The following is a 952,337-nucleotide window of genomic DNA, read 5'->3' as shown; positions in this document are numbered from 1 at the left end:
CTCGCGTACGCGCGGCCTTTTTTTTAGTGTCGGGCCCGTGCACCCGCGCGCCCGCGCACGTACCTTAAGGAAAAGCGGGGCGGGCGCCGAAAAGCGGGGCGGGCGCCGAAGGCGCCCGTTATACAAGGTTAGCTCGAGTATTTAATACTTAAATTCTTTTACTCGCTATTAGTAAGTAAAAGGTTAGCTCGAGTATTTAATACTTAAATTCTTTTACTCGCTATTAGCGAGTGAAAGGTTGGCTCGAGCATTTAACACTTAAATTCTTTTACTCGCTATTAGCGAGTAAAAGGTTAGCTCGAGTATTTAATATTCAAATTCTTTTACTCGCTATTAGCAAGTGAAAGGTTAGCTCGAGTATTTAATACTTAAATTTTTTTACTTGCTATTAGCGAGTAAAAGGTTAGCTCGAGTATTTAACACTTAAATTTTTTTACTCGCTATTAGCGAGTAAAAAGTTGGCTCGAGTATTTAATACTTAAATTCTTTTACTCGCTATTAGCGAGTAAAAGGTTAGCTCGAGCATTTAATACTTAAATTCTTTTACTTGCTATTAGCGAGTAAAAGGTTAGCTCGAGCATTTGACACTCAAATTCTTTTACTCGCTATTAGCGAGTAAAAGGTTAGCTCGAGTATTTAATACTTAAATTCTTTCACTCGCTATTAGCGAGTAAAAGGTTAGCTCGAGCATTTGATACTTAAATTCTTTCACTCGCTATTAGCGAGTAAAAGGTTAGTAGAGGTAGTAGTTATTTGGGGTTTATAAATCTCAAATTGTTCTTTAACTCGCTAATAGTGAGTAAAAAGCTGGCTGAGGCAGTAGGCATTTAAGATTTATAAATTCTAAAATTTCCTTTTAAGCCTAACCCTTCGGTACTTAATTGATATTAGCGAACTTTTTTTTTATTAGATATTTAGAGAAACTTTTAAAGATTATTTATATTACTTATTAGCTAAGTACGAAGTAGTCTCCTCTTTAATAAGTAACGTAGTCCTAAAAGTTAAAGGACTTACGAATATACTTATTAAATTAGAGTACTTAAAATTAGCTTTTTTAGTTAAGTAATAGGGGAGTATTATAAATATATTTACTAAGATAAAAATAGCTTCTATATAAATCCGGATATATATATAATAATATAAACTTTTAAAAGTTATAGGTCGATTTAAAAGATTTTTATTTATAGGGCGGGCCCGAGGTACTATAATTATAAAGCTTTTTATAAAAAAATAGTTTTATAACTAGCTAGGGAAAGGGTATTAATAGCTACTTAGCGAGCTATTTTATAAAAAAGCTAGGTTTAAAAAAGGAGTAAGGATTTTTAAATACGATTTATTAATTTATTACGCTAGGGATTTTAATAAATATACTAAGATTAAGCGTTTTAATATTTCTATTAAAGAATATTAACTCGTAATATAAGTAGCTAAAAGTTAAAAAAGAACGGGGAGGTCTCGGTTTACTAAAAAAAAAAAAGATAGAGTTAGTTTATAGTTTATTAATAAAGAGGGTACCGTTTATATAGGACCTATATAATATAGTAAAAGCGAGTATAATAAATAAGATTTTAATAAAAAAAAATCCTAAGCTAATAAAGGCTTTATAATAGATTTAAAAAAGAAAGTCAAAACGGAAAGTAATAGATTTACTATTATTTTTATTTATTAAGGGGATTAAAATAGGAAATATAATTAAAGTTAACTAAGTATTTAATACTTAAATTCTTTTACTCGCTATTAGTAAGTAAAAAGCTAGCTTAAGTATTTAATATTTAAATTCTTTTACTCGCTATTAGTAAGTAAAAGGCTAGCTCGAGTATTTAATATTTAAATTCTTTTACTTACTATTAGTAAGTAAAAAGCTAGCTTAAGTATTTAATACTTAAATTTTTTTACTTGCTATTAATAAGTAAAAGGCTAGCTCGAGTATTTAATATTTAAATTCTTTTACTTACTATTAGTAAGTAAAAGGCTAGCTTAAGTATTTAATACTTAAATTCTTTTACTCGCTATTAGTAAGTAAAAGGCTAGCTCGAGTATTTAATACTTAAATTCTTTTACTCGCTATTAGTAAGTAAAAGGCTAGCTTAAGCATTTAATACTTAAATTCTTTTACTTATTATTAGTAAGTAAAAGGCTAGCTCGAGTATTTAATACTTAAATTCTTTTACTCGCTATTAGCGAGTAAAAGGTTAGTAGAGGTAGTAGTTATTTGGGGTTTATAAATTTTATATTATTCTTTGACTCGCTAATAGTAAGTAAAAAGCTAGCTGAGGTAGTAGGTATTTAAGATTTATAAATTCTAAAATTTCTTTTTAAGCCTAACCCTTCGGTACTTAATTAATACTTATTAATAAGTTTACCCCTCTCGGGCTAGGCGCCCTCTTTAGCTAGCTTAATACTATAGCTATTATAACTAACGTAAATATACCTAAGGATTAGTAAAGTACTTTTTAATAGTGCGGAATCTAGCTAAGTAATAATACGAACGCTATAAATAGTTAGGCTAATATAAATATTAAAATCTAATATATTAATACTAGCTTAGAAATTATATTTTATAAAGTTAGAAATCCCTTTAATACGGGCTATATTATAAATATAAGAGAATATATAAAGGGCCCCTTAACCCTTAATAAAAAGGAGTATATAATATAGGATCTAGCTACTTATATAGGCTAGTACTAAGAGGTTTTATATACGTTAGAGTAGGTATAGCTCGCCCTCTAAATAGTTAGAACTTAGAGGACTATAGGGGAAGGTTAGGAGTTTTAATTTATAATTAAATATAAAGCGTAATATACTTAGTTTTCCTTAATACGTAATATATAGTACGGTCCCGGCAGATTACTTCGTTAGGGGGTTTAATTAAAATATAAAATTAGTTTATAAAAAAAATAATATTATTTAATAAGAGATTATTTTTAAACCCCCTCGGATTTTATAATTTAAATTATACTATTTTAATTAAACTAAATATTTTATATTATTATAAAATTTATTTTAAAATATTAAATTTAATTACTTTTAATAAGTAAAAAGTATACCCTTAGTAATATTTTAAAAAACGTCTTTTTTAGATTTATATTACTAAATCTATAGTAAGAGTATTTACTAATATTATGTATTAATACTATATAACCTATATCGAGAATCGCCCAAGTAGCTAGCAAAGGTAGAAATAAAAAATAATATTACTAAATCCTTAATTTTAAAATTATTATATCTCTTCGTAATAAGTTAAAAAATATAATATAGTTTATTTTATTATAACTAGCCTTATATAAAAAAGGCTAGTTAGTTAGTTAAGCCCGTACTATTTATAATAATTAAAGCGCTAAATAATAAAAAGCGAGATTATTTATTTAATAATAAAAACAAGTTAATACTAACTAGATTTATAAAAAAAATAAGTTAGCTAAGTTAAAGCTAAATATTAAGCTTATTTTAATAATAAATAAAAAGCTAGTTTAGCGTTTTTAATAAAAAGAAAATAGGAAAGAATTATATAAATAAAACATTAATATAACTTAATATTTAAAGAAAATAGAGCTAATAAAAAATAGTTTATAATAATAATACATTATTATAATTATATTAAAAAAGGTAGTTAAATAGATATTATTATAATTTATTATTTATTTATTTTAAATATATAATAGAAAAAAGCCTTATTTGTTTGAAATTTATATAAACTTAGAGTATTAATTCATTTAAAATTTATAAATTTTAAATAAATAATATAATAATTCTAAATAAGTATATAACTTATAATAATATTTTTATTTTTAAAAATCTTAAACTAGAGCTTAAGTTAAAAAATATAATAAGAATAGTTATATTAATATAATTACTTTTATTATTTCTATATAGTAGTTTTCTTTCCGGCTTTATAAATATAAAAGATCGACCTTAACGGGATTACGTTTTTAAAGTAAATTATATAATATAATACACTTTTTAACTATATAATACGCGTAATATATCCTAAATACGCACTTAACGTAATATAATAATTTTAATACGAAAACCGCTATTTAATTTAGAATAAGTAAGCTACCCTCTTTATTACGTAGTAGCACTAGCTAGAAAAGTTAATAATAGAAGTCGGCCATAATAATTAGCTATAATAGTTAGCTATAATAATTAGCTATAATAGTTAGCTATAATAATTAGCTATAATAGTTAGCTATAATAATTAGCTATAATAGTTAGAAGCGGCCTTCCTTAACTATAAAGGTTTTAAACTTTAATAGTAATATAAAGGTTTTTAGAAAAAAGGCTAAATAGGCTAATATTTATTACTCGTATTAGAGCTTATAAAAATTCTTTTTATCCTTATTATTTCTAATATCGCCCAAAGCTACTCTCTATTTAAACTAAATAAATTTACTAAATAAATCTACTAAATAAATCCACTAAATAAACTTATTAATATATAAACTACTACCTAGATAACTAGTTAAATAGCTAGTTAAGAGGTTAACTAGTTAAAATATTATAACGAGAACCTCTTAGTATATAGTTAGTAATTAGTAGGCTAAAGATGCCTATCGATAAGTCTACCCCTCTCGGGCTAGGCGCCCTCGGCTAGCTCGACGCTATAGTTATTATAACTACTATAAATATGCCTAAAAAGTAGTAAAGTACTTTCTAATAATATAGAATTTAGCTAAGTAATATTATAAGCGCTATAAATAACCGGGCTAATATAAATACTAAAATTTAATATATTAATACTAGCCTAGTTATAATAGTTATAATAAACGGGTTAAAAATATATAAAATTAGGGTAATAAGCTAGTACTTTAAATAGCTCTTATAGGACCCCCTAGGTAATAATAATACTTATATAAAAAAATAGATTATACTAGACCTAGCTATTTACGTAAGCTAGTACTAGGAGGTCTTATATATATTAAAATAAGTAAAGCTCGCCCTATAAGCGGCTAGAACTTAAGAAAACTTTATATAATAAAAGGTTAGGAGTTATTAATAAAAAGGAGATAATAATCGAGTTAGTTAACTATTATTTTAGTTAGTAATTAGGTATAGAGCGTATTATACTTAGTTTTCTTTAATACGTAATATACGGTACGGCCCTAGCGAATTACTCCGTCGGGGGGTTTATTATTTTTATAAAGAGGTACTATTTTTTTAAACTAATTAAAAAATAAATTAATAACGCTTATATAAAAGTAACGCCCGTATATTAGTTTATAAGGCCCATATATTAATTATTTAAAAATATATTAAGTTAAAATAATAGATTAATATTTTAAATAGCTCTTATAATACCCCTTAGGTAATAATAATACTTATATAAAAAAAAAGATTATATTAAACCTAACTACTTACGTAGGCTAGTACTAAGAGGTTTTATATATATTAAAATAAATAAAGCTTACCCTATAAATAATTAGAACTTAAGAGGACTATAATAAAAGGTTAAGAGTTATTAATAAAAGGGAGATAATAGTTAAGTTAGTTAATTACTATTTTAGTTAGTAGTTAAGTATAGAGCGCATTATACTTAGTTTTTTTTTTTTTATATAATATATAATACGGCCCTAGTAAATTACTCCGTTAGAGGGATTACGTTTAGTATATACTTAAGATATATTACGCGTATTATATAATTAAAAAGTATGTTATATTATATAATTTTTTTTAAAAGTATAATCTCGTTAACATCGAATTTATATACTTATAAAGCTAAAAAAAAACTATTATATAAAATTATATACTCTAATACTTATAAGATCCTTTTTAATAATACCCTTAGCTTAGACTTTTTAAATACTAAATAACTTAATAAAAGTATTATTATAGTTATAACTTATTAAAAATTAGATTCCTCGTTATTAAAATTGCTCTTTAACTTTAATTATTGAAACTATTAAATATTTATTAAAAGGGGTATAAAGATTTATATACTAAGTTATTATATTAAAATTAAAAACCTAGACTTTTTAAAAAGAGAATAACTTAAATTAGAAAAGGAATATGCTAAAATTATAATTAATAACTAAGGACTAAAATAGGTTAATAATAATATAGCGTCTATAGAAATACGAGTTATAATATATAAATATATTAAATTACTAAAAAGATATTTAAAAAAGAGAATACTAAATAGTTTAAATTAATATAAAACTATTGGCGGGGCTTTTTAATTATATTTATATTATAGTTACGATTTCGTATTTTACTTACTTATTTATTTTACTCGCTTATTCTATACGTTAACTAATATTTACTAATTATCTTTTAAACTCTTAAAATACATACTAATAGTCGTATATAATATACTAAAGCTATTATTAAGCTTTATTTTTAGGCTTTATATTTATTATTTAGTATAAGTAACTATTAATATTCTTTATTAAACACTTATATTAATATTTTAAAAACGATATGTACTTTTTTAAAGCTATTAAAATATATTTTAATTATATAAAAAACCTTAAAGCGTATGCTAAAGTATCTATATTATAAGTCTATTTTATTAACTAAGATAATAATAGCATATTACCTTTAGTTTTCTTTAATAATAGAATTCTTTAGTTAAGTATATTAGCCGGAATTAAAATAGATCTCATATAAGTAATTATAGAATAATACGTAATTTATTATTTCTTTATTTAAAACGTACGTATTTATATACTAACGTTATCTTATAATCAATAGAATAGGCGTCTTTTACTATATTAACTTTTAAAATATTAATATTTATATATTATTATATCTTAAGTCTCCCTAAGCCTCCTTACTCTTAGTATTTTTAGACCGTATATTATTTTTCTTTTTATAATAGTCTTTTTTATTAAGATACACTGATCGTATTACTACTCTACTTTATTATTAAAAAAAAAGAAATTAGTATTAGTATATAATAAGAATAACTCGTTACTATAGTTATAGTAGCTATATTATCTTATTATACTACTCTTGTAACTAACCCCTGTTCTATATATTCTATACATTTAGGTTTACACCTATAAGCCGGAGCTGAGTCTACTACACTCTTCGAAATAATTTTAAAAAACTTCTCGCCTTTCCAGAACCCAACGAACGTAAGCTAGATATTAATTAGCTTTATAGCTTAGATATAGATCAAGAACAGGAGCATACTCATAGCAGCTCTATAAGACTTCCTTGCTACGTTCTTTTTACCCGTCTCGACAACTAAATGCTCGGGATTAATACATCCAGTTTGGCCGCAGAGGTGGCTTACTTCGCAACCCTCAGCTAGTTTAAGTACATCTTTTGGACGAAATGCCTTAATAGCTAGTCTATGAGCATATTGCGTACGTAGTCTTCTATTTGAAGTCTTTAATACCATTGGCTCAATACTAACATACCCGCTCTAGGTTTAAGTATCAGTATATAGAGTTAAGAGTTAAGAAATAATAAAAGAGACAGACTTTTGTGGCAGGCCTTTTCTGAGTAATCAGGCATCCATTTGGCTTTTTGATTGCTGGTCCGTAGGAAATCCCACTATTAGAGGAAGATCCCTCAACTAATCGTTTCTGCCACGTCCTGAAGGCCTCTTCGGGAGACATCGACAAAAGGTCAGACAAAGTAGAGCTCAATGGTGGGTCTTCAGGAGGCGTGTCTCGGGAAGACGTGTCTCGGGGAGGCGTGTCTCGGGGAGGTGTATCTTGAGGGGGTGGAACCGGGATGGGCGGAGGCGGGATGTATGTCTCGCTCCTTGGTAGAAGTTGAAGTCGTTGGTCTGAGACGGCCGTTTTGGTCTGCAGTGATGGACGACGTGTCGGGATGTTGGGAGGCGGGATGTAAGTCTCGCTCCTTTGCACGAATTGTCGGTCTGATACGGCCGTCCCAGTCCGCTGTAGGACATATCGAGACGGGATATGAGGAGGCGGGACGTGCGTCTCGGTACTTAGTGGTGTACGACTCGTCGGGATGGGCGGAAGTGGGATATGTGTCTCACTCCTTTGTAGATGTTGACGGTCTAAGACGGCCGTCCCGGTCCGCTGTAGGCTATATCGAGACGGGATATGAGGAGGCGGAACGTGCGGCCCGGTACTCTCTGCATGAGACATCTCGGGAAAAACGAGGGAGAATGGGGTGGGATCGGGGTTTCGAGGAGGCGACTGGCGGACGGGACGGCGCGTGTTATCTTCGGGCGGGTCTGGCTGCTTCTTAAGGCAGACAGGAACGTGCAAGTGAAAACGTTATCCTAGAGAGTATATCCTTTAAGCAGTTTGTCCGTCTTCTTAGCTGTCTCGCCGTGGCTATATACGGAGGCTTACTCTTATGTTTTTGATAATAAGTAGATATGTCGAAGTAAGGTATGTAAGAAATGAGTGCATGATAGTTACGAGATAAAAGAGGTGCGGGTTTGGATACGAAAAAATTTTATAGTGGGGTCATAGAAACCTTAACACACGTATAGTAAGGACCCATTAGTATCTATATAGCGCACAGGATCCCGCAAAATTAATAATTCTAATACTAAAAATAAGTATTAAGTATAATAATAAATAAAAATGAAAACGTAATATAATATATTAAGTATTAATTTATTATTTTAAAAAGTTCTATTAAGTTTAATTTTAAATAAGCTATATTATTGAATCTTTTTTAAGATATAATAAGATAAATTTTATTTATAATAAATTATAGGGCGTTAAAAGTGCGAATAATACTATATTTATACTATATTTATTAGTACGTTTTCAAAAAGTTTGGGTATTAGTTTTTTAATTACTTATATTAGTATAATAAAGTTGGTAGGTTTATACTAATATACTAAGTAGGTATATAAAATAATAAGTAATCACTATATTTTTATTCAACTACTTATAGGTTTAGGATATAACTTTTAATAAAAACAAAGTATATAATTAATACTCTCTAATTAATTAGTTTATTAAGGCCTTTATTTATTTTATTATTCTATCTTTACTAGCTACTTAGGCAATTCTTAGTATAACTATATAGTATTAGTAAATACTCCTATTATTTTAATAGACTATTAAAGCTTTTATATATATTATATATTAAAATAAAACAATATAAATTACGCTCTTTATCTAATTACTAATTAGGATAGTTATTTATCTTTATTATGTAGCTTAATTTTATTAATAGTTCTATTTTTATATATTTTTATATAATTAAAATATATAATATAGTGGTTTTTTTCTAGCTTTATAAGTATAAAAGATCGACCTTAACGAGATTACGCTTTTAAAAAAAATTATATAATACGGTATACTTTTTAACTATATAATACGCGTAATATACCCTAAGTACGTGCTTAACGTAATATAGTAATTTTAATATAAAAACTACTATATAATTTAGGATAGGTAAGCTACCCTTTACGTAGCGGCGCTAGTTAGAAAGGTTAATAATAGAAGTCGGTCGTAATAGTTAGCTATAATAATTAGCCATAATAATTAGAAGTAGCCCTTAACTATAGAAGTTCTAAACTTTAATAGTAACGTAGAGGTTTTTAAAAAAAGGGCTAAATAGGCTAATATTTACTACTCTTTTACCGTACTAGAGCTCGTAAAGATTCTTTTTATCCTTATTACTTCTAATATTACCTAAAGCTATTTTCTATTTAAACTAAATAAATCTACTAAATAAATTTACTAAATAAATCTACTAAATAAACCTATTAATATATAAACTACTACTTAGATAGTTAGTTAGATAACTAGTTAAGAGGTTAGCTAGTTAAAATACTATTTTAACGAGAACTTATTTTAAAAATACCCGTTAATAAGTTTACCCCTCTCGGGCTAGGCGCCCTTAGCTAGCTCAATACTATAGCTATTATAGTTAACGTAAGTATGCCTAAGGATTAGTAAAGTATTTTTTAGTAATACGGAATTTAGCTAAGTAATAATACGAACGCTATAAATAGCTAGGCTAATACGGACGTTAAGATCTAATATATTAATACTAATTTAAAAATTATACTTTATAAAATTAGAAATCCCTCTAATACGGGCTATATTATAAATATAAGGGAATATATAAAGGGCCCCTTAACTCTTAATAAGAAGGAGTATATAATACGGGATCTAGTTACTTACGCGGGCTAGTATTAAGAGGTCTTATATATATTAGAGTAAGTATAGCTCGCTCTCTAAACGGGTAGAGGAAGGTCGGGAGTTAATAAAAGGAAAATAACGGTCGAGTCGGTTAACTACTATTTTAATTAGTAATTAAGTATAGAGCGTAATATACTTAGTTTTCTTTAATACGTAATATATAGTACGGCCCCGGCGGATTGCTCTGTTAGGGGGTTAAAATATATAATATAAAGAGGTATTTAATAAGCTTATAATTTATTTAAAATAATTATATTTATTAAAATAATATAATATAATATTAAATTATAACAAAACTGTACTTATTCTTTAAAATATTTAGTAGTTAAGAGTTATAATAAACCAAATAAATAACTTAATATATAAAGAGTAGTAGTATTATTTCTTCATAATATTATTTATATTTATAAAGTAATAAGTTTTATATTATTATAATATAAAAAGAATATTGATTTCTATATATAATTTTATATATTATTGAAAATATTTTACTTAATCTAGGCCTTTTTTATACTTATTCGTCTTTAAGTATTATAATAACTTAATTGTATAATAAACTAAATTTTATATATTAAATAAAGAGGTGATATTTGATTATTATAATAATATATAAAAAAACATTATAGTTTAAAAAACTAATAACTTAAATAATTTTAAAGAATTTTTAATTACTAATTTATATTATTTTTATATATAGTAGTTTTTTCTAGCTTTATAAATATAAAAGATCGACCTTAACGAGATTATACTTTTAAAAACATTATATAATATAATATACTTTTTAATTATATAATATACGTAACATATCTTAAGTACGTACTTAATATAATATAATATTTCTAATATAAAAACCGCTATTTAATTTAGAATAGATAAGCTATTTTTTACGTAACGGCGCTAGTTAAAAAGGTTAATAATAAAGATTAATTATAATAATTAGCTATAATAATTAGGCGTAATAATTAGAACTAGCCTTTTTAAATTATAAAAGTTCTAAACTTTAATAACGACGTAAAGGTTTTTGAAAAAGGGCTAAATAGGGTAATATTTATTATTTAAAGCTCGTAAAAATTCTTTTTATCCTTATTATTTTTAATATTACTTAAACCTACTCTCTATTGAAATTAAATAAATTTGCTATATAAACTTATTAATATATAAATTATTAATTTAATAAAAACTTATTCTAAATATACTTTTTAAGAAGTCTATTTTTCTTAACCTAGGCGCCCTTTTTAGCTAAGTCGACGCTATAATTATTATAACTAATATAAATATACTTAAAAAATAGTAAAGTACTTTTTAATAATATAAAATTTAGCTAAGTAGTATTATAAATATTATAAATAATTAAGTTAATACGGATATAAAGATTTAATATATTAATATTAGCTTAGTTATAATAATTATAATAAGCGAGCTAGAGGTATATAAAGTTAAAATAATAAATTAATACTTTAAATAGCTCTTATAAAACCCCTTAAGTAATAATAATACTTATATAAAAAAAAGATTATATTAAACCTAGCTATTTATATAAGCTAGTATTAAAAAGTCTTATATATATTAAAATAAGTAAAACTTACTTTATAAATAACTAGAACTTAAGAAGACTTTATATAGTAAAAGGTTAAAAGTTATTAATAAAAAGAAGATAATAATTAAGTTAGTTAATTACTATTTTAATTAATAATTAGATATAGAGCGTAATATACTTAGTTTTCTTTAATACGTAATATATAATACGGCCCCGGCGGATTACTTTATTAGGGGGATATTATTTTTATATTTAAACGCTTTTTTTATATTTATAATAATTATATTAAATATAACTTAATTTATTATAAAATAGATTTTACCTAAGTTATATATATTAGACTTTATAACATTATATTTTACAACTATATTTATTATAAAATAAATTATATAATAATTATATTTAAATCTTTATGTTAAGCTTTTTAATAATAATATTTATAAAATAAACGCGTTTAAAGCTATAATTAGTACTAAATAAAATAAAAACCTTTGAATCTTTTAATAATAAGTATAATATAATTAATAAGTAATTTATTAATTAATTATGTTCTTTATATTATTCATATAAAGAAAGTATACTTAGAATTTCAAATTAAAAATATACTTAACTAATTTCTATTCCTTTGTTTAATAATATTAAATTCTATAAATTAAGGATAGTATTATATTATAATGATTATCTTTTTATTTATATATAAGTATAATATAATTAATTAAATAGATTTTTATTATAGTCTAAACGCTTAGTCAAAAGGCTTTTTTAAATAGCTGAAAAAGTAAGTTAAATTTAAAACTCTTTATTTAAGTATATTATAATATATTAAAAGAAAAAAGTGCTTAATCGTATTAAAGTATTATAATTATAACTTTTTATTCTAAATACTTATTTATTTTACTTATTTATTATATACGTTATACGTTTCTCTTATTATATAATATTTTATTAAATTTTAATCTAATTAAGTTTGATATTTTATATTTGTAAAGCCCTAAAAAACCACTATATAATTAATAAATAAACTACTCCCTCTTTAGTACTTAATTAAATAAGAAGCGTTCTTATTAAGTAGCTCTTTTTTAGCGTAGACGTCCAGAACGGTCTCTAGAAACAGAGGTCCGGGCTCTAAGGCGATAGGAAGCCGATCGTATATAGATATCTAACTAAGCTAAGGACAGCCGGTCTGGCTGGGTCTGGCCAAATTGCCGCAACTGATTGCCGGTTCGGCCCCGCCAATTCGAGCACGTCCTTATAGTATCCATCGGCAACGGCGGCCAAGTCGGCTCCGACTCTTTGGTTCCGCCACTAATTCCGAACAAATCGAACGTGAGTCGGGTAAAGTGGGGGTTAACCCAAGCTGTCTCTAAAGTGCTGAGAGAGATCTAATCAGATTTGCAATTACAAATCGGTGTGGCAGCCATCGCCGGTAGGGCGACTGCGACACACTGTCAACTCGCACTTGACCCACAGTGCAAGTCTCGTAATACGAGCCAGGCTCCGATTTCTTAGTGAAATACAATCTGTTAAAGCCGAAGTGTCCTGCAACCGAAGCTTCCACACTCAATTGTTCCAGCTGCCAAGATTCACATTTCTACCCCACGTCTTCGGATATCTCAAATACTGCCCGACTAATCAAGATGCTGCAACCATTGAAGAACGTTGTCGTCCTCGGAGGATCGTATGTCGGTCTTGTAAGTGTCTCTTTGTACTTAGGCTGTTGCCTATAGAATAAGTGCTAACAGCTCGCCGTGAGTCAGGCCGCTGTGAGCGAGCTTGCCGCTGCTCTGCCAGCATCCCACCGCGTGAGTGAACTTCCAAAAAAACAACTTTGAAACGAGTGACGACTGACTCGTAGCGAGCAGATTTTGCTTGTTGAACCGCACAGCCACTTTCATCATCTTTTCGCATTTGTGAGTTGCCAGTGTAGTCACTGCGTCGTTGCGATTTATTACTAAACCGTGATTCAGCCTCGCTTCGCAGTCCTCCCAGACCATGAGCACAAAGCCTTCATTCCATACACAGCAGCTTTCTCAAAGTCATCCGACCCATCGCGGCACCAGGTGATTCAAGCCCGTGCCAAATCTCTCCGCCCCAACTCCGTCATTCTGGATAGAGGATGGCATGGTTCAGGAGAGATTCCATTCGATTATTTGGTTGTCACAACAGGCACCAGATTGCCCAGCCCAGGAACTATGCCCGGTGATGATAAGCTATCGTCGGTCGACACCTTGAGAGCGCATCAGCAGGCGGTTCAGAAGGCATCTTCTGTCATTCTCATCGGAGGCGGCGCGGTGGGCGTTCAGATGGCTACGGATCTTAAGGAAATTTACCCTGAGAAGGAGGTCACTCTTGTGCATTCACGAGAGCACCTCATGCCTCTTTACCACACCAAGTTGGATGAGATTATCAAGGCTCGATTCGATGAGTTAGGAATCAAGTATGCTCATCAGCGTGACATCCTTGTCTCAACAGTTATTGACATATTACTTTAGGTTGATCACCGGCTCCCGTGCTGTGATTCCTCCTGGCGGTCTTGCCTCCCAGACTTCAGTCAAGCTGCAAGATGGTCGTGGACTCTCAGCGGATCTGATCATCCCCGCAACGGGGCAAATACCTAACAACCAGTTCCTTCAGGATCTCAAGCAGACTGGCGACACCCCTCTTGTAAACCCGGCGAACGGCTTCATCAAAGTGCGACCGACACTGCAATTTGAAGACCCAGCATACCCGCACATGTTTGCTGCTGGTGATATTGCCGACTCTGGTGCGCACAAGGCTGCTCGGCCTGGCGCCGGACAAGCGAAGGTAGTCGCTCAGAACATTCTGGCTATGATCAATGGCCAAGAGCCGACAGAGCACATTGTAGTTACTCCACCGGCAATTCATCTATCATTGGGACTGGTAAGGCCACACCCACGGATAACTGTTGAGAGGAAGTCGCGCTGACCGAGATCTCCTCTTCCCCCCGACGTAGAAAAAGAACTTTGTGTTCAGAAACCCCGATGTTGCAGCAGGACAGACTGAACCAGCAGTCGTGCCGCGAGAAGAGTAAGTTACTGCCGCTTCATGGCCAACCGTTATTGTGTACTGACTTTTATTCAGGGGAACAGCGGACATGAACATTGAGGGCGTGTGGGAGCGAAGAGGTATTCGTGTCACCGACCCTAGAGAGTACCACCTGTAATAACAGAAAGAGTGGAGGCCAATCACTGTTGTGAGAACCTGCAGAGAAAGATGGCGAAATATTCCGATGCACAACACAACGGTCCATAGATAGGCTTAGAGGCCGATCAAACAGTTGTCGCTAACCAGTAGTATATGTCGACCAAAGAGGAAAGGTCAATCAAATAAAAGAGAAATCGTCTTCCAGATCTGTTTTCAAGCGGAGCCGGTAACAAAGACAGGGGGGTTGTTCAACAGATTCACTGTTCCGGGAACGGTTCCGACAAGTGTCGGAATAACGCCCCAAGCTCAAACCTGGTCGATGTCCAGGCTAAGACTGCTAGTCAGCATCGTAAATACTCTCAAAATACCTGACTCTCCTATGTATCGCTAGAAATCTGATAAGTGTCAAATCGAACGAATTTGGGGTGACAAAGCCTGTTGTGTATACGAATCCTGCTTTATTAAATCGTTACTACGCATAGCCCCCCGCTAAATGTCTTCTCTTACTTCCCATCGCCGTCCTCATTTGTAAGATAAGGGTCTAGGCTGTTCATAACTTCTTCATGTCCGAAGCATTCTACCAAGTCCCAGGCTATTTGGTAAGCACCTTATCCCTCTAGGGCGCCATCTTCCAACAACAGCTCGACTATTCCACCATGACCACTTTCAGCAGCTAGCATCAAAGCGCTAAACATATGGCTTTGCCTGTTCTCATATGCCTGAGTCTCGTGTTGTAGAAAGATTTGTACCATATTGTACCTCCCAAGCTCGGCAGCCCATGCGAGAGGTCCGTCATTGGAGCAATATCCCCAGAGATCCGCACCATGAGCGAGCAACAGCTTTACCATTGCCTCGCTTTGACTCTCAAACGCAAGCATCAAGGGCTTAAGGTGTTCCCGAGTCCTAACCAGTAAGTCACCCAGACATACACATTCGCCTACAAATATACGCGAATTCCTCACAGGATTTGATCAAACATCTACACAAGTCTAGTAAGGCTTTGACTTTGTTGACGAAGTACTGTGCCAATAACGAATTCTATCACCTGTTCGCCGTATTCTAGCATCGTGACATTCGCAATTCTCGCTTGACATAATGGCCTCAACTTGAAGTCACATTTATACCGCCGAGAATGGACTTTCATTCTTCCATCCTCAAGTACAATAGAGGTCAGCAAATCCAGCAAGTAAATCTACCATTATAACGCCTCATCTTACTTATTCATGGCATAAGATTATCCAGACATCATTTTTAGTAAGTTAAAATGCAAAATAACTGCACAAATGAGCATATTGCCAATACGGCCGGTTACGATCTATAAACTCTACGCCGAATCCGCTCGAAACTGCGCACTTGAGGACTCTAGAAACTCCGACCATTACTCCAGGCCACCCCAAGTCGATCGCGCGTAGAATGCTAAGCCCGCTGCCTGACAACAGTAGGATAATAATGAAGAGGCAAGGATGCAATTTCGGTGTGGCTAAAAGTAGGTGGTTTGGCTTTTGGTAGATCGGCTTATCAACTCAACACTGAGTGATGCTAATGAAGTTTTGCTTTGCATTACCCAGAGAGGGTGTCTCTTTCCGTGCATTCGGTGTAAATTTCCCCAATGAAGTTAAAGAACATTAGAGTTCGCCACGTCTCCACAAGAAAACCTATCCTGGACGTGGTCGTCAAGCTGCCTGCCCCTTCAGGTTACTGTCGTGGTAAAACTACCCCGTACTGAACAGGCGCTAGCATTCTATTCGGACTTATAAACTCTCGCTTTGCAGGTACGGAAACGACCTAATCACTACCTTACTTGGCACGTCTACAGTGAGTAAGGCTGTTTGAAAAAACGTGGGGTATTAGGAAGTTGAGCTACCTAGTCACTTAGAGGTTTTGTGTCATTACGTATCGGCTTTTAGGCTAAATAGATTGATCTGCGTGAATACGAGGTACTCCCGCAACTTTTACATCTATGTATTGTCGTGCGGGAGGACTGAGATGCATTTTACATGTAGGCTATCCTAAAATTCACGGAGATCTCCCTTTTACCCGCTTTAGTGTGAACCATTGCCGTCGTTTGGTTGAAGTTAAAACACAATTCTATTATCCTTGGTCATGTTGCTCACGCGCGCCAATACTATCATTCTCTGCTACTTTAAGTTGAATGACTGAACCGCACGAATGATGTTCCTAAAGTCATGCTTCATTTGAAAAAGTGCATATAGAGTGATCCTGATATTTATATTTCGCCGTCCACTTCTGTGGGAAACGAATCCCATTAAGTAACCAACGCGACTAGATCTAGAATCTTCATGATTAAGTACAAACATCGACACGTCCAGCATGATGTATTCTTCTAAGTACTGGGTCAATCTTTCTTTTTTACTGGCTCTAAGTCTCTCTCCTTTTGGCTCAGGAATCGTCAGAGCAGACAATCCGATCATCCAGACCGATTTCACAGCAGATCCGGCGCCGGTTGTCTACAATGACCGCGTCTACCTCTTTACCAGCCATGATCAGGATTCCGCAACCACTTGGTACAACATGAAAGATTGGCTGCTATTCTCGTCAGCAGATATGGTCAATTGGCAACATCATGGCTCACCAATGAGCCTTGAAACCTTCTCCTGGGCTACCGTAGACGCGTGGGCAGGGCAGGTAGTTGAACGCAACGGCAAATTCTACTACTACGTCCCCATCAACCGCGGCCCTACCTGGGCGACCTTCGCCATCGGAGTGGGTGTCAGCGACAAGATCGAAGGGCCGTATGAAGACGCTATCGGCGGTCCGCTTCTCGCTAATGGCCAATTCGACCCTACTGTCTACATCGACGATGATGGCCAGGCGTATCTTTATTGGGGCAATCCAGACTTATACTACGTCAAACTGAATGAGGACATGATTTCCTACAGCGGTGACATCGTCAAGGTACCCCTTACAACAGATGGCTTCGGCGATCGCGGTAACGGACAAACTATGTACCAGGAGGGGCCTTGGTTCTACAAGCAAAATGGCCTCTATTACATGGTCTACGCAGCCAAATGTTGCCCTGAGAACATCCAGTACTCGACTAGTCCAAGCCCGACTGGACCTTGGACCTACGGCGGTATTGCTATGGCTACTGGAGGAACGAGCGACACTAATCACGTGGGAATTGTAGAATTCAAGGGCAAGCAGTACTTTTTCTACCACAACGACGCCCTTCCCGGTGGTCAATCCTACAAGCGATCTGTCTGCGTCGAGAGTTTTAGTTATGGAGCGAATGGAACCATTCCGCAAATTCCGATGACATCCGAAGGTGCAGCACAGATTGGCTCCTTGGACCCTTTTGTCCGCCAGGAAGCCGAGACGATCGCCTTTTCGGAAGGCGTTGAGGCTCAAATCACTGCCTCTGGTGGCATTGCCGTTGCATTCATCAACAGTGGTGATTATATCAAGGTCAAGGGTGTTAACTTTGGCACTAGGGGCGCGAGCCAATTTCGTGCCGCTGTCTCATCTGCAACCAATGGCGGCCGCATTGAGTTGCGTCTTGACAGTCGCAGCGGACAATTGATTGGGACGTGTACCATTGGGAATACTGGGGGTTGGCAGACATGGTCAACTATCACATGCCCTGTGAGAAATGCGATTGGCAAACATGATCTTTTCTTCGATTACATTGGTAACGGCACTGAGTATCTGTTCAACGTCGATTGGTGGCAATTTTCGTAGTGCTTGAGTCGTCAAGACTCCTATTTAAGTAGGTAGCTATGTATTATGGGAGCTTGAAGCCCGATCCCGTCAAGGTCGATCTTTTGCGCCTATGAAGCCAGCCAAAATCCATTACATAGGAGATGCCAGTCCGCATTATATCTTCTTCAAACCTACCCTTGTGTCTTCAATAACGCCAACATCATTTACAACTCAGTCGATGACACACGCCAGTCTATTCATGTATCATATTGGGGCTACCTCTGTTAGACAATCGCGACAACCTCTCTGTCCAGCGATTGAGCCAAGACCATCTCATAGTACATTCCCCGCCTCTGGAAAAGTTCCTCATGAGTGCCGTTCTCAGCGACTTGGCCTCTGTGCAGCACAAAAATTCGGTCGCAGCGCTGTATAGTCGACAGGCGATGAGCCACAGCAATAGTGGTCCGGCCAGGCTTCTCTCGCGCGACCGCCTCGATGGCAGCTTGTACCAGCACCTCGTTGGCGGTGTCTAGGGCGCTAGTGGCTTCATCAAAGAGTAACACCTCCGGCTCGCGGATTAGCGCTCGAGCGATTGCGAGACGTTGGCGCTGACCCCCGGAGAGAGCGACACCGCGGTTTCCGACGTCGGTCGCGTATCCGTCGGGCAAGCTGCTAATAAAATCATGCATGTTGGCCGAGCGGCACGCGCGCTCCACGCGATCATCTGCGTCGGGCGCCGCCGCCTCATCGTCTGGAAGACCAAGGAGAATGTTATCCCGGATGCTGCCCTGGAAGAGCGCGGTATCCTGCGATACAAGGCCGATGCGGGAGCGGTGAAATTGTACGTCCAAATCTCGGATAGTTGTGCCCTCAACGAGGAGCTGTCCAGAGTTGATGTCGTAAAATCGCTCTAGAAGGGCAACAATGGTACTTTTACCGCAGCCCGAGGCGCCTACGATGCCAACGGACTGGCCCCTTAGGATCTTGAGATTGAGACCGTGTAGTACACAGCGATTTGGCCGGCTGGGGTATGCAAAGGTCACGTCGCGGAATTCGATGGCTACCCGGTTGTTCTCGCTCTCCGGCAATTCCTTGACGCCGGAGGAGGTATTGATGGGAGGCTGCGATATGCGCAAGTCAATGATGTGATTTGCCGCCGAATGTGCTCTCGAAACGTCTGTTACAAAGGTACCCGTTAGTATTCTAGTCTTTCACTGCCTGAAGAATCCGACTTGGGATGTGTGGCTTGATGAAGCAACTTACTCGACGAAAAGCCGAACAGAACGCCGCCCGATTGCGACCCCATAAGCACCGCCATGAAGACAATGAAGAATGTTCGCATATCGTAATGACCCTCAGACAACAGCTTTCCGCCATACCAGAAGGCCAGGCCCGTCACGGCCATGTTGATACTTTCAGCGAATGCGTGAACAACCATCGTAATCATCTTGCTACGTAGTTCCCGACTGGCACACTCATCAAGACGAGACTTGAAGCCGTTCAGAACCTTGTCTTCCAATGTCAAGCTAGAGATGGTACGAATGGCGCCGACAGCCTCGGATGCAAAACGAGCGCTTTCCAGGTACGTCTGGGTCAGGCGGTCCTCGTTGGCCATTTCGAGTCGCAGGCGGAAGGAACCGGCACCGAAAAGTGTCGGCATGCCGCCCGCAATGACGACCAGACCCAGACGCCATCCCATGGCGACTGCCAGAACAAAACACGAGACTATGTCAACAAATATGACGATAATAAGAGCGAGGTTGGTGGACAGCAAGTTTTGAAGCCGCTGAGGATGCAGGGAGAGTCGGCTAGTCATCTCGGACGCACCGTGGCCCGCGGTGTCAAAGAAAGAAACATCCTGCCGCAACATTGCGTCGAAATATCCCCGGCGGTAGAAGCGCGTGGTGTGGAACGATGCTATAGTCCAGAAGAACCCGACGCCAAGGTAGCACACAAAGACACCTAGGCTGAAAACGAAGTACATCAATGCCCAAAAGTTACCGCGCTCTACCAAGTAGTTGCCGGGAAGAAGCTGCAAAGTCGGGAGACTGGATCCGAAAAGGACTGCCTGCGCGGGGAATAGGCCACCACCAGCTGCCGAGGATAGGATGCCAAAGAGCCAGACTGGCCAGATGTGCCAGTGCTCCTTCCAGATGATAATTTTGAGGCACTCCGCGATGGAAAGCTTGCGAGAAACATCTGCGTCTTCGTCCTTGGTTTCGTGTTCAATCTCGACTGGTTCTGCGGCAGAATAAGATTGCCTGCTTGCAGACTTCGACAAGACCACCGGTTTGTCATCTGCACTGTCGACTGAGCTATCGTCCCGGTATGGAACTTCCGAGGGCTCGTATATCTCTATACCCGCTTGTGCAGCTGCCGCCTCGCCTGTATGGAGTGTCTGAGCATTGACAAGCTCGTGGTACGCCCCCCTTAGATCAAGTAGCTGCTGATGGGTACCCTGCTCAACAACCTCGCCCCGACTCAGTACAACGATCTTTTCGGCCTTCTGGACCGTTGAAAGTTTGTGCGCAATCATGATTGTAGTCCGCTGCTTAGAGACATTGTCAAGAGAAGCTTGTACTTTTCTCTCTGCCGTAGGATCCAGGGCTGATGTAGCTTCGTCGAGCAGGAGGATCTGCGGGTTGGAGATGACACTCCGGGCAATGGCAATACGCTGCTTTTGCCCTCCACTCAACAAAGCGCCGCGTTCTCCAACCTTGGTGTCATACTTTTGCGGCAGCTCCTGGATAAACTCGTCCGCAAACGCCTGGATGCACGCTTGTCGGACAAGTTCTCTCTTCTCGGGCTCGGGGAGATCGTTCTTGGGAGTTCCGTATAGTCCATGGACTACATTGTTGTAGATCGTGTCGCTGAAAAGGACTGGTTCTTGCTGAACAAGGCCGATCCTCCCACGCAACCATCGAAGGTCAAGGTCAGCAATGTCATGGCCGTCCAAGTGGATAGATCCGCTAGTTGGGTTGAACCATCGTTCGACCAGTGCAACAATCGTACTCTTTCCAGAACCAGACGCACCCACCAATGCCGTGACCTTTCCAGCCTCAAAGATTAGGCTGGCGTCACGCAAGACTTGAACAGAGGGCCTTGACGGATAGGCAAAGCTGATGTTGCGTAGCTCGACCAGGCCTTCACACTTGTCAGGCCGCTCACCGGTGTCGGCCAAGGGATCGATCTCGGACTTGCGATCAACCACCTCAAACATGCCCTGAGCGGCAGCTGAAGCCTTGGCAAAGTCACCGAACCCTGGGGCCACGTTGGAGGCAGCGTTTGTACCCAAAAGGACCGCGAGCAGCACTGAGATGATTTGCCCACCGCCCCCGATCTCGCCGCTGTTGAGCAGCTTTACACCATAGAACCAGGCAAGGGAGTACGCACAGTAGATCGTGAAGAACTCCACACTCCACTGGACGCCGATGACGGGACCCTTGCGGAAGCCAAGCTTCTGCGCCCCTGCCAGGTAGTCGTCGTACTTGCGGCTCAGCTTCGCACTGGCATTGTAAGCCGTCACGATGCGGGTTGAACCCAGAGCCTCCTCAACCAGGCCACCGGCGCGGTTATATATCTCTAGGATCTTTGCCTCAATCTTGGCGTCTGATGGTGAATTCTGATTAGCGCTGAGCAATCAATGCAGGAGGACAGCATATTTACCGAGGCCAAAAGTGATTTTGAACCCGATGAAGAGAATGGGCAGCGAAGTAGCCGTGACAAGGGTAAGCTTCCACTGCCGCGTGAAGGCTACTACAAAAGCGGCAACGAACATGGACATGTTCTGGATTAGGCTGCCGACCTTCTCGGTGCTGCCGTTTTCCACCATGTCAGCGCTGTTTGAGATGGTGGACGCGACGGTGCCAGGCGCACAGGAGTCGATGAAGGAAACATCCTGTCGGATCATCGACCGGATGAAGTCGACGCGAAACGCTCTAGTCACACGAATGCCCACAAGACCGAAGCACGTGGAGTGCACGTAGACGAGAAAGAAGCGGCCGATGAAGAGATAGAGCAGCCAAAGGGCGTTCTTGGACATGTTGCGGTAGAGGTCCTGTCCCGAAATACTGCCATTTTCATAATCATTGAACTGATTCACAGAGGATCCAAACACCACTGTCATCAGTGGAGGTAGGATACCGGAGGCGATAGCAGCAATTAGGCCGATGAGCCGGAGGGCGTGATCCAGCGATGTAGAGTAAGACCAGTGCACGCGGAAGAAGAAGTGGAGCGACCCGGGCTTCTTCCCTTTACTGTCTTTTGCTTTGCCATCGTGAATTTGGTCCTTGTCGCTTATCCCGTTGTCGACTTGGCCTAGTTCGCTGTTTCTGGAGTTGACGGCGGTGTCTGTCTTGGCGAGCGTGGCAGGGGGGGCCGACTTGTCTCCGAGGTCTGCCATCTAGGACGTTGACGTTCGCGCAAGTGCTTGCGACCGTTCTCGCCAAAATTTCCTGTGAACAAAATAGAGGACTTTTGCCGAATAAGGTTGGTCGGTAGAAGCCCAGTTGTTAGAAAAGAAATCCAACCACGGCCGTAGAGAAAACAGGTGGGAAAGGGAGTTGCGTGACGCCTATCGGAAAAGGGTTTTGTGGACAACTGAAAGGCGCCCAGACAGCCTAGATAAGAAGAGTTGGACGAAATGCATCACTGTAGCATGTGTAACGGCACAGTATCTTCGCTTACGATACATAAAGATGATTCATGTTCATACAGGAGACGACATCGCGAATGCGGAAGGTCATTTCGTATCCAGATGATGCAAACTTGTGGGTCTTTTGCAGCATGTAGGGGTCCTGGAGTCTAGATCAAGTCCAATCTTTGAGCATCACGTTTTATTAGCTCGGTAAAGGCTTGATCTACGGTTGGTGCTTATCTTGTTGGTTGTGTACTTGGCCCGTTGTCCGCACTGTGTTCGCCATAAACGGTGGTTCACTGTAACAGACACTCCGGGGTTGGAATATAATATGTGTATGGGAGCTGACTTGGGACATGTGTACTCCGTATTCGTAGTCTAGACTCTAGAGTCTAGAACGCCGGGGGGTTGTCCATTGCGGGTCGTCCCGTACGTATCGTCTGCCAGGACAGGGGAAGGGCAGCAAGGGGGAGAGGTGCCGCGGTGCCGCGGTGAGAATTACATGTAGACACACCCTCACATACTATACCAGTTAGGACCGTATTGTTAGCCTATACAGGGCTAGCGACAGCTCAAAGATGCACATGTACGGCGGGCCTAGATTCGATTGCTCGGTTTACAAGATGTGTGTGAAACCCTACAGGCTTACAATATGAGGGGGCGTACAGCTATCTGTCCCTCGACAGGCGACATCGCAGTGTTCCAGCCATCGGTAAGGTATGTCGGTGTTGTGACCGCGGTTACAATGCATGAAGGAACCTTTGTATGCAGGGACCGTTATTTCCACGCGGGAGGGGGTGAATCCTCTTAGCCGCGACATGGTATGCAGGGACTTCCGACACGGGCAGGCATCTCACTTTCCGAGTATCTACATCAGCCATGCCTGATTCTGCTTCAACAAGTATCACTACCGGACAGATACTTCAGATGTAGGCAAGCAAGAAAGCCTATCTTCAGGCCCAGATCCCGTTCGCTTCATTGATATGCTTCGGAAATAGCCTGGACCTAAAGACAGATGGAGATACAGCGGCTAAAGCCTCGCGATGCAAGGATGAGGACGCATGCTCTTCTACACGTGTACATGTGCGGAAAGTTGTATGCAGGGTCTACGGTTTCGGCCCAAAAGCTCACTTCCCCGGCTTACACGCATCGAGAAGGATGGTGGGCAAGATATCATAGGCGCAAGGCATCTGGAAGCGCGGCCTCTAAGCCATCCTGTTGCAAACGAGGAAGCGGGCATTGTGAGATGGCGGACGGAATCGGGTTTTCACGGATCTTGTAACGTAAATGGTTGTTCCTCCAATCATTTCCTCTCCTGTCTGGCAAGCTTTCGGGAAAACGGCCTTTCGCGTGAATGCCTTCAGACCCATTATCGCAGGCAGACAAAAATAATGGTAACGCCATGCTTAGTTATCCAATGAGAAGAACAGGATACGTGGAGAAGGATGAAGCCAAGCTTCACCCCGGAACATGATTTAACAGATGGAAGAGAGGGGTAAGCCTCGGTATTGCAGTATGCTCGGAAACGAAGTCCTACGCTAGATGAGGGTGACTGGGTGCCGAACAACAGGTGTACTGGGGGATCGTGTGATGGGAAACAGCAAGCCGGGAATGACAACGAACACTGTGAAGCGTGGTCATTCGAACTTGATTGGCGAGCATAGTGGTAGGTTTACGGGTTTTACCTCGACGCCGAGATTTGGCTCATATGTAGCTAAGTGCCTAGCAATAAAACCAGTCGTTGGCCCTGAAGAATTGGTTTCTTTCATGAATTCTTTCTTTCTTATGTTCATACAGAAATTTCTTTTGACCCACTGCCTTCCTCGAAATGTCCAACATAGAGGTTTTGATCAACACTCTGGCCACTGATGCTGCTGTCATCGAGGAGCCTAACGGCACAATTTCCTCGGTGGCAGGCATCTTCCCAAAGGCAGATTTTCTTTGGTCATTGATCAATTTAGGCGAGACTAATTGTGGCGACTTGGCTCGTCGCCTGTTTTTTATTTGGACAGGCTACGTTGTTGTACGATGTATTTACAACCTCTACTTCCATCCTCTTTCTAAGATCCCCGGTCCATGGCTAGCTGCTATGACGCCGCTCTGCGACTTTTGGTACGATGCCGTAAAGAACGGCAACTACCTTTGGGAGATCCAGAAGATGCATGAGAAATACGGTAAGACCGATCCATTTCACTACTCTTACCAGCAGACGTCATCGGGCGGTCTCTTGCACAGATTGCTGATTGTTATTGATATAGGCCCAATTGTTCGCATCAACCCCAACGAAGTTCACATTGATGACCCAGAATACTATCAAAACGTTTATGTCGGCGGCACTCATCGCATCAACAAGGACTCGTCTACCGTAGCCGGTTTTGGTGTCCCTGCATCCGTAGCAGCCACCGTGAACCACGCCCAGCACCGTTCACGCCGCGGCTATATGAACCCCTACTTCGCAAAGCGGTCCATCGTTTCCATGGAGCCCCAGATTCATGAACGTATCACGGCCATGCTCAACCGCCTCGATGGTGCTCGCAAGGACGGCACCAAAATCTCGCTGGACCTCGCGTTTTCCGCCATGACGGCAGACATTATCACCCAACGCTTCTTTGGCTACCACTACGACTACCTCAGCATCCCCAGCCTGGTTTCGCCCATTCGTGAGGCCTTCAAGGGTGTTTCGGAAATCTTTCACTGGACTCGCTTCGTGCCGTGGGCCATTAGATACCTCAAGAAGCTGCCCATCCCAGTTATCCTTCTCATTCTACCACCCGTCGCGGAACTCCTGGTTCTACAAGAAGACATTAAAATCAACATCAAGAACAAGCTCGCTAGCGAGAACAATAGTCCTCAGTCCAAGTCAATCATAATTGAGGCCCTCGGCGACTCGCACGTCCCTGCACAGGAACGCACCATGGAGCGTCTTGTAGATGAAGGGCAGGTCATTATATTCGCTGGAACAGAGACATCATCAAGATCGCTTGCTGTTGGCATGTTTTACCTGCTCGCCAACAAATCTCTTGTCAACAGAGCCCTCGCTGAGCTCTCCAGAGTGGACCACATTCCCGACGAAGAGCTCACAATGAAGGATCTCGAGACACTGCCCTTCATGGTACATTTACTTCCCTGTTCACTGATGGCGCACGCAGCCGAAGAATTTCCGTCAACTAACCGAAGTCTTAGACTGGCATTGTGAAAGAAGCTATCCGCCTCTCTTACGGACCCATCACCCGTCTTCCAAGGGTCTTCACCCACGAGACGCTACAGTACAAGGACCATGCCATTCCTCCTGGTGTAAGTGCTTATATTACCTTTCTGGGCTTGCGAGCACATTTTCTAAGATGAATTACAGACGCCTGTAAGTCAGTCGACGTATTTTGTGCACACGAATCCCAAGTGCTTCGTGGACCCCTTCACCTTCAACCCAGACCGCTGGGTAGAGGCAGCCAAGGCAGGGTTTCCTCTGGAGAGGTACCTCACGAGTTTCACCAAGGGGTCCCGTCAGTGCCTCGGCATCGGGTTAGTAAAAGCATCCATTAATCCTGTCTTCCGTCGCATAATTCTAATGACCACCGATATCCAGCTTAGCTCACGCCGAGCTATATCTGACATTTACCCGCGTTCTTCGTAACTTCGATATGGATTTGGTGAACACTTCGATTGCAGACGTTCAGGTCCATAACGTCTTGATCATTGGGCAACCCAAGCTCGAGAAGGATAAGGGCGAAGGACAGGGTGAAGTCGAGGTGATGGTTACACGCAAGCTAAGGCCCTAAGATAATGTTGGTTCCGCGGAGGTGTGGATGTCTGATCTTTCCAAACGATGTTTGGGACACTCCCTGAGGACCAGGAAAACTGGCAGAAGCTCTGATATGACAACGCAGAAACTGTACAGCGTTTTTGATTTTTTAGATTGCTGTCTCAATTTAGTTGTCCCGGTCGCTTTCTTTCGTCGATATTGTTTCCTCGTGCTCCTAGGCTTGCAAAGTAGGTTCGAGGTGGATTGAACTTCCAATAAGTTGTAATTTGATGATGTATTGCTAAACATGACTCCCCGTCAGAGTATTTGACCGAATAAATAATAGTAAATTGAGCTTAAACTGCAATAAAGAGGGAAAACCAAACTTGTGGTGATACTCCAAGCATAGAGTCCCCAAAAGCCGTACGCGAGTAGCTTGAACTTGCACAAGACCACCAAGGGAATTTTCAGGGTCAACCTCTGTGAGAAAACAATACCATATATGTGACAGCTAATGAGACCCAAGTACATTCGCTCGGAATTTTGTCGCGAAACGGAAGTATGTTAATACGAAAGTTCAATTATCAAGACTCCGCCTATCCTAAATACAAAAATTTATAACGCCCCAGATCAGGTAACCATGATCCCCATGGGAATGACTAGATATACTCCTGCGGCCAAAACTTCTTTGCCCACTTTGATACAGCACCCACAGTGTTGCTGGCATTGATAGACGTCTTCGGAACTAGTGGTGTCGCGACTTGGACTACCTCCTCAACGCTATGATCCTCAACAAGGTCAGCAACAGGAGGGTAAGCCCACTCCTTGGGGTCAACAGCCCCAACGAGGTCACCGGCAGCCTGGTACCGACGGAACTCCTTCGCCGTGGCAGTATCACCGCCAGCAGCGCTAGTGACGAGTTCACGGAGACGGTAGCGAGGATCGCTCAGGTGCCAGGTGACATAGCCCTGGCAGAAAGTCTGGAGGGTGTCAGCGATGCTTGGATCCTTGTCGGCAAAGACCTCGACGATCTGCTCCGAGCAGCGGATTGTGTCGCGCGTGAGCTTGTTCAGCGCCTCGGCCAGCGTGATGCGGTCACACTTGGCGTAGTTGTTGACGAGTGACGTCTGGTCACGCGGCTCATCGAATTCTAGAGGGTTACAACTCATTTAGCGAGTGATCTTGGCAAACCGCTTGTGCCTTGGCGAGCACGCAGGCAACGAATCGGATCGCACGGGGAAGAAACAAGCTTATAGTTTAAGCTTCACGCTTCTACCCCGCCGACGATAATCGGCTCTGCATCAATGCCAAGCTTGCACTGGAGATGAGATAAGGTAATGAGCGTACCTTTGTAGAATGATAGTAGGTCGTTCACAAACACCATCCAGTTCTCCATTTGAGAGATGACAGACGTAATCTCAGTAAAGAGCACCTTTTCGTCAAACTGGGCTTTGGGAAAGATGGATGCCCCGACGCAGTGGCCGAGGCCGTTCATGCGACGCAGAAAGCCGGGGAAGTCGTATGAGCCCGGAAAGCCCTGGAAGTTATGTTGCTCAATCCAGCAACCCTGGAAAACTGTGGACCGTTTAGCTTCCTGCGCAGGAACATGAGAATTGTGGGCATTCCAAGGCTCCTTACAGTCGGTCGTGCTCCGGACCAGGTTTAAACCACAGTATGGACCGTAATGGCTAAGCACAGTTGGGAACTGCGCGTTCACCATCTGCCACCAAGGGTGCCGTTGAGGCTTCCCGGCAAGGAGATCCTGGTAGAATGACTGCATAGTTGCGTCGGGGTCATCTTGGCTGTCATCAAGCACTAGCATATAAGTGTAGTGGATGCTCAAATCTGCCATAACCTCGGGATCGACGCGCACCCAGGCATAGACTACCATAGCCACAATTGTCTGAAGAGATGCCTGGAGACGTCTTGGGCTGGCTTTGATTAGACGCTGCTGCGTCGGCTGGGCAAAGTGCTTCGCCGCCTTAGCGTAAGCATAGTGTAGGTTACGGACCCTCTCCTGGTGTGTGTAATTGGTGTCGTTATAGTTGATAATGCTCAGAAAGCTCACGACAGCATCAAGATAACAGTCTGTGGGAAAGCTTGCGGTGTCCATGATGTTTGCTGCTGCCTCCGTTTTGTGACAAAATGGGAAATGACTCAATGAGGGGGAATGGATGAAGAGAGACTAAAGCTTCAAGACAACTTGGAACATGAGGAAATGAGAAGACTTAAAGGGCAAATATGGCATCGAGAAATTGCCTATTTGGCTTGCAGTCAGATGAGATGCTACTGTTACTCTTCACAATCTCGCACGTCTGGTATTGCCTGGCCCCGTGAAGAAAATGCCCAACACGTATCATGCAGCGCCAATATCTTTCTTACACCTGCATAACAACGTTTTCCTTCGCATAAAGCTGAAGTACGCAAACAGGAAAGGTCCATAAGGATTTCGCCGTGTTGAAGCTGATTGTTCTTGCCCCTCACGGGTTCTAGGCCGTGTCTTTAGCGCAAGGGAGTCAGACTTTGTCGTATTTGGTCAAGTTTGACATCTGTACGTCTTAGATGGATGGCTAGACGACAACATCATCAGCTGGATTTGGAGGACATTGCGAGCGCGCGTGAAGAAAATACCCCGGTCAAATCACAAAAGGGCCCGACGAGATGGAGCGATACGTTGATGTATGTACAGATACATCAAGTTACAACTGCGCGAAGAGGAGGGCAAATCCTGCTAATTCTGCAAGGGTTTCGGATCTCATACACATGGCTACGTCTATTTCGGCCTAAAGGTCACTTCGTAAGCCTGCAAGCCCCTCAATCACCGCTGTTGCGGTCTGTTTGCGGCACAAAACATGAGATACGATATGGGCTTGAGAAGCAAGACCTAGGCCAAGAGGCCGGGGGCGAGACTCGTAAACTGCATCATGCTATCCATGTTTGCACTCGGGCTCATACTACGTGTCTAGTCAACGGGAAATCTGGGCCTACTTTCTCTTTCATTTGCCGCATATGAACATGCAGGAAACCACTTGGTGTTGTGGCCTCCCCCATACTAGGACACCGGAGAGTTACGCTGCATACAGGGGACTTATGTTGTAGACTCCTCGTGGACTTCTGCACCAGCTCCTTCAAGTCATCCTGCTGATTCAATGCAACTTTATCAGTACACACCGTAATCAAAGCGAAGAACACTTACAGGTGGACTCGCAGCCGGCGGAAGTCCACCGCATCAGCCGCAGAGATCCTCTAACGATCTAGCCGAGGCGGCAACTAGTATAGGCGCCGTGAGTTTCCGAACCCGCTGCTAGTGCATAACATTGAATTAGTAGGCGCAAGGCACTGTTTTCCGTGTGTGCAACATATCGGTGTCTAATACCGAGGAGTCTAGGTGAAATGGATACTCATGCAACGTAGCCCAGGAATCTGCCAATAAAATTGCCACAAAGCCGCTTCTGACCCAGCCGAATCTGATTGCACTGTATTGCGCCATGTAATCGCTGGGAATAGTACGGCTTGGTTTACAGCCTTTGCGCTGACATCTTACAAGGGGATAATATGACAACAGGGGCGGTAGGGCTTTCTATTAAGGGCAACTCGTTGGTCAAGCTTTTGTGATCCGTTTTTTGCATATGCAACACATAAGTACCTACTCCGCACGGATTGTGTGCCGGGTGGGTGTGCGCATATGTGTGATTACCCCCTGCTACTGATTATGGATACTACGTGAGGTGGATCTTCAGGGACATTCCAAAACGGCAGGCCGTTTACGGGCGTCATTCTCTGTTGCCTTACTTGTCAGTGTGTTACTGAGTAGTGATAAGTAGGGGCGTGGACCGTACGTTTCCGCCCATGTATCTCGGAGGCTCCGTTCGCAGATGGGGCTGGACCCTGATGCTCAGGGTCCTTTCCGTATGGGCCCGATAAGAGTCTGGGGTTGAAGACACTCAAGAAATAAGTGCGAAGCTTCAGGGTCCGTCCCACAACCAAAGTACTTTGAGGGCAATGGGAACAGAGACCCGGACCGGAAAAAAGGATTCTAGACCTTGGGAGACCTAATCTGGGAGACCGAGTTGGAACGGAGTATGGGGCTTATTGCCATTCCCACAACACTGATTGGCCGTATCAGTGCGACCACCATGATGCGTATTGTTTTAGCCGACGGAATGCAACAGTGCTTGCCAAAAGTACTATAAGCGCAGGCCGTTTGTGAGCAATCCCGGCCAATGTTAACGGCTGTGCCACAACACAGCATCTCGTATCGTACTGAATTGTCGCGATTTCTTTGATTTTCCCCGTCGAACGTCCAGTAAACCATCGTCTGAATGTGCGAATGCCTTGCTTCTAACGCGTTATCCGATGGATTGAAAGGCTTAGTCAGAGATTCTCACAAACATTCGCGATTGAAACGTAAAATGGTACCCTTAGACATCGTAGCTCGTTCTCTACATATCAAAATGAAGAATACTCGTAGAAATGAAAGACAACACCAATAAATCCAGCGAATTTGGACATAGACATAGAGTAACGAACTGTGAAGATTTTGTGAAAGCTGATCGCTGTCCTCAAGTTCATCTTCTACAAATGCGATGAAGTAGCGTACAACATTGGGTCAAAGTGTGCATGATTGTTCTTAACAACATGGATTCATTCTGAATTTCTGAGGTCATCCTATTATCCTGTCTAGTAAGGCTATTATTTGGCGCGAATCACCACCCGACTCACAGCTCATTTGCTTGAACCTGTTACATCATGACTACAATATGGTGGGATGTGAACTACATGCAAACGTAGAGCCTGTCGCACCGAGTGCAGCATGCAAATCATCTACAGCTCAATCTCCTCCTTGCGGCGGCGAATCACAATTCGTGCATTGTCGTTAGCCGACCAGTACAAAGCCTGGAACGTAGGATCCGTGGGAGCGCCCGGAGCCAGCTTGAAGTCGTACTTCAGAAGGATGTGGCTGAGGGCGATCTTGAGCTCGTTGGCGGCGAAGAAACGGCCCGGGCACGCATGCTTGCCCATGCCGAAGCCCAGGGCATCGGGTGTCGTCGACACGAATTGTGCCGTCTCGAGCCCTTGCTCCTCACGCATGCGCAGGAAGCGGTAGCCGTCAAACTTCTCTGGGTTGGGGTACTTGTCTGAATCCCAAGACTTCGAGGTGGATACCATGAGCTTAGTGCCTTTGGGGATCTTGGTACCGTCATGTAACTTTGTGTCCTTTAGCGCGATACGACGCATGACAGCTGTGGGGGACTATGTTAGTGGCTCAATTTTTGAAATTGGAGAAATGCCCATAGATATGTTCTCTTACCAATGGCTGCGGGCTTCATGCGCTGACTCTCTTTAAGCACACTGTCCATAAGACGCAGCTTGTAAAGGGTAGACTTGCTCCACTTGTTCTCGGACAAGACGGTAATGACCTCCTTGCGCATGTCCTCGACCAGCTGGGGGTCCTGGCAGAGATAAATCATGAGCGTGCTCAACGAGTCTGACCCCGAAAAGTTGGCGGCGATGGCCATCATAGTCTGGGCAACGGTGGCGTCATAGGGACGGCCGTTGGCCGCGTCCTCCATCCACTGCATCGCATCGAGGTGGCGAACGGGTTCGAGACCCTTTTTCACCCGCTTCTCTTTCTCGCGGCGGCGATTTTGGAGGACCGGATCGACAATGTTGAAAGACGTCTGTAGCTCTTGTCTGATGGCTCGGCACCGGGGCAGATACCAGTAGGCAAGCGGACGCAGGAACTTGGGCCATAAGCGTAGGTCTTGCGCGGCCTGCATTGAGTCCCTGGTGTAGTCGACCGTGACCTGAAGCCAGTCAGCATTGCGACAGAGCTCTTCGCCGAGGAAGACTCGGGAAGACAGTTGGGAGACGATCTTGAAAGCGAGAATCTTGAGCGGGATCTCGTGCCATTCTGTCGTTGAACATCAGCATTTTCTCATCCTGATTGCATCACACATCAAGTCGACTAACCTGCTTTATTCGTAAAGTGCTTTTGCAGCGCATGGCTTGCCTCCTCGGAGAGGGGAGTATTGAGTCTGGCAATATCCTGGATGAGGTTGATCTTGACAGCATCATGAAAGATTCTGTCACGGGTTTGTCCTTGGCGAAAAGGAGCAAAACCATCCAGACTGGTGTGCATGTCCTACATCAAAATAAGCTTTTTGTCGCAGCATCAGTCTTGGCCACAGTTGCTCACCTCCTCCACGTGCTTGCCAAAGTCAAGCGCCTCGTCGTCCTTCATTCCACTGGCATAGTCGGCAGAGAGGAGAAGCTCAACGCCATTCTCAGTTTGCACACGGAACTTGTCGCCAACCTAGCAAAATCTGTAAGTTATACTGTGCGACCCTAGTTTTTCGTTAGTGGGGATTGATAGCTTACATTGAGAAGGGCATGATCAAGAATCTCCTTGGCATGGTTGCAGAACGTTTTTCGCTGCTCCTTGGCCGTCAACTGCCACCATTTCTTGCCGTTGACAAGAGGGAGACTGGATATGTCATTCTCGTCCTTGCGTGCGAAAATAGTGAGTCTTCCAAGGATTGCACTCAAGGCCAGTGCAATTACAACACCAAGACCCTCGGGCGAGAAAAACTGCTGCAGAGCAGCAAGGAGCGCTTCTTCTATCATGATGCTTCTTTGACTTCAAACGTGTAAAAAGATTATCTACAGAGACGGAGATCTCATAGAGGGCAAAGGTGGTTGGGAGATTGAAGTAAGGAAATGATTATGTTCTACTTCGGGACCGAGTCACCTTGCGGTGAGCTTGCCATCCAGATTGATGAGTGAAATTACACGAGTGATCTTGCTATGCAATCGCGGTTTGCCAATCAAAGGCATTGACAAACGAGCTCACTATCATCGCCACTTCACATATCACGAACCTGAAGCTCTGTAGCCTGAATGCACTTGATGCACGGAGGAACTTTTGCCTCGAGGTCCCGGCCAGAGCTGCGCAATCTCACGACAGAATCTTACACCCCATGTGAGACGTGTTCCAGGCCACATCTCAAGTTCGCCCGAAATGGCTGCTTGCTTCAGATGTCGTGATAACACAAGATATCAGTCACTTTGGAGCCTCAGCAAACCCATGCTTTCCTGATCTTGCGGTTCAATTGTCGCGGCGGGACAAGAAATTCGTCCGATTTTCACGCCCGTATGGCGAAGGAATCAGGGATCAGGGTCAGGGGTTCAGGGCTGTAGGACCCTGCATGCCTAGTTGCATCCCAGTGGGTGTGTGATCGTAAGCTGCATGAAACCCCTGCCTTCGGAGATCTAGAACCTCATATTGACAGGTCTATTATCTATTCTATGGAACCGAATCTCTGTTGCAGGTGGCAAGGTTAGAGATTCTAGACTGATTGTGCAATCCAGCGTCAGCTTCCTTCAGACCGGCATCTTTTTCCCCGAATGTATACAGTGCGGGTGCTCGAACCACGCCAGCCGTGAGTCTTGCGAGAACTGTCACCCCCCGTGTTGATCATGTTTCTGTAGCCGGATCTGTCTCGACATCTAGGCAAACCTCGGAAGCTCGATGCCCTGGAGAGATGTCGCTTCGCCAGGCGAATATTGAGATGATGCTGACATGCGGGAGGGGTCAATCAAGCTGCATGATAGACATTGAGTTGCGATGGGCAGTGTTGAAGGAATCCTGGCCCCCAGATACGGTGCTCCCCAGCACGACGACGACGACGACGACGACGACGACGACGGGAAACTTTGGATACATAGTAGACACAGACTGCCATCAAGAAAAGACTTGGCTTCATCACAAACTATCTTCTCTTCTCAGCAACGTGCACCATCAACTGGATCTGTCCTTTAGCCTCCAACTCCTTCATTCGCTCTTTGCTACCAATACTTCGCAGTTCAGCTGCTATCAACCATCATCATGGGCGTAGAAACGGAACCTGTCTTGACACGCCCTTGGGCGTTGTCGCATAGCCAAGAACTTCAAGACACGCCAAGTTTATCCACGAAAGCCATCGAGATGACAGCGAATGCGGCATGTAGCGTTGAGGATTTCGACACAATCCTTGCATGGAATGGCGCAGAGCACTCTTCTCATGACGAGTGCCTCCATTGGCATTTCGAGAAGCAAGCTACCTCACAACCCAACACCCCAGCCATCCTAAGTACTCATCAGGCTTACACCTATGGGGAGTTGGAGGTTACGACTGCGCGCCTCGCCAAGCACCTCTCTCAAGAGTGTGGCGTAGGGCCAGAAGTCATTGTGCCAGTTTGCTTTCCCAAGTCGGCCTTCGCCATCGTTGCCATGCTCTCAATTCTTCGAGCCGGAGGTGCTTACACTGCACTCGACCCGGAATATCCTGATACCAGGATCCAGGAGATTGTGCAACAGACCCAAGCAACATTCGCTGTGGTATCTCCTGATTTGGTTGACCGTTTCAAGGGATTGGTGCAAAACGTGGTGCCCATCTCGCAGGACCACCTCCTCGCATTGCCCAAAGACACAGATTACCACTTGCTTCCTTCTTTTGATATCAAGAAAGCCAGCCCGAGAAATGCTTGCATCGTCGTCTTTACTTCGGGTAGCACAGGTACCCCTAAAGGCATCGTTTTAGAGCATAGGCACATGTGTGCCACCGCCCATCAGCACGGCCGGGCCTTTAAGATTCGGCGTGGTCTTCGCGTGCTGCAATTTGCTGCCTACACGTTTGACATGGCCAACTCGGACATCTTCTGCACCCTGTTCCACGGCGGCACCATCTGCGTCCCTTCAGAGGACGAGCGGATGAACGACCTTGCAGGCTTCGTGGCGCGGTTCCAAGTCGAGTCGGCCAAGATCACCCCGTCCCTAGCCAGTCTGCTCACCCCGACCGACATGCCTAGCCTCGAGACCATTATACTAGGTGGTGAGGTTGCCTCCAAGGACCTTTTGACCCGCTGGGCGAATCATGCTGAGACAATCATCAGTTATGGTCCTGCGGAGTGCGCCGTGACCTCGGCAAGTCATGTTTACGTGAAGGGGACCGATGCTGGTGTCATCGGCAGAGGATTCGGCACACGATTGTGGATCGTGGACCCCAATAGCCGCCACGTCATTTTGCCTATTGGCTCCGTGGGTGAACTCCTGATCGAAGGTCCGAATGTTGGCCGGGGATATCTGGCCAAGCCTGAGATGACGGAGCAGTTCTTTGTCGGTGCCCCCGACTGGTGCAGCGACAAGAACAATAGCCAGGGCGAGCCTCGGCGATTTTACAAGACTGGTGACTTGGTTCAGTATGATTCCGACGGCGTGGTGCGCTTCGTCGGCCGCAAGGACTCGCAGATCAAGTTGCGCGGCCAACGTCTCGAACTCAGCGAGGTGCAGCACCATCTCAAGGAGGCTTTCCCCAAGGCCTCAACAGTCCTCCCGGTTGTTATCGCACCCCATGTTCTGGGCGCTACCAAGAGTCTGGCAGCATTCGTGCAATTACGAGACGGTGCCGGCCTTGTTCAGACCCAGGAAGACAACATTGTCGCATTGGACCTCTTGGGAACGGATGAATGGCAAGCCAGCGTCAAGGCTGCACATAAACTACTGTCGAAGGCTCTCCCCTCTTACATGGTCCCGACGCAGTTCGTCCCGGTGTCGCAAATGCCAAGAAACGCATCTTGGAAGACTGACATACGGCGCCTGCAAGAGTTGGCCGCAGACCTCCCTCTGGGCGTGTTGACTCTTCTGGGCCCTTCCCCTTCACTTCCGTCTACCGGCCAAGAACCCCTGACGGAGATGGAACTCAAACTACAAGAGCTTTGGGCCATCCTCCTGGACCGTAAGCCTGGCCAACTAGGTCTCGACGACAGTTTCTTCTACATTGGCGGCAGTTCACTTGAAGCCATTCGCCTCGTCAGCCTCGCCCGCACTCGAGGTCTTGATTTGACGGCTCAGCAGATTTTTCAAAGTCCCAAATTGAGAGATCAAGCTCGTTCGCTAAAGCCTCGTTTGGAGATTGCGCCAGAAGGCGATACCATCCCTCCACTGTCGCTGCTTAAGCCAGAGACGGATCGCCGTACAGCGCTAGAGTATGCTGCAAAGCTTGCTGAGGTCGAGCCGAGCCAGATCGAAGATATCTTCCCGTGTACACCTCTGCAAGAGGGCCTGCTAGCCATGACTGCTCAGCGTGAGGGAGATTACGTTGCACGCAGCGTGTACCGCCTTCCCGCTTCGACTGATCTAGCTCGCTTCAAGAGAGCGTGCGAAGAAGTAGTAGCCAAGACACCGACGTTGCGCACCCGAGTGGTGAGTCTCCCCGACGATGGGCTGGTTCAGGTTGTTGTCAACGAATGCTTCCAATGGGGTCCCGATCTGGAAATGGATTCTATCTCTTCTCTTGAGAGCCACAAACCCAGCCAGGCTCTCGGGTCAGGGCTGTCCTTCTTTGCTCTGGGTGAAAGCGCTCGTCAGGGAGCGACATACTTCGTGTGGACAATCCATCACGCGCTCTATGACGGTTGGTCTGCGCCACTCATCTTGGACGCGATCGAACAGGTGTACAACGACGGCCAGTCACCAGTCTTTGCCCCCTTCCAGAGTTTCGTCAAACACGTACTCCAGCAGGACAATACAACCGCAGAGAATTTCTGGCAAGCCCAATTCGATGGCGGCGACGGCGCGGTTTCCTTCCCCGCGCTACCCGACCCCTCGAAGGTGCCCCTTGCCGATACCGTCGTGGACCGTCTCGTGAGCCTCGCCTGGCTTCGCAGCAGCACCACACCCGCAACGGCTGTTCGCACCGCCTGGGCGATTCTGCAATCTCAGATCTCCGGATCCAAGGACATCGTCTTTGGTGCGACCTTGACGGGCCGGCAGGCCGATGTCGCTGGCGTAGAGCGCATGACGGCGCCTACCATCGCCCCGGTCCCCGTACGAGTGATGCTACACAATGATGAGAATGTTGAGGATATGCTGCACGCGATACAGAAGCAGATGGTGGACATGCTTCCGTTTGAGCAGTTCGGTATTCAGAACATCAAACGAGTTTCCGGCGCTGCTCGGGATGCTTGCCAAGCACAGACGCTCCTCTTGATCCAACCTCTTGGCCAAAATCTGTCGCTGAGGCAGAACCGGCTCATGTCTCACGTCTCTGGCTTTGTACACGAGACCAAGTCGTATGCCCTCACGCTGTACTGCTACCTCGAGGTCGATGGCGTGCATATCTATGCCGTCTTCGACTCGTCTGTGATCAAGGAAGAGCGGGTCTCCAGGATTCTGGGACAGTTTGAGCACATCTTGAAGCAGTTGAGCGACGCAAAGAATCTTGCCCTGAAAGTTTCTGATCTTGAGGTAGCTTCTCCTCAAGATATGAAAGACATGTGGCGCTGGAACGCTCAAGTCCCCCCAACCATGGACCGCTGTGTGCACGACATGATAATCGACCGCGTCCATCAACAGCCCGAGGCAGAAGCTATCCATGCTTGGGACGGCGACCTTACATACGCACAATTAGACGCCCTATCATCAACGTTAGCTCGCCGTCTTATCAAACTCGGAGTCGGCCCAAACATGATTGTGCCCCTCTGCTTCGAGAAGTCCATGTGGACTCCCGTGGCTGTCATGGGCGTCATGAAGGCCGGAGGATGTTCTGTCCTGCTGGACGGGGGACAACCAGAGCAGCGGTTGAAGACAATTGTGCAGCAGGTCGTACCTAGCGTCATGATTGCCTCGGCTCTGCGCAGGGACGAGCCATCGAGGCTCTGCACGTCCAACGGACTGAAGGTGATAGTCTTGGATCGACAGGCTCTGGACGAGCTCGAGTCTACTGACGTTGAAGTGCCTCTTCCCGTAGTGCCAACTTCTAGCTTGCTGTACCTCGTCTTTACTTCCGGCAGCACTGGACTGCCCAAGGGGGCCCAAGTTACTCACTCCAACTACGCGAGTGCGCTGCACTATCAGTGCGGATTCTTCGGCTACCAGACCACCTCTCGCGTGTACGACTTTGCGTCCTACTCTTTCGATGGCGCTTGGTTCAACATGCTTCATACACTCGAAGCCGGTGGGTGCGTCTGCATTCCTCTGGACGAGGATCGACGGAACGATCTGTCTGCCTCGATCAACCACATGGGAGCCAACATGCTCAACCTGAACGCCACGACCCACCGTCTCCTGAACCCGGCGTCACTTCCGGCCGTCAACAACCTCATTTCCTTGGGCGAGCCGATCCGCAAGGAAGATGTCGAGATCTGGACACCTGGGGTCATCAAGCAAGCTTATGGCCCCGCCGAGTGCACCCCCATCTCGACGGCTCTGCGAGGGGAGACCGGTGACCAACCAAATGTCGGCATAGGCAGCGGACTGGGCTCCCTCACCTGGGTTGTAGACCCGGACACCGGCCGATTGATGCCACCAGGAATCACGGGAGAGCTCTGGCTTGAGGGCCCCATCGTCGGCGCCGGGTACCTGAATGAAAAGGAAAAGACGGCAGCTGCTTTCGTCCATGACCCATCGTGGCTTGTAAGGGGAGGGGGCGGTGTTCCGGGCCGTCAGGGACGTCTTTACAGAACTGGCGATCTTGTGCGACAACTCGATGACGGACCTCTAGTATTTGTCGGGCGCAAAGACACACAGGTCAAGATCCGTGGCCAGAGAGTCGAGCTGGAAGACATTGAGCACCACCTCCACCGCGTCATGGCCAGCCGGTACGAAACCGTCACCTTGGTTGCCGAGGTCATCAAGCCGGAAGGCCAGGAGCCCATCCTCGTGGCCTACGTTGCCCTCTCATCCCCCGGCGAGGCGTCCTTGGATGATGTCCTCGCCTCCCTGGTGGTTGGGGAGCCTAGCAAGGAGCTGGCCAGCGCGCTTCCCGCACACCTCGTGCCTACGGCTTACATTCCACTCAAGCAAATGCCGCTCACCATGACAGGCAAGACAGATCGCAAGCGCCTGCGCGAGATGGGAGCCGCGATGACGCGGGATCAGCTGGTCGCTCTACACGAGACTCACTCGGGCATCACCTCGAGGGAACCGTCCACTCCGGAGGAGATGCAACTCAGGGAACTCTGGGTGCGGGTGCTTAACCAGACTGAGATATCAAAGATCAGCGCGGAGAGCAACTTCTTTGTCATCGGCGGCGACTCTATCCAGGCCATGCGCATAGTAGCCCTAGCCCACGAGCACGACATGCGCCTGACTGTGGCTGACATCTTCCAGAGTCCGCGTCTCAGCGACATGGCGAAGCGGGTCAAGATGGTGCAGAAGAAACAATCGGCGTACTCGGAGCCACGGCCGTTCACCCTGCTCTCTGATGATGACCTGGCAGGGCAAGAACTCGGTGCTTTCATTAGAGAGACGATTGCGCCGGCCGTCGAATTCCCGCTCGAAGATATCCAGGATGTCATGCCAACGACGGCCACCCAGGCCATGTGCGCCGACGCGGCCATGTACAATCCGGCACAGGGGTGCTTCATGGTCCACGTAGACGTACCCGAGCGCGTCTCTCTCGACACGATAGAGGAGTGTTGCCAAAAGGTTTGGGACCACCTCAGCATCCTAGCCGCCGTGTTCGTGACGCCTGGCGAGAGGATGTTACAGGTGATCCCACGAAATTCGGCGGCGCCGGTGGAACGACACCAGATTGGTGACCACCAAGACATGAATGGCTTCGCCACGGAAGTCTTCCACGCCGCCCTCCAGCCTGCCATGGTTCCGGGATCTCTTTACACGCGGTTCTACGTTCTTCACGGTGTGGGTCAGTCCACGCGCTGGGGCCTCCGGCTTTCCCATGCCCATTTCGACCGCACCAGCTTGACACCAATCCTCGACTGCTTCGCGGCCAGCCTCCAGGGCAAGGCTCTGGCACCCATGGCGCGCTTCTCGGGCTTCATTGACTGCGTGCGCGAGGCGGAAAATATGATGCTAGCTCACTGGCGCGAGGTGCTTTGTGGTTCGAAGCCTCTCGCGCTGACCCCTACGGGGCAGCCCGCTGAGATTGTGTCTATCAAGCGCGCCATCCAGGCGCCGCCCGCATTCGATGGTTTCACAGCGGCGAATCTTTACGTCGCGGCGTGTGTGCAGACGCTCGCTCAGCTGCGCGATACTGATGACGTGGTGACGACCATGACAGTGTCGGGTCGTTCCACACTTCCGCCCGCGCTAGCCAACGTCGTCGGCCCAACTGTTAACATGGTGCCTCTGCGCGTGCGACTCGATGCTCAAAAGACATTTGAAGGCACGCTCCAGGCAACGCGGCAGGCGCAGCTCGATGTGCTCGGTTTCGAGACGAGCACTGTCGCGCCGCTGTTCGAGGCCTGCACACCCGCAGCGTCGTGGCAGCCCGATGAACGTCGGTCAACGTACATCCTACAATTTCAGAACCCGGAGCCGTTCACGGTGGATCTTATGGGCGATGGCGAGTGCTGTCAGGAGCTCGGCTGGTTCGGACCGGACAAGGTGTGGGATCACTCGGAGGAGGTGTGGCTCATCGCAAGGCCGGACCCAGAGACCGAGACATGGAACCTATGGTACAGCGCCAACACGGTCAACTTTAGCCTAGAAAGGCTGGAGGAACTTGTCCGGGAGCTGGAGGTGGTCGTTCAAAGGGTAATAAAAGACGCGGCGAAATGAGGAGATGGTCCGGAGAGGTGACAAGTTTTGGTTGTTTTCATAAAAAGTGTGGATAATATTTTTCGTCAGCAGTTTGGGCATTCATGAGTCTTTCGGGGAATTTTGTGCTAGGACTGGATGTTAATTGTCGTGTTATATTGACTGATTCGTAGCCTTGAATGCAACGAACTGGATTTTTTTTACTTATTTCTTTAATCAAAGAAGAAGATTGAAAAGAACAACAACAGAAGATAATCTGCGAACTTGGATCCATGATTCACTCTGAAATTATGCACGTTTCTTGAGAAGCCGATGATATTATGCTACCCTCTCAAGCTAGCTTGAAAGATGTATCCTGCCAACTTTCTGACTGACGTTCTTCAATTTGCTTAGGGATGGGCCCTGCAATCTAGAGATTACATTTCCATGGACAAATCTAAGTAAACCAAGCTTGTATGCTTATTTTATGCTCGTGTGTATTCTACATGTCTAGGACGATAGTGTCCAGCATCTCACACCGGCCAGCGCCATCACCTTCTTTCGACAACGTTTCATGTAAGATAAGCTCCAATTACTGCTCCGCGAACTTCAGCATGAACTCTGCAATGTAGCCAAGAAATTGATCTGCAAGCGTCGCGTTCAAGCGGCCGTCATTGAAGCAAATGGACAGCCCCGTGGCGCCCTTCCAGCTGTCCATCCTGACGAGCCTATGCAAGGTGTAGTGGTTAGCATGTTGCCGGCAACAGGTGCAAGCCAAATCATTGGGGCTTTCAAAGACTATGAGGAACACATGTACTCACACGTCGGAGAGATAAGTATCCAGGTGAAACAAGCAGCTTTCCACAACGAGGAGCTTCTCTTCGCCCGCGCCGAATACCTCTCTAGGGATGTACTTGTCCACGATGCCGTCGCTGGCAAAGACCTGCAAGAGAAGCGTAATGTCAGAATACAAAGATCCGTCATTTTGAGGAGAATGGTCTGGAGTACAAGACACGGACCGGAAAGCTAGTAGGCGGGAACGATGGCGGTGCACTAATCAGTTACACGCCGTGTCAGCCGGTGCACCCAGTGATCAAACATTGACATAAGAAAATACGTACGACCCGAGCACGCTTGCGAGAAAATTGCCCTTGGCCTGGTCGACGGCGAGCTGAGACTCATTTCGTAGCCAATACTCATAGCCGTCCTTGACGTGCGTTGCCAGCGCCCCCAGCGTAGTCCGCACGGCATCGGCATTGCTCTCATCTACGGTCCACTCGCGCAACGGTGCGAACTCAACTGAGGCGCCGGCCTGGCACGAGCCATAGCGCTGCGCCGCGTCGCCGCGAAGGTAACGTCTGCCGTTCACGGGCAGCGGCGAGGCAAGGACGACCGTATCCGAGACGTCGGCGGGGAGAGGCCGGGCCCGGAGCAGGGCAAGGACCATGGCGGCGTGGCCGAGGTGAGTGACGGTGTAATTTGGACCAAGCTGCGTCTTGATGGCGGCCTTGATAGCAGCACTCTGCTCGACGGTGAATGTGCGCCATATCGTGCGAGGTGCGCCGGTATCAGCAGCAACAGGTAAGCCCCAGCTAGACTATGAGGCATTAGCTGTGGTAATGCAGCGGAGAGAGATGGATGATGTTTTGGAAGAAAGGCGTTTGAAGGAAGAAACTCACTCCGCTTTTGAGGAGGGCGGCGATGAACTCATCCCGCGTCTTTTTGTAGTCCTCGCCTAAAGCGCCGACATCAACCTTGCACGCATCGAGTACGGGCACGTTCAGGTTCGCGATCTCGCTACTCCACGCGTACTGCGACGACGCCGTCTCTGCCTTACTGGCACATAGCTGCTCTCCAAGGCGGCGCAGCAGGTCCCCCACGAAAACACGCGCGCTGATGCTATCCCAGTGGATGTGATTGAAGACGCCGAGAACGTCCACGCGTGCACCGGCTGCCAGCAACGCCTCCTCGTTCTGCACGTCAGCCACGACGACGAGCGTCACGGGCGGGAGGGACTTGGCGGGGTCGATCTGGCGCTGCTTGCCGATCTGGGCCGCAACCTGCAGCCCGGTCTGGGACGTGGATCTTACGGCAACGGCGGCCCGCGCCCATTGCAGGACTTCGGCCTCGCACGTCGGAGGGGTGTAGATGATGTGCGGGGGTCCGTACTCGGAGGCCCAGGCGGTGGTGCAAGCGACCTCGGGGTGGTAAAACCGGAGATGAACCAGCGCATCCGCGAGATGCCGCGCAAGGCCAGCCAAGGAAAGGCCGGCAGCTTCGATACGGAGGGTAGTATTGAGGTAGTTATCATATTGCCCGCGAGAGTTGGGGCCGCGCAGGCCGACCCAAGCTTCGGTGCCGAGCCCAAGGCGCCGTACGGCTCGGGGGTCATCAGGCGACGGGTGCCAGCGAAAGGTAGCAGGATCAAGCTGAGGAATAGGGGGAAGGGACATTGTTGAGAGTAATGAGTAAAGTCTTGGGAGAAAGTGTGTTAGATAGAAAGAAGAAAGAAAGTCACTTGGCTCGAAAGGAAGATGGCCAATCTTGATGATGTTCAGTGAGGTAAGGTAAGGTAAATGGAATGAATGAATGAGTCAACTTGCCTAAGTATCTAACTGCCGTCTGCCAATATCTATACTTGAAGTCGTTGCTGACCTATGGCTATGGCTTACTGCTGATGTACTCTCATCAACTTCACAGAAACCCAAATTGTGAGTGCTTTCAATTGCATCCACGTCAACATGCCGGGGTCAAGTCTGGTGGCCCAACACAACTCACACCCCCTCCCCGTCCTCTTTCCTAAGTTGGAATGTCCACTTTGCCTCCACCGCACTACGGTAGGTCAGACCAGGGTAGACTGCATGACTGCATCAAAACGGGGTCCTGAAAGTACACGGTGCCGTTCACTGTGGGAACATTCATGGGAATACGCCCCAAGAGGGGTATTCCCAGACAGATCTTTGGACTGCAGAGAGCCCTTGCTGCTATCCATCTCGGATGAGCGAGATGGATTGGCCACCCCTGTCACTCGCCGCTTGCATATACTTGCCTAAGGTAGGTACATAGATCGATCTCGACCACTGTCACCATCACCGGCAACTCCAAGTCGCCTGTTGTGAAGGATTCGCAAAGACAGTATCTGTTACGAAAGCCGCCAAGATACAGACGAGGCTTGGTCGTCAAGCGTGGAGGAACATTCTCGTTATTTACCTTGATCACTGCGGCTCCAAGCTCCTCACTTAAATTGTCCCGCTGTCTCTCCTCTCTTATGGACCAATCTATAAGGTACGCATACTCGCGGCTCACTTACACACTCCCTCTTCATCCTATCTCATCCCTCTCCCATCCATTAAATACACATTATCATGCGGCTCCCCCGACCCCCTTTTGACTCGGAGCTCGCGCCCATCCAAGCTGCCTTTGAGCCGTTCGGCCCCATTACCCCAGAGTTCGTCATCAATCACCACGCCCGCACCGACCGTGCCTTAGAAGCCCCGCACATCGCCGCCGCAGAAGCTATAGGCGACCGGCCCCTCACGTACGCCGAGCACACGGCCCCCGGCCTTGGCCTGAATGACCCTCCCATTGCGCTCTCCATCTTCACGCCCAATTCAGCCCCAGTCAGTGGTGAGAAGCGGTGGCCCTGCATCTTATACGCGCACGGCGGTGGCCTGGTTTTCCTCCACCGCCTCGTCGGACTCTCGCAGCCGCTGGACTGGGCTGTGGCCGCAGGCGCCGTGCTCATAAGCGTCGAGTACCGCCGCGCGCCGGAGCACCCGCAGCCAGCGGCATCGGATGACTGCTTCGCGGCACTGAAATGGGTGCAGGCGTCAGCAGGCGTGCTAGGCATTAATGCCGCGCGCATCCTGGTGGCCGGACAGTCGGCAGGCAGTGGGCTGGCGGCCGGGGTGACGCTGCGTGCGCGCGACGCGGGACTCAATCCTCCGGTGCACGCGCAGATGCTGCCTTGCCCAATGCTCGACGACCGCTGCAAGTCCATCAGCTGCGCGCAGTTCGATGACGGCGTAGAGCCGTGGGACCGGACTAAGAACGCGGCGGCGTGGGCCATCGCGCTGGGCGAGCGCGGCGGGGCCCGGGCCCGGGCTGGCGACTTTGTGAGCTCATACTGGGCGCCTGCGCGGGCCGAGACACTGGCGGGGTTACCACCCGCGTACATTGAGGCGGGCTCCGCCGAGTTCTGCCGTGATGAGGCAGTGGAGTACGCGTCGCGGCTTTGGCCGGCCGGGGTCTCGGCAGAGCTGCACGTGTGGGCGGGCGGCTTCCACGGGTTTGACGAGATGGCACCAGATTCGTGGTTGGGACGCCGGGCTATCGTGGCCAAGCTGGAGTGGGTGCGACGGGTGTTGACGGAGTGATGTTGTTGAGCGGTTGCGTAGATACGATATAGCTGTTTTACGTCGATAGGCGCATGATCCGGTGAGCAGCCACACCCGTGGCCAGGTTGAGAGAACACTTCGTCATGTGCGGTTTCAAGAGGGCATAGAAGAGGTGTAGGACTCGAGGCAGAAGTCGTTTGTTATAGCAGAGATAAGAAGGGGCCTTTACACATTCTTGACACATGTCAAACCAATCTCTCTAACACGATACATCGAGATCGGGCTTAGAGTTCGAAGTCCTCCTCATTGAGAAATTTCTGGAAGTTTAAGGGGGTAGAGATATTTATTGTCTACGTTTGACTTGTGCTTTGCCCGCGAAAAGATAGATTCGTTCACATAAGTCCACCGATTAGACATGCACAAGTAGTTGACCAGAGATTATACCAAGAGAGAATCTTTTCGGCGGGCAGTGAGCGCGGATACTCGCTTAAGCAGGCTATCTTCAATGTATGATTGAGCTCAATGAATCTATCGAGCTTCAGAAACAATCACTTTGACGAATCAATGTTTCAAACAAGCGATGGGTCACAATTTTATAATGCTGAGCCTGCAACGCATTCCTCCCGGTTCAAAGTTGTTTATTGATATATGATGAGTGCTAGTTCAAAGTCCGATGGACGTAGTATAAGCTGTGGTTCTTGCATTACAGGCAGCTGATAACGGGCTTTGTCGGTAACACTAATCGCAACTGATCTGTGCGAAGCTGGAGACATGAAATGACTCAGAACATGCATTTCCTTCCCTCTTCCATTCTTATGAAGAGAGATATTTTCGTATTCGTGTGCCAGATGCTTGGTGATCCTCGTAGAAAGATCACCAACGGCAAGTAGCCCAGATCTGTTTCCAGATTTGACGTGACGACCAATTAACATTGGTTACGGAATGACCAGATGTGATCATTAAGGAAGCCTGGAACAGTGGGTGCAGAACCGCGCTGCTGCCAGCTGGATCCCCTGCAGTCACGCTCTCTGATGTTATGTCAACAGGTAAGCTATGTAAGTACCTTAGAGAGACGAAGAGGTTTCTCACCGGAAGAAGGTAGTACATCCTCCATCACCTCCGACGGAGCTTGCTCGATCGCCTTTACCGTTGAGATTCCCTATATTGTTCTTGAGCATGGAGTTTACCGATCTGATAGTTGACACCACTTACAGCAGGCGCCGTCGGTATTGCGTATCTCCCTGTGAGAAGCGCCATTGTAGTTGGCATCATCAAACAAAACGAATTCTCTGGCGGATGCCAGCGAAGCAAGAAGAGTGACAGCGAATAGAGTGATCTTCATTGTGGGTAAAGAAGTAGAATTCTTGTGAAAGTGGCAAAGTCGTTGTTCTGGGGTAAGAGACTTATGAAGAGGGATGAGATGGAGTTGTTAGGAGTTATAAACAGTGATCAGAATAGTCTTTATATAAAGTACTCTCAGACTTGTATTATCATGAACTTTCTGAAGTTTCTCCGTGTCCTACGGAAAAGGTTGAGTAACATCCTACGGAGAGGTTCCTTCACGCCAAGCTTTAGTTTCTTTTCAAAGCTTGGTTCAATGGTAGTACGTGTAAGCGCTAGATGTAAGCAAGCCAGCAGGCCGCAAGCTGCGCCTCTGCTAGTAAGCGAGCGGGACCCTATTAAACTGAATAAGCGCTGAATAGAATAAAGTATCAGTTCTATGGTTATAACTCACACAATAGAGACCAAAGATAGAGACGAAGGCGTGGTTGTTTTATCGTCATTTAGCACCCGATGAACACCACAGGGAAATATTGTGGTAGACTACAATCAATGCCCAGAACACTAGGGTTGTTGAAGAAGGCTTTATAATTAAGCTCAGAGAAAGAAGGTACAGGCAGAATATGCCAAACAAAACTGGACCTTGATACCCAATGCTACTTGGATCCGTAAATAAGAACGACTTGTTTGGGAATGGTTGGACTGAGAGCTTCCTAGGCTTCCCGACGGGGTTTGGGACGCACCGCTTAAGCAGGGATCTTGATGTGTTTAGTTTCTTGAAGCATGTACTGGAGTCTTTCTAGCGAAGTACTCAGCATTGGTCTTGGGAAACTTCCGACCTCCGAGTCCGTAGGCCGTACGTGGATGCTTTTCACCTCCGTTGGGCACGGTCGCTCGTAACACACGTGTGAGTTCAGTCTTACATGTTTGCCTTCGGGAAGCAAAGCGTGTGGGACCTCTACTCTGAGGCCGTGTCTAACTGATTTTATCATCGATCCTTTGTCGTGATTGGTATGCTCGGTTGTACCCTTGCATGTCCCACCCGCCAAGCTTGATCTTCTTCAGGACTAAGCCGGTCGGAACAACAGTAAGAGAGACGTGGACAAGTCAACGTAGCAATCCGCTGTGAAGATTCTTTTCGGGCGTAATAACCTATATTCGTCTACCTACGTTGCACGCCCCCAAGCACGAAACAATGCTTCACAGGGACGCAGCAACCCGCAGGTATCATGTGAGATTCAACGGCCAACGCGAATACGTCACCTGTTGGCTCCATAGTGTCTACGCCACTCTGAGACGTTCGTCCGCAGTTTGGTAGAAATTGGTGTCCAGCGGAACGGCTGCTCCTTTTCCAGATGACCGTCTTTCTCCCGGATACGAGCACGCATCTCGAAGCGTCTGCATGTAGGCTTGCCGGATGAGTTCTCTCTTCCCAGGCTCGGGGAGGTTGTTCATAGGAGTTCCGTATAGCCCATGGACTACGTTGTCATTGAACTGAAAAGCACTGGCAGTTATTCCTGAACGAGACCATTTCTCCCACGCAACCACCGGAAAGCTAGTTTAGCAATACTGTAACCGTTCAAGTATATGGATCCGCTAGGTAGGTTGCATCAACCTTGAAGCAGGCCATCACACTTGTCAGACCGCTCGCCCATGTCAGCCATGGATCTCAAACTCACGGCCAGACATCTCGAACATGCCCTTAGCGGCAGCTGAAGCCTTAGCAAGTCACCAAATTCCGGAAGGACGCTAGAAGCAGCGTTCATACCCTAAAGACCGCAAGCAGTAACGAGATAAGTTAGACGAATCCCGGGAATACAGAGGTCCTTTGCGATTTTCAGCTTAGACAAGCGCAGTAGATAGACGGCCCATATCACTCGTCAATTTTATAGAACCTACCTACATATGCAGGCCTCAACCACTACCATCATCAATCATCGTGCAAATCGCGAAGATAAGGAAAGGGAACACCTGTCCCGAACACTGCCAAGATACATGCGATGCCTCGTTATCGTGGACTCAGGGACCTCTAACTTTCCTAGCCTCTCACTTAAGGCAAACCGTCTTCTCGTCTCTTCTCTCCCAGAAACTAATCTACACTTATACATAGTCCGAGCCCGCCTAGTAAAAGTAAGCTTGGTAAATCTAAGTAGCCACCTTCAGAAAAAGCACTTTTGCCAATCAACGTTTCCAGTCCCCAAAGAGTCACCGTGTGCCCCAGATATCTTAGCTTCATCAATAACCGCAGAGATCGAAGCGGCGACTATCCTGAACATGGCTTACATATGACTTGACCACACTGGTGTAGGATTATATTTCAGCCTTGTGTTCAGGAGCCCCATTTGACGGCGTAAGATTATTGCTCGGATAGGGGCGGCTGATCTCAGAAGTACGTGTTTTCTTTTCTACTTTTTTCTTCTTTTGTTCCTTTGACGGACTTAGATTTATTCATCAACATCACTCATATTCACCGAAGCTTGAAATCTGGCAGCTACACATCTTTCCATCAAGCTACACAGTATATCCATGCAAAGCGGAAAGGAATCGACAATGGCAGGAGCACTTTGCTGAAATCAAGTCTTGTTACTATTTACTTTTATATACAAATGGCAAGTTTCCACACTTGGAAGTATACACATAAAAGAGCATATCCACATATTTAGAAGCTGTGGTGAGCGCGACGGAAACGCTGAAGGCGTTCGAGGCGCTTGACAGAACGCTTGCAACCAGTCGAGCCAGAGCCAGAGCCAGAGCCGGAGCCGGAGCCGGAGCTAGACTCAGAGCCAGAGTTGGTAGCGCTTCCAGCTCCTCCAAGGATCTGGGCAGCAGCGTGCTCGGCAGCAACCATGACAATAGCCTGGGTGTTACCGGTGGGCAAGTCAGGGTGAATGGAAGCATCGACGACATAGAGGTTGTCAGTGCCCCAGACCTTGGTCTTGGTATCAACAACGCTGTTTCCGTCGTTGGTGGAGCCCATGACAGCGCTGCCGACAAAGTGGCTGCCGGTGGTGTGCTCGGAAATGAGGCTCTCGGCGGTGACGTTGCCGGACAGAGTCAGGGTGCTGTTGGACTTGGAGGCGTACTGGATAAGCTGGTTCATGAAGCTGGTGATAGCCTCCTTATCCTCAGTAGTGGTGAGGTAGGGTTCGGTGGTGAGCTTGGTGGAGCCGTCGGCAGAAATGCCGAGAGCGCCGACAGAGGTGAGACCGTGGGTGAGGTAGACCTTGACGCGGATAGTGTCGTTGGCAGGAGAGTTGACAGTGCCCTGGACGTATCTCTTGCCACCATCAGAGCCCTCGACACTGGTCCAAAAGTTCAGGCGCTGTCCAGCCTGGCTCAGAAGTCCGGATCCCTGGGCGAACTGGTCGACGTCGGTCTGGCTAGGGGCGGTGAATGCAGTGCTGGCCAAAGAGTTAAGGGTGGACTTGGTCTTGAAGTTGACGGTGAAGATGGGGTGGTCCTTGAGGTTCTGGCCGACGGGGAGGTCGATCCATTGGGCCTCAGCGGGGAGGGTAACCTGAGCGGTTCCGTTCTGAACAGTCTGGATCTGCTCCTTGGGGCCGATACCGCTGTTGAACAGGATACGAGGGGAAGAGAGAGCACCAGCTGCCAGGATGGCGGCGCCGCCGGACTTCAGATTGATGATCTGGCGAACGTTGGTAGCAGTCTCAATCTCGACACCAGAGATGGTGGTGCCGTTGCGGATGGCACGGATGACCTTGGCGTCAAGCTGCAGCTTGAAGTTGGGCAAAGCCTGGGCAAGAGGCAGGTAGTCACGGACGGGACCGCCGCGCATACCGTTCTCGATCAACCAAGGAGGGTGGGTGAAGACTGCCTCCTTCTTATCGGGCTCGGCAAGAGCGTCGACCTCGCTGAAGCCGTTGCCGGCCAGCCACTGGGACATGACATCGTAGGCGCCCTGGTCGTAACGCTTTCCGTCCTTGCTGGCGAGGATGGTTCCCGGGGTTCGCTCGTAGAGCTTGTTGGCAGACTCCTCAACGCTGCTCCACTTCCAGCCCGCGGGCCACTTGTCGTCGAAGTCGTGCGCGGGAGGCTTAACCCACATCATGGCATTGACCATGGTAGAGCCACCGAGAATGCAGCCAGCCTGGGAAGCGGTGTCCGTGCAGTACTCGCTGGTCTCCTTGGCGGTCGAGAGGTAGTAGCCCATGGCAGGGACGTCGTACTGGGTGACGGTGCTGTTCCAGTCGACGGTAGCCTTGCCACCGCTGGACGCCAAAGAAGGTCCTCCACGCTCAAGGAGAAGGACGCTCTTTCCGGACTCGGCCAGACGCTCGGCAACAATAAGACCAGCGGCACCGCCACCGGCGACGATGTAATCGTAGGTAGTGTTGGAAATCGTGGTGGTGATGTTAGCAGGGACGGACGGGGAAGTTCCGTTGCCAGTGCCGGGAGTGGAGACGGCATCGGAGGCCTTCGCGGCCCAAGTCGCGTAATCGGCGGACTTGGCAGAGGCGAGGTTTGCACCGAAAAGACCAAATCCAGCACCGTGGTAGTTGAGAGCGACAGAAGCGCTCGTGGTGTCGGACAGGGCAGTTGTCGAGTAAGCCCAGCCAAAGGTGGTGGTATCAGAAGTGCCAGTGAAGGTGGTTGTGTCACCGGTAATGCATCCCTCGCACACAAAGGTGTAAGTGAAGGCAGTGGCGTTGACGGAGGTGCCAGACTCAATAGGCTTGAGAGTGATGCCGGAGTCGGTCACGACGTCGGGGTTCGAGTATCCTGACGCCTTTCGGATGGAAGTCTGGATAGAGTCTCCGTTGGGCCACGCAACAACAAGGAGCTTGTTGGTCATGGGACCGCCCAGAGAGACGGAGGCCCATCCCGCGGTGATGGGAGCAGAGATCTGGCCGATAAAGTCCTTGCCAACAGTTGAAGGCAGGGCAACACCAAACGAGAATCCAGAGGTTTCGGTGTATCTCTGGAAGGTGATGCCAGTTGCGGAGTCGACATATGAGGTTGTCTGCTGGGCTACGGCAGCCGCAGCCAAGAGCCCCGTGGTAAGAAGGGACTTGAACATGGTGAATGATTGTGAGGTTTGATGACCTAGAAGTGAATGTGTGAAAATGTCGTCGGGATGCGGAAAATGCGTCTGGTGGGAAATGAATGGAACACGAGAGTGTCAAAGAGAGTGTACACCCGTCGCAGATGGGCAAAAGAAAGTGGAAGAGCAACCAGCGCAAATGGGAACAGAAATGAAGTTGTTGGAGAGAAGGGCCAAAAAGAGATAGACATCGTGGGAGGAGGTGTGCCAACCATTATATGTCTTGCCTTCAGCAACAACCCATGACTATGCAAGACCCAAATCGGGACGGACGGCTTCCAGGTGCCATGGCTACCCCCAGTTTCCAGCCCCATTTGGAGGGGGTCAGTAAAATGTATCTGATGTTGTACGGAGTAGATCCGCACTGCTCCGGCCAAGATTGTGGGAATTGTCGGGACCCGGCAGCGTGGGTATAGTGATGTAGGTTGTTATCATCGCCTGACGATGGAAAGATGAGCCACTGCCATTGACGCTCTTGAGCGAATAGGGGAATGTTCAATAGTAAAACGAGTCATTCGGATAGAAGAGCGAGGCCCGTCGGGTGACGTCCGCTCGGAGGGCCATCCCGGAGCACGATCCAGACCCGGCCGAGCTAGGCAAGCAGTGCCGGTGCTACGGCCCGGGATTAAGTGCCTTCTACGACATGACAGGCTGGGCGATGCGCTTGCAACACATGGCCCCCTGGGATGAACATGGGTCTGCGAGGCTGACCCTCAGCCAGCTAGGGGCGTCTAGACTTTTTCCAGTCTAATTTTTTTCTCGTCCTCTTCCATCTGCAAGGTCTTTGATGGTCCACGCGCTTGAGTGGATAGCGCGGTTGGTTGCTGTACCCCAGATATATTAAAACGGCAGGGTTGTTTGGCTATGCGAAACAGAAAAAACGCGAACGCCGTCCGAAGTTAATAAACGCAACCAAACATCACTGGCCAACATCAGGGCCGCAAGTGGGGGTTCCATCGTCCGAGGTCCAAGAATGATCCAAAAGCAGTCCTCGACTCCTCTTATCCAATTGGACTGCGGTTGTTACAAAGAGATGATAGCAGAAAGGGGGATATGGGGGGAAAACACTTACCCACCTCCGGCATCCCACTGCCCAAATCAGGGATTCTCTCGCAGTCTCACTTTTGCTCTTTTGGTCTTGATTCTTCCTCACCGAAAGGCACCCACGCATTCCAAGGGAGAGGCCAGGAAAGTGGTTGGAAATAGACGTGTGTTCGTGGGAGTGGGTGCCATGGGCCGCGCGCATCATTTGGTCAGCTCAGCCCAACAGCACGGGCTGCTCATTCACAAAGCCGCCGGCTGTCAAGTTGTTCCTACATTGTTAAAACTGTCAACCGCCAGGCACGCTGGGGCCACCGCCTTTGTGTCTCCTTAATTTCCGATGCTACGTGCTGCGTGCGTCGGCCCCTCACTGCTGACCCCTCCAGGCGGATATGCTGGGTGCCACGAACGGATATATCCAGAAACTGGGATTTCCAGCTACCTGGCCCAATGATCCAATCCGGTCCCAGCAGATCTGAAGTCTTAGCTTACAGGCAAAGTCTTGAAGTTCGTAAGCGCACGAACAACGAAAGAGGAACACGTGCATTTCAATAGAACTGCACCTCCTCACCAGGCATAGCAAGAACACCACCAATATCACTGACAGGTTCAGTACCAGGTTAGAAGTCAGAATATTCTGAAGCCTAGATCAAAGATCCACGACTAGTTCAAAGCCGCGCGGCAGTTGTCTCCGCGCTGGGCATCCGCTCTCCTCCCTCAGTATCGCATGCGAAGGGATACTTGTTAAGGGATGAGACAACGACACTCTCTGCTATCTAAGATATGCCTAATTCCAACGATGGCCCTGATAGACTTGCCCAAATTTGTGTCTTACCGCCTGCCCACCGCGGCTGTACTGTCAAGGGATGATGTGCTCACTGGCGATTCCATACTATTCTTGCGTGCTGGCGAAACAGAGAATGCCACTAATAACTGGCCTTCGCCAATCCCCCTTCAATTCCCAGGGCGATGCAGGGGTGCCAGGTGGAGGTGCCGATACTTGTGACGCTGGTCCACGGATACTTTCCGAGAAGGGTCGGCCTCAGCTGAAGCAGCCCGATTTTTCACAGCAGCGGGAAGTTCATTCCATTCACCCAAAAGTCAATGTTGCTGACTGATTCAGGTAAAAAGAAACCTGATTGGAAAATTCGATTCCATTCTCCACGGTCGGCAAGCTATCCGTCGCCGAGTCATATCATGGAACACAGATCTATAGTATCGGTAGAGTATCCGTAGACGACGCAATTCATTCATCGTCCCACATCACCTTCATGGTGACTGGGAATGGCCAAATCTGGCCCCAATCCTCCTTCAAGTACACAAAGAAACCGCCAGGCCTAGGCACCTTCTTTAAGAGCCCCTGGGGCCCCGGCACTCGCCTGACATTCGTCTTGCGGAAGAGCGCTCTGAACATCTCTGTGAGAGCAACCTGGCTTACATCGCGCCCCAGGCAAGAGTGAGGGCCAAGGCCGTAATGGATGTATGAATCAATCGGCCTCCGCGGGTTGACCTCCTCTGGGTGAGGGAAGTGGTTCGCATCCTTGGCGGCGGACACCTGCAAGTCATGTCAATCAGAGGGGAAGTCACAGGTCGCGGTCGGCGGTACGAATACTCACAAAACTAACAAAGATCTTGTCTCCCCTTCTCACAGGCACTTCTCGACCATCATCCTCCACGATGACATCGTCTTGGGCCGCCTCACGGTAAGAACCGAACGTGCCAGCAAGTCGAATGCCCTCCATGGCGTAGCCAAGCAACACAGCATCAGACTCCTTGGTAGAGGGTGCCTTGGCAACGGCATGAATTTGATCTAGGTGTTTCGACCCTGGAGACGAAAGATAGTAATCAACCGCTTGAGCGAACTGGGCATGGATTAGCACAGTAGCATGAAGAGTTCACCAATGGGCCACTTACGACTTGAGCTTGATTCGGCACCATCGCTCCCGATGTAGGCAGAATCTGGCTCCAAGCGATATCGTAGGTGCTCAGACCGGCCTTATCGAGACCCTTGATCATATTGGTTCCGTACAATGCGAGAGGGTCTTGCTTGTCTGCTGAGCCAGTAAAGAGCCCACGAAGCCCTGTCTTCGTAGTGATCTTGACATTCGTCTCAATAAGCTTGCCCAGCGACTGCGCTGCCTCCTTCGCGGCTTGGCGAAGGGGAAAAGACTTGGCTGGGTCGATGTCGAAGAAGATGCAGACAAAGATTACCGCCAAGATCTGATACATCTCCTGTTCAGTGAAGACGCCTTTGGGATTCTTGTGTGTCTTCAGAGGGAGATTGAACACTCTGGCGGCGAAATGAACGTGAGCGATGTTGCCTACGTCCCGAATGATGTCAACGTGTGTTTGACCGGCAAGCTTGTATGACTTCTCGCGAAGTAGCTGTTCCGTAATATCGGCATAGAATTTCTTAACATGAGAATTCCAGTCGTCTTGGTAGAGTTGAGCACTCATGCACTTCTTCTGGCCCGTGTGAAAGTCAGTGTCTCCGGAAAGCATGAAGCGGCTTCCACCCTTGCCCATCAAGAAGGACAATCCCTCGTCCCACGTCACCTTGAACCGACTTTGGCTGTCCAAGACGTACTTGGCACCGCCAAAAGACGTGATGTTAGTCCTTGTTGGAATGGGGTTGGGGCGTTCAAAATCAAACTGATCGACTCTTCCCAGGTCCGTGAGAATCTGTTGGTTTTCCGGTGGGATTACCATGGGATAATGGGCGTAAACAGAATTGCCCTTGAAGTGGTTGGGGAAAGCTCTGAGGAACAGCTTATAGAAAACACAACCATGATTGATGTTCAAGTCATAGTCAACCTCCTTGTAGCCCCATTGAGTTAGGTGTCTGGGGTTGTAGTCCGTCGTGTAATATCTGTCGCCGCGAACCAGACAGACAGCGTCCGAGAGAACGACACGAGAGATGGTGTATGTGGGGGCAATGCCAACACCAGGTGTCAGGGGAGTCTTTGCCTCCTCAGCGACGAGGCCAGGGTATAGTTCAACGTAGTCTGGGTGTTGGTAGAGGTTTCTTAGTTGATCCGCGACAGCGGGGTCTGAGTTGATTTCTTCGAAACTTTCATGGGGTTTGAGGCCAAAGTGCTTTCGGAACTCGTTCAAACCAGCGACATTCCACTTGCGTCCTTGCAAGATGCCCATAATCTCAACAGGTCGCATAACCTGAGGGACGTTTCGAGCTCCAAACGCTCCAGCACAGTCTTCAATCGCAGAGCTGATGCAATCCACAAGGTCGTCATCGTCGAACTTTCCGTCCTCGCCCCTTTCGTACTCTGCAAAAGTACGCATGCCAGGGTCGTCTGGGATAGACTTCTCGAATTGCCCGAAAACGCAAGCCATTTCCTGGGGGGACATCTGGCCCTTGTTACCTAGGAGCTTGCCGTAGAACTTCTGGATCCACTTGTCGTCCTTGTCTGAGATACACGAATGCCATCGGTAACAAAGGTTGAACTCAGCAGAGTTGACGTTCCCAGTGCCTGCCTCCGCTCCATCCGGTGTACCGGCATCGATACCAGCCTCCTGTCGGGGGTCGAGTGTCCAAGTCGTGTTGGTGCGGTTCAGATTGACGATGTTTCGTACGTAATCGACCAATGTGATGTTGATGTAGAGGCCAGATGTCACAAGTCTCGCAGTTTGGAACAAGTCTTCGTCGTACTTCTTCAGAGCCGCAGCTGTCTTCTCCTCGTTGAGATCTTTGCTTGGCGGTGTGAATCTCTCTCCCTCGTTGATAGCAGCCAAATTCTCCGCCACATGGTTATGGAATCGGTTGAACATGATCAAGAGGACACAGACTCCGGGTGGCATTCCGATCAGACGCTTGTCAGCGAAACTATCGGCTTTGAGCTTGCCATCCTTAAATGTTCTGATTGAATTTTGCATCTCCTGATTGCTTCCATACAATGGCGAGAGATCAAGATACGCGGACGTTTTGGACTTCGTCACGTCTTTGAAGTCCGTCCAGAAGAGGTCTACCATTCGTCAGAACACTTACGTCCTCAGAGTCCCCACGGGGAAAGTCTACTAACCATGAATAATAATGGTTGCCCAATACCAAAGAATACTCGAAACGTTGTTAGGGTGTTTCTTGTAGCTCGTGCGCCCCATCACGGCATCGAAGATCAAGCCAGGATCCGGCATGGCGCCGAGGGTGACAATACGAGGCTTGACAGATCTGGCATATGGTCCTCCGGCAGCTCCTAGCCTTGGAAGCATTGGATTCTGTGAATTTTCTCGTTAGAATGTGTACATAAGTTTTAGTGCCAGTTGACTAACATTGTAAGATCCATCGGCCTGACGGTATTTGTATTCATCGCCCATGTAAAGCATCGGAGGATGGTCGAGTGACCCCCAGAGCTCCTCAATGAAAGTATTTGTCAGTTGCTCTCGTAGGCGAGAGTTGTGTGGGAGCTTGGCAACAATCTGAATTGTCCGTTCCATGATCATGGTTTTGTCATCTTGGATCTTCTCCCCCTTGATCTTGGATTTGATGATCTGAACGAGTGTCTTGAGATCTTCTCTCGCCGTCAGTATCTGCTCAAATTCTTCGTCTATGGCAAAGCTTTCACACACCTGCGGCCTGTAGAGCCTTCAGATTCTGAACCATGGTAGGCCGAGTAAGTTCTGAGGGGTAGGTTCCGTCGCCATTTTGCGTGGGCAATGGTCGCTTAGACGCCTGGCGCACATCCGAGAACCCTTTTTTCTTGACATCATGGGAACCATACCGTGGGTCTGCTCGACTTGGGCCAGATTTAGGATTCTTCATGCTGGTACCAGTAGTGGTAGGCTTGTATGTATCGCCGCCAGCACTTGAATTGCTTCCGTTCCTGGAGGTCTTCATCATGAGGTAGGCAACTAAGGGCAATAGTTGGGAAAGGATAATCACAATCGGGAAAACTTTCCGTAAGAAAACCAAGGAAACCACACCCAATTATTATACCTTGCGCTTCTACCATACAGAGTGCGACTGCCCACACTGACATCTCACATCCATTGCTCGAGCCAATGGGCATTGTTACTTTCTCAGCACCGTCTTGGTGGAGAGTGAATAATGAGCACAAATACCAGGTGTGATAGATACCCTGGGATTGTCTCGAACAGTCTCAGATAATGTCTAAGACCATGTTCCACTTGAACGGCCCCGGGCTGGTAGCGTTACACCTACGGTAGATCAGTGAAATAAGCAGCTGCAACCGTCCGCCAAAGCTCCGTTCGTGAGACTTTCATAGGTACTAGAATGCTAAGTAGGGTATAGTCAGCGTTAGAAAAAGCGATCGACCTGGCTGCCGCCCATTCCCTTACGGCATTTTCCAATGCGCTAGTTTAGTATTGTGAGACGTGCATTTGGGAACCGGTGTGCTGCTACGTGGGTAATCCTTCAACGAAAGCGGGGCGGAGAAACGACCGGGTATGATGTACTACAACGTCCACGATAATCCGCGTCCGACCTCTCTTTCTCATTTGAGAAAGCTACTGGTGTTTGGATGCTTTGTGGTAGCTGCCTGGGCAACTGCAACTCGCACATCACCTGAGAACGTTTCACGTGTGCTCAACCAGACATGAATGGTGTTCGTGTATGCTGTGCGACAGGCATTGTGACTTCGAACTTTGCTGGTATGCAAGCAGTTGCAAGTAGTCGCTCGTTCGAGGGAGCATCGTTGGACGGATTGGCATGTGAGTGGCGTGCTGCCTATCTAGATATGTAAACTTGAGTTCCTTGGCGCAAAATGATGGTGGGAAAGTGAACTTTAAAAGAGATTTACGAACGATCGGCTGTGTCTCAGTAATGATTTACTTGCGGATCAGGCAATACCTAGTTGTTATGCGTCATCAATATCGAGTCGATCCTATCCTTAGGTGCTTTAGCTACTTACATGGACTGTCTTGACTGTCTTGCACGGGATTTCAGAACAGTTTGTGAGACTTGGCGCACTCATGTCTCGCGCCTTATCGCATACCCACATGTTTCCCCAGGGATTCGGCAACACGTAGGCATATGCAGTTGGGCAATGGGGCGTCTAAGCAGGTCTCGGAACAACCGCGTCCGAAACAAGGGCGTAATTCGTGATTTCACTTTCCGCTTCTGGTGTCATATCTCGAGGACTGCCAAGGTCGAAACATATCTCCCTTTCTATCCAGATATGGAAATCGGCTATGTCTCACTCTACTCCAGGAACTCCCCCTTGGCAAGCCTCAAGTATTTGTCCGAGCTTGCCGTATTTCATTATTGTCTTTTCTCTTTTGAGCACGAGTGTTAGACCTGTCTCAAGCTGATCTCATGAGGCAGAAGCTGGGTGACCCTTAGAGACTGCAGCCGATGCCGGACCTGCTCTGCTGAATTTTCTTGCTGATTCGCCGACTTGCGAGGTTGAGAAATTTTGACCAAAGTAGGGCATATGAATTGCCATACCAATCTACTAATTCGGCATGTTGTCTAGCCGCGTGAGTGAAACAGAGTTCCAAGTTCGGCTTGGTTACGCAGATCAGGTCCGAATCATCCGCTTGCACCTTACGCTGGTCCTTAGTCAGAAACAGACAGATTTCCTGGGTAAACATTGTCATTCAGTCCATACGTAACGGGCTACAAGATGTCTCAATCTTAGTCATCGTGCCAAGGTTTCTGGGGCATAGATGATTGTATATGACATTTGATATTCGCCAACACTAAGGACAACCTTGATCCAACACCTACCAGGAGCATTAGACTCTCGTTACGTTTCGGACAAAGTCTTCCTTCATCTTGCGTTTTTTTCTCCCTATCTAACAATGCAGGCTTACTTGCGCGATCCCTCAAGGAACAGTCGACATCAACCAGATATAAGTGGCCAATGTGCCAACGGAACTTGTAGGGGAGGCTCGCACGGTGGTGGCCGTAGAAAGTTGATCCTATGCTTCGACGGTACCGGTAATAAGTTTCGTGGAGATGACAGCGACAGCAATATTCTCAAAATTTTCCGCATGCTCGACAGCAACGCAAATGATCAATGTGAGATTTGAACATCATTCATTTAATCGTCTTCGGAATGGCGAGGCTGACAGAGGTTATAGACCACTACTATCAACGTGAGTGCTGCCACCTTTGCATTTACACTTCATGTCACTAAGGATACGTATTCCTACAGCCGGCATAGGGACATATGTTGTCTCAGAAAATTTAACGCATAATGGTTTCAGAGCCAAATGCAAGTCCTGGTACCAGATGGCCAAGGACTCTGCAGTCGGCTCGTCATTTGACCAGCACGTTGTGGGCGGCTACAGATTCTTGATGAGGTACTACTCGCCAGGAGACGACATTTACATGTTTGGCTTCTCTCGAGGTGCCTATGTTGCTAGGTTCCTGGCTGAGATGTTGGACTTTGTCGGTCTACTTGCCCATGGCAACGAGGAAATGGTCGCTTTCGCGTGGAACTCATTCTCACAATGGCAATGCAGAAGAACGAACTCAACACCGGAGGGCAAAGAAGACAGAGAGAAGATGTATCAGTTTCTCAAAGGCTTCAGAGAAACATTCTCGCGACCGATAAGACGAATCCGCTTTTTGGGATTGTTCGACACCGTGAATAGCGTGCCGCGCTTCGAAACGGCGTGGATGCAGCGGAGCAAGTTCCCGTACACTGCGCGAAGCTCTGCGAAAGTCATCAGGCATGCTGTCAGTATTGATGAACGACGCGCCAAATTTCGCCAAGATCTCATTTATCAAGAGCCCAAGAAGTCTCGGAGGAGAACTGCAGCCAAGCGCTTGATGGAGCACCATCACCCTTTGAACGAAAAAGTGCAGGAGTTCCAAGAAAAGTATCGTCCAGGTCGGCGATCAACACTTGCACCTGACGACGCTGTGGCGAAAGAAGACCGTGGTAGGCGCCGAGTGCATTCACAAGAGGAAGACGCAGACCATCCGGCTCCTTTCCGTAGTCGCTCCAGGTCCAGATCCAGGGCAACCGAACGAACAGGCAACGCGTATACGGATCACGATGCCTCGTCTATCAACTCCAAGCCACCCATGGAAGATCTCACCTACGACTCGGATGACGACGAAGCTGACCAGGATGTTGATGAGGTATGGTTCTCCGGAGGGCATGGCGATATAGGCGGAGGATGGGACGCCGTTCCTGGCCAAAAGAATGCCAGTCACATACCCCTCGTGTGGATGGTGAGAGAAGCCATGCGAGCAGGGTTGACATTTGATCTCGACCAGCTCGAGTACCTCGGCTGCGTTGAATCAGTAGCCGGAGAAGACACGCGAACTACAAGACAGTCGACGGCTACTATGCCGAACGGAGCCATCGCAGTCCCGGAAATTCACATCGATGCGCCTTCCCCTACTATCGACTTCCAGCCCTCATCACCCACCGCTTCCGCGACAGAAAACGCGGCAAACTCGGGCACATCAACGCACACCTGCACGGCCTTGTCATTCAACGTGATGATGCAGACAGCCCACGAAGCCAAGATACACGACTCGCTTGACTTCAAATGTGGCATGCATCGTGCCAGTGTCTTCATGTGGCGGGTGATGGAGTATCTCCCCTTTAGAAGACTCGACCTAAGGCCAGATGGCAGTTGGAAACCAATCAGATGGCCACTGCCAAGGGGAGAAGTCCGGGACGTTCCGGACAAAGTCAGAATTCATGGAAGCGTGATACGACGGATGGAGCGCGACGAAAAGTATAGACCTGGAAACTTGATTGTGGGTGGAGGTGGGAGAGGTTGCCGTGTGGCACCGAAAGAGTACGGAATGGGGCATTGGAAGTGTGTCAAAGGCAGCGGTGATATTATTGACGAAATATGGGAACGGGAGTGGGACACTGAGCAAAAACATCTTTAAAAGTTAGAGCTATATGCAGATTGAAGTTGGAATTTGCCGACAAGAAGTAAAAAGGAAAAGAAATACACGCTGGATCAACGCTTGTGGCGCCCAGGACTCCTGCTCGAAACGCATTTGGGGCGACCTGTTTGACAGTCACGCCAGACATTTGGAAAAGTTATTCGGCCCAAGAGCGGCCTTGTTGCAATGTGATCCACTGCCTGACCTCAGGCTGAGTAGCACGTCTATGAAGTGCCTCAAGCCCGGGCGAGAAGGACAAAGTAAGGAGTGGCAGAGAGACAATGAAGTGAAGTCAACGACTGGTTCTTTTCTTTGCAAAACCCGTCGTTGTGTTTCGCCGGGATTGCAGAGAAAACACAACACACCTTTTGGTTTGTGTTCCTGGCTTCGTTTGGGCCGGGCCGGGCCGGACTTGGCGGGGTAGAGTTAGCCCGCTTGGAATGCTTGCGTAAGGCCTTTTCGAAACTGATTAGCAAGCAAGGCAATTCGACTCGGTCGAGTTCGAAGATATGTTCAGCGTTATTCTGCTCAGCGGCCGGTAGTCTTCACTACTGAATCTGGATCTGACTGCTGGTCTAGCGTAAGAGTGTCATGGTTCTGCCGGGAATAGGCTACCTTTAGAGTTCCCGCCTGGTTGATCCACACAGACACACTCACATACACACGCGCATGGTTTTATGATGGCTTTACAAGATTTGAGTGCTTCTCTTTGATAAGCACGCCATAGCATAGCTTTATGACGAATGTCGAACCCATCTCTTCATTTGCAGAGTGCGAGGTGTCTTCGTCCATTTAAGCTTCTGGGGCCGCTGTCTACATCCAAGTCCCGATTGGTTCTTGTCTTATTTTATATCAGATCTGCCATCTGAGGCTCGTGAAGTAATTGTATGTCCCATATCTTGAAGTGTATCTCTACATCGGTCTTTTCATTCCTTTACTGAACATATCTAGTCGACTGGAATCCTTTCACCTTGATGGATACTGTCCTACCAGGCTGCGACCGTTTGGATTTCTAAGCATCGACTCTCAGTGCCACTAGAACCAAGGATCTGCAACAGCTCGGATGCAACTAGCCCCGAAGCACATGCACAAGGACGGGAATGCCAGTGGCTCTCCCACTCGGCCCCCGCAGCCCGCTGCCGCGACTCGGGCTTCGTACTGCGGAGGATGGGTGAGGGAAGCCTGACAAAGTGAGACGAGGAAGAGGCATTTGTCAGCGGGCGCTCCGTTTCTGGGCCCCGCCGCCCTTTCTGCGCTGTTCGCTATGGCGCTTCTCTGACCCGAGTTCCGAAGCAAGGTAGCACCCCTCGGCCTGGGTATCCGTATACTGTGGTAAAGACCGGCCTTGTAAGTCGTTCACCACTCACGATGGGGGGCAGGTCATCAGCTAACTTTGCCTATCAGGTGGAAGACTGAGAAACAAGCCCCGGCATGGGCCGCGCGAGTGCCCACGCGCAAACGCAAGGGGCCGCAGATGGGCCAGAGTTTCAATAGCATTATACGAGGGCTGCAGAGTGAGATTGGTATGTGAGCATGACGGTTGCTGTGTTGAGTTCCCCGGTACTACAACACTCCAACCCGCACCGACGCATTAGTCAAGCAGACCCGCCCGTCGAACTGGACAGAAACGCCCGATCACCAGCTACCTGCACCAGGTCAGGGGCTTTGGATCAGCTCCAAACGCTTCATGCTTCCACCGCTCTTTCGTGGGACTGTCTTCAGCTGTCAAGTGGATGGCTTGCTGAGGACATATAAAGCTTCTGGCCCCTCACAGATCTATTGACATTCTTGCAAGTCTTGAAGCACCATAAACACAGCCCTTTACCAATCGTCAACATTACCATTCATCCACCAACAACCGCAAACATGGCCTACACTCTATACGACGCCTCCGTCCCCCTCCTCCTTGCGGGTCTCAACTCGCTCCTTAACATCATCACCAAGGCCGAGGAGTACGCCAAGGAAAAGTCCATTGACGCCAAGGAGATTCTCGACTGGAAGCTGGCGGATGACATGCTGCCCTTCAGCTTCCAGTTCTTCGTCGCGGCCGACTGCGCCATCAAGATCGTCGCCCGCGTTCAGGGCACCGAGCCCGAGGCCCTGGGCAGGGAGTTTGCCAGCCTCGACGACCTGCGCCAGCGCGTCGAGCACACCATTACCATCGTCAAGGCCGCCGACCCCAAGACATTCGAGGCTCGAACCGATGCCCTCGTGCCCCTTGGACTCGGCTTCGGCAAGGGCGAGGTGCAGATCAAGGCCCGCGACTACCTCGTCGCCTACGGAATGCCCAACTTCTTCTTCCACATTTCCACGGCCTACGGCATCCTTCGCGCCAAGGGCGTTCAGATCGGCAAGGGCGACTACCTCACTCCCTTTTCGGCTCCTATCACGCAGCAACAGTAAGGCGCAATGGTGTCCCACTCGATGAGTTCGGAGGGCTGGATGTAGAAGAATCCGGCAATGATGAGGTGAGGGAAACATGATTGAATTGCCACAAGATGGTGTTCAAGGTACTCTGGAATCGGACTGGAAATGGGCATGTCTTGGGTAAACAAAAAAAGTTGATGAATTGAACGAGCTTTATGAGCATTTATTTCACTTTAACTCGTCACATGTGCAATCATTATTTGATGAAATTGATGAGCTTGAGCTTCACAACTTTGGTTTGTTTCTTGAGTCGAGTGAACCCCTCATTTCCATTTCCATGGCGAAGGACATGTGTGCTGATTAGCTAAGGTGGCCGTTCACCAATGAGAATCCTCAATTCGAGCTTGCCAGTGCCCCGCCCCCACCATCGCTCATCTCGTCGCGGGGCCGCAATCTTTTTCGGCCCCTCCACGACGCGACCAGCTCTCATCTTCTCGCTCACTCGTCTGGTGTCTTGTTTCATCTCACCCAGGCCTCACTTACACCACCAGTCGCTCTTACTTTCATTGACACCCTTACTATCTTGCATACGCATACCGTAGAAACTCACGCCGTTCAAACTTGCGCTAGCCCGTGCTCCCGTTGTCTTACTCACCTTCTGGCCAATACGTGCCTCTATTTAGAATTAAGATCTGAAAATGTGGCGGAGATTAGTGAGTTTTTGTACTGAGAGAGGCTTAACGTGTCAAGTGCACGGGCTAGCGCAAGTTTGAACGGCGGTTTTTACGGTACACCTGCCATCTCATCTCGTTCCGACACCTTGTATATGTCTCCTTCACCGCCGTCAACTCACATCACCGATTACTGTGATACAATCTTATCATCTTCCGGATTTCCGTAACATCTGGCACCGTAGGTATGGCAGAACTAAGCGAGGCTGAGGCTCTGGCCACCCCCGAGTTTTGGAATCAGCGTTATACCAAGTCGGATGGCTCGCATCCGACCCACGAATGGTTCCGCACATTCGAAGCCCTCGAGCCGTTCTTTGAGAAGCATCTCTTTTCCCAACGTCGCCCTGACACCTCCCCGCGTATTATGCACCTCGGATCTGGGGATAGTGTATGTATCTTGTGCCCCTCGCCACCAAAGTCACTTTGCTTTCTCGCCCTGTTTAACACTTCCTCACGTTTCACCCTGGCTGCCACCTTTACTTCTTCTTCACTCAACACTCACACGTTTGACCTCTGGCCCAGATCCACCACTCACCATTTCCACCATAGACCATCCCCGCCGACCTTTCGGCACGCGGTTACAAGAACCAGCTCTGCCTAGACTTTTCCACCGTCGTCGTCGACCTCATGAGACAACGACACGCTGACTTGGCCGGCATCGAGTGGAAATGGGCCGACATCCGCGACATGCCCGATGCCGCGCCGACTGCGTCTGTCGACATCGCTTTTGATAAGAGCACCCTCGACGCCATGATCCATGGGAGTCCGTGGTCGCCTCCAGTCGACGTTCGTGAGAACACGGCCAAGTACCTCGGCGAGGTCCACCGCGCCCTCAAGGACGACGGGGTGTTTCTGTACATCACTTACAGACAGCCTCACTTCATGCGGCCGCTGTTAAATGCCGATAATCTTTGGGACATGGACATGGATGTCCTCTCTGGCGGGGAGAGTGCGTTTGATTACTATGGCTTCATACTGAGGAGGAAAAAGAAGAAAAACGACATATAGGTAGGTCTAGGGAAAAGATAGGAAAGGAAGCATCATCTTCGTGTGCGGCGGCTCAAGTGATAGGTCAAACATATATGCTCACTTCTTCCCATTAGCTTGATACTTGAGCCAAGACCTCTACCAAATCAGATACCCCTTTTCTTTTGGTTTTCAAACCCCCAGGACTTTGTTCGCCCTCTGAATTAAATCCCTCTCTCCATGCCCATCTCCAGCGCCGACCAATTTTTCCAATCCCATCGCCCGCCTCGCCTCCAGCCCCTCGATGGCATCCTCTCCAGACCTCCCCACGTGTTCGCTCTCCCCCTTTCCGCCGGGGAAATCCGGCCCTGGCAGCCCTTCAAGAAACGCCTCCCTCTGCCTCGCCAAGTACCCGACATTCAAATCCGTCGCCGGACACACAGGGATGTACATGACACTCGAGTCTCCCTGTCCCTGGTGAACCTTATCGACGGCGTGGATCTGGTCCGCGTGCCAAACGACAAAGTCCCCAGGCTTGATGCGCGGGATATGAACCATTGTCCCATCAAGTTGCAGATGCGGATGCAGCGCCTCACTGAGCTCCTGTCCGTGTCCCGGTGTTGCCCCTTGTAGCTCGCTACTCATCGCCTCGCCGCCCGTAAACGCCCAGTTTTCCTCTCGCAAGAACTCCTCGCCTTCTCCCGCGACGACCCCGCTGCCACTCGCAAATAATTCCCTACGCGGCTGGAAGAACGGCCGGAGGAGAAAGTAGGCGGTCGAGAGCTGCACCAACGGGTTCACCAACAAGGTCCCCTCCCTCGGTCCACAGTTGCTCAGGCTCAGCCAGCCCTGGAACATGCGGAACATGCTGCATGCGCCGGCACCATTGTACAAGTCTTGCACAGCTTCGACGCGGGCGCTGACGTCCCACGGGTCGTACTTCTCCCATTCGCCTCGGAAGACGGCATCGTAGGTCCCGGCCTTGCCGTACCCTTCGCGTTCCCATCTCTCCACAGACCCGCCGTCAATGTGTGGGCCGAGGGCGAACGTTGCGTCGCCGGGCTGACGGATGCGAAGGCGGTCGGCGTAGGTCAGGGGTTGCAGAGAGATGGCGGCCGAGGGGGACTTGTTCCAGAGGGAGCTCATGAGGGTCGACTGGACTTTGAGCATATTAGGATGCGAGCGGGCTTTGATTTGCGGGTGAGACCAGTAGAGCTCGTAGACTTGAGGGTTGTCTGCAGGGAAAGCTTTTTTTATGAGGAGTTGGTCAGTGATGAAATCATTTGCAGGGAAAATAGACATAGCCGTGGATAGCCTACCTTTTGTGGATGGGTTCTTCCTGACATATTCCTCAACCTCCTCTTTGTATCCTCTAGCCTCCTTCTCATCAACGACACCACGAACGACAGCGGCGCCACGCTTGCGAATATCACCCTTTAGCCTCTCAATATCGCCCTCCAAGTCTTTGAATTCAACGCTCGGGATGATGGCGGGTCCCTTTTCCCGGATAACTTGATTCTCCTCCCGCAAAGCACGCAGGAGCCGGTTCCAGGACGCAGCGACGGCATCCTCGTGACCCGCGATGAGGTCCTCTTTAAGCACACGGAAGCGGTCCGGGAGCGGTTCACGGGCGGCACCCGAAAGAGAGACGAAGACGGAAGAGATATCGCCTTCCTTTTTTGGCGCTGCGGCGCCCATCATGACTGTTCGGTATTGTGATGATGGAAGGCGGAGAGGGGTGCGTGTCCGACCCCGGGCCAGGTTGTGGAGACGGAACATCTTGGTGGTCTGTTGATGATGTAGACGTAGTGGCTTCTTCCGGACGAGTCTCGAATTGGGATCTTTATGAGTTTGCAAGAACCAAGGTAGCGAATCTCATATGGTGAAGTTGCCCAGTTTGAGAGATAATGTAAGTATAGAAAACTAGAAGTGCTCTCACTTAAAACTTGGGTCAATATGTTGTTCGTCAAACATTAATCCCGTCAACCTCGCCGATGATGATGCCTTCGAGAATCATCAGCAAAAGCAGGTCCGATTGGCCTCTTATACCAGATGAGAAGGCCCAATGCCATCACTCATGTTGTGGCATCGACCTCGACGTGGTCGGCATTCTCAACTTGGCAACGCCGCAAGACCAAGTTAAGAAATCGAGAGAAAGACCGTGTAATTAGCTTGCATTCCCATCCGTCGACCACACCCCGGATCCCCCGCGTTCGAGGCGGACATCCATAACGAGCAAGATCAATGCGGAGCCCCGCTCTGCCCCGCTCTAGTCGGTCTTGGAGGTGCAGAATGACATGCATCGTCCCGTTGTGCTCTCTGCGCGTGACCAACGGGAGTTCGAAATCGCATCCAGTAAGCTAAGGTGGGTGGCTAGACTTGCAAGTGAAGGCGGAGGGAACCCCGCAAACAGTGCGGGACTGGGGCGGAGAGTCGGAGGAGCCCCACGCTACATGGCGAGTCCGAAGCCGCAGCCCCGACACACACGAGAAGCCAAACATTGGCCTCTGTTGACCTTTATCTTTTTGCAGTTTGTTAATCAAACCGTCAGCCACACAACACCTTACAACTAGGCGCGATGTAATATGGATGACATAAGGGTGTTCTGTAAGGCAAGGCTGACAAACAACGCCAGACAGAGAGGCTTTGGTATTAGACTGTTGTACCCAAAAGGCGGCCTGTCCGCAAAACTCCTCCAGGTCCCTAGCAAAGGCCGTTCGTCGCTGAAATTACAAATGCTGAGAAGAATGGAAAAACAAAAACAAAAGAGACATTGAGCCACACATTCCGGCTCTGCTATTGGTACAAGGGGTTGAGCGAATACAAATGAAACCTCCGCAACGCAATCCCAGCCAGCTCTACTTTTTCAGCTGTCCCCCAACTGTCCGTTGGCCCTGCGTATGCGGTTCACCTCCGTCCTTAAATCACGGTTTTCTGTTTCGAGTCCGCCCAGCCGCTGTCTTGCCGCATTACGGTCCTGCGAGCGGCCTTCGCGCTCAGCCTTGAGCTTGTTCTCGAGGTCGCGGAGCTTGAAAATCCACCGGTTGTCTGCTGGGTCCCTCTCCGCCAACGTGGCTTCAAAAGGGTTGTGATTGGTTGACCCAGGCGTCGTCACCGTATGACTGGAAACGCTCCGTGTCATCGTCGACGTTCTCTCGCCCTTGCGAGGCTTCCTCTCTCGCTCTCTCGGTCCTGTGGGAATGGACGGCGACGGGCTTCCACTGCCGGGCTCAGTGATAACCGCGCTGGGGTCGTTGGTTGCTGAATAGGCAGCCCGACTCCTGACGTCCTGAGCGGTTCGTAGTGTTGCGTTCTCAACCTTGAGTTGACGGTAGGCGTCCTCGAGGCGCTCCATTCTAGCCTGCTCATAGGACCCGAGGGATCCCGATGCTATGCTGTTGCGTACAATCGTCTCCAGCCGCTCCAGCTTCTTAGTCCGGATCTCGAGGTTGTTCTCGAGGCTCTGATACTCACGCCATAAGTCCCGTTCCACGCCCTTGACGCGAGACGAGAACCCACCAACCATGGTTTCGATCATCTTGATAGCGCCCAGCAAGTTTTTGCTGAAGCCGGGCAGCATAGTAGCCACAGCCTCCAGAGAAGGCAGCGCGCGCCCATTGATGAGACTATTGTCGTGCGCCCAGTCAGTGCCACAAAGGGCCGAAAGTCGGGTCCACAGTACAAGCAGCAAGTTGTTGCGCTCAGTGAGCTGGTCTCGGAACGTCGCCTCGAGATGCGAAATCTTCTTCTTGTCCTGGGTCCGCGAAGATTCGAGCTCCGAGATGCGTAGGTCCTGTGTGCTAACAGTTCTCGACACATGCAAGTGTGTCTTCTGAAATGTCTCGAACTGGTTCTTCGTCGTCCGGTGCGCCTGTCTCTCCTTTTCGAGCTCTCCCCCAAGTTTGCGAGACTCCAGGCCGTGTGACTCAAGCAAAGCGTCGCGCTGCTTGATGATACGATCCTTCTCGACGAGCGATGCCTTGGTGGTGTCCAGCTCGCGAACGGTGTTCTCCAACTCGCGCTGAAGTTTTGCAATCGACTATGTCTGTTAGTGCCTGTGTCTCTTATGGGGCTTGTTGCCTAGCCTACCTTGAGAAGGCTGGATCGTGTCCCGTTAAGATCGCCCAGTGCCTCTCTAAGATTGTTCTCCAACTCCATGAGCCGCTCCTTCCATTCGGTCGCCTCAACTTCGCGAGAGGTGAGACTCTTACGCAACCTCCGGGCTTCGTCTTTGGCCGCCGACATCTCGCGGTTAAGCTCGTTGACGAACTGCGTCACCTCTTCCTTCTCCTGATTGGAAACCATCTCGTGTTGGCGACGCTCAGTAACAAGACGCTGCTCTAGCTCCTTGATCCTGTCGCGTTCGTCGCGCAAGCTCTGCTCGGTATTAGCGAGAGCCGCCTCGAGATCGCCGATGCGGATCTTGTCGCCTTCCTGCTCCTCACGCAAGAAAGCAATTTCACCCTGGCTGGATTCTTGTTGTACGCTGAGCCGCTGAGCCTTGTCGTTGGACTCGAGCAGCTTGGATTCGAGCTCCTCTGACTCCTTGTTGGCTTCTGCGAGTTCTTGCTCTAGTTGCTTGATCCTGCCAATCTTGGCTGCTGTCTCGTCCTCCAATCCCAGTAGCGCTTCGCTCATCTTGCGCATTTCCTCCTGCAGGGCATCGAAGTTTTCTGTGCGGTCATTGAGCTCAAACTGCAGCCTTTGTATCTCGTCGTTTCGTTGGTCGGCCTCGCCCTCCAAAGCGTCGATTTCTTCCTGGGCTTCTTTCCGCAACGATTCGAATTCCGTCTCCATATCCGCCTGCTCCCTGAGTGCTTCGTCCCTCTCGGCCTGCAAAGCCACGAGGTCGTTCATAGCATTGTCGAGATCTTCCTGGAGTGTGGCAGCGATTTCCTCAGCTTGGCTCTTACCTTCGACTGCTGTCTCAAAGTCTGCCATGCATCCCTCGAGCTCTCGTTGAAGCTCTTGGTTCTGTAATTTGATCTCGCTAATCTTGTCGCGCGTTTCGGCGAGTTTGTTCTCCAACTCTTCGCGCTCCAGCTCATCGATCTCTGTCATTTGCGTCCTACTGGCGCTGACTCTTGACATCGACCGGTGGTGGGCGCCGGCGCGAGATGCCGAACGCTCAAGCAGGGAGTCCACCGTGGATGGTGCCGGTCCTCCTCGCCGCTGCGCCATCTTCAGATCCTCAATCTCCTGATATAATCGCTCCTTTTCACGGTTCCTCGACGTGAGCATGGATGTCTGCGCTCCTACCTCGCGCCTCAGCTCGGCGTTTTCGTGTCGTAGTTGCTCACTTTCTCTCCTGAGTTCATCCACCAACGTACTTGCCGCACTAAAGCCACCATTCGTTTCAAGATCACCGGATAGACCAGACACGGGGCGACTTGGAGAGACTTGTCTGTGCTTCTTGGTGATGTTGTAAATGTTGGTGGTGTGGTGCATGCCACCGTGGCCGCCACTGGCTTCCTGTTTCATGCGGAAGATCTCGTCACGCAGCTTACGGTTGTCCTCGTCGGACTGCTCGCGTCGAGCCGTCTCCTGCTCGAGAAGGTCCTTCCATACGTCGGCCTCTTCCTGACTGCCAAGATTGCCGCTGGTTCTCTCGCCTAGCGACCTGACCACCTCACTGAGCTTACGCTTTTCTGCCTCCTTTGACATGTTATCGTTCCGAAGCCTCTCAATCTCAGTGATGTATTCTTCGACGCGCTCGCGCAGGTATGTCAACTCCTCCTCACGTTCCTGAGCATCCAGGTTAGAGGAGGTGTCATTAGACGATCCACCACTCTTTGCTGTTCCGGGGCGGTCCTGGTCGTCTTTCAACTGCTTCTCCAACTCCTTGACCCGCCTTCGCAAGGCCTTGTTATCACGCTGGATGACGGCGAGGCTCGTCTTGAGTTCCACGTTTTCCGAGATCATCTCCTTAACACCCTCTTCGGATAGCTTGTCAAGGCGATCGCTGAGGAACATGACCTTCAGCTTGAGGTCAAAGTTCTCTTTGGACAGACGCTCAATGGTGCTGCTCTGCTCCTTGAGTGTCAGGTTCTTACCCGACCTCGTGGAGGCGCCAAGCGGCATGTCTGAGGGCTTGCGGGGCGTCACAAAGCCACTCTTAGTCCTGTACTCCATGGCCAACGACTCAGGGACCTGCACATTTCTAACATGCCGGGCGATGACAGTATCGGTGGGCGCAGTTAGATTCTCCTTGGAGGGTTTCGGGGTAGCCAGGAGATCTTCGTTTCGGGCTGATCGGCGCGGCGAGAACCGGTTGTCGTCCTCTTCAAGTGTCTCGAGTTGACTAGGTAGCGATTCGGGCTCGTCCAAACCCGAGGCCATGCTGCCGATGCTCACGGAGCGCGACAGGATGCTGCTGAGACTGCGGGGTAAGCTCAGCGTGCCAGCTGCACCTCCAGATTGCAGGGCGAAATCGGCGCCAAGATTCGCAGTGCCCTCGCTCTCAAGTTCATCGTGGGTATCGGGGTTGGTGATGAAAGAGGAAACGGAGGATCGCTGGCTGGCGCCCCGGCTACGCAGATACTTTGGCCGCGTGCCGTAGCGGAGAGAATGACCAGGTGTACTGCCGGCATCCACAGAGCCCCCTTGAAGGCTGCCGTCGGAGCGCTTGCTTCGGAGAGTCGTTGACACAGATTCGGCAGCAGATTCCGCACGAGATAGAGATTGTTCATCCTCGGTGTCGTCAGCCGGAGCGGGTTCCCCCGATTGCTTGTCGGTCCGATTGCTGGCGCTGGAAAGGGCCCTGGAAATTGTTCGCGCCGCGGCGGCGGCGGCGGGCGAGGAGGACATAGTTTCCAGGGCAGAAGTTGTATTGGAGACGTCGGCAGAGGCCGAGTCTTGCGGTCGCAGTTCGGGAAGGTTGTGGATGGCCGAGTCTTCCTCAGGGGTCGCATCGAATCTCGGCCTTGGACTGGGGCTGGGACTCGCAGGGGGTTGTCTGGCTGGGGCAGGGGATCTCGAAGAAGCGGCCGCGCCATCGAAGAGGTAAGTGTCGTCGGTGCCCTCGTGGGTTATTGTGGGGATCGGGGATACACGAGAGACGAAGCTTGATTCAACGTCCTGGAGATGTGCGCGAACAGCAGATTCAGCCAAAGAATCGCCATGGTAGGAGTCGTCAAAGGTAGGGCCCTCGACAAAGCTGGTGTCCGGTACGGCGGAGGTCTGGGGTCGCGGTGGAGGGAGCATAGATTCGTTTTGATGTTCGATATTGGTACGGGAGCTGGACGGGGTACGGCGACCTAGTTCGTTGTTGTGAGGTTGTTCGTCAGGAGGGGGTTTGGTCGGCGTGTTTTGCGACTCGTCAACAGTAGCGCTTCCTGAATGATTGAGCCGCGATGTGTCATCATCACCGTCGTCGTCAACCCGACGGGCAGTAGTAGGACGGGAGTCGTCGTGATGGGTCTCATCACGTTCCATGGTGGGAATTGGCTAGGCGATTGGGGGGATGCATTCGGCTGGCTGGGGACGTGGATTTTTCTTTGTCTCGCCCGTCGTTGGTCCTCGAGGGAATGATTGGCGGTTTCGGGAGGGGGGCTCGAGCCGGGGAATGGTGGGCGCTGAAAGGGCGTTTCGAAGGAGAAGATGCGCTGGTGATGAATGATCGGTGAGGGATGAGAAAAGCAACTAGGTACCTGGAGGTAACATAAACCGATTGAGCTAAGAAGTGTCAGAGTTTCTCCCTCCTTGTCAGTCGCGAGTCTGTGGTGGCATCGGGATGGAGCGATAGCAACAATGGCGAAGTCAACGTGTCGCACAAAACATGTGCGTTGGCAGGAGATGAGCGTCGAGGATTGGATGCTGGCGCGCACGCGCATGCAGGACGCCGATGTACCTTACCTTATCATGAAGGAAAGCACGTACCTAGGTATTTGGTGGTGTTCCTTCCACCCTTTTTCCCAAGGTACCGCAACCACCAACAAGGAATGGAAGCACCAGTAAAAATTTCTACCCTACGTGCTTCCTCGTAAGCACGAAGTTTTGCAGTGATGAACGTGTTGGCTGATGCTGCAAGACGTGATGGGCTGTACCTAGATGCACGCCGGGATGATACAAAATCCTAGAGTTGCTTCTCAATCGAAGCTAGATATGCACCTCTAAAGGGGATGCTAAGAAACGTGTGAAGAACGGACTGTTGATCCGCGAAAATGAATACAAACAAAAACATAGGCGGACTGGTTGGTAGGCACGTACCTTACCTTACCTTAGGTGCTTAGAGAGACCTTATCAGCAGGGCACCCACCAACAGATTAGGTACATCCTGGTCCACCTCACATGGGGGGCGGGTGCCTCCAATGCTCCCGTCTGGACCCCCTACCTTAGGTACCTACCTTACGGCGTACCTATGGTCTTCACATCCCACCATACCTGCCCCGCTGGCAACCTCACGTAAGGCAGCTAGGTAGCGAGTGCTTACCTAAGGTGACGAGAAGGTCCAGACCATCTCCAAAGCTTCAAACGTCAACAATAGCTGTTTCCAGGCACGGCATGATTCTCATTTGGTCAGGTCGCTGCTGTGATCGCTCCCCTGCACCAAGATCAAACTATATTTGGGCGGTTTCATGGGATTCAGGTAGCTATTGTGACATTGAAATTGGTCTCCATCAGAATTGATGTCCTACGTTGGTTTCAATGTACCGGCATAGCTAATAGCTATAGCCATTTATCATCCTGTCCGCTGCTTCCACTGCAGTTGGGCTGTTACAGTGAGGGTAGCAAACACTATGTCCATGCAATGAATGCAAATAGTACGTATACTAGTGGGGGTACGTTTGCGGATTCATGAAATTTGCGGCTATGGTGCGTTCCATCAGCTCGCATAATAGAGCAAAGGCATAATGGTAATGTAGTTCATTAAAAGCTATATGGGAGGCATGATATCATAGCCGCAATCGTCCCATTGTCGTGAAAGAGTCGTGACCAAAACATATGTTGTACATTTAGTTGGAAATCTTAGGGTTGACCTTCTTCCCGGTCACCTTCTCGTAGATTCCACGACCAGCATCGGTAATCTTCTCGTCCGTGCTGGGAGAGAAGTCGTGTCCAGCCTTCTTGGAGCCAGCGTCGAAGACTATAAGTATGTCAGAGGAATTCGAACCATTGTGGGAGTGGCGAGTGTCTAAACTTACTCTTATCGACAGGATCCTGCTTCTGCTGGCCTGGGGCAGCGGCAGTGTTGCCGGAGCTTCCGGAGGCGAGGTTCTTGAGCTTGTCCATGTTGATAGTTGTGGTTTGTAGCTTATGTGGTGGTGGAAAGTGGTTGAATAGTGGTACTTGTTGGAGAGCGGTTTTGTATGAGTAACTTGTGGGTGTATGTAAAAGTGAATCAAAATGAGAAGGAGTGAGAGGAATGCTTGGGCACTTTATACATCCAGTCTCCTTCCATCAGCCCAGCCAACGGAACCTACCTTTCCCATCCTGTTCTTCACCTTCGAGCTTGGGAGGCAACCAGAGCGGCATGAGGTAGGGACTTGGTAGAGGAAGGACCCCTCCCCCGCTTTCCCCCATTAGCGTCAGACATTTCCAGTTCTCACCCGCGTCCCCGTGGGTCCAATGACCTAATCCATGCCCTCGCCCCCAAGTTGGCAGCCACACAGCGCAGATTCCCAGTTCCAACTCCCATTTCTGACCTATCTGAGCAAAGTCAGATAGCTAACTGCCTGCCTACGTCATTCGCCGGCAGTTCCAAAGGTAAGACTGTAAGGTACCGCGACCTTATGCACTCTCGACCCGTCGTTCAAGAGAAACCGGATGTTGAGAGTCTGCTCATCTAGGCACCTTATCACAATCTGTAGTTGTCTTTCCCCCGTCATGTCAACCCAGTCAGAATGCCAAGCAGGTTCAGGGTCCTCACCCGTTGGCTGTTCCTGCCATCATGGCTTGTTTCCTCCCGAGAGAATGCTAGTCCAAGATGCTTGGCAGGCTGAAAATCGAGTCTATCTCTCGAGCTAAGGTACCCTTGTCTGTCTGACATTTCCAAGGTGCCTGCCCGGCTGAACGGCAAACCAACGCACGCACTTGCTCGGGGCACTCGAGATGAATGCGCGTGAAAGGTCTCGAAATTCAATCCGAACCTCTGTAGTGTACCAGTATCCCCGCCGGCTGGCTACGTCATGTCAGATCAACATGGGGGCCTAGGCCTCGATTCGCCAACAAGAGCCGCTCCCGTCAAAGCTACGCGTGTACCTATGCGAACCCTCTACTGTGGGAGGTAGGTACCTCCCCACGTTCACTCGCAACAGATTCATCATGTGACGACGATCTCAGTGACGAAATGCAGTTGATCTTAAACAAAGCTGGTCTCGGACTACGGGGACCGGACTAGGTACATGCAAGCAAGTATGTACCTGAATACTTGGCTTCCGTTGACGAATGCAGACGGGAAGCATGTACTCCATACAAGATCGCTCCATGGGTGAACTGAGTCGAATCCAGTCTAAGAGCACACAACGACTTGAATGCATGCATAGTCCGGTTACAACGCAATGCAGAATATACTGTTGTCATTCCATCCAACCTTGCCTTGCTGTGCTTGCTTGCGCTACCTCATTTGACCATCCATAACTGCCAATTCGTCATTTCTGGACAGCATTCGTTTCACTCATCTTCGTGCGCCTTTGCTACGCAATCATGCAGTCCAGTCACAAAATAATAGCTCGTACGAAACCTCCGTCCATAATCACCAGACGCCTATATGTGCAATTGCCCGAAACCAAGGAAGAGAACGACAACCTTCCTCCGACGGCGACTCTAACCATTAAATCCATCAGATCATACTCGTAAATTCGTCTCTTGTAGCAAAACTGGCGGTATGTACATGCCGGCCGATAAGACTGTCGAAGCTGGATACCGTTTATGTTTCCGTATATGTGTCGAGCTGTGTCGGACTATGCCGAAAAGATTATACCAGAAAATGGTTGAGTATGTCGGATATTCCTCATGCAATGGTATACAGTCAAAATATAAACGTTGCGGCCTAGGCGCAACCCGAGGCTTCATCGTCGACACTACGCAGCCACACGTCCAAACGAGAATGATAATTCCCGGGACAGTCGTGTCTCAGCCCATATTCATCACGAGCTGGCAAACACTTGGTAGGCCATGACCATGATCCAAAGCAGGAAGATGGCACCAACCAGCGCAAATGAAAACACCGCCTGCCACGCTTGGCCTACATCACGGTCCCGAATATTAGCATTCCTCCCGTTCACAAAGTCTCTTCTCGAAATCTACGAAGAAACAAATAGGCATCACACCAAGAAAAGAGCGAGTAGGGGAAAGGAGAGAACGCACATATACTCCTCTGTTCCAGCCAAGCGAGGGTGTCTAGACTCTGCCCCGTCGGGCTCCGGTTAAACACGGCGAGGTTACACGTGCTAGAGACGGACCCGTCGGGTCCCCAGAGCTGAATGCTCACGACAACAAGACCGACGAACCATAGTATGAAGAGGATGAAGGCGCCGATCATAACAATGGCTGGGAGGAGACGACGCTGGAAGACTAGCCAGAGGAGGAGGCCGATGAAGAGGATTACGAGGCATGCGACGGTGATGTAGTAGGGAAAGTACCTGTCGCAGAAGGAAGATGGTTCATCATGTTAGCATTGGCATCGTCTCGCGGAGTTCATCTCTTGGCCGGGAACCCTCGTCTTTCCGCGTAGTCGTTGAAGCGTGGCATGCCATTTGGCCAGGCGCATATGGCAACATGACGGAATGCGAGGGCGAGGCAGAGATAGCAGTGTGAATCACGCACCAGGGTATGGGCAGAAGCAGTTGCTGCTGCGTCTCGATGAAGGACGCAAAAACGCCGATGATGAGGCAGGCGGCTACAAGCATGACGAGGATCCAGAGGTTGAGCTGAATGCCGGGCCATTGGTAGCGGTGGACGCGCTCGACAACGCGCCTCTCGTAGAGGGAGCTGCCCGTCAGTGTTGACGCCACCATTGTGCCTATATTTGCTATTTACAGCTCGGTTCGTTGACGATGAGTTGGTATTGGTCAAGTGGGATCGCGTCGCCTAGGTATTCCGACTGTCGCTGAGACTCGGAACGGGGCACGGAGAGGTTGTCTCTAATATAGGTATTTGATCGATCGTGCTCGATGCTCTCGGTCTTCCGATGGATTTGGGGTTTCGCTGGGATGAGGGGCGGGGGCGGGTAGCGCAATGGGCAACGTTGGGTACCGAATTTACGGGTTCTGTTCGTTCGGCGAGGCTGGGTAGGATGCTATCGCCAATGCGCGTGCGGCAATCGCGTCGATTAGGTATCCTGCGTCGAGCGGAAAGGTGGGCTCGGTTCGTCTCGTCGGGTGCGAAAGAGTTCGTCTTATTAGAAGGGGCAGGGTTGGTAGCAGGAACGGTTTTCGAGGGCCTCGCAATCAGGTAGAAGTCGGCCTGACTCCTGCACAGTACCCAAGGCAAGGTAAGGTAGGCGTACGGATCGAATGGATGGTGTGGGTTGCCCTGGTGTTGGCGCGGCGGCTGTTTTGGAGGGTGCCACGTCAAACCAAAGTATGTCGTATTTACGCCGTAGTTACCTTATGGTTAGACGGGGAAGATTATGTACTGCGATTCGAGAAATCGTCTATGAAATGTATGTATGTTGTAGATTTCAAAATTGTGACTGGGGGCGAGCCAGCTTCCTTCTCTCATCTACGAATAGGGAATAGGTACCTTGCCTTAGTCAAGGTACACCGTACATTAATTGATCTCTCCTTCCCTTTGGAAATGGCGATGGCTGGTCGAATGGAAGGCATCCCGACTCCGTCCCTTCCTTTGCCTTAGGTAAGCACGTAAGGTACTCCGTACCGACACATCTCATCGGTGAGCAAGCAGGAAAGTGGGGTCCTCTGAGGCCGCGTTGGACCTACTGTCCCTGCCAGCCACTCACGCCCCCGGTTTCCGAGGCTCAAAGACTCCAATATGCACCCGAACCGCCTCACGACTTCAGCCTTCCATTTCACATGTCTTTATGCCCAATCGAACATGTTGTCGTAGAGACCTTGGAATTGAGCCACGTGAGTGCGCTGCAAAGTTCGGATACGTTTGAATAATCGCTGGTTTACTGAGTAACCAAAGGGGCCTTATACCAAGGTACCTTACCTAGCATCAATCATGACAACAAGGTCGGCTCATAAATCTATTCGTTGGTATATATCTACCTCAACCCCGTGTCTGACTCCGTCCAAGTTTCCCTGGCCACCTCACTTGTTCTGTCTTCTATTGCGCTATACGCCAAATTCACTTTGCCTCCGTGTACCGTTTAATCTTCCCTGTGTTCCCACAACCATAGATAGGCAGCCCTCGCCGTTCTCCGTCAGCGGCCAAGATTCTGCCAGAAGTCGAGAATCCCTTGTGACCGCATCTTTCCCCTTCTGTCCCACGCACGCTCAAGCTACCAACTTAGAGCAATGACTCTCCCAGAGCGCAACGCACCAGCGAGCAGCCAGCTCTTACCGTCTCGGACGCCGCGCCCTCCTGCTCAGCCGCGAGTGACGGGTTCACCTCGACCAGGTCCAGCGCGACAAGACTGCCAGTCTCGTGCACACACTCGCAAATGTAGTCACCTTCTCTCAAAGTAAGACCGCCACGGACAGGGGTGCCCGTTGACGGCGCCCACATGGGGTCCAGAGCGTCAACGTCAAATGACAAGTGAATGGGGGTATCGTTGCCAATGTGCGCCAGCGCCATCTCCATGACGCGTCCGATGCCATATCTAGAAAGAAAACGATGTTAGTCATAACGGTCAGAAGTCTATCATGGCCATGCCATGCGGAAAGAAAGAGAAGAGGAGAGACCTACCTGTCAATGTCAAACATGCTGAACGCCTTGATGCCGTTCTCGCGCAGAATCCTCTTCTCGCCTGCATCCACGTCGCGCAGACCAATATACACCAGCTTCTTGATGCTTAGCATGTGCTCATCCTTGAGCCAGCCAAAGTACTCGGGTCTTGACTCCTTGGCCAAGCCCGTAACGAAAGCCACGGGCATGCCGTGGACGTTGCCGCTGTCGCTCGTCTCGGGGGTGTTGATGTCGGCGTGCGCATCGGCCCAGATGACGGCAATCTCGCGGCCGAGTCTCTCGCGGGTGGCCTTCGCAGAGCCGGCAATGGTGCCAATGGCAATGCTGTGGTCACCGCCGAGGGTCAGGGTCAGGCGACCAAGGCGCGACTGCTGGTACACCTGGTCGGCGATGCGCTCGGTGACGGAGGACACGGCCTTGGGGTTCTTCATGTTGCGGAAGGGAGGGTCGTCTGCGGGTACGAGGTCGGTGTAGAGGTGCACCTCATCGTCGCCGTGGAGCTTGTAGCCCAGCTCGTCGCGGAGCTGGGTGAGCAGGCCGGACTCGATGAGGGCCTTAGGGGCGGCGTCGACGCCTTTCTTGCACTGCAGGCGGGCGAGGGTCAGATTTCTACGTTGCCTTGGGAGGGTAGGCTATTGGCGATGCTTACCTGTCCGCCAGAGAAGCCAACGGCAACGACGCCGAGGTCCTCGGGGTTGCTCAGGAATTTGGAGGTGACCATTGATGTGTTCTGGACCATGGTTGCGATGCGCCGAGGGTGCGAACTTTGTGATTGCGGGTGGTGGAGGAGGAGGGGAATGTGGTGGTAGGTGAGAGTTGACGATGGTGGCGCTGACCTTGGTTCAGTGACAAGATATGTGCGGGTAATCGAGGTAAGAGATTGAAGTGAAGAAGAAGAAGACGAGGAAGAGAAGAAGGAGAGGTCAAGAGGAGGGTAGAAGCTGGGGAGTATTATATGTAGAGAGTCTTGAATCAGCAGAAGACGGGCGATCAAGGTATGTTTAAAGCCTTTCCGTCACCGGCGACACCAAGGGCTCCGGGCCACGAAGTACCTGGCTCCGTACAGCCATCATCCATGACCATGGCCGCCTCAGTCATGGGGATGGCTAGCGCGCCTAGGGCTGATGGGAAAGGAAGCATTCGCGCGCATTCCTGGCCAAGGGGGGAACAAGGACGAGGACGGGGTGGATTGTGGAAAAGACGGAAGATTTCGACTGCGTAGGTAGCTGTGTAGAAGGTGGGACAGACGGGTGGTGTCGAAGCAAGTGACGCTACCGGACACAATGGAAAGGTGAGGAATGTAAGACACCTCGCACCTTGGGTACTGAAGAGTGAAGACCCGGCGACGGCGACGGCGACGGCGACAGGACGGCAATGACACCAGCGTGTTCCAGGCTGCGGACCCCTGAACCTCCCCTTGGGCCCCTCCACGAAGGTCGACGGTCCACCCCCGAACATCCCCACCACGGGTAGACCTGCACTTAGGGGAACATCAGTGGAGCCCCGGACAGTTATGGGGCCCACGGTCGGCGGGCGTAGCGCCGCAAGAGAAGGGAGCCAGAGGGCCGCAAGGGGCAGACCCCCGCCGCACATCGCTGGGGCCCGCTGGACCACCGCTGGAGCACCTGCACTTAGGGGTCTGGCGCGCCCGGAGGTGTGCCACTTAACGGCAGGTGACCCGGCGGAAAAACGCGCGAGGCATTATTTAAAGAGGCCCGTCGCCCACGTCCGCTGTCCACTTCACCAATATCACCGCCTCCGGGACTTGGTGATGTTCCCTAATGGCAGGGCGACGCGAAGGCGCATGACAATCTCACACCCGACACTCACACAACCAAGAAAACCACGGACGGAAGCTCGGCCTTTTCGGAATACGGGAGAGAGAAGAGAAGAAAGAGTTTTTTTTCTCATTTCTTCTCTGCTCTTTTTTTGTTGAGAAAGAGGGGGTGATGCGGACCACCACCACCACCACCACCACCCGTTCCAAGGCATAGGAATCGAAGGTATCCGGACTGCAATCATTTTCCCTCCATTATGTTCTCTTTTCTCCTACCTGACTTTACCTGCCTTACCTCCCTTACAAAGGTGTAGTGAGGTAAGGTACCTTATCTTCAGTACAACCAAAAGAGAGCCAGGTGTCGATTTTCCGAGGTTCGCAACTTTCTTGCCTTATCGATTGGTCTTGTCTCTTATCAGACGTTCCTCTTATCTGGCCGTGAAGTGTCCTCCCGAGTCTGATACACCCAGAAGACATTCAATTACGTACAAATGTGTGCTAGGCCCGAGGTCACAGTTGTGCTACTGCGGTTTGAGGCCCTCCCCTCCTCCCACGAGTCACCCATCAGGGCAGCAGGGCCCTGCCCATCACGGACCCGCACCGCTGCTGCAGCATCTCGATTCTCATCTCACACTGAAAGCCTCAGCGACTCGTGCCTAGGCCGGCATCCCTCGACTCCCATCTTCTCACCTCAGATTCTCGACGCCCATTTGACTACCTTGTCTTTTTCACATTTCTTGTTATCAATCAGTTCCAGGGGTGGCCGCATGACGTCCTTCCCATCTTCCATTATCCGGGGCCTAGCCCGCCCGCCTGCCTGCCTGTTCAACCTACCCCGTCCACGATTCCCAGATATAGCTACATCCTTCGGAAGACTGAAAATGGGTTCAACTCTCTACGCAAGCACGCTGTCACTGTCACCCGCTAGCTCCCGCGCTTGAGTAGGTAGCACAAGAACTCTCTCGTCCGCTTGCTTCCATTGTCTCTCCCGATTATACCCCTCACCTGCCCAAGGCCCTCGAAGCAAGGACGCTCCCTGGCTTTACGTAAAAGAGGCGCATTCTCTCGTCTCGAAATTGCCTTATCATCGCGTAATCGTCTGCACCCTAAACGAATACATTGGCGGGTTGGACTTGATTATGACTCGTAGCCGCGTCTCCAATCCTCCCGCCATGTGTCTCGTGAAAGTGATCAAATGACTTTATTCTGCTGTACACTGACCAGTTGGTTGGGTTGTCGACGGCTGAAGGATAAGATTCAAGATATCATTACTCCATAACTCCTTGTGCAGCTCGCCTACGAACGGTAACAGGCGGCAGACGTCGTCTCCGGTCTACGGGATTACCTTCCGAAGACCGAGCCATTCCTTTTCCACGTCATGTAGAACTTAGATCCGGAACCGACGTCCGACACTTTCACAACATGCAATACCACCCTCACATTCACATGCACATGGCACTTTGATGCGCCGCTAAACCTGGCAGTGGTATGTACTAGTTGCCATGCAGCATACATGACCTATGTTATATATCAATACCTAGAATGATGCCGATTTCATGCTTTCTCATTCTCCCGTTCGAGGGAGTCGGTTCTGGTAGGATCCGTAGACAAAAGTCTCAAAACACCCATAAAAAGGCTGACAAGTAGGGGCCCTTGCGAGTTACACCAAAAACTCCCCAAAGAGACGGACCAGAACACTATAATAGAGATAAAATAACGCCATGCCCTTTTTGATTTCCCGTATTCCGCGGTGTGGTATCCATGCGACGAAACAACAATCCTTTCTGCCTCCTCGCGCTCTCTCAACTGGATGTCTGCTCCGCCAGCAAGTCATGCACCCAGCCCATCCTCTCTCTTCTCTCGTCCGTAACGCGCGCGTACTCGAGAAGCAACCGCAGAGTGTAAATCTGCATGTCTTCCTTACGCAGCGCCTTCTCGGCCCACGCCTTGCCCGCCATGGCAATCTTCTCCGCTTCGGCGTCATGGCCTGGCCTCTCGTCACCATATCCCAAAAAGTATTCCATGATGCCGTAATATTCATTATACCGCGTGTCCATCGGCACAAAGTGTTTCCATGCAACGAGACGGCTGTCGTGCCATTCCCGCCAAAGCGTCGACTTGATGGGGAGACTCGTGCTGCCCAGGAACGCGAGGTACCGGCCTGAAAAGCTGTTGCCGTCAACGTCGGGGAGGTACTTGTTGTCGTACATCTCGGAGAGCATAACCCCCTCGGTGATGTTGAAATAGGGGCTCGTGTAGTTGCACGTTCCGGCCTTGCCCTCGGGCTCGCACATGAGATCCGTAAACCCAACATTGGCCCACGACTTGATCCAGTCGCCCAGCCCGCCCACCGCCTGCGCTGCAATGTTGTACATCTTGTCGGGCAGGGAAAAGTTGATCGGGTCCATCGTGCCGTCTTCGGCGCCCGTGACCTTGGTCGCGTTGTTCATGGCCACGAACCGGTGGCGCTGGAACCCTTGCCAGTTATCCACGCGGTTGCGCCCACCCGTTGCGACGCCGCGCCAGAGCACCGCGTCCTTCTTCTTGTTCCAGCGGCCCCCATGGTACCCGCCGCCACTGAACCGTTCTTCCTCCGTCCAGTACATGGCTGCAGGAAGCAGGATCTCATTGTTGACGGCCAGCTTGGAACCGCCAAACATTGGAAACAGCACAGGCGTGGCAGCTGTGCTTAGGGGCTCAATGAAGATGCCATTGAGGCCTTGCAGGTCGGGTTGGTGACAGATATGGGTCGAGAGAGTGTAGTTGGAAACAAAACCGTCGCGCATATGCGGCTTGGCATACTTTGTCGAAACGGCGGGGGCATGGTTAAAGGTCCTTTGCGTCTTTGCCAGTCGAGCAGGACTGTCGGGAGGGCACCCACGGCGGGCAATGAGCCAGTACTGTTCTGCAGACGGATGTTAGTATTCGGGTGTTGTTCGTCCCATGAAAAGGAGTATGTAGGTGGGTGGGGTATAAGAAAAGGTGGTAGGGCACATACTCGTGACTTTATCCCAGTGCTTGCTCTTGACCTTGACGTTGCGGTCGAGCTCCTTTTTGCTACTAGGCAGGGCCTGGAATGTGTTCATAACCTTTTTCGGTTCGGGCATCCCTTCCGTCAGGGCAGCGTCCCTCAAATGCTGCTCCATATCCTCAAACGGCACCACCATGCGCGGCTCGTCCATCGGATTCAGGGCGATGTCCATGTCGGGTAGCAGGTGTTCAATGGTCTTGAGCATGTTTGTCCAGTGGATGGTCCAGAACCAGTCGCTGATACGGGTGGCTCGTCCCTTGCGCACCTTGATCACCATCTCCCATTCAGCCGCCTCTTTTCGGATGCGTGATGGTTCGAGGCCCCAGAACGGTTTTAGGTCGTGGTAGATCTGGTCAAAAAAGTCCTCCACAATGACAGCCTTGCGGTCCTGGGCGAATTGAAACCATGCGTCAAAGCCCGGGGGAGGGTGGCGACCACGTCGCTCGCGGTAGGCCTTGGCCGCGGCGGGCAGCGTCTTGGTCTCCTTCTCCAACAACTTATCAAACGTTTCGTCGGCCTCTTTGATCAAGGCATCTATGGGATGTCCTTTTGACGGATCGACACCGCCTTCAACCTTGGTATTGCCCGCTGAGGGGGGTTTAGCTCCCGACGATGCTTGATCGGCTTTCGGAGGTATCGGTGTCGTCTCGGCCTGAGCCGTCGGCTTTGTGACATCCTCGAACTGTGCCGGAGCCACCGGGTCTGGTGTTTGCGGGGGTTGCTTCGGCTTCTCTGGTTGAAGCTGTGTCAGAGGTTCTCTTGGGTATCGCGGGTCGAAGTAGTAGAAGAGAGCCACGAAAAAGATGACAGCGGCGGCGTAGCGGAGGAAGCTCGAAGGCCGCCGGGGCGGAAACGATGGTGGAATGAGCTTCACCATGGTGTAGAGTGGTCGCGGGGTCGTGGGACGGAGTAGTGAGGTAGGGTATCGTCGCAAGTCGGTCCCGGGGGGGACGGACGATGGACTCGAGTGGAAGGGTAGTTCGGATATCGGATGAAGGAGGCCTGGCGGCCGGCTCAGCCAGGCCTGTTCAACAGGCGAGCGGCAGCGCAAGACCGCGATCGAGAAGAGGGTAAAGGGGTGCTCGAGGCGCGGAGAGCAGGAGCTTGGTTGTTGGTCGGTCGGGTGCTGCAGTTGAAAATCGCGAGACACGATTCGAGGTGGTTGTCGGGGATTCGAAGGGCCCAACGGTGCGAAGCTCTATGGACAGTTGGAACACGAGAGATTACAAGGAAGAAGAAAGCCGACCGAGTGAAACGGAATGAATTGGAGGAAGAAGAAAGGTAAGGAATGACGGAAGAAGAAGTAAAAGAAGAAGTGCTCAAGAAGGAAGACGGGCGGCTGGTTAGAACAGTGCCATTGAAGGGGGATTGAAGGACGAGGAGGTCGAGATTGGACGTCGAAACAGGGAAGAGGCGGCTTCGTGCACAGAACTGGTTCGTGGGGGCCTCAGTGCCAACAGAGGAAGACTGGAAGTTGGTGCTGTAGGTATTGGAAGGCAAACTGGACCAAAGTGACGGGGACAGCGGGTGTTTGTTCGGATAGGAAGGCGGGAGTGCGCGGTACGCAGAGTACGGCAGATGGGAAGGCGCAGTGACAGCAAAGTGAGATGGGCGACAACGTGGAGATGCCGATCTGAGGTAGGTATGGGGCAAGGTAGCAGCTACCTATGATGTCTGAGGCAGGTGGATGGATGGATGGATGGGCGGTGTTACGGAGTATCCGTTCTGCGCATGTGGATTGTGGACTGCGCAATTGGAGGTGTGGATATCCGTGAAGTTGGATGGGACGGGATGGGATGGGATGAGACGGTCGGGATATGGGAGGACGGGAAAGATGAGAGATCCAGGTCAATCGGAGGAAGCTGGAGAAGTTGATGGTTGTTGGGAGAAGACTGGAAGATTCCGATGGGGGCGTTAGACATGTGCTTGAACGGGGGCTGCAGAGGCTTGATGCAGGTCCGAATGTAGATGCTGATGCTGATGCTGATGCTGATGATGAACCTGGAATATTGTGGTGATGATGTACAGGTACTGTGTCTTGCGTAGATGCTGCCGAGCGCTTGGGCTGCGGGACTGTGGACCGTGGGCTGTGCGGGTGGGGGAACTTGGAAGAAGGTGACGCCCAGACAAGTTTCAAGTAAGCATGGGAGATCCCAAGGTTTGGACAGATGGTAGGTACTCTGGAGTCTGGAGTCTGGAGTCTGGACGGAGTGAAGGCAGGTAATGTACTCAGTATGCGTGGTTTGGTTCGACGGAGTATTATCTTTTCATTTCTTTTTCTTGAATGGGCTTGCTTTCACTAGGTACTGTGTCTCGCTGAAGTCCAGACTCCAGAGTCGTGGTCTTTGGTACTTACCTCTAGACTATAGTACCTCATGAGAATGGTGGCAGGCAGCGGATTGAGCCACTTTAGTCTTTCGGTTCTCCGGCAGTTGACGTGGGTTTCTTTGCTTTCCCCTACTATGTAGTAGACAGTTTCAGAGGTTAAATAACACTCGGTTCGTACGAATAGCAGAAGTTCTGACTTCCCTTTGGTAAGTACCTAGTTGTCGCAACGACGAGTATCGGTACTACTATCACGACCTGACTAAATTGACGGGCTCAGGTACCGTACCTTAGCCTTGGCCTTAGTGGAAGTGAAAACGTCGAAAAGGGGGCGCCATCCAGGAACCGTTCTGAGTGTCACGACAACATCATTGGCGAAAAATAAATAGGGGTCTAGGCATTTCACCCTCATGAATAGCTACATGTTCGAGTTCACCTTGGTGTACGGATATGACTAACTACCTCAAGTATGCAATACTTTCACTTGCTGACCACGAGTACCTTACTAAATGCGTACCTATCGCAATCACCTTCAAATTCTCTACCACCATGCATCAGTATCCGTACTCTACACGAGGACTATGTCGGGCGCACGTCACTTGAAGAAGCACAGAAAAAACCGTTGCTGTGCATTCCAGAGAAAACATGAAACAATTGGACAAAGAGCCATCACTCTGTCGCCAGGGTCCAGGGGTAAGGGGTTGCGGGAAGGACATTCGCGCTATTTGTACTACTTTACTTTACTACTGTACTGTGCAGTAGAGAGAAAGAAGTACTTTGGCTTCCTCGCCATCCACGCCAAGTCAAAGCTACAGCGTGTCTCATCTCAATCGAGAACAAAGGCGCCTGTATCTGAAGCCACGAGACCTCTCCCAGCTTCGGCGCCCGCGCCAACCTCTGCTAGCCCAAGGGGCAACGTGCTGCCCGGCGCTCGGTATTGGTGCTAAGCTCCTGAGCTAGCGATTCTTCTAGCGCTTAGACTGACAGGCAGGGGGGGGCCGACGATCCAGCATTTACGCAGCATGCACTCCTGCTGTGCGACTCAACCCCTGAGCACATCGGCCCTCACATACACGCAGTACAGTGAGTGGTACGGATATATGTCTTTTCTCCAATACATTGTCCTAACGAATCTGTCTTCATTGCGGATACCTTTGAGTCTGAACACTGCACAGATGCTGAGGACACGTATCGGTACGGAGTAGTCTATGTACTCATATATCTGAGTCTTCATCCACGATTGTAAATCATCACACGTCCACCATCTCGCGTCATCTTACGGACGGGTCTTTGATTGTGGCTGTCGCTATTGACAACCGTAACCCTGGGAGAGGGCGCCGTTGGATCATGATCATGATGGGCGGATGGCAATGAAAGATGAGATGAGAAACGGGAAATGGGGAACGGGCATCTAGTCCCACTGCCACCCCGATTGAGGTGTGACAAAGAGCCGGAACTCCACCTTTCATCCCCAGTCCTGACTCTTGATTGATTAGTTCATCATCAGAAATTCTGAATATTCGTCAGTGAAGTGTCTTTGTCATCTCACAGTTATGTGTATAACGTATGAGATGACGAGAAACCGAGTGCGGGTCTTCCCCATCCCCTCGAAACCCCACGTGGGATCAGTTTGCAACGTTTAGAAGACACGCGTGTCAGTCTGTTTGTGCTATAGTGCTACCAGTGACCACATTCATCCCACTGTTTAACTCTATCGTTTTGCATTACTAGAGGATTATTATAGTATATATAGACGCTACCCTGCCCTCGAATTCCGTACTATTTAACCTTAACCCTTTTTATAAGTTACTTATCCTTTCCTCTATTCTACCCTCTCCCTTGTTAAAGGATCGTTAGAATTATAGTTCTAATAGCTTATTAATAAGTTAGTATTATTATTTAAAAATAAGTAATTTACTTTTATATATAGGCACTAGAAGTCTTATTATTATAAAAATAGTAATAAATATACTAGAGTATTTAAAAAAGCTTTTTAATAAATTTTTAATATTATTTAAAGTAATTATCCTCGAGTTATAAAAAGAAACCGAGGCGCTATATTAATATAGCCCTATCCGTTTTATTAGTATTAATAATACCTTTTTTAATATAAAATATATTAATAATACTTTATAGCTATATTATTATATTTTATAAATCGTACTTAACGTTAGCGAGGCTTCTAACGTTATTTACTAAGTTTTTTATTAAAGTTGTTATTATAAAGTTAGTTTAGTTATTAGTATTTTAATAAGTATTTTAACTTAACTTAGAGGCTCTTATAGCTCTTAATAAGAGGCTTTTAAGGGATTTATAATTAAACTTTTCGTTTATTATAAATAAAACTATTATAATTAAAGTTATAGTATTACTTATAGACCTCGATAATAAGTAGTTAGTAATATAATTATCTTTTTTTTATAATAAGTTTAAAAAAGTATCTTAATTTAAGTACTAGGTAAGTACTATACTATTTTATTAAAACTATATTCTTATATTTATAACTTAGAAAGAATTAACTTTCTTTAATAATAAGGTACTTAGACTATATTCATCCTATGTTACTCATCTGTCTATCCGCGAATCACGAATCAAAAGCAAACCAACATGTAATTAAATGCACGGCGAACGCATATACTCATAATAAGACATACCCATGAAGTCGTGAGCATAGCCTCTCGCAATTTTTGAAGAACCTGCTCAGTCCACGTTGCAATCACACTCTGGCAGACGGGCACACGATTTCCCATATATTTGCGCAAGCCTTCATCAAACCGTCTGCTCATCATTCCCGATCCCAGACATCGCTCTCAGAAGACCCAGAGCCGTGCTTTCACTCTCCAAAGCTTGAACAAGCTCATCCCCGTCCAGTGCTGTCCAGTGTCGTCATGGTCCATCTATCTGGCCCTTAACCTCTATTCACCCGCGACGCAGCTTACGCAGCCCCCGCACTCCCTCATCGCGGCTCATCATGCATCCCTTGCGCTTCTTCCCGAAAGCTGTTCTGGGTGTTTCCCGACCCTTGACCCCTGACATTGACTAGCATTGTTGATTTTGAATGCTTCGGCCGTTTCTACTGCAGTAGATGCACCAAGGCAGGTGTACAATGCGCTTCGCATATACTGTTCCCAAGTGATCACTACGGACGAATCTTGTCTTCACCTTGGTCATGCCACAGAACGAATGCGGCCCTAGGCCAACTACGAGTCTTGGACTACACAAACACATTCATGGGTCAGGGGCTAAGCGTTGACGAAAGGCTCTCCGAAATTTGACAATTCTCTCCATCTACCGTCAATGTATGATCGGGAAACAACCTACCAGGTTACTCCGCATCACCTCCATGTTTCTTTCTTGTGAACTTATACTACATACGTTATGATAGTACATTGATATACCAGATGGATGTAGCCTACGATATACATGATACTAGACACAGAGGGATTTAGTACATAATTATACAGGTTTAGTGAATCATGAGTGCTGCCCGCGGCCCCCGCAGGACCCCGGAGGCCATTGCAACACGAGATGCCTGCTTTCTCTAATGGAGCCTCTTACGCCAATGCCGCATCCGTCGACATGCTGCTGCCGCCAGCGTTGTGATCATCGTCGGAGGGCTCAACGTCGTCCGCCAATCGCCCAATCATCTCCTCGTACGTTGGGTGGAATGGCCATGCCATGAAGGCCTCCATCAGCTCCATCCACTGCTTCTCGCTCAGGACTCGAGAACAGAGCTCCGCGTGCCCCGTTCCAGTCAGTCCGCCCTGGTCTGGGTCCCGCAGGCTGGGGCAGTGCGGCAAGATGCCCTCCGCCGCCCCGGGCCAGATGCGCTCCAAAGACTTGCTGACGGGCTCCAGGCCCTGTGCCAGCATAGAACTCCGGAACAGCTCAAACATGTCGCCCGCTCGCGAGGTGCCCGGCCCGGACTGCCGGAGGAGCGGATACATCGCTTTGGGCTGGATATCTAATAGACAACACTCGACGTTGGGGAAGAATTCGTTGGGGCTGACGGCGAGCGGCTCGTAGGGTCGCCTGTCCCAAAGCATCACCGGCGGGTCTTGCCGAAAGATGTGCAAGTTGTCCCGGATGACGCGGAAGTCGATGAGGAAGTTCTTCCCCATTGACGAGACCTTGGCCTCCCACGCCTGTTCGCGCTCTCTCAGCTCCGCGTCCGGGATGGCTTTGGTCGCACGCAGTCGGCTGAGCTCGTACATCTCCGCTAATAGAGCCGTATTGCTCTCGGCGTCTTCCTCTTGTGTTTTTAGTGTGTGCCGCAGGAATTTCAGGCGCTTGAAAGACTTTGATGTATTCGACGTGTCCATGGTGCCGGCCGCCAACTCGTCTTCGAGTTCCTTCAGCTCCGTCACGTAGGGCCGGCTGAGATGCGGCGTTTGCACGCCTGCGTGGCGCCCAGGGCCGATAGCTCCTCGTTCGGCCTGCGTTGTAGACTCCAACTTCCGTCCCTCTGGCATCTCCAGCCCATTCTTTTTCATCCTTTCCAGTGCGTCCCTTGTGCTGTCGATATCAATCCATCGATCGCGAACGTGCCAGACGTCTCTCTTAGAGTCCGAATTCGAATGCGCCTCCGTGCCGGCCACTACGCCGAGCCACTCGCACGCGAACTCGGCCTCAATCGCCGACTTGCGCCGCCCTTGAATGTTCCTTGCCAGGAACGAGCGCTGATCGTCGTTGTTGGCCCACACCAGCATGCGCACGAGGCCATATTTTTGGAAAAGCGTGCCGGTGCGGATGCTGCTGATGAGCTGAAAGAGCACCATCGCGGCGACGCTATCAAAGTTGCGATACCGTTTCTTGGGGAAGAAGGAGAGGTTCGCCGTCACGAGGAGGGTGTCGTTGCGCGTAGGCTCGATGCCAGGGCCCCTTGGCTTAGGGACCTGGTTCTGAATATGGCCGAGCACCTCGTTCAGCTCGTTCCAGAGGATTCCGGACTGAGGTATCAGTTGTGTATTTGGGTTTTCGAGTAGCGGCTCAAGGAAGGGTCGATAAACATCCTCGTCGGGTTCCATGAGGATGTGGGTGCGCGGCTGGAGGACCTCTGAGAGCTTGCGACTCCAGACGCCGGCGCCCGGGTTGATGTCGACCAAGTCGCAGCCAACATGTCTTTCGAGTGTAGGACCTATGTATTTGAGGATATCATCTGGTGGCGATCCCAATTAGCATCTTGGTCGGTAATGCGACTGAGTACGGGCATTACAGACGCACCGCATAGCTTCTCGTCCACGATATTGACACGCGACTTGTCGCCCTTTGCCTTTTTCTTCGGCTTGGCTTTCTTTGCATCAGTACTGCCCTTTCCCGCCTTCTTGGAACGTGATGGCATCGACCAAAGTCCCGTTTCAGCCAGCCTTGACGCTGTCGGGGTTGTCTCCTTCAGAACGGTCTGGGCGATCGTGGCTTTCGTTGCGGCAGCACGTCTACCGGGTGTCTGCGCTAGGCATTGTAAGGGAGGACGCCGCGCCCACGTGCGACGCAAGCAAAGCAGCATTTGGGTATGATAACGGAAATCCGTGGTGCGAGACGTGCATTTGGGGGCTTCAAGAGAAACCCGAGTGTCGCAATTCAGACAGCAAATATTCTGCCGACGATTACCGCCAGCTTCGGGTCCGCCGAGCTTATCGATAAGCACTCCACTCGGTCCCGTAGTGGGGCCGAGAATTCAATGGAAGTTTTTCGGCTCCGCACCTTCGGATGAAAGACCTGAGCATATGGAATGGCCTTTCTTGAAGAAGCTGTGTGTGATCTAGAAACGCCAGACTTCAAGGCTAGCTTTCATGCATTTCTGCGTGATCTTTCGTAGCACTATGCAAGGAAGTCACGCTACTCCAAGAAAACCCGGTCAACCTCGCTTGCCACTCAGTTTAACCGGAGAGCATAGTGTTTGAGGAAGCCTCTGAAGAGAAACTTGCTACTGGCATAAGGACAATTGGCACGTTATTAATCATTCACATCCATTCAATGACAATTCGTGCGCATCCTATCACGTGGGAAAGTTTGCTATGACGGAGAGAGAACATTGTGATAATTGACGAGCAACTGAGCAAATTGGTCATCAACGTTTCTCTAGTGTACTTTTGACGGCCCAACGTGCGTGGTGTGTCTAACTTCAGCCGCCACTTGCAAGGGTCACTGAGTAGAGTGGTTGGTCAATTCTCGAGAAGTTCCTTTTTCGAGTCCTGCAAAAACTTCCAGAAAAGCCAGCGAATAGCCTGTCAAAAGCTGAAGGGCCAGAAAAGACTAGCTTGAGACTAGCAATGCACCTAGCATGATGCAAGGCATCAGCGGAGAGAGAGATTTTAGACCAACCTGCCGGGACGGAGCATCCGGGGACCATTTGATGAGATGCGACGGGAGTCTAAGATCTTACCTAGCATAGACGTACGGAAGCTGATTATCCCAATGATTCGTGAACCATAGGGGCGATCTTGCATCGCCTCAGTGCATTGCCAAAGATGCTTAAGGATTCAATGGTGCGACATGCAACCCTCCAAAAGACGTCTTCATCACGCTAATTAGTGCAAGGCAACAACGACAGATGATCTTACGGGATCTCTACGAAATCGTGGTCTCGCCGAGAATCTCATCACCAATCAACGATCTGACACATCAGGAATCAATGACAGCCTCCAGGCTGAACTGCGTGGTGAAAACCTTGTCAGCTCAGTCAAAAATCTGCCCAAGCGTATTATGATTTATGATTAGCGTGCCCAGCGTGTCAGCAAAGTCTGTCTTTCATGGAATTGCTGTCATTTTCTTCTAGTTTTCTCGAGACCTTGTTTCACTCCGAAGTCCGAGACGAGATGGCATCAAACACTCGATGTCAAGCTTGTGATGCACGCAGCTTCCCTAGTATCGACTAGTCCCCGTCGGGAGGCTTGGTCACTCAAATAATTGTGGTGGCCAATGATTACTCACATCGTGCGGGGCGACCGAGGATTACTATCCCAGATTTTGGGAGGGTATTTCTTTTTTTGATGTGAATGGCATCCTTGCATTGATTCACCGAGGCCTGGCCCCCTACGCGAACATGATCCAAGAGTTCGCTCGGTTGCCTCAGAACATGTTGCCGGATGGCGTCTTCTGTATTCTTTATGTTTGAGCTTCGACCCTGACGTGTGATGGGGTAGTGGAAGCGAATATGTTTCTTTTTCCCAAAAAGACTTGACATCTTCATCGGAAGCGGAAAATCTGCCTTTTTAATCTAAGATGTGCCCCAACAGTGAAAATCACTGGCGTGAAAAGTTTCCGGTCTGCCATTTTTGTTTTCTCCAGCGTCCTCACGTATCTCCGCACAATGAGCTCGAAGAGTCTAGCAGGCCTTTCCGGGCGAAATGCCTCTTCTACGGCGCCATTCGTGATTGACGTTTCAAAAGACCCGGCGCCTAGGGTCGTCGCTTCGATATGGGCTATGATTTCGGTATCGACAGTCTTTCTGTTCTGTCGTGTTTACTGCAAAAAGATCAGATCCCGTGGCTTATGGACAGATGACTATCTCTTGGTGGCGTCTTGGGTAAGAGACTTGTTGGGCCGTTGGAGGAGCTTTCATTGCTGACGATCCATCTCTGGAGATATTCCTGCTAGTCTCGACGTCTCTCACCACAGAGCTTATGAGACTCGGGTTTGGAAAGTCCCTAGATTTCTCAGCCCATATTTTCACTCTGTCGTCTGTCAACGTCGTCATGAATAAGGTCGCCTTGGCCCTCAGCAAAACGTCCTTTGCAGTCACAATGTTGCGCATTGCGTCTGGAAAACTGAAGGTTTTCATTTGGTTTCTGATCATATCCATGAACGCAGTCTTGGCAACCAGCGCTGTTGTCGCTTGGAAGGCGGCCTGCGACAGGCCGTCAGATTCTTATGAAGCTGTCCTACCCGGATCCTGTTGGCGAGTGGAGGATTCGGTCATTATGCACATGGTGTCGAATGGTGAGTAACAGATGAAATGAGCTGAATATTTGCAAATAGCAAGTTGACATATGATTTCAGCATACTCGGCACTGGTTGACTTCATCTTGTCGCTGCTTCCATGGCCAATGATATGGAGACTAGGCTTGAAGCGCCATGAAAAGATTGGCGTTGCTGTAGCTATGAGCCTCGGTGTCATTGCAGGGTTAGTCGGGGTGATCAAGGTCATCAAAATCGTGACTATTGCCGAGGGCGCAGATATACCATGTGAGCATCGGAATGGTTTCCCGGTACCCACGTGGATCTATCTAATCATTTTACAGATCGTCTATCTCTGCTCTTTATATGGGGACAAGCCGAGATCAACGTCACAATCGTTGCGTCATCTATCCCCGTTCTGCGAGTCCTTTTTACGGAGATGTACGCAACGTCGAGATCGGACGAGAGAAATGGATACTTGAAGTCGGATGGACAGAGTGCCTTTCCAACAGAAATTGGCATGAATACTCTAGAGGAGGGAAGGAAGATAGAAGAAGAGACGAACCGGAATGTTCTGCTCGCCATGGGTCCATCGACGGCCACCAACTCCGCCATGAGAGCTCATGAGACTGAGATTGGATACAATGCAATGGACGAGATTACGCAGGGAACACATAAGCACACGTTGAGGAACTCTGAAAGCTACGAGGGAATTGAGTTAGCGAGAGCCCTGAGGTGACAGGGAAAAGCTTGTTGATCGAGATATGCAATAGCCATTGAGCAATAGACTCGGATAGCACATGCAGTTGTATTCATTTCGCCTTCTTTTGTCGACATTTAGCCTACTAAGTATCTATGACCCAGGGTCGATGTCTAAGCGCAAAAATCCTGAATCACGGTCTCCATCACCGATGCCACTTCCCGGATGCTCTCCACGCTCACCCATTCCTCCTTGCCATGGATCCCAAAGCTTTTGGGACCATAGACAACCGATGAGATACCGACCTCGTTCAACAATGCAGCGTCGCACCAAAAAGAACATGCAACAGGCTCTTGCGCCTCACCTAGACACTTCGAGGTAGCAGAGACGAAGGTCTTGATGAACTCTTCGTCAGGGCTCTGCCCAAGGGGAGGCCGCGAGAAGGTCTTTCGAGGAGCAGCATATTTGAAATCCGGATTGGACTTGGCGATACTGCTCAAGATGCTCTCAATGTCTTCAAGGATCCTCTCTGTAGTCTGTGCCGGAATGGTTCGAAACTCAACGGTCAGAGTGCAGCGTTCCGGGTAGCTGGAAGGCTCTTCGCCACCCTGAATGAGGCCGGCATGCAAAGATGCCTTCCCCAGTCGAGAATCGGAGGGAAGTGACTTTGAGTACTCAAGGAGTGCCGTCTGCACGGCGCCTGCGAGCAAGATGGCATCTACACCATCCTCGGGCCTAGATCCATGAGCCGCAACGCCGAGGATGTCGATTTCAACCCAAATGAATCCCTTATGAGCGATCGCCATCTCCTGGTTGGTAGGTTCCGGTATGATGGCAGCATCGGCCCTCCATCCAGCCCTGATGACCTCTTCCGTGCCTATGGAGAAGTTCTCCTCGTCCGCGACTGCGGCGAGAATGACATCGCCCCGTAGAGGAGAGTGTGATGTAGAGCTGCATCGAGCCATTGACGCCATGGCAGCTGCTAAGCCAGCTTTCATGTCCGCGCTTCCACGACCATAGATTCGTCCTCCGTCCTCCTCCTTCAGTTCTCCACTTAGAGGATCCAGGTCTGGCGAGTAACTCGAAAGACTGACGGTGTCAACATGCCCGTTGAGCATGATGGACTTTCCTCCTCCTGTTCCGCGGAGTACACCGACCACGGAAGGTCGGCCTTGTCTCTCTTCCAGCCAGTGCGCTTCAAAGTTGCGATGTTGCAACCACGCGGAAATGTAGTGCGCAATCTCGCCTTCGCCGGCACCTGAAGCCTTGGATAAGTCTGGGTTGGAAGAGTCGATTGACGTGAGGATCTGCGTCAACGTGACCGGATCATCCGTGGACACGTCCAATGGGATCTTGTAGTTCCGTGGACCCTCTGTATTGAGTAATACCACGACAGCGTCTTTGGAAAGACAGGTTGGGCGTGGGCTTACTCCGGCAAGCCGCCGGAGCGCTGCGACAGTGGCACCTCCACACGGCCCGCTGTCCACCCCCTTCGTCTGGAGATACTTCACGGCCTCATGGGCTTCGAAGTCCGAGACTGTAGCACTGGCATCAATGCCTGCACGAAGATCATCGAACGCCGTCAGAGAGACAGTGCCGCAGTTGAGCCCTTCCATGATGGTTCTCGAGGTATGAACCGTCACTGGTTTACCGGCCGTCAGGCTCGTCCATAGACACGGAGCGGTATCGGGTTCGACGGATAGGACTGCGCAATCTCGTCCATCAGACTTGCAGTGAGAAACGACGGCATGCGCCAGAGATCCAACGCCGACTGGAGTCACCATCAAAGTCGGCTTCAGCCCGTGGTCGGCCACCTGCTGTTCGGCCTCGCGAACGAGGGTGGAGTAGCCCTCGACAATCCAAGCAGGAATCTGCTCGTACCCCACGAAAGCATTGTCTTGAATTAAGAGACCGCCCTTGGCTGACTTTGATGCTTGCCAGGCCTCCAAGACAGCGTCGTCATAGTGGGAGTTGCTCACGATGACTTTGGCGCCCTCAGAGGCGATGTTGGTGACCGCCTCACCGGCAACACTGCTGGGAACGAAGATGTGCGCAGGAATGCCTAGAATCTTGGCCATGGCCGCAACGGCTCTACCGTGATTTCCCTCCGTAGCTGCGTAGAGGGAAAGATTGTTCGTTTGTGCGGCCTTTGCGACGTCGGTGAGGGGCGTGTCAATGGACAAGTGTAGATGAGTCGTGATGGCGCGGTATGTTCCCCATGATGCGCCCAGAATCTTGAAGGATGGGAGTCCTAGCCTATTGCTCTCATCTTTTAGGTAGACTGCTTTCACGCCTAGTTCCTGGGCGATATCCTCGAGAGAAACGAGAGGGGTTCTGGCGAAGGCGGGCAGCTGCTGATGGAATGCCTGTGCGAGAGATGCATCGGATACAGGCTTTATCGGCCCCGTGCTGTCATTGATGTACACGTTTCTGCGTGTGGTCGTCATGGTTGAGTACTATGATCCTGTCTTGATGCTACAATTTAACTTGAATTGACGCGGAGAATGGCGAGAATGATGGAGGGAACTTGTCGTTCCTTATGCGACATTTTGTATATGAGGGCTTGTTAGATGTATGTGGTACCAACGCAGACTGATCACCATTATTAGATAGCCATACTCGAACTTGAGGAGGTGTTAGGAGCATTGTTGAAGCGCGAATGTGGACTCCGTGAATCGTCAAGATGAGGGGCCGGGGAGTGGGGACGTCTGTCGGGGAAGGGCGCAAAAGGCGCGGGCTACGCCGAATAAGTGTTTACCGATCGATTCGCAATTGCTGCTTAATAAACAGTTCCGTCTCGACCAGGTGTTAGAACCAGCAAGTGACTCATATATCGCTCACCAGCTTCACTATTTAGACAGCCCGTATGAACGTGGGCCCGTTCTATCTGTCATTCAAGCCCTGTTGGCATACTTCATTTGCGTCTACCGTCTTAGCGATCCGCCCTTGAACGACACATCGATGGAGCTCCCTTACACCACGGTCGACGTCTTCACGGACAAGCCCTTTGAGGGCAACCCTTTAGCCATTGTCACGATCCCGGCCTCGACATCCCTGACGCAGGAGCAGAAACAAACCATTGCCAGAGAGTTCAACTACTCGGAGACAACCTTTGTGCACGAAGTCGACGACCCCGCATCCACGGAGCGCCGCTTCGATATCTTTACGCCGACCGCGGAACTTCCCTTTGCGGGCCACCCCACCGTCGGCACAGCCATCTTTCTCAAGTCCCGCGGCGTCAAGAAGCTGATTGCAAAGGCCGGACCCATTGAGATCGAAGAGACGGGGTCCGAGTCCGTACGGGCCGCTATCCCGCACAACACCCATCTTCACCAGAAGCGGCTGAGGGACCTTGGGCCCGGACCCTACAGCAATGCGACGGCAGAACTCGCCAACGCAGAGGTCGAAGCGCCCGTCTTTAGCATCGTGAACGGCATGACATTTGCTCTTGTTGAATTGCCCTCGTTGGCATCGTTGGCGTCGGCAAAGATTGGGCCCATGGAGTTTCGGCAGCAGGAGCTTCTGGACGAAGGGTGGCGCAAGACGTTCATTTCGCGATACTACTTTGTGCGCCTTGGGGCCGAGACAATCGATGGACGTGTTGTGCACAAGATCAGAACCCGTTTGATCGAGCCCGATCTGGAGGATCCTGCCACTGGTAGCGCAGCCTGCGCTCTCTCGAGCTACCTGAGTTTGCACGAGTTGTCTGAAGATTCCCTCAGCTTTGAGATCACTCAGGGAGTCGAGATGGGTCGTAGAAGCGACATTTACGTTGACGCAAAGCTTGGACGGGGCACGGATGGTACACGAAAGCTGGAGACGCTGCATCTTGGAGGAACGGCCACAAAGGTGATGAGCGGCACCATCTTCTTGAAGTCATGAACAGTTTAAATAACATATACAAGACGGCCATCGGCGTTTATGAACAATGTAGATGAATTTGTACATGAAGTGAAGCCGGTAGTTGTCTCACGCAGATAACCTGACTACGTTTCCTTTACCTCAAAGGTTGATGTTCAAGCCAAGAGTGTTGTTGAACGTGACGGTACCCCAGTACGGCTCCTGACCAGCATTTCCGACATTGACGTAGGTGCTCTCGGAGAAGACGCCTTGCTTGGAGAGCGCGAGGAGCCAGTCCTTGATGTCTCCCTCGAAGGAGCCCTTCTCCAGGTCGCCATACTGGGTGGGAGCAAGCAGCGAAGACACGGTGATGCCGGTATCGGTGTTCTTGCCCTGGTACAGCTTCCACCCGTCCTTGCCAAAGAGCCCGTCGATCGTGGCCGTCGGGCCCTCGGCCCAGCCAATGGGCACCTGTCCGCCTTCCCAGCGGAGCCAGAGCATGAGCTCCTGGGCGTTGCTGGACGTGCTGTCGCCTTTGGTGTCGGAGGTCATGAAGTCGTAGACGACGTTGCCTTTGTTGGTTGGGTTAGTACAGGCGAGTACCGCTAGGTTGAACGTGATGCAAAGTAGAAGCCCTACTTACCCTTGTAGGCCGAAGAGTTGGAGACAGTCCAGCTGTAGGTGCTGGGGATGCTCTGAATGTCACTGAGCTTGGTCTCGAGGTTCTGGGTCAGGCCGATGAAGGAGTATCCCTTGACGACGTCCTTTTGGTACGTGGGATCAATGTCCCAGATGCTGCTCCATTGGATTCGTTGCGCGTCGCCGGACCCGGACGTGCCGTAGTAGCCGGTGCAAGCCGATCCCTTGATGGCCTGGTAGGCGTAGTTCATCGAGTAGACGATCCACGGAGTGCCCATGAGGACCTCATAGTCGTTGGGGGCACCGCAGAAGGTCTTTTCGGCGACCGCGGCGGACGCAAAGACGGCCGGGGCCAGGTAGCGAGTGAAATGCATCGTTGCTAGTTGGATTTGCTGGGAATTGAGACGCTGTAAAGACCGTGTAAAGCAACCCGCCAGTGGTGCGAAAAAGAATGACAGTAGGAGTTGGAATGAATGTTGGAATAGGATTACATTTGGGCCGCACGGAGTATATCTTGCTATTATCTATCAAGTACATACATACTTCATTCTGAATGGCGAAACGGAGTCTTGCCTCCTCCCCCTTGCCGAGAAGTTTTGATGAGATTTCGTGGAGAACGCAGGGGCATCTAATTAAGCAGAGAAAGCAGACCATAAAGCGGTTGTAAATACTGGACCATATTGCACTTGGTCAATCTGAAACCGCCCGTCGATTGCAACACCCCGGCCCGGACGGGAAATAATTACACGAACTGGGCCCCCATCGAAAGGCGGAACAGCAGTTTACATCGCCTGGTTAACTAACTAGAGTGGACGCAGCTTCATGTTGAGAGCAATCCCCGCATCTGTACACTTTGATGTGACCCCCGTCCAGCTACTTAACAATCTCGCCATCTGGAGCAGTCTCAAGTCCAGCCCGCGAACCCAAAGACGTCGGATTGTGCCACGGTGGGCCTTGGAGAGGTTCATTAGTTGTCAGCTTGATTGTGGAGCCGCGTCAGCTGCGGGTTCTAGACTTTTTGCATGGGAATAACGCCGGGAAACAAATCTATTCATCGGATTCCTTGGGTGGGGGAGACGAGTGTCGCTGGAAGGACCGTGGTTGTGCTCATTTCGATGATGTTGACCGACCGCCTCGAGTGAGCAAGTAGGTTTCCTCGCATTCGACCCGCCATAGTGTGTTGGAGCACCTAGGAGATGCACTCATGTACGGCATGGTTCAGCTCGATAGCAACTGGGCAGAATCCGGCTAAGGCGGACATTTGCGAGGGGCGAAGCTTAGGGCGGTGGAGGCGGCCAAAATCCATGCATCGTGTCAATATGCATCCTAACAACGCCTGTCGGAGGATCAAAAGGAGGGGTGTTTTGTTAGGTCTAAACGGTGTCTGACAAGCATGACTAGTGAGAAAAGTGAAGCTATTCGCAAGTTGTTTGTGCACTCACCGAACCTGCTGTCTCGTTCCTCACCGTCTCGTTACTGCTTACTCTCCCCTCACTGTTCCACTTTGTTGGTGACAACCTCATGAGTTATCATCGAATTAGTAAGCTAAAAGAAACAAAATCTTCTGGAGAATGGCTACAAGTGGGCACAGACCCAGCCAAGCCCAGGTGTTGAGAGCTGCGGGCTTCTAAATCAGTGGACGCGGGAAAAACAGCACAACGCCGTCCAACGCATCCATGGTCCGATCGTTGAGTTCTCATGACACCCTGAATGCCACTTTGGTGGGTTGGCCATCGGGGGACAGATCAAATGGCCGCCGTATGCCACTGCCAACTGGTCAAGTTGCACCCGGGATACTGGCTTGCATCTGGCAATTGGCGTGGATGCCGAGCGGCTCCGGGGCAAAAAGCGGAATAGCGGCGGAAAGTCAATGGACACGGGCAGGGGGTTTCATAGCTCCAAGCTGGGGTGTCTACGGTTCAAGACATTCGAGTCAGTGGAATCGAGTGCAAAAGAAGGTCGCATTGCCGGACCCAATATGACGGTATAAGTGGACATTGCGTCATGTCGACGCTCTTCGAAGCTTCGGAGCTTCGAAAACCCCACGATTGCTTTGAAATCTTTTTCTGGGGAGTTCGATACATAAAGGCCAGGTTTGCGAAGCAAGATCCTACATGGTTCTGCTGAAGAATCTCAAAGGTTAATCGGACGATAACTGATCATCACACATACACAAATACTCATCATGGCACCAACATCAACCAACGCCTGGTCCATCACCGGCATCGGCAAGGACAGCAGCAACTGGGATACCCTCGAGCTCAAGAAGGATGTGCCTCTGCCACAGCTGGGCGACTACGACGTCCTCGTGCAGATCGAGGCCGTCTCCCTAAACTTCCGCGATCTGGCTATCCCAAAGGTAAGTTCGCTTGTAACCCTTGTGCCCGGTGCCCGAATTATCTCCGCCACTCCCGCTAACGCCGCTCCTTTGCACCTAGGGCCTCTACCCATTCCCCGTCAGCTTCCCCCGCGTCCCGGCCTCTGACGGCGCCGGCCGCGTCGTCTCCGTTGGCCCCAAGGTCACGCAGGTCAAGGAGGGCGACAACATTGCGACCCTCTTCAACCAGCACCACCAATCCAACCCCATCACCCCTCTCGCCGTCAAGTCCGGCCTCGGCGGTGCCCTCGACGGCACGCTCCGCCAATACGCCGTGTTCCCTGAGCACGGCGTCGTGAAGTCCCCCAAGACGCTCTCGTCCGTCGAGGCCGCCACGCTCCCGTGCGCGCCGCTGACGGCGTGGAACGCGTTGTACGGTCTGCAGTCCAAGGCCCTTAAGCCGGGCGACTACGTGCTGACGCAGGGCACCGGCGGCGTGAGCCTTTCGGCGATCCAGTTCGCCGTCGCAGCGGGTGCGACGGTCATCGCGACGACGTCGTCGGCGGCCAAGGGCGAGCAGCTCAAGAAGTTGGGAGCGCACCATGTCATCAATTACAAGGAGACGCCCAACTGGGGCGAGGTGGCCAAGTCGCTGACGCCGGAGAGCGTGGGCGTCGACCACATTATCGAGGTCGGCGGTCCTGGTACGGTTGCGCAGTCGCTCAAGGCGGTCAAGCTGGAGGGCGTGATTTCCATTATTGGGTTCTTGTCGCACGGGGACAAGCCCGAGGGGGAGCAGCCGACGCTGCTGGACGCGCTGGCCAACATTTGCACGATCCGCGGGTTGTTTGTGGGCTCGAAGCAGCAGTTTGAGGAGATGAACCAGGCGATTGACGCCAACAAGATCAAGCCTGTTGTCGATCAGAAGATTTTCGGCTTCGAGGAGGTCAAGGAGGCGTACCAGTACCAGTGGGACCAGAAGCACTTTGGCAAGGTTGTCATCAAGATTTGAGGTTGCCGCGCAGTAAAATGCGCGAGAGAGCGTAGTGTAATGCAGTTATGACCGTCACGTATATTTGATGCTTGTGAAATCAAATGGTGAAAACTCCCTGTCGTTGCTATGTAGTACGACGGTTAACCAAAGTGGTTGACGATTTTTCAGACAACATGTTACACCTGCCATCACGAGACCAAGTGCATCTGTAGGACACTTCTTCATAAAAGATTTGAAAAATGATCGCTCATTGACTGATAACCTCCCAAAACAAACCCCAAAACTCCATGCCCATTATATTGATGATCCCATTCCGGAGCCCGCACCCTCATTCCCGCTCAGAAACGTCCTCGATGCGACGATCAATCTTTTCCGTCCCATCGCTCTTGACAGCGCGTCCCTCTGGTAGAGCGCGTCCCGCGGAATCGTACTCGCGGCGCTCGAGGTAGACGGGCTCGCCTGTCTTGTAGGAAGCTGTCCGGACGGTGGTGCCCGAGGGACTCCGCTCCGTCTTGCGGGCCCAGCGCCTCTCCTCCGTCTTGCCGTTGTGGCTGATTGAGGAGGAGAAGGAAATGGAGGATGTGAAAGAGAAGGGCATCTTTGCTCGTCTTTGGTTTTTGATACTCGGTTTCTGGAACTCGATTCGGTTCGAGTACTGGGTGTCTGGCTGTGATTTTCTTTCTTCTTTTCAGAACTGACTTGTGGTGGATGGGGATGAAAGGACGTTCCGGGTATCCAGGTTCGAGAGGAGGCGGTTATGTAAGTACTGTGTACATGGCCTTACCAGCAGGTGCACCTTCCTGACACCAAAATCTGAAAACAAGTTCAAACGTCAAAGTGCCTGCCGTGAGTGTGTGGTGAGTGGCCTGATGTCGACCACATTGCACAGGGCCTCCTTCCTTCTTCGGTCCTCCTTCCACCTCACTGGGCACTTACATCATGGCTCCGCACAAACCACACCGACGTCATCGCAATGCATCCCATCGTGCTTAGTCAGTGCGTTTTATGCATAATGCACAATTCAACTAACGAATTAATCCAACGTGCCTTACTTAAGCATTGCATATCTCGATATCACAGCAAACTCTCCATTGATTGACGAAGGAGCGAGTGCACAGAGTCTATAGCAATTGTTGGGCCATTTCTATCTGTACGCACCTATGATGTTTCACAGGCCACAGGATGTTGTTTTTATCAACAGTAGTAGAGGGCACATCGCGATCTGAGGAGAAGACGGGGCTCTAAGCAGATGACCAAGACTTTGACACGAAGGCCAACAGACTGCCACAGATTTCATCATTTGCCTTACAGTATATACATCATGTCCACTCACGCAGACTTGACCTCTAGAGATAGTAATCAATACGACGCATTTTCATAGATGCAACTAACTCTTCATCTTAAACCTCGTCACAACAGCAGCATGATCCGAAGTCCACTCATTCCCCCCGTGCCCCGGCTCCGGCGCCGGCTCCCCCACCACAACCTCCTCCGACCCGAGAACCTCCAACTTCCCGCCCCGGAAATACACAAAATCAATCCTATCCATCGGCTCCGGCCTTCCCTCATTCTCCAAGAAGATAGGCGACCACGTAACCCCCGGCCTGGCCCCGGGGTCTGGCCACACAACCCGATAGGAATCAACCAACCCGGCCTCTGTCGGCGCAACCGACGTAGGCCACGGCATGACCCCTTGTCCGCAGTGCATCCCGCTCGTGGCATCAATCCAATCCAGATGCGAAGGCGCGTTGAAATCACCCACCAACATCACAGGCACCGCCTCCGCCTCCGCTAGCTGCCCCGCCATGGCCCGGACGACAGACTCGATCTGCGGCGTCCTCTTGGACTCCGTCTCCCGCGCCAGCACCTCCTCCACCGTCATGTTGTCGAAGCAGAAGTCGTAAGGTCCGTATGGGTCATACCCCAGGTGCACATTCCACAACACAACCTCCTCCCCTTCACCATCGAGCACAACCCTTACGGACGCAGCATACGTCCCGCCCTCGTGCGCAGCGGCGTCCTTGAGCGGATACTTGCTCACAAACCCAACGTCGCCGCCCTGCCACGAATACCACCCCAACGCATCCCCCAGCCGCGTAGCATGGCCTCCCGTGCTCTCCTGTACGCCGACGACATCTACGCCACTCGAGGCCAGGAACCGCACTTGTTTGGCGTGGTAATCGGATACCTGCGTTCCGCCGTGCCACAAATTGAAAGACATGACGGATACCTCGTCCACGAGCGGTGCGCCGATGGGGCGGACGGGGATGGTGACGTCCAACCGCGCAGACGATCCATCCGCTGCTGCCGCCGCTGCTGCTGCGACGGCTACCTCGATCGTGATGTGAGAGGGCCTCGCGACGTCAGGCGTGCCAGATACGACGCCCGCCTCCGAGACCTTGACCCATTCGCTCCCCTCGACTTTACGAAAGCTCACGGACGCACTCCCGCCACCGCTCCTCAACCCATCAACCCGCGCCTCGTACCCGTCTCCGACACGCGCGTTCCTCAGCGTAACTTCGTCAACGAGGAACTGAACCGGCCCGGGAGCATACGGCACCCTCACGTCCACCGGCGGCGCAAGCCACGCATACCCGTCTTTGGCGAGGAAGTAGGCACGGTACTCGCCAGGAACCAACCCCCCATTGTCAATCTTGAGCGTCCCATTTGACTGGGGCGCATACCCCCAGACCAGCGACGGTTCCACGAATGTCTGGTTCTCGGGTCCGCCGCCGGAGGCGCGGTAGATGCCGATCCAGTTCTTTGCGTCGGCGTTTGGCGTGGAATAGGAAAATGCGAAGAGAGAGTTGTCGGGTAGGAAGGCTAGGCTTCCGGATTGGCGGGTTGTCGGGATGGCGAGAGCTGGTGTTGGGGTTTGCACTACGAGGAGCGCGGAGAGGATATGTGAGACCAGTGCCGTGAAACGCATCTTGGCAGATTTCTAGATGGATGGTCCGAAAACAATTTCATTGTTGTATGTCAACGTGGGAATCCAGGGGAATTCATCACTTCTATACAGTAATGTCTTAACAATACCTCAAAGTCAATCCTTCAAGCCAATGATGCAAAAGTTGTCAGCTTCGGCGGGGCGACCAATCCTTTGGTGGCACTGCACCACGAGAAGTAGCTACTTCGTTGTGTTCGTTTGCACACTGAAGGATCTCAACCCTCGTAAGTCCAGTATCCTTGGCATGGTACTGTGGTCACATACAGGGCTGATCTGCGTAAGGAATGGGCATAGTCTCGCCCGGGTAGGCTCGCGTTTGGTAATGGTAACAGGGGCTTAAATGGGTGCCTGGTGACTTGCAGCAGCAGACTGAGACACACTTCCGAGATGGACTCGGCGACCTTTTTGTAAATAATTTTGATTCGTTACTATCATAGATGTCCATAGCATCATCATCTACAGCATGCGCACTAGTCTCGCTCCCCCGTTCCAAAGCACGCACTCACTTCTCTCCATAAGCTAACAATCTGGTAATTATGTCTCGCTTACTTCTTCTCCAAGGCCGCCCTCTCCTTCTCCAGGTCAATGTCATCGTCGCCAATTTCGGTGTGGTGATCATCATCGCTGGAGCCGAGGTACTCCCCGAATACTCTCTGTTCAATGTCCATGTCTTTCCACGCGACGCCAAGCTCCTTGCTGTTGCGGATCCTGAAGAAGACGCGTTTGCCCCATTTCCAGGATTCGACACCAGCGAAGAAAAGTCCTGCAGCAATGAACACAATGCCCCATTCCCAGGAGATGCCCTTGTGCTTGAACACAACAGTATTGATGACGGGGATATACAGCAGGGGAAACAGGGTAACGAAGCCGATAATGATGGCCCAGAAGAGGAACCTGTTTCGCCAAACGTCAATCATCCACTGAGTGAAATATTTCTTGGATCCTGGTTGCATGCGGAAGAATGACCGACGCATATCAACCATCTCCCAGGCCAAGAACAAGGCAAACCATGTGAGGCAGGCAAAAGTTGTAGCACGGGCGCGGAAGACTGTGTCGCAAGAGTCATTGTATCTTTCGTTGCAACTCTCTCCAAGATCACCAGCCCCGAAACCGTAGACAACCAGCGAGAAGCTTGAAAGGCAGAGAGCGGTGATCCAGAGGCCGTAGAAGACCATGTCGACGAGGAATTCCATGGTGAAAATGCCCGTCTTGAGAGACCGAGGTGGGCGACGCATGATGTCTGGGACAGCACGCTCAAAGCCAAGTCCCATGTCGGGCATACCAGATGTGGCCATGATAATCCAGACAATTTCAACAGGAGCAAGCGGGAAGACCGACAGCCCGCGTGCGTCCTTGAAAGTGAGACCGACCAGCAATGTTCCAGCTTGGGCAATGTTTTCAGCAAGGACGTGCAACACGAACTTTTGAATATTGTCAAAGATACGACGACCCTCTTCGATAGCGGCAACAATGGAGGCAAAGTTGTCGTCAGTCAGGACGATATCTGATGCATCCTTGGCCACGTCTGAACCTGACTGACCCATAGCAATGCCAACATCGGCACGGCGGAGGGAAGGGGAGTCGTTGACGCCGTCACCGGTCTATCCAAATTAGAAGACCATTACACAAATGGGGCGAAGCAATATCCACTTACCATGGCACAGAACTTCTTGCGGCGGTGAAGAGCCTCAATCATTCGGACTTTGGTGCTTGGGGCGCATCTCGCAATGACGAGCGGCAGGACAGGAAGCTTGTCAACCTCGTCGTCACTCAATGCATCGAACGACGAAGCCGTCATGACCATGGCATCTGAAACGTTCCTTGCGACGCGCTCCATGCGAGTGGGCAAGATGCCAACCTCAATGGCAATGGCCTTTGCGGTCTCAGGGTGGTCACCGGTGAGCATGTGGACCGAAATGCCGGCCTCGTGGCACTGTCGAACAGCAGGGGCGGATTCGGGACGCGGGGGATCATATAGTCCCACGAGACCGCGGAACACGAGGTCACATTCGACCGAAGCACGCTCAGCCTCATCGCCCTTGCTGGGTGTGCCCTCATAAGGCTTGCTCGCAAGTGCGAGAACGCGCAACCCGAGTCCCGCCAAAGCCTCCATGTTGCGAAGGATCTCCTCACGGAACTCAGGCGTGATGTCTATCAGTACGCCATCATCTCTGGGAGCGTACTTTGTGCAGATCTGAATCACTCTCTCAACAGCACCCTTGGTGTAGGCGAAATACTCGCTCGTGGCGTTGTTCTTCATGATGACGGACATGCGCTTGACATCCGAATCGAATGGAAGCTCGGCAATCTCGCTCCACTCGGGGCTGTCACTGCCACTGACAAACTTGAGGCGATTCATGTCGAACCGGGAAGCAAAGACCTGGATGGCGATTTCAGTGGGATCGCCGCGGGCAAGCCATTGATCATCTTTCTTGTTGATGGTGGCGAGATTGGCCAGGGACGCCACGTAGAGGAACGCGGATAGGGCCGACTTGCTGTTTTGCAACAACTGGTCGGTCTTCATGATGGTGCCACAAGCGTCACCTCCCTTTTTAAAGTTGAGGTGTCTAGGAGACCGCTCGTCGTAGCGAACATCACCAGTGGTGGGGTCCATTGGTGACGATGTGTTTTCAACGGTGAACGTTCCCATAGCAGGCAACCAAGCACCACGGGCAAGCATTTTGCCCTGCGTCAGAGTGCCGGTCTTGTCGGAGCAAATATCCGTAACTGCACCAAGAGCCTCGAGCGACTTGAGATTGCGCACAATAACATTGCGCTTCACCATGCGCTTGGTTCCGGCCGCCATAGTGATGGTGAGTACGACCACGAGACTTGCCGGGATCATGGACAGACCGGTCGCAACTGCGTAGATGATAACTTCCTGACTGGCCTCGAACTTGTTGGCGCCAAGCACAATAACGGCACAGACGATGGCGATGCCGAACAAGAGCATGGCGAGCTTGGAGAGTTTCTGTTGCAAAGGGGTGCCAACGTTGACACCAAGAAAACGTCCAATGGCATCGGTCAAAGTCAAGGTATAAGCCTCGAGGTACCGATGAGGCTTTGCCTTGCCATTGGGCTTGCGTTTGACCTCGCGGACCTTGGAATCCTTCTTGCGAAGGGCAGACGCAATAGCTCCAATCTCGGTGTAAACGCCTGTTGCGAAGACAATGCCCTTGGCGCGACCCTTGGTGACATTGGACGAACTGTATGCGACGTTGAGACGGTCTCCGGGGCCGGTGTTATCGGGGAAAGTTGCGTCTTCGTTCTTTCGCACGGGGAGGGATTCGCCGGTCAACAGAGCCTCGTCGGTCTCGAAATTGACCGCCTCGATCAGCCTGTAGCATCATCAGTTGCTCTGCTTGGTCTTGACGTTGCTGTTGATGGCATAGGATACCTGACATCTGCGGGGATCGTGTCACCCGTCTTGACCTCAACGAGGTCACCAGGGACGATTTCGCCGGAGGGCACAACCATGGATTCACCGTCACGAACGATGTTGGCGGTGGGGGAGCTGAGGGAACGGAGGGAATCCATTGTCTTCTCAGCGGAGTACTCCTGGAAGAAACCAACGATGACGTTGAGCAAGATGACAAAAGTAATGACACCGCCCTCGATGTATGAGCCAATGCCGAAACTAACGGCCATGGCAAGAATCAGGACCTAGGCACGGGTTAGCAAAGGGCGAATCTGGAGTAAAGGTGGGAAAGCAACTCACCATGGTCATGGCATTGGCAATCTGGGCGATGATGATCTTGATGGGCTGAACGCCCTCGGCTTCGCCAAGGTCATTATGGCCGAACTCTTCGAGACGGGAATTTGCGTCTTGAGAAGAGAGACCATTGAGGGCGTTGGCGCGGAGCTCCTCAGCCAGCTGTTGGTATGACAAGGCATGGGCTGGGTGAGAGAGCGGTTTGTTGGATTGGCCCGAGACGTGATTCTCAGCGGGCTTTGCGGCCTTTTGGTTCCCCATGCCAGGCAAAGGGGAACAGAGTGTGAGAGCTCAAAATAGGTGACGTGGGTGGGGGGTTAGAGTTGATGCCAGAGAGAGTTGAACTCTTGGAAATGATAGCGACAGAAAGACGAGGAGGTTAATGAAGATTCCTGAAACGGGTTGAGTTGGACAAAATGAGCGAACTCAGCAAGGACTGGTCAAGGTGGCAACACAGAGGCAGGTTGTCAATTGAGGTGTCATTGGACGGCTTGCAACGTTTGTGGATAGTGGGAAAGAGACATCAAGAGGGAGAGGCGAGAAGGTGCGACATCAGTCTGTCTTTTGAGGGCCAGGAGGGAAGGCGAAAGGCAGCTCCGCCAAGAACAATTGGAATCCATGGAGTGCGGCAACGGCAAGAACGGTACCGGTATCGTGGCAGTTGAGGAACAACAAGGAAAGACTGCCCTGGAGGGGGGCACAGTACCTAAGGTACGCGGACAGAACATGGATGTAAGGCAAGTACCTCATACTGGAAGGTACAGATGGTGACGGTGACAGGAATTGTCTCTGCGAAGATTTTCTTACTGGTGCAGAAGTCGGCGAGTGTATCCATCCATCAAGCATTAGATCACGCTTGGCCATCTTGGCTGACCTTGGCGGAGGCGGGCCCTCGTGCTGTGTGCAGCATTATCTGGGGATATACCGGATATTCGTGTTAAGTGATTTTTTTTCCTCCTGGTAGGGAAAGTCGCACGCATTCAGACATGGGAAAGTGCACGATGGAACGATTACGTCAGATGCCAAGTCCGCTGGAATTTGTATGGAAAGCACGGCGGAAACTTGAAGCATTGAACATGTGCGGGGTACCAAATGGGCAGAAGCTGGTGACGGTGCAAAGGCAAGAAGGTTGACATATATGCCGGGAAAGAGCGGAGGCGGGCGGGCGTGGGGAAGGGCATTTGCGACCCGGGGGAAGGCACGGAAAGCAACGACTGCGGGGTCCTTTCCCTACTTTCCCCCGTCATGGTTGAGGACCAGTCGGCGATGACGCCGATGGCGCCGGTGGCGCATCTTGGGAAACCCTCCCACGGGCCTGGGCAGCATCGGTCTATTAGTAGAGTACGGATCTCAGACTACTAGGTTCGGATACTCACGGTTCTGGAAGCCTTCCATTCCAAGTAAGTGGTTCGCTTTGGAATCACAACTCAAAACGCCTTCTCCCCGGTGTACCACCGAGGTCATGTCCGCGGCGGACATCTCACAAGGGCACTCGCTATCAACGTTCAACAGCATACCCAGAATTCCTCCACAATTCCACAGTCTAGGGCTCTTGGAAGCCTTGGCTACTGAACATGTGCGCCAGCCACCCATTCTAAGTGGACGTTGCCGCCAGCCAAGTTCACTTTGTCAGTGCTCCCAGCCATCTTCTTCCCCGTCGCACGCCTTTGACAGGTACCTTACCTGCCTTACCTGCCTTAGGTACAGTATCAGGTACTGCGTACAGGCAATTTAAAAACCAACATTACGGCACACCCGAGACAATACCAAATGGCCCTTATCGTAACGTCGGAGACGGCCAAGATTACTTCAAGCCAACCCCAAAAGTTTCACAGACAGATCGCCTCGGGTATCCTCCATCAGCAGATGAGTCCGAGTCATTCCGACTTGGCGACCCAAACAATACTCTCTCCATCCGACCTTGCTTGGATTTTGGAGACCTGCTGCACTATGACCTTCACAGCCTCAGTATGCATGACATAAGACTACCATTTCGTTCAGCTTCCCAACTAGGTATGAAGCTCGCGTGATCAACTTCTACGTCCAGTGATGCCCGACTGAGGGCCCGGCCATCCGGCGATGTGGGTCTGTCTGCCAGAATCATTGGCACGGCCCTCCGGTGCCCGGCTCCGGAGATATCGTTGTAACCGATCTGCGTACCGTTAGACATGTCAATGGGTCTCTCAACTGATCAAACTTCAAAGTGCTAAATCTCCTCGAACCCGATGAATTCTCACAATATTGCTAGGCGACGGCTTCCAAATGGCGAGCCAAAAGCAACCACAAGGCAAGAGAGGTTCTGCCTGAGTAACAAGTCTCAAATTTTCGATCGTCAGCATCGGGAGGACATATCATGCGAAATCTCCCTTCTTGCGCTTTCTGTTGTAAAAACTCTTTTTTGGAACCATGTTCGATGGAGACTTTGGATAAAGTGTTACCGGCAATAGTGCTGCCCTTATCGGCGTCGATGAGTAAATGCACCAAGATCCGTGGAAGACGACAGAGAAGTTTAGAGGTTGCGCCCATCGGCTAGATCGTACGAGTCATCTTGCAAGTCACAAGACTGCTTGAGTTGAATAACGTTTACTTTTTCAAGAAATGAATAAGTATATATAATGCGCATTAAGACACTTAGCTTCTATCTTCGACAACTATGTTGACGCGGGAGTGCGCATCACATTTCAAGGGCCAGTAGAAGTCATCGCTGCCCCACTCCCTTCATTTCTATGTTTCGAGATTCGAATACTTAGAAAGATGATCGAGTTGGCAATGACAGAGACAGTATCGTGACATCGTCACCAAACATGATCTTCTTAAGATGACCAGGGTACGTGTCAGTTAGAGCTAGAGCCTTTGGCAGGAATTTATGGACGCCATGCAGGTTCTTGAACAATCCGGGAACCGTTGAAGTTTGAACAGAAGGGAAGTGCGTGAAAACTGAAAACAGGTGTTGTTACACTGCTACGGCTTCTATGTGAAGCGATGCTGTGAAGTGATGCGGACATGAATTCAATAGTGTTGTCATGGGGTGATTCGATCATTCGTGATCCTGCGTCAAATGGCGATGAACTTACCCTCCGTGCTGCTATTACGCAGATGGCTACATTAAGGTTTTGATCACGCTTCTGAATAGTTGAAGCAATGATATGTGCGTCTGAAATGAGGGAAACCTTTGATCAATTGTGGTAACGTGACAGCGTCGTCATATTGAGAATGTTCATGTCTGAGATAATTACGCTCCATCCTTCCGAACTGTGGTGATCAATCTCAAGATGCGTGCCTGTCATGATGTTGTTCGTTGTTCATCGTGACACCATTTTCTCTGTGTGACTCAACCATGCATTGCTTGCACCCCTGCTTCTTGCTGATTCGCATGGCACCTCCATTCCGACTTATACGGCATGGATCAAAATGCTTGATTACATGAGTTCGATTCAGAATTTGGACATATTCGCGACTAGGTGAGGGAGATGCTTGCTGCGGAAAGGGCATGGTTTAGTTCCGGATTGTTCTCGCCGCTATTGGTCAATAGCTGGTGCTTTGAAAAGACCAGACATGTTTTTTGAGCCATCAACTTGCTCAAGGCTATGTTATTCGAGCGTGTGTTGTCTTTCTCAATTGCATGCAAGAGCAGCGAGCATTGCTGTGATACCAGCACATCCTCCTGCACGATACCGTGATATCTTCGACTCCCTTTGCACGCGAACAGATCTGGCCTTCTCAGATATGAGCTGCAATATACAGACCTGCATCAGGCCTTCAAATGACAAGTTATGCAGGGAGGGTTTCGAGTATACAAGCGCGTAGGAGCGGCAGACAATTGTAATTACATCACGTCTTTTCACGAACATTTGTGTCATTAATACTGTTTGTTTAGTACATCAGCCACCGCCCCACGCGTTGGTTTTCTTCTTCTTGGGGTAAGACCCCTAAATACACCAAGAACAATCACGGGACCAAACTCTCCGCGGGGGTTGGAGATTAATCCGTGGTGCGCTTGGAGTCCAAAGGATGGGGCTCCTTGGCAACGTGAGAACACACGGAAAATAAGAAGTTGACTAAATCCACGTATCTGACCAACTACCGGCAGACACCCATGCTCGAGTCTATAACAGGACCAATGGGAAATTTTCCAAGTAGTTTGCACCTATCAAAACTCCGTCTGCCGGACCCGGGATTCGATGTAACATGCCTAGGTAGGGCGGAGAGACAGCCCAGGTAGCCAAGATGACCTCGTTCGCGCTCTTCGAATTGAAGAATAAATAGGGCGCAGCTGCGACTGTCACTCGTCTCTGTTGAGATTGTCAACCTGCGGCGTCGGCGTCTATTACCTTTGAGATTTGCCTTGGCAACCGGTGTTCCACCTCTCAAACAACTTGTACCAGCCGAGAGACTTGACAAGAGCTTTACAATTCACAATGGCGCCAACATGGAAGGGTCTTCTCGGTGGCCTGCTCACTGTCCTATCAGCCGTTCCGAGCGTCTCCGCAGCGTACCCGAATCCAGGTCCCGTCTCCGGCAGCATCAATGTCCACGACCCGTCCGTCCTTAAGACGTCAAGTGGCACATACCTCATGGCCCACACGGGAACTAACATCGCTCTCAAGACGTCCACCGACCGCACCGTATGGCGTGATGCCGGCGCTGCCTTCCCCAACGGAGCCTCATGGACAACCGCTTACACGGGCGGAGACACCAACCTCTGGGCCCCAGACATCTCCTACCGCAACGGGCAGTACTACATGTACTACTCGGCGTCCACTTTCGGCTCCCAAAAGTCCGCCATCTTCCTCGCCACGAGCTCCACCGGCGCCTCCGGCTCGTGGACGAACCAGGGTCTCGTCATTGAATCTTCAAGCTCCGTCGACTACAACGCCATCGACCCCAACCTCATCGTCGACGCCAGCGGCAACTGGTGGCTATCGTTTGGCTCCTTCTGGACGGGCATCAAGATGATCTCCATCAACCCCAGCACCGGCAAGCGCTCCGGTACCAACCTCGTCTCTCTTGCCCGCCGCACCGTCAACGACGGCGCCATCGAGGCGCCCTTTATCACGCGCCGCGGGAGTTACTACTATCTGTGGGTGTCGTTCGACTTCTGCTGCAAGGGCGCCTCGAGCACCTACCGCACCATGGTCGGCCGGTCTACCAGCGTGACGGGCCCATTTACCGATCGTAACGGAGTGAGCATGTTGAATGGCGGCGGTACTGAGGTGATGGCTACTCACGGCTCCATCTATGGGCCTGGTCACCCATCTGTGTTTACGGACGCGGACGCTGATGTGTTTGTGTACCATTACTACAACAGCGCCAATGCTGCACTGTTGGGTATTAACCTTATTCGGTGGGAGTCGGACTGGCCAGTTATCTACTGATTGAGACTATTTTTCGGCAGTGTAGGCTCCTCTCAGTGAGGATCTCCTTTTTGTCAGATCAGTACACTTATCATCTCATGTGCCCACTGGCGTCTCTGTGTTTTCTCGGAGTGATGCTTGAATGACTGAGCCTCTGAATGATGTTGTGACTTGTAGACAACCCAGTAGTATACGCGAGCTCAATAAAGGTGTCGAAAAGCAACACTCAACACGAATAATAACAGTGGTGGCAAACCACATGCCAATGATATCAGTTTGGTGATAGATCCGACTAATCTAGATCAGTGGACGTGTTGGCCATATGCAGATATTTGACACAGTTGCCTGATCTTCTCAATGATAATGCACGTACTTCATCATTGATAGCTGAGAAGGAAAGCCCGCCTCCTAGGAGACGAAGGACCACGAGTGATAAACCCAATTATACACCTCTAGTACCTCTACATTGATTCACCAGCCTCCTGAAATATCCCACTGACATACTCTAAGAATTTAGTTTGAGCGGATACTGATGTCCAAAGTTTCATCTCATCTTTTAACGTCCAGCAATAAACTCTGGTCATCGGATATAGGTGGAAAGTTGCGTCTTTTACAACACCACAGCGTCGAACTCATAGACACCCATGAGCAAACAATGTATATTGCCTCACAAATCACAAACTACCCTACGGCATCGTTGTCAAGAAACCTGGCGAGCTACGCAGTAAGGTTCGGGAACCAATCGGGACTGTGATTTGCCGCTTTTAAGGCTGACGAGCATGTGCCATCGTGGCCCCCCAAGGTCACCGCTATGATGACCCCCATGTCCCCGAATTGACACTTTACCTACTTACTTCGAGATGAGAATCCGAGTTCACAAGAGCGATTCCTCGTTGACATCCAATGATACAACCCCACAATTGTCATTGCTAGTGCAATTTTCGCACTTCATTGGAGTTGATGTCGCTCGAGCAGGCCACTTGCGATGCCGGTTGAGTTATCTGGATGCAGGGCGTAAGCATCAACAACAGGGGTTGGTATTATGTGAGATTAAGAGCTGAGAAGTGAAGAGGCACAGAGGGCCTGCTACGACTCTACGAGGTGATGCGTACCGGTATTGGCACCATCCGTGCGGATACTCTTACTCGCCTCGCCCATCATCCATGCTAGCGCCATTGCTTTCCGCTTCCACCATCAAATGTCGCTAAACGCTCAAGTACGAATGCTACTGACCAATAACCGAATCTTTTGCTCCAGCTCAACAGGTCCTGTTGCTCGTTCCTGCGCCCACTTGGCGCATCCAGGCGATTGGCAAGTCAATACGAAGCACTTGTAACAAGTTGCTTGAAAGCCTGGCAATCACCAATATCGCATACCAGCAAGCATTGACATACGGGGCGTTCAGAGCCAGAACCGACCTCGTTGAATGCGACGACCTCAAGTTACTCTACCCAGTCAAGGATGTACGTACCCTTCGCATCACAGCCTCCAGACTTATCACGCTAATTCTTCACAAACAACTTTCAAATCTTCCAAGCCTTCAAAGAATCAGCACGAAATCAGGCGAGAACAGATATTTGCTTGAGTATTCGTACAGAAAGTTTTTGTACACAATTGTCAGTCTGACCCCTCGGGGACAGGTGGGGGAGGGAAATGTGGGAGGGTTGTGGGGGATGTTTAGTGAAAACGTGCAGCTGCAGTAACACACATCCTGGGCTCGCTTGCGTGAGTATCCGCCCTCGCTTCGCCGGCCAAGGTCGCTTAGCCAGAATGTCAAAGAGAGAACGCTTAAGCTACGCTACGAAGGGTGGGCATGGACATGGCCGCGTGGGTGTTGTCCTGCACGCGCGATCCTTGGACCCCTCGGCTTGAGGTTGCATGCCACTCATGCGGATGCATGCACTTGACCCAACGTCCACCGAACCGCTCGTCTAAGAAAAAGTCCATGTCATCCTCTCTATCCCCTTCGTGGCGTCTGTCATCTTCACCCATCCGATGGCGTTTCTTCTTCGTTTGGCTTTTGTCTTGTTCAACTTCCCGCCCGAGACCGTTTCTCTCTACTCCGTTCGCCTCACGGCTTGATATCTAGATCCCGCTGGTCAATCTAGTCCCTCTAATATCCACCCCCTCGATCTTTGGAGGAGAATACGTTGGAGCGTCTCTGTACGGCTCACCGCTGTCAACTTGGTTGCATCTTCAAGAGAGAGACTCTAGCACGGCCCAAGAGATCTATCATCGACTTGTCGCAGTGAAACAAATCTGATCAGAAGCGGTCGTCCGCTTTCGCAGCCAGTGCCAACCGGCATGCGCTCGGAGTGGCCGTATTTTTCTCATCATTTGTCTCGCCGCGGTTGGATCGCCCACAACCATGTCTTCGACATCAAATCCGACATCCAACGACGACGGAGCAATCGTGGTCGAGATGGACAAGTTCGACCGCCAAAGCTCCATCGAGAAATCGGCTCCTCCACATGTCCCAGAGCAACCTGACGCGGCGCGCTTCTCGCTCTCTGGCGCCGGTCACATCTCCCTCGACGACGTCGAAGCAGTTGATGTACAGATACGCGATTTGGCTGTCACCGTCGACACCTCACCTTCGTGGTGGGACCCTGCAACCTACCCCGAGCTGGCAAAGTCAAAATTCAACCCTGAACCAAGCTCCAAAAATCTGATTTACCACGTTAATGCTTCCCTGCAACCGGGCACACTGACAGCCATCATTGGCGGTAGCGGTTCCGGTAAGACAACGCTGCTAAATACGCTATCGGAGCGCATGATCAGTGCGCGACTCGCCCAAAGTGGCCATATCACCTTCAACGGCAATGAGGGCATTCACAACGCGCGGCACGCCTATGTCATGCAGCAGGATATTCTCCTGCCCTCGCTGACTGTGCGCGAGACGCTGCAGTACTCCGCCGACCTGAGGTTGCCGCCTCCGACAACTGCTGAAGAGCGCGCTCGCATCGTGGAGGAGGTCATTCTGGAACTCGGTCTCAAGGAATGTTCCAATACAAGGATAGGAGATAGACAGCACCGGGGATGCTCTGGAGGCGAGAAGCGGAGAGTCAGCATTGGAGTTCAATTGCTGGCCAACCCGTCGGTTCTCTTTCTCGATGAACCGACAACTGGCTTAGATGCGACGAGTGCCTTTCAATTGATGCGCACGCTGAAGAAGCTGGCCACCAAGGGGCGAACCATAATCACCACCATCCACCAACCTCGGTCGGAAATATGGGATCTCTTCGACAACCTCATCATTCTCACCAAGGGAAGTCCGGTTTTCTCAGGCCCTGCAAAGAACTGCGTGCCATTCTTCGAGGGTCTGGGTTTCAAGCTGCCACCTTTTGTGAACCCTGCGGAATTCGTCATCGACATCGCTGCCATAGACAATCGCACGCCCGAACTAGAGCAGGAGACAACGGAACGGGTCAATCAGCTGAAGCAAGCATGGATTCACGAAAGCAAAGCGATTTTTGCGCCAACAGACAAGGCGATTGAAAGCACATCCACTGGGAAAAGCCCGACCTCCAAGACCAACAAACACGCATCGTACATCCGACAACTACGAGTCCTGACCAACAGAACATTCAAAGTCACATACCGTGACCCGATGGGCATGCTGGCATCAACAACGGAAGCGATTCTCATGGCACTCGTAACGGGTTACATCTTCTACAACCTACCCAGAGATCTCTCGGGTATCCGCTCCCGCCAAGGCGCGCTCTACACTGCGGCAGGCCTGCAGGGATACCTGACTCTGATGTTCGAGGTCTACCGACTTACGGTCGACATCCCAACCTACGATCGCGAGCACAGCGAATCATGCGTCGATGCCATCCCGTTCCTTTTCTCTCGCCGCTTGGCGCGGCTGTTCACTGAAGATCTGCCCGTCCCGTTCCTGTTCTCCATTATCTTCTACTTCATGGGCGGCTTTGAACGAGATGCCAGCCAGTTCTTTATCTTCTTCGCCATCACGGTGCTGAATCACTATATTGCCGTGACGTGCGCAATTACATGTGTCACGGCGTCAAGAAACTTTCCTGGTGCGAGTCTGATTGCCAACATGGTATTTACCCTGCAGAGCATGGCTTGCGGCATGTTCATTCAAGCGAACTCGATTCCAGTGTATGTGCGCTGGCTCAAATGGATCACATACTCGGTAGGTCCAAACGACAGAGCTTCCGACATGGCCTTGCTAACGTTGTCCAGTTCTACACTTTTGGCGCCTATTGTGGTAACGAGTTTGAGGGTTCGTTCTACAACTGCCCGGTTGATGGCGGGGCCTCGAACCCAGCATGCGTGCAGTACACTGGCCGATTCATTATGGAGTCCCTCGGGTTTCCGCAGAATTGGATATGGAGGCCCATTGTCGTGCTTGTTGCGTTTATCGTCTTCTTCTGCATCTTATCCGCCATCGGACTCCAGTACATTAAGCAAGAGATGACTATTGCTCGTGCTAGAGTCTCAGACACTGATTTATCAGCCGGCAAGGAGAAGATGAAGACGCATTCCATCTCCGAGATTCGCACTATCGACGTAGGGCTGGATGACTTTGCTCTAGCCTTGGACAAGAGGGCAGCTTCGGGCAAGACGCTACCAACCAAGACGATCCTTAATCCAGTGAGTACAACGTTCGAGGCAGGAAAACTCAACGTCATCATGGGTCCCTCGGGAAGTGGCAAGACGTCCCTTCTCAATGCCATGTCTTTGCGACTTCCCAGCAGCCTCAGCACGCGTTATAGGCTGTCGGGAAAGCTCACCTTCAACGACGCACAACCGTCCAACTCGGTCATTCGCTCGGTGTGTTCGTATGTCTGCCAGGATGACGACGCTCTCCTGCCGTCCCTCACGGTACGAGAGACGCTCCGGTTCTCTGCGGGGCTACGTCTTCCAGCCCACATGAGCAGCGACGAGAAATCCAAGCGTGCAGAGGAAGTCTTGCTGAAGATGGGTCTCAAGGACTGCGCGGACAACCTCGTGGGCAACGAGCTCGTCAAGGGCATCTCGGGGGGCGAAAGACGACGAGTCACCATTGCCGTACAGCTACTCAGCGACCCGCTCGTGCTACTACTGGATGAGCCGACGAGCGGGCTGGACGCCTTCACGGCTAGTTCCATCATGGAGGTCCTGCAGGGTCTCGCCAATGAAGGCCGGACGCTGATCCTGACGATTCATCAGGCGCGATCTGATTTGTTCAAGCACTTTGGAAACGTCTTGCTGCTTGCCCGTGGAGGATCGCCCGCGTATGCCGGATCGGCGACGGAGATGCTGCCCTACTTTGAGCGCCAGGGATTCACCTGTCCTGCTCACACTAACCCGGCCGACTTTGCGCTTGATCTCGTCACGATCAATCTGCAACAGGAAACAAGAGAGGCCGAGAGCAGGGAAAAGGTCGAGGCTCTGATCGGCGCATGGCAGAGACATGCAAAGATGCCTGCAGTCAAGACGACGGGAGAGCTGCCCAGCATCAACGAGAGCCAGGAGCATGAAGCAATCACTCGCTCATCAACTGCGCCGGCCAACGTTGGACACCCTCGAAAAGCCTTGGCTTTCAACAAGGCAAACCTCGCGACCCCAGCCGAGCTAGGCGCTCTCGTCCGCAAACGCGCCTCTTTCTTCGTCGCCTTCCCCCTCCTCGTCCACCGCGGCCTCATCAACTTCCGCCGCCAACCGCCGCTCCTCCTCGCACGCATCATGCAGGTCGTGGGCCTAGGCATCGTCCTCGCCCTCTTTTTCGCGCCGCTCAAGAACGACTACTACTCTGTGCAGAACCGCATGGGCTTCGTGCAGGAGATTGGCGCCTTTTACTTTGTGGGCATGCTGCAAAACGTCGCCGTCTACCCCGCCGAGCGCGACGTGTTCTACCGTGAGGACGACGACGGGGTGTACAGCGTTGAGGCGTTCCTGGCGGCGTACTCTGTGCTCGAGTTCCCCTTTGAGATTATCAGCTGCCTCATATTTGGCGTGCTCGCGGATTTGGCGGTGGGGTTCCCGCGGACGGTGACAATGTATTTCGTCTGCGTGTTTTCGTGCTTTGGCATCGTTTCGTGCGGTGAGTCGGTGGGCATCATGTTCAACACGCTCTTCAACCACACGGGGTTCGCCGTGAACCTCACGTCGGTGATATTATCTGTTGCCAACACGATGGCGGGTGTTCTCTCCATCGATATGCCGGAGCTGTTCAAGATCTTCAACTACCTCTCGCCCATCAGGTACGGGACGCGGGCTCTGGCGCCATACAGCCTAAGGTCGGTCACGTTCACGTGCGAGGACGGGCAGAGGCTGCCGGATGGACGTTGTCCGGTGGAGACGGGGGAGGACGTGCTGGAATTGTACAAGTTCAACGTGGATCCGAACGTCAACATTGCGGCATTGGCTGGGTGTGTGATTGTGTACCGGCTGGTTGCGTGGGCTCTATTGAGAGCTGCGCGGACGCGAATGGAGGGGCTGAAGAACAGCAAATGAGCGGATTGCATAGATACCACCAGTCTTTACGTCCATCATGATGATTTGCTGAAGAATGTTACCTTCGGCTTGGTGATGCCGTCGCTGTATCCTTACCCGTGATGCCGTACAATTTGGTGAGGTTTAACTCAACGCTCGAGTCCCACATAACATCCCAATTCGAATGATAAAGCTCCGATACAGGGGGCCGCAACGAATGGAAGCTATCCTGGATTCAGCCAAAGAGCCGAGCAGAGCTCAAACTTCAGCTTTATCGAATAGCCGAGGAGAAGCTGCAAGGAAGGCGATCCCACTGCCCGGTCAGCAACATCCCGGCCGGGTGGTAATTATGTGAAGCCAGCCGATTGAAGCCGACGAGGTCCCAATCCGGAAGCTGCACAACGCCTTTGAGCCCCGCATGAGGAGTTGAAGATTCGATGACTTGGAGATGAGTGGGCAGAAATCCCGATATCGTTATCAACCTGAGGTGAGGTATCCGCACCGTCATGCCGTCCATCGCCAGTTGCGATAGCGGCGCCGAAGGATCGGAGCTTTCGAGGTGCTTTTGAGTGCCATTTCGGATGAAACGGCGGGGAAATCGGGGGGAGACCATTGATTGACACGCCGTGCACTTATTCGTCCCATTTGTCATACTCATGGGGTAGCACACCACCGATGGACCCCGTCGCGTCTTCCTCCATGACTTCACCTCTTCATTCTCAAACTCACTCTCATCTTCACTCTCAACTCTCACTCACTCACATCAACTCCTCCCACCCCGCGCCCCCAAAGTTCTGCACACAAGTGAGCGGCAAACAGTATTGGCACATCACACAGCGTCGTTTCAATTGAGTGCTCACACTGCCGTTGATAGTCGCCATGTCGGAGAAGCTCCCCCTCGCGCACCCGGCGCCCGAGCTCACACCTCCGGAACCACGCCGCCGCCGGACCGCGTGGTGGTCCCTCATCCCCGCCGCCCTCCTTCTCGCCTACCTTCACAAGCCGTCTGCCTCGGCCATCCCGTTCCTCGGCCACGGCCATCACCGCGGCGCTTCTTCCGCCGCTAATGCCTGCCGCCAGGTCGACCCTCTCTTCCCGACCCAGAACTCGTCTGGCCTCACCCAGCTGGATTCATACCTCGACAGCCCCAAGTTCCGCAACGAGACCGTCGCCCGCCTCTCGGGTGCCGTCCAGATCCCCACAGAGTCCTTTGACAACTACGGCCCCGTCGGCGCCGACGACCGCTGGGACAAGCTTCTCCCCTTCTCCGCCTACCTCGCAAAGACCTTCCCCAAGGTCCACGACACCCTACGCCTCGAGCGCGTAAACACCCACGGCCTGCTCTACACATGGAAGGGTTCCGATGAGAGTCTCAAGCCCACCGTCCTCATGGCCCACCAGGACACCGTCCCCGTGGCGCCCACCACCATCGACAGCTGGACGCACCCGCCCTGGAGCGGTGCCTACGACGGAACCTACGTCTGGGGCCGCGGCGCCATGGACTGCAAGAACTCCCTCATCGGCATCCTCGAGTCTGTCGAGCTGCTGATCGACGCCGGCTTCTCCCCCAAGCGCACCGTAGTCTTGTCCTTTGGCTTCGACGAGGAGGTCTCCGGCGAGCGCGGCGCGGGACATCTCGCACCCTTCCTGCTAGAGCGCTACGGCAAGGATGGCGCCGCCATCATCGTCGACGAAGGATCCGGTTTCGACTCTCAGTGGGGCCAGACCTTTGCCATTCCCGGCACGGCCGAGAAGGGCTACATCGACGTCGAGGTCATCGTCCGCACTCCCGGCGGCCACAGCTCCATCCCGCCCGAGCACACCGGCATCGGCATCCTCTCCGAGCTCATCACGCACATCGAGGCGAACCTCTACGCTCCCGAGCTCATCTCCGGAAACCCGTACCTCGAGAAGCTCCAGTGTGGCGCCTCGTACGCGCCAGAGTTCCCTGACAACCTGCGCCGACTTCTCCCCGCCGACACCAGCAAGCAGATGTGCAAGAAGAAGACGGACCGCCTAGCAAAGGAGGCCGCCAAGGCCGGCCCGCAGGTCAAGTACCTATTCACCACCTCCGTGGCGACTGACATCATCGAGGGCGGCGTCAAGATCAACGCCCTTCCGGAGCGTGTCCGCGCCGTCGTCAACCACCGCGTCAACGTCGGCGACAAGACGTCCAGCGTGCAGGAGAAGCTCGCGGCCATTATGCGCCCCGTCGCAGAGAAGTACAATCTCACACTCCACGCCTTCGACGACGAGGCCGAGACGCCGTCGAGCATCACGCTCAAGGGCAATGATAAAGTTCTCGAGCCCGCGCCCGTGACACCGACGTCGGTGGAGGGCGTTACGCCGTATGGAATCCTGTCGGGCACCACGCGCGCCCTTTACGGCGAGGAGATTGTTGTTTCGCCGGGTATCATGACGGGTAACACGGACACCCGGTACTACTGGGACCTGACGCAGCACATTTTCCGCTTCCTTCCTGGATATGATCCTGAGAGCGACGAGTGGGCTGGTGTTCATACCGTTGATGAGAAGACTAGCGTCAAGGGCCACGTTAACCTCGTCAAGTGGTACACCATCTTTTTGAGAAACATTGATGAGGCCGAGTTTGCTTAAACTTTGTTGTACGGATGGGAGGAGTGACAAAGGTGAATCTGGCAGGTGATCCGTAGCCGATAGGCATAAGAATTGTAGGTGTTGAAAGATGTATAAAGAATTTGAAACTGTCAATAACATCACAGTATGCCTCGCATGCTGAACCAATAGCATTTTCTTCTCCGTGACGGAATGAATCACCGAGTATGAATAGATGACCATAGGCCCGTTGCGTATTTGAGAGCAGGTGCGATCGATAGGGCGGTGGGAAGCCCCTATACGGACCAGGAGTGCAATTATCCCTCCAAGGAAGCATCGCCCGTTGTAGACGACGGTCGAAAGGTATGATTTTGCCTCTAAAATTCTATCCTTAGAGTGCCTAGATGGGCAGCCTTGGGTGGCGAGCAGTCCTCAAAGTGACGCCATAGCGGGCAGCTTCCCTTTTTGAATATTTGTCTACTAGTAATTTTTGGTGATGGTATCATGCAACTCTCAGGATCCATCATCCTCATGACACTCCCTAGGTCCCAACTGCTACTATCTACTATCTCACCAATCTGAGTCTTGAGATCGAGAAGTCGCGAGTTCGAGCCGACCCTCGTATCAGATGTTTCCCCCTCGATCTCTCTCTTCTCTCCAGTATATCTACTCCAGGTAGTCGAAGTGAGTATGAGCTTGGGACAGACACTCTTGACATGCGTTCGCTTGATAGCGTTTTTTGGTAGATCTCTCTGACTCCCAGATCCTTTCATCTCCCTTCGTATTTTGGCATTATTGGCGACAGAACCTTGCTACCAAAGAAGGTTCCTGGAATACTTGTAAGAAAGCATGATCCATGGATTGCCTACTTTATATCATTGCGATCAGGCTATCTCTCCTCTCACAATGGGACTGTCAGATGTCCAATCTATCATCAACACGCATATTTCACTTCGGCTTGGACAAATCCTAGATACCTTAAGAGTTCTATCATCCGGACCGCCTGTCATAACTCCAGTCCCCACCAAACTGCATCATGGGTGCTAAAAAGTAGGAATGCCACAGCAATTACCATGTTTATTCAATCTGCAAAGTACGCACTTCTACTCGAGGCAGCTGGGTGTAAGGACGCTATTTCTGACGATTGGCCATCGTTTTCCGTTCCTCAGTCGGAAGACTACCCCTTTCTCTGTGTGCGGAAACGCACTTTCAACTGTCTGACCTACACTTTATATCGCTTCGCTCTTCCGGGACTCTGTAGCATTAGACACGACATAAATGGCCCACACGCTCGCTGCACATTCAGCCTGCACCCTGGAAGGCACATCTTTGCAAAAGTACTCCCGAGCTCTCTACAAGTTGAACTAATAGTTGTTGTTTACATACGCCTCTGGGACCTCGAAGTCTAGCTCGCAAATTCTCGTGTGTCTTGCTCCTTTGGTTCGTTAGGGAATGAGTTGCAGCTTTTCATACGGCAGACTAACGGGTTCCACAAGATATTAACAGGCTCATGGCTGACTACAGGTTAGCAAAGTATTTCCAAAGAGATCTCCAAAAGGAGGTCTTGTCAATTTCGTGTTCATTGCACGCATTGGGGCGCGTAATGTCACAATCGACAAAATGTCCAAGACGGAGTTCAAATGCATTAAGGGAAACAAGATGCGACTCAAACATCCGGCAAGACTTAGAAATCAAGGACCAGTCTATTGGCCATCCATTGGAGTGTCTTCTGTATGTAGTGGTGCGATAGGGGGTGAGTTCTCGGTGGCTGCAATCCACTTTATACAAACTCAGATTCACATTGCCCAGGATGTTGGCATCTATAACGAACAGAAAGATATAACAGACCTCTATCAAACTAGCAGATTTGCAGTCCAAGACAGAATGCTCCGGGAAGACTTTGCAGGTTTTCGAGCGTTTTGATTTGCCCTTTTGAGAACAACAACCGCTAGTACAATAGAACTCAATCCCAGCATTCAAGCCTTTGACAATGCCGATGACAGCAGCGCAGATCGATAATCATGAGAAGAGGATGCTGCAGTACTACGCGAGTACTCTCGGGCCGTTGATTTCGCATCATGCAGTGAAAGCAACATATCAATCACATGCCCCTTGGCTCCTTTGACACATTCTCTCTCCCTCCCTACCTCGGGCTAACAAAGAACGGCAAGTGGTATGATATTCGAAGAAAAAAAAGCTTCACGCCTTCGTCAAATGAACCGCAGCCAGAGTCTGGGCCTAGCCGCATAGCTTGAGAAAGGGAATTTGTTGAGGCGTTGTCTCGAAACACCATACATTCAAAAAGTCAAGACAATAATGCACCACACAATCTTTTGCTCGAAAAGCAAATTACACGCCGAGCCCGCACTCTGGACACTTTTGTCTGTGCATTCAAAACCCACACTTGGCAAGATCCAAGCAGAAATAACCTTCTACATTACTGTCTCGAGTTCTGTTGGCTTTTGCAACAAGGCGTGCCCGGGAACAAAAGTAACGTTACGGGTCTTACACGAGAACGAGGAATCATGGATGCATACTTGAGATATCAAATCACTATAATTCGCCTCTCCCAAAGAGGAAACAATATTTTGAGAGCTCGTCGAGTCATCCGAACTGCGTATCAGGCGCCAAAGAAATGAACTGCTTCAGCTCGAACCATTGAACTCTGATAAACCTTGTGTCTCAAAGCACTCGAAAAGACGCCGGTACTGCACCGCCCCCTGATTTACTCTGTAAAGCAAGCGACGCCTACAGAGTACATCTTTGAGCAAGCACACCTCTATGTTTAGGCAAAGATAAGCAAGATATCCCATACACTGTTCTGGACAGATAAACCCCAGTGATCACCAGTCTTTGGGTCTCACATGTCGAACCTCGGACTAGCTGGCAGCCTGTAAAACCGGGAACCTGAAGGGGGAGGGAACGCTTGATCATGGGCTGGCATCTGCTTGGTCGTGTGGTTGTCTAGCAAAGCCAATGGGTTGTGTCTCTTGCTCGCCGTCGCTGATTGATCGTCTGTGATCCGTTAATTAGTTTCGTCCCGCTAATGGGAGAGACATTGCTAGTGGAGAGTGACATGGTGAATGGAACGCCTGGAATGGCGCGCTGAAGAACTGGTTCGTCTGCAGGGGTGGCACTGGGCGGTTCCATTCAATACATTGGTATCAGGCATCGTTCATCGTCCTGTGAGGTCAGTCTACCAAAGATTTGAGAAGCGAGAAGCTGGTGGATACCGAGATGTCGGTCATGCCGATTAGATCCTGTAGACTGCGGGAGATCTCCGTACGCTGCGAGATTCAGACGGGGGGAGGTGAGATATCTGGGCAGAAATCCACTTCGGAAACGAGGACTTGCAGCCACTCCTCTCCAAGAATGTTTCTGCATGTCACTAAAGACAAATAGACTGGTAATGATGACGGGCAGCGATGCGGTGAGGCCAGGTTCCGAACCAGATTTAGGCACCTGGGAACTTGCGGATGACTAGTTTGCGTAGACACCACCCTCGTGAACGAGCTAGATCTGACCTAGACAAGGTTAGTGGCGAAGAGGCGTGCTCGGGCTTGCCTGTCTCTGCCCAAAGGTGGAACTCTGGAGAAACAAATATGAGGCCCTCACCGCACTTCTCTGAACGTTTCAATGGCAAAATAATGGCCGAAAGCCGTGTTGCGGCCCAGAGTACAGTGGTTCGGAGCGTAGTCGGACGTTCATGTCGTGACAGTTGGTGAGCTTTGGCGGGGTAAACGTAGTCGAGGCGATGTCAAATGCAAGGAACTCCCCTCCCCCGAAGACCTGGAATCGGCATGTTCCCTACAATGCGTCGACGTGTTTGGGTTTCCGGGTCTAGGCTGCTTGGACGTTGGACACCGCCTTTTCCCGCTGGGTCAGTCCTGTGAAAGATGTCGGCCGTCAGAAACACCTTTCAGATCTAGACAAACAAGGAGCCCTGCGTTGTTTCTTTATGTCCGAGGAAAGGGCACTAATTGTCGATCTAACAAGGCTGTGCGATGTAGGTCGAACACTGGAATGCGAGCAGTCAAGCGTTGATGGAGGTGGTTGGCCAGCAGGCAATCGATTGCATTCTGTGGGGGGCCAGCTGACTTCAAAGCTATCCCTGTCGTCTTGCGCCTTGCGACTGTGAGTCGCCTCTGACGCGGTCTGGATGCTGGCTGAGTGGGAAGTAGGAAGAAACAAGGTTCATTGTCTAGGGATGGCTGTATACTCGGCAATGATCATGCAAGAGCTGGAGCACTTGTCTAGACGGTCGGGATGCGAATCTGCAGTTTTTGCTGCCTGTAGGATGTCATTCAGCGGCAGCTGGAGAAGAAGGCTGGTTCGCGCCAAACAGAAGTTTGCTACTCTGTGTGTTTGGGCCTGGCTCGAGGTTGGTTTCAATCTCGGTGTTAACGGCAGCTCGCGAGCCCTAACAAGATAGATCGGACGGTCTTGCCGCTAGATTGGCATCTGTCGCCCCGACGGAACGCTTGCCCAGGAACGTGGTGCGCGCGATCTGGCGGTGTGATGTCGCATCCGAACTTTGAGGCACTGGCCGTCTTGAGATCCCTTTCGCTCCCGCAAGCGCATTGCCCCAGTTGTATGGGTAAAATGGACCACTGCTCGAGCACGCAAGCCATCTGTATCCGTTGGAGGTATCCGTACGGGCACTGGATGCGTGGGAGAGGGTTGATGACGAGCAGCAGAACATCATAGCTGACGCGGTGCATGAGAGGCCCGGAGACATGGACATGCTGGCACGCAGGCATCTAGCTTGTTGGCTGCAAAACGCTTCGAGCGTGGGGCTGTGGTCAATCTCCCGCAACTTATTGACTTGATCCTGTCACTGCTGCCAGCATCAGCCTGCATTGCAGCGTATTCAGTTGATATTCAGAGGTGACGCGCCTTGATCAATGATCTAGCAATCGCTTCAGGCTTGAGTCGCAGCAAGCATGAGCTCGACGGGAGCAAGTGAGGCAATCGTCAAGAGGACTTTCTGTCTCTGATGAATCATCCACTTGTTGGGCCCCCTTGGGAAAATCCCCGAGTCTGCAGCGGACATCTCTCTGCAGCGGCATGGATGGTCTCAGGTTGCTCTCCAACAAGGACCCCTTTCGGTTGAGGATGGAGACGCACGAAGGGCCAGCGGACGAACCAGAGCAAGATGCCTGCCGGGCATCGAGGACACAGAAGCAACAAGCCCCCCCACAGCCTTAGTGCCAAAACCACAGCCGCCAAGGGCAAGGAAGGTGAATCGCAAAACGAGTCGAATGCGCACCAATGAGTGGAGGGTTGCGGCTGTCTCTCGGAGGGTGTGGTGGAAAGTACTGTCATGTATCTTTTTCGCTTTCCCTTTTCCCCCGCTACTGACAATTTTAGCTAGATCGACTTCCTCTCCCCTCCATTTCGACAGGCATGGACAAGGAATGGTGCTGTTGGCCATGGATCTAGGGTCGACGTGAGTTAAAGTAGTGCCCCGTCGGAGACAGAGTACTGTGTATGAGAAGTCGAGAAGTGAGTTCTTCGGCTGAGCCTGGTCATGGGAGGAATGCAAGCCGATTATTAGAGAGCAGTCCTTGAGTTATGTGCAGCCATTTGCTCAGCGTGTACGTGTACGTAGGCCGAAGGGCTTTGTGTAAGTGAAAAAGACACCGGTCATGGAGCATGGGAACGCAGATGACAAGCAGGTAGGTAACTATGTGGGTGGATTAGCTGCAAAATAAATAGCCCCTCGCCGAGTCGCCGCATCATCTGCGCCCACATAGGCCCTGCAGGAAGGCCTTGAATTATCCGTACCGTTGCTCAGGTACCACCGGAGAGGGGGCAGATCACAGTATCGAGATTCCTTGAGCAACCAGTAATCATGATCCATAGTCCATACATACCCAGCGTACGGATACATGTGTCCATCCACACTGACACGGTAGGTAAGGTGGTGACTCGAGGCCCCGAAGGTGGTGGTGGTGGACAAGCGGGTAGAGAAGGTCGATTGGCATCGATTGCGCACTGATGATGATCCAATGTTGGTGGAGACCAGCCGTCGACGGCACGCACCGTCTCGAAAGTCAAAAGGCGACGGGAGGTAGCCAGATCCGACAACGGGCCAAGCCTTGCGCTCGGGCGGCACCCTTCTCCGCCTTTGTCGTCGTCACTTTATTTGCTCCTCTATTGTCGTCTCAAGTTAAACGGGGTCGGTTGTCGCAGAGTCTCACAACGTTCAAGTGATGAAAGAAACTCGGCGATGCTCGGATAGTGATCGGCTGCCCGCTGCCATTGCCCAGGAGCAGCGCTGTTAATGCTGTTAGGCTGACTTGGTCTCGTCCGCACGGCACGGAGGTTGTCGTACTCACATGTATGTGATATGTGACGATAAGCTGGGGTTGGTTAAGCAGCAGAGGGTCGAAGCGTAACTAGGCGCAGTATCATTGAGAGCATCCTATGAAAGCCTTGCTCGGAAAGGACATGGGCCGCGCCAGTGGCGAGACAATAGACTGTTGACTGGGTTGGCCTGGAGGTCGTCTGGGTCAGCCTCGGCCAACCAGGGATCCCATGGCTCTGGAGTACCGAATTAGGCAATCCGAGACATGCCTCTATCAGATTACCCAGTATGACCGGCCGGGAGAAAGTCCAAGTTGACCTCCATGAGCGAGTTTAGCCGGAGCTAAGACCGTGTGTAAGTGCATACTGTATTCGTACGCATGTCTTAGCCACTCGTCCTGTCCGCGATGGCAGAACTACTGGATTCGTCTGGTTGCTTGGAGTAGTGTCGCGACTTGATACGCGTGCGAAAACGAAAGAAAAAAGTTGGAGTCTTGACCACAGCGGCGACGACAGGAGGGGGTGGTTTGTCCAGTCCGCTCTTCCAAAGGTAATGGGAGCACAGGTGATGCTGATTCTGTTGAGCCGTGTGGCCCTCTCAATGGCCAATAACCATGGCATCGCAAAGCGGCCAACTTTGTTAGAGATTTTTCCGACGCAAGCCCCGAGGAATAGAGCGAAGGGACGCATTGCGATGAGATGCAACCACAATGCCTGAGTCGTCAAACAGGGTATGTGGGGAGGATTGAGATGCACCAATGGCTCCGAACCTTCTGCTGCCTTACCCTGGCACGGATATTTAGTTGATCGATAGCGGATGCGAGACAGCCAGGGCATGAGCATCATCGCTTAGGAATGTCACGGCCCTCCTGAAGCTAGTCGTTGAAGTAATCCAGTGGTTGTTTACGGGCTCTTGTACTCTGCCGCTAGGGATATGATGGATTCTAGAGCAGCATACGGATGTTGAGGTGTAGAACACGAGGGAGGCAGAGGTTGTGGACTCGGATGGCTCGCTTTGCAGTGTCTAGGCAGGCAGGTGAACCACGTTCCTAGCTAGAGCGGACGACAGAGCAGAGCCGAATCTAGTTCGAATATCTGTGCTTTGGTGCGAAGTATAGATCATCGGTCCAGACTCTATGTAGAGTACTGTAGTCGTATGGGATTCCGACTTGTCCGATCATGGCCAATACGAAAGACAAAGGTTCGAGGGGCCCCAAGTCCCCTGTCCCATGTGCCGGGCGTGGGGGCAGGCTCGCGTTGCACCGGCAGATGGTCGCTAACACTCCATCAGCATCAGGGCCGTGACGGACGGGACACGAGAGAAGGTCAAACCTTGGAGAAGCGATACCCATGTGGTCGCTCTGTTTGAGTTTGGAATTAGTATCTCATTCTCGCATTTGACGTTGATGGCAGTGGATACCGTGTGGGGAGTTTGACGAAAGTGAGAGTTTAGGTCGTGCCGTGACCTCCATTGTCAACGTGTGCAGGCTCAGGTCAACAAAGGCACCAGGTCCTCTGTACGGATAGGTGTTCATTCTGCGCATGCGTATCCGTAGACCGTTGCACCAATGGAAGGGGTCTCGGTCAACCGCCGATGGATGGGGCTGGGCAACAGGACCGTAATGTCGTCTTCTTGCCCGGTCATGAGAGCTCGGGAGTGTCCGGCACAAAATGCGGAGTTTTCTCCGGCGAGGCAGATCCACCTAAGATACCGACAGTGTACCTACCTACCTTAAGGTCAAGAGCACAGGATCACGAGGATGGATAAAGCTGTCTTACGCGACGCCCCTTGGCAAGCAGGCACAGATCTCTCTGCTTTCCATTCCGTAAGTGCTTGGCCTGCCTTGGAACCCGGGAGAGAGCCCTTTCCTCGAACTATGAAGAAAGGCATGGACCTTCCATTCGTAGGAAGACAGGATGGTGCGTGCAGGTTGAGCTTGGAGGAAGGAGGGATCCTGGCTGAGGTCCAGTGGGAGCACGGGAAGGCACAGCCATGTCTGCTTCGTGAACCGCCCACCTTGGTGCACAGACGACCGGGAAACGACTACGAATAGAGGGGCCCGGTGACCAGTGGTGGCAGGATGGCAGATGGGAAGAGGAAGGGACGCACGGAATACCAGGGACCTCTTACCTTTCTTACTTTAACCTCAACGGATGTAGTGGAAGGCACCTCGCAAAAGTAAGGTACGGGTGTGCCTACAATAATACCTTGGGTACTCATTTTAGTAAGTGCACCAGATATCGTCCCTTCCTGCCTTTGCCCCATACCTTCCATGCATGCATTGTGTTCCTTACCTAAGGTACCTACATAGTATACCACAAGGTACGGAGTACTAAGGCAAGTGGTGGAGGAGGTACTTTGGGGCCTGGGAAAGTCCGGGTCGACCTCTCACCTCACCTCATGCAGAGAACACAGGCAAACCTCAGGCTCACTCTTACTTGTCTGAGCAATTGCCCGAGGAATTGCAGTTTGACCTCGGTGGTGCCACAGACTTTACCTTAACTTCCATTGACTCTCTTTTCAATCCGAAGCACTTACAGGCTACAGCATCGACACCAAACTATGCTGCAATTCCCCCACGGGCACTTACACCATCTTTAGACGAGAGGGTTTCTGAGAGACGCATGGATTGGTCCCAGGGACCCCCCATCAACTGTCAGGGTCGTGCCCACTACGTGCTGGGCCCTGCAAGATTGGACTCTGAGGTTTGAACACACCGGGGGAGCCACTAACAGTGAATGCAACAGGCTAACATCGCCCTAGATCATCGCCCTAATTGAACATGGAGTCTACGGATACTTCCACTTTCCCGATATGTCGACATCTTCCCTATGTTTCGTTATCCAGGCTCTCATCACTCTACGCATATTTCGTACGGATAGACTCCAGCCTCCGTGCGGCCTGCCCCCGTGCTCCAGCGCCCCCATACCTCCGAACCCTGGCGGCCCGCAGTCATTCGATGAGGTGCCGACCTTCTAAGTTCTCGATTCGTTTCCGCCGGCAATAGACCACCAACTAGGCGAGACGCCGGCCAAGACTGCTCGCCAATACCATGTCTCTGTCACCACTCGATCCTCACGAATATACCCAAGACAATACGCAGCAAATCCTCCCTGGCAAGCCCTCCCACAAGGTACCCATATCCCGAACCTGAACTTGCACCCTAGTCTCGATGCCGACGAACAGCCACATTCAAGACGACGACGACGGCCACGACGACCACGAACGCACAGTACTCGGAAAAAGAAACAAGACGACGAACAACATCAGAACAGCACCAACCTGATCATGTTGAAGCCCCGGCCACTAAGCCAGAGCCAGCCTCCCACGCAGCCCGGCCCAGCGCGCCGCATCTGCATTGCAGCTTGCTTGCAGTGACAGGGCGCCATGGCACCAACCAGAACAACGCAACAAGACTTCTGCCGCTCCCGACAAGTTTCAATCTGAGGCGAACCCTCTTCCCCCCCCGGCTCCTACATCTCAGCCAGCCATACCTGCATACATTGGTATACTCTTCTCCTTCACATTGCCAAACTGACACATCGCCATGCATCGTAAGCTTCCATGGCTCATTACTGGTTTTCCAAACTGCTGCGAACCCCGCGGCGCCCCTAGTCCTGACACTCGTTCTCTTTGGGCGGCGACTTGTCTCTGCCTAAAGGTTTCCCCTACCAGAGCTGACCTGCAAAGCTGAGGCGCTTTCGACGCCCTGTCTGGGCTACATTATCTCTTAGACCTTGCCGTGGTTGGCTCACGACCACGCGATGGATCGAGGTACATGCCATGGCAGTCGAGATGGCGCTGTGTTCCCCCGGCTCTTTGCGGCTCGCCTTGCCTTCCTTCACGGCGCGCCATCTCGGCCGACAGGACCACAGACTCTTCGTGTCTGTGACCCTGACTGGATCTCCAGACTCCATGCCATCCATCATGATCCTCACAGACTCCGACACACCATGCCATGGATGCCACTCACCCACGGTTCCACGGTCGTCCCACCCCCACCCACGAATGGCTCCGCGCACAGCACCGGCCAGTCACGCCGCACATCGCTCACCAGCTCTTTGCTGATTCGCCAACCGACGATAGACTACTCCGCCCCGTCTCTTCACCTTGACAGTTGACTCTGACCAGAGCCCGTCGTCTTTCCAAATCCAGCCGCCTGCATATGCAGTGACAGGCCTCAGAAGCATGACCTTGGGTCTCACAGTCCACCATGATATCATGGTACAGAGACTTCTCCTACGCTTCGCTGCCCCAACGCCCATGGACAAGTACCGACCAACGCTGGCTCAATTCGCTTTGTGCCCGAAATGGAGCAAACCACCGTGATCCCATCTCTGCCCTGGACTCTCGTCTCGCTGGGTCCTGACTCCTGCACGACTAATACATACGGCTTACCATAGGACAAGGTTGAAGGTGCCCTTATTACTCTTAGCCTCTCGCACAGTACCTAATAGTCTGGACTCTTGAGTCCTTCACTGTTGGAGCCCCCCCTCCCCCGATGTCCATCTCCGAGTTTCTCTCCATCTCCCCACTCTTCTTGACACAACGCGACGCGATCCCAAGCAATGATGCACCCTCCTTGTCAGGTTTGTCTCGCATCGTCCCGGTCAATTTTCTTCACCTTCATGGCGGCTGTCGGCCGATTGCCATGTCTTCGTTCCGCCAACGGAACCAGTCCAAGGCGCAGGAGCAATACGGATAGATCCATTGCGATTTCAAAAAACCGGCCACTTAGCTGGCCTGAACTTGTCGACTCATGAGTCGTGCGAATTGACGATCGACTGTCGGTCGCCGGTCCCCTCTTGGTCTCGTCATGGTCAATACTGACCAGCCTGCAGAAAAGACAAACGGGCTGTCGTCTCTCACTTTTCACTCTTGTTAGTGTAGGAAAGAATGGTTTTCTTGCTCACTTCGTCTCAAGCAGTCGAGGTGGAGTCTCCGCGATACAACATGGCCGCGCATGACTTGAGCCCAAGGACTCAAGGAGTCGACGCACAGTCCAGCTTTCTGGCCAAGCCAGCTTCTGGTCAAAGCCAAAAGAAAATCTACGACGGCGAATCACAGCTCTTGACACCATCGTGGGGTGGTGTCGTGCGGGTAGCGACTTGCAGTACTTGAGGGTACCTTGCTGTCACTGGCAAGGGTTGTCGGCCATATTGCGCTAGCAACGACCGGGGCTGATGGAGGAGTCAGGAGGGGCCCGGCGAGATGTGGGAGCGGCGGACAGGACGTTGGCGAGAGAGAGAAAGAGAGAGAGACTGAGAAAGGCACCCATTTTCTCACTCTTTCTTTCTCTCCTCGTCTCTCTGTCTTACGTCGCCTGTTCACGCCTACTTACTCTCCTCTCTGCTTCTCGACGACGGTGAGCACCAGTCCTTGTAATTAGTACGCCGTACGGAGTACTGCACAAATGTACCTATCGCAGATAGAGGAGAGAGATGCTGTCAAGGATGCCCCGAAATCCACTTGTCATCCACCGTCGACAAGAGCCAAGCTGACAGCGATTCGGTTCGTGTCTTTTCTACGATTATCCGTACATACAGTAGAACTCCATACGGAGTACCCTCGTCGTTATACGGTGACCACTGGGCTCTTTAATTAGCATGGCCTTCCTTACGGCACTGACGGCACAGATAGGGACTGCCCTGGGGGCGGAGGAGCAAGGAAGCTGGCAGCAGAGAGCATCAAAACCCCGGCTGTCGTCTTGGCACAAGTCGGTGCGACGTGAGACCTCACCACCACTTCGCTGCTCACCTCACATCCCACACCGTCCTTATCCGCCCGTGTTCACCCATGTTCGCCCATCCATCGTGTGGGTACTATGTATTCGTACGGAGGCTACTGGCAGGCAGACAGTCTTGTTTCCCATGCTCCGTATGAAGTATCCGTACCCCCATCCCATGGGCCATTCATTCTCGCACCTTGCTTGAGGGGAGCTACCCAATGTGCTAGGGGGCCTTAGTGCGTATGGGAGAAACATCGATTCTCTGCATGTCTTCCCTCATTCACCTCGAGACCCTGTCGCCGTCCCGACTTCCCACCCACTAGGAGCGCAGCTATCTGCAGATATGTATATGCATATCCCGCCCCTCGAAGCGGCTGGCCCCATATCCTGTCGTCCAACGACCCTCTTTCTTTTCCCACTTCGTCTCGACGACAAGCTGGTTCCCAAATAAGACCCAGCGATCATCTCTCCACCCCATCTCAGCCCCTCCATTCCACGTCGGCTTTCCCAGTGATCAGCCTTTCCCTTCTTCTTGAGCGGACCGCAACGGTCTTGATCTTCAGAAGACTCCTCGCCCGCTTCCCTGTCTCATGTATCTCGACATTGGTCACTTGTCCTCGAGAGAGATATCATTTGACTGCCGTCCTTTCTTTTCCTCCCTGCTCGACCTCACACACCATTCGACATCCCGTAGCTCTCACCAGACTCAACGATTGATCGACAACTCAGGCCGTCCAGATTCTATCCTGTCGCCACCGCACCAGCATTCCACCTTCGACGCATCGCTTTAACAACTGGCCACCAGAATCTCACCGGTTTTGAATATTTCGTGTTGGCATGGTCTCGCTAGTGACGAGCCATGGATTCTACCTCTCTCTCAATGGTTTCGGACGACGGGGATCTCTCATGGTCGGACCACCACAGTAACTCTTCAGACGACAACATGCAAGACGACATGCTGCTTCCACACCAACCAACCTCCCAAACGGCAGCGGCCTGGATGGCCTCGACCAGCATTCCTCACTCTCTCTCCGGGCAGCTGTCTCCCGTCAGCGCCGCCGTAGATATTCCCCATTTAGAGCCGTCCGGCGACCCGACAATCGTACACTCCGCATCCTCGTCCTGCACCGATTCCTGGAGCACTGGCCACGCCGATACGTGCGATGGAGACGATGCTGACAACGACATTGTATGGGAACAGGAGTCGGACGACACCTTTGCCATCATACCTAAAATAGAACCCACGGACGACGACGATCTAAAGCTGGGCGATGTTAAGGAGGCCCCATTAGCGCAAACTGGAACTACCTTGGTCTCGGCCACAAACTCACTGAAGCAGAAGCGACCCCGAGGAAGACCACGCAAACATCCTGTAGCATCCATCATCAACCAGAGTAAGGTGACCAAGGGTCGATCCAAGACGGGCTGCATTACCTGTCGGAGACGGAAGAAGAAGTGTGACGAGGCGAAGCCGAGATGTAAGTGTCGCTGCCGTATCACTCACTGCTTGGGACTTTTTTCCCTGACATGTAAGCAGGTATGAATTGCGAGAAGAATGCTGTTGTCTGCGAGGGCTATCATGAGAAGAAGCTATGGAGAAGCGGCAAAGAAAAGGCAACAATTGGTAAGTGCTCGCTTATGAATCCAGCAAATATGTTGATGGTCTAACTCGGAAGAAGATCACGTTGGGGATGAGGAGTCGCTCGTTTTCACCATGCAACCTCTTTTCAACGGCGTCGACACGATCGAGGACAAGATATTCTGGAGACACTACGGCGTCCACCTCAGCAACGTCCTGACTGTTGAGGGAGAAGCCAAGAATGCCTTCAAGGACATTATTCTTCCTTTGGCAAACCTTCACCAGGGCGTGATGCACTCGATCCTGGCCATGAGTAGCAAACACATCGACTTTGATACACCGTACGGCGCCAAGTTACTCGAGAGAAATCCGACAACCACCCTAGAAGCGCTACAGGCCCGGTCAGCATATCACGAGGAACAAGCGATGAAGACTCTGTACGCCGACATGAACCGTTCGGCGGAGGAGGACATTGATGATCGCGAAACAATCTTGTCGGCTCGCTACGCCCAAATCCTTTGCCTCCTGGTCACCACGCTGATTGAAGGTGAATCTCATGGAGCGCATCGTGTTCACCTGAGCGGATACAAGCAATTGATCCAAGAGAGCCCTCCAGAGGATCCTGTTTTCCTGGCCTTCATCAGCGAATTCTTCCAGTACCACATTTACGCGGACGAACTCCTCTGGCATCCCGCGCCCAACCGTCCACGCTTGGCTTCCGAAGACTGGAGCCCCCTGGTTCCGTTGGACTCGCCTCGTCTTCTGGGTGTTGCTGATGGCCTGTTCCAACATCTCTGCCAAATCACCACAATCCGAAACGTCATCCGGGATAACATTTACAGACGCGCCGAGACTGTCGTGACGTATCACGTTCTGTACCGAGCGCAGGAGATTCAAGAGGCTATTGAGCAATGGATGCCTCTTTGGCCACCAGGTGATAGCCGTCACAGAGTTGGGCTGGTTTACAAACACATGATGTTCCTGCATCTCTTCCGCACAATCTACCCTCCTACCTCTCCAGAGAGACGGCCCTCCGTCTACTCTATAGCTACATCTGTCGCCACCTCAACCTCGTCGTCTTCCTCCCGCCGGCATTCGCAAATTTCTAGGCCGTCTACGGCCACGAGCTGCGCCTCGTCTCCCGGCCTGAGGCCCAGCATGGGTTCTGGGTTCCCCTCTTCGATGCAGCTCAAACGGGAGCCAAACTCTCGAGGACCGTCCAGGACGAGCTCGATGCATGAGTCCGATGCCGGGTCCTCTAGCTGCGCTGTGATTGATGAACAACGCCCAGCCTCTCCACCGCCGGTTCGCCGCCCGCAGCAGCATGACAATCGCATCACTGCTGCGGTGGACGAGTCTCTATCGATCATGGAAGGATTCAAGCCATCGGACCCAGCTCTTACCCTTTTGCTGATGCCGAGTCTGGTCATTGGTACTACATGCTTCGACCCCACACAGCAAGAACGACTTCGAGGCATCATCCGGTCGGTCCGGGGCTACACTGGTCTTCGCAACTGCGATAGAGTCCTCGAGGTCCTGGAAGAAGTCTGGCACCTCATGGAGTGTGGCGAGTGGATTGCTGTCTGGGACTGGCAGAGCGTTGCCAGACGCCTCGGACTTGATTTCTTGTGCACCTGAACTACATTAGCCAGTTCACGGCGGATGGCGGCTATCCATCCGCGCTGTTCTTGTACTCGCCAGATGCTCTTCTCACTATCTTCTTTATTGCCTTCATCCCGGTATACCCGCGCGTTGTATTCTTTCTTCCCTCGTCCTTTCTCTCTCTCACTCACACTCTTCTCTTTTCCTCCTCGGGTCGGCACTACTGTGGTCGGAGTTACTGGGTGAAGCATGTCATGGGGGGGCGACATCATGTACAGGGGCCACTTGCATTCCGGCTTCGCACGACGCCATGGGATTGGGATGGGCAACGGGAGGGCGGAGCGATTGATGAACCTTGGCATCCTAGACAACAAGACGGGATGGCAGTCGGGAAATTGCTAGCTTGTCATCGCGTTGATCCTTTTTTTTCTTTCTCCCTACTCTCCGCACGGCGGCGTTTCCCTTTCTTGTATTTTTGAGGGTCGGCTGCCAGTCTTTTTTTTTCCCCTTATATTTTCTTCTTCTCTCTTGTGGTTTCGTATTGGCTTTTTGGGTTAATGGGACAGACAAGGAAACTGTCTGGATCTGGGCGGCTCGGACTCTGTTCCGATTTGAAATTTATCGCAACAACTGTTATGCTCGTTTGAACGGCTTCCCCCGGAATTTGGCTCCAGGGAAAGTCGGTGGCGATGCATGCAAGTACTATATGAGCCAGTATTATCATGGCACTGGAGGAGTATGGTCGCAACACAATACAATCTGCGCTGGTTGCGCCTCTCCTCACTCTTTTACAATTGCCTCTCGCCTCGCATTGTGTGTCCCATGCCTGTTGACAGCCTTACAGTACAGAGGTATGGTATTTCGTTGATTAGACGCATAAGATGGAGCAGCGGCGTCATCCACTGCCGCCCCCCCCCCCCTCCCTTGGACGACTTTGAATGATCCGACATTCGCATCCGAAGCGTGGCCTTGGGTGCATGTTCGGACAAAAACGATGGGTTGTGCAGTGAAGATCCCTATTTGCCGACACGGCCGTGAGAGCCGAATTATCCCACCCACTCACTCTGGGGCCCATCCCTTTGCTCTGCAGCTAGGTTCATGTACTCTCTACTTTTCATTGTACCTTGAATGATAACTAGAAGTAAGAGGGAGTTCAGATACAACGGACGCTGATCATCGCATCTGGAACCACTTCGGCCACTGCCTGGCCCGTCTCTCGAGTCTCGACTTTCTCTCTCCAGCGGTTCTGAAGGCGGACATTGTTCTCCCGTTGGATGGGCGCCGCCGGTCGATGTGGATGGATCATGGACGAGAGGGACCGGGGTGTCGGGGTCAGGTTCAGGGTCAGGGTCGAGGTGTGTAGTGGGGGCGCCGGGGGGGGGGGTGGCGTACGCGACTACTGTACGTCTGGATACGGGATAGTTGGAGACTTTGACTTGGAGTTGCTTTGAGATGCTGCAGGGAAATGGAGCTGCTGCTGCACAGCTGAGGACCAAGAAAAGTTTCAATCTTTGCCTTCAGTCTTAGTCGGCAGTCTCACACTGGTCGAGAGGATACGCAGTACGGAGGAGGGTGAGGAGCTAACCTCGCCGCAGCTTGCAGAGACCCCTCTTCCTCCAGGCAGGCCTCCAAGCTCTCTTCCTCAACTAGGTATTCTTCCTCCCCCCTGTTGATAGCCATCACTGGGGCACTGGCACGGTGCAGTTGGAGCTACGAGCGAGCCGTCCAGGGGACGCGATGGCGCGCAATCTACGGGACCAGGCCAGGGGAGCTTGGAGAGCCTAGAGGAGCGTTGTCACGTTGGAGAGATTTGGGGGCCCTTTCACTAATTCCCGTTTGTTCTTGGCCCAGGGTATTTATCTGTACGTCTGAGGCATGGACGGGGGGTTTTTTTGGTACTATGTGAGATAGCATTGATTGTTTTTTTCGTTTTGGTATAATTCCTCCGGAGTAGATTGATCTCGGCCGTTGATTCCTTTGGTTGACCTACCTTACCCACTGCTACAGTACTATCCAGGCAGCCCGGTAACTGGTATGCTCCGAGGGGGCAAAGTGCTCGCGGAGGACACCCATTTCGTAGACGTCGGATACTTCGGGCGGGAAAGGCTGCCCTGGTGCGTTGCTTGTCCCAGTTCATCCTCACCTTCCGCTGCAGCGTGTATCCAGTCGGATATCGGATGATTTGTGGTATTACTGGTGGCGGTGGTGGTGGTCCGCTGGAGACAGCGAAAGAAGGTGGTGCGACCGTTGGGAAAGCGGAGAGGCTCTCCGCAGTTCATTTTGCTCCCCTCCAGGGCCCCCCAGGAAGTCCCCGAGGAAGAGAAGGAGGATGGATCTGGTGGGAGCATTAAAAGGGAAAGGGAGTGAGAGCAAACGCCGCTACACACTACGTAGAAAAGGCCGGGTATGTCGCTGTCAACGTTGGACCAATCTACCGTGCCACCGTCCACGTCGCACAGAACCGTCGGCCGGTGTTTGAAGGGTATCCCCCGGGACGGCGCTTCGGGAAGGTCGGCGGCGCGCTGCGGGAGAGAAATGGCGCGGGGGGGGGGCGATGGTGGTGGTGGATGGTGGTTGGTGGTTGGTTGGTAAATTGGTACGTGCTTTTCATCTTCAAGGATTTGCTTTTTTTTTTTTGCTTTTTTCCATTTTCTTTCCTCCGCATCCGCCTCATCTACCTTAACCCAGTCTCCTTTCTTTTTTCCTTACACCTGCAGAGTCTGAGGGTACAATCCCAACGTCTCGAATCCGAGACATGCAGAAAGAATTTGGACCAACGAGATACGGTAGGCAGTAGGTAGGTATTCGCGCCCAGTGACATCGCCTGGCGAGGTGGTGTCTTGAGATTCGACAAGGGACAGGCCTGGTCGAACCATCAAAAGTCGTGATGTCGTCGAACATGGGGAGGGGGGATGTCTCCACTCCAAGCGGCGTTATCTGATGGGCTGTTCATTGCTACATAAAGTACATTGTCGCGAGATTGAGCTGGAGCAGCGGTGCATACTACACCGTACAGGGCCCCGAGGTGCCGAGCCACGATGGTAACGAACGAACGATTGGTATCCACGGAATAGCAGAGTTTGGGCGTGCATTACAGCAAGGGCAGGTTTACATTGATGGCTACAAAAGTCATGGGATACAAAAGAAATCTTTCGAGCGGCTGCAATCTATAGTGCAATCGGCAATCGTACAGGGGGACAGGTGCAACTTGTCGCAATGTCCCTCTCCTCTCCCCGAGCCAAAGAGCCCAGGATCTAATCGCAAACGTGCTCTATCTTACAGGTTGGGGTCGTCGCATTCCCAGCCACGCATTATTGTGCCTGCGAACGCGCATGTCGCAATCTGGATGGGCCACACATCCAACTCTCAGCTACTCCATTCGATGGACGACACGTAGCTGGCAAGCCGGTGTCATCCTGTTCGTCTCTTCAGGCTTCATCCCATATCGGCCGAGTCCATCGACCCAGTCGCATAATCGATCAGCGCCAGATCTTTGTCCGATCTAAGGGTCGCCCTCGAAGTTGATAGGTCATGGTGGGCCATAGGATCGGACAATCAGATCTGAGCTCGCGTCACACTGTCCCATCACAGTCACTCGGTTTCGTCTCGTAAGGTAGCTCGGCTCTTGAATGTGGCAGCCTCGATGGTGGACTCCGCATCGCCATCGGGCTATTGACGACCTGGCCATACCAGACTCAGGCTCAGACGTACATGCCTCAATCTTCACCCTCAATAAGCTTGACGGTAACACCGTTCTTGCCGTCACGAGCAATCTGGTACTTGCCACCGAGGACAAGGTCCTTGGCGACAAGCTCGCGCGTGCGGCCAAGGGACTCAATGTCACCGATACGCTGGATCGTAGCCTCCAGATGATCCCGGAAGCCCTTCTCGGCGCAGATCTCTTGGAACGCGCGGTGCATCGGTACAGATGAGGCGCGGACATCAGCATTGGCGGCGATACTAAACAGGTTGAGCCGGTCCATGTCACGTATGAAGTCGGCACGCGTCATGATTTGCTGCGCCTTGTGCATCGGGAACCTGGGCAGTACGTGACCCTTTTCGTCGTCGTACAGCTCCATGTCTTCTTCCTCATCTACGAGGGCTTGAGCGAGAACCATAGCGCCGGCCTATCATTTGTTGTCAGTTCAGATCGTCCACTAGCGTTCCCATGCCAGCTTGAGACGATGCGGAAAGGGGGGTCGTTACGTACAGCCCACTTCTGCTGGTCCATCACATCGTCGTCCATCTCGGCGCCGAGAATCCAGCACTGGTTGAGGAACCATGTTTTCTCGACCTCACAGATGGATTTGCACGTAGCAATCATATCTCTGCTTTTGGCAACGCGGTTCAAGAACGAGAGTCGGCCGCCCACGAGGTCATATACCTCCTCAAGTCTCGTTGGGCTCAACTTCTCGTTGAAGTATTTCATGCGGTACTTTGCGAGGGCTGCGATAGCTTGGCGTTTGGGCAGGTCGCGCACCGACATGATCTCCATACGCGTAGCCAGTTGCTTGAATCGCTCGTATACCCAGTAGTCATCCGTGTTGAAGACCATTGTCACGAGGTTGGACGCCGCCCACTGTTCGGCACGTTGCTGAAGAAGTTCGATCAAGTCCTTGCCATCGTCATCGTCGCGGATCAGGTGCATCTGGTTGATGATGACAACCAGGGGCTTCTTTCGCGTTTCACGGTTGACCAGAGCAACTTTTTCAAGCTTGTTGAGGGCACGTTCGATATCCAACAGAGCCGTCGTGTCGCGAGGACCGCGTTCGCTGAAGTAACCGCCAATGTAATCCTCATGGAACTCAAAGTCGAGGGCCTTGCCGAGGCGTATGCGCACAATTTCCAAGTCTGCGTGGGCCTCAAACATGGCCACGCCTTCGCCGTCGATTTTACGCATGGCCTCGATCAGCATGCTGCTCTTGCCGGTCCCCTTCTCGCCCATGAGCAAAAAGTAGTGCCCAGCCTCTGACCCGTCGATAATTCTATCGACGCGTGCCTGCTCTGGCCGCTGCACCCACCGATCATCGGCCTCGGCGGAGGTTTGCGGCACTTCCTTCCCAATAGCGGCCAGCTCAAGAACGGGGTCACCAGGCGTGAAGGCGCGGGTCATCTTCTTCAGGACAATGCGCTTGTACGTCTTGTGGTAAGCATAGCCTGCCACTGCGAAGCCGACAGCAAGGACGAGAATGGAGGCGAACGACGTCGCGGCGGACTCGAGCATCTTCTTGGGAAGACTATCGCCGCCATCTTGGGCTCTAGGAGTGGTAGGTTCTGACTTTGAGCTTGATTGTGGTTGATCTAGGTTGAAGGTCAGCTCTTGTTGCAACGACAGGAGGATCTTTCACTGGAGTTTCCTCTTCATTGGCCCAAAAGGCAAAGTCCGCTCTACTAGACAGTGCATTGGTGATGTACATTACAAGCAAGATGTGACAGCAACCGGTTCGCAGCCTGATTCGCTGTGGGAACCAGTCGAGATCTGATTTGCAGCATCTTGGCTTGCAGGATCGGGTCCTCGGCTACACAGAGATGTAGCATCCCTGCCCAAAACATTCAGAGGAAGCGGATATCTGGCGCCCAGCCTCGCGCAGCCGTGCCCCATTGGGCTTCTTGCAGGTGCCGCATCACATCCATCCCGCCAACATTGCATGGAGGAAGAAGATGAAGCTGCCACGCAGAGAGTGGAACCGCGCAGCGACGACAAGAAAGGATGGGGAACTTGGAGAGGTACACACGAAGAAATGAGAACGTACGCGCACCAACTCACCGGATCTTGCTGGCGGGTGTGTGGAGAAGCAGGCGGCGGCTGTCTTGATGTTGACGGCCGATGAAGGTGGTGGTGCCAATGCCGGTGCCGTCCTTGCCGGTGCTGACAGCGGCCCCCAAGAACTGCGGCCGAGGCGGCAGCCACGCGTTCCAACCCACCGGGTCGGAGAGGGGCGCAAGTGCGACAGCATACGCTGCCCACCCTTGCTCGCCAAAGTCATTGCTATATTATGTGATGAGCATCTGCAGGGCCTGCTGCGGCTCGATTCCGATGGCGACGGGTCGCTGAGAAGTCCTCGCCGAGTGAGAGAGAGCGTCTCGGAGCGGAGGGGGGGAAAGGCCGGCCGGCAGGTTCTAGCGGGCAGTAAATGTGGTGTAGAGAATTAAGCAAGGCACAGCGGAGAGTGCGAGATTTTGTGTTTATGGAACAGACAACAGGGAAATTAAAGAGAGAAAGAAGAGAACAGGACAAAGAGTCAGTGTCGGTCAAGCCACAGGGGAAAAAACAGGAAACACAACACGTCGGTGCTACGAAAGGAGAGGACTCCGAGAGCTCCTGCTACATCTTTGGCCTTTCTTGGCATGGTTCTTGACCTTCTTTCCTTGGCAGTGGCCCCTGCCCAGCTGAGACGAACCCAACTGTGGCGCCCCCATTACATCACGTGATGGTACCACTCCCGAATGTGGCTGGTGCTGTCTTCACCTCACCTTAGGTAAGCAAATCAAGTTCCGGGTAGGAAGTTCAGGTAGCTGTGAAGCCAACCATCACAACGACAGACCGTTGGCGAAGCTTCATCAAACCATTGTCTGCTGGAGCAAGACATCAGCAAATTATTCCACAAAGCCGAGCCTTACCTTTAGATTCTATCATATTTCTCATCAGTTTTCTCATGAATTCAAGATGTTAATCATGCCTTTCTCTTCATCCTATGGTCTATTGACTTACCTCATCTCGCTCGACTGATTGATGTACGGATAAATACTTACTCACATATCAGCAGTGTCGTAATATACTTCATCCACGAGACACACGAAGAATGGTGCTAGTTTTACATAACTCGAATGAACTAAGGGTATTACTGCGATCTGCATGTCCTCCTCATCTAGGTTCAATCGTTACTTATTGTCTGATCAATTTCTTCACTAAAAGTTTGTTTGGAGTCTCCTTCCTTCTTTGCAACATGATAATTCCTGGTATTCAGTGATTAGGCTTAAAAGTGTAGACGGAGTAGTACTATTTCTAGTCATGATAAATATCATGTCACACTCAAGACAAATATACGCTTCGAGAGCTCAAAGCGTACATGTTGCATTGTACTACGTGGTCAGTCAAGCAGGCTTGTTTTTATACAGACCAAACCACCTCAGCTTTCACGTTGCCAATGTCCACAGACCGAATTTTCTCATCGATCATCTGCAATTCCTGAGGCAGGCCTGTGCGTTGAGTTCACCATCGTCCCTTCCCTCTCAGTTCCCCTCTGCCCGACGCGCCTGCCCATCACGCGCTTCACTGTTTATTTTCCCTCCCACAGAATTATTTCCATTCTGGCTTCTCCAACTACCGCAAACACCACGCTTCTCACTTCCCCCCATTCATCCTCTCATACACTAACAACCTCATCTCTTGGTCCTCCGCCCTTCGCATTAGATATTGTCCTTCTACGAGCTTCAGCACTACTCCGCGATTGGCCATATTGGAAGGCTTTGGGTAGCCGCCTTTCTTTTGTTGTTGAGACCGAGAGAGTATGTCACCAATGTTCCTTCTTTTACCATATTCTCGAACACTGACTGATCTTGGCGCAGATTCTCCCTGCTCGACCAAAGTTTTGGGGCTTGAACAACGAGAATCCTGCTTGGATCACACTATCCCCTATCGGCTTCATTGTACCAGCTTTCCGACTTGCTTCGATGCTTCTGTCCAATCCATCGATTATCTTACACAAAGCTCCTCCATTTGCCAGCTGTGCTCCAGCCTCCAGCGCAACAATGACTCCAAAACCAAAGAAAAGCAAGAGCTCGCAGCTTTCACGCTATCGATCAGATTCCGCTCACTCACTTGCACACACTGCGAACACTACTCTCCAGACTCCTCCTTCTACTCAGTCACAGCCCCGTCCATCGACTCCAGGAATCAATGAAGTTGATCGATCCACTCCGCTCTCGAGGCTCTTTCGACGTAACCGAACCAACACTTCCCTCAACACCGCTCACCAGCTCGCCATGGAAGCCCCCCCTTCCAAAATCGAGGGCAGCTCACCAGGACCAACTCCGGCCCCAGCTCCACCTCCGCCTCTTCCCACTCCCCTTCTGGCGGGATGCCCAGGCCGCGAGATTACGGGCGCAAAGACCAATGGCCGCGAATGGGCCTGCGACTTGGATGAGCCTCCTGTCTTGGGCTACTCTGAAGAACTGTCCAAGACTGATTTTGAAGAACACCCACTGGCCCATTATATCAAGCTGGAAGAGGGATGGGAGAAACACCAGCTTGCCATGTACGGCCTCATTCTGCCAGCCAAGGTCCAGAACGGCACTCCTATCTATACTTGGGAAAGCGACTCTGAAGACGGAGAGGATATGGACAAGGCATTGGTGCTTTCGAAGGAGAAAGGACAACCCTTTAAGCCTTCCGCCCAGGTGGAACGACCAAGAACGCCCTCGAACATCCTTCACAAAGTCAAGTCTTTTGCAAACTTCATTGCTACATCTGATGCAGAGAGGGATGTCCCCGAGCTCCCAACGCTCAAAGAACTACTCGACCAGTTCGGCCTCCCCCCTGGAACCCCAACCGACACGGCGCCTCGGAGCTTTCTTCGTACGACCCGGTCCAGCAGCTCTCTGCGCCCAAAGACTCCCACTAGAGCTGTCCCTAGTGCTACCAAGCTACGCAACAAGCGAAGCGCAGGAATCGAAAGATCCCAGATCTCCAACCCCATTGCTCCCGAGGAAATGAGACGCGTTGGATCTGATTTCAGCCAGGCGGTGGCTCGACGCGGCAGGAATATTTCCGGAGGCGAGCGAGATTCGCTCTACGCATCATCTTTGCGAAGCCCATCAAACTTGATATCCCCGTCCCTTTCGACGAGTGTCCCTCTCTATCTACTTCAGCCTCAACACCCTACCGTCTACTTTGGGCAGAACGAGGCCCCTCCCGAGTTTCGACATGCTCCGCCTCGTCTAGCTCCCATGGAATACACTCGTCAATATTACATTGCCAAAGCCAAGGCAGAGAGGGAAGGAGTCGACTGCACAATTCGCAAGCCTGCTGTGGTCTGGGCTTGGACAGAAGACTTCAAGGAGTTCCTTTTGCTCCCGCAACTACCCGCAGGCCTTCAGAGAAACTTCTTGCCGGACGATGGCAAAGACTGCAAGTTTTCCAAGATGGGTCGGTCATCAAAGAACAAAGATGTTGGCAAAAGAATGTCCTTCGTTCCTCTTCCTTTGGACCTTGGCCCTTCTACTCCACTCATGCCTGCTCACTTCCACAGCAACTCATACTCTTTCATCGGCTCTGACCACAATTATCGTTCATCTAGTGATGGATTCTTACTTGATGGTCCCGCAGCGGCCAAATATGAGAGTCTCGTGCAGTCAACAAGGTTGCTGCTCGATGACCCTTCCACCCCCCAGGCTGAAGAAGAGAAAGATTGCTTTGTTGGTGTTTGCCTTGATACCACCAGTGAGGCGAAGCCCTTATCTCGCCCCGGAATGATTCAGGCATCTCCTATGGACAGAGCTTCTATCACTCCACTGCCCCTGCGCTTTGCTTCCCACCGAGCTTCCAGTGAAGCTCAGCCGACAGATGCGCTCACGGCTACCCTTCCTCACCCTCGCAATGCCGAACAGCTGCCCGCTGAAAGTCATCGTCGGGTCAGCGATTTCACGCAGGCTGCATCGAATGAAGTGGCTTCGCCCGATGCTTCTTTTCGAAGAACCACTGCACCTATGTCATTATCCACAACTAGTGTTGAAGGAAGCTTACCTGCACGTCGTGCACAAAGTAGAATGACAGAAGCGTCTCCGCTTTGCTATGGCTCTGCAACTTCTTATGAAAGATATCGCCAGCAGTTTACATTGACAGCCACGGGTTACAGAGACGAAAACAATGTATCGCCTCTCAGTTTTGAGCATTTACATGAAATACCTTTTACTGGAAACGTGTCCCCTTTGAGCAACTCTCCGGCATCTGCACAGACTGAGGTCTTTGCGCCAATGGTCACGCGGAGACAGGAGACTCAACAGACTTTGGACGACGCTCTGACACCAGTGGTTGAAGATGAGACATTTCACCAAAGCATCTCAGATGATGCAGCTGATATTGCAGACACTTCTTCCATTTACTCACAGGATAGTGCTGTCACTGCAGTTCACCATCCTTTGACTGGATGTCGCCCTTCTTCTACGGACTTGATGTTGCTGGCGCCTACGACCAGTGAGCTTGAGAATGGAGAGGGTTTGACCCCGCGCCAACCAGAGAACCTTCCTTCCCATGTCGCTCACTCTCAGGAAAGAGCTTCACGTCGCTCACCTGGCCTCGAAGCTACCTCATGCGTTCCAAGCTCAGAGACTACCCAGTCTCATCTCGTTCACGAGGAAACTGATGATACTGCTGATCACAGATACTCCGAAGCTCCATCCAGTTCAATCAGCAACTTCTCATCGCAAGCGACTGGATCTGCCGTGGACCGCCACGATCGCTACTCGACTGCATCTCATGTGAGTACAGCCACATCTGTGTCGACAGCCGCCTCTTTCCGACTTCCCATTCAAGGTACTCCTGCAAGCCTGGAAAGCGACTATGCCAAGGTCAGCAGCAAGTATGCACGCCATGTGGCTACCGAGATCTCGGCTCCGGAAGCTTCTTCAAGAATCTCCAGCATGCGGGCCCAAGATCCTCTCCCGCCCTCCCGAAGCTCTGTCACCAGGAACCTATCGTCTTCCCCTCACATTCCTTCCTCAGTAACCTCAGCCGACACTGCCGCATACTACCGCCAGAAGCGCCTCCCCAAACGACCAGAGCCGGCTCAAAAAGACCCTGTTACCGAGGCCATTGAGTCCTCTCGCAACTCGGAGCTTCCATCTCTCCACGTCAGAAGACGCAGGGCTGTCCCGAGCCTCCCTCAAATTTCGGCATCCCAGGCATACCCGAAGCCGCTGAGGCTCAGCACGATGAAGAGCCCCAGTCCAGCTCCTACGGCGTCAAGCGCCGACCGCGCAGCATCCGCTGCCAGCACTGGAACCGTCGCTCGTTCAACTTCGAGACTCATCACGGATATCGGAAACGAGTTGAACCGCGAGATGGAAGAGGTCTTGTCGCCTCGCTCCGCTGCCATGGCTCACCGCCCGCTGACGCCGAAGAAGGAAGTCGATGTCGATACGCCTACTCGTCGCCCTCGCCAAGTTCAATCAATGAAGGCGATTCCTTTCAACGCGCCTCCTCTTCCAGCGCCTAACAAGCCGCTTCCTTCGATCCCGAAGCCCAAGACGCCGAAGCCCCAGCCGAAGAGTGAGGCTCCTGACTCTGCCTTCATCGACGTGGACTTTGGTCCTGGTCCTGCCAAGTCTTACGTTCCCGCTCGACCGCCGCCGCCCATCCCTGTCTTGAAGCCGATTGACACCACTTCGCCGTCTGCTTTTGACACGACTTTCGACCCTTACGTCACTCGAGCCGACTTCTCTATTAAAAGAGACCGCACAGTTCGTCCCGCAGCGTCCATGGCGGCGATGTCTCCTCGTCCCAGTAAGTTTATCCACTGCCTCAACGTCGAACTGAACACTGACAGGAAGTCGCAGCACCTTTGGTCGATCAGCGCCAGCAGCGTGTCAATCAGCCGACAACCTCTGCTTATGCTCCAAGATCAGCCAACGCCCCTTCCCGATTCTTGGGTAAGATGGCGTCGATGGCTGAGCTCAAGAATGGTAGAAGAGACACGATCTCGAGTCGTTCGACGGACAGCGACGACGCCGTGGGAATGAGAACTTTCCTTAGCGAGGATAGTGCTGCTTCTTCCGCGTCCTCGTCGACCAGAGACAAGGCCACGTCGGGCTCGAAGCGGAAGTTCTTGAGTAACTTGTTCAAAAGAAATCGCAAGGATGGCGAGAACTAAGTATTTGGGATGGGACGAGTGTGAGGATCAGGGGAGAACAAGGTCTGGAAAGGGATGTTCACAGACGAAGCTGTGTGATACATATCTGTACAATTATGACGAGAAATGATGGCCTGGGGATTGGGGATTATGTATAATGGTATGGCTCGCGCAGTTCTCACTAGGAGAAGTGCGACTTGACGCAGGGCAGAAATCATCAATGTGTTACTCGGTGTCCTAGTTTTTCCTCTACTGTGGTCCATTTCTCAAGCAGACAAGTGCAGGACGATAGAGTCTCGTGCGATACCGCCAGTAAAAGAATGAAGGATATAGAAGAGCGACGTGTTTTAGAATGTGATACGAGGGTTTGCGTAACAGGATACGCTGTACGGGTAGTGAGCCGACATCATTATTCTTGATGTTCAGGGTAAGGCAAGCCATGCCGGATCGGCTCTTTGAGTGGTACACTGGTCTCGGGTGGGAATTATGTCATCCGGGCCCGGCGTCCAGGTCATGGGGATGGATCCTTCCGATCGCTCTGTCCGGGCCGGTAGGTGGAGACGAGAATCCCCTGACCGGGGTCCTTGGTTGCTCTAAGTTGCAACGCCTTAGGGCGAGTGCGGATATCAAGGTTCAGACTTCACATTGCACTGTCGAACTATTTCAGAGTTGTCTCTCATGTCGCCAACGTCTTATCGTCGCTAACGGCGAAAACGAAAAGAAAGAGGTGATGAGTTGACCACCCCACGTGGCCGCGACGCAGCCCAACGTCTTCTCACAAGCCACCACCGACGTTGCGTGGACTGACGACGTGGCGGACCACGCAAAATCGACGCGGCTGGAACACTTTTGCTGCGCAGCTAGAGTATATATAGCCCAGTCCCCGAGATTGTTGCATTCCACCCATTCGCATTGTTTTCGTTTTTTTGTTGATGCATCCTGTGGCACCAAACAAGCGGGCAAAGAGGCTGATGGAATGTTGCTTGCGGGTATTGTGCAGACCCGGGTCGCCGGAACGGGAACGGAGCCATCACTAATTCCTTTTTCAGTCTCCTGTGCTGTGCTAAATCTGAACCCAGCACGCAGTCTCCGTGAAAATGCTACCTACTATATGGCCATTTCGCTGTTATCCAGCCGGTGGGAGGATTTGGAGAAACCGAAAGAGAGAAAACAGAGGCAGGGAAGCTCCCTGTGGCTAGTATGATTGGACGACCCGAAAGAACTGGGGATCTGCCATTGCAATTAAAGGCTATTTTCAACACGGCAAAGGCTATTATAGTAAAACCACTTAATCGTCGACACCAGGCACAGGAGGGTCTTCGTGGGGGGTTTTTGCAGCATCGCGCCTCTTTTTTCTTTGGAATGCGCGCGCAACCCAAGACAATCGAGTGGCGGCTCAAATTACGCAGCACGCAGGACCCAGACAGACATGTTTGTTTTCTCTGCACCGGAGCTTACGTTGAACCTCCGACGGCAGGTTTCCCTCCTTTGCTGACCTGACTTGCGGGCGAACGCGACCCCCCAAATTGAAGAGAGAAAAAAGTCTCCAAAAAACAAACTTCTTTGATGCGAAATTTCCCACCACCGCACGGGCGATTGGAGATGCGCCAATGTTTGCCAAGGGGGGAGAGCGAGAAACGGGAGGCCCGGACTGCAAGCCTCCGTGCCGGACGGAAACTGAATAAGTTGGGCAGATGTCCCCCATGGCGGAGCTTGTCACACACAGTTAGGCGCCTTGCTTGAATGCTTTTCTCTCTCAAAGTGTTTGCTTCTTCTCATTCATTCAGTCATTCATTCCTTTCGCCAGACGCTCATTCTAGATCATAACTACTCAACCCATAGACACTCATTGTAAAAAATACACACAATCCGCGCCAGTTTGGACAAGGCAACAATAACCAAAAACGAACAAGACACAATGAAGTTCTCTCTCCCCCTCCTCCTAGCCCCCCTCGCCGTCCTCGGCCTCCCCACTGCCGACGACACCGCGGCCTCTCACTCTCACTCTCACGCCGCCCGAGGCCACCACGCCGCCGCCCACCTCCTCACCCGCCAATCCCCCACCAGCATCGACAAGCTCTTCAAGGCAAAGGGCAAGCTCTACATTGGCGTCTCGGGCGACAATGGCATCATGCAGCAGGGCAAGACCGCCGCCGTCATCCAGCAGAATTTCGGCCAGGTGACGCCCGAGTACTCGATGAAGTGGGACGCCACCGAGCCGACGCGGGGCAACTTTGATTTCACAAACTCGGACTTCCTCGTCAACTTTGCGCAACAGAATGGGAAGAGCATTAGGGGCCATACGTTGCTCTGGCATCAGGCTTTGCCGGCGTGGGTGTCTGCTATCAAGGACAAGGCGACCATGACCAAGGTGATTGAGACGCACGTCAAGACGATTGTGGGCAAGTACAAGGGCAAGATCAGGTCATGGGTATGTTTTTTGACTTGCTTGAAATGGTTCCTCTCCGTTTTCACACATCTGGTATGAGTATGAGTTCACCGTAAGCTGACAATGCACAGGACGTCGTAAACGAAGCCTTCAACGACAACGGCACGATCCGCAGCACGGCCTTCTCCAACGTCCTGGGCGAAGCGTACATCGGCGTCGCCTTCCGCGCCGCGCGCCTCGCGGATCCCGCGGCGAAGCTGTACATTAACGACTACAACCTCGACAACGCCGGCTGGGGCAAGGTCACGGCCATGGTGAACAAGGTGAACCAGTGGATTGGGCAGGGCATCCCCATTGACGGTATTGGTGAGTTTACCTCTAGTTACCTCCACCCCCTCAGCCCCATGGAGAAGTACTCCGTAGATGAAGATGCTCAAAGACGGAGAGTCATTCATGAGAGACGGGGGTCAAACAACCAAGACAGAACCAAGGCACGACTAACACCACACAGGCTCCCAAGCCCACCTGGCAGCAAACATGTCCGGCAACATCCAAGCCGCCCTCGAAGCCCTCGCCCGCTCCCGCGCCTCCGAGATCGCCATCACCGAGCTCGACATCCCCGGCGCGCCCCCCAACGACTACGCCACCGTCGTCGGCGCCTGCCTCAACGTGCCCAAGTGCAAGGGCGTCACCGTCTGGGGCGTCAGCGACAAGCAGTCGTGGATGGCCACCGCCAAGCCCCTGCTCTTTGACGAGAACTGGAACCCCAAGCCTGCGTACAACGCCATCGTTGCCAAGTTGCGCAAGTGAGGTAACTGAGATGGAGAAGATGAAGGGATGGGGATTGAGTTCAACTGTGTGACTTTGGCATCGCATACAATGACCCCTTTTTGAACCTGATACATAAGGCGAGATCTGGCTTGTCAGATACTTGCTAGGCGTCGCGGAGCTGCGCTCCGTTGCGCTCAGCCTTACTCACAATTGTTGAACCAACGTGGCCTAGTTTCAATGGTATCATATCATCTGGTAATCGTTGGTGGGCGCCGGTAACACGGAAAGGAGGCAGACATACATCGGCTCCCAGCCCTCGTCCTTTAGACTTAGAAGAGGGCAAGCCACAGAGACATAACTCCAATACATAAACAACTTCTTGACATTGTCTAATGAGCTTGAAAAGGACAAGTGAAGTACATCTCTATAATATCTAAGCCTTCTTATGACCATTCAACCCAGTAAGCGAATCAATCCTCTTGCGTCGGATCCGTAATATAGACATGTATCACTTGTATGCATCAAAGTCTTTCGAATGTTGATCAATTAAATAATTCTCATTCCTCATGAACGAATTCTCTTAAGAATACAAGATGCCACCCAACGCCGTCGCAATGAAGTTTGTATGATACAGGTCTTTTCTCTCTGGCCTAGAAAGCTAGAGGGGAACAGAATGCAATATGTGTATGTTTGCGGTGTTTCCAATGCACAAGACATTTCAAACGCCAAAGAAATGCGCTTAGGCAGTGGCATTGACCTTCTCCTCCTCACTGGCGGACTCGTGGTGGTGCTTGTGCACCTCGCCGCGCCACTTCGCAGAGGTGATGGGGTTGACGTGCTGGACGTACATGGTGTCAATCTCCTCGAGGGTGCGGTCCTTGGACTCGATGACGAAGAGGAAGACAATGACAGCCAGGGCAGCACAGCAGCCAGCGAAGACGAGACCGTAGAGGTAGTCAATGGCATCGGTGATGTATCGGGTGAAGAAGGACATGAGGCTGATAAGGAGTTAGTTGAATAGTTTTTGCAGTTGAAAGTCAGGGGTACATACAAGTTCCAGAGCCAGTTTGAGGCAGTGGCAAGGGCCATGGCGGGAGCACGGTAGCGAGCAGGGTACAGCTCAGCGACGACAGCCCAGACGAGAGGACCCCAGGTCGTGGCGAAACCGGCGATGAACAGGCAAGAGAAGGCAACGAGAACGGCGCCGGCCTGGGGGGTGTTGGAGGGGGTGACGGTGTCAAGAGCGAAGTGACCGACAAAGGCGTAGACGAAGAAGCACATCATCATCCACAGAGCACCGACGATGAGAGCAATACGGCGGCCAGACTTCTTGACAACAACCAGACCGCCAAAGGTGCAAGCGACGTTGACGGATCCAAGAATGAGCTGAGTGACGTAGCTGTCGCTGAGACCGGTAGCGGAGAAGACGGTGGTTCCGAAGTAGAAGAAGAAGTTGGCGCCAGTGAGCTGCTGACCGGCCTGAAGCACAATTCCGAGAATGGTACGGTACAACATGCGGGGGCCGGTGAAGATCTCCCAGATGCTGGTGTCGGCGCCAGCAGACTCCTCGGCGACCTTGGCGCGGATCTCATCGATCTGGAGGTTGACAGAGGCGGCATTGGGCTCGACTCCGGCAAGCTTGGCAATGTTGCGGCGAGCCTCGTCCTCACGACCTTGGCGGAAGGCGTAACGGGGGGACTCGGGAAGGAGGAGGATACCGGCACCGAGAATGAGGGCCCAGGCGAAGCCGAGACCGTTGGGGATGCGCCAGGAGGCAGAGCCGGCCTTGTTGTGGGTCGCGAAGTTGACAATTTCGGCGAGCCAGATGCCGAGCGTGATGAAGAGCTGGTAGGTGGAGACAATGACACCGCGGATAATGGCGGGGCAAGACTCGGACTGGTACATGGGAACGACGACGGAGAGGGCACCGATGCCGACGCCGTTGACGAGGCGGCCAATGGCGAACTGGTACCACTTGGTGGTGGAGGAGATCTCGATGACGATACCAATGCAGGAGAAGAAGGCAAAGAGCGAGATGGTCATGCGACGGCCGAGAGTGTCGGCGAGCTTGCCGGCAGTAAGAGCACCAACGAGACAGCCGATACACAAGAGACCGACGATGGTACCCTGGCGAGCGGCGCTGAAGACGTAGGTGCCATTCTGGGGCTCACCGAAGCGCTGCATGAAGTCTTCCATCAGGAAGAAACCGGAAATCTGACCACTGTGAGGAACAAAGGGTCAGCAAACGGAACGGCCGGCGAGACATGTAGGTCTCAGATGGAGGAGGGCGGGGCGGAGAGGTGCCCCCCCCCCCCCGTTTCTCCGGGGAAGTAAGACATACCTGACATAACCGAACATGAAACCACCGATACTGGCAACGAGGCCGAGGAAAGCGGCGGCGAAGGTAATCTTCTGCTCAGCCGTGATGTCGGAGCTGGAATCCGAGGTGGGAGCGTCGGCTTCCGTCCGGTCCTTATGCTCTACGCCCTTGCCACCGAGCTTGGGGAACTGCATGATGGGCGATGCTGACGATGTGCGTCGATATGGGGATGGATGATGTGGGGGTGGGTTTGGTGTTCTCGATCCAGGGGAGGATGTAGAGGCGGGAGAGATAAGTCTGTTGGTTCCGAGGGTGATGATGTCTCTGGGTGAGAACGAGGTTCTTGTTGGTGTTGAGGTTGTTGGGTGTCTGCTTCAAGAAGAAGGAAGAGAGGGAGGAAGGAAGGTATTATACCTGCCTTGAGCTGTTGAGGTGTGGAGAGGGACAAGGTAGTTGAGATAAAACTCTGATTAGTCTGGAGAAGTGTGGGATGGGAAGGAGGAAAGGGGGCCAAGAGTAAACGATGGGGGAAGGAATGGATTCTTTTTGTATTAGAGGAAAGAGGTCAGGAGACGAGCAGGTCCTTCCCACAGTTCCATAGGTAAGGTACGGAGTAGTCTGGGTTGACTGGGAAGGTACGGCGTGACTGGGGAGTGCCCGGGGACTGGGTCTCGCGACCACGGCTCCGGGTTGGGACGTACCTACTTTCCGGTTCGTACCTTCCTCACTTTGCTTCCTACCTTACCCAAGTTACTTACTTTACCTAGTACTTACTAAGGTAAGGGATGTACCATACCTAAGGTAGGTGCTCACCTTATTTCGGTACTTGGCCAAGGTATGGAAGGGAGCACGGAAGGAGAGGTACCTTACCTTGCACGACATGGCATGGCACGGCGGAAAGCACAACGGAAGGCGCGAAGAAGGGAAGGAAGCAAGCAAGGAAGGAATGAGCAGATGCTCACCCCGTTCTCACCCATTGGGAACCCATTTCACTCCCCGTATATCCCCGTATGCCTCCGCATGCGTTTCCACACTTTGACTGATGGAAAGGTGCTTTTCATGCCTCATGATCACGTCTCTGACCAAGCAGGGCAGCCGGGGTGGGCATGGACATCTTGGTTTGCTTGCTAAACAACGAAAAAAAAAAAAAAACGAAAGGAAAGGAAGAAAACGATACCCACATTGCTGGTACTGGCTAACCCACACTCCCACACACTCCCACAGTCCACAACAACATGCATCAAACGGACAAGTCGGGGGCCCGTGGGCGAACCAAGAAAAGTGCGGGCAGCAACGTACGTGTGTGGGCTGGACTGTGGGATAATGGCGGGTGAAGACCGGGTGAAGAACGACGTGGTGGTAGTGGTGGTTCTGGCCCAGTCGTCTCGCGGGCGGAGAGTCGCGAGAGAGAATACCGTGACCGTGGTGACATGTCGGACCAGGGTGACTTTGGAAATTGACGGTTGTGGTTGTAGCGAGAGGGCCTACCTAGGTACCTTGGGAGGAACCTCTGGAACCTCTTGGGACGGTGGGACCGCCGCCGATGGGCCGGATGGCCATAGCTCTCGCCGTGTCGCGAGCCTCACGAGTGACGTTGGTGGTACATTGCGCCGAGTACCTCCGGCCGACGCAGCTGAGCTTCAAGCAACCACCGTGGCACCGTCCAGCACCCGACACCGTCAAGGCACTGGATCTGGTGTGCACGGTGTACTGGGGGGTACGGTAGGCAAGGGAAGGGGTGTGCCCCGTGAGCTGATGATTGACGTCGAGTCTCATTGCAATTATTCGGTCCAATGCTCGGCCACTAAGAGGAGTCGGTCTAAACATGAGGCTCCCCGGTGTGAGCGAGCAGTGAGCACTACAGAGAGTGGTGGTGGTTCAAGCAAAAGGCAAGGTGACAGGGACCGCAGACCAGACTTTCGAAAAGAGGCCGAGACGACGGCGTATGCGGCAGGGTCACCACAATTATTCGCGGTGATAGCTGGAACTCGCCGAATGAATCTGGCTTCCCTGTCCAGGATCTGTGTTCGTGGTTGCAGGCAGAGGCAGGGCGACAAATCCAGAAAGCAGTCAAGGCCCAGATTGGACGGGCCACAATTACACTAATCGGACCCTTTATCCTTGGCGTGCTGCTGGAATCTGTCTAGTGAGGAATAGCACGAGATGATCCGCCTGCTGTCCAGGACTTCATTCGTAGTTGGTGGAGATCCCGAAGCCTCCGATTGACGTCAGGGTCAGGATGCACCGATGCAGGTCCCGTCGCGTATGCTGCCACCATACCACCGTGCCACCGCACCACGGAATTGTGAAGAGGCACGTAACCTTGATCATCTTGGTACGCGCCATGCCATGGAGGGACGGGAGTTTGATTGATTGAGTGACAGTGACGACGGCTTGGCGGCTGGCCTTGCTTGGCCTGCGCTCTACCTAGGTACACAGTAGCATTGCTAGCATCGCGAACAGGATATGCTGCACGGCTGACTGATGGACTGACAAACTCAAAGCTTAACGTGCAGGTCTGTCATACACAAGTACGGGAGAGAGAGTCAGGTTCCCTGCCCTTCGATTGAACCATTCCGTTTCTTCCAGAAAAGATCGCTGGAGCCCTGGAACCACATTCGCTCACGTCATAACATCAGACGATGCACTTGTTCGTCCACGTATGCTTAGATGCGGAAAGAAACCGACGTGGTAACCAGGGACATGCAAAGTAATGAAGAGGAAGAAAAACAGCAGAGAACCACTTGAAAAAATAAAATAAGAGGGCATCCACATTTTGGGCCCAAGTACCGTGCCGTCGCCGCATCTTCCTTCCCGGGTACGTACTTTACGGTAAGGTAGATCTCCACCGCACGGGCGGCATCTGCCATCTGGCATGCCATGGCCTGTCACTGGGATTCTGGGAATATCATGGATTTTGTGGTTTTTTGAATAGTTGCACCGCACATACTCCGAATAGGTATCAACACATCGCAGACCCGGGTTTACCACGACATGCACACTTTGACCATACCATCGTATCATAAAAAAAAAAAAATACCCCGAGCGACGCATCACATCGTCCGGTCAAGGCCTCATTCCCCGGACCGACATATGCACCACGGTCATGTCGGATCACGAGAATAACAACCTTCACCACAAAGGGCTGCAAAGGCTGCAATGACTGCGAAAGAAAACCACAAGTCCACAACGCAGCCGCATGGCATCGCATGGCAGCTTGGCCCACGCAAGGTCCGATTAGACGCTGACCCCTGCACCCCTGCCCCATCCACCTTGCCCTTTCTCTTCACAGTTCACACTCTTCTTCTTGTTTTCCATCTGGCGTTTACTGCTTGACTGTAAAGAAAAAAAAATGTTATCTCCTTCCCTGTCCGCTGACGGGACCCCCACCCCCTGAACCCTGTTGGTCCTCTTCGGCCCGGCAAGCAGATGCCGCCGCGACACGCCCCTACTAGGCTGCCTTAGCTCGCAGATACGCCTGGACACCTTGCATCCGTATCTGTCCCTCGCTCTGTGGCTTGCTCCCGTTGCTTCTAGCGCGCCTGGTTCCTGATAACCGCCGACCGTCTACTAGGTATGCATACCGTTGGCGCTACTGTTGGCCAACGTTCAACGGGAGGCAGAGTCTCGGAGAGTGAGAGGGGAGGGTTGTAGCGAGAGATACTCGTGACTCGTCGAATGAAAGACCAGAGAAACATGAGAGCTATAGGAGCTATTGAGGGCTATGGATGCGGCTCACGGCTCGACGAGTCTCGTCCCTTGAGCCAGATCATTACACAACCCACTTCACCGGCCGGCATCCCCTTGGTCTGGTCCACGATGTGGAGTCGTGGAGTCTACCTTCTAACGAGAGACATGAGAGAACCAGAAAAGCACCGAGACTCGGCCACGACTCCACGATTACCGCGAGAGCACGCCGAGTATTGAGCCCCATCCTACGCCAGCTACGAGCAACGAAGCTATGCGAAACAGCGACGAAATGTGCTGCCGGCCAAATGGCAACCGCTACCTACTGCGTACACGGCCTGGTCATTCACGATATGTGGAAACTCCCAGTCCCAGAGGCCCAGAGTGAGGGAAAAGGGGGAGTATGATGGAGTATTGTGGTAAGAGTCTTCTCGTCTCTTTTGCACGCGAGAGGAAAAGGGCCGACAAGTGAGGAACTCGTAACGACACGAGACCATGAAAATTTGCTTCACGGTTGAATGAGAAGTGGGCATGAGGAGGTACGGAGTGGTGGAAGGGGGGATTGCACAGAAATTTGAGCGAGAGGTGGTCAATATCAAGACAGCAAATGACTTACCACTGGTGGTGAAGCTCACGATGGACGAATCTATCGTGAAACATCTCGAGCCTCAAGCTACCGTGATAAGGTCAAGCCACCTCACTTGAGAAGCTGTGGCTCACACAACTGTCTCTAGGCTCAAACTTCACCACACTGCCACGTAGGTGATAAACAGTCCATGAAAGACTGTGGCTCAAATTGGATCTCAAGGCACTAACTCGGATCTTTTCTGAAAAAAAGGTGGCCCATTGCGCGCGCAAATTCTCGCCTCACCTCGGCCGTACGCCTTGAATGCGGATCCGCCCAGGGGGGGGGGGGGGAGAGGGGTGTACCGTGTGAGACTGTGAGTGTCTTTCATCGCGGCGGGCCCCTCCGCCCCATCAACTATCCGTAAAACCACCATAAGGGCCCGAAGTGCGGCCACGCCGCTGCGGTCGGTCCCTGAGGGCCCCGCTTTTCATCCGGTGGTCTGATCGGATGTTTTCCGTGAGCTCGACGTTCAACTTTTCAGGTTCTTACACGGTGAGGTTGCTGGAGGCTGAGGCTCGTCTTTTCCCTTTTTGTGCTTTCCGCTCTCAGCCTCGAAAGTACTTCGTACCCTCCACTCACTCTAGATTCCCGTCTGTTGCGAATGAGACTGTCCGTCGCGCGCATTTCCACGGATTTGAATGGTCGGTGACAATCGCGATGCTTGATGCTGCTATCGCCGACGCCGATACTAATACCAGTGCCTCCCCATCAGCAATTGCCAATGCTACCCGTAACAACTGCAGCTTCCCTACTTCTGCCTCTCCGAAACGCCCGGGATGATCGCCTCCAGATGTTTCTCCGGTCTCTCGGCGTTTGCTGATCTACCTACTTCCAGTGTCAAGGTGCTCAGGTCGTCCTGACTCGGGCCAAAATTCGATACCGATCCCGACAAGGACCGTTTGCAGACACCCCGCGTCGCGCCGACTCCCTCCGCGACGGAACAATGACGCCACAACTGTTGATTCTACAGAGAAAATTCCGCACGCGCGCGTCGCGCGGAACTTGCTCCGGGGTACTGTCTACGTGAAGCCATCGTGACAATGACATCCGACAACGCGCGATGGAGAAGAAGGAAGACCCCGCACGGAATGGCCGTGGTACAGAAACGCATGCAGTGCTGTCTCCGGGAACCCCCCCGTTATTCTTTCCCCAGATGTCGGAAGATTCACGCATGTTGAATCATTCTAGAAATTCTACACATCACCTCCCCCGGATGACGTCGCGTCTTGGGCTCGGAGTGCGTGGCCGTCACACTCTTTTTTTGCGTGTCACCCCTTCTCCCACTGCCCTGGGACTCGCCATTTGGGTAAGTACACGACTTTGTCATCACAGCTTTATCGGGTTCTCCAGTACACGTGTACAGCGCTGCAAAAGCACGCATCAGTCAACCCCCAGTTGACACGCATGTACCGTACATGGGGAACAAGTTCCTTTCCCATTCCGCTGGGTTCCCCCGTTCTCGGGCGAGAGCCGATTATCCATCCCACCACTTCATCCCGCGGGTTTACCTTATCGACTGTGCTTCCCAACCTGGGAGAGAGCCTGACGTTGTCAAGGTAACAATGTAGATATCATACACACACACATCGTCTCTCGCCACGGAACGTCACAGCCCTACGATGGCGGCGACGGCGGCACGGATGTCAAAAAGTGGGCAGATGGATCCGTGGCGGTCGGAGATGAAGCTGGATTACTGCTGATGGCCGCTTATCGACTAGGCGCGAGACAGATTCTCAGTTGCGAGATAGCTGCGGTAGCTGATTCATGAGTAAGTGGTCGTCCTATGACGACATTCCACTAGGCTTAGGAAAAATCGCTGAGTGAAAAAATTCAAACCTCGTTATCGTTCGGGTGGTTCGACTGGCCACCGACGAGTCATGACCAATGACGTAAATTCCTCACGACAAACAACTCAACTGACGATTCCACAAAGTACAATGGAACGTGGGAATTTGACATCTGAGAAAGAGCTTCAATACAACTTGTTTTGAACCATTCGATAATGATGGGGTTCGCAGCTACTAAGCTATGTACAATTCCCATCCTTGAACAATCGATATCCACTCCGAAAAACAACCCTCATAACAAATGCTGTGTGACGTGCCTGAACCTGCTTTGCCCATGCTGTGGCCTGCCATTGCTTTTGGCCCAGAACGTTGACCGCTCTGATAGTATTCTCTGCGGCACCCTGGCCACTAAACCTTATCCATCAATAACGACTCTCGAGTCAACATCGTACCTCAGCCTCGCGGGGTATCATCATGTACACTGCCACACTACTCGAGTGACTTGAGAAGATGTGAAACTTGTACAACAATCTAGTTGCACATCCATCGCAGCGTTAAATCCCAACCCAAGCTGTCCACTAGCTGGTTTAGTCCCTGAGTCTGTTTGCTCTTTTCCGACCCTTAGACCCTGAAGGAGCAGTCGAGGGCGGGGCGGGAGCCGGCGACATGTCTTCATCGTTTTCGTCACTGACTGGTGCCGGCAGGCCTGGCGGCTCGGGGCCTCCAGTCTTTCTGGCCCAGTCGCCCACCCGCCTGTCCGCTTTTCTGCTCTTGACAGATGCGGGTGCTGTGGAAGGTGGGACGCGAATCGGTGGCATGTCTTCGTCAACATCGCTGTTCTGCACCGACTCCGGTTGCAGTGATGCCGCTGTTCGAAGTCTGATCCCGGAAGAGATACGCCTCTTGGCCTTTTCTCTCTTCTCTTTGAGGCGGTCGGGAATCTTCTCGGCCGCATACTGTGAGGCGACTGGCTCTGGTGAACTGCCATCATTCTCCATAGACCGTTGTCTGGATGAAGTTCCTCCAGAAAGCCTGACACGTTTCTTAGCAGGGCTGGGCCTAGCGTCTTCCGCTTCGACGGGGAGAAGTCTGGAAATGCCAGCAGGTTGGAGAGATGGAGACGCAGAGAGAGCATTCGATATAGAATCAGTCAGGAGTCGATTCGATTGGGCTGATGACTGCCGTGTAGACGGAGAATCACCTTCTGTCAGCCTGGTCTCATCTTCCTCATCGGCTTCAGAGACGTTGTCGTCATCGTCTTTGTTGTTGTTCTCGTCGTCGGAAGCGTCGTCGCTGTCAACCACAAGTTCAGCACTGCGTGGCTCATTTTTCAGGCTCTTTCGACGGCTGGTTTTCTTGGGAGGATCAACAACAGCCATCTCGGTCTCGGTATCATAGTTGGTATCCCCTCCGCCGAGTATTTTGGCACCTCGGGGGCCACTCGCCTTGGCATCCTCCAGCAACCAACGGGCACAGTCCCTAACTGACTTTTCCTTTTGATCGGGGACACGCTGCCTTAGACGATACCATAGCAAATGGAGAGTCTTCTTAGGCCACTTCCTGCGGAACTCCAAGTCGGCGAGCTTCGTCCATTGAATCAATCGGTCGCGACCGGCGCCTCCTGCCAGGATAGCCCGGACCATTTTGTGTTTATCTTCGGGCGGCATTTCTTGGATCTGCTTGCGGGCCTTCTCCAAAGTCCAGGTGACCTTTGACGCGGGGCGCGAAGACCTCAGAACTTCGCTGGGGGTAAGTTCCACGTTGAGAGTCTTGAACTTTCTCATGCACTGCAGACGAGTGCGCTTGCGGCCCATCAGCTCACTGACCGTCTGCCAGTTGATCATGGGTTCGTAAGGCTGTTGAATCTTCGAAGGTGACCGGTCCGTCCGTCTGAGCAAGGTGATGACATGCTGAACCAATTCCTTTTCTTCCTCCTCAGTCCAATAATTGCGGCCTTCCGTGCGGCCACAAATGACATAGTTCCTGTAGCGGTCGCGAACATCCTTCTCGTGGCGACCCAGCTCTTCTGCAATTTTGATCCAGCAATTACCATGTTTGGCGTACAGCATCGCTAGCTTAACATCTTCTTTGGCAGTCCATCCTCCTCCGCGAGCCTTAAAGTTGTGGAAATTCTGGCGAGCAACATCGATAGTTTTCTGGCGGCGCCGGTCAGGAAGAGCGGCACAAATGTAATTCCACAGGTGGAGGAATTTCTCGCTGTCATATGGGATAGCCGTCTTAGACACTTTTGTGCGCTGCTTCATCTGGATAAGATTGTTCATCTCCTCTTGTGACAGGTCGTTCTCTTCTCGATACTTCTCGACAACTTCTCTGAGCTTGCGCATCTCTTCATGGGAGAATTGGCCGGTGATATATTCAGGTGGTCCCTGAGGCGCTCCCTTGGGCTGGGGAGCCTTCTTTGGCGTTTTCGCCTTTACGGGCTTCGGTGTGGCGGTTGCGGGTGTGCGAGAGGCGACTGTCTGTTTGGGTTTCTTGAGCTTCATCTGAGGCTTTGCGGTCTTGGTCGATGCTGGCTTCTTGACTGGGGCCTCTTCAGTTCCGGGCTCCTGATCCTCGCCGTCCTCTTGGATCTCACGAGCCGCACTCCCTGCCACCTCGAGATTCTCTGGTGTCTCTTGGACTGATGTTGACTTTTCGAAGAAGTCCGGTTTAGAGCGCTGCTTCTTGGATGCCGTGGAGCGGGTAGACTTCTGAGCCGAACTAGGCAAGTTGCCAACATCAAAGGGCTGTTCTTCGTCTGGCTGGGCATTGCGACGTCGAGTAGCTCGCGGCGTCGTGGCCGGCCTCTCAACAGCTGCATCCTTCTTGGAATAAGTAGTGAGCTTTTTGGCTGAACCTCGGAGTGCATCGCGGAAAGTTTTGATTGGCAGCTGAGGGGTTGGGACGACCTCCTCCTCTTCCTCCATGTCTTCGCTGCGTGTACTTGACGGGCTTTCTCTCGGGGCTTGTGATGACGGGGGAAGGCCATCGGCCAAGGACCCCTGACTAGACTGTGCGTCCTCGTCATCCTCGACGAGAGGTCCAGGCGAAGAGGGCTGGTTCGCAGTTACGTCCATATCCACGTCTTGGTCACTACCAACACTGTCCCGATCGAATGTATCATCTTCAGGTGGTTCGACGATTGGCGAGGTTCGTTGAGCGGCCTCCGCCGAATCCTCCTCCTCTGAGGCGGTTGCCACATCCTCCTCCATTGCGTCGTCCGTAGACTCCACGGCTTTTGCCGTATCGTGCGGTTGAGTTGCGGCCTCTTTGGCAAGGCTCTGTCTTAGGAGGGAGATCTGAGATCCCCGTGACATGCTCCTGCGCCTCTGCGCTGCAACACTGGGTGAAGACGCCGGTCCGTTCTGGCCATCATCGGACTCGTTGTCATCTGGACTTGGCAACACAGGTGTGCCGGAAGGTTGAGTAAAGAATGGCCTGGGGACACCGAGAAGTTGCGACTGCTGTGACTCGTATTTGATCTCGAGGGGATCGGCCTCGGAGGCGGGGCTGTAAACGATAGGTTGGGCGATGCTGGTGTCCTCGGGCGACTCAGGCACAACATCCTCGGGCTCGGCATCCTCCATGTCGACATCTTCGAGAGAACGACGCGTCTTCTTCTTCTTCTTCCTCCTTTTTTTCCGATCCGACGAGTGCGACGCGCCCAGCGCACTGGGATCATCCGATTCACGCTTGCGCTTTTTTTTCAGTTGAGGCGAAGAAGTGATATCGTCATCGGCCACAATGGCGTCACTGGAAGGTCCAATTTGGCCACTGAAGATGGAAGATGAGGGGCCTGCATCCGAGTGTTCTGGGTCTGTCGCCTTGCTCTTGCCCTTCTTGCTGCGATCCTTCTTGTCCTTCTTGGACTTTTTGGACTTTCGTTTCTTCACGCTATGGTCCTCGTCGGAAGGATACGCGGCATCCGCAGCACCTCCTCCATCGTTCGCTTGGGTCGAGAAAGGGACCATGGAAGAAAACGGGTCGACGTAGTCGTTAAATGTGTCGAGACCGGTCTCGTCCTCGTCCGCCATTCTGCCCAACAGTCTGTCGTCAATTCCGTCGGGGTACTCGGCCGGCGCAGTTGAAGGGAATATCCGATCTTCGCTTTCGTCGCGGGTTGGTCTAGTAGGTCCAGGCGAAGAGTTCTTGGTGGGCGTGTATCGGTTGAAGATTCTCGAGATGGAGTTGAACATGGTGAAATTTCCACCAGGGCGACCGGCGGCGCAGGGACGCAGAACAATTGGGAAGGGACGACTGGCAGGAGGGGCCGAGAAGGGTCGTCGCAAGGAAAGTACGCTGGGAAGCTTCCCTCTATGAGAAGGTGCTTGCTCCTTCCAGGTTGGTGCCTTCCACGGCCAAGATAACGTCGCGTACGAGGTGCCGTTAATGAAGTAAAAAAAAACGCGAGTGGAAGGTGGGACCCACAATTGCGTTAGGATGGCGATGAGGGAAGGAACACGGTCCACTGACCAGGAGCTTGGGCCGCCCCGTCTCTCCCGCCTTTGGTACCCCTCGTACCTTCAGGGCCGGCACAGGTAGGGACCTCAGTACTTACCTTAGTTAGGTACTTAAGTTACATCATCACCAGTCAAAGGCATGGCGCATTAGAGGAGCATCAACCCCGCGGCTCTCACTCAACTTCCATTCCATTGTCTTCGATAACAAAGACTGGACTGTAACACAGCATGCAAACTGAAGTGGCATGGCGATGTACACATGGCATTTCTTCATTCGCAAGCTACCTTATATCTACCTTGTGCAGCGAAGTTACTTCTAGAAGTTGCCCATTCTTATCATTCAAGTCGCTACTGCTCAATGTTATCAGACCTGCCCAATCACCAACTGGGGTTGGGATCATGTCTCACTACACGCACATGACATTCATCCCAGCCCTCGCAGTTGAGATCCAGTTCAATATTTCATATTTCATCCCTTTCCACATCACGATTAGTGATGATAAGTTGACGTTCATGAAGTGGTTTTGTTTTACATTATCAATTTGTCCTAATCCAGACCTCATTAAATCATCACCCGGCTAATGCTCTCGTCACGATCTATCTTTCTCTCTTTTACTTTCTCATCCAACTCTTCATATGAATCCTCTCATCCAGCGCCCAGCTCGACTACGCCGTGCGCTTCTCCGTAATAGCCTCACCAACCGGGCTCTCACCAACAAATCCAAGATTCTTTCCTCCAAACTCAAACACCTTGCGGCCTCTAACCCACGTCTCCTTTACCCGACCAGCAAACTCATGACCCTCCCACGGCGAGCAGCGGTTCTTCCACCGCATATCCCCAGACCTGAGTGTCCACGCGTCCGCGTCGTCAAACACGCAGATATCAGCATCCATACCAACCTTGAGCGCGCCCTTGCGGTGCGCAAGACCGACCTGCTTAGCCGTCGACTGACTGCACAACCGCACAATATCAACAATCGACGGCGCCGCACTCTCACCCTCAGCAGCGATGCGCGCCACCGCCTCGGAGTAGACGATAGGTAGACCCAGACCCACGGATGAAATACCGCCCCACGCGGCGAAGAAGTCGCCCCGCGAGCTCGCGTCCGCCACGGCCACCGCCGCGTCCTCTAGCGTCTTCTCCGCGAGGATCTTGTCCATGCTCTCGCCGGGGATCGTCATATCAATACCGGAATCCGAGTGGTGCATGTTGGGGGAGTGGCTTTCGGGCGGGGTGCGGGTCTCGAGGTGGCTCGGGAGGAGCTTCAGCTGCGGCGTACACGGCGAGTGGTCCGAGACGATGGTCTTGATGCACGAGTCCTTTGCCACGAGTTCCTCCCAGAGCCCGTCGCGGTTGGATCGCTCACGGATAGGAGGGCAGCACTTGTGGCGGGTGTCGCCGTCGGCAATGTCTTCCGATGCGAAGCCGAGATAGTGGAAGCACGTCTCGGCCGTGATGTTGATGCCTTTGGCTCTGGCATCCTTGAGCAGGGGGATGGCCTGTGTGGCTGAGAGATGGACAATGTGGAGGTGGAGGTCCGGCGCGAGGTGGGCCAGGGACAGGATCTCCTCGACAGCGTACGTCTCGAACGAAGGCGGGCGGGACTCGAGGAAGGTCTTGTATGAGTTGAGCTCGCCAGTGGGAGCCAGCGGCGGCTCGGACTGTTGGACCGCGTCGCCTACCGAGTCGGAGATGGGAGGGATCATCTCGGCGTGGAACATGAGCGTCGTGGGTGTGCCGTTGAGCTTCTTCATGGCGAGGGCCACGTCTTGCGATGAGACTGCTGGGAATTCATCAACCTGGTTGGGAACGCATTGTCAGCTTACAGTCTCTCAAAGGGTGAATCCGCCGGCGCAGTTACGGTGCAGGATACTACTCACTCCAGACTCGATCAAGAACCCTTTGAAGCCTCTGACACCGGCCTCGACAAGGGGCAGCAGATCATCAGCGTTTCCGGGAATCACACCGCCATAGAAACCAACGTCAACCCAGCACTGTCCTTTACTCGCAGCAAGCTTCTCCTTGAAGCCAGCCACCGTCGTGGTGGGTGGAATAGCGTTGAGAGGCATGTCGACGACGGTCGTCACACCGCCAGAGGCAGCGGCCCGCGTACCCGTCCAAAAACCCTCCCATTCCGTGCGGCCGGGTTCGTTGAGGTGGACATGAGCATCTACGAGACCAGGCAACAGGAGCTTTGAGCCGTAGTTGATGTACTCAGTGGAGGCCGGGAAGGAGGTCTTTGGCAGGACTGCCGGGACGATGTTGACGATCTTTCCGGTGGCGGGCGAGACTGTTATCGTTGCGGGTGTGAGAACGAGGTTGTCTTGTTCAAAGGTGAGGACTGCCCGCGTCGAGACAAGGACCACGAGGGGTGTGGTGGTATCTTGAGAGGCCGTCATGATGAAGAGTGATGGAGGGGTTGCTTATGATAAGCTTATCTTGGAAGCTTGGGGAGGTCCGATAAGGGAAATACCGCGGTATCTGAAGAGCTCTCCCCGCGGTGGACGTTCTTGGATAGCTTGCAGTTGCGTCTGGAGAAGAGCGAAGCTTATCTTGATCGCGGGGTGGCGGGGTGATGAGAGAGATAAGATATGGCCGGTGTGGCTTTCAAGGGTTTGAAGGTGTGTAAGATGTTTGGGTGGTCTTAGTGAGGACTACCTAGATAAACACTCAAGCAAAAAGTGAATGGTCTCGTGTAGTGGTTTTGAATTACTATGAGTCCCAAGAAAGGCAATGTGGTGATAATTCAAGGAGAAGTTGACTCGAGAAAAGAAGAGAGAAAAGAAGAAGGGGAGAAAGGAGAAGAACAGCTCCCCCCGTCCGAATCTCACTCAGAAGAAAGCCGTTCGTGGCTCGGTCCACGGCCCACCCCGAGAGTCCAGACGTGATTAGGACGGGTCCCCTTCCATTCGTTCTTCTGGGCTTCCATTTCCAGTTCTTCTCTCCGATAAGATAACGTTCTCTGAGGTGACAGGAAGAATATGTGACAAAGGGGGAACACGGGAGTTCAAGGGACCAGCCACTGAGCCAATCCCAACGAGGAAAAGACCCTCCTCAAGCAGTCTTCAGAGTAAGGTACATAGTAAGGTAAGGTAGCTTAGCCCTCTCCCACCGCCATCTCCTTCTCCTTCGGGCCCCGGTGCCGGGGGGGGGGGGTCTTCTACCCCGTCATCGACCTTCTTCAAGTCGACTCAAAGCCCGCTCACCTCAAGGCTCAACCTGCGCTCCAATAGTGACCATTGAACCCCGTGCCGCCGGCCTCTGCTTTCTGCAACTGGGGTTCGTGTCCGTCGTGTGGGGGGCGTTATCGAAACCCTTCTCCCACTGGGCTACGTAGTACTTTGCTTAAGGGACCCTACCTATCGAACAATCTCGACGCGACCCCGGGGAACCCTGAAAGAAGTCCAAAGTCTTCCCTTGTCGTTATCAGCCGCAGCTGATTGGCTGGATGTGTCGTCGGACACAGCCGTTTCCCGATCTAGACCGCCTTAGTCATCACAGGTTCAGCGAATGAGGAAAAGCATGTGCTGCTCTAAATGCCTCTGCTCTGTACCTTGAGTCTTTGACACTGACAATCCACCACAAATGTACAAACAAAGCCCATCACCGTTCTTGACTCTTCATCGGCCATTTTCGGGAACATCGAAGGCTTAATTTTCTCGGTTTCCATATGGCTCTGGTTTGCCCTTCTGACAGGTCCAGAGCCTTGACTCCCCCTGCCTTGGTCCTGCGTCGGTGTGCTTATTACTTCGGGCTCCACTGCCGCTGCTGCACCCGAGGCGTCGTCTAAGCTTCACTTGGGAGTTTCGATCGAGTAATGATCGAGTAAAACACCGCTCATTTGGGGCATCTGGCCCGCCAATGTTATGCGCCTCGCGAGTCCCGGGAACTCTAGTTTCTTGATTTTTTTTTCTCTTTCGTCAAGACATTTTCCGGCCATGGCGCGTATTACTACCAATTTGAATTTGGTGACAACCCATCTTCTCCATCTGCCATTGGCCAGCAGTTTGGTATTACTCGATGACATCGCGATAAAGGCAGTAGAAAAAGTCCGCTTTCCATTGTGTCCCAATCTTGGCTACCGATACTGGACAACGAATGAAAGATGAGAGAAAAAAGATCCACACACCCGGCGCCGCCGTGACACAGCCGCCGCCCCCCGTGGAGTTCCTAGAAGACCGAGTCATCTCCAACCGAGGAATGTCTCATTTGTTGGGATGAGCGATCCCGGCCCCGACAGCCGGCTCCCTTTCTTCCGATCACACCATTCATCCGTTTACCAACCTCCGGGAAACCATCCCTATAGCCATACTTCGTTTCCGGAACGTCCAGCGGCTATTGCAGCCACGCATGGTTTGTTTGAACCGTGCTTTGACGTGTTTGCGATTATGAAATCTTGTTTTCCGGATGGAAGTCTAGACGAATTGCTAGGTTGCCGCCTTTCTCAGAACAAGCAGGCTGCGCCAGAGTTCAGCGAGCATCGGATCGGGCCTTGACTATTATCGTATAAGCTTTGCAGGTCCCTGTCCGACCCATGCATGCATCTCATCACAGTGCCGTCTTCTACCACGCTGCGTCTAGAAGGGAGCATCTAGAAGCGATCCAGCAACGTAATGGAAACCGCTTCTCCACGGAGCTCGCCGGTTTCTCTCTTCTGGACCCTGCCGTCACGACTGCCGTCTAGACCTCACCGAATTCTGATCGAGTAAGAGTTTCCCATCTTCCCCAATCAGGTGAAGGTCGTTGGCGTTCCATTCAGCAGGCTGTCCTGCACAGGATCATCATCTTTCCCTTCAGCAAATCATCCCTTGCGCACGTATGCCGAACCCCGTTTGCGTAATCGAAAAAAAGGGAAGTTGTCTGTGGTATTGCACTCAAGTCCTGTGCCATCTCTAACCCGATGATATTCCCCCCTTGGCCTCACGCCGCGCCGTCTAGATGTATAATATCGTTACATGTACTCTGTCAAGAGCCCCAAAGGTCTGTTGTACAGTGGTGTTGAGCGCACATTACCACAATGCGTGCACTCCGGATTTTTGGTTTTTTTTGTACAGGTTTCTGATCGGCCAGCGCGTCAGTCGCTTATTTTGTCCTCTTCAATGCCTTCATGGCCATTTCGATGAGACCATCCTTGGCCTCACTCTCGGGGAATTCGCTGATGGCTGCAATGGCCCGCTCGGAATAATCCTGGGCCAGTGCCCTCGTCTGCTCAATACCGTCGCTCTTGAGGACCAACTCGCGTGCCTGAAACCGTGTTAGTCAGATCGTTCCCCAAATCCAAAAGTCTTTTGCTGCGTGCGCGCATCCTTACCCTGGCGACGTCACCCTCCTGCTCGAACTTCCTGCCTACCAAAGCACCCAATTCCGGATTCGTCTTCCACGCAAATAGTAGAGGGGCCGTCGCGAGACCAAGCTCAAGGTCGGCGCCGGCCGGCTTACCCAGTTCCTTCTCGCTACGTGTATAGTCGAGCATGTCGTCGACCAGCTGGAATGCGAGGCCTAGGTTTTTACCATAGGCGTATGCTGCCTCGACTGAAGCAGCGTCTGACCCGCCGAGAATTGCCGAGGCACGGCATGACTTTGAGATCAAGCTAGCCGTCTTCAAGTAGGTCTTTTGCAAGTAGTAGGTGAGCGCCTCCTCCGACCATACTGGCTTACGCTCATCCCGCTCAGTGTTCTTGAGCTGCATGAACTCGCCCTCGACAAGGTTGGCAATGACCGTGGCGAGAAGCTCAACGACCTCGGCGTTCCTCAGACGGGCCAGAGCGACAGATGCGCGGCCTAGCAGGAAGTCGCCGGCCAAGACAGCCATTTTGTTGCCGAACTCGAGGTTCGCCGAAGGGGATCCGCGTCGCGCGACGGAGTGATCGATGACATCGTCGTGGAGCAGGGATGCCGTGTGGATCAGCTCGGTGATCTCGGCCAGACGGCGTTGGGACGGGAGGATGTCAGATTCGGTCTCGACAGGCTCGGGGGCGGCGCTTGTCAAGGGCGAGCTCGGGTTGACGTCGACGAGGATGTTCGGGGGAGATATCGCCGTATCAACGCTACCAATGGCTTGACCAGATTGGAGCCGGGGACCCTTGGGACATAAGGCGGTGGCTCTCGACATGAGCAGAACGATGAGAGGACGCATGTGCTTGCCCTCTGCCTGTGTGTAGTACTTGGCGGCGCGATCCAGAGACGGGTGACCAGAACCAAGAAGCTTCCGGATGTTGCCCGTCAAGAACTTCATCTCCTTGGCCACTGTCCGCAGAGGGTCGATGTGCATGTCACCCTTGGGGATCACGCGGTTGACGGCATTCGCAGCCATGTTGGACGCAACAGACACAGCGGCGCCCCATGCTGAAGACCGTCTCGAGGATGAGTGGTAGAGGGCAGTGGTATGAGGTATCCGGGCATCGAGGGGAGTAATGCGTCGGCATTGCGAACATCGGGAGGAAGAGGAGGAGAGGATAGATCGTGACGTTATCGAAGTGCTGCGCAGCACCGCTGCTCCCGTACGGAGCTGCATGGCTCCTATAGTGATCTGGAGGGAATCAAAAGAGTGTCAAAAGAATCGCGAAAGAGTCCGACAGCATCTGGATTAAGTAGATCGTGCTCAAGATTCGTGGTTGAGGCAATTGGCAGCCAAAGGCGGGTAGATGGTACAAGGCGATGACTTTTTTTTTCCTGTCCTTCCCTCCCGCGGCGAGAAATTCAAGCCACAGCAGCTGCGCAGCAGATCCGGTCTTTCCCTTTGGTGGTACGGAGTACGGATACTCCTGTGCTCCCCTTACCTAAGGCAGGGGGAAAAGCGGACCCAGGCGATACGTATCTTTGGAGAAGAATGGTGGGGCCCTGGTCTTTTGATTGGTTCAATGGCCCATAACTTGAGCTTCCATTGGAGCAGGAGCTATCATACGCAGTAAGCTGCTGTGGCTGCCTCGGTCGTCGTCGTTGCATCGAGTGTGGCAGGCACGACCCGACGCCCGCATTATTACCCCGATTTGACCGCGTCTGACCAAATTAGTTGTTGGCACTGCATGTCTTGAAGTATCACCAAGTTACGAGCACATCGCTTCGAGATGACCTCGTAGAGGCGACACAATCACATCAGCAGCCATGGTACGATTGACGATAACACCCGCCTTAGCCGAAGGTCAACAGAAGCTGGCTGAGGTCAGATTCGGACGGCGAATCGCGGCGACACCAGAGGACACAGAGCAGGAAACCACAGCAGGTACTGTCAGCAAGACTGCGGCGACAGCCAAAGCCGAAGAGCCGACTCTTGGCGATTATGTGATCGGAGACCCCATCACGCACAACCAGATATTAGATTTGTGGAAAAGTCTGAAGACGGAAGGCATCGAGGGATTCGGTTTGGAGGGACTGTTGCGAGGCGCCAGGGTCTACACACCCCCGCCACCTCCGAAGCCTGAACCAGTACGTCAAGACGGCCAACTCTAAGTCTGCTCCGAGTCGCTGACCATACCTTCACAGTCCGCCGAGTACAAAGCCCTGATGGCCCGCCTGCGACGCGAGGAAGAAGAACGAACATACCAGCGAATGATGAAGCAACCGTCCCGAATGGAGGCCTTTTCCCAGCAGTTTCCCAGCGCCGCTGCCCGAGCACACGCCTTTGCCGAAGTAAACCGCCCTATGAACGAAGCAGACAATGGCGATGACGAAGTGACGCTCGGGGACGTGCAGAAGCAGATGATGGTCATTCTCAACTTTCTTATAAGCATCATTGGTGTCGCGGCCACCATCTGGATAGCAGCTCGATGGTGGAATGTCACTGCTCGAATATTCTTGACGCTTGGAGGCGCCATTCTAGTCTTAATAGCAGAGGTCGCCGTGTACTCGGGCTATGTTTGGAGGATAGGGGAGGCCAAGTCCAAGACGAAAGAACCGGAAGAAATCAGAGAGGTGATGCAGTCATGGGTGCTTGGTAAGGAGAGCAAGGGCGGGCCAGCCGGAGAATCGACTATCCTTCTTGATACGAAATCGCAAGATACAGACGAAGGCATACGGCGAAGACTAAAGGGGCTCTCGTAGGTCTCGTAGGAAGTAGAATTTACGAAATGAAAAGATATTGGCAGCATCATTTGCAACGTTAAGAGGTGCCGACAAACCGCTGCAAGGCGTGCTGTTGCGACATCCCCATGTAAGGCCAGAGAATGTCCTAAAACGGCCTTTGTAGGTTATTACCAATTGCCCAGGATTCTAGAACCATGTTTGTCAAAATTGGGTAGTACTCTGTCGAGAAGCTCCGTCATAGGTAAGAAAGCAATCTAATACACGTGACGGCGTGGGGAGAGTTTTGGTGTGCGCGACTGGACGCGTTGCCGCACGTCAATCAGCGCGACGCGCTCCGGGTGGGGCCTGGATGTTCCCCCCGGTCTGGGCCCGATCACTGCCTCTGCATCTCTCTTCAGCCTCGGCCTTGTTGACCTGTCTTTCGGATGCTGTAATTTTTAATCGTTTCCTAGTCCTTTGGTCCGTCTCCGCTATCTCTCTCACTTCGTTTCGACTGTAATCAGCTTCTCTTATCACGCCGAATTCTCTCCCGCGCGAAGCACTGAGCGCGCGCGTCGCGTATCACCACACCCATCTACATGCGCCTGACATTCGGCACATCTCTCTGTCCAACAAGTACTTTCACTGCCTTGGCTGAAGGCATGGATCAAATCGCAGACACCAGGTTCGCGTTTCCATGGACATTGTATCTCCATTAATGTCGCTAATCACCAAGCAACACAGCCAGCGGTCTGGACCCGATTCTACAAGAACAACAGCCAACAAGAGGTATGAGACCTGCTGCGAGTGTCGATATCAACCCAAACTGACGTCTTGCAGACGAACCCTCAAAACTTACAGCAAACGCACGCGCGCCGCTGATGAAGAAGTCGGCTCTCTCCTGTTCAAGAAGCGCAAACCCGAGATCGAACCAGCAACGCGGACGCCAGACCTCCCACGGCTTCCTCCCGCTCAATCTGCACCGCCACCAAGCAGTATACCCAAGAGTTCGATCCTAAGCTACTTCAAACCCTGCCGATCAAGCTCGGCCACTGAAGCCTCCGACCCCTTGTCCGACTCGGAAAAGCTGGTCAACACCCCGCCTTCATCACCTCCCGTTTTCAGAAAGATCAAGGAACCCCGTCGTCTGAGGCTACGACACAGCACGCCACTGTCACATTCGTCGGACCCTTTGGAGGGTGAGAAGGACGAGATTGAAGAAAGTTGTATTGTTGTCGGACGGAAACCACGCCACGCTCGCAGGACGAGGGCACGAGGCGCCCCAGAGCTGCAAGATGCCGACGAAAACAAACTGAACGAGCTTCCCGACCTCGGAAAGATCGAAAACCAGGCTAGGCCGAAGAAACCTCCCTCCCGATCAAAGCCTGTTCCGACTGTTCAGACGACCATCAATCTCTCGTCGAAACCTACTTTTATGGAGTGTAAGACATGCCGGATCGTGTACAACCCGCTGCACCCGGCAGACGTAAAATACCACGCTCAACGGCATGCAGCCTTCCTTCGGGGCAGGTCGAAGAAAGCATGAAACTTGGCGCAACGTCTCTGGCATAGCATCTGTTTTAACATAATGACTCAGTGATACCCATTTAGCAACAATAAGAATATCCTTTGCATTTCGTCCATCGTCAGGGTGTTCATGAAGCATGAGATAGCTAAACTAAGTGAGTGGCAAGAAAGATAATAGGAACAAAATGAGCGACAACAAATGAGTGAGTATCATGCTCCAGCAATCCAACCCGAGCCTTCCATATTCCACTCTGCTGCCCAGTTTCAGATTCCGACTCCAGCAAGCGAGTCCCGTCCTTCACAGAAATCGATGCGCCAACATTCTCTCTTCACAATCCTTCTCGACCAAAGCCAACTGCATCCGAATCACGGTCGATCCGGAACTAATTGCGTTCTCGAGCTCCTTAACCGATGCGACCAGCCAAGAAGATAGGGGCGGCAACAGCCGCGTCAGTCTGGTAGAGGAAGTGCGCGGGCAGGATGAAGAGCGTGCCTGGACGTGTTAGTGGCTTCTCTGACGTCTTTGAGGATGGGAAGCAGGCTTGCTTACCGTAGCAGACGGCATCCGCGACATCGCAGTAGACGGACAGCTTGGACGAGGGGAAGTTGGGGATGCGGCCGAGGTTCTGGAGGTTCTTGGTGTAGCCGAACAAGACGACGCCCTTGATCTGGTTTTGGATCGTCGAGCTCAGAGCTGAGATGGACGAGGCCATGACGGCGGTTCCCTGGCTGTTCATCGAGCCACATTAGCAGAGGACAAAGGGGAAAGGGGAAGCCGTCTGTAAGATCTGACTAACCTGTATCCGCCGGCTACAACGGCGGAGTTGGGGCACTTGGTGTTGGCCAAAGTGAAGAGCCTCTTGGCCTCATTAATGGCGACGGTGCTGGTTCCCTCGGGGAGGAAGTTGGAAGCCAGGTCGGCGCTGTACGGTCCGCCGACGCCCTGAACCCAGACTTGGCTCGATCCGTAGCGGCTCTTGAGGGCATCGCCGACAATGGGGCCAGCGCTGATTCCCTGTTTATGGATCGAGGTTAGGTTTTGGGAAAGGCCTTTTTCACTAGCTCACGTGAAAGAAGTTTGGTCGGCTTACCATGTTGCCGGGCTCGGTGGAGGCGCGGGCAAAGATGAAGATAACCTTGGGGCAGGCGGAGCTGCTGCCGGACTCGAGCTCGTTGCTGGTTGCTCCCGTCTGGCGGACCTGGAGGTCAGCGACGCCGGTGTCGACGACTTCGACTGGTGCCGCGGCGGCGAGGGTGACGGCGAGGGAGAGGATGCTGAAGAACTTCATTTTGGATGTTGTTTTGAGTCCGGAAATTGGGAACGGTCTTCAAGTGAGAGCGGGCTGGCTACTAGGCTTTGAGCGAAGGAGAGGAGGATTCAGGTTCTGAGCGAGAGCTTGAGTCTGATGAAACGAAGATATCAAGAGTCTACCGGTGGGATCTTGCTCGACTATTTATCTTGTTTTCGAAGTTGGTGTTCCCTGATGGATCATCTACAGCTTGAACATCCTCAATGCTAAGAGAATGTGCCCAATCCATGTCTCACAACTCACACGCCTGGCCGGTCTTGTTCGTGAAGCACATCCAGAAGTCGGCGCTACCTTTCCCCCAACCGGGCTCGATGAATGATCACATCGTGGAGACGGTGACGGTCGTTGGATTCATCCGCCAGTCGCATCTTGAATCTCAAAGCCATTTTCCCCACGTCGGAGAAGTTCAGGACATGGAGTCGGCGAAGCTAGATGCGTTCAAGAATTCCAAGGAACAGCGATGCCACGTGAGAGCTGGCTGAGCTGCCATTTCGCGACAGGACATCGAATTGGGAATGGCTCGGAGGAACCTCCGCGAGTCTGTTTGGTTGCAGCAGAGTGCGAGAAACCTCGGGACAAGACTTGGATGACTTGTAGAGAGGCCATAGAGGTGATGTTGGAATGAGGGGAGGGGGGGATATGCCCGCTTACGATGCCCCTCGAATTAGCCCCCATCGTCCTATGGTCCTAGGGATGTGTCTGTTGGTGAGCACAACTCGACTATGTGTCTCGTCCAACAAGAAACGGCCATGTCCCCCTTTACCAAAAGTTTCCGCGCTTGGTATAGTTCGAGAGCCTTATTGGAGACTCAATGGATAGGAGGTTACCACTTTACCAATCTGTCGCAGAATCTACTCCACTCTCTCCAAAAGGGTTCTCTTGGTTATGCACGATCCAAGCTCTGGAGTAACAAGACACACTGACCCAAGCCGGTAGAGAGCTGCAATCTCGAAGTGCCCCCCGCAGCACCCCGCAACGCCTCACTTGGTGACAACGTTGGATGCCTCGGCTCTGAGAGGCCGGACTAGGTCGCTTCGGGCGACGCATACATGGGGAGTCAGATTGAGTGCAGCATAGTCAGAGTTGCAAAGCCGACGACTCAGGTCAATGGTAGGTTCTTATTGGTTTGCCCATCGAGGGCCAAGAGAAACAGCCAAGCTGAGCGACCGTTGGAGTCGTGCAGCCTGCATGCGCAAACCGGCCGGTACTTGGGGGGGTATGTAAGCACAACAGGTGGGTTGTCTGGGGGTGGAGGAGGGGAGGCGCACGCCAGGTTTCTGCAATGCAAGTCGAGTGGGTAGACATGGATGACCAGATGAACTGGAGCTATCCCCTATTGTGTAAACTTTGCGAAATCTGTCTCAACTTTTTTTTTCTGTCTTGCGACTCATCGGGCAAAAAACGTGATGCCAAGGGTTCTGGCTTGACAGCGGAGCTAGCCGATCTGAAGTTTGTCCATCACTTGTCAGACTGTCTGATGTGTCAATCGATGAGTTCAGAGATAGCCGCGCCGGGCGATCCGTACGCAGGCCGAGTTGGCGCATCAACGGGATTTGTGGTATTTTCTAATAGTCTTACCATGATCTGAAACTTTAGTATCCGCCCTGATGGGAAATTGGGAGGCTAGACTATTGCCGTTGTTCGCACTGGAATGGTCTGGACAACGGTCCTGTGTCTGACCGAGGTCCAACAGAGGGGGCTTTATGCGAGGTGGATCGGTCTCCCCCCTTCAATCTGTTGTAATAGAAGTCCGCCTTTACTCGTTCATTCCTCTCTGGAATAATGGGTAAGAATGATTCGTATTCTTGAGAGAGTTCGGTGCTTCCAGTTTCAGGTGTTATCTTGACTCCACCAGACAAATGATGTATTAATCGAGTGTTACAAAGACAGGCGCTTTTGTTTCTTTCGACAGCTTGTTCGAGAGAACTTCAAGACTTCTCAAAAGCAGGATTACTATTCAGCTATGATTTCGACTAAATCCACTGCGTGACAAGTCTTTGAATTGCATGACTACCACATCGGACTTAAGACGAAGTTCAGCAGCGAACGTCAAGTACAGCACTGTGAAATGGGATTGGCAATCCCTGATTACCTATCTGTCAAGGTACAGTTCCTAGCAAGATGCTTTGCCCCTTCCTGCAACATACATCATCGAAAGGCCAGATTTCCAGCCGTATCACAAGCCAATAATCTGTTTTCTGGCGTGAAGCGTTGACGAATCTCAGTCCATGTTGACGAGAAGCCAGAAAATCCTCCGCTGATAACTTTGTGAAGCGCGTCCAAGAGACCTCGGATTTCACATGCTCCGATGATAAGAGAGTCTTTTGGCCAGGTTGATGCTTCTTCAGATCTACGGAAAAAAGAGCTACGCGGATGTCCTTGTTCGCCAAGAACGCACATGTTCAGATGAAGGCATTGAGGCGTCCATGAACTTAAATATAACTGTGACTCCAAAGTTCTATTCTCCTGTGGTATGATTGCGCATTGTATTATGCAGAAAGTTCAGAATTCATTAAAAAAAAGCATAAGTCTTATTCAGAGATCGAGCCGAAGAGAAGGCCTATTGAGAAATCCAACAGCACAATGCTTAGCATACCCAACCGCCATCAACATTGTATACAGCTCCTGTGACAAAAGAAGCCTCATCGCTAAGAAGAAACGCGATAACGCGTGCAATCTCGATGGGCTCTGCTCTTCTCTTCTGTGCGGTTACCTGTAAACCACGCTTCACATCTTCTGGATTTTCTCCACGAGACAGTGGCGTGTTGACAGAGCCTGTAGAACATCATTAGCTTGGTTCTGTACTGTCGCCAGTTTGCGACTTTTTTGAAGCAGATGATTTCGTAGAGGGGGGGGGGGGGGAGCAGCAGGGAAGGAGCGACTTACCAGGTGATACGCAATTCACGCGAATGTTTTGATTTTCCTTGGCTGCTGTTCTTGACAACCCAATTACGGCTGCCTTGCTGGCGCAGTATGCGGCGTTGCCAGGAGCTCCGAATTGACCAAACACACTCGCTGCAGATACCTGCGATGGAAAAGCATCATATCAGCTTCTGAAATACTTGTAGCCAAAGGATGTAGCTCGAACGGCCTGACAGCCGGTCTAGAAGTCGAATAGAGAGAAGAGACTTACGATGCTGCCTCCGTCAGACATCGCTCCTAGTTGTGACCTCAGGCAGTTGAAGACGCCTTTGGCATTGACTTCAAAGACAAAATCCCAGTCCTTGTCTGTAAGCTCTGCAACAGGTGTGGCATGGGTAATTACACCAGCCATGTTGACAGCACCGTCTAGCTTGCCAAACTTTTTCACCGTATTTTGAATCCAGGTGTTAACGACATCACCTTTCCTTACATCGACTACTTCGTACATGTGGCTTGCACTATCTTCGAGAGACGAGATTGCCTCCTTGAGAGAGTCCTCGTTGATGTCCGCCAATGAAACCTTAGCGCCGCGGGAGGCTAGGAGCTGGGCCGTTGACAGGCCCATGCCGGAGCCGGCGCCGGTGATAGCGATCTACGCGAGGGTTACATGAGCATGATATCCAAGAAAGTGGGTAGTTTGCCCGACTTACAACTTTGCCTTGGAATGAAGACATGGTGTGGTCGGACTTAGTGTTTGCGTGAAGTAAACTTGTGCCAGGGTACGATGATGAGAAGCTGGTTTCTATGAACAAGTATGCTTGACGCCTCCCTTTGTGCCTCTAATTAAGTAGAGGTACCGGTCCGCGGCATAGGTAGTGACAGTCAAACTCATAGGCAAGTAACCGAGCGGAAATCGTTTCTGTTGAAGAAGCGCGGGGTATCTTGGGGAGAACTTACACGGAATATGTTGGCCCAGAATAGGAAAGTTATCCCCTTGCAGGAGTGGCAAAGACCCCACCAAAAGGGGTAAGTCGAATATCATCTGCTCGACAGCACATCCAGCCACATACCCTCCATCATCTGCAAGACTGCAACCTACTTACACACAATATCACTCTAGATTTGAAAACGGAAGATGTAGGACAGCCAGTCATATGCATTTTACGATATCAAAATGGCCTCGGTGGCGCCGCCGCTATCTACACATTCCTTCTCGGCCCACCGTCTCTCGACATCCGCGAGAGAATCGCTGAAGATACGAAGACCGCTCCGACGCGCCCAGTCCCTGAAAAACTGTGCAAACGATTCCCGCACCTCTGGGTCATCTGCCTCGCTCGCCGCAATCACTGCAGGCCACACCAGCCTGGCTGACCCGTACCCCATCTCAGACTCGGTTGCCTCGAACCGCAGCAAACAATCCCGAACACCGACAACCTTATCCTGTAACATGTCCGCCTCCACGTCGTACACCCTCCGATAGAAGAATATGGTCAAGGCAAGCAGCATGGCCTGGGAGAGATTATCTAGAAATTGCTGGCAGTGCTGCATCTCCGGGTCCGAGGTGGGCAAGTCTGCTATCACGTATCCGGGCTGCCGTCTGAGTTGGTGGATACGTCTCTCGACTGCCTTGGCGCGGAACATGAACTCCTTCAGACCTGCGGGACTCGAGTACTCTGGATCTTCTTTTGACCGAGCCAGCCGGATAACGAGCGAAAGGAGAAATATGTAGATCTCTGGGATACCAAAGATTTCGGGATACAGTGTTGCGAGCCAGACACCCGGGATCTGGAGATGGAGATCGTTCTCCCCTTCTTCCCGCCCCTTGACCTTGAGCATTTCTTGGTCGAGGTTGCTCCAGCTCGCCAGCTGAAATGACAGGCTGTCTATGCTATAGGCACTCGCATTGCTGGTCTCAATTACCTTGCGCACATGGAGACGGTGAGGAGACTGCGTGCTCCCCGGGAACGTGGTCTCGTGCAAGACCCGCTCGAACGCGTAGCAGTGATGCAGTAATCGGACCTTGCGCGACTTTTTCCTGTTGAGCCCCTTGACGCGTATGAACTTTTCCGCCTCTAGAAGATAGCACTCCACTTGGTCACGGCTGCCGGAGACGCTCGAGATTTGCACCATTGTCAGAAAAGCAATCAGTATCGACTTGTACTTTGCCTTTTTGGGTACATCGTAGGCTGTCTGTAGCATGAGCCGGACGTGATGGCGAGCGCGCTGCTTGTAGTTGTTTGCCTGTTCGGACCACTTGCGCGAGTTAGAGATGCCACCAAGGCTGGAGGCGCTGATGGCGAGCGTGCCGTAGAATGCCGTTAGGCTAGCGTGGTCCATGTCGTCTCCGAGTGTCAGTGCTGCTAGACAACTTTTGACGTATGGTATGAATAGGATATGCCATGGCGTTTTGCTGTGGCGGAAGGGCGTGAAGCCTCGGAGGACTGTTGTAGAGTAGTGTCTCAGAAGGAAGACCGCATCGTGAGGAACGGCGTAGTCGATTGCGGGGGCAATAGAGCAGTTTTCTGGCGTTGAAAGCTGCTGAGACTGAGTGTCTGCAAACATGCTCGGTATGCATACTTGAACATCCTGAGAGGCGACATGGATTGGTACCCTCGGATATTGTTCCATGCCGGAGAAAGAGACATTATCGGATATATCGCGTACGCGATCTAGTTCCACAGGCGTGTCCCACCAATTGCTCGCGTCTGGGAGATCACCCATATTCCACCATTCGTTCGTGTTCCACCACTCAGTAAGAGGGCTCAATGGACGATGGTCCAAGCAGGCAAGAGCAGGCCCAAGTAACGGCGTCGTTTCTTGAGCCGGAGAACCGTCTGGTGGATTCATGAGCTCTTCGTCTGCCTCCTCAGGACTGTCCTCCCCGATCTCTTTCGCAGCCTTTGGAGGGCTGCCGACTGTGGGATTATTTGACTCTGGACTCGATTCGGGCGCAGCCTTTGAAGATTCCATTGACAGTCGATGTACTCTAAAGGCCCCGAAGGGACCTCGACTGATTTGAACGCTTTGGGATAGCGGTGCCCTCTCGCATTCGTCCTCAATTTGGGCAATATGCCAAAGAGTCAACGCCGGAGGAATGCTGGAGACGAGTTCGTCACTCATTGACTCGCGTTCGGATTCCGTCAACAAGGGTCTCCGAAAGCGCGCCATTCCGACGCTCGGAATCTCCTCAAAGTCGAAAAAGATATTCTTCTCATAGCCGCTGCATGTGAGGTTGGAGGCCCTACACATGGAGCATGTCGGCCGACCCTCGTCACACTTCATCCGGCGGTTTCGACACTGAAGCAAGTCAGCGCCTTGATTCCAGTCTACAGTCTATCCAGACTTCACAGGTTCACCAGCGTGATGGGTGGGATGACGTACAGTTCCACATCCGCCAAAGGACCGACTGCGCCGGGCGTCCGCATCCTTGGGCAAAGACAGCCGGGGTTTGTTGGCATCGGCCATTCCGGGTGAGCCAGAGTTGGCTCGGGATTCCACTTCCTGTTTGGTTTATGGGAGGACGTCAGGAGGGTTTGGCGCACGTTGAACGTTTGCGATATCAACTGCTGATACTCTGGACTCCGCAAATGGATATGGAAAGTTATATCAAGGGGCTGAGGGCAACATATTTAGCCAAGGGTTGTACCAACACGACGGGATTGATGTCCGCGGAGAGATACGAATAGTGCGCAACAGAATGCATAACGCGGCTTTAGCGCATCCGTTGGAGCGGGGGCCTTTGATAAGAGCGGGGGGAATAGCGAACGACCCGGTGACCCCATAGTAAACCTGGGGTACATGTTTTGGCGTCTGATAGCTGGGAAAGCTTTCCTATCTGACTGGAGACCACTACACTTGGTATCTTCGCCAAGTCGCCTAATGCCCCGGATGGGTTAGGAACAGGGACGGCTGGAACTTATCTCCATCCATGCTTTTCCAAGACTTGCAATGTCTTCCGTCCAGAGTACAACGAGCTGAGTCGGCACTAAGTAGTATCGGTGCCGGTCTCCCTTGTCAGCCCAGACAAGGTTCACCTTAAGGGCCCCGGAACAGGATTCGGTGTACGTGGTCGTAATGTGTAGTTTAAAAGACAAGAGAATGCCCTCATTCAATGCAAGAGTCAACTTAGGTTGAAAGAAACTCTGTACTCAACTACCTTACCTACACTGGTTTCACAACCAAACAACTCCTTCAGTTGCCTCGAATGCATAATTGAATTAACCTTACCGAATCCCTATCGTCGACCCAGTCTACAATGGCTCTAGACAACGACACGGCAACCCCCTTTTCGAAGGAGGGCATTTACGCGGACACTGCCAACGATGGCAAAACGCACGACTCAGACCTCGGCCGACTCGAAAGCAATACCTACGGCGAGACTCATCTCGTCGCCCAGGGTGGCACGAAGCGAAATGTCAAGTCGCGACACGCCCAGATGATTGCCATTGGTGGCAGCATTGGAACTGGTCTCTTCGTAGGATCCGGCCAGGTCCTGGCTGCTGGCGGACCGGCGTTTCTCTTCCTAGCCTATGCCCTCACTTCTCTCCTCGTCTACGGCATAGTCACGGCTGTGATGGAAGTAGGCACATTCCTCCCCATCTCGGGTAGTTCCATGTCGTACTACTGCAACCGCTACACTTCTCGATCCCTTGGATTCGCTCTTGGTTGGCTCTATGTGTATTCTTTTGGCATCATTCTCGCCTACGAAATCACAGTTGGTTCAGTCATCATCAACTACTGGCCAAACAACGTCCACAATGCTGTCTGGCTGACGATCCTCCTTGTTGTCGTCGTCGGACTCAACCTATCACCAGTTGCTGTTTACGCAGAGACCGAATTCTGGTTTGCAAGTCTGAAGATCATTCTCTTCATCGGTCTTCTGCTTCTCTCAGTGGTTCTGATCCTTGGTGGAGGGCCGAGCGGAGAACGGCTGGGTTTCTACTACTGGGTTGACCCAGGTGCGACCAAGGAGTACATCATCACAGGCTCTGGTGGTCGCTTTACTGCCTTCCTTTATGGTTGGGTGTTTTCCGGCTTCTCGTTCTACTTCAGCCCAGAGCTTATCATCGTCATGGGCGGCGAGATGCGAAACCCGCGCAAGAACCTGCCCATTGCCAGCCGACGGTTCTTCTACAGACTCATCATTTTCTACCTCCTCGGCTCGTTGGCGATTGGAGCCATCTGCAACTCCAACTCCGAGGGCCTTGTGTCCGGTGCTGGTAATGCTAATGCGTCACCTTGGGTTATTGCAATCCGCAACGCCGGGATCAATGGTTTACCCACAGTCGTCAACGCCGGTATTCTCACGAGCGCCTGGAGTGCTGGAAACTCATACCTTTACATGGCCAGTAGATCCCTGTACTCTCTTGCAGTTGCCGGCAACGCACCCAAAATCTTTACACGCTGCAACAGCTACGGTCTTCCCATTTACGCCGTCCTTGCATCGAGTTGCTTCACTCTTCTCGCGTATCTGAGCGTCTCCTCAGATGCTGGCGTGGTCTTCAACTGGTTCGTTAGTCTGACAAACACCGCTGGATACACCTCTTGGGTGCTGTGCGCATTCATTTTCCTTCGTTTCCGCAAGGCCTGCCAAGCGCAGGGCGTCAAGGTCCCTTACCAGTCCTGGTGTCAGCCCTACGGAGCGTGGATCTCCATGATTGCATTCGGCTTCCTCCTCTTCGCCAATGGATTCACGGTGTTCTACCCCGGAAGATTCTCTGCATCTAGCTTCTTGACTGCGTATATTGGCATTCCGCTTTTCCTGGTTACATACTTTGGACACAAGCTCACGGTTGGAAGAAAGGATCCCTGGCTGTATGCTCCTGAAGATGTTGACTTGTCTACCAATTTGCGGGAGGTAGAAGCAGAGGCGGAAATGTGGACGGCCATGGATGAGGCTGAGAAGGAGAAGCAAGGCAATTCAAACGCGTGGTGGCGCAAGATTTCTCTGATTTGGCAATGATTGTCAATTGCAGGTGTTGATATACATATAGTATAGCTTAGGCACAGTATGGAATACATCAATTCGAATTGAAGCACTATTGTGGTTAGAAACGCAATGAATGGGCTCTAATGATGGACTCCGTGCTTGCTCGAAGTTGCGTCCATATGAATTGACTGGACTATGTGCCTCCCGGAACCTTTTGCAGTCTTGGTATGGGATGCCAATTTACATCGTATTCTTGATGTTCATACGATATCATGAACCCCAATCTCAGCTGCGACTCCATAGTGTTGAAGTGTGACAAATTGATTGCTCAGTACCGCACTCACACGCCCTATCGGCGGCAGCTCGGAAAGCGCTCAGCTGCATCATATGACCTTTAGATAGACGGACAGCTTGACATCTCGATGATTCGACGCTCTTGGGTGCTTGAGAATGCTGTATAGTTTGACTAGGGTTCCTTTAGGGAAGGGTTCCCCTTGGAGCTAGCCTATGACTTGGCCGATGCGGGGGAGGGGCCCGATAAGCGAACTTTGGTCAACACCACACAAATCCAGAGTTGGCAAGTCATCCCCGATTTGGGGCCGCCACCTCAGATAAGCCCCACATGGGATCGGCTGATGTTTGACGTGAACAAGTTGGGCGGATAATGCTGTGATAGATGGGACGGGAAAGTTGTGCAGATACTTTCTCAGCGGAATTCTATTTGCTAAGGGAAATGCCTTGTGTCAAGGGCGAGTCGTTGGCTATTTAGACATCTCACAGACTTCGAAGAATAAGATCTTAATGTGGCACAAGAAGCATTTCATCAAGCATTCCTATCAAGACTTGAATAGTACAGACAAATCTCAAAATCAAACTTGATTCTTTTCAGTCTGTTTCTTGAAACCACCCCGAAAATCATGGGCTCTATTCCGACCCCTGTGAAAGAGACGTATGATGTCCTCATCATTGGCTCAGGCCTATCCGGCCTTGCTAGTCTGCACCACATTCGGGAGCAAATGCCCGATTGCAGGGTAAAGGTCCTCGACAACGGTGCAGACGTCGGTGGAACGTGGTTCTGGAATCGCTACCCCGGATGCCGGTTCGACTGCGAGTCTGTGTCCTATAGCTACTCCTTTGACAAGGGTCTCTTGGAGGAATGGCACTGGAAGGAGGCCTTCTCCCCTCAGCCCGAGACACACAAGTATATCAAGCGCTTCGCAGAGAGGAACGACCTCTACAAACATATTCAGTTCAACACCACGGTCAAATCAGCTCGCTGGGACGACAATGCCCATAACTGGACATTTGTCGACCAGGACGGCAACCAATACATCACCACTTTCTTCCTCAGCTGTATCGGCTTCCTTTCGACACCATCACTACCAGCTATCCCCGGCATTGAGAATTTCAAGGGCACGTCTTTCCACACATCGCGGTGGCCGACAGACTTGAACCTTGCCCGCGATTTTGCTGGCAAGCGTATCGGCGTTGTCGGGACCGGTGCCACCGGCATCCAGACTATCACCGCACTGTCAAAAGAGCCAAGCATCAAGTCCATCAGCGTATTCCAAAGAACGGCAACATGGACCGTCCCCTTGCGCAACTACGAGATTTCGCCAGAGAAAATGGAAGAGCTCAAGAAAGACTATGATAACATTTTCGGCATCTGCCGCTCTACACCCTCAGGTTTCATGCACATGGCGGACCCACGCAAGTCCATGGAGGTTACGGCAGAAGAGCGCCTGGCCCTTTGGGAGAAACTATACAACGAGCCGGGCTTCGGCAAGTGGCAGGGTCTCTTTAGCGACACATATACGGATCGCCAAGCCAATGAGCTGTATTCCAACTTCATCGCAGACAAGATTAGGGGAAGAGTACACGACCCGGAGGTGGCCGAGTCTCTGATCCCTAAGACGCACGGTTTTGGTACCCGTCGTGTGCCGTTGGAGAGCGGCTACTTCGAGGCCTTCAACCAAGACAACGTGCACCTCGTTGACCTCAAGAAGGCCCCGGTCTCTGAGGTGAAATCTGACCGCATAATCACATCCGACGGCAAGGAGCACGAGCTCGACATCCTGATCTACGCCACTGGTTTCGATGCCATTACAGGCTCCTTCAGCGCAATCGAGTGGCAAGGCAAAGATGGACGGCCACTGATTGCACCGAGTGGAACACCCAAAGGCGAGCGAGCCGTTTGGGTCGATAACAGACCCTACACGTTCCTCGGCATGACGGTACCCTCTATGCCCAACATGTTTATGGTTCTCGGCCCGCATCAGCCGTTTGGCAACGCGACCAGAAACATTGAGCACGCCGTACAGGTTGTTGTGGATTTGTTGAAGTTTTGCCGTGATAGGGGATACACGTATGCGGAGGCAACACAGGAGGCCGCGGACGGCTGGACAGAGCATGTGTTCGAGTGCAGCAAGGGATCACTTGTTAACGAGGTTGACAGTTGGATGACGGGTGTCAACACGAACATTAAGGGCAAGCAGGTTAGAAGCGTTGTCAGATATGGTGGATCTGCGCAGGAGTTCCAGAGACGGTGCAGGGAGGTTAAAGAGTCTGGTTACCAGGGGCTTACGTTTGCCAGGCAGGCTAAGGGTGTCAAGTTGTAGATTTTAGATTATCCATGTCAATTACAAAATTTGGTTCGCATTAACTTTACCAAAATCCTCTAGTGCAAGTAATGCGTCGCCCAAGTTACAAGTCTCAAGTTTATCTTTTGTATCTCACTCTCGTGTGGATTCTATTGTTTTGGAGAAGTCTCGATTAAGCTTGCATGCTAGTCTGAAAACGATGCAATATGCTCGTTAATTGAGCCGAGGTTAAGCATAGCACAGCTCAGTCGTTCTTAGAAGGACCTGACCAAGACGGAACACCAAGAAACATATGGTCTAGACATAGATTCCTAATCGAAATAGAATGATTGCTACAATATGTCACAGTTGGATGCCAAAACCTTTGGTCATCTGCAAACAAGGAGAAGCCTATCATCACAACGCGGTGCCGCTAGGACGAAGGCTATGACCTCACCCACGTTGTATCAACTACCTTATCAAACGTACTTAGCAAACATTAGCCATAGAGGCAGCATGACTTTGATTAATCGAAATATTAGATGTGAGCATTCATTGACTAACATCGGCGCGGAACACGATATGCGTGATGTCCGACATCGGGTCCCTACACTAACACCAAGGACCTGTTGATAGGGCGCATGCGGCCAAAAGCTGATGTGACTATCGCCGCGGGGTAAAACACGTCTCTATCTCTCTTCAACCCCGCCAGCAGCCAAAGGCTTGGCCCATAAAGAAGTATCACATTTAGTCTTTTGATAAGAGCAGCTGACGCACAAGATGATCGGCCAGCGCGGCTTCTCGGGATGACCCCTCAGACGCCGCGCACCGGGTGGGGGAGTTAGTCGCTGTAGGTGGAGTCAAGACACCCGAATCAAATGGGGAAAGTCATACCTGAGCGTCAATGGAAAGCCACGCCTGATACCTAAGAACACCGAATGCGCAACATCGCGATGATGGACTACTTATTGAGGATGCCATCAACGAACTGTGAGCACATCATCATAGACAATTTGCATGACATTAATCACCTTGAGCTTTCTCAACTACAATTACTAAACTTTTGATCAATTACTTCCTCCTCCAAACCTCTTTAATCACATAACATGGACGTCCCCGGCTTTGCTCTAGTTACAGGTGCAGCCTCTGGCATTGGTAGAGCATGTGCTCGCGGTTTCGCCCAAGAAGGCTCCGCGGGTATCGCATTACTAGATCTTAACGCAGACGCGCTCAAGACAGTCAAAGAGGAAATCGAAGCCGAGTTCGGAAAAGACCGCAAGATTGAGTTGCTCACCTACCCCATCAACATCGCCAACGAGGAGGAAGTCATCAAGGTCGTCAATGAAGCAGCAGCCAAGTTTGGCAGGCTGGACTATGTTGTCAACGCCGCCGGCATCGCCATCAAGCACAAGGGCGGCGCCGCGTTCGCCAAGACGGAAGACTGGCAGCGGGTTCTCGACGTGAACATCAACGGAACGTTTTACGTGCTGAGGGCGGCAGCGCAGATCATGCTGAAGCAAGAGCCGATTTTGTCAACAATTGACGGCAGACCTTTGCAAAAGGGGTCCATTGTCAACTTTGGCTCTATCCAGGGTGTTGTGGGCATCACACTCTCTACGGCATACACGACGACGAAGCACGCCGTCATCGGGTTGACGCGCACTGCATCCGAGGATTATGCCAACCAGGGCTTGCGCATCAATGCCATCTGCCCTGGGTACACAGAGACACCAATGACGACCAAGAACCCCGAGGTGTTGAAGGCGATGGAGGAGAGAGTCTCGACCGCGGTGCCGATGCAACGGATGGGAAGTCCAAAGGAGATTGCCGATGGTGTTTTGTACTTGGCTGGCGGCAGGAGTTCGTTTGTGACTGGGTCTGCGTTGATGGTTGATGGAGGTTATACTTCGAGATAGTCTGCTCCCATCGGCTTTGAAATGAAACTCCAACGTTTGGGATGAAGCTGAAAGTGGATTCAACAAACTGACTGAACTTTGCTGAATGTGACCTGAGCATAGGTAATGTACACGTAAACATACTTACTTACCCTAGGTATGGGACTTCTCAGCAAGGTGGGCATGGTTTCTAGACGCGAAGTTGCAATTTCAAAAAAGTAAGTGTCGCATGCACTAGAAAATCAAAGAATATCCAATGCCTAGGGAATGCAATCTTTGAAATTTGAAAGTAATGACATCCTTGCCTAGCGTTGACTCACTACTGCACCTCGTGGGAGCCTTCTGGCGTTAGGATATCCTAAACCCGCCCCGACTCCGAATAACAGCCCCGTGAGTTATGCAGACACGTCGGAGGCAGGCCGTTCCGGAAAAGCGGGTCTAATTCACATCTATGAATCTGCTGGTCCATGACTCGTTGAGTCGCACCGGTCAGTCTGGCCTTATTCATGCATCAAAACAGCCTACCTGCTGTAATCACTTTAGGATGAGCGCCATCTCGACAGCACATTCCAAAGTTCTCTCTTCCACGAGATCACTCCGATGCGATGCGGACCGGAGAAGTAAACAATAAGATATAGACGCAAGAAAAAAAAGGATTGCGACAGCCGAATGCATACACAGACGGTGTTCATGTTCAATGTTCCAGAACTATGGTAACCGGGCTGTCCCCGCAAACCGCAGCGGGTTTGGCATACGTAGCATCCGCGGGGAAAACTCTAAAAAGAAATGTCCATCAATTTCAATGACAAGTCTGACAGAGTGAATTACTCAGATGAACTTCCTCCCATCAACACCAGACTGTCACATCATTATAATTTCATGTTGTGCTTTGGTGGTCTGTGGTGTTAGAGTTAAGAACAATAGACGACACTTGGATGAAGATTACCAACGCCAAGCTACCTTGCCACCTGGATGCATGTAACCGTGTATCTCTCGTAAATCTCAAGGTCCCAATCTGATCTATTTCAGGGTCCTTCCGAAACACGAAGGAGGCAATAAAACATCAGGCTCCCATCACCACCTCAACGGAATGAGTATGAGAAGTTCAGGGGTGGTTACATGTTTTTACGAGGGAGATTGACAACCTGAAGAGTCTTTCGGGGGCCGAATTTGCATAACTTTATGAACACACGGCGGGAAGCTATGCTGCCGGACCACACCTCTACACGCTAGAGGACGGAGTTAAGCCTAGTCGGAGCCGGGCTGTCCCACCAGCACCGGCAAAGACTCAAAGAAGGGCGCACCAACACAGCATCTCTGTCGTCACCACGATTTCAAAGCACCTTACCTACAGTGCCACGCACATACCGTGGTTTTATTCACTGATCCAGTGCACTGGGCTGGAGCTATCCAGAGTAGAAACATGGCGACCCGGGTGTTCGTCTCGGCTACTACGGGATCGTGAGCACTAGATCTAGAAGATGTGCACCGTGTATGCGTATGCAATGCAGACAAAAGATCGATCCGACAGGCGAAGCCACCCGGAGCGGCGCGTGTAGTGGGCATGGTAAAACGGGATTCAGCACCATTCGGTCCCCATTCCCGCCCGTAAGCCGTTTTATTTCGGACCCTGTGATCCTGTATATTTCGTCATTCCCGCTGCTGTTGGATGTGTGTGTTTTTCTTCCTCCCCGGTCACTCTACAAATACAATTCGTTCCCGGCTTATTTCCCCCCTTGTCCCCCTCGCCGTTTGCTCTTGGCACCTGTTCCATTGGCATATCCGTCCTCCGCTCTCACTTGGCTCACCTTCCCTTGCTCCTCTTCTCTCGACTCTTCCTTCTGGCGTGTACCCACAAGTTTCTTGGACGCGTCTATCACCATTTCGACCTCGCGATGGCGCAAGAAAAGGCAGCCAACGATATTGGCGAGCCTCCCGTCCACACGAAAATACCATACTGGCGCATAGTCACCGATCAAGCAGGGATAACACAGGAAGTAGCCGACTATCGATATCCTGGGTCCGGCACAGAAGCAGATCCGTTCTTAGTGCAATGGATTCCCAACGATCCCAGGAACCCAATGCTCTTCAGCAAAGCGACAAAATGGTTCATCACATTCATGGTGTCGTTGACCACATTAGCAGTAGCGCTGCTCTCATCAGCCTACACGGGCGGCATACGCCAAATCATCATTGAGTTCGGCATCTCCCAAGAAGTCGCAACTTTGGGCGTCTCCCTATTCGTGCTTGGATTCGCTATTGGACCGTTACTCTGGGCACCCCTCAGTGAACTCTTTGGACGTCAGTCGCTCTTCTTCGGCACCTATGCCATCCTCACGGCATTCAACGCCGGTTGCGCCGGCGCCAACTCGGCCACGACCCTCATCGTCCTCCGCTTCTTCGCCGGTGCCTTTGGCTCATCTCCACTCGCCAACTCGGGCGGTGTCATCGCCGACATGTTCCCGGCCGCCGACAGAGGCTTGGCGATGGCGTTGTTTGCTGCCGCGCCGTTCCTCGGACCTGTTTTGGGACCTATCATCGGTGGATTCCTCGGTGCCGCGGCGGGCTGGCGATGGGTCATGGGTTTCTTGGCTGCGTTTTCTGGGACCCTTTGGCTTCTGGGTGCGGCCCTCGTCCCCGAGACCTATGCGCCGTATCTCCTTCGTCAGCGAGCTGCGAAGCTTTCCAAAATGACTGGCAAGGTTTACGTCAGCAAGATTGAACACGAGCAGGGCAAGATCAGCCTGGCAGAGTCGTTCAAGACGGCCCTATCGAGGCCCTGGATTCTGCTGTTCCGTGAGCCCATTGTGTTGCTCCTGTCGCTTTACATGGCCATCATTTACGGAACTCTCTACATGCTGTTTGCGGCCTTCCCTATTGTCTATCAGCAAGAACGAGGATGGTCACAGGGAATTGGAGGACTTGCCTTCCTTGGCATCATGGTCGGCATGGTTTTCGCCATCATTTACACACTACCCGAGAACGGTCGGTACAAGCGAGTACAAGAGAGAAATGGCGGATTTGCTCCTCCGGAAACCCGTCTCCCATCAGCCATGGTCGGAGGTGTGGCGATTCCCATCGGTCTATTTTGGTTTGCTTGGACCAACAATGCCGACATCCACTGGATGGTCAGCATCGCCGCCGGTGTACCGTTCGGATTCGGAATGGTTTTGCTGTTCTTGAGCGTCATGAACTACCTCATCGACGCTTACACCATCTTCGCGGCGAGTGTACTCGCCGCCAACTCCGTTATCCGCAGTTGCTTCGGCGCTGCGTTCCCTCTGTTCACGACCTATATGTATAAAGATCTTGGCACGAACTGGGCGTCTTCGATTCCCGCGTTCCTAGCTCTCGCTTGCGTTCCGTTCCCGTTCTTGTTCTACAAGTATGGTCCCGCAATCCGAGCACGCTGCAAGTTTGCCGCACAATCAGAGGCTTTCATGGCGCGGTTGCGGGAAGAGGATACGTCGTCTTCAGACAAGGAGCCGGAAGTTAGCGGTGGACAAGAAACTGTGGCGAGCGATACTGTCGACTCGGATGCGTCATCTTCTGACGATCGCTCATCCATGCGCCGCCAGAGCACGCATCACACCCGACGGACGATGAGCCTGGCCTCGACACGCCGGAAGTCCTACGATGGAAACCCTTACGATATTGACAGAGTCAACACGAGAGAGTCTTTTGCTACGAAGCACAAGTAATGGAGCGGCCTGGTGTGTGTCTGAGCTATGGATCAGTTGTCGAAGAACTGTTAAGGAATGATACCCGTTGAAGTATGAAGAGGCGATTCTGCCTCCTGTACTATGTATGCATACAGCTATTGTCGTCGATTACTCCAGCTCAAGAGCTAGGTGGAAGTTGGGACATCGATCTCCAGCCATATTAGAGTTTGCACTTGTTGCTCCCCCGAATAGCCTAATAACCATTTTAAAACTATCTTCAACCTTGAGTCCGTGGGTGCGGATCCTTCGCAGCATCAAAGACCCCAGACGTGACCCCCAACTTCCCCTCAATCCGGCAGATGCGGGGCATCCCGATGGCCGCAGTGGACATGGCGGCTTTCACGGCATCCGAGTGGTCAATTGGAGGCGTGGCATGTCATCTGCCTTTTGTCGTGGCACCGTTTCGACCTGCGCTTTTCATCCATCGTCTCATGGCAACAGGAGCAACTCCGCAGCCGGAGATCATCTTTTGCTGGGTCATGAGTAGTTCTGCTCTGCACGCTACATGTACAAGAAGAAGCTGCATCCGATGAATGGAAAGCTACCCCTCACCATCCTGTCTCTGTACTTGTACACCACGGCACTGCTCAAGATTTTTTAAACACCCCGATCACCATATTATTGTCCTGTAAGCCGTGACTTGTTTGCAAGAATAAGAGCATCATGGGCCTCAAAGAGCAGGATGGGAAGCTTGTCTACACCTACGACGCGGAGAAAGTCTGGGTCGAGCCATGGGGGCTAGATTCCTTTCGAGTGCGGGCTACCAAGGCTCGTGAGATGCCTACCGAAGACTGGGCGTTGCTCAAGCCCGAGAAAGCAAATGCCAAAATCATCATTGACGACAAGGCCGGAACAATCACCAATGGCAAGATCAAGGCTTCCATAACCAGTGGCGGTAAGCTCATGATGTGGAACTCAAAGGGCGAGCTGCTGCTCGAGGAATACTCGCGCCACCGACGGGATGTCCTGGACCCCAAGTGCAGCGCCCTCGACGTCGAGGCACGCGAGTTCCTGGCCATCGTCAACAGCAATGACTACCATCTCACTGCGAGATTCGAAAGTGTTGACGCAGAGGAAAAGATCTACGGCATGGGACAGTACCAACAACCATTCCTGGATCTCAAGGGCCACGATCTCGAGCTCGCGCACAGGAACTCCCAGGCCAGCGTCCCGTTCGCGGTATCCTCGCTGGGTTACGGCCTTTTGTGGAATAACCCGTCAGTCGGAAGAGCGATTCTGGGCCGTAACATCATGAGCTTCGAGGCCAAGTCAACCCGGGCCCTCGACTACTGGATCGTCGCCGGCGATTCCCCGGCCGAAATCGTCGAAGCTTACGCTGATGCCACGGGCAAGGTTCCGATGATGCCAGAGTACGGTCTTGGGTTTTGGCAATGTAAGCTGCGATACCAGACGCAGGAAGAACTCTTGGAAGTTGCACGCGAGTACAGGAAACGCGAGTTGCCCATTGACCTCATTGTCATTGACTTTTTCCACTGGCCGCTGCAGGGAGAGTGGAAATTCGACCCTACGTACTGGCCCGACCCGGATGCTATGATCAAAGAGTTGCAAGAGCTCAAGATCGAATTGATGGTTTCCATCTGGCCCACTGTTGACCACAAGTCTGAGAATTGGGATGAGATGGTCGAGAAGGGGTACCTCATTCAGTCTGATAGAGGCATCCGGATTGCCATGAACTTCCAGGGCGATACGACGCATTTTGACGCCACCAATCCCGGAGCAAGAGACTACGTATGGAAGAAGGCCAAGAAAAACTACTATGACAAGGGCATCCGTGTCTTCTGGCTGGATGAGGCCGAACCCGAATACACGGTGTACGATTTCGACACGTACCGGTACCACCTGGGATCCAACGTCTCGATCGGCAACATTTACCCCGTCGAGTACGCAAAGGCCTTCTACGAGGGAATGGAGGCCGAGGGGCAAAAGAACATTGTGAACCTCATCCGATGTGCATGGGCTGGAAGTCAGAAGTATGGTGCTTTAGTGTGGAGTGGTGACATTGCCTCATCCTGGGGAAGCCTGCGCAACCAGGTCGCAGCTGGCTTACACATGGGCCTATCCGGTCTTCCATGGTGGACGACTGATATTGGTGGCTTCCACGGCGGAGACCCGCGGGACGAAAAATTCCGCGAGCTGTTCGTCCGATGGTTCCAATGGGGTGCTTTCTGTCCGGTTTTCCGCCTCCATGGATGCCGAGAGCCTGAGCAGCCCCAGCATGGCACGACGGGGGGCGCTGAATGCCATAGCGGCGCGCCAAATGAAGTTTGGTCTTATGGACCTGAGGTCTATGAGATTTGCAAGAAGTACATGTTCCTCCGAGAGGAGTTGCGTGATTACACCCGTTCTCTGATGAAGGAGGCGCACGAAAAGGGTACGCCTGTCATGCGGACGCTGTTCTACGAGTTTCCGAAGGATCAAGAGACTTGGAAGATCGGTCAGCAGTACATGTTTGGCAGCAAGTACTTGGTGTGCCCGGTGCTGGAGGCGGAGAAGAGGAACATCAAGGTCTATCTCCCCCAGTTGGAGGCAGGAGGCAAGTGGAAGCCACTCCTCGAAGGGAAAACGGACACATATGAGGGCGGAAAGTGGATCGAGATTGATGCTCCTCTAGAATGGATGCCAGTGTTCAAGAGGGAGTAGGCCATCGGCGACGAACGATGTCCGTTGATACAACCATCAATAAACTCTACATGTTGCTTGCTAATTCTTCAACCAATGCTGGTAGTGATCGCTCAAAGCTTCCATGACGCCTTGATAAGGTCAGCCGCCTTCTCTCCGATTCCATACGCAGGCATCTGGGTATGACCGCCATTGAGAACGGGCATAATGCTGCAGTCAGCAACTCGAAGGCCTTTGACACCCATCACTGTGAGTGTCGGATCGACAACCGCATTGCGGTCAGATGCGTTGCCCATGGCACAGGTCCCCGCAGCATGGTAACCTAAGGAACAGACCAACGGTCAGCAAGTTGTGGGTGATTGGAATCAGGAAAACTTACAAGTTGTTGCGTTGTCCCGAACATAGGGTATCCAATCCTCGCGAGTGGTGTGCTTGTGATGTACCAAATCGCTGGGCCAAGAACCCTTGACAATATCCTTAGTCCCTGCGCCTTCCATGATAATTTCGTTACCGAAGCGGCACGCCTCAGCCAGAACCTCTACATCCAATGGATCAGAGAGGTAATTCGTGTCCACGACTGGGACAGACTTGGCACCGGTGTCGCGAAGCGTAACTGTACCGCGGGACCGAGGCCGGAAGAGCTCCGCAATCATGCTGAAGGCGTACTTGCCGTCAGTCGGGAACTGATCATACTGCTTCGGACCTCCGTAGCACTCAGTGGTGAAGAACTCAATGTTTGGCTGCTTGGGCGTAAGGCCCATTGGGTCGCGGCCGGGTTGCCTTGGGGCGTTATTCCAAAGCTCTGAGTCAGTGAGGCGCTCGTCCAGACGGGCGTAGGCGAATGCTCCGAAGGGGAATGTAGACAAGAAGCCTGCTTGTTGGTCCTTCCAGAGGGCGTACGTCTTTGCAAAGTTGTCGCCGTGGTAGACGTGGTGGTCGTTGGTCAGACCAGCTTTTTCGGTTTCGTAGAACATGAAGACAATCTTGAGACAGGCTAGGTTAGCAGTAACCCTCGGTATGCAGGCTATGAGGCACTTACAAGATGGTCCATGAGATTTTTGCCGACACCGGGCAAGTCAACCAGTGTCGGAATACCAAAACTGTCGAGCTCGGCCTTGGCCCCAACACCAGATCGGTTGAGGATGTTGGGGCTGCAGTACGCGCCGCCACTTACAATGACTTCCTTGCGGGCCTTGATGTCGACGACAGAGCCATCGGCCTTGACCACCCTGACACCTGTTGCCCTGAGCCCGCCATCTACCTCCTCGATGATAACCTTTTCAACATGGGTCTCAACAAGTAGATGAAGGTTATCCTTCTTGTTTTCCTTTGTGACGAAGTCTGCCGCAGTGGTTCGCAAGCCCTTGTGGACTGTTCTGGGTGCATGTCCACATCCATGAGGATTTTCTCCGTGTGAGAACATGTCGTGGTCTAGCGGCAGTCCTTTGGATACCATGGAGTCCATTATGAGGTTTGAAATAGGAGCGAGGTCATGTGGTTCGATGTTGAGGTGGCCATTAGTGCCATGATCTTTGGAGGCTTCGAACCAAGGTTTTCCGTGAAAGTTCTCTGCCTGATATTCACAAGAGATTAGCGACTTGCAAAGAGACACGGAATTGGAAGCTCAAGAGAGAACAGTGTGGCCAAGAGCAGAAAGCCTCCAGGGTACGGGATTATTACTGACCTTTCGAATGTATTTGAAAACCTCGTCACCCGTCCAGCCTTCGACTCCCCAGTCATCATAGTCCTGCTTGGCACCGCGAATGCATAGAGTACCGTTGCAACCAGAGCAGCCGCCAAGGAACTTTCCACGGCTTAGTTTGACCTGGCGATTGTTGACTGAAGGTTTCTTCTCGCTGATGACGTTCCAATCGGTATCCTTATCGAACAGTTGTGACCAACTATGGTCAAAGTCAGACAATTAGCTCACAATCAACTGTACTAGTAGAAATAATTGCCTACCCTCCTGTCATGTGAACATTCTCAAGATTCTCATTGTGTTCACCAGCCTCGATGACTAGAACATTCACACCAGAATTCTCAGCAAGGCGGCTCGCAACGACGCAGCCGGAGGTACCGCCGCTTGAGGACTTGATGTCAGCCGCCAGCTTAGGTATAGAAAGACATGCTTCATGACGATTAACTTACCCGCATACGATGAAGTCGTAAATAATCTCCTGTGGTAAAGATCCCATGTTGATGAAGGCTACGCTGTAAGTCTGAGCTCGTGGGGAAAAGCGTCTGATGGTATGAGAGAAATGGAAGGCAAGTCACAGGATGGTCCATGGAGCTTGGGCTGGTGCTCTTGTATTCGGACACTGACTGACAATTCCGACAACAATTCCGGGGTTTCTTCCTCGACCACCACACACCCCTCACACACGCCTCGAGCTACGTCTGAAGTCTTCGTGCGGGGAACGCACCTAACATCAGTAGTACAGCTTATAGTAGGCAGCGCCGCTGCCAAGTGCCATTCTAAAGCCGAAGAAGGAAACGCGACCGTCCAAAAAGGAGGCATTCTATAGCGGTATGCAGGGTCCGGTATTAGGATCCATGCATCTACATCACTTCGAGTTTCCAAAGGCCCATATTGAGCCTGTCGGTGGCGGAGTTGTATCCGCAGCTCAACATTTGATAAGAGAAAGGAGAGTAAATGATTTTTTTGTGGATATCCATGAGTACACGCATACGCATACGCTCTTACTTGATCCCATGCTAGTGTAGAGTCTTTTTGGTGGCAATGATACCGTTTTCAGGAGGAAGTCCTACTGGGATTCTGGACTTGTGCCAGTTACAGCACTACCGTGTGCTACATAAGGCACCGACGAGTACCGAATGAAGATCACTCTCTTACGTACAACCAATGAGGACCTGGCAGAGCACTTGAGGCTGGACTGGTTGGAAAATTGGAAACAGCATCTTGAAGGTCTTGGGTTCCATGGGAGCCCTGATACCCGGGCCTGATTTGGACCGTTGGAGAGAATTTGGACCCTGCAAACCTGACGATCTTGCTCGGCGTTGGTGCAGCGGTTCATCGCCTCCAAGTGTCTCCACCCCAGCGACACAGTAAGGGTGCGGCACAGCAGCTGGGCGTGCTGCCATCAAAGTTGCATCCGACTCTTCAGCGGTGCAGGGCGCAGCCGGTGAGCCTTGGTCAAAGATCAGCGTCAATCAGCCGACTCTTGATCATCAGGAGGAACGTTTGGCTATGGAGAGCTCGAACTGTTGGAAAAGAAATTTTGCATCCCCAAATTCGGTTCTGCTGTAATCGGAACTGGGTGACCGGACGGAAAGCTACTAGCTGAGGCTTTGAGTTCTGGGGAGCATGACAAGCGTTGGCTCTAGTTGGAGCTTAGGTTCCCCCGCCAAATCCTGGGGCCCCCGTGGGAAAATCACAGTGGGACAAACCTGAGGACGTCGGGAGATGGGGCCGGACGGGAGAGGCGCTACTCAGGTTTTCATTCCTGACTGCAAGCTCCATTTGGCCGAGAAACGTGTGGATCAAATCACGAAATGCCAATGTTCATCGGCCCGGTTGATAGGGATGCACAAGGAGTTTACGCCGAGAGTAGGCCCAACGACGTTATCAAAGAAAGTGGCCTACCAGACATTCAGAAGCTATCTTATGTTCCAGTATTAAATGGTCGTATCGTCCCATTCTGTTAACTCTCTGCGACGTTAATGCGCGTTTCTAAGACATTGAGGCTACTAAGCACTTAGTGTGAGGGGGATATCCATGGCGCACATGCAAGGTTGATCGGCTTGCAAGCCTACCCCTCTTTCTTGGGGGCTTGCTTGGCAGCGTTCACCTCGTAAGATGATTTGTTTCCGCTGATCCAGAGGAATTGATGTTCCATGTAATTCCGGTTCGAGCTTGCAGTTCCGAGTACCACACTGTCATGGGACTTATTCATGGGCATGTGGACAGGATCCAGTATCATTGGGCCGAAACGGGTGCCAACACTCAAGTAGCCAGACCGGATAGGGAAAAAAAGGGGAGATGTTCAGTGAATGCTTTTCTCTTTCGGGCTATTCCGCAGCGGCAAACCCAGGACAGCTTTCGGACTTGACACCGAATGAGACTTGAGCCTCATAGAAAGTAAAGAGTAGGCATCAGGGTTGGCCAGAAATTAGGATATCAACACGGCTCCTCTGAGCAAATGTCATGAGACTGTCTCTAGAAGGTTGATCATAAAATTATCTCGCGCATTCTCGGCACAGGAAGGCTTGGAATCCAAATTCAACGGTTGCCAAGAAACAGCCTTGTATCCTGGGATCCTCAAGGTACTCTGAGATGCTGCTCTACAACCTAGCGTACCAGTTTTGCTAGGATTCGTTGACCAGGGCTTGTTCGAGAATCGCGAGCTCTTTCAAATTGCCGATCCCCATCATCGCGTTAAGCTGGTTAGGGTGTGTTCAGGAGGCCGTTTGAACTTTCATCGGGACTAGACAAGGACCCAAATCCTCAATCCGACGTTGCGAGAAATTTTGTGCTCTCTGGTGATACAGATGCCAATCATACGCTAAGATGAGAGGATTCAGGCCTCGCCTACACACAGGGGATATGCCGTACGTAACTGGAGATACGAAATCAAGCCAGGAGACGCGGCTTTTAATCCGAGAAGTCCCGTAAACCAGCAATGGTCTTGGACAGATCCGACAGAGTCAAATTGACCAGGTCCTATTCGTGATTTCAGTCGGCTTGATCAAAAGTCTCTTCACTTGCTCGTCCAGGTTTGCCCTTCTTTCAGTTACTAAAGTATACAGGAATATGGCAACCCCTTTTCAAACAGAGGCATGGACGGAGTATGGGCTTGGTGTCTTGGTTATTCTTCTTCGCATCTTTGCTAGATGGAAAATTGTGGGTTTTAATTGGCAAGGCGACGATTATTTTGCCATATTATGCCTGGTCTTCTGGACTGTAAGTACGCCGCATACCCGAACCTGCTATTGACAGTCCGGACTTCAGGCTGTAGTCTACCTTCTGCGGCTGACTTTTACATACAAGTTGGAGCTTTGCATGTTGGAGCTTATAGGTTGGCATTCCTCAATGCTCCTCGAGCCATCGTCGACGTATCTTCCACACTGACACTTGAACTCTGACAGGCCAGAATGGAACCAACATCGGAATCACAAATGATATCGGCGCAACGTTGACATCGGAGGAGATAGCCAAATTTGAGTTTGGTTCCAAGTGCCTGCTGGCAGGCTGGAACTTTTATGTAACCCTCATTTGGTGTCTCAAAGCTTGCATTTTGTTTTTCTTCAGTCGCATCACGTTCGTGTTTCCCCCCGTCCTCGAAAAGCGAAATTGGTCTCATCTCTGACGACATGATATAGGCTTGCTACAAGACAGCAGAAGATTGTCAAATGGACAGCCGTAGCGACAGGATTAGCCTATGTTGGTGTCATAGCTGTCATTTGGGGGCACTGTACACCTGTTCAAAGGAACTGGCAGGTGGTCCCTTATCCAGGAGGTACGTTATTCCTAAGACAGAGGAGAACTATCAAGTTACTGATAATGAATCAGACGAGTGTACTTTGGCCGTTGCGAACTACTTGAGTCTTGTGGTACTCAATATTTCGTAAGTCTAACAATCGACGATTCGATACCTATGACTGACGAAGCCTTTACAACAGAACAGACTTCCTCATTGTATCAATACCACTACCACTCTTGTGGGCCGTCAAGCTCAGTATCAAACGAAAGCTTGCTATTGGACTCCTGCTCTGCTCGGGCATCTTCGTCATGATCGCCGCTTTGCTTCGCTGCATCCTGTCGCTCAAGGACATTGAAGGTATCAATGTCAGCACCATCTGGGCAATAAGAGAGACTGTATGTGCTTCCCAAAGTTTATGACTGGAAGGAAACATTGGTACAAGTTACAGGACTAACAAGGTTTACATTATTTAGTTTGTTGGAATCATCGCCGTGAACGCAGCCTGCATCAGACCACTGTTTTCCTCCTCACATTGGTTGAGGTCTACTAAGGGCAGCAGTGGAGCCAACCAGAAGTACCCCGGCTCAGGTGACAGATACGGCCATCAGTTAGTCACAATAGGAGGTGGAGGGCAAAGTGTCGATCGATCTGGATTGCCTTCAAAGAGACGGTACAACAAATACAACATGACGGAGCTGGACAACAACTCAAGCGAAGAGCAGATTGTCAAATCGTCCGACTCAGCCAGCTGGCCTCAAAATGGAGGTCGCGACGGCAGTTTAAACAGCAAATCTAGTGGGCAGCACGGGCATGGTGGTATTGTTGTGACAACTACGTATGAGGTGAAGCCCGAAAACAAGGTCTGATGTTTGCACCGACGGTCGTGAGTGTGCTGGACAATGAATGTCAGGATGGCAAGGTTGGGGTAGAAAAGCCCGATTCTATGTACCTTTACTCATGTTGCTGTATATTGAGTTCTTGAGAATACATGACCTGGTGAACATGACATTTCGATCCACTGGAAGCAACTTTTCAGTTCATTTGATCACTGTGAGACTATGGTCTATTGTGGATCACTCCCCTATTGATTATGACACAAGCCAGGTAGTCAGGCATACATGCTAAATGATATCAGCATCAGGCTTCCTACCTTGATGTATTTTGTTAGTCGTACTACCTTATGTAAGTTTATTTCCTCTGAATGTCATTATTGCAATGTAATAGCCCAAAAGGTAAGCCTGCTTCCTGGTTTTTGGACGTTGATCGAGTGTTGCAATCTGAAGTAATTACGTACTGCGATAGGGAGCACGCCTGCCGAGACTTGATCATTCGAAGGCTTCGGCATCCATCCGTCAAGGCTTTCGACAAGATTACCATCGCCTGATTCGAAGTTTTGCTTGACCTTCATTCCACACTTTCGAGAAGACTTCCTACTGTGTTCGTCTGGACTAAGTGATTGAAGTCCAGGATTGCGTCCTGAATCAAGAGGCTTTGCGTAATGGGAGCATTGTTCTTAAAGCAAGAGGGCTGACTCGCGAACTTGGAATTGAGCTTGGAAAATCTACAAGCGCCAGACAAGGCAGGTTAAAAGCCCGCAATCTCTCGGGCGGCTCTACTCACCGTCAACCCGTTAGAGCGTCAAGAACCTGCTGGCCAAATGTAAAGTTTCCCGGCAGCCGTCCGTCGCATTTTCTTGTCCAGTCAAGTGTCCTGCGGCTGACTGAGCCCATCGGATCGAACACGCCGAAACAGACCAACGCGAGATCGAATTTGGCCGTTGGAGTATCAGAAGAGACTGCGCGCCTACCGTGCGCCGCGTCGCCGAGGTCAGCTGCAACAGGAAGCAGTCAAAACATTGGATGGCTAGCAACGTTTTCTTATACTTCTGATTCACATTCCCGCCGAATTTCACGGAAAATCTCTTATGCTGCACTCCCAGTAATGTCTCTTCTGCACTAGGACTTGCCTTGCGTCGACTTTGCGTTAGCTTAACTCAACCATCCGCTCTTCTTCGAACGACAAGCGCGAATCATTGTTCTGACGCTTCTCTTTGGAAAGCTGAAGATAAATCGTTTTCTAGACTCTATAGCATGCGTCAGCGCAATCGTATGCAACGTGTTCATGGCGATCATGATCCCTTGCCTGAGTTCACTAGCGACACCCTCCGTTCGGTAAAGGCTTCGTGGGACTTCTTCATAGCATGGCTGAAAATCACCTGGTTTGACATATTTGTCATGTCGGCAATAGGTGGCGCTGCTTTGGGAGTAAGTCTTAGATCAACCGGAATTAGGTGACAGGGAATACTGACGCGTTGTCGCAGATTTACAATGCGCCTCTAGCCGCGACGCGCAACTTTCCCATCACCTTCAACGGCTCTGGAGACATCGTATACCCTCAGTGGGCATTTCCTGATCGCGGCTGGATCATCGATACCTGGCTGTCTGCATTGCTGTCCGCCGCCATACCAATCGCCGCCATTCTTCTCGCCCAGTTCCGCGTGAGAAACATCTGGGACGTGAACAACGGCATCATCGGCCTGATATTCTCCATCTCGCTCGCCACGCTAATTCAAGTCATCGTCAAACAGCTCATTGGCGGATTCCGACCCTATTTTCTGGCTGTCTGTATGCCCGACGTCACGCGAGCAGCTAGCAATAACGCAACGGGACTCAATGCTGTTGGCTTCCAGCAAATCATGTACTCAGTCGATGTTTGCACGCAACCAGACCGCGACAAACTGAAGAATGCGATGACATCCTTCCCCTCTGGCCATTCAACGGCCGCGTTCGCAGGTTACGTCTACCTATTTTTGTATCTGAACGCTAAACTCAAGGTCTGGGCAGACTACCGCCCGGCTCTTTGGAAGATTGCATTGACTTTTGCGCCACTTCTGGGCGCCCTACTTATCGCGTGTTCTCTCACCATAGATCAGGCTCATAATTGGTATGATATCGTTGCTGGAAGCACAATCGGAACTACTGTAGCGTTTGGGTCCTATCGCGGATGCTATGCTGCTATTTGGGATTGGCGGTTCAACCACATTCCTCTGCAAAGGCGCGATCAGTTTATCTATTCCCCGGGAGACGGCACGGAATACAGGAATGATGTGTTCACGAGATCCGGTGGCTGGGGAGCAATACGGGAAAACGCAGCAGAGAAGAGTCCGCCCAGGAGGAGAAGCAGTGCCTACTACGCTGATCAACACATTGCGTATCACGGAGCTTCGGATAGGGATGCCTTGCCATCACAGCTACCGAGAACACGCTATAAACAGCGGAGGGGCCAGCCTCGGGGTGATGAAGCCGTTTGATAGATGCTGTGTATCGAAGCTGTTCAGGGTAGCAACATGCAACGAAAATGGCAAGAGTCGCTGTCATTTGGTGTTAGCCTCATGGTAGGATAGTGGGAAAGGAAGTTAATCCGATGTGAGAATTGCATGTTCCCACTTCCCGTAAAGAATACCTGTATTTCAAACCCTTGCTCGACCTGTTACTGGGCGACTCAAATTATATCCTATCTTGGATTTGTTCGATATCAAGGTAACTTACTTGGGTACTAAGATTTCTAGAAGTGGATGAAGGCCGCTGTAAGTTACCGTCACTATTGACAAGAACTCGTATGAGAACTCAGACTAGAAGCCTCAATCATAGATTCAGTTGCATCTACCGTTGATCTATCGAGATTGTTTGAACCTCTATGAAGCGAAGCGGGCTGGATTCGCGTCTGTGGAGTCGGACGCATCATATCCTTGCTAGTCTTTTCCCTAATTGCGGGCTCGCCGCTTATCCCACGCGAGCCGCGGAACTCAAAAGTCGGAATAAAAGCAACATGATGTTGTGCATCGGTTAGTTTCAAGGATAAGGCTCGGGCTTTCACCGCACACATGTGTAAGCTATGCGAATAGCTCGAATCCTTTTGTCTGTTATTGCTTTCTACAGTGCGTGACAGGACTCTGTCGGCGCTCGTGTAGAAGTATGTTGGCCAAGTCTCGTTTGAGATAGTCGACAAGCGCTGTTTATTTGCTGCTGTCATTCCCCTGTCATACTTACATAGTCTTAGTACTACATATCCGTGCGGATAGAAAGCCCAGAGTTCGCGCCTCCGGCCATCATGAGATTCAGCAACTCGAACCAATTCCCAACCAGTCTCTTGTTATGTCGTGCCCCTTTTTTGTACACACGCTGCATAAGCCTCATCTTGCGACCTCCACTGCTGTGCTTACATTTGTCCTCGTATTGCCCAGCAACAGGCGTGTGCACGTCCCACTTACAACCCTGCAATGATACCAGTTCGCGATTATCTTGCTATTTACGAGGATGAAGTCCGAAGAAGCCCACAATAACTTGTTATCGGCTGACTCGGAGAAGCAGCAATAAGGGGAAAGATGCATTTACTTGATGCGACAATGAACTGATGCGGTAATCCCCAGTCCACCAAGTTCAGCCGCAATGGAAGATTGAGTTAAAACCTCCGCTTTCCCCGGACCCCTTTGGCGCGCAGTTCCTGTCTCTTCACGACTTCTTCGTCGCGACCTTGTCACTCGTTTTTTGTACAATTTTCTCAGCAATTGTATCTAATAGACCTAATAATAATCAAAACGGCTTTACGATGTTGTCTCCGAAAGCCGCCGTCCTCTTCAACTTTGCCCTCCTGGCTTCTGCCGCCCCAGGAAAGCGCCAGTCCACCGGCACAGGATCTTGCACCGATCTGCACATCTTCCTCGCCCGCGGATGGAACGAGGGCTACCCGGGCAGACAGCAGCTCGTTATTGACGCCACCTGCAATGGCCTCTCCAGCTGCGACTATGAAGATATCTTATTCGATGCGTCCAACCCCTCTGGGTACCCTGCCGCTGTTGAGGAGGGTCGTGTTTCTGGAGTCGCCCAAGTCAAGGCATATAGCGAGAAATGCCCTAGCTCCAAAATCGTTCTGAGTGGTTACAGCGAAGGTGCCAATGTTGTTGGAGATATCCTCGCTGATTCTGGGTTGGCTGCCACCGCCACTCCCGGATCCCAGGGTACGTTTTCCATGGCAACTACGCGAGTTGCAGGTTAAGATCTAACACGGCATTCTACAGTCTGCGCCGCCCTCCTCTTCGGCGACCCGACTCACATCGCCAACCAAAGCTACAACGTCGAGGCCGGCTCCAGCTTCAGTGGTCAGATGGCCCGCTCGAGCTCTTCCCTGAGCAACCTCAACAACTTCTCCGGCGTCCTGCGCTCCTGGTGCAACGGCGAGGACATTGTCTGCGCCTACGGCGAGGGCCGAACGATGGGCGAGGATGCCCACACCAACTATTTCCAGCTCTACACCAACGACGCAGCCGCCTACATCAAGGAGAAGTGCGTGCCCTCAGGAACGACCCCTCCCACGGCGACCACCACCTCCAGCCTTCCCGCACCCACCTCCACTGGATCCTTCTGCGTCTCTGGCAAGGTCAAGACAGGTCTGTCCGAGAACTACACCGGTCTCTGCGAGTTCTCTTGCTCCAACGGATACTGCCCTGATGAGGTGTGCGAGTGCTCTGCGTACGGCGAGCAGACGACCAGCCCTGGCGGAGACGGTCGTGATGGATGCCCTGCTACTGGCTTGGACGAAAGCTATAAGGGGCTTTGCAGCTTCAGCTGCAGCCATGGATACTGCCCGACTGGTGCTTGTGTTTACTGCTAAGCGACTACGAGGCGCTGTCTGCAGATGCTGTTTTTGTAGAGCATCAGAAATAGACCAGCCCTTGGGGCATCAACTACGCGTAATGTCACTACTTGGGCCCTCAATATGTGATTAGAACCACCGAAGAGCTCTTTGGAGGTAACTCCGATTGCGAGACGATCAGCTCCTGCAACTCAGCCCACAGCCTGCATGTCCCAGAGTTTCAAAATGACTAGACTGCTAAGTCGAGGTCCAAAGATATACGATGGAAAATGAGAGCTATGCGACAATTGCTTCGCACACTGCGGGAAGCGTGGAGACTCAATGTAGACTTCAGAATCACCATTTCACTGTGTCCTGCTAAATACTGCAATTATATGTGGCTGAACAGTAGACATGCCCTGGGTAAAGTACGGAAGGCAGTGTCAGGGGCTGAGACTACAAAAATCTGTAGATGTTCCATTTACCGAAGAGCGAAGAATGGCACAGCAAACCTTGATGAATGCGACTCCTCATATCTCGAACCTGTGCAAAATCGTGACAGTCCTGCACAGGCCACGCTCGGGTGCGGGACCCGATGCCGTGATGTGATGCTTTGCCGGATTGACCGCGCTACCGGCACTTCCGACGATTCGGCCGCTCTTCGCCAGATTGGGCTTGCTGCAGCCAAACGAAGAGAAGTCATGATGACAGTTCCGAGTGCACGGGGCGCCCTGGACTCGATCTGCAAGGACCACGGCCCGGCTGCCAAGGCATGGGTGTTCATTGAGTGGACCACGGGCTGAATGTGTCGATGTCGGATCGAGCAGAGACGAGTTCATCGAGGAGAGGGACTTACAGACTCCAAAATCCGAAGTGATGAGAACTAGTTTGCTGCCGGGGTTGGAATGCGGAGGATAACGTGTCTAGGTTCCCCGGGAGAAGAAGGAGAAGAAGAAGAGCGAGTATTGCGCACAGATCTGGCCATCAGATCCGTTGAGCATGCCGTGTTCCCGGTCCGCCCGTTCGGCCCCCAAAGAGATGGCTGGGATGTCCTTTTAGGCCTAGCTACGTCTTGGACAACAGCAAAATCCCTCAGTGCATTTGACGCGATGGGTATTCATAGCAATCCCATTCAGTATTGGCGTCCTTTCATGTCTGTTGGAAGTACAAGCCTCTTCCTATCTGTCCTTGGTCAATCAACTAGATAAAGTCAATTGAGAGCAAAGCTTTATCTAAGGTACTCTAGTTGACAGACATGCATGCGCCTGGGCCTTTTACCCGGCCATCTCATTTCCGATCATGACTGTTGGTTCGTCATTGTTGACAACAACGAACCGCCCGGCAAGGGAGATGGAGATGCGAGGGATTCAACTTGGCGTCTAATAAGACTGGGATTGCCATGTGACCACAATAGGCCCAATGCCCTGCATCTGAATTGACGTCAGCCAACTCGACGTAGTCTTCCATCTTCCTTCCCAAGTGCTTCGCAGACAGTCTCTCATTTCTGTGTGCTCCTCAGTTTGTTTGCACTCCCGTCCTGCAGCTGCTTTGGCTCCCCTGAAAATCGGTATTCGGTTCCATTGAAAAGCTCCGTGGAAAGAAGTGTACCGCTTCAACACGTGGGTGGAGCGAAGTGTTTCTAATTTCGTTTTGGAGAACAAAACGATCGACAGTAATCGACATTTTCCGTTCCATTGTTCCTGCAGGAAACGGGAGAGGTGAGATTGTCAGCTTGAGAAACCGAACCGACGGGCTATGGCAATTGAGCGGGATGGCAAGCGACAATGGGAAGGTCAAATTCTCCGTGAACTCTATGCTGCATTCACGCTATCCTCATTTCCATCCAGTCTCTCCGAGTAACGTCGAGATGGATGGCTGGATCTGTGGTGAGAGGGTGTGGCAGCTGTGGCTTGCTGCGGCGTTGTCACGTCTTCTAACCGCAACCGGTTGGAGGGAATGCGAAACAACTGCTGTTATCCCTGTATTATCTTTGACTCTTCCAGGTTCCTTGACAATTCCGCAGACTCTGCACGACCAACGTCTGTTTGACATCACCCGTCTCTCACCTCCACCCCTGTTGACCCAGGCCAAACGCACGTTTCTCGCGCGGGGGAAACGCAACACATCGGTCAAGTGCCACAGTTAAGCCAAATCTGCCAACGCTTGGCCCACCGAACCGGACAGGGTGCTACAAGGTGTGCAACCCGGACTGATGTCATTAACCCACCAACGGGCTGTCGCAATCACGGTACAACGGCATCGTGGCGCCTAAAGAGGCATGGCATTTCTTGTGGCGCGTGGTCTAGGCTTCTCTGGCTCTCCAATGGCCTCGGTGAAGCGTCCCAAACAGATCTGCTACTGCGGTTCGAGAAAACTGGGTTATGTGACTTTGGGCCGCCCATCCTTCAGAATTCTAGTGTGTTTTTTTCACCAAGCTCCCACCGCTCCCAAGCACTCCAAGCTGGTGGTACGCGTCAGACTGGAGCAAACGTCTCTTCGACTCTTGGTACCAGCAAGGGTTTGAACAGACAACGCCGCACGAGGGCGCAAAAGCTCCGGCTTTGATCCACTACAATGATGAAATGGATGGGGTCGACCGACGTTGGAGAGACCGCCTGTCTCGGTCTTGTTTCTAATTGTCTTTAAAGTCTTTTGGGTGTCCCGCTACGTCGTCGAGTTCTCACGATGGTTTAGGCCTTCATAGCAACCGAGCAAGCCACCCGCAACCTAATCCAAGCCACTTCCCTCTCCGGTCGTTATTCTAATATGGCGCCGTTACAGAGTCGCATTCTCGTCGGCTGCGGCCTCATATCTGCCGCTCTCGCTGCTGACAACGTCTTGTCATTAACGCTCTCCGAATCAGTCCCCAGTAATGTCTCGGCAGCAATCGACCCATCATTCGCCGGCTTCGGCATCGAGCTCGACCACCTCTTTTACTTCATGGGCGACGAAACACCAAACGACCTAACCCTTAATCTCCTCGATAACCTAGCGAACTTCACCGGTCGTCCACCTCACATGCGATTGGGAGGAAACACTCAAGACTACCTCGTCTACAACGACTCACAAGATGAATGGCTTATCAAGCCAAATCCCCGCCCTACCGCGCCGGGGAATGTCCCTGCAGATAACTTCATTGTCGGCCCCCGCTTTATGGAGATCGCAAACCGTCTGCCCAAGGGCACGCCCATTACATGGGGTCTCAACCTGGGCTACGCAGAGTCCGACTATCTCGAGAGGCTTACAACTATGGCGTCTCAGATTATCGACCGGTGCACCAACCTCAACATCATGTCCTTCGAATTTGGCAACGAGCCAGACCTTTATGGCGACAACGGTTTCCGCAAGAAGGCGACTTGGTCCGGTACGGAGTACACGAAGGAATGGCGGGAGCGGGCCAATGCTGTATGGGAAGAAGTCCTCGAACCTCGCGGACTGCACAGTGACTTCTTCGAGGCGTCTGCTTCGACCGCCTGGGTAGCTGGCACGGGCTTCGAGATCAAGGATCTTGTCGAGAACGGCATTGACGATAAGGCTAATAACTCTGATGTTGGCTTCGTCACGAGTTGGAACCAGCACAACTACTACTACTTCGTCGGGTCTTTCCCGTATCCCTTGACTCTCGATTACATGCTGCGTTTTGAAACGACAAAGGCGCAATTCGACTCGGCGATTGAGGCTCAAATCACACAAGCCGAAAAGACTACGCATCCTTTTGCGCTGCGAGAGATGTCCGTCGTCGGACCGCTCGGTGTAGAGGGACTCAGCAACACATTCGCCGCCGCTTTGTGGACTCTCAACTTCCTCCTCTACGCCACAACGATCAACATCTCGTCTGTTCAGTTCCACATGACGTATGATAGTAATGCTAGCGCCTGGCAACCGACAGCCATGTTCGGACGCGACCGCTTTGTCCGGCCGCTCTACTACGGCATGGCCGCCTTTGCCCAGACTATTGGCCGCTCCTGCACCGCTCGCGTTGCCCAGGCTGAGATTACGGACTATCCCTCAGGCTACAATGACTACATCAAAGCCTGGTCGGTGTACCAAGGCGACTCTCTTGCCTCCCTCGTCCTGCTTAACGGCAAGGTTGCCAACGTCTCTGACGCCAATAAGGGCAGCATCACCGTCGACGTTACCCTGCCCTCTTCCCTCGCCGGCGAGACGCTCCACCTGGCGTATCTGACCGGCGACGGAGCCGACGCGACGAGCGGGACAACGTGGAATGGCCTCAGCTTCGAGCAGGGCAACGACGGAAAGCTTAGCCAGGTGTCTAGCGACGAGATCACCGTCAAGGTTGGTAGCGACGGTAAAGCAAGCATCCCCGTCCGCGATACAGAGGCCGTGGTCGCCAACGTGGGCGCCAAGGTAGGTAGCGCAGAGCCCGATAGCACTGCGTGTGGCGGGCTCGCGACTTCGTCTCAGGGGGTTGGTACGGCGACTACTTCCACCCCTGGGTCGTCGTCGGGTGGCTCGAGCAATTCGTCTTCAGGCAAGAGCAATGATGATTCGGGCGCGGCGGCCTTAGGTTCTGGCACGAACATTTACAACTGCATAGCGTGGAGTTTGGTGCTTACCACGGGAATTTTCTTCTTATAAACTTGGGCATAGAATATGATACCTAGGATCTTGCGTTTTGGCGTACTTGGAAGGATGGATATAATGACTACACAGTTCCTTTTGTCATGTCACCAGAAGAACTTAATCAAACTATTATCATATCAATCTTAGCTTGTGCATCGTGAGGCTGTCCAAATTCGCAATGCTCAACGGTGAGCAGTTGTTCAAAGCTAGCACCACGAAGGATTGCAGTTTTCGGCCCTCGGATTGCCATCTTCTTCGACACTTACCATACTTATCTAGGTAAGTTAGAAAGGCTGAGTGATGACCCCTTGTAAAAGATAGCAATATAAACTTGAGAAGCCCAATAAGTGTGCTTTGAAGAAGTATATACATGAATTTCCCTTGGCTGGTCAATCTTGAAGGGCGGCGGATGCATCGTATCATGAAAACTGATCAATCATCATAGCTCTGCTCCAATCCCACAAGCTTGGGTTAGGTTTTGAGTAGACCTGAAATCAACAAGAGCCAGACTTTTCGCCGGGGCCGTTGTACAGTTGGCATGGCGTCTTAGCATCAGTGCAGACATTGACGAGAGTCGCTTCATCGCCAGTCTCTTCGTTGATGCCCGCAACTTCGCCGCCGCCATAAGCAGAGACTCCCTCGATGGTGACGGTACGCTTGCAAGCATCGCACTATATAGTTGTAAGTCGATTGTGTTAGGTTGTAAAGGGGCTTTGCTCTAAAAAACAGCTCACCGTGCCGCAGGCTCTGTAGACCTTTCCGTAGTCAGAGGCGTAAAAGTTCGAAATCTATCATTCTCGTGAGCAACTGGCACATATGAATCTCACGCCTCGAGCGCCGTATACTTACGCTGACACTTCCGCAGCCGTTGTGTTGAACCACCTTATCTGCGGCCTTATACGCACCGCCGCCAATGATGCGAGTCTCGGTGCCGGCCTCATCCTCCTTACTGAAGTCGAGGTTAGTCTCGATACACAGACTTCTTGATAGAACTCTGACGGGACAATAGTTTGACTTACATTGAGATGGCATCCTCGCAGACGTCCTCGAACCACACGTTCTCGATAGTGCAACCGCCACCAATGCAATAGACGCCCTCCATCTGGTCCTTTCCGATGATGGCATTCTTCAGAGTCGCACCCTTACGAAGGAGAAAGACAGTGTCCTTCTGACCACCTTCAGTCTGGGCCTTGCAAGCGCCTGAGCCTCTGTCGAAGCGGGCCATCTTTCCATCGTATGACTCGCCAGCGGCCACCTCGATAGGCTCAGTATTGCTGATTGTCTCTGTCGCGGTAGGGAGAGCGTCCTTGCCCACGCAGGCAGAGACTGTGGGCAAGACGACTGCCAGAGCCGCGAGGAACTTGATTGCTTCGGTGCGCATAGTGACTGAGGTAAAAAGTTGAAGTGTTGATCAAAGAGTGTGGATAACACAGGAGATGCTACTGAAGGCTGGTGCTGAAATCTCTTCCAGGCTATTCTCGAAGCCGACTTTTGGTAGTTTTATACTCGATTTTGAGGTACCCAGTGGGATGACCGAGAATTAAACAGCCATTATCATTCCAAGTCAATTCTCACAGTAACACAGATAGCTGGATTAAGGAGGTCTTGGCCATTGAGGGGATCCCGCATGTCCTCCACAGCCCGCGCAGTATAGCAATGGGTAGGCCCACTGATTGGCATACATGATCTTGACCTGTCAAAGCTGACTGACGGCACTGTAGTATAGTGTACTACGTAGTACCTATTGGTAGAATATGGAAACCTGTACAACATTCCTCACTCCCCAAACACCCTGAACGTAATTAATCTGGAAACCCGTTCATCAATACCTTAATCTAAAATGTCACATCACACGTGGAAAATCAAGGAGACCCGTTTCGAAACGCGCCAAGATGCGGTTGCCGTACAGAAGAACCGGACAAGATCACCACCGGTCGCCTGTCGGAGGGGTGTTCCCGGGGCCGGACATCTGGGAGGTGAGACGATCGTTACCCAGCGTGCTGCCAAGACTCTGGGCACTGCCACGCTTGGCACGACTGCCCAGAACAACTAGAGCTTCAAATTGAGAAAGGAGTTTGTGGTGTTTGGACCGACTCTTAGCTTCCATTCGTGAGGTCAATGTAAGGTCAATGTAAGTTCAGCTTTCTTGTTAGAAACGCCAGGCCTCAATTCAAAATTTGCCCCTGTTGAACATCTTAGGATGGGAGTCGAGAGCCCAGACCACAACCCATCTAACAGATCGGGGCATTATAGAAGTAGATAAGCCTTTTGTTATGATATCCACAGCATATTTGAACCATTGACAGGCAACTCTATTGGTGCGTGAGTTCCGGGAAGGTTACAAGACATCCGTACACGTAAAGTTTGTCATCGGACACATCCGCACTCAGAGCGATACAGCTCGTAGTCTACATGACTTTCAGCAAACCATCTTTCACCACATATTTACTTATTGATTCCTAAGCTCTTCTGATGGAGGTCACAGTAGAGCAGATTGATTGAATGAGGCCAGGAATCCTCGCGATTGAAACAAGGGGAGCATACGCGTTGACGCGCCATATAAACGAGCACGTCTTGGCACAATCAAGGAAGTACGACGCTGTTGAATTTGCATACTGGCGGTATGACACCCTGAGCTCTAACCTGAGGCGCAAACATAGTTTCAATCAATCATTCTTCGCCCTCGCTTGTCGGTCTATTAATCTGAGTGGACATCATCGGAACATGACAACGCTTTTGCGAAGGTATTCTCTGTAGGCTTGCTATTTAGTGAGTAATGATTTGATTGAATTCGGTCAAAGTGTAGGATTGCTTGGGTACGGCGACCTGACTTCAACAGTTGAACTTCAGAACTAGGAGTCTGGCCATGTGATATTTTCGGACTCCGGAGATCCGAACTTGGAGAATTCGATCCTCGCGAGTGCCTTTCAGACCCGCAAAGTCTGGGCAAAATGCAGTCACATGAGTAGTCAGAAAGACAGAATTACTTGCGACGTGAATTAAAAGTATACGCATCAGTTTACAAAACGGCTTCATCTTTAGGAGATGGGGGCCTCCCTTTCCCTTGGTTACCTGTATGATACACAGACATCATGTAGCCAGTACACGCCGCGTCAATGGCATCACAAGATGTTAACAACCGTCCGTGGACGTATGCACTCATGACGAAAAGTTCTTGCTCTCGTGATCGACCTGAACTGTTTCGACTGAAGACTTCGTAGATTGGCGGTCGAGAAAAGGCTTCAAACCCGGAAGGGCCACAACGGTCATCGCAAGAGTCATTTCCAGAATGCTCAGAGGATCTGTGGAGCTCGTGTCAGACCGCGATGTTGTCAATGGGCACGGGTGTACTATACTTACAAACCAAGTTCTCCTGGCCAGTGCCAACTTTCAGGGTAATGAAGCGTACGATGGTTGTCATGATGGTTAAAGTACCAAGAGCAAAAGTAAGAGTCAGGCCAGTGGATCTCTCGAGGACACCTTGAATCAACAGAGTCAAAGGGAGAACATAGACTAGAGATATTACTGTTAGTATGCGTTTTTGAAAAGCCATTGAAGAGTCTGGCAATAAGCGTTAGAGCGTTAGAGAGCTGATCATACCGCAAAGGTAGCAGGCGAGGTTGAGGGTGAAGTTGAGGATGAAGGGCTCTGGAGCGTAAAAGACACTGCATGCGCCATCTTCCTGTGACCACTGCACCGAAACGTCCTTTCCACAAAAGAATGTGTCGTCCCAAAGTATAGCCATGTACGAAAGGCAGACGAAAGCAGTGATACCCCAAAGCGCCTTGCGCATTGCGGGGCTGGTAGTTGAGGGAAAGTAGGCCCAGTAGAATGCCAGCATGCTCATTTTGGGGAAGCCCATTCCGACATCGTAGAAGTAGTTTGATGCGAAGGAGATCTTTTTGCTAGAAGTCAGCGACGACAGGACAGTCTTTATGGCTGGAAGCGTACCTTGGAAAGAGCGACGGAAGACTCCCAGTGATCCATGACGCCGAGTTGGAAGGTCAGAGTGTCACATATGATTAATGCGAGAGCGTTGATAGCAGAGAGGACGAGGAGAATGTCAGACCAGGCCAGCTTCTCTCGTAGCCTGAAGAGGCGAGCGTACATCCGGAGACCGACGAATACATAGGAAAATGCTAGTAGAATCCATTCGGATATCTGAATTCAAGTATTAGAATGGTCTTACTAAATTGGTAGCGCTAATAAGAATCAAAGCTATAGGGACTTACCATGCAATCCTTTCCGTCTATGAAGTACGCCATTTCGTCGGATAGCTCAAGGTAACTAATTGCAAAGCACAGGAAACTACGATGAATCGGTAGAAGCAGGCTCTGGCATCAACATGTTGTACGATTTGGAGTGAGACATCGACATTAATAAAGAGGCCTGCGGGAGCGACACGTCCGCGCATGCTACAAGCCAGGGTAGTCTCCAAGAGGGCCACATATAAAGAATCGGCTGTCTATTGGTCCGGGTATGAACCGAATTGCTCTAACCGTAGGATCACCAAGATCTCAGTCGTAAAGGGCGCAACATCCCGTGTGGATTCAATTGCATCTCTGACGGTTGGAAGCAGCAATGCTGTAGCATTGACAAGGGGATTGAAGCGAGGTTGCAAATTCTGCAGATTTTGATGCGTGAAACAGCCCAGGACCCTTTATTTTTCCTTCTTTCTCGGTCTATTGTCTCCGCTGGCCTGCTCTCTTTCGGCTCGTGTCCCCGGGTTCTTCTGTGTGGCATTACAATTTATTCGTGCGTCCACGCCGCAAATGCGCAGAAATGTGGTTGAATCCTGCCAAAGATGATTGGCTCCTCGGTCGTCCTCCGTCAGGCCCGGACCCGCCAGTTGGTTATTCACAAAAAGGGCCCATCTAAATCCTTTCTCTATCCCCGTGCTTGCTTCTGCCCGGTCTCTACTAACCGAACACCGGGCGACTCGAATCCCTGTTCACATCCTCACGACGTTGATATGTCACGCTCACTCGAGCGGATTTGCAGATCACATTCGATCCCTCGAGATTGTTCAGCTCCACCTCGATCCCTGAGTCCTCCTCAGAAACTGCTCTCGCTGTTGCCACATACGGCTCCCTTCCCGAGGACAGCTTGATGTGACTGCGACTGAAATTCGTTGGTTGTTTGTCAAATGCCCGCCCTACTGACCCTGTCTGCCCGGTCCCATACTTTGAGGTAGCCAGCCCTCGGCGATGAAGAAGTGACTTCAAGGCAGGAAGAGACACGACAATGATTGCAGCGGCGATTTCGGTCATTGAGAGCACATCTGGAACTCGTTCAGAATCATGCTATGATCTAGATGTTGCATACCATAGTTCGGGAACTTACAGACGTTCGTCCATGCGTTGATGGCTTCCACAGTAGCGAATCTTCCAATGCTGGCCCCTATCGTAATGATGCCCGTCGAAAATGTGGCGGCGAGTCCAATGATGTATCTGCCGCTGAGTTGTAGGCCGAAGAGTAGCGGGAATGGAATGGTGAAAACTGTTTCCTAGTCAGTCGGCAAGCTTTGATAGTGCGGATGAGACACCTAGCGTACTTAACACATCTGTCACAAAGTTCATGGCCCAATCGATACGGAAAACATCTTTCGAGTCATAAGTACTGCAGTTTCCCTCTATATCCCAGTTGATAGAGACGTCAGGACCACACCAGAATGTATCCAGAAAGAAAGTTGTCACTGCGAAAGAAATCGTCAGGGCGCTCACGCCGTAGAGCGCCTTCCGAAGAATCGGCATTGTCGGCGGAATCAGCTTGAAGTAGAAGGCGAGCAACGCAATTTTAGGGAAGTATATTCCAGTGTCGTAAAAGTAGTTTCCGGCAAATGTGACTTTCATCAACAAGATCTGCTTGTCAATAGGAGCCTCGGGGGCGTCGGTATCGTATTCGTCCATTCCGCCGAGGTTGTACGCCATAGTATCGGTCGCGAACAGCGCGGAAGCATCAAGCAATGAAATTATAAGAATCCAATCGCTTATAGTCAGCTTCTGATGCTGTCGCACCAGACGAAGCCATAAGCGTGCGAAGACAAGGACAATGGCCATTCCCAGGAGAACGGCCTCGATAGGCTAGATAGCTTCACTTTAGTGTGATTGACTGAGAATGCCAGCGGTGTTTGACTACCTGTGCTTGAATAGAAAAATGGAAGCTTTACTCACCACAACGGCCTCCTTTGCTACCCCTGCCATGATATGTAGGATATTTGAGGAGCGAAGAAATGTAATTTGTCTTGCCTTTCTAATGTATGCGAAGAGCAAACAATCTTGCGTAATTTGGGGACGATTTTGAGCACATGCGAGCGGGATGTTGAGAATTGGATCAATCAGTGGATGGGTATTACCATTGTTATGGATCACCAGGAGCTCTATGTCGTGAGAGAACCCGCGTCAATGGATTCTGGAGGCAGGATGGCGGTTAACCGGAAACTTCATAGACGCAGCATTTACGTTGGGTAGAGGAAGGGTCTAGATATGCGGTGGGATTCTGCCACACAAATCAAAACTATGTACTGACGACGCAAGGGGGCGGCGCTCCGTCGTTCCACTACTCGCTCACCTTCCTGGTGTTTTATTGCATTACTGGCCTGCTGAGCTTCCTCTTGGTGAAGTAGTGTGGGAGCGTGGAGAACTAAAAGCTGAGATATTCGAGTTTCATAGCCGGGGATAACTATCCAAACCGAGCCGCCTGCAAGATAAGATCACGCTATGCCCCGTTTCTCGTGACAAGGGTAGTCCAACACGGGCAGTTTATTAGCGCCGAGACAGGATCGAGAAGAGAGCGATGCTGGAGAAGATCCACGGGCACCTCCCCCTTGCCATCTTACATAGCATTCACTAATCGATTCTTTGCAGGCGAACACCTTGTCTTGTTGGGATCTAAACCTTGTTTACGCACAGATGCAGCCGATTCGGCAAAGGATCCGGGTCTCTGTTGGAAGTGCTGTGTTGGACGCTGGCGACTGGAGTCTGCAGGCACGATGTGGAACAGTAGCTCATCCACTCTGAGTAAACCCACCCCAAATTCTAAAGAGCTAAGAAACCGAAATCTTACGTTTCTTGTTACTTTCACCTCGCCAAGCCTGTTGCTCTAAGGCCGTTGGACTTGACAACCAGCTATTTACCTTTTACGGCGAGCAGAGCGACTGGTTAATCTCTCTACCAGAGTTCCACTGTATCCACTCATTGTGTGACTCAAGTAGCATGCATCTTGCTGACTGCGGCGTCTTCGAGGACAACTTACTTCCCGCGTTTCCGTTAATCCGAGCCATCGATCAGGTCTTCGACGATTCAATCTTGGAGGTGGACTGCAATGTACCCACTTACAACAGCACAGAAATGATCTCACTCTGGAACCTGAGAACTGGTTGCAAGAAGAAACCCACCGATCATTGTAGCAAGGTGAAGCATTCAATGAACAGCGAACTTGAGGCTGATGCGGCTTGATAGAATTTTGAAAACAAGTAGCACTAAATCAGGCAGTCTGGCTTCGACATGGTCTAGAACGCATTTATCGCACTCACTTGTTCCTATCATCCTATCTAAGCCATACTATACTTAAAGGGAAGGGGTGGCGACACGCTCGTACGTCTCTTCCGCATGCTTTTCCGCATCAAACTCGAGTATCCAGTCTTCTCTTGGCAAAGCAATTGTTGTTGGATCCTCCTTCACTTTTTCCCAGTCTGTCTTGTGCCACATCTCACGAGTGGAGACTCCAGTCTTCTGCACCGCCCTCACACGATCGTATCTATGTTGGGTATTAGAATACCGGGTCAATAATTGCTGAAGGGCAAAGGATTCTATCTTACCGGATTCCTTGGTAAGAATTGAGCGCTGTACGAATGTCTTTCTTGCCCGCACGTTTCAGGCATACTGCTATAGTAACGCCGTCTTCCATGGCTTGAGTCGCGCCTTGGGTACTTGTTGGCAAGAATGGATGAACGGCGTCTCCTAGTAAGGCAATTCGTCCGCCTCCGCTGACCCAATTAGGAAGTGCATCGCGATACATGAGCTTCCAATCCACTAGTGATGGAGTTTTCTCGACGATTACTCGGCACATGGGGTCCCAACCCTCGAGTGCGCGGCAAACATCCTCGATCTTACCGGGAAAGGACCATGATTCATCGATGTCGTATTCGTCTTTGTGTGTTAGTACCCAAGAGCAGTCTCGACCTCCCTTCAGAGTAGAGAACAGGAAATGGGCGTCTGGGCCTATCCAGCCATTGAAGGTATCGCCATTCTCACAGAATTGTCTGGTGCGAGGATCTGCCAGTAAGGCGTCGGCGGAGAACCTACGACCTCCCAGAATTAGAGACACCCTCAAACCCCGGCAAATAAAACACCAAGCTTACCATGCCCTCCATATCGCATATCCGCTGCTTTGTGGCTTATCTTTGTGGCCAAGAACTAGTTCCCTCGCTTTGGATCGGACCCCATCCGCAGCAATGACGACGTCAGCTGAAACCTGTAGAAGTACACATATCAGTACGATGTCGCGATGCTACCGCATCAATATCTGACGAAACGGAGATATTGCTCACCTTGCTTCCGTCTTGAAGCTGGATACCTGCAGCATCTTGGTCCTCAAAGTAGTCAGTGACCGGTTGGCCAAGATGTATTGGAATCGCTAGTTCATCCTTCGCATAATTGTAGATGACCTCGTGCAGTTCTCCTCTGTGGCCATTGAGGACAGGTGCTTCGGGATCTGCAGGCGGTCTTTTCTGAGTGAGAACAACTTCACCAGTGTCCCACTTGTGAATCCGGAAGCCGTATTCATGTAAATCGATGCAAAGCGGTTTCAACATGGAGACGACGGCTCCATCGGACCATCGGTGGAAGATGCGGCCAGCGTTCGCACCAAAGGATATGATGTCCCCCAATTGTTTTAGCTCAGGAAATGATTCATAAACCTCAACGTCGTGGCCTTGTCGATGGCACTCAATTGCAGTTGTCAGTCCCCCGAAGCCGGCGCCAACAACAATGACCTTGACTCCTGTCTTCGTTTCTGACGTTGCCATGGTGGTTTTCAGTCCAATCAGCGTAGTCGGTTGTTGTGGTGTTAGCCCGGAAAGCCTTCGAAAAAAAATAGTTTGACTACCTCAAGAGGAAACGGGAATATACAGAAGAAGAAAACTATGGACTCAACATCTGCCGAAGGATACAGTTTATCCTGACACATCTGCCGTGGGGTTGCCATTGTCAGGTATCAGATACCCCACGTCTTCGAGGTATTTACTACCCCACATCCGCCAGGTGCAGCGGCAGCGGTTATAATCTCCCGGCCGATCATTGGGACATTACGCAGACTTCAAGCCTCTTAAGAACAATCCCAGGCGTTTCGATTCAACCAGGCTTTTCCTCTTTGAATTACGAACTGCTCCCCATTCGCTGCACCAAGAATTTGACAGCTCCAATTTCAAACTAGTGTGCGCCCTCCCCACATGCGTACAACCTCATGTCATCTTCTCATAATCACCCGAGCCAAGTTTGCTTTCATAACTGCCGATCTCATGGATTCGAGACGAACCTGTATGTACGAAGCCTATAGAAACACTCGGTAGCCCCTCTTTCAGACTTTGGAATAAAAGATGCAACATTCAAAGCAGTGGTGGTCTACTACTGTAGCTGAACCAAGCGAAACATGACCAAAATGGCTGCTGATGGTATTCGGGCTCACTTCTGGTGCTTTATGGCGTGCGGTATGATCGCATTGTCTCCATTCCAGTACGGATTAGACTTTGGAATCATTGGCGGTCTACAGGCGATGCCTGGCTTTCTCGAGGTTGGCTTCTTTCTCCCAATTTCTCATGTTCCGACGTCCTCCTTCAATACATCCTTTGTCTTGAATAGATGCTATTGGAACTGACCTGTTGCTCCAAGGTCTATGGCTATGAAGACCGAAACACGGCCATCGGGTGGAATATCTCCACCACCCGACAACAGCTCATATCTTCTTTGATGACACTTGGAGCATTTCTTAGCTCGGTGCTTGCTGGAGTAATCGCAACCAAATTGGGAAGGAAGATGTGCCTGTGGCTCTCTTCCCTTCTATGCATTGTAGCCAATATTCTCATGATGACCACATCACACATCGGTCCACTCTATTTCGGTCGCTTGCTCATCGGGCTAGGCAATGGAGGTTTCATGACCTTCTCTCAACTTTACTTACAAGAGAGCAGTCCGGCAAAATACCGCGGGCTATTCCTTACTATCTTCCAGTTCTGTGTAACGATTGTGGGTATTCAACTGCTGGAACTCATGCTATTTAGCAGGCCTGGAATGGCTAACCGTACCGCAGGGAACTCTCCTTGGCACCATCATTGACTGGGCAACCGCCCAACGCCCTGATAGATCAGCTTACTTGATCCCTCTGGCTACAATTTACGTGATACCGGTTCTCTTAGCCATCGGTCTTTTCTTCATACCCGAGTCACCGCGCTGGCTGATTCTAGAGGGCCGTGTAGATGAGGGTCGCAAAGCTCTTGAGTGGCTAAGACCTACTGATGCAAACATTGACGATGAAGTTGAAGAAATTCAAACATCCATCCAAGAACATATCGAGTTAACAAAGACCGTCACCTTTTGGGACATGTTCAAGGATCGAATAGACCGAAGACGCTCCATGATCTCCATCGGCGCCGTATCTCTGCAGGCCGCATCAGGATCCATGTTCATCATTGGTAAGTTCCGAATCCATTTCACGTCAGTTTCATGAACTCATTCAAGCTATACAGCGTATAAAGCATACTTCTTCTCTGTTGCACAAGTCGAACACCCCTTCGCTATGACAAATGTTCTGTCTACGGCTGGTCTCTTGGCAATTCTTGCCAATGCTTTCATCGTAGTTCGCTATGGCCGTCGCCGGCTTATGCTCATCAACGGTCTTGTCATTTGTGGCTGCTTGCAACTCATCATGGCTGTAACATACGACAAGCAACCACATACGATTAATGCGGGGAAGGTTCTTGTCGCAATGTCTTGCATTTTCATGGTTGCTTTCAATGTAGGTTTTGGATAATCAGAGTGGATACTTACCTTTCGGCTTCGATTGACTGACTGCCCTGCAGGGAATGGTGGCACCATACTCCTGGATGGTTGCCGGAGAAGCCCCGTCACAAAGACTTCGCAGCTACACATTTGGGGTTGCTTCGGCATGTGGTTACCTACTGGCCTGGCTTGTAACCTTTACTACGCCTTACTTCATCAACCCTAGTGCCCTGAATTGGGGCCCGAGGTACGGCTACATTTGGTTTCCATCTTGCATCATTGCAGCTTTGTGGGCCTTCTTCTTCCTTCCCGAGTTCAAGGGACGGACTCTCGAAGAAATCAATGCAATGGTAAGAACTGAGTTCTCATCCGGGACACTTGGCACACTGCAATCATCTCACTAACAGTTTCAGTTTATCGAACAACTGTCAGCAAGAAAGTTCCGCCGCTACGAAGTTCCAGGAACCAATCAGCCCAAGACTGTTGACACTTTGAAAGATGATATTGATGTCGCTCAAATCGAAATGGTCAATCGTTCTTGAAGTTTTCACAGCCACTAGTGCTTTCAGCTAGTTCATCAAACTCTAGATCTAGAACCTATCATGTGCGAATGCCCTTAGGATACAGTATACGTGAGATAACCATGTTCTGTGGTAGACATAGCTGCTTAGGTGTTTTGGCATGATATGCCCTGAGAGACAACTGTTTTGATGCCAAGATTGTCATAATTACATGCAGGAAAGACTAAGTAAGCCAATTAGAATCTCTAACAGTGATGAGTTAGCATTAATCTTGATTCAAGACAGAATGCGAATGACAGCTTTCATGGCTCTTTTGACAACTGACTTCCACCACCCTTTTCGTCCTGCAGCGTGGCTCTGGACACTCGAAATCTCCCCATTACCACAGGCATAATCCATTTCCAAGTCATGCTTCATTTGGCTTCCTTCTTTAAGTTCCTCCAGGTGCAGTTTCCTCCTGACATTGTAAGCTCGTATGTACCCAGAGAGACTTGTGCGGATGCAATCAATGTCCGTGCTTGACAGCCCTTCATTTTCCACACACTCGTCAAGCATCCGTCGGTGTATGAGAACAAGACTCCGGGCTTCAGTCAGAATGAGGCATGCCGAACATTTCGGGAATAAGTACTGCCGGTCAAGATCGGATATTGCTGTTGTTGGACAGAACACATGATCCAGCCCGCGAGAGAAGCAGGTGCCATTGGCGTGCTCATGTTTAGCCACGTAGAGGATCCTGGCGCAGGATTTCTCGCCAGTGACCAAGCAGGGCTCGCCTATGTGACAAGCTCGGTGTTTGGGGTCGCAAGCATCCCACAGCCCGCTTCTTTCATAGGCTGCGAACAAGCTTGCCTTCGGACAGGATCGCTCCTCAGCCAGGGCGCACAATCTTCCCACAACACAGCTATCATGAAGACTTTTGTCACGGAGCTCGATATCCCAGTCGATTATGTGGTGTTCGCGATAGGAAGTGTTGGTGGCGCGCTGGGGTTGCAATGTTGCGGACATGTTTCTGTCTCTTCGTGTCAGCTACTTGAACATGGCGCACGTGAGACTCGCGAAAGAAGTGGAATAAATCCTGGAAACATAAGAAGACGAGAGTAATAGGACCGTAGATTACCTTGCTTGTTTCGATGAGTTGAGTGGCTCATCCGGAGTAATCGGCTGAGAAAGCAGGCGGTCGTGTGATACAACAAGACGAGGGATGGTGGAAGAAAGTGAGAGATGAAGACGCGGCATTATTATATTCTAAGCTAGAAATCTATTCATTGATCACCGTACACCAGTAGGGATTTTATATCCCAAAAAGACGCCAAAACGTTGTCTCTTTTCTCCTTTTGGGGCGCCGAGGTCTGCCTTGCCGGGTATCTGCCTGGCCTCAGCTGCCCAGCCATGCAATGTCTCTGCCTTTTGGTATCGGGCCGTTCGCTGTGGAAAATAGACATTGTCTTGGACCTTGTACAATTCGCCCTGTAGACTTCATAGACACATTGCTCGTTCTTGGCGATGACTTGAGATTTCTTTGAGGTGAGACAGGACTGTAATGCGCCAGTTCAACTTCCAATTTTTGTGAGATTCATCATTTCTAGGACGTTACGTATTGGGTACCACCTTCCATCGTATACGACTACGGAAGGCTAAGTCCAGTTGACGTTTCGAGGTGTGTCCACTGTTATGTAGTGGCACAGATTTAGGTCTCACGAAGGATGGAACAGAGGACTGTGGGAAATAGGCAAAGGCATCCCTTGTGGAAGGCGCCCAGTAGAATTCGGTCTAATGGCTGTGTGGCTGCAACTGATTTCGGTGTAGCACGAAAGTGTCTCAGGACGTTCTCGGGCTACGGTGTTTGAATCATTGGCTGGAAGCCACGCTCGACTACCTGCATTGAAGTGCATTTGACAATCCCCGTAATTCCATTCCTCGTTTTGGGCCACCGCTTCAGGGCAGTTTGTATCCCGTTCACAACAGAATCTCGTTCTCTGCATTGCGGTTCTCTTTCGAAATCCTCGACCAAGATCCAAATAAATCATCTCCTTAGCTCTCTCAACTTGTTCATAGCACCTAGACCAGCCTTCGCCGATGACTTCTAGGCTCTGTCAGATTAGCCAATTTTGGCCATTTTATTGGTAGCGCTATCTCGCCTTTACAATGGTCCACCTTACAAAAGAAAAAGTGACTCTAGTATTTCCCGTTAAATCGTCTAAATGTCCTATCTGTCTTACTTACGGTTGCTCTGGATGATGTGATATCTACGAGCCGATGTCTCCAGCCACGGCAACAAATGTCTTGGCCACTGTCTTGCCTAATTCCCGAGTCCCGAGCGTCGGGATTTGGCCTGATCTAAGCTCAAAAGAACAACGTGGTTTACATATTTGGTCAAGCTTCATTAGTATCATACTTGCCACTGACAGAAATATGATCGGCAGTGGTGTCTCAACTGCCGCCTACAACCACCCCATGAATTTATCAAATGAGCGGAAAGATGACTGGCGCATTTCAAAGATTGACTATGTCGAAAAAGGAATTCATTCATTTACCAATTTTCATGATTTCAATTCCATGTGATATGTAGGCTAGCGTAGTATGATAAGATCAGTCGGCAGTTGTTGATGTCGTCGACCATAGGACACGTCTGCGGCCGAGGTCCATCCACGGTCCGATAGCGGAGACACGGCGAATCGATGTGCACCCGATTACTCTCGCGGTTGGTTCCGGTCAAGGCTGCCGCTCTGACGACCCCGCATCCTCTAGTCGCCTGACAATCTTCCTCAGTAATAGATCGGTGTATTCTCCATCTGTCGCTGTTCCTGAGGAGTCAAGTAGAGAATTTTTCAGCAGCAAACCGAGCGAATTGCGGATACATCTCACAGACTAGGCGCGAGCAAAAAGAGAACCAACTCTCCGCACAGATTTTGAGCTGCGGCATTGCTCTTCTCATCCCGGAACTCGAGTACCCGAAGATCATCACCAATTTATACTCTTTATCATGGCTGATCTTCAGGATTTGGACAGGCACCTAGCCTCACTACAGGCAAGTCCTGCAACACTGGCTGTTCTCAAGGACCTTCATACCCAGGCTCTCAATGAGCCCCCGTACGTCAGCACAGATAGTCAACCTGCTTCAGTGGCGCTGGAAAGATTCGTGGCCCTGGAGCCGGACAAGTGCGCTCTGGTTTACCTCCTCCTGCGCGCTACGGGGGCAAGACATGTCGTCGAGGCCGGGACCTCTTTTGGCGTCAGCACTATCTGGCTTGCCCTCGCCGTAGGACAAAATGCAACAGCACAAGGTGCCAATGGGAAAGTGATCGCTACAGAGAACGAGCCCGTCAAAGCCAGGAAAGCTCGAGAGCACTGGAACAGGGCGGGGCCTGAGGTTGAATCCTGGATCCAACTTAGAGAGGGTGACCTGCGAGAGACGCTGAAGACTGATCTGCCTGAGGAAATTGACTTTTTATTACTTGACAGTAAGTTTACTTCCCTCCCTGAAAGCTATATGCTGGGCTGCTAGCATACGCCATGTATGGCATGAATCAACCCGCTGAAGACTTGACAAGTCTGGTCGCGGCTTGCGATGCCTACACTCGCTCTTGTGAAGCCGCATCTCAAACCCGGCGCTTTGATCGTCATTGACAACATCATTTCTGGTCAAGCTGGTTACAAGGATCTGATTGAGCATCTGGACGATCCTAAGAATGGGTTCAAGACAACTACGGCTCCATATAATGGTGGTTTGCGAGTAGCTGTATACCTGGGTCATTAGATAAGTTCAGACTTGTAAAAGAGGGCAATTGAGGTGATGGGCAATGCAACCATATGGTTATACATACGCCAAAATATCAATAGCAAGAGGAGCTCCCCGGAGCTTCTGGGCACATTAGGACAGCCTTCTTTAGACATTCACATCCCAAGTTTCTCGTCATGTTCAGAGAGCCTGGACCATTCCCTCATGCTTGACAACCCAAGTTCCGTCTTTCGGAAACCCAGGTGCGTGCCCTTCGGAGCCTTCCCATCCCGCTGCCATATATCCGATCGCTAAGAGGAACCCCCCGTTTCCAGGGAAATAGGGCGGTGGAGATGGACCTATAGCAACCTCGTTAGCCGATCGTGTTGGGACCCGACGCTAGGTATAGTCTCGTGGTACGCAAACTAGGTACACTCGTTCAGCATGCTGCATTACTCACTTGGACCAGACCTATGAGCAAAACCTTGATCACCGAACGCCCAGTAACCGAAATTAGTTAGGTGATATATGGCTCGCTCTGGGTTCCCGATACGCGCCGAGTTGATGGCCAATACGTTTCGGCCCCAGCCTCTGATTTGGGCGTCACCCCACACATCCCATACCTTGTCTGCAGTTCTAACACCGACTTCTGCGTTCACCTTATGCATCTATCGTCAGCTAATGAAGCAAATTGGGAGTCTACCTTGAAACCTCCGTAAGACTTACCAGTGGGGTGTCGGGTACCATGCCTTGCAACATGATGACGCTTCTAGGATCTTTGTTGAGCTGAGGGTTATCCCACCAGGATGCATTTACGCCGCCGCCGATCCAGGGAGCGAACAGGCCATCATACTCAGGAGGGGATGCCATATTCTCTGCCACTCTAGACCACGCTGAGGGGCAATCTTGTTCAAATCTCTTTTTCCAGTTGCACGCTGCATTGAGAGCCCATTGCCAGTAAGCAAGCTCGTAGGCCAAGTTAGAAATCTCTGTAGGGGACGAATTCTCCGTGACACCCTGAATAGGTGGTCCTAAATCATATTTGCCACTCGCGTTGTTGAACCAAGCGAACGATGCCATGTACTGGGCAGTTGACGTGATGGTACGGTCCCATTGTTGGAGAGTCTCCCTGCTTTGGTTGGCTTTGTAGGCTAGTTCGGCAAGATAGATGGGGTGTGGTTGCTGCCATTGAAGATACGCCCTGGTCTCTCCAGGAGCGATGCCCTTGGTAACAAGCTCCGTCATCTTGGGCCATCTAGTTATCCACTCTGATCAGCAGATGAAGATCTCAAAATTGGATGGACCTGTAAATCTTACCTTGCGCCATCCCATCCCATGCGACGGGCTCTTGCCTCAGCGCTAGGCAGGAGATCCTCATAGACAGCAGGGAATATCCGATCAAAGTATTTTGATCTTCCCCAAGTCGCCCAATGAGCACAATGCCAAACGACCATCTCCATGTGAAACTTGCCCCACCACCCGTTATACACCAGACCACTTTCCTGTGGTGGCTGGCCAGTGGCTGCGCTGTTGATTCTCATCGCGTATTGGGAGAGTATGATGCGTCGCTGGAGCTCCGTCGCGTTTGGGTTCGACGACTGGGTGAGATCTACAAACCCCCCTTCTTGCCAGTACCTCTGCCAATCAAGACTGTTCCGCCGGCGAATTGAGGAGGGCAGTGACGGTCTTTGAAGCTTGAGACTATACTGGGCAGTGAAGGACAATCCATTCGCTCTGGTAACATTTTTTCCGAAGGCGGCTGGGAACAGTCCATAGCGATGCGCATTAGTCGTGTTAGAATTCTGTTTCCCAATTCTTCTCAAAGTCAATGGTGATTCCTTGGGCCACCGCAAGTTCTGGTAGTATTGCGTTTCTTGCATTGTGTGATGGATATGAGCTGTGTCATCAGAATCAATTTCGGGTTTAACAATAGAAGTCGTGTGATTGTCCGGGAATCGGTAGCTTCCCATGAACACCTCAAAGTCTGATGTCTTCTCAACCTTGTGGATTGGAGGAAACGGAAAGTCAAATTCGACTCGAAGGGTTCCTTCAAAGATCAATACGGACTCGATGTCGAAAGTAACGGAGTCAGTGTCAAAATCGCCTTGAGTAACCACTTTTACATCCTCACCATCGACCTTGAACGACGAAGTGGTAACACCGTTCCAGAGGTCAAGGACTTGGCGGGGTTCCGTGATCGATGATAGCGTCTCGTTCTTATAACTCAAGCTGATGCGGCCAAGATTGATGCGGTTGGGGTTGGCACTCAACCATTTCGAAATTTCTGGCAGCTTCGGATCTTCAAGGTCGTAGATAACTTCTCTTCCATGCGTAACTACAGGGACCCCCGCATAGTCTTCCAGCTTTTCTCTAGTGAAATACAGCGCCGTATGAGTATCCGAAAGACGCGAGTGTGCAATTGACTGAAGAGCCAAGTTCTTACCCGTTTTGTGGCAACGCATCCTTATGCCATCCCCAGCTGGAAAGTGTGTTGAAAGGTACCAACGATTGCGTACCTGTGATGTCAAAATTGAACGCAAAGTCTCCATTTCCAACTTGAAGAGGTGTTGTGGTATTGTCTATGACTTTAGGCACCTCTGTTCGCACTATATTGAAAGACTCTACGATAGCTTTTCTGTTAACATATCAGTAATGCCATACATGAGAACATGATGTCTTTTCCTAGACCAACAACTTTCTTTCCTCATACCTGTCAATGGCTGCAGCTGCCAGGGCCGGCGCTAGCAAAAAGAATTGCACGAACATCTCACAAGATCATGATACCAATTACTGGCTAGAACTCAGGTGATGATTGACTGAATAGGCATCACTTTGAATACTTCTGAGGATTCGACGGATAAGCGTGCAGATATATATCCGTGATACGGCGAGGTAGAGACGGGTGACTCGGTTCAAGTCTACCCCGAACGCGGGGTTACGGCCCTTGCTGCCGTTCCCAATTTCCAGAGGTCCCACGACGGATCACTCAAGAGACGAATGGGATTAGTTCCGTGGTATCTGTGGTGCAACCCACGCTCTAATGGAGCAAATAAACTTTAATGGGCATGTGAAAGTGCTATTAAACATGAAAAGCTTGAGCTAGAAGATCTAGAGACTGGCCGAAACTGTGATTGTCTTGTCAATGAACAGTCTTACGGTCTCGTTGAATTCCTCCTCTCTTTCCCACAACGGCACATGGCCACAGTCTTTCCAAGCAATGTACTCCGGCCCGTCTCCCAACGCAGCCTTGATTAGCTCAAAATGCGGAAAGGTAATGGTTTCGTCAAAAGTCCCGTGCATCACCAAGATTCGGGTCCTGCCTACTTCGTCCCCTATTCTTGCGAGATCTGCGTCGCTCTTGTGGTGCCATCCAGCGGCAATAGCCTGTAGCACGACGCCTTTTCTCCGAGAAAATTCGGTATCTTCGCAACGCTCTGCGAGTTCCTCTGCCACAAAGCGGTCAAGGTTGGTGGGAAACGTCTTTTCTGGGTCCAGGGATCCGGTGTCCGGCGCATTGAGATACCTCCTAGTGAACAGCCTACTGGCCTTGTTCTTGAGCTCTACGTCAACTGCTGTGGGAAGAAACATGGTGACTCGTTGTTTCATATGCTCGAATGTGTGAACGGTTCGAATCAGGCGGGGAGCAGTAGAGATGAGGATCAGCGATTGCAATCGTTGAGGTATCAGAAGGGCAATTTCTTGCGCAATCATGCCACCTAAGCTGATTCCTGCAATGTTCAAGTCTCGCGGGTAGTAATGAGAATCAGTATCGAGCCAGCCAATGTGCCTCAGTAGTTCGACGAGGTCCTTTGCCATATCCAAGGTGCTGTACCTGCAATTTGGCTTGGCCGACTTGCTCACCCCGCGATTATCAAAGACAAGGGAGCTGTAGTCCTCGCCACGCAGATGCCCAAAGTGTCGATTCTGACGCTTCCACAGGTTCCGGCTACCACCGAGGCCCATGATCCAGACAATTTTCTTTGGTCCTCGGCCGTGAATTTCGTACCACATAGGGAATGGCCCACCTGGACGGGACTCAGCCACCGTCGCGAATCCCGATAGCCTAGGTTTAAGACCCCATTGCGTCGTCTTGTATGCGGGATGGCGAAGAATTTCCTCTGCTGAGAGGCTTGTCGCTTTGGTGGACATCTTGTTACTAATCGATCAAGCCTAAATTGCGGGCATAATAATTTGGCGATTGTTGGCTTCCATGTTATGTCAAGCAGTCAAATATGACGGTCTGCTAAGTCTGGGGATAAATTTGGCTCACCGGGGATTTTTCAATATCGGGACTGGTCATGTCCAACGTGAGCGATAGATCATCATCGGCATGGTCGGTAATGCTCAGTCACTGAAGGTTCGCGGTCGCTCGGATCTGTGTTTCACAAGAACCGAGGCTGATGCCACCAAGACTGGCACACAAGCGCCGATGCTTCAGCCCTTCGGACGACCACAAGGACAACTGGGAGCTTCCAATACTGATGCTCTAGGTTTCAATCGGCACGCTGGGAGCTGCCATGTTCAATCACGAAGGTTGCTCAATTATGGACAAAGTCCAGAAACAACGGTAGACCTGAAGGCTTGAAAAATTGAAGGCGCCCCGACCCAGTATGCCTTATTAGCGGAGGTTTCATGCTGAGATGGCGCAGCTATGGGCTTCAATAACATCCTTTGGCATTCCCAGTGCGACATTCACTTAAGTCTTTGAGATCGGACAGTCCTTTATGCTCTCCGCTCACCTCTATCCCTAACAGTCTTGATACTTGCCAGATGTTGTCAAGTTCTCTCAATCGAAAGTCTCATATTTTGATTGAAACTACCAGAGCATGATAGACTGACATGCACTCATTGGGTTATTCGTTAAAACCCCGCTCACGGCGCGTCTCGTGTCAGCGTCCTTACGCTTGACCTGGCCAGAACATTGACGCCTGTTATTGAGCGCGCTGCCCCTACTCACTTCCAACTGTAGGAGCCCGCGTCGGCCTCGCTGGGAGCCCGGGACCGCCACAATCATACCACAATCATACAGTGACTCGAGGGCCTGCAGATTCACGTCGCGGCTAATAGACGCTTCGTCTTTTGTTGTCCTCCGCAAGGTGAGTCGCCATCTCTCAAGACCGAGCACGTGTCTCACAGGTCCAGCTGTTCATTCAGTCAAAGGATAGCTGCCTCCATTGGCGCCTACAAAGCGACGCGTTTCGCTAAGCGCCCTGTCTGGGGGACAAAGCAAAGGTAGTTGGGGTTGACTCGCTACGACTCAGACAGCCAAGCCTGTCGGCTCCAGTGTTGGACAGCCTACCAGATGCGCGCCAGGGTTTGGAGAATGAATGATTGGATGTGACTGTTCAGCGCTGCAACAGTAATAGCGCCAAAGCTCAAAGGACTGGTGTTACTATTTGCGTTGAACAACATTGTGAGGTTGGACTCATTGGATGTTGTTTCCGCTCAAGAGCAATGGCCTTTGTCCATTTTCATCTTATAAAGATGGTTTTCCTCGTGTCCTCGATGCTGTCTTGAATCATCTTTACTACGACATTTCATTCTTCTCTCCACTACTTGGCGCCTGTGTTTCCTCGGAGTTTTTTAAGTACTTTGCACTGCCGGTCGGTCTCGCCTTTTTTGCATTATTTTCTCGTTACAGCATCGTTCGATAGGCTTCCCGTGGCCATCTTCCAACTTTGCGTCTTCCTCTCCATTTTTGTGTGCTTTTCGCGATCGCATACTTCCAAACTATTTCCGACATACACGTTCTTTCACCTCACAACGACAATGGGAAAGTTCGGAAACGCTATTAAGGCCGGCCAGAGTGCCGTTGAGCTCGGCCGCAACGTGCAGGGCCTCGCCGGCGCCGCCTCCGAGTTCCGTAACGCGGATAAGGCAGAAATGGGTCGCCAAGCCGGACGCGGTGTCTTCAACGAGGGCGCTGCAACGGGCAAGACCATGGGGAAATCATGGCTCAAGACATTCGAAGTCGTACCCCGCCTAGTCTGCCGCGGTCTCCAATTTCTCTTCGCTCTCATCGCCTGCGGCTTCTACGGCAACCGTGTCGACGCTGACCGCAAGGCAAACGATGGCTTCTCGCCGGAATGGATCTTTGCCATTACCGTGGCAGGAGCTTCAGCTATCACGGCTGTTCTCTTCGTCGCTGCCACACCGCTCGGCGCTATTCCCTATGTTGGCAGCAGAATCAAGATCTTCAAGACCTACCGTGCTTTCGCTTGGGACTTTGTCCTTTTCGTTTCTTGGATCGTGGTGTTTGGCATTTTTGCAGCAATTTTCCTTCACAGGGAGAGCGACAACTCATACAAAGGCAGCAAGACGAGCTTGATGAAGGTTGCAGTCTGGATCGACTTGGTCAATGCAATCTTTTGGTTCGTTTCTGGTGTTTACGGCTGCATCAAGACATTTTTAGGAGACAAGACGGACGCAATGACCGACAAAATTGGTCAGAAGTTATTTGAGAAGAAGAAAGCTAAGGAAGTGCCTGCCAAGGAGGCGGGCTACGCCGAGAGCGTATAATGCGCCAGCTACATACCACATAATTGTTTAACAACAATTCGATCCTTCAATCACCGCACTAGATTTAGCTGTAGAAAGAGACTTGATAAGATATCACTCAACGTACACAAGAGCGACACTCAACCAGTCCTGTACAGGGCCATTCGCTGACTCGTTGCGTTCTCCTCATTCCCAGCTGTCGTACTAGATGTTCCTAATCGACTACTGCTAACAAGAAGCCGTCCAAAACCGTGTGACCCTCATGGACCGTATGCGCGGTTGATATCATGGGAACAACCGTCGCCGTGACTCTCTTATCCTTTCCGACGTGGGTCAACAAGGACTCTTTCCCCTCCTTCGCCTTATCTTGACCCAAGATGTTCCACACCACATTATCGACGTAGATGCATCCCTTCGGTCTGGTCAATTTCACTGCCCAGTCAAAGTACTTCTCCTGCTCGCCCCATGATGCATCGCAAAACACCATGTCAAACTTGCGGCCCTCTGCGGCCAGCTTGGGTAGGACGTCCAGAGCGGATCCGAGTATGATCTCGACGTCGAGCCCCGAGACATTATCAAGGGCTACATCGCGATGCTTTGGGTTGATCTCAATGCTAGTGACTTTCGCTCCCGCTTCGGCGAGCCAGATGGTCGAATACCCGCCGAGGGTACCAATCTCGAGAACTTCCTTGGCGCCTATGAGCTTACACTGGATGGCGAGAAATTGGCCTTGGAGCGGGGCAACAGTGATCTCTGGTAAGTTGTGCCTCTGAGAGTTCGCGATCGCGCTGTCCAATTTCCCGTTTGGTGGGAGAAGATTTGTTCGAGCGACGCTTTCGATGGCATCCACAGCCGCGACGGTGTTTTGCTCCTCATTGGACATCATGGTGGCGTTTTAGGTGATGGTTTTCAGTTATGACTGTTTGTTGTGTCTCCAAAATGACTCCCCATCACCGTCGCTGGCGGGGCCGGACTTAAATACTTGCCCACGTTGGTACGCTTGGCCTACCTTTACTAGCAGATGGGGTAGACGAAGCACTTTACTAAAGGTACGTCAAGTAGAGTATTTGAAGCTCGGAAACCGAGCAAAATTGCTTCGGCGAATTGCACTGCTTGGGAACTTTTGCTCTTGCATCACACGCTATCGAGTTTGGAGTACATACCTACAACACAGCTTCCAACGGGTTCGGTCCGATCGGCCGCCGAGATCTATACGAATCTACGAAGAACCCCCTCTCGCGTTCAACGATGCATGCGAAACCGCCGAGATATGCCACTGACTTGCGAAGAATCAGGAAGTTTATCACAGACCGCGATTGGACATTTCATGCATCTGATGCAAGGAATTATCAAGTATTACACAGCGGCCCGGACCAAGTATAAAAGCCGGTTCCGGTCCGTCCACCGTGGGGCCGCAGAAGTAGCTCAGACCGAAACGCGACGAGCGGGGCCGAGACGGTGTGGGGGAGGAGTTTTGCTAGGCAAGCCAAGGTTTCCTGAAGATGCAACACCGCATCGCACACAAGTGTGGTGATGACTTTCTGGAGCGATGGAACAAGGAACTAGTTCATGCTCAAATACCTCAATGTAAGACGGTATTTGAAATATTACCTCGCTCTCGGTGAGTCTGTCCAACTCAGCACGAGCTGAAGACTGGTGACAACATGCACGTGCCCGGCCCGGCTCATGCCTCCATGTCGTTACCTCCTACCGTCTTTACACAGTACTTTCGCACACGAAATAGATGGGAAACAAAATCTATACAATTTCTTCGATGTCTAAGAGAGTTAGCTAGATTGCAACTGAAAAAGTCTGAGTAGAAGAAGGGTCTATTGGCTTCAAGGTATACCACCAAACACAGGTTGAGCTGTCACGCAACTACGCCAGAGTATCAGTTGAAGGGGAGAAGAGAAAAGACAGAATCGTTTTGCCCAGAGGCCAAACTGGGTACGATACTGGAATTCTTTTTCCCGGAGCAGGGTCAGCAATATTGTCACATGGTACGATAAAGTTTTCTCAAGGCTCAATATCAGAGGTCTTCCATCCTACGGGGGTGTCCAATGAGGTATTTCTAAAGGTGGGCAAGATCGATTCTGCGATAGAATCGTGTAAACATCTTGTCCTAGAGGCCTCCAGTAACACATGTAGTGCCGAGACCTAGTAGAATCCGTGTTGATGATCGCGAGTGCGACATCTTCGATCCTTTGGGGTTATGGTCAACAGCCTTCAGCTAGCAACAAAGAGACTATGCCTTAATGTCAACACGGGGATAATTTCGCAAAAAATTGCGAGAGATCTTAGATGTAGCGATGAGGCTAGCGGGCCGCATTTGGTGCCCGCGGATTGCGTCCGGCGCTAGAAGTCATAAGGTCCACTTCGTATGAGAATAAGGGGGTCACTCAATGCATCTATCTCCACCAGAAACCTCATCGCAAACCAGGCACAAAATTCGTGCAGTGCCACCAATCACCTCGCTGGATTTGGTCAACACTACTCCTCTCAGCTTCTCAAAGCCCTGAGCGTGGTTGTGCGACCTATTCTTAGCTTTGTTCCATTTGGGCCGATGATTTACTTAGTCGATGTCACTGGCCGAAGGGAAATTTGCGCCAGAAGTTATGGGTATGGCCTGGGCCAATTGACAGTCTGTCCAAACTCGCTAACAATTCGCTCGAGTTCGACGGACGTTTTGAATCCATTAAATTAACAGTGGATTACCACATGTAGGTACGGGTCCTGTACTGCCTCTCGTTGCCTCTCATTCACTCATCAACAATTACTGTGCCGGTCGCGTTGCCTAGACCACATTGTCCCCGCGCTTCGTCTCAACCTCCATTCCAAACTCTTTCTGCACTCTGATCGCTCCGAACCCACTCTTTGTCACGATTCTTTTTTGGCTGTGATCGTCTGGCAAGCTGTCGCTGCTGATATCGCCCAGATCTCTGCCGTAAACCCTTGTCTCAACCCCAGATCGACTAGCTTGGCTGATGTTCTTTCTCGTGGGGTCCCTCTCCCCAAGCTCGAGATAACTATTCTTGACAGCGGCTGAGGCGGCTGGGTCTTTAGATGACTTGTTTTTCGAGCCGGTGAAGGACGTGAGGCGGGCGAGGGCGCGTTCGAGTAAAGGTCGACACGCGGGGAGGTTGGCGACAAGCATTCCGATGCCAACTTCTGCCTGTGCCCAAGCGAGGATAATGCTGAGGCCTTGCAGGAACTTTTCGGCATCGTTAAGTAGGAGGAGGTAGTTGAGTCGAACAATCGGAGCCACGGATGCACTAGGAATTTTTAGCAAGGGCAAGACGTTCAAGCGCCGAGCATAACTTACAAGAAACCCAAGCCCAGAAGACCGATAACGGACGCCTTTACCTTGTTCGCCATCTGCAGTCTCCAGATGAGAGCAAAAGGCATGATTGCGAATATCCAGTCAGTTGAGATTGATACTGCGGCAACCAAGAAGGACAGGGCGGTCTGAATTTCTCGAGGTCTACATTCGCCTGGCATGCTTTGATGCCAATTTTTCCTAGTACGTCTTGTCAGCACGTGCAGAATCACACTTAGACAGGCTAAAGACTCACTCAACCGGCGAGCATTGGAAGAACAAATACATGCCAGTACCTCCTGTGCAGACTGTGACTAGTGCGAGGCAGGTGTAGATGACGATTTGGACCCAACGTTGGCCATTACCGATGCGTAGCAGAGTGAAACCAAGGGACCACTTGAGAGTGACCAAGGTAAAACACCAGAACTCCTGGAAAACATAAAACCACTATATATCCGTCAGTTGACTGCATACATCGGATGGTGTCACCCTTCAGGTGGAGCATAACTTACGAAGTATGAGTTGGCAACTTGTTCTGCAGAGAGGGTGCTATCCAGTTGCCCAACTCCGCTCCAGGCCATACCTATTAAACCGATTTGCGACACTGCCCAAACCGGCTTCGATATGTTAGTCTAAAACGGCTCAAAATCACTCCGCATTGCGCGCATAATCAGGACGTACAATAGTAGCAACCATGGCCCAGTCGTCCGGTCCCCATGCTTTCCTCTGCGCACGAATCCAAAACCGCAAGATCATGGTGATGATGTCGAAAGGCAGCGGCACCAGGACGGCAGCGGCCATATCCTTCGATGTAGCCGCGCCCATCTTGTCGAAGTTGCGGTTTCGCGATCACTGAAGAACCTGCTTCGTGCTCCACGGGTTCGTTTCGAGGTGAGAGAAAGAGTGCCACAAATCGAACAGCGAAAAGAATAGTAAAGACCCGAACGACCCAGAAAACTTATAAGGGAATGCAAAGAACATAGAAAAAGCAAGCACGGATCTGACAATTACTTAATAGCGGCCCAACTTCTTCTGGCAACCAAAGCTCGCATAGGATCCACCGACCCCAGCCCCGGGATCACTGCCGTTGCGGCACTGTGGTCCTCCTTGCCACAAAGGGGCGCTGGGATGAGCATGGTAAGTGAATTCAACCCCCTTGCGAAGCTCAGACTGTCCAATTTCGAAATGATTCCGTCGGCAAAATGCTCGTGTTTCCTGTCCACTAATCAGGAACGATGATGTGCTTGTCAGTTGCCTCGCCCTGAAAATAGATGTAGGAACACAACAGAGGCGGAGTTGGTTCCGAGATGGTTATTGGACTCTACTTGTGAATTCCCTCAATTGTACCATGGGTTCAGCAGAATGTCTTCCCATCGAGAATGATGGAGAGGTTATGTTCGGTCTCTTTGGCGTTCTTCCTCCTGAAGTTTGCCCAGTACGCAAAGTTTAGGCGTGCCTTCCCAGCTTCCTAGCTTTCAAGGATTCTTTATGTGACATGTGATCACTGCTATCGTTTGAAGCTATCGACGCTCGCCCAAAGTCAAAAACGTGGATAGTATTGGCCGGCATTCTATCCAGCGTTACAGTCGATGCTTCGCGAGATCGGTGGTTTCCAACGACAACGAATATACACCATCCATGCATCGTCGCACTCATGCCACTGTCCCGAAACGTATGGCCCCCATCTTAAAGTAGATCGATGCCAAATTCGGCAGATCCCTTCCGAGCATCGGGGAGTTCTTCAAGAGTTTCCGGCGGTGTCAAGCTGCGAAGAATCTTGGCCTGACCCATAATAGTGGATTATTTTCTTCAACACGCTATGCATACTCGTGGAGACTGGAATCTCAGGAGTGTCCATAGTTTCCATAAATGCCCCTCTACAGTGCGCATATAATGGCCAGCATCAATGCAAGACCTGGTCGGCTAGGTAAAGAAATGCTAGATTGGCAAGCCATCATGAAAGCGATGAGCGCTACATTGGTCGTTTTGGATGTTGAAGCAGAAGACTGTCTCCTGGTTACACAGGATCAAGTAATATCAATGATTAAACCAACATACTTTGGGAATTGAGGGAATTTTTAACTGGCCCTGGACTTTCCCCCAAGGTGTTCATACTTCCGAGTTTCACGACTGGTTTATGCATATTGAGATCGGCAGAAGCCTTTGGTAGTTGACGTGTCTGCGTGGAGAGCCAAGATTCATGATCCTGCTCAGCCCCTAGTCGAGACTCCTCTTCGGATCCCACCCACCATGCGGCCCGGCGGCACTGACCAGTTGGCTAGTTCACGAAGTGGACATGCAAGCATCGGGATGAAGCAGCAGCAACAGGACACAATATATAAAGCACACAATTATCACGTGGAGAGAGGCATAATATTCTCCCCGCCTCCACGTCACATTGTTTATTCTGCTCTTCTGACATCTGAGAAAAATGGCTCCTTTCAGGGTTTTCGAGGGCAAGCTTGCCATTGTCACTGGTGCATCGCGAAGTACGTGGTTTTTTAAACTTTCCGGGTCTCTTCAAATAGGATCCTTTTCCATAGCAAGGATTCAACATTTGGCTTGAAATCACAGTGGACTGACTATTTATCAAGGCTTTGGCGCCGTTCTTGCTGAGCACTTTGCCAGCAGAGGTGCCAACGTTGTCATCAACTATGCCACCGAGGGCTCAACGTCAAAGGCTGAGGCCTTGGCCAAGGACTTTGAATCCAAGTACAACGTCAAGGCTCTCCCCGTCCGGGCTGACTTGAGCAAGCCCGAGGCGCCTCAGCAGCTTGTTGACGCCGCCAAGGCTCACTTCATCGATGCCAACGGCCGTTTCCAGATCGACATCATTGTCAATAACGCTGCCACGGTAAACGCTCAAGGCATTGACCAGCTGGACCTCGATCTTTTCGATGAAACATTCAATTTGAACTGCAAGGCACCCGCCCTCCTCGTCAAGGCCGCTTTCCCTTACTTGCCTACCGACCGCTCTGGTCGTATCGTCAATATCTCCAGTGCAACCACCACATGGGGTGTCTGGTGGCAAACATCATACGCTGGCACCAAGGGCGCTATCGAGGCCATGACCCGTGTCTGGGCACGTGAGTTGGCCGAAAGAGCGACCGTCAACGCCGTTGCTCCTGGACCTATGGACACTGGACTGTACTCTGGCCTGCCTGACGAGCCCCGCGAGGCTCTTCGCCCGTTAAACAACCTGACGCCTCTTGCCAAGGCTAGACCTGGTGTTGATAGCCAGGAGGTTCTCGACTTGGCGGCAAGCATTGGAGGTCGCCCCGGTTACTTGGAGGAAGTTGCTGGAGTTGTGGGAGTCGTTTGTTTGCCCGAGAGTGGGTGGATGACTGGTAACCTTGTGGGGGCCAGCGGAGGAGGTGCTTTTGTTCGTTAAGCGATGCCAATTACCTTGCATGTCGGATAAGCATTACTGGTGTTTGGAGCGATGATGTTCTCGTTTTAGCTCAGGCAGGTGAATGGATGAAGATCAACAATTACATGGGCGCAGATGGAGCGGCAGATCCCTCATATAAAAGCGCGCCAACGAACGAGGGAATAACGTTGGCAATGCGACAGTGCGTGAAGTTGCAATGGAGACAATTGTCGGAGAAACTGTCGTTTTCGGATCAGGTGCAAGCTATGCTTGTTCAATCAAGGGCATGGTATTGGTTTGTTGGATCGCCGACTTAGACGGATGGATTCCGTCCTTTCGTTTGGTTCCCTCACACATCGCTTAGATAGCAGCGCAGGGTTATCGAAACTCATTTCAGGCACCTGCTAAGATCTCAGGGGGTGCACTAGTAACTACCAACGATGCTACGGTCTCGGCGCCACCCGTCATGTTTAAGTTGACAGGGGATCATCAGGCGAGTCCGTGAACCCTACAGGAGCCCCATTGGAGGATTTGGCCCCCAGTCTGATAATCATCTTGCATGTCCGGATGAAGCAGCAGAAGTACGGATATCTCCTCGAAGCTTTGCAATCAATAGGGGGTCGGAACATTTTTCTTTGGTATAGAGAAGGCATAGCTGTCGCAACTTGATCGCTAAAAAGGCGGACAAATGTGCTTCAGCAAAGCACTGCTTCTCACGACGACCTCATGGACCCTGGTTGCGTGTATGTACATGCCCCCCTGGCTTTTAAATATGTCCCAAGTTGTGTCCAGGCAGCTGTGGTAGCCCTTGTTTCTGCTCAAAAGGCCTGCAACAGACAAAAGGATTTTTGGAAAGGCAATGATTTTCTCGACATGATGAATTAACAAATATGCTTATGGTGTGACTCGATGACATAGAGTTGATATTATTACCGCCAGGCAACTTACTTACTCTCTAGCACGGGAGCCCGAGGTTTGATGGTCCCTTTTAAGGACTTGGCTCTCGTGAAGGGAATGGAAACGAAGGCAACCAAAGCTGGCAGCGAGTCTTGATCATTCGGTGGCCTCTTTCTTTCTGGGAGTTCAATGTCAACGCAACATGTTTCCGAATAGAACTCCCCACGGTCCACTGCTTGATCTACGCATCATTACGTGCTAGAGTCATGAGTATATCTTTGGGGCTAGGCGTGAAATGGCAAAGTTTGTTACAATTTGACGTTCATAGTCACCGTTGCGAATTTGTTTTCGCGACAAAATGCTTCCAGAGTAAGCTAGAGCTCGGGAGTAGTACGGGCAGAGCATAATGTCTGTGAAGTAACTCTCAGCTGAGCAGTATTATGGGTTGCGTTGTCATTCCCCGCCCATACCCATGAAGCTCAATTACACTACACTCGCAGAGTCACATTCCCAGATGCAAGGGGTATTTCAACCATCAATCAGTCTTGATTATTTGCGAAGCCATGATCGAGATCATGAGATTGATTTAACATGAATCTGAGAGGTCAAAAGAAGGGCTTTTTGGTACTTAGTAGTGTCCCAATCAACACGTTCTTCGCCGATACTTATCTCACCATTGTGATAACTCACATTTTCCAATAGGTTCGAATGCAATTGAGCCTCATTCGTGACCCGATTTCAACTGTTTTCAGAGTGCGTGGGCAGAGAATGAGTATTATGCATGCCACGATTGCAAAGAACCTCTGAATCCTACCGACGCCGAAGGCTCGGAGGCCTCCGCCCAAAAGTTGAGATTCATTGCATCATGGCCAAATTCCTCGACGCGTATGGATTGCCGAGGGGAGTATCTAGCGTTTGGTCAAATTGAGAAAGGTCTTGTCAAACATGAATTACAGCAGGGTGTTCACCTTCAGTACAAGGCTTATGAGACGTCTGACTAAGGTAGTTGCAAGGTCGATGCCGCGATGGGGTTCTAGTGTTGATGATGTCACATTGAAATAGAATATAGACTATTTCTGTCGTTTTTATCATACACGGTGCTCAATTGAATGTTTTACCTACCTATCTCACGCGATGATTTGAAAGTACTCATACTGCTCTGCACAACGATTATATTAACGCAACGAGAGATTCCAAGGCAGTCAAGTGACCGCGACAACTTGATGCAACAGTTATATCACTCTTGAAACCAAATGAAGGCTCAAATTCATTTGAACGCCACGAGTGAAATGAAGCGCTGAGTTTGCCCTTGCACAGCGACGCCAGCGTCTGTTCCAATTCTCTGAAGCGAAAGAGTGGACTGCCAAACACCTGTGCCCAAATGCTTATCAACAGGGATTCGGAAGATCAATAGCACAAGCACATGGTAGATATATTGCATTGTATGGATGATTTCCTGAGGCAGTCAGTTTCGGTTTTGAATCATATGTTGTGTCCTTGAGGTTTGCTACGTTCACATAAGTAATAGCCTCTCTTATAGAGCACGTTTGGACTCAGAAAATGAATCCCTCACATCTGGCCCACATGCTGAGAACTTATTTAATTGACCAATATATCAGGAGTATTATTACATGTGTGAAATTTGAAGTGCTGAGTATGATTCATCCTGAGTTGGAGCTCTATGAGAAAATTACCTTCATAGTGATTCTTGTAACGGCGTATCTAATGTTTCGGAAAGGTAGCAGGCTCTATAAAGATATTACATTGCACGAATTCCTGGTGCATATGTTAGCCTAATAACTCAGATACTGATGAAATACCTGATACTTCAAGTATGTATATAATCGCAGCCGTGGTAGTCAACTGAGTAGCCATCGTACCCAACAATCAATTCATGAATCACAACCAATTCCAAATTACTCTCAGTTTCGCTTTAGTAATATGTAATATTTGACGTTTAATCTGAATCTGCTATTTCTTTACTGATTGATAGTTTAGAAGAAGGTGGTCTTCCTACTTTTCAAGTGTCGTAGCGTATTTTCCTGCAAGCATTGAAGCAACTCTATGCCTCGGAAGTCAGGCGGTCAGAGAACTAGTACTTCTTAAACTTACTCGAAAGGGGTAAAAGAATTCGAAACCGTTCCAGGTACAGGCCCATGCTCGCTAGCGGCTCAAGTTTAACGTTCACGACCTATAAGCCAAATAAGTCCAGTAGCAATGGTCTCGAGTTTGCTCAAGGCCACAAACGGTGTATCCACCCACCATTCTCACGAACATTGAGCTCTTAAGCCGCCCTGATCGGCACCTTCCCCGGATTGTCTCCTTATCAAGTTTAACTTTTCTGAAGTGGAGGGAGATCATAAACGTCCGGTGACTCGATTAGGCGTGCATTCGGCCGAATTCCTATGGCGTGCTGCCAAGGCCCCGCCAGTCGCTTCCCTGCTCCTGCATCGGAGGCTGCGGCCCATGCCGCCCGCTCTCAGCCTCAATCTCTTGGCTCGGGGAATATTCCGGCTGATGGAGGATCAGTAATTTGGGAAGTTGGTAAAGTGCAGATTATTCTAGTCGATCTTCAAGTAATGTTTCTTGCGATCAAATAATTGTCAAACATGGTAAACTCTTCTCATAAAAGCTAGACAATTTCGGCATACCCGACAGAGAGACCAGGGTGCCGAAGAGGTCTTTGTGTCTCCAAGAATTCCGGAATTTTGTTAGTAATCCTAGATGAAACTGTACTTGGGAGCCGCTTCTTGCAACGTTATACACTTCTGATTCATCGCGATATGTAGCAATAGCAAAGAATAACTCAATTCCCACAAAAATGGCCGGAAATCGGAAAAAGTAAGCCACATAATAGGCCTGAGAGGTGAGCAGACCCATCGCACGTGCGATCCAGGGGCGATCCTCCTTAGCCCCGAAGACGTTTCCGCCTGGGCAGATTTCCTCAAGCATCCAGACCTTAAATTCGCTTTGAACTGTCTGGCTCAGTACGGAGCACAATTTTCCTATCATTCTTCGCGCGTGGCTTTGCTTTCCTAAGGTCCACTAGACACGTGTTTCTGATTAGGTTGCCTTCGAGCCTCAATGCAATGAGATTTGAACCTCGACCCACTCGTGGAGACTGGAGAAATTTTGCAAGGTCTGGTAAACAAGACAGAAACTGCCAAAGCAAGCGAGAGTGAGAGCTTCGAAAGTCCCTCGCATATAAGAATGCGCATCCCGTCGCAGAGTGTCACAAAAGAGCCGTGCATTTGACACACCCGAATGTTGCCTGATAAGTATGCGTGATGTCAGCAGAGATAGTGGGAAGGTGACACTGGTGTATGCTCATGTTGGCTCAATCTACCAAATGCGGTCGAATTAACGCCCGGCTCAACGGCAAGAAAGCAAGACAGACAACGCACAGCTGCAAATCATTTCCAACGAGGGAAGGTTACAGAAGATGTCCGTTGACAAACGATCCGGTTCCTGCAGCTAGCGGTAGCTTCCTCAGCAGCTGCATGATTCAGTCTTATCCGTAGACTATCGTTTGCGGAGTAACGTTGTAGAACCCCCAAACCCCAGATTCAAGGCCCTTTTGTTGATGGACCTCGGTATGGGCAGCATGAACTAATATCATCAATAAGGTCAAAGGCCAATAGGAAAGCCATATTTATGACCGCTTTATTCCCCTTAACCTCGCTTGGCGCCACCCGTTCGGGCCTTTTGCCAAGAGGGCCACTTATTTTCTCGTATGTCGACCGATGTGTCCGTTATTATCAATCAAAAAGATCGGCTCACTCGGCCGAGTGGAGTCCGGCAGGTGGTTCGGCCATCGGCTTGTGGCGTGTGGTTGCAAAAGTTCCTGGGGCGACGTTCCCGACTCGGGCAAGACTTTTCTAGTGGAAACAGAAGACATCGAAACATGGGCCGCGGGCGGCGAACACCTCGGAGTCGTCCGACACCGAGGGTAAGGGCATGCATCTAGTGGTGATACTAATGTGTCTCCATTGCTCCCCACCAGGCCAGGCTTTTGGAACTTTTCTCGAAAATTTCTTCCTCTTCTCCCTCTCTTTTCCTTTTCCCTTGGTTCAGCTACTCTATCGGGCCTGTCTTGAGATATCGATTGCGTAAAAATGGCCCAGAACCACGAGGACACGGCCGCAGAGTACGTAACAATGCGCATATCGTCGGTCTAACATCAAGAGGATCTGGCACTGACAACTCGTATTCGCAGGCTCCATGAGACGTTGGGTGAGCGCTTGCCCAACAAGGAGACGACTGATCTTGCGGGAGGCTACATCACGCCAGCCGACCCCGAGAAGAAGTTCTCAAGCACCGCCGACTCAGAATCGGGACCTACGCCTGATGGTGCTGAGCCCAATGAGTTTGAGAAGGGATCCCTGCGTCGTGTTGGAGAGAACCTCCCCGCTTCAGCCTTCCTCATTGCTGTTGTCGAGCTCACGGAGCGATTCACCTACTATGGTGCCCAGGGTCTCTTCCAAAACTACATCAACAATGACCCCAATGGAGCCGACGGCCCCAAGGGTCTTGGGATGGGTCACCAGGCCGCAACTGGTCTGAACTTGTTCTTCCAATGGTTCTGCTATGGTATGACATCACTATCCGCCTCACTCTCTACCATCGATCAGTATGGTTTCACTAACACAAGTGCTCAGTGACTCCAATTCTTGGTGCCATCATTGCTGACCAGTACTTGGGCAAGTACAAGACCATCTTGGTCTTCTGTGCCTTCTACTGGGTTGGTCTTGTCATCCTTTGGACGACTTCCTTGCCAGCGGCCATGGCCAATGGCGCTGGCATCCCCGGTTACATTGTTGCCATTATCGTTATTGGTCTCGGAACGGGAGGTATCAAGAGTAACATCGCTCCCTTGATCGCCGATCAGTACCAGCGTCGCGTTATGGCTATCAAGACGGAGTCAAACGGCGAGAGAGTCATCATCGATCCTGCCATCACATACCAGCGCATCTACATGATCTTTTATTGGTGCATCAACCTGGGTTCTCTGTCTCTCATGGCAACTCCCTTCATGGAGAAGTACAAGGGTTTCTGGACCGCCTACCTGATGTGTTTCTGCGTCTTCAACATTGGTATCGCAACATTGGTGCTTCGTCGCAAGACTTTCGTCAACCGCCCGCCGCAGGGATCCGTCATTACCGATGCGTTCAAGGCCCTTGGCATGATGATTGCAGCCCGCAATATGGATGCCGCTAAGCCATCATGGCGTGCGGAGCACGGCAAGGAGAAGCCTGTCCCCTGGAATGATCACTTCGTCGAGGAGCTCAAGCGTGCTCTGAGAGCCTGCAAGGTTTTTGTCTTCTGTAAGTCCATGTATTCCTGGCCATGTCTGGTACAAGCCAGATGATTGAAAGTCGCGCTGACATGATTACCAGACCCTATCTTCTGGGTTTGTTATGGCCAGTTCTCGACCAACTTCGTCACTCAGGCTGGACAGATGGAGGGACATGGTATGCCGAACGATTTCATGCAAAATTTCGACCCCATTTCGATTCTCATCTTCACCCCGATCCTCGAGAAGATTGTCTACCCGCTCCTCCGCAAGGCTGGCATCGAGCTCAAGCCCATCATGCGTATCACCATCGGTTTCTGGCTCGGCGCCATCTGCCTGGCCTACGCAGCAATCGTGCAGCACCTCATCTACAGCGCCGGCCCCTGCTACGAGTCTCCCGGCGAGTGCCCCGAAGGAATGAGCGGAGGCTCATCGCTCCCTAACCATGTCCATATTGCTGTTCAGACGCCTGCCTATATCTTCATCGGCTTGTCCGAGATCTTCATCTCCGTCACCGGTCTCGAGTACGCTTACACCAAGGCCCCGCCCAACATGAAGTCCTTTGTCCAGAGTATCTACCTCTTCACCAACGCCTTCGGCTCTGCCATCTCCGAGGCCCTAGTGTCCGTCGCAGTAGACCCCAAGTTCTTGTGGATGTACACCGGTGTTGCATGCTCATCTGCCGTGGTGGGATGCATCTTCTACTTCACCTTCCGCCACTACGATGCTGAGGAGGACAAGATGTATGAGTTGGACCGCGATCAGCCGGTTCTGAACAACCAGGGAGTCAAGGAAGCCGAACATGACGATTAATGTCTATATACAAAGAAGAACGGGCGGCAATTGTTACAAGCGTGATGTTGTCACTCTTTCAGCAGTGAGAGACGGTCATGTGGATTGCTCATGTATTGATATTATGAAAAATCAAGATGTATGATGATGGGTGAGCATGGTTTGAGCAACCATGAACAGTATATCAGCTTAATAGAATACCCCAATACCTACAGAGTACCTATGTCCAAAGCATTAGACTTAGAGACCTGATAGATATCTTGGAGCTTTGTGCACCAAAGGGAAGGCAATGGGTCGCTGGGCTTCGGGCCTTCGGCTTACGAAAATTACCTTTGGGAATCATGAAGCTCTGACTGAGTTGGGCTTAGCTGACTGCGAGTTCGAGGTCATGTAATAAGCAAATCACATGAAAGTATAGAAGCCTCACGCTGTTACAACAAAAAAGCTAAGTACTTACTAGTTGGATGCCTAACTCAACCTGAGTCCTGTGAGAAGTTGGATACATTGAACAGAAGAATCTGCCTATCTCCGCGGTCCTAGCATTACTCGAATATGGCTAGGTAATTCGATAGGTTTCATCATCTAAAGAAATGGTCCTTTGACCGTCCGTCTTGTTTGACGTCACGTTAGGGAGATGATGGTGATGAATTGACTTTGATGACATCATGACATCAATCACCTCACTACCTCAACTGTGGCTTGCCCAGCACCATCTTAAAGGTCTCGGATGGCCTCTCGATTCTAATACATATTGGTTCCTCGTATGTTTTTACTTCTGTCAGGAAACATTCACGCTCACACGTACTCCTAGCATATTTAAAACCATAAAAATTCTCCCTGACACATTCTATATCATGGCAGACGCAAAGCAAGGAGGCGATCTTTACGATATGGCTAAGGACGGAACCAAAGGTTTTCAGCATCTTATGTAGTGCCATGGAATCTCGCTAATTGTTGGTCGCAGTTCCTGGAGATGCTGGCAAGCAAAACATCATAAAGTCTGTTCCCAACCCGCACCAGCAGGAATCAGCTGCTGGTGGGCTTGGGTCTACAACTTTGCACGGCGCCGCAGACAACGCATTGAACACCAACGAGGGAAGAGCGTCCGGAGTGGGCGAGGGAATCAGTGCTACCGGTCACGAGATTCCTCAGTCGGTGACGGGCAAGCCTGGAGGCCGAGGGGGGACACAAGGCTCTGAGGATGTCAGGGCCGCAACGGGTGCGTTTTACACCAAGGGGGGCCGGTCGAAGGATGATGAGTAAAGGAACAAGGAGTCTTCGATTTGTCACATTGCGTAGATGAACCGGGCGAGTACATCAAAACGCAATACATCGTGTGTTACTTCCAGGTGGTCACCCGCAACCAAGCACGGACTATCTATATGTAGGTAAGATGAACCAGGCTCAACGACATGCTTGTGTCGGGATACAACCATCTTGGACAGACCAAAGTAAGTAATACCACTCATCCGTCACCAAAATGCAAATCTGGAGCTGTTCGACACCTACAAAATGGCAAAATGAAAGGGACGAGACTCGAACTCGCGCGGGTTGCCCCACCAGGAAACAGATGTTAAGCTGACCTTAACCTGGCGCCATAACCAACTCGGCCACCCTTCCGTGATTTGATTGATGTGATGTTGTAACGAAATGAGGAATATGGAGGTTGACGAGTTAGGGCTTCGGAGATTGGGTATGCCGATTCGAGACCTTCGCCGTAGTGGGGCTGATGATGAGCCGCCCACAAGTGCTTTGTCGGACATGCCGCATTGGTGACCATGGCTATAACGTTAGAAAGTGTTAGCCGAATTTGAAATCGGACATTGGAACTAGCAAGATCTATTACAAGAATAGCCATACGCACTTACGACCATATTCCTGCAGCTCTGTGTCCCTGTATTGCTTGATATCAATAACAATCACGTGAAGAGTACGGGTAATCACGACGCACTTCTCAAATACAGAACGACTTGTAATTTGCTAAGGCTTAACGACTAAATAAGTGTGTGATTCCGTGCCATCGGCCTATCATGCTTAGGTCAAAATTGAGCTTCTTTGCTTTGGACGATTACCACTTACCTAATTGGGTGGCAGTTTTCGGCCCAGTAGAATCTGCAGGCTCTGCATTTCTGAGTTTGAAGAACAGCTCGGGCCGAGTCATTATTATGTTGACAATTTGGTGGGAAAAGTGTGATCAAAAGTCGTTACCAGATGGGTTACTTCTTCTACCGAGACATGGGCTTCCATCGAGCCCTTGGCCCCCCGCTCCCGTTGCGGCATCATGCCTGATGAAAAGGCCGAATACCGTGTACGTATCAGAGAGCAAGACCACGGTAGACTGTAGAATATGTACCACCAGCTTCCTTGACCGTAAAAGTTTGGTTAAGTCCAAGCTGTGCTAGATGGACCCCAAGGGAATCAACATGGTCCTCATTCAAAATTGTTCCAACCTGAATTCAATGTCTACCCATCATGCCCATATGTACAAAACAGAGCCCATGTTCAGCTGCCAACACCGCACCACACAACGAACCCCCATCTTCACTCGGGCTTCCTCCCCCTAGCCAACAAAACAGTCCTCTCAACCTCAAACGGCCGCCCCTGATACTTCTCCTCCATGAACGCCCTCAACGTCGGCATCAACCGCCCCTTCAACCCCTCCCTCTGCGCCCTCGTCCAGAACCTCTCCATGACCCCGTGCATAAAAGCCTGGAAAACCGTACACCACTCATCAACCCCGGAGAATGGCACCCATTTAGTCACGACGTCCACCTCCACGTCCACGAATCCGGCCGCGGTGAACATGCTCTTGACAAACGAGGGGGACTCCCACGCGCCGGGGCCCCAGAGCGAGGTCAGCTCGATGGAGGATTGGGGCCAGGATACGGGGGGTTGGCCTGGCAGGGCGAGGTTGCGTACTGCGTCGCGGGTGTCGGAGATCCAGCCTTCTGTTACCCAGGTTGAGGTTGCGAGTGTGCCGCCGGGTTTGGTGACGCGGTAGCATTCTGTTGGACGCGTTAGCCTGTCGACTAGAGCCGGTTTGCGTGACCGGGGAGAGTTTACCATTGAGGGAGGTGTATGGATCGGCCACGAGCATCAGCGCCATGGCGACGATAACGACGTCGAACTGGTCAGGGGGGAACGACATATTCTGCTCCCGTCAGCCACATTCTTCCCGTACCATCACATCGGTGACAGGGACAAGAATCATCGCCTACCATGATATCAACCTGCCTAACCTCACACCCAACCCACCCCTCCCTCCCAATCTTCTCCTTCACAACCCCCAACTGCGCCTCACTCGAGTCCGCGCTCGTCAACCGCACCCTCTCCCTCTGCTGCCCAGGCAACTCCCGCATCATCTTTTGTATATGCGACGAAACGACCCCGGTACCGCAGCACATATCCATGACCTGGATCGTCTTCGTGCTGGCCGACGCCGAGGACACGGTCTGGCATAGCTGCGAGTGGTCGACGAGGCAGGGGGTCACGGGGGAGGTGAGGTGCTCCGCGTGGCGGTAGATGTTGCCGGCCTCTGGGTTGCGCCAGAATTCGACGAGGTTGGCTTTGTCGCCTGAGTCGTTTAGGGACTTTGAGGACGCGGCGGCGGCGGTTGTGCCTGGGCCGGCAATGATGGGCTTTTTCTTGGTGAGTTCGGGGCTCAGGTGCAGGGGAGCCGGGTTGCGGATGAGAGATGACATCTTGGCTCTGTTGACTGTCTCGAGAATAGTTCGAGCTGGCGAAGGGTAGGCTGGATGATGAGTGACGTTGGGGGAATGTGCGTGCCAGGAGGTATCTGGTCTGTCCGGCGATCCAGATGAAAGTCTTTATGCCTTTTTATTTTTGAATAAGCTTACCCAGTTGATAGAGTGAGAAGAAGACCACGGATATCTTTATACAAAATTATCCGCTCTCAAGCTAAGCTCCTCGAGCTTCGGAACCAACTCCTTCGGGGCCCCTGCTGCAAATGCCGAAGCATACGATAGGCTCAGTTGACAGACAACCCTCTATTCTAACAAATTGGGGGAATCCTAAATTTCGATCCTATTCTTGAAATTGCCCTCCTGGAAATAAGGTAAGGTAGTCAAACACCGCGAGGCGCCTGGTAACATCCCCGTGCCGGATACCCATGCCGAACGGTAGGTTAGGGCGGTGTGCAGTCCAGCCGGCGATGTCATCAAAACTCTCCCTCAGCCAAGGTTCGAGAAAGGTGTGAAGGGGGAAGCGGCGGTATTGAGATCAAGTCAAAAAGACGCACAAAGGGGAGTCACGTTTCTTTGTGAGGCGAGTTCTGAAGAAAAGCTTCAGAGGCTTGTGGTTGCCAGCCACTTTCAAGGTTTATACCGACCGCTCGGATGCTTCATGTTTTCTCTCTCTTGGGGAATACTCTACACCACCACTCATGCACCTCCTTTATAGGTGTTTAATCCTATCGATGAGTATTAGTAGGTTGGGCTCATCGCTGCATATTCCTCGGTTTGAAAGGTGCTGTTTCACTGGCCTCCATCACACCGACTTATCTCTTTTCTACCGTACTATACCTACCGACAGCGACACGGAACGATAGACCTACTATCGCAATCCAATAACTCACAAGAGCAGGCGAGAGAAGGAAATCACTGGTCTTCTCATCCAATACTTCACCCCACCTTGACAACCCAATACTTCTACAACAGAGCTACCCAAACCTTCAACATCAACTTACCTCGGGAGCCCCCAAGAACTCACCAGTCAAGAGACCCAAGCTTTCTGAGAGTTCTTAGACCGCACCTCTCCAAGAACTCTATATATCCATACCGTCCCACGGGCAGCGGACAAAGCAACCACAAAAAGGCCCACGTAAAACGCAAAATCACGTACACACCACCACCACGAACCCCCAATATCCCACATCCTACACACCTACACGAGATTCCAGTCCCTCGCCAAGTCCCCGACGACACCACAATCCTCATGTCACCTTTACACGTCAGATAGCCTCGTCCATGTTGTCTCTCAAACGAACCTCCGTAGCTCTCCTCCGCCCCTCATGCATGCCACCAGCCTCAACGGCGGCTCAGAGTCCGCCTCAGGCTCCGACGGAGTTTTCTCCTAGGTCGCCGACGGGGTGTTAGAGGACCGGCCGCGGCCGCCGAAAATAGCATGCCGTCTCATTCTGGCGTACGTGGTGTCCTGTGCTCTGTTATCATCTTTGACTTCTCGGATCTCCATTAACTCAATTCCTCGTACTCGTGTGGCCTACGCCGGATCCTTCTCATCAAACTCGAAATCAAGGACCACTGGTTGCTCAGGGGCTGTGGCCAAACTCTCGCGGATCCAGCCAACTGGAACGCAGGTCGAACGGCCCGTTGCATAGTGAACCACAAATGTCAACTCATAAACATTCCATTACTTCATATCGTATCCCAGTACGTGCGTAAATGTACAATGCTCATTTAAGATAACCCAGCCGCCCCACCAGGGCGTGTCAGTCCGTCCAGGACTGCTGTCTATTTCAACTCCCATCATCTATAGAGCGCCTTGGTCGTGCCCCTATTTGCCCTGTGCTGCCCTCAGGGCGTCCACTTCTCGTTGTAGAGCATCCAGGTCGGCGAGAATATCCGCACCCTTGCCTGACTTAGCTGCGTCGTACTCTTGCTGTGCATCATCCTCCGCGGTGGGCTCTTCTGGAACGTTGCTGCCCATGGCCCTAGTGCTATCGATGCTCGTCCTCCTCATACCATATCCGTCCATGCTTCCGCGACTACTGCCCCTCTGGCGTGGTGGTGGTGGTGGTGGGGGGGGAGCATTCTCCTTGCCTCCACTGATCTTCCTGCTGGGGGCTTCAATGCTCCTTACGCTGGGAGGCCGGCGTATGGAAGTATTCCGTGCCGGTGGTGGTGGCGGAGGTGAAGTTTTGGGAGGAGTATGCTCCGTAGCATGAATAGAAGTGTCGATATCAGATGGTGCTGGGCTGGCACCGTAAAATGAACCACTTGACGGCGACGCTAGTTGGAATGATTGTCGATGGGATGCGTGCGGGCGCCGAGGTGGAGGCGGAGCCGGAGCATTGATGCTTCGGAAACTTTCTGATCTGGAGCGCTGCGATTCCAACGAAGAGCGAGGCGGCGTGTCGGCCTCGTAACTTGGTACACTCGGAGCGTTGACCCCAGCATTGGCTGTCAAGGACTGGCTCCGTGCGTGACCCCGCCGTGGTGGAGGGGCAGGTGTCGGTCTCTTGCCTGTCGCCGGAAGAGCCGGGGTAGGTATTGAGCTGGGTGTGGGGGAGTCCTGCTCCGGGACTTTGCCAGCAGCTTCACGGGCAAAAACATCTTCCGTGTCATCCCCGCCGTGACTGCTTGGGGCGGGCGGAAGGGGCTTGTTCACGTCAGACGGAGAGATGGGCGACGCGGTCTCGGAGGAGATGTGCGGACGACCTGAAGTCTGCACGCTAATCTTCCTACCATGCCTTGAGCTAGGCGGCGGAGGCTTCTTCTTCACGGATGGGGAATGTGCCAGAAGAGAACGTTGGTCGTCAACGCCGCGATCCGCGATATCTTGTGACGTCCGCGGTATTTCTGGCTCAGGTGCGGCGTGTGATGCACCGGGCGCCTTGTCTCCCTGTGACACTGATGTCTGCGGGGGCGGTGTTCCAGCACCAGCCTGGCCAGTGAGCAACAGCATCTTGAAGGCGTTGACATCCATGGCTTTGGTCGATCCGCCAGATGAAGGCTTCACGTCCGTCAAGCCTTCCAGATCTTGTAGCGTCTTGCCAAAGGGATTGTCGGGGGTATTACTCGCGTTGGCAATGCGAAGCGGCGCAGCCTCGGGGAGGCCACCGGGAAGCTCGGGAAACCGCTTTGAGAATTGGTCGTCTTCGTCGTGGGAGTCTTCGTCGCTGCTGTCGTTCTGGCGTCCAAAGCCCCTGCTGTGTACGGATTCTGGGGACGAGGGAGACGACGGTGGCGGCGAAAGGACCCTAACCTTTTTCACGACCTTTGGCTTGGCCGGCCGGGCCTCGGGGGGTGGGGGGCCATTCTGCCTCGAGATGCCGGAAGTGATGGACTCGAGAAAGGCCGATGTAGAGACTGGCTGGGGCGTAGAGATGGAGAGCGAGGTGGAAGCAGACTTCCTTCGAAAGGGGTTGTGTTCGGAGGCCATGTTTGCGACGGGCAAAGGCTCGGAATAGGCGGGTTTATCTTGTAACGTGCAATCCTGTCGAGGGAGGATTTAGGCAGCCGCCATGGCCAGGTCCCGGCAGAGCGAGACGCGGACAATGTCGTAATCGCCGGGTGGAAGCTGTCGATGTATAGTGGTGTGGCGAAGAAGAAGACGACGACGACGACGACCTCTACAACTACGACGAAGTTTCGATAGGCGGTTCGAATTCGTGGAGTTTCGACTGAGGATAGACAGGCTGGGCAGGCGGAGGGTCTCGGATGGATCGCTGGGTAGATCGAGGGGTAGGGGTTATTGGTGGTCAGGTACTGGTTGGTACTGTTACTGGTACGGGGTACGGGGTGCGGCCACGGGTACTGCGGGCGAGCGTCAGTTTCGTTGACCGGAAGAATCGGTTGGCAAGCACTTGAGCCGCAAGGGACGGTGGAAGGGCGGACTGATTGGGTTCGGGTTCGGGATGACGAGCAGCCCAATGGGGAAAACGAGGGGTCCACGTTCTGGTGCTTACCAAGTCGCCGAGGGATGCTGTTGGGTTGAGAATGAGCAGCGGTTATGGATGAGGATGTGCTGATAAGTGCTGGTAGATACGATGAGAGTAGACAAGCTAAAGTACGAGGGTACTATTGGTAGACGCAGCAGTACGGCACGGCGTGGGGAGAGAAGTGGTGTCTGTCCGTAGTGGCAGTGCTGGTGCTGGTGCTGGCGGATAGATGTTGGGTTTGAACTGGACTGGACGTGTCGGGGGACGGAGGAGTTGGTGGATGATGAGATGAGATTGGACAGAAACAAGACGTCAGTCCGAGGGGACGGCACGGTGCGATTCGATACAATGCGGGAGCGGATAAGACAAGCGCCAGGGGGGCTTTATCTGCTTATCGATGATCGCAAAGTAGGTAAGGTACCTTGCTATCGATGGAAGTTATCGAAGAGTGAGGTGGGTTGTGTTCAGTGTGTGGTAATAATTGACGACACTTTTGATGGAGGCCGATGGAACCTGGCGGCGGGCGGTAAGTAAGGTACCTAATTGCCTACGTATGTACTCCATAAGACTGTACATAAGTATTCGCAAATGGCAAGGGGAAATGATGAAGAAGAGGAGCCCGTTTGGTGTCGTCCTGTCCCGTTTAGATCGCCCGAGTCCAGGTAAGGCCGGTTGGTTGTTTCCACCTCAGCCCGGTACCTCTGTTACACAGTAATGACAGGTGCAGGTACCTAAGCTGATAGGGAGTGACGGGTACTTGCTCATAGGCAGAGGGTGAGGGGGAGAACAAGTTCCAGACGTGCAGCTCTGCTGTTCCAGCCAAGGCAGCTGCAGATGCAAGCTCTGTCCCCTAAGGTGTTGCCTCGAGAGTCGAGCCTGGTGGATCAGGAGAATGACTGAGGCTGACGCAAGTACTTCGCAGTAGGAGGCAGGCAGAAAGAGAGAAGGCGATGTTCGATGTTCCTCCTCATATCTTGCCCTTCCTTCCTGTCAGCACCATCGAGGAAAGAGCATCTGCCATCAACTAGTACCCAAGGGAAGGTATCGTTAAAGAAAGGTACAAGCAACATGTATGCTGCCAAGTACTCCGTACCCGGCACCGTAGGTAGCTGGCCTCAGCACCTAACACTCTCCCCCACATACCCCGAAACGGACGGGAGGATGGATGCGCACGAGCCAGATCATGCTCTCTCTCTCTCTTTCACTACCGTAGAAACTCGAGCACTTCAAACTTGCGTTAGCCCGTGCCAACCCTGCTAGCGCTCTGGCAGAATAATAATACTGCCCAAAGTGGTCAAATGCGGCCGCCACCCGTTTTTGGCGTACGCCAACATTTCAATTGATTGGGCCAATGAGAGCTCGCCGTCGAGGCTGGAGGCAGTTGGGCAGGAGTAAAAATGGAAAATAATCACTTACCGCCTTCTATATACGGTATGGTTGATTATATAATCGAATATAATTGACCCCCCGAAGAGGTTTGGTATAGACAGCTAGCAGGGTTGGCACGGGCTAACGCAAGTTTGAAGTGCTCGAGTTTCTACGGTAACTCACTCATTCCTTCACCAATGCTCTCTCACTCATACAGAGGCTTACTTACCACTCACATTTCATAGCTCACAGACGCATGATCTTATGCCTCACGGTGACCTGTGTTTCTTGGGTTGTGTTCGCATCTCACTCCCCGTTCTTCAGACCCTTCCCTCAGTATCAAGGGTCACTCTTTGCAAAGACCTGAATGTGCCGCCTCACTCTTCATGGCAAGGACAACCATCAACCCTCCTCCATAGTCCCCGTACGTGACTGCACTCGTACGACGGCCGTGACGGGACCCTTCAACGCTCAGATCACATTCCCTTCAATCCTCGACATGCCGGGGCGTCGCCGCGTCGCCCCCAACTGTACGGTTGCCCCCTGCACCTGTCGCTCAAGCCGTTCCGGATTGACAACAGGGATCCTGGGACATGGATCAAGACTGCTGTGTGCGGAGTACAGAGTCACGGAGTGTAAGTGTACGGATCAACAGGTGAGGGCATATACCACACCGACACCCAAGTTGTCTGAGATACTCTAGCAGTGCTTAGCCAGATGCTTATACGGATAGTCCGAATCTCATACTCACAGCTCCCAGGTTGTCTCTTGTCTCCTCGCCTCTGCCCCCCCCCCCCCTCCCTGCTTACCTCACCGCGATGCGCCTCCACGTTGTACGTACACCTTCACTGCGTGCTGAGCACCAAGTTGCCCAACGTTCCCCCCTCAAAACATCTAGGTTTGTTTCAGGAACACCAATGGGAAAGCAAGCTCGGGGCTAGCTATCCACGTCACTCCTTGTCATCCAACCTGGGAAGTCACCGTAGCCCGTTGGTCCACTGATGACTGGACACCTGCAACATGCACCGTACCGCACCGCACCGCACCGCACTGCTCTGCACCACTTGCTCACGCGCTGGCAGCCCGGACCTCATGCCGAGCGACATCTCCGGTACACCTGTCTCAAGGTTCTTTCCCTCACACCTCACTGCACCGCACGATACGCAACATGTGTTCGTACCTGCACCAACATCGGCAAGGTGACAACTCCTAGACACAGAGACAGCAGAAGAGACAGCGGGAGATGGACACAGAGAGGGGCCAGCGGAAGAGCCGCGGCCAACTTCTCCGCCTCTGTTCGCCGTCCCAGAGGAAGCTCCGAGCTCGACATTTGACGCTGTTACAACTGCCTGTGACGCTGTCCCTTCCATCTCTTCTTCTTCTCAGTCTCCTCTCTCCCCAAGGCGTTTCCCCGCACCGCCACCTCTCAGACTCCTCCATCCCTCTGGCCTATCCTACTCCTGCGTAGACACTGGGCACGACGCTGTCAAACACTCCAACGGCACTCTTCACCGTTGCCCACGTGATAATCTCTACCCAGCACGTCCGGGCCTCCTTTTCACAGGACTCACTTATCTATCCACAGTGTCCTTCTGCTAAACATTCGATTATACGAATCACTGACCGTCGATGGGACTCACTATATGGCTAGCTATCTGCAAAGAAGAGCAAGTAACGAACACCATGACCAGCTGTGCTCTCCTACACGGCATACCTACCTTAGTGAGCACCACTCCTCACCTCAGGATCAACAACCAGCACATAGTGTGGCACCATCTCCTCCTCATCGCACGTGTCAACCCGTCTAGGCCGTCCATCCCCGTATCCTCTCCTAACTCAAAATACGCTGAATGACCGCCCGACACGCCTACATGGTACGTAAGACGGGCACGTAGGCTGGCCCCAACCCGAAAAGCTGGTCAAACAAATCCTTACTCACGACTCAAACCATGGACAATCTACATGAGGAAAAAGCTCAGCGGCGAAACATCTCTTCTCCGAGGACTACGGTCACTCATACTTTCTCATCTTCTTACCTCTTTCGCACTTCAGAATCGCAGATAGCGATACAAGACAAATCTCCTTGGAATGCCTTTCGTAGAGAACCGCATAGCTCGACGGGACTATTCTATGCCAGACTGTAGGACCATCACCGGCGACGGGCGCGCCTCGTCTCAGACCAAGTCACGTCCGGTCCCAGAGTCAGACCACTAAGAAAACGTCTCACCCACTGTATTGTGACTATAAGCCAGAGGAGGGGTAAGGTACAGGGTCAACTCAGAACATCAGCCAAGAACCACAATGCCGCCCAAATCCGCTACAGCTGGAATAATACCACACATCCAAACATGTTTACTCAGCTATAGATCGATCTGTAATCCAAAGCAAACCCACCCAGAAAAGACGAAGAAGCACTCTTCCTCCGCGCTGCCAGGCCATAAGAAATGAGAGAGCGCGCACGTGACAACTTCACCAACGGCACGGACTCTGTTCAGCTCTCAAGCCTCTCACATTCCCCCGTATCCAAGCCAAGCTAGCCTTCCCTCGCAGCCTTATCTATTCCTACTTCTTTCCTCTCCAGCGACGCGGTGGCCCGTCCGGCGGTTAAATCAACACACGGAACCGGAGGAAGAGAAAAGGTCAGAGGACGGGACGGGCTTGAAAAAAGTCCATAAATGTAAACAAGAGAGAAAAAAAAAAGACCCTGGGAAGGATGAACCGCGTCGGCTCCACTCCGAAACTGCCATGGGGGAGAAACACGGTGACGGTACCCTGCCCAGGGTCCCAGTCTCCGGTTCTCACGGCGCGTCCTCGATTTCTCAGACATTCATTCTCCTCAGAGTACAGCGGCGCGGCGGCAGCTCAGCTCGTTCTGTTCCAATTTCTCCCTTTTCCATGCTGCTGCCCGTTCTTATCGCGACTTGGTCAGAGATTGTCGTTCCCGTACCCGGAAGCTCAGCCAAGACCCAGGCGAGCATCAAACAAGATGGTAAACAATTTGTATCCTGTAATGTCATTTCCTTCCAGTGCCACCCGGTAATTGCAAGCGAATCGCCGCATTTGCCGTGCCCCTGAGCGAACTTTCTACCTTTACTCGGTCTTGCCGTCTTTCCAGGTCGTCGAAGACGCGCCAGTTCACATTACGAGAATTGCACAAATCAGGAGAACATCGCATGAACAGTGAAAGGCTCCCATCGTTGGTATATCGCGCGAGCTATAGTTACAGTAGTCGGAAGGGGGAATCCGTTCTCGTGTCGCCAAAGCGGGAATCTTCTCTCTCAAAGCATTCAACACAATCCCAAGCCCCCCAATCACGCGTCGCGCTCGATCAAAAGCAACCGCAACATATAGAAAAGACCATCAAGACAAAAACAAAGACAACAAGACAACGCAGTTGCGTTTTCCCCCCCCAGGTTGGTTTCCCACCAACGCTTCCCGGCCCATTGCCCTTTCCCAGTTAGTTAAATAACAACTCCCGTAAACGCCTTTCGACAAGATTTCGTGACACAAAAACAGTTGTGCGGAGAGCCGAGTAGAGTTACTCGACATTGCATCATCGTTCAAGGTAAGGGAAACAAGGTAAGAGTGACCCCTTATGCCGTGGCAGCGGGAGCCTCAGCCTTGGCCTCCTTCTTGTCGGCGGCGGCCTTCTTGGGCGCTGCCTTCTTCGGGGCGGCAGCCTTCTTGGGAGCGGCGGCCTTCTTCTCCTTGGGCTCCTTGGCCTCCTTCTTGGCGGCCGGTGCCTTCTTCTCAGTCTTGGTGACGCGACCAGTCTTGGTCTTGCTGAGGACGGCGGGCTTCTCCTCCTTGGCCTTGAGATATGTCAGTGCTGGGCAAACGAGAAAGAGGTAAGGGGTCAACATACGGCGGCAGCCTTCTTGGCGGCAGGCTTCTTCTCCTTCTTCTCGGCAGCAGCCTTCTTGGGGGCAGCGGCCTTCTTCTCCTTGGGCTCCTTCGCCTCCTTGGTCTCCTTCTTGGCGGCGGCCTTCTTGGGAGCGGCAGCCTTCTTCTCCTTGGGCTCCTTGGTCTCCTTCTTCGCAGCAGCCTTCTTCTCCTTAGGCTCCTTGGCCTCCTTCTTTGCGGGGGCCTTCTTCTCCGCAGGCTTGGGCGCCTTCTTGGCGAGCTTGGTGCCACCGGAGGGGCCTTGAGGGACGTTAGTATTTTTTTCAAAGATATAAAGAGGCGGGCATGCGGTGACATACCCTTGGGCTGCTCGAAGACACCCTTCTCAACACCGGCGCGGAGGGCCTTGTTGAAGAGAGAGTCGAACATGTTGTCGCTGACGGTGTTGATCTGGTTGTTGGCCTTGACGTACTTCTTCAGGGACTGGCGGGAAGATCCGTTACGGTCCTTGAGCTGTAGGAGGGAAGGTGAGTCAATTAAAGGCAAAACAAGAATAGGTGGACCATCGTCGAGGCGGTGGAGGGTAGCGCGATCGAAGGTCACGGGCGCTAGGCGCGAATGGCAGCTGACCCAGCTCGTGGGTCCTCCGATCGCGTAACCCTTTGCGCCGGAGATGGAGGAGCGGTAAAACATACAGCAACGATAGCATCAGTGATCATGTCCTGTAGAGAGTTAGCAACCAACGCGTCATGCAAAAAGCCGGACTGGTTGAGGTACAAACCTGGTAGCTGGCGTGGGTGGACTTCTTGCTGGGGGCAGCAGCGGCGCCCTCGGTCTTCTTGGGAGGCATTGTGACTGTTTTGGGGGGTTGTGTGGATGCGTAAAGCGTAAAGGGTTGCTTGGAAGCAGGATTCAATCGAAATGTCGATTGAAGTCGGTTTGAAGACTGGTGTACTTTGAGAAAAGTTGCAAGAATTTAAATCGACGCGTTGTGGTGATTGAGAGAGGCAAGAGATGAAGAGGTCCGGAACGAGAGGGTGGAGGGGAGCGCGTGCGTGGAGGGGATGGGGCTTGTTTTTATAAATGGGCGGGGGCCGTTGGGCGCGGTGCGCAATCAGTAACTTTTGGGGAGACGACCTGAGGGCGCGGGCGCGGGCGTTGGATTTTTTTGAGGGTGAGCCTTGAGGTGCCTTCTTTTTTTTTTCTAATCCCCTCACCTCCCTCTTGGCTTGGTGCGGGTGCCTTTTGGGCCCTCCAAATCCCCCGTCCATTTTGGGGGGGATGGTCGCTAAATCACGCGGACTGGGGGGCCTTGGGCCTTCCCCCTCTCAACCTTCAGTCACTTTCTTTCTCTCTCTCACTTCGCGTCTCACTCACTCCAGAGTCCCCCCCCCCCCCTCAAAGATGGCACCCTTTTCTTTCCTCGTTCCCTTTTCTTCTCCTCGCATCTCACTCACTTGTCTGCTTCACACGCCAATGATACCATCAAATGAACACGGTAGCCTAGAATAAACTTCAAAAGCTGTCTGCCGTTGGATCTGGCAAGGGCCCGGGGAAGTCGCAAGGGTGCTTCTCTCCATGACTATGAATGGCGTATTCCCACAGCCTGACAGCTCTACGCGTACGTCGAGTTGGTTGTGGTGTGTCCGGATAGACAACAGCATGCCATAGCGCCCCAGCTTTGAGATGATGCCCTTTGACGTCTGCTTGTCTCGACTTTCCACATCTCATTGTGTCTCTCGTCTCTTCCCGCGTCACTCCCAAATCAACCTCATTGCCCTCATCCGTCGGCGGAGTATCTTGTTCGACTCAAATCGCCGCTTAGTGCGGGAGCGGGAGAGACGTGCGTGTCTATTTTGGACGTGTCCAGGACTACAGCCGCCGCGATGGTATGGTGGGTGTTCTAAGAAATCCTCGGCTGGTGACAGATTCCAGCACGGCCTTACTCGCCTCGGTCCACGGCCTCTTTCTTCTGCCCCTTTGATAATGGACCAGTCCTTTTTTCTCTGGTATCCATTTTGACGTTTAGATTGTCAAGTGCCATCTCTTATTGTTCTGATAAACAAACGGTAACGGTTAGTCGAGTCGAACGGGCTGCCCTTTGAGTTGGTGGAAGACGCGGACGGCGGCCAAGCAGCGCCCCTTACCTCTCATCTCAACCAAGGAAGCTCAGCTCAGATCAATCAGCCCAGTTCACCTCCGTCGCCGGAAGCACTCGAGCTCCCCAAGCCCCAAGCTCCAGGCTATGCATGAAGCTTCTGAGGCTTCTGTCGTCTCCGCCGTCATACCCTGGACGGGCCCCAGGTCTTCCCTGTCCGCCCCAGGGTCCATGTAAGGCACGCCGCACTCCTCCTTGCGGATAGTGAGTGCTGTCGTGTGGATAGTGGGAGGTTCCAGCACATCTCCCCTCGCCAGGTGCCACGCTGCACCCCTCAACGGGTGCTCCAGTCATCTGCCCTAAGAGGACCAGGGTAGTCTTCTGGTGTTTTTCTACTGCCGTTCCTAGTGAGTTTGAGGTGTGTGAGTCTGTGAGATGAGACTCACCTCACGAGAACTGCCTAAGAACGATGGAGTGAGATGCCTACTAAGCAAGGTACGTAGGACAGAGCCATAGCCGCAGTGCCTACCTTCCATTAGCCCAACGCCCCGAGTTCCTGCCCTCGATGGTGGACACAGGGCAGAGGAAGGTGTACAATCATCCACCTTCTCTGCGCCTTCCTCCCGCCGGGCAGTTCAAGATCAGCCGGTCCCAGAATCTTAAGAAGGAGGTGCATGGTTCTTTCCCTCCTTCCTCCGGGTCCCCGCCTGGCTCCTGGCTCCTGCACCTGCACCTGCCACATGCACCACCCGCCCGTTCTTTCCCATCCAAACTGCCATGTTTTCTGCCACGCTCAATTGCCTCAGAATTCAGAAAGCACCAGACGGGACGGAGAGGCAAACAAAAGGTACATCGCCCTTGTACCTCATCCTCCATTTTCCCTTCTGTCACCTTTTTATTTTCCAAAATTCGTCTACTTTCCTTTTTTCTGATTGGTCCAAATATTCCTCGCCGTGAGGTCCTGCCGCCAGCGTGCCTGCTTCCCCCGTGGACCGTGGACCGTTGGTCCTTCCCCTCCCCGTCCCGAGTGCTCACTCAGTCCCCTGTTGCTCCGTCGTCCCTGCTGCTCTCTGATGCCGCACACGTTCGCGGGTCTCCCATCTCCCACCAAACTCATTCTCATCGCCCACCTCAACCACCCTCTGCTCTCCTCGCCCTTCTCCTCTTTCTCTTCCCTCTTGATTCCCTCTTCTTCCCATTTACTCACCCTCCATTACAAAAAATGACTCATGGCTCGCCGTTGCCACGTTTTTAAGTCTTGCGCCCGCCGATCCACCGTCCTCCGACCCGGCAGCAATTTCCCTCCCATTCTCACGCCTTTCCCCCGCCGAGAAGCCCGATTTTGCATCATCGCCCATCTTCGTTTTTACCCCCGACCGTCAATGCCATCCGTCGCATCCGCTCTGATGCCTCTGTCTTTCGGTTTCGTCTCGCGCTAACTGTTTTGTTTTGTTGCTCGAATTTTTCTCCATCGTTTGATGCACTTTTCCCTCTGTTTATCGCGTGTTGCGGCTCTGATATTGCGCGCACATTCCCAACCCCCGACCCCGACTGTTGTGATTCGGTCGCGCTTCGTCCAAATTGAAGCTATCCGCACATCTTGCACCACCATCGTTACAATCATCAACAGCACCCCGAAATTTATCAAGGAAACACCGGATTCCATCATCTTGGTCGACAATCTGCTCGGCGATATTTTTGTTGAATTTCTATCATTTTCCTAGCCCGATTTGACTTACACCGAGTATATCGTTTCATGCCATCGTGATGGGGCCACGCGACCGGTAAAATGAGGTGCATCGCCTCATCCGCGTGCCTACGGCCATCCCGTTGCCTAAACTCGTCAATCACGTCTTCTATGGTATCACAGTGACCACTCCCATCGATGCATGGGATTATGGGCAATTTGGAGCTGGTTTCGTGCCACCAGCGCCAATAATTCAATCCAGTGCAAGAGACGCGATGGAAGCTATTCGCATTTTGCCAGCGCTTCCAGCCAAAAGCGGGATACCATCGCTGCACACTAGTGAAAGATGATGAAATTTCCGCCGTGAACTTCTGAGGTTTAATTTTTTATCTGGTCACTTTTTTTCTTTCTCTTTTCATCGAAATTGCTCTTGTCCGGGCTGGCGCTTCCAGATTGACGCATGTCTGCCCAAGGTGGAGGAGCAGAACACGTGTGTCCGTCACCGCCTCGCAAACTACCATGGCCAACACATCGTCAACTTGTCTGAAACTTACAAACAGTTGTCGAGCCTGATTAAGAGAATGAGTCAAGAGATATCGATACCAATCTAGAGATAATATTGGCAACGCAGCTATAGCAAGTCTTGCGACCTTCCTAGCAGTAAAGAAAGGGGGAAGGAAAGCATGTGTCACGTGGTGCTGCTTTCTAGCAGCAAGCACCTTGCGTCGCGAAACACATCGTCAATGGTATTAATCCGTGAGTATTTCAATCTGCAGGAAGTCCTTTTGAGTATTTCTGCGAAACTACCGACTTTGTACTCTTCTTGGTAGGCGCTCGGTCTGATAGACAGGGACCGGATGTTCGCGGGCGAGGCACGCGGGTAGCCTCGCTGAACGATCGCCTTCCTGCCTTCTCGCGCGCGATTCACTCACAAGATATGACAGGGGGTGCAGTGAGACTCTTGCTTTCAAAGGTCCCAAATCGAGTACTCTTGATCAGGAGCTTTGCATTCTACCGTCTGTTTGACTGCATTGCAGTTGGTCCAGATACTCGTACGAGGCTGCGACTTCATTGTTTTGACTTTTGACGCGTGTACCACAAGGGTCCCCCTTTCCCTCTTCACAGCCGCCTACAGAACGATCATCACGTCGAAAGAGTCATAAGAACACCAATAACCGAGTAGAGTAGATCTAAAACAAAAGTATGAACCGTCTACAAATTGCATGCCGTCTATGCTGACGAGACCATTGCAAAGAGTTCAAGCCGGACAGACGCGTCAACCGGATGCGCCGCCCAGGAAGACGCACTGGACACTTTTTTGCGCGCTGGCAAACTGCAGTGTCGTTGGTCGGTCCGGCGTCCTCCCTGATCTGGAAGGTGGGGCAGGCAAGGCAGGAGGAGGAGGAAGCTATGACCACCGTTCCCGTTGCAGCTCGGAGCTGCCTTCCGCCCAGGTTCCCCCCGCCGCACAGGACGCAACTGCCAGCAGGAGGCAGCTTGGTTGGTTCCTGCTTCCTCATGTAGCTTACCTTACTTCACCAAGATACTCACTTAGGTAAGCAAGGAAGCTCCATATTTCGATTATATAATGCACGCGTGCTTACCTCAGCTGTTCTCAGGGTCCTAGAGATGGGCATGCACTCGGCCCCTTGCCAAAACCCTCCAGCGCGTCTCACGGATGCAGCAGGGGGGGTTCCTGGTAGCTGCTTTCATCACTGCCTCGGTTCAACAAAGACAAATCTTCAGCGAGGCCTGCGTTTGCGACACAAACATTACGAGATACCAGGGGACACTTGACATGATTATTGTTGATTCCATGAGAGATGGAGGGGTTTTGCCAATGTTGCATCGCATGCACCGCCACAAACCAAAGGTAAACTCCAACCTCACTTGGCGAAACTCAAGAGCTTGCTACAAGGTGATATGTGGCTTATTGGGCGCATCCATTCTATCATCTCGGTCTGGGTAATTCGAAATGAGTAGATCAAGAGCTAAAGACCGCAAAAGAATGATCGGTCCCTTCTCATCAAGCGGCAGACGCACGGTGCTACTAGGGAAGAAGCTTCACTACTAAACCTGGGCTCCGGGCCTTGGAGGTGTGAATCATTGACCCTGCCAGATGGGCCCGGGATCGAATAGAGGCACAGCGAGAATGTAAGAACGCAAGCTCGCCCTACTAAAGATACCGCATCTGATGGAACTCTCATGTTGACTTCATCGTAGAAGTTGCGATTCTGCACCTGCTTTATGCAAATAGATACATAGGTATATTCATTCTCTAAGGAAAACCCTTTCAAGTTACCTGAATAAGGTGCTTGATTACGTCGAAATACCTCGTACCGAAAGTCCGAGCCGGAACCCCCCACGCCCTATGGCTCTTTACCAGCACAATGGGCGCGCTCCAACTACCGACCCAAGCCAACGGGCGGCAATAACGCAGGCCGGGAATTGCAACAAGAACCCGCTGGAAAGGGCCAGCCTTCAGGTCAAATTCAACTTCCAACATCCACTTCCACCCGGCGTGTACTCAGATTACCTCATCTTACGGGATACTTTCCCTTATTCTGCACCGACTCGCAACGCGTAGCCGACGGAAGCCGAATTTCCTCACTTTCCCGCCATCCACCTTTCGCCGGACTTGTAATCAGATTCTTCATCTCGTGCTTCGCTAGCATTCTCTTTTCCGTTTCTTCGCTTTACGTTTCAATAGATACCCGCAGTAAGCAACTCAAAAATGCGCAACTCAATTGTCCTCAGCCCCGGCCTGGTCCGCCTCTCGACATTTCAAACAACCCGTCGATCGTTCGTGACCACCGCTGCAAAGAGTGTCGCCGCCGCTACTTCATCTCCAGCGTCTGCGCCACCGCTGAACCCACGATGGCTTTCTGAGCTGCAGTCGCGCATCAAGCGGTGCGCCGGGCTCGACCTTAGCGAGCAGCAGAAGGAGGAGTTGACGGCTCTGCGGAAGGCTGTCGATGGGCAGTGGTTGGAGTTGCTCGCCGGACGGGAGGGGTACCTCACCGGTCCCGGGTGGAGGGGCCTTGACAGACATACAGTGACTTGGGGAGACCAGGTGAGTTCCTGTTACACCATGAGTTTTCAAGGGATGAGATGAATTGGGTGCTGATTGTGATGGAAATCAGGATGCAATGGTGAGTTGAACCGGAGCCTGACTCCCCAAAGGAAGGGAGACAATAAACTGACATAAGGTACTACAGGGTATGGCTCGCACCCCGAATACACCATGAATTTCAATCTCACAGCTGTAGGTCATGTAAACAATGTCGTCTACAACAAGTACGCCGAGTCGGCGCGGGTCAACTGGCTTCGTAACTTTGCGACGACGGTGGATCCTGAGCACAAGGATGAGTGGGACCAGCTCATGAGCCCAAAGGACATTGGCCTCATCATGAGAAGCATCAAAACGGACTACAAGTTTGTGAGTGACACTCTCATCAACTGGAACGACCAGGAACCGAAAGTCGTTGTATTTTGGGCGCCGCGGCGGTTGAGTCTAAAACACCTGAATCGCTCACACTGACAACCAATGTGAAGCCAATGGCCTACCCAGACCACGTGACGGTCCTCCATAAGCTTGTTTCCAAGCCGACATACGAATCAGATTTCATCCTACTTGAAGCTCTTCTCATCTCCGAGGGCCACCGTCGCCCTGCCGCCCGCTGCTTCGAGGATATCGTGGTCTACGACTACAAGACCGCCAAGAGGGCGCCGCTGAAGCCCTTCATGGTCGACCGGCTACGGGAGACATACGAGGCGCAAGAACAGAGCAAGATTGACTGCGAGGAAAAAGCAAAGGGTCTCGTCGACATTGTCGAGCGTCTCGAGAAGGCCGCGTAAGGCGTGATGATTTGGGATGGCGCGTCACTGCCTTTTCGCCGCAAGAAGCGCGATTGTGTGTGAGAGAAGGGACGGATTGTAAAAACACAAGACATTACACATAGATTTAGATCATAGACCTCACATAGAGAATCAAGGTTCCCAAGTAACGTATTTTCACGGGCTGAAAAGCCGTTGGAAGCGCTCAGATCTGAGGGAGGCTCCGGATCGACGGGCGATGACGGCGTGAGGCTTTTCATCGGCTGAAAGTGGAGATCTGCGCGACATCGACGATTCAATCAACGCCTTGCCCGTGTGACCTTGTTTGTTCCCCCACCATCACCACCACCACCACCACCACCACCACCACCACATAGCCTTGCCTTTTAATGTTGCATATCGCGCAACCTCAAGTGTGAACCGTTGTCATTTGCAGCATAGACACAATTTCTAGATCCTTTAAAGTTTCGTTCATCATCATGGGTAGTATCTCGTTCCGCGAGCATATCCGCTGGATCCCCGATGAGGCGAGCGAGCCGACCTCGACCATAGTGCTCACGTCCCCGCAGCGCCGTTTCGTGGACCTCCGCATTCTGAAGCAAACGCCAACCGTCGATGGCGTGCAAGGTAAATTCCAACGTCCTTTTCACACGCGACCTGGCCCAGGACCCCCAAAAGCCACCGCGACTACCAGACAACTCCAGAGCTAACACCCACAAAGATACGCACGGCATCGAGCGCCTGGAATGGGGCATCGCAGGGACCTCGTCGTCGTCCGCCCGCACCGACGACCAGGGCGCCGAGGTGCGCCACTCGCGCTGGGAGCACTGGATCGACTCGCGCACGACGGAGCCCGAGAACGCGGCCGACGAGGGCGACATGTACGAGCAGCCCGACGGGCTGACGCTCGAAAAGGGACGGATGGTGAACCCTGCCACCGGCGCGGAGACGGATTACGAAGAGCTGTGGAGGGACGTCGAGCCCGTTACGGTTCCTCCGGTCGGTGCCGCGGCCGAGGGCGGCGAGGCTCCGAAGGGTGTTGAGTGTGTTGTGCTCAAGCACGAGGACGAGACGAGCGGGGCGCGGGGTATGGTTGTGTGGTTGGGGCGGTTCTGTCAGGGGATTTCGAGGGTCGGGGAGGAGGTTGCGGCGGAGAGGTGGGAGTGGAAGGAAGGGGAGGGGTGGAGGCGGACTGTGAGGATTGGGGATCGGGCTTTGCCTTGCGAGGTGTTGTTGATGACGGGTGCGGCGTTGAGTGTTGGGACGCATGTTGTTCATGAGGAGGTTGTCTGGGATGTGCTCGAGAGCCGGTGATTGTGCGGCCTTTTCGTGATCTTCATAGTAAGATGAGATTGAGGTGTCTAGGCTGTCATTCCCCTAGAGATTTTCTAGAGACTAGATCGCCACGGTTGGGTAGGAAGAGCAGCATTGTGGTTAGAGGAGATTCCCTAGAGATTGCACGTTCAAATTCATGGATTGTTTTCTCATTCTTCGTCTCGACTCTTGTCGCTGCCCTTGAGAGGAAGTTAAGTTTAGAAAATAGGTGGCAGTGTGTATTCAAACACCAGGTGACAACCGACGTCTACTGAGCTTGCATGAATGCCCCAAATCATATCTACGAGTTGAGGTAGCGAAACTAAGAGTTGAAATCTGAGCAATGACATATATCCATGATAGGCGGCTCCGAACAAGTCCGTTCTAGTGCATCCATGTCTTTTGGGGAAGAGTTTCAGGCCAGCTGAAGTTGAGAGTTTCGCCAATCAGGTCCGGATGCGAGGTCCCAGCGACGCACGAACCTGAAGTGCGACGTATGGGCAGTTTAGATGAATCAGTTGCGCACCTGAGAAAAAGAGGCTTCGGACAAATGCTGGGCTCTGGCATCCAAGGTGATTGTCTGGCGCTCATTTCAATACGAGGTTTTACTCCATTCTTCTGGCTGAAAGGCTCAATCTCGAAGATGATGCACCACTCATGCTTGCTATGTTCATTTAACAAAGGGATCAAGGGGAGATTCCTCCTCCTGATAGCATTATGGTCCTCGAGCTGTGTCTTAATCAGCCGTTGAGGTGACTTAAATCGTAGACGAGACTCTCCTCGAGTGAAGATCCCGCAACACCAGCTCCAAGTAATGAGCACTCCAACTTCAGCATACCTACATACGGTAGCCTGAGTATTCAAGTTGTAGCAAACAACGGCATCCGTTTATTTTCAGAACAAAGTTCATGGATTCTGCGGTTCAGTCATTTGGACTTCAAGGTGATGGATGGCCGACACACAGAAGCCATGGAACCAAAAGGTATACGGAATCTGTGGCATTATTTCCCGCATCGCTGTCAAGTTTCTTTTCTCCAGCACATATCCAGCATCTGGCAACACCTAAGATATATCAAAGACCATTCTTCGATTGATTTCGTCTCTTACATCTTATACTGAGAAAAGTCCTGCATCAGAAATCCGGAAACACCACCAACGTCCAAACCCGACTCTTGATTAATCATGGCTACAATATTCCACCAATTTGGCTTACTCCCTGTCGAGGTGCGACTACAAGTGTGGGAATGCAATCTTCGGTCTGCAAACCCAGCTTTTCACGTCTTCTCTATCAGAGGCCGAGCTACGACTACTATGTCAACCGATCTTACACACAAAACACCAACGCAAGTTCACCAATACGAGACTTATGTTCTTTCCAATCCTACATACACACCAAAAAAGCGGTGTCCGTGGTCCGAGTCAGATCCTTCGACATACCGCGTCGATGCCGGCCTTTGGTCCGCCTGTAAGGAGTCCAGAGACGTGGTTCAAAAGCATTACGCAACGCTGGTGAACCCTTCTAGCGGCCACAGCTCTTCTACACGACATAATCAACCTGTACAAAGCGCTTCCGGATCAAGCATCCTTCCAGGCAAAGATCTCATCATCTTCCAAGTTGCACCCGACGCATACGTCCCCGTCGGAGACGCATTATCCGCCCTCCGTCCCTTCTTCCAAAACGACGGAACCCAACCATTGCACATCGCGTTCGAATTCACCGACGACTGGGGCATCCAGCCCACCGAAGACATCAAGTCCATGATTAATCAACCAGGTCCCCGGGCTTGCTTTATCCGCCTCTTGGAACGGACTATGTGTGGGCTTCTTTCGGCCAAGTTATACCTCATGGATTACGGCTCGAAGGGGGCCGAGGTCGGGTCGCCGGTGCTCTTCTCCGCTGGAGGTTACGATCTCAGCGAAATCGAGTGGACGCCCACGCCGACTGCGGCGCCTGATATATGTGCCGCGAGATATTTTACTATCGACCTCTCCAGCCTAGGTTTGAAGTACTGGCCCTTTTTCCTACCGATGTGGGCGCCTGATGATCTATTGACTTCGCGACCGTTTGTTCATTACTCGTCTTCCATAGCCAAGGTTGCGATGCTCCGATCCGAGAGAAGAACTCAGGCCGAAGAATCAGGCGGTGAGGGAAGGAGATGATAGTAAGCGTCCTCTGTGTCCTACCCAATGCATTGTTGCTGATTTTTGTCTAGGTGTATATAAAATAACAATATCGTATCGTGTGATTTCCCCGAAAGCCTGATCCCATTAAGGCCGATCTTTTGCGCCTGTAAAGCCGGGAAAAAACCACCAGATGTAAAATGATACGATGGAACAACGGACTGCTCAACGTTCAAACTGTAAGAAAGTGGTAGGTCCCTCTGTAAGACATCTAGGCACTGATATCACCAAAGCACTCTACCGTAACTAGAAAGCCTCTACTTTTCAAGGGAATTTAGAGCCTTACTATTTGTCACAAGGATTCTCCCCTGCATAGAAATACTAGCCTACCATGTGATCTCTCGAGTAGCCTCCCTTCCGTACTTCGCGCTACCTGATTACAGTGCTAAGAGTTGAGGGTATGAAAGGATGGTAGACCTAGCAGAAAGAAAACGAGAAATCTCAAATAGTAGTTAATATACAGACGGCATCGTGGCCAAACGGGACATTATAATTTTCCACGAGCTTGGTGCCATTACAGGCTCAGGAGCGTGTCTTTCCCTATTATTTACAGTATTTCCGATATTTTCAATAATTGATCAGTTTTGATTTAAATAAGACCTCGCATCAGAGAGGGGTAGCCATTCCGACTTTCGGCACCAGGAACTGTTCTAGGCAGGTGGCAGATGTTAAGCGGGGAAGCCAAGACGATCTGCCTCATTTCACAGCGATTTCCCAAAGGCATTCAAATAGCGCTTACAGATCGTAGCATTTCGAAGGATCAGGTCGCATTCGGGGTTGCAGAAAGCCTAAGAGGAGACTTGGGACCTCAATATCAGGTTATCTCGGCCGGATCACAACCCCTCGGCGTGATAACCTCAGCAAGTCCGAGCGAAGTGATATGCATGGGCAGCGGGGCATTGGCCAATCAAGACGATCCACAGAGTCGCAATAAACTCTTTTGGCCCTGGTTCGGCCTGTCATTGCATTTGTTACGTTACGTCCGCAACTCAAGAAGCTATTGCTTGCGTTCTTGCTATGGACTGACGCTGCCCATAAAGACTGCGGCCTGTCGTCTCAGAATTGGGCGGCTGGGTCGAAGCTAACGTTTGCATAGCTTCTTCAAGAAAACCAGGTTATCCTGTGCGCAATGATGGGAGTCTCCAAGAGAGCCGGTCTTTTCACCCTGACTTGGGTGCTATTGTCACTCTTTGCCAATGCCGCAGCAGCCGCCGGCGTGAAGAGCATTTTCCTCTTCAAGGATGTTCTCCAGTCGAACACCACAGCTCTCAAGACCTCCGGCTTCGACACCCTCCTCATCTTCCGTATCGGTCTCCTCGGCAATGGCGATCTCGTCTACTACTCAACAGGAGACGCAGGCGAGGCAGTCGACGCGCCCGTGGTGACGAATGGCTCATATGTTGGTGGAACCGCGTTGGCGGAAAAGGTTAAATCCTTCAAGACGGGCACAACCAACATCAACAGGGTGGAGATATCGCTGGTGTCACATGACACGACATTTCAGATCATCCGCGATTTGATCAACGCAGACGGGACAGGATCTGACACAAAGTTGTACAAGAACTTTGAGGTTCTGAAGGCCGAGTGGGATCTTGACGCATTCAACAACGACGATGAGGGCGTCTATGACGTGGCGAGCACAGTCAGTTTTGCTCAGATGCTTGGAAAGATGGGTTACCAGTATTCTATTGCGCCGTACACCAACAGTGGCTTCTGGGCGAACGTCAGAACACAAGTTGAATCCGCGAACCCTGGTCTGTTCGATAGGGTGTACCTCCAAGTCTACGACGGCGGAGCTGGCAACAATCCTGGAACGTGGCAGACGACCCTCGGCATGAAGGTGATCCCTCTTGTGTGGGTAGTCAATGACGCAAAGCCGTCTCAAGGAACGACTGCGACTCAAGCCCAGCAACGATTTGCAAGCTGGTTCTCGCAATACGTGGTGGCGGGCGGTGGGTACTGGAACGATTACGATATTGAGAAGATGGGCTCGTCTTACACGGATTACGGAGCTGCACTTACTAGTGTCTTCTAATGCAGAGTGCGCAATTTCTCTTTTATCTCTTCGGGTATCATATCTTTGTCATTTTCCCTCAGCAGGAGTTATTCGAATCCTCCATGTTGCCAAGAATTAGTCGTTGCTTTGGTCTCGGCATTTGCCATCTAGAAACCCTGACAAGTTTGCACCCTGATTCTTGTTGCCTTGAAACGAAGTTCGGTTGAAGAACGGTGGAAGCAAACATCGTTATTAGCAAACTGCTCGAGATGTAGATCCGTCGGTTGATGCCAGTACTGTAAGTTCAGAAGTGTAAGTCAACCCGATTACCCCTCACGATTCCCCGCCACCTCCCAGTTTCAACGCAAGAAAATCATCTACCAACCAGTTCTCAAAAGGAGATAAGACTTTCACTATGATGAACTATCTGACTGATTGATAATTGTTATAGTGCGCCACGTCTCTGGTGATTCGTTGGATTCCGGAAACTGGGCAAACATCGACGCCACTCTAGCAAACATGACTAGGGCGAATTCGAATTCCACTCAAAAGCTCACAGTGGACGACGTACCAAGTCAACCTCGTATATTGAGCCAGTGGTGTTGTTGAATTGGGGAAATATGGCAACCACCACGACTTTGATCCATGAGATGGATTACGTTGTTCCGGCAAACACCATCGTTGACAAATTAACGCACGAAGTTACTAGTGCGCGGGAGACCGGACTTGTCACTCATATCGGGTTAGTGCGGACGGGAGACGTTGTAGACGTCAACACCACGAGATGGACACCAATTCCAGCTTTTGGGTATGATAGGGCTAGTCTGGAGGGGTAAAAGCGGAGCGAAGTTCTTCGTCGAGGGAGCTCGACTATCGAACCCTGTCCAGCCAGAAATATTTAAGCTCAAGTCGCCCTGCCTCCTAAACTTTTTAATTAATTATGCTAGTGGAATATCTTTGCTCCTGAAATCCCGACCCTTCTCGACTCGAAACTATATACCCACTGCACTGCGACAATGAACGACTTTCTGGACTGGTGTCCACCTGGTTACGTTGAGGTTCTCGGCAGCCTCGGCGTTCAAGCGGGATATTTCGCTTGTGGGATGATCATGGAAAAGACGCGGCCTGCCTACGTCACCGCTACATCTCGTGAAGTCCTGAACAAGAGTATTCTGAACCACGTCATTCTGAATTCCCTCCACTTCGCCATAGCAACTTGTATGGGTGGACACTCGATTTTGTCACAAGGATATCCCACAAAGTACCAGCTGCCGTCATGGACCGAGCTCATTTCTCAGCTGGTAATCGGCCTTGTGTTACGAGATGCTGTATTTTGGATCATCCACCGACTGTTACACATCCCTGGACTATATCGAGTGCACGCGAAGCATCATGAGATCAAGAACCCAGGCGAACACCACGTTTTCACCATCAGCTACATGTCCGTTGCAGACTTTTTCTTTTTGTACGCAGTTCCGATAGTATCCGTGGCGAAGTTCTTGGACATGAAGCTCGTCGCAACTTTGGTTTTCTCCTTCATCTCTGCAACAGGAGAGCAAGTTAAACTTGTTTGGGGAGACGAGGCCCATGACGAGCATCACGTGAACGGGGCGGTCAATTTCGGAGCATACGGTCCCATGGACTGGGTTTGTGGAACTAGCGGTCAGTGATTTCTTGTCAAGATTCCATGTCCCGATGCATGATTGCTTATCTGACCTCCTATTACAGCCTGAAGAATACCGCGCGAGACACGTGGACGAATGAATGCACAGCGGCCCGCTGTGGAGCGTGGAATGCCGATGTGGTTTGCCGTGCTTTTGAGATCGTGGGCGATTTGAATTACGATGGCCCTGCCTATTGGGTTGTCATCAAGTATTTGGTAACTTGGTCCGTGTATGTCTGCAAATTTTTGAGCGATTACGGTTGGATCTTTGAGGGAGGGCGGCAGCGTTGGACTCTACTCAATCATGGATAGTTGTCACTCATTCGACAGTCGATCATGTTTCGATCGAGTTATGTTTCGTTGCTTCATTATGTGGGTGGACTAGAGTCGAGGTGTCTTAGGTCGTTAATTCATTGTATGGAGGAGTTCCTAATGATCAAGGCCTCATGATTGCTTCCTCTTGGGATCTTGTAGCCGCGCTAATTCCAACAGAAGCCTATAGTTGTAAATTGTAAAGTCCACCTCACGCAAGGACTTTGAATGCCACTCTCTCCCCTGTATCGCAATGTTTCTTGCTCGTTGCTGCCCACTATCAGTTGTAGTCAAGTATGAAACAAGCTCAGGTAGCTCCTCCATGCTCAGGCTGACGGGCACATAATGTGTCCAAGGAACGAGGCGTTCATCGTGCCACTCGCGGAGAAGAGTCTGTTTCAGTGGTGTGGACTTTGATGCTAGGAACTTGTGATAGCGCCCGCTGATGCCGTTTCCGTCAAGGTCGAAGACGAGCCGTGAGCGAAACGCTTGATTCTTGTCCACCCAAGACCTCACATTGAAGTACGAGTGTTGGTCTCTGCACTGTGTCCTCCGGCACTGGAACAACCTTGTGAAAGCAACGTCGTACAAGCGACTGTTCAAGAAGCTTGAGGTCACACGCTCGACCACGCCGTTGACTAGCCTCAGGTAGGTATGGTGCTGTTCCTCGGGCTGTTGCAATTTCTGTGCCAAGGCCACGAATCTCTGGCGGTGATAGTTCCTCCAACTGCCATCTACAGCGAAGCCACCGGTGTTGGACCCAGTCCAATAGACGTTATTGCTTTTTTCCTCCCACTGGATATCTTGGTCATCGGCATACTGAAATTCTTCCTCCAAATATGCCGGGCTCGGGTACACAATATCTCCCATTGATGAGAGAACACCTGTGGATAGGATAGGCACCAGTCCCTCAATCAAACGGAACGAATTTGGTCTCGCAATGAGACCATGTAGGGAGGTATGCTCGGGATGTTGGCATAGATCCGCAGCCATTGATAGGTCTGACACAAATGGAAGGCCACAAGAATCGACGGTCGAGTTTCTCGTGTGCCTCGATGCGAGTTGCTCTTGGTCTAAACAGTGTTTCGTGATTTCTTTGCCGACTGGTCGTCCCGACATATTTTTCAGATTGAAACGGCCGAGGGTGATTGAAGGCTGTCCATCAACATCTCCTGCAAACTGCGAGGGGAGGAGAACTCGCGGCTCGTCGAGGTGATTTACGAGAAACTTCAAATCTGGGATCTTGCTATGCTCTAAACCCTTTAACAACTTGTTGAATGAAGATGCAATGTTTCGGTCGAAAGTACGGTATGCGTGCTGGCATTGGGTTGTGCCTCGTGTAGACGAAAAGGAGCAAAGCCAAAGATCACTTCCTGTCGCTTCGTACGCCGTGCGCATCACTTGATTAACTTGTTCACCGCTCATCTTGAGCAAAGGCGATACAGAATCAAATATCATATCGAAATCGTCGATAATGGGAGACTGGTTCGCTACTGCAAAGTCAAACCATTCTCCAAGGCCTGGAGGTGGTTCTGTCCCATATCGACGTACGTATTCGACATGGGCTGCCGAGTAGTTGGCCGATTGTGTTCTCAGCAGGTGTTGAAATTTGATGTCTGCTTGTCGGCCTAAAATCTCAACAGGATGTTTCTCGGAATGACCAGCAAATGTTTGAGCCGTAGAGATTGCATTTCTGGCAACGAAAAGATTCATGATGTAAGGGCCAAGTGAAGCAATAGCTAATAACCATAGTGTTGGAACTCTCTTCGTCTTCGATGGCTTGGATATCAAGTGTACCATATTACCCAGTGCCAGTATCGACACTGCCATATGTGAGATTGCTTGGGACTCTGAGGCTTGTGAAAAGGGACCAAGGGTTGCGGTGATCCCAAAAGTCCCTATCGCTGGTGCAATGCGCCAAGAAGTGCATTCGGCCTAAAGAAAGTCTGTCAGTCTTAGACCTTACGCGGTAGAGCAAAAGGATTTAGTTACAGTTCTTGCCATGAAATACCATGCCAAAGCCTTAGCAATGCCCAAGAATACTGTGCTCGGAATGTTGATCGTCGTGAAGTCGAAAATGCTGGCGTCCAGTATCAAGCACGCGACGAGTAGGACCACGACCCGAGGAGCCAATGCAGTGACCGATTGTTGAAGATGCACTTTTGGATAGAAATATGTTCGGCGCGCTGCGTTAGCATACTCAAACGAAGTATAGATGACGAGCATCGCAGTAGCTGGTATCGCCGCGAAGGCAGATGCCTCAAGATCCCAGCCACATAGTGTGAAGGCCGCAAAGAGTCCGATCAAGAATGATCCAGGTAATGTATCAAAAAGAAAGATTTGTACTTTCGGTCGAATCAACGGCGTAATATCGGATGATGGGGGATCGGATCGCGAGAAGCCCTTGTGAACAAGCAAAAGTAACGGAGATAGAACTGGCTGGAAGTTCCGTTAGTCAAATGGAGGGATAAGTATAGTGAAGGAATGATTATAGAGGCGATACTTACCAGAAAGACTATAATGGTCTTGTGCTCTGCTCTGTACACCGAGACCACAGCGATAGCAAAAGCGACTGCCCAGAGAGGTACGGAGCCTAGTGCAACCCCCAAATCGGGACTTCGAGGGACGGGGGCCGGGAGGCTGTTCTTCGAGCCCTTGCTGTCTCCCAGACTGTATGAACTTTGAAGAGTACTCCGAAAGATAATTGGCAGTAGTAGCCAGCAAAGTAGCTCCGACCACAGCTCAGCGGCGTTGGAAGAAAGGTAATGGGTCACAACGGTGTAGATCGCAGCTGCTCCCGCAGGTCCCGTGATGGAGCCCAATTCCTCGATAGGCTGCCATTGGAGCATTGGAGCATTCCCATCTGTTGTTACAAGCAGACTTTGAAAGACGATTACTTCGAAAGATGAATAGTTGTAGTGAAGGAAGGAGGGATAATCATCTTTGTAACATTGCTACAGAGTTCGAGAAAGAGTGTAGACGAGGGAAAGATGCTTAGATCCGGTGGAGCAGCCTCGCAGGGTTTTACAGCCATGTATCAGGCGAGAACAACCGGCATAAACGATGAGAGAATAGGAACATAACCCTGGTAGCCAGCAAGGGGTTGGATCAAAAGGATTTGCTGAATGGCCTATGCTAGACACTACTGGTTGGCTTCCCAGAAGCACAATCGTGAATATGGCAGGACCCATAACGAATTGTCCTAGCCGCCACGCCAATAATTCTATTGCGAAGCAAATCCTTGATGATGATGAAGGTTAATAGTAGCTTGAGGTTGGGATTCATAGTCTGTAAAGCAGCTAGGCTGCTTTGAGCTATACGAGGCTCGTCCCATCCGTCGTCGAGAAAGACATCAGAGCCAAGACACCAACGGAAGCCGGGCGATAAACCCATCTTGACCGGGCGGCTCAATTGCTTCCACTTACCAATTCATCCAATCATTCAATACACCCTTGTCTGACGGTGTGACTGCTAATACATTCCGAGAGAAAGACAGCTCTTGGATCTGTCGGGTGTGGGCCGGGGAGGCGGAGTAGCATTGGCATGACGTTTGGTAATTAGCCCCAGGTCTCTCCAAGAGGTGCCAATTTTCAGGCAGCAGTATAACAAAGAAGTGTTGAAAGCGTTCTGTGGCCCTGCGACAGCGTGGCCCCGCGATTCGGAACGAAGTCGAGCTGCTAGGGCTGGGAGAAATGGGTCAGACGGACTGTGTTGAGTCGGTGCATGCATATTGTACTTGCATCTACCCCAAGCGGGATGATGCCGGCAGAAGAGGGAAGTGACGAATATGTTACCGTTGGACGTTGGAGTTCCGCATGCGAACCGCATTCGGGGGTCGGAGACTTACTTAGCCAATGTAGATCTGATCCTTCAGGTTATGGTCCGGAGTGTCTTAGAAATGCTTTTTGATAATGCTTGATTCTTCGCTGCGTCATTCTCTGGTGATCTCTGGGATGGGTCGAGATAAGGTAGAAAGCTTCGGGAGGCAAGAAAGCCTGGGAATATAGCACTGAGAGATTGTTGAATATTTATGTTCACACATCCAGAAAGCTGTGGACTGGCTGTGAGTTATTGAGCTGACAACGCACTCCGGTTTGGATGCTACCTCTATATACAACATTGTTAGAAAGCATCACCAACCAATAGGAAGGGTGGCCGAGTTGGTTATGGCGCCAGGTTAAGGTCAGCTTAACATCTGTTTCCTGGTGGGGCAACCCGCGCGAGTTCGAGTCTCGTCCCTTTCATTTTGCCGTTTTTTTGACTGTAAAAAGGGTCTACAACGTCAGTCGGGTAACGATTTGGACTTCTTTTTGCTTTTGCGGCCAGAATTTGGCCAACTAAAAGGTGTGTGTCATGGTACGAGATGTCGCGGAAGCTACGAAGCGGCCGTCGACGCGTGGATGAAGTACACTCTTGTCTTCATGGGGGTATCTATTATGGCATCCTTGGCTAATTCTGACCAGGCATCTCTCCACCGCGCGATCCTTGTCCTATATAAACTGTCCGCGTCTCTTTCAAACCGTCCTTCCACTGACATCTTCTCGCATCACCTTAGATGGTGTACCGGAACCGCGGACTCTCATCGCCCAGCTCCGCCAGCTCGTCATCAGAGAGGTCGACGTACTTGTTTTCCAGACGACCGCCCTGCCGCTGCTTGTTCTCCCTCGAGTACCAGAACCACATGAAGCCGTACATGCATGTTGCCATACCGACCATGCTCAGCGTCACGGCGTGACCGCGGATATAGCGCGGCTTGTCGACAGCTTGGCTGCGGAGGGTCCTTCTGTCAGTTTTGTTGATGTGAAGGTGGTGATTATGTGGTGCGATGGGTCTAAGAAGGGAGGAGGACTCACTAGATGAAGGACGACATGACGCCGGAGCAGTTGCCGATGGTGAGCTGCATACCACTCGCGGTCGTCCGCTTGCCGTATCTCGGCGAGTTGTTCGGAAGCTATAAGAAATACCAAAATTGTCAGTCTCGACGTCATGTCGATGACACCAGAACAGCAGCAGAGGAGGGTGACAACTCACCCAAGCAAGTGGTAACCCAACCACGACGTACAATCCCGCCGCGACAAGGAAGCATCCAAAGTAATGAACCCCATTCGAAGTCGGTGATATGAGCACGCCGTAACCGATGACGCTGATGCTCCCAAAGATGACACAGAACAGGCCGCGCTTTTGTGTGCGGTCCGACAGGAAAGCCATGGTCATGTAGACTACGGCACCGAGAAAGTAGCACGGCACAGTCAGCAGCTGCACCTGCGCCGCCGTCCACGTTCCGAGGCCATTTATAATGGTCGGGAGGAAAGTCGAGAAGCCTACTATCGTCAGTCACCTACTCTACAACATCAAGAACGAGTGAAACTCACCGTAGAGCATCGTATCAGCCCCAAATTGCGCAACGCAAAACACCCATACCTTCCAATCCATAAACGCCTTGACCATATCCCCGCGACTAAACTCCTGCGCACTGCTCGTGTTGCCGTACTCCCTCCCCCTCCGCCTCACCAACACCGCCTTCTCCTCCTCGCTCAAGAAGTACGCGCTACCCGCGTCGTTGGGCAACGCGAAATACGTCACCACACCAAGCACGACCGTCGGCAAGCCCTCAATGATCATAATCCACCGCCACCCGCTCAACCCGGCGACACCCTCCATGTGCCCGATCCCGTACGCCAGCAGACCACCTAACCCGCCCGCGATGGCAGCGCTGACGAAGAGGTAGCCCACGCGCAGCGCGAGCTCGTGCTTACTGTAGAAGAAGGTGAGGTAGACGTTTAAACCCGGGAAGAGGCCTGCTTCGACGACGCCTAGGAGGAGGCGGCAGGCGATGAGGGCGCCGTAGGAGTTTACTAGCCCCGTGAGGGTGGCGATGATGCCCCAGGAGACTGTGATGAAGGCGATCCAGCGGCGCGGGGTGAGGAGCTTGAGGACGAGGTTGGAGGGGACCTCGAAGATGATGTAGGTTACGAAGAGGATTGAGACGGCGACTTGGAATTGGTTGCCTTGGAGGTTGAGGTCGCGTTCGAGGTTGTAGAGGCGGGCGTTACCGATGTTGACGCTGTGAGTGTGAGTCAAGGACTGGGAGTATATCCGGAGATGGCCGTGAAACTCACCGGTCGAGAAAGCTGAATAGGTAGAGGAGCATCACGAGGGGCACGATGTGCATGTCTAGTTTGCGGACGATTTTCTGTTCTGCGATGCGGTCTGCGAGCTCTTGGTCACGGGCGTCCATGTCGGGGGAACTGGTGCTGGGGCCCAGGCCGGTGTCTTCGTAGACGCGGTCCTTGCCGGAGGCGTCCATGGTCGTTATGGTCATGCCGGTGTTACGGCGATAGGCCGGGCGGAAGAAGAAAAAAGCTCTTCGATGTTCCGGGTGTGCGGGGTGGTCCGGAAGCGACGAGCGGCTCAGTGAGTTTGCGCCGGCGATGAGCTTATGGCGGGCCTTTCTCTAAAGAACTGGGATTAAGTTCTGAAAAGGTGTAAGGTAAGAGTTGCCCCGACCTCTTTCTTAACCCAGCCGTTAGAATGGGTTGAGAGCTCCCTAAAATTCCACTCCGTTATCGCCAGATGATCATCAAGGTGACGATGAGCGCAGGGTTTGGTGATGTTTCAACGGCGGGATGAGTGTGTGTAAGGTATGAGATCTATCGCGAACTGCGCAAACAATGAGATTTTCTCTCTGTAACCTGCCCCTCCGGTTCCTATGTCGGCGGGGTCCCTGAAGAGACAATGGCACGATGTCGACTAGGTAGTCACCGAAACTCCGCCGAAAAAAAGCTTACGAGCTAGAGGGATAAAGACAATATGGGAAGCGCCGCTTCTGCGAGTCAGCCAAGTTTGGAATCAATTGAAGGATAATTGACTAGCAGAGATGAGGCTCGATTGACGACAATGTAGAGCAAGAGTAAGTAGCAGGTCCTAGAAGGAGGTACTCTAGATAGAGTAAGAGAAAACTTGAAGAGTCACATACATAATTAGAAACACAGCAAGCCAGCCCCTCCCCCTCCATCGTCCCGCCCAGTTCTTACCTCCCCCACGGCGGCGGATTTATCTTGACATGTGCAGATAAGACCGCAAAAAGCCAAGACAACCCCCCGGGTCTGGAACGCAACCGTGGTAAGCTCGGAGCTGCGAACACTCGACGAGTCTTTAGAGGCATCGGGTGGCTGGTCTGGTTGGATTTTCTTTGCTTGTTTCATTTGTCAGAGACCCGCCCCGGGTTATGTTCTATTCCCGCACATGTAGGAGATACCCGACGTGGTGCCACCGCCCTATGCCGTGCTATAGTGTGCGTAAGCAGAAGTGCAGGCCGCGACACACGTTACTGCTTGCTTAAGTACCCCAGAAAGATATGCACCCTACAGTTACTTGGTATTGCTCGAGTTCCAAGACTTGTTATCGCGATGTTGCGTCTGAAGTCTTGGCTTGCAGGTAGAGATAGACGCCGTTCAATAGCATCGGTAATTTTGTCGCCGATGGGTTTGTAGGATCAGCATGCTCACTAGCCCTTCGTTTCGAGACTACATAGAGCTGCCAGCGAGGACGGGCATCAAGCTGCATTTTGAACCGCTTCTTGAAGCGATTAAGAGTATGACATCTGTAATATCGAAGAGCCTTAAGCAAATCCCCAATAGCGCCAACGATGTCGACCGAGTTTCTTCGCGTTACAATCGAGGCCAAGTGCATTCTAATTGTACATTGAGTGATGAGGTATCCTTAGATAGAGTCACACCGCGACGCAGGTCCGTCTCAAAACCAAATGAAACACCCGCGATTGCAATGTCTACGTGTAGAAGCAATCGCCAAAAGGTTACACAAAAGCCATTAACGCAAACACTCACACATTTCCATCCCATCTCCCAGCTTCCAAAACGAACATCAACAACTTGGGATGAACAACTGGCCCCTGCCAACAAACCTATCCCCATGCTCCCCCTCCTGCATACTTCACTCTCCGAGATTCAAGATTCAAACCGTGCTCAGCCCTCAGAACCCTTCAAAACCTTCCCCTCTCCCGCATTCTCACCCACGGCCTTCACAAATAAAGACCAACCAGCTCCATCTCGTCGCGGTGAGGACCACTTGAGTGGGTGAGTGAGGCCCATCTCATCCATCCCCCGACGCAGTCAGCAAACGCCGCATTCTAACCTGCACGCCACGCTCCCACCGGCAAGCTTCGCAGGTCGCAGGCCGCATCCGCCGGGTCGCCGTTTGACATGACGAAACGGTTTGAGTACACCCGAACCTAGCGAGCTTATCATAAATACAAGGGACTGTCAGTCTTTTTTCTGATGTTCTCAAAAGACGTCTGACCTTTCAGCCTCCTTCAAAACCTCAAGTCACACAAGCTCACAGCAATGGTTTACTGCACATATCTTTCCATGTCGTACACATTACGAAGATTATCTACCGAACATCCTCTACGTGGAAATACACCCGTCCCCTTAAGCAGTCCGTCTTCTTTTTTATAGAGCCTGCTTTCCTTGCCTGTTTCTGATACCAATCTGTCCCGTATGGAACTCGATGCAACGCTTTCTCAAAAATCTTCAGGTAAATAACAATCCCTCCTCTGGATGATCCTTATATGCATTTCCCCTTTAATCTCTGCCTTTCCTTTGAATTCCTCCAATCTTTCCACAACAAAGCTTACACACATAACAAAAGAAATTATAGCATTATCGATACCTCTCGGTAGGCATCTCGTAGACATCCGGTACAGGACCCGAGTTATACGTCATACCCGGCGCGGGTCTCGACTGCTGTTGCGGCGGCTGCTGCGGCCTGGGTTGCGACTCGCCCATCTCGACGACCTCGTCTCCTCCCATTTCTGCGGGTAGGATTCTCGTTCCACCGAGCTCCTGCGCACCACCCGTCGGCGGGCGAGATCCGTATCCGGCACCCGCGGGCGAAACTGTACTGTTTGTCATGGGGCTCACGCTCTGCGAAGGCGGCGAGAGCTGGTGCTTGGGCACGGGCTGTCGTCTCTGCGTTCCCGCACCCGCTCCGAGCGCTGCAGCGCCTGCAGCAGCACCACCGTAGCCGGCTCCAGTCTCGGACATACCTCCACCGGGCCCGCTGAGGGGCGAAGGACCGTTGGGATCGTAGGCGCGCATGTCGTCGAGGTCAGCGCGGGAAGGTCGGTTAGCCTTGCGGCGCTTGTAAAGCCAGTATCCGATACCAATGAGAGCCGCAAGTCCAACGATGCCAACACCAACACCGATTCCGGCCTGTGCGCCGGTGGAAAGGCCACCGCCGCTGCTGGAACCCGTGCTCTGCGCACCGCCGGTCGCAGTTGCGGTGCCCAGGCTGCCGGTCGTCGGGCCGCTTTCAACTGTAGTAGGCGCGGCGGTGTCGATGGAGGTGGAGGTGACGGTCAGGGTGGATTCGACGGTGATTGTGGTCTGGGCATTGTTGAAAAGGGTGCTTGTGACCATGGAGGTGAGGATGGTATTCGAGGTCGTTGTGAGGAGCACGGTGCTGGTCCGGGTGGCCAGGACGGTGGAATCGGCGCCTGCTGAGCCGGAGACAGTGACGACTACGGTGACGAGAGCGCGCTTCTCGATGACGCCGTATCTTCGGAGATCGTTGGCGTCGGCGGCGGGCGTGATTTGAGCAGCCGGGGCGTCGTAGGGAGCATCGAGAACAGGGAGGAAATTGAGACTGCGCTTGGCAAGGACGGTAGAGGTGACATAGTTGGTCACGGTGGCGGTCGCGACATCGTTGCTGGTGATGGTGGTGGTCTGGAAGGTCGTGGAAGTGACGACAACGGTAGTGGTGACTGTACGCAAGAAGACTGTAGTGGACGTGACTGTTCCTCCTCCGCCGCCGCCCACGGTGGTGGTGATGGTGACTGTGGTGGTGGCCTCTGCCGCAGCTGTGGTCTCTGTCGTGGCCGCCGGAGTCGTGGCTACGGGTGTTGTGGAAGTGGGCGTCGAGCCGGTGCCGGTTTGTCGGGGTCGGAGGACAGGCAGGGGCTTGCTGCCATTATCGACAAAGGGAAAGGCGGTGGTGAAGGAGGACCAGAGTAGGGCCGCGAGGCCGGCTGATCCGAGACGCATGGTTGCGATGCGGTCACTCTACGACGAGTAGAGGACCGAGAATGAGCGCAATGGCAGTGGTGAGGATTGAGGTTGACTCTTGTTGAGTGGAAGTGGGAGGTTTAAACGGGGGAGGGGGGCGTAGAGTCGAGGACGAATTGATGGAGGATGAGGAGGATGCGGTAGGTAGTAACCTAGGGTAAGGCGGGTCGGAAACAAGTGTGAGTGAGGTGTGTGTGTGTGTGTACTCCGTGTGTGTTGTGCCACCACGGCGAAACACGGTGGAATGGGAATGGCGTCGTACAGTTTGGTTGTGGGAAGAGGCAACGAAACGGTGCGAGTAGACGGAGGAACAATCAATCGACGGGGGATACGAAGTAAAGATGGGAAGCAGAGGATGGAAGATCCGCTAGGTCACGCCGGCACAGGTTCGGTTGATTACGAGAAGAACTTTTTAGTGGAAGGAACGGAGACTCGAGAGTGCGGGAAAGAGCGATGTAGATTTAGCATCGATTGGCGACTGCCTCCAAAATCAGTCCTGGAGTCCTGGAGTCCTGGGCTGTTTGTTGGCTGTTCACTAACTTCGCTTCGTACACAACTTCTTTCTCCCTTGAGTCTCGACACGAACAACTTTCTCGAGTCCTAGAGACCTAGACCATGCAAAAATGCACACAATGCAGCCAAATCTGCACAAGTCCCAGCAAGTGCGCCTGTACCTCCGCAGCAGTGCAGATTCCGTTGAGCTTAGCGTCCCGGCCGACGGGTGCTAATGGAAAAGCCACTCGTAATAGCGTCCACCCGTCCAAGGTGGCGCGGTTTACTGGTTTTTTGCCTCATCTGTCATGGCTCATGAAATAGGTACAAATGGTGGTTTGTGCATGGCATCTCCCCTTCTCCTATGTATGACATCTCTGACGAACTCCGTCTTCTCCGTCAGGCTAGGCACTGGGCAGCGCTTCTCCTTTCCATGTTCCATCGAGTCTCTCCACCGCCGGATACTGGAGAGGAGCCCGAGCCGACGGTTTGAAAGAGGGGCCCTTCTCCCAAGAACTTCGAATGAACAAGTGACCGAGAAAAAAATAGACAAAAGAGTGGGCGGGAGGGGCGTCGAGGAATTAACCACTCCATCTGCTGCCCTCTCGAATCCCAAACGGCAGGTCGTCAGTCAATACTGCTTCTCGAGGGCGGCCCAAACCCAAAGGAAATAAGACCAAAGGGCGACGGAGCGAAGAAAGGCTAACAAATGTTTAATTTGAACACGCCCAAGTAGGAAACACAATGACACAACCACACAAGGGGTGTACAAAAAGGGACGAGGATTCCGACAGCGAGGGCTTAGAAATTTCGGATGCCCGTCAACTTGGAGCTCTTTTCGACAAGGTCTCTCCCCGCCATCCGAGAGTGCTCTCGATGGTGATGTGCGCCGCTGCTTGGGTACCCGCTGAATGCTGCAATGGCAGTGCTCGACAAGCCCGTCATTGACAGCCCGCGGTGGCCGGGCTCTTCGCACGCACACACGCACGCCATCATGGGGTGTCCCTGAACCCCTGGACCAGTGGACCCTGCCAGCCATGAGAACCTTCAACCGAGGTGCTGTGCGCCCCCAAAACGTTTCTCTATCTCGCTCTTTCCGACCTCTGCCGTTTGGATTGAAAGATGCCATAATACGGAGAGAATTGACAGCCAGTCGATGGTTATCAGCAATATTACCAGGGCTCGGGGCCAACGCATAGGTATCGATAGCCAGGCAGTACACGGCGGAGTTCCATTGGACAATCAGCAGCAATACGAGATTGTCGGAAAACCGCCTTGGTCCTGTGATGGTTAACGAAATCTCCCCGTCAACTCCAGTCTCCAGCCAAACCCCCGTGTCGCCTGCCCCCTCATACGGTACGCGGGATGGACCCAAGTGGGCAACATACGATGGCTGAGTAACCAAGGGCCCCGACAACGGCCACGACGACGACTACGACAGCGACGCGTAAAGAAGAAAACATATTGAAACTACCATGATAACGAGGTTTCTTCCACCCGTATATGCATCGCGCGGTGTTGAGAGGTTTCAAAATGTCGCAACCATTCAAAAGTACGGAATACACCTAGACCCTTGATAGATGTTGCGATTCTCCCGCCAGGGTTCACTTGGATCCCTCCCCGGGCCATAAAACCACTTCCGTGTCATCGCCGGCGTGGCGCTGGTCATCCGGGCGTCGAATGACCCTGGATTCCTCAAATCGTCAGCTAGCGCCACATTTGCTTGCATTCGCGCATTTCCTGCCAAATTCGATCTTTTGGCGGTGGACCGAATCGCGACATTGACACGCGCCCAAACTATTACAGCGTGTCGAGAGAAGAAAGAAAAGCGCTCGTGTTCTGTGGTAACGAGTGAGTGATCCTACTCGTGTTTCACCCTCGATAATGCTTCTTGATCTATCCGTCTGCTCGCAGCTCGAGGGGACAGAGTATCTAGTGGTGTTGACGTTCCGTCATGCGATCTGCGCGTGGGCAGAATGATATCAGCTTGGGCAGACGCTTCCAGCAGACAACGCATAACAACACACACACACACGCACACGCATTCACGCGCCAGAAAATGAGCCGAAACGGAATACGAGATCGAGGTGCAGCAGCCAGCGCCCCAGTAGGTCTGCAGAACGGTCGGTTTAGGGAGGTGTGCTCGCCAACAGCGTCATCCTTTGTAGATCAACACCGTCTGCGACAAGAGAGAAGATTGTAAGGATTCTCGGGTCTCAAAGATGCTCAAGATGGGAGAAAAGCCCGACAGGACCCAATCACTCGCTCCTGGAGTCCGTCCAGTTAGTTCTACGCAGGAAGCAGTCTCATGCTTGGAGTCTATCAACTCTCAGAAAAGTCCGCTACTCAATCTCTTACCACCAAGCTGGCAAGCTTCGAAAGTGCTTACCGCGAAAAGAAGAAAGAGGGGACCGCCCGGGACACTCGGGCGTCGAAGACTCGAAGGGGCCCAGCGTTTGTAATTCCCGGAAATTGCCCAGAGACACAGCGTCCACCGGCCGGTGAGTAATCCAGTTGCCAACTGAGCCACACTTCACCGTGAAGCCCGGCACACGGCGCGCCCACTCAGCTTGGGGCTTAACACGACTTCCATAACGTCTGTGCATTTGCCTTCAAGTGAGAGTATGGCTCACATGTCGCTTACGAGGAATGCATCTTTCAATTCAAGCTTTATTTCTCCAGAATTTGCTCGTCATTTTCCCCATGTTGTACTCACAAGTGTGAGACACTTCACTTTTGTACTATTTGACATGAAGTCGCCTCCATTCTTGCCCGCTCCCTGCCAAGGCCTCTGCTTGGAAGGCTTCGTCCTGTCCATGGGCCGTCGCTGGCAGAGTGGTCAGTCTCACCCAGAGTGACTGCCTCATTAAGCTCACATGATCGGTTCCCTTCGACTTCACATCATTACGGCGTAAGCGCACGATAGATGACCAGTAGAGATGACCAAGGTTTACGTCCTCTTATTGACTGAAAATGCCTGTATTGATCTGTACTCATTTTAAGAAACAATGACCCAGCAGCCGCAAAGCAGCCGCGCCATTGTTGGAACTGAGAAGCGCAACCGAGATCAAGATGTGAAACGATATCAAGATCTGAAGTTGGTATGATATCCTCCGAGAAAGGGCTTCGTCGCCTGTATTCCATTAACCGCTTCATGGCGTCACTACATCCGTCACTACGCAAGTCTTTCTCTAACTTTGCTCTGTTTTCTAGCAGTCGATGGGATGCGTTTGATGTATCTATATCCAGCCTGCAGGTTATATATTCCGACGTGGAACTCCTGGAGCGTATCAAACGCTACCTTGTTAGACGCCTCGACAGTAAAGCCATCGGTTCCGGCTTGGGCACTCTCCTAACTGTCGATAACGACATCTACGGGAACCGCGACATTCGTGTCCACACTTCAGGCTGGATCATTGTCTCTGTACGGAGTATCCGAAAGAGAGTACCTGAAGCTTCGACGCCGCCAACAAGCCGTCCAGCCGCCTTTGGATCTTATTTACTCTTGCGCTGTTCCACGAAGTCTTGAGGATGCCCAGCGGTGATATCATCCAAGAGATCCGCCGACATTCGTACACACAGGGCCCGAAAGAGCTCAATCTCATGCTCGCCCAATGCCGTGTCCATCCCAGAGCATCTGAGCTCCTCATTCTCGCCGCCGTTCGTACCGCAAGCAACCCAAGAACGCCTGCCATCCAACCAGGTCGGCACGTTAATCGGCCCATCCCACGGCCTCGTCCAATCGCCCGCGAAGAAGTTGATGGAGGCCAGCGGACTCTTTGCGTAATGTCGGATGAATCTCGCAACTTGGAGGGCACTCGTCGCCGTGAGTAGAGGGCTGGCGAGCTGCTCCACCGGATCGCAGGCATCCTCGCAACGGACCGGATCGTACGGGCCCTGTTGACGACGGCATTCGCTCGCGATCTCGAGGTATAGCGTGAGGTTGGTCAGTCCAGCCGGGAGGCCTAACGAGAGAGCGCGGAGATCCTCCCATGGCCATGTGCCGTTGCGGTTGAGGTCGATGGTCAAAGATTGCAAATTGGGTGCTAGGTTGCGAAGGTCTCGCATGACCTCACTCGGAAGTGCTGGTCTTTTGGATTCTAGGCTTTCTGGCGTTCGCCATTCCAGGTGAGTGAGTGAGCGTCCATGGCGTTCCAGTATGGGGATGATGGACTGGTCTTGGCCGGCGTCTAGCCATGAAAGGCTGTGCAGCGAATGCGGAGGTAGAGAGAGGCCAAAGTCTACGGTTGTGTTTCGTTCCAGCCTCAACGTGCGAAGGCTTGGTAGAGATAGAGGCAATTCGCTCTCGACGAGTGCCTCGGGGGGACCGTCGTAGTCCAAGATGGAGAGATTGCGGATCTTGGAGAAGTCCATCGCGTCGAGCCATAGTTCGGTGTTGCTCACCGACTTTTGGTCATCCGAGAGTAGTCTCCATTTCAACCACCCAAAGGCATCACCCGACCAGATCCAAGCACTGAGATAAGTCCATCCTCTCAAAGGATGTAGGTAATCCCCATAAGTGTCGTAAAAATGATACTTTTCGAGGGATAGTGTGTCCAGTACGGGGAGATATCGTGATGTTCGGGCAGGGTCGAGGGGAAAGCTCCAGCGGTCGGGTTCTCTTACACAACCGATCTCTCCGATACGCAGGTTGAGTGATGTGATGTTGGGGCAGTGGATGAGAGCATCGTGGACTTCGGCTAACGACTCGTAGTCTGTGTTGCTTGGGCTCTGGTGGGACGGTGGTATGGTGACTCTGAGTTCTGAACTGGAGGGGCAAGTTACAGGTTTTGCGGGTGAGGCGATTCCGGCCCAGACTAGGAATGAGGTGAGAGCATGTGTGGGAAGCATGATGAATTCAGTCACCGATCCCCTTTCTAAACATCGGTTTCCGTTGTGATCCTGCGGCGAGGATGGAAGTTGAGCTTATCAGGTAGAAAGACGATGGCTGGGAGAGGTGACAGGGGCGTGTTGGATGGACCCCTGTTTCGCTGTGCCTCATTCAACGTGCTCCCCGCCATTTATCATGATTTGCTTATGCTTCATTATCACAGATATTTGCCCAGCAGCTGCCCAGCAGCTGCGCTATTGTTGACACCAAGAAGGGCAATCAAGATCAAGACATCGAATGACATCAAGATAGCAGCAGCACCAACCAAGTTCTCCACCTCATCGTTATCAAGTAAGGGGAGGACTTGGCCATTTCTTGCAGCAAGCAACAGTAACCACCGAAAGTCATCTACTTCCCCACCATTCCCCCTCTCTACCACAGTCTTTGCCCTGAGCCGGAGGAGGTCTGAGGTAGACGCGACCGAACCCCCCAAGAAGGACTCGGTTGCGTGTATGCGCTCGATGCAGCCATTGCCAATCTCCAGGACATCCATTCGTACTCGGAATCCTTGAGGTGCGTCAAACGCAATCTTGCTGTCGGCCTCGATGGTAAAGCCTTTGAGCCCGGCTTGGGCGCTCTCCTAAATGTCGATGATGGCCTCTGAGGGGGCCGCAACATCCACGTCCTCGGTGTGCTATGTCGAGGAGTGGGCAACGCTCGCCGCACCTCCGACTAAGATAACATGCTGCCGTAAGCCTGGCCGGACAAGGGCCGTTGCTGCTTTAAAGCAGGCAAACAGCGCGTCGCGCATGGGGATGGAGATGGTCTTGGAGGAGTTGGGCATTTTGAATGATGACTCTTCTTAGGGATCTAGCTTCGAGCGAAAAATACTTTGAACAACTGAAGAGCTGTTGCAAGTAACTTGTAGTAACTTATACCAATCTATAATCTTTAGCAATGCACACGGTAAGTGATTCGATGCTTTATCAAGAACCTACCAAGAAGTCTGTCGATGATGTCGCGAAGAAGAAAACACAGCAAAAAGAGAGGGAGGGGTAGTTGTCAATCTGACTACTTGCCTTCCCATGCTTTACATCACCTGGTGCCTGCTTTGACAATCATTCACGTCTATTTGGTGAGGCACTTGGGGCAGCTGGTATCCCTCGGACCTGACCCATTGCTTGGGAGTTTTCATGTGCCTGGAAGATAGGAAAGAGCGTGTCGACGATGTGTTTCCCCTAAACACTGGGTATCTATCGTGAATGCTACCATAATTCCCTCAATCGTGCTCGAAGTGAACGACTATGATCTTTTCGAGAGTTTCCTTGCTTCGTCAAGCTCTTCAGTCGATTCCTCCCGCCGCCTCTTTCTCTCAGTTCCGGGTGCTATGCCGGTTTCGCTTCTCCGCAGGTCGATGTCCACGATCCAGGGATAGCGTTCCAACTCACCATCCACCTCTAGCGCGGCGTTTACGAACATGGTGCTCTTGACCTCCGACGAGCTCAGATCGTTGCGGAGATGTCCTGCACTACAGTATCGCTGCGCTCTGCATACGTCGAGTCTCATCTCTCTAACCTTCTTGTCTTCTTCAGATTCGAACCGGGTACCCCCGAGCGTTGCGAGACTTTCAATAAGCTGAGACTTTTCGTGGTTAATATCACTAAAATGCGAGGGTTTGTCGGAAATCTTTGGGCGCCAAGCTGCGTCCTTTGCTCCCCAACCACCGTGTACATGTCCGAAACAGTGAAAACGAGGTTGAGACTTTGCAACCGCAGCAAACAGATCCGAACAGCCGATACGCTTCTTATTCGCAGACATGTCCATAATCCCACGCGGCGGACCATGAGTGATGACGATGTCCGTGTCGGCCTGGATTTGGAAGTCATGTCCCTCGCTTTCGTTGTACGAGAAGCCCCAGCCTTCAGATGATGAGGATGATGGCGTGTACGGGCTAGCGTAGACCTTGAGCCTTGTGCCGTTTGCCAGAGTCAGTTCGTGTGTACCCTCGTCCAGGAGAACGATGCCGTCCTTCTTGGCATCGACGAAGAGCTTCCTAGCCAGTCCGTATCCGCCATACTCCCGTTCAAGCAGGTCTGCTTCAAGTGGTGCGCCGTCGATGCGGTTGGCTTCCTCGACTTTTGCTTTGAATGCTACGGGGTCGAGAGAGAAGTCGTGGTTACCTGCGATGACGAGCGTGAGTGGTGCTTTGAACGACTTGAGCATGCCGAGAGTTTGGCGGAATTCGTCCATTTTTGAGTGCTGTGTGAGGTCGCCGCAGTGGATCAGGACATCAGTCGGTTCACGAGGCATCATTTCAGGTGGGAATGTGTGGCCATGAGTGTCGGAGATGATGAGGAATCTGGTTTGGGTGGTGGGAGACATCGTGTTGAGACTGCGAGGTTGAACGGAGGATGTAGGTAGTGGGACTTGGCCGACTCTTGAAGGCGTCAAGTCTGAGATGAGTTGTGTATGTTTTTCCTCGATATTTCAATTCGGCTGAGGAATACACTAATGCTTAAATGTGAAAACGATGAGCCTGGGGAGAATCTCTGCGATATGGTTTTGAATTTCTTTAGTCTGCCCACATACATATCTCCGTTTGTGTCCATCAAGTGACATACCAGCTGCGACAGGTTTTTCAACCGCCGCCAGATAACCTTCATTAATCCCCTCGCGATACCTGGATAGACTGAATAACGAGGCTGGGAAAACACGATTATAGCGGTGAAGCATGGTAGATGACGTGAGGGAAAAGAACTTCATTAACGTCGAGCAAAGAGTGAGCCGCTCGACAAGAAACTTATCAAATGGGGTATGGGGGCGTTGACAGCCCGCATAAACCTACCACAAGAACAGGAGGATGGACTGCTACCATGACTACACCAAGAACTGCAGTTCAACCGCGCCGGATCAACCGAAGCGGCAATGGCTCGGCTCCGGTTGGGGTTCAAAGCCGGCGCACTAGCCGGGCATCCTCAGCCGGGCAGGACCGGAAGCACGCGCATTCTACTGTGAAGCAGAGAGGGAGGATATGGAATCACCCTCCAGACAAACACGGCCACGTCTGATACCACAGTGTTGAGGCAATTGGTGATACCAAGTAGACATCATAATCTAGGCAAGTCCCCTTGTCTGCTCTCGCGCGAGACCAAGATACCCGAAATCGCCAAGCAAAAAGCCAAGCCATCCCTCGCCCATCATCCCTCACTCATACACCATCAAGCACGAAGAGCCACTCAACCAGATCGCCCGGGCCCGGCCTGAAAAGTCCCCGTATCTACTCACCCAAGTGGGTGACAAAACCGGTTGCCACTGTTATCACTAGTACCAATATCTACTATACAGGGTATATTCTCTGACGTACATAAGAAAGGTTTTGACGCGAAAAGGGTAGCGGCTATCATGATATACCTAGTGAAAGGGGCAAACGCATGGCAGAGAATCAAGCGTCCCCCACGTCACCAAATCAACTATCCTCAAAAAACAAACAAGCAGCCAAGCAATGTTAAGGAAAACGGCTTACGACCCTACGGAAAGAAAAACCCCAACCACGCGGCGGCATGTAACACCCCTTGTTCGTCCGATATCATCCCAGTTGGAGCGTTTTACAACAGGCGTCTCGAAACTCAACAAAGGGCACACGTCCCTATCCAAGCAGTCGTCATCTTTACACCACACCCGGGCGTCCGAGCGCTTCCCTCAGTCTCCTAGGGCCTACGGGAGCCCAAACAGTGGTGAAGAAGACTTGAGGAAGGGGCACGGCTCACCTCGTCTTAGGAATCGTCTCCTACACACATGCACGCGGTAGATAACGAGAGAAACGGATGAAGGAAACCAAGTTGACGTTTGCAAGAGCCTTGTGCCCTGCTGCATCAAGAACTGTCTAAGTATACTGATGATGGCATCGCTAGGTACAATGTAAATGTCGGTAGTAGTAAATAGTATATCCACAAGGGGTTGCGGGGATGACGCCCAAGATTATCATCATCCTCCGATGCACTTCCTCACTGTCGCCCTCCAAATTCTCCTCCTCCTCTCCGACGGCATGCCTGTGATGCCGTCACCCGTGTCGCCAATACCTGGCATCCACCTGGTCTTGTGGCGTCCGGCGCAACTGCAACATGCAACCCCGTGGATCAGACTCCATGATGGTCTATCCTACCGCACCTGATAGATGATGGTAGGGATAGATTGGTACAGGCAAGCAACGACGCTGATATTGTTGACAAATAATATGGTGGAAGAGGGAAACGAAACGAAATTGTTGCCTTTTTCTTTTTCTTCGACTTTGGCCTAGAAGTTCTCCTTGCCCCACACGAACGAGAAGCTGTAGTAATATTAGCATTGAACATGTTTTCAGGCCTAGAATGGTGACTTACCCAGGTTCACTGTACTTATTACAGAAAATGTGCAGCGTGCTACCCAGACCCTTAGGACCGCAGAAGAATACACCGGCCTCGGCAGGCGAGTGCAGCTTGCGGATACCTCTGAAAATCATGTCCCAGTTGGGTCTACCGAAGTTGGTCGGCGAGCGCAGGCCGGTAATGGTATCCTTGTCGGCGTTGGCGTCGTTAATCATAATGTTCGTCGCGTCGTCCGCCTTGATCTTAGCCGTCAGGTAGGTGTGGATCTCAATACGGTTATCGACATCCTGAGCTTCAATGGCCAGAAGAAGGGAGCGGAACCACTCGAAAGAGCCAAAGTCTCTGCAAATCCAGAAGAAGTAAACCTTGCTCAGGCGGGTCTTCTGCTGAGGGTAGTTCATGCGGTACCAGATGGACTTCAGGATGGAAGCAAAGGGCGTGACACCGATACCAGCACCGCAGAGAACCGAGATCTCGTATTTGAAAACATCCTCAGAGGCCGAGCCAAAGGGACCGTCAATGTAAACACGGGGCAAGACACGGCGGAGGGCGGGGTCGACCTCGCTGGAATCGCTGTTGACGCCGACAACCTTGCTCGCATCGTCCTTCTTCTTGTCCCATTCGCAGCCGAGAGCCATTGAGACAGCACGAGTGAAGTCACCGACAACACGCATGTGGATGGAGATGTAGTCTTCCTCGGGGGCGCTGGTCAAGGTGAAAGGGTGGTACTGCCACAGAGAGACGGCGGGACAGCAGAAGAAGATGTACTGTCCAGCTCTGGTCTTGGTGTGCTCCTTCTTGATCTGGATCTCGCAGACATTGCTGGGGTGCTGAATGACCTTGGAAACGTACGTCTTGTGACGTCCACGAACCTCACGAGCGACACGCTCAGCCAGGTAGACGAAACCGCCGTACATCCAGTACTGCCAAAACACACCGATGGCGGAAGTGCCGATGCTGGTGCAGAAAGGAGCAAAGTCGGGCTGAATCATGCAGAAGGCACCGTGGATGGACCAGAAGAAGAAGAAGACGATGAACATGTGGTGAGTGTACCAGAATCGCTCGTAGTTGGCACGGCGGGGCTTCTCAACCGAGGTGAAGACCATACCCATGAGCGCGATGAGCATGACATAGCCAGTCCAGCCGGGTCCGGAAACAAAGTTGGCCAGCAGCCAGCCGTAGATTCCGAGGTTGTTCTTGGCGGCGATCTGGGCGAAGTTGTTCCAGTGGGCAATGGTGTGGACCCACGAAAAGAAGACAATGGACCAAGCGGTGGTGATGTGGAAGGTGATGTTCTTGTCGAACTGGATGATTCCATTGAGCGGAGTCTGGCGAGCCAGGGAGATGAGCGTGCGGCAGACGGGGAAAAGGACCAAAGCGACGTCGACGTGGAGCACCAGCGCAGCTGAACGTGCAATGATGAATGTCGGGCCAAATGTGTCTCTTGCTATTTGCAAGTTGTCCTTGAGGGCGAAGTTGACGGACGCGAAAGCAAAGACGAGACCGTGAAGCACGAGGAACACAAAAACGAACCTGCTTGCAGTTAGAGCCTGTTGTCTAGTAGTCGGACTGGATGTGCGTGGACGTACACTCTTCGGTATCCTTCGTTAATCATCCAACGGTCGAAGCGCTCCCGCATTGTCAAATCCTTTTGCTTCTCCTGAGTCATCTCTCCAGAGAGAAGCATGCGGGTGAGGGGTGTCCATCTTGAGCGTTCCGAGGGCTTCTCGGAACCTGCGTAGTAGTAATCCATGGCTGGCAATTCGATCTGGCTTGTCGCTAGCCAGGGGTTCTTCGACGATTGTTCTCTTGCTGATTTCCTTTCCGATCCGAACTATCCCAGTGGAGGGGTGGTCTTCTTCTCGACTCTTTCTCGGATTTCAATTAAACGTCCCCGCTGATTCTGTTTCCTTCCCTAGTCGTTGGCAACTTCTATCGTCGTGGTGATGGCGGTGTGCGAGTGGTCGCGGGTATAATGGAGCGTGGGGGGATTGGTTCAGAGCCTGCTGAATGGGCGCAGAAAATAATGCATCTAAATGAAAGTAGGCGAAGAGAAGTGAAGAGTCGATCCAAGAAGTACGCGCGAACCCAGAAAAAGAGCGGAAATTCGAGCCTGCGATCCGTTGGTCACTGGGTCAGCGAAATGAAGGCTTCACGCGCGAGGCGGTAGAAGGATGGAAAGTGGTGGGAAGGGCACGGAGCTGGAATGTAAATGACAGAAGGTGGCGGGGAGGAAGCAGAAGAGAAGAAGAGGCGGCCGAGGGGCTTATGGCGCACAGCAGAGTTTTGGACAGGCAAGAGAGTGTGTCCGGAAGAGTGTTGCGGCTTCTCTTGCTGCTACTACTTTTCTGCTTATAGGAGAGGAGGAAGAGGGATGGGCGGCAGGGGGGAGTGTAGGAAACATAAGGTGATTTTGTGTCGATGATACAAGCCACGCTGCTTGGATTTGGTCGCACACTTACCTGCACACAATGCCTGCACTCGGCGGCTGGATAGAATTCTTGGTATTCGCGGGGGATTGAGAGGATTGGCGATAATTACTTTGTCCCTACTTGCAGTAGCGGAAAGGGGTGTGAGAGATGGACGCTGGAAGAAGGGGGAAAAGAGAGTCAAAAGCACAGCGTCCGGGAGGTGGGCGATCACAGGATGAAGAGGAGTGAGAGCGAAGTCTCGGGTGTGAAGTGTGAGAGGTGTGTGAGGTGGATGCGTTCTGGTTCAGGGCGGGGAGTGGAGGGGGGCAAGGGGAGGGGAGGGTGGCAGGGGTGCTTCAGGACAAGGGGTGTAGGGATAGGGGGGGGGGGGGGGTCGTGTGGTGGGCAGGGAATGAGGGCCTCACAGGTCTCGAATGGAACGGTGAGCATCCGCTGGACACGTTGTCAAGTAGCAGAAAGACGCGGCAACAGATGCTGTTTATCAACTTGCATCATACCTAATATTCATAATCATAATAGCCATAATACTTAGAATGATAGAATGAAGTTGTCAACGACAGGTAGGTGCGTGTTTATGTTCAGGTAGGGGATTCAGGTGGTCGTCGGTCTCAGTGACATGCCGAGATAGTGCGAGAGTCTGCGACATTATGCCCACGGTGGCTCGAGAGGCAGGGTACTGATGAGTATCGGTTACCGCAGGGCCTCCCGTGTAAAGGCAAGGTTCCAAGGGTTTGGGAGAACAACCACATGGGGGGTTGGGTGTGTGTATTCAAGAACGATGGTGTGCGAGATCACAGACAACGATGACTAGTCTAAGAGATGGCGTCAATGGGAACAATAAGCAGATAAGCGGACGTGAGGAACAAGTGGAAAAGGGACTTACGATGAATACTTGGGGTTGAGAGGTGAGACTGAGACTGAAGGTCCTGAACTTGAGGTGAGTATGAGAGTGAGAGTGAAAGTGGATGAAGCAGAGAGAACAGACCATCCCGCACAGAGCAGTGATGGCGCAGAGATGCAGCTTGCGCAAACGCGTTGCAGATACGGCAAGGCAAAGGCAGCCAGTGGTTCACTCGGCCGGCGCGGACGGCGGACGGACGGTGTTTTCGCGTGCCATTCCTCTCAGATCGAGGATTCGTCTCACTCGAGATGTTACTGAAGACTGGGAATGGAAGGGAAAAAAAACGTCTGAGCATGGTCCCAGGGCAGGGATGCCAAGCAGCTAGAGCCTCAGGGGGCCAGGCCACATTACGCTTACTTGGGCGGGTCCGGAGATGTTCTCGGCCAATCATCGGCCGTGATCAATGCAGGTACAATGTTTCTTGCCGCGCTGCTTCGGGACGGTGCATTTCGCATCTGCGCTTGCCTCTCGTGCCTCTCTCTTTCCCTCCCAAGTATTCTACATGGCACAGTACTGGTATACGTAAGCATGAGAGTACTCGAGTACAAGGTTCTAGTCCGTCGTCGAGGGAAAGACTCACCGGACGCTCTTGTCAAATCGAGAAGGAAGATCACGAGCTTCGCTTCAGGTTAACCAAGGCAGGCGCCAGCCAAGTACCTAGTCTTCATAGCATCAAGATACAACAGGTGGCCAGGTCGTGGGGAGATTCTCTTCTTCCATGGGCCCAATCGAAAACGATAACCCCGCCACGGGAACGAAGCCCAGTGGCCCATCCGTCTCACCGACTCTACCTGTCTTCCGAGTCTTGGCTTTTCCAGGTTCACTGAATCCCTCATCTTCTTTCCCGAATACACACTACTTTACTCCTTAGTCTAAACACCAGTGACCACCGCAGAATCCCGCTCACATCATTCCATCCAGACCCCCAAAAGTCATGATCCCGGCTTGAACGCGCGCTTCCTGGCTTGTCGCCGCCCTCCTTCTGTGGGCCTCGTTCCCGTTCCTGGGACACAAGGCCGTTGGAACGGGCTGGACGGCATCGCGCACCCACTAGGTTCCCTACCTTAATATCGAAAAAAGCCTACCTTATTCGGACAGTCGCAGTCTGGGATCACCGTCTTTGCCCGCCAATCACATCTACCGTGTTCGACTCCCGGGATCCACTCTCCTCCAGCTCAGCTTCATCGGACGCTGGCCGCATCAAGAGCTTAGACCGACAACGAGCCGCCTACGACGGTGGTTGACCATATCCGTACAACTAATTAATCGTCACGAAGCCAAGCCTTTTGGACATCTGCAGTCCATATTGCCATCACGGAGCATGCCGAAAGAATCCACACTTACCGACGGATATGGCTAATTCGCTTCTTCGTACAGCATCGTTCCCCTGGGCCCTGGCAGTGGTCATCCCACCGGGCCACCAGCAGTCAGATACGACGAACCCTCTCCAACACAAAAACTTGTTGTCGATATTCAATATGCCATAGGGCACATAGCCATAAGGCGATGCAGGAAATCTCATCAGCCCCTTCCGCCTCACCACGGTCGCCTACGCCTCGTTGCTGTTTGGGCCACGTTTGGAACAAGGCTGGTCTCCCGCATCACATGTGGGTAATGAGGCCATAATCCTCCGCGGCCTACAAACTTCCAAACCGCCCAGTTGCACATCGATCCGCCCCCAGCCAACAGGCACAGGCAATAAGTCTTGATGAAAGCCACCTAGGTATTCCTCGAAATCCTCGTCAGTCGTCACCGTAGTGGCTCCCAAACAAGACAAGGGCAAGCTTCAGAATGCGATGCGTACCCTTGGCGGGGGTTCGGTTTTTGCCCGTCTGATTGGATCAAGAGTCGTTTCGGAGATGTAAAAGAGGGGCGTGCGTCTCGATTCGTCGCCTAAGCCCGTGTCACAGCTTGTTTCGCCAGGGATGTTTTGACACAATTCTGATTTCACAACTTTTCTCTCTTTCCTGTGTAGGATGTCAAGTCTCGACTCTCTCTCTCACTCTCGACTGCCTTTTCACTGATTGTGGCGCTTCATCGCTGCTACGGTACGCACACTTTGGCCCCTTCATCATCACGCCTTCGGGAAAAAAAAAATGTTAGTCATTTGAGTACGAGTGTACGACATTGCTTAACACACTTCAGCTCCTTACTCAGCGACGGAACCAACTCGGCTCCCCCCTCGGAAGCATTTGTCGAGACTTTGGATAACCTCGTTGGTCAACATCTTCTTCGCTCTTCCTAGCCAATACCTCGTCTATTCAGTCTCACAAACCACATGGCTTCAAACCCACACTCCCCCCTTTTCATATTTCACTCCCCCTTCTTACCGCCCTCCCGTCTCTTTTCACTGAAGCCGGAATATTCTTAGCACTCTCATTGGCTAGGATCCCTCGACTCGCCCTGCCCTGGATCGCATTTAGAGAGGCACCGGCTACACATTCGCCATCTGTCACTACGCGGCTGATTGCCAAACCTCTGGCTCGCCTCCCGCCGCACATCTCGTCCCGTCACCGCGCAGATTGATCCCCCGTCAACCACTCAACATCCTAGTGGAAGATCACTCACAATTTACGCACTCAGGGCCAGTTTAACGGAGCGGCATATGCAAAAATCAGTTCATATTTGAAGCTGCTCTACCCCTTCCCACCGCCAGCGTAGATCATTGGCAACCTCAAGCCAACTTCAATGGCAGGTTGCCGCTCGCTGCTTACGCAGAGGATGCCCCTCGTGGCCCCTACTTCAACTACCTCGAGACAGTCTTGTCAAGTTGTCAACCATTCGTTGGCAAGACAAGCTCGCGGTTTGTCTGCTTACAAACCTACCTGTCCTTGCCCTTGGCTTACAAGGTGCTGGCAAGAGCGCCTTTCGGCGAACTCAGTGAAGATCCTCATTGCATGCAACTGAAGCCGAAGTCATCTGTACTCGGCTACTCAAGAGCAAGCGCGTCCCACCAATCACACATTGCTAGATTATCAATCTGCCGCCCCTCTGAGAGGTTTCCTCTTCAGGTTGTTGCGGACTCTACTGCGTCAATCTGCATGCCATCATCAACCCAGCGGCTGAAGATCCCCACATTTCAAACTATGTCTCTCCCAGCCTCATTCCATCTATCTGATACAGACTCAATAAATGTGTCTCTTCCACGTCTCGGGAAATACTCTCAATTACATTCCGCATTCTTTAGCCTGTCAAGAGTTTACCTTATTTACTCGACAAGCAAGACCACCTGTTCACCACGGCCCATGAACTCCTCCGTCGCTCGACCAGTCCCTTGAAATCCAAACGACGCAAGCCCCTGTCTCCTGAACAGACTCCATTCCCACCTTTACAAAACGCGCGATATTCGCTCGACCTCTGCCCGACAGTGGGCACACCTCGAGTCGATCTACACGGCACGATTACCCGAGGCGGCGAGACACTGCCCTCTCCTTTGAGCACTTCTCGAACGCGAGGCCCGTTTTCTTCCGTCCCACTGCACTGGGGACGATTGTTCCCGAACAATGGCTGTCTGGTATACCACCAGCAATCAAGCGCTCGACCTCAAATTATCAAGTTTCAAAACACACTAGCCTTGCCCTCTCCTAGCTAGCATTCGCCCTTTGCTCTCATCTGCGTGTCGAGATCCGCAAAGGGCACACGCTTGAAAGAGGGACGAAGGGCACAGGCTCCCGTCTTTCCTCGCCTCTGCCTACCCGGCCGGCCCTCTCGCATCTACCGACCGTTTTGAGTAAACCCGCCTCTTCTATCCTTCAAATGAAACCACGTGCCCCTTCCGCGGCTGGGAAAGAGCCGTACACACACATGGATACCAGTACACATTACCGCTCTTCTGAGGTTAGTCGATTCGCTCGATTCATGAACACCTCTCCCGTCCCTGGAAGAATGGTCTCTCCATCGCCGCACACGTCCATCTCATCTTTGCCAGCGCCCGGCTACCTACGTAAAGGTAAACGATTCTCCTTCCATCCTCGGCTAAAGAGGGCCACCACCACTTCCAAACCGGGCCTCACACGTTTCGTTTGGACTGATGTTGTGCATGTTTGCTGGCCCTACAAGTTAGGGTAAGGAAAGATCCAAGCAACGGCGAGCCCGCAGGCCACTAGTCCTTTCTAAAGGCTGGTCCTAGTTCAAATTCTTTCCTGCAATGTCGTTTCTGTGATGCATATGATAATGTTCCGGATACGATCCAATCTGCGCTCGTTACTGTTTACCTTGTTCTTGATAACGCGATCAATAAGGCATCTTAGCGTCGGATGATGTCTGAATGGAAGGCTGAGGCTGTATCCGTACCCGTGGACTGGCATCCTTCATATTGTGGAATCAGGACGGGAGATGTGCCCTGCCAAGGACGATCATCAGCCTTTGGTGAATCACTCTGATTACTATTCGTGATGCCATGCCTTGCTTCAAGAATGATCCGTCTAGTAAGTCAATATATCATCTACGTGGATCGTTGCGGAAGAAGCGAGGCCGGAGAATGTCCAGCCCTCCGTATTAGCTAGATGTTATCACCCAATCTTCCGTCTCCTCCCTAAACATCATGTATCCTGTGTCCTCCTTTGACTCTTCACTCTCGTTGCGATGCCCAGCTGTCAACAGCATTCCCCCTAGAAGCAAGGCAGAACCTCACTGGATTACGCCTCCAGTCAACATGCCGTCTATCAGTTCCCGTAAACTTGAGGTATCCCTCATCTCAGATTGATAGCAGAGATACATCATCATCTTTCCCACCCAGTAGAAGAATGCGGCCGTACAAGCAAGTAAGCCATTCTCGCACCGTCGCCGTTGACTAACGTATGCCATATGATGGCGCTTCAGGTACTTATTTCTCATATCTCGCGGTGGGTTCCCATGGACTCTGCCGGTTCCGGTATCAGCAGCTTGGTGTATGAATCCTTGAAGATACAACATAGCGGCCCCCTTTCATGGAGCATCCTGCCCACCGCTAGAAATATAACATCCCTATTCTCACGAATCTCATCGAGCTCCCCTTCTATTCACTGTACATAGATAAACATGCGAACTCACGATGCCATCTATCCAGATCTCATCTCAAACCCATCACCATGATCCTCGGATCCTCAGATCCCCGGCTCCTCGGAGCCGGCGTCTCAACACACTCGACCCAGGCAGGCCAAACCGGCACATCAAGACCTGATGCCCTTGCCACGGGAGAGGTACTCCGTTGTGTGAGAGAATCGGAATGCATCGAAACACCCTATGAACGGGCCTTTAAACACGGCTCCCGGCAGTCAATGACCGCCGCTTAGGACAGGTCATCAATGTTACATTGACACCACTCGGTCTCATCGATCACTTACTCAGGTAGAAAGCCTGTCCGAGCCGCATCCTGGGCAACGGCATCTGCTCTAGCCCGATATTAACGACGACCGACCCTCGTCAGCCAAAAGTATTCCTCGTCATCCAAGCATCGAGGGTAGTTGGTAACCTACACTGGCTTTGAGGAACACCAAGCCTGGGACACGAAGACATATTATCACGGAAACAATGGGGTACGATGACTACCAGTCGTCTCTTCTGAGGTGTCAACCAAAACGTACGCAGCAATGCAGCGTCAATGCAGTAGGAACATGAAGCCTTGCCGTATGAAAACCCGTACGTGGTACCTGTGCTGCTAACTGTCTGATTGGTCCGCCTTCTATCCACATTGCCCGCGTAACCTCTTCTCGAGAATGCCAATCCGCCGTCAAGTGTTTTGTTTCGACGGCCGAACCGTCTTCGGTGTGCTGGTGAAACGAAAGAGATCCCAAACCGCAACGCAGAGCAATGACCATGACCTAATCGTACGCCAGAGCTGTCGAAGAGAGAGAGGAAAGCCGTCGCCTGTCATACTTGTCCAACCATCATGCCTCGAGCACCGTCTAAATAGCGTACTTGCGAGTCCACTCGCGAGCAGTGGCCTCGTATCTGGCGCGGTCCGTCTTGTAGACGTGTGCAATCTCGGGCACCAGAGGGTCGTCGGGGTTGGGGTCCGTCAGCATTGAGCAGATGGACAGCAAGACTATCACATGTTAGCACAGTGCCTACGTCAGGCTTGAGGTGAGCTATGAGATGACGTACCCTTGGAGATGGTCAACGCCGGGCTCCACTGGTCACGCAGAATATCTAAGCAAATGCTGCCGTTGGAGTTGATGTTGGGGTGGTAGATGCGAGTGGTGAAGTTGACTTTGGGCGGCTTGAAGGGGTAGTCGGTAGGGAAGTGGATGGCGAGGAAGAAGACGCCGCCAGAGTAGGGAGAGTCGCCCTGAACGTAAATGTTAGCCACATGCTTTGATTCTCGTCATTGTTTCCAGCTGATAGTTGGCTGGATCTCGGGTACCAGTGCCAGGTCCAGGTCCAACCAACATAGCATTTGAGGGGGGGGGATGGACTTACGGGTCCCATAATCGTCGCTTGCCAGTGGAACTGTACGATTCCGGTCAGCTATTGTCTACATATCCCATCGTGGGCACTGAGAATCCGTGATCTCGTGCTCGGCTGAGTCATGATTCAAAGCATCACCACAGCGGGCTCTTATCGGGAAAGACGTAGTCGACGTACCAGATCTTCGCCGACGGGGCCGGCAGAGCAGGAAGAGGGCGGGTCACTGTCAAAGAAAAGAGGTCAGCATTGTGCATCTTTGGAATCGTACTCGTCGGCTTGATGCCGCCATCACACTCAACATCAGTGGTCCGAATGAGCTGAAAAGTTGCAGCAGTCCTTGTTGAAGAAGACCCCGCTCTCGATGGCCCCACCTGACGTCTCGGGCTGCGACAAAAAGGCTGCGAGTTTAAATGACGAAAAGTGTGCAGGCAACTTACCGGCCGAGATCAGTGAGCTCCTTGTTAATGCGCTTAAGAGCCATTTTGAATGTGGTTTGTGGTTGGGGGTATCTAGAAGATGGTCGATCGCCGAAGCGCAAATGCTATGTTCTGTAGTTGTGAGGGGCAAAAGTCAGCGAAAGCGGTCGGCGGTGGTGGGCTTTTTTTGGATGCAGGTTGCGGGCAGAGGTGGGTGGAGGGGTGGTGGGCTGCACTGTTGCTGCTGCTGCTGCTGCTGGCCTTCTGTAGTTTGCGTCGGCCGAGAAAGCGAAACGGAGTGATTTGTGTCGAGGTGCGAGGAAATGCCAAAGGAACCAAGGCCGTGTTGGTATGACACTTGATATACATGTATGCCGAAGCCGAAGAGCATTCTCGATGTAGCCGGTGTCGATGCAGCAGCAGCAGCAGCAGCAGGCGTCGTGGAAAGCGTGGATGTGACGGTCTTGGGTGCAAATCATGTGCTGATGGTGGTGGGGAGGGGCGTACAGTACCTGAACGAGGAAAGATTTATCCCCGAAGAAGATTCTCCCGAAAAGAAAAGAGCCCGATCGTGTGTATAAGGTCGTTCGGTATATCGCCCGTGAAGGATATTACGCGGTGTTCGTGGAGGAAATGATTCGCTTCGTGGCGGTCCCGTTACAGATTGATGTCGAGATTGAAATGGGGTGGGAGGGAAAGGAAGGAGAGAAAGGAAGTCAGCGGTCGGGCCTGGCGAAAAATGACGGGAAGGGGTGAGTCGTGTGGTAACCTTAGGTAGGCAGGAGCCACTTTGGAGGGGAAAGGCAGGAAGTGGGAAGGAGGGGGGAGCAGAGCGCCAAACCTAAGGCTTAAAGGAAGGCACTGAGGCTGCCCAGCGCGAACCATGGTTTCCATTCCCGTCCCGTCAGGTTCGGGCTGCCGCCATCCACTTCCTTCCATTCACTGACACGACCGGGCAGGAAGGTAGCCGCCCGCAAAGTATCTTTTCCACAAATCCACTCGCAAAGGTACTTGTTATTACTGGAATTGAACCCTGAATAGCCCTGAATGCACTGTTGCTTTCCACGGATTCCATTCGATTTGTGAGCGTCAAGAGAAGCAGGAGCCGGGCGCAGCAAATGCAAATGTGGCTGGTGACTAATGATTTATGATTGTTGATTGGTCATTACCGCATCAGTCTGTCCACCAGGGGATTGGGAGGTTGACAAACAATGACACCCATCAAACATCTACTCACCTACGCAGTAAGGTATTCAGTCATCATTGGCCATTCACTCTGGAGCGTCAGACTCAGTTACCGGGCGACAGGTTTCATTCAAACAAAACAAAATGTGGTTCTGTGGCCACTTTCTTCCAGTTGTGAAGGACGCTCAGAGGATAGGTAACTTAACCTATGCACCGTCACATCCTCACTGCACGCACAGCACCTGCAACACTAACTGATGACAATTGCTGACTGGTGGCGGTTCTGGTAATGCCACCCGATGACTCAGCAAGTGCATCAGCCTCACCAATTCCAACCCAGCCGAAGCGGTTCCCTGGTCTTCTACCAACACACCGGCCCAGACTTCAGAGTACCGGTACCTAAGCATATGCATCTACCTACCTTAGCATAGGCGCCAAAAACACCAAGCAATCGCGTAGTATCATCGATTGCTACCTGGATGGCAAATGAAAAGACATCTCATGCATCCTACCCAACTGGGTGATGGGTTTGGCCCTCGATGCCGTCGAGCCAACAGCGACGCATCAATGCTCAAGCAAGAAAGCACCCCGGATTCCGAAATCAGCTCATCCTTCTGGGATATGGCGTACCTGAAACCTCGTACAACAGAACATATGCCGTTCTTCGACACTCATCATCCTCTTCGCGGCGGTCACTTTCTATCAACACCAGCTCCTCGCACTCTGCCTGCACTCTACATTTTGCATTTTTTGCATCTGCCATCCCATGGCTGTCCGCCGGCTACGGCGAATGACGTCCGGCTCTTAGGTGTCGCCCGAACCCGGTACTCAACTTGGGCACCAAGCGATGCCCAAAAACACATGTACCTCCCGAGCATCTCATCCCGGGTCTGAACTCTGCCGGGTGCTGCCGAACAAAGGGCCAAGGCATTGCCCTGGCATGTTTCAACCTTTCAACCCCAATCCGCACCCAGCCTGTTCCTATTCTTGTACTTGACCTCCCCTGCTCCGGCCTTTTCTTTTTTCCAGCAACAGTCCCTCCCCGGACAGGTCTCGCGATCATCAATTCCCACTCTCCAGATTGTGGCTGTGCCTAGCTACCAACAATCCCAACTAATGTCCCGATATCCTTCATTGCATGAACGACAGTCTGGGGAACTGCGTCTAGCACTCGGCAAGCACACACTATTCGGAACTAATTCCGGGTACTATTCAAGACGGAGGTAACACCTTGACCGCATCCCCATCTAAGACGGCTTCAGTCCATTGCGGAGGTAGTCCGCGACGACGTCATTCGCCGACACCGGGTCGTTATGTAATCATCATCTTCAATCGTTCAGCCAATCAGATACGACCCCTGTTGTGCCTCGGATGCTGCTCGGGAGAGCTCCTGGCGGGGAAGACGCCCCGTGCCCGGGCTTCAAGACCATGTTCCCGCCATGGTGGCGGCACGATTTCTCCCCAACCCACCGTGAGGAAGAGTCAATTGATCAGTAGTAGCCAGAATGTATCGCAACGCCTTGAGAACATGCGCGACACGATGCGCCGCAAAGCGCACCTTGCCCGCCGCGAGAACCTTCGCTTCCGCCTCTGATGGCCCGGTCTTCAACTGGGAGGATCCCTTGAACGCAAAGAACCTCCTGACTGAGGAGGAGGTCGCCATTTCTGAGACGGCTGAGCGATACTGCCAGGAGCGCATGCTGCCGCGTGTCCTTCGTATGTCTTCCCTTGCTGTTACCTTGCTGGTAACTTCCATGGCTTACACTGACCACTCTCCATAGAGGCCTACCGCGACGAGCAATATGACCAAAAGATCCTTGAGGAGATGGGCGAACTGGGGCTCCTCGGAGCAACAATTGAGGGCTATGGGTGCGCCGGTGTCTCTACTGTTGCCGGAGGACTCATCACAAAGGCCGTTGAGAGAGTCGACAGTGGCTACCGTTCTGGCATGTCCGTCCAGTCGTCGCTGGTCATGGGTGGCATCGCGGAGTTCGGTACCGAGGAGCAAAAGGAGAGATTCCTGCCAAAGATGGCCACAGGAAAGATGCTCGGCGCGTTTGGTTTGACAGAGCCCAACCACGGCAGCGACCCCGGCTCCATGGAGACGACGGCCAAGCCTCACCCGACCAAGGAGGGCTACTACTCTCTTTCTGGTGCCAAGACGTGGATCACAAACTCGCCCATTGCCGATGTGTTGATGGTCTGGGCGAAGCTACAAGAAACGGGCAAGATCAGAGGTTTCCTAGTTGAACGGTCCCAGTGTCCGCCCGGTACTCTCGAGACACCAGCTATCAAGAACAAGAATGGCCTGCGAGCCTCCATCACAGGCATGATCCAGCTCGACGACGTCCCCGTCCCTAAGGAAAACATGTTCCCCTCGGTCGAAGGACTGCGAGGCCCATTCTCGTGCCTCAACAGCGCGAGATACGGTATCTCCCTGGGCGTCATTGGTGCCCTTGAGGACTGCATTGCCCGCGCCAGGACGTACTCACTCGAGCGAAAGCAGTTTAAGGGTAACCCCATCGCTAAGTACCAACTCGTACAGAAGAAGCTGGCAGACGCTGCGACGGACGCGGCCTACGGTACCGTGGCCGCGATCCAGGTCGGCAGACTCAAGGACGAGGGCAAGGCGACGCCCGAGATGATCAGCATGGTCAAGCGCCAGAACTGCGATCGGGCGCTGCAGAATGCGCGCGTGCTGCAAGAGATCTTTGGTGGTAATGCTGTCAGTGACGAGTATGGCATTGGCCGTCACGTCGCCAACCTTTTCGTGACGCAGACGTACGAGGGACAGAGTGATATTCACAGTAAGTTGCTCCCGTGGCCGTATGCTTCAGGGATATCCCTTACTAACCTAAGAACCAGGTCTCATTCTGGGTCGTGCTATCACTGGTATCCAAGCCTTCGTGTAATAATGTGAGATGTGTAAATGCGGTCTTGTATATTACCTTGACGCCGGGGAACGGGTACGGTGGATCAAAACATACAAATCTTGAATGAGAAACTTGCGAAAGCTATGCCCACTATTAAAATCGGCCTTGCTTGCGATGCAATGCATCTTGGGTGGGAGTACATCATGACCATGACATGCTTTTGACCTTGCTATTCTTAAATATCGAATGATGCACTAATCTTGTGGAAATCCAGAACATTGCGATATCTTTGATAATCACGGTTTTACTCGGGATAAAGTCTATCAGATTCATCCCATTCGCAGGCGTCCTCAATCTGCCAATGCGCTAAAGTCCTGATGAACTGGCGTGGATGCTCATCCTTCATGGGGCTAGTAGCCTAGAGGTAGGACTAACTAGTAGGACTCAATCACGCACCATCGGTCTCACAGCCTCACTTCTGACTGTTATTGAAGCCACCCTCCACAGGTACATGTACCTAGCTGAAGCTGCCTTTCTTGAATTCTGTCTTTTTCTCTAGAAAATATAACCATCTAAACTCGATCATTTCTTTCAATTCCCTTCTTTTGCCAGACTCTTCCAGCACAAACAAATCTGCGCCACCAATTTCCTAGCGCGGATCTGCGTATCGCAGAACCGAGATCTCTAAAGAGCATTCCGTAGTATCTTCCGTGGCCTCATCACCTCAGAACTCCCATCCCACAACGCCATGCGTCTGTCTCTTTTGCGGTAGCACTACGAAGCAAGTTGAAACCCAAGCAATGCCATCTCTACCCCTAGCACCAGACGCCGCAACCGAGACGGTTGATTGGGCCCAGCGGTGTCGACTGAGAACCTGCCTCGGCGTTCTCTCTGGCGAGGTCTCTGCTTCAGCTGGGACTAAGCTGTCCTGTAGATGTCCGAATCCGCTGGTCTCGAGGGATCTCAGCACGTTAGGGTGGGGAGTGTTCATTGGGGATGATAGGAGGGATCAGGAGAGGGGGTTTTTGGATTGGGTCTTGGAGTGGTGGAGGGATTTGAGAGAGGTGTTGGGAGAGGATTGGAGGAGGGGAGGGATTTGGGATTCTGGAGTTTTGTGAGGGCTTGAGTTGAAGGGAGTGGGTCGTTGTTGGCGAGGTTGGCTTTCCTGGGTGAAGGCACTGGCTCGTCGGGAGATGTACCCGCCATTATTGGACTACGTGCATCGTGTGGACAATATATGTCATGATTTATGGTACATTGTAACGGGAATATAAAGCGGATCAAAAGTATATTGAAATAACACATACAGAATAAAGAAAAGAGAGCAGTCTATCTACGGCAGGAGTGTGAGATCTACGTGAGGAAGCACGTAGCAGAGTTTCTAATGATAACCCTGTTTTGTGACAATATTTTCATGTAAAGAAGGCGTTGGGTGATGAAATCTAGACTCTAGGTACATGATATAACATGAAACTTTAGCCTGTATTTAGGCAAATGTTGCAACTTGCTCCCCTTAACCCCTTGATGTTTGTTCTTCAGACTTAGCTGCTCTGTAGCCAAACATTACCCTAACTCGCACGCTGGTTTCAACCCAACCGCTGACTCAGAGTTATCCGATCATTGCACGCAGTCGAACTACTTTGAGAAGAGAATAGATGTTGCTTGTATTGGTAGACGGATACGCCATTGTTGAAATGAGTAGCTAGCTATCTACCTGTCCATGCAATACGGTCCCCAAAGACTTGGAATGGTGAAAGCTGTATACTAGAAAGTGAAGAGAAATTATGACGGGGGAAGATGATCATGACGTGGTCTGGGTGAGATCGGGAAGATGAGTGGATTGCAGCCTGGACGCCTCCCCTGACCTAAGTCCTGACCAACCCCTTGATTAAGATTCTACTCAAACTTGTAGGCATCGAACTTGGCAGGGATCTCATCCGAGCTTCCGCCGTTCTCCCAGATAGAGATACTGTTGGTGACAAAGACGTTAGTAAATGTGACAACGAAAGGGCTGGGAAGGGAGACAAGAGGAGCTTCGATCCAGGAAGATGAAGGACATTATAGCTTACTAGAAGAAGAGAACCCAATGTCAGTATATATGAACTTCAGAGGACAGATAATATCAAATACACGGATGTACTTACCAGTTCAGTGTAAAGAGCATCATCAAGACCAGTCATGTTATACTTGGGTCCGTTCTCAAAGACCATCAAGTTGCCCTTCGCAACGGAAGTGCAGCCCCCGGCAGAAGCGGCGCAGGTGCCATCCTCAGTGGCGCTCTCATCGCGCTTCTTGGAAGCAAACACATAGTTGCCGCCAGAGTAGGTGCTCCCGCCGCAGCAGACATTCTGCGCGCCGTTGGACTGGGCGACGTACTTGACGTTCTTGCAGTCGCCGCCGCTGAAGGCGCGGCCGATGATTCTCCAGTTGGTTGGGATGGCGCGGAAGCCGATGCTGCGGAAGGTGTCACCAGAGGAGCGGACGCAGCAGTCATTTGGGTTGGCGTTTGTGCAGACGATGTAGTCGCCGCCGCCGCACTTTTCGTTGTTCTTGTAGCCGTAGATATCGATGGCCGAGACGGTGGCGATGAGGCCGAGGAAGATCTTGGAGGCGTACATTTTTGGATGGAGCGAGGTGACGATAGGAGTTACTGAATATAGGTTAAGAGTTGTCTTGTTTCGTGAGTGACGTGAGTAGATTGATGTGATGATGATGGGGAAGAGATGAGAGCTTTTGAAGTGAACTATGTCAACCTTTTATAGAAGGTTCTCAAGCCTCGAGACATGACTTATTGTTCCGGAAGTCCGAGGAAGAGCTGATGTCAACTCGATAGGCCATAGTCGTCATCCCAGTCACTTTCTGGATAGCTTCGCCCGATGCTAGTGCCAACTTCGTATTGCCACGGTATCCATGACCATGAACCTAGGCTCTGGGGAGGAATACAACAATAGTCTATCACCACCACAGGTCTATGCTATTGTGGACCAGGCTCTTGTGTTGCAAAGCACTTAGACTAGAACATGACCGATCGACATATCCACAACTGCTTTCAATACCTTGTTCTAGTGAGTATGCACCTCGATTAATCGACCTGACTTAGAATACTCATTGCCACACCAGGGATCCTTTGATTGGAAGTCAACCTGAGAAGCAAAGGTCCCTTACCATCGGCTCAACGGAAAATGTAAACGAAGTAAGCAAGATGGACCGGGCCGTCCCCTATACGAGCCAATCAACTCGCGTACGGAGCAAATGTAGCGCGGGAAAGTGAGGTAAGCTTACTTGCATAAGAGCCAAACTTCAACGACAACACCCCACTCCGGCTGCTTTCCGTCCAAGCGAAGAACTGAGCCTTGTTGTCTCTACCCTACATGCAGGGGACTGTGTTCTCTTGAAGCTAGTGCTCGTTTACCTGGCGGCTTAGCAGAACTTATGTCCGTTTCATTACATGCTTACTAGTAGTTAAAGTATGAAGTCTGCCTATGAGGCCGGGGTCTACATACGTCCAAGGTTAATACACTATTACCTGATACTTGCTAGATACTCGAACGTAATATCATAACATGCAATTGTGTTAGGGCTAAACTCTGAGCCAGTAGCCCTTGACACCCCGTGAGTGGCATGTCAGCTGAAGCGCTTCACTTTGCGCTCGTCTCAGCCCACCGCTGTCGATCCTCGGTGTAACATCGTCATGATTCGGTTACAGTTCACTCGAAATTCGGGCAAAGTATCAAGGATATAGTATGGGTATTGAGCGCTTTGGGTGAAGCTGACGCAGGAGTCTACCTGCAAAGCACAAAAGGCCTCGTGAACCTTGATCTGTGCCACCGTAATGCTTGGAGGAGGATCGTATAGGCGACTTTCATCACTTATAGGCGCCTCGCTTCAGGCATCGGGCAAAGCTAAGAATAAAAGAGACATATCTTTCACAGCCTTGTCTTACCATGATTCGTGGAAGGAACACCCCGGCGGACTTGTCGAGGTATACTACTACTTTTGGCCTCGATGAGACGACAACGATGCTTGTTTAGGTCATCTTTACGTAGGAAGAACTGATTTTATGCTCAATCTAAGAGAACCATCTACATAGTATAAGTTGCCTCACTCAGAGCCGGTAACGCCTCCCAGGATCGGACAATCTGGCAGGTATTGTCTAATTCTATCAACAAGCGTGTAAAGAGATTATTTATCAGACTTCAACCGTCCAAGTCATCCATGTAGCTCTTACAGATGACAAAGACTCCATACCAAGGTCTTATAACTCCTGGCACTTCCTTTGGAAGCCAAATTCCTTCGAATTGGAATCATACTGCGTAAATATCAAATTTGCGTAAAGTAAGATTTTTCCATTAAAGATGAAGGAGATAATAGAAGTTCAGTGAAGTGGCGTAGTCGGAGATGGCGAGCAGATGCACCAGAACAAGGTCAACGTCCGCGGATGGCGGGTGTAGCAGCAAGTAAGACGAAGTTGGAGATGGCCTTGAATTGGCTTACTCTTCCTGGGGAAGTTGGTATACACATGGGCTATGGGCGTCATCCGGCACCCGGTCACCGGTGGGATACGAGGAAAACCGACTCCGTACCCTGGCCTATCACACGGTTCCACAATGCGCTGTCTCCCAGTGTCCTCTCCACCCCTGCGATATTTTCTTCCTTGGTGCCATTGCTGTCGATCTGAGGTTTTGTCAGAAGGGTTCCAGTTGTGAATGCAAAGAAAGGCGGTCATGCTTACATCAACTAGCAATCCTGCTTGACGGTAGTGTCGTTCCACAGGCGGTCCTTCCTCCAAGTACTCTGCGAACCGCTTCGTGAACTTCTCCCCGCTGTCGTTCTTGTCGCGGCCACGCGCGAGGTATCTCGCTTCTGCGTTCTCTTTGGTCACATCGAGTGACAAGACGATGTCGGGTTTAGGTTGACCCTCCTGCTCGAATTAGCCGTTTGTAGCCCACATGTTTGGGCTATATCCGCATCAACATACCAACGGAAGGCGTTCTTGAAAGGGCCACTGCGACCACGAGGCAAGCTGCTCCTCGCACCTTGGGAATCCGTCGATCAATATCCCGTTCAAACCACCTTGCCGCACTGCATCCTCGATGGCAATGCCCAGGAATGGGTTCAACTCCGTGGACGTGAGGAATCCTTGGTTGTCTAGCTTATCTTGAATCACAGCGGCGAGAGGCGTCTGGCGGTTTGCTTCATCCTTCATCCAGGTCCGCAGATTATCTCCCACTGAGAAGTGTAACAGGTCATTCTTGCGGGACAGATGGGTGCAGATCGTGCCTTTCCCCGAGCCGGGAGCTCCTATCACGATGGTGAGCGGGCTTGCATCCTATCTACCGATTAGGACCGATAGGTGACCAACCGAGAACGAATATGACTGCAAACTTCCGTCTGTTCGGAGCCGTGGTGGTGCCCATGGTGATGAGGCTGGTGAGTTGTTTGCTCGTATGGGTGACGTTGGCAGTGTGTTGGCAGGTCTAGTAACGTCGGAAGGGAAGGTGCATCATCCCCGTCCCATGTCGCAGTTGGACGGCCATGATGGCCTACGAAAGCTGTCTCATTACATAATCTCTTGTGATACCGGCATTTGAGGGGTTAATCAGTAAGTCCTCTGTGTTGATTGGAAGCCCTAAACTCTAAAAATACCCGACTTCGTTCAAGTTGGGCTTCACTGGGTGAACCTCATAATTTGTTCAATACGCTGCTGCCGTATGTGTCAATATTTGCAGTGAGACTACATCTAGAACCAACAAGGAGAACCTATGAGCCCGACATCATGGGAATCCTAACTATTGCCGCCCAGACGGCGCTATCAACCTTTTCGACGATACCTCCCTTCTTATGGGTCATGTGTATTGCTGTGCTAGCAATAACCTACTATTTTTCACTACGCCGCCACGCCGACACATCCCGCTCTCATCGATCGAAGACAGCCGTCACCCAGGAGTCAAAACCCAAGCCTCCAGTGGACGACCCGGACGCACCTGTCTCTGTCAATTATTTCCCATCCCGCGAATGCAACTATGCCTGCGGATTCTGCTTCCACACCAACACCTCAGGCTACATTCTTTCTTTGGACGAAGCCAAGCATGGCATGCGTCTTTTGAAGGGCGCAGGCATGCGTAAGCTCAATGTTGCCGGCGGCGAGCCATTCCTTCATCCGAAATTCCTGGGCGAGCTGCTGCGGTACTGTAAGGAAGATTTGGACATCGAAAGCATAAGCATCGTCAGCAACGGAAGCAAAATCCAAGAGAAGTGGCTCCGCGAGTACGGCCGCTATCTGGACATTCTGGCGATCTCTTGTGACTCGTTTGTCCGCGAGACGAATAAGGAGATCGGTCGTGGGGAGAATGGCGGAGCGGAGGGAGAAAAAGACCATATCGCACAGGTATTCCGCATTGCCGAGTGGTGCAAGGTGTACAACATCATGTTCAAGCTCAACACTGTTGTCAACATCTACAACTGGAACGAGGACATGGCAGACACGATTGCCCTGTTGGCACCGTTCCGATGGAAGGTTTTCCAGTGCCTGATTGTAGAAGGCGAGAATGAGGATGAGACGCGGGTGCGTGACGCAAGAAAGTTTCTCATCTCGGAGGAGCAATGGCAGACGTTCTGCGGGAGGCACGAGCACCTGCCTTGTTACGTGCCCGAGGACAATGAGACGATGGCTGGTAGCTATTTGCTGCTGGACGAAAAGCTGCGCTTCCTCGACAAGGGCAATGGGCCGATGAAGAAGAGCGAGTCCTTGCTTGATGTTGGAGTGAAGAAGGCCATGCTGCAGGTGGCTTGGGACAAGAGCGCGTTTGATAAGAGAGGCGGTGTCTACGAGTGGCGAAAACCGCAAGGTGGAAACGCCGAAGGAGGTTGTAATAGCGAAAGTAAGAAGGAATTGGAGTGGTAAGTGGTAGGCGGATCATGGATTGCGTTATATTCACAATTCATAAGGAGGTGGGCTTAAGGCTAGCCGCGCGGAAACCGGTAAAGCAGCCCGCCGCGCAGATTGGAAATCGATGTCAAGGTGAAAGACAGGCCTCGATTGACATTGAGGCCATTAGATCACGTATCTCATCTGAATCACCTCGTCTGATAATAGACTCCAAAGAGCAATTGGTCGGATGACATTTATAACATGGCTGTCAATGCGCTCAGATTCAAGGATTCCATGGTAGACCATAGTTCCTAGACCACTCCATCTCTTAGATCTCCATCTGACTTGGAAGTTTCCTCAAAAGGTACTTTCTCGTTCATGGATATTTAGGGGTACTTTGGCTAGACATGGCCTGTGATTCTGCTCTGCCTAGTCGAGTTTAGCCCGGCGAGTCCTTTTGCAGGAAATAAGGCCGGACTTCTTCCCAAATTTTGGTTTTGAATAACCGACAGCGAGATTTGGAGGAGACGGAGACTTTTTACATCTTTAGTGCTGCCTTCAGTAGGTAGCCGAACATTTTGAGTTGCAAAGATTCTCCCTTCGGTATTACCGCGACCCTGATCGCAATCCTAGCGGTCAGCAAAAACTTCTAGTGCCTGGCAGACAAAGTCTCGCAACTGCAAAAGATAATTGCAGATATAGGACTATGCGAAGTCTGTTGAGGAATGCCAATATCCTGACCGTGCCTATCGCACGCTTGCCAAGACAGGTTAGCGAGAACAAGCTTTGCGGCTCTCAACCGTACGATTAATTCTGGAAGGTTGACGATCGCGTTCCTCCAGGAAGTATATTGCTTGAAATTGGATAGCGACTTGGCCAGAGCTCACTGTGGTCCAGGGTTATCTTGCTGAACAGAATAGAGAAGTCACCGCATCGTAGGGGCGCAATTTTAAGACAGTTTCTGCTATCACGAACCCATGAACCCTAAGCTTAGTGTCGACTCTTTGGTTGAAGAGACGGTGAATATACGACGCAACCGAGCCTTCAGGCAGACTGGTATAGCACAAAATCGGACGGGCTCGATAGTATATAAACCAAGCTCCTAGCTTCTGCATCTGCGAATTAAAATCTCATAACCGCACCAGTTCATTCTCATTTTCAACGTTTCAACTTCTACCTTCACGAGCCCAACCCTTTCAAGGACCACTTCAACAATGAATATCCTTCTTCAACTCTCGCTTCTTCTCGGCGCCGCATCTGTCGTCTCAGCTGGCTGCTCAGCATGTCCCCTCGGCAGGTATTTTACCCCCATGCTAAGCCAATGAGCCCAAGTCGTGCATATGCTCTTGAAGATGGAATGCTGAGTCTCTGTTTAGTGGAAGGTGCACAGATAGCGCCGGCAACGGCTGCAGAAAGGGCGAGATCAAGTATCAATGGCTTGTGGCTCAGAACTACTGCTGCCGCGAGCCCGGATTTGAGACCGTGAAGTGCTGGAGCGCTTGCTAGACAAGTCTAAGTTCGTGTAAGTTCTCAAAACACTGATGAGACTGAACTTCTTATCGTGGCTCTTACAACTTTTCTGACCGTATCATTTCAGACAGGAGATAGGTCTTGTGTTGTCAAAAGTTTGCTTTGGGCTAAGCTGGTTCGAACGAGAAGATTATGATTCATGTTCCAGTTACTATAAATTTGAATCAAAATTGCCCATCAAGCATGTCTCCTCCCAAGAACGGACAGCTTATCCACCTTCAATAGTTCCGCTTTGATGTCGATGGGATTATCCGAGCGAGCTACCCCTGACCCACTTTCACAAGTCAGTACTCCTCCTGACGAGGTCAAGCCGTAGTATTGTACACCATCCAACACAAGACAACTACAGACTAGTCAAAGAAGCAGCCGCATGTACTGACACACCGTGCCGTTCGCTCCCTCTTGAGTCAAGTTTGAACCTGCTAAGTTTGGCTCAGATGCTGGCGGAAAGCCAAGGAGAGCCTGTTCAAATAGCAAGTTGCAAGTTGCCACTGTCTCCCTGCACTCATACATGTGCGACTCACTCGGACAAACCTGATGCGATCGGCGAGTGATTCTACCGAGCCCGAAGAATGGGTTATACACGTTTTCAATTCCTGTCGACTCGTGGAGTCCAACTCCCCGGCAATAGTTTCTACACGCCCGTCAAAGCCGGTTTTCCGGTTGGATATTGGAATACAAACTCTATTTCGTCCCACAGAAACAAGGAGTGCCAAGATTCCCCCGGTTCATCTGGTCGGTAGTATATCGGGAGTTTCCCGAACGGAGGGATTACTTCCTGCGACTTCTTTAGGAAAGAATTCAAGGCCAGTGCCGGCGGTATTTACTGGTCAGTAGCCATCAAAGGACGGGACGATCGGTCATCCCCGGGCAAAGCGAGGGCGGTCATGAGTCGTGATGCTCATGAGGCGTGGATGGGCCCCTATGCGCCCATGGTATTGCCTTGTGGTCTCCCCTGCGACAAGTTTTCAGGGGCCTAGAGATAAAACAGCAGTCAGAGGGTTGAACTTTATTCACTACGTCTACGACTGGAAAACCTCCATTATGATTCCCGTCTCTTGCACTCAAGCACCGTGATCGCTAGGAGGTGCTGGGCAGGATTTCTCCGTATGGACGCTTGTAGCATGATTCGATATCACTATTGGAAGCTTCGGCCATTTGTTTGAAGTCCTTAGAGCGTATCATGGTGCACAGCCTCCTTTGCGTAGAAGCGTAGAACGTGATGCGCTCTTTAGGCGGTCTGGCGTACGGCATAGCCCAACCGAACGCGAGGAAGTCGTAGTCTACGAAACGGAACTTTTGCAATGATTCGATACAAGTTGCGAGCTGCGCTTATGCGTTCCCTATCGAGCATGGTGGCATAGCGGTCCACTAATGGAGCTATTCATAAGTCAGTTGTGAAGTTCCACCTACCATTATAGATGAATCTCGTATAAAGGGCAAAGGATCCTACCGTAGTTTCATGTCTTGTCCAGCACAACCATCACTCAAGTCTCAACTTCTTTCTCATTTCCAAAACATTCTCCATCACAACCACCATTGCTAAAATGAAGTTCCAACTCCTTCCTCTCGTTGCTCTCCTCGCAGCTCATGCCTACGCGGCATGCGGCCCTGACGAGACCGAGCTCTTCGACCTACAGGTTACCACTGGCACAAGTCAATGTTCCAACTTTGGCTGTTTCAAAGCTTGCACTTTCCCCGACGGAAGCGGTTCATGCAACGGTTGCACACAATCAGTCTCTAATGACCACATTCGACCACTCGGCGGTAGTTACTGCTGCAAAGGACCCCTCACAGGCCAGACCAACACCTGCATTACTGGTTGCCCCGCAGGTTAGACTACTTTCTATCATAATTCGTAGGGAAGCAGAAGTACTAACGTTACATCCTACACTAGGAACAAGAAGTTGAAATGCTACAATGTTCCAAGAGGTCACAGCTGCTTAAAATAGGCAAAATCACCAAACGGTTGAGCTAGGTTCTCGTGTGATTGACCAAAACCGAATATTTTCCTGATTTTCAAGGGATAGTAAGGCATCTGACTTGGAGCGAAGGGGGGGATGCATCATTGATTTAGAGCGTAACGTCTTGTAGGATACCAACATGAATATACTTGCATATTCCAGTTCAGTCAGCTTGAATACATGTGACCACTCACCTGATACACATCCCAAATCACGCTGCGACTTGAATATCTGGTGTCTTGACTTGATTAAACAACATGAACACAAAATAGGGTAAAAGCTACAGCGGCCACGGACAAATATAGATGTCAAAAAAACATCAAAAGGATCATTATTGGTCACTCGAGAATCGTGACAGGTTATCGAACATCTAGACGCCCGCGAAGTGCCATCCTTTCCGTTGAGAAGTATTCATCGGCACCAAACGAACCTTGACATCTTTTGCCAAACTGTTCATCTGTCTGACAGTCTCGAGATTCTGACTCCTGGTCTGCAGATCCTCATCAAGCCCATGAAAGAGAAGTGCTAGAGGCGAGGACTTCCAGACTGCACGACTTGGCCCATCCCCAGATCTCCTTCGCTGACTACACGCAACCAACACCAGGGTCGAAAATATCCACTGCAGCGCAAGAAGGGCTATGGGGTATGCTATATAGCCCCATTGAACATAAATGCATGTTTGGGTGATGATAACATGCCCAGTAGCCGCCTTAAGGTTAGCAGGTACGTCCTTACGCAACTCCTCTGATATTCCATAGGGGTCATTGCGCATCGTAGCCGTTATTAAGTATTAATAGGTATGTAATATAAAGAAGAAGCTTATAGAGGCTAACTACTATTAGGGTCTAAAAAATAAATTACTAAAATCTACCCTTCCCTCGAGGTATATTATTAACGCTCTATATATACTTAAATTACTTTTTTATTACTTAGTTCCCCTCTTTATACCCCTTAAGCTATTTTTTAATTAATAAGGTTTAATTAACGAGGTTTAATAAAATACTCCCTTCCCTAGGCTTTATTTTAAAAACTATTTATAATTTATATATATTATATTAATTTTTTATTTATAAAGTTTTTTAATATATAGTATAAGGGTAAGTAAAAGTAATACTTATTAATTTAAGTATAGACCCCTTATTCTAAATAATAAATTTAGTTAGTTTTATAATTCTATACTTAAATTACTCTTACTTATAATCCGTTTTTATAATTATTAATACTTAGGTAGTCGTTACCCTATTTTTATTTATTAATATTAACCCCCTTTTAAGCTATTACGATTCCTAATTTCTCTTTTTTTTTTATTTATAATTATCCTAATTATATATAGTTTTTTGTTTTTATTAGTATTTATACTACTTTTTTATTATATAGATCTTATAGCTAATAAATATTTTTTAGATTTCTTAACTTTATATACTCCCCTATTTAAGTTAGTTTTTTTTAGAGTTATATTATATTTATTATTAATTCTATTTTAGTATAAGTATAGTTCTTAGTAGCGTTATTATAATTAGTAGCGGACTAGTTATTAGCGCTACGGGTATACTTAGTAGCGGTAGTAGTAGCCGTTTACTTAAAAAGCTTAATATTCTTTTTACTTATCTTAATTTTATATATATATTACTATTTATATACTATTTATATTAATTATTATAAACTCTTATTAAAAAGAAAAAAAAAGTAAATATTAAAAAGATCGGGGTTAGCTAAGTATACCCGCTCCCCTATCCCGCTTACGTTATATATAAGGCGTTTAATCTAAAAGTCGAGTATTATAATTAGCTAGGTCGGTAATTTTTAGCCCCTAATTCGCTTTTTTATTTAATACTTTTTTAAAATTTAGTATATGTTATATAAAATATATTACGTAGAACTATTTTTATAAAAATATAGTAAGCGTTTAATACTATTATTATTTTATTACTTTTCTTATATATTAATTAATAGTATTTTAGGTTTTTAAGTTTACGGAGTTTATAATACGAACTTTCTAAAATACCGCTCTTATTTTAAATAATAACGTTTACGATTTAGAGGTTTATTATTTTATTATTATTTTATTATTATTACTACTTAGGTTATTAATATTACTCTATAGCTCTAATAAACTTATAAAATTATTATTAATAATATATAAAAAGTACTTAAGCGCGTTAATAAAGAGGCCCGTTTTACCCTTATTATTAATAATAATAATAATAAAGTAGCTATAAGCTCTTCCCGCGCTACGTTTTTATTTTATAATAACGTAATAATTATATTACTACGTATTATTTATAACGAGGTACGCTATTTAAATAATATTTTAAAAGTAGTATAGTCGCCCTATTTATACTCCGTATTTATAACTAATTATTTATAAATTTATTAATAATAAAATAACTACTTTTTCCTTAATAATCCTAAGGATAAAGATAAGGGTAGCCCCTTTATATATAAGGGTAGTCTTCTTATAAGTCCTAAGAATTAAAAAAGCTACTTATAGTTAGTATATTTATATTATTTAATTATAGCTATATAGCCCCCTTTTTTTGTTATTAATAACTAATTTACTACGTTATTAGGTTTATTAAGAACTAGGGCGCGCTACTTAATTAAAACTCGTTTTTTATATATCCTAATTAACGCTACGTTTTTAATATACTTAGTTAGTTTTTATATATTTTTATTATTATTATATCCCTTTTATTTAATTAGGTATTATTACTTCTTTTTTAGCCCTCTATATTATATAATATTTTTTATTTTATAAAATAGCTCTCTATTTATATTTTTAATAAGTAAGGGTTTCTAAGGGGCTTCCTCGTAGTATTAATATAGCTTAAGTAAGGATATATAGAATATATTATATATTTTATATTATATTAATACGTTTAATTAGTAAGTAACTTTTATTATTTTAATTATTAATTTAACTTCGAATAGCCTTAAATACTTATTAACTAACTTCTAACTAGGGCGCTACTTTTTAATATTTTTTTTTAATAATAATACTTAGTTACTTATTTTATATAATATATTTATTTTAGTTTTATTAATTTATTATTTATATATTTTGCGTATTTTTTATATAAAGAGTTATAAAGCTTTTTAATTAGCTCATAGTTAGGCTATACGCTCCTTAGCTAAGATATTTTATATACTATTTTAAGTTCTTATTAAAATCGATATAGGGTAAGTAAATAAGAACTTAAGTAAAGCTTTAATAAGCGCTTTATAAATTACTAAGTACTAAGCGTTATTATATATAAACTTAGTTAAGTAAAAACGTTATACTTAATTTAATTAATCTTAGGTATAGAAATAATAAAAATACTATTCTAAGTATTAGTTTTACTATTCTATTTAACTATTTATTTACGAGTAAAACGTAATATTAAAATACCTTTTTATTATTAAAAAGTAATAAAAATAAGTTTAAAACTTATTTATAAATAATAAGCCCTTATTAGAGATAATCTTTTTAAGTATTCTAAACTTTATAAAAATTTTTATAAATAAGAAGTTTATAAATCCCTAAGCTATAAGGGTCGTCCTCGTAATAATATAAATATTATATTTTATAAATCGGTTTATTATAATAAATACTACGTTATAAAAGCGCTTCTTAATTAGTATAATTAATATAGGTAAACCTATAATAAAGTTTAATAATATTTCTTATTATAACTTAACCGGGGTAAATAAGGGGTATAATAAGCTATATAACTTATAGTAATAAGGCTTCATTTATTAATATATTATATAAATATTAATATAACTTTTTATATCCCTACTTATTCTATTTTAATAATAATAACGTTTTAGTAATATTATTATTTATTTTATATTATAATATTTTATTATAAATATATTATAATATATTTTAATAACTTTTTTTTAACCCCTTATATAGTAATATATAAGCGCGGCTATTATAATATAATAGCCCTTTTAAGTTATATACTTAGCTCTATTATTACTTTTTCCTAACTAAGTAAGGCTATTAGTTCTTTTTAATTTATTACCTATCTTTTATAAAAGTATCCTTTTATTAAATAGCCCGTAATTAACTTATTATTAATAACCTCTCTTTATTAAATATTATTTCGGGTACTCTTATTATATTAAAATTTTATAAAATAAGTAGCTCGTAATTTATAGTTCTAATAATAAGCTTAAGTAGCTCCCTAAGTATTATATTATAACTCTAATACCCTAGGCTCGTAACTTCGTTATACCTCTTAAAATACTCTTTAAAGCTCCCTTAAGCTAAAGTTCTTAACCTTTTTTACTTATTTTTTTATATTATTATTAATTTTATTTTTAGAATATTTACTATCTTTTTTACTTAAAAGCTACTTCTATAACTCGTTCTTATATACCTTATTATTATAATTTTAAAAGGTTTTTATATATTTTTAATATTATATAAGTCTTTTTTTATTTTTAATAATAACTCCTTTACTCTATTATTATTATTACTTTTACCGTAATTAGGTTTTTATAATAATTTATTTGCTAAGTTCTTAATACTTAGTTTAAACTTAATTTTAATATTAAACGCTACGAGTTCGTTTAGCTAATATAACTATTTCTTATTTAGCCTTTTTTTAGTATTTAAAAACTATAAATTAAAATAGTTTATAAATATTATAACCTAATTTTAGTTATAAGCGAGGTAGTATTATTAGTTTTTTAATACGTTTATAATAACTAGTAGCTTTATATTTTTTATACCGTAATAGCTCTCTATATTTATTAATTTCCTTAATTTATAAGTAATTAAGTACTAACTACTTTTAAATAATTACGTAATTATTAAGCTAATAGCTCGAGCTAAAACGTCTATTTATAACTACGTAAATAGGGTAGGGTCGAAATATTATAATATTAGTATATTAGTAAATACTATTAATAACCTCTTAAATAACTTTATAATAGGTATTAATAGTTTTAACTATCCTAGCTTTACCTTTTTTAATAAGTTTATTAGGGGTATAGTTATTTTAATATAATTATTAATAAATTTATAATAGAACCCTATAAATCTAAAAAACGTTTATATATTTTTAATATTCTTTAAAAATAGCTAATTTATTATAGTTTTAATACGCGCGGGTTCTATTTTTATACTTTTATTAAATATAATATACCTTAGGAATCCTATATACAATATATAGAACTCGTATTTATTATTATTTAAATATAAATTTTATTACTATAGTTTTTATAATACGCTACGTACGTACTTTTTATATACTACGTAATTATTATTATATATTAGGATATTATCTAAGTATATAATATAAATAGTATTAACTAGGCTGCTTAAAATATTATTAATATATACTTAGAAAGTCGTAGGTATATTAATTAGTTTAAAAAGTATAACTAAGTACTCGAACTATTTATATTTAGTATAAAAAGCCGTTTTTTATTTATTACCCTTAGCTATACGTATATAGTAGTACGCGTTTTTAAAATCTAGTTTTATAAAAACGGAGGTATTAAATAGTTTATTTAGTATCTTTTTAATTAGTAATAGCGGCGTCCTATTTTTTTATATAATCTTATTAATTATTTTATAGTTAACGTAAAGTTATAGCTCTCTTTTTTTTTTAAGTATAAAAAAGATAAGTACTCTAGCTAGGCTTATAAAAGGGCGTATTTAGTCCCTAGCCTCTACTTTTATTAAATAGTCTTATAAAATCTCGAGCTTATAGTTTAATAATAGGTAAATAGGTCCCTATAAAATAAGTATAGCGTTATTTAGTTTAATATAATAATCGTATAGTACTCTATTTAGTAATAAAATAGCTTTTTTTTTAAAAAATAAGTTATTAAAATCTTAGTATTATAGTTTTTAATCTTTAGCTACGCTTATTAATATTACGTCGTTATTTATAACTAAGTTAATTACGATATGCGTAAGTATTATTAAAACTAAGTTATTTAATAACCCCTTTTTTAAGGTATTTAAATAGATATATTATTTATAAATTAAATATTATTACTTTTTTTATTTTTAACTAATTAGCGAGTCAATATCTTTTAACTAAAGAAAACTAAAGATAAGTATAGGTATTATAATATTAGTTATTATAAAATAATATAACTATATTTCCGTTACGTTATTATTATTAGTAATTCGAAGCTATAAGTAATAACTCCTTAGCGTTTTTATTTACTTACTCTTAACGTTTATTAATTATAATAATAAATAAATTTATAAATTAGTATTAAAATTATTAAGTAGCCCGATACTAATTACGTTCCCTTTTATTCCTAAATCGATAAGGGCGCTTAGCTTTTTTTATATATAATTTAGATATATATAGGTTAAGATATTTAAGCACTACCCTTATTAATTACTAGTTACCCTCTTTATTAAAATAGTATTTAAGTTTATTATTAGTTTATACTATTTAACTAGAGCAAGGTCTAATTAATAATTAGTAACCTTATACCCTTTTTAATTATATTTATAATATATAACGTTAGGGTAGTTATTAGCGAAGTACCCGGTTTTATTATAATTATAGTATTATTAATACTATTCTTATAATTATAAATAATCCTTTATAATATAGCTAGTTTTTTTATAATTATAATACGTAATATTCTTATTAAATAAGTTATAGCGTATTCTTTACGTAATTAACTTATTAATACTTTTATATTTTTTTATTAGCTTATTTAAGTTTAAATTAAAATATTACTTAGGGGACGTTTATAAGCTCCTTATTAATAGCGAGGATTGCTTAATACGTTTTATTAATAATATTAGCTATAAATAAGTTTATAAAAGTTCTATTTATAATACTATTACGAGGCATAGTTTAGGCTATAGCTTATTTATTAATATAAAGATCCTCTACTTTTTTATTAAAATATATTTTAATTTTATTTTAAGCTTATTAATATAACTAACGAACTCGTTAACTCTCTTTTTTTAGCTTTATAAAATATTATTTAAGTATATATTTATTACTATCTCTTAATTAGCAAAATTAAATAAGTTATTTTATAAAAAGGTTTTTAGTTCTTCTTATATAACTTAGTTTATTATAAACCTAAGGACCCTTTTATAATTAAAAATATAATATATTTAGGAAGTTTTTATATTACTATTTAAGTAGTTAACTATATATATTATTTTATTATAGTCTATTCTTATTTATTAAGTTTATAAGTCGAAATAATAATAATAGTTAAATAAGAAGTTTTATAAATCCTATACTAATTTATTAAAATATAATAAGTTAAAAAAGGATAGTAATTTAAATATAAACGTTTTATTTATAATACTTATTTAAGTTAAAAAGGAGTTAGTAAATAGAAGCTTAGGTAATATAAACTTATTATTTTATTATTATTTAAGTAGCGCTTTAAGTATAGTTTTATTTATTAAACTATCCTTAGTCTAGGGGTTTATATTTTTATTTATATTAAAATTAATATTTAAAGTTATTATAATTAAAACCGTAGCTCTTAGTGCGGGGGCCGGGCTATTTAAAGAGCTCTATAAGTATTTTAAATTTATTTATTTTTTATATAATTACTTTTTATATATTATTATAAAGATTTTTTTTTTTAATTATTATTTTTATTTTTATAGTTTTATTAGTTTATTACTTATTATTTAGTTTAAGTATTAGTAAATAAGGGTAAAAAGTTCGCTATTTTATTTAAAATTTATTAATATTTTTAGTAATACGGTTTTTTTATATTATTATTACGTAATTCGTCTTATTATACTCCGTTTTTATATTATTTATTAGAGAGGAAGTAATTTTAAAAAGTTTAATAAAAACGAGTTATCTTTTTTTTATTATTATAATACTAATTATACTCTCTCGCTACGTTTCGTTTTTATTAATATTTTAAGCTCTTAGCTTAGTCCCTTTTATAAATAAAGATTTTAAATTATTAATAAGTATATAATATAAAAAAGAAGCTTATAAAAGCTAACTATTATTAGGGTTTAAAAAATAAATTACTAAAATTTATTTTTCTTTTAAAATATATTACTAGCGCTTTATATATACTTAAGCTGCTCCTTTATTACTTAGTCCCCCTCCTTATACCCCTTAAGCTATCCCTTAACTAACGGGGTCTAACTAGCGAGGCCTAATATTAAGTCAGCTAACCCAGCAGCCATGTTGTTGACCGTCGATATAGATGCGTTTCCGGATGCAAACAGTTGCTGACCCCAGACTGAACCTTGGACCCATTGATATGATTCCGCCTCTTGGGTGGTCATTTTACTACTCAGAAAGTCAGTCATCGTCTCCCTTATCCCTTGCCAAGAGCTTCTGTCTACAACCTAGACGCATTCTCGCGGGTATCTCTTCCAGGTGAGTTTCTCTGAGTGAGAGATCTCGGGGGAGTTGTCGTAGATCTCTCTGAAAATTTCATCCTTGAAACCGACTCGGACGGAATCACTCTCCCTTTCGTCTACTTCTTTGCACTTTTTCTCTGTGCCGTCAATCAAAACAGATTCCGTAAGTAATGAAAAAGAATTCTCATTCCTAGATTCACCCAAAGTTGCGGGACGTCTTTTTAGCAGCTGTTCACCACCCTCCACCTTTTCTACATAAATTCCATCAGTGACCGTGGCTTGATAATTCTTGACGCAGGGGTCGATTCTGCATTGAGCCGCAAGTGGTTTTCTGTTCATTGGGGAATTTCCAGGCCCACATGAATCACACTTGAAAGACGTGAGCGACAAAATATCGAAGCTGTAAATGGGAGGCGAGCTGTTGTTATACACCTGACTGGGTGTAGATGCCATTGTCAGAAGTGTACCACCGCCTTCCCCTTGGAAGATCCTCTCGTCAGTTTTGTTTTTGCTCCATGGAAGGTACCACGTCGAAACGTTGGAAGCCGGTGTTGATTTATTGGTAAAAAGTTCGAAGACGGCTTTGTCTGTAATGTCTTTACAGGAGTAACATATTCCGAGAGACGAGAAGTAGCCTCCTCCGCCGTCTTGCGTAAATGTGCAGTTGCGAGAGGTGCAGGCGAAGTTGATTAGCTCTCCAGTCTTTGGAGGGTCCACAAGACCTTTGTTGATAGCCTTCCGCATTTTCTGATTCGAGGTGATGGGGGCAGCATCGAGGGAGCTGTCGCGCGCTGTTGAGGATTGCCCGAATAGTTGTTTGTCCGAGACACTTCGGCTATACCGAACTCTGCCGTGATATTACAAGAGCCAAGATTGATTGCAGCCTGGGAAAAAGCGTCGATTGCAAGGGCTGCAACGGTGATGAATGCACCAAGTCCAGCCAAGTATCTGTCAAACCGTCAATAGGCCAACCTCAACAATGATTATGGTCACATTTTACCCTCTAATATTCGGCCGAAGAATGCATCTCTTCATCAACAGAACTGACCCCCACGGCCCTCGACTCGCATTGTCAAACAAGACGAGATCACCTAGCGTTTGAGATCGATCGAACCAGTTCCATTTCAACTGTCCTAAGCCTAATGACCATCACAAGTTAGAATGTTTGCATGCCTCTCGTACATCGTCAGCCCATCGACGAGAGACAGAGACTTACCTTCGGCGACAGGGAGTATGAGCGCAGCTTTGAACACAGCCGTGAAGACGGCGATCAAGGAGTTGATTGATATGAGCTTTGGCCAGTTGGGAAGAGGTTGCCCTCGGTAAACGGATAGGATAATGACTATCGCAGAGATGCACTCCAATGCTAGAACGCTGCTGAACATCTCTACCCACCACACTGACCAGATCCATTCTACGGATAATCCGCTGTTCGGTGGTGTATTTGGCTGCTCGTGGTTTGGGACTTCCTTCTCAGCAAGCTTCAAGGTCAACTGTTTGGGAAGCTCTTCTTCCGAGTCCACCGAGGACACCTCCGAAACTGAAGTGGGGTGTAAAGTCTCTTGATCAGAGATGTCTACCATGTTTGGGGCAAGGAAGGCCCTATGTTCGTCGTTCATAGATATATCTCTGGTCTCCTGGAAAGAATAACCGCATTCTTCTTCGACGGGTGTTGAAGATCGTTGAGGGGACAGCTCTATTGAATCGTTGCTTTCTTCATTAGAAGCAATCGAAGCCCTGCGCAGTGAAGGCAAGATAGGAGAGTACATGGCACTTGAAGAAAGAGAATCGACCATCTTGCGAGAGAAAATCAGATGCGAGAGTAACGCGAGGCTATACCGAGGGAGATCAGTGTATAAATAAGATGGCTACTTTATCTATAGCAAGACATGTTCCAACACATTTGGACGAGGCTGGAGCTGCAAGTACCTGTGGCGTTCCCCTTGCTTGTGGTAAGATATGCGATTCGCCATTTTCACCAAGCCGTCAGCAGTAGATGCGGTTGCAATTGGCCATGTGTGAGACCTCCAAATAGTTACGAGTTCTGGTGCAACTCCGGCAATGCACATCTCGGAATAGAGGAATGGAAGCCTCTTCTTGGTTCAGCCTCAATGCCCCACGAATGCAGGTCCTGGAGGTTGAGACTGGGCTTACGATGGGAAGCAGTTAGCAGTACAGTCATCTTTCTCTTATGGCAGGCTTGAAAAAGCATGTCATTTCAAGTAATGGGTACACACTACGCTGTTCATTTAAAACTGTATTCTCGTACTTGTGACTCACAAGCATTTACTTTCTTCAATAACAAGATACTTGGGAGACTGGGCTTACACTCTCAGCCTCCCTCGCCCACTTCCATCGCAGGATCACCACATCTCTCCACAACCTTTTGACCAGCTTCAAAAGCAAATCGTCCGACGTTCACATTTGGTAACCGCTAGACTCGGTATGCAGTGTCCTCTTCTTTCATCACGAAACTCCAGCCGACCGCTATCGAAGGAGGGGTTCGACGAACACAGTAGTCTAACCAAGCGAGGATAATATTCCATGGCCTACCTTATTTGACTCCCAGTATAACATGGTTTACAGACATTTAGTCTAATACATGCTTATGTTTGACGGACTTCGGCAGACCTCAGGCAACCTGATACCTGGCTCTCAAGAGCCTGGCAGCCCTAAAGAATCGGCATCACAATGATTCTGAGGATGTTTATAGCCCATTCGAACCCAATAAGCCTCAAGGCCTTCCAAGTGTCTATTCCTGCGTCATCACAGCCATGCAAACTGTACACAATCCGGATCATCTATCCTCGATACTCGTACATCCCGATAACGCCAAGCAATGATGTGTCATACCCTCCAGCCTCGCGGCTAGTCCCAAACCCCCTTCTGCTGCCATTCCCCTCTCTCATAGCTACTCAGCTCAATCAAGAATTCCGTCTCTCATGATCCATCCCGACCATCTCATACCCGCTTTCCCCGTCCCTCCCCCTTCCACGTCCCCGTCCCCTGGAGAACCCGAGCCCATCCTCCTCGTCTCCGGTGCCACCATTTTGCGCGGCACCATCACCACTGCTCCCAGCACCGCCCCCGGTATTTCCACCGCCTCCACCGCCGAACGATATTGGCCTCAGCTCGCGGTATCTGGACCCCCAAACGGCCAACGCTACACAGATACCCGAACTGGCCGCCATAGCACCCCACCACATTGCGTTCCGTGGGATGCGGCCGGTGTATAAGCTCGTGACAACGAGGTGTAGACCATGCATCGTCAGCGCGAAGTCGGGTACGAGCTTTGAACGGCCGATGAGGATGATGATCGCGACGGCCCTGTTGTTGTATGTTAGCGCTGGTCTTCAAGCTCATGCCCTTGCTCGCTCGCGTCCTTTCTCACTTCACCCGACGAGCTCCAACCTCCCAGAAGCCACATACTACCAGCCTAAATGTCCCGTTTGAAGGACGGAGAAAAAGGGGAGAACTCACATGCAGAAACCCCCATCGAGAACCCACAAGAAAGCCCCCAACCAGCCCTGCGTCGTATCCCCCCGAACAGCCTCCCACCCAAAGACAAGATCCAACGTGAACCCCGTACCAGCGACGAGCGCTGAGAAGAGCATCAACACCAGTGCCCCGGCATAGTACAGTCCTTGTAACGCCGCGATCTGCGAAGCGATGCGCAGTGGGGGCAGGTCGTTGAGGGCGCCCGGCCGGGGCGGCTTGCGACGGCGGGGCATGGCGGGTTGAGGTCACGGTTGTTTCGGAGGGTTTGTTTGCTTCGGGTTTCGAGGAACGCTATGGTAGGTAGGTTTCTGGGTAAATGTAGATGGTTGAATGGGTCGTTGTTTTCGTGGTCGTCGTCGAAAGGAAGGGAGAGAGAGTTTGTCTAGGTGTCGTTGCGAAAGACGGTCGTGCGCTCTGTCTTGTTCTTGGTCTTGCGAATCTCGCTACCGGCGGAGCATTATCGAGCTTTCCTTTGCGGTTCGCAATAAGAAACTCCCAGACCACCCCCCGGTCGTAATCCCTTCTTCCCTGGAGCAAATCTCCGTGGCCGCTTATAAGCTCTTGCGTCCCTATTGCCAATCAAAGGCTGGGGAAATTGCGTAAAATGTCAGACCCCAGCGTCGATTCGTTCTCGTGGGGATCGTTTCCGTCTTTTGAACGTATTTCAATGTGATTCGTGGTTTGTTGCGTCCAAGCTGTCACGTTGGGAAGGATGTGCCACAAGGGAAGCAGCGGGATGTTGACAGTTTTGGTGGCTGGAGTCAGCTGGGCCAGTTTGCGCCACACTTTCTGTCTTTTTGCGGCGCGCGCCGGTCAGCCTGTGCCTGCCTAGAATCGCAACGGCAGAGCTTCCTATCGGCACCCGCCACGCTAAGGACGAATGAGGCAAGGCTCACATTGGAGCTGAGCCGTGACAGAGCCACCCCGGTAGAGTAAACTATCCCACTCTAGGCCACCGCTCGATATTCTGCCGGCCCTCCACTTCGAACTTCGCGGCGTTGTTCAAGATCTACAGAAGTCGTCAAGACTTTATCTGAACCGCCACTCGTCGAGCGCATACGCCAGATCAACCCGCATAACGTCAAAAGCCTGCTTCTTCAACCAAGCTTTCCTCCGGCATCCACCACCAAACTCACGATCCATCGATCCCCTCCCGATCCTCCCGATATTGACACCACACGATAAAACCCGAACTTCCCCCTCCCGTCGACACAATGGGCCTCTTCTCCTCCTTCCAATCCGAAGAAGCCAAGCGCGCCGAAGAAGTCCGCACGGGCGCCGTCGCCCCTGACCGCAGCGAACGCCGCAAGTGCTGGGAGGCCCGCGACGCATACTTTGGCTGCCTCGACCGCAACGTCATCGTCGACGCCCTCAAGGACGATGCTAAAGCCCGCAAGGCCTGTCCCGCCGAGAACCAGGTCTTTGAGCGGGATTGCGCTGCTGCTTGGGTACGTGCTGTATCCCCCCCTACTCGAATCCCGTTCCTCCTTGCGCAGTCGTCCTTAAGCTCCTTGCGATCATGGGTGTAGCTTCTTGCTACCCCGGCCGCAGGACCTTTGACCAAAGCTGTTACCGGTTCACGCAAAAAAGACAATTGAAACAAACACCAACTCCTTGAACTTGAACGGAGACCCTCGCTCTGAACGAACCCAAAACTATAACTAACCCTCCTCTTCTAGGTAAAATACTTTAAGCAATGGCGCGTAGCAGACCTCCAAAAGAAGCAGCGCATAGCCCAGCTCGAAGCCGAAAACGCAATCAAGATGGACGTCACCACCACCTTTGCCGACCAGCCCTCAGCCCCCTCCTCCTCCAAGGGACCGACACCTACAAAGGTTGATCTGCAGGATATGCTCGCCTCGAGGAGGCAGTAAGACGGAGACCCTTCGAGTTCAAGACAAAGAAACAAGTTTAAAGTGAACGAACCAAACAACCAAACACCACGTCCAGTCAGATTTTGGGCGGAGCCTCAGCTTTCTTCTCTCTGGCTAATCTGTCTGACGACACCGAGTTTTCGGCAACTGTATATGGCCCCTTTGATACCAGAAAACCTCCCTTTCCTCCAGCTATTATTCGCTGGTGTACAACACTGTGTTTCTATATACTTCACTCCTCAGGGGTCCGGCGGGATTCAGAATAACGTCTGTAGAATAATGTAAACCACAATGACAAAAGAACCACTAGCCATCAATAAGCCAAGCACGGCTAATTCCAAAGCCCAGGCATCTACATTACTGAGAAATACATCACAATGCAAACTTGTCTTCGACACAGTTGAGAACCGACCTTCTATTTGTGCTACCTAGACGCACCCAACCCCATCCATATTATGGGAAGGGAATAAAAAGCGCCCTCTTGAATATCGCTATAAAGTTTTCCACCAATCCCATCCCACGACTCCCTAATTCTTTTTTTCTCCCTTTTGCCTTTGATTCCCAGCAGAGTTTGGTCATCACCGGGGGCGGAAAACAATGATTTTTTACGTGATGACCTTTATGTATGAGAGACTTTCTGTATGGGTGAAAAACAAGAGAACAAAAAAAGAGGTTTGATAATAAAACCAAAGGAAAAAGGTGTGAGGAGAGAGAAATGAAAAGGTTTGAATAAAAAAAAGAAGAAGCATGCTCAATGCAATGGTGGTATCATCCATGAGAGAAAACACTAGTAAAAAGCTCTGTGGCTCGTCTCGGCTCTCTGTTGCCTCGGTCGCTGTGAGACCTCGTTGAACGAGCTTGCAGAAATTGTCATTGACCCCGTTGATGCAATTGTTGATTTGTCGACCCGTCTCTGTCTCTCTCCCTCTCTGCTCCTCATGCTTCATCCACCCTTCTCTTCCCGTCGCGTGTCGTCCCCTGCTTCGTCATTGCTCCCACTCTTACTCCTAACGCCACGGATCCGTCTGCTGTTGTTCCACAAGAGGCGGCTTGCGCCCTAGGCCAGGCCCATGCGGAAGCTGCTCTGTCCGCCAGCCTCCTTTGGCAGCGGCGGCAAGGCTTTATCCAGCGAGTCCTTGCTAAGGCGAGGCTTGATGTTAAGCGAGTCCTCTCTGCTCATTGTCGAACCGTTTCCGTTGGGCAGCGCCCCGTAGCCGCTGTCTTGACTTTCGGGCTTAAGATGATGTCCCTTGGGCGGCGTCGGCGGCGCATAGTCCCTGAGTCCGGCGAATCTGCTCTCCATACCAGGCTTCGCTGGGGTAGCCGGTCGGTGGTCATCCCCATCACGACTCGCTGCCCCGTCTCTGCTTCTGCCGCCTAGCGATGAAGCCTCTCCTGCCTCTTCAACTACAGGTAAGATAGGAGCCCCTTGGCCACCAGATTCTCGCCGTTCGTTCATTTTGGTTGTCGACAGGACGACATCTGGAACGTTGAGCTCGGAAGCCCCGTGTCTCTCGGATCTTCGGGCATCTTGCTGGGCTCGCTCGACGGTTTCGCGTGCTTCGGGTGACATTGGAGCGCTAGGCGGGGTTGGCGGAGGTCGGTAGTCGGGCATTGGGGGAATGTTGTTTGTCCCCGACCTCCGGCGCATGCTCGAGCTCCAGCTGGCAACACGCTGTCTCTCCGCAGCTGCAGCAGCCTCGATCTGCTCCTGGTCCTTCCGCTGCTTCTCTCTAATCGCCTCTTCAGGGGACATCGTGATACCCTCGACGAAGTTGTAGAATCGGTCGCCGTACTGTTCAGGGGGAAGAGCGGAGATCTTGGTCTTGTCGCTTGTCAGTCCCTTCCAGAAGTGCTCAATCTTTTTGATCATTCCGTACTATACAGAAAGTTAGCAATGAAACAGCAAGCGCGGGAAGAAATCATACGTGAGTCAGGCAGTCGATGACGCCCAGGTAGTAGATCTCATCGGCTGGAGAGTTGTCCTCATGGGTCGCCTGGAATCCACCATCGTCCTGATTGAAGATGTATCCCGATCTGCTATGTCCCTCATCGAGCTCGTCTGGCATTTGAGCTGCAGTCTGTCCCATGGGCACTGGCCGTTCGTGCCTGATCATATTGCGCAGCTCCCGCGCCTTGCGAGCGTTCTCCAGTTTGGAAGGCGTTCGCAAGAGAACCGATGGCGGCTCACCATCTTCTTGCTCACCGCCGGGGTTGAAGACCTGAAGAGTCTTTCCTCGAAGATTCTCCTCGTTCCCTCGCTGTAAATCGTGGATACCGATCAACAGAGAGTAGTCCATGATTTTGAGCTTCTTCATCAAGACCACATCCTTTTGCAGCTGCTCCAAGAATAGCTTCTTCTTCTGGATGCCAAGTTCGAGGTTTCGTTGTCGGCGCATCCAGTTGAGATCCTTCAGCGTCGCCCGAGGGTTCTTGTCCAGGTCCTCTTCCTTATAGTCGCGGCCAATCGTAGATCCCTTCAAGTCGAAAGTGGTGTGGATGTCCCGGTGGGGAGGGAAGAGGTTGTTCATTACTACGAAGTGAATCTTCTTTCCGTAGGGCATCTTGACACGGTGAAGACCGTAGAATTGAGATAGCAGCGTATTCGGGTTCTCGGTGACGTGATGGTAGTAGTCCTTGAGAACCTTGCGGAGGAACTTGTGCTCGGCGTGGTGGATCGTCTTGATGATGTACTTGTAGTCTCTGGAGAAGTAGAAGAAGCTACCACTCTTTCCAGGGGAACCCAGTTCGGACAGGATATACTTGCCCGTCAGAGACATGAGGTAGTCTGCGGGATCCAAGCGAAACAGGCCGCGTAGATGTCGGAATACCCACGGCGCATAATCCTTAAATTTGAAATCGTACTTCGCCGAGGGCACCAACTCGTTTCCGGCACTGAAGAAATTAGTAAACTTGCAAAGCACGTGGGTAACACGGGACTTGACGTACATGTCAAAAGTCGACTTCTGCTTTGCCTCAAAGTCAGCATCCGTAAGGGGCCGGTCGAGCTTCGCGTTCGTGCGGGACACCGAGACACGGATGCCCGTCAACATGTTGTAGGCCGTGACCCAGTTGGTGTGATGTTCATCGACCTTTGTGCCGACCAAGACTCTATCGTCATCCTCCTCTTCCTTTCTCTTCCTCTTACTCGCCCGCTTCTGTCGATAATGTTCGGCCCAGCGCAGGGCTTCCTCGTCGGGCACCACCTCGTCACGCGGTACATCAGACTGCATGGAGCGAGTATCTCTCCGCACCAGATTAAGGGACGCCCTACGCACTCTTTGCGTGGTGCTTGTGGGAGAGAAGCGACCGCTGGAGAAGCCCGTATCGGAGCCATCTTTAGAAGCGCGATTGGATTGGGTGCCGGGAACCTCGAGCGTATGTCGATGCTTCAATCCGCCATTTGGCGGTTGCAGGCCCGTCGGTGTCGATCCGTTAGGGGTAGCACCACCGGATTGATAAAGCGGCGGAGAAGAGAAGCGTTGCGGTGATGCCGGTTGGTTATTGGCGGTGGGATCTGGGGACAGCGATGCGTTGCTGGGTGCTGCAACGGGCGTTGTGTGGCCGTTGACAAGTCTACCTTGTGACGGTATTGCTGGAGGTGCGTAGTTGGGACTGCTAGTCCCGTTTGTTTTTATGGTATGATCGATGGATCCAGCCGCAGGCGATCCAATTGATGGCGGCGTAAGGTAGTTATCCGTCGGGCTCGATTGCTCGGTATCGGAAGATGGCTTCTTGATGATAGTGATGGGCGGCGGCGGAGCTGTCCGGTCGGGCATGGTGACGGTGTGTCCATTTTGTAACGGGTGTTTCTGGTTCTTGTAATCATTGTACTGGTCGTGGTGATGAGAGTCGTGGTCGTGATAATCAAAGTCTGCGCCTCCTCCGGCCCCTGCCGAGCCGTTGGGCAACGAGCTCATGCTAGTCGGCCTCGTCCCATTCATCTGATTGGGGATGGAATCAGAGACGTCTGAGGCGTGGGTTGATGAGGTTGAGCTTTCGTCGAAGCTATCATGGAGGTTGTTTGAGCGCGATGGGCGAAGCGGTAGGGTATGGGAGAGTCCGTCAATTGGGTGCTTGTGGCCAGACAGATCAAGCGTGTTGTTTGGGTCGAGGTCCAGAAAGTCGGAATTTGGCGAGTAGACGGGGGCGTTCTCGCGGGTGAGGTAGGTGGGCATGGTCGGTCGGCCGGGGTTCGAGACGTCGGGAGGCTGGACGTAGCTGAATGTGGGAGTGGATGTGACGGGGGGGTGTTAACGGCTACTGCTACTATTCTGAGCGATGTCGTTATTTTGTCTCTAGTTTGTCCTGGTTGTTCGTGGGGGTATCAGCGGCAGGATGGCGATATTATCGAGTCCTTGGATGGTTCGTTTGTTGGATTGAAAGAAAGAAAAACAGAACAGGCCGAGCCAAGTCTCAGCACATTGTTTTCCGATGAAAGAAAAAACAACGCAAAAGTCGAATCAATGCGGCCGTTCGTTCGTATGGATCGTCGAGGTTTGGGGGGTATCGTACTTTCGCTAGGCGTGCAATTGACGGGGGTCGACGTTGTCGCTGTCGATGGTGAAGATCGACGAGTACCAGGAGCAAAGATCGGAAATTGGGGACGATGCGTCGCTCCTGACTACGCGGTCGAAGTCGTCAGGTTCGTCTTTGTCGGGATGGAGGACTAGACGAACAGAGAGGAGGAAGCGTCGGAGAAGATGCGGAGGGTTGCGAGTCGAGACGGAGACAGAGACAGAGACAGAGACGGGAGAGGATAAATCAATGGCTCGGGCATGTCTCGACGGCGGCGCGGCGCATGATATGACGAGGTGGGTGGTGGTGGCCGGTTGGATGAAGAGAGGGAGTAGGAAGGAAAGCCGGGGAAGAGAGGTTTTGACGATGAGAGAGGCTCAGGTCAAAGAGAGCGCGCAAGGTTACGGGTCCACGTTGGTGGAAGAGACGTCTTGCAGGGCAGTACTACGTACAGATAGGCAGTGTCCAGTACCTTGAGGTACCTTACGAACCTACGGGTCACAGGTGAGGTAGGCAGGCCTCATCAGCCGGGAGGGAGACGCTGGAGACACATCAGGAAGAGCCGAACAGGCGGCCCGGCCCACTGAAAGAAAGCCACCGGGCCCCTGACGGTACCACTGATCACAACACAGAACCACTGAGAGACGCTGGTAGCCCGACGTGGACAGGACAGTGGAGGTTATCTTCCATCGACAGTCCGTCAAGAGGTACGTACTCCAAGGTTTACCACCTCAAATTCACCTGAAAGCAGGATGTTCAGCAGAGGGGCGGGACTCGGGGGGACGCTGGCAGTGATGGCAAGTTCAAACTTCAGTGGGCGAGTGGCAGAAAATGAAAGTGGGAGGCGGGTGCACAGGTTCCCTGTACGTACTCTGGTATCCACTGGCCGGCTGGATGTTCGCCCTGTTGCCCACTTCCTCCCGCGCCTTACCTAAGCTTCTGGATGGTTTGGTACCTTAGGCGGTAAGGCGCCATGTTCCTGAATGGGGGAAGGGGAAGGGGCTGGGTGAGTGGGCGGATATGTATACCTCCACCACAGATTACGTGCAGAGATACTTAGAGATCCACCTCTTCAAATGAGAGAGAAATACGCATCTCTGAGTGGCCGACGGCGGGGCTGCTACAGTGGGGTCAATGGCCCAATAAGGCTTGGCCGCCCACCGGTCTCTGGGTCCTGTTGCCGGGGCTCGAAATGAGCCGGCGACCTCTTCGCTTTTTGTTCTCAGTGTCTGTTTCTCTCTCTGTGTCTCTCTCTTCCTTTTCAGAGTTCACTGTCCCAATTCTCCTTCAAGTTACACCAAACATTGAAGCTAGGCATACTTAGGTAATCTTTCGCCGCCAAAGGGCCCCTGGGGAGTCCCCCGTCTCGCTCTCGCCGACACGGTCACCGTTCACTGGTCAAGAACACACAGGGACAGCAGCAAGTCCCGCCGCCCAGCCCAACCCCAAGACGTGCTTGACGCCGTGTTTCCGGCCAACTGGGTCAAATTCGACTACCAAGCCACGGCATCCAATCTCGACTTGTCAAGGGCCGTAGAAGGCGTCTCGAAGGGGGAGGGGGAGCCTGAAGGAGCCTCGAATATGCCACTAGTCGCCGATGGCCGTCGATACATCTCTTGAAGTTCTTCCGGAGTAACCTCTCTGCCACCACCATGGCCCTGACTCCATAAGACGTCAAAATCATGGGACGGAAGACCCCGCGGTCCTTGCATACACGTACATAAGCGGTCCCCTTTTCCCACCCTCATGTCCGTACTATTCATAGCACCCACCACCTCTGTTCCCCTTTCAACGACCTTCTCCGTGGATACGTGGATATGCACTCCGGTAGGTAGCATTGGATCGTCGACTGAGCCTCACTATGCATGCAGCTCCTTAAACCTGCCCTCACTTTGACCCTTGGAAGTTGGAACTCCCGAGTCCTCATATCCAACATATCCCTATCCCATCACTTCATCATCAAGTCTCGTCACTGCCAAAGTTAGGTTTTTGCACTGATCCACCGTGAGTGTGTCTCACAGCCACACTCCTGTTTTGTTCCTGCATATCCCTATGCCGCCGCGAAATCAGACATGCATTCGATAGCACTTCGTTAGATATTGATATTGTGCTCAAATGGCGGTACATCGATTACCACGTCTCGTTCCCTTCCCTCGCCCCTTACACGGTCCCGTCCTTCTGCCATCATGTTACTATATTTCAACTCGTTCCGAGATCTCAGGGTGAGGGGCCAGCTTTCACCAAAGCAAAGGCCCAAAGGGAGCCGCAATGGATCAAATGCCCCTGGACAGTTGTACGCGTGACATGTCGCATACAGACACACTTGTCCAGAACCATCCCGTTCCCCCCGTCAACACCTTAATATCAACGACCTGCCACTCTACATGCATGGCCGCCCCGTTGGCGGGCCCCCCTTCCCCTCTCCTTCGTATAGGCAAGAGCAACAGATTGCAGAAAACTTTCCCCTGCGCAGCTGGAAGACCCTCGTTGTCAGCCTGCAGAGCGGGGTGTACCACCAACCGTTGGGACATTGCGCCCTCATCTCGTCCCTGGTCGGCCCCCTTTGATTGTCTCTGTTTGTCGCAAAGCGACGGATCCTCTGGGGTTTCTGTTCCCGAATAGAAAACATGGCGAACAAGACGATGGAGATTGTGGAAATGCAGTCGGCATGTGGCCTCGGCGCTCACGTCTATCGGAAAAGTAGACTCACCCTCTCAGAGACACACATATCCCCCTCGTAGTAATGCTTCACAGAAGCGAGAGAGGCTCGAAACACGCAAGGTGTGCATTTACAGATGGCGATATTGACTTCCGCGTTGCCTTACCTTCACTCGTCCTCCAGTCCACTGTTCATATCACCACTAGTGTCGCGGGGCACGGGAACCCAAAGAACCCCGGGCCCGATCGCCGTCAGCAGTTAATCGGGCCTCCCTTCATCTGCCTCGCCCTCTGTACCTCTTTCCTCCAAGTTCCGACTGTCGTCCTGAATACAAATGTTGCGTTGCTCAAGTCTAGGGCTGACCTAAGCACCCTTCAGGGGCAGCCATGGATCTTTCGTGAGAGACAAGAACCTGCCCAATCACACATGGATCCGAGGCGTCCAAGTTGGTTTGTTCGAAATCAGCTTTTGGCCACCTGCGATTTCGCGGCAGCTAGCCAGCTACCGCATCCCGAGGGCCGCGCCGGACCATGACTCAATGAAATACCTGTATCCGTACCGATATGGATAGAGCTTATACATAGCCTCATCTTCTCTATCAAAAAGCATATTTCAAATGGTACCTTTCGGGCAAGTTCCTCTCCTAGTAGAACATCGTTGCCGAAGCCAGAGCCGTAGCCACTGCCATTCTTTTCAAATGTCCAGTCTCAGTCCTCCAACCTTCCCAGCCTAGGTCTTACCGCCCGCGGATCCCCAAGACGGGTAGAGAAGGATTGCGTATGCGTGCCAAAAACGGATGCCAACTCATCAGGCGCCCAAGATCGTCCAAGGTCACATCACGCACCACAAATCACACAACGGACATCACACTCGCACCACACGCCCCTAAAAACCTGACCGCCAGTCCCCCCCCCCAAAGATTGCTGATAGTGAGCCCTTCGGAGATTCGGGGAAAGATGAGAGGCACACACGCAGACACGCTCACTCACACCGTCTGATGCGAAGCTAGCCAGCGTGCCAGCCCAAACCCCATCGATGCTCTATACCGACCACCCATACGACCGTGACGTTGTGCCAGTCCTGGCCGTTACAACTGCACTAAACATGCACAGTCCCTGATTTACCCTGGATCGCCAGAACGTGGACGATCCCTTGGGACTGCCAAAAATGCAATGACCTCATGGTTTACCTGCCTACCTAGGCTCTCACTCGTAGGGTCAGCACTTGAGCCCAGTCGTGCCGCACGTGGAACATGAGAATGGACTACAGCAGACTCTTGAGCCCCAAATTCAATCTTTCACTCATTGCCGCGAACTTCTCTAGTAGCACAACCAGGAATGCCCTCTCACCAACCGGACACCCACCGCCCAGTTCTTTCACCAGAAGAACCAAGAAAGCTGTTCACACAACAAGTCCCTTCCCTGACGTTTTTACTCTATAGTGCTCCGTACCCGCTCCGGGTTCCCGCGCCTGGGATGAACCTCCTTGGTTTACGCGCGTGCCCCTGGCCTTTCACTGCCGCTCGCACCCTTTCCTGCCCGCCACCCGCCAGAACAGGAGCGTTATTCAGTAATGCTAAGGAATAAAAAACATGGTGGTAAAAAAATTTTAGTGGTTGCATCGAGAGCTTTGGCCCCCATCGCGGCACGGCACGGAAAGGGGCGCTTGCAATAAGGTCGTTCATGCTATGCGGTGCAGGCCTGGCCGTGGGCACGAACATGTTTGATGCCTTGAGTCCCAATACTCGTTCGTATAAGAGTGGTTATCGACTGTTCAGCGACTTGTCACTCTGAGCTTCACTGAATCGGAGTTTTGAGGCATCTTGCCCGATATCTCTCACTCTTCCATTCTGTTCTACAACATCTCCCGTCATACATCTTCTCCTCATCTCGCCAACACGAGGCCTCCCAGTGCAGTTCGTAACGACGGCTCTTTCGGGATTACGATAATCTGAACTCATCATCCCCCCTGAACCTAATTGAATCCTGTACTACGAACCCCAGAACATGTTCATGCCCTTACGTGCATACATCAGAGCTCCAACGGAATCGTCCGTGACAGGTCGCGATTAAACAATGCAAATGAATGTTTCCGAGCACGTTCACCTGCCTCATCCTGCAATTTACAAACAACGGACCGACAAAGCTTTCCAGTTCCTTCAATTGCTTGGAAACCCCAGGGATCATCATATTAATGCTGGCAAAGGGATGAAAAACAACAGACGATTGGTTCGTCACTTACCAGCCAACAAAGTCGCCGCCCTCCCCCTCATGCGCCGAACAGCCTCTCTTTCACATGTTTGTTTTAGATCAGGATGAGAAAACAAAGCTGTTCCAAACATTTCACAGGTAGCACAAAGGTTCTCATGCGCAGCATCTGATGTGGCGCACCTGTCACCAGATGGCATTCCTGCCGTCCTAGAGCTTATGCGGCCCTCAACTTGAGACTTGAGTTCATCTCATATCCTCGTTATGAGCCCGGCCTTCTGTCGAGCATAAAAATGGCTATTGGTATTTGTAGGCACAAATGCAAGTTCCTTCCTGTGCACGTACTCCGAAGGATCGTTTGCTGTCCGAGTTCATGCATAACCAATGTATTAATGGAGTATCACGTTATTACGCTCCTGCTCAACAACCTACCTGCAGCAGCATGTCCATCGGGTCCATGTCGCCAAAGACTCCCTCCAGACTCGCGAAATCAACATCGTCGAGGCCATAATAATGACCATATCCCTCCTCATGCGTGTTAGAATAGCATCCGTTGCTTGCGTCCCTTGCCTCTGTAGACCCCGATATGATAGCTCCCGGGGCATCACCTTTCAAGACAGGGTGGACAGGTTGCCCATCGAAAGGGTGAGTCAACTGGCGGACATAGGTGAGCGCCGTCTCAAGGGTACAAGTAGACTTTCCTGAAGACAAGTTTCTCTGTATGGATTGAAGTGATTCTTTTCCGCCCTTTGAGTCAGCTTGTTCATCTTCGGAAACCATGAAGGAAAAGTACTTACTGCCGAGGCGGTTTGCTATCCCAAATATGTTAGAAAGAAGGGGCTGTGAAAGAGGCTGGTAGGAGCGATACTCACCAATAGGCCAACGGCTCCCTATCTGCTCCATAAACAACTCCAGCAGATCAAGCTGGGAGGAGAAAAGGGACATCTCGGACGAGAGCGCTCTTTGCAAAGAGAAGATTGCGCCAACCAAAAGAACAATGTAGGAGCACAACGGGTCAACAACGTCAAGGTAGGCGGGCTTCCATTTTCCGACGACTTCGGCCGCGTCGTTTGCCTTGTCCAAGATCGAGTGCCAGTGTGCTGTGAGATCGGGAGCAGCCGCGGTCGACGAGTTGCTCATCTCCACGGCACAGATGGCGAGTAGCAAGTCGGAGCTGGAACTATTAGCTTCGCTGGCCCGATTTCATACGGGCACGATGTCGGGCGAGGATCATAGTGCTTACCAGGACCAGACAAGCAAATTCTTCAACCGAGACGCGTGGTCTTCTCCCGTCTCGCCAACGCTCAGATTCCTCACGGGCTGAAAGTACCACGAAGGCAACGCAAACGCCGTGGCCGCGCTGTCGCTCTCGAGCTCTCGCAGGCGGTTCTCGAGGCCTTTGGTGCGGCCGGACTTGACTAGGGATCTGAGCTCTGTGACGGATCTCACAAAGGTGCATACGCCGAGATAGAGGCTCTGATTCGTACATTCCGGCTGTGAGAAGATGGCTTTCATCGTCCGCCAGTGTTTCGGATGCGTTGATCTGCTGAGAGACTCGTGCTGCGATAGGTCCTGGTTGTGTTCAGAGTCAAGAGACGGCTGGATCATGGACTCGGTAGGTGATTCAGAAGTGAGCTTGATCTTCTCTTCGAGGCGATTCGATATCGCGTTTGGTGATGCACTTTGAAGGCTTCGATGTTAGCACAGTAGCGATGACTTCACAGGCATGCCCAAGCAAGACTTACGTGATGGCACAGCAGCAGGAGTCAAGGCGATAGATGCACCACCATACCCTGTTCCACTCCTCCATCTCAGCATCCAAGTCCTCCGCCTCGTCCCGTCGTCTTGCTGCCAGTCCATCCCCACCCCCGGCGTCTTTCTCGCTATTGAGATCAAAGGCCCTGCCAGACACGTTGCGCTGTCCTCCAAGGCACATCGTGTAGTACAAATCAGCCATCCTGGTGATCTTGGTGGTTTCGGTGACAGTTGCCCACGTCAAGGAGTCAGACATGGCGTGAAGGCACAGGAGAAAAGATGCTTTCAGTTCATCTACGCTCAGTTCCGAGTCGCTTGAGAGACTTTGAGCCCGGTTAGCAAAGTCTTCTGGTGACCACGGTATGACGCCTGGGTTCGCGAAGCGTGAAGACACGGTGAACAGGGCCATTTTGAGGCGGGGTGACATGCGCAGCGCACTTCTGAGTCGTCTGTCTGGACAAGTCTCGAGTAGTGGATAGTTTGGTTGGATGTGTTTGAAGTATAGATTCAATCTTGAGCGCTCTGTTAGTCCCTCAAGTCTTACTTCGCGTTGCTTCATGGCTGAATGTTGTTCACTAACAGGTAAGTTTCCATCTCGAGGCTGACGTTTGGGCCGTATGATAGGGGTCTTCCCAAGACATGCTCAGACCAAGACATAAGGGATGCATCGCCGTTAGTTCTTGTTCGATTCGAAGCTCTAAATGGTATACCATCTGAGCCATCAATGCAAACGGTTGTGTCTGTAGCTCGGCCACTTAACTCTGAAGAGGCGGTCAATTCAGTACAAGTCGAGGGTTTGAGTCGTTTTGTGCATCCTTTTGGAGGTCCTGGAAAACGCCGTAACACGTATCAGAAAACAAAGTCGAAGTAATTTTAGGACAACACATTTACCTGGTTTCCTTCTTCGTTTGGTATACGAACAAGTGATAAGACGTGTACGGCAGTTTCCACACGCAGGACGGACTTGGTCACCTGTTCCACGACCACGCTGTTAATCGAGGCCATGTGGGGGGATGAGTATCAGAGTTTTTGAGCGGCCCAATCTCTTACACTTCGTTTTCTTCCTACGCAGATGATGTCAGTTCAGAAGCTTCCTTCAGACGAGGGTAGTCGGGAGTTGATGGATGGGAACGAACACTCTACAATGGTCGCAGACTCGTAGCTTCCCCTCATCTGACTCCGGAGGACTCGAGGTATTGCTTGACGGATGATGGTCGGCTGTGGTAATCCGAGGCGATTCGGCAGACATGACGATACAGGAACTCAGTCGCTATTGGCCTCCAGTGCATCTGGACCCTGGATAGCTAGCTCGATGACACTCCGAATCGTGACCTCACGCCCTCCAAACAGATAGAGAATAAGGCCAGAAGTTTCCAATGTCAAATTTTGAACAGATTGTCTGGCAAAGGACAAAAGGAATCTCAGAAGTCAAAGCTACTTGTTACAAAGTATGTAGACGGACACGGCGTTTCGTGCTGCAGGTCGCGGGACATATGCAGAGGACCCGAAGAGGCTTAGGGATCCCGTTTTTGCGGGGTAACTTGTGGAGGTGCCGGGAGATCTCCATGGGGCTCTCGTACTTCCTCGCTTTCTGACGTCTTTGTTTCGGCCTCGGCAATTAGTAGCGGTCCGGGACTTTCTCCAATGAATTGATTATCGATGATCAAACAATCGTTCTCCATTTATAATGATTTTAAGTCTAGTTGAGCAACACATATCCATAACCAAGTTTACGATCGTGTGAGATACGTCGTATGGGCCATACTTACACCAAAATCTCCTTTTACCGTAATGCTGAGCTTTGCCACAGACTCACAGCTTATCTAAGTACTAGACATACTATCGCATGATACATTCCGAAGAACTGCGAATTCACATCCGCACACAATCTTGTGGTATCTCGGCTAGCCACTGCCTTGTTCCTTGCTAGCTATGATCTCCGGCGTCCGTGGGTTGAACCGAACCAACAAGCCCGACTGCTTCGCAAACCAATAAGTTGTCACCTGCCACTCCGGCTCACTCGACGCCCATTCAAGACTAAATTGCCGCAATATCTGAGGCACTACCTTCCCAACTTCCATGATCGAAATGTTCTTGCCAATACAAGTACGGACACCAGCCCCAAACTGCAGATACCGGACAAAAGGTCAGCACATTCCTTCGAGATGGCGAGATGGCGTCAACTTCATCAGAAGCTTCATACGTACACTCATGTTATGCCGGTCCATTGTCTTGACAGCTTCAGTGTCGTCGCTGAGCCAGCGCTCGGGTCTAAAGGTATCGGCATCGTCGCCAAAGATGCTGCGGTCGCGGTGGATCACGGCGGCGTTCATGCCTACGATGGTGCCGGCCGGTAGGTGAAACCCAGAGATTTCGGCGCCCGTCTTCGGGACGATGCGTTCGAGGGGGTAGGATACGCCTGGGTGCATCCGCATGGATTCTTTGATGCATGCTTGGCTGTGTGTTGTCTCAACGTTAGGAGAGTGAATCATAAAGGCCCAGGTTGCTGAAGGGACTTACAGATATACGAGCTTTTGGCTCTCTCCGAACGTGACCACGGGCGACAGTTCTCCTTTTGCTTGTGCTTCGTCGATTTCCTTCTGTAGAATATCATACACGCGCTTGTCGCGCAAGACATAGTAGAAAAGAGCTCGGAGGGCGATGCCAGTCGTATCACTGCCAGCCAGCCTTGTTTGATTGAATAGTCAGTGCAGGCCACTTTACAAAGTATTGTTTCTTCCTTACAGATTGCCCATCAAGTGGTTCATCATATCTCGAGTACTGATGTGTTCACCAGTAGACGCTTGCTCCCGTCGCAAATACGCCAAGAAATCTCCTCGTTCAGAAGAGTCTTGTTTGGCATCGTAATCTTCTAGGCCCTCCATCACCATCTTTGCCAGTTGAGGTCAGCTGGACACGCTCAGAAGAAAGATCTCAACAATGCACATCTCACGCTCGTAACTCACATTCATAACTATTGGCAATGGATCCGGAACTCCGAGTTTTTCCATCACCTTCCTCAACGTGATGTTGCCCAGAAGATACTTGTGCAAAGAAGGCACCTCCCCGATTATTCCGCCGTACATGAGACCGGTCTCAATGCCAGAGATAACATCGTTTACGTCGGACCGGGTCTCCATGAATCCGAAGCGACGGGAGAACGTGATGGCGCCAATGACGTCGAATGCGTACCACTGTACCCACGTGCCCAAGTCGACCACCTGCCCCTGCATATCGGTCATGGCATCCGTGAACATTTTCGTACAGGGGTCCACCAGATACTCGAGGGTTCGAATAGACGTCATGGAATACTTTTGTGCCACTGGTCGCTTGAGAGCCTTGTGCATCTCTGGGTCGATCGCCGTGAATAAACTCTGCATCCTTTCGTCTTCGTAAATAGCGTCCAACGTGTTGTAAAAGTTTGACTGAAGAATAACTGTGTTAGATCGTGTCAGATTGACCGTCTCCTTGTTGTACATACCTTGATGAACTTAGAATTAATGCCGTAGATGGTTTGCAGAGCTGCCGGGTCTGAAATGTCAACCGCGTTGGGGGCAGTTCGTACGACGGGCCCGTAATTCTCATGAAGTATACGGTAGTCTGAATGGGCGTTGCCCTTCCAGACAAAGAACACGCGCCATAACGGAGTGAATCTGGCAAAGAAGGGCCCAGGAATTTTACTCAGGCCAGGGCGGAAAGCTACTCGCAGTGAGTTGACTAGGAGAATGAACAGGATCAAGACGAGCCCAAGTGCAACATGGTTAGAATCGATGGATAACATGGTAGCGCTCAGTGAAGATTCTAGTGCGAGATTGCGGTTGAGTTATCATAGCGTAGGTCGTTGGGTGACAGTCCATTTATACTCTACATCCGGGGACTCAGCACTACCACAATCTGGCCCAGGGACATCGTCTCGAGCTCGCATAGATGTTGAGTTGTCCTAGTCTCTGTGGAGAAATTGAGGAGTATTGGCTCCAGGCTACTCCGCACGTCGCTGCTCGCACCGACACATCACAACTTGCGGGGCATCCAGAGGATGCTCCGGTGTCTCAGGCCTCGCACAGTTGCCCCTCGGGAACTAGAAGACATTGGTCACATTACCGTTCATCAACCTAAGGAGACGCATACATGCGAGTAGTTTGTTGCCTTGCCTTAGGGTAGAATGTTTACCTGCAACTGATTCTAGCGCCGAGACCGAGGCTCTTGCGTATGTTATAGCATGTTCAAGACGTTACCACTAAATCACAATAGTTAGGACGCACACTGCTCGACTATATCTAGATCGTAATCATATACAAACGAAGTGGAAATACTCTGAAGGCCTTGGCGGCTTCTGGAACTTATCAACACAGCTGCCGGCATGGTTCCCACTACCGATCTCCGGAGCAATTGGGCCCCACCCGGTGTGACGCAGAGGTTCCTCCGGACCCACTTGAGGATGCTCCGGTGCCTGCATCTGCCGGTCATCACCTACGACCGAAAGGCCGTCGTCAATGCTTATCACTTGCGTTTCAATGTCGCCCTCGTCATTGGCCTACAAATAACGTTGATCGACAGGCCACTTGACAGCACTTTCTGCAAGTTCTTTTCCGGCAGCACAAGTATTTAACTTAGGTGTTGTTTATGAATGTCAAGGTCTATCGCCGCGCACACGTCTGTCTCACCATTTTTGAGGATCGATGTGTATCCATGAGCGTAGTGCGGATTCTTAATCGATGTAACAGGTTATTGAATGGAATTAGCCCAATCACTCTTCACGCTCTGTGCAACGATGCCAATGTCTTTTCAGGGAAATCACGCTTCCGCCGTATGATCGAATCAGTTGAGTAGATACGGAGGCCCAACAATTATGTTCGGGAGGTGTCTGTATTGCAACAGAAACATCTGTCGCGGAATCTTTGTCAATAATATATTGCTTCCGTATGGCGATTGCTAGCAGTACACATTCGCTTCCATCATTGGCAAGTGCTGGTAGCAACCCCCCTTCCCCCTTGGATGAGCCATTGTGGACCGCCACTTCCCTCCTAGACATATCGAACATTTGAATAAAAAAATGCAGATGAAAGGCAAAAGGAAACCAGATGAGGTTGTAGTCTCGGATTATATTCGCTCGTGCAGAAATACTTTGGGTCTATGTCTTTGGAGGGCCTCATCTTGCTTGTTGGTTCACGATCCCGAGCGAACCTCTTTTCTAAGAACTTCAGTATGTTGTTACGCCGACGATATTAGTCTCAGAAACACCATTCGAACTACTTGGTATCTTTGAATCTTTTTTTCATTAGTGTGTTTGTAGCGCTACGTAGGTTATGTTGGGGCGTCGCGAAATGCCCCCACGCTTCAGGTACGGCAGATTACTTGGCGCGAACGCCACGACACCTTGTACTCGAGCGAAAGTGCCCAAGTATCGGTGAGTGGTTCTCGTGCCAAACATACGGTCAGAATTGATCTTGACTGTTAGTAGTCGCTGACCAGCTCCAAGTAGTGATTTAGTCAGATTGGCCGTGAGCCAGATGATAGGTGGTGGGAGAGAGTAGACGCGCCTCTCAGAAGATGAAAGAAACATGTCGCCATGCAAATAATGCTCGAGTAATTCTCAAAGACTCCCTTTATCGACGGGAATCTGAGTAATGCTGCTCTGAGACTATGACGCTCGAATGAAAGCATAGGCGATTTCCCCAAGCGGCCATGTAGTGATTACATGCAAGATTTGGATTGAGACTCAAAGTCGATGCAATCCACGACCGCGGAGAAATACCGCTGCTTCATTAGCTGACATCTCACAAACAGACGCAACTCATCCTTAAGTTCAGGCTTCCGAGTCTGAAATCAGCCTCTTAGGCTTGTAGAATAGTATGGGAGGCCGCTCTTCATTGGCGTGAAATAGGAACCTGGGTGGACCATCGAAGAGTTGCGAAAGAAGGTGGACTTCATGAATGCCCGAAGTTTGAGTTTGACGGAAAACACCCGTTGACTAGTCGACAACCTGGAAAAGGCACTACCGAACGCGATGGAACTGAGTATTGCACAACATCGATCTTCGCGGCCGAGAATGAGGGAATGACGTTACAGCTTTGTGACCAACGGAGGACGTCCACTCTACGTGTGACCTACTAGATACTTCACAAGAGCGGAATGCTTCCACTACCCTAGATACCTTGTACGCTAATATCGGAGGCTGCAATGGCATAATACTCCTCCTTGACTTAACGACACATATCAGTGAGCCCGAGATGGCGGTAAAGCTTGCAGTCTTGTGACAAGTAAGAAGTATTTCTGGCATCTAATGGAACGGGTCCTGGGAACGTAATCTCATTCCTATTGGGGACAATTGTATATTCTACAAGTCAAGAAGTCGTAGAGAGGGAAGGTTAGAGTTGCTATCAAGATTATGGAAGCGATCAGTGCCTTCGCGCCTTTGCTCTTCATTCATTAGTTCAGAATCACCCGCATATAGGGACTGTTGGTATCCCTATTACAGGGTAGTTGGTTCGAACCGTGGGTTGACGAAGAGATCAATTGAACTATATGAATTTCTGCGTAGGTGTAAAAAGGAGGTTCCAACCGTAGGTTGGGCAGGCCGCGATAATCGTAAGTAGGGGCCGTAATTGGCCCCTGCGCGGGCTGCCGTACGCCGAGGTCGAATTGGACTTCCAATCCGACAGGGACAAAGAACCACTTGAAGAGGAAACTTAGGCAAATAGCCAGAATGCAAGTTCTTGAATGCCTCAGCCAAAGAGGCTTCAGGCGAGACAGCGTAACCATATTTTTGAAGAAGTACCCCGACTTTCACAATTCTCGGCACGATTTTGATCTTACATAGATGGAACACTTACACCTTTTGATACATTTGCAGTTGCCATCAGGATTATCTTCATGCTTCAATGAAGTGCCTTATACAAGCAGTCAAGCGATCTATTTTGACATTGAGATATCTCACGATTACATCTCACAGTTCCAAGTTTGAAAGGAACCTTGACATCATCTCGTACGTTGGGTCCACAACAGGACATCGTCAATACTGGTGCTTTGGGTCTCAGTGGGATACTCTTGATTCTATGTGTGAGCTGGTGTCAAGACTGAGTAATATCCAGCAGTTGATAGAACATGATTTGCATTTCAATCGCTGCAGCAATCTTCCCTAGTTTCTTGTGAGTATGTGTCGCCATGCCTCAGTCTCGTCCTGCGAGTTAAGGTAGTATGTGATCATCGGCCCTGAAGGCTGGCACCACGATAATTCCCCGACCGTTGATAACTTCTCATTGAAATTTTCTACGGGGACTCATGGCTTACCATCGTAACATGTCGTTGGCCGACAGTCCCACGGCTTCGGGTTGGCATTTCGGAAATCGACTGCCACCTGCAGTCTCAGAAACAAATTACTACCGAAGCAGAGAACGATACCGAGCTGACAGGCTTCACACAGTACAAGTAATAATCCCTTGTTCCGAACTAAACCTTGCTTCCTGAACCTACATCCACATGGGGACATACATCCGGATTAACATGAATTAACGTTAAAGATACTCATCTCAAGTCCGATACTAGCTTGGCGGCGGCTACCTTGTCTACATTCAATCTTGAAAGTCGTGCTTGATTCAAGCTCGCTCCACCTTGCAGCTGTAGCGCAACGTAGCACTCGGAAAGGATCGTCGTGTCAAGTTGCAGGCGGTCTCATCTCGACGCCGCCAAGCCCGCGAAATCGTTTGATCACCACGCGACAGCTCGCCAACTCCTGCCCCCTCTTTGACCTTCCCCTTGATCACAAGAATGTATGCTTATAATAATCTCAAAGTCTCAACCTTGCCGCTCGTTCCTGCGGAACACCCTGGCTGCAAAGATGTTAGGAAGGCTGCTTTGCTTTCTTGGGTTTCCAAGTTTCAATAAAGAGCGGGTAGTGTCAGGACATCCTGGGCGTGGGCGACACAGGTGATACAAGAACCATCTGTTGATCGTCACCAACGGCATGGATCATCGGCATGCGCTTCCCGCATGTTGCCAGGGATATTTTTTTCAGAATTTGGAAATGCTCTCGTGTAAGGTTGTATTTCACGGGTCAACCTTCGGACAGAATTTCAACACCTCGCTTCGTGCGAGGCTTTGGGTGACGACAGCGAATGAGCAACTTTCTACTTGAAGTTTCTGTAAAGTTAGTGTTCCACAACCTTGAACATTTACTACCCCTCAAGTACTGTTAAGGTTGACCGGGCGAGATTAGCATAATATTACACATCTTAGAAATGACTTTGTCAAACTATAACACTCGTGATAAGCCGACTCAGAGTTCCCGAAAGGTGTCAAGGCTTTTATTGCATTGAACTTAGGGATGCATGGCAGCATCCCACACGTATTGGAATGCCGTCCGCTCTGCGAGCACCTCGCTTTTCTTGCGGGGCAATTTCGAACCATCGTCCTCCAAACTCACTTTACCATCCTACCTTAGGTAGTGATAGGCTCTAGCGGGTAAATTAAAAGCAGGGCGGTTCGATAGAGTTGCGTGTCTGACGTCCTTGAAAATGTAGTTTCATCAATTCAAGCATATCTCGAGCAAGGTAATCCCTTGGTCGTCTCGAATATTCTCAACCTCGGAGCCGACCAGACATTACTGCGACTTGCCAAGAGTCACAGTAGACCGAGGAAAAGACTACGTGCCCTCGCCTATTTACAGCATTTTGGACGTCGAGAACAAGGTCGCTGTCACGGTCTGTGGCTTGGCGCATCTGCAGACCTCGTGATTCCCGATTATCCCAAAGCTCGGATGGGTGAGATGAGGCCGTCCAAAGGGATTAACCACCCGACTTTGGGCAGAGGCTTAAGTTCGAGAGAAAGTGGCCGGTTGAACCTGCCCGTGGCCCCTTACGAGGGGAATTGGCTACCTCACATAGAACGAACACCTCTTTGAGGATCTCGTGAGGCTAACCGCCTTTCTCTGAACCTTAAAGGTAAACGACCGAAACTCTGAGATCGATGACGAGGACTGCCAAACCAACCTTAAGGTTAATCTTGACGGGAACCCTATTCCTAAGCTTCTCGTAAATACGAAATAGACCGTTTGTTCTGAAGTCTAGAAAGAAACTCTCGGTGGAAGAATAGAGTGTTGGTTCACGCAAATGTAAGCTCAGCCATGTCAAGGTTTCGGGGTACGCTTCAAGGTTAACCTTACAAACCACTTACAACACCATCTTCGGCACACTCGCACCGAGCATATCTTTTATTCGGCACAAAAGTTTTACTGGGTATGGGAAACCTGTGCCGAACAACGGTCGTCTCAGGACATACCGTCTCGTCTGATCTTCGCACGCCCCCCCTCTTCTTCACTTCCTCGCGAATGACGCAAAAGGAGGACAAAACTTACTCGGGACCACCACCAACACGACCACCTTAAACCCATTTAGCTTTTTTCTGCCCTCCCAAATCCGAGGGAACGGACTTTCAGGAAGTGAGAGAGACCGCCTCCCACCTTCCCGATCCCTGGAAGCACATCTCCAACGGTTACGACGCACGCGCTTTTCCTGGTGACACCGCACGCGAACTGTCTCGTCTAGACATGCCCTCTATTCTTAGCTATCCCAGGCTCCCCTTCCCGCGTGAGAGGTTTTAGCTCCGCGAATTCATGCCGTTTGGGCAACTTGAGCGGCACTTTAAAATCACCCGCATCGACATAGGATGCCGTTCTAGTGGTTGGGTTCGAGTAGACACAACCCCGAAAAATCTAGAGGTACGTCTACGTCCGTGACACGGGGCGTGAGCATAAACATTTTCCAGTGCTCACGGAAGCAAAGTCGGGGGATGATGGATCACATACCGCGTACAACTATGGGAAATCCTCCGAGCAGTAAACTAAGATGTGTAAGGCGCCGAGCATCTCGACCGTCCCAGATACAGGTTCAACTGTAAGCCCCTGCATACCAGGTAGCAATCCCTCGCATAAGCATGCGTCGCCGGGAGCTCTTCTGAACCTGTGGTTGGCTATTCGAGTCTCCGACCACTCGGCACCAAATCAAATGCCCGCCTGGGTACAGGATCCCCCAAAGAACGCGCGTAAGCTCAATACCCTTTGAGTGACGAGTTCGGCGCCGTTTCTGGGGCCATGATCGAGCCACCTGGTATCCACCCCCACCGGCCCGACACTCGAGCCCGGAGCCGGCCCCAGTCCGTCGCGGCCGAGGGTAACAGCCCTTTTTCGATACGCGTGGGACTGCTCGAGACTAGTCGGCGATTTCAAAGAACAGACATTGGTTCGGCCTTATTTTTTTTTATCTTGAGTGTTCCCTGTCCGCGGGCCGCTTACGTCCTCCGCCTGATGCTAAACGTCTAAAGTGGGTGATCGTCGCCACATTATCAGACTGGCATGCTCGGAAAACCCGGTTAAGTGGTGCTTTTCAGCCTCAACCCCCTTACATTGTGTATGATCGATCAATCGTCAAAATACACTCACCTGAAGACCTACAAAGGTTATGGATCAAGGGGGCAAAGAAAGCGCCGGAAACAAGTGAGATTTGCAGATTAGAAGCTCTCTAATTCCTTGTCCAAGGAGCGTCCCCTCCCCATCTACGGAGGCGTCCCACGTGGGTTTAACCAAGTTCAACCCTCTCAACCCCTGGTAAAAGGCTCCTCAAGGCCTGCAGGCGACATGGAGATGAATGGAGGCAGTGCACTGCCGCGTTCACTTCATTTCGGACAATTGGTCACTTCTGCACCTTGGCTCTCCCCCAATTCTCACTAACAGTGTGCCAAGGATCATGAACGCGAAGCCGCGAGACTCCTAGAGTGAGAAGGACTTTGCACAGATTTTCCCCGGCGAGCCGTCCGTTCGGTTGGTGAGGGTGGGAAATGGGACCACTCAGACCAGGAATCGAAACGAAGTGCGATCCTTCGACCACCAATCCCCCCTCCCCTCCCCTTTCGCTCGGCACGACTTGCCCTGGCTCGTTTCATTCGGACTACAAACCCATGCTGTCAAGATCTTTGCCGTGTATGCTTCTTTAGCGGATCCAAAAGTCGGAACGAATTTCTATTCCCTCTGGGCATTATTCGGGCGCCTGTCCGTTTCCATCTTAGCACACACGGCGGCCTTTTTTAAACAATAATCTTACCATGCCACCGGCCCAGGTCCATTGGCCCTGCAGAGCTTGCGTGTCGCATGCCGGGGGTTCCGCCCGGAATGTGACTTCTACGCTTGTGCTTCCGGAGTGAGTGAGCACAGTAAACGATTAGTGCTCACCCAAATAGCGAAAGCATCTCAGGTACGGAGTATTCAGGGGGCAAATCGTGATGGATTTTGGCCGAGCTGGGACAGTGGGAGGTTGCCTTGCAGGCTACTAAAATCAAAGTACAGCTGTAGAGCGAAGCCTGTGAACGTCCACAGTCATATCTTGGGATTTGTTTGCACTCTCTGGGAGGTATGCCCTCTCCACAAAAATGTCTTAAAAGAGGATACGCGCGGCAATGTGCCGTTGCAACATGAACGGTACCTCGAAGGGATCAATTGGCTTGACACTGTAGTTCTTTGAGTCGTCGAGCAGTCGCTGGAGAAACCACTGGATGGACTTAACTGTCGTCTCTGGACTGTGACAGCAATGATACAGGGAAGCGAAAACGGTGATTGAAAGATTATCAACAACTCTCCTGGACTATTGCATTTAGCTAAACGAATTTTTCTCGGTCGTACACGTTGCAAAGTTAATTTGATGCATTCAATAATGCTGATTATATTCACTGTCCATGAGCCGGTGAACCATCAACGTGCTGTACCTAGTACTCACGTTACGAATCTCACGACAAACTAATGGTCAATCATCCCACCGACGGCATTAAAAGGACTACGATGAAGAAGCCGTTTTATATAATAGAAATATGATACCATGCATATTAAATCCAATGACAGAATGCAATGCTTTCCTCTGTTATGCCCTAGGAGAGGGGATACAAATGCGAATTAGCGGTCGACGGCCCCTACTTGAAAGTTATGAACATCACTAAAGGTAAGAGCCGAACTTCACTCGGGATTCCTCTCGATCTAGGAAGGTTTCATCAGATTCGTTTTGTTGATCCAAATTTAGAGAGCGTGCGGGCGGTCTTACTTGTAGCAGGAATTGGCCATAAATCCGCAAAGTCGACGGACTCTCCTTGCAATCTGCAGCGGTGGTTCGCAGCAACGGTAGGCTTCTACTAAAAACTTCCGTGGCTACACAAGGCAGCTTCAGGTTGCGAAGACACATGGAGCTCTGCTGCAAGTCTTTCCGAATCCTGCTTGGCGTCAACATAACATTCGCGTGAATTATGATGCCTGTAGCTTTTGTAGCTTCATTGCTCTGTGAACATTTTCCTATTCAGATGTAGCCTCCATGAGGCCTTCAACACGTGAAGCCATAAACCCACCATAATGGCGGGCTTCATTGTTTTCAAGTCTAAGGCGATCAATTGACGTTTGCCAGAGCCAGTTTGGTGCTTCATGTTGTTCATAAATGTCGTCTCGCTTTCGCTCCATCAAAGTTACAGACTACGAGCAGACAGCCGCCATCGCAATTGAGCATTCCGTGACCTTGTCAAAAGACTTGATACACTAGCCAGCGCCTCCGCCCTCACGAGACGGGCGTGATTCTACAATGTCACGAATGGCGTAGAGAGGCGTGCCTCCAGGATACATGAGAAGCTACCTCGAGATACATCAACATTATCTTCCAGAATTGTGAGAGGCATAGTGGAGTATAGGCACGTCAAAAGACGAAGCTTTGGATAAACTCATCCATCAAGGGGTGATGAAACTGCAAATCAACACTTGGCATCCCAAAATCGCTGGTCAACGCAACCGACGGGTATCACGGCCACGTCCTCGGAGGTTCTAACTAGCGGATGGCTAGCAGCACTCAGCACTTCCATCACCTACTAGCCATTGAGCATGGCTATCAGGAGGCGGCGGGCGGGGCAACCTGACAAGAAACATCACTAACCTCCTGAATTGTTTCCCATTGAACCGCTGCCACGCTGCAAGGCAAAAGTCATTTTCCTTCCAGGCTCTTGGCCTTGGCCCTGCTTGGAGAGGCCCAATGGTGAGGAAACGGACACGCAGCCAAGCGGACGAGAATAGCACACTGGGAGAACCAGTGAGGTTGAATCCACCGTACTACCTCACGTCCGCCCTCCCCCCCAGTCAGAAAGCAACTTTTCGCGACACGCTATCGCTCGCCAAGACTCCTCTATTCTCCTAATCCTTCCAATCTCCTGTACTGTTTGGCGGTCCGGGCCCGCCAAGATAACCCAAATTCCGTCCTGAAGCAAGTTTACCCATGGCTGCTGTCGCTCATTCTCCACCGAACCAAAGCTAGATTCGTCAAAGCTTGCCTCGTTGGTGTTTTAAGTATGTGCCTGTCAAGGACCCTGCTTTTTCGCGGACGGTGGGTAAATCGGCAGGGGGTGGAAGAGAGGCTCGATACTGGTATTGAACCCGTCAAGTTCTACCAAAAGGCGACCAACATCGGCAAGTGACCGATTGAGTGTGCCGTTCTGACTGTCTTCCGCCCCAGAGATCAGAAGGGGCATGTGCGTTCTGTTCCCGGGAGGAAACATTTGGCGAAGGGCTTCGTCTCAGGAGGCGGTTCTAGACGATGGAGGACGGAGGATGACAGTGGACATACATCAGATCCACGGCGGCTAGCGCACCTTGCTCGGAATGCGACCGTACAGGCACCAGACCCGAGCTTTTTTTTCTTGCTCTTTCGTCTCTACACTACTGCCGTGCGTCGGCACCCCTGGGCAGTGGTCGGCTTTACTTGCGCATTCTGAGACTTGGCTTCTTTTTGATGTGACTATGACCCTCAAGAGATCGAATATGCGTGAGGGATTTCGGCGGGGGTGGCATCCAGTCTTTTTTGGAGAAGGCGAATACTTCTCCAAGGTGATGTTAGACGCGCATTCGGAATCCCAAACGAGGCGTTGACGAGTTGAGCGATGGTAGGTATGAATATCTCCCATTGCAACTCATTCAGAGCCCTGCTCTCACCTTGACCCCCGGCTTCGAGCCATACGAATACTGAGCTCGTTTTGCTTGGCTCGCATTTGATCCATAATAGCTTATTGAGGGGCCCCTTCCCATGTCCGGCAAGCCTTTCCTCTGTGTCTTCCCCTCGAACCCCAGCCCTTGGCAACGTCATCCATTTCACCCAATGGCACGCAAAGGATCTCCAAAGACCTGTTCAATGTTAGACTTAAGTCCGGAAAACTTGCCGTAGAATCTGATGACTTGTGCAACGGACATAAGAGTTGGTGGGCTTAAAAGAATGCCGACTACCGTTATGATCAACACGGTGACTTCCAGAGGGGCGTGAACCAGCCTCTATGGTTTTCGTATAGCCTTCACGCCGTTCTGATCGCGGTGCAGTGCGGTGCCCCAACGCCGATGCCAAAGTAAGTTTACATTTAGCGCCAACAGCACGGCCGCGCTGAGCGCTCACATTCGTAGATAACCACCACCAGCCAGGCGCAGTTGAAGATTTCCGAGAAATGATACAAGCTACAACATGCACTGACATGACGGCGCTTCTACTGCCCAAGTGGACCGACCTGACTTGGGGGTGAGGTAGATTTCCAAAGTCTCACTCTCAGTAGGTCAAGCAGCAACTTGAACCCACCTATGACCCCCTACTTACGCGTCCGTCAGGCTAAGCTTCAGAGTCCATCCCAAGTTTATTCCCCAGCCCAGCGGCTCTCTGTGCCGAATGTGAGCATCCTGTCCGAAAGAGATCCAAACTGGCCTTTTGGTGCCCCAGCGCGCGCACACCCTCTTTCTTCCACCCCACGAGTCATAATGTGAACCTATCGCAAGTCCGTCTGTAAGACAACTATGGGGGTAAAGCGAAAGAAGGCGGCGGGCTGAACGCAACCATCATGGCAAAAGGTTGAATAGCGCTTCTGTCAGATCAGATCAATCCCCCTTCTTGACCTTACCATAGCCCACAGAGGCCGGCCTTGATCACTATTCAGCAATGATGCTCATTCCTTACCTTACGCGTCAACTACCACCGACCCCCGCCAAGCGGCACTGGGTATCCGTCGGTATGCGTAAAATTAAGGTAGCTCAGGTAGCTCAGGTAGGGGGTCGCAAGCTGCTGCGCCTCAATGAGCGACAAGCAAGCGGGATTTGGTCCCGTCCCGCGTCCCGGGGCTGGGAAACGCTGACGTTACGGACACATCCGTGAGAATCGAGCAAACAACTGAAACGGCATCAACAAGATGGCAAGAAGATGGGGACGCGGATGTCGTCCATGACTGGCGTACATCGCAGGTGAAAGAGGAAATCCTACGAATGCAAGTGGCTCATCATCTTGTCAATAGGACAGAATGCCAAGATAATCTTCTCCCTCTCTCTCTCACCTGTAACGAAGCAAACCCACCCCCCATACAAACCGACGCTCCCCGTAAGTGGTAAACGCTTCCCGTTCCAACTTACCAACGTACCCATGAACGGCAAGCTTTTTTTTGTCAGCACCCACCACGTCCGTTCCTCAACCTCAGTCAGCATGACCATTCCCATGAATTCCATCAGAGGGTCGTCTCATGCATGAAGTGGAGAAATCTGTCCAGATCTTGGCTTTTCTGTCCCAAGAGTCAAGCTTGTCCCCGGTGTCATACGTTCGCGCGCGCGCGAGAGAGAAAAACCGACGGTGGAGGTTCGTGGTATGCTGGTTTTGACTGACAGCCTGGGCATGACGAGCATCCTGCCCGTTTCGAAAACATGACGAACAAGCAAAATCCATCCATCCACCCAGTTACGGGAGATCTCACTGTTTAATTCTGAAAGGGCGTAACATCCCACATTCCACTTCCCTTAAACCAATGCTATTGGACCCTTGTGATGGTGATCACTGATGCTTTCTCTCCCATATCCGGGTTTCCCTCCAATCTTCACCAAGATGACGAGGACATCACCAAGCCAAGACTTCACATCATACTTCAAAAATCCAACTCTAGATATCTGCCGGCCATCCTACGCTGCTCCCTAATTCCCAACCGTGTAATAACGTCTCCTTCGAACATCTTCTTTAAACGCTTTAAACGGAGCAATACCCACAAGATGGAGTTCTTCGGGCCAGAAGCCCAAAAAACCATCCCAAAACGGTCAATACAATCGAACCCCCGGACCCTGTATCTTACCAGCCTGCCTGCCGGCCGACCGACCGCAACGGCACCAAGAAACCGACGCAGAAGCATTGAACGCTGCCGGCGCACCCCACAAACGCCCCGAATGGTAAATTGACTGCTGCTTCTCTCCCCCATGGAGATACGGGTAGCCCTCTATTTCGTATCGAAGTTGTAATCCATCCATACTTAGGCTCCAAAACGATACCGTCTTCAGAGCAAAATTGCCCCCCTCTCTATAACGTCTCTCTCGTCCGACGTCTAACCAACGTCGACTAGATTCGACATCGAGACCAACAACCAACACAAGAGCCTCCTCCTCCCATCCATAACCCCCCTTCCAAGTCCCCATCAAAACCCCAGTCACACAAACCACGAACTGCTCCCCCCCTAGACACTATCCCACCTTTTCCCACCCACACCCTTGAACGAGGCCGTTTCATCTACGCGTCTATCGGCAGTGAACGTCGGTAGCCTCGTCACTCTAAATTCCCACAGACGTCTCTGGCACTCTGCCTCTGGCTCTCTCTCTCCCCTTCCCCACCAGGGTCATACCCAGGGCGGCCGCTTCGTTACTATTGTACTCGTACTGCTTTGCTCTCCCTCGGCCACCGAAGGCTCTCTCTCGTACAGGGCGCGCGCGCGCGCGCGCAACTTTTCCTTCCGTCCGTCTTGCTCGAACCATGACCCCTACTCCGTACACCACGCAACCACCCATCAACGTTGTCCGTCTCATGGATGATGGATCTCCCCCTCCCCCCTCCCCAACACCAACAACCCCCTGCCAACCGCCTGATGCTTAACGCGACTTTAACCTAAACTGACCACATACCAATTGGCAAATGGGAACTCGTACCTTTTTTTCTTTTGTCGGGGACATGATCTACTGCTGGCCATGCCTTCCAAGGGGCCTGCTTCGTCAAAGGTAGAGACAAGGCAAAAGAAGAAAGCTTGCAACTAAGTCTCCATCAACCAATACTCCGCTGTCAGTTCGCCTCAGAAAATGATCCCCGACTTTGGGGGAAGGACTCCATCCGCTTAGCCTCAGACTCGAAAGTCCACCACCTTACCGTCGTAAGATGCATCCATCTGTGTGCATCACTGTATAGAGCCACATGTTCGAAACCAGTCTGCAACGTAACACATCCTTCATCGAGAATTGACTCAAAGCCACAGGTGGGAAAGGGGATACACGGAAGTTAAGATGTTGGTAAAAATGTGCCAGTCTATTTCGCCCGGTGATGTACCGATGGCGCGGATGAGGCAATCTCGTAATGCTATATACTGTATAAAAGAAAAGTAACGACTGTTTCAGTGCAAAACCTCTCTGGTGGTGATGCCCTGGCCAAACCCGTTTTTACCGTGATGCAAACCCAAAAAACCCCCGTGATCCGATATCGTGATCTCACGTTTCCCGATTTGTTGAGACCGCCCAAAGTGGCTTGGTCCTGAAAGTGATTCCCAAACGCCGTGGCGATGCTGAAGTAAAGACAAAAAAAGACAAAACAAAATTCCCAGGCTAACATGGCAATGCAACCCTGATTACGTCTTCATGGACGTTCCTTCTCCTCTTGTTCCCGGTCTGGCACACTTTAGATGCAGAACTTGCGGTCCAGAGCCTGAAGCGCCTTAACGTCGTGGCTCACGTTGGCAGGGCGGTCGACCGGCGGGGGAAGACCGCCGAGGGCGCCTCCTGTTCGCGGGGAGCTGTTGGCGCTGTTCACACCGTTGGCACTGCTGGGCTCAGAGTTGGACGGAGTAGGGTGCAGCAAGAGAGCAGACAGGCTGGCCTTGTTGGGAAGGGGCGCCGCGCTGTTGCTATCGGAGTGCGAGCTTCTAGGAGGCGAGACAGACAACGTCCTGTTGGGAGGAGTATGTGTGATCGGGTGGCTGGTAGAAGGAGCGCTGGAGACGGCGTTGATTCCCGGCAGAGTGTTGGGGTTGCGAGGGCCGAGTCTAGGGTCGATCATCACAGCCTGTGCCGCTTGAGCTTGAAGGTGGGAGATGCGAGGGGACTCAGAAGCACGCGACTGTTGAATAGAAGCCAACCGAGGCGACTGGTGCTGCGGTTGTTGAATCTGCGCCAGGCGAGGAGACTGGTGTTGAGGAGCATAGGGAGCCAGAGGCTTCTGAGCCGTTGGCGGCGGGAGAGGTGCCCGGTCGTAGGGGGACAGGTGGTGGTGGGGAGGTGCGTGTGCGTAGTGCGGTTGTTGCGCGGGCGAGTGTGAGACTTGAGGAGGCGGCAGTTGATGTTGCGGCTGCTGTTGCGGCGGGTAGGGAGATGTTGTGTAGTGGCTGTAAGGAGGCGTGGCGACCGGCGAAGGAGGCCATGAGTAGCCCGGCTGCTGTGCGTACTGAGGAGGGTAGGCTTGCGGCGGCATGGGCTGTTGAGGGTGCTGCTGTGTCATGTAGGGAGTTTGCTGCAGCATAGGTCCTCTTGTGAGAGCGGGAGTAGGGTTGCTGTCGTGGAGGCTGGACTCGGGGTACATTCCCTTCATGGGAGTGATGTGTCTGAGCTGGGCATCGGTGCTTGGTTGCTGGAGCTCTGGTGATCCAGGGTGCGGTCTCGAGTAGTAGGAGATGAGGTGAAGGTGCTGGCCAGTGGAGGTGGTGATGCTGAAAGACTGCTTCATGAGGCCATCCGCCTTGTATCTGTAGCCCTCAGGCTCGCCGTCCTCCTGGTCCTCATCGCTGCCGCGGCCAGAGTCGGGAGTCTTGCCGGCACCCCGTCTGCCGCCGCCGAAGCCGCTGCCACGCTTGCCCTCCATCTCGCGGTAGGTAAGGAAGCTGCCAGAGACTCGGCTGGCGCTCCATGACTTTCCATCGGTCCACCTCCTCATGCCAGCTTCCCGCTCATCCCAAACAAATACTGAGCCGGATCGGATGGATTGGCGTTCCTTCTCTGATAGTCTGCGTTGGACGCGAGGCAAGAGGCCGAGTCTGCAAGCCTCGAAGAGCTTGATAGCGTCTGCGGGTGTCCGCACAAAGCCGTGATATGTCTCCATGGTGATGATGGATAGAGTGTGATGAAGGTTGAGTGGTGAAGGTAAAGTAAAAGTGTGAAGCTACCAAAAGGCCTCGATAGGTAGGATGGGGAGAACCTTTATATCAAGGTGAGAAGAAGGGAAGGCTGGTCCGAAAGTAACTCTCCGGTGGTCCTCCACTGCGGCCCCACTGAGTTCGTTTGGGGGTAGGGATAGTTTGAGTAGAAATCGGCACAAGTTGCCCTCGACAGAAAAAGATCCTTGGCCCGAGTTGCCCTATGGCAAAGACGGGTAATCCGCGGTCGAGAGAGAAGAGAGTTTGTTGGGTTAAGCCGATAGCTATGGTTAAAACCCCGTGTGACCAGACTGGTGGTGTCCGTCTGTCACGCCAAGAGATTGTTCAAGGCAAATCAGGGTGAGACGTCTCGTCGGAAAAGGCTGAAGGTCCAAGCTTTCTCTATGAAAGAGCGTTTGTTCTGTGAGAAGCGGACGCGTAGGTGGTGAGCAGCGGGTGCTGATACCGCTGACAAACGCTTCGAGAAAAGAGAAACGAATTGCGTAGGCTAGATGACGCAGAGCAAAGTGGGTTAGCTCTTTAGGTTCTAGGCAGGTGAGGGCGACGATGAGCTCCTCGACGATAGGATGAAGGTGTTTCGCAGGCGGTGATGGGTGATGACAGAAGCTTATTCACAACTCGACAGAGAGATAGGTTGAGGCGCATTGAGTCGCACGTCAAGCTTCGAAAGGGTGGAGATGGTGAAGGTGAACGGGATGTTGGAGTTGGTGAGAGCTGCTTTTGGCAGGCTTGCGAGACGTGCCAGGTATGGAGTTCAAAGGCGTCTGACTGGGCTGGAGCAGCACCTGTACCATATATATCCTGATACAACACGCGCAAGCCCACACTAGCAGTCGCACCCCCCGGCGAAGGCCAAGCTTTTGGCGACAGGGGAGTCATGGTAAGGGAGGGGGGCCAGGGCAAGCCAAGGGGGGGAGGGGTACGAATGCAAAAGGAGGGCGTGTGGGAGACGGAGGGGGTGGAAGAGGAAGAAGACGACGACGACGACGAAGAGGGGGGTGTCGACAAGAAGACAAGACCGGGCATGGGTTGAAAAGTGACTTTGGGACTTGGGAAGACTACGGATACGCTTCGAACCAAAGTGGAGGCGACCCGAGTGACCCAAAATTCCTTCTGGAATCACCCTGTGCGCGCACACACACACACACACACTCTCTCTCTCAGCGCCGTCACAGCCGATCCACTGAAGAAGCTGACGGGGACGGGGGGTACTGGCTTCCTCGACTAAAATTGCCTCTTGGACTATCCCTGAGCGGGCTCAGTAGAGAGGCCGAGATGACCGATGGCCGAGTCGTACTTGGAAGCCAACTGTGGGAAAAGAGGCGATGTGCATGAATGATGAGAGAGGTAGATAGATGGGCTGAATATTGCGTGCAGACTTGGGACGGCGATCAAGCTATTCGGAGGGTAATGGGCAGATGAGGAAAATACGCGTGAACGAGTTGAATAGTGTTCGGCCGGCGGCGGCCAGTAGTAGCAATAGGTGATGAGCAGCGATCGTTGAGCACCAGGAAGCTTCATCAGACAAGTGTGTGATCACCTCTTGACAGATGCCCTGTTTGGACGACCTGTGCTCAATGGTTGCACTGCAACTTCTTGATAGCGCCGGTGCATGAGAGTGATGTGCCGTCTAGCAGCCCCTGCAATACCGCGGCCCCCAAACTTCCTACATCAGGATAGACGTGAGGGTGACACTAGACACTCGAGGGGAGCAGAAGGGTGACGCAGATGCAGCAGGCGCCCATTCCAACCAAGTAGACAATGCACCTGATCGACACCGAAGCTTGACTACGACAAAAACATGGAGAGGGGCCGAGATGGAGACGAACGGGGCGTATACGACGGGGCAGAAGGATGGGTAGTGAGTATCGAAACAATGAAGTGCGTACGTACCTCTCTTTCTGTGTGTAGTGTATCCGTACAGAGTAGTGTTTTGTGACGGGGATGCCAAGGTTGCCTGCCGGTGAAAATGACAGACTTCTACGGATACTTCTTTTCTCGCTGGATGAGTTGATTTGTATCGGTATCAGCAACGCGAATGTGGGCACGCGGGTAGGTGGGTTCGTTAGAGTCAACAGTCGTGTGTCGGATCGTCGTCCAAAGTCAGCAACTGAGGCGTATGGGGAATCTTGACACTTGTTATAAGATTGAGACCCGCGGGAGATGAACGACAAGGCGAGAGTCGAGATTGGCTGCGGCGGCCCAGGAGCTGCCGATTGCGTTGACTTCTTTATGCTTGATCCAGTGCCGAAAGGGCGAGTCTGTCGGCCGGGCGTCCTCCTGGGACCTTGGGGTGGGAGCCTGGGAGGGGACCACACAGAGTCAACGGTGACCAGGGGTACCGCCGCAAGTCAAGGCCCCGGCGGATCGGGGACATAGGACAGAAAAGGTTGAGTTGCACAGCGCTACTTTTGGATTGCTTGCCGTCCTTTGGGATGGGGGGGGGGGGGCAGTGTCCGGGATGGGCTCTTGACGACGGTTTACGCGGACAAGCCGTTGGATGTTGCGGTAGGTGGTGACAAGCTTTGAGACGAGATGGCGTGTGTGGGTTCTGCTGTGTTGGCTGGAGCGTGACGGCAATGAGCAAGAGTCCGAACGACGGGAATACTTGTCTAGGCACAAGTACATAGAGTTAGGAAATCCCGAGAACCCCACCGATAATCAACTTAAGCAATGTGCTTGGTACAGTACGCTACGACGGATACTATGTACAGAGCACCCTTGGGCTTGCGAGCAACGGGGGTAAGGATGATGGATGACGACGCCAGTTGGGCGCAGTTTGAAGTGATTGGAGGGGGCACAGGATGATAATGGTAGTCTCCCGTACGGATATGTGGGCTGAGATGGATGGACATCGATTGACGGGGCGGAAAATTTAAGGTCAAGGAGAGACTTGGGTACGCCGTCAGAGACTCAAGATTATGCAGGCGGTTTCCCCATCAAAGGCGACGAGGCCGCGGAAGTCTACCACTCTACGGACACGCAGTACCTACCTTACTACACGGCCATGCCAGGCGTGCTGTGTCAAGACTCGCGAGGGCTTCGGGATCGGGATGTGGGAGAGTGGGTAAAGAGGGAACATCTGTCCAGTGTCCCAGCGAGTCTCAAGGTCTCAAGCCCCAACTTTTTCCCACGCCGCCAGGTCTCCCGAAAAAGAGCTTGTTCTGGCCCAGAGCTAAAGAGCCGTCAAACAAGCGTGGCGACGGGTTCAGGGGAGAGCCACACGATGGGGAGAGAGCTGCGTACGTCTTCGGGAAGCGGGAGGTGCTCGGAGGAGGATACCTATGCGTACAAACGGGAGTAAAGAATGAGGGGCCCAAGGCAATGGTGAGGATGAACTACCACGCAGTCTTTCTCCGTACGCATTTGTTGCTCCATCCGATAGGGGAAATAAGGGAATAAAGCATGGTGTAGCGTGATGGCTTAACTTACTTTGGATAGTATCGATGGTCCTCCCACGTACCAGCCGGACGGTCTGTTCTTTTTTTGGGATCTAGGCGCTGGGGATAATGGAGACTGTGCTGAACAGGAACGCGGCGTAGGTTGGTGAGGCTGATGATGACGACGAGTCGGCCGGCAGCGTACGTATGTCTCTGGAGGATGTTAATTAACTGTAGGCAAGTCTCCTCCCTTCCCTCGGTGGGTGATACCCCTTCTAGTTGAAGCCTCGATGCCTCGGTCGATAGAGAAAGGGGCGTATGGAGTACTCTCTGGAGAGCAGAATGAATGGTTCGTCAGGCTAAGCTTCTCAAATTGATGCAAGCTTCAGCTATCTCTGATCGGTCGGTGGCCGCAGCCGTAGCAGCCGTAGCCGCGGAGCCGGATGCTCTGTACTTGTGCGGGTATCCGGCAGAGGTGACTGATGGAGCGAGACTCTCAGAGTCAGGTTGATGGCTGATGCTGTGGTGAGGAGAAGGCGCACAATCGGGGCTCCTAACCGGGAATAAGCTCAAATCGATAGGCTCTCTCTTAATTTTGGAGTTGGCTCGGGCGGAATGATTGTCGTCAGGGTCTGGGTCTGGCGTGCCGACTGATCCAGATGGCGCGTTTGCTGTGCCTCAGCCCCCAACCACCACCACAAGTGAGTGCTGTCGGTGCCGAAAAGGCAGCAGGTCGAGCTGGTTTTCACTCCAACTCGGAGCTCGGATTCCCTCCACAATGGTGGCGCTCCCCCGTGCGAGTCTCTCAGGCTCCTTGACGTGAGAATGTTTCTCCCGGCAGCTGACCTTTTAAGACGTAACGGAGTGCTCCGTCTGTGATGGGGGGCCGATTTCGCGGTGAAATAAGCCAGACCTCTCCGGACGGCTTATCGCTGGGTTCTGCAAGATGGCAAAATCGGTGTGGCGCCGAGTCCCTCCATGTGATGAATCGAGTTACAGCGAGGTAGGTATCCGTAGGTGGGTTAGTCTGTTCACAACACTGGTGAGGATGGGGAAAAACCGGGGTTATTTGCTGGACGGCGGATGAAGACGACAATGAAGGATGACAAGGCCGCGAATAATAATTTAAAGCTGGACCAAACACATGCGTCGGCAAAAGAAGTAAATGAAGGCGATAAGATGGATGTGACGGCGAGCGGGAGGGTGTGGGCGTTGCATCCGTCAAAGATGGATGTGACGGCCGGTGCATGGGCGATTTGATTTCGCAGTCAGATCGGCCGTCCACCCATGATTCTTTCTTCGGTATCTCTCTGTGTGAGAGGTGACGGTCGTCAAAACTGCCTTTCTATCCGTGTGTTGCTGTTCAGGAGCAGAGAGTCAAGACTGCTTCGGAAAGTCTCGAAGCGTCGTGACCACGGTGAGGAACACGCAAAGGCCCGCGACGATTGCCGGTGTACCATAACTTGGGACGGGATCGAGAGCGATGCGATGGGGACGATGGGGACGATTGGGAGACTGGAGACTGGAGTCTGCAAGATGGGATCCAATGTCTGTGTCGTGGAATTGCATGCCGGTCAAGGTTCAGGTCGGCCGGGATGGGACGGGGGAGACTGGAGATTTGCGGGAGAAACCTTGCTGGAAGAGGTGGAAGGGACGGCACGGCACTATTCTTTCCCTTTTCCTCTTTTTGACCATTATGTTCCTTTACCTTCTTCCTTCCTAATGGCAATACCTAAGGTACTTGCTTAATCAAGATGGAAGGAGGAGGAAGGTCTCTGTCGTTGTGGACGGGAAGGAGCTCTCACGACATGTGGGTGCATTTGGCAGGCACGGCAGACACAGGTATGGAAGGCAGGCGCAGGCACCAATTGGTGTGTGGAAAGTGGGTTGCAGACTCAGGGTGGAAGGTGCAGGCTGACGAGAAGGTATCGTGGGTACGTACCGCCGACCTTCCTTCCCTCCCTTCTCGAAAAGAATTCAAGCTTATTTCAACAGTCGCTGCACCAAGCTTTTTCGAAGTGGAGGCCAATGTGTCCGAAAAGATACGTACACAGAGTGAACCACTCACCGTCATCCCTTGTTCTGTGGGTGGGAATGTCCGGCCGAGTCAGGGGCGTGGGGATAGGCCGCCTCAATGGGGGTGCAGACAGACAGCACTCAGAAGTACGTACACAGATAGTTGACCATCAGCAAGAGGAATACTGATACGAAAAGGGTAAAACACGACAATGTTGCAACATCAAATAGAATAGAGCATCAAGGCCAAGGCTGAGCAATGGGCAGACGCAGAAACGCAAGAAAAGGAACGATTACGATGCGCCGCCGAGGCTCAATTCTCCACCATAATGGCATTCCTCCTCAGCAGGGCCCATTATCCATCACATCCACTCAGCACACACAAGATAAAGTCACTTTTGGGTGCAGACCACAGCCTAAAGGTACCTACAATAACTCCACACCCTCCTTTCGAACAGCGCCCTTTTCCAAGGCTGCCAAGACAAGACAAGCCCGCAGCCACCGCCGGCCCCACTAGAGAAGGTATACTGCGTAGCAAGTATCGCTGCGCTGACCTTTCAGAGCGGTGGTCCGCGTAGGTGGATTACTGTTGTATTTCCTTGAGAAATGGAAAGTGTGGATAAGAAATCTGCATTATTTGTTCCGTGCTTCCCGCCGGCAAAACGTCACCACCACTGTATCCGAGATCGAGGGTCCCACCCACCGCCCCATCCTCTTCTCTGTGCACTCTCTTTGGCTCCCGTCTGCTTTTCTTTGCTGCAAACGAAGCACCATAATCCCTCGATGCTCACTCAAAAACTGCAGTACTGAGTACCGTCACATCCGTCCAAAACGTTACTTTCTACCCGTGCCAGCAGTCAGCCAGCGGAACACGGAAGCAATGAAACGGAACCACAGGAAAATAACCACTAAATATCCATCCGCACCAGGTGGAGACTCGATCGCCGATAAAGTGTTGCCTCCAATTCCGTTATTCCGTGTCCCCAATACCAATACAACACGACCGCCGCCGCAACGGACAGCATGTCGAAACGAGTCGTGTGTGTTAGTTGTTTATTACAAAAATGAGCAAGAAAAAAAGTGCCGCGTCTTCCACCTTTCCCGGGCCACACAAACAAGGAATCCCGTTCCAGAAGAAGGAACATCTAATCGTGCCAATCCATCTATCTGTACCTAAATCTTTCGTTTAGGCCCCCATTCTGCACCATAAAGATTATCCCGCGGACGGCCGGTCGATTGTCCAAAAAAGCAAGCCAGGCCAGAACTCTACAGACTGAGCACATACTCCGTACATGAACTTAGCCTCGTATAAGCAAAAGTACGTCTGACTAAAAAAGCCAAAATGGGATCAGGGTCTGGGAATCACTACCAACAATAGGTATTGTCTGGCCGCGCTGACTACGTGCAGACCACCGGATCTGTAGGCTAAAATCACTAACCTTTCCCCCCCTTGCTTGCCCCGTACTCCCGTCTCGGGAAAAGGATGCACCAACGTCTCATTCCGCGATAGCGAACTCAACACAAGGTTCTATAGAGCACTGTGACGGGGCGAGCTTGGAAGGGGTGGGCGTAAGTCGGCTCCCACTGAATTCTGCCCCCCTTCCATCTGACCCAACAAGCATTGGTAATTCTTATTCACTCTGGTAAAACACCCGACGAAGACAAATAGAGTATCCAGCCAGCGGCAAGACTGAGCAGAAAAATCGTCAAAAGAAGACACATAGCAGAGACTCTATGACTGCGAACAAGGTTAAGTCCGTTCCGTTCTGTCCGCCAGCCTAGTCTATGGTTGGTAGCCACTAGCAAGCCAGATGTCAAGTCCAAATTAAACTAAGGAAAACTAAAAAGGAAATGGAAAATAAAAATCCAAATCAAACCGTCCGCCAAATACGGTGCACTGCAAGTAGACAGGCTTTGACACCCCCCCTTCCTGACCGCGTAGCCAAAGAATGAACGAAACCCTAAATCTGCCATTTGGCGCCCATCGGCCAGTCTTGGCGAAATGACACATACCAAGAAGGCTATGTGGACGTCCCAAGACCCCGAGGCCAGTAAACAGTGCAGGATACTGCTAAGGACCGGGATGAATGGGCAGTATAAGACACAATGCACGAAGAAACTGTTCCATGTCGATCCATGATCTGCTTGCTGCTCACTCTCATGTGCCATTAAGAAAATTTGCCTTCTTTTTTGAGTTTCTCTTGGCTCTTGGTGATTGTTTTTGCTTGGCGTGTCCACGAGCGGACCTTTCTGGAGAGACATTCAATGTGCTCAGCCACTCCGTCCAAGACATTTAACTCATTCGAATCCAAGAGAGAAAAAACATTTTGAGCGGCAGAGACCATTGGCGTTCAAGCCAAGAAACCGGCAATTGTATAAAACCCTTAAATGGACCAGACGGGCATTTCACATTTCATGATGCACCGGCGTATTGCTTACGCTCACTTCTGTCATTAGCCAAGCCTAAAAGCATAACCCTAAACGGAGATGCATCACCTAAAGAGGTCATAGAAAGTCTAGAAGATCTGACCAAAAAAAACTAAGGGAAAACCTTGTCTATCCCACAGGCCTGCATACGGGTAGACGAAATTTAAGAAACTCCAATCCAATCCAGACTTCAGTCTTTCTTCAGTATGACGCCCACCCCGGGCACACATCACACGCCAATTCAAACGCCCGTATCCAATCAAACCACCCCGATGCGTAAATCAAAGCAAACACCCCCCATGTTCGCAGCTCTACAAAGACTACGGAGTACGCAGGGGAAACTATCAAGCTCACATGTTTCTTTGTCGGTCGGCCTCTCATTCTCTATCGCAAATCCTGCCAATCCTCACTGGACGGGGAATTAACCATAATCTTAGCCACAAGCAATAAGAAGAAGACTAAAAAAGCTGATCTAACCGCAAACCCAGGCCTCTCTTCGCAGCCGCACCGCAAACCCCTGCCCTGCCGCGGCGCCGCCCCCTCTCCGTGCCGTATCCCGCTCGTAACTCGTTTACCAAGGGGCCATGACCAATAGTCAACCCATATTTACCAAGCCGACGTTGGCCGTGCAGGAACTCCCTCATCCTTCTAGGCAAAAACAAGGTCGCGGGCTACCTTAGTGTTCCAGGCAGACAGGCACGCCGGGCTCAGGTCGGAAGACTACACTATGCAAACCGTGCTTTAGCGAAGCGGATCACGAAAGATTCTGCAAAGAACGAAAAGAAGAAAGTTTACCTAAATTCCCCTCCAACTTCCCTCCTCGTACAGGCGGCCGCACATTGCCAAGCAAATCGGAGGTTAGTCAAGGACTCAAGAATGAAGCCAACATTCTTCTACGTAGTCCTTTCCTTTCTCGCTCGTCAAGTACTCCATTCTCGGTATGGTCGAGAACCACTGACAGACCGAAGTAGGGCCCGGGCTGGGGTGCTGGGCAGAAAAACCTTGTAAAAAGGGCCTTCTGGGAACAGAAAAACCACCCGTATCCGTACAGGCAAACGCTTATTTCAGCGAGGAACCATCACTTTGTTTTATGACAGAATTGTCTATCGGACCATCGCTATTTCTCTCGTGTTTCTTTCGCTGTCTAGTGAATTGATAGATACTGATAGGCCACACCGAAAATGACGGTGCAGAGCAATTCCATTTCTGACCCTCTTGAGCGTCTCCCTTATGCTCTCACGAGTCGCAGGCTCATCTTGCTCGGGCATCGCCATATCAAGACTTTGGCTGCCCGCCAGGGTTCCTGAATCGGCTTCGAGATCCTCCCCACTGCCTCAGCCCTTTCTCACACAAACCTCACATGACAATCTGTCCCCCCGACTCATGTTTGCTTACTCTACTTTATTCCCGTGCCAGCCTCGCCCTCCCGCATCCCGTGGGCTAGCGATACCAAGCTTTTGGACACAAACCCGCTCGACAATCGTGCCATCGTCGTTTCTTTGTCTTTTCCCGATCTCCACTAGCTCATGGGATCGTTGATTCAGAGATTCGCAACCGGTATCTCTAGACGCATAGCTAGCCTATGCCTCACTTACCCCTCCTCCTTCCTCTCTTTTTCACCAAAGTCCATAGTCACCTTGCCCTTTCGTTGAATGCGCCGACTAGCCAAACCATGGCACAATGGGAACTTATCAAATTCTCGGCGCCCAGGCTTGATCCAGGTAGTTCACTTTTGAATAATAATCGACCGCTTCCTACACCCCACTCCCCTTGTTCACAGTAAGGAGAGAAAAACGTGTCCTCTGCATACCCGTATAATACGACCTTATTACGAATAAACTCGAGCGGAAACTAGCACACATACGGAAAGTCGATGCGCGCAAGTGAGAAAGCCGGTGCCGTCCGTCCCAGACTCCCAGGTAAGATGGTAGACCAGGCACCTCCAGAGTCCAGCGACCTGCCCAGATCAGCAGGAGGATGGCAGGATCATACGGGGGGAGCCTATCTCGCTGCACCCGAACGAGATCCAACTGGAGATGGAACCCGCGCCTACATAGTACATATTGTGCCGCAGCCCGCAGTGCAGGATGATCGAAGGAAGACAGCACACACCGCCGCCGCCCCGTGCTGTGTGCTGCGGGCGAGCTGCGCTGCAGCCTGGTAGGGGTGATGTGAGAGCTGAGCTGAGCTGAGCAAGGCCACATGAATAGTCAGCTGAAATGAGGCGTGCCAAAAGGTTGAAACATGATCAACTTATTTCTCCATCGCCGCGGTACGATGGTGAGTCCGTTGACCCAATTCTAGCATTCCGGCGAGAGATGGTAAGAGTTCGTTTGTCTCGAGGATGCAGAGGATCCATCCATCATGCGGCTTTCCTCTCCCTTTGCCGTGGAAAAGCAAGCACTCAGTCAAATTGTATGAACCCGTCTATGTCGGCCGCCTATCGAGATCCCCCTTTTGCCCTGGAGGACAATACGGATAATCGCAGTAGGCAAACACCGTCCGTGACTACCCAGTCTCTCGGTTCCGGTTCCCTCGTTTTTTCCTCTTCCTCTTTAAGACGCTGCAAACACACCTGGGGGATGCGCAAACCAGATACCCGGGATCGAACAGCCAGCTCACACACCCTTTCTAAACACGATACTAGGGCACCTAAGCTGCCTCGCTACTGTAATCAACCCGAAAAATCAAATGGCAAGGGAGAAGGTATCATCAGTTGTAATGGAAACGACTCAAGTAAGGATATTCGAGCTCTTCTCGACTCATTCCTCACTCCCCAGACAGCCAACCTCTTGGCTCCCCAGTGTGCCAGTTGCCAGTTTACCCCCATCGAAACCACTGCTTCCACGCCCTCCTCGGGTTCGGCCCACCGTCGACATCATCACCATGTCCATCACTGCCTTGAACGAAAAGACTGACCCGTCCCGCAAATCGCCATGACAATAACACAAAGGGAAGGATAATGCCAAGCAGAAACCCCCACCATCCCGTCCGTCGCTATTTCGCCGCGGCCGCCGAGACGATCTCTGACTCTCTCCCTCTTGGCCCCCACCGGAACAGTGGTGGCTGAGGAATGAAAAGGGCTGTGTGTTTTAAGGTCGACCTGTCAGTGCCAAATCTTAAAAACCCTAATAAAATAGGCCCTGCCGGAAGGTCGCAATATCAGAAAACGGCGGCCAATAGTACGGTAATCCCCGAGGCGTGGAGGATGTGCGCGCGTACGTATGTCATGTCAGGAACGCATCACTGTGGGGAAAATGTTCAACCGAAATAGCACATCCATTCATGCGAATGATCGCCGGTGCCCCTTGCTCTTGTCGCTTTCTGTCTTTTCTCAGCCTCAGCTCAACTGCCAGCTTGGGTGATATATGTATCGTGGCTCTTAAGAGCTCAGGTTGATGGACCATTCATTATCCCCATAACCGCGCGGCTGAGTTTACATATTGACGCTGTGTAGGCTGCCTCAGCCAAGATCTCAATGTTTGAAACAGAGTACGTGAATGGGCGATACCACCAACTCTCTGTTACGATATTTACTCACATTGACTTCTGCGTTTGGCAACTGCTTCGGTCTTTTGCCATCTGATATCTCGTGCCTCACATGAATGCCGTCAATCAGCGCACGCAACCTAAACTTCGAAATCTCCCCGATGGAAAAACCGGCCGCCTGGATTGATCCGAACTTTCGAGATCAATCCGGGCGCCAGCCAGCAGCCGTGTAATAATTCCAAGCGTGTCCCAGAAAGCGAGTGTTAAAATAACCAGTGCGACCACGACATCCGCTTGCCCCTTCACTACACACGCCCCCAATAACAATTACACGTTCCCGTCCCGCGTAAAGTTCGCCATCTAGGTTTTCCGTGACTCGAGCGTCTTTTTGGCATCCCGTCAGATGTATAGGATGAACCGATGCAAAAAGTAAGTAAGCAGCAAATCCAAAGGCACCATCCACTAAACCCCGTCCTCCCGGCCTCCGCCATGCTGTCGTCGTCAGCTTTCTTGATGTCTGTGAGATCCGGGCCCCCTTTCGCATCACGCACGGCATGCAGCCCGCCGAGCGCGTGCAGCCTTGGAACCATCGCATCGGTGCTCTTTTACTCTCGTGAGGTCCCTATCCGTGCTCGGTACCGCCATGAAAGTCCGCTCGCAGATGGTAGCCCCATCCGCTCGTGTTAGACGGTACCGCTTCGGCGATGGGCAGAAGGTAATGAGAAGATACCTTGGCTTGCTGGACAATGCGGCTGAGCCAGACGACATCGCAACATCGGCCCAGATTCGTGGACCCCCAACATCAACAGCCAGCCACGAAAAGCCACCAACGCTGTCCCACGAGACCGTCATTCTGCGTGAATTGTATGTAGGTAACCCCACATGTGCCAAACAGCTACCAACGCCTCAGCGGTGTCTGTACACCATTTCACAATACCTACACACCGCCGAGTCCTTCTCCCAGTGCCTCCGTCTGTCACCCGTCAGATCCCATTCTCACCGCCCCCTTCGTCAGATTCTCAGTCCCAAGCAGTCTGGTGAGACAGAGCCCGGCTGACACCTGCAACAGCAAACAAGCTGCACCACCGTAACGGGCGGGCAACCATCAACACGGCACAGCATCGCAACACCAACACCAGCGAAACTGACAAAAGCCGTAGTACGGCGTAACCGTAAGTAACCATTTTGACAGCCGAAACCGAAAAAGGGCCCATCCTCCCTCCCTTCCCCTCCTTCTAATCTCTCGACTTTCATCCGTTCCATGGCTTTACCTAGCCCTCTCTCCACGGATCATCAAGCTTAATCTGTCCTCATAGTACTGTGCCAGCCCGCCGGCTGGCCCCTTTCGTATTACGTACTCGGCTGGTTTTAACGTTTTTGGCATATTTGACGGGTCTCGCATGTCCGAAAGCAAACAACCATTGTGTGCCATTCTACATCCCCCGTAGCCGCGGCAAGCTTGAACAACGATGGACAATGTCCTTCTCACAGCATCTGTGTACTAGTGAAGTAAATTTCCCTCGGACAAAGTTAGTATGTCTACATGGGCTGCAATTATCACCGATCAGCAACGGGCAGACTATTCCAACACTCAAATCTACGTTCCCGCCCCAAATCTCCAAGAATCTCGTTGCAATCGGCGCTGAGGCCGGCCGCAGCGTTGCATCGCAGGGCGAACCTCCCGGCGTCCGCATTCTCCGAGAAAGGGGGGACCCCGCAAACAACCCCCGGAGAGAGAGCTTCAGCCTTCACCTACTCCAACAAACTCCAACCCTGTCCGTCCCATCCGAGATCTCTCTTCCCCCTCACTTTGATTGTTGTCCCCGAGCTTAAAAAGGTCATTAAATGAAGAGGATAGTCCCGGGCCTGGGATATCCCTCGTTGGGACCCCAACGAGTTTCTATCTCGTGAGGCGAAAACGACTTCTACAACGCGACACAGCCTGGCGCCAAGACATGTCAAGTCGCAGTGTTTAACAAAGGAGGGAGGGGGGAGCCAGTGGGTAAACGGAGGTTACACGGTAACATTAGACGACTTCGCCGGTGGCACTTGTAAACCCGTAAACCCTCGAACCGTCCCAAACCGGCCCGTTGTCCTTTCCCCCAAAACGGCGTTGCGATCTCGAGGGAGTTTGGACGTACCGAGAGTGTTCCTAACGGCAACGGGACCCCACATGTAACTGTCGTTTGGGCTTGTTTGACGAAAGGGCATGCGATTCGTGAGACGTTCTCTACCCAAAATTCCTACTTTGACATGTCCCACGCTGTACGTCGATCCCAGAAAGCTGGCCACTGTCGAGAAACAAGACCAGCACAAGGTACCTTTTGGTCATGCTTCCATTCGATCTCGTCTATGAGTGACTCTACATGTCGCCTTTTTCTTTCTTTCTGCAGAACGTCTTGGCCGGCAGGATGCATGAGTAGCGAAACAGGCTAAGGTAGACGGGTGGTTGGGTGGGTGTGCTGCACGCAGACACACTTGCGTGCAGGTCTGTGATAACTTGCTCTGCAAATCCAAACCAACCGTGAAATCCAATCAAACTAACCAACTTGCTCTTGTTGCCTGCGTGATGTGGGCGAATCCAGTGGCAGGATGCACTTGTGGTTTGAAGTGTGCGATGCCTGGCCCCCCTGCTTCTCAGATTAAGCGAATCGGGTACTTTTGTTGCCAGAAGCAGACAGGTTGACCTTTCATAGGCGTGCCACAAGAATAATAACCATACGGACAGACTACTTCAATTTACAAGAGTAATGTACGAATGGTTCGCACATGTATCCGTAGCCCGAATTGCTAAACACCTCACAGTTGCATCATGGGTAGCAGAATGAGAGAAGGGGCTCAATACTACCAAACGCCCGTTTCCCGTTCCCCGAATCCAGCACACCATTGCCGAGTCTCCCGTCTACACAACGGGAACACGGCAGACCGAACGGCAAAAGTTAACCGTTGGGTAATTAAGGTAATTACTCAAATGGCAATCTGTATGCCCGCGTGTGCCCATACCAGCAGCGTCATTAAGGTTGGCCCAGAGCTTACACCCCTCACCCTACCTACCTTAGCTCAAGTCTTTTTTTTTTCGCTCAAGAGTTCTTCCCTTTGGTCACGAACTGAATTTGGACGAACGGAATTCCGGCTCCTGAGGCTACCCACCATCATGTTTACAGCCTCCCCCCGGAACCCCTAGGTTCCCCCTCCCTTTGAATTCGTGACCATTGGGGGAATAGAAAGTTGGAGAGAGTTAATACTTAGTGTACTCTATCCGTAGAGACCATCGTCAGAAGCAGGCGCCACGAACCAATCACTAGCGAGCCGAAGAGCCGGGTACTCGTCACCCTTCTACGCAATCTCGGATCAAGGCAATATGAAATCGTTCGAATGTGCTCAGAGGCACGGAGAAAGATTCCGAGACCCGTCTCGCTGCTGCCATCACAAACAAGACATCATTCAATAGCAGGTCTTTTTTTCTTGAACGGGAAGAGTTGCCGGCGCTGTGATGGAGCCTGTAGCTGCTCTTCCATGGTTAAACTTATCCACCGGTCTGGATCATCCCTCCCCTGTACCTGGAAGGCAGTAAACTTTTCTCGCTCACGGTACAGCGGCTATCAAATGACAAAAAGAAAAGAATGGGAGCTAGCTTTCTCAAGCGAGGCTTGCAAGCCCTTCAACCCGCGCGCCCGCGCCCGCGCATTTGGGAAGCGATGGCGCAGAATCCCTCGGAGATGAGCCCAGATAGACTTTAGGGTGTCCTCTACTTTAACCAGCCTACGGCTCGCGGTATCCGTCCAGGCGAATCACAAGAGGGTAAAAAGGCTTGTTTGCAGGTCCATCAGCCCTGTAGGCTGCACGGGGAGAGGGAAAGACTCGAAAGAGGTGTGGCACGCGCGCCCACCCCGGGACCGAGTCAGCAGAGTCAGCAGGAGTCAGCCAGGAGGAATGCTCGTCGATAAAGCTAGATCCCCTTTCAGGATAGCCCGTCATCCGTCTCCCTTCCTTTATATCCAGGTCTAGGATATCTCCGTCTTCAGGTTGGGGCGGTTCACACTCGCTGGATAGTCAGCGGGAAGGCTTACCACTCGGAAGCTGACTACTTCAGTCGACATGGGAGTTGTGATGGCCTGTGGCATTGGCTCGTTCATTTGGGTCGGCTGAGCTTGATTCCCCATCTTCTTGTAACCGGGAGACCCTGGGCCCGACCATTCGAGTCAAGGTATTGTGAAGTCGTAGACAGAATTTAGGTACTGCCACTTCGGCCCACGGCACGAAAGCGTATCCACCGCCAAAGTTCGGGAGTATTATTCTACATGCACGGATACAGAGAGTTTCTAATTCGAAGGGGGCTCATCAAGTACCTACAGATATCCGTACACATGTAAGATAGACGACGATCATCGGCGTATCGGCATCAGCCACAGATTAGCTGGACGCGGGCCCCGTAGCATCCGTATCATTTTGAGAACATGACCGTCCACTCCTTGGCCTGCCCAAACAGGCACAAACCTGGGCTTGGCGGTGATCCTATGGATCTTGGGTGAATCAGGATGTGTGTCCCGCTAAACGGCGAACCAATGCACACAAACGAGGGTCAGCCTCTTTCTATTGCTGCCAAGACCAGGTTGGCGTTGCTGGGCATTCCGTGGCACATGTCTGGTGCGCTCGTATCCTTGGGGGCTCGTACTTGGAGTCACGGATTAGTAGCACCATGGACTCTTTTATTCTGATTTGGTGGCTCGTACCAAGAACCGAGTCCTGCTTTCTGTGCGAGAGAAGCGGGTAAAGACTTGGGAAACGGCATGCCCGTCGGCCGATTATATCCGTAGGAGCGACGAGAGAAAGAAGAGGCGAGCCACCGGACCGATTGTCCACTGGTGCCGCAGACGCGCACACAATCCGACAGGGTAATTACTGAATACCCTGTGATGTGGGAGAGCCAAGGTTTTCTTCGCTGGACGGGCTAAGCGAAGAAAGGGGTGGAGGATGGGGGGGCACACAAGACGCCGATGTATCCTTGCATCAAATCACGGCGGTGGATTAAGCAGAGAGACAAGCTTAGTCCGAGGCGCCAATCAGTACATTCCTCGGGTTGAGCCACGCCTATCTAACTGCTGTTACGCGACCGGATGCCAAGATGACGAGAATTCGACTCAATGATAGATAGACTGGAAGCCTTCGTAGTTGGCTGAGCCAGGAGCGATGACTAGGAAAACTGCCACTGTAAATAAGCCAAGCAGAAGGCCAGCGCCACTGCACCATGAGCAGGTTTAAGCATGAATTTAAGCGTTGTCAGCCACTGCTCCTAGCGTCGTCTTGGTCTTCTTGGCATACCTCACAGCTCCTCTGGGATCTGTCGATGTTCTTCTGGAGGTTGTGGTCGGTAGCCGGGGGGGGGGGGGTGGCTGGAGTAAGGAGGGGCAGCGAAGGCAGCACGATTTTCTTGCTTACGCCCTGTGTTGGTGAGCGGCGCTGTCTTGGCCACTAATGAGTTATGGAGCCTAACGGACTTTTCGAGGAGCACCGGGTCCGAGAGAGAAACGGTTCTAGAAGGCGAGGCGAGAGACACATCCCACAAGAAGAGATAAAAAGCACGGCTTCAAGAAGTCTAAAATACCCCATGAAGCAATACGCCGCGGATGCAGTCTCTTTCGGCATCCAGGAATACATTTAGAGTCAACTCAATCTCTTCCTGTTAGTTCTTCTGCGCGCAGCATTGTGTCTCTATCGGCATGCAGTATCTATAGCCGTATCCGTAAATTCTCCAACTTGAGGCGGCAGCTCATAATGAAAGCCGGAATAACCGTCCTCTTGGCATGGGGACGTGGACTGGGCGGTCCATGGTCAAATGTCCGTCCAAGGTTTCCCTCTGCAGCAGATAAAGTGCGCCTTCAGAGCCCAATAGAACCTTCCCCGGTCTCTTCTCTTTTGCTTCCGTCCCGACAAAGGTAAGATGCTTATTCAGACGGGCGGTGAAATACCCTAGATTTAGCCTAGAGTTTAGTGACTATGCGTCTTTGGCTTTTGCGGGAAAAGGTTTATGGTTAAGATTACAAGAAACCCAAATCGAAGCCCGCGGCTGCCCCCTGCTCGCTTTCGGTCGAGCCGTGGACCGCGCGGGTTCCTCCTTGACAGCCTGACAGGATTCCCCGACATTGGAAGAGTCGATGATAATGCTTATCTCGTTGCTTAGGATCGTTCATGACTTAGACTTCATTGCGGAGTAGTCCTTGCAATACGGCAGTATGGCAATATGGAGGTCAGCAAAGTCAGAAAGGTTATTGGCCACTAGGCTTCCGGACCAGCCGCGCATTTCCAGAGAGAGAGAGCGGGTGGGCAGAGTCTAGAGAGCCTCACTATCTCAGATAATTTTTTGCATGTTTCGGCCATCGAGTCAAGCTTAAGCCCCTCCTCCCGCCCCGTCTGATAACTGGAGAATTCAGCGGAAAGAATGATGAGACGAGACGTACCGATGCGAAGGTCTTTCAAAGTTCCAAACCGACCCGAACCGACCAACGATGCTGCCCAGTGGTGCCGGCTAAGAGGGTCCTCGCGCGAGGCTTTGCTTCTCAGCTTACGCTCTTACCCAGGATTACGGATTCCTTCTCATGCTGAGACGATGGACTGTGCTCCAACGTACGGATGTTGGAAGATATGACTCTGAGCGTAAGGGGGCGAGGGAATATGACAGTGGCATCAGCCCAAAAACCTAGAGAACCTAGGCGCTGGGTCTATACATACGAATAGAGTCCCTAAGGACAACACTTGAGGTTCTCTGCTCAGAGTGGCCGGCCACCTCGCTCAATCTTACCTTAATCGAGCTTGACCCGCCATCCCATGTCCCTGAACGCCGACTCTGAGCCAACAGGTCAGAATAGGCTCGTAACACCTGCGGCGCCTGACAGGCTTCCCTTGTAAGGCGCGGCTTCATTGGCTGTGAGAATGTTGACTGCTGTGAGAGTCGATCCTTCAGGAGGATAGCTCCTGTATCCCTATGGAGCAGGAGTGCATGTACGAATACGCCTTTTCCAGCCTCCGTGGTGCTCATCTAGGTATTCGTACCTTGGTGTGAAGGGCACCCCGCCGATGTGCATCCCGCCTTGGTTCGCCGCAAAGCCGCAGGGCAAACGGGACCTCTTCTGGATCCGGCTCCCACGGTGCACTATTGCGCTGCCCACAACCCGCCGTTGGAACCCCATCCGACATGGCCGGTCTGTCCAACGCATGTCGCCGCCGTCAGCTCTACATCAAGATGACACAATATGCATATGGAGACCAAGACCTTAGCTGCATCTCGGGATGCTCTTTCGCAGAGAAAGAAAGTAGAAGCGGCCGACAGTCGGACATAGGAAAGCCTCTAGCTCAGCACATTCATCGTAATGATCGCATAACCAGTCTTGCTAGTCTCCACTCTCCCAAGCCGAACCCGAGCAAGAGCCCAAGAAGGGGGCTGTTCTCGTGAAAGCTCTCCACCGTACGGATACTTGATTGAGCAGCAGAGGCTACAGAAACCTGGAAGAAGGGCGAATAGAAGACTAGACAGGGCGTGGCCGCCAGTTCACGTTTCGCTCGTTGCGCCCGCGGTGGGAACCCGCCCCAGTGGTTATCCCTTCGGTCCACGGCCCAGTCGGGGCTCCGTTCCTCTGTTGCGAAGTGCCGCGCGCAAGTCAGCCAGCGTTGAAGCACAAGGCATCTCGCAACCCGGCCCCATGACTCGGTTTGCATAAAGGATAAGCCGTGACAGCAAACCCTAAATAAAAGTGTAAATCGCAAGTGAAGGGATGTCCCCTTGAAACGATGCTTCCTTTCACACCCCCCTTGGGGAATAACGATAGACGTCATTCAGGGTCAAATATACCCACCATTGCAATTCGGATAGGAATAGAAACGTAGAGGTTCAGTTACCGGATGTACCGTACGAGGAGAGCAAATATTAGACATCGATCTTAACACTGAGTCCCTTTGGAGGAACTCGGATGTACGCTTGGCGTGTCACACGTTCACGACCGCTGGTTACCTTTCGTAGGGTCGCTTCTAGCGCCGGGTTTCCCGCTCAGTAAGCGGCTCAAGAGTCAAGAAGATGACGGCCTTGCTTAGTCACGACATCAAGGCGGCATAGAAGCCAGATGTTTGCTCAACTTCGGAGTATGTGTCATGAAGCTTGTCCAAATCGCCGAGGGCGCAAGCTTAGCTCAGCTTCGCCATCAGCGTGTCGAGTGAGGCAACGTACTACTTTGGGAGATTCTGTCATTCCAACATAAATGTAGCCGACTGGTGGGCACACCATCTGTGAGTTAGACTCGGCGCCACCACCACCACCGGTGAGCCAAGCTTCTCGGGTGATGCACCTAGAATGCGGCCATCCAATGTATCAGTCGACGCATTTGGTGGATGCATCATTGCTATGTCTGTTATTCGTTCGGGAAGATTTTGAAACGCAGATAGAAGCGAGAGGTATGGCCCTTCCACCAGCGAAAATCCTTCTAACTTTTTTGTCACAGTTCAATAGGTAGGATGGGATGGATCGGCTCTGGCACAGTTCATCCTGTTTCCGTAGAGCCTATCAGCACATTCGGTGCCAACAGTCAGTTTGAGCAACCGCTTGCCTGTAGCTCACAACCTCGATGTTGGTGAAGTGCAGCATTGGCAGAGAGCTTATATGCGGTACCTGTCGGGTTGAAAGCCGGGCTAAGGCGTGCATGTTTTGAAGCTGCAGGCGCTCATCCTGCGAGTGAAGAACTCCATCCTACAACAAGGCAGCTGAGAGGAATCCATCTTTCCGTCCCGTATTTGGAGGGACGCCTCTTGATGCCTAGCGACGGCCCTACATTGACCAAGATGGGAGAGGCGGCCGGTACAGCAACAACTTCCAGCGGAGACGGGCCGCGGACGCGGGCTCAGCCTGATCGGTGAGGTGCTCATCCCCGTACGCCTATCCCAAGGGAGCATTCGAGGCCGACCTACATATCAAAAAGTCCAGCCTACATGGTTCAGGAACTCGTCTTATTGAAGAGGCAACAGCTTCATCGTTCTGGGAAGCATGCAGCGTGGAGTCTGTGGGCGAGATCGGGCGCCAGGACTACATGTAGCCATTTGAGCCAGGAACCGGTTTGCTGGGTCTGCGGACTTCCACTCAGCTCGCTAGAAGAACCGCCGCATGGATTCATCTTTCAAAGCCCATCACGCTTCACCTTCCCTAGGTCGGCAGGATTGGCGATACCGCGTACACGCTGGCGAATTCGGGAAGCTAGCCGGGGTACCGCTGTCGCCATTGGCGATACAGGTCATCGAACGTCGGATAAAAGTCTGGGATTGACGAGAAGTAAGTTGTTCGTGATCATAGACGCATCACATCGTCACACCATCGCCCTTGGAGCAAGGTGAACAGTTGCCACGAGCAATCCTCTCAAGGACTGATGATGGGATTCTCTATGGACACGTAAAGTAAAGGCCCCAAGTAAACAACTGACCATCCGAGAATGTGATGTATGGGTAAAGTCGATGACGAGCTCCTGAGCTTAACCTGAACGTGCCTTACTGAGCTTTCACGCCTGCTCGTATAGACTCCACGCCTCTCTCCATCTTGCACACCAAGGTAAGTGGACCAACCATCAACCGAGTATCCGGATATGGGACTGTTGAGTTTTCAGACAACAAAATGAAGATCCTGGTAGATTTGCCGTATATGCAAGGTCAATGATAATGGCATCCCCGCTGTCTAGTGACTTCCGTTGGACTAGGTGTACGAACTTCTGTATCAGTGATCATTCCCCGTAACATGAGCCATGAGCTGGGTATTTCACTGTTGCCTGGCGATGTCCAAAAAGAGTCTGTACGGCGTGAAAATTCTCACTTGATGATCCTTCGCCCGACAACGAAAGCCTCCAGCTCCTCTCCGATCCTCTCACATCGAGAATGGCAGGTGCCTGGCGGTGAGAAGTCCACGACGGGTGTGCGGCGGCGTCGGTGACTGATGGCTGACATGGGATGAAGGGGACCCGCTTGAGCGGCACAGAACGGTGCCCGGCCACGAAATTGAAGACTCTAATCTGAACGGGCGGATGCCCGGATACGTCGGCGGCCCTTGGAGAAGATCCAACCGTTCCCCCTCCTCATACCAAAGGTCCCCTACGGTCCCGAAAGATTGGCAGCCTAACTCCGTAGAGAGACAACACTAAACCAACTGCTCTAGTGCCGTTTGGTCACCGGATTGATGCATTGGCATTGAGGCAGTGCTGGACCACCCCCTCTCCGAGTCCCCAGTTCCAGCCAGCCGAGCCAAGACCAGCCAGTCAGACTCGATGAGATGAGATTTTGGGGGTGTTGAAGCCTTGGAAGGATTTGTTGGACGCTGGGCGAATCCACGGCCCCGATACGAACGGTTATCTAAACCAACGCCGGTGCTTGGTGAGGTTGGGACACTATATCGCCCGTATACCACCGGCGGCGCCCTGACTACTGGACGAGAGCCGCCGCCAATGAACCCCGAAGCCTGGGGCGCCTGCTCGGATACGTCTTGGCAACCTTGCTTGTCAAAATTCAAAAAAAAGGGTTTGTTGATGGTTGTCAATGTGAACCGGCGTCTTCGGGGCGGTTCTAACTTCCGACATACTCACTGGTCGCCAGCATCGTCCCTGTGGTAGAGATATCCCTTGCTTCGTGCACGCAGGTTAAAAACTACGTTCTCTATGCTGACCAGTATGAACCTCAACATCCCATGCAGGAAAGCAGAAGAACTTCAGCTGCGAGCTGCTAAGGCGGCAGAACGCAGTCGTCCACTTAGTGTTGGAAACTAGCATCGAAAAGGATGTGCGAGCGCTTGCGAGAGACAAATAAATGGGCCGGTGTGATGAAGTCACGCACATTGCCTGTCGGTGTCAGGCCACCCAGGAGAGGATGAAAAACATAAACCTCAGCCAAAGAAGTTTAGTTCCCCTTGTTGGATTCGTGACCAACACCAACACCAGGTTCCAACAAGACAGACGGGCGTTGGTGCGCCATCCGTCCAACCAACTCTGGTGTGTGTGTGTGAGTCAAAACTAAGAAGACAGAAGAATGGCGCACAGGCCGTGACACTCCCCAGCTACCTTACGCAGGCTTCCTCGGCTGCTTGGCTTGGGGGGTCTTTTTCCCTCTTCCCACCGGGATCCCGAAGGTGTGCTTAAGCTTAATTCGATACTCAAATGTAAGCCACCACGCCATATCGGCCTTCATTCGTTCGATGGAATTCCGGGTTGCGCCCCACACACAGTCATTCTTCTGTTGCTTTTTGCTCTCTTCTGGCTCTCGTTATCCCCTGCTTGCTTCCGAAAGCGAATGCTGCTTCCGCGGTGGAGAGAGAGAAAGGGCCCTGTCGGCTGCCCTGGCATACCTGGGTTTTGAACAATAACCCGCGGCGTAATAAGGATTCAGGGGGCGGTTCGCCAAATCATACATCATCAAAAACCATGTGGGATTGAGGAGCGGATGGTTTATTTTGCTGACGCGGCCACCACCACCCCCGGAGCAAATCTTTCTAGTCTCTGAAAAAGGAGCAATGCCAAAAAGGAGGATGGGAAGATACGGATAAAAAATGCGCACTAAATCATCGACGGCGGGGAACTATCGATAGCGCCATCCTAGATTCCCTCGTGGCATTGGGAATGGAATGCGCGCCGGCAATATCGGTTCCGCTTGTTCCTCTTCGTATGGATATTCCCGCATCCCATCCATCCAATGTCTATCACCACAACCGACTACGAATACAGTCGGCGTCCGTCTTCTTTGATAGCCCCTCACACCTTTCGGATTGTGGGGAGTCGACGGGTGATGCTCAGCTGCCAGGTTGCAGCAGTGGGCACATTCTCAACTAACTTGACCAAAGTGACAAGTGTCAAGAACGGGAGAGACGCCGTTCTCGACTGCCGCGTGGGCAAAAAATGTGCCTCATCCCCACGTCGGACGGTCGCCGTGCTGTTTTCAAGATGCTTGGCTACGGATGGCAGTCTGCCAGTCAAGGTCTTGGTTGTTGACGTCCCCCACTTCAGGCGAAGCTTTTGCTGATCTTCCTGTCCCCTTTCGGGTGCTGAGGCCACTTACTCTCTTTCGGTTTTCTGACATGGACTCGAAGCCTTGTCTCTAGAGACCAGAGGAACTGTAGCATCCATCTCCCTGTTATGGTTATGAAGGGCAAGGCGGGCGGGCACGCAGGTCAGCAGTCCTTTGACTCGGGCAGTTCATCGAGAACAATGCCCGGCTGGGGGCTCGGTGATGTGTGCCCTGTCTACTCCGTGCCCAATCTAGTAGATCGAAACCGAGCTGGACGCCAAACGTTCGCGTTCTTGTCTTTCAAAAACAGCTCGTGCCAAGCATCACCCAAGATGCTTGGCAGAGTTGGCGTGCGCATATCATATCAGGAAGGGCGTCCGTCCATCTCGTTCTCGAGAGAAAGCTAAAGGGGGCACTCGGTGGTCACCACACTGACTTCAGCGGTGCTGGAATAAAGAGGTGGCAGCCGTTAAAGGCCCCAAGAGAGGCTCATGGCCTTGGCGTCACCATAATATCACGATCTTCGATGATCATTGCTCACGATCTGTCTTGTTTTCCGAGGGATTCCCAGACTCCAGAACACTGCCACACAATCTCCATCCAGTGTCTCGCCCATTATAGAAACGTAATTTGCCTGTGCCGAGGACGCATTCCACGGCGAACAATCAATCAAACTTTGCTATCCGAGGGACGGAATATCCCTTGCTGGCGCATATTCGTCGTCGATTTGAAGACTTGACCAGTCTATTCTAGTCTGAAAAGAATAGGATCAAATCTCACAGCCAGAGCTCTTCTCTAAACCCTCAATACTCAAGAAACGTTGCCGATAATTACGTCGTCAAATGTTGTTCGAAGCAGCCGCAGAGCATCCTGATAGCAGAGATGGCGGCCTCCATTTCCGTAGTCACAACCGCAGTCAAAAGAGTCGGGGAGCCGTGTAAACGGTATATCAGCTGCGGCACTGGGCACATTCTAAGTGATTCCTGAAATCCTGGAGCCGAAATACTGCTCAATATCAAACCATCAATAACAAAGAGGTAATCCTGCAGAGAATCATGCTCGACGAGGTCAACAACCTTGTATGCTTGGGAGGGCTAGTGACTACTTCTCCTAAACAGCACTTATGGTAACAATCCAAGAAGTGACGCAACAAGTAATTGATATGTCTAGATATATCGGGTATTGGATTGTACAGGTGTTGATACAGAGTCCGGAGTCGTGTCATGTGGCACCAGACGCAAGATCATGGGCAAATTACAAAAGATTTAAACATGTGTTCCGTGAAATTTGAGGGTATGTGGTCGAAGATGGGGACGGCTTTGGTCAACGATAACTAACCCAAGTGATGCTCCGTGACTCTCAATTCTGACGGCGGCCTGCCTAGGCCCATCCGTCATTTTGATGGGCGACTTGAGATCGCCTTCAACATCGGCTTGCACAACCCTGTAATGTAGGTGGTCTGATTCGCGTTGCATACCATGTGAGACCGAGCCACTGGATGCTTGGTCCCTTCCGTCGTACAACGTCGCGTGATTATCCCATGGGTATCGAATTCTGTCAACTGCAAGCCACGGTGTACATAGCTTTGAGCTTTGCAATCAGGTCTCAGACGTCGCGCTTGGCAGCTCAAGAGCATGGTGCACATGTACAAGGCGACTCAAGGTCGACCATCTTAATGCCAAGTGAGGTTGCACAAACATCACGCATCGCCGTGCAACTTCTGTCGTACTGGTTTCATCAAGCCCGTCTTGCAGAATCCCAGGTAGGCAAAGCTTAACGAGGCACCGCATCGTGAGTTGGTATGACTTGGGCCCCGGTTCATCCTAGACTGTCCTCTGACCACCTTAGCAGTCGCACCGGCCAAACCAGCGTGGAAAAGCCACAACGTCTCTGACATTAGGGACTCCCACAAGATAACTCAGCAATCTATCGAAGCCCAGGCCAAAGCCGCCGTGTGGATTGGATCCCCAACGACGGAGGTCAACATACCACTCGAGATCGCTGCCGTTGGTGTCATCGCGTCCGCCATCAGCTGGAGAGCCCATGCCGCGAGCCTTCATAGTCTCCAACAAGTCCGTCAAGCGATGCTCACGCATTGAGCCGCCGGCAATCTCGCACAAATCGGGGACCAGAAGATCAAAGCAGTCGACTGTGTCACCTGGCAGATCATGACCGGAAGTTGCGGTGTCTGATTTCCTCATGTAGAATGCTTTGATCGCCCGAGGGTAGTGGGTAACGAAGACAGGAAAATAGGCAGAGGAGTCGCTGGTGGCACCGAGAATTTTGGCGAGGAACTTTTCATGCTCAGAATGCAGGCCGCTTTCCCATGTAGGCTTGATCTCGAACTGATGTTCTTCTGCCTGAAGCAATTTGATCGCATCGGCGTATGTGATGCGTGGCCATCTGGAAGCTGGGCTCTGCATCATCCCCTTCCAACGGCGCTCCACTTCGTCGATCGGAACCAGGTCATCTTCCGCTGTTCGTTTCTCTCCGGGCGCATGTCGTTGTCGCAGTTCTTGCGCAGCGCGAGTCTGATATAAGCCAGTGACCAAACTACGGAGCATGTCTTCAACGAGGTTTGTGACTTCGTCCAACTCATCGACGAAGCTCATCTCCGCCTCCAGCATGTAGAACTCGCTCATGTGTCTTGAGGTGTCGCTCCGCTCCGCTCGGAAGGTCGGTGATAATGTCCATACATGCCCCAGAGACTGAGCTAACGCCTCAAGATGAAGCTGAGTGGACACCGTCAAGTACTTTGGCGAGCGGAAGAACATGTTTGCTGGCTTGTCCTTGCCCGTATTCGAGATTGCGGGTGTCTCGGTCGAGCCCGTAGCAACGTTGAAGACCTCGCCTGCCCCTTCGCAATCTGAAGATGTGATGATGGGCGGATGAGTTTGGGTAAAGTCTCGAGAGGCGAAGAACTGAGTCAACAACGCGACGGCTTCTGATCTCAATCGCAAGATTGCGGCATTCAGTGGTATCCTGGTTCGAAGATGGGGCATGGTGCGAAGGTAGTCGGGTGTTTGGTACTTCTTCTGAATCGGGAACGTCTGGTTTCAATGACGGCATTAGCGATGGTTTAGAGAAAAGAAGAGGGGCAGTGAGCCTACCTTTGCGTCAGAGGGGCCTAGGATTTCGACATGATCGACCTTCAACTCGTGACTTTGACCGTCTGTTTTGGAGGGAGTCCAGACACCCCGTAGGCGGACTGCTGCACCGACTCGCAGGTTTGCGCTGGGAGATTATCAGCAATCACGGCTTCCGAGACAGTGGCCAAGCTTGGGGATCTGAGAGGGACACACCTTTCTTCGTCGCTCCTTGATACCAGTGCCTGGATAGGCGACCGTGAGGAACCGTCGCCAATATTGACGAATCGATCTGTCTTCATGTTGCGAACAGACCGGACGTATCCATTGACGACAACATCTTTGACTTCGGTTTCGGGCTTCCACTCTAGAAATTGGGCTACTGTTCTCCGTGGTGCTGTAGAGAGGTATCGTCTGTGGATGGGTTGGACAAGGAGCCCAGATGGGCGCGCAAGCTTGCGCAAAGGGAATGTTGCCGCAGTTCGCATGATGAAGATAACTTGGGATCTGTCAGACTACCGCGTCATGTTGTGGAAATCGAAGCATTCGACCCTCGTGATCTGCCAACAGCAGGGGTGAATGGTATAGTTGGACAGCGGAGGGGTTGCGACTACAAGGAAAGGAACGACGTCTTTCGCGACGACATGCGACGGATGACTGAGGTCGGAGCTTGAGAAAAAGTCTACGAATGGGAAGCTTCAATTCATCTAAGTGGGGCCCCTCGGTATGTTAAAGTAGAAATACTTATGATCGAACCTACGCTGTGCATATAAGAGGGTTCCTGGACTTCCTGCAGCTTTCCCGGGCAGGTTCTGGAGATAAGATAAGATAGGAAGCAGTCTTATCGGTGGTAACTCCCCGGTACCTACACAAGGTACGTACCGCCGAGTTGTCTCCTCGACGGCCAAAATACCTTAGCCACCACAGCTCCTCCCGTCTGCATCCCTCCACACCACAAACATCTCCTCTCGAATCAGATGACATCCCCGGCACTCGACGTCTCCCCCATACTCCAGCTCTAGACCTTCTCTCTCTACGCTTTGAATAAGACTTGTTATTGCCAAATGTCCACCTTAAACGCACCATGCCTGATCCATATCCCGGTCCGACTTGTAATTGCAAGAACCTGGGCCTCGAGTCCTTGTCTGGCTGATCGAGTCCAATTATTGACAGAATTCAACATTTCATCAGCTCCGCCCTCGACTCCCGAGACACCAAACACCGGACACGGGTGACGACTTCGGGATAATGCAGTTGTTGGCTAGCAACCCCATGACATGGATCTGGAATCCGATCGAGTACAGTCTTTTCTTCTTGGTCCAAACTTCGTCTCCCTTCAGATCGAGGCCGCAAACCCGAGTCGGAACCTGTATGCAAGTCATGGAGAGCATGGATCCGCATCCTCGGCGGGCAAACAGACACCCAACGTAGCCTTGTCACCTCCCATCGATATTTTGCCTCACTTCCAAGATGAGCTCACATCTCTCCTCATTGCGCCCAACCTTTGGACAGGCAGCCCTGCCTAGTGGGGGCCCAAGAACCATGAAGCTGGGTTTTTTGCTTCTTCCATGCCAGCTTATTGCTTATTAGCCCGCGATCTAAGCAAGGCACGGCACGGGCTGCTGGGACTCGCAACTATTCTCCCTCGCCATCTTTCCCTACTTTAGCTCCCGCCCCGCCCAAACTGTCTTCAGACCCTGGGTACGGATACCTCGCCTTAGCCAACAAGATATGTACGGACCCTGGCTTCGACCCCCCCCGGTTGCACTGCTTGCTCCCATCGCCCTATCCCGGCTCGCAAGAACGCCTCAAGTGAGATCTTGGGAAACAGGAAGATCTCGTATAACTGCGGCAGATTGCAGTAGTAACTCGATCGGATCCCACCTACCAAGACCACGGGAAGACTGACGTGACACGACCCGGGTTTCTGTACAAGCAAGACATATCTCATCACAACCACGGCAAGCCCACCCACCCTTTACGCGCCCTTCCTATACACTACCCTGGAATGTCGCAGACTTGACTGAGATCCGGCAAGTATTGGTAACACTCTCCCATACACCCTTCACCGCCCTCGCTTCCTGGATAGGCGAAGCAATTCATTCCTCTGCAAAGGGGCCCAAGATACCTCACCATGCTATTGTTTCTTTTCTTCCTTCCCGCGCTCCTGGTCTACAAGCCGCAGCTAGAGTTGCCTCCCGAGCGACTCTTCATTGCGAGGGGACGTATTTAAAGCCACGAGTGTACCCCACGGTTGGTGCTTCCCTGATCTCTCATTCTCAAGTCATACTCGCCGCATTGCGTCTGATCAAGGATCAGTTCTACACAGCAACTCGACCTTCGTCACCGCCCCAAGAATTTCTTTGGCCTGCCTTCGCGAGCTTACAATGCCTTCCTCGAAGCCTTTGAAGATCAAGCCCTCCGAGGTTGCGGCGGACACCAAGAAGAAACTGATCCCAGAAGTCAATAGATACTTCCGCGAGGAGTGGCCCCCATACTCAGTTCTCTACTCTCAGCCGCTACTCCAGCTTCCGCTCAGCCGCCCGGCCTTCATGAGCTCAGACTTACCCAACTTCTGTAAGACTCACCCATGGCCGTCATCGGTTATGATTCGGAGCCACAGCTAACCATGGCAGATGTCGTGCATAGCGATCCTGTAGACTGCGCACTGGGCTGGGCTCAAAGTGAAGGAGTCCGGATCCCCTTCATCTGCGCCGCGAACGAGAAGCGACCCGGAGGTGATTGGGAGACAGGTGTTGTCGGTTACGAGGTATGTCGTCGATGGTGCGCCTTGTATAACACAACTCTGACTCGACGCGTTATGTAGGAGAGATTATGCCGTCGCAGCAATCTGTCAGCAACGTTGGGGTCTCCCCATCCGGATACATGCATGCCAACCAACTACCCGATCCCGATCGAAGGAGCCATCTATTCTCCCGATGTTGGTAGGCACATGCGTACTACCTAGCATCTTGGTCATTCTTGACTAATGAAGTGTGCAGTTCGTTTCCGCCAGTTTCAAGACAGGATCGAGTCATTGGACATGAAAGATTGGAGGTCGCTGCCAGTTATTTCTATGCCGCCAGCTCGGTGGCCGAAGCTCACAGACATGGGACGAAAGTACTCTTTTTCGGAAGAGCGAGAATTGGTACGGAATAAGATGCGCGCCGCCTTGCGAATCTGCGTGTTCAACGGCTACAACCACGTTGTGATCGGCGACTTTGGCCTTGGCAATGGCTACCGCAACCCGCCCAAGGAGCTGGCGGAGTTGTGGCGCGAAGTCTTTCTCTACGACCCAGAATTGAGGGGCCAGTTTCTCGCCGTCATGTTCGCTTTCGAAGACGACAGACAGTGCACAGCCAAGTTCATCCTCGACGACATCGCCAAGAAGACGAAAGGGAGCGGCAGCAGCAGCAGCTCTTCGAAAAGCAAGTCAAAGAGCTCGTCATCATCAAGTTCAAGCGGCAGTTCATCCAGTCACAAAAGCGACTTCAAAATCTTCAGCGAAATCTTCGCGACGAGTGAGATAGCCAGAGTTCGGAGCCAACCTGACCCACGCTACGCCTTCTCTGCAATTATGGATGGGTCTTGACCGATTTGCTCTTGGCGCATCCTCGACCGGGTTAATGTCTCACTCATGGGTACTCGATGTGAGCCGGTGAGACCTGGCCGTACGTCAGGCTGGCTGAGGCGGTATACCCTGGGCAGAGTCTTGTCTCGCCGTACGACCTGTCATGTCAACACATGGCTACAAGAAAGGTGTTTATGTCTCGCAACACAGGCTTTTCAGCACTACTAACGACTGGTTCCCTGTCCAAGTGCGGTGATTGGTCCGCAATGACCGGGCAGGGGGATCAATTTTTTGCATTATTCGACGGGGCTTTCAGTTCAGCGGCCCACGCTGGTTGCCTTTTCTGCCCTTGCACGTCGGGCTGAAGCTACTTGCGATCTCGAGGGTCCCTGGATCTACAACGTCGGGTGTCGATTGCCTGTTCCGGCCAGTGTGCTCGGAGGGCTTCGATAGTGGTCTTCAAAGTTGTTTGCCTATTTCCTTTTTTTTCGACATCTCGATTTTCGCGGGAATTTGCTTGCTCTCACTGGTGCACATCATCATACGGTTGACTTCGGGTTGGCGGCGTTGGGAGTGGTAGGACAAAATGGCTAGATCCGATGTAATTGGGACCTAGGAGCTTTTGCAGGTGTCTGGCGTATTCTTCTGGTTCAAATCACAAATCCCTTCATATTCCATATCCGGAAGCAATTTTCAAGCATGATTGAAATCTCCCTCTTCCCTTTGCGCAACACGGTTCGCTCCAAAGATGTAGGGGCGACTGGACGTAGGGATAAGCATGGCGCGCGCAATCCTGTTGTCCAGTGGCCATTGGTGTATGGAAAAGCATTGCCTTGCCGCAGCCGCCTGGTCTTCACCCTAGCAACGCGACCCTCCGGAAGGGCCTGGCATGGAATGCCAACGACAGTCTTGGCCACTGTGCTAGCTCAGCAGAACCCAGAGAAGGTTGACTCCCGGTGCCCCGCCAAGCCGAAGAAGGTAGTCAAACAGACCAAAGGGGAGAAATGCCTTCAGCAAGACTGGATAGCGGTATACTATTTCGACCCGAAATCCTCGCGCCTGAAGAGTATGAGTTGAATGCTGAGGCTCTCGCCTAAAACGTCTTAGCAAGAACGGCAAGGTTAACATCCGCGACCATTGGAATGGGCCAGAGTCGCTTGTTCAGCCCGCTCCTCTATCGAATTCGTAATCGACATGTCCAAGTCATACTAAAGTGTTTGCCTAGGCACGTGCCGCGGCGCCACTTGACGAGAAAAAGCAAGCATACAGAAAGGCTCACCTGTCTTGCCCGTTTACCGGCAGCAAACCTTTGGCTCTCCAACGAACACTCAAGAATCGGTGTCTCTGAAGGGATGAAATAAAGAGCGGGAGCCTCTGACATGGTCTTCCCAGTACCGCGGTTGGTCAGGCTGACGAAGAACGATAGGCCGTCAGAGCTGAACATCCGAGGGTGGAGGGATCTTCGACCAGGATGGTGAGTGGCTATTGGAGGGCTGAGAAGACATCCATGTTTGCTTTTCCGGGAGCTGACATGATCTCAGGCGCAAACAACTCTGCATATGTCCTCGTCATGATAGAAAAAAAAGTCTACCGCTACCCCGAAATCCAAATACCTCACCCCTGCCTGCATGCCAGATCTTGACCGGGACATTCGATCGGCTGGAACTTTGGGTATCACTGCGTTGGCTCTCCCCACGACGACCCCCCACCCTCACCTACACAAGCAATGGGCTCTTTTCCCTCCCCTCTTGAGAGACAATACTGACTCTGGACACTGGTACGGTGGCCCTTTGGGGCGGGGAGGATCCGCGAAGACTATGAGAAGTCTATCACTTCTCAATTTTCCGAACCACCAGATGGCTGATCCGAGGCATCTTGCCTGTGACACATAGTACGGCCGAAATGCGCAAGACCCGTTACGGCCTTTATCTACGGGTAGAGATTTCGTGGGCCACGAGATTCCCGCCTTTGCACTTCTTATCCAAACATACGACGAACCTGCCTCCCTGCCTTGCTACCCGACTGACGGGGACACCACCCCAGAGATCCCAAAGACTTTGGAGGTCATAGGGAGGGTCGCGGGTTAGAAAGAGGGTTTATCTTTCGAACCCCTGGAACCGGGGGCTGACGCCACCAGGGCCCGACCACGCGGGACCGGAGGGCACTCCGCGGTCGAACATCCCGCAGCCCTCTTCAAATGCTAGCCCTTGCATAGTCCCCTGCCATCCAATCACACCTCATTAGCTCAGGCGAGAGGTGCCGAGCTGGACTCCCTGCCAATACCCCGATGTGGTCAGTTACACCAGACACAGACATCGACGGAGGAGGGGCGGGGGTGAAGATGCGAAAGACATTCCGCGAGGACTATCTCCATTCAGGGAGAGTGTCCAATGCGAGAGGTATCTCAAGTCTACACTTTCTTTCTCTTGCTGTCCTTCCCCCCCAAGTGCCCCCTCTCTGCCCACGCGGCAGTCAAGGGATACACTGGCGTCGCTTTAGAAACTGAGTTTAGTGGGCAAATTCTGCCTTCTCTTCAAACTCTTCATGAAGTGGTTTCCCGTTCTAGGCTGGGGGCTAAGTAATGATTGCTAGCGCAGAGTTGTCGTCATGCCCCTCTTCTCTCTCTCCTCCCCCTGTATCATCAATGATGAATCTCTTGCCGCGTGCATGTTCATCCTTGGGCGCTGCATTGGACTCGTGAATGGCATGGGTGTGCGGGTGATCGCTGCTGCGTCGACGCCCAACCCGTCGTGCAGCATGACATGATACTCGACGGATAAAAGGAGTGGGACAAGGCGGCAAACCACCTTCTTTTCGTTCTCCCAACGGGAGGACCCAAAACATCATGTGCGGCAGAGCACCAGAGACTCTCTCGTGGTACATCATCATTTATCACGGCTCACCGCTTCGAGGATGAGAGACATGTAGGGCGGTGACTATGCCCACCACTAACGCTTCCTCTTCTGGCACTTTGAGCCGCCCAAAATAAGACGAGGCGTTCCCGGATGGAGATCCCGCCTTGCGTTGGGGAATGGAGGGTTTTTGCTTGTCTACGGGTGGACTACCTACCTAGGTTTTTCCCCCTCCCTCCTCTGAGACATGCATGTAAGCCTCATCGGGGAGAAGAGGTCGGCACGGTCGGTCGGTCGTGGGTAGACAAGGTAGGCGAGGAAGAAGAAAAAAACGTATCGATCTTCGTCAGGGATCACGGATTTGCTGCAGCTGCGCGTAGATCAGCTAGATGAACACCCCGACCACCTAACGAATCCATCAATGCCGTTTCCTGCTGCCTGCCTGCCCGCCTTTCTATCCCGGGCGCCAGATTGACGGGGGTGAAGGAGGAAGCAGAGAGGCCCAGCCCGTCGCGGGTCGGTCGTCTCATATTGGACCCGTCCAGATTATGCACATCAACCTGACCCTGGTGTACCGAGAGAAACCTGCCATCTGGAGTTTGGGAGACGAGTGAGGAATACGGGAGACGGGATGGGGGGCTCGGAGAGAAGTAGTATGGGTAAGCAGCCTTGGTGAGCTAACAGAAGGCCGCTCGGGAGGCTGCATGTTTCAAGGCCCTCAGACCCAACGACGTCCAGTCGTTGGTGTCCTGTGCTATCATTTCGTCTTGCCTATCCTCGTTCCATCGGGCCTACCTTTATGCCGGCGTGGAAAACGGCCCAGGGAAATGAGGTACGGCGGGTAGCGACGCCGTATGACCAGAAAGCGAGCAAATTTGGAAAGGTAAATAAACAGTCGCGCTGGCTGTTAGGAGTAGGCAGGAACAGCATTGCGGAGCTATTCCCAGCACGCCTCCAACGGTCTAAACGGATTGTACAGACACTACAAAGCCAGAAAGCCACCGGCTTCGTGTCTCAGAAACCTTGAGCAAACGTCATCTACCGAGGGAAGCAGGTTTACACAAAAGCGCGATGAGATTTGACCGTGATCAGCAATTCCCCGCCCCTTCGAATTTTCCCACCCGGGTGATGTCGTGCGAAGCTTGGCGGAGGGAACTAAGAATTGGGTGGTGCATCTCGGGCGGTCTTCATTCCTCTATGATTACTCCCGTGCTTGGGTGTGTTCATATTTAGACACTGGTGTTCCGTCAACCATCACATTTCACATCTCACAGTTTTATATCAGATTTCGTGCGAATATGAGTGTGTTTGTGAGGTCCTGGCTTTGCTTTCAATGGAATTCGGTGGAGTTTGCCGTGGAGTCTTGAAATTATTCATCTGGGTGTGCCATTATGCCATACTGCATGGCCCAACCCAGAAAGAGAAGTACAAGACTTGTTTTCAATGGTGTTGAACGTAAGCCGGGAGGGATACAGAAATTCTCAATGGGCTGCGGTCGCACTCGCAGCTGCAGGTTATTGGATGAGATGTCATGAAGCATGCGCAGGCAATGGGCATCGAAGGGGATGTAGTGACCAGAATCGTGAATGTCCTCTAACAAGCATCGTCCGTTGTAGTCGATGGCCGAGCGGTACAGCTCCAGCCTTGAATAGGTGGGAGCGTATGTTGGCTCACGGTCCTACATAATGCCATGGATAGCTTGTTTTTTTGTCATTTTCCACCATAGTAATTTTGGTGGCGGGCGATGTTTGGCCTCGTGACTTGTTGTTTGGGTAGGTACCGGTACTTCATGGAAGACACGGAATACCATCACATGTTTCGAGGCGTCGCGGGTTCGAGTCGAGGTCTCCTCGCGACTTCTTCCATTTTTTTGGGTATATTTCGCTATTGAGGAAGGATCTCTACTGACTGAGATGAAATAAAATGATAGCTGTGCTTGGGAGACTGGAGTGTTGCCTCTCGGAACGGCTCTCGAGATCAAGAGACAATGCTTTCTCCAGGAAAACCCGGTAGGCTGAGACTCTGCAGTCTAGTCTTCGCGGGCGGAGTGCTAGTACTGAGGCGACGAGACCACGACGTGGCTTTGGCAGTGGCCATCGTGGGAGTCAGCGCACACGTATCGGCCTGGGAAGCAGGGACGTTACTCTTCGAAATTTTCCTTGAAGATGGAGTCTTCCTGGCCTCATCTTGGCTTCCTTCCATGGTTTGGCCGGTGACACGGTTGGCATGCCATGCCAATTGTGACAGTCGACAGGCTGATTGACGGTTGAGCGCTCGCCAAGACACGACCAGCGACTTTGTCGCATGCAGAGCAGCGTGGGCAATGCCCACTTCAGGAAAAGGGCGTGATGCAGTCGTGGAATATAGGGTGCTAAGAGGGTGAACAGGGCGATTGCTTGACACTACTCATCAACACAAAAGAGGCTAGCCAGACTCGTTCAGCAGTCTGCCGGAAGTAAATTTGAATGGTTGTTTACTACTTTCTTTTCGGAAACCCTGGACACCCAATGTATATGCAGTTCTGACAACGCTCAAACCATCAAAAAAAAGTTGAACCCACGCCTCCGAGACTTCCGCTCGATCGACTGGCGCCTCCTACTCCCACACACAGTCACTTCCTCCTTGCCTCTGCCCTTTTTACCAGTAGTTGGGCCTCAGACCGGCGAAGCCTGCTAGTGCGTTGGCGTCCGTCAGCGGGTCTTCTCTCTTTCTTTGGCCAGAAAGCTATCATGGAATGTTAGCGGCATTTCTTGCTAGAAAGGGGTCATGGGGTAGATGTATCTTACCTCGAGCTGGACACTCCTGTGAAGATGGACGAGCCAGTCGACATAGCTCTGTGCCTCGTTGTTCCTGTCCTCGACGAGCATGCGCGCAAACTCGTACTCGGCACCATCAATTCCTTGTCTCGCAAGCTGGATACCCAGACCCTTGGAACCCCGCATCGTCTTCAGGAACTCGACGATATTCCGTACTTGCGCGTTCAAATGTGTCTGGAGCATGGGGAGCGATGAAGTATACGCGTCGAGGCTCTGGAGGGTTGTCTTGTCTTCGCCAAAGAGATCGGCAATGAGGTTCGGTGAGGTCTGGGAGTGGAGCCACAGGAGACACTGCTGGCCGTTGTCGACGAGATAGACGCCGCCAGGTTCCACGCGAGAGAAGGACGTGCGAATCGCAGGCGGTACTTTGAGATGGTCGGACTCGTCAGGGAAGCCCTCCTCTGGAGTGAGGTTGTGAATGGGGATCATGCGCGGATACAGGTATAAGCTGAGCTCCTTGGCGCCCATGGAACGGATCATCCTCATCTCGTGGACTCTACGGTCGGAACTCTCGTTACCGCCCTTGAAGGCGCGGCACTTGAGGAGACCGAGCATGTACATGGAGAACTCCTTGAGCCTTTCCGGCATGACCAGCTGGCCGTCTGGTTGCGCTGAAGTCAAGAAGTTCTTACGGTATGCTGAGAGAATGTCGATCGTACGCTCCGTCAGGTGGTTGCGGACATCCTTCAGCGTTGCCGAAGTACTTGCTAGTTTTGTGCTTGCCTCCTTGGCCAAAATCGTGAACACGGCATCTTGGTCGATGAACTTGACGCTATCCCTGGGGTTGTCACACACACTCGCAATAATGTTTGAGCAGCGCACTCTCCGCTGGCCGGAAGCCGTGGTGTACAGCAGCGCCGACTGGAAGTGGGCGTCGAGTTTCGAGTCGAGCTTGCCGTCATAGGAGAAGGTAACGCCCATAGCCTTGTCAGCATCAATAACACCAATCTCCAGGTCGGCACCAAAAGTGTGGTGGATGAAGTTGCCGTGGTACCCGTTAATCTGCAGGCCGTTCGAGCAACGAACCTTCATCAAAGCCTGGAAGCCAGTCTCGCGCGTAACCGCGTGCTTGATTTCCATGGACAGCTTCGTGTTGTCACGGGCCCCGATGAAGTTGGGGTAGTAGAACGTCTCTCCACCGGTAGAGGCTGCAACGTGACCGACTGTGGCGATGTCAAGGTATCCGCCAGAAGGCGACGCGAGGAAGAAGTCGGCACCGATACCGGTGGCCACCATCTTCTCGGCCACCTTCTTCCATGCCGGGTGTTCTGTAGAGAAGAGCTTCTTGTCGATCTCTCCACCGGGATGCTTTCCATCGTCGCGGAGGAAGAGACGGCCAGGGCCCCAGGTAGGCAGAGCCGCCAGAGAACAGACGATCTTGCCTCCGGTCTTTTCCAATGCGGCAACAGCAGAGTTGAGGGTCGCCAGGAGGGCCGGTTCGGGGTTCTTAATGTTTGAGAACATGGTGGGCAGCATTGTCAGCAGAGATGTGATGACATCCCTAGACAAGTCAGTCAGTGCGATGGTCATATTATACACAGCAGGCAATCTTACTTAGATTCGTAAGGGTCGACAAAGAGACCGTCACTCAGGGGTACGAAGGGATCCTCAAGATCGGGCATAATCATCATCTGGGCTTGATCCAGGGCGGGCTATGATTGTTAGTCCATTGTCCAATGTCTGGAGTCCTGGGGAGCAACTCACATTGACGTTGTAGAAGTGGATGTCCTTGTCATAAGTCACGAAGCCAACCTTGGCGCCAGGGGGAATGCTCTTCTTTGGCTCGCCATTGTCATCCCGTTCTGCGTCTTCGCCACCGTACAAGGCAGCAACGATGCCCTCGCAGAAGGACTCGATGAATCCCTTGTTGAAGGACTCCTGGGTAACATCAATGACGAACAGCCAGCGCAGACCAGTGGGCTCCTTCGTCCAGTACTCCTTAGGCACTACAAACTCCACAGTACCCCTGGTAAGCTCTGGGCGCTGATCGCGGTCCACCCTTACACCTTGGGGAGTGAGTGCGGAGAAGTATTCGGACGGGGTATCGTTGGGGTAAGTGCACAAGTTGCAAACAAACTTATTGCCGCCGGACCGGAACATCATGAAGGGGTTGACGTAAGCTCTGCAGCGACGGCATCTCGGGGGGCCAGAATCGCCAAAATCAAGGACTGGAATCTCGAGCTCCCCGGGCTGGAGAGGTGCCATGGGCTGAAGGAGAAGACCCATTGGCAGACCAGTAAGTGCAAGGCCCTCGGCATTGGACGGAATGCTGTTCAGTGTCAAGCGCGCGAACTTGGGCGAAGCATTGCCCTGGTCGTAGGCAACGTATGAGACAGTCGAGGGAGGTGGCAGGTGCTTCTCAAAGGTGGGATAAACATTGGAGAAGTAGTGTTGTTGAAGAGAGTCACGGGAGACTGGCACACTAGGCAGGTCGTCGAGAGACAGCTTCTGGTGTCCGGAAGTCTGAACTACAGCCGGGGGTCCGCCAGCATCGGTGCCGTTTCGGGTCGCAAATTCAGCCGGGGAAGCGGGATTGGCGGGTGTAAATGTCTGGCCCGCGGCGACGGGAAACTGGTTCATTTGAGCATACTGAGCTTGCGAAGGGTCGTTGAGGAAGGCCGTGGCATTCGTGCCGGCAGCAGGGATTCCGTTGAAGGGTTGCGACGAGCCTGTCGCCTCGACCTGGTGGTATGCGTGGCGGTCCTTCTTCTTCCTCCTTGCTGTACCGTGTCCATCACCTAGTGACATGCCTCCCATTTGCGCCGCCAAGTTTTCCTGAGACTGGAAACCAGGATTCTGCGCATACTCCTGACCTGGAGGGGCCCCATACGGCTGTGCCTGAGGTGGTGCGGAACCAGGCTGGCCTCCATAGTATTGCTGTCCTGGAGGTGCAGGGGCGCCGTATGGAGTTCCCTGCTGGTATTGCTGCCCCGCGACGGGAGGGGAGAACTGGGGAGGTGCGGGCTGCGTCGATCGATTGGGATTCGAAGGGTCTTGTTCGCCCTGGCCCAGCTGGTGGTACATGCTAAAGTCAGACATGTTTGCGGAAATGGGCGGTGGTCGGTGTGTTGGAGGGTTGCGTGATGGGAAGCTCGTGGTCGATTGCTCGGGGGAGTCGAATTAAATGCGGGCTAATGAAGGTACCGTAGCTTTCAAAAGCTGAGGTTCGGAGGCACGGCCAGCTAGCTGTTGTGCACCGTCAGAATCGGGTATCAAGGTCGAAAACTCGCAGAGGGATTGAATAGAAATGCGCGCACGCAATCAAGAGCGCGCCATGCCTTGCAGAAACGTGGAAATGGGATGTTTGGCGGCAAAGTCGAGAACAAGCCGAGCTTCTGGAAAAGTGACAAGCTTGAATTGTGTCCCCTTTCGATGCTCTGGCCAGACGCACGAATCAACAGGGATCCGGGCCAAATTGACACGATAACTTTCCGATCTGTTTTTCCAGGCCCGGAGTTCTTTTGGCAGGTGCTCTAAGGTACCTTTCTATGTACCTAGCCCTTCCCGGCCCTGGCCAATGCGGGAGCTCCAGCAGCTGTCCGTTGGATCCCGCAGAGCCGGGTATGTCTCCACTGAATTGAAGAAAACGAATCTAGTCCTAATAAGGAACGGAAGAAAGTCGCCGCTATCCCGATGCCTGGCCTGAGAAGGGGGACTTGGAATGGGGTTGACCCACTCTTCAGTGACGGAGCCTCAGCTGGCCCCTGCTCTCCGATCAGTCCTGCGCAGCGGTACGTACCCCAAGCACCTTGCACGTAGCGAGCGCATGCAACCTTGGACTTTTGGTTCCTAGATTCTTTTACGCGACACCTCCGTTGAACCTCAAACCCCACGACTCACTGCGCTTGCAACAGCGACGACAACGAGATTATTATCTGACATTTGCGCGCCAGCGTTATGGTCGCTGCTTTTGCGCTTGCACCTTGAAGCGACTCCGTGTCGAATCAATCCCACTACTTCTACCTCCAGACAATGCATTGCGGCCCTGCCGAATAGATACCAATCATGTTTACCTTTTGCCCTCTTCAGGGCGCCCTTTCCGACTCAACAGCGTCGCAATCGATTCTGGAGCTCGATGGAGGCGTTAAGATTCTCATAGATCTTGGCTGGGACGAGTCGTTTGATGTCGAAAAGCTTCGGGAGCTTGAAAAGTAATCAGGCCCTTCCCCTACTCTGGGCGTCCTTCACGACAATCGCTGACATTCCTCCAGACAGGTTCCGACCTTGTCCATCATCCTTCTGACACACGCCACGACATCGCATTTGGCTGCATTTGCCCATTGCTGCAAGAACTTCCCCTTGTTCACGAGAATCCCCGTATACGCTACCCGACCTGTCATTGATCTAGGTCGCACCTTGACCCAAGACCTCTACGCATCCACTCCTCTAGCCGCGACAAAGATACCCCACGGCTCCCTGACCGAGGCCGCATACTCCTTCTCTCAGCAACCAACGGCCGACAGCGACTTTCTTCTGCAAGCACCAACCCCCGAGGAGATTACTCGATACTTTTCCCTAATCCAGCCTCTCAAGTACTCGCAACCCCACGAACCCCTTCCGTCTCCCTTCTCGCCGCCGCTCAATGGCCTCATGATCACGGCCTACAATGCAGGCCACACTCTCGGAGGAACGATATGGCATATACAGCATGGTCTGGAGTCAATTGTCTACGCTGTAGATTGGAATCAGGCGAAGGAGAATGTCTTCGCTGGAGCTGCCTGGCTGGGTGGCGCTGGAGGTGGTGGTGCCGAAGTCATCGAACAGCTGCGCAAGCCGACGGCCTTGGTGTGCAGTAGTAGAGGTGCAGAAAAGGTTGCTCAAGCCGGAGGCCGTGCAAAACGCGATGAGCAGCTCGTCGACATGATCAAATCCTGCGTCAGCCGGGGAGGGACGGCACTCATCCCAGTGGACTCAAGCGCACGTGTCTTGGAGATTGCATATATGCTAGAACAAGCATGGAGAGTAGACTCACAAACGGACGGCGGCAGCCTCAAAGCAGCGAAACTCTACCTCGCTGGACGGAACATGTCGAGTACTCTGCGATATGCACGAAGCATGTTGGAGTGGATGGACGACAATATCGTTAGGGAGTTCGAATCAGTTGCTGATGGGCAACGGCGTACCAATGGCACCGAAGGAAAGAGCAAGGAAGGCGTTCCATTTGACTTCAAATACCTGAAGCTTGTTGAACGCCGGGCACAAATCGAGAAGCTCCTCTCGGCCTCCGCGGATAATGTTCAAGCAGAAGGAAGGGTTATTCTTGCAAGCGACGATACTCTGGAATGGGGTTTCTCTAAAGACTTGATCCAGGGTCTTGCGAAAGATTCCAGGAATTTGGTCATCCTCACAGATAAGCCAGCCAAATCACAGACTGAAAGACCATCAATAGCCAGAACCCTTTGGGACTGGTGGACTGAACGAAGAGATGGCGCTTCGGTGGAGGAGTCGAGCAATGGTAACAGTCTTGAGCTTGTCTATGGTGGCGGTAGGGAGCTGGAGATCCTGGAGGCCAAGAGGCAAGCATTGGAGGGAGAAGAACTCAATGTGTACCAGCAGTGGCTCGCGACTCAACGCCAGCTTCAAGCTACGCTGCAAAGTGGCGGCGGGGCTTCCCTGCAAGCACCCGCAGATGCTGCCGACGATGTCTCATCCGAATCTTCATCAGACTCTGGCGAATCCGATAACGAGCAGCAGGGCAAGGCCCTCAACATCTCAACAACCATGGGCCAGGCAACACGTAAGAAGGTTGTTCTTACAGACGAGGACCTCGGCATCAATATTTTGACAAAAAAGCGCGGTGCTTACGACTTCGATGTGAGAGGCAAGAAAGGTCGCGAACGATCGTTCCCTCTCGTCATGCGGAGGAGACGAGACGACCAATTCGGAGACGTGATCCGCCCCGAAGATTACTTGCGTGCCGAGGAAAAGGAAGAAGATACACCGGACAACGACGGTCTGAGGAGAGATGATGATGACGACCGACTTGGAAAGAAGCGCAAGTGGGATGACGGCAATAACAAAGCAGCAAACAAGCGCCAAAATAACAGGGCAGGGTCTGTGGATGACTTGGACGCCAATGGCCCAGGTGACCATGTCGCTGACGAGTTTGACGACGTGGAGGACGTTGCTGAGGAGGAGATACAGGGTCCTTCCAAGTTGATCGTCTCGACAGAGAAGGTCATGGTCAACTTGCGAATCGCCTTCATTGATTTCAGTGGACTGCACGACAAGAGGAGTTTGAACATGTTGATTCCATTGATCCAGCCAAGAAAACTCATCTTAGTTGGCGGCACTGCGGACGAGACAACAGCCCTCGCAGTAGACTGCAAGAAACTGCTGGCCGCCCAGATTGGTGCGTCCGAGGAGAGCGCGATCGATGTCTACACGCCAGCGATGGGTGCCTGGGTAGACGCAAGTGTCGACACCAACGCATGGGTGGTCAAACTTGCAGACAGCTTGGTTAAGAAGCTCAAGTGGCAAAACGTTCGCGGCTTGGGCGTCGTGACTGTCACAGGCCAGCTTATCGCCGAGGCATTGGCCAAGGAAAAGCTCATCGAGAAAGACGACGGGGCCAACAAGAGGCAGAAGACAGAGGCTGAAGACGCTGAAGCCGTTGAGGAAGTCAAGAAGGAGGAAGACGGGGAAGACGAGACTACCGAGATCGAAGTAGTACCCACGCTGGACCTACTGCCTTCAAACATGGCTTCTGCGGTGCGTTCGGTCGCACAGCCGCTACACGTGGGTGACTTGAGGCTCACGGATCTGCGGCGGGCGATGCAGTCGACGGGATACACGGCCGAGTTCCGTGGCGAGGGTACGTTGGTGATCAACGGCGCGGTGGCGGTACGGAAGACGAGCACAGGCAAGGTTGAGGTGGAGAGCGTGGGTATTGCGGATGCGGCGACCATGATGCAGCACCGTAGCACGTTCTATGAGGTGAAGAGGATGATTTATGATGGTTTGGCCGTGGTGGCTGGAGCATAGGCGCAACTCATAACCATCGTAAGGCTACTCGTGTACTTTAGGACAAGATACTCGATATCTAAATATAAATGGATTGGCAAGGATGCCTTGAAGCATGCAATTAGTTTACAGCTACTTTTAATATTTGAATACTGCCCAAAGTAGGTCGGACTCGGCTTGTGCTTTATCAACTCGGAGCGCATTCAGGATATTACGGTCCCTCAAGACTCCGGCGGCGGACTTTCAAGGCGAGGCAGTCATGGACTTTCGATCGTCTGAAAGGAAGTTGATTGATGCTTGGAGTCTTAATATCATGTTCATCCCTCCGGCCATAGAGCCTGTAGTGTTGCGGAATCGGAAGCCGCCCAGTCCACGTTATGCTTTCTGTGGCACCGCGATCTTGGCCACTTCGGGGACTCGGATGACCGGAATTGAGGGGAGGCAGCTGTAAATCGCGAACGAAATGACCGCGTATGTGCTGTTCAGTAGTCAATGGGAAACAAAGTTCAGACTCAACTCGGGGTAACTTGGGCATAGGATATCAAGTTAAGAGAGGTACTTGGCTCTAATGCTCGGCCTACCTGATACAACTCTCGATGATCCGTATGCAGCAAAGCACAAGTTCGCCCCTGAGGAATCTCCTTGCGACTACCTTGAACGTCGTCATAGTCAGATAATGCGCTGTATCACTACTAGGAACGAGAGCATCCAACTTGAGGACTACGGTGTCACGCAACAAACTGACCAAATGCTGCAGACGTCAGCTCAAGAAATGCCCCCTGATTGGTGGCTAGTCCCAAACACACGGCTTAAACAGCGGCCTGCAATCATAAGTGAAGGGGAAAAGCTTGAAACCACCCTTCGGATTCTATTCCAGATTGCGCATTTCAATCTGATGATCCCCCTACATTTCCCGTACATGCTACGGTCCAATTGCCGCGCGGATCACGAATACAGCAGAGCGGCGCGTTCAAACGCAAGCCGCGAGTTCCTGAGTCGATACATCAACTTCAGATGCGCGAACGAGATCTCGTTCTGTTGCAGAGCCATTGACTTCTCCGCTTTCACGGCATGCCTTAGTCTGCTTCTAGCGCATATTGAAAGATGGTATCATGACGCTGATGTGGTTGATTTTCTCGTCCATCAGAGAGCGAGTGATCGTGCTTTGATCGAAGAAGTCATTGAACTCATGTTGGAAGTGGACCATTCCGATAGCGGCTCTCTACTGGAGCAAACCGCTTCTATATTGAAAGCCTTGTTGGATATGGAAGCGGATGCTGCTAGTCGCTCGGCAGGGTATTTGAAGAGCCCATCTGCTGACAGCTCCGGAGATGCTTGTCGTAATTACTAGTCGGTGCTTGCGGATGAAAGTTCCTGCACTTGGCACTATCAACATCACACGTCATGGCATGTCCTTGATCTCAGGACAGTCTGCATATTACAAGGCGAATGAGTATGTGGAATCGGGGAATGGGGCCTTCGATACAATTGGCGGAGTCGAACAGACCCAGGAGGAACAACTCCATCTTCAGGAACTTGCAACTTTGCGGAACGAAGGTCTTCAGCACACGAGCCACTACACCAATTACCCTACTTTCGATTCAGGGGTGGATGAGATAGACTGGAGTTGGCAAGATGCTTGTAGCATCTTACTTGGGCCGACTTCGAACGAAATGACAGATTCTACAAGAGATCCGCAAGTCAATTGTCTGGGCAACGAGTTCTTCTTCAGTATCTGGAACTTACAGGCTAGGATGCTTAGGCGAGCTATCTATAAATATGGAAGTTGACCACTCGATAAAGTTAGCAGCTGAAAAAGCCGCAGTTCGCGCGCCCAGATTCGACGATAATTAAGCCAGGGAATTCCTCCCACGTTCCAGAACAGAAGATGTCACAACATCGGCTTAGCTCTGCTACTTCTTCTCCAATAACTCCTGAGGCATTCCCTTGATGGCTTTCTGTTCTGCGGGTGTAAGTGAGATGTAGAAGTACTTCTCGATAGCCCGCACGCGTTCCGCCTCGCTATTCAACGTTTCCAGGAGCTCTACTTTATCGCCAATCTTACGCTTGACCTCATCCTTATGCAGCACAATGGTACCCTCTGCCTCCCTTGTCTCAGTATTCAGAATCGTTCGCATGCATAGGACCGTCTTGACAAAGTAGCTAGTTGGCCTCATCATGACAGCGTAGTTCATGACTTCAAAGTCCTCAGGGAAGAACTCTTGCTCCGTGAAGCAGTTGCGCTCTCGGAAGGGGCCGTCGGCGGTGTCGGTTGACGAGTACACCCACATGCGCTGACTCGAATCCGTGTTCTGGTCTAGCTTTTGGTAGACGAGTCTACCTCGCAGAGGAGCGATGGTGGTGAACTCGTGGCCGGTCTCCTTGTTCAAGGGTACGGGGATCATGGTCGCCCCTTTACCGAAACCAACGTCAACTACGTAGCGCTGGCTATCAATGGTGACGAGATTGAGCATATGAGACCTGTCTAAGGTCAGCGCCGAGTTGTTGTTAAAAGCCTTTACGAGTGCTTACCATCCGCCGAACCTCTCGTCGCCTTTGATCTTTGCACCAACGCTGACGACTATGAACCCGAGTCCCTTGAGGACGGCGCCGAATAAGGCATTGAGCTCCATGCAATAGCCGCCTTTTCCTCGCACTACAACCTTGTCGAAGAGATCCTCCAGATCGATGGAAATAATGCGGTGCTTCGAGTAGTGCAAGGTTAAGCTCTCGAAAGGAACTCGGGCAAGTTGATGAGCCTGAAGATCCTTTAGGAGCTGCAACCGATCTGACGCATGTTTCTCCCGCGGGTAGTTGATATGGTGGAGATACCGGTCGATTTGCTCCTCGGTGTACGACATCGTGAATGCTAACTCTGGGAAGAATAGGGCATGTAAATAGGAAGGAGTTGCTTAACGTAAGTTTTGAGAAATTCTTCGAAAGATATTATGAGTTGATTACCAATCCAATCTGTGCTCGTGTTTTGATACAATGCAGATGCAACTTCAAATGCAGGTCTGGTTAGCTCCAGCGAAGTTCAGCTTGAGGGTTTTCTTTGGCGTGAGTAATAGTTTCTACACGGACTAATGACGTGGGGCATCCCAAAGGGCGCAGGCCTGCGATGTCGGCCATGTATTAGTGGTCAAGACGAGTACCGTTACGACCATCGGCTAATGTCTTCTTGGGGGCCGTTCGGAACCCACGTGGCCGAAGAGAACAAAGATAGACCAGCGCAAGTTGGAAAGTGAATGTTTTGGTCAAAGTAGCAGTAATCAGATGCATTTCTAAAGCTGCTGAGAGAGTCTTGCTTACAAGGGATAGTACCTATGCTGAGAAACCCACACGCCCATTTGCGCAGAGCTGAGCTACTGTTGGTCTAGGTAATCCGTTTCCAGAAGTGTAAAAGAGGGCGTCTGCTAACCTGGCGTCCGGAATTCTCTTGCGTCCGATTATTTGTAAAAAGGTATGGACTCTGAATGGAATTTGAGAGCGAGAACGGGACTTGAAGTATTTCGCTACAGGAACGCGCACTGAAAGGCAATTTGATGCTGTGAATCCCTTTTAGGAAGGTGATTGTTGCACCACCTATGGGCACGTAATCACGGGCTCTTCTGGCGGCACGCCACTGGGCAACCCAACTTCACACCAACAACACAAGCAATAGTCTCCAAACGCATCTCGGTATCGCTTTGGACCAATGCGATCATACCCTCTCGCACTCTTATTCACATGTGTTGTCTTCGCAATGGGCGAAAAGTTCATCGTCGAGTTTGGCAGCAGCAAGGTGTGTCCCAGCGCTCACCGTCTGTGCTCTGATGCGCTGACACTTGCTTGCGCCACAGGATGAAGATCGAGAGGCTCTCATCAGCAAGTTGACAGAAGATGAGAGAACCAAAGTAGTGAAGAAGTTCGATCATGCAATATTCTCTGGGGTGGTTATCGAGACTGGAAATCACAATCTGGACACTCTTCGGGCCTTGCCCAACGTCGGCAATGTTTGGCCATCGAAAAACGAGGGGCTTCTAGGGGCGCTTGGAGGTTTGGAAGCGCGAAGAGAATCTGCGGAGCTGTAAGCGATGCAAGAATCCAGTACAGCATTTGGCTTGCCGCCCCAAGAAAAGAAATCGGAATCAAGTTCATTATGTCAAGAAATGACCCGAGTGAGGAAACGAAATGTCTATCATATGTCTAACTTTTGAGATAATCGAGTCTAAGCCTGGAAAGAAGCCACTTCTGATACGGTAGTGAGGAATCTTGGCACATCATGGCCGAACCGCCCAAGAAACAGGCCGTCGACGGCCTCGCCCAGCTTCTCGAACAAGCCCGGTCCAGCACTGCCGCCGTAGATGACTCTAGTCGTGCCGGTTCTCCTCTTCACGCTATCAAAAGCTCTGATACCCTTGACTACCTCAATAACGTGGCCCTCGCTGGCCGGCTCGCTTGCGCCAATTGCCCAGACTGGCTCGTACGCGATGATGACTTCCGCCGACTCAGGCACGTCTGCCAGGGACTGGTCGATCTGGACTTGACATTCTCCCAGTGCGACACTCAAGTCTCCTTTTGTCTTTTCGCCGATGCAGATCAAAGGCGCCATTCCATTCCTGCTTGCCGCTGCGGCTTTCTTGGCCACGACCTCGTCGGTCTCACCAAAGATTCTCCTTCTCTCCGCGTGCCCGACCTCGACGATTGAGACACCAGTCTCGCGTAGGACAGCCGGGCTGACCTCTCCCGTAAAGGCTCCAAAGTCGTCCCAGTGGCAATCTTGTGCACCCAGCCGGATTGGCACAGCTGAGTTCTTGAGGGCTTCACTGACGGGATGGATGGAGATAAAATCGGGGATGATGAAGATGTCGACGTTCTCTAAAGATGTTGGAGAAAGAGCGGCTAGTTGTGTCTGAACTGTGGCGATGAAGTCGAGCGTGCGTTGGAGCGGGAAGTACATCTTGGTTGAAAGGCCGATGAGCCTCCTATTCGGTGATGTCGTCATATTGAGGGTATGGAACTTCTCTGCGCAGTGTCTGCTGGTGGCTTCTCGTTGACCTGTTGCTTCACGGGTTCAGCTGCGTGCGAAGAACGAAACGTCCGGGCCATGCACTTCAAATAGTGCGGAAAATCGGGACTGTACCCCGCCTAGAGGGGCTTGCGGCCGGTCACTCGACCCATCGTTGCGGCAATCTTCCCCATCGTATCGTCAAGCTTCCCGGTTGTCCGATGGCATCAAACGTAGACGGAGTCCTCAATCCAAGATTCGGAGAGTTTGCAATCTCTCCGTTCTTCGTTTGCAATAGGTGCACCCATATTTCCGCTAGGAAAGCTGACGGCGCTCACCTAGATCTTGCCCCGCCAGTATTGAGACTTGGGGAAATAGGGAATGGCGAGCTCCAATGTCGATACAGAGAGTTTGAACGACATCTGGAAGAACGAACACCACAATTAAGGACATATGAGTCTTTAGGAAATTGGAATTATAATATGATGAACAGTATGTGAGGAATCAAGTAGCTCACCTGTAATCCGACTTACTGCTGCTGCTAAATCGAGCTCATCCCGAGCTTGACTTCGCCTCACTGGTCACGCTTATGAGAGTGAACAGGATGAGTGAAAGATCGTAGAAACAGAAAAGCAGGGGTTCTTGCGCTCTTAAGTACTTCTTTATCATTGAGTAGGGCCGCGCACCGGCCCCGAGCTTGTCACGACTCTCCGGGCTCAGGATCTGCCGAATGGTGCGTATACCGGGTTCTGCATGTAGCCTCGAACATCATTCGCCAAGACGTTCATGTGAGAGCAACCAACATTTATATCATCCTACGAAGCCTGAATGGAGAACCAAGTCATTGGGAGTTTCCGATGACTTAAGATGTGTGCCATGAGGGCGCAGGGTATGAGATCGCAGATTCACATGAGACCTGAGCATGTCATTGCGAAAGATGTGGTTTAGGGTGAATATTTGGAAGAAGAATGAACGCTTTTATTAATCGTTATTTAAAAGGAATGCAACCAAAAAATGCTTCATGCTGTAGCCTCCAGACTCTTGATGACGTGAACCTTTTCCGCACTGTTGCTCGTAGGGTCGAATGTGTACCCAAGCCAGTCCTTCGCTAGTCGTCTTGCAAGTTCCAAACCAATGACTCTCTCACCCATGCACAGCACCTGCGCGTCGTTGCTCAGAATTGAACGCTCGACGCTGAAACTGTCGTGTGCTGTTACAGCGCGGATGCCCTTGATCTTGTTGGCAGCAATGGCCATGCCGAGCCCCGTGCCGCAGATGAGCAGCGCGCGGTCGGCCTTGCCGTCGGCTACCATTTGAGCGGCGGCGGCGGCTCTATGAGGGTATGCCGTCTTGTCTGCGCCATCGTGGCTTCCAACATCCTCGACGAACTCAACGCGAGCGTCCTTTTCGAAGTCTGCCTTGATTGTGTCCTTGTACTTGATGCCAGCCTCCTGTTTGGGTGTCAGTCTCATGATATGAGAAGCAAGGCACTTCTGCTGACTTACGTCGCATCCGACTACGATGCGGTACTTGGAAACGGGGTTGCTGCCCATCTTGAATGTTCTTGTATGATGCGGGGTTGTGAAGCTTGCAGACGGATCTGGAGATAGAAATTTCCTTGATTTCTCGGATGTCTGGAGACGAGTATAAGAAAGTACCAAAGGCCGCTACCGCCACGACTTACAATACTTACTTATAAAGCGTCGAGACCGCCATGTGCATCGGTGTGGGTGTGATTTGTCGCGGATGGCTCACCCCCCTAGCCGATCTTCCGCTGCGGAAATCCGGGGTCGAGACGCACACACGACCGATTTACTGGGTCCCCGGAAAATCGCACACCATCAACCGACCACACCACATATGATATCGACTGGTCAGCATCAGGATGGGCCTTTATGTGATCATTATCAGACTCAAATCGAACTTCAATATCAAAGGAAGCTCATATTGTCCAGTTCTGCAATTTGTTTCGTGAGCTTCATCGACATCCCATACCCCTACACATAAGTAGAGATAGAAGCACCATCACAAATCATGTCCGACCGCCACATCTTTACCTCCTCAGAGGGGCTCGTTGACAAGTCTCTCAGAGGGTTCATCTCATACAACCCTTCTCTTGGTCTGGACCAGTCAAACCGTGTGGTCTTTGACTCAACATACGACAAGTCCAAAATCAGCATAATTTCTGGCGGTGGCTCCGGCCACGAGCCCGCATGGGCAGGTTATGTCGGCAATAACATGCTGGCGGCCTCCGTATCCGGAGACATCTTTGCCAGCCCGTCTGCGAAGCAAATTCAGTCTGCTATTGAGCGTGTGCCCTCAGATGTCGGCACAATCCTTGTCATCACCAACTACACCGGCGACTGCCTCCACTTTGGCCTCGCTGCAGAAAAGGCACGGAGTCGTGGGCACAACTGCCGCATGATCATCTGCGGTGACGATGTGTCTGTTGGAAAGGCAGGTGGTAGCCTGGTAGGACGCAGAGGTCTTGCTGGGCAGATTGGTGTTCTCAAAGTCATCAGTGGAGCAGCTGGCGTCAAGGCCGGCACTCTCGATGACATCCACAAGCTTGGTGTTTCTGTCGAGTCCGAAATTGTGTCCATCGCGGCCACCATGGACCACTGCCATGTTCCCGGGCGCACAGAGCACGCTCGTCTGGGCGCCGACGAGGTGGAGGTGGGAACCGGACCTCACAATGAGCCCGGCTACAGCAAGGTCTCGCCCGCGCCTACTGCAGAGGGCCTGATTGACCAGCTGCTGCGGTACTGCCTGGACCAGGAGGATCACGACCGAGCTTATGTCAAGTTCAACAACGACGACGAGACGATCCTCCTTGTCAGCAATTTCGGAGGCATCTCCTACCTGGAAATGGGCGCTCTTGTCGACGAGCTCCTCGAGCAGCTCGACACCAAGTGGAACATCAGACCGTCAAGAGTGTACTCCGGCCCTCTCGAAACCTCTCTCAACGCACCTGCATTCTCAATCTCCTTGATGAACATCACAGCGGCATCAAAGAAGTGCAGTTTCTCAGCAGAGCAAATCTTCCGATTCGCCGACCTCAAGACCAACACACACTGGGAGTCGATGGCTGGCGCTCAAGCTGTCCGCCGCGACAGAAAACTTCAGTTCGTGCAGTCACCTCCTGAAGAGCCAAAGAAGATTGAGGCCGACCGCGACGTGAGAATGGACCCGGCAACGCTCAGGTCGATGCTGAACATGGCTTGCCAGGCAGTCATTGAAGCCGAGCCTGATCTGACAAAGTGGGACATGGTGATGGGTGACGGCGACTGCGGTGAAACCCTGAAAACGGGCGCTTCGCATCTCCTTGATGCTCTAGACAACAAGGGTATCGCAGCCGAGGGATCCATCGTCTCAGTTCTTCACGAGCTAGAGGACATTGTTGAGAGCAAGATGGGTGGCACGCTTGGTGGTATTCTCGGCATTTTCTTCGTCTCGCTCAGCAACTCCGTAGAGGAGAACGCGTCGTTGGCAAAGTCGCAAGGTATCTTGCCTCTCTGGACACTGGCGCTGACGTCTGCTCTTGCGCATTTGAGTCATTACACACCCGCCAAGATCGGAGACCGGACGATCCTGGATGTCTTGATCCCCTTTGTTGATGCAATTCGCAGCAAGGGTTTCGAGGGAGCTGTCGAGGCAGCTGTCGAAGGAGCCGAGTACACGAGGAAGACCAAGGCTAAGCTTGGTCGTGCGACTTATGTTGCAGCGTCTGGGAAGGATACGTCATTCCACCCCGATCCTGGTGCTTGGGGTGCAATGGTTGCCATCAAGGGCTTGCAATCCGGCATGGCTTAAATTTTCCGAGCCTATCTTTTCGTACCTTCATTTTCACATATAATTTAGCGTTAGATTGAATTTACCAAAACTCTTCATGTTCAATATCGCTTCAATTTTTTGGCAACTCCGAGAACCGACATGACAGGCCTTTCAATGAAACTTCGCCAACGTAGCCAAAATAATGACAAGTTCACCATCGTGAAGCCTCATTTCCGTACTCACTCTAGCCTGGTCTCTCGAGCCACCATTATTACACACCAGGAGAAGTGCTATACCACTGGCAGACACCATAGAATGATTTATAGTTTCTTGTCGATCTCATGGCTAGATGGTCAACTATGGTGATATTGCCACTCTGGGCTTTATGAGTGTTTGAGTAAGTACAGAGCTCTACAAGCTGCTGGGTCTAGCCTTTGGTTCGATCTGGGGCAAACGAATAGACACGCCATACACTCACTACAAACACGATGAGAGTTGTCAGTCAACAGCCTCATACCCAAGGCCGCAGCAACACTCTAAGTTGCTGAAACCAGCTCTGATCGAAGTAGCAAACTGCAGCCATCGGGTCGGAGCCTGTTAGCCCTGAGATCATGATCCACAAGCGGCCTCGGAGCTGGTATGACAGCATTGTTCCGAGTTGACTATCTCATCCCGACGCTTGATTCGCCAATGGATCAAAGACGTCAGGGGCTCCAGCGACATGCAAGCACTTTACACATGGTAGACTAAGGCTCTGCCCAGAAGCTTAGCACTCTCATCTGCCGGCGAGCATCCACGCTGTCGGGACCCGAGTGGCCGTTCCTGAGGGCGCCCCAACTGCCGGGAAAGACAGGGAAGCAGCATATGCCATTAAACTGTCAAGCTATTAGGTCCTTGTGGCAGGTCAGATTGACCAATAGAGGTAACAGGGGACCACTAGCGAAGCTGGAAGAGGCCGAATACGTGAATCATGCTGTAGCTGAAAGCTGTTCAGTAAGTTCACAAGCACTCTATCTCAGAGAAGATTTCTCACTTAATAGCCGTGCCGGCTTTAGGTAACTTGATCCTCAGTCGATGTCATTCGCCACGAGTCTCAGCTCTTTGGTAGAGTCCCCTTTCGCCTAGATCTATTTATCAGCATAGGGGTCATACATGTAACTCCACATAGCATCACTCCCTTGGGTTCAGCCAACATTCAATGTGTTATGTCCATTACTTGGATCACAGACCATACAACGGTGTAATCTAGAGGCAAGTTCGTATGAATTTGCTGATTGTAATCGCGCTCCCACCGGACCATGGCCCAACCTGCCTAATGACCAACTCACGATGGCACTTCCCTCGCCCGTGTTGACAGGATGAGTTCGGTTCGGGAACTCGGCTCGGCGGAGGCTCCGCTCCCGAACACACGCCAATTTCCCCTAGGGCAGGCATGGAAACCGGGGTTCTAAGTGTCAGCGGCTCGAGTTTCTCAAAAAGACGTAACATCAGAAAGACCCCTTTCCCCAGGATTGCGGAAAAGTTTTGCCACGTCTCCGCACCGTTCGCATTGGCTGCGGCTCGCATCCGGGGCATTCTTCCGGGAGGGGGGAAGCCGTGGGAATGTGAATGATTGCCACATTTCCGCAGGCTTCGTATTAGTTATGACATACTCCCACCGTCCGTCTCTCTGACCCCCGGGAGGAAAAGCTGTACACATGAACACATCTTGCGGGGCCTGCCCCGCATAAGTGTTCCAGCGGCCGGATCTCTTGGGGTGTTGTTCGAGGCTTTGAGCTGTTCGAGATTACCGGGAGGCTTCAGCTCTTGGCTTGTACCTTGACGTGGTCATGCGGCCCTGCTCTCCTGAGGTCCAGACTTTTGGATATTGGAAGGAAAACTGGGACTTACCAACCTCAACGTCGCGAATGTTTTGTTGTTGGATGAGACTAGACCCGGAACTATGGGGGCGCTTGAGGGTCCCGGGGAAATCGTATGCGCCGGGTTACCTGTTTGGGCAATCCGAGGTCCGGGGCACAGACGTGATCTCAGTGGCGGGTTGGCCGGGTCAATCCTTTTTGAGTTCAAGGGGGTCCAACTTGCGGAGTCTGGGGGTTCGCGGGGGCAAGGTTTTTTGGGGACTTGAGGCTCCTTTGAATGGATCTAGCGACGTTCTGCTCACCGTGAGTTTTTGCAAACGGATAGTTCAATGCTGACACCAGGAGTTTGGATAGACTGATACACGCATCCCAGATTCGATTCCCTCGATAATGGAATCTGTACGCAAGATCATGCCGAGATCGGAGCCATGACAAGCCCATGTGTACATATCGACCAGGGCCAATAACTGACAAGACGGGAACTGAAAGAGCCAAACACTCCACAAGGATGTCTTACAAGTCAAACCCCTGGGAGTCTGTCAACTTTTCCCGTTTGCCGTTTGCCTCCCCCTCATCCTACGATTACCCGGACTGCGCGGCGTCTGGCGTCCGGTGTTCGTGCCGCAGTGGTAGCTGCCGAGAAACAGCTCTCGCCTTCCACGTACCTCATTGCAGTGCCAATGCTGTTGGTTGACGACAATTGGCTGCCCTTCTCCAATGACACGGGCATATAGCCACGCTTACCATCATCCTTACCTAGGGGGGTGTGTTGCGATTTGTGCTGGGACGAAGGGTCCTAATCCGAGATGGGTAATGCCGGGGCTCTTTATGCCCGCCGTTTCTGATCTTAGAATAGTAGATCGTGACCAACAAAACAAAGTTAGCTGTCGTGTGTCGCACTTTTTTCTGGGCCCATTATACCCCCACGTACCTGACTTTGTTGCTCATCGTGACCGCCCTCCCCCTACGAGATTCAAATCTTTCAATTCTCTCTGATACTTGCTCCCACATCCTACACGCTGACTGGAGAAGGGAGAAAGAAAGCAGACGCAACTGAACAAACTTCCACAACTCCAATCATGACCCGAGACCGACACGCGAGCCGCGCGAGTTTCGCATGCGTACGATGCAAGAAAGACAAGAGACGATGCGACATCTCTCAAATTTTGAGCTCGGGGGACCGAATGGAGCGGTCCTGCACCTCATGTCGAAACAAGAACGAAAAGTGTGAGGTCCGCTACGGCGAGGATAAGCGCAGTCAACGACAACCGAACGAGACCAAGGCACTGCAACGGCGAATGCAGGCACTAGAGGAGTTTGTCAAGAACGTCTCCAAAAACCCAGAGCTCCCGGTCACACGGCACAAGACGGATGAAGTTTCGGATTGTCTGATGGAACAGGCACGACGGACTGTAGACAACTACCAGGATGCGAGGATACGTGCCTTCCCAAGCCCTGCCAGCTCTTCAAGTCCGGGGACTCAAAATATGACGATATCGATCTCTCCTCCGGAGGGAGGACAGAACAATTGGGCTGTGACGTCGCAACAGGAGCTTCACCCCGCTTCACACTCAAGATCTGTATCCTTCTCGGGGCAAAACAGACCGAAGACCGACGACATCACACACAATGGCATCCGATCGATCTCCTTCTCAGGCCCCAGCAGGCCAGACTTTGACTGCGCCTCCGAGAGCGTCCCTCCCGTCATGGAAGAGATTGGGACACCCGATAGTATGCAAGACTTTGACCAATTTCTTGGCTCTGTGACCCTATTCCCGTACTCCGAGAATCAGTCTCGATCAAGGAGTCCACGTGGGGAAGGCTCTCCTTTTGAGGACGACACGAGCAGACAAGCTCGCGGTGCTCTCGAATGCTTTCCCGAGCCAGAACCAATTGTGTCCCATTTGCTAGACCTATTCTGGAAATGGCAATCATCTCACCTCCTCGTCGTTGATCGTGCTTTATTCCTCCGCCATCGGGAAATTTGGGACGACAGTGAAGGACACCGCGGCGATCGAAACTTTTATACCCCATGTCTGTTGTACGCGATCATGGCTCTGGCATCGATGATAAGTCTTGACAAGGGAGTCGTGCGATACTCTACTTCTACCGGCGGTGTCGCCGGAGAGACTTTTGCGAAGCGAGCACGCTCAATGTTTGATCTAGAGATGGATCACCCAACCATTTCCACTGTCCGGGCGGCTTTGATACTTGGTTCTCGATATGGAGCCATGAAGGACAACTCCCTTGGGTGGATGTACAGTGGTAAGAGCATTTTTGAGTCGCAATGATATGTCCATCCACTAATGTCTTTACTATAGGCATTGCCTTCAGAATGGCGAGTAAATTGGGCCTACATCTGGACTGTTCTAAAGCTGTTGCGTCTGGTAAGATGAGCCAGGAGATGGCCGATCTCAGAAGGAGAGTATTTTGGGGCTGCCACATTGAAGACAAGTAAGTACACCAACCCGGACTTGATCATTCCCAGCAGCGAGTCGTGTGACTAACAATCAAGTGTAATCAGCCTATTCAGCGCTTACTGTGGGCGACCAAACTCCTTTATGGAGTGGGATATCACCATTCCCATACCTGAGCGACCCTTCAAAGGCGTCGGCAAAGACGAAGCCGAATCGACTTCGTCACTTTTACATCACACCTCAACACTCTCAGTGCTATGTTCTAAGATACTAATTAGTATCCACCGTCAACGGCGGCACTCATCTACGAGCGAGATGAGATTGAAAGCATCACAACTTCACAGAGCCCTATGGCAGTGGCATCACGATCTTCCTAAGAGCTTGACATGGTCCAGCGATTCAAATATCCTGGCACAGCCCCATGTCTTCATCTTGCAGTAAGTATATTCAAGACTTCATGTGATCGTGCCAGCCAAGGATCAAGAACAGGAGCTAAGGAACCACGCAGAATGAACTTCTACTTTGCTCTCATTCTACTCCACCGGCCATTCCTCCGATTGTCTTCAAAATTCCTCAACGTCGACAACATGAACTCTTCGGCTCTCAACTCTCCACACGCATGCGCTACAGCAGCAGCAAACATCACAAAGCTCGCAACGACTTACAGACGATCTTTCAACATGCGACAGATGCCGCCATCGATTGTACACTTTGTTTTCATCGCAGGTAGCATTCATCTCCTCAACCTTCGTGCAGGACAACCAGGCAACCACGAAGTTCTCCTTCAGAGTTCCACTGAAGCTTTATCCGAGCTCGGAAAGTCATATCCCGTGGCGAAGAAAGCCAGCACCGAGCTGGAAAGCTTGATTGAAAAGTGGAGGTCCGCGAAAGAGGCCGAGAAGAGAGCCACGGAGACAAGTAGGGCGGCGCAAGAGGTTGAGAACAGCATAAGCTCTGGCTGTACGATACGGCCAGGGGTATCTGGATTTCTTGATATTGATTTTTCTCCTTTGGAAGAGCTTGGGGAGTTTATGGATTTGAAAAAAGGCCAACAACCTGCTACAAAGTCTGTGTTTGATATGCCGGCTGATATCGGCTTCCACGAGCAGCTATCGCTGGATCAAAACGGTAATGATTGCATGTTTCTGGACCAAGATTGGCTTCAGGACGGAACAGGATTCGAGAGCATGGACGGAAGTGGCTGTCCATGGATGTACAATTAATGACGAAAAGATGTAGAGTTGTCAGATGCGCTGTATATCACGAATTTGGAGTCTTGAGACGAGCATTCCTAGTCCATGAGTGAAATATGAACAGCCATTATGAGGTCTTAGATCGCCGGTACATTCTCGATAATGATGGGGTTGGCAACCTCTGCTCGATAAATCACCATCTCGTACTGGACAAGCACAAGAGCTCAGATTACAAATCAAGACCGTGGTGCTGCCGCAGTGTAGCAATCAGTTGAAAGACATAGCCTTGTGCACTGAGAGAGTTCAATAACCAACCCCGAGTTTCTTGGACCTCGGGAGCAACTTGAAGTTCTCAAGCGTCGAGTCTGCACTGCTCGAGAATCACTTGGTGACTCCCATGCTCAGACTGATTGAAGTTCACTTCCAAGAATAATCGTCGGATCTCTACTTGGGTCTCATCAAGGCCGATTTTCGGATCCGAATGATCTTAAAGCTTGCTCTGCAAATGCAGACAACATGCAATTCCGAAAATAAAGAGCCAGTCTGGCCTTCCACTTCCGTGAGCGAACTGTAACAGTGTCAACGAACTCCACCAAAGGGGTCGTTTCTGCACTAGACAGCGGCCACACCAGCTAGGTCCACGGGTATCCCTGTCAACTCTAATAGCTGAGCCCCCTTTCAATCTTCGCCGGAATTTGCGGAAAGAGCAACATCCACTACACGAAGTCAAGGATCTATGTGCTGAATACATAAGGCCGTGCATGTAGTGAGAGTTACTCAACTCGAAGAATTTTAGAAATGAGAAATAGCGTTCAGAAATAGGGATTGGACCGCGCGCATATGGTTCAAGTTATGGTTCGCGAGCAAATAAGCTGAGACCTTCTTATATAGGCAAGACTGCAAAAAGTAAAACCTTATCTAATATAAGAGAGTTCTCGGGACCCCATGCCTCATTTCCTTCAACTTGATGATGGGGAGATCTTGGGTTGTTTCCTTACAAAAAACCGTAGGAGAATATGACTTCTCCCCGGTAATGCGGCATGATGTCAATTAACGTTTCTTAGCGCATTTGCCTGACTCGGTGCACGCGTACGAGACGCCAATGATAGTCTCGGCTTTGGCAGGAATTGATGACTGCTATTATGCAGTATAAATCAATGAGAACCCCAAGTTGCGATGTTGGCAGTCTGGAAATTAGGCTAGGTTTTTTCGTTTTGGGGATTGTCAGTGCCCTTTGGGCAAATTTTGCAACCATGCCTCGTCACTCTTTTATTAAGTCACTCTTTTTCTCGTCTTTCATTCTCACATCTCTGGCCGGAAGAGGTCCAGTCAAGCACCCAAAACCGTACCATGAGGTGCCACAATTCTCCGGTAATGACTACACTGGATTTCCCGACAGCACTTCCGCGGATCACTTGAATCCTCGACAAGAAACGACCGTTGATGGACTAACATCCATCGACACCTTTACTTACAAGGGGGAAACATGGACGGCATACGAAGACATCACTCGATTCGATGGCCCGCTCGTCTTGGTGTCTGCTTCTGGAACTCGCAGAGAGATCAAGCGATACGTTGAAGCCTCCACGGACGAGTCTGTATCTATCAACCGAACGGTGGACGCATATTTTGGCCTGGATCCTGCAAACGATGTCAATCTCAAGCAGAATGACGTGTTGGCAGAGCGTCTTCTCCAAGATGGTGAACCTATTGAGGAACACGTTCGCGACGTCATCGACCTGTCCTTCCTGCCATGGGATGTGTACCTTGGAAACGTCCAGGCTAACGATACGATGGCCCTGGACTGGCAGTCCATGACAAAGAACTACGCACCCTGGAATGATATGTCGGAGGCTGCAGACGGAACTCACTCTAATTACACTTTCGATGGCTTGCTCAACGGATGGATGCCTGCTTCTCGAAAGATTTACCGGGGCCTCGTTGACACAACCGACTGGGTCGATATCACTACATTCGCCGACGTCGACTCTCCAGATCCCGATATCGTTCACATTTGGTTCTCTATCAAGTATGTCAAGGGCGGAGTCCTGCGTGCACAGAAGTATGCTCTGGATTACAAGCAGTTCCTGCCCTTGAAGGCGCATCCTACTGCCGATGACTTTTACCCTGCTTTGATGCGGTTCGCCGACTACTGGGACTCGCACGTCAAGGACGAAATATCTTTGACTCTTCCGGATGAGAGTTGGTCGGATATTGGAAAACATGCCTTTGCTGTAGAGCTTGTTGGTCGCGCTGGAGGTGTCACTCCGAGGTACGGTGCCTTCGAACGCGACTACGGCGGATCAGAATACGACGGCTTCCAAGACATCATGACCATGTCGCTTACAGCCAACTTGGCCTGGGGACGATTTGCCCAGGCCAAGGCCATTCTTGAGAACTACATGGACTGGTATGTCTACGACAATGGAGCCATCAAGATGCGTGGGCCTGCCGTGCCCCAGTTCGGCATGTCACTTTCTTTGATCGCACGCTATGTCCAGTACACGGGTGACACTGCGTTTCCGGAGAAGTACAAAACGAAGATCCTCGCCTGGGCCAACATGCTCACCGCGCGCCAAGACGAGAACTTGAAGCTCCCTGAAGATGATCCATACTACGGCCTCATTTCTGGCTGGAGCGAATCTGATGCTGCACTGAGAAACGATGCATGGCGATTCGAGAAACCATACTGGAACAATGCGGCGTTCGCTGCTCGCGGTCTCAAGGATCTTAGCAAGATTGAGACATTTGCCGACCATGCCAACGACTGGAACACTCGCGCTGAGCAGCTCATAAACCAGACATCCCTCAAATTGGACCAATGGATCCAAAGGAACTTCACACCTGCTTATGTTCCTGTCCTGCCGAATGAAACAACCCATGTTCTCGAGGACCTGGCCGAAAAGGGAGACGCATCCTCTCAGTGGTGGCCGCACCGGGTCTACTCGGAACTGCTTCAAGCATCAGTGCTCTCATCAAACCATACGGACATGGTAATTGACTCCATGCGCGCCTACGGAATTACCAGCGTGGGTGTCGTTGCCAACGTCACGCCCCTTAGGTCTGATACTCGCGACATCTTGGGCTTCATTTCATATGGCTACGCCCTTTCGTTGCTTGTCCAGGACCGCCTTGATGAATTTGTGCTCTTCTTATACTCTCATCGGTATCATGTCTATAACAGGGGCTTATGGCTTGCGGCTGAAGTTGCCGGAACTGGAGGTGGTTCCAGCACATACTGCCAGCCTTCCCAGTTTACGGTCCCCGTCTTGCTAAGGGCAGCATTGTTATTCGATCACCCCGACAAGGATGCTTTGCTAGTTGGACGAGGCGTTCCGAGGAAATGGCTTAGCAAGGGTAAGGTCGGAGTACAGAGAGCCCCGACCAAATGGGGATCAGTTGACCTCGATATGCAACTGGATGAGAAGACGGGTACCATCATGACGGTTCTAGGTTTCAGTAAGGCGCCTCCAGCTGAAGTTTGGGTTAAGCTGCGGATTCCAGAAGGGAGCCAACTTAAGAATGTCACCGTCGACGGTAGAGCGGCGGAGTGGAAGGGAGAAGAGGTCATATTGAAGCTTGCCTCGACGGCGCGCAATGCTACTGTCGTGGGAACTTTCTAGGCGCTAGTTTTCGATTGATAGAGATGATTACGCATCTACATTCCAGTGAGAGTACCGAGTCTTATAATACGCCCCAATTGAATTGGCTAGTTTGCACTCCGTCTTCCTGTCACGCGGTGGTGGTCGTGTCCTCTCTTCTTGACTTGTTCCTCCTCCTTCCCAAGTTCTTTGCTCCACAAGACTCCGTGCCTTAGTTTTTGTGACCCCGTAGAACCGGCGCACTGGGTTGACATTTGATGGCCAGAGCGAGTCTGAGCCAGAACTGTTTGCAGAGATGGTAGAGTTTGAATCTAGGATAAGGTAATCATCGTTGATGTATTGAACCTTCAATTTTTGTGACCTTCGTACCAGTGATGTGTCTTGGTGCTGTAGAGCCCTACGGTTCGCGGGCAAAGGAAGTCGACGAAGCAAATGTTAAGGCGGCCGATAATTAGTAACCTCCCCTTCCAAGAGGGTTGACTTCCTCGTGATGAAAGAATTCGTTCTTTTGATGGCTTCACGTGCTTTCGCAGTAATACCATCAGGAGCCTCATAATCTTGCTCCCAAAAATGAACACTCCATGACGGGTCAAACGGATCATCCATGTCGACGGCGTTGTCCGAATCATCCTCAGCGTCTTGGATGCTTGTCCATGTGTCGATCTCATCTGCAGTCATCAAATAGTAGCTGGATATAACATCTCCCCGAGTCTTTGGGAGTTGGCGGAGTGGTAGATTTTTCTTGAGTGATGCCTTCTGAAGCGCTGCGTCAACCCCCTCCCGGATTGCTTCCATTGCCTTGCGTACCTGTGACCTTTGCCCTTTGCTGAGTGCATAAGCCTTGTTTGCTTTCTTCCGCAATTTGTACTCCTCGCGACTGATATTCGCCCTTTTGAACAAGTCGTCTTCGGACGTTCTGCAGATCATATCGTACACTCTATCTTGATACGCCAATCTTCTCTCATCGCAATCACAGCCGATGTCGTCTACGCCGATGGGCAAACGCGATAAAGAGATTCATTAGCGCTCGTTGCAAGACTCGACAGGTCCGCATAAAAAATGCTCGGACGTGGCGATTTGTAAAGATGAGCCTCAGCAAGTGCTTCTTTGTATCGAAGGTACCATGCTGGGTATTGTTCCTGGTGGCAGCTCGAGCCCATTTGAGATCGTCGTTGGTCTGGCAGAGTTTGCCCGCCGTATCCAAGTAATCAAGGCAATGTAGGAGAAAGACGATGTGAAGGTCCACACCATTCACGATGCTGATGTTCTTGGCCCATTGGAATATGGAAGTGTCACCTTTTGCAGTAGTGCCGTTCCCATCTTGTCCAATACCTCTCTTTCTTCTTCCTTTTCTTCTTTTTTGTTTTTGTCAAGCGGAAGATCTCAATGCCCGGTAGTCGGGACAACACCACACTCCCGGCTCAGCGCCCTGCACCATTTACTCTCCAATAAGTAACTGCAAGATAAAAGCAACAAGAGAACTTGGAAACAAGAAGAGTACGAAAAATTAAGGATAATTCATCGGTAAGTACGTATTATAATCATTTGTTGGCCGGCGTCCCATTTTGTCACCCACTTGCTAAGATATCTTAGCTTGTACTCATCTCTGCATCCTCCGCAACGGCCAAGCAATGATCCTCTCTCACCAGTCGAAAGACAATCAGATGGATTGTGAAGTTGTGGCACGTTGAACTTGGCCTAATGCAGGCAAAAAAAAAAAAAAAGAATTGTGCTGGGCGCCAATCGATTCTCTACCAATCAATGCCCGGGCAGATGACTGCATGCAGGCCCAATCAACGAGGCTACAGGAGAGACAAGAGCGGGATGCCATTTCCCCTCATCTAAGATAGGCAGCCTCAGCAGCCTCATTTCTTTCTCATCGCAATTCCGAGTCCAATTTCAATATCAATGACAATGGAGCCGGTTGGATTAGCCGTCGGAATCGCTGGGCTCGCGGGCATTCTGAGCACTTGTCTAGATGTCATCGAGAGAGTCGACATATATAAAGATTTCGACCGTGATTCACGTTCACTCGCTGTACAGCTCGATGTGGAAAAGCTTCGCCTCAAAAAATGGGCCTGCGATGTTGGTTACCGGCAAGGGAAGCTCTCGAACGACCATCACACCGCTCTGAATGACCCGCAGGTCCGCTTGATGGCAGTAGAGCTGCTTAGTGTCATCAAGGCAATCTGTGGTGACGTAACAACATCAGAACTCGGGCTGGATGAAAATTTAGCAACCGTCACTCGCGGCATTCAATCCCTTCCAAAGTCATCAGAATCAAGGAGGCAAAAGCTTGTTTGGTCCTTGAGGGGCAAGGCTAGACGCACTTCTCAAGTCGAAAACCTCGGAGTTCTCGTCCAGCATCTGCACAACCTGGTTCCTCCAGATAGTTCATTTCCAGGTGGGGAAGCTACCAATAAGTCTAATGAGACTTGTGCTTATGGAATAGGTGTGTCTTTACGCCCGCGTCCCTTTGAGCTCAAGCACAGTTTAAGCATCGGCTGTCAATGCTGGAGATAGCCTAGTTGTACTATCCTGATATCGAATTGTCACATACATAAGTTCACGATCAGACAAATCTGACGAGACCATCTGGCTTAGATGACGATATTGAGAAACAGACGTGGCTTCGCGAGCTTCGACAGACCTTGTCTCGGTTGGAAAGGGAGATGGAAGGTATATCGAGATTCTTCACCTTAACTTCCCGAAATACTGCGATTAAGACTGACGCCGGCGACTGCAGCCGAGACTCGACGAGACCTTCGGGCCTGGCTAGCATGCCCACCGCCGAACGATCTCTTTCCTGAAGCCAAAGAGAGAAGAATCAATGGGACGTGTGATTGGATTATTGACCGTCCCGAATTCGTTGAGTGGCTTGCTCTAAACGAAGCGTGTAAAATTGTCGATGATACCGAAAGGCTCCTGTGGGTCAATGGACCAGCCGGGTTTGGAAAGACTGTTCTATGCGCGAGAATCATCGAACATTTGAGATCGATATCCCAGACGCCTGTGGTCTATTTCTTCTTGTCATCTGAATTCGAAAGCCGCGACAATCCCTATGCGGCGATTCGAGCATGGGTCCACCAGATGGCATCGTCCGACCAGACTACCTACCAGTTGGTGCGAGAAAAGTGGCTAGCTCAAAACGAACAATTCGCCACCGAGACAGAAATCGTCAGTATCTTTCGAGAAATTTTGCAAGTCGTACCTGGAGCCATCTTGGTCTTGGATGGCTTGGATGAGTGTACTTGGTTGGGGAAGGCTCCGCATGACGGGAAGTCCTTGGGGAGGTTTCTCAACACCGTGATTGGGGCAATTACCAACACGGCATCTCGCCTCCTAGTTGTCAGTCGGGACGAGCCTGAGATTCGAAGTGCTATGATGTGCTCAAAAAACTGCGAGGAACTCAAAATCGATTCTGAAGACGTGCAATCCGACGTTGCTCGATACGCAAGAAGTATTGTCGACAAGAAGCTGCCGAGAAAGGACGAAGCAACAAGAGAAGGTGTCTCCAAGATGCTTGCGGATCGGTCCAATGGCCAACTCCTCTGGGTCAAGTTACACGAAGATTCCTTGCGCAGCTGGAAGAACAAGAAGCAACTTGAGGATGCGATCAATGAAATACCGTCTGGACTTGATCATGTTTATGAACGAAATTGGACACGCATTTCTAAACTACCAGAACCGATCCGTAAACGTGCCTATTCTCTATTACAATGGGCGGCTTTTGCTCTGCGGCCCTTGACCGTCAACGAAATCTCCGAGGCTATGTTGATCGACGAGGAAGATTTCAACTTCCCTGAGGATGAGTTGCCCGATGAAGTTGATGACGACTTCATTGAAAGCGAAATACAAATCCCCTGCGGCTCGCTTTTGGAAGTTCGAGGTACATCTTCGAATTCTAACAGGGGGTCAAGGACGGTGCACTTGACTCACTTTTCAGTCAAACAACATTTTCTTTGCAACATTTCATCTCAATCGCTATCGATTCGCATGAACAGTCAAGTCTTAAACGAGCTTCAACAAAACAGCAGGCTAGCAAAGCTTTGCCTTCGCTACATCAACAGTCAATACTTCTGGGACTTCGAAGAGAAGATCAATTCGACGGTTCAAATGGAAAGCACCCAGGAAGAAAACCTTCAAGTGAGCGTCAAGGGGTCATTCCGACACTACGCCGCGAGTTCATGGTATCAGCATTCCACCGTCGGTTATGAGGAAGACGAAGAACTGACAGTGCTCATGATGAATTTGTTCGATGAACTCAATCCCAGCTGGGAAATGTGGCGTGACTTGTTTGAGAAGTACAGCGTAGAGCTCGGTTTGGGAGCTGATTCATCAACTGAACCTCACCATGCTAGTCCTTTACACTACGCTGCCCGTCTTGGCTTCACTGAGCTTGCTTCCTGCCTCATCCACGACGAGAAGCATCATGTGAATGCCAAGGCGCCGTTTGGTAGAACAGCTCTTGAGATTGCAGGCAACGCTGGGAATTTGACACTCTCAAAGATCCTTCTAGATGCGGGGGCCGATTTTTCAATGTCGAATCACACAGGGTCGACACCTCTCATCGAAGCTTCGTATAATGGAGCCTATGAGGTTATTGAACTCCTTCTCGATAGAGGCGCAGACTGCGAGAAAACAAGTAACTACAACTGGACGGCACTACACGTAGCTTCCTACTACGGCCATCTCGACGTCGTCGCGTTGCTGCTTAGAAGGGGAGCTAACGTCACTGTTGCTAACGATGGCGGTTGGACACCACTCAATGTGGCCTCTCACTGCGGACACTTCGATGTGATTGAACTGCTCCTCGACAATGGGGCCGAAATTCTAACCCGGAGTAATGATGGTTGGTCGCCGCTTAATACTGCCTCTCAATTTGGACACCTAGACATTGTCAACTTGCTCCTGAGGAAGGGGGCTGATGTTCACCACGCAAATCTTAGCAAATGGTCATCGATACATTTCGCTTCTGATGGTGGTCACTATGAGATCGTCAATATGCTTCTGGGTGCAGGCGCCGACGTCGCAGCTGTAACCAATAATTCAACGACGCCGCTGCATATAGCATCAAGTCGTGGCCATCTAGAGGTTGTCGAGCTACTTCTGGACAATGGCGCTGACTCGAACGCTGTGGACGATAGCCAATGGACACCGATTTTCTTGGCATCGAGTTGCGGGCATGAAAAAGTAGCCAAGCTACTTCTTAGTCGGTGCGACGACGTATCTCGGGCCAACAAAGCCGGAATGGTGCCACTTTACTCAGCTTCAGCTGCCGTGAACAGCAAGCTTGCTGAGCTGCTTCTTAGCGACTCTCGTAATGATGGTTCCTTGCGAGCCTACGCAGGATGGACGCTACTCCACGAGGCGTCGTATAACGGACGCGTTGGGGTGATTGAACTACTTCTTGCTGAGGGAGTAGATGTAGGGTTGACTGACGAGCGTGGGTGGACGCCTCTACACGCTGCAGCTCTGAGCGGGCATACAGAAGTTGCAGAGTTACTGCTTCAGAGCCCTAGGTGCAGTACCCATGTACAAGATAACAGTGGCCGAACACCAGTATTTTATGCATCGGCTCGCGGGCATTACGAGTTAATCCAAATACTAACCACTCAGAATCGACTGGACCTTCAGATCACGGATCAGTATGGATCAACCCCATTATCTGCAGCTTGTCGCAATGGACATGAAGAAGCCGTCAAATATCTGCTCTCAGTCGACGAGGGATCATTTGAGTCCCCAGATGGACTAGGGCGAAGCTCGATGTGGTGGGCACGAAAAAGTGGCAGCACCCAAGTCATCCAATCGGTCTTGCAACATGCATTGAGGCTCAAAATTCATGTTCCGGAGAACAACGAGCTTGGCGCACAAGGGGCGAACTTCGATTGCGATTCAGCGTGGTGTGATATTTGCATGACTTGTACCTTCCTAGATGAGCAGGCATTCTACACCTGTAACTTGTGCGATGGAGGTGACTTCGTCATCTGCCTGGAATGTAAGGATCTTGGTCTCGAATGCCAAGATGCTTCTCATTGCTGGACCTTTCAAGAACCCTATTAGGAGGGAGGAGAGACAGATTGTTTCTAGCTTCATGAATCTGGGGAAATGTGCAGGATTCTTTTCCTCCGACAGTCATTCACGTACACCTCAACGATCTCGAGAGCCAAATGAGTACTATAATTGATCAACTATTAGATAAAATCAATTCATCCGTCTCTAGCTTTCAACTTTCAATTCTAGTTCATTTCTGTCTTACTTTAGGCTGGTATGAAGGAGTTGAAATCAGAGTAGTACACTCGTTCTTGCCAATATTTGTAATAGTAGATCTATTTATCTTGACGATATGTAGCATTTCAGGTGCTAAGAATGGTGTCCACAGCTTGAGGAAGAAGCTGAGAACTTTGAGATGTTATCGAAAGCATTCGCAGAAAATGGTCTTCAGGACTTGCTCCAGCATCTCGGTACACATTGGGCATCCCCCAGTCAGTGCAGGCCGTTGACATTTGCATGGAATACAATTTTGAGTGATGAAATTAGTATGCTTCGACGGTTGACAAAACAATAGTGACTATTATGAAGCTCTGCTGATAAGACTACCCATTTGACTCCAGACCGCCATAGGATTGGTATACAGAACAAAATGTCCACTGTTTGGAATCTCGGCTAGCTCGGCGCCCGCATGTGCAATCCGTGAGAGATAGGATAATGAGTTGTAGGATACACCGAAAATGAACATCTTTGAACACGGAAGTGCTTCAAACACCTCCAGTAAGTCTCCTTTGTCGGTATAATGAACCATGGACTCGAAAGTTGGCCTTACTACCTCCGGCCTGACCTTAGAACGGAAACTTGCTGCATAAATCCCGTTCCCGTAATCCGCTGATCGCCGAGTCCGCTCGATAAAGGATGCGATGAACATCTCCGTATCGCTTGCCGGGAAGTCGAAGATTTGTCTGCTCAAGAAGCAGTCCTCGGGAGCAAGATTGCCCTTGATGTTGGTGAAGCTTAGTACCGCGCCTGGGTTGCGCTGTGCTAACAGCAAGCCTGTCAAGCCGCCCATGGAGTGGCCCACGAGGTGGAACCGTTTGATCTTGTGAGCGTCCAGAACTGCCTCAGCTACGGCGACGAGGAATGGTATGGAGACGGTGCTGTATTCGGAGCTGGTGGATGCACCGCTGCCGGGGGTATCGTAAGCGAGTAAAGGATAGTCGGAAAGGGGCGCGTGATGGATTACATCCGTGAAGTCTTCTTTGGTGCTCCCGAAGCCGTGGAGGAAGAGTACGGGATCAAGCGGCCCGTCACGGCGGACAGTAGAAATTGAAAGATCGACATTGTTGATAACGAGAGAGAGATCTTCCCAAATAAGATGGTAAGACGATGGCGTTACGCCGCTGACAGGCGGGCCGGTTTCTGTGGCTGGCATGATGCCTTGATCATGGGATGTAAAAGTGTTTGTTGAGAAATACTCTTGGGAGAATCTTGTCCTTTATAGAGAAAACTTGATCAAGAAGATGTTGCTGGTGGAGAATTGTAGTTTGTATCGCCAGTCGCCGTTATGCTCTATACACGGCAGCCAATCCTTCGGTGCCGGCGGTTGCCAGTATCGCCCGGAGTGGGTCCTGAAAACCGGCGCTGACACCGAAAAGCTCGGCACCGTGAGTTTTTTTGCCGTCGGCACCGCTACGCTTTGCCGACCGGGTTCTTCAGAGGCTTGCAGACATTTATTCGCTGAGTCATATTTACTGTATGCTTTGTATGGAGTATTACCTGGCCTCCGTCGTGGCTTGGCCATACTGCCCCATCAATCGCGAACATGAAGTCGGCTAAGATTTCAATTGCCTAATCTCACGCGTGAGTTTTTTAGGCACCTGACTATGAATGAAACCTTTGTACACTTGGGGTGAAGCTTGGGACCATGAAAATAGCTCTTGCATATCTCACTCGAAAGCCGAGTCTTAGCACACGTACTCTCACCTGAGTTCAATGACCGAAAGAAGCTGAAATTCGGTCGGGAATGCATAGGCGAAATGACATCACGTCTAGCCTGGCTGCACCGCCTCCATTCCCTAGAATCTTCTTGGCCATTCAAGTGGGCGACGAGAAGAAGTCGATGCCGGCCAAAGCCAGAGTAGTGGTAGACTAGTAGCAGGAAGGGGAAGAGTTGAGATAGCTAGGGTGTTGAGCGACAAACTATTGTGGCACTCACCTGCCATCTTCTGTGCGTTTGAGCTGACTTGGTTCACGCTTCAGGGTGAGCAGGCTTGCCAGGCAATGCCGAGGAAGGCTGTGTACGAACGAAGAGAGTCATTGAGCTGGAGCATGGTCTCTCAAAACTTAGGGAGGTAAGAGAGTCAATGGCCAATGAAATGACTGTTTGAAAGACGAGTAATAGGACATGCGTGAGATGGAAATATTTGAGCGAGGTATTCCGAGCCAGACTGGAAGGGCAAACGATTCTCAGCATTTGCAAAGCACCGCCCATTGTTTAGCCCCTCTCACGAACGAACGAGGTGCTGAGCATGAACAGGTAAGTTTCAAGCCAGCTGATGACAACGGACGTTGTGAGGCCCAATGACACTCCTTTGCGAGCAGGCGGGATGCGATGCATTGGGTCCGCTTCCGAATCTGCCGGCCGTGGAACCGAGTGCGGTGCCGGTAGCTGATGCAGCGGAGTAGCAGCATTCCGTTGCAGCCAGCAGTGTTCCCGCTGGAGTCCTCCTGGATGAGACGGTTTCAAAGTACTGGGCTGTACTTCAAGGCTGAGTCACCAGCCGCGAAGCTTCCCCTGGGGCATTTCATCTTATAGACAACTTCACATGCGAACACGATCTCCGCGAGTGAGCTAGCTACTTTAGCAGTTCCTTCCGCCGACTCGTGCGTTTGACACAATCGGCAGCATCCGCGCCGCAGTGTATGCATTACAGCGTGCATACACGGACGGATACAGGGTGAGCCTTTCTCAAACGAAGATCAGGATGCACTGCCATCTGAAGACTGCCGGCGTGCCAAAGCTTGTGTTCCCTCGCTTGAGACGACAGCTGACAAGGGATCCGCTAGGTGTTTCATGCCAATCAAACACTGCCCGAATTTCTCCGGTCCAGTGAAAATGAATGAGATTGGCTGCACGGTGGGTGAGATTTCAGTGAGCCTGGGATGGCAAAGAATGACCCTCAGTCGAAACTCACTGAGCGACAAACTGTCAGTGCTACACTTCCTTCACTGGGGATGAGTGAGCCAGCGCCTGAACATCTACCGCGTGCCTAGGGACCCCTTGCCAAGCAGTAATCCGGCGGAGTCATGTCAGGGGTGAACCGCTAAAATAAGAATGACATCACGTTGAAACGGGGGCAAAGAGATGCAGTGAAGCCCCTTTCTTTCTTTCTTCCCTTCCACACTCTGTTCGTCCGGTTCCCGCGGGTTGAGCAGTGACCTGGTTGACCTGGGTGAACAGACGGGGTGTTCTAACGCGTATCTGGAACCCTGAGATCTAGACTTTGAGCTGCAGCCTGCGTTTGGATGAAATCTGTCATGCAGGACAGACAACATTGAATCGCCACAGGAAGCCTCGTCCGAACTCAACAAAGCTTACGCCATCGCCGCCTTCAAACTTTGACATCTTGCTCGGTCTCGCTCGTTGAGCATCTACAACGGACAGAATAGACCATAGAAGGTGCTGACCAACCAGTCTGGCGTGCATTATTCCGCCATCAACCTGCAACTGGCCATCGCCAACGATGCTCCATAGAACAAACACGCTGTTCATTGCCGCCAAGGATGGACCGCGCGGCATCGAGGCAGTGTTGCAAGAAAACCGGAGCTCTCTTAGTTGCTTGGTAAACTCCGCTGATCGCACGGAGCCAAACAGCTTCAATTTCAGCCAAGGGCTTTAAGATTGACTATTCGTACTCGCGGCGTACCGAATTTGAGCCTAGCAGCAGCAACCCGTCGTATTGAATCCTTCTCTTCTGCCCCTTGGCGCACGTCCCGTATCTCGCTGGGCAGCGTCGTTCGGTTCTTGGTTGTGTTAAGATTTGAGTCTGGACCTCCCTTGTGGCTCCTCAAGGTTCATCTCCAGAGATGATCGTTTCCAGTATATTAAATCAATCGTCTTTTCCCATCGATTCCACTTGTGCTTCTGTGTCTTCTCAGTCAACCCCTTGGTCTTTTACAAACGATTCATACCTGCAGCAGCAATATTGAAAGTGCCACTTTTCTTTACAGGCCTCTAATTGTTCTTCATTTCGTCTGCCACTACGATCAAACATCGTTCTTGACTCCTCGAACAAACATACTGATCATCCTATGAACCTCTGATTAACCACCAAAGATCTCGCTCATCACTCGATTGACGTTCCAAAGCCTCTCCAGCGAAAAAACTACTTAACACCGTTACTATGCAGTACGCCATCGTTTTCGGACTCCTCTCCGGCCTTGCCGCCGCCCAGTCGGCCACCACCTCCGCCGCATCCTCCAGCTCAACTGGTCTGGCCAGCCTCATCGCCCAGCTCCCTAGCTGCGCCGTAGGCTGCATCAGCACCGCCGCCAGCAACATTGGCTGCTCCGCGACCGACTTCACCTGCTTGTGCGCCAGCCAGGACAAGCTCATCTCCAGCCTGACGCCCTGCGTGCTCACTGCTGGCTGCTCCACCACAGAGATCGCCGGTATGTTGCACACCCTGTAACTCATGTCCCATTCATTGTATAGGTGGCTAACCAAAGTTCTTATAGCGGCTGCAAAAATCGCACCGTCAATCTGCTCCGAAGTTCAGAGCAACCCGGCCGCATCCGACCTCGCATCGGCATCGAACCTCGTAACCGGCGTCCTCGGTACCGCGGCCGCTACCGCTAGCAGCAGCGCCGCCGCGTCTGCCACCGCTACACCCGCCGCCGCTGCACGGCCGACGAACGCATACTACGGCATGCTCGGCGCCGTCGCTCTCGCTGCTGCTGCTTTGTAAATACTACATGGGCTTTGTAAATACCAAAACTCTAGGGATATGGCGCATTTTGGGGGGGGCTACGGCTTTGATTTCATGACATTTTAGAATGGGACATTGGGTCTCGTGATGGCAAGCGACACGGTGCATTAGATTCAGTTTCTGTCTGGCTCATTGGGGTGAATCTGGCAAAGGTCATGGAACCTTGAGTGACGATGGGGGCCAATTGCGCAGTGGCATTCATTCTTTTCGCGCTCAAACACGTTTACCAAGTATGAAGAATTCATTTATGTTCATCTTGGAACGCTCCCGCATGAGGAAAGAAGTAGTCACAACCCGATCAAATTGTGGTGATTGTTAGATGGCAAATATGGGCAACCCTCTCGATTTCTGAGATGGTCCAGAATTTAAACAAGGAATAGAAATACCCGCACTCCCTCATGCACTATCATCCGCCGCCCATCGAGCTTTTAGCCTCTCGACCAACGTCGTGATGAACCTTACATCCGTGACATCCGGTAGTTCTCTCAACGTTGGACTGTCCCTCTCAGTTTCCGCCGTTAAATATGCCAGGATCCCCTTATTCGCAGAAGCCGTACGTCCATACTTGCTCTCAAACCAATCCAGGAGCTTGATCGGCGGATTCTTCTTCGGGTCCCGTTTAGACTGCCGCAACTTGTCCATCCACTGATCAGTCGGGAGTATCTCAAACCGCAGACCAGCTTCGGATAGGGATGGAAGCATATCACGGGTCCAGTGGAAGCGCGTCGGGTTAAGGACGTGGTACACCAAGTCGGGATCGGTATCGCGCTCGCTCGGTTGCGGGGTCGCGTCGGCATTGACGAGTTCCAAGATGGCCGCTGCGGCATGGTCGACGGGCAGCCAAGTCATCTCCTAATACCGCATCAGAGTCATCGCTTTCCCCAAACTGTTCGCGTAAGACTCACCTCATCTAGATTCGGCAAGGAACCAAGCGTGGCAGCCGTCTGAATCATCAATGGAATACCCTCAGTCGTGTTCCATTCGCCGACCTTACTGTCACCCACAAGCTGCCCGATCCTCAAGACTCTTGCAGGCGCACCGGCGTTCAGATTCGCATTACGCGTGATATGCTCAGACACCCACTTGGACCGCGCATAGCCCGTTCCCTGCGCCCATGCCGGCGTCGGGACCGGTCCCTCCGGCACATTACCGTGCCTAGGCGACCCACCTGACGCGGAGACGGATGAGCAGAAGAAGAATCGTGCGGGATTGGGCGTCTCGACGGACTGGCACAGCTGGATGAGGTTGTGTACTGCCTTGATATGCTGGTCTTCAAAGCTCTGCACGGGGATGTTGAAGTTGACGGCCCAGGCGCTGTGAATTACGATTGTGAGCCTCGACTTCAGGTCGGCGATGCGGGTGGCACCGAGGCCGAAATCTGGGAGGCCTAGATCACAGGATAATGGCACCACTTTAGATTGTTGGAGGGGGCTTAGAGATATGCCGCGCGAGGTAAGTGAGTGTGCGATGCGAGATGCTGCGGCGGTATCGTCGGGTGCGCGGACGGCTGCCCAAACTGAGGATACGGTTGGGAGGGCAGCGAGTTGGCCAAGAAGATGAGCTCCTAAGCCGCCTGTCACTCCAGTGAGGAACTGTGAAGGCGATATCAGTGATGTCTTGAGGTCGCGGTGGAACTAGTGTCACTTACCACGAGATGCTTCTCAGGTTTCGGGGCTGTACAAGCGACGTGCGGTGTGATGGAGGAGTACTTGGCTACCAAATCCTGCATTTTTCGTAGCTCGTCTTGTACCGCTTCGACTTGACCGTTTCTCAGTGCAACGAGATGTTCAGAGAGTTTTCGGATGTTTCCAGATTCGTAGAGAACGTTCTGTCCCAGGTAGCTTTGACGACCACCCAAATCGACTTCCCTCTTGATCAGACTCCACATCTGGATGCAATGGAGGCTATCAACGCCAGAAGCGAAGAAATCTGCGTCGGCAGATGGTAAGTCGATACCCAACTGCTTCTTGAGTTGCTGCAAAAGCCAGATCTCTAGCTCTTGGCCCACAAGAGACAACCTGCCTCCTTCTTCTTCGTTCTCATACCTGTCATAGGCGATCTGTATCTCTTTTTCGAATTGCTGATAGAACGGCGCCCGAATAAAGGTTCCCTTGTCAGTGCGGGGGTACCGTGTCTCCGATGGAAGCACAATGATGAGCTCTCGAGGTATGCGCGAGAATGACTCGGCTTTCGCATTCGCGACTTCAACTGCCGGCCAGATCGCTTCAACGAACTCCGCATCAGTTAGGCTCGCAGCATTGTCCGCTTTGACGATTAGAGCACCGGGATAGCTTCTCTGCTCGCCAAAGACTATGGCCTCCTTGACAATTCCCTCTTGGCGAATTCTCCCTTCGATGGGAATAGGGAGCACCTTTTCGCCATTGATCAGAGTGAACCTGTCGTCGAGTCTGCTGACATATTTCCACCAGTCGGGCTGTGTGGCATGTTTCACGAAGAGATCACGCGTTCGAAATGAGTTTGGTGGCGAATCCGAGTTCGATGTCGACTTCGAGGGGATGCCGTCGAGGCAGACACACTCGTAGATCCCGGGAGAGACCTCATCCATGAGAACGTAGGGCTTTGCGGAGGGGAGAGGACGCAGATAATTCCAGGCTTTATCGCCTGGCGGACGAACGGAGTTCATCAACCTGCCTACCTCAGTTCTTCACTTCGTTAGTGCGAGTGCCTACAAGGCTGAAGAAATTAGGGTGGGCAAGGGTTGCTCTTACGATCCGTAGTTTCCGACGAGATAGACCCCGTTACTGACCAGACGGTCGCCAAGGTCATCTGGACAGCTACTTCCCCCAAAAAGAACGAGTTTCACACTTGCCAACGCCTGGATACCCTCGTCTGTTTCAGCTAGTAACTTCACGACATAGGGAACCACGTGGAAGATTTCAGGCTTGACGTAGTTGATCATCTGGATGAGATTCTGTCTCGTCAGAGGCAGATTGTAGTTACCATAATAGATGGGCTTCTTTGAGTAGATTGAGCGAAATGTCTCGTAAAATCCGTGGCTGTGAAATAAGGGGGAGACAATAAAGGCCCTCATATTCATGTGAACGGAAAAGGCCCCAATGCAGCTCTTGTGAGTTAGGTAGATTGGTTTCGGAAGGCCTGTCGAACCGGAGGAGTGGATGATGGCGGCAATTTTCCTCGATTCTCGCTCCGGGTCATAGGTTCTGGAAAACACGGGGGCATCTTTGCCGTAATAGTCTGAGTGAGACAGTAGTGGTAAAACATCGAGCTCGCGTTCCTGCTGAACTTCGGCTAGAACAGGATGGAAATTTGATGTGGTGAGCATGGCACTGCAGTCCGCCAACTCACAAAGGCGGGCGATTCCTGGGCTCTGAAGCCTCGTCGAGACAAGAAACACTGCGTATCCTAGACGGCTAAGAGCCATAATCGTGATGACGACATGCAAACCGGAGTGAGCGAGGATTCCTATCACGAGGGCCTTCTCAGAATTTGAGTCCTCATCAAGCTACAAGTCAGTGAAAGCTTGACTGAAAGAGTGAAGAGGTAGCACGGCTTACAACGGAGGATAGACCCAGTTGCTGTAGCCTCTGCACGGCGGCGTCTACATACCGGTCCACGGCGCGAGCGCTGTGCTCCTCGAAATCTAGAAGACCCTCGTTAGGGTACCCAAGTAAGGGCGCATCACCGAGTTCGAGTGCCCGTCTCTTGATGAGCTCGTCGAGGGTGAAGAAAGGACGATCCTGAGCGGAGACCTTGAGCTGGGTCACTGTCGTCGTCTGAGTTGCCATGATGAAGAAGCCAAAGAGAGGTGCATCAGCTAGAAACAGGATTGGTGTCGTACTGGCTTGGAGTCCATTCGGTGATGAGAGAGAAAGCCCCGACTTGACGTGGAACCAACTTGACTTATGTACTAACAATCATCTCGCACCGCCGGCTCCCTGCGACCTGATCGGCGTTGAGCGTATCCGCGCGACAATTCCGTTCCGCTTCCGTTCCGGGCCGCTGATGCAAGTTGCTTAGGTTTCCGGGTGCGGGGTCCGGGTGCTCCGAAGCGTCTATAACCGGCGGTGGTCTACGGGCGATCAGTTACCACCAATGAGGTGTAACCAGGATGCTAGTGCCCTTGTGATTTTCAGTGTGCCAGGCTTGCGGCTGTGACTGTTTCGTACTTCTGCGCCTGTGCCGTGTTGGCTTTAGATGGAAACCTTCAAGTTCTCGATGAAGAGGGACCGAAAAGCCGCAATTGCTGCACCTCAATGTACCTTAAACACGTACAGGTACCAGCAGGCAGGAAGGGCTGGGAGACAGCCAGTCATCAGAGTGTATGTAGTGGCGGATCTTCGACTAATGGGCTGGTACCAAACGAATGCCCGAAATACTGAACTGTAGATTTGTTTCCCGATTTGTCACCAGAAACTAATCTGCATTGTGCGTCGCGTAGGGGCTAGGTGCGTATGTTGCCTCACGTACGTGATGTGGGTTGTATGCAATTCTCATGAGAATACCTACTTCGGAACTGCACTCTCAGCATACTTTGGGAATTATCTGAGTGGTGGGATTCTCCTCCGGCCATGCTTGTAAGCACTTCCATGCGCCTTGGCCAAGATCGCGCATGCCCCCAACCCCGGTTATAGACGGACTTCTGGCAGTTACTGATAGTAATACATGCGAATGATGTTCATGCTTATTGCGCCGCAGTTGACTTGTACCGAGCCATCACACAGGCCTGCGCCTGGGGCCTTCAGTCCGTCGCCATGACGAAAACCATAGCCGAGATTCTCATCAATTCGACCGTCAAATCCTAGTCACCTCCTAGAATCTAGAAACGATTTTCTGATGTAGCGAATACGCGAGGGACGTATGTTAATATGAAAACCATGGCTTGCAGTCCGTTAGTCAATATAAGTACCTACTCTGTCATCTGACCCGCAGAGCGACAGGAACGGACAGGGTCACAGAGAACGCGAGGTTCCCAAAGCAACCCAACTCTGTGTCTTTTCGTGTTTGTTTGGAAGTTCTTCTCGGTCATGCTTCAGTTTTCTAGCAGTAAGAATAAGGGAAGCACTGATTGGGAGCTTAGCAAATCCAAGACTTACCTTATAGTACTACATGAACTGTAAATGTTGACGCCGCCCAGCCCCTAGGCATGCGTGCTGAAGCCAGTCATCCCCACAAGTTTGCAACAATCAGTAAAAAGAGATTCGACAAGATCACGTTAAGTATGAGAACCCTTTGAAGTCGATTCAGAGCGATTAACGAATGTTTGATTCTCTTCCGCAGTTGCTACTTCCTCAATCACGTGAGCAAGATACAGTACTACGTGACGTAGGTAGTGTCTGGAAGATGGTGAGTGAGAACACACCCTTCCAGATTGACGTTGCGCCTAGAGCCCACTTGTAGGCTCGAGCCGGCCACCGGTTGTGAGACCCTACGAGAGTGGTGAAGTTTTTACTGGACTGCAGCCATCATTGGTAGGATCCATGCAGTTCCCGCTCTCGTCGTAAAAGACTGCCGGGAGGTCGAAGTAGCATCGAGGTATCTTTCCTATTCCACCTCCAATCTCCACGCCATCGCCATTCCCATTGAGGGCGCAGTCAATAATAGCAGCGTAGAATGGTACTCGATTCCCAATGCCGTGCCTCTCCATCGCTTCGTAGATCCTGGGCTCGGCCTCGTACCAAAAGGTGTCAGCCGATTCTCTCATTAGGTAGAAACAGTACTCTTCGCCGTTCCTCAATTCCATCCACTGACGGCCTATGTCGGTTCCACATCCTTCTCTGGTTTCGGCGTCTCTGTGCCTGTCTGCCACCAGATGTAGTTTCGAAGCCTTCATGGCCTCAGTTGCCACTTTCATCTTGAGGTTATCACTGATGATGCCAACCCAGCTTGCGAATTCGCGCGAGTTCTCAGCAAGTAATGGCCAACCGCCGTTCAGAAAAGCGGGAACTTTGCTGAGGAAATTGTCCCTCTTGTTTCCAAGACTAGGAAGAGCATTATACTCATTGTCATCAATCCCTCCACCTGTAGCGACGCGAAGGATGTCTTCGAGGCCTTTGGTGAGGCTTTCAAAAGCATTCCCCAAGGCAACTGCAACATCATTCGCCTCTGTATTCTCTTTCGATTCCGCATCGGCCATTTGAGAAGAGATGCTGCCAATGATAGCTAGTCCTGCAGTCACGAATCCGGCAGGGCCCTGTCCATTGGCGAGGAATCAGTAAAACTTAAGTAGTGAGATTTGAAAATGCTGGAGAACGTTGTATCTGAACATACCGGTACCATTGCCGCTCCTGGCAAAGACATGAGACCGCCTCCCATCGATGCAGCGGCTGCAATCCACTTGAACACACTTGAAGCCTTCGTGTCCGGCGAGTCGAACTCACTGAGCGTCTGCGATATCTTTAAATTCTCCACGAGGGTTTGTCGAGTAATCTCTTCGTTGATCTTGTCAATCTTGCTGTGTAGCCCTATGACGGCTTGGAAGACCCAGTATGAGTTTGTGCCAAAGCTAGTCTTGTTGGTTTCATCATAGTATCTCTCGCAGTCCCAGTCGCTAAAAGGGCTGCATTGGCCGCCGATTGTCGAACAGCCGCCGACTCCAGGACGACCATTGCTTCGTATTTTACGTTCAAGCTTGGTGGTCCAGCCTTCGTTTGCCTTATTTTGGGAGAACGCCACACCTGTGTCTTCTGTAGTAGTGATGGGATGAGCTTCTGAATGTTGGAGTGAATGAGGCACGCGAGCCAACAGGCTTGTGACTCGGCATTGTCGACTTACTCAGGCTTATTTCGAGGAAGAAATCAAGAGAAAAGCCCGCGGCAGTTTCTTGCCACAATTTTTCGACACCTTCCGCAGTCGAAAAGTCCCAATCTTGACAAATGTTTTCTTTATTCCAGATGGAGTCCATCTTCTCCGGAACCGGCGTGGCGCCAGCCCACAGGAAAAGTCCTAGCAAGACGACTAGGAGTTCCATCTGGGAAAAGATTGAACTTGAGGCGAAAAAGATGATCAATGACAAGCAATTCACCGAAAATCAGATGCATGCAAGATTCGGTATATGACTTGACAGAGTTGATTGCTAGATACGCTGTTGCAGGAAGATAGCAGCGTCTTGACGTATTTATAGCTGATATGTACTTGTCCCAGCATCTCACCGCCCACGTCACGTATCGATCATTCGAGGAACAAAGCTTCGATACTCTAGGACTTGTCACTGCCTTTTCTAGCATGAGAAAGTAGACATAAGCTGAATCTTACGGTACACCAGTAGTAACCTTTATCCGGTTCCATCTAGGCCATCATATGCAGCCTCCCTTTATGTTTGCATTAGTTGAAATGACCAGGAAACACGTTCTCATGGTGACGAGAGCATCCATGATCCCCCTTCATGTTACTGAATGATGGGCAGCAGTGCCCTGTAACAGCATCCTATCCATCTTACTTGTCAGACACGATGTCTTCTATCAGGTGCGGACGATTGCAGGTCAGCAACGTGATACCCGGCTTTTGCATGACACCGTTAGACAATCGAAGTCTCGAGGACCAGCGCCTGACTTGTATGAGGTGTAATGTATCATGTACTCACTCAACATTACATCACTAGTGTTACCTTTCATTGGTACATCCTTAATTGCCTCGGGGCTATGGACGGGCCAATTCCTGCGGCTGTAGACGGACATCGGGATATCGCGAATGTCGGGTTGTATCGCTCATCCCTTGACATTCTCGACACGTAGCTAAAGTAGTTAGGCATTCATAAGCAAATGTTAGGTGCCTACCCCACGGGGAGGCTGCACCCCGGATTTGCCTAGCAACCACGGCGAACAAACTGCCGCATCGATGATCATAGTCGGCCATAGTAAGCAAAGGCGTTTATTGGTGGGTAATGTGAAGGAGTTTGCCATACATTTAGTCACTGTCGTTGTCTCTTCGATGGTGCTTCGCAAGTTTCCGGCCCCGAGGATGCCTTTTCCGGTTTGACCAGAGATCCGATAGGATGTTATGTGGATTATTTAAGAGGCAATATTTTGCACAGCTCCGAATAATTATTCTCATCTCAACTCAGCGCATGAAGCAGACTCGCGTCACTTTAGAGTCAGTAATAATCTCTACAGCCAGTTATGTCTTCATACCAACATTTTATGACCATCGATATGGTCAAGGACCATGAAGCAGTCGTCGATCATATTGACCACCAAGAAAGTCCCAAAGAGGGTGGCTTTCGAGCCCATCCTGACAAGTTTGGGTCTACGGCTAAAGTTGATCCCAAAGAAATTGCTTTGGTTCGGAAATTGGACACCTATCTCATGGTAAGCCGATCCCTACATTTCCAATAATTGCTGAGATGAAAATGAAGCTAAACCAAAAGTCTCCACCCAGCCCATTTTATGGTTGATGTACTTCTTGAACTTCCTTGACCGAAATGCAATTGTGAACGGCAAGCTCAATAACCTGGACAACGATCTCAACATGAAAGGATCCGAGTACAACACCTGCGTCAGCGTCTTCTTCGTTGGGTCAGTCACACAATCACAAGTGATCTAGACATTGTTTGTACCAGAACATTGCTGACATATCAAGGCAGTTATATCACAGGACAAGTTCCGTCGAACATGCTGGTTACGCGCGTCAAGCCTGCATATTACATGTCCGGCTGGATGATGGCGTGGGCTATTGTGTCAACCCTCATCTGTGTTGTCAAGGACTATCATGGAATGCTTGCGTGCAGGTAAGTCGGACATCTTTTGTACCTGCTCACAGATCCCGAAGACTGACGATGTCCGTCGGTTGAAAGGCTGGTGCTTGGCCTCACTGAAGCACCTTTCTACTCGGGCGCTTGCTACCTCGTGAGCTTGTTCTACACACGGAAAGAGGTCGCAACACGACTCGCTGTATTTTACACAGGCAACTTGCTTGCGAGCTCATTCTCCGGTCTTATTGCCGCTGGCGTCTTCGCTGGTCTAGACGGACGGCATGGCATGGCTGGGTGGAGATGGCTGTTCTTGATTCAAGGTGTCGTCACAAGTAAGACTTTGTCTCGAACAATGCAGAAGATGACCCGAGCCCAGAGTCTGACAGTATTACCATACAGTTGGTGTTGCCGTGGTGGCCTTTTTCGTGCTTCCTAATGCCCCGCTCCAAACCCGATGGCTCACTCAGGAAGAACGCGAGTTGGCTCATTCGCGGGTTGCAAAGGACACAACAGAAAAACGACAGGGAACCAGCATTTGGTCTGGCCTCTGGGAAGCCGTCACAGATTATCGCACCTGGGTTTTTGCGCTCATGGGAAATCTTCACCTCTCGGCAAATAACTTCAAAAACTACTTGCCGACAGCTGTCAAGTCACTTGGCTTCAGTACCACAACAACGCTGGTACTCACTTGTCCACCATATCTAATCGGGGGAGCGACGTCAGTTCTGGTTTCGTGGTCCTCAGGAAGGTTCAACGAACGTACCTGGCACATTACAGGTTCCAAGGCAGTCGCGATCGTCGGCTTCGCGGTAGCAACAAGTACGATGAACATCGGCGCACGATACTTTGCCATGGTTCTGTTTGTGGCGGCTACATATGGAGTGAACAATATTAATGGTAATCGTCACTTGCTTGACCCGGGCGTCTTGACTTGATGGGCATGAACTAACGCGTTACTTTAGTCGCGTGGACATCAGCCACGGTCGGTCAGACTGACGAAAAGAAAGCTGCCGCAATCGCCATTGTCAATACGTTTGGCAATCTGTCTTTTGTATACACCCCTTATCTATGGCCGGATAGTGACAGCCCCCTTTTTCGTAGAGCCATGGTCGCTAGCATCGCCTTCTCCCTAGGCGTGGTCTTAACAGGATGGGCTATGAAATTCATCTTGAAACGCGCCAATAGGAAGATCAGAAGCACCCAAGATGAAGCAATCAATCTCTACGCGTATTAGAATCAACAAGTCAACTCAGGCTCTAGGCTGCTTGATATCTTCATGGAAAAATCTGTATGGGAACAGGCAAGAGTGTCTCTAGTGCTGCGAATCTAGACCATCAAGTACTAAGTATATACGTGTCAAAGAATAAGGTCTGGCGGTCTCAGGATGGGGCGGTTCACTATGCCCAACCAGTGTAAGTCCAAACTGGACCGGTGGGGGGATTGCCCATTGACTTTGCGGTAGTCGAGCAGAATCTAGTGAAGCATTGTCAACATCTGCGCATTGATCAAAATGATGTTCGGGCCATTTCTCATAGTGACACTGTCGCCCGTCCTGTACTAGGCGGAAGCATAATCTCGTCAGAAGGCCTGGTAGTTCCGGTCTCAATCACATTGATCTGATGGCATCCACATAACAAGGCCAATAGGCCAATAGCTTCTCCTGTTTAAAACTTTGCAGTAATGAGGACAGTGAGGCCAACGCAATGAAGGCCACTCTTGTGCACACCGCTTTCCCGAGCGAAAGTTACATCTAGAAGAGAGTTCACGCCATGGAATACAAACATGATCCAATTCATGGTCATAACTACCGGATAATCAATGATTGCTAAGCTTATGAGTACGTGAGGCAAATCATGCTAATGTCTGCGTATTTACAGGAAGTTGATAATGATGAACAAGTGGAAGTAGTAAAGAACGTAGAAGCTACCGGCCAAGGGAAATAACAGGAATGTAAAAGAATCAATGCGCATATAGGCGCCTCAAATCCACCTTACTTACTCACATGCGATGCCCAGTATTGATCGAGGTTCTTGTAAACGTCGTCAACCTTGCTGTACGGGTCAGTAGCGGCCATAGCCTGCACTGCCTCCTCAATGGCCGAGTCTGAGAAGGACCCAGCTCGAGTACGAAGATCAGCCATGAGGTACGGCTTTGCTCTCCAGCGCGCTTCCATGGGATCAATAAACTTGGTCTCGTTGTATCCAAATTCCGGAAGAACAGTAACGTTGAAGGCGGCCATCATATCGCTGTCCTCGTGGATCAGATTATGGCAGTGGAACATGTAAACGCCGTCCCAGGGGGCGTAGTGGGCCTCAACAAGGACAGACTCGCCTCTGCCCAACCAGACAACATCTTTCAAGCCCTCTGCTTCGTAGGGCATCACACCGCGGTCACCGTCTCTAGCGATGACCTTGAAGTCGACAAGGTGGACGTGAATGGGATGAGACCAACCATCTGAACTGTTCTCAAGCTCCCAAATCTCGACCTTGCCTCTGGGGACGTTGGCGAGAACACGATTCTCCGCATCGGCGAAGCCTACACCATTGATGCGCCATTCGCCGTTGGTACGATGGAATCGGAAATGGTGATCGATAACGTTGTCAGTTGATGTTGGGAAGGGAACAGTGCGAAGGACCTCTGGAACGGTGGATGTGTCGGGGCTGGATAAGGTCGTACCAACGACGAACTGCATTACCTTGTCGGTATGCAAGTAGTCGTCCTCGACGCCGATGCCGCCAGCCTTGGGGAAATTCCTGATTTCGAGTCTCTGGCCAGCGTACTGAGCGAAGTCGATGACAATTTCATACCGCTCAGCTGGTGAGACATACTAAATAAGAGTCAGCAAGTTTGCGTCTTTACTCAAATACTACGGGTAAAACTCACAAGGTCTGCGACTTGCACCGGCTTCCCCAAGAGTCCATTGTCGGAGCTAATAACCTGGAATGGCAGCTTTCCGTTCACAGCATTGGAGTTAACAAGGTATAGCGCAAAAGCGCGGGAAATCGCTGCGTTCAAGAAACGGAATCGGTATTTTCGCGGCTCGACATTGAGAAACGGCCAGGGTTGGCCGTTAACGTGAATCAGATCGCCCCAGAGACTGTCAGTCTCACCCTTGGTTGAGAACAAGGTACCGTCGTCGTTGTATTGCTTCGCAGAGAGAACAAGAGGGATGTCGTAGACGCCGTATCCAGAAGGCAGGTTGAGAGCGTTCTCCGCCTCATCCGTGATCAGATAGGCTCCGGCTTGTCCCATATAGGCATTTTCAGCGGTCTGTGGGTTCGAATTAGAGCTTATACCTACATTTCCATCATGCTAAAGAGGACTTACAAGATGCATTGCATGATCATGGTACCACAACAGTCTCGCCGACTGTTGGTTGGGATAGTAGTAATCTTTGTACTCTCCTGGGCTGGTGATATCTTCCGCCCAACCATCGAAAGGGGCACGAGAGTAAGATCCGTGCAGATGAACCGAGTTCTCGGCAGCAGCGTTGTTGATGAATCTGACGACAGACTCCGTTCCGCGAGGAATAATCAGTGTCGGTCCCGGAGAGATGCCGTCGTAGCCCACCAGAGTTGCAGGGCGCAAGTTGGGATAAACCGCCTGACTGAAAGGCTTGATCTCAAGCTCGTAGTACCAGATCTCTTTGTTAGTGACTGGGTTGATGATTTTTCTGTGAGATATGTCAGGAAAACAGCGTCTAAACAGAAAGATATCCGATAGTCGTACTTGGTAGGTTCCTTGACAGGAGGAATGGGCAGAGGCACCTTGTAAATCAAGGCATACTCAGGGCTTTCCCAATCTTTGAGAAGACTGAAGACATCCTCCGGGTCATCTTCTACAATTTGAGCTAGGGCTACAACTTCTGCCTCGGGGATTTGAGAGATGTGTGTGTCACTGAATGAAGAGTTTTGAGCTTGAACGAGGCAGGCGGAGAGCGCCGCTTGTACGAGCGCCACGGTCAGTTGGAACCGCATGTTGTAGGAAGGAGGAGAACAGTGACTAGAAAATCAGATTATTCGGGTCTAGGAATGTGTGTCGAGCAAGAGATTCTGTTGGATATGAAACGGAGCGGGTGATCTTATACAAGAATCAGGAGACAAGATCAAGCAAAAGAAAAGACCAAAGAACCTTGCCGATTCAGGACTCAGAACCACTTCAGCTTCCACTCCGAAGTCGGATAGGATTTGAACAAAGAGAAATCTTCCAATCCCCTTCCGGTAATCCGGTCGTGAAGCTGATGCATGCCTTGTGACTGATGCAAGTTTTCTGCAAGAGACTCGCCTTGAAGACTGCGATAGGAAATCAATGGCCGATGTACGTGATGGCATCAACTGCAGAAATCGCGCACACACACATATCATTTCAGTTACATCGCCACTGAGCCGATTATCTTGCAATGTTTACAATGTCCCTCATCCAACGTGGTGGATCCGATGTTATTGCGCAAGGTAGCGGCAACTCTCGAAGACCCACAGACGAAGAGAGTGGGTTGATATTTCCTTGAGTGCCTCAGAGTAGGTAGCATTGGCACAAGTATCATTCCTCATGATCCTTTCATTTCGAGAGTGGTATCGATGTTGGGCTGGTTGTTGCTGGGGTGGTGCACGAGCACGTAGCTTGGCGAACACGGTTGGAGGCTCTGTATGATGGTACAATGAGATATATCCTCGCTAACAAGATGGCAGTGTTGGAAGAATGATACGCTATTGCGCTAATATGACTCGGCAGAGACTCGTGCTTGCTCAGAGTCGAAGGACCTTGGTCTGACAACAGAATGCCATTACAATGATACGTGAAATGAGACGGAAAGTAGGTGACGGGCGTTTAAGGCCGGCGATATCAGGTGTGTAACTATCATCTGGGTCTCCGGTTGAGAAACCATACCTTGTATTTGACATCATACCTTTCATGAAGCGTTACCTAGATCTCCTAGTTGCTGACTTAGTAGTCATACAATGGAACAAGTCACACTTCTGCTCTCCATAGAGGTTCAGTCAGCAACCAAGTATGACCGGAACAATAATCCTAGATCTTCTAAGCATCTTAACTGTGTACTTGAACCTGGCCCAGCCATAATTTTGGCTTTTTGACAAAAGCCGAAAATTTACTCGTATTCTCTTTGCGGATCTGGATCCGGCTCCTCCCATATGGCCCGCTACTCTCTGTCAGGCCGAAGCTGCCCGCCATGGCGGGGATCATGGTCCGACCTCCTGCCAAGAGCCATAGCAACGCTGACTAGTCTATCCGCCCCTCCAAGGAAGCCTTGATGATAAGCACCTAAAATGAAGCGTCGATCTAGAAACGAGTTCCTCTTGCATTCGGAATGGAGACAATCCGGATGCTACTCTGCTCCTTCGGGTTAAAATGACCCCTTCCCCCCCTCCAGGCCCTCTAGAGGCGGAGATGGCATCGTAAATGTCGACTCGGTGACGCTTTGATATCGACAACTGTCTCCCCCGCGCGCCTAGCATGGGTTTTCGTAAATCCCGCATCCCCTTTCTCGTAGAGCCGTTTTTGGTCGGCAGGGGCCTCAGGAACGTGGAAGCTTTCGGTCTGATTCCACTGGCTGTGGTTCAGGGGTCGAGGAAGGGCTATCTTAACCTTATCACAGGAGGTAATCGGCCAACCCGCAACTCTATTAGCCAACTTAACTAGGATCAAATTAGATCTAAAAGTCGTTGTTTGAACATATTAAAGTGATCTGTGTGATCTCATCAAGTTGTCTGAGATTAGAAAAAACCACATTTCCAAAGATTTCTGTTGAAGCTCTCGAAATCCAAATCTACATGTATGCCACATTACCTTATGTGCTCTATCAGAATATATTTCAAAGTCATCGAAGGATCGCATTCGCTCCTTTCTTGTAAGCATTTGCAATCAATAAGAGAAAACATCCGAAAGATGACACATTCTGTTCATGTTAATCCAAGGGTTCGAGTGAGTTGGAAAGCCGGCCCTCTTTCGCCAAGAGTGTCCAACACGATGGGTCGCGTCATGCATCCTCACTGCAACCAGGCCACGCCACCACCAGCCCGCACTTTCTTGCCAACTTTGAAAGGGGAAAAGATATAACAACCCTGAGAGGAATGTAGAGCCGGGAATATCAAGCAATGAGGTTGCGGTCGCTTTTTCAGAGAGGAAGGTGGCAATGTTAACCGTGCTCTAGACCCGTTCTCACGGTAGTCCTTGGCGGGAGTGGCCGGTCAAGACCCATGGCTCCCGCAGGCAATACGCGGGGATACTGCAAGGTTGATATGTGGGCATTTCCGCTTTTAAGATTCAATCGCCTTCGGGAACTACCAACGGCCAAAGGCGAGAGCGTTCGACGAAGACTTCAGAGCTCAGAAGACTGCATTTTCTCCTGAAATGGGCTCAAACCCCGCGGGTGGAGCATCGCGTAAAGATCCCTTAGCGAGTCTTGGGCCCGCCCATGATTCAAGGCTCGATGCGGGTGCAATGCCTGTCTGGCACAGCGGTTACTGAAGCAGTTGCTTGGCTATTATTCCCATTGCCAAGATGTAGCATCACCGTCGAGGGACGGCAACTTTTAACTAGCCTGGTATAGTCTGTCGGCAATAACTGCAACCCAGCCCATAGCATGTGAAGTTGTAAAAACCTAGACCGGGGATAACGTCGGACGATGGGCGTCTCAACACGCCGCAGCCGTTTTGTGCTCAGCACTCAGTTCGTCTAGTCGTCATTACCTGCGGCGATTCTTTCCCTTGTAGTCCCGTGAACCCTCGTTGGATCTCCATAATGCTTTTGGTGGTGTGTCTGCTCGGTCTAACTTGTAGGCGCGCGGGGTGACCCGTGCCTACAATTCCTTGGCTAGGTCACAAATATGTATCCAACGAGATCAGATTATGAGAGCTGAGACGACTGGCTGCGCCTGCATGCATCTCTTGCGTGACGAAAGTTTAGGCGATTATCTGCGGCTAACATAAGTAAGGCACCCTTGTCACCAATAGCCCCGACCTTTCCGTCCTTGTAGTTACGACCACCAATGAGATGCTCGCCAATTGTAGTCCAAGCTTACGTTCCATGAGCTGTGCTAGGATCGCCCGGGAGCCTCCTCTTGAGTCTCGAGACTTTACATGTACTCAGCCATCGGCAGAAATGACCAAGAGTCTGAGCCGGTCCGGGATCCTGGGTTGCATTCCCCCAGCCGTTGCAACTTCCCCGCTCCCGGGATTCTTGAATCAGGATGCCGGACTGGCAGGTTTTGACGACTCGGTTCTCTCTCAACCCGATTCCAACCCCGGCATAGCCCGCCAATTATAGACCCGTAGTGCACCTCGCGGAACCAGGCCCGAGACCTAAACCATGCGGGAGAGTTGCACGTAGTGGAGCCGCATCCTGGAGTTCTCATTGCGCACTTGGGGTCACTTCCACGATGTAAGGGTACAGCACTGCATCTAGGGGTCATTACACGTAATCTAGTCACGCGCATGGCCAGGACGAAATCACTCAACCAATTTCATGTCTTGGCAAAGACGGCGGAGCGGGCTTCCTAGGGAGGTTGACATGGACTCCAAGATGGGGTACCTTTCCGCCGGCCTGTCTGCCTGGCGGTCAACGTTCTCTGAATCTAGAGAATCCTCGTAAATCCAACACTCATGATATCCTGCAGACTGATCCGGTGATCGGAGTAATACGGAGGCCTCACAACATACCGTTGCCCGCGTCGGCTTTCCCGGGTTGAGAATGTCAAGTCCGCAGAGTCACGCTGCAGCGTGTCATTCACCGCCTATAGTTGTCGTGATGAGAAAACACTTGCGTCTGCTAGAAGGCCAAGACAGTCCATCGAAGGAAGCGACGGGAGAAAGTGATGGTTCAATCTTGGCAATGGTCGTCGACGCGGGTATCGACATTGGGTCTACGACCTCATCCTCTGTCGTTCCGAGTTCACTTTCCTTCATGGAAGAAAGTTCCAGTAGGGACACAGTTTGATTGGGATTGCTCTCAAGACTCTCGAAAGTTTAGGTGGGAAGTACCTTTTGAGACTTGTGATAAAATGACGACGATTTCCGTGCGACGATCTGAATATCCCCAATCACAAGCATCAACTTTCTATCTTATCAGTAAACTCAAGTCATCATGCATCTTCTCCATGTCTTTATCGCTATCTGGTCCCTGTTGGTGGCTTCTGTAGCATCTCAAGAGGCCCCTATTTGGGTTCAAGGTGCTCTTGAAGACGCGACTGCAACTGACGATGCCTTCAACACAGGCGGGACAATTGTCGTCAATGGCTTTACCTTCAATGTGCCAAAGAACCTTCTGGTACAGTTTCCAGCTGCCTGGGTGCCCTGGAAAGAGTTTGTCGCCAATAAGGCGGATTCCACCGGATATGAGACTTTGGTATAGATACCGGGCATGCATCTCAAAGTCAAAGAGAGCATTACTGATATCCGCGTATAGGTCATTGGAAATAGCATCAACGGAGAGCCTCGTGTTGCTCAAGTCCAACTCTACGAATTTTTCGAAGGGTTGAGCAGTGGCTTTGTTGATTCTGTAGACTTTGCGGATGGGAGTCTCAAGATCCAGAACGGGCCAACCGTCAGGATTTCAGACCCGAATGCTGTTTTCTCAAAGGGCTATACCGGCGCGCCGTTGATGACTGCGGATGATCAGAGTCCCAGTATCACGTCTTTCTCGGGGTTTCCCATGTGCATTCCGCGCAATGGGACTGATCCTCTCTGTCCTTTGAGCAACCGACCTTTTGTCGGGCCGGGCACTTTGTAAGTCATTTTATCCCTTGATATCGTCATAGAAGTCCAGACAACAAGCTGACTTTGAAAAAAGTACGGCACCTGACCCAGTTGTAATGGCTCCATTCCAAGCCGGCGATTTCATCACCTTTTCCGGGTTCCGTCGAGGCGCTGAGGTCATTGCCTTCAGTATTGTGGCGCAGAACGTGCAGATCAATACTCTCGGCGATGTCGTCTACGTGAGAATGGAACTTGGTCTGCTAGGAATTGACAACCCAAATCCCAATGCTGAAATTGCGGAGTCTCGAGTAAGTGCGATCAACTCGACATATCCTAGCCATATTGGTCAAATTGCTGACAATTGACCCTCTGCAGTTCATCGGCTTTGTCTCCAACAACCGTGCCACAGTCTCTCTGTACGCGATGGACGTTGATCCCTGTACAGGCGCGACTACCGACCGCATCATTGCCTCCATGGGACTTCGCGGTGGCCGTAATGCTCAGAACAAGTTTGAATACCGCAACAACATCCTCTTCAGGTATACCCGAGAGTACCGAGTCACCGCTGAGATTGATGGAGTGGCCAAGACCCGCGTGACCAAGAACGGAATCACTGCCGGGACATACGTCCAGCCTGTCAACGTGTGGGTCCCCGGAGAGCAAGATGTGCCTGGTGTTCCGCCAGTCTCATACGACTTCTCTCAGATGGAGTTCCTGACGAAGGGCGTCGGCGTTGACGATGATGGCAATGTTTGGGGTCCCCTCGAACCATTCCCTCAAACCGGCGTGCTCATTGAGCCTCCCGTCTGCGCTGCAGCTCGGGGCTTGGAGTTTGAGAAGCGAGGCCAGATTGGCAGATGGTATGGCCGGGCTCGCGCGGATGCTATCTCCCAGGCAGAGAACGTTGATACCACTGAGGCCTTTGTCAACATTGCTCCTGATGAGGCTGCAGCGATCGCGGAGAAGAAGGCCGAGAAAGAAGCTATCAACGGGTCTCCCTGAGTACCTCGATATGATTGGTGCTAACACAACTTTTGACGTCTGGAGATGTGTACGGCCATCCCGACGCGTACCGCCAGTCCCTTCATTACATTTTACACTTTTATTCATCTCAACATCAATCACCACAAATGTTTCACTGTAGATACTTTCACTCCCTGCAGCACTTCTCTGCAAAATATACGACATAAGATCTCTTATACAGTAGTCAATCATCCTCGCAGAATTGCCTTTCTCAGCTCAAGAGAGTGGATTGAAACTTCCATCGTGTTTTGCAAGGAAGACTATGTACACTACTTCATACCAATTGTTGAATGTGTTCAGAAGAATGGAGCGATATGTACAAGAGAAATAAACTGGGAGCTGGCAGCTCCAACATCCTGAAAGACAGTATTGCTCACCGAAATTGAAACCAGGTGAAAGTTGTCTTTCAGATAACGCCTCCCAACCATCAAGTCTCAATCATCAAGCAGGAGTATTGACGGTAATGCTAGCCGATCCACTGCTGTAATAACCCTCGGTGGCCACGATCATGTAGTTATGGGTTCCGAGGTTGAGCCCGACAGATGCCCAGGCCGCGAAGTGGTTACCAGTTGTTACAGTACCACCGGTGCGCTTGGAGGTTCGCTGTTGGATTTATCGTCAGTCCTCTCTATTACTATGACTAGTCTAGAGACTTTTGACACAGGGGACTTACAATGGACCAATACTGTTGGAAGGTCTTGGTGCCCTCAATGCTGGGCTGGTTGACGCGGGTGCTGACATAGATGTCATAGGTGCCGCCGTCACTGGTGACAGAACCCTTCTTCGTTGCAGCGGAAGCTGGGTTGTAGGTGCCGTAGTTTTCGACAATGTAGTACTCGATCAGAGGGTTCTGAGTCCAGCCGTAGACAGCCAGGTACTGTCAAACAGGTCAGTTTGAAATGCACCAGCACATCGTCGACTCTTTAATTCCTGTCGCGTTTACTTACACTATTTCCATTGGGGCTGTAAGTGCCAGAGTAGTTGATGGTCCTAAAAGATTAACCGATTAGAGATGATGTATGTCATAGGAGATATAGACTTACTTGGAGCCTCCCGGGTTCCAACCCTTGCCTCCGACAAAGTTGCCGCCGCCGCCTCCCCAGTTGACGCTATAGGAGCCGCCAGCGCCGTTGGTGTAAGTGACTTGGGACCCTCCATCAGTCCACCACGAATAATAGTATCCGTTGTGGTATCCGGTCGAGCTTGGAGTGGATTGTCGCTTCTCGATCAGTTCCCCAGTAGGACTGGCAATGGCTCCGAAGACAGTCGCCAACGTAACAAGCGCTCTGGAGAAGGAAACCATGGTGGTGGCTCTGTTTTATCAATGGATTCTACTATTCTTTAAATGTTGAGTTAGAATTGTTCTGCTACTGCTGACTACCTTACTGGATCTATGCCTCTTTTATAAAGCGAAGTTGGATGCTATTCTTGTCTGACTGGACAGGAAGAGTTGGGCGAAATGAGGCTAAACGTGTCTGACAGCAACCACATCGATACGTCTTACACCCAATGACTTTATCGCGGTTGAGACAGAAGATGTTGACATGACTGGGTGATTACAGAAACGCCCTCGTGACAAGTTCGGCGTAACGCGGCAGTTGCCTTCCAAGTTTGGTACACTAAGCACTTGGGACCTTGGCACCGGGAGATGGAACTCAGGCTAAATCCCACATTTTGGTGTGTCGCCCGACGAAATCTGGGGTACAGCGGCACTGCAATCTCTAGAAATACTCTCGATAGTTAAGATCTGCAAGCCGTCCCGCTCTTGCAGCGGCACCGATTTTGCCATAACATTTTACCCGTCGTCTAGACCTAAAATGTATATTGTCACACCGGAGGGAGAGCTTGGCCTCCGATGACCAGATCTGGTATCGGCTGAATGGAAGCCATCGTGAGTCGACGCATACTGTTGATTGGTTTGCTTGCAAATGCGACCCCATTTTGCGGTTAATGGTGAAAAAATTCAACCTATACCGAAGCAAGAAGCTTCGTCCCGACTACTTGAGTTTTGAGGTTGGGGAGCAGGTAAAGGCATCGCCGAGTTAAAACATTCTTTCCTTGAGTGAATGAACACAAAAAAAGTGTGGCAAGTAGAGTGCACTCAAGTGATATGCTCGGGTGAAATCACATGTGGTGTCGGAGCATATGATTGATGCACATTCGAGTTGAATAGTTTACTACTAAATGGGCGAAAAACGTGCACTAATCCTTGCATATCGTTCCAGGTAGGCGTCTTTGAAGGCAGGAGAACGGTGGAACTATGCAATATGCTACTTCGACCGGCAGCTGTTCAAGTTGACAACGTGTTAAGAGTCCTATAGGAAAACGGCGGTTACACGTGACTAAGTTTCACGCAATTGATCTTCCTGCAACGCCAAGGCGAACGACACTGGGGTTGACTGACGATTTGCTTCCGCTTGTGTAAATCTATGGTGCCAAGGTGCATCACCTGGGCCGGTGGATCGATTTGAGTTTAGCGAACAGTAAGTCTATTCCTGACGTCAAGAGAACGAGGTCTAGGAACTCGCCAGGCTAAAATTGCTAAAATTGTTATGCCAAGAAAATTTACCTCATCTGGAATTGTGAATCACCTCTATGATTGGGGAATTGAGTACTACAGTGGCTCAGAATAATTCTCCTGATCGTGACCAGGATGCGGAAACACGGTCCTGTCCACGGCAAAACTTGCCGCGGACCTGATACAGGCACAGGTTCAGGAGCTGGGGGCGAGGCAAGGATAGGCACATCCTCTACCGAGAGCGACGATCTCGCAGTCTGCACTCTGTAACAACAATAGCGCGACAGAGTAAGATCAGGTGGCATTGGTGGGCTGTGGCTGTGTGGCCTCAGCTCCTGATTCTCACATCGCCCAGACTCGTCGCAAAGTCGGCGCAAGTAAAAATGAGCTGGAATGAGAGCGTTAATGACACATCCCTAAGACGGGTTTGGACGATCAACTTTTGGGGAAGATGGGACTTATCTGGGGGAGGCCGAGGACTGCGCCGCGGAAACAGAATTCAGCGAGGCAAATGATTCAATCGTTGAGGTGGCCGTTTCTGATTATTTTTATTCACCCAAGAAATCCAACCGTGATTCGAGTCATTCCGTGACAAATGGCTGTAGTGATCTACAAAGTCGGTGGCCGGCGGCCCCGATCCCCTCTAGGCAAAGACATCCCCAGGCCAGCCCTCGACCGGAGAATAATGCACGATTCCGGGGGAGTCCATTTTTCTGTTCTGCTCTTGGCGAAAACAAGAGTCTGCTCCTAGAACATCGCGCGTTTGAAGACGGCCTCGCTTCCGGAATCCCTGACCACCAAGAGGTCAGAGGTCACCCCAAAACAAGCGTCATTTCTAATACGGGAAGGCAGCAAGCTTAAAGTAGGGTTCCCACGTTATCCCAACAATTGGCTCTTGTCAAGAGAGACCGGGCCTCTTTCAAAATCATGCACAGCGAAACCCAGAAGTGCGGGGGTTCGCGTTTGGCAGAACAAGCTTGAATCTGGTCTCAAGGCCCGCCAGGGGCCCTGGGCAACGAGACCTGTGGAAAAAATCTGGTCCCATCTGCGGTCCAATTGTAGCCCAAGTTGCATTAACTTTAAAGCTTGAAACGGCGATGCGGACAAGTTTTGCGACAAGATTGGTGAAGGCCCTGGAGGGGAGTCCGACCTAACCGACTTCGAGGTGTGCCGAAGAGCCGGGGCTACCCTGGTCTGCGGCACAATAAGCCTCGTTTGAGCTGCTGATGTGACGGGATGATCAGGCATCTGAACAGGTCTTGTTGCAGGATGAGGCTCATGGCTGTCATCTCGAGTCAAAGAAACTCATCTGGAGTGTTGCTGAACGTAGTGGTGCACTGGTGCTCAGGTGACACCGCCATCCGGAGTTTCAGGGTGTGACAGCAAAGTCTGTATGTAAGCATTGAGCATGTGGTGGTGGCATACCATCGAGGACTGGATCTCAACATACATAAGAACATGAAGAGGATCTCCAGCTCCGGCACAAGGCTTCTCTTCTGTTTTGAGCGTCTATCTGGCTATCTCCGTTCTACTTCTTACTATTACATTCATTCCGTGCTGTGCGCGGCTCTTTTTAATTGAGCTCTCATTCATTAAGACCTGGTGTCACTTGCGCAAAGAATACCACTCACTGTCACGAAGTATCAATACAACCTTACAGTCAACATGAGGTTCTCAACTGCCGCTTTCTTTGCCATTGGCCTTTTGGCTGGCAACGTCATTTCTGGTAAGCTCATCCTTGATTACGTTCCAATCCCACGAGCCTAAGTGTACTAATACGGTCCCCCAGCCCCCGCAGTCCAAGGAAACGATGTTGCCCTCCCGATCGAAGTCCGTGCAGAGGACTTCGTCGCGAACGACGCCGCCCACCTCGAGGCCCGAGCGAAGAAGAAGAGGGCTGCCGGAGCGGCGGCCAAGAAGAACAATGGCGCTGCCGCTGCCAAGGCGAACGCCGCCAACGCTGCCGCGGCAAAGAAGAATACCGGTGCTGCGGCGGCCGCGAAGAAGAACAACGGCGCTGCCGCTGCTGCCAAGAAGAAGAACGCCAATGCGGCAAAGAAGAATGCAAACGCGAAGAAGAATGCCAACGCTGGTAACAACGCCAATGCGGGCAACAATGCCAACGCTGGCAACGCGAATGCAGGCAACGCCAACGCTGCCAAGGGCAAGGGCAAGTCCCAAGCCGAGTTCTCTGGCTTGGCCTGCACCGATGGGAAGGGGGCTGGTGCTTGCAACGCCAACGGCCAGTGTGCCGTCAATGGCAAGACGACTGCTATCGCTGGCCAGTGTGGTCAGGCAGCGAAGAAGGCCAACAAGCGCTACGTCTCAGATGTCACCCACCTCATTTGAAGCAGCAGCCGTTGACGAGGGTTCGTTTTGGCGTAGGATTGGGCGGCATGGACTTCGTGGATTTTATGAACAAAAGGGGAAAATGATCATCGTAGCTTCGCCGACTCCATATATGTGTAATGAAAATTGATCGAGTCTCAAGCTCACATAGCTTCCTCACTTGGGTAGCAACATCAGGCGAAGTTCAATGAACACAAACCGGAATTCAGGTACCCCAAGGGATATGATGGCATCTATTCATGCGAGCTTGCTTTGTTCCCAGCATCTGCTCAATGATGCATACGCGTGTTCAAGAAGTTTTGGATAGAACCTTGGATTGTGGGCCATGAAGCAAAGAATGAATGATGGGTCGAGTTGTTTCTGATTCATACTTCATTATAGCAGACATCTACGACTTCCTTTCCTTTTTAGCTTCCCTATCAATTCGCTGCTAGGACAATATAATACCAGTTGGTGTTCTTATATCCTCGGGAAATTGCCGTGTGTTCCATCCAGCGTCCGACTGGTCTCCACATTCACGATATTCGGCATCGGAAGGAATGACGAGCCGCTCGCAGACGAAGTTTCTGGCAGCCTCTATTGACATACGGGTGGGATGAGTCGCCGCCATTGCCATTGGTGTTTCGGAACATTGGCATCCTTTGGCAGAATGTTGCAGATCCAGAACCCCTGCGTCGATCAACTCCTGCCAGAATTTGACATCTCTGTCACGCTGGACCCGCCGTTGTCCATCGTCTGCATCAATATTTGACGTAGAAGATGGTTTCGGGTTGACATGTCGTCTGTGGGGTTGCTGTTGGTCTCTGCCTTCTAGGACCGTTCCGATGATCAAGAGCCACCTGACTGCATCACACTTGAAGTGTCCCCTGATCAGAGCAAGTGCGGCGCCGACATGCCGGCTCTTCGCAGCGGCGATCATTGGCATGAGACCACGGAGGTGGCTGAGGCGGTGGTATGGGTTTAACCAATGGTGAGGTTTTGCGTTGTCCCTAAGTCCAAAAGGGCCATGTCCTTTGGAGAGCAACTCACGGATGGTTACCTCATCTCCGCGACTAGCAGCGACCTCAATAAGTGACCTGGCGGGGCGGCAGTAATCTGAAGTCGACTGAATCGAAGGGTCAAACCCCCATTTCTTTTTCCAGCAATGCTGGTAAAAGTGTCTTTCTAGAGCGTAAGGCGTGTGTGCAAGTACGTTGAACACCATAGAATGCCCATGTTTGACGGCCTCCTCGAGACATGTGTCAATGGCATGTTTTAACCTTTCATTCCTCCTGTTACTGCCGTAATAAGTTTTGAAAGTGGTTCCCTTCTTGCGATGCGGCATTTGGTTATCCAATATCAATTGGAGTATCTCTAGCTGTTGCGCGCACACAGCTTCCAGAAGAATTTGACCCAAAGCCTTGCTCGGTACTCTTCGGTCTGCGGCATCCAAAAGAGCACTCATAGTCTCCAGGTCGTCAAAAGCCATGGCTAGCCTCCAGAAGTAAATATCGTAGAATCTGACGCCCTTTATCTCCTTTCCTCGGACCGTCTTCGTTATCTTTTCTCGTGAAGTATTGATCTCGTAGTTAATCAGAAGAACAGCGAGGTTCGAACTGCCACTCCTGATCGCAGCTTCCATGACTGATCCCAGCAGCGAAGAAGCAGCGTATCTTCCATCCCGAGATTTGGTCATCCCAATAGAAGATAGTGATTTAGGACCTTTGTTCAGGATCTGAGATAGTACAAGTCTCTCCGCGTCTTCTGATTGCAAATAGAATTTGGCAAGGAATAGCAGGTCTTCGAAGGGCTCATTTGTGACGACGGGATCCGTCTCCGAAGGAAAGAGCAGCTTTTGAAAATGATCACTGAAGAGGTCCCAAATTCCATAATGTTTGACTGCATCTGGAAGATGGACGGCTTGTTTGCAAAGATGATGGATGCGTCTGTACCGTTCTTCGCTGTCGAGATTCAAGCCATCATCTCGTATTGTCCTATCAGTGATGGCGTTGATCACTGTAGCTAGGCTTGTACTCCACGGTAAATGACGATATGGCTGGATCATGAGGTACTTTGCCAGGAAGAAGCTTGCATTACCGCGATGTTGCACGCAGCACTGGGGTGAGGCCATGTGCGAGTGGTCTTGTTTGGCAAGAATGCCGACTTCTGGATTGCGCCTCATCTTGTGAAGAAGTTTGGTTATGTAGATGGCTCTCATGACAATGATCTCGAATAGCTCTGACGTTCAATTAGCCCTGCTACAAGAAAATGGCTGATTCTGAAGGCGTGAACTTATTGGCCGTGATGGGAGGACACTCACTCGACACACGTAGAAGACGAGTTGCATCTCTCAAATTGAACTCGCTCTCCTCATCGTACGCAACGACGTCTCCGAAGATTTGATCAAGGCATTCCAACGGCAAGTCCAAGAGGCGTGTTGAGTCTATGGTGCAATCCATGGGGGCAAGGGCTCGTCCCTGATCCCTTTGAGCCATCGGAGCGGTTTTTAGCAGTTTGGTCTTCTGGTGGTGGTGTTGTTGAGGAGAGTTTGCCCTAGTACAAAGCTTTCGAGAAACCTTGGATACGTGGATTTATAAGCGAATATATTCAGGAGAAATCGAGTATAAAGATTGGTTCATTCCACTTTCTCATCCGGCTAAGAGGTTACATAAGTATCGAATGGGTGGTAAAGCGGTTGTAAGCCTGAGCCCCCTGTCAACCCAGGGTAAGATTCCATTGGCTGAGTCCGATGTCACCAATATCCCCACTGAGGCCAATTCGCTTGTGAGGCCATTCCCATCGATGACCATGTGCCGCAGCAATAGTCATCGGTCAATCTCATTTTTTGCCTAGAGGTCTTTCGTTGAAACCAGAACCAAGCGTATCCTAAAGCGACTTGAATGAGCACAGCTATACACATTCATAGTTCTATTACCCAAAAAGCTTCACTTTCACGTTCATTATTGTTCTCCGCCTACTCCTTCTCGGATTCTCTCTAGTTCTGCGAAATTCAAAACGTCAATCACCTCATCATAGTTGGAAGACTTTTCTCAACGCTGCTCCGAACCGTTTGACTGCCTCTTCAATTTGAACCAGGGGTGCGGCAGCGAATGTGGTCCGGAAGAAAATCTCATTCAGCGGAATGTGCTTGTTGGCATTGAACCAACTACCCCGAGCAATGAGAGCGCCTTGAGCCAGTGCCTCTTGCCATATCTCCTCTTCAATCTCATTCGGAGACCTCCTTGAGGCATCGGGGTGTTTTTGCCAGTCCACGCCTAGCCATTGCTGCAAGGGTTTAGTAAAAGAACATTCTACATGCAAGTAATGTAGTACTCACAAACATGCCTGCCCGTGCCGGCTTCCATGCGACGATTTCTCGGGGCAAGTGCTGTTCGCAAACTCGCACCATAAAATCCCGACGCTCAGTATACTCTCCACGGATATGTAGCATCCACTCAAGGAACCCGGCATGGCCCCAAAACTCATCTAGAAGCTTGAAGAATGCGAGTTGACTGAATCCGCTAGGTCCCTGCGTTGATACGTCGGCATGGGTTTTGTATCGCTCTACTACTGCTTGAGGGGCAGTAATCCAACCAATTCGAGATCCAGGGCTGATGACCTTGCTGAAAGAGTCCATGCGCATGACACGCCCGTCTACGTCGATGCCGAGGTATGTCGGGACGATCGCGTTTAGTAAGTCTGCCGGCGACTGAGGGGTGGTGGAAGGTGTTGTCAGTTCTGCGGATGGGCTGTAGGCGTCCATCTGAAGCCAGTAGTAGGGATCGTCTTCCAGAATGATCAAATCGTGTTGCTGTGCCACCCGGTAAATACTTCTGCGACGCTGTAGACTTTGAGTAGCACCAGTGGGGTTGTGACCTGTTGGGACGAGGTATAATAGGAATGGCTTCGCTGCGTTCTCGTGCTCTGCTGGGTTCCATGTGTCCAAGACCTGGAGGAGGCTCTCTGGCAGCAAGCCTTCTCCATCCATGTCGACACCAAGGAACTTGACACCCATCGGCTTTGCAGTTTCGACTGCCGTCGAGTAGGTAAACTTCTCTGACAGCACATAGTCACCAGGTTTGGCGAGCATGCGAAGGGCCATGTCTAGCGCCGAAGTGTTGCCAACGGTCATGGTGCATCCCCAATCTGCATAAGGGGGGTTATGGACCATCTCGGTGTGTTCAATGATCCATCGTAGAAGTTGCGGAGACCCGCTACCTTGACCATAGTTCAGCGCTACAGAGATATCGAACACGCTTCGGCCCTCGGAAAGGTCTGTTTTGCTCGATCGGAAGCATGCATCATCAACGGAGGAGTCTGATGCAGACTTTGACCTGGAGCTGCTTGGAACGAATGACGGCGTGAACGAGAGTGTCTCGAAAGGAAGGAATTCGCTGAGTGGAATACCGCCGCCAAGAGAGATAACATCCGGATTCTGTAGGTGCTTGAAAGCTGCCTTTAGCGAAGATCCTGTTCTCGCTGTCGATTCGTGAGTTAAACGGTCTGGTAGGTATGGCAAGGTTAGCTCTACCACAAAAGCTCTCCGCTGTCACTGTCACAGATTCTGAACTAGAACCAAGCACTCACGGTTCCAATCTTTGGCTAGTGGCTTATGCCTGTCTGTTCTGGTCTTGAAGTCTTCGGTGGTACATTGAGCTGCGACGCCCCATTTGCTGGCCGGGACCGTGCGCCGAGCCGGCTTCAACACGGCATCGGTGACAGTGTCCGGGATGGAGGCATGGTCGGAGTTGATGTATTCGCCCATAATTATTCAGGTGAAGATGCTGGAACTGAGTCACAATGATGTTAAACCCAGTGAGCTAGAAGGATCCGTGGATGTCGAGATACCCAGACTAATTACTTATACAACGACGTTCGATGCTTTGCTAATCTGCGTTGAACCCATTCCGATGGCCCTTGACTCACGTCGAGCCGTCGGAGAGAGGGTCAAATAGAGATAGGAACAAATTTAATGGAGTCACAACCTAGATATCAGCAACGATTGGCACCGATTGATGTCTCACTTGTGGATAGCTGTAATGACATTCGCGCCTTTCCTCGCTCTCTGTGAACTAATCGGCGCAACCTGCTGCTCCTTATCGGGAATGTTCCTGTCAAAAGCGCCCTAAGAGTCTAGGATGGTGGGGGGAAACAAAAGAGAAATGGGACTACGGCGTGAGATCGGAGTGATGTGGGGTTCGGAGTGTCAAACTCAATCAAGAACACTCAACCACAACATCATCGGAGTCAAAGGAGACCAGAGCTCGCCGAAAGACTTCTCTCCGAGCTGAACCTATGAATTCATTTCACAACAAGCAACAAACAGCCTCCATGTAATCTGATGATGGTACATATGAGTCGGATATGAAAAACAAGATGAACGTGAGACTTGCTGCGTGCGAGCCCTGTCGGCGTTCGAAGCTAGCATGCGGGCACGAAAGACCTGCCTGCACACGGTGCACTGGCCGTGGGCAGCGGAGTCATTGCGTTTACAGATCTAGACCTTTTCGGAGAAGAGTAACAAGAACGCAAGTCCAAGAGACGGAGTGAGTCTGCAATAACGATTATATAATGGTGATGTTGGTGACTGACCCGCACTTACTTCCAGAAGCCTGATGTCAGTTGGGCCGGCAGAGACCATTGCAACGGCGACCTCGTCGACACCTCAATCTCCAGCTGATGCCCCGTCACCCAATACAGGAACACCGACAGCATCGACACAGCCATATCGCTATCCTAACCCTGGCTTTCTCGGGATCTCAAGCCACTCTACCATCTTCAACCATGTCTTCTCCGGTGATGGTTTTGGGCCTGCTTCTGATGCAGATTTGACTCCACAGCTCAGTTTGGCATCACCAATTGATCTAGTTGGCAACCAGGTTGTCATGGATAAGGCGATGCATGCGCTGTCACGTCTAGAGAAGATGGACATCTCCAAAGTCACACCTCTAGTGCGTTCTTGGCTCGAAAGGGGAGTAAACTTGCCTTTGGCTGGACCTATCGTTATTGAGTGCTTAGGGTCCTTGGAACATTGGAGAGAAGTCCTCGCTCCGACGACTGATATTTCTGGAGAGAGTGGTGGCTCCGGCTCTGGAATCACAAGCGCTGGCTATGTGGCAACTCTGTTGACCAACACACTGCGGCCTTTTGACATGAGTTCTCAGTCAACTCGGCAAGACTTCCTGGCCCAGATGATTGGGTCCAATTTGAGGTGGGAGACGTTGGGTATCTTCTTTGTAGCTGCAGCCAGGGCGGCGTATGACACCCCTTACTTTCCGCCCCTTTATACAACAAATGAGCAGCGGCGAAGACTGATGCAGGCACTAACTTACATCGGGGACTATTGCCTGGAGACAAGCCTCTCCCTCGATTGTCTTAATGATCTACAGTTGATCCTCCAATATGAAAACTTCATCGTTCATTCACATCTAGATGGTGATCAGAGTAGGTTCGCGGATCGAATCACCGAAGCCTGCTGCTGACCTTGCTCATACCCAGGCTACCATTCATGGAGACGAATCGGAGATCTTGCAAGTTCGCTCTTCGCACTAGGCTACCATGAGAAGATCGAGAGGTGTAATCCGAACCTCCCTTCTTTTATCATTGAGCTGCGAAAGGCTTGCTTTTGTCGGATCTACACAGCCGACAAGGGCTTAGCCGTGTTTCTTGGACGACCTCCGCGGATAGTGAAGGACTACTGCCAATTCCAAATACCCAAAGTGCACAATGGATGGATTGAAGACGAAGTTGACGACGCAAAAATGGCACATCTTGAGCCCATTAATTACAACGCCGATACACGATGTGTTGCGCGATTTGCCCTTCTGAAGGAAGAGGTGCTTCAACTTTTGAGGAGAAAGAATATGACGGATGTCACGAAAAACATCAGGTTTGCTAAGACTAAGTCATCAATGACTCGTTGATACTGATTTTACTAGGGAGTTCCGTGGAAAGGTTGAAGCACTGTGGCAAGATTTGCCAAGTCATTTCAGGCTCGGTTCGAGCCTCCGAGAGTGTCAACAAAGCCCCTTTGAAAGAGACTTTTTAGCCCATATCAGGTTAGACTATCTGCATAACCTGTTCCTTCTTGGGCTCGTTTCACAGCAGCCTATCTCCGAGCCCAACGACGAACTCTTGAAGGTTGCGAAAGAAATGCTTTCCATTGTGGTTGAGGTCATTCTACTACGCGATCAGCTGGTAAACTCCGGGACATGCCTCATCTGGAAAGTTGCGCAATACGGACTCCCCGCCGCGGGAGTAATTTCACTAGCATTATTGAAGGAAAATGCTGCTTCAGATGTCTTTTTGCACTCGAGGTCCAAGATGATCCAAGACCTCAGTGTCTTGGTTGCCGAGACTAGGACCGGAGCTTGGATTCAGGCCGGCGAACCGAATTTCGCGTTATTTACCCGAGCAACTGGGACAATCCAGACAATGCTTGACTCTTTGCTCGCTGCAAGACCATCTGCGGAACAAGTTCAAACGACAAACGTTGCTACTCTGGAAGTTTGGGAGCCTTATTCCAATCACCAGCTTTGGGACTTTGAGATGGAGTTCTGGTCTAATCTCGCAGAACACCCTACTCTGCTTGCTTGATGGATCTGGTTGAAGAAGCAAGTCAAAGTTACCGCTTCTCATGACTAAGCTTGCCCACACGCTTCGGAACGAGAAGGCGAATAAGAACATAATAATCTCGCAACTTGAGACTTTGCGTATTGGGAGGCACGTCTGCCTCCATACTGTCTCCATGTTCCTTTACTAAATCAAGATGTTCTGCCAAATGAGTACCTTCATTCACTCAGGTGATTCATAGGATCGGCCTTAAACATTCGTAAGTTTATTGAGCTTGCCGAGTTCCGTAAGCTCCTTCGGAAATGGGCAGGTATTAGCACTACCTACCATAAGCAGCTCTCCGATATCCAGCAACAGCGCTGGCAGCCTTTGCCGTTCGGTCGAAGCATCCGAGCCATCCGTGACCGTGAATAACCCGGGCTGATGGATGAACCCGATCTTATGGACAAGTAGCTTGATGTCATGGGTGAACTGTGTCTATGGGCCAATTTCTGCAGATTGGCTGTGAATGGACACAAATCCATGCTCTCCCGGAGTCCCGTCTGGTCGATTGATCCACCCTTTTCCCCTCTTCTACTAGTGTTTGAAGGGCCTGTATCAAATGAGACCCATGTCGACCTCACTCTGGAGATGATTGGTGTTGTGGTGGAGAAAGATGGAGGCAAATGACCCTCGACAATCAATCGGGGGCCAGGCTGGCCATATCCTCGGATCCTTCAAGCGAAGGATGTCCACCAATGCTAAAGAATCGTCTGGTAATGATCTATGTAGAGAATCGAGACACGGACGGGTTTCTGGTAAAGACGCTCATGGCTAATGATGTCGCAAAATGTGGACGGCCGGGGTCCCACGACTGTAACGTAGCATCAGCAGCAGGACTGGTAAAAGTCGAAGGTTGAGCAAAAACGCATTTCATTCATCATCAAGAAGTCTAAAGATCGGCAACAAAAGTGTTTAATGCAGGGGCGCTGAGTTGCCAGGCAAGACAGGAGGAGTATTCCATTTTCGGTATTCTTCACGTCAACGTGGCAGAATTCACCGGATGTGACCATTATTTCGAAATTTTGTGACCTGTCGATGCATATCGCTCCACAGGATGCCCACTAGTGGGGTCTGCTGGTACGCAATATTAGAAGGATTATCATTATCAATGAGGGGCTTCTCGTTGCTATGTAGAAATAAAATCTCGTGGTGTTTTGAACATCAACGCAGCTCGGTGCTCCAAGCATCACAGTCCCAGACGTTACCGCCATGGTGCATATCTTCTTGTGAGTGACAGCGATCAAATCTGATTTTTCGTGGGATCAGTACGGCTCATCTATAATCTGACATAGTGTCGGCGGCACTGGCCATATCGGCGGTGCTGTGCTGGACCAGCTCCTCCGGAAATATGCAGATGCGAATGTGAAAGTCCTCGTTCGGGACGAGAGCAAGGCTGCCCGCCTTGTTCAAACCTACCCACAGATTGAGACGGTCATCGGCGACGCCGGAAACTTTGATATTCTTGAAAAGTGCAGTGAGGCGGCCGACGTCGTCATCAACACGGCCCCGGACATCACACATGACGACGGCATCAAGGCGATTCTGACTGGTCTGAAAGCACGTGGCGCGGCCAACGGCATAAAGTCTTACTACATTCACACATCGGGAGCTTCTCTCATTTGGGATGAGCCCGCCGGTTCCAAAAACGCCCGTCGGTGGGACGATCTCGCCGACATTGGAGACATCTGCGCGTTTAAGGGCGAAGCCCACACACATGCTGTTACCGATAAGATTGTGCGCGATGCGGCAACAGATGTCAATGTGGCCATCATGTCGCCTGGTTTCGTTGGCGGCATGAGTCCTTCCCTTGAGCACCCGACCCCGATCACGACGCCTGCCCTCCTACTCACCGCACGCGCTTTCAAGTCCGGCTGGCAGATCGCTGAAGGAGAAAACACCCACGCTTGGATCCACGTCTCGGATCTCGCAAAGATGTTCCTGATCCTTGTCGGAAAGGCCATTGATGGCACCTCCGACTCTGAACCTTTCGCCATCTGGGGTCCAGAGGCGTACTACTTTGGCACGAGTGAAGATATCTCGTTCGGGGAGTTCATGAAGCACCTTGCTCCTGTACTCAAGGATCAGAAGATCATTGAGAGCACCGAGATTAAGTCAGTCAGCGTGGCTGAGGCAGCAAGGGCCAGTATCGCTGGCAGCGACTATGATCCCGATGCTCCGCCGCCCCCGCCCGATACCTGGGCTATGCACATTGCCATCATGTACGGCATCAACATGCGTATTGAGGCGTCAAGAATGGCGAAGCTTGGATGGAAAGCAGAGAAGGCATCTATCTTGGAGAGCTTCCCGCAAATAGTTGCCGGATTGCTTGCGCGAGAGTAGTCAGTTGGCACGGGAATCCAAGTGTTTACCAAAGACTATCATTCGGATTAACGCCAAACCTTTTTTTCAGCTATTTAATTGAGGATTCAGAGGCATTCAGTAGATCTGAGAACATGTTTTAGTGTACCAGCAAAGTATCAGATCAAATGCTATAATGAGGATCAGATTCTGAACCGAAGCAGGAGATTGAACGATCATGTATACTCAATCACATCAAGACTAAGCTCCAGGCTTTCAAGATATTCGGCGCTTTCAGATTACAACAACAGGTAGTAGCATAATACTTTGAGCATTCTTCATGGCTTGGACCAATACTAGCAGTTTAAAGCTTATAAGGTGTACCGATAAGCTGGGTGTCGATGTCCAAGAAGGTGAACCCTATTCCCGTGCAGTCGCTCATCTCGATCTCCCCGCTCTCGTTTCGAGTTTTCCCATCGACAATAGAGCATCTGTAGGCATACGGTGGCACAGCAAAGGACCAGAGATCCTACGCAGACCGAGTGGCCCAAAACATAATCCGGACTATGACGTTCGTTAGTCAAGCTGTATTCAAACGATGGAGATTCGTTGTTGGCGACTTACGCATCCTTCTGCAGGTAAATGAACGTGGCTGGAAAGGCAGATGTGTTTGCTAGGCCAATCAACAACCCAACTCCGGTAGCACGAACATAGTGAGGAGCCAAATTGTTGGATAGCCAGCCCTTGCTTCGTCAGCAGCGTGTTCACTTGAGCAACGAAGAGCTTTGTGACTCACCATGATCATCGCACTTCCAGGGAAGACTCCCGTTGCAATGAGAAACGTACCCCCATAGCGAACATTGCTTGACTTTGAGGCAAGAATCATGACATACCCACACAAAGCTACCATGCTTCCAACAGCCATGACAGGACCTCGTGCCTTGATTTTGTCCGAAAGAGCAGACGTGGCGAGCACGACAAGAAAAGCGGCGATGTTGGGCGGAACTGTGAGAAGCTGGATCTGAGTGGTGCTGCGATATCCGAGGCCCTGGATGATCGATGGTAGAAAAAGCGAGAAGCTCTGCGAATTGAATGACGCATGTTAATCACTGATCTACGTCTAATGACATAGCGAACATAGGGAATCGGACATACGTAAAGGGGAATAAGAAGGAATATCCATGCCAGAGTACAAAAATATGTCTGCGGCGCGAGCACAGCCATCCTCACCCAGTGCCAGCTGAAGTGCTCATCATTGACGTCTTCAACGTCAGTAGCACCATGTGAGTCTTCTCTTAATCTTCTCATGGCCTGTGTACGTTCATCCGTTGTGAGGAACTTCGCATCCGCTGGCGTGCTTGGCATAAAGAAGAAGCAGGTTACACCGAAGACGGTTGTAATTGCACCCTCCACTATTGGGCGTTAGAGTTCTACTTCACCATCAGGTCTAACGTGGTTGGAATAAGACTTACCAAAGAAGATCCAAGGCCACCGGTTATAGCCACCATGTCGTATCGTTGCTAAACCTGTGGCGAGCAGCCCTCCAAAAGCGCCAGATAAGGGTGCTGCGCAGTAAAATAGGCCGATGCGATACAGCATCTGATGTCGACGATAGAACATTGCCAGGTACACAACGATACCTCCAAGTAGGCCGCCCTCGAAGAGTCCAAGAAGCAATCGACAGATCACAAGACCTGCGAAGGATTTTGTGAAGCCAAGAAACGTGCTTACGATGCCCCAGCAAGTGATGAGAGTTGGCAGATAGACGCCGGCTCGGACTTTCTTCACAATCCAGTTGCTCGGAACATCGACGAGGATGTACGGGATGTAGAAGACCAGCAATGCAACATTGAACTTCGTGCCAGTTACCATATCGAGGTCCTCCAATAGGCCGTCGATCTTGGCATTCCCAATGTTACTTCTGTCGATAAACGCGAAAAGCCTGGGTAAAATCAGTTAGCTTCTGGCACTGTATGGGTTCCAATCCAGGCTAGAGTCTTACCAAATGCCGAAAAGCCAAGGAATGATGTGAACGTCAAACTTGCGATCGAGACGTTTGCTTAAAGTAGGGTCTATTTCGTAGTGGACCTGGAAATGACGGATGCTCTCCACATGGCTCTCTTCGGGCTTGCTATCCTCGAAGGCATGATGGGTCTCGGGACCATGGTCAACGGCTGTCCCACGTTCTTTGGACTTGAAAAACATTTTGAGCCCTCAATCCAAGCCGAAGACGGAAGTAAGATTGTTGGGTAGCGTCGGGTCAAACAAAGTTTTGAAGATGATATGTTCAGGAGAGCATGCTAGCTATTCAGACATGAAGCTCGACGGTCCAGTCATAGCAGCAACATGGGCAACACGTTCGGGGCATTTATCATTTCCAAGAACGCTAGGCATCTCTCACTCGCACACCCGACTATGACCAGAGACGCTAAATCTCCCCCACAAAGCTTATCCGATGGGTGAGCACTTCGTCACCACCCCATGGGATTGATGTGCGGGGAAAGCCAGGGTTGACATTCGAATAGCCATCTCGAAAGATTGAGAAACCGAAGGAACTTCTACGTTATGTCACTAAACGAACCGCTATAGGCCACGTAGCTTGCTTATCGAGATTCAGGTTGGGGAACGTTACCCGGCACAGTATAGCGTTGTCGACGGCATCTCATCAGATCAGCCGGCTGGCCACAATAGGGAAACCGTAAATCAAATGGCGATACCTGCAGGTAGGCAGTTTGAGAAGAGCGACGGATGACAATCAACAGTTTTTGTCTAATGTCTGAGAATAATGTAATGTATCACCACGTCTTTTCAGAGTAGAGTGATCGATGTTCACAGCAATGAATCCTTCAAAGCCCGTCATGGCTTAACTCCTAGTTCCTCGAAAATGGCCTCATTATGCTCGCCTAGCTCAGGTACTCTTTCCATTCTTGATGCCTCTACCGAAGCAAAACCAGGGGGGATGAGTGCAGGAATCGTGCCGCCTGGTGTCTCGACGTCGGTCCACCTGCCTCTCGCTCGCAGTTGTGGGTGTTCCCATACGCCTTGCATGTCATTGACATTGGCATTGGCAATAGACGCAGAATCCAGCTTTTTCAGAACCTCTTCAGCCGAGAACTTTGCGAACTGCTTAGATATGATTTCCTTCAGCTCATCTCGGTTCTTGACGCGAAGCGTGTTGCTCACGAAGCGCGGGTCTTTGGCCAACGCTTCATCGCCCAGGACAGCCCGGCAAAGATTGGCCCATTCCCTCTCGTTCTGCACACCTAGCATGACAGAGCCGCCGCCGCCAGTCTCAAAAGGACCGTAGGGATATATGGAGGCATGAGCTGCCCCAGACCGAGCGAGACCGGGAGCCCCGTTGTAAGTGTAGTACAGTGGGAAGTTCATCCACTCAACCATGCTTTCGAGCATGGAAATATCTATCCGAGTGCCTTTGCCCGTCTTGCCACGCTTGATCACTGCGGCCAGAATGTTGGCATAGGCATACATACCGGCAGAGATGTCAGCAATGGAGATGCCTGCTTTCGCTAGATCCGGGCCGTTCCCTGTGACGGAGAGAAAGCCTGCTTCGCTCTGCACGAGAAGATCGTAGGCTTTCTTGTCTCTATACGGCCCATCCGAACCGTATCCTGAGATGTCACAGACAATCAGAGACGGATGGGTATCTTTCAGGGTGTTATAACCAAGGCCTAATCTTTCGGTGGCGCCAGGTGCCAGGTTTTGAACCAAGACGTCTGATTTGGCAAGGAGCTTCTTCAGCACCTCAAAGTCTTTTGGTTTCTTCAGGTCTAAAGCCAAACTCTCCTTTGAGCGGTTTGCCCAGACAAAGTGGGAGGCCATACCGTTGACGCGAGTGTCATAAGCCCTAGCAAAATCGCCAACTCCGGGTCGCTCGATTTTGATGACTCGAGCACCCATGTCCGCCAGCTGACGGGTGCAGAATGGCGCAGCAATGGCATGTTCAAGGCTGACGACAGTGACACCCTCCAAAGGCAGTGGGTCTCTCTTCAGTTTGAGAGATGAAGAAGTTACCATAGGTCGATGCTGCGATCCAGTGTGTGTGGAGGGTGTCTGTGAAGAGATGTAGTTGAGACATCGTGAACTCTGCTTTGGTGTTGTGAATGGCCTTGACAACGTAGTGCCGTTCGGGAATCGAGAGGCTAATACCGAGAAAACAGCCCGGGGTGAAGACATGGTAGACAAGGGTACACGAGAGAGAACGGTTGATGTGGAAGTCGGCGATTAAAGTTTCTGATGATCTAATGAGATTGCCGGTGGTGGAAACTTGGCTTCAATCTCGAAGTTTCAATCATAACATGATATGGAGACTCAACGGCTTTTTAGCACTTCCATACGATGGCATGAATGTAATCATCACTCCGTACTGGCCTCGGCTCGAATTCTTGGAGATGCGCAACCAGATCATGGGGTAGTCAAAGCGTACGTAGCGCTGGTGCGTGCAGCGTCGGTTTCTTCAACCCAAGTCGGCTTTATGCAACCCCAGCCCAAGCGTCGATCACTTCTTAGTGTCGTCATTTTCTAGCTCGCCTGGAAGACAGTAGCCGGGCTTCGGGTCTATTTGCCGGACTTGAGCTAACCTTTAGTTGCCTTCATGCTTCGATGTTCATGAATCGGCCTGGATGAGAAGACAATAATACCTTGAGCGCTGATCATACGTGCTCTCTTCAACCACACAGAGCTCTGCAGATTCTCACTTAATCTTCATCAATCATCATTATGCCAGCCTCTTTGTCACGAAATCTTTGGCGCATTGCGCGACCAGCCGTCAAGACCGCGGGAAGCCTTCGCCGGGCACCGATAACCTCAAGACATGGCTTGGCAGCATTCTCAACATCCTCATCAAGGAGGATCATGGAAACCACGGGGTTTACCGAGAATCAATTGACTGTTCGAGAGGCAGTCAGGCAAGTCTGCTCAGAGTTTCCCAACACCTATTGGCAAGAACACGATCAGAACGAGCAAGACCCCAAAGAGTTTCACGCTGCTCTCGCAAAGGACGGCTGGCTTGGCATTGCCTTGCCTGAGTCCCTCGGCGGCTCTGGCCTAGGCATCTCTGAAGCGACAATGATGATGCAGACCATCACCGAGTCAGGTGCCGGCATGGCTGGTGCGCAGTCCATTCATGCCAACGTCTATGCTACACAACCGCTGGCCAAATTCGGTACTCAGGTGCAGCTCGAGAGTACGATCCCCAAGATCATTTCCGGGCAGTGGCGCACGTGTTTCGGGGTCACAGAGCCTAACTCTGGCCTCGATACTTTGCGCCTGGCCACAACAGCAAAGAAGCAGACCGATGGATCGTACCTCGTCACTGGCCAGAAAATCTGGATTACATGCGCTCAGGTAGCATCCAAGATGATTCTGCTTGCGCGCACGAAAGCCTACGAGGACTGCAAGAAGCCGAGCGAGGGTCTATCGCTCTTCTGCATCGATATTGACAAATCACAATCTGGCCTAGACATGCGAAAGATCAAGAAGATGGGGGGCCGCGCCGTCGATGCCAACGAAGTATTCTTTGACAACTACCATATCCCCGCGAGCTCACTCATTGGCCAAGAAGGCCAGGGTTTCAAAATCATACTCCACGGAATGAACGCTGAAAGGTGTCTTCTCGCCGGCGAGGCTCTCGGCCTAGGCTATGCAGCGCTCACAAAGGCCTCAGAGTACGCGCGTGATCGCGTTGTTTTCAAGAGGCCAATTGGGCAGAATCAGGCCATCGCGCATCCCCTGGCGGATGCATACATGAAGTTAGAGGCGGCGAAGCTTGCGACATATCACGCCGCTCGGCTATACGATGCCAGCAAGGAGGACTCTTCTGTTCGTCAAGACCAGGTTGGAGTTGCGGCTAATAGCGCAAAGTACATGGCTGCTGAAGCGGCTTTCACGGCATGCGAAAGGGCGGTGCTTACACACGGAGGTATGGGCTATGCCGCAGAGTATGATGTCGAGAGGTATCTACGTGAAATCTTTGTCCCAAGGATCGCGCCTGTATCTCGCGAGATGATTTTGTCGTACATTAGTGAGAAGGTCTTGCAACTTCCTCGCAGCTATTAGAGTAGAACAGAGTATAGGTACATGAAATAATTGAACATTTATCCACCACAAGGGAGGCACTCAAGGAGCGCAATCTGCATAATACTGTAGAGGGCATTTCTCCCTTCTCAGAACGTCAAGTTCGTGCGCTAGATTTATCGAAAGACTTGTTAGCTAAGGTAATCTGAGCACCGGGTGTTTGGTATATACTTGGGAATGAAGACGTCTTGATCAATTACACTCACCGCCGCTTTTCCCTCTTAGCTGTAAGTCGGAGCACCCCCATTCGGCCACCCCCCCCATTCGGCCACCCCATTAAAAGTAGGTCCAGGCACATCGCTACTAACTATAGTTAATTAATTAACTACCTTCTACTATTACTATAATATAGTTATTACTTTTACTAAGTAATTCGATTTTTATAGTTCGATTAGGACTAATTAAATACTTACTAACGTCTTTTTAAGCCCTTTTTATATTTTTAATATTAATAAACTTAGTATTTAGGTCTATTTAAATACTCTTTTTTTTTTTAAAAGCTATATACTTAACTTTAGCTTTTAGAACTCGAACTTATTATTAAAATAAAGTTAATAAAAAGGACTTCTTACTAAAAGCTTTTTTAATTTTATAAAAAAGTAGACGTTAAGTATAGTAATTAGGCCTAAGCTCTATAAATAGCTTTAGTTATTTATAAAAATCGCTAGCTTTTTTAAGAGTTAACTAGTTAATAATAAATACTATAAAGGTCTAATTAACGACTTTAGTAATATTAATAGTTATTTACTTAATATTAGTAATATTATTTAATAATATAATTAGGCTAAATAATACTATAAAATTATTAAAAAGTATAACTATATTAAGTAACTATAGGCTAGTTATTTTTTAACTATTTTATATATTATCCCTTATTAAATTAAGTAAACGAGCTATAATATAATAAGCTAAGAAGTATTATTTTTTAATAATAATAGAATTATTAATTATATCCTCTTTATTAAGCTCCTTTTTATAGTAAGTTTTAATAAGATTAAAAATAGTTATATTTAATAACTAAAGGATATAAGAGGTATATAGTAGTAAGAATAATAAGTAAACGTTATTAATATAATATTCTTATATAAATTTTATTATTATATAACTCCTATATTTATTTAGAATTAATAATTAAGGCTCTAGCTATAGGTTAAGTCCTTTAGTTAGGGGGGGCTTAGTTTATAATAAAAAAGCTACTCTTAACTATATAAGGGTAGTTTAATTTATAGTTTATTTATTATTTATTATTATAAATTCTTAACTATTAAGATTTTTAAAATTAAGGGGGAATTATTATTATTAAACCGACTTTTTTTTATAAATTAGTAATAGTTTAATAACTTTATTATTAATAAAAATATATTTAATAATAAAGATTTAGGAACGCGATCTAAGCTCTTTTTTTTAAGAATTAATAGGGACGTATAACGAATTAATACGGATATATAGCTCTTAGGGACGTATAATATTCTCTACCTCTAATTAGTTTAAAAAAATAGTACTTCCTTATAAAAGCGGTAAGGGTAACTATATTAATATAGCTATTCTTATTATCCTCTCTAATCTAAGCTCTAGTTTAAGATTTTTAAAAATAAGAATACTATTATAACCTACGTACTCGTTTAGAACCGCTATATTACCTATTTAAAATTTATAAATTTTAAATAAGTTAATAATCTAAGCTTTTATAAATCTTAAATAAGTAAGGCTTTTTCTTACTATATACTTAAGATATATAAAAAGTAAATTATAGTAACGTCTACTTAACTACCTCTTTTAACGTAATTATAATAATTTATTATTATTATAAACTACTTCTTATTAGCTCCGTTTTTTTTAAATACTAAGCTATATTAGCCGTTTATTTATATAATTCCCTATTATCCTCCCCTTATTAAAAATACTAAACTAGCTCCTTATTTATTACTAAAATAAGTTTAATATTTAGCTTTAATTTAGCTAACTTATCTTTTTTATAAGCCTAGCTAGTATTAACTTATTTTTATTCCTAAGTAAGTAGCCTCGCTTTTTATTACTTATACCTTAGTTACTATAAATAGTATAAGCTTAACTAGCTAACTAACCTTTTTTAAGTAATATTAATTATAATAGAATAGGTTATACTTTATTTTTTAACTTATTATAAAAGGATATAGTAATTTTAGGGTTAAAGATTTAGTAATATAGATTTAAAAAAGACGTTTTTTAAAGATATTACTAAGGGTATACTTCTTACTTATTAAAAATAGCTAAATTTAATATTTTAAAATAGATCTTATAATAGTATAAAATACTTAGCTTAATCGAAATAGTATAGTCTAAACTATAGGATCCGAGGAGGTTTAGGAATAGTTTTTTATTAAATAGTATTACCTTTTTTATAAGCCGGCCTTATATTTTAATTAAAATAAGATATTTTAAGGAAAGTATTATTTAAAGTTTACCTAGGTATTTAAAACGAGTACTTATATACTCCTAGCTTATAAATACCTCGTTTTTTATATAGGCTTAGTAAAAGCGTAGCTCCTAATTACTAATTATATCCTATATAATATTAATAAGCTAATATAAATAACTAAGACTATTTAAAAAATAACCCTTAATATTATTATTACTTAACTTAGTACTAAAAGTAATATAAGTACTAAAGTTTTAATATTTTTAAATAAAATAACGGGCCTACTATATTCTTAAAAATAAGTATATTACGTAGAGGTATTAGAGGATTAGGTATTAGTTATTAAACTCTTTATAGAGCTTAATCTAAGCTTTTTTAAAAATATGCTCCGTTTTAATAAAAATAATAAGCTTTTATATAATTAATACCCCGTAATAAGTATATAAAATAGCTTAATTTACTATTATATTAATATAAGCGTAGTTTTTTTTACTAAGCTCGGCTATTACTTACGTAATTAATTAATAATTATTATTATTAGACCTATTATTATTATTATTATAACTAGGGTCCTTAATCTACTTCTATTTAGCCTTAAGTATAATATTAAAATTAATATAGTAGATATAAAGTTATTATTAGACTTTAGGAAACTACTTATTAAGTATAGTTTTTATTTATTTATTATAGTTAGTAATAATAATAGAAGGCTAGCGGATTAAGTATTATTTAATTAGTTAACGGATGCTTATTAAAAAGAACTAAAACCTTTTTAATCTCTTATTATTAATAAGATTAAATATTATATTATAAATAGACTTAAGATAGGTCTACTTAGTAGCTTAGAAAAGAGGGAGCTTAAAGCGATTAGTATTATATATATTATTAAAGTTAATTATTTTAAAGAACCGCTTTTATATTTAAAAATAGTAAGGAAAAGTCTAAATAAGCCTAACTAAGTAATTAGGCTTATTAGCCGCTTACTTAACGATATATAGGATCCCTTATTTATTAAATAGCTTAATTAACGCTACTATTAGCGAGTATTTAACTAGTTTTTCTTAGTTTATATAAGCCTTAGTATTATAAATATTTTACTAAGTAAATAAGGATTCTAAGAACTACTTTTAGATAATAGCGCGTATATTATATACTTAAATCCTAACCCGTTAGCTTATAATTTTAATAATATCCTTAATTAGTTAAGTAAGTTTATAATAAAAAGGGTATATAAATATTTTAAAACTAGGCTTATAGTTATATTAGCTATATTAGGGATCTTTATATTATTATAATAATTACTATTCCTCGACCTTAGCCTTAGTAATTAACTTCTATTTATAGCTATATTTTTAGGATCTTTGTTATTTTAAACCTATACTACGGCTAGGCTTAAAATATTTATATTAGTCGTATTAAAATATATACTAAATATTCTTCTTATTTTACTTATATTTATAATATTTTATAATACTAAAGCTATTAGCCTTAGTAAAAGTATTAACTTGATTAAAAAGAGTATTTATTATTAGCTCTAGGTTGCTAAGAATTAATAGGTTTAGGGTTTTGTTTAAGGGAGGGGAGGACGATTTATTATTTTAAGTACGATAAGAAGCTACGGTTTAAAAAAACGATAGACTTAAAAGAGGGTTTTATTATAGAAATAAATAGGGTAATAGGTTCGTTTAAGAACCTTATGTTTCTTATTATAGACGGCTTTATTTATATTATTAAATAAAGCTAGTTATTAACCTTTTATTAGTCTTAATAACTTATATAATAAGTTAAAGAATATTATTAAACTATTTTATTATAGGCTAGGTTAGTTATTAAGATTTATTATAAAAAGGAGAAGGACTAGGCTCTAGCGATATTCGGGGGAGAGTAATATACTAAGTAGTTTATATTTTTTTTAAAAAACGGCGTATAAAGTAGAGTATAAGCTATCGAGACTCTTTATTAAAAGGGGGGGGGCTGTGTATTAATAAGAATTAGAGAATAGTAAAAGGCTAAAGAATATTAGTTTTATTAAGGAATTTCTAATTAAAATAGAGGGTTAGTTCTATTTTAATATATCGGTACGGATAATAAGATAGTAGTTACGTTTCTTATAATAGCTCGGGTAAAATATCGTTTATTAAGTTATTATATATATAAGGATTGCTAACTTTATAAAACTAATTAATATTAGTATAGCTTTTATTTAAAATAAAAATAATAGTATATTATTATTATTAGAGTGTTAGCGTTTTATAAAACGGCTTTGATTATTTAGGCTATTAAATTAAGCTCGGTAACGTAAGCTTGGTATATAAGCTATTAAAGGAGCTATTATATAATATATAGATTAGTATAGCCTTAAGGAAAAGAGGACGTAAGATGCGTTAATTATAGTTTCGTAATAAAGCTCTTTTAAAATATAATTATGTAAAAGAGATTATAAAAAGGGATAGGTACTTTAAGAAAAAGTAGTAAAATTTAAGTATATTAATAATAAATTTTTAGACTAATTAGAAGTAGAGAATATTATGCGTCCCTAAGAGCTATGCGTCCGTATTAATTCGTTATATGTCTTTATTAATTCCCTTTTTTTTATATTACGTTAGTCTTAGCTATGCTTAAAATTAGCTTATTAAATCCCTTATTTTTAAAAATACTAATCTTATTTATATTATATTTATTAACCTATTTAATATCCTTAATTTTTAGTATATTAAGTAATCGGAATTAGGGCCTAATTATTTTAATAAATACTCTATTAATACGTTTTAAATTTATAAAACGACTTTTTTAAACCTTAATAAATAGGTTCTATTTTAAAAAAATATCTATCTATCTCTTTTTAAAAGGATAATTATTTTCTTAAGCTTATAATACTTATTTAATAAATTCTTTAATTTATTTATAAGTTAGTATAACTTTTAGAGTATACTAAATACGAACTTATTTAATTAGCTTATTTTTTTATTAGGGAGGAAGCTTTTATTAGTTTATAAAAGTAATTACCTTAGCTTATTAACCTCGTTAATAATTCTAAAATATACTCTTTAAAATCCCGAACTTAATTAAGGCCTTCTTAATTAAAGTACTATTTTTAATTACCTCGAGCGCTTAAATAATTTTATTTTTAATATATAATATTATAGTATAATAAAGAATATATATACTAAAAAGAAATTCGTTTAGACGATAATTATAATTATTATAGTAGTTTATAGATTGAGGGTAGGATTTTAATTGGGGTAGCTAGGAGGGATTTTTGGGGTGGCCGAATGGGGGGGGTGGCCGAATGGGGGTGTTCCGACTTAGTGCTCCTGGTTCTCGGTCAGCTCGGTCAACATCGGAGACATCGGTCAAGGAGACCCATTCGGTGAGGAGGTCCACGGAAGAAGAAGCCGAGACGTCAAAGCGTTGCCTGTGGAAAAAAACAGTGCAATTGAACCGGCACTGTACGGAGAGGCTGGTTGCGCAAAGATATTATCCATGTTGTTCCCGTCGCAGGCCTAGAGCACCACCTATCTGCGCCTTAATACCTGATATTCGAGGGACGTCTGGAGGCAGTTCTGATGTCCTGCTCATAGTATCTACTGCGGCATGCCAAGCACCAGTGCCTACAATGCCGACAGAGGGTTCGAAGAAACCGCGCGCGAAGCACGCGTGTAGGGAGTGCAACTCGCGACGCATCCGCTGCAATGTCACCGAGCGCCACCCTTGTTCGAACTGCGAGACTGCGCAGGCGACTTGCGAAGTCATCCCGTCGCGAAGAGGCCGGTGAGTCTCTCCTGTTCTTCTCCACACCGATATCTCCGAGTCGGCAAATACTAACTTGGCCGGTCTAGGTATCTACGGAAGTCCAAGAGGCAGAAGCAGACGGAAGAGGCCGCGTCGGCGACCCCAGAGCCCGCTGCCCCGGCCGTGTCGTCCGCGCTCACCGCTGATGTCGCCGCGACGCTTGCTTCTATGAGTACCGTGTCTCCGTCGCATGGACTTCCGAGCTCCTCTGGAATATCGCAGACTCCTTTTCACGCCGATACGCCTGCTTCGTGCCATTCCTCTGGGACTACGGGCGGTAGCCGGTTCTTTGGAGAGTCTAATTTCATCACTCTTGTTCCTGGAGCATCAGGGCCCGGCAATGAGGCTGCGACTAGTGATGGGGTGTTGAAGGGTCGTCTCACCTTTCCAGTGCCGCAGACGCCGCAATCTCATGACCTGGCTACTTCACCTGCCAGTGTGCCTTCCATGAGCTCTGCGACAGAGCGATATCTTCGGGATGAGGGAGCGCTCACCTTCCCCGACATGCAGAGCTGTCTTCCAGCTTTACATGCTTACTTCACTTGGTTCCACCCTTGCTTTCCCATTCTTGACCGTGCCGATATCGCCAGGCGGCTTGTGACGATGGATATTTCACCGCTTTTGTTGCAAGCAATGCTTTTCATCGGTTCGACCTACTGCGACGAGGCAACAATTCTTGGCATGGGGTTCAAAGATCGGTCTGAGGCTAAGAATCTGACATACTCTCGCGCGCGTGTTTTGTTTCATGCCAACTGGGAGAAAGACGAGTTTACTCTTATTCAGTCACTGTTTCTATGCAGCTTCTGGAGGGGTGGACCGACGGATTGGAGAGACGTGAGGTACTGGCTAGGGGCCGTGTTAACCCTCGCGCAGACTCATGGCCTTCATCGCTCGTAAGTCCTTCTGAGTTCTGTTGACTTTTCCATGAGCTTGACTGAACATGTGCACAGAACTCGATTCATCACGAAGGATCCACATTTCGCTCGGATGAGACGCAGAGTCTGGTGGTCAATCTACGTAAGTCTCTAGTCCCTGTTTGATCATGACTTCTTATCTCGTCGTGCGTCCTGTAGCTCGTTACTCACATACAATAGGTCCGTGAACGGCAAGCGGCTGTGTCACTGGGACTACCTTGTCGCATCCGCGATGAGGATTGTGACATTGAGCCGCTGACTTCGACTGATCTAGAGGATGATGCTGACGAACAGCGAGCAACTGGGTTTGGTGCACCGAAATCAGAGCATATTCATTATGCTATCAAGATGATTGACATCGCTCGTCTTCGTGAGTCTAAATTCTTCATGCCGAAACCAACTCTGGGTACCAGCTTGACTGACCCATCTATAGTCGGGAGAATCATGGACACCCACTTTGCGCCTGGTCGGGGACCACCAGCACCAACGGAAGTTCGTGAATTGAAGCAACAGCTCGAGGATTGGAAGCAAAGTCTACCAGATGAGATGCGTAGAGGCCCTGATGATGGGCAGTCTTCAGTCTTGACCTGCCTAATCCACCTTGCCTACAAGTAAGTTGAACCCAGTCTTTTCAGTGCTGTACTGAATAAGCAAGTATCGTTCCATGACAAAGGCTAACATGTGTCTAACTAAGCCATCTCCGTATTCTTGTGCACCGAAACGGATGGCTGCGGAATAGAGACCAGGAGGATAAGAGCGCAGCTCTCGCCGCCGCCTGTCGCATCAGTCGCATCGCCGAAGACATGCTCGCACAAAAGACCTTGCAATACGGCCAAATGCACCTGTGAGAACCCCAACGCTACGGACAATTTGATGCCTCGACTAACTCTTCTAGACTTACTAGCCTCTTTGCCGCTTTTTGCATACATGCAATTGATATCAAGTCTGCGGATGGCATCAGTCGCCGATTAGCCGAACATAGAGCCCAGATGTGTCTTCTTGGCCTCAAAGAAGTTCAAAAGTACTGGCGTATCAACAACAATGTGCTTGACCTCTTCCTGCAATACCTCGACGAATCAATAGCGAAGAGACTTAACGGCGACAGCACTGAATCTGCACCGTCCAGCGCACTACCCAGCTCTGTCACGGGTCTGGAGCCGTTCAACGACGCAGGCACGAGCCCCCCGGTAACTCTACTACAAGATGCTCTTCAGCAAGCCAGACCCGACGCAATGGAAGATCAATACTTCAGTCTCATGCGCACAAATTGGGAAGGCGAAGATGCCCTAGAAGATCTCGGGCTATTCCTGGATCCTCAACTTTACGCCAATGGGCCAATGCAGGTAGAGGGGCTGAACTTCCTGCAGCGTTGCTTGTAAAGACGACAGAGAAAGCAGCAGTCTCTCTATGAAGTCTAAGGCCTGTAACGGGAGGTGAATTCGCCAGGGAAGAAGATCCCTCGAAGCCCGGCATAAGTCGCCGTGGAAAGGACAGGCTAAATTCTCACTCAGCATCATTTCGGCTTCTTCTGCCGAGCACAGTCACTTTCCGGCTTGTTGCAATCGAACTCTAAGAAGCCGACAGCATATAGCCGGGCGGCGCGGCAACCCCACTGACGGACGCCTGCTCGGACCATTCCTCATGCGGCGAAGTAGAGGGCTTGGGGATCTTCTGGCCAGCAACTGCATCCGCCTTAACATTCTGGAGCTCTTTAATTGCCAGCTCGATGCAATACTTTGCTCTCAGAGTCTTCGACAAAAGGCACGTGCTGGAAACATTTAACAAACAAAAGCTCCAGCTGTCCGCGAGTCCTGAGTCATCATTTGTACACACTAAAGATCCTCCAAGTCTCAACTCACTGCGTTCACAATGGTGTCCCTGGTTCATCAAGTACGACCGGCCCTGCGTCAATGCACCGCTCGTTCACAGCGATCCATCGCAACCAATGCAACAGATGCAGCCTCTAAGCTTCTTGACACATTTTCTGGTAAGGATGTCGTCCGCAAGCAATTATTCGACTCGAATCAACTTCAACGCCTCAGCTTGACCCTCAACCGGAAAGAGCTGCACCCTGGCGTTGATGTTTCTTCAGAAGCACCCGCTCAAGGCACGCCCCTGCCCCCGGGCTACCACCTTGTTTACTTCACCCCCACTGGCGTCGAGAGCGAACTCGGAATGGACGGCACGGATAAGACTTTCAACGCGCCGGCACACGTTTACGCGGCGGATGTGGGCTGGGGGGAAGATGCAATTTGTTGAGGGAACCTCTCTCAAGGTTGGAGAGGTAGTTGAAGAGCGGACGAGACTAGTCGGAGCGACGCCGAAGAAAAGCAAAAGCGGAGATGAGATGGTTTTGGTAGATGTCGAGAAGGAATTTCATGGGCGCGATGGACTAGTTGTCAAAGACCAGAGGTAAGTCCTGGACATTGCATTCCCATGCACAGGTTGCGAGACTAATGTATGCTCAGATCGTGGATATTTCGGCCAGAAGTCGACTTGTCGCTGGCCACGAAAACAGCACCACCGCGTAGTGAAAGACCACCTGCTTTCGGACCTTCTACCATCACCGACCAACCGAGTGCAGAAGGAAGCATAATTCGTCACTTCCGATGGTCACCTGTTGGCCTCTTCAGGTTTTCTGCCCTGACCTTCAATGGTCATATGATCCACTACAACGAGCCCTGGACGAAGGACATCGAGCGCCATCCCGAGGTTGTGGTTCATGGGCCTTTGAATCTGATTAACATGCTGGATTATTGGAGAGACGTGTACGGCAAGGACGGCAGGGAAGCACGGCAGGTTACCTATCGAGCTATGTCTCCTCTCTACGCCGGCGACAAGTACACGCTTCGAACAGCTGTTGCGGAGAATGACAAGAGGAACGAGTTGTTCATCGAAAAGGGCAATGTTGTTTGCATGAAAGGAGAGATCATTGGCAGCTGATTGGGACCCGAACACTGCCGTTTGATTCATTGCTTCAAGGCAGTACCTTCGATCGGTGTCTCAATGTTATAGTAATTACACATGTAGCTGCGAGCTCAATTTTACGACCTCCTCATTGTCTCACCCCAGACTTCAAGACTCGAGCCATAAAGATGTATCCCGACACCAAAAACGAGCCAAGCATCCAGACCAGAGACCCAAGCCATCCATCCAAGTTTATCATCTTGAACAATCGTTAGTCAAATCTCTCAGACAAAACGCTTGGCTCAAAATCGGTAGACTCACAGGCACACTGGTTCCTCCGCTCTTGCGGACCCATGGAAACGCTCGGTCGATGACTCTACGCTCATACTGACTGCATGCCACACTGATATCTTTTGTCGATGGTTGGACACCAGAATCAGCCTTTTCTTTGAGGGCGAGTATGTGAGATAGTGCGTCGGCGCAATCATGGAGAGCTTGATTGCCTCCCATCCCCCTAGCATGGCACGTCGTGTCAGTACAACGGGATGGCTTGTCTGTAACAGAGTCCAACGAACCTATTAGGCTGCATTGCATGCATTGCATCCCCAATCAGCCAGATTCGAGGGTGTCCTTCGTCGCCAGTTGCTCGTTTGACGTTGTTCCGCCACGTTTTGGCAAGTCTGTTGCTTGCTCGCATGCGTGCTACAGTAACGAGGTCTCTGCTCTTGCCGTCGAAACCTGTCGTCAACATCGTTCGACTACACACTAATGAGTCAGGGATAGCCGGCTGAGGAACATGCTGTTGGCTCACTATTCGGGTGCCCAGTCTCGGGTTGCATCGAGACATATCCCCAAGGGATCTTCCACCTTGTTCCAGTCATCGGTCGGCATTTTGTCCCTGGGAATCAAAACGCCCCAGTAATAGGAGGCATTCCTTGTGCTATATCTAGCGCCATTTCCAGCTTTCTGAGTCGCCTCGTCCGCAGCGGGTAGGAACACTAAGAGCTAGAATGTCAGCTTTCGGCGTGTATCTTGTTGTACCATGGCGTGATAATCGATCAGATTTGACTTACACGCGTAGAACATGGACACACCACCTGCAAATACCATGAGTGGACTTTCGGTCAAACGCTTAGGCAGCTTCTCCGTCCAATCCTCGGGCAGAGGGCCTTTGCTGAGAACCATGGCATGGCTGTCAATTGGCACAATATTCCGAGCTCCCACTTGCTTGTTGATCTGTAGATGCCCTCATCAGCAAATCGTCCAAGTCTCTAGGACGACTATTTCCAATCTTGCATAATCTTACCCTTGACCCGCTTCCATCTGCTCCAACAAGAATATCGCAAGTATCAGTAGTGCCGTCGGCGAAATGAACCCTCACATTTTCTTGTCCATCGTTGCTTTGGAAAACTTCATACCCCTCAAATGCTTTTTCGAACCGGATGATGCCCCTTTCCTGCAAGGGAGCAACTAGGATATCCCGAAGCACGACGCGATTGATAGCGGAAGACGCACTATATGATGGAATCTTGCCCAAGTCAAGCACAGTCTGGAATCTCGTATTCATCAAGGTCGGTGCAGTGAGACCTGTGGAAGACATTTGACTGAATTGCGACTTGATGGCCGCAATGTCTGTCAGTTTCAGGCAAGCATTGAAACCTGTCATGGCGCTGTCGCCCAATCGTATCTGGAATCCCTCTCTTTTGGCATCTTCAGCGTCACGTTCGTAGACGGTCACATTAATGCCGTGGTTGACGAGACCGTTTGCGAGGAGTGAGCCAGCGAGACCGCCACCTGCGATGATTACTTTGAAGGGCGCAGTCATGATGAGAAGTAGTTGATTGTCAATTCCCAGAATGATTCAACATGTAGTGACTGGGAGGCTGTAATGATGACCTTTTCGTGGATTAAATCATCTTGAAGCACTCCAAGGTAAGCATCCTCTTGCCCGGTCCTTTAGCAATTTGATGTCAGCAACTTGTGAGTAGAACCTCTTGCACGTGAGTTGAGTTTCGGTAAACGAACACGGCATTGCGTACGGCTTGTCTACTTGATTCCATAATCACTGAGAAGAAGTCATTGTGATGTCTCATGCCGCCAAGGCAAGTCCCCCTCCCCCACCGTCGGATGTCATGCCAACTCCACACGGGTCCGTGAAATGGTACGTGGCCGCCTTCCGACTGGCTCGGTGTTCGGTGCCCGCAGCTCTCCGATGCGTCGCTTGAATAAGGTTACATGTCACAGGGCAAAACCAAACCACAATGGTCGGCCCGTTCCTATTGAGTTGCCAAACAGAACCAAAATGGACTTTCTCGCCTAGAAACTTGCTGGTTAGCCTAACCGAGTCCAACCTTCGATCATCAGGTTAGTTCAGAAAAGCGGTTTTGCGAGACCGAACTCGAGCTCTTCCACTGTTGATGAGGTCTGAGCATGGACCATGGCAGTTGCGGCGGCGGTGTTTACCCGATACGGCTTGATCGCACTATGATTTCGTCGCCCAAAGATGTCAGTCACTTAGAACGTACATACTCCATGTGCTGCCTCCCCCACCTGTTCCGAAAGATGAAACTTACCCCTCATCATGGAGAGCCCAGATCACTTTCTTGGGTTGAGATAGCCACCGGATCTGGTTCGTCGCGAACTGGGCAGCAGATCCATCGTAAGGTCGGCCGTTCAGATTGGCTCGCCCCGCGATGGTGAGGATCGCCACATCTGGGGTTGGCTCAATGCTCTTGATAATGCCCTCATAACCACCCAAATGTCCGTTCCAGAACACAGTCTGCCCGGGCCCGATAAGGAAGTTGTAGGCTAGTTGTCCGCCATCGTAGTGCGAAAACACGTTGTTCTTCCTGTCGCTGATGTACTCTGCAAAGGATTTCATTCCGTCGTCCATCTGTTCGAGCGGCATGTCTTCTTTGTTGCGCAAGAGGCCGTATTTCATCCCCATTGTAATGTCAAGGGTACAAGTATACGGTGTAGCCTCGCCTTTGTAGACTGTTCCAGTGTCAATCTCCTCTGGAATATCATGATGTCCACTTCCAGGCATCAGAGCATGTAAAGAAGGCCAAACGTGAACAGACATGACAGCTCGAGAGTGATTCGGTCTAGCTGGCATTCCGGGCGGACCATCAGCGATAGGTATTTCGCCGTCTGCCGCAGATTTACGGTCGTTCTTGGTGAACAATGGAATACGCTCTCCGCCCGCGACGGGGAAGAGCTGAAATTCGTTGACGCCCGCATCTCGGAGAAGGTTAATCGCCTCGCCGTTTGCGATAACCACAGCACCGGTCTTCTTCGCTATCTTATCCGCACCAGGCAGGCTATGGCTACTGTTTAGCCTTACACAAGCATAATCCAGAGAGAGCCTAATTGACCTACTGATCGAAATGGGCATGAGATATGAAGATATAATCTGCTTCAATCACATCATTGATATCAAGATGCTTCGGTAGCACAGAGGGCCTCTCCAACCATGTATCTAGAAACAAGACCAGACCGTTGGCTCGCAGTCGAAAGGTCGTGGCGCCTAGGTTGCCGTCGATGGAGTCAGTTCACGTACTTCTATTGACTCGGTAGAGTGCTGCTATGTTATAGACTGACCGAACCATTCGATAGTCGGCGGATCCATCGTTTCCACGCAACTGATGGAAAGGATGTAAGTATCCCAACGCAGACTGGGCGGCTTTTGCGGGAGAGCTCAAGGTATGGGAGTTGTAAAAATGGGGTAGAGGTTCCGATCTAAAGTACGGATAGGAATCACAGTCTAGAAATATGAGATCGAAGGCGTCCGAAGTAGCATAGATGCCTAAAGTGGTAAGGTGGGAACGCTTTGCTTAGCTTATGTGTGGATGGATCATCGCATGTGCGTCAAGTCGGACTTTAATCGTCTCCGAGAACGAGACTTTGTGTCCATGCTCGGCGTTGTCCCGCGGAGCGTAAGACCCAGATTAACCATCTTGATTTCATTGTGGCTCTTGATTATTAAGACTCTCAGTGACGACGGTGCCGAGTTGCAGGTGATCATGCCTTTGAATTGGATCTCTTGCTACCCTGCACGTGCCTGCATGTCAAACTTGTGCGGTTCTTGTCGTCCTGACAAATTGAGTTGGCGTCAATCTTAGGCAACTGAATCATAACACATCATCCAATGAGTAGTTCTTCAGTACGGCAGAAGAAACGTAAACTCACTTCAATATGCCGAAACAATTTATCACCCAGGGTGGTTTCGTGACATGTCAGATATTTTACCTAAGATCGGGCGTTTGTCCCGAAAAGGACAGCCAGAGAGCTAAAAAGAGGCTGAATTTCCAAGCTGTGGCATGTATTTGTGAGAAACCTTATTACTCGATCACTGCTCTGTATGTAAGATGGTAACTGAACAGCAACTCAACGATGTGCAGAAACAAGCTGATGTCGCCTGTTGTGACTTCTGCTCAGGGCGCTGCTGGCTATGTCGAGAGTCATGCAGAACACTGTGCTGGTAGTGGCTTATATTCCTGGCGGCTTCGAAAAGGGCTTCCATCCATCTTTACTTCTATTATTGCCCAGCAAAATGTCGTTGTCAGTGAGACTTTCCAACAGCACCTTACGCATCGCTCCGACTCCAGCCGAACTCAATGCTACACGGCTGCCGTCATAGTATCGCCATCGGATGACTCCAAGCCCGAGGACGTGTAAACCCACTACCAGCAGTATCGTCATTGACATTTGATACGCGTCCGCTCACCATCTCGCTGAATAATAACTCCCAAAGTTGGACAAATAACTCGACAAGGGTTTCCGAGCCCTGGTCAGATGAATGCCCATATGTGCATATTATGTTGCGTCTTAGTCGACATCAGAAAGAGATTCGAGCCATTGGAGGTCACAGGCATAAGCTGTTTCCAGCGAGAAAGGGACCAGATAATTTGCTAGCCGAGAAGCCGAATCAGCTCTCAATTATAGGGAATTTTCAAACGATCGAGTAAATGTTCAACAGCTTGCTATTGGGAACGTGTCAAATAATAGCCGACGGTATGTCTCCCGCAGAATTCGACCACCGAAAGCTCAAGTGATATTGGAACAAAATATTCAGTAATCTGCTCGGTATCTTGAATCCGGTGCGGGTCCCGTGTCTAACAAGTTTTGTCGATAACACTGCCACCTTGTTAGCTCGATCGAACCGAATATCCTCGCAGTCTGCTTTGCTTGCAACTTACCATTGCTGAGTTTGACACTTTCCATTGACGGGATTAGGATACTGTCCTGATTTTGGATCGCATGAGACAGTTTTGCCGCCAGTGCAAGTGGCGCCCAAAAAGTTCCCCCATTGCGCGAAAGTAGCAGAGTAATCGCCACCCATCGCATTCCAGCCGCGCCAGATATCGAAAGCACCAGTGTATGTCTGAAGGCCATTGGCGCACGCACCTTGGCCTCCGCTCACGGGCGAATTTGGTTGCCAGCTCGCGCAGTCAGGTCCCATGATTGCAACGAGACCAAGGCTCGCCACGTTGTACGCATCGTCTGCATTCGGAGCGCATACAGACACCTGACAGTGAATTTGATTGCACCCTGAGCCTACGACAACCTGGCCGTAGAATAGGAAAAAGAAGAAGATAACGAGCCTAGCTACTTTCAGTCCAGTGGTGACGTGGAGCTGGGGATCGAGATACTTACTGTTTGAAGGCCATTGTGAGTAACGACTATTGGCTCTCACGCCTGAGGTCGCTTTTACAAGGGAGATGCGGAAGTTCAGGTTCTGAAAGATATCTTAAAGCCGTTGTTTGGAAACTCTGTGGTTCGTCTTCAGGTAGCACTCTTGCAGCCAGTCGACGAGGTAATAGAGAATGGGCGATGCTTTCGACTTGGAAAGCTAAGACTCCTGCTTATTGACACATCAGATATCGGAAAACCTGAAATAACGACAGTGCTGAAAGTTCCTTACAGACACGCAGTGTGATTCGCAAATGAGGATAGAACCGGGGGCCATTGGGGCCAGCCATGCCGACATTCCGTACTATAATGAGAGCAAAGGGCAGAAAATTTGCTGTTTGCCCATAATCTTTGTTATGTTGACCACTTACGGGCCCACGTGCTTGAAAATCCTCCTGCGATCATTTGCGGCAATGACTCAGTTCAGAAAACGTGCTGCGCGCCTGCTAGGTAAGGTAAATAACTCTGATATATTAAAAGCTTGTTCCGTCCCAAATCATATTTCCAAAAGATTATCACTGACCTTCGAGTGATCAAAGTGTCACCATGGGAATCTCCAAGCCCTCCACAGGTTCGCCTGCCCCATTATTGTTCCTAGGCGACACCAATGCCGTGCAAGCCAGCTTACACGTGGGATGATTTTCTGCCTACAATTATTGAAGCGCCTTGGTACTTCACGACTCAGAGTTGGTCGAGCCCTTTTGCGGAACCACAAAGGGGTTAATCAACTCTTGTCATAAGCAAGTCTATTACTATCTAAACACTCCAGGAACGCAACAAGAACTTATGGTATCACAGCATCGCCACATTCACTACCACAACAAACAATACGATGCGCAACTTAGCCTTCCTTCTTCTGGCGTCCAACGCCCATGCCATCCCTACCGCTCTTTGGACGCGTACTGATAAATGGGAGCAAACTACATGCTCCGACGCCAATGTCACCGACGCAAAGGTTCTGGCTAATGTCCGGTGGGCATCAGCTGACACAAATACTTCGTGGAAAGAAGCTGTTGCTGCATGGCAAGCCTATAAGCCAGGAACAACTTCAGCCCAGCTCAAGTTTCCAGCATTTATCAGCGACTTTTACGGCGGACCGGAGGGTTGGGATTGCCAAGATCCTGTCAACACACCATGCTCAACTACGGTTCAGTGTGCCGATACAAAGCACCCAGCAGGGTAAGTCCAGTCTGCGTCAATTCGAACTGGAAGTCTACCTGAGAAGGTTCTGACCTGATAACGTACGAAGATTCCTTCTCCTCAACTCCTTCTCCAAACTACACGATGTAAGACGCACCCAAAATTCCAATCTTGAACGATCTAGTCGGCTAACACGTTGACGGCAAGGTGTACCAAAAATACCACGAGGCACTTCAAGATGCGCAGTTGAGCATATCTGCCGCCATGGGAGATTTCACATCTACATTCGCACCTCAGCTGAAGGCAGATGATCAGTCGACTCTCATTAAGACTATACTGGATGTGATGGCATTTGGCATCGGCATGGCATCAGCCGGCTTGTGGAATATCGGTATGCCTAGCTGAACTCTTGTTGTGAAGAGTGAGCTAATATGATCTATCAAAGTCATCAAGGATGCCGCGATATTTGCGGGCAACAATTTCGGGTTCGCAAAAGACACGTTCAACAGCGCCATATCCGCCTCATTTGCTCTGGGAAAAGACAACACGAAATCGTAAGTTCTGTGTCATGCGGACTTTCAAAGGACAGTAAACTAATTGTCGCGGAATAGTGCCAAAGACTCTGCGAGCGTGCAAAATGATTTGACCTCTGCGATGGGCGCATTGTTCGACGTATGGAAGAAGACGCAAGAGGACTATTTGTCCGAGATCTTCTCCGGGTCGAATAGCACCACCATAGGCATGCTTGAGTCTTTTATCAGAGACGGCATGATGAACACGCTGCCGGTCGACATTAATCTCTCCGGCATGGTTAACGTGGTCGAGACCATCATGTTCGGACAGATGATTCCCATTGCGTGGCAAGTAGCGCCTGCTGCTTACACGCCTTTTGTGCTGTAAGTTGATCTTCCACCAAGGCATTGTTTGCCGCATCGCTGTTTCCGCACAGGTCGAACGAAAAGCATGGCTAACAGACATTGACCTATAGAAAAACCGGTGACGCGTGTTCCAACACCATGCCCAACACTCTGAACCCCTACATGACGCAAGAAACACATGATAAGGCTGGTGTATGCTGGAACGGCAATCAGTTCTACGTTTTGACCGTCGGTACCTACCGAGTCGACGTGCAAGCCGATACGCCTGGTCTCCCAGACTCTGACCCTCCCTTCCAGCTGATGGCGGGTGCCACCCACGACGTGCTCGACGGCAAGAATTGGGGTGGTATTACCTTGGAAGATATTGTCATCAGCTCATACGGCGGCTATTTGAACAACGGGAATCGAAATGGCTACACCGTCTCCCTGGACGATAGTGCCGGAGGCGTGGATCAGCTCATGTGGACCGGAGGCGTCCAGACACCCGGTTTCTTTTCCCTCCCTGTATGCACGAGTCTGTGGAATACACTGATGAACATCGCTGGAAGTCAGGTTGGGAAGGACAACTACCCATGCGGGGTGGTAGTCGAGAAGACGTACCCGGCTACATAATTAAAGTTGCAGGCAGGTGTCGCTCACTCTACATTATCATAATATTGCTTTGTATATAGTTCTTGTGTTAAATACACAACTGTAAATAAGAAGAATTGTTGCGAAATGTATCCGGGCCTTTTATGCCGTAAACTGCTGGATAAAATCAATACATCCGGATCCAGCCTTTCTCAAATTTCCGCTCTATTGAGAAACCGTTCACAAGTGGATATACACGGCAAGAGACCTAGTCTCTAGTCATTCTGTGATTATGTCTATGACAATGACAAGTCTTCAAATGCCAGCGACCAAACTATTCAAATTATTCTCTTCTCAGATAAAAATACATCGTATTATAGTCTTAGGACATCGTATTGCGAGATTTAACAGTACCTTGTTACAGTCTTTGCTACTCTTAACTATAATAGCCAAAGTTCCGCCAAGTATTGTGTCCCAAGTTTTATACATCTAGTGAAAGTCCACCAATCATCATCTCTCAGGGTAATACTTTATCCCCTTAAACAAAAAAGCTTTGTATAAGAAATCTCGCAACAGAACGTGACCCATTCGCGCTTACAAGTAGCTAGCCATGCCACCACAAATGTCAACAGACTCGTAGTTGAGGCCAAAGTTAACCGTCTCAGGGATGATTCGATAGTAAAAGTTGGCAGTGTGGTCAGTCTTGACGAAGCCAATGAGATCGTGAAGGCTGCAGCAGCTGGCACGGGTGTTCCAGTAGGTAGCAAGACGCTGGGAAATCTCAATTTGATGAGCGCGAGTGAGCTTGGATTGGAGACGGGTGGTGTAAGCGATCTTGAAGCCAGGGGCAGATGCACGCTTCTCCATGCGCTTGGTGATGGGCTCCTGCTCCTCATCGAAGGGAAGGTAGATGTGACCCTCGCCGTCGCCAAAGTCGTAGACGTCCAGATTCAGAGTGGTGTTGAGGAAGTTGAGACCGTGGACGCTGGCGACAGACTGAGGGGTACGCTCGTCAGAGTCATAGCGAGCGAGCAGGTGGGGGGTAGCGTCGGTTATTGATTGGAAGGTAGAGCCATCGGCGGCAAGCTCCCGGGTGAGGAAGTCGACGAGGGACTCAGTGCTGCCATCACGGGCGGAGATGGCACCGGATCTCTGCAGGATCAGGAAGATGCTTGCAACACCGGCGGCGATGGCGCTGGCAAGAGTGTCGCATTCACGCCCGTTGATACGTCTGCAAACGTACAGGGCAGTGAGGCCACCGGTGGTGGCATACACGGCGACCTCGCTGCTAGTGCCGATCTGCTCAATGACAGTTGAGAGAGTCGAGCACTCTGCACGGGCAGTCAGAGGAGAGACAGGACTCATGCCCACTTCACGAACCTCCAGAGCTGTGACATCGCTGACCACAGGATGAGCGATGGCGCTGCCCAGCAGAGATGCGAGAATTGGGAGAAAGAACATTCTGAAGTGATAAGATTGGAAGATAAAGGGATGATTTGAAAGCCTTGGCTTGGTAGAGTCTGTCTGAGTTGAGATTGTGACCCTTGGAGTAGGTAGGTCATTGCTTTTATAACTTTTTGATCAATTCATAGCAATACCAAAGTTCCGCCCGCATCGTATCAGCTCACAATATCAGCATCGAGAGAATCCTCCTCAGGTCTTGAGGTGTAAGTCCCACACTTCCAGGCAGTCACAGAAGATAACCTGCATGCTTACTAGTAACGGATAGTCCTGCAAGGGGCGGTTGAAGTTCTAGTTGCTCAAAGTCAGGAGATGATCCATGTTTCCCCGCCGAAAAGTAGTCGGGTGCTGCCGACTAGCCGCTGACCACATAGAGACCCGGTTTAACGTTGAATTGGCACACTTGACCATTCCAGAAAAATTGCCGATTTGCCGTACACTATACAACACCATGTTGACAGGTACAAGAATGAGTATTTCTCATAGCAAGATCTGGGAAGTTCTTTGAGAATGGCAAGCCTGCTTTCGGGCCCCGGGGACTCCTACGGCGATTAGAGAGTGCCGGAACCATGAAATTCGAGGAAGTCTTCGAGATGAGATCACTGCAGGTATCCCTGAGAACGCTCACGGTAGGATGTTAGATACATTGGTTAGACATGAATGCTTTGGTACGCTCCAACCGGCTCCATGCACCCAATAAGCCCTTGTCTTATGAAAGAACCAATTCAAGCTTATGATTGTGGTTCAAAGTCCATCGGGCCCTGAAGGGTGCCAATACGTTCCATCTCGGCACCAACACCGTCCACCAATACCAAAGCCATCTCGGCCATTGATCGTACTACAATCTGTCTCAGCCGATGGATGAGCTCCATGGTTTTACAGCTACCTTCTCAGCCTTTCTTCAGGGATTCGTCCAGTTCCAAACTCGAGTCCTGCAATGACCACAAAAAGAGGACAAAACAAGTGAACAGCTGACCAGCCCACAGAAACAATAGCCGTTGCTTGTCTGCTAAGTCTAGACCTTCGCGGTTACCTCGGATAAACAAGACCATCGACTCTACAAACCCAAGAAAGACCCATCCGACTAGCGATGAATCAGTCTGGTTGATGCAATGAGTGTTGCGAGTCGCGAGTGAACTAACTGATTTTCTTGAATCGCACGCCAGTTGTGCAGGCAACGTAGAGCAGGTAGAGCGTTGTGATGAGGCTTGTTAGAAAAAGCCCTGCTACACCATCAGTTGCCAGTCTTTGCTATATGCAGCAAACAACTTCTGACAGGTTTGGACTCACAATCGTCAGCTTCAGTTCGAGCGACCCACTCAAGATAGCGCCAAAATAGGCGCATGTCTACCATCGTGTGCAGGTACCGTAGGGATCTCTCCGCCGAAGGGAGTTTGCAGCCCTAAGGAAGTATCACTGCAGTTGATACCGAGAACCCCCGGACACTAAGTATTAAAAGTCTGACTGAGCTTCTTTCGATCGATGTACGCTGATCCTTCGGGCGAGTGCCCCGTTGCGGCATGAACCTGCCCCGCATGCCGATTAGCCGGGTGTGAGATCAGGTCCCGTTTTCTCAATATGACCGGAAGGATTTAAACCTGACAGGGACTTTCGACGCATTCCTTCCCGGTGGGCCAATACGAGACCCTCGATAATCTTGGCAGAGAATTTGACTCTAATCATCTAGCCTCATAGACTGCGGAGCTCTTCCTTACTATCAACATGATAAAGCCAGATTCAGCTACCGAGCTTCGAAGCTCTTTCGATTAACAACAACCTGTTCATTTTCCTAGATATTGAGTAGGCCAAGCTCGAACCTAATATCACCGCCTAGCTTTGTGGAACGAAAACGACGGTATTTGAGGTCGTGGACACCATGAACCTAGCGGATAACATGTCGAACTGCCTAGGGTCATTCGGATCACGGCTCGTGCCTTTCCATAATATGCTTACATCGACCCACTACATCTGTGGGCACCCCATCTACTTTAGCCTCGTAGGGCCTCAGCGATGGATCCTCGGAGGGACTTTGGTGTTAGGGCCCGATTGCTTATTTGAAGATTTCCGTATCTGGAAGGCGGTTGTCATGAATTCGGTTGCCTAGCATCGGCGTGGGCCGAAAACGCGAGATCGTGAATCAGTTCTCTCAACCAGAGTGCTACGCATGAACGTGCGGACATGAGCTTTTTGCGCAGGTGCCTGCAGATGCCCTCAGACAATGTGATGGGAGCACTCTGCTCAACCAGAAAAATACGACGGCTTGCCTGTGAATGCTATTACACAGTCATTGCTATCGTACTCTATCTCCGTAGTCACACCCTGTCTAGACGAAATACAAGCTTTCAGCTTCACGTGCCATGGCGAGAAAGTCTAGGCGTTCAGCGGTTGAGATATAAGACGAGCCCAACCAGACGCCTGAACATCAAATTTGACGCTCGAAGAAGGAACAGGTCGACAACATCGGCGACATGTGCAAACATGCAGCCACTGGTGAGTGACACGGATAACGATTCATGAGGTAAGTACTGTATGTAAGAGGGAACATGATGACCAGCAAGTAAAAGCTGGAACCTTGCATGTAGCTTTGACTGTAACTACATGTAGCTAAGTATGAGAATGGCCCGCACGGTGTTACGTGTGGTACCCAACCCGTTGGCCGGTGACAAAGTCTGCATCCACATCGAATCCGAAGGAAATAGTTTAGCTAGGCCGCCTTCTACGAGGGGAACTCTTGACGAAGAACAAGGAAATGTCGCTCTCGGCAGGTACATATACCACAAATTTCAGCGCATAGATGCCCGAAGCTTCTTAGAGTGGTAGGTAGTCACATACACATCACTGATCGTGCGTAGATCAAGTCTACTCAAGTGACGATGAGAACTATGCCCGTCGGTGTTCTGGGATTGAAGTCCGTGGTAGTAGTAGTCTATCTCAGGCTAACTAAACTTTTGGTATAATAAAGTATGCTACGCTATTAAAAGGATGATTTCTGTTCACAGGTACGAAGCGTCAACCCACCACTCCTTCTTGAATCCCTCGCCGAGAAGTTCGACATCCTGAACAGCCTTGGTAAGCGTGGAGCTGAAGTTAGCCCTAACACCTGCCGCACCGGGACCCGTGTTCTCAAACTCCTTGAAGTAGACATTGGCCGTGCTCTGCGTCTTGTCCCAGATAGACCAGCCAATCGGCGCAACGACATCGCTCATCTCGCTGTGCTGGAAGACGACACGGGAAAACGGTCTCCACGGACGACCGAGGGTGACGGAGGCAGTTCCGCTGGTGCCAGTAATGTTGGCCTTGTTGAAGACATAGAAGGAAGTGTTGTTGGCTGCATCGCGGCCGTTGGCGGTGATGTAGCCTTTTCCGATGGTCTGAATGTCGCACTTCTCGAACCAGGCTGCGGCGCGCAGACCAAAGATGAAGTCGACGGCGCCGTTAATGAGGGTCTTTGCGTAGATCTGTCTACCCTCGTTGGCGTAGACGGTGTCCTGGTATCCGGTAATTTTGCAAGCATAGAAGCCGAGGTTGGTCTTCTGTGCGCTGACAGCCAGCGCCATGCCATTCTTATCGGCCTGGCCAAAAGTGTTGGCAATGTTGAGGTTGTAAATCTTGATGTTATCTCCCCAGAGACGGAGAGTGGCGGTTTGGTCGTTGCTAGTGAGGTTGGCCATGGTGCGAGAGAGGTTGTTTGTGAGGGTGGCCTGATTATCGGCGTAGTCGCGGGAGTCGCAAGTGTATCCTTGGATGACGAGGTTGCCGAGGTAGTTGGGGATGCGGACCTGCTCGGTGTAGGTGCCGGGCATGATGAAGATGCTCTGATCGTCGGTGACGTTCTTCAGTGCGGCGACGGCGCTGTTAAGCGTGAGGTAGCTGTTAGGTTGCTTGCCGGAAGCATCGACGACCAGCGAGTTGGAAGAAGGGCGAGTTCTGGCGAACTTGCCATCGCAGTTCTTTCCACCGAGGCCGACATCGAGGGAAACCTCAGCCGGAGCTGCGACGACTGCCACGGCGAATGTAAGAAGTTGGAGAAAGGCAACCATCATGAAAGAGTGTATAGAAGAAGGTAAAGACAGAATAGAGTGGGCAGGGACGCTGTAACCTCAAAACATGGGGAAAGCCGCAGTGTATTTATTCACCAAGTAACTCTGGAAAACCCAGAACCGAAGCTCTGGGACATATACCTTTTCCCTGGTCTGCTGGTCTTTCCAAAGACCTCGTCCTTGCGCTCTAGTCGATTGCGTTCATCTGAAAGCCTTCGATAGGGTTACATCCAATTACACCAGCGGGACCACGGCACTTGGTGCAGGGAAGGGCTTGCATGCGGAGTGCAGGACGGAGACTTCAGATCGAACATTCCTCCAATGGCGTCTCCCGTGTCACTCGAAAGCTGCCAAGCACCCTTATTTAGTTTCCTTTCCTCCCGGGGCTCGTTGCGGCTCTTGGCTAACTAATCGTGAGGGGATCACGAGTCAGGCTTTAGGAGGTGGCCAAGCTCCAAAATTATTTCTTTATTGGTGGACGTCCGCGGGTAAACGCTCTAGTGTTGCGCCACGTTTTCGAGATTTACCGCCTCGCTTCGAGTCTTTAACGGTGAACAGCAACAAACAAGATGCCAGCTTGTTTTTTACCCCTCGTGTTGCTCACCGTGCAGTTATTGAGACTAGGCCCAAAGTGCATTGCTCTGCAGCTCGGTTCAATGCTCGCAAACAGAAATCTCTCAGCAAGGTTTTTGCTATTTAAACGTTGGGCAGGTTTTCTCCGAGCTCGGTTTGCCCTGCGGAAGGCGTGTGGTGCGGCCGCCCGCCGCGCAGATTCTCGGAAATGCGCAGTCGAACCAGTTTGCAAAGTTTATTTGATTATCACTTCCAAGGACTGGCAATGTTTTCTAATTCTTTCAGGGATAGCATCACCAACATTGTTCAAAGATGCCTTGGCGGACAGACCGGCAGCCGGTGGATACTATCTGAAACTCCCCTCAATTTGCACAAACAGATCGACATGGAGTTGACTCGATTATAGTACTCACGGCCTTTGAGTTTGCGTAGTAGTTTACCTGATCAGCCCCTGAGAATAAACAACCTGGGCTGCGTTGTCAACCGCCCCTCGAGTGAAAATTGATTACCTGAACAGCAAAGACAAAGAAATGGCAATTTCCAATCGCAAACTCTACGAGAGGCGGTCAATCGAGACCAATTATGTACAACAAGCATTCAATATACGCGGGCTTTGTACTTTTCGTATTGAGGCTCAGATCTAGCCAACGACTCTAGCCTGCAGCATGCAATTAAATCTCCTTTTGGTAATCCCTTCCCCGGGCCCGACGCGCCGGGGATTATCGCCAGTTCCTATCCGGGGCCGCTGTAACCCTATCTCCCCGTCCGCAAACCAAGCCACGTAACAGTTAATATGTGTCGGTATTCTGGGTGCCGTGACTGACCACTTGACGGAACTACGGCCTGGCAGGCGATCCGGACAACGGCTCAAACTCGTTTGTCCCAGCCCGTTGGACACTCGGCAACGGGAACACTACACTAATGGGAGACACCATTCTCCCAGGCCGCCTTCTCCTCGCCATTCTCCGCCGCGATCTTGACCTATTCACATCCCACGATACTCGTGACCCGAGCTCACTCTCCGCGAAGCCGACATCGCTCAGGTTATCCAATTCCTCCAGCTCTCGCTCCACCCCGGGCGGCGGCTCCACCTTGAAAACGGCCTGAATGTCTCCGTGCGGGTTGAATCCACTGAAGCTCCAGTTCAGCAAAGACTGCGACCGTGCGCGACGGGGGTGAGCGAGGCGGCGGCGTTCCAGAGCGCTAATGATGAGGAGCGCTGGCGCGTTCAATATTCGGATGACAGAGATGTTGAGATCATGGAACGACCGCGGGCTGAGAACAGACTTAAGCGGGAGGAGAATCGCGATGGCCATCAAGTTGAACGGTGGGGGGTAAGCAAAGATTGAGTCGCTTTTCACACCGGCGAAGGTGAGTACAGCTCGTCGAAATTGGATCTCCGCAGGCGCGTCAGCGATGAGCTTTGAGAAGGTATTACTCAACAGCGCGACCAGGATCGTGAGGAAGAGGATATTGCCAAGAAATGCAAATGCAATCATCAGAGCTGGCCCCAGAATGGGGTGGAACTCATCAGAGCGGTCAATCCCAGTGCCATCCAAGCCGAACCACGTCCAGATGAGCCACTTGCAGGTATCGTACCAGTTTAAGGCAGGTTGACCGCTTCCGCTGGTCGCCGTTTCGTTGCTACCGATCAGCCATTGCAGGGACAGGAAGAAACCCATGAAGCACCATATTGAGATGAAGGTTAGGCGGGTGAAATCCTTCATCATGGCGTGCATGGCGATGAAAACAATATTGTCCGGCATGATCGTAAAGGCCACGCGGGTAAGTAGTACAGGAGCTGCCAAGCAGAGAATATGCACCCCGTAGCCGTCAGCGATGACGCCACCATACGCCAAGACGTCATACAACCGAGCGAAGATGTAGCAGCTGAATATGAAGCTGAACGTGATATCAAGAAAAGACCACAGAGTCTGTGAGTGGACTGCCCAGCCATGCTCAATGATTGCCGCGAACTCGTTAAGAGTCCACCCGGCCGTGTAGACGGCAAACAGACATTCCCATCCACTGATCGTAGGGCTACTCCGGTATACCATTGTCAAGAGATACAGGCCGACGAGAGTGACGAACTGGAATAGCTCAGTCACCTGTCTGATCCACGGTACGATGAGGCGTCTATCGTCTAGTAACGGTGCCCTATGTGGCTCGTATAGCGAAACCGAGGCATACTCGTAATGATCCGGGAGGATATCGACAAACGACAGGGGGGTATAAGTGACGACCCCTTGCCAAACCGCGTCGACGAGCCTTTGGCAGGCTGAAGAACTCAGGAAGAGTTTGCTTTCGGAAATGATGGCCAGCTCTAAAGTCGTGAGCTTTCTCTCATGGCCGTCTCGGCGCTGAATAGGCCACTGGGCTTGCCTGCATTCGCTCTCAACTTCCTCGGGAGCACCTTGGAATGGGTCGAACCCTTCGACGAGAATATGTGCCAGGATGAGTAAGCCTATCTGGCCTGGGTGGTCTTCGTGATATCGACGTAGTACTCGACTTGCGACGAGTTCGCAGAGAGTCGCACGCGCAACATTAACAGTATGATGAGCGGTGCTGATGTGTTGTCTGAGAAACTGAATCCGATTGGCGAGGAGGCAGTACACTTTTACGGATCAGCTCTGCCGTCTTGGCTAGATCAAAGTTTACAAGTAATAAACATACCGACAGTTGGATCGTCGGGATCGTATAGGCGATCTACCAGAGGTCGGACAACCAATGAGTTCATCCTAGGCTCACGGAGCTGATCTAGGGTGTAGGGGTCATCTAGGATTATTGTTAGTGGAAATCGGCAATTGAAATAACGGCTACTCATACCAATGCTTGCAAGTACAAGTCGCCTGATTCTGTTTTGTTTTTCTCCATCAGGTACGGGTATTCCGATATGGGGGCAGCAAAAACCCTCAAACTTACCGGTGTATCGTAAAATACACGGAGGGCGGCACCTCAGTGCTCACGCTCACGCTGGCGGTGGCGCTGACAGAGACATGCTGCTCTGCCTCTAAATCGGGCTCGTCGTTGGCGTTGGCGGCTCGCGTCATCGAATCTCCATCACCCCATGGTGACAGTGGTCGAGTCCAGTCAATCAAATCCGGGGTTCGGGGGCCCTCTCCTTCTTCCATCTGACGTTGGGGGAGTTGTAATAATGAGAGAACGTCTTGTTTACAGTGCTCAGTCACACTAAGGTCGTCCGGGACACCCTCTTCGTTATGTTTCCTGTTTGCCCAGCCACCCACAATCCTAGCCGATGCAGCTCCCCGCGTTGGTCCCAAGCTGTCGTGTTAAAGATCAGTGGTCTGCATGTTGTCGACTTGTTCAAAGAAGAATGTGAAAATATCGCATGCAATTAGGCGCTCGGGCTGCCTCCCAGTGAGGGGTTTATCTACACATGTCCCCTGACTCGATCTGACTTAACACTAACGCGATCCGATCAGCAGCTTGCACTGCCACGCTCGTGCCGCCTGACGTAAATGGGATAAACGCCGCGGCATTTATGGTTGACCGACAACTCTAAATTTCTTCACCGAGGTGAGGCGCTTTAAGCTTAGATAACCAGGATGAGATGAGATCAGATGTCTCACCACGTGCTCACCCTCAACAACACCCATCTTTCCAGCAAGCCACACACGGCGAGATAGGTGATTCTTCAACATTACGCATGTACTTTCATACATAGGCCGTTGGCACACGATCATAAGGCACATAATGAGCTCCTAGTCCTCAAGGGTCACGACGAGCTCTTACAATACAAGACCAAAAAGGTGACTTGCAACCTCTTCAGGCCGTAGCGCAAAAGGTATCTGAAAGGGACGAGACTCGAACTCGCGCGGGTTGCCCCACCAGGAAACAGATGTTAAGCTGACCTTAACCTGGCGCCATAACCAACTCGGCCACCCTTCCATGATTTCATGGTCGAAGAACCTGTGATTGTTGAGGTTCTCGACGAAAATTTGTGAATATGGAGCTTGAGGTATCAGGGCAAGCCCTCAGATATGCTGATTTGACGATGCTCGTGGAAGCGGAGATGGGTTTGCTGTAACCCTGTCCCTAGCCCGTAGTGCTGTGGATACTTACCTACTCAGTAAAAATACTGGTTAGCCCCCAAAGGTACTCCGCAACAAGATACGTCTAGCTAATCGCTTGAAGTCTATATTGGTACGGCTCACTACTCACTTGTTCTTTTGAGAAGCCTTGACTGGGGCTACAGTTGGTGTTTTGCATCACTGAGATCTACATGTCGGGTGTGGATCAGACGCCCTACGTTGTGTGTTAAGGATGCAAATCATGTAATAGTCACGGACGTTTAAGGCCGTGCCTATTTCCCGCCTTCTCATTATAGCTTTACGCTTGATGTTCACCTATGAAAAGCTTCCAAAAGTGACTTGGACCGTTCTGTCAATGGCAGTTGGTAGAGTACAAGAGTGACTTCATTTTACAGCAAAGGCTCAGACAGCGTTGACTTTGGCACGGCTTGAGGGCATCATGCGCCAAATCAGACAGTAACGATAGGTGAAGACAGTAACGATAGGTGACTCTTCCTAGAGTCACCGAAGACTACGTTTGACGATGTTGCCTATTTTACTTTAAAAGAAAAACACAAAGCATTTCAAGAGTGGCTGAAAAAATCGAATAGAACCCCAAGCTGCAGGTGTGCAAGTTCTGCACGTAGAATTGCAAGTATTAGTTTACCAACAAACTACCCAGTGTAAGTAACCTTGCCCAAAGCTCATGGAAAGACATGAGATCAGACCTCATTGATTTGAATTATTTCCTTTGTCCAAGCCTCGGCGCCTGCAGCCTGGTTTTTAGTGAGGGCTGCTGCCTCGAGATCCATGTAATCATGGACTTGAACTCAATCACTGAAAGGAACCTCTACGCTCAAGTGCCCTCATCTCGTTGAAAACCACCATTCATAGGTAGGATACTACTAATTCCCGAGGAGCTCATCAAGCCAATTGGCTGCCATCGAAAAAGGGTATTGGTGACTAATATCATGAGACAAGATAAGTGAGTGATCGGCAATAAGGGTACAAGTAGACAATGGACGTAGTATGATCCTTCGGGTAGTAGTAGGGCGTATCGGCTAACGATGCCGGAGTTGTTGGTTGCAGCCCGGACATTCGAATTTGATAAGATACAACTTGCTGCACGCTCAAGATAAGATATGGCTGATATGCAACTTTCCCCGATGCATGCTCCAATCACAAGGATGCCCCCATTGAGCTGCAGGGTGCATAATCACCCCCATTCTCGGCGCAAGAGTGGGTGAAGATGAGCACCTTATATCAAGCCTTCAAGGAAGCAATTTGGAGGTCATACCAGTCGGTGTTTCGTCTTACCAGACGTATTGCGCACATCTGAAGGTGGCAGGGGCACTATCGCACTTCAGAAACACATTGAGCTTACCGTCCAATATCGACAACAATGGCGATCGAAAGCGAAACACCAGCCAAATCTGACGAGGACCTTAAGCGCGAATCCTCTGATGACGTCGAGGCCTCTTCACTGCATTCCCCCCAGAATGGCAGCAGCGTGGTGGTTGACCCTGAAGGGGAGCGATCTTATGGTAAGCTCTTGTCAAGGACATCATCGTTTGGGTTGACGCTGACATTATGCCGCTTTTAGTGAGAAAGCTTGACTTCTATCTGTTGCCGTATCTCTCTCTTATGTACTTCTTCAATGCGGTCGACCGCTCCAACTTGGGCAACGCCAAAACCGACGGAATTGAGAAAGATCTCAACTTCAAAGGGAACGAGTACAGTCTGCTCATTCTTCTCTTCTACATCCCTTTCGGAACCTTGGATCTTCCGCTCAATCTCCTCACAAAGAAGTTCTCTGCAAGATGGGTCTTACCGGCGCTGATGGTGGTCTGGGGCGGCATCGCAACCGTCCAAATCGCATCGAAGAACTTCGCTGGGATCCTGGTACTCCGACTGATTCTCGGCGCATGCGAAGCCGGCTTCTTCGCCGGCGTAGTGTTCTACTTCACATTATTCTACAAGCGATCCGAGCTCGGCTTTCGCGTCGCCATCTTCTTCGGCAGCGCTCTCCTAGCCGCAGCCTTCAGCGGCCTCATTTCCTATGGTGTCTTCCAGATCGAAGGCACTAAACTCCAAGGCTGGCAATGGCTTATGCTCATTGAAGGCGTTCTGACCGTACTCGTCGGTGTCGTAGCCTTTTGGTGGCTGCCAGCTTCTCCAGCAACCGCCTGGTTTCTCAACGACAGAGAGAAGGCCGCAGCTCTAGCCAGGACCCTTCGCGATGGCTCCAATAAAGTGGACTCCAAGTTTGACTGGAAAGAGTGTTTTACGCTATGGAAGGATTGGAAATTTGTTTTCTGGCTTTCCATCGCGTTCAACTATCCCGTCGCCTTTGCCACGACGTCCAACTTTTTGCCCCAGATTGTACAGCGTCTCGGCTACAGCGTCGTCAAAACGAATCTCTGGACCGTTGCCCCAAACGCTGTTGGTTTTGTGGTACTTCTGGCAACAGCATACTCCTCCGACTACTTCCACGAACGGACGTTTCACATCGTCGGTGCCTTGGCAACCTCTTTAGTCGGCATGGTCATTCTCATCGCAATCGACGTTTTGGAAAACCGTGAACTGGCTTACTTTGCCTGCTTCCTCATGGCTGCAGGGGCGTATACACCTTCATGCCTGGTTCAATCATGGCACAATAACAACAATTTGAACGAGAACAGCCGCGCTGCCACGACAGGTTTGCTTGTAGGTCTGGGTAACTTTGCTGGAATCTTATCGGCTGCAACATTCCGGACCGAATATGCACCCAAGTACATTCCTACTCTCATTGTTACCTGCTGCTGCAACGTGTTGGCGATGGCATCGGCGTTGATCCTCGGCGGCTGGATGAAATTGGAGAACCGGCGAAGGAACAAGGCCCAGGGTGTCAACCTTCAAGCTCAGGATGTCGATACATCAGAGCTGCATGACGGCGAGAAATCGCCCAAATTTCGATTTTTCACTTGAAGTAGTGCTGCTGTAGACTTTTCATTACTAGCAGAAAAAGCCAACCTCAAATCCATTGATCCTTCAATAATATTCACAATTGTAGGCCGAGACCCATCTCCTTAAAGTCTGTCAATATTCTGATATCCCACACGTCAGGTGGATTGACATGGCAATTTGAGCTGATGAGGCCATCCAGGCGTTGAACACAATCATGGGCATGAGCTCTTTACCACGTTCTGGAAAGTGATGGTCAGAGGATCATCATCCTACCTATCGGCAAAGATCCGATTAACTATTCCCCCAACGGACTTGAGCTAACGTGCGGGATTTCGCGAGTGGGGGAACATTAGCCAGCTGGGAAAATCCACTTGTAAGCCGCCGTAACGAATTACGATAAGGTCGCAAACCCCGGATTCATCCGGCTGGCCTATCGGGCCTGCATATCAAAACTGGAGACAGCCGGCCGACCAGATAGGAGAATGTAAGTTTATCGTGGACTTTGGGCTCGGTACAATGTGAGGTGCATTTATCTTTATGCTCTCTGGACAGGTCTTTGTCTTCAACATCATTCTCCTTATCTTCATCGTCATCCTATCAGCAATCATGGCCGTACTCAATATCGTCGAAGCCTCAATCGAAGAATTACAGAATGCTTTGAACAGCGGTTCAATTACCAGCGTCGAGCTTGTAACGCGTTTGCTTCGCCGGATCAGCACTTACGACTGTCGAGGCCCTACACTAAATTCGATTCCGATCCTTAACAATGACCTTTTCGAACAAGCTGCCAAGTCTGATGACCGAAGGGCATCTGGCGAGAAAGTCAGGCCCCTGGAAGGGATACCTTATACGGTCAAAGACAGCTACAAAGTCAAAGGAATGGTAGCCGCTGCAGGATCTCCTGCTTTCGAACATCTAATTTCCAACGAAGACGCTTTTCTTGTGAAGCTCATTCAAGATGCTGGCGGGGTGCTCATTGGCCGGACAAACATGCCTGCAATGGCTTGCGGCGGCATGCAGAGGGGCATCTGGGGAAGGGCCGAGAATCCTTACAACCCAGACTATCTGGCTGCAGCATTTGCTTCAGGTTCATCCAACGGATCGGCTGTTTCTACAGCAGCATCGTTCGCAGCTTTTGGGCTTGGAGGCGAGACGGTCTCATCTGGCAGATCGCCTGCTTCCAACAATGCCCTTATCGCTTACACTCCCTCGAGGACCTTTCTATCGAATCGCGGCAGTTGGCCTTTGTATCCAACATGCGACGTACCAGTGCCTCATACAAGAAGCATGAAGGATATGTTAACTCTTCTGGATGTTATTACTGCACCTGATCCAGTTGCCAAAGGCGATCTCTGGCGAGAGCAGAGAAGCGTCCAGTTACCGCAATCTTGGGAGGACCGGCCTGAGAGCTTCAAAACCCTTGGCTCGTCAGACTCATTGTCTGGACTAGTTATTGCTGTGCCAGAAATCTTCCTTGGTGGACCGGTTCCCGAAGGAGCAAAGCCTATTCAGACGAGCCCGGCAGTTGTTGAATTGTGGAAGCAAGCACGAAAGGATCTTGAGTCACTTGGCGCGAAGATTGTCATGGTTTCCGACTTTCCGCCTTTGACAGCTTACGAAAATGATAACCTTCTGCCGGAGAGATGTCCGCGAAGGCCGGCGGACTGGCATGCTACTGAGAGAGGAGCATTAGTAGCACATACTTGGAACAACTTCCTTCGAGACTTCAATGATTCAAAGCTCCCGGATATCTCTGCAGTGGACGCATCGAGGATCTATCCAGACAGTATGAGGACTGGGCCGGAACTACAACACTTCGAGAAGCCTAACGCGATTCAGTACCATCGGCTGGCCGAATACGCCAGCAAAGGGAGTATTTTTGATGTAGAAGGTCTGGATCAAGCTCTCAAAGCTTTAGAGGGCATGCGAAAGGTTCTTCTTGAGGACTGGCTCACGGAAGTCGGCTGCGATTGCGTTGTCTTTCCCGCTGCTGGCGATGTGGGACCTGCCAACGCAGACTCAGACTTTGAGGGGGCATCGCTGGCTTGGCAGAATGGCGTCCACTACAGCAACGGAAACAGAGCCATTCGACATCTCGGCATACCTACCGTCTCAGTTCCTATGGGCATCCTGAGAGACAAGCGTGTGCCCATGAACCTCACGTTCGCTGGCAGAGCTTATGATGATGTCCAACTTCTGAGATGGGCGAACGCTTTCGAAATAAGAACAAAACATCGCAGTCCTCCGCTACATACGCCATATCTTGAATCTGATCTTCTTCAACTTTCAAACAACAAGAAGAACAAATCGCCGAGGCCAAAGCTAATTATAAGCACGTTCACGACGGTGCCAGCATCTGATGAGACTAACCCGCTGTTGGCTGATATTCTTGTCGAAGGATCCGTGACAATGAGTGCGCCAATGGAAGATTTGCCGGAAATTGAGATTACCATTGACGCACAAACACTTCATCCAAGTTGCATCGACATACAGAGACAGTCCCAGTCTTTAGAGGGACAGTTGGTATTCTCATTCAGGTTCAGAAAGAAAACTTCAAAGCCTCCCACAAAACAGGGTTCAGACATGACGCTGGCTCCAGTTGCTCGAGACAAGATTATGGTGGTGGTTCTAGCAAAGGCTCCAGCAAAGGGTAGCCCATCAGGCTGGATGGGGCTGATTTAGATGCACCTCCAGCAAATGCTCGCAGAATCGAGCGTGGCTAGATATGATAGATCTCACAGTTCTGACAATGCAGCAACCATGCACTGTTTTCAAATTAATTTGCGTATTTAATCCAAGTGATGATTGAAAGGCGCTTGGTTTGGGGCCATATTGTTCTATTTAGGCAAAGCCCTAGCCCCAGTAAGGTAAGTAGATGAAATCTCTTTCCTACACAGTGATTGTTGCGCCGTGTACTTGACAGCACAATGATGAGTTTACACCTCAGCTTCTAAGACGTTTGTTAGATTAGAATAGAAGGCCATGTCAGAAGGGAAACACGATGAATTCTACAATGTTGAGATGCTTTGCGTCTACCGCCTACGGGTAGGAACCCCTACGGGTACAGACCAATAGCCCTACCTCAGTGTCAATCATTTCTTACCAAACAAGCAGATTACCTTTCACCCTTTTTCCTCGTCATGATATACTTTCGATCGACGTGCTTCTCTGAAGCCGCTCTTCACTGACTTGCTGTATCTCCTAGACCGCGACTGCTCTCAGAATTTCAGCAAAGCGATCTGAAGATATTGGCGTCGGTTGAAACTTCTCTTTGCCATCTCTGACTAGTCTGTGCAGTTCTGCTTCAGAATACCATTCTTTCCTGTGCTTCTTGGGATTTAGATCTTCGGATGGCCAAGGTTGTGTGCCATCGCTGCCTATGTAGCCAACCAGCTGTGGTCGTCGGTTTGCCAGGGTTGAGGAGTTTGGATTGAAGTCATGTTCGCCAGTGGCGTACCCATGTGCTGTGCGAAACATTGTATCATTTACCTTGTACGACGTGGTCACATGCCATCTATCCGTTCTGTAAGCAGGCTTACCACTTGGCCGAAAGCCGGCTTTGGTTGTTTTGTGCAAATGAGACATAAACCAAAGAAAGCAGTGATGAGCAAAGGTTTAAATCAGTGATAGACAATTCTGAAGTAAAAATGCACATACCTGATGAGAAGAGATCGCACTTGATTTTGATTCAAGAGTGCTGTCTTCCAGTGAGCTTTGAGTAAATCAAGAGGATGTTGACTATTCAAAAGACCCGGTTTGTTGATTTTCCGGATCACTTCAACATATCCCTTGGGAGGACTGATACCTGACATTGTGTTGGTTTTCTTTTAGTCTTAAATTTGTGGTGTTTGTAGCCTGGCTGCTACAATTACCGTTGGTGGAGTGTCGATGTGCGTGATGCTCTATAATAAGAAAGTACTTGGAACTACGAGCAATAATTGAGACTTATAGTTATTCTTCAGTATCATATGTATTCCGTAGAGACTAAGAAAGGCTCTTCTAGGATAGTTAGGTAGTCCTGAAATGCTAATAAAGATGATCGATCGGAATTAGAGACCACTAAGTTTCATATCCAAGAAGATGAAAGAAGGTCTCTGGCTTGCCGACAACGACTTCTTCTCACACCTTCTGTATAGAATCTGTAGCTAGATTTTCATTGTTACATTTCAGATAATCACAAATGCAGTGCCTTTCAGTGAGGACGATGTTGTGGTAGATGTTTTGTATTCATGTATTGATGATAACCCATTCATAAATCGGCCACCAGAAGTCGCATTCGTCCTTTCGTTTCGCTAATATCTTGAAACTTAGAGTGTCTTACTTTGATCGGTCTAACCACCCAGATTGAAAGCCACCTAATGCAGTCCGTTGGCCACAGTGCTTTGCCCTGCCTTATCTTTCTACGTGAGAGATTGCTCCTTGTTTCTATTTTCACACATTCACACCCGCGCTTTCAGTCCATTGTGCTAAAGATATAGAATAACGCAGGGGCCTTAGGCCTAGGGATATTAGCAGCAACAAACAGTCCGTCTTTGTGCCCGCTTTGACAGTATTATCACGCACATGTTTGAGGTCGGCACTCCTTGTCGTAGTCATTCTGTTGCCTTCGGTCACTTTACTTGGAATCTATGTCATAAACCCCAGGACACCCGTTCATGTTGTTCGCTTCAATCGCTTGCCAGTGTTCATCTTTTATGTCTACTTTACCCATTCTACCACTGAGAAAATATTCAACGACAAAATCGCATTCTCCAAACTTTGACATCAAGCTTTTCGACATGGGGCTCATATGGGACCTCTTCCACCTCAATCGAGAATCTAAAACTGCAGTCATCAAGTACATCAAAGCCGTCGTAGCTGAGCAACAAAGTCAACCGTTGACCGAAGAACAACGAGACAATCTTTCGTATCAGTACTGGGACAATGAGGAGCCTGAAGAGCCGTACATGGCCTACGAAGAGGGTATGTTTCATCCTGTTCAACTTGGCGATCAGCTTGGAAATGGCAAGTACATTATTGTGAACAAACTTGGAGACGGCTCCTTCTCCACAGTGTGGCTTGCACATAGCACCAAGACAGGAAAGAAGGTTGCTGTGAAGATCTGTGCCTCGGAAAGTGAGAGTTCATCGAAGGGTGACGAGATGAGAATCTCAAGGATGCTTCGAGACGACTCGTCCCATCCTGGCCATCGCGTCATAGGCTACTACAACGACAATTTTCTTCACCATGGGCCCAATGGTACCCACGAATGTCTTGTTAGCGAGCCAACACGTGCCACGATAGCGGAGAGCAAATTCAGAGGATTCGTATTCCCTACTGAGATTGCACGAGCTTTGGCGGCACAACTGGTGCTCGGGGTTGCATACATTCACTCAAAGCATATTGTGCATGGTGGTAAGTTCTCAGTTCCAATCTAACACGTCAAATACACATAAGGCTGACCATGAGGATATTGCTGAAGATCTCCACGGAGGGAATGTGATGCTAGCTATGCCGGCTGGCGAGTTCGCTTGCCTGACAGTGAAAGAAATCTATGAGAAATACGGGAAGCCAATTATCTTGCCGATGGATCTTTGTGTGGAGGCTACCGATTTCCATGAAGAATACCCTCTGCCAAAGAACGCGCCCCCATACATGCTATGGAAGATGTTTCTCACGCAGGACTGTGACGACCTGGAACTGTCGGAAGCACGGGCACAGATCAAGGATTTTGGTGAATCATGGCAACCGGAGCTAGTGACGCGGTACGAACTCAACACGCCCGAGCCATATCGGGCCCCCGAATCGATGATCGCCAAGAAGCTACAATTGCCCATCAGCTATCCCGCTGATGTCTGGGCACTGGGATGCTTTGTCTTCGAGCTTTACGGCAGGATGGACATCTTCGAGACATACTTTCCTGGTTACGATGGTGTCTTTGCCACAATGGTCCATTGTATGGGCAAACCCCCGGCATCGTGGTGGGACGCCTGGGAAAAGCGCGAGAAGTACATTGACGATAATTGCAACTACGTCAGAAAGGGCAAGTCGGATCCGACACCTGCGGAGCCGGACACAATCAAACTACGAGTGCTGGAGGAGATCCCTGACCACAGAGCCATGAACAGGTTTCCTGAAGAGAAGACTTTTGTGCCTGAGGAGGAGTTACAGGACCTGGCAGCGATGTTGATGCGGATCTTCCGTTGGGAGCCCGAAGACAGGGTGACAGCAGAAGAGCTAATCAGCGACCCATGGATGCAGAAATGGGGCATTCCGGCGAAGGAAGCCATGGAGGTGGCTTACGAGAAGAGGCGCAAGGAGCACGAGAAGCCCCCGTTCTTGTCGAAGTCGGTGGCCGTTGGTTTAGCGGTCGGCGCTTTTGACAGACTGGCCTACATTCTGTCTCTATTGTCTCAAACTTCTTGGTGGCGCAATCTGAAGTGGGCTTTGGGGGCATGAGACGCTCGGCTTGTGTTTATCTTCTGTGCCGTGTCTTGGCGAGAGGAAATTTGGCAGAAATGAAGGGAAACGGTTGGAGTGCTGGCGTTACCTGTGGGTACGGATCATTTGTAAATCGCATTAAGATTGCACATGCGGATGCCATCCCATTGGCGTACTTGGTCACTAAAGATAGTGGAATACCTCTGCAACAAAACGGCGCCGCTGGCCGCTTGAAGACTTTTCAACTCAACTTCATTGTAGTCTGGAACCCACGACATATTGAATAGAAGTTTTCATCAATCAAATCAGCCACTTTGTGATTTGATCATTGTCATGGCAAGGCAAGCCTCGCGTTCAAGGAGTGCATTTCTAGTGCAATCTATTCGTGATTGGTGGCTTTGTTGGGGTTGAAGAGCCTAAGTATACGAAGCATGTTGCTCGAATTCGACCTCCTTGGTGAGCCGAGCGCGGAATTGCGCCGACGTAGCTCACACTAGACGCAATATGATCCGCGGTCTAGGAGCCGAGACGAACCGATCATCTCATACCCGCGAAGTTTCCTCAAACGCAAACCGAGGTCCCGGAAACGAGAGAATACCTCAAACCCCCACACTTCAGTGAAGCTACGGGAAGGCTGCATTCCTGGCGCGTGGCTTGAGGTTTGCGGGGTAATTTAATTAGTGGTAGAGCCAAGTGTTGAGGCGTGTCTTGTCAGGAACTTCTGTCAAAATGTGCACAAGCGATCCAAAACGCCACATTGCGAACTGTTGTTTTCGACGCAAAGTTGCTCTCAGCCAAACGCAGGTGTGTGGGGGAGAGCTCCGGGCATCCGGCGGCGTCCGCCTTTGGTTCCTAAGTCCGGTTGTCTCTGTCTCATCTGCATGACCCTACATCCACCTGCAGCATCCATCGGACCGAGAACAATCTAACCGGTCGTCGCAGTCGTACTCTGCTATTCAGTCCAACAGGCAACAAGTTCGAGTCAACCAGGAAGACGAATTGTGACTACGCAGCAGACAATATTACTCACACTTCCTGCATCGGCGGACGGAGTGGATCAGAACCAAGTCCGACCCGGAGCCGGGGTGGAGTTGTGAAGCTACGAATGAGAATTTACGGGGCAAATTTTTAAGATTTGATGATCCCAGAGTGAGCTCGAATTCAGGCTCGGGTAACTCCCGCGAAAGCCATCCGGAGAATAAGAGTTTGCTTACGGATGCCGACTCTCCCAGGCATATGAGAGGTTCGCTTCGGATACGAGACGCCGTCTCTCGTTGGCGGCCGTCAGTTGGTATTATTCAGCTTCCCACATGACGCCGATGCCCGTTCCGCGTGGCTCTAGCCCTCAAAGGGCTGCACAAAGGTGCATATTATTGGGAAGCCGCTTGCTTGCTTCGCACCAAGAGGAAACGCGGGGTTCGGGTGGGAGGTTGGGGCGACAAGCAGGGAAGCCAAGCAGCCCCAGCAAAGCAGCAAGGGATGATCAATACCCATTGCAAACCCCCATCCCTGCTCGATGCTACCGCTGCCGGTCTACTCCAACCCGGGCCTAGACTCGCGTTGGTGCCGTCCTTTTCGAGGACAGTCTGTGGAGTCGGGAGGATCACCGACCCTGTCGTGAGTGTGAGTCGTCGCGCCGAGGTCGGGCGCAAGAAAGAAAAAAAGTAACTGAGTGAGTGACCTTGCTAGACAGAAACCGTCGTGGAGGAAAAAGAATGGGTGACGAAATATAAGCTGACGGCCACCCTGAGAGATCTTCGGCTCCTTCTGGTCGCTGTACCCTTAAAGTTTCTGTTTCTTCTGCTCTCTTGCCGGGTTTTGTATCCGCGAGGCCGTCCTTGTTGGTTGGAGAGTCCTACTTTCGTCAATCTTACCAACACCCCGGGGCCATTGAGCTCAATCGACCCCCAAGATGCAGTTCGACAAGGAGAACAAGGCTGCGGAGTCGCCATCGCGCTCCCTTGACCATGCGACAGACCTAGATCGACCGGTCTATGGCGATGATGCCCCCATCGAATGCCCTCCTCACACAACAGAGTCGAAGCTCATCACAAAGATCGACTTCCGCGTCATCCCATTCCTGTGTGTCATGTACCTTCTGGCCTTCCTCGGTAAGCTCTCCCCTGCTCTCAAGCTGCCGCGACTCGACGGCAGCCATCGCTCGAAGCCTTTGCAATTGCCTGCATGCTGACCAGAAACGCAACGCACTAGATCGCGTAAATATCGCCAACGCCAATGTCTTCGGACTGTCAAAAGAGCTCGAGCTGGACGGTACACTGTACAACAACGCGCTCGTCGTCTTCTTCGTGCCATACATCCTCCTCGAGATCCCCTCCAACATCCTCCTGAAGAAGTTCAAGCCCCATGTCTGGCTCAGCATCAACATGTTTGGCTTCGGCCTTGTCACCATGCTCCAGGGCTTCGTACAGAACTATGCTGGCCTCTGCACGACGCGTTTCTTCCTCGGTGTCTTTGAGACGGGCATGTTTCCGGGAGGTATGCGACCATCAGCCGCCCTTTGACCGATGCCTTTCGTCCACGGAGCTAACCAATATCTCTTTTTTTCAGCGTTCTACCTCATCGGCATGTGGTACCGTCGCCACGAAGCTCAGCGCCGCTACTCCTTCTTCTTCAACAGCACCACCCTCGCCGGCGCATTCGGCGGTCTCCTTGCTGCAGCGATCGGAAAAATGAGCGGCGTCCGTGGCTACGCCGGCTGGCGCTGGATCTTTATTCTCGAAGGCCTCCTAACTGTCGTCGTCAGCGTCTTCTTCTTTTTCTGGCTGCCTGATTTCCCAGAGGACGTGAAGTGGCTCAGCGAAGACGAGAAGGCCTTTGTGTCGGCACGCTTGCGCGCGGACCAGGGCCGCTCTGCCGTTGAGCGCAAGATTACCTTCCGCGACGTCGGACGCATCTTCAAGGACTACAAGGTCATTGTCGGAGGCTTCATGTACTTTGGCCTCATCGTTCCGGCGTACGGGTATGCCTACTTCGCACCGGGTATCATCCAGACCTACGGATACGACAGTATCCAGACGCAGCTGCACAGCGTGCCACCCTGGGTTGTGGCTTTTGGCTTCTCGATGATCATTGCCTTCATCTCAGATAAGACGCGGCACCGGTTTGGATTCGCAATCTTTGCTATTTGTGTGGCAATCGCTGGGTTCGCCATCTTGATTTCTGTTCACAACAACACGTCTGTGCAGTATGCGGCGCTGTTCCTCGTCGCAATGGGCGCGTACACCGCCATGCCAATGTAAGTCCAAACAACGCATTCTGCATCCTCTGTAGATGTGATTAGAACTGCGTGCTAACTTTAGCCTTCCAGTATTGTTTGTTGGTTCAACATGAACCTGGGTGGCCACCACCGACGTTCTATCGGCAGTGCTTGGCAGGTTGGTTTCGGCAACATCGGCGGTATCATTGCTGTGTTCGCTTTTCTGAAGAAGGATGCGCCAAAGTACATCCCTGGCTACAGCATCAGTATCGCTTTTGTTATCCTCAGCGGCCTTGCATGTTTGGTGTATGCGATTGGCTGCTGGTCTGCAAACAGGCACAGAGATCGCACCGCGGCGGAGTCATCGTTGACGGAAGACGAGAAGATGGAGCTCGGAGATATGTCTCCTGATTACAGATATTTGCTGTAGACATCTATCTCGAGATAAAGTAGGAGTTGCCTTGATGGTTGACCTGCATAATGAAAATAATTCCTCTGCACAAATTACTTATGCTACCCCGCCGTTTCGATGCATCAACATCCGGTCCTAACTAGGACCTACGTGTTACTGCTCACAACAGCCAGCACTCTTTTGTTAAATCATTTCGGGTACTGATAGGCCGCAACCTTAGAGCAAGCTCTCCAACTCCACGACCTTCGTCGCCTTCAATTCATCTTTGTGCCATGTTGTTGCAGTAGAGTTGAACTGTTGGCCCCTTCTAATTTTGATCTGCATCGCATACGCACTCCCTTAAACATTGTGCATGTCTATGCAAGGGTGGCTTTCCGACTTCCAACAGCTTTCAATCACCATCATCACCCCTCTCGAGATGTTGAACACATGCGAAAGCAAGGAACAGTCGCAATCACCAACCAGTCACCAACATATGGGGCATTGTTGGACGTGATCCGCCCGATGGCACACATCCCATTGGACCATCAGGCGCTCTCCAAGGGGCCGTTTGCCGGGGCATTTATCAATTCAGGGGGGCTGCATGCGGCGTAACACTGTTGGTCCAACAAACATGCAGAGTTCCCGTTGGTTTTCGCTTCCGCGCCGCGGCCGCCCGCTTTTTCGCGCCGGTCGCCTCAGATGGTCGTCAATCAAGAATCTCATGCAAAAGGTGCTACTTCCTCCTGCGCAGACTTCAATGTCTGGTTTCCTCAGTATCAACCAGTACACAGAGTTGCCAATGTGTTGTGTGAGTCCACAACTCACCCTAAACCACCAGCACGATGCTCCCGGAAGCCCTTGTCAGCGTTTACCAGTCGTACAAGACGGACACGGACTTCATTACTACTTGGCTCGCGACCACAGCACGAGCGTACGGTTGTCCTGCAGAGCTCATCTCAGGGCTTCGAGACACAACAGACGACAAAGCTGACTCGGTGCCGGAAGATGACAAGCCAGCCAGTCAACGCAAGGGCAAGTCAACCAAAGAGGCATCAAAGTCATCGCAGAAGAAACCTCGCAAACGATACATCCTCGCCGCCAAGGATCTCCTACCGCTGGCTCAGTTCCTCGCAACATCAAAGAAGCCAGCCATCACCCCTCCGGATAGTCTAACCGCCGCTCTTGATAGAGTGATCGATCTCAGGGCCAAATTCAGCACTCAGCTGGTTGAGCATGGTGCCACGACCAACGCTCAAGACGACAGCACCCATTTCTACTTCCTCAGGGTCTTGTGTCAAGTACGCCATGCTTTGACAGCTCATCGAGCTGCTTCCCTAACCAACACAGCAGCCTCAACTGGCGATGCTGCCGAGAAGCCCCAGCCATCAGCCAACAAGTTTGAAGGACTACTTGTGTCTGAGCCGTCCGCGAAATTCATCAACGCCCCAGATGCACCTCTACCAACGAGACCAGTAAAGTCGGAGACCGATGCCAACTTCGAGGCCGAAAGCGAGATGTCGAGCTGGGATGCTCAGTTCGTATGGCAGCTGGTTTGGAAAGACCTTTACGGAATGCGTCAGAGAGTCAGGTACATGTGGCAACAGTTCCGAGAAGGACGTCACGAGCTCGTTTCCGTTGCATTGGCCACCAACACCGCCATCGACCTTGCCCGTAACATCGTCGAGGATGTCACGCCAGTACTTCAATCTCAGCCAGGGGGCCTGTTCGGGGTCATCTGTCTCTACAATGCCACGTTCACAACTACGAAAATCCGAAAATACTCGGAGGGTCTGCTTCGTTTCCCAGAGAAGCCGACAAAGGAGGAGATTGCGTACGTTGCGGGCGTCCTTGACTGCACCAACGCTTACAGCATGCTACAGCAGCTCCTTCCGAAAGATCAAGGCGCCATCAACCCACCATTAGTCACAAAAGGCAGTCCAAAGATCAGATTAGCAAGGACACATGGCGACTTTGTCATTGACCGGAACGCGGTCTCTGGTGTTCTTTACGATATGTACTTCATCATTCGTTACATCCCAGACTGGCCAGTGGACGATGGCGTCTTGCGAGGGTTCCGAGAAACAATGCGGACGAAGGAAATCCCCTTCTACTTTGCGTATGCAGTCCAACTTCTCATTGACATTCATGGAGTCATGGGACAGAACCTGCCGTCCATTCGAGTACAATTTATGCGAGGGTTGTCGACACTGCAAGAGCTCATGACACAGGCGTGGTACATCCACCAGAGTACAAGAATGGACCCAAAGGCACTCAGATGCTTCCCGCTTCTCCAACGCACGGTAATGAGCATGTCCAAAATGACACGCGACCCCATTCTCGTCGAGAAACAGCGGCTCAAGAAGCCTATCGCAGATCCCTCTCTGGAACGCTTGCGATTGATGAAGACTGACCCCGTCATGGCTGGTCTGGTTATGTATACCTTCCGAGCAGCAACATATCGAGTCGGAATCTGCCTTGCAAACGACACACTATCCGTCATGTCGACCATGCATCTCTATAATGCTTTGTACCAAGAAGGTCTGCTCAAGTCCAAGTGGTGGGACATCGAGCTCATTATGGAACTGGCCGGCAAGTCCCAGTTCTACGTGGGAAACCCTCCGAGCGACCCGACCGGATACATCAAGAGCTTTCTCATGCAAACCGGCCTGAAGAGCGTATACATGAGTCAGCTCAAGAGGTCAAAAACGCAGACGAAGCTGTACAAGGAGCTCAAGAACCGGAGACGTATTTCTGAAGGAGCGACTGTTTCTATGATGTTCTACGAGAGGTACTGCAATGAAAAGGGAGAGACTTCGACAGGAAACTTCACTGCTGAAGATATCGTACGCATCCTCGACCACTGCCCGGAGGGCTTGTGGTTTGATCACCCTCAAGAGGAACCCGAGAGTGAGAACCAGGACAAAGGCTCCAGGAAGTCGACGCAGAAACGGAAGAAGCCATCAAAGCCCGCCAAACCTAGCCTACCTCCCTACGATATCATCACCTCCCTGGGGGTTGGGCTATTGGATGAAGCGGCAGAGTTTGGATTTCCCTGGCTAGCCATGCATCGCAACGCATGGCACTTGATGCGGAAGATTCGAATGGCCAGCGAACGTACATTCATGATGTTGGTGCCGGGCTACAGCATGTCCGAAGCCGGGCTGATGACGCTCACCACGTACATCCTGGATGTTTTGGTTCACGCGAGGCCTACTAACTCTCTGGGAAAACGGGTTACTGAGGAAGTGGCGGCTACGTTCAATCATTACCTCACCCATATCCCGAGAGATCACGGCTGGTCAGCTGGCGAGACGGTGTGGAGGGAGATGGAGATTGCCCTTGGCGTTGGACTCCATATGTACGAAAGGGTTGTCGGGAAAGTTACGCAAGCTGGTGAGTCTGAGGAAGCGCCACCGCCTGAAATAGTCACAGACACGGCTGTTCCAGTGTGTTGATGATTGTCTTTTTCGATTATCTCGCGTGGGAGCTACATGGGTAGATGTTTCTAGTCGAGTTTCGGGGTGCGACTTCGTATTGTAGGTTTCATTCCTTCTTGGCGGCAACTTTACGGTAGAGTTCTCCTTCTAATCTCACTGAAATTTGGTCCGAAATGACTGGCTTCTATTGAGAGTTGTACTTGTGTCCCTTCCTTTGTATCAGGTGTCAAATGACCAACTTCATGATAATTCTATGATACACATGGGCATGACGAACTGGAACGACTAAAATTTGTGACATGAAAGGCAACTGAAAGTTATCTATCCAAGTAAAAGTAGACGTCGTCGCGTTCTCACATGAGAGCTGCGTCGTACTTGTTCTGGGAGAATGTTGCCCCGCGCCCCACTACGTCATGAATTATCCCGCATTATCCAAACTCTTTCAACATCATCATGCTTGGCTTGTCAGCTTATCCCGCAATTTATCTCTGCATTCTGATCAGCACAATCATCACTCTATTGTCTTACTTCACTCCCCTAGCAGTTCAAATCTCACAATGGCTCTCACACCAGACCCCACAATACTGCAACGCTGCGTCGAGCTTGCAAGAGAAGCCCTCGAAGCCGGCGACGATCCCTTCGGCTCCGTGCTCGTGAGCGGAGATGGCAAAATCATTCGCGAAGACCGCAATCGTGTAAACACCGGCGAGAATGGAGACGGGAAACGCGATGGGACACTGCACCCGGAATTCACCCTCGCGCGTTGGGCGCAACTCAACCTTAGCGCCGGGGAACGGGCCAAGGCTTCGGTGTACACTTCCGGCGAGCACTGCCCGATGTGCGCTGCGGCCCACGCCTGGGTCGGACTTGGACCCATTGTCTACGTGTCTTCGAGTGCGCAGTTTTCTGGTTGGCTCGAGGAATTTGGGTTGAAGGCGGGTGCCAAGGTCAAGCCACTTCCTATCAATGATGTTGCGCCGAGTATTGCGGTGCAGGGTCCCATTCCCGGCCTGGATGAGGAGGTCAAAGCCTTGCACAAGAGGAGGTTCCAAAAGTCATCGTAATGAGAACAAGGCCACTCGAGACTCACAGGGTGGGTAGTCGAAGAGCATGATACATCACGTAACGGAAATTATCACTCGCGTGGCCGAAAGACGAGGAAGCCGTCTATCGATGCGGCAGTGTGAGTATCTCAGCGATATAAGAATGTTTCTTCTATTCTCCGACTATATATATGTATGGGCTATCCACCACATGCACCCTAGGCTTCGGGTAATCGCAAGACTCGTGTTTGTCTGACTAAAGCGCCTTCATCACCAAGGTACCGTCCGCTCTCGTAACTGTGGTGAAGGTCAGTGACTCCGTGATGTGAAAAGTGCTTAAAATCAGGAGACACGAACCTCCAATGAAGATTGCCAAGGGCGACATCACGACAGCCATCAAGGTACCGAATGACCTCCTGATCGACCTTCTCTCCGCAGATTGGCATCTTCGATAAAGCCAGATACCAATCGCGATAGCATTCATCGATCATGTCTCCGATCTCGTCAATAGCCTCCTGAGTAGAGTGCCCCTGAGATTTCAACAAAGCAATCAAGTTGTGCTGTACACCTTGTTCCTACAAGGGTCATTGTCAACAGTTAGTCGGATTTGAAATTGGCACCCGACTTACCAAATCCTTGCGATATGATAAGATGTCATTGACACTGTGTGAGAGTTAGCCAACAATCATCGCCTAACACCATGCCAACCTACAGAATGACTAGGTCGGCGGAAATACGTCTGCACTCTTGCAAGCTCTCGTGGTCTATGACATTTGAAGGCACATTAATGCCGTGGCAAAATCTGCAGATCGTGCGGTCAGCCTACGGTTCACTTATCTATCCTTCGGGAAAACACTCACTCAACCAGTACATAAGATGGCTGACATCCGATAGTTCCTCTTCGGAAGCCCATGTACTCCTCGATAGTGAGAGCCATGGCGGACTTGGAGCTTTGAACTCCAACTTGACTCAGCAGGCCGGAGAAGTAGTATCTGATGGAAGCTTTATAACGCTCCTGCAACTCTATGATGGTTGTGTTAGCAAACTTAAGTTTTTGGCCTACATTCTGGAAAGCATAACAGTGTTGCAAAGTGTTCACTACCTTTCGTAGATCTCTGCATGTAGGAGCGCGACTGTCAGCAATGTACTATTGACAGAAATGGATGCTACAGTACAATCATAGTAAAGTCGGAGGACAAACCTTTTTGAACCGATCCCAGACAGTTTGAAAGATATATCTAATTGGGTTGTCATAAAGCTGGACTGGGGCTTGGTTGTCTTCTAGCACCGCAAAAGTGGCATGCAGCTCCTCTACTGCCTTAATAGGGTCGTCTTTCAGATGGCCTTCATCAAACTCTGTCAAGAGTCAGCGGGCTCAGACGAAGTAATGTTGTCATGGTTTACTCACGGTCATCAAATGCAAAGACCTTGCAATTACATTAGCTCAATTTTAGCCAACAAAATGATCACTGATTGGAGTGCGACGTACCCAATTGTTCCAATCGATCATCGTTCGATATGCCTCTTCATCAGCGTATGGGACCCACATCGCATTCATGAACGCGAAGTTAGCTTGAACGTTTCTTCGGGCTTGAGCTTCACTGAGACTAAGGATCCTGTGACCATTCCATGTTAGTGTTGCTCCGGAAATGGTTCTCTTCAAGATTTTTACTAACGTGGCAATCCAACTATCTGCCTCTCTCTTTACTTTGTCGTAATTGACGTTGATGACGGGCTTCACAGACATGATCGAAGAGAAAAAGTCTGGAATACGGACATAGTTGGCATTTACCTCGTCGGAGTTGATGCCAATATGGGACCGTATGTCCAACGTGCTTCCCGCTTCCGAAGAGACAGTGAAAGCCTGAGATGAAGAAAGCGAGTCTGTGAAAGTCGAATAGGAAGAGACTGGGGAGCCTGGCGACATCGTCGACTCTCCATCGTCATCAACGTCGAAGTGGATTGGATCCACTTGACTGTTTTCAGACATGCTGGGTACGCCGTCAAAGTCGTTTCCAACGCCCGTTTGCGGGCTTCCGAAGAGGGAAGACTCTGGAGAGATCATTCTAGCTTCAATAAGAAAGGCTTAGGAGTGAGTCTTGTAATCAGTTTGAAGGAGGCTTGAAGGACTGAAGATGGGGTGAAATGGACAACGATGAAGGACGGAACATGCTGTTTTTCAGTTCAACCAAAGATATCCACACTCTTCGCCCGGTTGGTTCATCAGTTCAAGCGACAGTCGAAAATTCCCGCCACCATCCTCCGACCTTTCGCATCGTGACGATTTGGCTATGGGTCTTCAAGACTTGTCGTGCCGTATCGCTGCCCGGTTCTACGAGGGTCGTCTACCCCGGTTCCTGTTGCCTCCACAGTCCAGCATCCACCACACCAAAAGAGACTTGCAACTGTGCCGCAAGACTTCAGCCCGGCTAGACAATAATTTTTGTTTCTGTCAAGAAAGGATTCGTCATCTTCTCCGTCCTTATCGGCAACTCCGTCGTGGGAAACCTCTCGTGAGATTCGACTGTCTCGGACGTGTCAAGTTGTTGTGAGTAAGATCAGCTTCTAGTTGAGCAAACATGTCTCAGCTTCTGCACAATTGTCTCTTCCTGGAATCATTTCTATACTGTTTTAATTTACACAAAAAGGAAGTCTCGACTTGTTCAATGTCGCGATCCAGTGAGACAGATGTGAATCGAGGAACACTTGACCTAGAAACTGGGCTTTCTCGTAGAAGAGCAAGTAATGCCGATTAGAGTCCGCGAATGAAAGCTTGACATCATTGAATACGTGTACTTCGTTAGCTTCAGAAAATCCTCACGTTGGAGCGGTCCATGCTTCATATGTCTGTTTAACCGAGCGTTGTGTACAAGCTGACGAAACATTCTACTGTGAGCTATCCAAGGTGGCTCTATCCCGCCGGCTAGAGAACTGATGGATGTTCCAGAAGAAAAGATAGCCCGTAGTTCCATACATAGTATGAGTTCTTACGGAAGTCAAGTATCCCTATCAACGCCTTTCAAGGATTCTAGCCTTTGGAGCACAAAATGATGTCTGGCCCTGCTTCTAATTCAAAGAATCGTTGCCCAAAGAAGTTTAGATTTCCATGCCAGCACATATGGATTATCATTAAATGCCAAGTGGAATATACATTACATTAAATCTCGTCTTCTGGCCCTTGCCGATGCTCGCAAAGTCCCCATATTATCGCATCATCGCTTGCAGACGTTCAACGACCGGCCTGTCCAACGAGTCTGTAAGTCACCGGAGTTATGATTCTTCAACTTGAACCCCTGTTCAATTCCCAGGTACCAGGGGTTGAACCCATCAACTTGGTGTTGGTTCAACTTGTCATGACCCGCTTATCAGTCAAGACAGTAGTAGACAGGGGCTTTATCGGCCTTCTTCCGCGCTGGGAAAAGCGATCATCTTCGAGGAAAAGTCAAACGCCACAGGCAGAAAACTCCACAGGTGTTTGCTTTGTGGCGTCAGCTGAAGTAGGTTTACATGGGTGTTCAACTAGTTGATACTGATTAGAGTGATTCCCCGAACTTTCTGACTGGGTACTGGATATTGCGGATAATCGGCCCACATCAGATTGGGCGTATTGTTTGCTTGCTAAATGTGACACGCACCCAATCATTCTCATACACGTTGCCATCCCTCCGGATGCCTTGATAGATGTGTGTTGAAGAGCGGTTGAATCGTCTCGAAAGAAGGCTTCGCCCTGCGGGGATTGGGTGGGCTTTCCAATGATCGCTGGGTACATGACCCGTACCAGATGGAGTTCGCTGAGTTGACAAACATTGCTTGGCCTGCTACGCCGCGTGACCGCCTCCGCGCGACAGGGGGCGCTTAGATCTGGCAGCAAACAACGGTGATTTTCCTTACATTTCTTTGTTGGACATCTACAGACTAGGCGATCCAGAAGCTCAGCACCGTCAAACTGATACATGGTGGCAGAAACAACATCTCAAGTCTGTCTTACCCAAAACTCACCAGAATCAAGGGCGATAATAGGGCTTTGCCCTCAAGATCCATCAGAAGATAAGGAAACTTCGAGATATCCCTGAACATAAGAAACAAGTCTCGCGCCATCATCTGGATCGTGCTCGAGAGGAGTCTTCAAGGACCAACCTAGTTGAGCCATCTACGTTTCCTCAATTGCTACAATGGCTCTATTTCAACTGCGCGAGGTTCTTTTCTCGCCAAGAATTCTTGCCCTGTGCTTTTCTGTGTACCTTATAGTTGGTGTTCTCTACAGAATCTTCTTCCACCCTCTTAAGAAGATACCTGGTCCTTGGTATGCGGCCGCAACGTACTGGTACGAATTTTACCAAGATGTGATTCTCAATGGCAACTACATCAAGGAGTACCCTGATCTTCACGCCAAGTATGGTGAGCAAATCTCCGAGATCTACGCAGGCGTTCCTGGCTGTGTCGTTTGCATACTGATCAGTGATGCACTATTCAGGCCCAGTGGTTCGGGTGTCTCCCAGTCGCGTGCACGTTAGTGATCCAGATTACTTCAAAGAGTGAGTTAAGCTCTGTTTATAGTATGACGTCTTTGAGGGAGACTCTGCTTACTCAGTTTATCAGGGCTTACGGAAGTGGCACAAAATATATCAAGGATCCCGACTTCTTCCAGAGCGCTGGTGGTATCAAGCACTCCATCATCATGTTGATTGATCCCGAGGTTCACAAAGAACGAAAGAATACAGTCCAATCCCTTTTCTCGACCAAACATGTTGAACACTTGGCGCCTGTCGTTCTGGATGTTGTGCAGAGAGCAATGGCAAAGGCGCAGCGTGCCCTCAAGAATGACCAGCCGATTAACTTGCAACCATTTTATCAATGCATTACTGTAGGTTATACCTCAGTCCAGCTACATGATCGCAACATCGAGCTTCAGGGCGTTATCTGCGGTCTACTGAGACTGTGATCTTGAGTGCTGAACAGTCTCTAGGTTGACACTATTATGCCTGTCTTGTTTGATAGACAGTTGAATTTTGTTGATTGCGACGAAGACGAGCCACCGTTTTTGAGCTTGTTGGGCAAGTTTGTTGACAAGTTCTTCCTCACTAAGCACTTTCCCTTGATCAGCCACATTGCTATGAGTTTACCTCTCAGTGTAGCAAGGACGGTTTTGCCAAGCTACGTCGCTTTTCGAGAGGTGAGTACAATCATTACAATTCTTCTTACCGTTAATTTCAATATCTCCTGCTGACATTCAAATAGCAATGCGCCACATGGATTAAGGAAGACGAAGAGAAACAGCGCAACGGCCAAAGAATAGCTGATGGTCGCAAGACATATTTCGATCTCCTTCTGGAAGCAGAGAAAACAAAGAGGCTCCACAAGCTCGGCCAAGAGGCACTCGTTGACGAAGCACTGTCTGTGTGTTTTGGTGGAACTGATACCAATAGCATTGCCCTTAGCTTTGGCACATACTTCTTGCTCAGGAACCCGGATAAGCTTCAGAAGATGTTGGACGAGTTGAAAGACGCGCCTACGAATATGGATGGCCTCTATGAGTATCATACTGTTTCCAAACTGCCTTATCTTGTGAGTCGAAGTTGATTTGGAAGGAAAATTCAACGCAGCATACTTATTATCCATGTTTCCAGACTGCAGTCATCAAAGAGATACTTCGGCTGGGATCCCCAGTGCCTGGTATCATTCCCCGCAGAGTCCCTGCCGGCGGCGCTTCCGTCGGAGGACATTATCTTCCGGAAGGCGTAAGTCACAGACCAGACTAGCTACGCGGTGTGCAAAATCACTGACTCTGCGCTTCTTCAAGACCACCGTTTCACAGGCTCTTCGGCTGATAAACGTCAACTCGGACGTCTATTCGGAGCCTGAGAGATTCATTCCTGAAAGGTGGCTTGGCAAAGCCGGCTGGGAACTGGAGAAGTACTTTGTGCCTTTTAGCAAAGGGCCCCGAGCTTGTATAGGCGTGAAGTAAGTTCACATGCTCTCGACCTCACGAGGGGAAACGCGGGCCTAACGTATCCAGCATTGCATATCTTGAACTCTACGTGTGCTTTGCAAACCTTTTTAGCCGCTTTGAGATGGAGCTATTCGAGACGAACGAGAGCACCCTTAAGTGGGTAGACAATGGCGTAACGAGGCTGTTGAAGCCGATGAGAGTCAAGATCAAGTCGATTAGAGGCGTTGGCCAGTGATTCATGGTCGGCAACTGCGATTGCATATATATCTCAAATAAATTTGCTTCGCATTAGACATTAAACGCATTCCCACCCATCCGGCTTCACGGGATCTCCTTGTCCCTTGAACACGTTCCTTGTGGGATATTTACAATGCTTCCTCTGCAGATCGACCTCCCCAGAGGCCGTCAAGCGGCTACCAAGAATGAAATCGGGTGCAACACCCTCCTCAACCCAGCGCACAATCGCCGCCAGTACATTGGCATCTGGGTCGTAGGAGGCGACAGTCTCAGGGTTACCGCCGATCATACTAGCCCCAGTGCCATCGCGACAGTGCGCCATGCCGGATATCCTGAAATACCGATAGAATTCATCCAATTCCTTCGAAGGGAGGTTCATGGTTCGTGACACATGGTTATAGTACCTCTCAGAGTTGTCACTGCTGATCGCATTGTCTTGCATACCGTGGTAATGCAGGATTTTGACTCCACGGTCCTTGGCAGCGGATAAGTCTCCTTCCCACGTCGACACCTTCCACGGGTCTTGCTTAGAAGCAACAGCGTAATCCTCCGGGGTCATTGTAGAAAGGTTCCAGTTTGTATCGTTGTATACAACATAGCGCCACCAGTCCAAGGGGTACTGATGGGGCTGGCCGTTGAGAAGTCGTGCAGTCGCGTTAGAACCTGGCTGTAGTCTGGGGAAGATGTACTGCCCATCCAATCCGTAGACTGGAGAGAAGACGGCCCGCACAGTAGCGGCTTGCTCTCCGCTCAGACAGCTATCAGAAGAGCCGTCGGCGCAAATGAGTCCTTCAGGTCGGTATTGGCACACGCTCGGGTCTTCGAGGATGCCGTCTTCAATACCGTCTAATCCGTCACACTGCTTCAGTATATCGGCATACACCAGCTCCCACTCCGCGGGAGAGAGGAACCGCGAAGTCTCATTGGTCCCCGTCTTGAGGAAAAGTTGGCCAGTCCAGTACATGAGTGCAATCAAATCGAAAGCTGGAGCACCGGCAACGATACCGTCGTAGTCTTCCGGAAAGCTCTGGGCCTCCTTAAACCCCTGTCTACCGCCTGTGGAGCAGCCCAGGTAGTATGACTTGGTGTGCTCTTTGCCGTAGTATTGCTGAGCAATCTCTTTGCCCAATTGAGCTTCAAGATGCACGGCGCGGTAGACGTAATCCTCAATCACTCCGGGGTTGTTGAGGAACGGGGCACCAGACGTTCCGTCGTGGCCGTTGTTGGTGCCAATTGTGGCAAATTGGTGTGTGGCCCCGTAGTTGAGGTCGCCGTATTTGATGCATCCATTCATACCGCCGTTACCAGTGCCCAAGAAACGCCCACTCCATTCTGATGGAAGCCAAGCCTCAAGGGAGATATTGCTTGTCGGACCGGTAGTAGTGACAAAGACAACCCGACAGATATCAACGCTGGAAATTTGAAAGGGGATGGCGCACGACGGGTGGTTATCAGGGAGCGAAATGTTCGTCCCTGCTGTGATGAATGCTGTCTCATGGATTGTCGTATTGGGAAGACTAAGACGGCTCGCTAACGATGCGCAGTCCTCGGGAGTGACAGCTCGGGCTGACCCAACCGCCAACAGGAGTTGAAACACTGAAGAGCGACAACCTCTCATGATTGCGATTACTGATCCAACAATGTCTACACTTGGCACATAGAGGGTAACTCCACGGGTTATTTATTGCCATCTACTTCGTATGCCTCAAAGAGTGCTACTCACTCATAACGCTCTGCGTAACTACCGTGAACTGCTACCGCGCTTATCCGCAGTCCTCAAGGGAATCCGCTCTCATGCTTGTAGCCAGTCTCCTGGGTCCAAATCCCCGCAGACGGATAAAGGCCGGTTGGCAGTCACGGCTTTGTAGTCTCTGCAGAGCTGCTAGATTGACGTACGATGGGGACAACGGAGCAATAGAGTCGATCACCTGCCGTACCAGGCTAAGGATAGTCTGGGGTAGCTGGGCAGCTGGTGGGGAAGAGTTGCTTCTTCAGAGGGGCTGTTGCCGCTTGTTCGAATTAGAGACGCGGGGTAACCAGCCATTTCCCTGCAAAACGACAGCCGTATTCTTGCCTTCTAGTCAGTATGTCGGCGTAATCGACCGGTTACTGACTCTTTCCGGTGATCAAATGCCCCTTACTACAGATGTCATGATGTCTTGCGTGCTCCGGTAAGCCTCGGGCATTGTGAACCTCTCAACCCTGTCCCGCTCTGCTGTTGATACCACGGAAGACTTACGGACCCCGTCCGCAGACTAAAGTTGAGTACGATCGTGCCGACACAAACACTTTGGGAATCAAGCACCCCGGGTTGTTTTTCGGCAACCCAGCACTGACCGTGACTTTGCACCTGTTGAAGACTTGCTTAACAATTGCCTATCGATAGCAGCGTCGAGAAAATGTTTAAGCCTAGCTTGTGTTGCTATTCTGTTCAGTTCATCATTCCAATCCGCCTTATTCCCCGTTCCTTGCAAGCCCTCTTCAAACTTCTCCTCGTGCCTTGCCAGGTAGATCCCTCCAGCTTCCTCTTCGAGTTCCCAATTTTCCTTTGAGAATCTACATCACCGTCATCTTCAGAGGAAGCAGACTCGTCGTCACCCTTATAATCACCATCTCTGCAGTCATCATCAGTCGGGTAATCAGTGTGGTAGTCCGCCTCGTCAGCATTGGTGTTCCCCTCGGTAGCATTCACCAAGAACTCCACTTTCCTCCAAGGCGTTTCCGGAGCTGTGCAGTTCTGACACCTGAAGTCCGGCTGGTTCTCTCTCAGATATGTTTTATCGCAAGCAGGTCGCGGAACCCGCGCGTTGACGTATTTGCATTTCGTGAGCTTGCGGTCGAAAGTGAAGCCGCAGCTGGAGCATTCGTTGTCGTACCAAACGAAATGACACATGATGGGTGACTAGAACGATGCGTTCAGGTAGTCGGGAGATGCTCTGAAACGGCCTGGCTGATTGGTAATGGAACTGAGTCTTGAAACTGAATTTTGGGACTTGTTGCTGGCTACTGCAAGGTGGTGTGTAGAGAATTGGTAAACGAAGCATCAAGTGCGACCACTCGCATATAAACTCCTTGACCTGTTCTCCTTACTGGGAAATTACACTGAATCGCATCCATTTGTTTCACTCAAGGTGAATGACGAGCTCCATTCAAGGTCGGTGGCTTAGATTCTTTGACGTGATTATGCCTTCTTTCATCCCAAAGGAGCCTAACAGTTCGCTAGAGCCCAACTCCCATTCACTCTCCTCGTCGGGGAGAAAGCCACCACCTGCGCCGGTATAAATAGCATCTCTTTGTTCAACCTTCGACCGCCTCGGACCTTTGATCATCAAGCAGAGTTTCAAAGACTCAGACAACAACAATTAATTGTTTCGCACCTCTCAGTCCTGAGAATCCGAGGGTGTAAACAACCTCAACGAATACAACGGCTCTCTCACAAAAGACTTCCTAGAAGGAATATATCTAACTACTAACTTAGCTAGAGAGAAGAATACACTTCCAGCCAAAGGTTCATCTATAACCACCAACCATGTGTCGCCAATTCCAATACAAACTCCTCTGCACCAACTGCGGCCTCGCCTACAGAACCATCCTTGGCGAATTCCAGCAATGCCGATGGTATCACCGTCATCGCTGTGAAACGACGACGGTTAGTGCCGGTCCCATGAGAACTGGCCTATGCCATCATTGTATGCCTCTGGTACGGCAAAGGCATCAACCTCGATGTCAAGATGTTTGCTGCTCTGGGCGCGAAAGAAGACGTGGGCTGAGGTAGATAAAGTATCTTGCTATTCAAGTGGAATAAAAACCTGAACTCTCAATGTCGTGTTTTCATCAGTCATAATTCCGTTTCAATCTCGTGAGTCGTCGACAACAGACCGACAAACACTCCACGCATCCTTTCATCTTCTTTTTCTCCCCAACATTTCCTCGGCGCTACAGGAATATTCATCAATCACAACACCCGAATCATCATCATCATAAACCCCTCGTTGCGGGTACAACCACCCAACGTCACTGAGAATCTGCTCCAGCCTCGTCGCCTGCTCGTCTTTATACGCCAATCTTCTGCCTGACTCAAGCAAGTAATTCAACTCGTCCCGCAACCTGTAGGGCGACGTCTCGATATCCCAAACCCATTCTTCAAAGTCTCGCCTCGGTTCTGTGAACATTGGCTCCCAAGGCTGTATCCGCTTGTAGACAGCAGGGGCTAGCGGCAGGTAAGGACTCCAAGCCCGACGTCGGAATTCCAGGTACCCGAAAGCATGGAGTACAGCGAGCGAAAGAGTTGTGTCTTCCGAGCCTGGTTCGACTTGGAAATGCGAGATGAGAGCTTCCTCTACTGGGCGAGGACAATCTGCGACGATAAAATCGTTCTCCAACAGGTCCATGATCTGATTAACTGGCTCAGAGTTGAGGTCAATAATGCTGCGGTCTTTGATGACGGGGACATCAACCAACTCGTGCTGTCTCCTCGCCTCGTCGACGCACTTCATGCCAACCCTGAGACCACAAAGCCGGCAAAACGAAACTTGTTCCTGCTCGTCTTCGTCGCAGAGATCGCAGTTGGCCATGCAGAACACCGTCTCGAGGCACTTTCCGTCCTCTCTTGTGACCCATACATCGACTATCAAAGCCTGGAACAAACGAATGGCTTCCTCGTCATATTCCCGTCTCTCGAGGAGAATGATGGCGATGTCTCGCATGAGATGCTTATGCTGGGCAAATGTCCGAGTTTCGACGGCTGTCAGTTCCGCGATGTAGCGCTTCAAGTAAACGTCAATGACTTTTATCGCCTCGCTGCTCAGACCCTTGTGCGGCATATCGATCGCCATGTCCAGAGGCGTATGCATATCGCTGTCCTTAACATTAAGCATCCGTTGAAAATGGTCGACGCCAGTCTCGGCTTTCAACTTCTCGCACGCAGAGTACACTAGCGTGGCCATTTCGGAAGCTTGTTGATGGTGATATGATCCGTCAATATGCAGCACATTGTCGCCGTAATAGTCAACGTTCTCGATAAAGGACGCTAGCTGAGGATGTTCGAGCAGCACCTCAACCACCTTGACACACTCGTACAAGGAGGCGACCCGCAGCGCCGACCTCCATGTAGTGGAAGTGCCTCCGGGCCACTTCTGCCCCTTTGCCGGATCCGCGCCCTTGTCGAGCAAAAGCCGGACGGTCGGGATATCTCCGGCCCTGCAAGCCTCTCCGAGTACCGTGAAGCCGGTTGAGCTGACGACATCATCAATGCCGAGGCCATGCTGAAGCAACAGATCAAGGATCTTGTAAGCCGCGCCGTTGTCCTCGGAAACTGTGCTACAGACACATGATGCTCCCATTGAGCATCGTGCTGTGATGTCGGCGCCTTTTGTCAGAAGAAACTGGACCAGTTGGAGGTTCCCATCTTCGCAGGCTACCATAAGCGGAGTTTTGCCGTCGTAAGAGGGGAGCTCCAGTGCCTCTGGCGACATTTCGTAGAGCAATTGCGCAATTTCTAGCCTTCCTGATTCGCAGGCTAACCAAAGCGGTGTTTCCTGCCAATGGCATGAGGCCAGGCTGGATTGAGCACCCGCATCGAGGAGATATCGCAGAATCTCAATGTGTCCGTCTCTGGCAGCGATGTGAAGAGGTGTCTCGTAGACTAGTCCTTCTTCGCACTGGTAGGTCACCAGGGCTGGCTCGTGTTCGATAAGAACTTTGGCAGTCTCAATGTTGTTTTCTTCCACAGCCCGATGGAGGGGAGTGGTGAAGCACCCGGGGATGTAGGACAAGAAACGTTTCGTGTCAGCACCGTGGGCGAGAAGCAACCGCGTGACCTCCGGCTTCATATCGCTCGCCTCGATGAGGATATGCTGGAAGTCTGGGTTGTCCGGGACGTAATTGATGCTTGGTGGCAAAGGGTTCTCGAGTAAAACTTTGATCATACCCATAGCAATGTCTTCGTCGTCAAGCATGGCGGCGTCGAGGGGGCCTGGCATTCCGTAGGCCTCCTCTAGGGTCGGGTCCGCTCCGTGCCGCAGGAGGAGTTCTACCATGTTTTGGTCCTTGTAGTCTACAGCCACCATTAACGGGGACTTGGCGTACTTCTTCGACTTCCAATTCAACGTGTTGATGGGCGATTGATAGGCGAGGAGCAGCTCGACTATGTCGGTGTTGCCCGTGCTGATATCAACCTCGCTTTCCTCCACACTAGAATTTCCCCAGTTAGCTTGCTGTTGGAGTAATGATATAGGTTTAACAAGAAAGCAATGTGCGAACCATCGAGAGGGATCAGAAACCAACGTGCCTTTCTTTGTTTTTTGTCGTCCTCGCCATTTCAACCGCTATCAAAAGGGGCGTCTCATCAAGCGATGCAGGGTGACGACATGGACTTGCCCCTGCTTCCAATAGTAGCTCTACCGCCTTGAAGTTATCGTCAACGATGGCAAAGCTTAGCGCAGTCCGACGGATAAACTTCTTTCGATCGCCTGAAATACCGTTGGAGAGAAGCTCTAGGTCGACATCAGGTCGTCTCAGAAGATGCGGTAGCCAATCGTTGCACAGCGGGCCTGTCAACAGATGAATCGCAGCGTATCCCATGCCATCTAGCTGATTGATATCTTCAACTCTATCCAAGAGGACCATGAAGATGTCGAAGTTTTGTTCGGTGATGGCAGCTGTTAAGGGTAACTGAAGGTTCGGCCACGGGAAATGCAAGCTCAGATCGACACCGTAGTCGATCAAGAGTCTGGCAACCTCATTGTGATGTTGCATGATTGCTTCGCGGAGGGGATGCATGATTGGCGTGTGTATGCTTAACATGTCAGGCCTGGCTCCCGCTCGGAGGAGCAGCTCGACCATGGCAGCATCTCCTACACTGCAAGGGTTGACTAAGGGCGTTTCGCCCCATTTATCCGAGATATTTGGATCAGCCCCGGCATCAAGGAGTGATGTGACCAATCGTGCCATCAGGTCTTCATCGCGCGTTCTCAGATGCGTGCATAATATCATCAAAGCGGTTCCGCCCCTCAAGGAGCCTCGCTCGTTGACGTCTTTGGTCCGCTTCAGGAAGTAGTCGACCATGTCGGGTTGTCCCTCTGATGAGCCTGCTGCATGCATCAGAGGAGTATGGCCGAAGAAGTTGTGTACCGAGAAACAAGAGTCGGGCCTCCAATATTCAATGAGCCTGGCAATTACTGGGGTTTGTTTACGCTCGTACAAGTACCGCCATGTCTGCCTGAGAAGCTCACTCTTCCAAGAATACGCCTCTCCCCTCCCTGCCCACTGAATTTCGTGGGTCAGATGACCAATATTAGCATCAATGAATGTGAACACGGGAGAGACGAAGGTGTCATCTATCACCCTCCGATGATGTGTAAATTCAATGTTCCAGGAGTAATACGCTGACCAAGTTCTGTAGTTCGCAGAGCTGACGAAGTCGCCCAGCAGAGGGAGCAGTCTGGCCACTTTGTCGCCCGCACGACGGAGATGTTCTCTCCAGTTGTTTGCCGCATATGAATAGAACGGGTGACGCGCTGAGATGTTGGGAGGCATGATCGATTTGAAGCTTCCGAAGTCAGATCCGGAGAGGTACTTTATACACAGGAATGCCATGTTTGCGTGCTGCTCTTTCTCGATGAGGTAGTAACGTCTGACATGGTAAATCAGAGAAGGATGACTGATTCTGAAGTCCCCTTCATCCAAAGAATGAATGATTCTGGGGCACCGTTGTCTCAAGAAGTTGGGGAGGTCGAGGAATCTCAGGTTGGGGTCTCCGTGAAGACAGGCGATTGCATCGCATATTTCGGCTCTGGTGGGGATACTAAGATAGCCGAGTACGATTTGCACAGCTGACAGAGCATATTTCCCATCTTCGTCGATGGTCTGGAACAATGGTAGGAGATCTCTGTCGTAATATTTTCCCAGGCTAGAAGGGCACGGAAGCACCCTCCCACTGAAGGAATACCCCTCGCCATCTTGGACCGTACTCATTGCGTCTTCGATGGAGTACTTTGCGAACCAAAAGAACGACTCCGACTTATTCTTGATCCAAGATCGAATTCCTTCTGGCGGCCCATTCAGATCCCGAAGCGTAGACAGGATGTCCAACTCTCTATCCACGTAAGTGCCGATATCTTTGCGAATTGCAGAATCAGTCATCAGAATCCTAGCGGAGTTAGGTATGCAGGAGTTCAGACTCAGAATCTCGCAAGCGCTATACGTGAACAAGAACTTGAACCTGACAGTTTCGCGCGGATATCCTTGGCCTGGAAGAGACGGGCCGGCAGCTGGGGATGAGCGAGCCACCGGGTGGTCGAGGAGACTTCCCACAAGGCAGAGAAATTCCCGGGCATAGGTAACATCACAGTCATCCAGACCATCCACGATGAGGAAAACAGCCGTCGTCTTTGGCGGGCCCGTACTGTATTGCATCTGGCTCATGATGTCGCGTAAGATGTCAAACAGCGCCGGCAGCTTGAAGTGGCTTTTCAGCTCCTGCCATCGATAGTAAGGCGCTATAGACTCAGACCAGACTGGCCGTAGTTGAAGAAGCGATCGGACGAAATACTGGGCAATCGGTGGCTTCTTGTTCCCAACCGTGCTGACGTTGCAAAAGAACGAGAGCACTATATTATTATCTGGGGGAGATCGAGGCCGATCCCAGGACAGGTAGTTGGCGATGGACTTGGCCAAGTAAGTTTTACCGCATCCCGTGGCGCCCTGGACAAAAAGACCTGCGGTCTTATTGGACTTGACCCAACTTTTGAAGAAGTCGTGGGACTGTATCCAGGTACAAGTATCTGGTGTTGGATGTATATCGTGTCCGAGATGATGCTCGTCCCATTGGCCGAGTTTGTTAACAAGGATATCTCGGTGCCTTTTTTTGTCGGCTAAATATAGATTAGATCACAGATTCCACGTCGACAGAACATTTTGTTGTGATGAGAAGAGGTCGTGCTTACCAGCTTCTTTCTTCTTGGCCCACAAACTGAATGCCTCGTTGGCCTGATCTCGCGGTGGTGGACCCATGGGGATCCCACTCCGTGGTGGCGGCGGCAGAGACACTGGGGGTCCTATGAGATAACCTTCAGTTTCTCTTTACTCAACTGATTCTCATATGCCATCTTTACCTGGCGGGCCCGGCGGGCCTGGAGGCCCAGGAGGACCAGGAGGTGGTGAAGGTGGCGGGGGGTTAGCTGTCGTGGGTGCCAAAGGGGGTGGCGGCGCGAAGAACACTCGTTTGTTGGTTGAAGACGATAGCTTTGTCATCATATCGCCAACCTGATCTGCCAATAGGCTGTATATCTTATCTGAAGGGGATGGGAACTGCGTTAACTGAAAGTGATGGCAAGCTACCGGCAAGTTCTGGCCCTGTGTTGGATCCATATCGGCCCGTCGTTTGGGCACAAGCTAGTCCACTGATGAGCTCCTGGTCCGCAAGTGCCGTGGAAAAGAAGAAGGCTCCCTCACCAAAGTCTTGTAGGTTGTACCATCTGCAGACGTGATTTCAATTCGACGCATGGCAATGAAGTTGAGAATTGTCAAGTCTAATGGGGCCTGTGTGAGAAAGGTCTTGTTGACTTCTCGAACAGCTTCCGCAAATTGTCTGACATCGTCAACGGACGGTCTTGTGGAGTGCTTGAGCAGAGTCGCTGCCACTGTTGATTTGACAGCTTCCAGGACTCCCTCGGAGTCTGTTGCATGGTGAACTGTATCGAGAAAGACGACGCCGACAGTGGACCCTTTGATAGCGAAGTATTCTACATAGTTGGACGATAGCTCAATTGCCTGCAGTCGATTGGTGTTAAGCTATAAAGTCTATTGAAGACAGCAGCTGACAACGTACCTTTTTGACAATGATCCCTCCAAGCCCATGGGCAATGAAAACAGTAGAGCCGCCCTGGGAACACGTTTATCAGTTCCATACGTCCAATTGAGAGTTGTTGATGGGTTTTACTAACAGGATATTTGCCGTAGTTGGATATCATCGATATCAAGAGCTCGTCGGCATGGAGCGCGATGCTTGCAGGCGTCATGTTTGCCGCCGGGTCCGAGTTGTATCCATAGGTCCAAACCCGGACTGAATCCTTGAAGCTCCCGAGAAAGTCGGGGTCTGAGATCCAGGTTTTGCCAGATTCATCATGGTGCCAGCTTGACTTGGGGGACCCGCCCAAGTCATGGACACATATGAGACTGCAGTATGTAAGCTTGATTGAGACTCTTTAGAGGGTTCTACGAATTCTCACTTCACGAGAGGTCTCCATCCTGGCGGCACATGATTCATGTGGATTGGGTAAACAACGTCGAGGCTAGGGATGATCATGGCGAAGGCACAGTGGGTGACGAGCCACGGGTGGCACGATCGCGATATTTCCTCGCCTCCTCAGTGTCCCCGGCAGCTGGTTACGGGTGAGGTTGACGCGCTGATTTCGTTGAGAACTGTCGATTGCTACATAGACGCATGGCAGAAAGTATCACACCGCCCACATCAGGCTGCAACACTTAAGATGAGGCCATGATGATGACCACAGGCCGTGATCCCTAGGCGGCAACCTCATGTGAGGAGATGTTGCTGTTAGGGCTGAGCGATTGGACGTGACGCTAGCGGGCTGCAGGTGTAGCGGGGGTGAATTCGCTTCTGGCCCCCAACTTGGATCAGGCTTCCTAATGGCTGACATGCATTGCCAGCGCAGCCTCTGCTGACAATTTCATCGTGTGCGGCTGAGGCCTGTTTGTCCGACTCTAGGGTTGTTGTGAGAGGCTCTTGTCAGCCGATTTAAATGGCTGAGAGGTCAAGGTGTTCCATTTGGTGTCACTGCCGGGTTTGTTGCAATACGTCCCATTGTTTGGCTTTGCCGGGCTGTCATTGATATGTCTGCATTGATTCTTGTTCGGGATTCGAGACTGAATTGTACACTTGCGCATAATTGTATAGCTATTTCTGACTGAACAGAAAATAGCGAATAAGCAACGACACCTTTTTCGAGATCCGATTTATGAGAGGCAATCAACTCCTGGAGCAGATCAGTCAAGCATGCTCATTATGTGACCCTGCCTTAATCCGACTTACAGGAATCGTAGGATCAGAAGAACAAGTTCCGAGGACAGTGGAACAAGCCCGTGGAATTCAATCTTTGCAAAGCAGGATAGAGCTTTGAGACGAGGTTGATAGACTGTGCTATCCGACTCAGGGACCGCCGGACCGGGATGTTGGAGGAGGTGGAAATGACGGGAATACCTTCAAGACCGCCAGTCGAGACCAGCTGGCAGCACTGTCAATCAATTAAACGCGTGGTGGGGCTGCGCGAAGGAAGGCGCGTCATGACCTCAGCGAAGAAAGTGCAGGCGCGTCAACGCCGTGCTCGACCCTTCCTTTCCCGCCAGCCCCCCGGTCGTCATCCCCCACCAATTCTCTACTGCTGCCTTTGCTGCATTCTTTCTTCAACCTCTACGCAACGGACAAGTCACTACCTCTGTGCTGTCGCTCGGAACGCTCCTCAATCCTACAACTGATCAAACAAATCTCCTCGTCATATTAATCAAAGTGCCCATTGGAAGTTCGGCGAAATGGGTATCAAGCATCTCTTCCAGATCATCAAGGAGGAGGCTCCCGATGCGATCAAGGAGGGAGAGATCAAGGCGCACTTTGGTCGCAAAGTTGCCATTGTAAGTCCAGCCCAATCACCAAATCATTTTAACGCCCACTGACTGAGAGCAGGATGCGTAGGCTCGCCGTCCAGACCCTATAGCTCACGCTTGCTAACGAAATCTCAGGTCCATGAGCATTTACTCCTTCCTCATCGCCGTTCGATCCGATGGCCAACAGCTCATGAACGAGAGCGGAGAGACAACATCACATCTCATGGGTCTTTTCTACCGTACACTCCGAATGGTCGACAACGGAATCAAGCCCCTATATGTCTTCGATGGTGCCCCGCCTAAGCTCAAGTCTGGCGAGCTCGCCAAGCGATTCCAGAGAAAGCAGGAGGCTACCGAGGGCCTTGAGGAGGCCAAGGAGACTGGTACCGCTGAGGAGGTTGAGAAGTTCTCCCGGAGAACAGTGCGGGTGACTCGCGAGCACAATGAGGACTGCCGGAAGCTTCTGAAGCTCATGGGCATCCCCTTCATCATTGCGCCCACTGAGGCTGAGGCTCAGTGTGCTGTCCTTGCTCGTGCAGGCAAGGTATACGCCGCCGCCAGTGAGGATATGGACACTCTCACTTTTGATACCCCGATCCTACTCCGTCACTTGACGTTCAGCGAGCAGCGCAAGGAGCCCATTCAGGAGGTTCACATTGAGAAGGTGCTGGAAGGTCTTGGCATGGAGCGGAAGCAGGTATGTCTCTCCCGAATAATGATTGACAAGGGTGAGCGCGTCGTAACTTATTATACGAACAGTTTGTCGACTTGTGTATCCTCCTCGGCTGCGATTACCTTGACCCCATCCCGAAGGTCGGTCCTTCGACAGCTCTCAAGTTGATCCGCGAGCACGGTGACCTGGAGACACTAGTCGAGGCTTTCAAGAATGACCCGAAGCAAAAATACGTCATTCCGGACGACTGGCCGTACCAAGATGCCCGAGAGCTGTTCCTCAACCCCGATGTCCGAAAGGCGGACGACCCGCTTTGCGACTTCAAGTGGGAGAAGCCCGATATGGAGGGACTGGTGCAGTACCTTGTCACGGAGAAGGGCTTCTCTGAGGACCGTGTGCGCTCAGCAGGCGCCCGCTTGGAGAAGAACTTGAAGAGCAACCAGCAAGTCCGCCTCGATGGTTTCTTCAAGGTGATTCCCAAGACAGAGGAGGAGAAGGCTGCGCACAAGCGGAAGCTGGATGCCAAGAACGATGAAAAGAAGAAGAAGCAGAAGTTGGAGAAGAAGGAGAAGGCTGCTGCCAAGTCTAAGCCTCGTGGGGCCTAGATGGACGTAGTGGTCGCTGGTTGGATAAGGTTGGCTAGGTTGCTGCGTGTGGTCTTCCCTTTGAGGATGATTGTCTATCAAAGAAAGGGCGGGACGGAACGGTGCCTTTTGCGGATTGATTTAGTGTGGGATTCGGCGTTTGGGGGTCAAAAAGGAGACCCGTTGCTCTTGGGAGGCAATGGGGATTTAATGTCTTGGTAGGGATTGCCCCAAAATGAGGATCAATCTCCATAGCTTGACACCTTTCAAATATAGATTATCTGACAATAACCTGGAAACTCGTCTACAGGCAGAAAGGCATCCGTACAGACAGCCAGCCTCCCCTATGACAATGGTGGGACTGCGCAGACTAACCCACGTGCTAATGAGGTAGAAGACTACTTCGTAGCATGCCGAAGACTAGCCATGGGTCGGTAATTTTGTCCCACGGGGTAATCTACTAATCTAGTAATTACCAACACCGTCCAGGTTCTCCGCGTTCTGCTCGTCGGTGTAGGACGTGGGTTGTCGGGAGATCATGTGCCTGACTCGAAGCGCATTGGATGCAAAGTGAATGCGTATCTTGGATGCTCACCTCTCCGTCTCTATGTACATGCAAAGTCTGGACCACGGGCAGCAAAGCGGCAGCAGAGAGGACCCACCTCACATGACCATCGACGGAATTCCCATTGGCCAGTCACCTTTGCAAAAGATGCCGAGGTTGATCCACACCTCGCGAACCGGAAACGGGCCACCCCTCGATGACATCAGCCAAAGAAGAAGGAGGTGCGACGCCCGAAACAGAAATCGGGAATCACATGTTGCGCAAAGGGAGAGTCGCACCAAGACACACGGCTGCAGTTGAGCACCAGTCGCATTCTTGTAAACTTTTTGATCCAGGCCAGAGGGGTCTTTCACACGCCAGGCGACCAAAAACCAAAGACAATGGACGGCGCGCAAACTTGGGACTGGGGAGAGGCTGCACGAGACCACATGACACGGATTAGCGCACCTAAATGTCGCCAATGGGGACTAGTGCGACGGCTCCCCAAGCTCACTCTGGAGTCTGTTTCCCGTTCGCCATCCTGCGAACCAATCCAATGGCACTTGATTGTGGTTGATTTCGGCCATGGCCAGTCGTGTCCGCCGCAATTTCAGTGACTGATGCTACCCGCGGCCTTAGTATCCTTACTTACTCCGTACTGCAGATTTCCCCACACAAAGGGCCCGTCCCCGAATTTCCGCATGTTTTTGTTTCTGGCTTGATGTGTAGTGTACCAGTATCTCTGCCTGCGACCTCGAGAGGTGTGGGGGAACTTGGAGAATCTTCAGGCCAACAAACACAGATGGATGATGGCATTGAATGGCCTCGCGAGCCTGGAAGCTGCACACAAAACACAATGTGCCGGTAATCGATTGCATTGCTATCCAGGTAGACTCGTTGCAATGCCTCGGCGCAAAGGTACTTACTTGCATGTCCCGTCGTGCTGCACTGAGGCTGCGGCTGTGTCCGCACACGCATCCCCTGGGTCAAACGTGCAAGGTGACGAGAGCCCGTCGAAAGAGGTAGGTACCTTTGCTGGCCATCTGCACCCCAGCTTCACCCCGAGGCGGGAAGGGGTACTTTCCCCAGCCAACCTGGATGTACTCCGTACCTAAACCCTCCTGGGTAAGCAGGTCCAATGGAAGGTAACCCTCTCCCAGAAACCAAAGGGCAGGTGCCTCTCCCATTTTACCTTGGGCTTACCTTCCCGCGTCCGCAAGCATGTGATTGTCTGGCCTGCGCTTGAGCTGCTGGCCAATTTGCCGACCTTGGCCGTCGCGACTCGTTTCTTTGACACCATTTCCCCAGACACACCCTCTTCCGGCAAGACCTCTTTAAACATTGTTGTCCCCCTCGTCCTTCTTCGTCTTTCTCTCCCCTGGTTCATCTCTCCTGTCATCCCACAGTCCATAGTCAAACAGCGAATACCCATCCGACGAGAGTCTGCCGTAGATAGCACCCACATACTCCACAGCATCGTACGACAGAGTAATCACCGGTCACAATGTCCAAGACCTTCACCACTGGCGACGTTGCGTCGCACAACAAGCCTGACGACTTGTTCATTATCGTCGACGGCGATGTCTACGACCTCACAAAGTTCCAGGATGACCACCCAGGTATGTTCAGTTCTGCCATTCTCTCTGCCTCTGCTCCAGCCTCTGCTTTCCAAAATGACCCCACGTATGCCTCTTTGACTGACCTCCTCAGGTGGTAAGAAGATCCTCCAGCGCGTTGCCGGAAAGGACGCCTCCAAGCAGTTCTGGAAGTACCACAATGAAGGCATCCTGAAGAAGTACAAGGCCAAGTTGCACGTCGGCTCCCTCGACTCCAAGCCTAAGCCCGTCGAAGCGGCACCTGCTGCCGCCGCTCCCGTGCCCAAGAAGGCCGCCCCCAAGAAGGTCGTTGCCAGCAGCGCCGAAGAGTCCGAGCCAATGGATCCCTTTGGCGACTTGGTTCCCTACGCCGACCCCAACTGGTACCAGGCTGTAAGTTCAATTGCCAAGTATCCTCTGGTGCTTAGCATCCACTGACATGTTGCCTACAGTACCACACTCCCTACTACAACGAGACACACGCTGCCCTCCGCACCGAGATCCGCGAATGGGTCGAGACAAATGTCGAGCCCTTCGTTGGTGAGTGGGATGAGAAGAAGGAGGTCGATCCCGCCATCTACAAGCAGATGGGTGAGCGCGGTTACCTTGCTGGTCTGCTCGGTGTCCACTACCCTACGCAGTACACCAACAACACCGTTGCGTCGGTGGCTCCTGAGGACTGGGATCTCTTCCATGAGATGCTTTTGACCGACGAGCTGTCTCGTGCAGCATCAGGTGGCTTTGTCTGGAACGTCATTGGTGGTTTCGGCATCGGCTGCCCGCCCCTGGTCAAGTTTGGCCAGAAGGCTCTCGTTGATCGTATCCTGCCCGGTATCCTCAACGGTGACAAGCGCATCTGCTTGGCCATTACCGAGCCCGATGCCGGCTCTGACGTTGCCAACTTGACTTGCGAGGCTAAGCTTAGCGAGGATGGAAAGCATTTCATCGTCAACGGCGAGAAGAAGTGGATTACTAACGGTATCTGGTGCGACTACTTCACTACCGCCGTCCGCACGGGTGGCGAAGGCATGAACGGTGTCAGCTTGCTGCTTATCGAGAGAGGACCAGGTGTCACGACAAGACGGATGGACTGCCAGGGTGTCTGGTCCAGTGGTACCACCTACATCACCTTTGAGGATGTCAAGGTACCTGTTGAGAACTTGCTTGGCAAGAAGAACCAGGGCTTCAGAGGCATGTAATCGTTCCCCCAAATTTGCCCCGTATCCCTTACTAACATACTCCAGTCATCATGACCAACTTCAACCACGAGCGTATCGGTATCATCATCCAGTGCCTGCGCTTCTCTCGTGTGTGCTACGAGGAGTCCGTCAAGTACGCCAACAAGCGTCGTACGTTTGGCAAGAAGCTCTACGAGCATCCCGTCATTCGTCTCAAGCTTGCGCATATGGCCCGCCAGATTGAGGCCTCGTACGCATGGCTCGAGAACCTCATCTTCCAGTGCCAAAAGATGGGTGAGACCGAGGCCATGCTCAAGCTTGGTGGTGCCATCGCCGGCCTCAAGGCCCAGAGCACCGTCACTTTTGAGTTCTGTGCTCGTGAGGCGTCGCAGATCTTTGGTGGTCTGTCGTACTCTCGCGGTGGCCAGGGCGGCAAGGTTGAGAGACTGTACCGCGACGTCCGCGCATACGCCATTCCCGGTGGTAGTGAGGAGATTATGCTCGACCTGAGCATCCGGCAGAGCATGCGTGTGCACAAGGCACTTGGCATGAAGTTGTGAGCGGCAACGCCGGTGAGAGCAGCGGATGATTAAGAAAGACTATTACGTCATGTATGAATAGATTAGGTTGGATATCTTTTTATTTGTCGGGGCGTTTTGCATGGAGGCAGAGCTCAGTCCAGGAATCTAGATGAATACATGGCTCACATTTACTACTTCATATTTTTTATGCTTTTCGCCTTGGCAGTTTCCCCGCTGACCCAAAGATCAGTCTGCTACGCTTATTCGCTAACTATGGGATACGACGCAGGACAGCGTTCAAGCCAGACGTAGCTTCACATTTCGGTCAGTTCTCAGATCTACGCCTCGGCAGTTGCCAGGGGTTGGAACCCATCGTACCACACTCTCCATGACATTTCAGCCGGCAGCACACAAACTCACAATCCGAGATCTTCATCCTCGATCGGCCACATTCCAGCAACACGAGCTGATGTCTCAGGAACTTCGTTTACGGTTTACCAGTCGACACGACCGATCACGGCGCAAGCCACTACCCTCCCAGCCGGGTCCAACTGGCTTTCCCCCTTGACTCCGGCGCTCCGCCACAAGACTCAATGACACGCTCTGTGGCTTCTCTCAACATCGCGCAACCAACTCATATCCCGTTCCCACCCACCCACACGTGGGGAGATGGGGGGTGCCGTAGATCATGAGAGTGGATGCGGCGTCAAAGGACCGAAAGCGCGTTTATCTCAGTACGGCCAAGCTCCGGAAGAACTTTTACGATTTTCATCGACAATCTGCCGTTTGCGGCCATGAGGCAGATATTTCCTCCTCGTATTCACTCAACAGACGAAAGATTTTCCATCGTTTGAGTTCGGGGCCAATTAGGTATTGAGGGCAATAAGTCTGATTAATGTGAATTTTCTAACTAGATTTTCTTACTAGGTCTTTAAGCTTGTAGTTTATGATGGACACGAAGGAATCCACCAGAATTTCCTCCGGGATACCATGAGCGGCAGTTGATGACTGAACAATACATCTCCTTCCCCATGGACAATCGTCCCGGGACCAGGCTGGAATGCTGAGTCCACCGGACTTCGGGAACCGGCTGTCTCACGGCGAGACAGTGGCGATGACGTTCTCATAGGGCTTGGACGTGAGCAAGGCTGTCTTCGGCGCCGAAGAGACATGATCCGGGCCGTACGGATACGCTGGCTTGTCCCTCTCGTTGCCCTGGATTGCAGTCGCCTTCCGTTTCCCCTCGCCAGTCTTGTCTCACTCTGAATCGCCTCGCGCAGAGTCGCAGCGATCACCAACATTCCTCACGCCTGAAGATATCCACCAGATCCATCGCGCAATGTCTCACTCTGAACAACTACCTCACCAAACCCACCGCACTTGCCTCTGATCTATCCGGATCCGACGAAATGCTCTTCTCCCCTGGTTCCGTACCTCGCCCGGCGCAACTATCTTCCCTGGACCACTCGCGTGTAAGCCATGCTCGCTTACAGGTTCATCCCAAAAATACCTCTTCTTCTTACCACATCCGTCCAACTGCCAGTCCCAACTGCCCACTATGGCGTACGCCAAAACGGTCCGAACTGGCAGAGTGCACGAGGAGCTCGCAACATCTTTTGCCGCATGCAGCCATATTCGAGATCTCTGAATTTTCACGATGCTCTTGGCCAAAGATTATCCACTTTGTATGGAGCTCACGAACTGTTCCTGCATGGTCCCACCTACGTTCTCGGTAATGTTCTCAGGAGGATGGGCAGACTTGCACCACACGGTCAACGGCTATATCAAGTCTCCTTGAACCCAGCCGATATCAGTCCTTTCTTCTTATCCTCATCACAGCAAACACATCTTCAACGCCCCCCTCTTCTCTCTGAGCTTCTGCTTCAACATTCGCTTTCGTCTTTCGTTTTCTCTAGCTCAAGATCAAGAGTCTAGTCAAACAGAACCAACCACCACTCTCGCTTACATCTACAAACCATCAAGATGGTTTCTCCCGCCATTATCCGCCTCGCCGCGGGTGCCGCCCTCTTGGCCGGTGTCAACGGCCAGTCGACCACCTCGACCACCGTCGTCGCTCCGACTACGACCGTGACGCCCAGCACCACCGTCACCGTGGCTAACCCCACGACCACGGTCACCGGCGGCGGCACCACCACCACTCTGACCTCCTCCGCTAGCTCTAGCAGCACGGCTTCCACCGGCACCTCCATCGCGACCAGCGTCGGCAGCTCTACCGTCACGGTTATTGCTCCCACGAGCACCTCGGTCACCACGGATTCTACTCTCAGCAGCGGCGCCAGCACCGTCCCGAGCACCACCGAGACCTCGACTTCTACCGACTCGACGTCCTCGGACCCCGGCGTCCCCACCACGTCGACCACCACCACCGACGTGGTGACCTCTACCATCCTCACGACCTCGGCCCTCAACACCACCGACCCCGGCGTTCTTCCTACCCTTACCAGTTCTACCGTGACCCTTCCCAATAATAGCACCACCGTCATCCCCGTCCCGGTTGATCCCACCGTCACTGCTCCTCCCGTGTTCCCCAACGGGACCGCCCCTATCACCATCCCTCCCCCGGTGACAACCACCACCTGCAACTTCAACGGCACTTGCAATGTCATCACCCTGCCCCCTTGCGTGACGATCACCTCCTGCTACAACGGCTACTGCAAGCCCGTCACCACAATCACCTACCCCCTTCCCCCTGTCGTCACTCCCCCGACAGTGACGACCATCACTCGCTGCAACTTCAACGGCACCTGCTCGACCTACACGCGCCCAGTCTACGTTCCCGCCACGAGCACCCAGGCACCCTTCTACACTGATTGCTCGACCCTTACAAAGACGTACACTACCTGCAACAACGCCGTCTGCAGCACCGTCACCACGACTACTACTTCGTCCTTCACCCGCCAGGGAACTCCTACCCCTACTGGCCCTGGTGGCTCGACTTTGGTCACGAAGCCCTCGAACCCGGCCTCGCCTCCTGTCAACCCGCCTACGAACCCCAGCAACCCTCCTACCAACCCGTCGAACCCTCCCAGCAACCCGTCAAACCCTCCCGCCAACCCTTCCAGCCCGCCTAGCAACCCTCCTAGCAACCCTCCTAGCAACCCTCCTTCCAACCCGCCCAGCAACCCTCCTTCCAACCCTCCTAGCAACCCTCCTAGCAACCCTCCTAGCAACCCTCCTAGCAACCCTCCTTCAAACCCTCCTTCCAACCCTCCTTCGAACCCCCCTGCCAGCCCTCCTTCCAACCCCCCTGCCAGCCCTCCCGCGCAGCCTCCCGCGAACCCCCCTGCCTCCAACCCTCCCTCCAACCCCACCAACCCTCCCGCCGGCAGCTCTCCCGCGACCACTCCAGCCGTCCCCACCACCGTCAGCGGCACCCGCCCCGGCACCACGTCTCCCACCGCCGTGGTGACGGCCGGCGAGCCCGCTCTGATGGCTGTCAGTGTGATGCCGCTTATGAGCGTTCTTGGTGCGGTTGCTATTGGTATGCTTGTGTTCTTGTAATCTGGACCCTGCAGTGGTTTAGGGATACCATGATCGAGCATAAGTTTGGTGGCACAGGCTTAACAGCAAAAGCTTGATGTGAGAAGGATTTTTCCTTTGTATTGAATGCTCTCGTATGATGAGCTGGAATAGATTTGGTGATAAAATTGGCGAGGAAGACCATGGATGATGGTTCTGTAATGAGGAAGAGAGGGGAGGAGATGGGGAAGAGATAGAATAATGAAAATTATTACTTCAAAATGTTTTTGATCAAGGGTCCCGATAGCTCGAGCCATTTCTTCGTATAACAGTTAACTTAAGTTCCTCTCGTATACGTGAACTATTGTACGCATCTCAACGTTTAATATCCATTAAAGGCACAGCATTGTCACTGATTTGAAAGACCGCGAACGATAGTCGATACTCTGTTCGGGGTCGTATTCATTGATTCTTTCAAGACTGGCCTGGTCGAATCTTTAGTCCCTCTCGATGGTTTCTAGTTTTTATGAATGAACATCGATGAGAAAGAAGTGTTGGTGGTCACCGCATTGCACGTGTCCGGTCGTATTCAGCGATGAATCGATTGATACTTGGAACACATGGGTATCGAAAACGATGTGATAATATCAAAAGCACCGATCCACAACAGTTGTCCACAAGATACATATATCATTGGTGGCAGCCCGTGTCAGGCACTCAATCGAAGGATGACTGTAGAGACTGAAACAAGATCAAAGAGTCATTTGAGAAACGCTTCCAAGAGGCTGACGGCACCGATGACAAAACCAAGGCCATGCGAGAGACAATGCTTTTCTCATGAGCAAATGGTGAAACCCATCTTCCTAAGGCCCGGCTGGAGATTAGCGCAGCCACACGTGACTCTGCATCCACACGATATACTAGGCATCTTGGAGCGTGAACCCGGAGACAAGATAGACTTGGGAGAGTACATCGCCAGTACACAGCACCTTAATACCCCTTACACGGTGCATTTATGCATGCCTCTCAATTAGGCGTGGATGTTGGTCAATTGAGGACCAGCCGGGTGGTTGTGGTTCGCATGTATGATTGGCCGAAGGTCACCCCGCATCAAGACGGGACGATGACGGATGAGATGGCGATGCCCCGCCGTTCCGCACTCCACCCGCGTTGAACAAGAGGCGGGGTGAGGACGGGAAGCCAAAACGACTGATCAACAACCCAAGGTCCGCTCGAATCTACTTTATCTAAACTTCATCCTTTATGCCCCCGCTTGCATAACCCACTCTTGATATTCAGAATGACCGTCATCCACGTTGTCCAGTTCCAGTTCAAGGAGCTCATTCCAGCAGAGGAGGTCAAGACGGTATGTTTGGCCACAACCCTGCGGAACTGGTGTCAGGGAGCTTAATAGCTTGACTGCAGAAGCACAGGCTGACGCTAAACACAGATGTGCGATTCCATGTTGGCGCTCAAGGAGAATTGTATCCACCCGACGTCTAGCAAGTCGTACATCAAGTCTCTGGTCGGCGGCCTCGATTGTAGCCCCGAGGGTCTGCAGGACGGCATCACGCACATTTTTGTGGCCGAGTTCGAGAGCGTTGAGGACCGCGATTATTACCTTCACAAGGACCCTGCGCACCAGGCGTTTATGAAGCAGGTTGGGTCGGCTATTATCAAGGCGAGGGTGACTGATTTTAAGCCGGGTGTTTTTTGAGATGCCGTAACTCAGAGGATGGGCAGTATCTTGTCTCAAACCCTGGAATCCAGCTCGTATGTACGAATACTGTACACGTGAACTGCACAGGAGACTATCGCATGGAATGAAATGCCATCATTGTACATGGGTTAGGCAAATGGGAAATGAACATCATACAGAACGAACCCACGCAACGGGAAGGAGATGCAGGGACGTGGAGGAGAAGCATTCAGGGTCTCTTATTCACAAAAAGATACATGCACTTCGTACCTTTTTCCCAGCCTGAGGGGTCCAAAATAGGTGGGGTCCAATCGCGACAGAAGTCTTATAAACCAATCAAAGCTCGTAGAACGTGTCTTCTCCCGGTGATGTAAGCGGGGCACTCAAGGTACCGGGGTCTACGTCATTGGTAGCGCGGGCAGGTCCAGGGAGGAAGGGACATTGCCCAGTGCTCTTGCCTTGCCCTGAGGTGCTCTGCCCACCCGACGCTCCGTCACCGTCCCCGTTCCTGCCCATCGTTGGTCCCCCCGCCTGCTGCGTGCTCTTCCCCTCCCCCGCCTTGCTCCTGCTCTTTCTGCTCCTGCTGTTCCTTCTGCGTGTCTGCTCTCCCACTGTCTACCTATTGTACGTACCTTGAGTAGCTTCTAAGGAAGGTACCCACCCACGCCCAGCGCTTGCCTTGCTTTCCCACCTCATTCGGTACGAACAGCCCAAGTACCTTGACCTTGGGGCGCTTCACTTTCATGACTTCAGGGGACCAACCTCAGTGTCTCCCTGTCACACCTGCCTGACGCGAACGTCCAACATCCAGTCACTTGGCTTTCTTCACCCAACTTGGAACTCTGCACATTCCGGCCACACCTCGTCACCCTTTCTTCTTCACACGACGACAAGAAGCGCACATGCGAATTGCTCCCTTTGCGATACCCATTCGACTCTGTGCTAGATACCACCATTCCAACACCATTGTCTGGCTCTGGAGGTAACGCCCACCTACACACCCGACGACGATACCCGATAGTTTCCGCCGTTTAACTATCGTCTACCGCGAAGCACCCCCAAACCATCTCTGCCCGAAGAGCATCTACTACTTACGAGCAACCGATTACGAGCACATCTCGGTCCGAATATCGACACATATAACGTCGACGGCTTCCGCTATCGACCTCATCGACACCCTTTCGCTTCATCCCAGACACCAACGTCAAATCTAGCAGCCATGGCGCAAGCACCGCGTCCTACCTTCATCAACCTCCCTCCTCCCACCTCCAACCCGGATACTCCATCTGAGATGCCGTACGCTGTCTCGCCTCCTCTCTCCCACTTGATTCCCAAGCTAATATCTCCCCACACAGCGGCACCCCCACGAGCGCCACGACCTCCCTTTCTGCCCTCTCTACCACCGCTATCAAAGATGGTCACCGAGGCCACTTTCCCCAGGGTCCCGCCGGTGTCCGCGGCCACGCTCACCACCCCTCTACAACGAGCCTCGAGGCCGAGCGCGCCGACAGAATCTCCCGCCTCGCCGGTCTAGAGCGAGTCTCGACTCTGCGCGCCCCGCCGCACCAGCAGAATGCCGGTTCCTCAATCTCTCCTCAGACGACCCCCACCTCCACCGGCTTCCCTGCCAACTACCCGCCCAACACTCACCTCACACCCGCATACTTTGATGCCCATGGCCAACCCACCGCTGTTACTAAGATGAGCACTGTCGGTACCGCCAGCGCGACTGAGAGCTATGTCGGTGACGACAACGAGACTCGCACCGCACCTGGCGAGCAGGATGAGGACATGTTCAGCATGGATACCAACTACCGCGAGGCCGACTCGGTTACCAGTATGGGCGCCGAGCCTGAACGCATGGACGAGGACCAGACGGCTGGGTCCACCGGAGGCTACGACGACCGCATGAGCGACGATGGATCCGCCAGCCTTGTTGGTTTCGGCGAGGGCGCCAACAGCACCGTGTCTGGTCCCATTTACCAGCGTCGCCCCATTCCTGGAGTCGCTGGCCAGGCCGGTATCTGGGGTCTGGAGCGAAGTGCCTCTGGTCTGAGTGACGGCTTGCCGACGCAGCGGGCCCGCGACGTCACAATGGGCGGTGATACTCCCACCAGCGCGGCCGCAATGCAGGAAAGACGGGATGCGAGGATGATGGATGGTACGACCAATGATGGTGCCGGTGTACCTAGCGACGAAATGTACGTCGACACCACCAACAAGCCACCTGTCCCTGCTTCCCAGCTCCCCCAGCAATCTTCTCAAGCTAACTCCGCCACGACGCCAACAGCTCGTGATACCGCAGAGCGTCTTCTTAGGGAGCGACTTGATGGGGGCGAGGCACGCCTAGGTAACAACGCGCTTGGTAGCCCTCAGGGTGGCGGCGACAAGCTCGGCAAGTTCTACTTTGAGGAGCGGAAATGAGGCACCCCGGTTTCCTTTCTTATTTGATCAAATAGGCGAAGACAAAGGTACGCGGATGATTATATACGGTTCATGACGTTGGGAAATAACTTTGGGAAGAAAACTGGCGGGCTAAAGACTCCGCCAGCATGATTTGGACGGGTTTGTTGCTGGGATTGCAATTGATTTGGCTGGATTATGAATGGCCTAGGTTCGACTAAGACAATGCGAGCTACTGATTATGACTTGTCGCGTTTGGTCTTGCAGTGACTGGAGTATCAAGACTCAAGGTACTGTATTATTAAGGCACTTCTTCAACAGCAGCATCACTGGATCACCGGCGTGGGGCATGTCACTCGGCCCCGGCCGTCCGACTCCGTGGCGCACGGCGCCCTAGGCGCGGGAACGCTGTCGGAGACGGCGTGAGACCCCGCACCTAGTGTGTATCGGGGAGATCCTGCGGGAGACTGTAGGACGAGTGGGGGGAAGCCCGGGACAGATCAACAATACGATGGGTAGAATACTTCTGCTTCTTATCGAGACGGTGGCTCCGCGGTCGATCGCGCATGGCGTCTACGGACAGATGTTCGGACGAAGGGAGGTTCAGGGGATGCGGCCTTGCTCTTCAGGATCCTTTTTTTGTGTGGAGATTGAACTCTAATGCTCAAGGGAGCTCTATAGTCATATAGGGATGGGTTCTAGCTTGTAAGTTGTGGGTTTCTGAGAACTTGGGTTCGATAATATAAGGTAAGCAGCACATATCATTTGGATAGCCGGTGCCTTTTTACTTCCGTTGCCTTTCGGGAGTTTTTTGTCTTTGCGTTTCCACGTTGTACGACTGTGCTGTATTCAACGAGTCTCAAGAGCTCACCTCGGAGAGCGTTGTCTGTTTGAAGTTCAAGTCTGCTTCTGTTGCATGCTGTTCTACGCCGCAGAATTTTATCTTACTACTACTTGATTGAAACCTGAGCAGTTGGCCTAATATTGATACCTGTGTACCTTAGGCAGTATAGGAAAGCAACTGCATAGAGGTAGTAAAGTCGGCATCTCGCTTCTACTCCTCGTATTCCGCATTCTTAAAGCTCGGTTTCTACGGATAGGAAGCTGCCGTCTTCGCCAGAGAGGTCCATACCACGACCCGATGTGACGCTGACATGCCCTCCCCCAGTGGCTCCCCCGCTGTTCATCGCATCACCCGTACAGCAAACGAGGTCAGCAAACATTGGACAAGCTTGACTCGATTCAGGGAATTATGGCACGGACCGAGAGTCCCCCCTCCCCTATTCGCGAAGCATCGGGGACCGTGCTACGATTGACTCGGCTGTTGGATATTAACGGGGAAGAATGGCTTGGGGTTCATGGAACGGGGTTTACGCATATTGGTCTATATTAACAAACCAGGTTTTCGTTAGCGTTCCGGCCTTCCTGGACTGCTTGTTTAGGTAGTCAGTGCGGGTAAGGAAACTCAAAATAAGGTGAATCGTGACGGAGATGTCCCCCCGGCCGGTATTAGTCAACTTCAATAACTGGTGCGGCATATTGCCGCTTATGTGAACATGCAATCTACGACGGAGGAGGACTTTGAGATTTCATTCTGCGAGGTCCTTATACGGCTAGCTTCCCTCCCTTCGGATCCCGTCACCGTCACTCGTTCGCGGTACGTCGAACATCACATTCGCTCACCCATAAAGTATGCGCCTCTTCAGGACTCTACCGCTAGTCGTCGCGGGACTTATTGCGCCCTGCCTCTCGGGCGCCTTTCCCTCGTCTACATCGCAGGATGCGGCGGCCACGTTTTTGGATCGACTGCTTGTCGACACGCGGGGTCTGGGCGATGTTCCTCAGCGGCAGCCTTCTTCGCTAATTGTAGATTTGGGCTACGCCAAGTATGAAGGCTACAACAACGCCACCAGCGGCCTCAATATCTGGAAAGGGTAAGATGTTTGTCTATTTGTCTCGTAGACGTCTACTTAAACCCCTCCAGCATCCGCTACGCAGCTCCGCCGACGGGTTCACAGCGCTGGCAACCGCCTCGTCTCCCTTCATCTAACGACACGGTCACCGGTGGCGCGGTCCCGGTGACGGCAGCAACCGAATTCGGCCCCATCTGCCCGCAAAACTACCCCGCCGTCCCGGGTCTCCCCTTCATCCCCGGTGACGAAGATTGTCTCTTCCTAAACGTGTACGCGCCCGCCGACGCCAAGGATTTGCCGGTGATGGTGTACATCCACGGCGGCGGGTACGGCTACGGTGATGGGAGGATTGACATGTCGGAGATTATTGGGGCGAATGAGGGTGGGTTTGTGGCTGTTGTGATTCAGTACCGGGTATGTTCTTTTGCTTTTCCGTATCTTTTTGCGGGGGTTATCTGTCTATTCTTCTCCCGGGATTTGGTGGTGGGTGAGAGAGATCTGTTGAGAGACAGCATACTAACGATGTACAGCTCGGCGCGTTAGGGTTCCTTTCCTCTGCGGACGTCAAGGCTCGCGGTGTCGTGAACGCGGGACTTCTGGACCAGGCTTTTGCGCTTGCTTGGGTCCAGCGCTTCATCGACCTGTTTGGCGGAAATCGTGGAAAGGTCACGATTGCGGGGGAGTCGGCGGGCGCCGGGTCGGTGATGTATCACACTCTCGCCGTGGACGCTAGTCTGGGGACGACGCTCTTCAAGAACGTAAGTTTTGACAGGCTGTGGGGTGGAAGCCTGTGGTGATGATTGGCTGACTCGATTTCGATGCTAGGGGATCGCTGCTTCGCCGTATCTTCCCTTCCATTATGACTATGACGCGGCGTTTCCGACGGCGCGATACCAGGCATTTGCCGAGAAGGCGGGGTGCTCGTCGTCTGTCGATGTTCTTGCGTGTCTTCGTGGGAAGGATAGTATGACGCTGCAGCTTGCTAGTGCGAATACCACGTTTGAACAGCCGTATGGGTTCTGGTAAGTAATCGATTTTCAGGACATGCGGTTCGCCCTTCCTGAACGCGGCTAACTGGACGACGACAGGGCTTTCTACCCTGTGACGGACGGCGTATACATCAAGAGCCTCCCGACTGAGCAGATGAAGCAAAAAAGAGTCAATGGAGAGCGTCTCCTCGTCGGTGTGAGTATCCTCCCCACGAAGCTCCACGTTCTTGGCCGGCAACTGACGAGCCTTGCAAGCATAACGCCAATGAAGGACCTCTCCTCACCCCGCCCAACATCGTCAGCGTCGCAGACTTGACGTCCTGGCTGAAGCTCGAGTTCCCCAACCTCTCGGCGGGCCAAATCGACGAGATCCTCGCCGCAAATCCAACAAAGACAGGCGCGAACGATACCCGCTTCGAGACGAACGGGTTGACGGGGCTTACGGCCCTTGACGTGAGCCAATCTGGGACCGGACAACAGCAGAGAGCAAACGTAAGGAATTCTTGCCATGTCTCGTGGCCCTAAGTCTAACACAACTGCAATAGAACATCTACGCCGAGGCAACATTCGTGTGCCCCAGCTACTGGCTCTCCGACGCCTTCACGTCGCCAAAGTCGTCGTGGCACTACCAGTACTCCGTCCCCTTTGCCTGGCACACGGCCGACATCCCAGGCTACTTTGGCCCCGCGACACCGAACCAGGGCCCGGGCATTGTCCTCGCCTTCCGCAAGATCTGGGGTAACTTCATCACGGGCGATGACCCCTCCATCAGCAATGATATCGCCAACGGAGCTTCCGGTGCCGACGCGGGCGCCGAGAATGGGGCGAGCAAGTGGCCTGTCTGGACGGAGGAGGCACCGAAGCAGGTAAACCTGAACCAGACGGGCGGCGTTCCGTACGAGTTTACGACTTCGTGGGGGGCGCGGGTTACGCAGTTTATGGCGCCGGGACAGGTGAATGATATCCGGGTTGTCCCTGCGGATGTATGGGAGGGTGGGCGTGGTGCCAGGTGTGAGTTTTGGAAGGGGTTGGCTCCTAGCATTCCAGCGTAGACGATACTCGAGGCGCCTAGCTGTGATGAGTGATATTGTAGCATAATCCAAATATCATGTTACCAGCGACTTAATTACACTTGCGATGGGCGGGATGGATGTGAACAGGACGGTGATGGTGCCGAATAAGCTCATTGACAAGCTTGATAGCGCCGCAGCACGGGGATCGGTTCGCAAGAGGAGAGCGGTGGCGATGGCTGAGGAGTTGGCTCCGAGTGTGACGCCACGGGTGATGTAGTCATCTGTCTTCCTGTAAGTTGCTCATGTTCACTTATTTCATCGCTCACAGTGGGCAGCCTCTTACCTTCTGGAATCTTCATCCAGGCCAACATCCGCTGGCCAACTAGCACACCAACAATACCGCTCATGATAGCTACCGCAGCCACGGTATTCAAATCACCACCCAAGTTCTCCGTTGCAGGTAGAGCCAGCGCAAGCGTCAGACTCCGCGACGCAAACGCGAGAGACCTTTCTGCACTGATGCCGATGGCGAAGCAGATCTTGGGGTACGAGAAGAGGCAGCCTATCGACATGAGGATGTTGGGCAGCACGATCGCCACAAAATTCTGCTTCAGCTCACGGCGGTATTGGTACATCGGCAGCGCGAGCGATACAATACTCGCGTCAAGGACTGTGCTGAAGATGTCGCCGGCGCCGGGGAGGCGGCCTTCCGGGTTCTTGGCGTGGAGCCAGAGGTATGTGTAATTCGCTCCCGTGCGGAAGGATCGGAGCGTCTCAAAGAGGCCTGCGCCTCGGATGGCGGCGAGAGCCCAGATGCCGAGGACAGAGAAGAGGGCGGTTACGAGAACGGGGTGGAGATATTGCCTCCAGTTTGCGGGGACGGACATGGCGGCGAAGTAGACGAGGAGGATGAGGCTTAGGTGGAGGGGCATGGCGTAGCCTGTTGTGTAGTATAGGGGAACACCGACGAAGGTGAAGATGGAGGCGTAGAGAACCCAGTTGAGGTGACCGCATATCCAGGCTGCCCAGAGCTGGGAGCGTGGCGGGGGGACGGGGTCCTGTGGTGGGAGAGGTGGTGTTGGCGGAGAGGAGGGAAGATCGACGTTAATTTCGGTCACTCTCGTGGGGGATGATGTTGCTGATGGGAGGAAGTTGTGTGAGGCGTTTTGGGAGGGTGGCGGCGGAGCGAGGGTGTTGAGTGAAAGTGAGGACGGGGCTGCGGAGATGGTGCGGGAGCCCGGGACGGAGTCAATTCGCGGAGGGGTGTCGGCGAAGGGAATCTCGTCGGTCTCATTGCCCATTTCTTCTGCGCGCTCTGTCATTGCGCGTTTGGACGAGCCGAGGAGGAGTTGGAGGCCGCGGGTGAGGTATGCGGCGAGCGCCATCATGACGATGAAGCCAATGACTGAGGGGTGTTAGGTCCACGAAACATTGGATTGAAGAAGGGGTACTCACTGAAGACGGCAATAATCTTCATGACTTCAACGATGCCGATTGAGGGACTCAAAGGCAGCATGATGAAGGATGGTGTGAAGAAGATGTTGATCCAACGGAGAGACCATCCCGCCTGAGGTCCATTAGCGACTAGCTTCCAACATTGTCAATCGCATTGCAATAACTTACTGGCACATCAATGACGGCAACGATTGCTCTCGTCTTGTGGTTTCCCAGTGCCAGCTCCGACAACAACAGACCGAAGAAGAGCAGAATCAAACAGGCCACAGAGGCAGGGAAAGAAACGCCGACGGCGTCGAAGAAGACGCTTACGCCGAAGCAAGCGGCCAGCATGACCATGATGCCCGCGGGCACGTAAAGCCACGAACTGAGGAGTTTCGGAGCCGTCTGGGACGCAGCCTGTTCGAGATGAGTGAGCTGCTTTTACAGAAAAAGGATGAATTTGTGAGTTGGACATACTAGCTTTATCGCTTGGAGAACATCGATGGATGTCTTGAGCCATTGCGGCTCGCTGCTTGGGCGTTTATTCGAAGTCGTCATCGTCGTTGTATCTTGGAATGAATCCCATTATAATTGGCAAAACTGCATTCAATCTGTATACAGAATGAGTATTAATTTAGTCTCATGTGTTTAATCAAAAATCGAACCTACAATCAAGAGAATTCGACCGAAGTGACGTGTGCGACATGAGCAAGAGTAACAAGGTTCTTAGCTCTTAAGTTATCGCTGTTTGCGTCGGACGATATCGCCGTTGAAATTAGTCAGTCCCCTAGTCGCTTTTCCACCCCAGCGAAATGCTCCGATGCCGCCCCAAGACAATAAGGCAAGGGCTTAAACCGGAAATCGAAGCCACTGGGATAAGCATTCGGCGCCGAAATCTTTTCGTTTCCGGCGATGGAATTTGCTCGTGATAAGGCGCTTTTTCGAGGGTCCGCCGATCGGAAGCCGAGCCGAGCGGGCGGATCTCACCCGAATGACGAGGGTCCACTTCGTCTTTGGAATTTAGCTGTATCTTTAGCTTTCATGGAGTACCTTTCTTTTTTGGATCTCACTTCACGATAGTCAGTCAATGTGAAGTTGTCACTTGTCACGAACCCTCAACTCATATCATGCAGGTCCAAATGCCCGGCAGCAACTAGACCGTGATCATCGCTTGACAACAGTAACGAGGGACGCCCACTTATGTCATGCCATGCATGAGAACTGAGAGGGTCCCGTCGCAGCGCTGCATGCCTGCAAGAATGACGATCAATGGCACCATGTCACGGACTGCAGCCTGAATACTGTGATTTCCTCGAATTACAATGATACGGATTTCTGAGCTAAGGTAATTGCACTTCCTGCCTCATACCCTCTCTCAAACCCGAATGCACATGAGCTGAGGCCTTGTTTATGAACTGCGTTCATCTGTAAAGCCGATTCTCATGAAAGCCATAGCCATACTGCCGTATCCCTTCTTGACTGCCTCCTGACCAAACACTGTGCTGCCATGGAGTCTTCGAGGCAAACTTGTTCGCGGCGGGGCTCAGTCTCAAATTCCCAGCTTCTTGTTCAGGAAATGCGACGCCACCAGGATGCGGAATTGGACGTTGGGGGGTCCACCCAACAGTCTGCAGAGTGAACGGTAGTGCATCTCGGTGGTTTTGAGGAGTTTGTCTGCATCTGTCAGAAGAGAGCTATACGCCTGGTGTTTGACGGTCTTCCGAGAGATTTCCACCCAAGTTCTCTGCTTGTCTTCGAAGACCACGAAATTGTTGTTGCAACGTTTCGCAATGCCTGTGTTCTTGTTAGTACAAGTGAGAGCCATAATGGACGCGCCCAGAGCTGCGGTATTAGCACATACCAAGCCGCTTCTTCATCCACTTCTTCTGCTCGGTCTGACTGCCGCCGCGCAACTTGACGAGAAGGTAGAAGTTCTTAATGTCACGGAGATTGTTGACAAGCATGTGGAGATCATAAGAGGCATCGAAGTAAGGTCCAAAGAGTCCAGGGCCTGCACACAGACCGCGAAGGCGGGTCGGATCGTACATGACGCCAAAATTCTCAATGCCGGGCATGAATTGCCTGCGGTTAAGCTTCCGCTGGGAATTGCTGTACCAGTCGAGGTAATGGCCCCACTTGTCGTCGAAGATAAGAACCATGAGATCCTTGCCCTTGCGGACGCCTTCCTCGGGGCGGTAGGACAAGTCCTTGAAGGAGACGCCAACCTGGCGCTCGACGTAGGCTTCAAAGCCGGGGATGCCCTTGGTGAGCTCGGCGATGCATTTGTACTTCGAGTGCTTACCATCATTGCCAGTGTTGACGTCGATGAGGCCCGGGGTGCTCTTGTTGGCCTTGCAGCTCGCGTAAATGATGGCAGGCTCGAAATCGATGTACTCGCAAAGGATCATTGCCTTGATCTCATTAGGGAGACGGGGGAACGGGTGAAAGGTGTCGAAGCGAGGCTTCAGCTTCTGGACCTTTTTGCACTTCGCGACCTGCTTGGACTTCTCTTCCTTCTTGACCTTCTTAGCCTGGGGCTTGGTGGCTGAGGTGTTCGATCCCTTATTGGTAGGATTGGCAGTGCCAGTCATCTTGCTGACAGCAGCGGCGGCACCGACACTGTTGATGAGAGTCTGACTGTGAGCGCGGGTGCGGCGAGCCGGACCCAAGGTCGGCTTGGAGATGACCTGACGGGACATTGCCACTGACGCTTATGGCAAGAGCTCGAGCGGACTGTTGATGAAAGTTAGCGGAGATGTAGGCAAGAAATAATAGTTCAAAGCGAGGGTAAGACTAAGAGCGAGCGAGGCACCAGAAGAGAGTTGTACAGCGCGCTTGTCTTCTGTTCCCTTACTCTTTCTTGGAGACTGAGTTAGAAGGCGCAACTGACAGCTACTTCCCGCAATTCGAAACGAATTAAGGAAGATCAAGGAGGGAAGGATAACAAAGGTCAGTAAATATTGGTGTCGCTCGTTGCTTTGGATCGGGAAGCACGCTGTCGATGGTCGAGAAGGAGAGCGCTATCGACACGCAAAAGCAGACCAAAAGGGCCGGTTTGTGCGAATCTCGGCATAGGACGAGATGAACGATGAAATATAGAACAACTGACCTACTGTTGTCGTAACTGCGTATGATATGCGAAGTTTCTGCAAAGATGTCTGGAGGCTGTGAAACAATCAGCTAAGATTCTCACTCAAGAGACTCGAGCACCTGTGAACGGCCCGTTTTCGCAGCCCAGCTTGTGATGGCTTTCTCCACCAAAATCGAGGGCGCAAGTAGAAGTGAGATGAGAATATTAGAAGAAAATAAGAGACACTCTCAAGTATTGAGATAGCGTAGAAGAGATGGGTTTGCTTACCAAGGTGGTGATGTTTGATGCTGCTGAAGGCGACTGGAGAGTGACTACCAAAAAGATGTTTGGTGGAAGAAGACTGTAAAAAGAGAGGAACCTGAGAGGAGGAAAATTGGAAGAGAAAAGAACCCATGAGATGGATGGGGCTTTAAGAGCTTCGAGAGACCGGGTAGACTTTTTGAAGTCTCATGAGGCGGGTAGGACTGACCAGAGTTTACAAACAAGGCAAGTGCAGCTGTTGAAACTGCCTCAAGGCGAGTACAACCTTCAGAACTTTTGAGAGCGGGTACAATTGTTAAGAATATGCAAGGCGAGTGCAGCTCTTGGGACTTCCCAGGCGAGCAAAAACTTCGAAACTTCAAAGTGCAAGTGCAGCCAGGAAGTCTTTGTCAAGCGGGAATTACTGGCAAAACTTTTGAGGGTGAAGCTTGTTCTAAGTCATTGTTTCTTCTCAGTTTCTCTACGAGGCAGGTCCAGTTTTCGAGATTCCGCAAAGCGGGCACAACTTGAGAGACTTGTGTAGTGGGCACAGCGATCTAGGCTTCATGTGGCGATTGCGAACGTCAAAGCTTACCAAGGCTAGCATGGTGTTCAAATAAAGCACAAAAAGGGTTGGCAAGAGTTTAGGCACGGCTTGATTCAGGAAGGCTTCATAAAGAGGGCAGGTCTGTTGATGCTTTATAAGGTGAAGGGATAGGATTGTGCATTCTCCATGGGGCAGATATCCCATCGACTGCTGCAAGGCGACAGTACATCCGAGTGCGGGGGAAGAACTAACTAGGCGTTATTCCGATTTATTTCTACTATATCCGCAAATCAAAAAATTCATATCTCAGAGAATTTGGAGAAAAGCTGGAGACCATTGTACTGTCGCCTTGTAGCAGTCGATGGGATAGTTACCGGGCATTTATACAGCCACACGTGGAAGACAACACTATCAAGGCTTCATGAGACTGGTAGAACAATCCGCTGTATGTGACATGAACAAAGAACTCTAGATATTTTCGCAAACAAAAATTATCAAAGTAAGATGCACATTCCCCCCAAAAGGTATATGGTCTGAAGATGGGTTGCTTGATTCGTTGGACTTAAGAGTCGTTATGGCTCAATGAAGAAATCCCAAAGCCTAAACATTATTGCTTTGGCAGACTTTGTCGAATATGATAAAGGTAAGAAGTGTAGTCAAGATACTTGGTTGTGATACTGGATTTCATTTGCGAGCCATCTTCGAGAGTATTGAACCGATTTCGAATTCCCTAGGTGCATTGACAATAGGGAATGTCCGGAACATGCCGCTTCATGGGCGCGTCGTCATGACAAGAGAGAGCTATTACGATCAAGATTAGAGGATACCATTCGTCATTGATCCCATGTAGGCTACGCAATGAGCTAAATCAATTTCCGGCCGAACCTCATCCACTATCATTCATTATTCATTGAATCAAAAGGCCCCTTGGTGTTATACATTCCGCCGCTCCATGGATCCAACGCTTGTCAATCTTGTCTCCACGAAACGTCTTCTGAGCCTCATAGCTTTCAGGAATCGACACATTAGCATCTCGACAGAGAGTTACGAAACTTCTCGAGGAAGAACTCTCAACTTTTTCTGCGAGAATTCTTTCGCCTGATTCCGCTATTCAGGTTGCTGTGGCCTGCCCTAAAGGAGGTCGTCTATAATTAGGATCTCTCTTGGCAGCCCAGACTCGAGAAACTCTTCGCACATGCGTCCGGGACATGTTTGTGTTGTCTCCAAACGCTGTTCTAAACTTTCATGAAAGCCTTGACGGCGCCGCAAATGATCTGATAATCTCTACCGCTTGCCATCAATTTTTTCTTATGCTTTTCGGAATATTCATCCTTCAGCACTGTAAAAGTCTTCAAAGCCTCCGTTTGGCCCTTTACGCAGCAGAAGAAGATGAACGATTCCAGGCTCGTGCCCGGAAACGTTGGGATAAAGCACAGGTCTGCGAGCCATGGAATGGATATCCAGTCTTTAGGTGTCAAACCATCTGTATCAGCCGTCCCTAGCGTTTGTACCATGGTCTCCCTATTTGGGCAAGACTTCAGTATAACGTCTAGGGTGAACTTCGCGAGCGGCCGCTTCTCTGACTTTATGTATTGCCGAGTTATGGGCAAGCTTATTTTCAACGACTCTTGAAGCAGAGGTGCCACGGCCAGTTCCAGCGCCAGAATTGGGCCCCTCTCACCTTCTGCGGCGCTTCGGCAAGATACTTATCCGGGTGATGAGGCACGGATGCCAAGGTAACGGCAGGCTTGGTTTGTGACCATTTTTTCGGCTCTTGCTGCCTCAATGTAAAACTCTCCGCTGCGGCCTGGAGTCTGTAGGAATGAATTGACTGTTTGATGCGATAACTGAATCGTCCAATTCGGTTCCGCGCGCCTGATCCTATGTCGCGAGTCCAGTCTAGACATTTGGCAATCATCCAAAATCTCTATCAGCGGACCGCAGTACATCTGAATGCTGCGACAGAACTTGGGCCAAAGGTGCTTTCCAATGACCACCCTACGTGAACCCAAGGAATCATGGCTGAATTGCCTGTGTTCTCCCATCTCCGAGATTGCAATTACTGCCCGTAACTCTGTTAATTGTAGGGATGATCTCCTTTGAGACCCGACAATCCACTTCAAAATTGTTTTGGTCTTTGACAGTTCTTTGGTTGTACTGGAACCCTTGAGACCTTCGAGAAATTTAATGTAGAGTTCTTCAACCTCTGGCGGCGATGCAATAAGCGAGTCCATCAAATCCTGGGTTGTAAACAGTCTCTCATCCTCGATCAAGAGCAAAAGTTATCGAATAATCAGGATGACCCAGAGTATCACGCCATTGGCATGAGTTTCTAAGTGCGCACGTCAGTCTCATCCGCATCTTGTGTCTTCAAGGCACTCATGAAACTCTTAAACTGGCCATTTCGGCTCTTCTTCTCTAGGTTTTTTTAAAAAGCTGATTCAACTCCTCCGCGATTGCGTCGAGTGTCTCGAGTTGATGGACAACCGCAGGTGTCTGTAGTCTGGGCTCTTCCCTGACGAGACTAGCCGTCTGCGACGTGTCTTGGAGTGACAAGGATATCTCGTCGAGCCTTTTTGGCGTATTCTTTACTCGGTCTCGGGCTTTTCATATCTCTTGAGTAGTCTTCAGAAGCGCACCAACGAGGCCGACAACGCTCGCGGCGGTTCCTACCACGTCTGCCTGTTACCATTTATGAGTCTGTTGTCGCGGAATGAGGTCGCACCAAGCTCTTTTTTCAGCAAACTGGTCTACTAACCATATCTTTTGGTGTCAATGGTATTCGTTATGGTTCCTGTTTTTGTTCATCAATAGAAAACTTCGACCAGGCTGGCGGTGAGGTATTGGGAGAGTTGGGCCACACTTCGGTTGGACCGCACCTCGGCGGCTAGGAAAACATTCAGGCGATGCGAGGTGGACTTCTCGATCAGCGAATCACAGCTGCAGATCAACAAGGACAAAGCCTGGGGGCCCAGCAGAACGGAACATCGAGGCAAAATCTCCCCGTCGCCTACGGCACTACACGGAGCACGTCCTAGCATCTACCAACGCTATTTTGCCGAATAATACTTCAGACCGGTGCATTACCTACACCATAGAAGAAGATAAGTGCTTTTCCACAGCCCATTGCGAAACAGTCATGGATAGGTCAGCCTTTCTATCCGCGGCTCCGGCTTCAGGCGCTGTCGGTTCCGGATGGGGTGCGCTCCATTGATGCTCAGACACACCGAGTAGCGGCTTGGGAATATCAAGACCCGCTCTTCGAACGATCCGTGACGGAGGTGATGGGATATGATGAATTTGAACGATAGCCAGCGAACTACAGCTTCATTAGATTTTGGTACTCTTCTTCTCTACCATCCTTGGAAAGACGGGCGGCAAACGGCGAGTCCAATGATGAGTCCAACGATAGGAAGTTTGTCATTGGCATCAAATCCAAAGACGTTGGCAGACAAAAAGCGAGGCTAAGCCGTGAATGGAATCGGGATCCATTGCATCGCTTTAGCAATTGCCAGTGCGGGACGTGCGGATAGATGCATATTCAGATAAGGTATGGGTACGAAATATTCGGGTGGATAAATACCGCAACGCGTCCCCAAGCTTCCTTTTCTCTCGTCTTATTTTTCTGGCCCGCCAAACTCTCGCCAAACAAGACATCGAGCGCTTCACTCCGCCACAAAACGTTCAATTTGAGAGATAGATCGAGTCGAGAGCGCGCCAGAGGTAAGTCGCTCGCGCTCCGCAACAGCGCCGGGCCAGTCTACTACATCAGCCGTGTTCTCCCTGCTCTGTGACCGTGATCAACGTGACCAACCTCCCCAAACCCGGACTTTTTTGTGCCACTTTGACCTTTCAAATGGTTATTTGGCTTTCACAGGGTCCGGAGATTGACGACATGGGCGTGATTATATTTCTACCCGAAATACGTACACGTCCCGCGCTTTCAAAAACTAGATCCCTTGCCTTACAAGCAAAAGTGCTCCTTCGTGAGCTCCGATGTGCCGTGCAGGAAATCTAGGTAGCGGCGCGTACATACAGTGACTCTACTCTGATCTCAATCTTTTTGCCTGCCGTAGTAGTGATATGAGGAAGACGGTGCCCAATTCTGGTGCTGATGGGGACGTCTTCCTGAAGAGTTTGGGTTCCAAGAGCTTTGGACTTGAAGAGGTATCGGACTTGGGTTTCCTACCTGGATGCCTAGACTGCGGGCCAGTAGATACAAAAGAACCGTCATTTGCCAGCAAATCAGAGAAGCCAGACACTGTGAGACGGACTTTTACCGAGAGTGAAATGTGTGAGTAGGTTGGCTTGACGCCATCAACCACGACATCACATCTCAAAGCCTCTCTAGAAAGAAGCCGCTCCCGATCCTCAGACTCAACCCCCAGCAACGCCCATAATCCCCTGCATCTACCACATCGAATAAGACCAAGAAGACAACCGCGACCCAAAGACACCTCATCGGTGAATAACATAGACTTATATCTAAATCCGAAGGCGGATAGCCTCCCTCATGGTCGTGAACTTGCATCCCAGCATAATCTTAGCGACACCACACTGGACGATCATCGACAAAATCCCCAAATTCCTTCTGGCAGCCCCATCACCAACGGCACGAATGAGGCCTTTATATACCGATCACCCACTCTCCATCCATCCTGAAGACACGCGTTCGGGGTAGGCAAGTACCTACTAAGCTAAGACTAACCCTCTTCTCCTTGTATCGTCGACAGAAGGAGTCATCACAGCATAGATAGCTGCACTGGGTGGAACCCAGGATCTATACATCATTCATCTTAGCGTTTCTTCCGAAGAAGTTCACGACTGTCACGTAAGATGATCTCCCAAGGCATGGACTAATCAACAGCTCTCCGGTAATGACCCTAGATTCCATGACTAGACCACCTGTTGCGTCAACGTCAGATGTGTCAACTAACAACCTGGATTGCAGTAGATGCGTCGATGGTGCTTCGTAACGACAACCAGACGAACCGGAACAGCGAGCTGCTGGCCCAGCGAAGACACAAGCACACATGGCATCAGAAATCACGGTAGAAATGATCATGAGAGAGAAATGTGTTTTGATTGCCACTCCAAATGCTCAGACAACTATCTAGCCCACCAGTTCCGGTCCATGACACTCTGCCCCTAGACAGTAGATGCCACATTGAGGACCACCCCAGTCCGAAAGCCATCCAGCCCATCCAGCGATTCTCTCCCAAAACAGTTTTTTTTTTGCGTTATTTTCTTGTTGATGTGAGTACCAAAAGAGGCCGCTCGCTCTCCCAACAACCCAAGCCAAGCCAGCTCATCCAAGAGACCTGCGCCACCTCGCAAGGCAGACGAGACACTCAAAGAGCCGAGTCAGGTTGGGCCCAAGAGAGCCGGAAAAAGCGTAATGATACTCGGGTATTTCTGCGGTTGTTCGTCGAGCCTGCCTTCTCGCAAGAAGCAGGGCATAGGCGTAGAATGCGTAACGGATGATGTCGAAACCTCCGTTTTGAGTTCGGGCGCCAAGAAGCAATATCTTGGCTTTGTCAGTCGACCGACGACAAACGCTCCTCCTCCTACCCCGGACGGAGGGCCTCCAACCAAATCTTCCCCTGCCAAAGAAAATGCACGACGATGAAGATCGTGCTCCGACAGACGCCATTGGATGCCAGCCACCCCGTCGCCCTCCGTGTCATATCCCAACATCAGTCGTCTCCGCGATCGATTGATTAATACTCAAAAGACACCGCGGCGCATGAACCAGAGATGAGGTACCGAACCGCCCTCATCCCGTAGTGTTGCCGCCCTCTACCGCGAGGGCCAACTCCCCTTTTGTCCACCAGAAATCAAATGTGGCCCGCCATCCATGCGAACGCCGTTCCGGGCTGATACCGTTTCAGCCGCTTGTTTCCCCCAAACGCCGTCGTTAAAGAAGCACATGACATGGTAAGATGGGAGCGGGTTATTTCCATGCCAGGGGTGTGGTGGCTCGTCTGACGCCAGACGTCACGCCCCGTGGTTGATGTTTGTTTTTTTCGATGGCTCAGCCTGTCGTCTTGTTCGTTCTGTCGTCTCCAGACAGCATGCATTTCCAGTCCGGGTAGAAAGTGCCCGTCGTCAGAAGGCCGAAGGAAAAAGAAAAGAAGCCAAACAAAAGACCAGTAAGATCCGTTGGGGTATGGTACAGGCCAAAACTTTGCGAATATGTGACGAAGCTTTTGTTGCTTAGCGACGAGTCGTATAGGTCTGATCGAGTGTTTTTTCGTGTTTCCTGATCGTGAGTGGTGAGGGGTACCTAAAAGCTCATGATGGGCATGGATGAGATGCCCGACCCAGTCTAATCGTGCCGTGTCGCCTCCAAAATCAGGAGAGAATGAAAAGAAGAGGAACTATGTACAATCCAAACAAAACGCAGCCACGTGTTCCGTCGCGACTGCATACGCCACAACGCCTTTCTAAAGAGAAGAGATGAATGGAACCTTAGGACATTTGTCCTTGGGGTTGGGGGTGACCCTGGCCTTGGCCTTGACCACGTCCCCGGCCGCCATAGCCGCCACGGTTCTGACCACGGTAGCCGCCACGGCCACGGCCACGGCCTCTACCGCCGCCCTGGTATCCATTCTGCTGGCCTTGCTGGGGCTGCTGAGTTTGCCAGTTGCCCGGTGCGGGGCCACCCTGCAGAGGCAATTGCTGGCCCTGGATCTGACCAGGCTGCTGGTGTTGCTGCTGCTGCGGCTGGCCCTGGCTAGGCTGGCCGGTGCGGAAGTTGGAAATGGGTCTCGGGATGGACTCGGGGTTCTCGTAGACATAGAGGGACTTGTCGATGCTAGCAGGAATGGGCTGGATCTCTGTTCCAAGGTCCTTCTCAATGTTGTAGAGGTTGAATCTGTCATCCCAGTTGATGAGGTTGATGGCCAGACCCAAGTGGCCATAACGACCAGAGCGACCAATGCGATGCAGATAGGTCTCAGCGTTCTTGGGGAAATCGAAGTTGATGACGACATTCACAGCTTGAATATCGATACCACGGGTGAGAAGATCGGAGCAGACAAGGTTGCGGCACACGCCGTTGCGGAAGTCGTGGAAAACGCGATTTCTTGCTTGTTGGGCCATCTTGGCGTGACTGTAGAAGCATGAGTAGCCCAGCTCGGTAATCTTCTTGGCCAGCAGCTCGACACGGTTGGTGGAGTTGCAGAAGATGATGGACTGGTTGATCTGAAGCTTGGAGAACAGGGTGTTTAGGCAGTGGACCTTTTGCTTCTCCTCGACAAAGGCGTAGTACTGGGTAATACCGCGCAGGGTGAGCTCGTCCATGAGGTTAATCTCGTACGGGCTGACCATGTTCTTGTCGGAGAAGTCCTTGACAGAGAGGGGGAAGGTGGCGGAGAAGAGCATGACCTGGCGGTCCTTGGGGTGAAACTGGAGGAGCTGCTCGATGACGGGGGTGAATTCGATGGAGAGAAGCTTGTCAGCCTCATCCATGATGAACATGGGGCACTCGCTGAGGTCGGCAACGTTCTTGCCCGCGAGGTCGAGGATTCTGCCGGGGGTACCGACCACAATATGGACGGGGTCCTGGAGGCGGATGATATCGTCTCGGAGACCAGTACCTCCGGTGGTGACCATGACGTTGATTCCGAGGTGCTTGCCGAGAGTCTTGCAGACTTGTGATGTTTGCATGGCGAGTTCGCGAGTGGGGACGAGGATGAGGGCTTGGATCTTGGAGACCTTGGGGTTGATCTTTTCGAGGGCGGGGATAACGAAGGCGGCAGTTTTTCCAGTACCATTCTTGGCACGAGCGAGGATATCACGGCCGGTGAGAGCGACGGGGATGGCTTCTTCTTGAATGGGCGACGGCTTCTCGAAACCCGCCTCGAAGATGCCCATCAACAAGTCTCTCTTCAATTGGAAGTTTTCAAACTCCAGACCCTTGGTGTTTGTGACATCCTGGAAGCAAGCTCGTGAGAAGGCGGACAAGAAGTGATGAGGGGAGGGAGGTTGGCCTTGCCGGTACATACCTCAGTCTGCTGTCTGTTGTCTCTAGCAGGCAGGTTCAAGCTCTTCTTCCAGTCGTCTGATGCTGCGCCATCGCTGCGAAAGTCAGTCCAACATGCTTTCAACGATGGGTTCTTCCTGGGAGATTGGTGGTGAGGGGCACAAACCTCAAGTTTGTTGCCTTGAGCTTGTCTGCGAGTGCTTCCGCCATTTGAATGTGTGTTTATGGAATATGTGCCTAATGGCAAGAGAAGAGGATGCGATGCAGTCGTTGAATGTTGTTGCGCGAAAGGGCTTTGCTTTCCCCACTTCGCGATGTGTATCGAGGGGCGAGTCGTGCTCGGTAGGTATTAGGAAGTAGACAGGTACTGTGGGAGTCAACGACAACAAAGAAGGGCAATCGTCGTTGAAGAATATTCGATATTCGCGGGATTGTCACTTGTCGCGTGGGGGTTCGTCGTGGGTTCCGTGGCCGGAGGGCAGCTGGTTGGAAGTGTGGATGGATGACCGGGACTCGGGCAGAGTTTCGGTGCAGGAAAGTCGAGGGATGTGGTTGGTGGTTGGTGGTAGTGGTGCGTTGTTCGTGGGTTGCGCGATTGCGAAATGTTTGTGTCGTTTTTGGATGACTCGGGCTACTGAAACAGCGTAAAATGTGTTTCGTCCACGAGGTGCAGCGCGAAGAGGATTGTGGGATGATGGTTGGGTTTGCGTGGTTGAGAGGAGTATGATTGTGTGTGTGGTTGTGTGGAGGAAGAGTCGCCTGGGACCTGGAAGCAAGTTTATGGTGGTGAATCCCCGGTCCCAGTGCATTCGGTGCGCATCAGCTGTGTCGTCGGGGCGGGACCCCTTGCCTTCCTGGTCTAGCGCTGCAGGTGGAGACACGTGACCTTTCACCGCAGGTAGTCCCTCCCCTACTTGAGAGTCTTGTCAATCAGGTAAGGGCCTCGCGGGAGCTCTTGCTGCTTCTTGAGAGTAGTTCTATCAAGTGTGGTTTTGATGTACGCATGCCGAATAAGCTTAAAATGCTCAATGTCTCTCAACACAATGATCAAAGTGCGGAAAGTGTCAGGGTAGGTCTTGGATCATGGGTGGTGACATTGACCCGACCCAGCTCACCGAGAGCTTCTCCCGCCATGCCATTCGTCCCTTACCGACCTCACCCCGGCGAGCCCTTCATCAGCCGATTGGTCTGATCCCTATCCTGTATGGAGTAGGCACAGTACGTATTCTCCTCTCCGTCCCCGCTCCACTCGTTTCCTGCAGCGGAGCTATCGGATCGGCTTGGGGGAGGAGCACTGGCAGACTGCAGTAACTGCCCTGGAAGGAAGACCACCCGGGAGTCTGAGCACTGAGCACTGAGCACGATTGCGTCAATTGGACGAGCCGCTGGTGCAAGTCGAACCACCGACGTCCAAACTCTCTCACTCCCCAGGCCACTTGCATCGCCGAGCTCTCTCTATACAAACCCCGACGACGACGCCTCAAAAGATGCTCGTCCTCGATCCCGCCCCTCAACCTCCCTGAGATACCTTTCCCAGTTAATCTACCTATTCAACCGCAGCCATGGTCCTCAAGACGTCCTCGGCATTCGCCATCTGCTCCAGCAACAGCGTCCTGAACCTCTTCGCCATCCCCGCACACCACACATCCATAACGTCACCACCCTCACGACGACCATCCTCCGAACACCCCGCCTCACACAGCACACGATCCTCAACCTCACGATCCTACGCAACAGTACACCACAAACCTCCTCACAATGGATCATCAAAAGGGAAAGGCGGCACCGGCAGCCCATGGCCAACCTGCAAGAACCCCACCCCCTACGACATCTTCGCAATAGACAAAGCAGCACCCTACACAAAAGCCCGCTTCGCCGAGCTCGTAAAACAATACCACCCAGACAAACACCACGCCACAGCCCTCGACTCCCTCCCCGCAGCAACCCGCCTAGAACGCTACCGCCTCATCGTCCTCGCAAACGAAATCCTCAGCTCCCCAGACAAACGCCGCGCCTACGACGCCTGGGGCTTCGGCTGGCACATCCCCGGCAAGACAGGCGCAGCACCGGAAGACATCAACGAAGTCTACCGCCGCGCCGATAAAGCATGGCGCCACGGCTACGCACGCAACGGCGGGGACTCCCCCGCCATGAACGCGACCTGGGAAGACTGGGAGCGGTGGCACGAACGGCAGGCTAACGGCGGAGCGGAGAGGCAGAAGCCAATGTACATGTCCAACGCCAGTTTCGCCGCGCTGGTTCTGGCCGCGTTGGCGGTGGGCACGGTGGCGCAGACGACGAGGATGGATAATAGCACGGCGACGTTCCTTGAGAAGAAGAATGCTCACGAGGCCAATATTAGCGAGGCGCTGAGACGGCAAGGCCAGGCTGTGGCTGGCAAAGGCCGGGAGGAACGTATCGAGCGGTTCGTGAGGGAGCGGGAGAATATCAATTTTGGGTTCATGCCGAGTAAATTAGACGTTCGGCCGGCGGCGTCAACGAGCAGTCCAAAGTGAAGGTTTCTTGGGACTGGGGAAAGGTGAGGCTGGAAATACCCTGCTATCTTACACTCGTATTATCGAGTTCTTATGATGTTATGATACATTGTACAATATAGCGTGCATAGACGCACGTACATGGGGTCAAATATTCCCCTCTAGCAGGCAGAAAAGAGACTCAAAAAAGAAGAGAGAAATCAGTCCTGACGCGCGTCCGTCCGCTCCTTGATGAGCTGACGCATGACCTTTTCGGCGCCAGAGGGGTCGATCCGCTCCGTCTCGCCAATGCGCATCATCTTGCCGACGAGGTACATAAGCTTGCCCTGGGGGTACTTCTTCTTCTTGTCCATGAACTCCCCTACGACCTTATCCTCCCCTTCAATGACCTCCTCTGCCAGCTGCCGATACTCTGGTTCCGTCATCTCCTTGAACCACAATGCGTGTGTCTCGATGGCGTCCGTGACGGAGTCGAATTCGTCTAGGTTACCGAGATACTGAGCCACCAGGAGCTCCTTGGCGACCTTACCTGTGATATCCCGCTTCTGGAGGTGGAAGAGGATCCCGGCCAGTGCGCAATGCGGCACCGCTTCGCAGGAGCCATCTGGAGAAATCGCCAGTGTTCGCTGAGCAGCTTCCGGGTCGGCCTTGTCCGTCGTCAATCGACCCAGCTCATGGAGGATCCAGTTGCCGGCGAGGGACGCGTAGTCGTGCAGGTTGGTCTTTAATCCAGCGTTCTCCAGTTGTTCTCGGAGCTCGTCAACGACCTTGTAGAAGAACTCGAGCCTGCCGCCATCGTCGAGAGACATGAGGGAGACGGCGTCCTTGGCCGTCAAGCCATAGGTCTCAATCAGCTCCGTCAGCTCAATGTCAGGTAGCTCCTTGACGGAGGCCCTGATATGATTCACGAGATCTTGGCCAATCACCAGAGGCCCCAGATCGGGGTCCGGCATGTAGCGGTAGTCCACCTCGCCTTCTTTGCCTCGCAGACGGCGAGTATGCTTGGAGCCCAGTGTCCAACCTCTCGTCTCGCTCGCAATCGTCTCGCCCGCATCGAGCGCCTTGATCTGCCGGTCGCGCTCGGCGATGATGGCGTCTTCAACGGCCTTGATCGTGCTCAGGTTCTTGATCTCCGTCCGCGTACCGAGCGGGGTATTCGGGTCACCTGTCCTCCGCACCGAGACGTTCACATCAGCACGCAGACCACCCGTCTCCATCCCGGACACGCAGGCATCTACGGCATTTAGCAGCATCTGGATCTTGCGGACGAACACGGCGGCGGTGCGCGGGTGGTGGAGCTCCGGCTTCGTGATAATCTCAATCAGAGGCATGCCTACACGGTTGAAGTCAAGCCAGGAGACGTCGTTGGGCTGCGCCAGCGTCTTGGCGGTGTCCTGCTCCATCTGGATCTGCTGAATGCCGATTGTGACACTCTCTCCGTCCTCCGCGGCGATGCCGTCCCTAGCAGTGAGCTCGATCTCGCCGTTACGAGCAAAGGGCTCATAGTACTGCGTGATCTGATACCCTGATGGCTGGTCCCACCAAAAGTAATGTTTCCTGTCGAACCGGCTGACGGGTTGAATGTCGCAGTTGAGAGCACACGCCGCGCGCAACGCCGGTATGAGGGTCTCCTTTTGGAATCTCGGCTGAGAGCCCGGCATGGCGACATCGAACAGCGCTACGTGGGAATTTGGGTCGTCACTGAAAGACGTCGCAGCCGGCGAGAAGAGCTTCCGTGCCGTGTTGAGCTGGGCATGGATCTCAATACCGACGGTCAACTCCCAGCCTTCGACGGTCTGGTTGCTTCCCTTTGGCTTTTGGCCTCTTGTCTCCTTTTTGAGCTGCTTCTTCTCTTCCTTGAGTTTCTTTCTCAACGGCACCGGCGGCGCTTCTCGCGATGCTGTCGTCGCGGTCTGAGCTGTAGCGTATGCTGCCCTCGATTCTCCAAGCCGAGGAGCCGATGACAGGGCTAGAGCGGAACCGGCCGGTAGGCGGGTGTATGGTCGTCGGGTCGAGGCCAAGCAGCCTTGGCGGGAGAGTTGGCCGTGGAAGAGGTAGCGGGCCAGCTCGCGGGTCGGTATGCGCGCCATTCTGGGAGACGGGTGTCGTTTCGAGGGATAATCGGTGGTAGTGGCCGTCTTTTGCGGGTTTCTTCGGGGGCTGCGAGCTTTGCGCTCTCGTTGGATGGGACGGCCGAGATTTCAAGGTGACTGGAAGTGTAAAAATCAAATTGCTTGGCGCGTATGTTGTACACCCTCCTCTAGGCAGGACTCGTGTCGGTCGACCAGTGGCTACGAAGCTTCTCTGGATGGGGGTGATTGGAGGGGTAGACTTGGGCGGGCAGAAGGTTCAGACTTGTTGCAGTTCGCCACCATGCGACCATTGAAGGTTTGCGTTTGGATCGTGTGCAGCTTAGCTGGTGGTCGGGTCGTCGGTGTCTCCCAGATTGATCTTTGGGATAGCTTGCGATAGCTTCATGAGAACCTGGAAGCTCCCGTCGCATCAAAAATGGAATGGAAGCTCCCAAAGATACGTACCCTTATTTTTCGGGCCGCATGGGCTTCCGGGCCTCTTCGGATCCGTCCCATAACGGAAGTGCCAGGTTCTCAAGCTCGGGTGCTGACATAAAGGTGCATTGCATCCATCCCCTAAGGCAAGGCAAGAATGGCGCACATGCGCTGGAAATCAGTGGAGTGGGTGCCACGCAGACAAGCCATGCCGCCCTGCCGCCATGCAGCTAACGTTTGCCCGTCCGTTGTGGGAACGTCCCACGGCACTGGAATGGAACGTTTGGGTCGCCGTTTACGCTTCCATTTCCGTGTCTCCTGTCTACCTTGGTACTTCAACATTACCAGGGTGTTTTCTACGTTGCAAGTTGCTCCAAGTTATTCTGCCTTTGACATATCTCGATTTAATCGCATCTCAACTGCAACAAGGTTCAGTCAATACGGAGTACCACAACGTCAAGCCCACCACCCGAATGCCACCACATGCCACCACATCCATCTTCCAGCTCAGCCCAACGCCAGTGCCCGTCCGTCACACACACAGAAGTTGGAGCTCGCTGGTCCAGTATTCCTGGTCATCTGAAACAAATCCGTCAACGGCTGACACACTCTTCACCCGATCACACGGCGCTGCTTTTCCACGTTTTCTTGCATTTCCTTTCCTTGCCTCCCATTCTCCCTTGCCCCCTATCGAGAAGCTGAAGCAGTCGCTCCAACGATGAAATTTCCATCCCACCAACTGCTCTCTCTGCCTCCCATTCTGCTCTTAGGGAAACGATCCTTCAGATGCTAGTCGCCACTCACACAAACTCGATGCCCGCTACCCTCACCGCGATGCTACCACAGTCTCTGCCGCTGTCATCCTGAAGCCGTTCCCCAGAATCTGAACTGAACGTCCCAGGAGTTCCCCAACCCGATCCCGTCCCTCCCAAACTTCTGAGCAAGCGTTTGAGGGCACACCCATTCCTCAACTCTCCTTTATTTTCGTCTTCTGCTGGAGCCCGGCACTCCCTTGTGCGCTTCTCATCTTCACTGTCAACCAATGCGACCTTCTAGTAATGTGTATTAAGCTACCGCGACCTCGTGTGCGACTCGCAGTAGCCCTAGATCTACTAATCTGAGACATCCTTCGCCATACAACGGGCCACATTCCAGCTCGTGTCAGTTCGAATATCCGTACATTGCTATACCTACTCGAGCGATCCAGCTACTCAACCGCGAGGGACACCCTAACTTCGGTTCGGCGTCCCGTTAAGCTTAACTCAAGGGAGAGATTCGCCCAACTCCTGATCCCGACGTCCATCACTTGATTCAGGCCGTACACTCAATACACCAGAATGTCCACGGCTTATCACCCTCCTTCGGTGGCCGATGTCCCTGTCACCACCATGGACGACTGCCACACCACAGATCAAGGGTGGCTAGCCTCGGACCCGGTCGACGAGCTCATGCGCGTCGTCGACGCCGTCCCGGCGCCGGCCCCCTCGTCGCCGTTTGCTCAGGCCACCAGCGATAAGACTGTTGTGCCTAGAGGTTATCCAGACCATCACATGCCGGCCGACGACACGTCAACGCCAGTTGGACTCCCGCGATCGCGCCCCAGGAGCGCAACTGTCCGGAGGCACTCGTCCATGCCCGCCCCCAACCCAGACTCGCCGACGCGACGTCGCATCTTTGGCATGGAGCCCACGCGATCTGTCTCCGATCAACTCATCACTACCGCGGATCAAGAATCTTCCTCAGATGAGACGGTGATCCCTGCCGAGAAAGAACAGGACCAGGAATCGCCAGTCCGCCCAGCATCACCTACAGAGTCTACCCTCACCAGCTTCACAGCTCTCACTGAGAGAACTCACGGCTCCGGCAGCTCCAGTGGCAGCGGCTCAACCATCACTCAAGCATCGTGGCCCAGGCGCAGAGGAAGTGAAAAGTCGCGAGCCCACGACAAGTCATACCTCAAAACTCGTCGCCAAAGCCGCTCACCAAAGACCCAACAGCAGCTCTCCTCATCAAACGTCTTGAGCTACCTCGAACCAGACTCACCCAACATAACCCCTGAAGCCATCCAGCGCTCCGTCGAGCAGTCGTCCTACTGGAGGATGCCCGACCCCGCCGCCGCAAGCTACCAGTCGCCCTCGACGCGGAGCACAACCTCGACTGCCTCAAGCAGCTTCCAGAGCGATGTCTTCTCCGAGATGGGCGCCGGCGACCAAGAGACCGACAGGAGCAGCAGCCCAGATCACAGCATCTACGGAGACTCTCCCTCCATGCCCGGCAAGTTCGAGGTCCCCATGCCCCCCGGTCACGGACACGGCCAACGGCAGCGCGACTACCGCCACTACGGCACCCCCGAGATGCCGCGCGGGACCGCAAATCTGCCTCACCTTCCACCCAACGCTCTCCAACCCCGTCTCCCCGGCACGCATCACGGCCACCCAAAGCACCTACCCAGGGCAGAGAAGCTCCCGCTCACGGGATACGAGCTGATCGCTTCCAAGCTATGCGCCGGCGACGACACGGAGAGGTCAAGCATCAAGCCCATCTACCGGCGCTTCGAGGCTCTCAACCACCGCCTGCTGCTTCACCTGCAGGACGAGCTTGCCGAGCTGGAGGAGCAGCTCCACCGCCTCGACACGGCCGACACGCAGACGCGGCGGATGCAGAACTGCTTCCTGCCAGCGTCGAGGAGGCAGGACTCCCTAACCGCGGGCGAGCTACAGTGGCACAAGACGGATATTCTAGGCAAAGTTGGCTACAAACTCAGCCAATACAGTAAGTCACCCCTCATGTCAATCCCACAATTTTCCCTCCCTCTAACACGGCCACAGACCACGTCCTCTCATCCTTCAGAGAGACACAGCACCTGCCCAACCCAGACCCCCAAGACGTAGACTTCTACCGCGCCTACCTCGCAAACCACAACCCCATAGTCGAAATCGAAACACGCTTCCTCGATCCCGCAGACGACCTCGTCTCCCTCGCCCGCCCACCCTCTTCATCATCATCCGCCTCAAGCTCCAGCTTCTCGAGCGACGACCTCCGCACCCCTCAACCGCGCAACGCAAAATTGCCCTCCCTTTCCTCCCTGCTGACTCCAGAAAATCAAAGCGCAGATAGGGCGGAGCGTATCCGTCGCCTGCTCATCTCGGCTCTGACGGGGTACCTGCCCACCCTCGCCATCGCTTTTGCCGCAGCGTTCTTGCTGCCGATTCTAGCGTTTGCAGTGATTCCGGGGTTCGTGGGGCGTATGGCTGTTGTGTTGCTTGTTGCTGTTGGCGTTGCTGCTGGTGTGGTGCAGGCGGGGTTGTTTAGTAGTCTTGGGGCGGATCGTCCTGCGAGGGTGGCTGCTACGGAGGGGGTATTGGCTTCTGGAGTTTATGTTGGTGTTATGGCTGTTGTCGCTGGGATCTTTGGGTGAGGGTAGGAAAGAGTGTAATGTGTGGTTTGATGGTTTGATGGTTTGAGGACTTAGTGGTGGATGATGATTTAATGATGAATGATACCCCTTCCTCACTTATATCTTTACTTTCAGGCTTTCTTCATCTGCATTGTGAGTGACTTCACTGCGATACCTTGTGTTTCTTAATTCATCGCACGACTTTTGGTTTACGAATATCTACATTGCCAATGGGATTAACTTATTCTTACTGTCGAAGTACTGATATGTCCCAAATTATGGTGTTACCTTCGTCCTTCACCCTTAAGAAACTATCTTCCTTTTCCACTTTCAATAATCTCACTGCGCGATTGCAATCCACCAAGAGAGACGTTCCAACTTCATCTAGCATCAGCCTATATTCCCTCCATCACTCTCTCATCCAAGTTCGCTGAACACCTCAGTAGATCTTACGCACTGCCTTCGCTTTCCTCGTCTCCGAGAACGTCGTCGTAGGCGTACGGCCGTCCTGCTTTCCTCATGCTCTTGAAATTGCTCATATAGGGATCATTCAGGGTCGGCGTGTGATGCTAAGCGTCATAGCGAAGGACGCAATCAATATAGAGAGCCCTTACTCGACGACGAATTGTCAAATATCTTTGCGGGAAACTTGGGGGAGCATAAATTTTTCGTCTCATGTTCATATTCCGTCAGGCTTAAAAGTGTGACTCCCAACGAATCTATGCTTCACTCGTAGAAGAGTGTGGTGTTTATCTACGCACATCCAAATTTGATGTTTGATCGATTCAAAAGTCCTGTCTATCCATTTGCCATTCTGCTTAGCCTTTCTGTCAAGACAGAAAAGAACAGTGACAATATCAGGACATATTTTAACGACTGTGCATGTTTTGCCTTGTAGCTAGGGGCTCTGACGAGACGGAGTCCATCCTCAGCCTCACATTTTCAGCCTTGTTGACCAGCTTGCCGACCACAGTGGTACCGAAACCACACGCCGCTCTGCGAAGGGCTACTTTCGCTTTCTCACATATTGACACCTCGTTCATTCAAATTTGACAAAGTTCCAAATATTCATGTTATAGCCGCCGGGATAATGCCATCAAATATTCTCTACTTGTAAGTTGTAGATCCGGCATTCCACTCCATAGTGGTAGTAAAACAAACGATCAAGCGCGGAGTTGGCTTGATTGAAGAACAGAGATGCCTTTTATCATCGATCTATTACATCAACATCGCCTGGCCAAGCCTACAAGGACTGCAAAATAATGTCATGTCTTTCCAGATGTTTCTGTGCTCTTCTGGAGTTTCCTGCACTGAAGTCGATTTGTCGGCACTGAAGGTCAGCTTTTTGACCTGTTTATTGATTTCAGTCCCCGCCTAGCGAGTAGCTGTTCTCATACAAATGCTATCGCGAGTGCAGAACCCATCGGCCTAACAACGGTCTCTTAAAAGCATTGCACATTGCCATAAAGGCTGTCTTTATGATTCGGTTGACTATACTTGCCGTATGTCTGAACAGACTTCACCCCAGTCTTGTTTTTCTCCATCATATTTCTGCATCCAAACACCTTTGAACACTGCGCATTTGCTTAACTGCCATCGGTCTTATTTTCTCTCTTTCGTCTGATTTCATGGCTCTTTTTCATGTAGATAATATTTGAATGAGCATCCGATGAAGCAATTTCGTCCAAACAAGCCTCTATCTGAAATTTATCCAAACACCACGTCAGTCAATAGAAGAAAATAGTCATCAGACGAGCGCTTCCATCCCTTGTGGATGACAGCTAAAAGACAGGTCCAGGCAGCCTGAAATGCCCATCCTTTTCTCCACCTTTTGCCTCCATTGAAATGAACTCAGATCAGCAGTCTGGATAGTCCATCACCGAATGCTCTCACACCAAGACCAGCCACTGCTATTTTCTGCTCTCTCCTTTTTTCCTTTTTTCACAAAGAGAAGTAATTCATCCATCCCATAATTTTCTGCTCCCGCCCTTTCCGCCTGCTCTCATCATTTTCTTCTGCTTTCGTATATCATTTCTACATCACCCGAGTTCCAGCTCTAGCCCTTTTCATGATCTGCCTTGCCCATTTTCAATCAACCGAAGCAAATTAACCCCTTATGAAGATTTGGACAAATGTGATCTGCTCTCGCCAATTCAAGTCTATCTCTACTCTCCTGAGTTCCCGCCTATTCTGTGAGCTGCTGTGCCTATTCTGAAAATACGAGCGCGAGTCTACCCAGTCCCATTTTAAGGAAGCCTTACCCTCCCAAAGTCCTTTGCTCTCGCCTCATTGTCAGCTGTTATTCCCGCTTCATAAACCACCCAAACAAGCTATCCTTATGGGCAAATCTCTTACCATGGAGCTCAACTTGCCTGCTCTCGCTCTTTGTGAAGAATTTCCCTCTGGCCTCCTTTCTCCGGCTCAATATGTGATTTGCCTGTCCCATATCTTGCCTCATTCAAGTACGCCATCTATATGCTAATTTTGATGTCCATGCAGTTCGCACCCTATGCTTTCTCACCCTCTGAATCTGAACTCAAACAGCCAGCCGCATCCTTGTTCGTGAGCCGTTATTCCCTCTTCTTGAGTATCTTCATCAACATCTTCATAACCAAGAAGTCTGGCTCTCACTCGTCTGCTCTCGCTTTTCCTGTGATCAACTTCGCCAACCTATTAAGCAACATATGCAGATCACCAACTTCAAAGGCATGTGGCTCAGATCGTCTGCTCTCGTCCTTTGAGATGACCTGTGGTCAACTGGCTCTCGCCTCTTTGGTGAAATTCTGCGTGCCCTGGCTCTCGCCTTGTTTATGAACTTCTGTATCCCCCGGCTCTCGCCTCATCTGTGATCTACCCGCCTCCAGTCTCACTCAAACCCGCTCTTTTCATAATAAATCTGTGATTTAAGTCATTAGATCGACCAATGAGAAAATTCCGAAGCACCGTTCTCTCTTTTTAATCCCCGTTCATAGCTCTCGCCTTCAAAATCAGATGTTCAACCCGCAAAACCACCCCAATTGGCCAATCACCAGTTGATCCAGAGGTACGTACGTACCTCCAACTATCACGAACTTCCTCCTCAACAGCCTCATTGTTGACACGGCCTAAGGTATCGAAAAGGGTGGTTCAACCACCCACCCAGCCCTGAGTGATCCCGTCGCCTTTGCCCTCCTGCTGTCCTCTACAAAAAGATCTTCTCTCTCCCCTCCCTCTCCCAAACTTCCCCTCCCTCTCACCCACTCTTCAACTTCGCAGATCCGTCACACACTTTTGCCCACAAGCAACCGCACTTTTGCACCTTGTATCCCATACACACTATCCATACCACATACTCCCTCCACCCAATCAACCGTGAAGATGCGCGCCTCTTCCATCGCCAAGGGTTACACCTTCTACTTGGGCACTGGCCCTACGATGACCGCCATGGTTCAGCATGATGGCGCTTCCGGTAAGTTTTCCTTTCTCGAGCATTCGCGCAGCGCAGTATCAAGGCTCACACGCATCCAGAGACTGCCTCGTACGAGCTTACCACCTTCATCGAGGATCCCGGTCTGGGTCACGCTACCGTCATCGAGTCGAACCTGTTCACTGGTAAGTTTGAATTCCATTTATTCTTTGGGATCACAATGTTCTAACGCGTTGGATTTTCCAGTGGTTACTTCGTCCATGTGCTCTATGACCACCATCCAGGTCTGTGACCCCATCGAGGTCACCCACACTCTCAGCGTCTCTGAGCCCACTGAGACCGCTGGCACCACCACCTCCATCTTGGAGTCTGCTTCGAGCTCTTCTGCTCAGAAGACCAGCACCTCCTCCGAGATCAAGGGAACTTCCAGCACTGTCAGCATGACTGGCACTGGCACCCAGACTGTCGCCACTCCCACTGCCTCGTCTGAGGCCTCTCAGACCGAGATCATGGTCTTCTGCGCCATCGCTGGTGCAATCATCATGTACTTCCTCTAAGGAAGTCAAGTCTAGCTATGCACTCGTTGGCAGTTCCTCACTTGGAATGGCCTGAAGGGAATGGATGGACTAGGGAATTGGTTTGAGCCATTGAGCTAAGGAATTGGAACTTCATCAAGGATCACGGGTTTCAGGTTCTTCATAGGCATACAGGGTCCGGATGCATACAAGTAGCATTTGGGTCAAAGGCCTCATTACAGAAAATTGAGATTACCTCGTCATAAAATTCTCTCTTGATTCCTCATTATTTGACTGCATTCTTTGATGTGACTTTGCCTTGCTAGTGAGGTGTTTAATCCCATGATGTGTGATACTATTGTCGCCGGCCAGGACCGTTCGCGATGCCATTTCGAGCCTTATTTTGGTGTTTCCCACAAAATGAGAGGTGAAGCTGTCACACCGCCGCCACGATGTGCCGCGCTACTGGAATTGCACATAATATCCGTAAGCGACATCACCGTCATTCAGCAGTATTCGCGCAAGACGACTGTAGTTCGCTCCAGCAGTCCGTATGGTGTACCGCCCAAGAGACTCTCGTTATGGTGTTTTGAGGCCGACAGAGACGACGCGCTTCGTAACGAGGTTCGCGGCATGAAGGTTGGACTCAGAAGCAAGGATATCAACATTTCAAAGCCTCAATTCTACTGACAAAACAATCTGCTTTATAGATCACGACGTCCATTGATGAATATCGCAAGACGTCAGCGTAATCGAAAAACACCGGAGCCATTGCGACACTGAGGCTAGACTCGCAGACCAGAATATCACGATTCCAGAGCATCGATTCTGCGAACGGAGCAATCCATCTATCTGCTCATCCATAGATCAGCATCGCCGGACTCCAGTACCCTCTATACTATTACGAAGCCATCGCGGCATTCCATAAGCAGTGCTGAGGCTCGGAAAACCACCAAAGAAGCCCTTGTGTTGACGACTATCGAAGCTGCTGCTATTCCCATCACATAGAACCAAACACTGGAATAGCGCCCCCGCGCTGGCGGGACCGCGGCGGCTAGAATCGCAATCAATGTCGTCGCCATTAGACAGTCTATTCATAGATCAAATGGATCAATGTCTACAGTCTCCTGCTTTTCGTACCTATCCTCATCTCCCATCGCGGCATCACAACACCACCAAAAATCCCCTCAAAGGGCGCCAAACACACCAAAGAAGCCCCTCTTCCGCCCTTCAATCAAGCCCCCAAAACAAGCTAGAACCACCCACAAGAATCTGGCTCCTTCCACTTTCCCTCCATGTGAAAACTCTGTCGTTTCTGCGGCGATGGGTTCCCTTGTGCTGTGCTGACTTTGGTGTGTTGTTCAACTGCGGTAGGCCCGATGTGGGTCCACGGGGCCGAGAGCCCCGAAAACTTCGGTGCACCACCGGCCCTCGGCTCCGAAAGTGGCCACTTGGCCCGGAAGGTTCTTGTTTGTTCCAGTTGCGTCCGACTCCACTGCGAGGCTGAGATTTACTCGCTTCTGTATGTACTGTAGCTAGCGAGTGTCAAGATGGACAAAGCCAGGCCTCGTGGTAATTGTAGAGGACATTATCGTTGCTCGTCGACGGGTTCAGGAGGCATGAAGATGGTTGAATGCTGTCCCAGTAGCCAAGTAACATCTTGTTTTGATAGGAGTACCGCCATATTCTACTGACTATATCATCACATGTCTTCCCACATGCCCAGTATCATCAGCCTCATAGCCTCATGTCTCGTAGATGCTATAGAGTACATTGCCCTCCTCTATAGCCAGACCCTCTGCCTACCACAAACCTCGATGGCCACCCTCAAGATCCCTTAAGATCCCTCAATTAGGCTTCCCAACACCAACCTCAACCCTCCCCCTCTCAACAACCTCACAAACCCATCCCCCAAGCCCCCTCTTCCCCTGCTCCGCGTTCCCCCCCTCCCAAAACCAAACAACCTCCAACCCGCCCAAAACCCCCCTAACCCTCCGACTACAATTCCCAAACCCCGCAATCCCTCTAACGCAAACCTCCCTCAGCACCCTCCTCTGCGCGAACCCCATCCGCCGCTCCGTAAGCAGATACCGCTCCATCAACCCCGGCGTAGCCCAGCTCCACGCGTTCTCGCGGTATGGAATCAGCTCCGTCTCGTGGTAGAGCTGTCTACAGACCAGCACCAGCAGTGTCAGCCCCCGTCCCAGGACCGCGGCCTGCTGTCGTGAAGACCTCTTCTTCTTGGTGCTGGTCTTGGTGGTGGTATCTCCTCTTTCTGGTTCTACTATCTGCCTCGTGGGGGATGAAGTAGTCGCGGGGACGGAGGTCCAGGGGTTCGCGCCGGGTCGGAGCGTGAGGCAGTGGAAGGATCCCGTTTTAGGGTCGTGGAGGACGTGGATGCCCATGTTGGATAGGAGGAGACGGTAGATCTTGTTGCGTATTTCTGGCGGGAGGCGCAGGAAAGGAGATTGCGTTCGGTTCAGCTCCCATCTGTGGCATGATAACCAGATCAGCATAACTCCCAATTGGCATTGTCCCGCGGGGGGGGGGGGGGGGCAAGCGTAGCAAAAGACGGTACAGGGTGAACACTCACAGCTCAGCCTCCCTTGAGCCCGGCTCCGGTAGGTATCCCAAAACGCCATATCGTTTCCCCTTTGCATACGTCGCGGAATGCATGAGTTGGGGAAAGGATGGGGAGAGGTGGACGGCGACACACCTCCAGGCCGAGGTTGAAGGAGTGACATGTCGTTCGCGCCATCCAAGGGGAAACGTGGGCGTGGGGTACCTGGTACCGTGTGGGGGGGTTGGGGGAGAGTGAGGTGACCTGCCGCCCGGCCCGTGCTTCTTGGAGTGCGCCAATCGACGCAACGTAGTGACCAACCATGTGAACATTAATGTTGCTATTCGCATCCAGATTATCTTCACGTTCTGTCATCCATTAGAATTCTCGACAATAAATAAGCTAGTAGAAGAAGCGCGAGACCGGGTTTAATGCTACGTGGAATTGGGGATGAGCACAATAGAGGACAGGATGGGCATTAAATTTTAAAATGTACGTGGGCGAATCACGCGAATAGTATATAGTACAGAATGAGCAAGGCCCGAAGATCAAAAGATGGCTGTGCCGCCGTATACATTTCGTCACTGGATATCGAAACCTCCCTTACACTGGTACTTCCGTCCCGTGGGTACAGACAGGACAACCCTCCCGCACTCGGTCCTTGAGCAACCGCGCATGCGTAACCTTTGAGCCAACGCGATACCCGCTTCGGATCGACTCCTCGCTAGCCAGCCCAAAGTCGGCCTCTTGTCTCTTGCCGGGGTAAAGCATTTCCATGAGATGTGACTGATGGAAGACGTGCCCGCAAGCGAATCCAACCAAGGTTTCCATCTCGTACTCTGTGAAGGACTCGTGGCACTGAGCGCAGTGGCCAGGCTTCGGCGGCTGATGCGTGTGGCCAGGCTGTTCCACCGCCTTTGGTGCTTTGAAGAAGCTCTCTTCCACTTCCTCCGCACTGACTGGCGGATGCACGACGTCTCTGACCTTGACGTCGACATGATCCGTTGATTGAACGACGACTTCAAACTTGATTCCCTTCCGCTGCCCACTTCGCAGGTCATTTTGTGCGGCGGCGACCTCACTTCGGAGTACCCGCGCAACACCCGAGCTGATACTGTATTGAATCTCGTGTTCCTTCATGATGTGTTTTAAGCCCTCTCGCAAGCCTTCGATTTCGAGTCCTTCAGGAATGCGCCTCACGAGCTTAATGGGATTGATGGCTGTTCCGACTTCCTCGAGAAGGCCGCGGATGAAGCTTGGCTTGTCCATGCTGTAGTTCAACAAATCATCCCAGAGATCAGGGTCGTCTTGTTGCTTCGCAAAATCGATTGCCTTCTTGACATCCTTCAGTCGATCAATGATGAGATAGAGCGCTCGTTTCATCTCGCCTGTTTTGGAGTACAAATGTACTAACTCGTCGTCGTACCTGTACTTTTCACATTCTTGGACAGCCTGCGGTCGTTAGTTTGCAAACTAGGTCTCAGGAATGCCAGAGCATCGGCATCAATATTGTAGATGAAAATTCTACTCACCTTCTCGAATTTGTAGGAGGTCGAGGACTTTAAAAAGCTCATCAAAAGGTCCCGATCGTACTTGGCGAACAGTTGAACAGCCATGTCCGCAAATTCGTTAACTTGGGATTGGCTGTCCATCAGCAGCCTGTCGCGAGTCTCCCCGGAATGCTCCTCTATTCCCTCGCCCTTATACAAACCGCGCAGGTAGAAGAAGAGATACAGGTTGAGTTCCTTCTCCTCGAGCTGCGATACAACCACAGAAGGCTTGACAAGACCATGCTGTGCTTCGTCAACGAGGAGAGTGATGGCCTCCGAGGTAGCGGCTTCAAGCTCGTCTGGCCCCATGGTTCCGAGCTTTTTGTTCGGCACTCGCAATCCGATGAAGCCGGGAATGTCGTCAGTCACTGCTTCGGCGAGATGGTTGTCGCGGATCAAGCGGAACGCAGAGTCCGCATCTTGTAGCTTAATGTGGCATTTGAGCGATTCCCTGAAGCGTCCATTTGCCTCGTGTAAGCGTGCCAATGACTCCATCACAATCTTCCAGTCGCGACCCTTCTCACCCCCCTCGACGCTGTCCTCTCGTACATCGCGGTACTTGAGCTGGTTATCCAAGGCTGTGGTGACGGTCTTGATGTCAAAGAGATCCGTCGGCCAGCGGTCTAGCAGTTCTCTGAATCTCAGCTTGTCTGCCTGAATGTAGTGATTCAAGACGACTTCGTAGATTGTGCCTGGGATCGGCGGGTACATCGGCTCAGAAGGAATGTAGTCCGTGATCTCGTCGAACTTGTCGGCGCCAGCAAATGTCCAGACCCATTTTTCCCATCTGTCGGGAGAGCCAAGGACTCTGCTACACACTTTACCGGCTTCAGCCCAGCTACCTGCCTCAATCAGCTCCCGAATCCAAAGCTCGCCGATGCGTCTCTTCTCCCTCTGCGCCGAGGAATTAGGCTGTCTTGCTAGCCCCGTAGACCCCATGACGGATGAGGCATCGTCAAAGTCCTCTTGGCTGCTTTGCTTTCTGTCTGGCGTTGTTGGAACGAGCTCATGAAGGTTCTCTGGAGGTGCAGCCATGATCTCGGGGTGCTCGTCAAGCAATTCCCATGCTTTCTGATAGTCTTGGTGCTCCAGCAGCCAGCCCAAATGGTCGCCAAGGTCTCTCTTCGTTCCGAGAATGAAATCGAATGGGCTGTGGATGAAGATCTTTACTCCTGGCTTGATGAGGTTGGGATGGACTGTAGGAGTTCCTGATCTCCGGGCGCCACTAACTGAGCTCGGGAGCTGCGTGCTAGAGACACCGTCTCCGCTGTGTCCACTCCTGATACTTGCACCAGAGCTAAATAGTGTCCTGGGATTGATGGCGGCATTCCACATATCTGAGCCAAATCCCGTGATTGCTTCCAGGGCTCCCTTGGATGAAGCCACCGCCGAGGCTGCGTTCTGTGCAGGGAGAACGCCGAGATGGTAGTCGCCCGATGACAGCCTCTCATATCTGCTTACACTAAGGCCATCTTTATCGACTTCGGCTTGCGAGCTCAGGTCGATTAATCGGAGTTCCGGCGGTAAATTGTTCTGTCGGCGTCGTATTCCGCCAGATGGCTCGCTACTCGCTGACGTTGTTGATAGTTTCGATTTGTGACCCTTGCCGGCCTTCTCATCATCATCGTCTTCGTCGTCGTCCGGTAATACATATGCTAGTACAAGGAGAAGATTTTGGGTATATAACGAAATTCCAGAAATGATGCAATCCATACGAAGGCTGCGAGGATATTAGCTACAAATCGCTCCAACGTGCTGGGAGGGTATACTCACTGTTTGGCGATTTCGGCACGTCCAATCGACTTTTCACCAGCTCGCTTACCAGTACCAACACTGCCGGGGTGGACGTGGATGATCCAGATTGTGCCTCCCCAGCCAACCAGTAGCCTCTCGATCTTCTTGGTACTTGAGGTTCCTTGTTGCGTTGAGCTTTCGGGTGCCAGCGTTGAGCCAACGTCTTTGCGCCCGGCCTCCCCGTCTTCGGTCTCGACAGCTTGCTCGTCGATCCATTCGACGCGTCCTTTCCAGACGCTTGCCATGGTCTCCCACTCATCTGTTTGAGGACGATCTACGTGGCCAATGCGTTTCCAGGCGTCGTCCGCGTCGGCACTCTCCAGATGCAACTTTGACCGCATAATCTTCACGCCATGCTCGTTCAGCCAGACTACGTACTTTCCGGACAGTGACCACTTGATATTATTGATTGTGCCTTCGCCAGAGTGCAGGATCGTGTCCTTGCCTGTGTTGGTACCCAAGCCCATGCTACCAAGCCAGCCAGAAGCGGTGGCAGCCGCCGTTCCGACGGTCGTCGAGGTGCTACGGCCCGGCTGGCCTCCGGTCGTTAGGATAAGTTGCCCAGCGAGACCACCCGAAAGGTATGTCCGGTCATTCTTGTAATCGGGGGAGAGTGAGACGGCTTGCACCGGACGCGCAAAGTTCCGCAACTGAACATCCTTTGTATCTACGAGAGAAAAGACGCAGACGTTGCCGTCCATGGACGAGGTAGCGATGTGGACGTTATTAGAGGGTGTGTTGGAGACAGGAGAAGGATCCTTAGGCCTTCTCGAGGCGGCGGCAGGGGAACTGCCCGACTGACGAGAAGGCGGTCGTTGTTTTGCGACGCTTTCAGCAGCTTCTTGAGCAAGTCTTTGCACTGCTTCTGACCTTGCTGTCGGCAAGGGGGGTGGGTTTGGGGAGATGGAGATGCTGGTGATGGAAGCGGAATGGGCATGATACACGCGGAGAGATTGGAACATGGGCAGTTGGATGACATGGATGTTGCCGTTATGCGTTCCTATGATCTAGTCATGGTCAGTTGCCGCATATAAATGCACTCGACAGGCAGTCTTACCATCTTATCACCCGCGACGAGGAACGCGCTGGTGGCATCACCATTGCGGTAAATGGGCCCCAGGTGTTGAGTGAGCCTGGCATACTTCAGCCGGGGCTCCTCGTCATCGTCTTCATCGTCGTCATCTTCATCGTCTTCGTCGTCGTCTTCTTCGTCATCTTCATCGTCCTCGTCGTCCTCATCATCGTCCTCGTCGTCCTCATCATCGTCTTCCTCATCCTCCTCTTCCTTCTCCTTGTTGTCCGTGCCATCACCGTCCTTCTTCAATTCTTTCTCGGACTTGGTCGCGGCCAATTCCTCCGGCGCAGTCACAGTCTCGGCCGTCTCAGGCTCTTTGCCTTTCTGTGCAGCGGTGGGACCATCGCGATCGGGATCGGAAGCGTCCGTCATTGTGCTGGATGTACCGTCAACTGGAGGCTCGCATTGGCATTGTCGTTTGGTCGATGGAGTACCAGAAAGTCGGCGGGCCTGGGCGGGGATGATGAGGCAATGGCTCTGCCTGGCGTAGAGAAAGGCTGCGATGGAGGGATCCGAGGCAAGGAACGGAGCTACCCTGAGCTTCGGATCGGGTTCGACGAGCTCCTTGGGGGTGCGTCGCGGTCTGTTGAGGTTTAGAGGAAGCTTAGCTGCTCTTCGAATGAGTTGTCGCGCAAGTCCGCTACGTCACGAGGCGTGCTCGGTACGTACCGAAGAGCTACGATGGGAGCTTCCACAGGCACCTAGGTACTCAGCAGCACCTACCGGTAAGGTACCCTGGGAAGAACCGCGATGTGGTGCACCTGCGCCTGAGGCACAGCGAGAGCTTGTTCCTGACAAAAAGCACAGTACCTAGGTATCTGGGTGGGCCCCTGGTAACCTGTCCACCAATCGCGTAGGCACCTCTGTAGAGGTGCCCCTCCCCCACCCGTCAACCCAAAATATAGTGGATTGAGTCTGCCCGTTGGACCTATGTCGCTGACTGTGGTGCTGGAAGCTTTGATTCGCGTTCTTGGGCTGCTGGGACGCGCGACTCTAACAAAAAAAAGAGTGGAAGTATCACCACCATCACCAACTTATTGCCGCCGTGTCGAACTTCCAACAAAGCGAACGTCACACCGGCTGCCGAGGCTGTGATGGCCAGCCCGCCCCTTTCAGAAACTGCATCCCTCGGACTGCTCTGACAAGATCCCCTAACAACTCACATGGGGGATCACAATGGCGTCCATCAAGTCTCTGGGCCTGCACCAGCCTAGCGGCCTTCAACACACAGCTCACGAAGATGCCCCGCCGTCGACCTACACATGGGAGATATCAACTGACCCCGATCAGAACGAATACGACGATACCACCGATGTCGAAGATGAGCTACTGGTCACCAAGAACTGCGTCGTTTGGAGTCGCGGGGGCGTCTTTCGCAAATCCTACAAATTCGATCTGGAAAAAGAGCCCGTCACCCAGGCCTTGCTCGCTTCCTTTCCCACGTCCGACTACAGTAAGAAGACGCCGCAGCAAACTCCGAAGAGCAAGTCTCCAGATACTTCGACCGAACCCCGTCGACTATCCCGAGCGTTAGTCGTCTTCCTACGCACGCAAGCACACGTCTACTTCCTCTCCGGCACGAGCCATGTTGTCCATATGCCTTTCGAGGTCGAGGCCGCCTGTGCCGCACCCCAAGGTGTCATCATCCAGCGGAAGCAGCGAGGAGATGCCACCGCGCCCGTCTCCCTCAAGTTTCCGAAAGTGCCGCCCAACTCCTTCGTCTCCTCGCAAATCACCGTCACTTCCCCTCGAAGCTCACAACATACTGTCTTCTCCGTGGAGGGCCTGAACAAGCCCAAGTCGCTACCCTTGAGGCTAAGCTCGACACTCGGAAACATGTGGGAGGGTCCATTGGAACAACCAGACTCGCATTGGCCCCGCCTGGTGTGCCTGTTGGATCCCTTGCAAGAGCTGGGGCTCATTGTTGCACGTCCAGACGGTGCCGCCCGAGAGAAGAGGAGGAAAAGTACAACAAAAACACCATGCTTTCTGGATCCTGCAGAGGAAATATTGCACATGGAGGAAATCAAGCATCCCGGTGCACCCAACACCAAGAATGCTGAGCCACTCATTCTCGCTGTCACCATTAATAGGGAAGCAAGCACATATGCAGTATGGAGAGTGACATATGTCAAGAACGAGGACCCCTTCATCGGCCGCCTTAAGAAGGACAAGAGCAGGGCAGAGCGTCGCCGTAGCTCCATGCAGCCGCATTTCGCCGCCAGCGGTGCCTCGACGCCAGTTCAGACAAACTTTCGGGAGAGCTTTGGTGCGCCCTTGCCAGGGAAGCGATCCAGAAAGAGTGAAAAAGTCGAAAAGCCGGAAAGGGTTGAGAAGCCGCTGGATCTGGTCTCTTCGTTTGATCTGGACAAGGAATCCGGTGCCAACCGGAGGCAGTCACGGCGAGTGAGTTCGATGCTGGCTCGAGCTGATCTCTCTGCTTCTCAAGAACGCTCAGTCTTCTCCGAGCAGCCCTTAGCTGGCCCAGCACACGGCGGATCTAAACGAATCGAGTCTTACGGTAGTCAAGGGCCTAGACTTAGTGGTGGCTACAGCTCCTTCAACCAAAATCAGACCATTCATCCAAGCCTTGGCAGTCTGCTCGAGGCTCCCATCGATGGTGTGTTGGAAGAACTTCGAGCCGGCGGTGACTTTGAGGGTTTCCATAACATGGGCCTTGACGACCATGTTTTCGATGGTCTGTCTCAGGAAATGATGTTTACAAAGATCCAGTCTATTTCTCTGGATAATTCTAACGTGCGGTATTCCTTGTCCAAGCAGCCTGCTCGTGAGCATTGCAAGGTCTTCATCTTGACAGCACCACAATTCGCCGTAGACGATCCCCTCCGCGGTGAGCTGCTCATAGGGATCCAAGACTCCCTCGACAAGAGGCTGCAGCTCCTTACGATCGACCTTCAACGAGGGCCCCGTTTCCTTGTTCCACCGAAGCCTGGTAAAAGCTCCACCTCGTCAGAAGATCCCGTAAGACTAGCTTGCGGCGCTCTTCGGCGGGCTCATCACGTTGTGGACTCTTGCAAAGTGACCGACGGCGACATTTCGGTTATACTCATTCTATCTGAAGGGCATGAGGGGCGTAGGGAGCTCAGCATACAGGCGCCATGGAGTCAAATTACAGCCATCAACCTTCCTCCAATGTCGCTCGAGAATGTGAGGAGCTTGCATTACCGCGGCCGAGTTGTCGACAGGGATGTCCGACATCGCAAGTCTGAAAACATTGAGGTTGCGAACGGAAATGTCGGAGCGCTGAAATACTCGAAAGCAAGGGGTATCGTCGACATGGTTGATGGTGATGGCAGGCACCATCAGATCCAAATTCAGCTCCAGCCTCGCAATCACCAAGTGCAGAAAGTGCTCGATGCCTGCCGGAGCATTCTTCCCGCTTCTCACGCTGAGAAGATGTTTCCTGGCTGGTGGCATATCATGATATGGTTAAAGAGCGAAGAGATTGAAGTCGCCGATGCAGAGTGGTCAGCCCTGGTCATTCAGCTTCTAGCCATCTATCTCGCGTTGGGCAAGGCCAGCGCCACACAAGAATCTCTTACAAAGCCGTCAAGAGGCAAACGGCGACCCCAGTCCGGCTCATTCGGGTCAATACAGGACGTCGAGGACTGGAACACTTTACATTTATACGAAACCCCCAATGCCCTAGGCTGCCCGAGTTGGCAGCAAACAAGAGGCTGGGACTGGACCCTAGAGGAGGATGGCAGCGACGATTTCTCCAGTCCGCCCAATCCTGGTCTTAGAGATAACAAGTTCATGTCGACTCACATTCAATACGCCAAGGGCTACTTAGCATCTCCCCTTGGCGAGAAGGCCGTCGGCGCCAATGGATACCTTCCAACCGGGCAGCAACGAAGTGCAGAGAACCGTGGCAATGCCGCCTGGAACGTATTCGTGGCTCTTCATCTCCTACTTGAGGAACAAAAGTTGGAGATCATGACACCTGAATATGCTTCTCCGGGTACGGCGCCACTGCGGGTGGTCATGTGTCAAATCGCCCGTTGGCTGGGATGGCACGACTTTGTCGCAGTGTACGAGCTGGGAATTCAGGAAGAATTGGAGTCTCGCTACGATACAGGTCAGTAATTCGGTTTTTCAGGAAACTTGGAGAGATACTGACAGGAACAGAACTCCGCCTTGAAGTATCTCTTGCGCAACCGTCGGGCGTTGACTTTGACATCTTCCACTGGATACAGACGTGTCTTGCCGCCGGCCAATACCACCCCTTCCTTACCTTAGCGAATCTTTATCACTCTCAAAACTTGAAGGCTGATCAAGAGCACCTCAAAGATTCCAGATGGGCATCTATCACGCCAAGAACACTCATGTTCAAGCGGCTTTTCGAAAAGCTTACACCCAAAAGCAGCGCCGCTAACATGGTCGAAGCCATGCACTCTGCAGGCATTAGCAGTCGGGTGCTTGAAACCCTTCCCGAGGCTGTGCTTGCGCCGCTCAAGGACTCGATTGCTAGATGTCAAGCCCGGCCACCCGCTTCATGGCCCAAGGATCTGTTGGAGCTTGTCAACCGTGGCGATATCAGCATGGTTCTGGCGCCAATCAAGAAATTGCAGAAGAGCGGCGCCAACATTCTTGTCAGTATTCTTTGATCCCAGCCTCCCCGGTACTCTGTACTAATAAGCCATAGACACCCACGCATAATGCGTCATGGGACTACCGGACTATTTGCCAAAGCGTTGACGAGTACAATAATAACGGTTACGACGAAGGGCAGGGAACCGAGCGACAGGCCGTCATACGGGCATTATTCAAAGAGGACCGTCGCCTCAACGAAGCCCAGAATCTCCTCTCCACTCACAGAGCTCGTGTTGTCCGTCTGGAAGCCGATGCAGCGTGGTCAGAGAGCGAATACCTCGAAAGACAAAAGGAACTTGTGTCTAGAATTGCCACGGGCACTCTGGCCATCCCAGCTGGCCGAGCGCTCTTGTATTACAGCTTACGATACCCGCTGTTGACACAAAAGTTCCACGTAGCCGGGTTCAATTTGAATTGCGTCGTTCGTCCAACAAATGTCACCGTCGGTGTCGACAAGGCACTTTTCACGGAAGAAAAGGTCTGCTGGGGGTTCTTCCACCAGGGCGTGGCGGCCGGACTTGCCATTTCTCCAGAGGCCAAAGGTATTGACACCTCTTGGATCTTGTACAATAAGCCTGGCCACGATCTGAGCAATCGACACGCTGGCTTTCTGCTTGCTTTGGGCCTGAATGGGCACCTCAAGGGTATTGCGAAATGGGTTGCTTTCAAGTACCTCACTCCGAAGCACACCATGACTTCAGTCGGTCTGTTATTGGGGCTCGCTGCGTCTTATATGGGCACCATGGACTCACTCATCACACGCCTGCTCTCTGTTCATGTTACTCGCATGCTTCCTAGGGGTGCTGCGGAGCTGAACTTGTCCCCCTTGACGCAGACTACGGGTATCATGGGCATTGGTCTTCTCTATTGTAACAGTCAACACAGACGCATGAGTGAGATCATGATGTCTGAAATCGAGCATATGGATGAGGAAGACGAAGACGAGCCACTTCGAAGCGAGTGTTATCGGCTCGCCGCCGGCTTCTCACTTGGCCTGATCAATCTCGGCAAAGGCAACGACCTCCGCGGGCTCCACGACTTGAGGCTGACCGAAAGCCTCATCACGATTGCTACGGCCACAAAGAAGGTCGAAATGGTACACGTTCTTGACCGAGCAGCAGCTGGCGCGGTCATGGCCCTCGCTCTGATTTTCATGAAATCAGAGGACCATATCGTAGCCAGGAAGATTGACGTACCAGAGTCCATTGTTCAGTTCGACTACATACGGCCGGATATCTTGCTGTTGCGTACCGTTGCAAAGAACCTAATCATGTGGAACGAGATCGAACCAAAGTTCGAATGGATTTTGGAGAGCCTTCCCAAGGCGTACCGTGTCCGGTATAAGCTGGTCAATACCACCAAGCTGAAGAGTACAGACCTACCATTCTTTAGCATCGTTACTGGAATCTGCTTCTCTATCGCGCTGCGCTATGCGGGCAGTGCGTCAGTGAGGGTACGAGACCTCTTGATACACTACCTCGACCAGTTTATCCGTATATCTCGGATACCTGCCACGCCACGGCCACCTCCACATGACTATCCCATGTACGACGAAGAGCTCGCCCGGTCCAATGCGCGGATGTGCCAAGATGTTCTCGCGCTCTCCGCCGCCATTGTCATGGCCGGCACCGGTGATCTTGTCGTGCTACGTCGCCTTCGTCTACTGCATGGCCGTGACGATCCAGATACCCCTTACGGCTCGCACTTGGCTGCACATCTCGCCATTGGGTCTCTATTCCTCGGATGCGGAACAGCCACCTTTGGCACGAGTAACATGGCCATCGCCAGTTTGCTCATCGCGTTTTATCCCATCTTCCCCACCTCAGTTATGGACAACCGCTCTCACCTCCAGGCCTTCCGCCACTTCTGGGTCCTGGCCACCGACCCTCGCTGCCTAGTAGCGAAGGACGTCGCGACGGGCCAACCGATATCGGCACCGATCGAGATTCGCAGGAAAATGAACGGAGCCCACGACGCAGAGGATGTCGCTGTCGTCCGCAACACGCCTTGTCTCCTGCCTCCTCTGGCCGACATTGCCAGCATCCGCACCGACGCAGGGCCAGCCTTCTGGGACCTTGAGATCGACTTTGAAAAGAACCCTTCGCTCGTCGACGCCTTTAGACAGAACCAGAGCCTCTACCTCCGCCGGCGTCCTGCACAAGAAGCACCCTTCACGTCGACACTCCGCGCTCTCGGACGGGACGCGCTAGCTGACGTTACCGACAACGGCACACGGGATCCGATTGAATGGATCTTTGGCCTCGATGCCCTCCGCGACCTAACATACGCCGAACGCGCCACCGTCCTGGACCGTAGCACAAGCTCCGAGGGCGCTGCTAGCGAGACCTCGGGGTCCGCGGTGGATGCTCGTCTCGTGCTGGAGCGGAGCATGGACGGGTCCTCGCGGGAGAGGCTTCTGGGGTTGAAGATGCTGTTTGAGTGGGCGGATCGGCGTGCGCAGCTTGATGCAGGGGCTTGGGCTAAGAGCAAGGCTGCCAAGGCTGGCGGCAGTAGTGGTGGTGGAGGTGCGGAAGGGGAGAAGAACCAGGAGTGGTGGATGCGTGATAGCGTTGTTGAGGAGCTCAAGGGGCGGGTGTTTATGGCTGGTCGCGAGGACGGGGCGGGACAGAGTCTCAGAAGCATCTGAGGTTGTGTTCGTGTGTGGGTTCAGAGAAGACGGAGATTAGATTATCGTTATGAGGAAACGTGTTATGAAACGAACATTCGTCTTTCCGTATCGTCTTATGAAGTATCGCCTGTCGTTTAGTCGCGTTTGATACAAGGACTTATATTTCCGGAGTGATGTCTACAGTAATGCTACTTGGCCAACTGTCAATCTACGAGAGATATGAAGGATGGATGGCTGGATATCAAGGGAAGATAGCCTCACGTATCCCATGATCTGCTGAATGGCGTCGTTACGTATGTACCATCCTCAGTGGACCAAGGTGGAAGAAAAAGAAGAGCCAGCCTGTGTCACTCGACACATCACCACTTCATGTAAAGCATTATTTTTCAAACTGATAACATTTCAATAAGTGCGGTGAATCTACTTTCATCCCCCATCAGGCTCTCTCCTCTCTCTCTCTCTCTCTCTGTCTGCTTCTTCGAGCCCCCCTTCCTTCACCCCTCTCGACTCCCACCCTTCACTTAGCCCTTTTGGGAAGGGGGGGGAAGATGTCCTCCCCGTTTTTGCCCTGAACGCCGTGCCAATGCAAAAAGAAGCCTCGGGGATGTCTGCGCGTGTGTGTAATGTGTTGTGTGTGTGGTGTGGTGTGTGATATGACCAGGATCCTCGATTCTTTTCCCGAAATCCGCCCACATCAAACGCCCCTTTCCACCAAATCTCGTCCCCCGAAAGAGAAGCTCCACCTCTCAGACCAGAGAGGTGAGATGCTTCGTGGTTGTCGTAAATTTGGCGGTGTAGGTTCTATCGTGTCATTGTAAAAAAAAGAAAGCCCGGGGTTTCTCCCCCCTTCTTCTTTTTGGATCACCAAAAAACAATTTCCCATCTTTTTTTGTACGGTAATCGTCTTGAAATCATATGTGATTCGTGTGTGGCCATTAAGCTAGCGTTCTTCCTCATGCTTGCCCTTCTTCTCAATAATCCCAAAGCATCTGCTGTAGCTTTTGCTTCTGCTCATACTGGTGCTGGCGCCGCTCCGTCGGGGAAGCCAGATCCTACTTGGAGACGGCGGCGGTGAGCACCTGCGTGCGGAAGAAGCCGCCCTTCGTCTTCTCAATGACCTGCTGGTAGACGTTGTTGGGCGGGTGGTTCATGATGACGGTGCCCTCCTGGCTGTCAATCTTTGCGTCGAGGCGGGTCTCGCGGATGAGGTTGACGATCCACTTCTCGCCGTCGTCGGGGTTGAGGCCGAGCTTGGCGGAGAGGTCGCGGATGTTCATGCGGGAGAAGATCTTGCAGTAGCTCTCGCAGATGAGGTGGCGCGCGGCGTCGACGAAAGCGTCGGACGACGACATGAGGAAGAAGTCGGCGCGGCAGACCTCCTCGGCCTTGCGGAGGGCCTCGCGGGCGGCGTTGAAGTCGTGGGCGACGTACAGGGCCGAGACGAACTCGGTGACGGGGTCGGCGTACTCGTAGGCCTCCTGGCGGACGTAGCGGATAATGTCCTTCATCTGCTTGGCCTGCAGGGAGGAGTTGCGGGAGCGGGAGCGGCCGGTGATGACGGCGGCGATGAGGTAGCGCAGGACCCACGGGCAGGCGGTCTGGATGGTGTTGATGTAGGCGGCGGAGAAGAAGAGGTCCAGGATGGGCTCGCGGGCGGCCTCGTGGTTGAAGAGGGGGAAGAGGGCCCAGTGGACCAGCATGGTGCGGTGGTCGAGCTGCGCGCGGGGGTTGTTGAAGAGCTTGCTGTCGATGCTCTCCTTGACCTTCATAATCTCCTCGACGGCAGAGTCCCAGTTGGTGGTGAGGATCTCGGAGGCGAGCTTACCCCAGGTGGCAGAGGCGACGCGGTCGTTGTCGGTGGACAGGACACGGAACTGGTACAGCAGCTCGGCAGCGGCGCCGTAGTTGCCGCAGCGGAACTGGAACTGGCCAAACTCGTACAGGGCGTTGACCATCTCGATGGTGACCTGTTTTGGTGGCATTTCAGTCAGCATATGCGCCCGTGTATCACCTCCGAAGCTAGCAGGGACACAAGGCCACTCACATCGTGATCCTTCTTCAAGAACTCCAAGTTGGCAACCTTGTCGCTGCGCAGGGCGCCAACGACGTCCTCGCGAGTCAAAAGCTCCGAGATCTTGGCCGTGTCCTGCTCGTACTTCTCAAGCTGCGCAATAACCTCGTTGCGCTTCTTGGCGTACTCGGCAGGCGCCTCGGCGCCGCCGTTGAGGTCCTGGTACAGCTGGGCGACGTAGTCGGCCATGTTGGTATCCTCGAGCAGCTTGATCTTGCCGGCAAGGATCTTGCGGGCACCGGCATCGTCGCCCTTCTCCTCGGCACGGCCGGCCTCGAACTCGATCAGCGGGAAGACGAGGTGGCGGGACAGCTGCGACGCGAGCTTGGGCAGGATGCTCTCCTCGCCGAGGGCGGCATAGACATCCTCCATGATGGGCGAGGTGTATTTTCGGGTGGTGGATGAGTGTAAGTGTTGTCGGTCGGGAGGCAATCTTGGAAAATACCGGATCGAGAAAATCGAGGTATGGAGTCGTCGCCTGAGGGGAGGAGGAGGAGGGAGGGGGGTGTGGTGTCGTCGGCCGTCCGGTTCGGGGTCTGCGCGATCGTCTTTTGCTCAATCTTTTCCTTCCGCTGAGGGGCAGAAAGAGTTTTGGGCATTTTCGCCAAAGGGCAGGTTTGGTGGGGGGCTTTGTGCCGTGGTTTTGCCGCTCCCGCCTAACGCCTGAACCACTGGAAGGACAGCTTTGTTGTATCTTGGTGGCCCACGGGTAGCTTACCTAAGGACGTCTGCACCTCTGGAAAACTGTGGGGTGTTGTCGGTGAATTCAACGTCAAGTGCACGGTCCCTCGACACGCTCCCAATTGATCCGAGCTTCAACCGGCGCGAATCCCTTCGTCACCAGAAACCTCTGTACCGCTCTCCGTCCCAGCTAAAGGTCCAGTCAAACGCCCAACAGAGCCCTGCCCAACCGAATCCTCGCCGTCTCTGTGCCTCGAAACGATACCCATAGACTTAAGCATCCGAACCACATACTTCAAGATGCGCTCAGCAGTCAGGAGCGCCGCCCTCGCCCGGCCCCAGCTCACCTCCCTCCTTACCCCAAGAACAACCGCCTTCCTCCCCTCAATACGCTTCTCCTCCACAACCGCTGCCGCCGAGACGACAACGACGAGCTCACCAAAGACCACAGCGAGACCGTACGTCGTCAGCCTCACCCCCTCGAACCAATTCCCCGTCTACGCGCGCACAAAGGCCGCCGGCTCGTCCAAATTCACCATTGTCAAGAAGATTGAGGGAAACAAGAAGGCGTTTGCACAGGATCTCGCCCGCGAGGCTGGCTTCGCCGAGGCAGAGGTCAAGCTGAACCCCATCACAGGACACGTTCAGGTCAAGGTACGTCGGAGCTCCTTTCTTCTCGCAACCATAGAACTGGTTTGGGGGGTGGGGGGGACGGAAACCATTCACCCTTCCCGAGCCCAATTCTCCGGAGTCTCTCTACTGTACTTAGTCGAATTCTAACAATATCATAGGGCTTCCACGTCGAAAAGGTCAAGGAGTGGTTGACCACCGCATTGGGGAACCCTGCAAAGACGGCATGAATGTCGGGATATACGGTGTGCGGTTCGCTAATCAGCGAGGCCGGATTGTATAATCAGAAATTGTATCATACCACTGGGAGCAAAGACGGTCAATTGGCTGGTGCTCTATGCCGAGGGCGTGGATTGAAAAAGTTCGGTACGATATTGCGCTATTGATTTAGATACATGGCGATGTACTATTAGCTCCATAGAGAGCAATACTTGACCAAAGACTCCTTCCCGTCTTACAGCTGAGACAGTGTGATGACTAAATTTCAGTCGTCACCTCAACACTCGGATCTCTAAACTCTTCGCACAAGTCCAGGATCACCACTTATCATGTCATTGATACCAGCCGTGTTTGGATGTGGTCCGTGAGGTATTCTTGCATTTCCGCGTTATATATACACCTATGAAAGACGGCCCTTTGACCAAGTAGCCTCGCTCCATGCTCCCAGTAAACTCCCGTCAACACGCCAAAAGTCTTTTTTTTGGTTACAACTCTTATACAAAGACGTGCCATATACATCTAAACGCCTCGTTCGGGCGCTCAGGTCCCGAGCTTCGGTCTTGTCTTCGGCCCATCAAAACCATATGGTGAAGAAACCTGCACCGAGCTTGATTTTCCCCATATTTTGATTTAATCCATACATGAAAAGCCATGACGATACCTATGACTCTAGCGAGGCGTAGGCAGCAAGATTCCTCATCACTCCGTCTTTTGTCCATTCGGGGGATCGCATCATCATCATCTTGAAGAGGCTTTCTTCCGATGGTAATGAGTCCGCGGGGACTAAAGAGTTAGGATCATTGGGATCCCTTGCCTTCTCTGCTAGTCTCCGAAGGGTTGAGATGCCAGACGTCGCAATATAAACCAAGCCCGTGTCTCGACCTGCGGGGTCCCCTTGACCACTCCGCGTTTGCCATGGTTGCTCGAATTGAGCTCCAAGCACTTGGACAAAGTGATAGAGGGATTGAGCAAAGCCATTGCCACTGGATAGCCATGATTTGGCGATTCCTGTCTCATATCCGGGTGCGAGGGATGCGATGATGTCTGTAGCCAACAGACCCTGCATGAGCCAAGGCTTCCGATCTTCGACAAGCCTAAAGAATTTCTCGGGAGCCTCGATGTGTGCGACGATAGATTCTGGTGACTGGATGGGAATAACCGTGGTGGCCAGAGCAAACGAGCGCGTCAACAGGTCGTATGGTGGGCTACTGCTGGCTTCCGTAGCAAAGAGGGTCTTGTAATGCGTCCTGTTTGGTTCGTCGCGAGCCAGGAACCTAGCCAATGCATCGACGGCATGGAAAGTGTACGTATGGACTCCAGGCTGGTAAGGTGGGAAGTAGAGCTTATTGTCTACCACAGACGGTCCAGGTGCTGGTGCAAAAGAGAGCAAAAAATGCAATAAACACAGCGCTTGCTCGCGGCCGGGAATTTCGACTGCGCCTGCGATATTAGACAGTAGAATAATGGCGTCTTTCATGAACTCGAGGGTGTTTGCGTTTGTCCGGAACAGCATGGTTCTCGTGCCGAGATATCTGATCACAGCGCAGAGGAACTTGATGACCAGCTCGTCGCCTAGAACCAGATGGTTTTCGTTGGAAGCTTCAGGGAAGGAAAGGTTGCGCAAGATGGTGATTACGCAAGAGAACCGGTCAACAGCACGGTCAAGTTCGTACTCGGGGGTTCCAAACTTAGGCAGCTCCTTCACGCCCATCTTGTCGGTCCAACAGGCACGAGCCACGTCCTCGTAGGGAGTCAATTGAATGTCTGACGAAGCCTCCTCGGTGTTTTCGACAAGCAAGTCCAATTGGTCCTCGGCACATTCAAGTAAAGCTTCGATGAGCTCTTCGCAGTACTTGAGGTGGATGTGCAGAGCCTGATGCTGCGTAGAAGTGACAGCGGCGAGGGTGTCAAGAGCAAGTCGTACTTCGCCGTGGATTCCAGACTCCAGACTTCGTGTCAGAGCGTGCAAATCCACGTATCCAAGTTCGTATGGGGGTGGGATATCTGGCTTCAAGCCCTGAAGCTCCAAGCCCTTCAGGTCGAAAGCTCGAATATTGATACCACCATAGGTCTCAAGAGGGCGAGCACTGGGTGTGTATTCGTCCGATTCTTGAGCTAGCCGCAGCATACGGGGCTTGATCGAAGCTGCCATGGGGTTTTGGTCCAGTCCTGGGGGAGCAGGCATGGGCAGTCCACCACCTTTGACAGACGCAGGAGAAGCTGCTGGAAATCCTTGGGGGTGGCCCGGCGTCGGTTCTACGCTGCGAGACAAGCTGTTCCGGGCATGGCCTTGCTGTGCGCTCGCAGGCGTATGTGGCCCCGGAGCCTGAGGCGTTTGGAAGCCATTGACAGACGGAGGCTGCCCGCTAAAAGACCCTTGCTTGACGGGAGTTTGAGCTTGAGGAGGCATTGGCGGTTGTCCGGACTGCATCATCTGCTGCTGCTGTTGAGGCGGCATCGGCCCTTGCGGAGACATTTGTTTTGTGGGTGTTGTTTGGGGTTGGGCGCCTGGCGGCATTGGCTGGTTAGGCATACCCTGTTGCTGCTGCTGTTGCTGCTGTTGGGCTATCATGCGTTGTCGACTTTGCTGCGCAACCCAAGCCTCCTCGAATCTGAGTAGATTTCTTTCGTATATCTCCTTCAATACCTGGGGTGCCTGGGGAATCTGGCCTGGGTGAAATCCAATATTGTTCGAAACATGAGGCCATTGATTACCAGCAGTCGTAGGCTTGTAACCTCCCTTGCTCTGCACGGCTTGGAATAATGTCAACAGATTGACGGGTCGGTTGCCGATGACTGGGTTCGCGTCCAGCTGTTGACCCTTAGCGGTCATGAAAGTAGTGAGACTCTTCATGAATTGCTCCGGGTCGGTTCGTGGCTGCATCTGTCGCTGTTGGGGTTGGGGCCTCATACCGCCCGGGGGCATCTGACCATTAGGCATTTGCATGGGCTGCTTCGGCATCATTCCACGGCCTTGCGCCATATTTTGAGCCTGCATCTGAGCTGCCATTTGCATGTTCTGCATATTTTGCATGTTCTGCATATTCTGCATGTTCTGCATTCCCTGCATCGTTCCCTGTTGCAATTGTTTCTGAAGCCGCGCCTGGTAAGCTGCCATTTGTTGGTGCTCCATGGCATTCCGCGGTTGCATGTTGGGGGGCAACATCTGGTTCGGCATTTGGCCCATTTGCTGGGGCATCTGTCCCATCTGCTGAGGCATCATGCCAGAGCCCGCCATCGCACTCGGGTTGGGGGAGGGTCGCGCGGGGGAAGGTGAAGGGTTGAAGTTCGGATTGTAGCCTTGAGGCATGTTGGGCATGTTTTGTTGCATGAAGTGGTTCGGTTGCGGAGTGCTGTGCTCGGAGGGATTCGGTGACGCTTGAGGCGCAAATTGTTGCGCACCGGGGGAGAAAGGGTGTGGCGACGCGGTCGCAACTCGCTGAGGCACGCTTCCGGGTCGCAACTGATTCGCCATGATGGGTGAAGGTGTCGCGTTCGCAGAGCCGTTGGCTTGGAGATGGGGATACGGCGAAGGTTGGCCTTGCGCCTGTTGGGGCATACCGGGTTGATAGCCGGGAAAGGTCTGAGGCGTTTCGGAGCGTGACGTTGGCAGCATGCCAGGGTTTTGTCGCGGTGAGCCGGCGAGGCTGTCTTCGCGAGGACGCGGTCGTTTCGATGGAATAACGGGGTTTGTTTGATAGGCGGGATTCTGAAAGGATGACGGAGAGGCGTTGCGCATTTGGCCATTTTGCATTGCGGCCATCTGCTGTTGCTGCTGCTGAACCTGCTGTTGCTGTGCCTGCTGAGCCTGCTGGGGATTGGCAAACTGGGCGGGATTGAAATGGGCAGGACTGCCCATGAAGGCGGAGGGATCCATCATGGCTCCGGCCGCGTTAGGATCGTTCATGTGTGGGAAGCCGTTGCCATTATGGTTGGGGACCGCGGCTTCGTTCATCCAGGTGCTCATGGTTGAGGTCGTCTGGCGCGACCCATGGAGCGATTGCTGGGGAAAATTAGCGACTGCAACGAAATAAGCCAAGGGCCATTGAGATGGAGCAGTAAATGGATGAGATGGGGAGTGACACGGCAGCGGCTTGTCGCGATGCAGACTTGTCGCGCGTCGCGGTTGTGTGTGGTGGATTGGACGTGGTGCGTGGTGCGTGGTGCGTGGTGCTGGGGGGAACGAGCGAGCGGACGAGTCGCAGGTGTGTGGGAAATCAGCAGTGGAGCCAGCCGCTTTTGGGGGATGAAGTGCGCTGGGCTGGGCTGGGCACGACTGGCGCCGGTTTTGGGGGGGAGCAGAGCAGCCCGGTCCTTTCCTCAGGTCGTCGGGTCTGAGTCGGCTGGGAAGGTGGCTCTGGCAGCTGGCGGTGCGGCGTGCCTTCTGGGGGAGTGAGACTGGGAAGGAAGGCTGTGGCGCACAGGGAAGGGAAAGAGTGAGTGAGAGAGGCTAGAGGGTTGGGAAAAATGGGCAAGGCAGAGAGGAGGAGCATGAAATGAGCAACGCAACACAGCCAAGCCAACAGGCAATCCTCAGACTCACGAGACAGGCGAACAAGAGGCATCTTGTAAGCTTAGATTATTCTCGAGTGACTAGCCACATATGGGCTGGGAAGCGCGCAAGGAACACAAGGCAAGGTAGCAGCGATAAGGGGGGAAAAGGCAAAAAAGAGGCAGAGGCGATGCGAAGCCTGCAGTGCCCAGGATCGCGAACTCGCGCAACCACAAGCATCAGCAACCACATCGACAGGTGTCAACCATCAAGAAGGAGACATCATCGCATCGAATAGAGGTCACGAGATGATGGAAACAGCACTTACAACTCTATCGGCGGCCCGGGGGTGATCGGGATGGGGGTGCGAGGATTGGGAAGGGGGAAAAAAAAAAAGGGTACGACTTTGGGGCGGCGGCGGAGGGAGGCAGTACAGCTTCGGGTCGGGACAGGCCAGAACAGAAAAGCAGAATAAGAAGAAAGCCTCAAAGCAAAAAGCGATGGGGTGGGCAAGCGACCAGCAGCAAGCAAGCAAGCAATGCAACAGAAAGGCTGAGAGAAGAACGAGATAGAGAGAGAGAGAGAGAGGGTGTGCCTGGTCTTACCTAACAAATGCTACTCAAAAGCGATGGACAACAGAAAGCAAAAGTAGCTTTGTTGGCGGCGGCGTCCCGAATCAGAGGCAAAGGCTGCTGCAGCTTGGAACACTGATGAGAGCCGGGCTGAGAGTCGTGGATATTAGAATTGGAAGGGAGGGTCGATGAACTGTGAACTGTGAACTGGAACTGAGCTGGCTTCCCATTCGAACTGGACGCGACCGAGTGAGAGTGTGTCCTTAGGTTCCTGGCTGTGTCGTGTCTGTCAAGTCAAGTCCTGCTCCTGCCTGCTTCTTCCAACTCTCGACAAATCAGCAGAGACTTTGGGGGGCTGTGCTGCTGCTCCATTGGTTTCATCCGCCCACCGCCAGGCAAATGTTCCCAGACGCGCTTCCCTTCCGTCTACGGACTAGCGTTGTTTGGACTCGGTGGAACCCAGAGCCCGGAGAGAACCGAAGAGCCAATGAAATGTCTTTGTTAGTGGTCAGATACCAGAGCAGTGTCTGCTGTTAACATTTTCCATCAGTGTCTTACCAAACACTACTAGATTGGTGCCCACCAAGTAACGTCCGCGTATTATTTCCCTCTTCCTCCAAAAAGTCACCTAAACCGCATCTGCTCACCTCGGGCAGAATTGCTGCTCTCACTGTACCGGATGTGAGGAATGGTGTTTACCGCTGTTGTTGTCGAGTCATCCTCCTTCCTCGTGATAGGTATCAGCGAGCATTCCGATGCCCATGTTCCCCAAGTCGTCTGCGCTTGTCCATCCCCATCTGGAGTTCACAGTCACGATGACCCTCTCCTTCTCTCTCTGTGCCGATCATCGTTCCGAGGTAGTGTCGTATGGTCTTCCTTCTCCATTCCCATGATCGAGCCTGGAGTGCCTTCCTCAAATCCCCGTCTCTTTTCAACATATTTCTCGAGCCCATAAGGCCGATAAACAAGTCACTGTTTTCTGCCTGTATGGCATATCTGCATGATCCCCGAGACCAATCCCAAGACTTCTTGAGCGTACAAAAACATATTCCAGACAACAGTTGGTGCCGCCTCTGGAACGACACATTTTGAGCGCCATGGGTTCCGCTTGTAAAGAATGCCCGCCCATATGACGATTATGAAAGATCGTTTTGCTCTGGTATGTCCTGTGCATATCCTTCAAAAGTTGATATGGCTGTCCACGGATATATTTTCTTCGACCAAGCGGTCTGCTCGGGTCGCAGGAGTACGGGAAAGAAATGAAAGCAGAAGAAGCCTGTCAGTCGAAAGAGGCGTGAATAGAGAGTAGGCAGCCAGATGCCCGGGTGCAAAGATGGAAGGCGACGAGCTACCTCGCGAAAGATGATCATGTCGTGAGGCGATAACAGCGTCTGATAGCAATGCCACATCCGAAACCTGCATCGAGTAGTTGGAAGATGGCGGGTATGTAGATAGGTGTGTAGGTGTGAGAGCGAAGGAATGGCAATGTGACAGACTCAACTCGATCCAGCGCCACGGCAGCCAACTTTAGCAAGCCGTATTACGTCGCACGTCGCTCCATCACTGCGCCTGGTTGTGCGTTTCCCTATCACCATCCGCAGGGGTGTAAGAACACGGCGTCTAGTGTAAGTGGGGAAGGCCTTGCCTTGTGCAGATAGTAGGGGAAGGTCGGGAGCGCAGAAGTCTGCATGATGTGCGAACCGAAGGAAGCAAACAAGTCGAAGAAAGGTAAAGGAGGCGAATTGCCGCATGTGGTTGTCGTCGTCGTTCGAGTAATAAATGTTGCATCTCGAGACTGCCGCCGTCGTTCGTTGTCCATGGTTAATTGCTGCAGGATGCCCCGCCAATGAAGGCCCCAAAGAAGCTAATGCGGTAGAGATGCATGCTTCCCAGTGACATGGCTCAGGTCGAAGCGGCCATCACATCCCCGTCAGAATCACCCAACATCGGCGCCAGTGATTCTCGGACAGCCCATAATGAGACTTCCATTTCTGCTGTTCGTTGGCACGTCGGCAGACACACGATAGAAACTGAAGCGTCGAAACTCTGCGGCGGTCTCCGAATTGGCATATATCAAATGGTCTAAGCCAGAAGGTTTCAAGTCTCCTTACTGGCATGGCGCCACGGTAAGGGTAGGTCGCAGTAGCAGTGGCAGTAGCAGAAGGCTGTAGCGACAGCGGTAGCGGTAGGGTCCAGGCTGCTCTCAGGGTTGTTTCGTCATTTCTTTGGCGGGATCCCATGTCTGGCGCAGTTTGGCCTGGCCCGGTGCCGGCCCCGTCACGGTCATGGCCCGCATGGCTAGTCCTAGAAGGCTTTCTACTCGTGCCTGCGCTCGATAGTTTGCTGTTGCTGGGTCGCAGTGATGCTTGGGAGGTTTTTTTCGGGTCGATTGGGCTTGAACTTGTCCGGTTTTTCTGGCCACTTTTGGGTCCTTGTTCTTGACTGCCGGTCAAACATGAAGAGGGACGAAGGCTGCGGCACTGAATGAAGCCTGAAGGCCTGGCCATTCATGGTAGTCGCTGGGTTGGAGATTCTCGCCCACTGGGTCCAGATACGGCCAAGCACCCTGGTCGACCCCGTCCGTCGAGTGGCCCCAGACAGGCCATGACTGTTTCGACCCTTTGTGGGAGGGAGTCTGCCCTCAGCGTCCTCTGCTGAATCGACGTGTTCCTGGCGAAAGCGAGGCTTGACCGAATTTCTCTCACTCCATCGACTTTGGTTTTTTTTTTTTTTTTTTTGGCGACGGTCGTCTTTTTTCGAGGTCGAATGATCCGTTGTTGTTGTTTCCGGGTCCAGCTGGTAGAACTTACAAGGTCCTGACGGTGGGAAAACGGTGGTGAGGCCTTGGGAGGGGCTACCGTTTCCAGATCAGCAGACGCCGGTGTCAACGGCCCGTAAAAGAGCGACAGCGCAGACTGGAGAGAATTGCAATAATTTTGCAACGACGAGGAAGAGCAGGAAAGGAAAGCAGCAGAGAAGTGAGGGAATGGTCAGAAAAGAGGAGGAAAGGGAACGGGGGCAGGTTGGGCGATTTATGTGAATTAGAGTACATGGCGGATGTACCTCCGTGCTGGTACTGGTGCTGGTGTCGGTCCTGCGCTCCTCCCAGTTCGGACCCATTACCTTTACAGTGCCTGCCCGTCCCTGCTCGACGGTGTCGGACAAGTGCAAAACGGTAGCTAACCCCTCCGATGAGCTGGGCACTTCCTGCCTTCCTAACCTTTGATTCCATATTTACTCCGTCCGGCGGGTGATTCTCCCAATGTCTTCGCTTTCGTGCCATCCTGTCCCTTGTTTAAGGTAACTCATGGAAAGAAGGAGCAAAGTTGGGCTGAGGAAGTTGCAGCCACCCATGTGTCATGCGGGTGCTGGTGGGAACGAGGAAGGAACGTTTGTGACCCGATTGAAAGGCGAGGAAGGTACCTGCCCACCCGACCTTCTGAGGAAAGTTGGCTGCCAGGTGAAGCAGGTGCGGGTGGTCAACGTACCTCAGTTGCTTCCTTACCTCAGATACATTAAGGTAGAATGAGCAGGAAGATAAAGCAGGAAATACCAGGCCACTTCAAGGTGAGATCTGGTATTGCAACGAGAGGAAAGAAAACCCTTTCGTGACTGCCTACCCAGCTGCGTGCTTTCTGTGGGAATGGAGCTGACGTCGGGGCGGGCTTTGGGGGGAGCGAGGGGGTAGGGAAGCCTCGGAAATCAGCCATCATCACCTCCCGTCCTCCCCCATTCTGATAGACGCCTCATTTAGACCGTGTCAGTAAGGTACTGAGTAGAAATGGTCGGGGTATTTCACTTGTACGCACCCGTCAATGGTTTCTGCTTCTTTTCAGCCGTCTGTTCCCCTCTCCTCCCATCATACACCTTGCTCACGCCATCTCAATCATCCCACCGGATTTCTCGTCTTTCTTCACGTCGGATGTGTGCTCCTACAAATACCTTACGTTCAGGCACCTACTTTCAACAGCAAGAAGATCCTCCATCCAGCAGTAATTGAGGACCAGCTCTGCATATCCACGTGTGCCCCCTTTTTCTCCGATTCACGTTATTGCGAGAGACACGCCCTGTCGAATAGCAAAATGCAAATTCCTGCCTCATCTCATCTCATCTCATCGCTTGCTCCGGCCTTTCTTCCCCGCCGTTCCTCAATCTCGCGCCCTTTCTACCTTAACCCACAGTCCAATCCAATCCAATCTAAACCCAGTTCAAACGCACGGCTTCGTCTTTCCCTTTGGCCTTTGGCCTTTGCCTTTGCCACGCTGGCTGTGTGGTCAAGTAGCTGGTTGGTTGGCTGCTAGGCCCGGCCTGGCGCATCTTGTCTCTGCCACGCCGCTCATCAAGGATGGTAGCTTCGGATCCTCTTCTCGTCTCTACGCAGTATTTTTCAATAACCTTTTGTTCCCTTTTTCCTGTCTCATTGCGGCCAAACATGGAATGGATGTGCTGCTCCGCGCGAGGGCACCTTCATCTGCCTGGATTCCCATGGCTTGAACCCTCCTCGGCTATCTTTCCTGTTTGTGTTGCCGTGCCTCAGTGCCTCAGGGTAACCGTAGCTAAGGTAGGTATTGGATGGGGATGGAGGTCCAAAGTAGTCTCCATTCATGGATGTCACCAAGCCCAGCATCGGCCCCATCCGGGAGATGATGGGACGAGAGACGAGACGTGGATGCGCACACTGCACTGCACTGCACTGCACTAACCACACGAGATAGAAAACCACCATCAGCGCTTGCTTCACATCACCTCCAGCTTTGCTCGATCTTGACAAATCCCTGTCAGCTGTGCCTCTACTCGATCTTGTACAGTCTCCATCAGGAAGAAGAACTTTCAAGCATCGATTCCCACCTCAGCCGGCGCCATTGCTACTTTATTTCGCTCGCATCACTTTGCCCTTCGCTTCACCGCTCGAACCGATTCAGACTCATACCTCGACGGTTCCTATGTTTCTCCACTCTTGGGCACCCTTGTTGTTGTGGCCAAGCACCCAAGATGCCGGACCGCATGGATGGCCCGCCATTCACATTTACGAATACAAAAGCGTCCCTCCATCCTCGCCAAACCCCCCTCACCAACCCTGAGGCAGTCAATGCCAAAGTTCAGGGACTGCTTAGGTAGAACGTCGCGGGCATTGAGATAGCTTCTCGTTTCGCTCCCATTACAATGCAAGGAAAGCTCCAAGCTTTTGAGCACATCCTGAAACAAATCACCGCCATCACGGGCGTGAGCGTTTCCTGGTGGGTGCAGATCTGCCCAAGAAAAGGCGCACCATCCAACCATCCATCATCATCCCTTCCGAGACCCAAATCTGACCAGCAAACGCCAAAGCTTTAACGCCCGCCAGCCTTGATCTCGGCCCACCTCCCCTCACACCCGACATGGCGAAATCTTATGGAAATCTCATGATTTGTAGTGATTCAGTTCCATATGAGTGTGAGCGTACAGGCTTGCCGCTCTCCGATATAACGAAGCAAGCATCCGTAGCAAGACTACATAAAAAAAAGAACTGACTGGGAGGCCTGCCTTTCTCATGGAGCGCGAGCAACAAAGTATCCCTTCTCTCTCAGCAGGTTGTGCTCAGTATTGGAGCACGGTATTGGTGCGAGATCTCAAATTGTCTTCCCCTTAACAGTCAGGATAATGGTACAAGACCATTAGAAAATGAGTTTCTGGCAACACTTGCATACATGGTATGTACCACAGGGCGATGAGCAGAGTTCGTCGAGTCCTGTTCTCCTCTGCTATCCACGGATAGTCCAGACTCCAGCATCCCTCCCCGCCATCTCACCCCCCCTTGTGCTACCGTCCCTTTCCCAGCCCTGCACATCCGCTCTGTGACCAATCTGCACTGAGCTGGTTCAAACGGAACTTGTCTAGCGTAAACGTCGGCTCCACTACTTCTGTGGGGCACAGACCTTCGACGGCGCCGCCAACCTGGATGCCCGATGTTTGTTGTTGGTTCTGCTGCTCCAGGTCATCCCGATACCCTTTTATCCTGTAGATGATTGCTATTATGTTATGAGAGACAACAAGTAGGGAAAGCATTGATGTCCATCTCGATCATTGCGTCCACAGCTCGTGTTACTTACAACTGCGGCGTAAAAGAGTACCGAAGCAAGTGTCTGATCTAGGCCTCTTGTTTGAACATACCTTGAAACTTGAAAGTGATATCTGAATTGATTGGCCTTGCGTCTAACATTGTCAAATAGGAATGAATTATCTTGCCCATAGTTTCACGAGTTGCAAATCGATGTTGTTGATAATCCACTGCAGGAACAAATCTCACTACAAATAAGTGAGTCGAATTCAGCTTCGCGATACACTGCAATGAGAGTCTCGTGTCGTGCCTTTTCGATGTGTTGCGCATCTATCGACTGAGACGTGCCCATGAGCCTTGTCTTTCCTGTGCGTAAGGTTGTGAAGAGCGATACTTTTCACCTTGATTGGAGCCCCGTGGGACGCAAGCCTAGAGACGCAATGGGAAACGCAATTGAGGTCATCGTGGGATCGAGCTCATGATGAATTCCAACTACTGGATGATAATATGGTGTACTTACATTCCAATTCCATGAGGTCAAGCCCTCGATAGACTCCGTACATGAAGTGGAGTCCACGGGTTGTCTGTCGCGTTTCTCATGTGCGCGAACCTGTGTTGCCATTCTCATCTGGTTTTGGAACCAATTTCAAAGACAGAAAGAAATTCAGCAGAGAGGGTGTGCTTAAGCAAAAGACGATTTGATGCCCTAGAATATGATAAGGATAATGTAGGAACCATCTTTGAGCGCTTGAACCGAAGGCTGCTTCTTGTTGAGGCTTTATGCCTTCACGACCAACTTACATGCTGCCCTCGAGACGGGAGTTCGGTGAGAGAAGATGTCACCACGGTGAGCATGGCACGTGAACAAGCCTCATTTCTCATCAAGGTGTGGCTCAAATCCACTTTACACGACTCACGGACCACCTCCCCCCGCTGTTGCTCGTTGCCCTCCGCTGTGGCAGGACCCCGGTCCCCTGAGGACTTGAGTCCCGAAGGGCGTAGGCAGGCACGCCGCACGCAGAAAAGACCGGGCGGGCAGGCTCAGAGGCTGCACCGGCCGTCATGCGTTATCGATAACCAAAAATTTCTTTACTTCCGACCGCGTCGCGTCCCGCACTTGACTCTTGACTCTCTTTCTTCCCTCCCCTCCATTCTGCCAAACAAGAGTTGATCGCCACCAGACAGCCTCGCCCCCCATCTTGAACGTATACGATACCCTTCTTACGAACGATTTTTGTTGTCCTGTCGCAAAAAAAATCAGCCATCATGCGTTACGTTCTCGTCTCAGGCGGTGTCATCTCTGGAGTGGGCAAGGGCATCATCGCCTCTTCCACGGGTCTGGTGTGTATCCGAATCCCTGTTGAAATTTCCTTATCTACGGGCTGTGACTTCACACTCTGAGACCACACTTTGAGAGCTTTGCCACACCAAGCCATTGGGGATAGCGGGGTGTTTTCTTCATGGGATCTCACAGCCATATCATGCATGCATGCAATGCAGCCAGCCTCGAATGATGCATCATTGCTAACGGTTGGGGTTTCCATGAACAGCTCCTCAAGACCTTGGGACTGCGCGTCACTAGCATCAAGATCGACCCGTACCTGTCGGTGAGTGAAACCTCCCCTGAACCCCTCTCTTGACCGTGTGTCCCAGTAACTGACGATGACATACAGGTCGATGCTGGTCTTATGGCTCCCGCCGAGCACGGCGAATGCTTTGTGGTTCGTATTCCTTGAACCCTGGAGTGCCATTCCTGGTCCGGGGCATAGGGACTAGTGTCTCTATCCAAGCCACACCTAAGATGATGAGGTGTTGGTAATTCTCGGAGCAGTCTGTAATGTTTTGATTTGACGGTAATCGCTGACCATCATCAGTTGCACGATGGCATGGAGGTAGATCTCGGTAGGTGAACCTTTGGACGACATCTGGCCCATGGATCCCTCCCCCTTTTCTCCCCCGGGGGAGAAGCTATTGCCATTCTTATCAATCGCAAATCTCTGACAACGAGGCTCGCACACAGACCTGGGCAACTACGAGCGCTACCTCAACATCCGTCTGACGGGCGAGCACAACATTACCACCGGCAAGGTCTACAGGCATGTCATTGACAAGGAGCGCCGCGGCGATTACCTTGGAAAGACGGTTCAGGTGTACGTTTGGCCTCCACAGGTTTACCTACATCTTTCAATTTGCTGACAGATGCCAGCGTGCCTCACGTCACCGATGCGATCCAGGACTGGATCGAGCGTGTTGCCAAGATCCCCACAGACGACTCCGGCGAGGAGCCCGATGTCTGCATTATCGAGCTTGGGTAGGTTTCCAGCTGGCCCCCTCTCCAACATATAACCATATACCTACAAACCGGTTCTTCGATTCGAGATCGCGTCTTCACGAATATCAGTCGGTTCAGATGCTAACATGCTACTACAGAGGCACAGTCGGTGATATCGAAAGCGTACGTTACTCTGGAGACGTGCTAGACGAAGAGGTCGTGCTTTTTGAAGCATTTAAAGCATACTAACACCACATCTAGATGCCCTACGTCGAGGCATTGACTCAATGTTTGTGCTACAAACTCTCCCGGCTGGTTCGACTGCTGACCTCTCATAGTGCGCCACAGAGCCGGAAGCGGCAACTTCATTCAGATCCACGTCTCCTACGTGCCCACCATCCACGGCGAGCAGAAGACGAAGCCCACACAGCATGCCGTGAAGACGGTTCGCAGTTACGGCCTGGTTCCTGATATGGTAGGAATGGTTGTTTCTGATGGTTCGTCCCACTGCTAACGACTGCCCAGATCGCCTGCCGCTGCGAGCAGCCCCTTGAGGAGGCTACGGTGAGAAAGATTGCCCTTCTTTGCCAGGTCGACGTCCCTCAGGTCCTCGTCGTTCGCGACATGCCCACCATCTACCAAGTTCCTCTCCTCTTGGAGGAGCAGAACCTTATCCCCTGGCTGCGCAAGGCCGTCAACTTGGACGCTCTGTCCATCCCTCAGTCTCGCATCGCCGAGGGAGCGGCACTATGGAAGACATGGGCTTCCGTCGTCAGCCGCCCGTACGACGGTGAGATCAACATCGCCCTTGTCGGCAAGTACGTCAAGTCTCAGGACGCCTATCTGTCCGTTGTCAAGGCTCTGGAGCACTCGGCGATGCACCTGCGCAAGAAGCTCAACATCTGCTGGGTTGATGCCGAGCATCTCGAGATCCAGGCCAAGTCCGCGGATCAGGCCCAGTACCACAAGGCATGGCACGATGTCTGCACCGCCTCCGGTATCATTGTCCCCGGTGGCTTCGGTACCAGAGGTACCGAGGGTATGATGAAGGTTTCCAAGTGGGCGCGTGAGAACGGTACCCCGTTCCTCGGTGTCTGCCTTGGTTTCCAAACTGCCATCATCCAGTACGCCCGCGACTTCCTCAATATCGCTGACGCCACCTCGGAGGAATTTGATGCCCAGGCCGAGAACAAGGTCGTCATCTACATGCCCGAGATCAGCCGAGACAAGCTCGGCGGTACCATGCGCCTCGGCTTGCGCCCGACCGAGTTCCAGCCCGGCAGCGAGTGGTCTAAGCTGCGCGCCCTGTACGGCGAGGCCGACTCGGTGGAGGAGAGACACCGCCACCGTTACGAGGCCAACCCGGCTTACGTCGAGAAGCTCTCCGAGGCCGGCTTGAACTTCATCGGCAAGGACGACACTGGTGAGCGCATGGAGATCTTTGAGCTCCAGAACCACCCCTATTTCGTTGGAACCCAATTCCACGCAGAGTACCAGTCCAAGGTCCTCAACCCTAGCGTACGTTTGCCCACCCATATCCCCTTCCCTCGCGTGATACTGACAAGCAGGACAGAGACCCTACCTCGGCTTCGTTGCCGCCAGCGCGGGCTGCCTCGACCGCGTGGTCAAGGAGGAGCTCGCCGCTTCCAAGCAGGCCAACGGCGTCAAGCACGTCGTTTAAGAATCTGTTATCCATTTCGCATTTTTTCTTCCAGCATTTCTGAAAAGACGGGATACACGACAAAGAATGTTTATCTCAAAGTAGACATGACATGGGCAGGCAAGGCATCCGAGAAGGCAGTTGGGATTGTTTTCTTTTTCTTTACTCAAATCACTAGAGATTATATTGGGCTATCCAGAAATGAACCAACCAAGACAACTCATGAATGAACGCGCGTCTGATTAGATGGGGAACTTATCTTGGGGGCAAGGCGGATGGCATTCTCGGCGGCGCGGGCGTTTTCTTGTTTTAAAATAGGATAAAATCTGCATGTTAGATCATCCTGGGTTACAAATATAGGGGGAATTGCTCTCATTTTCAATCTTGACTGCACAATGCTGCAACTTTTCCAAACGTGCACAGCAACGATGACCGGCCTGCTTGGCCTTTCTCCATTCACCATAGGTTCTCCTTAGTGCAATGTTCCTGTGCTTTGGATTCCCCTTGGCGGATAGGGATAAGGTAGACTTTGAGTGCCTACAAAAAGATGGGTTCACGAGAATCATGCCAATGCATCTGCCGAAGCACGGAAAAGCTGCCAGCTGCGAAGCATACTCCAACGGACGTATTTCCCGCCAATGAAGGTCTGGCGGTTATGTTCATTGAACTTGCTTGTTTGGAACCCTAGGATATGAATGCATCTCACACTGGTCAGCTGCGCACGTGGACATATCGGAGCCATGTCACCATCTTGGTTTGTTATAGGGTTAGAGCGAGATGCGGTGATATGAGCTGCCGTCTTGGCGTAAACATGGGATTTCTCGTACGTCTTGTATCTTGTCGTTGGTTCGTCTGGATCGTCACCCCGCAGTGAGAGTGAGGGGTGCATGCGGCGACATGGGGATGTTTTCGGGGTGAGGGATGAAGCAGGGGGTGGTTGTCATATCGCTCCAAGTCTATCGGTTGGACTGCCCGGTATCTCCAGATGGTCATCCTGGGAGGGCAAGGTCCGGGGAAATGCCGTCTGTGCGAATGGTTGGGAGCCTGACCGTAGTAGATGTCGAGCCTCTAATATAAAGTTGATGATGAGGGCGTCTTGCTCACCACCGTACCTAGCCTGAGCAGCCACCGCCGCAAGATCGAGCCTCTCTATTACAGATAGCTTTTCATGCAGGAAAGAAACACCAGACATGGAGAAGCAGAATGAAGCTACAGGCCACCGCGTCGAGGCGACGACCTCCGCCTTGGACGACGAGAAGAACAACGCCCTCGCACACCGCCACGCGAAGGAAGTCAATGTCCAGTCCGTCGCCCTCGCCGACGCTATTGCCAAAGACAAACCCGACTACAAGTCCAAGTCGCAGATGACGCTCTACGCGATGATGTGTCTCTGCGTTCTGAGTACGTCTCTCAAGCCCCATCCAAACCTCCCTTTCCATAAGACGTGATGACTTTGTAAAAAGATCAAAGACACCCCTTAGCTGACAATCTCCAACTCCACAAAAGACGGCATCATGAACGGCTACGACGGCTCCGTAATGTCCGCCATCAACGCAATGGACCCCTTTCAAGCCCGTTTCCGCATCGGCCTCACGGGCGAGCTCAACGGCGCCGTCTTCTCCATCTACACCGTCGGCAGCATCATCGGCAGCCTGCTGTGCGGGTACATCATGGACCGCTGGGGCCGCCGCGCCTGCATGTTCTCCGGCGCGTCCATGATCGTGCTGGGCTCCGTGCTGCAGGCGAGCAGCTTCCGGCTGCCGCAGTTCTTTATAGGCAGGTTTATCGTCGGTACGGGGACGCCCATGTGCGGGACGTCGGCGCCTGTGTTCTTGGTGGAGATTGCGTATCCTACGTGGAGGGGGTTGGCTGGGGGGTTGTATAATGTTTTGGGGTGGTATATTGGTGCCAATAGTGAGTCTTCCTTTTTTGTCTTTTGGTTTGCTTTCACTTGGATGGATGTCCTTGATGGGAAGCTGACTGTGAGTAAGTGGCCGCGTGGACATGCTACGGCACAAACTTCATCCCCAGCGACTGGGCGTGGCGCATCCCCTACATCGTCCAGCTCGTCCCGGCCACCATTGTCATCTCGGTCGTCTGGTTCCTGCCGGAGAGCCCGCGCTGGCTCTGGTCGCAAGGCCATACGGACCGCGCGGCGGCGATTCTGACAAAGTATCACGGCGACGGGAACCCGCACTCGGCGCTCGTCAAGCTCGAGCTCGACGAGATACGGACGTCGCTGGAGGCCGAGCAGGAGCTGAGGAATAATAACTGGAACTATAAGATTCTCGTCAACAATCGGCCGAACCGGTACCGCATGTGGCTCATCATGCTTGTTGCCGTGTTTTCACAGTTTATTGGGGGATCGGTGATTTCGTACTATTTACCTGCGTGAGTAACACATATCCAGCACGAAGCAGAAAGATACATGTACTGATTGTGGATTTCTTCAGTATGGTGCGCGGGGTTGGCATCACGGACTCGAGCCGACAACTCCTTCTCAACGGGATCAACACCGTCATATCCTTCGTCAGCGGCATCTTCGGCTCCTTCTTCGTCGACAAGGTCGGTCGCAGACCGCTGTTCCTCTGGGGCACCCTGCTCACGGGGCTCGTCTACATCCCCATCAACGTCCTCGCCGCGAAAGCAGAGCACCACCTAGACGAAGGCACCGCGGTCCCCAAGCCGCAGGCCTACGCCTTCATCGCCATGATCTTTTCGTACGGTATCTTTTGGGGCTTCTGCTGGACGCCACTGCAGGCGCTGTACCCCGCCGAAATATTGAACAACGAGATCCGAGCCAAGGGGATGGGCGCCAAGGGGTTCATCTCTGGCGTTGCGAGCTTTATCAATACGTACGGGACGTCTGTGTCGATTAAGCATATCGGGTGGAAGACGTATACTATCTTCTTGGTGTTGCATTTTGTGCATCTCGGGTTGATGTACGTGTCTTGCGTTGAGACCAAGGAGAGGACGTTGGAGGAGCTGGAGGAGATTTTCAGTGATGCGAAGCCGGTGAAGAGGAGTTTGCAGAAGACTACTGTTGTTGTTGATCGTGGGTTGGGAGTCAAGATCAAGGACGATGCTTGAGTGCCGGGTTTCCTTTTTGGACTACCTGAAGATCGGTACCCTAGCTTGGGATGAACCATTGCTAGGACTATCCGCTCAGGACAAAAACCCGAGGGGTGTCATGACTTCTTGTTATGGAGCGTTAGTTGAGAAGTGAGGAAGGACCGACCTGATGGTCTGAAGACTAAAACTTGGAAAAAGAGTTAACAAGACCGGACCGATCGAGGGTTGAACATGGATCCCGGAATAGACCGGAGACTTCACGGTCTGGTCGGGGCCTCTACAGCCCAGAGCCCCTCGACCATGCGGCCCGATCTTGTTGAGAATCAGAGATGATTCACTTCTCATAAGGGTTGGCGACGTTGAATGAGGAAGTTATACCTCAGGCAGCTTCCGCCATCTGCGTATTCATCTCATGTATATTCAAGAAATCACAAGATCACAAGAAGCGGAAATCATTGAGGAGGCTCATATGATAGCTCTTCTCCGCTTCATCCAGTGATTCATGAGACATCTCAACGCAGTATCCTATATGTAGTCACACGACTCGAGCCTTTTCATCCATAACCATACACCAGAGACGAGAAGGCGCGGTGTGTCACCTTCTTTCCCTCCTCTATGCTCTTGCATTCAAGAGCGGCATACTAAGGATATTTAACTACCCGCGTTGGTGATCATCATGGCCACTTCTTCCCAAAAGCCGATTCTATTCCTAAGGGACCAGTTAAGGCGCGGCATTGACAAAGACCACGAGACTCTCAGTGTTGAAGGGCTTCGTTATTAAAGGCTGGGCATGTCGAGTGGCAGAAAGAGTTTGAAAAACATTGGAAGCAATAACTTTCACTAAGAACCCCCCTGATTCGATTTTGTAAAACGGTGGCCCGCCCCAGCCCATCTGCGCTTGACGAAATGGGTCGTAGGGGCACGCGACTTGGAGGGCGAATTCGACAGCTGACAGCCTTACGCGCAGGATCTATGTAAGCGTCTTTACAACTCTCAGAGAGCCTTCCGAACTCGGTGTGAGCTTGTTCATCCGGTCGTAGACTTGAGATGCGTTCTTCATCGTCAAACGAAGAAGGAACAGGGCTGAATTGTGGATTTACGGCCTTGGCTGCTCGGTCTCTGTGTGAGACTGGGTTTCGGGAATCGGAAACAACTCTTAGACCATCTTATATCTGATGGGACAAGGGGATTTAGAACTCTCCAGATCATAGGCAGAGATAAACTGGAAGGCCATGGCTTAAGTCCGGGCAGGTCTTGTGCTGGAGTCGTCTCAGACTCTGAGATTGGTTGTGCCTGGTAATAAAGCAACCTTTTGACTTGTCCCATAGCTTCAGATTTCCCCACGTGGCGCTGCGTATAGACTCAGTTCTCAATGGGTAATATTCGCCGACGTGTGGTTCCCCGAGGCTGGTGTTTAGGAAATTGCCATGAATCGTAGTCGCTCGGTACTCGGTTGCCAAAAAAGGCGAAAGTGGTGGATGTTAAGCTTCGACCTGATGCAGCGATAATTTCGTATTAATCAGTGACATGTCACGTATGCGGATTTCTCGGATAGCGGCATCCCACACCATGAACGGTATCCCGCAATATACTGTGAGATGAAAGCTTATTGCGGAGGGATTGATAGTTCATGAACAGTCTGAGCTCCATTTCCTATCCTGGTCATGATATCCATGAAGAAATTGAGGACATGTATAGGAGAGAAATGACCAGAAGAGACTCTCGGGTATTTAATAAGAAGACCAGTTTCCTGGCTTTTGTACACCTTACAACACCTTACAACACCTAGCTCTTGCCGCTTCTCAAATCACGTCCTTCAAGACTAACCTGCGGTCGCCGCTTTTCGAACCAGAGCTCCATCAGCCCCGAAACAAAATGCAATTCTCTTCAATCTTGGCGACTCTGGCGCTAGTCACAGCTGCCACAGCTATCCCCGCAAACGATGGTTGCCGCATGACGGAGGGCTTCAAGACCACCTGCGTCATGTCAAATAACCGCATGGCCTGCGACTGGCCGGCGTCATGCCCGGTTGGCCAGAGGGTCAAGTTCGTCGACAACGCGCCGCAGTGCAAGGGTAAGGATTGGGGTACGCCTTGCACCGGATACTGGAAGTGTTGCCCTCGGTAAATGTCTTTGTTGGACTGAAGTTGGGAAGAGTGAAAGGTAATTCTCAAAAAGAGAAACTTTGCGTGTGTACTTTTGCAACGCCCGACTAACAATCAGCCTAGGATACCCTGCATATATGAGGATTTGGTGTCTGAGGTTCTGTGAATATAGATCCGGGCCTTCAGTGGGAGAAGTTGATGCTGGCTTAGCCACCAATGCATTGAGTCAACAGGGGCTGTTGTCCATAAGCTATCACAAAGAAAGATGTTTATATCGTGTGAGCCCTAGTTTCTGCCGTAGTGTTTCAAGTCTACGAAGGTACAAGGGAACGATGGAAATTGTCGTCAAATATGAAATCTGCAAATTTCTACCAAGAAAGATATTGATATCCCTGAAGTTTGCTGACTTAGAGCCAACTGTGAGACTTTAAGGTACGTCGTTGCTGAAATATTTTGCTAAGAAAACTCCGTTGCAACCTTTCACTTGCTATCATCACCATTTTCCAGCCGAAACGTCACACCTCAGTGGCTATGATGGAGAGTGTGTCAACTATTATGGAATTCGAAAGACTTCATTTACCATTAAGACGCGCTAGGATAGGTGGCAAAGAAAATTAGCTTGTATGGGTTGATATTATGTTGCTATGCTGAGCTGCCACTCGTACCGAACAGCCCCCAATTCTCTCCGAGGCGAGGGGCTGGTATGACGCACGAATCTCAAGCTCAATCAGTTACCCGAGATGCTGACGATGGTAAACCGTGGTGTTGTCGATGCGCCACGCGACCGAGGCGCGTAAAACAAGCGACATTGTCCTTGATGCCTAGGTATCTTCGCTGACAAGCAAATTGAGGTCTTGTCCAGGGCTGCGGCAATGAGAATCGATCACGAGGAATTACGGGGTCTCTCCCTCCTCAAGTTCTCCAACTGTAGAGCCCACTCAGGTGCATTTTCTTAACATAATCGTCTTCGTATGATCCGGTTCGATCTGTCGCCTCTCACGATATTCTTATACCGCTCCATGACACCTTCTGGCATTCGAATGTCGTATTCCAAAAGAAGTCTTGCAATGAGCATCTTAATCTCTGTAGCAGCAAAAAAGCGGCCTGGACACGCGTGGCGGCCAAAGCCAAAGGCCATGTTCTCCTTGGTCGATGACACGAATTGATACTGTTCCTTGTTTGCATACTGTAACGGATCGCTGCGGGCCTCGCTGCGGATGGACACGAAGCGGTAGGGATCGACTTGGGCTGATTCAGTGTAGTAAAGATTGTCTTGTAGTGGGCCGACCATGGGCACCGCGATGTTGGTGCCAGGTAGGAGCTGAGTGCCATCTTTAAGCGTCACTGGTTTTGTGATAGTTCGCATGAAGCTGATTAAGCTGGCGGGATTGAAACGTTAGGACTCGCGTAAGACTGAGTCGAGCAGCTTCATCTGGAAGAGGGCGCTAGTTGACCATTCGTTCTCATTGGCGGCTAGAACAGATTGGACCTCTTTTCGGAGAGCGGGAATGACATCGGGACATCGTGCAGCAATGTCATACAACCTTTTGTCCGGTCAGTCTGATGAGCTACGTCACCTCCTCGAACATTTCATGGCCTGGGGTGACCTACGTATGCGTGGCTGCCGTTGTGGTGGTGTGGATAGCAACGGCGCTCATGCTGAGCTGCGTTTCGGCGAGCTGCTCATTCTTGCCCATGCCAAACTTGCTAGATTTGACAATGAACCATTGCAGCATGTCCTCTGGTACCTCGGTAACTTCTTTGTGCAATCTTTTGCGTGCTTCAATGACTAGGATCAGGACTTGGGCAGCGCGGCGTCTGTGTTCAGCCAACTTCTTAATCTCAGGGACATATTGTTTGCCGATGAAGCGCAAGAACTTTGGCTACCTCTTTATCTTGGCCACTGCCTGGAAGAGGTCGACGACAAACATAGTGCTGGCCTCTAGATACTCTTCTTTGCGGCAAAGCTCGGGGCCAATGAAGACGCGGCCGGAGATGACAGCTACCATTTTAGTAGTTTCTCATAGAGTACTACCTCCTTCCATTCAGGACAGGGACCGATGTTGTCCAACACGGTGAGTTCGATATGGCTTGATAGCGTGACGGAGATCTTGCTGAGACTCGGCGTAAGGTTTGATTTGATCATGTTAAGTAAAAGGGGGTTGATTGGATGGTAATCCGTCCATCTGGTCTCGCAAAGCTAAGGCAGCATCAGCATCAACTCTGTAGAGTACCGAGAGAAAATTCACGAACGGCTTCCAAGAGAGGAACGTTGTTGACAGTGTCATTCGGCATCGTCCGAAGATCGTCGCAATGTTGAAGCGGAATCATTACGATATCGCCTGTCATGGTGTGAGCTGCCTTAGCAGGCCTGGCGGCCGCGAGTATTCTTCGGGAATACCAAAACGTCACTACCTAATCGCGTGGCAGTCATGTCGTGACGGGCGGATAAGGTCAATCTAACTATCTCACCGCCGAGAGAATGCTCAAAACTATAGGATTGAGAGCTGATCATGCTGGCGGTGTGCGTTACGATCTACGCAAGATTTCCAGCGGTGCCATTCACTCAATCGTGTACCTTGCCACACTATCATGATGAAGGTGTCACCGTGCTCTGGCTTTTCCACTTTGACGAGGAAAGTAGCAAGGCAGTCGACTTTTGAGAAAGTTGAAGCTTCGTCATCACTAACATCTTCAATCTGCTCGGAGCCGTCAAGCTTTGTGCAGTTACTACAACCTTTGGACTTGGATTGCAACCATGGCATCCAAGTGGAACTGGATGATGCGCGAACACGTCTGGTACATCTCAATCTCAGAGTACGCATCACGTTGCGCCTTTCCGTTATGAAAGAACTTCTCGGCTCGAGGAAAGGCAACTGGTCTTGCTATCTCATCTTGTTCTGGCGGGAGCACAAGAGTCCTCTTTTTGTCGCTGTAGCCGACTCTTTTGACCTTTGAAGGGTCTCGGAAGCCCTCAAGGCCATTTAAACAAATTTGCCATGAAGTAATCTAAGTTTACTTAGCAGAATATCCAGTATAATCGTGCAGTGATACATAGACTGGCGTGCTTGGTCGATCTTTTCGCTGATGCGGTAGATTGACAAGTCGTTTCTTAGACAGTCAGAGTTGGTGCGGCGAGGAGCTCCGCGGAAAATGACGCATCTTCCTGCCGCTCAGCTGCAACCAATGGGCACAAAGCTACACGCGCTGACAGACCGACTCACTAGCCCTTCATAAACTTATGATACTCTCGACTGGATTGCTTTTATCCCGTTGCGTCAGCAAAATACTTCCCTTCATTTATGTTTCAACACACGCCACCTCCCTTGACCCCCCAGCTCTACTACAATAATAGCTCGGATGTATCCGAGTCGGCTGGCCAGCCGGTGCATCCGGATCTTGGTTCTGCAGCCTGGTCCGGACACTAGCCCTATTCAAATCGAACTTCAGGAAGCAAGTATCGATGACCTCCCAACGTTCGAGGCGCTGTCATATGTCTGGGGAGACCCATCAGAGCGGCGACAGATCGACTGCTCTGGACAACTTGTCTCGATTACCCAGAACCTTCACGATGCTCTGCAACACCTACGGCATCCAGACCGAGAGTTGTTGATATGGGCAGATGCTCTGTGCATCAATCAAGAGGATATGGACGAGAGAGCAGACCAAGTACAACTCATGAGAGACATTTACTCGCGTGCTGAGAGGGTAGTGGTATGGCTAGGCCTGGACAACGAAGGCCGGGCCCCCCGTGCGATGTCTTTGATCGAGACGATTCATCAAGCTTGCGAAGATCACGCATTAGCTAAGAACATCGATCTTGTGACCATGGCTCACTTTACGCCGGCGACACAAGCGCTAGAAGGACTCGCAGGGATCTCTATCGAGAATGTTGCTGCGGCTGGGATGCGTTTGAGTAAACCAGAGCCGAAGGCAGAAGACTGGGAAGCGCTGGGGTGGCTGCTGTCTCGACCTTGGTTCACGCGAGTTTGGTGCGTGCAAGAAATCGTTCTCGCCCGATCTTCCAGAGTTTACGTCGGCTCTGTATCCTTAGACTGGGTCAAGCTGGGAGTCACGGCTGCCTGGTTAAGCGAGCAGCATCTTGCAAATGACTACGATGTGCCGGCTGAGATCGAAAATATGCCATTTGACAATGCGCATGCCATGTTCGACACAAGCGATATACCAGAATCAACTTTCTTGGAAATTCTCATTGCTTTTCGAGATCACCATGCCACAAACTTGAGGGACAAGGTCTATGGGCTGTTGGGGCTCATGCGCCCAAAAGACCTCGAGCTTTTCCCGAGTGTTGACTACCGAAAAAGTGTGGCAGAGGTTTACGCCGACGTTGTCATTACTGCTGTCACAGACAGTAAAATATTGGCTTCTTTGTGCTATGTCCAACATGAAGTCGAGTACAAACAAACCGATGTTCCTTCATGGGTACCAAGATGGGATATGAGTGGCGACGTGTCATCTATTCTCGATAGCCGATCCCTGACAGCCTGGAAAGAGGGCGACAAGCATGGTCTCCCGGAACTGACAGATTTCAACCCATCATCAGATGGCAAGTTAGCCGTAGCTGGTGTCAGATTCGACACCATTGCTTGGATAACCCGCGCTCTGGACGTTCAAGACTTCAAGGAAAGATCCACAGGCTCTGCGGTGTCACCTCATCCGATGCTAGATCTATGGCATCGTGCGTCTTCAAACATGTCGTATCCAGAATCTCAATCTGAAGACTCGCTGATGGCCGTGTTGATGATGGCTCTCACTCTGACTGCTGGGGTTACTGTTGGGTATGAGCGTGTGGAAGAGCTCGAATCATCTGACGACCGTGAGCAGTTTCATGCAGACTACCTGACATACGTACACAACTTACTTGAGGTTTCTGGCCTAGAGTCTCCAACTTTCGAGCCTCTCAATATCGCATTGAGTGACGGGAACGCCTCGCGATTCAGAGTCGCAGCGTCCCGCGCTTGCGACCAGCGATGTGTCTTTGAGACAGCAAAGGGGTTCTATGGACTAGCACCAGCCTGCGCAAGAGAAGGAGATGTGGTTGTGATGTTGCACGGTGGCCCGATCCCGTTCGTTCTTAGAGAAGTTAACAACGGGTGGTGGCTACTGGGCGACTGTTTCATCGATCCGCTCATGCCCGAGGCTGCTGACGATACGATCAGAGCTCGGTTCGGCGAGGAGGAAGTCTTTCTGCTTGTCTAGATACGACTTGAAACGTGTGGAGCATTATGTCAGTACATCGTAGTTCAAAGACCTCAAATATTCATTTCGGTTCCCAATATCCTGAACCCCGTCTATTCAGTAAGTTCCCCTCAATCGAGAACTACCGAGGTGGACCTCGCTTTGCCGTGCCCCTGGCCTGCGTAGCTTGCCCCAACGAGTTACACACAAGTGATTACATCATTTTTTGGCATGAAATGCTCTATGTGAAGAAACTTGTTGGTCGCCACGATCTTGAACCACGCATATTGGCCGATGCCATGACTTTTATTTCCGGGTCGGGGCTGAAGGATCTTTGGAAAGCGGAGTTACTCACATAAAGTCGGGGAAGTCCCAACGGACCCCTCAAAAACGCTCTTAGAGAATCCTTCTCCAGGAAGACGGATCAAACTTTGGACATTGTTTGATTGACACGAAGCAAACGAAACTCTTCAGAATGCACTCCATGTCAGAACCTCCGGAAATCATCACCCCGCAGGACCAGGCGGGGTCCACTGGGTACCAAGAAAGCTGGAGCTTTCTGGACGATGTGAAGGTTAGTCATCGCCTTGTAGTGGCCATTCAAGCCAGTAATGTGAACGGTATTGGTTTTCCTGACCGACAATTCAGCGACGCTTCGAGGCAACTCAGCCGGAGGTTTATGCGGCCTTCATCAAGGCTCTGAGTAGCTTCTACACTTCAACACAGAACCCAACCGGAAACTCTGAGGCGGTGCTCTTTGAGACCCACGAGACAGTAAAGGCGTTGCTGCAAGGGCATGATGACTTATTAGAAAGATTCGAGAGCAGTCTTCCCCAAGATTATCTTTACCGAAGGCATGAAGCAGCGGCAACGAGGCAAAGCTAGTACCCTGTAAAGACAGTCTTTACATTATACATGCAGTCTCTTATCTCACATCAAGCCACATCGGAGGAGCGTCATATGACAAGATAGACTCGGCTCATCTGTGTTTGCATGAGCCCGGGCCAACGGAAGGGCTCGGTTCACAAGCATCTTGGTGTCTGATTCTGAGCTTATCCGGTTCATGAAGCGTCCATTGCCCTTTTCCGTGTTGAATGCCTTGTTCGCGCAACGCTTATTTCTTATCCCAATGTCCGAAGTTTGACATACCCAACATCTTCCTGGAAGCTTTACCCAACATGCGGAGATCCTCCGCCATTCCCACATCCAAAATCACCCAACCAACTGTGACTCGCCAATGCCGCTTTCCCCACAGCTGCCAATTGCTCTTGGCGCACTTCCCCTCTTTCTGAACAAAAGTAGAGTCTCAATCCTACCGCCAGCTTGTGAGACATTACTGCCGGCTGTTTCTCACTTTTTCCAGAATGGGCCTAGGAAGATCCCTGAGAACCCTGGTTGTTCTTGCCCATCAGCAACGCTTTTTTGCATTTCACGTACGGGGTTTTATAATGCCATCCAACTATAGGCCATGTTGTCAACCCCAGACTTTTGCAACTCCAGTCTGGGGTGGCGGGGTGACTCGATCATGTGGGGATGAAGAGCCAAGGTTTCTTGATATTGACACGCCTTGAGAAGCCATTTACCGTATATGTCAGCCAGAACAGATGTACCTCTCCAGATACCGAGACCTTCCAGTGTGATGTTTCGGATGCTACATCATGCCGGCTTTTTAAAGAAATCCTATACTTTTTGTCCGCCGTGTCTTTATATAGATCAGTCAGTGACCCTCACGGATCCGGAACCGTCCGTCCCAAACGATCATTGTTCAACTCTTAGCATTATCTCTCATTTGATCCCTTGTATAGGTCTGGAAGAATTGCTCAGTCATTATGGCCTTAAAAGGCGAATCTGAGGTGCGCCATCTACGTAAGGCAGCTGAAAATGAAGTCGAAGAAAAGCTTGGTCAGTCGGCCATTCACGAAGCCAAGCAAGCTTCAGACGATGAACATGCGCAGACCCTTCGGCAGGCACTCAGCGAGAACCGTAAGGCGGTGTTTTGGTCTGTTATGATATCCATGTCCATTGTGATGGAAGGGTGAGTAATTTCTGTTTTGGGTCTTCGGAAAACCCGAGATACTTGCTCAACGTTGATTGCTTTCAGATACGACGTCATCCTAATCAACAACTTCTTTGCCTATCCAGAGTTCCAAAAGAAATATGGCAGTTGGTATGGCGAGGAAATTGGCTATCAGGTCTCTGGACCGTGGCAAACAGGTCTAACTATGGCTTCCACGGTCGGTGCCATCTTTGGTTCGTGCTTCCGATCTGTTGGCCAACCCCCCAACTGGAGACTGACACCGGCCAGGCGGGTTGATGAATGGATACTTCGCATCCAAATATGGCTATCGATGGGTCATGATCGGCGCCATGTTCTTCTTGAACTGCTTCATCTTTGTGGTATTCTTTGCGCACTCTGCCGCCATGCTTCTAGTTGGGCAAATTCTTTGCGGCCTTTCCTGGGGTGTTTTTGTAACGCTAAGTCTAGCTTATGGTAATTCTCATCACTTATATTTAAAACCTTCTTAACTACTATTAGTATCCCTATTATAGGGTAGTTAGTTCGAACCGTGGGTTAACGAAGAGATTAATTAAACTATATAAATATTTACGTAAGTATAAAAAGGAGGTTCTAACCGTAGGTTAAGCTAGTTATAATAATTATAAATAGGGCCCCTAATTAGCCCCTACGTAGTTAGCTATATGCTATGGTTAAATTAAACTTTTAATTTAATACTAACTTTCTCTTTTTTTTATTAATTTATTTACTATAATTAGAAGTATAATTCGACCTTAGGCCCGTTTATTAAGTCGTTTCCTTTTTTTTCTTTTTTTTACTTTTTTTATATAACTTATCCCTCTATTTATATATTAACTTTTTTATTACTTACGAATTATTTTAGCCCCTTATTAAGTACTACTTTTATAAAAACGTTAGCGAGGTTATTATTATTATTAATCTAACGGATCTTAAAGATCTTGCGCTTTTTATATAATTACCTAAGGGCTATAATATTAATTATAAGCCTCTTTTCCTTCGTTATTCCTAATTTAATAAGGTATTTATATAATAAATAAGAATTAGTATAAATAACTATTAGGATTAATAAAAAGTTAAGTTAATTAGTAATCTTCTTTAGCGTCGTTAAAATTACGTATACGAGGTTAATATTATTAACTATATTATAGATTTCTAACGCTAATATACTTCTTATTACTCACTTACTTTTAGTTAACGAATAGTAGACTATATTACTATATATAATAAATTCGCTCTTACTTATACTCTCGTTAGCTAGGATAATAATATACCCTAATTACGAAATAAAGTCGTCGTTATTTGTAAATAACTTATTAATAAAGACGTAGAGCTTACTAATAACAAGGTTAATTAGGTAATAAATAAGGCCTCGATTAAAATTTATTTATTACTACTTAAGCCGCTTATTAAGTACTTTGACGTCTTATTTATTTAGCTCTATAGCTTATATTATTTTAGTATAGTTAAAAATTACCTCGGGTTAGTATATATTTATAATATATACCCCTCGCGCGAGCTTAGCCTTATATTACTTTTTAATATCGATTACGTTCAGGTTAACGAGGGTAATTTTCTTACCCTACCCCTTTTATTAAAAAATAACGGTTTCCCTTTTAATTATAAGAATCCTACTATTAAACGCTAATAAGTTATTCGTTATAAGGACCTTTTTTAGCTTTATTAAGAAGCCCGCTTTTTAAAGCTCCTTATCCTCTTTTTTTATAAAGTTAATATCAAATAGGCCTAATATATTATCGGTTTATATTCTAATAATTTTAAATTATTCGCTTTTATACTTAGAGATTAATAAGTACGGGTCGTACGTAGATATAATTATTAATAATCGATTAATATAAAAATCGTAGTATATAGCTTACTAATAGGTACTTAATTTAGTAAGCTTATATAGTAGTTTAAGTACTTTAATAATCGTACTTTTTAAGTACTTACTAGCTATTTTTTTTAATAAGTAGGCTAGGATTTTCTTTATAAGCCCTGTGGCTAATTAAGTATAGGCCTAAGTAATATTACGGCTCTAAATCTCGTATCCCTTTTTCCGTAACGATATTATTAATACTATTATTAGTTATTAGCTATAGCGCTATATTATAGGCGATTAGGTAAGTAACGTTACTTTTTTAACGTTATTATACTTTTAAATTATATACTTAGATTTTTTATACGGTTGGGGTATTCCTTTTTTTTTAATTTTATATATTATTTACGATTTAAATATATAGAGATTTTTATATTTCTCGGGGTTATAGAGGATAAATTAATAGACCCTTTAATTACGTAGAGTGTTTATTTTAATAAGATCTGATCCTTTATATAGCTTTTTAGTAATTGTGATAATGCCTTTTTTACGTAGTTTAATTACTAGCTCGAAATTAGCTTTTTTTTTTACTATATAAAAGGTGTTAATTACTTCGTTATTAGTAATAAATTGCCGCGTTAGGGCTTACCGTCGTAGTTTTCTATAACGTCTCGCCGGTAATATTAGTACCTTTTTAATAATTTCCTTTTCCTCGTCGTTTATTAGTACTATTATAACGATTTTGTTAAGGATAATTTCCTATGTCTTTACTATAGGTTATATAGTTTCCCCTAGCTCTTTTTCTTTTTATAGGCTAGAAATTACCTTAATAAGATTTATATAATATAATCTAACTATAGTAATTAATACTTCGAGTAGTTAGTTACGATCTTTTATAACTACGTAAAAGCGCTCGTTAATAGAAATTAATTTATATAGCCTAGCTTATTACTAAGTAATTTTATACTAAACTTATATATTTAAATTTAGGGGTATATTTAAATTAGCCCCTATATTAGGCCTATTATATATAATAATTACCTCGTTAACTTACTTTTTTATATTTATTTTGCGTAGTGCCCGTATTATTTTTTTAATTACTTGGGCTCGTTAGCTTACGTTTAGTAACGGTAGCGAGGCTAAAGTCGTCCTTAAGTATGCTCTAAATATTAATAATATTAGTATAAGACCGTTAGGTTTTATAATATTATTATAGTATTTAAGTACCGTTTAGAGGTATTCGTTATTAGTAAAATTAGGATTTTTTTTTTTAATAATCTTAAACGCCCTTTTTAGCTATTAGTATGCCCTTTTTACTTTTTTAATACTATAGTACGCTTCTACGAGTACGATTTTTAGCTATATACTATAGGCTATTGTATTTTTCCTAAATTTTATTAACTTAAAACTCGTTTTAGCGTCGGTTTTAATACTATCTAGCGGTCCTTAGTATATATTAATCTAGCTTTTTCGTAGAGCTACTTATACTATCTTTACTTATAAATCCCAGAGGAATTACCCTACTTAAAATAATATAGCCTCGTCGATTATATATAGGACCGGTCGACTATTTAAATAGAAGATATTAATAACGATTTTTTAATTAAAGTTAATCTTATTACGCAATTTAAATTTAAATCTGCGTAGGCTCTGCGTATTTATTTAGTATTAATAATATACTTTTATTAACTACTCTAGCGCCCCTATTTTAATATCCTTATTACTTAATTATTTTAAGAGGTTATATAGCCTTATAACTAATAGGTACCCGAATTTCTAGTATAGTCGTTTAAACTTATTTTTTATTAAGTAATTAATTAACTTTATGTTATTAATAAGCTTTATAAACGCGTACCCCTATTATCGTTTAACTATTTTAAAGTACTTATTACTAGAGATTTTATTCTTCGTATTATTAAATATAATACCTAGTTAATCTATGTTTTTTAGATATAAGAGAAACGGGGTATTAATAAGTAGAATATAGAAAGTTATTATTTTAAAGTGCGTTTTTATTTCTACCGTACTTAGGGCGACGATTTTCTTACCTAGGCCGAAGCTAATTTTTATAATACCTACTATTAACGTATTAAGCATTACTAATACGATTTTTTATAGCGCTTAGAATTACCCCTTTCTTCTTATTAATTATTATAATACCCTAGTATTTAGGATAATCCTATAGAAATTATCTAGGCCGTACCTTTTATTCGCATAGAATACTTATACGAGCTTAGTATTTAAATAATCTAAGTAATATAAAAAAGACCCCTCTAGCTACTCTTAGAATTACTTAGTACTATCTTTCTTTTTTAATATTAATAAAAGTAGTATTTTTTCTTTAAGTATTAAGAGAATAGAATTCTATATTATTAAATTCGTCCTTTTATCTACTTTTATATCCGTTATCTAAGGGACCTTCCCTTACTATTTATAAATAAAAGCCTATTTATTAAGAGCTTTTATTACTTTTTATTTATTTAGCCTCGTATATCCTCTAAAAGCTAACGGTACGAAGAATAAGTAGTTAATATTATTAATTTTATTATAATCTAATTTGTTAGTATAATGTTACGATTTAATATACATAACTAACTTAGAGGCTAACCTACCGGCCGCAATAACTAGGTATACTATATATATAAGTAAAATAAGAATACGGCTACTCCTCGCAGAACAAAAGAACTATAAATAAGTTACGTACTAATAAAATAAGGATTATTTTAAATTAGAATAATTTAATATAACTTAGGGGTTAAATAATTATTTTAGATTAGAATAATCGAGGACGACTTAAGAGATAAAGGATATATTTAGGGACGAGATTTATATATAATATAGACTTAAGCTAGGCTTAAGGATAGACTTCTTATAGCTTCTTTAATAATTAACTTAGTATTAGATTTTATAATTATTTTTAGTTATTTTTATTAAGAACCCCTTTTGATAAGACTATAATTAATTACCGAAGCCTTACCTATTTTACGACTTATAAATATAGCTTTAGAGAAGCTATTTATAATTATAATACTATTTACTTAGTACTCGTAGCTTTAATTTTTATTAATATACTTATTATAACTAGCTAGCTATAATATTTTGATTACTCTTATTTAGTAAGTTAATTTTATAAAACTTACTAAGTAGTAAAACGAACGACGATATTTTTTAAGACCTTAAGTACCCCTTTATCTAACTCTAAGCGACCTATCAACTTAGTTAGTAAGCTAACTAGGGTTAAGGATAATAAAATATTTAATATTATTTATAACTCTAATAGTAATATAGTTTTTAAAAAAGTAAATTATAAAAAAATATAACGTATTATTAAAAAAAGTAATAAGCGGAATAAAAAACTTACGGAACTTTTTAATAATAATTCTATTTAGATAGCCGTAACCCTAACTAAGAATAACGAAAATATTACCGCTCTTTAAAATATAATTAATAAAGTTATAACTAACTTAGGAATTAAAAAAAGAGAAGTAAACGACTTAGAATAAAAAGTTAGAACCCTCTAAGCCGCTACTAATATTATTAAGATTTTTATAGATAAATAAGAAAAACTTAAGTTTAATATACTTATTATTTTTAATAGAATTACTAGGCATTTTAAAGGATTTTTAATTTAGATTAGAACTTATTAAACGTTCTATGCTACTAATTTCCGTAATAAGACTAAACAAGTTATTTATATAGTAACCTTTTTTAAGAAACGAGCCTTAGAGTAGTTCGAACCTTTTTAAAAAGAATTCTTTAATAATAACGGTTATTTACTATACTATAAAGAAGAAACTACGAATATTTTTAATAATATAGTAGGATTTTAGAATACCCTCAAATCCCTATTTTAAGACCTTAATAAAAAGTAATAAGCTAAGAAAAACTTAACTAACTTTTAATAAACTAAGTCTACTTCGTACTACGCTACTAAGTTTAGGAAATTTATAATACGACTCGATTTTACTAAGGAAACCCGTATTTTTTCGTTTTATTAAAGACTAAAAGATAAAGTTAAGGACGAATTTAGTAAAATAGAAATATTAATAGAATTCTTATAGTATATCGAGCTCGCTATTAAGATCAATATTTAATTATATAAACGACGTAAGGAAAAGGGAGAGGTACGACGCCCTTAAGCTAACTCTAATAAAAGATATTAGAATTATAGTAAATTACTAAGTAATTATTAAAATAACCTAAGAAACTAGTAATAATAAAGTACGTTTTATAAATAATACGGAAGACTTATAAACTTTAGTATTACTAAACGTAAAGAACTATAGCGAAAAAAGGACTTTAAATACTATAACTACAATAAGCTAGGATATATAACTAGAGATTACTAATAACTTAAGCGTATTTAATACTAGCCTATTCTAGAAAAACGAGCTAATATTATAAGTAAGGAAGTCCCTTATAAATAACTTTTATAAATAGTTTACTATAATAATAGCTACCTTACTTATTAAAATAGTAAGGAATAAATAAGATAGTACTTAAAATAACTAAAGAATATAAAACGATCCGGATATAATACTATATTATTTTTTATTAAAACCCTAGTAGTAGTAATAAAAGAAAAAAAGATACCCGCTTATTAACTTTATACTCTTAAAAAGAATAATATCGAATATATTATTATACTCTCTTAGATTTATAAGAATATAAAGAAGAGAGCTAAAATAGACCCCGTTATAAAGGATATATTTTACTTTTTTAAAGGATAAATTAAGTAAAAATTCTTAACTAGTATAAAGGAGTAACTCTTTAAATTCGAAAAAAGAGGACCTAATATTAAAGAAATTATAAGTAGCCTTGTTTATATAGTACGATAAAACTATATAAACTAAAAATAATTTACTAAGTTTAAAAAAGGACTTAAATTAAGTAAGATCCTAATTAAGTCTATTTATATAATACGAAAAGTAGACGGTAATAAAAAATTTATTTATAAAGTTAAGGAATAGCTCGAAGACTTTTTATATAAAGATAAGATTAAAGTACTTAAGAGACCGACTTTTAATTTCGGAATTATGAAGAAAAGAAAAATTAACTTTAACCTTAGGGAAGAAGAAAATATTAATATAGGAACTAGTTCTTTTTATTTTAATAAAATAGAATTATTTTATAATTCGGACGAACCTCGTAACGTTACTTAATAACGTACTTAGATAGAAATTGATTATAAAGTACTACTTAGTATTAATAATACTAATTCTAAAGAAGATAATGACGAACTACGGTATAAATATATTTATTTATTTAAGGATAACTAAACTATTTAGCTCTATAAAACTAAAGAACGTAAGAAGGTTATAATAACCTCTTATATAGATAAAGATTATTTTTTGCTCAATCCCGAAAACCCCTTTTATTAGGAATTATTTTAGGTAGAATACTTAGATAATAAATACTTTTAGTACTTCGTATATAAATAAAATAGCCGTTTTTATTTACGAAAATATAATAATAAACTTATTAAGGATATTTATATAGAAGACTAACTACTTAGCTAGACGTTGCTAAGTTTTAATAATAATAATAAGGTAATATTCGGTCTAGACCCTAGCTTTTTTATAAAATACTTTAATAGTGAGTATATAGAATAGGAAGATTATAAATATAACTAATATTAAGTTTATTATATCGGAAAGGCTAAGGTATAGAGGGAATAATAGGAACTATATAAGTAAGGTACTTAATAAAAGAAGCGTATATTAAAAAATTAAGAAAGCTAATTACGAAGGAACGACGAGAGGCGAGAATAAAAAAAAAGTTCTTATATATAACTAAATAATATAATAACGTATATTTATAAATTAACTTCGATATTTATAGACGAGGACTAAACGCTATTATTAATAGTAGTATATAAGAAACCTATATTTTATTAAGAATAGTAAATAAACTTAACTTATTATAAGTATAAAAGGATAACTTATATTAACTATAAACGGTAGAAAGAGAACGAGTTAATTATAACTACGGATATATTAATTAGGAAACCGTATATCTTTTAATATATATTAATAATTAATAAAAATAATTATAATATAATATTATAGAGATCGGAAATATCGATATTATCTTAAGAATCTCGTAGTTACGAAAGTATAACTTACGGATAGATTAAATTACTAACTAGGTTTTCTAAAAAAGTTTAGTTACTAAACGACTTAAAAAGAAAAAGGGTTTAAATAGATTTTTAGTAGCTCTTAAAAAACGAGAATAAATACGATATATAATTTTTATTAAAATAGTAAAAAGTTCTAAGAAGTTCGTAACTGGTACTAATAATTGAAGATCGTAACGACTCTAAACTATACCCGAAGAGTACTAGATATATACGAAATTATTTATAAAACCCGAAGAAATAGGATTACTAAAACATAGTAATTAGGATATAAAAATCGAATTTAAAAAAGGAACATAACCTAGGTTCTATTTAATATACTTAATAAATTAAGAAGAATAAGAGTATTTTAATAAATATATCGATAAGAAACTTGAGAAGGGATATATTTAACTATTAAACTCTCCCGTAGGATTCCCCTTATTCTTTATACTAAAAAAGGGCGGAAAATTAAGACTTATTATTAACTATAGGAAACTTAATGAAATTATAAAAAAGAATTGCTACCCCTTACTGTTTATTATTAAGTTTAGAGATTTATTTTACGGAGCTAACTAGTTTATTACTATAAATCTTAAGGAAGTATTTAACTAAATTTAAATTAAAAAAAGAGACGAATAGAAAACGGTATTTCGAACTCGTAGAGGACTTTTTAAGTACCTCGTTATACCCTTTAGACTTATTAATACTCTAATAACTTTTTAAATAATAGTTAATTACGTACTCTAAGAATACGTCGATATTTTTATTATTATTTATATTAATAACGTTCTTATTTTCTCTTCTAATTTCGAAATATATAAAAAATATATTTATATAGTATTTTAGAAGCTCTAAGATACTAAACTATATACTAAGCCCTCTAAGTACGAGTTTTACGTATAAAAAGTAAACTTCTTTAGATATATTATTATATTAGGATAAATCTATATATAAGTATTAAAAGTAGAGGTAATTAGGGACTAGCCTATATTATAGAACGTTAAAGATATATAAGGATTCTTAGGATTCGTTAACTTTTACTAACGATTTTTTAAGGACTATATTAGTATAGTTAGACCTCTTAATAACTTAATACGAAAGGATACCCTATTTATTTAGGACCCTAAGTATAAAGAAGTATTTGTTAAAGTTAAGAATATAATCGTTTCCGAACTAGTTATTATAATCCTAGACCCTTAGAAACCTTTTAAAATCGAGATTAACGTTTTAAACTTTATTATAAGAGCGGTCCTAGGATAACGAAACGAATAAAAAAAGCTTTACTTATATTATTTTTATTCTAAAATATTCTACGGAACAAAATTAAATTAATAAATTTATAATAAAGAACTAATAGTAATTATCGAAGTATTTTAAGAATAGAGACTATAGTTATCTAGAACTAAGTACGAAATAACGGTCTATATAGACTATAAGAACCTTATAAACTTTATAATAAATAAGAACCTAAATAAACGATAAGTTAAATAGAGCGAATTCCTATTTAAGTATAACTTCCGAATTATTTATTAGAAAGGTTTAGAAAATAATAGAGCGGACGCTCTTAGTAAAAGACCTAACTATAAGGTTACGGTCCTTAAAAAAATATAAGTTATTTTTAAATAAAAAAAGGACGGTAGTTTTATACTAATTATAAAACTTTTTATAATAATTAAAAAGATTAATACTAGCCCGATTAGAAGGATAACCCTTAAGCTTATTATAGAAATTTATAGTATATTAGTATACGGTTATTAAGGAGTTATTAAAACGTAAAAACGGATTTATTAATATTATAATAAATTTGCTATATACGCTAAAATTGCGGAAGTAATTAAGGATTACGTAATTTATAAAAAAAATAAGAATAGCTTATATAAGCCTTATAACGAGCTATAACTATTATAATTACTAACAGAAGTATAGTAATTAATTATATAGGACTTTATTATTAAATTACTAAAGTCTAGAGAACTATTTATTAAAGTATAGTACGATAGTATCTTAGTTATAGTTAATTAACTTACTAAGTTTGCTTATTTTATTCCTTATAAAGAATTAAGTACTATAGAAGACTTAGTATATATATTTATTAAGGTTATACTTTCGAACTACGGTTTATTAAAAAAAATTATCTCTAATAGAGATAAGCTATTTATTTCGAAGTTTTAGAAATTTCTGATTTCGTAACTTAGTACGGACTATAAACTATTAATATTATTTTATTTATAAACCGATAGATAGATAGAAAGGATTAATTAAATCCTTAAAATATATTTTTATTATTATATAAACTATGACTAGGATAATTAAGTAGCGCTTTTATTAATAACCTAGTTCGTATATAATAATATAATTAGTAAAAGTATAAGAGAATCCCCGTTCTACCTTAATTACGGATTTTAGCTAATAGTATATAGAGAAGTACGATAAGGATTATAAGCTATAAAAGCTATAATAGACGTAAGTAAACTTAAAAAAATCTATAAATAAGCCTTACTAAACCTCGAGTTTATATAATAATATATAAAAAAAAATATAGATAGATTAAAAATTAGAGGACTATTTTTAAAAAAAGGGGATAGTACTTACTTCTTTTACTATAATATTAAAATAAAACGACTAAGTAATAAATTAAACTATAAAAAGCTTAGACCTTTTAAAATTATTAAAAAATTTTTACTAATTAATTACGAATTAAGATTACTAAATACAATATAATACTACTCTATTTTTTATATTTTACTACTCGAGCCTATATTAAAAGGTTTATATACAAAAGATTATATTATTATCGAACTAAACTAATTAGAATACGAAGTTAAACAAATTATTAACTATAGAGTTAGGAATAAGATATGAGAATTCTTAATTAAATAGAAAAACTACGGATATAAAGAGAATATATAGGAACTATACAATAACCTCTAAAACGCCCAATAGTTTTTTAACGATTATAAAAAAATAGCTAAGCCCCGGAAAGCTCGCTCGTAACTAAAAACCCTAAATCTATAAATTTAGTACTAAAAGAAGATTAGTTAGTCTTATTTAGAGTACTCTAAGTAGCTAAATCCTTTACGATACGCGTCTCTTATACTTCTAAAAATTTTTCTTCGGCCTCTTACTTTTTAACTAACTATATTTTATAACGGATAAGATCTAAACTACGCTTTTTAAGAAATCGCTTTTACTTTTTTAAGCAAGATAAATAATTAAGAGTAATTATAAGTTAAGTTTATAAGACTTTTAAAGCCTCTTTAGCCTCTTATTCTTTAACCTCTATTTTTTTTTACTCCCTAAAATAACGATTTATTATAATAAATTAGCGTCTTATAAAAAGAACGAAAAAAAAAGAACTTATAGGCGTTCGCTACGTTATTACTATTATAATTTAATAAACCCTAAGTAGCGCACTTATTATAATACTTAGAATTCAATAAGTTTATTTTATATACTCAGTTATACTAAAAATAAGGAAAATACGGTATTACGTCGTAACTTCTATACTTAATAAGAATACTAAGGGCTTTACGATTATACTTAATCTTATTATTATAACTTTTACGAAGATTAAATTTTTAAATACGACTTAATATAGTATTAAAATATTACGGAAATAAACTTAACGGACCCTAACCTAGGCTATAACTACTTATTTATATAGGTTTACGGGACTAGACTTTTAAGAGGAGAAGTTAATATTACGACTTAATATATATAACTAATTTAGAGGCTAGTTTACTAATTACGGTAACTAAGTATATTATATATATAAGTAAAATAAGGATATAACTACTCCTCGCAAAATAGAAGAACTATAAATAAGTTACGTACTAATAAAATAAGGATTATTCTAAATTAGAATAATTTAATACGACTTAGGGGCTAAACGATTATTTTAGATTAGAATAATCGAGGACGACTTAAAAAATAAAAGATATATTTAGGGATGAGACTTATATATAGTATAGACTTAAGCCGGGCTTAAGGATAGACTTCTTATAGCTTTTTTAGTAATTAACTTAGTATTAGATTTTACGATTACTTTTAGCTATTTTTATTAAAAACCCTTTTTAATAAGATTACGATTAATTACCGAAGCCTTACTTATTTTATAACTTATAAATATAGCTTTAGGGAAGCTATTTACGATTATAATACTATTTACTTAGTACTCGTAGCCTTAACTTTTGTTAATATATTTATTATGACTAGCTGGCCGTAATATATAAGGGGCGAGATCTTTTTTATTTTTTAAATTTTTTAAAGGGGGCGGATACTCTAGGCCGTTACTTTAGTTACTATTACTAAGTTCCGTACCCCCAGATTTACCCTTATATATAACGAGGAATTAGCTAAACTAATAAGGGCTAGTTTTATTATTTATTACCCTCGACTTTTTATATTATTTATATAATTTAATACGCTTTTTCTTAGAGTAGTTACTTAATTAATATCTATTTTTTTTATAAATAAAGTATTGCTTTTTTTATTACCCTACTTACGAGTTAAATTTTTATTTATTTAACGAATCTAGGCCTCCTTATTAGCGATTACTATACTTAGTCTCTTTTTTTTTTTTATTATATATTTAGTTAACTTAATACTATTAATAAGGGCCGTCGTATATTTAGAAGTAGGTTTAGCGTAATATTCTCGCTTTAATATTAAAGCTAGATCTTAGCCTTAAGTAAAGCGTCTCGTAGTTTTTAAGTACTTAGTATAAGGTTATTTTTATTTTTAATACGCACTAGACTATAATATAAAAATATTTAACTTTCCGCTCGTTAATCCCCTCGTTTAACTAGGTTTTTACTAGCTTATTAATTCGATCGATAAGCTCTTTTAAGATTTCTATTCGCAATTTACTCTTTATTATTCTAACTATAAATACGAAGGAAATTACTTATAATTTAAATAAGAGCTCTAGATTCTTATTATAAGTCTTAAAGCGGCTTCGGATTACGTTAATAATATTAAGAAAGTCGTTCTAATTAAAATTACGTACTATTTTATAATAATAATTAGAAGCTTTGCTTATAAATATAATATTAATTACTAAATAATACTAGTATTCTCTAATCCCGACTTTTTTATAATAGTTATAAAATATCGTTAGGGTTTTTTATAAAACCTCGTACTTCCCCCTAGAGTATAATTTCTTTTTTAAGAAGATTTTTTTAAGATTTATAAATTACTTTATATTTACTACTATATTTTTAGTATTTATATACGATCCTTGCGTTACTACGTATTATTAATAATTTCGGGTCGTCTATTTCTTTTCCTATTAGCTAATTAATACTAAATTTCGTATTAATAATAGCGACGAGCTATAAATTAAAATAAGTAGAATTATTAATTATCGTACTTCTAATATTATATTTTATTTCTATATATCCTTTTATAATAATAAATTACTGTTAATAATTATAAAAAGGAAATCTAGGTTATTTACCCTTTTTTTAAATTTATTAAAGCGATTATACGCTCTATTAACCTATACCTAGTTCTATATTACGACCTAATATATATAACTAAAACTAGGGCCCGCCCCGTAAGCTTACGGTAGCTACGGTATACTATATATATAAGAGTATGGGAATATAAAGTAATTCTTATAGAACGGAAGAACTATAAATAAGTTATATATAAATAAGAAGTAGTAATTATATAATAAGGTAATTATTATAATTATTCTAAGTAAGCACTTATTAATATTTACTAAGCGATTACTTAATAAATAAGAGTAATTATTAATAAAGGATATATTTATAAACGGACTTATATATAGTATAGACTTAAGCTAGGCTTAAGAATAGACTTCTTATAGCTTTTTTAGTAATTAACTTAGTATTAGATCTTACGATTACTTTTAGCTATTTTTACTAAGAACCCCTTTTAATAAGATTACGATTAATTACTAAAGCCTTACTTATTTTACGACTTATAAATATAGCTTTAGGGAAGCTATTTATAACTATAATATTATTTACTTAGTACTCGTAGCCTTAATTTTTATTAATATATTTATTACGACTAGCTAGCTATAATATTTTATAGTACGAATTCCTCTTTTATAATCGTTACTACTAAGATTTCGTATAGTTCTTATAATTATAATTATGTTAATAATACCCCTCGCCTATAGAAGAATTTATTAACTACTTTTGTAATTCCTAAGCTTATGCTCGCGAACTATTTATTTAATTAATAACTAAGGTCGTTTATAATTTTATAAAATAGGGGTTACCCCTATAACCCCTTTTTCTTATAAACCTTAGTTAAATAGATTAATACTACGTTAATTTATTTATTATTAGGCTAATTTGTGATCTTATATATTTACGTCCCCTAATAGTTTAAGTTAATATTTACTTACTTATAAAGGATTAGGATTCTATCTAAGATTGGGTTTTTTTTTTTTTTTTTTTACCCTAACTTACTAAGGGTCGTGCTCTAGCTTATGCCTATATTAGTAATTATTAATATATTTAATTTTAATAAGAATATATTTAATCCGCGCGCTAGCTATAATAAATCCGTACTTTTACTACTTAACGAATTTATTAAAGTCTAAATAATTCCCGCTTTTTTTTACTATCTCGCTACTACTCTCGTTTTTATTATTTTTAGTAATTATTACTATTTTTCTAAATTACTAACTATCGTACTTATTAAAATCCTCTTTTTTATTTAATATAAAAAAATAGGCTTTAGTAGCTCCTTTTTTAATAATAGTAGTAGACGTTTATATTACTATAAAAAGATATAATAATTAGTCTCGGGATCTTTATTAGTTACTAATTTCTATTATTCTATATATTTCTAACTTCTTAAGCCTCGTATTTTCCGTAATTTCTAAATTACTTTTTTTCTCGACTTATTTTTTTTAGGGTAGTATTTTAGAAAAATAGTTAAAAATAAATACCGGGCGGCTCGTAGAGGAGCTAGGTAGGCTATTAGAAGCTAGGTAGGTTATTAAGTAAGGTTAGTAAAATTAAGCCCTCTTTTTTATAAAATTAAGGATTTAAAAAATTTATTAAAGATACTTACTACTTTGTCGCTCGTACTAAGTAAAGTTAATTATTTTAGAAATCTTTTTTTTAGCTACTTCTTAGTACCCTATTTTATATCCCTTAAGTAGTCTTTTTCGTAGCTTAATTATTATTAAGTAATTATTACTTATTAATAATTCTTTTTATTACTTAGTTAATTTCTCGAAATTAGTAATTTCGTACTAGGAGCTAATATAAAAAAGAAGCTCTTTAGCGGCCCTTTAAAGGATTCTTTTCTTTCCCCTTTAAATCCTCGTTTTCTTAGCCTTTTTTTAGGCTAATTATAATTTTAATAAGAGGTCGTAAAACTATTTTAGGGTAGCCGCTTTTTTTTTAAATTAATCTCTAAGATTTACGATACTCTTAACTTAATATTATTAAAACCTCTAAATCTCCTCCTCCCTTATTAAACCGTTTTTTATATTATATTCTTAAGTAATACTTAGGGGGTAGTTAAAGGGGTTATGAGGAGATTATTTAGATCGTAAGCTTCGAGGTCGTATTTATAAAATCCTCGTAATATTAGGCCTTTTTATATACTATAAATCTCTTAGCTTAATAACTCTTATATAAGTTCTTATTACGCTTATTAAAAATATTTATATTTAAAGATCTTTTTTTTTAATCGCGCGGTACTTTTTTATACCGTATTATTAAGCTCGTTTATTACGCTAATTAATTAGGTAAGTAATTATTACGTAAGTATTTCTTTTTACTAATTTAGCTAGTTAATTTTTAATTACGGGCTAGCCGTAGGAAAGTTATTTAGTAAAAAAGCTATTTAAAGCGATAATAAAAGACTAGTTATTTAAACAGTTTTATTAATTAACGTAGTTTAATATAGTAAACGTTAACCTCTTATAAGTAGTAAGGGGCTACGATTATTTAATTCTATATAATATTTAAAAATTGCCTCCTTTTTCGTTTACTTCTATAAAAATAATTAGTATAAATCTCTTATTTTATATAGTATTAAGAGGTCGTCTTTTTTATATAGTAAGATACTTTACTAATTTATAATAATAGAATTTAACTACTAATTAGTATTAATATCCTTATTATAGGGTAGTTAGTTCGAACTATAGGTTAATAAAGAGATTAATTAAACTATATAAATATTTATATAAGTATAAAAAGGAGGTTCTAACCGTAGGTTAGGCTAGCTACGATAATTATAAATAGGGCCCCTAATTGGCCCCTGCGTAGTTAGCTGTATGCCGCGGTCGAATTAGACTTCTAATCCGACAACTACTGACTGGCCATGCCATAGCTTCCGAAGTCTGTCCCACGAACCTTCGTGGTTACATGACTACATATGTACGTTGTATCTATGGGCTGCCATCAAGTGTCACGACTAACCCGAGTCAGGTAAATCTTTGCTGGGCAACAGGTCAGCTTGTTGCTGCTGGTGTCCTCCGCGGTTGTCTAAGCATTGAAGGCGAGATGGCTTACCGGATCCCTTTCGCTATTCAATGGGTGAGTTTGCCCTGGGAGTCTACCTGGTACTAGTTGTCAAGTCGCACCACCTAATAGAAACCTCGTCACAAGCTCTGGCCTGTCCCTCTGATGGTTGTTTCATATCTGGCACCTGAGAGTCCGTGGTATCTAGTCCGAAAAGATCGCCTCGAGGATGCTAGACGGTCCATCGAGCGGCTCAGTGGCGACAAGACTCAAGACCAAATCAATGCCCAGCTAGCAATGATGGTTCACACAACTAAGGTCGAATCTGGCGTGACAAGAGGTGTGACATATCTTGATTGCTTCAAGGGAATTGATCGTCGACGCACCGAAATATGCTGTGTTGCGTTTGCAGGCCAAGTCATGTCTGGCAGCAGCTTCGCTTACACTCCGACGTACTTCTTCACTACCGCGGGAATGAAGACTGCGAATGCGTTCGAACTGAGTCTGGGAGCAAAGGGGATGGCTTTCCTTGGGACCGTTCTGTAAGAGTCCCGGTGTTAAAAAGTCCGATAATTGAGGTCGAGCTAACTCTGTATGTTTAGATCATGGTGGCTCATCACTCATTGGGGACGACGTGCGATTTATGTTACTGGGATTGGAGCCCTCACTGTTATCCTGTTCATTATAGGCATTCTTGACGTGTCCGCTGGTGAGAAGGGTCTTTGGCCATCTGGCGGTCTTTGTGTCTTCTGGCTTTTTATTTACGTGAGTGAGACTCCCCGTTACATCAGAAATACCAAAATCAAAAGGGCGAAGCTGACGACTACAGTCTCTCACCATTGGACCTATTACTGTACGTCACTGAGATCCAAGTCCCTTTAGTCTCCCTGTCAACCTGGCACGTAGGAAGAGGGATCCTAACAAAGGCAACAGTATAGCGTCATCAGCGAGACGTCTTCGGTTCGGCTTCGTCCACTCACAGTCGTACTATCGCGAAATGCCTACCAGCTTGTCAATATTGTCTCACAAGTCCTACAGACTTACATGATGTGAGTACCACCTCGCTGAAACGGATATTAATCGCGAAAACAGATGCTTATTGACGATGTGAAGGAACCCTACAGAGTGGAATCTGAGAGGCAAGGCCGGCTTCTTCTGGGCGGGAACCGCCGGGATCATCTTCATTTGGTCATATTTCCGGCTACCTGAGTGTAAAGGCCGTACGTACGAGGAGTTGGACATGCTCTTTGCAAGAGGGATCCCGGCTAGAGAATTTTCAAAGGCTCACGTGGATGCTTACGAGGAAGCTTCGGATCATGTCGAAGATGTTATGGAAGCAACACCACGGAAGCAGGACTCTTGAATTACGCGCTTTGCTATGATAATTTGAGATAGTCTACCCAGCGCTGCTAATGCCTCAAGAGAGGTCACCCAACTCACTCAAGATTGTTGATTCTGGCCTTAAAACTTAGAAAGGCTTCTGGCCAGTGACGACAATGAAGTCGAAGATGGGGTGAATGTCTCTCTTTCTTACCGCCGCTCGAACCCCAGCATTGAGGACAGTGACCTCCTCTGGAGACCATCCCAAAACGTCCTTGAACAGCGCGGCAGTGAATGCCTCTACCCCTTCCAGGAAATTAACTCCCATAAGCGTGCCGACCTCCTTCAATCTGGCGTCTCTCGGCCAGCTGCCGATGGGCAGCTTGAATCTTTGCTCGCCCACCTTCTGGAAACCAGCCTCTTCAGTCCAGCGCTTAAAGGATGGTGCTGGGTCCATTGTTCTCCCAATCTTCTCACAGGCCTCCATGAGTCCGTCCATCATCTGGACCATGGCGTTGTCAGGCTTAAGTGAGCCATCTTCGGAGTACAGAGTGTTTGCAGATTCCTGGAATTCGACCCAGCCGCCAGGTTTCAGGTTCTCGTAGATTTGGTTCACCAGCCGAGGCCAGTCCTTGATGGAACCTGCCATGTAACGACAGTGGATGTAGTCGTATTGCTCGGGCTCCGCCCAGTCTAGCTCAACGTCGTCGATGATGAACTTGACATTCGGCGGCACCCATTGTGGCTGGATGGGGCTGAGGTCGTTCCCGACAATCACTTCGGCCTCGGGGTGCTCGTCACCAAACTGAATAGGCCAGATACCCGTGCCGGTGCCGATATCAAGAACCTTCAGCCCCTCTGTTTTGATGGGCGCAAGGTACAGGCGATCATTCATCAATCTGAAGAAGACATGATGAATCATATCAAGCCGGTCCTGTTCCTCCTCGTCATTGGGGAAATTGTAGGAACCGGATTGATAGCCATGGTACCGGCGACCATGCTTCCATTCGTATGTTGACGTGACTGACTTGAGAGAGGTGCTGGCGCGAGAAGCTTCATCATCGCCCCAAGACGAGTCATTTTCTTCCCGATCGACTTCTACCTCCACTTCGGGAGCGGGCCGCTCGGGCTCGGGCTCGGGCTCGGGCTCAGCCACGGCTTCAATTTGGGGGCTAGCCGGAGTCGAAGCGGCAGGAGTTGGAGTCGGTTCCGCCATTTTTGTTTCGTTGGAGGTGATGCGAGAGTCTCAAGGACTGAATCGATTGAGCAAGAGACTTTTAACGATCAGGGGATGTAAGGTGATCCGGGTACTCGGTAACGCCTCGTGGAGAAATGAAGGACGATCAGAAGAAAAAGAAGAAAGCGACGCTGTCCTTCAACGGTCAGTCTCAGTCTAGAACCCGCTGCGGGGCCCCATAGAACATGGTGTGGCACCCGACGGGGGCATCACGGACCTGTAAGGTGAAGACTCGCGACTTCGGTCGTAATCTTGATGGAGCGCATAAAGCGGATCGTCCGGTTTCCCGACTCTGAGAGGTCGATTGACCGCTAATTTGGTGTGCTAAGTTCAGACTAGAGTCGCTGACGACAAGGATATTCGTGGTGCAACGTCCCATCAACGGCTGGCCACTGATAGTATTCGGTAATTGATCTGCAAAGTTGGGATGCCACGGGAAGTTCAATGTGTCTGTCAACCATCTTTTAGTGGTTTTCAGGAATGATTTCAGTCACCCCAGCACAGCTTATTCTACTAGGCAATCAGGTGAGGCATACACCGGATATCCAGGTGCTCGATGAATTCCATCAACATCCCTTCTTTCTTCGACTGGTATATCGATTGGGATTATCATTGATCTCCTTGGTTGATCTCTCAGCACATTTTGGTTGCCATACACATTGTATGAGAGTGAGGTGCTTCTCCACATGTTGATAATACAGAAAGAGATTTAGGGCAGGTTTTTGGTAACTTATCTGATAGTGAACTAAAAGTTCTTGTCTGATCTTTTGGATGGCTTTGATTTGGACGAGCCCACGGGAGACTATAAAGAGATAGAGGATCGCAGTTGTGATGCAGACCTGAGCGCCAATTAACGCAACTTCCTGATCAAATTTTTAAAGAAGTCGGAAGTTGCAATATGAGTTTGCGTCCAACAAACGAAAATTGATTGGCCATAATCAGAATACAGACGCTACAAGTCATGCATTCATGGGTGCGTAAGGACTTCAACATCTTGGTGCCTGAATCCCTTTCGGCACATCTGAATCTGAGCCTAAATTCTTCTGAATTGAGCGACTTTGATCAAGTTCAAATGCCATGGAAGTATTGGGAACACCACTTTCATGAGATCGGCACTACAATTAATTTAGGAGAAGCCCTACGCCTGGCCTCAGAAGACTTTTCCATTAATTCACGGTGTATGAGGTTTGACAAATCGTTTAGCATGCAGACATTGATTCACCACAGAAAGAGGTCGTTCGGAATTAATTCGCTTGGTTTTTCAAGGACAAGAAGTGGTCTCAAGGTTCAACGGATGCATTCAATGCGTTGTATGTAACACACAATACAAATTAGGCCGCAGACAACCACTGCGCGAGACAGCTGTGGACTAGCAAGATTGGCCTAATCATTCAGCCAGCCACGCAAGGGTTTTTCGAATGCAGCTAACGCGTGAATCGGCTGAAACTATTGAGCGAGCACTAGCCACATGCACATATGTCTCAAAGACCGCAGTTTGCTGAAGGAAACAAGCTGTAAGAAAAGTGGGATACCGGCGTATCGCAAACTCTCCAATAAGGAGGCAAAGCCACAAGGTGATGGATCCGAAAACAGAAGCGCCGAAATGATGATTTGGACCTCTGGAGAGAATTGCAATTACCATCAAGATCCGGCGAAATGCATGGTATAAGCCTAAGACCTTCAAGTCGTTCTAGAAAATTCTGAGTCCTGTGGCAGTTCGAGGTCCGGTTTTCACGCTGGCTATATAATACACCGATTCCGTACACGATAACCATTGATGACTTCTCGCACTAGGCCCTCTTTCCTTACTTCATTTTAATCATCTTCTATTCTGATAGCTTAAGCTGAGCAACTATGCGTTTAACTGCACCACCGTCCATAGTCCCAGCGTGGCATCAATCCGGACCCTTGCTGATGCTAGCATACTTTGTGTCTCCGTCCATTGGCCAACTTGTGGCCAGCACCAGCTTGGTGACTCCTTTGTTCCCACTGCTGCAGAATGAAAATACTACAGAACTCTTCCCCATGCCCGTTTGCGCTGGAAACTTCAAGTTAGAAGAAGCGACCATCGACCAGATGCAGAAGGCCATGGAGGATGGCATTTTGACGTCTCAACAGCTGGTCATGTGCTACATGCAACGCACTTTTCAGACTCAAGAGTACATCAGGTTAGCGTTCCTACGCTGTATATCCAGCTCATATTTGCTAACTAATAGTTCCATCGAAATAGTTCCGTAATGCAATTGAATCCGGACGTCATGACGATTGCAGCCAAAAGGGACGAACAACGAAAAGCAGGCCAAGTTCTCGGTCCGCTCCATGGAATCCCGTTCACTGTCAAAGACAACATTGCGACACAAGACAGTATGGAAACAACTGCTGGGAGCTATGCACTATTGGGAAGCATTGTCCCTCGCGATGCCTTCGTTGTCGCTCGTTTGAGAGCAGCGGGAGCCGTACTATTTGGGAAATCCACAATGAGCGAATGGGCAGACATGCGGAGCACCGGATATTCAGAAGGGTACTCCCCACGGGGTGGACAGCCACGAAGCCCCTACAACTTGGTCTTCAATCCCATGGGAAGTAGCACCGGCAGTGCAGTAGGAGTTGCTGCCAATGCGATCGCCTTTTCTCTCGGCACAGAAACGGACGGCAGTGGTAAGGCTATGGCATTGTTTCATTGATCACGCGCATTTGTCACTAACTCGGCATCAGTAATCAGCCCTGCTCATAAGAATGGCGTAGTTGGCATCAAGCCGACTGTCGGACTGACCTCAAGAGACGGGTACGTTGATAAATCATCACTAGATAACTGATACCCCGCGCAGATAAGCCTTTATTGACCTGTTGAATGTAGAGTCATACCAGAGTGCGAGCACCAAGACACAGTTGGCACCTTCGGCCGAACTGTCCGCGATGCAGTGTACGCCCTCGATGCTATCTACGGGATCGATCCAAGAGACAATTACACCGAAGCCCAGAGCGGAAAGACACCTCCACCGGGAGGCTACGCTCAATATCTGACTAACAAAACTAGCCTGCAAAACGCAACGTTCGGCATTCCGTGGAACAGTTTTTGGGCTATTGCGAATGAAGAAACCAAAGCACAGCTTGGCAGCTTGATAACTCTCATCCAGAAGAATGGCGGTACCATTGTCAACTTCACTGAAATTACTGATCACGAGAATGTTGTGAATAAAGCAGGCTGGGATTGGAATTGGCAAGGCAAGATCGGCCACCCCGAAAAATCAGAGTACACAATCGTTCTGGTAGACTTCTATCGTAACATCAAGAAATACCTCTCTGGACTCCAGAACACGAAGATGCGATCGCTTGAGGATAGAATCAAGTTCAATTACGAAAACGACGGAATCGAAGGAGGGTATCCTTTTGATGGGAACTACACAATGTCTGGGCGTTACAAAGTGTTTCACGGCCTACCAGCTTTTCGCTCCGGGCAAGATGGATTCCTGATGTCTAATGCCACTCAAGGAATTCGGAACGATACTTACTGGAAAGCTCTCAACTACATGCAGACCACCACGCGTGTCGGCATCGACGGTGCACTGAACCACACTGGAAACCCGCTTTCAGGCTTGCTCGTGCCTATCTCAGTAGCCCAAACATATCAGATAGCTGCGCAGGCTGGATACCCGATGATCACGATCCCAGCAGGAGTATATTCAGACACGGGCATGCCCTTTGGGTTGGGAATCATGCAGACTGAGTTTGGAGAAGAAGAACTCGTGCGATGGGCCAGTGCCATCGAAGACTTACAACTCACCTCAGATACACCGCTTAAAAGAACGCGGCCGAAATGGTTGAGACACTTGGAAAGACCTATTCCCATCGGCCGTGAGCCGAAGGGTAATTGAAATAGCCGCGAGATCATCTACTCAAATTGCGCAAAATGTCAAGTAGCAGGAGCCTCCAAGCGACGAAAGAAATACAGAAAGTCACATTTAGGATAGAAATTGTTCCTAAGTACACAAGCTTCAATCATACTTACCAAGCCTCGTTCGATCCTCAAACCAAGTCTCTGCATGTGCATGATGCCGAAGATGTCCAGCCACACTACAGATCTATAATTGTCAAAGCCTCAGGTAGTTACTCCCATTGCTTCAAAAACTCCACAGCCTCGTCAAAACTTTGTCGGATGACCTCGACATGCTTCTCGCTTCTCGGAACAAACTTCACCTTGTATTTCTTAGGGGTGTGCAAAAGCCCCTCAATGTACCCTTCAGGGCTCGAATCTAGTTCGACCTCCTTCCCATCGGGCCCAATCGCTGGCTCTATCTTGAATGCCCAGAGGATTTGTGCTACCATACGCCATTGAGACCGCTCAGCGAGATGCAGCCCGACGCACATTCGTCGCCCTGCACCGTACGAGTAGTGATCACGCTCTTCGTACTTGGGTGAAGCGGCAAGTTCAGGCGCGAGTTTGTCGGCGACAGGGATGTAGCGGTCTGGGCTGTAGGTGAAAGGGTCCGGCGACAAGTCGCTATTGTGGTTGAGTGCGTATGCTGGAATGAAGATGGAGGAGCCAGCTGGGATGAACATGTCACCGTACCATCGGTCTTGCTTTGAGGCATGAGGTACGCCGGTAGGGACTCTAGGTGCATTGCCTACATCAGCATCGTGCTCGAACTCGGAACGGGTTGAACACTGATCAGAATACTCACACTGGTTTCGCTCGTAACCCCTCTTTCACAATGCAATTAATGTACGGCAAGCTCTTGAAGTCAGACCAGTTGGGAAATCTTTCTGTGCCACAGACTCTGTCGAGTTCGACTCTTGCTTTCTCCTGAGCCTCAGGGTGCTTCGCCAGGAGCATAATATTCGTCAAGGTCGCTGTGGCTGTGGTATCGGCAGCTGCCATCTGTAGGCCTCCTAGAAAGTTATTGAACGCTGTGTAGCTAAGGGGCACATCACACTTGATTTCTTCGTCGAGAAGTTTGTCAATGAGAGATTCCCTCCTAATACCCTGGCTTCTTCGAAATTCCACGTCTTCGCGAGCTTTGGTCCAAATGTTTGTTATGGTGTGGTATAATTCCTTTCCTCGTTGTCTGGACTTGGCTAAACGATCCGGGATCCATTTCAGAATTGGAAATTGATCCACAGGCAGGTAAGAACCAGGCTCGAGAATAGTAGAAACCTTGAAAAGATCAGCTGGGTTCTTTTGCAAGCTTTGAAAAAGACACATCGACGATAGAACTGCTTACTCCATCCATGGCGATGTAAACCGCCTGGTTTAGATTAGCTTGTGTAACATGGTTGACACACCTAAATGAAGGAAGATGAACTTACATATGCCCAGAAGCTTTCCCAACTGGGAGCACGCTGACCGAAAATTGTGATGGTTGCGATAGAAGCAGTTGTTCTTTTCACACTCTCCATGAATTCATCAGGTTTCTCTAGTAGGTCGTGCATTAGGACAGAAACCCTACTCACGTTAGATGCAATGCTTCTGGGGGGTATATGAAACCATTTGAAGTTGTTCTTGAAACTCACTCAGACTCTTGTACTCCCCTTAGTGCGCCGTCGAGATTCTTGGGGGAGAAGTACGTGGCTGCAATCTTCCGTTCTGCTCTCCATACAGGACCATCATGCATCAAAGAAGTATTCTCTTGACGCATAGCGATGTCGTACTGCTGATCAATCGGTCTGTCATTGTAATACGCCCCTTTTGATGTCAAGAGTTCATGAACGGCACGTCTGTCATTGAGCACAACCATAGTGCTTTGCCCGACTTTGAGAGAGTAGATCGATCCATATTGATCGGCCCACTCTTTGAGTCTATTCTTGATTAGTGATAAGGATCACTCTCACGGGACCGGCTAGTACTTACTTGGTGTACACGCCTCTCGATGGAATCAGATGAGCATTTCCAAGGATGGGAAGAGTTGGGGGACCGGGCGGAAGATGTTTCTCTCTACTGCCGAAGGTGAGGATTTTGAATGCGAGGAACGCAGCGGGAATGATCCAAATGAGTGACAGATAGCTACCCAGCACGGGAATCTCGATCGTTGTCACTGTCATGGCGAGTGTTCTGGCATGAACTAGGTGATCAAACCTGAGGATGGAGGATTACGGAGGATCCAGTCTTAGTCTTAAGTATGTTCTTTAGAGAGGACACAGGCAAAAACGTGGATTTGGAAGACTCATCGAAAAGGCCCAATCATAATTGCTGGCAGTCCATTGCATTTTACACATCGGATCTGACTTCCTCGGTCTGGACAGCCTACTTGGCGCTTGTCTATCACGCAGTGGGGCGCGAATCGTTCCTATGCAATCGCGTCCCGTCCCGCCCGTCGTCTTAGCCCATCGGGTATCTTGCTAGAGCGGACAAAGATTGGCGTGCTTATGCAACCCCAACTGCATCTCCCGCTGAGTCAATCGGATGTTGCCAGGTTCGGCAACTGAATCGTAGAAAAGTGGTCTCTGCGTGGCCACTGCCGGGCACCGGGCCGAGAGTCGTGTGAATGGGCCATCGGGTATCATCTTGCCGCTTGCTACTACTGAGTAGCCCACCGGGTTTCCCGTTATGGAAATGGATAGACGGAGTTCGGTGGGTAAGTTCGCCATAAAAGATCACTTGCACAAAGTGCTTCCTGCAAGGTGACGTGGTTTCGAGACAAGTTGTTGAGAAAAAGCATGAAAAGTTGTGAGGGTTGCACCAGTCTTGCCGTTCAACTTCACAAAGCGAGAGGTGGTACGCGTAAAACGCGCTTTGAAGTGTGTGGCTCTTCGGGCCTCGTTACTACCGCCGAGAGCTTTGATACGATGTCTTGAAAGACATGACTATCCAATCCAAGTAGTTATCTACATATCTGACGAGAAGAGCATTTGATGGCCGTTGCCGAGTTGGGATAATGTCAACTTTGAAGTGATGGGGTGTGGTTCGTAAATGGTCAAGCTGACTGCAGCCGCCGTAATTTCTTTTAACTCCATTGGCTCCGCTGGCATGAGACCAACCCCGTATAAGCTGCATTGAAATCCCCTTTGGGCATCGTGAGCGATGGGATCTTCCCGGAGCAAAATCTCATGTGCATCCGGGACCTTGATTGATAGAGACGACCCAGTAAATCGTGCAGGTGACGAGATGCAGCGATTTTCACGCGAGTGCCTGCCCTTTGACATTAATCTGTCAGCCACAGTGGGGCAGCAACATCATTTCTCTCGTTTTGAGCTTCACGTGCAGCACCAAGGAAGACTCTGCTTGTGTATTCTGCCTTGTGACTCAATGTCTTGCCTCGTGATTAAGTTGAGGGATGTCACTGAAAACCTTTGACTCGGCCTTCTTCATTTCACTTAAAACAGGTTCAGCAGCGGGCATTCCATGCTTACCTGTAAGCTAAGTCTCTGACAGGCAAGACATGAGTTGTGACAAGATATTTGCACGTATAAGGTGCCATCTATTCAGAGTGACTCGCTCAAGCAAGTGCCCTCTCTAAAGAGACTCGACCGCGCAGGAAAGGCCTGAGAGTCTTGTTGGCAAGAGAAGGAATAGAAGACCCGAGATCGAGCCGTGTCTGTCCGGCATTTCCGGCCAACCACGGCCCACCACGGCCCCACTGCGGCCGTCTGTGCTCCCAAGGTCGCAGTGTCAATGTCATGGCCGCTATGAAACAGGGGATGAATGCTCAAATATAAGATGAAACCGAGCTTGTATTATTGTATTCATTACTTGAGACGACAACCTGTCCAGAAACAAGACGCGGATCCTGCGCCGCGCGTTCTCGTCATGGAAAAGCCGGTCTCAGAAGAGTCAAGCTTCCGGCACTTGACAAGATGTGTCGTTGAGATGCTCGCGCCCTTGCTTAGAAGACGCTAGCAAATGCGCCCAGAAAACCAATTGCTACTGCAGTCAGAAGCGCATTGCTTGAGAAACTCATCGACTTGTGTCCTGAAGAGATGCCAGAGGGAACCTTGGACGGTGTTACGGCACCGGTGGGGGCGGTGGTGGTGGAGTTGCTCTTCTTCGCATTCGCTGCAGGTCCGGGGTTGGTGACAGTGAAGAAGTTTCCGGCTACCACCTTGTTGGCTAATCCAGCGGTGGTGAGCACAGCGTTGACATCAACCCCTCCGCGGGTTGACAGTGTCTGCAGGGCAGCCGTCCCGTCCGCCGTGATGTCGCTCGTGTCGACAAGCAGCTCGATGTACCGGTGCGAAAGGGGAACTCTTGCTGGTGGTGCGGGGCCCTTGTAATCCGCAATCGCGTTTGAGGTGGTCGTTAAGGTGTGGATGACGCGCTCGCCGTCGTTCAGCTTGACAGTGGTAGTCTGCGCGGCTGGCGTCAGGTCCGCCTGAGCCCAGTGCAAGAAGGTGCCGGTAGTTGGAGGGCTCGCGGTAGGGATATCGATGTCGACCATGATGATTGCGTAGCTTTTCCCGGTCAGGGGCTCGGTCGTGCCAACTGTAGGCTCCGTTTGCGTGACTGAGATACAGAGTTAGCTGTTTTCCGTCTTCGCAGCAGAAAACTACTTACGGCTTTTGGCCAAATCCACGCCATTGAGACCCGACGTCTGACCGTATGCAACAATGAGGTCGACATTGGAAGCGGGCTCAAAGCCCTCGGGCGTCTTGGCCCATGCCACCAGGGCACTGCTCAACAAGACGACAAAGGTAGGGCGATGCATTGGAATAGCGATTATTTGGAAGAGCTGGGTTGACCAAAACTGAAAAGATTTGAAAGAAAGTTGGATGGGCTGTCGTCTTATATCAAGCATGCGGAGTCGTGAAACGCCTGTCCAGTCAGCAGGGATGTGGCTCGAACACGTTCCACGCGTCTGATCCCCAGACATGAAATTTTTCTTCTACGACCCAAACTGCATTGATGGACGAGCTCGTCTCTGAGACGACGCAGTGGACACATTACGCAACCAAACTATTTCGACTTGAGAGAGCCCTAGCTACTTGTTCCTTTTGCTGAAGTATTATGCAGTTCCTCGCATGTTCATCGGATCTGAGCTCGTAGGTAGTGTACTTATGAAACCCACGGGGAGGATAGCAGGTAGTGACCGATGCCCTCAAACCTTCCATGCATAGGAACTTGATACTTACGTTATCTGCCGTTAGACGCCATCGGTTCCAATGGTCTCACAAAGAAATGTGCATGTGTCTTTCCAAGATGAAATTGAAGCAATTTGATTATCGTGACTCCACAATAACGTGCATCTATTATCTGATTATCCGAGCAAGGAAGTGTATATACTAGTGACATTGCTCTCATGCCAACAGCTGTGGTGTTTCAAGCTGCTTGATGCTTTTGGTGCAAAATGTAAGCGGCTATGGTGATGGGCGTACCTTTCGATACTCTTCTGCGTACGCAAACTGATATCAGTACTATCGTTACCATACATCTATCGTCATAAAGCCTTCGTACCTGTAGAAAAACAAAACGCATACCAAAGCCTTGGTGATCTGGGAAACTTTGGGTCTGGCATGTGCTCGACGCAGCAAGTCAGCGACAGACCAGATGCATGATGCTAAGAAGTATCCGGAACGGGCCAAGTTTAAAGATATTAGGGTTCGCTAACAATAGACAATAATCACAATGTGAACTATGTGTCTAAGCAAGTTTCGATTCAAAGAAAGTTAGCTGAGGGAATGAACAAGCGCATATTGATGGCATGTTCAGCCAGCTTACTTCACCGGTTGGATCTGTGTAGAATATATGTAACTCTGTCAGAACCTCGCTGAATCTCTCTTCTCCAGGGGTTTCTTCAGTTCATGAAATGACGCATTTACTAGAGGAGGCTTGCGTCAGTTCTGTCGGCATCACGGCTTTCAACCTTGTGTATGGAGTTTACTGGTGCCAATGGAAAGTCGACATTTTGTGTCACATTTTGGTTATAGTCTTGCCTGAAACATCATGCCTATCTAAGTGCTCACAGGACCAAAAGTGGTTGGTATTTAACACTCCACAGAGAGCAGCAGCAGCAGCAGCAGTAGTTGTTGAAGGATGCAGCCTTGCTTATTGTCTATGTAGCTGAAGTTGCCCAGCATGTGCCGCGGCCTTACCTGCCTCAAGAGAATAGGCCCTGGATCCAAGTCATCCGCTATCGTGTGTCGTCAAATACTCGACTTTGAATTTACTCACGAAAATACAAACCAATCGGTGGCATGAATCGACATAATTCGATGCATTGAATAGCTAAGTAGATATGAAAAAGGGCTCATGCCGACGCAAGTCATAGTGCAGTCGAATCAAATGTGAATGGCAGTGATAACGTTGGATAAGCAACATGGAATATTACAAAGTGGATTTGTAACTTCGAAGTTCGAAGGGTGGTATGATCATTCATCCAACAAGGGCGGATATGAAGGTATGAAGACGCGTTGCCGGTAACTTTGTCATCAGCTGTTTCTTGTTGAGAAAGGCCGGAACTCAAGTGTGTGTATCGACCGCACCAGCGTACAAGACTTTGTCGAGTGCGCTAATGTGAGGTACTGAGACCAGGGCCTCAACGTTGTGTTGGTAGGCACGTACTATGAAACTAGAGTTCTCAGCCATTGATGCAACACACGAACGGCTTCCGCCGAAGTGGTTAGAAGACAGAAATATATTTTTTCTCACGGATTGGTAACTTGCTGCAATCGAAAGCATGTTATATGCTTTACTGGTCCGACATTTTCGGGCATACGGTGCTTCGATAGGCATCACTTACCTGTCCCCACTGAAGAAGACATTCGTCAATCTACAACTCAATCGCGGCATCGCCAGATCACATCACTGGGTCGGACCCTGCGCTTGGTTTCTCGGCGCGATCTCGACCGCCTCATCTTTCAAAGATCACTATAAGTAGTTGTTTAAATAAGCCTCCAAAAGCGAGTGCCATGCCTTTTAGACGTTTGGGGCTGATCGTATACATAAAGTCGAAATTCGCCGCGGACCACCTGCTGCTCCGAGCCTACGATAAGCGCTGACCTGCAATCTTGTCAGCTGACAGCCTCCAAGATTACAAGGGGCATCGGATCCGGGGAAGCTGCCGGCTCCCAGGATATTGGCGTATTCCTCGGGAAGAGCGCCCCTTGGCGATAGGGTGCGAATCCGATTATTGAGCATGGAATAGAGTTACACTAAAAGCATCGCTGTTCCCGGTTTTCCTTGCGGCTGGAATTGCGCCACGCGGGACGACTTAATTAATTTTGAGCGCTTTGACCGTGCTATTTGACAACGTCAGGCCACATCGAGAAATTTACGACTCGCTGAGCGGTTGGTCCTTTTGTATCCACAAACCGACGAAGCGCCAATGTTTGACCATTTTGGAAAGAATTATACTTGATCCTTGTTGTCATCGGCTTCTCCTCAACACTTATTAGCCGAGGTAGACGCAGCCTTCACTTTCAAGTTTCACTATGTGCCATATCGCCGTCTACACAGTCCAAAGAGGAACGAATACTACTGCCACGACTCAATAAGCGAGCTTCGTATCCATAGCAGCCCACCGGCTTACTATTCTCTCTCGTAGCGCGGAGCACTAGCTCAAACATGATTTATGCCGACACCTGCCCCAAGCGGATCATCCAAAGGGGAGTACGGAAAGTCGCTGAGGAGCGGAAAACATAGGTCTCCCATGCTCGTCTTCTCCACGCCGCTCGCGGTCCGGTCGCTATCCGCTGGGCAGAACTACCGGGGAATTTTTACCAATCACTCGATCGTAAGTTTGAGTTGAGAACAAGCGGAATGGTGGTATATGACGAATGCACGATGTAACAAGGTCTCGAATGTTAAACAGAGTGTAGTAAAGCTTGGTCCTGGAGACTGAAGCGGAGTGGGTGGAATATCCGTAAGGCCATTCAAGAATCCCACCATCCAGCGAGGTAGCACTGTAAGTTGAAGCATGTTTTGAACTCCGTTAGACACATCTCGCAGCCAGCCACCTTTTCTCTACCTGGTCAATCAAGTCCTCAAAGATCATACGGCTGAGACAAGCGCCTCGAACGACACCTGTCAGACAAGCAGGCCTGCAGATCTCGCTCAAGGCCACGTGTGTGGGGAGATAACGTCAGACATCCGCCGCGGAAGCCGACATTGACATGGTCTTTGACTCGAGTCCGAGTCTCGTTGAAGAATTGTTGTTGTTCCAACACCTGTTTTGCTAGCCCTTGGCAGGCGGACAGAGCACGATGCTTGAATCATAACCGTGGTCCCTCCACCTGCACCACTACTAATCAGGCCAAGCTAAACCAGGGACCGCAATTGCTGCGACCCTAACTTGGCGTCGTTTATCCTTGCGTTCATCCCATTTTGACCTTTTAATCTTGTTGATCAATCTAATTGAGTTTCTGTGCGCATCCTTCCCGAGGCATGGACCGAGTAAGTTGATGACTGCTGCGATGGACTTTGAGATGCGCGCGGTTCTGCGATTGAGGCACATGGTGGCCCTGATCCGTCCTTTGTCCGTCTGTCCGCTCCTCTCGCCAAGTCATATCTTCCCCATGTCAGCGACTTCAATTCTTTCATTATTCGTTGGATAGCTTCTCCCCGTCTGGATCTTCGTTTCTTCTTGCACCTCTTTGTGCGCTTCTTGGCGCAGTCGACTTCTTTTCAATGTCGTCGGATACTATGTCAGCTCGGGACGCCGAGAACAAGGGGCCAACTGCTCTGGCAATCGTTGTGTGTGTATCAGTCCTCAGCACAGTCTTTACCGCAGCAAGACTCTTCACAAGGGGAAAGGTTCTCGGGAAAATCAGTCTGGACGACTACTTCATTGTTGCGTCTGTGGTGAGTTCTACAACTTTTATCTGTACTCTCCTGTTCATGGCAAAACGACTATACCAATAATACCAATCCGCTCTGTTATTTCTCCTTCCATTCTTCCGGTCTTTCTAAGACAAGTTGCCGCTATGGAAGTGGAGTTCAAAATGATCATCTGTCAGATCGAGAAATAGCATCGTTCAACTAACTGTGGTGACTTTAGGTTTGCGGTTGGATGAACGTTGCAACTGTAGCAGTTGCTGTTTCCTACGGATATGGACGCCATGCCGATACCCTTTCTGTCGATGAAAAGTCAGGTGCCATGCTTTGGAGCATTGCCGGTTACCCGCCCGGCCTTCTTTCATTCGGCATCCCGAAACTCGCCGTCGTCGCGTTGCTCACCCGAATTCTGAACCCAAGTAGATGGCACAAGAGGTTTCTTTGGGCCTTGTCCATAATTTGCGTCGTCAACTTAGTTGGGTTCATCACGATCATCTTTGCCCAATGTTCACCAGCACGTTCTCAATGGGATTCATCAGTGTCTGGTAAATGTTGGAGCAAGTGGATCCTTGTATCGTTCGCGACGTACTCAGGAGGTAAGCTACTATGATTACCACTCAAGGAATAGCTTTGGATTGGCTAACAAATCCAGCATTTTGTGCCTTTGCCGATGTCTACCTTTCCGTGTACCCCGCCGTCGTCTTGTCGAAATTACAAATGAACCGAAGGAAGAAGATTGTACTCAGCGTAGCTCTCGGTTTTGGTTCACTGTAAGGCTTCAATGTTTGAGTCGCACCCCGACAACAGTTGACTGAGACTCTTTTAGTTCGGGAATTGTTGTCATCTACAAGTGTATCAAACTCCCAAGCCTCACAAGCTCGGATTACACATGTAAGTCCTGGATCTCGATCAAGCGATTTCGCAGTAGCAACTGACACTTTGTGATAAAGATGACACCGTTGAGCTTGTAATTTGGACAGTGTAAGACGGAGAACTCCTTACTCAAGACTCACAACAACTAACCTGAGCTCTGTAGTGTGGAAGGCAGCATCATTATCATAGCCGCATGCATCCCTGTCCTGCAACCCCTCGGCGAACTCCTATTCGGCAAACGCATCTTCTCCTCAGGTAACGGCAAATACTTGTCAGGAAACTCCAAATCGAGACTCAGTGGCAGATTGGGGACGAACAAGGGACTTTTTCGAACTCCTGTCAAGAAGGCTTCTCAAGAGGGATTCGACGCGGATAGTTTCAACAGCGTTGGCAAGACGACAGTTGTTGGAAGGGGTAGTCAAGAGAGCATCCTCGAGCAGCATGACTCTGATGGGAAGATTGTACGGACAGATGCTTTCACCGTCACCATCGAGATGAGCAAGACGGACAGGCATTGATTGTTTTCCCATTGAGTTACTTTGTTAAACTTCTACTGGGACAACACTCGTTGTTTTATCAAAGCACAAGAACTAGTCTGCTATGTCGTACCCTCACGCAAATTTCATCAAAACTTTTTGCATGTGGTTTATTAAATATTGATCCAATCGCCTAATGTTGGTTTATTAAATATTGATCCAATCGTCTAATGTTGGTGCATCTTGCATGTCTCATGAGGAAATTACACAATGGCATATCCGCTTACCTATAGAGCTATTGTTGAGCTACCTTAGGTACTGCTTTCGAGATGTCGACATCAGTGCCAAGTTAAACATTGCTAACACAACCTTCGTCATCAACTGAGCTCAAGACCCCGGAATCATAGCGTGAGCATTGACTCTATGTAGATTCGCACTCAGGGTGCATACTTAACAACATGCTCTACATTATTAGTAGCAACTACTGACTTAAAAACTTCTGCGACGATTATCGGCCAAATTTCTTAGCGGTTTTGCTTCTCATCACATTGTACACGTATATATATATCCGAGTCCCTACCAAGTTTGCATTGCTTATCATGACACCAAAAAATGTTTTCCGCCTTGTCATCGACCACCTTATTGGCGCCATATGTATGGGGATGCGAGAGCTTGATGCCATTATTAGCCGCTTCGATTTGATACCAATGCGAGCTTTTGTGTTTTGCAACGGTCGAACCGAAAGAAGGAGAGTATCGTTTCAAATAGACAACTTCCCGGTGCCTCAGCCAGCTATACTTGGCATAACAGATGGCACAACGCATCCAATGGCAGTTCAATGGCACAAAGGTGTATCCTGCATCCTCCGGGTCCGTCATGACTCTTAAGTTTTGACTCAACCCTAAGATAAATATTCTTCAAACCGATGATACTACATGTAGGCTTATCCAAATCCTGATTCTTAACCGACCATATGTCTAATATTGTTAGTATCCATGTTGCTAATGCTAGGTAGCTAGATACTCAGGTAGGGTTTTTTGATGATGGCATTGTGTGCAAGTTAAATTCCCTCAATGTATTGCAGCATATGTAACTCGACACCTGATGACATAACATTATTATAAACTTCGGAATTGGGATAAATACCTGCAGAGAATCATTACGGAAATCTTCGGCCAGAGGAAGTGCGGCTGCCATAGACAGAACTAGGTGTGTGAAAGAGATTCTGCCCTCGGCATCCACTACTAACAGAGCCAGTCGAGGGGCTGGTCACAGACGCTCGATATGGAAAACGGTCAAGCATCAAGACGTGGCCATGGGTGAAGCCGTCCCCTCACATTCTCACCCAGCTGCTGTCAACAGGAGCAACTTGTTCCCGTTTCAAAATCATGTCTCACAATCATGAGGTTTTCGCAACCTCGCGTGGCTGAGAGCGAATTTTGCGGCTGAATTGCGCCAGTCGCAAATGTCTCAAACCCTGATATTCCGCGTGCGGCGTTCATTCTGGACCATGCCAGCGGGCTGCTGCGGGAGCACCCTTCCCCATTCCTCAACCAGCGCACATGGCCACAGGTTATGATACAGACTACGCCAAGTACAGGAGTCTTCGAAATGTTCTCGACTGAACGCTGGCACTCGTGGCTTTGGAACTTACACGCTAGGGGCGGCAGCTGAAGGCGGGCCGCCCTAGTAACCCGACCCTTGGCGCGGGGGAGAGGATGGCCGATGGCGACAGTTGGAGGAATGTCGTGCCATAGAAGAGGCGCCTCGTCGTTCGATTCGTGGGTTGCGGTTGTTTTCGAAGCGCCACCGCCCACCGCCCGGGGATAAGTTCTCGGGCCGCAGGTTTCTGTCAGCTGTCGTTGATAGTCCGCGGTGGAATGCTCTGGCAGTCCTTCTCATTGCTTGAGGTTCATGCTTGCAGCCCAGCCACGTCTCCTGGCTATTGGCTGCCGAACGACATATGATTTCCCTTTACAATCTTTGAGCCAGCCACATGATTCCAGGTTTGTGTATGATGGAAGCAAGAAGTGGTGATCGGCAAGGGTTGATATTCAAGCCACGTCAGTTTGATGCCAGACTACAGGGCGTATGTACTATAGTATTTATCTGTAGTCTTTGAGCTTTCTGATTCAGGGTAGAGAATAGGGTGTTAAATTGCAAAAGATTCTAAGGCAGAAGATATTACTGGCAATGGATTAAAAATCGATCGCTAGTCCGCAGTATCAATGGGATGGAGTCCAAGGTGAGATGAAGAAAGTAAGATATTGCGCTTCGAAGTGATTCTTCTGGTAGGCGGAACCAAGGACTTGCTACGAGACGAAAACGAGATCTAGACCATCCTTCTTGACGCGAGTCTGCCATTTCTGGCTAGATGATCTCCCAGTCCGAATGCCAACCGATATGTTCATCCTCAGCCGCAGCAGTGGTGATGGGCTGCTTTGGCATGTTGATGGTTCTTCCGTGATGTTCCAATCCGAGTTGGGAAGCGGCTGAATGGTAATGAGTGACAAAATAAGAAGCACGACCATATTTATGCTTCGAGATTTGTGGTATAAAAGGTAGAGATATTCTTGCCCAATCGACCGTCGTGTCCTCATCATCAGCATATACATCTTCAATCGTCTCTTCCATCTTCAGAAACAGGTCTCGACTTTTCACTTCGATTTTCTTCTCCATCTTTCAACTCCAAATCTCTACAATGGCTAGTCTCCTCTCAGCTACCGATATCGGCGCTGTCTACGAGAGCAAGACCCATCAGCTCGTCCTCACGGCTCAGGCCAATGGTCTTATCATCAACGCCAAGTTCGCACGTCTCGAATTCTTCGGTGGCCTCAAGTTCGCTCTGGAGGGTTTCTTCGGAGGCCCGGGCCCTGTTGGACCGGAGGATATCACGCCTGTCACTACCCCTTTCCCCATCACCCTCCCTCTTCCTCACTTCAACAACAAGACCGTCTTGGTTGAAACCGCCGACGGCCCCAAGACCATCGAAATCAAGTACACTGGTCTCAAGGGTACTGCCCCGGCCGACTTGAGCAAGGACCTCAAGATCCAAAACACCAACATCGGCAGCGTGCTTACCCCCATCAATCTCCACCTCCCCGCCGAAGGCGAGACCTCATTCACCGCCGTCATCCCCAAGCCCGAGGGCGACTACCAAATCTCCGTCGTGCCCTCTTTCAACGAGGACCTCCTGAGACTCGTCAACGCCACCGTTCGCAACGGCGTTGTCACCTACACCTTCCGCTGGGCCAAGACTCCCACTGGTGACCAGAACCCCCAGCTCATCAACCTCACTACTAGCTACTACAACGGTATCACTGGTCCTGCTGCCCACACCACCAGCATCATCCAGGGCTACCTTGTTCACCTCGTTGTGTTCCAGAAATAGGAGGATGACTGCTGCCGAGGTACTACGCCTCTCATTAGCGACCAAAGCCACCCGAGGGTTCAACCTTTCGGTACGTCTGACCGAAGCTGGTGAGGCTTTTCAAGAGTGATTGTGGTGAAGGGGACGGTTTTGGTTCTTTCGCCTTCTATAAGGCATTTTATTTTTTGTTTTAGCTGACTCCGTATTCAACAACAAACTTTTATTATGTCTCCTACTCCTTCTTCATTACGCTAATTGCCACTTTCTTCGTGGGAGCGTTCGTGTGCGTCGCTTCCCGCCGAATGTGTCCCTGAACTTCCCCTGAGTGACACTGCCAACGCCTTTAGCATGTTCTAAAGCGATGTAAACATTCGGTCTCCAATGTGAGAGAACCCCAAGTGCCTTCTATACAGACTCACAAACAATCTACTGAGGAGTAGAGAATAAGTCCCCATTCAAGTACTTCAGACCCGAGTCGCACGCGATGGTAACCACCTTCTTCCCAGCCCCTATCTCCGCCGCCAACCGAATCGCAGCAACCACATTCAAACCCGTGGACACGCCCGCGAAAATACCTTCGTCTCTAGATAGACGCCGACACATGGCACGCGCTTCATCCTCCGAGACGGCCCGCGCCTCGTCATACAGCTTCTTATCTAAAAGAGGGGGGAGGAAGCCAATACCAATTCCCTCGACGCCATGAGATCCAGCTTGACCTCTTGTGATGACGGGCGTTGAAGCGGGCTCCAGCACGACCACGCGCGTCTCTGGCCTAGCTGCCTTCAAGACTGCCGAGACACCCATCGCCAATCCAGCGGTACCAACAGCAGCGCAAAAGACATCGACGCCCTCTGGAACTTGCTGAATGATCTCATGGCCCAGGGCCGCGTATCCGACCAAGGCGTCCCGGTTATTGAACTGGTCCGTAGAATACACATTCCCCTCCCTCTCGACCTCCTTCGCCCGCCGAATCAAGGAAGGAATCAAATCAGCAGTGATTTGTCCCGTCGGACTGTGAACAATATCAACCTTGGCCCCAAACGCCGCCATAGTCTTGAGCTTCTCCACTGCATAAGCGTTGGAGCTAACCGGTTGGAACTTGTAGCCCTTGACCGCGCAGACGAAGGCGAGCGAAGACCCCGTGCTGCCGCCTGTGGCCTCGACGACTTTCATGCCCGGCTTGAGGGCACCTCTCTTCTCGGCCTCTTGGATGATGGCGGCGGCCATGCGGTCTTTGTGGGAGCCTGTTGGGTTGGTGTATTCGAGTTTGAGGTAGACATCTGCGTGGTTTGCGGGGACAATTCGGCGGAGACGGACAAGGGGTGTTTTGCCGATTGCGGCGAGCGCTGTTTCTGATGCTTTTAACATCTTAGGCGTTGGGAGTCTGGCTATGTTACGGTGTTTGATGGTGGGCGAAGATGGCGATATTGGCGATATTGGGAATGTTGGCAAGGGGTTCTTGAGACTCAGCTGGGTGGGTCAGTGTGATGCTCCTTGCGCCCTTTTGAATACATGTATGGTAAACATCAAAGAAACCCAAGAATGAGATTTGCCTGAGCTTCATTACGACCATATAGATGTGAGTTGATCCCTGATCGATCCGGCAACTCTGAAGGACTCATGATACCACATAGACAAGTTTCCAAAAAGCAGTTGTGGTCTGCGATTACCTTTGGTGGTAATTGAGACAAGGTAGGTCGTGATCCTACCAACATGTCTTAGTCGTTGTGCCTTCTGACCTGGGCAAAATGTAGTTCATAAATCACAAGCAGTGCGTCAAATCTTATGCATTTCAATGACTAGCTGGATGATCTCGATCGACCCAACTTAGAGTTAACTATGGATACCTTGTTGAAGTGGGTTGCTGAGGGGATTTCGCAACTCCCATGTTCGTTCAGGCCTAAGCGATGAAGATGAAAATGAAAATGTGACCGGTCACCGCGGGACGTTTGTCGAGGCGGCGATTACGTGATCAATCAGAGGTCCATGCGTCCGTTCAACGGTTTGGGTCCCACCTGCTGCACAGTCTCGAACGGTAAACCCACCACAGCTACGCGTCTCCGGGATGAGCTTGCTCCATCGACTGGCACGCATCACAAGCCAGACGACCTTCACTTACAGACCTAGTCATTTGTTGCCCTCGTGCTTACTTGATTTGCCAATCGCACATACTCAACTCACTTCTCAGTCTCGTGCTGCTGCTCTCACAATGCCCGCCGTCACCCGCAGCCTGAGGTCATCGACGCGCCTGGACAAGGCCGCCCCGCCAGCGGATAAGAAGCCATCGCCAGCGAAACCCAAGCCCACCACCAAGACAGAAAAGAAGACCAACAAGCAAACTCCACAATCTCCGCCTCCGCCCAAGGCCACTGCAGGTCAAAAAAGAAGAGCAGCAGCATCAATCGAGAAGGAAGAGGAGACCAAAGCCGAGGCTATCGACCACGAGGACGAGCCGAAGCCGAAGCCCGCCAAGAAAGCCAAGGTAAGCTGAGTGAAATTACACACCGGCTATCACTAGGAGCTGCTCCGTTTTCTATTCTTGGTCTCATTTACGGATACTTATGCATGAAAAGAAGCCGGTGGCAGGGAAGAAGGAAGCGCCGCCAAAGAAGACAAAGGACGAACTCAAGGCCCTCCGCGATGCGCCCGTCCCGGACGTCAACGCCGAGGCGGAGCCACGGGATCCGCCGGGCTCGCGGTACTGGCTCATGAAATCTGAGCCGGATGTTCGCATCGAGGATGGGTATGAGATCAAGTTCTCCATTGACGATTTGGCGGCCAAGAAGACGCCCGAGGGCTGGGAGGGTACGTTCATCGCCCTGGACTTTTCTGTGTAAGTGTGGAGCAAGTGATTGACAAAAAGCGCAGGTATTCGGAACTATGTCGCGCGGAACAACCTGCGGGGGATGCGGAAGGGCGACAAGGCGTTCTTCTACCACTCGAATTGTAAAGAGCCTGGTGTTGTTGGTATCATGAATATAGCCAAGGAGCACTCGCCCGACTGTGTGTTCTCCCCCCTTCCAGCTCATACTCATGAAACTATTTGGTTGACATAGCTATCAGGGAACGCATGCATCAATGACAACCCGTACTACGACGACAGCGCTCCGCACGACGGGAGCAAATGGAGCCTCGTCCACGTCAAGATCGAGCACAAGTTTCCACGCATCGTGCCGCTGAGCCTACTCAAGGAGTCGCGTGGTAACGGCCCATTGCAGAACATGGAGCTGCTGAAGCAGTCTCGTCTCAGCGTCAACAAGGTCACGCGTGAGGAGTGGGATGAAGTCATCCGCATGGCCAAGGAGCTCGATGAGGACAAGGAGTGGGATAAGACTGTTGAGGAGTCGAAGAAGTTTCCCAATTACACAGCAGCGTAGCGGGAGCGGGAGCAGGAAGGAGGATTGTCTTTAATTGACCTTGTTTGATTAGGCTGACTGACTCTGCAAGTGGTATCAAGAAATCGGGATACTGGATACATCCCGCCGGGGGCCGCTTCTAATTCCCAACGTGTTGCGCCGAAAACACTATTCAATACCCATACTTCTTTCTTCCACCTTTTTGTTTTGTACCAACATCCATATATAGTCAACAAACATATACCCACAGCGCAATGGCAGAGCTATGACTGCAGCTGATCTCTCGTGTGCTCCAAAACCGTCCTGATACCCTCGTCGAGACCCTTGAAGAGGAGCACCAGCTCGATCCACACCAGCGACTTGCTCTCCAGCGCAGCCTTGTCGGACGTCTCGTCCAGTCCCTTGCCCAGGCGCGACAGAACCTCGCGAAGGCCGAGAGGGAACTCGGGCGTGTCGGGGCTGACGCCGACGAGGGGCAGGCGGATGTAGCAATTCCACGTCGCCGGGTGAGCGGCGTCCTGCTCCCTCATGACATCGACGACGTGCTGGAGAATCTTGGACGCGGACGAGACCTTTGCGAAGGAGGCAAACATGTCAAAGAAGCGCTCGGCCACCTCGGGGTTGTAGAACGGCTGTTTTCTCGAAATGTCGAAAATAGCCATCGGTATGGCACCGTCCAGGGCCGGGTTGTGCTTGAGCGCCTTGCTCTCCTCCTCGTCAATGGCCTTCTTCTTCTCCTTGCCGGGCACGGGGAGGCTCAGAACGTCCTCGTCCTCGTCTTCCTCATCGTCCTCGTCAATGAGCTTGATCTCGTCGTCGTCGTCCATCTTCTCGCCAGCCAGCGGATTCTCCTGCTCCGCCTTCTTCTTGCTGCCGCCCTTCTTAGCCTGCATCTTGGCCAGCCACTCCATCTCGCACCGCGCGTACTCGATCCACAGCGTGCCCTCGCTCGTGCAGAAGCGGCACCCGCGCATGAAGTATCCTCGCGCGCCGCCCATGTCCCCGTTGGACGCCGAGCGCCGGCCGGCAAAGATCCACAGGTCAGCGTCGGTGGGCATCATGCGGAGGGCGCTGGCCATGGTCCGGCGCCAGCGCTTGGTGGCCTTGACGTCGGCGGTGTATTTGAGGTACTCGAGCCACAGGTCCTTTCTACCGGGGTGTCTGCTGACGGCGCGGTCGAAGATGGCGAGGACGCGGGATTGAGTGGTGTGCTGGGACGTGACGTGGCCAATCTTCATCCGCTTGCAGCGTTTCTGGCGGAGGGACTCGAGGGATTGTTCCCATTTTGCATAGGCGGTGAAGTCGTCGGGGTTGGAGCGGGGGGCGAGGATGCGGTGCTCGTAGTCGCTGCGCTTCTGCACGATTGTACGGATCTCATCCTGCAAAGATTTGTTAGGGTACACTGTGGTGTAGATGTTTGGCCGTGACTTGTGGTCGAGGATGGGGGAGGGGTTCTAGGTTGCATGGTGGCGTGCGTACCTTTGTGAAGATTTCCTTTTCCTCCCATTCGCGCAATTGGGGAACGGAGCGCTCCAAGTAGAAACGGGCCTTTTCAGCGACAGACATGATTGCGGCTGTGTGGTATCGAGCACGGAATTCGAGTCGCCTGGCTGAGATGTGCTGCGAAGATACTCTGCCTGACGCTGCAGATCAAGAAGAGGGAAAAACCAGTCTAGGAAAAAAGTTGACAAGGCTGAGAAAGTAGACCAAAACTTTAAAGCGGGGCATCTGGCAAGGTGTGGCTCCCCTGGCCGAGAGTGGACTCTGAGTGGTCCGTGTAGCTGTGGCTGGACGGAGGAGTCCCATGAGACGGACGTCACGGACTTCAGCCTTGCGCCAAGCTCCCCCTGTCGCGCCCGGTCCCAATTAGGACTAACCCCCGACACCTTGAGGTACCTTGTCAAGTAGCTTTAAGCCCGAAGAGCTTGCCCTTGCGTGCATCAGCACCTTGCTGTCCCCGTACACCAAGGTAGCGCAGGCCTCAGCGTCAGCATCGGTCCATCAGCGGCAAGCTCAAAGCTCCGTCGTCTCCCGGTCGCGTGTCCCACGGGTGCCGCTTCTGTCATCTTCCCTGTCGGCGCCAAACATTTTGGACTGATTACGTTCAACAACCTTACCAGAAAAGACTCCGTACCGTCACGGAAACCTTGCAACTTCTCTCTCCAAAGACTCCACGGTCAGGGGCCGCACTGTTGCAAACTCCCACGACACCCAACCACGCGATTCCCTTCGATCCAATCGATTCCCCATCCGCGGGCCGCCGAGGCATGCTGGTTAATTAGTTGTGCAATTGCCAGGCACAATTCTTTCTTATTTCCGCCCTTCTCTCGGCTCTCCCCCTCCATTCATCCTTCTAAGTTCTTGCCCCCCCTCGTCAGCTCGTGTCATTGCATCCCCGGATCCCCCGGATGAGCTTCTTTTCTCTTTGTTTTTGTCGTTTGAGCTGAGAGAGAGAAACAGAGAGAGAAACCATCCCCCCGAGAGAGGTTCAGAGCAAGTAGAGGTTCGCAATGGCGTCAAGGTACAAAGACAAGGACGGCGGCGTCGCGCTGGTCTTCAATGGCCAATGGATCAGCTACCTGCATACTGTTACAGCTTACAGTAAGTCTTTTGCGCCCGGAGTTGTTGCCGCCGCTGGTCGCGATGCTGTCGCGGGGCACTTTTTGCCGTCGTACGACCGTCCGCGAAAGCTCCCAAAGCTGACTTTCCACGACAGCTGCCTTCATCAGCGCATTCATTGTAGGCGTTTCGCTGCATTACCACAAGATTGTCCAAAATGAGTGGTACGGCTACCCTGACGAGTGGTTTCCCTCCGTTTCCGCGACAATTGGCGACCGATACCCCGAGCGGTCCTTCTTCATGTTCTTCATCGCAATCACATCGGGCCCGCGATTCGCCCTCGTCGGACTGTGGTATCTCTTGACGCGGAGACCCGGACAGACTCTGCCAAAGTTCACCCTGGCGATGGGCATTCTGCGCACATGCATGTGCGGTGGCTTCACCTACGTAACCTCGACCGACGACCACGACTGGCACGACATCTTCATGATCTCTTACATTGTCGCATCCCTCCCGTGGACGATTGGATGCGTCATGCTGAGCCCGCCGAACCCCCAGGCCATCAAGTACCGCAAGCTGATTGCCAGCTCCTTCTTTGGTACCCTGGTGCCCTTGATCTACTTCTTCATCCAGCACAAGGTCCACCGCGTTGCGGGAGGTAAGGTTTTCGGCCTTGGAGGGTCTGCGCACGAGCGTTATAGCTAACCGCGCACAGCTTACACGATTTACGCCTTCTTCGAATGGGCTCTGATCCTCTTCGACGTTGCCTTTGACGCCGTGACGGCTCTCGACTTCAACACGTTCGAAGTGGTGATCAAGGATGTCAAGGGAGCAAGCAAGGGGTACGTCCAATGGCTCCCGAGATAGTCTTGTACATATTGTACACCAGGCACAAAAAAATAGATCCAGTTGAAGAGCACAATCTAAATCTTGCTATAGTGAGAACCGGTCATCCGTTCCGTCCGCCGTGCTTGAGAAGCAGTAAGTTTTGTGGAAAATTGTGATCAAGGGTGTAGCAGCTGACTTGCTTCAAGGAAGGAAAAGGCGAGCGCAAACCTGTTGACTGGCCGATTCACCTGGACCGAGGCACTCGACACCGCCGCCGATGTCTACCACGGCTTCATCTTTTGGTCCATGTTGACCAGCTTGGGAGTTTTGGTGTGGTACTTCCCCCTTTGGCACATGGGCATCTCTGGCTACGAGGCCTTTGTTATGTCAACCATCTTGCCCGCAATCTTGGGCATTCGCAGTGTTCGCTCCCTCGTCGTCAACAATCAGCGCGCTATCCACCTCATCTCGCTGGTCGGACTGCTGGCGTACCAGGTTCTTGACCCTGCCTACCGTCTCTTCACCGTTGGCTTCGCCGTGGCCACGTCTTGCCTTGGCTGGACTGCTTCGTTCTGGTCCGAGAGAGCACATCAGAGCCGTCTCGAATCCAGAATCATGGCTTGGACTCTTGGCCTTGTCGCCTCATCCACGGCCAAGTTCATATGGTGGACCAACAACCCGCTATGGCCTGTTATGCACGCCGCCAACGGAGGCTGGAACGCGACTGGCTTCGCCATTGCTGTTGTAGCTGCTCTGCGGTTCACTCGGAGAGCGCCCCTGACTAGTGGCGATATCCCGGAAGACTCCAAGAAGGGCGGTTCCTCGGTCCTCGCTGCTTTTGGCGTTGGCGGTCTGTTCTTCGGAATTCACTCCCTGCTCTCCGATACCAGCACCATGATCCTCTGGGTCTGGGATGGTTACCCGATCCGGGGCCCTACTGCCAACACCTATGGCTGGATGACTATTGTCGCAATGACTGCTGGTCTCTTGGTTGGCCTCTACCGCCCTTCTTTGATGAGCTCGTGGACGGCCTACGGCGTTGGCTGCGTTGGTGCGGCTGTCTTGACCTCATACCACCACTGGTTCGGTTACTATGGTGCTCTCACCACGGCCTTCTACCTCATGGGTCTGTCTGTGCCATTCCTTTCGACCGCCGCCAAGAGAAGCCCTGGCACGACATTTGGTCTCGGGTTCTTCATCTACAACTTTATGGTGCTGTTCCACGTCTGGGTCGTCGCCTACGCATTTGTTCCTGGTGGCCCCCTTGTTCGTGAGCACACTGATTGGGTCATGATGACCACATTTATCCTCATCGGCGCCGGTGTCTTCGACCTCACCTCCTCGCAGGCTCGCCGCCGCGATACCCGCCGCGCATCCCCGTCGCAGCACAAGAAGTACAACACAATTGCAGCCGCCTTCATCAACATCGTTTTCCTGGCCGCAGCCTTCATGCGCTTCCCTACCAACGACTACAAGCCCTACCACCCTGAAGATCGCATCATGACGGCCGGTATCTGGACCATCCACTTCTCCCTCGACAACGACATGTGGTCTTCCGAGTACCGCATGCGCGACCTCATCAAGGAACTCGAGCTGGACGTGGTAGGTCTCCTCGAGTCCGACCTGCAGCGCATCATCATGGGCAACCGCGATACCACGCAATTCCTTGCCGAGGACCTCGGAATGTACGTCGACTACGGCCCAGGCCCCAACAAGCACACCTGGGGCTCCGCGCTGCTCTCCAAGTTCCCGATTCTCAAGTCGACGCACCACCTGCTCCCCAGTCCCGTGGGCGAGCTCGCACCCGCCATCGCCGCCACCCTCGACGTCTACGGCCAAGAAGTCGACGTCTTCGTGTTCCACTCCGGACAGGAAGAGGACCCCGAAGACCGCCGTCTGCAGACCGAATACCTCTCCAAGCTCATGGGCGAATCAAAGAACCCCTCCGTCCTGCTATCCTACCTCGTCACCAAGCCCCTGCAAGGCAACTACAACACCTACGTCAGCAGCACATCCGGCATGCACGACGTCGACCCGACCGACTGGGACCGCTGGTGCGAGTACATCCTCTACAAGGGCCTCAAGCGCACGGGCTACGCGCGCGTCAGCCGCAGCACCATCACCGACACGGAGCTGCAGGTGGCCAAGTTCGTCATCCCGCAGTCCAAGGACGAGGCGCTGCAGATCGAGGCGGTGGACGACAACACGCGGAATAAGCGCGTCACGGAGGACGAGGTGCCGCAGGGCTGGCGGTTCCCGGCCATGTTCCGCGGCCAGGGCGTGCGGGACCACCGGTACCACGTCTTTAACGAGCCGAGGTACTACAATCATTGATTTATGGAAACGAAAACAAAGTTTATGGGGGACTGGAATTGGATGAAGGGTTGTAATGTTGAATGTTTTCTTATGTCGATGGCGGAGGTTGGGGGCGTATATACTTAATACAATGCGAGAGCGTGTTCAATGAGCATCTGGGTGTTTGCGTGTTTGGCTTGAGAGTTGCTGCTGGGGGACGTTTCTACTATGTACACCCGCCACTGCCTTTCCATCATGCCATTCCTCCGCACCGCTGTTGTTGGCTGGACCATGATTCTTCTCGAGCTCGTCCATCAAGCCTACGTCTCGGTCAGCGCCGTTCACATTGTTTTCTTCCTATCTCAATACCGCTTCTTTCAACCTTTCTTGGGCCTTAATGCCGGCCTGTCTATCTTTCAGGCGTCGCTGTTGACGTATTCCTTCGAGACCACTCCGCTAAGGGTGAAGAGTAGTGACTTTGTACACACGCACATACACACCTTTTACCCAAGGTATCAATGTGTAAGATATCTTGGCACCACACTTTTGGATCTAGGGAACACACACGGCAATTATCATGAGCCTATCTAACTATTTACCCAAACCAAAACGCTTGCCTCATGAGATGCACCTTCTGTATTTTGGTTCGTTTTTTATGAGGTCAACACGCCATCGCGAATCTGCCTGCTCAGGGGCTCAATAGGTCCTGTCGCTCTTTGAGTATGACTAATTTGTCCGCTACGATAGGTCTTGGCCTCTAATACGGACCATTTTCAGTTAGTGCACACATTTGATGCTCCGGGAAGATGGGCCAGCTCAGATTAGTTCGCACCGAGTCGATCATCTCCATTCGGTATATAGAAAGTTGTGGGTGTTTGGATTCCCAGGGGTGCGGCCTCGACGGAAGTCTGCCGTGGTGATAGAAAAGGACCTTGGACTGCGGGTACCCATGATTCCTGTTGCCCATCACACGAGTAAGCAGGTTATATCCCCTTTCTCTCAAAGAAGTACGATGCCACTAAAGACATCATAGCAAGGCTGTTGGTGATAGAGTATGTAGGTAGTTGAGATACTTGAGAAACACCCAAGTTGATGTATTAAGCGGGGATCTTCCGCATGAGCCAGAAACACTTCTACCTACTTCCACCTGTTTTTGATATACTACATCTGGAATATGTGCCAAAAGGAGGCAATCGGTGGAGAGAGACGAAGCTTTGGTATGAACTGTGTACTGAAATCAAACGCCGAACAGGAAAACGGCAAGCTTCCACATCGAGACCACGACCTAGATGCCGTCATCACCATGCTTCTTACGGATTGCGACAAGTACCAATATACCTCTCACCCTATTGTGATGAATCCAGAGCTGTGGAAGTACGGAGTGCCTTATCTAAACGTATTGCATTGCTACCCAAGTTAGGTGAGAAGCCTAGGAGTTACTGCATGTATTTGTGTGTCTATCTGTGTATCTCCATGACTATCGTCTTGCCAGTCAATAACACTCCAAACCCCCACACCTCTTCAAAAACGAGCCCACAACGAGTCAAATCCTCCAAGCCCTCAAGCCGTTGCCAAACGAGTAAACCGCGGACCTGGAGCGGAATTCCTCCCCCGCCATCCAACTTTACCTTCTTCCCCCGTCTTCTCCGCAGGACCCGCAGCGGTGACGGCCGCCGAAAGCCGAGCCCGATGCATTTCTCTCACCAATGATTCGTCCAGTGTCTCCAATTTCTCCAAATCCTCGGGAAAGAAGAAGCCCGTCGGGAAAGAGGATGTTCGGGAATGGTGCAAGACAAGGTTTCGAATGTCGGGAAAGAGTACCAGAGCTCGGCAAAGAGACAAGAAAAGGCCAAGAGGCACTCTGAGCAATGAGGGTGACCCTTACTCACCGCGCATGGGAATGTGTAATCGCCTCGTCTCCGGTTGGCTCACATGCGCACTTGCGAAACCTTGCTGCCGGGGGAGCGCCATGCCATCCACATATATTGCATTCGTGTGGCTTTTGGCGGGCTTGGATTGGGGCGGGGGAAGCTTGCCGGGTGGGTAAATAGCAGATGCGAGATCTTGGGGTAGTATGGACCTACTGCGTAGGGAACCCATGGCAGGATGGCTATCTACGGGCTGAACGAGCCGGGGAGAGAGATGGGAACGCAAAGTCTGGGGTAAGCAGGTATTGCGGCGTCACCAACGAGATCCAAGTCCGTCTGCTCTCAACCTCCCTTTCTCTCTGTGCATCCCCGCGAGTAGCCGCAGCGTTCCAACTCCCGCTTTCGAAGGCCACCCGAAGCAGGAAGGTTGGGCGGGCGCAAGCGTGATAAGACGGACCTGCGCCCTTGCCCGCCTCTTTTCTTACGGGCACACCTAAGTAGGTACCGGTATTGGTAGTAATCCATGCCAGGCACCTTAGGGCAGGTAAGACGTGTTGCGCATGGGGACTGTGTCACTTGTTACAGCTGATATTTTGGCGCTGGCACAGTGCCTCGTACTCGTCCCGCCTATTGTCATTTCTACAATTTCGTGTCCATGGAGGCCCGCCCGGTCCTTGCGGCGTGGGGTAAAAGCGCACACCCGCCAGCGCCGTCATCCATTCCCGTCTTGGACCGTGGAAAGCCGATGGGTAGCAGGCCGGGAAAGGGTTAGGAGCCGTGTAAGACAGATAAGAAGAGAGGTGCACCCCTCCTTCTCGCCGGGAGACACGGATGAGACGTGAGGTGAAATTGCTGTGAAGAAAGAAAGAAAGCTGGAAAGACTTCATCGGGAAAAGGACCGAACTTGGTGTTTGGCATACTACTATATCGAACTATATTCACGGCTTCGTGAGTGTTTCACTGCTGTGTGGAGGTTACCCACAACGGCGAGAGACAAACGGCTGCTGCTTGACATCACCATACCGTTGAATTGAGAGGAAAGGAAACAGTGAACATGGATTCAAGTCATCTCTGGGCCTGGCTAGGCCTCGCCGCCGTGGGAGGCGTGCTCTATGTAAGTTCATCAATGTCACCATTTACGCCAAGAAGCGGCTCTACGAAGCCCCAGCTGCGTCGGCAAGAGAATGGATGGACCCGATCTGACAGTCAACGATATAGGTCGCTGGTATCGTCGTGTACCGCATCTTCTTCCATCCTCTGGCAAAGTATCCAGGACCGTTCATCGCAAAGGTCACGGATGGGTACCAGCTCTATCACGCCTGGAATGGCGATAGACATCTCGACTTCTACAAGCTTCACAAGCAATACGGTACGTCACTTACCCATCTTCAGCACCCTCCCCATTCATCCTTCATACCCTTTGAAAACCGGGGGAAGACATTGCCAGAGTGAGCAGAAGAGGCTGGCAGGACGGAAAGAAGAGAGACAGGAGCCATGGGGACACCATCACTAACACCCTCGAAGGCAAAATCGTCCGCTTCGGGCCCAATTCAGTTTCCTTCAACTCCGCCACGGCTCTCAAGGAAATCTACGGCTTCCGCTCCAACGTCGGCAAGGCAGAGTTCTACAACGCCTTCGTCCACCCGGCGCCCAACACTCACAACGCCCGCGACAAGGACGTCCACGCCCGTAAGCGCCGCGTCCTCGCCCACGGCTTCTCCGACTCGGCCATGAAGGAGATGGAGCGCTACATCATCGGCAACGTGCGCTCCTTCACCGCCGAGATTGGTCGCGGCGCGTCCGCTGAGACAAAGGGGTGGTCGACGCCCAAGAATATGACGGACTGGTGTAATTACCTCGCCATGGATATCTTGGGAGACTTGTCGTTTGGAAAAGCGTTTCATATGCTCGAGGCGCCGGATAACCGGTTTGCGTTGGACTTGATCGCTGCGGCGACCAAGAGGCATCTTCTTGTGAGTAGACGTTGTCGACGGAGTGGTCTGAAAGGAACATGAACTGACGGACGACAGTGCGGTACCATGCCCATCGTCGACAAACTCAAGCTCGACAAGCTCCTCTTCCCGACCATTGCGGCTGGACGCGCGCGGTATATGGCCTACAGCAAGGCGCAGCTGACGGAGCGGACGAAGCTTGGCGAAGATACGGATCGACGCGACTTCTTCTACTACCTCCTCAAGGCGCGTGACCCGGAGACTGGACTGGGCTTCTCGACGCCAGAGCTCTGGGGCGAGTCGAACTTGCTGTAAGTTCATACTACTCCTGGCCAATTTCGAGGCACAGAGATATGAGCCAAGACTGACACACAAATCAGCATCATCGCCGGCGCCGACACCACGTCAACAGCCATGGCAGCGACCCTCTTCTACCTTTCCCGCAACCCTGCGGCGCTCCAGCGCGCAACAGCCGAGATTCGCAGCAAGTTCTCCGAAGTCGAGGAAATCCGTCAAGGCGCGACAATCAACACATGCACCTACCTCCGCGCTTGCATAGACGAAGCGATGCGCCTGTCCCCCTCCGTCGGTGGCCTGCTCCCGCGTGAGGTTCTCGCAGGCGGCATGACCATTGACGGCGCGCATATTCCCGCCGGAACCGTCGTTGGCACACCGCACTACACGATCCACCACAACGAGGACTACTTCCCCTCAGCGTACGACTACGTTCCCGAGCGATGGATTGTCGGCGCGGCAAACCCGTTGTTTGGGGGCAGAGAGACGACCGAGGCCGACACGGCGAGGGCGCAGAGCGCGTTTTGTCCGTTCTCGATTGGAGCCAGAGGATGTATTGGCAAGGGGCTCGCGTATGCTGAGATGTCGACCGCATTGGCGAGGACGTTGTTCTTGTACGACGTGCGCAAGGCGGTGGGCGTACTTGACCCGGCTGAGGGACGCGCAGATTTGGATGAGGGCCGGAGGCGGGTCTCGGAGATGCAGTTGTACGACACATTTACGAGTATGAAGGATGGACCGTTGTTGGAGTTCAGGGCGAGGGCGTGAGAGCGAGGCCGGAGAGGTCGACATTGTTGTTTCTACCGAGGATGGCTTGGTTGAAGCTGGGGTCAGACAACCCCCACTGCTTCACCTTCGAAGCTGCTAGTTTGTGAAGTTGTCGTCATCGAGCGTCGAGAGAATCTAGTAGCACGTGTCAGTTGATTCTCGTGCATGATGAGAACCAATAATGGCAGAGAATCCACCTCCTCGTTCCAAGGTATCGCGGTGGAGCCAAATGCTGGTGAGAGTTCCTCGCGAGAACTCGTCCGTCCGAACTTGCGCGCCATTCAGATCGCTCGAAAGCTCTCCCCGCTTGCCTGTTCCCCCAACTGCCACATTTAGTCTTTGTGGTCCGGCTCTTGATCGGCAGCGGGCATTTCCCTGTCAGGCACGTCGTCTCCGCTATTGTCTGTTTTCTTTCGTATCTTTTCAGACTTTGTTTCGTTCGGCTTCCGGGGATCACGGAGCCGGGGTACGGTGAAAGTTCTCTGCTCCACTCCCATGCAACATCAACCATCCAAACTAGTATCTTGTGATGGCGCAGAACCGGCCGATTTGGGGGTGCTTGGGCCGTTGAGCGGTTCGATGATGAGAGGGGTTCGGAGTGTGGGGAACACCAGCACTACGTAGTAAAGGCATCAGAGCTGGGGAGCCGGGATCCGTCGTTTTCCCCATCGGCATATTCGACAAGCGATGCGGGGGCGGGACGCAAGAATCTGTCCAGGCTTCAGCTTGTCTCGAAGAAGGCGGGAGCCGATCTCACACCGTCCGGCACAAGCTTGCTGTTCCTGGCGACAATCATCGCCTGACTCTCTACCGTCCACTCAATGGTAAATCTTGGACCCTTGGCTTCCATTCCCAAGAGTATGTCTGCCCCGGCTGTGCTCGTCTTCTCGGGCGAAAGCCGCCCCCGAGGTTCGTCGCTACCCTGGCAACTTGGTATCATGACCTGAGGGAGTACCCGAGAGATGCCCCGCTGCGGCCTGAGGGAGGCGGTCGAAGACTAGTCATGACAATGGCGACCGTTGATTCAAGGAACGTTGCACCCTCCCAAGGCTAAGCTACTGCCGCCAATGCTCGTGATGTCAGTGTCGCGTTCCTGGTCTGGCTGCAGGTCCCGCTCTCGGTCCGTGGGATGAGGTAGCAACGGCGAGTGCTCGATTGGAGCGGGAATGCTTCCGAGCTGCATGCTCTGTGAACTTTTGAGGTCGTATAAGATCCCAATGGTTCCCGCAAGATGATGCCATTGCGACCTTCTCTGTAGTGATAGCTCCCATCTCGGACGCGTCGGTTTCTCAGTCAAAACTGCCCGACATCATGAAGTTCTTCACCTCCCTTCTGGCCGTCGCCTGCTCCGTCGCTCCTCTTTGCGCCGCTCTTCCCCAGGCCAGACAGACCAGCTGGCCCAATGGCCCGCTTGTGACGAACGGTCGCTGGGCGGTGGATGCCGCTGGCAACCACATCCAGTTCGCCGGCACCAACTGGCCCGGCCACGGCGAGGTCATGGTCCCAGAGGGTCTGCAGTTCCTCTCCGTCGAGGGTGTCGTGTCTAAGATCAAGAGCATCGGCATGAACGCCATCCGTCTGACCTACGCCATTGAGCTCGTCGATCAGATCTACGCCAACGATGGCAAGGACATTGACATCAAGACGGCTTTCATCAACGGCCTCGGTGAGACCAACGGCACCGCCGTCCTCGCTCAGGTTCTGGCCAACAACCCTTCCTTCACGGAGGCGACCACCCGTCTCGAGGTAAGTTATCAGCTCTGCCGCGACATTTGACACCCGCTGACACATAACCCCAAAGGTGTACGATGCCATTGCTGCCGAATGCGCTAAGCAGGAAGTCTACATCCTCCTCGATAACCACATGTCCACCGGCAAGTGGTGCTGCTCTGGAAACGACGGCAACACTTGGTGGGGAGACCGCGAGTTCGATGCCGCCAAATGGGTGCGCGGCCTGACCTACATGGCCAACCATGTAAGTGAATCGAAAGAAGGCAGAATATTGTTGAACCCAAGCTGATAACCATCGCCAGGGAAAATCGTGGACTGCTCTCGTCGCCATGTCTCTCCGCAACGAGCTTCGCGAGGCCACGGATAACGCCGAGCTGGTTGCTGCTTCGTACAACTGGCAGGATTGGTACAAGTACATCCAGGAGGGCACCAACGCCATCAACGGCGCCAACCCTGGCCTTCTCATCTTCCTCTCTGGCCTCAACTACGACACTACCGTCGCACCCGTCTTCCGCGGTACTGCGCTGACACCCGGTAACGGCACGTTCCAGCTCTCTGACTTCCAGGGCTACGCCGACAAGCTCGTTCTCGAGATCCACAACTACGAGGGCTCCATCGGCAGCTGCGCGAGCTTGAGCAACAACCTGTACACCAAGGGCTTCCAGGCCATGAATGCATCGGACCCTGTGACGGTCAATGTCTTCCCCGTGGCGCTGACCGAGTTTGGCTTCAACATGAACGACAATACATACCTCAACACGTACTCGACGTGCCTGGCATCCTACTTGCCCCAGATCCAGGGCAGCTTCTTCATCTGGGTTCTGGTGGGTAGCTACTACATCCGCCAGGGAACGCAGAACTTTGAGGAGTCGTGGGGTCTGTTGAACGCGGACTGGTCTGAGTGGAGAAACCCCAACTATGTTGAGCAGCAGCTGAAGCCCATGGTTGCTGGTGTTATTGGATAGATGGATTCCACGGAGTAGCTATGACCGATTTGGAGTAATGAAACAATGATCTCGATTCTTGATTTGCTTTTGAATATGTGACTCGTATGGAGAAGATTGTGGCGTCGACGAATTAGAAAAACGCTGTCCTTGCGAAAGCGAGGTAAAATGCTTGGCTCTCAATTCCTAGGATTGGTAGAATCGATTTTCGGTGGGACATAAAGGTGAAATTCAAAGGCCGGGAAGATCTTGTTGATGATGAAAGCCGATTAAAGAACTCCGAGTCATCTTGATTCGACCAAATAGATGAATTCGAATGCTTCTTGAGGAAGTCAAGAACTGATGTTGAATGGTCCTGGTGTAAGTGCACCTGTCTGGACCAGAGGAGGCAAGGACAGTGCTTGCGCTTTGTCCACTGCTTACGCACAGTACGTATTTCCCATTGGCTTACCACGGCGCGCTAGGGGCACGCGCCGGCAAGGCTGAGAAAGGCTGCCAATGATTTCTTTCTCGACGCCCAATCTACGAGCTCTGGAGATTACAAGAGCTTGATTCTTTGTCCACCGTCGAATCCCTGGCTAATCTCAGCTCTTAACACGTACGAAATGACATAGCCGCTGTCATCACGCCATTTGCATTGCGAAACCGCCCGATCAACAACCAGAATGGTAGTCTGCAAGTTCTACGAGCAGGGGAACTGCAGGTACGGACGTACGTCACTCGCTGTGCACCCATCATTATCCCGAGGGGTCTCGATCGCAAACTCGGATCGAAGAGGCTAATACGTGATATCGTAGAGAATTGCCGATTCGAGCACCCACGGTCGCAAAATAACAACCGTTTTGCAGCCTTTGGCCAAAACACAGGAGGAGGATTCAATCGAGGCGGCAACAACAATGATGGTTCGCCCAAACAATCGCGGCTCCTAGGAGTTTTAAACGAAGCATTCTACTCACATGCGACCAGGACTTCCATATGCGCTATCAAAGGAGACCATTGAGAAAGACTTGACGTCGGAAGCGCCACAATGGATCTTGTCCGCTTATGGCCCCGGCAGGGACGCTCCGGAACAGCTCTTCGGAGGCAACTTGCGCGAGCAGAGTTTTGAGGAAATGAGACTCGTTCACATGATGGCGGAAGCTTCTGGAAATCCCCAGCAAGCGGTAAGTCACCTTATTCAGGTCTACAGGTCTATCAGCTGACGGAATCCAAAGCTCAATCAAGCACAAGAGCTATACCAGCAAGCCCAACAACAAATGAAGACGGCGGTGGGCAACCTTGACGGAGCTATTCAATTCATCATTTCTGCCGAGCAAACGCACCCCAACAGGATAGACATTTGCAAGCAAGGCACATCGCCAGGCGGGACTACAGGGGAGTTTGCGGTTGGAAGACGGGGCGGCGCTTCTTCACAGCAGAACCCTTTTTCGTCAAATTCGAACACAGCGACGTCAAACCCATTCTCCTCTAACAACACGAACACGACTTCTGCCTTTGGCGGCGGCGGTGGAACTTCAACAGGGAGCGCCTTTGGCCAGACTGCGACCCTGGGGCAACGTGCGAATCCCTTTGGCGCGCCAGCTTTCGGTCAAACATCGCAGCCATCGCAACCGACTTCAGCATTCGGTCAACCATCACAACCTACGTCGGCGTTCGGTGCCACGAGTAGCTCCGCCCCAGCCTTTGGGCAAACATCGCAACCTACATCCGCTTTTGGACAACCCAGCGCGCTGGGAGGTGGCACATCGGCTTTTGGCCAGGCCTCAGCCCTCGGTCAGAAGCCCAATCCCTTCGGCGCGCCTGCGTTTGGGCAGCCGGCACAACCAGCAGCGGCATCAGGGGGCAGTGCCTTCGGCCAACCATCTCAACTTGGCGGAGGCGGCAGCGCTTTTGGCCAAGCAAGTGCTCTTGGGCAGAAGCCGAACCCCTTTGGAGGCGCGACGAGCGGTGCCAGCCCGTTTGCCAGCGCCGGCAGCAACAATACATCCAGTCCATTTGGTCAGGCTTCGCAGAACACGGCCAGTCCCAGCCCCTTTGGACAGCCCGCGCAGAATACGACACAAAATGCCAACCCTTTCGGGGCTCCAGCCCAGACGAACCCAAGTCCGTTTGGTCAGCCAGCACAGCCTGCGACAACAAGTGCATTCGGACAACCGGCTCAGACTGCATCTTCCAGTCCCTTCGGTCAGCCTTCTCAAGCGCAGCCGGCGGCGACCAACCCCTTTGGAGCGAAAACCGATGCGCAGCCCAGCACCTTCGGTCAACCGGCGGCGACTGCTCAGCCTACGCAGCCTGCCAGCGGATTCGGACAACCAGCTCAGCTTGGCCAGAAGACGAACCCCTTTGGACAGAACAATGCGTCCCCGTTTGGCCAGCCGTCCGGTGGCCTCGGAGCAGGCGGATCGGCGCCAAACCCATTTGGAGGGCAGACCGCTGCACCAGCTCCGCCCGCCGCGCAACAAGCGGCGGCGCCTGGGAGCGGGCCCTACCCGCCGGGGAGCTCGAGGCAGCATCCACCAGTGTCGAGCTACAGCTCCAAGGACATGAACGGGCGGTTATCCAATTGGAAGGGCAAGCCCGTCACCTACCAGGGCAATCTGCCTGGCATTCGAGCCTTCAACGGCGCGTGGACGAGGATATGGTTCCCGGATGGTCCGCCAAATTATTACAAGGATACTGAGCTACCCGACGAGTTATATGATGACAAGTCGAAGCAGCAGTGGCAGTCGTTTACGCAGACTGGCAAGTTTGAGGGTCTTATGCCCGAGTTGCCTCCTAAGAGAGAGTTCTGTCTCTGGGATTTGTAAAGGGGGTGGGCGGGAACAGAAGCGACGATGCAAGGGCCAAAAGTGGTCTATCTGTACTTGTGTAAAGGGGGCTGGCATTACACGGCGTTGATTTCAAAAAGGATCAGTTGGTGACCGTGGGTTTGGGTATCTGGCTGAGCATGTGATATTATTGTGCTCATACTGCGCTCTAGTTGGGCACAATTTCCCAAACATTGAGTATCTTCCTCAACATCCTGACACTCGCAATCCTTCATGCCCACCGCCCTTGACTTCACATGCAATATGGCCAAGATCACAGTAGGTACTTCAACTGGGCTTCATGCATATCCATACGACACATCACAATAGAGGAACTAAAAATGGGAGGTCATCAGTTGATTCGGGTGGTATCTAGACCGCCTCACTCGTCCCGCCGCCTTTGCATAGCTGCGTTGAGGTGTAAAACCTTTCGGCCAGCCCTCGTCGCTGGCTTAGCGAACGCAGCATTCCCAAGTCCGAAGCCCATACCGTTTCGTCCCTCCTACAACAACAACTCGTCTTTACAACATTTTTGTTTCGGGGCTTGGATACCAATCGCTTATGCGGCAATGGTGACCTCGACCTCGACACCGGCCTCGATGTTGATGATGATCTGCTTGACGATCTCGGTGGGGGCGTTGAGGCTGTTCAATCATTAGCATTCTCGCTCCAATCATTTTATGCCAACAGCGAAAAACTCACTCAATGAGACGCTTGTGGATGCGCATCTCGAAGCAATCCCAGGTCTTGGAACCCTCACCGCAAGGGGTCTTGCGGGTGGTGACCTTGAGGGTCTTGGTGGGCAGGCGGACGGGGCCGGAGACACGGAGGTCCTTTGACTTGGCGCGCTCAATGAGCTCGGCGCTGACCTTCTCGAGGGACTGGACCTTGCGGGAGGAGAGGGTGATGCGGATCTTGTGCGTCTTGGGCGCCTCGCCGAAGTCCTTGTCCTTGTTGTAAGACATTTTGAAGTGTTGTTGAACGAAGAGGTTCGGTTGGGTGTTTGGTTAGGTTAGGGAGAGATTGAATTTCCTTCACGACTCGAACGGCTTGGTTGCGGCAAAGTGATGAAGGCTGATGATCTTTTGGGCTATCTGAGAGCTTGCAGTGGGAGGGAATTGCGATCGCGAACTTTTTTTCGTGGGGTTTGGGAAGTAGGGCTTTACCGAGTGTTATGGCTAAGCCTAGGTAGGCCTAGCGCAGAAACTGGGACCTCGAAAAAAGATACGTATCTTCTGAGCTGACCATTTGCGGCGGCAACAAGCAAACAGGCACAAGAGAAAGAACGAACCCCACCATGAAGGTACCCACTTCCGCATTCGCAGCTCCGCCGAAAGCTCACTGCATGGCCCGGCTGGGGAGAGGCACCGACGTCAATGAATGAATCATCCGGCGAGATCTGAGAGAACGACATCTCACGGCCAGCCGCCTCACTTCACCTCATCGCCACCTCCGAGCGCGTTACCAAAACTCACCAGATGCGCAATTACGACCCGACGTTGAGCTCTTTCTAAGAGCATTCTGCTATTACTGCATCCCGCGAGAGAATTCCTCACATCCCTGAGAGCATCTTACCCCGCCAGTTCCAGCGCACATCTCACATTAGATCTCACTCACCATCTCACGAAACCCCAGAGCTCCAGCAATCATGGCAACCTCCCTCCCGCCCCTGGCCCCCTTCCCCACGCCATCGTGGCGCGCAAAACTCACTTCTCAAGAATGGGAAGCCCTCCTCGAAGCCTGGACGGCCCTCACGCAAGCCTACCTCGCCCTCTCAGATAAAGACCTCTCCCGCGCCGCCGTAAAAGAAGACGCCTCCATCCCAGCCTTCCTCTCCTCCTTTACAACACAAGTCGCCGAAGCAGGACCCTCACCCATCCTAGGATGCTCCTCCACGACATCAAAGGCCCTACTCAGGTCGTCATTCACACTCACATCCCGCCTCCTCACAAACTCAACAACACCACCCCCAACACCCCTAATCACAGCCCCCTTCCTCTGCGCCTTTTCAAGACTCTACCGCAAAAATGCGCCCACCACCCTCTCAAAAGCCTTCCACCTCCACGCCAGCGCCCTCGAGCACCCCCTAGCAGGCCTTAAAAAGTCACTCGCGCAATCCATGGAAGCAGGTCTCAAAGCAGACCTCAAATCCCTCGAGGCCCGCCTCGCGAACCTGAACCATCTACTCCACGCCTCCCCACACGCCGCATCCTTCTTCCTCGCCGGCTCAGACTTCTTCGACGGCCTGGTCACGGCCTTCAAGATTACGAACCCGCCGCTGCGCAAGGTCCTCGTCGCGACGATGTACCTCTGCCTGGTAGGCCTGACGGAGGGCGAGCAGCCTCGCTTCGGAATGGTGGCTGACGTGCTGTTCTCTTTGAAGTCCGCTGCAGAGACGCATAGGGTTGGCCCGTTGAACGTGAACGATTCCCTCGTGGCTGAGCTCGTCACCGTCACGCCGGTGCTGAAACAGCTGTCCAAGAGGGCCGAGGAGAAGGGCGCGGCGTCGACGGCGTTGAAGTCACGGATTTCAGCGCTGGAGGGATTCAAGAAGCCTGGTGGCGGAATGATGCGGCCAAAGAGGCTCGTGAAGAGGAAGGTCGACAAGGGCAAGGGCAAAGATGTCGCGGAAGAGGGACAGGTTCAGGCGGAGTTGCACATGCACCGGCAGAGTCAGATATCACTCATTCAAGATCTGTTTCCGGATCTGGGGTCAGGGTTCATCTCGAAGCTGTTTGACGAATACGGTGATAATACGGAGATTGTTACGGCTCATTTACTAGAGGATTCATTGCCTCCGCACCTTGCGGCGATGGACCGCTCTGCTCCGTTGTATGTTTGCTCTGTTTCTTTACTTGACTATGGTAAGGCTGACGATATCATAGATCCCCCACGTTGGAAAGAAGGAAAAGCCAGCTTGAACCTAGACCAACGCCGCCGCAGTTACCTGAACGCCACAATGTGTTTGACGACGATGAACTCGACAGACTGGAGCTGGACGTTTCTAAGCTCCACTTTGGAAAGAAGGGACCCGAAAAGACTGCCGACGACGTGCTCAAGGACAGATCGACTGCACCAAACAAGGCAGCCATCTTATCAGCACTCGCTGCATTCGACTCCGATGACGACGAACGTGACGACACCTACGACGCAGACGATGTTGGAGGCACGGTCGACAACGCCAATGAAGAGGCCGACGGCCAGAAGGATGCCAGCGAAGAAACACTGTACAAAGCCTTCCAAGCCGACCCCAGTGTATTTGACAGGCAGGCTACGACAAGGAGGGGCCAGGCGAGAGGAAAGTTGAGAGAAGAGACTGGCATGACGGATGAGGCCATTGAGGGTTGGGCACTGATGCTGGTGAGGAATCCGGGTCAAAAGCGACGTCTCGAGGCCAAGTACAGCGGCGCCGCTGCATTCACCGGTACTCAGACCGAGATTCTGTCAACGGCATGGCGAGCTAGTCCGGCTGGCTCTGGCGCAGAGGACTCTGAAAATGGTGGTGGCAGCTCCTCACGGGGTGGCGGAGGCGGCCGTGGACGAGGAGGTCGCGGCCGTGGTGGAAGAGGAGGCGGAGGCCGTGGAGGCGGTAATGTGGCCGGTCCTACTGGCGAAAAGGAGACCGAGGCTGCGCGGAGGAGAAAGGAAGCCAGCAAGAGCTCTCGGGCAAACCACAATCGCCGCGATCAAAGAGCAAAGAAGATGGCGAGAGGCGGATTCCCTGGCTAATACCGGAGATATCAATCGGCCTCGGAATAGCATAATCAATGCAATCTTTGCCTCTTGGTACTATGACTTGAACTTCGTGCCAATGGAACTGCGGCTGCTCGCTTGCTGGAGCCGCGTTCTGTCGTCCCCGTGAAGTCGTCTCCGTAGAGATCCTCTGCGCTCAGGGTCAGGGCGTACGGGCTTTTGATATCTACGATACCTGGGGTACCTGGTTGTGGCGTGAGGGAGGATGGGTGAGCGCCGGAAGGTGACATGATACTGGTAAATGAGGACCCGAGTTCCTCGAAGCCAGAGGTCCGGGCCCAGAGTGCGTGGTCCTTTGGTGTCGCCAGCTCTGATGTTCCACCAATCGACGTCAAGTCTCCGTGATCGCCTTCGTTGTGCCCGATCATGGACCGAAGTGACTCGCGGGAACTCCGTCGGCTGTCGAGGTAGGTTCGTAGGTCGTAGCACTGTCGACAAGAGGGGTAGACTGGATAACATTCTGATTCATCCCGATACTGCGGGAGCTGAGGTCGAGCTTGCTCGCCACATCTCTCCTGAATATCATCAAATAGATCGCCGATGGGAGTGAAATACGTTACGCGAGGGCCGCTACCCCAATATCTATTGCGACCCCAAAGCTGGCCGACCAAGGAGTTACTCTCAGCGTCAATAATGGCAGCGCCGCTGTCGCCCTCCACGCCTATGCCTCCGCGAATCCACCCTTCTTCGTCGTCGTAAGGGCACGGCTCTTCGATAAACCACTCGCGCGTGGCCTTGCCAGTACCATTCATCTCGGCGCTGACGTACGCTGGAATGTCGCAGACCTCGCCCCTTTGCTGGCCAGATGTTCGACCCGTCGACACTACAGTGGCACTTGGCACAACGGCGCTTGTTGTCTTGATTGGTGTTTCTTTGAGAAGAGGCATGGTCTCCGAGGGGAATCGGCGGAGAATATTGGCTTGACTGGTCTTGGAAGCGACGAGAACCCAATCAGTCGCGATAAGAGGGGGCTCCTTATCGCAGTCTTCCCAGTAGGGGTGATGTGAAATGCGAGTCGTCTTCAGGTCGAGTCCCGATGTGGCGGCGAGGCTACCTAGAGCAAAGTCTGTCTCAGGCAGCGTATCGTGCTTTTCTTCTACACAACGGGCTCGGTCGTTGGGGGATGGGTGTTGAACGATGACCGACTTCGAGTTCTGGTATGCCTCCACGAAGGGGTGGAAGTTGGCAAGCCAGTAGCTGCCGCCACCGATGAGCAGACAGGGTCCTAATGTTGACGTGCTTTCCTCGAACTCTGCACCGCCTTCGATACCAATGCTGTCGCCCATGCACGGGTCTTTGAAGTAGTATGGGTTCTTGGCCATGCAGATATCATCAGGCATCTCCTTGCTCAACCCTCTGGCCCAGACACTTCGTCCAACATAGCCCTTGAGGAAGAGTAACTTGACGCCGTCTCGATGGGCTTCGGGTAAAAGGTCCCTGACGTGTACTGCAATAATGATCTTACGAGCTCGCGAGGGCAATTCGCCTTCAATTGTGATGCGGATTTGCCGCGTGCCTGGTGTCTTACCGCGAGGGGCGTCGATGCTGTGCTTGGGGCCGCACCATTTTGGGATGAACTCGGAGAGAAATGGTAGAACTGCATGCTCCCACACTAAAGGGAAACTCGCGTTATTGAGCAACTGTGTCAAGAGAGGCCGGGACAAGTCGCTTGGGCTGTCGGCTGCGAGAGAAGTTTGGCCTGCCGATGTCAGAATACCGGCCTCGTGAGTTGGAGTTGGGATCAGTCACCTTTGCGTGCTCTTTCTCTTCTATACCTCCTCTCAACAACATCCCTCAACTTTTTTCGACACTTCTTTTTGGATACCGTGACGGAAAGTATCTGCTTTAAAGCTCGTTCCTCCAAGCTATCTTTCTGGAATAGTCCTGGGAAACTGCTGGTATCGTGAGACGAGGATGGCATAGCCATGGTTTGGGCGAGAGGCGTCGGCTTCGAAAGTGGCTCCTTCGATTTCCCTTTGAAATTGCCCTCGGTATCTGGATGAGCACATCTTAAATGACTCTCAAGGATCTGTTTGGTCTGGAACGAGCTCTCGGTACATCCAGGGGCCGGGCAGACGACGAGATGCTCCAGCTTGACGTGCCAGGTGAGACCGTCCTTTGAAGAAAAGCTGGGTTGTTCGCAGCCTCCCCAGTTGCATGTGTGAGTGTGGACCGCCTTGAAATGGAAGGCCAAGTCTTGTTCTTGGTCAAAAGTCTCGTCGCATTGGTGGCCCAAGCAAATAAAGCGGCTTTGAGCTCTGGCGGTAGAGGCGGTAGAATCAGTAGACCTATCAGCGGCACCTTGAGTTGTGGAATGCTTTGTCGAGGCAGTGCTTGTAGTCGGCCATTCATACGGGAAGTCAATCTGTGTGGGTGATACACCGGAGCCAGCAGATGAAGGCTGGGAGACAATGGAAGAGGAAGAATATGTGACGCTGGACACTGTGCTCAATGCTGGGGGAGGGGGCGCCTGCGCAGTAGGCTGGAAGAAGTTGAACGCAAATGAATCGTCCATAGGCAGGGCTTTCCCGAGCCTCTGATCTAATTGACCGATTCCATGGCTTTGGGACCAGGCGTTATCGCCGTAAATGGAGGGCCCATGGTAGACGTCCGCGGAGGAAGAGTCCTCGGCAGGCGTCCAGTAGGGCGGAATTGAGGCAAACTTGTCAGCATCTGATGGGGCGACGCCTGCAGCGAACAAAGCTCCTTGGTGGGTAGGCGACTGTCGTCGAACCCTCTTCGGTGGTGGCAGGTTGAATATCTCTCGAGGAAGCGGCATGGTGAGAGATGACTTGGTGGTGTCGTCTACGGTTGACTTACACCGGCCGCCGAGCCAGCGGATACTGCGAATGAACCACGAAGGATGGACTCAACGAAAGTCAATTCGTGGACATTTGATGTTGGAGATGGTTATAAGGCAGAAAGAGAGAATTCAGAGAGCAGTGAGGTAGCGGGCGGGCGAGGAAGAGGCGAGCGGCCTCCAAGAAGCGGCGGCGGCAGGCGGGTGCGGCACAGCTCTTAGTCTGGTTGCCTGATTTGATTGCCGCCTTTCGCCAGCCTATTGGCACTGTATGTTGTGTGCAAGTTCCACCCAAAGTACAGTGCTAAATAGGTCGCATACTATGTGGATTAGATCGCCCCTCACTCTCACCCTCACTCTTATTGAAGATGGCGAACCACCTCATTCACCATCAATGAACATTGTGAATGTGTAGGATTCATCACCAGACAGCCAGATACTAGAGAATGAGATGAGAATTCACATTTACATAAGAAAGCTTTGGCAAAGTAATCTCCTCATCTGGTCTCACGTAACCAGCTTCTTGCAGACGTCTCACTTTCTTAGTGACCCGAGCCGACGAGAGGTTGAGAAAGGCTGCCGAAGAGGCCAAGGTCTCGACAACGCGGGAGTGCTGTCTTCTTTCTAATACAGAAAAAACTCTGCCTCAAGGATCGAACAGCCTCAGAGTGTGTAGATTGGCTCACTTAATACACACTGGGCTCATGTCCCCTCAGGACCTCCGTGTTACTGGCCCCCCCGCTTCTGACCTGAAGATGGATTCGCATGTACAATAACCACAAGTGCATTAAAATTACGGAAGTGAATGAGGATAATCGATTTGTTCAAACAACAGATCTAGATAGAACCGCCCCGCCCAATCTAGCTGGTTCCTCAGATCCTTATTCAACCCACTCATACTCCTCTACACTCGGCATCTTGAATGAAAGTGAGGTGATTGCCTAGATTCAACGTTGATTACATGAATTGAAGTGAGACTCCAATTCAGCGCAAGGCGTCCTGGCCAGCTCCATCATTTAAATGATGCAAGACGAAGTGCGAATTGAGTCGAACATGTACCAACACTGCGCCCATTCGGCATCCCTCGATTACCTCTGAGCTCTTGCTGGTTTGCAGTCTTACGGCTAGAGCTCACACCTCAAAGCCTTGATGTAGTAAGTGAGAAACTAGAGGCTTCAATGAGCTTGACTTTCATGATCTCTGGGTGCTCGAGGTTGGCTCAGCCTTCACTCCGCTATTCGATGAGACTCATGTAAGGCAACTTGGCCCCGCTTACTCCCGAGTCCCGCAACCCGAATGCTGTGCCAAAACCAAGATGTATGAGCAACCTCACTCGAAGAAGTGATCACCCAAAGCCTGGGTCTGGACCTTTTAATCACCTCAAACTCCTCATTCGAAGCCCACTCTCGGAGCTCGGAGCATCACCGTTAGTGACCAGCCATGGTAACATCGGCCCTCCGAGTTGAGCTTATTTTACCACAGGGCTAAGCGAATCAAGGCAAATCTCCACGGCCTCCCACCCATCCCACCGCAACGTGCAGACAACACGAAAGTCTCCATCTCACAAAGCCCTTAGCAATGGCTGCAATGCGTGGTGTTTACATGCCGAGCTCCACAAAGATTGATTAGATGAGCTGATAAAGTTCGCACCCCCGGCCTTCCTACAAGTGAGTCTTTTTCAACGACCTGCCGCTTTCGGGAATACGGGCAGAAGTCAAGGGAAACACGGTGCCTGCCAAGCCCTCGGAGTTACATCCGTCTTTACGACCCTGAACGTTTGCCGTTGCGCTCCGGTTATCGGTTGACTGGCCCATAAAACTGTAATTAATAGGCAATTTGGTTGAGCATTGTGATCTTGGATCTAATGGGTGCGGTTCCAGCTCGTATCGTGGGACCCTGTCACTACTTCAAAGCCCCATCCCGTATTGCGGGATCGTGAAAGATGATGAACTGGATAAATAGAAGGGAATGGACCCTTAGGGGGCCTTGATCTAGAAGAAGAGCTCAAGCAACAGCTCCCGTCTGCTTGTCTCTCGTTTATATTCCGAGATCGATTGTCAACTTGCCGATCTTAGTCGAGCTCACTACAATGGCTCGGGTTTCCGGAATCCTCCAAGCGGCCCTCGTCGCAGCCGCCGCCGTCTCACCGGTCACAGCAGCCGAGGGTGGCTTCGCCAGCGGCCGCACCCGCCTCACAACCCCAGCCTCCGACGCTGCTTCCGGCCGGTACATCGTCGAGCTCCAAGACTCGACCGGCCCCAGCACCCGCCAGGACTCTTCTGTCGGCGACTCCATTGTCGGTCAGATCTCATCTCTCGGCTACGAGGCCACCGTCAAGGAGGACTTCTCCGCCATCTCGGGTCGCTTCAAGGGCGTGTCCGTCGAGATTGCAAACGACGATTCGTCCGGCGTCGTTGACGACATCAAGAGTCTGCCGGGCGTCGCCAATGCCTGGCCAGTGCAGCCCATCACCCTGGACGTCTCATTCGAAGTCACCCCAGGAACGAAGAAATGGAACCCTCACATCGCTACCCGCGTCAGCGAGCTTCACGATCGCAACATCACCGGTGCCGGTCAGCGCGTCTGTGTGGTTGACAGTGGTGTAGATGTGTCGCACCCAGCTCTGGTGGGCAAGATCGCCGGCGGAAAGAACCTCTTCGAGGAGAACTCTACCGCCCTCACGGACTGCGCTGGTCACGGAACCTTTGTCTCGTCCATCATCGCCGCTTCTAACCAGGACTTTGCCGGAGTTGCGCCCGATTCGGAGATTTACATGTACAAGGTCTTTGGCTGCGAGGATGGGACATCGAACGACATGGTTCTCAAGGGTATGCTTGCTGCTGATTCGGATGACTGCGATATTATCTCCGTTTCCATCGGCAGCAACACTGGCTACGTCAACTCGGTTCTTTCTCGTGTTGCCAGTGAGATTGCCCAGGATAGACTCATCATCATCGCTGCTGGTAACTCGGGCGCGATGGGACCGTATTTCGCCAGCTCCCCCGCTGCTGGCCGCGGTGTCGTCTCTGTCGGCTCGGTCGAGGCAGCGCAGACCTTGGGATGGCCTGCGACGATTGTCTCATCCGGCGGCCAGTCTTTAAACATCTCGTATGTCACTTCTGACGGCAACAAGTTCAATAGCACTATTGATGTGCCCATCGTTCTCGACAAGGGCGACTCATGCAACATTGCCGGCTCCGGCCTTGACTCTACCGCTGTTCTCGCAAAACGTGGTGTCTGCGAGCCAGCTGGATCGTACTCCTCCATCGCCAGTGCTGGATTCGGTTACGGAATCCTGTATGACTCTTACAACCAGGGCGCCTACTACATGGCTGACGTTGTCGCTTGGTCTGACACACTCAAGCTTATGGCTGTCACCACTGCCTCAGTTGGAGACTGGGCAGCCGAGCAGATTGCTAAGAACTACACCCTTCACTTGAAGATCCAGGCAGATGCTCAACCGGCTGCTTTCGCCGCCGAGGTCCCCAGCGCTGGTCAGCTCTCCACCTTCACATCGTGGGGTCCAACCTACGAGAACGACTTCTCTCCCATTATCTCCGCACCTGGGGGTGTGGTCTACGGCGCTTTCCCCGACGGCAAATTTGCCATCTCTTCCGGAACCTCGTTCGCAACACCCTACATCTCAGGTGTTGCTGCTCTGTGGTATGCGCATGCAAAGAAGGACCGGGCAGAGTTTGTTCGTAGACTTACGTCTACTGCTCTGGCTCTGCCTGCTTTTGAGTCTATCGATGGCAAGATTCTTGACGAGGTTGCGTCGCTTGCTCAGCAGGGCGCGGGTCTTGTTGATGCCGCCAAGTTGTTTGACTTCACCACCGTGCTTCTTTCCGAGCCGACTCTGTCCCTGAACGACACGGACAACCGTGTCAACACTCATACTATCCGCATCCAGAACACCGGATTGGAGGAAGTGACTTACAACATCTCGCACATCGCTGCTTCGACTGTCTCATCTAGAAACAGCCTATTGTATCCCAATACCTACTACCCGCCCTTGATTTCCGCTGCTGGATCCTTAGCCGAGGGCAAGACTATTATAGTGGCCGCAGGTGCGACTCAGGACATCGAGATCACCCTCTCTGCCCCCGACGTCGCTCCTGATAGCGGTGCTCTGTGGAGTGGCAAGATTCTTCTCGCAGGTTCCAACGATGAGCTACTGGCAGTGCCCTACATTGGCATCGAGGCGTCTACATACAACTGGACTGCGCTGCATCACGGTCCAGAGTCATACCGTTATGATGATACTGATGGCATTCTGTACCCACTCGACTACCAAGGCAAGGCGTACCACCCTGCTGATGGCGACTCGCCTGAGACATACTTCGCCTTCCGCTACGGCACCTACGAGTTCTCCGTTGATTTGGTTGGCATTGACTGGAAGACGGAGCAGTTCGCGTATCCGCCGCAACACGGTTCAGGCTCGAAGGCTTGGCTTGGGTCCGTCAGATCTCAGCCCCTTGCTGATGGAGGGTACATGGACTTCCCCATGAGAGAGGTTGTACGCTTCAACTTGGGCAGCTACGTGACTTTCCGCTCCTTTGCGAACGGTACTGCTATCCCGTCTGGACGATACCGCATCTTCACACGCTCTCTGCGCATGTTCGGCGATGCTTCCAAGCCTGAAGACTGGCAGCTATTCCTTTCTGATCCGTTCTCCATCCAACTCGGAAGCGATCCTATCCCGGGCCAGAATGCTACATGGACCTCTAGCCTCCCATCGTCCACAGCTGCTATGACTACCACCGCTACCGCTGTGCCCACCACATCTTCTGTCCCAACAACGACTGCCCCTATCTCCGTGCCAGGCACAACCACGACGCTCACAGCCACCGCCACGCCCACCGGTCTCGAAGGCGCCTTCACCTCTCTGAAGCTCCAGAGGCTGAAAGAGGACACAGCCTTCGTCATTGATCCAGCAGCATGGATGGAACTCCACATCCAGATCTCGATGCCGTCACCCGTTGCCGCAGATTCCGTCCTCACATTCGCTGTTCCAGCCGAGATCACCGACATCGCAGAAGGGTACCAGCTCTCGGCGTCCGGCGCCCACGCCGGCGATACATCCTTCGATTCGGTGACTCGGTTATACACAATCGCCCTCGGGGAGTGGACAACCTGGAACAAGAACATGATCGGCGACTTCTTCCTCATGTGCCGCTTCACACCAGAGTTTGCTGCATCCATGAAGCAGGGCACCTACGTCGTGCAGTTCCCTACCGTCGGCAAGATCTGGGAAGCACCCGTGTACTACACAGCCGTCAACCGATCTGTCATCTATGAGCGGCTTTCTACCGCTCCATACGACGGCACATCGCTGTACACTGCCGAGGTAGAGGTACCTGCTTCCTTGGGACCGTGGGACTTTGTCCGTTTGACCACGTCTCACTCGGCTGATTCCGACGGATTCGTTTGCGTCAACTCCAGCGTGGTGATTGGAGAGACCCTTGATGCTGAGAACCGCATTGAGAGCTTCATTGACGTCACGGCCTCGGCTACAGAAGTTTGCAATGTGAAGAACTTTAGAGCAATGTACAACGAGACGTTGACGGGTGATGATGTTCTTCGGTTCACGGTGGGCAGCATACAGGGCAACCGCGATCAGTGGACACTGAATGTGGTTTATTTGCTGGACGTTCAGCTTGCCAATGGAACCTTGGTGTTGTATGATCAAAGGACGCTCGAGTTCGAGAAGAACCCGCGCTTGAGGTCGTTCAACTTCAACGCTTTCTCTGGCGAGAGGGCCTAAACCATTGTCTCTTTAGAACCTTAGAGTAGATTAATTCCCTCGTTATTGTTTCATAGACTTCATCAACCTGGTGTTCAACCTCCGCTTCCGGACAATTTCCCGTTGTGACACCCAACTTCTTCTTACTGAGTATATCATATCGCCACTTGCGCTCTTCACTACAAGGAAAACCAAGCTTATCGACTGCGCCTCCGGCCCTTTCAAGCTTAATCACAACCTTGCGTCGTATGAACCTTGAAAACCCGTTTGGCATGTGAGCTGGACTCAGCTGGGGCAGTTCCGAAAGCCAAGACCCCAAATTCACCATTTACATAACAACCTCGTATATCAAACTTTGTGGGTCGCATTCATGTGGGTGGATTCTCGGACATGAAGAGCCCCATTGAGCAGTCTTGTCCCGGCTCCCCACAAGGATCCTGATTATCAGATGATCTGATTAGATTAGATGGCATGAGGAGCATAACCGCTCCACGCAGGGGACCGGGGGCCAAGGGGATGAGACTCCGCTTTCAAAAGGTTCGGACGGATGTCGGCCGCCCCGCTGAATACGCTCGGAAACCCGCTTCTTTCCGGGCAACGTTGGGGCAGAAGGTTAACTGGCTCTCTAGAAATCGCTCGCCAAGATCTTATCCTTCCAATAGCGCCGGCGATATCGGTGCGCCGTTACAGTGTGGGATGCCGTTTGGCATCTGCTTTCGGATGAAGAGTCTGGGCATTCCGAGGGACTGGAGGGGAACTGGAGACTGGAGAGGAGCTTTGTAAAGACTGAGAAGGAAGGTAGCATTTGCCAAGCTGTGATGTTGAATATAAAGAGTCGTGAATGTCCTGAATCAGTATGAAGTCTCTTCTCGATACCCAGCTGCCTTACTCACCTCAAGACTAAGTCTCGCCAAACTCTTCCAAACCTCAAAGCCTACCTCCAAATCATCAGCATGCGCTTCTCCGTCGCCTGCACCGTGGCCTTCGTCGCCTCTCTGGCTTCCGCCAACCCTCTCATCAACCGCAACCAGGGCGGCTGGGAGTTCCCCGAGTCGATGCCCCTCGTCACCCGCCAGGACGTCCCCGCCCCCGGCACACCCGCCTACCTCTGCCACGAGAACTGCGGTAAGAGCTTTCTCTCCTCCTCTCCCTTTCAACCACCCAATATGACGTTGTCGGGTTGCTGATGATGATGAACTCTAGGTACTTCCATCACCTTGTCCCGCGAGACAGGCTACTGCACCAACTACCAGTGGATCGCTCGCTACGATGCCTGCCTGCAGTGCGCCAACGCCCAGAATGTCTGGCAATACTACGGAAACTCCGTCACTGCTGCGGCTGCTGCCTGTGGCCTTACCGCTGTTCCTGTCTAGACGCATCCATCCGCGCGACGGGTATGAGGGTGGCAAAGAGGCCTAGAAGAGGGCCGGAGTGAATGATTTGAATTTTTGAGCGAGCTGATGGGAAAATGGAACGCATTCTTGACGAGTAAATAATTCAATGTACATATTGTGGCAGAAACATACATCGTGCCGTTCTCCATCTGTGATTACCCGCGGGTTCTTTTCTACTTGCATCGGCTGGCCCATGCAGGTATGTGTTTTGAGACACTTTTTAAGAGATGCTATGCTGGCAGCTTTGGTCTTTGCCGGAGTGTCATGTCCGAATTGCCCATGGTGCTCGTTTCGGCGGCCGCTTCGGATGCAACATATGATTTATGCAAGGAACTCATCTTAACTTTAGATGATAGAGGGTTCAGCTAACCTAATTGGACAATCAATATGTACAGATAGACAGCTTAGAAGGAAAAAGCTTTTTACATCGTCTCTTGAGTAAGGTACTTGGTAGTACAAACATATCGTTGCTGGTAGTCTTAAACTAAAGCACGGTGGAATCCTTCCTTATCAAAAGGATATATAGTTTACGTAAGTACTGCCCGCACTGACGGCCCTGGTTTTGTGACATTGGTCAGTCTTGCTAATTGAAGATCCGGAGTTTCAGTCAGACCTGCATGTGCTGTTAGACTACATCCACAAGATGGAAACCCCGGCACCTCGTTGTTCAGGAGATTCCAGATTGGACTTTCATGAATCAAAAGAACGATAGTACAGAATGAATAAAATAGTGTAGTGACCATCCCTGAAGCACTTCATTCGATAAACCGCTCTTAAGAAATTGGAACCCGATCTCGCGTTGACCTCGTATGCCCGAGGATCTTGATCTAAAGTTCAGGTGGACACACATTGCTTTTGCCACAATTGTAATCGTCTGAAATTTTGGGCCAATATTTCGTTCTTTAGTTTGCCGTTTCATAGACTCCGAACTTGAACATGGCGACAGAAAGTACGATTTTTGGATCGGTCTGGGCCTGGCGCCGGCTGAGCGGTTCGCATTCCTTGCACATGTAGATCTTGGAGCAAGAAAAGAAATGGGGCCAACATAAGACCGTGTTGGCTTAATGGCTAGCTGGTGGCTGTCAGGGTAAGGACAGCTGTAGGTAAGATGACCATGAGAGGGGTTTGCTTATGAGAGGTGGCGACCCCGACCCCTAAATTCGATGTCGAGCGTTGCCAGGATGATGGGGAGGGGATGCTCACAGATGTAGCGTCTGACCACACCGTCCGAGGGTCGGCATCCTACACCGTATTCCAATAGGTCGGGTGACTAGCTTGCATCATTTCATCCATTTATCACTGTCGATGCGTCAAGTTAGCTGATATGAAGTAGCCCAGTAAGCTCCCGGGATGCTATGCGCAATGCACGTTCAATCCTACCAGCCAGCATGACACGAGAACCCTCGGCTTCATCACGTACCACAATTGACGTATCTCTCTGGAGATTTCGTTGTAGGTTGGTAGTTTGTAGCATCCAGAGACACGGCCTCAAGTTTGGTGGGTTGAGTGTCTAGAAAAGGCTGGCAAGATTCTTAGTTCTGACTCTGGCTATCTAAGTCAGTATGACAGATCCAGGCTCAAGCGTGGCCCTTACCGAGAGAAAAGAAGATATCACCGTTATGGTGACCAGGATCTACATACCAAACACCTCCATATTTCAACTGCCGATGGCCCATTGCTTAGTGAATGTACTTACCGAAGCTTATATCAGTCCATGTCCCAGCCACACGTAGCCTTGTGAGACACCGTGACAAGGGGAATAGGTGATGAAGTTCCAGCCAGCCACCGACCGCTGACCACGTTGTCTATGAAGCCCATTCAGTTATGCGTCCATGGGGTTCCCAAGGAGCGGTAAAGATTGCATACCTACGCTAACACCGTCCGCAGGAAGTGTGGCTGAGACAACAGGAATTTTATGTGGTTGGTGTGGATTGAGAGTGATTTCCAGGACAGCCGGGAAACTTCCGCCTGCTTTTTCCAGGAAGACAGGAGTTCAGGTTCCAAGTGCGAGGTAGCTGAGAGTGACCAGACCACGCTGTTTGAACCATCGAATCCTAACCCTGATAATCCTGGTGCAAGGATCATAGCTGCAGCACATGGCTGGTCACGCATGTAATAGGGGCTCAACTAAGTCGATATGCCATTGACCAGCTGCCAATGTTTGTACTCTGCGGACTCTTGGGTTGGAATAACATGTGGTTTGAGGGAGAAGTGGAAGCACTTACATAGTCTGTGATATTCCATAGAGATGATGGCTGGTTGATGGACTGATGCTGATAAGCTCAGCAAAGCGTCCAGTACAAGCAGGCAAGCGGGACGTTGACCCCTCATCTTACCTGCTGAAGGCAACTCTACAGTACCGTATACATGTACTTACCAACCCTTTGTACGACACCAATGCTTGACCGAAAGGAAAGACCTGCAGTTTCTGGGGGCTGGAAGGGAGGGGGGCAAAGAGTTGCTTATCTATCCCTCCAATTAGAAAGATCACCGTCTATTCATCGCGCACGTCTGCCACCCACCGCTGTTACCCCGGAAAAGATCACCCAATGACGAGTGCCGGAGACCATTCCGGACTTAAGGCTCTTGCAGATCTTTCTCGGAGATATAACCATGAATGGTCTAGAATGTAGCCAGACTTTCTTTCTCGATATTGGGACGATGGCACTGGGCGGCGTTGTCGTTGCTCCAGTACATCTGAGTACAATCCTGTCCCTTGCTCTCTCAAATCGATGGAACTAGCCTGGAGACCATTGCGAATGGTCTTTGCAGAAGGTCTAGACCCTTCCGTTGTTCTTTACGCCCTCGCAAATTGTAGCGATCGTATTGGAAATGCAACATGCACTAAGATCGCTCTCCCGACTTTCCGATTGGACTTCATTCTCGTCCAAATTCGCCATTTCTTCTTCGTTTCCCACATGCTACGCCCTCCCTCAAACCGCCTAGACTAGGCACATGTCTCCGTAGTAAACAGAGCTTCCCCCCCTCATTTAGAGATTGTCACTGCTGGCTTGAAGTGCCGGTGGGTGCGCGCTGGAATGCGAGCCGATGATAGGGCGAGGCTGATCTGTCGCTCAAACTGTCAGTCTAGGGAGATGTGGCCAGGCTTCATGTTGGCTGTGGGAGACTACAACATCAATTTGTATCTCTGTCTGAATACCAACTGTCAATAATGGAGGAGCGCTACATGTACATTAGGCAGCTCGCAAGTCACCAGCAGCAAGAATAGCGTCGCACTGCATCGCTTCACGGCTGTTGACCTGCGGCTGCATCCGCGTTAGGGGCAAGGGTCTTTTGGACTGTGACTCTCTGCGGGGAAAGCCTGTGAACCCATACCTAGCAGTGACACATATTAAGAAGCGGCCGCCTGAGCTGATCCTCAAGCAGGCAAGCAGCGGCTCCAAGCCAACTATCACCCGCCGCCTACATGGGATCTCATAAAACCACGGAAAGTCCAAGCCGGCGGACAACGAGAAACGATCTCGCTCGATCCCCATGATCGTCATGAGTCTCGAGCGATGTGAGAGTTGATAGCAAGACGCAAAGCTGTCAGAACTTTGTGGTGATAAACCAGTGAGCACGCGCGGACTCGATCAAAACGACTGCGAGATCACAAGTACACCGAATCTTGCCGGGAGGACCAACCTGATTGCTGTTGTAAGTTATTACCCCCTTAGACGTTGACTGACGCTAGCGCCTCTAACTTGTAGAAATAGGCTATGGCCAGCACCGTTCAACCAAAATTAACATCGAAGAACAGAAACCATAGTAAACCAGTAATCTTCACCAAGGAAGCTTGCGACATTTGTCGACAACAGAAGGCTAATGTAGGTTTATGGACAAACTTTGCAGGTTTACTCCCGAGTCTAGTCTGACTGAAATACAGTGTGATGGCGAGCAACCTTGCTCAAGATATATCTCTTGCGGAGGACACTACAACTACGATATTCGACCGCGGGACAAGCTTCAACCCGGAATTCAAGAACCAGCAGGCCTTGAGAATCAACCTCGCGTCTTTCTGGAGGCCTTTTCATCGCTAAGCCCAAAGCCACCCCAACCTTGTTTGGACTACGGCGTCCAGTTTGATACGGTCCACGGAAGCATCGACTGTCGCAACATCCTTTTGCCCTTAGATGCTCTTGAACAAATCCCCAATGACAAAGACAAATCGCTTATGATGCTTCTACCAACCACCTCGCTGGACACGAAGCTCAACCACTCTATCGCTTCACTTTGCGAACCCATAGAGAGCGTCCACGACCAGGTATCTGTAGCTTACCAGGCCCCATCATGGGGTGGAATACAATCTTACGACTCAATGGTACGACGGTGTTCTACGAATCCATTTGATGTACCGGTATCGCCGAGGGATATGACTTACTACAACGATACAATCTCGAGCTCTAGTAGTCCGCGGTCAAACAGCATGGACGGAAATGCGATACCCGTGGATTCAAATGCACTTCACGGAAACCTCTGCAATACTCAGCCCACCATAGAGTTTGGCCCAGTCGACTGGTGGACTTCAACTAACCTCCAACCTACAACACCATACTTCCCTCTAGACTCTGGCATGGATTCGACTTTCTGGGACTATTCCAATGCTCCCGGTCTGCTGCAGCCACGCATGCCCATGGTCTATTCCCTCCCATCTGCTACACAATCCCCGACCAGCATCAATTCATCCTATGGATTTACATCTCCTGCGAGTGGAGAGACTACAGGTCGTCAAAGTTTTGCTTCTAGCGAAGGAATGGACGAGCGAGAAGTTGACGAGGAGCGTGCACCTCCCAAAAAGAAGAGAAAGTCGAACAACGATGTTGTCGAGAAATTTCAACAGGCGCCTGGCAAGCCAATCTTGCAGAGGCGCCATAGTACTATTCCCGCCACACAGCCGCCGGCTCTCGGCCGCGAACGTCATAGGCGAGCGTCGGCCCGCAATTGGCAGAAGCAGAAGCAGCAGAGTGCCGACCTCGAGTCAGCCAAAGATACCGCCGAGGCTCGCAATCGGGAACTTCACCAAGAGCACTCGAAAATTCTGAACCAGGTCATGAGCCTCAAGAACGCTCTCATGGATCACGCCGAGTGCAACCACCCGGCTATCAACGGGTGGCTCCGCTGCCAGGCGGCTAATTATGTTCTCGCTAAGGGCGGATCAGTCGACATGGGATGGAAGGGTGAGGTTGAATCTAATGCGGGTGAGCTGTCGATGACGGGTTACACTCCGGGCTGGACTGGGACTCCATGTGCTTGAAAGCCATGGTGAAACACCTCACGAGAGGAACCTTCATAATTTTAGTAACCCAGAGATCATCTTGGGGTCCTTCATGATCTAGTTGCTTAATCTTTAGCCTCTTTGTCAACCTGAGCAGTGTAAGTGGTGACGGGTCGGAATCCAGTGCTGGTCAATTTCGTCGTTGGGCTTGAGCCCATACCCAGTCTCGTGGGTAATACTACAGCCTCGAACATCAGAAGAGCCAACGTCGCCGAGCCGCAGATTCAGCTAATCCAACCCTCAGAATTTGGTACGAATTATGCTTTGTGTTAGTTAAGGCCATCTGCTAAAGACTACATTCCCGCGATAATATCGAGAAGCAATGCGTAGGACATCTGAACCCTTTCGGCTTCCTGGAACGAAGCTTGTTTCTGTAACCCGATCTTATCTACCGAAACTGAAACTCATCCTTGTCCAGGTGATCTGAAAGACAGTAATACTGCCCTCACCATCCCTGTGTGACCAATCGAGTTTATCGTTCAACTGATAGACTCTCGACGGCCCCGTATCCGGTGACCCTGAGTTTGATCTTCAGAGCAGCGTCATCCTGGCGAATTGGTGAGACCTAGTGATCAAATCCTTGAACACAGTTCACTTCACACCGATGCCTCAAATTAAGACGAAAACTCCGATCGTGGACGCACACCTTAGCAATTTGAGCAACCAAGTGGAACTCACGATCAAGTCGAGAGAAGTTGCGGGAGCAGCGAGATGCAACTCTTTCATAGGACAACGTGAAGAATTATCGCATATCACGGAGGGTAACATAACATTAAAATAAACCCAAAACTCCTGGTATCCATGACCCGTCGTAAGACGTCTAAATAATCATAAATCTCATAGCCCTTCATATGGCAGCAACGGGGAGGCTTTTCGTTGTTATCGTGCTTGCCACCGGTGCCTTCGTTCCGCCTGATGTTTTTGCCGTTATTTTTTGCCTACCCCATTTGCCAGTCGGTTCACCAGCAAGCCACCCAGGGTAGCCTGAATAGTATCCTTTTTGCTTCCGCCACCGTCTTTTGAGCCGTGCTGCCCATTGGTATTGTTATTGAAAGCCGCGATGGCAGCAGCACCAGCCGCAGCCGTCGCCATCCTCGTTCCCTTCTGAGACCAGGACGTCTTTTCCTTCCTCATCCTCCATGCCTCACTTGCGCCCGCCACGACGGCGGCGGTAGCGGCAGCCTGTATGATTGCAGCCTTGTCAGAATCGTTGCGTTCTGGTCCTCTCGATGACCGAGAAGTCTTGCTATCCTTCCGACGACTGCTGCTGCTCTGCCCATGGCCTCGTCGACGAGGCCTATCATCTCCGCTGTCGGAGTACTCAGCGTATGTATCGTGCCTTCGGGCAGGAGGCCGACCATAGCTCTCCGAACGGGCGCGGGCAGGGCCGACGGGGCTGTAGGAATCGTGGCGGCGAGTGCTGCGCCGATGACCACCGCTGGCCTCGTACTCATGTGCACTACGAGAAACGCGGCGCGAGGCCCTTGGGCGCTCGTAGTCGTCATAGTATGGGTCGTCGTCGTAGACAACGCGCTCTTTGTGGTGACGTTCCTGGCGTGGCATGACGGGCGGAATCTGATACCGATCACGATCAGCACATGGGATGTGCCTGGACTTCGTTTGACAAGGGCCGGAATGGGAAAGGCTCGGGACGCGGGGGCGTTGCGGAGACGCAGGCTACCGATGAAGCCGCTCGCTTTGGTCCCTCTTTAGTCTGGATAGTGACGAGTTGACTTTATTGCGCCCGGGGGCTGGAAATGCACGATCAGATCGATAGAAGCGTGAAAGAGCCAGGGTGGGGAAGAACAAGACGGTTGTGGAACGTCGGAATTCTTGGTATTATGGTCGTGGATCATCCAAATGTTTTGTGTGAATAAGGAAGAAATCAAAGCACGGAAGTGAAGGCAGCATTGTCAGTGGGGAGTTATCTGATTATGAGATAGCAAATTTGCTTGCTCTTGGACACTGGAACTCACACCACTGGGGGAACCTTGTATCACTGGGCACTCGTTCTGCTGGCACTTGGTACCCGACTCGGCAGGCTGAATCTTGCTTTCAAGGCTCGCCCCAGACTTTCCCGGTTGCTTTTTGGTGAAGGGGGGTGATGTAAGAGTTCGAGACGCCCGAGGATCATTGCTGTTTCGGTGCGCAGCTGAGGTGTGTTGGGGCGACGGGAGACGTCAATATGATGCGGCCCGCGCACCCGTTTCTGTTGCCCACTTGAGCGAAACACGACATGATGTCAGACCGATCGTGCGCAGGGAGTTTATTTCGGTGAGGTCTTCAGTTGGTTCTAGGCCTTGAGGGATCTCGGTGAGTAGATTGGTCTATGGTTATCCTCTATGACCAGACCTTTGGGTAAAGCCGGTAGTCAACCCTCCATAACCATAGATGACTCTGTTGTAACCTAGAATCATTTCAAAAGCTCTAATATGCCTCTCTTACGTTTTCTATGGATTAATCCCTTAGATGAACACGAGTTCGAGAGCTCAAGATGTTGAGGAGTGATAGTGCGATATCAGCTATACCGGTGCGGCCCCCGGACTCACCGAAAATAAAGTCGGGGGCTGGGCTTCCACCGAATCCAAAAAGCATCATGACTTTCGTCCATTGTCCAATCGGGTTTCATGCGATCGATCAGGGACAATCGATGGGGTTCAAGACCCGGGAACGAGGCTGAAGCGAAGGTGACTACCGGTACCCGTACGGATACCTAGTAGTCTTATTTGGCCACACTCCCATGCTAAGAGCACCTTATTGAGGCGGCTGGCGCTCGTTGCCATAGGCTCCATCATTCCATGAGACTAAGGTAGATCTGTCAACGCGCGCCAGGCGGCTAGACCATCGCTTTGAGATGCTTGCTGCAATCAAACGTGGCGCCGTTAGCTTAAGGGGGCCATCGGACACTTTGCTCCATGTCGCGTGCAAGTCGACTTTAATTGATTTCTGCACGGTGGTGATGCGCCAGGGAGGTCGGTGCCCCTTTGATGCGCGTTTCTACGCGTAAATGACAGCGTCATAGACTTATAGACAATCTGTGAGCTCGACAATGATCTCAACATTCGTTACTATGGTGTTTGCAGCTTAGATCGCGATTATGATTGTTGATAGTGAAGAGGGATTTGTATATGAACTGAGGAAAGGGCCCTGAACATGTGGAGGAAAAGTCGCAACTCATCAACATCAACAACAACAACAACAACAACACTCTACAACTTTAAAGCCCAGTAGACGGCAACCTTTTCCAACCTGCATCAATACCCTAAGTTTGGCATAACATCCCAACATCATTATGTCTTCCGAAGCCCCCACCGGAGATGTTCAGGACAACGAGTACGTGTCCCGCCAGGGTGACCGTGAGCCCATCAGTGTTCTCGGCGACGATGCTAAAGTCGAGGACCCTATTGATGCTGAGACTGCCAACTCCGATGCTCAGCTAGGTAAGTCCAAGTTCGACCTCGCTGAACGTAGCATGAATTCCTGACGCATTTTACAGAGCGTGATGACAAGGAGGCCATCGATAAGAGCAATATCGTGGAAGGTCGTACCCGGGGTGCTAAGCCTACTGGCGAATACCGCGAGCCCGGTGACACCGAGGGGTTGGAGGATAAGCGTCTTGAGTAAATCACAAGCGATTACATTTGGGGTGCGCGGCGTTTGGATTAGGAGCTGTATGATTAGTGTTTGAGACAATTGTCTAATGAGTTAAACTTGATATCATTACAATCTTTACATATACATGTGAACTCGAACAAACCGTTAAAGCCGAAGTTCCAATGTGAAGCGGTGTTGTCATGTTTCGAATCCCTTGAGTCAGCGATCATGGCTACAGTCATTCTTAACAAACAAATATTACACTGTTCCAACACACGCCCTCAACATAATTACGACCAACCAAGGTTTCAAGTTGTTAGGAGGTTCCATATGTGGGTACATGCTGGTAAAGATAACATAACACGTGAGCAGTAGTTTCAACCATGGCGGCTTCAACCATTCCAGCTATCTATGGGCGAAGGCTTCAATCGATCGGCCCTGAGTGGCCGTGCTTTGTGCTAACCTTACGGTATCGAATAACCTCATGACCTTCCTCGTCATAAGTCCTCTCAGCCACGACCTTATAGCCACCAATAGCGGGGAAGATCTTGGTCCAGAAACCCCAGTATACACCGCCAAGAAGGAGCACGCCCACCCCAACAATTGGGAAGACGTAGTACGGGTAACCCTCTGCAGTCCACGATCCCGTGGGTGGGATGAAGGGAACGATGCAGAGGAACACGTTGGCAAGGACATAGAGGATGGTGATGGGGAAGTAGGTGTGCCAAGGTGATGTCCAGTTCTCTCTCTTGTTCCATTGGAGGTAAAGGAGACCACTGGTAGTGATGTTAGCTGATATTCAATGAAGTCAATCTCCCAGGACAACTTACATCCCAACAAACGCGTTTATCCATGCGCCGGGATATCTGTTTATGTGTCAGTAAATACTTAGTTGTTACTCAACTTGAGGGACTAGACATACGTGTAAAGATCTGTAATGAAGTTGTAAGCTGGCCCTGCAGGAGGGGCGACAAGAACGATGACAGTAACGATCCAATGGAGGAAAAGCTAGTAGTGTATTAGCTTGAGAACATGTGATGCAGATTCTGGGCACGTACGGCTGCAGCCGGAGCATTGAATGGCTTGTTGGATGCCCAGAAGGTGCTGAATGGCAAGAGGCCTTCCTTTGCCAACTCTTGGTTCAGCCGAGCATGGGCGAAACTGACGGCAAGCACATTTCCCAAGTTGCTGATGGCGACGAACGCTGGAAGAGCTCTGGCACCGGCACTGTTACCAAAGACGTTGCGGAAGAAGACACCTGCAACAATGACTTCGGACGTGGCGAGCTCGGTCTTGGGGATGGCGGCAAAATACGCAACTAGAAACCACGGTTAGTCGACGAGCAAACAAACCCCCCGATTTTGAATAGCGAAGTGAACCCACCATTTGCAAGGACGTAGAGAATTGTCACGCCGCCGATGGCCAGAGGTGCAGCAATAGCCAGAGTCTTGCGCGGGTTCTTCAACTCGCCCACAACGTAGTTGGCATTCTCCCAGCCCTTGTAACTGTAAATGATGCGAAGCAGAGCTGTCGCGTATCCATAGACACCACCGTTACCGTAGCCCTCTCCCTCTTCGATTCGGAAAGCATTGTCAAAGTTGTGGGGGTTTGGCACGCGACGTCGGCCAGCCAAAGCGGCGAACCCGGAGAAGACGATGAAGAGTAAGACAATGACCTTGAAGACGCCCAAGACATTGAATAGGCGGATACCCCATTTAGGTGTAATGGCGTGGATGCCGACGGCGAAGGTGGCGCCAGCGATACCAATGCCGCGGGCGGTCCAACCATCCGGGGACTCGGATCCCGATGCGAATAAGATGTATCGGCCGAAGGCAAGGGAGTTTCCGGACGAGAAGCCGAGGAGAATCATCTGCGAAGCGAGCACGCAGGTCGCTAGGTATTTGGGGTGCTTGTAGGCGCGCTCGAGGTAATTCTTTTCGCCGCCGGATCGAGGGATGGCGAGGCCGAATTCGAGGAAGACGCTCATACCGCAGAAGGTCAGGACACCACCGATGACCCATAGCATGAGAGCGACGCCGACGGAGCCAGTTGACTGGAAGATACCGGAGGGAGTAGAGAAGACTGAGAAACGGGGTGTGAGTGTTATCCTCATCGTGATCGACCGTCTGTTACTTACTACCGGTACCGATCATCTTATTTAGAATGAGGAAGACCGCGCCAGTAACACCAATCTTGCGCGACTCATCGAAGGCGTAAACTTCCTGCTGTTTGACCACTCCTACTTCTTCCGCCGAAGCATCGTCCCGTACGACGTGCCTGTCCTCCCCGACATGATGATCGTATTTGAGTGGTGAACTCATAGCTTGCTGTCGGCGCGGGAAGTGAGATTCGGCCGAGCTCGAGTTCTTGTGATGTACACGGCTTTCACGTGCTGGCAAGCACTCCCGGTAGGAGTTCCAATGAAAGAATATGCAGAGCTCCAAGCTAACACAAGCGGATCGGCAAGCGGGTGGTTCTTCGAGAGGCCGACGGGTGCTATATATGTGTCCCTGCCTCGCAGACAGCTAACGGCTGCAATGCTGCGTTGCTGCGTCGCAACCCAAGACAAACGGTGAAAGTGATCATCCCAGGCTTTGCAGAGGTCCCCGCACGTCATGGCACTGTAACGTCACGCAAGGTTCGACCTGCGAACCGACTCGCTGCCTGGTACCACGAGGGCGGCACGGCGGGACACCAAGGAGTAGACGGGCGAGAGAAAGAGCACCCAAGGTTAATGAAAGCGACCTATCGAGGTTCGAATGTTGATGAGTCTCGGGGGTCACCGTAGCTCTGACGAACCAGATCTTGCGGAAACCACAAAATAGCCTCATGAGCCAACATCCATTGCTCCACTCCAATCAGCCAAATCTTAAAAACTTTGCGTGCTTCCAGAAGGAATCGAGCATGGGTGTTGTCTCGGGAGTATGTGCTGCCGTGGCTGACACTCTTGATACGAGGTGATGGTCGCTATGGCTTCTCAAGCTCCCTGAGCTGCCTCTTGAGGCTGAATCGTCATAAATGCCGGCAAGCTCGCGAGGATAGCTTCAGCCAGTTATCAGTGCTGTTCTACGCCTTGAAAATGCGTATCTGTCTTGGAGTGGCCAGGTCAAGTGAGATGAGCATCGCCGCCAAGAGAGCGTCAGCAGGCTGGGCTGTCTGGGCAGCGGCGAACGCAGCCAGAGGTTCAGTGACTTCAGTCCGAAGGCCTTCCAGTTATGGAAGGTCGTTTGGGGCCTTTGAACACGGCCCTCATTGCAAGTTGCTTGGCAGTCCTCTCAAGTTAGGTGAGAGCCTGGGGCCCCAACTAAGACAGCAGTGGAGTCAATCGAGGGGGGCTGGTCGTTTGCCCTGCGGTGCGGCGTTGTTGCAGTGCCAAGTGAACCGGTGGTGAGAAAGAGGAAAGCCAAAGGGATTTTGTTGATGTCGTGCTCGCTGGGGTGGGATGGCGACAGTCGTTGGACCGAGACGTGCCGATGGGCTGTCTTTTTGTTTTGTGCGCTAAAACCTCGAATACCCGCTGATGTGCAGCGTCCGCCCCAGCTTATAGCAACTCTAAATGAGTGCCTTATTTTCGACAATCGAATTGAGTAGCATCCATGCATTCTGTCGTGCGTGCTTGCTACGTTAGTTGTGACCTCTTCTTTCTCAGCCTGTAAATTCGGGCAGACTTCGTTGTGTACTTAAAGCACTTTAGCAGAGTGCTTAGGATGACTATATCTCAGTGGGTAGACTTTATCTCGACTTCAGGCAACTCGAGTCACCAACTCGCCTGAGACAACATAAACTAAGGTAACATTCTATCAAGCCAACTACTGGAAGTTGGAGTGACACATGCACTGTCTCATCTTGTATCGCTCAGGATGGTGATCTACTTCTTCCATTCATCCTCTATCTGCAGATGCCCATGATGCCCATCGTATCGTCTTTGGCTCTTACTGTTTCGTCTTGTGCACAGCGTCTAGTCGTTATGGTGGCCCCGCCCAACTAAACGATCCGAACTAGGTGTCGACCTCCCTCATACTTTACGCACGGCAAGGTACTCTCTTCCGCATTGCTTGCTAGCAAGCTCTCTCTCAACTCCTTGCCCCAACCGCGGGCGATTCCAATGCGACGAAAGGTGCCGTCTTTTCCATTTTTAAGCTGCAGCAATAGCATGTAGATGCTTCCGTCATTGCCTGGTCTTGTTCTGGCTGGCATACAGAATAGTTCCGGTCGATGGTTCTGTGTGCTAACCCATTGCTGGTTGTCATCGAGATAAACGTGTGGTTGATATTCTTTCATGACTGAATCAGCGCGGACACTGACCGAAACGCCGTTAACAATCATCATCAAGAACTCGTAGTTGTTGCTATGACTGCTGAACAAGGCATCGGGCAGAAGCTCAAGTTTCTTGAGGCACCCCCAGAGCTGTAGCCACCCACCGCTGATCAGGCCTGTTGTATCGCTTGTAACATAGTCGAGATGTAGATCCTGTACCTCGATCAACATCTCCACTGCTTCGACGTCCATGATACCCGGAGTAATGTGTCCATCTACCGCCGCCCAAGACCAACTTGGGGCCCGGTAGACTGATGGCCTAGCTTGCGCCTCGCCGACAGCGACAGACCACATCAGTTGCCGCTCTAGATAGCGGCGCCACATCCCTGCAGCATAGCTATCCTGAAGTAACACTCTCATAGCCTTCGCGACAGCTGAAAGTGCAATCAACTTATCGCCGGGAAATGTCAACTTAGCTCGAGTGTAGGTATTCACAATGTTGCACCAGTAATGGTACTTTGACAGATCGCCGTGATCCCGGGGTCTCCAACCCATTTGGTTGTGACAGAAGCCCTTGAACCGACTGGGAAATCGAGATAGATCTATCAGTAAGCCTTCCGGATAAATCTCAGCGTCTTCTTTTTGATGGCACTCCCATAGAATTTGCCGTTGACCAAAGTAAAGCACTCTAGGGGAGAGGAGTCTCTCTTGGAGCACCCAGGCTCTTGTGTTGATGACCGCGCTGGAAACTTCTGTCCTCCAGAAGTTGTAGTCCATCAAGAGAAAGCGATTAGTTTGTGAACCAACAGGAAGCTCTACAATCTGCGGACACAGAGCATCGGGATTGCGGTCGTAAAAGAGGGAGTGGTTCGCGTCTGGGGCATCGGCAGCTGAAATGTTGACAAAGGACCCCGAGTAGATCTTGTCCATGTGCATTGATTCTTGTTTCCAGTCAACGAAGTCATCACCGTGCTGAATAATACACAGGGAGTCGATCCACAGGTACCGAATGTTAAGGCGACGACTCGTTTCCATGGCGTCACGGTACAGGGGAGGGAGGGTGTCGAATGCGATTTCCTGCTGTAGTTGTGCGTAGTTGCTTGTTGTAAGGTTGAAAGACTCCTTCGTACCCCAACAATGACTGAGTGTCGCGTAAGAGCCTTGGACAGGGGTGATGTTCGGTAGGACGAGTCGGCAACTTGAGCTCTCCTGGTCTAGAGGTCCTGTATCTAGGAGGCGGCTGGGGTACCACTGCGTAGTGGTAGATGCATTTGGTTTGGCACCGCATTGTGGGTGTTCAGCTAGACATTCCGTAATCCATCTCTGTGCGACATGAAAGGTTCCTTCGGATCTTGTACTACGGGAGTGGGATTTGATTTGGTATTGAGACGCGTAGACTATGTCTTAAGATCAACATCCGAGGACGCATAATTGATGTCAAGAGGTGTTATTTCGCAGCAGGTAAACATACATTCTTGTGGAAGAAGCAGAACGGTTGCGCGGAAAAACCCTTTGCTTGGATTTCTCTCTAGATCCATAACTTTGCCTCGGTCAAAAGTGAGTTGTAGTAAAAAGGCGCGGGGATATGCGAGTGCTGCTCCGTCTTCCCAAAACACCGAGGTGAGAGGTGACTCGGTTGCTGGAGTCTTTCGTTTCGTCGGTTCACCATTTGACTGCCTGACCTTGCATCGCTCTTCGATATCCAGAGCGGCCCAAAGCCGATTGCAAATATAACATCCAGCGTCCACAGAGGCCGTCAGACTTGTGCTATCGCGGTGATGCGGTATGAGGTGATCCGCGCCGTCTCGCTCGTTACTGGTCAGCGCGTAGTCCTTCCTGAGCTCAAGGACGTGGCGACAACAAGAGCAGATCATCTTGACGTCCTGAGCTCTGCAACTTTGCAAAGTTGCTTCTGATATCAATGTCCCTGCCGAAGACCTATGGCGAAAATTGTCAAACGGCTGCGGTCTACGGTTCAGCTTTATCGCTTGAGCGCGTCGATAACATGCGAACTGTTTTCTTGTTAAAGATCGTTTGCACCCCTAGGCTGCCACGTTGCATACCGCTCGCCATTGGGTGGCTTCAAGGGCCAGATGGGGGCGCAAAAGACATCAGGCGAATCATGTCCTTAGGATGATTCGAAGCAACATCAGGAGGCAATTCACAGGCATCTCATAGGTTTATCTTCTTCCATTTCCTTCAAGGAATGGGCCCCTGTGGTTGCATGGATAAGCGGCGATTCCTGCAGGAGCCCTCCAACAGCAGCTGAAAGTGAAGCGCCGTGAGCACTAAGAGGCAGGATGCTTTCAGTTCGAACAGCTGTCCCCAAAGTAGTTCTTGAAATGTTTACACTAATACTTGTAATACAGCAAGTCTGTCGTTGTTGACATGACTTGTTGAATGGGGATATCGGCCGCCAAGCCAAGCGTTGGCAGCGTGTCGTTCAGAGACGCTGGCCGGGTATCAGCTTCCCCCGAGGGCAGGTTCCTTCGTCCCGAGAAGTCCAGCATCCGATTTGTGAGATCAGCCTGCTGCCAAAGCCACCAAAGTCTGTCGATCTGCACATGGTGGAGGAAGAACAAGGGGTCTGTACTCTCTGTTAGTCTTCAGGTGCCGGAACAACGTAGGTGGTGAGGGCTTACCGTTTGGAGATGTCGAAGGGAACAGGTCTCCTCCAACGGCTGAGTGAATCGCGCCGTGGGGCCCGTTTTCCAAAGTAGTCGCGAATGTAGAAAAGTTGCTAGAGGTTTTGATGATTCCTGAGATCTTCTCGGGCGAGTACAAGCCGCCTTCGTAAGGGCCGGCATTCACCCCAATACCGTCATTGAAACCGCGATTCAGACAATGCGAGAGCGCTGTCGTTGTGTAGTAAGATACGGTAAAGTTGGCGAAAGCCCCGTCAATTACGCACATGGTCAACGGGTTCGGTCGCGTTGGCGAGACTAAACCGCCATTCAGGCCGTTTCCTCCGAATCCGATGGTGGTGTCGTTGGAGAAAACGGGGCTCTTAGACATGTCTTCAGAGTCAAGGGTCCAGTCCCAGTAGGTCATTGGGCCTGTGTACCTGCACTCATCTCTCAAGGCTGTCTCATAGATGTGTACAAAGTACCGATGCCAGGGGAGGAATTGAGCGACAAAATGAACTGCGATCGTTGATTAGCATGATGCCAAATGTTGACGCCTGGAAAGAAAGGACGCACTTTCATTGTTGAGCTGCGCATGGACATAGGGGAAGTCGTTGTATCGCGACGATTTGAGACCGATCTTTGACGGCAACCCATCTAAGCACTTTACTGCGCTGATGTAGTCTGCTTTTGCGGCGCTTGACAGGGATCGCCACTCGATTCTTAGCGGCGCATCTTGAACTGGCAGAGCGATGGTCTCGCTGACCAGCGCTGCTAATAACGCAAGATATCCGGCGCTCTTGGTGAAACCCTTCATGATGGCGAGTTGCTAGAGTATCGAATCGGTGTACGAAGCAAAGGATTCAAGTTGACAATTATGTTGCGGTTTTCAACCCACAAGTATCCAAAATACCATGGTCATCTTCTCGTATTACTCGGTTTAACCCCTCTTAGCGCATGCTGCAATTTCGGTACCGCCTTCGTATAAGGGGGGCACCGAGCTTAAATTACGGCTTCGCGGATGATCCCTCCTCCACTTGTCGTTCGTCGCCCTTCCAGATCTTCGTACACGAGTTCTTTCAGATCACCGATGGAGATGCTCTATGCGTCACTCAATACGCTGGAACTCGAATGGCGGAGCTAAGTACCTACTCAAACAGCAGTTTGAGAGGCCGCAATATCGAATGCGTCTTCCTCCATCCAGGCCGGGTTAGGTTCTAGGGTGCCTTAAGACATCAATTACAGGGTATTTCGAGTCAGCCAGCGCAATCTCTACAACGACTTAGCTTTGCATGAGAACCCGCACCCGAAATTCCCGATAACATCGCTCTTAGGCGAAAGCTTCCTCCGGCAACGCCGTGCGCTCCACTCCGCGTCGGAGAGTCGGGGAGTTAACAGTTGAGTTCGCCGGGTCCGATGAGATAGGAATCACACCACAAAAGACATTCTTGAGCGCGCTTCGAATTAATAAAAGGTATTGACACAGCATCAATGGATTCAAGTTGGGCCTTGATGCATGGCATCGGTTAGCTGACTTGAGTATGCAAGGATACGAAGCTTTGTAAATCTCGAAAAAAACGACGCTTGCGATCTAAAAAGCTTAAAGAAGAAAAAGAAAAGAGGTTTAAGCTGTCACCATCGCCGAGCTCCGTCGCATTACCAGTACATCGGTGTCATCATCCGCCGAGGTTCTAGCAGCATTACGGGAATGAGAGTCTCGATGTCCGCATCCCATTTCGCCCTCCAAAGCCTTTCCAACATCGGTCTTCTTTGCCTTGCCTTCACCAGATCCTATCGAATTGGTCACACTCTGTGCTAGAGTTGACTGAGAGAAGGATTCAACTACTCCATCGGCACCACCCGTGGACGAACATGCCCGGCTCCGCGGTCGCGATGGATTTAAAGTCCTCTCGTCGGCCTCCACATTCGAAGGGTTGGGAGCTCCATCTCCTACATTCGCTCTATTCGAGGGATGGCACATCGGCTTGAGGATGAGGGAGGGGCCCTCCAAAGTGGGATATCTCTCACTGATATCGTCGAAAATGTCCCAGTGATGTGTGAAGTATGTCACCCTGGGAGTTTGCCGGTGACCTTCGTAAACATTTCGACCCCATATTTGGCCGATCAGTTCTCCCGTCTCATCGTGCACTACGGCGGCACCCGAGTCACCGCACACGCCGGGACCCTCGGAATTCCAGTCTTCGACCAGCATGAGATCTCCAAGGTTCATCAAACACCATTCCCGGGTAGGCATATGTGGGTATTGGCGGACTTTGGCAGGTGTCTCGCATACCACAGCATATCGAAATCCACTACTTCGGCCAGTTGTCTGGACAATCTGCAGTTGGGGGCGTTGCACAAAGGCTCCTGGGATTGGGTCCGAACGATCATCAACCTCGATACCCGATGGTGCATATCGAAGACAGTTCTGAACTTCATTTTTCTCGGCTTTGCAAAAGGCCCAATCCGTAACTACTTGCGTAGTTGGCTTGCATTCTCCCTGAACACTTGGCGCAAAATGGCTTAGAGATCTCGATGGACGAGTTGTTCTGTACATCCGTCCTGAGTAAGCCTGAAGCTCCCCAATCTGTAGTGGTCCCTCGTCCTCGTTGCAATCAATGTAGGCTGGGTGGAACAAACCGTAGCGCGGCACCGGGTACGGATTATCCAGCTCTTTCCAATTCTCAATACCATGGAACATATGCCAGTTGACAATCCAGCCATTACAGCCGCCGAGTCTGATAGCTGGTCCAAGGGTTGCGGCGCAATCGCTCTCTTCAAAGCTGACAGAATCCCCAAGCAGTCTCTCGCTGTGCTTGCGACAGTTTCGAGGCTTCTTCAGCTCGTTATCTGCGTCCTGACTCGAAGCGAGTGCGCCTGCAGCACGCCCGACGTGCCCGATGGAAAACTCGACCGTGATTGTGTCCTGAAGCTCTTTGGATTCCGCAAAATACAACAAGATCTTGCTCCGGATCTTGTTACTGGTGTCTCCAGGAAGCTCCTTGGGCGTCATAACCTCGACAACTCTGGTGCCGCTTCCCTTGCCAGGGCGGTTCCCGAGTACGTAGCCGCAATCATATCCGACACTATCTCTTAGATCTTGATCGAAGTTCGGCGACACTTTCGAATCCCAGATGTCTACGAAGGCTTTTGATGTAGACTTCAGTGCGTTAAGATGCTCACGTAGTGCTTTGAGGTCGACAGGCTGTTGCGCCATGACTCCAGCGGGCCTCGATGCTTCCTGTTTCGGTACGATGGATCTTATGATTACCCCTTGATCTTGAGGAGTCACGATTTCTTGGCGGCTCTCTTCCGTAATGGGCCTGGGGAAGGTGGGCGATAGACCTGGGACGGAGTTCCGCTTTTCCGACTGCCGTGAAAGTGGCGATGGTCTTGGAATCCCAGTATCTGAATGTCGACGTCGGAATAGATACCTGATTTTTGATGTGGCAGAACTCAGAGAAGTTCCGCTGCTGCTCAAGAATGAGCTCAAGGTAGAAGATCGAGTCGGGTTTGGAGATGGGTGGCTGAAAGGCGGAATTTCAAAAACTGGATGACAGAGTTCAGCTGAGTCGACATGTAACGCGTCGTCTAGATGACTTGGCCTTCGCCACGGGGGCGGCTGTGCGAAAGTTTTCGGTGCAATGCTCGCCAGGTTCCAAGCCAAGTATGGGTCTGGAACTTGCCCTTCCGAGTCCTCATCTAAGAATTGATGTTGGGCCTCCTGTTGGCTTTTAGGCTCGAACCTTTTCTCCCTAAGGTGTGTCAAATGTTAGCCTGAATGTGGACCCGAACATGCTCCTTGTCGAGTGAACATGGAACCCGAGTGCATGAAAGGACTGGACAACACAAACTTATTTCTTTTGTTCTTCCTTGATTTGCTACGCTTCCGATTCTTTTCATTACGCTTGGATTTCTGCTTGACGCGTTTACAACGAACAATTTCTTTGATCGATGTAAAGGAGGTGAAGCTTTTGAGATGCATCTTGGCCTGTGTATTGGCATCACACTGCAGCTGCTTGTGTTCAAGTCGCTATGCGCAATTCTCGAATCGTACAAGGACAGAGCGGAGCGTCGGCGATCATGGCACTTATGCACTCGAGTTCCAGTCTCATAGAGGCCATGTATTTTACGTCGCCCCATCTCAATGCGAATCTGCCTGGTGCTTGCTGCCCTGGAAATGGCGGAAAGCCCCTGGCTGCCTCATGGCGTTGCGGCTGTGCCTCATGGGAAACTGATCTGGAAAAAGCCCATCTGCGGCCTGAAGCGGTATGGTGTTAGCTGGTGTAAGACAAGAGGAGCTCGACTAGGCCCAAACCCTCTAGCTGCAGAAGGTTGCTGTCTCGGGCACAGTCAACAGGCAGATTGAGGCAACCTGTCAGCTTTTCGGTGACCACACGGAAGTTTGATTGGCTGCGTATGGAACCGAAATCCTCCACCCTTGTCCTTGGTTGAAAATGCTTCTTCTTCTTCTTATTTTCGTGTGTCTTGTTGAGCATTGCTAAGTCAAAGAGCCTCATTCTCACCGTGACCAATGTGTTGTTTGGCATCTAGAACCGGTCCGCGACATCCAGATTTCTATGTAGGTACTTACACTTTCTGTCTAGTAGGATGACTCAAGTTAGGATTCCTTCCAAGTCGAATGACTGTAGGCGATGTTTTGATACATTCAAATCCGAGTTCGCCGTGGATATGAGGTATTGGCTCTTTGGGAGACGCTCCCGTGCAAAATCCGGATCGCAACCTTTGCAAGCCCCGCGCTCAATGAACAGTGATTCACTGGTCTGAGTTTCGACGACTAAGCAGATGCCTTCAAAAGGCGGGAAAACATTCCACCACTTGCAAAATTTGTATTTTTCCAAACTTCGGGGTGTTCTTTTGGCGATCAGCAGGCCAAACATTATCACAAACACGCGTTTAGAACATCAGAACCCAGTGTCTCGAAATCGTCAAATCGTCGAACATCAGCTATCACGCGACAATCACATAAAATCGCACTCTCGAAGAATCGGAAACCAAGTCACGATGATGAAAATCCGTGGCGTCCTTCTCTCGGCCATGGTAGTCACTACGATTGCGCAGCAGGCCAACTTTGGATACGAGCGGCTTGGAGAGCGTCGCGATGTTCTTCCCCTCCTCCCCGGGATGGGTTTCGTAGGTTTCGCATATGTGCCTTTCGGAAACAGCTGCTAATTAGTCGAGGCAGATTCACACATTTCTGTATGACACGATGAACATCATTCAGGAATTCGGGCACTGGCTAGCGGCCAACACCACTGCCTTGGAGTGAATGAGGCCTGAATAGGCTGGAGATGGCGAGAGTCGAAGGGGAGATGGAGAGGAAGTAGGAAGCATGAGGCAGATCCTTACTTAAACAAGAGTACAAGACTCGTTCCAACGGAATGGCATCGTGGCTCACAAGCTGCGCGCTGCCCGCCAACCAATCCCCGTGAATATCCCGCTGCGATCACGTATGTGAGCACGTACGTGAGGTAAGAAGTAAACATTTATTTATAGCTCTAGCCACAGCTTGTACTGTATAACCCGTGTATCCAAAACTCCATTGCACCGTTACCAGCACGAGAACAAGACCATCTCAGTGTCAAGGCTAATTCCGACTAATTCAAGCCTCAACCTCCTCCTCAACCTCAGCATCCTCGGCATTCTCGGCATTCTCGACCGCGCGGCGACCGTTCTTTCTATTCTTCGAGTTCTTGGAGTTCTTAGAATCCTTGGATGCTTGCGAGTGATACGAGGCAAGCGAGTCCTTGCAGCCTTTTCCACAGTTATTAGCGTCCTGCTTCTTGTGGTTGGCGTCGTGCTTCGCAACATCAGCCGGAGTATTGGGGCCCCTGGCTTCTCTGGTCTCGATGTTGGTCTCAATGTCGAGAGCCTCAACTGGGGCAGCATCCTGGAGTCCCTCTCCGGCGAGCGCAGTCAGATCATGAGGCTGGGCGACGGGCATGGCCGTGACGACACCGGTAGCGCTCAAGGTGGCAAGGAAGAGAGTGGCGAAGAAACGCATTTTGGCGGTTGATGATCAAGATTTGAAGAAATTTGAATTGGTGTTTTTTCTGTAGGAGACGAATTGATAGAGTGTTTGAGCAAGCTGGAGAGGCTGAAGTTTGATACAAGAGATGGCAGTCAAGTGAGCTGATGAACAAAGAGAAAGCCGTTGAGGAAGGGAATGGCTTCATCCTTTTATAATCGACGCCAGCCACAGTTCATCCCGCAGTGACACCTGCCCTCTCAAGCCTGAAGCGATAATGATCCACGATCTGCCGACTCATGAGAGTTCATGTTGCCGTGCTACATCCTCAGTCGGACGATAGCCCCACTCCTCGATCAACAGCCCCATGCAAGCATAGCAAACGGACGGCCATCATTAGACGACGCGGTTATTGACTTAGACTTTGGGGCTGTTAGTCTACCTCCTTTGTATTGCGACTAGTCGTTAAGGTTAAAATAATGTTGTGGTAAGGTCTGGAGCCAAGATTCATAGAACAAAACGGTTTTCGTGAAACGAAGAACTCTAAACGCTAACATGGACTGTTTACTCGTAAAGACCACTTACACTCGGCGTAAGTCAGTAAACAGGGGAGCAGTCTCGGAACGCCGAGCCGATGACTCGCGCCTTTTTCCCGCCTGTGCGAGTGATCGCTCGGTTGATCTGCAAACCCCCTCAGTTGGCAAGTGTCCGGACGAGGGATCTCCCTGCATGGGCGTTTTGTCGTGGTGCCAAACAACCTTTCGGCACAACCTTATTCTGCACCTCAAGCCAGCCTTTAGGACAGAATCTATCTGACTCTTCTAACCAAGTTGAAATCAACTCTACGATAGAGGTCCCGGTCTCGCCTCATTAATTAGATTGTTCTGTCCTTGCGAGGTCTGGCCGAATGGAGGATCTAGTTCATAGCGCTGTGACTGGTCCAATGTTCATTAGCATCACTCTCTTCAGCTAGAGCAGGGCCCCCACACCCGCCATTCAGGTCGATCAGGAGCGCTTGCGAAACTTGCTCATATCAGAGCATCTTGTCGAAAGTACGCCAGTGTCATCTCTTCCCAGTCATGGCACTTGAGATGCCAAGTTGGGGGCTAGGAGTCCATGATCTGTGAACTCCCTGCCGATCTAGGGCGCCGACACGTCGACAGCGTCTGTGCTAACATGGGTCCAAATACTCCTCTCGCTTTGAAGACCATCCTTTGCTATAATACGAATCCGATATACCGGTGCCAGCTTTACGATTTGAAATCCGTAAAGTCGTGTAGGTAGTCGAACAAGCATCATGTCTACTTCGATAGCTGCAAGGTACGAACTTTACTCGGCGAAAGTTTTTAGCCTCAACCAGTTCTGTGGGATCACTACACCACGAAAGAGGCATTTAGGTACATACAAGCCGTCGCACCATCTGTATTGTCTGCTAACTCAAGGACAGAGTTCAAGGGACTGGACAAGCTTGAATTCTTGCTGCTGTTCAGACGGCCGCACCATTGAACCTTACAAGCTGCGCCCCAAAAGGTCCGAGGGACGTAAGGCTCAAGATGGCCTAGCACAAAAGAGACCATACTCATATGACAGCTATTGGCTTGTTAGTCCATATCCCTCGGATTCTATACGAGTATGGTTGCCTACCAAATGTTATCGTCAGGAAACATAGGAGGCCAAGAAGTCCAGAGGCCCATACTTAGTTAAACCAGTGCTGGAAAAAAACCCCGCGTACTCTTTGTAAATGGAAAAGGAGCGCACGGCACGCATTACGCCAAGTCCATGACGGGCGCGTTGTCAATCCCATAGTTACGTGTCGCGCGGTGCCATGAAACACGATAGCGAGCGAGACCGAGCAAACTTGCGAGGCAGAACGACAGCCTTGGCGGGTAAACAGGTCGTAGATACCGAGGGACGGGCAGTGTGATGGCTGGATGGATTACGAGCGGCTGGGAATACCTTGTCACGTTCGGCGTCGAGCGAGCCACTATGTCTCGAGGAGCACAGATGACATGAGAAACTTTGAACACAAGGTCTTCGAGATGCCGAGTCGAGTGGGGGATGCGGTAGGTTACAGGCGCACGGAGACTTTTTCTCGGCCGGCTTTGGTAGGGCGTACACGTGGCCGAGTTTTACCGGGGAGTGTAGCGGTGCCGAGCTTTGATACCTCGGGGTTAATTAGTCGACGAGCCCGATTAGAGATGTTGAGAAGACACTCCGTGGCCGATTGCGTTTCACGGAGGTCATGATTCAACCTTGAAATCTTGACCGGAGGTTTCTTCTCTCGAGTCGAAGAAGTAGCCATGGTCAAACGCAGGGCCGTATTCCCCTCTTTATTCAGAGGAGTAATTGCGAGGCCGTCGCGGAGTCAAGGCAATGGAAAGTCGAAATCATTGCCGCAGACAGTTCAGTGCCCAAGAGACACCTGGGCGTTGACGCGCTTTGCTCAGTGACTGCATCGCAAGGTACCTAGTCGAGAAGCTGCGGAGGTTTTGGCACTAGACTTTTGTCAGAAACATGTAAATTACTCCCAGCTGATTCCATAGTGGATCGAGGAGTCATACACTGTAAAGAACCTTCCGAATTGACCAGTAACCGTTGCAGTCTGGGTCAGGGATGGCCATGGCTACTTACTCCATCAGTGTCGTTTTGCCACCCAGCGTGGTGGAATCAGAGAAACCGAACTCGGTGTGATTCAATAACCAACATAGCTCGATTCATAGCTTTGGCAAGATCATCTCCGAGATTACTTCCGAGAGCATACTTTTCATTCTCACGCGCAACGATAGCTCTCTACAAGCGGGCATAGTCTGCAACTCGTCTTGATTCAAGTTGAGGCAGTTATCGCATTTCGCTGAAGTTTGCGTATCTCAGCAAGCAGGCAATCTCGACCATGACAAAGCGTCCGGAAACGAGAATACCAGAGACTGAGGCATGTTTCCCCATGAACTAGGTAGGTAACTGACCACAAATACACCTCGAGCATGCTGGAACAGTGTCTAGATGAGGCCTGTAGCTACATTTCGGTGCCACACATACTTCTGTTACTTCTGTCTGATCTCATGAGAGGGGAAACGGCAATCAGGCCCACAACGGTAGCCGCAGCTCGAAAGCTGTGACATCGCAGCCTTCTCGGTTTCTTACTTTCACAGTTTTATTACACAGATATCACCGTCCAGATGATCTTTAGCGATCCCGCAGATGACGGTAGATTCGACGCAGCAGAGTTCTTCCGATCAAGAACGATTTTGAGCCCTGCGAGCAAATTCAAGATCAAGTTCCGGGCTAGACTTCTTTCTCATGTACAATTTGAAACCTAACTTTGTTTTTTCGGGAGGTTTAATTGGAAGCTCAAAATTCTGCTGTTGTTTAGGCTGACATTCGTCATCCGAAAAGAAGAGGGATCGACATTACGCACAAAAGCCTCCCGGTGGGGTAAGCTTCCTTGACCCGAGCCGAAAAGCCTGCCGATATCCAGATTCACTAGCTAGAAACTTACGTTTACATGCCATTTCAGACCAGGATGAAGATTACGATTATGGGTAAAGAGTCTGCATAGCTCGGTACTCCTCGTGCTGTATTAATTGTTCAAAAGATAAACCTCATTGGAGCAACGATATGTGATCCGAGTAAGTGGAGTGAAATCTCTGTGTTGAAATGATATTAATGCCTCCGATGACCCGGTGAGTCTCATAAAAACACACTAGGCTATGTAACATTCCGCTCCTCTTCAGAAGCATCCGGCAAGCTGCCAGCGGGATGGTTTGGGCTCTTTTCGATTAGCCGATGAAGAGGGGAAGTTGTCCGTTCGAGCCGAGCTGCTGCCCACCGGCCCGGCGCTCAGGGTTCACTGGCGGTAGTCAAAAAGGGTATGCGTCTCAGCAAAGGATTTGCCTATGTAACAATGATGAGACAGGCAAAGTGCATGTCTAGAGCCCGCTGAGCCAATGGGACATACTTCATGGCATGGTTACAATAGGGGCTTTCTTGGCGGCAAGGTCCGCGATGAATGATATTTCTCGTTCGAGTAATCAATAATTCCGATGTTTGATTGGAAATGGCTCAACAAGTGAGTGTGAATACCTAGGTAGTCGAACTTTGATCTTATTGCTGCCCGAAAGTGGTTGATCTGGCGTTCTAGTAATCTCCCGTCAAAGAAAGTATCGTCATGAAATCAGCTGCTCTCTGAATATTTCGCTTGATTTTCTCGTAGTATGATGGCGCATAAGGGGCAATTGGGAGGCGAATGGACCATACGAACGACTCTTCCGCCAGATACACTTACAGCCAACGGAGGACTCGTGGGCTATACCCAACGACATCGTCCTTTCATACATAAACGCAGTTTGATATACCATTAATGCATGTGGCTTCGTGCAGGCCGGAAGACCCTGCCCTGCTGACTTGTATGCCGACGGTCTCGTTAGAACAGTAGCTGTCTTAGTATCTGGTTGCTCTACTGCGCAAGGCTTAGGTAACAGTTTTCTTACCTAGCACAACATCAATTCTCTTTTTAGGTCATAATCACAGAATCATGCCTGGGTGAAGATCGTCACACACAACTTCTAAGCTAGAAGACCTGAGTCGCTTAATATAGATCCAACGCTTCAACTGGCCAGACTGCGTGGTCAGACACAGCGGATTGGCACGGTAATGAGCCTTGATCCCAAATTCATCGACAAATGTACAGAATACCCAAGCCCGAGTGGCGGATTTCCAATCTCTCCTATGCTGGACATGCGTCCTTTCCCGAAGGATACCCGTCTCGGTGAAATGCCTCTGGATCTGGATAATAAGTTGAGTACTTAACTATCCCATTATACGGGTACGTCAACAGATTTTGACTTTCGAAGCTCTCAGTGTAGGCTGATATTGGAGAAGAGAGGAGCTGTGAAAATTTCATTTCAAACTTTCATTTTCCTCGATCATTCTCAAAATCAGATCAATATATCCTCATCGTCACTGTGATTCAAGTATACTTCAGATTAATGCCGAAACTCAATCAGAATCTACCGGCAAGTTGGTGCCGTCCTACTCAGTTTGAACAGAACTGGCAATGCACCTTCTGTCCGAAGTGTGATTTTTGAGGTCATGTCGGAGTCGCCTTTGCCATCGACTCTCGGTGCTTTTAGAGAGGTACATAAGAAGAGGCGAGTAACGTTGCATGACCTGAAGAGATATGATGGGTATCAGCGGCAATTGCGAAAGCAGACGTTTTCTTTTCTCTTCAAAACTGTGAAGATGAGGCGGATTCGATCTCGATTGTGTCTAGTCGCATTTTACGAATCTGGAATTTCCCTATACCCCAGTGCACACCAAAGTTATCCGAGGCCAACGGGAGCCAAGTACGGCGTAGACTTCAGAAGTGACACCCTTGTCTCTCCCACCTGGGCGTTTCTCCTGCGCAAAGTGGGATGAGGGTTCAGCTTGAATGTGATTGCAGGGCTAAGAATCGCGCCTGACCGCTATTCATTGTTGGTTGATGTTTGTGCAAGATTGCCGCACGCAATAAGTAAGGGGCGAATTGGAATGTTGTTCAGCTTCTTGTTTTCTGGCTATCTGGTTGGTTGAAGAACACTTGGTGCCAAGAAGGAAGTGCGAGGTGCATGCTACGTAACCATTATGTGCATGAAAGAAAAGGTTCTGAGTCTCTGTAACCATGTGGTATCCAAGATTGATCAACTGGCAACCCAATAATATGCGTGCGATTTCTTTGAGTGAGTAATAAATGGCGCTGGTTGTGAGGTGTCATCGCAGCCAGCTCACAAGCGGATCGGGCGATGGACTTTCATTGGGGGCTAGAATTCAAGATTCAGGCTGGACCTGCCGTCGCACTTCACCCCACAAACATTTAGATCGTCTGTGCATGTCTTGCCTGTGCCCATGTCTGTGCTAAGAAGTGATCGGCACCATTCGAGTGTTGGTCTCAAGATGAAACTTGGCGTTGGTTTCTCTCGAACGCGTCTAGATGATTCTACGCCTGACTGATAGGCGGCCTTGGGTGAGCTTATTTGATCAGCCAGGATATTGACAATGAATGGGAGCTCGATATTTCAGGATTGCCACAGATCCCATGACGTTGGCGTGTGTCAGTCGGCGCAGTCAGTACGACACCAAAGAGTCAAAGGCTCATGTTGGATTGACATCTTCAAGGGCAATACCAAGGGAAGAAGCAAGATGCGAGGTGAGCTGAACCACCCCCACGGCCAAATTTTTCCACTCACAGAATCAGGGGCGGAATTCGGGCTTATCTCCAGGCCTGATCCGGGGGGATGAGAGATGCGGTGTAGAACCAACAGCGCAACGTGTTGGAAAGATGGAATATTGAAATTGAGGAACAAAGAAAGGACACTGTGACGGGGGTGCCATGCGATCAGTGGCTGCGGCACAGCCACCTCTGGCTGCGCCGTCGGCGAGTACGTACCGAAGTGCCGTTCTTGAAAAACTTCCATTGGGCAACAACGCGAGGTACAACTGTACGCGAGTACCTTAATCCCGTGATCTAGGTTGGCTAATTGGGGAAGGCAGAAGCACCGGAAGGCAGGCGCGGGTCGATGTTACCTTATCGCGCGAAGGAGGAAACAACACACCGCGGGCCTTCCCTCGCAGCGCTCTTTCCTTCTTCCCCGTCCCTGCGTGTGCCACAAAGAAAGAGTACGTATCGGCTTAGTCAGATTGACTGTTTGCTCGCTGGGGCGCGGCTCCAAGTCCACGTCCACCCGACGTCCCCTCCCCCTCCACCTCCACTACTCTCCCGGCCGTGTCAATTTCAACCTCGATCTGCCCGTGTGTTCTCCTCATCTCATTCTACGTTTGATGTTTCCGATCGCTCCTCGGACGCAAAGAAGGAGAACGCAGAAAAAAACCCCGCCAAAGCCTGTTTCCTCCAGCACATTTCAGCCCGGTCAGAAAAACCGCCCCCATTTCGAGGTTGTACAGAGACGGCATCCTCCCGGCGATTGTGCCCCTCCGGATCGCATTCATCTACATATCCGAGATCGGGCCTGCATTTCTTCAGCGAATCCATCCATTTCATCGGCAATTAGCACACGTGTAGCCAGACGGTGGATCTGCGCATCCGTCAACCGTACCAGGGAGGAACAGAGAAGGATTCCTTGGGGTGCGCGGCCCCTCACCGTGGCTCAGACAGTAGGAAAACTTAACCCGGTTTTCCCTGACCTGTTATCCCTCGTGTGAGAAAGATATCCGTACGGATATCGTATCCACCGCCAAACATCCCGATTGCTCATTGTCCTTCGCCATCGCGTCACCGGATGGGACTCCCGTGACCAGATTCGACGCGTCCAGCGCTCGCTCGAATCATGGGCCAGAAACAGGAAGACGACGATCTGCTAAACGGTGATAGCAGACGGCACAGCGAGCCCAGCATCAAGCGTCGCCGCATCACAAAGGCCTGCGATTTCTGCCATCGCCGAGGACGGAAATGCAAGCCCGTGCCCGACGGAGGCGGGGTCGCCTCCGTCGCCAGTCCTGGTGGCACGCCAAGTTGTCTGACCTGCATCGAACACGGCGCGACCTGCACATGGAACCGTGTTGCTGCCAAGCGAGGCGTCAAATCAAAGACGTCGCCGTCGTCTTCAGTGAATAATAATAACAAATCCCAATCCTTTGACGATGCCGATGGCGATAGGTGGTTCTACGACGAGAGCCGCCACGGGAGCAGAGGGCTCATTTATCGACTCATCGTCATCTTTTTTGACACTGTATACCCAGTGTGCGTTCATCCCACCATCGTCCCTATTTGGTCTGCATCTTTTGTGCTACAATGAATAAGCTAACATTGGCTGAAGATTTCCATTTTTCGACGAGGTGTCCTTACACAAGGAATGGGAGGCAACCAGCCTGTCATCTAGCAGGGCTTCTTTCGCCCGGCTAATGGCCATATGCGCATTGAGTTCATGTCACGTCAGAGATGGCGCCTTATTCAACCCGGATACGCCCACTCCTCTTCTCCCTGAGCATCACGAGGCCTATATGCAGGATGCAGAAAGGGCCATTCCGGAGAGAAATCGCGACATCCGCAGTTCCGAAGCCTTTGAGTATTTACAGGTTCTTGGCACTTTATCCCTGGCCGCCACACAGCTCAAGGACGACCCTCTATTCCATGAGTGTATGGGCCGTTATCACACATTAGTAGCTCAGCACACCTTCCATTTTGAAGCGCGCTGGCCCTCGAATCTTACATATCCGGAGAAGCATGTAAGGCGGCAGTTCTTCTGGTCAATGTACCGTCTAGAAGTCCATGCAGCGCTGATCGACGGCCATGTGGTTCGGTGCCCCGAACTACAATGCGCTGTTGCATATCCGCAGCAGGTCAACGGCCTAGCCGGAATTATAGATGCGTCAGGGCAGACCGAGAAGACCCGATTCAGCCATGGCAGCTGGCTCACCGGCTGGAACTACATCACCGACCTGTATCGCGTTCTGGAACATGTCATTGTCCGAATGCGCAAAGATCGACTAAAGACGCTCGACAGAGGTCCAATTCAACACGAACCACTTATGCCAAACATCGACGACATGTTGCAACTGGTTCTTGGAAAGAAGAGCAATCTTCCTCTATATGCCACCAGCGCTTATCCGGCGTCCAAAGACGTGGAGGCAAACCTATGTGGATTTCAAGTGGCCAATATCGCTTGTACCTTTCAGGTGGGTTCGGATCTTTGCATAGCAAATGGTCCTATGGCTAACATCAACTCGAAGCTACTCCGGATGGCGGCATTCGCATGCCACAACAAATTTGAAGATGCTTGTGGCGCTGCGCTTGAACTAATACAAGAGATTACTCTGGTGCCGGTGGAGTACTTGCGGGCAATCGGATATCCCATGGTATGCTCCTCTCTTACTTGACCGATGCTGTGCTGATATTGCTACGCAGCTGCAAGAGTTGGCAGGAGTCGCCCACTTGCTTAGTAGCTTCATTGCCCGCCAATTGGTCGACTGGCAGTACTACAAACTTCGCGAAGTCATGTACGTTGGAGCCTGCATACCCCTTGTCCTATATCTAAGGTATGCTGACTGGTCAGGACTTCCATGGCCACATTTCTTCAGAGCCTCGCACCGTCTCTTCCTTCAGCAAGCCAAGCAGGCGCACGAATCTTTCAGTATATTCACAAACTAGAAGAGATACTTCTTCGACAGAGCCAGGCAATACCAACAGTGACAGCAGTACCGGCAGTATCGGTAGCGCCGGTCATGCACCATCAGCCCGAGATAACGAATGACCCACGGGTCATGGACTTGATGCCCCAGCCGCCACCACAGCAGCAGCACCCAGGGTTTCTCGAGCAATATGCGTTACCAAATACTTCCTTTTACAATTTTCAAGCAGATTTTATCGGCAACATGTGGAACAATGCCTTCAATGACGGGGCGGAGATTGATTGGGCCGGCGCAATTGAGAGCTGGGGGACGACTTGATTTTGCGTTAATTCCTGCCAGATCTATCATCATATCAATATATCGACATCATTTAAAGTGGCTACTAGCCCCCGTCTTACACATCGGGCCCTTTCTACGTCACAATATCTGCTGCCTGTCCCTCATCAATTCCGTGCTGCTTACCGCAATCTTAGTCTTGGTATCGTCGAGAAGAGAAAGCACTGGTTTGGTTAAAGCCGTCTCCTCAACCCGCCGCGACAAGATCGTCATCCCTGAACGAACACCATCAATCGTCTTGATCGAAGGTGGAAGAGCCGAGAGTATATTGTCTTCCAATACCGCCATACCCGCACAGCCGAGGATAATGCTTTCGGCACCGTTATCAATCAAAGGCTTCGAAGATGTAGCAATGCGATCGATCACGAAATCCCGATCCAAGCTCTCCAGTTCAAGTGGGCTCAAGCCAGTCGCTGCGACGCCAGTGGAATACGTCCCGAAACCGAGGTCATCAACAGAGTCTTTCAACGGCTGTTCCCATGAGGTCGATGTTGTAACAATGCCGAACTTGCCTCCACTTGCTGTGGCTTCCTGTAACGCGGCTTGGAATATTCCGGTGACGGGAACCTCGTCACCGTAGCGCTCCTCCAGTGCGTATACTAGCGGGTGGTCTGAGAAGCAGCAGACGAGGACGGCATGCGGGCTGTGGGTGGAGATGTACTCTATTGCACGGGGGAGAACTGCGTTGGTTGAAGATATGGCCTGCGCGTGGTTCTCGATGCACGGAGGGCAGTCATCGAGGTCGCGGCCGTCCACAAAGGTAATTTGGAAGGTTGCCGTGGAGTGATATACACGTGCGAGGTCGTCTGTCATGCCTGTTGTTGATATAGGGATGATGCATAGGAGTCTCACGGACTGGTCAATTGCCGGCGCCATGATGTTTGTCCGTTTGAGAGAACAAAGAGGAGGCAAGGGTCGGGATATTGATGGATTTAGGTATTAGTATGTCGACCCGACGCGCATAAACGGGATGAATTTTGCCTTTTATCAACCTGACCTTTGACGTTATTGACACTCAATAGACAGCTTTCATTTCTATTGACATGCCGTTTTCAGGAATTGAAGCGCACAGGCGACCAAGTGCCCTGGTCGCATTCGCTGGGTTCCGAATCGGTTCATCTATGGATTCAGCAGCTCATCCGCCCGCAACCCCGCCTTTGTGCGGTGGAACACCGCGTCTTTTGCTTCTTGTTGTCTCCCGCATCGGCACTTGGGGACGATCTTCCATGCAGGGCTCGTACGATGTGTGACCCATTTGAATCCAGTTGGCCCTTTTGGGTCATTTTGCCCTCTTTTGCGCTATCTACATGAATGGAGTTGAGCAGGGGAAGGTCCTTTAAGGTTCTTTGAGGTGGATGATGGCGCGGGATGGTGGAGGAGGGGGATGTCACGATTCACGAGGCGAGATGATGAACTGGCGCAATGTGGATTGATGAGCTTACTAGGGCTTGAAGGTAGAAACCAGGGTATTGATTGAGTGGTGGTTTGAATCCAATAAGTGTGCATGATGGCCACCCACCCCATTCTCTTGAAAATATTCACTTCTTATCATCCTGGTGGTGTGAAATATGCACCTTTGCAGTGTGAGTTGCAACCAATACCAGCAACGCTAGGAAGGCTTGCAGATGAACCGTCACATTTAGCACGAAAAACAGGTCCTTCTTAGAGTTATGTACTCATGATGGGTCGAGTGGAACATACACATTGGGTCGACGGCAGGCTGCCGCTTCATCGCCTCTTCCGACACGTCACATCTCACCTCACTCACACTTGGACTGACGACAGAATGGATGGTAAGTCATTAGAGCCATTATGGCATACTCTATTCGGGCAGAAAACGCATACACAACAAAAGGTATCCCGCGCGCTATAACAAGGAAAACGACAAGAGCTGGCTCGTGATCATAACACACGTCCTTCAAAAACCTATCCGCCTTCACACCCTCTTCTCATCGGGCTCCTCACGAATCTTGCTAGTCGAATCATCTCTATCAGACGCCTTGGAAGACGACGACGGAAGCTGCTCCCCGTCCAGCACCGGCCTCTCCGCCGGCCCAAACGTACCAAAATAGTCCGCGTCGTCAACCGCATGAGGGTCCCGAATCGGGAACGCAGCATGCAGTAGGCAATACGATACCACGGCAAGGGTACAACCCAACGGCCAAGCGAGGTAGTACAGGTGCGACCACCCCGCCTTTTCAACCGTCGGATCCTGCACTCGCTGCACGAACCCGGGTAGCAGGGAGAACGTGCCCACCGTCCACGACACGCCGGCGCGCCAGTTGACGCCCCCGCGGTACCAGTACACGCTCCGGCTGCTCGCCTCGTACAGGTCTGTCAGCTTCAGCCGCCGCGCGCGAACAAGGTAGTAATCCGCAAACATGACACCCGTCATAGAACCCAGGAAGACGCCGTAACCGCCCATCACCGTGAGGAACTTGCTTGCGCCGTTGAGGAGCTGCCATGGCTGCATGATAAAGGCCACGGCTGCGGTGAGGTACCCGCCGCGGCGGAGGTTAAAGTAGCGCGGCAGCAGCGCGGAGAGGTCGATGCCGTTGGAGAGTGCGTTCTCCGCGACGGCGATGCCGAACTGGGCAAAGATGAAGGCGAGGGCCGCGAAGAAGACGGCGGCGCGGGCTCCCGCGCTGTTGTCGTAGTGGGCTTGAAGGGCGTCGAGGAAGCGGTAGGGTTCCCATACGAGCGTGCCCTGCGTCTTGGGGAAGAGCTGGGCGGCGCACGAGGTGCAGACGATGCCGACGAAGGCGACGAGGATGGTATTGACAGGTACGAAGACGAGCTGGGAGGCGAGCTGGTCGCGGGGCCGGCGGGCGAAGCGCGTGAAGTCGGACTGGGAGAAGATGTGGGTGCTGATGCCGCCGATGTTTGTGCAGATGCCGAGGGCGAGCATCCAGCCCAGGTGGGAGCCCGTTGCTTGCTTGACGCCGGCGGTGGAGGTGATGTCGTGGAGCATGGGGCCGGCGCCGCGGGCTGTGGCGAGGCACCAGATTAAGAGGACGAAGACGGTGGGGATGACGGTGCAGGCGGCGACGGCGAAGGGGATGTGGTAGCGTTCTGGGCGGATGTAGATCAGGGGCAGGCAGAGGAGGGAGAAGATGATGAAGCCGATGAAGTCTGCCACCGTCATTGTGCCGTTGGCGAGGGGTGTGTCGAGGTTGTTGAAGGACGGGGCCATGGAGGCGATGAAGGTGCGTACGCATTGTCCGCCCCAGTAGACTTGTGTAGAGTACCATATAAACGATAATACGATGCGCTGGACGAGCGGGAAGAGAGCGCCGCGCATGCCCCAGGAGGCCTTTTGCAGGATGGAGAAGCCGATATGCCATTTCGCGCCCGGTCCGCCGGCGAGGACGCAGATGAGGCCGACGAGGCAGTGGCCGATGATGACGGTCAACATGGCCTGCCAGACGTTGAGGCCGAGGGCGATGAGGGAGGAGCCCGTCGTCCAGCCGCCGATGTTGAAGGAGCCGGTGACGACCCAGAGGCCGACGAATTGCCAGGGCCCGTAGGTGCGGCGGGAGGGCGGGAGGGGCCGGGTGTCGCGGTTCATGTAGGCTGTCGTTGCCACGTCCGTCTCGCGGGGGACTTGGACGCGGCGGAGGAGGGCCGTTGCGGTCGTCATCTTGGCTGTTTTGGCGCCGGTGGGGGTTTGGCCGGAGAAGGGCACCGTGGGACACCGTCGATGATCACAACAGATTCTTGTTGCTAGTTCCCTGTCTAGTTCCGACTTCTCACTGCTGGGATGTACCGCTGAGGAAGCGGGTTGTTGTGAGGTGTTGGTGGTATTCACTTGAGGAATGCGTGATGTACGCCGCGACGCCGGCTCTGCGAACTACTGTGGTGTGTATGCCCGCCCGTTTGGCAAGAGGACGGGGACCAAGAGGCGGGTGAATGTGGAGGGCGGGAAGATGGGGGAAGGGGCCCGCTCAGGAAGAAACGGGATGGGATGGGGGCCAGTACAGTAGGTAGGGTTCCTGAGTGAGAACGGCCTCTTTCAATGAAGATATGAGACGGACCTTACTTAGGAGTGAGGCGGTGCGGGAGAGATCTAGAAAGGGGAGACGGGGAGGGCGCTAGGCCAGACCGTAAGCGGACCGGACGATTTTGAGGCGGGCCTTTTTCTTTTGTTTGGTTCGATTTTTTAGCGTCTAGCTTGTCAAAGTTTCGTACGGAAAGCTTAGTTACGTCGCACAGATCGTGGGGTGTTCAGTTACGTGCAATGCGTAACGGGCAAAAGGTTAAAAAGTTGGAGGCTATGAGGGGGACTTGGAATGAAAGGAGGAGGCAGGGCAATGTGTAGAGACACAGTGTGGTCGGGACTTGGGTTGTCCTTCACGGCTGATATATGTGTCTCTCGAGCGTTTCCATTTCATGTTCAATGCCTACGTACGGAACTTGATAGTACCGGGAGTCTGGGTCTGGAGGAGCTGGATGCTGGACGCGGAACCTGTCCCGGGCAAAGGGTTGAGCAAGCGGGCGAGACAGAAATCCCAGAGGCGTGGTTAGCGACTTGCCCAACGGGCCACCGACAGGCTGACAGGAGAGGAAAAAGAAAAGAGCAAGAGGGAAGTGGTCTTACCTTACTGTGTATGGATTGCCATACATGATGTAGGGTGCGCCTGTGAAGCCCTGGCTGACCAAGTGCAGGGTCAGCTTTCACCGATGATACCACTTCAGGGGGTTCCAACCATCCCGGCGCAATATTGTAGATGGGCGGCCGGGTTTGCTCCAGTCGTTTGAAACAAGATATCAGCACCTCGGTCTACGAATAGCGGGACTTGAAAGGTGACGGAGGCTATGGGAACATCCATGGCGAAAAGGGAGGATATGGTTGGGGGTTGGGGACCTTGGGAGGGGGGAAAAGGACTCTAGAGGCAAGGTTTGTAGAAGCTAGAGGGACGCCATGTAATACTTCGTAAGCTGAACTTCCAGGTTTACGACAAATATCGCGTTTGATATCATGCAGTTGGAAGAGAACCTAGACTCAAACTACTTTACATGACCCCCTCCCGCCGTCCCTTTCGGACTCTTCCCCTCGTGGGATGCGCGGTCAATTTCACGATCCACGACGTGCCCGCCCCTCCACTGCCATGCAGAACCTGCAGCGGTGACGATGATCCCTGGCCCCAAAAGTGTGGGAATGTGGATAGAGCCCAGGGCAGAAGGGGGCGCGGACCAGGCTCTCGGTAGGGAGGGGAAAAGAGAATTGGTGTAAGGGTCTTTTCGGGTTCTAGTTCACGCCGGGGGTGTTTTTCTCTTTTCTTTCCTCCTGCTTACGTTGTGGGTACGAAAGCAGGATTATTACGTGTTGGATCTGGATGGGCTAGGCGGAATGGGATTTTGTTTGCTCTTCAATTTCGCTTGGCGTGTTGGAGCAGAGCGGACCGACGCAGGCCTATCATATGAGACATTCAAGACAGGGTCATCAACCTGATTCCCTCTCAGATTTCGACCATGTAAGTCTACGGAGAAGTAGGCTGCATTGCGTGTTCCTACACCGTTGCGGCGTTGCCTCAAGCACATCGCCAGATATCGTTTCCGTACAGATACCAATCAGACTTCCTCTCCCTCATGGTATGTATCCCGTACATCGCAGTAAACTAGAAAGTCGAGGGAACCGTCACATTCTGGCACTCTGGCATTCTACAGCTCAACAGCTCAACAGCCACTGTCTCGCTGTCTCGGCCGCAAAATTTATGTGGCTCGGGAAATGGTAACGAATCGCGATTGGCTCGAGCAACACCATCGCCCGTTCCATCACCTTTAGACCCCTCATTTGAGACATGACTTTTGACGGCTTCAGTCAAGAATCGAGATCACGATTGCGCTTATCTCCACAGTATGTTTCGTCGTTCTCTGCGGAGCCTTTTTCTGCATGGGAAACTGGACCGGTCATGGGGCCACACGCGCGGGCACTGCCGCTTCTTCGTCACACATATCGATCGTCAACCGCGGCCTTGAACCCCCGGCCCCGCCGTCCATTCTCCAAAAGAGAGGAATTAACCCAGTTTAGGGTTGCGTCTGGCGTCTGTACGGGCGGTCACTCTCCCCTTCTCTTTGGCCCGTCGAACGCCTCGAGGACCCCGAGACCCAGCAAGCCCACGTGTGTTTCCCGCGGCGGGGCTCCTCTCAAGACGGGCAAAAAGAGTGACAAAAAGGCAAAATGAGCGGGCTCTGAGATGGAGAATCTGCCGCTGTTTCTTCTGATTCTACAGCTTTAACCGCCTCCGAGACCGCGGAACCCCCAATTCCCCACGAGGTTATCTCGAGGTCGGTCCGTCGGAAGAGGGGTTCGGTCTGCTAGAGAGAAAGGGAAAATGCGCAACCAAGAGTTGTTACTTAACTCGAGGAGCTTGGACATTTTTTATCACTATCTGCTGTGAAAGTGGCGTTCGCCCATGCCGCATACATCATTCATTTCATCCTGCATACTTTAATACCCGCGCTTCATTGCCTCCTGTCGGGCGCGCAACTCGGATCGGACGAAAATTCTCAAAGGCATATTACGCGCGATATTATCAGAAACCACAGACGCTTCCTGCTTGTACTAAAAGTCCACTGTCCACATCTGCATCCCCTGCGTAATCTTTATGTTTGTTCTAGAGCGAGAAGGGTGTTACAAGAATACCATTGTTCAACACCCCCCGTCTTGCAAACCCCAGTTTGCGCGTCTGCGCGGTGCGCCGAAAACCAACGAGCCAACCATGACCGTGGCCGCAGCGGCGGCGGAGTCGGAGGCGGCGCTACCAGTTGTTGACTTGCGGTCCTTCGACTCGGTCGAGGACCTTGCGGCCGACCTCATGCGCGTCGGCAAGGATCCCGGTTTCTTCTACGTTGTTGGCCACGAGCTGCGCGACGACGTCGCAGCCGACATGTTTGCTCTTGCCAAGAGCTTCTTCAGCTCACCCCTTGAAGAGAAGTTGGTGTACGCCAACGGCAGCGGCGACCTGGTGAGTTTTTCTGTTTTGTATTCTGCACCTCGCCTGAATAGTCCTGTCTCTTGCCCGTCTCTCTTTCTCTCTCTTGCAGCAACCGGGAACGAGAGGGCGTAGAAACAGGATGGATTTATGTACATGTTGTTGGACGAATATGATCGGCGATTAATCTTTTGCGGTGCTGACTGCGTGGTTTGATCTCGCTTAGGGTTACACCGGTATGAGAGAAGAAACGTATGTTGTGCTCAGCCCCATCTACCATGCTTATGGTGTTTCCCCTTTCGTAAAGAAACAGTGAGATCACGCTCAGATGTTGATGTTTGTGGGGTGGAACAGGCTTTCGGGAGCAGGGCCAGGCGACGTTAAAGAGTCCTTTTACCTATCAGACCCCGGTAAAACGACGCAGCTGCTTCCAACCGAGTTGGAGTCCCGCCGAGAGACAATGTCGGCCTTCTTTGCGGGTTGCGACAACCTCGCAAAGACTCTTTTGGAAGGACTTGCAGTTGGATTAGGTGTGAGTGCTGCCATCTAAGTGTTTTATATGACATCCTACTGCGAAGGAGCCATCAAAATGAGGGGCTGGGTATAACTAAACTCTTCACTTCAGATGCCAAGAGATTTTCTATCAAAGGCCCATACTGGCGAATGTTGTCGTATGCGTCTCATAAACTATCCCCCGGTATCCGAGGTCTCATCATCCACCACCACCTCCTCGCCTCAAGACGACGCCCCAACCTCTAACTCGGAAGATATCCGAGCGGGCGCCCACTCCGATTACGGCTCACTTACCCTGCTTTTCCGCCAGCCCTCGGACCAGGGCGGCCTTCAGGTCCTGCGAGGAGGAGGAGGAGGAAACAAGCTCTCCGCGTGGGCTGACGTCCCCTGCATCCCCAATGCCATTGTCGTCAACATAGGCGACGCCCTGGAGTTCTGGACCGCAGGGAGGCTGCGGTCTACGGTGCACAGGGTCGCCTTTCCCAGGTCCGCGAGCGAGAATGTCGCGAGGTTAAGTATACCCGTGTTCATACAGCCTGATCGCCACGTCGTGTTGGCACCCATCAAGGAGGACCGAGGGGATAGCGGTGGCGGCGGTGCAGGTGCCGAGTTTTTGGAGGTTTTGAGAAGAAAGGGGTACGAAAGTGCCGAGCCTGTTACCAGTCGGGAGCATTTGGAGCGACGGATACGAGCGACGTACGGCAAGGCTTAATGCGCATTTTTCTCTCGGAATCATCAGCGATGTTGGTAAGCACGGCATGACAGCGAGCATTTCTCTTTCGACACATCATAATATTCCAAGTTTGAACCTCACGCTCGCAGTTGAGTCTGCAAATATCTGCACACAGGTAGCACTGGTAGGTGTAGGTACCTACGCCAAGGAACATATACGAGAACAATAGTACACTCTACATACTACATCCCATTAATCATGCACCCATGCAACCAACAGCGGCATGCCCTGTGCAGTGTTGAGACCCTGACAAGTTGACAACCAACCTCCCCGGACCGGGAAATCTCTGCAAGCTGCATATAAAGACGGGAGATGAGACAACTTTGCCGAACCCACCCCCACGCTTACGCTTTCCTCGGCGAGAATACCACATTGAGCGGAGCAACGGTCAGCGTACCCGTGTCCTTGTTGCCCTCCAGGAACATCTCCCCTGTCTGCCCCTGTGCATATCGCAAGTTGTACTTATGCACGATGGCGCTGGTCACAAATCGCGTCTCTAGGAGGCCGAGCTGTTTCCCAATACATACGTCGTGTCCTTGAGAGTGAAGTTAGCAAGGTCGCCGTTTAGCTCACTCGATGGGAAAGAGGCAGTCAGAAACTCACCTGTCGAGAATGGCACGTAGACTGAGGCGTTCTTGATGAACTCTGGCTGGTCGATCCATCGTTCTGGGATGAAGTCGTCTGGTCTTTCAAAGAACCTGGCGTCTATCATTTGGCAAGTTTATCAGTAACCCATCCACGTCCGTACTCCGAGACAAATCAAATTGCAACTTTTGCTGCTCAACTTTTGAGAGTGACTCACCTCTGTATTGTGTATACGAGGGCACAAAGACAATGGTGTCTCCAGGAAGCCAGACGTCGTCTACTTGAAGACCCTCTGGCGGCGTCATTCGCTGGACACCCGATGGCACAGGTGGATGCAGACGTAATGATTCATCGATGCAGGCTTGAAGATATCGTAGCTTTGAAAGGGCGGCATGTCCAGGCTTGTCATGTCCTCTGAAGTACTCATCGACTTCGTCTTGCAGCTTCCGGTACTCTTTCGGATGCCGAGCCAGCTCCATGAACAGGCATGACAGGACAGCTGCCACAGTGTCGCTAAATACCATCAAGGCGAGTCAATAATCCGTGGCCCGAGAAAATGGGATCACTGCGAGAGCATTACCTTCCAGCAACTGTAATTAAGATACAGTCTCCGTACAAATTAAGCATATCTTGGGCGGAGCGTTCCTTCTTAGCTTCGTAATCCTCCAACACCCACGTAAATATATCGGGGCTCTCGGGCTTATTCTGGATCCGCTGTTGCACCTGGCCCGAGATCCACGTCTTGAACTTCTTGACGCCGGTATTCCAAATGGCCATCTTGCGATACAGCGGCAGAGCCCACATGGCGTGCGTAAAGCGCCCGACGGCCTTGGTCTCATCGTGCAGCGAGTTCATGTAAAAGTGCGCGACGCCATCTTCAAGCATGCGGAACCCATGGCCCAAGGAGAACTCGCCCATGACATCAAAGCTGTAAAAGTTGAACCACAGGGATACGTTGAACTTGGAGCCTGCGCTGGCTTCGATGCCGGCGAGGAGTCGGTCGGTGTATTTGAGGACGCGGGGCTCGTAATCGCGAAGTGCTGCGTGGTGCCGTTCATCAGTCTCTGCTAGCATTGATATCGGTCACTTCTGTCAACGTCTCCATAATGACTTACATTTCGAGGTGAAGCCATGTTCCCACGCTTTTCGTCGTCTAGAATGCGCCTCTTTATCGCGAACCATTTGCATTGAGACCATGGGATGAAGCAGATTATACCATGGTCCTTTCATACAATCCGTGTCCAGGAAGACGGCGTCGATGGCGCCGGGCTTGTTGATCGAGAGTTCGGTCGGGCCAATCCTCACCACATCGCCGTACTTCTGGTGTAGCTTTCGCACGTCCTCATGGAGGTGCATCCGGTTCCAGATCTTGAACGTGACGTAGAGATTTGTGAACTTGGCAAGAAAGGGGCCGGGAAATTCACGCAGGCGGTGGAATAGGCCTCGGTATACTAACATGCTCGTGTAGATGCCTGCCGTAAGGGAAGACAAGAGTATAGCACTAACTTTGGAGACTTGGGCCAAGCTGGTCGCTTCCAATGAGGTTCTAGAAACCATGGGGATCAAGGACGGCAACGCCATGGTGACCCCGACAGTTGCTGCATAGGCGAGTGTGAAGTTCGTGATGATGCGTTGTGCCGAGAGATCCCATTCACCGGACCGGAAGACGGAGACATGGAGGATGATTCCGACGAGAAAGGAGAGCCCGCAGGCTTCTAGAGACTGAAGAACATCGATTGCGTGCATTGTGCAAGAACTTCGATTAGTCTGCTATGTATGTTGATCTTGGCCAGAGGTACCTGCTGGAGGCTCCGAGATACGTTCAAGTTGTGAGTTGACCGCGGCTTACCTTGGTTCATAAAACATTGCGAGATTCGCCTGAAGTTGATAGCATCAGTAACCTTAACCTAGCAGGTGCCGTGCTTCCCGCCGTACTTCCCCATCCTCGAGTAAACTCAAAACCTGCCGGCATATGACTAGTTCGACTAAAGCCGCGGGATTCGAAAAAAAAAAAAAAACCCCCCCATCTCATATAGTAGCATCAACCTGTCACATAGAAGTCTCAACTGAAGCTCGTAGTTAGGGTGCTCTGTTTCGTCTGGAGTACCCAGTCCGAATACGGCTCCCGTTCTTTGTGCGTCATACGTAACGGAAATCCGCATGCCGACCTGCTAATCGGGGGGTCGGAGCTCCGGGGCAACTGCGGCTGTTAAACTTAGATGAGAGTTTCAACACCATGGTAATTATAGTGCAAGTGAACATCATCTCCGCCAGATAGTTGTATTTAGGCGAGAACAAAATATTTAGAGGATTCCAGCCTTGCGACGCTCGTAGGCCGCCAAACACTGGTCCTGAAATACGATCACAGAGCCAAAACTTGAACAATATGACGCCTCAATACACTTCTATCATAAGTGCAAAACGTAAAGGTCCATCCAGGATTCGAACCTGGGCTTACGGAAGGGACTGATTTTCAATTGTGAATCAGAATCCGACGTCCTAACCAACTAGACTAATAGACCAATCGAACTGGAACTACTCCCTTGAGGCTCACATGGCGACGAGACGATCATGTGGGCTTGAGGTGGGTGGTTGAAGCCCTCGTGTGGATACTAGACGCAAACGTTGGTCGCCCACGACCCGCAACTGACATCTTGGCTTCTGAGATGTGGGTTCAAGCTACGAAAGTCATCCGGAACTCGAGAATGATTTGAAAAGGAGATGTTGGGAGATTGAAGATGAACTTTGTCTTGAAAAATATGCCGAGGCTTTACAGAACTAATACAAATACAGAGTGAAGTCTCTACATGTATGTTTTCTTGGATGGCTCTTGTCAAGGCCAGAGTTTGGCCCGTCCTCCATCAATGATGCGCAATATCTCTGAAGCTCCTCGAGATGTGCCCTTTGGCGAACCAATAGCGAGGCCTCCCAGTCTGAACCTGAAGAAATTGAGATATGCGAACCCGGTATATGTAACTGGAACGTAACGTGCGCCTGTACAAATCCACCACAGAGCCACTTTGGCCGCCGAATCAGCAGACATGAAGCCGCGTCCCATTCTCGAGGTAAACGCTGCCGGAACTATGTGTCGATAATTGAAGAACTCGTCTCCATAGTATCTTTGGGCGTGCGGTACGAATGCGCGTTTCGATTGTGTGTAGCCCTCCATGTCTTTCGTCCATGCCCCATGAAATTCGGCCTCGCTACCAATGTACCAAACTTCTGGCAGTAATCCAAGTTTTCGCCCCTCGCAAAATTTCTTAAACAGTTCTATGATAGCGACATGGGACTCGCAATTTGCCTTGTGGGCATTGTCGTCGTTCTTGGATCCATGGGCGAGAATGAGTATATCGGTGTTTGCAAGGATAGACTCAAAGTAGGAATAGTCGCCGTACGTCCAGTCGACTCCAAATCTGGGGGTATGAATGCATCGAACACCTTGAAGGTGAAGCTGCTTCGTTAGGGCCTGGCCGAGGGCTCCCCTGGACCCCGTCATCGTTACGCGCCGGCCCCTGAGTGAGACCCCGGTACCGAGGAACCAGTCGAGCAGGCGCACCATTGACCCAAAGTAGGCAAGAGGTTCGATGTGGTGAAGGGCATGGTACTCAGGCCCAACAAAGAAGGTGGAAGGATCTTTCGGAAGCCGCGGGTAAGGAATATGATTTGAATCGTTCCCAGAGTTCCATGCCACTACGGCTGCTCTACCAGCTTGGACTGAGAGTATGATGATCAGGTCATGGAACTGGGAAAGTGAAGCCTTGCGCACGAACAAAGGGCCGAGAAGCCAGCTCATTGTGCTACCAATCATCTGACAAGACGCCTCAAGTGATAGATGCCAGACAATATTTCGATGACGGAATCGCTCGTTGAATCTCAGATTACGATCAAAGTATTGATGGTGGATTGAATGAGCCTTGGCAAGTAGTCGTAGTATTCGGAAGCGAGATCTGTTAGACCGGTGGGCAATCCAGTGTATGATATCAAAGAAGATGGATCCAAAGACGAAGTGAAGAAGGCAAAGCGTTATCCGCAGTGGTAGGTCGGAGCCTGAGAGCGAGCTTTCGAAATTGAATGAGAACATGATAACGTCTTAAGAGTTCGACACTGAGATTGATTGTATTGTGGCATTGATGAATCTGGCTGATATATGGTGGGATGCTTCCATGGATTTATACTTCGTTTTCATTATTGCTCGAGGACTCCTGACTGCTGCTCCTGAAGCCTCCCTTGGTACGTGGATCACCTCTTGAGTCTTCATCACAACGGGGAGGCAATCTGCTCAATGACTTAGATGCATGCTTTAGGGGTAATTGCCACTTGTGACCAAAGAAAAGTGCGCGAGCTTGGGCAAATGCCAATTGAGATAGACCATATACTCCGCATCACTCCTGTGAGTACCTATCAGTAACCTCTTCATTGGGCTATCAAGCTCCGAAGCTTGCTGGCTATCTCTCAGGTATGGCATCCATGGTGTCTCAGTTCCCTTTTTGGACTACACAGAGGCTGTGCTGCTGGAACTCGCCCACTTTCTCGTATTGCCATTCATGATATTTGCACTTAATTCCATCTTGCTGCGGATAAGTTGTCTGCAGTTGGATTCGGGATGATGATCTTGGGAACTGGGCGTCGCCAAGACGCCGCCGGAAGACGATTCCAGGCACCAGGAAAGTGCATTTGAGCGATGACGCGTCGCATGAATATTGAGATGAACTGGAAGCTATTACCAACTTGTATTGCCAGAACCTTACAGAGTGGACATGGCAACCAAAGTTAGTACATCCTCGGAAGCTGGTATTACACGATGAAGCAGGCAGCCAAGCACCCAGACTTCGTTACTTTAAGGTAGAAGAACCCCCAAGTAGTCACTCAATGGGTTCGATCAAATGCCGATTTTCTTAAAATGTAGAGCATCACCGTCATCTCTCCAAGGCTTTCTAGGTCGCTTGTGTGGTCCAGCATGGGGGTGCCCTAGAGTGTCCCAAAGGTAGAAAGGGTCAAAAAGCGCCTTGCACTACCTGCAGCAAAGAGCATCCTACCCAGTAAACGGCTACATATGGCTAACCTTGACTCAGGGGATCCATAAGATAAGATCCTGCGTTTTCAAGCTGCATGGAGCGAACATTGATACTCGGCGGACTTTTCACAACCCACAACATAACCTCACCCGCATTCAGGGGTCTAAGCGCATTGCCCGAGTGATGTCCACGAACATGCCTTCGGTCCATTGTTAACATTGCATCTTGTCTTTAAAAGGCAAGTAATAGAGGTAAAGAACTTTGAGCCCCGGATTACATGTATCATTCTCGGAGGCAGCCAGCTCAATATAGGGGTATCCCGTTTCGATGCTAGAGTGAAAATTTCGGTAATGCTGCTGCCTAACCGTCGTAGATGGCCGTGCCGCAACCAAAGGAATTCTAGGTCCACCTACTCCACCATCAACAGCTAGCTGAGGCCGAGATATTCAGCTTGTAGCCGGTATGTAGAGAAAAATTATCTGTCGAGACGTACTGAATAAGAAGTGTAGGCGTACCGGTAGGTTATTAAAGGCCCTCCCTCTAAGCCTCACCAACTCATGGGCTCGATTGCTACTAAGCGTCGTATGAAAACATGGTTCCGTATCACTCTAATACTCACGACTAGCAAGTAAGAAACTTGGACTGGGAATACTTGGTAGCTCTATCCTCAAGTCTGAGTCGATGGCGTACCCCTGGCCCTTTGCTCCCATGGCTCCAACTCAATAACTTACAAGCCCCGCTCATCTCAGCGGAGCTTTTCGACGAGCAATCATTTCATATCTGGGTCTGAAGTAAGATGTATCGCCCACGACGACGAAGACTCCGGTGCAACCAGGCCATTCGACGAAAAGCACACACATGAGTAAAGTAGACGAGTGAGATACTCATGGCCAAGTTTGCGGAAGCAGGCGCAGAGCCACCCACAGCAGCTGTGGGTGTGTATATCATTGCCGTAGCAGGAGCAGGAGCACGAATCATACGTTTGAAGGACGCAGTCGCGCATCATGAGAAACATCTAGTCCTGCGCGGGTCCAAAATTGCGACGAGCAAATACATGAGAGTACATAACTGAGGCTATGAGGGGCTCGGAAACTACAGATCAACGCCCAGGTCTACTTATAGTCTGTGTTGGTCGATCCAAAACGCATTCATCGATATGGAGCATGATTCTTAGAACACTGAAAGCTTAAACATAGAGGTCCTTGGATGGAGGGTTTTGTGGCCTAGGTAACTGAGGCTGTTGGTCGGTGGTCCGAAGAATGTCAGCAAATTAACAGCGGAGACAGGATAGGAGAACTGCTGCCTAAACGAGGTGAGGGGTATGGAGGGGTATGGAGGGGTATGGAAGTGTGAGGCTCCGTGTCGTTAAGCTTCGACAACATCTGAGCCTAATCAATTCCAAGCACGTAAGTTCCGTCGGCATTTCCTATTACCATTTCAAGTCTTCTTCTCAGAAGCTGTACAGTAGGAAGTTCTGAAGAACGTTAGGTCTTCTTCCGGGGCTGTAGTTGAGCCCGAAGCCAGCTAAAAACTTGGATATCCTTGCTTACCTTACTATGGGTAGTGGCTGACCCGGCTTTACAAGTTACAACGCCACCTTCGAATTGATAGATTCGGTACAAGGGCCTACTTTCCCCCGATTCAAGTCTGTCTAGTTCAGAAATGGCGGCGTTGACTGGCATGCAGCCGTTGTGCGCCCGTTGCCAAACCATCACTTTACCCTCGGATCTGGACGACCTTGATTGGTCCCGCATGGTGGGCAATTTAGCTGACATCTCAGCCTCGAGGGAAACTTGCAGTCTATGTATGATATTGCATAGAGCTTTCTGCTCTAAGGCGATCAATGTTAGCCAGAAGTGCCAGGGAAGCGTTATGATGAAGCTCGCAAAACGGCCCAAGCCCGCGAAAATAAGATCATACAACAAACCACCAATTAAAGTGATCCTCAAGAGCTACGAGAAGTACTTACTACTTTTTATAAAAATAGATGCAGGCACCATCTCCCCGCAAGAGTGTGTACATGGCAATGATGCCTCGGAACGAGAGCCGCGAGTTGTAGAACCACAGAGTATAAGTTGCAGGCTTCTAAATGGTAGCGGTAGGTGACATGAAACTATGGTCTTCTGAAAAACATCTCTAACTGTGTCAAAGACCAGTCAGTCCCAAATCACTGGCAAATGGCCCAAACAGAGATCTTTCAATGCCAAGCGGACCACGCTTGCTTCCCCATCGGGGAGGTAGAGCTACCAACACGACTCGTCGACCTCAGTAATCACGCTAACAACTTGATCACGATCAAAAACACAGCAGAAGTTGGCAAGAATATCAAATACGCCGCCTTGTCATACTGTTGGGGCAAATCGAATACGTTCACAATCACTTCGGCGACATTGGCCGACCGACAGCAAGGATTCTCTCCTTCGGCACTGCCTCTCAGTCTGCAAGATGCTCTTCGAGTAGCGCAAGGACTCCATATGCAGTACATTTGGATCGATGCATTATGTATCCTCCAAGACTCTGACGAAGATTGGTTGTATGAGTCGGCCAGAATGGCCAGTATCTACAAGAACTCTTTCATCACAATAGTCGCAGCCAATGCCCCAGACTCCGACGATGGCTTCTTTTCTATAGCCGCGCATCAATGCCAGATTCCTGTCAAGCCTCCACACGAGGATACCCAGAACACATCAGTCATTCTAGACACCAGCGTTCAGTTCAAAGACGAGCCTATCAGTCGCCGGGCATGGGCTCTCCAAGAATGGGAACTGGCTCCTCGGCGGCTGCTTTTTACTTCCTCCAGGATCCATTACATCTGTCCTCATTCTTCGCTTGACAAGATCAAGATGAAACCTTTCTTTCCCATGTACACCCCTTGGCTCCAAAGAAAAGAAGTTTTTGCGTCGTATTGGGATGGTCTTGTGCAGAACTATTCATCCCGGAGTCTTACCAATCCAGCAGACAGACTTCCTGCAATAGAAGGAATGGCTCGGGAATTCGACACATTACTGAATGGTAGGCTAGGTCGCTACTTGGCGGGCCTATGGCAGAAGCAGCTGGAGAGAAGTTTGCTTTGGCGGCAGGGAGGGGCACTAGATATTTTCTTGCCCAAATCTCAGAAATCCCGACCAGAGAAATGGGTGGCTCCGTCATGGTCATGGGCATCCGTGCAAGGATCCGTTGACTTTGCGTTTGCACAAACCGGAGAGAGCCTCGTGGATATCATTGGTGCAGAAACCACGTTAAACTCCCCCGGGAATCCTTACGGGAGGGTTACCTCGGGGTCTCTAACCATCTCGGGTCCGTGCTTGGCTACCAGAGCTGCAGGCAGTCATGGTAGAGATTCTGATGGTATTACTAGATGGCTTAATTATAAGGACGAATGGGTCGGGTACATATTTCTTGACGCCGACCCATACAGCCAGGACCATCATGAGGTATTGTGGAGTCAAGACACTTTGTATTTTCTTGGTCTCAGAAGTGAACGGCACCCAGAACAAGTGGGCGAGAATATTAGGGGACTGATATTGATGGAAAGATCTCCGTCTTTGTTCTACCGCGTTGGTGCTTTTCTTGACCGGGGAAAGTCATCGTGGTTTGAGGGAGCAGAAAAGCGAACATTGACGATCTTGTAGTTGCGTTTCTCATGGAATCGAGGCTTACGAGAAGAGGACCATGATAAGTTGATGAACTACCTACCACTGTTGGTCATGTTCGCATAGTTAGTAACGAAGTCTGTAGTGTGTAAGGCGCGTCAGGTGTATCGACAACTTGAAAAATGAGTCCGCGGTTTTCAGTGTGCGATATTGGATCGCCGCTAAGGTGTAACCTAGCTTGAAGAGCATCCGGCGATAAGCGTCCCCACGAGGCCGACAATTAACCGAGGCGAACACCGGGCCGGGCCGATCGTCGCAATCCTCATAAACCATCGACATATTTCTCCGACATTAAGTCCAAAGATTACGACCAGCCGGCTTACTTTTGTCTTGATTTGTGTACACATTAAGAGTGCTCGTTTCAATCAAAACTCGAAATTCAACACGCCCCCGGGGCAGATCTGGGTTCGCGATGGTCGCTCCGGCGGACGGCAAGACATCGCCGCTACTCTCACTCGCTGCGGGAGGCATCGCCGGCGGTGTAGAAGCCGCCTGCACGTACCCATTTGAGTTCGCCAAGACGCGAGTACAGCTCTATGGGCACCAGAAAGGGACAAGGAACCCCTTCGCGATTGTTCTGCGCGTTGCGCGCGATGAGGGGTTGCCAGCGCTTTACAAGGGATGCAGCACGATGATCGTGGGGTCTATCGGGAAGGACGCGGTGAGATTCGTCGCGTTCGACAGCATTCGCTCCGTATTCGAAGACAAGAAGACGCGTACGCTAGGACCCATGCAAAGTATCGCGTCAGGAATGGTAGCTGGGATCGTCAGCAGCACGATCATTGTCACACCGAGCGAGCGCATCAAGACAGCGCTCATCGACGATGCCAAGACAACGCGACGATTCACAGGTGCAGTGAATTGCATCAAAACTCTGACGCGAGAGCAAGGAGTTCTGAAGGCTCTTTGGCGCGGCTATATAACCACAACCCTGAAACAAATCGGCACCACGGGATTTCGCCTCGGCAGCTATAGTATCATCAAAGACTTCGAGCGTAGCAAGGGAATCAGCCCTGAGGGTCCGATCATGAGCTTTGCCAACGGCGCGCTTGCTGGCACAGTCACGACCGTAGCGACGCAACCCTTTGACACGATCAAGACAAAGGCTCAACAGGCCAAAGCCGTGGGCACAATGGAGTCATTTCGAGCGATCATGGCCGAGGATGGAGTAAAGGGCCTTTGGAGAGGTACAGTCATGCGACTAGGACGAACGGTTTTGGCCGGTGGCATTCTGTTCACGGCTAACGAACAAGCTTTGAAGGGCCTGAAACTATTGTTGGGAAAACAATGATGTAAATTGGGCACGAAACGAGGCGAACCCACGAGCAGACATAATTCGAGCACAACAAGCCAGCTATCTAGATATAGACAAGACACAGATCTGCGATAGTGACGTGGTGCAGATAGAATCAAGCAGACTACTTAGTTACCAAATACCAACCCTGATCTTCCAAGGTTTGCGCAATTCTATCCCAGAGACCAGTCCGCAACATGCCACCCCACCAAATATTGCCATCTAGGTCCTTGCCAATTATCGGACCCGCAAATCTAAGCGGGAAGCCACTGACATAGTTCGCATTGAGAATCATCGAGGGGCGCCCAAGTTTGTGCGGTTGAGCAACAGAGACTAAGTGAGGCTCGACGACGGCGGAAGAAAAGTCTGTTTCGAAGAATCTGGCTTTGCCCCAGTTTGACAGTAAAATCTGATGCATGTTCTTGTCTCCAAAGAAAGCTGCAGAATGTTTCTTTTCTAGGGCTTTGCGAGCTTCAATTTGCGCTCTAGTCCCTTGCTCTCGGATGGATCGTCGTATCGCGGCAGCCGTGTAGCTCAGCGGCCTTGTCCAGAGGTCCTCCGCGGTGATGGTGGTTAGGATCAGGGATGTGGCGTTTGATATAAATGCGGTCTTTTCTGGAAGAATGTCCTGAGCAAGCGCAGGACGTATATTGATGACGTTTCCGAGGACAATCGGTTTGTTGGTATTCGCAGGCAAATGTTGCGACCATAGGCGGCCGATAACGGCGGTCACGATGTCTCCCTCGCTGGCGAATAACTTTTCTTGGCCGGTGCTCTGTTCACTCAACTCTTGGTTGACCTGTTTCTTGAGTGTTTCGATGTAAGCTGCCGGTATACAAGCAATGCGAGATTCTTCAAAAGGATGACGGAGGATGTCCCAAATATACTGCAGGACGATTCGGGCCAGTCCCCAGACTGAAAGACGCTGATCAGCCAGAACGAATGGCTCTGCAGTGTTCTTTCCCAGCTCTGCCAGGGGATCTGTGTCAAACCCGTGGAAGACTTTGACATCGTCGTCGCGACCCTCGAGAATGGCAGTCCACGCAGTCAGAAGTTCCTGCCTTCCGATCCCATCCCATAACGTGTGCAGCCATGTCAAACTGACAAGCGTCGCGTCATCGAAGGAGACGATGTGCAGACTCAGCTGAGGTTCATCGCGATAGATGTAGTCTTGCATCGACTTGGGGCCATCTGATCTTCGCATTAAATCCTGGAACTTTTCTGGTGGAGTTCCTATGACTGCTGGCCTTGAAGTTGCTTTCGGTAGCCGCGAAGCGAGCGGATCATATTTGATGCTGCAGTCGTGCGTCTGGTGCGAGTACGCAATAGCTGGTCTTTCGGAGTTGTATAGCTCAGGCACATGGTACTCAAGCTTTTTCTGAGACTGCCGCATATGTGAAAAGCTGTCTCGACGCATTTTCGAATACTTGAGATTGGAACTTACGTTCAGTCTTAGTCTAGCACCAAGCTTTCGCCATCCTTCACGGCCTAGCAACTTCGTAAGTGACGAGTGCAGCCTTTCTGGATTCAAGACGTCATCAAAGCGCATCATGAAGCCCATGACAATGCCTCTGTTCAGGGCAGTGTCATCATTGGGGTTCAAGGGGATGATCGTGTCTGTAGCCACTGTTGCCGGTGCTTTGGGCGCAGTCTTCGAGAATATGCTGCCCATCTTGATGACTACCTAGGTACCCACGGCTTGACCTCAAAAATGAGAAAGATGGTTACAATTAGAACACAGTCTCAGAAGAGCGGGATCACGCTCGTATTTACGGCAGTTGAAAAAAATTGCAAGGATCGATCGGGTTAGATTCGTTCCTTCTTTACCGACCTGCATGACAGTCGTTGGAAGTCTGGACTTACAGTCCGCTGGACCGGACTTACGGTCTTGTCACGGTTGATCTAACGACTATAGGCGCACTGGCTACAGTCTTGGAATGTTTGCCGCCATTTTACGTACCTTTGTCTGCTGTCGGTGTCGTACCTGTCAGCCGGTTAATCCGAGTTAAGGTCTTTTCCGCATGCATTGTTGGTGTTTTACCACATTGATTCGGGAGCACTGCATGATGCAAGGCAGACGAATCCTGGCATGTGACGGTTTCTTATCCTAGAAAATCATTCAGGTTTACCTATTGTCACTCGTTTCCTATGAGTATTCTCTGTTCCATGACCTTGATACGACAACTTTCCCCCGCAAGTTCCTTCGTGCCTTATCCAAACACGACAACCACCTCAAACTCGAATCTCCCCAGTGCCGAGCGTATTTTCCTGACAGAGAAAACTTGCCAAGACGATATCCGCTCCAGGGGCGAATCTCGCTTTGTTGGTCCGTTACCCAGCCAGGCGGGGCCACCTCAATTTTCGCCTGCTCCGTAAATTTTCCAACCAACAGCCAACTTACGATTTCTGGGAAATCCTGAGCTGCAACTATTGCACTCCTGCCTAATCCATCCTTCTCGTACCATATCCGTGCTCCTGCATAGACGAGCATTTTGACTACGTCTAGCCGACCCCCATGAGCTGCTGCCATTAGCGCAGTGCCAGTCGAAGCTCCCTCGAACTCAATGTTGCAACCCAAGTCTAGCAGCAACTTGGCCTCTTCAACAAGTCCGAGATCAGCAAAGAGGCACAACACGCCATATGATCTTTCGCTGTCTTTTCCATCGGACTCAGTCATGTCTTGTATGGATTCGTGTCCACTTCGCCGACACAGCAGACGAAGAAATCGCCGGACACGACCCCTCTCTCCAACGTAGTACGCGTAGGATAGAATCTGCCAAAGCTTTGGTGCATTCACCTCGGATGCTATCGCATGGCCATAATCGGAGTTGAAAATAAAGGTCGCAAGCCGGATTTTCAGACACGCCGGTGCCCAGAGGGGTACGCCATACCTTCCTATCGTTTGAAGAGGGATGCCTGATTTTAGCATCAGAACCGCAGTTTCCGTCGAATCACAAACCAGACATGTGTCAGCATACTGAGGATATCTGACAGATGCCCCACGATCCAAAAAGAGGTTCACCATTTCGGTGTTGCCAGACTGAACTGCTTCTTCCAGAGGGGTGAATCCACGGTTATAATCTCTGGATGCAAGCGAGGCCCCGTGCTCCAAAAGAAGTTGTGCAAGCTCGATGCTTTCGTGATTCGCGGCTTGGTGAAGGGCAGTTCCCTTCGCTGTGGTTTTCTTGTCAACTTCTGCTCCATATTCGAGGAGAAGGCGGACAAGCTCCAGGTTGCAAGCATCGACTGCGTCCTGAAGAGGCGAGGCTACGTAGGGCCCAGAATGCCATCCAGTCCTGTTCACAAGCTCATAAGCCAAGTTTCTGTGAAGACCATCACCGATCTTAGCAGCGTGAGATAAGAGAACCTGTAGAGCCTTGAGGCTGCCGCGATCCACAGCTACATGGACGGCTATGGAATTGTCAATGAGCCATATCATGTCTTCTTCCGGAACGGAGCATAGCCATGTTGAAATTTTCTCGAACAAATCATCCTCCCACATGAGCATGTCAAGACTGGTAGATCCAAACGATGGCCAGGCATACTGCCGGTACTTTTTGTTATCGTCACTATCAGATGATGAGGAGGATGAGGAAGATGAGGAGTTGTCTGAAGTGTAGTCGCTGAAATGGCGGATACCGTATCGCTTGAAATTTCCGCACGTATGGCGGGCACAGGTAGTTCCACGGAAACTTGCTCCGTGTTCCACCAGGGTGTCGACGATGTTCGCAGACACCTCGTTACGTGACAAAGCGAATATGAGAGCTGTGCAAGTATGGCAAGATCTCATCTTGATGTCCACCGGGCAACCTTCCTTAAGAATCTTTCTACAGATTTTAGTATCGCCGTCAATGATGGCCTTTTCCATGGTCCGAGAGAGAGAGGCCAGCCATTGCTTGTCACAGTGAATTTCTGCGCCAGTCTTCAGGTTTTGTTGAATGGACCTTTGAACTCGTTTGATATAGTATTCTTCCTTGGGCATAGCAAAATCGAGCGGCGTTTCTCCTTTCTTCGTCTCCATATGGGCCGCGCCGAGCTCCAGAAGGAGCTCAACAGTGTCTTTCTTCTCGAGATGGATTGCGAAGTGCAAGGGGGTCCATCCGTCGCAGTCCTTAGCGTTGATATTTGACCCCCGAGAAACAAGTTCTTTGATGGTTTCCAGCTGCCCAAACATTGTGGCAAAGTGTAAAGGGGTATGCAATTGTGCATCAGTGATGTCAAGGTCTGAGGCAAAACCGTTATTCAGCAGAAACGACACAGTCTTTGCCGAGGCAAGTACCGCAAGGTGCAGAGCGCAGAGGCCACGGTAGGGCTTTGTGAATGAGGGAGCTGCTTCAACACCCAATGTCACCTCAACCTGGAAGTCCCAAATAGATTCAGAACAGGAGGATGCAGCCATCTGGTCGATGATATCCTTGTAGCCATGCGCGCATGCCCACGCTACAGGAGTCCACCCAAACTTGTCAGAGGTAGAGAGAGTCTCTGGTGATCCGCGTAAAAGTAAAAGGCGTGCCGTGTCAAGATAACAGTATCTTATGTGCGTACTCAAGGCTGAAAAATTACCCCTTTTGCTGAGAAGCTTGCGATCCATGTGCTCGTCAAGCAGTCGTTGGAGTATGCTAAACTTTGGGTTGTCGCGTGGTATCCTCAATGCCGCGAATCCCCCCGGCCCTAAACGCATTGGGCAAGCTGAACCTTGTGGTTGACTGAAGTTCTCCATCGGGATAAAACTAGGACTGAACAAGGGACTACTATCTGAAGATAAGTCCTCCTTGCCATATGGCATTCCTAGTAGGTGTAAGAGACCAAGGTTTCCGTCGGGATTCAGCTCGTTCAGACGATCTTTCTCAGCTCGTTCTAAAAGATTCGCGAGCATCCTATGACCGTTGAATTCGGTACCGTGAGAGCACACGTACTCTAACAAGTTTCCTCTCCCGTCCCTCTTATGAACATCAATATCCGTGTGGATAAGACGACGAAACAGGTGCCAAGAATTGTGAGCAATAGTCCACTTGATGACCTTGATATCCATACCACTACTTTTGTAGTACTGAGGTAAGGTCGTTGTGTCATGAACAATGCCGAATATCTCTTCAGTCGCAAGTACAGCGTCGTTGTCAGGTGTAAACGCCCTCGGCATTGAGTCGACATCAAAGAGAGGAACGATCTCTACCAGCCCAGATGTTTCTCTAGCTTTTTCATAATCGTCCATGCAACCGAGATGGACCATGAGCTTCACAAGTTCGACAACTTCCCAGGCCTCAGCTTCTGATGCTCTTCTGAAATAACCCTGCACGCTTTTGCAGAACCACTGCCAGGTATGAATACCGTTGACGATAGGTGCGGCAGACAGCTCTTTCTGGACAAGAAGTGTTACAAGTTCTTTCTTGTAGATGTTCAAGTCGGATCTTGACAGGTATATCCTTAAGGGTGTTGGAGGCTGGTCGGAACAAGGGTAGGGAAATATTTCCAGGAGTTGGCGAGTCGCTTCCACACCTGCTGAATCTTCTATATGGAAGTAATTGAGAGGCGTGTCTTTAGCCACAAATTCGAACATTTCGCAATCATGCAACTCCTTGAGTAAGAGGCTATCCTGAATACCCGCCACAAGGTGAGGTAGTGATGGATGTCTGCTCTTGAGGCACGCACGATCCTTTTTGCAGTATTTGAGGATGATAGAGGCGTTTGAGTACTGTTTGCTGACTAGCGCTTTGGCAAGCACGGTACGGCCACTCTCATTCAACATTCTCAAGGCATCTTTTCGTTCTTCCTCGTCACTGTTTTCAAGTAAGATTTTTAGAATTCCAGTTGAGGTAGCTTTAGCAGCTGCGAGATGCCAAATGGTGCTTCCTCTCGCATTGGCTCTCATGGTTTGAGCACCATCCTTCAATAAGCATAAGAGGACTTCTTGCTTTCCATCTTCGACGCAATAAAGCACAGCTTTGCTTTTCCAGTCATTTGGGCCGTTTTCGGCCATGTAATTTGTGAGCAAGTGGTCCAAGCAGTTGACAGCTGAGCATGCGACAGCGAAGTCGAGCAGTTTCGTCAAGATGTCGCCTTTCAGGAGGTCCTTGATTCTTGTGTTGCTTTGAGATTGATCCTCTATCGCTTTCAAGTTGTCATCGTCGATTGATTTCCACATGTGTTGGACAATCATGTCATCGGAGATGCCTTGCGAGACAGGCAATGGTATATCGATGTCAGTGGTTTCCGAAACCGCCTTCTGGAAAGCTTTGAGATAAGCAAGCGATTCGCCCTCTTTCTTATCGACCATTCCGCTTAAGATTGCCAAGATTTCCTGAATATGTTTCTTGGCTCCTGTATCTTTATGCTTTGACCACTTGCGACAGATCGGCCTGAACACAGCGATAATGTCATCGTGCAGTTGAGCACCTCCTCTAACGACAACCGCGAAGATTTCAGAATTCCTAGCCCATTCTGAGGTCTTCAGGGCCAAAGCACCGACAGTGCTCCAAGGGTATGTCTGACTAGGCAAATCTCGTGTACAATCCGCTCCCGCATTGATCAGCAGCTCAACAGTGCTTTTACGTGGTCGGCTGAGCCATGGTGGCAATGGAGAATTGCCCGCCGGGATATCGTGGTCACCAATGAGTAAAGTACCTCCAATCGCACACTGCAAAGGGGTCCCTATCTTGCTCGGTCGATTGTAATTTTCTCCAATTCGAATCAACTCCGAGCAGACGGCATCGATGCCCAGGAGAGCGGCCATGTGTAATGGAGTAAAGTCGCCTCGCCTTAGCACACGTGCAAGGCGCCTTGTCTGGCCTGCTGCCCAAGATCGTTTGGACATCTTCTTCCTCAGAGGAGGACTTGCGGAGGATGATGATCCCAGATGAGGTGGGGTATCTGAAGTACTATCTCCTAAATCTTTGTTCGACCATGTTGCGGCGGAAGAGTTGACTTCCGTAGTTTCGGAACAGGTAGATGGGGGCCTCCTGATTATGCCTCTGTCTTTCCGTCCTCTCCAATTGTTACAGTCGCCGTTCATTCTGTGTTGGCGGCAGATCTCAAGACACCAAGCCTTGAAGTTTGTTGTCTGTTTGGGGTCAAAAAGCGCCATGGCTTCCACGACCAACTCCGGGTCCTGCCAATGACTGACATCAATTTTGTGCCAAGTCAGTGCGGCGAACCTGTAAAAGGGGTATCTCTCGTTCCTGGTCCTTATGTAATCCACTTCTGACAACGATAAGCTTGGAAGTCGAGCGAAGTGACCTAAGGTCAGGAACTTGAGTGCACAGGTAGCAAGAAGCCGATTCGTTCCGGAAGTCGTGAGACAATATGCGGCCAAATCGCTGGATTGGTCGATATATCTATGCGTAAGGAAGCTTTCAATCGAATCGTGCGCAAACGCAAACTTGTTGCCATCCAGCGATCTTATGATCATAGGACTGCATTGTCGCAGAATCTCTGATTCGTCCACCTCCGGATATTCCAACATCTCAGGATCTAGCCCGGAAATGCCTGAAACTGAAAGGGCTTGGCAGAACTCTTGGGCACTCAGTTTGTGGCGCGAACATTTCGTCAGTTGTAAAGCCCTGAGGATCAAGCTTCGAGATTCTGGCGTCCGCTTTTGAAATTCTTCCAGCGTTAAGCGGTAGGTGTCGTGCAGCGAGCATGGGAGCTTCTCCAAAAACTCAACCTGCTCAGAGTGGGACTGCAAGGAGCAGAGGTGGTCGAGTTGATATGCGATCTTCCAGAAGCTGTCTTGATTATTAGCCTTATACGGTTCGTGAGTGTTTCATTGTCTTACACATGGTCGTCACCAACGCTGAGTTTGCGGATCGTAGCATCCTTCACTGCTGTCCGTTGGAACCGCAGAGCCCCGGTCCTGACTCGTCTTTCTACCTCGGTGGCAGCGAAAGCCTGCAAGATGGCCATGGATGGTGCAATGTCACATTTAGTGACGGATTCGCCCAAAGACTCCCGAACAAACTCGAGGTCTTGACAAACCACTGCCAAACTAAAGTTCGGTGCGGATTCTTTGGAAGTCTTTAACAAAGAGGCGATCATCGGTATGATGCCATCTCCGCCAGACTTTGAGCAGTCCACAATGACCAAGACATGTTCAAAGAAAGTTGACATTTGCCAAAGAACACCTTTCAGTCCTTCCATGCTCGCTCCGTTTGTTGCCCATCTCGGTTGGATATTTAGGTCGCGACGATATCGGCGTAAGACTTCGAACGCGCCCTGATTCTGGCGCGCGATCAGAGCAACGATGGTGCCAAGTATGTTCATATCCGTGGTCCATCTGGTCCATCCACTTAGAAGCTCAAAGTAGATGGGTACAACAACAGTTCGTGCACGGCGTCGCCGAAAGGTTTCCCGTGCTAGTGCGCCGGTGAAGGCGGTTCTCCCCCCGCCCGGAGGAGCTGTGAAGAGAAGGTGTGATCCTCCCTTATCAAGCCAATTTTCGAAGTCTTCTCCTTGGAAAAAGCTTGACTGTATTGACAAGTGTTTGTATCGATCTTGTATCTTGATGTATGAATCTTCTCGGGCGCGTAGAAAGGTATTGAGGACCATATAGATGCCTTGGAAATACCCAGAGGATTGGAGAAAGTCGGTGAAAACTTCGGATATCCAGTCTTCGTCACGTATGGTTGCCACAGACTTCCCTTTTGATAGTAACTGTAACAGATGTTTGATTGATTCTCCATTCAATCCTTCTGAAATTGTCTTCTTGTGCTCACTCAGTTCATTCAGGAGATCTGTTGTCCAGGCCCTCGTAAATGGCCACTTGACATCGGCGTACCTTTTCTGTTCGCATCCGTCGTCGCCCGATCTATTTGTTCGTCTCCTTAGCGATCCCCCTAGTTGTTCTAAGGTGGTGCGACATGAGATCAGTGGGGGCGGGGCAGCATTGATGTCCGAATCATGGTCCTTAGTCTCTTCAAGTCCTGATGCTAACAGAGAAAGTCGATGCAACAAGCCCGCGATGTCTTGTATTTCGTTAGCAACGGCCCGGATCTCCGATTTCAACTTGTTGTCGCTTTTGGTGAAGCTAAAGGTCAATCGAAAGGTGGCATCGGCGATGGCCCTCAAATCGTCGAGTCTGACGGCCAACTGGTCGGCCTCCATCTTGTATCAAGCTGCCAGACGAGGGTTCTGTCACCGTCGCGAAGTATGCTATTGAGTACATGTAGGTTCGTAATAACAGTTGTTTTGACTTAATCTAGAGTCTCATGCTTTTCGACAGCTTCCCTATGATTTTGGTGACCCGAAAAGTCTCTCACACGGCTGACCGTCTCGTGACGGTGCATGCATCACGTGGTGCATCCCCGCTTGTGCTGGGCAGCATTGCATGTCAGCATGCAGATTCACAGCCTTTGGAAAAGTACCATGCAGATATGTTGAGGACATGCAGAGGCATGACGGTCTACGGATGACAAGTGGGCGCCATACATGTATGGTCAACGCCTGAGTTATCAAAGATACAAAACATATATCTTCGCCAGTATAGACCATCATCGAAATCATATGTTCATGGTTGTTCACTGCTTGTATAATTACCGGGCCAATTTGCATAACCGTGCCTCCTGGGCGGTCGCAATGCTTGATGCCAAACTCTCGATAGCTCAATTTCTGTCACTCTGATCAAGCACGAAGAAGACAGTTGCTCATCACTATTAGTAAAAACTTGTTGCTCTATTGCATCTAATACTGACTGGTAAAACTAGGGTCGCCGGGCTATCCTGCTCAATAGATAACCTTCCTCTAATCACTTTCTACAGCGACCACGATGTCCACTAATTCGTCATCACGCCTAAGCCCATTCTAGTCCCATCACTTATGATATCCTGACGAAAGTGATCGGAAGTATCAAAGAAACCATTGACTTCAATCTTTGCTACTTGGTAAGTTATCTGGTAGTCCAGTCTTGCCACAATGCTCGCAGATGCCCCGCTTGAATGAGGGACTGCCGCATCTCGGGCAGATCGTCGCATAGCCAGGCATCCTAGGCCAACTGCTTTCTAGTCAATTTGTGAGAATCTTCGAAATGTTTAAGTTCCGTGTTGGAGTTGTATTGGTTTCTGTGAAGTGTAATAGCACTTATATTGAAATGGGTTTTTGGTTTGATGACAAAATAGCAATATACAGGCGCCATTGGCATTGTTGGCAGTCCTTGCTTAAATAGCTGATCTCACTATTTGCCGGGAAATGTCATCTTTGCATACTCATACCGAAATGATTGATTCCGAATCTAAGACTGACTTGCGAGCCACACGAGCACATGTGACTGGTTGTTGACCGGTTGGCAAACAGCGCTGGTGGTCAGACTCAGACATGGGCGTTTGGCGAAGGGAAACCACCGGCGCAAGAGTTGTCATTGTAGAAAGGTTACACAAAGCATTGGATACATGTTGAGTCTCTATTGTGAATGCTCGTTAGGATGTGACTCGCCCTTGAGCCCCTGAACTTTCAAGTAAGGGACATTGTGTAGTTACATGTCATTAGCAAGACTGTCTGTACGACTGTGGAAGAATTGCAACAATTGAAGCCAGAGACCCACACTTGACAATTTTATAAAATAGAGAATGCGGCTCTTCTATCGTGAAGTTTCTAAACGATAAGGCGGTAGATCTGATTATTTGACGGGTCCGATCGTTCGGCGTCGTTCGACATCCGCCGGTAACATTCGGCGCCCTCGGAAACCCCGGCGGACTCGGAGCCCGAGTGGGTCTCCCGTCGGCAGAGTAGCGCTCTTCTGGTTTAGTGAACAGTGAGAGAAAAGTGTCCCCCTTGGGCAGATCCGAATTCCGAAAGCCGAAAGCGCGAGACCCCTTGGAAATGAGGTAAGAAGTCCGATCCAAACTTGAAGAGAATTGTCCTCCGGGGTTATGGGACGGATCGACCCGGACAAAGGGTTCTGGATTTCTACCGCGTACCTGGATCGTAGGAATTGACTTTAATGTCACGATCCCCATTTTGTAGCCCCCCCTCCCATCCATCTAATTCATCTTGCATGTTTCGCATTGTCCAATCAACTTCATTCATTCCAACTCCTGATTGAATCGCGTCTTGATGGCTTCCTTCTTCTCAAAGGCCAGGTTAGCGACCTTTTCCAAGTTCGCCGCAGGTGCCACCATCACAGGCGCCGCTGGTTTTCACCTCTGGACGCGTCAGTGCGCGTTCGACGACACTTTTACCCCGGCCAACGACACCCTCTTCCAACACTCTCTTCTTAAAAAGGTCAATCCAAACAACAATCCCGACTTTCACGACTGCTGTTACCGCACAGTTCCATTTGACAAGTTGCGGCCGGATCTTGTTGAGGACGCGCTTAGTGGAGGCTCAAAGCTTGTGGAGACGTATTCTGCTGGTGTCTGGGGACGATATGGTGAGCATGTGCCTGTAGCGGTGAGGGCGATATGGCAAGAAGCTGACTTTGATACACAAGCATTCAATATTCAACGCAAAATCATGGAGATGGCCCGTAAAGACGAGTCGAACGCAGGGGACCTCTGGGAGAAAGATGAGCTATTAAAGAGCACTTACCCAGTCGGTACGTCTCATTCCCGATATTGGCCATGCGTCTTGCCCATATTCTAATATTCCCCTCACTGACTTGAGTAGGCACGGCTTTTGCTGACGACTTCATTGTCATCGAAAAGTCTCCAAGCAGCATCTTGCTGCGGGGTGGGCTCTCCCCCAGGGTAGCGCCTGATGGCCCACGCGAGTTGGACAGTATCATAAGCCTAGGTGCGGACCTCGACCGACAGGCCCGAGTCGTCAGCTTCAAGCTCAAGTCAATACTTCTCAACGGGGTGAGCGACGGTAATGATGCTCCACTACCTGGGCCCGCGGTGTTCTTGCATCAGCAGTACGCTAGGCTGTTGGTAACTGCCGGTGTTGACCACTGTGTTGCGTGATACCCTTGAAGACGTTGCTAAATCATCTTCCCTCAAACTGTACTGTATATGTATTACTACTATAGACTATAGAAGCATTGAGTGCCTCCTTTCAAGGCATACGTGTCTAATGACGGATTCTTTTTGGTATCATGAAGCAGCAAATATCATGGGCCGTATCTTAGTGCCTATACCTAGATGACATCGGCAATGAACTTGGGCACAACGAATTGTGCAGGACCGCCGGTGAAGGCCTCCGTACCGAGCTGGTAAACTGGCCATTCAGTTAGTCTGGAGTTCGAGTGGCCCAACAGCTAGGATGGGGAAGAGACTTACCGAGCATGTACTGGTTGTGTTGGGGGAACTGGAACTGGTGGCTCAGGAAGTTGAAAAACTGCTTCACGTCGGCGTTGAAGTGCTGAATGGGGCCATTGACGGGCAGGAAGCTGTACACCTTCATCGCGCCGCCGTGGTTGTAACCAAAGTGAACCTCCCACTGATGCCCGCAGATCTCGACATGCGCGATGGGCGCCTTGGACTCACTGATGGGCCACACACCGCCCAACTTTGCCAACCTACACATTCACTTATCAGCGGGTTGACCACATTCAGACACCAATCATCAAACTCACCAGATCATAACCTCGAATTCTCCGCTGCTGTTGGCGTGGTCTTTATCGGGATCCGTAAAGATATCATACGCCACATTGGCCCTTACATCCCACGTGCTGTAATGCCACTCGGCCTCCGTCGGCAGCGCCTGGATCTCACTCAAGAGCCGGCGCTGGAACTGCCTCGCGCCGTAGACATATGACTTGACGTTGTGCTCGCCGCCCTGCCACTCCCAGTCCGTCGACCAGGAAATACCCTGGGCGCCCGACGCGCCGGGCGGGCTGGGGCCATCGTAGTGCGTGCGCTGTGAGCCCGACGTCGCGCTTTCGAGGCCCCAAGTGTTGTTGTTTAGTTCATACCCGTCAATGGCGTGGTAGCCCCATTTCTTCTCGAGCGTGACGATGTGGTCGCGTGGCGGCGGCATGTTGTTCTGGTTTTGAGGCGGCGGGGCTGGGCGTGCTTGTTGGAGTTCGTGCTGTGACGAGTCGTCGGATGTCGAACAGCAGGATCCCATGGGAGGCGAGTGAATGACTTCTCTTTAGATCTTTGGCCTTGACAAGACCTTCAAAACCTCGTAAATCCTATGAATATAGCGGCTGATGAGATGAGACGAGATGAGATGAACTGAGAAGATGGTGTGAGGGGTAGTTGGAGACGGCGCGTCTTTAGCACAGCGGACCGGACGGGAAGCGTTAAAGTTGGAGAAAACAGGGCCCCGGAGTTTGTTGTCAGTTGCTGACAAGACAACTCTCAGGGGTCCATCGTTCGGCCTTGCGGCAGTGCTGGACCGCGCGACTCCACTGCGTGCGTCAGCTCTGGTTCCCTACCAAGACTTTACGGCAGCTGGACCGGTTGGCTGACGTCAATGTTTCTCTGGGGCTTGTTCCGCGGCGATGTTGTGATGAACAAGAGAGTAGGCCAACGAATCGAGACATGAAAGTAATCGATGTTGGCTGAGGCATGGCAACTGTTGAAGATGAGTAGGGCCTCCGTTGGAAAGTAAACGCAAAGTAGCCGTACAGCCTTGGTCAACAATGTTCTCAGATGGCCGTTGCGAATTGGGGTGACAAAGGCGGCTGGGCTGTAGTCTTGGCAATGACCTTCTTCGTTTTTGACTATGGAACGAGGGACATAAGTCACCTCACATGAAGGCGTTCGGAAAATTGGCTTTCAACGACTTGGATAGGAAATCCCCAAACGGCGCAGTCGGAGAACCCATTCTAAGTCTGAATCGGCCGGAGATCGGGGACCGGGTCCGATGGACAAACTCGGTGAAAGTGGGCCACGCCCGGAGCAATCCGAGACGGAACCCTGAAGGCGGCAAGGACAATCTGCAACTTGGTGATGAGTTTGATGCTTAGTATTAGTCTGTAGTTTGAGCCCTAGCTGAAACGCACTTTCGGGTCCTCTTTGATCAAGAAAGTCAAGACAACAACAAGATCATCGGCACATCGCTAATCCGGACGAGTCTATGCCCAAAGTACAATGTGAACATGCCCACCGGAAACAGATAATACGGTATTATACTGCAAATTAACAACGCTAGACCTTCTCCGGTTTCCCAGGATGGATTTCTTTCAGAGAATTATGCGAGTGCAAGCCACCTCGCATGCCAACTTTATGGGATATCCCAATGGCTTGGCCAGGAACTGTGAGCGATCGGCGCGTCAAACAAATTGCTAATCGCAACAACGCGACCATGGTAATCAACCCCAAGCCACCCCGCCCATCATTGACAACCCTAATACTGCAAGCCGTATCTCAATCCGACTAAACACAATATCCTTGGCCGCTTATACCTGCGAATGGTCCGTTGGGTTCTTGTCTCTCGCTTGGCGGACGGGGTTCACTAGCCGCATCAGGAGCTTCACCTTTGAGGGACTATATCTTTGATCGCGATGCATCCACTTCGCATGCTACCGTGGTGTCTTCTCCTCCTTTCCGGAGTGGTAGCAGCTCAGGCACCGTCGATTGATAAACTTCCATCATGCCCTGTATGCCAAACCATCTAAACCTGAGACTCCTTCCCCTATGACTAACGGGATACCCAACGGCAGCAATCATGCCTCGTTCAAGGCTTGAGCATCTCATCTTGTCTCACGGCACACCACCCATGTCTATGTAATGACACAGAATACATGAGTTTCATGAATGCTTGCGCTACGAGTAACTGCCTGCCAGCTAACGCCATAGGTAAGTACGGAAGACCTCATGTTCCATGCGGTGGCGCGAGCTACGAGTTAACCAGGTCTCATTAGCCACCCAGAACTATACTTGGACAGTACGTGGGCTTTCAGAAGTCAATGATTATGTTTCAATACAAGTCCCTACCTTAGCGGTCTTCTTCGTGCTGGCCTCTCTGCCAATCTTTATGCGAGTGGCAGTCAAGGTTGCAGGTGTCTCTGTGTGGGGACCTGATGGTTGGATGATCCTGGCAACATGTGTGAGTGTGAGCTTGATCAACTTATTTGGACCATATGCCTGACGGAACATAGACATTTCTCATAGCTTTCGTACCGATGAATGTGTACGGTAGGTCGATCTGCACTTGCTTGATAGAATAGTCGTTCCGGATCGTGATGGCTATATTCAGCTTCGGTCTCTTGTAAGTCCTCTTCAAGGTCAACCCCGACTAGAGATCAGGGACTGTCTGACGACATGACTTTATGTCTTATAGCAGTCTTACAGCCGCCAGCTCAATCAAATTGAGACTCCTCACTGAAGACCATCAAGGAGCGTACAATTTTACAGGTAAGCCTCAAAGCCTCCATCAAGTTTGACGCCTGGCAGTTCGCTCTTACTCACACGGCCGGATTTCATCAGTAAACTCGCTACCAATCTCTACGTGGTCGATAATTGAGATAGGCGTGGGTGTTTTCACGGTCTGCGCGCCTGACATCCGACAGTTCTTCCGAGTCTTCATTTTTAGATGGCGTGATGAACAGGCCAGCTTGCACTCGGGGCCTATTCCCGGCAGGCCTTCTGCAGGCGCCGTCGAGGGGGTTAACTAGGCAATACTACAGATGCGTGTCAATGAGACCATTGCCAAAATGATGTATAGATAGGTGGAAGAGCGACTGAATGGCAAAACACAACATTTTCACGCCTCATTGATAATCCGGAATTCCACCAGACAAATTGACTATGGGTTTCTTGTTTATTTCTCACAGGGGCTCTTCCAGCAGACACATCACCCATACAGGCAGGAAAGCAGTACTTTCATTGTGCCCTTCTGAAGAAAACGAATACATCCGCGTTGCATCATGGTGTACGACTTATTACTTATTGAACTCACCATTTGCCGTCTTCTTGAAGCAATATGAAATCAGAAAGCAGTCTGATGTCAATGCCGCTGCTAACCGCATGACCTTCAAACGCCCAAGAAGTGGTGGAACCCGAGAGTTCTGGGGAAAAGATTCAGAGTGTGAGATCCAACCTAGACCGGTACCAACGACCGTACCGCAAGTAAGTTTGCACACCGGATATTTATGCCGTTTCCAAGATTTTCACCATCGGCAATTGAGCCGCAAATGCATTGTATCAAAAGACTGAAGAATAAATCACATTCGGACCTGGGTTAGTACCGGCAACGAGGTACGGAAATCTCCGACTCGGCACGGTCACTGCGATGCCAAGACATGAGCGCCGCCAAGAGAATAAATAAATCAGAAAAAAGTGAAAAGTGAAAAAGGGCTGCGCTGCCCCTCCACAGAAACGCCAAGCCGCCAATCTGGCCGACTCGGCCGCGACGATTACTGCGTGCGTGCGTGCGTGCCAGGCATTGGTATTTCCATTTGCTCCATCGCCCTTTTTACATCCCCTTGCGTGGGACGAGCAGTCTTGGCCGAAGCACCGCCAATGCTCTGGGCAAGGTAAACGACGTAGCGCGGCGTAACCGGTACCATGCGAAGTCGAAGGGGGGGGGGGGGGGTTTGGCACCAGGAAAACACCAAGGCAGGCCGCCCGCGCCATTGATAAGATTGTCAAGAACTATACGTGACTGATTGTGGTTCGGTCAAGAAGAAGCCCAGCCGTGGCATCAACACCTAGTATACCTGATAGCAAAACACCAAGACTACACGGTACCACTCGAGAGTTCGAGACCACTTTCACGCTTTCAAGGTTCGTCGGAGCTACTGAAGACCGTCGTACGGGCCCAGCCGCAGATCGCTCTCAGTATTGGACATTTGGTCGTTCTAGTCCTTGAACGACGTTGACGGTCGAGCAACCGACGACGATCCCCCGGAGCATCACCTGGAGAAAATCTGAGTCACTATGTCTTACTCGTGGGGTATCGCAGACTATGGAAATGATCAGGTGAGCGCGTCCGCGGGCATGGCGTTGGAAGTTTATCGAGATGATCCTCAATCTCATACTACCTTCTGGGGGATTGGCTTCAAGCTCGTCATTTTCCTGGCGTGGCCTGCTTGCCGTGCCGTGCCAAGCGGTCAAGAAGATCAGCGCTGGCACGGGCAAAGGCGACATTGAAGTTTGAATGAGGCGAACTGGTCCGAGTGAGTGAATGAGTGAATGAAGACTCAGAGTGAGAGTGAGTTGACCTGAGTCGCGGTTTGCCGTGATGGCTTGGCATGCCAAGAAAGCCATACTTCATGTTTCCTTGGTGTCTGGGTCGTGCACAGTCACTGTTGGCTGGCGCGATAGATCATTGAGCCAACCTTTTCAGCAGCAATTCGGGGCAACTTTGCAAGGTTTGGGGAAAGGAAATGAGGGATTGCGTGGATGCCCAGCGCCAATGATCCTCCCCAAACCCCCCTGGATTGAACCCTGGAAATCTAGACGAGAGTTTCTGGGGAACCTTTGCTCTTTGATTTTCGTTGATTTCATCTTTTTACTTTTCTCGACTTGGCAGCGACTTGGTATCGATAGATGGAAACTCAACTGCGTGATGGTTGCTTTTCGTCAACTTCTTTGCTGTGGCATCTCACATCCTTCCCGCTATCTTGCCATTCCAGTAATGAAGATGAGAAGCGGGAAAGACACAGCGACGAGCCTTTCGGTCTCGGTCTCACTCTTGACAGCTCAGTCTCGAACGCCCGCGTCGTTGAGTGAACCGTTGCTGCAAACAGGCGAAAAAAGCAAATGTCTCGGTACTCGTACGCGCTGAGATGGAGCAAAGCTGCACGACGGTTGCAGGGCGCATTGTCTATCGATGACGGCCAACAGGATGGAAGGGAAAAGGCCCCCATAGGATAGACGGATGGATGTGTCCTTCCAAGAGCCCAGGACCGTTTGCGCCGCCAAAAGTGCCCGCCCAGAACTTTGATGATCCTTTCTGTACCACCAAACCCTTGCGATCCATGACTAAACGCCAATCTCCCACATCACGAAGTGACGAACGGTAATGTTTCTTGAGACTTCTTCCCGTGCTGCCCAGGAGCTTGGTGGAGGACAGGAGACTTTTATGGCAATTGGCACGGCGGGATGGGAAATTGGACCGGTCACGGCGCTGCTGAGGTATGCCGAGTCGGACAGGCGCGCCAAAAGGCATGGCGAAATCTCACCACTCGACTGCCACCTTATCACTGTACGACAAGTCAGACTATTGCGTCCGAGACAAGAATTCCCAAGAGACACCAAGTCCCTTGGCAGCGAGAGCTCTGCCTGCAGTGCTCAGCATCACTAGACTCGATATTTGAGGCGCCTGTGCTATGGTGCTAGGTACGGTTCCGCTGTGCTACCAAATTACGGAATACTGATAACCTCAACTACCAAGACACCACAAGACCTATAGCGCCGGCTCAACGAGCTGCCCAGGAGGCTAGGTGGCTAGGCCAGCGCGTGTCACTCCTTCACCGTTCCCTCTCGGCGCCTGCGGACCTGCGAGTCTTTGGGATCCCTAGCTAGAGTCTGCCCTGTCGGTCTGAGAATTCTGTTTGGTGGGAGCGCGGCAGGCCGCAGTCCTCTTGGCGGGTTTGGCTGTAACACCTCCCAAGAGCACAACAGCCCCCCCTTATCCCGACAATTATAACCGAACAAACAGCCTGTGGCAGCTTGACAGGCGCTGCTGCTTCATCCCAGGACCCAATGTGCCCCCAAGGCGCTCCAACATGTGGCTCGCCGCTCTGTTCTGCTGGCAATGTCTTGGCAAAGTTCCCCTTCGCTCTGTGTGCCAAGGGATGGAACTGGACGAAGTGAATCTCAAGCTGGGACACGCCCCTCCAAGGCCTCCCCCCCAAGCTCCAAGGAACAGTCGCCCAGGGGCCAAGACCGCCAAGACAACAGCATCGTGAAATGTGAATGGGTATTCTCCTCACCCCTACGAGCCTAGGCGGGCCAAGACGGCCTCTGTGGCCAATTCTGGAGCCAGTGAGCTGATAGCGCGACTTGGCGAGCAGCACATTTGAGACCTCTCCAGTCTCTCACAGAGTACAGAGTGCCAGACTGCCAAGACTCTCATGTGTGCTTGGGTGTGTGTATTTTTCGTACAGGAGTAAATTCTAATTCTCCTTGTTCCTCTCTGCTGCTGCCCAGGCCGAGTGCCCAGGCTTTTCGCCAGGCCACACAGCACCGTATTCTTTTCTGCTGGCCCCCAATTTCCCTCCTCCTTGAAGTCTTGACTCTCATTTTCGCGCCCTCTCGTTTTGAGTTTTTCTCGGTCTTTTCTTGGGAGAGGGTCAGGCGCAATTAGAGCATCTCGGCGGTCTCTGGGCTTTTTTCCTCTCATATCCTTCATTAACTCTTTCGCACACACCCACGCCCTTGGAAAGACTAAAAGGGTCGCTGAAGCCCGCCGTACATATTCCGGCGTGTGAGCTCTTTTCGGTATCCGGTTCTTCAGCCTTTTCGCCTTTCCTTCCGTGCCCACTCGGAGCCTTTTCCAGACGTCCACCCAGCCGCTCACTCACACACCACTCACTCACTCACTCGTGTCCCCATAAAAGTCCACTCATGCCTGCGCCAACAAGCTGTGGCATGTGGTGTTGATTCTGCGCTTGGAGGTCCACACATATTGAAGGAGATACCAAAAGACGACTTCTCAGCAACACCGAGGAGGGAACTAGAGACGGAGTAAAAGAAAGGGATTAGAGGAGAAGGGGAAAAACCTACAGAGCCATCCATCCATACACCACCGAAACGCAGTTCGCCCGCCATGTCTCTCCAAAACGGCGCCTACACCCACCAAGGCTACTCAGCGCCGCCCTACAGCCAGGGATACAACCAGCCGCCAGGAGGCCAAATGTACGGAAACGACGAGCAGGTCACCCAAGTATACTACTACAACAACGACGACGCCGCATCGATCTCGTCGCGGAGCATCTCGCAACATCAACAGCAGTACTGGTACGGCCAACAACCCGGCGGCGGCCGAAGTTGTCGATCCAGCGGCAGCGCCAAATCGCCCGAGAACGAGCGCTTCAACCGCAAGAGGAGGCGGTGCACGTACATGTACTACGTCCTTCGCCAGCTCGCCATCATTGTTCCCTTGGTCGTCATCTTTTTGAATATCAACATTTACTGCTCGCGGAGGGGCAAGTATCTGAATGATTCGACGAGTCCGGCGGATCCTATTTTCTACAGCTTGTGGTTGTCTGTACCGATTGTAAGTTCCTGTCCCTGGGCTTGTAGTGAAAAATCGACGCGTGAGATGTCGCGATATCTGAGACTCAGCTGACCATCTCGTAGTCATGTATTCTTCTCATTTGGTCACTCATCACCGTCATCTGGCGCAAGAGGGACGCCTACCGTGGCGGCATCCCGAAGCATTTTCATTTTGGCATGGAGTTGTGTTTCACGCTGGGCACCACCATTTGCTGGATTCTGCTCGTTATCCAGATCGAGTCGAAGAAGTCCAACGGGTACTACGCGTATCCGTACATTCAGTACGAGGCTGCTCTGGCGTTCCTGCTGGGACTCATCATGTAAGTCGAGCCATCTTTCTTTCATCCGACATGTTCACTCTCACTTTCGCACTCACTCCCCATCTCACTCCAACCCTCATTCTCACCCTAGCCTCATCTTGCTTTCACCCTCACTTCATACCTTGCCCCACCATCATTTCACTCCCAGTCATCATACGGTTCATTGATGCTAACCTCTGCACCAGGATGTCCGAGTTTGGTCTGCTCGCGCGAGCCTGGTTCGAATTTACCAACGAGAGGACACGATATGAAAGTGAGATGATGCAGGTGTAATGCATCAAAGCATCGTCCGGCGTTTCGATTGTTTTTCTGCGCTTTTGAGCGGTCTTTATGGCGAGGCGTTAAGAGCACAGGGACTGGACTACTGGATTTGCATTTCTGGGACAAGGTAGAGAGGTACTGACATTTGGAGCCCATTGCATTTTTTGCTTGAGAAAAACCACATGAAGAGATACCCATCAGCATGAAACAAGATACCATTAATTAAGAATTCCACAACCACTGTGGCCACCGAATGCCCCTCTCTTACTATGTCCATTATGTGACTTCAGAAAAACAATTGATATTTCTACTGGCTATTTATCGTTCGCGACTGCTTCTGCCCCTCCTTGCGGCGAAAATACTCACCCATGAACGGAGACAAGAGCGCGATCGTCAGCAGCACGGCCCCCAACAACCCCGTGATCGCAACAACGGCCAGTGGGCCGAGCTGTCCCATCTTCTCCGGCGGCTGCAAGACGAACGGCCCGTCCGTAGCTGCTGCATTCCCGCGCGTGGTCGTCGGGGACGCGTAGGGATAGATGTTCTTCGACTCTGGCGCCGTGAACGCCCCGAGGCAGGAACTTTCATCGCAGGCCTCGCTGACAGGTTTCCCGTCTCCATAGTACGATGTTTCGTAATTGGCCAGTCTCTTGGTGGATGCCACGGACTCGCGTACTTCCACAGAGTATGTGATGCCGTAGGCGTAGATTGGAGATGGCGAGGTCTGGGCTGGGTCGGAGGCGAGGAAGCCGGCCGTCGTGGTCAAGATGCAGTTTGCTCCCGCTGTACATGACCAAGGCAGTGTGCTAGTAGGTGCGTTTTGGGTTAAAAAAAAAAAAAAATCGTGGATTAATGCGTGCTTGAGTATCTCTATCCTTCGCAAAAGGGCGCGCTTCTCTTACCCTGGACAGCATATCACTTGGGAGTGGCTCTTCAGCCACCACTCATATGTCAAGGTTGCCTGGCCTCCGTCGGTGACCGTCCGCTTCGATACAAAGGGGTCGGCTGTGTCCACGGCCGTACTGCAAGCCGGTGCGTAGCCAGAAGGGCACCCGCCCCATGAAGTCGCGTAGAAACCGCAAAAGTTGTTCCAGCTGATTGTTTCGCGGGGAATGAGGCATTCGCGGGCCGGAGTAGCTGACCAGGGCGGGGAGCGCGTGGGAGACGAGGTTATCGTCGAGGTGGCCATTGCGAGACTGTGATGCGTTTATAGGGGTCTCGAAACTGGTCATGGGTTGGCAATGATGTGGTCTACGGTGGGTTTGTGCAGCGGTCGAATGTGTCTTTGGGAGATGACGATTGAACTCTGCTCATCTTGATAGCGGGCTGTGAGGTTTGTATTTATGTGAAGCTCATGCTTTTTCAGCCGAGTCTCGATCAAGAAGGAGAGAGGTCCGGAGACCCGTCCCCTTTGAGGTCAAGTCTCTGCTGCAATCTTACGGCGCAGCAAGGGCTTGGCGTGCCCGGCTGTCTGGACCCTAGCCTTTGCTGCCATGTCTGCGAAGATGGAAGGCCTCACTTTGATTGATTGCGCATCTCACAAGACTGAGAAAGTGAAGTAGGAAGTAGGAAGTGGGAAGTGCATTTAGAGGTTGGGAATGCAAGGAGGGTGTGTTGGAAGTCTCTTGATGTTTCGGTGTCTCGGTGAACGGGACCTACACCTTGGAAGGTGGAGAGAGCCTGACCGAATCTCGGTGAACGATATCCACTCTTCGTAGTGGGGCGATCATCGGAGAGACGTATCGGGGAAAGCCGCTGACCAAGAGGAAGTAGTGGGCCCCATTCAACAAGGCTGAGGCTATCGATTGGCCAAAAGATTATCGCGGTGGATTCTAATTCGCTCATGGGACGTCTCAGGCGCGTCACAGTTGGCCTTAGGGCGGAAAATTAGCAGAGAAGGTGCTGAAGAGTGGGGCCCGGTCCCGCGATTCCCGACTTTCCCGACCCGGCCGAAGCGCCCCCCCAAGTCACCTTACGGTCCCGTCGCAGTCGAAATGGTCAATTGCAAGCGCACATATCCGTTGGGAAGAGGAGCAACGCCAACAAGGCTCAAGCAGACCACAGACACATAGGTCCAGCCCGATCTCGCTATTCCCCTTCTCCACAACAAGGGCCCAAAGTTCAACTTTCTTCCGTCCCGCATCAACTTCGGGGAGGGAACCACCTCAGACCAGGCGCAAACAGCAGAGAGGGCAAGGCAGAAAATTAGCCCATGGAACATCACCATGTCCTCCACGAGGGCCATCAAGAAGAGCGCCTTTTCGTGCGAACCATGTCGTCGTCGCAAGGTACGTTTAATTCCGTTTCCTTCTCTTTGTGTTTCTGTATTCTTCTTGCGCGCTCTTTTTGAGTCCTTTCTCTTATCCCCCACCTTGTCTGTCTCTCTTTCGGCACGCCGCACCACCACCACCCCTCCGCCGTGGTGCGCCTCATTTCCCGCATTCCGCGCCACAACCCGTACCCCTGCCCACCACTCGGATCCGCGGAGGGTAGCGGAGGCTCAGGCAATGTTTGATGATCCTGCCTGAGGTAACCAAGGCTTGAGATACACGACATGGCCGGGGGGATCGACTCCCAAGAGGACGGGGTTGGGGGCGAATGGGTGTGGGACGGCGGCATCACGGCACGGAAGGGCGGGGGGAAGAGCGAATCCGGGCGACGGACATCATGCACAACTTCCGGCACGGCGGCGGCGCGAACGGATCGGAGCATGACGGCCTGAGTTGATGCTGACCCGGTGATTGACGGCAGGTAAAATGTGGCGGAGAGCAGCCGACGTGTAATCGGTGTGCTGCCCGCGCGGATGAGTGCGTCTATAAACTGTGAGTTTTCCCCTTTGCTAAGCCCCTGATCTCACCTGCAGCCTGGGATACCTCATGTTCCCCCTACATCCCGGCGATTCTTGTGGAATATACTGACCATGTCGGATGAAAAAGTAACCCAACGTTGTCTTACACATCACGGCTGGAGCATCGCATAAAGGAACTAGAAGCACAGCTTGCCGCCGCGAGAGCTCACGCACCATCCGGAGCGGGAGCGGGAGCAGGACCCTCAGAACCCTCCCGGACATCATCGCCGAGCGTCGGGCCGTCAGCGGGCCAGTCGCCCATGACGGATCCTCACCACTTTGAGTCGCAGGATGAAGAGTCTGTGAGCGAGAGCTTCAAGGGCCTCAAGGTCGACGACAAGGGCGCCATCACGTATCATGGCTCCACGAGCTTCTTCCAGCTGCCGAGCGATAGGCCGTCTGGCTCGAGGGACCAGCAGTCGACATCTGACCAGGCCATGCAAAGGCGTGAGAGGCTTGTAGCCAACGCCTGGCAGCAGAGGGCGCTCGAGAACATGTCCGATATACCGGTATGCTCTTCCTCCTCCAACCTCCGGTCAACTACCCGCGGAAAAGTGGCGTGTGAGCTGATCTGATCCTTACCTAGGAACCGTTCCAATATCTGCTAAATGTTCACTGGTGCTGGATCCAACCTCTCTTCAACTTCATCTACAGACCTGCCTTTACTCGTGAGGACAACCCCTGACTCTTCTCCTGGCATTTCCAAACTGAACATCTCTACCAGGTGACATGCAGACATTAGGACCATACTACTCCCACACCCTCATGAACGCAGTTCTCTCCCACTCCATCCGCTGGGGCCGAAGCGACCCGGCCACAAAAGACAGGCTCGAGGAGTTCTACGACGGCGGCGCCCTCTTCGGCAAGCACGCGCGCAGCATGGTCTTCGAGGAGCTCAGCCAGGGCGTCTGCTCCATCCCCACCGTCCAGACACTCCTGCTCCTCAGCGCGCAGGAGTGCAGCGTGGGCAACAGCGCCCAGGCCTGGACGTACAGCGGCCTCGCGTTCCGCATCATCGACCACCTCGGCATCTGCGTCGACGGGCAGCGGTACCCCGGTTCCGTGCAGCTCGCGGACGAAGATGTCGAGATCCGCCACCGACTGTTTTGGAGTTGCTATTTCTGGGACAAGATGATTAGTCTGTACCTCGGGCGCTCGCCTTCGTTGCAGCAGACGTCTGTGTCGCCGCCGCAGATTATGTGTATGTTTTTCTCTGTTGGTGCTTTCTGCAGAAGGGAGTATGCTGACTGGCGAGATGATAGTTGACGACTCGGCCGAGAACGAGTCGTGGACGCCCTTTGGCGTCGTACCGGAAGGCGGCTGGAAGTACCCCCCCGCGGCGGCGCACTCCACCTCGTGCTTCATGCAAATGTGCCGTCTCTCGATAACCTTTAACGAGATCCTCGTCCACATGTACGACCCCGTGCGGCCCAACAGCCAGGCCGAGATGCAGGACTGTCTCGCCAAGCAAGAAGTCGCCCTGCGTCAGTGGTGGGATGAGCTACCTCCACACCTAAAGATCGAACCCACGGCTCTCCCAGCCCTGGCGCCGCCGTCGCACATCATCACGTTGAAGTACGTCCCGTCGTCCCCCTTTGAAGCGAAAGATACTGACATTTGCACCCTCCCCTTAGCGTCCTCTACCGCACCTTCAAGATCCTCCTCTACCGTCCCATGCTGTCTCAGCGCGGAAGAGTAGGCGATAACCTGCAGCCGGTGCAGCGGTACCTCGGCGAGTGCGTGACTTCGGCGACGGGAATCATCGCCATCTTTGATCTCTTCTGCCGCTCCTTCGGCATCAGCCACTGCGTGCTCTCCCTTTCGTATAGCGTGTACATTGCCGCGTCCATCTTCCTGCTCCAGGTGCAGTCCAGCGTCGAGGACGCACAAGCGCTGCGGAGACTGGAGTACTGCGTCCGTATCCTGGCGTCCGTGAAGCGCATCAACCCAGGTGAGTTAAGGTTTTGAAGCATTCCTTCACCCCCCTTCGACATATTCCAGCCAAAGGGGAACAAGATCCAACTTTGAGCCCTAAACTCTGACTGACCACACCCCGCCCCCTAGTCATCAGCAGCGCCCTCAACCTCATCACCCGCGAGCTCGTCGGCCTAGGCATCGACATCGGCGCCCTCGGCCTCCCCAAGACGGCCGCAACGCCGCCCATGGCAACCTACGGCATCCCGCAACAGAGCCGCCACGGCGCCGGCGCCGAGAACAACATGCCCCCGACGTCCGTACCGCCCGGCCCGGAGGCCACCAGCTCCCCAGAGCAGATATACAACTTCCCTTTTGTCGACACCCTCGGCCCCGAGGCCTTTGCCATTGACCCGCAGGTCTTCCAGACCATGTCTTCTATAGAACCGTTGAGCGTCAGAGTCGGCGCGATAGATGAATAGCAACAAAAATAAAGCCAGCAGAAAGCCAGTCCATTTATGCATCAAGAATCACTTACCAGAATTAAAAGAAAAAAGAAAAGAACAAAACGAGAGATTTCCGCCATCCATGTTTTCGCGACGGCCTGGCCTTCTTTACAGGCGCTGCAGGTCGCTGGCTTTGCGGTCTGTCTGCGCCGACTTCATCAGACGCACCACTTGATCATAGACCGTGAACGTGATGCCGCTCGAAAGCTGTACATATCCACATTAGCCAGATTCACTCCCACCACCACTCCCAGCCATGGCATCAAACTTACAGTCAGCCGGACCAACCTAGGCGACGTACCCCTCCAAAACGCAAAAACCCCATCACTCCTCAGAATCCTCGCAGCGCAGTCTACCATACCAGTATACCGCACGTCAGCACTCTGCACGCTCTGCATCCTCGTCTTGATATTATCAAACGGCATCGACGCATACACCGTAAACACACCGCTCACACCGCCCAAGACGAGGGTACTCCCAACGCCGCCCTCGAGCTGAGGCCACCGCGCCGCGACGCGCTCCTGGAGCATAGCAAAGGTCGTGAAGCGGACTGCGCTGTTGGTGCCTTGTTTGCAGAGCACGGGCGTGAGGCCGCTCCATAGGCCTCGGATGCCTTCTTCGCGGAGCAGGATCCTGACGGCGCTGATGAGGCCGCGGTTCGCGAAGCGGTTTTTTGCGGACGAGGAAGAGGAGGAGGACGAGGTGGCGGCGGCGTGGATCATTTTGGTCTTTATGGCTTCGCCTGGCGTCACGACGGCGATGGACTCTGCTACGCCGGCGCTGAGACCGCTTACGACGTTGATCCACGCGGCACGGGGCTTCCTTCCCGGTCCTGATGCCTGGGATTCCGAGCCCGAGAGCGCGTCGAGCTTTGAGCGCGTCGTTTCGAAGGCGAGGAACCGGATGCCGGATTTGGCGGCGTTGGAGGCGGCGAGGGCCTGGACGCCGGAGTAGATGCCCCTCACGCCCGAGGTGCGGATCGTGTCGCGGATGATGGAGAGGGAGCTGGGCGGTGGGTTGGATCTTGAGGTTGTTGCGTTGGTGGTGGATTTGAAGTGTAGTTGGCGGCGTGTTTTTACGTATTCGGCTGGGTACTATATCGTGTCGAAGAGACTTGTTGTTAGACCTATTTCTGTATGCTTGTTCATCTCATGTACGCGTGACCGCTCAAGTGTGCCCAACATGTTTATACGTTTGTACGTTTGTGTATGGAACGTGAGAGTGAGTGAGTGTGAGTGAGAATAAGAATGTGAGTGAAAATGCAAGCGAGGGTGTAAGTGAGTGAGTGAGTGAGTGCGTAAAACCAACACGCGTGTTCTATGTTTAGTCCTCGGGGAGCATGGATGATGAGACCTTCCACTCACAGTAACAAGCGTTTCTGTAACCCCCGCAACACCGCCCGCCACGATCTTGGTCAAGACGCCGGACTGCTCCATTGTGTGGGCAATGATCTGATCTGATCTGATCTAGTCTGGTACAGAGCTAGACCTTCCCTCAACACCGAAGCGAAAAGACCTCGGTGAATGTCGGCAATCTCGCTCGCGTTTGGCGTCTCGTGTCGTCGTCACTCGTCGCTCCATTTCCTCTCCTAGTCCGGAATGCCGTCATGATATAACGAGCAACCATAGACCCTCCTTCGCTTTCCCCCCATGGTCCACCGTTCGCGGCCAAAAAAGAAAGCCCCGTTGTTTGGTTGTACCGGCCTTCATCGGCCCATTTCCTGCGCGCGATACCCCATTCTTTCCCCCGAAGGACCGGAGAGTGACCGGTTGGAAAAAGTGGTTGAGGAAGCTGCACGGTCACCCGGGCCCTGGAGGATGGGCGCTGAGAGGGGGCTCCACTCGGGCATGTTCCGAGCTGGGTCGGTTTTTGGGTTGGCCGGAGGGAGAGCTCAGAGCGGTTTGCCTTTTTGTTACGTGGGGGGTGTTTATCTTGTCTCTCATCTGGTTGTGACGGCGATGCTTTCTTGGAAATGGTGTCTGAGAATCTCGGGCATCGTCCGAGTTGAGCTAAGGTTGATGGGTAGAGTTGGCATCTTGGAAATCTTGGTGGTCTTATCGATGGTGTATGGATAAGCAGGATGGCTGAAAGATTGTATCCGTGTCGATGGGTCACTTTTCCGTGCGTACTTTTCCTCCTAAGAAGTTGATTCTCTGGAGCACCTGGCGAACTGGGGTTAGGAACTGGAGTCGGGAGGGCTGTGTAAGCTGGGCCCGGCTCGGCGCGTCCTCCGCCACGTCAACGATGATCAACGGCGTTTGATCATCGGTGCGGTTAGGCTCGGCGGGGTTGGACGGGGGTTTGACCGTGACGAGAACGGTGATCTGATGATACGCATACAGATCTGCCCCTCATTGTGCTTGACGAAGGTTCTCAAGGTTCGCAAGTGCTTCTCGGTCAACTTCCGAGCTGTGTGACGATGGAGGATCGCGGACAGAGGATCGTATCATGCCGGACTGCACTTCAAAGTTTTCGAGGGGTGTGGGAGTACAGAAGAGTGAGTGAGCAAGCGAGCGAGCGGAGGAAGTGGGATAGGGAGGAAGGGAGATGGTTATGGATGGGTTCTGGATTTCCGTTCATGGGAAATCTGGGGGGACTAGCGCGTATATGCAAGATGCGTCCGGAGGTTACATGGGGAGAGCCAGCCAGGTTGTGAACCGAGCAGCCTAGGGACCAAGGGAGGAATAGATTTGACATGTGGTATTTGCGGCATAGCGGTATGGGAGGGATGTTGGGTTCATTGGGTGAGCGGATGTCGTTCGGGGTATCATCAGAGCCGGAGGGCCGAAGTGCCGGGGCCCTAGACGTAGAGACAGGTGAGGTGTTGTGCGCATGTACTGTTTCTTTCGCACCCGTCTCTCACCCTTTGCTCTCACTTGTCCGTGCCTCCAGCTGTAAGTCGTGTTTCCATTTTTAGGAAATACTCTGAAGCGTTTGGACCTGGATAGTGAGGGCGAGTAGAGAACCAGTCGTACCGAAACTGTGGTGCGGTGTTCTCTGGATGAATGGATCAGACGGTTCCCATAACCCGTACGATTAAACGGCCAGGGTCCGAGGTTGAATAAGTCGGAACGACGTTCCGACGTTGTGGGCGTTTGATACTCCATAGAGGGAGGGGCTTTTACGGGACATTTACCGAGGGTGGTGTTTCGGGGTCCCGGCCAGTTTGAACATATGGAAATGCGTGAGCGAGTTTGCCAAGTTTCGTGAGTTGCGATGACAGGATAAAAATGGAAATGGTCTTTTTTTGCGTCTAATGCTCAGTTTGGTTAAGTTTCGTCCAGCGTTAGTGAGAAACAAGATTTTGCGCACGGGGCCAGGGGGACGATGCTTTACGGGTAGTTCCATGGGGAAAAGAAAAAAGGGCCCGAAGAGCAGCAGATTTTCAGGAAATGCTCGCTGTTAGTCTCGCTGTAAAGCCCAAAGGCCGAGTGTATCGTAACTTTGCACGAGGTTGGACGGTGAGTAACACCGCAAAAGTGGACACTCTTCTGCGCAACTTCTTTTCTTTCTGGCCGAAACGCCCGTGGGCGGATGGGATTATGGGTATTTTGATGTGCGCGCCATGTGTCGATACTTGATGGTGCATGGTGGATACTTCCGGTCTACCGGCAACGCCAACGGGGGATGGCCGAGGTTGTTATCGCGGACGTGGACCGAGGGACTGAGGGTATTCGTGCGGATAGAAGAGACGGAGGAAAGCTTGTTCTCTGGGGAGTTTATGTCGGTGATGGTCCGGGGCCAGGATGGCTGGAAGTTTACCGAGGGGACGGTGAAGCCGGTGCTTGATGTTGTGATGGACTGTCTGTCTTATCGTTGTAAACTACGACGTTGAATGACTCTTGGGACTGACTGCATTGAAGCACACGACGGAGAACTCGCTGGCGGCGACTGCTACCATGATAGTCGCAATCTGGACCCCATTATTTCAGCTTGAACAAGCCCCTTTGGCTCAGTGGTAGAGCGTCGCACTCGTACTTCGGCACCTCATGCGAAGGTCCACGGTTCAATCCCGTGAGGGGGCACTTCCTTTTGCTAATCGCGCATACATGCATAGAGAAATGGGCATGCGATAATAATCTCCAATTTTTGAGTTGTCAACCTTATAGCAGGTGTTCTGAGTTAGAGATCAAGCTTTAAGCTGCTCGGGGTAGGTACTCAATTAGCACGTCCGTGGGTACAACCATCTAGATCCACAGACCAGGCAAAAACGCATACTGCCAATAACTCGTCTCTTCTGGTTCCTTTGCAAAGCTTAGCATATATACATTGTCAAGAAGGTGTCTAGAGCCGGTAGCAACTTGCAGGTTTGGCTGGCTGTATGTATCTCAGGAGCCACAGACCGAGTGAGGCCAAGCCCTCCAGACGACGATGATAAAGAATTCTCTACGGAGTACAGCTAGCCCTGCCTGATAATGTGATCAGCAGGAAACATGACGCCGTACCCACGTGCAGTCCCAGCCTGCACTTGCAGATGGCCTCTCGGCGATGGGCATCTGCAAGTCCTGGGGTTCAATGTATCAACGATTCGTTCGTGCCTCGGATGGAGGGGATCTGCAAGAGGGTTGTGGGGAGGAGGGGAAACGTCTTATGGGGGCCCTGGTCGAATCGTTGTGGGACACCGGGGAGGAGGGGTATCTGGTAACTTTTCGAAAGAGGTGTAAGATTGGCAGAGGGGTGAAAGTTCAACCGCAGAGGTAGGATACGAGTATCGGACTTGAAGTCAAGGGAGACTATTTCTCTTGTGCTATTTTCGCGCTGTATCAATAGGCATGATGGAATCTTGATGGGAGTCTCTAGTCGCCATCTCCAGGTTCGAGTTTGAAACGGTTCCGGCCCCGCAAAGCTCATACTTTCCCGGGGATCATATGGAGGGTTATGAAGACACACGAGTCAAAACGTCCAAGAACAAGCCTTGTTCCTGTCCCTCGGCTGGGGATCGGTCTATTGAGATAGGGTGTGTTGCATTTGTATCCTATATAGAGGTTATATTTACCCGATTCGTCTCTGGAAAATAAGTGCCACTTCGCCTCGTCCCAAGAGTTTCCAAGAGGACGGAGCTTGCAGAATCCTTGTCACACAACATGCGGAAGTTGACCGTTGGTGGCGAGCCAAGTTTGTTGAAAGCTGGGGGACGTTACAGTAGGATTCATTATACATACTGAAATCCGTACATATCCGGCAATTTTGACCGGCTGCTTGGGAAATCCGGGGTTCTTGTTGCCTTTGAGAGTCCCCCATGGGCATCGTGTGGGGTTGGGAGTGTGTGATCTCGTTTTTCCGTGGTTTTTCCTCATCTTCGGACGAATCTACCATGGTGTTTTGAAACGATGATTGCTATGAGGGTCTTGGATATCTTAGAGCACACGAGCAACATTTCTGCTCGACCGAGTTCGGTTTCGCACCAAGTAAGAAGCAGTCGACGAAGATACGATCAGGCTAGCTTATCTCGAATGTGACTGATGACATTATCCCCATCCTACATGTCCACTGCGAGCCGTGCTATCCGCAGCTACAAGTCCTCGGTCTAAATCATCCCGCCTACAAGTAGATGTCGCAAAACAACTCACGTCGGTCACCCACCGTGAACAAACTTCTACTCAGTGATGCATATCCGTAATCCTGCTTGGCCATGGCCCATGATAAGACCTTGCCACGAGAGAAAAGACGTGCTTTCAGGAAGGACCACCGGCAAAAGTCCCAGCCACCATGCCCTTTCCACCTCTAGTAAGCTCGAGAATCGGACTTGTACCAGAATCAGTCCCACGTCCGCGAGTGGAGCCGCCCCCGGCCCTACCAGTCGTCACCGACCTAGAAGCCCCTCCAAGACGGGCTGCTTCGTTGACCTTGCAGTCCGAGAGATGCGTTCCGCCGAAGTGGCGTTGTTGCTCGCCGGCGGTGACGGTAAGCGGGCATGCAGTGTCAAACCCAGGTTTGTGGAAGTAGGTGCAAAGGCCGCCAGTTGCTGAGAAGCGAGGATTGCATATCGAGAGTTGTCGACCGACAACCTGGACACTTTAAAACGTGCGTGGGATTGTTGATCTCGCGATCTTCGGCTAGGAAACACGAGTACCTTAGACAAATATATCACCAGATTGACAATGTCTCATAGAGACTGCATATTCGAGATTCTTTGGCTCATTGTCTCCCCTTGATCTTCAACGCCGTATCTCAGAATTGAGTATGCGGCCCCACTAGCCCCGCGGCCGAGAGAAGCGGACACAACACCGAACTATCGGGCCGTCTCTTTCCAAGTTCAGGGTTTGGCGGCGCTGCCATGCCCCCTCATGTTGTCATTTCGTTCTCAGAAACTGGGGCTACTGGTGGTGAACTGTCAGAGCCAGCCCTCCAACCTCTGTGATTTAGTTAGGGTCGACTCCCTCATTGCCTCGGCGTTTAGTTCGTTTAAAGTATTCTACACAGGCGCTGCTACAGATAGACTTGCAGGGATAGAGAGGGAGTTGCGGTAATGTGAATCAAGTATCCAACGGAAAACCTTATCCTAAAGTTGCGGTGTTTTCCGTGTAAGTCAAGACTATTGTAATCGCGGACTTACACCGAACATAGAGCTCAAACGACCACACCGTAAATCACCGTATCACTAGATCATGCGGATTACGTGACAAGGTAAAAAGTTGATTTTGGCCAAGGCCATTATTACAAAGTATTCTATTTCTTATGGTCATGAATTCGTGTCGCGTCGAAGGCCGACGTAATTGTTGCTCTGCAATGAACCGCTTAGAAAGCCACACAACTCATGCAACAACGCTATGCTAGTAAAAGAAAATGCAGGCTCCTCCAACGTGTAAGCCGAGCAAACCATATCGATGATGTGACGCATCATCTGCTGTGACGGGCATTCCATAGATCCTCCGCGTTGCCCCTGAATAACCTGTCAACCAAGACATCATCTTTCCCGCACCAGTCGAGCACCGTCTCCATCCAGGGCCGGATATCCAGGCCCTCGAACCGTGTATGCGGCCAGTCCGTCGCAAAGATGACTCTGTCCTTGCCCCGCAGGTGAAGCACCTCTCGCGCAATCGGCTCCAGATCGCTATGATCTGCCTTAGAGCTTAGCCGGTACGGCGCCGATAACTTTACGTAGGTGTTCCCGGCTCGGAGCAGCTTGGCTAGGGACTTGAAGCCCTTCATGTCGTACGGGTTATGTGATGGCATGTCCTTGATATTGGGATGCCCGAGGTGATCGATGCAAACTCTCACGCCGAGGGTCGGGACGATGGGCACGAGCAGCTCGATCATGGACATGGGCATGTACACCTGTATCACCCAATCCAGAGGCTTGCAGTCGTGGGCATATCGACGTAGTAACGAGTCGAGCTCTACAGCGTTGAGGGATTTGCCCACCGAGGAGAGGTTGATCCGGACGCCTCTTACACCGAGCCTGTGCCACTCTGCCAGGGTGCTCTGAGACAGGCTGCCTGGCTCGAAAGCCACCACCGCCCTGCCGCGGCGGGAGCCGAGGGCACGAAGGGCGTCGAGGAGGCAAGTGTTGTCGTTGCCGTAGATGGATGGCTGTACGAGGACGATATTGTCGATGCCGACGGAGGACTCGAAGGCGAGGGCGTGGTCAAGGCGGTGCGTTTTGGGGCAGTAGACTGCGTCCTTTGCCAAGGGGTAGGCGGCCGGGTCGACGACGTGCATATGTGAGTCCCACGCTCCGCGAGGGATCCGCTCCGGAAGAGTCAGCCTGCGCCGTGCGGGAGTGGTGCTGGCGGCGACGACTCTGGATATTAACTTGTCGTCTTTGTGCCGTGTAGTTGGTGCCATGATGGGCTGGAGGAGAGCCATGATGGACTTGATGTGATGGAGCAGAGTGGAACGGGCCTGGAGGATGGGCTTGGTTTGTAGCATGGTGAGGGAGACCCTATGTGTAAGAGATGAGAAGGCCCGGGTGGAGGCGAAGAGGTGAGAGAGGTTGCTGATATTGCGGGCGTTACTGCTGCTGCTGCTACTGCTACTGAGGAGGAGTTGATGGGACTCTAAAGGACCGGGGGTGGTTGAGGGCTGAGAATGGTATGGAAGGGATGAATTCTTCTCCTCGCGTGAACAAACTGGCGACAGGACCGACGACACGGGGTTTCTGTCATCCGCAACTGTTACCACGATGGGGGTCGGCAACGGCATAGGAGGAGGAGTAGCAGCAGCAACAAGTGTGCGATGACGGCGGCGGTGCGCCTGCACATATGGACGTCGGCCCATTGCGCTTGGTGAGATTCCGCCGAAGGCCCGGCACGTCGTTGTGTGGATCATTGAGTTGCAGCATCCTCAGGAAGATGGCCGGCCGTATAATAGAAAGAGGAGATGTGGTTCTCCAGTCCGCGCCCGCCTCCGTTCTCCAGCAGGAGGAGCATGCAGGTGTTAGCAAGTAGTAGGAACGATAGTGGAGATTGTTGACCCGTAGATGGAGAGAGTTTGAGGGAAGAGGAGACCGGAGTGGGAAAATAGAAAGAGAACGAGAAAAGATGGCAGGCCTCTGCTGTGTGGTGTTTTTGGTGGTTGAGTTTTTGGTGGTGCGTTGGGCTCGGAGGATGACCGATACCACAAGGTAGCGCAGATGCGGCTTTGCGTGATGTGGTGTAGTTGCGGACGGGACGGCGATGTGCGCGGTGTCTTTTCCTACTACGGACTTTCACGTAGGTGTCACCGTGTAACTCCAAACTACCTTTACGCATACATTATTTCACCTATTTTCAGCACACACATGCACCCGTGGAACCTGACCGACGGAAGGCCATGCAGCGGTGTCAAGTCACAAAGTGGAGGGATGATTGGCCTCCAAGCCCTCGGGTTATTGGACAGCGGCGCCTTAAACTTACCACGGACGTGGAGAGAATGCCTGCAGAGGCTACGGATACTTGCCGTGGCTAGGTGCCCTTAGTCGTACTAGGTAGTGCAAGAGAGAGCAAGCGAGCAAGCGAGCAAGCAAGCAAGCAAACCAGCAGCGTGGCAGCGTCACTTTGGGCTCGCTGTTCGCCACGAGTCAGGGCGCGGACCACCGACGTACGGCTGCGAGGGCCGTCGGAAGTTGACCGAGAGTTGAGAGAGACTCTGACAGAGAGTGCCGGTAGCAGAGAGAGATCAGCGGTAGGCTGCTGGCAAGAGAGATGGGATGGACGAGTGGCCTGGAACCCGGCCGGAAGCCCCCCGGGAATACCGTCTCGACGCCAATGTACGGAGTAGGCTAAGTCATGTAGCTCTACTGCGAACTTGACGTTGGGGGATACATTGGTCCCTTGCCTTAGCCCAAGTCCGGCACTTGTGCGGCGCAGCGGGAGGGAAGGGCTGTGATGAGATTGGACTCTTGGAGACTCTAGCAGACTCTTGGGGGAGACTCTAGCAGAGAGTCTGAGAGTTTGGGAACTGGATGAACGCAACTCCCGGCCGATTGTGGAGTGACATTACTAATATTGTTGCCCCCCTCCATCATCTGTAGTCTCTCCTCCAGGCTCTTCTTTCACCCTTCGCCGGCCTCCCACTCCTGCGACCTTTTTTCGTTCGGTCAACGTCCGATGTCCTCCTGCGAAGAGGTCTGAAGTCCTACCGAGTACTGAACCCATACCGTTCACCCCCACACTCTTTGCTGCACGAGATCTCCTCTCGCGTCTCCTCTCCTTGCGCCGTGCGATCGCCCGCCGAACGAAATCGTGGGGTTCGAAACCAGTTGAACCAGGGCAACACACCAGGGGCCCCATCCAAAACTCCGGAGAACGTCGAGAGAGGGTTACTCGTTGGGCCGTTTTCCCATCGAAAGGGAGGCCCAGGCCGCGCAGCCGTCTTTTACCCCGTGGGACAGGATCGAGTTCACCCCCTCACCCACACCCCGCGTTTTCTTGTTTTTGGAGCAGACGACGACGGTTTTCCGTCACACGGGAACGAGATTCGAGGGCGCAAAGTGTCTACGAAGGAGCGAACCCGAGAAAACACATAAGTGAGGCGAGGGATCGGAGGGGGTAGTGGTGCGAGCTCGTCCCGTCTGAGATTGCGTGTCGGAAAATAGGGGGCAAAAATTACGACTGGAACGAAAGAGACTGAAAAATTCTTCTTTTTTGCATTTCATAACTGCATACACTCTTTTCTTGGTTTGCGCCCGCAACCAAAACCTCTCGTTCCAACCCCGTCCCAAATCCCTTCGATATCGACGCAAAGGAAGGGCGTCGCAGGGGGTTTTAAGATGGTCCAATTCAACACCTATTATCTCCTTACCATCATCGTTATCTCGTGCGGGTCTATTCCCAAGGGTAAGTAATCAGTTCCCGTTAGATCGTGCGGTCAACATCCGTCCGACCTTGACAGGCGATCCGTCCCTTTTTTTACTCCACCGTCCACACACACTAAAAATCAACACCAAAGCCCACGGTGCGCTGACTAGCTCCCCATGTAGGCTACGATGAAGGCGGGTTCAGCGCGTCAACGGGCCTGGCGTCCTTCAAGGAGGATTTCGGCCTCGTCTCGAGCCTCTGGAAGGGCAATGAGTCCGGTTTGGCTGACCGCAAGGCCAACATTTCGTCGTTTGGTGTCCTCGGCGCCGCCTTCGGTTCCATCATCGCGCTCGCCGTAAATGACCGCCTCGGACGATTGAGGGCGTGGCAGCTCTTCATCGCTGTCTGGATGACGGGTTGCCTGATGCAGGTCTTCTCGTCCGGCATCCTGGGGTTTATGCTCTTCGCCCGGATATGGGGCGGGCTCGGCGCCGGAGGACTTACGGTTGTTGCGCCGCTGTACCTCTCCGAGATTGCGCCCGCGAGGTCGCGCGGTATGGTCGTCAGCATATACATGGTCGTGTTACTGTCGTTCCTCACCATTGGTAAGGCCACCCCCGGGAAGACATTCTGCGATCCTGTCGATTCAATGTACTGACCTACCGTGAATTAGGCTTCTTCATCAACTACGCCGCGAACGCGACCCTCGCTGCGACGAGGCTGCAGTACCGCCTCGTCATCGCCATCCCCCTCATCCCCGTAGGCATAGCCTTCATCGCCTCCTTCTTCCTCGACGACACCCCGCGCTGGCTCGCCTCCCGAGACCGTGGCGACGAAGCGCTCGCCGTGCTCGCGAAACTCCGGCACGCCGACCCGAGCGACCAAGCTCTCGCCCATGAATACGACGAGATCCACGAACAGATCCGCACGCGGCAGCAGATCCTCGCCGACTCTTCGACATGGGCCATCATCAAGGACATTGCCACGATCCCTACCTACCGCACGCGCTTCCTCCTCGGTGCCGTCATGCAAACTGTCGCGCAGTGGTCTGGCGGGAATGGCATCACATACTACATCCCTGAGATCTTCCGGTACGCCGGTGTTGTTGGGGATAATACCTCCCTCATCACTAGTGGCGCGTACGGCGCTGTCAAACTTGTGTTTACAATGGTCTTTACCTGGGGTCTCGTTGACGTCTTCGGTCGTCGCCGGTGTTTCATTACGGGCTTGTTCCTGCAGTGCATCACGCACGTATACATGGCCATCTACATGGCCATCTGGATCGACGGTACGAACAAGCCGGCCTCCGATGCCGCGATCGCCTCCGTCTTTGTCTATGCCGTCGGCTGGTCCATCGGCTTGTGCACGGTACAATACCTGTACGGCACAGAAATTTACCCGACCCGCATCCGCAGCGTCTGCTATGCCAGTAACATGGCCCTGCACTGGTTTTTCCAGTTCGCTGTAGTGCGCGTGACGCCCAACATGTTTGTCAGCCTCGACGTATGGGGCGCGTACGTTTTCTGGGCGGTCGTCTGCGGCGTTGGCCTTGTGGTCCTCGGCCTGTGGGCGCCGGAGACGAAGGGCATCCCCATGGAGAGGATGGAAGAGCTGTTTAGCGGTCGGTGGTGGATGGGATGGAGGGCCAGTGTGGATTTGGACTCGAGCGAGACGAAGCCTTTTGGCAGAGGCGACTCATCGGGCAAGGAGTCAAAAGAAGCCCCATTTGCGCATGACCGGAAGACGGATGTCTGAGTTGAGGCCGGGATGCTTTCTTAGTTCATATTTATGAGTCTGTATGTTTCTTTTAATGATCACCAGATACCAATTGTACAAATTCATTTTCACAGTTCGGAATGGTTGTCACTTTGTTGGGTCCTCCTCGTCGATTGGTGCTGATTCTCTGCCTGCCGGGGCTTCCCGGCCGAATGTCCGGAGCCGAACTCGGCAAATATGGGCCCTCTCGGCCGATAGGTAAACCCGCCAAGACGGGAAGGTGAGAAGACGATTGTCACCTGAAGGATCGGGACCCCTCACAGGGCAACGTCTTCATGAACGCGTGCTCTTCGTCATCATTGTCATCAGCAACTTTCGTTTCACTTCTTCCTCCCAACTATAAATCACTCAATGCGTCTTCCTGGAGGTGTGTGTGCCTGACTGCGTCCGTCACAACGAAAGCAAACATGGAGAAGAGACAGCTCGCAGAGGCCCAGCCGCGGCCGGCATCCCCGCCCCCATCTCGGAAGCCGGGACTACGTCAACGGCTCATGTTCGCCGGTGTTCTCTTGGCTGTCGGTTTGTTGAACATTCACCTCACAAGAAAACACCGTCTAGACCAGGACCACGGAGGGGAGCTTGTGCCAAACCCGATCCCAGTACAAGAATCCCCGTTTGGTCGGTTCCCTCTACCCAAAGATCCTTTCAAGCTCATCCCTTGTACAAATGCTACCGTCCCGCCGGAACTCGATGACGCTCATCCCGAGGAGACGTGGTCGAAAACCTTTGATCCGGACCCATCCAATTGGAGCTGGGGAAACAAGACCGTCTCCGTTGATGGCAACGATAGTGACCCCTTCTCCGGCCGAGGCATCTACCTCTGCGGATATCTGGAGGTGCCACTAGACTACACCAACAAGTCAGACGACCGGATCGTTCGACTCGCAATCATCAAATACCAGGTCTCGGGCCTAGCCCGCGTAGGTGAGCCCGACAACGGCACCAGAAACCCACCCCCCGGCGGCAGAAGCGAGCGCACCCTCGTCATCGAACCCGGCGGCCCAGGTGGTAGCGGAACCTCGTACGGCTGGAGAGTCGCGGAGCAGTACACCAAGCGCTTCAGTGATGGCAAATTCGACGTGCTGGGCTGGGACCCGCGAGGCGTCAACATCACCCGCCCCTCCATCTCCTGCTTCCCCTACGACGTCGACAGAGACCGCTGGTCCATTCTGACGGGCCAGTACATCGAAGTGTCCGCCGACCCGAAGCGTCAGCTGCAGATTGCCGACGCGATGAACGACGCCACCTTCAAGGCCTGCTGGGAAGTCCACGGCGACCTCGGCCGCTTCATGGGCACATCCATCGTCGCGCGCGACCTGGAGGAGATCCGCAAGGCTCTGGACGAGGATGAGTTGACGGGATACCTCGTCAGCTACGGCACGGGGATCGGACAGACATACGCCAACATGTTCCCAGACAGTGTCGGTCGGGTGATCCTCGACGGGACGGAATACGTCCGCGATCACCGCGAACTAGGCGGCTTTGGGTGGACCGCGCTCGACAACGGCACCCATGCCTGGTACGACGGGTTCCTCGGCGAATGCATCAACGCCGGACCGGATCACTGCGCGCTGGCAAAGCTCAAGAGCAGCAGCGGGGAGCCCCTCGTGCTGAAGGATCTGGACAAGCGCATGATGTCCCTCCTCACGTCACTCATTGACCGCCCTGCCATCGGGTACACCGAAGAAAGCGGCCCGTCTCTCGTCACGTACTCGGTCCTCGTCGCCGCAATCTACTCGGCTCTCTACAACGCCCAAAGCTGGCCGGCCCTCGCACAGATGCTATACGAGCTCGATCAGGGCAACTCGACCCTGGCCGCTGCGTACCTGGAAGAGCGGGCCTGGCAATACGACCCGACGCTCCCCGCGACACCCAATAAGCGGCCCGCCTCGGATGAACTCGCCTTCATCGTCATCTGCGCAGATGCCTACGACGCGCCGTTGCCACCCGACGGTCTCGTCTGGTGGGAATCCCTTTGGGCCAACATGTCGTCTCAGTCCTGGGTCGCGGGCAACTCGCGCTTCTTCGATGTCTTTCCTTGCCAGCAGGTCCACAAGTACTGGCCTGAGCCGGTGGACGTCTACCGCGGGGACCTAAATCACACGCTCAAGAACCCGATCCTGTTAATCGCGGAGACGTATGACCCAGCCACGCCGCTACGTAACGGGCGTAGGTTATTGAACGAGATGGGGCGGAACGCGAGGTTGATTGCGCATCATGGGTATGGGCACTCGTCAAGGGATACGTCTGATTGCACGGAAGAGATTGCGAAGCGGTATATTCTCGAGGGGACGTTGCCGGATGAAGCGGAGACGGCGTGCTATGCCAACGAGAAGCCGTATCTGTATGGCGCCAAGGATAAGAGTGTGAAGACTACGGCTGATGAGGGCTGGGACCCGGTGGCTGCGTGGCGTGAGCATCAGCGGGAGATAGCTCACATGCATTTCTGAAAGTTTGGGGAGTGATGAGATCTGGGCTAGTGCGATGTACTAGAGAGCAAGCAGTGTACGTTGGTAGATAGGTACTAGAATAGGAGGGACTTGAGCCGATTTATATCACAACCCCCCTTCCCAATGCCTGTCGGCTGTCCTGTATAATGTCTGCAATCGACCTTGTAAACTCAGAAATTTCCGCCTAGAGTCTTACACAGCCTCTGAAAATGGTGCTGCTCGCCAGGCATCAATCTTCATCATTGTTTCTCACGAAAGCTGCTGGGACGCCCGAGAATGCACTTGTGACGGGCGCCTAAAGGGGAAATTCTAACACCAATCCTCTTGTGGTTATTTTTAGGGATGGAACCACCCAAGCATCCTTCGAACAACACGACAGAAGGAGGGAAAAGACTTCCACCTACTTTCCATGACACTAGTATGCTCTCTGTCTTCTTTCCGAGCACCAAAGTGCCATTTGTTAGTGAAGTCCGTGAGAATGGCCATCATTCAGTGTATGACTGCGGTGAAGAGAAAAACGGAACCGCGGCTGCTGGTCTTATTTATGATCGTGTCAAGTGTCCGAGAGAATCTATTCTTGTCAGATAGAAGACGACTTCAGAGTGTATTTATATATTTTCTTAGTTCTTCATAAGCCCTCAATCTAGAGCCCTTTGGGCTCAAAAGGTGGCGCTGAGTTTTCATCCAGCGAATAAGCTAGTCAATTTAGCAATAACTTGGAGAATGGGTCTTGAGCAATGAATGTATCGAACCTTGATGACATTATGGGAAACTTTGAAACAAGTAAGTTCACGCACTCCTGCAAAAAGTCTAGGTGGCGAGTTTTTCACTCAAGCACGATGGCAATTGTAGGTCCAAATGGCCGTGACGCTGATGTGCCCTTCCTTCTCAAGTCGTGAACACCTCGATTGTCACTAGGCAGCGATATTTAAATTAAAGCAAAAGTGATTTCGACAGAAACCTGATGCGGACACAGTTCTCGATCAACGAGACAGTTTGAGTCATGTGAAGAATGTTTATAAATCATGATAGAGCGGAAATGTCCATGTCATTTATGCACGAAGAGTGATAGTCTATGGTAGTTTAAACATCGCCGTATCTACTTGCAGTTGCAGTAGACACTTGAACAGAATGTCAGCAAGCCGTAGAGACTCTCTCATGGCAGGAACTTACAAATCTTGTGCAATGGCGCCGCCTCCGCCGGAGCAACCATCGTAAGCGCCACCCCCCGACTGACACTGTTTTCAAGAATCAGTATCCGAGAGTCAACGGAAAAAGTTCAAAGGAAGTTTACCTTGGCCGGGCAGCCAGCGATGCAGTCTTCCTGCGTGCTGTAGACGTGTCCAGTCCAGGCGTGTGCGGCCAGAGGCGCTGTGAGGGCGATGACGAGTGTGAAGAGCTTCATTTTGTGATTTAAGGTACGTCAAGATGGGTATTGTAGTACAGACGTGGGTTGCGAGAGATCCAAGAGAGAAATGTCGAAGCCTTAGTCGGTGGAAGATGCGGTCTACTTATACAAGTTGGATTTCGGAGCATGCTACATGCAGTATTAATAGCACTAGCAACTGTCGACGCTTGTAAAATGCCAGATATCGGAGCCCGAGATTGTGAGTCCCCTTCACCAGATCGTTCTACCTTAGATACTTGGGGTTGTCCCTGAAAGCTTATTAAATTGAGCTGGCGAATCAAAGTCTAATTTGTTGGCTTACGGGGCCAGTTGCTGGGAACTGATGCTGGTTGTAAGATATAACCTGGCGGTATGTTGTGGTGATATGATGCGACAGGTGCCTCTTTGGGCCGTAATACCCGAGCTAGTTCTATACAGCTACTCAAAGACTTTACTCATATTTAACACGCCTTCAAATACGTGTATAGCAAGTGACTGGCTTATCTGCTCATCTTTCAGTCTGGGCTAATCTGCTGTAAAATGAAGGCAACAACGTTGCCCGGTTGGATAATCTGTACAAGTCATGCAACCACCGGCACTACGTATACTCGTAACAATCAAAGGCTTTAGTATCCACGCGCATTACTCAAACATCTACAACCCGAGAGCGAAAGAAGACCCCGGTTTTGTTGTATGGAGAAAGCCCTGGCAATCGAGACGAGGTCGTTCACCGCACCGCCGACCTATCCGACGCAGCTCGAGCATGACTCGATGAGAGGGACAACATAGGATTGGCCAATGAATGAGCTACGAATACGACAAATGCGTATTGGGCTGCTGTTGCAGACATCAACATGGTTCGCAAACTTGGCTCAGAGCAATAGAGCGCCCTGAACAGGTTAAGTTCCTTCCGACATCGCTGTTGTATTTGACCAACAGAGCATGTCGTGTATGAAGTCATGAGTGAGACTGTGTCGTCAGATTTTCTCCATTTCCAGGGCGCAAATACCGCTCAGACCAGAGTTCTCCAGTGGGTACAATCTTTGCCTGCCTTGGCGACGGAGTCTCCGGTCTACCACATCAGCATCCAAACCAATAGCTGATATTCTTTGTGTAGTCCGGAAATCCGGGACCCCTCCGAGTCATGTTATCATGCAACAGCGCGACATGTACTTTCGTTCTGGGAAAGAGGACTACACGTACTAGGTGCAATTTTGCCCATAAAAGTCCCGCCGTCAATATGTGACTGTTGTGCTTTCGGGAGATTGCGGTTCTATCGAGCTAAAAAGTGTCCTCAAATCGCGTGTTGAAAGACACTTCAGAGTTTGAGATGAACGCCAATAATTCATTCACTGTTCCGCAGATATCTACTCATCGACGCATAACGTGAGGTGGAAATAGTCTTAGCTGTTGCAAATGACGCGGATTTGCGCTCGCATGAAGCAAGAAGTTTAAATCAAGAGCCTCCAGAACGATCACGAGCTAATGCACGTATAATAGAATTCAAAACCAGGAAAAACAATGCGACTCTGCAACAATTGAGCGACTCTTCTATATTCTGTTCCAAAATTTAATGGAAATCTGTCAAAATAGTCAAGTTAACTTAGCGACGAAAAAGCCAACATGAATCCGAAAAGCTCAGTCGAGAGCACGTCGTCATTGCGGTATCTTCCGATCTCTAAGAGGATTTGACAGGTTGACGGCGGAATGCTTCGTACACTAGATGTTTAAGGTCTAATCTCTTTATGTTTGACTGCAGCTAATCTGAAGCAGCCCGTTGGAAGGCTATTTCAGAGAGGTTGAGGTATTATGAAGATTTGATAGGGTTTGCGGCTATTGACATCAATCTTTTCCAAGTTTCACTAAGTTTAAACATCGAACTAGGGTAGCCTGTGCTTGTTGTGTTATGTCATAATCGTACTTAAGAATGCGTTCCTCAAGCCCGTGAATAGTTCGTAGAGGAAGCGCCAGTAAAATTGGTTGGTTGGTCAGCGTGTTGGTTCTCAGCATCATTACTGAGGCCAGCTATACGTAACTGGCGCTGGAAAACGGACAGCATGGTGTTTTCGCTACTTCCCCGAGAAGAGTATCTGGTTGAGATGTTGACGGCGAGTTTTCGCAACATAGGTATTGATGTTGCCATGATTGTGGCTGAGATCTCAGCGCTTTCCCAGATGAAGAGGGTGCTTAATGTATCTAGGGGAAGAAAAGGTTTAGTTTGATATGACCTCCAAGTTCATTCTTGAGGGCTCATAACCGGACATGTCAAGACTTACATATACTTCCGGAATCGAATATACTGCGTGACTGTGGTCCGAATAGATATAAAACCTTGACTATCCCAGTAGCTCCAGCGCTGCAGACAACATTAATCGACAAAATCCAAGACATAGAATTGATGCACCAAATGCGGAACCGAAACTTACAAGATACCCATGCTCATAGCTACACAAATGCCAATCCGTTCGTGAGTGCTAAGATGAAGAGGCCATATAATTTTCCATGGTAACAAGGAAAGAAAAATGTCCAAGAAGGCCGAATATGCTTAAGAGAGGAAAGTCAGCCACCTCGATCCTGGAAAGAACCATATGACAAAGACAACATGAGTGTAATCACCATTGACAAATATCCCAAACGGAACAGACATTTCCCGTGGCCAGCATGGCTCCGGTCCGCCAGGGCCGCATGGGTTCAGAAATAATGGGAGCCACAGCGCGATGAAGAGGTTCATGGAGAAGATGATGAACCACAGCATCCATCGAAGCCTCCCCGTCATCAAACGCATGAGCGTGAAGGCGAACGATGTCTTGCTTAGCGCCCACGCTATGTTTGACATTACCCCGGCTGCCTTACTGATCTTGCTGTACTTGGGGACGTTCAGTATCCCCGCAAACGTGGACGCACTTAGAAGCGCGACCCGAAGATATATCATGCATGTGAACAGAACCTAGACATGGCATTAGAAGAACAGAAGAGAATCGCGGGATTGATTACGCAAAGATCCGTACTCACCCACGCCGAAAGTATGAGATAGTCGTCCGTCCCCAGCCGCCAACTTCTCAACGCCGAGACTCTCGCGTAAATCCTGAGAGCGAGAAAGGTCGTCGCGAGAACAAAGAGGACGACCAAGGACGCAATTGCTCGTATGGTTGACGACGGCAACGTATTATCCATGGTGTCCTTTCACGACGCCATTCTGACAGCGAGGTAGTAGCCGTGGTAAAGTCATGGGCATTGAAAAGATGAAACACCAAGAAGATGGTCGGATTTCGGAAAGACGGCGGGAGCGGAAAAGAAAGACATTCAGTCACGGGCCACTAGAAGGAGCCAACCTCCCAAGCTTGGACCATTCCGTCACTGGCGTGATCCTCTTCAAAAGGGAGGCAGGGGAAAAAGCAAAATGTTGCAGATGATAGATCCCAAATTCATCTATGGCTTTCTCTTGACCAGTGAATTATAGGTGGTGACTATGTCTCCCGGGAAAGAGATTCCGGTAGTTAGCTTGATCCTTTGTACACATCCCTTCAGTTGAGCCAAAACACCTTTTGAACACTTTCGACTCGGATTGAATGTTTATACATGTGACATCGAGCGCCTTGTGGTTTCAAGCCTGGGCAGAAAGTTTGAAGGTTAAATCCCACTCTCTACTCTATCTTGACTTCTTTTCTGTCCAAGCTTCAGCGAACAGAGTTTGGAGAGTCCTCTTGCGTATTTCTGAAGCACTGATGTGATGCTGTACCGAGATAGAGATCATGCATGTCGTAGGTGCAGTGCATTTGAGGTACGTCACCTTTGAACAGAGGACAACTGAAGGATAGAACTTTAGAAGAAACAGGTAAGCCTTCCGCGGTATGCGTTCATGCACCACTTAGTGGCCTGTTCAGGGCAAATGAATCAAACTTGGCCGCTTGAAATGCCGCGACAGGATGTGCGCAGGCCAAATGGTGGCACAAGCCGGGGTTCAAAGTCACTTGACTGCCGGACTCCTTACCTGTAGCTCGGACTGCAGTGACAACGGCCAAGATGCTATGGATTGTGAATGTCCTGGGTAACGAGAGGGGATTGGATGCAGCTGCCGCGCAGGGAGAGACTAGACCAAAACTAATGATACCGTGGCGCCTGCACACCTCAACCATGGTCTAAGACACTCCGCAGCATCACGTTGACTTCAGGTGCGGGAGTCTGGACTTGCGCCATCATACCTTAAACGGTCGTTGATGTACGCCGGGAACCAGAGACATTGACAAGTCATGTTCAGGCTCTGGCAACTTGCCCCCGGTCCGCTTCTCCCCAGAACTATTTACTGCATGTTCCTGACTACTAGTACTCGTCGTCTCAAACGGCACCGAATAGAAGCCCGCATGACTCCAAGAAGGGTTTTGAATTGCAATGCACCTCAGATAGCTTTGGAATGGGTCTCTAGAGCGGCCAGTAATATCTTCGCTTTTCTTAACTCGCTGTCATTCCTGTCAACGTCAACTGAGATTTCTTTAGGAGGTGCCAAACATCAACGCTTGATTAGCTCTGAGGCCTAAATCCACTCAGCTGGGCTCTTTAATCCTAGTTTCTCACTAATGCCCTCTGTTTCCTGTGCTTTCTTATTCACACTTTCCATTTCAAACCCAGCCACCTTCTTGTAGACCCGACCAATGTCTTCTAGTTCGTTCTTCGGGACAACATCGTAGACATTCTCGAAACCATCGGGTGCTCTTTCCTCGCATATTTGCAAGACGTGATCCGGTCCATTTCCACGGTTTGCCATGATAATCTTGGACGTGGCTGGCAGCCGCTCCGACTCATACGCCTTCAGCGCCGCCACCACATCGTCTTGGTTCTCAACAAGTTGCTTCGCAAGAGTCTCCGCGTCAATAATAGCCTGCGATGCGCCGTTGGAGCCAATCGGGTACATTGCGTGCGCAGCATCACCAAGCAAAGTCAGGCGGCCGAAGCTCCAACGCTCAACAGGGTCCCGATCGCTCATAGGGAACTCAAAAACCTTCTCGGTTGCGTCGATGAGATCCTTCATCTCGAGCCCGCCGCACCGCCAACCTTGAAACGGCCCCTCAAACACAGACTTGTCGACTGCCTTTGTCCAGTCCGTCTTTGGCGGCGTGAGATCCTCATCATCCTTGTCTCTTATCCTGAGTTCGGCGATCCAGTTCACGAGGCTCTTGCCCTTATCTGCGGAACGCTGGCTAATGGGATAGGCGATGAACTTTTGATCGGCGTGACCAGCCCAAACCATTGATGCTCCTGTGAGATACGGCTCACGCTCGATACAGCCGCGCCAAAGCATGCGGCCCGAGAATCGTGGCGGGCCTTCGTTGGGGTAGAGAACCTTTCTCGCGGTCGAATTGATTCCGTCAGCGGCTATCAGAATATGACCAGTGACGCTAGACTGTCCTGCTGGCGCACCATCTCGCCGTTGCGAAAACTCTGCCTTGATGCTCTTCTCATCCTGTGAGAACCCTGTCAGAGCGTGATTGAGATTGACCGCCCCTTCGCCCAAACGCTCTTTGACGGCACTCAAAAGCAGCATTTGGCATTCGCCGCGATGAATGCTGAATTGCGGCACTGCATAGCCTGCCTTGAGACCTCGTGGCTCGCTGAGAATGGCATGGCCGTGACGGTTGTAAAAGTTCAGTTCTTGCGTCTTGACGCCGGTCTTCTCGAAAGCTTCCAGGAGTCCGAGATTACGGAGAATGAGAATGGCGGAGGGTTGCACATTGATCCCGACGCCAAGAGTTGTGAGTTGTGACGCTGCTTCGAAGATGTGGATGTCTGTGAACCCAGCGGCGTGGAGGGACAGTGCTGCCGTGAGGCCACCAATACCTGCACCGGCGATGATGATCTTGGGCTGAGGGTTTAGAAATGGCATTTTGCGGGCTCTTGAATGGCACTCGTGAAGAAGCCAACTGTGTTGTCGTCGAATAGACCGAGAAACGAGAAGCTGTTGTCACGAAGTCATGAGGTTAGATCATAATACAGAGAGTGCATACTAAAGCCTCCACCGGCAACTTCAAGTCTAAGTGGTTCCGAAAGTCGGAATTGGTGGAGATTCATGACTGCCGACTCTAGATGCCGCGATTTAGCAAATTCTGCAAGATCCACAGAAACTAGGACCACCGATGCAGTTTCGTTCAGCACCCAAAATCATGATTCTCCCAAGCTATTCGGCGTGTTATGATCACGAACCATATTGCCACTTTGAGATTCGACGCAAGCATTGAAGTTCGATCTTGTCGCTAGGAATAGCTCCGCTTCGTTCGCTTCACCCCGCACAAATACCCCAGATCACGATGCTTTGACACCCTTCTGAACCACATGGGGATCTGGCCGAGGGGGAAAGACTCGAGACCCTGGTCCTGGTCCGGGTCCTGGCCCTGGCCTTGATCTGTGAGACTAGCGGCCGAGGTCTGGGGCTGCAAGCACCCCATAAGAGAAGAAGGCGGATCCGCTTGATACTCGACCACGCTCTTAGACGAGGGTGCTCGGTGCCCTAGAGATCTATTCGTCGCATCAAGGAACAAGGTTTCGTACCTGAACTTCGCTGGCGGAAATTGAGCAGCAGGCTGATTGACTACGCTTGAACGGTTGTAACCCAGCAGCTAGTGTCGGATCCTGGGCGTAGTCTCCCAGCCATTGTTTTTATCCAGCATGTACTTGTCGAAGAATCGCTGCAAGTCATCGAGATCCTCTTGCTGGTACATGTCGTGCCATTCTTGAGTTGCAGTCCAGCGCAACCTTTTGTGAGTGTCTCAACAATTTGAGTAGATGGCAATACGCCTCATTCCAGACGGAAAAAGTACAATTCTTCAGATGATCGAGAGAGCTGGAATGCTCTGACTGATCCCTCGATATATAGCCCAGTTGAGAAGCTGGCAGCGGCATACATCGGAATAGTAATGTTGCGGAGCTTTGGCTTCTTGTTTTCCCAATAGTCATTCCAGGTACCATACTTATCCACCATCGCGCTGACGTCCTCGCGCATCCCAGGTCCTATGGAAGACTTGTCGTCAGAGAAGGCTCGCAAACAACACCCACATGAGGAGCACACAACGCTTACAGCATGCCCATCCCATCAACACATCCCAAAGCACGGTCAGGAATGCCACCGCGACAGAGAGACTCCCTATAGTAGTCTCCGAGCCCTTCCTAAGGTGCTATGCAAGTCAGATGAGGAGATTGTTCGGCAGCGATGAACCACTGCGTTGTTGTAAGCCACGAGTTCCCGGCCATGGAGACCTTACATGTACCATTGCACCAAGGTTGCCGCGCAAATGATCAGGGACTTTAACTTCCTCTTACCTATAAGGCTAAACATAAATCCTCTGCTGTTCAATTTCAAGATCTAAGTCCTCTCCGCCTGACACTAAAGAGTACTTTCTGTGGCTTTACAAACCACCTATTAACAGTCCTCAATTCCCCACTGAGACACTCAAACTCATACCGCCTGACTAGCTCTGGGATCAACTTCACCATCTCCAGGCTTGATATATGCTTCCCTATACAGCTCCTCGCGCCCGCTCCGAAAGGCAGGTAGTACTGCTCCATGACCGCTAACGTCTCCGAGGAGGCGTGTTGGGGATCCCACCGTTCTGGCATGAAGTCTGCGGCGTCTGTGCCAAAGACTTTTGCGTTCCGGTGCGCTACCCAGGGATTGATACCGATGAGTGTCTGTTCAAAGTAGTTAGAACAATTTTATGCGGCTGTGCCATGTTGAATAAGGCTTTAAAGAGTTACCCCAGGCGGAAAATGGGTTCCATCGACGTCCAGACTGGACCCTACGACCTCGCGCCACATGGGCAAGCCGACGGCTGGATGGAGTCGCAGGGCTTCTTTGATGGCCATCTGGAGGTACGGAAGTTGCTGGGCTTGGTCAAAAGTGATGTGTTCATCGAGGCTAGAGCAGAAGCCTTGAGAATAGAGCTCTTCGTACATGCTCTTTGCGACACCATTTGTGGTGAGAATATGGTACATCGCACTGGTTAGAGAAATGCTCGTGGTGTCACTTCCAGCTGCAACGTTTCCTGTCAAAGTAAGCGTTTGAACACGAAATCTTTCGTATTCCTCCGGGTCTTCCTTCTGCAGTCGTTGAGCTTTTGTCAGGAAGGTCTCTCCGCCATGCTTTTCCTTGATGTCAATATCATCGCTCTCGGATTGGAGCTTTCGCGCAAAACTTGCGATACCACGAACAGGGTTACCATAAAGAACGAGAAGTATGGGCAACAAGACGGCGTTGACGCCTGAGAGTGTCGAGAACGCATTGGCGTCTTCTAGACCTCGCATGATGCCGTCGATATCTTGCCCGCCAGATTCCAAGAAACCTACTCGTCTGCCGAACTGGTATAAGAGTCAGAAAATTGATGCAATCGGGCAAATGAGCGGACCACCAAACTCACCGTGATCTCACCAATCACATCAAATGCATAGCACTGCATCCACTGCTGCAAGTCAAACGTCTCTCCGCTCTCGGCGAACTCGTCGAAACGCTTCAGAAGAAGCGCAACACAGCTGTCAACATAGGGCTCGTAGGACTTGATTGTCGACATGGAGTACATGCTGGCGACTTTGCGGCGCATGAGGCCATGCACGGCGCGATCGCGCGCGCTGAAGAGATTGTGATTCGGGATGCGAGGGTCTCCCCAGGCATCGTACCATCCGCTTTTTGGCAAGGGAGATGAGATGCCATAGATTACGCGAGCCATGGCCGGGTCATCAATGCTGTACATGCGAGGCCCGATGCGAACGATTTTCCTGGCTTTGGTGGTCATCAGCAATGGTCCAGGAAGTGATTAGAGCCAAGGAATAGTAGTCACTTACAGCCATTCTCATGTGCTTCGATGTCGTACGCCTCATACTTGCCCTGCCATATTTTCCAGATGTACCATGCATCAGTCCATCTGGCAAGGGCAGGCCCGTACGCTCCAGGGAGTGAAAGACATGCAAGGATGTGGCTGAGCAGCCAGCTGATGGCAAGGAGCGTGAGAGAACCAAAGAGCACAAGAAGAGACATGACAGTTTTCGCCTGGAGATGCTTTGTTTGGAAATTCGTAATGTAGACAAAGCTTATAACGTATGGCTCTTGGGGGATGAGGGCGTGGGGAAACACTAGTGACGTTGCAGGATGTGGTGGGGTGCCGAAACTCACATAAGTGGCGGTGGGGTAGTTGAAATCTCTTGTAGAAGAGAGTATAAACGCGGGGTTGAAGCCATGTCGTGAGACTTCTACAGTATACATTAAAATAGTACAAGAGGCATATTCAACGAACTCTGCCTGTGAAAGCCCATGTTTTGGAGGCTCACTTGGGGTTCAATGAGTATGTCGGCTGGTGATTCCTAGCTGCCCTCTTTAGTTGATAGATATAGATAATGGTAATTGCTACTTGCTATGGATCCTATTTCTGAGCATTCATATTTTGCTGGCGAGCTTTCTCCATGTGAGGATGGCCATAGAATACCTTACCTTCAGGACCATCCAGCGTTGCCGCCTTCTCAATCTCCTCGTAGATCTGACCGTTAACAGGCGCTTGCTTGGCCGAAAGGAGCGCGAAGGTCTTTTTAGCGCGGTCTGCCTTCGATGTAGATGTCACGACAATGCCGCCAAGCCGGTAGTATGCCCAGCTGAGCAGCAGCTCAGCTGTGGACAGCCTCGTTTGCTTTGACTGCTCTTCCAACTTCTGCAACAGTGCTGTGCTGTCTTCAGTGGGCAAGCGACCGCTGACGGCTGTCAAAAGGCCATAGTCTGCGCGACTGTTAGCTTGGGAGATTTATTTCCCAGAAACTTAGTTAACGGCGTTAATACTCATTGGGACAATGTTGTGCTTGACCTCGAACTCGCGGAGTTGCCGGACCTTGGGATCAGACAACAAGAACGGATTAAACTCGTATTCATTGAGCTGTGGAGGGTGTTTGAGGTCGCTGGCGCTGAAGATGTCGTAGTAATCGGGCAAGGTCCTACAAAATCGCGCTTGTGAGCTTTGATCGGGTTACGCCCCGTCGTTGTGTTATTGACGACATACCAATTCGATACACCAATAATGCGAGCAACTCCCTGATCCTTAAGATCTTCCAGCACACGCCATGCATCGCGATTGGTCATGTTACCATCATAACCGCGGGGCGGGAAGTGCAGCTGCAGGATGTCGACATAGCCTTCTAGTGTCCCAAACCGCTCAATCTCCTGCTTTACGGCCTGGATCATGTGATCGCGGCCTCGACATCCTAGGGATGCGTAGGTATTGATCTTAAGGGATAGGAAGATCTCGGAGCGTTTGAGATTGCTGCGGCGGAGGACTTCGGCAAAGCTGTCATTATTGGTGTAGATATCGCCAGTGTTGAAGTGACGGAACCCCGCGTCAATCGCTTGTTGAATTTCGACGCTGCTGTCTGTAGGAAGTGGATGAGTGTGGCCAGGTGCCCACTTCATGAGGGTTCCCACTCCGAAGCATAGGCGGGGTACGGCTATTCCTGAAATGCTGATTGTTGACATGGCTGTTGTATTTCTCAAGACGTCGAATACATTGGATGATGTTGGCGGCACACAACAAGCCCACGTCCGGCGGGTGGGTGCTTTTACGGTGGGGAAAAGAACATGACGCCGTCCAAGGTTCCTTGCTTCATACGGACGCCTCCGCATTGTGGGGTACTCCGATGTGGTGTTGTGCCGTCCCTCTAGAGCAATTCGACAAGGTCACAATACGGACCTCCTGGCACAGGCGATAATTATTTCAAAACAGACCTCATGGCTTCCCATATGGGAAGAAAAGTTTCTCATCATTCAGACTACCGCGGTTGGTTGTTACACATATAAGTCTTTCATTCACTTTAACCCACCATGGCTTCGTCTAAGTTTCTTCCTCACGAGGGCAAGCATCACAAAATTCGAGTCGCCATCATTGGCGCAGGAATCTCTGGACTTGCCGTCGCCAACGGCTTGCTGAAAGATCCAGCTGGGAGATTCGATGTCCAGGTCTTCGAACGCGACACGATTGCATTCAACTCAGAGCGTGGCGGGTATCAGCTCCGCATCAGCGCCAATGGCCTTAACGCTCTGAAGACAGTCTCCGACCTTGAGCTCTGGTCATTGATCCGCGAGGTTTGGGCCGGTGATCAGGCGGAAGCGCCTACCATTGTTGATCCCGATACTTTCGCAGTTCGTCTTCGCCTCGGCGATCTCAAGTTGTATCCCAAGAGTCGAGCCATACCTAGGAAAAGACTGCGTGGTGCTCTTCTACAGCCATTACTAGTTCAAGGGCGGGTTCACTTCGACCACACCTTCGCACGCTTTGAGCTGATGCCCGGTGAGCGATGCGGCGTGCAGCTACACTTCGATAGTCAGGTTTCACAGGAGGCCGACATTCTTATCGCATCAGACGGCAGCAACAGCCAGGTCAACCGACAGGTTGGTCTTAACAACAAGATCAAGCTAGACAGCATGACTTTGATCCAGTCTCGCGGCATAATTTCACGATCTGTACGAGATGAGCTGCCCGAGTCGCTCGTCGAATCTGGCTCGGTAATGTTCTTGGGCGGCAAAGATGTTGCTGGATTTGCATCCGTCTATGACCCCCAGAAGGCCCCAAGTACCAGCGGCACAGAGTCATACACCTTGTTCTGGTCGGTCGGTATACCGAGGGCCCGGGGAGACGAGCTGATAGCGAAGGCCGGCTCGAATCCTGAGAAGATCATTCCTCACCTCATAGATTACTTCCAAAACGACCTTGGCTATGGCAAACCTTTAGAACTCATCATGCGATCAGCGACTGAGGCTGTCCGGACGGGCCTTGTGACCAGCTCCGTCAAGCCGAAGACGGATTGGCGAAACGGTATTGACAAAAATTCGCGAGTGGTTCTCCTCGGCGACGCCGTGCACCCCATGACGCCTGGCCGAGGCATGGGTGCAAACCAGGCGCTGACTGATGCCGCCAATCTTGTCGAACTTTTCCACCAAGCAACATTTGAGCAGGACGTGCCGTCGGATGGGGAACTCGCCGCTTTAGCGCGCACATTCGACGCAGAGATGTACACTCGCGCGTTTAAGATGGTGGAGGCCAGTGAGACCGTAACTTCGCTAGATTTGACGACGTTATCGGGTAAGATGATGATTACCTTCGTCGGAATGGCTATGACCGCGATGGGATGGCTTATTTCTGCCTTAGAGACTATTGGTTTGAAAGCCGAAGTGAAGGTAGACTATGTATCGCATGAGAAGTAGTGCATGTTGGAGATCTGTGTCTATAGACTGAGCCAATGTGCTGATAATCGAAAAGGATATTATGAAGGCAGCGTGACAATGGATTTGCTTTACCGACTCCTCTGTGTGATGGACATCCTAGGAGCGAGCACAAGCCAGAGACGAAGGCTGGACACGGCTTGTCGACAGGATCCTGAAAGTTGCCTAGGTAGTTACGAGGGCGGCGCTGGATGGGATCCGATAGTTTCTGCAAAGCCTGGATTGTAGAATAAGTTCGCCTCGCGGTGCGGAGTTGCGGGGGTCCCCGGGCTTGGCCATCAGAGGGTCTGTGGCTCCAACCTGGCTATATTAGGTGCATAACTCAGATTCAATCCAGACGTCAATCTGAACTACAGCTTGCTTTCTTCTCCACTTCACGGCGTTGACAGGCAAAAGCTTAAGCATGGATGCCACAATCGAGTGGTTCGGTAAGCTGCCGCCACATTCAGTGTCTCTTAATTACTGCCGAGATTCGTGAGGCTCATTAATTACCCAGGTGCTACGACGTTTCGCGTGAAAGTCAACGGTCTCATCATCTTCTTGGACACATGGCTGGAGCGTCCAGATGTTCTGCCCAAAGTGTTGGCTATCGACGATGTGGATGAAGCGGATTACGTCTTCATCTCCCACGCACATTTTGACCAGTGAGTGTCACACTAATTCGCATTACAGTCACTACTATTTTTCCGCAAAGCCGACTCACTAGGTGTCCTTTAGTCTTCCCGGAGCCGATAGGATCGCAATCAAAACCGGAGCACATGTTATTGCTAATGGCGAAGCCATTAACGTCCTTCGGTCAGCTGGAGTGCCCGAGGACCAGTTGATCCCAGTATCTGGTGGCGAGCGCATCCCTCTTTTTCCTTTCAAGTGCCGTCAAGCTGCAGCACGTGGTGAAGTTGACATCGCTCCTGGGCCACCAGGCGCTCCTCCAGCTCCGGATGCTAGATTGGCCGCGGCCTCCGTCCATGTCTGGCCTTCACTGCACTGTCTCATGCCTGGTGGCTCGCATGCCGATGTGCCTGCAATCATGGATACAGGCAAGGAGTATATTGGAGGAGCAAGCCAGTACGCTTGCACACTGGATATCACATTCGGTATGAAATACGGCCTCCTCAAGATCGGCGACCACATGCCTCGCGATGCTATGGACTCGGGCATGCGCTCTTTCGTAGACTACGTCAACGGCCCAGCGAGGGAATGCATGTCTCACTTTGACGGAGGGCAGCTCATGTACAACTTCCTGTTCGGGGAGGGCAAGACACTGCTGTGGAACGGACATCTGGGCGGGTACGATGGAATACTGAAGACGGTGCAACCACAGCCAGACGTGCTCATTCAAGCGATTGCTGGACGGGCGAACTTGAATGGAAGACCGTTTGATGGATCTGCGGCGCAGTTCGCGGTGCAAGTATCGAAGCTTCTAGGAGAGCCAAAGAAGGTGATCTGGTGTTTGCACGATGAGGCGCCGATCAAGCCGTGGACGGTGGATGTAAGCCCAGCTACGCAAGCGATCGAGAAGGAGACGGGTTCCAAGGTGACTGCACTGCAACTGGGTACATCGTACATGCTTTTCTGAACATTGCAAAATAAAAGTAACACAAAGAAGTCAGATCGGGGCGTCAGAGCAGTTTGCAATGCAACGCCTATCATAACGTCTCAGCTTTAACGACTTCTTGACATGCTTGAGGCAGTTCCATCTACTAATGTGAACGGGACTAAGCTTGATTGAGTAGGCGAACTGAGTCCCGCCCTCTGTGACATTCGCGAGTTGCGGTGGCGGTTGGTAGAGTGCAAGACGGGAGTTTCTCATCGGCATCCCTCCACCCCCACGGCCCCGCCGCCATTCCCCACATATTTCGGGATCCCCCACCCCCGCCGCCGCCGCGGTATCTCGGAACCCCAACATTCCCCATCATGCTCCGCAGACATACCAAGATTTCACACCTCGATGAATTGTTCAATATGCGATCGCATACCTCCGCAGTTGCCAATCTAGGTAGCAATGCCGATAACGATGGCGCTGCCGACGGTGTCGGTGACGGCAACGGCCCCTCATCCTCCCCGTCTTCCTCCTCCGCCTCCGCATCACTGCTGTGTCCCGAATGCGGGCAGACCTTCCGTCGGCGCGAGCATCTAAGTCGACATCTGGACCGCCACTCCGGCCGTCGTTCTCACGCATGCAGTATCTGTAAGAGGGCCTTCTCTCGAAGGTGTGTATCCTCCGTGTCTTGGATAGGCTGTGTCCGGTTCTTCTCCTGTAACGTCTGTGACTGACTTTCGGGAAAAAGAGACACGTTGAAACGGCATGTCCGCACACATGGTACTGCAGTCCTCGTTGAATGGACGCAAAACAACGACGGTCATCTCTCACGAGACCAACGTCGTGCGTGCGAAGCCTGCGCCAAAGCTAAACAACGCTGCGATGGTTGCAGGCCAGCACCTTGTACCAACTGCACAAACAAAGGTCGTCGCTGCTCATACCAACCAAGTTCTGGCGATGACGAGACTATCCTCGTTGCGCAGCCTGTAGCCGATGGCGACGTATCCCCTGCCCCTACTCCGCCTTGTCAGAACTTGCAGCCTATTACTTCGCAATCTTGCGTCTCGGACCAACCTCCGCTCGAGCCAGACCTCCTATGGGACGCCCTCTTGACCCCTGCCCAATTTCTGTTTCCTTTCTCACCGGCTACTTCTCTCGGAGTTGGGACATCAACAGACTTTTGCTTCGGAGACACTGCTTTGGCTACCGTCGTTGAACCTGTGGATGACCAGAGCGTGCAGAATAGCTTCGGTGCAAAAGCAACACCAAGAGTAGGTGTGGAGGCCGTTGAGGTCATTACTGAGCCAGGCAACCTGACAGCGGAGGAGGAAGACATCTTGATCGCTGAGTACATTCCTCATGTACCTCCCATGACAGCAGAAACGCGAGCATACATGCTCCAAGCCATCAAAGCCCGACTGCCACAGCACGAAGCCCAAGGGCTTGACGCCAACTTCCCATCTTTGCGACACCTTGATGCATACATGCAATTGTATTTTGAGCACTTTCATCCGCGAATGCCTTTGTTACATAAACCGACATTTCAGGCGTCACCCGAGACGTGGCAGCTGGTACTCAGTGTGTTGTGTCTTGGCAGTCGGTACTCCCTAGCGCACCACCATCACGATCATGTTTTGCTACTGCAGCTAATTGCCCAGCACATGCTGAAAAGAGATGTAAGGCCCATCATTGGAGCTTTTCTCATGGCATGGTACTAATGTGACAATTCAATAAATTGCAGATTCAAGAGCTATCGAGCAATGACGTTTTGACCTGTGCGCAATCTCTATTGTTGTTCCATCAAAGCCAGTGGCTCTCAGGTGAGCGGAGCATTGTCATCGAGGTGCAATTCTACCGGAATATCCTCGTCACCCTTTGTCGCCAACTGCTGTCTCGAGAGGGCACTTTGATGCACACGCATACATCCGCTGAGGACGCGAACCACGCATGGTCCCAGTGGATACAAGCCGAAGCCAAACGAAGGATCATACACTTCACTTGGAGTAAGTCACCTTCGCTGACCCACCCTCGTGCTACGAAACTTACACACAAAAAGCGTCGGAGTGTCTCCAGGCGACATTCTTCATGCTTCCTCCTCTGCTCTCAATTGCTGAGCTACAAACTCCGGTGCCCACAGCTGATGCGTACTGGTCATCGAGTCAAGAGCAGTGGCACGTTCTCCCGCCACCGCAGCCTTCATTAAGTATTTGTGCTCTACTTGCACGCGTTGGTCTCGGCGATGTAGTGCCGGCGAGTCTAGAGCAGCCGGCTAAGTCTACAATACTGCTCTCGGCCATCGTGCAGCAAGCTGCCGAGAGCGATCTGCTTCGAGCTATGGGGCTCGGCTCTGTCGGCAGTACTGCTAGTCAACCCGGTCTAGCTCTAGGAATGGGGACGATGCTCTCCCAGAAAGCCTTCGATGCTTTGTCCCAGGCAGGATGCTCTCAGATGTTGCGCGAAACGGACGCCGGCACCAACTCGAATGACTTTGCCTTGCTCTCCCGAGTCCTTTCCATTTGCTCAGTCACACCGTTGCGGCTACTCAACCCCTACGGCAAATGGCAGACGACAGATGCAGGTCACAGCAAAGCCCGGTCCGAACTGCTGAACATCATACCGCAGAATGTCAGCAGAGCAAGGCACTGCTTGTACTACGCAGCGCAGGTTCTTCAACACTTTCGCACTATGAGAGTGGCAACAGTACTCGACATCCTTAGCGTCTTGATCTGCGTGCTCTACATGGTGGTGTACGCAGATATTTTCGAGCAACAAGATCCTAATTCCGCCGGAAGTGGGGCCAGCACCGGAACATCCAATACGGAGATCATCCGACTCGACCAAGTCGTTGACATAGATCTTTTAAATGGCTGGTTGGAGGTCAGAAATCATAAAAGACCTCACATTGCTGGGGTCGGTCTCCTACACGGCGGCCGCAGCGTGCCTCGTTTGTATAAAGAAGCGTCGCGGATTATGGCAACCGGGTCCTCGGTCTCGAGGATGGCTAAGGAGATGTCGATCATTCTCGAGTCACAAGCTAAAGGTTATCCTCCAGACCTTCTAGATCGCCGACAAGACATACAGAGAGCGGTGTGAAGCTGAGTTGAGTCACAACGAAAACCACGAGGGCACAAAATGAGGCAAGGCACGACGATGTAAACTACGACTTGATACCAAGCATATATAAACGGTTCCTGCCATCTCTTTTACGATTTTAGTGGGCTGGAACCTGCTAGACTGAACTACGTGGCAGGGAGCGCAGATGTGTGGCCCTCGCCGGTAGAATCTTCGCAGGCTATGTGGATGAAAAAGGGCACCTTTTGTCTCAGGTACCCAAAGAACCGATGAGGGTGCCAATTCCACTAATTGGTCGCCATAATATATATTCCTCGCAATGTTTCGGTAGAAGAATCATCCTTCGACCACGCTTCATAATCCAGTTTTTCGCATCTCGTCTGCGTCCTTGTATGCTGCTAAAGACATTGCATAGGCCAAGCTGGCCGGAGTTGTCTTCGTGGTCTGTTGTGTGTATGGATTTTGATGTTTTACCGTTGCTCAAAACTTTCACAGGGGATGGTGATCACTTGGCTGTAACAAATAAAAGCCATCTGGGATGAGACCACGTAGCGGTCAGGGCCCGGCATCTGCAATATGGAAAGCCGATCTCCAATCTCTGCATTCAACCGCAACACATAACCGCTCTGCGTGTCGTAAGTTTCCACAAATCCAATAACTATCAGACCTGCGGTGGAGTTGTACGTGATGCCCCTTAATCGGTCGGTCCGGTCAAGCTTTAATTCCCAAGTCGTAGCGCTGGATGTCAGGTCGATGATCTCAGTTTCGGTTCGTCATTCAGCAGGGCTAAGTGAGTTGCGTTCGGTGAGGAGCTGCCAAGGGCAGCGCTAACATCTGGAAATTCTTCCAGAGCCTCACTCATTTGAAGCGTAAGGGAAGGAAAGTGCCACTACTGAAATCGCCACGTGTTCATCCGGCCGTCATTCGTGCCGATGTACGAGCCACAAAGAGAAAAGGGCAACCATTTGGATGTCTGAATTGGCTCTTCATCCAATTCACTGTATGGGTATTCATCGATCTTCGACAGTGATTGACTCTCTGAGTGCCTTGCATTCCGTATATAGCAAGCTCATTTGAAAGTCCAATCGCCAAGATCTCACTGTCTTTGCTCCAATCCAATGTAAGATCGGTGTGATCGTGTTCCAACTGCGCCTCAACGATAAGGGGTGGAACCCTTGAGGGAGCAGAAAGGGGCCCGCCCATGTTTTCGCTATCCCAAACGCTCACGTTCCCTCGGCTAGAGTTATCGCAAATTCTGAACGATCAGGTGAGGATTCAGCGTTCCTGAGCGCGCGCATTAGAAGTGCAAGCATCGGCTTGCTGAATTTGAAGATTAAGGGCTAAAGATCAATATCGATGATTCGAACCAAATCGGAGTACTTTGTGCACATGAATTTGCCATCAGGGGAAAAGCAAATATCTTGATCAAGTTCAGGCTGACTTTTGTAGATAGATGCAGCGTAAATGAAGAGAGGAGTAGAAGTGTCGTTAAGATGTTTGACGATACTTTCTCCTGGCCAGTCCCGTAAAATCCGGTAGAATATTGTATCTCTTCAAGCTGAGTCTTTATAAAGACTCTAATATCGTGATAGATAACGGAGCATGGTATTTCGTGAAGCGCCACGTCTTGATGCAAGCCCTCATATACATCTTCCCGGAACCCAAACCGGATCGGAACCTCTGGCCGACTGGTGAGGAAGACTCGGACTCTCACTTCGGTAATGGCTGCTAATTTGGTAAGCTCCTTGAGGAGCATCCGGCTTCTATCCTGTTCAGGGGATTCAATGTTCCCGGTGTAACGTTCATCTAGCGCGTCGATGACGAAGACAAGCGTTAGGGCTAAGAGTCCATCAAACTTCAGTTCTTTCGGCGGTCTCGAGATCAGTCCATCAAACTGTGTTTGGAGTTTTTCCCCAGCTATATCAGGCTTCTTTTGTCCAGCCTCCATTTAGGCTTTCTTCGAATGAGTTGCCTAGCAACTGTAGTGACAAAACGGTCGACCCTGTTGCGTTCATCACTAGTCCTGTCAAAGAAAAAGCTTGCGGCATGGTGTGAGCACATATAACCATAGAGCATCTATTGCTCCCAATCGTTTCGGCATATGTTTGGATTATGGCTGACATGAACTAAAGACTACCGTTCTATCAGCCGCAAGCTACAACCTGATCAAACCCTTTGTCGGCACTTTGACGGAAGCTCATCTTTTCACCCTGCACTGGTGTCGTGAGCGGAGCAAGGGCATGCTTGAGTCCATTTTCGAACTCATCGATGTCGCCGCAAAAAGAGAATCGAAAAGGACAGTTACGCGGCAACAACATCATTTGCCCGGATGTATGACATCGGACACCAAATGAAAGTCGCACTTGCTACAACGGTCGTACTTGTGGACTGCGGCATGTTTCGTTACCTTTGAGCCACACCCTTAAGCATTACACGATGAATAATATTCGTAAGGTATTTAATGATAAAGACTTGCGATCATTTCCTAGTCCTGGGTAGCGCTTCCTATCTACATCTAGCAATGAATCTGGTTATTGGAAAAAGCGACTGGAGATCCCATACCATCTATTTGAGAATTGAGCGAACGTTGCTATTCACTAAATTGCTAGCGCTATTTGATAACGGAAGTTATCTCTTCCGTACTCATGTTCTCTATGACGCAAACAAGAGAGTGAGTGATTTACGAACGGCCCACAGCACTTCGGCAACTGCCTTCCTAGTGCATATTTGAATCTTGACTATCTCGTATTCGGCGTAACATTTCAAAGTGATACGATGTTGTTAACCGGCGCAGCCAGCATCAAATTCAATGATGAATCCTACTTACACAAGGCAATTTGAACCGAGTCGCACCAATCTGATGTAAATGAGAGTGTGTCCAACAGGTACAAGCACAAACGCAATCCTCTGTTGAACATCAAAACAATTTCTCGAACCTCTCTGCCGACTGCCTGTTTCCGTTGACCGGTTGACGGCACGGAGGCTTTTGGGACTCCTAGTTCCAGACACTAACAAAATTGGCGGACGGACGCTAGATTTTCTATTTCGGATTTCTTGAGATGGAGGATTCTGGAGCACACGTAAGTGGATGGCGTGGGGAATGTCCCAGACAAGGAGAGAGCCACGCAGAATAAGAGCGACGACCGAGGCGTGAGACTTAGGAATTTCAGTCTTTGTCAACAAATCAAACGCGCGATGATGGGGTAATGAAGGCGGGCGCGCGGCCTGGTCGCTTGTCATCGTATCGAGTCTGGAAAGGGAACGGCGGCGCGGCAGATTAAGAGATTCCAGCACGTCTGCGGCTTACGGCAGCTTCAACGAATGCACCTATGATTGGGGGCGCCAGGCTAAATGTCTCACCATGGGGGTACCACTGACGTGCGCACCGCATCACGAAGAGTCATTAGAGCTGCTTGCAGTTAACCACGTTCCAAGCCACACCCGTTGATCTAAACCCCCAACGGAGAATTTCTGGCGCGGCGTTTTTTGATATTCCTTTGTGTTTACCCCCTATAGCTGTTATTCCCCCATGCCTAAAGTAGGTATAATGTCGCCATCATACATGTTCAAAAGGGTCCCCTCCCTTGCACTCGGATGTTTCTCCCTTCCACCCATGTCCCTTGATAGTGATAGCGCTACCAGCATCGACGCAAGCAACTGATTCAGAGGCCAGAGAAAAACAGAAACAGAAGGGAGATAGAGAGAGGAGAGTTTAAAGATGTCGAAACCCCAGGACCGCCACCATGATCATGCCAACGGGCAGCACCACGAAATCCCTCAAACACATCTCAGCGCTATGGGAGGCCACCTCGTTGCCGCCTCGGGCGAGTTCGTCGGCACTTTTTTCTTCCTGTACTTTGCGTACGCCGGCAACATCATGGTGATCAAACAGGGGGCTTCCTCGGCCGGCGATGGCACGCTGAGCAGCGATGGCGTAGTCTTCATCGCTCTATCGTACGGTCTCTCTCTGCTGGTCAATGTTTGGACTTTTTACCGCATCAGCGGAGGCCTCTTCAATCCTGCGGTACGTGCATATATTTTCACGGGCACACAACCATATCCTGCCACACTAGTTGAGCCGCATGCTGATGGACGAGACTAGGTCACTCTCGGCCTTTCTCTCGGCGGTCAATTGCCGTGGATGCGGTCCGCTTTCCTCGTGCCGGCTCAGATGCTGGCCGCGATGTGCGCCGGCGGACTGGTCGAAGCCATGTTTCCGGGCCAAGTTTCGCAGGCAAACTCGCTGCTTGGCATTGGGACATCTGTTGCCCAGGGACTCTTCCTTGAGATGTTCTTTACCGCACAGCTCGTCATCGTTGTTTTCATGTTGGCCGTGGAGAAGTCTCGCGATACCTTCCTCGCACCAATCGGTGTCGGGCTGGCTTTATTCATGATTCTCATTCCAGGTAAGAAGACTTTCTACTTCAATCTCACCAGACGAGTTTCTGATAATCAAATAGGTGTCTGGGTCACTGGTGGCTCCCTCAACCCCGCCCGCAGCTTTGGGTGCGCCGTTGCAGGCAGGTCGTTCCCAAACTATCACTGGATCTACTGGCTTGGGCCATGCATGGGAGCCGCTCTTGCAGCTGCGTATTACCGATTTGTGAAATGGGCTCACTATGAAGAGGCCAACCCTGGCCAGGATCTACCAGCAGACCCGAAAGATTTAGCTGCGGCTAACTCGGGAAACCATGGGCTACCTCACAGCTTAGTGCCCCATCGTCATGAAGTCTGATGACAATATCCTCCATGTATAAACGTTGATTATGTGTTGCCAGCATGGCACATTCTTCTTATCTGGCGTTTGAAAAATATAATTAATTAATGGGCATAAGGGACGAAAAACCTTACGGGGCTGGTTTTTCACAGGGTTGAAAACTGGTCATCCTGGAAAGAAGATAAGATCAAGAGTTTGAAGATCAATTCCAGAAGTAAAAGTCATAGCGACTTTGCCAAACTAATTTACAACTTTGATCGAAGACTTTGTTTCGACAGCACCTCCGCAACATCGTGCGCACCACCACCCTTGCTGAACATTTCCCTTAAATCCTTGACCAATATCTCAGGCCTCTCATGAGCAGCGAAATGCCCACCATCACCATGCGTGACAGCAAACACAACGGGACCCAGAGTTTTGGCATGGCTCATCGGCGGAACAATTAGGTCCATGGGGAAGATGGATAACCCAAGCTTCACCCGCGGAACCCACGTAATGTGCTCCGTGTGCGGCTTAGGGTGCGCAACCTCGTAGTAAATCCGCGCGCTGGCCTCGGGCCCAGCCGTCGAGAACTGGTAGATGGAAATCCAAGTCAGAAGCTCGTCATCGGTCCATGGATATGAATCAGTCCAGTCATGCAGCTTCTCAAGAATCCAGGATAGTAGCGCCACGGGCGAGTCGGCCCACGCGAGGCCCAAGGTCGCCGGCTTGGTGCTCTGCTCAAGGTTGTATCCGCGACCCTCTCTCTGGAACCACTGGCTTCGCTCAATGCCTTTCTTCTCCTTCTCAGAGTAAGGGAAGAGATTTTTGATGTACTGTAGCGGGTTCTTGAAGAAGGACGGTGGGCTCGCGGAGACCATGTTAATGTGGGATGCGAGGACGTAGTCTGGGTAAAGTAGGCCCATGAACCGGGTGATTCCAAAGCCCCAATCGCCTCCTTGAGTGACTACATAATTCTTAGCTCGTGGTCCGATAGCTGTTCAAGCATGCACACTTACCATACTGCTCGTAACCGAGCTTCAGCATCACCTTGTGCATGACCTCGGCGTACTGAGGTAGGCGGAAGCCTGGTTTGTCCGGACCTTCCGAGAACCCAAAGTTAGGAAGAGACGGTGCCACAACATCGAAAGAAAGACCATTCTTCTCCGTCGTCAACAGCGGGAGAATCTTGAGGACCTCAAGGAAGCTACCAGGCCCTGATCTCAAGTCAGTCATGGGCGACATACGTGTGAAGAGTGGGCGAGGTCAAACATACAGCCGTGAGAGAATAGCAGCGGCACAGCTCCAGGTTGCTTGCTCTTCTGGTGGATGAAGTGAATCTCGAGGTCGCCGAAGCCATCCACTGAGATGGTTGTCGTGAATTGTGGCAACTCATTCAGCTTGGCCTCTGCAGCGCGCCAATCGAAGCCGTTGCGCCAGCGCTCGGCCAACCTCTTCACTTCTGAGACCGGGGCGCCATAGTCCCAGCTTTCGGTGAGCGCAGACTCTGGTGGGAACTTTGCGAGATCGAGCTTGGCGTGGAGCTCCTCGATCTTTGATTGTGGAACCTCGATCTTGTACGGCTTGATTCCGGATGCCATGATGTAGTTTTGTGTTTTGACCCTGTGAAGCTTCTACTCGGAATTGCGGCGTGAATTATTGCCAACTGTAGATGGTGTCTGGAGATGTGCCTTCTTCAATTGCTTCGTTGGCTGCTTCGATGAGGCTGGACAGGCTGGTTCATCGACGATGTTTTATCCCGATGGTCAACAAACACGCCCTTATTTGGACGATTCGGATGTGCATATGGCGTCACAATTGGGTGGTCGTGACTTGCTACAGTCTTACTAATCCACGTTCGCTGTTTCCGTGCCCCAAGATATGTATGGTTGTCTTGTTGCATCGGGAGTGAGCGTGAGGGGTCTCCGAGGTCCAGCACGGTTGTTTCTACAGCGCTAAAAGCACCAAAGTCCCAAACTCACTCACTGATGGTCTCTGAGGGTCTGACATCATGGATGAGCCTGGTTGGCCTGAAGTGAGATCGTCGCGTCGCAAAGGCGCGATAATGACAATCAACATGAAGGGCGTGCTGATAAATGAAAGCTTTCTTACAAATGAAGCCTGTTGGTAAATTTTCAGGCCAGTCCAGGACATTCATGCGCTGAGTTCGATGCAGGAGTGAAGGCATGTGCTCGGATTTACTCACTCACTGAGTGCTCATTCACAGACGCTCACCTCACCCATACTCTCCATGAAAAACATTTCGTTTGCATGAGCGAAATGACATCTCTCTGTCAAAAAGATGATTCCAATGGCTTTCTGTCAATTCCTCCTTCTCAAGACCTCTCATACAACTTCACTTTCTGCTAGCTCTCAGATGGTCGTAGCTTACAACGGCTTCAAGCAGGGCTTGAGTGCCATTCGCACTGCAGCAAAGTTAGCTCACACTTCTCACGACACCAAGGGCGCATCCACTGACCAATCTTCCGGACTGCAATATTCCTCGGGGTGATGGCTCACACCGTCCTTGCAAGGGACGAAAATCATTGTCGTTGGGCACCGCTTGCTCGTGTAAACGCTGTCATGCCCCGCGCCGCTGGTCAACGGTAGCCAGCCGTCCGGCCCAAAAAGACCAATCGCTGCATTCTCCACGGCTTGGATGCACTCCTTGTCAAACTTGACCGCGGGCGAATCGGTATCGAGCGTCCACCGCACCTCGACCCCGCGGCCATCCTCCCCAGCGATCTTCTCAAACGACTCAATGCAACGCCTCTGCACCTCTTCGACAACTGCGTTTTCGGGGTGGCGAATATCAAGGGTGAAGGTAACCTCCGAGACGATGGTGTTGGTCGACGAGCTGGGTGGGATCTTGAGAACACCTGTCGACGCCAGCGCCCCGAGCTCCTTTGCGATGGCGTTGGAGGAAGCAATCATCTTGGACGCTGCGAGCAACGGGTCTCTGCGGGACTTCAACGGCGTGGTGCCCGTGTGTGCGTCGCGGCCCGTGATGGTGAAGGTGAACCAGCGATACGCCTGCGCGCCCTGCACGACGCCGATCTTCCTGCCGTTCTCCTCGAGGATGGGGCCCTGCTCGATGTGCAACTCAAAGTGCGCGCCCAGAGGGTAACCAGTTGATGCGTCGCTTGAACAGGCGAGCGGACCGATGTAGCCGTGTCGCTCCAGCTCAGACTTGACGGTCACAGAAGGGTCGAAGATATCGCCCAAGTCCCAGGCCTTTTCCCGAGGGATTTCACCTGCCCAGACGCCGGAGGACATCATTGATCTCGGGAAACGGGCGCCTTCTTCGCTGGTTTTCGTCAGACATTATGCGTCTTTTTCCGAGGTGATGGTTATACTTACTTGGTCCAATTGACGATGCCAACATCGAATTGCGTCTTGAAGTTGTTGTCTTTTAGTGTTCTCATCACCTCTACGGCGGCTAGAACGCCCAGAATGCCGTCGTATCTGCCCCCGCGGGGTTGGGTATCAAGATGGCTCCCCATGGCTGTCATCGGAGCGGAAGATTTGAGCGCTCCTTGACGTTTCGCAAACATGTTTCCCATCTCATCGATTGCAAGTTCACAGTCAAGGCTTGCCACCTCATCGGCGAACCATTTTCTCACGCGAGCATCGTCGTCGGACAGCGCCAGTCTGGCCATGCCTGTCTCTGTCACACCCCTGCCGTCATGATGATAAGCGTTGAGACCGACTTGATTGTTAAAAGGAGTTAGAAATAGAAAACTCACTTTCCGTATCGATGCGCTGCACCCCATTGGCATGTATGATGAATTGACTCTTGAAGGCGGTCGGTGTTGATCTTGAGTCCAGATAAGGAACCCCGCGCGGTTGAGAGTGACCTCACCCGGCGGGGAATGGGCATGATTACTGGCCTCAGGCGGGCAATCATGGTGAGAATGACTGCTGTTACGAGATTCAAGACAAGAGAAACGAGATAACTTGTTCGAGGGAGCCAATGGGTCTCAGTGAATTGCAAACGGCAGACGCAATTGGGTTGAAGTAGGAGAGTGAAGAGCGATAGGCAAAGGCGTTGGCCCCGGACCTTGTCTCCGGCAAATGCGCCCGAAACCGGGGGGTACCGCACCGGCGCAGCGTCAGCTATGGATGGAAACAATCAGCAGCAATGGTTGTCTAGTCGGTTAGCCGTCATTTACATCCATCGCTTGGCATATTTCTACGCCTTGAACGCCCTTCACGACAGTATATATGGATCTAGGATAAAGAAACTGGACGACCTGTGTCATTTTGTGTCAAACTCTACGCAACATGTCATGGGCTAGCTACCGCCCTATTGTGACACACCGACAGCATCCAGCCTGCGCGTCTCCACCAGCCCCATTTCTACCCAGAACGACAGAAGAACGAGCTTTTTAGATACTCATCAGTCAGTCACGCCTCCAACCTAGCGACGATTCCTGTGCTCGATTTCTTCAACTCTGAGTTGCGATCGGTCGGCCGGGTATCGCAGTTGTCGATGAACGGACCAGCACCCCAGTCTGAGAGACGAAAGCCGTTGCGCCAGTGTACATCGTCGGCCCCGGGATCTTGTACGTCCCTGTAGGCGATTGAGAGATGTCGTAGATCAACCCATCCTCCGCCGCTTGATACAAATCCGCGGCCGACGTCCCAGCGGGTTCGTCGCTCCCGCCGCCAGTAACTTCAATGTTGATACACTGGGGATAGTGCTGCGCGCCCTGCCCTGGATACCTAGCAAAATGGAGTGCAATGATCTCATGTCGAAGCACATAGTAACCAGGTTGGATCTTCGGCGGAATCTGCACCGCCCAGGTCGCATTATTGCTGATGAGGATATCGCTCGCCCAGATTCCCCACGCCGTCGCAAAACTCGTGGCATTGGCACTCGGATCAACCAGTCCGACCTTGTCAATCGCAAAAAAGCTCAACTTTGTCTTGTCGATAGACTCGCAAGACCCTCTGTCAATGCCGCAGAAAGCAAGGTACGTGATGACGGGACCGTGATGTGACTCGGGCCAACCTTGCCATTGAAAGTCAATGGTGTCACCAGCAGCAATGGGTGCATGGCCCTGAGCGTTGGTCGCATTGATATGACAAACGATGTCAGAGTTACCGTAGCTCTCGGTGCTGATCCAACCGTCATTCTTAACTGTCGTGCTCCATGCCGCGAGGATGTCGGGGTTCGAGGATCGTGTGTTGAAGCCTTGGTAGGATGCACCGTCGATTACGAAATTTGTCACTCGGCTGTGAGCGAATGCTAGAGAGACAAAGACAAAAAGGATCGCTGGGGAGGGAAACATGATCATGCTTTTTTCTCGAGTGGGCTGGGTCTGGGTCGGTGGTAACTCCATTATCTAGCCCACCTCACGAGACGGTTATTAATACCTGGAGGTGCAAGTGCAACTCGAATTGATCATATAAGCAAAGTACCGGAGGCATCAGCCTGGACCGCGAAGGAAAGATTTTCGGGACACATCACTAAGCTCCGCGGAAGCTAGGAAGCAGCAATGGTTCCGGCCATGTCGAGATCAAGTTGCTGTAACGATGAGACGCGATAGTAGACAAAGGTGCAGCGCCAGAAGTTCGAACGGTGCAGCATCCAGCCGGGATATTGCACCATGTTGATGAATCTGGTTGATCGCCAAGCTTTCGAGGTTAACTTAGCGGCGGCTGTCCGGGTGAAGTCTGATCGTGCAAGCTAAGCAAAAGTACCTTGGTTTCTAAATAAGAAAATAAAGTGATTTAGTCTCAACCGTGCCCCTTGAATCTCGGAGGATCATGAGAACACGTCCCTTTCGAGATGTCTCCAAGCGCGGGTGGGAGGGTGATCGACGTCCGGCTGGTGTACCCCACACACTGCATTTAACCTTCCGGGTGTGACCCCAATCATCCCAAAGGATCTGCAAATATGCTTTCTGCCGTACCGTACTTCCTTTTTGATGAGAATGTTCAAAATGGCAAAAAAAAAGTGACACCCAACAGACGGGGACAGCAAAGATGATGGAATTTGCAAAAAGCAATGGACGATCTGGGAATCGAACCCAGGACCTACCGCATGCTAAGCGGTCATTATACCACTAAACCAATCGCCCAGTGGACCTTGTGAACCTACGTTTTCCATATGCTCAAGTACCATGACTGGCGTGTCTCACACTTTCTGAAGGGACAATCCACACAATAAACCTGTTTCCGTCTGTTGTTATTATTTTAAGAGGGTTGTTACTTCACCTCGGTTTGTTAGTCGCTCTTCTCATGTATGCTTGACCTAGCCCAAGCTTGTGGCAATGGCTCAGGACCCACGGAGCTCCCTGAAGCACCTACCGTGATCGTCGCTGTAACAAAGCATTACCGTAAGCTGAGACGGACGAGGAGCGTAACTGTTCTGCTACGTTGCATCGATTAAGATGCAGAGCTTGGATGCGGCCAGATTTACTCTGTTGTTAGTACTGGAGCAAATAGGCATGGTCGACGGAAGTTGCACTGACGTTGTGCAAGGCAGGGCAGATTTCATAACTGTCGAGTTCATTGATTGACCCTACACAAATGATTTTATTCCCATCTTCAGAGCACACCATCTGACATGAAAAGCACGGCTGCGTCGCGTGACCGGATTCCTCTTTGAGATTTGCTGTCAACCTGGAATTGTGGCGCCGAGCTGAAATTCTATGCTCAGCGCTACGCGCGTAGGTAGTACAGCTGACAGCTAAACGCCTCTGCAATGCGGAGAGACATCTTATTTCTGCTTTGTGGCGTTGTTTGGGATTTGCTGTTCAACTAAACCCGGGTACTCGGAACTGAACGACTCAATGCCAACTCCTTTGATCCAGTAGAGGTTTTCATTCCAATCTTCGATGTCGAATGTTTAAAAGGATTCCACAATTCGAGCCAAGATGCCCAACTTGCACCTCTGAGGTTGCTACGATTCCGAGATCCACTTCACGATGTGTCCACAGTGAGGGCTTCAGCCCCCAACCACACGCAACATGAACGTCGCAACCGCGCGGCCATTTCAACGAGAAGCAGTTCTCAATCATAATTGGTCTATTAGTCTAGTTGGTTAGGACGTCGGATTCTGATCCCAAAATCAGTTCCTTCCGTAAGCCCAGGTTCGAATCCTGGATGGACCTTTGTTTTACCTCTGGTGACGATGCATTGTGTTGCGCGAACTTTTTGGGTTCCATAAACCTCATGGCATAAACTGGGCATCGAGATATGAACAATACGATTATTCATGGTCCGAGCCCAGGACAGGGGTAAAACATGGGGAACTGCGCTTGCCTTTGTTTTGAGCCATTCGGGCCGTGGCGTGAGATAGTTCGCGCCAGTTGGAATCGTAGCGCGCTCGAAGGTTGTCTGGTGAAGAAGCAGGTCCTTCCCCTGCTCGGCCTACACCGTCTTTCCGGGGAACGGGACATTGCGCTGAGCTTCTTCTTTGTGCGATGGCTTGACCTCGAGAGCTTCCGAAAGGCCCGAATGGGCAGCTTTACGAAGGGCTCCATAGAGCTGAGATACGCCCAAGTGTCTAGCTCAGCCCTAGATGTGGTTGGGGAAGTTGCGGATTGCGGCCCGTATCATTGACCCATGTCAAAGATGGTAAATATGCTATGACCTGTGGTGAACATCAAGCCACGGAAGTCAGTGGCATGGTAGTATAAGGAGTCTGGAGTGCTCAGGTGGCAGATTAATTTCGGTGATACAAGTCTTGGCCAGATCATCTCGACAGTGCTCCCTCACCCAATCCTTAATGGCACTTTTCTGTTCCTTGCTACTTTTGCCATGAATCTTCGACAAGACTTCAACGAGGATACTGAACAAGCCCTAGGACCAGCTCTCTTCTCATTCAACTCTTTGACGACCTTGTGCGAAGATGAAACCATAAAGAAACATGGCAGCGATGCTAAAGCCACGCCCTCAAGATCGGAATCTAGACTACACGAAAGCAGTGACGGAAGCATCTCTACATACTCACCTGTAAGCCTCTGTGGATCGATACACATTAGCTGCATTGGATTGACGATAATACGCTGTTGTAGGTGACTTGGGATGGGCCGGAAGACTCAGAAAATCCCAAGAACTGGAACCGAAGACAGAAATGGACAGTCAGTATCACTCTGGCAAACCCCAAGATGTTTAGCATAAGCTCACAGAAGTCGTAGACATCTTTGATTATATCATCGTTCGCGTTCCTATCTCCCCTGTCCTCATCGATAGCCGCCCCAGCTCTAGGACCGATCAGCCACGACCTGCACATCCCCAATGAGGTGGAGCGGCAATTAGTGCTCTCAATATTTCTCCTCACATACGCATTAGGACCTTTCGTATTGTCTCCTTGCTCGGAGATATGGGGTCGAACCCCTATTGTACGAGTTGGGAATTTGATCTTCATTGTCTCGACTGCCCTTTGCGGGTTTGCAGCATCAAAGGAGCAGATCCTGACCTTTCGCTTCCTTGCTGGAATAGGCGGCAGTGCGACTATAGGGGTATGTTTTTCTGGTTCTGAAAGGTTGTCAAACATGCTGACACCTTCGTCAGATGGGCAGTGGCGTACTAGCTGACTGCTGGAAGCCAGAGGAGAGAGGGAAGGGAATTGCATTCATGCAATTCGCCCCCGTTTTGGGACTCGCAGTCGGCCCTATTGGTACGTTGATCACCCAGATACCACTGAATTACATCAAGTGCATATCTAATGATCTCTGAATGTGCAGCGGGTGGGTATATCTCTCAATACGCTACCTGGCGATGGACCTTTTGGTCCGTGGTAATCTTGAACTTCACGGTGCAAGTCATCGCCTTTATCTTTCTTAGAGAGACATACGCCCCACGACTTTTGCACCTGAAGGCCAAGCGACTGCGTAAGCTCTACAACGATATGTCCATTAAAACGGAGTGGGAAAAGCAGGAGCGCACACTCGCTGTCATCCTCAGGACCAGCCTATCTCGCCCATGGATCATGCTCGCTACTCAGCCCATTATACAAAGCCTCGCGCTCTATCAGGCGTTCAATTTTGGACTACTATATCTCATCATATCTAGCTTTCCGAGACTGTGGGAGCATTACTATGGCATGCACAAAGGGCAAGCGAGCCTGAACTACATCTCTATTGCCGTCGGAGCATTGATCGGTGTTTTGATCTCCGCCCCAGCAATGGACATGATTTATCAAAGACTCAAACGACGTCGAGGTATTGAGAAGGATGAGAAGGGATTCCCGGAGTTTCGCATTCCATTAATGGTTCCCGCTTCTCTTCTTACGCCCTGTGGGATAATGCTTTTCGCCTGGACTGCGCAAAACAAGATGCACTTCATGCTTCCCAACGTAAGAAATACTACCTGATCCCCCACACTATGTGGTCTGTCGTACTGACACTACCCATCTGTAGGTGGGTATAGCCATCACTATCGGCAGCAGCATGGTATCATACCAATGCATTTCGGCTTACATCGCCGATTGCTATGCTCTTCACACTGCTTCGGCCTCGGCGGCTTGTTGCTTCATGAGATCCATGTTTGCATTCGCATTCCCACTGTTCGTCCCGGCGTTGTTCAGGAATCTTGGCTATGGCCTAGGTGGGAGTTTGCTAGCCATCATTGCAGTGGTGATTGGTGTGCCAGCGCCTTTGTTGCTCTGGAGATATGGAGCAAAGCTACGGACTCTCAGTAAATTTGGTGTTGCTGAATAGAACATGACTTCTTCATTCTCAAGATTTATCACTTCTCCGTCATGCCTCATCCGGCTGATAATCAGATGCCCAAGCACATCAAAGATTCGCATGTCTGGCTGTCTAGCACGGGGCCTTCAACCGCATTGCCTGAAATACAACTCCAAATGCATGCAATGCAGAAATATGACGAGAGAACTTTCGTAATTGCCGATCAAACAATCTTCTACCGCCGATGATTCCCGCCATTCATTCCACTGAAATCGATGCTACGTGTATTCCGTAATTATAGTTGGTTCAGTGTGAATATTGGCAGTGATTTCTGGGTTTCTCACAACCCAATCTATTGGATTACGAGGCAGAAAAGGGACCCTATTAGGTAGTCAGGTAGGGGGGTAAGTAGGCAGTCTAGGCCCGTACAGACGGACCCTTCTACCTACTTACACCTACAGAGGGATCGCGGGCCCTGCCTACGATCTTCCCCTCTTATATATACGTAATAGACCTATACTAACTTATTAACCTAGTTACGACCAAAAAGTCTAACCTATTTACGTATATATTAATACTAATTAGTAATTAAATTATATATATATTTTTATTATAAGTTAATAAAAATATAATTATAAAAAAAATAGCTTTAACTTACTTTACTAGCTATTTTAACTTATTAACTTAGTTCTATTTATTTAATTAATAATAAGCGGCCTAGTTTATACTACTTTAACTCTCTTTTATTATTATTAATTAATAATTAATTAATTAGTTATAGGTTAATAAGAGCGCGCTCTATTACGTACGATCTTTTTTATTAAAGCTATTACTACGGAAAAATTAACTATTTTATTATTATTATTAACCTTACCTCTATTATTAATATTATTTTTACTAGCTTTATTATAATTATTAATTTCTTTTTAATTAAGCTACTTACGGAGGAATTTATTTTAAATATATTATAACTAAGTACTATTTTAAATTAGTAATAAGTAAGAGGAGATTAATTACTAAGAGATCGATTTAATAATTACTAAAGTACTAGTACTCGGTAATAATAAGACTTTTAGAATTATAAATATATTAATAGCGAAGTATTTTTTATAAATAGTAAAATATTCTAAGATATTAAGGAAAAGAAAAGATCTTAATAATAGTAGTAATAGGGATCTATTTTATATTATTAATAAATTTACCTCTTTTTAATCTAACGGATGCTCTAAAACTAGATTAGTAAAACGAGGTACGAAAAATACTAAAAAAAATTGCTAATTAGTAGCTAACGGAATCCTTTAGTTATTATTAGAAATACGGTTATAAAAAGTCTTTTTTTTCTTTTTGCTAGAAGTACGGTTATAAAAGGCCTTTTTTCTCTTTTTACGACCTTTTACTAACTTTAGTAACCTTCTATTTATATACTTTATTAAAAGAGTAGAATTTTTTAATTAGTAATAGTAGCCCGCTTATTACTATTAAAACGATCGCTATGACCGACTTATTACTTATTTAAACTTACTTAACGTTATACTACGATTAAAGTATAATAATTACTTTTTATAATTATTTTTTATTATATACCTTATTTTATAAATATATTATAATAATTACTAGCCTTAGTAATAAGTAAGAAAGGGCTAACGACTAGTTAATATTACCCTAGACCTATTTATATTTTTAAATTATAGAACTATATTTAATTTTAACTCGTTAATAAGACTACGTTAACTTAACTTAATAGGGCTTATTTAATATTATACTTACTCTTATTTTTAATAAAAAGCTTAATACCTTTATCCTCTTTATAATAAGATCTTATTATTAAGACGGCCTAATAAGTAAGGAGTTATAAAAGGACTTTAAGACTAATTTTAATAGCTAGGAGGTAGGGGACTTTTTAAGAGTAGAGAGTACAATTCTTAAGAAGCTAAGAGACTTTTTTATAAATAATAATATTAACTTAATAATTAGGGACCGTAATTAAATAGTAAATAAAATTATTAGTGCCCTTAATACTTAGTACTTTTTTATTTAGATTTTTAAAAAGATCGTAATTTATTATAGCCATATTAAATATTTTAATATATTATATTACGATCTTTATTTCTTCTATTTATTACTCCTATAATTAGTAAATACTAACGATTTTATTTAATAAGCTAAAAAGATAATAAAGGAGTTTATATAAACTTAGTTAGTTTAATTAAAATAATTAAGATTATAACCTTAGCTTTATTACTAACTAATTAACTTATTACCTCTTTAAAAAGAAAAGAAGGAAGAACTAAAAAATAAAGTTATTATTACTTAATAGCGAAATCTATCCCGTTAAATATTATATTTTAATATAAAAACTAAAGACGATATTATACTTAATACTTATTAATTAATTAACTTTATTAAGCTTTATAATAATAAAAATAAGTATAGTAGCGAGAAGTATAATATTTTTAATAAAAAGCTTCGGATTTTTAAAGTACTATATTAATAAGTAGGAATTAGCGGACGGTACTATTTTAGTACTTTTTTAAATATGCTTAAGAGAAGAGTATTAACTTTTTATTTTAATTAACTTAGTAATATTTCTAACCTACTTAGCTTTAATATAATATACTAGAGGACCTAGGAGTACTTTAAACTACTTATAAGTTATTAAAACTACCTTATTAAGTTTTATAACTTTTATTAGTATTCTATAGTTCGTAAGAATTTAAATAAATCGAATTAATAAATTTTATAAGCGCTTATTAATTATATTATAATTCTTTATAAAGCGCTAATTATATAAGGATCTATTTTTAATATAAGTAATTAACTCCTTTATTATATAAGTAGTATATTAAAATATAGACTTATTATACTTAACTTAGTACTTATATTTATTAATATTTATTACTAGCTTAGTACTTTAATTAATATTATAGAGAGAGAGCGTAACTATAATAAATAGTAATAATATTTTTAAAATAGTACTTATAATAAAGAGGTCCCCGCTACTTATTAAACTAACCGTACTTACGGTAGCTCTAGTAAAAAGACCTAATTTAATAAATAGAATTAATACGGCCGCGGTACTACTAATAAAAAATACTTTATTTATTATAAAACTAGCTATTAATTAACTAAGTACTTAAAAAAAAAGCGACGTTAAGTATATTAAAAATATAAAAATAGTAAAGAAAGGAATAAGAGATTTATACCGAGCTTATACTTATAGTTCCTTACTTTTTATAAAAGAACTACTCTTACTAACAATAATAAAAATAATAATACTATAATTTAATACTTTAATAGCCTCGACTTTAATTATAAGGATAATTATAAGGACGAAGTCTAGATCTTAATAATATACTTTATAACTATTATTAATAATAGAACCTTTATAAATATCCTTACTACTTAGGTAATAGAGTATAGCCTTATTAATATTACTTTTATTAACGAGTTAACTAAGCCCGTAGAATTAGTAACCTCTTTTTTATTAAATAAGAAGTACTCGTTAAGGGATTTTTAAAGTATTATACTTAATATTAATACTACGGAATTCTTAACTACGGGCTATTTTTAACTCTTTATATTATAATAACGACGACTTAAAGTTATTTTTAATACTTTTAGAACTAGCAAAGTAAGTATTCGATTTAGTAATAATAAACCCGTAAGGTTATTAAAATCTATAGTTATTAATACCCTATTTAATAATATTACTTTTTATATTTTATTAACTAATACCCCTTTTTTATATTACTTAAGGGATATAAATAAGCTAGGAATATATTTTAATAATATTAATAATTTATTAATTAAGGGAAACGTTATAGTATTTATTATTTATAAATAGGGATACTTTTAGCTTCTATTCTTTAATAATAAGAAAGCTATTACTAATTACTTAATAAAGGGCGAATTGCGCCGCTTATATTAGTACTTTAGCTACCCTTTAGTTCTTTATTTTTTAAAACTACTTTAGTAGTTTAGTAATAACGTAAAGATCGTAGCCCTTAAGAGGCTTATAAAGGTTTATTAATAATATTAACTTAATAGTACTACCCCTAGCTAATTTAAATTTACTTTATAAAATAATTACGATTTTAATTATAAAATCGTAATTAATATAATATACTTAATAAATTATAAGGGTACTAACTAACTAATACTTTACGTTATTAATATTACTACTTCCTTTTAAGTAATAAAGTTCTTTATAGATATAATTACGAAGTATATATAAGAAGCTTTTTAGTTATATTAGATTAATATTTACCTTAGTTTACTAGACTAGATTATTATAGATATTAATAAGAACTTTAGTATTATAGAGTTTAAATTTTTATTAAGTTTATATTTATTAAGGTTAAGGAAGTGCTTATCGAAGCTTATAATAGTATTAATAAGGCTAAGAGATATTACGTAGTATTTAAAAAGGTATACGATATTATTTAAAATAAGTACTTATTAATAAGCATAGAGGCTATACTTTAGGCCGTAATTAAGGTAGTTAACGATATAGTTAGCCTAAATAGCCTCGTTCTTATACTCCTCGTTTTTAGAGCTTTTTTATATATTTCTAACGAATCTCTATTATTATTAAATATTACTTAACGTATAGAGGTAGTTAAAAAAGTAATAAGGGAAGTCCGTAAACTTTATATTAATAAGTAAGTAAGCGAGGTATTAGCTACTTAGAATAGACTAAATATTTCTTATATTATTAATTTATTATTTTAATTAAATATTAAGGTTTAGTGAGAAGGTAAGGGATAAAAGGGCTTATTTAAGCTTATTTTAATAAGTAGTACTACTTATATAGTAAAATTATTTTATAGTTTAATAAGCTTTTAGGCTATTATAATTAAACCTTAGTACTTAAAAAAGGTTAACCCCGAGCTACTAATTATAGTAACGGAGTACGTTAATTACTTATTAATTCTTATAATTAACTAGCTAACTAATAATAGCATTATTACTAACGAGGTCCTTAATAAGATCGTTATAATAATTAATAACGACCTTCTATTACGAAAGGGGAGGATTAAAAAAATATTAATATAGTGCGGCTATAATAATACTTCTATAATTATTACTTACTTTATATTTAAAAAGGAAATAAATCTTAAGCTAGTTACTAAATTTTATAATAAGGGTATTATTATTATACTAAGAGTACTTTTTATAAAATCTATTAGTAAAGAGCTTTTAGGATTAGTTAAGAGAGGTATAATTAAATTTATTTAACTCGGCCCTAAATATAGGGATATAAAGATATTTAAATCTTAATTTATTAATAAAATTAAGAACTTAGGACTTAACCTTATTAAAAAGTTTTGTTTAGTTATATAAGAGTATAATAACGAGGGGAAAAAGGAGATCTTTACGTAGTTATTAATAATTTAAAGAACTAGTTAACGTCTAATCCTCGCCCTAGCCCCGACCCTAATTTAAAAAGGGTACGTCGTTTAGTTACGAAATATTACTTAAGTATATATATAATCGAGCTAACCTTTTTATTATAAGGTTTTTATTTAATTACTAACTCGGATCTATTATTTATATTTTAAGAGTACTATTTTATACGTTATATAGTTATTATATAGCTTCGTAGAATTTAATACTTATTAATAAGTAATATATAGTAAGTATTATTTAAAAATATTTTAAATAATAATATTTACGTTTAACTTATACTTATTAATTTTAATAAGAGAAAGCGGATTATTTAGTATTATTAAAATATAAATAGATAATATAATTAGATTATTAAATAAGACTTTTAGTTAAAAAGAAGAAACCGAGCTTAAGCGTATTAAGTTATTAGCTAAATTAAAGTAGTAACTATTAGTTAATGAGCTACTTATTTTTAATAGCGGAATTATTTTATTAAAAAGTATTAATATAATACTTAGATACCCCCCGACGGAGTAATCTGCCGGGGCCGTACTATATATTACGTATTAAGGAAAACTAGGTATATTACGCTCTATACCTAATTACTAATTAAAATAGCTCCTAATCTTCCCCCGCTTCTAACTGTTTAGAGGGCGAGCTATACTTACTCTAACGTATATAAGACCTCCTAATATTAGCTTATATAAATAGCTAGATCCCGTATTATATACTCCTTCTCGTTAAGGGTTAGGGGGCCCCTTATATATTCCCTTATATCTATAATATAGCTCGTATCAGAGGGATTTCTAACTCTATAAAATATAATTTCTAAACTAATATTAATATACTAGATCTTAACGTCCGTACTAGCCTAGCTATTTACGGTATTTATACTATTACTTAGCTAAATTCCGTATTATTAAAAAGTATTTTACTAATCCTCGGGCGTACTTACGTTAGTTATAATAGTTATAATATCGAGCTAGCTAAGGGCGCCCAGCCCGAGAGGAGCAGACTTATTAACGGGTATCTTTAGCTTACTAATTACTAACTATATACTAAGAGTAGAGTAGTAGTTTATATATTAATAAGTTTATTTAGTAAATTTATTTAATAAATTTGTTTAGTTTAAATAGAGTAGCTTTAAGTAATATTAGAAGCGATAAGGATAAAAAGAATTTTTACGAGCTCTAAGTAATAGATATTAGCCTATTTAGCCCTTTTTTTAAAAACTTCTATGTTACTATTAAAGTTCAGAACCTCTATAATTAAGAGCTACCTCTAATTATTACGGCCGACTATTATAACTAATTATTACGGCCGACCTCTACTATCGACCTTTTTAACTAACGCTACCGTAGCAACTTACCTATCCTAAATTATATAATAGTTTTTATATTAAAATTATTATATTATATTAAGCGCGTACTTAAGGTATATTGCGCGTATTATATAATTAAAAAGTATACCGTATTATATAATTTCTTTTAAAAGCGTAATCCCGTTAAGGTTAATCTTTTACGCTTATAAAGCTAGAAAAAAACCACTATATAGTACTTAAATAGAAGAACTAAGGGAAAAAGCTTAAATAAGTTAACCCCTCGGTATTAAATACTAAATAATAATTTATTAAGTAGTAAGCTCGAGGTACTTATATCGTATTAATTTACTAATTAGAGGTAGCTTTTAATATATTATTTATTACTTAATACTAAGTAGATCCGTTATTTATTAATTATATTATACTAAACTATTATATTAAATAATAAATAGATTATTTAAACCGAGGGCTTATATTCGTATTATTAAATCTAACTATAGCTAAACTTTTTATTTTTATAAACGGGTTATTTATAAATAACGCTAATTATACTTTATAACTAAGTTATATTATTATTTTTACGAATAAAAAATAAACTAACGAGAACTTTATAATTAATAATAATATTATTTATTATAGCTTTACGAAGAGTAAAAGGATTACTTAGAGTATATTAATATTAAAAGTTTATAGAATAGTCGTAGGTATTAACGTTACTTATACTATTTTAATTACCTTAAACCTTATTATTAAATAACTTAACGTTCTAAAGATCTTTATTATAATTTATATAGATTTATACTTATTATATAAATATTTTATTAAACTAGGTACTATAAAAGAAAAGCGCTTTATAATAAATATTATAATATTTTAATAATTATATAAATACTACGAGCTTTATAAAATCCGTTAGATTAATAGTAATAATAACCTAGTTAACGGGTTTATAAAGAGTATACTAAATAAGTCCCTCGAATAATTCGTTAATAAAGGAATTATTATAGTTAAGATAGAAAGGTAAGTAATACGTAATTAAAATAATAATATATTATAAATAGTGGAATAGGGTGGGGCGATTAGTCTTAGTAATTCTTTTTTAAAGCTAATTAAGTATAGGTATTTATAGGAGGGCTAATTAGAGTAAAATATAAGGGGAAGGGCCCTGATTAGAAATAGCGAGTTTAATAGTGCGGATTTTTATTTTAATTATATATATATTTTTTAAGATCGAACTAGAGCCTTTTTAATAATTTATTTTTAAACGTAATAATATAAGACAATTAAGAAGTTTACTTTTCCGATCTAATTAATACTATCCTCTTTTTTTTAGTTATAACTCCGTTAATTAAGGCCGTATTAACCCGATTAAAAGAAGTATTTTATATTATTTTTATAAATATTAATAGTTTTTTTAAAGTACCGTATTACGAGAGTCCTTTATACCCTATACGTTTTTAATAATCTCCCTTTTTAAAAATCCTTTTTTTATTAAATAAGAGAATAAGTAAGAGAAGACTTAATTTAATTAAAGAGGTTTTAAATAATTAATTAAAGAGAATAGCGTAATAATTAAGATAAATACGGGTAATAAGATTTTAATTTAAAAAAAGTAATTAAATAATTAAGATATAAAAGTAAAAATATATAAAAAAGGACTTTTTATTTAATAAAACGGGGGATATAATAGACCTTAAGAAGTAAACGAGATAAAAAGTAGAGGAGAACGTAAATATATAAGACTAGATCGGGCCTAAATATAAAACGCTACGATAGTATAATAAGATAAATAATAAGTTAGGATTAGAACTAATAAAACGCTTTAATAAGTATAATTAGTTATTTAATTAGATTATTCTTTATTAATTAATATAATTTAGAGATTTAATAATAAACTTATTTAGAGGTACGGATACGTTAGACTAAGGGCGCTTACGAAACTAGTTTTTAATTAGACTTATTAATAATTTTAATTAATATTACTATAAGCTTAATATGACGTTTAATTAGAACTTTAGTTATATATTTAGTAAGGATTAAAAAAAACGGTTTAAATTATATTAATTAGGATAATAGCTATACTTTAGTTATTAAGATAGCTCTTTTCCTCTTTTTTTAAATTCTATTTAAAATAAATAAATTAATATAAGATTATTAAGATTATAAATAAAATTAATAAATTATATTTTTAATAACCTCGGATTATAAATATAGATAATTAATATATTACTTTTACTATTATTAGTACCCTTTAGGATGTTTAATTATACGAACTTAACCTTTTTACTTTAGATAGATTGTTTATTAAATTAGTTTTTATAGTTTATTAAGATTTATAAGTTATAGAATTGTTTAATAACGAAAAGGCTACCTTTTTTAATAAATCTACTTATTAATTTAATTAGAAGAAGCTAGTTACGGCTTAAGTTAGGATAGATATTTTAATTAATACCTTTTTAAGTACTATTATTACTCGGATTTAAATAGCTATGCTTTAAACTAAGGGCTTTATAATTCCTTAGCTTAATTTAATAGAGAATATAGGTTTTTATAAAATACTATTCCCTAGTTAAGAGGGGATTATAGTCTTTAAAAGTAATAATATCGTAGATTTTTTAAAAAAGTTCGAGGATTAATATAAGATTAGTAAGGTCCCGGACTAATTTAAGGATAAACTTATTATATATATTATAAGAGGAGATTATTAAATTTTAATTAAGGATACGATTAGAGGACTACCCTAGGCCTAAGCTAAGGATTTTTTTTTAAAAAAGTATAAGAAATAGGATACTAACTACTTTTTAAATAAAGAAAAATAGATTAAAAAAGTTATTAAGGGACTACTTATTTCGTTTTCTAATCTAAACTCTACTTAGGTACTATTTATTAAGATTAATAATATAATTACTTTTATTAAATAATAAGACCTCTATATTATAATTAATAAGAGCCTAATTAAGGCCGTATATAAGCGGTTCTATATTAATATTATAAAAAAAGTAGTAAAAAAAGTTAGGGTTATTTTAAATAGTTTTATTAAATTAATAAAGTACGCGAGGTTTAAAGTAGGACTTTTTAATATAATTATATATAAAAAAAAGTATAGCCTATTTTTTATAAATAACTAAAGTTAACCCGAGCTTTTATTATAGCCCCTTACTTTTTAAGCGCATAAAAATACTTAGTATTAATATTTAAACTATTAATAATATTACTAGCTAATAATAGAGGTTTAGGTTACTTAAGTAGTTATTAATAATATTATTAATTCTAACCTAGCTAATAGAATAAGTAAGTTAAAGATTTATTAAAATAGTATTTATTCTCAAAGCTTTACTTATATATTTAATATAAGCGCTGCGCGTCCTAATTAGCCCCCGATTATAGGACCTAGGGATCGCTATTAGTATTATTAGAGTTAATATTATTAAATTATTAAGGATTATAATTAATATATTTTTAATAAGGACGCTTATTTTGTTATTTTAGCTTAGGGAGCTTAGTATTACGGAAAGTATAATAGTTATAAGCTTATAAATAATATCCCCTTTATTATAATTAAAAACGGAAGAAGGTATACGATTATTAATCGTATTATTTTCTTTTTTTATATAGTAAATATATTAATTAAGGAAAATACTAAGCTCTTAGCTAAGTAGATTTTAGATTATTAAATCGGACTATTTTAGTAAACTATACTTATACTCCCTTTAGCTAATCCTATAAGTATAGTTAGATATATTTACGTAGTACGACCTAATTTAGGCTATTATAACTAAGTAAACGTTTATATTATTTATAAAAGAAGACCCCCTAAGAACTATATCTAAGTAACCGAACTTTATTTTAAAAAGACGTACGGGATTAATAACCGAATTTAGTTTTTATAACTTAAGAAAAAAACGGTTTCTTTTTTTAATTAAAAAAAAGAGATTATAAAAATCGATAATAATAACAAGGTTTTTAAAATAGTAAAGAACGTAACTCCTAGATTTATTTTTAAGCCCTAGCTTATTAAAGTTCTAATTAGTACCCCTAATATTAGTACTTAAGGAACTTAAGAGCCTCTTTTTTATAAAATTTAAAAAACGATAATTATAAATTAGCCCCGCAACTTTAATTTTAGGGCCGAGGTTAAAAAGCTAGTAAAAAAGAGGTTCGAAGCTCTAATTTCGCTTTTTATAAATTTTTTATAAAAGATTATATTAAAATATACCGTAATATTATAACCTAATATATATAATAAGGCTAGGGCCTCGCCCCATAGGACCTATAGCGGCTACTATACTATATATATAAAAATACGGACTTAGGGTAACTCCTCTCGGGATAGAAGAACTATAAATAAATTACGTAATTACGATTATATAATAAAATAAAGAACGGACGCCTATAAATAAGTAGGACGGATAATCGTAAATAAGTAGGACGGACGACTATTTAGTAAATAGTTAGATAATAGTAAATAGGAATATTATAAAGGATATATTTAGGAACGAGATTTATATATAATATAAATTTAAGCCGGGCTTAAGAATAGACTTTTTATAGCTTTTTTAATAATTAACTTAGTATTAAATTTTACGATTATTTTTAGCTATTTTTATTAAGAACCCCTTTTAATAAGACTACGATTAATTACCGAAGCTTTATTTACCTTACGACTTATAAATATAACTTTAGGAAAACTACTTATAACTATAATATTATTTACTTAATATTCGTAGCCTTAACTTTTACTAAATATACTTATTATAACTAGCTAGCTATAATACTTTAATTACTCTTATTTAGTAAGTTTACTTTTTAAAAAACTAACTAAATAGTACGAATATATTAATTATTAATAATAATAATACTACGTAGCTTATTAGAATAGCTATATTTACTATTTAATAGTTATATAATATAATATTTAAACTTAAGAATAAGAACGAGTAACTTTATGCTTAGTTTATAGTACCCCGACCTCCCTTAGTACTTAGAACTAAGTACTTTAAACTAAAACCTTATAACGGGTCCCCGGATACTCTCTAAGGATTTTTTATTCGAACTAAGGCCTACTTATACTACTATAGGACTTTTTTTATTATTAAAACGGATAAGGTTTATTACGTAGTTTTATTTTTTAAAAAGGATGCCCTTATTTAGTTCGAACCCTTAATAAGAGACTATTTTAAAAATAAACATAATATTTAGGATAAAGATATTAAGAAGATCTTCGATAATTATAACGAGTTTAAGAAAAGACTTAAGGAAACTTTTAGTAACCCTAATAAAGAACGAATTACTAAACAAAGATTTATAACCCTTATATAAAAGGGGTTAGTTAATAAGTATGCGTTAGAATTTAAGTAAATTATTTCTAAACTTAATTAGGGTAATAAAGTATTTATAATAGCTTTTTATCGTAGCCTAAAAGAAGAAATTAAGGATAACCTCTCTTAATAAAACCGGCCCGATAAACTCTATAATTATATTAATATAACGGTTAAGATTAATAATCGATTTTACAAACGACGCTTTAAACAAAAAGGATAAAATACTTAAAATAACCGAGCTAAACTTAATAATAGACGTAAGTATAAACTAACGACTATTATAATAGGGTATTATAATAAACTAATAGACCTTAGCGTTATTAAAAAAGAATAACCTCGCTAAAAAAAGGACTTTAAGTATTATAATTATAATAAACTAGGATACATAGCTAGAGACTACTAATAACCTAAGTATATTTAATACTAACCTATCCTAGAAAAGCGAGCTAATATTATAAGTAAAGAAGTCCTCTATAAATAACTCTTATAAATAGCTTATTATAACGATAGCTATCTCGCTTACTAAAATAGTAAAAAATAAATAGGATAGTACCTAAAGTAACTTAGGGATAAGGGACGATCCGGATACGATACTATATTATCTATTAAAACCTTAGTAATAGTAATAAAAAAAAAAAGATACCCGCCTATTAACCCTATACTTTTAAAGAAAATAATATTAAATATATTACTACGCTCTCTTAAATTTATAAAAATATAGAAAAAAAAGCTAAAACGGACTCTATTATAAAGGATATACTTTACTTCTTTAAAGGACGGATTAAGTAAAGACTCCTAACTAATATAAAAAAGTAACTCCTTAAATTTAAAAAAAAAGGACCCGATATAAAAGAAATTATAAATAGCCTCGTTTATATAATATAACGAAACTATATAAATTAAAAACTACTTATTAAATTCAAAACTAACTTAAGCAAAATTCTAACTAAGTCTATCTACATAATAAAATAAGTAAACGCTAATAAAAAATTTATTTATAAAATTAAAAAATAGCTTAAAGACCTTATATACAAAAATAAAATTAAAATACTTAAAAAGCTAACTCTTAATTTCGGAATTATAAAAAAAGGGAAAATTAACTTTAACCTTAAGGAAAAAGAAAATATTAAAATAAGAACTAGCTCTTTTTATTTTAATAAAATAAAATTACCCTATAATTCGGACGAACCTCGTAATATTGCTTAATAACGTACTTAAATAGAGATCGATTATAAAATACTACCTAACGTTAATAATACTAGTTCTAAAAAAGATAATAACGAACTACGGTATAAATATATTTATTTATTCGAGGATAACTAGACTATTTAGTTCTATAGAACTAAAAAACGTAAAAAGGTTACGATAACCCCCTATATAGATAAAAACTACTCTTTACTTAACCCCGAGGACCCCTTTTATAAAAAATTGTTTTAAGTAAAATACTTAGACAATAAGTACCTTTAGTACCTCGTATATAAACAAAATAGTCGCTTTTATTTATAAAAACGCGATAATAAGCTTATTAAGGATACTTATATAAAAAACTAACTACCTAGCTAGACATTACTAAGTTTTAATAATAACGATAAAATAATATTCGGCCTAGACCCTAGTTTTTTTATAAAATACTTTAATAATAAATATATAAAATAAGAAGACTATAAATACGACTAATATTAAGTTTATTACGTTAAAAAGGCTAAGGTATAAAGAGAATAATAAAAACTATATAAATAAGGTACTTAGTAAAAGAAGCGTATATTAAAAAACTAAAAAAGTTAATTACGAAAGAACGACGAAAGGTAAAAATAGAAAAAAAGTTCTTATATATAACCCGATAATATAATAACGTATACTTATAAGTTAACTTCGATATTTATAAATAAGGACTAAACGCTATTATTAATAACGGCGTATAAAAAACCTATATCTTACTAAGAATAATAAACGAACTTAACTTATTATAGGTATAAAAAGATAACTTATACTAATTATAAATAATAAAAAAAGAACGAGTTAATTATAACTATAAATATATTAATCAAGAGACCGTATACCTCTTGATATATATTAATAACTAATAAGAATAATTATAATACGATATTATAGAGATCGGAAATATCGATATTATTCTAAGAATCTCGTAATTATAAAAGTATAACCTATAAATAAATTAAACTACTAGCTAGGTCCTCTAGGAAAATTTAGTTACTAAACGACCTAAAAAAAAAAAGGGTTTAAATAGATTTTTAATAGCTCTTAAAAAACGAGAATAAATATAATATATAGTTTTTATTAAAATAATAAAAAGCTCTAGGAAGTTCGTAACTAGTACTAATAATTAAGGATTATAATAACTTTAGACTATACCCGAGGAGTACTAGATATATACGAAATTATTTATAGAACCTAAAGAAATAGGATTACTAGAACATAGTAGTTAGGATATAGAAATTAAACTTAAAAAAGGGATATAACCTAGGTTCTATTTAATATACCTAATAAATTAAGAAGAATAAGAGTATCTTAACGAATATATCGATAAGAAACTCGAGAAGGGATATATTTAACCATCGAACTCTCCTATAAGATTCCCCTTATTTTTTATACTAAAAAAGGGTAAAAAATTAAAACTTATTATTAATTATAAAAAACTTAACGAAATTACGAAAAAGAATTACTATCCCTTACTACTTATTACTAAGCTTAGAAATTTACTTTACGGAGCTAATTAGTTTACTATTATAGATTTTAAAGAAGTATTTAACTAGATTCGAATTAAGGAAGGAAACGAGTAGAAAACGGTATTTTAAACTCGTAGAGGACTCTTCGAGTACCTCGTTATACCCTTCGGACTTACTAATACTCCGGTAACCTTTTAAATAATAGTTAACTACGTACTTTAGAAGTACGTCGATATTTTTATTATTATTTATATTAATAATATCCTTATTTTCTCTCCCGACCTCGAAATATATAAAAAGTATATTTATATAGTATTTTAAAAGCTCTAAAACGCTAAATTATATACTAAACCCTCTAAGTATAAGTTCTACGTATAGAGGGTAAACTTCTTTAAATATATTATTATACTAAGATAAATTTATATATAAATATTAAAAATAGAAGTAGTTAGGGACTAGCCTATATTATAGAACGTTAAGGACGTATAAGGATTCTTAGGATTTATTAACTTTTATTAACGATTCTTTAAAGACTATATTAATATAATTAGACTTCTTAATAACTTAATATAAAAAAATACTTTATTTATTTAGGACCCTAAGTATAAAGAAGTATTTATTAAAGTTAAAAATATAGTCGTTTCTGAACTAATTATTATAATCCTAGACCCTCGAAAACCTTTTAAAGTTAAGACCGATACCTTAAATTTTACTATAAGAGCAATCTTAGGATAACAAGATAAATAAGGGAAGCTTTACTTATATTACTTCTACTCTAAAACATTCTACGGAGCAAAATTAAACTAGCAAATTTATAATAAGGAACTAATAGTAATTATCGAAGTATTTTAAGAATAGAGACTATAGTTATCCGGAACTAAATACGAAGTTATAGTTTATATAAACTATAAGAACTTTATAAACTTTATAACAAATAAAAACCTAAATAAATAATAAGTTAAATAGAGCGAATTCTTATTTAAATATAACTTCCGAATTATTTATTAAAAAAGTTTAGAAAATAGTAAAGTAGACGCTCTTAATAAAAAACCTAATTATAAAGTTACGGTCCCCGAAGAGATATAAGTTATTTTTAAATAAGAGAAGGATAGAAACTTTATACTAACTATAAAACTTTTTATAATAGCTAAAAGGATTAATATTAGCCTAACTAAAAAGATAACCCCTAAGCTTATTATAGAAATTTATAATATACTAGTATACGGTTACTAAGGAGTTATTAAAATATAAAAACGGATTTATTAATATTATAATAAATTTACTATACGCGCTAAAATTATAAAAGTAATTAAGAACTACACGACTTATAAAAAAAATAAGAATAGCCTATATAAACTTTATAGCGAGCTATAACTATTATAATTACTAATAGAAGTATAGTAATTAATTATATAGGACTTTATTATTAAATTATTAAAGTTTAGAGAACTATTTACTAAAATATAGTATGATAGTATCTTAGTTATAGTTAATTAACTTATTAAGTTCGCGTATTTTATTCTTTATAAAGAATTAAGTATTATAAAAGACCTAGTATATATATTTATTAAGGTTATATTTTTAAATTACGGTTTACTAAAAGAAATTATTTCCGATAGAGATAAACTATTTATTTTAAAGTTTTAGAAATCTTTAATTTCGTAACTTAGTATAGATTATAAACTATCGATATTATTTTATTTATAAACTAATAGATAAATAGAAAGGATTAACTAGATCTTCGAAATATACTTTCGTTATTATATAAACTACGACTAGGATAACTGGGTAGTACTTTTATTAATAGCCTAGTTCGTATATAATAGTATAGTTAGTAAAAATACGAAAGAATCTCCGTTTTACTTTAATTACGGATTTTAATTAACCGCATATAGAGAAATATAATAAGGACTATAAGCCGTAAAAACTATAATAAACGTAAGTAAACTTAAAGAGATCTATAAATAAATCTTATTAAACCTCGAATTTATATAATAGCGTATAAAGAAGAATGCGGATAGATTAAGGATTAGAGGATTATTTTTAAAAAAGGGGGATAGTACCTATCTCTTTTACTATAATATTAAAATAAAACGACTAAGTAATAAATTAGACTATAAAAAACTTAGACCTTTCGAAATTATTAAAAAAGTCTTATTAGTTAAATACGAATTAAGACTACTAGATATAATATAATACTACCCTATTTTCTACGTCTTACTACTTAAGCCTATACTAAGAGGTTTATATATAAAAGATTATATTATTATTAAACTAAATTAACTAAAATATAAAGTCGAATAAATTATTAACTATAGAATAAAAAATAATAAAAAGGAATATCTTATTAAATAGAAGAACTACGGATATAAAAAAAATATATAAGAACTTATTATAAACCTCCGGAACTTTTAATAACTTCTTAAGGAGTACTAAAGTTAAAATTAAATTTAGAACTCTTAGTTATTATAATATTCTAATTAACGACCCTAAAAGTACTATTAGCTTATACTTCCTAGGTTACTAAGGAAGTATTTTTAGAATTTTTAAAAAACTCCTCTAATATAATTCGACTTTTTTTAAATACTATTCGTTTTTAAGAACGAAAACGTTCTAATTTAAATAACGACTTATTTAACTTAGCCTAAGCTTATTAATAAGCCTTAGCTTTTTTTTATAACTCCGTAGCTCTTTTATAAAACTATAACTCTTTTACTTCTTTTTTATAATTAAGATAATTAAACTCTAGTATTAATTAATTAATTATACCTAATTAGCTAGATCTAATAAAATAAAATTATAATATTTACGAATATAAATAGTATTAATAGAAGTATTATATAAAATACTTAAATAATAGTATATTCCGTAAACCTTAGAATTAAAAAGAACTAAATAACGGACCCCTCGTAAATAATAATTTAAATAAAGTATTATTTTTATACTTTTATTAAAAAAACGAATAATACGTAATAATTTATAACGAGACGTAGCTATTAAAAATTTCGATTTTTTAATTCGATCTAATATCGTATTAGTATATTTTAAAAAAATACTTAATAATCCCCTAATTTAGGAATAGACGACTTATTTATAAGCTTAGAGAACTAGACTTTTAAGAAGAGAAGCTAATATTACGACTTAATATATATAATAAAACTAGGGCCTCGCCCTATAAGACTTATAGTAATTATTATATTATATATATAAAAGTACGGACTTAGAATAACTTTTTTTAAAATAAAAGAATTATAAATAAGTTACGTAACTACGATTATATAATAAAATAAAGAACGGACGCCTATAAATAAATAGGACGGATAATCGTAAATAAATAGGACGGACGACCGTTTAGTAAATAGTTAAATAATAATAAATAGGAATACTATAAAGGATATATTTAAGAACAAGATTTATATATAGTATAGACTTAAGCTAGGCTTAAAAATAGACTTCTTATAGCTTCTTTAATAATTAACTTAATATTAGATTTTATAATCGTTTTTAGCTATCTTTACTAAGAACCCCTTTTAATAAGATTACAATTAATTACCGAAGCCTTATTTACTTTACGATTTATAAATATAGCTTTAGGGAAGCTACTTACGACTATAATATTATTTACTTAGTATTTATAGCTTTAACTTTTACTAAACATACTTACTACAACTAGCTAGCTATAATACGTAATAATAGTAATTTTAATATATAATTAAGGGTATTTTAATATTAATAAAATTTTATTAAAAGCTCTAAAGTTTTTAATTAACTTAGTAAAGAACGAATAATAATAAAAGGATATTAAAGATCTTTTTAATAAGTATAATAAGAACTTCTTTTTAAAGCTAAGCTATATAGCTAAGATTAGTAAAGTTAAAGGCGCTAACTTAATTTTTAAAATTTTAATTTTTATAATCTCGAACGCTTATTTATAATTAGAAGTTTAGATATTTAGCGTAGATTAGGATAATAAGGGTTTAATAATTATTATAATTTTAAATACTAAGGCATAAGTTAATATTTTTTTAAAATAATATATTAAGAAAGCTAGTATTTTTTATATAGTAATAAAGCTTTAGATATAGACGTTTAAGTATAATTTAATTAGCTAAATAATTTTTAACGGTTTTTATTTTATAGATATATAGATTAGTAAGTTTAAGATAATTACTTATTTTTTTATTAAGGACGAGCGAGAGACTTCTAATTCGTTATTATTAGGTTTTTTATTTATATAAAATACTAAGCTATTTTTTAGATATAATAAGTTAATAATTACCGCTCTAATTTATATTAAAGATATAAAGCTAAGGATCTTAGTAAGGATAATTAGGACGAACGGGTTTTAAAACGTAAAAAATATTTTATTTTAGTTTAAGTAGTACGTAGAGGAAGTTTTTAGATTAGAAAATTAGATATTAGTAGTATAACTAGGAATATTATTAGTTTTAATAACCCCTATTTAGAATCTAAATTAAAAAAAAATAAGCATATTATAATAATTTTAAACTAAGACTAAGCTAATTAAATTATAATTATAGTCGCGCTCTATATAATTTAGTTTTAAATTATATAGATTAAGAAAGTAATAGTAATTACTCGGAGTAAGGCTAGAGATAGGCTAAACGGATTAATTAATTAAGATAATTTACGTTTTTTAATAAGAATGCTTATTTTTTAATAAGAGGAATTATATATTAAATAATAGATTAAGAAGCTAGAACGAAAGGTATTAAAATTATACGAGGTAGTTAAAAAAGCTTTTTATAGGATTCCCTATACTATTAAAGCTAATATAATATATAAGAAAAAGGACTAAAAGGTTTAGTTAGTTAATAACGCGCTTTTTAATAAGTTAATATTTAATAGTAATTTTTATTAGAAACTTAAAAAGCTCGAGGAGATTAGAAATAAGTTACGAAACTAATCGGGCCCTTATAGGGATATTATTATACTTAAGTTCTTTAATATAGAACTAGGTTTTAAATTAATAAATAATTAACTCTAAGCTATTTTTAAAGATTATAACTATTTTTTATTTTATAAATAAAATCTTTTTAAATAAATACTCTTTAATTAAGAGAAAGTATTAGTATAAGACTTTTTTAAATACGGCCGTTTTAATTTTATAATTGCGCTATTATAATTAATTAAGATTATATTTTATAAAACTTAGTAAGCGAAGGGTATTTTTATCCTAAAGGTTTTATTATTAAAAGCTTTTAAAGTAATCTGAGAACGTATTACTTAAGGTATTATTAAGGAAAGCTATGCTACGTATTAGAACTCTTAGTTCTTAGTAATAAAGAAAGACGGCGGTTTTTAGCTAATTAATTTAATAATAAAAGTTAATACCGTTACCTTTTAGGATGCTTAGTAATTACTTAATATTAACGAATTCTTAGAGGAATTTGTTATAAATTAGCTTATTTCTTTTTTAGATTTTTTTTTTAATTATAATTAGATCTTTTTAAATAAAAAAAGTTACGATTTAACGACCTTTTTAATTTTACTTAGGCTATATAAATACTATACCCTCTTATAAGGAGTAATAAATTCGGTAGCTTAGTTTTATTAGATTATAACCCGTATTTTTTACGATTTAATTTTAAAATACTATAGTACTTTTATTAATAATATTATAATTAAAGGCCTATGATCCCGCTATAATAATAAGTACTTAACTAACTATTCTAGGATTTAGTAATTTGTTTATAAGTATTTTTAGAATATTAATTAAGTTTTAATTAATATTAAGCTAGCTAGTTATACTATTTTTAGAGCGAAGTTATAATAGTACTAGTTATTTATAATTATTATAGATTATTTTTATAGAACGGAAGAGAGACGGCCTAATTAAACTAAAGTCCTTAAGATTCTCGAATAGACGAAATACTTAAATATTTTAAAAGTTAGATCGTTTCTTAGTATTATTACTTTTTATTATTATTAAATTAAGTAATTTTTTTTTATAGTAGCCCCGTTATACTCCCTACTTAATAAGAACTAATTTTTTAAATAGGGAGTATTATAAATCGAGGTTATAAAAATATTTAAAAAGGTAATTATTATAACCCCTATTCTAATTTTACTAAACTATAGTATTAAAACTAAATAGATTATTTTTATAACGGACGCTAGTATTAAAGAATAGGGTAATATACTTAGTTAGATCGTTAATAATAAGCGTATTATTATTTAATATAAGAGCGGGATATAGCGCGGATTAGAGCTTAATTATAACTTTAATAAGCTTAAAATATAAGGCGTTTTAATAAGCTTAAAGTACTTTTATAATTATTTATTTAGGATTAACTTTTTATTAAAAACCGATACTCGGGTCTTAGTTATTTAAATTAATAATATAGTAAATAACTTATTATTAATAATAATAACGCGCTAGCTCTCTTAGATTAGACTTTTTAATTTTAAAATTAAGTATATTAATAAGAAAAAGAATATTATAGCGAATAGCTTTTTAAAAAAACCCCTTAGCTAATCCGACTTAGTTAAAGCGGAGCTTAATAGGGATATTAAGGATTTTATTAACGTACGAGTTTTATAAATACGAGTTACAAAGAACTTTTTTATTATAGTATATAGTTATAATAACGCTATTATTAATTAGATATAAAAAATAAATATTCTAACCAATTTACTAACGTTAAATAAATAATAGTCGGATTTTTTAAAATAAATTACCTATTTCTTTTTTATTTTAAAAAGGCTAATTAGTATATTTTTTAATCAGTTTAAACGTTTTAAATAGACAGTAATACGATTTATTATATAAAATAAACTTTTATTTTAATAAAGGACGAAGACCTATCCTTAACTTACTTAAGTAATTAATAATAAGCGCCGCTAAGTAGACCTAATTAACGAAGTATATAATAAGTCTAGGTATAGGGGATAAGAGGCTACTTATTTTTATTTTATAAAATAATATTACTAGCTAGGAATATATACTTAGGCCCGGGAGCTAATTACGACTTATAAAGCTTATTAAAAGGCTAGATTACGACGCTTTAATAACCCCTATATATTTACGGTCCCGATTTATAAGCCTTTTTTTTAGATCTATTTAGACGTTTAGTATATAAGTAAATAGAAAGTTATTAAGGCGCGTTATAAGTTTACGGGGTACTTAAAAGTACGGATTATAACGAATATTATATTAGAGAATATTATAAAATTTATTTAGAAAAATATTATTTATTATTATAGGATTTACGGTATTTTAATTATTAATAGGGGATAAGAAAATATAGGCGCTATTACTTAGCTTAATTAACGATATAGTACTTAGTAAAAGGTTATATTAGCTTATAACCCTTATACTAACGGGCTCTTTAAAAAGGGTTATTAACTTATTATATATATACTTCGTATTTAGTTAGATTAGGGAAAAAAAGATATTAAACCTATGCTTATTATGGCCCTTTTTATAGATAGGATAATTATTAGAGTATTATTAAGTTATATACCGTTCTATTTTATTTATAGTTATTATATAACGACCTTAATTAAAAAAAAAACGGCGATTTAGAGGGTACTCGATTAGAAAAAGGTATATATAACGGATTAAGAAGTCTAAGCCTGCTTATAAGTTTTTATTTTTTTAATAAATAACTAAGAAGTTATAACTAATAAAGTTACTTAATACTAAGCCTAAACTTATAACTAATTTAATTCTTTATACTCCTTTTAATTAATAAAATTATAGTTTAATAATCTAGTTTTTATTTTTAATATTTAATAGAAGATTAATATATTAACTTTTAAAAAACTTAACTATTATTAGTAAGGACCTTTTTATATTTACTTAGCCGCTCCGAACGGGTCGTTATATTAACTAAAAACGCTTATTAATAACCTAATTATAGGGGCTATTTATATTAGTAATTAACTTAAGAAGTTCTTAAAGTCTTTAGAAGGCTTTTATTTATTACTTAACGAGGCTAATTTTTATAGTAATTTTATTTCCGATTTAGCTAACTTTTTATTTTTATAAGATAATATAATTAACGCTACGATCTTATTTTTTAATTATAATAATAATATAATAGACTCTAGGGATAAAGATATTTAACTTTTTATTAAGTAAACCCGATTATAAATAAAAGCTTTTTAAGAGAAGTAAATTACCTCTTATTATTATTAACCCTTAGTATAAGCTACGAATTTTATTTATTAAATATTTATTTTATAAGGATATTACCGAATCTTATTAATTTTTTAGTTATTTTTTTATTTAGATTTAGAATAAAGATATAAGGGGACGATAAGAGGAGAAGAATTATTTTTTAGCTATTATAATTAAAAACTTAACGACCCTATTTATTAATTATATAATTATATTAAGAAACTATACCCCTTTTTTTAAATATTTAAGCTTAGTTCCCTATTTAATTAAGCCTACTTAGAATTTAGCTTAGCTTACGTAGTTTCTTATTTTACTTATTTTATTTTTAAACGCTAATAATTTTTATAATTTATAAATACGTAGTCCTTAATAAGGTATATTAAAGGGGCGTCTTTAAGAATAGAATTATATTTATTTTTTTTAGTTTTAGTAGCTTTAATTTAGTTAGAAACTATATAAACTAAAGTCTTAACTCTTTTAATATTAGCTAGGATTAGAGATATTATATTATTATTACTTATTATATAATAATAATAATAGCCTTATTTAGGATCGGCCCCGGACTTTTTAATATTTTATTAACCCTAGCTTTTTTTAAAATAGTATTTTTTATTTTTAAAATATATATAATTATTATATTAATTATTAAAGTAATTTAGTAGAAAAACGTATTTAAAATAGGGGACTATTTTTTTAATTAGTTTTTTAATATTAGAACTAATATATTTTTAAAAAGATTATGTATAATAGTTATAAAGTATAGTATTTTAAACGCTATAAGCTTAGATAAGTAAAGAATTAATAATAGGGGTTCGTTTATTTAATTATTAAAATAGAGGGCTAAAATAATTAGTATAATTATAATTAATAAAAACCTAATAGCTCTATAAAAACGATCTACTTATAATACTTAGTTTATTAACGTACTTTTTAACGACGTTCTAATTCGTAGTTAATTACTAAAATTTTTAAGCTATTTATTTTTTAGTATATTTATTAAACTAAGGATTTATAATATAGAATTTGGTATAAAGCTCTCTAACTAATTTAGGAAAAGTTAACTAATTAGTAGTTTTAAGGATTTAAAAAGGAAGAACGTTAAATTAGGACTAGGATTAGAAAGATTAAATAGAGTAGTACTTATTATAGTTTATTTTTTATTAACTTCTTAGAATTTATAGCTTTAAGTTTTTTAAAAATAAGTTTTTTTAAGAGCGGAGAAAGAATATTACTAAGGCCGGACGTTATAATAAGTAGTTTTAGTAATTTAATATACGTTATTAATAGCTAAAGTATTAGATATAATAAGTAAGTAGATTATATTATTAAAAAAAAAAAAGAGACTGAGTAAAAAAGGATAATTATAATTAAAAAGCTATTATTTAAAAAAAGAAATAAAAAAAAATAGAGGGATTAAGAGAAGGCTTTTATATACCCCCCCTTAGACCTAGGGTATTAAAAAAGAAAGTATTATAAGCCTCTTAGTTAATTAATACTAAATTATAGTTATTATATAAAAAGAAGAAAGAGTAAATTATAGATTAGGGCCTTTTTATTATTTATAATTTAGCGCTTTTTTTTTAATTAATAAAGGCTACTTCGTAATTAATATAAAAGGGTAGCTTTTTACTTAGCTACTTAACTTTTTTTTTTCCTTTTTTAATTATTATTATTATTATTAAATAGCCGTTTTTAATTTAAATATTCTTTAGCTTTCCCTTATATTTTTAAACTTAAGATACTACTTTTTTATAACTATTATTAATTAAACCTCCTCTAATTTTTATTTTTTAATTTATTATATAAATACTAACTTAGTTATTTATAATAGCCTTTTTACTTCTTATTTCTTTTTTTAAGCTAGATAATAAAAAGGATATAGTACGAATTTAGGGTCTAATTATAATAAAGGGTTTTAAAAACGATATTAAATATTAATTAGGAAGATAGGATTTAAATAGATATATTATTTTTAATAAGACTAATTTTAGAACTATTATAGATATTAAGAACTCTTAGTTCGTTAATTTTAATACGAACTATTAATATAAAGCGTATATTAACTATTACTTAAGCTTAGTATTTAAATAAACTAGCTTCCCCTAAATAATCCTAACCCCTTTTAAATTTAATTATTTTAATTAGCTCGGTATAAGAGACGTATTTTTTTTTTTAATTAGTGCCCCGAGGTTTTTAAGGGTCTAAAAAACTAAAAAACTTAAATAAGTTAGAACTATTATAAAATAATAGAGGTCCTAACTAATTATTATAATTTTTAAAAATACTTATTATATAAAGACTAAATTTAAAAATACGAGATCGAATTTGCGATAAAGGTTATAATACGAGACTTTATTTTAATATATAATATAGTTATAATTAAGGAGAGATAAGAGAGTATTTTTAAACTAAATAAGACCCTTATCCTAAACCCTTAAATTTAAAAAACTATATAAAAAATTAAGATTTTAATATATTTAGTAATTTTTTTTTTTATACTAACGATCTGGGCTATTTTGTGGGGATAATTATTAATTAGCAAAATAGTATAGTTTATTAATACGATCCGAAATAGGTTTTTAAATATTTAAAAAGGATATTTATTAATAATATCTAAGTACTAAAGGCTTTTTATAATTAGATTAATATACCTCTTTATATTTAATAACTAATTAATATAAGCGCTTACGTAATCCCTATAATATAATAATTAAGTAAATAGAAATATAATTTATATATATTTAAGTAGTTTTATAACGTAGTTTAATATAGCTAGCTTAATTTAATTTATAATTTATATTAAATAATTTATAAATATTTTAAACTATTTAATAATAAGCTCTATATAGCTTAGATTTAATAAATTAGTTACGAGTTTTAATATAATAGTAATTACTTTTTTAATATAATAAGACCTCCCTTAAATAGGTTTTTTAAAAAAGTAATATATAATCGGGATTTTAAGAGTAGGCCCTATACTAACTTAGATAATTTTAATTACGTTATAACTAACGCCCTTAAAGTATTAATCCCTTAAAAATCCGGTTCTTATTTATTTAGTTTTAAATTTACTAACTAGGATCTAAGAATTTATAACCCCCGCAATTATAATTATTATATTCTAATCGATTTTATATATTTTAAAAAATAAAAAGGAATAATTAAAAGCTTTAAATAAGGGCTTATTACTCTTAAAGAGTTACCCTTATTATTTTAATTTTTAAAAATACTAAAAAATACTTAGGGATTTTTAATAAGTAGCGACCTTAATTAGACTTTATGAGTAATTAAACTAACAAAGGTTACTAACTAGTATTTAAATACTATTATTAATAATTAATTTATATACTTAATTAATATCCCTAAAACTTATTAAGTTATATAATCCTTATTAAATATATTACTATTTAAATTATTATTATACCTTAGCCCGGTTCTTAGTAAAACTAGCCTAAGTAATTAAGAAAGTAGTTTTTTAAATATTTTAATTAGGGATAAGAATAGCCTTATTATAAAAACTCTAATTAAAGTATTAAGAGTTTAGTTAAAATAAGAAGTTATTAAATATACGCTCTTTAAGTATAATCGGGCTATATAAGAGAATAGTAAACGTTAATATTAAGAGCTAGCTAAGTTTTATTAAAACCTCTTATAATATTATAATATATATAAAAGTAAAGCCGATATTAATAAGAGTATAAGAGAATAATAAGTTAATTAATATAACGACCTAATTATAAAAACTATATATATAACTTTAGCTTATATTTTTTAAATATTACTATTAATAAAAAAAGCTAAAAAGAACTGGGGTAATAAAGGTTAGGATTAGGAGATTACTAAAGAGGAATAGAATAAGAACTAAGTAAAGTTAGTAAAGAAAGTAAAAAAGGTAAAAAAGGCAGTTATAAAAAAAAAAGGTAAATAAAGGGCTTAATATAATTAACTATATATAGTAATTAGGATTAATTTAAAATAATTTTTTTTTATAAAAAATTAAAGAAAAAGAAATTAGAGAACGATTAGAATAGAGTAGGGTAATTAGTCCTAGTAGTTTTTTTTTAAAACTAATTAAATATAAGTATTTACGGGAGGGTTAATTAGAATAAGATATAAAAAAAAGGGCCCTAATTAGAAATAGCGAGTTTAATAGCGCGGATTTTTATTTTAATTATATATACATTTTTTAAGATCGAACTAGAGCTTTTTTAATAATTTACTTTTAAATATAATAATATAAGATAATTAAGAAGTTTACTTTTTTAATTTAGCTAATACTATCTTTTTTTTTTAATTATAACTCCGTTAATTAAGGCCGTATTAACCTAATTAAAGGAGGTATTTTATATTATTTTTATAAGTATTAGTAGTTCTTTTAAAGTACTATACTGCGAGAGTCCTTTATACCCTATACGTTTTTAATAATAAGTTATTTAGTAAACGTATATACCTCTTAGGCTTTAGTTTAAAGAGAAACGTACGTATTTAGGGCGTAATTAGACTAATAAAAAGCTCTTTTTTAACTATACTAAATTTAATAATTTTTAAGGAGTTTAGATATATAAATTATATATATTAAAGGATTAAGAAGTAATTAAAAAAAGGGGATAATAAAATTTCTATATAAATAATTATAATAAAAACTATATTAAAATTTTAGTATATAGCTTTAGGTATTTCTAAATAAGGGATTAATAACGGATTTTATTACTAGTTCTTATTAGCGGGGGACCTAGCCCCTATTCTACCCTTTTTTATTATAAAAATAAAAGATTATTAATATTAAATTACGAGGTAAAAAAGGGACCTTATTAAGTAGTTAGGTAGGGGGGTAAGTAGGTAGTCTGGGCCCGTGTAGACGGACCCTTTTACTTACTTATACTTATAGAGGGATCGCGGGCCCTGCCCACGATCTTCCCCTCCTATATATACGTAATAGACCTATACTGACCTATTGACCTAGTTGCGACCGAAAGGTCTGACCTGCCTACGTGTATACTAACACAATCAGCAGGTGGCTCCGTCATATGCCTGCCCTGGCCATTATAGTCAGATGCATGAGATTTCAGGATTCTGTTCTTCGTTTCCCTCTCTACGGCGTGCTTCTAATCCATTCCTAGCCTTTGATCGTACACAGCCTAGAGACGAGGCAGGTATTTGACATCCTGGATGCAGTAGCGAAGAATGTCCGGAGATAAAGGTCGCTGGTTGAAGACAGCATAACTTCCGCCCGACTGTGGGTTGAACAGATTGTGTCCCAACACTTTGACAGCTCTCCAGGCGAAGATTTCTTCGGGCGTCAATGGGGCATTCCTCTCTATGCATTTTGCTAATCCGCTGAGAAATCCTGCCTTGTTGTAACGTGAGGCGAACTCCATAAGCTGAAGATCTTGTATCCCGTCCAGATCAATCCTGAAGTGGTGGAACAGAGCATCTGAGTCGTTTCTAACATCGAAGAAGACCTTCTTTACGTTGGGGTCCTCCAAGAACCCCTTGATTGTTTTGCCTGATCTCTCGCCCGGAGTCAAGAAAGCTTTGTCACCGAGAGCATGGATATCGAGGAGGTATGTGTGTTGTTTCGGAGCCACATATAGCTGGAGGATGGATATGATGCCATGCCTACTGAGGTTGTCGCCTTCGAGATCAACATAATGCGATGGGACCGCGTCATTGGGCAGTCCGCTGAGATAGTCGACCAAGATAGAAATACCCTCTGGCGTATTGACGAGATCGTATGCGAGGGGTGTCATCGAATTACTATCATAAGCCGATGCAGAGCCGGGACTCGAGCCGACTGGCTTAATCTCGTTCGTTGTTGATGCTGCCATCGTTGGTGATGCTGCTTTTCCATTCGGGCAGCCGGAATTGGGTTGTGAAGTTGGTCTTGGAAGCTGTAGTCGAGTAAAGTTTTGATGTGACTTTGCGCCTCGTCTGGCTTTCTTATAGGCGTCCTGAAATGGTCGACGTCACTACCACAACAATTTCGAATTTTCCAAATGCGTGAAGATGGCACCTGCTGGGCGCAAATACTAAAGTGGTCTAGTTCTCAACAACCGTTGCGCGCGGACCCGTCCCTATTCCCCGTTGATGCGTGTCTTAGTTCCAACGAACTTGCTTGGAGCTTGGCCCCGATAGAAACTCCTCGTTACCTCTCTCGATTCTTTGTCAGTTCAACGGCGTGGCTTCAGATTGTGATTCATTTCAAATCAGTCAGGGGTTAGCAGGAAGTATGAGATTGAGGTGTCTTCTGTGAATCAACCCTGAAAATCAGGACACTCTGCCTCATTTATGTCCCTGTGGCAACTTTGAACCCTAATGGAAGAATTTACCATTGATGCCAAAATACCTGATGATGTCGGGCACGCAAGTCCGAAAGTAAACCAGCCCTTGAAACCAGGCTCTAATATCACAAAGGCTCTCAAGGTCTAGAAAGCTGATTACCAAAATACAATTAAACTTCTCAGTGTCTATCTATTTGTTACTTGTCGTCTGCTCGGAAAGCGCATCGCGAATCCGGATCCAATAGGAGTGATGTGAAGTCTGGATGCATTCCGTCACCCATCACCAATCATCGGATGTTGAGATATCGCTACCCCGCTTAGAGTATGCATGTCAGACAGTTGCCTACAGCCCGATTTAGAATTGCCGAAGATTGCATGCTCAAACATCTATATACGGCTTGTTGATCCTCCATCTATCAAATGGAGGTTGGAATTCTGCTCCAATCGCATCCTACTAGCATGATGTCGACCACTGAGGAAGCCGCGGCTGTGGCTGATAACCGATCAGAATTCACTCTTCATATTTTCCCCTTTTCTTTGTACTCCATCATGACTAGACTCACGTGTGCATTTGGGCACAGAGGTTCGGGGAAGCTGAAGTTGGACATGCAACTCGCGCTGGTCAATCTACACCGAAATCAGAATCTCTCTGCAGACTATCTTTTGACAGTCAATCCGAAGGGCCAAGTGAGGAACCCATCGCTTTCTCAGCCTGATTAGCTGTAGTCTTTCTTTGCACCTCCAGCAGAAGCAAATGTTCTGACAATAACAACTCTTATGAGGTTCCAACTCTGACAGGGGAAAGTCTCGACAGACCATTGACAAGTTCTCTGGAAATCTCCTACTGGCTGTGCCAACGTTATCCCCATCTCTTGCCGCGAGAACACGAAGCGCAAATCAGATTACGTCTGGCCAAGATGCACGACATCCAAGCCCTTTCCCTCTCTGTACCTGATAAGGAAGCCCGCGAATACGGAGTTCCCAATATTGCTGCCGAGCAACTGAGCTCAGTTGGTAAAATCCCCGAGGACTACCGGAGTGCATTGCAATTCAAAGCCGAATTGTAGGTTCGCGCAATCAATCTGCAGCACTTGCATGTGTGATCAGAAAGCTAACGAACAGTGCAGCCACAAGAAACACATGGAAAGTGCGCTAGAAGCCGTTCAAGTAGTCTTAGCAGAGTCCAAAGTATTGGAGGTCTTTGGTGAGATTAGCGACACTTATCACGAGGGAGACGTATGGCTTTTCGGCCAAGCTGTTGGCCCGACTATCCTAGATGCTCACTTGGTCCCGCTAATTACCCGTCTTCAAGATTGCGGGAGGCAAGATCTGGTACCCGGAATCTTGGCGGCGTACGCAGGTCGAGTCAGATCGACGGATGCATGGAGAGAAGCGACGCATGGAAGACCAACTATGTGGGATATTTCTATGGGCCATGTAGCTGACATGGAGCTATAGAGATTTCGTTAACAGATTTCATAGTCTTCATTTAGTCGGATCGTGATGCCACCTCTCACTTCCGAAAGCCTGTTACACAACCGTTCACATTTCCCCTCAATTATCACGACAAAGGTAAGCAGTGCCCCTCCAACGAAACAAGATCTAAACCCCGATGCCTGTATCCATTCAACAAGTCAGGAACAAATCTGCGTGTTCCCACCAAATGATCCAATCAATTAGCACCATGACCTTCCCGATGAGCTAGAGCAAGCTGCGGCTACACCCGTCATCAATGCTTCGACGATGAACCGTCACACCAAGACAATTTTCTTTTGAATCGTTGCCTAAACGTTTGCAGCCTGTTTGTGAAGACGGTTAGGCCCAAATTGGGTTAGACAATCAGCTACACCGCGTCCCAGGCGGGGCTTTCAATCCTACCCCATGCTTACGGCAGGGATTCTTTGGGAATCTCACGCTCACATTGGTGGGTTCGGTTTCGCCCTGGTGTATCCCACAATTTGTCTTCCGAGGTTGGTGGGCACAGATATTATCTCGGGCTGTCTCCGCTCGCATTCCTGCACCTCGCCCTCGGACTCCCAAAGTTCTTTCTCATCAGGCTGCCCGCTCACCGAGGGCGTCCAACGGTCATTTGCCCCTGACCGGCACGCGCACCACGTCAGTGGCTGGTTCGGACTTGAGACCAACAGACTGACAACAAGGCTGGCTCGAGCCTTTACGGATATTCGTACCGGTTGTCTTGTGTTTCTAGCGGAACTATGGCTCGGAAAGGTAGCCGAAAGGTTAGGACGGGATGTTTAACCTGCAAGTAAGTTCCATCTATTGCCGTCCAATTGGGTCGCGGGAGACGAGCCCGAGAGTAAGGTTTTCAAGATGAGTTGGCGCGTCGTCTAACGCTCGCTAGAGTACGTAAAATCAAGTGCGATGAGAGCAGACCATCCTGCAAGCGTTGTACCGCGACTGGCCGCAAATGCGATGGCTACCCACACGTCGCCGACTTGACAGATGTCTCATCCAGCTCCCCGGGTTCGGGTCCGTCTGTGGTCCTGACGGTCCAGCCAAGTCACGCCTCTCCGGGAGTCAGTTCTCCAAGCGACAACCGCGCTCTGCAATACTTTGCTGAAGCCGTGGGGCCGCTCCTCTCAGGGGCCGTGGATCCTTACTTCTGGACGCACATAGTCATGCAGTTCAGCACATTTGAGCCGGCGGTAACGCACTCCATCCTAGCCATCAGCGACCTCTATGAGCAGTTCCACACCGGGACTGACGAGATCGTTGCCCCGCGGGACTACAGCTTTGCTGTGCGCCACTACAATGCGGCCATGAGAGAGCTGATTGGCATGAAGACGCAGGACAAGCACCCCACGGTCCTGCTTGTCTGCCTCCTGTTCATCTGCATCGAATTTCTGCAGTCTGGGCGCGAAGCCGCCATTAAGCACTGCAAGCATGGGGTCGCGCTCCTTCGAAATACCCACAGCGAGTTTCCCTGGACCAAGGAGCATCTTCTCCCACTTTTCCGACGCCTCACAGAGTACTCATTCTTCTTCAGCGGCGAAAAGGCCGACTTCCCGGACCTGAGCGGACTGGAACATCCTATGCCCCCAAGCTTTTCCTCATTCCAAGACGCCCAGTTGATGATTGACGATCTCTACTGCCAAACTCTCCAGCTCATGAAGCAAGGATATCCTTTTCGTTCCCTGTCGCCAACGGGAAATGGCGTTCCCCCGAAATTACTAGCGCGGCAAGAATACGTCAATAGTATGCTCGACCGGTGGAGCATTCTCTTCACCCAGCTGAACAACCAAAGCAAATACACGTCCTCGCCCACAACTAAGGCTTTCGAGGAAAAACCAGACTACGTGCCAAACATGCTGCGCGGTTTCCTCTCCACTCGATACGAGTGCTGCCGTATTTGGCTGAATATGGCGTTTACTAACAATTTGACTGGTTACGACAAGTACGTGCCAAATTACAGCCAACTAGCAAAGAATCTCGCCGAAATGGTCGTTCAAATATCAGAACACTCGAAGCTGGAAGGTGTCCATGCCAAAACGTCCAAGTTCATGTTCGAAACGGGGTACACGCCAATGTTGTTCTTTTTTACGACGACATGTCGTCATCTGGAGACACGGCTGGAATTACTCCGGCTGATGCCCATCCTCGGGCTCCCGCGAGAGAATCTGTGGGAGATGGCGACGCTAGTTGCCGTGGCGCGGAGGGTCATTGAGCTCGAACACGGCATTTCGCTGGACCCTGCCGGACGACCTACGGTCCCGGTCTCACCTTCCGCGCCTCTGCCGCCAAACGAAAAGAGGGTGGCGGATATCTGGACGGAGCCCAAGACTGAAGAAAGAAATATGAACGGGCACGTTGTGCGTGGAAGAGTGGTTGGGTTCTTCAGACGTGATAAGCCTGACGGTGGCACATCTCTTCACACAGAGTTTGTGGAAGTAAGGAATGTCAAGGAGGAGTTGGGCGAGGGAATTGCGACTGTAGTGGTTCCATAGTATATACTTTGTATGAGGGGCCCAAAAGGGATGATCATCAGCTAATACCAAGTCTTCGTGGGGTGACAGGGATCCCGGAACCCTGGCTGTCGGTGTACTTCTTTCTTATCGATCCAATCAAAATACCAAGTTCAGCAGAGGTCTGGTCAATTAATCGCGACGTCTCCGAAATGAACTATCTAGGAATTTGACAGGGTTGAATATTGCAGTGATAGTGTGTTTCCTCTAAGATTTGTTCAGTTCTTCTATAGTTTGGACGTCGCTTATCTGGTTATTCCACACTTTTGTTAAAAGCGATTTTGTCCGCTTGCGCTCTCGAAACCTACTTGCACACATTCTCCCCCCATGGCTTCGGATTCTGCCTCAACAGAAGACACCACGGAGGCCATTAGCCTGAAAGATAACGGTCACCTTATTCTCACTCTTACTACATCCCAGTCTTTTTGTTAATATTAGCATCGGCCTCATCTACGCGCGTCAGACGCTCCGTGGTAATGACGGTTCCAACTGCTAGTTGCCAAGGTGAAAGAATACATGACCACTCCCACTTAGCTGTCTAATGTACATGCCCCGAGAGATTCAAGGAAGTTCTCACGCTATGAAACATGTTGCAGACTCGGAGTGATGTGATTCATGGGGATACAACAAATATAATTCCCATGGCTCAGTACAGTCACCAAAGAAAGAGGCAAAGATGAGACAGGTGTCAAAATGTTACAAAGAAATATTGCAATCTACTCTTCTCATGACTATACGTGGTCGAACGCCAATTTCTTGCCTTGCCCTACTAGGTATATATCCCATGCCATTACCTTAGTCGCAAGCTAGCAAACCCTGCCTTGTTCGTAACATGACGTCTGAGTAGTTCGGCCTACAGCTCCGAACGCAATGCGAAAACTTGGGGTACCCCGGGTATTTGCTTCGCTACCGCGCGGATTGCTCAAGGCCACATGGAGATACGTCGGAGCTCACGTGGAGTCTTCACCTTTCGGCGTTTGATTGTCACAGCCACGCGCTTCAAAGCACCTCTCGTCTGCACTGTTGTGAGTCTGATCGCAGTATTGAGAGAAGCCCACGCGAAACATTTTCTGAGACAGATGAACTCGACCGGTCAAGAATCCTTGGAGATGTTCCGCATAGCGCGTATGGATGTTGTTCGGATATAAAGTCACAAAACCCGCAAGTCGTCCTTTGATGACAATTTCTTCCCGGTTCTACAACTTCTGTTCTCATTAAGCTTTCGAGGATCCTGGCACATCGAACCACAGCAAAACCCGAGAAGCTTGACGTAATATTCTTTCAAACTCTAAGGGTAGTAATTCCACCTATCAGCCGTCTGAAATGCAACTCACCGAGACCCTGCTCGCACTCGTGTCACTCCTCGCTTTCGCCGGTTCGTCATAACTACGTTACTGAAAGCTATTTTTGACACACAGCATGCTGATTTATGCAGAGGCACAGAAAGCGTGCAAATTCGGCACTTGACAGAGACAACTGGGTGCGTGCTGTGACGGTTCCGGCACAAGCGAGACCCTGAAGAAGGTGAGTCCGTGATGTGGCAGAATAAGCTGAATTTTGCGGGTGATGGTCCATGGGATATTCTAGAGTCGTTGAGTGGGTTGATGGAGTGTAGGTATCGCATCATTGACCTAGGTTGAAGCTCAACTTAGAAGGACGAATTCAATTGTGCGCGACCAATGACAATGCCAATAAGATTGTAGCCATTGGTATCTGACTCACGATTCGTCTGATTGAAGTGCAGCAGAATGAAATAGATTTATCGAAATCTCTATTCCCGTCTTGGATCCGGTTGGAACACACTGTTCGTCATCCTGATGCAAACCTACATCTGGGGGCCTACCCCCACAAACCCGGCTATGTACTTGAGATAAAATATTCCTATCTCCAAGGCATTGATGTTCATCTGTTGCAATATCACTCACGAAGAACCTGCTTATCAGATTCCCATATCTACACATATGCCCCAACTACTTAATACCGTCTTTCTGATGTCTCTGGTACACGGCTTGCCGAATTTGCCCTGATGTCATCATATTGCCACTGATTAAGACCTATGAAGTATTACGTGTGTGAGTCGCCATTCAGAAACTCTAGCATCATATTCTCATCAGATTATTTTGACTGTCCCATGTTGAAAAGTCTCTCAGTTTTGATGAGATCGCCATCATCAAAAATTCGTACGTATAATAGGGCGATATGCCAAAGTCGCGCCAAAAGTGTGCCCGTGATACCATATCGCAATGGCACCGATTCCCATTCCGCCTTCGTACGTGTACCCAACTCCTTTCTATCCTATCGCCAGTTGTCGGTATTTGAATCAAAAGACAGGACGTGAACTTTTCGTAAATTTCGTCGTGATCTCAACGCCCAGTTCGCTGCTCATGCCTGGGCACCTCGTAATTCGGCGGCACTTATTTCAATATCGTCTTCATCGCCCAAGTGCCTCCCTTCCCTCTCAAATGCCTGATCTGCGTCAGCTTCGTCGTCGTCTCGCACGCAGCGCTCGCCTAGTTCTGTATCGGCGTCATCAGGTGCTTCTGCTGTTTCGAGGCCGATTGTTGTCGGTGTTTTTGATCGCCTCTGCTCCCAACTCTTTCTCGTGCTCGTGCTGTTGCCGTCGGGATCAAGCGGAATAGTAACGGCATCATCCCTTAGTGTGGATATGCCGCGCGATGGTCGTGTCAGGGTTCGTAAGGTTGACTCCTGGCTAGGTGATGTAATCCAGTTGATGACCAGGGCCGAGAAAAATACTAACAGGCCTTGGTCAGACTTGTCTACGTGAGGCGCCGCGCGAACACTTACTATCGGTGTTGCAGCATAGCAAGCACAGCCATGCCACCTCCCCATTCAAAGCCATGAGAACACTCAGATTTCTGTAATCCTGGTCAGTGCTAGCTCTCGTCAAACCGTCAGTGAAGAACTTACGTCACACTACTAACAAGAGTGCAGCAAGAACCAATGAAAGTGCGTATCACGAGTTTTCGTAGCCGAACATTGGGTGGAGCTCTGGGGATACGACGATTACGCCAGTCCAATGTCCATGGCTTCCAGAAATTGTACTTCACGGAGTGTAGACCTGAGCAGCGTCAGCAACCGTACAACGTAATTGTGTCTTTAGTGGCTTACTCAGTAAAGGAAGTAAAAACAAAATTGTGAGATAAACCTGGTCTACATTAGATCAAGGTGGGTGTCACGAGGTGAACGTATACTCACATTCACAGCTGCGTCGAAAGAGATGAGTGGCAGCAACACTGGCTGTTCCATCCCAATAATGCAGATGCCATTCTCGAAATGAGTAATTCGGCTGGGGAGACTGTTAGCCGGAGGAGAGTCTCTAGAGTTACCCAGGCATACAAAATAAAGTTCATGATAACAACCAGGACGAACACGCCTAACATAGAGATTAGTTCAAAAAGAATAGGCGTGATAGAAGCTTTGAAGCGTACCCAACATGCCGAATGAGTTGAAAAGATAGAGTTTCGACTTTAAGCGCCTTTTCCTCGTTTGTCTAATGATGTGCTACACATTGATGTAAGTCACAGGAGTCAAATATGTCGCACAGATTCACTTACTGCCCTATCAACCATGAAGAGGTAGATGAACTGTTCACCGTGTTAGATACCGCTCTAGTGCACGCGACTGACACGCTCTTACCAACTTATTCCGTGGTTAGTCCAAGATATCACTGAGATTTGCGATGAGTCTAGCTTACCTTGGTAGACACATATGCCCCCAAACAGAAAAGTGTCGCGGCGGAACAAGTGTCGAAGTTCAGATCGGCTCCGAATCCAAATTGTAGGATTGAAGTGCCGAATACAAACAGAAAGGAGAAGAAGTAGATGAGTACAACCACTTTGAAAGTTAGTAAACCTCATGGACAAAGGCGTATGATCGCGAGGGCTCCTTACGCCACATCGTCCACGGTAATGCCTTCCAGTCCTTCACTGATGTCCATCTCATCACTGTCGAGATGTTAGCACATTACGTTCGACGTCGAGTTTGTCATGAAAGCACTGACCAAAAAGACTAGCAAGGAGACAGGCCGATATCATGGCGACGATGATGCTGACGACCTTTCCGGCGAGAGGCTCCGCCTCATGATTGATGCTTAAGCGACGCATCACCGCCTCGACGCGTTCCAACTCCATAGCTCCAGCTCCTGCGTGCTGTCGCGAATTGCTATTGAGGCCCCATTAAGACAATTATTGTTAGTTTCCAGCCCGGAGAAGCCGATCCTAGATGTGCCGAGCGGAAGCGGAGGTGCGTGAGTGAAAACAGGGCGAAGCGGAGGCCCGCGATGAATCAATGTTTCGAGGTCCCTTGACGACGACGAGAAAATTGGTCGATGCTTCCGTTGACACTTGCTCGTTTGTCCTTGTAGAGGATGAAATGGTGCGCTCTCTTCAGTCCGGTGAGGCGGGAGGGGGTGATGGGGAAATCTGTGAAACGGCACGGGGCAACAGGGAAAGATGGGCATTGATTGGGAAACTTTAGCATTGCGCTTTGGGGAGCGAGATCAATCGGATCTTGTTCCTCATGTATGGAAATCTAAGGGATTCCTGCGCACGCTCTCATAGATAGCTGCCGCACGTGGCATCCTAGTGCCGTGCGTGTGCGCGGAATGTCCAAGCGGTGATGAACAAATACCGTCAACTCTCGACGAATAGAGTTTTGGTCAAACGCGCCATGCAACGGTAGGATGGTGGCTTACCAGCCAAACCTGACTCGTGTTCTGCCTCTTTCCATCACCGACGTTGCCCACGGCAAACTTGTTCCGTCACGGCTCGTTCTCGCTTGGACCGGGAGGATTGGGTTTAATCAAGAAATTGACTCTCTGAATCCGTCGACAATGGAACAATGGAAGGAGATGGCGTAGCCACGTGACACCGCCACGGGTCCGATCACTTGGAACCGGGTTTCTGTCTTCGTCATCCGAGCACTCAGGGTCTTATGCGAGCAAAGGTTCTTCCGATTTTTGGAATCGCGGTTTCTGTTTTGGGATCACCTTTCAGACCTTGCGTCTACCTCCTAGACAGCCCCGTTCAGAGTCGGCCGAGATGTTCGCGGCTCTCCTCCCCGCCGGCCATATCTTCAGGGGCCCTACGGGGTGGCATGGATGGGCAGATCGAACCTGGACTCAAACAATCGCGCGATAGTCGTCAAAAAATGTTTCCAGGGTGAAGGTGAACACGATTCACCCATCCGTGGATTGGCATATAAACGCGGCATGAGAGACTCTTTGGTGTTATTAAGAAGTAGTCAACAATATCCAACCTTCCAATTTTCGATCAACCGTTCTTTCCGAAACCCAACTTGTCTTCGGCATTTCAGCTTGCTAGAAAAATCACATTGCATCCTTACGGACTATTCATCATTGACTTGCATCAGATACAAAATGCGCTCTTCAACCACCCTTATGTCTACCGTGTTGTTTCTCACAGCCACTGTCTTCGGGTAAGCGTTCCCCCACCCGGCTAGATCTCCGTGGCTCTAGATCCGCTAGATCCGTTAGATCCTGCATGCGCATGCTAACGCGTTTTGCGCAACACACAGGCAGGGAACTGGACAATACGGGACGTACTACTGCATGACAGTGGAGGGAAAGCCAGCCCCGAGCAACAATTTCTGTAATGCAGTAAAAGGCGCAGTCCTCCCTTCCCCTGGCGTAAGTGTTCAATCTAGTGGCGAGAAGTAAGATTGTGTTTGTAGCTGATGAATGGCTCTTAGTTCTGCTGCATTCGCTCCTCCGACTTTGACAGACTCCAGGCTCTTTCGAAGGGGTGCGCAGATAATGGCCTGGTACTTGGACAGAAAAAGGTTCCTTGTAGCCCATAGATCAGAGGATGCAGGATTAATGAATTTGAGCGAAATGTTTTCTGCCTGAAGTTTCCTATCGTCACAGGGTAGTCACTTAGCAGTTTAAGCTTGCCCTAACTTGTGTCTTCTTCCCGTCTTTTGAGAATGTTGATAATCGATAAGAGCACTATTCGCCACTTTTAATATTCATGATGGACCCATGTATACGCGAACCATGAGGTATAATTAAACCAGTAAACAATGACCCCAGATGGTATCCACTGAATAGAATTCGTTCCCGCCCCCTGAACCGCCTGGGTATATCCGATGAGAGCGGGACCCGGAAGATCGTTGTCTCAGGTAGAGGCCGACAGCCGTCATATGGTGGTGAACGGGGGTTTTTGTTGAGGGCGCTAGTCAGCTACATGGGTTTCCCAAGCACGCCGTCAGTATTCTCGGGTCTACCGACATGAAGCTTCGGCTGTAAGAGGGAACGGCGGCAAAAACTCCTACTTCGAGACTTCCTATGCGTAAACAAGCCTGCAAGGTGTGTGGCACTGGTCAAAGTCTTGGCACGAACCCCAGGCGCTCGGATGTGAATCCGGCTCCCACTTCGAGCTTGTTTGCGGATTCCACATTTCCACACCTTAAGGAATGAAGCTGTCATGGTACTATAGTAGGTAATTCTAGTAGAATCCAAGCAGGACCGAAGTGCGCGCGGTTGGTGTGTACTGCCTTTAGATTCTAGGTAGTAAGGAAGGCGTGCCATAATGCACTAGCGCAGAGCTTGGTGATGCGATTATCCTCCTGATCATCTTCGAGTAGTTTTAACGCGACACAGTTCCGGTCGATGCGATGCGCATCAACGTACCCAGATCTTCCACCTGTCGATCAGTAAAGCCATATTCGTTGAGTCTCTTCTCCAAGCCTGCGCGCGATTTTACTATATAATTATTCGAGTGAATTTAGAAGTTGATTGTCCGAGTTGTCTTAGACCCAGCGCTGCGATGGCAGATTCAATGTGCTTCTAGATTCGTCACATCCAGGCCAGATACACACAGATTAAGACTACAAAACGTATGGAAGCTTGGGCGAAGGCGACCCATCTGAAATTTTGCTCCTCATAGAGTAGTAAAGCCACTTTCCACTACTTGTGCCTTAGACTTCATTCGTGTCTTGACTATTGCTTAGCTTACTTTAGAGCGGATACAAGACCGAGATTCACAACACTAGATCCGAAATTACGCAGGATGGATCTTGAGACTATTTTGGTTCCGCTCCTGCATGTGTCATTTTGGCGGTCCGTGAGCTGCGAGCCACATGTGCTTGTTCGCGAACAGACTATTACATGTTGGTCCGGAAGGTCATACTAGTATCGATGCTGAGTATTTCCCCATCAAGAGACTTTGTGTCTTCGCTGATTGGTCGAATTAGTCATCCTGTCCGAACATCATTGTCCGGACGGTGTTGCCTCAAACAACGTATGTTGTTGCCACCAAGCATTCAGCGTCATTTTGATGACAGCTTTTAGTTCTGACTGATTTCAATGGCACAAAAAGTTCGATCTGGCTTCCTCAAGTGCAGGCTAAGACTTTATTAGTTCTTTTTTTTAATTTAATAAGCGTACTAAGTTGGTGATTGTATAGAGTGATTAGCGAAAGAATCTTACGATTTCTTGGCTGACTCTGCATGGTCGAGTACTGGAACCCTAACCCCAACCCTTGTTATCCTGAGTATTCCCGAAACGCAACAAGCGGTTTTGACCGTTGTCGAAGTCCCTCCGCTTTCCTCAGCCGGCGAAATAGTAATGTTTGCTCTGATGTGGTTATAGTCCGGGGCTACCGAAACAAGGTCCCGCAGGGCAAATCTTTGAATGATAATGGTTCTACCTCTCTTTTCCTTCTGATCCTCTTGCATGTAATATATTGGTATTTTTGCTACCAATGGCTTGACTTCTGAGTCGTGAGATGCCCCAAACTCCCTAAGCATAATGGTGGAATTTTACATCTTGAAACTTGGAGTCAGGAACACTCAGTGGAGGAGGTGAAAACTTGGTGTAAAGCCCACTGAACGCATATTTCCTATAGATATATTGAAATGCCTGCATGCCGGTAGGAATAGCATCATCCGTAGGAGCCCAGAATCGCAATTGATACCGCCCTCGACAAGCCTCAACAGAGATTCAGCGATGTTTTACTGCTAAGTACTTCGATGGGTTTGGATTGCTATGCTGATTGATCAGGAACGAGTGGAAAGTGCCTTGAGCGGAGCTGATCAGGCTAGCACCTGTGATATTGCTGACCGACGACGCAGTGCTTACGCCAAGCGTCCCCCTTCCGAAGCTTGATCCTCCGGGAGCACCCGCCACTCGCCTGCATTCGAGTAGCCAATCCCACTGATCCAGTTCGTCGAGATTGACGTTGCTTCCTGCAGTCTTGATTCGATACGCTACAACCGGGGGGGCTGCTGTCAGATATGATCGACTTACTACGCCTCCGTTGATGTTACATTCCCGTCTCCCTCGCAAGCAGCCAAGTTGATGGGCAATCGCACTTTTGAAAGGATCCAGCCCCCGTCCAGCTGCACCTACTATTCACATTTGCTGACAACTGCGGGGTTACTATGTTGATCATGGGAATTGGTCTTTTATAAATTGCAAGCTGAGCCTCACAGAATCAGGACACCATGCATCACGCCCAGTGAAGCTGACTCGCTTCATGAACACTTTCGAGCCAGGTCCTCCGCGAGAAACTACCCGTCATGGCAACCTCGAACTACTCCATGTACCAGCTCAGCGCCGACCACACATTCCACTTTGAAATCCTTCGCGCCCTCAGCCAATCCGTCTACGACGGCGCCGACCTCGGCGAAGTCCTCACCACCGCCAACAAAATCATCCCTGGCGACTTCGCAAGCTACGCCACCTCCTTCTCCGCCCTCGCCTACAGCGTCCTCGACCGCGCAAGGAGCATCGCGAAAACGAAATTTCCCGTCTCCGCCCGCAGCGCCTTCTTCGCCGCGGCGACGTACTTTCGTAGCGCCGACTTTTACCTCCACGAGAACGCCTCGGATCCCCGCATCTACGAGCTGTGGGGCAATCAGACTGCCGCATTCGATGAAGGTCTCGCGTTGTTGACGGTGCCGAATCAGCGTGTGACGATTGAGACGGCGGACTTTGATATCCCGGGTATATGGTTCACGCCTGACGAGGAGGAGACGCAGCGCCCGACGATTATTATGGGGAACGGGTATGATGGGTCCCAGGAGGAGATGTACCACGCCATGGGCGCCGCCGCTCTCGAGAGGGGATACAACGTCCTCACCTACGAAGGGCCAGGCATGCCTTCCGTTCGGCGGTACCAGGAAATCGGTTTCATCTACGATTGGGAACGAGTAATCACTCCCATTGTAGACTGGCTCCTTGAGAAGCCCGAGGTAGTCGACCCGTCCTCGATCGGCCTCCTCGGGTTTTCCTTCGGTGGCTACCTCGCCCCCCGCGCCGCGGCCTTTGAACACCGCCTCGCCGCAATCTTCGCCGTCGACGGCGTCTGGGACTGGCCGGTCGTCGTGAACGCTACCCTCGGCGCAGAAGCCATGGCGATCTACGACTCGGGCGACAGAGCGGCCTTTGACGAGTACGCGAAGCGGTTTCTACAGCCCGGGGTACCCGCGACGCTGCGCTGGGGTCTCGGGCATGGGATGTGGGCGTTCAACACCGCGTCCGCGTACGACTTTGTGACGTTGTCGCTGGATTATCGCATGGAGCCTGTGGTGGATCAGATCCGGACGCCTGTTTTCGTGGGCGATGCGCAGAATGATTTGTTCTTCAAGGGCCAGGCGGCAGTTCTTGCGGAGGCGTTGGGGGAGTGGGCGTATTTGCATCATTTTACAGAGGAAGATGGGATTGGCGAGCACTGCGGGATTGGGGCTTTCAAACAGCACAATCAAGTTATTTTTGACTGGTTTCAAAACCTGTTGGACTCCAAGGAAGGTGAATAGAGGATTTTGGCATTTTTCTCCATAGCATGATCGATCTTAGCTTGAATGACATGTTCTCAAGCAGTGTCAGCCTGCATAACCACAAATGCTATTGAAACGGCTGTTACCATGGCATTTGGTTCCGCTGGTAGCTGCACAAGTTTACCAGTAGAATCCCATTTCTTCAAAATGTGGAATCACACCTGCCAAGTGAATCATGTGCCAATTTTGGCGAGGTATTTATGTATCCATAGACTTTGAGTGACTGCAAGTCTTCATTTCTGGCTGGGGTACACTTCAACAAAGGATATGAGAAACCAAGGCCTCTGCCGAACTAAGGGGAACTGGTGCAGCAGTCGCTCACCCGTAGAAAAGGACTGCAACCCTGAAGAACCCACCCTGATGTTGTGGAAGTTATCATAACTCAGTTGAAAAACATGCACATCCTCACTCAATCTGTATTGTAGTTGTACTATAGTAGTCGACCCTGTCTGGGAAGTCTAGCAATTAACACGCAAATCAAATCAAATCAACGCTGTTGACACTCGAGCCCAATCACCTGAGAAGGCATGGAGGGGCATACTGCACTTAATCGGTGAAAATCCTTCGAGAATTCAGCTTAAATCTTAAAATTGATAATTCCATGTGTACACATGTGGCTTACGTCGTGTTCATACTATTCCCCTCGTGCCATCATTTTCAACTTACAAGGCCAAGAAGATTATATTACGTCAGCTCTGTAGTTGAAATTAAGGTTATGGACCGCGCGTTGGGGGCTGCAATTCTCATTTACCAGCCAAGACGCCACTGCCCACTTTCAAGGAAAGAAAAAAAGCAATACAATCCTACATGACACCTAACAATAGAAAGCCTCCGAGATTAAAATCCCAACGGTCAAATCCGCACAGGGGAGGGCCGGGGGGGGGGGGGGGAGTAAATGTTTTTCGGCAGTTGTATGGATCTAAACTAATCCTCTCCACCAACCTGGAAAGTACCGCCCACTCGCTACTCAACCACATCGTGGCCGACCACATCACCACACATCACCACCTGCCTTCCTTTTCCAGCACCAGCGGACCCTCAATCTCGCAAGAAGATCCAATCAGCGTCAGCGTCGATGGTTTAGTGGTAAAATTCTCCGTTGCCATCCAGCAGCGTCGGGGAGCCGGGGGTTCGATTCCCCCTCGACGCAATCCTTTTGCCTCTCTGGCCGGAGAGGCTTGAAGAAAGTGCTTTTGCGTGATTTTTGTCCACCGGCCGAGCTGCGGGGCCTCGCACTGTGGTGTTTGACATATCGAAGGAGGGAGGTTGAGTATATCTCATACAGTTGAGATGAAGAATCTTCTTTCTTTTACGGGATGGGTAGACTGCATCATGTGGGATCACAGCTCTTGTTCTGTGACAGAAAACTAGATAGCCTTAGCGGGCCGGGCCGAAGTGTAGAAAATTGTTTATTCCCTAAAAGCAAGTTGGTAATTGGGACGATGACGCGCGGGGTTCATATCCCTCCTCTACGCATCTTGGGTAAGCGATAACGAGAACGAAGGCGACGGCATTTGAGGATCAAACACCATGTAAATCGCCAAGAGCTATTACGCCCTAGGGAGTAACGCCCTAGTGAGTAACGCCCTAGGAGTACCGCCCTAGGGAACTGAGATCTGCCAGACCGCACGTTCTAGACCAATGAGGTCATCCGGCTTCATCAAGTGAGGCCAAACCATGAAAGGAATCGTCCCATCTCCAACGCCGTGGAAGTGATCCCTGATTCAGCGCCTGATTCAGCACAAGCAAACTTGACTCAGCAGGGCGTAGCCGGAAAAGAGGTTGACCCGATCCGACAAACTCCGTGGAGAGTTGGGATGTCCAATCCCCGCCTTTCCCCCGTCGTCGGATTAGAAATCTGGCGCAAAGCTTGGCGGAATGGGGGCGCACGCCGGATGGGTCATGTTTACCAAGACCTTACGAATAGCGAGCCTAGAAGGATTCCAAAGGAGCACCAAGGTTTCTCGAAACGGCACAAATCGCGCTGCAGATTGGGCGACCGCTTCTTGCTACTGCGTGCATATGCTGGCATAAGGTAGGCGCAGACGTACATAGTGGTGTGTTTAGTCTCCCCGAAATGCTGCGTACACGGCAATTGAGCCATTCATGACGCGGGAGACCCCTGCGGTAGCTCCCCACCATGACGCACACGACCCCTAGTGCATTTTTGGGGCTGTCTGTGAGGGGCAATTTTGGGACGGGTTGATGGCCGAGATGGAGGGGCCGAGCCGAGGACGTGAATTTTTGACAAGAAGAAGAGAAGTGGCTTGCTGTTGGAATGATGAACAGATTCACGGAACTTTGGTGGTTTGGACAGAATGTGATTGGGAATTCGGGTCGGGTTCTGCATACTAAATACCTTGTTATCGAAGAAAATATACCCTTGGTGAGTTATCCGGCATGCAGACTTCGAACCCATTGTAGAAAAACGGTGCACTCTTCTAGGTTACATTCTTCAAAAGACCTGGATGGACCAGGGGCATCTTCGTAGTCCAACACAGACTCCGAATGCCGAGTGGAGCAGAGTGTCGTTGATCGGTCCATGAGGTGGCGTGGCGGGGAGAAAACCAGATTGAATTACAAAGCAAGAGTGTTTCAGAGCCGTGGACGTCAGTTTGGGGCTCCGCTGCTGCGAACCCAGAAAGCTGAATAAACAAGACAAGGTGCATGAACAAGTGGGCATGCGAGTTATTGAGACATTACAAAAACCACCGCCCCTCCTCACCTTGCGTCCGTCTTTCCTCCGAAACCTTGAGATATAGAGCATCAGGAACAAAGTCGCCCATAGACACGTTCGTCCCACCAGCATTAGACTTCACCACAAACCTCCCCCAAACAACCACCACCACAATAGACACACACAAACCACCAAGATGGCACCCTCAAGATACGCCGCCGAGGCCGTGGACCCCAAACCCCTCGCCGAACCCCTCGAATTCGCCTTCTCCGGCAAAGTCGCAAAGAACCGCTTCCTCAAGGGCGCAATGACGGAGCGCCTCTCGACCTGGGACCCCAAAACCCCGACGAACCGCGGCATCCCCACGCCCGAGCTCATCAACCTCTACCGTCGCTGGGGCGAGGGCGATTTCGGCGTCCTCCTCTCCGGCAACGTCATGCTCGACTACGACCAGCTCGAGGCCGCCGGCAACCCGATTATCCCGCTCGACGCACCCTTCGAGGGCGTGCGCTTCGAAGGGTTCCGCAAGTTGGCCGAGGGGGCCAAGGCGCATGGCAGTCTGTTGCACGCGCAGCTTAGTCACCCCGGCAGACAGGTCGAGCAGAAGATTAACCCGCACCCCATCTCGGCGAGCGACGTGCAGCTTGAGGGGGATGTCATGGGTATGAGATTCGCGAAGCCGAGGGCGATGGAGAAGGAGGACTTTGAGAAAGTGATTGGTGGGTTTGCGCATGCGGCTGAGTACGTGTACAAGGCTGGCTTTGACGGAGTCGAGCTTCACGGCGCACAGTGAGTTTACCCTTTCTATGGTGCCATCTTGAGCAGTCGACTGACTTTGTCACCTAGCGGCTACCTCCTCGCGCAATTCCTCTCCCCGACAACAAACAAGCGCACCGACCAGTACGGCGGCTCCCTAACCAACCGCGCGCGTATCATCCTCGAAATCGCCGACGCCATCCGCGCCCGCGTCCCCGACCCGACCTTCAGCATCGGCATCAAAGTCAACAGCGTCGAGTTCCAAGACGAAGGCTTCTCGACCGAAGACTGCCGCGACCTCTGCTCCGCGCTCGAGGCCGCATCCTTCGACTTCGTCGAGTTGTCCGGCGGGACGTACCAGTCCCTCGCGTTCGAGCACAAGCGCGAGTCCACAAAGAAGCGCGAGGCCTTCTTCTTAGATTTCGCGGAGAAGATCATCCCGCAGCTCACCAAGACGAAAGCGTACGTCACCGGCGGGTTGAGGACTGTGCCTGCCATGGTGGAGGCGCTGAAGACGGTGCACGGCATCGGGCTGGCCAGACCTGCGTGTAACGAGGTGGATCTGCCGCGTAAGATTATCGCCGGCGAGGCGTCGGCTGCGATTGAGACGTTGTTGGGGGAGCAGGATTTCGGGCTGACGAATATGTTGGCGGGCACGCAGATGAGGCTCATCGGACGGGATCAGGAGCCGTTGGACGTGAGTAAGGAGAAGTATAAGGATGTGTTCATGAAGTCTCTGGGCAAGTGGGCGGAGGCGATGGGGAAGAATGAGGATGGGAGCAAGTTTGGGTATATTGATATTGAGGGGTTGGATTTGCACCCCTTTGGAAAGCCGTACGTTGCTTAGAGTCTAGATGAGGGTGGACGCATACTGTTCGGCGTTAGAGGATAGAGTGATAGAACAGATGTTCTAGGTATAGTATTCGGTAGAATCAGTCAGATGAATCCCGGGTACTAGCTGATTGGTGAACATTGTAAAACGTGGTGATTCTATCTTGTCGTTAACAGATTCTAGATATTTCTTAGATGCATTCAGGTGAGATACCAGCATGGTACCTAGATAACAATTGGCTGCACACACAGACGGGGTCCCGGGATACATCAGACAATCAACATCAGATGCGTCGAATCATGCGCGGGAGTCCAAGTGCCCAAACTCAATTGCAAACCCCAGAATCTTCTTGCACTAGCAACTTCCTCTTGATGGAAAAACGACAGCAAAAGTGCTCGGTCCTATGGTGGTGGGTGGGAAGTGAGGCAACAACCTAACACAAGCCGAAGCCGAAAGACCGGAGAGAAAATCAAGGTAATCTCGGCAGTGACGCCGATTGCCCCGCCTTTTCCCCGCCGATTTTCCACCGGGGTCAACGGGCGTAGGCGAGTCGCTTAATGAGGTACTTGTCAGGTACTTGGCAGGTATGTACTCCGTACTTCCATGGCTTCCCTACCCCTGAAGCACCCCTGTCTTCCCGTCTGCTCTGTTCACAAGGCTACCGACAGGGACATTCCAGGCGCCGTGCACTAAATCCGGACAGTGGCCTGTCATCAGCCGCCCCCTATTGGCAATCTCGTCCCAACTCACCTTCTTTCCCGCCCGTTCACCTGCCACTCTTTTTTCCATATCCGTCACCTCACCTCCAGCTATCACCACCACCCATCACCTCTCTTTTTTGGAGACACGGTAGCAATAGCAGCACAACATTAACACCAGCTATGCCGCCGTCGACTTCTTCAGTTCCTCGACCAAATCACGCTCGCTAGACCCGTCCCGACCGATCTCAATCCCGCCCATCATGTAGGCTCTTCCCATCTTCCTTCCCCGCACATCAGCTACGCGTGAACAACTCCAGCTAACCTCTCCGCCTCCAGGATCGAACCATCCCTCCGCGTCCGACGCGCCATCACAGCAAACGACCCCCTCCTCGTCAAACGAATCCTCAAATCCCACCCCCGCCTCCTCCACAACCCAGACCCATCCCCCGAAGCCCTCTCCAACTCGAACCTCCATCTCGCCGCCTCCCTAGGCCACCTCCCCATCGCCAAAGTCCTCGTCGACCACGGCCACGAACACCCGGACCCGGCCCTCAACGAGCACCACCAAACAGCCCTCATGCTCGCCGCCGCCGCGGGCCACACCGAGGTCGTCCACTTCCTCTGCGAGCGGACCCCGCACGTCATCCTCCGCCGCGACATACGCTGGCGCGACGCCATCATGGAAGCGAGCCGCGGAGGGCACGATACCGTGCTGCAGATCCTGCTGACGTACGTCCCCGAGGGCGCGCGCGCCGCCGTGCAGAGGGCTGATCTAGACGGCAACACGGCGCTGCATTTCGCGAGCAGTAACGGGAATTTGCTCGTGCTGAGGACGCTGCTTGCCGCTGGCGCTGACGCCGAGAGGAGAAACGTGTGGAGCTGGACGGCCATGTCGTACAGCGCGACCGTGCAGGCGGAAGTGTACCTCAAGGGGCTCGTGACGGAGGTGGAGCGGCGCAAGTTGGTGAGGCAGGAGGTTGAGCAGCTCAAGAACTCTGTCAAGGGGGCGGCTAGCATCAAGGGCGGTGCTGTGCGGGTTGTTGAGGAGGATGTCGAGGTTGAGGACTGAGGCGGTCTACGACTTGGACATTCGGACGTTTCCGACTCATCAGCTCACGGCATTTGCGGGGTTCTCCATTGACATGGGCTCCAAGCTCGACGGTACGATGATGAGACTGTTGCAGCCCAGAGCTTCTGAGAACGGCACATGGCTCGATTACGGCGCCCCGCAACGGCATACCTCTTCACTACGACGCCACTCACACGGAGGCTACGCGATACCTTCCCGCAACAGCAATAATGTTGCGGTCCTTCCCTTTGGGTGGAGGAAGTGTCACATTCATCAGCGTTCTCAGCCTCGCTCACGGCATCCGGGCCAGGGAAAATGATGCGGTCACGGTCATCAAATTACGAGGGCCTAGCGAAATGACGTGGTGGAGACCCAACAGTCAGCTTGATTTTGGCCGACCATGATGGGTTGGCGCGTTATCAGATGGACAGCTGCAAAGCCGAGATCAGGATCGGGATGATGGTCGAAGTACTGTTTCACTCTTCTTAGGCTTTGCCCATACTCTGGGTCCCTTAGGGCTCTTGAACTGCGAACATGAGCTTGCGGGCCGAAGGAGCGAGCCAGCTTGAGGGTCCAAGGTGCCCTCGTTTGTTCAGCTTACATAAGACAGAGGTCCACAACAGCTCCAGCCACAGTCAGCCACAGTCAGCCACAACCGAAAGACAGGCGCCACAGGCAGTTGAGAAGCTCATAGCACACAATCAACCAATCGAATAACACTGAAATCACCATCAATCAAGACTTTGCAACTTCCACTTCATATTCATGTGATTATGTCGAACTTGAATTGATGCAGAAGACTGCGGCTGCCATTGCTAACTCAACCCGAGCATTGCGCCATAGCAATGATTCACCGTCATGTACCAGCACCCATCATGCTCATCTCAACTTTGATAGACTCAAAGTGGGAATGAGAAGTTGTTTGCCGGGCATCACCATCAGTCACCGATAATTGTCTGATTAGACATTAACAGTGACTTTTCACATAGTTTGGTCTCATCTCTCGCAAGCCTCAAGTCACTGATTCACACTACTGCTCAATGTCACATAAATCTAGACCAAGATAACTGATCTAACTCTTCCTCGTCAATATTCGCATTCGTCTGCCCATAGCCTTCAAGCTCAACATACCTTGGGCACCAAAACAGTAAGCATCCAACTCGTCTTCTCAACCACACAACGCCCCCTAGTTAGCAGTCACCGTGGCGTCCCATCAGCCTCCCGTCGAGGAGGAACCAGAGTACCTGCCCTACCCAGCAACCAAACTCATCATCGCGCAGTACTGGAACTGCTCGCGCGACCCGCCGTTTTGGGGATACCTCATTGTCGGCACCTTTTTTGACCAGCACAACAACATCGTCTGGAGCACTGAGATTTTTGCTTTTCAGCGTGACACTCGCGGTGATCGGAGACACGGCAACGACGAGGAGGGGCAGTTTGTCGAGCGGTCGGATTCGGGTGAGTCACTTTGTTTTGCCCTCATGCGTGGCGGTTATTCACTGTCAGTCAACCTAAGATATGTGATGTCTGGGAAGGATATATAAGAAGCGTCCATGTTCCCACCTTTGCTGACTTTTGGTTTCTTCACATCTCCAGACTCAAATACCAGCCAAGACTTGAACGACAGATTTTCTCGCAGCCTTATTCTCGCCCAGACCAATAGCGCACACCATCATCCGGCACATATCCCGGCGTACGGATACCAAAGACACCCGCACCATCTCTGGGACCCGTCACACGCAGGCCCCGTCCCCGGCACTTGGATCACGGAATTCAACCCCGTGCTCGGAAACTGGGTAAACACCTGGCAGCCAAACCACACCTGATCCTACCTTGATCCACCCACACATCAAACAAAATGTCTAACCCCGTCAACGGCCCAGACATGGAAGGCCGCCGCCCCCCCTGGGGCCCCCAAGGCATGCCCCTCCCGCGCTGGGGCGAGCCCTACATCCCGCACGCCGGCTACGGCGCCCCATCCCCGGCACCCTACGGAACGTACTACTATCCCGCCACCACAACATCCTACCAGCCCTACCCGGGCTCAACCGCCTACGCCTGGCCCGGCGCCGGCATGCAGCAACAAGGAAGCCATTACCCAGGAACATACCCCCTCCAACCAGGCGGCCAAGCAACCTACACCCCGCGCACAGCAACCGCCCTCCCGACCCTCGACCCACGCAACCCAGCAGCGCACCTCTCCAACTCGACAGGCGGAACGGGCTGCGAACCAGGCTACAACTACTTCTTCCCCGCCGCCCACACAAAAATCCACGTCTTCCGGACGAGCACGCCGCCGTGGCAGCTGCCCCTCAACGCGCGGATCCAGTTCTCCGCCTTCCACGTCCCCGTGAACACGACGCTCGCGGAGGTGTTGAAGGGGTTCGGGGCGACGAACCCGAACCCGAAGAAGAATAAGTGCTTCGAGATTGTGCAGGCCGGGAATGGACGGTGGTACAAGGGGTTGTGTTTCTCGGGGGACGATAAGGAGATGATGAAGAAGAGTGTCAAGGAGGTTGGGTGGGACGGGGAACGGAGTGGGATGCCGGGGGGGAAGCCTGTTGTTTGTGTTTGGCTTGTTAAGGATTGAGGCTGGGGTGCTTGGGTTGAGGGTCACTTATGGCTTCACCTTGCATGATGCAGAGAGAGGTTGAGATTGTGGCTTGACTTTTGAGGCTTGGGCGTCGAGGCCTTTTGGTGTGGGGGGAATCATCATGAAGATAGATACTCACGGCTTGTGGGGGCGGGTTTTGGGAAGTTCAGATTTGGGGCAGATTTGCTGCGTTCGGAGGTTGACTCGTCGACTCCTCCGACTGTGTTCTCTCTTCTGCCTTCTCGCCTCCTCTTCTTCAATTTTTTGTCTGCTCGTCCGGCGGGTCTCCCTTATCTCGATTTCACAAGTGGAGTTTGGGAACTTGTTTTCTCTAAACATTAGGTTTTGGCATTGGCACTTGGCACCAGCATTACGGAGAGACATTAGACTTTTGCTGCTTTGCTGCTTTGCACTTTTTAGCAGTGCGCGCGCGCTTATCTAAGCTGACGCAAGAATTCGACACGAAGCAAAAATAAACTCTCGTCTCTGTATGGTGCCGAAGGTTCTTAGTTTCTCAGGCTAAAGCTAAGCTTAAAAAGTTGTTTATTTCCGCAACGCTCCTTACTTCCGGCGTATCCGTTGACACTGCAACCTCTGGTACCTTGTAGTGATGGTACTAGTATCCGTAAGTGTGGAAACGATAAAGTAGCGTTAGGCATAATGATGCAATTGTACAATACAAATCTCAAGAACCGTTTGGGGGTGATCGTTGTTAGACTAAAGGGGTGAGGGGGGCGTGTTTGTCTGTCCGCCCACCGGTATCCCTGAATCCCGGGATCATTTACAACGAACACCGCCAAGATGTCTTTGCAACTCTGGTTCGATTTCGATTCCCGATTTTGTGGTTTCCGAAACTAATTTTCGCACCAGTGGGATGCGCCCAGTGGGAGGCGTCAGTGGCATGGGGCTGTACCATCCCACCGGGAAACACACGAGCCAGCAGCAAACCACGCTACGGATGTGCTTCGGATTTATTACGGGGGCTTGTCTGGGCACTTTGGAACTTCAAGACTTTGGGGGAGGTTGGCACTTTGGGGTTCAAGGGTCGAAGCCCAGTGCATTGTGAGTCGAGTCGTGGCAAGAGGGCGGAACTTGGGAAGAGTCAAGAAATTAATTCTCAATTGGTGTTGATTGCATTGCTTTACGGGAGAGATTGCACCGTTTTTGCGGTTCCCAATTTCTCTTTATTTGATGGATCTTCGAATGATGGTCTCTACGGAGGTGCGTGTTCGTTTAAACCTGGGTATGGATTCTGCGAGAATGCCAACGCGCCAAGGGGGCCGGACAGCCGGACTTGCGGACCCGTGGATCCCGCGGTTGAGAGACTGTAGTCCTGGACGTTGGAGATTGGAAAAGAGTAAGGACCCAAGAGACCGAGAGTGGAAGAAGCCGAGAGTGCACCTCTCTTTGACAGAGCACTGTCAAATTTCAATACACGAGTAAAAGTTTACAGCCTGATAGGAATTTCTAGTCATACCGTCAAATGGAAAGAGAAAACGATACGAAAACACGAGAAAAAAAGAAAAAAAAGTGTGCAGACTACAGAGAGAATGGAAACGCTGACGGACTTGCAAACCCCCAAAAGGCGTTTCCTCCGCTGTACTACTACCAGTAAGGCGAGCCCTTCCCCTTTGGATTTTGGACTGTTCACGCCAGTCCCAAACTGACAGACGAGGGAAGTGGAGGATGATTACAAAGTGGCTCTGGACCGTTGTCTTGGACCACATGCGCCTCCTTAGCGCCTTGGCGCGAATCTATTCCCGACGCGCAGCGTCTTTCCCCCCCAGGCTCGGCTGCGGTGGACAATATTTGTCTCAATCTGAGGAAACAATCTGCAGCCTGGTAGAGTGCTGACAGCTCTACGCGGAATTTTGCAGAGTTAAGTGGGCTTAAAGGAGACTCTTGGAAAGGGTTAGCCGCAACCGCGCGCAACGGTCCTTTAATCTGGTCTTGAAGTGTCGTTCAGAGAGCGGCCAACCAAGCATGGTCCATCCCGGCCCCCACACCTGCACATAAGGTCCCTGTTGAGGTTAGGTAAGGCAGAGCTAGCGACATTTGAAGGGAGTGGAACACGGGCTGGGGGAGAAAGTCAAGACTCTAGACCTTGTCAAAGACTTCATAGTTGCCATGATGAAATGATTGTGCTCAATAGAAAGTAATTCAGATCTTCGAGGCTGCGGACTCAAGAAGTGGGCTTTATTTGTATCGATAGACGAAATCGAGTAAGAAGGACATCTTCTTTGATTGAAGTATGTGGAGACTGCGAGAGTTGAGCGAAAATAGAGGTGGGAAAGGGTAAGGTGCTTTTGGCATCTTTCGGCTAGGCCATCCCACCCCCTTGTCTAATGTATCCCGCGCACTTAGATTGGGAAGGATGCTCCGAGTATGGTACATATATCCAATGGTCGACCATGTTTCCTTCATTGCTGACTTGCTCTCTATCTCTTGTCATCACCTTCATTCTTTCTCAACCTCGTTCTTTCGCTGTGTGTGCATTGCAGGACTTGGCTGGTTCATGTTCTGATATTTCCACTCAGGCTTTAACCTCACATTCGTTTTTGACACTCTTTCAAGTCATACACTGTCTCTAAACCAAAACTCATCGTTCCTTTGTCCCATCAACTCCGTTCCACTCAAACACTCAACTTTACCTCCTATCGCTCCCCAATACAATCAACAGCAAACCTCCAAAATGCCATCCATCGCATCAACCGCCGCGGCGGTCGCTTTCGCCGCCACCTCGGCCCTGGCTCTGACCTCCACCTCTGCCAAGTCCGACCTCGACGGCTCCGTCTGGAAGATGCTCGAGGGCACCTCCCCCGCCGCCTCGGCCCCGCAGGTCCGCGCGCGCAACCGCCCCACGAAGCGCCAGACGGGCTGGAACCCCCCCTCTGAGCTCTCGGGCGCGTTGAAGGAGGTGTGGGCGCACTACGAGAAGACGTACGACGGCGCCATCGAGGGCAACAAGAACTGGGGATGGGACCAGATCATGGCCAACAACGGGTGAGTACCTTTTTCGCCTTCACATCCGATGCAGATAAGAAGACTAACACCCGCAGCTCCATCAACGTCTGCGTCCGCTGGGACTCCAACTCCCCCATCACGGCCGCCCAGCGCACCAAGCTCGCCTCGACCTACGCGGCCCAGTACCAAAAGTGGTTCAAGTGGCTCTACGGCTTCGACGGCTTCCCCTACGCCAACATCGACGTCAACATCGTCGGCTACGCCACCAACAACACGGCGCTGCTCGAGGGCTTGACCGACGGCTTGGACGTGTACACCTCCTTCGCGGACCCGCAGGGCATCCCCGCGTGCGACCCGGCCTGCGACCGCGACGCGCACCTCGACGGCGACTACAGCGGGTGCAAGGGTGGTGCGGCGCGCCACTTTGACAGCTCGCTCCAGCTTACGGACGGTTTGGAGGGCGGGTTCGGGTATTCTTGGGGTCAGCAGGTGGGCAGGGAGTATATGCTGAACAACCTCGACTCGGAGAGCATTCATATTCTGCTGCACGAGATGGGACATACTTTTGGACTGGATGATTTCTACGACTGGGAGCCGACGGGACAGAGCAAGTTCATCATGCTTGCCGGGTCCGCTATGGAGGTTACGGATTTCGATGGGTGGATGTACCGCAACTGGTGGTACGAGCTCTCGCAGAAGCGCGGATGGGCCAAGACGGGCTCTGGATCCGGGGCTGTCGCTTCTGGTGCTGCTTCGACTTCTGCCACGCCTTCCGCTACTGCGTCTGCTTCGGCTTCTGCTGCGCCGATTGTCAAGGAGGAGGAGGAGGAGGTCGCCGAGACACCCGTCCCCACGCCGAGCCCCACCCCTACGCCTACGCCTACCCCGACGCCTGCGTCTTCGTCTTCCGCTGCCGATGTTCCTGTCGCGACGTGCGCCGAGACTGCTGCCGAGCCTAGCGCGGCTGCTTCGGAGGAGTCCGGGTCCGAGGCGGCGGCGAAGTGGAGCCAGTGCGGTGGGGCTGGGTACTCCGGGCCCACTGCCTGTGCTTCCGGATTGACTTGCACCAAGACGAATGAGTGGTACTCGCAGTGCTTGTAAGCGAAGCGTGCGCTTTGCTTGGAGGCATGTTTCCGCCTGGGTGATTGCATTTTGAAGGCTTTGTTGCGAGGCGTTGCGAGAGTGAGGTGGGATGATGGCGTGTAGTGGTTGGATGTGGGCTGGGTGCCGTGGTTGACGTGGCTTGGCCGCATTGCATCGACGTTGTATTCTTATTCTGTGTATCTACATTGCGGACTACGGACGTGGTCTGTGTATTTAAAAGACGAAATGTAAATATTTCACATCATTCCCTGTCATTTTGTCGCACTCTCCGGTCCCTCAAGCCTGATGTTCAAGCACGATTTGGGTCTCGACACGATTTGTCTTCAGGTTGCACGTCAGAATACATGCAATACTACTGCTAGCACCCGAGGGAGCAAAAATACCACTAAACGACACATGTTGTAATGAACAATGCTGACCGGATATATAGGTCGCAGAGGTGGGCGCAGTCTCGATGAGAGGCAATAAAGTGAGGCAGAGCAGCTAAAGTCAAAAAACAAAAGGCAGAGACTAGCTCGAACCTTCCGCTCTTCAGCTGAGGTTGTCATGGCCGCGGAACGATAGGCTATTATATTAATCACTGAGGCTTCCCGACCACTTCCCCCACCGGCTGATGAGCATTCTGAGCAGTTTGCGAGATATCACACATTCGTTAACATGCGAGGTACAGGGGCCACCATTCCTGAGTAATGTAGTTAATCATCTAGGCCGCAGCATCTACCTTGGGTATGTTTCGGTGCACCTCCAAGATTATTTACACTTGTTTTACTTTTCCGACTGGTGGAGTGATATTTTCCGACTTGATGGGCGCAAACAATTGGCGGTGGACCTCATTTATCCTATTCTTGTAAAAGGCATCGGCAAGGTACAATTTGGATTTAGGGTCCATTGTTGAACAAAATACGCGACCAGGTGGTTTGTCACAGCTTTTTCGAGCTGTGGTGGTTGGAACATGGAGAGGCTTTCAGGTGCGAATTCTTCCGCGGCCGCACATGGAACGTATCTGGCATGTGCGAATCGAGTTCAGAAAGCACTGTATACATGATCGCGCGGAGGCGGCTGGGGCCCCGATCGATTGTGGATCAAGGAAGGTAGGTACGCATTATGGTTCGTGGGATGGAAGGACCGGGCCATGCGTCCCGCGGGGCCGGTATGACTAGTGCGCATTCGTGTGTGACAGATCCAACCCTAAAATTCAACGACATTGCTGACATAAGCCTCTCAACTCGTCTGGCAGCAACTCCTGCTGCTTGAGCCTTGTGCATCTCCTTCGGCAGGGGGCCTCCCCTCGCCCGCGACTGCCATTGGTCCAACATGTTTGCACATATCTTCGGCCTGAGGCAGGCCCAGCAGGCCCGGCAGGCGAAATCAGGGGCTTTCAACCCCGTGTCCACTGTACCTTGTCATCGCAGAAGGTAAGTTCTTTGTGAGTCAAAAGTACAAGATTCCAGCCTATTGGGTAGAAAGCTGGCGCACCTATCACAGCGGCCGGCCACATAGTGGTTCTTGGCTCTGGCAAGGAAATTACGTTTACTCTGTGACTACCTGAGAAAAAGTACAACGGCCCGCACACTGTTCTGTCTACATCGCTTTCATGGACCTTCCATTCAGTCGCAAACTAATCCCTACACGCAGCCTCTCCTCCCCCCCTCCCCCCCCCCCCTCAAACAAGGAAGAAAAAGAAAAAGAGCAAACCCACCCCAGATCAATCTCATACTCCCAATGTCCTGGTGCTTGGAAAGGAAATACATCCAGATGCTACTTCCTCTTCCGGATAGGCTGGCCGTGGAACTTCCGGAGTGAACCATGAAATAGCATCTTGCTGGCACGAGGTCGGCGCCCTTTCTCAAGTTCAAGCCGGCTCAAAGGGTCTACGTTGTAATGGTTACGATTCGGTCTGGAAGACGAAATTTGATACACACATACCTCCCTTTCTTGCGATGGCGCCGATGTAACCTGACTCTTGTCCGCGGGGGCCTGGGCACCGCGACCTTTGTTCTGCTGGGGGGGTGGAGCGACCGGACGATCGGCAACTGGAGGGTTGACAGGTCTCACTGAAGAGCTTGCCTCAGAGGACGACGCCGTCCCTGTCTCGGACGCTGTCGCTGTGCCACTGCCTGACGATTCGGAAGCTACACTCTGGTCCGTTGACTTGTTGGGCGATACAGGCAGTGTGTAAGGCTCAGCCGGACGCTTGCCTGCGGCAATCTCGCTCATGCCAGACGAGGACCACCCGTCGGACTTGTTAGCATCAGACTGGGTCCGCCGGAGAGTTGGCGAGGCGACGTGCTTTCCTATATCCCGTCGGCATTGGCGCGGCTTCGCTCGCTGAGGGGTCTTGACGCTGGGGCTGATGGCCCTCTTTGGCGCTTTCTGGTTGCGCGACGAATTGTCTTGCGTTCCGGCAGCCGCGTCTGCTTCTGTGGTCTTGGAGGTCGAGCTGGAAGCACCCCGAGCAGACCTCCCGTTCGGGTGGGCCTTGGGACGAGGGCCACCACTGTTGCTTGCCTCAACCGGACTCGACGCGGTGGCTGACGACACCAAGGCGTTCCTTCCTTTCCTGGGAGGTACGGATGGAGTTGCGACGGTTCGAGCATGCGTCGCTCTTGATGATGTTAGTGTCGGTTTCGGGGCCGGGGCCACGTACTGACTGGCCTTTGGGAGCGAACCTTGGCCCTGGTTGCTGGACGAACCTCCGAACTCAGGAGGCCTTTCGGCAGGATTCTGGGCGATGGAGGTAGGCGTCTGCAAACTGCCTTCACCGCGTTGTGTCCTGCCATTGCGTGTGGGTGACTCTGGCATCCGCATCTCACGACGGCTGAGCGTGGGGTGCGGATGTCTGGCGTGAGCTTCATGGTCGTCTCCAGTGTGGTGATCGGAAGGAGTCCTGGGTGTCATGGAATCTGAAAATTCTGATGGCGAATAGTGCTGTGACGTGTCCATCTCAGATAGCCTTTGTGCCTGGCGCATATCCCGTGCCCAGAACGGCTCATCTATGCCAAAGGTAGCACAACGTGCCAGCATCTTCATTCGCTCAGAATCTTGACATTGCGGGGACCAGGCAGGGTGTTCATCTCCGCAATTGGGACATCGGAACTTGGTCCCTGGGGCGCACTCGGATGTCTTGTGCTGACCAGCGCATTTCCCACAAGTAGAGTGCAGTTGGTTGCACTGATTCTCCATGTGACCCGGCTCGTAACACTTGTAACAGTAAAAGGGTTTCAAGCGTACATCAACAGCCCTGGGGTACGTATTAGCTAAATTTCAGCAGGGAAGTTGAAGAGGTGACCTACTCGATCTTGGCTGAGCAGAAGTCGATGCGAAGGTCGTCTCCTTGTTGTTCGGCAGTTTCGATTAGTTTCCACGCCATGGTCGAATCAGTGAAACGAAGCCAGACCGCGTTTCCGTTGACCGCTGGTTTGAACATCGTATGGTAGATACCAAAATCCTCGAACCAACGCAAACCCGAATCTTCCTGGATCATCTCACGTGTAATCTTCTTGCCGTGCAATGTGGCCCTAACCCAATAGAACTCGGGGTAGAGGACGAAATTGGTGACAGTCACATTCGTCGCGGCTGTTAGATGTGCAGCGTTTGGCTTAAAGGCCTGAGCATCCGAGAGGTTCTTGAAGGTAATCCACATGACTTCCTTTTCTTTTCCCCGCTCGATTTTATCGACTCGTGAGTACACCGAGTCATGCGTGGATAGTTGGCCGAGGATGGCGCTCCGGTGTTGGTCAAAGGCAGCAAGGGCATTGGGTGGCTCGATCTTGACCTTGACAGATTTGGCGGTTCGTTGTGTTCTTGCTGGGCTGTTGTCCTTCCTCTCGCTTTCACGTGGCTCAGCACGTAGCCCCAGACGTTTGAAGCCTTGTTCAAACTGATATTCGATCAGACGTGTCAATCGGTCCACGTCGGACTGGGGTCTTCTGACAGCCCTAGCGCCGGTATTGCGGTTTGACTTGCTGTTCTTCGCACTCCGATTCCGAGTCTGGCTCTCGCCTTGAGCCTGAGCCTGGTCTTGAGCCTGATTCTGATCCGGAACCTGAGCCCGGTCAGGGGTGTAGCCAGGAGCCGGTGCCCGACCATCACTGATAGTAGCTTTGGTCGCGGAACTGCTTCCGACCGACGGCGCATTGGCAGCCGCCTGTTGAACCGGAGATACAACACGCGCGGTCCTGTTGGATGAGCTGGTGTGGCTACTGGAATGGCCCGGCTGGGCCTCCAATGGCATGACTGTCGTGGGGGTAAAGGTGGTTGTGGCATCGGACGCTAGCCCCATGGTTGCATCTTCTGCTGTATTGTGTGGAGTTGGAGGCTCTTGAATGAGAGGAGTAGGGCTCTGGTAAGAGGCCCTGGAGACATGGGGAGGAGCTGGGCTAATAGGACCGCCATAGGAAGTGCCAGTCGCGGGGCTGGCATCATTCCAGTGCATGGTAGCGTTCTGATCGGCAAGATCCTGCTTATGGGGAGGGCCGCGAGAGTAGGGGGCCAAGGTTGTGCTGCTGGATGCAATGAAGCCAGTAGGGAAGTGATTGGGCGATTGAGGGTAGTTGTTGGTGCACTTTTGCTGCATGGACGGAACCCGCAGAATGTCGGGCACAATATTCATAGAAGGCTCGATTCCGAAGGTAGCGCCACGGCTAGACAGCTGACCAGGAGAGCCCCTATGAAGTTGATTGTGGGAATGAAGAGGTTGCGGATGAGAGACATGTTGACGCTGGCCCAGCATTCCGCTATGTTGAGGGCCATTCTGACCGGGAGGGTTGGCGAACACGTCCCCATTGTATCCATAGGAATTGGGATTGTGTCCGTACGGGGGATAGTTCATGGTGGCAGATAAAGCAGTGAGAGTAGAATGAGAGACTGATTGGAAGTATGAGTAGCTGAAGTATGTGTTGTCCGTGTGGTGAGGTGAATTGATGTTTTCGATGCCAGAGTACCTGCTACCGTAGGTGGGAACCTCTTTTATTCGACTTGAAGGTAAGATCTGGTGAAACGAATCAGCCAACTCATCAGAAGTGCACGACCACCAGAATACCTTGGGCTCCAAAAAAGAAAAAAAAATAAAATGCCATAAGAAAATGAATAAACAGCCAATCAAAAAAAAGGAACGCAGGTGGCGAGAGTAGTGTGGGCAAATGGTCACTGATTCGGACACGGCACCACGATGAACAATGGAAGGTACGTACTATCTTAGCACCGTGTCTTTTCCACGGTAAGATACCTTACTCCTGATGGAAGTGGACAAACTGCCCGTTTCCTATCAGTGAGGTACTGATAAGATCGGTACCTTACATGGGGGTTCGGTGGCAGTTGGGTGGCAGTGGGTCTCTCATGGGTCTAGGACTCTACCTCACATTAGGTAGGTTTGGGGTTTAGACCTAAGGTACTCTCGACCTAACTTTGGAGATCTTGAGAACCCACCTTATCAGGTTCGCACTCTACCGGCCTGTCACCTGCATGGGCCGGCAGGGACATGGTCGCGTCACGCGAAATTGCCAAAGCGACGAGAGATATGGCAAGCGGCAGTGCTTGCTTTTCTTGGGGTAATTACGGCGTAGCTGCAAAAGTTTGAACATGAGCAGTTGCCACCATCAACAGTGATTGCCACATACATACTGTGTAGGTACCGTGCCTACCTTAGCTACGGATACCGGGAAAAGCGAGCAAACCGAAGCTTCCGTCCCCTTGATTAGGTACGTATCTACTTGAAACTCCTCGGATAGAGGAACAAACTCGGTAATTCTGCCTCTGATTTGAATTCCTCCATCTTCCTATTCGGACTGAACGTCTTCCAATGGACCCCGTTGTCACAATCAGCTCGAACAGGAGTCAGCCATATATGTCGGCCATGCTCCTGTCTCGAGCCTTCGATGACACAACCATCGCCTCTTTCCGTTCATCTCAAGATTACATTTTGTCTTCCTTCATCTTTTCGTCCTACCACAGCTGTCTGAGAAATCTCTGGTGGTCGAAAGGCGCCACGCCGTCCGTCAAATCTTTCTTCGTTGCATTCGAAGCATCGGCCAGACAGTCGCCAACATGAGGCTGCTCTTCTTCCGCAAATGAATATTCCCGTGTTACGAACTTGGTATTTGTGCACGTGAAGACCCTCATTGTGTGCATTGGTCAGACTAACGCAGTCATCAGCCCGTATGTGTAGACGACAGTTTTGTCGCACGAGATCGCGGCGAGAGCATGGTTGCCATTCGCTCACAAGGCCGCACGGCCCGTCGTCTTCGGACCTTGACGACGAATACAGATGCTGTGAGTCTCTCTCTTCAGGTTTCTGGCTCCAAAAAGTCACATGACAGGCTGACCATCCTTGCAAATGTAGTGCAAGTCTCCTTGCCTCGAGCACAGCCAGCCACAAATACCCACTCCACCCTCAGCATCGAGTCCCTCCGCGGAAGGGCAACATGTCCAGATACCTTCCAGTCCGGTAAGTCGAACGACGTACCTTGCTTGCAACAAGTCTGACCAAACCCCCAGGCCGCCGCGGTTGCCACCATACCGGGGCTTCGCCACACGTTTGGCTCTCTTTCCACCAGCACGGAAGCCCATCACTACACCCTGGAACACCTCGACATACTGCAGGCCAACGTACGCAGAGAATCTCAGCGTGTCCGTTTTCTGGCGGATCACGGATCCACTTTGGATCGAGTCCCCGCCATCCTTGCCATACAAGACCCTCCAGTCGAGGTGTTCCAGCTATCAGATTACCATTACGAATATCGAAGCGACTGGGGCATCATCGACCACGAAGACAAGCCATCCCTCGACAAAAAGGGGAAGCAGAAACAAGGCGTCCGGCGCGTGGCATTTTACGTCCACAAATCGATCAACTTGAACTCTTGGAGGGTTGAGTGGGATGTGCCGCACGGCGAGGGATACATCGCCATGTTGGTGCTCCGTCTTGATAACGACAGCGAAATCAAGATCTACAACGTCTACAACCGCAGGCCGGGCAAGTCCTTCATCATGAAGAACTTTTTTGCCGCATGTCGGAACCTCGACAATTGTTTCATCCTTGGCGACTTCAACGCCCATCATAAGGACTGGTCTCTTCCTGACCCCAAGGGGAAAAGGCCAAAAGGGAATACACATGGCAGAACTCTCAACTCAGCGGCAAAGAAAGCAGGGATGCGTTGCCTCGTCTGCAAGATCCCTACATATCGGAGTGGTTCTAAACAATCAACCATTGACTTGGTCTGGGCTGGAAAGGAACTCCGTCGTCGAAATCCAAAGGTCCGAGTTGAGGATGCTCGTGGGTTCCACGAGGACCATTGTGTCATCTACACCACTCTGGACGCTCGAGTTAGTCAGGACGGTAGTAGGAAGTGGAAATTTGATCGCATGAACAGTGTGGACAAAGCGAAATTCAGGAAGAAGGTGGGCGCTACACTGCGTCTTCTGCGAGACTCTGACAAATCCTTGCCGGACCTGTCTTCCCCATCGCGCATCAATCTTTTCGCCTCGGATATTATCAACGCTGTTCAGCTTGCAACCGAAACTTGCGTCGAGAGTCAAGTGCGGAACCCAAACACGCCTCGGAAACAACTACCGCTTACACCCGCTATACGAGACCATCTTGCACAAGAGAGAATTGCCATGAGCAAATTGCGCCGGATGACATTTGGAAAGCGACCATACCAGAAACAGCTACAAGTTCTTGAAGCCCTCCACAGCAAAAGCAATCGTCTGATGAGACTCGAAGGCAGGAAGCATTGGCGGTGCAGAGCTGCCATTCAGTCTTTCCAGGACCCAGGGCTATGGTCGCTGGTGAGGTGGGCGCAACGTCGTAGCAAGATCCAGCGACCACCGCATATGCCCATGTTCAAATCTACCGTAAACAATCAGACCACCATTTGCGGTAGCTCAGAGGAGAATGCCAAGGTTTTCCGGGATTCGATATGGGAGAAAACGCGCGATTGTCCCCCTGACGAGGTCCCGCAGGGTGGGACGTCGAATCTGCTGCACACTGGGTGCCAGATTCCGGCCGCTCCAGCAAGTCCTGCTGGGGGCCCTGATTCGACGCCTGTATGCTGCAACACGCCCACCACACCATCCCTTCCCGAAAGCGTTTCCGAAAGCGTTCCCGCCACACCAGCAGAGTCGCAAGGTACTTCTTGCCCTGCATCAGACTCAACCTCTTTTGCACCTCCGCCTGGGGTCGACCCAGCCCATTGGGCTGCTGCCTTGTCCAGGGAGAGAGCCAAGACTGAAGGTCAGAGAAAAGCCAGAGCTGAAGTCAGGGCTAGGCACGCCGCCCAAAAGAAGGCCGAGGCCAAACGCAAGGACATTGAGAGGCTTATCAAGATAATGGGACATGACAAGCCTCCACTCATTATGGAGAATCATGTCGCCAATGTCATCAAACGCCTCAAGACCGGCAAGAGTCCAGGCCCTGACGAAGTCACGAGCGATGCTCTCAAGTACGCGAGCACCTCCCTGTTGCCCTACCTCACGCACCTCTTCAATGCCTGCGTGCGGTTGGGTCATTACCCCGACTGCTTCAAGGCTTCCATCACAGTCGTGCTTGCAAAAGAGGGCAAGTCTGACTATGCCACACCAAAGAGCTGGCGCCCCGTGGCGCTGCTCTCCACTATCGGCAAGGTCTTTGAGCGGCTCATTGCAGACCTTCTTCGGCAAATATCAGTCCGTCTCGGACTGGTTCCACCCCACCAGTATGGATTCGTCGGCAAAGGCACTTCCAAGGCCGTTGAGTTCATTGCCAATGCGGTGATGGACGGGTGGCTTGCTGCGTTGAAGACGACTCTCTTAGGGCTTGATATTACAGGAGCCTACGACCATGTCAGTTGTGAAGAATTGATCATCATCATGCGCGCCATGGGGATTCCCGAGTGGTTGTTGGCTCTGATCACATCGTTCTTCTCCGATCGAAAAACCAGGCTCCGAATGCCGGGCTATATTTCGATGGAGTTTTACGTTGACATTGGTATTCCTCAGGGAAGCCCACTATCGCCTATTCTCTTTACCTTCTTTGCTGCGCGGATCATCGAGATGTTTGACGAGGAAAACCCCAAGGAAGACCGTGTCTTTGCACTTTCATACGTCGATGATACGTACATCGTTGTTACTTCAAAGGACTATGCGAGAAATTGCGAGCTCATCGAGAAGTGGCATCAGCGAGTTCTGGAGTGGGCCGCACCGCGCGGTATCAACTTTTCTCCAGCCAAGTACAGTGTCATGCACTTTCGAAAGCCTGGTGATCGAGGTGAGCCGTACGAGGGGGTTCCCAACATTCCCAACTTGGCCAAGAACAGCCTGGTCAAGGAAAGGTTGACAAAGAGAAAGAAGAGGGCGGTTCTGAGGAAGAAGCGACAGGACCCAGCGAAGCGACAAGACCCAGCGCTTAGAAACGACGACGATGATGATGAGGAGGAGGAGGAACTTGGCGGTCTTCGAATACTGGGTATTCAGGTGGATCACAAACTGACGTGGGCCGATCATATTGATAGCGTAAGTTTCTCACCATGCCACTCACTCAATTGCCACAACGAACCATCACACAGAGGCAGCCAGCTAACGCATGGCACCACCAGATTGAGCGCAAGGTTGAGACGAAGATGAACTCGCTGCGCGGCCTGCACCAGTCAACGTGGGGACCAGGATTTCATCAGATGAGGAAGATATATCTCACTAGCGTCAGGTCGATCATCTCCTATGGCTGTGCGGCATGGTTCCTCTTTGGCGACAACCACATGATGAAGTATCATCTCACGCAAGCTCTCGTCGACCGGCTTCATTCACTGCAGGCACAATGTCTTCGGATGCTAGCTGGGGCCTTCGGTTCAACACCTGGCGCTGTTCTCCAGAAGGAGTTGAATATTGAGCCCATCACGGTTCATCTCCTAAGACTCGCGACGTGTCAACGTGCCCGTGCACTCGATGGAGACGACCCGGGCTTGATGGAGAGCTTGCATAACCGCTTCTATTCCAGACACAGGTCTGACAAGTTTGACAAACAACCTTACAGAGTCGCATACTACTATGCCAGAGCCGTGGCCAGCGAAGTAGGGACCGAATATGATCATACGACAAGGACCAGGAACCTCGAGCGCCCCGAGTGGAGTAGACTTGACATCATGCACCGGAAAATCGCCATTGGGAAATATGTCCAGCGTCAATCCAACCTATTTTGTGCAGAGCTCTGGCGAGACTATTGCGAGCAACGCCAGATGTCAAAATCTCGCTCAGACTTCAATCGCACTCCGGTCGCGGTCAAGGGGAAATGGGGCAAGGAGAGTCTCAAGATCCACAAGGACCTCACCCATGCCCAGAGCAGCATCTTGATCCAGTGCCGCACCGGGCACATTGGACTCAATTCATACTTATCTTGGAGAAAGGTACGATGTTCCCGAACTCTGTCTGCATTCAGCAGAAAAAAAAACACAACCTGATTGCCATTTGGTTTGACACGTTTCGCAGTGCCCCGACGTCGTGACCAAGATGTGTCCCTGTCGCACAGGTGAACAAACCGTCGGCCACTTGTTCTACGCATGCCCAGACCTTCAAGAGCAAAGATCGCAACTCCCTCTCAAGGACCTCAGGGGCGGCAAGCGAACCCGCAATGGCATGTGTACCCTGGAGGGTCTGCTTACTGAGGGCGCCGCCCAAGCGTCCCGCTGGGCCATCAACCATTTCGGCATCCAACAGTTCACATGGACTTCGAACCATGCAGACTTTGCATCTTTCAAGGATATGGTGCATGCTCATCAGGGGGACTTCTGAGACCCCGGTCTCGTTTGCTCTTCTTCACACACACACACACATACACACACACACACACACACTGTTTAACTCCATCGTTTTGCATTACTAGAGGATTGCCGCAGTACATGTAGACGCTACCCTGCCCTCGAATTCCGCACTGTTCAACCTCAACCCTTTTCGTAAGTCATTTTTGTCGTACAATACCTTGGAAGACCGACGCTGACGCTGAGATTTCGAGACAAGTCTCCCATCCTTTCCTCCATTCCACCCTCTCCCTCGTCAAGGGATCGCCAGAATCGCAGTTTCGACAGCTTGTTGGTAGGCTGGTGTTACGTAAGTGACAATTCTCTCTTGTGACCATCATCTTCGCCCCTCTTCCCGCCCGTTTCTGATCTCCCGTGTCTGGCAGTGTCTGGAGGTAGGCAACCCACTCTTGTGCGTGGGCGCCGGGAGTCTTGCCATCGCGGAGATGGCGGTGGATGTGCCGGAGCACTCGAGAGAGCTTTCTGATGGACTTCCAATGCTGTCTAAGGCGATTATCCTCGAGCTGTAGGAGGAAGCCGAGGCGCCATATCGGTAGGCAATTCCCCTCCCCGTCGTGCAGCGGCAGAACATCCAACGTCCCAGGAGAACGCGCACTAACTGGTTTTCTCTTCTACCACCTACAGACACGGCCCTGTCCGTCTCGTTGGTGCTGATGATGCCCTTCTTGGCGTGGGACATGTTGGCGATGCTCTGCGGCCGCGTTGCTACGCTTCGTGGATCGTGCCCAACGGTGAGTTTCCGCTGCCTACCTCGACTCTCTGACTTTGCTGACGCGATCTCTTTCACATAGACGGCGAGGATTCTGGCGTTTTTCTTCAGGTCTTTTGTCAAGGTCGTCATCGTGGGGTTGGTTTGGTTGTTGGTATCTTGGCAAGCATTTCAACTCAGTATGTACGTCTTCTCATTGAGCCCCAGACAGCTATCGGAGTACTGACAATCTACTTACAGACTCGGAGGCTCTTATAGCTCTTGATGAGAGGCTTTCAAGGGACTCATAACCAGACTTTTCGCCCATCACGGGCGAAGCCATCACGGTTGAAGCCACAGCGATTGAAGCCACAGCGGTAAGTCTGACACCAGCTTTTGCCCTCCCTCCCGTCAACTCCCCCGCCCACTGCACGATCAGAAGAGACATGCCCGCTAATAATGCGTAAGCCACTTGCGGACCTCGATGGCAGGCAGTCAGCAGTACAGTCATCTTTCTCTCATGGCAAGCTTGAAAAAGCATCTCAATTCAAGTGCTGGGTGGGCACTACACTGTTTTATTAAAACTGTATTCTTGTACTTGTGACTCAGAAAGAATTAACTTTCTTCGATAACAAGGTACTCAGAAATCACTGCTATCACCACAGCAGACCGTCTTTTTTTAGTTTTTTCTTCCTAATAAAGGTTTTTCTAAAAAAAAAAAAAAAAAAAAAATGTGTCGAGCAATTGCGAATGTGCAGTGAGGTGGAAGAGTGGATGGAGTGTGTAACAAGGTACTTACTTAGGTAGGTTGGTTCCAGCCTGTGACTCAGAGGAAGTGGCGCTGATGGAAGCCCGCAAGGTGCGCAAAATGACCGAAATGAGTGCCCATGGCACCTGCGGTCCACTAAGGTACCTATAACAAGTAGCGCGAAGTGCGCTATAAATTGCGGTGAGTTTCCATGTGCCCCCCCAACCCAAGGTACCTCACCTCTACTCTTAGCTTCCCTTCCTCGCTTTCGTCAACACGTCTCAGCTAATCACCAACCCACACATACACGCCCACCACAATTGCCCAACTCGCTTCAGCTACTCCAGGCGTCCTTCTGTCACAGAGTCTTCGTCGAGTCGACGGGACGGAAAGCGAAATCCGGTGTCGCGAGACAAGGGCGACACATGACGAGATGGACATCCCGAACCACGCGCACGGCGGATTGCGGTCCGACTCGCGACTGCTCTCCATCCCGCGCGAAGTCCGCGACCTCATATATGAGCACTACATCATCGTCGAGGGGGGATACATCTATGAATCAGACGATCTCCTCGGTGGCAGGCTCAAGAGGGCCGACGGGCGACCCATCGATCTCAACCTGATGTACGCCTGTCGACTCGTCGCCAACGAGATGCGCCACCTAGCCTTGCGGAGCAACACCCTCACGTTCTCCACCATTACGTCGGAATCTGGACCGTCCCCTTTAGCCATGCTTGAAGGTTTGCGCATGCGCGCTGCTCGGTTCGACGGCCTGGTTGGGCGTTGCCTCGACAGATACAGGCAGCAACTGTTACATTTTGCCGGAGGCTTCCTGGCGAGGCGGAGGTTCGAAGAGCAACAGGCGCGGACAACTACGTCAGAAGAGGGCAATCACGACCATGAGGAGAACGACAGTGACGGCTCCAGCAGCGACTTGGCCGCTGCAAGCAAAGTACACGTCGACCCTCCTAGTACTGAAGACCCGGACGGGGTCTCGTCCTCAGGGTCGTCCCCATCTGGCGAGCCGTCATGGGCCACAGCTCAACTTACCTTGGACGAGCTGGCCAAGAAGCACCCTCGCTTCCTTCGAGTCCTGGAGCGAATGGATCATGAGGACTTGACACCATGGAGAGCCTGGGGCTTCACGCATTTTCGCCGTGGTCCCTATGGTGAGGCACCATCTTCATACCTCGAGCTCTGCTGCGACCTCCTTCAAGCCGCGTCTCGTCTGAAACCGAACGACTGGAATCAACTCGAATGGTGCCGGCTCATGAACATCTCGGAAAATCGCTTGGCGGGTGGGGAAACCCGCTCGAGCCGCATCATGCGCTGCTCGGTCAGGGAGTGGGATATCCCTAAGGCCGCCGACCTGAAGGAGCTATCGTCGTGGATCACCGAGGAGAAGCGCCTGCTCTCATCCATCCGCCACGGATCCGACGGCTCAGTCTACCGCTTCTCGGCCGCCGCTTCGGCCATCCGCTATCTCAAGTCCATCCCCGCCGCCATGCGCGCGCAGGTGCGCAAGATTGTCCTCGTGGAAGACTACCGCTCCGTCGCGCATCCGGAGAGCCACGCCCGAGGCCTGATCCCTTTCTGCCGGGAGAACCCCCTCCTGCGGGTCGAACGTCGCGTGAACCTGTGGCGGAACCTCTTCCAGGTCGACAAGAGATGGCACACGCCCCACCAGCAGTGCGAACGCCAGAATCGTGCCGCCACGCGGGCGCTCCGGTCGCGGGACATCACGTCCACCGTCGCGCTCTGGGTCACGGAGGCCTTGGCTCTCGGGCCAGCGGGCATGCCCGCGGCGTCCTTCTCCCTGGTCCTGGACGGCGACCCGGCGCCGCAGCTGTGCGCGCGCATCTTCCAGACCGTCGTGCAGCGCGACGCCGCGTGGCAGCGGGCGTGGACCGAGTCCATGGACCGGCGCCTCGTGCTCGTCCACCCGGTGCTGGACTGGTTCGAGAGGCGGGGCGAGGACGCGGCCAGGGCGGGCGTGCATCCCGTCTCCGGGATGTACGAGTCGTACCTGGGGTACTTTTACGAGGGCTTCCCCGAGGCGATGAGGGATATCGCGCGAGGCAGCAGCGGGTCCGTGGTGCGGTGTAATTTTGACGCCGGCGAGCCGTGGGATGCTGAGAAGGTCGTGCGCGCCAATAAAATGTGGACGTCGGCGCAGTGGAACGAGGGGTGGCTGCGGCACGAGCAGCTGTTTTGGGAGACTGAGGCGCCGTTGCCGGAGTGGCCGGCGTTGCTGATGGAGAATATGATTGACTCCTTTTCTGGATGTAAGAAGAAGAGCTGGAGAGGGCGTTGATGAGGCCGGTCCGTTTCGTAGTCTCTACATGGGACGGGGGCGGTGTCCGGGTCGCATTCTTCTGCTGAACGATGAAGGTATATCTTGGACTTTGAGTCTATATATGTATTCATCTGGGATCTAAGGATTCTACGCCGCGGCTCAGCGTACAGCACACGGTCTGGATATGATTGTTGGCAAGGCATCTCAGAGATGATACAGGTTTTACTTGCTATTTAGCTATAATATCCCCCTCCCGTCGCCATTCTCGTCAGAACTCCTTCGCGGGAGATACCCTTGGCCACGATGCATCATGTTGCAACGCTTTCTCCAGCTCCCTTTTGGATGGATGTGCTGGAATTTTTTTGATTTTTGCCTAATTTGACATATCCTTCTGGGTGGGGCTCATTTGCTGGCTCGCCGAGTCCGTTCCGTTAGCCGGGGCGGGGCGGGGCAGTGCGATTGTATGGTGAGACCGGGCTTCACAGGGTCTTCTCCCTTGCTATTTGTGCAGTTCCGTGTTGTACTTACGGGCCTCCGCTTGGGATCGAGAGACTTTGACGATTGCTGTTGTTGATACGGTGCGTCTGATGTAGCCAGCCGAGACGGTGTCGTCGGACTCGGGCTTCCCAGTCCCCCGTGTACCTTTGTTTTCCATCTGCGAGTTTGAGCCGCAAAAGTGAGTGCAAAGTGGCTTGACGACGGCTGAGGACCAGGAGTTCCGCCTCGTGGCTTGTTTTGATGAGTTGATGCTTCACAAGGGCTGTGATAAGTTGGGCAAAGAAAAGAAAAAGAACACAACGAGAGGAAAAGAGCAGAGAAAGGAAAGGGAAAAGGGGGTAGAGAGGAGAATAAGAAAGGGGTGGAAGAAAATAAGGTAGATACTACTGGAGACTTTGGCCCTTGGCGTGTCGTCTTTCCTGCTTCGCGGGAGACGTGTGTGTTTCTGACAGGAACGGTTCTGGTTTCTGGCCCTTGAAGTCCAGAAAGGCTACTGGGGAGAGGAACGAAAAGTGGCTGCTGACATATGTGTATGAGGTGAATTGGTTGGGTTGTGCTTAGGGCTGGACGTAGTCACAGATTGAAGCTGATCGCATACCCCGGTTCCATCTGTCGTCATCGAGTATCCGTAGGTAGTTCAAGGAGATTGTCAGCCCTGCCAACAGAGTTTGACTTCCAATGTATGGGCCCCATCCTCAAGAGCCGGCGGGATGGTCACCGAAGTGCCAACCCAGGCAAAACCAAAAAAAGGCTTGCACAGAGTTCATCGCAAAAGAACCCTCATCCAGCCCCTCTCTTCCTCTGACTCAACACACGGTGGGCTTGACCATCGCGGTAGGAAGGGAACTTCAGAAAATGAACACCATCCGCGGATATCCAAAAAAGAAAAAAAAAAAAAAAAAAAAAAAAACAATTGGTTGACAAAACTCGCAGCTCGGTACTCTCAGACGTCCGAGTTTTTTCCTAATACGGTAGTCCTCATGACTAGCCAGCCGGAGAATCTGGCCCCACAACGCCCGATGATTCCGGGTCTCGGCGGGGCTGCGGTGGTGGGGCTGAGGTTCCGAAAATTCGACAACTCCGCGGACCACCCCGTCCCCCGCGGCGCTCTCAACCACTAAGCCTCCCGCCCGCTTGCCCGCCTACCTGCCTATCCGCCTGACTCGCCTTATGGAAGCCTGTTTCCGAATCCTTGCAAGCCATGTTTGTTTTACGCGCACGTTGTGACGTTGACATCAATGTAGACCTGACATGCAACACCATGCTCTTCACCCCCTCCCCCCTGTAATACGTCGACCAACCGGGTTGTCCGTATTACACGCCTTGGGCTGACGTCGGGAAGTGTCGCTCACGATCAGACCACACTGCTCGTCGTCCACGACTCTGATGGAGAGGGTCGGGATGGATGAAGGGCGTAATTGCCTACCACTCAACTGGGGACGAAAGACAGAAACAAGGAATACACCCAAGAAGTAGAATTTGGAATTGAATGAATCAACAAAATGGGACCCGTCAAACACCGTCAAGAACGCAGATATAAATACAAAAGGGCACCGGCTCCCTAGAGAACTCCTCGTGTTCTACACACAGACAGAATTACCTTGACGACTCAATGTTCTCGACCTCCTTGCCTCGTCTATCTTCAACAGCGATCAAGCTCCAGCGACTCTCTTCACGCCGCCTCCTCCACACCCAGAAAACAATGACGACAACTACGCCCCCGAGTTTCCCCTTCCAACGCGCCTCGGGCCTCGAACCGCCCGCAGAGTACGCCCGCCTCCGCGCCACGGAGCCCGTCTCGCAAGTGAAGCTCTTTGACGGCTCCCTCGCATGGCTCGTGACGAAATACAAAGACGTCTGCGCCGTCGCCACGGATACGCGTCTCTCCAAGGTGCCATCTCTCCATCCTATATAGCCCTTCGTCCTTCCACTACCCCTTTTTCACACGTCAACGGGGGTATCAAGTATGTCCAAGTGAGCTAACACCACAACACAGGAACGCACCCGCGCCGGATTCCCCGAGCTCAGCGCCGGCGGGAAAGCGGCGGCCGCGAACAAGCCCACCTTTGTCGACATGGACGCGCCGGCGCATATGCAGCAGCGCGGCATGGTTGAGCCGCTTTTCGTGCGGGAGCACATCGCGTCCATGAACCCGTATATCCAAAAGACTGTGGATAGTCTACTAGATAAAATGGTTGAGCAGGGGTGCGACGAGCCGGTTGACTTAATTGACAAGTTTGCCTTGCCTGTTCCGTCATATGTAAGTGCTTTGGTTTACACCCAAGAGCAGTGAGATGAGAGTATCCAAAACGGACATGTTGATGCAGCTACCTTGAGGCCCTGCTAACTACCCTTTCTAAGATTATTTACACCATCCTCGGCGTCCCGTTCGAGGACCTCGAATATCTCACCCAGCAGAATGCCATCCGCACGAATGGCAGCGGTACCGCATCGCAAGCTCAGTCTGCAAACCAGTACGTCCAACTTTACATGTCCCCGCCGCCCCATTTCCCTACTCTCGCGCCTCGTTACCGATGATGACTGACACAAATCGACCAGAGAACTTCTCAACTACCTCGCAAAGCTAGTCGACCAACGCAACATTGAGCCCAAGGACGACCTCATTAGCAAGTTGGTCGTGGAGCAGCTCAGACCCGGTCACATTGAAAAATCGGACGCCGTGCAAATTGCCTTCTTGCTGCTCGTTGCTGGCAACGCGACGATGGTGAATATGATTGCGTTGGTGAGTCACCTGTGTCTTGCCGTCTTCCCGTCTTGACTCTTGAGTGTCTTTATCCTTGGAGCAGACGGACCGCGTGTTTGGGGTCCACGATTCAACTAACATCCGGCACCCCAGGGCGTCATCGAACTCTTCCGGAACCCAGGTCAGCTCGCCCAACTCAAAGCCGACCCGTCGCTCGCCCCGGCCTTTGTCGAAGAGCTGTGCAGATACCACACCGGCTCCTCCATGGCGATGAAGCGGGTGGCCAAGGAAGACGTTATCCTCGGTGGCAAGGTACGTGCTATCTACTAACCACAATAACCTCGGTCAATCTCTTCACTTGTGCATGTGGTTTTTTGTGAAGCGCCCTGGTCCGGACATGCTGACCGTTGACGTAGACCATCAAGGCGGGTGAGGGCATCATCGCCGCAAACCAATCCGGCAACCGAGACGAAGACGTCTTCCCCGACCCGGACGTCTTTGACATGCACCGGACCCCTGACCCGAACCACGCGCTGGGGTTCGGCTTCGGGCCGCACAGGTGTATCGCCGAGCCGCTTGCGCGCGCAGAGCTCGAGACTGTCTTTGGTGAGCCTCTCTTTTCTCTTATGATTGCCATTCATATCCTAGAGGTCATGTTGGCCGTACATGTGACTTGAGCTTGGTGCATAGAAGCAAAACCTTACGTTTACGCGTCGTTCCCCACGTTCGCCCTCTTCCATGGGCCTCCTCCAGTCACACTGAGCTAACCAATCCCATCACAGCAACGCTCTTCCAGAAGCTCCCCAGCCTGAGAATCGCCGTGCCCCTCCCGGATATCGAGTATACGCCCCTGCACAAGGATGTCGGGGTAGTCAAGTTACCGGTGGCATGGTGACCGGTGACGTGGACGGCAATCTTATTGGACGGAGTTCAAAGGGGGGGGGGGGGGCGTAGGTTAGACGGTGTTAAGACCACAAGCCGAAGTCGCCGTCGATCAAGCCCTTGCATAGAAAGCTCGGTAGTTTGAAATATCTCATCACTTCTATTCTCTTCTCAGGAACTTAGCGAGAAACTCCTTCCATGTGAAATCGAGGTGAGAGCGGCGAGTATAAAAGCCAGGACATCAGACGACCGGGAGGGAGGGGGCAAAGCAAAGTTCACCAGTTCGCAGAGGCGCAGCACGATCCGGGTGCGCCGGTAAACCGCGGCAATAAACTGGCATCGACTACCGTCGTCCCAATGTTGAAGCTTGACGGAGCCGAATTCGGCGAGTTTGATTTTTGAGGTGAGTAATTGCAGGATATTTTGAGTTGCGAGCATGCCGTCGGGATGTTAAGCTGTGCTCTTTAAAAGGGGCTGTCTGACGCGAGGTGGAAATGGAGATTGAGGTCAGGTGTTGAAGCAATATCTCTTGATTACTACACTATTCTGCCCAAGATATGAACGAAATGCAAGTCGCAAACAGCCAAATCGTCGTGGGAGACAGGAGCAAGGCGGCTCCATGGTATTCCGTCGAGGCCCAAATCTCCGCCGAGGCACGCAAGATGCTCGAGGAGTACGCCGGCATCCCGCCAGACGAGGTCAGAGACCACGTCGTCGCCATGGTACATGTTCCCTTTCCTCTCCCTTTCGCTTGTTTATACCCCTCGACTACTCCATCCCAGCACAAGACAAGCTGGGATATGGCTTGATGCTAACATAATGCCATCCACAGCGCGACAAGATCTGGGAAGTCTTCCCCTACCCCTGCATCGGCGAATTCCACTTCCTCGACTTCAACCTCGCCCACCGCCCAGGCTACCCGCAACTCCTCGCCCGCCTCCAAGACAACCCATCCGCGCGCCACCTCGACATCGCCTGCTGCGTCGGCCAGGACCTCCGGCGCCTCGTCCACGACGGCGTCGCCTCGTCCAAGATCGTCGCCGTCGAGCTGGAGCAAGGGTACATCGACGCCGGGTACGAGCTCTTCCGCGACCGGGACCGTCTCGAGACGCGCTTCGTCAACGCAGACATGCTGGACGACGGGGACGCGAGGCTGAACGCCATGGAGGGGACGTTTGACACCGCGCACCTGGGTCTTTGTCTGCATCTGTGGACGCGGGAGCAGCAGATGGTTGTGCTGCGGCGGGTGATTCGATTGTTGAAGCAGGAGCCTGGGGTGATGATTGTGGGTCACGCTGCGGGTCATGCGGATGGGATTGAGTTGAAGGGAGTTTGGGATAAGCCTGCGTTGAGGCACAACTTGGAGACGTGGGAGAAGATGTGGGCTGAGTTGTCGGAGCAGACTGGGAGTAAGTGGAAGTTGAACACGGTCGTGTCTGAGCAGATTGGGACTCGGGGAATTGAGAGGCCCAGCTGGTGGGGGAGCGATATGAGATTTGTCGGCTTCGAGCTTACCAGAGAGTAGGTAGTTGACTCGAGTTTCAACAGGTAGAACAAACACGACGAACAAGACATATGGCACGTATTGCAGGGAGCGAGAGAACAGTATCATGAAGCATTTCCTTTGCTAGCCTAGGGCCATGGCCCGATTCCCATAGATGAACATCATCATAAAGCCCAATCCGGTTCCCAAACCATGCCTGAAAGGAGAACTTTTTCATCCACTGCTCGTCATTGCAAACACCTGAAACACCGAGTACCCGAGTAGAGAAACAACTCTTTAGGCCTTGGGGGTGTTGGGGACGATCTTCTTGCCATCCTTGTTGTAGCGGACGCGGGGAGGGGGAGCGCGGTTGCGGCGGCCCACGACGGAACGGACACTGGCAAAGTAAGTCAGCATTGGGGGGTCTTTCACAAGGCCCAAAAGCAACCTTCAGGTGGGCAATCGACCTCCCGCAAGAGGGGAAGGACCGCGTCGCCGAGGTGCAGGGCACGGGGGATATGGGAGCTTCGAGTAGCGCCAAGGTTCTTCTGTAGCGCCTGCGCGCCGCGGTCGTGGTGTGAACCAGACCGACGGGTTGCAGTCGTCGCTCCCGCGGACGAACGTACCGGACAATCTTGCCGTGAATGGCGCAAGAGACACAGTACTGCAGCTTCAGGTACATCTTGGGTACGGTGTACTCCGCGAAGACGGAGGCGTCAGAGATATCACCTGATATTTGTTAGTCTTGGAGACATATTGGGAAGAGGGTGTGAGCATACGGATGGCAGCAGACTCGACCATGTTGCGGATGGTGAAGCGCTTGATCGCCTTATCCTTGGGCGTGCATCGCGAGCAGTTGCTGCAGCGGATGGGCTTGACGTGGCCGCGGCCCTTCTTGTTGCGTCCGCTGTAGGAGGGGAAACCAAGTCAGTAATCGTGTTCGTTTAGGAGTATCATTGCGCATGTGTCCATCTGGAGCCTCAGTCGCCGGCGTCGTCGAGCAGGTTCATGATATCGGGACCCGTTGTCGACAGCCGGGACGTGAGGGTAGAGGCACGTGGGAAGCGCGGTGTATGGGGCGGATGAGGAGGGAATCTTCGTACTTGTTCTTTCTCTTCTTGACCATTTTGGCGACGTCTGACTGTGTGTTAGTAGGTCCGTGAAGGAGAGAAAAAAGAGAAGAGGAGAAGGGGTATATCAATTGCGAGGAGACGTACTTGATCTTTTCTGGCTTGCTGAGTCAAAAAATCGCAATTGGTGGGTTCGACCAGGGCGCGAAATGGTTTTGACGTGCCTTGCTGCGAAGTGGTGGTGGGTGGAGGCTGCGTACGAGTGAGGGCTGGTCCAGGGCTGGAGAGTGCGGTACGGAAAAATGGTGCTCGTGGACCCACCTCTGGAAAAATCCCACTCTGGAATTTTAGGCGAGGATGCACTTTACGCGGGCAAGTCGCCTCAGGGCTGCAGTACGTATCGTATTTCGCACCACACATTCGATTTCCAGACTCTATGGTTGGCCAATCGTAGACCAGCAGGATCACGTGGTCTCGCTAGTTTTCCAGGTCTCGCAAACCCCCCCACCCGGTCCACCCAGCGCCTGCGCAGGACGGATTTACCGTGCGCTGCGACAGACGGCAGTCGTTTCCTTTTAATTTTCCCTCATCCCCAACTCGAACCCATCTGAGGATCTGCTTAGGAAGGCAATAGACATATTGTCGAGGTACGTCTGAAGATGCTTCTGCTCCCTCTTTGTTGGCCATGAGCCCGTTACACCTCTTCTTCTCCCTTTGTTTTCTGGCATTTCGTCTTTCGACGAGTTGTGGACTCTCTTTCCGCTGTCGCCTGCCACTCGACTCTCGCAAGGCGTAATCGCGAAATCGACAGCGTCTTTCGAGAGTTATCGAGGGGGCGCACTGGAAGGGGTCAGAGTCTTTTGGCAGGGTTCAACGGCATGCGAGCGAGCTCGTCGAGCCTGTAAAATCGCTTCGCCGAATGCTCAATCGCTGCCGCCACCCACCAAAGCCATCGACATGCAACGCTGCCGGAAACAAGGGGCAAAGAAGAGGAGCATCGAGGGAGACGGACAGCAATCTTTGCTATCCACCCAAACTTCGAAGCATTTGATTCTAACATTCCGTGACAAGTAGGCAATCATGCAGATCTTCGTCAAGACCCTGACGGGCAAGACTATCACCCTTGAGGTGGAGTCGTCCGACACTATCGACAATGTCAAGTCCAAGATCCAGGACAAGGAGGGCATCCCCCCCGACCAGCAGCGCCTGATCTTCGCCGGAAAGCAGCTCGAGGACGGCCGCACTCTCTCCGACTACAACATTCAGAAGGAGTCCACTCTCCACCTGGTCCTGCGCCTGCGTGGTGGTATGGCCAAGAAGCGCAAGAAGAAGGTCTACACCACCCCCAAGAAGATCAAGCACAAGCGCAAGAAGACCAAGTTGGCTGTCCTCAAGTACTACAAGGTCGACTCTGACGGCAAGATCGAGCGCCTTCGCCGCGAGTGCCCCTCCGACACCGTATGTTTCCCTCTGATGTATCATACTCTCGTTTCAATACTGACTCCCTCAAGTGCGGTGCCGGTGTTTTCATGGCCGCCATGAACGACCGCCAGTACTGCGGCCGCTGCCACCTCACCTACGTCTTCGACAAGAAGGAGTAAATTTTCTCTCTTGTTTCGCGGGCGCGAGGTTACGGAAAACAAAAAGCGACAATTCTGGGAGGATCGGTTCAGGGTTAGCATTCTAGTCGGCAGAAAGCCGCACACAAAACGGGGGCGTTGATGTACACATCACTGGCTGGCAATGACGATGCAATTTCATGACACTATGACCATCTCTCACTCTTTACTCTCCATCATGACTTGTGACGTTACGTGACCTGTGTATATTGGCTCCCACAACTTTGGTTCTTTGGTGACTTGGTCTACCTAACCTACACCTCAACCTGCGAACCCGTTCCGTAAATTGTCATACTTGGTCTCGGGATACGTCAGACAGTTATCCCGCCGCAGCAACCCATGCGGACCACCAAACGTATGAACCACATTCCCAATCAACGACTCGTGCCCAGGCTTATCAGCACTGCTCTCCCACCACATGGCACCACCCAGACCCCATCCCCGAATATACTCAGCCTTCTTCCTCGCCATGTGCACCGTATCATACGTGACCATCTTCCTCCTCCCCGCATCATACGAGTAACTCGCACCCGTCTCCTCGTCATGATACTCCTGCGCGCCCGGCATCGGCAACACCTTGTAATCAAAGACGCCATTCTCCCAGCTCCCCTCCCCGACCCCAGAATACGGCGTGCCAGGACCATCAGTATTCTCAAACGCGCGGCCGTACAGCGGCATCCCTAGCACAATCTTGTCTGGGGACACACCGTGGGAGGTGTAGTGCGCCAGCGCCGCGGCGGTGCTGAACGGCGTCGAGCGCGGGTTCTGCCGGCAGGGCTGGAGGTTAGCCTGGTGGCCGGCGGTGGTGTCCCACGAGCCGGCGTAGTCGTAGGCCATGAGGTTCCAGAAGTCGAGGAGGGGGTCCATGGCAGGGAGGTTGAGCTTTTGGTAGTTTTGGGCGCCGGCGGGGCAGGCGACTGTCAGCTCGAAGTGGTACCACTCTGGCAGGGTCGAGGCGTAGTTGTCCATGGCGGAGCGGACGGCCTGGAGGAGGGCGACGAAGTCGGAGGCTTCGGAGGGGGATTGGGGGTATTCCCAGTCAATGTCGATGCTGTCACGTTTGTTAGCAGGTTGATTTAATCAGTTGGGGGTAGGATACCCGGGGTGGGACTGGTAAACGTACCCATCAAAGCCCAGGTTCTTGATGAGGTCGACGCAGCTGCGGGCAAAGGTATCGCGGCCCTGGGGCGTGCTGGCGGGGGCCTTGAAGTTGGACGAGTATGTCCAGCCGCCGACGGACAGGAGGATCTTGAGGTTGCGGTTGCGGCGCTTGAGGAGGTTGAGCTGCTTCATGCAGCCGTAGAGGTTTGTCCCGACGTCGTTCCAGCTGTCGCCCTCCCAGTGGATGTCCGTGTCGGCCCAGCCGTCGGTGAGGTGGACCTCGCCCGTGTCGGAGCGCACGTTGGCGAAGGCGTAGAGGATGTGGGTGAGGTTCTCGACGGGGAGGTCTTGGGGGCGGTGCTTGCGGGCGTAGATTGCCCTGGGAAGCGATGGTGTTAGTTACGTTTGCTTTGAGGGTAGTCCTCAAGAGAACTGCTGATGACGTACCAGTTGACAAAGTAGGCTACCGAGCGGAAGCCTTGGACTGGACCGCCGCCCATCGTGTCTGTGTTGTTTGATCTGAAAAGGGGGATATGTAGGCGTGTAAAGAGGTTCGTGTAGGTGTGTGTAAGGAAGATGGTGGTCAAGAGGACTATGGCAGAGGTGACGAGGGTTGTCGAGCGTCCGAATTGCATACAGGACAGACGAGGTTCGTTGCCAAGATATTGACCGTAAAGGAAGGGATGTTTATAGACAACAGGTCGGCAGGAGGGAGGCAGACGGTTCTTATTGCTCGCTGGAGGTGTTTGTCACTGTTAGGTCAAGTCAGGTTTATGCGACGTAAGGCAAGGTAAGGTAGCTAAAGGGTAGCGGCAACGGTGATGCAGCTTGTCCGGGGACTTGGAATGAATAGCCCCGCGTAGGACAACTCCAATGGCAATGGGCTTTGGGTCGCAAATACGAGTGCGACACTGCCCCTCCTGGCCCCCCTCTATTCCAAGCTGTGCCTGTGCATCCCGGACTCTGTATGGATGCCGTGGGTGGTTGACCCCAATATGCGGCGCAATGCTGCGCGCTGTTACTGGAGCTTGGAGCTGGATGAGGCGCGAGTTGTCGTCAGCTCCCACAGTTGGCTCCCCTCCTGTGTGGCTTGAGCTGGCAACCTGGACGTCACTCTGGCAAAGCCACGGTTTGTGGCTGGGCATGGACTAGTCTACATTTGTGCTGCACCTCTACGCCGGTAATAATAGGTACCTAATTTTAAGGCAACTTGGTTGGATTCTCGCTTCGCCTTGAGCAGGCGGGTGATCTGCAAGAGCAAAGTACTTTCTTGCAGAGTGCGACGCTGAGAGACATCCGAGGGTTGCCTCCCATTCAAGCGCGTATTATGTAAGGGAGCAGGACAAGCGAGCTTAGGTAAGGATATCGCATAGACCCCGGCGCCTCTGGATTCGCGCATGGGGGGATGGAGAGCACATGTCTGGTCCGTCCCCTCCCCCCGTTGAGCACCGGCACTTCCGTGCTGTGGTGGGCGGGAATGGGCTGCCAACGGGATGTCGGAGACGGTGACAGACCGCCTGTATCGTCATGGGATGGCCCCAAAGTGCGGATGGACGGTCGACATGGGACGAAAAAAAGTGTTGAGAGCCCGAGCACCGACGATGGTTCTGGACCCTGGCGTAGGGTCTCTTGTTGTTTTGTTTTCAATTCGATGACTGTTGTCAATATAGTCATTCTTGAGATTTGCATATGAGAATGAGCGATGTTGCAATGTGAAGCCATCTTCTCTGTCTGTATTAATTGGTGATGATGAGAATAGTTAGACTACCTCAGGTGCCGACATGCGTCCTCCAGCCCGTCGCGGACAGCGCGTGTCGGGGAATTGTTTCCATCAAGTCTCCGATCTCCTACACGTTCCGAATTGAGCGATTGTCTACACTGTGCCATTGCGGGCAGAATGGCCAATTCGCTTCTGTATCTTTACACCCAGTAGGCAGTAGCAAATCCGTGGATAATTAAGAGAGGCGAACAAAGAAAAGTCTTTCTCTCCCCAGCAACACCTCGCATAGGGGGTGATGGAGTACCAGCTAAATAGACGCAGCTTCCTCCAAGATCCCAACAGGGTGGATCGCCAGAAAAGAACGGAAAAGGACAATACTGCCTTACCTAAGGCGCCAGTTGCAGCCCACCCGCGTATTACCTGGTGCCGCCATTCGTCGACTTGCCTGTCTGTCACTGCCAGCAATTACTGCGATTTACTGCAGTACGCGGGATCCCAGGGTGTACCGGTGCGAATCAACCCCCCCATGTCTGGCCTTAAGGTACTGTAAAATTGATCTTACCCACTCTATCCGAAAATCCGCCTCTGCGCAAGCCACGGGGGAAATTGCTTCACAAGAAAAATCCCCCGACCGCCGCCCCGGCCGTCCACTGCCTATAAACCTTTTTTCCTCCAGACTTTCCGGCCTCCCGCCCTCCTCCCGACTTCTTCTTTTCCTACTTCTTCAATTCTGCATGCTCGACAGGTCTTGATCGGCTCTAGTCTTGTCTCTTTCAACGCCTCAATCGCGAAAGGTGCACGCGACATCCCGTCTCTGCCCTGAAGCCCCCCTCCTATCTTAGTCGTCTCTCTACTCGGTCAAAACATCTGTAGATCTTCCCCCCCTTTTCGACCTCAAACAGACGTACCAGTACAACAACAACCTCGATCCCACAACTTTGCGACAATGACTGCCGCCGAATCGCCCATGGCTCAGTCTACCACCCCGGCCTCGGCCGGCAAAGACCAGATCGCGACCCGCCGACGTAGAAAGTCGAGCGTGCGAGGCCACGGTCACGGTCACGACGCCAACGCTCGCCAGCCCTCCAAGCAGGAGCAGCTCGACCGCCTCTCCAAGCGCAGCCGCGCCCGCGCCATCCTCCGCCGCTGCAAGCACATCGCCGTCAAGCACACCTGGACCACGCCCCTCGTCATGGTCCTCGTCTTCCTCTCCCTCTACGCCGTCAACCCCACCGAGTCCAACATTATCCACCACTTCATCTTCCTCTCCTACAAGATCCCTCAGCAAGGTCTCGATGCCGCCGCCGGCGCTGAATCCGACGCGCCCGCGCAGTATGGAAAGGGTCTCTGGGATATCGCTTTCGTCTGCTTCTACGCCACAGTCCTCTCCTTCACTCGCGAGTTCATCATGCAGGAGATCCTCCGCCCGCTCGCAAAGTCCCTCGGCATCCGCTCCCGCGGAAAGCAGCTGCGCTTCATGGAGCAGGCCTACACTGCCGTCTACTTTGGCATCCTCGGCCCCTTTGGACTGTACGTCATGAGCCGCACGCCCGTCTGGTACTTCAACACCACCGGCATGTACGAGACGTTCCCCCACAAGACCCACGAGGCCGTCGTCAAGTTCTACTACCTGTTCGAGGCGGCCTACTGGGCGCAGCAGGCGCTCGTCATGCTCCTCGGTCTCGAGAAGCCGCGCAAGGATTACTACGAGCTCGTCGCGCACCACTGCGTGACGTTGGCCCTCATCGGCCTGAGCTACCGGTTTCACTTCACCTACATGGGTATCGCTGTCTACCTGACCCACGACATCAGCGACTTTTTCATGGCAGTAAGTTTCACTCGCAAGATACGTGCAAACCCCAAGTCGACGCAACGCAACTGACACAACCTCCTCTCCAGATGTCCAAGACTTTCAACTACGTTGACGCACCCATCACGGGTCCCTGGTACTGCCTGTCCCTCGCCTCGTGGATCTACCTCCGCCACTTCATCAACCTCAAGATCCTCTGGTCCATCCTCACCGAGTTCTCCACCGTCGGCCCCTACGAGCTCAACTGGGAGACGCAGCAGTACAAGTGCCTCCTCTCCAAGATCATCACCTTCAGCCTGCTCGGCCTCCTGCAGTCCCTCAACCTCTTCTGGCTCTTCTTCCTCGTGCGCATCGGATACCGCTACGTCTTCCAGGGCGTCGAGCAGGACGACCGCTCCGAGGCCGAGGAGTCCGAGGCTGAGCCCATGGAGACCATTGACGAAGTGTCCAAGATCGACGTCGCGCCCGTGGCGGCTGCCGCTGGTGGGGAGGCTGCGCAGGCTGTTGCGAACGGTGTGGCTAAGGCGGTTGGCGGGGGTGGCATCGCGTCACGAACCAGGAGCCGCCGCGCTGCGTAAGGCAGGGCAACTTTGAGGCGGTCGGAAAATGGGCTTGACGAATTCCTATGGTTCTGAGCTACCTGCGTACAACTTTTTGGGGGCGAGCATCCTTTTGCTCGGACTTTTGTACATGTATCATATCCTTCATTTTAATAACGCCTAATGTGTAATGACAACAAACATTGATCACCAATTTCATCCGATCGCATCCACAGTGACATTTGCGAATCTTCAAACAACTAAAGAGTCAACTAAGGACAATCAGGCGCGGCGGTGTAAGCCAGGCAGAATCACTCGGCGCTACCTATCTGGATTCATGATGTCATTGGACGTTAGACTTTCTTGGGCCAATACCCCGCGACAACACTTCCGCCAGATGCCGGAAGCGACGGGATTGAAGACGATTCCTCCTCCGGTTTAACAGCCTGTTGGAATTTGTTCGGGGGCTCCGGGAGTTGGTTCTGCATATTCGGGAGGGATGCTTACAGAATCTGCCATGGGAGAGCGAATCAAGAATCAGTCATGTGGGTTTTTGGTGGTGGATTTGATTTGGTAGAGGTGGTAGTGAAGGGTGCTTGAGGTGTTTTTTGGTGGCATGTGATTGGTATGATGATGAGCCTGCGCTGTAGCATTCGATGTAATTGATTAGCTATTTGATAGGAAGCTGGACGAAAGACTTTATGAATGATGTTAAAACAGATGGATTGACTGGGTGGTTTACTTGAATAGGACGAATTATTGAACGTTCCAAATACTCGCTCTCAAGATTGAGAGCGAAGAGTTGAGAGTGTTCGAACGTATCAAAACATAACTTCGATGTTGAATTTGAATCAACATTCAAATCACCATGAAAATTCGCAACTCCGCAACCACATGGCTAGCTGAAGCCGCAAACCATCAGAATTGAATATAGAGTCTTGGGAATTACTTGAAAGCTTTCAGTTAATTGGAAAAGATCTTGATTGGGGTAATGCTGAGCTATTCGTAGAATTCTCGAGGTTGCGACTAACAACCATAGAAGCACCAGAGTTAAGCCGCTCAGTTCGCTGAATGCAACACATATACATACAGGTAAAGATATATGGGAACGAATATAGATCAGATGGTGAACTTATGCAGACAAATTCCATGACATGATTGCGTCTTCATGTGAAGATGGAGTGACTCTACTGCTGTTGTCTCTCCCACTCCCATTGATCAACATCAAGTGTTGAGCCACACCAGCCCAGCCACAGACGCTGCCCCACCATCGGCTGCCGGCGTCGTCTCATGCCGGAGGCCATCCACGTGACCCTCCCACCACCCACACCGACGAGACGCCTGGCCCGAGCGTCAGCATTGGAGCTCCAGAAAAATTTCCAATTGACACCAGTGGGGGGAAAGGAAAAATTGAAGAAAAAAATCCGACTCTGGATACTTTTTTTCGACCTCTCTTTTTTTGACCAGCGCTGTCGACTCGCCTCTGCCCACCCACAATAACTTCCGCGAGGCTTGATTGTCCGGTCCCCCCTCCCGCGCCAACGAACATCAAGATCAGAGAGAGAAATAGACAGAGGTTTCCAAAATGGCGGCGATCAACTACCTCCTCTACGAGGCCCCCATGGGCTACGGTGTGTTCCAGATCGAGCACCAGCCCGACAGCATCGGCCTGCGCCAGAAGGAGGCCCAGGAGACCATTGCCGACCTCTCCAAGTTTGGCAAGATGGTCAAGCTGGTCAACTTCACTCCCTTTGAGTACGACTTCCCCAAATTCGCGAATTGAGTGCAGTGGTGGTTTTGGTGGTAGCTGAAGGCTGGAGGCTGGAGGCTGCGCGAAGGAGGGGATCTCTCGAAAGCGCGTCTTGGATGCGGGACCACAGCATTGGAGACAAGAACAAAGAACACCCTGCTGACAATACCCTTCTCACAGCACCGGAAAGCAGGCACTTGACGAGATCAACCACATCTCCGAGGGTCTCATGTCCGACCACCTCAAGTCCGTCCTCGAGCTCAACCTCCCCCAGACGAGCGGCAAGAAGAGCAAAATCACCATCGCCGTGGCCGAGAAGAACCTGGCCTCCGTGATCAAGAGCACCTTCTCCGGCATTGACTGCGAGACCTCTGAGACCTCCGAGGTCGCCGGCGACCTCCTCCGCGGCGTCCGCCTGCACGCCGACCGCCTCCTCAAGGGCCTGCAGACGGGCGACTCGACCGCCGCCGGCCTCGGTCTCGGCCACTCGTACTCGCGCGCAAAGGTCAAGTTCAGCACCACCAAGAACGACAACCACGTCATCCAGGCCAGCGCCACCGTCGAGTTCCAGGACAAGGGCGTCAACCAGTTCTTCATGCGCGTGCGCGAGTGGTACGGCTGGCACTTCCCCGAGCTCGTCAAGATCGAGTCGGACAACCTCACCTACGCCAAGCTCGTCCTCGCCATCGGCGACAAGGCCACCCTCACCGACGACCGCCTCCACGACATCGCCGCCCTCGTCGAGGAGGACGGCGAAAAGGCCCAGGCCATCATCGACGCCGCAAAGGTTTCCATGGGTCTCTCCATCACCCCCGCCGATCTCGAGATCGTCAAGGGCTTCGCCGAGGCCGTCGTCGCGCAGGCCGAGGCCCGCCGCTCGACCGCAAACTACCTCGACAAGAAGATGTCCATCGTCGCCCCCAACCTGCAGACCCTCATCGGCACTCCCGTCGCCGCCAAGCTCATCTCCCACGCCGGCTCCCTGACCAACCTGTCAAAGTACCCGGCCTCGACCCTGCAGATCCTCGGTGCCGAAAAGGCCCTCTTCCGCGCCCTGAAGACCAAGAGCAACACGCCCAAGTACGGTCTCATCTACCACAGCAGCTTCATCGGCAAGGCCGCGGTCAAGAACAAGGGCCGCATCTCCCGCTACCTCGCCAACAAGTGCTCCATTGCCAGCCGTATCGACAACTACACCGAGAACCCCAACACCAAGTTCGGCGAGGCCCTCCGCCAGCAGGTCGAGGACCGTCTCGAGTTCTACGCCACCGGCAAGAAGCCCGCCAAGAACTCCGACGTCATGGTAAGCCGCTGACTGCATTCTCTTGATGTTTCTCTAAATTACCATGCTAATATTCCAAAGGCCTCCGTCTTGGAGCAAGTCGAGGGCGACCTCACGCTCGACGACGCGGAAATGGTCGACGCCGTCGCCGAGGACGTCAAGAAGGAGAAGAAGGAGAAGAAGGAAAAGTCCAAGGACAAGAAGGAAAAGAAGGAGAAGAAGCGCAAGCGCGAGTCCGAGGTCGGCGCCGCCGAGCCCGAAAAGGCAGACGGCGAAAAGAAGAAGAAGAAGAAGTCCAAGTCCAAGGATGAGTAAAGAAGAAGAACGTCGGTTTCTGTACAACCCTCAGTCTTCTTTGCACATACCCCCATCTACCCCAACCTTGTTCCAAAAAAACTTCTCCTGGCTCTTTTTTTCAAACGTAGGTCTGGCGGCAAGTACCTTAGGCATCATTCCCGGCTCTTCTCTCTCTCATCTTGTTATGTATCTGTGGCTTTTTTTTTTCCCTGTTCCTTTTTTTCTGTTTTGGGAGTTTTATGGGGGGAAATGAGAGAAAAACCGGGCTTATTTGAACGGAGTTTTTGGGCTTTGAAAAAATGTTAATGCATCATTCTACAATATGTGTGTATGTACAGTTGAAAGAACAACCGAACCCATACCCCCAGAATCCCGCCTGCCCCTTGTTCGGTCTACCATGATGAGTGAATGTGGCTCAGTGAGAGTTCCATGATTGAGTTGTCTCTTGGCTTGGGTCTGACTTGACTTCAACAAGGGGCACCTAGTCCGCCAGAGACCCATAATTTCTTCAGGCCAAAAGCCTCCCGTTCAAGTATTCACTCCCACCCCTAAAATCCTAAATGATCCGGCCTCTCTCATCTTCATGGTAGGCCAACTTTTTAGATTGTACGCTGTATCGAGAAGGGGGCAGAATAGAGGTTGCAATGCAGTAGAAACTAGAAAAAAAGGAACAATAGACAAAAAAGAGTAATACGTTTGATATTTCCCCCAACCCAAAATGCCGGCCGTTTCAACGCCAGAGGACGCCCCCAACTCTCGACCACAGCCCATCCGCCCCCCGTATTCACCACCCGTACCATCCATCCCAAATAGTTTCTGTTTCTTTCCATTCTTTCGTTCTCATGTGAGATAATCTCCAAAGTCTTCTTCGAAATAAACACCGCCCCATTCCGTCCACAATAACCAGAGGACCCAGCTCATGCGCCCTCGCTACCGAACTCGTTTGTCCACTCTATTTGCTTGGCGGCATCGTCGTCGGAAACAGTGGGATGCGAGTCCCTCAAGGCCTGCTTGAAGTCCTTGAGCTCGATGATGGGCGCCATCAGCTCCTCCGAGTCGACGTCGTGATACGTCATCTCCTTGGCTTGGGGGTCGCCGGGCGAGCAAGGTGTCAACTTCTTCTGGCCCTCGTGAACAACCTAGACACAGTTAGCATCATTCCATCTATAGCACATGACAGAAGTCGAGGCAGCATACCGGCTTAAAGTGTGTGGCTTGGATAATCTTGCGAACGGGCCCCATCAAAGCCTGCTGCACCACGTTGGCAATATCACTGCCCGAGAAACCCTCCGACAGCTCGGCCAGGACGCGGTAGTCGTCCGCCTGGAGGTGTGTTTCCGTGTCGCCGACGGCCAGCTTGAACATGCGCGCGCGGCCGTTGACGTCGGGGAGACCAATGTGCACGCGGCGCTGGAAACGTCTGCGGATGGCGGCGTCGAGCTGCCAGGGGATGTTGGTCGCGCCCAGGACCAGGATGCCCTTGCTGTCGTTTCCGACACCGTCCATCTGCACGAGCAGCTCCGTCTTGATACGTCTTGACGCCTCGGACTCGCCTTCGCCGCGGGGGCCGCAGAGGGCGTCGATTTCGTCAATGAACAGGACCGAGGGCTTGTTCTCTCTCGCCATGCTGAACAGGGCCTTGACGAGCCTGTTTTGTTACGTTAGCGTACTGCTTGCGTGTTTGCGCAACCGATAATCAACTCACCTCTCACTCTCTCCCATCCACTTGCTTACGAGATCGGAACTGCTGACACTGAAGAATGTGCTGTTTGCCTCCGTCGCGACCGCCTTGGCCAGATAACTCTTACCCGTTCCAGGCGGGCCGTAGAGGAGAATACCCTTCCACGCCTGACGCTTGCCCTGAAACAGTGACGGGAACTTGATGGGCAGCACGACGGCCTCCTTTAGCGTATCTTTGGCGCCCTCGAGACCGGCGACGTCGTCCCACCGTACATTGGGCCGCTCCTGCAGGATGGCGCCGCTGAGAGCGTTGCGCAGCTTCTTGTTGTCCTCATCGCCGTCGTCAGCGCTCCCCTTACCCTTGCCGCCGCCATTAACGCCCACGGCACCGGGTTTGTTCCCGCCCCCGCCGCTCTTTTTACTCTCCGCTTCGTTGAGGTATGTTTTGAGCTTCTCGGCGCGGTCCATATACTCGGCCGTCTTCTGGCGGATGAGCTCCTTTGACTTTGGGTTCTTTTCCCACTTGACGGCAAGGACGAAGAGCTCGAGCGACTTTGTGTATAGTTGAAAGGCCTTGTCGTACTCGGCGGCGTTATCGGCATCGATGGCCTGCTTGACCGTGCTAATGGCACGGCCGAGGAAGTCGGTGATTCCCGACATTGTTGGCTGTGAGTTGGCTTTTGTTTCTCGAGGAGCTCGGCGATTAAGCGGCGTGGAAGAGGTCGGATATCGTGAGAAGGTGGAAAGAGCGGGGAAAGCTCTCTCGGTGTGAACGTCGTCGTGTTCGTCCGCGCCTTTGGCTAATCACTTCGGGATCGGATGTCGGAAGATGGAAGAATCGGTAGGGTCCCGAGGAGGTCGTCGGTGCCTGGCGCAAACGGGTGGAGGGTTGGAAGTTTGGACGGGTGAGGAACCTTGAGGAAGCACTTGTGGGCTTGGATTCTGTGACGTTGCCTGGGCAGTTCGTGATGGATCGCTGCGCTAATCGGGGTGCCTTGGGCAGGTGGTGGGGGTGGGGGACTTGTCTGGGTTACATGAAAATATGTGTTTAGATGTATCAACTGTATACATGCATGACGCTTTCACGGCCACCAGTCGAAGGCTATGCGGCCAAATATGACATAGCATAAAGGCTGAGAGGTAAGCAAAAGGAAAAGAATGATGCAAATTAACTTACTGAAAATCTCGCATTGAACGAAAAAAAGAAAGATTTTTGACTCACAAAAAGCTTAAGTGTTTCGCATCCTCTGAGACTTACTTCCCGCCGAGGCCCGTATACCTGCCAAGTGGGTTGCTTAATATTCGACTAAACGGTATTCCGACTGTCTGTCACCACATCGAATGCTGAGTTGAGGTACCAAGTATCTTCTCGCAGACCACTGCGCAAAAGTCGAAACAGAACGAATTATTTCTCAGAGCCTTGGCATTTTGGCGGCATCTGATTCACACACTCATCTCATTACAACATCGTTGGACTGATCTGCGGCATTGTTTCCGACGTTTTCGCGCTCCGGCCAACTCATTAGTTTGCAATTTTCACACTCACCTCCAGTGAACCCCTCACACTCATACTCATACCCCAACCATGGCTGAGGTGCAAGCAAAGCTGCAAAAGCTATCGGAGGAATACCAGGCGCTGCAACAGGGTACGCGATCGGAAACAGGCAATTAGGAGCGAAATCTTTACTCACGTCTCATCAGAACTTCAGACCACCGTCCAGTCGAGGCAAAAGTTGGAGGCTCAGAGGCAGGAGAACCTTGGCGTAAAAGAGGTAGGCGAGCCTTAGGAACTGAAATTCACGACCACAAGGCTGACATATTTTTCAGGAGTTTGACAAGCTCAAGGATGGCGAGCAGATCTACAAGTTGGTCGGCCCCGTGTTGCTGAAGCAGGATAAGGTGGAGGCCGAGAGCACAGTCAAGGGCCGTCTGGACTTCATCACCAAGGAGATGTACGTGCATCACAAGTGATTTTCATCCAGCAGACTTTATTCACTGAAATTTACCAGCGAGAGACATGAAGGATTGATCAGAGACGCCCAGGGTAAGCTGGAGAAGAAGAAGGGCGACATCATCCAAATCCAGACCAGCGCACAAGCTGCGGCGGCTCAGGCACAGAAGGCATGATCAGGGTGAGGGCAACAGCAGTGGATGAACGGGATCAGGAAAAGAAAAAGGCAAACAAGATGAAGGTCTGATGAGAGTGGTGATACAATTAAAAAGCTACCAGGACTATGAACTATACCCAACAATGCTCCGATAAGATTCCTTTACGAAAACGCCATGCTAATGCGACCCTATCCCGGCGGCGATACCCTCGCCACGCGAGATCCCAAAATGTTTCATTACAGCAGTCATGATCATCTGCACCATCTTACCCTCTTAGTTGAGGGCCATAATGGAAAAGCCCCACGGCAAACCCATGTTGCGCGCGGGCAACTCGGTCGCCCAGCCAATAGCGTTCTGGTACTCGTCCTCGGACGTAAACTCCGCGTCGTTGACTTTACCCTCGACGGCGCCCATGATGAGGTCGGCAATCTGGCTGGTCGTGTAGCAGCGCCCAAAGATGCGGCTCTCCTCAATGGTGCGAATCATGGCGGAGCGGAGCTCGCACTCTGCGAAGCGCTGGACCTCGCGGTCGAAGCTGGCCTGCGTGACGGGGCCCTGGTGGTGCGCGGCGAGTTTCTGGAAGAAGGCGACCATGCCGGCGATAGCCTGGGCGAGCATGTGCGCCTTTGTGGCGTCGTCGAGGTAGCTGGCCATGGAGGAGGAGTGCTGCTCGATGAGGCCGTGGACGTCGTGGTCAAAGGTTGCGTGGACGACCTTGGAGATGCTGTCTGGGGTGGAGAGGATGCCCTCTGCGTCTTGGATGGCGAAGGTCTTTGCGATTTCGGCGTAGCATTGGGAGAGGGTTGTCCAGAGGGAGACGTTGTTTTGGACCGAGGCCTTGCCCATGCTTAGTGTGAAGTGGGACATTGTGCTGTCGATGCTTTCTGGGCGAGTTGTTAGTTGCTGGTATGATTCTGTGTTGGGTAGGGCGGCTTACTTCTGCAAGTGGTGGAAGACATGATGGCGGTGATGTATGTGAGGTCTCACGATGATTTGGTGATGAGGTTGTAGATGGAGTAGATGGACGTAACACCGGTATTTGTGACGAAGATGGATGAAGATAATCAAGCAGATCTAAGAAACCTCACCATCAACAAAGGCGGAAAACTTCTCCTTTAATCTCGACTGGATTGTAGCCTTGTGGCCTCATCGGGAGATTCTTCCATGTCCAGCCAGGATGGCTCAGATGGTGGCCATCCCTGAATCTGCCATGGCCGGACGGACGAACACATGGCAAGGACTAGTCGACATTGGGTCCCCAGTCTTTGCGGGAGATGCCCGGCGGCGACCCCCATTTGGCATCAACACTTGCGAATTGCAAAAGCAAGGCGGGAAAAAAAAACAGGAGCTCGAGTGCGGTCATGTCCTCCACATTCCCGCAAAAACATCAAGCCATCTCGCCGTCAGATTTGGGTTGGATGGCAAGATGCGATAGCTGATAACCTGACGACTCGGCACCGCCACGGCCGCAACTTGAGACAATGGAAGACGAGGTATCGTCCGCCACAGTAACAACAAACAGGGACTTGAACATTCAGTCTCCAGACCGCTAATGATCTATCTCACTTTGGCAGCTGGATGGCTCCCTCGCTCACCGGCGACCAGCGGAAAGAAAAAATAGCGTGGGGGGCAAGCCGTGTATTCGACTCAAGCAACGGGAAAACATGCACGTCAAGCAACATGCGACCCGGTTCAAGCAGGCGGTGGAAGCAGTCGAGCATGGTGCCATGTTGAGACCCGAGCCGCAAGAGGATCAATGCGGATGGAACCAGGGAACGTCAGGAACGGCTTCACCGGCCCGCCTGGGCGCAATTCGGGTTGCTTTGGTTTTCCTACCTTGCCAGCTTGCCAGCTTGGTTGGATAATTACCTTATTCGTGGTAAAGCTGAGTGGTTGGCGAAAAAGTAGTACGAAAAATTGGGCGCGTTCCGACATTTTCCGATCTTGGAATGAGGCGAGCGTCTGGCCCCCTTCCAACCTTGCTCGTCGGTGTCCGTTGGGTTGGCGGGCAAACGAGAGAGCTCTCGTAAATCGAACGGAAATACGGGCGAAGTGACGTCTATGTACAGTTTGTGTTGTAGCTCGATGAGGCCCTGATGCTTGAAATTTTCATTGCATCGTGGCAATGCGATGGATCATGGAAGACTTCGAATTTCTAGTTCATCTCGGATTCCCAGCTCAGTGACATTCATTCTTGGAGTGGATCCGAGACATTGGTCCGGATCCTCCCGCAAATGACAGCTCAACAAAGCGTGAACCCTTGCTGTTTCTCACCTTGGATTGCCTTTGTTCACCACTCTCGGTGACTATGATGACATAAGGTGACCTTCGGTGAAAGCTCGATCACGTGTCCATCACTTTGTCCACGTGATGCACGTCTGAACGGGGCCCGAGCTCTCTCCCGTGCCCCTCCATTTGGTGCGGACCTTGTCGGTTCCCCCCCCATCCATGGCGGGGTGCTGCTGGGCGTGTGCTTCAGGCTTCAGCCTTCAGCCACTCGTGGCTCCTCTAGCGCTTCGTCATACGGTCCCTGGGACGAAACTCGCAAGACGTCTTTGACCAAACGGTCACTCGCTTGCTACCTCAAGGCTGCCACGCTTGGCCTTTTGTTCTGAGAAACATGCCAACGTCTCCCTGAACGGTGTTTGTCACCACCAGCGACCGAATATCCAACGAGACACTCCCGAGCTTGAACAGCCACTACACAGCGAAAGCCGGACCGGAGAGCTCCAACTCCTCCGACACCACCAAGATGAACGGCCCTTCGAGTCCCAGGCCCGCGCGGCCCATGAGCATCAAGGAGATTACCCTAGCAGCAGAGGATTTCGACTTTAGGACTACAATTCCCTTCAAATACTGGGCGCGATCTGCAGATACCTTGTTTCAAGAGGTTTGTGCCCCATTTCGGTTGTTCGTTTGCCTGCGCAGCGATCGCTAATGACAATGCGATTTAGGCGACCTTTGCGCTTCAAGATCGCGACATACGAAAAGCATACCAGATGCTATGGCGACACTCGATACTAGTCCTTACTCACTTGAAAACACATCCCGACGCCAAGTTACCCGAAAACAAGGCGCTCACGAAGCCGCTGTTCGATCGCCAGAACAAGGAGGTTTTCGGGCTACTGGAGGAATTGAAGCCGCAAATCGACCGCGATTACAAGGAGTGGCAGTTGATGAGTGCTTCGAAGCAGAGTGAAGATGACGAATTCACCACCAGACCCACAAGTTACAACGAGTTTGCTGCTCGAGACCCGACCTTATCCGGAAACGCCAAGATCCTCGACGCCGCCGATAACCAGGAACTCGCAGTGTCTTTGGCGCAACGAGACTACAAGAGGCGAGATGCTGCAAGGAGAGCGACGCGGCAGGCCGGCGTTAGCGCCGAAGAAGAGCAGGAGCGCCGGAAGGGTGGCCGCTGGGAGGACTGGGAGCAATTCAGCAGCCCAGCGACGGCCGCATCAGAGGAGGAAGACATAAGGCGACAGATCGAGGCGACACGGCGTCGGCTCGATGGAACTGACGGGGGAAGGGACGAAGATACCTTCAGCACTTCGCAAGCTCCGAATTACCAAGGCCAGGTACCCCCGCCGAGAGCTCCTCCCAGCTACTCATACAACTACCCGTCTATATCAAGACCAAGGGCGCTGGAATGGGAGGCGTCGCCTTTGGAACCGCAGCGCGCTTACACGCCGCCGCCGCCTCAGCCACCGAAGCCGCCAAAGGAGGATTTCACGATGATGCGTCAGGAGCTCGATGCGGCACCTCCTATGAGGCCAAGCAAGGAGCCATTAACGTCCTATAGGCCGCCGTCAACAGCCAACACGCTACAGGGAGGCGTTCCGGAGTTGCCAGCCAAAGAGGAGGTGATGCCACCGGCGGCAAAGGAGCGGCTGGCCTTCAAGCCAGCAGCCTATCTGGAGAATGGCGACCCTATCCGACCCGTGTTCCTCCCGACGCAGCTCAGGGATACCTTTCTCAACATTGCATCCGACAACACTCGCAGAGGCCTCGAAATGTGCGGTATCCTCTGTGGACGACCCGTTAACAACGCACTGTTCATCAGCTGCCTTCTTATCCCCGAACAAAAGTGCACGCCGGATACGTGCGAAACGGAAAACGAATCATCAATGCTGGATTACTGCATCAATGAGGATCTTTTGGTGGTGGGCTGGATTCATACGCATCCCACGCAGACGTGCTTCATGAGCTCGCGAGACCTACACACGCAGGCCGGGTACCAGGTTATGATGCCAGAGAGTATCGCCATTGTGTGTTCTCCAAGGCATTCTCCATCGTAAGTTGCACCCATTTCTTCGCACACATGACAACGGCTAACGCAGCATCAGATATGGCATCTTCCGCCTCACAAATCCGCCAGGCCTGCCTCACATCCTGCAGTGCACGGCATCGGAAACCTTTCACCAGCACTCCATCGATAACCTGTACACCGGAGCGAAAAACCCGCCGGGTCATGTTTACCACTCGGAGAAGCTTGACTTTTACGTGAAGGACTTGCGACCGAAGAGGTAAAGGAGGAACCGACATGTTTGCCTTGATGGCGAATTACAGAGCTACTAGCCCGTTCAGCTCAGGGCGGTCGGCATAATCGATGAACTGCTGCCACTCTTGATGACGTATCAGTGGTGAGAGATGTATGGAGCAACACTGTTGCAGTCTGCAGTTCAAGTATGGGTTCCGGGCTACCTTTTGATTTGTTGCATGGCGAGGGCGTTGGACAGCTGATAGCTATGGGGTGCGGGCATGCTCATCGAGCAACTCAGCTGGGACGAATGATAATGTCGGGACTCCGCGGACTGTACAATGCAGAGCCACATGGCAGTACGGTCGAACAATGTCACGGCTCAATGTGATGAGGAGCACGGCTGGACGTGTCTCATCCGAGCTCGAGGCCCAGACCGTGGTGGGCCATCCAACCTCAGATAGCCGAGAGGGAGAGTTGTATGAGCTTTTATCTCATGAACCCTTTGCTTACTATGTAGGTGCTGGGACAAGCAAGGCCCTCTCAGAGTTTCGCAAGAAATGACTGAAATGAAATTCCAAATTAGGCCAGAGCGCTGTGTCTTGCATTGTCCGTCCCATGATTTTGATCGTGTCCTGTCGAGTTCACCTCCCACTCTCCGGAAGACTTTGGCCGGGTGTCGTAGCTCGGCGAACCATGACGTCACTGCCGCGGTCTAGCGACTTCTTCTACATGTGAGCTGAGGAACTCACTCTCATTCTTCATATAAACACCAACGATTTCTTGCACGCCACATTGTCACGAGAAGAGGAATCTCTCACAAAAAAGATACGACCAAAACATTACGTCGGAAAGGAAAGCAAACCAACAACGAACTACAGAATGGCGTTCCCGACAAACATGCTGGGCATCCTCATCGCCCTCGTCAGCGCGTTTGCCCTCGTGCACTCGGCGGACTCGATTCCCCGACTACTCAAGTACGAAGACAAGGCGAAGAAGGCGGCGGAATGGAGCAGGACGGCCGAGAAGCAGCTTTGGGAAATCAGATATACTGTCGGAACAGGCTTCGTTGGGGTACGTCCCGCCCCCTCTCTTACATCACTTCTCCCCCTCCCACTCACTCTCTCACACTCACACTCACACTCACACTCACACTCACACTCACACTCACACTCACTCTCACTCTCACTCTCATTCTTACTCTCACTCTTACTCTCCACAAAAACCATGATGTACTGAACACCATCTCCCGCAGTGCCTCGTCTCCGCCATCGGCGGCATCGCCTTCTCCCTCGTGGTACCCCGCGGCCTGGGCATCTTCACCGTCGGCTTCCCCATCATGCTCGCCGCAGGCCTGACGTACGGGCACCAGTACATGCGACAGTTCTGGGCTTCGAAGCCCAAGGTGCCGATGATGAAGGATTTCAACGAGGCGATTTCGGACTCGATGATGGTGCAGGATATGATGAATCCCTTGGCTGGCGCGTGGGGTCTCATGACGTTTTGCAAACTTGTTGGGCTGTAGATGGGCTATCGTCGAATCCTAGTTTCTCGCCGGTTGAGAGTTTGACTGCACAGCGCTGGTTTGTTGTAGTGTAGACCAATTTGGGTCCTCGGCATAAAGCATCGCATTAACGGCGTTTTGACTGTATCAATTCATCTCATCATACGCATCACGCCCTCGCATCCCTCCTCATATAAACCCACGAATACCGCCCCCAAAACTCCTCGCTCCCCGTGACACCTGCCAACTTCCCACCAGGCTTCACTCCGCCCGCAAACTCATCCAACTCCGCCTCCAATCTGCCCACCTCGCGGAACCCCTGCCTCTCAAACGCCTTCTGCCCGCCCATGGACGACTGAACCCAGCAGTACACGCCCGGCTCGCGATCCGCCTTATCGGTGCCCCACTTCATCAGCGCCGAGCCGACGCCGCGGCCCTGGTGCTCCGGGGAGACGACGTAGGTGCACAGGAACCTGCATTTGCAGCCCTCGGGCATGAAGCGCTTGACCCAGTGGTTCATTGATGCGTTTGTTAATTCGCCGAGGTCGTCTATCGTCTTGGTTCTCTGCTTCTGCTCCGCGTCCGTGAAGAAGGTCTCGGGCTGGGGTTCTTCGTCCGGTCCGTCCAGCGGGAGGTCAGTGTCGCCCGCGAACCCTCGTCTCACCCACCCGACCCATCCCACAGGCCCGCCGTTTGTCGGGTCCTCGGCGACGATTACATCGACTTTGGGGTGCGCGATCCAGGCTTGCAGCGCGTCTTGCATGCCCTTGGGAAAATCGTCGTCGCCGCGGATGGAGGCTTTGAGCTGGGTGTGCGAGTCCGTTTTGCAGGCTGCGTCGGAGATGGATGCGAGGGCGGGGATGTCGGCTTCTGTTGCGGGGCGGAGGGTTACGGTGGCTTTGGCGGGACGGGAGGCCGCTGCTGTGGTCGGTGCCGTGGCGGTTGCCGGTGCCGGTGCGGCGGAGGTGGTGGATGGGGAGGATGCCATGGCTTTGCAGGAGCTTGGCGCTGGGGTGTCGGGCGATGGGATGAATGACGGACGCCGGGTGCGGGGACTTGAAGGGCTTGGCACGGGGTGAGGATGTTGTAAAGGGGGGAATGACGGACGGGGAGGGCCGGTCGAGGTGCTTTATTTTGCTTGGGTTTGGGACCTTGGGTTTGTTCATGCTGTATGCTGGGTAGCCCCCGGGTAAGCTGACCGGGTGACTCAACCGGGGAGTGGAGGGCCGGCATTCCCGATACGGATGGTGGAAGACAGAGAGATAGGACTTGGGAGCAGTTTGTTGATCAATTCGATACATTCTGCACACACATCTAATTACGTGTAGTAAGGTAAGTCATATGAAGCTCAAATCCGTCGAATCTATTTAGCAACATATTATCAGAGCCATGCCTTCACTACCTAATTACTACCAGGTGCATGTAAACTTAGTACCGTAAAGCACTTGCAATTCCTATGCGTTTTTCTCTTCTCGTAGTAGCGCACATGTATGTGCATCTAATACTACTCGTGCTTCGCTCTAAGTGGCTGGATTTACAGCACTCATTGTCGATGACGACGCAGTCGCATTGGAAGACCCCCAGACCATTGGAATATATGGTTCGTGAGTGATCGGGGTCGCGTCCTCGAACGACGTCGGTAGCGGCATCGGACTGGGGTAGACCACTGTCTTCGTCTTCGTTGCTGGGTCCGCACTCGTTGGCGTGCCAGACTGTGACGACGGTGCCGCGATCTTGCCCAGACCCGAACCTTTACATGAGATTTTTGGCCCTCCTGCAGATACGATGGCACGCTCAACACAACCATCCGCCATGAAGAATGGCAGATAGAAATGGACTTGAGCCCCTCTGGTGCTTGTGGCCTCTTCCCAGTTCCAACCTGTCATTGCACCGCAGCCGCCTTCTTCTTCCTTGAGCTTCTTCCCGCCATCGGTCACCCAACCCTCGATGTTGTAAATCTCAAACTGCCAGGCTACGAGGGAATCCCAGAACGCGCAGTCCGCCGTTGGTGTTGGAGTTGGAACTGGGTCTGGAGTTGGCTCCGGAGCGGGAGGCGGCGTTGAGGTTGGATCTGGCGTATCGTCGATAGGCTGATCCCCGTCGGCTGGGTCTAGGTTGTCTGCCGGATCGGAGCAGTCCTGTCCTACGAGAGCACAATTATCCTCGTCGTCATTCCCGCATCCTAGATATAGGAAGGCGCTCGGATCCAAGAAGCTGCCTGCCGCTGCTCGGCGCGGCGTCTGAGAAAGACCGGTGCTGACATTATGACTAGTTTTAGCCGGAGGAGGAGCAGCACCGACGGGGTTCAAGTGGTAGGGGGCAGGCACAACCATTTCCTCTGGTCCCTCGTCCTCTGGCTCGTCGATTGTTTCAAGCCGTCCGTCCGATGTCGTGATGTTTGCCCCTTGTCGTGCGAGCTCCTGTACCTCGGCAGGTGTGAGCTCTGTCAGGCCACGTTTTGCCCCACGTATGCTTCTCCTCATCATCGCAGGACCCGAGTAGCCCGGATAGTTATCACATGAATACCACTTGTTGCCTCTAACACGGTTGCGGCGCACAACATTTGGGTGCGGTTGCCACGCATTGGCTTGATCATCCCAATAGGATTTTCCGGGTGCTGGATACTTGCAATAGAAGCTCGGCAACTGGTTCGTAATAGTCTTGACGGTCACACCCTTTTTGTCCACATTGATCCTCGTTGTTTTATCAAAGAGCTTATTGTCCCACCAGGGGTCGTAGGATCTCTCTCCTGCGTTCATCTGGGAAACATGGTTGACGAAAAGGAATGGGACTCCATATGGCCTCGCACAGATGTTGACCCTCTTAGCTTCGTTCTGGTTGTCCGCGTCAACATAGAAGTCGGCATCACTCGTTCCCGAGGGGCCATTAGTGAAAGAAACAGAGAAAATGAGGCCCTTGGCTTGCTCCAAGCTGTTCCTGCCCTGTTCCTTGTACCAGTCCTGGAGAAAATTGCCATGGTCGCCGTTTTCTGTTGTAGGTATAAGACGTAAGACAGACTGCTCATCCCATCTCTTGAGATTAGGACTGCGATTCGGGTTTCCGCTTCCCCAAGGGTATTCTTCGACTTGGCAGCCGAAAAGACCCCAACCCTCCCCTTTAGCATTAGGCGCTGATTTAGGGTTGGTGGGAGAGTACATCCCAGGCCCCGATTCCCACTTGGACCTGTACCACGGCTCTGTGATTTTCTCCATGGCCCCAACGCGAGCATTGGTGCCGGCGTAAGTCATGATTGGAGACTTGTTGCGACTGACAATGGCAGACTGGGCATTGGCGCAGACGTTTGGCCATCTGCTGTAGTCGCAAGTGAACACAGAATGGTAGAGACCGTTGCTTGGAGGGTTGTTGGGATAGTCAGGGTCGACACCACATGCCGCCTGTCTTCGCTCGAGGGGTGACTGACGCTTAGCTGCAGGACAGCAGGTCTGTGATTTCAAAGCATCGAGAACACTCTGGTCTAGGTCTTTGTCGAGGTTCTTCTGGCACTCAGTCATGTAGTCCGGCGCCTCGTCCGCCGCGTGGTCGCATGACACCGTGAAGGAGAGCGGATCAAAGACGGGATAGTTGCCATTGTGACATGTTCCGGTGGTTGTGATGACATCTTTCTGGCAAACCTGATTCCCTTCAGAATCATAATCAGGCTTCTTGCTTCCGCACGAAGGTCCGATGCAGTCTCCATCTTCACCACTGGTGCCCCCTCCCACGACAGTCCACTCGGGACCGCAGCCGGCGCAGATACCTCCACAACCCAGGATGCCGCATGAGCTACAACCAATAAGACAGATCTTTCCACATCCGACGCTACAGGTTGGCCCTGGCGGGCTGGTGCTTGTGAAGCTGACTTTTGTTGGCTGATTGGTAATGACGGGGTATGTCTTGCTGGCCACGGGGGTTGATGTGATGATGATGACGACAGGATCCTGGGACGTGGTTTTCGTTGCACTGACTTTGGGCGTAAAGGTCACTTTGGCCGTGGGCAGAATGGAAGGTGTGATGGTGTATGTCACTTGATCGACGCCGGAATTGGTGATGTTGATGTTGTAAACGGGGATTTCCGTCGTGGTCACTGGGGGAAAAGTAATAGTAACGACAGTTGTCGTAGTTGTATCGTCATCCCACATTTCTGTAAAGGTCTTCGTGATAGGGGGAAACTCGATCGTCGTCTTATCAGAGAGGGTGTAAGGCGGCAGAACCACCACACAAGGGGGTATGCAGGAGACGATTGGTGTGGGATCGTGCCAGACTGACGGGTTGATATAAACTGGAGGCCCTCCACCCGCGCCCCCATCACCGCTCGTGTCTCTTGAAACACAAGCTCCGGGGGGACAGTAGCCTCTGGGGCAGGCAAAGGCGCAAAGCCCATAGTCCTGAGTGCCTTCCACGGGGCTTCCCGCCACTTCGTCAACGATGGGCGGTGTCTCAACCAAGCCTCCCGTGCTGCCACAAGTACAAATGTTTCTCGGACAAAAACCAAAAGTGCATGCGTAGCTGCAGAGACCTCCGAAATTCCCAGGTCCTGTGCCGCCCGTGCAGGCGGTTGGTGAAAAAGGGGACACTGATGGCGTGGTAAGGGGCCCTGGCACTGTGTCGCAAACACCCTCTGGGCAATATCCTAGGTTGCAGTCAAAGTTGCAGAGTCCGGAAAAGTTTTCGTTGAGACCGGCTGCCGGATAACCGGTGATGCCAGAGGATTTCGGCTTGACTCTCTGCTTTCCCATACTAAGACATGATTAGTATAACTTGCTCAAAGTGAGAAGAAAACAAAAAACTTACGCGGTACAAAGGCAGGCGCCTAACGGGCAATATCCCAGCGAACAAGCATACGAACATAGACCAGAGAAATTGTCGATGGATGTGCCATTGATGCACACCAGGTCGTCCATGGATGTTGGCGTTGGATCGGCGGCAGCACCACCGGTAGCGGATCCGACCCAGGCATTCCAGTTAGCCAGGCCTCCAGCACCGCATTGAGTTGAAATAGCCGAACCAGAGCCAGAGAAACTTGAGCCGCCGCCGCGAGAGATGGTGACAACTACATCGCCGAGGTTCCCATTGAACGGGACGCTGCCGCTGTAGAGCCCAACACCATCTTCGGGGCTCTTTGACCAGGTCCCCGCCTGGGTGACACCACCGATAGTGACCGAAACACTCGCTGACGACCCGAGAACGGCGCTGTAGAATACGCGGTCTTGAGAGACCTCGGTTGGCGCAAACTCGAGTTGGAGCTGCGAGGCCGTGTTGCCTGTCGTCATACCAGAATCGCATGCTGCAGCAGGCTGCTTTCGGTGCCAGAATACTAGCTTCTCGTTGGCGATTGTAGTGGTGTTTCGAACATACATGTCGATAGCGAAAGGTAAGATCTCGCGCCACCCATCATGCGGCATGTCAGCGACGAAGTCGATTGGCGCGCGCCCAGTACGCATGGCCCCGAGGGCTTTGCTCTTGATAGGACCGATGTAGTGAGACTCTCCATAGTCGTTCCATGAAATAATCTCTACCCATTCGGGCTGCACGTAGAGCACCTGGCCCCAGCGGTCAGCCCAAAGACTGTCGCCGCGCCAAAGCCAATTCTTGTCGTACCCAGGGAGATTCGTATAGAACCATGGCGATACCGGCATCATGTAAGGTTTTCCTGACAAGTACGTGATATACGATGCATCCACAAAGGTATCCATGTCTTTGTTGCCCCATGGCCAGGCTGACCAGGCAAAGAGCCCGTCAGCCACGCCACCAGCAAGTTCCATAGCCGGCTTAGCACCTAGCGATGACCAGTCTGGAACAAAATAGCAGTTGGTCTGTGACTTGATGTTGATCCAATCAGAGGCACTGCCTGGTCCTTCGAAGGTTGATACGAACGGCTTATTGTTGTGTAAGAAATGGGCGCTGCTCCCTTTGAACTTGTTCAAAACGGACAGAACGGTCGACGCCGGCCAAGGCCCATTACCAGCATAATCGAACGAGAAGAAGAGCTTAAAACCCGCGCTGCTAGCGGCAGAGAATGCCAGATCGTACTGAGGGCCATCGCCCTGATCGTAGGCCGTGTTGAGGGCAAAAGCATCGATGTGAGCGGCTTGAGCAAGCTTTATCTCGTCTGCCCAGTCACTCAAAGTATAGTTCTGGGCATTTGACACCTGATGAAAGATGAGAGTGAGTTGAGGTTTCTTAGAACTTGCTTAGTTACACCCAATTGCATCGTTGAACTCACCATGAAATGGGCAAAGACAGCCTTCGCCCTGGCTTGACGAAAAGCCGTCAGCACGAGAGCGAGGACGCAAAGAAAACGCATAATAGTTAAAAATCAAGATTGTGCTTCAAATGATGAGTGAGACTGATAAAGATTTTGCAGGCATAGGTGAGACTCATATCTAAACGAGTAGTAGAAGCTTCTTTATACAAGATGGCCTGTCTGCGCTGAACAAGATGCTATGCGCAAACGCTATGCTTACGATCTTTTTCACACAGCTAGCCCTTCCTGTTACGAAGGTAAGTAGACAGCCTCAAAACGTAGTGTCCTCCGAAATTATCTTTTGGAAGCAGAACATCGTGACTCAAACTGTGCTTACATGCATTTCCATCCATCGTAGCCTGTCATGATCTTTGCGGCGCATTCAAACGGCGAACAGGGGTTTTGTGCCGCTTGAGGTTAGGACGATGTTGAAGAATCGCAACAGCTTCGACCAACAAGACCAACAGGGGGTTTTGGTCAGCCTGAAATATGAACTTGGACGGATAGTCTAGCCGAAATCGCTTCCAACAAGCAACTGGCCCGTCTTGGCGTCGGCCCGGCAGAGCTTGAGGCAATTTAGCGTCACGTTGGTGTAGCAATTCACGCCGTAAACCTGCATACAAAGATTACCCGCGCGAAGAGTTTATGAGGCCATGTGATTGCAATTTGCATTGTGCATGAACTGGAAGTGGCAGGTCAGCCCTTCTAGGGTCTTAATCGCCAACCGCCAAAGTGTTGGTTGGTGCACTTCGCCAAAGCTCATGTTGGATACCATACATCACAGGGTTACATATGGCTGATGACAGTCGGGCCGTGATCCTAATTAAGTAAATGCAGTCAAAAGAACATAGCAGGCAGCAATGTCCTAATGCGACGACCAATATATGCAGGGCTCAACTATCATCGACAGCCCATGGGCAATCCTGCCAGGAACGGTGTTAGCCGCCAGCGATGGGATAGACAGGGGCTGTGTGTCATGCCACTCTCAATTGATCAATCACTCCATAATATCAGTGGTAGAGGCAGCCTGATTTCGGGCTTCTCGATACAATTCGCCCGAAGACACGGCGATAGACGCCCCGTTCATAAAGGCACCTCAACAGTAGCCTGCGCCGTTTGCGATTTTGGTCAAGCGGAACACATCACCAACTTCAGTTCGGTCAGTGACACTAATTTGTCTATGATAATGTCTCTTAGAATCAACCTCTTCGTGTTTTCCGCCTTGTTTGGCATCATCGGATCCTCCCAAGAAGGCACCAATCCCGAAATGCAGCATATTGGGAAAGTCTTGGGAAGTTTCCTTGCCAAAGGACAACTCTTTGTTGAGAATTTGCCTTTACTTTCACTCAAGATTCTCACACTCAATGAAACAACAGTCTCAATACTGGGGAATATTGCCCGACTGTTGTTATGCGCCATGGCAACTCTCTGGCTTTACCAGAAGAAGTCGAGACACGCCATTTTGGAACGATGTCTGTCCCTGGCAATTTGTTTAAGCATTCTCGGAGCCTGTTCAATACTTCAACCAAGACCGCAGACGGACTTTTTGTGGTCTGGGCGCTGCATTGCCGATTTTCTACTCTTCATTGCTGTGTGGAGTGAGCTGAACACAACTGCCGAGCCCGCCACCTTTCAATCTATCATAAGACGCTGCGATTGTCTTCTTGTTTTTTCATCGCTCTTGGGATGCAATATCTTCGATTTGATAACAGCTTCCCTAATAATCTTTCTTCTTCAAACACTCAATTTTTTCAACTCAACAGAGCTATGCCGTAAATCGGATGTACGTATTCAACTTCTGCTCTGCGATTAGATCCCTGCTTAACATGCAACCGTAGGCGACTGTGATGTCGACTCTCATGTGTAGAGCAGTTCAAAGCATTGTCCAGCCGATGGCGATTTGGATAATGGTTACTGGTATTCTCTCTCCAATTTCAGAGATCTCAGCTGGAGGCAATTACAATACGCGCTTTCTGTCTCCAAGGGCAAGGCGAGCTCTTTCCCCAATCAGCGAGAGCGTAAAAATTCCCAACTGGGGAAATTATAGTCTGCCACCTCATGCTATCATCCCCTACGTTCCTTTGTCTTTGTACCTCCCTCGAGCTGGGTTTCTGTGGCAGGACGATGAAGTTTGGCTACCAGAGCAGGGAAACTTTGGCGCAGAATGGCAGCTCAATCAAGAAGAAGCTTGGGCTGAATTCCATGACTTAGAACAAGTAGGCTCTGGATACAGTGTCGAGACACTATATCGGGCCTACTTTTCCGACCCCATCGGGAGGCGCCACCCATGGGCGTTTGAGCAAGACATCGCCGCAGATGTGTTTGAATCGAAAGAGGAGGATTACATACGTAGCCATTTATGGTCCGGTGAGATCGTTCATCTCCGAAGCCGAGTAACGCAACACTATATGGGTGTCGTGGGCGACGCAAGCTCTTATATTGACGAAGAGATGAACGTTCGATCGGAAGATGGATTCCGGCGTTTGAGAGTTGGGTAAGTCTTCGATCCGGACAATACTGGATACTGAACTAACGACATTGTATTACAGTGGCTTGAAGACGAAATCCCCAAACACAACGTGGATCATTCAGTACAACTCTGGCGTTGATAATGGGTTCCGTCTCCTAAATCCCATCCAAGACTGTTATCTGTCGTCAAGCTTTCGGCAATTCCCAAATTGGGATGGCCTTCACAGTAATGACACGGTCAGTCTGCAACTGCACGGCATCATTGAAGCTACTTGTACCCGTGGAGCTTCAAAGGATGCATCTACATTCTTCATTATTGAGGGTTAGTGCCCCTCAGCTGGAACGATCTTGAGATCTCATGAATGACATTGTTTTAGGTACATCAAAGGCCCCGACCAGGTCTTGGCGAGCTGTCTGTGGTCAGATTCCCGGAGTCCAGAGAGTCATTGACGCTTTCTCAATGGGCTTTCATGTTGCGATGGGGTTGCTTTCTCTACAGAGAACCCGAAGATTATACGGTAAAACGTTAGACATACCTCCAGCACTGCTGCGCAATGAGTTGAGCGCTGTTCCATTATTCCAGACGCTTGAGAAGGCACTCGTTGCTACATTTCTTTTTTCGCATGCTGTTCTGCTTCTCAAGAAGCGGAGATGGCCGGCACAAACAGCGGATAATGTCACGCAAGGGTCACTGAGCGGGAGAAGACAGTCTCATCTGTCAAAATTGACATCGTGTGCTATTTTCGTCTGGGGTCATTTTATGGCATACTACGTGGGCAATATTGCGCGTCCCTCCGGCGCCACATTGGTCATGATATTTTCTGTCGTTGGTCTAAGCGAGATTGTTGTCGTATTCTGAGCATCGGTTCTTTCTCGAGTTACAGACCGCTCCATTACTAGAGTAGATAATCGAAGACTGCAGCTGGTATTCTCCCATATTGAATCAATTTTAGTTAGTAAACTCTGGGGGGAACCCGTAACGAACGTCTATGGAGATTCATTGGTGGAAACCGGAATCGGCACGAGGAATTCGAACTTCAATTAGACATGCGCTGAACTCCCGTTCCCGTTGGAAACCCCTTGTCGTGCCGAACGTCCTTTCTTGGCGGCACGGGCGGCAAAGCTGTCAGACACATTGCAGGAACGATAACACCTTCCAAATCCATACTAGTCAATGTTATGTCTGCCTGGCTCAAGTGGAGTTGCTCGGTGTCAAAGTCCGAAGCCTTCACAAAGCCTGCTGGATGTGTTGGTTCCTTGCAGATCGCCTATCAATCACGATCAACAGAACAATGCCATTATCGGTAATTATGTTTACGGTGCATTATCCTGCAGGTGTAATATCCAGTATATGTAAGAAGGAGATAGCGCGCTCGCGTAAACGTATTCGTTGGCTTTGCTTTTAACACGAGGCATTTCCCCCATCAAACAAGGTAATTTTTGTCTGGCATCTCTCACCTTTTACCGAGCGAGCTGCACCAGCATTAACGAACACTCGCCGTATTATTTGCTGAAAGTGGGAACGTCTCTGGCTTGTACATCAATTTCGACAGATCTTGATCAGGTTAAGGCCATGTACTCAACGCGCGAGGACATTAAGGCTGCTGTTGATGCGTATCGTGCACACATCGCTGAACGCAATCGCCGAGCCCTTGAAGTCTACGGTGCGTGAAAATCACATCATGGAAACGTTTGAAGAATAAGACTGATGCAGAGGATCTAGTGCAACTTGCCACACAGGCTGAGCTCGACCCAGAAGATTGGGGAGATGAAGCCGAAGACATGAGGGTAGACTGTTTTGGTAGCGTCCTGAGTCGGAATGATGCCCGGACCCTGATTTCAAGTCCAGAAGATATGCTCACAAAGTTTGATGAACTCGCACCGCTTTGCGACCTTGACGGTTGTGGAGGGTCTATTCCCAACAGCCATGACCGAGAGCTGTACTTCTCCCGTCTGGAGAGCGCGCTGAAGACGAAATGTCTCGAGGAAGTCCGTGATAGCATCACTGCTCCTCCAGAGCTTCGAATTCTTGCAGAGTACGTGGGCGCATTGACCGGACCCGGGATGGGGGAGACCAAATGGACGTATCAGGCCGTATTCTGGACTGGGGCGAGCTCTCAGACGGAATCTTTGATCGACGCTACGGTTAAGAGACCCCAGGACCTTTCAGTTGATGGTTGTTGGGACGTCGCTGTGGGATGGGAGTCTGGGGACGGCGTGGAGAGTTTCTTTTACATAGTCTACTGCCGAAAAACCCGGGCCGACGGAGAAGTCGAGCCGTGGGCCTGGCGATACATGGCTTATGGCCCGGACGACGACAAGACCTTTGATACGATCCCGGAGTTGCTCGAGTGGTATTGTCAGTATCGGGAAAAAGAGGTGCCTGATATTGATGACTTAAGCGTGGACGATGTACTAGAAGGGAACATGTACTAGCTGGAGTACATACTATATCCTAGGTCCAGCACCTGTAGTTCTGATTTGCTTTGTTACAGCCGTCAGCGATAGATCTTGTTCACCTGTGCAGTCTAGTACAGATTCTTTCTTCACACCATCGAAAGTCTCATCGAAAGTGGCTGATTAAAGGCCTGAAGCGTCATTTCCGAAGGAACGAATGTCATTGGGTAACCCAGCACGAAGTTGGATTTTCATCCAGATACCATCGTCATAACCATCGTATTCGGGTCTACGAAGCAATCGACGACCTACTCTACTTCTCAGTCGCGGATGTCCCAAGGCTCTGTAAGAAATTGGTCTACTTGAAATCTCGATGATGTACCAGGTTGTTCGAGGTGTGAACGATGGAAGGGGGACATTTGCATGGCGTAAGGAAATGTGATGTAAGGGGTTCAAGGAATAGTCTGTAGATCATGTCACTCTGGAGAAATGACCGTTGATAATGTGGGGAACTCCGTTTCCGTGTTGTCTCTTTTGGGAAACTGTCATATTTTTGGCCACAGTATCACAAGCAGCTGGTGCGCAGCTTCCCTCGGCAAGAGGCTCATTAGTCACTACAGGGGGTTAGAACTCAGTGATGTGTCGCGAACTAATGGCGTGAGCTTCTTCTTCAGCCTTACAACTTCGTCATCAAATCAATTCATGAGAAGTGACCATTGTGAAAAAGGTCTCGATGGACACTTGTAACAAGAATTATGGTATCATGTGTTGCAAAAGCCTGTCTTAAGATTTGTGAGGCAACAACTCTCACATCAGGAAATTGACCATGCCAGCCTGTACGCATACAGACGGAGATACACGTAGCGAGAGTCTCTATAACCCTGTGAGGCAATCTCTTGACTTGATTGAATCTTCAAACTTGGAAAAAACCTTTGGATTACTCTCTCAACAAATGTCTCTAGGTCTTCAGGCGAAACTGAAAGCATCGTCATTCGAACAGATATTGGGTGCAACTTGAATCACTTTGATACAGTGGCGACAACATCGACCAAAATCCAACTAGAAAATCCGCAAAAGATAAATCTGAAAATCGGCTACGGATGCCGTTCAAAACCAAGATTATCGAAAAAGTGTGGCATCACGACACATCGGGTAGTAGCATCTTCACACGCTCGGTCGTTCGTGGTGGATGGTCAAGAATTCCAGACGATCATGGCAGAATTTCTGACACCAGCAAACTCGCGGCCCAAATTCTCCCAGCTCACTACAGCTATCACATCATGCACATTTCCAGAAAGTCCTTGGACATTCGTTCGGCAACTTCTGCCGTAAAGGGGTGAGAGGTGGGCACACTTGTCAATGGGAGGTCTCCCGGAAAGACGTGCATCCTTTAAAAGCTTAACGGTGGATGCTTTTTCTGCTGAACTGACGTTGAAATACGGCAGCAGTTTACCTTTGTAATGCGGATAATGCAGGACCACCCTAGGCCAAGATCTGCAAGATGTGCACTAGACCAGCACACCAATGCTGCCCAGCAGGTCTGCACGTCCTTTCGGCTCCGTTCTACGATACGGGTACGAAAACGTCGGAGAAATGATTCGACCACGTTGAACGACGGGAGGAGCAAGAGGACAAGGGGGGCTTGAGTATTGTAGAGTTTGGCAGACAGCCCAATCCCGGCCTCGCCTGGCGAGGAAGCGTGGGTATCGTTGGGAAACGCACCGTTATATGCTATGCCGCTTGTCGCAAGCTTAGGCAATATGATATGCATAGCAGAACGTTGCCGATAACTTTCCACGAGAGCCAACCGATTCATTAGATGTTAATGCGACCGCCCCGGCGCGGGCATGACGTTAGTTTCTCATCGAATGCCCGTTGCGGTAAGACCCTCGTCGCGGAGCGACAAGCCACAACCCTGAAACTCCCAGACAACTCAGCGCTGTTGGGCCACCACCTTGCCTGCGCGCAGGTAATATGCAACAGGTTCTACTGCTTGGGAATCTTCACGAGCCGTTGGCCGTTGCAGCGATTATTATGCTTGTGGATAGTAAGGTATCCCTTGGACGACTGCGGTTATCGCACCGTTGAGGCTTTCAAGATTCATCCCAGCGTTTCATCCCAAAGATGCTTGTCTATTGGGACGTTTTATGACGTACTGACAGGTTCCGCGATCGAAAAAGTTTCTCGATGCCCGTGGAGAGCATATTAAGGGTGAGGTAGGGCCCGAGTCAGAACTATGGAGGTGGAAAAGGAGGTTTGAGAGAATCATAAAAGTTCTTTGACACCCTGCATCGAAGCCCATTTTAAATGTCACGTTAAACGCCACAACTTTACTATTAACTACTACTGTAATTGAAAAGTCAACAAACGAATTACCATAATGCTCGGCATCGGAGGCCGGCTATCTGCCATCGTTCCCATTATTGCATCGGCTGTCGCCGTCGCACTTTCTATTGTGCTGCTTGCAGCTGGGACAAACACAAGTAATGGAGGCAACAACTACTGGTTGTCAGTAAGTCGCGACTGTTTCGCAAAGGCTGAAGAAAGAAACAATTTACTAATTTGACATCGTAGCTAAACACATCGAAAATCGGTCAAGATATTGTTCAAATCAAAGCAGCCAACAACACCAACGGCGGAAATGGAGGCGGCAGCATTATCCCGGGCATCCCCGCACCCAACGATCCGACCGGCATCACGGAGGGCCTCGGGAGTGTTCTGGGAGGTTTGCTTGGTAACTTGACGAACGCAGTCGGTGATGGTGTCTCGGATATCCAGGGCCAGCTCGTGGGAAACTTGACGCAGCTGTTGGGCGTCAAGGACAACTACCGGCTCTACCTGACAAAGATGTGCGAAGCGACCTACGCCAATGACAACGACCCGAACAGCAAAGTCACTTTTGACAAATGCGAAAGCTACGACAACACAGGAGCTGGTATGCTTTCTCTAGTTTACCAACAGTCTGCTCATGCCAGGGAGATTTTGTACTAACGCAAAAGTCACTAGGCCTGCGAAACATCACCAACTCAATCCCCTCCTCCTTCGTCGTCGGCACCGCAAACGTCTCCGTCCCCCTCGTGGCCGCCATGGCAGGAACACTGGACCAAGTTGTCGACCTCGCCAGCGGCGGCGCAAAAGCAATGACGGCCCTCCTCGCCATCGGCACAATCTCCACCGGCATCGTGCTCCTCGCCACGCTGCCCATCCTCATCGTCGGCTTCATGCGCGTCCTCGTTCTCGTCTCCCTCGTCTTCTCCATGCTCGGCGCTTTCGTCCTCCCGTCCTTCGCCATCGTCACGACCTCGCTCATTTACGGCGGCAAGAGCATGCTCAACAAGTCCATGGCTGCGTTTGGCATGCAGATTCAGACGGGCGGGCCGTTTGTGGCCATGGCGTGGGTAGCGGCTGTTGCATCGATGGCGGCGGCGTCGTATTGGTTCATGGTTTGGTTCGTGAGCTTTAGACGTACTGCGTTTAGCAGGCGTAAGCGTACGGAGAACGAAATTGGTAACTGGCGTGGTATTTTCCGCGAGGTGAAGGGGGATATGCGCACCTGGGAGGGAGGAGAGAAATAATTGAGGGGGTGTCGACCGGTTTTGTCGCCTGGAGATGTGGCATCAGGCATGCTGTAATTTTCTTTTCAGGACACATGGTTGAACAGTACATACTGAAAAGGGGGAGGTTATGTTGATGTATTAGTAATGATGGATTGCTCCTAGTCTTTGTTGAATTCATTCGATACCACTGTGAACATTTTCCTCTTTATTGCGCAAGTGGTCCTGTCCTCGGAAAGCTGATGCGCAGCCATCCTCATCGTGGTGGATAATGACTATGTCTACGTAATCCCTTAATGGACGAGCACATCTCAAGCTGATCTAGAGAGGAGATTATATCCATATCGCCATCCGGCGTTCATGTGTGGAACAAATTATGCTTTATCGCTCGTGAGCCTAACGATGACGTTGGAGCACTTGTGTTCCTGGTGTTTTCCTTTACAATGACAATACTCCATGCTTCCCGCCTTCCTCCTGCAAGATCTTCATTCATATCAAAAAATTACCAGCAGGTGAGCCGTCAGTAAGTACGACCAGTGACATATTCGGTCCTTGGCCCCGACCTTATGCTTGCTCAATGCGAGTCCCCATATGTAGTCATTTCTTCTTTGAAATAGAAGAACGCGTGGTCGCGGTAGTCTCCTTTCTCGGACGTCCTCGTCCTCTCTTGGGAGTGTTCTCTTGCGATGGGCCAGGTCCCGAGTCTCCCTTCCTAGGTCGCCCTCGTCCCGGTCCTCGTTTACTTTGGCCTTTAGTGACCGTCTTCGCTGGGGCAGAGTTTGGCACCTCTTTTTTCGGACGGCCCCTGCCTTGCTTGGGCATTGCTTTCGTCTCTCCCCCGGCCGGTAGCCGTTTTGGTGCAGAGCGCTTCTTCGTTGGCACAGGCTCTGGCCCAGTAGGCTGACCAGCACTGGAGGCTTTCCGGCCTCTGGGTCTCTTGCTTGGTGCAGCTGCTGTGGGCGCCGATTCGGCTGGGCGTTTCGTGCCAGCTAGTCTGGCACTACGCCGGGGTGCTGGAGAAGACTGGATGTTACCGTTGGCAATGCGCGTCTCGTTTTTCAGCTGGCGAGGACGGCCACGTCTTGCTTGCTGTGGTGTATGGCTCACGGCGCGTTCCTGCGGATCGAGTGGTTTCTGTTCCGATGCATCTACAGAGAGCGGTGTTTTATCGGTTGCGGATTCAGGCGCCTCTTTCCTGGAACCAAGAACCCCGGCGGTGGCTGATCGCGCGATGGGCATAGGATCGGAATGGTGATCGTGACTGTGACCTTCCGGCATCTGTCCGGGGAACGCAGGCGTATCTTCCATGCCCTTTGATATAACCCAATAGGTCTCCGGCTGCTCTTCCCATGGGAGTTCGTTGGTCTCTAGTTCGTCGAGCTCCGAAGGCGTGAAATCCATGACCGTAGCGTCCAGCGAATCAAGATCATCCATGCTTTGTATAGGCGTCAAGTCTTCGGGCTCTGGGGAGTGAGATTCATCTTTCCATGTCCAGGAGGTGACACCTTCTTCGTCGTACTCATCTCTCCAATCCCCACGAACTTTCCACCTCTCGATGACCTGCCCGATGCTTGAAGTCTGAGGCAACTTATGTTGGTCTTTGAAGGAGATACGACTTAGTCGTTGCTTCTCTTCGGTGACCTCAAGCTCAAACATGAACCAAGGCCTGGATGTGAAATATGACTCGGCCTGAGAAGCCGTGGCGTCTTGTGCGAGCGCAGGCTGGGGCACAATACGCACATACTCGCCACGACGCAACTTCTTTCGTATGAGCAATTTGCGTTTGATGAGGCCCTCTTCCCACTTGTGGTCATGGGACACAGAGCCTTCGCCGTCGTCTTGATCCCATTTCCACCGCCATTCATAAAAGTTGTCGTTTGGCTTAACATTGCGTCCGGCAAACCCCCAAGCGGGATTCCAGATGCCCAGTCTTCCCCATCGCTTCTTCATGTTGTGGCGCGCAACGATTCCTATCCGGCGGATACCCTTGGGCTTATGGAAGACTGAGCCACGGCAATTCTCAATGATCCTTTTCTCCTCACGCTTTGATTCTGAGAGGTAGAGCTGGCCCGGGCTGATTTGAGGACCCAATGCCGAAGCAATCCGCTTGATTTCGTCCTCATCGAACGGTCGCTCGATAATTGTGTTGGGATCTTCTGGCGGAGCATCGTCTTCGTCGTATTCTGATGAGCTGTCTGAATCATACTGCGGAGGTTCATCGCTCTCGAAGCGCTTGAGATAATGGGTGTGCAAAGCATCGTTGGCGGCAATTGCCTCAAGGAGAGGGTTCGCGCGCTCCTGCAGAGCCCTGCCCAGTGCGACTTGGTCCAGGTAACGCGGCATAACTTGAACGTCGACCTATTCTCAGGATAGAGAGATGAATGTTGCAGGCATGGATGTGGATGCGAGCTAGAGGATGGCAGGGTCCATAGTGTGAATAGTTGAGATGGATGCGCGAGAGCTTGAGCTTGGGGAATTGGGGAAGCTCAACTTTGATTATCTAAGCAGACGCTGGGATCCACACTTTAGTGCCTAAGGCCCACTAACCTAACCGTTGCGAGGACGGGTACCTTACCCACACATACCCGACGGAAATAGAGCCGGACCATCCGCGCGCTTAGCTGGCCCCGTTTTCATCCATGTCATCAGCCAATCAATACCGCCATCACCAACTTCACAGCGAGCCGCCGGGCTCGGCCACGCTCCCGGCCACATGCCGCGGTGTTGGTGCTACCGTTGCACGATGTTGGTTGTAGATTCTAAGAAAAGAAGCAAAAAGGCCTGTTGCATAGAGAAATGTTTCGCCATTCCAACCGAACGGAAAGCCGATTGAGCACGCTGAAGTTCTGTTTACTTAAGACAACCAGAGTAAGCGTACTATTCTTTCCGCCCTCCGCATATTTGATCAGCCGGTGTCATCCTCTTTATTCAATTTTTACGCCATATTATCTCTTCACTGCAGATTTAGATATTTTCATTTTCGCCAATCTCCTCTTTGTCACTCTACTTCATTGGTTAGCAACTCGCTAAGAAAAGGTTTAGTTTGCCTGTACTCTCTCGTAAGTTCTCATCCGCCAGTAACCCAAGCTTGATCAAAAAGTTCGAGAAATAACGATCAGTCAGAGAACCTGCCGAGATGGCTTCCCCGAATGCGAGGACTCTCTTTCATCTAGTGCCTGGAAACTCCGTTGCCAAAGATGCGCTGTCCCTGCCTGAGAATCGCCGCTTCGTCTCCACTAGCGCTCTCCAAGAACCCGGCCTGGAGGTCGGATTTCATGTCGCGTCTACAGGAGGCTTCGTGATCGCCAGGCTCGGCCGGAAAGGAGATCTGGTGCTCAATCGAAATACCAGTTCAGAGCCCATGTGCAGAGAACACGTCGCGTTTGAATTCCAAGATACCACCAAGCTCATACATTTGGTCGTCAGGTCGAAAAAGCAAGAGTCCACCGTCGCTGTTGGGCTTCTTGTCGATTCCAGACTCCGACCTCAACGTGGCACACTCTTGGAGAGTGACGATGTCAATAAAGTAGTCGACGGAGAGGTCGTTATGCTCTACGGGCAAAACTACAACATCCAAATTTCATCGTACCGATTCGACCTAGTCTGGACAGTCTCTTCCTCGCGCGATCCACCACATGTCAACAACGAACGCCTCAAGGAACTCGCTTGGGCTTGCTTCCGACAATCCATGTCCATGTTGAAGGGCTTGGGATCTCGCGACTTGCCTACTGGCTTCGAGCGATCAGAGCAGGTTTCACACAGGATCACCAGGCCACGAACAGCGAAGCAGGCACTTTTTCGAGAAAACAAGGCACTTCGTCAATTTGTGGGAAGAGGCACCTTCGGCACCGTGTACAGGAGCGTTGATGCAGAGACCTCTGCTCCGCTTGCCATAAAGGTGGTCCATCTAGGCAATTATCCCAAAGACAAGGAAGACGGGGCTCGGGCTCTTTTCCACCGAGAGCTCAAAACTATGCAGAGTCTCAATCACGTACGTCTGTCTTTCTTTGAACTTGTCTATCCATGAAAAGGGGGCGATACCGCGCGTGGCCGCATGCCTCCATCTCTGGTCCGGTGGATTCGCTAACAAGATCTCACGCAAAGGTGAATATCATCGAGATTCTGGGCTACGACAAAGTCGATACTCTCGAGCCTGAGATGATTATGCCCTATCGATCTGGCTCGTTAAGCACTTTCGTCGGCCTCAAGATGCCGGAAGCACAATACGAACAAGCATGTCGGGACATTTTAGAGCAAATGCTCTGCGCTCTGGATTACCTTGTCAACTTTGGTGTAGTACACCGTGACCTGAAGCCAGAAAACATCCTGTACGATCCCGGCATCTCACCAGGTAGCTACATTTTCCAATTGGCCGACTTTGGGCTCGCAAATCACCAAAAGCTCGCGAAAACAATGTGCGGCACCGTCGCGTACCAAGCTCCCGAGCTCTGGCCAGAGCTTTCGGCACTTTCAGAATCGGCCTACAAACAGAGCCACAAGATGGACGTTTGGTCACTCTACGCAGCATTTGTCGCAATGTCGAGCAAGATGAAGGCTTTCCCGCCCCGTGCTAAAAATAGCATTAGCGTTCATGAGCTTTACAGGAATTCCAAGAAGCTGCTCATCGACTCTGTCAAGATTCACAAACAGCTCGCGCCCATGGCTGAGCTCGAACCGGACCGCCGCGCATCGGCTGCGTGGATGCTGAACAGCCTGTTTGGAGGCCGAGGCTTGACGACGCGCCCAGGGAAGATTGAGCCATACTATCCGCCGGGCACTTCTCCTCCCCGCCCTGTGCGCGTTCAGACAGTACCTCGCCGCCAGTGGTCAAGTAACATGGACATCGACGAACCGCAGAACATGGCCACCCCCAAGCTAGCACTCCCGCAAGGTGGTAGAGCGGACGTTGACATTCCAATCATTGTACACACTCGTGCGGTCCTTGATCGGCGAGATGCGCAACTAGTTCAACAGAAAATTCGCAAACAAGGTGGAGGTGTTGTCAAACGTCGGGCCAAGCCTCGACACCCTGTTGCTATTCGATGAGATTCCTCTAATTCTTTCAGTCTTCGAGTGTTTCTGAAGGAGGATTATTTGAGATCCATCACGTTTTGATTATCCGGCCAAGTTATCATTTGGAGGAAGAGTTCTTTACGGGCACCTCGATCAGAAAGTAGTTCACGATTGTACTTTAGGAGTACTGTACTGGCTTTGAACATTGGAATCTGTGGCGCAGACTACATGCATCAGAGGTATCAGGAAATCGAGCCAGGCGCAGATTTCGATAATTCAAGTAACGACAGTTCGGAAGATAAAAGACAGGCGCGGCCCTCTCTGACATATCAAACTAAGCACAGTCTTGGGCCATTACATCCAGCCACAGTAGCCAACAGCTGAGTGACACAGAGTCTCAATCCAGACGACGGAATTTTGATCAAACTAGCACCCAGAAACGTAGTTGATGGTAGTTAAACACCCATCACCCCAGTGCTTGGAACCACAGACTCTGCAGCCGTTGGCGCGGATATCCTGGTAATCATACCACATCTGGTTGCCGGTACGAGCACAACCGGACTTGCCCTGGATAAAGACTCCACACCCATAACCGCCAAAGATATTGGAACAAGCTCCAGTCTTGGGTCTCCCACTCCTAGTCGCGGAAAATGATCAGTCTCTCAGTATACAAGCAAAGCCGGTTGAATGGCAGAGTGAAGCTGTGAAGATGAGAAAGGTTGAGGAATTACCCCGGAGCGCCATAATTAACGTCGTTGTTACGGATGAGCTTGTTGTTCACCGCGTCGTCGCAGGCGGCGACTTTGAGAGAGGAACAGAGGGAGCTTCCCTTGCAGTCGTACGAGTCGCGCTTGTCTAAGACGCCTCTTGGAACAGGAGACATGTCCATGGCGAGGTCATGCTCATGAGAGTGCTCGCCGGGGATCGCCACGGCAGAGCAGCTGGCTACAAGGGCTGACAGGAAGAAGAGACTGAAGCGCATTTTGGGCTTTGAACGTTGTTTGAATTTTGGTACTGAAATCTCTAGTAAAGAGGGAGAGAATCAACAACCTCTATGCAGAACACAGAGGGCATTTATAGATTTGTTCCCAATTCTCTATGCTCTAACCTAGGTCCGCGAAACTACGCACCATTTAGGTCATATGCTAGACTGGCTTCCCCCGCTTCAGAGGCACAGCAACCGCCTAGTTGCCAGAACGGACAGGATATGAGGCGTTGCAACCTTCTCAAGGCATCCATCTGCACAGGTGGAAAAGAAGCACATCGATCCCAATGACGAACTTTTGTTCCAGCAACCCACCGGCTGTCGGCAAATCCTCCAAATCCAGTCCGTCAGCACTTGGGTCGCTTTTGGCCCCCGATGACACCTCGGTTAGCACGAGCTGCGATATGAGAGCCATTCAATGCCCAGGTATGGCGACCCTTCTGCAAGAAGCTCGGCACAAAACGACAATACCTTGAGAGCCTGCTTTCGTGACCCTGTCGACATGAGGTAATAAGTAGTGCACCAGACGAGGTGAATAAGCATTATGTAGACTGGATGCGCCCATCAGAGTAAAAAGCATCTAGTTGATCGGGCGATTATGCAAAGAGAAGTGGGTGGTCACCATGCAGGTCGGTTGCAGCCGATTGGATCGGCTCAGGTTGAAAAATGCTTAGCAGAAAACCAAACTCGGGCCGCTCCCGTGGCGGATGAGGGCACGATTACCATTTCATGTCTTGATAGGCTATCTACGTCGAGCTGCTTAGTTCCGGAGCCTCTCCATCAACCCGCGGGCTTGAACAGCTTGCTGCCTGATACACCGCTCAGCTCAAGACCATGGAGGTACAATGCAGAGAATTCGCCACGGCAATCTGTGTAGGACTGTTGCCGCTCAAAGTGAGGCTCCGCGGGCCGAGGCTTCACTCCCTTTGTTAAGAGGGATCAGTACATCAGTTCCTTCCGGTGTCAAACCATTTCTTGTGCAGTAGCTTAAAAGCCCCAAACGGAATACAGCCACCTTCTTCGTGTGTTCTGAGTCCTCTTAGACTAGGAGACTAGCGATTTCGGTCTGAGGCTGCACCCTGATTTCCGATGCTCTCTCAAAAGGGGAGTTGCAGTATATTCTATTGATTGACAAAGAGTGAGGGAAAGACGTCAGCCAAAACTTTAGAAAATGCAGCCTTTGCATTGAGAGTGACGAACTACCCCTCTTTTGTCATAAAAGGTAGTTGCCGTATAAGCGGTAGACGACAGGTTAATTCAACCTTAGCTTAGGCCCACACATTCTCAGTCTACTGTGCCTTCGTGACTAGTAAGTTCCTTGGAACAGCGTGGTCGAGGCAACCTGCAGACATAATAAGCGGGAAAGGCAGAACCATCAACGAATAAGCGAGAAAGTGCAACTTTGTCAAAAGAGAGGCTAGAGCGATACGAGCTCGCCACAATGTAACCTTCCTGTTGTTTCTTAGTACAATAGTACAATGGCAGATCTGAGGTGAGCTGTGGAAATTACTCACTCATCAAGTGCATTTGAACGTGAGGCAAGTATGTTGTCATCCTTAGATAGTATGCCACCATTATTGCTATGATTGGGGACAGACAACGCAGAGCGATATCATAACTGATTAGTAGTTACCCAATCTCATTTCGGGAGGCTAGTACGCTTCTTGTCTAAGTACTAGAATAATATGGAGGGTAGTACTAAGTTATCCGCATGATTCACCGAGCCGATCTTATGCAGCACAATAAACCCTTCCGACCGTGTTGGTCCCCGTCGGCCTGCAGTCACTGTTGCCTTGAGGATTCTTCGACAGAACGGTGACGTCGCGGACGTTGACATAGATCGGGGTCTCGAAAGATTCGTTACACTGCGAAGGTATTTCAGCACGCTATACTGCGCATAAACCGACCTAAGCACACTCACGCAATAGGTGTGAAGGCCATTCGCTTCACAGCCTCCGTCACCGGCGGTTCCACCGTTACAGTTCAGCAAAAATGCATTTGCAGTTGCGGCAAAGAGAAGAGTAATGAGTCTCATTGTGGGTAAATTACAAAAAACGTGAAATTGGTCGATGGAATCTGGTGGATGAGTAAACGTGAATGAGCAGCGCGATTTGATCAAGCTTCGATACCAGAGCGTGGTCATGATTTGTACTTTTCGGACTAACAGCTATGCGGATACATTTCACTGCCTCGATACGATAAGCTCGGACTCTCGGCAGTTTGTGAGGATTTTAGGACTCGTCAGAAACCTTACTCAATGAAATATACTTAATGAAGAATACCATGGATGTTATACGAAAGCATATTATATTATATTGATGCAAGTGGCTCCTAAACTCTCTTGGCTATATAGGAGACAGAACAGCTACGACTAAACGATCCTAAAAACTCAACACGCCTGTGCGAAAAGTGCTACAGGTCAGGACGCTCAAAGCCATATTGGATAATTTCCAACAAATCGTACGCGGGAGGTCAAGGGGAACTTGACTTACTAAAGTGAGAGAAGTGCAAGTGGCATGGCATGGCTATCGAAGAGCTTTACGCCAGGCGGGTTATGTTATCGTGACCTAATACTCATGAGCGATTATAACATCGAGCTTGCGCCCCTCATTGAGGACATCGAGCCAGAAGATCTGCTCCAGGGGAAGAAATCTCCCCGTTCTAGCTTAGGTCGAGAGAAGTTACGACTTTTGAACTGTATCCGTGGTATCCGTAGTTCATTTGCATTACCCACTTGCTTATCCCGGCCAGCTCCGCGGAACACGAAAGCGAGCTTTGATCCGCTTTCCCCAGTTATATCTGTGGGCAATCTGAAGATGCCGTGAAGTTGAACGCTTATAAGTACAACATCATAAACTCAGTTTGAGGTTTAACATTTAGGCGAATTTACCTCTTTGCGGCACTTCCGATTTTGGCAACATAGAAAGCAATATCTGCACGTGGTGGCGAAACCCCCTAATTCGTACGGGATTTGAACTCATGTTTTTCTTTCCGCGCCAAGGCCACTACCCCCAGTTGATCTAACACAGCCACTAAAAGCATGTTGCTACGCTCAAAAATCACTAGAGTACAGACAGACTTAGAAATCGCTGGGATTTATTTCGTCTCTCTGACGTGTTCAGTGTTGCCGAATAAAAGAACTCTGACGAATTTTCTGGCCTTCCAGAACAGACAAGAGCCTCGGAGGGTTCCCCCTTGGGAGGTGGCAGTGAGCAAGATTGTTAGCTGGCGATGTGAACTGGATCATGTGCCCGGAACAGGGCGAGCTGTGTCGAAGGATGCACTTCTTAGTTGATTGGTCGAGCTGGGCAGTCTGCCATTGGTCGGCGATTCCGGACGTCGTCGATCTCCCGACAAAGCTGACAACCATCGTCTTCCGACACCGACCATTGGCTGTCCTGATCAGGCAACACTGGATCGACTAGATTCTGCCTTGAAGTTCGCCACATTCCTTCTGTTAGGCGTTGGGCTGACTGGCGCTGTCACGATGGAGGTTGCTCAACTCCAGGCCCTAAGGCCTGAATTGAAGTAGAGCGTGCACATTTATCTTTGCTTCAAAACCTCCCTTTCCTTCATCTCAAATCATACCAGAACTCTAGCTAACTTTACATTGACGCTACTGGTTCAAACTTGATTCACTATGTTTGACGGCACAAAAGGCTGTTCTTCCATTAACTACGCGGACTCGCTCGTGACGGTCTGTAGTACCGACAGCTACCAATCCATCTGCTTAGATGATAACAACGGGAACGTCAAATGCAACATGACGCTTGGCAGCACATTCTCCATAGATGGGGATCTTCCTCATTTCTTCTTATCCTACGGTACAATTGCATGGATCAGTAACGTCATCGGGTGCTACATCTGGTTCTGCGTTATGTCCGGCAATGCGCCCATTAATCCAACCCGAAAGATCAAGCACAAAACGCTCGTCTGCTTGGGAGGCTTCGCATACGCTATATACCTGGTGGCAGTTGCCGCCGTCAAAGTCCCTAAGATGAAGGACCGAAACCTCAAGCTCATTACCATCGGACACATTGTTGCTACAGTCATCATCCAAGGGGCTATTCTTTGTATGATGAAGAGCAATGCCATGGACGTTACAGAGAAGACGAAGATCAAGAGCGAAGATCAACCCATCAAAGAGAAATCTGACACGACTGTACCGACCGACGCAATGAACAGTGTTAACCCCCGTCCCTCGACAGAGTCCACGCGGTCGAGCACCTCAACGAGTACAGCAGTATCAACGTCAGAAAAGCCCGGGTTCCTGAAAAGCTTTACCAGCAAGATCCCAGGAGTACAGACAGCTGAAGAAGTTTCCGCAACGGAGATCACTGGTGCAGGAACTCCAAAGAAAGAGGAGACAGCAGCAGAGGGACTTGCGAGTATGTTGATGGGCCTGGCATTCTTGTCTCCCGGCCACTTGATGATGTTGTGGGGCACAATACGCCTTGCGAAATGCATCTTTGTGGACCGAGAGAACCATGACACGAGACAACAGCGCGAAACTAGAGACAGCCTCATTCTTTTTGGTATTGTCTACGGATTGGTTCTCATCATCAACATTGCCTGCATCCTCAACTTATTTTCTCAGGGTGCCGCGAAGTCTCAGGACGAAGAGAGCGTCAATAACGAGGAAAGGGAGAAAAGGCGCGCCGCAGAAGCAAAGAAAGTGAGAGAAACAGCGTTGTTCGCTGTAGGAATACTGGCTGGGCTTGTAACCGATTGGTGTCGATATTTTGTGCTTGCTGCGGCGGCGAAGGATACACACGGGCTTATGCATCTTGGGGATGTTTCAAATCTCAGCCTAGCGACTTTGATTCTGTCGAAGTTGTTCGTACTGGCCTGTTAGACAGGCTTTTCGAAGGCTAGGTGAACTGGTTATTGTTGACTCATAGTCTGATGCAGGCCCTAAACAGCGTAATAATCGATAGAATAGAAGAGAATTCTGAGCGACATTGGAGAATGTCTTGACTATGGTCATCGGCTGTGACCTTGGATATTGTGTTTCGCCTGATCGAGGCTGGCTGGCCCTTTTCAGAGTCGTGTTCGTATGCCGAGATGCAGGGCGGTGCAGAGCAAAATATCCCACTCTTTTGCGACGATGCCTTCTTGGCTTCATAGCTGCCTGTTCATTGGAATGATGATGGCGTGACAATCACTGGTTACAGGCATTGAATGACAGGCAGACAGCCAGCCTTGCCACTTGACTAGGGTGTAAGGCGAACCAACACATCATAAGTCGAAAAAGCCGAAATGGCTCTAGCGTTCTTACCTCTGGTACTTACCTTATAAAAGCAACGAACAACTTCTTCAACATCGAAAAGACCTGATACATTGCTTGACTTTTCCCATCTGACGCTTACCTACCAAGATCCCTCTCAAACCTTCAGCAGCGCAAAATTCACAACAGTCAACGCAACTGCAGATATGTCAAACTTAGGCAAGTTCGAGCGAAACCCACAGTATTATTATCCACCCTACGGCTACATGGCGTTTATTGATACGGCAAGAATAACCCCGTCGTCTAAACCCACGATTTCATGTTGCCATTGAACCTCTGTCATTATGTTGCACCGACTCACTTTTTATCAAAGGCATCATCCCCCTCGGTCTGCAATAGGTGAGCTAACACCCAGTCCTGGTCATTTGCGTAGGGATCCTTGTAGTTCCCAGCTCGGCCGTTGACGGAGGTCGGGTAAATGTACGCACACGATGCGCGCCCATCCGCCTCAAACAAAGCAAGATTATTTCGAATGATACCGTTGGCCGCCTTCAAGGCCGCCGCCGCCTCGCCTTGGGTGTCGTTCTTCAAGCCCTTACCGTAGTGATGCAGTGCGATGCCGTTCAGCGTACTCCAGTAGTGGGGGAATGTATCTCCCCACATACGATCCTTTCCGAACCAGTAGCCGTCCCAGTGGCGGATCGCGACGTCGTGGAGGCGATAGTCGGGCTGTTTGCCCGCAAAGAGCAGAAGGGTATCAAGATGTAGCTTGCCAGCTTCCAGCCACTTGTCATTGCCTGTATAGCGCCAGAGTTCAAGGAGCATCACAGCGGCGGGGGCGACAATGGACTGTTCAAAGTTGACCTCGAACGACGGATAATCCAGTCCTCGTTTCGCAATATTCTCTCCATGGGTGAGAAATAACTCCTTGGCTCTCTCTAGCCATTCTTCGTTTCCGTGCTTTTCGAGTGCGCGCAGGCTTTCTAGAATGGGGAGGCTAATAGCGTACAACGCGCCACCGCCTTCAGCGTAAAAGTTCTCTAGGGTGAGCATAAAGCGCTCAAGTGGTGTCTTCTCCGCCACTGCGCCGGTCAAATTAAGGTCGAGAGCAGCAACTGTGATGTGAAACTGGAGAACCCAGGGCCAGTTATACAAGCGCTTCTTGCTGCCATCCATTCCGATCGGCCTATCGCGGACATACCCATTTTCCTCCTGTAGCTTAGTCGACACGTAAGTATAGTACTTCTCCAGAGACTGTCGCAACTCAACGTTGTCGGGGTTCTTCTTTAGCCAGCGTGCGATGAGGATCCCCATCCCTACACGTTCGCGGCCGGGATTCCGGTCTGTGGATGTGTCCCATGTCGCGATGGCGTTGGCTTGGTTATCGAAGACGCGATAGGCTCCCTCTGCTGGCGTTTCGGGCGTGAGGTCTTGTTGGTTCTCGATGATGAATTTAACGCGGCTGGAAATCAAGTCGTGGTATTTTGGGATGACGTTGAGGAAGACTGTGGAATTGTAGCCCTTCTCCGTGGTGACTACAAGATTCATCCGGCCTGGACGCCCGGCGGTGAAGTTGAAGTAGCAGGTATTGCCATCGCATTGCACTGCTTGGCCATTGACTTTCGTGTTGGCATTGATAAAGGCACCGGAGAGAGAGATGGAACCCGTCTCTCTGGTGATAGAGGTGTAATTGTCTGTCTCGACCCGCACGAACTGTTCGGAGTGCGCAGCGCTCTTTTTGAAGAAATCGTCCCAATTGCTATGCCAGAACCACCTCCACGCGACTGTGCTCGAGGCACCTGGCTCCAGAGTTGGAAGGACAGGGTGAAGTAGGAACACGCCTCGCGTGTTGGAAAGCGTAACTGGGTCGCGGGCCTCGATACTGTAACCCACCAACGCGCCTTGCGTCAAGACAAATCCAAGATTCCGATATTTCCCGCCCATTTGATTCAGCTTAACCCAGCAAGAAGCACCCCCAAACGCCCATACATGAGCATGCGAGCGCGCCTCGACGCAATCGCTCGTATTTGTGTAATGGTCATTGAAAGGAGTGTAGATGGCTAAAGACGTTGTTCCTCGGCTGTCCAGTTTGAGAGGTGTGGCGCCTTTGTTTGTGAAAGTATAGGATTCAGTGAAGGATTGATTTGCGTGGTTGATGCTTCGGCTGACGGAAAGTTCCAAGGGCCCGGCGTTGTAGACTGCGTTGATGGTGTTGTCGTGCTTCGTGATTTGGGGAAAATTCCAGAAGTTACGGTGGAGGGAGTCTTGGCCCAGGTCTGCATAGCCTAGACCCCAACGGCTGCCGGCTGGAAGCCAGGGCGCGTTAGAGCCGGTACTAACCCAGTTCATGACATTTTCGAAGTGCGGATCAGTGATTTCGTCGATTGCGCCGGTGTTGTCGTTGATGCTTATACGGAAATCTTGGCTTCTCAGGTCGATGGCCGCGGCGATGCCGCCGAGAGGAATGAAGATGGCCGCCTTGATCATCTTTGGTCAAAAGTTCCGGCTGTGCAGACCGGGAAGATTTCTTTATGATTTCTACGTGCCTTGTAGCTTCTGCACTCTTATGTGTTATCCCGAAAAGGCCTTCGCATATCATTTGACCGAGGTGTCCAGTGGTTGCTGTTCATCTGGGGGTGGCGACATGTCAGCAGAACTGGAATAGGAAACTCCTACATGCAGATAAGGCGAAGAAGTCGATTGATCATTCGAGATGGTTATGAGAATGGGGGATTGGAGTGAGCGACTGACAAGGACCGGAGCTATCCGAGCTTGTCAGCGGGAGTAACCCAACGTATCGCGATCCCGAGATCTACAACAGCACTACTTGGCGGGGCAAGGAGATAGCTAGTTTCGGAACGTAACGATACGCGGATGAAATGTGCAACCATGATGCAAGTGACCAGACACCATGCTTGCCATGTTTGCGAATCCCCGTTCGGTTTCCGCCCTATCTATTCGCGAAACCCTCTTTTTGTTGCCGGGGAATCTACTCCGAGACCCGAAGACAGGCCTTGTCGTGAAGATCTCTGACATTTCGCTGGTTTATGGCACCCTGCCGACAGACGGTGGCCATAGTGTAACAAAGCAACACACGCAGCTTCAGGGTCTGCGGAGGCACTGTATTCTGGCGCGGACTGATTTCGAAGCAGAACATGAATATAACAAGGCAAGAGGCAGGTACGTTTCGAACTCTTGTGGCGACTGTCCAAATCTAGGAATACGAGAAGCAGTTTTGCTCAGTTCTAACAACCTCTTCCGTCGTGGAGCTTCCAAGTGGTATTATTCATTGTCATGTAGAAAGATAACTATGACATGCTCAATTGATACCTTGGAAGGACTTACGCCCTCTAACTAGTAGTTGCCAGCCGCGATTCGAGACGGGCTAACGACGGTGTGGCGTCTACCTTGCGGAAACACCGGTCATACTGTGCGAACATATCAACGCGCGAAAGAAGAGGGTCTTGAGTAGTTTGAATTGAGTTTCTGTCTTTGACCTAGTTTCTCGGTCGTGATTGTGATGTGGTTGTGGTCGGACTGACAACTCTCTTATCAACCACCTGAAGCCCCGAGGCTGCAGTAGAAATTGAGAAGGTACTTACATCAAGCCAGTCTGCCTTAACACTCAGCACCAGTACATCGACTTGAGCAGGCGGAGGAGAGATTCTCCCATGCTCATACACGTTTGAATAAGTGGGCCTGGAATCTCATGTTCTCCAGGCTGACCGGATACTCTAGATCCCGTTGCAACCCATACAAGACGCTATCCTCAGAAATGACCTTTTCCCATGCAGGAGTTGACTTGTCTTCTCCACCTTCAGAATCAACATCCACAGCCTCCTTTTTCGGTTTTGGCATAAGGGCGTAGTTCATGAGATAACTCATCGGAAACTTCTTTTTCTCTTCCCTTTCCTTGCTATTGCAGACAGCGGTCTCGGAGTATGCACCAAGACTGTCCACCACAAGCAATAAGCTCCCCTTGGGAGCAGCCTCCGTTACCCTGAGTAGAAAAGAGGTAGTTTGTGATATCGAGGCTGCGTAAAGCTCATTCAGGGTGAAGAGAAGCGTAAGCAGCGCGGGACCAGGACCGATAGCCGCGCGAAGGTCTTCCGTGCTATAACTCAGCACGTTGGCGCGCGTGAAAGTATGACGAACAGTCCCGGGCGAGAGGAACGACGCATTTGACGCACGAGCCGCAGCGCTGGCATACTTTGAGAGCGTCGGAGGGGTCTCGAGACATTCATGTAGCTTCGAGAGCACAACAGACCAGTCCGCGGTGTCGATCAGGTCAATATTGAGGAGCGTCGGTGAGGTTTCACGCTCTGGAACTGGTAGAGCTTGTAGGTCTTTCGAGGTATCTTCATAATTTGGAGATAACTCTGGCCTGCCGGCTGCGGCTGATGGTCGCACATGACGAAGAAGACCCGAGAAAGCCATGATTTCAGCTGCGCCACCCCCGAAACATAAAACCTTGGCTGCCTTCTGCTCACGATCGCTGTCACAGCCAATAAATCGTTGGACGTAAGCGTCATCAGCCATCTCCTCACAGATCCAAGCCATGAGTTGCGCGTACGCCAGCGCACGGCTGGGGCTCCAACGGATCGCATACGCCTCCAGATATTCGGCCTTTCCAAAGGCTATGTCAAAATCCCCCGAGAGCAGCGCGCGATTGATCTTTTGCAGCCTCGGCTTCAGAGCCTCGAAGTCGTTGCACGCGGGGAAGGTGGTGCGAAAGACGTTGATCATTAGCTGTTCCAGTCCCACCGGGAGGATGTGATTCAGCCTCCGCGGCTCTGCTGATTCCGATGCTACAGATGGACGCTGAGGCTTCTTCCTCTTGTGGAGGTAACCAGGCCCAGTCCAGCCCGGGCGGCTGTGAGATAACGGCGGTGGCGCCTTCGACGCACCGCTGTCTGAGGATTTCCCATGTTTCGGTTGCGACTTGGCTTTGCGATCGTATTGACCCATCGTGTGCTGGTAGCCGGGGAGAACTTTGTTGACGTCCAGCAGTGCGTGAGCCTTTGGCTGCGATTTCTTGTAGAGCTCTAGGCCCGCCACAGATGCCTTGCATTGAAAATTTCCCCAGAGCTTTCCTACCCCACACGACCTAGTGTAGACCGGCTCCCAATTGGCTTACAGGCGTCCATGAAAACGACTAAGCAAACCATCTTTCGTCCACATCGACGAACGCGTCTCACGTTTGACATTCTATGTATTTCTTTACACATAACTTCTTAGTTATGACTTCCTAAGAAGAGTAGAAGCAGCCCCGGGAAACTCATTGCTTAATTTTTTAAGCAATTGTTTAACTCCTAGAAGTAGTTAAGAATTGCGCGACGACCTCGTACTAATACTATCTAATCAATGACTGAGCGGCAACACAGGGATGAAACCTTAGATGGATTTACGCTTTGTACATCCACCACTCGCAATAGTGTTAAATGACGTTCTCGCCTTCGTTGAACCACTACAAAGGTACTATCCAAGGAATCAAAGAGTTTGGGTTTCCTTTCGCGTCCTTAAGAATTAAGACTGCAATCTCCCTACACATCGTTTGATTAGTCCGTTGTAGTCCTGTTGCAACGCCTGTGAGCGTGCATTTCTCTCATCACTGTGTCGATTCTATTTCCCTTGTCCAACAAGTAAAGTGTGAATGAATTTCGACCTTTCACATGGCCGTACGTAGCAAGGACAAAGGGCAGAGGGACGATAACTAGTGTGGTAGTGTGAGCATAACGCAATCGATAAATAGAGAGAGGGCCCTATACATAATGATCAGAGACCACCCAGGGGCTTCGAGGAACTTCTCTACGTCTAGCGCAAACAGAGAGCTGGGGAATGACAAACACTCTATTGATGTAAGTAGATTCAAATCCGGATGCACTGCGATCTGGACCAGTCTGCAATGGAATGCCAAGACCACTCGAAAATCGGGTAGGTTCCCGCAAGGCCCACCGGCACAATCTTTTGGAACTAGGAGGCAAGGATGAGTAACTCGATGAACTGCGGCGTAGAATCCAACTTGGCATTGCCCTTGCCGTGCCGCCTTTCATTCGCTCAAGGTGCCATGATGCAAGGGGAGCAGCACTTTAGGCCCTACGAGGCTTCCAAATTCACACTAATCGGATTCAATTTTTCAATGTTGGCAACATTGCACTTACTTGCGAGATTTTTGTGTCTGCTTTTGAGAGAGAAAGAAGGTGATGAGGGACACCAAAGCCGATGAACGATAGACTGTTGGAATGGCTGTTGGCCTAATTATGGGTTTCTCGTACGACCTCGGACAATCTTCGTGGACGCTAAGGTAGAAGGAAATATATACGCTTATCCGACATACCCGAACAACGTTTATTCCAATACGAAAATCCCCAAAGAAATCCATTGATTCAAAGGAAACAGCTGAACCTGAGAGCTCTGCTGAGGATCAAACCTGCTAGATAACGTTTTAATCCAAGAGTTGTGTGTGTTCCTGGGACACGATGCTGCGATCGTTCCAACTTAACAAGATCACTCTGGTGAATTTGAGGCGCTCCCGATATCGCCGGAGAACTACAACGTGAGAATATAGCTTGTGTTCTGGTTAAAGTGTTCGACGCTCTTGTATGTGGAGGGCCACATCACGACGAATGTTTCTATCTCGTTCAGTATTCGATGGCTTCAATAATCCTACGATCTCTTTCAGCCACCACATACGACCATACCTATTGGAAAACTCGGGATCCCGTCCGCTCTCCCATAGATAAGCCAATGAGGGCCGGATTAGTAGTTGGGTCGGTGACGACCAGCGAATACCTGGTGTTGTATGTTTTTGGTTAGGTCTTTTTTTGATATCTCTTCGTGTATACTCTTGCGGACAGATCTTTTCATCTCCAGATCATTTTGTTGCGGTTTTGAGCCACAAGCTAAGTTGGCCTGGTGTCTTGACGTCGATTCAGTAAGTTTCGAATGTCAAATAGTTGAGAACTTGGTCATACCTGAGGGCCTTGCGCCCTGCTTGGCCAAGTCTCGGGCGATATACGAGTTCTTGCTCAGTCAAGGCGACTAGCTTACAATGAACGGAATTCTCTCTTCTTCTATGCGCGAAGCCAATACTTATGTAGGAGGGACGGAAACACTCTCGTTTGCCGATTGGCCGAACTTCCAGGTTGTTGAGCCTTCACATTATCTAGAAATTTTTGAATAAGCTTGATTACAGGGAAATTAAGAAGGGTCAGTGACTTGGCAAATCCTAAGTCCTAAATGAAAGTGATTGATTAACATGAGCTACCTTTCAACGATATCCCAATGTCAATCTGAATCCTCGGACAAATCAATGGGGATGAAACTCCGCGTGGGAAGATTACATGGAGCCTCTGTAATTTGGAAAGAACTCGGCCGGGGAGCCCTCATGAAGAAAGCTTATTGGTATTTTCTCGACACTTTGACAGCTGCGTAGCTAGACCATGTGAAATGATAGATAGACCAATCAAATACAGATCGTTAACGTAGATGATGAAGTTCATGCGCTCAGGACGTAATTATGCAAGGTGATTAAGGTAACTACTTGCCATATTGCAGGAGACACGATTTTTAGGACTGCGTCTATCGTTTCCTTGTAAAGCTGCGGTCAGACACAAGTTTTTAATTTATTGCCGAAGTCGTAAGTTCATGTTGAAGAACACTATGGAATTTAGGGTTGATGATGGACAGACCGGCTAGCCGTTTTACCCGTCTTCCGGTTTTGCTAACTTTGGTTACTCGGACTAAGTTGACAACTCTCGAAAGCTCTTTAGCGATTGAACGAAGCTCAACTCTATGAAAAAAACGCACCGATCACTCTCGGTCTCGGTATTGGCATCACTTGCCAACAATATCATGTATTCTGCAGCCGTGATATCCGTTGTAACAATATCAGCCGGAATATCCGAATTCATGAGGCTAAAGTCGCGATGCTCACCATGAAGAGGCCTTGAGCATCGGACAACGTGGCAATAATCTGACGGGACCGTACACATCGAAAATGGACCGGAAGTATGACCGTCGTTCCGGTGGGCTGAAACCACAAACAAAGAGCTGTGGCGAATCGGAACTGCTGTTGGATCACGACCAAGCACTGGGCGAGTTCAGCCTTCCCTTCTAGACGCTCGGCCTTGCTCAGGGCACCGACCTCCGAAGAGAGGCTAACGGAGGACAGTCAAGTCCACCTGCGGATTATTCTTTGCCGCTTTCCATTGAACAAGTGACGTCAAATTGAAGGTCGGGGTCAGGTCCGTCGCACAAGTCAGTTGGTGTATCACACATCAGATGAGACCAGGCACACACTACAAAATTTACGTTTGTGGTGAGACTCCTGTCCGCGGTGTGGCGGCCCTGTTCTCCTCTCCTTGACCGTTTAGAAAATCTCCCGAAAGCTTTTGATCCTCATCTCATACAGTATTTCATTCATGCCAAGAGATGGTCTCATTTTCGCAACGTCGCATTGAGCAGGCGAGTCATTGGCAAAGCGGTCATCTGAAAGACGGTACTAGAGAGCACCACGGCGTCCAACACCAAATGTAACATCATTATTTGCATAGTAGTGGCACACGTAGTGAATTAGCAAGTAAAAAGAAAGAATCCGATGACTTCCGCTTCTATCATCTCATTGATGTTTAAGCAGCCCGAACCTAGCCTGGTACTGATCGCCGTTGGCATCATGGACGACCTTGGCATAGTCATATTCTGTTTGGAATCAGGCGTTAGATGTAAGCAAGGTCCTTGGCAGTTAAGAGAAGAGATAAGGTGGCAGAGGAAGCTCTTTGTGTTTTCCAGCTGCGATCGGCCAATACGGCGATGTAGTCTTTCTGGTAGGGGGCAAGAAGTGATGTTCAACGTGGTGAAGATTCATCCTCGGCCTTGAACATGCGCTCCTTCGGCCCGGCATCGATACAAATCGTGAGGCTGACGATAATGTGCGGGGGATAGGTGCTCTTTCCCATGATCAAATTCCTAGGCTACAGCTTGTTGAAATATCCTCATTAGGTTGTTTCTCCGTCCTACCCCTCGTCATCAAACGCGCGGGAGACAGTCGCCTCCACAAGACCAGATCCACAAGAGCTGTTGTGGGCAACAAAATCCTGATCCGGTGTTCCCGTAGTTTTGATTATGGAGCGATCACTTGAAGCCCCATTTTTAGCCAAGAGCGGGATGTGGGAAAGTTGTTAGCTTGCTTTGATGAAGCTTTGGATGTCACCAAATGACAGCTCTTTGACCTCCACATTGAAAGCTGCAAAGGTCTTGGCAGTGGGGTTCTGATCCAACATGTTTCCTGGTGGCTTGGCATCAGACGTTGTAGACATCGGGGGATGTATGGTCTACCTTGATCGATCCACCAACGCCATACGCGACAATGTGCCCAGAGATACACTGTTGGAAAGCAATTGAACTTGCTGACAGCTTCGTAAACAACGTCGTAAGCCCATTCCATACTTTCGTACTCACTTGCGTCAATACTGCTGTATTCGTAACGAAAAAGTTCCGACCTCCGAGTGTGGACTGAGAACCCCAGCCTATGTGAGACTCTCTCATACAGACATAGAATCACATAGAGAACCCTAACGAAGGCCACTAACAGGGCCTTATAGATGCAACTGCCAAGATTCCTTAGTTCGTGTTAGTGTCAAAAATCCAAAGCTTGGCTCGAATGCTGTGTACACACGCGAAGACCCTGCTGAAGGCCATCTCTCAAGGCAGTGTCCGTGCCATTTCTGGAGCAGAACACCCCGAAAGGTAGGAATACACGGGCTTTCTGCGCGGGGTCTTGGACCTTGATCGTTGACATCTGCAATGCTACCTCTAGTATCCCTGACGCCCTCGTGCTCTTGTGCTATTCTAGCCTGGTCTCGTGTGCCGCGGAACCGGGGGGATGCGCCTAGTGTTTCCTAGTGCCCGCAGTATCCTGGCACGTCTGATCACGATGTCAGGTCCCACGAGAAAAGGCCACCTCTGGCCTCTGAGTAGCTCAAATTTCAATATTCATCTGACGTGCGGCGTTTTGAACTTCATCGGTATTTCTGTTTACAACAACCTGAACCCTTCGAGTGGCTGTCACCCAATTTCTCTGCAGGTTTCGTCGTACGACCTCGGAGCTTCCCGCTCGTAGGAAACATTCTGTAGCGTCTCAGGATATGTAGTTGGAGGCAGTTGATCCTCAATCTCCAACGGTTCACTGCAGTCTAGCCACAACGAGATGAAAAGTTGAGTCCATCAGAAGAACACTCATTCGAGTAAAGGGAAAGGGGTCAAGAGGATATCATAAAGCGGAAGCGAGATGACAAGGGTGTCTACAACAAGCCTTACGAAGCCTTGGCCTTGGTGGATAATGACAGATTCTCCTATCGACAA

At 50.1% G+C, this 952,337-nt stretch overlaps 312 protein-coding genes across 312 annotated transcripts; 154 read left to right on the top strand and 158 right to left on the bottom strand.

Moving 5' to 3' along the window:
• Positions 1-13,268: 13,268 nt before the first annotated feature.
• On the top strand, positions 13,269-14,815 carry CCOS01_11434 (oxidoreductase; the record flags this gene model as incomplete). Its single annotated transcript, XM_060459587.1, has 7 exons — positions 13,269-13,322; positions 13,389-13,433; positions 13,494-13,541; positions 13,599-14,068; positions 14,124-14,532; positions 14,606-14,679; positions 14,734-14,815. 7 exons carry the CDS (start codon positions 13,269-13,271, stop codon positions 14,813-14,815), a joined length of 1,182 nt encoding a protein of 393 aa, XP_060310319.1.
• A 2,312-nt stretch (positions 14,816-17,127) lies between these two features.
• On the top strand, positions 17,128-18,495 carry CCOS01_11433 (uncharacterized protein; the record flags this gene model as incomplete). Its single annotated transcript, XM_060459586.1, has 1 exon — positions 17,128-18,495. One exon carries the CDS (start codon positions 17,128-17,130, stop codon positions 18,493-18,495), a length of 1,368 nt encoding a protein of 455 aa, XP_060310318.1.
• A 245-nt stretch (positions 18,496-18,740) lies between these two features.
• On the bottom strand, positions 18,741-22,858 carry CCOS01_11432 (multidrug resistance protein 3; the record flags this gene model as incomplete). Its single annotated transcript, XM_060459585.1, has 3 exons — positions 18,741-19,633; positions 19,720-22,065; positions 22,123-22,858. 3 exons carry the CDS (start codon positions 22,856-22,858, stop codon positions 18,741-18,743), a joined length of 3,975 nt encoding a protein of 1,324 aa, XP_060310317.1.
• Positions 22,859-24,920: 2,062 nt separating this feature from the next.
• On the top strand, positions 24,921-26,868 carry CCOS01_11431 (trichodiene oxygenase; the record flags this gene model as incomplete). The annotated part of the gene is made up of 5 exons (XM_060459584.1): positions 24,921-25,266; positions 25,351-26,204; positions 26,276-26,386; positions 26,445-26,611; positions 26,676-26,868. 5 exons carry the CDS (start codon positions 24,921-24,923, stop codon positions 26,866-26,868), a joined length of 1,671 nt encoding a protein of 556 aa, XP_060310316.1.
• A 622-nt stretch (positions 26,869-27,490) lies between these two features.
• Positions 27,491-28,944, bottom strand: CCOS01_11430 (trichodiene synthase; the record flags this gene model as incomplete). Its single annotated transcript, XM_060459583.1, has 2 exons — positions 27,491-27,981; positions 28,179-28,944. 2 exons carry the CDS (start codon positions 28,942-28,944, stop codon positions 27,491-27,493), a joined length of 1,257 nt encoding a protein of 418 aa, XP_060310315.1.
• Positions 28,945-31,655: 2,711 nt separating this feature from the next.
• On the bottom strand, positions 31,656-33,458 carry CCOS01_11429 (p450 monooxygenase; the record flags this gene model as incomplete). Its single annotated transcript, XM_060459582.1, has 5 exons — positions 31,656-32,074; positions 32,143-32,745; positions 32,805-32,976; positions 33,031-33,147; positions 33,213-33,458. The coding sequence occupies 5 exons, from the start codon at positions 33,456-33,458 to the stop codon at positions 31,656-31,658; spliced, it is 1,557 nt and encodes a 518-aa protein (XP_060310314.1).
• A 1,261-nt stretch (positions 33,459-34,719) lies between these two features.
• Positions 34,720-41,394, top strand: CCOS01_11428 (tyrocidine synthetase 1; the record flags this gene model as incomplete). The annotated part of the gene is made up of 1 exon (XM_060459581.1): positions 34,720-41,394. One exon carries the CDS (start codon positions 34,720-34,722, stop codon positions 41,392-41,394), a length of 6,675 nt encoding a protein of 2,224 aa, XP_060310313.1.
• A 550-nt stretch (positions 41,395-41,944) lies between these two features.
• On the bottom strand, positions 41,945-43,805 carry CCOS01_11427 (uncharacterized protein; the record flags this gene model as incomplete). The annotated part of the gene is made up of 5 exons (XM_060459580.1): positions 41,945-42,080; positions 42,174-42,295; positions 42,372-42,405; positions 42,474-42,949; positions 43,032-43,805. The coding sequence occupies 5 exons, from the start codon at positions 43,803-43,805 to the stop codon at positions 41,945-41,947; spliced, it is 1,542 nt and encodes a 513-aa protein (XP_060310312.1).
• Positions 43,806-44,717: 912 nt separating this feature from the next.
• Positions 44,718-45,728, top strand: CCOS01_11426 (uncharacterized protein; the record flags this gene model as incomplete). Its single annotated transcript, XM_060459579.1, has 1 exon — positions 44,718-45,728. One exon carries the CDS (start codon positions 44,718-44,720, stop codon positions 45,726-45,728), a length of 1,011 nt encoding a protein of 336 aa, XP_060310311.1.
• An 886-nt stretch (positions 45,729-46,614) lies between these two features.
• On the bottom strand, positions 46,615-47,031 carry CCOS01_11425 (uncharacterized protein; the record flags this gene model as incomplete). The annotated part of the gene is made up of 3 exons (XM_060459578.1): positions 46,615-46,717; positions 46,779-46,848; positions 46,902-47,031. The coding sequence occupies 3 exons, from the start codon at positions 47,029-47,031 to the stop codon at positions 46,615-46,617; spliced, it is 303 nt and encodes a 100-aa protein (XP_060310310.1).
• A 2,598-nt stretch (positions 47,032-49,629) lies between these two features.
• On the bottom strand, positions 49,630-52,008 carry CCOS01_11424 (GMC oxidoreductase; the record flags this gene model as incomplete). Its single annotated transcript, XM_060459577.1, has 1 exon — positions 49,630-52,008. The coding sequence occupies one exon, from the start codon at positions 52,006-52,008 to the stop codon at positions 49,630-49,632; it is 2,379 nt and encodes a 792-aa protein (XP_060310309.1).
• Positions 52,009-54,319: 2,311 nt separating this feature from the next.
• On the bottom strand, positions 54,320-57,922 carry CCOS01_11423 (linoleate diol synthase; the record flags this gene model as incomplete). The annotated part of the gene is made up of 6 exons (XM_060459576.1): positions 54,320-54,628; positions 54,690-54,935; positions 54,988-57,053; positions 57,111-57,303; positions 57,358-57,596; positions 57,655-57,922. The coding sequence occupies 6 exons, from the start codon at positions 57,920-57,922 to the stop codon at positions 54,320-54,322; spliced, it is 3,321 nt and encodes a 1,106-aa protein (XP_060310308.1).
• A 2,117-nt stretch (positions 57,923-60,039) lies between these two features.
• CCOS01_11422 (uncharacterized protein) lies at positions 60,040-61,906 on the top strand (the record flags this gene model as incomplete). The annotated part of the gene is made up of 2 exons (XM_060459575.1): positions 60,040-60,067; positions 60,150-61,906. The coding sequence occupies 2 exons, from the start codon at positions 60,040-60,042 to the stop codon at positions 61,904-61,906; spliced, it is 1,785 nt and encodes a 594-aa protein (XP_060310307.1).
• A 1,866-nt stretch (positions 61,907-63,772) lies between these two features.
• On the top strand, positions 63,773-64,309 carry CCOS01_11421 (uncharacterized protein; the record flags this gene model as incomplete). Its single annotated transcript, XM_060459574.1, has 1 exon — positions 63,773-64,309. The coding sequence occupies one exon, from the start codon at positions 63,773-63,775 to the stop codon at positions 64,307-64,309; it is 537 nt and encodes a 178-aa protein (XP_060310306.1).
• An 882-nt stretch (positions 64,310-65,191) lies between these two features.
• Positions 65,192-66,012, top strand: CCOS01_11420 (uncharacterized protein; the record flags this gene model as incomplete). Its single annotated transcript, XM_060459573.1, has 2 exons — positions 65,192-65,392; positions 65,554-66,012. The coding sequence occupies 2 exons, from the start codon at positions 65,192-65,194 to the stop codon at positions 66,010-66,012; spliced, it is 660 nt and encodes a 219-aa protein (XP_060310305.1).
• A 150-nt stretch (positions 66,013-66,162) lies between these two features.
• CCOS01_11419 (uncharacterized protein) lies at positions 66,163-67,749 on the bottom strand (the record flags this gene model as incomplete). Its single annotated transcript, XM_060459572.1, has 2 exons — positions 66,163-67,217; positions 67,290-67,749. 2 exons carry the CDS (start codon positions 67,747-67,749, stop codon positions 66,163-66,165), a joined length of 1,515 nt encoding a protein of 504 aa, XP_060310304.1.
• A 1,087-nt stretch (positions 67,750-68,836) lies between these two features.
• CCOS01_11418 (microtubule associated protein) lies at positions 68,837-73,404 on the bottom strand (the record flags this gene model as incomplete). Its single annotated transcript, XM_060459571.1, has 2 exons — positions 68,837-70,009; positions 70,060-73,404. 2 exons carry the CDS (start codon positions 73,402-73,404, stop codon positions 68,837-68,839), a joined length of 4,518 nt encoding a protein of 1,505 aa, XP_060310303.1.
• A 1,520-nt stretch (positions 73,405-74,924) lies between these two features.
• CCOS01_11417 (uncharacterized protein) lies at positions 74,925-75,201 on the bottom strand (the record flags this gene model as incomplete). The annotated part of the gene is made up of 2 exons (XM_060459570.1): positions 74,925-75,055; positions 75,114-75,201. 2 exons carry the CDS (start codon positions 75,199-75,201, stop codon positions 74,925-74,927), a joined length of 219 nt encoding a protein of 72 aa, XP_060310302.1.
• A 1,856-nt stretch (positions 75,202-77,057) lies between these two features.
• Positions 77,058-77,927, bottom strand: CCOS01_11416 (uncharacterized protein; the record flags this gene model as incomplete). Its single annotated transcript, XM_060459569.1, has 3 exons — positions 77,058-77,155; positions 77,278-77,552; positions 77,737-77,927. The coding sequence occupies 3 exons, from the start codon at positions 77,925-77,927 to the stop codon at positions 77,058-77,060; spliced, it is 564 nt and encodes a 187-aa protein (XP_060310301.1).
• A 278-nt stretch (positions 77,928-78,205) lies between these two features.
• On the top strand, positions 78,206-78,367 carry CCOS01_11415 (uncharacterized protein; the record flags this gene model as incomplete). Its single annotated transcript, XM_060459568.1, has 1 exon — positions 78,206-78,367. One exon carries the CDS (start codon positions 78,206-78,208, stop codon positions 78,365-78,367), a length of 162 nt encoding a protein of 53 aa, XP_060310300.1.
• Positions 78,368-79,383: 1,016 nt separating this feature from the next.
• CCOS01_11414 (arginase) lies at positions 79,384-80,521 on the bottom strand (the record flags this gene model as incomplete). Its single annotated transcript, XM_060459567.1, has 3 exons — positions 79,384-79,696; positions 79,783-80,366; positions 80,432-80,521. 3 exons carry the CDS (start codon positions 80,519-80,521, stop codon positions 79,384-79,386), a joined length of 987 nt encoding a protein of 328 aa, XP_060310299.1.
• A 1,010-nt stretch (positions 80,522-81,531) lies between these two features.
• On the bottom strand, positions 81,532-81,774 carry CCOS01_11413 (uncharacterized protein; the record flags this gene model as incomplete). The annotated part of the gene is made up of 1 exon (XM_060459566.1): positions 81,532-81,774. The coding sequence occupies one exon, from the start codon at positions 81,772-81,774 to the stop codon at positions 81,532-81,534; it is 243 nt and encodes an 80-aa protein (XP_060310298.1).
• A 1,587-nt stretch (positions 81,775-83,361) lies between these two features.
• On the bottom strand, positions 83,362-85,467 carry CCOS01_11412 (capsular associated protein; the record flags this gene model as incomplete). The annotated part of the gene is made up of 2 exons (XM_060459565.1): positions 83,362-84,464; positions 84,558-85,467. 2 exons carry the CDS (start codon positions 85,465-85,467, stop codon positions 83,362-83,364), a joined length of 2,013 nt encoding a protein of 670 aa, XP_060310297.1.
• Positions 85,468-90,469: 5,002 nt separating this feature from the next.
• CCOS01_11411 (uncharacterized protein) lies at positions 90,470-92,421 on the bottom strand (the record flags this gene model as incomplete). Its single annotated transcript, XM_060459564.1, has 2 exons — positions 90,470-92,073; positions 92,139-92,421. 2 exons carry the CDS (start codon positions 92,419-92,421, stop codon positions 90,470-90,472), a joined length of 1,887 nt encoding a protein of 628 aa, XP_060310296.1.
• Positions 92,422-94,227: 1,806 nt separating this feature from the next.
• Positions 94,228-95,553, top strand: CCOS01_11410 (uncharacterized protein; the record flags this gene model as incomplete). Its single annotated transcript, XM_060459563.1, has 4 exons — positions 94,228-94,402; positions 94,473-94,856; positions 94,917-95,102; positions 95,159-95,553. 4 exons carry the CDS (start codon positions 94,228-94,230, stop codon positions 95,551-95,553), a joined length of 1,140 nt encoding a protein of 379 aa, XP_060310295.1.
• A 134-nt stretch (positions 95,554-95,687) lies between these two features.
• On the bottom strand, positions 95,688-97,961 carry CCOS01_11409 (diaminopropionate ammonia-lyase; the record flags this gene model as incomplete). Its single annotated transcript, XM_060459562.1, has 1 exon — positions 95,688-97,961. The coding sequence occupies one exon, from the start codon at positions 97,959-97,961 to the stop codon at positions 95,688-95,690; it is 2,274 nt and encodes a 757-aa protein (XP_060310294.1).
• A 514-nt stretch (positions 97,962-98,475) lies between these two features.
• Positions 98,476-99,396, top strand: CCOS01_11408 (phenazine biosynthesis-like protein; the record flags this gene model as incomplete). Its single annotated transcript, XM_060459561.1, has 1 exon — positions 98,476-99,396. The coding sequence occupies one exon, from the start codon at positions 98,476-98,478 to the stop codon at positions 99,394-99,396; it is 921 nt and encodes a 306-aa protein (XP_060310293.1).
• Positions 99,397-99,516: 120 nt separating this feature from the next.
• On the bottom strand, positions 99,517-100,367 carry CCOS01_11407 (xyloglucan-specific endo-beta-1,4-glucanase A; the record flags this gene model as incomplete). The annotated part of the gene is made up of 2 exons (XM_060459560.1): positions 99,517-99,926; positions 99,998-100,367. The coding sequence occupies 2 exons, from the start codon at positions 100,365-100,367 to the stop codon at positions 99,517-99,519; spliced, it is 780 nt and encodes a 259-aa protein (XP_060310292.1).
• Positions 100,368-102,178: 1,811 nt separating this feature from the next.
• Positions 102,179-103,322, top strand: CCOS01_11406 (zinc-binding dehydrogenase; the record flags this gene model as incomplete). Its single annotated transcript, XM_060459559.1, has 2 exons — positions 102,179-102,352; positions 102,432-103,322. The coding sequence occupies 2 exons, from the start codon at positions 102,179-102,181 to the stop codon at positions 103,320-103,322; spliced, it is 1,065 nt and encodes a 354-aa protein (XP_060310291.1).
• A 310-nt stretch (positions 103,323-103,632) lies between these two features.
• CCOS01_11405 (uncharacterized protein) lies at positions 103,633-103,902 on the bottom strand (the record flags this gene model as incomplete). The annotated part of the gene is made up of 1 exon (XM_060459558.1): positions 103,633-103,902. One exon carries the CDS (start codon positions 103,900-103,902, stop codon positions 103,633-103,635), a length of 270 nt encoding a protein of 89 aa, XP_060310290.1.
• Positions 103,903-104,691: 789 nt separating this feature from the next.
• CCOS01_11404 (endonuclease/exonuclease/phosphatase family) lies at positions 104,692-106,233 on the bottom strand (the record flags this gene model as incomplete). Its single annotated transcript, XM_060459557.1, has 1 exon — positions 104,692-106,233. One exon carries the CDS (start codon positions 106,231-106,233, stop codon positions 104,692-104,694), a length of 1,542 nt encoding a protein of 513 aa, XP_060310289.1.
• A 563-nt stretch (positions 106,234-106,796) lies between these two features.
• CCOS01_11403 (potassium/sodium efflux P-type ATPase) lies at positions 106,797-110,224 on the bottom strand (the record flags this gene model as incomplete). The annotated part of the gene is made up of 4 exons (XM_060459556.1): positions 106,797-107,852; positions 107,906-109,589; positions 109,649-109,914; positions 109,970-110,224. 4 exons carry the CDS (start codon positions 110,222-110,224, stop codon positions 106,797-106,799), a joined length of 3,261 nt encoding a protein of 1,086 aa, XP_060310288.1.
• A 4,157-nt stretch (positions 110,225-114,381) lies between these two features.
• CCOS01_11402 (glycosyl hydrolase family 43) lies at positions 114,382-115,338 on the top strand (the record flags this gene model as incomplete). The annotated part of the gene is made up of 1 exon (XM_060459555.1): positions 114,382-115,338. One exon carries the CDS (start codon positions 114,382-114,384, stop codon positions 115,336-115,338), a length of 957 nt encoding a protein of 318 aa, XP_060310287.1.
• A 2,347-nt stretch (positions 115,339-117,685) lies between these two features.
• CCOS01_11401 (ABC transporter) lies at positions 117,686-121,782 on the top strand (the record flags this gene model as incomplete). The annotated part of the gene is made up of 2 exons (XM_060459554.1): positions 117,686-119,476; positions 119,527-121,782. The coding sequence occupies 2 exons, from the start codon at positions 117,686-117,688 to the stop codon at positions 121,780-121,782; spliced, it is 4,047 nt and encodes a 1,348-aa protein (XP_060310286.1).
• An 858-nt stretch (positions 121,783-122,640) lies between these two features.
• CCOS01_11400 (peptidase family M20/M25/M40) lies at positions 122,641-124,377 on the top strand (the record flags this gene model as incomplete). The annotated part of the gene is made up of 1 exon (XM_060459553.1): positions 122,641-124,377. The coding sequence occupies one exon, from the start codon at positions 122,641-122,643 to the stop codon at positions 124,375-124,377; it is 1,737 nt and encodes a 578-aa protein (XP_060310285.1).
• Positions 124,378-128,784: 4,407 nt separating this feature from the next.
• Positions 128,785-128,916, bottom strand: CCOS01_11399 (uncharacterized protein; the record flags this gene model as incomplete). Its single annotated transcript, XM_060459552.1, has 1 exon — positions 128,785-128,916. One exon carries the CDS (start codon positions 128,914-128,916, stop codon positions 128,785-128,787), a length of 132 nt encoding a protein of 43 aa, XP_060310284.1.
• Positions 128,917-134,409: 5,493 nt separating this feature from the next.
• On the top strand, positions 134,410-134,766 carry CCOS01_11398 (uncharacterized protein; the record flags this gene model as incomplete). The annotated part of the gene is made up of 1 exon (XM_060459551.1): positions 134,410-134,766. One exon carries the CDS (start codon positions 134,410-134,412, stop codon positions 134,764-134,766), a length of 357 nt encoding a protein of 118 aa, XP_060310283.1.
• A 2,487-nt stretch (positions 134,767-137,253) lies between these two features.
• Positions 137,254-139,590, top strand: CCOS01_11397 (uncharacterized protein; the record flags this gene model as incomplete). Its single annotated transcript, XM_060459550.1, has 3 exons — positions 137,254-137,851; positions 137,911-137,997; positions 138,053-139,590. The coding sequence occupies 3 exons, from the start codon at positions 137,254-137,256 to the stop codon at positions 139,588-139,590; spliced, it is 2,223 nt and encodes a 740-aa protein (XP_060310282.1).
• A 1,973-nt stretch (positions 139,591-141,563) lies between these two features.
• On the bottom strand, positions 141,564-141,833 carry CCOS01_11396 (uncharacterized protein; the record flags this gene model as incomplete). The annotated part of the gene is made up of 1 exon (XM_060459549.1): positions 141,564-141,833. One exon carries the CDS (start codon positions 141,831-141,833, stop codon positions 141,564-141,566), a length of 270 nt encoding a protein of 89 aa, XP_060310281.1.
• A 1,437-nt stretch (positions 141,834-143,270) lies between these two features.
• CCOS01_11395 (uncharacterized protein) lies at positions 143,271-145,904 on the bottom strand (the record flags this gene model as incomplete). The annotated part of the gene is made up of 4 exons (XM_060459548.1): positions 143,271-143,681; positions 143,765-144,812; positions 145,322-145,543; positions 145,816-145,904. 4 exons carry the CDS (start codon positions 145,902-145,904, stop codon positions 143,271-143,273), a joined length of 1,770 nt encoding a protein of 589 aa, XP_060310280.1.
• A 1,636-nt stretch (positions 145,905-147,540) lies between these two features.
• On the top strand, positions 147,541-151,424 carry CCOS01_11394 (uncharacterized protein; the record flags this gene model as incomplete). Its single annotated transcript, XM_060459547.1, has 2 exons — positions 147,541-151,057; positions 151,111-151,424. The coding sequence occupies 2 exons, from the start codon at positions 147,541-147,543 to the stop codon at positions 151,422-151,424; spliced, it is 3,831 nt and encodes a 1,276-aa protein (XP_060310279.1).
• Positions 151,425-153,321: 1,897 nt separating this feature from the next.
• CCOS01_11393 (glycosyl hydrolase family 10) lies at positions 153,322-154,602 on the top strand (the record flags this gene model as incomplete). The annotated part of the gene is made up of 3 exons (XM_060459546.1): positions 153,322-153,834; positions 153,924-154,158; positions 154,304-154,602. The coding sequence occupies 3 exons, from the start codon at positions 153,322-153,324 to the stop codon at positions 154,600-154,602; spliced, it is 1,047 nt and encodes a 348-aa protein (XP_060310278.1).
• Positions 154,603-155,302: 700 nt separating this feature from the next.
• On the bottom strand, positions 155,303-157,077 carry CCOS01_11392 (uncharacterized protein; the record flags this gene model as incomplete). The annotated part of the gene is made up of 3 exons (XM_060459545.1): positions 155,303-155,561; positions 155,615-156,784; positions 156,905-157,077. 3 exons carry the CDS (start codon positions 157,075-157,077, stop codon positions 155,303-155,305), a joined length of 1,602 nt encoding a protein of 533 aa, XP_060310277.1.
• Positions 157,078-160,611: 3,534 nt separating this feature from the next.
• Positions 160,612-161,275, top strand: CCOS01_11391 (uncharacterized protein; the record flags this gene model as incomplete). Its single annotated transcript, XM_060459544.1, has 2 exons — positions 160,612-160,971; positions 161,141-161,275. 2 exons carry the CDS (start codon positions 160,612-160,614, stop codon positions 161,273-161,275), a joined length of 495 nt encoding a protein of 164 aa, XP_060310276.1.
• Positions 161,276-163,572: 2,297 nt separating this feature from the next.
• CCOS01_11390 (myb-like DNA-binding domain-containing protein) lies at positions 163,573-167,181 on the bottom strand (the record flags this gene model as incomplete). Its single annotated transcript, XM_060459543.1, has 1 exon — positions 163,573-167,181. The coding sequence occupies one exon, from the start codon at positions 167,179-167,181 to the stop codon at positions 163,573-163,575; it is 3,609 nt and encodes a 1,202-aa protein (XP_060310275.1).
• Positions 167,182-168,111: 930 nt separating this feature from the next.
• On the bottom strand, positions 168,112-169,845 carry CCOS01_11389 (allantoinase; the record flags this gene model as incomplete). Its single annotated transcript, XM_060459542.1, has 2 exons — positions 168,112-169,245; positions 169,327-169,845. 2 exons carry the CDS (start codon positions 169,843-169,845, stop codon positions 168,112-168,114), a joined length of 1,653 nt encoding a protein of 550 aa, XP_060310274.1.
• Positions 169,846-172,528: 2,683 nt separating this feature from the next.
• Positions 172,529-173,960, bottom strand: CCOS01_11388 (hexaprenyl pyrophosphate synthase; the record flags this gene model as incomplete). Its single annotated transcript, XM_060459541.1, has 2 exons — positions 172,529-172,690; positions 172,758-173,960. The coding sequence occupies 2 exons, from the start codon at positions 173,958-173,960 to the stop codon at positions 172,529-172,531; spliced, it is 1,365 nt and encodes a 454-aa protein (XP_060310273.1).
• A 590-nt stretch (positions 173,961-174,550) lies between these two features.
• On the top strand, positions 174,551-176,993 carry CCOS01_11387 (uncharacterized protein; the record flags this gene model as incomplete). Its single annotated transcript, XM_060459540.1, has 4 exons — positions 174,551-174,871; positions 174,929-175,482; positions 176,192-176,236; positions 176,288-176,993. 4 exons carry the CDS (start codon positions 174,551-174,553, stop codon positions 176,991-176,993), a joined length of 1,626 nt encoding a protein of 541 aa, XP_060310272.1.
• Positions 176,994-177,378: 385 nt separating this feature from the next.
• On the bottom strand, positions 177,379-178,263 carry CCOS01_11386 (cutinase; the record flags this gene model as incomplete). The annotated part of the gene is made up of 4 exons (XM_060459539.1): positions 177,379-177,467; positions 177,525-177,703; positions 177,772-177,989; positions 178,066-178,263. 4 exons carry the CDS (start codon positions 178,261-178,263, stop codon positions 177,379-177,381), a joined length of 684 nt encoding a protein of 227 aa, XP_060310271.1.
• A 2,608-nt stretch (positions 178,264-180,871) lies between these two features.
• Positions 180,872-181,880, bottom strand: CCOS01_11385 (uncharacterized protein; the record flags this gene model as incomplete). Its single annotated transcript, XM_060459538.1, has 4 exons — positions 180,872-181,059; positions 181,171-181,309; positions 181,418-181,798; positions 181,857-181,880. The coding sequence occupies 4 exons, from the start codon at positions 181,878-181,880 to the stop codon at positions 180,872-180,874; spliced, it is 732 nt and encodes a 243-aa protein (XP_060310270.1).
• A 427-nt stretch (positions 181,881-182,307) lies between these two features.
• CCOS01_11384 (uncharacterized protein) lies at positions 182,308-184,611 on the bottom strand (the record flags this gene model as incomplete). The annotated part of the gene is made up of 2 exons (XM_060459537.1): positions 182,308-184,443; positions 184,528-184,611. The coding sequence occupies 2 exons, from the start codon at positions 184,609-184,611 to the stop codon at positions 182,308-182,310; spliced, it is 2,220 nt and encodes a 739-aa protein (XP_060310269.1).
• A 790-nt stretch (positions 184,612-185,401) lies between these two features.
• Positions 185,402-187,108, top strand: CCOS01_11383 (amino acid permease; the record flags this gene model as incomplete). The annotated part of the gene is made up of 1 exon (XM_060459536.1): positions 185,402-187,108. The coding sequence occupies one exon, from the start codon at positions 185,402-185,404 to the stop codon at positions 187,106-187,108; it is 1,707 nt and encodes a 568-aa protein (XP_060310268.1).
• Positions 187,109-187,992: 884 nt separating this feature from the next.
• On the top strand, positions 187,993-189,693 carry CCOS01_11382 (uncharacterized protein; the record flags this gene model as incomplete). The annotated part of the gene is made up of 1 exon (XM_060459535.1): positions 187,993-189,693. One exon carries the CDS (start codon positions 187,993-187,995, stop codon positions 189,691-189,693), a length of 1,701 nt encoding a protein of 566 aa, XP_060310267.1.
• Positions 189,694-190,760: 1,067 nt separating this feature from the next.
• Positions 190,761-191,570, top strand: CCOS01_11381 (uncharacterized protein; the record flags this gene model as incomplete). The annotated part of the gene is made up of 1 exon (XM_060459534.1): positions 190,761-191,570. The coding sequence occupies one exon, from the start codon at positions 190,761-190,763 to the stop codon at positions 191,568-191,570; it is 810 nt and encodes a 269-aa protein (XP_060310266.1).
• Positions 191,571-193,444: 1,874 nt separating this feature from the next.
• Positions 193,445-195,250, top strand: CCOS01_11380 (major facilitator superfamily transporter; the record flags this gene model as incomplete). The annotated part of the gene is made up of 1 exon (XM_060459533.1): positions 193,445-195,250. The coding sequence occupies one exon, from the start codon at positions 193,445-193,447 to the stop codon at positions 195,248-195,250; it is 1,806 nt and encodes a 601-aa protein (XP_060310265.1).
• A 684-nt stretch (positions 195,251-195,934) lies between these two features.
• Positions 195,935-197,932, top strand: CCOS01_11379 (glycosyl hydrolase family 31; the record flags this gene model as incomplete). The annotated part of the gene is made up of 1 exon (XM_060459532.1): positions 195,935-197,932. The coding sequence occupies one exon, from the start codon at positions 195,935-195,937 to the stop codon at positions 197,930-197,932; it is 1,998 nt and encodes a 665-aa protein (XP_060310264.1).
• Positions 197,933-198,024: 92 nt separating this feature from the next.
• CCOS01_11378 (GMC oxidoreductase) lies at positions 198,025-200,106 on the bottom strand (the record flags this gene model as incomplete). Its single annotated transcript, XM_060459531.1, has 6 exons — positions 198,025-198,233; positions 198,291-198,894; positions 198,951-199,484; positions 199,596-199,812; positions 199,874-199,993; positions 200,060-200,106. The coding sequence occupies 6 exons, from the start codon at positions 200,104-200,106 to the stop codon at positions 198,025-198,027; spliced, it is 1,731 nt and encodes a 576-aa protein (XP_060310263.1).
• A 2,576-nt stretch (positions 200,107-202,682) lies between these two features.
• Positions 202,683-204,218, top strand: CCOS01_11377 (uncharacterized protein; the record flags this gene model as incomplete). Its single annotated transcript, XM_060459530.1, has 6 exons — positions 202,683-202,836; positions 203,018-203,189; positions 203,252-203,388; positions 203,442-203,496; positions 203,552-203,747; positions 203,826-204,218. The coding sequence occupies 6 exons, from the start codon at positions 202,683-202,685 to the stop codon at positions 204,216-204,218; spliced, it is 1,107 nt and encodes a 368-aa protein (XP_060310262.1).
• A 1,224-nt stretch (positions 204,219-205,442) lies between these two features.
• On the top strand, positions 205,443-206,662 carry CCOS01_11376 (PAP2 superfamily protein; the record flags this gene model as incomplete). Its single annotated transcript, XM_060459529.1, has 2 exons — positions 205,443-205,616; positions 205,673-206,662. The coding sequence occupies 2 exons, from the start codon at positions 205,443-205,445 to the stop codon at positions 206,660-206,662; spliced, it is 1,164 nt and encodes a 387-aa protein (XP_060310261.1).
• A 1,298-nt stretch (positions 206,663-207,960) lies between these two features.
• On the top strand, positions 207,961-209,786 carry CCOS01_11375 (cutinase; the record flags this gene model as incomplete). The annotated part of the gene is made up of 3 exons (XM_060459528.1): positions 207,961-208,369; positions 208,430-208,880; positions 209,546-209,786. 3 exons carry the CDS (start codon positions 207,961-207,963, stop codon positions 209,784-209,786), a joined length of 1,101 nt encoding a protein of 366 aa, XP_060310260.1.
• Positions 209,787-210,498: 712 nt separating this feature from the next.
• On the bottom strand, positions 210,499-210,678 carry CCOS01_11374 (uncharacterized protein; the record flags this gene model as incomplete). Its single annotated transcript, XM_060459527.1, has 1 exon — positions 210,499-210,678. The coding sequence occupies one exon, from the start codon at positions 210,676-210,678 to the stop codon at positions 210,499-210,501; it is 180 nt and encodes a 59-aa protein (XP_060310259.1).
• A 1,071-nt stretch (positions 210,679-211,749) lies between these two features.
• CCOS01_11373 (glycoside hydrolase family 79 protein) lies at positions 211,750-213,582 on the top strand (the record flags this gene model as incomplete). The annotated part of the gene is made up of 1 exon (XM_060459526.1): positions 211,750-213,582. The coding sequence occupies one exon, from the start codon at positions 211,750-211,752 to the stop codon at positions 213,580-213,582; it is 1,833 nt and encodes a 610-aa protein (XP_060310258.1).
• Positions 213,583-214,061: 479 nt separating this feature from the next.
• CCOS01_11372 (polysaccharide lyase family 3) lies at positions 214,062-214,948 on the bottom strand (the record flags this gene model as incomplete). Its single annotated transcript, XM_060459525.1, has 4 exons — positions 214,062-214,238; positions 214,302-214,355; positions 214,417-214,516; positions 214,587-214,948. 4 exons carry the CDS (start codon positions 214,946-214,948, stop codon positions 214,062-214,064), a joined length of 693 nt encoding a protein of 230 aa, XP_060310257.1.
• Positions 214,949-215,407: 459 nt separating this feature from the next.
• On the top strand, positions 215,408-215,620 carry CCOS01_11371 (uncharacterized protein; the record flags this gene model as incomplete). Its single annotated transcript, XM_060459524.1, has 1 exon — positions 215,408-215,620. One exon carries the CDS (start codon positions 215,408-215,410, stop codon positions 215,618-215,620), a length of 213 nt encoding a protein of 70 aa, XP_060310256.1.
• A 1,106-nt stretch (positions 215,621-216,726) lies between these two features.
• CCOS01_11370 (uncharacterized protein) lies at positions 216,727-217,832 on the bottom strand (the record flags this gene model as incomplete). The annotated part of the gene is made up of 5 exons (XM_060459523.1): positions 216,727-216,869; positions 216,928-217,080; positions 217,168-217,465; positions 217,519-217,728; positions 217,800-217,832. The coding sequence occupies 5 exons, from the start codon at positions 217,830-217,832 to the stop codon at positions 216,727-216,729; spliced, it is 837 nt and encodes a 278-aa protein (XP_060310255.1).
• Positions 217,833-218,486: 654 nt separating this feature from the next.
• On the bottom strand, positions 218,487-219,770 carry CCOS01_11369 (archaeal flagellin N-terminal-like domain-containing protein; the record flags this gene model as incomplete). Its single annotated transcript, XM_060459522.1, has 4 exons — positions 218,487-218,848; positions 218,911-219,066; positions 219,122-219,650; positions 219,741-219,770. 4 exons carry the CDS (start codon positions 219,768-219,770, stop codon positions 218,487-218,489), a joined length of 1,077 nt encoding a protein of 358 aa, XP_060310254.1.
• A 1,365-nt stretch (positions 219,771-221,135) lies between these two features.
• On the bottom strand, positions 221,136-222,595 carry CCOS01_11368 (uncharacterized protein; the record flags this gene model as incomplete). Its single annotated transcript, XM_060459521.1, has 4 exons — positions 221,136-221,325; positions 221,387-221,869; positions 221,930-222,042; positions 222,119-222,595. 4 exons carry the CDS (start codon positions 222,593-222,595, stop codon positions 221,136-221,138), a joined length of 1,263 nt encoding a protein of 420 aa, XP_060310253.1.
• An 832-nt stretch (positions 222,596-223,427) lies between these two features.
• CCOS01_11367 (uncharacterized protein) lies at positions 223,428-225,106 on the top strand (the record flags this gene model as incomplete). Its single annotated transcript, XM_060459520.1, has 5 exons — positions 223,428-223,811; positions 223,876-224,257; positions 224,312-224,580; positions 224,645-224,914; positions 224,978-225,106. 5 exons carry the CDS (start codon positions 223,428-223,430, stop codon positions 225,104-225,106), a joined length of 1,434 nt encoding a protein of 477 aa, XP_060310252.1.
• Positions 225,107-225,361: 255 nt separating this feature from the next.
• Positions 225,362-226,090, bottom strand: CCOS01_11366 (uncharacterized protein; the record flags this gene model as incomplete). Its single annotated transcript, XM_060459519.1, has 1 exon — positions 225,362-226,090. The coding sequence occupies one exon, from the start codon at positions 226,088-226,090 to the stop codon at positions 225,362-225,364; it is 729 nt and encodes a 242-aa protein (XP_060310251.1).
• A 1,978-nt stretch (positions 226,091-228,068) lies between these two features.
• CCOS01_11365 (uncharacterized protein) lies at positions 228,069-228,842 on the top strand (the record flags this gene model as incomplete). Its single annotated transcript, XM_060459518.1, has 2 exons — positions 228,069-228,546; positions 228,637-228,842. The coding sequence occupies 2 exons, from the start codon at positions 228,069-228,071 to the stop codon at positions 228,840-228,842; spliced, it is 684 nt and encodes a 227-aa protein (XP_060310250.1).
• A 272-nt stretch (positions 228,843-229,114) lies between these two features.
• Positions 229,115-232,766, bottom strand: CCOS01_11364 (uncharacterized protein; the record flags this gene model as incomplete). The annotated part of the gene is made up of 6 exons (XM_060459517.1): positions 229,115-229,162; positions 229,530-230,058; positions 230,121-231,171; positions 231,320-231,438; positions 231,514-231,569; positions 231,960-232,766. The coding sequence occupies 6 exons, from the start codon at positions 232,764-232,766 to the stop codon at positions 229,115-229,117; spliced, it is 2,610 nt and encodes an 869-aa protein (XP_060310249.1).
• Positions 232,767-234,572: 1,806 nt separating this feature from the next.
• On the top strand, positions 234,573-235,322 carry CCOS01_11363 (uncharacterized protein; the record flags this gene model as incomplete). Its single annotated transcript, XM_060459516.1, has 1 exon — positions 234,573-235,322. One exon carries the CDS (start codon positions 234,573-234,575, stop codon positions 235,320-235,322), a length of 750 nt encoding a protein of 249 aa, XP_060310248.1.
• Positions 235,323-235,515: 193 nt separating this feature from the next.
• CCOS01_11362 (O-methyltransferase) lies at positions 235,516-236,187 on the bottom strand (the record flags this gene model as incomplete). The annotated part of the gene is made up of 1 exon (XM_060459515.1): positions 235,516-236,187. The coding sequence occupies one exon, from the start codon at positions 236,185-236,187 to the stop codon at positions 235,516-235,518; it is 672 nt and encodes a 223-aa protein (XP_060310247.1).
• A 1,908-nt stretch (positions 236,188-238,095) lies between these two features.
• CCOS01_11361 (uncharacterized protein) lies at positions 238,096-239,442 on the bottom strand (the record flags this gene model as incomplete). The annotated part of the gene is made up of 5 exons (XM_060459514.1): positions 238,096-238,573; positions 238,624-238,818; positions 238,874-239,064; positions 239,130-239,234; positions 239,299-239,442. 5 exons carry the CDS (start codon positions 239,440-239,442, stop codon positions 238,096-238,098), a joined length of 1,113 nt encoding a protein of 370 aa, XP_060310246.1.
• Positions 239,443-241,048: 1,606 nt separating this feature from the next.
• On the top strand, positions 241,049-242,008 carry CCOS01_11360 (short chain dehydrogenase; the record flags this gene model as incomplete). The annotated part of the gene is made up of 2 exons (XM_060459513.1): positions 241,049-241,106; positions 241,212-242,008. 2 exons carry the CDS (start codon positions 241,049-241,051, stop codon positions 242,006-242,008), a joined length of 855 nt encoding a protein of 284 aa, XP_060310245.1.
• A 3,468-nt stretch (positions 242,009-245,476) lies between these two features.
• On the bottom strand, positions 245,477-246,088 carry CCOS01_11359 (uncharacterized protein; the record flags this gene model as incomplete). The annotated part of the gene is made up of 2 exons (XM_060459512.1): positions 245,477-245,926; positions 245,993-246,088. 2 exons carry the CDS (start codon positions 246,086-246,088, stop codon positions 245,477-245,479), a joined length of 546 nt encoding a protein of 181 aa, XP_060310244.1.
• Positions 246,089-246,999: 911 nt separating this feature from the next.
• On the top strand, positions 247,000-248,990 carry CCOS01_11358 (POT family protein; the record flags this gene model as incomplete). The annotated part of the gene is made up of 4 exons (XM_060459511.1): positions 247,000-247,031; positions 247,101-247,474; positions 247,543-248,208; positions 248,281-248,990. 4 exons carry the CDS (start codon positions 247,000-247,002, stop codon positions 248,988-248,990), a joined length of 1,782 nt encoding a protein of 593 aa, XP_060310243.1.
• Positions 248,991-249,823: 833 nt separating this feature from the next.
• Positions 249,824-250,232, top strand: CCOS01_11357 (uncharacterized protein; the record flags this gene model as incomplete). The annotated part of the gene is made up of 2 exons (XM_060459510.1): positions 249,824-249,881; positions 249,934-250,232. The coding sequence occupies 2 exons, from the start codon at positions 249,824-249,826 to the stop codon at positions 250,230-250,232; spliced, it is 357 nt and encodes a 118-aa protein (XP_060310242.1).
• A 1,278-nt stretch (positions 250,233-251,510) lies between these two features.
• On the bottom strand, positions 251,511-252,670 carry CCOS01_11356 (uncharacterized protein; the record flags this gene model as incomplete). Its single annotated transcript, XM_060459509.1, has 3 exons — positions 251,511-251,974; positions 252,033-252,120; positions 252,188-252,670. The coding sequence occupies 3 exons, from the start codon at positions 252,668-252,670 to the stop codon at positions 251,511-251,513; spliced, it is 1,035 nt and encodes a 344-aa protein (XP_060310241.1).
• A 1,831-nt stretch (positions 252,671-254,501) lies between these two features.
• On the bottom strand, positions 254,502-257,793 carry CCOS01_11355 (uncharacterized protein; the record flags this gene model as incomplete). Its single annotated transcript, XM_060459508.1, has 5 exons — positions 254,502-256,163; positions 256,636-256,652; positions 257,160-257,176; positions 257,340-257,458; positions 257,752-257,793. The coding sequence occupies 5 exons, from the start codon at positions 257,791-257,793 to the stop codon at positions 254,502-254,504; spliced, it is 1,857 nt and encodes a 618-aa protein (XP_060310240.1).
• Positions 257,794-258,343: 550 nt separating this feature from the next.
• CCOS01_11354 (uncharacterized protein) lies at positions 258,344-259,310 on the top strand (the record flags this gene model as incomplete). Its single annotated transcript, XM_060459507.1, has 3 exons — positions 258,344-258,611; positions 258,730-258,809; positions 258,963-259,310. 3 exons carry the CDS (start codon positions 258,344-258,346, stop codon positions 259,308-259,310), a joined length of 696 nt encoding a protein of 231 aa, XP_060310239.1.
• Positions 259,311-261,569: 2,259 nt separating this feature from the next.
• Positions 261,570-262,669, bottom strand: CCOS01_11353 (linker histone H1 and H5 family protein; the record flags this gene model as incomplete). The annotated part of the gene is made up of 5 exons (XM_060459506.1): positions 261,570-261,788; positions 261,842-262,119; positions 262,179-262,332; positions 262,515-262,541; positions 262,601-262,669. The coding sequence occupies 5 exons, from the start codon at positions 262,667-262,669 to the stop codon at positions 261,570-261,572; spliced, it is 747 nt and encodes a 248-aa protein (XP_060310238.1).
• Positions 262,670-265,352: 2,683 nt separating this feature from the next.
• On the bottom strand, positions 265,353-265,586 carry CCOS01_11352 (uncharacterized protein; the record flags this gene model as incomplete). Its single annotated transcript, XM_060459505.1, has 1 exon — positions 265,353-265,586. The coding sequence occupies one exon, from the start codon at positions 265,584-265,586 to the stop codon at positions 265,353-265,355; it is 234 nt and encodes a 77-aa protein (XP_060310237.1).
• A 125-nt stretch (positions 265,587-265,711) lies between these two features.
• CCOS01_11351 (uncharacterized protein) lies at positions 265,712-265,954 on the top strand (the record flags this gene model as incomplete). Its single annotated transcript, XM_060459504.1, has 1 exon — positions 265,712-265,954. A coding segment is annotated over one exon (243 nt), but the record flags the coding sequence as incomplete, so codon positions are not given.
• A 2,384-nt stretch (positions 265,955-268,338) lies between these two features.
• Positions 268,339-269,462, top strand: CCOS01_11350 (uncharacterized protein; the record flags this gene model as incomplete). The annotated part of the gene is made up of 4 exons (XM_060459503.1): positions 268,339-268,681; positions 268,748-268,756; positions 268,823-269,091; positions 269,160-269,462. 4 exons carry the CDS (start codon positions 268,339-268,341, stop codon positions 269,460-269,462), a joined length of 924 nt encoding a protein of 307 aa, XP_060310235.1.
• Positions 269,463-269,920: 458 nt separating this feature from the next.
• CCOS01_11349 (uncharacterized protein) lies at positions 269,921-270,755 on the top strand (the record flags this gene model as incomplete). Its single annotated transcript, XM_060459502.1, has 2 exons — positions 269,921-270,068; positions 270,163-270,755. 2 exons carry the CDS (start codon positions 269,921-269,923, stop codon positions 270,753-270,755), a joined length of 741 nt encoding a protein of 246 aa, XP_060310234.1.
• Positions 270,756-271,937: 1,182 nt separating this feature from the next.
• On the top strand, positions 271,938-272,915 carry CCOS01_11348 (uncharacterized protein; the record flags this gene model as incomplete). The annotated part of the gene is made up of 1 exon (XM_060459501.1): positions 271,938-272,915. The coding sequence occupies one exon, from the start codon at positions 271,938-271,940 to the stop codon at positions 272,913-272,915; it is 978 nt and encodes a 325-aa protein (XP_060310233.1).
• Positions 272,916-274,065: 1,150 nt separating this feature from the next.
• On the top strand, positions 274,066-274,971 carry CCOS01_11347 (coagulation factor 5/8 type domain-containing protein; the record flags this gene model as incomplete). Its single annotated transcript, XM_060459500.1, has 1 exon — positions 274,066-274,971. The coding sequence occupies one exon, from the start codon at positions 274,066-274,068 to the stop codon at positions 274,969-274,971; it is 906 nt and encodes a 301-aa protein (XP_060310232.1).
• Positions 274,972-275,948: 977 nt separating this feature from the next.
• Positions 275,949-276,696, top strand: CCOS01_11346 (fatty acid hydroxylase; the record flags this gene model as incomplete). The annotated part of the gene is made up of 2 exons (XM_060459499.1): positions 275,949-276,578; positions 276,661-276,696. The coding sequence occupies 2 exons, from the start codon at positions 275,949-275,951 to the stop codon at positions 276,694-276,696; spliced, it is 666 nt and encodes a 221-aa protein (XP_060310231.1).
• Positions 276,697-277,039: 343 nt separating this feature from the next.
• On the bottom strand, positions 277,040-280,300 carry CCOS01_11345 (uncharacterized protein; the record flags this gene model as incomplete). Its single annotated transcript, XM_060459498.1, has 4 exons — positions 277,040-278,842; positions 278,900-279,346; positions 279,415-279,770; positions 280,075-280,300. The coding sequence occupies 4 exons, from the start codon at positions 280,298-280,300 to the stop codon at positions 277,040-277,042; spliced, it is 2,832 nt and encodes a 943-aa protein (XP_060310230.1).
• A 1,158-nt stretch (positions 280,301-281,458) lies between these two features.
• Positions 281,459-283,229, bottom strand: CCOS01_11344 (major facilitator superfamily transporter; the record flags this gene model as incomplete). The annotated part of the gene is made up of 5 exons (XM_060459497.1): positions 281,459-281,675; positions 281,761-281,858; positions 281,939-282,228; positions 282,280-282,971; positions 283,027-283,229. 5 exons carry the CDS (start codon positions 283,227-283,229, stop codon positions 281,459-281,461), a joined length of 1,500 nt encoding a protein of 499 aa, XP_060310229.1.
• A 2,359-nt stretch (positions 283,230-285,588) lies between these two features.
• On the bottom strand, positions 285,589-286,971 carry CCOS01_11343 (uncharacterized protein; the record flags this gene model as incomplete). Its single annotated transcript, XM_060459496.1, has 1 exon — positions 285,589-286,971. One exon carries the CDS (start codon positions 286,969-286,971, stop codon positions 285,589-285,591), a length of 1,383 nt encoding a protein of 460 aa, XP_060310228.1.
• Positions 286,972-290,979: 4,008 nt separating this feature from the next.
• Positions 290,980-293,159, bottom strand: CCOS01_11342 (uncharacterized protein; the record flags this gene model as incomplete). Its single annotated transcript, XM_060459495.1, has 3 exons — positions 290,980-292,215; positions 292,752-292,942; positions 293,042-293,159. The coding sequence occupies 3 exons, from the start codon at positions 293,157-293,159 to the stop codon at positions 290,980-290,982; spliced, it is 1,545 nt and encodes a 514-aa protein (XP_060310227.1).
• A 458-nt stretch (positions 293,160-293,617) lies between these two features.
• CCOS01_11341 (uncharacterized protein) lies at positions 293,618-294,697 on the bottom strand (the record flags this gene model as incomplete). The annotated part of the gene is made up of 1 exon (XM_060459494.1): positions 293,618-294,697. One exon carries the CDS (start codon positions 294,695-294,697, stop codon positions 293,618-293,620), a length of 1,080 nt encoding a protein of 359 aa, XP_060310226.1.
• Positions 294,698-296,608: 1,911 nt separating this feature from the next.
• Positions 296,609-298,432, bottom strand: CCOS01_11340 (ferric reductase like transmembrane component; the record flags this gene model as incomplete). The annotated part of the gene is made up of 3 exons (XM_060459493.1): positions 296,609-296,642; positions 296,695-298,212; positions 298,269-298,432. 3 exons carry the CDS (start codon positions 298,430-298,432, stop codon positions 296,609-296,611), a joined length of 1,716 nt encoding a protein of 571 aa, XP_060310225.1.
• A 7,465-nt stretch (positions 298,433-305,897) lies between these two features.
• CCOS01_11339 (ubiquitin-conjugating enzyme) lies at positions 305,898-306,880 on the bottom strand (the record flags this gene model as incomplete). The annotated part of the gene is made up of 5 exons (XM_060459492.1): positions 305,898-306,037; positions 306,097-306,280; positions 306,412-306,441; positions 306,577-306,622; positions 306,837-306,880. The coding sequence occupies 5 exons, from the start codon at positions 306,878-306,880 to the stop codon at positions 305,898-305,900; spliced, it is 444 nt and encodes a 147-aa protein (XP_060310224.1).
• A 2,625-nt stretch (positions 306,881-309,505) lies between these two features.
• On the top strand, positions 309,506-310,912 carry CCOS01_11338 (acyl-CoA dehydrogenase domain-containing protein; the record flags this gene model as incomplete). Its single annotated transcript, XM_060459491.1, has 3 exons — positions 309,506-309,716; positions 309,782-310,807; positions 310,866-310,912. The coding sequence occupies 3 exons, from the start codon at positions 309,506-309,508 to the stop codon at positions 310,910-310,912; spliced, it is 1,284 nt and encodes a 427-aa protein (XP_060310223.1).
• Positions 310,913-311,673: 761 nt separating this feature from the next.
• Positions 311,674-311,991, top strand: CCOS01_11337 (uncharacterized protein; the record flags this gene model as incomplete). The annotated part of the gene is made up of 1 exon (XM_060459490.1): positions 311,674-311,991. The coding sequence occupies one exon, from the start codon at positions 311,674-311,676 to the stop codon at positions 311,989-311,991; it is 318 nt and encodes a 105-aa protein (XP_060310222.1).
• Positions 311,992-312,769: 778 nt separating this feature from the next.
• On the bottom strand, positions 312,770-313,491 carry CCOS01_11336 (uncharacterized protein; the record flags this gene model as incomplete). Its single annotated transcript, XM_060459489.1, has 2 exons — positions 312,770-312,826; positions 313,018-313,491. 2 exons carry the CDS (start codon positions 313,489-313,491, stop codon positions 312,770-312,772), a joined length of 531 nt encoding a protein of 176 aa, XP_060310221.1.
• A 1,930-nt stretch (positions 313,492-315,421) lies between these two features.
• Positions 315,422-316,290, bottom strand: CCOS01_11335 (adenylate kinase; the record flags this gene model as incomplete). Its single annotated transcript, XM_060459488.1, has 4 exons — positions 315,422-315,547; positions 315,606-315,794; positions 315,852-316,174; positions 316,236-316,290. The coding sequence occupies 4 exons, from the start codon at positions 316,288-316,290 to the stop codon at positions 315,422-315,424; spliced, it is 693 nt and encodes a 230-aa protein (XP_060310220.1).
• Positions 316,291-316,649: 359 nt separating this feature from the next.
• On the top strand, positions 316,650-317,777 carry CCOS01_11334 (uncharacterized protein; the record flags this gene model as incomplete). Its single annotated transcript, XM_060459487.1, has 1 exon — positions 316,650-317,777. The coding sequence occupies one exon, from the start codon at positions 316,650-316,652 to the stop codon at positions 317,775-317,777; it is 1,128 nt and encodes a 375-aa protein (XP_060310219.1).
• Positions 317,778-320,821: 3,044 nt separating this feature from the next.
• Positions 320,822-321,185, top strand: CCOS01_11333 (uncharacterized protein; the record flags this gene model as incomplete). The annotated part of the gene is made up of 2 exons (XM_060459486.1): positions 320,822-321,107; positions 321,172-321,185. 2 exons carry the CDS (start codon positions 320,822-320,824, stop codon positions 321,183-321,185), a joined length of 300 nt encoding a protein of 99 aa, XP_060310218.1.
• A 423-nt stretch (positions 321,186-321,608) lies between these two features.
• On the bottom strand, positions 321,609-322,010 carry CCOS01_11332 (uncharacterized protein; the record flags this gene model as incomplete). Its single annotated transcript, XM_060459485.1, has 1 exon — positions 321,609-322,010. The coding sequence occupies one exon, from the start codon at positions 322,008-322,010 to the stop codon at positions 321,609-321,611; it is 402 nt and encodes a 133-aa protein (XP_060310217.1).
• An 8,246-nt stretch (positions 322,011-330,256) lies between these two features.
• Positions 330,257-331,150, bottom strand: CCOS01_11331 (uncharacterized protein; the record flags this gene model as incomplete). Its single annotated transcript, XM_060459484.1, has 3 exons — positions 330,257-330,515; positions 330,616-330,706; positions 330,784-331,150. The coding sequence occupies 3 exons, from the start codon at positions 331,148-331,150 to the stop codon at positions 330,257-330,259; spliced, it is 717 nt and encodes a 238-aa protein (XP_060310216.1).
• Positions 331,151-332,491: 1,341 nt separating this feature from the next.
• On the bottom strand, positions 332,492-333,298 carry CCOS01_11330 (uncharacterized protein; the record flags this gene model as incomplete). Its single annotated transcript, XM_060459483.1, has 2 exons — positions 332,492-332,894; positions 333,048-333,298. The coding sequence occupies 2 exons, from the start codon at positions 333,296-333,298 to the stop codon at positions 332,492-332,494; spliced, it is 654 nt and encodes a 217-aa protein (XP_060310215.1).
• Positions 333,299-334,279: 981 nt separating this feature from the next.
• On the top strand, positions 334,280-334,939 carry CCOS01_11329 (uncharacterized protein; the record flags this gene model as incomplete). Its single annotated transcript, XM_060459482.1, has 2 exons — positions 334,280-334,513; positions 334,745-334,939. The coding sequence occupies 2 exons, from the start codon at positions 334,280-334,282 to the stop codon at positions 334,937-334,939; spliced, it is 429 nt and encodes a 142-aa protein (XP_060310214.1).
• Positions 334,940-335,544: 605 nt separating this feature from the next.
• CCOS01_11328 (uncharacterized protein) lies at positions 335,545-335,886 on the bottom strand (the record flags this gene model as incomplete). The annotated part of the gene is made up of 1 exon (XM_060459481.1): positions 335,545-335,886. One exon carries the CDS (start codon positions 335,884-335,886, stop codon positions 335,545-335,547), a length of 342 nt encoding a protein of 113 aa, XP_060310213.1.
• Positions 335,887-335,996: 110 nt separating this feature from the next.
• CCOS01_11327 (phosphatidylinositol-4-phosphate 5-Kinase) lies at positions 335,997-339,117 on the bottom strand (the record flags this gene model as incomplete). Its single annotated transcript, XM_060459480.1, has 2 exons — positions 335,997-336,818; positions 336,868-339,117. The coding sequence occupies 2 exons, from the start codon at positions 339,115-339,117 to the stop codon at positions 335,997-335,999; spliced, it is 3,072 nt and encodes a 1,023-aa protein (XP_060310212.1).
• Positions 339,118-343,453: 4,336 nt separating this feature from the next.
• On the top strand, positions 343,454-343,702 carry CCOS01_11326 (uncharacterized protein; the record flags this gene model as incomplete). The annotated part of the gene is made up of 1 exon (XM_060459479.1): positions 343,454-343,702. One exon carries the CDS (start codon positions 343,454-343,456, stop codon positions 343,700-343,702), a length of 249 nt encoding a protein of 82 aa, XP_060310211.1.
• Positions 343,703-344,743: 1,041 nt separating this feature from the next.
• On the bottom strand, positions 344,744-346,637 carry CCOS01_11325 (uncharacterized protein; the record flags this gene model as incomplete). The annotated part of the gene is made up of 4 exons (XM_060459478.1): positions 344,744-345,135; positions 345,196-345,497; positions 345,567-346,004; positions 346,069-346,637. 4 exons carry the CDS (start codon positions 346,635-346,637, stop codon positions 344,744-344,746), a joined length of 1,701 nt encoding a protein of 566 aa, XP_060310210.1.
• Positions 346,638-347,982: 1,345 nt separating this feature from the next.
• Positions 347,983-349,859, bottom strand: CCOS01_11324 (uncharacterized protein; the record flags this gene model as incomplete). The annotated part of the gene is made up of 6 exons (XM_060459477.1): positions 347,983-348,204; positions 348,286-348,535; positions 348,599-348,766; positions 348,824-348,969; positions 349,045-349,503; positions 349,560-349,859. 6 exons carry the CDS (start codon positions 349,857-349,859, stop codon positions 347,983-347,985), a joined length of 1,545 nt encoding a protein of 514 aa, XP_060310209.1.
• Positions 349,860-355,962: 6,103 nt separating this feature from the next.
• Positions 355,963-356,259, bottom strand: CCOS01_11323 (uncharacterized protein; the record flags this gene model as incomplete). Its single annotated transcript, XM_060459476.1, has 1 exon — positions 355,963-356,259. A coding segment is annotated over one exon (297 nt), but the record flags the coding sequence as incomplete, so codon positions are not given.
• A 4,830-nt stretch (positions 356,260-361,089) lies between these two features.
• CCOS01_11322 (uncharacterized protein) lies at positions 361,090-361,251 on the bottom strand (the record flags this gene model as incomplete). Its single annotated transcript, XM_060459475.1, has 1 exon — positions 361,090-361,251. A coding segment is annotated over one exon (162 nt), but the record flags the coding sequence as incomplete, so codon positions are not given.
• A 1,461-nt stretch (positions 361,252-362,712) lies between these two features.
• On the top strand, positions 362,713-363,015 carry CCOS01_11321 (uncharacterized protein; the record flags this gene model as incomplete). The annotated part of the gene is made up of 1 exon (XM_060459474.1): positions 362,713-363,015. A coding segment is annotated over one exon (303 nt), but the record flags the coding sequence as incomplete, so codon positions are not given.
• Positions 363,016-363,804: 789 nt separating this feature from the next.
• On the bottom strand, positions 363,805-365,217 carry CCOS01_11320 (Gti1/Pac2 family protein; the record flags this gene model as incomplete). Its single annotated transcript, XM_060459473.1, has 1 exon — positions 363,805-365,217. One exon carries the CDS (start codon positions 365,215-365,217, stop codon positions 363,805-363,807), a length of 1,413 nt encoding a protein of 470 aa, XP_060310205.1.
• An 881-nt stretch (positions 365,218-366,098) lies between these two features.
• Positions 366,099-366,263, bottom strand: CCOS01_11319 (uncharacterized protein; the record flags this gene model as incomplete). The annotated part of the gene is made up of 1 exon (XM_060459472.1): positions 366,099-366,263. A coding segment is annotated over one exon (165 nt), but the record flags the coding sequence as incomplete, so codon positions are not given.
• A 5,087-nt stretch (positions 366,264-371,350) lies between these two features.
• On the top strand, positions 371,351-371,845 carry CCOS01_11318 (uncharacterized protein; the record flags this gene model as incomplete). The annotated part of the gene is made up of 1 exon (XM_060459471.1): positions 371,351-371,845. A coding segment is annotated over one exon (495 nt), but the record flags the coding sequence as incomplete, so codon positions are not given.
• Positions 371,846-375,314: 3,469 nt separating this feature from the next.
• Positions 375,315-376,013, top strand: CCOS01_11317 (uncharacterized protein; the record flags this gene model as incomplete). The annotated part of the gene is made up of 1 exon (XM_060459470.1): positions 375,315-376,013. One exon carries the CDS (start codon positions 375,315-375,317, stop codon positions 376,011-376,013), a length of 699 nt encoding a protein of 232 aa, XP_060310202.1.
• A 1,214-nt stretch (positions 376,014-377,227) lies between these two features.
• Positions 377,228-377,675, top strand: CCOS01_11316 (uncharacterized protein; the record flags this gene model as incomplete). Its single annotated transcript, XM_060459469.1, has 2 exons — positions 377,228-377,448; positions 377,654-377,675. 2 exons carry the CDS (start codon positions 377,228-377,230, stop codon positions 377,673-377,675), a joined length of 243 nt encoding a protein of 80 aa, XP_060310201.1.
• Positions 377,676-383,776: 6,101 nt separating this feature from the next.
• On the top strand, positions 383,777-384,034 carry CCOS01_11315 (uncharacterized protein; the record flags this gene model as incomplete). The annotated part of the gene is made up of 1 exon (XM_060459468.1): positions 383,777-384,034. One exon carries the CDS (start codon positions 383,777-383,779, stop codon positions 384,032-384,034), a length of 258 nt encoding a protein of 85 aa, XP_060310200.1.
• A 1,052-nt stretch (positions 384,035-385,086) lies between these two features.
• CCOS01_11314 (uncharacterized protein) lies at positions 385,087-385,888 on the top strand (the record flags this gene model as incomplete). Its single annotated transcript, XM_060459467.1, has 3 exons — positions 385,087-385,156; positions 385,256-385,426; positions 385,773-385,888. The coding sequence occupies 3 exons, from the start codon at positions 385,087-385,089 to the stop codon at positions 385,886-385,888; spliced, it is 357 nt and encodes a 118-aa protein (XP_060310199.1).
• Positions 385,889-387,793: 1,905 nt separating this feature from the next.
• CCOS01_11313 (uncharacterized protein) lies at positions 387,794-387,961 on the top strand (the record flags this gene model as incomplete). The annotated part of the gene is made up of 1 exon (XM_060459466.1): positions 387,794-387,961. One exon carries the CDS (start codon positions 387,794-387,796, stop codon positions 387,959-387,961), a length of 168 nt encoding a protein of 55 aa, XP_060310198.1.
• Positions 387,962-390,443: 2,482 nt separating this feature from the next.
• Positions 390,444-392,173, bottom strand: CCOS01_11312 (asparaginyl-tRNA synthetase; the record flags this gene model as incomplete). The annotated part of the gene is made up of 3 exons (XM_060459465.1): positions 390,444-391,649; positions 391,710-391,833; positions 391,902-392,173. The coding sequence occupies 3 exons, from the start codon at positions 392,171-392,173 to the stop codon at positions 390,444-390,446; spliced, it is 1,602 nt and encodes a 533-aa protein (XP_060310197.1).
• Positions 392,174-394,072: 1,899 nt separating this feature from the next.
• CCOS01_11311 (uncharacterized protein) lies at positions 394,073-395,277 on the top strand (the record flags this gene model as incomplete). Its single annotated transcript, XM_060459464.1, has 4 exons — positions 394,073-394,262; positions 394,322-394,455; positions 394,513-394,630; positions 394,688-395,277. 4 exons carry the CDS (start codon positions 394,073-394,075, stop codon positions 395,275-395,277), a joined length of 1,032 nt encoding a protein of 343 aa, XP_060310196.1.
• A 5,468-nt stretch (positions 395,278-400,745) lies between these two features.
• On the bottom strand, positions 400,746-403,963 carry CCOS01_11310 (Sec23/Sec24 trunk domain-containing protein; the record flags this gene model as incomplete). The annotated part of the gene is made up of 4 exons (XM_060459463.1): positions 400,746-400,832; positions 400,895-402,425; positions 402,479-402,576; positions 402,629-403,963. The coding sequence occupies 4 exons, from the start codon at positions 403,961-403,963 to the stop codon at positions 400,746-400,748; spliced, it is 3,051 nt and encodes a 1,016-aa protein (XP_060310195.1).
• Positions 403,964-404,929: 966 nt separating this feature from the next.
• CCOS01_11309 (RNA-metabolising metallo-beta-lactamase) lies at positions 404,930-407,908 on the top strand (the record flags this gene model as incomplete). The annotated part of the gene is made up of 2 exons (XM_060459462.1): positions 404,930-405,075; positions 405,136-407,908. The coding sequence occupies 2 exons, from the start codon at positions 404,930-404,932 to the stop codon at positions 407,906-407,908; spliced, it is 2,919 nt and encodes a 972-aa protein (XP_060310194.1).
• A 547-nt stretch (positions 407,909-408,455) lies between these two features.
• Positions 408,456-409,238, top strand: CCOS01_11308 (uncharacterized protein; the record flags this gene model as incomplete). Its single annotated transcript, XM_060459461.1, has 1 exon — positions 408,456-409,238. One exon carries the CDS (start codon positions 408,456-408,458, stop codon positions 409,236-409,238), a length of 783 nt encoding a protein of 260 aa, XP_060310193.1.
• Positions 409,239-409,800: 562 nt separating this feature from the next.
• Positions 409,801-410,748, bottom strand: CCOS01_11307 (N-acetyltransferase; the record flags this gene model as incomplete). The annotated part of the gene is made up of 2 exons (XM_060459460.1): positions 409,801-410,368; positions 410,420-410,748. 2 exons carry the CDS (start codon positions 410,746-410,748, stop codon positions 409,801-409,803), a joined length of 897 nt encoding a protein of 298 aa, XP_060310192.1.
• An 836-nt stretch (positions 410,749-411,584) lies between these two features.
• CCOS01_11306 (uncharacterized protein) lies at positions 411,585-411,960 on the top strand (the record flags this gene model as incomplete). The annotated part of the gene is made up of 2 exons (XM_060459459.1): positions 411,585-411,671; positions 411,730-411,960. 2 exons carry the CDS (start codon positions 411,585-411,587, stop codon positions 411,958-411,960), a joined length of 318 nt encoding a protein of 105 aa, XP_060310191.1.
• A 137-nt stretch (positions 411,961-412,097) lies between these two features.
• CCOS01_11305 (triosephosphate isomerase) lies at positions 412,098-412,874 on the bottom strand (the record flags this gene model as incomplete). Its single annotated transcript, XM_060459458.1, has 1 exon — positions 412,098-412,874. One exon carries the CDS (start codon positions 412,872-412,874, stop codon positions 412,098-412,100), a length of 777 nt encoding a protein of 258 aa, XP_060310190.1.
• Positions 412,875-413,896: 1,022 nt separating this feature from the next.
• Positions 413,897-414,430, bottom strand: CCOS01_11304 (ribose 5-phosphate isomerase; the record flags this gene model as incomplete). Its single annotated transcript, XM_060459457.1, has 2 exons — positions 413,897-414,328; positions 414,383-414,430. The coding sequence occupies 2 exons, from the start codon at positions 414,428-414,430 to the stop codon at positions 413,897-413,899; spliced, it is 480 nt and encodes a 159-aa protein (XP_060310189.1).
• A 481-nt stretch (positions 414,431-414,911) lies between these two features.
• CCOS01_11303 (dihydroxyacetone kinase) lies at positions 414,912-416,690 on the top strand (the record flags this gene model as incomplete). The annotated part of the gene is made up of 1 exon (XM_060459456.1): positions 414,912-416,690. One exon carries the CDS (start codon positions 414,912-414,914, stop codon positions 416,688-416,690), a length of 1,779 nt encoding a protein of 592 aa, XP_060310188.1.
• A 1,747-nt stretch (positions 416,691-418,437) lies between these two features.
• CCOS01_11302 (uncharacterized protein) lies at positions 418,438-419,240 on the bottom strand (the record flags this gene model as incomplete). Its single annotated transcript, XM_060459455.1, has 2 exons — positions 418,438-418,591; positions 419,176-419,240. The coding sequence occupies 2 exons, from the start codon at positions 419,238-419,240 to the stop codon at positions 418,438-418,440; spliced, it is 219 nt and encodes a 72-aa protein (XP_060310187.1).
• A 349-nt stretch (positions 419,241-419,589) lies between these two features.
• On the top strand, positions 419,590-422,150 carry CCOS01_11301 (fungal specific transcription factor domain-containing protein; the record flags this gene model as incomplete). Its single annotated transcript, XM_060459454.1, has 5 exons — positions 419,590-420,775; positions 420,832-420,964; positions 421,035-421,148; positions 421,206-421,364; positions 421,436-422,150. The coding sequence occupies 5 exons, from the start codon at positions 419,590-419,592 to the stop codon at positions 422,148-422,150; spliced, it is 2,307 nt and encodes a 768-aa protein (XP_060310186.1).
• A 1,223-nt stretch (positions 422,151-423,373) lies between these two features.
• Positions 423,374-425,743, top strand: CCOS01_11300 (uncharacterized protein; the record flags this gene model as incomplete). The annotated part of the gene is made up of 1 exon (XM_060459453.1): positions 423,374-425,743. The coding sequence occupies one exon, from the start codon at positions 423,374-423,376 to the stop codon at positions 425,741-425,743; it is 2,370 nt and encodes a 789-aa protein (XP_060310185.1).
• A 326-nt stretch (positions 425,744-426,069) lies between these two features.
• CCOS01_11299 (uncharacterized protein) lies at positions 426,070-426,324 on the bottom strand (the record flags this gene model as incomplete). The annotated part of the gene is made up of 1 exon (XM_060459452.1): positions 426,070-426,324. One exon carries the CDS (start codon positions 426,322-426,324, stop codon positions 426,070-426,072), a length of 255 nt encoding a protein of 84 aa, XP_060310184.1.
• Positions 426,325-427,630: 1,306 nt separating this feature from the next.
• On the top strand, positions 427,631-431,785 carry CCOS01_11298 (uncharacterized protein; the record flags this gene model as incomplete). The annotated part of the gene is made up of 3 exons (XM_060459451.1): positions 427,631-428,213; positions 428,327-428,401; positions 428,469-431,785. 3 exons carry the CDS (start codon positions 427,631-427,633, stop codon positions 431,783-431,785), a joined length of 3,975 nt encoding a protein of 1,324 aa, XP_060310183.1.
• A 107-nt stretch (positions 431,786-431,892) lies between these two features.
• On the top strand, positions 431,893-432,225 carry CCOS01_11297 (uncharacterized protein; the record flags this gene model as incomplete). The annotated part of the gene is made up of 1 exon (XM_060459450.1): positions 431,893-432,225. The coding sequence occupies one exon, from the start codon at positions 431,893-431,895 to the stop codon at positions 432,223-432,225; it is 333 nt and encodes a 110-aa protein (XP_060310182.1).
• A 71-nt stretch (positions 432,226-432,296) lies between these two features.
• CCOS01_11296 (uncharacterized protein) lies at positions 432,297-433,148 on the bottom strand (the record flags this gene model as incomplete). Its single annotated transcript, XM_060459449.1, has 1 exon — positions 432,297-433,148. One exon carries the CDS (start codon positions 433,146-433,148, stop codon positions 432,297-432,299), a length of 852 nt encoding a protein of 283 aa, XP_060310181.1.
• A 2,971-nt stretch (positions 433,149-436,119) lies between these two features.
• On the top strand, positions 436,120-436,683 carry CCOS01_11295 (uncharacterized protein; the record flags this gene model as incomplete). The annotated part of the gene is made up of 2 exons (XM_060459448.1): positions 436,120-436,387; positions 436,454-436,683. The coding sequence occupies 2 exons, from the start codon at positions 436,120-436,122 to the stop codon at positions 436,681-436,683; spliced, it is 498 nt and encodes a 165-aa protein (XP_060310180.1).
• A 417-nt stretch (positions 436,684-437,100) lies between these two features.
• On the bottom strand, positions 437,101-440,471 carry CCOS01_11294 (uncharacterized protein; the record flags this gene model as incomplete). Its single annotated transcript, XM_060459447.1, has 5 exons — positions 437,101-437,556; positions 437,610-438,296; positions 438,353-439,367; positions 439,434-440,188; positions 440,241-440,471. The coding sequence occupies 5 exons, from the start codon at positions 440,469-440,471 to the stop codon at positions 437,101-437,103; spliced, it is 3,144 nt and encodes a 1,047-aa protein (XP_060310179.1).
• A 1,640-nt stretch (positions 440,472-442,111) lies between these two features.
• On the bottom strand, positions 442,112-443,653 carry CCOS01_11293 (uncharacterized protein; the record flags this gene model as incomplete). The annotated part of the gene is made up of 3 exons (XM_060459446.1): positions 442,112-442,876; positions 442,954-443,369; positions 443,458-443,653. The coding sequence occupies 3 exons, from the start codon at positions 443,651-443,653 to the stop codon at positions 442,112-442,114; spliced, it is 1,377 nt and encodes a 458-aa protein (XP_060310178.1).
• Positions 443,654-444,800: 1,147 nt separating this feature from the next.
• CCOS01_11292 (MFS transporter) lies at positions 444,801-446,606 on the top strand (the record flags this gene model as incomplete). The annotated part of the gene is made up of 6 exons (XM_060459445.1): positions 444,801-444,989; positions 445,060-445,196; positions 445,265-445,408; positions 445,475-445,704; positions 445,772-446,269; positions 446,335-446,606. 6 exons carry the CDS (start codon positions 444,801-444,803, stop codon positions 446,604-446,606), a joined length of 1,470 nt encoding a protein of 489 aa, XP_060310177.1.
• A 756-nt stretch (positions 446,607-447,362) lies between these two features.
• On the bottom strand, positions 447,363-449,349 carry CCOS01_11291 (multicopper oxidase; the record flags this gene model as incomplete). Its single annotated transcript, XM_060459444.1, has 4 exons — positions 447,363-448,199; positions 448,256-448,642; positions 448,700-449,045; positions 449,102-449,349. The coding sequence occupies 4 exons, from the start codon at positions 449,347-449,349 to the stop codon at positions 447,363-447,365; spliced, it is 1,818 nt and encodes a 605-aa protein (XP_060310176.1).
• A 4,123-nt stretch (positions 449,350-453,472) lies between these two features.
• Positions 453,473-455,085, top strand: CCOS01_11290 (uncharacterized protein; the record flags this gene model as incomplete). Its single annotated transcript, XM_060459443.1, has 4 exons — positions 453,473-453,733; positions 453,794-454,113; positions 454,178-454,391; positions 454,459-455,085. 4 exons carry the CDS (start codon positions 453,473-453,475, stop codon positions 455,083-455,085), a joined length of 1,422 nt encoding a protein of 473 aa, XP_060310175.1.
• A 462-nt stretch (positions 455,086-455,547) lies between these two features.
• CCOS01_11289 (glycosyl hydrolase family 11) lies at positions 455,548-456,409 on the bottom strand (the record flags this gene model as incomplete). Its single annotated transcript, XM_060459442.1, has 4 exons — positions 455,548-455,709; positions 455,780-455,983; positions 456,054-456,096; positions 456,150-456,409. The coding sequence occupies 4 exons, from the start codon at positions 456,407-456,409 to the stop codon at positions 455,548-455,550; spliced, it is 669 nt and encodes a 222-aa protein (XP_060310174.1).
• A 1,598-nt stretch (positions 456,410-458,007) lies between these two features.
• Positions 458,008-458,139, top strand: CCOS01_11288 (uncharacterized protein; the record flags this gene model as incomplete). The annotated part of the gene is made up of 1 exon (XM_060459441.1): positions 458,008-458,139. One exon carries the CDS (start codon positions 458,008-458,010, stop codon positions 458,137-458,139), a length of 132 nt encoding a protein of 43 aa, XP_060310173.1.
• A 1,150-nt stretch (positions 458,140-459,289) lies between these two features.
• On the top strand, positions 459,290-459,973 carry CCOS01_11287 (uncharacterized protein; the record flags this gene model as incomplete). Its single annotated transcript, XM_060459440.1, has 2 exons — positions 459,290-459,350; positions 459,414-459,973. 2 exons carry the CDS (start codon positions 459,290-459,292, stop codon positions 459,971-459,973), a joined length of 621 nt encoding a protein of 206 aa, XP_060310172.1.
• Positions 459,974-460,403: 430 nt separating this feature from the next.
• CCOS01_11286 (uncharacterized protein) lies at positions 460,404-462,447 on the bottom strand (the record flags this gene model as incomplete). The annotated part of the gene is made up of 2 exons (XM_060459439.1): positions 460,404-462,190; positions 462,273-462,447. The coding sequence occupies 2 exons, from the start codon at positions 462,445-462,447 to the stop codon at positions 460,404-460,406; spliced, it is 1,962 nt and encodes a 653-aa protein (XP_060310171.1).
• Positions 462,448-462,982: 535 nt separating this feature from the next.
• Positions 462,983-464,717, bottom strand: CCOS01_11285 (aromatic amino acid aminotransferase; the record flags this gene model as incomplete). Its single annotated transcript, XM_060459438.1, has 3 exons — positions 462,983-463,237; positions 463,290-464,455; positions 464,540-464,717. The coding sequence occupies 3 exons, from the start codon at positions 464,715-464,717 to the stop codon at positions 462,983-462,985; spliced, it is 1,599 nt and encodes a 532-aa protein (XP_060310170.1).
• Positions 464,718-465,567: 850 nt separating this feature from the next.
• Positions 465,568-467,548, top strand: CCOS01_11284 (uncharacterized protein; the record flags this gene model as incomplete). The annotated part of the gene is made up of 3 exons (XM_060459437.1): positions 465,568-466,396; positions 466,451-466,841; positions 466,891-467,548. The coding sequence occupies 3 exons, from the start codon at positions 465,568-465,570 to the stop codon at positions 467,546-467,548; spliced, it is 1,878 nt and encodes a 625-aa protein (XP_060310169.1).
• Positions 467,549-468,775: 1,227 nt separating this feature from the next.
• Positions 468,776-469,906, top strand: CCOS01_11283 (uncharacterized protein; the record flags this gene model as incomplete). Its single annotated transcript, XM_060459436.1, has 2 exons — positions 468,776-468,792; positions 468,859-469,906. The coding sequence occupies 2 exons, from the start codon at positions 468,776-468,778 to the stop codon at positions 469,904-469,906; spliced, it is 1,065 nt and encodes a 354-aa protein (XP_060310168.1).
• Positions 469,907-470,228: 322 nt separating this feature from the next.
• On the bottom strand, positions 470,229-472,069 carry CCOS01_11282 (uncharacterized protein; the record flags this gene model as incomplete). Its single annotated transcript, XM_060459435.1, has 6 exons — positions 470,229-470,355; positions 470,489-470,607; positions 470,661-470,945; positions 471,020-471,276; positions 471,337-471,806; positions 471,867-472,069. The coding sequence occupies 6 exons, from the start codon at positions 472,067-472,069 to the stop codon at positions 470,229-470,231; spliced, it is 1,461 nt and encodes a 486-aa protein (XP_060310167.1).
• A 651-nt stretch (positions 472,070-472,720) lies between these two features.
• On the bottom strand, positions 472,721-473,899 carry CCOS01_11281 (CoA-transferase family III; the record flags this gene model as incomplete). Its single annotated transcript, XM_060459434.1, has 1 exon — positions 472,721-473,899. One exon carries the CDS (start codon positions 473,897-473,899, stop codon positions 472,721-472,723), a length of 1,179 nt encoding a protein of 392 aa, XP_060310166.1.
• A 702-nt stretch (positions 473,900-474,601) lies between these two features.
• On the top strand, positions 474,602-475,939 carry CCOS01_11280 (acyl-CoA dehydrogenase domain-containing protein; the record flags this gene model as incomplete). Its single annotated transcript, XM_060459433.1, has 1 exon — positions 474,602-475,939. The coding sequence occupies one exon, from the start codon at positions 474,602-474,604 to the stop codon at positions 475,937-475,939; it is 1,338 nt and encodes a 445-aa protein (XP_060310165.1).
• Positions 475,940-481,971: 6,032 nt separating this feature from the next.
• On the top strand, positions 481,972-484,440 carry CCOS01_11279 (uncharacterized protein; the record flags this gene model as incomplete). Its single annotated transcript, XM_060459432.1, has 7 exons — positions 481,972-482,126; positions 482,195-483,040; positions 483,098-483,164; positions 483,242-483,431; positions 483,495-483,672; positions 483,756-483,905; positions 483,957-484,440. 7 exons carry the CDS (start codon positions 481,972-481,974, stop codon positions 484,438-484,440), a joined length of 2,070 nt encoding a protein of 689 aa, XP_060310164.1.
• A 490-nt stretch (positions 484,441-484,930) lies between these two features.
• On the top strand, positions 484,931-486,004 carry CCOS01_11278 (uncharacterized protein; the record flags this gene model as incomplete). The annotated part of the gene is made up of 3 exons (XM_060459431.1): positions 484,931-485,290; positions 485,337-485,473; positions 485,530-486,004. The coding sequence occupies 3 exons, from the start codon at positions 484,931-484,933 to the stop codon at positions 486,002-486,004; spliced, it is 972 nt and encodes a 323-aa protein (XP_060310163.1).
• A 101-nt stretch (positions 486,005-486,105) lies between these two features.
• CCOS01_11277 (uncharacterized protein) lies at positions 486,106-487,793 on the bottom strand (the record flags this gene model as incomplete). The annotated part of the gene is made up of 6 exons (XM_060459430.1): positions 486,106-486,227; positions 486,286-486,482; positions 486,544-486,726; positions 486,780-486,966; positions 487,042-487,204; positions 487,275-487,793. 6 exons carry the CDS (start codon positions 487,791-487,793, stop codon positions 486,106-486,108), a joined length of 1,371 nt encoding a protein of 456 aa, XP_060310162.1.
• Positions 487,794-488,338: 545 nt separating this feature from the next.
• CCOS01_11276 (uncharacterized protein) lies at positions 488,339-489,596 on the bottom strand (the record flags this gene model as incomplete). The annotated part of the gene is made up of 4 exons (XM_060459429.1): positions 488,339-488,450; positions 488,542-489,288; positions 489,347-489,494; positions 489,569-489,596. 4 exons carry the CDS (start codon positions 489,594-489,596, stop codon positions 488,339-488,341), a joined length of 1,035 nt encoding a protein of 344 aa, XP_060310161.1.
• Positions 489,597-491,082: 1,486 nt separating this feature from the next.
• Positions 491,083-491,637, bottom strand: CCOS01_11275 (uncharacterized protein; the record flags this gene model as incomplete). The annotated part of the gene is made up of 3 exons (XM_060459428.1): positions 491,083-491,104; positions 491,167-491,571; positions 491,624-491,637. 3 exons carry the CDS (start codon positions 491,635-491,637, stop codon positions 491,083-491,085), a joined length of 441 nt encoding a protein of 146 aa, XP_060310160.1.
• An 854-nt stretch (positions 491,638-492,491) lies between these two features.
• Positions 492,492-494,289, top strand: CCOS01_11274 (uncharacterized protein; the record flags this gene model as incomplete). The annotated part of the gene is made up of 6 exons (XM_060459427.1): positions 492,492-492,838; positions 492,909-492,945; positions 493,007-493,190; positions 493,245-493,353; positions 493,411-493,695; positions 493,788-494,289. 6 exons carry the CDS (start codon positions 492,492-492,494, stop codon positions 494,287-494,289), a joined length of 1,464 nt encoding a protein of 487 aa, XP_060310159.1.
• A 552-nt stretch (positions 494,290-494,841) lies between these two features.
• Positions 494,842-495,708, bottom strand: CCOS01_11273 (uncharacterized protein; the record flags this gene model as incomplete). The annotated part of the gene is made up of 1 exon (XM_060459426.1): positions 494,842-495,708. One exon carries the CDS (start codon positions 495,706-495,708, stop codon positions 494,842-494,844), a length of 867 nt encoding a protein of 288 aa, XP_060310158.1.
• An 890-nt stretch (positions 495,709-496,598) lies between these two features.
• CCOS01_11272 (uncharacterized protein) lies at positions 496,599-497,062 on the bottom strand (the record flags this gene model as incomplete). The annotated part of the gene is made up of 3 exons (XM_060459425.1): positions 496,599-496,792; positions 496,851-496,931; positions 496,999-497,062. The coding sequence occupies 3 exons, from the start codon at positions 497,060-497,062 to the stop codon at positions 496,599-496,601; spliced, it is 339 nt and encodes a 112-aa protein (XP_060310157.1).
• Positions 497,063-498,701: 1,639 nt separating this feature from the next.
• On the bottom strand, positions 498,702-499,751 carry CCOS01_11271 (pectinesterase; the record flags this gene model as incomplete). The annotated part of the gene is made up of 1 exon (XM_060459424.1): positions 498,702-499,751. One exon carries the CDS (start codon positions 499,749-499,751, stop codon positions 498,702-498,704), a length of 1,050 nt encoding a protein of 349 aa, XP_060310156.1.
• A 1,406-nt stretch (positions 499,752-501,157) lies between these two features.
• On the bottom strand, positions 501,158-504,232 carry CCOS01_11270 (nonselective cation channel; the record flags this gene model as incomplete). Its single annotated transcript, XM_060459423.1, has 5 exons — positions 501,158-502,935; positions 502,995-503,096; positions 503,148-503,176; positions 503,244-503,603; positions 504,075-504,232. The coding sequence occupies 5 exons, from the start codon at positions 504,230-504,232 to the stop codon at positions 501,158-501,160; spliced, it is 2,427 nt and encodes an 808-aa protein (XP_060310155.1).
• A 1,522-nt stretch (positions 504,233-505,754) lies between these two features.
• Positions 505,755-507,319, top strand: CCOS01_11269 (uncharacterized protein; the record flags this gene model as incomplete). The annotated part of the gene is made up of 2 exons (XM_060459422.1): positions 505,755-505,896; positions 505,956-507,319. The coding sequence occupies 2 exons, from the start codon at positions 505,755-505,757 to the stop codon at positions 507,317-507,319; spliced, it is 1,506 nt and encodes a 501-aa protein (XP_060310154.1).
• A 585-nt stretch (positions 507,320-507,904) lies between these two features.
• Positions 507,905-509,980, top strand: CCOS01_11268 (uncharacterized protein; the record flags this gene model as incomplete). The annotated part of the gene is made up of 1 exon (XM_060459421.1): positions 507,905-509,980. One exon carries the CDS (start codon positions 507,905-507,907, stop codon positions 509,978-509,980), a length of 2,076 nt encoding a protein of 691 aa, XP_060310153.1.
• Positions 509,981-510,499: 519 nt separating this feature from the next.
• CCOS01_11267 (uncharacterized protein) lies at positions 510,500-511,110 on the bottom strand (the record flags this gene model as incomplete). Its single annotated transcript, XM_060459420.1, has 2 exons — positions 510,500-510,881; positions 510,956-511,110. The coding sequence occupies 2 exons, from the start codon at positions 511,108-511,110 to the stop codon at positions 510,500-510,502; spliced, it is 537 nt and encodes a 178-aa protein (XP_060310152.1).
• A 966-nt stretch (positions 511,111-512,076) lies between these two features.
• On the top strand, positions 512,077-513,736 carry CCOS01_11266 (protein kinase domain-containing protein; the record flags this gene model as incomplete). Its single annotated transcript, XM_060459419.1, has 2 exons — positions 512,077-512,692; positions 512,760-513,736. 2 exons carry the CDS (start codon positions 512,077-512,079, stop codon positions 513,734-513,736), a joined length of 1,593 nt encoding a protein of 530 aa, XP_060310151.1.
• A 1,894-nt stretch (positions 513,737-515,630) lies between these two features.
• CCOS01_11265 (major facilitator superfamily transporter) lies at positions 515,631-517,365 on the top strand (the record flags this gene model as incomplete). The annotated part of the gene is made up of 4 exons (XM_060459418.1): positions 515,631-515,829; positions 515,930-516,214; positions 516,287-516,974; positions 517,047-517,365. The coding sequence occupies 4 exons, from the start codon at positions 515,631-515,633 to the stop codon at positions 517,363-517,365; spliced, it is 1,491 nt and encodes a 496-aa protein (XP_060310150.1).
• An 806-nt stretch (positions 517,366-518,171) lies between these two features.
• On the top strand, positions 518,172-520,784 carry CCOS01_11264 (uncharacterized protein; the record flags this gene model as incomplete). The annotated part of the gene is made up of 1 exon (XM_060459417.1): positions 518,172-520,784. The coding sequence occupies one exon, from the start codon at positions 518,172-518,174 to the stop codon at positions 520,782-520,784; it is 2,613 nt and encodes an 870-aa protein (XP_060310149.1).
• Positions 520,785-521,323: 539 nt separating this feature from the next.
• CCOS01_11263 (cytidine and deoxycytidylate deaminase zinc-binding region) lies at positions 521,324-521,830 on the top strand (the record flags this gene model as incomplete). Its single annotated transcript, XM_060459416.1, has 1 exon — positions 521,324-521,830. One exon carries the CDS (start codon positions 521,324-521,326, stop codon positions 521,828-521,830), a length of 507 nt encoding a protein of 168 aa, XP_060310148.1.
• Positions 521,831-522,027: 197 nt separating this feature from the next.
• CCOS01_11262 (uncharacterized protein) lies at positions 522,028-523,874 on the bottom strand (the record flags this gene model as incomplete). Its single annotated transcript, XM_060459415.1, has 10 exons — positions 522,028-522,106; positions 522,167-522,384; positions 522,439-522,472; positions 522,522-522,611; positions 522,670-522,832; positions 522,912-522,924; positions 523,011-523,165; positions 523,218-523,236; positions 523,299-523,425; positions 523,486-523,874. 10 exons carry the CDS (start codon positions 523,872-523,874, stop codon positions 522,028-522,030), a joined length of 1,287 nt encoding a protein of 428 aa, XP_060310147.1.
• A 2,107-nt stretch (positions 523,875-525,981) lies between these two features.
• Positions 525,982-527,994, top strand: CCOS01_11261 (uncharacterized protein; the record flags this gene model as incomplete). Its single annotated transcript, XM_060459414.1, has 8 exons — positions 525,982-526,207; positions 526,284-526,344; positions 526,409-526,673; positions 526,776-526,982; positions 527,048-527,374; positions 527,437-527,547; positions 527,610-527,770; positions 527,826-527,994. 8 exons carry the CDS (start codon positions 525,982-525,984, stop codon positions 527,992-527,994), a joined length of 1,527 nt encoding a protein of 508 aa, XP_060310146.1.
• A 60-nt stretch (positions 527,995-528,054) lies between these two features.
• On the bottom strand, positions 528,055-529,614 carry CCOS01_11260 (tannase and feruloyl esterase; the record flags this gene model as incomplete). Its single annotated transcript, XM_060459413.1, has 1 exon — positions 528,055-529,614. The coding sequence occupies one exon, from the start codon at positions 529,612-529,614 to the stop codon at positions 528,055-528,057; it is 1,560 nt and encodes a 519-aa protein (XP_060310145.1).
• An 813-nt stretch (positions 529,615-530,427) lies between these two features.
• CCOS01_11259 (uncharacterized protein) lies at positions 530,428-530,889 on the bottom strand (the record flags this gene model as incomplete). The annotated part of the gene is made up of 1 exon (XM_060459412.1): positions 530,428-530,889. One exon carries the CDS (start codon positions 530,887-530,889, stop codon positions 530,428-530,430), a length of 462 nt encoding a protein of 153 aa, XP_060310144.1.
• Positions 530,890-531,898: 1,009 nt separating this feature from the next.
• Positions 531,899-538,302, bottom strand: CCOS01_11258 (ankyrin; the record flags this gene model as incomplete). Its single annotated transcript, XM_060459411.1, has 8 exons — positions 531,899-534,188; positions 534,454-536,869; positions 536,942-537,052; positions 537,110-537,389; positions 537,450-537,767; positions 537,826-537,879; positions 537,941-538,172; positions 538,226-538,302. 8 exons carry the CDS (start codon positions 538,300-538,302, stop codon positions 531,899-531,901), a joined length of 5,778 nt encoding a protein of 1,925 aa, XP_060310143.1.
• A 1,244-nt stretch (positions 538,303-539,546) lies between these two features.
• CCOS01_11257 (XPG domain-containing protein) lies at positions 539,547-540,896 on the top strand (the record flags this gene model as incomplete). The annotated part of the gene is made up of 4 exons (XM_060459410.1): positions 539,547-539,645; positions 539,695-539,702; positions 539,754-540,315; positions 540,378-540,896. 4 exons carry the CDS (start codon positions 539,547-539,549, stop codon positions 540,894-540,896), a joined length of 1,188 nt encoding a protein of 395 aa, XP_060310142.1.
• A 2,027-nt stretch (positions 540,897-542,923) lies between these two features.
• On the top strand, positions 542,924-544,213 carry CCOS01_11256 (acyl-CoA dehydrogenase domain-containing protein; the record flags this gene model as incomplete). The annotated part of the gene is made up of 3 exons (XM_060459409.1): positions 542,924-543,038; positions 543,130-543,407; positions 543,467-544,213. 3 exons carry the CDS (start codon positions 542,924-542,926, stop codon positions 544,211-544,213), a joined length of 1,140 nt encoding a protein of 379 aa, XP_060310141.1.
• A 50-nt stretch (positions 544,214-544,263) lies between these two features.
• Positions 544,264-544,752, top strand: CCOS01_11255 (acyl-CoA dehydrogenase domain-containing protein; the record flags this gene model as incomplete). The annotated part of the gene is made up of 1 exon (XM_060459408.1): positions 544,264-544,752. One exon carries the CDS (start codon positions 544,264-544,266, stop codon positions 544,750-544,752), a length of 489 nt encoding a protein of 162 aa, XP_060310140.1.
• Positions 544,753-546,696: 1,944 nt separating this feature from the next.
• Positions 546,697-548,235, top strand: CCOS01_11254 (uncharacterized protein; the record flags this gene model as incomplete). The annotated part of the gene is made up of 1 exon (XM_060459407.1): positions 546,697-548,235. One exon carries the CDS (start codon positions 546,697-546,699, stop codon positions 548,233-548,235), a length of 1,539 nt encoding a protein of 512 aa, XP_060310139.1.
• Positions 548,236-549,493: 1,258 nt separating this feature from the next.
• CCOS01_11253 (stress responsive A/B Barrel domain-containing protein) lies at positions 549,494-549,910 on the top strand (the record flags this gene model as incomplete). Its single annotated transcript, XM_060459406.1, has 2 exons — positions 549,494-549,559; positions 549,644-549,910. 2 exons carry the CDS (start codon positions 549,494-549,496, stop codon positions 549,908-549,910), a joined length of 333 nt encoding a protein of 110 aa, XP_060310138.1.
• A 1,201-nt stretch (positions 549,911-551,111) lies between these two features.
• On the top strand, positions 551,112-552,316 carry CCOS01_11252 (uncharacterized protein; the record flags this gene model as incomplete). The annotated part of the gene is made up of 2 exons (XM_060459405.1): positions 551,112-551,188; positions 551,248-552,316. 2 exons carry the CDS (start codon positions 551,112-551,114, stop codon positions 552,314-552,316), a joined length of 1,146 nt encoding a protein of 381 aa, XP_060310137.1.
• Positions 552,317-553,987: 1,671 nt separating this feature from the next.
• On the top strand, positions 553,988-556,249 carry CCOS01_11251 (acetylcholinesterase; the record flags this gene model as incomplete). Its single annotated transcript, XM_060459404.1, has 7 exons — positions 553,988-554,229; positions 554,280-554,622; positions 554,739-554,966; positions 555,034-555,230; positions 555,297-555,393; positions 555,453-555,689; positions 555,743-556,249. The coding sequence occupies 7 exons, from the start codon at positions 553,988-553,990 to the stop codon at positions 556,247-556,249; spliced, it is 1,851 nt and encodes a 616-aa protein (XP_060310136.1).
• A 54-nt stretch (positions 556,250-556,303) lies between these two features.
• On the bottom strand, positions 556,304-558,205 carry CCOS01_11250 (uncharacterized protein; the record flags this gene model as incomplete). The annotated part of the gene is made up of 5 exons (XM_060459403.1): positions 556,304-556,491; positions 556,554-557,615; positions 557,666-557,777; positions 557,834-558,064; positions 558,125-558,205. 5 exons carry the CDS (start codon positions 558,203-558,205, stop codon positions 556,304-556,306), a joined length of 1,674 nt encoding a protein of 557 aa, XP_060310135.1.
• A 991-nt stretch (positions 558,206-559,196) lies between these two features.
• On the bottom strand, positions 559,197-560,346 carry CCOS01_11249 (uncharacterized protein; the record flags this gene model as incomplete). The annotated part of the gene is made up of 2 exons (XM_060459402.1): positions 559,197-559,441; positions 559,509-560,346. The coding sequence occupies 2 exons, from the start codon at positions 560,344-560,346 to the stop codon at positions 559,197-559,199; spliced, it is 1,083 nt and encodes a 360-aa protein (XP_060310134.1).
• A 2,414-nt stretch (positions 560,347-562,760) lies between these two features.
• CCOS01_11248 (uncharacterized protein) lies at positions 562,761-563,039 on the bottom strand (the record flags this gene model as incomplete). The annotated part of the gene is made up of 1 exon (XM_060459401.1): positions 562,761-563,039. One exon carries the CDS (start codon positions 563,037-563,039, stop codon positions 562,761-562,763), a length of 279 nt encoding a protein of 92 aa, XP_060310133.1.
• Positions 563,040-566,622: 3,583 nt separating this feature from the next.
• On the top strand, positions 566,623-567,009 carry CCOS01_11247 (uncharacterized protein; the record flags this gene model as incomplete). The annotated part of the gene is made up of 1 exon (XM_060459400.1): positions 566,623-567,009. One exon carries the CDS (start codon positions 566,623-566,625, stop codon positions 567,007-567,009), a length of 387 nt encoding a protein of 128 aa, XP_060310132.1.
• Positions 567,010-567,996: 987 nt separating this feature from the next.
• Positions 567,997-569,722, bottom strand: CCOS01_11246 (DEAD/DEAH box helicase; the record flags this gene model as incomplete). The annotated part of the gene is made up of 3 exons (XM_060459399.1): positions 567,997-569,463; positions 569,535-569,607; positions 569,679-569,722. 3 exons carry the CDS (start codon positions 569,720-569,722, stop codon positions 567,997-567,999), a joined length of 1,584 nt encoding a protein of 527 aa, XP_060310131.1.
• A 224-nt stretch (positions 569,723-569,946) lies between these two features.
• On the bottom strand, positions 569,947-570,321 carry CCOS01_11245 (uncharacterized protein; the record flags this gene model as incomplete). Its single annotated transcript, XM_060459398.1, has 1 exon — positions 569,947-570,321. The coding sequence occupies one exon, from the start codon at positions 570,319-570,321 to the stop codon at positions 569,947-569,949; it is 375 nt and encodes a 124-aa protein (XP_060310130.1).
• Positions 570,322-571,074: 753 nt separating this feature from the next.
• Positions 571,075-572,028, top strand: CCOS01_11244 (DnaJ domain-containing protein; the record flags this gene model as incomplete). Its single annotated transcript, XM_060459397.1, has 1 exon — positions 571,075-572,028. The coding sequence occupies one exon, from the start codon at positions 571,075-571,077 to the stop codon at positions 572,026-572,028; it is 954 nt and encodes a 317-aa protein (XP_060310129.1).
• Positions 572,029-572,207: 179 nt separating this feature from the next.
• On the bottom strand, positions 572,208-574,097 carry CCOS01_11243 (PET112 family protein; the record flags this gene model as incomplete). The annotated part of the gene is made up of 1 exon (XM_060459396.1): positions 572,208-574,097. One exon carries the CDS (start codon positions 574,095-574,097, stop codon positions 572,208-572,210), a length of 1,890 nt encoding a protein of 629 aa, XP_060310128.1.
• Positions 574,098-575,851: 1,754 nt separating this feature from the next.
• Positions 575,852-577,932, top strand: CCOS01_11242 (uncharacterized protein; the record flags this gene model as incomplete). Its single annotated transcript, XM_060459395.1, has 2 exons — positions 575,852-577,286; positions 577,343-577,932. The coding sequence occupies 2 exons, from the start codon at positions 575,852-575,854 to the stop codon at positions 577,930-577,932; spliced, it is 2,025 nt and encodes a 674-aa protein (XP_060310127.1).
• Positions 577,933-580,386: 2,454 nt separating this feature from the next.
• On the top strand, positions 580,387-580,725 carry CCOS01_11241 (uncharacterized protein; the record flags this gene model as incomplete). Its single annotated transcript, XM_060459394.1, has 1 exon — positions 580,387-580,725. The coding sequence occupies one exon, from the start codon at positions 580,387-580,389 to the stop codon at positions 580,723-580,725; it is 339 nt and encodes a 112-aa protein (XP_060310126.1).
• A 543-nt stretch (positions 580,726-581,268) lies between these two features.
• Positions 581,269-581,874, top strand: CCOS01_11240 (uncharacterized protein; the record flags this gene model as incomplete). The annotated part of the gene is made up of 3 exons (XM_060459393.1): positions 581,269-581,359; positions 581,419-581,502; positions 581,564-581,874. The coding sequence occupies 3 exons, from the start codon at positions 581,269-581,271 to the stop codon at positions 581,872-581,874; spliced, it is 486 nt and encodes a 161-aa protein (XP_060310125.1).
• Positions 581,875-582,252: 378 nt separating this feature from the next.
• On the top strand, positions 582,253-582,584 carry CCOS01_11239 (uncharacterized protein; the record flags this gene model as incomplete). Its single annotated transcript, XM_060459392.1, has 2 exons — positions 582,253-582,471; positions 582,543-582,584. The coding sequence occupies 2 exons, from the start codon at positions 582,253-582,255 to the stop codon at positions 582,582-582,584; spliced, it is 261 nt and encodes an 86-aa protein (XP_060310124.1).
• Positions 582,585-583,679: 1,095 nt separating this feature from the next.
• Positions 583,680-584,508, bottom strand: CCOS01_11238 (uncharacterized protein; the record flags this gene model as incomplete). Its single annotated transcript, XM_060459391.1, has 3 exons — positions 583,680-584,048; positions 584,148-584,322; positions 584,426-584,508. 3 exons carry the CDS (start codon positions 584,506-584,508, stop codon positions 583,680-583,682), a joined length of 627 nt encoding a protein of 208 aa, XP_060310123.1.
• A 487-nt stretch (positions 584,509-584,995) lies between these two features.
• On the bottom strand, positions 584,996-589,381 carry CCOS01_11237 (WD domain-containing protein; the record flags this gene model as incomplete). The annotated part of the gene is made up of 4 exons (XM_060459390.1): positions 584,996-585,844; positions 585,925-587,662; positions 587,716-588,743; positions 588,794-589,381. Coding segments are annotated over 4 exons (4,203 nt in total), but the record flags the coding sequence as incomplete, so codon positions are not given.
• A 606-nt stretch (positions 589,382-589,987) lies between these two features.
• CCOS01_11236 (uncharacterized protein) lies at positions 589,988-596,072 on the top strand (the record flags this gene model as incomplete). Its single annotated transcript, XM_060459389.1, has 3 exons — positions 589,988-592,910; positions 592,961-593,424; positions 593,478-596,072. The coding sequence occupies 3 exons, from the start codon at positions 589,988-589,990 to the stop codon at positions 596,070-596,072; spliced, it is 5,982 nt and encodes a 1,993-aa protein (XP_060310121.1).
• A 1,034-nt stretch (positions 596,073-597,106) lies between these two features.
• CCOS01_11235 (eIF3 subunit 6 N terminal domain-containing protein) lies at positions 597,107-598,868 on the bottom strand (the record flags this gene model as incomplete). The annotated part of the gene is made up of 3 exons (XM_060459388.1): positions 597,107-598,021; positions 598,099-598,661; positions 598,844-598,868. Coding segments are annotated over 3 exons (1,503 nt in total), but the record flags the coding sequence as incomplete, so codon positions are not given.
• A 238-nt stretch (positions 598,869-599,106) lies between these two features.
• On the top strand, positions 599,107-599,666 carry CCOS01_11234 (uncharacterized protein; the record flags this gene model as incomplete). Its single annotated transcript, XM_060459387.1, has 2 exons — positions 599,107-599,460; positions 599,598-599,666. 2 exons carry the CDS (start codon positions 599,107-599,109, stop codon positions 599,664-599,666), a joined length of 423 nt encoding a protein of 140 aa, XP_060310119.1.
• A 650-nt stretch (positions 599,667-600,316) lies between these two features.
• On the bottom strand, positions 600,317-603,622 carry CCOS01_11233 (arid/bright DNA binding domain-containing protein; the record flags this gene model as incomplete). The annotated part of the gene is made up of 1 exon (XM_060459386.1): positions 600,317-603,622. One exon carries the CDS (start codon positions 603,620-603,622, stop codon positions 600,317-600,319), a length of 3,306 nt encoding a protein of 1,101 aa, XP_060310118.1.
• Positions 603,623-607,035: 3,413 nt separating this feature from the next.
• Positions 607,036-607,839, bottom strand: CCOS01_11232 (uncharacterized protein; the record flags this gene model as incomplete). Its single annotated transcript, XM_060459385.1, has 3 exons — positions 607,036-607,389; positions 607,530-607,634; positions 607,783-607,839. The coding sequence occupies 3 exons, from the start codon at positions 607,837-607,839 to the stop codon at positions 607,036-607,038; spliced, it is 516 nt and encodes a 171-aa protein (XP_060310117.1).
• A 1,225-nt stretch (positions 607,840-609,064) lies between these two features.
• Positions 609,065-609,421, top strand: CCOS01_11231 (uncharacterized protein; the record flags this gene model as incomplete). Its single annotated transcript, XM_060459384.1, has 1 exon — positions 609,065-609,421. One exon carries the CDS (start codon positions 609,065-609,067, stop codon positions 609,419-609,421), a length of 357 nt encoding a protein of 118 aa, XP_060310116.1.
• A 239-nt stretch (positions 609,422-609,660) lies between these two features.
• Positions 609,661-609,999, bottom strand: CCOS01_11230 (uncharacterized protein; the record flags this gene model as incomplete). Its single annotated transcript, XM_060459383.1, has 1 exon — positions 609,661-609,999. One exon carries the CDS (start codon positions 609,997-609,999, stop codon positions 609,661-609,663), a length of 339 nt encoding a protein of 112 aa, XP_060310115.1.
• A 519-nt stretch (positions 610,000-610,518) lies between these two features.
• Positions 610,519-611,108, bottom strand: CCOS01_11229 (uncharacterized protein; the record flags this gene model as incomplete). Its single annotated transcript, XM_060459382.1, has 2 exons — positions 610,519-610,727; positions 611,006-611,108. 2 exons carry the CDS (start codon positions 611,106-611,108, stop codon positions 610,519-610,521), a joined length of 312 nt encoding a protein of 103 aa, XP_060310114.1.
• A 914-nt stretch (positions 611,109-612,022) lies between these two features.
• Positions 612,023-614,709, top strand: CCOS01_11228 (CTP synthase; the record flags this gene model as incomplete). The annotated part of the gene is made up of 11 exons (XM_060459381.1): positions 612,023-612,097; positions 612,307-612,363; positions 612,430-612,477; positions 612,631-612,658; positions 612,777-612,906; positions 612,963-613,067; positions 613,187-613,211; positions 613,290-613,317; positions 613,367-613,503; positions 613,554-614,546; positions 614,602-614,709. 11 exons carry the CDS (start codon positions 612,023-612,025, stop codon positions 614,707-614,709), a joined length of 1,734 nt encoding a protein of 577 aa, XP_060310113.1.
• A 1,169-nt stretch (positions 614,710-615,878) lies between these two features.
• On the top strand, positions 615,879-617,778 carry CCOS01_11227 (uncharacterized protein; the record flags this gene model as incomplete). The annotated part of the gene is made up of 4 exons (XM_060459380.1): positions 615,879-616,089; positions 616,195-616,602; positions 616,680-617,079; positions 617,142-617,778. 4 exons carry the CDS (start codon positions 615,879-615,881, stop codon positions 617,776-617,778), a joined length of 1,656 nt encoding a protein of 551 aa, XP_060310112.1.
• A 1,857-nt stretch (positions 617,779-619,635) lies between these two features.
• On the top strand, positions 619,636-620,031 carry CCOS01_11226 (uncharacterized protein; the record flags this gene model as incomplete). The annotated part of the gene is made up of 2 exons (XM_060459379.1): positions 619,636-619,883; positions 619,989-620,031. The coding sequence occupies 2 exons, from the start codon at positions 619,636-619,638 to the stop codon at positions 620,029-620,031; spliced, it is 291 nt and encodes a 96-aa protein (XP_060310111.1).
• Positions 620,032-620,817: 786 nt separating this feature from the next.
• On the bottom strand, positions 620,818-622,214 carry CCOS01_11225 (ent-kaurene oxidase; the record flags this gene model as incomplete). The annotated part of the gene is made up of 4 exons (XM_060459378.1): positions 620,818-621,244; positions 621,477-621,683; positions 621,753-621,867; positions 622,100-622,214. The coding sequence occupies 4 exons, from the start codon at positions 622,212-622,214 to the stop codon at positions 620,818-620,820; spliced, it is 864 nt and encodes a 287-aa protein (XP_060310110.1).
• Positions 622,215-623,225: 1,011 nt separating this feature from the next.
• CCOS01_11224 (heterokaryon incompatibility protein) lies at positions 623,226-625,085 on the top strand (the record flags this gene model as incomplete). The annotated part of the gene is made up of 1 exon (XM_060459377.1): positions 623,226-625,085. The coding sequence occupies one exon, from the start codon at positions 623,226-623,228 to the stop codon at positions 625,083-625,085; it is 1,860 nt and encodes a 619-aa protein (XP_060310109.1).
• A 454-nt stretch (positions 625,086-625,539) lies between these two features.
• On the top strand, positions 625,540-625,949 carry CCOS01_11223 (uncharacterized protein; the record flags this gene model as incomplete). Its single annotated transcript, XM_060459376.1, has 2 exons — positions 625,540-625,638; positions 625,713-625,949. 2 exons carry the CDS (start codon positions 625,540-625,542, stop codon positions 625,947-625,949), a joined length of 336 nt encoding a protein of 111 aa, XP_060310108.1.
• A 4,901-nt stretch (positions 625,950-630,850) lies between these two features.
• CCOS01_11222 (uncharacterized protein) lies at positions 630,851-631,015 on the bottom strand (the record flags this gene model as incomplete). The annotated part of the gene is made up of 1 exon (XM_060459375.1): positions 630,851-631,015. One exon carries the CDS (start codon positions 631,013-631,015, stop codon positions 630,851-630,853), a length of 165 nt encoding a protein of 54 aa, XP_060310107.1.
• Positions 631,016-643,566: 12,551 nt separating this feature from the next.
• CCOS01_11221 (general alpha-glucoside permease) lies at positions 643,567-644,858 on the top strand (the record flags this gene model as incomplete). The annotated part of the gene is made up of 7 exons (XM_060459374.1): positions 643,567-643,570; positions 643,704-643,835; positions 643,908-644,037; positions 644,098-644,260; positions 644,325-644,348; positions 644,429-644,544; positions 644,609-644,858. The coding sequence occupies 7 exons, from the start codon at positions 643,567-643,569 to the stop codon at positions 644,856-644,858; spliced, it is 819 nt and encodes a 272-aa protein (XP_060310106.1).
• Positions 644,859-644,963: 105 nt separating this feature from the next.
• Positions 644,964-646,031, bottom strand: CCOS01_11220 (uncharacterized protein; the record flags this gene model as incomplete). The annotated part of the gene is made up of 1 exon (XM_060459373.1): positions 644,964-646,031. The coding sequence occupies one exon, from the start codon at positions 646,029-646,031 to the stop codon at positions 644,964-644,966; it is 1,068 nt and encodes a 355-aa protein (XP_060310105.1).
• A 1,875-nt stretch (positions 646,032-647,906) lies between these two features.
• On the top strand, positions 647,907-649,927 carry CCOS01_11219 (glutamyl-tRNA(Gln) amidotransferase subunit A; the record flags this gene model as incomplete). Its single annotated transcript, XM_060459372.1, has 4 exons — positions 647,907-648,220; positions 648,283-648,710; positions 648,768-648,837; positions 648,910-649,927. The coding sequence occupies 4 exons, from the start codon at positions 647,907-647,909 to the stop codon at positions 649,925-649,927; spliced, it is 1,830 nt and encodes a 609-aa protein (XP_060310104.1).
• Positions 649,928-650,159: 232 nt separating this feature from the next.
• Positions 650,160-652,091, bottom strand: CCOS01_11218 (cytochrome P450 2D18; the record flags this gene model as incomplete). The annotated part of the gene is made up of 6 exons (XM_060459371.1): positions 650,160-650,664; positions 650,735-651,207; positions 651,275-651,298; positions 651,360-651,495; positions 651,564-651,848; positions 651,901-652,091. 6 exons carry the CDS (start codon positions 652,089-652,091, stop codon positions 650,160-650,162), a joined length of 1,614 nt encoding a protein of 537 aa, XP_060310103.1.
• Positions 652,092-653,872: 1,781 nt separating this feature from the next.
• CCOS01_11217 (uncharacterized protein) lies at positions 653,873-654,691 on the bottom strand (the record flags this gene model as incomplete). The annotated part of the gene is made up of 2 exons (XM_060459370.1): positions 653,873-654,489; positions 654,541-654,691. 2 exons carry the CDS (start codon positions 654,689-654,691, stop codon positions 653,873-653,875), a joined length of 768 nt encoding a protein of 255 aa, XP_060310102.1.
• Positions 654,692-658,608: 3,917 nt separating this feature from the next.
• CCOS01_11216 (uncharacterized protein) lies at positions 658,609-660,146 on the top strand (the record flags this gene model as incomplete). The annotated part of the gene is made up of 6 exons (XM_060459369.1): positions 658,609-658,782; positions 658,979-659,351; positions 659,408-659,525; positions 659,582-659,646; positions 659,706-659,736; positions 659,792-660,146. 6 exons carry the CDS (start codon positions 658,609-658,611, stop codon positions 660,144-660,146), a joined length of 1,116 nt encoding a protein of 371 aa, XP_060310101.1.
• Positions 660,147-662,805: 2,659 nt separating this feature from the next.
• On the top strand, positions 662,806-663,495 carry CCOS01_11215 (uncharacterized protein; the record flags this gene model as incomplete). Its single annotated transcript, XM_060459368.1, has 1 exon — positions 662,806-663,495. One exon carries the CDS (start codon positions 662,806-662,808, stop codon positions 663,493-663,495), a length of 690 nt encoding a protein of 229 aa, XP_060310100.1.
• Positions 663,496-663,900: 405 nt separating this feature from the next.
• On the bottom strand, positions 663,901-664,842 carry CCOS01_11214 (uncharacterized protein; the record flags this gene model as incomplete). Its single annotated transcript, XM_060459367.1, has 1 exon — positions 663,901-664,842. The coding sequence occupies one exon, from the start codon at positions 664,840-664,842 to the stop codon at positions 663,901-663,903; it is 942 nt and encodes a 313-aa protein (XP_060310099.1).
• A 697-nt stretch (positions 664,843-665,539) lies between these two features.
• Positions 665,540-666,851, top strand: CCOS01_11213 (uncharacterized protein; the record flags this gene model as incomplete). Its single annotated transcript, XM_060459366.1, has 4 exons — positions 665,540-665,956; positions 666,048-666,279; positions 666,343-666,477; positions 666,538-666,851. The coding sequence occupies 4 exons, from the start codon at positions 665,540-665,542 to the stop codon at positions 666,849-666,851; spliced, it is 1,098 nt and encodes a 365-aa protein (XP_060310098.1).
• Positions 666,852-667,093: 242 nt separating this feature from the next.
• On the bottom strand, positions 667,094-668,396 carry CCOS01_11212 (U3 small nucleolar RNA-associated protein 6; the record flags this gene model as incomplete). The annotated part of the gene is made up of 2 exons (XM_060459365.1): positions 667,094-668,209; positions 668,310-668,396. 2 exons carry the CDS (start codon positions 668,394-668,396, stop codon positions 667,094-667,096), a joined length of 1,203 nt encoding a protein of 400 aa, XP_060310097.1.
• A 944-nt stretch (positions 668,397-669,340) lies between these two features.
• CCOS01_11211 (Frag1/DRAM/Sfk1 family protein) lies at positions 669,341-672,551 on the top strand (the record flags this gene model as incomplete). The annotated part of the gene is made up of 5 exons (XM_060459364.1): positions 669,341-669,431; positions 669,547-670,047; positions 670,105-670,231; positions 670,329-670,370; positions 670,424-672,551. The coding sequence occupies 5 exons, from the start codon at positions 669,341-669,343 to the stop codon at positions 672,549-672,551; spliced, it is 2,889 nt and encodes a 962-aa protein (XP_060310096.1).
• A 2,883-nt stretch (positions 672,552-675,434) lies between these two features.
• Positions 675,435-677,394, top strand: CCOS01_11210 (cytochrome P450; the record flags this gene model as incomplete). Its single annotated transcript, XM_060459363.1, has 5 exons — positions 675,435-675,494; positions 675,599-675,749; positions 675,905-676,353; positions 676,411-676,643; positions 676,713-677,394. 5 exons carry the CDS (start codon positions 675,435-675,437, stop codon positions 677,392-677,394), a joined length of 1,575 nt encoding a protein of 524 aa, XP_060310095.1.
• Positions 677,395-678,115: 721 nt separating this feature from the next.
• On the bottom strand, positions 678,116-678,577 carry CCOS01_11209 (uncharacterized protein; the record flags this gene model as incomplete). The annotated part of the gene is made up of 2 exons (XM_060459362.1): positions 678,116-678,371; positions 678,435-678,577. The coding sequence occupies 2 exons, from the start codon at positions 678,575-678,577 to the stop codon at positions 678,116-678,118; spliced, it is 399 nt and encodes a 132-aa protein (XP_060310094.1).
• A 128-nt stretch (positions 678,578-678,705) lies between these two features.
• On the top strand, positions 678,706-682,876 carry CCOS01_11208 (uncharacterized protein; the record flags this gene model as incomplete). The annotated part of the gene is made up of 6 exons (XM_060459361.1): positions 678,706-679,140; positions 679,196-679,369; positions 679,428-680,076; positions 680,684-680,971; positions 681,036-681,232; positions 681,284-682,876. 6 exons carry the CDS (start codon positions 678,706-678,708, stop codon positions 682,874-682,876), a joined length of 3,336 nt encoding a protein of 1,111 aa, XP_060310093.1.
• Positions 682,877-683,435: 559 nt separating this feature from the next.
• On the bottom strand, positions 683,436-683,841 carry CCOS01_11207 (40S ribosomal protein S20; the record flags this gene model as incomplete). Its single annotated transcript, XM_060459360.1, has 2 exons — positions 683,436-683,520; positions 683,579-683,841. 2 exons carry the CDS (start codon positions 683,839-683,841, stop codon positions 683,436-683,438), a joined length of 348 nt encoding a protein of 115 aa, XP_060310092.1.
• Positions 683,842-684,524: 683 nt separating this feature from the next.
• Positions 684,525-686,605, top strand: CCOS01_11206 (CUE domain-containing protein; the record flags this gene model as incomplete). Its single annotated transcript, XM_060459359.1, has 2 exons — positions 684,525-685,708; positions 685,762-686,605. The coding sequence occupies 2 exons, from the start codon at positions 684,525-684,527 to the stop codon at positions 686,603-686,605; spliced, it is 2,028 nt and encodes a 675-aa protein (XP_060310091.1).
• A 35-nt stretch (positions 686,606-686,640) lies between these two features.
• CCOS01_11205 (uncharacterized protein) lies at positions 686,641-689,408 on the bottom strand (the record flags this gene model as incomplete). The annotated part of the gene is made up of 2 exons (XM_060459358.1): positions 686,641-688,328; positions 688,379-689,408. 2 exons carry the CDS (start codon positions 689,406-689,408, stop codon positions 686,641-686,643), a joined length of 2,718 nt encoding a protein of 905 aa, XP_060310090.1.
• A 2,110-nt stretch (positions 689,409-691,518) lies between these two features.
• On the top strand, positions 691,519-695,193 carry CCOS01_11204 (alkaline elastase YaB; the record flags this gene model as incomplete). Its single annotated transcript, XM_060459357.1, has 1 exon — positions 691,519-695,193. One exon carries the CDS (start codon positions 691,519-691,521, stop codon positions 695,191-695,193), a length of 3,675 nt encoding a protein of 1,224 aa, XP_060310089.1.
• Positions 695,194-696,125: 932 nt separating this feature from the next.
• Positions 696,126-696,545, top strand: CCOS01_11203 (uncharacterized protein; the record flags this gene model as incomplete). The annotated part of the gene is made up of 2 exons (XM_060459356.1): positions 696,126-696,297; positions 696,376-696,545. The coding sequence occupies 2 exons, from the start codon at positions 696,126-696,128 to the stop codon at positions 696,543-696,545; spliced, it is 342 nt and encodes a 113-aa protein (XP_060310088.1).
• A 718-nt stretch (positions 696,546-697,263) lies between these two features.
• Positions 697,264-697,807, bottom strand: CCOS01_11202 (uncharacterized protein; the record flags this gene model as incomplete). Its single annotated transcript, XM_060459355.1, has 2 exons — positions 697,264-697,606; positions 697,770-697,807. The coding sequence occupies 2 exons, from the start codon at positions 697,805-697,807 to the stop codon at positions 697,264-697,266; spliced, it is 381 nt and encodes a 126-aa protein (XP_060310087.1).
• Positions 697,808-700,061: 2,254 nt separating this feature from the next.
• CCOS01_11201 (uncharacterized protein) lies at positions 700,062-701,820 on the top strand (the record flags this gene model as incomplete). Its single annotated transcript, XM_060459354.1, has 4 exons — positions 700,062-700,086; positions 700,141-700,223; positions 700,283-700,393; positions 700,453-701,820. The coding sequence occupies 4 exons, from the start codon at positions 700,062-700,064 to the stop codon at positions 701,818-701,820; spliced, it is 1,587 nt and encodes a 528-aa protein (XP_060310086.1).
• Positions 701,821-702,768: 948 nt separating this feature from the next.
• Positions 702,769-703,404, bottom strand: CCOS01_11200 (uncharacterized protein; the record flags this gene model as incomplete). The annotated part of the gene is made up of 1 exon (XM_060459353.1): positions 702,769-703,404. One exon carries the CDS (start codon positions 703,402-703,404, stop codon positions 702,769-702,771), a length of 636 nt encoding a protein of 211 aa, XP_060310085.1.
• Positions 703,405-705,133: 1,729 nt separating this feature from the next.
• Positions 705,134-705,465, top strand: CCOS01_11199 (uncharacterized protein; the record flags this gene model as incomplete). The annotated part of the gene is made up of 2 exons (XM_060459352.1): positions 705,134-705,281; positions 705,338-705,465. The coding sequence occupies 2 exons, from the start codon at positions 705,134-705,136 to the stop codon at positions 705,463-705,465; spliced, it is 276 nt and encodes a 91-aa protein (XP_060310084.1).
• A 394-nt stretch (positions 705,466-705,859) lies between these two features.
• CCOS01_11198 (amino acid permease) lies at positions 705,860-707,930 on the bottom strand (the record flags this gene model as incomplete). Its single annotated transcript, XM_060459351.1, has 6 exons — positions 705,860-706,211; positions 706,266-706,301; positions 706,358-706,443; positions 706,494-706,753; positions 706,819-707,517; positions 707,573-707,930. Coding segments are annotated over 6 exons (1,791 nt in total), but the record flags the coding sequence as incomplete, so codon positions are not given.
• Positions 707,931-709,323: 1,393 nt separating this feature from the next.
• On the bottom strand, positions 709,324-713,133 carry CCOS01_11197 (uncharacterized protein; the record flags this gene model as incomplete). The annotated part of the gene is made up of 6 exons (XM_060459350.1): positions 709,324-709,370; positions 709,476-710,943; positions 711,234-711,582; positions 712,051-712,279; positions 712,335-712,835; positions 712,893-713,133. 6 exons carry the CDS (start codon positions 713,131-713,133, stop codon positions 709,324-709,326), a joined length of 2,835 nt encoding a protein of 944 aa, XP_060310082.1.
• An 807-nt stretch (positions 713,134-713,940) lies between these two features.
• Positions 713,941-715,533, bottom strand: CCOS01_11196 (uncharacterized protein; the record flags this gene model as incomplete). The annotated part of the gene is made up of 1 exon (XM_060459349.1): positions 713,941-715,533. The coding sequence occupies one exon, from the start codon at positions 715,531-715,533 to the stop codon at positions 713,941-713,943; it is 1,593 nt and encodes a 530-aa protein (XP_060310081.1).
• A 1,808-nt stretch (positions 715,534-717,341) lies between these two features.
• CCOS01_11195 (uncharacterized protein) lies at positions 717,342-717,606 on the top strand (the record flags this gene model as incomplete). Its single annotated transcript, XM_060459348.1, has 2 exons — positions 717,342-717,470; positions 717,523-717,606. The coding sequence occupies 2 exons, from the start codon at positions 717,342-717,344 to the stop codon at positions 717,604-717,606; spliced, it is 213 nt and encodes a 70-aa protein (XP_060310080.1).
• A 333-nt stretch (positions 717,607-717,939) lies between these two features.
• Positions 717,940-718,341, bottom strand: CCOS01_11194 (uncharacterized protein; the record flags this gene model as incomplete). The annotated part of the gene is made up of 1 exon (XM_060459347.1): positions 717,940-718,341. The coding sequence occupies one exon, from the start codon at positions 718,339-718,341 to the stop codon at positions 717,940-717,942; it is 402 nt and encodes a 133-aa protein (XP_060310079.1).
• A 1,660-nt stretch (positions 718,342-720,001) lies between these two features.
• CCOS01_11193 (uncharacterized protein) lies at positions 720,002-720,109 on the bottom strand (the record flags this gene model as incomplete). The annotated part of the gene is made up of 1 exon (XM_060459346.1): positions 720,002-720,109. One exon carries the CDS (start codon positions 720,107-720,109, stop codon positions 720,002-720,004), a length of 108 nt encoding a protein of 35 aa, XP_060310078.1.
• Positions 720,110-725,624: 5,515 nt separating this feature from the next.
• On the top strand, positions 725,625-727,743 carry CCOS01_11192 (uncharacterized protein; the record flags this gene model as incomplete). Its single annotated transcript, XM_060459345.1, has 5 exons — positions 725,625-726,037; positions 726,114-726,972; positions 727,027-727,152; positions 727,202-727,293; positions 727,350-727,743. 5 exons carry the CDS (start codon positions 725,625-725,627, stop codon positions 727,741-727,743), a joined length of 1,884 nt encoding a protein of 627 aa, XP_060310077.1.
• Positions 727,744-727,842: 99 nt separating this feature from the next.
• CCOS01_11191 (Asp/Glu/Hydantoin racemase) lies at positions 727,843-728,637 on the bottom strand (the record flags this gene model as incomplete). The annotated part of the gene is made up of 1 exon (XM_060459344.1): positions 727,843-728,637. The coding sequence occupies one exon, from the start codon at positions 728,635-728,637 to the stop codon at positions 727,843-727,845; it is 795 nt and encodes a 264-aa protein (XP_060310076.1).
• Positions 728,638-729,697: 1,060 nt separating this feature from the next.
• Positions 729,698-731,401, bottom strand: CCOS01_11190 (NCS1 nucleoside transporter; the record flags this gene model as incomplete). Its single annotated transcript, XM_060459343.1, has 1 exon — positions 729,698-731,401. The coding sequence occupies one exon, from the start codon at positions 731,399-731,401 to the stop codon at positions 729,698-729,700; it is 1,704 nt and encodes a 567-aa protein (XP_060310075.1).
• Positions 731,402-734,483: 3,082 nt separating this feature from the next.
• CCOS01_11189 (2OG-Fe(II)oxygenase superfamily protein) lies at positions 734,484-735,921 on the top strand (the record flags this gene model as incomplete). The annotated part of the gene is made up of 4 exons (XM_060459342.1): positions 734,484-734,729; positions 734,923-734,948; positions 735,051-735,228; positions 735,322-735,921. 4 exons carry the CDS (start codon positions 734,484-734,486, stop codon positions 735,919-735,921), a joined length of 1,050 nt encoding a protein of 349 aa, XP_060310074.1.
• A 365-nt stretch (positions 735,922-736,286) lies between these two features.
• On the bottom strand, positions 736,287-738,273 carry CCOS01_11188 (benzoate 4-monooxygenase cytochrome P450; the record flags this gene model as incomplete). The annotated part of the gene is made up of 5 exons (XM_060459341.1): positions 736,287-736,477; positions 736,546-736,647; positions 736,745-737,040; positions 737,144-737,567; positions 737,643-738,273. The coding sequence occupies 5 exons, from the start codon at positions 738,271-738,273 to the stop codon at positions 736,287-736,289; spliced, it is 1,644 nt and encodes a 547-aa protein (XP_060310073.1).
• A 1,087-nt stretch (positions 738,274-739,360) lies between these two features.
• CCOS01_11187 (uncharacterized protein) lies at positions 739,361-740,320 on the bottom strand (the record flags this gene model as incomplete). The annotated part of the gene is made up of 1 exon (XM_060459340.1): positions 739,361-740,320. One exon carries the CDS (start codon positions 740,318-740,320, stop codon positions 739,361-739,363), a length of 960 nt encoding a protein of 319 aa, XP_060310072.1.
• Positions 740,321-743,414: 3,094 nt separating this feature from the next.
• On the top strand, positions 743,415-744,723 carry CCOS01_11186 (HET domain-containing protein; the record flags this gene model as incomplete). Its single annotated transcript, XM_060459339.1, has 3 exons — positions 743,415-743,640; positions 743,694-744,405; positions 744,564-744,723. The coding sequence occupies 3 exons, from the start codon at positions 743,415-743,417 to the stop codon at positions 744,721-744,723; spliced, it is 1,098 nt and encodes a 365-aa protein (XP_060310071.1).
• Positions 744,724-745,607: 884 nt separating this feature from the next.
• On the top strand, positions 745,608-746,486 carry CCOS01_11185 (uncharacterized protein; the record flags this gene model as incomplete). The annotated part of the gene is made up of 1 exon (XM_060459338.1): positions 745,608-746,486. One exon carries the CDS (start codon positions 745,608-745,610, stop codon positions 746,484-746,486), a length of 879 nt encoding a protein of 292 aa, XP_060310070.1.
• Positions 746,487-746,613: 127 nt separating this feature from the next.
• On the bottom strand, positions 746,614-748,161 carry CCOS01_11184 (uncharacterized protein; the record flags this gene model as incomplete). The annotated part of the gene is made up of 2 exons (XM_060459337.1): positions 746,614-747,873; positions 747,934-748,161. The coding sequence occupies 2 exons, from the start codon at positions 748,159-748,161 to the stop codon at positions 746,614-746,616; spliced, it is 1,488 nt and encodes a 495-aa protein (XP_060310069.1).
• A 1,223-nt stretch (positions 748,162-749,384) lies between these two features.
• Positions 749,385-755,585, bottom strand: CCOS01_11183 (ankyrin-2 ankyrin; the record flags this gene model as incomplete). Its single annotated transcript, XM_060459336.1, has 3 exons — positions 749,385-749,405; positions 749,482-754,210; positions 754,261-755,585. The coding sequence occupies 3 exons, from the start codon at positions 755,583-755,585 to the stop codon at positions 749,385-749,387; spliced, it is 6,075 nt and encodes a 2,024-aa protein (XP_060310068.1).
• Positions 755,586-756,344: 759 nt separating this feature from the next.
• On the bottom strand, positions 756,345-756,461 carry CCOS01_11182 (uncharacterized protein; the record flags this gene model as incomplete). Its single annotated transcript, XM_060459335.1, has 1 exon — positions 756,345-756,461. The coding sequence occupies one exon, from the start codon at positions 756,459-756,461 to the stop codon at positions 756,345-756,347; it is 117 nt and encodes a 38-aa protein (XP_060310067.1).
• A 1,068-nt stretch (positions 756,462-757,529) lies between these two features.
• CCOS01_11181 (uncharacterized protein) lies at positions 757,530-758,377 on the top strand (the record flags this gene model as incomplete). The annotated part of the gene is made up of 2 exons (XM_060459334.1): positions 757,530-758,010; positions 758,082-758,377. The coding sequence occupies 2 exons, from the start codon at positions 757,530-757,532 to the stop codon at positions 758,375-758,377; spliced, it is 777 nt and encodes a 258-aa protein (XP_060310066.1).
• A 173-nt stretch (positions 758,378-758,550) lies between these two features.
• CCOS01_11180 (glycosyl hydrolase family 12) lies at positions 758,551-759,482 on the bottom strand (the record flags this gene model as incomplete). The annotated part of the gene is made up of 3 exons (XM_060459333.1): positions 758,551-758,630; positions 758,693-758,931; positions 758,989-759,482. 3 exons carry the CDS (start codon positions 759,480-759,482, stop codon positions 758,551-758,553), a joined length of 813 nt encoding a protein of 270 aa, XP_060310065.1.
• Positions 759,483-766,079: 6,597 nt separating this feature from the next.
• On the top strand, positions 766,080-767,121 carry CCOS01_11179 (uncharacterized protein; the record flags this gene model as incomplete). Its single annotated transcript, XM_060459332.1, has 3 exons — positions 766,080-766,529; positions 766,613-766,848; positions 767,034-767,121. 3 exons carry the CDS (start codon positions 766,080-766,082, stop codon positions 767,119-767,121), a joined length of 774 nt encoding a protein of 257 aa, XP_060310064.1.
• Positions 767,122-767,416: 295 nt separating this feature from the next.
• On the bottom strand, positions 767,417-768,298 carry CCOS01_11178 (uncharacterized protein; the record flags this gene model as incomplete). Its single annotated transcript, XM_060459331.1, has 2 exons — positions 767,417-767,915; positions 768,012-768,298. The coding sequence occupies 2 exons, from the start codon at positions 768,296-768,298 to the stop codon at positions 767,417-767,419; spliced, it is 786 nt and encodes a 261-aa protein (XP_060310063.1).
• Positions 768,299-769,334: 1,036 nt separating this feature from the next.
• Positions 769,335-772,353, top strand: CCOS01_11177 (fungal specific transcription factor; the record flags this gene model as incomplete). The annotated part of the gene is made up of 8 exons (XM_060459330.1): positions 769,335-769,397; positions 769,861-769,931; positions 770,046-770,466; positions 770,544-770,625; positions 770,733-771,158; positions 771,220-771,532; positions 771,592-771,908; positions 772,022-772,353. The coding sequence occupies 8 exons, from the start codon at positions 769,335-769,337 to the stop codon at positions 772,351-772,353; spliced, it is 2,025 nt and encodes a 674-aa protein (XP_060310062.1).
• A 132-nt stretch (positions 772,354-772,485) lies between these two features.
• On the bottom strand, positions 772,486-774,003 carry CCOS01_11176 (mitochondrial carrier protein; the record flags this gene model as incomplete). The annotated part of the gene is made up of 4 exons (XM_060459329.1): positions 772,486-772,584; positions 772,650-773,471; positions 773,742-773,843; positions 773,893-774,003. The coding sequence occupies 4 exons, from the start codon at positions 774,001-774,003 to the stop codon at positions 772,486-772,488; spliced, it is 1,134 nt and encodes a 377-aa protein (XP_060310061.1).
• A 1,914-nt stretch (positions 774,004-775,917) lies between these two features.
• On the bottom strand, positions 775,918-776,278 carry CCOS01_11175 (uncharacterized protein; the record flags this gene model as incomplete). Its single annotated transcript, XM_060459328.1, has 2 exons — positions 775,918-776,182; positions 776,244-776,278. The coding sequence occupies 2 exons, from the start codon at positions 776,276-776,278 to the stop codon at positions 775,918-775,920; spliced, it is 300 nt and encodes a 99-aa protein (XP_060310060.1).
• A 2,939-nt stretch (positions 776,279-779,217) lies between these two features.
• CCOS01_11174 (amidohydrolase) lies at positions 779,218-780,597 on the bottom strand (the record flags this gene model as incomplete). The annotated part of the gene is made up of 1 exon (XM_060459327.1): positions 779,218-780,597. The coding sequence occupies one exon, from the start codon at positions 780,595-780,597 to the stop codon at positions 779,218-779,220; it is 1,380 nt and encodes a 459-aa protein (XP_060310059.1).
• A 1,972-nt stretch (positions 780,598-782,569) lies between these two features.
• Positions 782,570-784,352, top strand: CCOS01_11173 (uncharacterized protein; the record flags this gene model as incomplete). Its single annotated transcript, XM_060459326.1, has 3 exons — positions 782,570-782,636; positions 782,780-783,202; positions 783,271-784,352. 3 exons carry the CDS (start codon positions 782,570-782,572, stop codon positions 784,350-784,352), a joined length of 1,572 nt encoding a protein of 523 aa, XP_060310058.1.
• A 428-nt stretch (positions 784,353-784,780) lies between these two features.
• CCOS01_11172 (uncharacterized protein) lies at positions 784,781-786,823 on the top strand (the record flags this gene model as incomplete). Its single annotated transcript, XM_060459325.1, has 1 exon — positions 784,781-786,823. The coding sequence occupies one exon, from the start codon at positions 784,781-784,783 to the stop codon at positions 786,821-786,823; it is 2,043 nt and encodes a 680-aa protein (XP_060310057.1).
• A 3,323-nt stretch (positions 786,824-790,146) lies between these two features.
• CCOS01_11171 (uncharacterized protein) lies at positions 790,147-791,384 on the bottom strand (the record flags this gene model as incomplete). The annotated part of the gene is made up of 5 exons (XM_060459324.1): positions 790,147-790,406; positions 790,487-790,566; positions 790,637-790,754; positions 790,827-791,157; positions 791,223-791,384. 5 exons carry the CDS (start codon positions 791,382-791,384, stop codon positions 790,147-790,149), a joined length of 951 nt encoding a protein of 316 aa, XP_060310056.1.
• Positions 791,385-792,741: 1,357 nt separating this feature from the next.
• Positions 792,742-794,088, bottom strand: CCOS01_11170 (monooxygenase; the record flags this gene model as incomplete). The annotated part of the gene is made up of 1 exon (XM_060459323.1): positions 792,742-794,088. One exon carries the CDS (start codon positions 794,086-794,088, stop codon positions 792,742-792,744), a length of 1,347 nt encoding a protein of 448 aa, XP_060310055.1.
• A 1,466-nt stretch (positions 794,089-795,554) lies between these two features.
• Positions 795,555-798,702, bottom strand: CCOS01_11169 (uncharacterized protein; the record flags this gene model as incomplete). Its single annotated transcript, XM_060459322.1, has 7 exons — positions 795,555-795,887; positions 795,954-796,553; positions 796,613-796,971; positions 797,034-797,483; positions 797,677-797,937; positions 798,016-798,167; positions 798,233-798,702. 7 exons carry the CDS (start codon positions 798,700-798,702, stop codon positions 795,555-795,557), a joined length of 2,625 nt encoding a protein of 874 aa, XP_060310054.1.
• A 345-nt stretch (positions 798,703-799,047) lies between these two features.
• CCOS01_11168 (uncharacterized protein) lies at positions 799,048-805,078 on the top strand (the record flags this gene model as incomplete). The annotated part of the gene is made up of 8 exons (XM_060459321.1): positions 799,048-800,305; positions 800,802-800,873; positions 800,966-801,089; positions 801,163-801,998; positions 802,214-802,633; positions 802,910-803,346; positions 803,727-803,988; positions 804,123-805,078. 8 exons carry the CDS (start codon positions 799,048-799,050, stop codon positions 805,076-805,078), a joined length of 4,365 nt encoding a protein of 1,454 aa, XP_060310053.1.
• Positions 805,079-808,775: 3,697 nt separating this feature from the next.
• On the top strand, positions 808,776-809,792 carry CCOS01_11167 (aquaporin related protein; the record flags this gene model as incomplete). The annotated part of the gene is made up of 3 exons (XM_060459320.1): positions 808,776-809,081; positions 809,160-809,463; positions 809,518-809,792. 3 exons carry the CDS (start codon positions 808,776-808,778, stop codon positions 809,790-809,792), a joined length of 885 nt encoding a protein of 294 aa, XP_060310052.1.
• Positions 809,793-810,019: 227 nt separating this feature from the next.
• CCOS01_11166 (epoxide hydrolase) lies at positions 810,020-811,354 on the bottom strand (the record flags this gene model as incomplete). Its single annotated transcript, XM_060459319.1, has 3 exons — positions 810,020-810,720; positions 810,773-810,970; positions 811,030-811,354. 3 exons carry the CDS (start codon positions 811,352-811,354, stop codon positions 810,020-810,022), a joined length of 1,224 nt encoding a protein of 407 aa, XP_060310051.1.
• A 755-nt stretch (positions 811,355-812,109) lies between these two features.
• CCOS01_11165 (hydantoinase/carbamoylase family amidase) lies at positions 812,110-813,412 on the bottom strand (the record flags this gene model as incomplete). The annotated part of the gene is made up of 3 exons (XM_060459318.1): positions 812,110-812,179; positions 812,233-813,060; positions 813,114-813,412. 3 exons carry the CDS (start codon positions 813,410-813,412, stop codon positions 812,110-812,112), a joined length of 1,197 nt encoding a protein of 398 aa, XP_060310050.1.
• A 789-nt stretch (positions 813,413-814,201) lies between these two features.
• On the bottom strand, positions 814,202-815,047 carry CCOS01_11164 (glycosyl hydrolase family 61; the record flags this gene model as incomplete). The annotated part of the gene is made up of 1 exon (XM_060459317.1): positions 814,202-815,047. The coding sequence occupies one exon, from the start codon at positions 815,045-815,047 to the stop codon at positions 814,202-814,204; it is 846 nt and encodes a 281-aa protein (XP_060310049.1).
• A 2,476-nt stretch (positions 815,048-817,523) lies between these two features.
• Positions 817,524-819,427, top strand: CCOS01_11163 (major facilitator superfamily transporter; the record flags this gene model as incomplete). Its single annotated transcript, XM_060459316.1, has 6 exons — positions 817,524-817,718; positions 817,781-817,846; positions 817,904-818,227; positions 818,280-818,385; positions 818,453-819,063; positions 819,128-819,427. The coding sequence occupies 6 exons, from the start codon at positions 817,524-817,526 to the stop codon at positions 819,425-819,427; spliced, it is 1,602 nt and encodes a 533-aa protein (XP_060310048.1).
• A 27,971-nt stretch (positions 819,428-847,398) lies between these two features.
• CCOS01_11162 (3'-5' exonuclease) lies at positions 847,399-848,088 on the bottom strand (the record flags this gene model as incomplete). Its single annotated transcript, XM_060459315.1, has 1 exon — positions 847,399-848,088. One exon carries the CDS (start codon positions 848,086-848,088, stop codon positions 847,399-847,401), a length of 690 nt encoding a protein of 229 aa, XP_060310047.1.
• A 1,370-nt stretch (positions 848,089-849,458) lies between these two features.
• On the top strand, positions 849,459-849,999 carry CCOS01_11161 (uncharacterized protein; the record flags this gene model as incomplete). Its single annotated transcript, XM_060459314.1, has 2 exons — positions 849,459-849,604; positions 849,669-849,999. The coding sequence occupies 2 exons, from the start codon at positions 849,459-849,461 to the stop codon at positions 849,997-849,999; spliced, it is 477 nt and encodes a 158-aa protein (XP_060310046.1).
• Positions 850,000-850,792: 793 nt separating this feature from the next.
• CCOS01_11160 (uncharacterized protein) lies at positions 850,793-852,506 on the top strand (the record flags this gene model as incomplete). The annotated part of the gene is made up of 2 exons (XM_060459313.1): positions 850,793-850,807; positions 850,920-852,506. The coding sequence occupies 2 exons, from the start codon at positions 850,793-850,795 to the stop codon at positions 852,504-852,506; spliced, it is 1,602 nt and encodes a 533-aa protein (XP_060310045.1).
• A 2,400-nt stretch (positions 852,507-854,906) lies between these two features.
• On the bottom strand, positions 854,907-856,675 carry CCOS01_11159 (uncharacterized protein; the record flags this gene model as incomplete). Its single annotated transcript, XM_060459312.1, has 11 exons — positions 854,907-855,277; positions 855,330-855,400; positions 855,453-855,603; positions 855,654-855,690; positions 855,741-855,831; positions 855,882-855,918; positions 855,974-856,046; positions 856,100-856,129; positions 856,240-856,379; positions 856,436-856,489; positions 856,546-856,675. The coding sequence occupies 11 exons, from the start codon at positions 856,673-856,675 to the stop codon at positions 854,907-854,909; spliced, it is 1,185 nt and encodes a 394-aa protein (XP_060310044.1).
• An 802-nt stretch (positions 856,676-857,477) lies between these two features.
• On the top strand, positions 857,478-857,708 carry CCOS01_11158 (uncharacterized protein; the record flags this gene model as incomplete). The annotated part of the gene is made up of 1 exon (XM_060459311.1): positions 857,478-857,708. One exon carries the CDS (start codon positions 857,478-857,480, stop codon positions 857,706-857,708), a length of 231 nt encoding a protein of 76 aa, XP_060310043.1.
• Positions 857,709-857,943: 235 nt separating this feature from the next.
• Positions 857,944-858,362, top strand: CCOS01_11157 (uncharacterized protein; the record flags this gene model as incomplete). Its single annotated transcript, XM_060459310.1, has 3 exons — positions 857,944-857,981; positions 858,081-858,192; positions 858,255-858,362. 3 exons carry the CDS (start codon positions 857,944-857,946, stop codon positions 858,360-858,362), a joined length of 258 nt encoding a protein of 85 aa, XP_060310042.1.
• A 2,721-nt stretch (positions 858,363-861,083) lies between these two features.
• CCOS01_11156 (uncharacterized protein) lies at positions 861,084-862,322 on the top strand (the record flags this gene model as incomplete). The annotated part of the gene is made up of 1 exon (XM_060459309.1): positions 861,084-862,322. The coding sequence occupies one exon, from the start codon at positions 861,084-861,086 to the stop codon at positions 862,320-862,322; it is 1,239 nt and encodes a 412-aa protein (XP_060310041.1).
• Positions 862,323-865,216: 2,894 nt separating this feature from the next.
• CCOS01_11155 (NADH:flavin oxidoreductase/NADH oxidase) lies at positions 865,217-868,378 on the top strand (the record flags this gene model as incomplete). The annotated part of the gene is made up of 4 exons (XM_060459308.1): positions 865,217-865,809; positions 865,867-866,610; positions 867,488-867,571; positions 867,646-868,378. The coding sequence occupies 4 exons, from the start codon at positions 865,217-865,219 to the stop codon at positions 868,376-868,378; spliced, it is 2,154 nt and encodes a 717-aa protein (XP_060310040.1).
• A 230-nt stretch (positions 868,379-868,608) lies between these two features.
• Positions 868,609-870,204, top strand: CCOS01_11154 (uncharacterized protein; the record flags this gene model as incomplete). Its single annotated transcript, XM_060459307.1, has 3 exons — positions 868,609-868,701; positions 869,569-869,836; positions 869,975-870,204. 3 exons carry the CDS (start codon positions 868,609-868,611, stop codon positions 870,202-870,204), a joined length of 591 nt encoding a protein of 196 aa, XP_060310039.1.
• A 32-nt stretch (positions 870,205-870,236) lies between these two features.
• On the top strand, positions 870,237-870,968 carry CCOS01_11153 (uncharacterized protein; the record flags this gene model as incomplete). The annotated part of the gene is made up of 1 exon (XM_060459306.1): positions 870,237-870,968. The coding sequence occupies one exon, from the start codon at positions 870,237-870,239 to the stop codon at positions 870,966-870,968; it is 732 nt and encodes a 243-aa protein (XP_060310038.1).
• A 2,695-nt stretch (positions 870,969-873,663) lies between these two features.
• Positions 873,664-875,036, top strand: CCOS01_11152 (uncharacterized protein; the record flags this gene model as incomplete). The annotated part of the gene is made up of 2 exons (XM_060459305.1): positions 873,664-873,974; positions 874,031-875,036. 2 exons carry the CDS (start codon positions 873,664-873,666, stop codon positions 875,034-875,036), a joined length of 1,317 nt encoding a protein of 438 aa, XP_060310037.1.
• A 1,865-nt stretch (positions 875,037-876,901) lies between these two features.
• On the bottom strand, positions 876,902-879,870 carry CCOS01_11151 (uncharacterized protein; the record flags this gene model as incomplete). Its single annotated transcript, XM_060459304.1, has 3 exons — positions 876,902-876,910; positions 876,966-878,280; positions 878,333-879,870. The coding sequence occupies 3 exons, from the start codon at positions 879,868-879,870 to the stop codon at positions 876,902-876,904; spliced, it is 2,862 nt and encodes a 953-aa protein (XP_060310036.1).
• Positions 879,871-881,240: 1,370 nt separating this feature from the next.
• On the top strand, positions 881,241-885,797 carry CCOS01_11150 (reverse transcriptase; the record flags this gene model as incomplete). The annotated part of the gene is made up of 5 exons (XM_060459303.1): positions 881,241-881,309; positions 881,380-881,484; positions 881,535-884,525; positions 884,609-885,412; positions 885,495-885,797. The coding sequence occupies 5 exons, from the start codon at positions 881,241-881,243 to the stop codon at positions 885,795-885,797; spliced, it is 4,272 nt and encodes a 1,423-aa protein (XP_060310035.1).
• A 261-nt stretch (positions 885,798-886,058) lies between these two features.
• Positions 886,059-886,664, bottom strand: CCOS01_11149 (uncharacterized protein; the record flags this gene model as incomplete). Its single annotated transcript, XM_060459302.1, has 2 exons — positions 886,059-886,102; positions 886,211-886,664. The coding sequence occupies 2 exons, from the start codon at positions 886,662-886,664 to the stop codon at positions 886,059-886,061; spliced, it is 498 nt and encodes a 165-aa protein (XP_060310034.1).
• Positions 886,665-887,692: 1,028 nt separating this feature from the next.
• Positions 887,693-889,573, top strand: CCOS01_11148 (uncharacterized protein; the record flags this gene model as incomplete). The annotated part of the gene is made up of 1 exon (XM_060459301.1): positions 887,693-889,573. The coding sequence occupies one exon, from the start codon at positions 887,693-887,695 to the stop codon at positions 889,571-889,573; it is 1,881 nt and encodes a 626-aa protein (XP_060310033.1).
• Positions 889,574-891,755: 2,182 nt separating this feature from the next.
• On the top strand, positions 891,756-895,164 carry CCOS01_11147 (cytochrome P450 55A1; the record flags this gene model as incomplete). Its single annotated transcript, XM_060459300.1, has 10 exons — positions 891,756-891,944; positions 892,050-892,313; positions 892,415-892,527; positions 892,613-892,796; positions 892,911-893,069; positions 893,174-893,363; positions 893,540-893,625; positions 893,815-893,954; positions 894,223-894,361; positions 894,472-895,164. The coding sequence occupies 10 exons, from the start codon at positions 891,756-891,758 to the stop codon at positions 895,162-895,164; spliced, it is 2,157 nt and encodes a 718-aa protein (XP_060310032.1).
• A 255-nt stretch (positions 895,165-895,419) lies between these two features.
• CCOS01_11146 (40S ribosomal protein S26E) lies at positions 895,420-896,248 on the bottom strand (the record flags this gene model as incomplete). The annotated part of the gene is made up of 4 exons (XM_060459299.1): positions 895,420-895,519; positions 895,590-895,851; positions 895,902-896,029; positions 896,226-896,248. The coding sequence occupies 4 exons, from the start codon at positions 896,246-896,248 to the stop codon at positions 895,420-895,422; spliced, it is 513 nt and encodes a 170-aa protein (XP_060310031.1).
• A 1,024-nt stretch (positions 896,249-897,272) lies between these two features.
• CCOS01_11145 (ubiquitin-40S ribosomal protein S27a) lies at positions 897,273-897,793 on the top strand (the record flags this gene model as incomplete). The annotated part of the gene is made up of 2 exons (XM_060459298.1): positions 897,273-897,650; positions 897,704-897,793. 2 exons carry the CDS (start codon positions 897,273-897,275, stop codon positions 897,791-897,793), a joined length of 468 nt encoding a protein of 155 aa, XP_060310030.1.
• Positions 897,794-898,072: 279 nt separating this feature from the next.
• On the bottom strand, positions 898,073-899,646 carry CCOS01_11144 (glycosyl hydrolase family 18; the record flags this gene model as incomplete). Its single annotated transcript, XM_060459297.1, has 3 exons — positions 898,073-898,862; positions 898,935-899,291; positions 899,360-899,646. Coding segments are annotated over 3 exons (1,434 nt in total), but the record flags the coding sequence as incomplete, so codon positions are not given.
• A 671-nt stretch (positions 899,647-900,317) lies between these two features.
• CCOS01_11143 (uncharacterized protein) lies at positions 900,318-900,605 on the top strand (the record flags this gene model as incomplete). The annotated part of the gene is made up of 1 exon (XM_060459296.1): positions 900,318-900,605. One exon carries the CDS (start codon positions 900,318-900,320, stop codon positions 900,603-900,605), a length of 288 nt encoding a protein of 95 aa, XP_060310028.1.
• Positions 900,606-901,578: 973 nt separating this feature from the next.
• CCOS01_11142 (TLC domain-containing protein) lies at positions 901,579-903,020 on the top strand (the record flags this gene model as incomplete). Its single annotated transcript, XM_060459295.1, has 2 exons — positions 901,579-902,460; positions 902,532-903,020. 2 exons carry the CDS (start codon positions 901,579-901,581, stop codon positions 903,018-903,020), a joined length of 1,371 nt encoding a protein of 456 aa, XP_060310027.1.
• A 1,546-nt stretch (positions 903,021-904,566) lies between these two features.
• Positions 904,567-906,328, top strand: CCOS01_11141 (NOSIC domain-containing protein; the record flags this gene model as incomplete). Its single annotated transcript, XM_060459294.1, has 3 exons — positions 904,567-904,736; positions 904,912-906,034; positions 906,095-906,328. 3 exons carry the CDS (start codon positions 904,567-904,569, stop codon positions 906,326-906,328), a joined length of 1,527 nt encoding a protein of 508 aa, XP_060310026.1.
• A 510-nt stretch (positions 906,329-906,838) lies between these two features.
• On the bottom strand, positions 906,839-907,081 carry CCOS01_11140 (uncharacterized protein; the record flags this gene model as incomplete). The annotated part of the gene is made up of 1 exon (XM_060459293.1): positions 906,839-907,081. One exon carries the CDS (start codon positions 907,079-907,081, stop codon positions 906,839-906,841), a length of 243 nt encoding a protein of 80 aa, XP_060310025.1.
• A 146-nt stretch (positions 907,082-907,227) lies between these two features.
• On the bottom strand, positions 907,228-908,650 carry CCOS01_11139 (vacuolar protein sorting-associated protein 4; the record flags this gene model as incomplete). The annotated part of the gene is made up of 3 exons (XM_060459292.1): positions 907,228-907,449; positions 907,508-907,958; positions 908,016-908,650. 3 exons carry the CDS (start codon positions 908,648-908,650, stop codon positions 907,228-907,230), a joined length of 1,308 nt encoding a protein of 435 aa, XP_060310024.1.
• Positions 908,651-909,575: 925 nt separating this feature from the next.
• On the top strand, positions 909,576-910,117 carry CCOS01_11138 (prefoldin subunit; the record flags this gene model as incomplete). Its single annotated transcript, XM_060459291.1, has 4 exons — positions 909,576-909,636; positions 909,692-909,762; positions 909,818-909,942; positions 910,000-910,117. 4 exons carry the CDS (start codon positions 909,576-909,578, stop codon positions 910,115-910,117), a joined length of 375 nt encoding a protein of 124 aa, XP_060310023.1.
• A 255-nt stretch (positions 910,118-910,372) lies between these two features.
• On the bottom strand, positions 910,373-911,058 carry CCOS01_11137 (uncharacterized protein; the record flags this gene model as incomplete). The annotated part of the gene is made up of 2 exons (XM_060459290.1): positions 910,373-910,983; positions 911,037-911,058. The coding sequence occupies 2 exons, from the start codon at positions 911,056-911,058 to the stop codon at positions 910,373-910,375; spliced, it is 633 nt and encodes a 210-aa protein (XP_060310022.1).
• Positions 911,059-912,851: 1,793 nt separating this feature from the next.
• On the top strand, positions 912,852-916,107 carry CCOS01_11136 (Mov34/MPN/PAD-1 family protein; the record flags this gene model as incomplete). Its single annotated transcript, XM_060459289.1, has 6 exons — positions 912,852-912,989; positions 913,054-914,396; positions 914,449-914,628; positions 914,930-915,061; positions 915,464-915,656; positions 915,838-916,107. The coding sequence occupies 6 exons, from the start codon at positions 912,852-912,854 to the stop codon at positions 916,105-916,107; spliced, it is 2,256 nt and encodes a 751-aa protein (XP_060310021.1).
• A 148-nt stretch (positions 916,108-916,255) lies between these two features.
• On the bottom strand, positions 916,256-917,074 carry CCOS01_11135 (acetyltransferase; the record flags this gene model as incomplete). Its single annotated transcript, XM_060459288.1, has 1 exon — positions 916,256-917,074. One exon carries the CDS (start codon positions 917,072-917,074, stop codon positions 916,256-916,258), a length of 819 nt encoding a protein of 272 aa, XP_060310020.1.
• A 532-nt stretch (positions 917,075-917,606) lies between these two features.
• CCOS01_11134 (uncharacterized protein) lies at positions 917,607-922,390 on the bottom strand (the record flags this gene model as incomplete). The annotated part of the gene is made up of 3 exons (XM_060459287.1): positions 917,607-920,823; positions 920,878-922,235; positions 922,310-922,390. The coding sequence occupies 3 exons, from the start codon at positions 922,388-922,390 to the stop codon at positions 917,607-917,609; spliced, it is 4,656 nt and encodes a 1,551-aa protein (XP_060310019.1).
• A 1,832-nt stretch (positions 922,391-924,222) lies between these two features.
• Positions 924,223-925,126, top strand: CCOS01_11133 (uncharacterized protein; the record flags this gene model as incomplete). The annotated part of the gene is made up of 2 exons (XM_060459286.1): positions 924,223-924,824; positions 924,880-925,126. The coding sequence occupies 2 exons, from the start codon at positions 924,223-924,225 to the stop codon at positions 925,124-925,126; spliced, it is 849 nt and encodes a 282-aa protein (XP_060310018.1).
• A 1,246-nt stretch (positions 925,127-926,372) lies between these two features.
• CCOS01_11132 (uncharacterized protein) lies at positions 926,373-927,235 on the top strand (the record flags this gene model as incomplete). Its single annotated transcript, XM_060459285.1, has 2 exons — positions 926,373-926,463; positions 926,523-927,235. 2 exons carry the CDS (start codon positions 926,373-926,375, stop codon positions 927,233-927,235), a joined length of 804 nt encoding a protein of 267 aa, XP_060310017.1.
• A 2,341-nt stretch (positions 927,236-929,576) lies between these two features.
• Positions 929,577-930,771, top strand: CCOS01_11131 (uncharacterized protein; the record flags this gene model as incomplete). The annotated part of the gene is made up of 3 exons (XM_060459284.1): positions 929,577-929,708; positions 929,771-930,131; positions 930,203-930,771. The coding sequence occupies 3 exons, from the start codon at positions 929,577-929,579 to the stop codon at positions 930,769-930,771; spliced, it is 1,062 nt and encodes a 353-aa protein (XP_060310016.1).
• Positions 930,772-931,347: 576 nt separating this feature from the next.
• On the bottom strand, positions 931,348-933,093 carry CCOS01_11130 (uncharacterized protein; the record flags this gene model as incomplete). Its single annotated transcript, XM_060459283.1, has 1 exon — positions 931,348-933,093. The coding sequence occupies one exon, from the start codon at positions 933,091-933,093 to the stop codon at positions 931,348-931,350; it is 1,746 nt and encodes a 581-aa protein (XP_060310015.1).
• Positions 933,094-933,886: 793 nt separating this feature from the next.
• On the top strand, positions 933,887-935,796 carry CCOS01_11129 (mitogen activated protein kinase kinase kinase 3; the record flags this gene model as incomplete). The annotated part of the gene is made up of 2 exons (XM_060459282.1): positions 933,887-934,741; positions 934,855-935,796. 2 exons carry the CDS (start codon positions 933,887-933,889, stop codon positions 935,794-935,796), a joined length of 1,797 nt encoding a protein of 598 aa, XP_060310014.1.
• A 393-nt stretch (positions 935,797-936,189) lies between these two features.
• On the bottom strand, positions 936,190-936,745 carry CCOS01_11128 (uncharacterized protein; the record flags this gene model as incomplete). The annotated part of the gene is made up of 2 exons (XM_060459281.1): positions 936,190-936,400; positions 936,495-936,745. The coding sequence occupies 2 exons, from the start codon at positions 936,743-936,745 to the stop codon at positions 936,190-936,192; spliced, it is 462 nt and encodes a 153-aa protein (XP_060310013.1).
• Positions 936,746-938,478: 1,733 nt separating this feature from the next.
• Positions 938,479-938,783, bottom strand: CCOS01_11127 (uncharacterized protein; the record flags this gene model as incomplete). The annotated part of the gene is made up of 2 exons (XM_060459280.1): positions 938,479-938,613; positions 938,670-938,783. The coding sequence occupies 2 exons, from the start codon at positions 938,781-938,783 to the stop codon at positions 938,479-938,481; spliced, it is 249 nt and encodes an 82-aa protein (XP_060310012.1).
• A 1,605-nt stretch (positions 938,784-940,388) lies between these two features.
• On the top strand, positions 940,389-941,603 carry CCOS01_11126 (uncharacterized protein; the record flags this gene model as incomplete). The annotated part of the gene is made up of 1 exon (XM_060459279.1): positions 940,389-941,603. One exon carries the CDS (start codon positions 940,389-940,391, stop codon positions 941,601-941,603), a length of 1,215 nt encoding a protein of 404 aa, XP_060310011.1.
• A 729-nt stretch (positions 941,604-942,332) lies between these two features.
• On the bottom strand, positions 942,333-944,462 carry CCOS01_11125 (six-hairpin glycosidase; the record flags this gene model as incomplete). The annotated part of the gene is made up of 1 exon (XM_060459278.1): positions 942,333-944,462. The coding sequence occupies one exon, from the start codon at positions 944,460-944,462 to the stop codon at positions 942,333-942,335; it is 2,130 nt and encodes a 709-aa protein (XP_060310010.1).
• Positions 944,463-945,650: 1,188 nt separating this feature from the next.
• On the bottom strand, positions 945,651-946,943 carry CCOS01_11124 (uncharacterized protein; the record flags this gene model as incomplete). The annotated part of the gene is made up of 1 exon (XM_060459277.1): positions 945,651-946,943. The coding sequence occupies one exon, from the start codon at positions 946,941-946,943 to the stop codon at positions 945,651-945,653; it is 1,293 nt and encodes a 430-aa protein (XP_060310009.1).
• Positions 946,944-950,821: 3,878 nt separating this feature from the next.
• CCOS01_11123 (uncharacterized protein) lies at positions 950,822-951,292 on the bottom strand (the record flags this gene model as incomplete). The annotated part of the gene is made up of 2 exons (XM_060459276.1): positions 950,822-950,947; positions 951,206-951,292. 2 exons carry the CDS (start codon positions 951,290-951,292, stop codon positions 950,822-950,824), a joined length of 213 nt encoding a protein of 70 aa, XP_060310008.1.
• Positions 951,293-952,337: the final 1,045 nt, after the last annotated feature.

Source organism: Colletotrichum costaricense (assembly GCF_030867565.1).
Source record: "Colletotrichum costaricense strain IMI 309622 chromosome Unknown Scaffold_12.1, whole genome shotgun sequence".
NCBI lineage: Eukaryota > Fungi > Ascomycota > Sordariomycetes > Glomerellales > Glomerellaceae > Colletotrichum > Colletotrichum costaricense.
The sequence above is the reverse complement of the archived record's forward strand: the minus strand, read 5'-3'. Positions and strand labels throughout refer to the sequence as shown.